The sequence below is a fragment of the Natator depressus genome, chromosome 1 (genome assembly GCF_965152275.1).
Source record: "Natator depressus isolate rNatDep1 chromosome 1, rNatDep2.hap1, whole genome shotgun sequence".
Classification (NCBI taxonomy): domain Eukaryota; kingdom Metazoa; phylum Chordata; order Testudines; family Cheloniidae; genus Natator; species Natator depressus.
Window position 1 is genome coordinate 327,220,930 of NC_134234.1, and position 1,042,048 is coordinate 328,262,977.

Here is a 1,042,048-nt window from a genome sequence, read left to right on the forward strand (position 1 = left end):
GAGAGATGAGGTGTACTGTGATTTGAGTAGACAATGGGAAGCTAGGAACTCCTGAATTCGAATCCTGTCTCTGAGATTTACTGCCTATGAATTAGTCAGTCAAAACTAGCTGAATTTTATCAAAGCATTCTAATTCACAGGGTAAAGCTGTAACTCCAAATAGGGCAGTCAGAGCTGTAGTTTAAGTGACAGCTTTGTGAATATCTCTTAAACACTGCACCTCTAGACCATAACAGGGTTCAAAAAGGAACTAGATAAATTCATGGAGGTTACGTCCATCAATGGCTATTAGCGAGGATGGGCAGGGATGGTGTCCCTAGCCTCTGTTTGCCAGAAGCTGGGAATGAGCGACAAGGGATGGCTCACTTCATGATTCTCTGTTCTGTTCATTCCCTCTGGGGCACCTGGCACTGGCCACTGTCAGAAAACAGGATACTGGGCTAGATTGTCCTTTGGTCTGACCCTATAGGGCCATGCTTATGTTCTTATGTTCTATTTTTCCCTCTGTAAACAAAGGATAATACCTGCTATCCTACATCCCAATAGTGTTGTGAGGACGAATTAGTTAATATCTGTCAAGCACTTTGAAGGTATAAAGTGCTTTATAATTGGTATGTAGTATATGTACAACATATTGTTATGGATTTATGAATTGGGCATTCTGTTGATTTTTAAAGGAATAATCAATAATTCATTATTGCATGGAATGAGATGCCTCAAAACAAAAAAGTAAAGTAACTCTTCCATGTGACTCTTATTCTTGTCTTCAGCACTTGTTTTGGATCTTAAAAGCTATTCCATACTAATCGCCAACTAACTGCCCTAACTGTAGAGTTGCGGTTCGTACAATGGATTAGAATAATTTCTTTGACAAAACTCAGCTGGCTTGATCAAATAAACAGATGGCTTAGATTCTTGCAATGCAACTTTCCCTCTGGACAGTTGCGAGATTTTTATAAAACAATTTTTACCTTTGTTCTCTGATCCATTGTTAGATACATAGAAGAAAATGTTAAGAGCCAACATTTGGGATTGACTATATTTTTTAATAAAATAATAAAAGGATTCTGTCCCACAGATTACTTGACCACGGGATGCTGTTCCAGGAAGGACTGCTAAGCAGAGATGGGGTCCACCTATCGAGGAAAGGGAAGAGCATATTTAGATACAGACTGGCTAACCTAGTGAGGAGGGCTTTAAACTAGGTTCAAAGGGGGCAAGTGACCAAAGCCCACAGGTAAGTCAAGAACATGGAGACCTGGGAGAAGGTTTGGAATTTCGGGGGGAGCATGGGCTGATATAGCAGGGATAAAGGAAAGACAAGACAGAATGAGGGGGGGCGGAAATCAAATCAGTATCTTAGATGTCTGTATACTAATGCAAGAAGTATGGGGAATAAGCAGGAAGAACTCGAAATGCTAGTAAATAAACATAAGTATGGCATAGTTGGCATCACAGAGATGGGATAATACGCATGACTGGAATATTGGTATAGAAGGGTACAGCTTGCTCATGCAGGACCAGCAGGGGAAAAAGGGAGGAGGTATTGCCTTGTATATTAAAAAAGTATACACATGGACTGAGATTGAGATGGAAATAGGAGACAGATGTGCTGAAAGTCTCTGGATAAGGATAAAAGGGGTAAAAAACAAGGGTGATGTCATGGTAGGGGTCCACTACAGACCATGGTAGGGGTCCACGTAACCAGGAAGAAGGGGTGAATAAGGCTTTTTTTTTAAATAGCTAACAAAATCATCCAAAGCACAGGACTTGGTGGTGATGGGGGACTTCCACTACTCAGACATCTGTTGGGGAAAATAACAGAGTAGGGCACAGATTATCCAATAAATCCTTGGAACGTATTGGAGACAATTTTTTATTTCAGAAGTTGGAGACAGCTTCCAGGGGAGAAGCTGTTCTAGATTTGATTTTGACAAATGGGGAGGAACTGGTTGAGAATTTGAAAGTGGAAAGCAGCTTGGGTAAAAGTGATCATGAAATAATAGCGTTCATGATTCTAAGGAATGGTAGGAGGGAGAATACCAAAATAAAGACAATGGATTTCAAGAAGACAGACTTTAGCAAACTCAGGGAGCTGGTAGGTAAGATCCCATGGCAAGCAAGTCTAAGGGGAAAAGCATTAGAAGACAACTGGCAGTTTTTCAAAGAGACGTTATTAAGGGCACAAGAGGAAATTATCCCACTGCGTAGGAAAAATAGGAAGTATGCCAAGAGACCACGCTGGCTTAACCAGGAGATCGTCAATGAGCTAAAAATCAAAAAAGTGTCCTACAAAAAGTGAAAACTAGGTCAAATTACAAACACTGATTATAAACAAATAACACAAGTATGTTGGGACAAAATTAGAAGGGCCAAGGCACAAACTAGCTAGAGACATAAAGGGTAACAAGAAAACATTCTACCAATGTATTAGAAGCAAGAGGAAGACCAAGGACAGGGTAGGCCCATTACTCAATGAAGGGGGGGAAATAATAACAGAAAATGTGGAAATGGCAGAGGTGCTTAATGACTTCTTTGTTTCGGTTTTCACCAAGAAGGTTGGTGGTGATTGGATGTCTAACGTAGTGAATGACAGTGGAAATGAGGTAGGATCAGAAGAGGTTAAAATAGGGAAAGAAGAAGTTAAAAGTTACTAAGGGTATGTCTACACTAGCCACCGGATTGGCGGGCAGCGATCGATCCAGCGGGGGTCGATTTATCATGTCTAGTCTAGATGCCATAAATGGACCCCCGAGCCCTCTCCCGTAGACTCCTGTACTCCACTGCCGTGAGAGGGGCAGGCGGAGTCAACGAGGGAGCGGCAGCAGTCAGCTCACCGCGGTGAAGACACCACGGTAAGTTGATCTAATTACGTCGACTTCAGCTACGTTATTCATGTAGCTGAAGTTGCGTAACTTAGATCGATCCCCCCCCCCCCCGCCCACTGTAGACCAGGGCTAAAACAAATTAGATGTCTTCAAGTCACCAGGGCCTGATTAAATGCATCCTAGAATACTCAAGGAGCTGACTGAGGAGATATCTGAGCCATTAGTGATTATCTTTGAGAAGTCATGGAAGACTAGAGAGATTCCAGAAGACTGGAAAAGGGCAAATGTAGTGCCCCTCTATAAAAAGGAAAATAAGGATAACCCAGGGAATTAAAGACCAGTCAGCTTAACTTCCGTATCTGGAAATAGAACAAATAATTAAGCAATCAGTTTGCAAACATCTAGAAGGTAATAAGGTGATAAGTAACAGTCAACATGGATTTGTCAAAAATAAATTATGTCAAAACAACCTGATAGTTTTCTTTGACAGGATAACAAGCCTTGTGGATGGGGGGAAGCGGTAGACGTGGTATATCTTGACATTAGTAAAGCTTTTGATACTGTCTCACATGACCTGCTCATAAACAAACTAGGGAAATGCAACTTAGATGGAGCTACTATAGGGTGCATGCAAAACTGGTTGGAAAACCATTCCCAGAAAGGAAAGGAACCATTCAGTGGTTCACAGTCATGCTGGAAGGGCATCACGAATAGGGTCATGCAGGGATTCCGGTTCTTTTCAATATCTTCATCAATGATTTAGATAATGGCATACAGAGTACACTTATAAAGTTTGCAGACTATACCAAGCTGGGAGGGGTTGCAAATGCTTTGGAGGACAGGATTAAAATTAAAAATGATCTGGACAAACTGGAGAAATGGTCTGAAATAACTCGGATGAAATTCAATAAGGACAAATACAAAGTAGTCCACTCAGGAAGGAACAATCTGCCTAGGAAGGACTAGCTACAGAGCTTGCTTATACATGCACCAGGTGTGCTCATCATAAGATCCTTTAATGCTCTACCAGGCTACGGCTGAGGGTCCTTTAAATAAGATATTTTATTCACAATAAAAAGAAAAAAGAAAAGGAGTACTTGTGGCACCTTAGAGACTAACCAGTTTATTTGAGCATGAGCTTTCGTGAGCTACAGCTCACTTCATCGGATGCATAGCATAAAACCCCTTTAAAATCCCTCCTGGCCAGAGGAAATCTCCTCTCACCTGTAAAGGGTTAAGAAGCTAAAGGTAACCTCGCTGGCACCTGACCAAAATGACCAATGAGGAGACAAGATACTTTCAAAAGCTGGTAGGAGGGAGAGAAACAAAGGGTTTGTGTGTCTGTCTACATTTTGTCTTTGCCGGGGATAGACCAGGAATGAAGCCTTAGAACTTTTAGTAAGTACTCTAGCTAGGTATGTGTTAGATTATGATTTCTTTAAATGGCTGAGAAAAGAATTGTGCTGAATAGAATAACTATTTCTGTCTGTGTATCTTTTTTGTAACTTAAGGTTTTTGCCTAGAGGGGTTCTCTATGTTTTGAATCTAATTACCCTGTAAGGTATTTACCATCCTGATTTTACAGGGGGGATTTCTTATTTCTAATTCTATTTTTATTAAAAGTCTTCTTGTAAGAAAACTGAATGCTTTTTCATTGTTCTCAGATCCAGGGGTTTGGGTCTGTGGTCACCTATGCAAATTGGTGAGGCTTTTTATCCAACATTTCCCAGGAAAGGGAGGGTGCAAGTGTTGGGAGGATTGTTCATTGTTCTTAAGATCCAAGGGTCTGGGTCTGTAGTCACCTAGGCAAATTGGTGAGGCTTTTTACCAAACCTTGTCCAGGAAGTAGGGTGCAAGGTTTTTGGGAAGTATTTTGGGGGGAAAGACGTGTCCAAACAGCTCTTCCCCAGTAACCAGTATTTGTTTGGTGGTGGTAGCGGGCAATCCAAGGACAAAAGGGTGGAATATTTTGTACCTTGAGGAAGTTTTGACCTAAGCTGGTAAAGATAAGCTTAGGAGGTTTTTCATGCAGGTCCCCACATCTGTACCCTAGAGTTCAGAGTGGGGGAGGAACCTTGACATGCATCCGATGAAGTGAGCTGTAGCTCACGAAAGCTCATGCTCAAATAAACTGGTTAGTCTCTAAGGTGCCACAAGTACTCCTTTTCTTTTTTCTTTTTACGAATACAGACTAACAGGGCTGTTACTCTGAAATTTATTCACAATGCCACCTTGTGGCTGAATGGCATAATACAGTTTAACATTCCATTACCCCCTGTAAGGACAGGTTCGGCACTTAAAAGAGTGATTCATAGAAGAGCCAGTACGCTAAGCAGATTGCTGCCTGAACTAGCCACTGGGAGATGCTGAGGAGAATGGGTGCAGCCTAAGCCCCACCCCTCAACGGGACTTAGGTGCCTAAGTCTGGGCCAGAGGGAAGTGCATCTCGCTGCTTGGGATTCACAGCTATGAATCCTCGCCTCACCTAATTCACGTCAGCCCTTTTTTAAAGAAAAACTGAGGCGTAGCTGCTCCCCCCCCCATAACTGTCAGCACACTGGTTAAAGTCCTCACCTGGGCTATGGGGCACACGGGTCATTCTCTCTATTTCTCTCTCTAGCCCAATGAATATTTAAATATTCGTACATAGCGGAACAGCTTCCACAGGAGAGAGACCGAGAGCAACCCACCCATAGCCCAGGGGTTAGAGTTGGGAGATGGGAAACCCGAGTGCAAATCCCTGCTCCACATTAGGTAGCGGGTAGAACTGAAGCCACAGCTCGAGCATCATGGGTGAGCAGTCTAACCACCAGTGTGGGGGTGGGGCTAAAAAGTTATAAAGGGGCACCACCATTTTGTGTTGTGTGGGTTCAGGCATGCTCAGAACATGTCTACCAGACCAGGCCCACAGGCGAGGAACTCCTAGTTTGTGAATCCCACTGCGACTGTTTAAAAGACTCTAATAAGTATCTGCCAAGAAGTAAGCATTAAAGTAAGACGCCTTGGGTTTGATTAATCTGTATGCTTTGGCTGTTCTCTGGCCGTGCAAAGCAGCCATAAACCCAGCTAACAGCTAAACCAGCTGTAGGGCTGCTTAGTGTCACTAGAGCCACACAAAGCAGCCAGATTGTACCAAGTGAATCTGACATTTGGATTTTAAAGATATTTTTCTCACTCCCCAATTCCATTTATTTTCATTGGCATGGTGTGACAGTCCATTGTTTTTCTACCAACAAGACAGCGTTCACATATTTCCTGAGCACAGGTACTATGAAATATCGTGACGACTGACCTTCTGCTCCCTGCTTCACCAGGTGTTAACTGAAGTCACGTCTCCATTTCTCGTAGTGTCATTTAATCTCAATGAACGAGGAAAAAAACAAGTGTTTGGGAAACTCTGGCATAAGAGCTTAACTCTTCTTCTGTTGCTTGCTGAGTGGGCTGTCCGGGGATGGGGGAATATATCTTCTCTTTCTCACTCTTTGTGACAGAATATGCAATTCCTTCTTCTGCATCATTTACATCACAGGTTTCAGAGTAGCAGCCGTGTTAGTCTGTATTCGCAAAAAGAAAAGGAGTACTTGTGGCACCTTAGAGACTAACAAATTTATTTGAGCATAAGCTTTCGTGCTTATGCTCGAAATATGCATCCGATGAAGTGAGCTGTAACACTGAGCATCTCCATTGCTTTGAAGAGGCTGCAGGCAATGGGAGAATTTGAAACTTGATATGACGTGTTGTATGTTTAAAAATATTTTGGGGTTAGCTCTCCTGCTACTAGATCTCCACTGAGTTAAATGGTGACTTTCCATCACAGCCAATATTTTTGCTTGCTTTGAGCATAAGTTTAACTTAATAACCATAATTAGGACAAGACTTTTGGAGGAGCCCAATATGTAATTTACCAAATACCCAAGCCTGTACTGTTGGAAAAAAGGGGTGGTTTAGTTTGCCTCCTCCCCCCATCCCCCCAGCAGTCAAACAAATGACTAAATAGATTGCCCCTGGAGTTCTGTTTCTGCACGTTGGCGGTGCATTGTAAAGGAATCCAGTCAGCTTTGATTTCCTGTCAGGTTTGTTAATGCTAGTGGCTGACTACACAGACACAGACCCGTGCTGTTGTCTGGCTTTTGTTTTTGTGGCTCTTGCTGTGCGTGAATATGGGGTGTCAAAGGGCTAAATCCTCATACGGATTTAGGGGTGGCAATGCTCTGCATTTCTCCTAGGCACCCTGCCACCTGCTGGAAACCTCAGCCTCTCATTAGGTGCATATAAAAGGGATCATCAGAAGCCAGCAAACTGAGTTGGGAGCCATTTGTCTAGCTAGGAGTGAAATGCAAAGGAAGTGGGAGAAGCTTGGGGATGCTGCCTATAATCCTTTGATCTGTACCATGGGGGGGTGCCTAGCTCTCACTGATCTGGGCCTTATTTGCACTTATTTGCACTCAAGATTTGGGCGCCTAATCCTTTCTGGTGATAAACCAGAGAGGAGAGAGAACTCCCCCCTTATTTCCCCATTATAACCATTAGCCCAGTGAATAGGATACTCACCTAGAATACAAAAGACCTGTTTTCAAATTCCTAATTTGGACTAGAGTCCAGGTCTCCCAAATCGCAGGTAAATGCCATAGCCACTGTGCTATTGGGTATTCTGGAGCATATGCTCACTCTCCCCCCAACCCCTGCTCACCCCTCTACTGTCTTTTGCACTGGGTAGGCATGCTCCAATCAGGTTAGGAGGCCACCTTATTTGAGAATCCTGCTGGGGCTTAAGCACGAGCGAAGGCTCCGAGCAGCTCTTTAGCTGCAGGGTGGCATTGGAATTGACAGATTTGCAAATGCTGACCCTCAGAAATGTAGGCACCTAGGGGACTTACAGGGCAGCTTAGTGGACTTGGGTAGCTAAAGAGGCAGCTTGGTTTCTTACACACCTTTGTGGATTGAGCCCTTAGTGTATATTGCACATTTGGACTGAACTCCTGTACCATTTACATTACATTTGTTTGACTCTGCATCTTGTACATTTCCATTTTAAATGACTGTAAACCATGGGAAGACAATAGGGAAAGGGTGGAGTACTAGTGGTCTAGGCCAGAAGTGGGAGCCAGGCATTCTTGAATTCTCCTCTCCATTTTGTGCTGGCTCTCTCCACCTAAAACTTATTCACCTACCTCAGCGCGAGGACACACAAATTAATTAGTTCAGACCAAGTTCTAACTTCATTCAATGAATGCAGTTCCCATTGACTTCAATGGGCAGATTTTTGACCTTTACTAGCCTCTTGGGAGCTTTCAGGGAAGATCCTGGAGGAAGCTGGAAATGCCATGGGCTAAATACTGATCTTAGGGATGACTATGGCAAAGATCAGATTGACTACATTGTAGCCAGGGTTTCCCCCATGAGCTGAATCTCCCCTCCTGGGGCAGGGCTTTGGAGAGGGCATAGAAAGTTATGGAGCCTGGGCCCTGCAGAGGTGGTCTCTGGAGGAGCATGTAGCAGAGCTGCTGCTCTGCTCTGTGCACATTTGGGAGCATTTATGTCAGATTTTGCTCAGCTCGCCCAGGAGTGGCAAGTGTCCATTGCTGGCTCTGTCTGTAGCAGAATTTAAGTGTCCTGCAGTGTAAATGCTCAGCGTTATTTTTATATTCAAGCTGGAAAAATTGAAGGGAAAATGGGAAGAGAGTTCCACAGTCAGGCCAGCAAAGCAGAAAGGGGAGCGCCTGAGGTCGTTCAATATTTCCACCCTGAAGATAATGTGGAAAGCACTTTCCCATAGGAGAAAGCAAAGCGAAGTGTCTTCACACAGCCAAGTGGACTTCCATGAAAGGAGTGAAGGGATAAGCTTATCAAGAAGCTGTCCTTAGTGGACCATAAATCTTACCCTGAGAACAGTGTGAAAAGTTAAATTGCATAAATGTTGCTGTTTCCCTGTTGGTTTCCCTTGTCAGCATTCAATGGAATAAGGTGTGCCAGGATAAAACATGGAAGGAAAGAGCATGAGGATTACTTGTAAAAAGAAAAGGAGGACTTGTGGCACCTTAGAGACTAACCAATTTATTTGAGCATAAGCTTTCGTGAGCTACAGCTCACTTGTGCTACAGTACCGCCTCGAGGCCTAGACTGAGACTGGGGCCACATGTGCAAGGTGCGATACAAATATATTGTGAGAAACAGTGTGTGCCCCAAAGAGCTTACAATCAAAATAGCCAACAAGAAAGACAAAGGAAAGGAGGGGAAAAAGAGAGACACAGAGAAGCAATGTCATTTGCCCAAAGTGAGATAGTAGGTCAGGGCAGAACCAGGATGAGACAGCAGCTTGCTTGGTTTAGTGGCTTATGACATATTCACTAGACAAGTTGATGGCTTGGACCCAGAGCCTCAAAGGTACTTGAATGCCTCTTCAGGCACCCAAGTCCCCATGACAATGACACTGCCAGTCTAAAAACTGCTCAGCTGCTGTCAAACCCTATAGACACCTAAGTTCCCACAGAGCCACCAACTGCCTGATGTCACTGCACAGCTAACAAGCAGCTTGGAGCCCGAGCTCAAGCAAAAGCCCCAGGGGTCCCCTCCCCGCCTCACCAAGTGCAATTCTCAAACTAGGCAGGTGCATATTATCGTGCCAGTGAAGACTTGTTCCTGGGGGCATGCGCTGAGCCTGTCTAACCTCTGATCTCTGTCAGACTGCACAATAGGAGGCCCGGATGCAAGTCACCAATAAGTAGGGGAGTACAGCACCAACACAAAAGGCAGCTGGGGAGGGGGCACAGTGAAATGGGATGAGTGTGAGAAAGCACCCTGGGAGCAGGGTGCCAAGGAGTCAGAGAGCCAGCTGGACAGCAGTTGTGAGCAGCTCACTGTCAGGGAAAGTGAGCAGGGCTGTGAGCCTGGGGAACCCAGGGGCCATGGCAGGCTGATGGGCAGCACATTGAAGCAGGTGGCTGGGCTGGCAGGAAACTAGCCAAGTTTCTGTCAGATACTTGATAGGAAAAAACAAAATAAAAAAAAAACTTCTGTCCAAAAAGTTCCAGCCAGCTTTAATGGGAAGCATGTTAGAGGAAAGGTTGGAATGACCCTGCCTCCCACCCTAACAAGTGTACAAAACTGCCAGGAAGTTATGAGTAAAGGAAAAGGCTCAGCCGAAAGTAAAAGAAACTAATACACATGGATTAGTGCTGGCATGTTAACAACTGCAGAGTCATTAGCTTTAAATGGGAACAGACGGGATTAAAGCATTAGATGTTTACAACTAAAGCAGGCCTTCGCTGTTAGGATAAAAGAGAAGGGAAGTCTGGAAAACCCAGCCCGTGTTTGAGAAGGAACGTTCATAATGAAAGCAGGTGAGATGGGAGCCCAGAAAGAACTTTAATGGGGCGCTGATTTCCTGTAGTGGAAAAGCTGTGGCTTCCCCATGGGCGGCTGGGTACCTGTGGATGTAACAGATGACTCCCGCGCAGAGTCAGCAACCTAGATTCCTGTACATGTGTGCGTGGATGCACTCTCACAGCCAGTCTCAGCAGAGACGGGCGCAAGCAACTGGTAAACGTTGCGGTGAAATGATGTGGCACAAAAGTGAAAAACAAGCATCCAGTCTTATAAGTGGCAGCATCCTCAACCGTTTAAGTCAATTGTTATGGTCCTGTGTGGCGCCGCAGACACAGCCTATAGGAGAAACAGTCTTGGCATCCCCATTCTCCATAAGCTCATTGGCTCAGATGCCACCCAGTTCACTCAAAAAGCACACATTTGCTCCTAAGCTACTTTGTTACATAGAGGCAATCCAAATAAGGCCCCCCAAAATTAAGGTTTTAAAAAAGGGGTTTATAATTAAAAGCCTCTTTTTTTATTTATTGAGGTAGACTTCACTCAGCGGATTGCTTACACTGAGCTGAGCTGCAGCCTTTCCAAGTTTTCCTTTAGCTGAAAAATAGAGTAGAAGTGAAAGCATTTTAGCTACTCCATGGAGTAACGCCATTGTGAAACTCATGACTGTGCAGCAGATGGCACATTTACGCACCAGGCCTGATGAGCCCATGCTGACACAATCTACATTACCAAAGCTTTACATTAAACCCCGTCCACCCCCGTGGTTGTATTACATGACCTCAATCCTCCAGGAAACAAAAACAGATGGGGAAATATCCAACTAATATAATCTAAACCATATTAGCTATTTAAAGTAAACTCTTATCACCAGTGACAAAAACTTCATCCCCAAATCACTGAAAATCTCTGTAGCCTTATTTTTTCTTTTTACTAGCCCCCATACAGTCCCTAACACTTCAAAGTTCATGTTTCCTAGCTTAACCACCTGCATATACAGCTTTATAAAACTTTCCTCCAGAAATGCACTGTCCTAAGCCACCCAACCAAATGCACTATAGGCTAGAAGAAATGCCCCATGCTGAGAAAGACTAGCACCTCTTGACAGGTGTCCTCAATTTAGGCTGAAATGAAGGACTGCTCAACACCTAATAATTGTTCTTTTAATAAATGCAATTACTGCGGGGAGGGGAGATGTAATTCCATCTAGAACAACTAGTTTATTTGCGTGTAAGAAATGGAATTCAAACTACATATAACATGCATATATACGGAAAAAGTGGTTCAACACACAACAAATGAACAAATCCTGTTCATTTTACGCATTAGGGCCAATTCAGCAAAGCACTTCAACAGGGCTGAAGCATGTGCTTTGATGAATCAGGACCTAGAGTAATTCTACTGTAGGCAGTGGAAATAAATGCTCAGATGAACAAGGGGAGCAGACTTTGGGGGTCTAACCGCTAGACTCAAATGGAGTTTGCCATTGATTTCAATGGGAGGAAGAGCAAGCCCTTGCCCTCTAAACTGCAGTGTGCATTACAGTCTCTGTGTGCATCTGGAGAAGTCATTGCACTTCAAGTGTTTTGAAACAGTATGGATCATTTTTAAGCAAACCGAGGCTATTAGATTATGCTAGGGGAGCTTTTCACACCATATATCCCACGTTATAAAAAGTGAGACCACATAAAAGATTTTATTTATTCATTTTAGAGCTTATTTGGTATTAATCTTTTTATGGTTTGCCATATTTGTTTCCAGATGTTTCCTTTCTTATTGCAAAAGGCTTTTATTATAATGTAGCTGTCCAGAGATTGGCGCTTTTGAAGGCAGGGGTGATATACATCAGGGCATTGCTTAATGGCCTGCTGTGTTTACATGAGGATTGCAGAAAACAAACACTAAGCATTTATCTGGGCTTTCCTCCCGCATGTTCAGAGTGCACTACTCTTGGAACTCCCATAGATAACAAAGCACTAACCAGTGAATTTAATATGATGGCAATAACGCTTAGCAGGGCTTTACCTCCCCAAACTGCTATGCAAACATTAGCTAATTCTCACACTTCTGTGAGGTTACCTAAGCATTATCACCACTTTCACTGAGACAATATGGTAACAGTTCATTTTTGTATCATATCACTTGTATTCCTAATTTTTTAAAAGAGGCAAACCTGGATTCCTGAAGTTAGTGACAAAATTCTCATTGACTTCAGTAGTCATGGATAAGAAACACTAATTCAAAATGTCACTTAGAAAACTTTTTTTTTAAACAGTGGATTCAAGATGCAAAATTCAAATCCAGATTTCAAACACCCCAAAATGTGTGCATTTTTGAACCAATTTTTGTGTTTTACCATTAATGAAGATGGGGCCTTTGACCAAATTCAGATCTGGATTTGGATGTCAAAAAAACTCAACTAAGGTTTTGGTTTGCACCCACTTTGATTTTTAAAAACCAAGGACTAGACTTTTAACCCCAAACTGAAAATCAGTAGCAGCAGTACATACTTCTGTACAAGACTGAAGTGACATAGAGGACAATTGTTCTATATCCTAAACTACAATGAAGTAAACAAGATGAATTCTGAGGAATCCGGGTCGCTGCTATTCATTATGTAAGGTGCTATGCATCTCCTCGTAAGTGTGGAATGCCCTCATGTGGAATGCTCAGTGTTAATTGCATGTTTCCTGTTAGTTCCTTTTTTTTTTTTTAAATACTTCCATCTTTTGGGACCCATGCCCTCATTCTGAGTGCAAAATTCTGATTGGGACGTCTGAGGTGGGTTGGTGGGATCCAATCCTGAATTGGGGGTCAATTCCTTCTTTTATATGCAAACAGTGTTACTGGTAGCATTGAATATGCATCAAGGGAAGAATGTCTATGTGACCCCAATCCTACCTCCTTTGCACATCCAAAACTCGGCCCCTGAAGTCAGAATTGGGCTTCTTGTTTTTTTCAAGGGCATTAGTGCCTCTGCCCAACAATACAATTTCCAAACCCCAAATAAGAAATCTGATTCTGATTTGGGTGGTTTTTTTTATAAAATATTTTATTAAGAATAATAAGGATAAAGGTTACAAAAATACCAACTTTGTTAACTAACAATAATGCCATTAATTACAGAATTTTTGTAATAGAAGTTATAACCACAGTGTTCCCTTTTTGATAGGCATTCAGCTAGTCTTATTCAATAGGCAACATTAATATGTTCCTATTTAAATACAAGAAAAAGAATCAAACCATCCAGAGCTTTTCACTGACTGCTCCCTGAAGTCAGATTCCCAATTAGGAAACTTCACAGTCATATGTCCATGAGCCTATTTATAAGGAGACACTGTAAAGGTAGGGTGAAAAGCAATGTTAGTTCTTGTCAGCAGCCCCAACACTTGCAATACAGTATTATACCAGTGCATGTGAAAGAAGAAAATAATTGCTAAGAAAACATTTAATGACCAGTCCAACAGACTATACGCTGCCAAAACTCCCATTGACTTCCAATGGGATCAGTTAGTTCATATTTAGACTTCTAAGGCGATATGATTTTTCATGCCTTTTGATATTTGGGGATTATGTAAATGGATGTGTGGTCATCTTAGACAAGCAACCTTAAGCTCGGTGCTGCAGTCTTTTGGCAAAAAAATATCCACTGATTTCAATGGGCATTTTTGCCTGAGTGGATTGTGTCCCTCACAGAAAACTTCAGGTATTATTCTAAAAACCCTCAATTGCATGAGTAGCCCCATGAAATTCCATGGCACTACGTGCAGGAGTAAGGGTTTTCAGGATTTCCCTTGAAAGCTCTCATCTTAAACCCGGGGAAAGGATTTCAGCAGCATCAAGACCACTCAGACTTCTAATTCCCCGGGGAGTCATGCATTTGTTTTCGGATTAGGGTCAAGGGAAAAAAGTCTGGAGAGGAGGTTTGCAGTAACAAATGCAGATCCAGTGCTCAAAGAAAATCAATAATAAAGCTCCATTGACTTTAATGGGGCAGAACCAGCCCCTAAGTTTTTCGAAGTCCCATGTCAATTATTTATTACACTTTTGTCTGTTATCCCAGCCCTGGGACTAGTTATCCTTCTTGCCAGGATCAAAAATTTGAAAAACAAAGGCTGAATTTGGGTTAAGACAATGTCAGTGACTGAGGTTTTTTCCTAATTACTTGTTTCATACCCTTTATACCACTACCACCCAATTTTTCTCTTAAATATGGCCCTGGCCAGAACTGCATCCACAAAGCCCAGGCAAATGCCCATTTAAGTCAGTAAGAGGCTTTCCTGTTACTTCAGTGAGCACTGGATCAGGCCCCTAGTTGTTTTAAAAAATATTGTTAAAACAATGAAAAAAGTCCCTTAACAGTGTCCTTTTGAAGGAGAATGCTGTAGCTATAACATTTGCCTGGTACAGTACCATTGGTACCAACAAGAAATATTCACAGGAATAAATGAAGTACAAATTAATTATCACGTCATTATTTTTCTCTTTCCTTGCTTTTCAGAGTGTCAAATTCCCTCCATACTGAGAGAGAGCGCATGTACCTGATAAGCAAGTGCTTACAAATACATTAAGTTCTAGAGCATTGACTCTGCACAACTCATTTTACTGAGATGCTGCCCAGAACAAACAGGTAAAAATCCTTACACATTGTCTAACAAAAAAACAGTATATTTATCATATATATATATATATAATCATATTGTCCTCTGCACAGCAGAAGATTATAACTAAAATACTTTAGGATCCAATTTATTTTATTTTGTTGGTAGACATAACAAAATGCCTGCAAATATAATACAGTGAGCACATAACAAGTCTTACAATAGGAAAAGTAAATATGTCATTGTATACTTTATCCACGCTCTTCTCAATGGCACAAAATAAAAACTCACTTGGAGTTCCTCATCTCTCCTTAAAAGTTAATCCTTTTTGTTAAGATATAGTCAGCACATATTTAATGAGAATATACACTTTACATAAATGGCAACAATTTCTTGTAAGTGCTACAGGCTAAATCCTGCCCTCGACTGCACTGGAAAACAAGAGGAGCCAGAGGGAGAGTGTATGAAGCCTAATCCCCTTCACTAGCAGACCAAGTGGGAGGTACACCCAGCTAACATCCAGGCATACAAGTGATGAGCCAGAACCTAGAAGCCCTTGTGAGTAGTCCTACTCATGTGAGTAGTCCCATTTTGGTCAGTGGGATTACTCACACAAGGAAGGATTTTCAGGAACATGCCTATTTATCTGCTTGCTGCAAGACCTCTTGCTTCGTGCCAGTAGACTGTTTTGGGTACTATTCAGCAAAGTATTTAACTATATAGCTAAGTCCCATTAAAGTCGAAATGCTTTGCTGATGAGGGACAGTTTGGGGAATCAGCACCTTCACAGCCTCCCAAGGCAGCTCCCTGCATAGTTATTTTTACCAAGGCAGGATTCAGCCCTATGTCACTTACATGTAATTAAGGTGAAATGTTCTTTACTTTTACACAGTGATGTCAGTTTAGGGGCTATGTAGTTAGATATGGTACATACTTTACAGTCTGCTATCTGAAACATATGCATTTACATAGTTCATGAATAAAGTAACAATGAAGTTCCTTACGCAATTTAATGTACAGTAGTAAGTACAATGGGATTATATAGTGTATCATTTTTTCCAGCAGGTACATGGTAATTAGTGCCATCTAACATAAAATATTGCCATTTGCTAATTGTTTAGTACTTTCAGCTACACAATACATGTTCTAAAGGAGCACAAGGAAACCTCATAGATGTTGACTATTTGTTCTCTTGCTCCATCTTTAGTATGGAAAATTATGGCCCTAGGTGTGCAAGCAAACATGTAACACAAGCAATTACACTATTAGTGACATGTTGCATACTTTACAACAGGCCAGATTCATCTCTGCAATAATTCAATTGGCTTCAAAGGAGTTATACGAGAGACGTATTGTTTAATCACATGTTTAGGTTTTTCTTAAAGATAATAAAACACCTATAAATAAAACATATTTAATGTTACTGAAATCAAAAGATGTGTTCCATTTGATTTGAAATATTGGTTGTTTCAGTGGTTCTGTTTGTTACATACGAAGGGCTGAAATTATGCCTTCAGACTGAGTATGCAATTTCCAATGCCCCCAGGCATACCTGAGGGCACAATTTGGTTTTAAATGCATTAATGACAACAGTATTCTTTTTTTTCCCTGTTGATTCTATCAGCTCATGGTCAGATTCTACTCTTACTTACCCTTCTGTAAATCCAGAATTATTCCCTTGAGTTACTGAGAAATCTGGCACTAAAGTCTCTATTTCAATGCAATTAATTTTAATAGTAAAAATGGTCTGTCATTAGCTAATCAGGATACATTCCTGGGATCCTATGAAATACACGTTTAGGCGTGTTTTTTAAATATGAGGGTTCATCTACACTGCAGCTGGAGGTGCAGTTTCCAGATTTGATTGAGCTAGCACACTAAAAATAGCAGGGTAGCCACGGCAGCATGGGCAGCTGCATGGGCTAGCCGCCTGATTGCAATCCCACCAGTGACTCTAGATAAGTACTCAGGAAGTTAGCCCATGCCATTGCCAGCACCACCACAGCTACACTACTATTTTTAACATGCTAGCTCAATCAAATCTAGCATGTATAGATTTGTGTACATCTACCTGAGCAGTGAATTGCACCTCCAGCTGCAGAGTAGATGTACCCTGGGACAATTAAAAAAAGATTGATAAGTTGCTCATCAACCCGTTTCTCTGTCTTGTCCCTTATCCATAGGGTATAGTGTAATATCCCTTAGGACAGAAGTACAGAGCCAGATCCTGTAAATCCTATGTAAAAGGAGCTCCCATTGACTTCAGTGAGAGCTCTGCTCATAGAGAGCTTGCAGAACTGGGCCCACAATGAAATGAGCAAATAAAGAGATTATTTTTTAACATATTTAAATTCTGCATATAGGGGAAGAGAATTAGGTCCATATACGCTGTTCTTGATCAATGCACACAGCTCTCCATAGAATTTTTGCCACAAACAGAGAGTGTATATGGTACATAGCAAGAGTAAGGGGTGTTAAAGAAAACAAGCTTTCTTTGTATCTCATGGACAAGCTGATCTGAAGAAGCAGCCTAAAGAGGCCACATGAGCTATTTCCACAAAACACTTCTGCATTCAGCAATAGTATCTTTGTAATTTTGTTTATCCATTCAAGTATCTTCAGGAGATATGTCACCATACTTGCAGATACTGTAGCTCACTTCAACATCTATAAAACAACACTGATAGACAAAATCTTCAGAAAACACCCATAAATGATCAGGAAACTTGACTATCAAGTAGTTTTTTAAAAAAAATCATGGATCTTTATATTACACATTAATTTCATGCTCTCTGAAATCTTCATGTGAATGGAATTGGTGATTTTGTGTGAAATATTCAGCTATAACTCAGATTTGTACGTCAACAAGATTTTGCGTATCCACTTGGAGTAATATGCCACTCTGACAAAAATCCCAGGACGATTTGGAATGGCACATCCACGGCCAGGAACGATAACACCCACTATTATTTTCATCCTGTTTTGTTCACAGACCAAGGGGCCACCATAATCCCTCTAGGAAAAGAGAAATAAAGAACATTAATTTGTGAACAGCTAAAAGACACAGTTCCCACTTGTTTTCTGTGAGCTATTGGGTAGCACCCTACTCTAGGAACCTTCAGTAAGACTATCTAAGGAGTAGTATGATATCTTCATTTATGCAGAGCATCACAAACAGGACCTATATCAACAAACAGCAGGGTTGGCCCTAGGTTTTGTCAGGCCTCTATGCAAAGAGCCAGGCAAGAGAGACCCCATCCAGATACTGATTGTAATTCTTCCAAACTTCTACATACCAACTTCTTTTTCTCAGCTACCTGGCAAGTGCAAAATATGTACAGTGTACATAAAAGCCATCCAGCAAACAGGACAGGTGGTTGGAAAATCTCTGGTGCAATGCCAGGCTATTGATAGAAGGGTTCTGAGAGAGCCAGCAGTGCTATCCCTCTGTCACATGTTGGGCAGCAAGGCCCCTGGGTGCATAGAGCTGCATGCGTTTGCACAGATGGCAAAGGCCACCGCCAAGAACGATTCAGAAATGAATTAGCCACAGCTATAAAAAGGAGAGGACTTCTTCTCTCCTCAATGAACCCCATAACTCATTATTTTTAATGGGTGGTACACACATGCATCAATCCAAGCTCTACATGTATGATGGGAATTTTACATATGTGGACTAGCATGTCACGCACTAACTGGCCTGGGTGGAACCTGCTGGCACATAAAAATTCCCTAGTGCATGCTAATGTAGAGCCATTGTAAACACCATCACGTTAGCATGTACTAGAGAACTTTTAGTGTGCCTCTGCAGGTTCCATACAGTCCAGTGCGCAACACACTAGCGTAACTAGAATTTATATCCCTCTGTTGCTCACTGATGCACCGTGTAGACAAGCCCTTAGCTAGCGATGACATTCTTTAAGTTTTGATTAGCTAATGAACGATAAAATCGTGCAGTCTTCATTCACTGACGCCAGCGAGTAAGGACTGCAGGACTGGGCACTAAGAAGTGTTTGCATCAGATCTTGAAATACTGCCTTAAAACATAAAAGATAACAATCCTTGTATCCTCTCCAGATCACTTCAGAATTAACAGTGATTGACCTCTTCCAAATACAGCTGGTTTTCTTAGTTCTTGCTGATTGCAGGCTAATTCACAGACTATGCCTGTACTATTATAGCATCACCAAACCTGCTAGTGAAATATTTATTGTCTGCTGGGCTTTCACCTGCCATTCTGACTTAATTTCCCTTAATCTGATAGCTCTGTTTTTCTGTTTGTTCCATACTGATAGATGTTGCTCCAAGGGGAACACAGGAAGAGTGAAACCATCCACTAGTTATAATCATAATTAATATTGATGTGCTTCATTTCTTCTTACATGAAAAAATGAAGAGCTGGATTTCCTGAGGACTTCTATGCAGGTGTGTCATTTATATCTTAGCCCCCTGAGAACTAACTGATAATGAACCAAATGTTTAATTTTGAGGAAAATACTTTGTTATTACAAAATGATCCCACTGAGGAGTCATATTAACATGCCGCTACCTAAACAGGACCTGCCTCCCGCAAGTTTTGGTGCTGTCCTTGGGTAGGGAAAAGTCCATTGTTTTATTTATATTGAACTACTTAAAACTTCCTTGTATCCATCTAAACCAAATGTGTACTCATACTAGTGACTGTTGCCTTCTCCACCCATCATCTCGGCTGGCAAAAATGATACATCACTACAGTAAGAGGATTTTGTACCTTTTCCTCTACAACCTAACCAATTCCCACTCAAAGGGACTAATTCAAACCCAAATGAAGTCAGTGAAAAGACTCTCCCTGACTCGACTGAGCTTTGGCTCAGGATGCAATTGAAAGATACCAACTTCTCTCACAAAGCTCCACTTTGCAGTAGCAACGCTACTGGCAATTCAGATAAACTGCTGCTGCTGCTCACAGGGGGCCTGATGTTGCCACCTTTTTCGGACTGCATATACTTACTCCACAAACAGATCCCAGTCCACCAAAGCATGTGATTTAATCATGCTGAGTAAACTTAGCATGTGCTCAAGAGCTTTGTTGGATTGGGGACATAGTCCCATTGATTTCAGAGGAACTAAGAATAAGGAACTATCCAATGTGAGTCAGGGTGGCAGAAAAGAGTCTCCCAGAGAGAGATCTTTGTTTGCAATGTGCATTGAAAGGAAATAGTATCCATGGTTTCTTTCCACTTACCAATTAAATGCAGAGAGAATAATTAGGCAAACACCAGGAACATATTACTGGTAAAGTAAAAAACAACCCCGGAGCAGATGTTTGTAGATTCTTGCACTCTGTCTATAGCCATACTATTTTACCTCACACGGTCCAGTGCCAATGCCCTCAGCCCCAGCGCAGATTTCTGACTCGTTCACAGTAATCTTCCCTTTGAGATATTGGTTGCACTTCTCATTTCCCATAATAAATAGGTTTGCTACTCGGAGCAGGCCATCAAAGTGAATCACTAGCATTGAAAACAAGAGCAACAGTCAATTGTGCACAAATTATATTACATTTTAATGAAAATGAACACTAAGTACTAATACCGTTTATGCTGATATATGCCACTTTATCAGCTGCACATTCTCCCAAACTCTCCAGTAATACACATGCATGTTTTAGATTTCTTACATTGTTACAGCTAAAAGACAGGTAAGAAAGTGTGTCTGGAGTGTGTGTAATATTTTTAGATTATAATACCTGGAGATGCGTGTTGTACTTGTAAGAGCAAAAGACTGGAGTATGGATTTCTCGGTTCTATTCCCTAATCAACCAATGATTTGCTGTATGACTTTGGAAAAAAATCACTGAGGGTAAGATTGAGACTGTGGGTGCAAGTCTGACTCCACAAAAATCAATGGGAGTTGTGCCACCCTCAGATCAGCATAGGGAAGGAACTATGACTTAGGGTATGTCTACACTGGCCCATGCCAGCTGACTTGGGCTTGTGGGGCTTGGCCTAATGGGCTGTTTAATTGCAATGTAGATGCTCAGGCTTTGGCTGGAGCCCAGGCTCTGGCACCCTATAAGGTGGGAGGGTCCCAGAGCTTAAGCTGAAGCCTGAAATTGAATATCTATACCACTATTAAACAGCCCCGCAGCTCAAGCTCCATGAGCCCAAGTCAGCTGGTATGGGCCAGCCATGGGTGTCTAACTGCAGTATAGACATGCCCTTACAAGCACAAATTCCTCCTCTCCCTTCACTGTTCAGCTACTCTGGATAGCACAGTATGGGTTGAAGTGCAGAACCCAAGCTCTGCTCACACTCCACTCATCTGTTTGAGGAAGAGGAAGTAGCAGCCCACAAAGCTTGCTCTCCCTCCTTGTCTAGCAAGTCCTAGTGCCCCCCATCTCTAGTCCCTGTCCTAGATTTCCCCCACTTACAGTACAAGTCTCCTTGCCTAGCCATTCTTGGTTCCCAGCCCAACCCTCTAGGCTCTTGGCCCCCAGTTTCCTTGCCCAGCCCATTCCAGTTCCCTCCTGGCTCCTCATCTGATCTGCCTCTGTCACATGCAACCCAAGACTCCAGCCACCTTCCTGATGTTCCCCATCCCCACTGGCTTCCCATCCAGGTCTCTTTGCCCAGCCTTGAAGTCTTTAAACCACGATTTGAGGACTTCAATAGCTCAGACATAGGTGAGAGGTTTTTCGCAGGAGTGGGTGGGTGAGATTCTGTGGCCTGCATTGTGCAGGAGGTTGGACTGGATGATCATAATGGTCCCTTCTGACCTTAGTATCTATGAATCTATAAACCCAGTTCTCCCCCAGCTCCCCCCCCCACACACACACACTCCAGACATTTGTCAGACCTGTCTCCCCTCCTCACCACCACATGTTCCCTACCTATTGGTTCCTATCTCCTAGTATCCTTGCCCAGCCAATCCCAGTCTTGCCCCCACAAACCATGAGTCCCATTTTCCCTCCTCACATTCCAACAGCCTCTAGTCCCAGTCTGCCCACCTCTAGGTTCCTTGTCCAAATCTCCTCCCACCAACCCTGTTGCATTCCAGTCAGGCAGCTTTCTCCTCCAGCAGGGCAGCATTGAGAGCACAGAAGAGAAAGGTTACTTGCTCTCAGTTCCAGTGCCCAGCCCTGGCCCTCGGCGGCCCAGGCCTGCAACTGCAGGGAAAGTCTTGCTCATCCCTAGGCTGGAGCATGCGCACTGCAGACAGACTTCAGCAACTTACCAGTTTAACTCTAAGCAATGTCCACTGAGCAATTTTTCAAAAGTTTATAACTTGGCCAAAATTGAGCAGATTTTCACAGGGATGACAAAAGGAGCATCTCTGACACAAAGGCTACCTCCCTGCCAAATTTAAAATCCCTGACCAAAGTACGGGGCTGCTACAGCTTCTCAAAGAAAATGTCAACAGCATTTTTGAACATACACAAAACAATGCATTTTTCCCTAGCCTCATTCTCAGACACAGCTGAATCATTTTCGCTTAATTTTCCAATAATATTCAGCTTCACGAAAACATGGAGCAGGGAAAATTTCATCTGAAAAAGTTAAAGTTTGGCAATGTTATAAGCAATGGAAAACAAGATCTTATAATGGGACATTTTAGGGAACTTCAATATTAGCTAGCGCTACTAGTCTTGCCTATAATATGTTGGCAATGGGAACTAAGCAGACTGTCAACATATATTGTTTCATTCAGTTTTAAAAACTAATATCTTACATCCTGTGTGTCCCCATCCGTAAACACTGCAGGTGGTCCTCTCTGGAATGGTACATCCAGAAATGGGCAATCTGATTAGATCCACAAAATTATTGAATACTGCAGCTCTGCAAAGAGAAAACAAAGAGTAGATATGATGGATCTTATATAGCATTTTAAACTGCTTTTTAAAAAAACAATATGATCTATGATATATCACAGTAATAATTAAAAATTGTGCCAAATATTCTGCTTTATTTTTCTTCTCATGAAAATCTGGGAGTTCCTTTTAACTATTTTTTGAATTGCAGATGTTACTTCTCAAGCAGCTTTCCTGTAGTGCTGTTACAGTTTTATTCTGTTTAATTTGGGTTTTCAGTACAAAGATAAACAATGAAGGCATAAAGGGAATACCCTTAATTTGAATAAACATTTATGATAATATGACGGTACATATGAAGGGTCATATGTACAAAAGGAGCTCACTTACAATCTAGTGTTTATTTTATTCTATAAATTAAAACCACACGCCATTCTATTTAACTAGGCCTGATTATCAGGAAGAAAGATACATGTAGGGCATGATTTTTCAGAAGTGGCCTTTGTTTTTGTTGGTGCAGAAGTTGAATGTGCATTTTTAACACATGTCCAAGAATTTGGGCTCCATTCTGATGGAATGCTCGTTAACTTGAGAATCAAACTACGTGTGCAACCCAGACTCTCTGGTTGCTGCTGTTCCACACCAGTTATTGGGGCCACTGGATAGCATAAAAATAGATCTGTGAGCCCACTCTTGGTTAGGGAAACTAGATGTCCCGATTTTATAGGGACAGTTCCGATATTCAGGGCTTTGTCTTATATAGCCTTCTATTACCCCCACTCCCCTGTCCCGATTTTTTACACTTGCTATCTGGTCACCCTACTCTTAGTCATCCCAACTGTGGCCTTTTATGCCAGACTTCATGGGACCAGTGTAGAAGCTGCTTCTTTAGTACATAGTGAGTGCACAGGTACCACTTTTCAGCTGTTCTGCTAGCAGACACCAGCATAACCCCTAAATAGAGACTTTGTACCAGACACAAGAATGACAGGCCAATTCCACCAGCAATGAATTGTTGGTACAAATATAATCTAACTACTATCCTTTGCACCAGCAAAAGCTCAGGATGGCTGAAAAATCAGGCATATACTGTGAAGAATATTAAGCCAATCCCCAAAACAAGAAAACAATGATTAGCAACTAATCACAAAGTTATAAATTATATCACTGTGAGTAGAGTTGGTCAACATTTTTGTCAATGTTTTTCAATGAAAAATGGATTTTCAACCACCAAAAAGAAAAAAATCCACAGTTTTGTTTTCATCAACATTTTTCCTTTTTTGAAGGGGGAAATTTTTTCTTTCTTTTTTTTTTTTTCATTTTATTTGGATGGGGAAAATCCTACTCTTTTTCTTTCTTTTTTTTTTCATTTTATTTGGATGGGGAAAATCCTACTCTTTTGCTCTATTACTTTAACACACCCTATTCCAGTGGGGTGGGAGAACTTAAATATTGTAAAGGTTTTGTTATTTCTCCTCCCAAAAGGATTATTTTTGTTTAAAATAAATGAAAACTGTCAAACAAACTGAAAACGTTGTTTCTTTTGAATTTTTTCATGATCTAGGCTTACTTTACCTTTTTATGACCAGCTGTAAGTGTGAGTTTAATCTATATGGACATAATCCGTATTGCTACTATCTAGGTCTGAGCCTACAGTACTTTCTTTGGCAAAACACTCATCAACTGGAGATCCTGGAGTTAGCAATATTAAGAACTAACCTGGCAAGTTTCAATAATACCAGATCAGATCCTTCAGGTCCATACACCAACTGGGAGATATTCAGAACTTGTTTATGTTTCTCTTCTCTTCCTTTGATATTATGAACTCCAAGCCAAGCTTCATAGTCTTTCAAATCTTTGTACCTGAATAAGGCAAATTTAGTATGACACATTGGCATTTTACTTGGTCTAGTCTCAACACAAACATTCTTTTTTGGTATGGTAACATTCACATATATATTGAAAGATATTAACTGCCACTCTTTGGTAGAGATGGACACACACTGCCATTTCCAAGTCAAATCAGAACTTTTCCAAAAATTTCATTGCATTCAGATATAGGGTTTTGGTTTGGAAATAAAGGCAAGCCATAAAGTTCACATCCAGTTCCAAAGTTTTTCAAAATCCAAAGGCATTTTGGTTAGCGTCCATCTCCACTATTCCCGTATTCTCTCTTTTTTTTTTTTGGTTTTGTACATTTTATATCAATTCCACCAACTGTAAGATTGTATTGTTTCACTTTGCAAGTACTGCAGCTTGAATGAGCTTTAATGGTTTTAAAATTGTGACATCTAAGACAAGAACTACTGAAGTTTTATTTTTAAAAGTGGAAGTGATCTTGTAGCAGGTTACCCATCTTTTCTCCACTTCTATATTAGGATAAAAATATGCAGTTCATTTCCACATATATTCATGGCAGGCCTCTTAGTCTATACTCTGGAAGATGCTAGGTCAATAAATTAGAACATGTTAGTAATTCAGCAGTGTAGAGAGGGGAAAACAATATGGATAAAATAAGAACCAATAGAAACTTGCATCCAAAACTCAAACTGATCCTTTTGGAAGACCCAACAGGTCACACTTTTAAAAATTATTTAGTTTTCATTTGCAAAATGAGACTGGACTTCCTGATTTCAGCCAGGACCTAAAGAGGATGAACTGAAAGTTTGTTCTGTTTGTATTTCCAAGGCAGAATAAGAAAGCTCCAGAAATTTCATGACCTCTCAGAATTCTTGTGAATATTCAGATCTTATGGAGCAATGATGGCTAAGTAGTAAGGCCTGGATGCACAAAAGAAGTTAGGTGTGTAATGCTGAGCATCACAGCACCTAACTTTTAGATGTCTAGAAAATCACTGCAATTCACTAAGCCTGAGTTAGGCACTTTGGCTCCTATACAGTGAATGGGGAGAGATAGGCTCCTTAGACTGATTCACAGAAACCAGTATGCTAGGCAGGGAGCTGCTTAACTAGCCAATGGGAGATGCTGACCAAAGGTGAGTGTCAAGCCCTACCACCTCATAGACATAGGCATTTAAGTCCAGACTGCAGGGAAGCACCTATGTCTGCTAGCAATTCTCATCTGTGAATCCTCTCTTAGAGTTAGGCACCTTATGCCATTTTAGTAAGCTGCTGAAAGAGAGGGAGGGAAAAGAGGAGAAACTCACTCATAACTTTAGCCAACTCATAAGGATACTCACCTGGGAGGCTCTGAGGGGGAGAAAAGATTTGAACTGAGATCTATCACTTCTCCAGTTCTAACCACGGGGCTATGTGACATTTGGATACCGAGCTCCTCCAGTCTCTCCTGGTGAAACTGTTGCACTTTGTATCAATAATTAGTCACAGGGGGAAACTTGATTCTGGGACACTCATATCCTAGGTAATGCTCTAACCATCAGCCTATAAATTATTCTCATGCATGTTCTCTCTCTCCCCCCAATGACTCAATGGGTTCAAACTCTGCCACACAAGTCTTGCCTCTTAACTTCTTGTTTCCATTCTTTTAAGGGTTTGGACGGATGAAATGTGCCACTAACTGTAGTTTTTGTTTCCTAATAATATCCAAACTTTCAGATTCTCAGTGAACTGAACCTTTGAACTTTCCGAGATTTGCCCAGGTTTGTATTATACTCTAGCCAATTCCCAGCAGTAGCATGAAATTAAATTTTATAAAGAGGCAATTGTCTAATTATCACACTTGAAAGAGACAGTCGTACTTCATACTTTCTGTAAAGTGTCCAGTGCTCTTTTGGAGCAATGATAATGATAATAAATGAATAGCAAGTTTCCATAAAGACATTCATTATCAAGAGAGAACGACTGAAGATAGAGCAAGAGAGAAGACTGCAGGGTTTAAAGGGAAGATGCATTGTGCCACAGGCTTAAAAGAAAGAAAATACATTTCAACAATGCAAATCTACAAACTACTGTACCGAGAAGGGAAACATTGTCTTGCTGTTAGAACCCAGTTTTCCTTTACCAAAGTACCTCCACAGATATGTTTATTCCTGGGGGGGAAAAAAAACACAGGGAAAAAAATTGTACTATTTGGTTTTTATCAAGCCAAAACTTCTAACAGCACTTCTAAGGCCACCATTCAGTTACACAATCATATTATTTAAATAAATTTAGTGCCATTAAAAGGTATATTGACAGCCCCAGAAAATGAAGATCTCCCTCTACAGTGCAGGTGAATCATGGATAATACTGGAGCAATGTAGGCTTCCCTCAGACTGCCCCACTCTCTAGAGATGAGGGGGAAGTTCATTTCTCTGTTCATTCATTTTTTGGCCTCAATGCTGAGACTAAAATAAGGGAGCCAAATGTAAAACTGTGATGTGGCTATCTGTCTAGTAGGAACTGGACTGAAATTACCAGCTCATTTCAGACAGGCCCCTAAACTGCCACCAGATGGTAACAACATTTGGTCATTACTCAGCTAGCTCGTATTCCAAGTATTGACCTAAAGGTGGAAAGTTCCTATTTGATTACCAATCCCTTGGGTTATCCAGTCCCAACATACTTCAGTTGGAAACAATCTGCAATATGTGATGACCTGTGTGAGATTATAGAAACTGCGGCATACTATATCATGTAAAATTAAAAGGATTAAATATGACAGATATTCCAGGAATAAAGAAGAGAATTTGGAATGCAGATTAATTAGTTTGCTTCTTTCTACTTCCAAAATCATTATATTTATTTACTGCCGCTCTTTGGAAGGAGATACATCAGTGCTCTGGGCAAAGTTTAACTTCTCACATTTTATAAATTCAAATCATACAGATGTTCAAAGCTTTAGCAAGAACTACTGGAATGAGCCCAAATTCACTTATGCTTATTCTATGTTGCAGTTCAAAGATAGCAGACTAACACAGATGTTTGCCTTCTACTTCTTTTTGGACTGTATTTCGGCTGGGGAACAAGTTGGGTTCTTTTTAAAAGAAAGATTCTGCCCAGATTCCTTGTCACTGCATCACAAGTAAGAGTACATATAAACTTTTTGTCAGTGTCACTTGGCCAGATTGGCATCATCTCATTTAGAAGTTGTGACTGGTACATACACAGTGGCACACACAGAGGTCAAAATTCTGCTTTAACAGTGGCACAAATTCAGAGTAACTTCTCTGCAGATGAAGTTACTCCAGATTTGCTTAAGTGTAATCAGTAACAGAATCTGGCCAAGATCTCAGGATGCTCAGGGTAATTAATTTTCTTTACATTTTAGAGATGGGCCTTAGCTGCAAAGTATGGTCCCAGATCTGGGTTTCAAGCACCCCAAAGTTTAAAGAGCTTCAACTCTGAGTTTGGTTTTGCCCATTTTAACACTTTCTAATGTTTTCAAAACTAGGATTAGGAGACTGATTTGATTTTAAAATTTCCTCCCTCCACCCCCCGCCCAAATGTTCCAGAGTGATCTGAGGTTTTGGTTCAGACCTCTATTATAATTAGTGGGTTTGTTTCTAACAATACAACAGTTGAATAATAAAACCGTATTCTTATTCACCAACAAAGTATTTTTCAATCATAATTTTGTTCCTTGTGAATTTTACTCACCCTCCCTACAACCAAACAAAAGAAAAGCTTTTCGGAATTCATCTTTCAGTAAAAGACCCCATAATCTTTTAAATGTCTCTGGTCATTCCCCCAGCCACTGGTCATTCTGTCTCTCTTGAGGATATATTGTGGTATGGCCTGAGACACAGTGTCCAAAGACACATTCCAATTGGCCAGTGGCTGGGCTTTTTCACTTATGTCACCTGTGCAGCAACACCTGACAATGCACAGATGAAGCGTCATCATCAAAAAACTTCACAAAACAAAGCTGCTATGTCCATTATGGGTATGGGAGAGAGAAAAGTTAACAGAGGAAGGGGAACAAAGACAGTTAGGGCCGGAAGAGAGGTACTAGTGGCAGGTGGACAGAGGGAAGCACTGAGGGCAAATATATCAGAGATTTAGACAGCCTACTCTTCCAAAATGCCTTTTCTGCAGCAGTTTGTGGCCTGCAAGCTACTTTTAACCCACTTGCCAGAGTAAAAGCTAAACTGGGAGTTGCTTTTGGTGACCAAATATTAAAGGGGAGAATCAAGACACCTGCCATGGTAAGCAGGTAGAAGATAGTTTTGGAAAGGGTCAGAAATGTGCGTATATAATAGGGTTTGGGCAGCTGTGGGGTGAGAGAAAAGCCATGCCCACTCCTTCCTTTTCCTTTCCTCAGTCATATAACAAACCTCCTTTTCCTTCTTTGCTTGCATGTGCTGAACACACTTGTCTGGTTCAACATAGCACAGGTGCACCTGCCCTGCTTTGTCAGTAGTCCAGCTGAAGTCAATGCTTCACATGTTAAGCATGCACTGAAGTGTTTTGCTGGATCACACCAGCCTTGTAGGATCAATCCCTCAGCCAGCTGATCAGCAGCTTATTCAAGAGGACAAAAACATTGTTTTTTGTCAAACCAACTGGGACCTTGAGACAGACCCTGGAAATATTATAAATGATAATTATTTGTATTTTGGCAGTGCCGAGGAACCCCAGTCATGGCCCGGGACCTGATTGTGCTAAGTGCTGTACAAACGCAGAACAAAAAGTTGATGCAACATTCCTGTTATTCAGGGAACATGGTCACCATAGAACAGTTTGATCATCCAAAATTAGCTTTTCTAATAGAAAGTGAGTTGGAGATGGATGGGGGATGGGAGTACAAAGGGCTCAAATAGTCCATAGAGCTTTAAAGAAAGGCTAATACAGCTATCAAAATAGTACAGAAATATACATCAATTGGAAAAGGCAAACAAATGGGTTAGGAACTGCATTTGTGGAGGAGCAGAATAATGAGTTTAAGGAACATACATTTTTTTATGTTGGGAGTTCTTCATATGGTACCAAACGGAGAACAATATGAGATAAACTATTACCATAACTTTATCGAATAAGATCTTTCATAATGTAATATACATTTCCATCTGTGGACATTAGGATCTTGTTTTACAGGGAGAAAAGGGATTTCCTTATTGCCCATATTTATTTCTCATACATATTGCATTTCAATTGCATGTAACGAGATGAACAGATAACCTTAAAATTTGACACTGGTTTAAATCCTGCATGTCATCTTAAATCTTAATGTACTGCTGTTAAACTGCAGAAGGCAACATGCAACTCAATTTTCTAACAAGAGTCACTGAAACAAACATTTTAAGGCTAGATGTGATGCCAATGATATAAATGGATCTACAGTAGCTAATCTGGAAAGCAGAAGATTATGCATGTTTTATAAAGAACAGTTCTTATACATAGGACAGAAATAATGAGCTTATAACCAGTTCATGGACAAGAAGAATACAGACTTGGATTCAACAGTTGTTCCAGCATATTTATACTTTGCTTATGCAGTGTTTAACCACAATGTACGTGTGTCTTTACTGAGGTGTATGTTTTAGTGTAACCTCAAACCTATTTTTTTTTAAAGTAGGGTCATCTTGATAAATGATAGTTACCTGTATGCCAAACTAACCATCCATCCTTCGTTAGTTTGTGTTGGGATTCCATTTACAACTCTCAAATGTTTTGTTGAGGCACAAGAAATGACAGTATCTGAAAGCAGGTCCAGAGATCACATTTTACTAAAAACAGCGGGAGGAAACCTGTACAGTTGCACATAAGGACCACAGAAAGGTCAATTTTTAAGAAACAGATTTTTTTTTCTCTCAGAGCTACTAAAAGCATTCAAAATTACATCAGTTGGAGTGGCAGTAGGCCATCTATTATTTAAACAGGCTGCTGGCATGAAAACATTTAAATAGTTTTATTGTTGAAATTCATATAATTATATAGCTAATACTGAAAGCTAGCACCATATCTCACCAGTTGGAAGAGTGAGTTTAAAAATGTATATCACAGAACACCATAAAGGTATCAGCTTGCCAAGGAATTTTAAGTGTTTCTTTTGTAAATCTCATTTTCTTAAGCCTAGAAGTAATTTGGTTTCTTTAGCTGATATTTTGGCATGCCAGTCAGAAAGGATTGGCTAGTTTTAAGGAACTTATTCCTTTACCTCATACATATACACAGAAACACTCAAAGAAAGTGGAACTATCATAATGGGACATACAGTATATAGGTAACAATTACTTACGATCTAAATTTGTTGTGGTAGGAGTTGTATCACCTTCACCTAGCAGACACACAAGACGTCCATAACAGTGAAAAATAAAAGAAAGTCTAAAATTAAGAGGAGTCATAACAGAAAAATAAATGCTATGTTACTGATTTTAATAGTTCACAAAGATTAAGGCTTAAATGAGCTTTGGAAAAGGCCACAAAGGCATAGAGGCAAGGAAGGGGGTAGAAGTTAATTTCAGAAAAAATTTAGCAACATTTAGAAATGTTTATTTCACATTTTTCCTCTTGGCTTAATTTTGGATACATCTGAACTACACGGACATTTACCAATGCATGCATCTGGTTTCACATAAGCATCGGCCAATACTAATAAATAAGGCTGGTGTTATGAAAACGAGTTACTTGTCCAAATCCAACTGACTTTCCAAGGAAGTTGGGTTCCTAACCCTAAGCCTCTGGAAAATCTAAATCTTATTTATATATTGATATTAGGGAAAATTTATCTGAAGCCAAATTTGTTATCTGAAGATCAACTCAAATCCAGTTATATTTTTTTAAACTGCTTAAGCTTTGTTCAAGTTAGGAGAACTTTCACCTCTAACTCTGGGGTTTGAATCCAGAAATAGCACTGCCAGTGGTGACCAAAAATAATTACCATTGCCAGATAGCCCACTAGTGCTTGCTGTAAACCAGGAGAGGCCAACCTGAGCCTGAGAAGGAGCCAGAATTTATCAATGTACATTGCCAAAGAGCCACAGTAATATGTCAGCAGCCCCCCAACAGCTCCTCCACCCCACTCCTAGCGCCTCCCGCCCACTAGCGCCTCCCTCTCCCTCCCCGTACCTCCTGATCAACTGTTTCGTGGCGTGCAGGAGGCTCTGGGGAGAGGGGGAGGAGTGAGAGCATGGTAGGCTCAGGGGAGGGGGTGGGAAGGGGTGGAGTGGGAGCAGGGCCTGTGGCAGAGCCAGGGGTTGAGCAGTGAGCACCCCCTGGCCCACTGGAAAGTTGTCGCCTGTAGCTCCAGCCCCAGAGTCGGTGCCTATACAAGGAGCCGCATATTAACTTCTGAAGAGCCGCATGTGGCTCCGGAGCCACAGGTTGGCCACTCCTGCTGTAAACAATCCAAAAGTACTAATAATAAAATCAAAAGCTGAATAGATTTGACATTTGTTCGACTATTTCTTCTCCTCTACACCGACAAAACAAAAACAAAACACCTTTTACACAGTTTCTTTACTTTCAACAGATATAACAACACCTGAATCAGAGGATCTCCTTCTAAGGGCTGGTCTACACCTAAAACTTAGGTTGACCAAGCTGTATCACTTGGGGTGTGAAACATTCACACCCTTGAGAGACCCAGTTGAGTCAACCTAAGCCCCAGTAGACACCACTAGCTCAATGGACGAATTCTTCCATCAACCTAGCTACTGCCTCTCAAGGGGATGGATCTACTACAGCAAAGGGGAAACCCCTTCCTTTGCTGTAGCAAATATCTACACTGCAGCTGTGTGGCTGCAGCAATGCAGCCACACTGCTGTAGCGCTTGTATTGCAGACAGAGCCTGAACATGGCTGCAGTGTTAGGGTCTGAAAAAATGCTGCCAATTGCTCTTAGGAATTAGTGTGATTTTATTCCTAACTCCTAGAACGCATAGGGACACATTTCTGCCTTAACCAAGAGCCTATTTTACTCTTGAAATGTTCTCCCAGGTTATGAAGCATTTCCAATTTTAAGATACAAAATGAAGATAAACATCTTTCAAATTTAAATGCGAATTCCATAATTCACATCATGAACTTTTCCCCCCACTAAATCTCAATTAATTTTTCCAATCCCTTTTCTTTTTGTTTATTTACACCATTTAATTTTAACATATGATCTTACTGAAAATGACTTCCACAATATTTGCCAAGAGGGGGAACATTACATCATTCTCTAAAAGTTTAAAGGGAGTACCCCATACACATATCTGTGGTTTTATTCCATATATAATGTATACTGTGTTTTGAGATGTAAAAATTCACACAGAGAAAAACACACATGCACACACACAAATAAAAGGCAATGAGTTTGTACTTTCTTGCTTCATATTTAAGACTATCAACTATAGCAAATGAGTATAATGGTGAATAAACTCTTTGTACACTGAAGCAAAGATTTCTTTAAGATTTGTCTCCTTTGATCACTTGAGTTATTTAAGTAGTACTGTAGAAATTTGGGCAAATTATGCTATCCAGGTACTTATATGAACCCCACTTTCCCCCAGAATCTGAGCACCTCATGCTCATTTATGTATTTATCCTCCCAACACCCCTATGAGGTAGGCAAGTGTTGTTATCCTTTTACAGATGGGGAACTGAAGCACCAAGAGGCTAAGTGATTTGCCCAAGGTCACATGGGAAGTCTGTGGCAGACGGAAAAGGGAATTGAACCTGGGTCTCAGGAGTTCCAGGGTAACACCCTAGCCCCTGAATCATCATTCTTCCTCTCCTTGCTTGACTATCACTCGTAATCTTGCAGTGGGCAGGATTCTTTCATCTGCTACAGCCCTTTTGTCCTGCTGTGGCAGCATAAATGAGCCTCGGAGCCAGTCAAGGGAGAATCTCCCTGGCACAGGCTTTGCACAAGGCATTTTCTCCCCATTGCCCCCAACTAATGCACAAATTATTCATGATAAGAGTTTAAGTTTTGTGTAACATGTAACAGCCAGAACAAAGACAAATGTACATTAAAAACAAGATAGCCGACATTATACAGCTGACAGTAATTCCCAAGTTGCAAGGCATCGTCAGTGCTTACATCGAGAAACTGGGCAGTAGTCCCAGGGAATGAGAGGATTGCTTGTGTAGCACCAGGGACCATGAGCATCATCATCTGGATTGCGGCAGTAGTTTTTCTTCAGTTTGCTAATATCTGGTTCCCTGAATACTGGTATGTGCCTACAGAAGAAAACATTCTACCAATAAGTATGTTGGTATGAACATTCATTCCTAATTTTAAATGAATTCACATGGACTATATTCAAGCATAAGAACTGCAGGGAGGGTTGCAGAGTTGCTTTCTAGTTGCTTCAAGGAGTGGCAGGAAAATTAATTTCCTCAGCTTGATATGAAGAAACCTAGCACAAAGCTCCGTATTCAGGCAGTGTGCTCAATGGGAGGCTTTGGGCCACATTAAAGAGCAAATCCTATTTCCTTTCAATTAGGTGGGAGTGGCTGGTGAATCAGGATTCCACGTTCCACACCAGAGATCAGAAAGAGGCCTAAAAATCCACCCACATGCCTTAAAGATTCCGCTCGTAGTGTTTTCAGAGTATGCATGCACACACGCATACATGTGCATAACAACAGGACTTCTCTTCCATCTAAAACTGTAGAGATTTTCTACTTATGCTGATGAGAATGGGATGAGCCAATCAAAGCAAACAGCTTACAGGTCCCAATTAGAATAGACATATTTGTACATTCAGATCATGACAAATCCCTTCAATATAATCGGTTAATAACAGCAGTCAACACAAGTGTAGAGCAATTCACGTATTGTACAGTGAGAAATAACCAGACAGTGACTACACAAACTAAACACACAGCACAAATCAGAGAGCAGCGAATTGCATTACTGAGGTAGAATAGTTTAATTAGGGGCCAGTAGCTGCGTGGCATCCCTGCACGCTGAATCGCTGAAACAGTTCAATTTGTGATTAATCTTGTGAGGAGGGTGTTGTACCTTTAAGGCATCTGCACTTTTTGCTGTGGGAGTTATTTAGAGCCCCTTTCTGAGCAAGCTGAATTGGTGCTTAGAATACAATTGACAGCCCAGAGAGCTCTTATTCTTGCTGTGAACCTTTCTTGGGTTGTTTATCCATTTTCATCTTAAAACCAACTTGAAACTATGCCTGTTAAACTGAGTTGCCTTTTTCACCACCAATCATCTTGGCTTCCCATTGAAGTCAATGGGATCTGAGGATGCTCAGCAGGGAGCAGACAGCAACTAGCAGTACTCATCCTTAGGGAGCAACTTTATGCTACATTCCCTACCCTCCTCTCCCAGAACTTTAAAGGGCAGAGACGGGAAAATCCCAGGCATTGCATGTACTGGCTATGAGATCCCAAAGTCTGTAATTAGTGGCAAGCCTGAACAAAGACACATTGTACAATATACTTAAATGCTGACAGAAATTATGCTGGGAACTCCAGGGGATATTTTGAAGTGTTTGCATAAGACAGTGAGGTGCAAATTGGAGGTGATGTTTGTACAGGACTCATTTATGTCTTGTAGCTACACACCTCCTTAAGTCATCAATATTCTTGTCCCACATAGAGCATGTTAATCCAGATCTTGTTTTAGATAAATTCCCCATGTAATTCTTGCCATTCCCACGATAGCAATCTGGAAAAAGAATATTGAGAAAAAGTAATGTTGAAGGAACTTGTGCAATAATGAAAAGAAAGTTGTTCTTTTACAGCAAGCATCCACATAATTAAAGATAATCAAGTGCTATATTTAGCATACACTATACAAGATAAAGCAAATATAACCAAAACCAGAAAACAAATTAATGAGAGAAAGTCAACCTTTTTGAAATTAGATGATATATCCCCTTCTTAAGGCCTAGGGTCTTAACTATAGTATGCAATAACTTACTTTTACTGTGTCTTTCTTAGATAAATTGGAAGCTTTTCAGTTTAAATATAATTTGCTTACAGTTAACTTAACAGGGTCACTGCAAATTATTCTACTTCTAAAAGCTGCCAGGATATGTTGTGCTCTTTTTAAAAAGTCCAGATGTCCTCAACAGAACTGAGAACAAAACTTCTGAACTCATTAAGGAGAGGTTCTGGATTTTGGCAGCAATAGATAAATTGGAGTTTTTCTGTTCTCTGGCATGGCCAAAGAGTAGTGCACCTTCAACTTAAATACAATTTCAAAACATGCCTTGATAATGAAGCATAAATTATGTTTATTGTATGATGTGCTGTCACCAAACATGTATGTGTAAAAATAATTTGAAATGGTCAATAACATAAGACTTTATATATAAAATGATTGATTTAAATGGTCAATATTTTAATTCCAAACAGACTGCCCCCAACACACTTTTGTTTTTTGTTTTTTTACAAACACAATAAAAAGGAGGCAAAATTTAATCCTTGTTAATTCAGAAAAATCCAAGCCCCTTATCCCACCAAAAATCTTAATGGAATGCTAGGATAAATGGAATAAAGCTGAAATCTTTTCTTATGAATTATTCTAAAATAGGGTCAAAGCCTGAGCATGCTCTACAAGATGCTGAATGCGGTCAACTCCCATTGATAACAATGCATCTTGCAGGATCAAGTTGACATATAGCAGAGATCTAATGGGAAAATATCTGTAGAAAATGTATGTAATGTTAAAGCTTCAGATTAGAATGCTTCCTGATTTTGTTTAAAATTCACAGCTATCTGGGGTAGGTTGCATGTTATTGTCTACATTCATTTCCCGGTGGTCAGGAGTCCACATTAAAACAACCAACCAACCATACATCAGATCTGGTAGCCTTGTTGGCAATTTCAGCAGAGAGATCAAGACATAGCTAGGCCTGGAGAATGATCTAGAGATGGTCCCTCCATCTCAAGCAGAAAACACAATGGTCCAGATCTTCAATTGGTGTAAAATGGCACAGTTCCTTGCTTTCAATGGAGCTGTACTGATTTATATCAGCAGAAGATTTAATGCAATAGGGCGTCAGATGGGGGAACACTTTCACTGTTGCTTCCTTTGCCTGACTAGAGGGACTAGGCCAGATTCAGAACTCATTGATATGACTGTAAAACCAATGAAATTCAAATGAAGCCAGTGGAGTCGCTCTGAATTGCAGAGGTGTAACTGAGATCAGAATCAAGGAAGTCAGTCTGGCATCTTGAACTTAAAATATTTTATCTCCTTTGTATCGGTTACCTTGTTCATTTGACACATCACACTTAGGTATTTGGGAGCAATAACCGATCCGAATGTTTGGGTCAGTAGTAAAACACCAAGGTGACTCCGATCCATCTGGATTTCGGCAGTAGTTCTCTCTTAAATCCCTATAAAAATAAATATGCTATTTTATATTAGGCATAACCTAAAACTGCTGTGTTCTATTGCTTTTTCTATTACAAGTTAACAATAATAGAGGCTCCTTGAGGTCTGTATGTTATTGATCAGTATTTAGTGCAGAGAGATTTAGGTGAGACAATAAGAAAGCAGGGACTAATAAAGTAAAGCAATTGTAACTGGAGTATGGTTAAAGGGGAATCATCTCCAGTAGATCTATGTTTTGACTAGCTATAGGATTTCACTTTAAGTACAATAATATTTTAAATGTAGTATATTGCCATATGGGAACTTCCACCATTTTTTTCAAAGCTTTCTCTGATTACAAAATTCTTGCATGGCATCAGATACACCTGAAACCTATTAAAAGTATTTAAAAAAATACAAACCATGCCATAGGATTTAAAAATTCTCAGTACTTTGAATGGCTCTGTAGAATGTTCAGAAATGGTGTCCTGTAGTTTCTCGTTGATTTAATTAGGAAACTGAATCTTAGTATATGAAAAAATTGTGTTGAAATCTTATACAGGTGTTACCTTTTGAATAGGAATCTAATCACAAGGGAGTCACTCTTTAAAAATCTCTCACAGCTTGAATTAAATAATCAAACTTCTCAAATGTAAGTTTTATTCTCTTTTCTCCTGAAAGCTGTTCTCACGTTCTTTGCAATTTCACATTCCACAGTATTTTCCCATCTGCAACAGTCATTGATAACTGACGTTATAATAAATAGGCCTGATCCTGTAACCCTTATTCACATGGGTTTTCCTCAGTCACACAAGCAGTTCCATTGACTTCATGAGGGCTACTAGCATGATTAATAACTACTCATATGAGTAAGGCCTGCATATCAGCCCCATTATTGTTTTCAAGGTGAACTGTTACAGGGCTACTTTTTTACAGGAGGTTGTGAGAACAGTACATTAAGCCTAATCTTACAATAGTAGTGACTCAGGCAAAATGTCAAAGACTCCATTGTATTTTGGCTGAGAAAACACTTCAGGAACAGCCTCACCGATTGTCTTTCAGGTGGGCGCAGGAAGGTCTTGCTCAAACATCTATGAGATTTATACAGGAGATTCAGGACCAATTCCAATTCTATTCCCGCACTGAAGTCAACAGGAACGCAAAAGGTTAACATGTGAGTGATTTAAACCCAATATTCTTGCCCAAGGAGAGAATGCTTTTAGCTTTGCGCCTATATCCAAGTGACTCCAATTATTGTTCATTTTACTGATAACTCTCTAAAGGATATAACACACATTAAACAACCCTGACAATGCCCCAGGTCAATGAAGGGATTGACGCAGCAAATATAAGTGTTTTGCCCAAAACTACAGAGCAAGTGCTTCTCAGAGCCAAGGTTAGAACTCGGGCTGGAATCTCTTCCACTCAAGTCTTGTGCTCAGGCCAAGGGATCGGTGTCATTAAATCTAGACAAGGTAATGAAAATACACGCTAGAAATGTAATCATTAATGAGGGGGAAATAGAACTGACAAGACAACAAAATAAAAAAAGTTAACTCCATAAAATATTATAAATGTCAAGTATCTACAGTGAGATTGTTTAGCTTAAAAAAAAGGGGGGGACACCAAGACTAAGTTACTTCTGAATATTAAAACTACAGATAAACAATTGTCTCCTTCTAAGAAACAGTGATGGTTTATTAATGGGATTTAGGCCACAGTATTGTAAACACACATGTACTTAACTTTGAAATCAGGCTACTCATGTGGTCAAAATTAAGCTCATGGGTGTTTTCAGGATAAGGGTCTTCAGTGCGTAAAAACAAAGACAGCCTTGAACCAATTCATCTGTGACCCATAATAACCCATAATTTTTGTTTTCAAAGAGTAAGAATTATTTATAGCACACTCTTGCAATATTCGTGTAGTTTCCAATGTCAGAGGCAACAATGAACATGTCAGCATGCAGAGTAATGATGATGATGATGACAATATTAAAAAAGTAGTAACCTTTCTTTGAATACCCGTTGGCGACACGAATGTCTAAATTGCAGGAACTGATCTCTGCCCTGTAATCTATGACACCTGCACACGCTACTCACTTGCACTTGAAGTTTTCTGGAGTGATGTTGTGCTGGTGAGGAAACTGGGAGACCCAGTGCTGACACTGGACTCCACTCCATATGGTGTTCATGGTACCTCGGTAGCCCTCACCTTGCCCCTTGATGCACTCTGTCATTTCTACGGCAGCATCAGTGATGTTCACAATGGTCTGAGCTGTAAATGGAGAGAAAAAGAGCGGTTTCCTTTTCCTAAGAGCGAGTCTGGTGTTAGTGTACTGCAGTTCAGACTCTATAGCTATTCAAATCCAGGGTCTCTGATGACATTGTCAGTGATGGTCAAGTCTGGCAACTCTAAAACAATTAATTTCCTCTTTAAACTTTTACAAGACCAATGAGATTCTCTGTGGCCTCAGGGACTCATGTTAGCACATTTGCTTTCAGGATTAGGGCATAAAATGTCTGAAATATATAAGGGTTCCTATGTAAATCTTGCTGCACAGAGAGATACTAGGTTGTTTCTACAGCAGTCAGTGTCAGAGTCATATTCTTTGTTATTATAATCCCAATCCTGAAAGTATTTACACACATTCTTAATTTTACCCAATTGAGTAGCCCCAATGGGACCTCCCACGTGTTAAAGTGAAGCCTATGCATAAATGTTTGCAGGATTCAGACCCTAATGTAGGGAGTTTTTTTCCAACACGCCCAAAATATCAGTGATGGATTAGTGAACAGTACCTACCTAAAAAGCAATAAATCTTATTATTAGCTAATGTCCTAAAGCTCCTTTAAGCTACTCATTTTATGCTTCATAAAGTTAAGAAAAAGAAGTGCCCTAACTTCTGGAAACTTGAGATCAGAATTCTCTAGAGAGAGATAAATATTTTCAAGACCAACAAATGCATCAGACTCAAGATCTTTCACAGATGTCAATATGATCTGCATTAATCCTAGTCTGGGCTGTTTTGAACTAAATTCAGACAAACAGTGGCTTCTCAAATGAGTCATTTCAAATGCTTGAAAGCCTCTTTATATTTCCTGTAATTGAAAAGTTGATGGAAAAGATGTTGTAGCACAAAAATTATTAATTAATCTAAAACTAAACACACTACGGTAATGTCAGTGTCTTCCAAATGCCCCCCAAAAAACATATTTGAATAATTATTCAAGAGTCATTTTGTAATTGTTGCTAATTGGTATTTGTTCATAGTCTGATGAGTAATTTTACAAGTTAATTTACCAGCTATAGTTTTCAACTGTAAATATGTTAATAAACAGTCTCTAAATTAGTTTTAATATAATATATTAAATATATATTAATATAGATGTGTTCTATTGATAATGTCATTCATTCTTAGTGCATCACTAATTCCAGCCAGATCTCCTAATTTGCAAAGGGAATGGATCTCAGGAAAACGAAATGTTATAACATAGGTTTCTGTATGACTTATTTTCAAATCCCTCATTTTAAAGATCATATTAACATCAGTCAATAACATCAAGATGCACAGTGGTACTATATATATCTCTGTGCTAGAACTCTAAATTTCTCTTTTATTCATCTGTAGGATGCTTTTACCTCTGCTTCATAGTCAGATTAATTGCCTGTCTCCCCTTCCCAAGGCAGTCCATCTGCAAAAGTTGCCCCTCTGCACTGAGGTTATGATTTCCAAGCTCGTTCCAAAGCCAAAAGGCCATTGTGATGTCCCTTCTATGCCTAAGTTTCTGCAAGCTGGTAAATGCACCCTCTAGGGTAGATTCACTAAAGGGATTTGAAGCAGTAGCTGTTCTTTAGTTTTCAATTTTTAAAAACATTTTTATTGATTTTATAAATAAAACCAGGGCAAAGGGAGAAGAACTGGCTCTTAGAGAAGCAGCTAAGATAGAGCAGTAATGGGCAGGGTCAGCAGAGGCTTGGAGAGCTCTAGGCTGATGACTGCCAGACTGGGACCCTGACACAAAGGGGCAGAGAAGGTGCTGGGGCTACAGGGAAGGGGCCCAGGGAAGTAGGCAGTGGAGGAGAATTGGAGGAGGGCAGTAAGTGGCTGCCACTAGAAGGTCCCTGGGTCGGGGCCCAAAGTAGCGGGTGGGCCTGGGCCTCCACTTCCCCTCACCCCCTGCAATTGCCAGTGATGAGTGGCTAAGCCAGACTGCAGTTTGCCCTTGGAGGAAGTGGCTAGACTGAGGATTGCAGTGACCCACTGAGGCAAGTAATAGAAACAAAAGCTGCCAGTCTAATAGCCCCATCTCTGCCACTCATAAAATGTGTGGCTTTGGAGAAGTCACTTAACCTCTCTGCATCTCAGTTTCACCCTTTACAATGTTATATAATAATATCACATGACAGGGCTGTTGTGAGGATTAATTAGCAGAGCTGAGTGAATTATTCACAATGAACAATTTATCCTCTGAATGTATCCTTTCCCCCTCTTTTAGAATAATTGCAAATAGATTGCAATTTCCTCAGACTTATTCATTCTTTGAACTAATTTAATGATATTATTCCTCAACATTTATTCTGTGTATTGATCATAAACTGAGCTGAGTGTATTTGGAACTGATCTTCATAAATTGAGCCGTGTCCTTTAGTTCCAATTAGTCAGGTAAGTCACAAAGTATTATTTCTGTTCCCTGATTGAAGGAGAAGCACTTCTGGCACCAATACTTAAGCCTCCAAATTTAAAATTTGGCTTCTGGAAATTCTCAAGAATGCAACTTTAAAATGCATTTTCCACGAACATTTGCAAAAGGCAAAACACAAAAGGCATATGAATATGGCTAAAAAATCTAAATGATTATTTCTTTTCTTACACTATCCCATCCACCCAACTCTATCAGGTCCCAATCCTGCAAAAAGTCCTGCATGGATTGCTTTTCAGGATCAGGTCTTAGTCCCTGATCCAGCAAGCCATTTATGCACATTTAAATGTAAATGCATGACTAGTCTCATTGAGTTCCATAGGAACAGTCATGTGCTTAAAGTTACACATGCCTAAGTGTTTGGCAGGATCAGGGCCTTAATTAGTAAAAAGGTAGAACTGACTTCAAAGGGAGTGTGATTCTGTGTTATGTTTTTACATTTTTATAAAAAGTGCTATGGGTTATATATTAACGCTGTCCTGTGAAGTTTTGTAATCGTTAGCAGAAATAATTTTATCACTTATCTATTTTTTGGAACTTGAATGAAACTATTTCTTACAATTTGAGGACCAAAAGGAACCCCACTAATTTTATCACTTTGACTGATTCAGAAAGCTGTGACAGATTCTCCCACATCCCTTCTACGCCTCTACACTTTCACCATCACACTCCTAACGCAAAAACAAAAAAGTTTCAAAAATGCAAAAGTACCAATTTTTCATAAAATTGTCTCTCTTTTGATATCTTTAAATGAACTACTTATTAAAGGAAGCCCTTGTGCAGAAAAAACAAAAACCATATGGAATTTTGGGAGAAAGGACAAGCGCACAGCCTGGAGCTTTGCATGGCAAACTGAGGATGATCTTCTCGATCCTATTCCTCACAACAATGGTAAGGTAGGAAAAGAGCAGTCAACACTACCATTTGTTCCTTCCCTAGAGAATTCCACAGTAAAGAAATGAGTATAGAAGAGACTACCATTCTTAGAAACCAAGGAGAAATCCTGGCCACGTGGAAGTCAATGGCAAAACTCCCATTGACTTCCATGGCGGCAGGATTTCACCCCATGCTGGCATTTGTGGAAATTTGATATTAATGAAGGTGGAATTTTCTTTTAATGGTAACAGTAGCTAGGTTTACTAGAGAAAAATTAGGTGGATAATTCGCAATGAACCCACTGAGCCAAATTCTGTTCTCAGTGATACCAGGGCAACTTGTTCGAGTCAATGGGTTTACCAGGGTGTAAATGGGGGAAGAATTTGTCCCTGTTTTTAAAGACAAGCAGGTTTGTACCTAATACAGTAGAGGAACTGTTCTAAAACAATTCAGTCATAATAAAATGTGACCTGTGTAATGCTGCAGAGATCAGTGAGAAGCTGGGGTGATCTGTTGAGCAGGTACTGCTCATGCACAGTAAAGTTGCCCCAAAGGAGCCTTAATTCATGTCCTGTATTATTATTGAATTTGAAATTCTAGGCTATACCACAGCTTGGGTAACTTTCCTACCCTATATTTTGAACATTGGCTCTTCAACCCCTTCTATGTGCTTGGTAGCTTTATTATGATATACAGCACAGCAGAGGAAAAAATACCTGCTTTATAGCATTGGTGTGGAAGAACCATGTAGTGCCAATTTTAATCTACATTGCCTGAGGGATAACTAAAGAATATATTAGAGCTGAATCCAAAACAAAACACAGAGGGTTATATCTTGGCACATGCTGCAGCCTGAATGTGAACACCGACAATTAGCTTGTTCTGGAATCCAGATACACATTTCAGAGTTGTTCTTACCTCTATAATGGGCTGAAAAGCTTTGAATCCAAAACCCCTTTATATTTAATGTGTTCAAAATCCAGATCTGGATCCAAATTTTGACCATGACTCTTACCTCTAGATTAAACAGAACTCCTACATCTCATATTGAAAAGTATGCTAGAAGTAGAGAGATGGAGTCTTTATAAAGAGAGAGAAAATAATACATAGTTACACAGAATGAACACTGTATCAACCCTCTATTAGGCCCCATTGTAAAATTAAGTGGGAGGTAACTATCAAATTTTAAACACCAGTCTCTTCCCACTGACTCACTTCTATAAACATCTTTATGCTAAGTAAATATGAAGCTTGAGTTGCACTTTCTTTATTTGTGTAGTTTGTTTCAGCAAGACACTCTAAGGGCTTGCCTACATGTGCTCACTCAGGAAAGTCAAGACAAATTAAGTGAAGGTGCAGAAATTCAAGTGAACTAAACACCTGTGTGGATGCTCTCATTCAGAAGTAAAGTGTCCTTGGTGCATTGTTGCTTAGGAGGATTAAACTACAACAAACTTTACTTCTGAATGAGAGTACCCACACAGAGGTTTTAATTTATGCACATTAACTTCACAGCTTTAGTTAATTCATTTAAACTCCCTGAATAGACAAGCCCTAAGGCACAGCTCAACATTCAAATCAGCAAAGGAATCTCTGCTTCTAAAAAATGTAGTTGGCAAAAATAGAGGCGGTCCATTTCTTTATCCTCCCAATCAGTGTTGACAATAGCACCCTCGTCCCTCTGACCCACGCTAGCAACCTTGTTATTTCTGACTCCTCTTTCTCCTTCCCCTATCATGTCCAGGTGCTCACTGAGTCCTGTTACCTCTTCAATATCTCCAAACATCATCCTTCCTCTCTCTCCCTTCTACTCTGATGTAGGCTTTCAATACTTCTCACACTGACTGACATCTGGAGTCTCCTCCTCTCTGTGCTCCCAACAAATGTCTCCTCTCCCCTTCCCCTGTAGGCCAACTAACTGTATCCTCTTTCTCTGTCACTCTAACCATGTTATTGTGTCCACCCCCCACCTCTGATTATTATAACAGGCATCCACTCTCCTTTCCCATTAATCCCAAATTCCTTGTCCTTATCTCCTCTTCACAATCCCTATCCCTGCTTCCATCTCTGCTCTCATTTCCTCCTACACCCATTCTGCCTATTTGAATGCTCCTTTGTATCTTCTCTCCTAACTAGAAATTGGCCCAAGCCAAAACCACATCCACATATGTGAACAACTTCAAACCAACTCGTGTGCTCAAAACCTCAATCCAGATCCAGCTTCTACAGTTTGAATCCATCTCTAATCCTAATTGTTGCCATCATCTCCTTCTCACACTCTTGGCTTTATGTCTTCATTTTCATACTGTCTTCTGTGCTTGGAAGAGACTTCAGTTTCTGGTACACCAAGTCCCCTGACGTCTGTCCATTCAAATCCTTCCATAAACATACATTTATTTTATGAAGCCATCCCTACATTGATTTCATCACTAAAAATGTTGCGTTCTTGCATGTGAACTGTCTCATATACCATATTTCTGAATTAAACTGCAAACTACTTGGGGCAGAGACAGGATTTATTTGTGTTTTGCAAAGTGTCATATATACTAATGCATGCTATGTACCAAATCCTGGGCTGCTGCTGAGAGCAGTACTCTGCGAAGCTTGGGTGGAGTGCGAGGGAGGGAGCACAAGGGCGACTGTAAGCCAAGAATTCACCTGTGCTGAGGAATCACATGGTAGCTGGTAAACCAGGTTTAAGGCTGTTTGTTCAAAGCTTCTCTAACACACAGTAAGTTCTGGGCCAACAATTAATAGTAATGATAGCAGCAAAAGGCAATTTCAGATTAATTTAGAGAAGATAATAATTGATTATCAATTTAGGGGTTTTTTTATTATGAGGTTTCATCGTCTACCTTTAATACTTATATGGTCCCTGTAGTAGGAAGAGAGCCAGAGGCATAAGCCCTTGTATCAGAGGCCTGGTATGAAGCAGAACCAGCTCACAGAATCTGGCAAGAATAGGGCTAATATTGCAAAAATACACATTCCTCAGAAGTGCTAAGCACAGAGTACTTAAGCAAACACATCCCAATATCAAGTGGTACCAGAACATCCCGATATCAAGGATGGTGCAAAAACATTCCCCAAGGATAACAGGAACACACTGACCCCTCCTAAAAGATAAAGTCAGGATGACAGTACGTAATAAAGATGTTTTGATCAAACCAACGTGTACAAGATAATAACTAGCCAAGTCAGGGGGCACTAAATAACTATGTCGGAGGCAGTACTAACTTGTTTGTATCAGGGTATAAAAAGGGATCTCAAAGGGAGTATTTTTGTCCAGCCGAGGGAGGAATGGAAAGTCCCGCCTTTCACTGAGCTGTGTCCGTTGTCACGGGTATACATCTCTTAGGCCTGGTCTACACTAGGGTGAGGGGGATTGATCTAAGTTACGCAACTTCAGCTATGTGAATAACGTAGCTGAAGTCAAAGTACCTAGATCTACTCACCGCATTGTCTTCACTGCAGTGAGTCGACTGCTGACGCTCCCCCGTCGACTCTGCCTGCACCTCTTGCTCCGGTGGAGTACAGCAGTCGACGGGAGAGTGCTTGGGGGGTCAATTTATCATGTCTAGACTAGATGCAATAAATCGACCCCTGCTGGATTGATAGCTGCCCGCCGACCCGGCGGGTAGTATAGACATACCCTCAGTATCCTCATAGAGTGCCAGGTGCTATTACCGTGCTTTGTCAACAATAAACCTGGTCTGGCGCCTTCGTACCTTAATAGATTTTGTGGTCATTGAGTGGTTTGCTCAAGGTCTGCTGTGCCGGCTGTCTGCACAGAGCTGGGACAGCACACAGGGAGAACACACACACGCAGCCAAACATCTAACCACAGCCCCCATTATGCTAGTATCTGAGCACCTTGCAATTTTTAATTTATTTATCCTCACAACATCCTTGTGAGGTAGGGAAGTGCTGTTATCCCCATTTTACTGAGAGGGAACTGAGGTACTGAGAGACTAAGTGACTTGCCCAAGGTCACACAAGGAAGTCTGTGGTTGAGCAAGGAATTGAACCCAGGACTTCCAAATCCTCGGCTAGTGTCCTAACCGCTAAAAGAGTGGTTTGCAAACTATTTAGGCTGTGTACCCCTTTCCAAATAACATAGCTTACCACATACCCCTATCTGAGATAGGCAGAGGCAATGTGTGGGGGTGGGGGACACATGCGTGGTCACGTGCCCCTTTAGTCTTCTGCCTTCTATTTAGAAACAACTCAAACTGTCTATTTAGAAACAACTCACCCCGACCCCCGACCCCTCCCGGACGGTGATTTAAGAACCAAAAAGCCTGACCTGTCCGGGAAACTACGGATGTATGTTAACCCTGCCTAAAGTTCTTTTTTAAAAAGATGGGCCTGAACTAAAAATGAGCTCTGTTTCACATGTGTGGGTCCCCGCCACTCCCTGGGGGTGTGCTAGGGTGACCAGATGTCCCGATTTTATAGGGACAGTCCCGATTTTGGGGTCTTTTTCTTATATAGGCTCCTATTCCCACCCACCCCCATCCTGATTTTTCACACTTGCTGTCTGGTCACCCTAGGGTGTGCACATGTGTGGGTCCCAGCTGCTCCCTGCCCCCCTCATTGAAGCAGGTGTGCAGGGTTACTGCCCTGGGAACTGCAGGGCACCAGTGGACGTGGGGCTAGCGGCAGACAGGGGTGTGGGGCAGGGTTAGCTGGAGGCAGGGGGTGCAGGGCTGGCTGCGGGGCAGGGGCTGACTGGAGGTAGGGGCTGGCTGCAGGCAGGGCAGGGGGGTGCAGGGCTGGCTGGAGACAGGGGCTGGCTGCGGGCAGGGCAAGGGGTGCGGCAGGGGGTGGTGCGGCAGAGGCTGGCTGCGGGCAGGGGTGCAGGGGTAGCTGGAGACGGGGCTGGTGCGGGCAGGGTGGGGCTGCGTGTGGCAGGGGCTGGCTGCAGGCAGGGGGTGCGGGGCTGGCTGGAGACAGGGGCTGGCTGCAGGCAGGGCAGGGGGTGCAGGGCTGGCTGGAGACAGGGGCTGGCTGCAGGCAGGGCAGGGGTGGCTGGAGACAGGGGCTGGTGCGGGCAGGGCAGCGGGTGCATGCAGCAGGGGCTGGCTGCAGCCCACATGGCTCCCACAGCGCAGCACCCCCGGTGGCCAGAGGAGGAATTACATCACTTCCCGGCCGGAGCCCATCAAAGCCTCAGCGCCCCCTGCAGGGAAGCGGGTTAACAACCGGTTCTAAAACTGCTTCAAAATTTAACAACCAATTCACGCGAACTGGTGTGAACCGGCTCCAGCTCACCACTGGGCACGCCCCACAGTTTGAAACCCTCTGATTCTGAGGTACACCAACGCTGCTGCAGTTTTAATTGAAAGGAGATTCAACTTGATTAGATTGCCAAGTCTTACTAAATACATGTGTTGTCGGCCATGATAGGATTTTTCTCATATCCCCTCTGATGAGAGCTCACGTACCCCTAGGGGTACGTGTATCCCAGTTTGAAAACCACTGCACTAAAACATCCATCATCATTTAATGGAAAAAACCTCATTTACCTGAGTTTTATTCAGGTTTTGAAGATTTTTAAAAAGTGGAGGTTTTTTTCTGCTGTAAAATTAGAACACTACTTGATAGTATCATCATCATCACTATTGTCTGATTACTAATGTGAAACAGAATCAGGCAATTTATTGAAGGAACTTTTGTATGGTGGATATATCTTTTACATATTCACCCTTACACAGAACACTATCATTTACTATAATGAAAATTTAGTTTTGAGCGTGGAATTTCCCCTGATGTCAAATGAAGATCAAAAAGAAGACTGTGTACCCAATGAAGAGAGCCCAACTTCATCACAATATCGAGAGCAAAGTGCTCAGGATCATCAATGTAGGCCACTTATTTTTAGAAGGGCTGTACTGGGATTGCATTTCTTCAAGACTCTAACATAATCTTGACTGCTGGGGGAGTAGGAGCCATTACGAGAGTTTGGAAAAGATCCCCTAGCATATGTCTTTTGAAAAATTGGATCAGACTGTGAATGTTAAGAGTCACATTGGTTGTTAAGCTTATGTAACCACCAACGCCAGATGTGAATCTTCAGAGCACTGACACATCAACTTGGGAAATGCCAAAGGATAAACATTTATAAAAGTTGCATTTGTAAAAACTGTCAGAAATTATAACTTAAACAAATTTTTTAGTAATAAAATCTCCACTACCGGAAAAAAGTATATGAATATGTTACAACAGAGACTGATCATGTATATTTTATTGAATATTGAAAGTAGTTGTGGACAGAGCTGGATTAGCGGTTTGTGGGGCCCTGAGCCAGAGCACATGGGGGCCCCTCCTCACCCCTTCTGCCTGCAGTCCCCTTCAAGCCCCCCCAGCACTCCTGCCAGAGAGCAGGGTTGGGGAGCAAGAGCTTGCCCTGCTCCATCTGCCCAGTGCTTCTGCCACGGTGTGGGGTCGGGGCACAGGGGCTTGCCCTTCCCCGCCCGCCTGGTGCTCCCCCAATCTCTGGCAGAAGCACCGGGTGGGCGGAACAGGTTGGGGGCACCCATTTTTCCAGGGGCACCCGTGGCTAATCAGCAATGGTTGTGGGAAGAATTACCCAATAAAAAAAAAAGATTAAAGAAACGAATAAGTAAATTGCTCTTCACAATCTTTAAACTAGGTGTATAGACTCAACTGTTTTATATTTGAGACAAAAACTAGGTCCAAACTGGATGATGTCTTTGGCTTAATAACTTCCCAGTTGTTCTTAGAGGCCAAAGTCGGACGCTCGAGTAAAAAGTCCAGATACCAATATATAGAAGAAGCTGCTTGTAGTTCACAGGGGAAGTTCACAGGAAATCTTTTGGCACAAGGTCACACATGAACTGATGTGTAGATTTTTGAAGCCACTATTTTTGATCACATAAGGCAGCAGGGTCACTTCTAAGTAAGTTGCCACTGCTCTGTACACTCCTTTTATAGACATCATACAGCATGGCAAATTGTCCTCTCCTTTACACCACTTTTACAATGATGTAACTCCTCTGACTTTAATGGAATTATTCTAGACTGGTGCTGATACATGTGAAAGCAGAATTAGGCTCAAAGTGAGGTTCTACATCAAGGAGTAAATCAGGAGTAACATCACAGAAGTCAACAGACTTACACCAGCATAAATACAGGGTAATGAGAAGTGAGTCATGCGCAAAAAGGTTACAGTAACATAAAACCAGTACAAGTGACTATGGACTGTTCAGAAGTATTGATGGGCAAAATTTGAAAACATTGAGAAGTTTAAATTGGATAAGAACCCAAAAGGTAAGGAGATAAATTCTGCTTTTACACTGTGTGCAGCCTCTTCGACGCTATACAAGGGTGCAAAGCAGAATGTGGCCCCAGATGTTTTATCCACACTTTGACCAATGAGGGGCTAGAAAACTGGAAGAATATATTTTTCATACAATTTCCAGTTATCTCTCATTTTGGGCTAGTTGAAAATACCACAAGAGCGCCCCCCCCACCCCACCCCCCTTCTGTTTCTGGTCTCAGTCAAAACCAAAATTGCAGAGGACTACAACAATTAAAATAAACAATCATAAAGGCTCACTCAACTATTTTTCTTTTCTTTTCTTTTTTTAAATCCACAAATAAATAAATTCAGCTTCCGCATGGATAAAAGTTCTAATGGTGTGGGGTTTTAACAGCATCAGTTAACCTTTAAAACTAACTGTGCCAAATTCTGATATAATTTATAACCATGAAACCTTACCAAAGCCACAATCTCTCTGAAGAATAGTACTGCACATAAAGAGCTCTCAAGCCATAAGTTGATATATCCTTACACAGAAAAAAAACTATGTTAAAAACAACGGTAAGGTAGCAAAGTCCAGCACTCAAAAGTCAGGAAATGCCAAAATTGAAGTTCCCTGTGTGACCTTAATTTGGTCGCTTGTGCATGTGCATTATGGCACAGCCCTTAACTATGTGATTCCACTCTATTTTTTCCAAAGGACTCCTGTCTCATTCAGTGCACAGGATGGACCTGCTGTGGGGATGCCTCAGGGTTGTGTAGTGAAAGAGTGCTGTCTGCAGGATCCCTGCTTCATTTGCTGCTGAAGTTGAAAGGTGTATAATGAAGGAGGCAAGGTTGCAAGAAGAGAAAGGATTGTCTCATGGTTTAAGCAGTTGAATGCTGCCCTGGACAGCGGGATTCCATCTCTGCATCTGCCACAGATTTCCTGTGTGATGCTAGGCAAGTCACTTATACCACACTTTTCACAAGTGGCCACTAATTATGTGTTCCTTATTCTCTGGGTGCCCAACTTGAGACACCTGATTTGCAGAAGTGCTGAGTACTCACGACTGCAACACAAGTCAGTGGGAGCTGTATTTTGAAAATATAAAGTGCTATATAATACTAAGGACACTAAAAATCAGCTCAAACTGGCACTCAGAATTAGTAGACACTTCATTTAAATCTCTCTGTGCCTCAGATCCCCATCAGTAAAATGGAGAATAATAGCACCCCTTATTTCACAAGTACATTGTGAAAATAAATTTATTCATGTTTATGAAGCACTCAGATACTATAGTGATGAATACTATAGAAATCCCATAAGGAAATGAATAATTCTGTCTTCAGAGGAGGGTTTGAATAGTGTCCAGTAAGCAAGCCAGGAGATTACATATTGAACAAGGATAAAAATATTGAATAGCTGCCCATTCAGTGAGCACTATCCATCCTGAACACTGAATGTGGCAGGAGACCTGTTTAGAAATGTGTATGATTATCTAATTGAAGTCTGTATCATAATACATACACCCAAAGGGGTGGAATTAAGATTGCATAGACAACCTTAATTTTGGCATTTCCTAATTACTCTGTGCTCGATTTTGAAACCTTAGTGTTCTTTTAATTTTGGTTTCCTTGTGAGCACAACCCAACAGACTGCCCTTGGTGTGACAACCTGTGGGCAGAGACAGAATTATGGGGACAACCCTTACCCACCAAACTTGATTCTTGTGGGTGGAGAATGGATGGACCTTATAACAAGATCCAAGATAAACACCCTTAGGGCAAGGAGGGGCAGAGGCCTAGTAGTACCTCTAGAAAAGGAGGGAAAGTGAGGAAGAAGATGTATCTTTCCGCTGGAAAAAGGGAGGAGACATGTGACAGAGTCATGAGGTCTAGCACTTGAGCCAGCACTCTAGGCACCATTATTAGTATTAATTAGGTTCGCCTGGAGAATGCCTAATTGGACAAGGTGTACCTGACTACCAGGCCAGATTGGGGCTAGTGAGTGAATGAGTCAACTAGCCCATTAGCAGGGAAGCTATATAAACGGACATACGAATGCATGCTCAAGGGGAAAAAAGGAGAGGAACAGAAAGCTAGGCGAGCTTGACCAAGGGGTCCCTCTGATTAGAGTCACCTTATTCCCCCTCCTCTATTTGGGAGAAGGGGTTAGAAAGTTAAGATACAGTGTCAAGAGGTATGGAGACACTGCTATGGATTGGTGGAAGGATTAAAACACTGTAAATAAACTGCACAGTGGTGTTTACAAGGAAGATATCTTAGTGCAGTCTGTGTTTGTGGAAGAGACGGGAGTGTGGCATGCTGACGTGTATAATACAATAACTATAAAAAGTGCTAAATAATGCATTGCTGATTATGTCTTATGAAAAGAGATTAAAGAGATTGTAAGGGCTGTTCTTTGCTTACTCTGTTTTAAAATTGAGCAAAGCACAATGAATGAACAAAAACAGTTATATTCCCCACCCACTTAGAACAGATTATTTGAGTCCAGATTTGGGAAAGGAAAAGGAAGCAATAAATTTTTGCTTTAACTCACCACACGTTTTAATTGCACAGAACTCCCACGGGGTATCAGGGTCAAGAGTGTAGCACCACGGTCTCGGCTTGCCATCGGGATTGCGGCAATAATTATCATCAAAGCCCTTGTCAGGATATCTGCAAACCACACCAACAAATGTGTTCAGCACATCTGGCTGGCAACACTATACAGGCATGCACAAGACGTGTAAAGAACCAATTCCAGCTGAGACAAGTTTGATACAGTGCCTGCTGGCTTGGAACCTGATCATGGGGGTTGGGGAATTCCCTCTACTCCCATAGAGGAAAATGAGGGTGAAACCTCCTAGGAAGCACTAAGCAGAATCAGGCCCTTGGACAGGGAGACTCAGCTGTGGTAACATGCAGGACACCAGATGGGGTAACTCAGCTAATTGCTTCACTCCACTGTAGAGCATGGCCATCCCTTGACAGACACGCAAGCCTCATTTTTTTTTTCCAAACAGCCAAATTAAGTGTGGATTATATAAACACTGCCTGGCATGCCAGACTCATTAAGAAAACAGGTTCTCTAGTGCAACAACCCTGGGTTCAAACTGGAAGCTATTTTCAATTGCTTTGTTACTAATGATAGCTCCATTTTGGTAACACAGCTTTGTTCTAGGTCATGCCCTCATTTCCGGCACTGCAAAAAATATTTAAAACTTCCCTCTCCCTTTATCTTGCTAAGGTTTGAAACTGTCGTGTTATTTTAATTGTTTCCATGTTTGTCTCGCCTCTGTTAAACAGACAAGAGGGGGGAGCATAATAAGGAGACTTACTTTATCTAAATGGTCATAAGTAGCAGCCACAAACTTCAGAACGTGGGGATAAAAGTAAAATGTACTTATTGCCAATAAATGCAAAATGCTTTGGTTTTGCAGGTTTTTTGCAGCATGTTTGAAAGAGAACAAAAAGTAGGCTTGCCCAAGGGACTACTGTGAAAACTTCATAGAATCATAGAATATCAGGGTTGGAAGGGACCTCAGGAGGTCATCTAGTCCAACCCCCTGCTCAAAGCAGGACCGATCCCCAATTAAATCATCCCAGCCAGGGCTTTGTCAAGCCTGACCTTAAAAACTTCTAAGGAATGAGATTCTACCACCTCCCTAGGAATGAGATTCTACCACCTCCCTAGATAACGCATTCCAGTCTTTCACCACCCCCCTAGTGAAAAAGTTTTTCCTAATATCCAACCTAAATCTCTCCCACTGCAACTTGAGACCATTACTCCTTGTCCTGTCATCCGCTACCACTGAATAGTCTAGATCCTTCCTCTTTGGAACCACCTTTCAGGTAGTTGAAAGCAGCTATCAAATCTCCCCTCATTCTTCTCTTCTGTAGACTAAACAATCCCAGTTCCCTCAGCCTCTCCTCGTAAGTCATATGTTCCAGTCCCCTAATCATTTTTGTTGTCCTCCGCTGGACTCTCTCCAATTTTTCCACATCCTTCTTGTAGTGGGGGGCCCAAAACTGGACACAGTACTCCAGATGAGGCCTCACCAATTAAACTTGAACTTATTTAAGGGGACAAAAATGTTAACTACCTATGAACCTGAGACCTTCCCACAACTGCAAGCAGATGTGCTTCTCATGAGCACATGATTTACATGTGATTTACAAAGGTGTGCCGATGGGGTTCTCTACCCACCATACACTCATCCCAAAGTCTGTTTGTACAATCCTGCCTTCCTTGGGACAAATCACACTCCCTCTGCTACAGCAGGGTTTGAAAGATGGGGTTGGGAGAGAATATGAAAGAGGGTTCAATCATTACTTTCATTGAATCCTGCAGAATGGGGCGAGGAGACAGGGCTATGGCAACATGAGAGCCCTTTATCCGCAGTAGCAACTGTGCTCGACAATACTCATTACTGCTTCAAGACAATTACTAAGTTCTAAACTGGGAGAGGGGATGAAGTTTAAAAGTACCCTGATATCTCCCAGGACCTTCCTCTGACCCCTACAACTGATCAGTCCCTGGGGTGGTGACAGGATAAGGGGGTCAGATCATCAGAACCATATTTCCCCTAAAGGCCATCATGTAACTGTACACTAAAGGCTCAATCCTGCAAGATGCTGAGCACTCTGGTCCCAATCCAGCAAGACACTTAGGCACAGACTTAACTTCAGTTGAATCATTTGAGCTTAACAGTCATCACCAGAGTGCTCAGCATCTTGCAGGATCATGCCATATAGACAGATAAACAGGGAAATTTCCAGCACTATCCACTGACTATTCTCAACGTCTATTATAGAGAAATAGATATATAGATTCTTAGGGATCTGCTCCCTGCAAGGACTACAGATGACCTTGGTTGCAGGAGGGTATTAGGGTACAAAGCTAGTCTGAGTATCGTGAGTGGGGTGGGGCAGCAGGGAAAGAAGCCCTTTTTGACTTCCTCTAACCTTGGGGAACAGAAGAGCTCTAGTTTACCTCCCTCATTTGCTCATATGCAGAGAGAGTGGGTAGGGAAAAAATTGTCCTGCCCAGTTACTGATTTTGCCTACAGTGTTCTCAGATCTGCTTGCTTCTTTCCACATCCCTGGGAGTCAGCTAGTAGCTATTTTAGTCCCTACAGCAGAAGACCATTTAGTGTCCCTTCCCCCACAGGTAGCCAAAACTAGCAGGGATAAACTGGATGATGAGGTTGCAATCTGGCCCACCCAATCTCAGATTTATGTCACTGAGAATTATGTAATGGCCCTGTAAGAGTTAGTCCAGTCTCCAGGTCTCTTTCCCCCAAACATACCCAGAGCCATAGTCTGCTGCTTGGATCAGAGGAGGATCCTAAGGGTTCTTGAGATCTTTCAGATCCCCGTTACACCTCCTTAGTGATTTTTGTTAGGTTTATTATTTGTTTTTCCCCATCCTACCCCTGAAGCAGCAGTAGGAACCTTGACTTCAATGGCTAAGAAAGCAACAAGACACTTCTCCAATGTCAGAGACACGTCCACTTCTAGGGTTGAAGAGAGTTAGCCACTGAAGTTCTGAACATTACATATTTTTTTTCAAATAGACCAAGATTGCTCTTTAACACCAATGGACGATCATTATTTATTTATTCATGTTGAAATTTACATCCCAAATGCATCCCTGGCATGAGTATACTGTTGTAAATTAAATTACACGAGTGATTAATTTGGCCTTCTGATTTGTCACACTTAAAAAAAAAATTGAATGGTGTTTTGTGGGGGGTAAAGCTTTTACTGTTCATAAATATGTTCAACACCAAGCCACATCAACCTCAATGGGATTCCATGAAGGTGCAACAGTGTGTCTGTGCAGAGCACAACGCAGGATTCAAGCACCAGAATGAAATCCTATGAAATCAATAGGATTTCCACTAAAATCAATGACAAAATTTCCATGGACATCAGTGATGCCAAGATGTCACCCTTAGGGCAAGTCTACACTACAAAATTAAGTTGACCTAAGTTACATTGACATACAGCCACTACATTAAATAAATTGGTTTTGCATGTCCATGCTATGATCCTTGTGTCAGCGGTGCTTATCCTCAACAGGAGCACTTGCACTGATTTAATTGCCAGCATGGGACACTGTGGGATGGCTTCTGAAAGGCAGCAACACTCAGTGTAAGCAATAGTGTCCACGCTGACACTGCGTCAGTCTAATTACATAGACCTAAGTGGTACGCCTCTTGTGGAGGTGGAGTTATGAAGTCAGTAAAGTGGGTGAGTTACATCGGTGGGAGCTACATTTAGTGCCTTTCATCAAACTAACTGTAATGCAGAGCAGGTCTCAGACTTTTTCCCCCCCGGGTAGCTTTCGTTTATTCACACCCCTGAGCAACATAAATCATGCTGACATAAGCTGTAGTGCAGACATAGCCTAAAGCTACCCATACCTTATTTTAAAGCATAATAACTATATTTCATTATTAATACTTTGTAGTTTATATGGACACATTCAGAAGAAGATCTCAGATACGTATTTTCAGATATGAATTAATCCCAACAACATTTTTGTGAGGTAGGTTAGAATTATTTTACCTATTTTATAAATGAGCCTAATTAAAATATTTTTTTTCAGAAAGGCTTGTTTCAGTATGAGCCCATGCAAGGTTCCCCCTCCCTAATGCAGTAAGTTCAAAGGCCTTTATGTGTGGCCTAAACCCACCCACACAGCCTCTCCAGAAGGGAGTGTAAATGTTGCAGATGGTTGTCTGCACTTTGGTGAATTTTACCCACTAGAATAAAACCTTTCTTGTCTGCAGTTTTTTAATGCTATTTCTGACTCATTTTTCTGGCATTATATCTATAGTTCATCAAGGTATTGTCCAAAACATAAATCTATTATCATAAAATGCTGAATTTAGCCACTCACAGTTGCTTTTCCAGGGTGAAAATCAGTGTTGATTTTTTTAACACCTTATGCAACATAAACTGGATAATTTAACACCTTATGCAACGTAAGACTGATAATTGCATAGGGTCTAGCTATTCATTATTGAAGTAAATGGATCTATTGTAAATTATTAATGTTGAAAGCTAAATTCATCAGTATTTTTAAAGGGCTTTGAGATCTTTGGTAGATGTAAAGTATTACTGCTACTAGTAATTATTATTATTATTTATTTTGTTGTTATGATATTAGGGTTTTTTCTAGTGACGTCACTTGCTCTGTGTATACAGACATACATATCTCCTCAGACCATGTAAATTCACATAGCATATCTCCATAAAGTTCAATGCAGCTGATTTAAACCAGCTGAGGTTAGGTCTAACGAGTACCAGAATATGTGTAATTTTTAAAAGAAAACAGTGAAGTAGTATTTTACCTCTCTGGTCTGAATTTGTGCCTGTGTGGTCTCTGAAGGTCCCAGCGCTGGCATTCCTTGCCTGATTCAGTGTGATCCATTGGCCCTCTGTAACTTTCTCCATTGCAGGTCATGCATTCAACTGAAAACAAAAAATAGTGTATTAGTAGCTCATAACACTAGTAGAAAGAAATTGCTGTCATAAACTCAAGCTGTCCTGCACAGAGAATTATAACATTATAAAAATAATACTTCCTAGATCATCAATTTCACACAGGTGTAAGAAATGCCCTTCAGAATAAGTCTTACTGTGGGTTCCTTTTAAGATCTTGTCAGATGTTTAGATTTGGTGCCAGATTAGTTCACCATCAAGTTACTTTGGATGCATCTGGATGGAAGTATTTAAGGCATTTACGTACCCAGCTTCTTTCTTGGGCCTTTATAGCAATTAGTCTGAGTGTTAAACAAAGATCTAGATCTAAAGCACACACCAAGCAGGAAATGTTACTATTGATTAAATAAGTGATACTTGCTTGTGTGCCAATTATATAAATATATATATATATAAATATATGTACACATGCACATTAGTTGTGATGCAACCTGGTTATGGATAGAGTTAAAACCTCATTGAGATTAACAGGTGTGAATGCACCCATTGATTAGCATAACAATAAGGATACATTAATCACAATCACCCACTTAAGGCAAAAGGGTTATGTGAACTCAGTCAGGAGTTTTGGATTGTGTGGAAGGGTTTGTACTGAGTATGTTTTGGTAAGTCTGTGGGTGAGCAGGTAGAGGCAGAACACAGAACCAGGGAGAAACAGAGACAGCCTGAAGAAAACAAAGCTGAAATCTGTAAACACACGGTGACCCTAAGAGAAATGTGGGAATGATCTGGGTCAGGCGTGCCTGCTTAAAAGATGCCTGGGCCAGTAAGCTAAGAAACCACTCCTCATAGATTCATAGACTTTAAGGCTAGAAGGGACCATCATGACCATCTAGTCTAACCTCCTGCACACTGCAGCCCACAGAACCTCACCCACCCATTCCTGTAATAAACCCCTAACCTCTGGCTGAGTTACTGAAGTCTTCAAATCATGATTTTAAGACTTGATGTTACAGAGAATCCACTATTTACACTAGTTTAAACCTGGCGAGTGGCCTATGCCCCATGCTGCCAAGGAAGGCATAAGAAACTCCCGGGTCTCTGACAATCTGACCCAGGGGAAAATTCCTTCCTGACCCCCAGTATGGCGATCAGTTAGACTCTGAGCACGTGGTCCTACTGCAGTTGGTTCCTCCTGCATTCAGAGAAGCAGGATGATGTACATTCCTTATAAATAAACAAGACTTCATCAAAGAATGTATCAGACTCCATCATCAATTTCTGCTCCCAACTGAAATATCCCCAGCGCCCTGAACTTTGGGTCACAAAGGGGTAACTAATTTATATATGCACATTACATTTATATATAAATATACGTTTACATTTAAATGTAAAAATCACTTAGGGCGTGTCTACCCCTAAAAACATTACAGTGGCATAGCTGCGCTGCTGCAGGTGAGCTGCTGTACTGCTTCCGTGTAGACACTGCCTACGCTGACAGGAGGGATTCTCCCATTGGCAAAGGTAATCCACCTCTCCAAGACGCAGTAGCTAGGTTGATGGAAGAATTCTTCTGTCAGCCTAGCACTGTATACTCGGGGACTTGGGTCAGCTTAACTATGCCACTCACCCTGGAAAATCCACATCCCTGATCACTGTAGCTAAATTAACCTAATTTTCTAGTGTAGACCAAGCCTTAGAAAATGATAATTTAGGCAGTTAGAGAATGAATTCTTCAGTCAAATCATAGAATATCAGGGTTGAAAGGGACCTCAGGAGGTCATCTAGTCCAACCAGGACCAATCCCCAATTTTTGCCCCAGATCTCCCTCAAGGATTGAACTGACAACCCTTGGTTTAACAGGCCAATGCTCAAACCACTGAGCTATCCCTCCCTCCATCATCAACCAAGAAGCCCTTGATCCTGCATTCAGCTGCAGGTCTAATCCCGGCTGGAGCGTACTTTAGATTCAGGCTGTAAATTTTGGTTCTTGGTCCAACAGAGCCTGGATTTGTTTGCCTTCCTAGCATACCGCAAAGCTAGTATGCTAGGAAGGCAAACAAAAGCGGTAAAAGAAGGGAATGGGCTGATTAGCAGGGTAGAGGGGCTTGGATTTGAGGTAAATAAGGCAGTCATATTAATATATTCCTGAACTGTGGAACTGCTGAGCCCAACACTTAGAACCGATATATTGAATATCATTGACCACATTTTGTGAAGTGCCAAAGGGAAGGCATGAGATTTAATGCTATAAAAATCAAAACAAATAAATCACTATAAGAGGAAAGGAACAGCTTCCATATGAGGAGAGAATAAAAAGATTGGGACTGTTCATCTTAGAAAAGAGACGACTAATGGGGGATATGATAAAGGACTATAAAATAATGAATAGTGTGGGGAAAATGAATAGGGAAGCGTTATTTACCCGTTCACATAACACAAGAACTAGGAGTGACAGAATGAAGTTAATAGGCACAGGTTTATTGGAAGTATTTCTTCACACAACACACAGTCAACCTGTTTCAAGGGGATGTTGTGAAGGCCAAAAGTGTAACTGGGTTCATAAGAGAATTAGATAAGCTAATAGAGGACAGGTCCATCAATGGCTACTAGCCAAAATGGTCAGAAATGCAACACCACACTCAGGGTGTCCCTTCACCTCCAACTGACGGAAGCTGGGACTGGACAACAGGGGATGGACCACTCAAAATTTCCTTGTTCTGTTCATTCAGTGGCACAGGCCACTGTCAGAAGACAGGATGAATCATCAGTCTTACCGAGCATAGCTATTCTTATGTTCTTATTTATAAATATCAGTTTAAATTGGAAGACACCCAATCAGAATGCTCTACAGCAATTACATTGACCAATGTTCCTTACAGATTGTCACATGAGCATCATTTGAAAGGTGAAACAAAAATTTATTTTCAGAATTCATCCTCAAATCCATTATCTAGCTACATATAAAGTGCTAAAGTCAACTCGACATTAACTATGGACCTGCAACAGGTACTTTCATAATGTACTGAACACAACAGAAATTGTTAGCTGATCTGTAGTGGACTAGAGAGCTATTCAAATTACCTAATTTGTGTGATAAGCATATCACTACTCAAACATCTCTTGCTAAATCATTCTTACTAAGAATTGAGCCATTCTTTGTTCAAAGCCAATATATAAATACTCTCTAATAACAGTTACACACTTGCTTCCAGGGCAGAAGAGACTTTTCTATGGTATCAACTGTGTCATGTTACCTTCTGAACAGAGAGGAATGTCACAGACTTCATGGCGTATCTCTGGATTGCTTGTAAAACACCAAGGCCCTCCTTCTTCCCCTCGGGGATTCCGACAGTAGTTTTCCTGCAGGTCTTTACCCCGATAGCTCGAAGGCAAAAAGCTAGTTTTAAAATGACAATCATTACAGTATAAGAGCATGCAAACTTCATTGTGAATCTTATTGTATTCATGAACAGTTACAACTTATCAAACTCTTGCTTGCTTTCCCCCACACTCTACACGTGCCTGCACACACATCCATATACCTCTACCTTAAACCATATACGTTTTCTCATTTTAACAAATGACAAGACCAAAGCTAGATTCAGCCATCTTTATTCCTGTGGAGTAATACCTTACTCAGCAACTAACTCCACTGATTTCACCCCAGGGTCTCCTACATTTAAATGTGCTTGTCAAATAGTTGCAGAGTTGAAGTAATGTAATTCAGTTTATCACGTAAGTGAGGGCATTTAACGGTAATCTAATCCACTAAATTTCCATTGTGTTCAGTACATATAGACACAGATAGATCTATTTCTATGGGGTAACTTGTGTGATAAAGTGCTAAACAACCTGAATGAAGGTAGCAGAAACTGTCCCTTAGATTGTATGTTCTCAGTCCAGGTGGATCACCTTTCTTTATGGATAGATGGGAGAGCTGTACTGAAACTTTCTTCTGTTGTAATATGGGTTTACAGTATGCAAACCAGTGTATGACAACTACTGACCCAGACTCTTTACATATTATAAAAAAAAACTCCATTATATTTTACACTTGGGGTAACCATACCCAGGCATTGCATTCTGGAATGTGTTTCCATCCTGTTCCTATATAAACTTTGACATTCTGATGCTGCGTAAGGAGACCAAGTAGGAAATTAGCATCATGCTCCTGCACAGTTTTGGAACAACACCTCCAACCACCAAACTAAGTGAAGTATTTAAGACATTACTTTACCCACTTTGTCCCTCTCATATCCTGTAACCAACACGGCTACAACAACACCGCAAACAACAATGGAAGATATATTTTGCCATCTGACATGGAAACTCCACAACTCGAAGAAGATGGAAGACAAACTTAACAGCAACATCTACTTCCTGAGCAAATGCAAGAAACAAAACAACATCCCCAGAGAACTTCCATCTATAACCCTCTGACAACCACATACAACTCTGAACAGCTCTGCAAAAGGATTTCAGAAAAACTGAGGCACAACCTCCTGCACCTCACATGTTCTGGAAGGGACCACCTCAAACGAGAAATCATCACATGCTCCCATACAGTGGAAGGGAAAAGTCATGAAACCTACCTGGAGATCATACAAGAAACCCAAAACAACTATCAAAAAAATCCTGGTGACGGCCATGCAACACCAAAACAAAAGTGGAACCATCTATAACAACAACAACGCCACAACCCACAGAACTTCACCTCCAGGATAAACCAGGGCACCAGGACCTACCACACGGACGCTACACAACACGCCAAAATCATCAACCTATCACAACTACCCTAACTGGAACTGAATTACCTGTATTCTCCAACAGATTGAACTTCTCTCCCACCACTGAAACTGATATCATACTGACATGTAGAGAACTGGAAGAATTCTTTCACTGACTCTGTCTCGAAGAATTACTTCACAACACAGTTGACATCAACCAGAACTACCATGTCCCCACCGACAGTCATAAGAAAAAAGAATTATCTGACTGGACACCCATCAGTGGAGGAAATGACACACTTGATCTTTACATCACAAAAGACTGTGGAATCCTGAAACATCATATCCACCACAATCTCTCCACGGCCAAGAGGTCCGCTATACAGTCCCTGAAATCCAGCCAACATACAGCGAGCAGAGCAGCAAACAAAGTGAATGCCCTCATAGTCCTCAGCCATGATGAGTACATCAATGAGGCCAACTGACAAATCTCCAACACCACCGTCCTATAAGGAATTCAAAAAAGACCCCCATACCACAAAGGAATTTAAGGATATCATCAAATCTTTCCCCAGACAACTCCAAGAGAAACTCTACAACCTCCTCCCCCATGAACCTACCTCAGGGAACTTCTAAATGTTTCTCCAAGATACACAAATTAGAGAAACCAGGCAGACCCATCATATCTGGCCACAGCATGCTTATGAATACGAGAACTCACAGAAATCATCCTCAAAACACTCACCACAAAAAGGGCAAGTTTTCTCCAGGACACAAGCAACTTCATCCAGAAACTTCACACATTAACAAACTCCCTCAGAACATCATACTTGCCACCATGGATGTCACCTCCCTATCTACCAACATCCCTCACCATGACAGTCTCTCTGCCTGCGTCAGATATCTTCACAACAATGAACGACACTCAGATATCCACCCAAAACACATCAAAATCATCCATTTCATCCTCACCCTTAAGAACTTTACATTCAACAAGCACTTTTTTCCAAACCACGGGAACAGCCATGAATAGTAGGATGGTTCCCCAATATGCCAGCCTCTTCTAGGTCACGTCAAGGAAGAATTTCTGAAAATATGCACCACAAACCAATGAAATACCTGGTATACATCAATGATATTTTCATCATCTGGACAGATGACCTAAACTCCCTCAGAGATTTCACCACAACTTCACCAACCACCACCCAGCCTTCATTCTCTCTAGAACACTCCCATATAAGCATCAACTTCCAGAACACCATGATCAGCGTCTGCAATGGAAAGCTACAGAAAACTATACACAAGAAGCCCATAGATTACCAGACTTACCTCCAAAGATCCAGTAACCACCCCAGACACACCAAGAATCTGTTATCTACAGCCATGCAACCAGATACCACAGAATATGCTCCAAGAAGAAAGCCTGGGATACACACCTTAACACACTTAAAACAAGCTTCACCAAACAAGGACACTCCGCCAGAGAAGTAGATTGCCTCATGGAATAGGTTACATAAACACCTCAAGAGAACCTGCTTCAATACAGAAAAAAAACCCAAAACATTGACTGTATACCCTTAGCTGTCACTTACCACCCCACACTGGAACTCTCATGAGGTATCATCAAATAATTACAACTCATACTTGATGGGGACCATGTCCTGAAATAGATCTTTCCCAAACCCCCTCTTCTGGCCTTCAAACAACCACCAAAGCTCACCAAGCTCATAATCAGAAGGATGCTACCTATAGACCAGGACTTACCAACTCAGAGCAGCACCAGACCCTGCCAAAATAACAGATGCAAAACATGCATAGGTCCACTGCTGCAATGATCAACACGGCCCACAACACACCTTTCAAGATCCATGCATCCTAAAATGTATACCACAACATGTGGTGTACCTCATCCAGTGCATCAAATATCCCATCCTTTAACTTGTCCCTGCTCAGATTTAAATCAAAACCTGTTCCAGTTCAAGGATTTAAGGTAAAATGAAGCTCCAGAACCAATCTGTGAGCTTTGGGGCACTGGACAAATCCAACTAAGTTTGTAACACTGGGCCTGACGTAGCAGAGACAGTCATGTCCTGAGATAGATATCGGCAAAAACAGAGGGTTCGGTCAGAAATCAGGAAGAAGGTGACATCCACCATGTCTGCAATGATTAAATTTAAGAAACTTAAGAAAAGGTTGGAGTTTGGGTTCTGGTTCTTTTTATGAACTGGAGTGATATTTGAATCATTTCTTAAGTTTCCAGAATCTGTTTGCCCATGTCTAATTCATGTTTTAGTCCCATTCTTGTTTTAGTTCCATTTGCAGTGAAAAAAGATGAGGCTTTGTGAAAAGTGAAAGAATAATTTTTGGAATCGAATCAGTGGAAAGTTTCTATCAATGTACCCTTACCCTGGGATTACCTGAATATAGTGAGGATATTTTGTAATATTATATATTTATAAATTTTAAAGGAAGACTATATGGCTCATAAGACTAGCAATGAGAATCAGAGCCTTTCACCTCTTGGTCACTGATTTACAGCCGTCTCAGCCAAGCTGTTAATGAGCAATGCCAGGATATGTCTTTGGTAGTATACGGAATAGTTGGTGTTCTTAGTACAGTAGTTAATGGATGTGTCTCTATACTGCAAAAACAAAAACACCCTTTGGTTAGTACTAATTGTCACCCTTGTTGGCAGTCTTATCAGAGAGACCAGACTGAGCGGGCATGGAGTCTAAATGTTAGTCTACCCTCCAGCTGAGAACGCAGTTGAGGCACAATGAGTCGGCACATGAAGAAGCTTGATGTGTTCCTGCCAGATATCTACTCTATGAATAACCAAAAGACCATATCCATGGTTCTCAGTCTTGCACTTTTCACAGCATTATATTGACACATTTCTTTAAAAAGCTAATACAACTGCTTTTCTACACACTCTTGGAGTAAAAAGATTTATACAGAGAGAGAAACAAAGGCATAAGATGTGATTCCACAGGTCATTGCAGTCAGTAGAAAGATTCCCATTGATTTCAATGGATTTTGGATCATTCCCATAGGGAGGTAGGACTGCAGTAAAGTAAAAAATATATTTCCTGTGTTTAGTGATGAACCCTTTGGAGCGAGTACTTCAGTCTGTATCTTAGGACTTGTCTAAACTAGGGATTTGCTCTAATTACAGCCACTGATGTAGCAGGACTGGTGAAACTCCCAGTGTAGACAGGAAAAGACACTATTTGCACTAGTAGGGCTTACCCCTGCTTGAAACTGGGGTAAATTCTCCAGAGCTAATTAGCTACTCTGCTTGTCTCTGAAGGGGGTTACAGTAGTGCTATGACTGTCATCAGTGCAAATCCCCAATTTAGAAGAGACTACACTTGCATCTTACGCTTTAAACTGAATTAACCAGTTGTTGCACTCATACAGCAGAACTGATTCAACTCATACAAGAAGTACAAGAACAGCTTACAGTTGCTGCCTCAATTGGATAACTGCATGGTATGAATGAATAACAAAAGGGGGAAGAAAGGAAAATCCCTGCCCACTCCCACACCACCAAAAATGTATTTTGTGTCTTTTTTTAATCTTTGATTAATTAAGTCTTGGAACAGATTGAGGTGGAAAATACCCCTGTTGCTCACATCCTGGTTGCAATCAGCACAATGTTGTAACATAATTTAATGAGAGTTTTTCCTTTTCTTGGTCCTTGGAGAGAATCATTTTCCTCATTTTACCGTATTTAATTTATTATTTTACCATCAGAGAGTCTCTCAGCTCAAAAATAACCATTACAAAAGCCTGGCAACAGTCAATCCAAATTACCCTAGGATCAGGATCAAAACCATTTCTGAAATCATTCATACTGTACAGCATTACGTAGAGACCCAAGCTAGCAGAAGAAGATGCACAAGCAGCATCAGCAGGTACTACAGCACCATGGTGGGAAGAGAGAAGGATGAGAACCAGCCAGGGCTAGCCCTCTTCAGACACAGAACTGTTCACTAGGACCCATGTAGCACAACCTCTCCCCAAGTCATGCGAGCTCAGGAAAGAAAGAATCTTCAGGAACACAAGCCAGAAACACAAGCCAGCAGGAGTAGCTAAAGAAGCAATTTCAGCCACTGATGAAGTCATTCTGGAATGAATAAGAAGCCTGCAAACCATCACTCCATTCATTTTGCTCCTATATCTCTTTGAACCTGCCTGTGTCTGTCTTGTCTATTTAATTTGTAATCTCTTCAGAGCAAGAAATGTCATTGTTCTATATTTGTACAGTGCCTAGAACAATGGGGCCTAGGGTTGCCAACCCTCCAGGTTTTGCCGGGAGTCTCCCGGAATCAGGCCCTATCTGCCAGAGGCTACTGAAGCCAATACGGGAGATTTTAGGGCGCTAAAAGTTCGGCTGCACAGTGGGATTAAGGTAGGCTCTCTACCTGCCCTGGCCCTGTGCCACTCCCAGAAGTGGCTGGCACATTCCTGCAGCCCCTGGGGACGGGGCAGACAGGGGGTCTCTGCACGCTGCCCCAAGCACCGACTCCGCAGCTCCCATTGGCCAGGAACTGCAACCAATGGGATCTGCGGGGGCAGCACCTGCAAGCAGGGGCAGAGCGTGGAGCCCCCTGCCCACCCCAGGGGCCACAGGAGTGTGCAAGCCACTTCCGGGAGTGGTATGAGGCCAGAGCAAGCAGGGAGCCTGCCTTAGCCCCACTGTGCTGCTGACTGGGAGCCACCCAGGTAAGTGGTGCCCAGCCTGAGCCCGCACCTCCTCCTGCACCCCAATCCTCTGACCCAGCCCTGAGCCCCTTCCTGCACCCAAACTACCTCTCAGAGCCCACACCCCCTCCTGCACCCTAACTCCCTGCCCCAGCCCGGAGCCCCCTCCTGCACTCAAACTCCCTCCCAGAGCTTGCATCCCACACCCACTCCTGTACCCCAACCCCCTGCCCCAGGCTTAGCCCAGACCCCCTCCCACACTCCAAACCCCTTGGCCCCAGCCCAGAGCCTGCACTCCGTCCTGCTACCCAACCTCCTGTCTCAGCCAGGTGAAAGTGAGTGAGGGTGGGGGAGAGTGAGTGATGGAGGGAGGGGGGATGGAGTGAGCAGGCTGGGGCCTCAGAGAAGGGGTGAGGCAGGGGTGTTCGGGTTTCTGTGATTAGACAGTTGGCAACCCTAATGGGGCCCCAGGTTTGGTTGGGGCCTCTAGGCACAACTGGCATATAGAGTAATAACAGTAACAATAGCATAATCATTTTAACATCAAAGCACAACCTTCCAGAGTCTGGAGTAAGTACAAGTTTTGAGGAAAAACGTATGCAAAATTAGTAAACCTATTTTTTTTCCATCACAAATGCCATCTTGTGATAACCAGATGTTGTGACCTAATAACTCCCACCGTACATGTTAGTAAATTCCAAACACTCCACTCTTTGCTTCTGTCCCATCTCACTCAAGCCTCCAATGATGACATTTTTTGATGTTGAGAAACAAAATTAGCATGCGACCACCTTGTTTATCGTGACCTTTTCAAACAAAATCTATTGCATAAGGCGGGAGGAAGTCAGCTTCACAGCATGCTTCTCAGATGAGTGGCCATCCAAATTCATTACTACAATGCAAAAGTAAAACTGCTAAAGATATTAACCAAATACATTTACAGTAAACCGAGTGCCTGTATCCTGCTACCACTAACGTCAATGGGAGTTTTTCCACTGACGCCGAGGAAAGTAGTATCTGAGAATAATTCTGACGGGTGCTGAGTGCTGAAGTCTCAGGTGCTGCGTGAGCTAAGGACTCTGAGTTCCTTTCAGGATCAGGCCCTAAGCTCAAGAATTAAGTCCCATAGCTACTGTACCATTCTCCAATTATTGTTGTGTTATTATTTAATTTTATATATTATATATGTAATCCTACATCTGAAAGGAAATATAAACCAAAACAATTCTGTGTGCATTTATTATGACTAGTTCTAAAAACGATAGCCAGTACCCTCAAATCCTCTACAAATTGCATGTAACTCTGCTTTAAGGCCAACTTCCTCTGAGAACCTCTCTCATGAGTGAGGTTAGTTTCTAAACCGTACTTAAAAGGTCAGAGTGGTAATGCTCCTCTGGAAATGAATGGGAAGTTATTCATTGATTTGTTTATTGATTTCAAATATGTATTCTAGGCTCAAGGTGCTTTAACAACGCTTACAATCCACAAGATTTGCAACATGAACCAAACTATAAAAACAATTGTAAGCACCTAAAACTGATAAACTAACATCCCCAAACCTGCCACTCTATATTTGTAAAACTATCCCTTTCCCAAAGGCCTGGGGAGGAAGTCAAAAGATTGGCTTTGCAACATTTTACAGTGCCCTGCAAATTTAAGGGACAAATTCTGTTCTCAATTACTGTTCACTAATGTAAATCTGGAGTAACTTCACTTCTCAGTGTAAATGAGGACAGAACTTAGCTCTTGCATCTTTAACATCAAATTATAGATCTCTAACGTCTAGAAGGGATATCTAATGGGTTATCTCATCCATAACATGTACAGATAGCTGTAAACATATGATACACTGACTTTAAAATATATAGAGACTTTGATGGTTCCCAGGGTTGGTATTATGACTCCAGTGTGGTTAACTCCCATTTAAAAAAGAAATAGCCTAATTGGTTAGATGGATTGGTTGGATTTGAATGCTAGGGCCATCAGCAGAAAGAAAGGAAAAGACTGCTCTATAATCCTCCTGAGCAGCCCTAATACAGCTCCTTGCTCCCACCCTCTGTTCACCTCTCATCATTTGTCCTCTCTTCACTGCCCTCAGCTGTAAGACTCAGCTGGCTGGACACACCTTTAATCAGCACCTTCCTTCAGAGCTAAGTGTGGTGCAGGTTAGAAATCCTACACTCATCACCCACCACGCTTCCACTCAGTGCATTCCAGAAGCAGCATCCTCCACTGAGTAATCTTCGTGCAGCAGCACTTACCTCCACCCAACCCCCAGTAGCAATTTCCTTCCAGAAATACACCCCAACTCCCTCCACCCAGCCCAGCATCTACCCAGCAGCAGCCAGAAGCACAAAAAAGCACTCTGTACCCCCCCCAGCCCCTCGCCCCCTGCATTTCTGAAATATACACCATCATGCGATCTTGGGGCATTTATGATTGTTAAAAGTAATCTCAATATTTAAAATTTGTATCTATAAAAGATAATTAACTTGGGGCCCTGGCAAAAGAGAATATGACTGTTTTGGATCACGGGCAGAGAAAGTTTGTAGATCCTCAGACTTCTTGAATTGTTTGATCTGGGATATGAATTAGGCCATAACTAGGTTACAGAATTCAATGGAGCAATTCAGCTACTCAATGGCATAACTGAATTCAGAATCTGGTCTACCATCTATCCCAAAAATCCTTCATTTTAAATATAGGTTGGTAACTGGAAAGGTCATTTCAGAGACTGAGGGGGTGAAATGCCTGAAGTTCTGGAAGAGGAGTAGGGTCAAAGACCCAATACTCATTTGTAAAATTAAAAATGAATCAGGAGCTACACCCCACCATACATGTTTGTATTCCATGTTCTTTAACTTTAATGTACAGAATACCAGCAGAGTTCCAAGAGAGTCTGCCCTTCTTATGTTCAGACTAGGCTTACCTGTGCTCGTGGGGTATCATAGAATTCCATGCCTGACACTGGATGCCACTTTTCGTAACAGATATTGTTCCCTTGTAGTTTGCGCCTTTACCAATGATACAGTTTCTAATGTAGTCTGTTGGAAGAAAACAGAGGAAAAAATAAGAACCTAGTGGAAAGTCTTGTTTACTTGTTGAACATTAGAGCTGGTAAACATTTTTCAAACTAAAAAGATTTTTGTTGAAAAAGTAGCCTTTTTTTTCCAGAAAAGTTTTATGTTTTGTTTTTTTCTAGAAAGGCATGCAGCTTTTTGTGCAAAAGCTAAAAATCAATTATAATGTCATGTCATAATTTTTAGTGTTTCCACAAAGAAGTGCCTTTTTTTTCAAAATACTTAATCCTAAACACTATCAAAAATGCTACTGAAAAGGTAATTACGATTTTTCATTAACCAAAAGCACATTCTGAGCACTTTCAACGCACACTGACATCAGTGACCCAAACAGGAACAGCACCCAATCCTATGGCAATAACCCACTGGATTAGGCCCTTAAGTAGTAAAGTAAGCGGCAGTGCAATCCAGCACATAATATGATACATAAATACCAAAGGTCACACAACTCAGGCTCTTAAATATACAGTCCATCACTGTGCTGTGCATCTCAGCAAAGATAAAGGGCATCTTGTAAACAGAGAGTTTTAAGGCACAACACATCAACTCCTCGAATGCACAAACCATCCTTTCCTCAGGCAAGACACACAGTCATAAAGGTCACTTGCTGACTCCCTTCTCTGTGCTTGGGGAATAAATCAGTTACCTTTCTTTTCATATAGATCAAATGCATGGTCTTGCTTTTTCCTCACTCCATTTGTCATGCTATTGAAAGAGAACCAATGGCATCGTTTTGTAGCTCTGTCAAAAGCAAAGGCCCTGAAACGAAAATCTCGATAAGGAAAGGAATCCTACATGGTTTACAGCAATGATAGATGGCATATCAATGAATATACTATGACAATACATCTATTTTTACTGGGAAATGCACAGAAGCAGCCCAAATTGGTATTTATTCAGAAACAAAGAAATAAAGTGGTTGTGGTTGTAGCACTAAATACCAGTTTTGCTGCTTGCACTAATCTCAGATTGCACTTGTCATTAAAAATCTCTATTTTAAAAGTAAGACTAATGTGGCTGAGGCAGTACATGAAGCCCCAGTTGTGCTCTTTTCTAAAAAAGACATTCCCTTCTGCTACAAGAGGTGGGGAAAGAAAGAGGGGGATATACTGCATTGAACCCCACAGGCCAAATTCATTCCTCATGTCATTAGATGCAACTTAGTTGACTTCAATTCTGTGGACTTACACTAGACATGAATGTGGCTGATTAACTTGAAAATAATGACGATACTGTGTCCCTATACAAAATCTTCCACCCCAGGATCTCAAAACATTAATTGAAACTTGCACGCCTCACAGGGATGTAGTAAGTATTTCACCCATGTTGCTTAAAGATAAATGGAAGCTCAACGCGGAGACAGGAATATTATTGTTAATAATTTCAATTATGATAATCCTCTTTCCTCCCATCCCTGTCCTTTGCTGTTGTTTCGTTCCACTCCACTGCTGACTTCTTTGCCCCTTCTCTCGCACCACAAAGTATATCCCTCTAACCTCAGCCCTTTTCTTCTCCAATATCTGCTTTCTTCACTCTGCTCTGGTGCTACTCAGCCCTATTGTAGAATATCTCATGACCAACCAGACTTCCTTCGCTACAGGTTTGTCCACTCCTCCTTCAGTTCTGCTTTATTCCTTCCCAGAATAGCACCATTTCTCCAGCTCTACTGACTCCCACTATTTCTGCAGCCTTATTAATAGACTTTTTAAATCTTTGACTCCTTCCTAAAATACCCCATTTCGTAGTGCCCCAAACCACTGTCTCTTTGCAAGATTTCATTGCCTTTTTCAAAGAAAAAATATTACAAGATAAGATGCAATCTCCTTCCCCTTCATCTTCTCCCCCGTCACCACCACCAACGTTTCTCATCCCTTCTCTAACCACTCTACCTGTTCTTTGGACTCCAACCCCTCCAAACTGCTAACCTTCATCCCTCTGCCCCTTCCTCAGCCTCTCTTCTGCCCAGTTCTCCTAAATATGTCATATCTGATCTCCTCTTTTCTCACAAAATTTCAACTATTGATCCCCATCTGCCTCTCCAAATATATTCTCATTTCCCTTCTTCTCTTCACTTCTAAACTCACTGAATGCATCATTTACAGCCATTTCCTTGAGTTCCTCCTCCAGCTCCATCTTGGATATCTTCTAGTCTAGCTTTTGCCCTCTCCACACAAAGGATTCTAACAATCTTTTCCTGATCACATTCTCAGGGCTGTTACACTCCCCAAAATTATTATTATTGTTATTATTATTATTATTACTATTATTATTGGAACTGACAGTGAACCAAAAAGTAAATTAGTCTCACAGCTTGACCAGACAGTTTTATCTTATGTACATAGTCATTTAGATTTTCTGATTGTCACACTCTAGCACAATGCTGAGGATTGGGCTCCCAACTCTAAAGGGGAAAATTATAATTATATTTATTTCTAAATATTTATTTTTCACTGGCATTAAAGAAATCATGTCGCCCTCTGTGCACTTTATATCAATGCTTAGGGCCAAATGCTATATCAATTGACTTACGGCCAAAACCAAGACATACCAATTGAGGGCCCTGGATACATAAAATCAGTCCAGTTAATGCTGGATGAGAGGGCTGGTTTCTGGGAGCCTAGGCAAGAACCGTGCATTTTCCGACAGTGCATAGAGCTGTGCATAATGGAAATCTCTGACTGACACTGTGGAGGGGGAGTTTGGTGGCAGCTAGGGAAGCAGTAGATGCAGGGCCTGTGGATCCATGATTAGGCATATCTGCGATTCATTCTAGCTCATGAAGCAAGCAAACATCAGAAGCGGGACAGTGCTGCCACTCTGCCAGCTGGACGCAGGATTCCTCCCATCCTCCACTCCTCCCAAGCCCTTGTATATCTCCCCAGTATGCAGCCTTTTTACTCATGCTGTGCACAGAGCAAAGGATTTGCCTCTGAATGAATGCAACAGCCACAGTCGTGATGGAAAATCCTTCACAAATGAGAAAGTAATGAAAAAATATGAGCAGTTCTAGATTATTTTTCATAATGGATTAAAATAACACACATGTATTAACCTACTTTCAGGACACAACAGCCAGAGCAGCCACAACTCATGAATGCTTGAAGCAATTTTCCTGAGCAGATGTAGGAATTTAGCATTATTCAAAGTCTGGCAGAGTTCAGAAATAATTTTTATATTATGAAACCTAAGTAATTTTATTGTGGGCCCCATTTCTGCACTCCTTCAGCTCAGCTCAATGGGCAGGATCCCATGCTGTCTTGAATCTTATGTATGATCTGATCCAGTTCCCACTGAAGACAATGGGAGTTATGACTCTTACTTCAGTGGGAACAGAATTAAGCCCAAAGTCACTTACACCATGTGAAAAGTGAGTGTCAGTTGGGTGCAACATGCTACCTACCATTCTCATCAGGAAGCATTTTACACCCCCTGGCACTCATTTTTCACAGGTGTACACAAGGAGCAAGGCAGTGGGGCGGGGGAAAGGATCAGACCTAATGAACTTAGGGGCCAGAACTTGCACCACTGTTGATGACTTTCGTGGGAGAAGGACCAGGCTCTATGTGAGCATCTGAAGAAGTGCATTTTTTTACCCATGAAAGTTTATGCCCAAATAAATCTGTTAGTCTTTAAGGCGCCACCAGACTCTTTGTTGTTTCTGCAAGGGAGTTCTCTAAATAAAGCATCTGATCCTGGTCCCATTTGTAGTCAATAGTAAAACTTCCACTGCCGTCAGTGTTGGTGGATCCCATTTTCCAGAACAGGAGTTATCTGCATCTCTCCTCTGCAATCATTTTCTTTCATTTGTAGTCACAGCCATAGATTAACACAGGCCAGAGGGAAAATTCAGGTCCAGTGCATAGTGGGCAAAATAGTGTGTTTTATTCCAAAAGAGAGTATAGATCAAGCATTACAATAGGCAGGGAAGCAATCAGCAGCATGATGTGTTGAAAAAAAGACAGCAGGCACCTCAGGATATTTATCACTTTGAGTTTTCCATTTGTAATTATTATGGAGCCCAAAATGTTTGATCCGATTGTACCAGAGATTCTATGTATATGCCAATGAACTTCAGCCATGCACTTAACTGTGTTCCATGTGTGGAATTCCCACTGAAGTCAACATAAGTAACATGTAAAGAATGAAGGCAGGATATGGCTTAAACTAGTGCTGCACCATTGCAGCTGTAATAACCATTTTATAAGCAATGGAGAAATTGAGAAAACTCAGACACTCATCTTTAACAAAAACAAATCTAAAACAAGCCATCCACATCTTAATTTGAGCACATTTCTTCAGATCTAGTGTGCAAAAAAAAAAATTACAGATTGCACTGGTAAAGAAATCAGAACAACTCCTCCAATTTCACGTTAAGGGTTTGAGAAGACCAGAGAATCTCTGATCATGAAGAGCAAGATCACAGCTGTCAAAGCACAAACTTCAGGATATACACTCTATCCAAGATGGCAGTCCCACTGATGTCAATGTAAGTGGTGTGCATGGCTAGAGGTCACTTTAATAATGAAACAAAAATATCAAAGATGTAATAACTTACTTGCAAGGGAACGGAAAACCTTTATTTCTGCTGCATCTCTTGGCACATTGTTCTGTCGTGTTTAACAGCTTGGTTTTTCCCACTAGTGATAGGTCTGATTTAATTAGCATAGTCTCGCCTGTCTTTTTGAAGTCATGGAGAGCATTTCTCCTTTTCCCTTTGCCCTCTGTGGAAGAACCCAATAAAATAAAAGAAAAGACAGACCTTTAAGGAGATCAGCCAAGATAATGATTTTACTTGACAATATATAAAGTTTATTAAGAAACCAAACCCACATCAGCCCCCGTAGCATGGAGGGGGAAATATCACTTGCAGTCATTGATCTGCATTCGTTCAAACATAGAGATCTTTTAAAAATACAGCAGATAATTTCAGATAAACAATTGTATAAGATATTAGTCTACAAAACCAGAAAAGAGTCGGTGCCAGGAGTACATCACCTTATATTTCATGCTTTACTTTCCTATTTCTCCTTTTGTACTTTTTTTCTCTCCTCTCTACAAGTTGCAGCAATGCATGTTACAAAAGATGCTCAGCAGCAATTAGATTAGAAAAGAGGTTCTCCAGAGCCTGTTAATTTTTGCAAATATAGGCCTGATTCATCATTACCTTGCACCATGTGTAGGTTATTTGTGCCAGTGCAAGGTGAGTTTAAAATACTACTGGGTCAGGATGGTAGCGTTTTACATTCATTGTGCAATGGTGTAAATGATTACACAAGAGGCAGGACAGCAGAGAATCAGGCCCCATGTCTCAGAACAGACTTCCACCAACTACAGGAGGGTTCCCAGGAGCCCCTGATTAAAAGTCCACCATCCCGTTATATGGAAGGCTATGATGAGTTCACTCCTTCACTGGATGCTGCTCAGTCAACCATCCAAGAGACGAATTACCCCTTGGGCTCCTCAAAATAGTTTGAAGAGGGTTGGGTTGGTTTGTTTTTGCATTTAGATCAGATTTCACCAAGCTTCAGGTATTAAAAACAGAATTCTCAGAGAGAGGGCAACCCTCCTGCAACAAATCCCTCCAGAACCTTCACACTGCCATCTCCCTCTCATTTCAAACTGCACAAGTTGAACAATGGACTATAGCTACATATATAATATATTCATTTATTTTTCAGGGAGAAATTACAATCATTGCCAGGAATGGGCAGGTTAATATAGACTTCTTTTACCGATGGTGCTGATTACACTCCTGGGTTGTTGTTATTATGTGAAAAAGCTTTTGTTTAAAATGAAAATATTAATAGATTCCCTAGTTCCGCACTTCTTTTTCTGTAGCCCCTGTATTCAAAGGGCACAGAATTAATCACATGCTAAGGGGGAAAATTTATGGAGAGCCCCTTGTTAAAATATCCACAGTGCATCACTGGTACCTATTTTCCCTTTATTGTGTAAAATCAGGCAGCTGAAATGAAGTTGCCTTTTCCACAATACTGATTCTAAAGTCAGTGCACTGCAACACACATTGAAGTCTCATGTGCCAGAACTACCACAGGAAAGTGATCCTTTTAAACAAAAGGTGGTAAAATGTTGAAAACGCATATCTTATAAGATTTCTTTATTATTGCTGAATTAGTTAAATAGCGCCTGAGCCAAGATCTCTATGACAAATGAAGGTGAGAATCCATTCAGTAATATCAAAGTATTTCTTTCCGGTTTCTGCTGATAACATTTCCCATCCACCGATAAGTGTCATAATCATAAATCCATATGATAATAGGTTCTTAAACTGTCACTAGCTAGCATGAGAGAGCTAGATAAAAAAGTGAAGTAGCTTAGCTCAGCCTCAAAGTAATGGAACATTGTTTTGTTTTGTTTTCTAAATGAACAGTTGTCCAAAGAGGATTAAGAGTTTGATCCAGCAATTTCAAACAACCTGATTTACTTTAGATCTGAAACAACTACACTCTGTGGCCCTGATTGCAATCCAAGAGGAAAGGATCAAATAAATCCTTTGTGTAACTCCATTACAGCTAACAGAGCTATACCAGAGATGAATTTTAACCATGAATGCTTATAATTCTAGTAATAAAAAAAAACAGAAATAGTTAAATGAGAGCATGAACTTTTACTTTAAAAATAATAAAACAGAGTCATTGCATAATCTTAAACAATTCTCAAGAAATGTTCTCTATGAGATTAGGGCCTCTCAAACGTTGGGCTGTAATCAGTAAATGATGTACGGCATGTAGGATGGCCACTGTTGCATCTCCAGAAAACAGGACATCCCCTCAGTTGCCCCACCTGCCAGCATGATTTCGCACACACTGTGTGTGCAAGCCACACCAGAGAGGACAGAGTGTCATGCTCTGTAAAATGGTGTCTTCTGTGAGTGATAGCCGATAAAACCACTTCCAGTTTTATGTCAGTACTCGATGTGGACAAACCATACAAAAACAGGACTGTCCATCTTAAAACTGAATGAATGGCTTGCCTAGCCACATGTAATTACAATTCATCCTTACTCTCTAAACTCTGAGTAACCAAAACTCCTGGTTAACTGAGAACGGCTTATTTCCCTGTATTGCCTATACTGAAGAATGTTTTTTATTGAGCAAGTCAAAAATTTATAACATGAGTAGCACTGAAGATCCACAACTCTGAAGGTGAATTTTGTAGGAGCAGTGCTACGTAGCTCAGCAGAAATGTAACCATGCAGAGCTTAGATACCTCATAAGTAAGGCCCTACTTGAATTGAGGGATGATTGTTAAAAAAATTGCAGCTGAGTTGCGGACAAGTCATGCAAAATTATGCAAAAGTAATAATTTATTATTTGCAGTAATAAAGTCCATTATTACTTTCCCGTGATTTTCTCGTCGGCCACCCAGAGCTGAGAGCGGAGGCTTCTGCTGTCGGCCAGCAGGGGCTGAGAGCGGGGAGTTTCTGCTCTCAGCCCTGGGGTGGCCAGGGCTCCCACTGTCAGTCCCATACATGGCGAGGCTCCTGTTGTCAAAACTGCAGTAGAAGCGTAATATTGCGGAATGCTCAAATTCCGCAATATCGTAAGTTAAGTAGGCAGCTTCAGTCTTCTACAGTTTACCTTCACTAGCAAACAAGATGTTGGGTTTTGGTCTGGTTTTGATTTTTTGTTTGTTTATTTAAACAAGATAACTATCTCCTGTCAGTCCTCTTCTTGTATAATCCAGGTGTAAACAAGGCAACCTCAACAAAATGGTAGTTTTACTTCAATGTAGCTTATGGAGGTAAACCCAGGGGGCAGAGAAGGACCTATGGATTACCTTGACCATCTACAGGAACATAAAGCTACCTTGTCTACATTAGGATTTTACAATAAAATAGCTCTCTCTTTGTAAAAACATTTTAAAAACACTTTTTTTTTCTACTGTAGACACAGCCATACAGTACACAGCCACAGAGTAACTTCAGACTGTAGAGCAGAACTGAAGCTCTCCAGCAACCTCCATTTAGTCAAATCTCCAGTTTTTGCTGAGTTTTCATATATCCTCCCAGGTTTCCATAAAATGAGGGTTCATGATTCTACTAGGGAATGTTGCCAATGCTTACGACTTTATTTCTTCCAAGTTGTAATGAAGAGATACTGCAGAGGGTAAAATCCTCCACACTGCTACATGCGGCAAGGCAATAGATACTGGAGATCTAGAACACATTTCCACCAATAGCAAACTAGACCAAGTCATTCAAAAATGTCAAGAATATTTTGATCCATACAAGAATGTCACTTGGGAAAGGCACATTCTCACTACAAGACACCAGCTGCCAGGTGAGATCATTGATCATTATGTGAATGATAACGATCACAGACACAAGTAATCAAACTAAGTTACCTGACTTTGAACAGTTAACAGATGGACTAATTAGAGAGTAAATTATTTGTGGTATTACTGATAATCAGTGCGAAGTAGGATTAAGAAAAGAACTTACCTTTGCAAAGAACAGTAATTAAATGGCTAATGTAAACTATGCTTCCCAAATGAATTGAGAAGCAACCAATGAAAGGACAGAACTGCATCTAATTAAAAATGTTCACTGAGGCACAGAGGCAGAATAAACAAATGGAAAAGATTATACTTGTTTGGAATAAATGTGAAAACAACCAGAGTATATAATGCAAAGTGTCCAACAAAAGAGCAAGCATTCTGCAAGAGAATGCCACGAATTGCAAAAGAAATACAAAGGCAAAATACGTTAACAAATATACAGCTGAAGGAGAAAGCCATATGGTGATGATGTAGAAACAGAGTTTCCTGATTAGGTCTCAATAACATTTACAGTGCAAGTGTAATCCACACACCTCCTGATGTGGTGTTCTGTCCCATCTAGTGGCACCAAGACCACTTAGAGAGAGAGATTAATGAGTTTGCTCAAGCCTCAGCTAACAGGCAGCTGGCTTTTAGCTCTTGTGGTAGAGGCTCATGAACTAAGCTCCAGAGGTTCCCAGTTTGATCCCGCCGACGCAAGATTTTGTATAATCTTGTTGGTGTTACGCAAGATTATGCAAAAGACCAGTTTCTGACAAAAGAAATAGATGACCAAACATAGATTTCAAAATAGACACTGGAGCTGAGTGCAGTATATACAGTGACAGCACTCTGTTAAAATAAAAAGCATGTTTGATAATGCACACAAAATGAGCCAATGTGGCAAAGCCGCACTGGCCTGTTTATATAAGAAGAGATAGCAGTCACTAAAGTTTGAAACTATGCAACACAAATACCATATTTGCGTTGAAGAACAGTCTGCAAATACAGATGATCAAATGAGTAGTCTACTAGTCTACAAAACAAGACGCAAAATATATTCTTAAAGAATTCAATGAGGTTTTTAAATGGACTAGAATCTACTAGGATATACATCCTGAGTATATCATATATTGATACAGGTTCCAGCCTGCCACCACAAATACATATAGAACGTAAAAGCTAAATTTGACCAGACAGCAAAATTAGACATTATTGAAAGAATTCTGACAACAACCGATTGGGTTAACAACATAGTCATGATAAAATCAAACATGTTAAAGATTTGTGCAGAGTCAAAAATTTTTAACAGTGTCATCAAACATGGTTTGAGAAGGTCATTCCTGGACTACTAAATTCAGGACTGTTCAGTTTTGGATGTAAGCCACAGTTTCTGGCAGACCCAGATCAATGGAGAAAGTATAATAATTAGCCTTTTCTACATCCCTTTTGGTAGATATGTTTAAGTGACTTCCCTTTAGAATTGCTTCAGCACTAGAGCCATCCCAGAGCTTTGAGTATATGGATGAAATGAATAATTGCCCATGAATGCTGGTTTGGGTCAAAAATGATCAGCACAAAGAGAAGTTGCATAATGTTCTGCAATATGCCAAAGAAAAAAAAACTTTAAATCAAATATGAAAAAATGCCAGATTGGGTTCAGTGAGATTAGTTATGTAAGACACCAGCTTGGTGAAAAAAGCATTTGCCTAGACCCAAGAAAATGGAGACAATTGTACAAGGAGGCCATACAGAGATTCATCCCTAGCTTGTCTTAATGTCTACACTAAGAAATTAGGTCGATTTTATAGAAGTCGATTTTTAGAATTCGATTTTATACAGTCGATTGCGTATGTCCACACTAAGCGCATTAAGTCGGCAGAGTGCATCCTCACTACCATGGCTAGCATCAACTTATGGAGTGGTGCACTGTAGGTAGCTATCCCACAGTTCCCAGAGTCTCCACCACCCATTGGAATTCTGGGTTAAGCTCCCAATGCCTGATGGGGCAAAAACATTGTCGCGGGTGGTTTTGGGTACATGTCGTCAGTCGCCCCTCCCTCTGTGAAAGCAACAGCAGACAATCGTTTCACGCCTTTTTTCCTGGGTTACCGGTGCAGACACCATACCATGGCAAGCATGGAGCCGCTCAGCTCACTGTCACCGCTTCTGTTGTGGCCAAGTCTACTGTGGGGGCTGCTGTGATCCAAGAAGCCAATGCAATCATCAACGTTCTGTTATCAAGGGTAGTGGCTCTGGGAAATGTGCGGGCCTTTTTAGATTTTAGGTATATCATATTCCTGTCCTTTGTCACTCATGAGGAAGTCTTGCAGCCGTACATTCCAGTCCGGTCAGTGCTGTAACACCCCATAGCACTTCTGTGGTTGACACATGTAACAGCTCCAGGGCTCTTGCTCTTTTCCCTTGGCTGAGGTACCTTGCCCTACCAGGACCTCCAAGCATTCGACACAGAAGCATCTGCAGCAGCTGGCATTGCTACACAGCAGCAGCTCCTGGGTGCCTTCACACCAGACGGTGCAGTAGGACTGCTAGCCGTCCTCATCCATGGTGTATGGCTCCACCGCTTCCACTGCAACTCTGCTCTCCTGCGAGCTGGAAGCTTCTGCCTCAGGCTGCTCTCCCAGCCGGTAGCACCGCGCGGTTGCATCTACCCCAGCCTACCCCTTGCTCCCATGGCTCATGAAGCCTGGACAGTAGTAAGGAGCAGTTCAACCACAGGCTGAGCAAGAGTGCAGAATGGTGATAGCATGTGCCTTTGGACGTTTAACAGCTCACTGGTGCTGTTGGTCAGACCTCAGCTCAACCAACATTCCCATTGTTATTGCTGCTTGCTGTGTGCTCCATAGTATCTGTGAGAGTAAGGGGGAGATGTTTATGACGGGATGGGCAAATTGCCTGGCGTCCAGTTTTGAGCAGCCAGACACCAGGGCGATTAGAAAATCACAGCAAGGTGCTCTGCACATCAGAGAGGCTTTGAAAACTAGTTTCATGACTGGCCAGGCTTCGGTGTGACAGTTGTGTGTGTTTGTCCTTGATGCAAACCCGCCCCCTTTGTTGATTTTAATTCCCTGTAAGCCAAACACCCTCCCCACTTCGAAATAAAGTAACTGTTGTTTTGAAACCATGCATTCTTTCTTTATTCATTACAAAAAAATGAGATAACGGACAAGGTAGCCCGGGTGGGGTGGAGGAGGAGGGAAGGACAAGGCCACATTGCTTATTGTAGCCACACTAAAAATCAAACTGTTTGAATGACAGCCTTCTGTTGCTTGGGCCGTCCTCTGGAGTGGAGTGTCTGAGTACCGGAGCCTCCCCCACCCCACGTTCTTGGGCATCTGGGTGAGGAAGCTATAGAACATGGGGAGGAGGATAGGCGGTTATACAGTGGATGCAGCGGAGGTCTGTGCTCTTGTTGGCTTTCCTGCAGCTCCAACAGATGCTTCATTATGTCCGTTTGCTCCCCCAACAGATGCTTCATCGTGTCCGTTTGCTCCCACGTTAGCCTCAGCATCGCGTCCTGCCTCCGCTCTTTGAGCTCACTTAATTCTTTCCTGGCCTCTGCCACTGAATGCCTCCACGCATTAAGCTGTGCCCTATCAGTGCGGGAGGACTCCATGAGCTCGGAAAACATGTAATCGCAAGTGTGTTTTTTTCACCTTCTAATCTGCAATAAGCTCAGGGACAGAGATGATAGGGGGAGTGTAGAAACATTCTACGCTCTACAATTCTGGGGGGACTGCATGGTCACCTGTGCTGCTGAGTTCACCATGCTGATCAAACAGGAAATGAAATTCAAAAGTTCCTGGGGCTTTTCCTGTGTACCTGGCTAGTTCATTGGAGTTCAAAGTGCTGTCCAGAGTGGTCACAATGGAGCACTCTGGGATAGCTCCCAGAGGCCAATACCATTGATTTCGTCCACACTACGCCAAATTCGACCCAGCAAGGTTGATTTTAGTGCTACTCCCCTCGTCGGGGACGAGTACAGAAGTCGATTTTAAGAGCCCTTTAGATCGACAGAACGGGGTCGGTTGTGTGGACAAACTCATTTTTAAATCGACCTAATGCAGCTAAATTCGACCTAACCCCATAGTGTAGACCAGGCCATAGTTAAGTGCTTCCCATAGAATGCTGCTTGAAGACAATACAGAATGGCACTGGAATAATTTTAATTTCCAAAGCTTTCTCTTGGCAAAAAAAGGTGCTGACAAAGCATAGGTGCTTCTGTAACAACAATCTGGAAAAAACAAACATATATGTTTTGTCCTTATTTTTGTGCTTTACAGTTGCTTTTGAGACAGTGGGAGAAAGGAGGGAGATTGTTTTTTGTTTATTGTTCATTACTATTTTTTTATTTTACCAGTGACTCCTTCCTACAACAGGTACCCCAGTAGCAGGCACCAGGATTAACCTTTTATTAGAAACCTGACTTTCAAATTCAGTAAGCCCTGTCTTCACAACTCATCTGTACACAGTACCAAAGTCCATTAGACTGAAAATAATGGTAACAGCCAATAATGTGTTCTAAAGTCAGATGGTATATACATAGAAGGGCTGTCCTTAGCCTCGCACTGTAAAATGAGTCTTTTCTTTTGAGATCTGTAGCCCTTCAAAGCACTGTATTTACCACAGAAATAAATCCCCACCATGTCACACTACCGTCCACAGTGAAAGCCACCATCTTTACAAGCATTTGGTGTCTCTTTCACCTCCAGCAGTGTGTTGTGTACATCCTTCCGGAAGAGGAGCTTGGTGGTTGCTGGGTATGCAAGGCAATGGCAAACGGTGCAAGGAAGCCCACCTCCCCCATTCTAGAATCCCTGCATACTGGGCAGCCACGGAGTGGTTGGGGAGCAGAGCCACTGCTCCATGCTAGCACTGGCCTTCCCGAGATGAGGTGGGGGTGAAAACAGGGAACTTGACCCACCCCTTTTCATGCTTTCTAGAAGACTTGCTCAGTGAGTGCAGACAGTGTGTGCTGCTTCCATTTAGAAGATGGCAAAGCTGTCGCTGTAATGCGTTCTTCCTGAGTGATCCAGGAGGAATTCCAGCTATGTCGGTCCTCTGGATGTTGCTACTGCAGAGTAGCCCCCATCGTGAATGCTGGGGGAGAAGTACAAGTCTCTAAACCCACCCTTACAAACAAAATTGTAAAACTCCTCTGCAGGGTCCAGGGAGAATGCCATTAAATTGACTGCTCTCCAACTATGGTACGACAGGCCCTTGCCTCTTGATTTCCAATCCTGTATCGTCCCTGCAAAGCCATCCTTCCTCTCCTTCACAAGGTTTAGAAGGACATAAATTGCATGTAATACTCAGAAAAAAAAAAGACTCGGAGGAAAGATGTCATCCTCTGGAGAGAGAATGCACATTTCCCTCCCAACTCTGGCCGCAGTTAAAGTATTATCTTAATGAGAGATAAGCTTCTCCACTAAGAGGCTTTTCTTTCTTTGACTTCAGAGCACATTTTTCCAGTTTGTATGCAACATCCTAATCTCAAGTCTTTTTATTCTATTTTTCTCTGGTTATGTTGCTCACAAAAATGGCATTAATGGAAACAAAAAATCTGTTAAGTAGGGTAAATGCATGAGAGCAAAACAAGAAGCCATTGGCACACTGTGCCAAATGGATTCCATTAACCAGAAGGAATACAGTCTTCAAACTGGCAGAGTTTTGCATTGCTGATGGCATATTATATAATGATTATTCACAAGTAGGGAGTGAAAAGAATAAATTACATTAGATTTGTAAAATACATGCAGTTATGCAAGCCACACGGACACACAACACTCCTGTGGCTACCAATATTTTTATAAAGCATTTTTAGTTAAAAAAACAAAATGTTCTCCCACATCTTGCATTACACCTGCACCTCATATTCTTTTAATCTCATGTGACCTACAGAAAATGCTGAGAAACTTGGTTTTAAGAAAAATGCTAGATTAAAGACCTCTTCATGGGAAAATTTGATGCATTTTTATAAATCTTTCATTCCCAATTTTACATGTACTAATTTGTGTTCCATAAAAATGGGGGTCATTTTAGTTCAACAGCTTTTATTGAGCTAAGCAGTCTGTTTTTTAACAGAGTAAAAGACGTACTGACTGGGAATACTGGGATGTTATTAAGAATGTCTAAATAGGCTGAATATCAGGGAGGAAAAAAGTTCCTCAGGAAAGTTATTAGCTTATAGACTAGTCTCTCAGTGTAAATGATAGATACCTACAGAATACTGCCAACGGAGAACAGCTGGCTAGTAAGAACTTTACATATTTATCTCATTCATCTGTTCTTATCTTATTATTTATATATTTAAAAAGAATCAGACCTCTCATAATGGACATAGCTGGCTCACATCAACACATTCTCAGTATTGTATTCTTCACTCTCTCTCTCTTTCCCACTGACATATCCTGACTTCTGAGTGCTGCAAGTCAGAGACTCTTGTGTTCATACAGAACCTAGTATGTTGGACCGCCAAAGTTTAATTTGGGCTTATAGGTACCACCATAATACAAATAATACATAATACAAATAAACCTTATAGCTTGACACATTTAACATCAACAGAATAGGGACATTCATATATTAGCAGGGAGGTTGATCTGAAGATATAAGAAGTCTCCTCTATCTCTAAGCTCTAATACACAAGTCAAAAAGAAACTCTTCAGAAATGAAGCTAACGCATCTAATATTTTTTTCAGAGTGTACAGGGCCTCTTAAAAATCCCCAGTAAAATAAAAACCTCAATGGAGAAATTATTCAAGGAGAAGTCTTAGTATATGAAAAAAACAATATATTTTTAAAAAATTAATGGCACAATTTTCCCTCATGTATCTTGTTCTCACAGGAATTTAAAGTTTGGCCTTTTTGATGAAACTGATGCTCTTCTTGAAAATAGGAATTAAAAAAGCAAAACAAACAGAGTCAAGGCTCCGAGCTGTCCAATAGTGGTGAGTGGCATGACTCATCTTCTTTGTCCAATAGGATGGATACAACATTAAAGTGAGGGCAGAGGGGGTTGGAAGGGGGGTGAAAACGGAGAGATGTTGCTGAGACATGGAAAGGTCACCATTTTTCAAAGAGGGTGCAACTCAATGGCATGGAAACTATGAGGCACATGCAGGAGGGAAATAGTACAAAGAAGTGTACTAACATGGGCCTATAACTAGAATACCTGCTGAGCAAGCCCTACAACACTGAAATCAATGGAAGTAAAAGGCACACAGCACTTCTCGTGAAATGTTCAGCACCTTGCAGAATTAGGCTCTTATCTTAGAAGAATATGACAGGATCAATTGAAGGTGATACCAACAGCGTATTTGTGACTTGCACATTCAAAACACAAAATAATCAGTTATTTGTGCAATTCATTATCACTTTTTCGTTTTTAAGAAGGCATTGGATCCCTCCTGGAGATATATCCGAGGATCACAGAATCGAGCCCCAGGTCTGGGCAGCCAGCGAGTTCTTGAGATTATCTATATTTAGACAGGGGGTTCCCTGTGTAAACTCTGCTTACCAACTACAAACTTTTGGGAAACTGCAGCTGCTTCCTCCAAGACACCACAGTGCAACTGCAGTCTACAAAGTAGCTATTTGTTCATTATGCCTTCAGAACCCGTCCCACAACTCCATGCTCTCTATGTGTGTCTTTGCTGGACCTCTTCATTGTTTATCTGCCCTTCTGCTCTCTGCAGATATATTGCCCACTTTGCTGGCAGATCTTCTCCCTGAGTTGCATGTTAGCTTTTCTTTCTGTCTGTCTAGCAGAGTAGCAGTCTGTCTTTTACTGCTTTGGGGAAGGAAGGAAGGAAGGAAGGAAGGAAGGAAGGAAAGGTTTGTGGAAATCTTTGTAAAACATTTTTCCTCAAGTGCCTCACCGAAGAGCCAATAGGAATGCAAAGCCAGTCCCTGCGCTATCAAAAGGAGCACTTCAGGAAATAAATTCAACTAGACAGCTTCCAAGAATTGATTGCTTATTATTGTTCACTCCTAGCACCTTCCACACCCCCAGTTTAATCAGGAACTGAATTGAGATACTAATGAAATTAGAATTAATTCACGCGTAGAAATAGCATATTCCTGCTGCTGAATGTGCAGGAAGACATGCCTGCTATTTGGACAGTGACTCCAAACCACATACTATCATATGTTTTGGATGTTCGTTATCTCACAGTTATTTAATCTATTACTGTGCAATAAAGTACAGATGTTTCTTCTTGCCCTGATAACAGCTGAGAGTTCCAAGAAGCAATCATGAAATATTCTCTACCATTTTTAGTTCATCCAGCTCCCTGTCTGTCCTGAGACACCCCTAAATGTGGGGATGAGTGAGAAGGTGATGGTAGCTCAGAAGCCCAGAGCTAAACCGCACATACAGGCTGTTCGTGCAAAGAATATACACAGAAATACACAAACACAATGAAAAATCATTGGCACAGATAGTATAATATTTCATACACTACTGCCTTTCACACAAAAGATCCCTAGTGCTCAGAAACTATTCTCCAGGAGAAAGGATAAGATCCATTCTCCCTCCTTCAGTGCAATGTGCCTGCAGCTTTAAACTTGCCAGAGCAGAAGGCTTGTTTCACTAGAAGTGACACTTGGTTTACAACTCACCATTTCTGTTCTGCAGCCATCCGGGAAGGAGTAGGTAGGTGTGTTTGTTTTACTGAGGTAAGGATGGTGGGGGTGAAGATTTTTCGACTTTCTCTGTATCATTTCCCAAAGGTTTGTAAATAGTGCACATTTCCACCCACCATAATAAATGGGAAAAGGAAAGAAAAGGACGCAGAAAAGAGAGATCGCTGGCAAAAAGTGAGACAAAAAACTAACCTGCCAAAGGGATGGTGATGGGAAGCAGCAGCAGCAGATGGAGCAGCAGGACCGGCAGGAGTTTGTTGGCCCACATGCTGCCGCTGGGCTGCCCCAGCAGCTCGCAGGGAGGAGGAGAGGAGATGGCTCGTGGAAGGACCCCTGTGCACAGTCGGTCACTAGAGGAGGCTGAGTGAGCCGCGCTGCTTTTTATTGCGATGATCTAAGTTTGTTGTGTGATTAACTGGAAAGATCTGAGTCCCAACTCCCTCTTACGGTAAGAGATTGTTTAACAACATCCCCTCTGCCTCCTCTCCCCCTCCCCTGCACCCAGCAGCAGCTGCCTCCTTCCCTCCCCCCAGCCAGCCAGCAGGCAGCTCCTGCGGCAGAGGGGTGCAGGGCGCCCAGGGGAGCTGCATCGCCCGCTGCAGGGGGGCTGGCAGGGCGCTCACCAAGGGCGGGGAGCCCGGGGACAGCGCCGCGCTCCAGGGTCCTGACCCGGCTCGACTCACTGGGAGCTTTGCCTGTCTTCAGCGGCCCGGGTCCCAGGACCGGCCTGGAGCGCGCGGCAAAGGCCGGACTGGGGCCCGCGGAGTGTTACATGGGAACCTAGGTCTGCCCCAAAGCGGTGTGTGGGCAGCAGCCGGGCTCCCCTGCCGAACCAGCAGCCGCCACGCTTCACCCGGACCCTCCCCACATCCCCTGCCTCACCTGCGACCAGACCCCTCCCCCCTCCCTTCTCGCACCAACAGCCGGACCCCCCCCCGCTTCCCATCTCACCTGCAGCCAGACCCCCCCCGTATCCCCTGCCTCACCTGCGACCAGACCCTCCCCCTCCCTTCTCGCGCCAACAGCCGGACCCTCCCCCCGCCCCATCTCACCTGCAGCCAGACCCCCCCCACCCATATCCCCTGCCTCACCTGCGACAGACCCCTCCCCCTCCCTTCTCGCGCCAACAGCCGGACCCGCCCCCATCCCATCTCACCTGCAGCCAGACCCCCACACACACATCCCCTGCCTCACCTGCGACCAGACCCCTCCCCCCTCCCTTCTCGCACCAACAGCCGGACCCTCCCCCCGTCCCATCTCACCTGCAGCCAGACCACCCCCCCGTATCCCCTGCCTCACCTGCGACCAGACCCCTCCCCCTCCCCTGTCGCACCAACAGCCGGACCCCCCCCGGCTTCCCATCTCACCTGCAGCCAGACCCACACACACACATCCCCTGCCTCACCTGCGACCAGACCCCTCCCCCCTCCCTTGTCGCACGAACAGTCGGACCCCCCTCCCGCTTCCCATCTCAGCTGCAGCCAGACCCCCCCCACATACATCCCCTGCCTCACCTGCGACCAGACCCCTCCCCCCTCCCCTGTCGCACCAACAGCCGGACCCTCCCCCCGTCCCATCTCACCTGCAGCCAGACCCCCCCCCCATATCCCCTGTCTCACCTGTGACCAGACCCCTTCCCCTGTCCCATCGCACCAACAGCTGGACCCCCCCCCGCACTTCCCATCTCACCTAAAGCCAGACCCCTGCCACACCTGCGGTCAGAACCCCCTGTCCCAGTCTCACCAACAGCTGGACCCAGACCCCTCCCTCCTGCCTCACCTGGGGCCAGACGCCTTCCCTCTCTCACCAACAGCTGGAACCCCCCCCCAGCCTCACCTGTGGCTAGACCCCTATCCCCTGTCTCACCAGCAGCCGGACCCTCCCCCGTCCCATCTCACCTGCAGCCAGACCACCACCACCACCCATCCCCTGCCTCACCTGCGGCCAGACTCCCGTCCCCTGTATCACCAACAGCCAGACCCTCTTCCCCCCATCTGTCCTCTGCCTCACCTGCAGCCAGACGCACCCAGTCCCGTGCCTAAGCTCCAGCCAGATGCTCTTATCCAGACCTCCCCCACCTCACCTATGGCCAGACCCCCCATCCCCTACCTCACCTGGGGCCAGACCTCCTCAGCCAGAAGCCCTCCTCCTGCCTCACCTACAGTCAGACCCCCTCACCTGTAGTTAGACCCTCCTGCCTCTCCTACAGCCAGCCCCCTCCCCCGTTCTGCAGCCAGATCACCCCTGCTCTTTCCATCATCTTCAGCCAGACCTCTGACCTGAACTGTCCCCCTTCACCTGCAGATTGACCTTCCCCCACTTCAGGCTGCAGCCAGACACCCCTGGGCTCCCTCCCTCATCTGCAGCCAGATCACCCCTCCTCCATTCTCTTTCCCTCACCTTCAGCTAAACTCCCAGTTCCCCTCCATGACAAGCAGTTATATCACTTATTTCAATCAAATTCTCCCACTGTCCCCAGCTCCTGTGACAGCAGCAAGGCAGATATAAACCCTTCCTCAACTCCCCCCGACCCAACAGTTACCCCAGTTTCTTCTTCCACACCATACCCCCACTTTTCCTATGCCATGCAGCCTGACCTCACCATCACCACCCTCACTCCACCAGCCAAGTTCCAGTTCCCTAAAATTGTAGGAACTCAAAAGGGCAAATCAAAAAAGGCAAACACAAGCTGGTCGGGTGCAATTCGAAGAAACAAACAGCAGAATCCAAAGGTGCATTTATCTTCACATCTTTCATAGGCAAATGTCAACTATGTTTTTTCTATCAAACTTTAGTGTTACGTATGCTTATGTTACTTATGCTTATGCTCAAATACATTTGTTAGTCTCTAAGGTGCCACAAGTACTCCTTTTCTTTTTACACTGAAGCAGTGTCATTAATGCTCAATTTAGGTTGTAGATCAATTTATCAAATAAAATTCTAGAGTTCAGAATAAAGGGAATTCTCTGTTCAGACTCCTGGCTGACCTTAACTCTGCGGTCTTATCCCAGGAATCCACCCTCTGTCTCACAGGGCCATTTTGGCTAATATGTGTGGGGCACAAACAACACAAGCTGGCAGGAAACCATAATTCCCTTCATTTTCCACAAACCAGCCAGAAACCTCCACATGTTGCCATGCCAACCTTAACAGCAGCCATATTCAGTCTCCTTGTATTATTCAGAGATACCGTCTCCCTCTCCTTTGCCCACTCCTACTATCTGCATTAATACTGCTCATCAGTTTTTACCCTTATGTTTGCCACACTTACCAAATGCAAGCAAAAAGGGTGAGTTGAGGTCATATTAGCATGTAACAAAAAAAACAGTCTAATGCATATTTTGGGGGTTTAGTGTGCAGGTGCTGGGTGGTGTTGGTGGCCTTTGATATACAGGAGGTGAGACTTGATGTGTCTTCTGGCCTTAAACCCTATGACTCTGTGACTCTGTTCAAAAAATGGCCTTTTTTCTTAAACAGAATATTTTTGGAGAAAAATAAATTTCCATTTTTGAATCCCCAAACATTCAGTGTTTTCTTCCTCCTTTCATTTTATTTTTTGCAATGGAAAAAGGAGTCGGCAGAGAGGAGATAAGTGAAGTGAAAGAAGAAAGGGGGCAAAGAGGTCTGTGCAGCTAAAAAAAATGTAAAATGAATATTTTTGCAAACAATTTAAAATAAAAAAAATGTCCTTTTCAAAACTTTCAAAATGAAAGTCATTTCTAAACTTTTCACAAAAACAACAGTTTTTCAACCAGGTTTAATCCCTACTCAAGCGTGGAAGCATCAGTAACCATCACCACACATTCTCCCCCTATGGGCCTGACACCCCTCTGACCACCACCAAACTTCCTACCATATCTTGATTTGGGTTAAAACCTCTGTAATCTCATCCACCCTCCCAACATGAGCTAGACACTCCACCTTTCCCACACGTACCATCTCAGTAAGAGCTACAAACCCCAATCTTTGTCCCACCTACCAAACGCAGGCAAGAAGGGTGAGTTAAGGTCATATTACCATGTAACAAAAAAACATTCTAATGCATAATACATGTTGTCTTGGAATAGCTATACTATAATAAGTAATAATTGATTTCTGGTCCCCCTCTCCAATAAATAGGCAACAGTGGAAAAAACAAAACCTCAAACCACTCATCTGCTAAGAGTCACCACTTTGTTGCATTCTGTTCCCCATCCTTGATTGTCCATTTAGGGCCTGATTTTTAATACCCGCTTTCTCTGTTTTGTGCTTTGCAGATGCAAATCATGGCATGTAAACATCTACTTACTGGATTAACCAATTAGGCAAGCTTCTTAGGGCATGAATCGTGTCTTAACATTCATTTGGAAAGAGCTTGGCATACTTCTGATGCTATATAAACAATTACTAATATATTTTTCTTCGTCCTGCAAACTGACAAAAACATCAATATAATCTTGATGGATAGTTAACATAGTGTGGTGGGCAGGCAGAGGTATGGGACAGAGTTGAGGATGGTGTTGGAACCTTGACTGAGAATTTACTCAGTCTTCTTTAAATTCTGTTGTTTTGTTTTATTCAGACTGGGATTTTCCAAAGGCCCTAAGGGAGCCAGCCACCAAACTCACCTTGACTTTCCGTGGGATTTGGATACTTAAACTCTCTTAGCATCTTTTGAAAATTCCTGCCTTCAGTATTTTTTCAGTCTACAACAAAAGTCTTGGTTTCGCTAAATAGTTTTCAAATATTGTTTAAAGAAAAAAAAATCAAGAAGCAAGACCAGATATTTATTTAACTTGGGTAAAATTTTGAAAAGTGCTTAGTGGACATAGGAACCGAAGTCCCATTTTCAAGAATGACTTAGGCACCTAAGTACTGTTGAGGATCTGTGCCTAGGAGCCTCATTCCCACTGATTTTAATGAGACTTAAGCTCTAAAGCTAAAATCCTCAAATATATTTAAGTGCCTATCTGACTCTTTGAGTACTTAGGTCCACCGTTTAGGCACCACTGAGATTTTCAAACTGACATTTTCACTCAGGTGCCACCTAATCATCCTGCGGGTGACTAAGTCCCATAGGTGTCTACATTTCCTGCAGTCAGCATTTTCATTTGCAAAGCACCTAAACCCTGAAATCACGCCACAGCTAATGAGCAGCTGAGAGCCCTGCATTAAACTGAAGTCCCAGAGGCCCCAGAGCAGGATTCTTAAACTAGGTGGGGGAAATGTGTGGCCCAATCTTGTAGGCTTTGAGTACATGCAAGACCTGATACCTGTCAGACCCCACAATAGGCAGGCCACAGGAAAGTCACTAATAACTAGAGGGGGTGTATTATTATTAATAATTATTTGTATTGTGGTAGTGCTTGTGAGCCCAAGTCATGGACTAGGACCCCATTGTGCTACGTGCTGTACATACACAGAACAAAAGATGGTCCTTGCCCCAAAGAGTTTACAATTTAAGCATATTTTCCTTCAAATTAATCAAATTTCATCTTAAAGTGCAGTTATTTCCTGAAAGGGAGTCTGTAAAAATGCTTATAATGCTTATATTGTCTCAGTGATTTCCAGAATAAATTTGATCATACAGCTAGAAAGAGGAATAAAGATTTAAATATGCTGTAGCTTAACTAGAAGTTATGGGTTTGATGCAGGAATAGCTAGGTGAAAATCTATGGACTCTGCTATGCAAGAGATTAAACTAGATGACCATAATGCTCACTTTTGGCCTTCAAATCTAAAACTCTCTCTCTCTCTCTTCCCGCACCCCACAACTGCCAGTCTTTCAAATTCACCCTGATAACCCTGTTCCCATGACATTGCCAGGGTTAAAGATGGTGTATTTGGAAATTAGCATAACAATCTTGTACAGGATGTCCAAGGAGACGAGAATCTTGTTCATTTAATCCTAGATGTATTGACTCTGAGCTGTTAACAGGAGTAAATAGTTTCAAAAGTTTATTTTGCTTGGTAAAGTAAGCAGACATGAGCAAAGATCTAGATGAGCAAATGTATAGAAGTTGCTATATTTACACAATCCCTTTTCTGACCATAACCACACTTTAATCTGTTTTTCAGATATAGCATCCTGTGCAGAAATCTCAAATATTCACAATTTTGGCCTTGACAAAAGATACTGAGTCCAAATTAAGTTTAAAGGGAAGCATTTTTAGTCACATGAATCACCTAATGAGTTCAAAGTAAATCTTTAAAAAAAAAATTCTTGGCTTACATATCGTATTAAGTGTATGAATGGTTTGTGTATCACCGTGAGCCATGCATTGTATGCACTCCATGGGGAGAAGGTTGCAACAGCTCCTCCAGGAAGTGAAAACAGTAGACGATGACTAAGGCAAATCACTCAGGTTATAACACTTCTAGAGAAGTCACATATTATGGTTCAAAATGATAAACTGGAGAAGATGGGGATTAATATGAGAATTGGAAAACAGATAAGGAACTGGTTAAAGGGGAGACTACAACAGGTCATACTGAAAAGTGACCTGTCAGGCTGGATCGAGGTTAGTAGAGGAGTTCCTCAGGGATCTGTCTTGGAACTAATCTTATTCAAAATTTTTATTAATTTCTTTGGCACAAAAAGTAAATAAAATAAAATTTGCAGATGACACAAAGTTGGGAGGTATTGCCAATAGAGAGGAGGACCAGAATATCATACAAGAAGATCTACATGACCTTGAAAACTGGAATAATAGAAATGGGATGAAATTTTATAGTGCAAAGTGCAAGGTCATGCACTTAGGGATTAACAACAAGAATTTTTGCTATAAACTGGGTTCTTATTGGTTGGAAGCAATGGAAGAGGAGAAAGACCTGGGTATGTTGGTTGATCACAGGATGACTATGAGCTGCCAATGAGATGCAGCTGTGAAAAAGGCTAATGCAATCCTAGGATACATCAGTCAAGGTATTTCCAGTAGAAATAGGGAATCGTTAGTACCATCATACAAGGCACTAGTACAACCTCATCTGGAATACTATGTGCAGTTCTGGTCTCCCACGTTTAAGAAAGTTGAATTCAAACTAGAACAGGTGCAGAGAAGAGCTTTTAGGATGATCAGAGGAACAGAGAACCTACTGTATGAGAGGAGACTCATAGAGATTGGCTTGCTTAGCCTAATCAAAAGAAGGCTGAGGGGAAATATGATTGCTGTCTATATTTACATCAGAGGGATAAATAGCAGGGAGGAAGAGGAGTTATTTCAGTTAAGCATCAATGTTGACACAAGAACAAATGGATATAAACTGGCCATCAGCAAACTGATTGACAGAAGCAGGGAGTGGATGACAGGAGATGGACCATTCAATGATTACCTGTTCTGTTTATTCCCTCTGGGGCACCTGGCATTGGCCACTGTCAGAAGACAGGATACTAGGCTAGATGGACCATTGGTCTGACACAGTGTGGACATTCTTATGTTCTAAGTTTAGGTTTGAAATTAGGTGACGGTTTCTGGAACAGCCTTCCAAGGGGAACAGTGGGGGTAAAAAAACTAACTAGCTTCAAAACTGAGCTTGGTAAGTTTATGGAGGGGATGAGACTGCCTATAATGGCATGTAGCCAATCTGCAACTGCCAGTAACGAATATCCCCAATGGCTGAGGACACAAGATGGGTAGGGCTCTGAGTTACTACAAAGAATTCTTTCCCAGGTATCTGGCTGTTGGGTTTTGCCAAAATGCTCAGGGTCTATCTGATCACTATATTTGGGGTTGGGAAGGAATTTCCTGCCAGGTCAGATTGGCAGAGACCCTGGAGGGTTTTCGCCTTCATCTGCAGCATGGGACACAGGTCACTTTCAGGTTTAAACTAGAGTAAATGGTGTATTCTCTGTAACTTGAAGCCTTTAAATCATGGTTTAAGGACTTCAGTAACTCAGCCAGATGTTATGGGTCTATTACAGGAGCAGGTTGGTGAGGTTCTGTGGCCTACAATGTACAGGAGGTCAGACAAGATGATTATGATGGTCCTTCTCACCTTAAAATCCATGAGTCTATTTTTACTGTCTTTTTAAAAACAGGACAACATATGACAGGGGAAAGAAAAGTACAGTGCATAGATTGGGATAACTACATGCCACAAAATCTCATTTAGATATACTGAAGTCTACCAAGATCAAAGACAACTCTAATTATTTACAAACTTTCTTACTTCTTCATCCCTATATTTTTGCAAGAAATTCCATATATTCTTTTTCAAGAAGACACTGGAGCATAGGCTCTGTTTTAATGGCTCAACTCTTTGGTAGATATAGGACCTGACACTGTTCCCACTGAAGTCAATTGTAAGGGGGGGGAGGGGTTAAGTGGGCTATGTATGCATACTTACGTATGTATCTATGTATGAATTTATTTAGATTATTTAAGTATCTGTCCTATATTCTATTTTGTAACAATTTAATTAAAAAACTTAAAACAGTCAATTAAGTTTGTCTTGTCATTGTGTTAACAAAATAAAAACCTACCCCCTCCCATATTTAATTACAACACCCTCCACCCATATCACTGATTCCCCATCCCATTGACCCACTTCCACACCACATCCTGTAAAGAGAAAATGGGATGTATTTTCTTGTGATTGTTAATTGGTCTTTTCATTATTAATTTATAGTATTAATTATTTTTATTATTATTAATTATTATTAAGGCATAATGCAAATATGGTTACTTCCATAGAGGATTTCCAATAAAGTTAATGGGGCTCCATGCAGGAGTACTATATTTACAGGTATAAATGTTTACAGGATCAGGTCCTTAAAGTTCAGGCCAGCTCTGAAAAAAATGGTTATGTAAAAATTGCATCACTGATCTAATTCAGCAGATCTACTCCTTGCGCATATTCAGAATCTATATCTACTGACTTAGGAGTTAAAAATAGTACTTTTGTTTTGTTTTGTTTCTATTTCATTCACTCCTTTTAGCCCTGCAGTGCCAACACAGCCAAGAGAGGGTAAACATCATCAGCAGAATTGTGAACTAAATACTAATCAATGACATCTGTGTTACTTATCTCTAACTTGATCTACAGAACCTTTCTACTGATTCTGATGTGTAAGAATGAAAAGGCCCCACTTGACTCTTAGATCCAAGGATCAATTTGTGAGGCTGGCAGTTAGAAAAACAAACATAATTTTACTTCCAAAGTGAGTACCTATGATATTGATTAATCTGATATGAGGGAATAAACATGGAACCCCATGACTCCATAGTTACTAAGGTCTTGTCTATAATTATAGTGCTCCAGCAGTATGGCTGCACCAATGCAGCTGCGCCGCTGTAGCGTGTAGTGAAGAGGCTACCTACGCCGATGAGAGAGCTTCTCCCGTCAGCATAGGTACTCCACTTCCCTGAGAGGCGGTAGCTATGTCGATGGACGAAGCCCTCCCATCAACACAACACTGTCTACACCAGGAGTTCAGTCAGTATACCTGCACCACTAAGTGACACAGTTACACCAACATAAGTCTGTCATGTAGACCAAGCCGAAGTTAGTTTTTAGAGGATTAGTCACATTGCACATTTTTAAACATTCATATATTCAACCATTTATCAGTTAACCTTCATTTATTATTATGTATGTGTGTATGGTTAGGTGTTAGCAAAAATTATTTAACCAAAATCAATGTATTATTAAGGGCTCTACACTTATGCTACCTGAGTCACACGTCCAGCATACTTTGTGCTGGAAATATGTTTAAAAGTGTGTGTAAGCTTTTATTCTTGGCCTATGGAGAAATCATCAAGGACAAGACAGTGTTTTGCAGAGCTTTGCTAAAGTAATAAACTCTTATAATTGTTGCAAGATTGTTAAAACTAACATTGTACAGCTATCCAAAAGCCTTGGGTAGTAGGTACAAAATGTACGGGAAAGGAAAATTAGGGTACATCATGTCATAAAGAAATTTGTGGCGTTTCCTGTGTCTGGTAACAGACTAAGGTACACATATGGTTAATAGCGAGTTAATATTTTTTGGAGCAGACTACACTGTGACTGCAACCCCTGAGTAGGTCACTTTAACCTTTGCCTGACTGTATGTATTGTTATATGTTTAATTAAGCAAAGTTATCTGATGACTTATAATAAATGAACCATAACATAGTCAACCTTAATATACCAGTCACTACGCTCCTTCTTTAATACATGGGTTCTAGCACATAGCCCAGAGTTTTGTCACACTTACTGAATGTGTATTGTTTTTCTTTGAAATGTAGTCTAAAAGCAATAGTCTACCTGGCCTCTTCTCTCTGTGTTTATTGCCCACTGCCTCTGGAAACTTATCTTTTTCCAGAGTGATTGAATTTTTTTAGTTAAAATAATTCAAGTGTAGTAATGTTTATGCATGAATTCTGAAGATTATTTATTACCAGAGAATCCCATCTTCCATTTTAAATAAAAAATTTTAGCCTCTATAGTTGTGGAGGAAAGCTTGGAAATGTGAATCTTAAATGATCCAACACCAATAGTCAAATAAAAAGAATCTAAAATGGGGTCCTGACTCATGATTTTTGAACTCCTGAGGTTGACAATACTGCTACCCTTACTCTGAGGCTACATTAGGTGCAAATAGTATTGTCATTGGCATAAAGAAGAAAGGCATTAAAAGCCAGAGAAAAATACTTAAAAATAACACACAGTCTTGGCCCAGCAGCTATCAGAGAGCCAAGGGACCTCTTCTTCCCATCTGACTCCTTCATAAGAGAAACATCAGTCTGAAAATAATGAGAAAACCTCACCAAAAAAATGATGCTGGAAGAAAAGTTGCAGATGTTACACCATAGAGACATTCATAACAAAGGTTCACGCAATGGATACTAAACTAGAGGAATACATTGGCTGTGCTCAGAGAATGTCTCTTCCCTTTTACAAAGATTCTGCCAGTTTGAGACAGACTTCCTATACAAAAAGACCAGGATTAAAAAGTCCATATATTTTTTTAGTTGACTTCATTGGCCTTGGATCAGGTTCAAGACGCAAAATTCTGCCTTTACTGTTGATATCTCTCAGATAGAAACTTTTGAAGTGCGCTCACTTTTTGATAAGAGAATGAATGAAATGCACAGAGAAGAGTGAGGTTTAAAAGTTGATGGATTATGGGATGAGTGGAGTTACTTGAAAATCCAGAGACACATAAAAACATTAGACCTGGAAATTCCAGAGGATGAAGACTTCCAGGGTCAGCTTGTCAAGAGTAAAATATCTAGGCTTTGATATCAAAGAAGATCCTTTGTATCTAGAGTGCTGTCACTCTGTTCAACAAAAAAACAAGATGGGGATGTAGCAGTTGTCATCCAATCCCTCAGACCTGAAGGAATATTAATAGCAGCACTGAAAAAAACAAAAACAAAAGAGGAACTCACAACTGAGGGCCAGAAAGTGCTGATATTTCCTGATTTATACCTGGCAATCCAAGGGCTACAAGCTCACAAAGACATCAGAAAAAGATGTTATCAGTGAAGGAATCTCAGACTGAATTCTTTTCAAGAACAGGTCATCCGGTACTTCAGTTGAATCAAAGACTCCTGGTTTGCCACATGATCTTTGCAATGCAGCTACTGAAAATTAGTCGGGGAGGAAAAGAGACATTTGGCTGTGGAATCAGGACAGGAACTCTCAGAAGAAGACTAAAGAAAACTTAAATTTCCTAGCTATTTGTGCTCTCTATACTGAATAAGAAATATTTCCATACATTGTTTATCAGTTAAAATGCTTAACCACAATTACTGAACAATAATGAACATGGTGTAACCTTGGGTACACTTGTTATGCAACTATTGCTTTGCAACTATTGCAAGGTCTGTTGCTTTTCTGTTCCATTCAGTTTCTTATACTGCACCCATCACCAGGGTATCCAAGTGCCTACTGACACAATGCCCATCCACACAGCTCACAGGGGCAGGCCCATGGCCTCCAAGACTGGGCCTTTGGCACCAGCATCCCCTGTCTCTCGCCATGGCTTTCTACAGCAAATCCAGTCAACCCAGACTCCTGTAGGAGGCTTGTACTGTAGCCTTTCAGGGCGCAATGTTCTCAGTGAGTATTTACAGTGACACAGGAAGCCTTTTCAAAACAGGATAACCATTTATTAGTCACCTGGCACACAGAATCAGGAAGTCCTTAGGTTAGCACAGAGAAAAGAAGGTTAAAGCATATTCCAAGTCCATTCTGGTTAGCCAGAGCCCCAGCCAAGCTGTAATTAACCTCATTATTCAGGCTCTGTGTCTTTCTCTGACTGATCTCCTTCATCAGATCCCTGGACAGGCCTGACTCCTTCCAGAAGCCAACTTTTATCATAGAATCATAGAATATCAGGATTGGAAGGGACCTCAGGAGGTCATCTAGTCCAACCCCCTGCTCAAAGCAGGACCAATCCACAATTAAATCATCCCAGCCAGGGCTTTGTCAAGCCTGATCTTAAAAACTTCAAAGGAAGGAGATTCCACCACCTCCCTAGGTAACGCATTCCCGTGCTTCACCACCCTCCTACTGAAAAACTTTTTCCTAATATCCGACCTAAACCTCCCCCACTGCAACTTGAGACCATTACTCCTCGTTCTGTCATCTGCTATCACTGAGAACAGTCTAGTCCATCCTCTTTGGAACCCCCTTTCAGGTAGTTGAAAGCAGTTATCAAATCCTCCCTCATTCTTCTCTTCTGCAGACTAAACAATCCCAGTTCCCTCAGCCTCTCCTCATAAGTCATGTGTTCCAGTCCCCTAATCATTTTTATTGCCCTCCGCTGGATGCTTTCCAATTTTTCCACATCCTTCTTGTAGTGTGGGGCCCAAAACTGGACACAGTACTCCAGATGAGGCCTCACCAATGTCGAATAGAGGGGAACGATCACGTCCCTCGATCTGCTGGCAATGCCCCTATTTATACATCCCAAAATGCCATTGGCCTTCTTGGCAACAAGGGCACACTGTTGACTCATATCCAGCTTCTCATCCACTGTAACACCTAGGTCCTTTTCTGCAGAACTGCTGCCTAGCCATTCGGTCCCTAGTCTGTAGCGGTGCATGGGATTCTTCCTTCCAAAGTGCAGGACTCTGCACTTGTCCTTGTTGAACTTCATCAGATTTCTTTTGGCCCAATCCTCTAATCTGTCTAGGTCCCTCTGTATCCTATCCCTACCCTCCAGCATATCTACCTCTCCTCCCAGTTTAGTGTCATCTGCAAACTTGTGAGGGTGCAATCCACGCCATCCTCCAGATCATTTATGAAGATATTGAACAAAACCAGCCCCAGGACCAACTTCTGGGGCACTCCGCTTGATACCGGCTGCCAACTAAACATGGAGCCATTGATCACTACCCGTTGAGCCTGACAATCTAGCCAACTTTCTATCCACCTTATAGTGCATTCATCCAGCCCATACTTCTTTAACTTGCTGACAAGAATACTGTGGGAGACCATGTCAAAAGCTTTGCTAAAGTCAAGGAACAACACGTCCACTGCTTTCCCCTCATCCACAGAGCCAGTTATCTCATCATAGAAGGCAATTAGATTAGTCAGTCATGACTTGCCCTTGGTGAATCCATGCTGACTGTTCCTGATCACCTTCCTCTCCTCTAAATGCTTCAGAATTGATTCCTTGAGGACCTGCTCCATGATTTTTCCAGGGACTGAGATGAGGCTGACTGGCCTGTAGTTTCCCGGATCCTCCTTCTTCCCTTTTTTAAAGATGGGCACTACATTAGCCTTTTTCCAGTCGTCCGGGACCTCCCCCGATTGCCATGAGTTTTCAAAGATAATGGCCAATGGCTCTGCAATCACATCAGCCAACTCCTTTAGCACTCTCGGATGCAGGGCATCTGGCCCCATGGACTTGTGCTCGTCCAGCTTTTCTAAATAGTCCTGAACCACTTCTTTCTCCACAGAGGGCTGGTCACCTCCTCCCCGTGCTGTGCTGCCCAGTGCAGTAGTCTGGGAGCTGACCTTGTTCGTGAAGACAGAGACAAAAAAAGCATTGAGTACATTAGCTTTTTCCACATCCTCTGTCATTAGGTTGCCTCCCTCATTCAGTAAGGGGCCCACACTTTCCTTGACTGTCTTCTTGTTGCCAACATACCTGAAGAAACCCTTCTTGTTACTCTTAACATCTCTTGCTACTCCAACTCCAAGTGTGATTTGGCCTTCCTGATTTCACTCCTGCATGCCTGAGCAATATTTTTATACTCCTCCCTGGTCATTTGTCCAATCTTCCACTTCTTGTAAGCTTCTTTTTTGTGTTTAAGATCAGCAAGGATTTCACTGTTAAGCCAATCTGGTCACCTGCCATATTTACTATTCTTTCTACACATCGGGATGGTTTGTCTCTGTAACTTCAATAAGGATTCTTTAAAATACAGCCAGCTCTCCTGGACTCCTTTCCCCCGCCCCCTCCCCCCGCCCATGTTATTCTCCCAGAGGATCCTGCCCATCAGTTCCCTGAGGGAGTGAAAGAAAAAAGAATATGGGATTTAAGTTGAATTTATCCCCCCACCACACACCTTTCCAGCCCTTTTGTTCTTGAGCTGGGGGATGTTGCTCGGCTTCCCCATTGAGAGATTGGGAAATCCATCTCCCTCTGGGCCATTGGTTACTAGGAGTCAATGTCCTAGTGACTGGATTTGCTATTGTCTTTTTGGATTCTCCACTGAGGTGGGGCAGAGTATCTGATATTTTTGTTTAGTTTTCAAAGTTACTTGGAAGACTTTCTAGGAAATAGCATCTTCTGAACCAATATCCATCCTATATTTATCTTCCCCAAATAAACTATAAATTCTGTTACACAGGAGAATGGCATTTTTTGTAGTTTCTGTTGGTCTCAAATTAATCTATTTTGATGTCCACAAGATTGTTCATCGCTTCAACTCTCTCTTTTGCCATCTAAAGTGATTTCCACTCTAAACACAATTTAACAAAATTAATAATGGGCTAAATATTTGAAATAGAAGTGGGCAGTCCAATTCCAAATACTACAAGGCTTCTGTGGGTTGTTTTGGAGGGCAATACGTTTCATTTGTGCAAAATATGTTCTGGGTACAGTGAACTGACAAACTATTCGTTTTCACCAGTTTTGAGACAGCAAATGTGCAGTGGTTGAATTTAACTACATTTCATTAGTTAAGAAAACAATTTAAAACCCTGTTCTTTAGTTTATTCTTACCAATCAGGTTATACAACTTCATTTATGAATAAAATAATCACCTTCCCACAAACACTTGAATTTCCATGCACTGGTGTGATTAGCTACATCTTAATATAACATTCCAATGTACTTCTTCACTGCAGATCAAGCACAGAAATCCTTCTTCATTTGTTAAGGATCAATAAAGTCTTCTCATGGTCCTGTAAGATTATTTTATGCACAGAGCCTTCAGTTATGGAACCATTACAAATAACCCAGTGATAAATGTGAATTAAAGCCCCTGTTAGAATTGGAAGACAAATAAGCTGGGTCCCCCAGCTTGTGAAAAACTACATCTAGACCTTTTTTTTCAATAGTGCCCTTTGGAGGATACATCTGGTATTTATTCTCCAGGACTAAAATAGCTAGTAGGCTACCTGCAATTAAGCTGTTCCATGTCCCAAGGATGTCTGATATGTGGTCCCATTGGAAGAATTGGTATGGAAAGCTGACTCTAAATCTGGAAATAAATTACAATGATTAACAGAAACATGCAATTAACTGATACAATGAATGTTGTATGTCACAATTTAAAAAAATTCTAAGCACTGATTACATAGGTAAACCACTTCTATGCAGGGTTTCTATGAGCTAAATGGTAAAGAATATGGGATTTAAGTTGAATTTTTTTAAATGAATTATATAGGAAAAATCAATATTACATGACAGTAACGTCTTCCAGTCTTTTAGTGATTTTTAAAAAACCTTTCTTTTGGATCATAATAGAGATTTTTTTTTAATTAGTTGTGACACTGGGAGCAAATCCTAGTCTGTACAAGCAAAACTAATAGGCACTTTAGGTGGAGTAAGGAGTTTTATCAGGTTATTAAGAGGGATATCACTATGCCAAAGCCTGCATTAGCCCTGTGAGCATTCCCCGTGTAAGATAGCTAATTCAAAGAACTATGTAACTCCAGAATAATTTACAAAATCATCAAGTGAGGTACAGATTACTGTGGGAATAGACATTTGGAGAACCAACTGAGTTAATTAATTGCAAATCTGGATTCTGGACAAACCAGTCCATAATGAGTAGCTAGTCTTTGTGACGTTATCTTAAAAAGTGAAGGCAGGACACAAAAAATAACATTCCAAATGGAAATGAAAGGTCATCTGACAGGCAAAAATTCCTGTGCACTAGATGTGGTTGAAAACATACAGCAAGAAACTGCCCAACATTTGCTCAAATATGCCGTAAATGCAGTAGCGCGGAAAAAACACTATTCAAAAAGTATGTCATACAGTTAATGCCAAGAGTGACCACATGCTTAAAAAACAACAAAGCAATGACATAGCTTTCTGAGTACAGAGCAAACTGCTTCAGAATGGCAAATGCAGTGTTAGTGGCAGTGTTGTATTGTTTTAAACTGAATACAAGAGCACAAATGAACTGTTATTCTAAAGAAAATACATATTACTGTAGCTAAGGAAATGGTACAGTAATCTAAAGCCATATTCTGGATTTAAAAGTGTGAAAGGACCAGTAAGAGTTACAACTTGTTGTGAAAACCAGTATCACTTAACATGGCAAGGGTAAGTGCAGATGTACCTCCTGTGTTAGAAATGGAAATCTGTATAGCTGTGAAGTTAGTGAAAAGAGGATTTGTTGTAAATGCCACAGAATCACAAATACAAACAGGGAACACAGGAGAACTCTTAGATGTCTTCCAGGATGTCTGGATGAATACTACAATAAGAACTACAAATCACTAACTACAGTGATCCAAGCACCCAGAAAAATTCCACTTGCCCGGATAGATGTATGAGAAGACTTGAACTCTATAATGTAGAAAATCTGTGAATTATTGGAAAACCTAATAAAGTAAGTTTACGCGTCAATTCACACAATTAAAAACAAAGTAATGAAATGTGAACGTTGTCTGATGAAAAGAAGTGGCAGAAAAGCTCCCAGAAGTAAAAACAGTTTTAGTTCTAGGTCCAAGACAAATGTTCTGGGAAATAAAGTTAGATAAGTCCAGTTCTAAGCTAGTGACTTTCCATATAGACATTATGGATGGGATCTTCAGCTGGTGTGAACTTTCATGGCTCCATTGAAGCCAATGGAGTGATGATAATTTACACCCTCTGAGGAGCTGCCCCTGTAACTTTAAGCAAATAACATGTGGTATTAGTTCTGTTCCCAAGGCATCTCACAGTAATTGCACAGAACTTTGAGCAATTACAAGGTGTTGAAGTTATAACAGATGATGTTCAAATTTGGATTTGGGACCTTAAAAATACAATGCAAGATTTAGGCAAGTTTTACAGAGAGCAAGAGAAAGCCATGTAACAATGAATTTGCAAAAGTTAAAAGTGGGGGTGGGTGCTAGAGGAAGTTCTCTATCTTGGACATAAGTTGAGCAAAGATGACTTAATTGCTGATTCAGATAAAATAAAGGCAATGATTGAAATATACACTCCACAATGTAAAGCAGATCAACAGATATTTATGGAGATGATAAACTCTTTGATAGAATCCATTCTGATCTGTGGTCAATAAACCATTTGGGGAACTGCAGAAATTGGGAAAACAGGCATAAATAGGCACCTGGGCAATTAAAAACACTGATTACCAGTCTGACAGTTTTAAAATCTAGTGATTTAACTATGCCAATTGCATTAATAAATGCATCTTCCAAAGGACTTAACACAAGCCTTATATAGAAAGGGCAGTCAGAGGTATTTGAACTGAGATCTCTAAACAAGGGAGAAAGAATTTTATCTTACACTGAGAAGAAGATGCTGGCCATTGTGTTTGATGTCTTAAATTCCCACCACTATGTAAACGGGAGAGATAAGATACACAAAGAAACTGGTTGAGGTGTTTTGTAAAGTGAACTTAAGTAACCTTTAGCACCACTTAGAATTCACCGTGTGATGTCAAGTCTACCAATATAGGATCCCCATGTAGAATTGTGACGCGATGTACCTGACCTTCACGGCCCCTTTCTGGAGGCCCCACTGCTCTGCTACACCACAGCTCAGGAAAGAACTTTCTGAGAGGAAAAGAGCAGTAAGTAGAGAAGCATACGGGAAACAGTTGTTTTTGGGAACCATTGAGATCCAACAACTAGAAGAGCTGGGGATCAACAACAGCCAATCAAGGCCACAATTGGTAACAGGTATTCAGGAGGAACCTTGCTGTTATAAATCTGGAGAGGGAATTAAGTCCCAGAAGGGTAGGAACAAGGAACTACTTCTATTTGAGTTTGTTGTACGCCAGGAGAGGGTTGCACTGTGTGACCTGACTGGAGGGCTGAGTCACAGAAGACCCACAGAGGCAGTCTGGCAACCTGCAGAGAGTACTGGGAGCTGAAGAGACGTTAGCCCTGATTTTCTGAGAAGCTGAGTACCTGCATCTTCTATTGATTTTAACTAGAAATGTGTGTGCTCAACACTTCTGAAAATCAGAGCTAGCGTGGCTACCCTTACTAAAGTAGTAAAAGTGAAAGTGATATTGATAAATATGACATTTGTATAGTAAGCAGTATCCACCTGCCCATTGAATTCCACAAGTTCTTATCAGAACTGATCAGAAACTTTCTAACAAATTTTTTTTTCACTGGAAAAATGTCAGTTAATGAACAATGAAATGATTTGTGGGAAAGGATTAGTTCCGACATCTCTCCGGATTCAAAACATTTTTGAGAAAAAAAGTTTTGAAATTGTTCAAAACATCCTGTTATGATGTTTTCAAAACAAAAAGTTGTGTTTTCTGTTTCAAGACTGTAGTTCATTTGTAGTTAAAAAGAAGTTTAAAATATTAAAAACATTAAATGAAATAGAAATTATCGAAATGTTTTGATTGAACCAATCTGATTTTTTTTTTCAGATTATCAGATCACAAACATATTCAAGATTTTGACATTTCACCCCAATTTGGGATGGGAAAAATTTCAAAATCTCAAAACTCTCACGGAATGGGAAAATCATTTCCCACCCAGCTCTAGTTATGATTAAACAATCCCAGTTCTTAGGAGTTCACTAAGAACAGTTCCCTATCCAAGAAGATAATACACCTACCCAGGGGAGCTGTATTACAGTTGCAGAGGAAACCATAATTTAGCCTTCCCTAACTTTTATGTATTTGAAATCTCATTGATCTAGTGTAGCTTGCATTACACACACGTGTATGCATATGTGAGCATGTGTACATGGGTCTAATGCATGGCTAGGGTAGGGCCCTATGAATGCAGACATCCTGATTATATTCTTAAAACAGCCATGACCAAGTTACTTAATCTCACTGTGTCTTTACCTTTATCTTAACGTTTGCAAAAGAGTTATAATTATTTTTATCCACATCATTCATACAGTCTTACGAGGCTTCATTCATACATTAAATGTCTGAAAACTGTTTTGAGATCTTTGATGAAGGCTAGTGGAGGTGTATAATTATTAATTACATATATTTTAAATTATAAACCCTTCAGGGCATGGGATTGTCTCTTTATGTTTGTGCAGTGTGGGACCTTTGGGCACTACCAAAATATCAATTTTTAATAATAATTAGAAGTGGAACTCTTACTTTAATTGACATGGCATCCAACACATGTAAAACACGTGGCGAATACAGTGGGTGAAATCCTGGCTCTACTGTAGTCTTTGACATATTCTGTGCAAGTTGAACGATTTCTTCACTTTTTTTTGTGGTCTATAGTTTTCTTCCAGGAATTTTTACAAGATTCTTTCTTGAGTCTTCCACAGATGAAGTAGATACTTCTTGAAGAAAATTCAAAAGAATACTGGATATGAAAATAGATATTTCCCAGGGAATAGTCCTCAGTAAACCAGCAAACTCCTTTCTTAAACAGTCAGATATATGACTGGAGTATTGGTCTCCACAGATTGTACATGAAAATCAGATGGGCATGGGGAAAATGATCCAATTTTGCCAGTTGTAAGTTTGACACATGTGGTACACAGCTGTTCTTTACATGAACAAATTCTTGAGAAGCTAATTTGCTGGAAGCAAAGTATGTTTGTTGAAACCTATGGTAACTATATCACAGTGCTTTAGCAGTTTTTATTTGCCCCTGTTACCATTGATAATGTACAACATTTCATGACATAAGATATTGGTTTGTCTCTTTTAAGATGGTATTGGAAAGCTCAGAGAAGTGATAATATGTAACGTGTTTTGGGGGATTGCCTTTGCTGAACAGTGCAGCAAATGGGAATGTAAGTACTAACAACCACAGAAAACTAGCACAGAATGCCTAAGAGATGTGTGATAATACCTAATATATGGCCAAGAGACTGTTCTGGAGGAGTTTCTTCTTGTTTTAGGTTGGTATTTTCAAGAGCGCTGAGCACTGGCCTAATTCTGCTTCCATTGAAGTTCCTGGTTATAAACTCTATTGGTTATAAACTTAAGCAATGTTAGGTGATTGCTGAGTGCTTTTGAAAATCCCAGCCTTAATAATTTTCTATACAAATATGAGATAGGAGCATTACCGTTTGAGTGACTCTGCCCATACTTTGTTTCTACCTGTCCAATCCCTAAATTACTCTTAGAGTCCACGACCCACAATTCAGTAAAGCACTTAAGCATGTGAATTAGAGCCCACGTGGGCCAGGTCCCCAGGCTGTATAGATTGGTATCACTCCATTGAAGTCTACAGAGAACGCTGATTTACACCAGCTGAGGATTTGACTCCTTCTTAATCTTATTCTCCATCCTTTCTCTCCGCCTTTGATGATATTAGTGTGTGGTCCAGCCTCTCTCCAAAACCCAAGAACAGTTTCCGCCTTCAGCTCCATCAGGATACTGAGTTGACATGGGGTTTCATGTCAGATGTGTATAATGCACTCTTGGAACATCTATAATGGGAAAGCCCCAGACGGTGTGAAAAAGGAACAAGCCAATCTCACTAGGGAAACGAACAATCTGCTAGCTTCCACAATGAGACCACCAAACTATGGGGAGACAAGAAGGAAAAAGAGGAAGGGTGAGGCAAAAGCATTGCTGCAAGGCCACAGAGGGGGATTGCTTGTCTATCTTAGCGTGGGCTTGATAAAGGTTTGAAGAAATGGCAGCAGTCCTTTTCTTCTCCAACCATTTCAGTCATCACCAGTGGGCATGTTTTGAAGTTTATTTTCTTAGCTGGTGTATTTTTGCTATGAAGGCCAAGGTGCTAAATGTATTACTTATTTTAGTGTCCATGTTTGCCAAGGGCACGTCGGGCTCAGGATAGGCACCTTTTTAATAGTTTGTACTAATCTAAATTGATGAATGAATTAGGCACCCAAATATCTTGCTCTGTTTTCATTCTTCAGCCCCTTTGCAGCTCTTGATGAAAGATGCTGGGAGATTAATTTCAAACCTTACTTCAAATTGCAATTTTTTTAGAGTCTTAAATTCAGAATGTTTTCTGACATTCTACTAGTGCATGTAAATTTTGTCCATCGTGAAAGGGTTTTCTTCCTCTTTTTTCCGCTTCTGTTTTCTTAATCATATTTTTTTATTTCCCTGTGATATTTTACATTCTCAATCCCTTTCCTTTGCATTTGTAACTACTCAGTGACATTCATAAATGATTAATGACTTGATGGCATGTGCTGCTTTATAGCATGAAAGCCATTGATATACCTTTCCCTTGGGGTCAATTATCCTATGGCACAATATCCTTTACCTGCTGCATCAAGGTTCTGAAGCTTGGCTGTAAAAGCTGGAGTTGCAGTACTTGAAGAAATCCAGAATACCTGACTTTGAACTACGGGATTCTTTCTGCCTTAGTTTCTGTTTCCTAGAAATAACTTCATTTCAATTGCCATTCTGCTTCAAAAGGTAAAAGGAAACAGTACCAATTATTGTTATATAAAGATTTGTTTGTTGTAGCATAGTTTACTGAAAACAATTGGGTGGGAGACGTGCCTCCATGATGTTTTATGTGTAATTTGGTTCAGTTATAGTCTATTTAATGCATATTATAAAAGCCCCATATGTTTTTTAAAACTGTGTAATTTAGTGCTCAGAAGGAAAATGTAGAATTAAGCAGCATGTATATTATGAATTTCTTGTTAGACTATGACCATAAGATTGTAAAAGAGTGCAAGGGACTATAGGAGCTGTAAATAATAATTAGACAGCAAATAAAATGTTAAACCCACAAGTCTTGAGTACTTTGGCTATATTTTGAGGATATTGTATACTTATATAGGATCTCAATCTGCTTTACAAACATTAGTTTAGCTTAAAACCCCCTGTGAGTTAGGTATTTTGGCTCCCATTTTATAGATAAGGAAACTGAGCACAGATGGCTTAAGAGACTGACAACTGAGGGCATTCATCTCAGCACCTCACAATACCTCAGTACCATGAGTTAGTCCAACTGACTTCAGTGGAATTACTCATATTTGTAAGGTCTCCTCTCATGAGGATGTGGCCCAGGAGATTTGGCCAAGATCACACAATTCATTTGTTCCAGAGATGGGAACAGAATCCAGGTCAGCCTTCTGGGAGATTAATCACGTTCCTCTTAACCTTGAACTCTGCAAATGTGTGAAACAAGTTATCAAAAATTTACCACAATGTGGAACACTTGGGTTTTGTTGCATGACGTTCCATAAACAAGAGATTATAGTATTTTTTTTAATAGAAAGTTCTCGGAGAAGTTCTCTTACTTTGTTGATCAATTAAATCAGTAATCTTTTGAAGATGGTAAAGGGTCACTACCCAGGCTCCTGGAGGACTGGGGAGAGGATGTGGGGTGGAGAGGATCCCTGTACTAGCTTTTTGGAGAGGAGGCATTTGGGAGGAAGGGTTGACTCCAAGTTGACCCCAGTTCAAACATGCATTCCCAAATGGTCCTCCAACATTAGCAGAAGGCACCCTTCCCCCAATTCATGCAACACTCCCTCTATGCCCCCCCGTGTAATTAGTGCAGGCTGTCCCTACTTGCAGGCTGCTATGTCTGCCTGGCCCAAGAAGGCCCACACCTGCCCCTTCTCTTCTGGCAGTTCTGAGCCCTTCATCTCCATGGTTCAAGGCTTGTGAATGAAGAATCAATCAGGAGCTGAATAGGTAGTGTTTGGATCAGAGACAACCTATGTCTGCTGATACTGGAGGGGCACAATGTAAAGGCTGAACCACGTGACTGCCCCATGTGTCTCCTCAGGGAGGAACCTTCTAGCCCCACCTCCCTGTGGGGGCTGGGGCCACAGGAATGGGGAGCATGTGCCTCTGGGCCAGCCAGCCAGCCCCGGCCTGGCCCCGGCCCCAACCCCAGCCCAGGGAGACTCACAGCACAAGTGTCTCCCTCGAGCTCTGGCACCCTCACGGACACCTCAGCGTGGGGAGGGGTCGAGGGCAATGCCCCATCTGCAGCTGAGCAGGGGGACTCTGTTCCCAGAACCTTCCCCAGTGCCACCCCCCCAACCCTTCGCCTGGCCCAGGGCCACCATGCTGTCCCCACCAGACTTACTTGAGGGGGGCTCTGTCCTTCTCCTTCTGCACCTCCCTCCGGCACATTTCCAGCTCACTCAGTCGCACTACCTGGCATCTGGGCCTGGGCAGGGAGCGGAGGGGATGGAACAGAGCCACTTCTCAAACCACCTGAGGGTGGCCACTCTTCTGGGCAGCACGATGGCTGCCTGAGAGAGATCCTAGCTGGGGAGGCAGCAACAGCCCCACCGCTTCCATTCCCTGCTCCGGCCAAACTGCCAGGGACAGAGGCCAAGCAAGCTAGAAATATGCAGAGGATGGGGAGGCTCCGGCTTGCTCGGCCCCTGCTGCCCTCCCGCCACGAGCCTGCTGCCCTGTCGCTGGAACCCTGCCATCCACCCGTATGCTGGAACACTGCCACCTCCTCCCCAGCCCTGCATCCCCTCCTGCATATTTCTCTGCACCCCACTTTTTTTGACAAACGTGGGCATTTGAGTTGGCAAGAGCAATGGGACAAATGCACACACACACACAAAAAGCCAGGATGGCCACAACAGGGTTTAAAAAAGGGACCGTCCTGACCAAAACAGGACATATGGTTACCCCAGATAGAACCCAGCTGCTCAGACCCAGTCCTGCTTCCTTTCTTTCCCACTTTCCTCTTGTAAAAATGATGTCAGCCCAACCTGATTGCAGAAACCTCTGATAAGACACCATTGCTCTGTCCCAAGAAGCAGTTGTCTTGGCCTCTGTTTCACACACATCCAGCCACTTACACACAGTCTCTGTTCCTTCACCTCCCTCAGCTCCTCCCTTTAAACCTGGGAAACCCTAGCCCAAGGCTCTCCTCTGACCATATGGCCTGGAAAAGTGATCTGGCCATTAGCCCTTCTATTCTGCAGCTGTTCTGCAACACAAAGGAAGCATAGATTTAATGGCCCAAACAAGGAAGAGTTCTTTAACCCACACAATACCCCTATAATTACTCTCTAGGGGCATTTACTGCAGGGGATCTTTTAACTTGTTCTATGGAGACCGGGTGCTTATACATCAGTGGCCCCTAATATGCTTGTCATGAGCACTTTCTTCAAGAACAAAATTTTTATCTTCCATTCTCTCTGGTTTAGCATTTAGCATAATTATTTATTTCTAATGAGGTACATTTGGGAATTCTTTTAGCATACTTACCTTGAGCTTGTGATGAATTTATCCTTGTAGAAATGGTGCACTGCTTTATGGATCAAAGTAAAATTACGCTTACAAAATATAAGGAAAAGGCCAAATTTCTGCCGCAATAAATCAGTGCATCTTCATTAGCTTCAACAGAACTACCAGTTTACACCAGCAGAGGTTTTGGCCCAAAATTCTATTATTTGTGTGTGTCTCACTCTCCCTTTGAGAGTTGGCATGATCAATACGTTTTGAGTTCTGCTTTCTGTAAAGTGTGTCGGTAATCCAAAAAATTACTCTGGAAAAGGAAAGTGTGCACGTCCATAGTCATTCTTTTAGGTGCAATTACTGCCTAGTCCTCTGCAGTCTGAGGATTTCTGACTATAAAATTAGTATGGTTCAGTTGTGCAATGGGAGAAAAGGTCAGCATATGGGATGGCGTGTTGCAAGGGAACACAAATTGCTCCTTCCCAACTCAAGTGCAACCAGGGAGCTCCCCTGGAGCAGTGCACCTCCACTCCCACCTCTTCCAGTGTGCTCAACATACCCCTTAATGATAGCATGTTGAGAGACTCCTGCCTCAACAAGGGCCTAGCTGACCTCTCGAGCCAACCCTATATTTCTATAATTCTGTATTTAGTACCAGACTTGAAATCAGGTGCTTTCTGTAGAGTAAAAGGGCCTGTTCCAGTTGCAATGTCAGTAAAGATGTACTAAGCTGAGAAGAATCTTCTGGGATTCAACAGTTGCCAGAACCACAGGACACTTTAGCAGAGTGGTGAGAAGAGGAGCAGCAGTGGGCAGTGTGCGAAGCATCATACTGAAAATGCCAGTGTGTTTAAATAAAATATTAAAAAATTAGAACACTATTTACCTGTTCACTGGGGTGGGGGGCACACTGCATTCTGTCTGTATCCCCTCCCCACTTATGTCATCTGCATTCACCCTTGCCTTGCTCCTCCATGCCAGCTTCCTATATCGTGAGCAGTAGCATGGAGAAGAGCAGCTTCTGTGGTGCCACTGTAGTCCCTCTCCCCGACACTTGACAGTAGGAAGAGACACCAAATAAGCAGTGGCTATGTCCCTGCCCTTCAATATTCCAGACTGCACAGCTGTGCCACTGTGCCATGGGCTATATTCTGTGACAGCTATAGGGTTGGTGCAGGATACGTCTCCAGACCAGGAGGACACCAGGAAACAGATTATGAGTCTCTAGGATACAGTTTGGTTCCAATCTGTTCATGGCCCCAGACATGGGGCCTGTGGGGGAAAGCCACTGTCCAGCCCTGAGATAACATTAATTTATTTAGACCTTCATGCCACTCTAAATAATTATCTGCCTTTATAGGGTTTTTACACACTTCAGACACTTGCAGATGCTTTTGTCCCCACTTCACTGATTGCTTAGTCAGGCTGCCGATATTTAGTTCTTTTCCTTTCCTAATAATTTAATACTTTTTTTTATCATTTCTGAATTCCCTTCATCTTGTTAGCGTTCTTCTGCTACTGAGAGTGCCCAGACTGAATTCCCTATTATTCAGTTTCCAGTAATGTTTCATGTTAACATGGAACACAGATTAACAGAGCCATGAACTTGTCTTTTCCTAGGATTTATGGTGCTGAAATAAATGTTAAATTACCTTTCGATAGGCACTTCTACGGTTAGGGGGTGGGGAGTTACCTCTCTCTGCTCCTTCTAAAAAATCCACTGTTCACTTTGGAATAGTTTACCTAAATGCAGAGGGTTTTTTATATAAGGAATCCAACTAATGAATGATAATGAAAAGGATTCCTTTCTTCTCTCTGGAGAAGGAGAGGCCTGGATTAAGAGGCAGTGGAAGGATTTCCTTTATGTAATTAATCTGAAATGCCCAAGGGTTCACAAAATCTGAGAGAGCAAAAAAGAGACAGCTCTGGTAGGACTTAATGAACATCAGCCTCAGAGAGAGTTTGTGTTGTTGCAGCTCAGGCAAACTCTGGTCATCTTTCAGCCAATTTATAGGAGAATGAGCCCAGAAAGGTAATGTTCACCACGGTTTGCAAACTGATTTATACCAGTCAAGTCAAAATGTGAGCGTTTCTGTTGACATTGTGTTTAATTGGGCATGGTAATGACTAAAGGCTTTCAAAGGTCACTCTGTCCAGATGTTCAGCTATTAGTCACCATCACCCAACCAACTTTCTACAGTAAATACAGATAAAATAAGGAAACATTGCAACCTTCAACAAGATTAGTCCTCGGGGCTGGAGGGATCATGCATTTCTGCTTTTTTGCCCTTCTAAATGTAACTCCTCCACAGCAGAGAATCTTATTGGAAGTTAATCTTATTTTACAAAGAAATAGGACCAATTCTTGCTTTTCTCAAGCAACTAGTTCTCACTTCCATGAGTAGTCCCATTGTAGAATTTGGCTCACAGGTAGCATATCTATTTTATTCTTTCTAAAGCCTTTATTGGAGTGCTGGCTCAGCTAAAATTCTCCCAAAGCTGTGGCATGTCCAGATCATTTGGTCCCATCCCTCCTATAGACCTTTAGCATTAGTACATTGTACTAATTTTACACCAGTATGTAGTATTCATCTTTACTGTTGTGCCAATATGCTTTTAGTAACATTTTGAAGTAGGGCTGTCGATTAATTGCAGTTAACTCATGCTATTAACTCAAAAATTGATTGTGATTTAAAAAATTAATCATGATTAATCACACTGTTAAACAATAGAATACCAACTGACATTTATTAAATATTTTGGATGTTTGTCTACATTTTCAAATATACCAATTTCTATTGCAACACAGAATACAAAGTGTACAGTGCTAACTTTATATTATTTTTATTACAAATATTTGCACTGTATAAATGACAAACACAATAAATAGTATTTTTAAATTCACCTCATACAAGTACTGTAGTGCAATCTCTTTATCATGAAAGTGCAACTTACAAATGTAGTTTTTTTGGTTACATAACTGCACTCAAAAACAAAACAATGTAAAACTTTAGAGCCTACAAGTCCAAACGGTCCTACTTCTTGTTCAGCCAATTACTAACAGAAACAAGTTTGTTTACATTTACGGGAGATAATGCTGCCCACTTTTTAATTACAATGTCACCTGAAAGTGAGAACAGGCATTCGCATAGCACTGTTGTAGCTGGCATCACAAGAAATTTACATGCCAGATGCACTTAAGATTCATACGCCTCTTCATGTTTCGGCCATCGTTCCAGAGGACACACTTCCATGCTGATGATGCTCATTAAAAAAATCTGTTAATTAAATTTGTTACTGAATTCCTGGGGGGAGAATTGCATGCTTCCTGCTCTGTTTTACCTGCATTCTGCCATATATTTCATGTTATAGCAGTCTCGGATGATGACCCAGCACATGTTTATTTTAAGAACACTTTCACCGCAAATTTGACAAAATGCAAAGAAGATACCAGTGTGAAATTTCTAGAGATAGCTACAACACTTGACCCAAGATTTAAGAATCTGAAGTGCCTTCCAAAATCTAAGAGGAATGAGATGTGGAGCATGCTTTCAGAAGTCTTAAAAGAGCAACACTCTGACGCGGAAACTATAGAACCCAAACCACCAGAAAAGAAAATCAACCTTGTGCTGGTGGCATCTGACTCAGAGGATGAAAATAAACATGCGTCGGTTCGCTCTGCTTTGGATTGTTATTGAGCAGAACTCATCATCAGCATGGATGTATGTCCTCTTGAATGGTGTTGAAGCATGAAGGGACATACAAATCTTTAGCGCATCTGGCACGTAAATATCTTGTGACGCTGGCTACAACCGTGCCATGCGAATGCCTGTTCTCACTTTCAGGTGACATTGTAAACTAGAATTGGGCAGCATTATCTCCTGCAAATTGTAACCAAACTCGTTTGTCTGAGTGATTGGCTGAAGTAGGACTGGGTGGACTTGTAGGCTCTAAAGTTTTACATGGTTTTATTTTTGAATACAGTTATTATTTTGTACATAATTCTATATTTTTACGTTCAACTTTCATGATAAAGAGATTGCACTACAGTACTTGTTATGGGGGAATTGAAAAATACTATTTCTTTTGTTTTTTTACAGGGCAAATTATAATAAAAAGTAAATATAAAGTGAGCACTGAACACTTTGTATTCTATTTTGTAATTGAAATCAAGATATTTGAAAATGTAGAAAACATCAAAAATATTTAAATAAATGGTATTCTATTATTGTTTAACAGTGTGATTAATCGTGTGATTAATCCGAGTTAATTTTTTTAATCACTTGACAGCCCTATTTTGAACATTTATATTACACACGCCACATCGTATAGTAAAAACTCAGTAATTTGCACTTTGGTAAACTACACAATTATAATTAGTGTACACACAAATATCCATCTCTACCCTTGTCTCAAAGATTTAATAGTCAAGTCCTGCACTGAGCTATCATATTACTGACATTTCTTAGTCATTACAAAGCACGCTACAGTGCCTTTATAGCACACGATAGAATATTATCGCAAATAATTCAAACTAAACTAGTTATCAAAAATAAATGCAACAAGTACATTTTAATGTAGTATTTTGGGGGTTTTCTTGCATATGTTCACATATGGCCCAATCCTGAGGGATCTAATTTAATTTAATGTAAACTGAGAGAGTTCAGCACCTCCTAGAAGGTGCTTAGCAGCTTGTAGGATTTAATCAAATATGTTATTTATGAAGTAGGTGAAATGGAGTGTACTGGAGGAGCAATCGAAATTTTAGTGATTGTGAGCCAGGTTTTGGGGTTTTTTTTTTAAAGCTCCAGCTATTTCATAGAACATACAGCTCTTATAGAAGTTTTCCATCATGTCAAACTTTTTTACATTATTTTTTCCCTCTCTCACTTTCAGGCAAAACATGGATCTCAAAAAGCTCTGAAATTACATTAATTATGACATTGAGGATTCTTCTGCTTTATAGACTTGTTCATAATTCATCATAACTAAAAGCACATAGTCTATTGAGAACCGTTGTGATAGCCAGAGTGAATACATCTGATGGCATTATACCAGGCATCATAGAGTCAAGTTCCCAGATCTGGCTCAATTTTGCAACTTCATAAACCTGTGAGGTAGCCCCACAGGTGATGTCAGGTAGGGTCAAGGTGTGCACCTCTTCCTGCATCGATGGAGTGTTTGAGAGCACAGTGTGCTGGGATGTTTGTGTCCATCCTGGTGAACTGGCCAAAGACTATGCAATGCTGCTTTTGAACAAAGTAAGTGATTGGAGGAAGGCCAGATCTCTGGGAGATTATAGCATTCCACACAAAGTCCAATCACTTTATGGTCAGGGTTTTGTGCTAACACAACATATGGAATGCCTCTAGCTCCTCCAAGTCTGTCTGTAAGAGATCCAGGTTTCTGATCTATATAACAGTACACAGGTTTGATATATGCTGAGCTTTGTCTCAGGGCAGAGATGTTATTGCATTTGTAGGCAAGAAATGGACTTCATGCAGGAGGTGGCAAGACAGAATCATTGCAATACACCCAGTTTAGAACTGGCATTCATAATCTTGCAGTTAAACAATTCAAGAGCCAACCTTGCTGCCACTAAAAGTCAATGGCAAAACTCCCATTGACTTTAATGGAATCAAAACTGAGACCTTTAATTGCAACTTCTCATGCTATTCTCTGATTTAGTCTTTGAAAAACTACAAAGAAATTCTTACCACTTAACTGGCGGCTGCAGGCATTGGACCCAAATATCTTAGAAAACCAAAGACATTACTCTTAGGCTGTTTATAATTTATTTTTAGAGGGGGTCTGAATTAAATGAATCAACTATACCACTACAATTTGTACCTCAAACCCTCTTCTTTTAGACATAAATTAGTTACATTTAGTTGCTCAAAGTGAATACTTTCCAGCAGAATTGTAATTAGTAACTTAAGATACAGCAGTGCAGTTGTTTGTCATTAAAATCTGTACAATTGCTTCTTTGCAAGTAATTAACATTACCATAGTATAGGGAATACCGGTAACACCACAGTCATGTTAATTAAGCAAAGTAATTGCACAGATATTGCTAACTACTCTACACTCACAAAAGTGGTAAGAGAAATCTATTATTTTCAGGAGGCTATCTACAGTATAACACTTTCTGCTCGCCAAAGGAAAATGATTCTACTGAATCTTCTTGTCTACCCATCTTTGTGATGGTTCAGTCATGCCCCTCGTTATTCAGTGCTCAGGTTCCCAAATGAGATAAACAGCATTCTTTAAAAGATATATTGCCAATCTTTGCAGTAGAATTCATTTGCTGGAGTATAAATCTAGAAGCGAGTTCCGTGATGCCTGAATACAGTCCCATTTAGTCTGGGAACGTTGTCACAATTTATGTAATGTGCTGCTCTAAAGGTTAACAAGAAAACATCCAACCTCTTTTTTCAAATGTCAGCCAAATACTTTATAGATTTCTCCGCATCCCCTTCTGTAGCCCATTTAGTCAAATTAGTGCAGCTGTCTGAAAGATCAGATTTAAGGCCTTTGAATATTCCCTGGAGCTGAGAACAGATGCCTCAGGAGGCTTGCCAGACAAAAGGTAAGGTGGATTAGTGCAACGTGTTTTCCAAGCACATTGTTTAGACAGAAGTGACAGGTGGAAAGGTAAAGGTCCAGTCTGTCGATTGAGAGATCTCAAATGCCTGGAAACAAATTTACCAATTGCCAACAGGCTACAACACAAAGAGCAACACTGCCCTTTATTTATAGGCACTGCAGGTAGTCGACCAGGTCCGGCTACATGTTGGTTTCCAAAGTGATATAAATGGAGTGTGGCAGCTTGACTCAGAGTTACCAATGATACTGCACTGCAAGGAGCACACTTTGCAAAAGAGCACCGTGAGCCTCTAGCCAACTCATGCTGAAGATGACAACATGACTGCTAACCAGAGGGGCGATCGTTCCATGCCCTCTTGAGGTTTTAGTTTGCTAGCTAGTTCAGGGCAGCTTCCCTTGCACTCCCTTGAGATCCAAACTGGAATCCTGTCCTGTTCCTTGGGCACAGTGGTTGGAGGCTCCATTTCCCCTCCTCCACCACTAGCAGAGCCATTCAACATGGATGAGTCTTCCTCTAAACTGTCTATAAAGCAGTCAAGAAGCATTGCAGGAGAGATCATAGGATGTTTCTTCTGCCCCTTGCTTGCCCTCCACCATTGCTTATCTCATTAGTAGACCCTGTGAGAAGAATTCCTCCCTCAGTGAGCATATCACCTGAAAGGGAGCGGGGCGGGGGGGGGGTTCTCACAATAGCCCTCATAATGGGGTCAGTGCACCAGGGAGGAGTGATGTTCCTCTTCCCTCACTAACTAACTTAAGTACCGATATGGCTTCCATCATCATGAGCACCTCACAGTGTATTTTCCCTCAAAATGCCCCTGTGAGTTAGGGATGTGGTACTATCCACTTTTTACAGATGGGTAGCTCATGTACATAGACTAAGGGCCAGCTTTTTTTTCCTTTTTAAGATATTTAGATGCCTAAAGATGCAGACAGGCAACTAGGAGCTTTTGAAAATCAAACTAGATGTCTATCTGTAGGCACATAGGGCCAGATTTTTAAAGGTATTAAGTGGTCACAGTCAGACAGAAAGGAGCTGGGAATTGAACCCTGCTCTCTTGAGCCCTCAACTCATGCCTTAATCAAAGGGCTGAAGAGAGCCCTCTTAGATACACCAAGCAGCCCTAGAGGTACAATCCTGAGAGACAACATGTGTGGTGCAAGCCCCTATGTGCAAATCACACACACCAGCTCATTGTGAATTCCTAAGGTGCTTACTAACCACTGCAATTGAAGAAAATGGCAATGTGGTGAGGATGTTGAGAAAGATCTGAGTCCCACCAGTACACAAACCTTCGCGATGTATCTGTAGGGCCCTGTAGGGATACTACTAACTGAGATCCAGCTTTCTTACAAATGCTGGTCCATTCTCTCATTGATGCTCATGCATAAAACCCATTAACATTATGGGAGATAGTGATGTGTCGAAGATAGAATATGCCCCATTATGAGGCCAGTCCTGCAACCCTGGTGCTGGCTTGTCTCCACTAGCTATTATGGATGTATAAAAGCCTGAAGATAAAATTTTCAAAAGTGCTTAAATGACCTAGGAGCCAAAGTCCCACTGAAAGCCGATGAGATTTAGACTCCTAAGAAAAATAGGCACTTTTGAAAATTTTACCCTGAATGATTTATATAATTATTAGTGTTTAATGAGCAACTGTTTATTACAATATGAAGATCAAGATACAGTAGCCACCATCAAAAAGTGAACAATTATGTCTAGTTACTGCACTATATCAGAGATACCATAGTTTCTAACTATAGCTAGAACACTGCATGGTAGTCCCTACCACAAAGATTCATTATATATCATTAAAAAAATGGCAAGACAGATCAGGTATATCTATATGACGAATTGCATTGACCACTCCTCACCTTCACTCTGCCCACCAATCTCTCTACCAAGTCTAATTCTAACACTCCAAACACTGGAAGAAGTGTGGGTGCTTGGGGCAGCTGTGTGTGTGTGTGTATATATGAATGCACATACACACCTTTCAGAATTCAGGGAATAGAAAAACTGCAGAAGTGTTACAGCCATAGATCTGAAACATATTTTAAACCTATGGTAGGTTTAAGTGGATTTAAAGTTTACTTAGAACACCTATAATAACTTTCTCTAGTTAATTTTCTGCTAACTAGTTTGCTTTAGGGACCAATATATAAGACAGATATTTTATTAAATTAAAACAGATAGAGTCTGTCTTTGTGTATATATTGGCAAGTTGGTTCTTGGCCTAAATCCTTCCTTGAATTCCCTATTTACATTCAGTAAAAATAATCTAAATTATGTTTATAATGTGGTCAATTATAGGCATAAAGGTAGATTTCTGTACATGCCAAAAAGACATTTATGAATAGAAAATGGTTATTTTAAGCTACCACAAGAAGAATAGGATCATAATTTAGCACAGTTATATTTTGCAGACATAATCACCTTAAACTACTTTAAAAGTTATCTTTTTAAAATATAAAGTTTTTCTTCAAATTCCAGATTAGCAAAATAAATCACAGCTATGGCTTACTATAGGTTCTGCCCTACTATGGGCTCCCTTTTGCAAATTTCTAAATTCATCTAATCTAATTTACTAGAATTTTTCATCAGTTTCTCATTTGTGCTGTAAAATTATCAACTACAGTATTATTGGGAGAAGGGGGGAAGCAAATTCAGTGGTGTTTAAGATTTACTGAGCTTTACAAATGGGGCTTTCAAGCACTTGGGGTTTCATAAGCATTGTGAAATCCCCCACCACCCCATAATTAAACTAGTAATTGTTTTTATGGAATTTAAATTAAAAACATGTTTCTCCAACCTAAAGGAATGCCTGAGTCAAGCAAACAGAAATCTTAAAAGACAAGATTGTATGATGTTACTTCTCCTTTTAAAACTTTAGGCCACAATGGGAGTTTTGCACTTGACTTCAGTGGGGTGAGGCTTTCTCTACAAGAAATTAGGCCAAACTTTCTAAAAGTAGCATTGATTTTGAATGGCCTCTGTCTTGGGGCACCCCACATGAGATACGTTGGGTCTGATTCTTCAGAGATACTGAGCTTTCAAAACCCTAGAAATCAAATAGAGTTACAGGTGCTCAGCACCTCTCTAAAACATGCCCGAGCTGTCTCACGTTGGATACCCACATCTTTGCAATACCAAAAATCAACAGCTACTTTTGGAAATTTTAGCATCATTTCTTAAAATAGAGATTGAAAGAATTTGCTGTGTATATAGAAAGTGTCATTATTGTTATTAAAATTAGCTGCGTGGAATACATTGAGAGCAGAAGTGAAATTTGGCAAGCGAGGGGATCATGAAAAATAGCAGTTCTTTGCATTGTCTAAACCTGGCTTCTGTAACTCGTGATCCCTAATGTATGGGCATTTGGAAAAGGGAAGCCAGGCAAGTGGGATACTTAGTTTCCATCAAAGAAATATTAAGAGTCTAAAACTGTAGACAACAGAAGTGACACATTTATAACAATTGTGGAGGAGAGGTAGGAAGAATGAATGTGTTTAAAGGGCACGGTTAAATTTAGATTGACAGTTTCATTCTGTTTAAACAATTTCCTCATCACAAACTGTAATTTTTTTCTGAGCTCAAGTGCTTACCACATTGCCATCAATCATCAGCAAGAAAAGTCTATACGAAGATCTTCTGGAGATGTCAATAAAAAGCCAATCCTTACGCAATGAGTACTCGATCCAAGAAAGTGTTAATTGCAAGGTGCGGAATCAGTGCTACTTCTGCTGACTGCAGTGGATGCTAAGTAATTTGCAGGATTGACCCTTGAGTTGCCGTTTACATTCCTGGGGCCGGTTTGCCAACCTTCTGTGGAGAAACTTGTAAGAAATTGGGGAGGGGAGGGATAGCTCAGTGGTTTGAGTATTGGCCTGCTAAACCCAGGGTTGTGAGTTAATCCTTGAGGAGGCCGTTGAGGGATCTGGGGCAAAAATTGGGGACTAGTCCTGCTTTGAGCAGGGGGTTGGACTAGATGACCTCCTGAGGTCCCTTCCAACCCTGATATTCTATGATTCTAAGAAAGGGGCAAAGGAGAAGGAAAAGTCTGAGGTTGAATTCATGGAGTTCGCTATGAACTGTCCCCTCAGGGGAGTGGAATGAAGTCTTCAGATCTCACAGAAACAGAGGGAAGAGCACCCCAGTATTCACTGGGAGCTGTCCATGCTGCTGCACTGTGGCTCTCTCCCATTGGGAGCATGGAATATAAACCATGGCAAGTAGCTAATCCAGCTCCTGGCCATATTATCACCTTCCCAGAGTTCCACATGGAAATTTGAGTTGTCCAAACAGGTGCTGCAGCCTCCTGCCCTCTTTTGCTTCCAGCCTCATCTTCTCCCCACCAAATTCAGAGGAAGGCTGTATGCAGCAAGCAAGCAGGGGTGGCTGGACGGTGAAGCGGAAATATAACTCCTGCCTCTGGGGGAGATTTGTGCATTGAATGTTCCCTCCCCATATGGCTCTTCAAGGGGTGATCTGGACCAGACAGACACTGATCTAACACGTAGGATAAAGAGGCAAGAGTACATAGCAACTTTAGATAATACAAAGCCAGGCTAATGCAAAGGGATAGAATTATCAGTGCTTTGTCTCTTTTATTTTCCTGAATATATTTCTGCAGGAATTCTTTTATGAAAACCTTATTCCCAGCTGGTCATAACTTAGTGAAATTCTCGCTCAATTTTCCAAGCTTGGTCTCTGCTCAAAAGTAAGTTTTTTCTGGATTGTTTGAGTAAAACTTGAGCAGTTCTTGGGTGAGAATGTAAAAAAATAGTTTTGGGTTTTGGGGGGAGTTTTTTTGTTCATTATTCAAAGAAAAAAAATACCCTAAACTTGAGATTTTTTTAAAAATAAAAGCCCAAGAGAATAGCTGAGGTTTCAGTGTGGCATGGAAATAGCCTTCACTGTGGTGCAATGGACAGTTTTGTTCCAGACAAAACCAGTTATGCTCATTTGGAAAAATCACATGAGAAACCTTCATAGGAAAGGGGTGTTTTGTTTTTGGTTTTGCTTAACTTGTTAAAGGTCTGATTCAGCTTCTACTGTATTTTATGCAACCTTAAATACCCTTGTGGAGGATTTAGGAGAATGGTGTATTAGCTATTCTCTGTATATCAGCCCATGGAAAGTACCCATCAAGCCAAACGAACGCCTCATTTGCAACACGTAACAATGTCAAGTAATAATTTAGAATTAAATTACAACATTAACTCTTTAAATTACCATCTCGTTATGAGCAGTGCTTCAGTCACACATTTTACTGTAAATAAACTGTTTCTATTTAATACAGCTAGATATTTTGTACCTGAAAACACAAGGTTTTTATGCCATCTCACTGAAAAATTCAGTTTTAAACTTATTTATACTTGTCAGCTTTTGAGGTTTAGTGATAATTATGAAATCTAATGTGTGGAACTATAAATTTTGTCTCTGGAAAAAACATTTTTAAAACAGTTTTTGAAAAATATTTTAATATTCAATACTCAGAGAAAGTATAAGCTGAATTTTTGAAGTCGCTTGAGAGCAGATCACAGGAAAAATACAAATCAGTTCGACTTATCTCTTCTATAGATATACTGTACATCAAGAAATATTTTGAAAAAGGCACTATTAAGAGTGCATTTATTTTACTTTGAGTGAAATACTACTATAATAAAAGTGCATATATCTGCAAAGGGAAAGAATCCTGTTAAATGTACAGTACATTGATCCTAAGAATATTAGAATATCAGGGTTGGAAGGGACCTCAGGAGGTCATCTAGTCCAACCCCCTGCTCAAAGCAGGACCAAGCCCCAATTTTTTCCCCCGATCCCTAAATGGCCCCCTCAGGGATTGAACTCACAACCCTGAATTTAGCAGGCCAATGCTCAAACCACTGAGCTATCCCTCCCCCTAATAGGATACAGAGTAGAGAGATAGGAACTTATATGAAAAGAAAATCACTCAATATATATTAGACTGTGATGAAGATAAAATTAGTGTAAGCAGGCAACAATTAATACATATTACAAGGTGCTACACATGTTTATCTAAGATTTAGTGGGAAAGCATGATATTATATTGTATCTGAGAATTATGTGGTCATCTACTAGACTGTAATATTGTACAAATGGGCAGAGATAAGGTTGTAAGCACAACCCTAATTTTGGCAATTCCTATGTAATTATGCAAGATTTATGTTCTATTGTGTGTTACATATAATAACTATATATAAGCATTTGTGTGTGCATATGCCTTCAGGCTGGGTGTTTCAAAGATACCAAAGGAAGTTAGGTGGTGGCACACAACCCCCACTGAATTTCCCTTTGGCTCCTTCAAAAATCCGAGAGGAATTACAAGAAGTGGAAGGTTGGACATATGACCAGGGAAGAGTATAAAAATATTGCTCGGGCATGTAGGAAAGATATAAGGAGGGCCAAATCGCACCTGGAGCTGCAGCTAGCAAGAGATGTCAAGAGTAACAAGAAGGGTTTCTTCAGGTATGTTGGCAACAAGAAGAAAGCCAAGGAAAGTGTGGGCCCCTTACTGAATGAGGGAGGCAACCTAGTGACAGAGGATGTGGAAAAAGCTAATGTACTCAATGCTTTTTTTGCCTCTGTTTTCACTAACAAGGTCAGCTCCCAGACTGCTGCGCTGGGCATCACAGAATGGGGAAGAGATGGCCAGCCCTCTGTGGAGATAGAGGTGGTTAGGGACTATTTAGAAAAGCTGGACGTGCACAAGTCCATGGGGCCGGACGAGTTACATCCGAGAGTGCTGAAGGAATTGGCGGCTGTGATTGCAGAGCCCTTGGCCATTATCTTTGAAAACTCGTGGCGAACGGGGGAAGTCCCGGATGACTGGAAAAAGGCTAATGTAGTGCCAATCTTTAAAAAAGGGAAGAAGGAGGATCCTGGGAACTACAGGCCAGTCAGCCTCACCTCAGTCCCTGGAAAAATCATGGAGCAGGTCCTCAAAGAATCAATCCTGAAGCACTTACATGAGAGGAAAGTGATCAGGAACAGTCAGCATGGATTCACCAAGGGAAGGTCATGCCTGACTAATCTAATCGCCTTTTATGATGAGATTACTGGTTCTGTGGATGAAGGGAAAGCAGTGGATGTATTGTTTCTTGACTTTAGCAAAGCTTTTGACACGGTCTCCCATAGTATTCTTGTCAGCAAGTTAAAGAAGTATGGGCTGGATGAATGCACTATAAGGTGGGTAGAAAGCTGGCTAGATTGTCGGGCTCAACGGGTAGTGATAAATGGCTCCATGTCTAGTTGGCAGCCGGTGTCAAGTGGAGTGCCCCAGGGGTCGGTCCTGGGGCCGGTTTTGTTCAATATCTTCATAAATGATCTGGAGGATGGTGTGGATTGCACTCTCAGCAAATTTGCAGATGATACTAAACTGGGAGGAGTGGTAGATACGCTGGAGGGGAGGGATAGGATACAGAAGGACCTAGACAAATTGGAGGATTGGGCCAAAAGAAATCTGATGAGGTTCAATAAGGATAAGTGCAGGGTCCTGCACTTAGGATGGAAGAATCCAATGCACCGCTACAGACTAGGGACCGAATGGCTAGGCAGCAGTTCTGCGGAAAAGGACCTAGGGGTGACAGTGGACGAGAAGCTGGATATGAGTCAGCAGTGTGCCCTTGTTGCCAAGAAGGCCAATGGCATTTTGGGATGTATAAGTAGGGGCATAGCGAGCAGATCGAGGGATGTGATCGTTCCCCTCTATTCGACACTGGTGAGGCCTCATCTGGAGTACTGTGTCCAGTTTTGGGCCCCACACTACAAGAAGGATGTGGATAAATTGGAGAGAGTCCAGCGAAGGGCAACAAAAATGATTAGGGGTCTAGAGCACATGACTTATGAGGAGAGGCTGAGGGAGCTGGGATTGTTTAGTCTGCAGAAGAGAAGAATGAGGGGGGATTTGATAGCTGCTTTCAACTACCTGAAAGGGGGTTCCAAAGAGGATGGCTCTAGACTGTTCTCAATGGTAGCAGATGACAGAACGAGGAGTAATGGTCTCAAGTTGCAATGGGGGAGGTTTAGGTTGGATATTAGGAAAAACTTTTTCACTAAGAGGGTGGTGAAACACTGGAATGCGTTACCTAGGGAGGTGGTAGAATCTCCTTCCTTAGAGGTTTTTAACGTCAGGCTTGACAAAGCCCTGGCTGGGATGATTTAACTGGGAATTGGTCCTGCTTCGAGCAGGGGGTTGGACTAGATGACCTTCTGGGGTCCCTTCCAACCCTGATATTCTATGATTCTATGAAAACTGAAAAAGACTGTCCCTCTAATAAGTCTTCTTGAAGACAGATAGGCATGTTGTCCCATAAGGATATCGTAAGATGTCATACCTGTTACTATTGTCACACTATCAGAAATTGATCCTTTGACTCAGTTACTGCCCTGGCAATACAAACAATTAAAACATACCAGCAATTCTGAGATACAAAAGACACAATGTCGTAGTTGGAATTATTTCAAGCAAAATAACATGAAACCATACAGTGGACCAAAGGTTTGAGTAGTTGGACCTGATTCTGATCTCAGTTATACTGCTGTAAATCAAGAGTAACTCCAGTGAAGCTAATGGAATAACTTCACTCCACAAGAGAGTCTCCAACAGATACCAAAAAGAAGTACACACCTCTGTGACACAGCAGCCCATGGGTGGTTCAGCAGTTCCTATCAGGCCTGACAAACTCACTACACCATAGTCTTTATCTATAAAGAGTGTCTTGCAAGATATCAAATAAAAGCCAACAACACATTGGTCATTAATATCATTGTGACATGTTTGAATTAACACTACGAGGAATTATGGATACTTACTGTTTTCTTCCAGACAGGAGGGAAGGTAGTTATTAATGTAAATTAGGCATTGTGAAATAAATACAAAGGAAGCCACATTTGCATGTAAGTCACATTTGCGGAAAAGTTGAGTGGGGGATATTAAATCAGCATGGGAAGACACTGGAATCTGAATGCCTTCCTGACCCTGGAAATAAAGACCACAAACTATGAGAAATATAAGGAAAACCAAAAGGACATTTCATTGTCCATCTTTGAGAGAGCAAAAAGGACAGTGCTTTTTGTATCCATGAAAGCTGGCTTCTAGCCAAGGGATCTAGAGATGCTGGGAGGCTGCTTGAGGTGAGAAACTTAAATATTTTAGCTTGCTAAAGTTGTCTAACTTATGTCTAGTGTCGCCTAGAAGCATGTTATGCTTTTCTTTTATTTGAAACCATATCTGTTTCTACTGCCCTTATTCTGTGTAATTTGAATCTCTGTTGATAACATTCTCCTTTGTTTTATCATGTGTGAATTCTGAGTTGAATCACATAAACTGATGAGCACACTCTCTTTGGAAGCAGTGGACTTGGTAATTATTGTGAGCATCCAGTGACAGGGGCTGGATTCCACAGGAGAACACTCTTCAAAGGGGCTCAGAGTCCTGAGATGTTTGTCTGGGGTGGGCTTACAGACCGGGGTGACAGGGAGCTGTCACCCAGTTTAGCTCCAGCAAGTCTCTCTTTTGCTAAGGCAAAGGGATAAAAATGTCACCCATAGTTCCAGGAAAGTGTCACAACTTCAGCTTCATCTAACTCATGCTCAACCTTAATGGTGACGTTAAGACGGACTAACTTTCCAAATGAACAGACGATGTGGCGGTAAGAATGTGGATACAATGTGGATACAAGAGAGCGGGGTGGGGGGGGTCACTATTAAGGTTTTGGATATTCAGCGAGTTGGATGAAGCTGGGATGTGTGTTGCTCTTCAGTATCTCTTGGCCATGGAAGTGAATGTCTTATGGAATGTCAGAGTATATTAGTGACAGTGTTTTAGGTGATGCAAAGGTGGGCAAGAATGCTGGCGGCTTTTCTCTTAACATATTTCCTTGCTTTTAAGGGCTTGTTGAGGGTCGGTATGTCTCGTTGAAACCTTAACTGTCACAAAACAAGGCTTTTTTGTTAATAATAATAACATTTCATGCCAAGAATCATTGAATGAGGAGATTGCAATTTTACCTTGATTTGCGTCTTCACCATTACAAGTGAAAATCCGTCCCCAATGATCAATGGCAAAACCCCATTGACTTGAATGGGCCAGGATTTTAGCGTAAAAATATAGTTAAATTATTTGGAGTATTAAGACTGTAGATTTCTTTTTTTCTGATTTCAGAACTGTAATGGTGACATAGGATAACATTTGAGCCATATCTGGGATAGATGCCAATAACATAAGAGGACAAATCTTGCAAGCCTTTACTCATGTGAGCTGTCCTAATGAAATTATCTGTAAGACAAGCAGGACTTGACCCAAGATTAAGAGGTCATTAAAAAACAGAAGTAGTCTTAGCTCATAAACAAAATACTCTGTGCATGTTCAAGGACAATATTGGAACCATTTCCAAAATTAGACTTGTCTGGGGACAGGTACTCAGCATATGCTCTGTTTTGTACACAATCATATTGTGCTTCAATAAAGTAGGCCCCTTTTCACTCTGAGATCTGAATAGCAATAGCAGTAATTCTGTTTAACTGTAGCCAGAAGAGTGCCAGCACAGTTACCCTGAACTCCACAGAAATATATATTTTGCTTGGAGAACGAACCAATCTAAGTAAAAAGTACACACACTACTCCTCTTTCTATAGCAAGGATTATAATATGTCTCCCAGACTAAAAATCCCTTCTCACATTGGTCAGGGAAACACAGTTGGGCCATGCTAGCAACAAGTTTGTTTAAACACATTTGTTGTTTGCCCAGTTTTGTTTCCAATGACTAGGAGTGCAAACAACATACAAATCTGTATGCAGGATAGGCATTATCAGTTTTGCATTATTAATAATTGTAAAGTTGGCCCTTGCCACACTATAGCAGTGTGCTCCAGTGTTCTAGCAAGGGTATGGCTGTAATGTTCAGGTTGGAAACTGATGTTTTTAGTTTCTCTGTTCTTTTTTTCTTTTTTCTTTTTTCCCATTTAGGTGATTATGGCATTCCTCTACTGTTAAAAAAAAAAAAAGACATGCTGAGTAAAAACAAATAGAGAGCTAATGAAAGAGATGAGTTTGAGGCCACCCATTTAAAAAATAATCATCAGAGTAATAAAAGTAATAGAATTTAGGCTGGCACCTTCCCTTTTAATTTTCCCCATGACAGGGTACTTTATGAGTCATCTCCCAAAGGGTCAGTGCTGCTGGCAGGCCCGATTGATCAGCCACTTTACTTCTCCTGAGGGCCACAGAAAACAGGATCATGCTTTGTTTTTGTTTTTACTATTGGAGAGCAGAACATGTAGCAGATGCAAACAATAGGAGCAAAGGCGCACAGCACACCATGACTCCAACTATGCCTTTTTTTATGGGAAAAAACACCAGTCTAGGAAAGTAGAGGATCAGAATTCTAATTTCCGTTTTTTCTCCTCTCTCTCCTTTTAATATATATTGCAAGATCTATGATTCACGCAAGTGAATTTTATTAGCGAGGTTTCCTGCTTGGTGGGTTAGCACCACAAAAATGATTAAATAAGGTCTTGATCCAGCATGGTCCCATCATATATGTCTAACTTTAAGCGTGTGCGTAGTCCCAGCAAAGTCAGTGGGACTACTCCTGCTCAAACTTGGGCATGTGCTTAAGTACCTTACCGGAAAAGGCCATAAACTTTACATTGAAGCCTCCTAGATAGCCAAAATGAACCTATATTGCCTTATAATGTGTCACATTATTAGCATTGAGTATCACCTTCAGGCATCAACCAAAATTGGCATGCCATTTTGCTAGGCAGTGTACAAACACAGTGAAAGACAGTCCCTGTTCTGAAGAGCTACAGGAGCGGAAACAGAGTCATTGAGATTTGCTCAAGACTGCACAGCTGGCAGTGACAGAGCCTGAACTGTCACTACCTCTGAACCCCAGTGTAGTGTCTTATCCACTAGTCCACACCATCTCTCATACAAAGTAAAGTTACACTGTGTCTTGGCTGCACGTTTCTTTTTACATATTAAAGCAGCTGGACTCGAGGACTTTTCAATAACATGTGATAACTAATAATGTTTTAACACTTACCTCATGTTTGACGTCTTCAGAGTCCTATATAAACACTGATGCAATAATTAATAATCCTCACATTGTAATAGCAATTACTCCAAGTTCTTTATCACTAATCATCTGATTGTTCAGAACCATCAAGAAAAAGTACTGATGTCTATTGAAGATGAGAGTACAGCTACTAAGTTTGGATTGATCTATCGATTCTTGATTTTGTATTTATTTTAAAATTCCGTTTTTTGTTCCTGTTTCTTAGTTTTTATTAGTCAGGGGAGGTAGTAGTTTTCTTGGAATTCAGGCTGTACTTCAAGAAATGTTTTGTTTCTAAAAGAAAGGAATGCGTTCAGCAATCCAAGTCTATGCTAAATCTATACCTTTAGGGTATGTCTACACAGCAAAGAATAACCCATGGATGGCCCATGCCAGCTGACTCGGACTCATGGGGCTTGGGCTGCAGGGCTGTTTCACTGCTATGTAGACTTCCGGGCTCAGGAGGGAGTCCAGATTCTATGACCCTGCAAGGAGGGAGGGTCCCAGAGCCGAGGCTCCAGCCCAGCTCAACTTCCACAGTAATGAAACAGCCCAGCAGTACAAGCCCTTGCAGGCCCGAGTCGCCTGGCATGGGCCAGCTGCAGGTTTTTCTTTGCTGTGTAGACATACCCTTTGAGGCCTGATCCAAAGCCCAGTGAAGTTAATGTTAAGACTCACATTGACTTAATATAATTTGGATCAGGCCACTGGTATATTGTGGACCTGATTTTTTATCCCTATATTAATATCAGACTTTCCTTTTTGAGCCTACAAGTCTGAGAGTCCAAAGAATTATGCACACCATTTTAGACCTGCAATCATCAAAGTGGTGCAGGTTAATCGTCTAGATATCTAAGCAGCTGATTTGCAGGTACAAATATGGGCAGAGACACCCGCAGATAGAGGCCAATGTTTTGTTTTGTTTTTTAAATTGATCCCTCTATGAGTAATTTATCACCCTACAAAAACTTGGCTCAGATTCAACATACAGTTTTCAGTTGGGTTCTCTTTGTTTTTAATCTAGTTTTACAATAGGGTTTTCAGGGCTTGGCATTTTAAAATATTATCTGGGGCATTGTGGCGTTCCCATATCTTTCCCCCTCAAGTATCTCTTTCTTTTACTCAGTTACATGAAACATATAAGCAGCAATTTGACAATTCTCATCTACAACACCATTCTAGTCTCACTGCGCTCATTAATTGAGTGAGAGGGAGTCTAAAAAACAAATGTTAAGAAATATAGAAAGGCAGATGTTCAGTGGGAATTGGGTGCATATCACTAATGCCCCTGGCTCGATGGTTCCTGAATGACACAGCTCTGTGGTAGGAGCCCGCAGCAGGGGCTTCCATTGCAACAAGAGCCTCTTGGAAGAATTCTGGCTGACTCAGAACCCCTCCTGTGACTTTGGGTAGTCTGTGTTGCAATGAGACTCCTGCAACCATTGACAAGGTTATAGTATGTACTTCTCTGCTTTGCTCTGTGTGGAAGGGGAGTGACAAGATTATGGCCAGGTCCCTTTGGTGGGGCTAGCACTGAAAGCAGTTCTAGCTTTTGCTTAGGGCCATCTCTCTCCAGCTACACTGTGGCCTGGGGATCAGGGGCTGGAGTCCTGTGCCAGTGCCTCATCTTTTGCACATATATAAAGTCAGCCAAAATCTGACCCTAGGGATAAAATCCTGGCCCTGCTGAAGTAAATGGGAGTTTTGCCATTGACTTTCATGCGGGCCAAGATTTCACTCCGTGTGCACCAGGTCTGACTTTTTTCCTCCCTCACTTTTCCATCTTTTTGTCTTATTTTTTTTCCCTATTTTAGCCTCAGACCCTACCCCATTTACACTGATGTTTGCTATGTTAATTGTCCAGTCACTGCTAACTTTTTGGTGAAAACGGAAAGAAAAAATGCATTTAATGCTTCAGCCATGTATTTTCTGTTATTGTCTTTCCTTCCTCGTTGAGTATGGGCCTATACTGTTCTTGGTCTTTCCTTTGCTTCTCATGTATTTGTAAAAGTCTTTCTTGTTACCTTTATTATCCTGAGGTACTTTTATCTTATTGTGGCCTTTCTAATTTTGTCCCTACATACTTGTGGGGTTTATATATATATATATATATATTTTCATTCTTTGTAATTTGACCTAGTTTCTGCTTTTTTGTAGAACTCTTTTTTGAGTTTCAGGTCATTGAAGATCTCCTGTTCTTCTTACCCTACTCCCTGTCTTTCCTACTCCTTGGGATAGTTTGTTCTTGGGCCCTTACTAATGTCTCTTTAAAAAACTGCCAACTCTCCTGAACACTTTTTTCCCTAAGACTTGCTCCCATGGAATCTTATCTACCAGTTCTCTGAATCTGCTAAAGTCTGCCTTCTTGAAGTCCATTGTCTTTATTCAGCTGCTTTCTCTCCTACCATTCCTAGTCATCAACTCTGTCATTTCATGATCACTTTCACCCAACCTGCCTTCCACCTTCAAATTCTAAATTAGTTCCTCCCTGTTTGTCAGAATCAAATCCAGAATAGCCTCTCCCCTAGTCATGTTCTCCACCTCCTGTAATAAAAAGTGGTCTCCAATGCATTCCAAGAACTTCTTGGATAATCTGCTGCCTGTTGTATTATTTTCCCAACAGATGTCTGGGTAGTTGAAGTGCTCCATCACCACCAAATCCTGTATTCTGGGTGATTTCGTTAGCAGTTTTTAAAAACAACCTCATCCACCTTTTCTTCCTGATTAGGTGGTCTATAGCAGACATCTACCATGACATCATCCTTGTTTTTATCCCTTTTATCCTTACCCAGAGACTTTCAACAGGTGTGCCTTCTACTACTATCTGAACCTCAGTGCAGATGTATACATCTTTGATGTACAAGGCAAAACCTCCTCTTTTTCCCCACCTATCCTTCCTGAACAAGCTGTACGCTTCTATATTAATATTCCAGTGATGTGAATTATCCCACCAAGTTTGTCATAATTATGTCATAATTGTGATTATTCACTAGTATTTCTAGTTCTCCTGTTTATTCCCCATATTTCTTGGATTAGTACACAGACATCTAAGATGTTTATTAGATTTCCCCCACTATATTCCCTCTTGTTTCTCCTTTGCTGAAAACCACAGAGTAGGACAGTAGAACAATGCAGGGTTAGAACTTTGGAATCTCCTTCTTCTTCAGAAGTTTTCAGTTACCCGGCTTCCATATGGTCACGTTTGAAAAAAATGTGATATATTGGCTTGACATTTGGATGCAACCCATTGACTGTCATTCCTCATCCAGCTCGCTCCAAGAAAAATGGAAAACCATAAAGCAAGATATGAGAAATGGTTATAGTTTATGCTCTCTCTGTATCCACTGGCTTGCTGTTGGCATCACTCAGTTTAAAAGATCAAGGTTCAAGAGTCTATTTTTAAATTGCAGTTAGTTATTCTTTATTTCATTCAGGAGCATTGGGCTTATCATTGCTTTTGAGATTTACAACTGTTCCTTTCATTGTCAGCTTGCTAATAGGCAGTCGTGAAACTCGTGGGACCCGGTGTAGGAAATTTGAGCAGTAAGTAATTGTTACAGCTGGATTCATGTTCCACTTCAGAAGCTTCCTAACAGCATTTTCAGATGTGGGACTAATCCATTAACAACCCAAGGGAATTGCTCACTGGCCACAAATGTTACCTTCATGAGATGATGCTACCCAGCCCCCTGCCCATGCATATTGTGACAAGAAACCATGGACTAGAGAGTGGCTGTAGACCAAAGCAATGGTGCACAGGAAAGAAAAAGAAAATGATTAAGCAGATATTAAAGAACTATGATCACAAATTTGTTACAATCTGATGAGTGTTTGCTGCTCTGTATGAAGTATGTTTGGTGGGTTCTGTCCTATCTTCCTTCCCCACTCCCCAGGTCACTGACTGGACTGTTTACAACTGCTGGATTAACTTGCTCACCGCAGCCTTGCTGCTGGATCAGCTGTGCCCCAGCTTCCAGACTTATCCCTAGAGGTTCCATCTTGTTTCTCTTGCTGCCTCTGATACCTCTTTTTTGGATGGTTCAACATCACTCCAAGCTTAACACAGCCAAGACTAAACCAATCATCATTCCTCCTTCAAACTCCCTCCACTATCTCCATTATCAATTATGACTAACAATCCCACCATCCTCCTTGTCAGCCAGGCCTGTAGCCTAGGAGATCATCTTTAACTCCTCTCCTTGTCCTTCCACACCTAGGCTGTAGCCAAATCCTGCTGTTTTTTTCCTCCACAACATTTCTAAACTCTGTCCCCTTCCTTTTTGTCCCAAAGGACAAATCTCTCATGTCAGCTATCACAGTGGTCTTCTCAATATTAACCGAGCTCCTTTCCAGTTAAATGCCTCCAAAATACTGCTGCAAAAATCATACCTCATGCCTGGTGCTTTAGTCATGTCTCGCTAGCATCAAATTCCAACTTCTTGTTATTACAGTTTGTTGGGGGGCAGGTACACCTTGTCATCCTTTGGGGGCGAGGGAGAGGGGCATCACATCCCTGTGGCCTCGTAACCCCAGAGTCAACAGTTTGTCTCTTACTTTCAGGGCAATGTGGCCTAGCGGCCAGAGTAAATAGTGCAGCCCCTGCGATCAGGGCAGTGTGGCCTAGCGCCCAGGGTCAATAGCGCAGCCCCTGCGATCAGGGCAGTGTGCAGGGTCAATAGCTCAGCCCTTGCTAGCAGGGCAGTGCGGCCTAGCACCCAGGGTCAATAGCGCAGCCCCTGCGATCAGGGCAGTGCGGCCTAGCACCCAGGGTCAATAGTTCAGCCCTTGCTATTAGGGCAGTGAGGCCTAGTGGCCAGAGTCAGTAGTACTGGTGAGTTGGGCCACCACCCTGGAGAGGGTGGTGGCTGGGGTTGGGGGACCCAGGCCGTCCGTCTTCATTGGGTCCCAACCCAGGGCCCTGTCAATGGCGGGGTAGCCCACCACCAGCTCAGCGGAGCTCCTACCGAAACACACCAAACTGGTCTCTGGCTCCACAACCGATTCTCAGCAAAGTTTCCCTGGGTCACTTCCTACCCAATTCTCTGCAGTTTGACATCTCTGGGTCCCCACAGTGTCTCCACTCTCTGTGGTGTCTTGAGCCTAGGGTTCGGGGTTCACCTCTGGCTGGCTGGCCTCTGCATCCTGGAGTACAGGAAGTCTTCCCACAGGAACCAGCAGCACACCTCCTTCCTCGCCAGTGGTCAGCCCAGAGTGAGTAGCTCTGCTGCCTTTTATACCGTCTCCAACTGGAGCATGCCCAGCAGAACCGAGGAGGTGTGGCTCTTCAGCCCAAAGAGAAGGATTAACCCCCGCTACACCAGTGCAGGGCTGTTACACCCTGTCACATAGTCCTTATATGACACATCCCCTGCCAACATCTCTGACCTCGCCTCCTTTCCTGTTCCTTCCCTGTCATTCATATCAGCCTCCATTTTCTTTTAATCTCCTACTTCCACCATTGTCTCTGCGCTTTTTTGTACCAGTATGTTGCCACCTCACCACATTCAAATATCTCCTAGAAACTTACTGTTACCATCTCACCTACAAAAAGTGAGTGAAGACTGAGGAGAGGTAACTTTAAAAAAATGAAAGAGAAAAGGCAGGGGAGAAGTTATAGAATCATTCCAATATGCTGAGTAACTGTGTGATCTCATTGTCATGAGGTTTGTTGGCAATCTTTGCAGAGAGCATAGGGACTGAATAGGCCATGGAGAGTGAAGTACCCTCTCCTCCTTACAAGTGCATTGTGCCACACTGTCAGAACAGCGTGAGTGAACCTACCTCCCCCACTGCTGGTGCAATAGATAAATGGAGGTATCCAATCTCCAGGGCTCTGCCCAACACCTTTCACCAATTCTTCAGTCAACTTTCAGTCACACTGAACAAAAATCAACTCATCATAAAAAAAATCACAGACACGGACAAGTAATTTCATGCCACTTGATCTTAACTGGTTGTTTATCTGAATGTCTGGAGTTCCTTAGATTGCACTTTCACTTCCTGCTCACTCCAGCAAGGACAGAATAGACTCTGCTGTTGATGAGTCAACACCACCTCCAGAAATGAAAACTATTTTTCTCTGAGACTTTCAGTTCCTGTTCTCTCTCTCTCTCTTACACTTACACACACACACACACACACTTTACCCCTTTCTGATTCCCAGATTTACATGTAATATTGCATTCCAAACAATAGCTAAAAAATAAAACAAGAAATCTCTGCAATCTGAAATGGAACCAAATACCGCTGTCTAACCAAAATGACTGATTTTTGGGGGGTGCACTTACTTTGCCATCTACTGATGAAAAACACTATATATGTGTGAGGTATTATTATTATTATTATTAGATACATTTTGATTGCTGTTTATCTTGTAATCAGCAATTGCATGCAAACATTTCAGAGAGCGCTTCATTCCTTTCAATTGGTTTTGATGTGATAAATCATTATTTTATTATTATTTGCTTTGTCCCAAAAGTGTGTGAGGTGCTTCATGAATAAATAAGAATACAAGGCTTTTGCCCTAAAAAACTTACAATTATTATTATGTATTATTGCTGTTGTGGGTCCCACTGTGCTAGGTGTTTCATAGACATATGTACAGAAGATGGTCCCTGCAACAAAGATGTTATAATCTAGGTAGACAAGATACAAGCAATGGAAGTGGCAACATTGCCCAAAAAGCGAATGACTGAGCGATGAAGTGATTAATGCCAAAATCTGACCTAGGATCTCTTTCCTGAATTCTGCCCCAAATTCATAAAGTGTCATAAATATAAAGGGAAGGGTAACTACCTTTCTGTATACGGAACTATAAAATCCCTCCTGGCCAGAGGCAAAACGCTTTCACTGTAAAGGGTTAAGAAGCTAAGATAACCTTGCTGGCACCTAACAAAAATGACCAATGAGGAGACAAGATACTTTCAAAGCTGGACGGGGGAGGGGACGGACGGACAAAGGGTTTGTCTGTCTGTGTGATGCTTTTGCCGGGAACAGGTCGGGGATGCTCTTCAGAACTTCTGTTAAGTTAGTAAGTAATCTAGCTAGAAATCCATTAGATTTCCTTTTGTTTAAATGGCTGGTAAATAAGCTGTGCTGAATGGAATGTATATTCCTGTTTTTGTGTCTTTTTGTAACTTAAGGTTTTGCCTAGAGGGATTCTCTATGTTTTGAATCTGATTACCCTGTACGGTATTTACCATCCTGATATTACAGAGATGATTCTTTTACTTTTTCTTTAATTAAAAGTCTTCTTTTAAGATCCTGATTGCTTTTTCATTGTTCTTAAGATCCAGTGGTTTGCGTCTGTGTTCACCTATGCAAATTGGTGAGGATTTTTATCAAGCCTTCCCCAGGAAAGGGGGTGTAGGTGTTTGGGGGATATTTTCGGGGGAAGATGTCTCCAAGTGGGCTCTTTCCCTGTTCTTTGTTTAACATGCTTGGTGGTGGCAGCATAGGGTTCAAGGACAAGGCAAAGCTTGTACCTTGAGGCAGTTTTTAACCTAAGCTGGTAAGAATAAGCTTAGGGGGTCTTTCATGCAGGTCCCCACATCTGTACCCTAGAGTTCAGAGTGGGGAAGGAACCTTGACAAAGTGAATAATCAAAACTCCTGACAATTCTGTCAGAAGATGTAACAGTGGTGACCTAAAGCCAATGCGATGTATTCAGCCCCAAACCACATATACACATATGACTTAACAGCCAGATCACCATCCTTCAATCCTCTATCCATAGTCCCAATCAGATCCTGCATAGTGGGGTGGGGCAGAGACTGGATTCCTTTACTGCCCTGCCCTGATAGAAAGCTGCACTTTTCACCATCTGGTTTCTCAGCATAGGTAGGGGGTCACACAGACCCCTGGAACATCACTGGGACCTGAGAAGCACCGTGAGGTGTAAGGAAAGAGGAACACTTGTGTATGTTCAAAGCCAGGCTGGATCTAGCTAGGTATTTATTTCACACTCAGCACTGTGGTATCTGTCCATGTGAGGATGGAACCAAAGCTGGAGTGCCATGATTATGTTGCCATGTAGGAACATAGCTACAAGTAGGGAAGGAATTACATGGGCTCCAAGTTTTACACTGCATGCAGCTCCACAGAAGTTAGAGCTAACTCTGAGACGCGAAACAAATAGCTTACACCAGGTGAAGACACTTGGTTTCTTTGCAGAACCTGTAACACACTTTCTTGTGGTTGCTCTTATTAGAAAACTGTCATTGATGTTAGCTTGCCAAGATCTGGCTCTGGGCTACAGCAAACTGTCTTCATGTGATACTTTAAGACTTGTAGATGAAGAGGGTCGCTCCCAAAGAAGCTTTATAACTAATCCTCACACTGCTTCTTGAAATGGCTTTGACAACAGATTTTTTTTAAAATTACTTCTACTCTTAAACCCCTGAAAGATCTAGCATATTATGTTTTAGCCTCCCATGTACATGCTATGCCTTTCTGACACCCAGAAGTATTAGTAATTTTATGCAGACTTACTATGAGTTAAAGATGCAGTACATCACGCTGCTTTTCCTGGTACAGTATGTCTCTCTCTCTCTCTCTCTCTCTCTCTCACACACACACACACACACACACGGAATGTTAAATACATTTGAAAGGCCCTTTTTTTGGCCACATTTTGTTTCATTCGACCTAGTCAAAGCACTGGAACTAGTGATGGCTTCCTGCACTGGGGAACAGATTGGGGCAGACTGCCCATACCGTGTGAACTGGCCAAAAGAGTGATGTTGGCTTCAGTTGCAAAAGGAAGCCTCTAAACTGCCCCTCCTGGCTGGAGGAAGACATTGAGCACTAGCCATGTGCGGGAAGAAGCGAGGTGAAGGGGGAGAGTGAATTTCTGATAAATAACACCACAAGGCAGTCCACCCTGTCTGATGTTTGTGCAAAAAAGTGTCTGGAGTTAATTGAGAAACAGCTTCCTGCTGAAGAGATCTTTTGTGCAGCTCCTCTTGATTGATTTCCTATTTTATTTCCTGAAAACATGAATTATAGGAAGCTGTATCTTTGACGTGCTCATTTTTGATACCAAAGCTTCATTTCCATAAGTACTTGCTTACACAAACCCCTACCCCTGCCACACACAAATTAAACTAATTTAAACAAGCATGTCAATGAAGAACAGATAGGCCATTTTCTTTGGCTGATGGTGAATCAGTTTAAAAAATGACTCGCTTGACACATGGCTAATAGGTATTGGATGTTATGCAGACAACCCCACTCAGTTCTATCCAGGCAATGGAAAAGGGACAAATAGTTCCTCTCTCTTATCTCAGACTGTCTTGTTGTGAATGCCTAACACAATACAGATGTTTTATATTAATAAACATTCATCATTCTGCTTGCAATGCAAAACATTCAGTTATTTTAAGAGACTCAAAGATGCAGGTACTTCTGAAAACCCTCTGAAAACAGATAGTTGGCTATTTGTCACCAGGGCAGACATTTATTAAAAGCTCATACCTAAAATTACAGCCTTAAATGAGTGGTCCACTGCTGAAAATCTAGCCACTTCAGTGCCTAATTGTGATTCAAGATGTCTAACTCTAGCCATCTGGTTTTGGAAATATTGGTCCAGAATTTTTTTCTTGGTTGGTTGGTACCTAAATCAACTCATTGCCCTCTTTGAGCATATTGTACAGTTTCTGAAGTGTAACGCTTAGGTTTTCAAAACCGCCTAGGTAATTGGACAACTAATTCCCACTGAAATGAATGGGAGTTGGGTATCCAAATCTTTTAGGTAGGTTTGAAATTTCAGTCCAGATGCATGTGGCCAGGTCCTGCCCCAAGTCACATGGAGGGAGCCTCCTGACTATAGCTGGTCAGGATATTTTAAATTTTGAAATTTTGCCATGGAAAAAGGGAGACGTTGTAAAAGTTGTCATGAAAATGTTTCCTGTGTTTGGATTAGATGTATGACCAGCAGCAGCATCACCTTCAACTCCAGTAGGGCATGGCTGACTGGCTAAAGGTCAGGATCTCACTCAACTAGCATGTAAGCTGCTACTGAATGCAGTCCTGATGCTTCATGTTACATCTCCTATATTTGTAAGTGAAGAGAACACTGAATCAGTAGACAGGAATATCACCACAGTTTCTAGTTCTATGTTCCTGGAGAAAATCTGAGACCTATTTTTTGAATAATTCATGCATTATGAGGGAAGGCTGCATTTAAAATTATAAGGGGATTTTTAATGAGCTATTCTGTGTTCAATTACTAAGCACTATGTCAAAGCCACTTTACATAATTCTTGTGTACTGACTAAGAGAGAGTTTTGTAGTACTTATGCAATTCAACGGTAATTGTGGTTATTTCCTAAGAAGTGCAAACCTTCGGAATGTTTCAGACATGGGTTAAGCTAGAATGAAAGCCCTTCAACCTTCGTGTGTGCAAGATGCTTTCATAACTTCAAAAATTAAAGGTTTGCTATTCAGAATCTTTTTATCCATGTGCAGTTTACAGCACACATGCTTTCTGTGCAGTATCACCACTACAGATGTGTGAGATTTTTCAGACAGAGAGTTGTTCACCAGAGAATGCAGTTTTGGTCAACCTGAAAGCTTTTGCAAATTTGATACAAATTCTAATTTGTTCAACACAAAATGGACACTTTCAATTCACCCAAGTTTTTCAAAGTTTTTGGATTTGGTTCAGCCCAAATCAATTTTTCAGAACTGCCCGCAAAATGAAAAATCAATTATTTTTCCAGCTCTAATCACCATGATGCATGGATGGTGGAGTTCAATGCTACCAAGGGTAATGGGTTCTGAATTTGCAAATTCCAAAATCTGCAACTGCAGGTGCCGGAATCTTCTGCATGTTAGTGCATAGGAAGGTTGTGTGCAAGAGTGAAAGCTGGATGGCAGAATCATTGCAGATCAGGCCCTTGATGTTTCACTGTGGTGATTATGTATAAAAGACATTTTTGTTTTTAACCACATTTCTGCCACACAGTCTTTTTATACACCCTAGTGACAGAAGATGGGCATCTTATCCAGTCCCTAAATCACAGCAAGAAATGCGAGTGTGGGCATTCAGTATTCTGCAACTCACCACATTAGAATGAGGGAAAACTGTATGATGAACAGATGAAATCAGAAGTACATTAGAGAAATCACAACAGAAACATGGTTAGTGCTGACCAACAGAATCATAACTAAGCATTTTAGCGCCTGGGGTGAGCAATCTTATTTGTGCACCCTGGAGGTGATGTGGGTGCAGGGGTAGGCACGCAGGGTCTCGTTCTCCCCCTCCCCCTGCACACTTCTGCCTCCCATTTAGCACAGAGGATTTCAAACTGTGAGGCATGCCTCCCTAGGGGGATGGACCTGGCTGCCATGAGATGCTCCCCAAGGTGCTCCCTGCAGTACTCATCCCCTTGGGCACCTGCTTTTCAGCAGCCTGTTCACACTCCGCTCGCTGCCCAGGTACCTGACATTGCAGCCGGGTCACTTTTCCCCCCACGCCTTGTGCACACAGTGGAACCACCCCTTGCTCTTCTGAGCTGCCCTACGCCAGCCCCATAGCTTCCAGGCTCACGGTCACACAGCCCAAGCTCTGAGGTCGGCCCAGTGAACCCGGTACTCGGGGCAGATAGCTGCTGGCAGGGTGGATTTTCTCCCACCAGCTCCAGAAACCAAGGCTGAGAGAACGGAGCGACCCCTATGGTTACTATATTTCAAGTTCCCAAATAGAGGACACTACCAGGGACAGGGGGAGGAGGAACTGGATAAGTATTTGGGAGGTTCTGAAGGGGGTATATGGAGGGCACTGGAAGAGGTACCTGCGACAGGGCTACCCACTAGAGGTGGGCTGCCAGTGCTGAGGCGGGATGGGCCAGCTTAACGGGGGAGCCCCAGCTGCTGCTGCTGCTGAGGGGATGCGGCATGAGGGGCTCCTGCTTCCCCCTCCATTTCCCATCCCCTTCTCATCCCTCCTCCCCCCACTCCCACATCCCCCTCCCCTTGTCCGAGACCATCCTCCTTCCTGCCCCACTGCTTCTTCCCCCAACTTCTTCCCCATTTCCCCCCCATGGGCACTCACCCTTGTACAGAAAACAGGATGCATTCAGGCCATGCAGAGCGCCCAGCACAGATAGAAGGGGAAGCCAACCAGCACTAGGTGGCATGCAGCTGCAGAGGCGCCATGGGCAGGAGAAGTAGCTCCATACTCCCTCTGCTCCGGGCCCAGGCCTCTGTTGGGAGGGGGGCAATGCCCCCCCCCGCCCACCTAAGTATAGTCTGGCTGGTTCTACATTGCACTAGTACCAATACCTCCAAACACAGGTATGAATAGCCAACCATGAGTAGATCCGGGGCTTTACTTCTGCCTCTGCCCTGTTGGATACTGCCACCTTGTTGCTGGTTTATTACTTCCACAATTACCTCCCCCACCCCAAATGTTTTCGTCAGGTCTGGTGCTGGTTAGCTGACATACTGAGGTCATTCCTGGAAATTTGGTACCTCGTCTTTCAAGTACAGATTCTGCCACCTTTATTGATATTGAAATCAATGAGACTACTTTTTGATTCAGATAATCAAGTGGCAGACACGGACTGTACTTTCAGATGTGATATCAAGGGAGTGTAGACAATTATTCTGTAGCATTCTGTAATCAAAACAGCAGTTGCTTCTTTAGTGCTAGTCATCTTTATGATTCTTTGCAAAACAAACAAACAATCTCCTTCATTTCAGATTCCATTTGACTAGGCGAGGGATTTTGAGATTGGATACAAGAATTGTACTGGGTATTTCAGTCACAGGCCATCTCTGACACCTATAAATAACTTTAGGCATTAACACCAAACTAAGTGACATAATTTAACCCACCTTAATAAATATTTCACTGTGGTTCTGGACAGCTTTCAGGATCTTGAAGGGATAAGAAGGAGTGAAAAATGCCAGTAAAGATGTATTTAAAAAATATGCAGTAGTCTTGCTAGAGAGGATGTGAAATAATATAACCACTACCTACCAGTACTTAAAAAGTCATAACGCTTACAGTTTCTATAAGGGAAGTTCAAGGAATTTAATACATTGGTAACTGGGTGAAATTCTATGGCTTGTGTTATAAAAAAGATCAGACAAGATGACTTAATGGTCTGTTCTGGCCTCAAAGTCTATGACTGTAGGATGATGATACATACTACTTTAGTGAGCTGTGCTAAGCAGTGATATCACTAACTAGGCAGAAGAAAGCAGCTGTCTCAAAGGTTTAAGTCAGTAAAATGGCTTCTCTAACTCAGCACTCCTTGCTCTGGAGACCACAGATGTGCCAATAAGAGCTTGTAGCCAATGGTGTCAACAGCAGCTGAGAAATGTAAGGGTTGATCATTTGATCTTCATCCATGATCATGTTCAAGTATATTCAAATAGGACCAGAGTTTTCCAGACTGTTGGACCTGTCTGTACTCTCTGCTTGACCATATACTGAGATCAGTGGTTCCCAAATTGTAATCCATGGAACACTTGATGATGAGCTACAAAGACCTGCCTGGTTACATTGTGCAGGCTTTATTTTGTATTTCCAGCCGCTAAGTCACATTTAAAGAAGCTAAAAACACATTACATGTTTTCTTAATCTTAATTCTCCATGTTGCCCATTGCTGTAGCTTCTCTGGGCATGTTATGCAGTTACGAATTGAAGGGAGGCGGTCTGTATGTTAATCAAACAGAAGAATTAGCTGTTACAAGATGTTCACTTTCAAGATGTGCCTCACCCTATGAAAGAGACTGAGAACTCCTGAATTAGGTCAATGACAAACTCTTTTAGAAGGCGGGGTGAAAGTAAGGCGGTATGGGCCAGTACGGTGTACCGCTAAAAAGTAGCCACCAATACCGGCCCATACCGCTGCCTTTAAAGCACTTTTAACGTCGCTTCCCCTTTTGTCCCCCCGCCCCGGAGGTCCCCACCAGCAGAACCGCCGATGTGGGGGGAGCAAAAGGGGCAGCAACGTTAAAACGCTGCCGCGGCAAAGGACCCTGCAGCGCTTTAATGTCGTTGCCCCTTTTCCCCCACCCCGGGCCACCAATGGGGCGGGGAAGGGGGCAAAAGAAGTAGCTGCCCCGGGCCCTTTAATCACCACTGGAGCCCCAGGTGGCGTGGGCCAGGCAGCGCAGATGGGCTGGCTGGGGGACGCTGACCCCAGCCCCGCCCTTTCCGCCCAAGGCTCCGCCTCTTCCAGGGGGGCCAGAGCCAGCCCGGTACCGGTAAGAGCTCAATTTTACTTTCACCCCTGTTGGAACGGAATTCTGTGGTCGGGGAAGTCAAATACCTACAGTTTGTCCTTCCAAAAATATAGACATCTTTTTTCTTCTTCTAAATATTAGTTGCCATTTTCTCCTAATTTCCAGTGATACCCTCACACATTTAGGGCCCAATTTTCAAGAGAGTTCAGGGCCAGATTTCTAGCACTCAACATTCACAACCAGGGCCAGGTTGAGACTCCAGTTCCTAGTTAGACATTTAGGATTGTCAAAAGTGCTCAGTACTCAACACCCAGCCCAGCATTGCACTCATATCTGGATTTGCCAAAGAGATCACTCTCCAACATGCTGAATGTGCTTGAAAATCTGGCCACTTATTTGGGAGCTAAGCACTTTTGAAAATCTGTCCATTAGTGCCATTACCTAGAATGCAGAAAAAGCATAAAAAGCACAATATGCTGGGGTCAGTTATCACATAGATAAAAACTGTGAGGAAATGTACAGGAAACATTTTTTTTGTTTGTGGTTACATTGTTGACGTCAATTCAGTCATCCTGTAAGTATCCCGAGAACAGATGTCACTTTTCAAATGTTTTGTATTATAAATAAATTGGCTTCTGACCTGTGTAACAAGATAGCTGCATTATAACTCTAAACATAATCATTTGCGCCTAAATAGCAGCCGGGTTAAGACTTGTTTATAAATCTGAAAACTGTTAATTTACAAAAAGGCATTGATCACGCTGCATAAGATAAACATGGAGGGGAATACTCTTTTTTGGGCACAATGACTTTTATGCCATTTATCTTTAATGTGAAGTGGGTCTTGGGCAGTGTTTAAGAATATTAACTGGGATTGAATAAAGTCTTAGTCATTTTATATTTCATTAGTGAGCTCCTCTATGGATTTAGCACTAGGCTATACAACACAGAGATGATGAAATGCAATGGTCTAATCCAGAGAGACTGGGCTTTAAGCAAGGGGGAACACCACTCTGTCTTCTCTGCTAAAACCAGAGGGAGGGCTCCCCTCCTCTCATTGACTTGGGTGCGTTTCCCTTTCCTCCATGGACCTGAAAAGAAGCTTTCACCGGGGAGAGGAAACTGCAGCTGGAGCAGGAGGAGGAGCTGTTGGTGCCTGGCTGAAGAGTTTCCAAGACTCGCAGCATCTTTCACCAGTCGATGGAGCCCTTGAGATCACTGGAGATGAGGACTGATGTCCAAGGGAAATTAGGAGCCTAAATACCTGTGTGGATCTGGGCCTGAATGCTTGAATTTGACCTGGTATTCATTGGGGAGCCATGCAGAGGCAGAGACAAGAGTAGTGGAATGATGTACTCTCAATGCCTCTGCTGCTGAACCAACAGGCTACTTAAATACTACCCTCTCCTCTCAATATGTTAACTATAATTATTATCCAGCCACACTATTCTGAACCAGTTGTAGCTTTTGGAAAGTTGTTGTTTACAGACCTACAAACAGTACAGACAATTACTGAGATGGAAAAGGGCATTTGTCACAGCAGTATCTACTTGGTATCCAGAGACAATGAGGAGTCCAGGCAGACACTGAGGCTTCAGACTGACTCAGGGATCTGAGGCCTCCAGTGAAAGTTTATATTAGAGATGATGAGTCCTTAGGAGTCAAGGCAACATAATAATTACTAAGGGCCAGTCGGAGAGCACCTCACCAGATTGTATAGGACTTTGCCCTCAAGACTTATTTACTAGGGATGAACATTTTACATTTTTTCAACAATGCACTGCACAATAGAAATTACTTGGTAGTAGTTACTGGAGCTACTCAAAGACCTCGCGTGGGGAAAAAATCCTACTGAAAATGATTATTTATATAGACGTTTCCATTGGCAATGTCCATTTTAATTAAATTTTCCAGGTTTCCCTCAAAAAAACCCCAAACAGAATCTTCAGAAAAGAGCCACTGAAAATTGGAACATTTCAGCATATACTTCAATTTTCTCTTAAACCAAATCTTTTTTCCCAAGTGGGCAATTTTTGCTCAGACATTTTTGATTTTGCCCCAAATTTTTTTTTAGAAAAGTGTTGACGAAACTGTTCATTTTTATCAGTCCTTTTCATTTAGAAAAAAATTACTTCCCCATACCAGCAGTAGTAGTTACTTCAAGATAGTGTTCCATTATGTATTTCACAGACCTGACTTACAGTGGCTGCTACTAAGAAAAGTAGAAGGATGGCCCAGCAGTGAGGATGCTCATTTACAAGTTGGGAGACACAGCTTCAATTCCCTCCTCTGACCCAGGCCACTTGTGTGCTCTTGGGCAAGTCAATTAGTCTCCCTCTGCCTAAGTTCCCCATCTGTAAATCAGGAGTCTTAGTACTTCCCTACATCACAGGAGAGTTTTTAGGCTAAATCGGGATTGGCAACCTTCGACACGTGGGCTGCCGGAACATGGGCTGCCGCTTCCCACAGCTTCCATTGGCCATGAACGGCGAACCGCGGCCACTGGGAGCTGCGGGGGGCCGTGCCTGTGGACAATCAATGTAAACAAAATGTCTCACGGCCCACCAATGGATTACCCTCATGGGCCGTGTGCTGAAGGTTGCCGACCCCTAGGCTAAATACATAAAAAGAATGTGAGCTGCTACAGTAATGGGGGACATAAGTACGTAAAATCAATAGAAAAGCCTTTGCCAATGTCTACTAATTATTAGGTAACTGAGATACCACATATTTTCCCTTCACTTATGGTAACAGTTGTGGTAACTATGTGGTATTTACAGGGAGATGCATTAATGGTAATGGATATAACTGGATTGCATGAAAATGACACTCAGAAATTAGATTTATTTATTTTTTAGCTTGGTTGTTGCCAGGAAAGATGTAATCCCATCTCCACCGCCTCTGCCAAAAAGAATCAAGAACCTTAAAGAAAAATGTGTATTGGATAGTTATACATTTAGAATGCAAACAGGGCTAAATTTCTGTGGAAGTTATATCCATGTTAAATATAGAAAGACACACTTATAACAGTACAAAATGTATATTATCCCCTTTTCAAATCACTGCCTGCCCTATGTAGAACAGCCAGAATTCACTTCAATGTTTTATTAAAGGGGAGATCCCAAATATGTTCTGATCCTGTTCTAAGTTACCCAGGCACTGGCAAAAACTTACTTCAAACACACCAGAAATCATTAACAAACCAATCAACCTTGTCCCAAACTCAGTATGGTGTATTTGGAAATAGAAGAAGAAAAAAATAAATGTCTATCAGCAAAACTTTGTGGACAGTGATTTATTGCTGGCTAAGAAAAGAATTGCTGATCTCTAGAAAACAGAAAGCCTCCCTATTTCATCCTTATGTATTCAAACTCTCTAAGAAATTACCCCTCCCAGAAAAACATGTTACAACTCCAGAGGGCAGCACTCTTACTTTGATCTAATCTGGTCTTCCTGTGTGGATTATCTTCAAGGAATTTAATAACTCATATTGCACACGTGTTTCTTCAGTTCCAGTGCTGAAAGATAGGGATCCTTAAGAGATCTGCCCCGAGATAGGGCTAAAACTATTTACCATATAATGACCAAGTCAGTGGAAAGTTGGGCTTTTTTATCATACGAGCCTCTACACTGGCCTAAGATGGACTGGCATATGTTTATATCAAACTACAAACTCCGTTTTGTTTTATGAATGCCATTTTGAGCGTAAACTTCACGGTACTTTCACTGCTGTCTATTAAACTTCATCATGGTTCGGGATTAAGAACATAAGAATGGCCATACCGGGTCAGAACAAAGGCCCATCTAGCCCAGTATTCTGTCTTCTGACAGTGCCAATGCCAGGTGACCCAGAGGGAATGAACAGAAACGGTAATCAGCAAGTGATCCATTCCTTGTCACCCATTCCCAGCTTCGGGCAAACAGAGGTTAGGGACACCATTCCTGTCCATCCTGGCTAATCCTTTGTGAATTTATCTAGTTCTTTTTTGAACCCTATTATAGTCTTAGCCTTCACAACATCCTCCGGCAAGGAGTTCCACAGGTTGACTGTGCGTTGTGTGAAAAATTACTTCCTTTTGTTTGTTTTAAACCTGCTGCCAATTAATTTCATTTGGTGACTCCTAGGTCTTGTGTTCTGAGAAGGAGTAAATAACACTTCCTTATTTACTTTCTCCACACCAGTCATTATTTTATAGACTTCAATCATATCCCCCTTAGTCATCTCTTTTCCAAGCTGAAAAGTCCCAGTCTTATTAATCAATCCTCAAATGGCAGCCGTTCCATACCTGTAATCATTTTTGTTGCCCTTTTCCAAACCTTTTCCGATTCCAATATATCTTTTTTGAGACGCGGTGACCATATCTGCACATAGTATTCAAGATGTGGGTGTACCATGGATTTATATAGAGGCAATATGATATTTTCTGTCTTATTATCTCTCCCTTTCTTAATGATTCCCAACATTCTGTTCGCTTTTTTTGACTGCCGCTGCACAGTGAGTGGACGTTTTCAGAGAACTATCCACAATGACTCCAAGATCTCTTTCTTGAGTGGTAACAGCTAATTGAGACCCCATCATGTTATATGTATATTTGGGATTGTTTTCCAACGTGCATTACTTTGCATTTATCACCATTGAATTTCATCTGCCATTTTGTTGCCCAGTCACCCAGTTTTGAGAGATCCTTTTGTAGCTCTTCGCAGTCTGCCTGGGACCTATCTTGAGTAGTTTTGTATCATCTGCAAATTTGGCAACCTGACTGTTTACCCCTTTTTCCAGATCATTTATGAATATGTTAAATAGGACTGGGCCCAAGACAGACCCCTGGGGGACACCACTATTTACCTCTCTCCATTCTGAAAATTGACGATTTATTCCTACCCTTTGTTTCCTATCTTTTAGCCGGTTACCAATCCATGAGAGGACCTTTTCTCTTATTCCATGACAGCTTACTTTGCTTAAGAGTCTTTGGTGAGGGACCTTGTCAAAGGCTTTCTGAAAATCTAAATACACTATATCCACTCGATTCCCCTTGTCCACATGCTTGTTGACCCCCTCAAAGAATTCTAGTAGATTGGTGTGGCATGAGTTCCCTTCACAAAAACCATGTTGACTCTTCCCCCAACAAATTATGTTCATCTGTGTGTCTGACAATTTTGTTCTTTACTATAGTTTCAACCACTTTGCCCGGTACTGAAGTCAGGCTTACCAGCCTATAATTGCCAGGGTCACCTCTGGAGCCCTTTTAAAAATTGGCATCACATTAGCTATCCTCCAGTCATTTGATACTGAAGCTGATTTAAATGATAGGTTACAGACTACAGTTAGTAGTCCTGCAATTTCACATATGAGTTCCTTCAGAACTCTTGGGTGAATACCATCTGGTCCTGGTGACTTATTACTGTTTAGTTTATCAATTTGTCCTGATTGCTGGAGGTGTTAGTAGAATGCTAACAATGGAAAGCAGTCAGCGATCATTAACCTGAATGATCTTCCATTCAAATGGAAGCACCTTAGATCAATGAGCTGGCTACTGCACAGAGGAATCAGTTCTCAAAGTGGGCTTGTAACCAAGCAATAGATCACCTGATGAGGGACTTGAGGCCACTCAGTAGAGTCACCTGACAGAGGGGACTGAATCTTTACAAAAAAGACTCTCTCCAACAAGGAGGAGAAGACCAGAACTAGAAGGCATCAAGAACCCTGGGTTCCGTGGAACACTAACTAAAACCGAAAGGGTTCTCTGAATGATCAGGGATTTGTGTGCAAGTTTTGTTATTTTTTCATACATATGCATATTTCTTGTGCTCTGTCTAAGAGTAAAGGGTGATTGCTTTAGAAAGTCTGTGTGTTACTAGATTTAAGGGTCACGGAGTCTCAGAAGAGGAAAAACCATAATCCAGAGGGTCTACAGCTTTGGTGAAACTCTTGTCAGTGTGTTATGGCTACTGGTGAGGCTTGGGAGACCTGGCATTGGTTACAGGGACTAGGTAGTTGGACTGCCCATCTCTTCAGACGGGGAGCTAGACACAGGATCTGTGCCCCGAGTCCATGCCTGCAGGCCCAGAGACACTGCTGAGACTGTGTCCAGACACAGAAGCTTAAGAGCATGTGGTTGGATCCAATGGTTAGAGCCAAAACCAGCAATCAGGCTATAGTCTGCCAGGGGGAGCTCACTCAGGGTTGTGACAGCCTTATCTACAGCAGAGAGATTTACTGTGCTAATAAATGGATGGATGTTACACTATCCATACACCAAAATGCTTGCAGTGGTGTATCTACAAGTGTGGCACTGGGCTTAGATTTGCGTCCAGCAAGGCTAACGACCATGTACACTGAAGACAGAGATCACTAACGTAATTTCAATAGCACAAATATGCCACCCACAGCTATCGCACTGTGCACTGGTTGCTGTCTGATGCACTCCACTGCCCATCCATCATGCTGACCAGAAGTCGCTTGCTTGTGCTGTTACTGCAGTGGTATAGAACAGTGAGAATCTGGACATGGAAACTGCCCCAATCTTTAACCTGTATCAGCAAGCTACTAGCAGCATATACATGCCCCTTTGGAGTTTAACCCCATGCAGTCCCAGTGGTTCAACTGGGAAAAGTTAATTTCTTTAGTGCAGACCCAGCCTCTGGTTCACTTGCCCTTTCTTGCGTAAACAGGTCAGGTTAGCCTTGAAAAGTGGGCATTACATTTGGTAGTGGCATCACTATCTACATGTTCAGAATATTTTGTAGGCCATCAGAAATTGCTTGCATTAATGCTGTCCAGGGACATACCATTTCTGCTTTTTAATGCCCGTTCCTTTTAAGGATCAAGAAGACACTGCATGTATACCTCCTCCCACCCCCCAGCTATCAGACATAATTCTTTGCTCTCACAAAACTGCTATTGATTTGTTTTTGCCATCCACCATCTCTTTTTCTCTCATGTTCTGTCTTCATATGGGGAGCTTAAAATAGAGTAGACATCTTTGGACCCCGGGCTGGCGGAGTCAGGGTTTGTAACCTAGTCATGGCACTCACTTTCTGCTGGAGGGATACTGGCAGTGACATTCTGGAGCCTCCCTTAATAGCTGATTTCACAGAGCAGGAGTGTTATTACCTACAACAGCTTCACGTTTATATTCCCAATATGAGGGAATTGGTTATGATGATGGTTGGCAGCAAGAGAAAAGGAACAAAAACAAATCACATTAAAAAAAAAAACCCTACCACATCATCAGTTCTCATTGCTATGTGGAAAGTATTCTGACATAGGTGCTGTCATTTTCGTGGAGAGAAGACCCAGCAGGTCAAACTCAGTGTCCTGTGTATGTAAATAATGAGGGCCAAATCCTGCCATCTGTACATTAAGTAGCATTCCCATTTCACAGACTGTCCACTCATGGCAAATTATTAATTGAGCATGAGGAAAGGTGGACCTGAGAGAGCACTTTGTCTGCTTGGAGATGTCCTACTCTACCTTGGTCCTGAGGGTATGCCTCTTCTGAAGCATTTTGACAGTAGCTTCAGGAGACTGCAATATCATACTCAACCAGTTTTGCTTTTTCAGGTGGAGGCTCCTCAATGAGTCTAGGAATTGGTGCACATGTTTACGAGTGGATACCCTATTGGTTCTCTTCTAAGGAGGGAAGAAACATGTAGCCATCATGCCAGGCCCACACTCTTTCTTTTGTTGCCAGAGTCTTCCACAACTTTTTTCCTTAAACAATCCTCTGTCCTTCGGCAATCCTGATTCTAGTTTGACAAATTCATTGAACTTATGCAGGACTCATGGATCTACATGGTGCATTTGTCTGCACTAGAGGGGAGTAAATTCTAGTGTGCATTAGAGTGTAGTGCATTAACTGGCCCGTGTGGACCCTGCTGACATGCACTACAAGTTTCCTAGTGTGCATTAATGAAGTCCCCTTTCAAGCAACACTATATTAACACACCGTAGGGGACTTCCAGCGTGCACCAGCAGGGGCCACATGGGCCAGCTAGTTGGCAACATGCTAGAGCACACTAGAATTTACAGCACTCTGGTGCAGATTAATGCACCAGGTTGACAAACCACAAGTGTCAAGGTTCTCAGTGTTCTTGCTTTCCCTGTGCTTTACATTAAAGCAGCAAACCCTGCAGTCCTCACTTAGGCAAAATTGATGTGAATAATGACTGCAGAGAATTGGCCTTCAAGCTGTGATCTGCAAACATATGTGCATGTGAGTAGTCCTACTGAAGTAAATAGGATTAATCATGGGCACAGAGTTAATCATGGCAGAACTGGGGGGGTCCTTAGGTGGTCCTTGAATTAGGTAGTGAATGCGTTTATGTGAAAGAGAATAAGAATTAATATAAAAGCTCTCCACAACATTTATAAGATTTTTTTTGCGGGGAGGGTTTAAAGTGAATTTTTAGCAGGAACTTGAACTGCAAATTTGCTGTCATGAAAGACAAACCAACCTTAAACCTCACTCAATGCAAAGCAAACCAAACCCACAGTTTGACTCTCAGAAATGTTTGGCTAACTTTTTCCTTTGTTTTTCTGCACATCTGCATTTCCTGGTTTGGGCCAGAGACAAAAATGCCAAAATACCTTGACAGAGATTATCCTTGTGAAATATCCAGGTCAGCAGAAAGCAAAAACCCTGGCCTTCTGCCACACACAGTTATGGCTAAACATCAGTCTAGATGCCATACTCAGATTCATACCATGCAGCATAGAAGTGTTTTACATTAGAAGCAACTATAAAAAGCAGGCTGTGTGTATCTGAAAAGATCATTTAAGCACTGGATTATTGAATTTCAGTTTTAAGAGCCTATAGTGGGAAGCCTGTTAGATATTTATTTTTGTTCAAATTATGCAGTAGGGAAATTAATTTCTCCATGTAATTTTTTCCTTCATTCCAGTCATGGGCTAATACAGAAAGCCACACACAGGAAAATCAAAGACAAAGAACTAAAACAAAGAACATTTTTTGAAAAGGGACTGAGCGTTACTAATGGTTTTACATGCAAGTGGTTTATTTATAAATGATGCAGCATAAAGAATATTCAGATATTTCTTCCACATCAAATATACACCTGCAAGCTCATTAACTAATATAAAACCACTTACATATAGGTCCATCCACTTCAATGGAGCTATGCTGATGATTTGGCCCTTCAGAATATATACTGTAAAACTTTTTTTCCCTCAGAGAAGGACAGTGCCAAACAGGAGCATTTAAAACATAATCAAAGCCTCTTCTTTCCGTGCCCTCACATTTCTGTGTCTATGGCATGGCTACGTACTCCCATTTTTCCTTGCCTTCAGGGAAAGATTTTTTTACAAGGGGTTCTATTGTCAGCAACTGAATCAGCAGCTCTTTGTACCGACACCAGCCAGTTAGTGTCGCCAGTTCCTGCAATTTTATCCTAAATCTCTTGATATTTAGGTTTTTTGTAAAGCCCCAACTCCTGCAGCTTAGAATTCCAGCTTTTTTTTTAATTTTTAAGTAAGTTTTCTATGCATACTGGTGCGGAGAAAATAGAAACAAGTACACCCTAAAGGCCAGAAACCAAAAAGTCAAATCAAAGAACCCGGCCCCCGCCACACACACTTTCATTTTGTTTAAAAAAAATCTCATGATCTAAAACAATCTTCTGACACGGGGAGGGACGAGGATGGGACCCTGACTTTGAAGCCTTGGGTTGGTGATGTTGTTTTTTAAAATCATGCGCCTATAGCTCAAAGCACTGAAAATGAAGTTGATCCTGAGGTACAATTGTGCATGGATAAATGTACCTGGACATTTGCAATTGTGTATAGACAAATAAGGACCTGACTGTGGGAACACTTGCTGCTGGGCATAGTGCTTGCTTCCTATAGTAATACCTCTGATGTCAATGCACTTCTGTGCCCCGTGCTGTGTGCGCATCCCTTTGGGTCTCTAAGGCTTGAAACCATGAAATGTATTTCTTTGTTTATTATGTGTGTGTAGATCTTGTGTGCAGACATGGTTACAGTCAGAGAGAGCTGAAAGCAGTGCCTCAATAGATGGCAGGATCAGGCCCAGAATATAAATACAAAACTCCATGGTTAACTAACATGAACTGTGCTGTAAATCCTAAAGATGTGAAGTGGGGTCAAGAATCATCTGTGGCAGACAGGGGAGGTTCCTGGAGCAACATGTTCTGTAGCTGTCCTTACTACTCCTCCTAAAAGGAACAGTGTATGCCTCCTACTGTCTCCTGCTCATACACACAAGGAGGCTGAGAGGTGGGGATCTGGTCATTCCTGCAAAGTCAGTCAGCTGTGTCCCACTTTGGGTCCTGGTCAGACCTCTCAACTGTCCTGGATTTCATGGTCCATTATGCATTTTGGAGCATTTGGGTTCCTTGTGTAGGAGCCACAGAAAACACTGCCCCACAGAATCTTCTTTGCTTTAGGGCTGGTGGTCAGAAAGCCACAGTTCACTTCTTCCACCATGACTGCTCCCATACTTCACCTCTTCCACCATGACTGCTGTTTAAATTTCTGTGCACCTCACAACCTTTACTCTCAAGCACTGTTGCGTGAGATGAAATTTCTGTTTTGCCAGGGTTTTTTTTTAAATTAACTGGTTTATTTAATTCACACAGTGAGAAAATATCCTTAAAAAACACACTTTCTAGTTAAACCATTAAAATCTGCCAATGAGGTTGCAATGTGCAACACAACCCAGGTGATTCCATGTTTCACTCATTTGTCACCCAGTTCAGTTGTTCGTGTCACACATCAGCAGGTTTGAAGGTGAAGGAGCATGGCCTTCACGGATGCATTACCCAAGCCCTGCTCTTAGTGCTAAAGAGAGTATTAAGAGTGGATCCTGCTTTGCTGCTGCTAGGATGCTCACAAGGGAAAGAAACTGGAACATCTTCTCCCCCATTTTGTGCAACCACACAAATTGGGATAGTGTTTTTTCCCCGGGATTATAGCCACAGCATTCATCACATCCAAATGTGTTTAAAAATAACTCAGTTGTTATTTTTCTATTCCACTGCTAACATTCCCGCTTACTCTTGAAAAATATTGTAAACTGTGCAGGTTGTAGCCGACTCTTTCTTACATCTAGATGGTAATGTACATGAATGACTCCCAAGTGAGAGAGACTGAATTGACAAGTGACTGGATGTGTACAATACCAGCGTTCTGCAATGTCTCTTTAATTTCAGAAATCATTCTTCAGCCTTCATCCAGGGACCAAGGCCAACATCTGTGCTTCCTACAAACTGAAATATATTACTCCTTAGTGGACATTCTAGATTGATGATTTGTTTTGGACGGTGTGGGAATTAACTAGAGGGTTTTCTTTGTGTTAATATGAATAGGGGTGTGGAACAGGTATAAAGGATCCCTTTGTAAAATGTTTGTAGGATTTTACCACACTTTAGTACCTACTTCATTTGCATTTCTCTGTAAAGGTCTGATTTAACTAAAATGTATCAAGTGTCGCATCAGTTTTGGGATATCTTAACATTTTAAATAGCAGTTTACTCATGGATTTGCCACATGTTGAAACAACAAACCATAAATTGTCAGAAAGAAATTTTTTTCCCATGGAAGAAAGCTGCTGTTTTCATTTCACTGCTTGAAATATTGACTCAAAATAATGGTGTATTTTTTTTTGTTTTAAAAACCCATGAGTGCATCTAATGTAAGTGCTAAATAAGCCAAATTAATTATGAATTTTAGAAGAATAGAGTAGTTTGAATAAAGCAATGAGAGCTCTAAGTAATATAACCCACAATACAGAAATAGGATATTAACTAATAAAGCCCCTGACTCAATTGAGCACTTAAGCAAATGCTTAAGTTCATCCCTATAAATACAGCAAAACCCTTAAGCAAATGCATAACCATGTGCTCAGCTTCTATAGTCTTTAGACTGTCAACCAAATGACTTCCTGCTAGATAAATACACTTGAACATGCCACATATTATAAACCTCAGAATGCTTTCCCATAAATAATGTTACAATTTTAAGGGCCAATTTCTCTGGACCATCTGAACTAGAACAAGCGGTGTCTTGAAAGATGGGACTCACCCCTTTGCCTTTGTATAAAGCTCCTGTTTCTAGCCCTAAAAAGGTAATGCTATAAACTATAGACTATAAACCTGTCACTGGTTGAAGACCTATTGCCCATTCTGCACCTCATCTCAATACAATTTTGGGGATAAGAAACAAAGAAGGGCAGGATGTTTTTCTTAATGGCAGCTGTTCAGAGTTGCTCTTGGGTTTGGAATATCATAAGTCATTCTGCAGTGATAGGTTTGTGGGCAGGGTGCAAATGATGAGGCTAAAGGTCCACGATAAATGCAATTAACACACACAAATCTTCTCAGAGATATGTGTAAATGTATAGATGTACAAATGAAATGGTATTGTGAGTAATAGAGTTCCTCTGAACTCATCCCATGGAAACCTAGATATTGCACCACACCATCACATATTATCTGTGCGTGCGGTTTCCGTTTAACATTCTAGTGCGAAGTGCAGCCACCAAAATAGCTCATTAAATGTTTTAAAAAAAATCCCACCAACCTTAGGCAACATATATTAACTTCTGCCCAGATCCTCAAAGGTATTTAGGTACCTAACTCCCTTTCAACAGGAGTTAGGCACCAAAATACCTTTGAGGATCTGGCCCTTAGCAAATGTGTCCGGAAGTACATAAATACAAGCAACAAAGTGTAATGCTCGTTTGAAAGGGACATTAGGCCAAATTCTGTGCATGTCCTGTGACCCCTGTTTTCTCTGCAGCACTACTGAGGGTGCCAGGTATAGCTTCAAGATATTTGCACAAAAGCCAAATAGTAAATAATAAGCACTGTTTGTGGGAAATTTAGCTTGTGTATCTGTTTTCATATTTACCCTTCGTTGCTAAATGAAATCTAGTGTCCAGAAGTAGAAACAGTTCAGTGATTCAAGACTTTGGTAAAAAATGTGCACAAATAAGACACATTAGCCAGCAATGTGTGCTCTATTCCAGTCACTCACAATGTTTGAGACGATAGGGGAATCAATTATTATGTAACTGAATCAATAACAGGTTGACATAGCACAGCACAGCCCATGCAATGAAAAAAAGAACACTTCTCAACTTTGCTCTGCTGGGGATAGACCATCGGAAAAAAGAATGAGGAAATATCTCGCTTTTCCTCTCCAATATCTCGAGTTTTAATTTTTTATTAATTAAATATATAAATTCGTGTTGCAGCCAATTTTCCTGGCTTTTAAGGAGCTATCGTGTTTTCTTTAGTCGGGGTCACCAATAGGGGAACCAAAGATGAATCACCTTCAAAACATTAATCAGGCATCTTAAAACCAGGAGACATAACATCAGTGAAATCACTTTAAAGCTATTCAGAGCACTACAGCCTTTTCCCAGCAGCTGCATTTCCCTCAATTCCATAGCAACGTAAGTTAGACGGCTATAACCTCTCTGCCTCTAAGGGTTCTTTTCAAAGGTGGTCACAAAGTTTAACATTTTTAAATAATCTATTGAAGCAGCAAAATTAACCAAAAAAAAAAAAAAAAAAGGTCAGGCCGTCCTGTGTTTCCAAAAGGCCATCTGCCTACCTTGCCAAAGATTATATTACTCTCAGAATAACTATAACCAGACACCCTAGACGTATACGATCATGTATTTCATTTGGGGGTCTTTGCTTTGGCCGATAGTGAGGAATACTGTCAGATACAGGGGATGAGGCTGATTCTGGCCCTTGCTTGCATGTACAAGGGGATAGGTAAATGCAACCCTAATCTCGATCATCAAGCTCCAAGCAGATCCCACGACCCAGTGTTACTAACTGTCTCTTTCAATTGACTCAGCCACAGGTTTCTAATTTGGCTCCCTGATGTCAGGCACCCAAATCCATATTTATAAATAAAACTGGCCTCTTTTCCAGAAGTGTTGAACATCCCACATTCCCATTCCAGCCTTGGAACCTGCTGGGAGCTACAGGGATGGACACATCTGACCATCAAGGCTGGATCCATGCATATACGAGCTTTGCTGGATTGGGTCCAGAATATTCAGCATCTCAAAGGATCAAGTCTCAGGTGCTTATAGATAGCTGTAGGGGCCTAACTTTAGGGACCACATTTAGAAAACTTTGGCAGAGTCAACTGATAATCGCTTAGTAACTCTGTTTACTGGTGCCCACTCCAAGCTTAACAACAGAGAATAGTACTTCAGTTAACCACTAGGCCATATTATGCTGCTAGTTGTACTGTAAACACCACAAGCAATCACATTCAAACAACATTAATGGTCACAAAAGAAGAAAGCACTAAGCTTCAGGCGGAGACTTCATCTTTCACTAAGCTAGCTACTTAGCTACAGTGCGGCTAGACACTGACTCAAGAACCTAGCTACACATGGGTGAAACACAAGGCCACCAAAATGTCACTGGCATGGTCCAATTTTGCTTTCGACTTTTGGGTTTATTCAAATTTGAAACTGAAAGTGTAATTCAGGAGCTATCAATCCCACTTTACCTGGAACCAAAATATAATTGCCAAATCACCTGCAAACTAAAACTGCAAATTCTTCACAGATCTAATAATAATAGGAAGCATAAGAGAATAGGCCATGTATCTGTATTCACCATAGTATTCATTCCATATTATGAACTTGTGGAAAAATATAGTTAGCCAAGTATGTGACCTTTTTTTTTTTTAAATAGGGATTCATGGCACACATAAGCTTTGAGAACATTATGACAGGGATGTACATTAAAAATAGTATGGCCTTGCATCCACAGTAATTTTGAAGCACTTGGAGGAGAGGAACGTGATCAGGAACAGTCAACATGGATTCACCAAGGGCAAGTCATGGCTGACCAACCTGATTGCCTTCTGTGATGAGATAACTCACTCTGTGGCTATGGGGAAAGTGGTGGATGTGATATATTTTGAGCTTTTGATACGGTCTCCCACAGTATTCTTGCCGGCAAGTTAAAAAAGTATGGATTGGATTAATGGACTATAAGGTGGATAGAAAGCTGGCTAGAATGTTGGGCTCAACAGGTAGTGATCAATGGCTCCATGTCTAGTTGGCAGCCGGTACCAAGTGGAGTGCCCCATGGGTTGATCCCGGGGCCAGTTTTGTTCAACATTTTTATCAATGATCTGGATGATGGGATTAACTGCACCCTCAGCAAGTTCACAGATAACACTAAGGGTGGGGGGAGAGATAGATATGCTGGAGGGTAGGGATACAGTCCAGCGTGTCCTAGACAAATTGGAGGATTGGGCCAAAAGAAACCTGATGAGGTTCAACAAGGACAAGTGCAGTCCTGCACTTAGGAAGGAAGAATCTCATGCACCGCTACAGGCTGGGGACCGACTGGCTAAGCGGCAGGTCTGCAGAAAAGGACCTGGGGTTTGCAATGGACAAGAAGCTGGATATGAGTCAGCAGTGTGCCCTCATTGCCAAGAAGGCCAACGGCATATTGGGCTGTATTAGTAGGAGCATTACCAGCAGATCGAGGGAAGTGATTATTCCCCTCTATTCGGCACTGGTGAGGCCACACCTGGAGTATTGTGTCCAGTTCTGGTCCCCCCACTACAGAAGGGATGTGGACATATTGGAGAGAGTCCAGTGGAGGGCAACAAAAATGATTAGGGAGCTGGGGCACATGACTTACGAGGAGAGGCTGAGGGAACTGGGGTTATTTAGTTTGCAGAAGAGAAGAATGAGGGGGGATTTGATAGCAGCCTTCAACTACCTGCAGGGGGGTTCCAAAGAGGATCAAGCTAGGCTGTTCTCAGTGGTGTCAGACGACAGTGTTAGGATATAGATATTCAGGCCTGTCTGCAAAGGCCTGTACTTTAAGAATTTAGGTGTATTCTTATCACTTGGCTAGTTCTAGAGGTATAAAAGAAAGAATCAAAATCACTGTCTGCTGGTGTAAGGGCCTTCTCTTACTGTGACAGTCTGAGGCCCTGTTCTTAGGCTAAGGCCTTTGGCTAAGCAGCAGAGGCAGCCATAAGCTAGGAAGCGAACAGTCACATCCTCACATTCCAAACTAGTCACATTGAAATAAGATGCTATTGGGCTGTTAGGCACTATCAGGACAGGATTGTATTCCTATCACCTCCAGAGAAAGGGAAGTGCCTAGAAAATGTAAAAGGAAATTTAGTTTGATAGCATCCTGTCTGGCAAGAACTCACTTATCAATAGCTGGGATGTGAAATCCTCACTTCTGTATTGTCTTGTCATTATAGTTCCCACTTTGCTACTGTCTGTATAATCTCTGTCTGGTTCTGTGATTGTTCCTGTCTGCTGTATAATTAATTTTGCTGGGTGTAAACTAATTAAGGTGGTGGGATATAATTGGTTACATAATCATGTTACAATATGTTAGGATTGGTTAGTTAAATTTCAGGAAAATGATTGATTAAGGTATAGCTAAGCAGAACTCAAGTTTTACTATATAATCTGTAGTCAATGAGGAAGTGAGTGGGTGTGGGTGGGAGGGGGTGGGTGTGGGTGGGGGAGATGGGAACAGGGAATGTGGGTGAGGAAATTGGAATCATGTTTTGCTAAGGGCAGGAATGGGAACAAGGATACAGGTGTAAGGCTCTGTGGTGTCAGAGCTGGGAAGGAGGACACTAAGGAAGGAAACTAGAATCATGCTTGCTGGAAGTTCACCCCAATAAACATCAAATTGTTTGCACCTTTGGACTTCGGGTATTGTTGCTCTCTGTTCATGCGAGAAGGACCAGGGAAGGAAGCGGGTGAAGGAATAAGCCCCCTAACAGACAGAACAAGGAGCAATGGTCTCAAGTTGCAGTGGGGGAGGTCTAGGTTGGATATGAGGAAACACTATTTCACTAGGAGGGTGGTGAAGCACTGGAATGGGTTACCTAGGGAGGTGGTGGAATCTCCCATCCTTAGAGGTTTTTAAGGCCCAGCTTGACAAAGCCCTGGCTGAGATGATTTAGTTGGTGTTGGTCCTGCTTTGAGCAGGGCATTGGACTAGATGACCTCCTGAGGTCTCTTCCAACCCTAATATTCTATGATTCTAAAGCAAACTTCGTAATGAAAAGTTACTCTGTGTGTATTAGTTGCTTTTAAAAACTTAATTTCTCAATCTTAGTTTATGAAATAAAAGAAATCCTCAAACATTACTTTGCAAATGCAGTTTGAAGCCTGATTCTGATTTCCCTTTCACTGTGTAAATCAGCTATATTTTAAGTTGCAGGAACACTGAAAACCTCAAATGTGGTGAAAAGAGTCAGTGCTCTCATTTACAGAAATGTGAATCCAGATTAACTATAAAACTTGGTTTTCTGTGCAACTCTGTAATGTCAACTTCTCCTGGAAATAATGAAAGTATCTATGTAACTCCCAAACTAGATTTTCATTCAGATCTGAGCCAATTACCATGTAAAACAGCTAGTTCAAATATAGATTTAAAAAAATCACATTGTGTGGAATCAGTACAATGGAGTTCTTACATGCAGTTATTCTTCTAATGCTGCATGCCACACAGAACAGCACAGTAGGAGTCCAAACCTGTGAGACCAAACGCTGCAATGATAACTTGATAGGGGCCCATGATCTGCATCTAATTAAGATAGAAATATATACACATTCTCAAATAAAAAATGAACACCTACTTGAATCTTCCCTGATAGTCAAGGTGGAGGTTAAACCTCCAATTTTAGATCCAGATCTACATTTCAGTAGACACACATAAACAAAAGTCTGGTCAAGCATTTTGGTTTGCCCCATTACAGAAATAAAACCCAGATACAAAATTCAGATTTCAAAAATGACTTAGGCACCTGAAAGTCACCGGGCTTTAGATCTCAACTTGAGTTCTAGGTAGATGTCAAGACACATATTTTATGACAATGCAGGATGCATCTGGCCTTTGGGATGCACCTTGTACATACCCTGGCATTATGTACGGATACTGTAATCCTTCATCCTAACTGTAGGTGGGCAGGATGGAGTGAGGGTGGGCTCAATTTACAAATCTGTAAAAAATATACCTTCTGAGACTGAGTCTATCTGTGCAAAGCTTTAGCTGCCTGCATTTTCTTTTCATAGCTATGCTAAAAAACACATGATGAAATTATAAGAAATCATATTGGAAATTCTGACTATGGTGAGTGTAAGTTGTTTGAACTATTGCTAAAACTACTAAACAATTCAAATAACGTATGTTAACCACACATACCATACCGTAGTGCTAACTATTAGTCAGCACCCTACAACACAATGTTGCTTCCTTCCCCAGACAAAATACAGATATAAAATTATACTCAAGGGCATTTGATTTTCAACAGTTAAACCACAAAATGTGGGCTGAGACCACAAGAACAGTCGGACTTAAATCCATACAAATTAAGACTGGAACTCTGCCATTCTACTCCTCGCACTGTATATTGTGTATGAACTAACCAATCCAGTGTACGGAAACTGCTTGATTGTCATTAGGGAGAGGAGAAAACCAACTCTCAAGCCCTCTACTTCACATTTCCTCTGCAAAACAGCTGCCAGAGGCAGCCATGACCAGCACCAAGAAAATGTAAAAGAATAGGTCATGAAAGCAACGGCAAAAGCAGCAAATGCAGCAAATTCATGAGATGAAAGACCTCTCTGATTTACTGGACAGTATGCTGAAGCAGCAATCGCAGCATCACCCATCAAAATCCACTGCAGTTTGAAGTATCTGTGATTCTTCTCTCTCAAGAATAAAAGTGTTGGTCTACATTAAGACTTCTCAAGTTGCAGTCAAGGAAATGAAATCACTATCCGTCCACACACAGGCTTGACAAAGCCCTGGCTGGGATGATTTAGTTGGGATTGGTCCTGCTCTGGGCAGGGCGTTGGACTAGATGGCCTCCAGAGGTCCCTTCCAACTCTGTTATTCTATGCATCACTATCCAGCATCAAAGAGCCAGAGCACACAATAAATACAACCAACCAGAAGACACAGTTATGACCTGCCTGCAGTTTTTTGTGTAGAGGGGACCTAAACAATGTTCCTTAACACGTTTAAGGTTTCAGTCGTCTTACAGAATACAGCTAAGGACCTTCCAACCTTGCAAGTCGCTATCCTCTGACAATTAGGACTCAATAGTTGTGCTAGTTGCGTAGATGGAAGGAGTAAGGAGGCTATTGATGCACATTAAATTGACTGGTCTTATTTATCTGCTTATTTACTAAATGTTGATCAATAAAGGAAGCTTTTTAGAATGAATTTAGAATTCATTATTCATGCTGAAATAATTTCAAATTCTCTCCTAATGAAGGATAAGAGAAGTCTTCTCCCAAAGTCACCAGCAGGACACAAAATGACCAGATTCCCTCTGAACGATAGGAAAGGGGCAGTATGAATGATTCAGTCAGAAGTGAATTAGAACTTAAACACACTAGTGCTTGTGCTTCTGTAGCTTCCCCCAAAGCCCAGTGGGGCCTAATGGAAAGACTCCAATTTACTTCAGTGGGTTTTGGGTCAGGCCCCTCATTGGTTAAACTGATCAGGCAGAGCAAGTGGATTACCAATTACAGGAGTGCTTCTTGCTCAGTCAAGCATAGCAAGGGACACTGAACAAATATGGCACTGTGGGATTTTTACAGCTACCACGTAATTCTGATTTTCTCAGATTTTAGTAGCAAAGTTATGAACACAATGGAGTAAAGTCATCTCTCAAAATTATATGGAAGAACAGATGTAGTGCACTATCCCAGACTTGATGTGCACTGGTGACCAGTATAAAATGTCTCACTGTGGCACAGCCATTGTCATCACACTAGACTCCAGGAGACAGATTTGTGTGCAGAACCTGGACACGGAATATTCTGTAGTCAATGTTCGATAGATGTACAATACTTCAGAAAGACTGCAGGAGGTAACGCTACAATTTAAACTAAAAACCTGTGTCAGGAGCTTGTGAAATTTGGGAACAGAATTTTGTTTTTTATTTGTACCTCATCCTCATGGCATTCAGCACAGCATGCCCAAGTTATTCTAGCAATACGATGACAATAGTACAGTTACACTGAAACGTTTGGTACGGTTGATGCTTGTGACTACAGATGCTAATGTGCAGTATCATGTGCTGCCCAGCAATCTTACATGCAGGCCTGATACTCTGTAGTGTTATATGGACTAGAGGACCTGTGTTTGAGTTCTTCCCAGTTTCGCTCACTCATAGTTCAAATATACAACGGCACTCTGCGACTGCAATTTCTCTGAGATCTCATCAATGTCAGCCTGGGCAGAGTTAGCAGACAATCACAATTCTCAGCATGAGTGTTTCAGGCTCTTTGTAGACTCAGGCACAGAGCCTATAATGTTACATTTGGTTTAACTTTCTAAAGGTTTTGCAGACAGAGACTTTTATTTTCACGAAAGCATAAAGTTAAGAGGGTGATTTCTGAAGGCACAACTGACATTAACTGAACATCTCCTATTGACTCTTCATAGGAGTTGGGCTCCTAACCCTCAAAACCCTGTGGTTTTGAAAATCTCCTCCTAAGTTTCTGCAGAACAATTATGCAGCAAATTCAAAAAGACAGATAATTATTCAGAAATTTCTGGGGGCTCTACTTACATGTCATTGTTCAAGATGACAACAAATCCAGACTTGTTCTTGATTTTAAATGATAAACTTTTATTCTGAATATACTGTTTTTGCACAAGAATTAACACAACATTTTCTAGGATTATAAACTTTTTTTATAACATTATTGTACAAATTTTTACAAAATTTTATTTTATTTTTTCCAGCTTGTCAAGTTCCACAAAAGTGTCAAGAGAACACAATAAAAGGGAGAAAAGGCCTGTTTACCCAATCAGAGCAGTCAGGGGCCTTTTTCTGCAGGAACACACAGTAAGCATCTCAATAAAAATATTCCAGAAAGCATGATCCAGACATTCCATATAACACAAAAAGAAAAGACAGCTCTGTCAGATCACAATCGCAAATTCATGGCATCTGAACAAGACAGTATCCCTTTAGCCTCAGTGAATTATTTCTTCAGGATAATCCTTTTTTAAAAACAACCAACAGAAATGCTGGCAAGAGGGCAAAGCCAACTTTTTGAAACTCCGGAATTATTTTCAGACACTTTGTTGTAGTTTTTTTTTTACAGTAGTGTACATTGAATATTAACAATATTAACACTGTGGTATGGAAAAAGAAACAAAAAAGAAATATGGCCTTTGCCAAAGGTGTGGCTGTCAGATGAAGGTTTAGAGTAAAGTTTGTACTCCAAAAGGGTTTACTGACATTGAGTCTTCGGTAGACATTCTAAAAAACTTCACAGAGCTTTTTGCAGTGGCTTGCCAGCATTACTGGAATTCTGAATTACCAGCAGGGTTAGCATCTGAATTTGCAGGACTGGTGGGATTAATGCAGTGTTTTGAAATTAAGACATAATAATAATTAAGCTTTCTGAGCTTCAGTGTAAAAGAGAACAAAGAGTCTCAATGTCCTTTAAAATATATCGAAAACTGTAAAACACAGCAAGTAACACTTGGGTTGTGAAGGTCACTTAAAAGGGATACTGCCTATTTGAACCCAGTAAGGCCAGTATTTAAAGTTAGTAAAAGGAATATTATAGGAAAACTTACAAATGGCAGCAACACTGTTTTTGTCAAGTTAAGCGATAAAGCCTCAAGCATTAGAAACATGAAAAAGATTATACTAAAGTCTTAAAGGTACAGGACCTAAAAATCTCTTCACTCAAACTTGCTAACTATGTCATGTAAAAACCTGTTAGAAATATGGACCACAGTCAGTGTTTTGGCAGTAATGCTGGTTGTTCAAATGAAAAATAAGAAAGAAACCATTCATGTTACCTTTTTGTTTGTTAGTACAGTGCTATAATGACTTGAACTGTGGTTAACTGTCAGATATACAATAGGCTGTGTAACTACGGTGTGAACTAAAACAGTTCAAGCAGCTTGTCTAGATCCCGTAGTGCTGTTTAAAGGCTTTAAAACAAATATCAACACAACTTATTATTTGGTAACTAAAAAAATGCAAACCATTTTTACAAGGTATTATAACTTTAACATCTCTCAATTGTAAAGGCTAGGATTGAGGGGTTTTTTTTTTCTAACAAACAAGTCTATTATGTGAGAGTTAGAATTTATGATGTAGATAATGTTGACAATGTCATGTTTGCTCTTCTGACAAAAAATCTATCTATATGGTGAATTTTTGAACCTTAAATAATTGGATGTCATTTGTATACAATCAGAAAATACCTAGTTCTCTGCAAACAGCAGCAAAAAATTCAATTTTTTAATCTTAAAAACATTAAGCCTTATGAAAAACAATAGTTGGGCCAAATCTTGTTTTCAACCTGTTACCACACAGGCAGAACTTCTGTGGAAGAAACACTACTTGTACAGAATTGGATTTTCTAAAGCATCTATATGACTTAGGAGCACAAGTCCTATTGACTTTCCGTGGGACTTGTGCTGTTAAATCATTAGGTATTTTTGATAATCCCACCCATAGCCAATTGGAGTTCTCTTTGGAAAGGCCTCTATGCAGACCTGTATTTGGAAGGTGGAACAAGTAGCCTGGCCGTGTGAGGGCCAGGAAGAACTCTAGTCCCTTTGAGGTGCCAGTGCTACTCCCTGCCTACTTCCCAGGGTTGTATGGCAGCCCAAAGGTGACAGGAAGGAGCAGGGGCTGGTGGTATGCCTTCTGGGAGCAATGTGGTTCTGCATCATCTGTTTCCATGGGTTATGCTGACCAGGCACAATCAAGGCCTCAGTAAGTAACATGGGATTTGACCCGTCTCTGTTAGTAAACCTAGTATAGACACATACCCTCCACATTATTCTGGAAGTGTAAGCATCATACTTTTCCATGAAGGCTTTTCTTCTGGGAAACTCAGTGGAAATATTTAAACAAATATTCTGATAACCTTTCAAGTAATTAAAAAAAGAAAAATACAAACTAATAGGTAGTCTTAGTAAGCTTAGTTTTAGAGTCATAAATATTGCTCCCATCCAACAAACCCCTTCCTTTCAAGAGCATTCTCATTGGCAGCATGTAGCGGATTGTAGAATGGGGCTCCTGTGATCAACAAACTACAGCTGACATCTTTCATTTGGGAAGCATGGCATGGAGAGAGTGAAAGGAACTCCAGCAACTAAGGCTGTCGATTAATCACAGTAAACTCATGCGATTAACTCCAAAGAATTAATCACAATTAAAAATATTAATCGCGATTAATCACAGTTTTAATCACCCTGTTAAACAATAGAATAGCATTTGAAATTTATTAAATATTTTGGATGTGTTTCTACATTTTCATATATATATTGTATTGTGTTGTAATTTAAATCAAAGTGTATATTATTTTTGATTATAAATATTTGCACTGTAAAATTATAAACAAAAGAAATAGTATTTTTCAATTCACCTCATACAAGCACTGTAGTGCAATCTTTTTGTTGTGAAAGTGCAACTTACAAATGTAGAAATTTGTTTGTTACATAACTGCACTCAAAATCAAAACAATGTAAAACTTCAGAGCCTACAAGTCCACTCAGTCCTAACTCTTGTTCAGTCAATCACTAAGACAAACAAGTTTGTTTACATTTACAGGAGATAATGCTGCCCTCTTCTTATTTACGTCACCTGAAAGTGAGAACAGGCATTTGCATGGCACTTTTGTAGCTGGCATTGTAAGGTATTTACGTGCTAGATATGCTAAACATTCGTATGCCCCTTCATGTTTCGGCCACCATTCCAGAGGACACGATTCCATGCTGATGACGCTTGTTAAAAAAAAGTGTTAATTAATTTTGTGATTGATCTCCTTGGGGGAGAATTGTATGTCCCTGCTCTGTTTTACCCACATTCTGCCATCTATTTCATGTTATGGCAGTCTCAGATGATGATCCAGCACATGTTGTTAATTTTAAGAACACTTTCACAGCAGATCTGACAAAATTCAAAGAAGGTACCAATGTGAGATTTCTAAAAATAGCTACAGCACTCGAACCAAGGTTTAAGAATCTGAAGTGCCTTCCAAAATCTGAGAGGCATGAGGTGTGGAGCATGCTCCCAGAAGTCTTAAAAGAGCGACACTCTGGTGCGGAAATGACAGAACCCAAACAACCAAAAAAGAAAGCTGCCTTGGATTGTTATTGAGCAGAACCCATCATCAGCATGGACGTGTGTCCACTGGAATGGTGGTTGAAGAATGAAGGGACATACGTATCTTTAGCGCATTTGGCACATAAATATCTTGCGATGCTGGCTACAACCGTGCCATGCGAATGCCTATTCTCACTTTCAGGTGACACTGTACACAAGAAGCGTGCAGCATTATTTCCTCCAAATGTAAACAAACTTTGTTTGTCTGAGCGATTGGCTGAATAAGAAGCAGGATTGAGTGGATTTGTAGGCTCTAAAATTTTACATTGTTTTGTTTCCGAATGCAGTTATTTTTTGTACATAATTTTACATTTGTAATTTCAATTTTCATGATAAAGAGATTGTATTACATTACTTGTATTAGGTGAACTGAAAAATGCTATTTCTTTTATTTTTTACCATGCAAATATTGGTAATCAAAAATAAAGTGAGCACTGTATACTTTGTATTCTGTGTTGTAATTGAAAATGTAGAAAACATCCAAAATATTTAAATAAATCATATTCTATTATTGTTTAATGGTGAGATTAATCGTGATTAATTTTTTTAATTGCGTGATTAATCATGATTAATTTTTTTAATCGTTTGACAGCCCTACCAGCAACACTACTGGCGGAGAAAATTCCCCACTTATCCTCACCCCATGCTGCTGAAATCAGCTCCTCTTCACTAAGGAAGAACTGGAGCCACCAAACTCAGTCAATTGTACTTTTAATCAGATGACTTTCCTAGAGATATTAAACAGTTAATTGTGATAATTAAACAATAGTGTTTTTTACAGTTTTCCCCAGCACTGTAATCCTAAACATGGGAACATACACAGCTGGAACCAAGGGTAATGTGAAAAAACAAACAACTAATCATAGGCACAGCTACACGTAGTCATTTCATCTTGTAAGCCATGCCATAGGTTTGAGTGGCTTCTTCAATTTTCATGGCATATTAATGCATGCCTAATAATTTCTGTAAGCTTTTGACACGTTCAAGATTACAGTAGTCATTTGCCAGCATATACATACTAACGCTTTGCATTTTCATTTTTTTAAAGAACAAATGTTTTGTACCATGTTAATATTTGCATATTGCAGCTGTTAGCAGAACTGCACAATGTCAGCAGAGTTGCACATTCATTGGTTTAGCTGTCTTGCAATACTGTTTAGTTCTGAAAACTAGAAAAAAGCGCAAATCATATTTTGCATGTACACTATTCTACAGTGTAATATTATAATTTACTGCACCAATTTGTATCACCAACAAGTTTGTATAAAACAATTGTTTTTATTGTTATTCACAATCAAGTATCAATGTGCATACATATAGATTCAAGGCTCCCCATTTGTTCTGATTTCGTTCTAATTTCAGCAGCCAGGAAATCTTGCTCTATTAAGCTTGCTATATTCAATATAAAATAGCAATAGTAGGAGTTTAAACATTAAGGAGTGCTACCGTGCCATAAAAACAAAAGGGGAACCTGGCATGAATCTCAGAACAACATATACTCTTCAAAAATAAATGTGTCAAATCTGATTTGTATATACTTAAAATATCTGTACATAGGTTTTCATGTGAGAGCACTAATCTGTATAAAATCCACCTCATCTCTTTTGTCCAGCCAACTAAATTTACGCTACTTTCTTTGCTTTTTCATTGCACAGTATATTCAGAGCTTTGTTTAACAATATAATTTAAGATTATTTAATTGCATCACATTGCAATGTTCAGTTTCTCACACAACAAAAGAATCACTCAGTTACCTTTTCAATGGACTATACTCTACCATTCAAGAAAACAAACTTAAAAACAATAAAGTAGCAGCATCATCATGCAAAATACCCTTGGAAACCAACGTTCAATAATCACAAAGAAGACATTTTGTATTCACAAGCTTTTTCGTTTGAGCATTTTGAAGGATTTGGCTAGCGTTACGTAACTGCACTGTGAAGAGAGCACTGATCATTACATGGAAATTAACAGCTTTCAGAAAGGGACATGACACTGAGTTCAGGAGGAAAATCACTTGGTTAGATAAAATATCAAACTCTCAAACACCTTTATATTTCAAAATTCAGTAGCTTCTTTCTTGCTTTTTTTTGTTTTATTTTATTTTTAAAACCAACAGTTTATGAACCTACCAAAACTTAGCTAGCCACATGTTTTGATTAATTTTGGCAGAATAAACCACTCATTGTAAGGCATTTCAGTCATGGTGAAGTTCTGGAGAAGACTAGCCAATATTTTCAATTTACTAAGCTGTTTTGTACAAACTGAAGTCTGCCAACTATTTTATATTCTGGACACAACTGATGTTCAAAGCAGCTGTAATGGTATTGATACAATAAAAGAGGAAGGTTAATGTAAAAGCATATAGGGTCTGCAACAAATTCAATGCTAAGATAAAAATAAATGGAAATCATATCATACATAAGCTATTTTAAGGGGAGCCCTTTTACATGAAGTCAGCAACGATACAACAATGAACACAAAAATCTTAGATTCCTCAATAAAGCACATATAGAATTCTGTTCTGATGGCATAGATGATGCAGCATTCACACATGTTTAAGGATCTGACACTCCAACATGCAGCCACTGTGGGTGCCTTTATGAATCTTTCACATAGACTGATACCAAGTTATGGGCATTGCTGTTCTTCTGCTGTCTGAATTGCTGACCCTTTGACAATGAAACTGAGGGCTAACGTTTTGGCAGGGTCTTGATTAGTTTTGCAGATTTTGGTTTCACAGGGTCATAACTGGCAATGTCTGCAGCCAGATAACAGCCAAAGCAGGACAAACTGGATTCCTATCATAGACCAGAGTGATGGGCTCAGTCCAGAGACCCCACCACAGTCTGACGAATCTTCCTGTTGGCAAGAAAACGAGATAGTTCAGCATTAATTGACATTAAATCTCCAATGAAATAATCTACATTTTAGCCTGTCACTTGAAATACACTACAGGATGGATTTTGGTCTCAAATACATCGTTTTCCCTAAAGTGCCATTCAAAATATTCTTGGAGGCAACAGTCTGAATTTTTAAAGAAAGTGCGATAGAAGGTATACCTAGAATACCCTTGTAAAAACAAAGACAAATACTCACAGACTCACTGTGGTCACTCACCATAAATAATGCAGGATGCATGCGCATTCAGATGAGAAATAACTTGTGAAACTACTAATGAGCCCTAAATCACTCTGTTTATCTGGCCTAAAATTAACGGGTTTAATTCTTTGCATTGACAACACTGTTTTTTTTAATTTCAAACACCACTTTACTGCAAAGAGAGATGGAAGAGCAGTGAAATCTTTGTGGTAAGAGAAAGGAGCCTATTTCAAAAAATAGCCATGCCCAGTACTCTCTGTGGGCACGCCTTCAGAAGGAGTGTACTCTGCCAGACCAAATGTCGCTATATTCAAGTGCTGGAACCAAATCTTGTATTGACTTACTGAATACCCTGTGAAAACGCCAAAGGCTTGCTATTCAGGTCCGGCCAAGCTAGACACCACCATTACGTTCTCCACTCCTCCCCCACCCCCCCCAAACAAAAAAAAATCAGGACTACCTGAAGATTTCCTCTTCTGCCTGAGAGATTCTCAGGGAGCTGGGTAAGTCAGCTTTACAGCCCTCTGCACCACCTCAGCAGGCAAAGTTTTTATATTTTGCAGTGGTTTTATTCTGTATCTGGGCGAGAAGGAGCCATGCTCTCTTTATACCTGGTCTCTGTCTACCTTCTGAAATATCTCATCACAGATGGAATAAATTATATCTGGCTCCTGCAAAATGAAGTGCTCAAAGTATACTGATTGGAAAGCTTATTATTCAGTGTTGGAAATGCACTGAAAGCCTGATCTGTGCTGTAGAAGACAAAGAAAGACACAGCCCCTGCCTCTAGATCTTAGAACTACATTTGCTGGGCCAAACTCACAGCTGATGTAATCTGATTTAGCTCCATTGAAGCAACTTTGATTTATACCACATGAGGATCTGGCCTATTATATTATGTCCAGACTTATGGGGTTTGGCAACTCCAATAACACATAGCTAAAATAAACTTCAACTGAAGCTTCTGTCCTAAACTTGGCTCCTCCTAAGGTTCCCTACAAAGATTTCTGCATCCTTGACCCCAATTTTCTCTGCCCAAAGAGCCAATCGCTTACATCAAGGTGGAGTTAATGAGTCACACCTGCCACAGTCAGTCAGCAGCTCTCAGCAACCATTTCCCTGCAGGGTTCTAAATCCTCTAGCAAGCGTAGGTAAACATGAAACTAGCCACCTGTATTACAAGAACCATCAAAAGCCCCGGCTTTGAAAAATCCTTAATCTGTATATGGAGTGTTTTAGCCATTATCTACCTAAAAAGTTGATTTGCAACAACACTTGTCAGACAGATTTTACAACCTCTCTCTGGAAAATCAAAGAGTTATTTTGGAGGGGAATATGGGAGGTCCTGTGTTTTTTTCACTGCTCTGAGAGGTTAAACTTCCAAGACAAGACAGGCTAGTGGACGACCAGAGATATTTTTTTATAAGTGTTCAAATGCTTCTAAAATCTTTAGATCATTCTCTTGCAAAGAAAATGCCTCGTGTTTGCTTCTGTTCTTTACCAGTAGCAGCAGGCTACTCCTTTCATTTGTCAGCTTCAGTTCTAGTAGATTGAGGTTTTGTTTGTTAATTGTACCCTAGAAGTTCAAAATTCCAAAGGTTGCTGGTCAACAAATAAGTCACAAGTGTACTCTGTTGCACAAGTTTCTTCCTTATAGTGAGCATCATTAGAAAGGCCATTACCAGTGATGGTTTCTTCTGACCGGGGTTCATCAACAAACAATAGCCTATATCACATTTCTGATACCTAGTCTCATCACTGAAACGCTGCAAAGGAAGTATCTCCAAGAAATGGTTTAAGCTATTGGTAAGTTTGAAAGTTTGAGATCTTCAAGTAAGGAATGGGTGTCTGCAGCTGAATATCGAAAGGAAGGGGCACAGCTCACTTCTTAAATAAAGCACACAGGAAAGCCAGGGGCTTAAAGTGAAACTGGGTATAATATGAAGAGGAAAGTGTCAGATTAGCGAAAATAGCATCTGGTTAGGACACTGGTGAACTAGGTGGATGTCCACCTACAGGAGTTACTCAGTATTCAGTTTTTTCTTCACCTTCGTGTTAGAACAGATGACTGGGAAGATCACACTGACCACTGAACCCTTTCATAGTTAGATATCCTTGAAGTGTTGTAGCTTTCCATTGTCTATATGAGAATCATGAATAATATGCACTATTCTGGTACATTACATTAACGGTGCTGCACCTGCCAGATTGAAAAATACGGTACCGTATTTTGACTGCATGTCACTTCTGCTTCAGAGAGTCTCACTATCTGAGAGGAGTGGAAGATGGCTCAGAAACTGTGGGGTAGAAGTGGCTTAACAAAATCTCAGACAGGAGAGAGTATAAGACATCCTCACAATGGGTGGTTGAGTTCAGCAGTACAAGTCTAAAAACATATAAGAAGTATCTATTTTTTTAAAGATTAGTGAGATTTTACTCTTTTGGGTTTTGCAGGTTGTTTCTGACTTAAATCATTTGGAGTTTCTGAGGCCTGTGAACCAACTCATAGTGAAGCACGTATCTTCACAGTTTTGCTCATGACAATTCCTGAAGACCTCTTCTGTGGGACTCAGTTTTTTCTGTCCTAATCAAAGGTAGATTATCCATGATAAGGAAGAAATCAGTGATACTGATTTAAATTATTTGTTTTTTTCCCCAAAAAATGTGTATTGTAATTGGCAAGGTTCCTATGTGCTATAACTGTGTAGATATGGGAAACAATCAAGGCTGAAGAAAGAGAGGTGGGAGAAGGAATGAGCGAGAGACTGATTCTATTCTGATTTACATGTAAGGGGTGTCACCACTGAAACTAATGGAATCACACCAGTAAAAAAATGGCGTGAGGGCAGAATCAGACTCAGTGAAACTGTTTTCCTTCACTCACCAACTCTGCTAAAGGAACTCAGTTGTTCTGGAATTTTCTGTGGACCTTCATCCCAAGATTCCTTGTATAAGTGCATCCATAAGAGTAAAATGTAGTGATGAAGAATCTCTGAGTCATGGACACCTCTGTTGATAGAAAGATGCTTCCATACTCCTTTTCCTGCTCCAGAACATGGCTGGATATCCTTTTCAAATAATTTAACTTCATGGAAGGCTGCCCAGAACTTCTCTTTCTTTCACAATCATTCTGTTATTTACATAAGTTTCACTCACTTCTTCCCCTTCTGCCAGCACTGTCAGACACTGGACCTGTTCTTTTCCAATTCATAACACTACTCAGTCCTGAATCAGGATATTTTAACTGGGGCAATTTTTCTCTGTTACCTTATTATTAATCATTTGTAGCATGGATTTTCCCTCAACACCAAGAAGCCTTTTTTGCCACTTTCTTTTCCTGCTAGCAGTGTGAGCTTTCCTATAGTCAAAAATCACTTGCCAGTTCTCCTCGACATCAAGGTTTGAGAGGAAGGAGTGGGAAGAGAGACAAATCCAAACACTATTTCCCCCGGTTAGGCAGTCCTACCAAAATGATACACGATAAGCTTATTTTCCGACTACACAGTACCAGCTTAATTTAGTATCTTCATGTTAGCAGTCAACATTTTTACATAGCCACACATTTACATCAAAGTAAATGTACCAAAATCTCCGGGGGGACAGCATGAGCTGTCAAAGAAACGTGTAAATAGTTGCTTCCCCTTCAGACGCACATTATAACTAAAGTTAAACGTGTGTTATAAAATATTAGTATTATTAATTAGTTGTATTGCAGTAGCACCGAGGAGCCCCAGTGATGGACCAGGACCCCATTGTGTTAGGTACTATATAAACACACACACACACAAAAGTTCCCTGCTCCAATGAGCTTACAATCTTGGCCTTTTAACATATATAGAAGACATTTTGAAAGCTGCACGTTGTAAGGAAAGCTCCTTGATTCAGCAAAAGACAATTGAGTTTGAGGTCCATTTTTGGTCATACATAAACGTTGGGCTATTTTCTGCCACTAGATGGAGCCATAATCCCTATGTGTACTGTTTTCAGATTGTCTTGATCAATAATTCCTGTATTAAAATGGGTAGACTATATGCCTTTTTTTGGAAAACAGTTGTGTTACCTCACTCACCCTAGCTATCAAAAGATTTTTTTGGTGCAATATTAATGATCTTTCTTGTGATGCCTAATGTGTTGATCATTTCACTGGTAGTGCATTTCACAACTGAAACATTCAATTTAGTCCAATCCAACAACATGTTAAGCAGTCTCACAGCACCCACTGACTTCAGTGGGAGTCAAGGGGGCTCAGTATCTTATAGAAGGTCCTCCTGTAAGAAACAACTTGCATGTTGTTTTCCTTGTTTATTATTATTTTTATTTTTTAAAGCAACGAGGTACAAGTACATAACGGATACAGGCACTTTTGCTGTGCCCTCCCGAAAAGAAGACAAAAAGAAAGCTATAATTCATTAACCAGATTGTCAGCTGGTGTAACTCAGTTTTGGTTTCAGTGACTTCAACAGAACTATATAGATTTATACCGGATGAGAGCCTGACTCAAAGTCACAGAATTATTAAGGGCTGAACTGAGGAACAAAAAGTTAACTTTGAATCTTGCCTAGTTTCCATCTACTGCTGCTGAGAATCCATCTGTTGAAGTTGTGTTGTGAGGTTTTGCTTCCATGGGTGTTTTGGAATGACTTGCCGGACACAGAATTGGGTCCTTAGCAATTTTATTTATGGGCAATTTTATTTATTCTGCTAAATAATAACCTTATGAATGATTGTATGATTATGTATGATTAACCTTATGTATGCTAATTTTATTTATTCTGCTAACCTTATGTATGATTAGTACCTTACTTGATTTTAATACAGCTACTTATAGAGCAAAGCACTACTCAACATGAGTAAAGATGTCAGAATCTGGTCTTCACATTTTACATGGGGCTGATGTTGGAGAGGAATTTTAATTCTTCCTCCCAATCTTGAACTGCACCTATTCAACTTCCTATGTTTGCTAGTCATGAGACTGTTTAATACGTTATGTGAAGCTCAGAAAACAACAGCTATCAAACTGAGCGTGACTTTTTTTTATTGACATCCAAGTGATTTAGCTTTTTCCAACACTAAAGGCAGTAAAGACGATGAACTCTTACAACTGATTTGTTTTAATTTTTTTACCTAGTTATAAATATCACCTATAACCATATCTATATGGACTTAACCTTTCAAAAATATCTAAAACATTGCTGAAAATATTTTAGAACATTTAGAAACAAATATAATTTATCTAGTGTATTTTAACATTGAAACTTAATTCCCATCATAATATAATGATTCTATTTGTTCTTTTCATTGTTAGCTTTACAATAATAGTCATGGTAGCATCTCCCTCTAGTGGTCTGCTGAGAAGTTATATCAATACTGCTATCTATATACTGACACTCTTCCACCGTACAAGGAACATGCTTTATGATGTTACTCAGATCATCGATTCTTCGGTATATTAGCAATGATGGTAGCACAGAGTTTCCAAACTAATAAACATAACATGGAGACAAAGACTGAACTTTCTTTATGAACCCTGATGTCTCCATACACTAGTGTTCTAGATTCATAGTGCTGAATCTTGTGTTCTGAAACACATATCAATATTTTTATTAGAAGCAAAAGTTCTCTTGTATTAGCCAATGACACTGTGTTTTGCTGGATATTAGGTTAAAAAAAGTCAACATGATTTTTTTGAATTCCTACTAACAAGCAATGAGTGTTATTATTTTGATCATCAACCTCTGTATGGACTTAGCGACACTGTGAACTTCTAATGTTCTCCACAGCAATGATTTTGGCAAACCCTAAAGACAGCATTCAGTTATGCTGTGACTTGTATAGTTTTAGATTTGCAGGAACTGTAGTCTCTTCCAACTACTTTGGACCTCTCTTTATTTCTGTGTAGAAAGTTTGTCCTGGATGTCTTCTTTTTCTTCTTCCTCATTCTCATCTTTACCAGGAGCATGGGAAGCAATAAACATTTGGAAGGTCTAGCATAGAAGGTAATGACAGCGATATGAACAGAAGCTCAAATATTGCAGCCCTACAAAGCTGGCAGGTTCCTAACTCTATGGGGGAGATCCCCACAGTTCTATTAATTTTGATTTACAAGTCTCTGGGCAGGGCTTTTTTAATTTTTAATTTTCCCTTAAATTGCTACAGGAATTTGTTCCAGATTGCTGTTTTTGGGACCCATTTCATTCCGTTTTCTTTCGTGGGCTCAGTTAGTAAAAAAGATTGTTACTCTTTTATGCAAAGAACAAAAACAAAACAAAACAAAAATTAGAGAAAGTAACTGACCATCCACACCATATGAAAAGTTGCAGAAAAATGAAGATAGGAGCGGACATCATGGCAGAGGCACGACTCGTTGTGCATATAGGCTGATCCTATTAATAACGGGCAAAGTAGCAAGTAGAGGAAAGGAAAGAAAACACAGAAAAAAAAGACATACAAGATGAGATTTCATGCAGTTTGCTGGCAGTTAGCAGAGTTAATGTGAAAGCATCCACTTAAGAGCAAGAGAATCGTAGTGAGTATTGCAAATAAACTTAACCAAAATATTCCACTGTTACAGAGAATACATGACTTACACACCAATTAGCACATCAAGCTAGTGAGCAAGAGTTGTACTTTCACACATAATAACACCTGGATTGACATCTGTTGGAAAAGTTCATACATTTAGGACTGTTTTTCAGTCCCCGTGGAAGCCAATTGTTTTGCATTTGCTGATCAAAAAGATTTTTTTTTAACATAATACTTTGTTTGCGAACACAAGTGGGTTTGAAAGAAAATGTATTCACTCCCAAGGCTTAGGCTTGTGTAAGCATCATTAACATCTGAGACATTACGTCTCCTTGGATTTAGCTATATCAAGACTCAGCACACTGTAACAGCAGGATCAAACAGTGGTACTGGCAATTGCTTTTACAAAACCATTTGTCTGGTCCTCTTGGTTGAAAGTAAGCCCTCTGGATATCTGGCTACTAAATAAGGGAAGGACAGGTTTAGGAATGGAGAAAGGTATTCAACATCAAACAATGAATACTTCCAAAAAAAGTAAAAATTTATCACTAAATTGCCTTCTGCAAATTCTGCAAACCCTTCATAGCTATTAACTCATTTGGTGTAAAAGCAGCTTCTAAAAAAATTAAATCTACAGTTTTGGGGTCAAATGCTTCAAAATGCCAAGTACCCTCAATACCCACTGTCTTCACTGAAGGCTGGAGAGCTCTCTTCACCTTGCATGATTGGGCCTTGAGAGAAGACAGCATTATGGATAAGAAGGAGTGACCACTGAGATTTTAATTTTTAGATAATACACAGTTCAACAACCTATCAGTTAAGATTTGACATAACATTTTTGATTGCTTTTCTCTATTTCATACAGTATTTAAAAATGAAAGAGAAAAGGCTAACAAATTATCCCTCTATTTTTAATTCCCTGCAGAATGGATTTGTATTCCTAAGAGGCATGACATCCTGAAATAGAATGCTTTAAGGTCCAGATTTTTAAAGGCATTTAGGTGCCTAGCTGCCTTTAAAAATCTGCCCCCAAATATCTTTTCAGTATTCAGAAATACCAATGAACAAAGCTTATAGACTAGAGAAATAACCAGGATAACCATCTGAGTGCTTCCCAGAGCCATGAGGGAATTATCTTTGGCACCATCATGCGCAGAGCACTAGGTTTCTTGACTTATTACTATTGCCAGGAATCATATGTGAAAGTGCAGTGTTTACAAGAAAGGCAGATAAGAAAGCAGCTGTTAATTTTATGTTAATCATGGAACATTTGAAATAAAGAGACTATGGTTCAGAGCAAACAGTATGTTTAATGAGAGATAGGTTACGTCATAAGATGTCAGGTACACTAAAACACAGGTTTTATTGTTGTTCTGAAACATCTCCTATAACTGCTTTTACCTGGAAAGACACTATCTGAGTCTTAACACCTGAAGAGTTCAACCTTACCCGGTCATCTTTATCAAAGCAGACATCAGGCCCCTTTCTGTATCTGGGTTGCTTCACCATTTCACAAGGATTTGGCCCTTCATCTGATCTTCGGCTAAGGAATGTAACATTCTTTTCCCATGTACAAGACATTAGCAGCAGCACCAGCGTTTTGGTTTTATTTTTACGATGACAAGCAGTGTAAGTGATGTCAAATACTTATGGCCTCCTCCGGGACACATACTTCGCCAGCTACGGCTTTGTGAGGATGTTGCTTGCATCACATTAACCGCCCATTGTTACTCTTCTCTATTAAAGAAAACGGCATTAATAGAAACCAAATGTGCTTTGTTTTGACTTTAGCAAGGCTTTTGATACTGCCTCCCATGATCTTCTCATAAACAAACTAGGGACATGCAACCTAGATGGAGCTACTATAAGGTGGGTGCATAATTGGCTAGAAAACTGTTCCCTGAGAGTCGTTTTCAGTGACTCACTGTCAAGCTAGAAGGGTATAGTGAGTGGGGTCCCACAGGGATCAGTTCTGCGTCCAGTTCTGTTCAATAGGCTTCATCAATCATTTAGATAATGGCATAGAGAGTACACTTCTAAAGTTTGTGGATGATACCAAGTTGGGAGAGGTTGCAAGGAGGATTAGATTAAAATTCAAAATGAGAAATGATCTGAAGTAACTAGGATGAAATTCAATAAGGAAAAATGCAAAGTACTCCACTTAGGAAGGAACAATCAGTTGCATTCAAAATGGGAAATGACTGCCTAGGAAGGAGTACTGTGGAATGGGATCTGGGGGTCATAGTGGATCATAAGGTGAATATGAGTGAACAGTGTAACACTGTTGCAAAAGAAAGAAACATCATTTGGGGATGTATTAGCAGGAGTATTGTAAGCAAGACACAAGAAGGAATTATTACACTCTACTCCATGCTGATTAGGCTTCAACTGGAGTATTGTGTCCAGCTCTGGCCACTACATTTCAGAAAAGATGTGGACAAACTGGAGAAAGTCCAGAGAAGAGCAACAAAAATGATTAAAGGTCTAGAAAACATGATCTGTGAGGGAAGATTGAAAAAATTGGGTTTGTTTAGTCTGGAAAAGAGAAGACTTCAGAGGACATGATAACAGTTTTCCAGTATATAAAAGGTTGTTTTAAGGAGGAGGGAGAAAAATTATTCTCCTGAACCTCTGAAGATAGGACAAGAAGCAATGGGCTTAAATTGCAGCAAAAGAGGTTTCGGTTGGACATTAGGAAAAACTTCCTAACTGTTGGAGTGGTTAAGCACTGGAATAAATTGCCTCGGGAGGTTGTGGAATCTCCATCATTGGAGATTTTTAAGAGCAGGTTAGACAAACACCTTTCAGGGATGGTCTAGATAATACTTAGTCCTGACATGAGTGCACTGGACTGGATTAGATGACCTCTTGAGGTCTTTTCCAGTACTACGATTCTATGACTTATAGGATAACCTTCCAGTGCTCCTAACCAAGACAATAAAGATACACACGGCAAGACTGTATGGGAAAAACAGCCAATCTAAAACCAGAATGCTTTACTACAGCTATAGGAGGGCTTCTCTCATCACTATAGTTAATCCATCTCTCCAAAAGGTGGTAGCTAGATCAACAGAAGAATTCTTGTCTCCGCAGTGGCTTAGGTTGGCTTAACTATGTCTCTCAAAGGTGTGGATTTTCAGATCCCTGAGAGACATAGCTATGGCAATGTAAATTTGCAGTGTAGACCAGCCCACAGTAAGGGACAAGGATTTTCTTAGGGTTTCAGCTTTAGAGTGCAAGGGCAAACAGATGAAATGGCATACTCAGGGTCACTCGTCAGATCAATGGCAGAAACAGGAATAGGACTCAGGTCTCCTGAAACCTGGGTATGCCCCATCCACTGAGTCATTCTGCCTCCATTCTGGGACAATTCTATACCCTGATGCAAGCCCCCTGGACACACCATGGATGAACTGGATCTTGAGGTTAATATTTCACTTTTGCAACTGTAACACTTGTGCATTAAGTTTCTCATAACTTTCTACAGTCTCTATCTGAAATTTTCCATCTAATCTAGAGGTTTTTTTAAAACAACTAATGCCTTACAACCTTTTAGGGCTTTTACAGATTTTATCTGAGCTAACTTGCACTCAGGGTATTCCATTTACACAATTAAAGCAAATGTTACTGTCACCACATTCAAGTCAATTGCGCTGTCCCAATGCAAGGCACAATCCAGTTTACTGTATTCAAGAGGCAAAATGGCATGGGATTTGGTCCTAAGCCTAAAATGTTAAAAAATAAATAAATGAAAAGACAACATACAGTCAATTTCTTCCCTAATTTACATCTTAGCAGTATCCACCCATCCACTGATGCCATGGTGGTTTATATGTGATGAGATTTATGCCATGCGAGAAAGGAGAGTTAGAAACAGGGATGATAACTTAAAAGGCCATCAACATTAGCATTTCCCTACCAGACAGCAGGAAGCGGAACCTAATAAACACCTACAGATGAACAGCACTCAAAGGTCGTCCTTCCCATCTGTGTGTTCTCATGCTACATCTGCACTTCACAATGGGCCCTGGTTATGAAAAAGAAAGCTTGACTTACTGCAGCTCAGGTGAAGAATACATATAGCAATTCATTTAGTGAAAAATTAGCCTAGTCAGCTGGTCAAGCTTTCATCTACTGCCCCGAGCCCTGTGAAGTAAAATGCCCCATGGGAAAGTTACACCGTTTCTTATTAAACTTGCTTTATTTTGTGCAGCAGGCCCTGTACATAACCTGTAGACAGTACCCGTAGTTAATCAAACTGACATGGAGCCAAGCCGGTCAGAGTAGCAGCCTACATTTACAGTGCCAGAGATGCTGCTTCCACTGATGTAACCTCCCTTTCACCTGAAGTGCAGACAGAATTCCTGTGTCGTAATTAATGTGATACTTAATGTATCGCTTTTGCAGAGGGATTTCCATCATCTCCACCATAAGCAGCTTTATCATCAGGTACAGGAGCAGCAGTGCTTTTCTAGGGATTTGCAAATCTCTCCTCATAGGTCTCCTTGCATGTCAGGAATATGTATTTCTGGCCACGCTATTTTTCTACTGTCGGGGTTAATCGGTCAGATTCTGGCCCCCTGCCTCAACACCTTAACGCCACTTCATAAGGGCATAAGGGCCAAAAAGAGTGTAAGGAGAATTACCCTGGCACGGTATATGCTGCCCTGAGGTGCTCCTGTCGCTATGGCATATGGGATATGTTTACCAGGGTTGGAGATGAGAAGGAGTGGCTAGAGTCCTGAGCAGCCCACAGACAGCAGGGGGAGAGCTGCCCTCATTTAGAACAGTGTGCTGGAGGGAACTTGTGCAAAGCGCTCTATATTAGAGCCCTGCGTGGGACAATTTTTTAAATCTCATTCCCATCCCATCCCGCAATACCCAGTCCCAGCTGCTACTGCATTGCTTCTTTCATTTTTATCCTGCTCCCACCTGGAAAAAGCCTTAGATCCTGAAAATCCCACAAGATAGAAAGATTCCCCCTTGCTACTAAAAGCCAAACCAAACCAACAAAAAGACGATTGGTTAATATAATATATATGTATAAACGGAATTCAGACACAACTTTTACCATTAAAAGAGTAAAACAAATCTTACTTAAATGATATAAAAATACTTTAACTCCTGTTATAAGAGACATCAAATCTCTTTTCTATCCTTTGCTCAAACTTAAGTATTAAAACCTTTACTTAAAAAAAAAAAAAGAAAAGAAAAACTTGCTTTACATTGCTGAAATTCTATTCATGACACACCAATGAGCGATTTGGTGTTTTTCACAAATTACCGCAGTCTAGTATTTTTGCCCACCCTATCCTGCCACGAAGTACATTTTACCTGCTATTATGGAAGCTGGTCCTGCGGGAGTTGTGGGATCCCAGTCCCGTTGCAGGGCTCTGCTCTGTACTCTGCTTGTATTCCCTGCTCTGTGGCCTCCTGCAGTCTATGAAGAAGTCCCCTGGGTGGCAAACAGAGGTACTGCAGCCTCCATGGCCAGAACAGCTCCAGCCCCAGCAGAAAGACCCACTGGCAGCAGGTGCTCCTGCGCCCTGCAGTATGTCAGCCACACTAGACAGATGTTACATTTATTGGTGGGGCCTGGTCCTATTACCCCTGTCTTGGGCTGTGCCTTCTGGCTTGTGCGTCTCAGCAGAGGCATTTCTCTTTACCCTGTCAGCTCTACTCAGAATGGCTGCAGACCCCAGAGCACCCAATACACGTGAACAGGGGCTTTTCACTTTTTACTCTCTCGCCGTGGTGAGGGGAGGGAAACTAGCATGTGATTCATACTTAATAGTCTTCAGCACCATGAGGGATAGCTCAGTGGTTTGAGCATTGGCCTGCTAAACCCAGGGTTGTGAGTTCAATCCTTGAGGGGGACCATTTAGGGCTCTGGGGCAAAAATTGGGGATTGGTCCTGCTTTGAGCAGGGGGTTGGGCTAGATGACTTCCTGAGGTCCCTTCCAACCCTGATATTCTATGACCTCAGACAGCATGTAATTGTTAAGCTCTGGCCTCTCCCCTTCTATTTCTTCAGGTCAGTCACCAAGTTGTGTGACAAACTGAGGGGCTTGGGATGCACCTTCTAGTCCTCTGCAGAAGGGCCTGGTTCCTGCAAGTTCACCAATAGCAGGATACTATGACAACAGGTCATTATATACTTCAGTGATAGCTGCCCTGACCTACTGATAAGTCATTCCAGTGCACGGGCTTCAGGAGATTTTGCCTGGTAACACAGTCTGGGAACAGGTATTAAGAGCAGCATATCAAATACATCTACATAAAAATTGATAACACTTTGAAATGATTCCTATTTAGTCCATGCTATGTTTTGTTGTATACAAAATGTATTTGATAACCATCTGCTGACTCAGATACTACAGTGATGTGTGTCACAGAAATGTATATAAATAGGCCATATTTCTCCAAATCTTGTTCTAATATTTGGCCAACAAACATCAGTTTATACCACTAGAAGTTCTGACTTTAAAGGATACCCGGCTTTTCTGCTTGCATCAATGGCTTTGGGTCACAGGAGTGGCACATCTTTTGGCTGTCACTAATTATAAATACTAGATTGGTGTGTGAAACTTTTTCTGCATGATAAAGTCTGAAAAAGAAACACAACTCTAGTTAAACAAAGCGAACAGTATATCTTCTGGGGCTTTTCACGTTCACTAATGAGATCACAGGTAACACAACTTTATAGATTGAACTAGACTGGTATACAAGGGACAGCTGGTCTTTTTTAAGAATAGCAAGGACCATTCAAGCGGAAATTTTGTAATCTTTATTGAAAGGACTGTTGTTCTGCATTAGAGCAGATGCTGTGATTAAAAAATGGAAAAAGGGCACAGGGTGATGTTACACCACTAAGCACTTATAAATCCACAAAGAGCCTTTTCAGTTAGAATATAATGTATTTGAATATATCACATCTCTAGTCGATACAGTGTACCTTAGATACTATAGTTAAGAGTATTTATGCACTTTCATGGCTTATTTTCAGGTGTTTATACTGTATATTTAGACAGCTAGATGGATGGATAGATAGATGTAAATAACCATCCCAGTGAGCTGAGAAATAATGTAAAACTCATAAACAAAGAGAATATTTTCTAATTGCTGAAGAAAAGCTTTTGTGTTGTTCTTAAAGTAGACAGCTATTTATTTGTAATTGGCTTCCTGACCCATTTTTGCGCACATCTAACAAAACCAGGCAAAATGTATCCTTTGGTATAAGTGGACAAAACTTCATTGCCTTCAGTGGAGTTTATGCCAATGGCTAAATCTGACCCAATAGCTCCTTCAGGTCATCTGTAACTTTACAAATGACTCATTCACACTAGTTGGCCATTTTAGGGGCCCAAACATCTCTTCTGATTAAATCAGTGAAAGATAATCTCTGAGGATGGCTCTGTTTCTGCCCATAGCAGCACCATTCTACCCTTTATGGAATTCCGTATTTGACCCTGTGCTGTGATTGTGTCCAATTCCTTGTGTGTACTTTGCTGGACTGAAATCCCCTATGAAACATTTTCTAGGTGTTCTTCAAGGCTTGGCTGTTTATAACGGTTCTGTTGTCTCCAACACTTTCAGGAATGTGCTATATAACACATCCTAAATGTCCTCTCTTTTACCCATTTGTAGCTTAATGTTTGTTTAAGGATTTTAAACTGAATTATCACAAATCTGTCTACACAGAGATCTTCAAATGGCTCCTAGTTTTTTAGAACATGTTAATTCTATGGTCATTTTTAAAGTCTTTCACTTTAGAAAATCTATCAATCTAATAACTTAGTATGGAAGAAACTTTCAAGTCTCACAAAACTATATTGAGATTGTAACATCTTTAATGAAAGCAGCAGCAGCACTATTGGACAACTCAAGGCAAAATATGAAGAAGCTGATCAACCCTTTAACATTATCTGCATTTAAAGTGATAATGGGATGCACAAAAAACCCCTCAATTCTGAATATCTGTGATAGAACTCAAGAATTTCAATTAATAAATTAGAAAAAAATACAGTGAAAAATATAGGAATAAAATATATTAAACACCAATTATCCTATTAAAATATACATGGAGACAGTCCCATAAAACAGAACAACACAACTTGGAGTAAAATAATTCTGTGCACTGTTATTACTGTTTCAGTATACACTAATACACACATATACATTCTGTCATGTATGTACCACACTACACACATGTATATCTTTATCCTTCTTACATACAGGTGATAAGGTTATGACACAGTATAGTTTATCCTTCATACAGTAATGTAATTACCTACTTCTAAGATAAATATGGACAAAAAAGGCTTCTCTTTACATTTTCTATTCAAAGTTGAAAATTTACCTGGAACAGTTTATACAGTCTACGATCCCACTGAAGGATTTATCGTCATTTTCAAAGAAATACTGAGTTTGCTCAGTAATGCAGCTCTGTTTGGATAGGGCAGCAGTGTAGTCGTCATCATCTGCTTCCGCTGAGAAGAAAGAAAAAACAGAAACATTTTCAACTCATATAGTGGAGTGAGCAGAATTCGGCTGGTACCTGCATTCTTATCTTCTAGTTCATTCAAAGTTCACCCTTTAACAAACCTGAGTAGTGACTTACCTGCCTCAAGGAAACGTGGAAAAGTCAGGCCCAAAAACAGCTGTTGCAAGATAGACCTGAGCACAGAAAAAATAATTTTGTTAATGAAATAGTTATTTCCCTCTCCTTTAAACATAGCTTTGCTAATATGGGAGCCCTGATTATTTACAGGAGACCCTAAATACTACTGGGATAAAAATAATTGTTAATAAAAACAGCAACAACATAACTTAATTGCTCTTATACCAACTAATATGAATGTGTTTCTTTAATATCTTACATTTTGTCAGTCACCCTCTTCTTCCCCTTCAGCTACTGTCCCACATTATCTTTTTACTTGACAATCAATATTCAGTGCCCCTCTTACCCATAATTCAGCTAGCAGAGATGCTGAAGACCAGTTTAACTGTTATCCTTTAAGACTCCACAGAATGAGAAACAGGAATCCTGAGATTACTCTCGTATTTAAACCAACTAGAATGCCTTAAATGACAATAGCCACACATAGCTCTAAGGGGCTTCCGGCACTTTCCACTGATTAAGCCTCACAACCCTCCTGTGAGGCAGATAAACGCTGGAGTATTCTAATCATTTCATACAAAAGTCATCTCTGTGCCAGCAACTTGTATTTCTATCTCCACTTCTGCACTTCAGCCTATGCCTGTCATTTCTTCCTCGATGCTGTGAAAAAATTAAGCTTAACACAGATAACGTTAAGCTCTTATTTTTCTGTGTTCATGCCCACATCACTCCTATTTCAATTATTGCAACCTCCTCCTCTCTGGTTCATCTATCATCCACAATGCCCAACCCCTCCTACTGGAACCACGACAATTAGATTCCTTCTCTCATCATTCCCTCTCTTTGAATCCCTCCCCCAGCTCCTTCTTCATTAACTTTAAACTTCTTGTCCTCACCTTGCAAGCCCTACTTCTGCCATCAGATCTGTCCTGGTCTATTATTGTGGCACCGTACTTCCCCATACGTTCTACTACTCATAAATGCCAGTCTTGATGAACCTTTAATCTACTTCCTCCACAGCCTCATATATTTTTTAGAAAATATATCTGCCATTTATTTTCGTGGCTAGGGCTCTGCAATACTGCATCAAACACTGGGTTTGTTTACATAACATCAGGACTGGGATTGTTGCATGGGCTGTGTGCTCATCTGCAGGGATGAAGAGAAACCTCATTTTATTCATCAGTGACTCCACTGGCTGACCAGGAAGGGAAGTCCCCATCAAGCCCTTTTTTTAGCTTGAAAGAAAGTGATAATGGAATTCACTGAGGATGAGAAAGAGAGAAAGCCTGAAAAAATGGGAAAGAGCCTCAACGTTCCCAGAGTGCAGAGGACAGAAGATATTTATTTAACTGATTCCTCATGCTCCCCACATAAGCTTTGAAAATTGTCACTCATTATCCTATTCCAAATTTTTGCCCGAAACGTAACAGTTATCCCTAACCCAGCTTCTTCTATTTCTCTGCATTTGCTTTTACTAGTTGCCTTGCTGAAATGCACTCTGATCGGTCCTTTCTATTCCACTTCCCTAATGGCCCCTCAGCCTGCTTGTGGCCTAGATTCCATTTCAAAAATTTCCAATGAAAGCACTTTCTTGTGGTGCTTTCAATTGAAACTCTGTGGAAAACAAGACCCATGTCTAAATTGAGTCCAGACCTCTGAGATTGATTTAAACACTGATAGCCCAAATTTCTCTGTTTGAGCAGAGCTTAGGTTTCGTCCCTGGATCATTTCCCATCTCTGGTTTTTGAGCTTCATTTTTGTTCCAGAAAACAAAGATCTTAACTGTTCCTGTTAACTAAATGTAACCAATAATAAAAACAAATATCCAAAGCCTTCATAATGCCATCTGTGAGAGAACTACTCTCTATATATTTGTTCAGCTGTGATATATTGCAATGCTTACCTCCAAATAGTGTAAATTACCTACTATTGTGCTACAGAATATGCACCACAAAACTTTATCATGAAGGACAGATATTTTCAGAGGGTAAAATTCACAGCAGTGCAGAAGGCCTGCCTGACGCCCACCATACCACTTAAGTCCCAATTAAATCTTTGCCGCATGGTTTTGGTATCACAGGGGTGCTTAATCTGTACAGGGCTGAATTTCATTATATATGCATTATGAAACTACCAAAACAATTTTTGTGGCTATTGCTAATTACTGCATGGATTTAAATCCAAAATGAGACAACTCTGTGGTGTGGAGTTTTAGAACAGTTTTGAGATTTATTTGGTATTGTGTTTAGCTAAAGATAGTAACCATTAAAACGGTTAAAAGGTGAAATCCTGACTCCACTGAAGTCAATCCCAAAATTCTCACTGAGTTCAACAGAACCAGGATTTCACCCAATAGTTCTAAAAGTTAAAATTGACTGCCATTCCCTCTTCCTGTTCTATGACAGTCTCTAAGGTATATGTTGCTGGAACATTACCCAAAGTTCTTTTTGTTCTTGCAGATGAAGTATAGTTTTGTTGTTTAAACTGAGCAAAGGAAAAAAAATGGAAACAAGCTGTTATACTATATTGTTTTATGTGGCTTCTTCCTTGAAACAGTATCACTAGTTTATAGTATCTTTGATAAAAAGACAATGAACAAAACCAATTGACTTTTTCAATGAGCAACTTTCAGTGAGTTACACTACCAAACAATCCATTTTAATGGCACCTGGTGTTCTGAAATAGGACTTGCTTATGTTTTCAAATAGACGCCCTTATGTGCCTAACAAAATGGTTCACTGATACCTCAAAAACTAACTCTTTCTCAACCTTCTTGCTTAATCATGCACTTGAAAAAGAACAATATAGTGCACTGAATTATGAATCGAACAAGTCCATCTGAAAGCTGCACGCCAGCAACCTAGATTAAAGGTGATTCAACACAAACCAATGCCTGCATCTACGCATGCTCAATGTAGACCGAGAACAGAGAATTACAGAGTCTGAGAAGTCTCATTTTCATTGAAGATCAATAAAATGAACTTTCCAAAGAGTCTGGGAAGATTACTAAAAATGTTCACTGTATGAGGCTGGAGAAGTAATACCAGCCCTTAAGATTCCAGAACAGCTCCTAGGAATTCAAGAGTCTTTATTATCATACATAGACACTACAGAAAGAAGAGACTAACTGTTACCAAATACATTTTCTTTTTACTGAATTGTTAATTATGATGTTGGTATAAACATTACCAGCATATCGGAACTTACCAGGCAGCTGCAGAGGCCCACCATCCGACATGCAAAATATCCGCGACTGTAGGCTACAAAATGAAGTATAAAGATTGTACCATTAGTACAAGCGTCAGCACGTAGGTAAGGGGGATGCTGGTAACTTGGCAAGAGGATACTGACCACGTATGCAGAACGAAGACCAGCTCCTTGCTTTGGTTCTTCTTCAGGATCACAAACAGACTGATAGTCGTAAGACTTGTTAAAGGCATATAAGGACATGTTAATGAGGTTTCGCATCAGGTCAGGGTCAATCTCACCAAAGAATCGTCCAATCTGGTGCAGAAAATTGTAAAAAAGATGAGTTTAAACACTTCTAAGCTGATGTCACATGATAAATAATATACATGTAATTTACATATACTGAACAATGCTGTTGAATTCAAAGAAGGTATAAATCCTATCATTCTTACTGTGGGATATATGGTGATAAATTATAAAAGTCTTTCTTTTTATATTCATTTTGCATTTACTTTACATTCTCTAAAATAATAAATTGTTTTCAGACCTACTCAGGCAAAACTCTAAACGACTTCAGGGGAAGTTTGGCCTGATTTACAGCTGCATGATTTGGTTCATTGTTATTATAAAACCCATAAGAGACTCATTTTTCAAAGGGGCATCAACTATTTCCATATCTACTATTTCCATATCTACTTTGAGTGTTTAGGTTTTTTCCCTATGAACCAATGACTGCACGTGCAATATTTTAGGTGCAAATTCCAAGGCCATTTTTGAATGTTCGACTCTTGATGTGATTAGATGGTAACTTGCGTTTCCCCCTAATGTTTGTACTCATTCCACCAACAGTTACCCAAATCTGTTCACATGCTATCTCAGTATCTCCTATATGGTGCTTACCTCTTTTTTCTAGGTGGAAAAGGTAGAACCAACCAAAAGATGCTTCTGTGGCATATTTACGACTTTACCATGTAATTCCTGAATTCTGTCTCTGAGGAGAAGTAGGCTGCTGCACCCCACTGCACAGGAGCCACCATCTTCTCCAGAGATCAAAATTTCCCATGTTCAGGTTTTCCAGCTGACCTGGGATCTTACCTTTCATTACATAACTGACTATAGTTGTCTCTCATCAAACAACAGCTATTGCACTGCAATGTTGCACTGTGATGTCTTAACACCAAGACACAAAGATGGTGATGATAATATGTTGAATTCTCATGATATAGATTCTTTATGCAATAATTCTTCAGTGTAACAATTAGATTTGATAGAAAATTTTTCATAGGAACTTTTTTTTTATTAAAAATGGCTTTTTGATTAAATTGACATTTTTAACAACTGAAAACCAAAATATTTTTGTTGTTTTTACCGAAGCTCTAAAAGATACTGGAAAAAATTGAATTTTTTCATAGAAAAATATAACATCTTTATGTTCTCATACATTAACACAGAATAATTCTGTGCTCCAGGCACTTACACTACATTATCCTTATGCTTCAAGCAGTCTGTCTCAGGGAAACAGTGCAAACTCTTCATCCCATTTCTTATGCACTCCCTTAAATCACTATAACCAGAGCCACATTAGTGCAGGCCTAGACATGTCAAGTCACTAGTAAGACAGTGATAAAAGCTAGCAAATTATATGAAATTTGAGATTTGCAAATTTTCTTTGTGGTTCGGACATGAGTCTGTGATTCACCACCTCAAACTCCGATAACTGTGATTTAAATAAATGAAATGAGGTCAATGAACAGCCGCACTCTGTGTTTATGTAGTGAACTTAGGTTTTAATGATAAAAGTCTCTCTATCTTAATGGAGAAGTGAGTCAATCTCATCTTTAAATGCATGAATTTAAAAACACATATACCTGTTTGGTATATTCCTCCTGATTTGACATCAAAAGAAATCCACCATCATCAAGAACAACACAATCCAGGTGCTACCACAAGGAAAAAAAAGTATATTTTTCAGGAAAGATACAGAAAATGGTTCTCTTTCCAAGCAGCCAGACACAATCCCTGAGAAAAGGCTGACGTTCAGCATTTCAGATACATCTTAGAATTAATACGACCAGGACTGGAGTGTCCCTTTTCAAAAGAAATCAGCTTGGCAACAAAGAATCTGCATGTTTAACATAGTTTCCAACTCTCAAGACCTAGAGGTTTCATGTAAAACATTAGTTTTTGGAGAACTTCACACACTCATTGTTCCTTTGCTCTAGTAACTTGACCCTATTGTTTCACCCATTAACACCTGAGGAAGGTGTTTTCTGACTTCATACCTGGTATTTAGAAAGTATAAGTAGGGGAGATTATTTTCAGGACTCTAGGACATGAGGCCAATGGCCCTGAATCCATAAGTGTTGTAAAATTTGGAGCAAGGAACCCTCTTGTGGCTTAATTTTATGTAACTTGTTCTTGTAAATTATTTGATCAGGATACTTAACTAGCCCTAAGAGTGCTACGTCCTTACAAAACCACTTCATACATGGATCAGAGCTCAGATAAAGGGATTGAAACTTTTGATTTGGTCTTAGCTCACGCTTAGAGATGATTTGATTTGTAGCTTTTAGTGGTAGGAGTCTTCTAAAACAGCAAACCTGGGCTTGCTGCCTATAATTATTTTCACATTATTTACTTTATTTTGCTCTGTTTTTTTTCACCCCCTTCAGGTGATGAGCCCCTTCTTCTCCATCTAAGGCACCTGTTCCACATAGAGCTAAGAGCCCACTTTCTCTGGTGCTGTCCCAGTGCCATGGGTGGATTCCTGCAGGTGCCAGGTGCTGGGGGCAGAAAGGCCATTGATTAACTATAGAGCAGCGTTTCTCAAACTGGGGTTTGCAGACCCCTAGGGGTCCCCAAGGGTACTGCGGGGGTCTGCAGGCCCTGCTGATCAACTCCTCCCCCTCTCCCTCAACTTCTCCTCCTTCCTCCAAGTGCCTCCTGCATGCTGGGGAACAGCTGTTCAGCGGTGTGCAGGAGACACTGGGAGGAAGGGGGAGGAGCCAGAAAGAGGTGGGGAAGAGGAGGGGCAAGGGTGGAGTGGCAGTGGGCAGAGGTGAGGTGGGGTGGGGCCTTGGGGGAAGGGGGGTGGAGTGGGGGCGAGACCTGGGGCTGAGCGGGGCTTTTGGGGGTCCTCGGGTTGCTAAAGTTTGAGAACCACTGCTATATAGAGCATACACTGATCTTCCTGTGGCCTGAGGATGTGGTGCTGCTGCCTTGGCCTGACAATTAGCCATAGGTCCCACACCCAACAGTCATTCTCCCAACCCCACAAAAGAACTCACAGAGGCCCTGATTGAGGAAGGTGCTTAAGCACAAAAGAGAATTAGGAGTTCCTGACAACATTAGGGCTCCTGAAGCTGTAAAATCATCACCCATCAGTGCTTCTAGGGCCATGTGCCCCCAAATCCTGGCTCAGCAAGGGATGGAGGGAAGAAAGGCAGGGGAAAGCTTACTATCCCCACATGCTGGAGGGTGCTGTGTGCATTATGGTGGATTTAAGGTTATCATCTGTCTCTTTCCCTCAAATTATTTGATAATACAGAATCCAAACTAGGCAGCAATATTAATATAACATGAATGTGTAACAGCAGCAGATCCCGGTCACCAGGATTGAACCTGAGACCTCTGAAGTTTAGTGCATGAGCCTCTACTGCAGTGGTGGGCCCGCGAGGCTTCTCGCAGCTCCCATTGGCTGGGAACGGTGAACCGCGGCCACTGGGAGCTGCGGGCGGCTGTTCCTGTGGACAGGCAATGTAAACAAACTGTTTTGCGGCCCACTAGTGGATTAACCATAACGGGCTGCTTGTGGCTCACAGGCTGAAGGTTGCCCACCACTGCTCTACTGCATGAGCTAAAAGCCACATGGCTCTTAGCTAAGGCTGTAGCAGACTCATTAATCTCTAAGTGGTCTTGGTGCCACTAGAGGGGACAGAGCACCACACCTCAGGTGGTGTGTTGGTTACACATGCGCAACATAGGCTTCCCTGCCTTCCCACCCACTAAAACATACAGGAGGTCTGTGAAAGAAATACAATAAGATAGAGGAGAAACTAATTATGATCTAATATTCACTAGGTGAAACATTGTGCATCTGTTCTTGCTTTCCACCTTTTCACAGTCTCTCTCCTCAATTTCTCTTATCCCCCCCCTCTTTTTTGCTCCTTCTCCTTTCTCTTCACCTCTTTCTTTAAAAAGCTTCACCATCTTTTCTCTCACCTTCTTTTTCACGACTGCCCCATTTTCTACTGCTCGCTCCCATATTATGTTCTTTCTTCTTATTTGTTCCCCTTTAGTTCTTATAGTCTCATTTCAATGATTCCCTTGCCTATCACTTCATTTCATTCTCTCACACTAGCATCTCCCTCAGAATCCTCACCTCTCTCTTCCTAGACACAAAAGATTGTCAACTCTCTGCTAACACTGCTTCTGTTTTTAACCTTCAGAAAGTTATTGGATAGAACAGCGGTCTCAAGTTTTGATGGACCCAAAGAACAAAGGGGACCCTTCCCTCTCTGCCAGGTCTTTATTATTAGGTTTATTCTTACCATACTGCCTCTTTCACAGCCACAAAGTTCACTGTTGCACTGGAAAACAGAAGGATAATGATCTTTAGGGAATGGTTTCTTAGAAAGTCTGTACTATTACGTGATATTCATTAACTCATAAGTATAAACAATTGGATTCAAGACAAACCCAGGTGTTTTTTATGTCCATCTTTGTCTGTGTGCCTGGCTGTCTACTGAAGGGTTTTATACTGCTACCCATTACCACGGTATCTGAGTGCATTGCACTTGTTTCTGGGGGGTCAAAACTCTGCTCAGGGTAGATTTATTTATTTATAGATTTTATTAATTCCCTCTTTGTTTCTTTTGGTTGGTAATGGTTCTATATATATAAGGGCTGCTGATTAATCACAGTTAACTCACGTGATTAACTCAAAAAAAGTAGTCATGATTAATCGCACTGTAAAAACAATAGAATACCAATTGAAATTTATTAAATATTTTTGGATGTTTTTCTACATTTTCAAACATATTGATTTCTATTACAACACGGAATACAAAGTGTAAAGTGCTCACTTTATATTATTATTTATATTACAAATTTGTACTGTAAAAATGCTAAAAGAAACAGTATTTTTCAATTCACCTCATAAAAGTACTGTAGTGCAATCTCTTTATCGTGAAAGTGTACATACAAATGTAGATTTTTTTGTTACGTAACTGTACTGAAAAACAAAACAATGTAAAACTTTAGAGCTACAAGTCCACTCAGTCCTTCCTCTTGTTCAGCCAGTTGCTAAGACAAACAAGTTTGTTTACATTTAAAGGAGACACTGCTGACTGCTTCTTATTTACAATGTCACCTGAAAGTGAGAACAGGCATTGCAAGGTATTTATGTGCCAGATATGCTAAACATTCCTATGCCCCTTCATGCTTCAGACACCATTCCAGAGGACATGCTTCCATGCTGATGATGCTTGTTAAAAAAAGAATGCATTAATTAAATTTATGACTGAACTCCTTGGGTGAGAATTGTTTGTCTCCTGTTCTGTTTTACCTGCATTTGACCATATATTTCATGTTATAGCAGTCTCAGATGATGACCCAACACATGTTTGTTTTAAGAACACTTTCACAGCAGATTTGACAAAATGCAAAGAAGGTACCAATGTGAGATTTCTAAAAATAGCTACAGCACTCAACCCAAGGTTTAAGAATCTGAAGTGCCTTCAAAATCTGAGAGGGATGAGGTATGGAGCATGCTTTCCGAAGTCTTAAAAGAACAATACTCAGATGCGGAAACTACAGAACCCGAACTACAGAAAAAGAATATCAACCTTCTGCTGGTGACATCTGACTCAGATGCTGAAAATGAACATGCATCGGTCCACTTTGCTTTGGATTCAGAGTAGCAGCTGTGTTAGTCTGTATCCGCAAAAAGAAAAGGAGGACTTGTGGCACCTTAGAGACTAACAAATTTATTTGAGCATAAGCTTTCGTGAGCTACAGCTCACTTCAGCTGTAGCTCACGAAAGCTTATGCTCAAATAAATTTGTTAGTCTCTAAGGTGCCACAAGTCCTCCTTTTCTTTTTGCTTTGGATTGTTATCGAGCAGAACCCGTCGTCAGCATAGAAGCATGTCCCATGGAATGGTGGTTGAAGCATGGAGGAACATATGAATCTTTAGCGCATCTGGCATGTAAATATCTTGCGATGCCGGCTACAACAATGCCATGCGACCGCCTGCTCTCACTGTCAGGTGACATTGTAGACAAGAAGCGGCAGCATTATCTCTTGCAAATGTAAATGAACTTGTTTGTCTGAGCGATTGGCTAAAAGTAGGACTGAGTGGACTTGTAGGCTCTAAAGTTTTACATTGTTTTATTTTAGAATGCAGTTATTTTTTGTAAATAATTCTACATTTGTAAATTCAACTTTCATGATAAAGAGATTGCACTACAGTACTTGTATTAGGTGAACTGAAAAATACTATTTCTTTTGTTTTTTACGGTGCAAATATTTATAATAAAAATAAATATAAAGTGAGCACTGTACACTTTGTATTCTGTGCTGTAATTGAAATCAATATATTTGAACATTTAGAAAACATCAAAAATATTAAAATTTGGTATTCTATTATTGTTTGGTTATTGTATTCTATTATTGTTTGGTATTCTACTATTGTTATTTATAATATGGTATTCTATTATTGTTTAACAGCGCGATTAATCATGATTAATTTTTTTAATCACTTGACAGCCCTTGTGTGTGTATATGCACACACACACACAAAATACACAATACATAATAGAAGGAAAAAAGTGTGTGTGTGTCTGAGACAGAAAGAGAGGGAGAGAGAGAGAGAGAGATGGTGGGAACAGAAGCTACCAAAACTGAAGAGTGGTGAACCTCCTTCATCTCTGAACAGAGTTAAAGTGAAAAACTGGTATGTTCCTATGTATTTTTTCCCAGATATATACAAAATACATAGGAACATGCCAGTTTTGTTCTGAGCCCACCGTCTCTCTCTCTCACACACACACACACCCTTTCTTCCTTCTATTGTGTGTTGGGCTACTCTGCTCCCAGACGGCAGTGCAGCCTCTTTTGCATTCACTGACACCCACAAGTCCACTTTCTCTCTTTTTCAGGCAAGCAGCTTCCTTCAGCTCATGGTGATGGACATGCAGCTGTTTCTTCAGACTCATCTTACCAGCAGAGCTGCAGTTCTGACAGGAGTAGCATGCCAGACATGAGTCTGGGTTTCCACCAGCTTTGGCTCATTGAGCCTGTTTCCTCCTCTACTACTTCTTGTCCCTCCCCTTCCCTGGTGTGCCAGATCCTTTCTTTACTTTTCCTTCTAGCTGCCACTAATTTTCTCCCCTTCTCATTCAACTCCTTTAAAAATTCCCATTCAACTCCTGCCAGGTGGAAGGGTTCCAGAGCTTGGCCTGAACGTCTATGCCACAATTAAACAGCCCTGGAGCCAGAGCTCTGCGATCCTGAGTCAGCTGGCAAGGGCCAGCCATGGGCATCCCTGCTTTTCTGAGAGTTTTGACTCATTGTAAAAACACAATACTGTCTCTAGTGGCTGACATATGACATTGTTATGCATTTTCTTTTCTCCATTGTTACTACTGAATCTTGAGACATTCTAACCTCCAATACAAGACATGTACAAGTGCATAACTGAAAAAATACAGCTGCTTTTTAATAGATGCATATTGTGTTTTGAAATGCTTTAAACACCACCACCAGTCAGCAACTGTGGACCTTTGTGAAGTTGTAATACAGAGCTGCCTGCACGGAATGGGGAAGCACCGGTTTGTGCTCATAGCTTAGAGAAAAAGCAAATGAAGTTCAACAGAAGTCACTCAGTTCCTTACCAGGCTCTTGATTGTGGTTTTGGTGAAATTTTCCATCCATTGGCTTGCATCAATTTTTATTCCAACAACTGAAACAAACCAACAAACAAACAAAAAACCCTGGAAATTCTATTTAGCAAAATGAAAGGAAACAACAGCAACAATGAAAGGCAAGATCCTAAAACAGATTAAAAATTCACCATACAAGTCTAACTTTTGAAGCTGATAAACTAAAAGAAATCATATTTCTGATCAGTCATCTGTCCTCCAAGGCCCTTCATCATTCTAATCAACCAAATATCTTTACTAACACACTGTCAGATCTTTGGCTAGACTTTCACCAGCAAAATTTTAAAAAGCCTTGTGAAGAAGAATTTTAGAAGACTGAGACTGCTTTGTGATTTCAGTTATATTTCTTATGGGCGTTCGTGACGAGCAACAACAAAAGAACTTGTGTATTTAGAGCGCCAGCACCATTCCATCTTACCTGCGGGTTTAAGAAGTTTTCCACCAATGGTTATTTCCACAGCCCTGCTCACCATAATGCCCGTTTCATAGCTACTGGCGTCACTTTCTGAGAGTAAGGGAAAAAACAAAAGGTTAAAAAGAGTGATGTAATCTTTTCCTATTCTTGGCCCTAAATAAAGAAGTCCTACCCCTCAATGCAAGTTCAATCAAGAAATTAACCATTATTTAACTGGTAACCATCATCCCCAAACCCAAATCTCTATATGAAAATGTTATACTTACTAACTGTACTTAATAGTTACCCCAGCTATGCCTAGGATCACGAACAATCAGAACAGTTAGAGGAAAATATATTTTGCTTTTCTTTATTTACTTTGTACAGTTGAGAGCTCTGTGTGTACAGTCAGTTTCACTGTTCTGTGTAGTTAGTGTGACCCTGATTCTGCAAACACAGCCGTAATTAATTTTACACATGTGAGCAGCCCCATGAAATGCAGGATTAGGGCCATAGATTGTATGGTCATTAGAATAGAGCCCATGCAGTCTTCTAGTCACTGGACAGTGTGCAGCCAACTAACAACACTCAGTAAATAATGACTGGTACTGTGACAGGCTAACCTGCTGGCAGCACTGTTCAATATGGAAAATGAAGTAAAAAAAAATTCCCGAGAGTTTTCAAAGGAACAGGATTCCTATAAAGGTTTTGAAGCAGGCCATTTTACTACCTGGCTAGTATTTTTTTGAAAATTGCAATAATAAATACGTATATAAAATAATTGCAATAAAATACCACCTCTAAGAGGGAAGAGTATCTAATTCACAGCAGCATCTGCTTTCAGAGGAGCATTACAAGGTAAATGTGCATCAGTGATGCATCTCTTCTCATCAACCAGTTTATTATTGTGGATATTTAGGTTTTAAGTGTTACAAAAGGTCACAGAAACCATTTCAGTGGAATAATATTGATCTGTAAAATAATCCAAACTCAATGGTCTGAAGTGTTAAATAAATCAGTGACATTGTCTGGGCTCCATGCAGAAGAAAAGCTCTCAGGACCACACAGTTCTGTGACTGCACTTATCCGAGCTCATTTTGGAAAAAATAAATAGCGTGGTGCTAAAGCAGTCATGAAACTTCAAGCCTTCCTTGCCACCTTGCACCTCCCTTTGGGCCTGGTTACCCCATGGATGGCTAGCTCTGACACTGATGCGATCTAGGGAACTCAGCTATATAAGGTTGCTCTTGGATCCCCTCTCCCATGTCAATATATGGAACTGAGACTCTTGCAGACAGTATGATACACTGTCACTGTAGTTTCCTTCACACAAGAAATTCTGCCTTTGAGAAATCTACAGAAACCTTTCAAGCCCAATTAATTAACAAAATATATAACCAACATGCATTTTAGCCTGCTAGTCACTGGGAGGAACAATGCAGAGAAACATAGCTTTACTGGGATGGATGACTGATTGTGATGACAGTTTCCAAACCAGAGTGACATTTTTTTAGAGCTGCTTCCCCCAATGAACTGGCAGACTCTGTTGGAATGTCTGTTCTGAACTATGCATCCGATGAAGTGAGCTGTAGCTCACGAAAGCTTATGCTCAAATAAATTTGTTAGTCTCTAAGGTGCCAGAAGTACTTCTTTGCTTTTTGCAGATACAGACTAACACGGTCGCTACTCTGAAACCTGTTCTGAACTATGAACTATGCCACTTTAAATAGCTAACTCAACTGGTAAGAAGGAAAACATCCATGAATGTTTATGTTGTGCCAGTCACCTCTGAAATGTCAAAGAAGTGATGACTTACTGTTGTAGTATGGAGCTGTGAAGATATAGTTGTCATTATCCAAGCTCCGTTTATAGAAACTGACTTCGTAAGTTTCAGGATTTTCTGTCCAATTCTCTCCTTCCCTATACATGGGGGTGGGGAAAAGGTCATAAAAAATAAAGTCTGTCAGATTTTCATTTTAAGCTGCAAGGCAGAGGTATTTTTTCCCCCTTAATATAAATATCTTGTTTGGGAAACTCATGAGCTCCTTTTATTACAATGTATTTGTGCCTATCCTTCACAAAAGTCTGAGCTTTCAGCAACTTAAATTGCAAACTGCTATGAGAAAAACAAAACCAAACAGACCAGAGAATGAAGAAAGGGTTCCTGAGAACAACATGGACCAGGTTCAGAATTTTTATATGGACATTTTTCTGATTATAAATCTATCACTGGGTTTGTTTAAAACAGAAAACCATAGAGTCATTTTGGATGACATCCTTTATTCAAAAATCACAGAAGCAGCTTAACAGACTTAATTAATAAGAGAGGGAGAGAGAAACTGAGAACTACAGATATGGGAGGCAAATCTATTGGGGAACATACTCCATGAAATTTTTAATGGGTAATATATACAAGATAATCCCAGGAAAAAAGATAAATTTGCTATGTAAATTCATATTAATATAATCCCCCCCACACACCCAAATCACTGAAGATAAGAATTGCATGATATGGTATGAAATTTGATCACTTTTATGTTGTCCTCTATACTATCTGTTAATGTTGCATCATTCCCCTTTACATCCTGGGAGTACTTGTGATTAGTACTTTAGAGTATTCATGATTTTCAAGCTTGTCAGCCAAATGAATGTTGAGCAATTAGGGGTTAAGTGGCCAGATGGTTTTCAGAAGGACATCACTTTACTGCTATACTGTGCCAAGAAGAAGCTTGGATTACTATGACCTGCTCCTGCTTAACGCTCAATAGGAATTCAATACAGACATGTTTCAAATGCAACATAGCTAAAATCTGCAGCTCAAAGAAAATCAAGGCATGCATATGAGATTTCACGTGTAACAGTGCATATTATTTCAGCAAGAAAAATTGCTCTCAGATCAGCTGTCCGTCAGTCAGTGCATTGACATACTGACTAAAAGAAAAAAGAAAAGGAGTACTTGTGGCACCTTAGAGACTAACCAGTTTATTTGAGCATGAGCTTTCGTGAGCTACAGCTCACTTCACCTGACTAAAAGAAAGATCAGCTAACTTTCTTTTTCTTTTATTCACCCAAATTTTGGGCCTCCATCGTGGGCCTAAGTATGTGTGCGAAAGCATTGTGCCCACGTTATTCTCCAGTTCCCACCTGTCTTCCATGGGAGCATATCTCCTTCAGGAACTTTGCTCCTAAACCCATTTGATTCTCGGGAAGCTGCAAACTCAAAACAGGATTCAATTCAATACGGACAGGGTCAGCAGTATCTTACTGCAAGACTGTGGGGGAGGGAAATGCTTCATAAAACAGCACTTCCCTAGCTGTGTCCCTTCCCCACACGCATGAAACCCCTCCTCCTACACACACACAAATCAGTGGGGACCCAAACACAGTGGGTGTGCCTTGATGGGCAAAATGATGTTTCAATTGTGCTAGCTCAGTTGAGTTAGCTTAACATGATTGAAAAGGCCCATTAAGATGCAGGTTAACACATACAGAGCACTGTTAGCAGGCCATGTTTTAGCCTAGCTGGGAGCCTAGGCTGTAACACAGCCAGATAGCATGGTCAGAGAGAGATAAGGGCTTCCACAGAGTTGCAAGTGTGGGCTGGAGGGAGAGGGAAGGTACGTTATGTCTGCCGACAAAATATGAGCTATTTCAGTGGGTCTTCAGTTGTTTTCATCCCTGTCATAAATATAAAGGGAAGGGTAAACCCCTTTAAAATCCCTCCTGGCCAGAGGAAAAACTCCTCTCACCTGTAAAGGGTTAAGAAGCTAAAGGTAACCTCGCTGGCACCTGACCAAAATGACCAATGAGGAGACAAGATACTCTCAAAAGCTGGGAGGAGGGAGAGAAACAAAGGGTCTCAGTCTGTCTTTATGCTGTCTTTGCCGGGGATAGACCAGGAATGGAGTCTTAGAACTTTTAGTAAGTAATCTAGCTAGGTACGTGTTAGATTATGATTTCTTTAAATGGCTGAGAAAAGAATTGTGCTGAATAGAATAACTATTTCTGTCTGTGTATCTTTTTTGTAACTTAAGGTTTTGCCTAGAGTGATTCTCTATGTTTTGAATCTAATTACCCTGTAAGAGACTTGGTGGGATAACTCACATGACTGGAGTACAGTCATGGATGGTTATAAACTGTTCAGGAAGGACAGGCAGGGCAGAAAAGGTGGGGGAGTAGCACTGTATGTAAGGGAGCAGTATGACTGCTCAGAGCTCCGGTACGAAACTGTGGTAAAACCTGAGTGTCTCTGGATTAAGTTTAGAAGTGTGTGCAACAAGAGTGATGTAGTGGTGGGAGTCTGCTATAGACCACCGGACCAGGGGGATGAGGTGGATGAGGCTTTCTTTCGGCAACTCACGGAAGCTACTAGATCGCATGCCCTGATTCTCATGGGTGACTTTAATTTTCCTGATATCTGCTGGGAGAGCAATACAGCGGTGCATAGACAATCCAGGAAGTTTTTGGAAAGCGTAGGGGACAATTTCCTGGCGCAAGTGCTAGGGGAGCCAACTAGGGGGGGCGCTTTTCTTGACCTGCTGCTCACAAACCGGGTAGAATTAGTGGGGGAAGCAAAAGTGGATGGGAATCTGGGAGGCAGTGACCATGAGTTGGTTGAGTTCAGGATCCTGACGCAGGGAAGAAAGGTAAGCAGCAGGATACGGACCCTGGACTTCAGGAAAGCAGACTTCGACTCCCTCAGGGAACAGATGGCCAGGATCCCCTGGGGGACTAACATGAAGGGGAAGGGAGTCCAGGAGAGCTGGCTGTATTTCAAGGAATCCCTGTTGAGGTTACAGGAACAAACCATCCCGATGAGTCGAAAGAATAGTAAACATGGCAAGCGACCAGCTTGGCTTAATGGTGAAATCCTAGCGGATCTTAAACATAAAAAAGAAGCTTACAAGAAGTGGAAGGTTGGACATATGACCAGGGAAGAGTATAAAAATATTGCTCGGGCATGTAGGAAAGATATAAGGAGGGCCAAATCGCACCTGGAGCTGCAGCTAGCAAGAGATGTCAAGAGTAACAAGAAGGGTTTCTTCAGGTATGTTGGCAACAAGAAGAAAGCCAAGGAAAGTGTGGGCCCCTTACTGAATGAGGGAGGCAACCTAGTGACAGAGGATGTGGAAAAAGCTAATGTACTCAATGCTTTTTTTGCCTCTGTTTTCACTAACAAGGTCAGCTCCCAGACTGCTGCGCTGGGCATCACAGAATGGGGAAGAGATGGCCAGCCCTCTGTGGAGATAGAGGTGGTTAGGGACTATTTAGAAAAGCTGGACGTGCACAAGTCCATGGGGCCGGACGAGTTACATCCGAGAGTGCTGAAGGAATTGGCAGCTGTGATTGCAGAGCCCTTGGCCATTATCTTTGAAAACTCGTGGCGAACGGGGGAAGTCCCGGATGACTGGAAAAAGGCTAATGTAGTGCCAATCTTTAAAAAAGGGAAGAAGGAGGATCCTGGGAACTACAGGCCAGTCAGCCTCACCTCAGTCCCTGGAAAAATCATGGAGCAGGTCCTCAAAGAATCAATCCTGAAGCACTTACATGAGAGGAAAGTGATCAGGAACAGTCAGCATGGATTCACCAAGGGAAGGTCATGCCTGACTAATCTAATCGCCTTTTATGATGAGATTACTGGTTCTGTGGATGAAGGGAAAGCAGTGGATGTATTGTTTCTTGACTTTAGCAAAGCTTTTGACACGGTCTCCCACAGTATTCTTGTCAGCAAGTTAAGGAAGTATGGGCTAGATGAATGCACTATAAGGTGGGTAGAAAGCTGGCTAGATTGTCGGGCTCAACGGGTAGTGATAAATGGCTCCATGTCTAGTTGGCAGCCAGTGTCAAGTGGAGTGCCCCAGGGGTCGGTCCTGGGGCCGGTTTTGTTCAATATCTTCATAAATGATCTGGAGGATGGTGTGGATTGCACTCTCAGCAAATTTGCAGATGATACTAAACTGGGAGGAGTGGTAGATACGCTGGAGGGGAGGGATAGGATACAGAAGGACCTAGACAAATTGGAGGATTGGGCCAAAAGAAATCTGATGAGGTTCAATAAGGATAAGTGCAGGGTCCTGCACTTAGGATGGAAGAATCCAATGCACCGCTACAGACTAGGGACCGAATGGCTAGGCAGCAGTTCTGCGGAAAAGGACCTAGGGGTGACAGTGGACGAGAAGCTGGATATGAGTCAACAGTGTGCCCTTGTTGCCAAGAAGGCCAATGGCATTTTGGGATGTATAAGTAGGGGTATAGCGAGCAGATCGAGGGATGTGATCGTTCCCCTCTATTCGACACTGGTGAGGCCTCATCTGGAGTACTGTGTCCAGTTTTGGGCCCCACACTACAAGAAGGATGTGGATAAATTGGAGAGAGTCCAGCGAAGGGCAACAAAAATGATTAGGGGTCTAGAGCACATGACTTATGAAGAGAGGCTGAGGGAGCTGGGATTGTTTAGTCTGCAGAAGAGAAGAATGAGGGGGGATTTGATAGCTGCTTTCAACTACCTGAAAGGGGGTTCCAAAGAGGATGGCTCTAGACTGTTCTCAATGGTAGCAGATGACAGAACGAGGAGTAATGGTCTCAAGTTGCAATGGGGGAGGTTTAGATTGGATATTAGGAAAAACTTTTTCACTAAGAGGGTGGTGAAACACTGGAATGCGTTACCTAGGGAGGTGGTAGAATCTCCTTCCTTAGAGGTTTTTAAGGTCAGGCTTGACAAAGCCCTGGCTGGGATGATTTAACTGGGAATTGGTCCTGCTTCGAGCAGGGGGTTGGACTAGATGACCTTCTGGGGTCCCTTCCAACCCTGATATTCTATGATTCTATGATCTACCATCCTGATTTTACAGAGGGGATTTCTTTACTTCTATTTACTCCTATTTCTATTAAAAGTCTTCTTGTAAGAAAACTGAATGCTTTTTCATTGTTCTCAGATCCAAGGGTTTGGGTCTGTGGTCACCTATGCAAATTGGTGAGGCTTTTATCCAACATTTCCCAGGAAAGGGGGGGGTGCAAGTGTTGGGAGGATTGTTCATTGTTCTTAAGATCCAAGGGTCTGGGTCTGTAGTCACCTAGGCAAATTGGTGAGGCTTTTTACCAAACCTTGTCCAGGAAGTGGGGTGCAAGGTTTTGGGAAGTATTTGGGGGGAAAGATGTTTCCAAACAGCTATTCCCCAGTAACCAGTATTTGTTTGGTGGTGGTAGCGGCCAATCCAAGGACAAAGGGTGGAATATTTTGTACCTTGGGGAACTTTTTGACCTAAGCTGGTAAAGATAAGTTTAGGAGGTTTTCATGCAGGTCCCCACATCTGTACCCTAGCGTTCAGAGTGGGGGAGGAACCTTGACAATCCCCTTAGTGAGAAAAGTGGAGGGGATGACCTAACCCTATAACTTCATGGCAGAAGACTGAAGATGAATGATAAATGTGAAGATCTCAATGCAGGCAACAACATTTACATGGATAGCAAGAAGAATGCAGATTCATATTAACAAACTCTAGTAAATTACTTTTTCTTTGTTCTCTTTGTTATTCCATGATCTACTATGAAAATTATTGCTGGAATTCCATCACCTAATGGATACAGCAAGATTATTTCAACTAGGTGTTAACTGTGCTTATATATGAATACAGGCCCATCTTATGAGAAGAAGTTCTCAGTATTTACTTCTAACAACAGTGCCCGGAGAGTAATTTTTAAGCACGAACATTGCAAACAGTGAATCGTGTCATAATCAGTTTGTTGAAAAGAAACAGAGAGGGTTTTTTTTTTTTAAACTTGTCCTACCCTTTCATCTAATGAGGATAAATACAGTACATACCACCCTCATCATCTTAACTGACTTATGAACACTTGGGACTTCACAGTTATTAGATTGTGCTCACCACAGAGTGAACAGTGCTGGGACTTGATCTTACAAGCTCCCTGTGTTCAGGTGGGCTATTGCAATCATATGGGGCCCTAATGAATTGGGACTACATATAGGCAAAGAGATCCCTTTGGACGGTCAGATTGTCTGTGAGGAGGTTGGAGGGGGAATCAGAGATTTAGTGAGAAGGTAACTCCATAAGGATAACTTAAAGCAGTGTCTATTTGCTACGATTACCTCACCTAAAATATACAGGAAGGTGCAACTGAAAGACAACCTACATAGTAGCATTTCTTATTATGTATCCAAAGGGTACAAAATGTATCAGGAGGACAGAACAGGTTGTGCTTGTGGGGGAGTGAAAGAAAGTGTAGAATCAATTAAGTAAAAATCTTAAATTAACCAAACTGTACCATAGAATCTCTATGGATAATAATTCCATGCTCTAATAATAAGAATATAGTGATAGAGATATACTACTGACCACCTGACCAGGATGGTGATAGTGACTGTGAAATGCTCAGGGAGATTAGAGAGGATATTAAAATACAAAACTCAATTATAATGGGGGATTTCAACTATCCCCAAACTGACTGGGTACATGTCACCTCAGGACAGGATGCAAAGATAGAGCTTCTTGACACCTTAAATGACTGCTTCTTGGAGCAGCTAGTCCTGGAACCCACAAGAGGAGAGGCAATTTTTGATTTAGCCCTAAATGGAGCACAGGATCTGGTCCAAGAGGTGAATATAGCTGTACCTCTTGGTAATAGTGACCATAATATAATTAAATTTAATATCCGTGTGGTGGGGAAAATACCACAGCAGCCCAACAATGTAGCATTTAATTTCGGAAAGGGGAACTACACAAAAATGAGGAGAAAAATAACTTAAAAGGTACCGCACCAAAAGTGAAATCCCTGCAAGCTGCCTGGAAACTTTTTAAAGACACCATAATAGAGGCTCAACTTAAATGTATATCCCAAATTTAAAAACATAGTAAGAGAACCAAAAAGTGCCACTGTGGCTAAACAACAAAGTAAAAGAAGCAGTGAGAGGCAAAAAGACATTCTTTAAAAAGTGGAAGTTAAATCCTAGTGAGGAACATAAAAAGGAGCATAAACTCTAGCAAATGAAGTGTAAAAATATAATTAGGAAAGCCAAAAAAGAATTTGAAGAACAGCTAGCCAAAGTCTCAAAAAGTAACAGCAAAAAAAAAAGTGTTAAGTACATCAGAAGCAGGAAGCCTGCTAAAAAAACAGTGGGTCCACTGGACAAATGAGATGCTAAAGGAGCACTCAAGGACAATAAGGCCATTTTTGAGACAATAACTGAATTCTTTGTATCGGTCTTCATGGCTGAGGATGTGAGGGAGATTCCCAAACCTGAACCATTCTTTTTAGGTGACAAATCTGAGGAACTGTCCCAGATTGACGTGTCATTAGAGGAAGTTTTGGAACAAACTGATAAACTAAAGAGTAATAAGTCACCAGGACCAGATGGTATTCACTCCAGAGTTCTGAAGGAACTCAAATGTGAAACTGCAGAACTACTAACTGTAGTCTGTAACCTATCATTTAAATCAGCTTCTGTACCAAATGACTGGAGGATAGTTAATGTGACATCAATTTTTAAAAAGGGCTCCACAAGTGATCCCGGCAATTACAGGTCGGTAAGCCGGACTTCAGTACCGGGCAAACTGGTTGAAACTATAGTAAAGAACAAAATTGTCAGACACATAGATGACCATAATTTGTTGGGGAAGAGTCAACATGGTTTTTGTAGCAGGAAATCATGCCTCACCAATCCACTAGAATTCTTTGAGGGGGATCCAGTGGATATAGCGTATTTAGATTTTCAGAAAGCCTTTGACAAGGTCCCTCACCAAAGGCTCTTAAGCAAAGTAAGCTGCCATGGGATAAAAGGGAAGGTCCTCTCATGGATTCACAACTGTTTAAAAGATAGGAAACAAAGGGTAGCAATAAATGGTCAGTTTTCAGAATGGAGAGAGATAAATAGTGGTGTCTCCCAGAGGTCTGTACTGGGCCCAGTCCTATTCAACATATTCATAAATGATCTGGAAAAAGAGGCAAGCAGTGAGGTGGCCAAATTTGCAGAAAATACAAAACTACTCAAGATAATTAAGTCCCTTCTGAAAAACTACAAAAGGATCTCTCAAAACTGAATGACTGGGCAACAAAATGGCAGATGAAATTCAGTGTTGATAAATGCAAAGTAATGCACACTGGAAAACATAATCCCAACTATACATATAAAATTATGGGGTCTAAATTAGCTGTTACCACTCAAAAAAGAGATCTTGGAGTCATTGTGGATAGTTCTCTGAAAACATCCACTCAATGTGCAGCGGCAGTCCAAAAGTTGAACAGAATGTTGGGAATCATTAAGAAAGGGATTGATAATAAGACAGAAAATATCATATTGCCTCTCTATAAATCCATGGTACACCCACATCTTGAATACTGTGTGCAGATGCGGTCTCAAAAAAGATATACTGGAATTGGAAAAGGTTCAGAAAAGGGCAACAAAAATGATTAGGGATATAGAACTGCTTTCGTATGAGGAAAGATTAATAAGACTGGGACTTTTCAGCTTGGAAAAGAGGTGACTAAGGGGGGATATGATTGAGGTCTGTAAAATCATGACTGATGTGGAGAAAGTAAATAAGGAAGGTCTTATAACACAAGAACAAGGGGTCACCAAATGAAATTTATAGGCAGCAGGTTTAAAGCAAACAAAAGGAAGTATTTCTTCACACAATGCAGTTAACCAGTGGAACTCTTTGCCAGAGGATGTTGTGAAGGCCAAGACTACAGCAGGGTTCAAAAAAGAACTAGAGAAATTCATGGAGGATTATCCATCAATGGTTATTTGTCAGGATGGGCAAGGATGGAGTCCCTAGCCTCTGTCTGCCAGAAGCTGGGAATGAGTGACAGGGAATGGATCACTTGATGATTATCTGTTCTGCTCATAGCCTCTGGGGCTCCTGGCATTGGCCTCTGTCGGAAGACAGGATACTGGGCTAGATGGACCTTTGGCCTGACCCATTATGACCATTCATGTGTTCTTATATATCCTTGGGGTTACCAAAGGAATTTCAGCTGTATGCATAACATCCATTACTTGGATATTCCATTGATACGGCTTACAGGAATTATTTTCACATTCTGGTATTATTTGAAAATAAAATGACGACCCTTACCTTTTAGGGTAAACCCTAGTGATTCCACCATCCGTGACCACAAATTGTGCAACAACTCCATTGCTATGACAAAAAGAAGAAATTTAAATGAAAGCTAATCAGAACTATTACCAACTCCACCCTCACAATAGCCACCATTTAGGCACAGAATTATGAAAAAAATACACATATTTTCTAATCAACATTAAATACTGAAATATACATGTCACACATCTAGTTTTATTTTTGACTTTGATATCTAACCACAAATTTGAATTTACCAGGCCTTGGGTCCTGACATTCATAAACAATTTACAAATACCCCAATGACTACATAGTTAATAAAAAGATATGAAAATGATATGAAAAGATATGAAAAAAGAACACTCACAGAGATTGCTTACTCCAATAATTCTGGACTAGTTCATTTGTAAATCCTGCATCCAGCAAAACTCTAATGACCATATCAGCATTACCTAGCAAGAGACAACATGAGTCACCTGAAAACACATGACTTTGAGATCTGTAAATCTGTTAAAGATGAAAGTCTGAATTGCTTGATTCCTGCTACTTATTAATAAAAAACTGTGATTTTTCAAAATGTTGATTGATGCTGAGAAGAAAATATGCTAATTTAATCAAAACTTTTAAGCTAAAATTTTCAAACTCAAGCGGCTAAAGTTAGGGTTGGTCTCCATTATGGGGAGATCCACACTGCTGCAATTGATGCAGCAGGGATCGATTTAGTGGGTCTAATGAAGACCTGATAAATCAATGGCAGAGTGCTCTCCGGTCAATCCTGGTACTCCAACTCTCCGAGAAGAGTAAGGGAAGTTGATTGGAGAGTATCTCCCATCAACTTAGTGCAGTGAAGACACCGGGGTAAGTCAACTTAACGTACGCCGACTCCAGCTACATTATTCACATAACTGGAGTAGCATAACTTCCATAGTGAAGATAAGCCCTTACACTACCAAATCAGAATACAGAAGACAACTTTTTCAAACTTGTCTTTTTAAAATTGGGCACCTACATCTATTTTTAGGCAGCTTACTTGACATGGCCCAAATTTCAGAGGTATGAATGCTCACAGCTTCCATTGAACACCCAGAACTCCCACTGTGGGCAACACCACTGAAAATCAGGTGCCTAAATATTGTGGTGTTAAGTTTGAATGGTTAGAGCCACTATTCAGGGTGACCACTGGGGGAACTTAGTAAGGAGGTAAGACTCGATGTAAACAAGAAATAAAGACAATCCCTGCATTCACTGTGACCAGTGTCCTGGATCTCTGTAATCTCCACATCTACAGCTTTAGGTGGCTTGGGCTAACTTTAGCTTTGCCTACATTACATTCTATAAAGCCACCCAGTTATTTAATGGGGAAAGATTCCAATTTTGTATCAAAGATGGAAGTTAACATACTGTGAAGAGCACATGTTCATTCAAATAGTTGACACCTCATCCTTCCCAGGATATACAATTAAGCCATTTTTGTGTTGTTTTATATCTTCTGCGTAGGAAACTTCTGCAGTACCTTTCCCAGACCCAAAGAAGACCTCTGTGTAGCTTGAAAGCTTGACTCTCTTACCTCCAAAACTTGGTTCAATAAAAGACCTACCTTGTCTTGCATTACAAAGAAGAAATACAATTCAACTACAGTATGAATCTGACAATTAAGACCTTCCTTTATTTTTATTTTTAAAATGCAACAAGCATTTCTTCGTCCCTTCCTGTAAAAACTACAGTGATAATCATGTTTTAAACAATTAGATTAGATGGGCCATGTCTAAGACTATACTTTTGAAAAGCTATTCAGAGGTCAGTGCTTCTCAAGCTTTTCTATTTTGGAGACCACTTTGTAACAGGAAGTTCTTTACAATACCCTAGTGATTTAGGTAAATATTATAGTACCCAACTTTACAGCTTTGTGAAATAAAACAATGGCTGACCCAAAGCCCAATGAAGTAAACAGAAAGACTCTCAGGCCACTCAGTGAGGCAGCAGTTGAATTGGGATTAGAACTAGGCAGTTCTGACTCCCAATTTGAATTGCGGCGAACTCTGTGGTTTCACTGCAGAGGATATCGCAAACTTTTTCTATGATATTGTTTCTTATGCCTTAAGTTTCATTCTTACCTTTGGAGTCAAATGAACTCAAAATGACCTGTCATCAAAACCACCCAAGTTTTTCTGCATTTCACATTGAATCTATTAATTCTCTACTACTCTTATGCAAAATCAAAAATCAGTTTGTGAACCTTTGCAAAAAAGCTTTCAGTAAATCCACTTTAAAATTTGAATTTGTAATGATCCTTACTACAAACATGTCACACAATCAACTCCTAGGCCAGGCTCTAACCAGTAGATAGCACTGCTTCAATCCAATTTTAACAAATTACTTTAATTCTAATTAGACCATATTTACATTATCCTGCTAAAGCCAGCCTGTTTAGTTGCAATCCTGCACAACCTTATTCACGTAAGGGCTCCAATTACTTGGGACTCACAGAATTAAATTTACAGAGGTGATTGTTTGCAGAATCAGGGATGGTAAGATTCAAGTCCTTTGGACAGAGCCATACTAAGGTACATAACCAGGACAGGGTACTTGTTTAAAAGTAACCTGTCCAGCTAAAAATAATGAGAACAGATCAGGGACTGTGCTGAATATGACCAGGGCTAGTTCCTGCAGCCCATACTTGGTCCAAATTTCTACTGAAGTCAAATGGGAGTTCTGAATATGACTCGATCTGTCCCTAAACGTTTAGCTATAAAAAGTAATGAGAATTAAAGCTATATCCTACATATGAATTAGATAACCTTATAGATGGTATTAGTTATTCCCTTTTAAAGATAATTTTTTGTTAAGGATAATCTCCAAGAAGGATTATTACACATTACTTTAGTCAACACTATTATCTTAATCATTCAGGAGAGTACTTGTTTAAGTTACAGTTATGAAAAAAATAAAACAATTAGGAAAATAAATTCAGATATCATTGTGATTTCAAATCTGAGAGGTGGCAGTAATTTGACAATGTGCTGTATGGTTTAATTACTCTCTAAGCCCTCGTGTGTACCATGCTGATACTAATGTGTCCTCAATACTTGATTATAAACTAATGTAGGCTATTAGCTTAGAGTTTTCATTTATTAAAATTTCTCTCTGGGTTAAGTCATTTGAGATGAATAATCTCATTTCTAAGACTGACTCAGGGGACACACTCAAAGTTACAGTCATACATTATACAGCCATAATACAGCATCTGATAAGACAAATGTGTGGACAATTAAGAAAATAAATTAGCCTTAAAGACAGTTACATTGTGAGAGGATTTCATATCTTGTTGCAGATTATTCCAGCTAGGTGGTCTAACAAAGTAAAGACATTTTTACTGCAGTTCCCTTTGGATGAAAACGACCCCATGGTAATGCTTAGAATCTGACATCTCCTCGGCTTTCATGATAATTGATCCCATATCGTGACAGATCACAAGAGGTATATTTTTCTCTCCATGTCTCTTTAAAACCTCTAGCAGTGCTAACAGGAGGTAGGTACTCAAATAAATGAATCTAGCCATTAAAATCTTCTGTGAAATTTTCTTGAAAAGTAATGTTTCACTGATGTCTTTAATAACATAAATATACAGTGGACACATTTAATAAGTTAATTCCATTTTCAGAACTATTATCATTTCCAAGAATATTTCTATATTTACAATGGGGAATACCACTGGTAACACATCCCAAACCGGAACGAACTACTTAAAGTGCACCTATTGTAAGACTAAGCTTCTTATACTAAAGTATTGTTCATTCCACTCTGAAAAATCAGAATGTAAAAATGACATGCTTTTACTATTCAGAGATCTGTTTCCTTTTTATATTCAGAGTAACATCTGTGAAAAAGCAACTTTTGTGCATTTACTGACAAACATATGTTTTTCCTGCTTTCCCAGTTGAACAAACAAAGCTAAGGCTGAGTTCTGAATTCTATTCCATCTTGTGCATCTAGAGATTATTATTTTTTGTATTAAATTCCAGTCAGTCAGCAAACCCACTGAAGGCAATGTTTTTGCATGGGTGAAACTTAGTGCATGCCTTGAAAACAAAAGGATTTCCCAGGTATAACCCTAATTTGGCATACAGGATCTTTATTATTGGTGGTTATGCATGAGCTGGAAAGAATCAAGTTTGACTCCAAAAGTCCAGCTGAATTTGCAGAGGTGACAAAAAGAAAAATGTCTTTTTTACTTGTGAACTGACATAGTTGATATTGACAGACAATAAACATGGGACCAGGCAATGCCACTTGTACTTTCCAAAGAAGAACTGCACTTAGGCCTAATCCAGAAATTCACATAAGCATGACAGTAGTCCACCTTGACTATCAGAACTACACATCATTTAAGTTAAGCACATGCTTGTGGGGTTTGCTGGATCAGGGCCTTAAAGAAGAAAACAGAGTAAAAAATACTCATTCTATGATCGAACTTTCCTCTGTGTTTTCCAGCATGTTTGGTCTATTAAGCATGTAAGCTTCTCTGTCCTTGTATAGTATCAAGCACACAGCTGGTGCTTAACAAATAGTAAATAATAAATTATAATGGTAGATTAGATTAACCCAAGGAAAAGGCTTAACAGACATTGACTAAAGGAACCCCATTTTGTAGGCAGCTAAGTTTAAACAGAAGCATAATCCTGCACCACTGAAATCCATGGAACATTTGTTGCCGACTCCATTGACAACAGGATCAGGTCTGCAGTGACTTGCCCAGTGGAAGTGACAGCAAGCCAATGGAAGGGTCAATCACAGAACCTAGGAGCCCATGCCCTCTCCTCTAATCAGTAGCCAATTTAATGTCAACTATTTTGCCTCCATGTAGAAAGTAACTGAGCAACCTCAATCCTATACAGTTAGGACTAGACTTTGATTCGCTCTTTATGGGAGAACTAGAGTGGAGAAGAGAAATAGAAAGCCCCTTCCTCCGCCCCCGTGAATTTACAAAGGAGGCATCCAAAACTGGCGTTCATAGTGTTGGGGTCACATCAGAGTCAAGGCCAGCCAGTGCTGCCAGAAGTGATCAAAGCCCTGGAGGTGGATTATTCGTGTACGAGTGTGGCTAAGACTCCATCATCTTCCTCCCAGCATACTGGCAGTCACGAGCACGGCTGCACCATGGGGAGTGTAGGCTGTATTTTTTTTTTAAACAGATGCAGTATATGCCTCTACTCAGTGTGTTCTCTCCAGGGATCGGGATCATACGGCTTAAATGTATGTTATGCCTCCACCCACAGCGCTCAAGTGCTGGAGGTGCTGTTCTCCACTTCCTGTGCTTGTGCTTCCCTGGTTCACAAAAATCAAAGATTTAACGTCTTTGTAGCCAAATGACAATATGCTGCACTGACACAAGGAGAGATATCTGAGAGAATTTTGACCAATGACAAAGGACACTGCACTCAAATTTTGGTTCGTTTGTTTTGTTTTTCTCTAAGGGTGGCTATGTGTGATGATGCAACAGGCATTAGGGACAGTGGGTGAGGCTGGTATTGTAAAAACCCAGTACGAAGAGATTGCAAGGTAGAAGGATTAATGTTGAATGAGGGGATGTAGGTGGCAGAATATAACCAAGCAGAGCCCCTTATGAGAGGCCTCAGTGCAGATGAGCAATTGCTCAATGCTGCCTTCTGGGTTCTCTCTGAATGACCTCCACCACACATTGTCTGGCTTGCTGGAAAACCTGTGTTCCCCTTTAAGAGCCAGAGAGCCAGGAAGTGATTTCCGCTGCAGCTCCAGACCAGATCAGCATGGGAAACACTGACCTATTCCCCGTCAGGTGACAGGAAGAGAGTGGGGACTATATAGGTCCATGTCGGTGCAGGAAAAGCCTTTTGTTACCTGGACCTGGCAGAGCAGCACCCACCTCCTGCCCAGGGAAGTGGTAAAATTCTGGGTTTTATCAGGATCCACTGTAGGCATTGCGCTATTTGCTCCTTTCACGTGGGACTGGGAAGGAATTTTCCCCTCACTGCCAGACTAGCCAAGGCACAGCTGGTTTTCTCCACCTTCCCCAAAATGAGTTCGAGGCGGGAGGGGAGAGGGGGGAGTTAGCCGGGACAAACATGAAATGGGAGTTCGGCCATGATGTCGCTACTCATGTAAACATGGGGCAGGCGTCCAGTGCAGGTAATCCGTAAGGAAAGCATGCAGGGATCAGGTAAAATGGATTGATAAAGGATTTAAAGGAAGTATTCTTTAAAGGAGAGGAAACTGGGGGGAGTAGTTTGGGGCTCCTATGACTGGTACAGCCAGGAGCCAGCCCCCATCCTTTATAGCCCCCTCTTAACCCTTGTTCAAGAGGGGATGGATGGTGAGGTCCCAGCAGAGGGTTGGCTGGGGATGGGCTGAGAGAAGCCCCCAGGCATATAGCGAAAGGATCTTGGAATTACCTGCACTGTATACTTATGTGCTGGGTACTCCCAAACATTTAAGAATAAAATTCCTAATTAGACCACACCCATTATCTCCTGTCCTTCTTGCAGCATAGCTGGACAAAGAAAGGATTGGAGCAACTCAAGAGAGACGCCATATGCTCTTGGATCCATCAGAAGGTTTATCAATGGCACCAAAAACAGCGGATGGGTCTTAATGAATATCACAGACACCTGATATACGTTCATCCGCAGGCAGACAGCATTAAACAACATAATCAGCGTATTCTCGCCATTCACTGATGAGGCAAGAAAAAAACATAGTGGCAGTGTCAAGTAAACCCGAGGACTCCAGCTGCTGCCAGACCCATTCTGCCCCATCTTTCTGAGCAACTTTCCCTAGCAGAAGAAGATTTGCATTAGGGTGAGAATTGGAGAGATCATCAATGTCATGGGATGGTTTCTTGAGCTAGAATTAACAACTTGCCATCCTATGTCTTATCTATTTTACATAAATACTGCATGTTCCATTTGTAAGCACGCTTTTTATGAATTAGTGTTGGAAATTAATTTAGTAATCACAAAAAATGGCCCTCTTAAATGTACAGTGAAAAGTCCTTTGCAGAGAAGCAGATGCACTGGTTCCAGTACCCAGACTTTAAAATTCAATGGAATCCATGCACATGAAGGGTAATTATAAAGCAACACTATAGAAGGAATATGTCTTTGCAGTGAATAGGAATTGTTAGTATCTCTTTAAATAGTCGGTGAGCCCTTTAGTGGACCTCCCTGTCTTCTGCTGTAGAAGCCACCAGACCCTAACAATAATTGTGTCTTTACTCTCTATACAACATTCAGGATAGGAAGAATACACACAGACAAAGCTGGGTTCCAAGTAATCGTGTTTACTAATGATAGCAAGCATAGAATGCTTAGCGCGCACTAGCACACCTGCTCTGTTAGTTTCTGGTGTCTTCTGCAATAGAAGGCCCACTAGAGGGCTCACAAACTATTTGAAGGGATATGCTACAATCTTCAGAACAGATCTATCTGAAAGGTCTTTATACCCTTAGACCAGTGTTGAAACTGACTGTGGAAGTCAGTAAATATTAGATAGATCCATGAGGGAAGTTTGTAAGTTATTGAATACATTTTGCTTTATATTATTTAGGGAGATTTCTCGATGATCACAGCAATCTGCAAAACAATCTTACAAGTGCTCTCTTGGACATAAATAAAACGTCTGATAAGTTCAAAGCTCTGGCCTGTATGTAATTCCATTAAGCAAATAAACACAGAAAAAATCTTAAAACACTGGCATAGTGAAAGCTATCGTCTTGCAGCAGTTTTCATATTTTTATATCTCCCTGTGAAAATAATTTTAGTGACTGGAATAGAATACTTACATGAAGGGCTGTTTGGGGTATTTCGATCAATAAACTCATTGAAATTTAAAAGAAATTCAGTGTTGTTGTCTGATACTTTTACATCATTACAGTATTCTCTGAAAAACAACAAAACATCAGCCTTGTTAGATTTGTTTCAGATGCGACTGGGGCCGATAAGAAATGGCTCGCATTTCCTGGAAGCCAGGCAGAGCTTTGCAGGCCCTCAGATCAGTGCTAGTTATTATAACAGACAATGGAACAGGATTCTGCAAAATTCCGTTGACCCTCTTTGCAGAATTCAATAGGAAAAGGCGAGTTTCCTAGCCATCTTCTAAAGTGCTTTAAGTGACCCAGCCAAGGGAGCAACCTAAATTATTGGTTAAGTAGAGGCAATCTTTAGCCAAAATATATTGGAAATCTTATTGTTTATATGACCTCTTAAGATTGGGGTCCTTGACTGGAGATTGTACACTGTTAAAACTGAATTAGATACTATCTACTCCCTCCCCCCAACAAAATCCACATGGGTAAAGTGGGTTTATTTATACAAATTTGGTATGACCACATACCTTGTGATATTCTCTGAAGCAAAGCCATAAGTAATATGCTAAAAATCACTGTGCACTTCAAGGGGAAATATTAGCTAGCAACTGGGATTAAATGCATTAATTTCACATTAAAATATGCACTAAATTTTCTATAGTAGAATAAATGATAAAGAGAAGATAGGTGTTGAACAATTACCAGTGGTATAGGGAAGTAGCTCATTTTCAAAATATATTTTTATGCTATGCAAAGGGAAAAGTTGGGTCAAACATTTCTTTAGAAAGAACCCACCTTCCTGCCATTCACTTATTACACCATGGACTAAGAATAACTCAGGCAGAATTTAGACCCCAGTCCTACAGTCAGCAATTCAACGGGGCTCTGTGCCTGGTTCTGTGCCCACATAGATCAGTTGCAGGATCAAGTATCCTTTATCAATGCTACAATCCATTATCAATGCCTCCAACCCTCCAAGAAAATTAAATGCTTCTGATCAGTTTTAGATTGCTTTGAGTTTGGGGGTGGGGGAGGGGCACCAACAAAAAATCCACAACTATTTGCTTTACATGTGATTTCTTTCAGAATACATATATAGTGGGCTAAAAAATCTTGAGCTTTTTGAGCTAGAATGAGTTTGAATCATTCTAGACTGATTGTGTTTAGATGATTTCTCCATTGTTTATCACCACTGTCATTTTAAGATACTCTTGCTTTAGTCAGTCTTTATATGTAGCATTTATACTAATATGTTTCAGTTGCACAAATGCAATGGACTAGGAAAGCACAATTCCTTGGGAAAACCCAGGAAACTAATGCCCTTACTGGATCAGATTCATCCCTGTTGTAACTCCACTGAAGTCAATGGAGTTACACACAATAATTGTTATTGTAGCTCTTATGGAAATACTCTTCATCCTTAAACCTCAAAAGAGATAAGTATTATTATACCGATTTTACAGGTGGGGAACCTGAGGCATGGATAGGTTAAACCAGCTTGTCAAATATCATCTGGACCCAGGAATAGAATTAAGAACTCCTGAGTCCCAACACTGTATTCACTAGACCACATTACCTTTCAATAAATATATAAATGAGGGTTTGTCTGAGGTAGCTATTTTTTTAATTTTATCCTTCCAAATATTATAACACTGCAGAGTATGGAGTGCTATATGATAAACTGTGAGATGAAGTAGCCTGAGAAGGTGTTATCCATATTCTTCCAATAAAAATGTTATCTAAACTTGGAAATCTGAGTTTAACCATTGCTCTTATACTTAACAATTTCCCCCAGCACATTTCTTGTGCAAAATTAAGTTTTATTGGGCAAGTCAATGCTTCATAAATGTAACTAACCTGATCAAGACTTCTTATTTACTGCTGTGTTTAATGCTTAGAACTGGGAAATTGACCAACCTTGGTGCTATAAAGGTATAGCCAGCTTCATCAAAGTGATCAATCTTTAGCGTTTCTGAATCTACAAAGATGAAGGTTGAATATCAGATAAATAAACAGGATTTTGTAAAACTACTTGGATAATTTCTGCATGCATCTGTGGATTTTAAAAAATGCGATCTACAAAGAACATTTTTCTAATTAATGTACTATACCATCATCGGTAGTCCACATTGTAGGAAGAAATGATCCGATTATTATACAGCAATACACCAAGCAATAACAGAACAACTGAAGCAAGTTAAATCTGAGTCATTGTTTCATTATCATGACAATATGATAATCCAAAGTATATGTGACATTTCCATTAGCATTGCAATGTGATAATTCAAAATATCCAGGATGTTTAGGATTGAGAACATCAAGAAAAACATTTATCTCTAATATTTTCATCAATAAAGTTATAAAGCATCACTTTTAGAATAAGCCCCTTTCAATGTTATTGAAAAGAGTGGTCTTAAAAAAAGTAATGATATATCTGAGCATCAGCATGAACCAACAGGTGACAGGATCAGACAAACAGGGATTAGAGATTAGCAACAAATTGAAATGTGCATGAAAACACAAAAGCATTTTATAGATTCCCTCCGCCCCGGCTTTTGCTATGGTACCCAGTGGTCATGGGAGAAGTCCAGAAATGAAGAATACAAAGGAGAACATCCAGTAGGAATAGAAATATAAGTGGAAAATATCAACTGCAGTAAACAGAAGGAAATTGAGCAACAAGAATATACTTGCCCTCTTTGACTGTGAAAATCCATCAGAAAGAGAAAGCAGGGAAACAGAAAAAAACAGGGTAAAGCAAAAGGGGTCACAAACCAATATTTTATTCAACCACCCCTTGAATAAAAATATTGTGAATAGATCATAGGTTCAATTTATGTACAGCTGTAGTCTGGGAAGAAGACAAACATCTTTGAAGACTGGAGTGTATGTCCTTGTCTATTATTTCTGAGGTAACCTCTATATACTGTGGCTATTTCAAGGGTCTATTTTGCAGGGTATATTGATGCCACTCCGACATCAGTAGATCTAGTCCATAAACAGAAACATTTTTTACACTCATTAAAACTTTAATCACTAGTCCCTATTTGATAAAGTTAAGAAATAAATCATACAAAATGACTGGTTGGTAAAAGCTTATCATGTTGTTGTCTCCTACCCAGCATATGGTGATAGATGACATGGTTGTCAATGAAACAACTTCTAACCACGTCTTCTCTGAGCTAACAGGAGCTATGACTGACAAGGAGACTTGTAACAAGAGTGGAAAATGTTTTGTCCTTGTAAGTAAGTTTTTGCATACATATATTTCTAAATGCAAAAATGGAATTCATTCAGGTTTGGATTAACACTTGGATAAAGTTAAAAGGATATGATGGCTCATGCTTCATTTACTGGCTCAACTATGGTCAAACAAAGTAAACAAAACTTTAATGCTGGAAATATATCATACATATTATTTCCAGTCAGTTTTCTAGAATCTGGAAGTGGCTTAAAATGAGTGTCATCCAAATAAGATTCTATAGACATCCACTGAAACTATTTACAAAGTGCAACATAAAAGCTTAACTATAAGCCAAAACTAAATAGCCCCTAATCTTACTTTATTTATAAGAGCAGCATGAGAGATTGCTATATACAGCACTGTAATTACTGCAAACTATGAAAAAACGCTTTAGCCTATATATTATTTTTTAACAGGTGGAATATTTAAATGTCAGCTAGCAGACCCTTAAAACAACACCAACAGAGGATACACAAAGCAATGATTCTATAGGTACATAGCAAAAGGGAAGGAGCTGTAAGTGAAGTTGGGGTACCTGCACATATTCTAGCTATGTAGAATATTTCTTGTACCTTGAATGCTTACAATGGGTTAGAATCATTGCTGTAGATTTTGGGTACATTATGGTAACATTAGGGAACTCCACAAACTTTATGAATTTCAAAATTAAATTTTTAAAACGTCTGTGTGTCAGAAGTAGGTCAGAACCCAGAGAACCTTCCAAGTACTTACATCTGGCCTGAGTTATTGGTTCTTCTATTTTGGCTTTAATGTAGTAAAAGCTGTAGGATGGTAATACCAAGGCCAAACTGCAACAGAAATAACAAAGGCATAAACAAAGAAATAAAGACACATTTAGCTCACTGGAGAAAACTTAGAAGTTTTAAAGCAGTTTTCTCAAGTCAGCTTTGATGTGTCTTTGAAAACAATTAACAAGTTGGGGATGAAAATTATTGTGAGATGAGATGATTTGATTATTATATGCAGTCCCACACTGCCATAGTGCTAACTTTAGGCACCTCAATGGGGTTGAAATTAACTACATGTTAAAAGGGCATTAAGTAAAGTGGGAGGTATTCCAGGATCTGCACCCATCATAAAATTCATAGGCCAGTCACAATTTTTATGGATATAGCCACTGAAAGTTCTGCTTAAAGAACAGCTGAAAAAAATCACAAATAATTCTGAACTGCTATTAAAAGAGTATGATGATGACCGAGTTCCCTTTTAGAATAAAACAGCTACTGATATTTAATGCAAAAACCTGTAGTACTTGAATTTACATTATCTCTAAGAGACAGAATATCTTCTTAAAGTAATGCAGTCACTTTTGGACAAAATAATTCTTTGAACTGTACTTTATAAGAGTGCCCTAAGATGTACAATATATTTCATAATGCACCTCCTTTGATTTCAATATTCACTGTTGTTTAGAAATGATTCTGTCTTTTGGTTTTGCCACTAAAAATCAATACATGCACCTGAGAGCAGAATTTTTAAAAAAGGATGTTAAAGGCAACGGGTATAAATCCCCATCAGAGACATATCTACTTCATCACACATCCTTAATGTTTGCACTCAATTTTCATTAACATAAAAGTGCATTTTACCACTGGTTTCTAATGGATGGCTGCAGAAATTAACATTAAAACAAGTTGTACAACTGGGCTATAAGCAAGATGACCTTTAATAATGCATTTGCCATTTAAACATCACAGAAGTGAGACTGCTGATTATTTAGTGATAGCCTTCTACCAATTCCCCTTGAGGGAAATCAGGAGAGGTTTACCTGCCATTAACAGTTATTGCTAACAGAAACTACTAATTAAAATCTATAATTTTATGTTTAATGGGACTGCTGCAATGTGAACCCAGGAGATTAACTGCTTTCTCTCAGCCTATGAAAAACAACTATGAGAGGAATTTGGTAAGAACTGAGAACTCATATAAATCAAATACACGTGTACTGCATACTAGATAGCATGATAGGATGAAAAATACCTTGCTTTCCTTCAGAAAATAAAAATGGGGGTAACAACAGAAAAACAAGGTTCTGAATTGCATAGATCAAGCCAGCTCTTTGTTTTAATTCACAACAACTAGGTTTAGGGGGTTGGTATTTTTTTTCTGTTTTGTAAAATATTTTGGTCACAGACTGTCATTCACTATATATTTGTACAGTGCCTACTACCCCAACTTGGTTGATGTCTCTAGACATCATAGTAATGCAAATATTCTTATTTTGGGTACAACTCCCAATATTACATATTTTTGTTAAAATAAAATAATCCTTTCAATGTTGTTTCAAGTTTCACACTATGCACTGACAGTGATTCTGCTTTGTGACAATTTGTTCAGTCCTGAAAGGTCCGGAGTGCCCTAACTTGGATATTCAGAACTTCATAGAATTTGGGCCCAATGTTGGTAATCTTAAGAAATATTCAGCTTTGAAACTAAAGTATGATAACTGCAGCCCAAATACTTTAAGAAGTGGATGTCAAGATGTCGCATCCCTTCCAGTGTCACAGCGATGTGTAGCTATAATGTCTCAAATCATGCATTTCAGGACAATTGTGAGAGTGAGATACACCTTTTTCAAAAAGTGTTATTTTTCTCTGCTGTTATCTATGGCCATATGATTTTATATAAAAAATAATATAATTGTTATTTAACATTTGTATATGGCATCTTAAATGCAACTGCACACTAGAGTGATAATACCATAGTACTTGCCTGCCAAAATCTGACACGGTAGTTTAGGTATGACACGACAAAACAAATAATGAATATAAGATTGAGAAGGAGGTTTACACAAAATAAGGTTGCGATATTGCTTGTTTTGTAAAGGCATGAAACATTAGCTCTTCCTTTTTTATTTTATTTTTTAAATTTTACTTGCAAAGGCCAGTGTGGGAATGGAAATTATTGTTGGAGAGACTGCAAGAAAAGGTGGGATTAGAGGAGGATCTGAGGGAGAGGACCACAACCAAAGACACAATTACAAATCAGACACTACAATGATTTTAAGAGTCCTGCAGAATTTATGAGATCCCTGAAAAGATAAGGTCCACTTAAAATTGATACCATGAACCACACAATCTTCTTAGTGAGTATGGTGAAACTTTGCTAGTAGGTAAGTTGTTTAGAAAGCTCCACAAAAGATTGAAGGCTTGACTCTGTACACTTCCTTTGACAAAACACTCATGGGCAATGGGAGTTTTTTTTTTTTAAAGGCCTGCAGGACTGGGCCTTATCCCATTAGGTGGTGAGCAGAGGGAAATCCTCAAGGAAGATGAACTGCACCAATGTTTGTCTCTCCATTCTTTTGGGCAGAGAGAGTCAGTTCCTAGTCTTTTTAGTGTTATATCTAATAAGAATAAAATTATTCATCAAAACAAACAAATAAACCAACACTTGCCATTAAAAAACAGATTAATTACCTGTAATCTGTGCCATTCACAGCAGTCCATGTATACGTTCTGTTTCCTTTGTCAATATATCTCTGGAAAGCAATTTTGATAAACAAGTATATCACTGCACCTGGAGGCTCAGTAAATACTAGGTTTGGCTTTATTATTTAGGTGAAAGGAATGTAAAACTCAATAACAAACAAGCTGTTGGAATTCTTTTGCTCCTTTCCTTAAAATGTGACCTGCTTTGCAATTGCATTTCTTCAACAATTTCCAGATTTAGAACAGATGTTACAGAGTCATCTGCATTCTTTAAATTTAATAAAGAATTTTAGAAGTGCTGTGTCAAGTACAGTGAGCCATAAATTTGGCCTGTCCATTTACCCTTTGTGTCTGTTTGTCAGATTACTTCTTTTTCTTGTTTATTGTTTATTTTAAATACAGGAAAGAGTCTCCCCCCATAGGAATGGCCCAGTGATCTTATATCTAAACAAAAAACTAGTGACAGCAGCAAAGCACTTATAAGCAACCCTATAATAACAAGCCACTATGCCTGTACATACTTACATATACTAATGTCTGTGTCCCTGGGACATTATTTATCCCTGTATATACACTCTATGGCTCTGGTCTTACACCCACTTATGTATTTGCCCATTAAAGTGAATAGGACAGCTCATCTGTGTAAAGTTAAGCATGAGCATGAGCGCTTTCCTGAAGTATGAGATTAAAGTTAGCTTTTCAATTCACTTGCTTCTGGAATGAAAGATGGCACGACAGACAAGTTTAAAAGGTCCCCTGACTTCCCATAGAAGATTTAATCATCATTAATGCACCCCGCTGGAGCAGTTTTACTCATTTTTCCACATTAAAAATTATAAGTATATGCCAGCTGTAGCATATTGCTGCTTTATAGTCAGAGACAAAGATTTATGAGGATGTCTGCAATAAAATCTGTGCAGCTGCTACATCACAACATTACTAATACTGTTCAAATGTGCTACAGTAGATGTTATTTCTGTCCCTGTGCAAAAATAAAAACACAAAAATTAACATGATTATGAAAAAAGGTGGTTTTGGTTCTATTCTGACGTTTATAACTTGAATAACTCTCTTCTCTTGTTATTTTTCAGCACAGCAGGGCAGGTGTAAACAATCTAAGAGCCATTTTGCCACAAAGAAGATGCTTGGAATAATGTGCAATGCTTTGAGATATATGAGTCTTGACTTAAGACTTATAGATGGGTGAACTTATTCAGCACAGATCTTACCCATGTTTATTGACCTAGTACTATTGATTGTCACACTGCCCACCCACTAAAAAAAAAAAGCAGTAAACGCACCTTATCTTTCTATTGCATTTGTGACTTCATGAAAGATTAAGGACACAAGGAATTTTCCTATGCCAAGATGACTATGAGTATGTAAGATTCTCACCATGTCCCTTGGAGAATGGGTAATGGAAATCATTCATTACTGGGTCTCTAGCTGTTACCTGGCCAAGGTCAGTAGCACTTCCAAGCCACTGTCATATAAGGGCTGTTCAATGAACTGTGTAAAATGAATTGGTCGTTTCAGTCTATTTTCTAGTGGAAAGTTGTCCAGATCATAAAAGTCACTATTATATACATTTGGCATCATGTGGGCTCCTTTGTTCAGGATATCAGCAGATAGCCAAGGATTAATTGGGCATGGAAACTGAACAACTTTCAACTACTTGAAGGGGGGTTCCAAAGAGGATGAAGCTAGGCTATTCTCAGTGGTGGCAGATGACAGAACAAGGAGCCATGGTCTCAAGTTGCAGTGGGGGAGGTCTAGGTTGGATATTAGGAAAAACTATTTCACTAGGAGGGTGGTGAAGCACTGGAATGGGTTACCTAGGGAGGTGGTAGAATTTCCATCCCCAGAGGTTTTTAAGGCCTGGCTTGACAAAGCCCGGGCTGGAATGATTTAGTTGGGGTTGGTCCTGCTATGAGCAGGGGGTTGGACCAGATGACCTCTTGAAGTCTCTTCCAACTCTAATGTTCTATGATTCTCCCTAGAGGTGAGCCATACAGGCTAGTATTCTGGCATATTGACAGAACAGTGTAGGAGAGCTTGCATTGCAGCTATGCACACTGCATATGTTCTGAAAATAAATAGAGGACTTCCATTTCCAGGGATATAAATCCAGTATATTATGAAATGTAGGGTGGGAAAGAACCTCGTGAGGTTCTGCCGACTTGAATACATTTATCTTAAAATTCTTTAACTTGTTCTTTCCCTATTTTGGCTTGCATTCTTCCCCCTTGTTGCTAATATTATTTGTCTTAAGTATCTGTTCACAATTTATCTTTTTAGTAAAGATTGAAACTAAACAGACATTAAACACCTCAGCCTTCTTGATGTCATCCACTATTAGCTCTCCTTCTCCACTAAGTAGAAGTCATGCACTTTCCTTCACCTTTCTCTTGCTCCTTGTTTTTAAAGGATGTATATATATATATATATATTTAAAGAATGTCTTTGTATTGTCTTTTATGTCCCTTGCTAGCTGTAATTAATTTTGTGCCTTAGCCTTTCTGGGTACCTCTACACTGGAATAAAAGACCCATGACACAGCCGCAGCTGGGCCAGATCAGTGGGCTCGAGCTGTGCGGCTAAAAATTGCTGTAGAGACATTCAGGCTCAGACTGAAGCCTGGGTTGTGGGACCTTCCACACTAACGGGGTCCCAGAGTTCAGGATCCAGTCTGAATACAAACATCTACACAGTAATTTTACAGCCCCACAACACAAGTCAGCTGACCCAGACCACAGCGGGTGTTTAATTGTTGTGTAGATGTACCTTCCGATTTTGTCCCTACATGCTTGTGCTATTCTTTCATCCAGGTTTCCATTTTTTGTAGGGTTCCTTTTTGATTTTAAGTTCATTACAGAGCTCCTGATGGATCAGATCAGATTAGAACAGAGTTCTGCACTCTGCCAGGACTCTCACATGTTGTGGGATAGACAATGGGTAACTCAGACGTTAATGGAGGGGGGGATTTTATTATTATAGTTGCCATGGATATGTGTGCAGGTAAAAGAGAACTTGGAAATATAAGACACATATGCTTAATGTTAAAGAAAAGTCTGGATTGTGCATAACATTCGAGATATTGTTGAAGATTAATTCGTCATGTGTAAACGTGACCCTCTTATCATGCCAAAGTAATAGAAGGAGTAAGTGCTGGTCCTACAAGGGAGACTGATTTAAATGCAGGTCCTCAGGTTTTCCAGGTTTTCAAGAATTTACGGAAGGAAAACAAACACAACATGCCCATTTGCATCATTTTCTGTCTTTCCCTCATTTTATAAAACGGTCATCCTCATGAAGAAGTCTTGCAGCTGCTCATATTGCATTGTTATTGCAGATTCCCCTTCCTTAGAAGTTTTTAAGGTCAGGCTGGGATGATTTAGTTGGGATTGGTCCTGCTCTGGGCAGGGGGTTGGACTAGATGGCCTCCAGAGGTCCCTTCCAACCCTGATATTCTATGATTCTATGATTCTTTTATTAAAAATAAAATAATCTAAATGCGATGAGGGTGAGAATGCTATGATTAACAACATAATTTTATAGTGACATACATACTTCACAGGCAAATGAAATAAATGGGACCTGACTCTGACCTCACACCAGTTTAATTAGCGTTGTGAGGTGTCCGGTTTTCGACCAGAATACCCAGTCGAAAAGGGACACTGGCCGCTCCGGTCAGCACTGCTTATCGGGCTGTTAAAAGTCTGGTCGGCATCGCAGTGGGGCTAAGCCTGGCAGGCTCCCTGCGTACCCTGGTTCCGTGTGGCTCCCGGAAGCGGCGGCATGTCCCTGTGGTTCCTAAGTGCACGGGCAGCCAGGAAGGCTCCACACACTGCCCCTAGCCCGAGCCTTGGCTCCGCAGCTCCCATTGGCCAGGAACCGTGGCCAACGGGAGCTGCAGGAGTGGGGCCTGTGGGCTTGGGCAGCACATAGATCCGCCTGGCTGCGCCTCCACCTAGGGGCTGCAGGGACATGCCAGCTGCTTCCGGGAGTCACCTAAGGTAAGTGCTGCCTGGAACCCACACCCAAACACCCTTCTATGCCCCAACCCTCTGCCCCAGCCCTGAGCCCCCTCCCGCACACTAACTCTCTCCCAGAGCCCACACCCCGTCCTGCACTCCGAACCCCTCGGTCCCACCCTCCAGCCGTGAACATCCCTCTGCACCCCAAAACCCTCATCCCCGGCCCCATCCCAGAGCTTACACCCCCAGCTGGCGCCGTCACCCTTCCTGCACCCAAACCCCCTGCCCCATCCCAGAACCTGCTCCCACACTCTGAACCCCCCATTTCTGTCCCCCCAGAGCCTGCACCCCGAGCCAGTGCCCTCACCCCCTTCCACAACCCAACCCCTTGCCCCAGCCTGGTGAAAATGAGGGAGTGAGTGAGGGTGGGGGGAGAACAAGGTGGGATGCAGTGAGCAGGGGTGGGGCTTTAGAGAAGGGGCGGGGCAGAGGCAGGGAAAGGGTGATTAGTTTTCTGCAATCAGAAAGCTGGGAAGCTTAAGTTTAACTCAATTGACTTCAGTGGGGTTACTCTGGCATTACACCAATGTAAGAGTAGGCTCAGGCCCAAATTCTCTTACCCATTTCAGTACAGACACAACGCAAGAGCTGGAGACAGTCAAAATGTAGGCTGTTGGTGGGGGAAGGGCAACAAGCGTTACAGCACAAGGGGTGCTGCAATCCGTGATGCATACATATGAACAATTCCATTCGCTACTTTATGGTTTGTTTATATTTATAAGTATAAATTATGATTTATGTCCTTTTTTGTTTTTTTTTAAAGATATATTTTTCCTATGCAATTTTTACATCTCCCCTCACCTCTGAGGCCACAATAGGTCGATTCAAGCCTCTTCAAGCTGCTCCTACTATTTACAATACAACCCCAAAGAGCTGTTGTGGCAGGTCGGAATCAACAAAGTGCCGCCCAATCTGGTTGTTACTCCTCCCCTTGATATACACCCTGCCCCGGTGCCTTAAGGGATGTGGCACAGACATATGGCAGACCTACACCATCTATGGATTCCCCTATTACTGAGGGTTGCCAGCTCATTCAGCTTTAAAGCAGCTTTGTGTTACTGCAAAAGCTTGTTAGGGTTGAGGACCAAGCTTTCTAGGTCTAACTTCTTCGGAAAATAAAATTTAACAACCAAGACAGGATGTTTAGAAACCCACTTTATCCCATAAGCACACTAAGATCCAAAGTAAAATTTAATCTATACTATCACTGTAACTGTTTGGAAGATTCCTTTGCTTATTGTAATGAATCCTAATCTAGGAACTGTAAATTGTATAATCATTTCCCCCCCCGCCACGTTCTTCATATCCAACCAGAATATAATGCCTTACAAAGCAACACATTCCTATACCATTTAAGACTTTTGCTAAGGGATTCATGTAAAGAATTATGACAATGCTCTGCTAAATCCTTGACAACAGAATTCAGGGTCTTATTAACACTTGTATGATTATGAAGCACCAAAGAGAAACAAAACACCCTTGTTCTTAAGAAATGTCTGCTTTCCCTTAGTACAAGCCAGGAAGGTTGGCAACTCTGGGGAGGGTGCGGGGGGGAAGGAAAATATTTGTACAGGAATAATCCAGGAGGCTATTATAGAACACTGGAAAAGTAGAATTAGCTTTTAAATATAAAAGACAGGACAAAATAGAGTTTCTTGTCATCATTTTGCAGTGTTCTGTTCTGAAAGTAGGACAGCCTGTGTTCCAGTCTTACCTCATCTTGAGACTTGACCAATGTTTTAAATGTTCTTTCCCCACTTTCTCCATCTATCATTTTTTTCCGAATCTATATACAAGAAGGTGAAGAAAAAACAAAACCAGAAAAAAACAAACAAAAAAATAAAAAAGGAAGAAGGAGGTAGGGGGAAGAGACAAAAGGAAAATCAAAATCTGGGAGTGACATACAACATGATTAATGTTTTCCAAGATCTTTTGCATCTTATGAGCAATCCTATCATATTGACACATTTGAAAACAACAGCCCGTACACGTCTACTTATCGTACCCCTACGAAAGAGAGCCCAACCCTGTAATTGATACTCTTGTGGAGCAATCTTATTGACACTAGTAAGACTCCTTATGATGGTAAGGACTCTACTTGTATGAGTAACGGTTGCATGACTAAACTCAGTGAGCCATGAGTATTAATTCCTGCACTCTTTGCAAACCCAGAACTCCCAGTGAAGTCAATGGGGATTTTCGGTGCAGAACTAATGCAGATTGCCTAATAACTGTACTTATTCTCATGATAGCTATTTGAAAGTCAGCTGTAGTGTGTCTTAAATTGGATGTGTACAAACTTTTTGTTTCAGTCTGTGTGGATTAACCCTCCCCAAGTTTTACTTTGAGTTTTGGGTTCAATGCAGTACTTAATTGGAACCACCAACTTTCAGCTGGCATTATACTGAAACCTGAATTGCACTGTTTTGAATGATTCTACCATTCATGATGGCACTTCCCATTATATAGAGAGAATAATGGGGAATCTTAATCTTAAAACTATAATCTTTCAAATGACAGGGGTTTTTTAAATGTGCCAGGTGTATAAGAGAAGAAAATACATAGATTCAAAATAAATTTCAGAAACTGTTCACTAAACCTGCATTTCTCTTCAGACAAAAATCATACTTTGTCAGAGCAATGAAAACCTGAAGTCCTCTGTCATTTAGAAGAACAAGAGATTAAGGAAATTGGAGGAATCTGCACCAGTTATTATATTTCAGCTATTACCCAGAACAGTGAAAAATATATACATCATAGCAGGCACTACATTACTGGTGCATCTTACCTCAACTTTAATATCATTTTCTAGCTCAGCATCCAGAAAATCCAGTGTAACAGGCTCCTGAGATTTAGGATTCTGAAGAAGAAGATATTAAACAAATCAAATAATAAAGATCTCTCACTTGATGTTATGAATAGGTTACTGAAATCATTCAAACCCTCCCTGAGACCAAAAAAGACTGTTTAAATAGGATTACTTACCATTCTATCTTTTAATCAGATATAGCATAGTGGATTGCTAGCAGTGCTAGTTCACTTAAAATGGATTTTAAAAAGAGAGAGGTAATCAGGTGAGAGATAATTGGATTAACCCTAAAAACTAGTGCTTGCCTATGGTCCGGCCACACACAGTGTTAATGGCTGAACGCTGCTTCCTCTGCCATTGGTTAGTCACAAATTGTAAGCATGATAAAAGGGTGACCTGTCAGGCAAGGAGTCATTCCTTAACTTTCCTACCACCAAAAAGAAAGGGGAGACAGGCAGTGAGAAAATTTTCTGGGCGACTAGTAATATCAACACCTGCACTCTTCTACAGAAGACTAGTGGCAATGGCATGAGTCAGTTGTGGGTGGAGATGAAAGGGACAGTGAGTACAAGACAAAGGAATGTCAAAGGGATAAGGTCCAATGAAAAGAATCTCTTATGGAAACGTGTTCATGGAACATATAGTTGCCTCAAACAAAAAGTCTGATATCATTTGTAATAAATGAAGCTTTGATAAAGCAAGGTAGTTAGCACATGTAAAACTTTAATCACACGATCAGTCCTACTGACTTCAATGTACTTCAGTACCTTGCTGAATCAGGATCTAAACAAGCAAAGAACTAAAATGGAAATGGTTGTGACCTGCAGAAACATGTCTTCCATATCTCACGTTCTGTATACCAGTGTTTTTCAAAGTTTGGGTCGTGACCCAGTACTGGGTCGCAGCATGTAAAGCACTGGGTCACCTTGCTCAGCGACCCAGCGGCTCTGGTCAGCACCGGCGACTGGGACGTTAAAAGTCCCACTGGAGGTGCTGCCTGGCCAATGGGACCTGGGTGTGTGTGTGTGTGTGTGTGTGTGTGTGAGAGTGTGCGCGCCTGCGGGCGAGAGCTACGCCGAACTGCTTGTGCGCTTCCGCCTAGGAGCTGGACCTGCTGCTGGCCGCTGCCAGGGCACAGCGTGGTCCGCGGTGCCAGGACAGACGGGAAGCCTGCCTCTGCACCCTGGCTGCGCCGCTGACTGGGAGCTGCCAGAGGTAAGTCCGTGCCCCAACTCTGCACCCCAATCCCCTGCCCCAGCCCTGAGCCCCCCAAAACACAGAGCCCCCTCCTGCACTCCAAACCCCTCATCCCTGGCCCCACCCCAGAGCCTGCACCCCCAGCCCAGAGCCGTGACCCCCTCCCGCACCCCAACCCCCAGACCCAACACTGAGCCTCCTCAAACCCAGAGCCCCTCATTCCCAGCCCTGCAGCCCTCACCCCCGCACACTAACCCTCTGCCCCAGCCCTGAGCCCCTTCCACACCCCAAGCCCCTCATCCCCAGCTCTGTTGGGTTGCGGGCATCAAGAATTTTCTTCAACTGGGTACCCAGAAAAAAGTTTCAAAACCACTGCTGTATTCTACTTCAATAGTGGTGCATAATTGTCCTTTAAAACAGAAGGTCACTGTGTTGCACTGAAACCCTTTGCTTCAGCAGCACTTAGCGAATTTTCCACTGGATTTTTTTTTTTATACATAGAATTGACACAATAAAGGGAATTGCTAAAGGGAGTTGTGAGTGCAGAGTGGATTCTGACAGAAAATCAGTCACGCTGCAGCCAATGTGCTTCACATATGTGATTCACAGATCACAAAGGCGACTTCATTCTAAGTGAGGTTCAAGATCTTCTTTTTACACCTCATAATCTTGAATGCATTTATCCTCAAGACACCCCTCTGAGGTAGGGAAGTACTATTATCCCCATTCCACAGATGGAAACTGAGGCATAGAGAGGTCAAGTAACTTTCCAAAGAGGAAGTCATTGGAAAAACAGAGAATTAAAACCAGGTCTCTCAAGTCCCAGACTACTATCCTAGCCACTAGACCATCCTTGATGCACACGTGTGAAGTTAAGTGTGACTATATATGTTTGCTGGATTAAGGCTCTATGTAGGATTGTTACTGTACCAAGTGGTTCAGGGGGCACGGGGGGCATTGGCTGAACAAATCACAAGCCCTTAACAGCTATAACTTTACAACCATCTGTTCCTAACTATCCCTAGTCCTGGAGTAAAAGCTCCCAGCAAAATCCTGGTTACTCAGAAGTTATGCAAGGCACACATGTAGTTTAGGCTTTTAAGTAAAAGGATTATGGGGTATATTTTTTAAACCCTGCGAACATGATACTATGGATTGATTTAGTACAGAAGAGGAACCAGGTCACCAATGTATTTTGTTTTTATTCGCTGGAAGAAAATGTGCTTTGTGTAAATGGGACATTACATATAAAATGGGACTTCAAGGCCCAGCTTAGCTCAGTGGTTTGAGCATTGGCCTGCTAAACCCAGGGTTGTGAGTTTAATTCTTGAGGGGGCCATTTAGGGATCTGGGGCAAAAATTGGGGATTGGTCCTGCTTTGAGCAGAGGGTTGGACTATATGACCTCTTGAGGTCCCTTCCAACCCTGAGATTCCATGACATCATTCCTTGTGATGTAATTAGCTAAGCAAAATTTATTATTGCTTGGTATATGCTAAGCTCTAATTTATTAGGGAGTTAAATCAAAGGGACAGAGGCATCTTCTTCCAGGTGCCACAGGATCAACCGTGCTAATTTATTTTTATAATAAGTCTAAAATGTCTTCTTTCAAAGCTGCAAAGAGTCCTGTGGCACCTTACAGACTAACAGACGTATTGGAGCATAAGCTTTTGTGGGTGAATACCCACTTCGTCGGATGCATGGAGTGGAAATTTCCAGAGGCAGGTATAAATATGCAAGCAAGAATCAGGCTAGGGATAACAAGGTTAGTTCAATCAGGGAGGATGAGGCCCTCTTCTAGCAGCTAAGGTGTGAACACCAAGGGAGGAGAAACTGCTTTTGAGAATGCCTGGTGAAGATCCTGTAGGTGTTGGACTCTCTCTGAGGGGTTGGAGCAAACGTGGTTGTACCTCAGCGCTTGGCTGTATACAATAGATTGTGTGGTGTGTCCAGGATGGAAGCTGGAGGCGTGAAGGTAGGCATAGTGGTCGATGGGTTTTCGGTATAGGGTGGTGTTAACATGACCGTCACTTATTTGCACTGTGGTGACTAGGAAGTGGACCTGCCGTGTAGATTGGTCCAGGCTGAGGTTGATAGTGGGGTGGAAGCTATTGAAATCATGGTGGAATTCTTCCAGGGTTTCCTTCCTGTGGGTCCAGATGATGAAGACATTATCAATGTAGCGTAGGTAGAGAAGGAGTGTGATTGGCGAGAGCTGAGGAAGCGTTGTTCCAGGTCAGCCATAAAAATGTTGGCATATTGTGGGGCCATGAGGGTGCCCATAGTGATGCCACTGGTCTGGAGGTCTATATTGTCACCAAATTTGAAATAATTGTGCGTGAGGATAAAGTCACAGAGCTCAGCAACCAGCTGTGTTGTGGCATCATCAGGGATACTGTTCCTGACAGCTTGTATTCCATCTGTGTGCGGGATGTTTGTGTAGAGAGCCACTACATCCATGGTGGCTAGGATGGTGTTTTCTGGAAGATCACCAATGCATTGTAGTTTTCTCAGGAAATCAGTGGTGTCACGGAGATAGCTGGGAGTGCTGATGGCATAAGGTCTGAGTAGAGAGTCCACATATCTGGACAGTCCTTCAGTGAGAGTGCCAATGCCCGAGGTGATGGGGTGTCCAGGATTTCCAGGTTTGTGGATCTTGGACAGTAGATAGAATAACCCCGGTCAGGGCTCTAAGGGTATGTTGATTTGTTCCTGTGTTAGTGTAGGGAGTGTCCTGAGTAGATGGTGCAGTTTCTTAGTGTATTCCTCAGTGGGATCTGAGGAAAGTGGTCTGTAGAATACTTTCAAGATAACACTGAACAGCACACTGACACACAGATACCCTCGCACCAACAGCACAAGAAGAAGAACTCTACATGGACTCCCCCTGAGGGTCGAAATGACAGTCTGGACCTATACATGGGATGCTTCCACCAACGTGCACAAGCAGAAATTGTGGAAAAACAACATCGCTTGTCTCATAACCTAAGTTGTGCAGAACGCAATGCCATCCACAGCCTCAGAAACAACCCTGACATTATAATCAAAGAGGGTGATAAAGCAGGTGCTGTTGTCATCATGAACAGGTCTGACTACCAAAAGGAGGCTGCCAGACAATTCTCCAATACCAAATTCTACAGGCCACTTTCCTCAGATCCCACTGAGGAATACACTAAGACCGCTATGCCTACCTTCACACCTCCAGCTTCCATCCCGGACACACCACACAATTGTCTACAGCCAAGCACTGAGTTACAACCGTATTTGCTCCAACCCCTCAGAGAGAGTCCAACACCTACAAGATTTTCACAAAGCATTCTCAAAACTACGATACCCACACGAGGAAATAAGAAAACAGATCAACAGAGCCAGACGTGTACCCAGAATCCTCCTGCTGCAAGACAAACCCAAGAAAGAAACCAACAGAACTCCACTGGCCATCACATACAGTCCTCAGCTAAAACCTCTCCAACGCATCATCAGTGATCTACAACCCATCCTGGACAAGGGTCCCTCACTTTCACAGGCCTTGGGAGGCAGGCCAGTCCTCGCCCACAGACAACCCGCCAACCTGAAGCATATTCTCACCAGCAACTACACACCGCACCATAGTAACTCTAACTCAGGAACCAATCCATGCAACAAACCTCGATGCCAACTCTGCCCATATATCTACACCAGAGTCACCATCACAGGACCTAACCAGATCAGCCACACCACCACCGGTTCATTCACCTGCACGTCCACCAATGTAATATACGCCGTCATGTGCCAGCAATGCCCCTCTGCTGTGTATATTGGCCAAACTGGACAGTCCCTATGTAAAAGGATAAATGGACACAAATCAGATATCAGGAATGGCAATATACAAAATCCTGTAGGAGAACACTTCAACTGCCCTGGACACACAATAGCAGATTTAAAGGTAGCCATCCTGCAGCAAAAAAACTTCAGGACCAGACTTCAAAGAGAAACTGCTGAGCTCCAGTTCATTTGCAAATTTGACACCATCAGCTCAGGATTAAACAAAGACTGTGAATGGCTAGCCAACTGCAAAAGCAGTTTCTCCTCCCTTGGTGTTCACACCTCAACTGCTAGAAGAGGGCCTCATCCTCCCTGATTGAACTAACCTTGTTATCACTAGCCTGATTCTTGCTTGCATAGTTATAACTGCCTCTGGAAATTTCCACTCCATGCATCCGACGAAGTGGGTATTCACCCACGAAAGCTTATGCTCCAATATGTCCGTTAGTCTCTAAGGTGCCACAGGACTCTTTGCCGCTTTTTCAGATCCAGACTAACACGGCTACCCCTCTGATACTTTCTTTCAAAGTGATGGTCATATCCTTTTTTTTATCCTAACAAACAAAAGTTCTCAAGATGTAGCCCTCACATTTTGGCAGCAGCTAATTTATAGTAGCGGGACAAAAATTAGACTTTCTGCAACATTTACATGGCCATTATACAGCATATGAATATTTTACTAAATAGTGCAGGTATGAATCTCCTCCTCCTGATGCCAGTTTCTCTCAATTGATTTCAATGTAGCTAGTCCCAATTTACATTGGTATGAGTGGAGAATCATGTCCTATATGTCTTGTTAGGAAATGTATTAATCTAAATGATTTTGGAGTACTGGGGGCCAGTAGCCCATCTCTCTGTCATACGAGTGCTATAGTTCAATGTAATTCAATGTAAGATCAGTCCCTAACATTCTTGAGAAACAAAGGTGCAAGTTATTGGATGGATGGTGTTTTCATTCTTTCAGTAAGTAAAAGTTACTCTCTTGTAAGAGAAGAAGAAGAAATTTTATATTTCAAATGAAAGTATACGTTGGACAGGTTTGAACAAAGGACTCTAGGCTAAATACAGGCAATTAACCACTAAATGTGTATTTATAATTGCACAGGAATTGCCAGCTCTTATTCATCTAGAACATATACAATTAATCAACTTTAATGCAGCATCAATAAAATACATATCACAATTCATTACAAATATATCTTTTGCTATTCATCAACTTTTTTCCAACAAAATCACACCCAACAACAAATAGCAAAAGGCTAAAATGTAAAAGCAAATAAAAAATATTTCCTTACATGCAATGGATAATGAATAGCACGATCAAACCCAAACAGCATGCATGGAGGCATTGCCATGGCAGAAGTGGCATTGTGAAGTTTGTATCCCATTCCAATACACAAAAGGACAGAAAAGAAAAGAAAATGGTAAAAAATAAAAAAAGCCATCACATCAAATTAACATCAACTTTTTCTTTCAAATGATAACCTGAGCTAGTCTTAGTTAAGGAGGCCCAGAGGTTAGATGACTGATTTAAAACACAAACAAATAGTGAAATTCATGCAACAAAAATATGCATTAAATGCATCTTGCTGTTTGGTTTAGGGTCTCAAAGTATTTGACTAATTTGTACCTTATCTATCCCAGCATCCTTATGAAGTACATACTATTGTCCACATCGTACAGATGAGGAAACTGAAGTGAGTGAACATAGATCCTGAGACTTGCCAAAGGTCACAAAGGAAATCTGTAGCAGAGACTGAAATAGCAATATTAACTCCTAGTCCAATAGCTTAACTGTGGGTTTTTTTTTCCTGAAGAATGTGTTTTATTTCTCAGGTATTTGGGCTCCATAACTTTTCCCTTCCTCTAGGTTGTCATTTGCTTGGTTATTTTTTTGCGTGCGTGCGTGTGTGTGTGCGTGCGTGAAGAAGAAACAAACTTTCTATAAAGTTTGTTCTTCTATTTACCCATTCGGACATGCACACAAACAGACTAAATAAGCTCAACTACACTAATAAGACCATACAAGAGCACGACTTAACAAAACGAAACAGAAGTACATCACCAGAAGTGAAGCATGCAAACAAGGTTAGTGCAAATCTACTTTCAGCCTGGGCAAAGAAGAGCAAGGATATGTTATTTTTGTGGAAGAAAGAAAGAGAGAGAAAGAAAGAAAGAACTGGTGCAGCAACATAAAAGTAAGTTCATTAAACTGTCATCATTGTGTGCTTTGAAAGGATTTTGAGAGCAGACCTATATCATTACATATTCTTAGAATATGGCATCTCTCTTCCTTACTTTGAATTACAAGAGTCTAGATTTTACCCTGTCCCTGAAAAGGTAAAACCTGAAGATGTGGACTGTCAGATTCTTTTATATACATTAAGCTAATCCATGATCAGGCTAAATTTGGAATCGTGGGTAAAATCATGGCCCTAATGAAGTAAATGGGAGTTATGTCACTGACTTGAATGGAGTCAGGATTTCACACTGTTTCAGTGCTAGTTAATTAATCTTTGTCTTCTTTACATAAGATGCTAACTTCATATACTAAATTATGTAACACCCTAAGATGGACTCCCATATGCGTAGGATATTAACATTATATACTGTATTTAATTTTTTGGATTGCTATTTATATCATTAAACCATTCTTTTTTTATATTTCACTGTTTTCAGTATGTGTTTTGTACACAAGGACTTTTATCATAATTCAAATTGCATGACCTGTCACTTATTTTCTTTCTGTGCTTAGTGAGATGGCTTCTAGCCATAGATGTAGTTATGCTGGTTGAGTGACAGATAACATATGCACCACTTTTTGACTTCCACATAGAAAGCTACACAAATCACCAAGATGCCATGAGTGTGTTATGATACAGCACACACTGTACAATAAGACATGGCAATAATTTCACAAAGAATGATGCAGAATCTTCCCCTGGCTTTCAGGTTTATGAAAACAAATCTAGCATAAGCAGTCTCCTTTTTCAAACTGCAAATTCATTTCCAAGTCTGAAGAATAATGTTTACAGCACAGCTCTAATTAGCAGCTATTAGTAATGCATCATAATTTAAAGGAACATATTCAGGTACCATCGTCAATAATCATTTAACAAAGAAGGATGCAAACCTCATGCTTTGGAAGCTGTTTGTCAAAGTAAACAGTTCCCTAGTTAGGTCCCTCCTAATAAGCAGAGCAGAAGCTTTCTAAATCTAATCTCCAGCTCTATGCATTTTAATGCACTAATGATCACCTCCGTCCACAGTTACCTGGGCATTGGGTCTCCTTTTTCTCACATTAACTTTTGGTATGCCCACACCAATATGCTGAAGTAACAGAAAAGCAGTAATTTATACCTTCATGCCATTAACACACAGTTAATTATTTATGGTCTATACTCTACCCCCAAGATCTACTCTTCTCCAGTGTGCATTTTCCTGGAATCACAAGACTAAGCTCATTTTGACAAAGTAGTTTCAGAGTTCTGAGTTCTCTGTTAGCATCACATGTCTCAAGCTGCGCAAACAAACAACAAACAATGGTAAAGCAGGTGAATTAAATTAATTGAGAGCTTTACATCTACATAACCAGCACATTCTACCAGAGTTTTAATAGACCACAGAAAAGCACATTCCTTCTCACTCATCACAACATTTGCTCCTAAAAAAACCCACCTGCCCTTTTGTTTTTCTTTTAAAAAGAAAACCAACATATATATAGTATGAAGTGCATAAAGTACATAGGACCTTATTCAAAGTCTACTGAAGTCAATGGGAGACTTATTCATAGAAAGGCTAGGATCAGGACCTTAATGAACAGTGGGGTAAAGTACGTTGATATCAACAGTAGAGCCAGGGGTTCATCCATTTTCTATTTCAGAATTTGTATCCTATTAAGACTGAACATGTTGAGAGAACTCCACTGACTTCCCTGATTAGATCTATCCATTGGGATAACTGATTCTGGCTCATGACAATTAATATATATATATATAAAATTGACATCGAAGTGTAAATTAATATTTATAAATTGATCATCCCTCATTTAAAAGTTCATGTAAATGAGATTAGAATTGAACTCGTATTTTGTTAAAAATATGATTTTGTCGATTGTGTAACATAAATGATGGTGTTTTCTCAAGAACATCAGAATAAAAACCTTACAAGTTCCTAGTAAATGGTGGGGTTGTTGATTTGTGAGTTGTTACTGTAAGGCAATATTCCAAAATGTTAATTATGTTGAACCAGTTTTGATTTCAGGTTACAGATTGTAGGAAGGAAAGCAAAAGGCATTCAGAAGAAGGAACTAATGACACTCCAGCACACCCTCACCTCTTCAAAAGTAAATGAGTAGGTATGTTTTGGTATACATCTATTGAACAATTTCTGGCAAAGAGGGTTAAGACGTTGTTCGTTAGTATATTAAGTGCAATCAGAAAATTCAACTGAAAATTAATATAGTGTGTTAAGAGAAGATCAGGAGTTTTATAGCTGTCTTTGTAGTGTACCTTAGTGTGAGACGGCAGTTCTTGTATCAGTCTGAATTGCATGCACCACCCCAAACAAACTGGCAGTAATAAAGTCTAGTCTGTATAACTGTTAATAATAATAATAATAATACGTAAATGAAAGCATGCTTAATACTCAGTTTTTACATTCTGCAGAGGACATAAAAACACAATATATCATTTATAAAATAACACATTTTTAAGAACATTCTGAAACAGCCATTGGAGAAGTACTTGGGGGACATCTCTACTCGTCTTCGCTGGGCTTCAGAACCCCCTTTAATTAAAAAAAAATCCATACTACTACTACTACTATGTGGCACTGAAGTACATTTTGGAAATAAATCCACATGTGAAAATAAATGAGGGTTTCCAAGAAAACCAATCTTAAAGTCATGAGATTAAGTGAGTTTTGGTGAATATGATATTACTTAAAAAGGCAGTACAAGAAATTACTCTTAAAGTGCTGGAATGGTAATAAAAATCTTGGTTATATAATACATCATGGTTCTTTGCTTTTTATACTTTTTAATTCCCTTCTTAAGAACAGTTTCTGTCACCCTGTCATTTCATCAGGATGCATTCATACATTTATGAGCCTAAACTCATAGGGAAAACATGGAAGCCTGCACCCTAGCAAACACATGGTCTAATCCCGCTGGGTGCTGGCAGACATCAATGGAATATGAAATGAGTGCTCAGTACCGAGCAAGACTGGCCCCCAAATCACAGTAATGCATTGCATCATTTTGTTTGACTCTATAAAAAGGGGCTCATATCAGTTGCATAAAAGGCGAGGAACAACAACAGACACTTGCCCCAACCATTTTGTTCTTAGGAGACCTCTAATAACCTTTAATGAAAACAAAATCACCTAGTAATGGAGCAATTAATATAAGTCATCAGTGTAATTACTATTTCTCTGAAAACTATTCAACATGTTAATTCATCAAGTGAAAGCTGACTAAGGGAGTCCTTTACACTTCATCAAAAGCTTAATGCACTTATCCATTAAACTGAAGTGCATGCAATTTATTAAACCAATAATCCAACTTTTCCTTTTCTTTCCTCTTTAAAGAAGAACTTTTACACTAATTCCAGTCTGAAAATGAAGAAAACAGACAAAAAAGCAATAGTTTTATAAATCTATTTTATTTTATCAGACAATATTTCTATATCTTCCCCTTGCTATCGTTAGAGATTATTATGTTTAAATTATGATCTTTCCTTCCAAGATCAATTTCCCTTTCTGCTAGTCTTCATAAGTACTTCAAAATTTTGTGTTTATTACATCACATGGAAATTTCTCAGATGATAAATTTAGAGTGATGACTATACTGCAGGATAAAATGAACCACTAAAAACCACAGATAAAGTCACCACCCATCCTTGGTCCTTCTTTCCCCGCCCCCGGGCTAAGTAAAATATCTGGAAAAGTTTAAAGGGGCTCTAAAAGCCATGGCTCTATCTGCAGTAGGATTCCACTGGTGCAGGAACTGAGGAAGACAGCTATAAGGAGGACTTCCAAGGATGAGCTTGCAAGCCCTGCCATAGATGATGTCACAGGGGAGAAGTATATGGAGGGAAAGACTGCAGAGATTACAGGCAGTCCTATAGCCTGTGGGCAGCTGGGGATGGTTCCCCAGGGCTAAGTTACGCAGGGAGCTGAGGAGCAGTACAGGATGAGAAGGCTGTAAAGGTGGCATAGAATCACTTTAGCCCCCACTTCCCGCTGCACGGAGAGTTCTGCATTAGCAGAATCATAAGCAGTGCTAATAATGTTAATAGCAACTTTTAATATTAATAGCTGAAAAATCTAAAATCTAATATGCTTTTCACTATTTATCTTGGTTGATTTTACCCCCTTTCCTTTCACACATTTCTCTGGACTGGTCATTTTTACATTTATTTCTTTAGTTTCTATTTAATTTGACTTGCAATTTCTTGCGCACTAGTACAATGCTGCAGTGTTTGTGTTGCAGACACTCTGGGAGGAATGTTTATTGAAAAATGTTTCTAGTGAAAATAATACAAAACTCATTGAAATATTTCTATTGGATTAGGCCACCTGACCGTGTCTCTTAAAACAGATGAGAAGATGGACTAAGATGGGGCCAAACCATGTTGAAACACAAATTAAAGCTCTGATCCAACAAATAATTATACACTATATAATTTTACTAATGTGAAAAGTCTGATTAAGTCTATGAGGCTACTTACATGAGTAAACCTTTACGTAAATATTTGCAAGATTGGGGTCATAATTAGCAGAGATTAGCACAAACCAAAACCTTTGATTTGAACATCTCCAAACTTTGAGAAAGTTTCATCGGGATTAGAGTTAGATCTAAATCTAAACTCCACATAGCTGACTATCTCTCTATAGTGGGCCAAACCAAACCCTAGCAGTCAATAACCTTTGGACAAATTCTCAATCAGATCTCAACTCTAGTAATTAGGAAATGTGCAAGGAAAATATGAAAAAGCAAGCATAATGGTATTGCTATTTGTCTTTGATTTGCATGTTTGAAAGTTTTCCTCAGTACGGAAGTTCTTCTTTAAACTAAATCTATGGCAGCTAGGAAGAATAAATAAAACAAAATAAACATTTTCAAAAATAAACTCTTAAGGGTTCTTCTATTCCTGAGGTCACCTTGTAACAATCATTCCCCGCCCCCCAAAAGAAGATACACTTCAGAATCAGTTTTAGTTGCTGTTATCACAAGCAATTCATTATTATTAAAATTATTATATTATTAAAGTAACAAATGATATGCTTGACAATAATGATGTAAGAGTGGAATGTTTGATTTTCATTTTTCATCAAGATCCAAATCCCAGTAAGATCAGTGGGAGTCTATTGACTAAAGTGGGTTTTGGATCAAACCCCAAATCGGGATATTTACCATTGCTGTATAGCACCTTAATCAGCACTTACAGTGTGCTTCTCTTATGTCTGATAAGAATCCCAGAGCTACAGTGATATAAAATAGAAGATTTTTCATACCTTTGGTTGAAGATCTGGATGAAGTAACACATAACCATTAGGGTCAATTGCAAAATAGTAACCATTTGGGCACAGCTGAAAGAAAAAAGAAACGATATGCACTGTTATTAGACTTAGTCTAATGAAAAAGATTTCATTATGGCCTTCTAATAATATTCAGAATGTGGAAAATATATAGCTTAAGGCAAAGCTAAGTATCTGGGGCGGGGGGGAGGGGGTGTGCTAACCAGATATCAGCCTCACCTACCATATAAGAAAGTTTTTAAAAAATCTTGTATTTATGTGGGTTTTGTTTTCAACTATGACAAAAATGTTATAGAAATTAACTCTAAAATATCTCGCCCTACACACGGGATATAAATTATACCTGCAACATACAAACTGAAGAAAAGGTCACTAACTTCATAATGAAGGTACACTGTGTACAGTGTAATGAAAAGACTACATAGATCAAACATCTGGATGACAGCACTCTCTGTGGTCTCCCCAGGAGATCTAAGGTCTGCTACTTTCAATGCTGGTAGAAGACAGGCGTAGTGTGCTAGTAAGCTGCATCCTGATGACCATTTTGTGGAGCAGCACTGATACTAGCTACAGAGGAAGCAATCACCCTCTAAAGCGGTCAGAGGAAAAGAAAGCATAGGTTATAGGAGATGTGGTGATCTGACTCCCATCTAGGACATGGTTAGATGGTCTGTGAAAGTGTGTAAAAAGAATTCATACATAAAGGGAAATAGCTAATACCAACAGAAGAGGGCAACTTACTGTAAACCGTGGTGTCAGTTTTTTTATGTCCTCCAAAGAGACATCAACTCCCATAACTCCAAGAATCAGCTGGTTCTGGGGTAAGATTATAAAAAGTTAGTGGCAGTTTTAACATGTTGACAATACACATGCAAACATGTAGCAGCTGAATCTTAATTTTGCTTTCATCTTTTTTTTTTTTTGGTGACAGGTACTAGTTAAAACTTCTTTTGGGTGATACATGCCTACAGAGAGAGAGAGTCAGCTGGTCTTTTAATGCAGAGCAGCATAGTTATGTGAAGGTGCAGATCAACTACTGCACTCATATGAGCTTGATTAACTGACAGGAAGAAGAGAGCAGCTGCATGTATTTTAAGGACCTTATGCTACACCAGCCAATAAATGGAATAATATTAACACCAGCCTCAGAGTAAAATATTTCAGAAGGCTAATAAAAAGGGGATGTGGAGCTTGAAGTGAAAACAATATAAAAAATGTACTTTCATGGATAAATGGGTAACAATTTCAAGAAGCAATAGGACTATAAAAGGTATGATATATCTCCATTAAAGTCATTAACATAAATATGGCCCACAAAATTATGATGACTTAAATGACATAGTAACAACATATAAAGTCTTTATGAACTTTCCCTCATGTTTTGAAAATTTACAATTTATACTATTTATTAAATCTTATTTCAAGTTTCCCTTCTTTTTTAAGGAGGGTACAAGTAGAACATGCTCTTTGGTGTGGGTATCATGTCTTCCTATGTGTCTATACAGGATACAGCATAATGACGTCCCAGTCCTGATGAGGGCTTCTAGGTGTTTCAGCCAAGATTTTGAAATCCTGCTTGTGATTTTGGGTACCCTGAAATCCCCTAAAGAGATCTGATTTTCAAAAAAACTCCAGGCACAAACTACTAGGAGTCTCAGGCGACACTCAAAAATTGAATCATGCAAAATCAGTACATACTTTTGACTGTAAGGTAACGATCAGTCAAACAACACAAAAGCCACTGTATTTAGCATAATGACAGGTTTCAGAGTAGCAGCCGTGTTAGTCTGTATCCGTAGAAAGAAAAGGAGTACTTGTGGCACCTTAGAGACTAACAAATTTATTAGAGAATAAGCTTTCGTGAGCTACATCCGATGAAGTGAGCTGTAGCTCACAAAAGCTTATGCTCTAATAAATTTGTTAGTCTCTAAGGTGCCACAAGTACTCCTTTTGTATTTAGCATAGTAACATCAAAGCTTGAATATACTGTGTACCATAGAGTCAGCGAACACAAGAACTTCCCGTGCAGTTCTCCTCTCTGGAAAAAGGAGTCATGCATCTCCATAATATCATTTCCTCCCATTCCAATTCCCATGGAGGGCACTCCAGAGGTTTGGAGTACATGTTGAGGGAGGCGGCAGAGACTGGGTGCCTTTATCTTTAGAATACACATTGTCCTCAAAAACCCTAAGGAGATTATCTAGGAAATGTAATAGAGTTTTACTTTCCCCAAAGAGCCCCACTGAGTTCAGGAACCTTTACTGAGTGAGTAGCACCTTACTTTACAAGCAGACCCAGTGAATTAAATGGGATCAGTGTGAGGTACGGCACTATTCCATGACTAAGAGTATAAGAACTTGATCCCGAATAGGAAAGGTTAAAGAGTTTATGATAAACTAGTTTGAGAAACATTATGGATCTAATACTTAATTTTTTTTCTGGGCCTATGTGGTCTCTGATAAATTTAAATCAAAAAGACTATTTTGGCTAAAATAAGCTTTTGCATACTTCAATCCACGAATGTATAAATGTAAATTGGAAACATGTCTGTTTTCTCATTTCTAACTCTGAATAAAATGTACATGATGACAGTTTAAGTGGCCCAGATTAACACTGAGGCTATGTCAAATATATATAATTTTTACATTCAACTTCAAAATACACTCTAGGTCTGATTCAGAAAAAAACAAAGCAGTGTCATGATACAGCAAAAAACATACATGGTTTCAACACTATACAGGGCCAAAGAATAGAATTATACCTATCTAATAATTAGATTTCATTCACTCTATCTATAAAATGCGCGTAAATTAAAATCTAATCTCTCTTTCTATATGTTAATGTTTAAATTAGTCTCCTACAGTTCTGCTACACACTTCACAAAAATACACATAAAACAGGTCTATGCCCTGAGGAGTTTATAGTCTACATAACAGCAGGTGAAGATATTCAAAGGTGAAAGAGGAATATATATATCTGTATACAGACAAGTTTGGATGCTTCATTTTGCAGTTTAAATAGGGTTGTTTTGTTTTGTATATAATTTATTACACACAACCTGATGTGTCATCTCTGAGAAAAGCAGGAAGCACTCTGTAAAGATAGAATCGTTTTTATTATCTAATGGAAGGGAAAAAACAGATAGTCCTCTTCCATTCTAGAAAACCCACCCAATTTTGCTGGCAATGCCCTAGAAAACTGGCTGTTCATCTGAAGTCCAAGCATCATTATAAGTATTGCCTATTATCGTGAAATTTCATAGCTTCGATGGGTTTTATAAATGTCTCTAGGCTTCTCTCTTGGAAAGACCTATGAATTATCATCACCTATTTCCCATGTAACTATTCATCCCCAAATGCATTCTCATTACCACCAGGTCACGCAGATAGATCAAGTAATATCGTATGTTGAAATTCAGAACAAGCAATGTGATTTGCATTTCCTTGTTCCCAGGTGGTTATCAGATAACTCGATATGACCATTTGTTTCTGGCTGTACAAAACAGTTATACTGTAGATAGTTCTTTATAGAAATATCTATTTCCATAAGGATTGCTACATCAAGTTTTATTAACGTAACTGAAACGTACTTTTCAGCTTTAAGTAATAGCTTACCTTGTTCCCTTGTTGGTCTTCTGTTAGATTAAAGACAGGCAGAGTCCCGGTAATGACAAGGCCCAGTTCCTAGAAAACAATCATAAGGGAAGAAAAAAAAATCCGTAATTAATAACAAATAGTAAACAAAAATAAATTAAGACAAAATCAGTGAGTTCCTTTTTTAAACCGATGTTATAAATCTGGGCTTTCGTTTTGCTAAAAAAATCCTGGAAAGCTATTAACTGAATAATTAATTCCAACAGTATTAAAGATCAATTGTATTTAATACATTGTGCAATACTTTTTTGAATAAACGATTTGATGAATACTTTTCCAGCTTCTTTTGCAGGGTAAAAAAATGTGTAAATATATTTACTGGTGTGTGTGTATGAAGGCTCCCCCCCAGGTGATAACTCAATGTCTAAGAAGAGTGGTGTTCTACAGTTAGAATATAATATCTCAACTCAAGAGAACTGTAGGTTGATGAGACTTAATTGACACCTATACATTAGTTCTCTCTCACACATTCTCTAATTAGCAGTAGTTATGGAAAAGAAAATCCAATTTCTTAAATCAAGGGGGTAGGAAAAAGGAAAGTAACAATTAAGCCAAATCAATACAGAAACATCAAATAGCAGGTTAAGCTACTTATGGTATCTCCTTTGTTTCCTAATGTCATTCCCAAAAGCAATACTTTTAAAAAGTGAGTATGTCTGGAATGATGTACACTAATCGCACTGTGAAAAAACTGTCACATATAACCTTCTGGAAGGTGATAGTGCCAAGAATTTAGCCAGAGCACTTGTTACGTGAACATATTTTGGTTGTATCATCCAGGCATGAGCAGACTGTGGGTATATCTGGATGGCCTGAATCTAATCACTGTAATGCAGGCAGATGACTGATACTAGAGAACTATCTTGGAGAAAAGTCTTATGATTTACATAAAGTGCAGAGAACCATTAACAGTCAAAATGCATGGTAATGAGACACACTAACTTCTATGAAGAGTTTATTATGTAAAAGCCAGTTTTCTAGGGCATAGAGAAGACAAACTATGACAAGATAAGACACAGAATAAGGGTTCAGAAGGGTATGGAGAGATTATTGGGGGGACAGGAAGGTAAGAGTGATCCCTGAAAGAAAGGTGTTTTAAAGAGGCATTTCAAGGAGGTGGGAGTGGATATTTAGTGAAGCAGAAGATGGAGCAAAGCAGAGTAGTAAAAAATTAAGGAAGCAGAAGGGGAAAGCAAAGTGATAGGCACTGAGCAAAAGGAGGAAATGAGAGCTGAGATCAAGGTGGGTACCAGAATATGTAGTGTAACAAGGCTCAGGATAAGGAGCCTGAATAGGATGAGTGATGTGATAATGCTGCGTAGAGATTCAAGAACGAGAGATGATTTGGTCTGAGAGAAGTAACAGAAAATTATACCTTAAACTGTTCCCCAGCTGTGTTCAGCCAAAACTGCTCCTCCTCAGATGTGCTCACTCAAAACCCTTTATCAGTTGTCCTTCCCCCAGGTGCTCACCCTGATCCATTCTTTACCTGAGATTACTTTTGGACAGACTGGTGGGGATGGATAATGAGGTGAGGGGATCAGAAAACATAATAATAGTCAAAGGGATAAATTACAAGTATTGTAGTAGTCTGGATACCTTGGCACTGGGAGACAGAGCTAAGCCATATTAAAGAAGGAGAAGTGACAGTCTTAGCAGGAGGCTAGATATGGGGAAAGCAGGAACTGAAATCACACTGCAGGAGTGAACCCAGGTGAAGGGAAAGACAGTGGAACTGTCATGGAATATAGAGAAGGAAGGTGGTGGAGAAGGATCTGGTGGAAAGATAAGGGGTTCTATTTGGAGAGGCTCCATTTACACGTACACAAAACCAAGCAGAAGGAGAAAAGTCAGGGATTAGAGAGGTTGATTTGTGAATTACCTATATAAAGAAGGTGCAGTCCACCTTCAGAGTGGATGAATTCATAAACAGACAGCGAGTATAAACTCTAGAGGGAGGAGAGGATGGAACCCAAAACAGCCCTTTGATGGATGCCAAATGATGGATGTTAAATGATAGGGGTAAGAGGACACAGAGGGCCACTGCCAGAAGCCATATTATGATAAACATATATAACAAGTGCCCTTATTATTAGAGATGGGCCTGAACTAGACCCCTAAATGTGAACATCCCTAAGCACTGGTAGTGGGGTTTCAAAATCCGATCCTGAACCCAGAACTAGCTTTCATGAATGGAGACCCTCTGCAATGGGCTGAACAAAGACCCTCCATTTGAACAGGCTCAAACTATCAGAAGGTTTGAAATCTGGATCCCTGTCCTCAACCGAGCACATCCATACTTTATTAAACTTTGTGGGGATTTTCAGGGAGGTGTTAAGGGCATTCCCTAACACATAGTTTTCTGCCATGTTAGATCATGATTCCTACAGAGGGCAGCTCGTTTACTTACCAGATCAGCGGGTCAGGGGTTACCAGTGTGGTTAGATGTTCGGCACTTTATTTTCTAAGCACTGAGCCGCAGACACTAGCCTTGATCTGAATTTTGCAACTTGGGTCCATCTTTACTTAAGTATATTTATACAGAGAATGTTTGGCTTGTTTACATATATGAACAAAGACATTAAGTAAAGGTTCAGAATGAAAGCTTTTTGTAACCCACTGATCACATAAACCAATGTAATGGTTATTTGCAGCTATCCCTGTTCTTTTTGTTTAATTAACCAGATCTCCTCCGACACCCATGTTACAAATTTAGCTTTGACTTTAGAACAGGATATGTACAGATCATATGAACTTTCCTCATAACATCCTTTATATTTCCAGTAAGTACCTCGACAGCAACCAAGAGAATGTGGTCAATGAACTTCTGGCTATTAAAACTGCAATGACACAAAATTGTTTCCTCTATGTCACACACTGTTCCATGATGGACTGATAAAAAAATAGATATTTTAAGGAAATGTGGGCAGGAAGAAGTGGATTTTGACATGACTCTAGATGACCATGTGAACTTGAATAAATATGTGATTTCAGCTGATCATTTTACAGTAATTTCTGCATGATTAGAAGTATGTACAGCAAGTTTATCTACTTCAGCTGTCCTGACTGCTGCTAATAATACTTAGTTTTTCATAGTTTCCTGCATATGTTTGTTTTAAAAGACCCAAATGATAAACTAGCGGCGTGGAAAGTGCTGGATTATGCCCTTTTGGTTGTTTCCTCCATCACATACAATAGTCAACTAAACAAGCAGTTGGCTGAGACAGTGGGCAATTGCAATAACCATGTACCTCTGGAGTCCAAATCCCGTTCACAAATCATGTGAAAATGAGGTGGCTGGTTTTCAGCTTATTTTCCCACAGAACAAGGTCTCCAGACAATTTAGCACAAGTGATGGTCTCTGCTGAGCAGAGGCCCACAATTGGAAAACAATTTTTTTTTCAGTTATTTGTTTTATGACAGCAGTGAGCTGCATTTAGAGATCAGCGTGTGGGAGGTATTTCTGGAATGAATCACATTTCTATCCATGTCATTATACTAGAAGAAAATGATAAAGATAGCAAGAACAGAAAATGTCCAGTAGTATAATAGCAGTTCAGAAAGCTGCTTTATGACAACTCAGAAATGTTACATTTTGGGTTGTAGGAGTTTGAGTCTTCTGTAGGTGGTGGGCAGAAATGGGAGAACTCTTCATTTTATAAATGTTTTTCCATATATACAAAATACTCTGCTTTTTCCACAATACAGTTCATAAAGTGTTGACTTAAGTTATGCATTTCATCTGAGTACTGTAAGGTTCTTTCCTTAAGATTTAAAAGCAATGGATATATTAAACTCATAAGCATGTATACTTCAAAATGCTCTATACTAAACAGATATTTTTCTTTTTACTACATAAATATAGCTCATACCAGTGCATCCAAATACACATTGGTCCACTGGACTTGTTTTGCTTTATCTCCAGCTAAAACCATCGGTCTCCCCAAAACGTCCAAATATTCCTGTCAAAAAGAGCAAGAAGCCCACCAGAGGCAAGACATTATCAAATCAACATTCAAAATAGTGCCAGGAAGAAAACAAAACACATGACAAAAAATAAAGTGAAGTCAGTACAAGGGCATGATTTCAACACCAGTAATATAATAGAAAAATACTTATATTCATTGCTCTCTGAAGTTATACATCAAAGCAGATCACACTTGGGTTTGTTCTACATACCACATTAGATTCAACAAGGGGTATTCTGATTCAGCAGCTCCACCTGAACACAAATCTATAAAAATGAATTTTAGGTTTAATAGTAATATGATGACAACATTGAAGAACCCTCAAGTGCATGAGGGAACAATGGGGTATGTAATTTGTTATGCTGTATATAATCAGAGAGCAATTACCAATAAGCACCTTCTCCAAAGTTACTTGTCAGAATAGATCACCACTACTGAAAAGATCCAGTGATGTCTCTAAAATAATCAAAAACAGTAACGACATTAGATTTCAAATGAGAAGAAAGTCAAACAATGTGAACAACAACAATACAGATGAAGATGACACTCCAGCAGTTTGTGAGGGAACAGGCAAAAGAATCTACTTTTGCCTTTTCTCCTGAGCCCTGGAAATTTGCTAACACAGGAAATGGAAGAACGATATACATGAGATAGTGAAGGAAAGATATATGTGAGCTTCTCTCACTAATGGATGTAGTAGACAATTCAGTGCTTCCTACTGTATTGTGCAGAAAACCAGTTGTTTGTTGTTCAGAGATGCTTCAAACAGAACTCTTTGAGAGAAATCCAATCCACTCTGTCTACTCAGAAACCACAGGAGATGGTGTATTGAAACTACTTATGATAAATAAATTAGACAGATATACTATACGTAGATCCAGGCCTGCTTCCCATGGGTTCACTATGGAACACTACCAATAATTTTCCTTCCCAGCCTAATAAGTGACCACTGGGAACATCTTGTAGGGCACTATCTACAGATCAAACCTACAGGGCTTCCTGACACAGGAGGCTTGGTCCTAGACTTTCTTTGTTAGTTGATGTAAAATGTGGCAGCCTGATTGTTAATTTGAAACAGGACTATCTTTTGAGAGACCAGATCTCTGAAGGTCCTCAGTGTTTTCAGGGGTGTCTTTATATCCATATAACTTATGTGCAAATGATATTCTTTGACATGTAGGTGGTGTTCTCAACCCTGAACTGCCTGAGACTGAAGTCTCTTAAGCCTCGGGGGGACTTAGGGGAAGAGGGCAAGACAGTATTGAGGCATTTTATTCAGGATCTGACTGCTCACAGTAGCATCTGTAAGTAAGTCTCCACGATGTTCTGTTAAGGCCCTAGCAGTCATGTGCCTAAGCACGCACAGACAGGTTAACGGCATTTGTGTCACTTTTTTGGAGTCACTGAGCTGACTTCTCTCCATAGCTACAACACAAAAAAAGCATGGGGGAAGTGGAACAAGAAAAATCCAGCACATTTTTCCAGCACAAAGTTTGAGAATCAAAAGATCTAAAGCTCTTTAACACTAAAGAAACTGTGGATGTGAGTCAATTGATCAAGATGGTGCTAACAACAGACAGAGCCAGTTCATAAGGATTTATGGCTGAAACTGTAAATACTGGGGTTGTAAACACTGGGGTTGAAACACCAGGTTAGCAATGATGTATGTCTTTCTACCATTGCAGGGTCTTGCTCAGGACACCACCTATTGGAAACAATAGCTTTAGAACTTAGAGGTGGCCTTTGCCTACCTTGAGCTGAGATGGGGATCTGATGAGGGGTAAATGTTCTGTAATGGTTTATGAGTGGACACCTTCAAATTTGTTTCACTCTGAAACTACATTCTTCTGGACAACATAGGAATATTCTCTCTCTATGGTTACTTTCAGGGATAGTTTAACATAGTCAGGTAAAACAAGAGCCCTGCAATCAAAACTTACCTTAAACCTAAGTTTATATATTTTGTGCCTACTAAATCACGGCTGACCAAGGAAGCTGAAGTGCCAAAATGGCTGCTATTTTGTTATTTCTTGCCAAACCAGATGCAGGAATTACCAAAAATGCCACAAGAAAGACTGGTCAAGTGAGCTTTTCATCTGAATATCATGGGTTTTCATCCAGATATCAAAAAATGAAAAGGATTTCAGTCTAGGACCTTTGTAGATTAATTTCTCCAATGTGAAAGAATGTCTTAACATTGTGAGAAATCACATGTATTTATCTGATATCAAACTTTCCTCTGTTTATCTTAAAAAGATGTATTTCATTTTACTTATAAAGCAAACCAAAAGTAATTGTTTTAAATATTTTACTATCACTACATTTCTTTGACTTATGACTGTACTTGCAGTTTTCAAGCACTATCGACTTACCTGTGTGTTTATTCTTATCGCTCCAATGGAAGGAATTTCATAGTAGTAACCTAAAATACATAATGGAAACAATAACATGCTGCTACATTATAATGCCATGCTCTTCATCTGAAATCACTTGAAAGAAAAAATCTATTTCCATATCTCATTAACTTACAATAATTGTGGAAAGTATCTTAAAAGCATTTGCACAAAAGAGCCTCTAAGCCATTCTTATTTAGTAAGACTTCATAGCAATGAATGGACATGTTAAGTTGTGCCATCACCATATGTGCTCCATGCTAGCTATTCCTGAGCAATGATGAGCTACTTTGTAACCTTTGTTTTTTCCCAGAGGAAGAAATGGAATTTTCATACATTTCCCCCCTCCATTTGCAGCTATTTTGAAGAACAATCATATTAAATAGGTATATTAATAGGCAGTGACAACAATACAATTATATGCTGGATAAATGTTTAAATCCAATTAAAATCTAGTTTGCCTTCACAATGAAGAGAACTCATCCACAGCATAAAAACACTGCTTATTGTGTGATAAGAATGAAAACATCCGTTTGACTTATCCTCTCACAAAATGTAAGTGGCATCCATTCATTTATCATTTGCATTGTTATCTATTTGCATTATAACATTGTCAAAGGCCCCAATCATGATTGGGGGCCCACTGTACAGCTATAAGAAGTCACGATCCCTGCAGACTACAGACTATCAATCACAAGTAATAGGAAGTGCGGGGGATGGTGAAGAAAGGTAACAGTAATAAAGTTAAACAGTTACATGGTATAACACTGTTCACCACTTGATTATTCCCAATGATCTGATTTAAAAATAAATGTATAAAATCTCTGCCTGCTTCTTTGCATGTGCAATTTGATAAACCACATTATAAACTGAATAGAGCTATAACATGGTCACTCAGCACCTTAAGCTGGTTGGTCAATACTAGATGAATAGCAAAAGGAATTAGACTGTCATAATGTAGAGATATACACACTATAATATGTAGAGAGGTTTACAAATACACTTACCCCAAAAAGTAAACATACACCTAGATCTCCTATAAATATAATATATAATTATGTTATATTGATCTACTGATCATTCATTGTCATAAACAGGTAATTGAGTGGGAAACAACTTGGAAAATAAGCGGGAAAATTGATATTCTTTTGCTATTAACACTAAGTGCAGCCAATCGCTCTGAAAATCAACAGTGGAAAAAACACCCTCCTAATCATCTTTTCCTTTTACCCTCTGCCATTGGCAATGCCCACTGCTCTTGAGAAGTTTTACCTGCACATGATAGGTCAAATTCTGAGGGGTGCAGAGTGAGCACACTATTCACTAAAGTCAAATATAATGGATTTCTCTGCACCATATCTCTCGGTAATCTCCGAAAACACAAGTTCAACTATCAGCTCTATTCGGCTGACTCCCAGATCTACCTATCTCTCTCTCTCTCCTCCAGAGTGATCTATTTCTATCCAAACTAAAATCTCCACCTGTCTGACAGCTCCTAAGAGAGCTCCTAATCTTCCTGCACAAACCCTCCCAATTGCGTCCTTTCTCAATCACTATGGACCACAGAATCAGCCTGCATGTCACTCAAGCCTGTATCACGGGCATCATTTCCAATTCTGACCCCTCTTTAGGTCCTAACACACAAGCTCTCTGTAAATCTTGCAGTTTCTTTCTGCAAGATCTCTCTCAAATACGGCATCTCCTATCCATCCAGCCAACTAAATCTCTCATCTCATGTCTCGATTACTGCAATATCCTTTTTTCAGGCCTTAATACATGTAAACTTGCCGTGCTCATATTCACTCAGAATGCTGAGGTAAAGGTCCTTCTGCTACCCCATCAACTTTGCCCGTGTCACCGCTCGTTTTGAATGTCTCCACTTTCTCTACCACATCAAATATTAGCTGCCTTGTTTTCACTTTCAAGGCCTAAGATGCAAGGCTCTATCACCCACTGTTTAAATTTTTAAACAAGCATTTTCATGTCTGCCCCCACTCTGTCCCGCCTGCTTGGGACAAATTCCCCTTAAACATCTGCAAAACTGATTCAGCCTCCTCCAAATCCCTCCTTGGCCATGATACCTACAAAAACTTGAAAATGGTTAGGCTACCAGTGTGCCGAGACCACAGCCTGTCATGCTGACCAATATTATTTTACTGTTTCATTGTACTGTCCCACCAGTTTCTCTATATCCATCTGTTATCTCATCTTGTACTTAGATTGTAAGCTCCTTGGGCAGAAACTTTTTGTTCTGTGTTTATAAAGCGCTTAGCACAATGTGGTCTTGGAGCATAATTAGCGCACTTGGACCTATGATATTAAAGATAATAACTGTGCTCATTACCTCTCAGTATTTGGACCTAAACTGGTAACAAGAGAAAAGTTGGGTGAGACTTTTACTTAAGTGGGAGAGTAGGAGACAGTCGGATGATAAACAAATTGCCAGCAACATAAAAATAACAAAGTATTTGTGGGAGGCAAAGGATAAGGGAGTCTAAAAGTTCAAGCATGTAAAGATGTTCAAGCATGTAAAGATCCATGTCTAGTTGGCAGCCGGTGTCAAGTGGAGTGCCCCAGGGGTCGGTCCTGGGGCCGGTTTTGTTCAATATCCTCATAAATGATCTGGAGGATGGTGTGGATTGCACTCTCAGCAAATTTGCGGATGATACTAAACTGGGAGGAGTGGTAGATATGCTGGAGGGCAGGGATAGGATACAGAGGGACCTAGACAAATTGGAGGATTGGGCCAAAAGAAATCTGATGAGGTTCAATAAGGATAAGTGCAGGGTCCTGCACTTAGTGACAGAAGAACCCAATGCACAGCTACAGACTAGGGACCGAATGGCTAGGCAGCAGTTCTGCAGAAAAGGACCTAGGGGTGACAGTGGACGAGAAGCTGGATACGAGTCAGCAGTGTGCCCTTGTTGCCAAGAAGGCCAATGGCATTTTGGGATGTATAAGTAGGGGCATAGCGAGCAGATCGAGGGACGTGATCGTTCCCCTCTATTCGACATTGGTGAGACCTCATCTGGAGTACTGTGTCCAGTTTTGGGCCCCACACTACAAGAAGGATGTGGATAAATTGGAGAGAGTCCAGCGAAGGGCAACAAAAACGATTAGGGGTCTGGAACACATGACTTCTGAGGAGAGGCTGAGGGAACTGGGATTGTTTAGTCTGCAGAAGAGAAGAATGAGGGGGGATTTGATAGCTGCTTTCAACTACCTAACAGGTGGTTCCAGAGAGGATGGTTCTAGACTATTCTCAGTGGTAGAAGAGGACAGGACAAGGAGTAATGGTCTCAAGTTGCAGTGGGGGAGGTTTAGGTTGGATATTAGGAAAAACTTTTTCACTAGGAGGGTGGTGAAACACTGGAATACATTACCTAGGGAGGTGGTAGAATCTCCTTCCTTAGAAGTTTTTAAGGTCAGGCTTGACAAAGCCCTGGCTGGGATGATTTAATTGGGGATTGGTCCTGCTTTGAGCAGGGGGTTGGACTAGATGACCTCCTGAGGTCCCTTCCAACCCTGATATTCTATGATGCTATGATTAATAGCTCTCTCACTAGGCAGAAGGTAACCTTATTTTGGATTCCGAGATCAGTTTATCCCAGTAGTTGTTGACTGTGGAATGTACCACCTGTAGTCTACTGTAAGTTTGGAACTAGAAATTCTATTATATTATTATCAAAGTACTATTATATTATTTCCTTGTTATCTCATTATGTGATTTATAATGCATCAGCTTGGTATCTACAATATCTTTCTTTCAATTAGCACTCAGGATTGTCTATGGTGGTAAGATAATTAAAAAGAAATGTTTTTCGACAAAATGATGGGTTTTGACGACAACATTTTCAGAAAAAAATGGATTGTCATACAAAAATCATTGGCTGATAAAATTTCGATCAAATCTTTAAAAAAATGGATTTTTTTTTGTTCAAAATGGTGGATGGAAATCTTATTCTTCTCTCTCTCTCTCTCTCTCTCTCTCTCAAAAAAAGCAACAAAACTTTTCCCCCACCATTTTTGTAGGCAAAAGGGTGAAAGAAAATACCCCCCCAACTTTAAAAAAAAATTCTCACTCCTTTTTTCTGAGAGAAAGGGGAACCCACCCTCCCATCAACACATTTTTAGAAATGATTTTTTTGTTTTGTTTTATTTCTTAAATCATTTTGATTTATTTGTGTGGAAATAAAAGGAAACACTGTGAAATATTTCAGACTGAAACTTTTGTTCATTTCATTCGACAACAAATGTTGACAAGCTCTACTCTTAGAAACATCTTTGCTTAATTTTCTAATCTGTCCTCAATATCAGCTTCTCATCTTCCACCAAAACAAGAACTTTCCAAAACATATACGATTTATGCTACACTATTAATAGAGAAAAGTAAAAATTGTTGATCATAACATTTTCCTGACAAAATATGGTTTTCTATAAAATTTTCTGATTTTTACAAAAATGTTTGAAATGAAACAATTTGTTTCAAATCAGCATTTGATATAATGAACAGAAATAATTAGAAATTTTGAAAATGTCAGTATATCAAAGCAAAACATTTCATTTCAAATAATAATTTTGAAACAAAATATTTTGTTCCATCAAAACTGTCAAATTGTTCTTGATGTTTTCAAATTAAAAAAATATTTAATATTTTGACTTTTCTTCCTTCTTGGGGATAAAAACAAATGTCACAATTTTTAGCATGCTCTCAACCAATACTTTAACAGATTTCAAGAAAAGTTTAACATTATTGTGCTTTAAATTTGGTTTAATTTTTCTAAATATCTTAGTATTTCACACTCCAATGGACTAGGAAATCTCTTTTATGGAAATACAGCTGGCTGCTCTGTACTGGTGTCACTTCTTTAAATGGTTTTACAGAGTGGATCGATCAGATAAAATTTCTGACAATTACATCAATATAAATGTAGTTTCTGTCTCAATGAGATCTTTTAGGGCAAGTTTTAACCTTTAATACCACAGGCAGGAATTTATGATTATCTGGAATTGAAACATCTCTACCAGATTTGATGACTCTGCTAACGACTAGCTAGACATTCTGCCACATTTTCCCTGTGTCTTTGTTTGTTTAGAGGCTCAACTTGAGAAAATATCCCAAGGCAATCAGAAGATTGAGATAACTGTGCAAGGATTTTACCTCCAACTCAGTTTACCACAGTAGGAGTCTGTATAAATTCATGCTACCAATTGCTATGATCGGTACCAAAAATCTATTCTCATTTTGTTGTCTATTATTCAGCTCAATTCTTTAAATCTGTTGAAGGAAGCTTGGACCTGCACACATTCGGTAACACTTTAATACCTATTGGTAATTAACACTCCTCAGACCTGGATAAATGAGGTGAGACTTCTCCCAAGAAACCATTACCACAGAAATCTCAAATCATGGCGGACAGAGGTCTGTTTTATTCAGTACTCTCAATTTATTAATAATAAACACCAAGGTTATTAATAATAATCCTATAATATCCATACTAATATTAGAACTGAATGGTCTACTAAAAAAGAAAAAAACCACAATATTTGGAGCCCTGATTCAAAACATCAAAATGAATTTGTAAATCCGGCTAAAGTTTTTAAATCTGTAGTCCTGTGTAACACCTACAGAATGGTTTAGATATTTTTTGGGTTAATCAAAACTTTATATAGGTATAAGCTCAGAGATATACACACGGTACCTTTATTTTGGCAGGCCATCCATTGTATGGGTCCTTTGTCATAATTATGTTGACCAACAGAAAATGTGAATACACGTACCTAAGCAAATTGAAAAGAAGATACACATCATTTTTCTCCATGTCATCAATCAGATGCCAATTTCAGTGCTACTTGGATGTCTAATTCATTTAAACAGTGTGATAACATTCTAAAATTCTAGCATTGCATCCCAAACCTTACAATAGCTGCATTGAGGTATGTTATATCTACACCTTGATATATATGATATTTAAATAGTATAAAGACTAGTGGGAAGAACACTCATCCATACTCTCAGTACTCTGAGTCCAATAGACAAGGTTACTATTTACAAGACATCTAAATACACTTGTTTTGGGGTGTGAATTATCATTTTTGAGCATTTTATTAAATTACCTCATGTAATCATTTTGAGTACTGTGTTGTCCACAGGGAGATGTAGCGTGCATATTTTAGGCAGCAGAAATCAGTGCAATGCAAAATAAGATTTTCCAAGATATTACAGAATTTTGATGAGGACCTTTACTCTGAAAGTGAAACTTGCAAATAATACACAGAGTAAAGTTTAATTAGACCCAGACCTGCAAAACTCCCACTCACTTCAATGGGAGTTCCATGTGTAAGGACCTGTTCAATTAAGCTCTTAAAAACTCCTCACTAAAACATACTCTTTTGAGGATACAATTTTGTCTTGTTTCATAGGTACCGCCCCACTGACTTCCATATCTGTGTACTTGAGAGCAAAATTCGCTACAGAGATGGTCAAAAATTTTCTATCCATTTCTTTCTAAACAGAAAAACCCTATCCTGTTCATAAGACTGAAATCCTGGAGTAGCAGATAAATCTGTTGTGCAATTATCTGCAGACTTTGTGACTGGTAATTCAGGCCAAGGCAGTAGCGCGGTGTGATCTCTGTAGCAGTTCTATAAGAAATTTGGAATGAAACCCCTTGACAATGAACAGAAGAGAAATTTATCTGATCTACTGCTCCTCAGGGCTTGTCTTCACTACTGAAGTCAGTCGACCTAAATTATGCTACTCCAGCTACTTGAGTAAGGTAGCTGGAGTCGACGTAGCTTAGGTCGACTTACCGCAGTCTTCACTGTGCTGCGTCGACGGGAGATGCTCTCCAGTCAACTTACCTTACTCTTCTCGGAGAGATGGAGTTCTGGGGTTGACCAGAGAGTGCTCTGCCATCGATTTAGCGGGTCTTCACTAGACTCACTAAATCAACACCCGCTGCATTGATTGCAGCAGTGTCAATCTCCCTGGTAGTGAAGACAAGCCCTCAGATACTTCCTGGGGATCAATAGTAGTAAAGAACAACAATTAAAGCAATTGGGCATTTGTTAATTACAGTTTGACTTGGCAAACTGCTGGGGCATTAGAAAAATCATTCTCAGAATTTTCCTTTATCTATTGATTCATCCAGAACCAAGGAAAATGGTCACCTGAAAAGACAAGTTAGCAAGTCTTGCAAGTCCTGCCACCCTTGCTCATGCTGACTTACAATGGGACTACTCACAGCTTAAGGTACTACTAAAAACCAAGACTGGCCCTTAAAGTAGAAAACTAGAGACACATACTATGTTCAGCTCTAAGAGACCAGTCGGGAGTACCCTCCAAATTTTATTAAATGGAACAATCCTATTTTCAGGCAACTGAGTATACAGGTGTGTTGTACAGAGTTGCATACCTTGTTTTATCATATTTGAATCAGCTGTTAGTAATAATCAGCTAATTCTCAGTTTCGCAAACTCTGATGACATTAATTAATTAATTATTTTATTTAGCTGTGCATAGCACTTTACTTTCTAGCATGTGGGAAGACAGGTCCTTGCCTCAAAAAGTTTATAATTAGCATTAGATGGAGGACACAAGATTAAAAAAAAAACAAAAAAAACCCTCCTAGTCATAGTGGGGATATCAAGGACAGAAGAAAGACAATGGAGAGAAAGAAGGACAATTGTTGTTATAGGGAGAATGTGGTTTTCCAAGAATCAAAGTAATTTGTTTTGTTTTGCATTTCCCTCCAATTGGACAGGTGCATGCAGGTCAAGGTAAAATGAAGGGTTCTGGCTGCTACAGATATTAGAGATTTCAGGCGCTCTAGAAGCTGTTATAAAGGCAGAGGTTAAGAGCCATTATTAAATGCAATAAAAGCAATGCTTTGGTTACAGATGTTAGTTTTTATCTATGTTTTTTTTCTCCAGTGTGCTACTGGAGTAAAGTAAAGCAAGAAATAATTATGTGCTTCCTCTAGTACATCATGTACTGTAAGTATAATACAAAAGAAATGGGTTGATGTGGGTTATTCGAAAAAGTAGTTATATAACAACTGGAACAAATTCAAATGCACTTTTAGTATAATAAACAAACAGGGCAAATTCTTTATTCACAGTTGATTTCAATGTGGTTGTATGGTTTGATGAGATCAAACTTTTGCTCAGTAGGTTTGCTTGCCTTAGTGTAGGTAGAAAACATTTACTCATACCGGACACAGACCAAAGACCATGGAAGTCAGTAGGAGTCATTCCACAGACTTCAACAGACTTTGTATCAGGCCTGTGTCACTGAGGACAAAGAACCGAAGATGTAAGCCTATATAGTGTTATAGACCAAAAGATGGCAAATTAAAGGGGAAATCAAGATCAGTGGGGTAAAGCATGTCCCAGGAAATTATTTTTCACTATTTAATGCGAACAAACAGACAGTGAGCTGTAGCTCACGAAAGCTTATGCTCAAATAAATTGGTTAGTCTCTAAGGTGCCACAAGTACTCCTTTTCTTTTTGCGAATACAGACTAACACGGCTGCTACTCTGAAACGACTAATTAAACCCACTTTTCTAAATATAAATCTTAAGGCTGCTTTTTTTTCCATGCCACGATGCACAAGCCAGAAATGCTATACCCTTTTTAGGCTGCCCCAGTTAAAATTCTAAACACATCTTTCCTTATTATTGCTTTATTCTGTGGGTATGCTTCGTAACACATAAAACAGTGGATTATTGTGAAAAGGAATATGAAGGATGTTTTGATTTTGTTATGAACCAGATTTTGTTATGTCTTTCATTAAATCTCTATTTAGGTCAGTTAGGCTGCCATAGGGTGTTTATTGATAATTTACCTCCCGAGTACTGTCTTAATTCATCATTGGGGCCCGATTCAGCAAGGTACTTAAGTATACGCCTAAGTTTAAGTGTGCAGGTAGCCCCATTGAAGTCAATGGAAGTACACATGTGCTTAATGTAAGGCATATGTTTAAGTGCACTGGGGATTTAAAGCTGCTCTTCTTCCAATTTCTTCAAAATGAGCTGTTCCTACCTGTCCTTCTCAGCCTTCCATATATTTTTGCAATCAATACCTATCTCTAACTCCTCACACTCACCCCAATTTAACTTCAAACTGCAACACTGGCTGACAAATTAATTTACAATCTCATGTAGAACAGAACAACGGTTTAGTTGGAGATATCTTTAAAACTCCGTTCTCAACAAAGGACCAGATCTAAATTGCTGTCACTCCAAAGCATACATTTTATGTGTTGCGAGGCTCCAACGGATCATTGCTGATTTACACCTGCTCAGGATTTAGCCCTAAATTATTCTGTTACCTGTTCAGACAATTTCATTCCAAAGCACTGGAAACACTGATCTAAGAACAACTTATTTTCTACCTACATAATATTTCAGTTCCTACTGAAAACTCAGAACAAAATTAGAGCCATTAAAGACACTAACATCTGGATATTGAGGCAGACGATCTCTGTTGTGTAACTGGGGCCTGATACAATGCCAGTCTTTCCAGTGACTTCAATAGGCTTTGGATCAGACCCTTGAGAATACTTCATTTGTGCCTAGACTTTTGTTTTAAATAAGACAAAACTGGGTAAACTGACTGTTTTTTCCCCAAGATAACAGTGGGGAAATAAAATAAAATAAAAATTACTCCTGAACTTCCCTGCAAGTGAGGTAATTTTATATCAGTTTTACAGATGGGAAACCTGAAACACAGAGAGAATATCTGGCTTGCTTAGTATTGCACAGATAGTAAATGAAATCCGCATTAGTGTGGAGATAGCATCTGAAAACTGAGAAGAAAGATACCATGGAGATTTTTACACATACACACACAAACATGATTCACTTTGATGAGTATACTGAATCAGAATTAGTTATATATATTAAAATATAGTATTAAAATGCTAGTCTTGAATAAATCTTATGTACAGAAAGTGGCTGGAAGGCTAACATACTAACTTCACTGAAGTGCACAATAAAGTGTAGACTTTATGGACAGGTAAATTAACATCAGATTCTGATACTCTTAATTTCAATGAGACTATGGCGGAGTAAGGAACTACTCAACATGTGTAAAGGTATCAAAATCAGGCTCTTGATGTCTCACAGAGTGTGGTCTTAGTCGCACCAGTTAGCACTTCCTACTGTCAAATCCACAGAGCAGTATGGGCAGAATGACACTGTGTTTGATGATGATTATTAATTGTAATTTATATTACAGTAGCACTAAGAGGTTCTGATTGACATCAGGGCCTCATGGTCCTTGATACTCCAAATACACATGGCAAGAGACAGTCCCTGGCCTGAAAAGCTTTTAGCCTAAACAGGCAAAGGACATGAGAGAGAAATAATCATCCCCATTTCACAGGTGGGGAGCTGAGCAGAACTTGTTCAAGAGCACACAGTGAGTTTGTAACACAGCCAAGAATTGAACCCAAGTCTTCCGAGTCCCAGCTCGGGTGACCAGATGTCCCAATTTTATAGGGACAGTCCTGATATTTGGGGCTTTCTCTTATATAGGCACCTATTCCAGCCCCCCCCCCCCCCGCCACACACACACACTCTGTCCCGATTTTTCACACTTGCTGTCTGGTAACCCTAGTCCCAGCCCAGTGCTTTGACCACAAGATTATTATAAAAGGAGGCTGCTTGGGGCTCAGCTCAGAAAAATTCAAGACAGCTTTCCAATTATAAGTCCTGATCATTAATTTCCTCTGGCTTGTTTCAGAATCTCAAAGCTTCTGAACAGTCAAATTATATTAATTAAGGTTTTTATTAGTAAAGAACAAAAATATTTTAATACATCCCTATTCAGTGAAGAGAAAATTGGCACAGGACCACCCAAATGTTTCTGGTCAAGAGGCAATAAGAAAGAATGTTACTACAATATTCATTGAAATGTGAAGGGGTTAATATTTGAAGTCTTCCACTTTATGCTAATTCACACATATCCCTAAGCTATGTCTTCACTGACAAAATCCTTCAAGTGACTTCCACTTCTAACCTCTTAGTGAAAAAAATGTTTTTGTCTGTCTTTATCCTTCTGGACATTTTTTAAAAAAATCTGCATTCAATAGGAGATATTTTATAGTGCAAAGGCAGAAAATACCATTAAATTGTGACCTGAGGAGCAATCTCTATATTAATAATCCTTTACAAGTTTCAATAATACAGTTCCATATCTTATTGCTGCCACCTTGTGGAACAACTGGGGAACTAACATGAGCATACAGCTACCCATTTTTGAACCTGTCAATGGAAAGTGCATGACGTCTCTCTCTGTTTTGAAGTTGGTAGTCCTTTCGTGCCACTAATCTTTTTATTAATTAATTATTATTATTATTATTATTTCAGAAGGGTATATAAGAAGGACAGCTTTTCTTATCAACTGAATCTTTACTGTTATTAGCATGCCACTGGATTTCTAAACATAAAAAAGCCGTCCCACCAAAGCCTTAGATGCTCTGTTTTCAGTCCTTCCACTTGTTGGAATGTTTCGCAATATTATTTATAAGCTCAGCCATGTCCAGATCAAATGAAACTGGAAAGACTGAACATAGAAAAATTTGATGATGGTACTAAAAAGTGATATTCTCATACTCTATTATTAATCAAAGTAGTTTGTAATAAAGGTGGCAGTGAGCAGTCTCAGTGGTTGGTCAGGGCATCAACCTACACATCTGATCTATTTGAAGACATCCACTAAAATACTAAAATCACATTAATAAAATGGTTTATGATTTTACCTTGCCGTGTTTCCACAAATTCCCCTTGCCATTTTTATGTGTGCCTTAATAAAGCTGGGCAAAATTTTTCAACCCAAACTTTTTTCAGTGAAACAGAGAGATTTGGCAACACAAAGTTTTTGCACATTCGTGTTAATTTCGCTGAATTTGTTCTGGTAAAAAAGATATTGATTCTTTGATTCAGAATGATTTCTCATTTGATACTTCCTTTAATTTTATTTTAAAAACATTTAAAAATGCTCAAAATCAAAATGAAATGTTTCATGTAACCCAAAATGAAGTTTGTTTAAATAACAAATGTTTTGATTCACTGAAAAAATTCAAAATGACTTTTTTCTGAACTGAAAAATCCATTATTAGCCTTGTCTATATGTGTGACAATTATTATTAAAGGACAAAATTCCCAGTTGATATAAATCAATATACCTCCACTGACTTCAATGGCGTTACACTGATATCAACAAGCTGAGGCTCTAGCCCTTGATATCCTCACTCAGTTTGGACTCCACCCCAGATAAGGCCGAACTGCTGCTGAAGATAAATTAACAAACCTAGATTTGGCTCATTGATAATAACAATGTAATAAAATAGTATTGATAATAAGCACACCATATCCTCTGTACGCCAGTCTCTCCTTGTATTTGATCCTTCAATCAGCTGGATTTGTCACCTCAAACATTTCCAACTGCAGGTCTAAAAAGAGGCTTATTTGATCAGGATTCACTGGAGAATCAAACTGAACAACAACATGGGATAGCAGGGGTAGTCAATTATTTTTTGTCAAGGTCCAAATGTCTTGGTCATGGTATAGTCAAAGTTCAATCTCCAGAGAAAATACCTTAAAACCCCCAACAATAATGATAATAATAAGTTCATAAAAAGATTTTGGGGTCCATTCAAAAGCATCAGTGGTATGGATTTGTCCTGCGGTCTTGACTACCCTGGGATAGGGGCAGGCTAAAAATTCTGTGTGCAATAGTAGGAATGGGAATTCCCAATGATGTACTGGAGGGGATTCTTGAGGGCTCTTGAGACACTCACGTTATAATTCTTCCACCAAAACTATAGGTTGGGATGATTTCCCTTCCTCTGAGGGAATATGGTCTCAGCAGCACCATATTTAACCCATCCTACCGGCCAACCACACAGTGGCAGTGATGGAATGACACAGCATTAAACAAGCTCTCTCAAGCTGCCCATATGTTTCCTAAAGTGGAGTCTGAGCACTCCTCAGGACAGGATGGTCTTGTGGATAAGGAGCTGAACTCAGAAGACCAATTCAATCCCTGGTTTTGCCATTACTCTCTAAATACAGCTAAACTGTCTCACTCAGAGATAACTTACACCTGGATCTCTCAATATTTCGGAAGCGTAAAGTATTGGCCTGTAGATGGGATCAGATTTCAGAAGCTGCTCGTATCTTCCCTACAAACCCACCCATATGTTCCCATCCCCACTTCAAATTACAGAAGCAGAACACTGTTCTGTATTATCACTATGTTTATCCAGGAACAATGCATAGACATTTTAAAAGTTAACTAATCTAATTTTGTTTACCCAAGGCCTCTTTCCTTGGTTATAATTATGATAAAACATTTATTTGTTTAAAGTGGAAAACAAATTAATAGAGTCCCCATGTCCTTCTCCTCTATATGAGCGCATGCTCTTTGATACTCGGGTTTGATCACAAATTAAAGGGTTTTTTTTTTTGGGAGCTCCTTGTTATAAAGTGGGTGGGAATTCATAAAATTATTGAAAAAGTAGATGAATTTGCACATCCTCTGTTTTACGTTCTTCTCAGTGCAGCTGCTTATAACCACACTCAAGTAAAGCTTTCTCTACATCTAGATGGAGATCTCCCCATAGACTAAGAAAAGGGGCCACCATCCATGGCAATTCTGGAATAAATTCTGGAATTCTGGGACAATCTTATGAAATGTTTTGATAGACTAGAATTTGATGACAATGACATTGGAAGTTCGCCAGCTTAGTTAAGGTGATTTTTGCTGTTCATACTACAACAGTAAGACTTTCCCCATTTTTTGACCTCATCAACCCTAGGGAAGAAACATTACCTATAAGACTGTCATTTTACACGGCTGAGGACAGTAGGATAATTTTAATATCCCATTGAATATTATTATTTTCTTGCTTGCTTCCATCGTGGTCCTTCTCCAGCTACTGCGGATAGATTCATTTATGAATGCAAATAGACTGCTCTCTGGAAATACCATACTGTTCTCTTTTGTATCGTTATTCTTTCAGCTTTCCACTCCCATTACTCTGGTTCTCGCAGCATGAAATGTTTGGTTGCAATTAAATGTTTAAAATGCCAAAGGGTTGCATTAGAATCAGAGGGGGAAAAGGCCATAGGAAATTCTCATTTCCCAGCAGAGCCTATTTACAGGAAATCTTTGCCTCTGCAATTATCAGTTACACAAAGTTCAAGTCTAATTTCACAATGGTCAACTCTCCAAAGATTAATGAAAATGTGACTCTGAGGAAAGGAAAAGCAGTGAGGGAAATTTAAAAGTAAATGCTTTGGTGATGTGGGCAAATGATTAAGATCCCACTAAATAGGCAAAAATCACATTTAAAGCTTCTTTTCTTGCTGGTACCATATTGCCCAGGGATTGCAAAGGTTTCAGAACAGCATCCCATAGGTGAGGGTTCAGAATGAAATTGCAGCCTGAAGTTTGAATGTCCTTCCTTTGTTAGTTTAAATGAAACCCTCTCCATTTTCTTTATAGTATGTGGGATTAATGACAAAGCTCAATTGTTCCATTCACACACACACACAACAGTATTTCTTGCAACACCCCTACTCTTTTTTCCTCTCATTATCTAACACCCAACTAAGCTGATATTACACCCAACCCACCAACCCCCTGTTCCCAATCTAGTTCCCAGCATACTTCATTCTTGTCTCCTTTTATTGACCCCAATGTGCTTTTACCTTCATTCCCTTAAGATGTAGCCCCAGGTGGTTGGCACTCTCTTTAATGGGTTTTCTTTTACAGAGCCCTGATATGAATCCAAGTGCTCAATTAACATGGAAAATCCAGATTACCAGCACATCTGCAGTTTCTGGTAGAATTTTGAAAATGGACACTTTGGGAGGGGGATTGGGCAGAGGGGTTTGTATTACATTACCTGAAGTGCTTTGCTTTTCCTTCCTATGTTCTATATGAAAAACTTATGAACTTTAATAGTATTTCAATGTCATCATTTTCTAGTTAGGATTTTTCATTAGTATAAAAAGAGAAAATGAAAGTAAGTACTGTATATCACAGAAGTCTCAAACATGTTTTTTGAGATTGTGCTGAGCACAAATTGACTCTGTCTTCACTTACAGTTAAAACATTTCCAGTCTTGATACAACTACATCCACTGCTCCTACCCACTGTCCGCAGTTGGTATATTTCCTAGTGTATCTGAAGGATCGAGTTATAAATTCACACATGTAGTATGGAATGCTCTTTGCAATTTAAAATAAAGATAATACTATGCAGGCTAGCTAAACTTGCTTGTAAAACTGAATTTAGCCATATGAAGTGGAAATCCATCAACTTCATGAAAAAACTCGTGAAGGTAATTCACATCTTTTCATATATTTATACCTGCTCCTGTATTTTCCACTCCATGCATCTGACGAAGTGGGTTCTAGCCCACGAAAGCTTATGCCCAAATAAATTTGTTAGTCTCTAAGGTGCCACAAGGACTCCTCATTGTTTTTGCTGATACAGACAAACATGGCTACCACTCTGAAACCTGTATTTTATTTATCTGGATTAGGTCAAAGGACAGGAAAACTGCATCCAGAATCTCAAGATTCCTTCTATACATCCACTACAAGAACAGTTAAAGTTGTGGTATCACCATTACAGATTCAGAAATTTAGACCTCATCTGTAGTAGGAATGGTTTAGGATAATAAAATGAATCTTGCCACGGAACTCATGGGCACCATGTAATTCTCACTGTGAGGTCCTTTCCATCCTAAATGATGCATATTTTCAATTACTTTAAGAAAAAAATCGATATATATATCTATATATCTATCTTTTCATTTTCTGATAAAGAAGAAATTATACCTGATCCTGCAATCAAAACTCCAATTTACTTAATTTTAAGTGTTGCCTGAGGCCCAAATCCTGCAAATACTTTTGGACATGCTCAACTTTACAAGCATGAAAGCTAAGGATCAGTGCCTGATTAACGACAACAGGTAGGGCTGTATATTTAAATCACATCTTAGCTGACAAAACATAAATTTTGTTTCAACATGATGTGATGTGAAGTAGCGGAGATTTTTTCCATCCCCCCAGTGATTCAGGGTTTTCTAATGAAAAAGCTGAAAATCCTGTTCAATCTTAACTACCAATAGATTATAGCTGATAACATCTCATTTAGCTCAGCTTTGAACTTTAATGGAAGAATTGTGTCTGCTCCTTTTTCAAGCAGTAATTAATGAGGACATTTACGATGGTTCCATCTATTTTATTTAAAAAATTACAATAAATATTTTGCAGAGTCTTAGATTGCAACACAAATAACTGGTTTTTTTTTTAATTTTTGCAAATATGCTTTTCACAAAACAGGGGACATACTCTGGGAAAATTGTGTTTGTTAACAAAATGCAGCACTGATATGAAGCCAGAAGCATCACCAGCAAAGATGCAATTGCCACAAACACAGCAGTTAGCAAGCACAATATTTTGTTGTTTGCTGACGCTTAAAGGAACCTTTAAAAATAAAAAATGTAATTTTTGATAAAAGGTGTTTTCAGCACATATTCCAGATTAATTCTTTGTTCTATGTGGGTAAAATTCATGTCTGCACAGGGAACCAGTGCAAGGACCATGAGCCATACACATCTCACTTAAGCCCTTGAAATAGGTTTAAAAACATGGATATATAATATTATGTAAATTTAGATACAAGGCTAATGTGAATATGAATTCAAGTAAAATAATTAATTTCAAAATGCTGAACAGAGAATTAGACATAATGGAGATACAGTGGGCCAGATCCAGAAGTAGCCCTATTGGTTTCACAGAGCTCTCTGATGATATATACCAGCTGAGGATATGGACCAGAAACTCCACATACATGTCCGTCCTTTCCAATTAATGCCAGCATTCTGTAGCTGATGCTAACCTTCATGAACAACAGATTTTCAGTTCACTCTAGTGGATTATTATTTGTTATATGCAGTATTGTTGAAGCCATGTCGGTCCCTATATATTAGAGACACAAGATGGGTGAGGTAATGTATTTTATTGGACACTTGTCTCCCTCACTAACAGAAGTTGGTCCAATAAACAGATATTACCTCACCCACCTTGTCTCTCTATTATTTGTTAAACATTGAATGAAATCCTGGCTCCACTGAATTCAATGGGAATTTTGCCACTGATTTCAATGGGGTCAAGGTTTCACTCATACAGCACACATGGAGTTTATAACACTAAATTTGATATGCAACTTGACCTTTCCTGCCATGTCTCCATTTCTTCTACAGACGTCTTTGAAAAGAAGATTTCAGCAGGGCATAGCACCTACTGATGACTCACTAATGTTAGTCTGCAGTGCAAGCAGCATTTCATCTTGTGTATATTGAATATTATAAAATGTCCTCATGCATTCTACTCTTATGGATTGTGCTTTACTAACTGCTGGTGAAAGGCTGTCATGGCTCAAACCTTAAATTATTTTCCAGATCAGTGGTTTGTAGCATTATTGCCAATATATTCCCTATTACTGATTGGTTTTCTAATTTACTTTTAATTAGGACTTTGCCTAAAAACCTTGCAAGTGTGTCATCTGAATTGCATGTCTCTTATCTTTCCTTGTTCTATTACCCAAAACTATTCACATAATTTAGGATGATAACCTGGCTCTACCAAAGTCAATGGCAAATACCATTTCAATGGAACCAGGATTTCATCCTTAGAATTTTTATCACTTTCTAAAGTATTACTTTGTTTTTTTTAAATCAGGTAGCCATCTATCTACATTACCCATTCTACATGCAAATTGGGTAGTCATCCATACACATGCTACCATCTGTGCTTGTAATTAATTATGGATGCAAAAATGAACACTGAGTTGAGACCTTTTTAATCCTGTGTCTTTCTATGGCAATTATTTCCATTCTTTTTTTTTTTTAATGTTGAGGTAAACAAGTTTTTGCTTTTCAATACATAATCATCAAAATGTTTTAGGAGCCTCTTTTATTTTAGCATTTTACTCTCTTGTATAAGTTTCTCATTCTTCCCTTTGCTTTTCTTAATGTTTTGCATCATTTTAATATCATTCTACGGCTTTTCTTTATGATCTCCATTCAATCACATTAATGAGTGAAGAATTTATTTGTCTTGTTTTCTGATTTTTTTTATCATCCTTACTTTCTTTGACCTCATCTACTTACAATACCGCAGTTTAGTTCAGGTATAAGTTTGCATTCTTCACATGTTTTGATTTAGGTTAGGTTCCCTCCATCGTGTTGCTTCATGTGATCAAGCATTTTGCAGTAAAAGCCTCCGGAATTATTTTTTATTAATGATAATGATCCTTATTCTCAACTATATTTCTTACAGGAGATAATGTTCTTGAATCAACCACATGCTCTCCTTCTCCTCAAAAACAACTGTTCCTAAACCCTTCCAAACAATCTAGGTCAGTGGTTTACAAGCTTTTTTCATTTGTGAACCCCTAAAAATTTTCAAATGGAGGTGCAGACCCCTTTGGAAAACTTGGACATAGTCTGCGGACCCCCAAAGATCTGCTAACCAGAGTCTGAAAACTATTAATCTAGGTTACTCAACTATTTAAGCCTTATTTTTTGCCTCCACCAGACTAAATTTAAGCCCCTGATGCACTGACTCTTATTGAACCTCTTATTTCCTTCCTCATGCTTCCTGAATATATAAATACGAACTTCATATTATCTGAATGGAATTTAACTCTGTTTCCTGATATTTTCCATTTTTACTTTATATTTAAACCTTTTATTATGTCACCTGTTTATCATACGACATATACCCCTCTTGTTTTACTGCCTGTTTGTTCTAGCTGTTCTTTCCTTCTCATGCTTATCACAGAGCCTCCCATATTCTCTTATCCCCTTTGGCTCTACTATGAAGTCCCCCACATGTTTCTATCTGGTCTCTCACCAGAACATTGGCAGCCCTTCAATTCAAATATATCCCATCCCACCTGCATTGATTCCATTTGTTCCAAAAAGAGACTTCATGCCCAACACCTGCATATCAGTTATTCTGACATGCATTTTTGTGCTTAAACTCCCTTCCCAAAGTCTTATTATTTCTGAACAATTGCACTTGCAGTCATGTACTTCAGCTTGCTTTTTCATACCAGATCCTGTTTTACCTGGTTTTATCCAGTGTCCTCCTCAGTGGACTGAAATGAAAAACTCTATAGCTATTACCAGAAGCATTTCTACCAATGGTATAAATTCTCTTTTTTTTGACATCCAAGAGCTGGTCAGTAATAAAAAACTTAGGACCATGATTACATATATTATGAATATTTTAAAGAAAAACATCTTCTTATCAGCATTATTACCACTTAAGTATTTTTTTTTCTTAAGCCCAGTTCTGCTTCCCTTTACATAGAGAATTGCTGCTTCACTTCTTTAAGTCCTTCCATTCTGCTTGCTTTCTCACCCTAGGCTTTTAAGTGAAATGGAGGACTCAGCGGGTATTCAAAAATTTCTCTGTATTTTTAGCCTTTTCTCTTTTGGACAACCTCTCTTGGCCATAATGTCTGAGGACTTTTTAACCTTCCCTGTCCCCAAACTACACTGACTGGATCTGACCATGATGGCTTCTTCGTTACACACGCATGAAATGTCTTTCTCTTGAATGTAAGTGGACAGTCTTTTAGATGTCGTTATTCAAGCAATATGACATTTTGCATCGCTAGCAAATCGTAGGTTCATATTATTTTAATGTAAATGAAGACCGTAGAAACACAAAAGAAATATAATGGGACTTAATGTGACGATAGGATAGACAATCAATATTCCAACACTGTCCCCATACGATGCCTTCACAAAACTTAGAGCTAGATGTAGGCTATAATTTTCAAAAGCACCCAAATCCTATTTTCAAAAAAATGATGTAGGCCTTTAGGAAACTACATTTCACTGAAAGTCAGTTGGACTCAGGCTCCTAAAAGCCTAAGACACTTTTGAAAATGGGACTTAGACTACTAAAAATGTAAATGCTTTTGAAAATTTTACCCTAAATAACTCACTCAATTAAAATAAACCGTACATAGGTATTCATTAGATTGATTTGAAAATGAAAGCCTAGTTGTCAGTATAGTTCCTAAAGTTTCATACACCAATGGCTGCAAAGGACACTTGGAACAAAAATAAAATGGAACCACAGATTAGGAAAGAACATAATCAAACACAGAGCTGACTCTAAACACAAATGTACAAGAACTTGCAGTTGTGAAAAAAATGACACAGAACCTACCTTAACACCACTAACCATGGTGGTTCTGTTCTAAGGAGCAGTATGTTTGTTTAAATAAATAAAATATAATCTGACTTTCTTAATTTCGTTCCAACACAGACACAATGTGCATTAAATTGTTTCCTATCCTCACAGCCTTGATTAATAAATTTACACCATCTACAGCATCAGCCTGATTGCAATACCGTGACTTACTCAGTATTAATATTGTAATCTGGACTGCAACATTCACAAAATAAAAGCATCAAATAGCCCTGTCTGTGCCAAATAGAAGAAAAAAATATGCCATTTGGGTTTTATGTAACAGATACACATGATCCAAAAATGACTGAAAATATTACGTTTCAACAAAATTATATTAAAACCTTTATTAGCCATCTGTGGTTCACAACATCACTATGCTGATTTTATCTAGCACAGCAGATAACACTGCACATGAGAAAAATGTCACATGATATTCTAGATAAATTTATATTGATAATGAAATAGCTGCCTAAAAAAAAAAGACACTGGCAAATATTGTGCCCTGTAGCTTCATGCATGGATGGGACCCACTGTGAGCAGATCTTCCTTATTCTACACAGTCTGGGCGCTCATCTGGGCATTATCTGCCTCCCACCTGGATTCTGCATTGGTCTGTCCCAGCAATCTGGGATCCACACGGCAGATGGTGGGGTAGACTGTGCAGGCCAAAGGGAGGCATGGACAAGGAAGAGCTGGGGGACATATCCTCCTTCTTCTAACCTCACAGAAATTAGGCAGAAGCGTTGATAGAGTATGGCGTTCTTCTTTCACTAGAGCCCTATGTGATCCGTGGGGCAGTCACACTTTGGGAGTGGCCCTGTCAGAATGGTTCCAATGGCAATGTGTTGCGAAGGAGCCAGGCAGGTGGGGTGCAAATGTAGAGCCCCCAGGCCTCTGCAGAGAGGATCCCGGCTTCCCAGGGTTCTGCAGGAACCAGTTTTGAGGACAGACCCCATGGCCTTTTCCATGAGAGGACTCTGCTACCTAATGGAATCTCTGTAATGGGAATCTCTGTAAAAAGATCCTCATTGAGATCCCCTACTTTTGATATGTTTGTGCCATGGGAGAGGATGATCTGGGCCAGTGCTAGGTAATTAGGGCCCAAAATTTAGCTGTGTAAGAAAAACGTGTACAGAATTATTAACATAAATATTTTATTTTTTGTTTGGATTTACACACTCTGGGCCCTGAACATTTTAGCTTTGTGCTAGTGGATCATGGGCAGGCTATTTTTGATTAATGGAGCACGGCAGGGTGGAGGCCTATTTGTGTGGAATGTTTAATTCAATAACTGGCTGCATTTAATCTATGTCATGTACCCAGATGCTATGACACTGGGTACACAACAAATCATTAATTAAATAAATGGTGCTCGAGAATCAGGTAGAGAATAGATATTTTCTCTTACCACTACTGTATTACTGCAGTAACAAGCTGAGCCTCAAACTAGAGGAGTTTTTACCGATGTTCCACTTAAAAAGGTACAAACAATTAAATTGCAGAATTTCTGAGTGGCATCCCAACTTTTCTCCAAGTCCTTGCTAGGTCTCCCAGCTGTGAATGTCCCAGCACTGATAATAATTAAAAATAAAATCTGGGAGACAACAGAAACCTTGCTGAAGTAGAAGTCATTAGAGAAAGAAAAAAGTCTCAGTCTTAAATAAACTGAATCAATTTTATAGATAACATGCAAACGATAAGAAATTAACAGTGAGGGACAATTTTTGAACAGGCTTGTCCTAAGCATTAAGCAGGGCTGATGTTCATTTTCATCCATTTCAATAACATTTACATGGGCCTTATTCTCTCTCCCTGTCTCTTCAAAATAAAGGAAAAGCTGTAGTCATCTCAAAAATCTTGTTACCTTTTAAGCAGAGCTTCATGACCTTTGATACTTGGTCCTACATTTCTGAGCATTTCTCAGCTTCAATGGTTTGAGAAGGGCACAAGGCTGAGAGGACAGCCTCTGGGTTTTGATGGAACTCAGTAGGGCAGTTTTGATTAAAAGAATTCACAGTACCTAAAACAACCTTGAAAAAACTAAGACGGGAGGCAAGTCTTAGTAGAAAATGTTGAAGAGTTAAAAACATTAGAAAGGTAACCTCTCTAAAACAAGTAATACTAGATTTGGTTTGTAAGCGGCGCTGACCTTGTAAACGGCATGCTTAACTCAAGAGGACTCTGAAAGAAACATCCGAAAAGGGGATATTATACTATGGTAAATCCCCAAGCAGAGGCAGCATGGGGGTGGGGTGGGGTGTCCATGGCTGGAGGGGCACTGGGGAAGCTCACCCAATGCTAGAGGTGGCCATGCCCAAGTGGGATTCCGCTGAGCTGGGCTGGGGGGGACAGGGAGTCTGTCTGTGCTGGTGCCCCTGCGGCTGCTGCTGTAATGAACAAGGGTTCAGGCTCTTCAGTACTCATCTTAAAGAGACAGCGCACTGACACACTCAGGGACACAGTCTCACACACACACTCCCACCAACACTCACTCACTCACTCTCTTGCTACTTCCTGTCGAAATACACAATGCACATATATTCTCTATAATTTTATTCTTTCAAAGTTCAGTAAGGATTACAGTACTTTTATATTGTTTTTTGACTAGTCTGTGCATTTCATACTTCTATTTCCCTCTTATGCTTAAATTTAATTCTTTGAGTATTGAGTTCTAAAATGCCTAAGCTGTCCTGGCTGGACTAAGTATCATTATTACTTTTATTACCATATTGTGCTTTGTCATTAATTATTTAAAATGGTACAATCAAATAATAGTAATCTTCTAGAATGTAAATTTAGCTTGTACTCACTTTAGCAGTGCAAGATTAAAAAAAAAAAAGCTAAACACATAACTTTAGATACTGTGCAGATGAAGCTCGCTTAGTTTCAAATTGTATTGTTAATTATGTCTGTAAAATGACTTCAAATTTGTACAAAAATAAATGTGGTTCCAAGTCTGATACTAATAGTAATGATGGAGTCAAATGTTAGTGAGTCACATACATGACTGTGATCAATAGACATAAATGCCAAAATAATTAGAAAAATAAATTCCCATTATTAATAAAAGAGAAAAAACATCTTAACCACATATGTTAAAATGAAGTAAATATGTTTTTAGTGGCATGAAAAACAATTGACTAAGATAGAGTAGATCATGACAGTAACCCAGAATGTGTATGTTACAGAAAGTAAGCAGATTTTATTTATTTTTAACTCTACTAAAGATAGGGTAGAAAGTATCAAAGTTGTGTTTCTGAGATCTGCGCGAAAGCTCCAAAACTGATCTCTCACAATTTGGGATTGGGAATATCTTGCTGTATTATCTCCTGATTGTTCTACATTTACATATACATTTAAAATATGGTTTTACCTGGTGTGTCTGTGTGTGTGTGTATATATATATATATATATATATATATATATATACACATATACACACACACGTGTTTTCTTTCTTTACATAGGAAATAAATACAGTGCTTCCCTCAGCTAATTTCTAAGTAATTAGCTGCAAAAAAAGTTGCCTCTTACTTAAAACCATCTGAAATCGCATCCTGGCTTCCTCCCTGCCGAGGCCCCAGCCCCGGCGGGCAGCTCCCTGCCCTGTGCCTGCTGCGCAGACTTCAGTGTTCAAACTGGCTGGGGCTCAGGAGCCCCACAGCCCCAGCGGGCCTCCCCCTTTCCACCCACTGCCTCCTCCAGCTGCTGCTAAGGATGGAGGACAGAGCAGAAGGTGTCCAGGTAACACCGCCTACCGCATTTGTGTTCAGTTAACCTGCTCCAGCACTGAGGCCCCCTGCTCCAAAACGACGGTGGTTTGAGTTGTTGTACTCTGGCTCCGAGTCTCCAGCTCTTCCAAATAGCCTACTTTGCTGCTTGCAAATGGCTAATTTTAATACATAACCTCCGATTTAAAGTAATTAGCTACTAGTATTATTTAACGAGTAATTTTCCCCCAGAAGTTTGAATATTATTATTAGTAGTAGTATTAGTTTATTTACTTATTTATTGACTTAGGTTTTTTTTCCTATTCATTTTCTGTGAATAAATGCTGGACCAGTGAGCTGCCACACATGAAGTTTAAAACTGATTTGTCCATATACATTTTTATTCTCCTTTTGAGGACAACAAGATAAAATACATGTTTAAGTGCATATTGTGCGTGCCCACAAGATGTATAGCGCAGCCCCTGCAATTTTCTATCTAGCCCATCTCTGCCCCACCATCAGGACGAGGCTGGAGCCGCCCCTGTCCCCAAGCGATCCCTTCAAATTGCTCCCTTGGTAGTAGCCTGTTTAAGGGATGAATCCTCTAAGCCAGTGCTTCTCAAGCTATCTGATGTAGGGGACAGGCAATTTTTTTCCCCAATGTGCGCGCAGACCGGCAGCCAATGGCTTGTGGACCAGCACCGGTCCGCAGACCACTACTTTGAGTAGCACTGCTCTAAGCTGTTCCATGATGGTAGGCTCCTGGGTGGAGCCCCACTAAAGCCAATGGGGACACCCCCATGCACAGTGTCTTGGACAATCAGAGCTTTGGAAAGTATATTATATTTGTTGATCATAATCAATACGAATCAGAAGTTCGAAATTCTAGAAAATTGATAAGGGAAGCGAAGGGACACAAGAAGAAATCTATGGCAAGCAGTATTAAGGACAATAAGGAGTTGTAAAATATATTAGGAACAATGGTATTGATCCATTACTAGATGGAAATGGTAGAATTATCAATAATAATGCAGAAAAGGCAGAAGCATTCAGTAAATATTTTTGTTCTCTATTGGGGGAAAAAACAAATGATATAATCTCATCATACGGTAATGATAACTCTCTTTCCATTCTACAAGTATCTCAGGAGGATGCAAAACAGAAGATAAGAATGTTAGACATTTTTAAATCAGCATGCCTAGATAACTTGCATCCAAGAGATTTAAAAAAGCTGGCAGAGGAGCTCATTGGACATTAATGTTGATTTGCAATAAATCTTGAAGCACTGGAAAGTTCTAGAAGACTGGAAGAAAGCTAATGTTGTGCCAGTTTTTTAAAAGGGTAACTGGGATGACCCAGGTAATTATAGGCCTGTCAGCATGACATCAATCCCAGGCAAGATAATGGAGTGGCTGATACAGGACTCGATTCATAACAAATTGAAGCAGGGAGCTGGGGCAGCTGCCACCACTGGCTAGCAAAAGGTTAATAGCAGCCCTTGAAGTGGCTGTGCAGAATCCAGCCAATCAGAGGAAGCTTAGAAGCAGCCAATCAAGGCCAGGCTGGGCCTTATGAGAAGGGCAGCAGGGCAGAGAGTAGCTCAGTCTCTCCCGGGATCTTGAGGGAGAAGGTCTGGCTGCCTGTAGAGAGAAGAACCTAGGACACAGCAGTGCTGGACAGGGTCAGGGGAACAAGTGGAGCGCCAACCTAGCTGGCTCCCAGACTGTGGCCTTGATACAGGGGCTGAGTAGGTCCTGGGCTATGGGGAAATGGCCCAGGGAAAGAAGATAGTGGAAGGGGGGAGGCAGTGAGCAGCTGCCAGCTATAGGGTCTCTGGACTGGGGCCCAGAGTAGCGGGCGGGCCTGGGCCTCCCCTGCTCTGCCCCACTGGCAACCAAAGGAAGTGGCCAGCCAAAGGACTGGTGGAGAAGCAGTAATGGAGAGTGAGACACCACAAGAGGAGGGTGCCCTGCTGATGGACAGAGCTAATTCCTGGAGCAACCAGCAGGAGGCGTGGCCACGGTAGTGAGCACAACCCATTACACACTGTAATGTAATTAATGCAAATCAACATGTGTTTATGGAAAATAGATCTTAACTTGATATCTATTTTTGATGAGTTTACATGTCTGACTGATAAAGAAATAGTGTTGATATAATATACTTAGACTTCTCTAAGGCATTTGACTTGGCACCATGTGACATTTTGAGTAAAAAACTAGAACAATATAAAATTAACATGGCACACATTACATGGGTTAAAAATTGGTTAAATGGCTAACTGATAGGTATTTGTAAACAGGGAATTATCATAGAGAGGTGGTGTTTCCAGTGTGGACCTATGGGGATCAGTTGTTGGCCCCACTCTATTTAACGTTTTTGTCAATGGACTGGAAGAAAACATAAAAATCAACTCTGAAACAGTTTGCAGATGACAAAAAAAATGGGGTAAGGGTAAATATTGAAGAGGACAAGTCACTGATTCAGAGCAATTTGGATTGCTTGGTAAACTGGGCACAAACAATGTGTGTTTTCATATGGCCAACTATATACATGTATAGACCTAGGAACAAAGAATGCTGGCCATACTTACAGAATGGGGGACTTTATCCTGGGACCCAGTGATTGAGAAGAAGATATGGGGGAGGGGTGGTGAAGAATCAGCTAAACTTGAGTTCCCAGTGTGATGTTGTGGCCAAAAGAGCTAATGTGATCCTCAGATGCATAAAGAGGTGAATCTCCAATAGGAGTAGAGGGACTCTTTCACCTCTGTATTTGGCACTGGTGCAACTGCTACTGGAATACGGTGTCCAGTTCTGGTGCCCACAATTTAAGAAGGATGTTGATAAACTGGAGATGATTCAGAGAAAAGCCACAAGAATTGTTAAAGGTTTGGAAAACACGCCTTAGAACGATAATCTTAAGGAGCTTAATCTATTTAACTTGACAAAGAGAAGGTTAAGGGGTGACTTTATTACAGTCTATAAGTATCTACATGGGGAACAGATATGTAATAATGGGCTCTTCCATCTAGCAGTGAATGGTATAACATGATCCAATGACTGGAAATTGAAGCTGTACAAATTCAGATTGGAAGTAAAGTGTCAGTATTTAATAGTGAGTGTAATTAACTATTGGAACATCTGCCAAAGGTTGCAGTGTTTTCTCCATCACTGACAATTTTTAAATCAATATTGGACGGTTTCTAAAAAACATGCTCTAGGAATTATTTTGGGGACATTCTAGGGCAGTGTTTCCCAAACTTGGGACGCCGCTTGTTCAGGGAAAGCCCCTGGCGGGCTGGGCCAGTTTGTTTACCTGACGCTTCTGCAGGTTCAGCCGATCGCGGCTCCCACTGGCCGCGTTTCACTGTGCCCAGCCAATGGGGGCTGTGGGAAGCAGCGTGGGCTGAGGGGACGTACTGGCCGCTGCTTCCCTCAGCCACCATTGGCCAGGCACAGCGAACCGCCGCCAGTGGGAGCCGCGATCGGCCGAATCTGCAGATGCGGCACGTAAACAAACCAGCCCGGCCCGCCAGGGGCTTTCCCTGAACAAGCGGTGTCCCAAGTTTGGGAAACACCATTCTATGGTATGTATTACACAGGAGATCAGGCTAGATCACAGTGGTCCCTTCTGGCCATGGCTATGAAGGATGAGAACAATACTTTCACCACACTCTGGCTGGAAAACACTTTACTGAGCTGATAATCAGTTGACATAAAGCAGCTTTCCTTACACCAACAGTATTTTTTTTCCTTCTTAGTAGAAGGCTAAGAGGAATAAGGGGCAAGCCACGTCTTTGATGGTAAGACTGTTGTAGTGTCACAAGGAGTTAAAGGTCTTTGGCCAACGACAGCTGAAGATGAAGCTAGGAAGAGACTGAAGGTTATTGTCATCTCAAAGGCCAATGCTTGAAGCTTTGGCATGAGAGAGAGAGACCTGATAAAACCTGGTTGTTTTGCATCACCAAAAGAGAAGCATTTCCCTTATCTGCTTTCATTTTAAAACTCTGTATTTTCTGAGAGACAGACCTAACTAAACTGAGAGGAAAAGACCACCTCAGGAAGATCTGGATAAAAAAGAGTGAGAGAATTGTATGAGGACAAGTAGAACTAGGGCAACTAATAGGAGCCAAAAGACAACTTGGGTTACCACTCAAAAAATTTGAAATTTCATTAATCAGTTCTGTGTGCTCAAGTGTGACATAAGCAATATTGCATCTAGCTGAAAACTGACAAATGGCATAAATGGTGAATAGTAAATTATGTATTCCTACATAATCAAGGTGCAGCCTATTAATAATATTAACAAAGGGAAGGAAATTGAAAGGAAGGTTCAGTTTTTAAGTTGCATGTTCCATTAAACACAGAAATAAAATATCAAGGGAGGAAGAAATGTTTTTAGAGTGAATGGAATTAGGAGATCTGGGTTCTATTCCCAGTATTGGCAAAGATTTGCTTTGTGACCTGAGGCAAGTCATTTAATCTCTCTCTGTGCTTAGTCCTAAACTCTACAATGGGCTCTGCCCAGGTGCAAGATTTGTCCAACATAGTGCTCATTCCAGGACTGTAACCTTAGTTTGTTCATATTTTTTTAAAGGGGGATAGTATAGTTATGTAAACAACAGGGCTGTTGTGAATCTGTACTGTGCAATTCATCCATGTTCTGAAATACTTTGAGATGCAGGGCACAACAGAATCTCAGAATATCTATGCTCTATAATTAAAACATACAAAAATGTTTCTTCTGATGCAGTGTTTTTATTTATCTATCAATTTCTCCAAAAAACTGATTCATTTAAATTTTTTAAAGTGTCTGTTTGAATGTCATCACTAATATTATTAACAGATAACACTGGAGCATGGCCTCATATCACAAGGGACTAATGGCATATATTTCAAATAAGTAGCTGTGGCCAGTACAGTGCCCTGAGAAGATGCCATTACTTGTATAGTTACTGTGTCACTAGAGGAAAGTGAAGTAGCTGCATGTGATTAGCTGGTTCGTGGAGATTAGAAATGAAAGTGACCTACTAGATCTTCTTCCCTGGCCATTATAGGATTGCTCCCTCTAGTACTTTTGTTTCTAAATGTCTCCAAAGAGAGGTCTTCTACCAATTCTCTCGGGAAACCATTCTACAGTTCAACTGATCTCATAGTTAGAAAGGTATTCTAGAAATTGGCCTAGCTAGGTTGCTGTAAAGATGCGGGAACTAGAATCAGACTCTGTAGAACCTAGGATGGCTGACGTTCCCACAGTGCCACTGAGACGCCATGAAGAGCCCCAGCCAGGGAGCACTGTGGAGAAGGTGCCACAGGAAGTACCCAAGGGACCCAGATTGACAGTACCCTGAGGCTCTCTGATTGACCCTGGAGAGTGCCCCAGGGAGTTGTCTGATCAACAACAAAGACTTTGGCCTGCTACGACTCCAGATCTCATCTCCTGGTCTCTGATCCCAGTTTGACCCTGCCCCTGGTTCCTGCCTGGTACCACCGCTGGTCTCTGACTCCAGCCTAACTCTGAGCTGGATTCCTGCCTCTCGAGTCTAGCCTGGTACTATCTCTGGTCTATGACTCCAACATGAATTTGACCCTGACTCTAGTGATTCCTGACTCGTGTTCATCGACTACTGTCCCCGACATGTGGACCATAGCCCAGCTGTGATCCCTAGGCCAGCACGCCTATGCTCTGGTCCCTTACAGTTGCACTGTGCTAGTACCCAGTACAAAGTGGCAGTAAAGCCAGGCTAGCTGGCCAGTGGAGGATTCCTCCTGCCCAGTACCTTCTACACCACCACCCCTATTATAGTTCCCAGAGTAGAGGGCATGGCCTAGGCCAAGACAAAGTGTCATGGTAATCCCTATTTTCTGGGTCACCTTAGGAGTAGGTAAAAATTGATGTATAGTAGAGTAGTCCAGACACTAGCTTAGCATGCAGGAAGAGTAAAGTTAGCTTAAAACCTTTGTCCCTCCTTAGACTATGCCAAGCTTAGTTCAGACATAGCCCAGGGTCTGACCCATTCATTCTAAATCTTCCTTATTTTCATCCAGTTAACATTATATTACGCCCCTTTAGTCCCATCACATGCATGCAAAACACACACACACACACACAGAAGAATCTCCACCTACTACTGAAATGCAGCCATCTCTGGGGCAGAATTTGACAGCTGTTAAATTACACTAAGAAATCAAGTCTTAAAGTGGAAAAATGCCAAATCTAATTCCAACTACAGGGCTAATTACAGAAAACAGAACACGTACAGACTGGAATTTGGCCAACACACTGGGGCTAGCACCCTATCATGAAAGTGTTAATAGCTGCAAGTAGTCAGGGCTGTGGTTTTCAGAATTCTCTTTAAAAGACGTATGCTGCTGTCTAAGCTTATGGAAAATAACTCTTCCTTTAGTTATGATGGCTTGTAATTTGTGTGATAATTACTGCTAACTGGTTCTGAACAGTAGTCCCCAAGGGTTCCCTCCTGCAGTAATGGTATCAGAGAAATGCAATCCAGTTAAGGGCTTTGCTTCGCTTGGCCATTGTATCTAAATATACTGCTGTCTCCAGGGAACTTATCTGTAGTCTGGCTGCACACTCAAAATGAACATTTACCACTTTCATTCCTGTAATTTACCACTGCGCATGTGGTATTTCCCGTGTTTAATGCGAGCACTGTGAATGCCACAGTAAAGGTAAACATGTCAACTGTTAAATAGCACCCTGTGAAGTTGTATTCTGCTACACTACATATAGCTTTATAGAAGTGTCAGGGCATGATAAAGCAAGATTCAATGAATAATTTAAATTTCAAAGGCATTACTATTATTTTTAGTGCAGTAACACCTTTGGCATAGCCCAGGACCCATCGTGCAAACATAGAACAAAAAAGTTAGAATGTGTCCCCTCAAAATATTAATGGTTAAGTTGGTTTTATAACAATCTCTGCATTCACACACTAAGAGATTTAAAGAGACAGTGACTTGAAATATAGCTATATGCCAGCATAAACAGATGAAAATCACAGTTGCCAACTTTCACACAAGTAAATAAGCACCCCAACTTTCACAATAAGCCAAAAATCAAGCGAATCCCATTTCAAAACAAGGCCAAAACAAGCCAATCCCTAAGAACCCCAACTATTTATGTGACTAGATCCCCCTGGCGTGCAGTCTGAGACTGTGGTTGGCCGCCCCCTGTGGACCCCTGACTCTCTCCCCCCCTTGCCTCTGCTTGCCCCTTGCCCCTGCTTGCTGGGAGTCTATCAAAAAAAAATAATAATAATGAAGCAACAAGCTACAAGCCAAAAACTAGCCAACAAGCAACTCACAAGCCAATTAAGCCAAAAACAAGCCCAATTTCTGCGTGTTTTTCGTGAGTTTGGCATGTCTGATGAAAATCAGTAATTTAATGGGACATTTTTCCTACCTCTGTTTTCAAGGGTTGCTATTTTTGTTTTATAAAACTGTTTATTGTTTTCTTTGACTTGTCAGCTTGAAGGCTGAGCTAAAGTCAAGCTCCAGTAACAACTAAACAATGCAAAGAAGTGTAAATAGGCCATGTTGTGTGATTGGCAAAAAGGTGCTTAGCTCCCTTACATGCCAAAGAATGACAAAGCGATTGACACCAAGAAGGAAATACTCTGAGAACTAAAGTGAGTTCAGCTTGGAGAGGAAGCAACAATATGGAGTAACGAGATCTGATTTGAGTAAAGGGGAAGGTGGCATTTTTTGTACAATACACAGGAAATAAGTCTTCCACCATAAGGTATATATTACATTATAACTAATTCTATTCTCTTCATATAGGCATTCTTATACTGCAGTCATTAATGTAGTATCTGAGCATCTTCCAGTAGTGCATTAAGCAACGTGATTAAAATCTATCGTCTGTTGTTTGTTCTCTCTCCTCTCCCCAGGGAGAGAATTGTGCGTAGTGGAGTGTCTTGGGTTTTTTTTTTTTTTTAAATGTATATTTATGTTAGAGAAGACAAGGTTGAAGAAACGTGCCTTGCATTTGGAGTAGAAAGAGGAGAGGTTTGTGATGGCCCCTACTTCCTCAGGGAGTTCATTCCACAATCTCAGACTGGCAGCCAAAAAAGTTACATCTCCAAGGTAACAGTGATTCACTGTACTATGCTACAATAGTGAACAACATAAAGATTTTTCTTTTACAACCTTTTGCTAAGCATAGGGAGAAATGCTCAAACATGAATGCACATAATTCAAGAAAAGATACCACTACTTGGTTCTGTCTTGTGTGCATGACATGGCTCAGCTGCATTTTCTTATTCTGTAATGCTATTACTGAAAAATACATAGAAGCAGATTCTGATAACCTAACATCTTGAATAATGTTGGAGTCTGTTTCTGAAGTTTTTTTGTTGAAGAATTGCCACTTTTAGGTCAGTTATTGAGTGACCAGAGAGACTGAAGTGTTCTCCGACTGGATTTTGAATGTTATCAACATAAAACCTTCAAAAACAGACTCCAATGTGAAGCTGCAGAACTGGAATTAATTTGCAAACTGGATACCATCAGCTTAGGCCTGAATAGAGACTGGGAGTGGTTGGGTCATTACAAAACCTAAACTTAATTTCCCCAACACTCATTTCTCCCAACTGTTACTCACACCTTCTTGTCAACTGTCTGTAATGGGCCACTCTCTTACCACTTCAAAAGTTATTTTTCCTCCCTTGGTATCCTGCTGTTAATTGATTTATTTCGTTAGACTGACCTCGCTCTTGGTAAAGCAACCCACATCCTTTCATGTATTTCTACCAGCTCCTGTATTTTCACGCCATGCATCTGATGAAGTGGGTTCTAACCCACGAAAGCTTATGCCCAAATAAATTTGTTAGTCTCTAAGGTGCCACAAGGATGCCTCGTTATTTTTGCTGATGCAGACTAACACGGCTGAAATCTGTCATCTTGAATAGAATCTCTGTCTGTAACTTAGTCCCTATTAAGTTCAATGACTACTTGTGGCATAAGTAGATTGGAGTAAAAGTACTAGAATCTGGACCATAATCATAACCAGTGAGGAGTTTTATCATTTCTTGCATGAACACAGCTTACTATATAGTCTTTAAAAGACTACATTATTCTCCGTGGCGATTTCTTTGCAAGATAAAATATTAATTTTCTAATCTTGGAATGCATGTGCCAGTGGCTTTACTTTTATCTTCTGCCAGTCTAAACTTTAATTATAGATGTTGAGAAAGAGAGACACAGATACATATACACATTTAGCATTCCAGAAATAATGTTTATCCTTGTCACCAGATAGACCATGAGCCCTTGAATTAGTACTAATAACTTTTGCATTAAGATATTACTTTGAGAAACACCAGAACCTTGCTACAATAACATGGTTATTTGTATTATGAATTCACATAGATGAATTTGCCAGTACAAATCACTGATTACCGTCATTCTATCTTTTGCTGTAATATATTTTTAAATGTCTTTAATTATATTTTGCAACCACTAATTCACCTTCAAGAACGTGAAGATGTTTACTTGATTGAAGAAGCATTTTCTTTTTCCTTGAATGAACCTTGTGCTTTTTACAAGACACATGTCAAAAACTGTGCTCCTTGTACTTTCAAAATTACTTTGCAGTAAAGCAAGAATACAGACATTTTTGCTAGTACATTATTAGATAAGGAAAAGGAATGTTGGCATTTACTGAAACTTAAATCAGCAGATTTATAAAATTAATCAGATATGAGTCGCTTGCATTACAATTAATATCAGAAAATGTGTTTAATTGTGGCATATGTTTCAACAAAGTGGCCATTATCATCCACAAATCTTATTTCGTATGCAGTAACAAATTGTGTGACGGACAATACCCACACATTTCATTTCCCATGCATGGCTGAGGAATTTGTTGTCTTTCTTAAAGTTGAGTAGTTGGACACAATGCAGGATAGTGTATGATTCATTTCTTAGCATTATAAAACTGTACCTGTCTTAGGACTGGACATTTTACCCTATTTCCAATCCTAAAACACAACTGCAAATGGAAAACACTAAGAAATGAATCACGCTCATTCATGCTTTTCACACAATGTCATCTAGTAACTTTTCCTTTGGTTTTGTTGTGTTATAATAAATGCTATCAGGCACAGAAAAGAGGAAGGATAGCATGAAATTTCCATGAGAAGGCTGCATAGTCAGTATGCCTTAGAATTGAGTGACTACAACTCCAGCTGTAAGTGCAACGTAGCTTATTGTTAATTACCAGTTTTTAAAAATACTTGGTACTTATGGACTGTCTTTCATTCAAAAGTCTTAAAGTACTACACAAAGATTAACTAAAGCTCGTAACACCACTGTAAGGGAGGCTTTATATCCATACTGCAGATCGGGAGCTAGGCCGAAAACAAGTGAAGGATCTTTTTCAGGGTCACACAGTGAGTCTTTATCAGAGACCGAAACAGAGCCCTGGGTTCCTGGGCCCCAATTCAGCAAGGTACATGCCCAACTTTGAGCACATGAATAGCCAAAGGGACTGTTCATGTGCTAAAGATAGCAAGCACCTCGCTGAGCTGGGGCCCTGATTCCCAGCTACTTGCACTACACTGACTACAGACCCATCAGGGGACATTGGGAGAGTTAAAACTATCTTAATTATGAAGAAACTTACATTGAAATATATTGGGTGAGGAGTCAGCATGACCTGAATAACATGACTCATAGAATCTGAGACAGTGATTTCTGCATTGTGTCCATAAGTCCTGGTTGAACTATAGCACATCTTTTAGAAAGACGTGTAATCTTGATTTAAAGAGTTCAGGTGACAGAGAATCTACCACATCCCTAGGTAAGCTGTTCCAGTTTTTTACTGTTAAAAATATTCACCTTATTTCTAGTCTGAACGTATGTAACTTCAGTTTCTAGCTATGCTATCTACTTAGGTCTATGTCTGCTAGATTAAAAAATATTAATTGCTATTACAAAGAAAATATCAGCTGTGGAGGCGTACATATCAACAGAGATAAACAAAACAGAGAAGAGTGGTGAAATGGCATATATTAGGAACTATTAGCCAGAGCTACAGCCCTGCAAACCTGTGATCCAGAAAGCTTTAGGTAAATAAATGTTCATGTACAAAACTCCCTTAACTTTTTGTCTGTTTTGTATGGGTATTACATACAGTCAGGAAAACAAATGGCTCACTGCTTAACATAGGAATACCAGTGGGGAAAAAGGGGAAAGAGTGTGCAAGTGTGTGTCTCTCCCCACATGCACAGAGGTGACTTGTGCAGTCTTCAGCAAGTCACTAAATTTTCCTGTATCTCACGTTCTTCATTTGTAGTACAGGGATAATAGCTATCTACAGCACTGTGGTTACAAGAAAGCTTAATGCATTATGGTTTACAAAAAGTACTCCAGGGAGAATTCTGTGCCACTGCGCATGCGCAGAATTCATGTATCCTGCAGATCTTCTTTCTCTGCAGAAAATACATTTTGCTGGAGAGGCTCTGCAGTTGTGCCTTTTGCCCACCACGGCCTGCTGTGGCACCAGAGCAGAGGCAGCAGGCTCACCACTCACTGGCCATAGCAGTCAGCAGTCGATAGGGAGAGAACAGAGGCTGCGCATCTCACAGTGCCCTGCCTCCGGGGCCAGGTAAGGAGGCACAGGATATGGAAGTGGGGGGGAAACAGACAGAGTGGGCACATGGGGCTGCTTGGGGGGGTCACATAGACTGGAATTCAGAAGGGCTAGTGGGAGCACAGTCTGGCACAGGCTCTGAATGGGAGTGGAGGTGGAGGGACACTGGGAGGTGGGGATGGCTGAGTGGGGGTGCAGGGATACATGGGGACAGGGGCAGGTGTGTCTGACTGATTGGGAGAGACTAGGGATCAGCCATGGTCTGCATGGGGGAGGCTTCCCAACAGTCGCCTCCCCCGCCCCAAAAAAACCCTGTTCCAATCTTCTCCCACCCACACCCAACATCCTCCAGGTTCACTCCCAGGTTCCTTCCCAGCAATTACTTCCCTCTCCCACAGCTCCTCTGTTACCCTGGGTTCCCCTAAGCCTGTGCACTGCTTCTGAGGGGTATGGGAAATAAGTTTTTTATTGTAGTTTAAATTAATTATTACTCAAAGTTCTGTATGAATATGCCTAGTAAGGGAACTATTTGTCAAAAAAACATTTCCTGAATCTTTTTTGTCTGTATTGTCACAAACTTGTTGGTGTTTTGAAATAAATGACAAAAATAATTGAAACTGGTGTGCTTATAATGTGTTATTTTGACAAATAAAACATGCAGAATTTTGCAGAATTTTAAAATACTTTGTGGGAGTGGACGTGGAGGGTTTTTAATCTTTTTGCTGCAGAATTTTTAATGTGTTGGGGCAGAATTTCCCCCAGGAGTAAAAGCTTTGAGATCCATGGGTGGTAGGCAGTGTAGAAATGCAAAATATTATTTAATAATTCCATCATATTTTCACTGGTAAAATTTCTGATGGTGTATTATTCAATACTTGCATCCCAAAGATATCAGTTATTTTGAACACTTATAAAACACAAGCTTTTTCTTCCAGAAACCACCTAACTGTCCCCATTAGGCATCGTCATACCTTCATACAAAAGCCACTTACGTTTTTGTCTTTGTTGTATTTGTGGAAAATCTCTTGTGCTCTTTCTTCACCACCATCAGTAAACAACATAATGATCTTATTGCAGTTAGCTCTAGAGACACTGTGCTGTAAGAGATTCAAAGAGAAGTATCCTTTTAGTTCTGGCTCTCAGAAAAAAATGCAGAAGTGTAATATAGTTCCCAGAAACATAGTTCAGCTCTGAAGGGCAAGGAATGCCTCTTTTTTTATGCTTTGTGCAGAGGAAAGCACATTACTTAAGTACTAATGCGTTAAAACCTGACCTCACTGGGTATGTTTACACTGCAATAAAATGGCCTCCCTGGCTGGCCCTGGTCAGCTGACTGGGGCTCGTGGGTCTTGGGCTGAGGGGCTATAAAACAGGAGTGTAGACCTTCGGGCTTGGGCGGAGGCTGGGCTCTAGGACCCAGTAATGGAGAATGGCAAAGCTCCTGCTGACCTCAATGGAGCAAGGATTTCACTCAATAAGTCTGCCTCCAAATGTAGTATTTCTAAGTCTATATCCTGCTTTTTGTCACCAAGATATTAGTATTATTAGTGCATCACTACTGACAGAGACTTCCTTCACTCTTTAAGAGCCAAATTACGGTACACCTCAGATCTGACCAAAAGGAACATTGTGGTAATCAGGTATGTTCCACCCAAAGAAGCATAAGAGAGCTGCATGAATGGGGTTGTTTGGGGTGGAAGTAAATTGCATATTTGTTAAAACAAAACATGCAGATCAAACCATGGTCCCAAATTCTCTTCGCTGGATGCCTGAATGTGACTCAGACAGTGGATATCTTGCATATGCAGTTCAAAAAAGAGGGCATTTTCACTCTACCCTTCAGGTTTACTTGACGTGACTCCCTCCTTCCTTCCACGCTCTGGAAATTTGAAGTGGCCATTGATGCTTCAACTCATGGGAGTCCAATGAGTGTCTCAAGTTGGGATCCCAAGTGCTGAGCCAGTCAAACTCTCTGGCCACTAAATTAGTCCTTAACAAACCGAAGATCTAAGGTAAATAAATTACCACTCAGCTCCCAGTGAACTTACCCTTACATTTAAGTCTTACAAACTCAGGACCATGTTTTGTTTTGTTTTATTTTTTGTTACATTTCTTCAGAATCAGCTCAGTTTTCCTCTTTTATATTTACTGACTTTTTTTTTTTACACCAGAGCACACGTTTTGCCAGCTTACACAAAGTGGGGTAGGTTTTCACCAAGGTTACCTGGCTACTTGGGGGAACAAGAAAACCCCTGCTCCTCTGAGTCTCCTGTTCAATTGCAACACCAGTGGAGGGGAGGTGCTGCGCACCCCAGATTCCTCTCTGTAAGCAAGCAGGCTGGGAGGCGATGGGATTGGGAGGAGCCCTGGCTCAGATCCCTAATTCACTAGTCAATGGAGCTGGCAGAGCAACAGGGAGAAGCAAGCTGCTCATGAAAAAAGGTGACATAACTTTCTCTACAATGAAAACAAGGGAGAAGTGAGGAGAAATTCTGACCCTCTGCATCACAAGTCATCCAGCGGTATGCTCCTGGGGTGCTGAAGCTGTGCAATGTCCCTAACAGAGGACCTCAACATCAACCTCAGCCTGGTCCAGTCCACACAAGAGATCCACTTCTTGGACACTACAGTGCTAATAAACAACGGTCACATAAACACCAACCTATACCGGAAACCTACTGACCGCTATTCCTACCTACATGCCTCCAGCTTTCACCCTGACCACACCACATGATCCATCGTCTACAGCCAAGCTCTGCGATACCACCACATTTGCTCCAACCCCTCAGACAGAGACAAACACCTACAAGATCTCTATCAAGCATTCTTACAACTACAATACCCACCTGCGGAAGTGAAGAAACAGATTGATAGAGCCAGAAGAGTTCCCAGAAGTCACCTACTACAGGACAGGCCTAACAAAGAAAATAACAGAACGCCACTAGCCGTCACCTTCAGCCCCCAACTAAAACCCCTCCAACGTATTATTAAGGATCTACAGCCTATCCTGAAGGATGACCCAACACTCTCACAAATCTTGGGAGAAAGGCCAGTCCTTGCCTACAGACAGCCCCCCAACCTGAAGCAAATACTCACCAACAACCACATACCACACAACAGAACCATTAACCCAGGAACCTATCCTTGCAACAAAGCCCGTTGCCAACTGTGCCCACATATCTATTCAGGGGACACCATCACAGGGCCTAATAACATCAGCCACACTATCAGAGGCTCGTTCACCTGCACATCCACCAATGTGATATATGCCATCATGTGCCAGCAATGCCCCTCTGCCATGTACATTGGTCAAACTGGACAGTCTCTACGTAAAAGAATAAATGGACACAAATCAGATGTCAAGAATTATAACATTCATAAACCAGTCGGAGAACACTTCAATCTCTCTGGTCACGCAATTACAGACATGAAGGTCGCTATCTTACAACAAAAAAACTTCAAATCCAGACTCCAGCGAGAAACTGCTGAATTGGAATTCATTTGTAAATTGGATACTATTAAATTAGGCTTAAATAAAGACTGGGAGTGGCTAAGTCATTATGCAAGGTAGCCTATTTCCCCTTGTTTTTTCCTACCCCCCCCCAGACGTTCTGGTTAAACTTGGATTTATGCTGGAAATGGCCCACCTTGATTACCATACACATTGTAAGGAGAGTGGTCAGTTTGGATGAGCTATTACCAGCAGGAGAGTGAGATGGTGTGTGTGTGGGGGGGGTGAGAAAACCTGGATTTGTGCTGGAAATGGCCCACCTTGGTTGTAGGGTGAGTGGTCACTTTGGATGAGCTATTACCAGCAGGAGAGTGAGTTTGTGTGTGTATGGGGGTGGGGGGGGTGAGAAAACCTGGATTTGTGCTGGAAATGGCCCACCTTGATTATCATACGCATTGTAAGGAGAGTGGTCAGTTTGGATGAGCTATTACCAGCAGGAGAGTGAGTTTGTGTGGGGGGGGGGTGAGAAAACCTGGATTTGTGCTGGAAATGGCCCACCTTGATTATCATGCACATTGTAGAGAGAGTGGTCACTTTGGATAAGCTATTACCAGCAGGAGAGTGAGTTTGTGTGTGTGGTTTTTGGAAAAAGGGGGGGGGGAGGGTGAGAAAACCTGGATTTGTGCTGGAAATGGCCCAACTTGATTATCATACACATTGTAAAGAGAGTGGTCACTTTGGATGGGCTGTTACCAGCAGGAGAGTGAGTTTATGTGTGTGGGGGGGGGCGGAGGGTGAGAAAACCTGGATTTGTGCTGGAAATGGCCCAACTTGATTATCATACACATTGCAAGGAGAGTGATCACTTTAGATAAGCTACTGCCAGCAGGAGAGTGGGATGGGAGGAGGTATTGTTTCATGGTCTCTGTGTATATAATGTCTTCTGCAGTTTCCACAGTATGCATCCGATGAAGTGAGCTGTAGCTCACGAAAGCTTATGCTCAAATAAATTGGTTAGTCTCTAAGGTGCCACAAGTACTCCTTTTCTTTTTGCGAATACAGACTAACACGGCTGTTACTCTGAAACCTAACAGAGGAGAGACCATAATGTAATGATCTGGTCCTCACTGGTTAATTGATGAGCACTAGTGCAGCAACTTAATTATATAATTCTATAGTACTCTCAGCATATTCTGGCATTAACAAATCAACATTCTTTACTTGCTATTACTGCATTTTTACTAAAACTAATTCTGTACGGACCTTTTGACATCAGAAGCTCAGTTTTCAAGAGGCACCTCTTCTAATAAGGACAGAACTGAGCCTTATGAATTTTCTTACCAGTAATGATGAATAAAGAAATTTGAAATCATTGCATTAATATCACTCCTGTCACCACTGTAAGTTTCACTTGGAAATAAAAAATGGAGGATCACTTTTGCTTGTAAAATACAATATACAATACATTGCTTTGGGCTGCTGCTTTTTTATATTAAAAAAGTAATAAAACTAGAACAGGTACTTTATAAATATTGAAAAACACCTACCTGCTTAATGATTTAATACATTCCAAAATAAATTCATAAGGGCACCACACAAATAATTGACTGGAGGCCCAAATCCTGGTCACCTTACTTTCACAAGGTGTTCCATTGATTTAAAAGGACAACCTACACGAGTAAGGTAAAACAGATTTGGTCCTTGTTCTACTGGGCTGAACTCTGTACTGACTTACTTGGTGGTTTAAGTTAGACATCTAGTGTGCATCTATATAACATCATAAGAGTGCAAAGTACTTTACTGTTCCTGCCCCAAAAGAGCTTACTGTGGGACTATTAGCATATGTATTATGGTGCTTAGATAGAATTGATAGATGTAATGGAAACTTACATTTTTATTAGCCAATCAGGACTGGAGACCCAACAATATACAATGTAGATTAAAAAATGGTCCCCTGCCATTGTCACATGCAATCTCATTAACAGAAATCTTGCCCAGATCAGGCTGGAATGAGTGGTTGAAACTAAGGGGAGAAGGAGCGGGAAGGGAGGATGGTGATTATATTGGAATTGGGTGGTTGCTGTAGTTTGTCACATATGCATTTTGATGTACAGCTTTGGTTCTTTCACTAGGGCAAAGGAGGTCTAACTTCACTCTCTTGCTGAAAGGGTGATGGAAAAGGGGGTTCTGCCAGTAAAAATAAGTGTGTCCCGCACAGTGACTGCAGGACAGCCTACTGTCTCCTAAAGTAAAGAAGTGATATGAAACTGGTGCCTGTGTGTATTATTTAAATACAATATATATATTGAAAATGTATGCTTCATACCATAGCCATACTAAATCATGATATTTTACATCAGATTTGTGTTTATATAATTGATATATAATAATGGGTTCATGTGTCGTGGGACAGGATCTCTCTTCACACTGCGATAAATGGCGTTTACTCTGCATTAACACCATTGCTACTTAGAGAAGAATTTTCTCCAGAATATATAATTAACTGCACACTTTATCATATCTATTGCTATAAATACAAGAATCATATTATCCATACATCCTGTTTAGTTTAAATATAACTAAATGTTCTATTTTATATTTAATTATACATTTTGCAATATTGGTGATATATTTTTCATATCTATATCTAGATAGCCAATATTGCAAAATATAATATATATTTGCTACGTATTAACAGTAGTCTCCTGCATTGTGATGTAGCGTTATTCTGTACTACCATCCTTTCCCTGTTTCCCTAGAGTCCCTTTGTGTGGTAGTCTAAGCAACTACAAGAGGAGCTTTTCCTCTTTCTTTCCTGTTCCTTCTGGGTTTATCTTCGTGAACACTGTGTTAGTGAGCAGGTTTATGCAACATTCCTTACCTGTCAGTTACATCAATCTATATTACAGCACAGCTAGGGTCGCCAACTTTCTAATCACACAAAACCGAACACCCCTGCTTCTTCTCTGAGGCCCCACTCATGCCCTCCCCTTCTCTGAGGCCCCACCCCTGCTCTCTCCATCCCCACTCCCTTCGTCGCTCACTCTACCCTACCCTCACTCACTTTCACCGGGCTGGGGCAGGGGTTTGGGGTGTGGGAGGGGGTATGGGCTCTGGGCTAGGGCTGGGGATGAAGGGTTTGGGGTACAGGAGGGGGGACTGGGCTGGGGGTGTGTGAGGGGCTGGGGATGAGGGGTTTGGGTTGCAGGAGGGGTCTCTGGGCTGGGCCAGGGGGCTGGGGTGCGGGGTCCTGGCAGCACTCACTGCGGCTCCAAGGAAGCGGCTGCCAGGTCCCCGTGGCCTCTAGGTGTATGGGCGGCCAGGCAGTTCTGCGCGCTGCCTTCGTGCCCAGAGGTGCCACCCCCTACAGCTCCCATTGGTCATGGTTCCCAGCCAATGGGAGCTGCAGAGCCGGTACTCTGTGTGGAGGCAGTTTGCGGAGCCTCCCAGTCCCTGGCTGCCCCAGCGCCTAGGGGCCACAGAGACTGGCATCCATTTCCAGGAACATCACGGAGCCAGGGCAGATAGGGAGCCTGCCTTAGCTCTGGGCCCCCACTGCACCGCTGACCGCACTTAAAGAGCCGCCAGAGTTCCTTTTCGACTGGGCATTCTGGTTGAAAACCAGATGCCTGGCAACCCTAAGCACAGCCCACTGAACCTCCCAGCAGCATAGGGAAAAAGAAGACTCTCCTCTGCCCGTGTGCAGACGCGTGCACCTTGTGTCTGACTGAATACGTGTAAGGGGTGCTATTTAATTTCTGCTGTCCCTCCCCCGAATCTCTGAGTGGGAGGCTCCACTCTCACAAATGTATGGGTCTGCACAAGGGGTGGGGGAATCTTTTATGGGTTCCCTTCAAAACAGGCATATTTCCATTCCCTCTCCTACCCCAAGGAGCCAGCAGGGAAGGCACAGATTCCCTTACACGGCTGGGCTGGTTGTAAAATTCACAGTTCAGCCCATTGTGATGGTTTGGCCACCCACCATGTCAGAGATTTATAACTAAGTTAAAACATCATTAACTTACACGTGAGTTTAATTTACACCTTTTCTGCATTTTCACTGTAGGATTTGATTCATCTTGTCAGAGATTCGTCTATTAAAGAATTCATACTACCCTCTGACAAGACGTAATATCATGTCTCAGATGAAGATGAAAATGTGCTAAAATACATCAGAAACCCGAATGATTTTCTTGATGCTACATAATGACAGGAAGTCTCTCTATTTTAAAAAACCTTTCTGACCCCCCTCTTAGGATGCTAACTCTGTCTTCCATTCTTTATTTTATTTTATATTTTTAAACTTCAACTAAGCAAGCAAATAGGTAGCCATCTTTTTTTTTTCTTTAATGAAGGTGCTACTATGTTCATTTTGTGGATAAAATTGCTTTACTTTGAAATAATTATCACACCCTTTAGAGTCAATAATGTTTCACCAGGAATGAATTCAGCCCATTCTGTTTAGTAGGCCAGATAATAAGCTGGTGTTAACTGGCATAGCTCCATTTACATCATCTGAAGAGCTGACCCATAGTTGTTTTCTGAATATTCAGAACTATACAAGTATTTTGATTAAGTACATTAAATATTTTTAAAAGAAACAATAGTAAATAAACTGATTATGGCAAGTTGGGAATATTATTTCACTACACTACTAATTAGACAGACACTGTGTGGGTGCAATATGGGAATAGGTAACAGAACCAAAAGATGGAGCCAATGCATTTCCCCACGGGTGAGACTGATTCCTTTCTCCCTTCCATGTTTTAAATAGTTTGGAACAGTCTCTTTCCACTACCTAATATCCCTTTGCTAGCTAATAATTCTTTGCAACCAGACAAGCACGCACTAGGTATAAAATAAATTAAATCAGGAAAGGTAGATGCATTAAACATGACTGAGGGACACTCTAAACCAGGGTTTAATTGAAATATTAATCTGAGATGTAATAACATACTTTCTTCTTTGAAAACTGGCAGCAATGCAGCCAGTACTGAAGCCATGTGGCAAGTGGGAGAAAAGCCCATTGAAAAAAGAAGCCCAAAGTGAAACAAAACAGTACATCACAGTGACAAACAAGTTTCCCCTTCACAAATCTTAACAAATCAAGCTGAGTGGAGCTCTACTAAGGGAAAGCATGCTGATGGGATACATTTGCTTGCTAAGTAATTGCATCACAAAATATATCACACTGTTTACTACTTGTGGAGCATTCAGAGTGACCATCTGGACATTAAAGTTCTATTATCAAAGATCAATAGTATAACAGCACAGAGGGAAAACTTTGTAATACTTACATTTAGCAACTGTTCAAAAGCATAGCTAAAGCCTTTCTTGTAGTCAGTGATTCCTTTAGCTGAGATTTTGTAGACTGCCTCTTTCAGCTTCTTCTTGTTCCTCACATTAGCTTGGACAAGATGATTAAAGCAACTGACGTTCTGAGCGTTATTGTTAAACTGCAAAAGAAGTAATAAAGAACATTAAAGCCAAGAATGTTGGCTTAATTTCCTTTTTTGCTCCATATTTCTAAGTGCTGAGGGCCAGATGCTGCCTTCAGTCCATACATGCGACTCCTAGAAATGGGTGACCCTGAAAAGATTCAGATGATGCAATAACGCACACAAACATTTGGATACTTATCACAACTTTATCCAGAACATCAAAGTCTCTTGAAACTTCAAATTTGGGCAGCAAATGTTATGACTCTCTCCAATTTGTCCACTAAAGTGTAGTGCCCAGCTGAGGCCTGTACTGTTCTACTTGGCACTGGTGAGGACTCAGCTGGAGTTACTGAGTCCAATTCTGGGCACTATGCTTAAGGAAAGATGTGGACAAACTGGAGAGAGTCCAGAGGAGAGAAACAAAAATGATAAAAAGTTTAGAAAACCAGACCTATGAGGAAAAGTTAAAAAAACTGAGGAAGTTTAGTCATCAGAAAAGATTACTGCGGATGGAGGGGACCTGATAACAGTCTTCAAATATGTTAAGGCTGTTCTAAAGAGGATATTGATCAATTTTTCTTCAAGTCTGAAGAGGACTAAAGGTAGGACAAGAAGTAATGGGCTTAATCTGCAGCAAGAGAGATTTAGGTTAGATATTAAGAAAAATGTTCTAACTATAATGATAATTGAACTCTGGAATAGGCTACCAAGGGATGTTGTGGAATCCCATCACTGGAGGTGTTTAATAAGAGGCTGGACAAACACCTGCCAGGGATGGTCTAAGTTCAGTTGACATTGCCACAATGCAGGGGGCTGGACTTGATGACTTCCTGAAGTCCTTTCCAGACCTACATTTCTGTGATTTTATGAAAATGGATATTCAGTCCTTTACTTCTAAGACCAGATCCAAAGCTGAAATAAGCAGAAAAACTCTGACTGGAGTTTCAATGGCCTTTGGTACAGACCTTACCAGTCGAACAAAAGTAGGAAGTTCAGAGGCATAGAAAAATGCAATAAAATTAAAAAAAAAAATTTGGGAAAAAAGGTTGAAAGTTCCTTGAAACTTTTACTCCTTGGAAAAGGTGTGAGTCAAGTTTTAGGTTGCTTCTTATTTTATCCAAACCCAGCTGGCCCACCCCGAAACCTATCACCACACAACGGGAGCTGCAAATCAAGATCAATTGCTATATATGGCCCACAAAAAACAAAACACTCTTGGCAAAAATAAACACATCACAGAATAGATATACATAACAAGGCAATTTTTAAACCAGGTTTCCATTTGTGTATTATGCACATGCTTTTATTTTTTAGTGCTATCACCCATGACTCTTGGACACCACTGTGCTAGGTGTGGTACAAACGCTATCCTATATTGCCTGAACATCTCTTTTACATTCAAAAACAAGTACAGTTGACATATATTATCAAAAAAATGTTTTCCTGCCCAAAGAAATTTTAATTGGTTTGACTGAACATAAATACTAGGCACAACAGATACTTGCCATTTTATATGCTTCAAAATTCTCACTAAAGCTGTTTCCTACCACTCTATAAGTGTATGGGGCCTTAAAGAGAATGCCAATCATGTAAAGTCACCTTTGCATAACTCAGCATCAAGCCCCAGGAGTTTAATTCTGTCCTTACATCCTGAACACCTCTATTCAACCCACTTGTGTTGCACTCAGGGTAAGTAAATAAGAGGAGATTTTGACCATTGATTTTACATATTTTGCTGGGATGCTGAAACCATTTCTATTTTTTTACGGTATGGTAAATTCAAAATTAAAAACACCAAAAATTGATTTTTCTGACACAACAGGTTTGATTTAAACCAAAGAAGTAAAGAAATTCAGAGTGCCAGTTTATAAACACACCTCATTTTATCCAGGTGCTAACAGAGCACATATATAATGGGTAAATACTAAAGATGTGCAAAAATTTAACACACACACACACACACACACACACACACACACCCAACTCCCAAACAGGACAAAACACCTGATTCTAGTACAAACCCAGAGTTTGAGTGGAATTCTGAGCAAACCTGCCAAGTTGTTATATTTGGTGTAAACATTATAAAACTCATTGGCTATAAAGTGTTTCAACCCCAGATCAGGAATTTCTAGTTTTAATGGTTCACTTGTACCTGAAATCAAAGCAAAATTCAGGGGTGCAAAATCCAAGCAGACCCAAACCAAAAAGAGATTCCTACAACCCCACAGGAATTTGGTGACACCCCACAAAAAAAGGTTTTTCTCTGCTGCTCCTCTATCCATGTATAATATACTAACCTAGAGTATAGAATTTTATGAGAGTCTCCTTCTAGTAGTTAGATGCAGTGACTACACCAGCTTCCTCTTTTTTCACAACTAAGAGTGCGCCTGTTGCTCACAGAAGCCTCTGGTTTTAGTGGTGGTGATCTGAAGATTGAGTCCCCATTGACAGGTATGGTGTTTGCACATTACAATTAAGGATATAGCATTAACTTTAATTACTCATCTTAACTTTGATTTTTGTTTGTGTTGCCAGCTCCTTTCAGTATAGCAATCTTTTTATGACTGAAAGTCAGATTCTAAAGTTTATCCTTGAACCATCAAGTCCTTTTCTTATATCAGACAGTGGAGACTGATAAATAAAAGCATAAAACTAAAGAGAAAGAACCTCTGGAAGAAAAATACAAACATCACTCAGGACTGTACATGGATGGATAGCATATATCACTTTGTGTGTATCAGTGACTGCAAACATTCACCTGTATTTGAAACAAGATAAACAGATACAGAGATAACCTAACAGCACAAACAGTTTGAATGCCACTCAGATGTTATTTCTGATGTGTTGGAGGAATATATCATAGCCAGTCAGCTATTTGTATAATTGTTCAAATACATACAACACAGTATATTCATTTGACATTTGTGTCCTACTATTTTAGAATATATATGTATACACAATGCTAGCAGGAGATGCACATTATTAATTATAGTTCTAAGCATAGAAGAAATATTGGCACATAATCATATTAGGATGCCAAGCTCTGTTATCATTCTCAAAAGTGACAACATTTTGTGTTTTATATATTTTTGTATGTGGTATAAAAAACATCCTTTGTGCTCTGATCAGAGCAAATTTTTTTATCGTACATTTCAGGATTGAAGAATCCCAACACCACACACTGAGGAGATAGCACTCTCTCTAATTATTTTATAGGTCTAATTACTTTAGCTGTCTGTAGTTACCATTTTCCTACCAACAATGAATTTAGGCAAATTTGAATTTATAATCAGGACAAAGCTACTGTAGACATCTGTTCAGGGAGTGAGTCAGGTTATTAATATTTGCAAATATCGAATTCTTGAAAAATCTGTTCACTCATTTGCATTACATGGAAGACAAAATATGTGCTTACATTTTGTGATCATACTGTACTATTCATTCAACTACATTAAATATTGTAGAAACATGTTGATTCACAGTGTATATAGGTAGCGTGAGTGTGTGTGCAATGAAGAGGATGACATTTGCCTCCAACACAGTCTATACTTTACAACTATGGAATCATTTTCTAATATTCTTGTTTTCATTTATTTAATTTTATTATGCCTTTAATAGTTTAGCTCTGGATTTCATTTGCTGTGAAGCAATTGTTTATACTATGGGTGTATTTGTTAGCTACCATAGGCAGGGCTGGCGGCAGTGCCATCTGGTATTATTATCCGACTCTTCGCATTATAAAGCCCTGTTTTCAGTTACTTAGAACTTTGCCAGATTTTAACTGTTCAGGCTGAAATTTTATATGCTGGGTGTCAGCCTTAGGCTGCTTTTAAAATAAAGTTTCAGGCAAGACATTTCAGTCATTTTGAAAAACAAGACTAGTGAAAAATATATCCCTCACCAGGTCCCTCATGCAAGGCTCTTAAGCAAATTAAGCAATCCTGGGATTTGGGGGAACATCCTCTCATAGATCAATAACTGGTTAAAAAATAGAACACAAAAGGTAGGAATAAATGGTCAGTTTTCACAATGTAGAGATGTAAGTAGCGGGGTCCCTCAAGGATCTGTAATGGGACCATTGCTGTTCAACACATTCATAAATGATCTGGAAAAAGGGTTGAATAGTGAGGTGGCAAAATTTGCAGATGATACAAAATTACACAAGGCAGTTAAGTCCAAAGCTGACTGAGAAGAGTTACAAAGGGATCTCAGTGAACTGTGTGACTGGATGACAAAATGGCAGATAAAATTCAGTGTTGATCATTATAAAATAACCCCAACAATACATACCAAATGGATGGGTCTAAATTAGCTATTAGATTCTTGGAGTCATTGTGGAGAGTTCCTTGAAGACAACCACTCAATGTACGGCAGCAGTCAAAAAAGGCTAAGAGAATGTTAGGAACCACTAGGAAAGGGATAATGTCACTATATATAAATCCATGGCATGCCCAGACCCTGAATACTGTGTGCAGTTCTTGTCGACTCATGTCAAAAAAGATATATTAGAATTGGAAAAGGTGCAGAGAAAGGCAACAAAAATGATGAGGGATATGGAACAACTTCCATACAAGAAGAAATCAAATGACTGGGACTGTTCAGCTTAGAAAAGAAACAACTAAAGGGGAAATATGATAGAGGTGTATAAAATCATGAATGGGATGGAGAAAGTGAATAAGGAAGTGTTATTTATTCCTTCGCATAATACAAGAACTAGGGGTCATCCGATTAAATTAATAGGCAGCAGGTTTAAAACAAACAGAAGGAAGTACTTCTTCACACAATACACAGTAAATCCGTGGAACTTGTTGCCAAGGACATTGTGAAGGCCACAAGTATAATTGGGTTTACAAAAGAATTAGTTAAGTTCATGGTCCATCAATGGCTATTAGCCAAGATGATCAGGGACACAACCCCGTGCTCTGGGTGTCCCTAAACTTCCAACTCCCAGAAGCTGGGAGTGGATGAATCACTCTATAATTTCCCTGTTCTCCTTCTCCCTGAAACATCTGGCACTGGGCAATGTCAGAGACAGGATACTGGGCTAAATGGACCCAGTCTGACCTAGTATAACAATTCTTATGTTGTTGCGCCATATTAATTCTGGTGATCTTTTCTTTGAGGAGCTCTAGTGTCCCCAGACTTTGGAACAGGGACTTGACATTTGGCAGGAATGGCCTTTGTGTCAGGGATGTGTCTTTTACTGTCCCTGTGAAACTCTGCTCAAATTTGACCAAGTTATAAGCCTTTGAAAAATCAGTTCACAGTTGCTAAGTGGAGACTTCTTAGAGTTTAGCAGGTAAAAATCTCTAAACAGTCTGTCCTCAATGAGCATGCTCCAGCACCTCACAGTTCCTGCAGGTAACCAGACTACACATGCGCCCTCACCACAGAATGACTGTTCCAGGCCAGCGTTACGGGGAGAAGCTGAAACTGAGAGCCACTCTGGGTGCCACTCTCTCCTGAGCTGTCAATAACCCCTCTCTTGGTGCACAGGCAATGTGGAGGAGGAAGCTGCCGGACACAAAGAGCTGGACTGAGATAGAAAGGAGTAGATTGGGACAAGGAGCCTGGTGAGACTGGGACTGGAGGTGGCAGAGAGTCTGTGAGTTCGTGGTGGGTGTCCAGGAAAGGCTGGGCACAGAGAACGGAACTGAGGGCCAGAGGCATAGGGGAGGCCGGGACTGGTTGTGCAGGGAGACTGAGTGCTGGGGAGGGAAATGCAGGAGGTGGGCTGAGATCAGACGAGAAGGCAAGATGCAGGGGGAGAACTGGGATTGGCTGGGCAAAGAGACTGGGACCAAGAGCCAGAGAGAGGGGATATTAGGACAAGGTACCAGGGAATGGTTGGGGTAGGGGACAGATTGGTTGAGGAAGCCAGGGAGGTAGACTAGGACTGGGAGCTAGAGGTGATGGTGAAACAGGAGTTTGTGTGGTGGGGGGCAACTGAAGGCAAGCAAGGTAAGATGAGGAGGGGGAACTGAAACTGGCTGGGCAAGGAGACAATCAATGGGCTGAAGAAAACTGGGACTCAGACAGCAAGAGAGAGAGAGAGAGAGAGAGAGAGTCTGGAGGAGAGACAAGGAATGGCTGGGCAAAAACAAATGGAACTAGGATAAGAAGCTAGGGGAAGTGAAGAAATAGAACTGGGACAGTGATAGGATGGATAGGTCAGAGCAGAACGGGTCCCCCTCAGGGGGAATGTGCAGAAGAGTCTGTGACTACTACAGCACACTCCTTCCAGAGCCTTGAATGGATCACAAGTTTCCTGTGGCTCACCATTCTTCCTTTGTCAGCAAACATCTGTGAAACCCATGGGCATCCCCCTCTCTGTACATGTAGCTACATGCCAAAGTGAAAAGGCAGGCTGCGTCCACACTGTGGTGTGTAGTTACACGCAACACTGAAAAGCTCTGGTGGGGAGAGGCAGAGGGGACTCCAGCAGCAAGGAGTTGGCAGAGTCTTTCCCTGGTGCCAGAGCCTAGCTACACACAGCTTGCTCCTCACTGCAGGTGAAGACTCTGGTGGGAAGGAGACAGCAGGGAAAGACACCAGCAGCCAGTTGCCATAGCCTTTCCCTTCTGCCTCCCCTGTGTCAGAGCCTTCACTACCACGTGTACGTATACACAGGATAGACACAGCCCACTCCCCGCTGCAGGGAAAGACTCCACCGGGGGAGGCAGCAGGCAAAGGCTCCAGCAGTGAGGAGTAGCCAGAGCCTTTCCCCACCCCGCCTCTCCCCGCCTGAGCTTTTCCCTATTGCCAGAGCTTTCCCTTGTGGCAGGGAAAGGCCCGAGGAGCAGATATGACAAACCCACAAAAACACGCAGAAATTGGGCTTGTTTTTGGCTTAATTGGCTTGTAAGTTGCTTGTTGGCTAGTTTTTGGCTGGTAGCTTGTTGCAGCTTTTTTTTTGTTTGATTGGCTCCTGGAAAGCAGGGGCAAGGAGAGGCAAAGAAAGGAAAGGGGCAAGCAGGGGCAAAGTGGGGAGAGAGTCAGGGGTGGACAGCAGGCTCCCCACAGTCCCAGACTGCTTGCTGGAGGGATCTAGTCATATAGAGTGTTGGGTTCTTAGGGATTGGTTTGTTTTGGCCTTGTTTTGAAATGGGATTAGCTTGATTTTTGGCTTATTGTGAATGTCGGGGTGCTTATTTACCGTGTGAAAGTTGGCAACTGTGCCCAGCAGCTGGACACTCCCTTGCTTAAAAATTGCAGTGTAGATGTTGGAAACATTCCTCGGGTATGTAGAGCGCCACATAGCATCTATAACCTACTCTTCGGGTGTGTCTTTACTCGCCTAGGCAGTGCCTCACCACCTACACTGGTATGTATACCTGTGCAAGGGGGGCATGCACCGCACACACTGCCATAAGTATAGACGTAGCGATAGAGAAAGACAACACATTACTTCTGTCAGTTACTCTGTTAGCTCTAATGGCAGAGGTCTGTGTGGTGGAGCTAAAGGTTCCCACCTAAGATCCCTCTAAACTGCGTGGCCGCGCAGCAGGCTATAAAGGGCCGTGCAGCCACAGGGGCCTGGAGAGGAGAGAGGCAGGGCGTGGGTGGGGACTGGGAAGGAAGCAAGTTGGGGTGTGCAGGGCTGCTGCGGGCCCCTTCCCCGGAGCTCTGCGCTGCTGGCAGGGAGAAAGGGGAGGGGCCCCTCCCCCGGAGCTTGCTGCTGCTGCAGCCAAGGAGAGGGGTTGGGGGAGTCTTCTGGCCCCTATCCGGGGGGAGTCTTCTGGCCCTGGGGCAGCCTGCACCCCAAACTCCTCATCCCCGGCCCCACCCCACAGCCCGCACCCCAGCCCTCGGCCCCAGCCCAGAGCCCCCTCCATCACCCTGAAGCCCTCATCCATGGCCCCACCCCAGAGCCCGCACCCCTACCCCCAGCCCAGAGCCCACTCCTGCACCCCAAACCCCTCATCCCCAGCCCAACTGCAGAGCCTTCACCCCCAGCCAGAGCCCTCACCCCCCACACCCAAACCCTCTGCCCCAAGCCTGAGCCTCCTCCCGCACCACAAACCCCTCATGCCCGGTCCCACCCCATGACCCCAGAGCCAACACCCCCAGCCAGAGCCTGCACCCCAACCCTCTGCCCCAGCCCTGAGCCCCCTCCCACACTCTGAAGCCCTCAGCCCCATCCCCGCCATACATAACCTCCATATTGGTGCACATAACAAAATTCATTCCGCCCACGCACCTAAAAAATTAGAGGGAACACTGGATCCTGGCAGATGACCCATGTAGGTTTTAAAAGATGCCACATGATACAATTTCTAATGTCTAATTTGCTTTTTAAAAAAACCTAGGAAACTACACTCACAAAAACTATGTTGAAAGAATATTAGGATTGCCAAGTCAAGCACTCAATAGTTAGGAAATGTCTGAATTAAGGTTTCCTATACTATCTTACTTTGATTCCCTTGTGCATATGCATTATGATACTGTTTTTAAATACATGCTTATATACTAATTCTTACACAGCCCCCTGGCTCATTAAGTATACAGGATAGATCTGCACAGGGGACAAATCAGAACTGGCTGTTGTTTGTAGGACCTTCACCTTCTTAGTTGCAGAATTCGGAAGGTGTGTGGAAAATGAGGTAAGGATTTGCAGGAAGAGAAAGGATGGTCTCATGGTTAAGGCAGTGAAATGCTGCCTGGAGAACTAGATTCTATCCCTGACTCTGCCATTGGCTTCCTATATGATACCTGGAATGTCACTTAAACCAAACTAATCGTGGTTGGTCACTAATTGTGTGAGTTCCTCATTATCTGGTGCCGGACCTGAGACCTTCAGGTCTGATTTACAGAAGTTCTGAACACTCACAGCTGCAACTGAAATCAATGGGAGCTGTACTTTGAATACATGAAGGAGTATATAATGCTAAGTGTTCTAAATAATTAGATCCTAAACATCTCAAATTAGGTACTCAAAATTAATGGATGCTTTTGTCCTTCATCTCGCTGTGCCTCAGCTCCCCAACTATAAAATGGGGATAATAATTTCTTCATCTCACGTGAAGATAAATTAATCAATTTATTGTGAAGTACTGAAATACTATTATTATGAGCACCACAGAAAACCCCATGAGGAAATTAATAATTCTGTTTTCTGAACAATGAGAATAAACAGCTGCTCATAAAGTATGCTCCATCCATTCTGTGCATAGACTGAGGCAGTGGTGCCCTGGAAAAAATAGCTTGTGATCATGTAATTAAATACGGTATCACAACACATACACACCTGGTTGATGAATTGTACAGGCAACCTTAAGTGTGGCATTTCCTAACTTTTTTTTTTTTTTAATTCTTGGCTTTACAACCTTAATGTTCTTCTAATATAGTTTTTTTTGGGTCCAACATGCACGCACACACACAATCTTCCAGTAAATTAATTATTACCTCTGAATCTTAGATGTAGTTAAAATATATATGTTAATTATAGGGTTTGTCAAATTTACAATATACGTCAAAGCAATATGACAACAGATAATTACAGACGAGGACCAATTTCTTCACTAGTGTTTAAGAAAAATGTGTAGCAACCCCCTGTGTTTAAAGCAAGCATCTCAGGCCTGTGATACCATAAGCAGTTATGGAATGATACCAAAGGAAACAATGCATAAGGTGGTTTCCAGGAGGCAGAGCGTAAGTGGATAAGGTGATCTCTATTTAAAGAATTCCTGACCATACACATATGTTCTATATTGTTACTCAATACATGCTCTTAGGTTACTTAGGAAGTACTTTAGTTTTCAATGCCCTGAAATCACGTATGTGTGGATGTGTACTGCAGAACTGGCAACTACCATATCAACACCAATTGTAGAAGACATATGAATTACTAGCAGGTATTAGCAATGCTCTGATCATGCACCATTTTAAATCAATGGGAGTTTTTCCATGGACTCAGTAGGAACAGGTCCAAGGCCATAAAGAAAGACATGATTTTGGATAATGAAAATAGATAAGTTGAAAGGAAAAACTCTTGAGGTATTACCACCACTTGCAACTGGTACTTCAGTTTTATTTTAGGTTTGGAAATTAAAAAATACTGCTGATTGTATTTCTGTTGTTCTCATACATAGTCATGGCTCTGGGAACTTGAATGACCATCAGGCCTTAAAATTGATGAAAAGATCCCTCTCCCGCCCTCCTGCTTTTTAGTACAGAATTGTTCCTCCAGACAAGGCCTGGAGCTGATATTTTAACAAAAGACTAAGTAAAGCCAGAGAAGGTTTTAGCTTGGTAGGGATTCTGAATGACATCACAGGCACTGACCATGATGATTCTGGTTATTAAATAATCTATAGTTTGGAATATTTTACAATGGAGATGAGAGAAAACATCTTAAAGTAAACAGTTGCTCATCAGACCCCAAAATATAGCATCAAGTACTAAGTCATGCTATACCAGACTAGACTGCCAAGCACAAATTGAAGGGAAAGGTTTTTTGGGGTGGTGGTGGTTAGTATTGCTTCTTTTTTAATATTTGTTAAAGATACATTAAATATGCATTTCAATTGGCAAAAATGGCAATTTCTGAGAATGGGAGTCTTCCTCTTTTATCTGAGTTTGGAGTTCATTTTTAGTCACACTTTGGGGCTTTTAGACGTTAATTATATCAGTGTTATAATAATGCTATTCTGTAGTATCCTGTTCATTTCATGGTAACTTTATGTTAGAGAACAGTTATTTTTCATCCACAACTCAATGATATCCAGTACACTTATCAATAAACCAAACAATAAAATGAGTTGTCTAATATATACATATTGATTTTTAGTGTTAATCAAAAGTGTTTGTTCAATAATTATTAATTGGTTAAAATTCAGTGGTTGATCTTTAGCAACAATGTGAGAATCAAGGAGACAGGGGGAGAAAGTACAAGTGAGAACAGGGAGAAAGGCAAAAACAAGGAGAACTGTATGTGACTGATAACAGGGATCAACAGTCCCACAAACAAGTAGCTGTCCTCTACATTTAATCTGCTCAACAGTGATATAGCCATAGGCGGCTTGGTTCTTCACAGCCATACACCTAGTGCCAAGTAATTGTAAAACACTACCCAATCAGAATGGTAGCATATTAATACTTACTTTGCATGGGTGTAAATGATGCAAAGTGGCAGTAGAAAATCAGGCCCATAGTGGGAAGAATAGCACAGCTGGTAGACATCATTTACAGGATTTTCCCTGCCTGAGTTGTAGCTGGGGGAAAAGTATTTGCTTCATTGTCTGGGAACAGATTTTAATTATAGGAATAAAGAAGGCCTTGCTTTATTGTGAAGGGCATCTTATGTACGTCAGCAGATAGCCACTGAGTGCAGTGCGGCTGAAAACCCTCACTAATAATGCTGAAGTTTCTGGGGCAGTACCTCTGTGCTTGGGGAATATTTACTGAGCCTTGTAACATGTTTTAACTCTGACCAGAAATCTAGGTGCAGGGTTAGGACCTAAGTAGAAAGAGACCTACGGTGAAGTACTGGCTCTGTTGAAATAAATAGGAGTTTTGTCATTGACTTCAATAGGGCCAGGATTTCACCCCAACACACCCACCTTCTCTCCTTCTATCGCTCACTCAACACCTAAATATCATGGTGATTGGGTGCATTCAAAAGATAAACAGATAAATCCTTTAAGTGTAAAGTTTTATTAATTTATTTTGTAGGGAAGGTGCTATCATTTACTGGCACTCCAAGGCCTACAAAAGCCCATGTAAACTAAGCCAGAATGAGAAAAAAAATCAAATCTGTTTCAAACCTGTCTTGCAAATGTGCATGCAACTCCATCTTGATCCTTGCTATATGTGAATAAATTCAGTTGACGTTATGATGGTAGTGTTTGCTATACTATATATTCTTAGGCCTCCAAGTACAATTGCACATGTAATTTTTTGTTGTTATAAAACACAAGTTTCAAAGTGCCACATTAACTAGAGAGTATAAGAAATATATTTGTTTTTTTCCAATATCACTGTTGTTTCATAAGCCATCCTTGAATTAATGTAAAAACTAGGGCTGTCGAGCGATGAAAAAAACATTACATCGTGAAATGAAAAAAACATTACATCACACCATGAAAAAAATTACATCACGCGATGAAAAAAATGGAAGTGAGAACATACGAATGTTTAGCATATCTGGCACGTAAATACCTTGCAATGCCGACTACAAAAGTGCCATTCAAATGCCTGTTTTCACTTTCAGGTGACATTGTAAGTAAGAAGCTGGCAGCATTATCTCCTGTAAATGTTAACAAACTTGTTTGTCTTAGCGATTGGCTGAACAAGAAGTAGGACTGAGTGGACTTGTAGGCTCTAAAGTTTTACATTGTTTTGTTTTTGGGTGCAGTTATGTAACAAAAAAAACCCTAAATTTGTAGGTTGGACTTTCACGATAAAGAGATTGCATCACAGTACTTGTTTGAGGTGAACTGAAAAATACTTTTTTTTGTTTATCATGTTTACAGTGCAAATATTTGTAATCAAAATAATATACAGTTTGTATTATTTGCTGAAAGTGAAATCAATATATATGAAAATGTAGAAAAACATCCAAAATATTTAATACATTTCAGTTGGTATTCTATAATAGTGCAATCAAAACTGCAATTAATCACTATTAATGTTTTACATCACAATTAATTTTTGAGTTAATCGCATGAGTTAACTGCAATTAATCAATAGCCCTAGTAAAAACCAAACAAGTAAACAAAACTCCTCTATTTTTATTTTGAATATTGTATATTTTAGCACTAATCTAATACTTTCTCATCTTCACGTTGCATAAGCTTTTCCAGGCAGCTGATTTTGTTCATTCCTTGCCCCAGTTAGTGCTGCCCTTCAATGGTTTATTGATATGGTTTCCTAGTACATACTCTGTTTTCCCAAGGCATTTCTCCCCACCTACTTCCCTAAAATTGTTGATAACTGTTGGTATGAGGGTGTATGTGACGTGAGAAATAGCTAACAAAACCATCTATATGTTTTCTTCTGCATCAATAGGGGAACAGGAAACTATTATTCTGTCTTCTCATTTATATGGCCCTGATCTAAAGGCCATTAAAGCTTATGGGAATCTTTCCAGTGTTAAGGGAATTAGATCTGGTGTTATGTTTATCATCATTAGCCTCTGAGGAGCCTGGTCTGACTTTCCTGTTTTGTCAGTAGATAGCACCTTACGCTCCAGAAGCAACACACACTCTGCAACATATGAGAAGATTGATAGAACATAAGCAGTGCAGACCTTAAACATGAATGACCATGAGAGAATGCTCTATTTAATCAGATATTCTGCATTCTCTGGACCTGTTATGTCACCATTTGAGATGGGCAGAGTAGGCTGCATTTTGTTAAACTTGGTTGATTGGAGCTTTAGTTTTCAGAAAAGTACAAGTAGGCATGTTTTGGACCAAGGAGAGAATAAGGTGGTGAGAAATATAATGGTGCCCAATTCTCACCCATCTTTAGCCATAAAGCAAACTCTTTATGGTTATCACCCTGGCCTGAAAAAAAAAGACAACATAGGTGAATTCAGTTCAGAGTTTTGATGTTCACTATTCCTTTGAGTCATCTGCTATAGTATGCAGTGGAAGAATAATATCAACCTAGAAGTGTAGATCTAGACCTCGTATTCGAACTGAGGATTCCTACCTAGAAAACATTCACACAATTAATAATTGTAAAGTTCGCTCCTTTTCTAAAGATTTCTCCCCAGCCTCCGTGCAGATAATGTATAGTCTTTTTCCCCACAGAAATGCTTGTTTGTCGTGATTCTGATTTAGAAGCAGTACAATGTACTTTGCCCACACAGCAAAACCACAAGTGTATACAGCACTGTTAAAATAGGCTTTGAAGTTATAAACTGACACACTCAAATGCGGTTTCTTATAATAGTAAATGATGACTCACCACATAATTATTAGGTGCACATAGGATGTGAGAGCACAAAACATTTTTGTGCTAAAGAAGTCTTTCAATTTGCCTTGACCTAATTTTGAAACTGGGAAGGGTAGTATTACATGAGGCAAAGTAATTTTTTAAAGAAAATGTCCTAATGGAAAATCAAGTACTGAGAGGACATTACAGTACAAATGTTTGCACGTGGAAAGAAAAAAAAAAAGGAACACTATCTGATATTCAGCTCTGCCCTACAAAATCCATTTCTTTTTTGTAAGAGAAGAGTGGAAACATTAAATAGTCTCAGTCTGATTAATCAAGTTTCACAGAAATCTAAGAACCAAATTCTGTTGCAATACATTGAGCAACTATAGCCATACCATGGTGGAGATGAGGGAGCTGAGACCCAAAGAGAGCTATTCCTCCCATCTCAACACTCTGGACCCGGAATCATGCAGACCAGACCCGCTCTTTACTGACACCATGGCACATATGGCTTCAGCTCTACCCCCTTCCCCACCCCACCCTCTGCCATGTGACCTCAAAGAAGAAAATCTGCAGGGAGAAGCTGGCCCAGAAACTCAGCCAGCAGCAGAAAGATGCAGCTATAGCAGGGACCTTTGGGCATTGTTCATATCATCTGCGGCAGACTGCTTTATTTCTGGTTTTTAGTATTCTTTCCACTCTGCAGACTGGCTGTTTGCTGCAATTCCAGTTGTCACAGTTTCTTCACTTAAGCCTCATTCCACCAGCCCTCCATGCTCACTTTATTCCCCATCTCCCTTCAATGTACCTCTCTCCCTTCGTCTGAACTCTTAGCCACTGCCCTCCCAAAAATCTACCTCTCTACCCTCGCAAAAAAACCCAACCAAACAAAAAAACCCAAAACCACAGACACCATGGAACTAACCCAATGTTTACTTGGTTTGTATGTTTCATCCTCTTCCCACCAATCCAGAGGTGCCATGTTTTGTTCTGCTCCATCTATGTTATCTTATGTAAATTTAATGAACTAATTTCCATAAACTTGAGCTTATGGTCAATATACGCTCACCCTGCTTTGGGCAGTGGTGGGGTAGATAGATGAATGCTCAAGGGAGTATGTAAGTGGGTAGCTGCTAGGAAGTAGACTGGTTGCTGAGACATGGAAGGACGAGGGGAGAGTTCCCGGGGTGGAGGACGCTGAGGCTACTGGGGGGCAGAGGGCTCCATGAGGGTTCTAGGGAGTAGTAGATGCTGGGACTATTTGGATATCTAAGGAGAGACTGGCTGAGGAGCAGGGCAGGGAGTCTGGAGGTGGTATGAGTCCCCTGACTGTGCGGCTGCTGCCCCCGGTGCTTTCTCTAGCGACTGCTGCCACCGACTCCTGGCTGCGCATTCCAGGCCTTGATCTAACAGGCAAAACAGCGGCCTCTAATGGATAAAAGGTGACACTACATGCAAAACACCTGCAGTGCTGCTGCCTCTCAGTTGGATATGTGCGAATCCAGGTAAGATATGGGAACGTGTGACAGGGCTGAGAGATGCGTGATATCTTGCCTACTTAGACTGTAAGCTCTTCTGTCTCTTACTTGTACAATATCTCTCTCAATGGGGCCCTGAGTTTGGGGTCCACAGCTGCTATGCTAATATTAATATAAAATTCATAATACATAAATACCCAAGAGTCAGGATATACACTTGCTGCAAAAGCAACATTAATGTTATCTATATTCTGGCCAGCAATAGCCACCTGCAGGATAATCCAGTACAAGAGGGTGTGAGGGGAACCATTTCTAGGAAAGGTGTACATGCACAAAAACATGTGAGAACAGAGTGTCTTTGGATCTGCTACTACATGGGAGGGACAAGGATTAGGGCAGATGACATCTATCCCATGACTCCAAATTTGAAGGGTTTGTCTTTCATAAGAGGTCTGATCATTCAGAAAGCGAACTTTCACCCTTAATTTGGGTTAATTCTAAATTAGCTCCATAACATCACTTTTATTAAATGCAGAGTCCAAAGGGTTCACTTGTTAATAGTGCTTCACAAGATACCAAATATAATTTTTAAATGGATGCAATGCACCTAGCATCTGGGATAGTTACTTATACATTTAAAATGATAAATTACCTTAGAAATTTATGGCAGCTATGGATCTGACTCTGCATGTATCTTGCAGAAAAAAATTGCATTGAGCAACACTGGCACAAAATGTTAATTGAACAAAGAAAAAGACACAAGGTCAAAATGTCTACTTTTACTGAGGGAAGAAAGTTATAACGAACAGAGAAGTTGCACATTTGTAAGACAGAGTGTTAGACCAGGAAAACAAGAGTCTTCAAATGTAAACTATAATTAGAGGCCAGCAGGCTGAAGTAAGGAAACAAAGTAGACAAGACTAGTTTTCTATTAGATAAAACAATCAGTTTAGGTAAAATCCTCCACAGTGGACATCAACCTCTTCTTCAGGAGAGGAGACCAAGAGTCTGAAGGTCAAAGAATGATTGACAAAAACGGCTGTAGGGAGGGACAAAATTCAGGGTTATATTTAATTAATCTGAGCTACAATAAACTAAAGAACGGAACTAATTGAAGTACTTCATGTGTAAAAGCCTCCAGACTGCCCTTAGAACTGGTTAGTCCTTCCTTTTGCACAATACTAAAATAGTTCAATGCTCTAGCCAGCTGACAATGTGACAAATACCAGACTCATCCAGGACCATTTGGAACCTCAGACATGGTAAGAAATATACTATCTGGCCAGTTTTCTGTTATGTTCGTCTCAAATATGCCAGCACTAATTCAATCATTTATTTTTCAAACATGTAGCTATTATAAGCAAAAATATCTGCATACCGTATTTGACAACTGCCATCCATATCACTTATCTAAGAATAGAAATCAAACAATTTGGTTCTCCTGTAGCATTTGGTGATAGTATAAACAAGTAAAACAGTAATAGTGCAGGGAAGTACATTCCTTACACTACCTTTAGATGTTTGTGAGAATATATACTTCACACTTATACAGTGGCTTTTACATACCATGAAACTGAAAAACTGACCTGCTCAGCGTGACACTGGAAGTCTATGGCACAGCCTAGAATAGAGCCCAGTTCACTTGACTCTGAGTCCTATTACTAATCCTTACACCAAGCTTCCTTTCACTCTTCAACAGAGGAAAATCACCTGACCTTGTACCATGGTCTTTGTGACTAACTGGACAAAATAACTTTCACCTAATTTGTTTCAAAAAGTATGTGCCATTTTTTTAAAGTCCACATACATTAATCCTATGATAACAATTATGTCCTATTAATGATTTAAGATCTGAATGATTTAATCCATATTTTATTCAAGAATCATTTTCAACTCATCCATAATAAATGTATGTTGACTGGGCATTCGACACACTGATATTTCCCCCTCACTCATAGAATCATAGAATCATAGAATATCAGGGTTGGAAGGGACCCCAGAAGGTCATCTAGTCCAACCCCCTGCTCGAAGCAGGACCAATTCCCAGTTAAATCATCCCAGCCAGGGCTTTGTCAAGCCTGACCTTAAAAACCTCTAAGGAAGGAGATTCTACCACCTCCCTAGGTAACGCATTCCAGTGTTTCACCACCCTCTTAGTGAAAAAGTTTTTCCTAATATCCAATCTAAACCTCCCCCATTGCAACTTGATCACATTAAAGTAATCATACTGAAATCAAGATATTATTGTGATGAAAATAAATTAAGATGGATTTTGGTACTGTGCTGTGGGCTGAAGGAGCCATCTTTGAAAGAATACAGTAGCTGACATTTGCAAGTAACACTCAATTGTTACAACTAGAAGACATGTGTTTACTATGCAAGTCACTTTACAAACATGAATGAAGTTTCCCAGTTCCCAAGTGAAATAGTCATGTATTATTCTTGTTTAATTTGCATGTAAACTGTAGCAAAAGGTGTCTTGTCCAGGTCACATGTGAGTGAGCATCTAAGAGACTAGAAGCTAAGAAGCTTAACTCTCAGTTCCATACATACCACACAGACTATGCTGACAGCTTGTGCCACACGCTCTCAAAGAAACTGCGGAACCACCTGATCAACATCCTCCACAGCAAACAGAGAAAGATTAAGAATGAGCTCTCTGAACTGGATACTCTCATAAAAAACCAACCTTCCACACAAACTTCCTCGTGGCTGGACTTTACAAAAACTAGACAAGCCATTTACAACACACACTTTGCTTCTCTACAAAAGAAAAAGGACATTAAACTATCTAAACTACTACATGCCACAAGGGGCCACAACAGTGGTTCCCTCAACCCACCCAGCAATATTGTTAATCTATCCAACTATACTCTTAGCCCAGCAGAAGAATCTGTCCTATCTCAGGGCCTCTCCTTCTGTCCCTCCACCCCCACGAACATGATACATTTCTGTGGTGACCTAGAATCCTATTTTCGACACCTCCGACTCAAGGAATATTTCCAACACACCTCTGAACAACATACTAACCCACAGAGAGCTTTCTACCAACACTACAAAAAGAAGGATTCTGGGTGGACTCCTCCTGAAGGTCGAAACAACAGACTGGACTTCTACAAAGAATGCTTCCGCCGACGTGCATGGGCTGAAATTGTGGAAAAGCAGCATCACTTGCCCCACAACCTCAGCCATGCAGAACACAATGCCATCCACAGCCTCAGAAACAACTCTGACATCATAATCAAAAAGGCTGACAAAGGAGGTGCTGTTGTCATCATGAATAGGCCGGAATATGAACAAGAGGCTGCTCGGCAGCTCTCCAACACCACTTTCTACAAGCCATTACCCTCTGATCCCACTGAGGGTTACCAAAAGAAACTATAGCATTTGCTCAAGAAACTCCCTGAAAAAGCACAAGAACAAATCCACACAGACACACCCCTGGAACCCCGACCTGGGGTATTCTATCTGCTACCCAAGATCCATAAACCTGGAAATCCTGGACACCCTATCATCTCAGGCATTGGCACCCTGACAGCAGGATTGTCTGGCTATGTAGACTCCCTCCTCAGGCCCTACGCTACCAGCACTCCCAGCTATCTTCGAGACACCACTGACTTCCTGAGGAAACTACAATCCATCGGTGATCTTCCTGAAAACACCATCCTGGCCACTATGGATGTAGAAGCCCTTTACACCAACATTCCACACAAAGATAGACTACAAGCCGTCAGGAACAGTATCCCCGATAATGTCACGGCAAACCTGGTGCCTGAACTTTGTGACTTTGTCCTCACCCGTAACTATTTCACATTATTTCAAATCAGTGGCACTGCTATGGTACCCGCATGGCCCCACAGTATGTCAACATTTTTATGGCTGACTTAGAACAGTGCTTCCTCAGCTCTCATCCCCTAATGCCCCGACTCTACTTGCGCTATATTGATGACATCTTCATCATCTGGACCCATGGAAAAGAAGCCCTTGAGGAATTCCACCATGATTTCAACAATTTCCATCCCACCATCAACCTCAGCCTGGACCAGTCCACACAAGAGATCCACTTCCTGGACACAGCGGTGCTAATAAGCGATGGTCACATAAACACCACCCTATACCGGAAACCTACTGACTGCTATGCCTACCAATATGCCTCCAGGTTTCATCCAGACCACACCACACGATGCATTGTCTACAGCAAAGCTCTACGATACAACCGCATTTGCTCCAACCCCTCAGACAGAGACAAACACCTACAAGATCTCTATCAAGCATTCTTACAACTACAATACCCACCTGCTGAAGTGAAGAAACAAATCGACAGAGCCAGAAGAGTACCTAGAAGTCACCTACTACAGGACAGGCCCAACAAAGAAAATAACAGAACGCCACTAGCCATCACCTTCAGCCTCCAACTAAAACCTCTCCAACGCATCAGCAAGGATCTACAACCTATCCTGAAAGACGACCCATCACTATCACAGATCTTGGGAGACAGGCCAGTCCTTGCTTACAGACAGCCCCCCAACGTGAAGCAAATACTCACCAGTAACCACACACCACACAACAGAACCATTAACCCAGGAACCTAGCCTTGCAACAAAGCCCACTGCCAACTGTGTCCACATATCTATTCAGGGGACACCATCATAGGGCCTAATCACATCAGCCACACTATCAGAGGCTCGTTCACCTGCACATCTACCAATGTGATATATGCCATCATGTGCCAGCAATGCCCCTCTGCCATGTACATTGGTCAAACTGGACAGTCTCTACGTAAAAGAATAAATGGACACAAATCAGACGTCAAGAATTATACCATTCAAAAACCAGTTGGAGAACACTTCAATCTCTCTGGTCACTCGATTACAGACGTAAAAGTGGCAATACTTCAACAAAAAAACTTCAAAAACAGACTCCAACGAGAGACTGCTGAATTGGAATTAATTTGCAAACTGGATACAATTAACTTAGGCTTGAATAGAGACTGGGAGGGGATGGGTCAGTACACAAAGTGAAACTATTTCCCCATGTTTATTCCCCCCACCCCACCGTTCCTCAGACATTCTTGTCAACTGCTAGAAATGGGCCGCCTTGATTATCACTACAAAAGATCCTCTTCCCTCCCCCGCTCTCCTGCTGGTAATAGCTCACCTTAAGTGATCACTCTGGTTACAGTGTGTATGGTAACACCCATTGTTTCGTGTTCTCTATGTATATAACTCTCCCCACTGTATTTTCCACTGAATGCATCCGATGAAGTGGTAGCTCATGCAAGCTTATGCTCAAATAAATTTGTTAGTCTCTAAGGTGCCACAAGTACTCCTTTTCTTTTTGTGAATACAGACTAACACAGCTGCTACTCTGAAACCAGTTCCATAGTGTCTCTCTCTCTGCCACATGCACCCAATTCCCCAGTCCTCAAATTTGTCCTTGAACTTGATCCTTGATATCCTAGTCTATCCTATTTTAACCACAAGGGCAAATAGGACACAAATCCTTAAAGCATACATTCTTATGAGTCTCCTATAACCAAGATTTATTCAGAAAGTATACACTGCTAATGAAATTCATTCTGAATAATACAGCACTGCCAGAGAAAAATCTTTGGTTTCACAGATGATGTATAAATTGATGTACATTTGAAATTCTCTCTTTATATATACAGATCCAGAGGGGTAACGAGGATTTAAATCTGCAGTTCAATGTTACTTTCTTTTGGGGAGCATGGCAGGCAATTTAAATACAAATGAAATATTTGAATTGACTTTCCTCCTTTTATTACATGGAGATCCAAAGTGTCCCCTTCATCCCATTGCCTGGAGTGAATATTACTTGCATTGCGAGCAAAACACGCAGGCAGCATCCACTAGGGCATCAGAAATGGCAGCATTAAGACCAGAGCATGCAAAGAGCATCATCTTGGGACATGGAGGTAATTCTACCATTCATTTATCATTAGTACAAATGACTTATTATATTAATCTGCTGATCTTTACGGGAAAGCATTGTATGTACATTGTATCCAATATGTTCATATATATGTTTCTATATAGCCAAAATAGATGTTTCCCATTTACCACAAGGGACTCTCCCTTTTTATATATTTGTTCAGACCCAACCTCTCAATCAGTATGTATCTATGCTGTTTCTGGTGTAGGTGGGAGCAGAATATACTCATGTTGAGCCATACTGAAAATCAGCCAATAGGAGAGTGATTAGCACGTATGAACACAAGTCTTCATAAACAAAGCCTTGGCCCAGTGGTGCTATGCAACTCATTTGCACAAAAGATAAAATATTTGGGAAATCATCTCAATGGTGAAAACACAACATTACATATGAGTCAGATCTAACACAAAGTAATGACAGGTTTTAGAGTAGCAGCCGTGTTAGTCTGTATCCGCAAAAAGAAAAGGAGGCCTTGTGGCACCTTAGAGACTAACCAATTTAGCATCTGATGAAGTGAGCTGTAGCTCACGAAAGCTTACGCGCAAATAAATAAAGGAGGTGCCACAAGTCCTCCTTTTCTTTTTACAAATTAATGAGACATCTTACAACATACTTTGCAGGCTTCAACCACTAGGTGGCACTATAGTAAAAAGCTTTGCCTGACCTGGACTTACAGAGACCAGCATTTTACTTTTACACAGAAGGTTTTACACTTTGTCCTCCCCACCTCTCCCCAGTATAGCAATTAAAATCACAACTTTTTGTGAATGCTGTAAATTGCTTGATAAACAGACTCATTATTACTTTCTGTTGTGCACCAGATGGGCTGAAGGAACAGGCCCATTAAAATATAAATATTAGAGAAGCCTCCATGTCTTGAACACAGGAGGGTTCATTGCGATAGAGAGGACAGAAAACCTCGTCTATTCAGCTGCAAAGTGCACACACGTTATAAACACAAGTCGATTCATTTCAAATGAATACTTCGGAAGTGTTTGCAATACTTGCTGATTACAGCCATAGGCTGAAATTTTACACAGTTGACGTGCTGCCTAAATGTCTTCCTGACCTTCCCAGGACTGTATGATAGATGATATTCGCAGTGCTTGCCTATCTAAGTCATACTTAAATCTTAGCTCAGATTACACTCTCAGACCTCCTTCCTTGTCACTCCCTTAGTCACATCCCCTGTTGGTTTACTAACAGTTATTGTAGAATGCAGCCAGTCTAATCGGAATCCCTTTAAATGACAATTCACTGACTAAAAATGAATATTAAGAGAGAGTCAGACTTTTGATGTGTATGAAAAATTAAATGCGCTTGCACCAATAAGTAATTCTTATCTCTGGGCCTGCTACAGGGACAAATCCTATCTATTTAAAATACTGCAATGGGGATATCTGAATCAATCAAAATATTCCTCTGGGAATACTGAAAATTGAAAAAAATACAGTCAGCATGTTGCAGACCTAATATGATATTACTGCTGCTGATTTTTCAGTCTACTGAGGGTTGTTGCTATGCTACTCCTACCTCATGGCTAAAGCAGCTTGGTGACCCAGTTGTATCTATACATATTAAATGAGCAGGAGTGAAACAGATCTGATTCTATAAGGCTTTCCCCTTGTAACTAAATCCAGCTTTGCTGCTTTCTGTTTTGTGTGTGTTTACATGCTGTCGGCTCCGTAACTGGATTTTAGGTTAATCCAAAGAATACCTGAACCAGAATAAGGGCAATTTTCTGAACTACAACCTATATTTTAGAAGATATTACTAATATTTATCACAGGCCATTGAGAGAATAAGAAGACACCATAGAACACTTGCAAGTGTTAATCATCAGTGTAGATTTCAGAGAACTGGAAAATTTGAGCGAATTCAGCAAACAGTGGAGGTTTGCCTTGCAGTCCTGACATCATAGAGAATAACAGAGAATAGAATAATAATTTCATGTTAAAGTTTAGGGTTCATATCATGTTATGGAAAAATAATGTTTTTCTGTTATGTTTGCATGCAATTCAGAATAAAATCTTCAAGAGATGCTTCACATGCACAATACACATGCTTTATCGTGACCTATAAAAACCTCATTCTTTCAGGAGCATCATATTTAAAATAATTCTGCACATTCAGCTACCTGAAACAGGAATATATGTTGAATGTACTGTATGTAAACTTGTAATACTGTATCTCCTGATATTTGGCAATATAATGCTTAGTTCTTCCTTTTCATGCTAAACATGCTTTGAAACGTTTTTTATGCAGAGAAGGCACATACATTACAGAAACATTTAACACTGTTGGCATAAACATTTACTACAGAAGATACAATGAGAGATACCTATTGTACAATATATCAGTTACCATAATGAACTCTCTCTCTGTTGCATAGTTATTCAAGCAAAGACTACATGAAATATTTAGGATTAATTCTGGGCCAAACTCAGTATGAATTTACACTGGTCTACTGATAATTTCCAAAAGTACAAAATCTGGATTGCACAGAAATCAATGCAAAACTACCACCTGACAAAGGGACCAACAGTTGGAATAAAGGGTAAGATTCTGTGCAGTGCCTCTTGGAATTTCTGCACAGAACTTACATCTCAGGGGCACATGGGGATAATATGGCTTTAAGTCATTTTTGTGCCTTTTTGATCCTCCGCTGTTTGTGAAAGCTGGTGTAATTTAGACAGCCATGGGCACCTGTCTAAGTTATGGCAGACTCCCCAGCCTGCCTTCTACAACCTGCCCCTCCTTTCCTAGTCCCTCTAGATTTATACCAGCATACATGGCAGTACAACAATCTGGCCAACTGTTTCAAAAACATCAAGAAACTACCAAAGAAAGAACTTGTTCTTCTTTTAGAAAACTGTAACTAATAAGAGAACAATCAACTCCTTGCATCAAAGTAGTGGTCCTTTCTCTACTGGAAATAATTATTAACGTTAAGGCTAAATGAAGTAGCAGTAATAAAATCTGGGAATTAAAAGTACATGAACCTGACAATGAACTTGAGGACTCCATACCAAATACCCAGTCTCTTCTGACCTCCAAAACAAAGAATGTGTCAGTTGCGCCTGGAGCTTGCTTATCAGTGCACCTACAGCAAATGTGATGACAGTCACTTTCATACACAGAACAAAAATCAGACAAGCCTGTACACATAGACAAGTTAACTTTGAAATGTAGTTTAGTTCCAGTATCCTATTGAGGAAGAAGATGTCCAAAAAATGCATGAGATTGACACTAAGATAATATGGACAACAGCTAGGAGGCCTCTGACTGGCAAGACTTCTACATTTAAAGTAGTTATGGAACTGGAAACAACAACTGGATTCACTAGGCAGTGGAAGCAAAAGGTAGACATACAGTCCCATTTTATACACTATTAATTTACCAGAGAGATGGAGCTTAGTCTGGAAATCATTGTCATTTAAGCAATTTGCAAAGTTGTTGATAGTGATAGCTATAAGCAGGGACAATAGTAATCTGTGCTGAAGCCCAAACCAAGGAAGAGTGAATGTGGTCTAGCTAGTCTACCAGAATTGGAAATAGTTTCATTCCAGGTACACTGCTTAGCAGCAAATATGTATTTTTAATAACCTCTCTAGTCTCAAGATCCTGATTTCTAGTCTTCAGTTTCTAGTTTAATTGATTTGGCTCTTTGTCTACCCTGATGTATTCCAGCCTAGTCAAATCCAAAATTAGACAGATTTTGTTTTGAGGTCTTCTCAACTATGTTTTTGCTGCCCTTTTCCTTCAGTTTTTTTTAATAAAAAGAAAAAAAATTAAACAACATAAAACAACAGTAAACCTTAGCCAAGATATTCAAAACTAAGAGCCCAAAGTTAAATTTCTAAACCTACACTTAGGCATCTGCCTCATTTTCAGCGCTCTGAGTTTCCACTGCAGTCCACTACACAGGCATTGAGGTCAGTGGAAGCTGCTGAATACTCAGCATTCTTGAAAAATCAGGCAGGTGCCTAAATGTGCCTCAAAGTTAAACCCTTGGTTCTTTAACAACCTGGGCCCTATCACTGCTCGCAACTTGGAATTCCAGCTTTCAAGTGACATGGAAACTTCTGGCTAAATCTTCACAAAGGAGCCTTCTCTTTTCGGGGACCATTTTGATTTGTGCTCAGAATTTGCTTTGTGGGCACAAAGTTAGGAGCAAATTTTAAAGTCACCAGCCATTCCTGTGAAAAAAGGGGGAGCTAGTACTTATTCCAGACAAAAATGTAGCCCGTAATATCTAGCTCTAGGGAATAGAGAGGAAGCTGCTAGAGTGTACAAGGAATAACAAAATGGGAAGCAGAGTTACATGATTTTAAGGCACCCCTCACATGCTAAAGCTAAAACCAAATTGGTAGGCCTGTACTAATGCTTCAGGACCAGTAAATATTTCCAACCACTGGTCCTGGACCACTGATGACTAAGGAAAGAAACTGCAAACTCTGCACTCATTTTCTGTGTGACTCTTTTTCTGAGTTCTGAAAAAAAAAAAAATACTGTACTGGGGCAATCAGAATGTTTAAACTTAGCAGGCTTTATTAGTTTTTTTAAACACAACATGCAAGATGCAAAACCAGTAATAACTTAATTCCCAAATGCTTCATAATACAATTTCTAGTTATTCAGGGTTCAATTTAAATGGCATGCTAGGACCGAGCTGTTAAAACATACACTTATGTTCATTGAGGTTTTTTCTTGGCTTTATGCAGTAGCATCTTAGTGGTCCGAAATCAACGTCTACAATATTTTTTAAAGTACTTTCTTCTCTGTTCCGCACACAGCTCCCATTAACATAAATTGATATTATGTGCATATATCAACAGGGAAAGTGAGCCCAGGGCCACATTCTTTCTTCCCAGATTGTATGTTCCAGGCAAGACAGTAACAATAAGAGTATTAAATAAACTTTTCCAAGGTATTACTGTTTTGTGTACTGGGAGATTATTTTAAGTTAAGTGTTGATTCTGTCTGTCCATGAAATGCCCGTCACTCTGACAGCACAGTAATAGTCAAAGTTCAGCTCTGTTTGGTGTTTCATTCAGAACACCTCCATGTCGATGGACTACTTTGTTGGTTTATGCTACAATACATGAACACAGTACATTATAGGAGAGTATTGCTCAAAGGGCTAAGGAAAATAAGGAGTTTAAATAAATATATTCGGACCAAAAGAAATCCCACCAATGGTATAGATGGAAATGGTAAAATTGTTAAAAAATGCTGCAGCAAAGATAGAAGCGTTCAATAAATATTTCTGTTCTTTATTGGGAAAGAAGCAGGATGATGTACTCGTATCCTGTGAGGATGATGAGGTACTTTCCAGTCCATGAATAACTAAAAGAGAACACTAAACAACATCTACTAGAGATAAGCATTGTTATATTAGCAGGCCCAGATAACTTGCACCCAAAAGTCCTAAAAAAGCTGACTGAGGAGATCTGTGGCTTGCTGATGTTAATTTTAAATTTAGAATAAAAAAGAACTGTGAGAAGACTGGATGAGTGCTAATGTTGTGCCTATTTTCAAAAAGGGCAAGCAGGATGAGCAGGGTAACTATAGTCTGGGTTAGCCTGACATCAGTCTCATGTGAAATAATGGAAAAGCTGATACAGGATTAAATTAATAAAGAAGTAAAGTGTAGGAATATATTTAATGCCAGTCAACATAGTTTTATGGAAAACAGGTCTCCAATAAATCTGCTGTCATTCATTGATGAGATTACAAATTTGCTTCATAAAGGTAATTGTGCAGATGCAAAATGTGTAGACTTTTATAAGGCATTTGAACCAATACCGCACAATATTCTGATTACAAAATTAGCACAACACAATAACAATAAAGCACAAGTTAAATGGATTAAAATCTGGATAACTGACAGGTATCAAAAAGTAGTCATCCATGGGGTATCATCATTGAAGGGGATGTTATTTGTGGAATTCTGCAGGGATTGGCACTAGGCCTTGACACTATTCAACATTTTAATCAGTGATCAGGAAGTAAAGGTAAAATCACTGCTGATAAAATCTGTGCATTGCACAAAGATTGGTGAAGTGGTAAATTTTGATGAGAACAGGGCAATCATACAGAGCAATCTGGAACACTTGGTAAGCAGTGTCCTTTAAAACAAAACACATTTTACTGCAGCCCAATACAGAGTTATACATCTAAGGAGGAGGAATACAGGCCATACCTACAGAATGAGAGATTATCCTGGAAAGCAGTGACTCTGAAAAAGATTCAGAGCCCATAAAGGATAAGCAACTCAGCATGATTTCCCAGTATGGTGCTGTGGAAAAAAAGGGCCAGGGTGATCCTTGGATTTATAAAAAGGAGTAGGAATAGGGAGGAGATTGTATTTCTGTATACTGGATCTGCAAACCTATTGAAATTATACTTAAAAGTTTAGATGTTTGTTTAAAACATTTACAGCAATATTTTGAAAAAACAATTTTTTTCAAAGACAATCCCTCCCAATGCAAACAAAAATTGCTTATTTAATTAAGAGCGGTGTATATCTTGTCTTAAACATAAGGGCTCTGATCCAGCACCTATTAAAGTAAATGGAAGGGGTTTCACTGATTTCAGCAAATTGGAAAAGTCTTTTCCCACCGAGCAGTCTTAGGGTTAAATCCACACCTGGAATCAGAGGGCTACAGCTCGACTGATATCATTAGAGTTCCATCCAGGTACTTATGGTCTGAATTTGACCAACTGACTTTCAAACTTCTTGCATAGATGAAGGCTCTTAGAATTGTCTTTCCATGGCCCAATTTAAACCTCTGCTTCCAGGACCACCCTCATGCTCTGGCTTAAAAAAACAACAAAAAAACCCCACCAATTTTTCCTCACTCTCTGCTTCTCTCCAGGACGTAATTCCTCTCTTCCCTTTTTACTCTGAGGACCATCTCTTTGCTTTTCCAAATCAGTGACTTCTGACTGCTTCCTACTTTCTCACCTGTCAGACCTCTCCCATTCAGCTGCCCAGTCTTATCCCTCTGCTGCCAAGACTCCCTCTCTCAGTCCATTTCATTCTTATCACTCGACCACCTTCTGCTACTTCTTGACCTCAGTGATCCACCTCAATATCTTCAGCAACGCTCCACCTCCTCTCAAACAGCCTTGTTATTTAGAATGTTACAACATCATGAAAACTTGGGTGATTCTCTAGCAGCTCCATGGGACCACTATTGCCTAAGTAACTATGCTAAGATTTTCCAAGACTCCTCAGAGAATTAGGAGTCAAACGCTTATTAAAATTCAATGGGAGGTAGATGTCTATTTCCTTTGAAGATTTCAGCCTACAATTTGATTGACTGTATGAGAGGGCTGGGAGGTGTATTGTTTTAAAACAATTCTGCCCCCAACCTCCCTCTCACACATTTCCAAACCACAGCATAATAGCTAGAGATGAGCTTTCAAAGCATGATTCTATTATCCCTAGCATGCTCATAATATTTCATTTCCAGTACCTAAACAGTAAATATTTGGTTGTATTTTTATAAAGGGTAAGTGATTCTAAGAAGCCCTACAGCTTCTGACCTTTAACATGTCTGTTGTTACAAGTTAGTGTTTTCCTTGGTGCATATTTTTACCCTCTGCAGGCTTGAAGTTGAAATACATTTCTCCAGAAACCACAGCCTACCCACAGTCATAAACAAATTACACTCTCTGTGTCAACATTTGCAACCAAGTCTCTAAATCACAGTGTGCTGGGATTGAATTGCTACCCCTATCATCTACCACTTACTGCTATCAAAGCATATAACCGGATTAGTGGGAAAACAGCTGTATTACTCATACATTTAAGCTCTTTCTAACAGCAGGTTTCCTTTCTGCAACAAAGCACAGCTCTTCAGATAGCAGAAATGCAAATCCCAGAGGAAATTATGACATATTAACCCTTGACAGTCTTTACATGACTTAAATAGTTCAGGCAGCCCTTTCTCCCTGGAAATAAATGCAAGGACTACATTAAATATGTAGAACTAAAGTGTTTAGCACATGCAGTTTTAAGCTTGTTGTTCCCCAGGATTTCTACATAAACCTAGCACGACTGATTAAATCACACTGTGCCACTTCCTAGAGCTGATTGACATGACCCTAAATCCCAGTCTCTCAGGTGTGGGCATGAAGAGCTACATGAGGGTTTTGTGGGGCAACATCTTGGCATAGTTTAGCTGCAGAACAGAGATCTGGATAATTTAACATCTCATTGCTAAATACTGCTGTGATTATTAAATTTATCAAGCTGTAAAATATTGTTACTTTCTTGGCCAAAAGATATAGAAGGGAAAAAGTGTAACTGCCGATAAAGGGAAGTCATACTTCGTAACTGTAATTCTTCAAGATGTACAGTCCCTACCTGTATTTCACCGTGGTTATGCATGTAGTCCATGCACCTGAGACCAGAGATTGGTGGTGGTCCCCAAGGCACTGGGTACCTTTGATGCCAAATGCGGGGTGGTACCCCTTTGGATGGACAAGGCTGGAAGTAGAAGGTTCTCAAATCTCTGTCTAGACAGAACTCTCTAGGTGAGGAAAAGATGGTTCCACCAAAATGTCCCAACTCTCCAGAAGATTTGATCCAGTTCTATTGGTAGTGCCATTGGTACCAGTATCAGAAAACAACAGTTAGCAGATGGAATGGGAGATGAGCTTCTCCCTGGTGTTAGAATCTCCCTGGTGAGGGTTGGCCACTCGGGGGTGGAAGTGGGGAACGTTAGTCCAGGAGAAGCATCTATCCTCTGGTGTGGTGTCGTACATTGGAGCCTTAGAAAGGCTGAGTCTTGTTGCCCTGCACCACTGGAGACAGTGTGAAGAAACTCTCAGTAGTCAGTGGTTCCTCCTGAGGCGGTGGTGCTACTAGTGATGGAGACTCCAACTGCATGGTTAACATCAGTACTGATGGTTTGTGGGCCTGCAGCTCTCAATACTTTGCTTTAGTCAGTACCGAGGTTTGTGTTGATGATGATGGGAGGAGTGGTGCTGAAGTAGCCTTGCTCCTGTGCCCTTTTTGATCATGGTCTTGAGGCTTAAGAGGACCTAAGTCCTTGTGTCCTGGGCAGAAAGACTTTCCCAACTTGGATGGAGATGGATCCCTTCTCTTACAAGGTCCAGGAGCCGATCTATTCTTACGTTTATGAGAGTCACTCTTATTCTTGTGAGAAGGCCATGATGAAGGGTCCTTCACGCTAGTCGTTCCCACTCCTGAGTCAGACATCAAGCTATGATGAGCACACTTGATGTCTCAGGCCAACGTACAGGGTCTGGATCTGACTGAGGGCTTGTGGCATGTTCCATTAGATGCTTCTGAAGCCAGAGCTCTTGCGCCTGCCACATTTGGCTGGGAAAGAAGAGGCAAATACTGTCCTTAACAGAGATATGAGCTTCTCTGAGGCAGTAAAGGCAGCGCTGGTGGCCATCGCTGACTGAAAAGGGGTGGAAGACAATTTTTAAAGCCTGGGCACCTGGTCATAACCTAAATCCTGTGCCGGGGGATTGGAGGATTCCCTGGGGTGGGGATTGTGATAGGGTTTCCACCCCACACAAGGCCTGAAGGGGTTAAGGTGGCCATCTGGGCCAATTAACTGCCCAGGATGCATCTGGAGGAGGATCCAGGGAGTAGGGGTTAATTGGATGAGGCTTATCTGGATGGGAACAAGAGGGGCCTGTATAAAGCCCAGAAGCTGAGAGCAGCTCGGCTGCTGCAGGGAAGTAGTCTGGGAAGTAGTCACACTCTGGGAGAAGGGAGATGTTTTTGGTGCTATAGAGGCAAGTAGCCTACAGTTACTCCCTGGGAGGAGGGAGTTTGCGGCTGGTGAGCCCAGAGAAGGAGGGAGAGCCAGAAGGTAAGGAAAGGCTCAGGGGAAAGTCAGCAAGATTCAAGATGGTGCAGAATTTGGCTGCTCATTAGAAGGCCCTGATGGAACCCTGTGTAGAAGGCAGGTTCCTCTACCAGCCACTGGGTGAAGTGGCTCCATGGGGCATTGAACAGGAAGGTTGCCTAAGACTGCTGATGAGGAAAGACTGATACCCCAGAAGGGGGAAGCACGCATAATGACCTAGCCAAAGGTATGAGTCATAAAAAGGGAACACGCTGAGTGAGAGAGAGAGCGCGTGGCAGTAGGGCACACAGCAAGCAGCAAAAAGGGGCCTCAGGCCTGGAAAGCGCTGATTCACCAGAGTGGCCAGGTGGAGGTGCCAGCTGCCGTGAGTGGACCCTGTGATAGGGGAACTATGAAAACCGCTAACAATAACTACCAATATAAGCTTTCAAATATCAAGAGAAAAGAATGTCAAAGAAGATCAATTCCAGGAACTGGAGGATTTCAACTTATGCCATGAGGCAATAAGAAAGAAGTGAAGACCCTTTGGTTCCCATTGCTGCTTATACCCTCAGTATGGAGTATAAGGAGAGCAACTGTGCAGGCACAGACCACGGGACACTAGTTGCTAGAAATTGCCAGTCTCAGAAACATGGAGCATATGTGTATCTACAGTAAAATACAGATAGGGACCAGCACATGAAGAAGAACCTACAATTCTTGCTAAGGTTAATATAAGCCAGCTGACTAATACTCGTACCAGTTACCACCCAGATTTTTATTCATTAGCTATAAACGTTGTTAACCAATAATATCGGCTCACTGAATAAAGTTACAGTTCTTTCACGTGAATAAAGAGCTTTGTTTTGTTTCAGGGGGAATCAATTTGGAATCGTTAACATGATTATTCCTATTATTATGAACATGACCTTTCATGAACATAACACCATTCATCCAAATGATCCTCAGATGATTTTATGAAGTATAGATGGGAAGAATTAGATTACATTGGGCTTAGAAAAACAATCACTGACCCCACTACTCTTTAACTGCATAAACCATCAGATTTTTCTGTAAAAAGGAGAAGAAAAGCAAGCGAACAAAAATTGTTTAAAATGGAAGAATCCCATATTCAATTAAAAGTGAAGCTGAGGCAGCACATCCTACTAAGAGTCTGCTGTGTGCTGAAGTTATATATGTAATTTAAAACAATCTAGTTTTATTTATCTCCATTTTTGTAGTTTGTTTATTTTTTGTGTTTCACTCTGGTAAGCTATTAGATAGTGGTAACCAGTTTAAGTGAAACAAAAAGTAAACTATTAAAATCAATAATCACCACAGCAATTAATGTCAATTTTGTGTTGGGTGAATGCCACCTAAATTTAAGTTATATAAAAAAATCCTTATAGTGGACTATTTTATTCTCATTGTCATCATTTATATATATTTAGTGCCATGCTGTCAGTGTTTGACTTGGCTTTGAGATTTTGGCTGGGCTGTGGAAAAATTAAAGAAAGCAAAAATAATATAAAAAAATAAAAACATCATTAAAAACAAAATATGACTGAACCAAAGTTGTTCTATTTTTACTTCCATTGCCTGAAGAAAACCTTGTGGCAGTAAAATCATTTCAAACTTGCTTTCCTATTTGTGGCATACACATCCCATTTTCTTGTCACAGAAAGCAAAATGTCATAGTTGAAATTCAGTCTTGTTTTACAACTGCAATCCAAAATAGGGTTTTAGATACTTAAAAATATAGGTTATAAAAACTGAATTGTGATACTCAAAAGATATAGCCTATTTTTAAACGGTATACATACACAACACCACCACCACTTTCCAAACTGCAGTGTAGAAAAATATTTAAAAGATGTCATATTCTGTTATGCACAGATCTGTGGGCCTTGACTTCCCATGAGTATAAATGCCCTAAGACAAAACTATCCTTGACTTCCACAATGAAGTCTCTAAACACTAGCACACGCCACAAAAGCATCACAAATGTTCACTGGATTAGAAAATATATTGATATTCTGCAGGGGTTATAATTCAACTGCTGAGGTTACTGCGAAAGCATTCAAATGGTATTTAACACCTTTGATGTGATGAGTCCTTATTTTCATACAGTACCAGATCTTGCTTGCCTAGCTCACTTGAGTAAAGCGAGGAGGATTTCCCAAGTATTCAAAAGGATATATGAGCAACAGAAAAAAAAAAACAACAGTTGCTCCACATTAAAAAAAAGGTCAAGAAAAAAAAACAGAGCATAAGTTCCCCTATGTACGTGACTGTGCATGTATGTTCATGTACACATATTTCAGCAGGCACTTTGGTCATGCTGGATATAGTTAAAGTTTGGTCATGCCTAGGGCTGGGAACGGTAGTGAACAATGTTCTTCATTCCAAATTATTCAACTAATACTTCACGCTAACAACATTTCCATCTATGAACTCCTCATGAGTTTCCCATGTGTATTTGCTATTCATTATTAGTTGTGCATAGTTGGAGCGTAGGCTACAGAGATCCTGGATCAAGGCAGGACCTGAAGTAGGTTCTCCGTTGTGGTCAGGCAGGAAGCCTGCGAAACAGGCCAGAGGGGCTGAGGGGGAGTGTCTGGAGAGGCCTTAAGCAGAGATTGGGAGGAGCCTGATTGTGGGGGTCACCACCACAGCCGACCCACTAAATGGCAGGTTTACATCCCTTCTAGGTCCTTTCCCCTGGTAATGACATGATAGATTGTAAACGCATGAGATAATGCAACCATCTCAATTTGTCCATTCATTTCCACCTAAAACCACTCAGCCTAACACAAGCTGAATAATTAAGGAAACTCAAGCTTTGAAGTCTTCCAGACATAACCAACCGAGGATAACCTAAAGGTACCATAACTTAGTAATTCTGAACACTTAGGTTGGTAAGACTATAAAGTTCTTGTCTAAAGCAGCAGGAAATAATGAACTTGGGACCAGATCCTCAGCTGCCAAAAACTGGCATAGCTCCATTGAACGCAATAAACCATGCTAATTTACACCAGCTGAGGATCTGGCCCTTTTCTCTTAAACCGGAGAAGATCCAGAAGGACCAAACAATGAGATTTCAATTCATTTTGGCAGGCATCACCATTTACATTAGTGAAAAGGTTTTTCTGCTTTAATAAACAACTGAGCATGAGGTATTTTCCACTGCAGTTCAAACCAAAGAAAACCCTCTAATTCACTATTAAGAACTTTAAGGCAGAAAATGCCACTTCCATAAAACTTCCTTCCATACTACTAGAAGAGAGGGCTAACTAGACTGAGAGATAAAAAATGAAGCAGTAAATGGTGTTCAAAGAGATTTTGAAAGTGTTATTTCAGGACTTTCTCCCTGCAGCCTGGTTATAATTTATCAATAGAAGTTGAAAATCATCTCCAAAATCATTACATAGTTACTCACCACACATGCAGTCTCTTGGCTTTAAGGGTCTGTCAGTGCTTCCATTATAAATTCCTATATTCAGAGTTGTATAGTTCAGTCATAAAAAAATAAAAATAAAAAATGCTCCAGGCTAAGCCATGGTATTCTACGGTTCCCCACTTTTTAAAAACAAACTACACCAAAATAATCTATTTTCCCATCACACAGATTTGCTGTTCAGAACTTGGCATATTCAATCCCAGGCAAGAGCTTGAAAAGCAATGCTAGTCCAAGAGACTGTTTTAAATTACAATATTTCTTGAATCTACAGATTTAGGAAGAAAAGTTAAAGAAATCACAGTAACTGTAATTTTTTGAGTTTACTGCCTCTGCCCAGGCATACATTTTGGAGATATACCTCCTCTGCAAGCCTGAGCTTTATTATCCTTCCAGAAAACTAGGTTCATGCCAGGCCTCCAGTTACAGATACACATGGATGCAAGGAAACCTGAAGAAAACAGCAATTACTACCAATCACATGGCAAATGATCCTGGTGCTATACACAGGCTGAAGAGTGAGACTTTGTATGGGTAGCAACTGTTGCCTACATAGAAATAAAGGCCCTCTTGTGTGCCAGTTTGATTGCAATGTGAAAATACGCAACTTTCAAGCCAGAAGTCCAGAACAAGTATTAAGAGGCAAGAGCAGGAATGATGGAATACAGGGTCAGCATGTTGAACATTAACTTCCTGGTGTAATAGGTCAATTTCTGAAGATTCATAATGGAGCAAAAGCCATCTTTGGTTTTCAGCATGAAGAAATACCTTGAATAGAAGCCTCTCCCTTCTGTAGCACTGAGGCAATTTCATAGATTCTAAGGCCAGAAGGGTCCACGGTGATCATCTGGTCTGATCTCCTGTCCTACACAGACCATAGAACTTCTGTAGCCCCATTCTTAGGACAAAATCCACCTTTGCACTGAGATTCATCTGATGAGAGGGATACTTGCCAAGGAATTAGGAAGGAGAATTCAGATACAGCATGAGGTGGAATTTGATCAAGTAACTGAACTGAACAATCTATAGCAGTCAATAATTCACAGCAATTCCACTCCCTTCTGCAATGAAACAGAGCAGATGGTCTGCAAAAGGAGGAAGGGAGAGTCAGGAAAGCCACATGCAAGCTGGTTCTAGGCTTTCAAGTAATACTTTAACACTCAAGGCTAGCAAGTGAAACAGATGTATGGGCAGCTGACATTGCAGCTGCCTCTGTCTGGCATTGTTTCTCTTTACCTAGTCTTCTGTTGTCAAGAGTGGGGTTTCTGGACATAAGAACAGAAACCATCAAGTGAAAGGTGTTGTGTCTGATAACCAAATGAAAACGACGTAATGCTTCCTTTGCTCAGGCTGTATGAACCCTCCCTCCACTGACCTTGCAATGGACCTGGTTTGCTTTATGTCTGATTTGCTCAAGGGTCCTCTTCACTATACTAAAGAACCCCCCCCACACACACACACTCTCTAATGAGAAGATGTATAACTCAGCTCTTTGCCTCAATTAAGTGAGAGCATGGAGAACTTAATCCAAAAGTAAAGACGACAGATGATGTCTGTCGTAACTGCCCTAACAGAAGTGTCAGAGCATAGGATTCTTGCTTGACTCTACATCCCCCTAAGACAGCCTCTACTTATGCTCCACTGGCAAATGATCTAAGCAGTGGAAGCATCTGATACCAAAGCTGAAAGAGCTATCTTGGCCTGGTAGCTGTCCATATAGATCTGCAATTCCAGAAGAACAAACCTTCCTTCCTTAAAAAGTTATTCTTCTTTGGCACTTTACCAGACAGGAAGGAACAACCTGGTTAGAAGCCCTGCATCATCTTTCTGGCTGCTAAGACTACCAAGGTGTAAAAGTGGTTGAAGAAATTCTGGAGTCCTTGCCAAGATATGGGAGATAGGCAATCAGCTTTCCTTGGTGCTGCAGGAGCTAATCCTAGTGTCAGCCATATGTCAACGGCATGTCCAGTTATTTAATCAGAAGAATATTTTCCCTTAAGTATTCCTGGGGGAATTCTGCGCCACTGTGCACATGCAGAATTCATGTCCCCTTCAGATTTTTTTCTCTCCGGAAAATACATTCTGCCAGAGAAGAGCTGCAGTTACACCTTTCTCCCACCCAGTGGTGCCAGAACAGAGAGCAGCCAGTTAACTGGCAATAGCAGTCAGCAGCCAGCTGTGGTACTCACAGTGCCCTGCCCGTGGAGCCAGGTTAGGATGCATGGGATATGGGGAAGAGGGAACAGTCAAATCAGGGGACATGGAGCTAATGGGGGGTTACAGACTAGGATTCAGAAGGGCTAGTGGGAGGGGGAACAGACTGGGGTGGGGTGGAATGGGGGTGCAGGGCCACATGGGAATAGGGAACAAGGGATGCAGGGCTACATGGGGACAGTGGAGGGGTGACTGAATGGGGATGCAGAGTCGCATGGGGACAGAGGCACATGTGCCTGAATGAGAGACTAAGGGTCAGCCAGAATCTGCATGGGGGAGACTCCCCAACTCCTCAACAATCCCTCCCAGCTCCCAGAAAAACCTTGTTCTATACTTCTCCCACCAACCCCCAACAACCTTCCAGGTTCACTCCCAGGTTCATTCCCAGAAATTACTTCCCTCTCCCTCAGCTCCTCCATTACTCCTGACTCCCCCAGTTTGGGATTTCATGCGACCACCCTACCTAGGCCATTCATACGGAGATCGTTGCATATCGGCTTCCAGCTTTTCAGTCCTGTCAGCACTGTGTAGGAAACTCATTCCATGAGTCTTTTGGTGAAGGGTTGGTGAATGATGATGGTGAGATACTGGGGTGGTGAAAACTACTGATACCAGTAGACTGTCCACGCATAATAGTTTAATGTTTAACCTGTGGTGCATAGTAGCAGGATGCACACTCTGGAATGTCACAACCTTTATCCAACAGAGAGCCGAGGCTCGATGGCCATGTCTGTGTCTGCCCTGCAGAGCCTGCTAACTCGGCTATGTGGTTCTTGCCATTGTCCAAAGAGGGTCCTCCACCAGGCATTTGAGGCTTGACAGTCATTGATCCATATTATGATTCTTTCAGCCATTTAAGCTCTGACCGTTCACTCAGATCATTAATTTCTATATTAAACAATACACTCAACCATTTGTCATGATGTAACATGAACTGCACTAAATTACACCAGCTGAGAATTTAGTCTGTTATACACAGGTATAAATGAGTAAGCAAGTTGAAAGTCAGTGGAGAATCAACTCCTTACCCTCATCTTATTATTCTATCTCAAATAAGCAGCTCTCATATTTTCCACTACTGAGGCTGGGAAGCATATGATGATCTCAGTAGAAATTGCACATGCAGAACAAATGAATAATGTTCAATAGAGAGCAACAATGTGGATTAAAAAAGAGAATTTTGCTCTAATAAACCAAAATTTTCTTAAAATTAAGCTTTCTTGCATCATGGTAAAAAGCAAACTTTGCCTTGCAGAGTCGTGGATCAGCCAATCACTTCTAATTTCAAATCCACGTCTCAAAGTTTCAGTGCCTTTCATTATATTTAATAAAATGTTTGCATCACATATTTCAGCTTGGAAGCACTGTGTGTCCAGTTTAAGGCACAACCAACTCTGGCCCAGAAAAGAGCCTCTTTGTATCACTGCTGCCACTACCAGTTACTGAAAGAATTGATACTCACTGAAACTACATTCACAAAATCATCATCTGACAAGGTTTCTAGCATCTCAATGACGGAGGTTCGGATCAACTTCAGCGTCAGTCCACTAACGCTCCCACTCCTGCATAACAGAGAAAATTTGAAAAAATGGATTGAAGGAGTTCAGTTGAAAACATACAGTGGAACTAGATTTTATAAACTGGCTCCCATATTTTCATACTCAAGATTGCTTCAGAAGTGCTTACTCAGCCCCAAGTCTCACCTTTAAGAGTTGCTCTGCAATGGCAATACTTGTTACAGAAAATAAAAAGTTCCAGAATTAGTCTCCAAGCCATAACTTTGTGGCTCAGAGGAATAGTTTTGTCACCTGACCCATGACCCACAGTGACACATCATTTCCTCACTTTCAATTCATGATTGCCATGAGAATTTATCACATACAAATTGTGTGTGTGTTCCCTAAAAATTCTTCTACTCTCTTCTATTCAGTCAAGGCGTTATATTTTCAGGGATCTAAATTGCGGCATGTTTGTTTCAGGGCAAAGCTCAAACCTTGGGAGGGAGGAAGGGGTGGAATTGCAAATGCTGATAAAACACACCTCTGCAATACAGGAGTATTTGACTGCATTTAAAAGCATCAAATGCAATCTCTCCCAGTGAGGCAAAGAACCAATGAATAGATTTTTTTTTCAGTATAAAGCAATCTGGAGTCACTTCAAGCCTGATGATTCCCCCAGACTCTTGACATTGGCTTAACAAAGGAAATCTTGACAGGGGGAAGAAAGGAGAGCTGCAGAATATGGACGCTGGACTTCAGAAAAGCAGACTTTGACAACCTCAGGGAACTGATGGGCAGGATCCCCTGGGAGAATAACATGAGGGGGAAAGGAGTCCAGGAGAGCTGGCTGTATTTAAAGAATCCTTATTGAGGTTACAGGGACAAACCATCCTGATGTGTAGAAAGAATAGTAAATATGGCAGGCGACCAGCTTGGCTTAACAATGAAATCCTTGCTGATCTTAAACACAAAACAGAAGCTTACAAGAAATGGAAGATTGGACAAATGACCAGGGATGAGTACAAAAATATTGCTCGGGCATGCAGGAGTGAAGTCAGGAAGGCCAAATCACACCTGGAGTTGCAGCTAGCAAGAGATGTTAAGAGTAACAAGAAGGGTTTCTTCAGGTATGTTAGCAACAAGAAGAAAGTCAAGGAAAGTGTGGGCCCCTTACTGAATGAGGGAGGCAACCTAGCGACAGAGGATGTGGAAAAAGCTAATGTGCTCAATGCTTTTTTTGCCTCTGTCTTCACGAACAAGGTCAACTCCCAGACTGCTGCACTGGGCAGCACAGCATGGGGAGGAGGTGACCAGCCCTCTGTGGAGAAAGAAGTGGTTTGGGACTATTTAGAAAAGCTGGATGAGCACAAGTCCATGGGGCCGGATGCGCTACATCCGAGAGTGCTAAAGGAGTTGACTGATGTGATTGCAGAGCCATTGGCCATTATCTTTGAAAACTCATGGCAATCGGGGGAGGTCCCAGATGACTGGAAAAAGGCTAATGTAGTGCCCATCTTTAAAAAAGGGAAGAAGGAGGATCCTGGGAACTACAGGCCAGTCAGCCTCACCTCAGTCCCTGGAAAAATCATGGAGCAGGTCCTCAAGGAAATCAATTCTGAAGCACTTAGAGAAGAGGAAAGTGATCAGGAACAGTCAGCATGGATTCACCAAGGGCAAGTTATGCCTGACTAATCTAATTGCCTTCTATGACGAGATAACTGGCTCTATGGATGAGGGGAAAGCAGTGGACGTGTTGTTCCTTGATTTTAGCAAAGCTTTTGACACGGTTTCCAACAGTATTCTTGCCAGCAAGTTAAAGAAGTATGGGCTGGATGAATGGACTATAAGGTGGATAGAAAGCTGGCTAGATTGTCGGGCTCAATGGGTAGTGATCAATGGCTCCATGTCTAGTTGGCAGCCGGTATCAAGTGGAGTGCCCCAAGGGTCAGTCCTGGGGCCGATTTTGTTCAATATCTTCATAATGATCTGGAGGATGGTGTGGATTGCACCCTCAGCAAGTTTGCAGATGCTGGAGGGTAGGGATAGGATACAGAGGGACCTAGACAAATTAGAGGATTGGGCCAAAAGAAATCTGATGAGGTTCAACATGGACAAGTGCAGAGTCCTGCACTTTGGACGGAAGAATCCCATGCACCGCTACAGACTAGGGACCGAATGGCTAGGCAGCAGTTCTGCAGAAAAGGACCTAGGGGTTACAGTGGACAAGAAGCTGGATATGAGTCAACAGTGTGCCCTTGTTGCGAAGAAGGGCAATGGCATTTTGGGATGTATAAGTAGGGGCATTACCAGCAGATTGAGGGACATGATCGTTCCCCTCTATTCAACATTGGTGAGGCCTCATCTGGAGTACTGTGTCCAGTTTTGGGCCCCACACTACAAGAAAGATGTGGAAAAATTGGAAAGCGTCCAGCGGAGGGCAACAAAAATGATTAGGGAACTGGAACACATGACTTATGAGGAGAGGCTGAGGGAACTGGGCTCGTTTAGTCTGCAGAAGAGAAGAGTGAGGGGGGATTTGAGAGCAGCCTCCAACTACCTGAAAGGCGGTTCCAAAGAGGATGGAGCTAGACTGTTCTCAGTGGTAGCAGATGACAGAACGAGGAGTAATGGTCTCAAGTTGCAGTGGGGGAGGCTTAGGTTGGATATTAGGAAAAACTTTTTCACTAGGAGGGTGGTGAAACCCTGGAATGCATTACCTAGGGAGGTGGAATCTCCTTCCTTAGAAGTTTTTAAGGTCAGGCTTGACAAAGCCCTGGCTGGGATGATTTAGTTGGGGATTGGTCATGCTTTGAGTAGGGTGTTGGACTAGATGACCTCCTGAGGTCCCTTCCAACCCTGATATTCTATGATTCTTTAGGCTTTTGAACAGCTTAAGATAAACTGTGGAGAGCTAGAATACAATACATTAAGCATACATGAGTTGTCATCCTTTTGGTCACCAAACTATGCAAATTAATTCTCAGACAAATCCAGCTCTTTGCTTCTAGTACTTTCTTTTGTGTTTCACAACAAGCTCTGGCATTCACCTGAGATATTTTATATTGGTTATTTCAGTAATTGAGATGTTTATGTCCAACATCAGATGGACATAAAGCGGTGGTTCCCAAACTTATTCCCCAGCTTGTGTAGGGAAAGCCCCTGCCGGGCCAGGCCACTTTGTTTACCTGCCGCGTCCGCAGGTTCGGCTGATCGCAGCTCCCAGTGGCCACGGTACACTGCTCCAGGCCAATGGGAGCTGCTGGAAGCGGCGGTCAGTATGTCCCTTGGCCCGCGCCGCTTCCAGCAGCTCCCATTGGCCTAGAGCAGCGAACCGCGGCCACTGGGAGCCACGATAGGCTGAACCTGTGGTCGTGGCAGTTAAACAAACCGGCCTGGCCTGCCAGGAGCTTTCTCTGCACAAGCGGCGGAACAAGTTTGGGAACCACTGACATAAAGACATCCTAATATCAAGGCCGTTTTTTTCAACAATTCAAATGTCTTATTTTTAACCTCATCTCTTCTTCAACTTGCAATAGTTTGTTCAAAAGGTGCCAAATAGCTTTTCATCTCTCCAGTATTAATATCCAGTCTTTAAACACTTACGCATCAACTAAAATAAGCATGTCTTTTGGAGATGCAGCTCCTTGGATGTACCTGAAATAAACAAATGAAAAGATATGAAAGACAAAAACTTGAAAACACCACTCTACATTTGATCCAAAGACCCTCTGATCTCTAAAACCAAGTCTAGCTGAACCAAAGGAACTCCCCAGTTGCATTTCAGTAGGAAATTCATGCACTGTCACTTTTTCTCATTGCTTCTCCTTCTAGGTAAACCAAGGTTCAAGTAACAATAGTGAGACCTGGAGGTAGTACGTAGGAATTCACTATTCTTGTACGTTGACAACAGAGAGGGGTGAATAGGATTTGAGAGCTAAATATATCTTGATGACAAGTTAGCAGGTGAATTATTACAGCAGCCCAACTCAGGCAAAGATGTTTTTCTAATGAGAGTATGAGTAAAATGTGGCAAGAGCGACCACTCATTGGAATTAGTAAATGTGGTTGCTTGTAAGATGCCGTGTCTCTTCAAAGGAATGGCATTGCCACCTTTACTTCTGAACTGCTGCTGTCAGCGGCACTGCCCTCAGAGCTGGCAGGCCAAATAGCAGTTTCTTCCCAGTTAAATTATAGGGGGAAAATGTTCTGTGCCCTCTGCAAGTAGTTGCTTGTGACAGATGGTCTCTCTTCAGAGGTGATCACTCAGGCAGGTTTGACTGTATACTTAACCAATACAAATAAAAATGAGCAAAATACAAATGAGAAAATACAGCGAGCAAAAAATGGAATGGTATTCTGATGGAAAAAACGCTAAAGGTCAGTACTGAAAAAGAGCATTTTCAGAGAATGTCCACTGCTCTGCTGACTGTAGTACTAGCCTAACCTCTAGGACTGTGTTTGTAAATCATTCTGGAATTGGTTCATTTTGATCATCCTAATTTGGTTTGGTTTGTTGCCTTCAATCCAAGTGTTTAATGGTCTTATCGTCATGCCACCTGGGTATTTGTCTTTATCATGAAAATTCCTTCTGTATAGCAATATGGTATAGCATATATGTCACCTACCGAAAAAGCTGAACTGAGTTTACAAAGTGAAAATATTTTAAAATTTGAACTTTAAGTCCTCAAAAATTATCAGAAGAGGGTTTAGTGTAGTATTTAGCACATATTTACTATTTATTTTGTCTTTTATCAGAATATGTACTATGTTGACAATTTCATGTGCTTCAGTCCTCCAAAGAAAGCTTACCATGGTCTTCTGCGAACATCATATAGATCTATCTTGTTTGGAGTTCGGCTTTTATCTACCCATGGGGAGGCTAAAAATGAAAGAAGATATATTGTACTCATTTCAGTATATTGCACATTATTTGAAGAAAATAACATAATGCTAAAGACTTTTAGAGAACATTAAAAAACCCTTTAATATGTGGTATATCAATATTTCACACTATTAGCACTATATAAATAATAACATGTGGTAGGATGTTAGGATGTTCTTTATCTTCTTACACTTTACTAAAAATATTGTTTTTATTAAAACAGTTCAAAGGGAAGTATTGCCATTGACTTCAATGGTCCCAAGATTTCACCCAAAGTATTTCTGGGATGGGAGGTAACCTTTTAGGACAAACAGATACTTTATAAAACAAACTTTTAAAAATATTCTGGCCTATGGAAATGCAAGCCTGATCCAAAGCTCATTGAAGTTTACAGGAGTCTTTCCACTGACTTAAATGGGCTTTGGCTGAAATCCTTAATTAGGAAACAGATATGGCATAAAAGTATCCTGAAAATGACATGCAACTAAAGTATCTATGTCTGCAAAACTCCAGAAGAGGGAAATCTGAAGAAATCAGGAAGATTCTTAATCTTTGTAATACACATCAGCTCCATTGTCCTCTACACAAAAAGATCAACGCAAGCTATGTCCAGAGGATAGAGATATTAATAATTACTCTTTCTGCACTTTTGGAATCTAGAGAGCCTTCAAATGCTTAAGCAAAGCAATAAAGATACTTGGGACAAATGCTGATGTTGGGTACACCAGTGTAAATTCAGAATAACTAGTTACCAACAACCCATGACCAAATGTACCATCAACATTATCACTATTTATTATTGAATACCAATAATAGGACCAATCTCTGAGTCCAGTTGGGGATGATGATCTTCATGTGATGGACAAAGGAGTTCTGTCCCTCCTGATGACATTATATTTTATGCTTGTGACAATCTCCCTTTCCAACATTTCAAATCTCTATCCTCTTTCACATCTCTCTAGTCATATCGACTTCCACTAAGTCTTTCTAAAATGACCACTATCGTTTCTAACATAGGCCACATATTATTTTTGTCTGAACTGAAATGTAGCCTCCTTGGGGCACGGAACACATATTGTTGTTTGCGCAGCACAAATTGCATTGTTGGTGTTGAATAAATAATTATAAAGAACTTTAAAACTATGAACACACATACAAGATTAGGTGAATCTGATCCAAGAATTCAGTTCTAAACATTTTTTGAACTTTAGGTAAATTCATATCCAATTGAGTTTTGTAGGTTGGGCTCATCTCTACACAAAAGGTAAATATAAAGCAGTTATATACCAATGTATATAGAGAACCCGGATATGAGTTACTGTGCATTCAATTCATAAAGGAGTATAATGATTCTATATTGTTAATGACCATTGTCTGCATTGGCATTTGACTATCCAAATACAAACACTTGCACAAGGTGCAACCCACAAAACATAAAAACAAAAATATATACCACTTTGATTCATAGAGAAAACACACAGCACAGTCTTCTGCACCACAAAAGCTGCAAAGCACTTCATATTCTCTACGTGAAATTTCCAGGTCTGAGAGAATATCATTTTTAAGAATGACTGGATTTCAAATTTCTGAGCAAGTTTAGCAGCATTTACTGAGATATGCAAAGACTTAACACACAGGACAACAGCAATTCATTAATTTTGATGCCCTGGATGGAACAAGAATTTGTGTTTGCTTAGGGTTGATTATATCTAGTTTTATTTTTGTGATCCACACAGACTCATTCATTTATTAAAACTGATCTGAAGATTCTTGCTTGAAATACTCCCTCTGGGAGTTGAGAGATTTGTATTTAATTTATTCATTTAGGTTTATTTAAATTGGGTAGTCTAGGCACACATACAAAATGTAATTCAAAATACAAACAAATTCAAACTGTACTGATGCCCACAATTACAGACCTTGACCACGGAATACAAAATTATCCCTCACCAAGCCCTCCCACCCAATCAATGTCTCCTTGAGAAAGTCTGGGAGAGCAGACAGTTCAGTGAGGTCCATTAGTATCAACCCAAAGCATCTTTTAAAATAGTTTGGTTACATCATTAAAATTATAATAATCCTGAGCAATTTGTTGTGATAATTGAATTGTAAAAATGCTTGGATTTTCTTGAGTGGTCAGTTTTATTTCAGATAAAAAAATACGTCTGACTCCTTAATTGCTGTCTTCAATCTTATGATTAATGGTAATTCAGATAGAAGATGAAAGATTGTCCTACACGGGAGTGTTTCTAACCTCAGTCTTTTGTGCTATGAATGTAGAGATTTGGGCTTTTATTTAAGATGGAATCAATCTTTTGAAGGGGTATAGATTAATAGATCAGATCCTCGCTCATCGACTGATAGACTTTAAGGCCAGAAGGAACCATAATGGTAATCTAGTCTGATTTCCTGCACATTGCAGGCCACAGAACCTCACCCACCCCGTTCTGTAACAGACTCATAAGCTTTGGCTGAGTTACTGAAGTCCTCAAATCATGACTTCAAGTTACAAATAATCAATCATTTACTCTAGTTTAAACCTTCAAGTTACCCATGCCTCCAGGGTCTCTGCCAACCTGACCTGTGGAAAATTCCTTCCTGACCCCAAACATAGTGATCAGCAGAACCCTGAGCATGTTGGCAAGACCCAGCAGCCAGATACCTGGGAAAGATTTCTCTGTAGTAACACATAGCCCTCCCCATCTCATGTCCCATAGCAGCCATTAAGGATTTTTGCTACTAGCAATCACAGATGGACACCATGCCATTGTAGGCAGTCTCATTATACCATCCCCACCATAAACTTATCAAGCTCAGTTTTTAAGCTAGTTAGGTTTTTTGCCCCCACTGCTCCCCTTGGGAGGCTCTTACAGAACTTCACTCCTCTGATGGTTAGAAATCTTTGTCTAATTTCAAGCCTAAACTTGTTGATGGCCAGTTTATATCCATTTGTTCTTGTGTCAACATTGATGCTAAACTTAAATAACTCCTCTCCCTCCCTGGTATTTATCCCTCTGATGTATTTATTAAGAGCAATCATATCTCCCCTCAGCCTTTGTTTTGTTAGGTTAAAAAAGCCAAGCTCCTTGAGTCTCCTCTCATAAGGTACGTTTTCCTTTCCTCTGATCATCCCAGTAGCCCTTCTCTGAACCTGTTCCAGTTTGAATTAATCTTTCTTAAACATGGAAGACAATAATTGTACACAATATCTGAAAGAAGTCTTGCCTTGTATAATGGCAATAACATTTCCCTATCTTGACTGGAAATATCTTGCTTGATGCTTCCTAGATTGTGTTAGCCTTTTTCACAGCAGCTTCACATTGGTGACTCATAGTCATCCTGTGATCAACCGGTACACCCAGGTCTTTCTTCTTCTCTGTCGCTTCCAACTGATATGGCCCCAGTTTACAGCAAAAAAAATTGTTGTTAGTCTCTAAGTGCATGACCTTGCACTCTGCACTATTAAATGTCATCCCATTTTTATTACTCCAGTTTTCAAGGTCCTCCAGATCTTCTAGTATGATATTCCAGTCTTCCTCTGTACTGGTAAGGCCTCCCAACTTTGTGTCAACTGCAAATTTTATTAGCACACTCCCACTTTTTGTGCCAAGGTCATGAATAAAAATGTTAAATAAGATTGGTCCCAGGACAGATTCCTGCGGAACACCACTAGTAACCTTCCTCCACCCTGACAGTTTACCTTTCAGTATGACCCAGTGTAGTCTCCCCTTTAACCAGTTGCTTATCTACCTTCAATTCTCGTATTAACCCCCATCTTCTCCAATTTAACAAAAAAATTCCCATGTGGAACTGTATCAAATGCCTTACTGAAATCCAAGTGTATTAGATCTACTGCATTTCTTTTGTCTAAAAAATCAGCTATCTTCTCAAAGAAAGAGATCAGGTTGGTCTAGCACAATCTACCTTTTGTAAAACCATGTTGTATTTTTTTTCAGGTGCTGTTTATCTCTATGTCTTTAACTACTTTCTCTTTCAGAATTTGTTCCAAGACTTTGAATACAGTTGAAGACAAACCAATGGTCCTGTAATTTCCCGGATCACATTTTCCCCCTTTCTTAAAAATAGGTACTATATTAGCAATTCTCCAGTCATAGGGTATGATCCCTGCTTTTACAGATTCAGCTGGTGCAAACTGGCATAACTCTACTGAAGCCCATAACACTATGCTGATTTAAACTACCCGAGGATCTCGCCCAGATATAGCTAACTGTTTCATTTCATGAAAATGATAATATAATTTAAGTGACAAATATTTCCTTTTTAAACCAAATATTCTGGATGCTCCAGAGGAATAGACAGTGAAATTTGTTGATGGCATTTCACCTGCATTGATCTGAATTTGATTGAGCTCAATCTATATTTTATCAATATTTAAAGCTTGTAAATGCTGTCTATGACAAGATAAGTAATTATAGATTAATATTATATAGAAACTTCATTAGAAGGGGTGTTCTTCTCTAAGGGCTGCATGCTGACTTGGATCTGCATGCAGAACACCCACTATTGTTAATAAGAAGAACTGCATTTTGGCTAGCCAGGTCTACACTGCAATGAAAGACCTGTGGAATGGCCATGGCCTGCCTGGGTCAGCTGACCGAGGCTTGTGGGGCTCAGGCTGCAGGGCTAAAAAATTTAGTGTGTATACCTTTGGGTTCAAGCATGAGTCCGGATGTCTACACTGTAGTTTTTAGCCCCACAGCCCAAGTGTGGCAAGTCTGAGTCAACTGACCAGGGCTCAGAGACTCAGTGGTATGGGTTTTTTACTGCAGTGTAGATGTACCCTATATGGCTCCAAGTCTGTTGAATATAAAAGTACATTATCTGACAAGGTATTAGATAATTCTTCTAAAAGCCCTATTAACATTCAAGATTTCATTTAGTTTCATTTCTAAAATCTATTGCTTTAAATTCCCATTGTAATCAGATACGCTAGAACCTGACTTGTAGAGTGCATCAGAGACCCACACCTTTATGTTTCATTGTAGTATACTGTTACCCTTGAACTATGTCAGCACTGCAGGGTCCTTTGTTGCATACAGCATATTTTAGTTATGCTCTTGTTTGATGCTGTTCTTCTCTGGCATATGGTTAGACTCATATCATATTAATTTGATATCCCTTCTTTGTCTAATCTTTGCATTACGGAGATAAAGGTTTGGATAGATTTCAAGCAAGATTTGTTTATGTTGTTTTGTTGTTTACTAAGCTATACTGTATTTTAATGTATTTATTAGATCCTTGATGGCACCAAGTCTATTTTGCCACAAGCTTCTTAATAATCGTTGCCCAAATTATCTTTTATTCTTTAAATCGTCTTTTCCCCAAAATGGAAAATTTTAGGAGGGTTAATAATTAGTGAGAATGTTGGCATCAATCGATTTTTTATTGAATATGGATCAGACAGCTATTACTTTAACGGAAATTTTACATTCTCTTAAGGAAATGTTCACTTTGGGGCTAACATCATCGAGAAAAATATGCCTAGGCGACCCCACTGCCAGGCTAGATAAAACTGGCTTAGCAAGACGGGACATTTGAGGTAGAACTAGTAGCTGCCTATGCAGTGCCACTATTCCCATTTTAACAGGAATTCTTATATCAACTGAAGACACTCAAACGAATTCAAGGTTGGAATGTGAGACTGCCTACACTAATGGTGAACTGTATTCAACAGCTATCTCCTAAGCTAATTACATTAAAATGAGTACCAACCTGGAGACAGCTGGTGCAACAGTGACTCAGCAGTATTATCCAGCTAGATTTCAGTAATACATGCAAAATCAAGGGCCTTATCCATAATTAAAATCATAGATGACTGTCATTTTATTAGCCACTGCCCTTGCATTAATCATCATGAACCTGTATAGGTTCTCTGTACGCTGATGTAGATTCTGCACAAGACCCCACATAACACTAGTGCAACTGTTGTGACCTTAGTACCTAGTTATATCATGAAAAATAAGCTCTTCCTACCCAGTTTTTCCATGCCCATCGCAGCAGAGATCAGACAGCCCACACCCTCACAACTGATTGCCCCTTCTCCCCAACTCCCCAAATATCCATGTCATGCAAGCGGTGTTCAGTCCTTTGGGCTACTGAAAAGTGGTCAAAGGGAGATAATCTGTTGCTGCTGAGCGAATGACCTCCTGTCTCAGTAGGTTGTAACAACCAACTGTAGAGGCGGAAAACTCAAAATGAATGTTACAAGATGAGGTGAAATGGTCACCCAGCAGTGAGGAGTCCATCCCAGGCTGAACTGGGGGACAGAGTGGGAAAGGAGGTAATTTAAAGGACAGTCCTCTTGCTGACACAGATGGCACTGCTGCCAATTAGCAGGGTTACGGAGAAGAGACATGGGGATTGCCCTGACCAAGCAGATGGTGCCGCCAGTGGTGAAGAGTTGAATCTGTAGAGAAGAGATGGTGGAAGGGACTCCATCCAGTTCTCTGAGGGAAATATTTAAGATAACTATACAGTATTCACAACAAAATACCTTCTCACTCACACACAGTTGAAAAGTCTCTGTCTGTGAGTATCAGAGAGAACACTTCTCCACGGTTCTTTATTTTTAGCAAATGACATTGTCCAAACAATTGGACAAAGGAAAGAGATCACAGACTGCAGCAACACAAGCAATGTTTATGCTACAGTGGGCAATCCCACGGCTAAACTAGTTTACATGGGCAAAGGCTTTTTAATTTTTTTTTCCAAGTGAAAGTCTCCCTGGCAAAGACTGTCTCGTGCGAAGCCTTCCCTACCACTTAACCCTGAGCAGATGAAACAGAGTGTAAGCAGTGTGACGACACATTCCTTAGCACCTCATGCCTGTCTGGGTGTGGACTGATAGGCTCAACTTCAGCCTCAAACAGCCTGGCAATTTGGCTTGCATTTGGGAAGGCTTCCATTAGGCCAGGGGTGACTGAATCCATGATTCCACAGGCCCAGTCTTCCAAACACCCCAAGGAGGTAGGGGGAGGGTCTGTGGTTGTGGGCCCTGTGCTGCAGCCCTGTATCTTGCCTTGGGCTGGGAATGTATTTAGCCACCACCTCCCGCCAGATCATGGGCATGGAACCCAATACTTCTGTCTTTATATGGTCAAAGTGAATTTCATCCTTCACATGCATCTGTAGCTGAGGTTATTTGTATCTGTGAACTAAATACAACGCTGAATGGGGTAAGAATACACATAGGTTTGGAGATTGTAAAGTACTTCAACAATGAGCCTAACATTTCTGAATGTCACCAGTGAAGATGACATCTTTCTTGGCATTTGTTTTTTCTTAAATATTAACTGCAGAAATTTCTATTTAAATTACAAATGCACTGCGGCAGTGTTACCTTCCACATAATATATGGGGACTGGCCATGGTGTGAACATTTTGTTACCAGAACTAAAATTCTTTCACATGATTGACTTGGCTTACTTGCATAACTGTGGGCATTCAACATGATAGCTTTAGAAATATGAGACCCAATTAAGTGAATCGTTAAAGCGTCTGTATCATGAGCATTGTAAGAGCAACAAACATTGTAGTCCTTGGCCTTTCTTTCCAGACATTAAAAAAATAGAAAGTGAATAATGATCAGATGGAGACTCATTCTCTATGTGATGAAGCCATTCTGACTAGAACATTAATTGCACAGATAATTTACAAGCTGAAACACTTGGAACATTCATGTTCCTCTCTCTAAGTTCTCCTTTATATTTTCAGTTGTAAAAGGGGAAATGTCAGCTACACAAAGATGTATGAAAAAGTCCACAAAGTTCTCCCTTAAACTTTCTTTTTGCAAGGCTTCAGATTCATTTTGTATGGATTTTTCACACATTCTAGTCTCCTATTATCTGCTACAGTAATGACTTTCTTTGGAGAGTTCAATATCATGGCAAAACTATTACTCAGCATTAATGGTTAACATAAGAGCAGCTGTGCACAGCAAGTCCTTCATTTAGAGAGATACCATTTTATTTGATTAGAAATTGATTTTAAAGCTGTTCCATTATTAATTTGCCTTAGCAGGGAAAGCTTCAGCAGTTGAGAAAGACAGGCTTCCATTCACTTCCGGAGAGATTTTCAAAATAATTTTTTTCCTCAATGTTTTAAAAATTTAAGACTCACTCTTATCTAGTTATGTTTAAGCAGAGAGTTTCAGAGCACTTTACACACATTAAGGGGAAACTTATCCTTCCAGATACTCATCTTCAGCCCTCTATTTTCCTTACTTATATGGTTCTCCCGTTAAAATCTATGGACCATCTAGTTCCATAAGGAAAGCCCAGTATCCCAAAGGAGTTACCGTAAGGACTTGAGAGAGAATTTTAATCTATTTAATAAAATTTCTCATTATCATTGGGAGATTGGTAAATATTTATATCTGTTTTAACATAAGTAAACTGAGGTAATGATGCTAAAAATCTGTGTGGTCAGTGTGAACCAGTGGTAGAGATCAGAAGGGACCCAGAAATCCTGATTCCCATTCCCCTACCCTAAGGCTGCACAGATCCTGCGAAGTCTTTTGCACATACTTATTTTTAAATATGTAACATGAATGTGACCTACTGGATAGAGCACTGGACTGAGATTCAAGAGGCTTGGTTTCTATTCCTAGCTCAGTGACCTCAGGCAAGTCACTTTATTATGTGTAAAATATGCCTCAGTTTTACCATCTGTAAAATGGGGATAATTATACTTCCCACCCTTGTAAAGCTCTTGGACATCTACTGCTGAAAATGCCATATAAGAGCCTGGTATTATTACTGAATGGGGCTACACCAGAAAGTAAAATTAAGCAAAGATGTCAGCCTTGGCAAGATGGGGAGGGCAGGGGGACAGCTAAATTATAACTAGGCAGCTCGTCAGCAAGGACTGGTGACATTTTTGTCTTAAAAAAAACCAACTTCTTCTCAGCAACGCTATGCAGCCAACCTTTCTTAAACTGTATCTTGTAACATGAGCACAAACACCTGTATATCATATTTAACTACAGAGAAATGCTTCCCTCTGGTTTATTTGACTGAAGTCCAAAACATAACAAATTCCATTATTGAAGGTCTTATCCTTTGAGCGACAACATAAACAAAAGGAAAGGTGGGGGAATGACTAATAAGGCATTCAGCAAAGGCCATATAAAGACAAACTAATTCTTGAGTTTAATTACTAATTAGTAAAGCAAAAATAATGTGCTTCCCATGGCATCATTATACTGATCCACTGATTAACAATTATAATCCCATTTACATCTATAATTAAGAAGGATTCAAAGACATTACAAGGGAAAATAGATGGTCTGCATCTATAGTTCCATTAAATCTACCAAGAATTCTATAGTTAATTGTTCTTTTGGGCATTTGCTTTTTACAGCCCAGAAGTGAAATTAGATAGCAGGATAGATGTCACACAAAATGTGAACAACCTAGTATCTGTCATCTATTCTGTCAACGTGGACCTTTCTGTCTGCAAGAAATCCAACTAAGGTCAGTGAAGCTCTACGTGAGTTCAGCCCACATGGAACTAATTGCAGGATCAACTGAATAACTGAAACCTCCCAAAGCTCAGTGGCAGACAATCCCTCTTTCCTCCCACCCAACATCGAATCCCTAGTTAGTAAAATCAAAGGAAAATCAGGATAAAGGCTCTCAATGAACTCCAAGACATTTTCCCATTCTAGATGTGTTACTTTAGCAAAAAGAGGAAAAATAAGGGACATTGAACATTTTAAAGGCTTTCAGATGAAAGCATAAAGCTAATGAAAGGTAAATAGCGTGTTTTGCTTGTTGACCAGTGTCAATACTGAAAGATACTTATCATCCACACATATACCATTCCTATGAAGACTGCACTAGGCTCGAGCCTGAGAAACAAGCAGCCTTAAATCATATTAGGAAAGCCAACAGACTCTAGTGCTGGATAAATGGGAAAAGTGAATTTCAGCAGAAGGCCTTCCATTCAGAAAGCTCAGATGTTAAAATCTAGGGACTGGTAGAAAAATTATGTCAGCTGCCATGGTGGCACATGGGGAGAGAGTTGGCCTCTCAGCTTATCCAGGACTCTCATTATGTAGGCCTTTATATGTCAGAATAAAAATCATGAAATGGACCTGGAAGTAAATTGGAAACTTGTGCAGTCTTGGTGTAATATATTTCCTGTTGCTTAAAATGGTAAGGAAGTGGGTAACCTCCTTCTGGACTTTCTGTAGCTTTTGATTGGTGTTCAAGACATGTCTCAGAAAGAGTGTGTTGCAATAATCCAGTCTGGAGGCCACAAAGATATGGATAACTGTGAGAAAGCAGATAATGCAAAATGGGTAAAACCACTTATAAGCACTGAATTCTCCCCTACTTCTATCCCGAGCCGAAGAATTTAAAACCACACAAAAACCCACTCCTGAGGTCTCTGCTGTTTCAGCCCTGCAACAGCAGGGAAGGAAGGCAGTCAGGAGAGAGCCTCTTGTGGCCTTAGAGGAGGTAGCGGAGATGTCTCAAATGTATGAGTATCTGCCCTCTCTCAGCCCCCCATATAGCAAATGTGAAAAATCAGGTGGGGGGGTAATAGATGCCTATATAAGGCAAAGCCCCAAATATCAGGACTGTCCATATAAAAATTGGGACATATGGTTTCAGTGCTCATTTGATGCACCTCCTAGCCAAAGACTTCAGTGTTCCAGAAATAAAGGCTAATGTTGTTGAAATTGCAAAATACTTCCATAACAACCACTCTGCAGCAGCTGCTCTGAAAAAAGTGGAAGGAACCAAGATAACTCTCCCACAAGACGTGCAATTGAACTCAGTAGTGGACTGTTTTGAGCACTATATCGAGAACTGGCCTAATCTGATGACAGTTTGTGAACAAAATCGTGAAAAAATGGATGGCAGTGTCACAGCCAAAGTTCTCAACATTGGGTTTAAGAGAAATGTTGAACACATGGCTTAGTACCCTGAAGCCTATTTCTGTAGCCTTGAACAAAATGCAGGGAAATTGCTCTTTTATTGCTGACACTGTTGAAATTTGGAAGGAACTGAGTGAGATCTTAAAAAGACAAATATGCAATGACAGAGTTAAATTACAATAATGAAAAAAACCAACGGGACAAACACTGTCTCCAGCTCATTTTCTTGCAAATATTCTCTATATGTGGTATGAGGATCAAACCTTAACTGATGAAGAAGAGGAGTTGGTTGTGACATGGACATCCAGCAACCATCCCTCCATAATGCCAACTATAATAAACTTCACAGCGAAGGGTGAACCATTCAAGAAATATATGTTTGCTGATGATGTTTTAAAGAAAGTCACATCAGCAAACAGGTGGAAGTCACTTAAGCACTTGGATTCAGAGACTGTTGAAGTGATAATCTCACTTTTAACAGCAGTAGCTTCTTCTGCCAGTATAGAAAGAATATTTTCTTCCTTTGGACTAATTTGTTCAAAACTGAGAAATTGCTTGGGACCTGACAAAGCAGGAAAGCTTGTTTTCCAGATTATGAACAAACAGGAAAATGAAGGTGAAGACGACTGAGTTAGCTGCAGAAGCCAATATTTTAAGTTTCTCATGTTGACCTGGCTGACACAGTCGATTTAATTTTTTTTTTAATCATGTAACTATTTTAGTTAAAAACAATTTTAACAAAAACAAACCTGATTTTAAAAAACTTGAATGTTTAACTAAATTCAAAAATGCATATGCTTGTTTTGTTAAAATATTATATGTTTGCTGTTGAAGAAAAAAATTCAGAATACATAACGTTGTATTAGTTAAATAAAACAATTTAAATGTCTGTCTGGTGATGTTCTCCTCCTAATATAGCATGGCAAAAAAATCCTCAGAATATTAATGATTAACCTGTTGAATTGGAGATAGTTCACTTTCCAATGACTTCATAAATATCTGCTTCAATTACCTTTGGTAATTTTCTGATATAGCTGTAAAACTAATCTGAAAAGTTTTCAGAATAAATCACTTTGAAAATGTATAGTGTGTACCTTCTAAAAATGAAACCTACATCTATCTCTGAGTTGTGAAGAATATGTATTAAGGTTATAACAACCAACAAGAATGCACTTTTATGTAGAAATCCATGATTAAATCGAGTCTTCCTGACTAGTGATTTAAATCAATTTGATTTAAATCAAATCTACCCTGGAAGGAACCCACGATATGCCCCAAACAGGGTCAACAAAGAAACTGAGACATCTTGATGAACTCAGTGGCTCAAGTGGTCACCAACAAGTTCTGTCTGCAAGCATGTTTCCCTGGACCATGGGTGGTAAACTTTACACTAGTTCAGGAGGGTCCCATGACTTCATGGCCTATAACTGTAGGTTTGACAGTATTGTGCACAAAAGGGTCTAATAACGAAGAGAACTCTACGTATAATCACTGAATTCCTTCCATCTCTCTGTTTAACTTTTCCTTTCTCCCTTGCAGTCTCATCTACTGCTTGATAATGCACGGTTTGTCTGAGTCTCTCTCAGATTTAGATTACATTCTGTCGGACAGATGTTTGTAAATAAGCACTTTCTTGTCCACCTTTGTTACCAGATCCCAATACAGCCTGAGTTCAACTAGATCTGATTTCACACATGTTATTACAGAATCATATGATCATATAAACATTAAGCTGGAAGGAACCTCGAGAAGTCATCAAGTCCACCAAGTCTTAACAGATGCCAGTTAAGTCATAATTTAGCTTATGTACTAATACTTCCAGTGCTTTCATGTTTATTCCCCATACACCTTACGTTTGTGTAAGACATCTAAGGTTTTATCTATACTAGAACTTTTATCAGCAAAACTTTTGTCGGTTAGGGGTGTGAAAGAACAGCACCTGCCCAACTGACCAAAGCACTGGTGTGGACAGTGCTATGTCCGTGGGAGATGCTCTCCCCCAGACATAGATATCGCCGCTCATTGTAGGTGGTTTAATTATGCCAGCAGGAGAGCTCTCTCCTCCCGGCATACAGCGACTACACAGGAGACCTTACAGTGGCACAATTGTGTCACTGTAAGGTCCATAGTGTAGACACAGTCTAAGATACTGAGGAGACTCCCCCACTGATTTCCCTCTTGTTGTTCCTATGGTCCTATTATAATTTCTTAACATCTAACCCTCTGTTAAAGTTTCCTTTTTTATACTTACCTGTGAGCTTTTATTATCTACCCCATTTTAACGTAGTTTATGCTGTGCCTTCTTTCTATAGAAATTAAAGGTTGCTAACAAAGATTTTTTTTTGTTTGTTTGTTTGTTTGGGTTTTTAGCTCCTTGAAAGATGCTTCTATTTAATAGTACTCTGTTGTCAAGGGATGTTGTATATACGAGGTTTGTGACACTAGGTCTACAAGCAAGAATGGCTTTGATAAGGATACGTTTGTAACTAGAAGGCTGAGGAATTAAAATTGCCAGTGAAACTTAAAATGTTTTAGCTGTCTTACTTCACTAGCTGGAAACTTTTTCTAGTCAAACTTGTTAACTTCATGTCTCAGATGCTGTTACAATTATTCCCTCATTTCAGAAAATTTGGAAGAGACACTCTAGAAAAATATGAGCATTAGTACATTTCATTTTAAACTGGTAACTTTTTACATTTTCAGTACATTACAACTAGATAAATTTTGGATCACTAGTAAAATGGTCAGCCATGGCTTGCAGCATTCACTTCCAGTCATAAATAATCAGAAGAGGATTTAGAGGTCTCTGGATTCTTTACATCGAGTCCCACCATATTGCAAAGAGCAGCCACTGCTGATACAAGACTGTAGGGAGAGCAGGGACAGGGACTGGGTGGAGCCTCATTGTTTTCCCCATCCTATGTGTGAGCAAACACTGTTTAGTCACCATGGAGGGGGAAATTATATGCTACTGCTTTAGACCAGTAGTAAATGACTTCCCCGTTGGTGTTGAGTTAGAAAGTGAATTGTACTCCTACCCTGGTTTGCTCCGTGGTTAGTGGAGAAAGTAGAATCACAATCTAGCTGGTAAATATGAACTACTGAATGCATCTGGGCTTAAAGCCATCAGCTCTGAGGAAACTCCAACTTCTTCAACCTTGCCTTTGATAATATAAACCCAGCAGCATGTACATATTTAAAAACAACCCAACCCAACTATACCAAAACAAAAAACTTTATACCCCCCCCAAATAACAGAAGATGAGAGAAAGAATTGTCCCTTCATTACATCAGATACTATAATGATGAGGGTAGCATAAGAATAGAATAGAATAGAATGGCTGAAAGGGACCTCGAGAGGTCATCAAGTCCAGCCCCCTGGGATGAGAAAGGACCAAGTAAACCTAGACCATGCTGATGGCTGTTTGTTCAACCTGTTCTGAAAAACGTCCAGTGATGGAAATTCCACAACGTCCCTTGGAAACTATTCCAAAATTTAACTATCCTTAAAGGTTTTCCTAATTTCTAACCTAAATCTCCCCCCATTGCTTCTTGTCTTACCATCAGTGAGAACAATGGAGGACAATTGATCACTGTCGTCTTTATAGCAGGTCTCAACATATTTGTTATCTGGTCCCTCCTCAATCTTCTTTTCTCAAGACTAGATGTGCACTTTTTTAACCTTATATCATAGGTCAGGTTTTCAAAATTTTTCATCTTTTCTTTGCTCTCCTCTGTACTCTCTCCAATGTATCCACATCTTTCCTGAAGTACGGTACCCAGAACTGGACACGGTACTTCAGCTGAGACCTCAACAATGCAGAGTACACTGGGACACTGTTGACTCATATTCAATTTGTGGTCCACTACAAGCCCCAGATAGTTTTCAGCAATATTACCACCTAGCCAGTTATTCCACCGCTTTGTAGTTGTGCATTTGATTTTTCCTCTGAGTGGAGTACTTTGCACTTGTTTTTATTGAATTTCATCTCATTGAATTCAGACCAATTCTCCAATTTGTCAAGATTGTTTTGAATACTAATCCTGTCCTCCAAAGTGTTTGCAACTCCTTCCAGCTTAGTGTCATCTGCAAATTTTACAAGCATAGTCTGCACTTTATTATCCAAGTATTAATGAAAATATTCAATAGTATCAGACTTAGAACTCACCCCTGTGAGACCTTGACTGCAAACTGTTGATAACTATACTTAGAGTATGGTCTTTCAACCACTTGTGCAACCACCGTATAGTAATTTCATCTAGACCACGTTTCCCTGGTTTGTTTGTGTCAGTGTCATGTGGGCCTGTGTCAAAACCCTTACTAAAATCAAGATATATCATATCTATTACTTCTTCCCTATCGACTAGGCCAGTAACCTAGAATAGAACCGCATTCTCATCACTCACAGAAGGAGGACATCATCATCTGAAAGCATCAATTGAATACCTCATCATGCCCTGATATTCAAGATATCGCCTACTAGCCAGATCTTTTCAGGTCATCCCCTTCATTTTATCCTCTCCAGTTCAAATTGCTCAAAGATAGACTGGCTCTGTGGGAGATATTTACAGCTAGGGTTGGGTAGGCAAGTTGCAGCTAATAATTTGTTTGACAAGTTTCACATTTTTCTCTTTTTACAATTACAATTAGCTTGGTACTTTTTCAAAGATATTAATTATGGGTTAAATTCAAGCCTTTGCATAAGTCCTGCCTGTAGCAGTTTGGAAAAGGCTCAACACCCAAAGGATAACAACCACTGCAGCAGTTCATTTTACCTGAAGACCTTAAAGTGCTTTACATAAATTAATCTTCATAACATCCATGGAAGGCAGATAGATATTATTGTGCCCATTTTACAGACTGATAAACTGAGACACAGAATTTAGGGCACACGTAAAAAGATGAGAAATTGCACAAAAAACACCTGGGTTCAAATTTCCAAATCCCAAAGTGCTCATCAAGTTAAACTGTAGGGTAAAGAATGCACACACAATGTTTACGCTAGTGACAATCTACTAATGCCATGTGCAGGACTGGGAGTCAGGGAATTGTCCAGTTACAGAAATACCAATCAGTCATATTTCCAACTTGCATGCACAGGGCTAAGCACAAGAACACTCACCTATGGTTCATTAGAGTATAATAGCTAGATGTAACAGCTGGGAGGATGCTGACTGTCTAATACCAGTAGTGTTTCCAGTTGCTCTCTAGAAGAAATCCTAAGGCAGTAGTGACTTTGCTCACTACAACTATTGTGTGATTTGGCTGCGTCTGACTCTGCAGGTCCCATTTCAGCACCTCAATGAAATGATGGATTTTTGTTGTCAAACATATTTCTGGAACATTTGCTTCTCTGTCAGCTCCAGGAAGCTGAAGTGTTGCCTATAAACTTTATGGTCTGTGTACTTGGAACTCTTGTATATCTTCCCTCTCTCTCATTTTCCTGTATATTAAAAGACTGAGCGCTTTCCTCTTTGATTGAGGGTATTGTATTCTCATTTCCAAATTGGTCTGTGTGTCTTGTCTTAGGGATGTCCCTTTTCTGTCTAAGGCAATAAACAATTTTTGGAAACATATGGGGTGAAATCCTGGCTGCACTGAAGGCAATGGCAAAACTTCAGTTGACTTCAATGGGGCCAGGATTTCACTCACAGACATTATTTTTTTCAATATGATATGGGGTTCTGAATAGTATAATACTGACACTTTTGTATGATGTAAAACTACAATATATAGGTTTTAATGAAAGTGCAGGACTAACATCAATATAGTCATATGTTTTGTCAGTTATACTGATAATATATTGTCCCTATATACACCTGATGAAAGCAATAAATAAGATATTTTGAATTGACTTGATTTTACTAAATGCATACCCTATTATAGCTCTTCATGGCCTGAGTCCTGCTTCCATTGTAGTAATGGATGTTTTATCATCATTTAGTGGAAGCAAGCTCAAGCCTAGCAAAAATACATTAATATACAAATTATATGTTGATTGCATCTGCTTTACATAGGAATAACAGATTATTGCTATCTTTTACGATATATATGGCTATGCATCTACAAAACACATACATTCAGAATCTCCAATAAGTTATTCATATGAATATTCAAAGGACAGTAATTTTTATACCAGTTAAATTGTAAGGATGGTTTAATGGTGTGTGTGCTAACTTAAGACTGGGGAGAACCAGGTTCAATTCCCTGCTCTGTTGACAGATTCCCTCTGTGACCTTGGCCAACTCACTTAGTCTCGCTATGTCTCAGTTCCCACCTGTGTAACAGAATTAACAGCACTTCCCTACAACACAGGGTGTTGGGAGGATAAATACCTTATTAAAGATGTTACATCTGGCACTCAGATGTTATGGATGTAAGCACCTAAAATAGATAGCTAAACTAGATTTAATTGGTGGAAATGTATTTTCAATACACCTTTAAGGATATATTACAAATATGATTGTCATTTAAGAGTGCCAGCTGTTTCCAACAGTTATACAACAGTGGAATGTGAGAATTCACAGATATTTCCCTCTACTTGGAATACACCACTGCACATAAACTATTGATTTATTATGATCTTTTAATAGTGACCCCAAGGCACAGCACTAATGTACCACATAAGTATAGTGACAGAGAACCTTGTAACAAGGGAAACATGAAAGTAGCCTTTTCATTATTATTTACTCATTACCTCTCACTGTAGTAATTTCATCAACTAACAGCATGGTGACATCCACTGGACTGAGGTACTATATATCTTTTTTCGCAACTACCCCTAGGGAGTTTAACAGCCACTTATGCTAATCATACAACAGCAGTATTAATGTAAACCTCCGGACCCTCAGAAATGCCAGTAATCCACCCTGAACAGAAGAGGAAACACCCTAACATTTTTTCTTAACCAGTTACAGGTAAAGGAGATACACGATAATGTACATAAACTTCATGCTGTTGCTGGTTATAGTGTAATTTTAAAAAGAATGGACAACTTCAACAATAAAAGCACCAGTGCAGAGAACGTGCCTAATATAAAACAAATCTTTGTAATAGATGATCCTTATGGAACATATTCAATCAACAGAGTGTACTGATAGCTAAAAGCCATTAAAATATACATCTTCTTACATTAATTACTGTGATACAATAAAAAGAAAAGGAGTACTTGTGGCACCTTAGAGACTAACCAATTTATTTGAGCATAAGCTTTCATGAGCTACAGCTCACTGCATCCGATGAAGTGAGCTGTAGCTCACGAAAGCTTATGCTCAAATAAATTGGTTAGTCTCTAAGGTGCCACAAGTACTCCTTTTCTTTTTGCGAATACAGACTAACATGGCTGTTACTCTGAAACCTGTGATACAATAAGCTGACTATCTGACAGGTGGAATATAAGCAGGTTAAAAGAACTCCAGTTGTATTAATTAGTTTTAGGGTTAGTGGCATGGCCATAATTGTTGGAGGTCCTGAATCTGGCGAATAAATACATCATCATATAATTGTGCCTAATCTACAAGACTGTCTGCCAAGCTACTGAGTCAAGCATTCGTGGAGCATGTAAGGTGCAAACCTCACCAGCAAGTGTTCCAGCATTATTCTGTAGTTTCCTCTGCTGTCATATAGGGCATATTTACATTCTGAGCTGGGGGTGTGATTCTCAGCTGAAGGACACATACCTGAGCAAGTTCTGATCAAGGTAACATGCTAAAACTAGAGGGTAGCCATGGTGGTGTGAGTAGCGGGAGCCGGGGCTAGCTGCCCTGAATACTTGCTTATGATCTTGGATGGTTATGACTTATAGCAAGCGAGCCTGTCCCACCACTCACTCTGCCACCCCTACACTCTATTTTTGGTCCTCTAGCTGGATGAAAGCTAGCAGGAGTATGTCTCCTAGAGCTGGGAATCACACTCCCAGCTTGAACTGTAGACATACTTTTAGAGAACTACATACGGAAATAATGCAGATGCACAATATTCCAAGCAACATTATACTCCTGAAATCCATCCCTTAGTGCAGAGTTACAGCTGATGAAATGTTCTGAACCCATTTTCCCCTCTCACACCAGTTTTACACCAAGACAGTTTCACTGAGTTAATAGAGTTGCTTCTAATTTGCAGTGGGGTAACTAAGAAGAGGACCAGGCCATCTATAATTTTGTCCTGAGAAAATTAAGTTACCTTTAATTGTCATAGGATTGCTTGGATAAATAAAGGGAAATGCCTTACTGGGATTTCTGGGAGACATGCTATTTGTTTATAAGCTGACAATTACCTGGATAATACCTGGCGAGGCCAGTCGCACTACCAAAAACCTGCCACAACAAAGTTGGGTCTTCATCTCTGTTCTTTTTGAATACTTCATCCAATGCTCCAGTCCAGTTGAGTTCATTTAACACTATTGTAGCTGTAAAAGAGGAAACATATTTGGTATTACAAAGCTAAGTATTTACATAATTAGCAGCTAATATTCCTTACAGGAATTTTAAAAATGTGAAAGATTTAACATGACAAATATGGTGCAGGAACTGAGTAAACTATTCTAACAACTATTCTAGATTTAATTTAATTTAATTTAAGTAATCAACAGAGTAAATTTGAGGAAATACAGTCCTACTCCTTGAAAGGATTAATATTCTTTAATTTTCTTGTACTACTTTTTTTCCCAGTGATTCATCTGTATGCAAAGATTATTCTTATTTTTTTGGATACTGAATTTCTTCTGTGAAATATGTTGTTTCTGATGGGCCATTCTATTCTTGATTCCAGGCTAATGACAAGTAAATTAGAGGATGTAACCACATAACCTATTTGATCACAGGACATAGCCATGAGACAAAGCAAGGTGATACCAACAAAAGATGTATAAGTCATAGGAAAATGTAACAAAGGTCTCTCTTTCAAGCTAAATGCGATTATTTAAGATGGATTCCATGGAAAAGAGAAAACAATCAATTAAACAACATTAGAATTGCAAAACCGAGCTGGGACTAGCAACCAAGGCAGCGCTCATTATTGCAAGTTAACAGGATTTCATGTTTATGGATGTGAACACTTGCAGAAAGATCAGTTCTGTGGACATTAATATTCATGAGCAGGGTCAGTTCCACAGTGAACTTGAGATACAAAGAAATTCATATGCTTAAGCATGATCAGCACTAAACACTAAGTGGCCAGTGACATGGAAATTCATATTCACAAAGCTGCCCTGGACTGATGCTTGTGTTACTTTTGCAAATATTTATATTAGCATGTTCTATGCCTTAGTGGGAAAAAGATAGTAGGGGCTTTATGAACAATGCTCCACTACAGTACTAATCAACTGAACAAATAATGAAGTTGAATTATGGTACCGTGCTTTAATCAGTTGTAAATCCTATTAATTTCCAAAGATATCTCAATCACATTAGGCACCAGCTTGGCATTCAGATTCTTAGAACAGAGCAAGGTTCTAGTTGGTGGTTGGGTCACTAATGCTTTCCTTTGTCTTGTCTGATGGCATTATAAATAATGCTTCAAGACTAAAATACATAGGTTATAAAGATGACAGTGACACTCTCATTACCAACAGTGAACTCAAAAGGGGCGGGGAAAGGGGAGAAATATATCTGAAGTGACAAAATACGTGTAGAATATTGCTTTTCATCAGAATTCTCTATTGTATTTCTACAGAATTGTCTATAGGAAATTCAAGCTGGACTAAGTAAAGTGAGTCCATCTTTCAGACAGAAAAAAATGGATCATTCTGCAAAGCTTTATAGGCGAGGTGGAGGGAGGACAAAGAATAAAACTTGGTACAATATTTGAAGTTAATATCAGCTTCTAAATTGAGGTTTTTATAATTAGAGTAATAAAATGCTAACATTAAATTTCATAGATTTGGTTTTTAAGGCTAACGGGACGTTTGGTACACTTTATGTTCTGTGAAAGATCTATTTTTTCAGAGAAGTTTTAAAAGTGCTTTCTGTTCTCCTGAGATGCAGACTTTTTGAGAAATATAAAATTAAACCTCCTATTCTCCAGATCCCTTATAACCAATAAATCTATATAAACAGTCTCTTTGTCAAATATCTAATTAAATATATATTTACTTGAGAAAGAGGAGCAATTCCCACAGTACAGTAAGTACTTAACTATCATTATAAAAATGTTTATTGTACAATTATGTTCTTTAGAGCAGGTTTGCTCTATTGTATACTTATGTAATGAAGCACTGCAATCTTTGTACAGTCCTTGTAACACTCTTTTTAATTTGTGCAGTGATTCTCTCCTGGACCTTACTTACATGACTAAATACCTAAAGTGGAATCCTGGCCCCAGTGAAGTCAAAGCAAGTTTTGGCATGAGGTGCCTCTAAACTAAGAACATGGGGAAGATAAAAGGAGGGTTTTTGCATTAAGACACTGGACAGAGACTCAGGAGATAGAGGTGCTATCCTCATCTCTGCACAAACTTCCATTATAACTTTGGGCAAGTCACTTAGACCACTGATGTCAGTGGGATTTAGCATATGCTTAAGTGCTTTGCTAAACAGTGATGAACTTGAGCACAAGTGTAAAGCTAGATATGTGCTTAAGTGCCTTGCTGAATTAGGAAGGACTTATTTCTCCATGATTCAGTTTCCCATGCTTAAAATGGGGATAACGATATGCCCCTATAAATCTACTGAAGTATATGAGGTGCTCAAATACTACAATGATGAATATCCCAGAAAAGCCTATGCATAAATAATAATAATGGTTAACAAGGGGGAAAAAAGAGTGATCACACATATTATTGAAATACCTAGATACTACAGTGACAAGGACCTTACTGATATAATAGAGTAATTCACCTACTAATAAATCCTCTGATTTTTCTCCATGGTTTTTTATGGCAAAATCCCTTCCCTTCTTCTGATATTTGTGGAAAAAAGGTGCTAGACAGTTAACTTTAAACCTTGTCTTTATTTATACGTTAATTCCCTACCACCCCACATCCTACCCCCAGAATTTTAGAATACATACTGTATTTTGCCTTAAAGTAATATTTTTGCACACGTGAAAGAGACTTTTTTCCTTATTTATGCATTTTAAGAATGATTTGTTAAAAATGAGGAAAAAAAAATAAAGTCCAGGAAAAAAACTGTTTCCTGTCAAGTCTGAATGCCTAAAAACAGGAGTTTATGAGTGGAGTTTAACTGGACCAGAAAAAGCAGCTCACTTCAGCACCAGTTATAGTAGTAAAAAAAGCGGGGAGAAAGCTACTATTGATACGAGTAGCATTTCTACTGTCACATTTTCAAAAGCAAACCTTCCAGCACTCCAGAAATTAATACAGTGAATGCTCCAGTTTTAAATTACAGAAATAGCTCACACAATTGTATGCTTCAATTTGCATCAACTTCCTTTTAATTCACTCTCTCACTGTGGCCGCAGCAACATGTCATGTGCTTGGAAGCAAACATGTACAGTGCAATGGGGGAAGGCTGTTATTCAGATACCACAACATAAGGTCATTAAAAATTCCTGGAGGAGGTTTGGTATTTGTGTGTGTGCTATAAAACAACAAGCTTCTATCACAAACAGAATATCCATCCAAAGGGACAGGGTGTGAAGAAATAATTGTAAGGTATTATAGCTTTCACCATCACTTTCACGGCTAATACTGCTTTACAGTTGCTGATGGATGTACCCTCACTTTAAATAAGCAAGCATGCCAAAATTTGCTGATAATGAGATCTACCACTTCTATGGCTGCTAATAGGCAATTTCAAACTGGCACCTCTGATGAATAGTTGATTCTGGTTAAACTTCTAACAGCAATGCCTCTGAAGCTTTTTACCTTAAGAAATGCCATCTTTAATAAACAAACAAAACAAACAAAAAAGAGCTATTCCTCGAACCACTCCCTCCTAAAATATCAACTCATTTTGCACATAACTAAATCAGTCCAGAGATATTGAATTAAGCTGACCATGATCTAAACTGTAAGATTTGGATTTCTATTGGCTTCCCAAATGTAAGTGTTTCTTATAGTAGCTATAGTATATATATTTTCATTTATTTTTGTTGTTTTGAAAAACTGGACCTTCCTAAAATGGACTTTTGATGAGTTGTAGTGGCCAGGTCAACTGAGAAATGACATTTGCTAGGATCACTTACCTTATCTTTTGAAGCACACCATTGTAAGAGGATGGAGCTTTTGATGATAACTGGCTTACTCCTAAATCCTCTTAAAAAACAGGCCTTGGTCTTTGGAGATTGACTCTTCGGTGCACTTCTATTGCTACCTCCCACTTGACATGGGCAGGAAAGGAATACTGAATTCATCATCATATGATAGGCAACATCATTCTTTCCTGCTAATTCCACTGAAATACATCTGTCTTTTCTCTCCCACACCCCTCCTTTTTGTTTATGAGATGGGATTCAGGAGCCTTGACAAGCCCTGGATTCAATCTGCCTCTGCAAATGCAATCAATAAAACCCGACACTATTGCTCTCTTTTAAACAGAACTGGAAGAACGTAGTTTTGATGATTTATTTAATGTATAGGGCCTGGCCTGAATAGAAGGCAATGTATGACTTTATTTGAAAAGCCTGAGAGCTATTTACTATCTCTGAAAAGATGTCAGCTACTGTTCCCTAATGATGCAGCTATGCATACACTGGAGGGAACAGAAAGCACCTCCTCAGCAATTCATTTATAACATAAAAGTGATTGTCTTTTAGTGTGTTGGTGGGGGGCACTGGGTTTCCATCTTCTATTTTAATGAAGTTGACTCATTGATTTAAAAAAATACACACAACTTAGGCAGAATTATTGTGGTAAATGTTATATATTATTCCAGTCAAATACTGGGATATTGGAGGGAGGATATATTTACATGTGTGTATTTATTAAGTGTTCACACTTGCGCTCAGCGCCCCTCCCCCCCACAACCCCAGTCAACGATGTCCATACATTGCGGAAATTCCACTGAAAATGTATTCTATGTTTCTGCCTCATATGTTTTATTACAAAACCAGTACACTTCATCTACATTTTCAGAGCTTAGACACTTTCTGGTGCATGTTAAAGGAAATAGCGCGAAATACGGTCACCAATCACAGAAAGCTTTTACAGCTATCACATTTTATGCGGGGCTGAGAATGAAAGTGTAATTTCCAGTAAGTTTCTAAACAAACTAGGTACTGAGAGTATTGTTATTACGTGCTTGGGTGGCTCATACATATAAATCTTTGGCTGTATCCACAAATACTAAAGTCCTGAAAAGGCCATTTAAAAAAAAATAGAGCTTGGTGATTTTCAGAGCTTCAAATGAAGATACTGGGGTAATTCACCTCACAAGGTATGACCTGGTGAGGTACAATTTTTCCCATGATATAAAGCTCAACAGAAGCAAAACGTCTACCATACATTTAAGTAAGTTTTTCCCTATGTGTGCTCTTTCTATTAAGGCTGTGGTTATGTAGGTAGGAAGTTCTCTGAAGAACCTGTGGCCTCTATAGCGACTTTTTCCTCTGGTTTGAGACAATCTGTCTTCATATCATTAAGTCAGTCTGCAGCTATAAGGTCCTCTTGTTTTTAGATGCACAACTAGCCATGCTAGTAAAAAACAAGAACAAAACCAAAACCAAACAAAAAACCCCCACAACTTCCATCTGTGACTAGCCAGAAGAATTAACCCTGCCATACTGGTCACAGACCTGGCCACAGTGATGACCTCCAGATAGCTGAAACAAATTATGTCAAAAGAGAAACTAGACACCCTGAAAAAAGCTCCAACTGAAGCAAAAAACAATCTTTCAGCTTAACCATACAGTAAACACCTCAGCAAAGTGCAACACCTCACTCTCTGTGCTTGCTCATCCCTCAATACAAGTTCAAGGTCTGCATCCTATTATTCAAAGTGTTCTATGGGAATGGCCCTAGCTACCTAAGAGATCTCCTCTCCCTCTGCAAACATGACCTTACACAACAGCTGCGTTCCACCAGAATGATGATGCTGTCAATCAAAAGGGAAAGCTCATGGGTGCAAGAGACAGAAATTATAGAAGATAAGGGTTACCATGGAACTAACCTTTTTCAGAACTTAATATAGAATTTGTTTTTTAGACATGGCTTCTCCCCTACTAATGTGTTCTCTCTCACGTACTGACAAAAAAAACAAACACAAATATTTATAAAATAATTAAGATGTTCTTCTACAAGTCGAGAAGTGAGTGAGAGAGAGAGACAGAGACAGACAGAGAGAGAGAGAATGAGAACAAGCACTATTGCAATTTCTTTTTTAAATATATAGGAAGAATTACAATATTAGGGTGTTGGGGTCAAATAGGTACCTACACAGATACTGGAACCCTGAAATTAACCCTCAAATTCTGTTAAAATAAAAGGCAGATAAGCAATGATTATTAATGCCACATTAAATAATTCTAAAAATAGTAAGTATTTACTCTTCACTCCTTTGAGTTGTGTAGGTAAATGAATTCTAAGATATTGCAATATTCTTTCTTCCTTAATGTTTATATTGTATTGAGCCAAAACATATTTGTAGCTAATAGGAAGATTATTTATACATACACAAAGAAAGAGATAAGAAGAGTAATTGCGCAGTTGAACTACAATATGCTAAATTTTTCAAGATTACTGCAAACATTAGTAATTAACTGCATTTTCAGTTATTTAGATTCAAATCATGATCCTATTGATTTAATTCTAAATCACTAAAATAATATCTAGAGCAGCTACCTCACTGAATATATATTTTTAAAAAACCCACATATAAATGTATTGTGGACAAATTGGAGAGAGTCCAGCGGAGGGCATTGAAAATGATTAGGGGGCTGGGAAACATGACTTATGAGGAGAGGCTGAGGGAACCTGGCTTATTTAGTCTGCAGAAGAGACGAGTGAGGGAGGATTTGATAGCAGCCTTCAACTACCTGAAAGGAGGTTCCAAAGAGGATGGAGCTAGGCTGTTCTCAGTGGTGGCAGATGACAGAACCAGGAGCAATGGTCTCAAGTTGCAGTGGGGGAGGTCTAGGTTGGATATTCGGAAAAACTATTTCACTAGGAGGGTGGTGAAGCACTGGAATAGGTTACATAGGGAGATGGTGGAATCTCCATCCTTAGAGGTTAAGGCCCGGTTTGACAAAGCCCTGGCTGGGATGATTTAGTTGGGGTTGGTCCTGCTTTGAGCAGGGGGTTGGACTAGATGACTTCCTGAGGTCTCTTCCAACCCTAATCTTCTATGATTCCATTATTCAATTGTACTTAATTCATACTCTTATTTTTTAAATTGGTGAATGCAAAGAAATATAAACATCTGCAACAGAAATTATCATCATCAGTATGCTATATTCAAGTTATATACATTTTGTTTGTCTGCTTTAACAAAAATTAAACAGGAATCTCTGAAGAACACAAAGTAACACTATCCCATTTATCATTTTGTCCGAGTACCAAGTTGGCATTTAAAGGACAGAACTAACTAAAAAAAAGGTTCTAAAATTGTTCTCTCTAATAGTTTCAAAAATAGTTCAGTGAGCAGGGAAGAAATTTTCAATGGGATATTTTAGTGCATGGTCTTTTAACTACAAATAAAGTGCAAAACCTTGGTTTGGAATTATCCTTAATCAGTAGTTCATCCCATAGTAAGATTCAGTTTTGCAGGACAATCAGAATTTTACAGGCAATAAGCTTAAAAAACAGCATAGGAAATACAGAAAAAGTTACAAAAAGAATTGCAAGTTTCTGAAAAAGCAATCATATTGAATAATTTCAACATCAGAAATTGCTGAAGAATAATGTTATGATATACATGTGACACTCTTAATTAGACATCCAAATTGTAAAATACCCTGTACTTTTTTTTTAAAATGTATGAGTTCTCTATTCCCCATTACATAGCTGACATTATGGATTAGATACTTCTATTAATGAATCACCAGAGAAGACACTGAAATCTAACATTCAGTTGTTTCTTATGTCAAAACAAGAAAATTAATTGGCAATGCCATATGATGTAAGCTGACAGGTTTAGCGGCCACATGCTGATAGCAAGAATGGCACACTAAAAGCTCATAAAAAAGAGACATGCCCAGGAGAAGGAAATGAGAATAAAAATGTCAAGAACAGAGGATGAAATTAGGCTTCTGTTACATCTCAACAAGAGCAATTAATAAAATGTAAAGTAGGCATCAAAAGCTTCACCAGTACGAACTCACAGGGTTTAAATGAGTTATTCACCACTCTATATAAAACAAGAGAGAAACATTTTAAAATGTACCCTGGCCTATTGTCAGTTGCAGTGTACATTTCTCTCCTAACTAGGGATGGATGAATCTTATGATTGTAGAGGTTTTACTACCTTGTGAATTCTTTTTTTAATTCACAGTGGTCTCAGAACTAAGTCAGCTGCCAAATCTTTTTCCTTTATAATTTAAACACATTTATTTTTCAAAATGGCTTCAGCTTGAAAATAAAAGCATTTTTTGTTGTTGTTTTTTATTTTGTAATTTAATGCATATACCATCTATTAAGGATAAAAAATTCTAAAACAGGGATCGGCAACCTTTGGCATGTGGTCCATCAGGGAAATCTGCTGGCAGGCTGGGATGGTTTGTTTACCTGCAGCGTCCGCAGGTTCGGCCAATCACAGCTCCCACTGGCCCCAGTTCACCGTTCCAGGCCAATGGGGGCTGCGGGAAGCGGCGTGGGCCGAGGCACGTGCTGGCTGCTGCTTCTTGCAGCCCCCATTGGCCTGGAACGGTGAACTGGGGCCAGTGGGAGCTGCGATTGGCTGAACCTGCGGACGCTGCAGGTAAACAAACCGTCCCGACCTGCCAGAGGATTTCCCTGATGAACGCATGCCAAAGGTTGCCGATCCCTGTTCCAAAAGCTAGGATGGCACAAGTGATACCCCTAGACATGCTATTGTCAATCTGTTTTTGGAGGGATTGGACACTATTTTTGCTATTCCTTTTTTTGCAATCTTTTTATTCTGCCCACTTGTTGTTCTGATTTGCACCCTTTCCCCACTGCTGCTCCGGTCTCTTCCATATGAAACACAAACGCAATAATATTAGTTGGTTCTGAACTTTCAGTTTTGCAATTATAACAATCAGGGTTCACCCCAAGGAGATAACAGGGGGTGTGAACCCCAAAGAATGAGCAACTGAATCAACTGGTGATACACAGTGTTGTTGTATATAAATATATGTCAAGTAAGGTTTTCATGAAAGCTTGTAATACTTTTAACTTGGTGGCCATTAGGAGACATGTATATAGGTTATAGTTATGAATGTATACACGTGTATATACGTAGAAAATTGTAATTGTAACTGTGGTGCAACTACACCACCACCACCTCACAACAGGGGATGAAATAATCAGGCAGGGGGAGGCTAGTTGTTTACACAAGATCAACTTCAAATACCCTCCATTGTCCAGCCAGGAAGACACAATGGTGGACCATTAAAGTTAATGGAGAGACATTGAAATTGAAAAGAAAATCCCAGGCTTGGAGAACTAAGGCCTGGTCTACACCAGGAATTTTCTTCACTAAACAACAACTCTCAGGGGTGTGAAAAATCCAACCCCCTGAGAGCGATTGCTATGCCGACCTAACCACCAGTGTAGACTGTGCTAGGTTGATGGAAGAATTCTTCCATTGACCTAACTATTGCCTCTTGGGGAGGTGGAGTACTGACACTGATGGGAGAACCTTTCCCGTGGGCATAGGTAGTGTCTATGACAAAGACCTACAGTGGCGCAGCTGAGCCGCTGCAGTGTTTTAAGTGTAGACATACCCTGGGACACAAGAGAGTTTCCCCCACTCTGAATAACCATGAGTCGTCATGCCAGGAGAAACGGGGAAAAAAGAGAAGAAGAAAAAAATTAAAAAACAGGCTTGGATTTGAAGGGTTTTAGATGCTGTCCCTAAATTTCTGGCTAAGTGGGGTGCTGCCTGTGAAACAGTGTATCCCCTCTAGGATAGAGGGCACACCGGGAAACTGTTCCTCGACAATAGTAACCTGTCTTAGAAAAGGAAATGTAGCTAATACAGAAGTGTAAAACCTGAGATTGTGTCTTTATGTTTATTTTCTGTGTAACCTGCATGTGTTGACTTTTCCTTATTATTTCATCTGTGAATCTACAGTTTTTCTATTAAATAAACATTTGGTTTATTTTTGCCATCCTGCACTTAAGCAGGGAGGAGTTTGGCTGGCTGGCCAGGGGAAGAAGGTGGCAATGCTTTCTGGTTTGGGAGAGGAGGGAAGACGTAAAGCTGCTGGAAAGAGCAGTCAGCGTGGTAAATGACTCACCACATAGGCATGTGGTGTTTAAAAAAGATCAGTTGCTCCTGGCCCTTCCCTCCTTTACTCAGAACAGGCTGGGCAGCACCCACCCAGCCTCCCTAATTATGTCACAAATATGCTGGGTATTTAGCTGTATCTGCTGTGGGCATTATGCTAGCCGTCCCACTAAGGGGGGCTGGGAAGGAATTTTTCTCTTACCACCATATTGGCCAGGTGCACTGGGGGCTTTTTCGCCTTCCTCATAGCAGGTTCAGTAGGCTTGGTTCATACATAGCATGATGGGCGGTAGGCTGTGTGTCACAACTCTTTATTTAAGTGTAGAGCAGATGTTCAGTGCAGGTACTCCATAAATTAAGGTACAAAAGAATGAAAAAATGGCTTGGACAAGGAATAAAGGAGAGGTGCTTGGTAACTGAGCAAGCCAGGGGCAGTTGGGGATTCCTATGACTGGTATAGCAGGGAGCTAACCCCCACATCATTATAGTCCACCTTAACCCCCTCCTACGAGGGGGCGTGGTCGGTAAGGTTCTGGCAAGAGAATTGTGGAGGGACCTGGATAAATGGGGGGGGGGGGAGCTGTGGAAGCCCTCCCCCTGCCCCGGAATTGGCTGGAATTGGAAAGGTCCTGGCAGTGAATCTGCTGGAGGGACATAAATTTTGCACCTGCACTGCACACAATTTATCTGCTGGGTTAGTCCCAGACATCTGTCAATAATAAAACTGCGGCCTGATTAAACCCATATCTGATGTCTCCTGTCATTCTTTTGGCATAGCCAGACAATTACCCTAAGCAGGTCTCTGTTGCACAAACTGTATGGAGTGTATGTACCAAAGTGAACTGATAACTGGGAGCAGGTTTCATTCCTTTGTGGGTGACAAACCAGAGGGGGAAAATTCCAAGTTTCTAGTAGGTAAGAACTACGGGATTTGGGGAACTGAGGAGAGGAAGAGGCTGTTGAGGTCAACCTGCAAGGAATAACTAGGCTGGTGGAAGCCAGAGCTCTGAGTTATAACAGCACAGCACCCAGGCACCCAAAATTACAAGGCAGTGGAGATAGATTCCCTTACTGGTTTGGGTGATCCCCAAAATATCAGAACAATGCTCAGAATTATGCTAATGAAGTTTGGCCAACTCAAATCATAATTAAATACAAACACAACTGCTTTGTTTTACCACTGAAAGGGGATCCAGTGGCTCGACACAGAACAAAGAAAGGGCTAGATTTCATGAAAATAGCATTGAGAATTATTGCCTTTCTAACCTTCTTTCCCCACCCCCTAGTATTGCATTCATTCTGAAGTCTCATTTTATTAAGGGTGGGTTTTTTTCCCATTTGCCAATAGGTGGTGATTCTGTAAACTGTAAGTACTGCCTACTGGCATATAAGCACCAGTGAACTAACATGAACCAGCTACCAGCCTCACAGAGGTATTGTAGTGTCCGGCTATATAATTTATCAAACATTTTGCAAATGTATTATTAAGGGGACTGGCTGGTAAAGGCTGAAACAGAATTCAGGAGGCAGGGCTTCTAAACCTGTTATCACTTATTTAGGATCTTCTCCACCATTACAGTAATTTAGGCTTCAAAAGCTCTTTTAAAAACTAGCACTCTTAAAATCTGCTTTTGGCTTTGTCCACATAGGAAATCTGATTACACTTAGCCACTGATGTACCTACATCAGCACAAACCTCTAGTGTAGACAACTTCACTGTTGGCACCACTGAAGGTTACTCTACAAAAAATTAAGGTAAGATACACGAGTACAAGCCAGTGGTATAAGATTATAATGGCTCATTCTATTTGATCTATGGGTTTGCACTGGTGCAGTTACATTACTGGCTGGCCACCAATGGCTGAAATTGGGAAAAATTCAGGCCTTTGAATTAGCAAAATAAAATGAACAGAAAACCTGGCTGCATATGCACCAATATTTAAAACACAACTTCAAAACTAATACGTCAATTTATTTCAAACCTGGGTTGTTCTTTGGACCTCAAAGTATTCCAGGCTAGATGAGTCCTAAACTTTTAGTGAGGGGGGTGGAGGTGGGGAAAGGGGAATTACAAGAGAGAAAATCCTTTTTTTTTTTTAAAAAGTATTTTTGTGTGCCTTTATATAGCATAAGGAAGCCAAAACAGCACAAGCTTTTTTCCCCCTTTGCTATAAACTGTTATGCTCACTCCTACTACAATTTATATTATTTGTAGTCTGAGAATTCCTTGAAAGCAGAGATGTTATTACAAATTAATTTCATACCATTCACAGAGTACCAAATTGTCAAGACTTTCCTTATGACAAGTATACTGTCTAACAGCCTTCGTTCCTTTTATTCTTACGCCAGTGGCTGTAAAGCCAGATATATGTTTGATGTTTGTTACAAATAAATGAAAGAAAACTTTAACAGGCCAAGTTTGATAACCACAAACACTGCAGATTTTTTACAGTGGCTCTAATCAACAGAGAGGTAAAGCAGTCACTAATACACTTGTTCATTCAATTAAATATATGGAAATCTACTTTAAGGGGTGCGACATTTTCATAAATATTTAAAAGGTACACACCATTTCAGTGGATTTGGCTACTGGAAACTAATTTAATCCCCATGTAAATAGAAGATTAATGAGCAACGGGGAGATGGGCATACTGGTTTATTCTATCTAATCGTATCTCAGGCTATAGAAATCCAAGATATACTGAGTATGACAGGAATACAATGAACAAGCATACGTGAGAAAACTGATGATGAGATAAAGCCTGTTCCTTCAGTTTATGTAGTACAGATATGAAAGACTCTTGGTCTTTGTTGATACGCTAATATTCTCATGGATGACTTTTCCAGCCTAAATAATAGTAGAGTTTTCCTAACCTCTGTAATTTTTGCTTGGCCAAAAGGTTGCATCAAGGTTCTCTCTCTTTGGAGAAATCTGCTGATAAAAGAAAGGATTGGAGCGTGGCTGCTCTGGAGAAATCCATTAACAAAAGATCTCCTCCCTCAAAGGAAATCAGTTGGAGGGATACAGAAACAACAGCCCACCATGCAACTGCATATGCCTTCTAGACAGCCAAATAGTCAAATAATACAAATGAGGCAGGAAATCCTCTATCCAAAGCATGTTTGTGTCCTGGATGCTTATTTGAAGAGTTAATAAAGCTGTTCCCTCTTCAGAGGGCTATGGGATTTTGGAGGGGTTAGAGTTGACACTAGCAGCCTGTGCAGACAGTGATGCTGCTTATTTCCCCAAGGACTCTTGCCAAGATTTTTTTGCTATAAATACTCTTCCTGCATTTATACAAAAGGAACAGCTTGTACTATTCCAAGTGGAATAGGAGGCAGACACACTCCTGTGCCTTGTTCTCCATGGTACCAAATTATATTCTACTCTCAGGGCGAAATCCTGGCATGATTGAAGTGAATGGCAAAATACTCACTGACTTCCATAAGGCCAGGATTTTACTCCCCCGTCCCCTATGGTTTCATCAAAGAGCTTTTCCTGCATCTTTCATCTGCTGTGTTTATAGTCAATAGATTGGTAGAAAGGTCTAGAGAACTGAACACAGGACTGGGAGTCGGGAAGTCCCAAGTCTTATAATTTCTTTAGATCTAAAAACAAACAAAACTTTAGAAAGCATGTTTCTTAAAGTTCATGATGTCTTTGACATCAAAGATGCAAAGCACTTAAATAATACAAGTGCAGTATATTTTTTCAATCCCATAAAATGGTGGTGGGGGGGAACCCTTCTGCTAAGCCCTGCCACACAATACACCCCAAGCACCCACATTTCAGATTTATCATCTGTATGTCACCTATTCTTTGGTTGTTCTATAAACAACTATCCCAGCCCACCATCTTACCTGGCCCCCATCATCACAGTGCCTGAGGACCACACAATTTTTAATGGCTTTATCCTCACAATACACCCGCAAGATAGGGAAGTGCTATTATCTCCATTTTACAAATGGAGAACTGAGGCACAGAATGTCTAAGTGATTTCACCAAGGTCATCCAGGAAGTCATTAGCAGAGCAGGGACTTAAAGTTATCCCAAATTCTAGGCTACTGCCTTAACCACTGGACCATACTGCTCAGGTATTATAGGAAGTGGTAATTGTTAAGTGTTTGTTGGAGGTCTCCTATCCATGTATTGACTTACACTGACCCCATTTAGCTTGTGAGAGTCTACAGAATCCCAGCACAGGAGACACAGCTGCAGGAAAAGCTTTAAGCAACTGCAACATTAGTAAGGAAGAGACCAAATCATTTTTAAAACAAAGAACTATCTATTTGTTTTAATTTTTACAAAAATGTAGTTGCAAAAGCTTCAGATATTTTAATCTTAAAAGCCATAACCCCACCCCAATTAGTAACAATTATTTAAAGAGAACTTTGGAATCCTAGAGACTGCTGAGAATGGATTCTTTTGAAGCTTAGATTTAATTCATTGCATAAAACAGGAAGGGGCCAGTGGTTAATGGTCTTTAAGAAAATAAAAACCATGTGTAGCAATTGCTGAACAGTGAAGAGAAGCATCTGGAACCAAAATGGTCAGGACTGTTTTTTTCCCTAACTCCTGTCAAATAACAGAATAATTTAACTAGCTTTTCCAACACATGCCTGGCAACAAGAACTTATAGTATTGCAAATTCATAAGATAAAGACTATATTAAAATGGGAATCTGAGTTTAATGTAAGACACTTAACTTGGGGCCATGCTTCATAGTAAATATAACAAACAGCCCCCAATCCTGCAAATATTTATGCACATTAAATTGTTCATATGGTACATGAAACATATGAGGACCTGTAAGACTGGGGATCAGATCCTCAGCAGGTGCATATTGTTCATAGCATCTTTGACTTCAGCTGAGAATATGATCTTAGGGCACTGTTGTCCAAATATACAAGGCCCTCCTTGCAGGACTGGTTTTAAAAAGGAAAAGACAAGAACAGTTGTTCTTTAAATCAATTAAAAATGAGTTTATAACTAAGCAACACTGAGCTCATCATAGTGAGATACCACTGCCTCCATTTGTGATTTCATTCACTGCATACAGCGGTTAGACAGCTCAGATATAATTCTGGTCTGGTGAACTAAGAGTGAAGGGTCAAATAAATTAAAGCAGATTAATAAAACATAGCTGACTGGGCTTGCCAGTGATAGAAGATATGCTGTCAACAGGCAATACACTGGTCTGTACTTAAATAAATGTGTCAGTCCATCTGGAATAAAGTGTTGCTCAGTGATTTTCAGCAGCAGATTTGAAATGCTCCAGCTATGGCCATATTAATCTGTTATAATTGACAGCAGATGCCACACAGTTTCAGCTAGCAGAACAGAGCCATACAAAGATAAAAGTACAGGGCATGACAAAAGATATCATCTCACGTTCAAAACAGATCGTTGATATGTAGTATAAGAAATACTATTTGCATCTGGTTTCTTCAGGTTCTCCATCTCTTGTCTAGAAACCAATTACTACCTATTCACGCTATACTGAGAGGCACATTCTTGGTGCAGATTGTTCCATTGGCTTCAACAGAAGCTAAACCCGTGGAGCTATGGTAATTTGCACCAGGTGAGGATCTGCCCTAGAATCGATGCGCCTACCAAGAACATCTGTCCTTTTCCATTAAAATGAAAGACCCACTAAGCAAAGCTGAGCAACTATGCCACTTAAAGGACGTGACAACACTCTAAACCAGTGTATTCCCCTGTATGTCCTATATACATGACACTAGTCCAGTAGGAAAACCAGCACCAGATCCCCATTAATGTCCATTAATAGGGCCCTACCAAACTCAGGATTCACTTTGGTCAATTTCACGGCCACGGGATCTTGAAATTGGTTAATTTCACGATTTCAGAAGTGAAATTTCAGGGTGTTGTAGCCCTGGGGGTCCCTATCCAAAAGAGGACTGTGGTGGGAAGGGTCCCAAAGCTGTTGTAGGGAGGTTGCATTATTGCCATACTCACTTCTGTGCTGCCTTCAGAGCCCAGCTCTGAAGGCAGCGGCTGAGGGGTTTCCTGCAGCTGGAGGAGGCTCCCAGAGGTGGAGGTAGGTCCGATCTCCTCAGTGCTGCTGGGAGCACCCCTGCCAGGAGCACCCCAGCCAGGGGCTCCTAGCTGCTAGTCAGAGCTAGTGGTGGATTAATGCATGAGCCCATGGGACCCGTGCCCAGGGGCCCCAGCCAATTTGAAAAATAGACGCCCCAGCCCTGGCAGAGCCATGGGGTGGAAGCTGTGGGGGCTGAAGCCCTGAGCCTGGGCAGCCCAGAGCAGGTAGGAGCTGTGGGGGGCAGGAGCCCTGAGCCCTGGCACCCTGTACCTGGGCAGGAGCCATGGGAGTGGGGAACGGAAACCCTAAGTGCTCGCTGGAGCCGCGAGGAGTACCCCAAGCTTGGGGCAGCTGCAGTGCAGAAGTGACGATGTATCATCCTCACTTCTGCGCTGTCTGTGGGGGTGGATCTGATCTCTCCCATAACAACCATGCAAGGGAAGGACAAGTCCTGTCCCTCCCCAGCCTGGTTGATTTCGGGGAGACCATATTTCACAGGGATGGACTTATTTCACGGTCTGACACATGTTTTTCACGGCCATGAAACTGGTAGGGCCCAATCCATGTGGTCTGAAAGTTTGGATTTAACACAGACTCCCTGAGCAACCTGGCACATCACAATTATACTAAGCCTCACATTCCCCATCTGCAGAATGGGGACAATTGTATTTACCTACTTCTCAGTGCTGTTGTCAGGTCTAACTAAATATTAAATTCTAAGAGGATGATCATCTATTTTAATGTTTGTAAAGACACTTTAAATTGTTTCTTGATGTTGCACAGTGAGTCAAGCACCTTGGAGGAGGAGAAATTTTATATATTAGTTTTAATGTAATATACTTCTGGTGCTCTGAGGACTTTTTTTAAAACATGAGACTTCTCCACATGGCTAGATGTTAACTGAAGGAGAAGGAGCAAAGCATTCAGGAGATATCGTATCCTGTTGAGCTGAACATTAAGAATACAAATGACTAATATATCATACTATAAAATGGCTATTTGTATTCTTATTGTTGTTCAGCTCCAGGATCCAAAATTTGCTGAGTGCTTTGTTCCTGCTACTTCAATTAACAACATCTAACAGTACGGTAAAGTCTCATGTATGAAAAAAAATCACCCGTTGAGTTTTTTTCCTCAGAGCACAAAATGGACCCATGAAGCCCCCCTATGTTTTCAGGGCTTATTGATCAAAGATGTCTTTCTTTTTGTGCCATTGAAGAGATGTGGTTTACATAGCATTCAACAAAATAAACCAAATCTCTCATTTTAGCTGCAGGTAACTGATCTCTGACAATACTTTGAATATATTCTATTGTTCATAGTTATGGCATTAAAACAAGTTTCAAAATGATCATTTTTTTTGTGAATCTATTATGTTTTGGCAGATACTGATACAGAAAAGTCTATCGTATTCTTTTCTCGATCAGCAGTATGTAACCAAAAAGTCAAACTTACAAACATTATTGATGTTTACAATGTTGCTGAAGCCATGTTGGTCCAAGGATATTAGAGAGACAAGATGGGTGAGTTAATATCTTTTATCAGACCACCTCTGTTGGTGAAAGAGACAAGCTTTCAAGCTACACAGAGCTGTTCTTCAGGTCTTTTTTTATTATTATTACGGTTTATTATTGATGACAGGCTCCTCTCTGGGACCCAGAACGCTGCCTGAGGTAAAAAAGCATGGACATCATTTAAGGAGGCATTAGAGCCCCAGCCAGGGCTATAATCTGGTTTTCACAAAATTGGATTTCAGCTGCTAGCAGTCAAAAATTCTGGTCAGTCATCCACAGGTGCCCCATATATACTAGTAGACTTGTAAACAGAGGAAAACTGATTTTGCTCCTCCTTCAAGGCACCATATGCCACAGAAAAGTACAAGCCTAGATATCTTGAGCACAGGAAAATAATCAATATTCTTATGGCAACATAATATTGAAAAGAAAAGAAAGAGAATGCATCCAGTGCATATTGTCCAACAGCATATGATAAAAAGAGGAAGCAGATGAACGACTGTATATTCAGAAGCCACTAACTACTGAGGCACAGGGGTGAAAAGAGGAAGTGCTGTTATAAATCATTTGTCATTATTACTCAATCTTATTATTAATGTATTCTTTGTAACAAGGTCCCATTTTGCTAAGTGCTATAGAAACACATAAGAAAGTACTTTCCATGGCCTGAAGATCTTAAAATCAAGATCTTAAAAACAAGTGAGTGAAACAAATAATAGCAGGGAATTGGGAGAGGAACCATAATCATCACCTTGATAAGAACTGGTAGTTTCATATAGTATGTATGTGCACAAGTGACCCATTTAAAAGCCCCCACCACCTTGCTTTAAATGAATACCAGCAATTCTCCATCCCAAGAATCCCTAGCTGCCATCTACCTCACCATTATTTATAGACATACTTGCTATAGGCATTTTGGTAGAAGTGAGAAAGATTTGAAGGTGGACAGGGAAGTGGCTATGCAAATGAGATTAAAGGACATTCTATGCAAAGCAATACAAGGATATGCTTATGGGGGAAATGGACATTCAAGGCTCACATTGTTGGCAGAGCAGAGGGAAAGAGACAGAGGTACCAGAATGCAATAAAATGCAGTAGCAGAAAAGTAGGAACAGGCCAGACGGGATAAGATGGAAGGGGCAATTACTTTCAATAAAGGGGAGAATGCTGACAACCCTCTACCAAGAAAAGTAAGGCAAGATTAATTCTTGTGAGATGTACGGAGACAATGTGAGTGACAACAGCTCAACCAGACATACTAATTACTCATGGGGAGGAAAAAAAGGTAAAAGTAAAATGTGACCCTACCTACCCAACCAAAGCACAACCTGCAAAACAGCACAATGAAAGATTGTTGACAAAGTGTGTCTTTTGTGTAATTTAATTAAATATTAAGTATTTTGTAAGTAAGTATTATATGGAAAAAAACAAAAAGCAAAAAAAATCCTTCACGTGTGAGATTTGGTCTGTTAACAAATACGTTACTGATCTTTGGCTTTCTCTGGCTCAAAAAGAAGCAGCAGTATGTTAAAGCAAAAACACATGAAAATATTTAAATCCCACAGGATCCTGTATAGATACACTGTTTACAAAAAAACAAAACAACAACAACAAAAAACACTTCAGCAGTTGTCCATTAAGAGACTTCTATTCAAGCTTGCAGCTTACTGTCAAAGTAATGTCTCAGTTGGATCGGTAGTTAACGCTTCTTGCTCACGTCAGAACGTAAAGGGACTTGTCAAGTAGCTTATAAGTCTAGACAGACATATAATGTTATTGCAGCTGTGTTGGTCTCAGAATATTAGAGACAAGGTGGGGGAAGTAATATCTTTTATTAGACCAACTTTTGTTGGTGAGAGAGAGACAAGCTTTCTAGATTACACAGAGCTTTGACCCAAAGCTGTCTTTCTCATCAACAGAAGTTGGTCCAATAAAAGATATTGCCTCACCTATCTTCTCTCTCTCTCTACACACATACACACACACACTCAAATACTTTTTAAACACCAGCAAGAATTTAAATCAAAACAAATAATATACACTAATTTTAATATGCAAACTGTGCAGCAATACTCTATGCCTTGTGCTCTTTCTTCCATATCCTCAGGAATAGCTAATTCTATTCCCCGGCAACTCAGTGCTGCTGTGACAAAATTATTAACAATCCATCTACTTTCCTGTTATTTCTGCCTAAATCAAGTGATGTGAGGGATAAGAACCCAAATGGTGACATGTAATGTAGCCATATGTTTCATGTCTTGTGGTGTAAAAGATGGAGGATGAAACAATATTCCTACGATGGGAATAGGCTCAAAGTCAATGATAGATGCAACAGCCAAACTTATGACAACAAATAATTTCCCACCACCACCAATGTGTCAAATAAAGGTGATTTAATATTTATCCAAGATCTAACTCATCCAGGTGTTCCTGGTCACCAATGAACCTTGAAAGAAGTAACAATAACCACTAGGCTCAAATTTGATGATTCAAAGATCAGATTTATAGCCTAGCTATAGAATATGAACCTGGAGATAGAATGGGGAAGATAAGGACTTAGAAAGGAACAGGATGCAAACTGAAAAACAACATTTTGTTTTCAAAAATTCATGCAGTCTATTTCTTATTATAGAATATGCAGAAGCGAAGATGAATGGTTATTCTGTTTTCCCAACAGGATGCACAGTATAGTAGCTCTACACTATGCTTCTACGAGCCATTCCAGTGATTTGTAGTTTGCTGATGATCTTGCTCCATCCCTATGCCTGAAGCTGTCCACACGTATCCAGAAACATGCTATTACATATATGTAAGAGCTCATTTCTCTGTAAAACTGGCCACTCAGGGTACTTCTACACTGCAACAAAAGGCCTGCAGGACAGCCATAGATGACCCAGGTCAGGTGACTCAGGCTTACGGGGCTCAGGCTGCGGGGCTATAAAGTTGCAGGGTAGATGTTTGGGCTTAGTGGGGAGCCTGGGCTTTGGGACTCCATAGGGTCTCAGAACCCAGGCTCCAGCACAAGCCTGAACATCTACTCTGCAGTTTTATAGCCCCACAGCCAGAGCCCTACAAACCTAAGTCAGCTGATCCAAGCTAGCCACAATCTTTTATTGCAGTCTAGACATGCCCTCAGTAGCAGAGGTTAATTGGTTGTGAAGCCATAGCTATTTTATTTCAAAATAATCCCCAAATAAAAATCCACTGCAGATAACCCAGTGGCTATACCCCCTGGAATTGTCTGCTTTAAACCTGAGTCTGCATGGAACAGGTATCACACTTATTAAACAGAAAGTAAAACATGATTAGTGATCAGGACAGGGAGAGCAGGGAAACATAACCCTGTACTAGTGAGAGCCCTGCCTTGCTGTCACCAAGTTAGTGCTCCTAAGACCAAAAGTGGAAATGCACAGCTAAGCTCCTCCTTAGCATGATACACATCACCCTCTTAGACCCATTCTTTACCCACACTACCATGTTTTATTTTACTTTTCATAGCTGAAAATGAGAAACTAAGCATGTAGACTCACTTCTCAAGGCAGAAGATGATGTCTAATGCTAAACCTTGCATGCATGAATAACCTCCACTTGCAAAGTAGTAAATTACTGTCATACTACATACAAGAACTGCTTTCTATATATTACAGGTGCATGTGCAAACATATCTCAAGCCTCTTTTGTGCCCACTTCCTCATACATGGACACATATCCATATATCACAACAAACACTGGTGGCGCAAATCCTGAAATACACACTTAAGGGGAAATCATGGCCCACTGAAGTCAATGGCAAAACTCAACTGACTTCAGTAAGGCAAGGATTTCACTCATTTCTCATTCATAGGTTCTTAATAGATGTAAAGATACTATAAGCCAAAGGGACCACTGTGATCATCTAGTCCAGCCGTTCTCAACCTATTTACCGTTGTTTGTTGCATTCAATACTGCTTGTATGGCCCTGAGGATGTCACATGGGTCACAGCTCTGTGCTAACTGGGCCTCAGATTGAGAAGCACTGATCTAGTATGACCTTCTGCATACCACAGGCCATACAGTTTTCCTCAGTTAATTCCAATTTGAATTAGTGTATATCTTTTGGAAAAAATCATCCCATTTTGACTTAAAAATTGCCAGTTATGGAGAATCCATCACAGTCCTTTGTGAATCGTCACAGTGGTTACAGAGTGGTTAATTACCCTCACTTAAAAGTTCATTTCCAGGTTGAATTTGTTGAGCTTCAACTTGCAGCCATTGGATTCAAACAATACTCCATTGACTTAAAAAGAAAGTTTTGCTGGGATATAGCTTCAGGGTCCGTTACACCACTCCAATTTTAAATCAGCGTAACTTCACTGACTTCGAAAGAGTTACATCAGCTTAAAGGTGCAGTAATACAGTGTTAAATCAAGCCTTAAGTAAATGATACAAAATCCATATATATATATAAATATAAACTTTCCTGATATGGGTAGTCCCCCTGATTCCTATGTTTACATACATGGAGGATTGCACCCTGAGTAAGAACTTCTTCTCAAATATGAATATGACAGGAGTCTATTTTGTACCAAGGCTGCCAGTTTTTCTGAATTTTTGAGCTGTGCAGTGCAAATGTGTGTGAAGAATGGAACCTATATCGAATGTTACTCAACTAATATGCTCTTCCACAAAATATTAAATCATGCTTTACTGTTCAATTTGGCAACATACATGCATACAAAATAAGCCAGTTAACAGATATAATGAAATGGTCTACCTTGGGTGCAGTGACTGGGCTGTGGGCAGCCTTGCCTAATGATCAGGGGAGGAGGCTGGCTTAAGGGTTGGAACAGAGGTAGCCAGGCCTAGTGGCCAAGTAAGGAGCTGAGTTATCAAGTCTGGGGAGCAAGCTGGAGCCGAGAGCCAGAAACCAAGCGTCAGAGTCATGGTCTGAATACGAATACGTAGGCCAGAGCCAGGAATCAGGAGTTGGAGCCAGAGTATCAGCTGGAGCAGGGGCAGAATTCAGGAGTAGGAAACCAGGAGCAGAACCAGGGACAAGGAATAGGAATGGGGATCCGGAGTGAGGGCGAGGAGCAAGAAGGGAGCTGAGAGCAGGAAAAGGAAACAGGACCAGAAACACAACTGTAGGTATGAAACGCTATTAAGCAGCCAGGGACCCTGGGCTGCTGCAGGGTTTATGACTGCTTGATGGAGTCTTCAGCCAATCAGGAAGCCAGGTTCATTAGTTGAGTCAGCTCAGGACAATAAGCACAGTCCGGGTTCAGCTGTGGTCCCTGACATTGGGAAAATAACTTCTTGGTGCATGGATAAGGCTAATGGTTCATTAATGAAACACCATACACCAAATACCTTATTTGGGCAACAAGTAAAAAAAAAATCGCACTGCTATTACTAGTCTAGCCTTAAGAGATAAAAGATAAATTTAACAGAGTGAGGGCATGTCTACACTACAGAATTAAGTCAATTTAAGTTAGGTCAACCAAAAGCCACCCCACTAATTAAATTGGCTCTTCATATCCATGCTATGCTCCTTCTGTCAATGGTGCACCAGGAGTGCTTGCACCAACTTAAGTGGGGCATTGTGGGAAACTGTCAGCCCGAGCCCCGTCACCCCACGCAGGGCTCACAGCTGGAGCCCCACTGCCCTGGGGCTGACAGCCAGAGCCCTGTCGCGGGGCTCTGGCTGTTAGCCCTGGGGCGGTAGGGCTCCAGCTGTCAAAGGCAGCAACAAGTGATGTAAATAATGCAGTGTCTACACGGACATTGCGTTGACTGAACTACACTGACCTACATGCTATGCCTTTCGTGGAGGTGGAGTTATTAGTTTGGCATAGTGAGAGAGTTAAATTGGTGGGAGGAATTTTGTAGTGTAGATGCTTATGCAGTTAGGTTGATGTAAGCTGCTTTACATCAACCAGACTCTGTAGTGTAGACCAAGCCTGACATTTGGTCCCTCACTGAAATTTCAACAGTGCCTACTACAGCATCATAAGATGCCGTAAACCAGAGGTCGGCAACCTTCGGCAAGCGGCCCATCAGGGTAATCTGCTGGCGGGCTGCGAGACATTTTGTTTTCGTTGACCGTCTGCAGGCATGGCCCCCCGCAGCTCCCAGTGGCCGCGGTTCGCCGTTCCCAGCCATTGGGAGCTGCAGGGGGGCCATGCCTGTGGCCGGTCAACGTAAACAAAATGTCTTGCAGCCCGCCAGCAGATTACCAGTGGCTTACCCTGATGGGCCATGTGCCGAAGGCTGCTGGCCCCTGCCATAAACATATAGAACCTGCTCTTTTCCATTTCTCTAATTTACAGATAGTGACATTTTTGGAACTACTTTCCCAGTAGTCAGCACAAGTATTAGGAAGTCAGTCTAATCTTGAGTGAAGTGAGTTTGAAACATCAGTGGTAAATAAATTACAAATCGGTGCAACAGACAAAACTGATACATGCATCAAAAAAGCGGTATCTTTCTTTAACTTCTTTTTTATAGGTTTCAGAGTAACAGCCGTGTTAGTCTGTATTCGCAAAAAGAAAAGGAGTACTTGTGGCACCTTAGAGACTAACCAATTTATTTGAGCATGAGCTTTCGTGAGCTACAGCTCACTTCATCGGATGCATACTGTGGAAACTGCAGAAGACATTATATACACAGAGACCATGAAACAATACCTCCTCCCACCCCACTCTCCTGCTGGTAATAGCTTATCTAAAGTGATCATCAAGTTGGGCCATTTCCAGCACAAATCCAGGTTTTCTCACCCTCCGCCCCCCCCCCCCACAAACTCACTCTCCTGCTGGTAATAGCTCATCCAAAGTGACCACTCTCCCTACAATGTGCATGATAATCAAGGTGGGCCATTTTCCGGTATAGGGTGGCCCACCTTGATTATCATACACATTGTAAAGAGAGTGGTCACTTTGGATGGGCTATTACCAGCAGGAGAGTGAGTTTGTGGGGGGGGGCGGAGGGTGAGAAAACCTGGATTTGTGCTGGAAATGGCCCAACTTGATGATCACTTTAGATAAGCTATTACCAGCAGGAGAGTGGGGTGGGAGGAGGTATTGTTTCATGGTCTCTGTGTATATAATGTCTTCTGCAGTTTCCACAGTATGCATCCGATGAAGTGAGCTGTAGCTCACGAAAGCTCATGCTCAAATAAATTGGTTAGTCTCTAAGGTGCCACAAGTACTCCTTTTCTTCTTTTTTATAAACTCTTAAAAACACGCAGACTTATTTAAAAAACAATATCAGATATTGATTGAAACAACATTGAGTGTTTTCATCTTATTTAACTCCACTGAAAGCAAGATGCTTAGCAGACTGTAGATGCTATTTCTTGTTCGGCTTTGAAGAGTACCAAAAGATTCTCTTGTAACAGAAGAGATTGAATTATTTATAGCTAAGATCTCTTGAAGAGTATGGAGAAGACTGTAAGAGATTTTAGCCTTAAAGTAAAAGTGAAGGTTCTTTGTGTGTAGTTATCATTGCACTAGACAGTGTTTTGCATTGCCAGAACATGACACAAATATCTACCCTCAAGCACTGTATATATTTGCTTAAACCTCACCAAGATTCAAAATATTCTTTTTAAAAAATAAATAGGCATGAGGGAAAGGATGGTCTGGTATTAATGTGTTTGCCGGGGACTCCAGTAGGCTTGGCAAACTGGTCTATTGACCAGTTAAATTATATCAATTGACTCCCTATTATTTGACCACTATCAAATATTCCAGTAAGAATGCGCTGATGTAGGTAGCATCCTGCCTTTTTGATTGCATCATGGTGCCATCTGTTAGCAAGCCTACTTAAATGTCTTGATCACTCATTTTACCATATGCTAATACCACCGGCTGTGGGGAAAGTGAACTACAGTTATTGGGGCCATATAAATGCATAAGAGAAAGAGCAATACATCTTCCTGTCATCAGTTCGTCATTTGTAAAAATAAATAGTGTACTCGTGTAATTAACATATTGTTGAAAATGGATTAGAAGTAAATCTGAGCCAATAACAGATTTTTTTTGTTTGGAGCTGTGATAAAGTGCAAATTTTTTGTAATATTTTTATGAGTCCTATGTGTGCCTCCATTTCCCCCTATACTTTGGACTGCTACCCAACGGGAGAAAAAATATAATTTAGTTTGCTCTCAAGGCAGACTAAGAGGTGCATGTCAGCCTGCGGTCTAGAATGAACAGAGTCATTAAGAAAATGGTTGAAATCGACCTGAATCAACAAGGGGTCCAGAGAGACAATGCAAGCTCCAGTGACTCATGAATTGACATTCAACAGTGGGAAGCTCTGATGAGGCGGGTTGTGAACTCAGCATGGCCCGGCCTGGAGAACACAGGACGACAGACATGTCCAGCAGGGAATAAAATGTGGGCTTCTGGGTCTGCAGGGGCTAGGCTCTCTTCTGGGACTGACAAAGGAAGCCAGAGAGAGGGACAGCTGAAAATGGAGTTCACTACAGCTTAGCTGTGAATTTTGGTTTGATCAAAGGGGACGAGGCCTTAAACTTTATTTCTCTATGCTACCCTAAGGACTTCCAGTGCTGTGTTCCACTTGACTAATAAATCCTTCTATGCTTTGAAAATGCACTTTGGGGTGCCACTGCAAATACTTGCCGATGTGCATTAGTCCCTGAAGAGTCCACGTCTCTCCCAGGAGTTTACCTCAGTTGGACTCGCTGAGCTGAGCTCATGGTGTGAAGCGGGAGTGCTGGAAGCCCAGTAGCCCAGCCTAGGAGGTGGTGAGGCTGAGTAACAGAAGAGTGGCACCCTTGGGGACCTGGCACACTACAGGGGCTCCTCCCAGAGACTGTTTAAAAGCTGGGGCATAGGACAGATCCTGTGGATCCGTGGCAGTGGGCAAACTGAAATGTAAAAAGTTTTGTTTCAGGTCAACCCAAATGTTTCAATCAATCCAGCATGAAATGATTAGCTTTGATTTTGAGAGCTTTTAATAAACATTTCATTTTGTTTTTAAATGAAATTTAGGGAAATGCCAAAATGAAAGGTCTTTCCAAAATGAAAAATCCTGCACCAACAATCACTTTTCTTAGCATTAAATAAAAAAATATGGAGGAGGAAAAACAGACTGATGGCTTTCCTCTTTCAAGTCAGCCTGAATGGGGCCAGGTAGTTCTCCTTTCAAAGCAGATGAGCTGGAAGACAATGAGGGGAAAAAATAATAATTTCCCTTTTTTCTTGCTTTGATATCTTCTGCGTGAGTCTTTTCTGAGTCTGTGTTGTGGAGTGCCTACTTCTGGAATGATTTAATTTGAAAAATGATTTTGTGAAGTCGTCGACCTGGGCTCTTGGGGAATTAGAAATTGGGGGTTAACCATTTAAGAGTAGACAAGAAGTGCAACAATTTCCTGAGGCGTGTCCATCTGTGGTAGAGGAGACCTAAGGCAGATGAGGTGCTAGAACATGCACACACACCAAATGAACACAATAGCCACTTCATTACCTCCTGAGGAAATCCTGGTGGTGAAGGTGAAGTGCGGAGAGGAGCACCAGGTCAGACTGATGGGGCTTTACTTCACTCACCCCTGTGTCCAGTGGGGGATCCCAGGGTTGCAAATGGGTTCCCAGGACTCAATCACGCACCTCTGCATGAACGCCAACCCTCCCTCCTAGCGGGGTCAGAGCTAACACCTGGAACAAGCACCACACCTAACAGCACGACACTTATCTAACCCAGTCAAAGCTAGGAGCAGACCTAGCTCAGGACTTCTAGCAGGGGTCACACACAGACTCTCTCACCATGCCACAGCAAAACAGCTCTACACCTCTCTCCCAGCTAGACATACACACAGACTCTCTCTCCCATATCACTGCAATCCCTTCCCTCCCCTTGGGTCAGCCCAACCTGTCCATGCACTCTGGTCTGGTGCTGGCATGTTATGTGAGCTCAGGATGGTGTGTTGGTTATGTAGGCACAGCTCCTGTTAGCTCCAGGCTATGGGTTTATAAGAATGCCCTTTTACCAGCAGCTGGATCTCCTCCAAGCAGCTCTCTCTCTCTCTCTCTGCTTAAGGCTCTAGCCTCCTGCACCTGCTGCTTCCTATGTCTCCTCTTCCAATCTTCCCAGGCTTATTCCCCCCATCTGCTCATTGGCTCAAACCCTCCCCGGGCTCAGAGTGAACTGTGTGTGTTTGAGTCGTACCTCCCCACACCCAGCCAATCAGATTTGTGCAGAGAATCAGAGAAGGTGGGGTGGGGGCGAGAAAGGAGAAAGAAAGCAAGCTCCACACTTGCTTATCAAAGGTGGCCTCGTGCTAGACTGGATGCTGCAATGGGCAGACAACACTGAACCCACTTTGCATTGAAGTTCAGTCGGGTGAGATGGTACCTTTTGCTGTTGCTGCTCCTGCTGAGTTGCCAGATTCCCACTGGTGGATTGGAAGGCATCACTACAACCATATCACCACAAGACCTGCATGATGGTTGGGGCAGATCATTCTTCTCCCTGGTTACTGTGGACCTTGTTTCACCCATACCTCAGGACAATCGTCTGCCGTTTCTTTGTACCCCAGTATGTCAGACACTTCACTTTTATTGGCCTATTTGCAAGAGGGAAAAGCAGTACAGGTATTTTTCCCCTTTTGCTTCCTTTTTTGTGGTCTCTGTCTGCCATTATTCTGAGGTGAAAGACGGAAGAGAATGCAATGTCCCAAAAGTCAACCCTGGAAGTGTGGGAGGGCAAAGGGAAAAGGATGTACTCCAGCCAAATTGGAAACTGGAAGATTTAACTTTAGGAAGTCAAGTCCTGAAGAAAAAAATGAGGGGAAAAATGAATAAAAATGTTACAGGAATGCTCTGCTTCAAATGGAGAATGGAGACAGAGAACTCTGGAAGTTCAGTTTGGGAGAAGATCTTAAACTGCCTCAGAGATCCACCCCCATGAGCTATAGAGAAGAGAATGCCCCAGCCACTTTAAAGACTGACAGATATAGAGGGTGAAGAGAATATGTATTCTTAAAATTGCTGTATCAGATAAATATAACAAAATATAAATATTCAATTGAACTTTTCCCCTCATGTGCAACAATTCTCAAAAGCTTAATTAAAAAATAATAATCAGGGAAACACTATTGCCACAGGTGCAATTATTTCCAGAGTGACTAATTGAAAAGAAGCACATTAGTAAGAGTAGTATGCTATCAGAGTAAAACAATATCCATCTTCCCAATCTTTTCAGTATTGTATATATTTTCATATTAATCTTATTCTTGTAACAACCCTCCACTTACTTGTCAGTTTGCATTGCATCTGTTTTTATATCGATTTCATGCAAGCAACGATCTTTCACTTCACTTGTCAGTTTATATTGCTTCCCATTTTTCATTCATCTTATTCAAGCAAAGAGCTTTCACTTCCCTTGTCAGCTTCTATTGAATCTCCTTTTATATTGATCTTATTCAAGTTTTCTACTTTCTTATCATTTTCATATATAGCACATTCACTTTTATATTGCCATGTTTATATCATCATTACATTGCTTCATTGCCTTCCCCCAATTTCATCTTTTCTACAATTACAAGTAATTTTCATTATCTGACATTGTTTATTAATTATTAATATTATTATTATTTATTGTTCAGATGGACAATAATAATTAAGGTTGATTTTGTTCTAAAGTTCTAGATTTATATCACTATAGGCCATATTCTGTTACCCTTACTTACACTGAATAGTGTCTTACTCCTCAGGCTGTCCTCTTGATTTCAGTGGGACTGCTTGGGGAGTAAGGTGGTACCATTTGGCATAAGAAAGAATGTCAGACTATGGCTCTAAACAAATTAAAATTCCACAGCTCAAGAATAAGTGCTTCTTTTCTTGAGTACATCAGAAGGATATAATTGACTGTTAAACTTGAAACACTACTCAAACTCTGCTACCAATAGTCTATCATTTCAGCCTACATTTATGGTCTGTTACTATGGTCCTTACCAGGCAAGACTCCCATTGAGGTCGGGGTAGTTTTGTCTCATGTAAGAACTGAAAAATTAATCCTTTTAGGCCCTGAATCCTGCAAACATATATAAATGTGAGCAACTTTATACATGACCATTGCGCTCAACAGAACTTTCCCACCTCTTATCCCTCTGGAGGCTCACTGCTTCCCATCAGTTTCAGAGAACTGACCATCAAAACAGGCTCTTTGCCCAATTGGTGTTGGTGGGCCCTGATGTAAGACCAAAATGTGGATTTACCAGAAGTGAGTGCAGCTTCTTCCAAACCACCTATCTGTGACCCAGACTTGTGCTGGGCAGAACTGACTAAGAAAAACCTGCCAAGCTAGCCATGCTGCAGGTATCATGGCAGGAGGGGGTAGTAAACTGCTATTAAACCTGGCTGAATCCCAGAATTTTGGTGGAACTCTCATTAGTACAACCCTTATGTACATATTAGTAAAAGAAAATATCAAGTAAAGAACAATAATTATGGAACAAAACCTATTCTAGTCCCAGGCTCAACACATTTTGTTGCCTTTAAAAACTTGAGAGTACGGAAAATAATACATGGCTTCTATAGACAAATGCTGTGTGGACGACTGAGCGGTCTGCACTCCATTTGTCACTTTTTAGACATTCCAGATCTTTCTGTTGTAGCTTCTGATTATACAAGCATGCATTTTAAAATAAGTCAAAGCCAGAACTTTTGAATTTGCTGTAAGGAAAGAGGTCAGCCTTTTACAAAAATTACCAAACAATTTCAGAGTAAGAGATTCTCTCATAAATTCACTTTTATCTTGCACATTGTAGCTACATGTATCAGTCATCAATAATGCTACCAGGCATTGGTAGCGTTGAGTTAATTGGGTTACTTTTATTTGTCTTTGTATAAATGTACTGATCTTGTAGGTAACGCCTGTCTGAGCTCAGCTTAAGACATCACTTGATGATAATATTTGGAGGACTGAACTATGGGATGGAAAGACTTTGAGAATATTTGGAATATAAAAGGGACAGACAGACAATGCTTTTACTTTTGTTGAATCCTAGAAACACAATACAAATATTAGGGCATGCTTCTGCTTTTCTTCATTACAAGAGGACAGTGAGGAGTAAAATTATATGAAACTCATTTACAGACCAGTTCTAACCTACCCTGCAAACCAAACAGTGTCTTGCTGATGGCCAAGTAAGCCGTTGGGTAACCAGAAGGTCTCTCTACAAATTAAACAAAAAATAAAAACTTGCTAGTTGAACGTACCAAACTTTCCCCTAGTCAAAATTTACTTAAAAAGAAACCAGAATTTACTGTACAATGGCGTTGGGAGGATAAATTCAAACTGAAGACTAAGTTTTCACAAAGGTTTTCAAGAAAGTAACCCAAGAACCTCTTGCTTTCTGTAACTATGCTATGAAGTGACGCTCATTGCCTAAGTGGCCAATTAATAGCACAAAGATAGAATCCATGTGTCCAGTGAGTCCCAGGAGTCATTAATATCAAGCCAGCTATCACTGTTGGTGATACATACCTAAGTATTTTTATCTTGATTCCTTATCTACTGATTATATTATAAAATGCATTCAGACAATCACACTGCTTTCAAAAGAGTGAAAAAATGGGTCTATATCCTCTTATTGAGTGACATTTTATCACCAGCTTCTCATGGAAAAAGACAGCAAAACCCAAACATCCGAAACCAACATGGAATTATGCTCAAATAATCAGATATAGGCTCAAGAGCTACTCTTATCACTGCCAGCCCCCAGCAGACAAAAGAGGAGAGAAGGGATAACGTCAGTTGTGTCAATGATATTGCCAATATTGCTAAAAACAAATTTATACGGACTCCTGACAGTATATCATACATCAATGCAACTTCAGCACACAAATATGAGGATACATTATAATGATCTTATGATCAAAGCACAAGACCTGGACTCAGAAGAGCTGGGTTCTGTTCTTGGATATGTAACTGACTTCTTCTGGAAGTATGCAGTGTTGTTGTCGCTGTGTCAGGATATTGGAGGGAAAAGGTGGGTGAGATAATATCTTTTATTGGACCAACTTCTGTTGGTGAGAGAGACAAGCTTTCAAGCTTACACAGAGCTCTTCCTCAGGCCTGGGAAATGTATTTGGAATGTCACAGCTAAATACAAGGTGGAAAAGATTGTTTAGCATAATTAGTTAGCACATATTCTAAAAAGAAAAGGAGTACTTGTGGCACCTTAGAGACCAACAAATTTATTTGAGCATAAGTCCTCCTTTTCTTTTTGCGGATACAGACTAACACAGCTGCTACTTTGAAACCACATATTCTAAGTTTCAGAGTAGCAGCCGTGTTAGTCTGTATCCGCAAAAAGAAAAGGAACACTTGTGGCACCTTAGAGACTAACAAATTTATTTGAGCATAAGCTTTCATGAGCTACAGTTCACTTCATCAGATGCATACAGTGGAAAATACAGTGGGGAGATTTTATATACACAGAGAACATGAAACAATGGGTGTTACCATACAGACTGTAACAAGAGTGATCAGGTAAGGTGAGCTATTACCAGCAGGAGAGCTGGGGGAGCGGGGAAATCTTTTGTAGTGATAATCAAGGTTGGCCATTTCCAGCAGTTGACAAGAGTGTGTGAGGAACAGTGGCCGGGGGGGCGGGGAAATAAACCTGGGGAAATAGTTTTACTTTGTGTAATGACGCATCCACTCCCAGTCTTTATTCAAGCCTAAAGTTAATTGTATCCAGTTTGCAAATTAATTCCAATTCAGCTGTCTTCAAGTTTTTGAAGTTTTTTTGTTGAAGAATTGACACTTTTAGGTCTGTAATCGAGTGACCAAAGAGATTGATGTGTTCTCCGACTGGTTTTTGAATGTTATAATTCTTGACGTCTGATTTGTGTTCATTTATTCTTTTACGTAGAGACTGTCCAGTTTGGCCAATGTACATGGCAGAGGGGCATTGCTGGCACATAATGGCATATATCACATTGGCAGATGTGCAGGTGAACCCTATCAGAGGCTATTTCCCCATGTTTATTCCCCCACACTGAAGGGACCATTCAAGGTGAAGTGGCCTGTTAACACCCCTGCAGTCACGGGTGTTGTTATTACAACAATCTATAACAATAACTATTTGGTTTGCAGGGTAGGTTAGAACTGGTCTATAAATGAGAGTTTCAGATAATTTTACTCCTCACTGTCCTCTTGTAATGAAGAGAAGCAGAAGCATGTCCTAATATTTGTATTGTGTTTCTAGGATTCAACAAAAGTGAAAGCATTGTCTATCTGTTCCTTTTATATTCAAATATTCTCAAAAAGTCTTTCTATCCAATAGTTCAACCCTTGTATTTAGCGGTGAGACTCAGATGATGTTTCCCAGGCCTGAAGACGAGTTCTGTGTAGCTCAAAAGCTTCTCTCTCTCACCAACAGAAGTTGGTCCAAATACAGATATCACCTCACCCACCTTTCCTCTGGAAGCTCATTTACCTCTCTATGCCCTAGTTCCTTGTCTGCAAAGCAGGAGATAGTAATACTTCTCTACTGCACAGCGGCATTGGGAGGATAAATTAACTGATGTTTGCCAGGTCCTCAGACACTGTGGTGATGAGCACCATAGAAAAGCCCCAAAGTAAAAGTAATAAGTAAACTGGGACATGACTGTGTCTCTCTGAATTCCACTGGATGACCAAGTCTCACTGACACCTAACAGAACAACCTCTCCCATGAAAAAGTTACCCTATAAATAAAATTCAGCTTCTTTTGTTCAAACAGAGAACTCTATTAATCTTGTTTGCAGGTGTACTTCACAGATCTGACATATTAGTAAATGCTCTGTATGGTTCATCGGAGCCATCTGCAGTAGTAACTGAAAGTATTAATTTCTACACTGAAGCCAGCACCAGGAGGCTATTTGGCTGATTTTTCTGCTTAGTCCCGTAAAACAGAATGCACACCAATTGTGTTAGCTTTTATTACTATTTGGCTGCTATCACCATTACATATGCAGTAAAGAATAGAGAGCCACTGCTCTGCTTCTTTGACTAGCAGTGGTTCCAAATCACCATCTTCTCATGTTGTTTTATTAAATGGTATTTTACTTCCCTCTTCATAAACTATTAATGTACCTGGAGTGCAAATAACAGCATGGAACTAACACTTGAAACAGCTGCACACACTACACTGACTGGCTGGCTGCAAATAGTTACAGAAAAAGAACACTGTAGAATCCAGTAAAAGAATTAAAAAGACAATAAATCATATCTCTGGTCAAATTATTGCTGCATTTTTAAAATAAAAATATACTATATACCAACTTTAAGAACTTACCTTAAAAATCAAAGGAGGTAATTTGAAACCGAATACACACTAGGTCATACCAGTGTCACTATGGCTTCCTCTCTCATCTTACTATCACCTATACAAAGCTGTTTAATATCCCAAATTGTGCTTTGTTTTATTCATTGTCCATGACTATCGTGTCAGATGACCATCGTTTTAGTAATGAAAAAGTCAGTAAATCCCAAAGATTGCATCAATTTTACCACGAATGTTTATTCATCTGACAATTCAATGCAGAAGTGTGTTATCCAATTCACAAACACCCCATTTTTTGAAATGTCGGAATTTCCTGCCAAACAGAAGTTCTGATTCCCAACCAGCTTTAATATATGAATCCATGAAAATAAGACATACACACAGATGCACGATGTACAAACAAGAACACTTCCATTGCTATTAGACACCTGCAATTTCCTGACAAAACATGTTCGCCATATGGAGAAAAAAATAAAAACATATTTCCATTTTTGTTTCCACCTGTGAATACTGTGTTTTCCTCCTGTTTGTGCTCTACTGATATTAACAGCAGCCATAAAAGCCTTTTGAACTTCTTCAATAGCCATTAAAAATAAAAGTAAAAATAAAAAATACTGAAAAGTAAATTAGCATAGGGGGTCCCGTGTATTTACTATTTCAGGCCCTGCCCATCTTCACACACCACTGTGGCTGTACTGCATGTACATACCTGCTTCTATTTGTCTTCCTAGAGTGCCAACTGAAATCAAAACGCATAGGTCTTCATTAACAGCTTGGTTTTTTTGTTCAGAAAAGACTGAGGCACTTTAGCAGAATGACTTAAGTGATCAATAATTATTGATTCAATCACAATGGAAAAATTAGATTGATTGTGATGTAGACACAACTAATAGGAACAAATTTATCAATCCAAGTAGGTAGACATACAAGGCTGTTTAAACATTCATTTCAAATGAGGCTGTTCTGCAACGTAGTTATCTGCTTTATGAACCAAACCAATGACAATTACTATAAATGGAGAGTGAATTATGCTTCCCTCAGGGAATTTCAAGTATTTTTGCTTTTGTTTTAATTGTAGAAAAGCTGCATTTACCCAAGTGGAACATGAGAAATATTAATACATTTCAACATAGAAACCTTTATAGCATATACCTTCATTTTAGAATGCTATTTTCCCTCAGCAAAAAGCCATATCCCAAAGCAAAAACTAGATGTTTACACACCACCACCAGACGTGCATACTAATGTAATTCATGAAAGACACTTCCACTCCCTGAAGGGAGAGAGAAATGTACACTGTCTCCTGAAGAGACTCAACAAGTGCAATCACAAGAAGTTGTCCACCTTGGAGCAGTAAACCTTTCGATTCAAATGCTCCAGTAAGTGGCTCACAGCTTGATCCCAGGTATTATTGTCTTGTAAAAAGCTTCACACCAGACAGCTGATCCTGCAGCGACATCCAAATGCCCAATCACATTTATAGAAATTTAATTTAAAAATCTGCAAAACAAGAATATCAGTGGTGGCTAAGGTACTGTGATTATGCTGTGGGCTAAGGTACAGAGAGCAACAAGAACAAAGCCACCTGCAGAACTGCTGGTGTTGTGATTTTGAGGAATTTAAAGTAGTACTCCAGTTTTCATATACTGATATAATCCTAACGTGGTACTCTGCGCTTGGGCAAATGATTTTATGATTTAAGACAGTACTTAATTCACAAATACAAATCTAATTCTCTCATTTGCTGTTGCAGAGCATATGTCTTAATACAGTTACTCAGGGTGGGCACTGGAGAGATGACTTTGGTTTATGTGCATTACCTCAGAAGCCACAAATTAAACTTATAGTCGATATATTACATCTAAGGCTTTTCCTCCTTCCACTAATTTTCTAGGTCTATCACAAACTGTTCTTTGTATATCCTGGAGGCACCATCACAGTTTCATTGACTTAAATGGAGCTACGACAATTTATACCAGCTGAGGATCTGATCACTGATGTTTACTGTTCATGGTTTCTTTATTCCAGGCTCATTCACACTGTAACTAGAGGCATATTAGCTCCCTAAAGCTAGAAATTGCAACCATCTTTTTGATTACCATTATTACATTGCAAAGTCATAATTTTGGATCCACTACCACCCGTCAGTCTCTTTTTCATATAGCATTCTAGGTTAATAATTTACAAATCTCTGAAGGGTTGAAACACCAAGGAAGGATAGGAATTATGAATTATTACTAATGGAATAAAAGAGTATTGCTAAAACAGATTAAATTATGAAAGGGAAAACAAAACCTCCTGACAGTGAGATCGGTTAAGCTACAAAATAAAGATGGAGTGATAATCAAATAGTTATTCTCCATCTCCGATCCATATAATGACAGGAAATGAAGAATGCTGTATCCAACAGGATTTTCTCATGGAGACAGGTAATTTATACAGGAAGAACATTCAATCACAAGATACTGGTACTTGGGCAGCATGCCAAGTTTGAACCACTACTCATCTGAATAGTGCAATCTTTTAATAACCACACATGACCATGACTTCAGCCCCCTCATACAATACTGCAGAACTGGAACAAGACTAACTCAGAGGGTAACAATCACCTTAGATTCTAAGGCCAGAAGGCACAAGTGTGATCATCTAATCCAAACCCATAAATAACGGGTCATAGAAATAATTCCTGTTTGAACGAGTGCACATCTTTTAGAAAAGCATCCAATCTTCATTTACAAATTATCCATGATGGAGAATCTAGCACATCCCCTCGTAAATTGTTCCAAATGTTTAATTAGCCTCATTGTTTAAAAAAAAATACACCTTATTTCCAGTATGAATTTGTCTAGCTTCAACTTCCACCCACTGGATCTTGTTAAATTCGTGTCTGCTAAATGAAGAGCCTATTATTAAATATTTGTTCCCCAGAAGGGAATGTATGGACTGTGATCAAGTAACCCCTTAATCTTTTCTTTGTCAAGCTGAATAGACTGAGCTCCTCAAGTCCATCACTATGAGGCATGCTTTCCAATCTTTTAATCATCCTCATGGCTCTTCTCTAAACCCTCTCTAATTTAGCAACATCTTTCCTGAATTGTTGACACCAGAACTAGACACAGAATTCCAGCAGCAGCTACAGCAGTACCCAAGTACAGAGATAATATAACTTCCATACTCCTGCTTAAGATTCCCTTGTTTATGCATCTAAGGTATGCATTAGCCCTTTTGGCCAAAAAAATGCACCCGGAGCTCATGTTCAACTTATTAAACACATGACCTCCAAGTATTTTTGACAGTTACTGCCTTCCAGGATAGAGTCTGTAAAAATGGCATTTATTCTTTGTTCCTGGATGTATATATTTACATTTGACTGTACTAAAATGAATATGATTTGCTTGCACCCAGTTTACCAAGTGTTCCAGATCCCTCAGTGACCTGTCCTCTTCATTATTTAGCCCTCCTCCAATCTTTGTGTCATCTGCATACTGTGTAAGTGATTATTTTATGTTTTCATCCAGGTCACGGAAAAAAATGTTAAATTGCATAAGACTAAGAATGGAGAAAAGCACCTTCTCGATAATGATTCCTGTTTAGAATTACATTTTGAGACCTGCTAGTTAGCCAGTTTTAAAATCATTTCATGTGTGCCATGTTAATTGTACAGAGACAAGGTGAGCGAGGTAATATCTTTTATTGGACGCACTTCTTCTGGTGAAAGAGACAAGCTTTGGACTGACACAGAGTTCTTCTTCAGTTCCTTGTGTAGCTCGAAAGCTTGTCTCGTTCACCAACAGAAGTTGTTCCAATAAGAGATATTACCCATCTTCTCTTTGTAATATCCTATGACCAACAACACTGCAAATAATGCTAATTTTATACCGTTTGATTTTTTTAATCAAAATGTCGTGCAGTAACAAGTCAAATGGCTTACAGAATTCTAAGTGTACTGCATAAACACTTTTACCTTTATCAACCAAACTTGCAATCTCACCAAAACCAAAACAATTTAGTTTGAGAGGATCTGTTTTCCATAAAACTACGTTAATTGGCATTAGTAGGAGCATTGCCAGCAGATCGAGTGAAGTGATTATTCCCCTCTATTCAGCACTCATGAGGCCACATCTGCAGTATTACGTCCAGTTTTGGGCCCCCCACTACAGAAAGGATGTGGACAAATTGGAGACAGTCCAGCGGAGGGCAACAAAAATGATCAGGGGGCTGGAGCACATGACTTACGAGGAGAGGCTGAGGGAACTGGGCTTGTTTAGTCTGCAGAAGAGAAGAATGAGGGGGGATTTGAGAGCAGCCTCCAAACACCTGAAGGGGGGTTCCAAAGAGGATGAAGGTAGGCTGTTCTCCGTGGTGGTAGATGACAGAACTAGGAGCAATGGTCTCAAGATGCAGTGGGGGAGGTCTAGTTTGGATATTAGGAAACACTATTTCACTAGGAGGGTGGTGAAGCACTGGAATGGGTTACCTAGGGAGGTGGTGGAATCTCCATCCTTAGAGGTTTTTAAGGCAGGCCTGGCTTGACAAAGCCCTGGCTGGGATGATTTAGTTGGTGTTGGTCCTGCTTTGATGAGGGGGTTGGACTAGATGACCTCCTGAGGTCTCTTCCAACCCTAATCGTCTGTAATTCTAATTATTTTACCTTGCTTTAATTCTTTATTAATTGAGTCATTATCAGTCGCTCTATACATCCTACAAAACGCTGTATCTTATTAGGACTCCTTTCAAACACTGCTTCTGCTTAGCTTGCAATATCTGATGGTACAGCACGGCAACATGGCAAGTCACTGTTAGTCACTTGACTGTGTACCCATCATATGCAGCCTTCTAGGATCTGCATGTTCAGAAGTCTATCTATATTTTCTTCTGCATAAATCTTTTAAATACTAGTCTGATCAAACAATTAAAATGCAAAATAATGAATGCATATTCAAAATGAAGAATCCTAATGAAAGAGGCTATTGCATCAGAACATTTTGCTGTATATAACCCCAGAATCTGCTGCTAGTCTAAACTAACACAGTTCATTTTTGCACAATATTGACTATTGCTTCTGCCAGTCAATAAGCTTTCTGCTCTCTTGATTTCCACATAATTACTGAGAATAAATCAGGCTGCTTCTTGTACTGCCAACTGGGTCTTTTTGCTATCTTACATTAAGATCTTGGACACCTATTTCCCTTGAAATACTTGTACCCACAATTTAAATCATTTCATTCATGTTTACCTATTAATTATAGTTTAACTGGACAATGTATTAAGCTACCCTTCAACAGATGATGTTGGTTTCTGCAATTTACCAGCTATGTTGACACTGCAGCCCCACCAGCTCAATATGCAAACAGTTCCTCGTTTTTTTTCCCTCCAGTATCAATGGTAGGGGCCATTTCCTAATACAAAGGATAATATAATAAATCCTTGCTTATTGAAAGCAAAACCAACGAGGATACAGACTAACACGGCTACCATTCTGAAGCTTATTGAAAGTGCACCCATATATATATTTCTGAAGAAATTATTCCATGGTGGCCAGAAGACTCACAAGAGACCCTATGGAAGCACCCACATTTTAAATCTCTCTCTCTATACTTGACCAGAAAAAGGATAAACACATCCAGTTATCACAAGTGGACATAAATATATCTTTCTTGAAACTGCATATCAACAAAACAAAAAATCCTTAAATCAGGAAAGACAGGGCCAATATATACATAACATTTCATTGTGAGACTAAAACATAGAAAAGATTATGTAATCTAAGTGAAATGTGGCTCCAATGGGGAAAAAAAGAAAGAGAGAGAGAGAGAGAGAACGAACATAAACATCACCACCTTACTGGGTCAGCTCTGCTTTTCACAGCTACAGTATTAGCACTGCATAGCCAATACAGCTGAGACACTGTGAGATGGATTCTATTCTTTCTTGTGTATTACCAATACAATTGATTTTTAAGGCCATGATAAGGTAAAAACAACAATAACAAACAAACAAACAAACAAGATGTTGGGATACATAAGGAACAGAATGGAGAATAATGTGACAAAAAATATCATTCTATTATATCAGTCAATGGCGTGTCCTCATCTGAAATATTGTGCACACTATCAGTCACCCCATCTCCAAAAGAATATTGAAGAATTAGAAGGGGAAGAGCAATGAGAATGATTAGGGACATGGAAAAAAAAACATATGAAAGAGACTGAAAAGATTTGGGATTGTTTACATTTAAAGGGGAAAATCAAGAGGTCATGATAAAAGTACACACAATAAAGAAATGTATAAAAGAGGTAGATTGGGAGCGTTCATTCATGTTATGTTCTAACACAGAATTGGGAAGCAAATCCAGATCTCCTGAGTTCCAGTCCAGTCCCCTAACCACAAGGTAAGTCTTCTGTTTCAGTAGCCTTAATAAGATATAAGACGAATGACACTGCTGCCTAGTTTCCAGCACAATTAATTACTCTTGCTTGCTTGTGCTAATGGTATAAGCTGCTTTTGTGGGGAGGAGAGTTGTTTCAACAACAAATAGCAAATTACTGGATAAACTAGTACTGTAGGGCATTTACTAAATACACAACACAGTTTTGGTCTCCATGTTGTTAGAAACAGATTTTTTTTGTGGCTTGATCAATCCAAAAATCTTCTCAAACGGTCCAAGAATTAAGTCTTTAAGACCAATCTGGCTTTCACTGAAATTTACATTTTCATTCAGTATCTAGCTGAAGAATTGGAAACATGATAGAAAACAACAACTAATTTTGATAATTAAGCTTTTCTAATAAGCTGAAACTGCACCATTTAGAAAAAAGAAAAGGAGTACTTGTGGCACCTTAGAGACTAACCAGTTTATTTGAGCATGAGCTTTCGTGAGCTACAGCTCACTTCATCATCCGATGAAGTGAGCTGTAGCTCACGAAAGCTCATGCTCAAATAAACTGGTTAGTCTCTAAGGTGCCACAAGTACTCCTTTTCTTTTTTCTTTTTACGAATACAGACTAACACGGCTGTTACTCTGAAACCTGCACCATTTAGGTCTAACATCTTACGTCACTTTACGAAACCACAGACCCAGTAGCACTTAATGTAAAACTTGCTTTTTCACTAACAGAATACACTGGCCAGTAATTGACAAGAGAATGAAACTGAACAAATATATATTCTGTAATCACCACCCACAAGGGGAACAAGTGGTACACATGATTAAATTCACACAGCCACCCACCGGACACATATGCACACAAAAAGAGCAAATCCACAAATCTCTATTAGACTGGGGGATGGGAAGAGGAAGTATGTGCATAAATTGGTCTGGTGAGACCTAAAGCTGTTCATAATGAACTATTTTGCATGAAGCAGTACTGCATATTCATTATAACTGTATGGGGCATAGCTTAGTTCGTTTAATTGGAAGTCAGGTCAAAGCAGATTTACTGGAGTTTGGCCTCAGATGAAATGCTGCTTTCTATCACAGCATATTTTACATTTTATTTTAATATGTTTATTGCTTGGGGAAACTTACAGATCCTTCCCACAAGTTTGCTATCCTCTTAAAAAGATTGTTCAGGTATTATTTCAATGTTTAATGACTGCTTAAGGTATTTCAAAAGAATGCCTAGAAACAGCCCATTTTTAGAAGTACAATCCTTTTATGAATCACATGAAAGGGCTATGAATAGTTAAATTAACAGTTAATCAAGCTTTCAGAGAGAATTTGACTAATGCATTTACCATTAACATGGCAAACATGTTCCTATAAATCAAGAGAATTTCTCCTTTTGTCTTTTAAAATATGATTTTGGTGAATACTCAGTATTCATCAAAGCAAAAGGTTGATAGAATGGTCTAGAGTCCATCATAACATGGGGAGAAACTGTGCATGCTTCCTTCCATGTACTTGGAAGGCACAACAATCCTCGGCTTTTTCTGAGAAGAAACTCCCCATTTGCACCAATTTAATTAAGTCGATTTATGTTATTAACAAGTATATGCCAAGAATTACATGGAAATTTACCACTCAATTCAGTTACAACCTAAAAATGATTATTTTACAGGCGTACAGAAGTTATAGGCCAATGCATTATGCCTCACTAGCCCAATCACTGAAAGATACTTTTACGGACAAAATGAAGTAAGCATTGTCTTTGTCTTCCCTCTTACTTGTTTTGCAAATTACTGGATCTCAGCTCTTGCCATGCCTTTCATAGGGATCCTGGATCTCAGCTCTTGCCATGCCTTTCACAGGGATCTCTATGAAACACAAGCATCTCCTATACAGGTAAGTATCTGAGTTAAATCAAAGGAGTTTCGCCAGGGCTGGCTTCAAAAAATCATTAAGAATTAAATCCTTCAGAATCTGTCAGACACAGAAAATAAACAAGCTTCTAATACTTCAAATCACATTACTAAGTTACAAAGTGCAGACAAATCCATACTCTATGAAGTTCGTTTGAAGAATGCTTTCTGATGCATTTCATATTGACCGGGAGATCGATTTTGCAAGACACAATCACCACATTTGTTTTCATATACAGATATATAAATGTGCACACACAAACACACCCTTTCAACCTCTCTGATATCACAGTAGCCTTCAGCACTTCCTGTCTTCTTGAGAAGCACTTTGTTCAAAAGAAATGTGTGTGCTTTATGCTCTTAAAATAAGATCCCAACTTATGTCATAGACAGAGCACTCAATATTTCCATTTTACTCATGAAAATGCAGCTCACAAATAATTGAGAATCCCATGTAGATTAATTTAAATATATAACGTTGTAATGTAAAATATGCCAGAAATCTGCATAGTGTAAATAAATTAGCTATTTACCAAGGATACTACCTAGAATCACATACCACACCACCTATAATTTAAATAAGGATTGCATGATTATCATCATTTATAGAGCTCCTTGGAACTTCATGGAGCTTCAGAGAAGACAGGTTATTTGCCCGAACAAATTTATAATCCATGGTCCTGATCCTGCTACTGATTCTGCACTAGTAGATCCCTGTGTCTGCACGGAGTCCCAGTTAACTCAAGAGAGCTCTGTATGAGGATAGGGTCTGTTTGCATTGAGTCAATTGCAGAAATGGGGCCTAGAGTAAAGCCATAAGAGACAAGGAGAAATGAGTACAGGGTCGAGCAAAAGTGAGATAATAAGATGATGTAGCCACGTGAAAGGCTAGTATGTTTGCATTTGTGGTTACACCATTCATATTTTATTTCTTTCAAATATTAATTGAATTAACATTATTAGAGAGAGTGTATGGAAAAGTATAAAGATATGGGCTTTAATGAAAGACTTAAAGGATTTATGAGTCAATAGTGTGCCCTTGTTGCCAAGAAGGCCAATGGCATTTTGGGATGTATAAGTAGGGGCATAGCGAGCAGATCGAGGGACGTGATCGTTCCCCTCTATTCGACATTGGTGAGGCCTCATCTGGAGTACTGTGTCCAGTTTGGGGCCCCACACTACAAGAAGGATGTGGATAAATTGGAAAACATCCAGCGGAGGGCAACAAAAATGATTAGGGGACTGGAACACAGGACTTATGAGGAGAGGCTGAGGGAGCTGGGATTGTTTAGTCTGCAGAAGAGAAGAATGAGGGGGGATTTGATAGCTGCTTTCAACTACCTGAAAGGGGGTTCCAAAGAGGATGGATCTAGATTGTTCTCAGTGGTAGCAGATGACAGAACAAGGAGTAATGGTCTCAAGTTGCAGTGGGGGAGGTTTAGGTTGGATATTAGGAAAAACTTTTTCACTAGGAGGGTGGTGAAGCACTGAAATGAGTTACCTAGGGAGGTGGTGGAATCTCCTTCCTTAGACGTTTTTAAGGTCAGGCTTGACAAAGCCCTGGCCGGGATGATTTAGTTGGGGATTAGCCCTGCTTGAGTGGGGGGTTGGACTAGATGACCTCCTGAGGTCCCTTCCAACCCTAATATTCTATGATTCTATGATTCCATTAATTCAACTTCAGAACAAAGCACAGTGCCTCCCACATATTAACTGAGGCATAATTAAATGTTAAAAATAATATTTTTAAAGTGGAAGAAGTGTAGCTGATGAAAAAAGCAGAATATAAACCAATAATGGATGTGTATCATCAAATATCAAGAACACAGCAAGATTCAAAGATGGACTGGATGTCTATATATATCACAAGAACATCCAGAGTTATAGTATAGTTAATGCTAAAAAGAGTATTGGAAGGGATCTAAAACCTCATTCCTCAGGGGTTAAACACATCTCTAATTAGTATTCATTAAGACAAGACTTTCATGGGGGAAATTATCATCTCACAGCTGTTTTCTGCACGTTTTCTATGGAATCACGTGATGCCAGTCAGCGTCAAAGACAGAATATTGGATTAGATAGACCATGAATCAGATCCAGTACGGCAAATAACTTGTCATGGAACTGGTCAAACCATTCATTAAGAGTATTTTTTGTCACAAGTTTAGTCTATTTCTGACTGGTCAATCATTAGGAAACCAATCCTGACTCCTTGGAATGTACTGGGAATTTGTTGAATAGTTTTGATATAATTTTCAGTCTTTTGGTTGTTTGCAAAAGGTTTGCTTAAAATAGTCACTGTTATTATGTATTGCTATTGTTTCCACTTCCTGGTTGGGTGACAGGATATTAATCAATGACAAATAAAGAATAACTGATATTTGGCCGAATAATTATTTCTGCTAAAATTTGTGAAACTGTAGGGGTTTGTTGTCACCTGAATACTTGTGAATAATAAATATTGCACAACAAAGCATAGTGAACCAAACTCAGCATGTTTATTTGCAAAACTATATGTTAATTAGTTTACCACATGACAAAATTTGATATATAAAACAATTTTTTTGAAAAATCCACCGTATCATCCTCCCTCAACTATTTATGCTCAAATATGGAATATTAAAATAAAATGTTTAGAAAGAAACAGAACAGTCACATTTTAAACTTAGATCAAAACATCCTTTTTAAATCAATAGGAAGAGTTGCAGCAGGTTTTCAACATTAAGGAATGTGCTGCATGATAGGTGTACCCTGTGAAAGTTAACTGTGCCCACCTACCAAACAGTCTCCTAGCTCATTCACTGTTAACCCGGGTAAATGGAAATGCAGCCTTCTTGAACAGAGTCTAATATTATTCTAAAATAGCCAGGTAAATATCACTGCCTGTTCATTTTTTTTATGTGTCTTTGAGGGATGGGGAGGAGGATCTCTCCAATAGGGACAAAAACGACAAGTTAATGAAAATGTATAATTTCCTGTCAATAAACCATTTTCTTTGAAGAATACTATACATTTGTTTTATTACTCTTGCTATACAGAGTAACAGGTCTGCCTTCACTAAGAGTCAAACCTGATACTGGATGTCTATCAGCATATAGAAGTTAGAGTTAAGATGTTATGCCACACACAACAGCTGCAATTTATTTCACTTCAGCGTGCTGTTGCCATCTCAGTCCCATTAGTGCATCTTTTGGGCTCATATTTCCTGACAGAGCTGATAATTTCAAATTCTTTGCTGTTCTGGACAAATCGAAAAGCAGTAGGTATTCAATTAAGATACAAACAGTTTTACGACTCGATGCTGCTTCCACTGAAGTCAGTAGCAAAACTCCCATTGACTTCTGTAGTGCAGGATCAGAGCCTAAGTGAAAGAAGGCCGGGAGCCACCTTAAAAAATGGAGAAAGGTGTCCTTTCATGTAACCTAAAAATAAACAGCACAGGTTAGCTACAAAACAAAATCATTACTGATACCAGACAGACATTCATTGCAAGCCAGAGTCAAGGTGTATTGGAAAAGATATAAAGAATGCTAACACACTGGCCCTTCCATCACTTCCTGGGCACTGCATTGACCCAACATCTTAAAGAAAAACCAACCTGGTTCTTGTTCACATAAAACACTCAACAAGTCTCTTGTCTGAATAAAAAAGACCGCAGCTATATGGAAATGCTACAGTACGTAACTGTCTTTCTAAAATGAACCAAAATCCTTTGGGGGGAAGGAGAATAACAACAGCTAGCTCAATCATTTGCAGGAACAGAATACTGTTACCGATTCAGTGCCTCCAGTTTAGAAAGTAAACGTTTCCATTTCACCTTAGCATTTAAGCTAGTGGCAAGAGATTTTCTATAACAGTGACATTATCTCCAGCATCTATATACAGCAATACCTGCCTACAAGACTAAACGTTGCCTGACAATCTTACCCTTTGAAAACCAGAGTTAAAGGATTTTGTGCAAGAGATGAAGGAATCCTCCCCACTATCCCAAACCTAGCAGCCTCGTAATGTATAAGTAATGCTATACACAAAGCATTTTGAGGAAAGGAGTGATACTTTCTGCATAGTGCAAGTTTTAAAGGAAATAAAATGAATGTGTGAAATACCAAATCTGGTAATGAATGGTACTTAGTTCTTATCATGGCAAGGCAATTTCCTGCAATATACTTTAAAATCTTTATTGAATTAAGTTTCTTTGGAGTCCATTGTTTTAACTGCAAAGTTTGTGTATTATTGTGGGATTGTGTGTAACTTCCCTAGGGGGAGATGTGTTCAATGTAAACCTTGGGAAATGTTACAGTATTCAAAGGACTATTTTAAACCATGTGCCAGACAAGAAGGAACTTTGGGGACAAACAAATTAAAGTGGGTTTCCTAGGAAATGCCTGGTGGGAGGTGAACACAAATTCCTACCTCTAGACCTAACGTTCTGAAATTACACACTGAGGAAAGAACCATTGAAAGAATCATTGTCGGCTGATTACCTCTTCCTGGAATTTGAAGATCAAAGTCCCAAGATGTAAAAAGGTGAGTGACTTATTCATGGGAGTGCTTGTTCTGAGCTAAAGATGTTATGAACTTGTAACCACAGATAAATTCTTTGGTGGGGTTTGAAGGATTGACTCCTGTTACAGCCCCTGCTGGATCTGTACGTGTGGTGGTGTGGAGTGATCTCTGATAAACTTATTAGCATGTGCGTAGGTTCTTCTATTGTTTCAAATACATTTTCTCTATAATGCTTTCACCTTAAAAATAAATCTGCTTACTGAGAAAGGCTGTTGTGATAACATAACTCTGGGCAATTACACCATTTATAGCCTCTGGAGAGAAAGCAAAGTGTAGACACTGGCCATTTAGGTCAGGGAACTGTGTAGCCTGGAAAAAAACCTGTACAGGTGGGATAGAGACATGGTTCTCTGCTCAAGAAAGGGGATGGCTGAGAAGCCAGGAACCGAGAGTCGGTGCTTTTGAGGGACTCTGGAGGGGGAATACAGGTGCAGTTGCCATGAACTGTGACACTTATATAACACTTATATAACCTATAGATCTTAAAGCAGTTTACAAAGCAAGAGACATATCACTACCCTCAACAGAAAGAGATAAGGAAGTGAAGTAACTTGTTCAAGGTTGTACAGCAGGTTAGTGGTAGAGGTGAAAATGAAACTCAGATTTTCTGCCTCCAGGTCCAATATCCTACGCAGTGAACCAAGCTAGCCTCTGTGTGGATAGGAGAAATATGAAAGAAACAAAACAATTATATTTCTTGAGAACTATAAAAAACAATGGGAATAAAACTATTGAAATAAAGGATCCTACAGAAATAATGCCAATTGCATTTAAAAAAAGAAAACAAATCCCTCCACACATACTCATTACCCTTTTCCCCCATCATAAATCAGAAAGCAGACACACAGCTACAGCAGATCTATAAAGCAGCATAGATCAGACTCTAGCAGTGGGTCAGTCTCTTACGAGCTGTATATTACAACCCACAACTACTACAGATGTAAGAGTAAATTTGAGGGCAAATAAATATTTCAATTTTTCAGCTGTGTCATAAATGTGCTAGTTAATTTTCTGCAGGTTTGTTGTAAAAAGCCAAAATATCTTTTTTTTTCTTTTCTATGTAATGGATGTTAGCAGATTCCAGACTTCAAGGGTAAAATGCATTAAAATCTTTACATAAATTCAGACTATACCTCATTGCCCTCTCAAAATAAATGTCTACCACATTCTTTGCAGATGGAGGAAAACACATATTTGAAGCATTGTTGAGCAGATAACCACATTATTTGGTGTACACACCAGGAGAAATTTAGTCTTGAGAGATTTGGAATACATGAGACCTGGGAGATATATTCCCAGCTCTGCCACTGATTTACCTCTGGAATCTTGAGTAAACCACTTAAACTTCTCTGCCTCGGTTTATCATATACATAAATTGAAACTTACTTAGTCCATTTTATTCACTGATCTCAAAGCACTTTAAAAATATCCTCAATTTAATAGAAATGGGGAAGTGGAAATGCAGAGACATGAGGTGACTTCACAAAATCAGTAACACAACTGGGAATACAACCCAGGTCTTCTGACTCTCTTTCCTGTTCTCTTTCCACTGGATCACACAAAATCTCGGTTTGTTCAGATTTGGAATTCTCAAGCACAGGTTGCTTCTATTGTTTCATGAGATCACAACTTTGAGCAATGTCCTACCAACAGAATTTGACATCAGGGAAAATCAGCATGTAAAGTATCCATTTTAAGAGGGAACAGTAGCGGTTTGCCTGCCGAATGGCTGACATCCTTCATTTTACAGCAATAGTCTGACAAAGAGGAAAAGCGATGGTGACCAAAGGCTAAGGCCCTCAGGTTGACTACTAGATAACAATGCTTTAAGGAATATTTTTTTCTTTGGCATCCCGTTGCAATCTAAAGGACAGATGGACCGTGCCAGAAGAAAGAGAATAGCTATAAACCAGTTTCAGTTGTTTTAAAAACTTGTTACATTAAGCCTCAAAAACTAAATCTCTTTATTTAGTAAAATGTTAATGATTCTGTCAATCAATCCTTGGAGAAAAGAGCTATTGTGTAATGACAGAGGCATTATTTTTGAATGTAAAACATCAAATTTATTTGATAGGAATGCACTGTAATCTATATGAAACTGGTTTAAATAAACCGGATGATGATTCCAGAGATAACACATGATGATTCCACATTGACCGCACTGCACTTTTAAGCAGGGGGAGAAGGAGTATTTGGCTGGCTGGCCCAATGAAGGGAAGAGTGCTTTACAGCTAGGCAGGGGAAATGAAAAGTGCTGCAAAAGGGGCAGCGTGGTCACTGACTCGTCCCCTAGGAATGCAGGGTTTAAAAGGGGAAGCTCTGTGCCTGCAGCCTCCTTTTTACATGGAGCAGGCTGAGGCAGGACTCGCTCTCCCTCCTCTTTTGTCAAGACCTGCTGTGGGTATTATGCTAGCTGTCCCTTTTTTAGGGGGTCTGGGAAGGAATTTTTCCCTTACCACCATATTGGCTTGGGTGCAGTTGGGGGTTTTTCGCCTTCCCCATAGTGGGTTCAGAAAGGGCTTTGTTTATCCATGGGATGAAGGGCAGTAGGTTATATGTTGCAACTCATTATTTAAAGTGTAGCGCGGACGTCCAGGGCAGGTACTCCATAGGAAAGGTATACAGTGACCTGATAAATGGCTTGGAAAATGTCTTTAAAAAAAGAGGTGTTCGTTAAAGGAATGAATGGGGGGTGGTTGGGGACTCCTCTGATGGGTACGGCAGGGAGCCAACCCCCCATTCTTAATGCCCACCTTAACACTCCTATGAGGGGGGTGGATGGTAAGATCCTGGCAATGGATTTACTGGAGGGACCTCAATGGAAAAAGAGGGGGAGCTGGGGGAAGCCCCCCAGGTATAGTAAGGTCCCGGCAATGGATTTACTGGAGGGACTTGGATGGAGCTGGCAAAAGCCCCCTGGGTAATTACAGAATAAACATGGGGTTAACCTGTGCTCTACACTTTTATCTGCCGGGTAGTCCCAGACATCTAATAATAAAGTTATGGCCTGATTAAACCCATGTCAAATGTCACCTGTGCTTCTTTTGGTATAGCCAGACAATGACTCCTACACCTGTTATTACCTATCAGCATCTGATAAAAGGAAGAAATGGAAAGAAGAATTTCAAGGAAATTTGAGTAACCAAATTCTGTCTTTGTGCACAGTAGTTGCATTTCTACTGCCTCTTGCACCATGTTGAATTTGGCCAAGGTTATACCAGATGAATCAGAAGAGGTTTTGGATAAACTTGATTAGGATCATCTATTGAAGCAGCCTTGCAAAGTTCTATTTCCTTGAATGAGTATTTGGTTTTCAAGAAGTAGCGTTGCAAACTCTTGTGATTTCATCTCCAGTCTCTTGATATTTGATGTTTTACTAAAGCCCGAGCTGATGGATTCTTGTGATTAAATGGGAATCTCAGCTTTCATTTAACAACAACAACAAAATCCAGAGAAAAAGCGTGACAAGAGCACCAGAAAACCAATTAAATGAGCCCAATATGTATTAGTTTTTACATCTATCACGATCTTTAGGACAATCTCATGAATCTGTAATGTCTGACTCATGCTTTTTGAATTTTGGGGGTTGGCAAGAGAGACGAGTTTTCAAAATCATCATCACCATGGAAAAGTAGCTTTTTGTCTATCCTGTTAAATTTTCAGGGCTCTAAATAGGATAATATGACCAGACTGTGTACAACCTAAAAACAGCTTTGTGTCATAAGTAATGAGCACCTTTTTTGTGTCCCCTTTTTCTAATTGAATTTCCTATTTGGTTAAAGCAATAGAAAAATGAATTTTAGCTTGACATCATGTAGCATTGTGGAGTCCAGCTTCTTCGCAGTCTTTGGGCAAAACATACAGTTCCCCATGCACTTTTTAAGGGAAATTTTAGTTTGCAGATTTTGTGTGAATAGACATAGGGGTTTATAGAAGTCTTGATCAATAATCCAAACTAATATGTCTGACTGTACTAGGGGGGAAAAAAGACAAATACAAACCAATCACCCGCACAATTAAATTTTACAAAACGTCACTGCTGAGTTACAGATAGGAAAACTAAAAATCTATGTTTAAAACCAGTACATTTTTTTAAAAGGTCAGGATAGCAAAAATGATATAATGATTGGGGGTGGGGGAGAATCATTAGAACCATGGATGTCAAATGGATGTCAAATTTGTGGATGTCAAATGTAAACATGGAACAAGTTTTATGGTTAAATGATAAAAAGGTATAAGTGGCTTGAGGAAAAAAGACTGAAATGTGACGGACAGAAACATTAGTACATTTTGACAATAGCAGGGTAAACTGTACCTCTAAAGTATTTTGGCATTAAAAATTGCTGTGCCAGTCTGGAGAGGCTACATAGAACTATCAGAATTTATTAATTCTGTTCAGTCTATGATTGAGTATGTGCTGTCAGTCATCACTGTTAGTCCTTGCCAAAGGAATATTTAAAAGCAACTGTTTGATCTATTATGTACATATACAAAGAAATTTCAAATGCTTTCCCTCTGGTCCTTTTAGATATCTGCAGGAGATGGTGGGTCAGGGATTATAAAGCCTGCATGATGTCCCTATGACTGACACATTCTTACATTGGCAGGGAGATAGATTGATAAAAGTCACCACTCTATATCTCCACAGGGACTGAAGAAGGCAGGAGGCATAGCACAAGACATCATCTTGTTGTAAAACCTGAGAGTTAGGGGGTAGAAAAGCTTTACTTTTGTAAGGAACACTTTTCTCTATAATAGAGCCCATCTATGCTTGTTCATAATTACGCCAGCTGCAATCAGTACCAGCCATACAAAACACCTTTCAATGTTCATATTATAGCAATCTTGGGTTTATCTTTTCATAATGAAATAGAAAACCTTACTTTAAACTGATTTAACCTAAAGTCTCCTTACTTTGCAATGACTTCATATTACATTATGATCCAGAGAATATTTGCATTTTGTTCACAAATCCCACATTGTTTTCTCTATAACTAATCCATATATTTATATTAAACTTTCTCAGGCTAGAGAAATATTTCCACTCAATTTCTCTGTGAGCTAAGACAAATAGTTAGTTAACTCTGGCCCGTATCATCCTCTACAGATCCACACGCAGAACAGACCTTTAAAAGAGCCAAATCCTAGTTTCTGTAGGCAATTATTCCTAGTGATGACAAGTTTTATAGAGGATCCTCAGTGGAAGGTTACAGTCAAACAGTTTGTTGTGTGCTTAAAGTGGAGATCACCACAGGCACTTTATCCTCCAAACCTCTACACTCTGGTTTATTATAAACTGCCAACATCTAATCCACATGGGATCAGGACTCTTTCCTCAATTAGAAGACCCCCTGACAAAAATCCAGAAGTTATATAGCTCACTTCTTAGGCTCCGATACTCCAAATACTTGCCTGTGCTTAATTGACACACTGCAAGCAGTCTCATTAGAGTCAATGGAACTACTCAGTGCATAGTTAAGCATGTTCATAGAGTCACTGCAGGACAAGGCCTTGGTCTCCATATACAGGCCAGAGACAAAATTGTTGCCACAAACACTGTCCTCATTAGAGGCCAAAGACCACACTCTGGATCCTCCTGCTCTGTTGTAGAAGGCAAAGAAACTACACAGCATCCCAGAACTCTTCCCAACACTGAGGAAATACCTTCCAGATTTAAGTGTGCACTATCTATTCTACACACAGATGTCTCATAATAGTTATTGCGTATAACAGATGCTCATAATGATATTCACGAAAAGGAAGATTTGCTTTCCTTTTTTCTTCTCAAATTGGGACACATGAAATGACTAACTGGTATAATTTGTGTACTGAACTGGGCAGATTAATTTCATGTGGCAAATAGTAACAATATTGGGGAACACATGGAACGTGGATTGGGAAACAAATGAGTTAAGTTTGGTAGAGCCACCTTAGTATACAATTTTCTTATATCTGACTGTTAATACATCTTTAACTGTTACAAATTTTAAAGATATTCTGGGGCTGTCTTTTTGTTGTGTGTGTATTGTACCTATCACAATGAGACCTTGATCTATTGTTAGATGGACCACACAAATTATTAATTATTAAAAGTATTATGTATGCAATTAAATTATTAGCTATATTGTCTATTGACAAAGTATTTTGTCTGGATTCTTGGGAAATGATTTTTTTGTTGGTTAGCAATTATAGCATTATATTTGTTCTTTCAGAATAAAAAATCCACACCGGGGTAAATAAAACCATTTAAATAAACCAAACATACAATCTATAGTTGATGAGCCAGTGGAGCGAGTCTGCATGTCAAAACACAGTTTCTACTTTGCAAAGCAAGTGGGATTTTCATGGTTAGCAAATGTAAATTTCTCATGCTGGTGAAAGCTACAGGAAATGAAATTTAAAGATAATAAAGAAATAATTTAACAGCTACACTGTATACCTCTCCACAGATCAACTCTAAATATAAAGCAGGTATCCTGTAATGAAGTTTCTTATTTATTCACTGTCCAAGCTATTACACTCAAGTTGGAACTAATGGACTTTTCAGGACACAATTCCACCTCATTTGTAAGTTGTCAACAGGAAGTTATTTGGTTTCCCTATTACTTTGCTCGCATGCAAGAACCAATTGCAATATGGTGGTTTTAATATTACAGTAAGATTTTTCAATCCTTTCCAGTTATATTTCAGTATTTGAGCATCTCAGATACTACAGTCCTAAAGTGAGCTGTAGAAAATATGTTCATAAGAAAAGTAGGAAACATGTTTTAGGTTGAAAATGGCAATATCAATTTTTCTTGGAGTGAAATCCTGACCCCACTGAAGTCAATAGGAGTATTCAGTGCAGCCGAGATTTCACCTGGTACTTTATTTAAAGGGTGATGAATACCTCACATACTCCCATTGACTGCAGTGAGAGTTCTGATGTGTGTAACTGAGGACAGAATTTAAAATTTAACTCACTGAATAATTTCATGCCTACTCCTGGGCACCTAACTCCATTAGGCTCTTTTGCAAATCCAAGCTTAGATTTATAACTATCAAATTGGAGGACACAAGACTGTCTACATTCTATAAAAACTTAGACCACTATTCATTCTGCCTGCAATTATTACTGGGCACAATACTGTAAACATTAATTGGAGGCCCCTTGTCAAAAACCGGCCCATTTATTCCCAACCTGCACGTGAAGGACTGCTTCTGTAACCTGAAGCATCCAACACAATTCTGTGTCAGTTTCTGTAGTCAGTTGTTCCAATGTTAAAATTGAACTAGAGTGCTATATAATTAACCAAAAGAAATCTATTGAAATAATGCTGAAGAAAGTAACTTAAATTAAACAGGTTTCAGTGTATTTTCCACTGAATGCATCCGAAGCAGTGAGCTGTAGCTCACAAAAGCTTATACTTAAATAAATTTTAGTCTCTAAGGTGCCACAAGTACTCCTTTTTTTAAATTAAACAAAGGTTCAAGAATATTGTAGTGATGGAAGCAAAACTGTGCCATTACACTGATGGAGGCAATACCTAGATTGTGCCATATAGGCATTTGGAAAGGAAGGTGAGGGGACACGTGACCTGAACAGGAGCATTGGGAAGCATTCGACAGAAGCCCAATGCCTTCCAGAGCTCCCAATTAGCAGACAGGCTTGTCTCTCCCTTAAACTGAAAATACTTATATAATAATTACTGAGCAGGGTTAGCAGAACGTTGACTATTGCAGTGAACAAGGGCATAGACTCTGTTTCAGATAAAAATTTACCAATTTTTAAAACAATTAATCCATCCACATTTCCCCTACCCTGATTTCAGGTATATGTGAATTTTAAATCTGTATCTGAACTGTATGCTATTTGTGAACAGGCTAACAGAAGTCACATAGCTAGTGTTTTTTTCTTCAAATATGCAGATTCTTATCCAAAACCCAAATTCTTCAAAATCCAAACTTGTTACTCATAATTTGGATCAGCTGTAATTATGGTACTTAAAAATAAGTAATAATTAATTATTTTCTACTTATGAAGGCATAAAGTAATATATTTATATGCTTTGATATGACTTGATCCACACCTTAATCATCACATCACATTTGCAGGTCAGCTGATTCGGGGGTGCTATGTATTACTCCTGAAAGCCTAAAGAAGTAAAAAGATTCACAATGCCCTCTTATCCTCAGCTCCTGTCTACAACACTTTAGCAGCAAAGACAATGATAATTATTTCTATTTCACTGCATTTCTATTAAATAATGAAAAAACAGGAGTTAGAAATAAATCCCACAAAAATCTTTGAATACAGAGTTGATACCAGGATTTTATACTATGGGATTTGCATTTTTACAACTATTTGCTCTTTCTCTAAGAAACAATCCATGGTGCAATTTAGGAAAGTTTGCTGGAATCTCATAGAGCACATTTCAATTTTGTTTTAAAGTAGAAATAGTTCCAATTGAGTGAATCTCAATTTCATTATTGCGGCTGCTCTTTATAATGGACTGCACTGGAACTCCTAAATCCACCATCCTCAAACTTTAGGTGAGATTTTAAAAATCTAGACCCACACCTGGATCTGAATTGTTCACCTCAAGTCCAAGTTTAGTTCAAGTACTTCACATAGCTTCAGTTTTGGAACAACTGCAGGGGTGAAAGTAAGCCGGGATGGCGTACCGATAAGAAGCCGGTACTGGCCCATACGCAGTTGACGTTAAAGCGCTGCGCTTTAACGTCCCTGCACCTTTTGCCTCCCCCATTGGCGGCTCTGCCAGTAGGGACCCTACCGGCAGGGCTGCCGACGGGGGTGTGTAGCAAAAGGGGCAGCTACCCCGGTGCCGGCAATTTAAAAGGGCTCAGGGCTCCTGGCCACTGCCGCCACTACTAGCAGCAGCCAGAGCCCCGGGCTCTTTTAAATCGCCGCCGGAGCCCCAGGCAGCATGAGCCAGGCAACGCGGATGGGCTGGCGGGGGCAGGCTGAGCCCAGCCCCGCCCCTTCCACCCAAGGCCCCGCCCCTTCCGGGGTCCTGGAGCCAGCCCCTGTACCAGTGAGAGACTAATATTACTTTCACCCCTGAACAACTGCATTAATCTGCTCCAGTGGTTAGGTAGCATAAATGAATATTTCAGCATTAGACAGTTTTAGCTAAAACACAATCAGAGATTCATGCATAGAATTCGACCTCAAACCAATCTACAATGAAGACTGCAATCAAATGGTTTTATTTTATAAATCTGGAGGGGGAAAAAAAATCAGTCAATGGAATTATTCCAGAAAACTCCATCTACATCAGCAGAATTATTTTGGATAACATCCAAACAATGGAGATCTGAATCCTTCATCAAACACTACTGTATACTAGAAACAGTTTTCCATACTTTTTTTTGTTATTTACCAACTCACAACTTAATCATACATGAACTCCTTTCAGTACCTAATAACTCAATCACATATAATAATGTTGCTCGTCGGAGACAAAGCAAGACCTTCACAACCAGATTTGCTGGGATCACATTGTACAATCAACAATGGGTAGACACTTGAAATCATGAGCAAGAGTTACAAAAGCTTTAACAAGATGGACTGCTAAAGCCTATTTTCTCACGTAGTAGTGGAATTGCTATGTTGGATTTTGTTCCGTGGTTTACTGGTTATTCAGAGTTCTAATCTACCTTTACAGTAATGGTACTGAATCTGTTCACTCACTGAATCCTTACACCATGCCAAAACTCAGGTGTATATCTTGAGACTCTTCCATTCATATCAAAGTCATTAACCATCCACAGACAAAGACAGGATTTGGCCCACTTTTTTAAAAGCTTTTTGGGGTGCTTTAAATTGAAAGGCACTGTATACATGCAAAGTGCTAAACTCTATCAGCAGGACAACTGCTAGTTATTCTTCACTTAAAAAACAAAAGCCCATCAGTTTTCTAATCAAATACTAATTTATTGAAAAATCCTATATATTTTTTACCAAATCCAATCCAGTTAAAATTACATATTTTAGACCAAGAATTATGTGAGGGGGATAATGTTTTTTTGTTGTTGTTTTTTAAGATAGCAGAAGTAATCCATTCTTTCAAGGCACAGAAGCAGCTGGCTCTCTGTGTAGGAGTGTTAGATGTTCTTGGCCCTCAAAAATAAGCCCAATTTGACCCTCAATAAATAAGGTATTACTCAACATAAACAAGGGAGGCAGAATCTACCTTCATATAGTAGTCAGCTCTAAAGACCCTGAGGTTGAAATCTTGGCTCCCATTGACTTAAATAGAGCTAGGATTTCACCTTGACTGTTTGACAAAGTTTAGGGGTTAAATTATGTTAACTAAGAAACAAAACAACTGAGTTCTGTGAACCAAAAATGGATTATCACATGCACGTTTTTGTTAGCAACTCAGTCAGCTGCATTCCTAGAGTGATCTTTCTGAGTGCAATTCCTGCCCCCACCCCCACGCGCACACTTTGCATGTACAAACATGAGTGTTCAATATTCAAACCCATGTGTGATGGACTCAAATTAAAAAGATAAAAGTACATGAAAGCAAAACAACAAGCCCTTGAAGTGTGTATGTGGCTCCAAAGGAAAAGGAGAGAAACTGCCACCACATTTAAACTAGATGAGATCTGGATTTAATCTATCACATTTTACTTTTATTTTTCAATGAACACCTGAACAACTAAAAACGTTTCGACTTAGTTTTTAATTTTAACTAAATCAAAATTCAATAATTTAAAAATAATATATTCCCACTGCGACCACAAAAAATTTCTTAAAAGACTGTAAAAATGCCACATCCACCTAGTACAGAAGCATTTTGTGGGCTTGTAATGGTAAAGGTTGACCCCCCCGCCACCAAAAAAAAAAAGTGTCTAAGTTTAGAACTAGGTGAAGTTTTTCAGATAGTTAATTTGCCAAAAAATAACCTTGTTGTTTTTGTGGATACAGACTAACATGGCTACCCCCTGGTATTTGCCAAAAAATGCAGATTTGTGTTGTCCAAAAGTATTCATGAATTTGTGTCAAGTCCGCCAAATAGTTTTGACTGAATCAAAAGTCAAAATATCGTGGTAAAGTCAAAATAAAATATTTTGATTCTACATGAAACACTTGGCTTTGATTTCAGGCATTTTGACAAAAGCACGGGAAAGGATTCACAGAGCAGGAGGAGATGGTGCCTCCTCCTTTATAAACTTTAATCCAGGGGCTAGGGCTCTCGTCTCGGAAGTGGGAGGCCTAAATTCATGACTGTAAGAATGAAGGGATTGGAGCCTGGGCCATAGCAGTGCAACAAACAGGCGGCGCAAAGCTGCAGCCAGAGAGTACTGTGGAGAATAAGCACTACAGGAAGTACCACCCAAGGGAGCCAGAGTGACAGTACCCTGCAGCCCTCTGACTGGCTAACCACCCTAGTTAACCCTGGAGTATCTCAGGGAGTTGTCTGTGCAACAAAACAGACTTTGGGCCTCCTGCAACTCCAAACCTCTCCTCGCCTCCTGATCTCTGGCCTCTGATTCCGGATTGATTCTGACTGACTCCTGTCTCCCAATTACAGCCTGGTACTACCTCTGATCTCCTGTCTCTGAACCCAGCTTGACTTTGACCCCATCTCTTGCTTATTGAACCCAGCTCTAGTGATTCCTCCAACCCCTGCTCACTGACCACCATCCCTAACATGTGGACTCCAGCCCAGCTGTGACCGCAAGATACTCACTAGGTTAGAGCAGTGGTTCCCAAACTTGTTCCGCCGCTTGTGCGGCGAAAGCCCCCGACAGGACGGGCCGGTTTGTTTACCTGCCGCCTCAGCAGGTTCGGCCGATTGTGGCTCCCAGTGGCCGCGGTTCGCTGCTCCAGGCCAACAGGAGCTGCTGGAAGCAGCGCGGGACGTACTGGCCGCCGCTTCCAGCAGCCCCTATTGGCCTGGAGCAGCAAACCGCAGCCACTGGGAGCCGCAATCGGCCGAACCTGCAGACGCAGCAGGTAAACAAACCGGCCCGGCCCGGCAGGGGCTTTCCCTGCACAAGCAACAAGTTTGGGAACCACCGGGTTAGAGAAAGAGTGTGAGAATGACTCTACAGCCATGTAATTAAGGTACTCACCTAGGATATGAGAGACTTAAGTCTGTGCTCCAATGACTAATTTTTTGTAAAAGTGGAACAGCTTCAGGAGGAGAGACTGCCATAGCTCAGCAGTTAGGGCACTCTCCTGCAATATGAGAGGGGCCCACATTCATAGAATCATAGAATAAGAGTTGGAGGGGACCTCTGGAGGCCATCTAGTTCAACCCCCTGTAAAGAAGATTCAAATATCTTCTTTACACCAGGGAGAGGGGAGAGCTGAGCCCCAGGTCTCCCACATCCCAGGTGAGCTTGCAAACGGTAATAAGGGCGGCAGCAGCACCACTATCTCCTCCTCTTGCCATTCTGCAAATCCTTTGCTGTTGTCAGAATATCTAAAATCTAAACAGAATGTTTCATCATTACCAAAACATTTGTGATCTGCTGAAAAATTCCAAAAAAGTGTCATTTTCCATTTGACACAACACATTTTGTTTGGTTTTTCAGAATTGACAGCGAACCAAAAAATCCATTATTCACCCAGCTCTATCTATGGTACAGTTTGGATAAGATCCAAATATTTGATGCTTATCCAAACTGCTCTATCTTTGAATGCATAAACCTATATTGGAAACCTAACTGTAGCAGGTTCAGTTATCAGATTTCAGGTATTTCCCACTTCCAATAAAGCCAGAAGAATAAACAGCCAAAGAAAGAAAGAAAGAAAGAAAGTTAATCAAACTTCTTTTCATCCCCAGTCACCCCCCCCCCCGCCAAAAAAAAAAGTAATAAAAAAAAGGGTTAAAGCTCTGACAAAATATTTCTGGTCACGTCTTGTTTTACTCAAACCCATTCACCCATTTCTAAACAGTCACTGGAGTATTATCCTCACATAAAGAATCAAAGGAAGATAAATAATTCCAAAACATCTGTGCCAAATGCATAATTCAGTTAAAAAATCTGTTTTATATTGCAAAAGAGAAGCTACCAAATGATACTCTAGTCCCTTTGGACCTTTCACATAAACAACAGGAATGCTGGTAACTCTTCTTCAAAACTCGCTTCCAACTCTCTGACAACACATTTGTGCAAGAATTTATCATGAAATAAATTGCCAGGCTTTAAAAATTCACTTGTCTTCTTACATTCCCAATCCTTATTCCCTCCCTCACAGCCCCCGATTGCCAACCACTGTATAACTTTTTTTAATTTGCTTTGAGCAGTTCTGTCAGCCTGTTTTGGAGGCTATTCTAATTTAAGCTTTCATTATCTTTTTTCCTTGAGTCTCTGAATGGTCTGTCACTTGCTATAGCCATCACACTGAGCTACTCAAGCGCGCCTTTGATTTTCAACCACCAACTGAGAGGAACAAGGTCTCGGTTTTATAACTTCCTCCTCACATGCTCTCTTCCTGTGGTCAGCCACTATTTATTATTTTCCCATTAATAAAGGTGTACCAAAAAGTAAGGACCTGGCCCTATCTGGTGCTGAGTGCCCTCAAATCCTACTGAATTAAACAGGCATTCAGAACTTCACTTGTCTGGGTCTTAAAGCAGCACATTTGATTAACTTTATCAATAAATAAAAAAGTCCTTTCAAATTTAATAGGAATAGAGCCAAGAAAGTTGTACCAAAAGATAACGTTTTATAGACATTACTTTAAAATGCATAAAATAATACACTTTAAATGAATATTTTGAACCACTCTGTGTGTGTGTATGTATATCACAATTCTAAAAGCTGACTTTCAGTGACACATAGATTTCTAGTGCTTAAGTCACTTTTGAATATGAGAATTAAACTCCTTTGAAAATTTTATCCTAGAACTTTGGCATAAGGGTATTGTCACCACTCTTTTTTACACCAGTGTCCTATTATTGACACCAGAGTCACTCTTGTGCCAAACGGCAGCAGGATTCTGGGGCCCTGCAAGTCGACACAGAGTCTAGATATAATCTAAGTATAAATGGCTATATTTATACATATATTTCAGGCCTGGAACCGAGGTTGTCACAAATAGGAAGCAGACAATATGCTTTTTCAGAAATCTAAACTTATACACCAATGTCTGGTTCCCAGGAAGCTACTGTGTCCTGATAATTGGCTCTAATTAGAGAGATTAAGGCTGAGAGTGAAATCTGCTGCAGCTCACTCCAGCTTCTTTCAAAAGATCCTCCCACAACAAAAATCAATAAAGCCTTTTTTCAAAGACTAAAAAATTGCTTGCTCACTAAGAAAAAAAATCTGTAAGATTATGTGTAACAGTATCATCCAGTTACTCCTGCCATAATTATTATTTATTTGTATTGCAGTCATTCCTAGGAACCCCAGTCATGGACCATGACCTCATTGTGCTAGGTACTGTAAAATGTCGAACAAAAATATGGCTCCTGTCCGAGGAGCTTACTACAGAATTATAAAACAGGAGACAAGAGATGAATATAGACACATACATGGGGAAGCATAAGGAGACAATGAGACAATACTGGTTGGTAGAATAGGCAGCAGTTACAGATTACCACAGGTTTAACCATTGTCAAATTTTCTTTAAGCTTAACTACAAAAGAACACTTTAAGGACAGATGAAAGGACAATAAGGATGCAGATGCTTTACAGATGTTTACAGGAAGCTCCTCCCAAGCATGAGGGGCAGCAAGGGATGGAGCACAAAGGCACTTGTTTGGTAATTTAACAAGTGGGTGATGAAGGCTAGCATCTTTGGCTGATCAGCGGCAGAGTCAACATCTTTATAGTGTGGCAAATAGGATTAGGACAAGAAGATAACAGTATTATCTTTATATTACAGATAGGAAAACATGGGCAAAAAAATTAAGGGTGGAATTTTCAAAAGCATTCGATGCTGGTCTAACTCTGCTCTCATTAAGGTCAATGAGAGTTTTGCCATCAACTTCAGTAGGATCAAAATTAGATGAACAGAGTGATTTTGAAAATCCCATTCCAAGTGAGTTGCTAAGAGCCACAAAGCAAATCAGTGTCAGATCCAGTATTAGAACTCTAGTTCTGGCTTTGTAGAGACAATACCTATTTACACAGTTATATATTAATATAATGATTATACAACTGTTCAATATTATTCCCTGAACATTTTGGATGAAAAATATTAATAAAAGACAAGAACAGAAACAAAATATTTTCACACAAAAATTTCATTTTGATCTAAATTTTCCAGTTTTTCAACAAAAAAACTGAAAAATAATGGTTTCTATTCTCCACTCCCTCTTTCCTTCTCTTCTGAAATCGGAAAACGGGTGAGAAGGAGAGGAGCAAATCCCCCACATCCCAATTTTTTAAATTTAATTCAAAAAAAGTTTTGAAAATATATCACATATTTCAACTAGATAAGAGACGACTAAGTGGGGACATGGTAACAGTCTTTAAATATGTAAATGGTTGTTATACACAGGACAGTGATCAATTGTCCAATGAGGGCCAGCAGAGAATTTGCAGCAAAGGAGATTTAGGTTGGATATTAGAAAAAAAATAAACTTTCTAACTATAAAGAGAGTTAGGCTGTGGATAGGTCACCTTGGGAAACTGTGGAAATCCTGTCATTGGAGGGGTTTATGCGCAGGTTAGACAAATGTCTTTCAGGGATGATTTAGGTATACTTGGTCCTGCCTCACAGTGGGGGAAATGAATTAGATGACCATTTGTTGGCCCTTCCAGCCCTACATTTCTATGATTCTACCACTAGATATAGTAATTATTTTTTCATACATTTGCATAGATGTTGCAAGCTTGCATGGGAACAAGAGTCATATGAGGTGAGGGACTTAAAAGAAGAAGAATAAATTTTGGCTTTTTGGGGGGTTGTTGTTTTTAGGAAATATGCTGAATGTCCTTAGCCATGTAAATGGTGGCATACATCATACAGTGAGAAGGTTTTTGGTACTCACATTCAGTACTCCTTTAAAAAAAAAAAAAAAGATCCTCTAGAACAGTGGTTCTCAAAATTTAACAACCTGCGGACCCCCATTTTGCTTTAAAATTTTTAGCAGACCCCCAAACTCCCCGCTCAGCCTCAGGCCCCACCCCCACTCCACCCCTTCCCACAAGACCCCACCCCTGCTCCACCCCTGCCCCTCCTCTTCCCTGCTTCTTTCCGCCCCCTATTTCAAGCATGCCCTGTCCCTGCTACTCTCCCTCCCTTCCAGCGCCTCCTGCACGCCACTGAACAGCTGTTCCCCGGTGTGCAGGCGGCACTAGGAGGGAGGGAGAGAGAGAGAGAGAGAGAAGAGTTGTGGGAGGGAGGGGGAGGAGTTAGTCAGCAGGGCCCGCAGACCCCCTGGAGTACCCTCATGGGCCCCCAAGGGTCCGTGGATCCCAGTTTGAGAAATGCTGCTCTAGAATATTATAGAAAATGAAAACTTTCCCATTCCATCCTATAAAATGTGACAAAACTATATACCCATTAGATTATGTAAAATGGTTCAAAAATCTATAGAACGATATCAATCTGTATTATAGTATATAGGGTTTTTTAAGAGTAATTTCTTTAAGAATCCTACTGGTTTTATCCCTACAAATTACATTCTATAAGATTTGTCCAGGTGGGTTCATTTTGGAATTTTGTGTTCAGGTCAAAATCACTAATCATTTTGGGTTCCTCAATTTATTGGGTACCTAACTTGACACATTTTAAAGGAGATTAATTTTCAACAGGGAGGGTCTCAATGTTTTCTGTAAATGTTTTTGTCTCAGTAGACCCCCAAAATTGAGGCACCCATTAGTCACTTGTAGAAATTTAGTCCTTTATAATTGCAGTTCAACTCTTTGTTTTGGCAATATGCATTTGCAGACTGGCTGTTGTATATTGCATTGGGTACAATACGTAACAAATATACATACACACAAACACACACTATTCAAAATAGCCTAAATTTCATTAGGATGGGCACATAGTCCTCCATAAGTTGCTATTTGCCTGGCTTACTTGGATAAGTACCTGGAGAAACAAAAGTTCATCTGTTGACAACTATGTGAATGGTAATTAGTTCAATTATTCTCCTGCAGATAGTAAGTGTCACAAGTGCCCCCTCCCGCACTGCACTATACATTTATCTACATATATCACACTGGCTCAATGCCATCTAAAATATATATAAATAGATATATATAGACACACACACACAAAAGGCAGCAAATTAGATTGTAACTTGTGACACACCCAAATGGTTAATACTTTTGAGATGTATCTAGCTGCTTGGTGTTTGTCTACACTTACAGTGCTGTAACACTTAGTGAAGACGCTAGCTACACCAACAGAAGAGCTTCTCCCATCAATGTAGCGCTGTCTACCCTGGCAGTTAGGTCAGTATAACTGCGTCTCTCAGGGCTGTGGATTTTCCACACCCTGAGTGATGTAGTTATACCAACATAAGTTTGTAGTATAGACCAGGGCTTAGCATGGGAAAAATTCAGCTACCTTTGCTCATGCTGAATATTATCTTATACAGCAGCTTCTGTGGAACTACTCACAGAGTAAGTTATTACTCAGTGTAAGAATGGCAAAAGCAGGCTTACCATATAGCTGTTGAATTCAGGACTAATTGATGTATTGTATCTACAGGATGCAAAAGACTACAATACGTAACAAATATAGTTTATGTGCATGAATATTTTTAATACTGTGGTCAGTACAAAATAACGACTGAATAAAATGATTTTACAGCTTTTTGTTTAAAAAAATCAAACAATCAAAAAACTAAATTTCAAATTACTTTGTTCAGTGGGTCCCTATTTCACATAGTGTATTGAACAGCCAAAGACATTAGGCAGAAGGAATATGGGATTGATGGTTTGTCATGGCAGCACCCTGCTATTAAATTAGAAATAAGTGCCTTCTAATAGTCAGAAAATGACCACATGGGACATGCAGAGCCAGCTTAAACTAGAGCCAGCTGATCAGTTAAACTGGTAATAATAAAGAATAACATTGATAAAATAGTCTACATGGGGTTAAGAGCTCCAGGAACTGTGAATCTGAGGGATACAGATAGTATTCATACAGAAAGAAATGTCATTCAACAAAGCACAAATTTACACACAAACACATACTGTTCTTCTTGTTGATCTCTCCCCTCTTCCATCTACTTTCTTCCCCCTCTGCATGTTAAATCTTCAATATCATCACTTGCAAAGATGACTCAGCATTTAAAAACTGTTCTACAAAAATTGTGTGCTGGATTCTACGATAAGATAGATGCTATCATTCTAGTAGATACTATTTATTCTAGCCAATTTTATACAGCCTTGATGATCCAGGCAGCTTCTTAGTAAACATCCCAAAAGCACAGACCAGATGACTATCTCAACAGGGAAATTTTAAACAGTGCCCATAGGTATGATGTTTCCTTTTTAATATTTTATCCTACATATGTTTAGTCTTTTTCAGCATTAAGCGCTCTGAATCCTAACTTTTATCTTCTGCACATCTATAATTTAACAAAGTTTCATTCAGTTCACTCTGAAAGTCCAAATGAATGAAATGTCCTTAGAGGGCAGGATTATTAGGACATGTTGTAAATCTTTTAAATCCAATAACCCAAAGATATAATTTCTAGTTAAGTATTGCGGGGAGGAGAGGGGAGTCATAACTGACAGCCATGTTGGTATCATGCACTACAATTTCTTAGCTATGAGATCATAGCCTTGAAATAAGAGATTTTTGAAGCATGAGGACAAGTATTAATAATAGATTTTCCTGGTTTTAAGTACCTCCCCCCTTTGCCCCAGTATTTCAATAACTCGAAAGCAGCTTTCCTTTTCGAAAGAAAACCTTGCAGGCATTTTGTTCACAATTTATATACTTATTCCTTTTGATATTAAAAATAAAGAAATAAACTACCTAGTCACTTTTGAAAACCCATCACTGTGCAGAGAGTAAATTTATAAGCGGTATTTCATATTCCTAGGATGCAAAAGTAACTAATATGATATTATTGACCGTTTAAAGACAATGTCTGCTTTGCTTATAGTTTCTGTGGTTCAGGTGAGAGGCAGGAGCACATTCCTTCCCCTCCTCGCCTCCCTATATCTTAGCAATATATGGCAGTTATAAATAACTACTACATATTGCCATGCTGCAAAAATCGAGGAAATGTCTTTTCCTCACCTTCTTAAGGGCCCTTCACAATTCTATACCTTGGCCTGCTCTGCATCTAGGATCTCATTTCTGAGTGGGTCCACATTTGCCTGGGGAAGGCAAATACTCCATATCCTCTTTGGTTTTTCACTCAATCCCATCTGTAGGCTAGGTTGGACTATGAGGAGGAAGGGACCAGTACAGCCATGTTAGTTCTTCCATGACCATGGCTTTGGACAAGAGGAGGGGTGGGGTATGGGAAGGCAGTGTCTCTTTAGTTCCTCCTGACTGTTAGAAGTGAGTTAACAGCACAGAGAGGGATTGGCCAACAGAGCTAGCTGGTGGAAGACAGAGATTATACTGCACCCTGAAAAGAGCCATAGCAAAGTACTTCATGCCCGAGAGCAAAAAGGGAGTGGGGAAGGAATAGTATCTCTCTGGGAGAAGTTTAATGGTACCATCAAGAAGTGCATATGGTGAACCTAATTAACCAAATAATATTATCTCACGTCTGAAGTTACATAAGCTCCTTGCGACAAAACATGTCTTATTTCTTCTGTAAAGTGCTTTGTACAAATTTGTTCTTGTATAAAACAAACAATACATCATTTCCTCTCACTTGAACGATCATATTTGCTTTTGAAATAGAGAATAAAGTATGTGCAAACAGCTGGTCTAAGTTCCAACCTTGCAAAATGGACAAACATTCCCCCAGCCGACCCTAATATCCCTTCCCCAAACCTCTCTGGACATTGTTAAGACTGAGTGATTATAAAACCAGAGTTGCCCATTTATCCTATATACTGGATCCGATTTTGATCCCATTTACACTTGAGTAAATCTGGAGTAACTTCATTTAATTCAGTGGAGTTATGTTGGATTTTCACTGGTGCAACAGCAGATTTTGGACCACCACCATCACATACTATGCCTACAGAAGCCCAGCTGACTTGAAGCATCCAAATGATGCTGTTGACTTAAAGGTATAATTGGTGATATTGCCCCTGTGCAGAGGCCCAGCCCAAGACTTATGAATCACCTAAATCTTACTTAAACTGATCTTAAAGGTTTAAGTGGTGAATAGTTTGCCTGCTGGCTTCTGCACAGGACTTTCACACAATAAGAGCAGACAATATAAACTTCAGACATCATTAGCTGCCTGGAATCTTATTAGAAATCGGTCACTTTCTCTTCAGGATTTTTGTTTAAACTGGTATGTCATTTCTCACAGCTCCTCCTGATTAAAGATGCATTAATGGTCATTGATATATTTTGCTGGTTTAAAATATAAATAGCACTGTTAGATGATGTTATCAGAAGAGTCTGGCCTAACTGTCTTGCAAAACTAAATTTCATCCACTGACACATGAGGATTCAATACCCATTGATAGTTTAAAATCTATCAATATAAGAGAACCTGATAATATGGAAGTGTTAGGGAACAGCAAGGCCTTAAAACTAAAACAGAACCTCAAAATGCAAAAGACAAAATTACTGACAAGCAGCGGTGGATTAGCCACTGGGCCAATGGGACCTGTGCCCAGGGGCCAAGACCAATTGGGGAGCCCCAGAAAAATGGATGCTCCCGGGCCCCGACTCACTGTGCCTGCCCAGCGCTCCTGCCAGGGGGTGGGGGGATGACTGCAGGCAGAAGGGGTAGGGAGGGGCCCCCACTTGCTGTGGCCCAGGGCGCCACAAAACTGTAATCTGCCTCTGTCGACAAGGCTTTTTAATAATTTACAAGCATGATGCTAGAATTTTGAGCAAAAGTCTCCTGAAAACTCATGTTTGGAGAAGATAAGAAACATTGACATTTAGGGTCATGGTGTTTCCCATAATTCTCCTGCTCAAGCAAAGGTGAATGAATAATTTAAGATGGTATACATGATAGACATGTACTGAATTATGATACTGAAATGTAAAGATGATGAAGAATTGTTAAAGAGTAGTAATAAGGATTTTGTTAGTTTAATACAATAGTTTATAATTAAGGATAATGAATGACTCTGGACAGTGTAATATTTAGCAAGGCTTTGGCCTAACTCTTCCCTGGCATGAGCGTTGTCTTGCCAATCTCTTTCTTTTACATAGACTTGTTTAGATAATGTTTACAGCTTATAGGACAAAGGCGATTTTGATTTTTTCTTTTGTATTGGAGGATTGAGATAAGAGGATGAAAATTTGTATACTAAATACACAAAATGTCATGCTAAAAGTCCCTGTGTTGCAGACATGTCAACTCATTTGGTGTGAGACTCACTCATTAGCATGCTATCTCACTCTCACACACATTCCTTAGGTTATCTCACTTATTTTGAGTAAATACTGTATATAAAGATGTAAAATATTTTTGCTCAGGTGCTGAAAGAGACAACAATACGTCCGGGGCTTCAGGCATGAGGCTTAGAGTTGGAATGCCACTTTCTAAGCTTGTGTCCTGTAGTACCCATAGAGACTACAGGCCCATATTCTATATGCATGCAAGAGGAGAGAGGAAGATACATGGGGCGTTGGGGGTGAATACTTGACAGTCAAAAAATATGAGTTCGCCCCAAAAATGAGCAGGACTTGACCAAAAGTTTGCAGGTTCTTCAAAATACAGTTTTCAGGTTCTTCAAAATTTAAACTATATGGGACAAATTCATGGCCCTTCGTTGTCCTGGTAGCAGGCAAGCCTTCTTTTTTAAATGTACTTCTTTTTTTATATGTGGTCTTCTCAAGTTCCCATTACTGTCCAGAGTTGCCAGGCTTGACTGAGTTTTACCCCACTCAAATGCAGGAGAAGAGACAGTGTCCAGTCTTGTCTGAAAGACTAGACATCTTGGACTAGATGGGACACTGTCCTCTATTATCCAAGTGAAGCTAGCAAATCCTGAGCATGTTTCAAATTTGAGCCACCCAAAGAAGTTATGAAAAAAGCAAATGGGGCCACATGGCAATTTAACAAACCACATGAATAAAACATGAAACCAAATTAGATATTAAAAGGAATGCAAACTCTGAATCCTTTATCTACTGTTTATTAGCTTCAAATTAATTATATTAAATTTAATTACTTTATTTTACATTCATTTAATGTACTGTTTGGCTGTGTTTTATTTTAATTCTTTAATTTTACTTTATTTTGCATTTATTTTGGAATCTGATTACTTTATTTTAAATGTAAATGTAATATGAGCAATAAGATACAAACCAAATAATATTTTTACTGTAAAGTGTTTTTCAAATGGATGATCACTATGACAAGGTGACATGCAAAATAAACATATTGTTGTATTGATAACACAGTTTTCCTTTTTGTTAGGTTTATAGAAAACAGTTTGTTTTTGAGCATTTTTCTTGTTCTGTCCACTGCCTGCATGCCTAAATCAGAGATTAACAATTCTGGTCCTCAGGGATCTCCAACCATGCAGGATTTTGTTCCTGCATATAATTTTCTTTTTTAAATCCACTGGTTTATACTGCATATAGAATTCTCACATACCCTAGACTTTAGTATGAAGTAGCACATATAAGTGTTTCATATGCAATATTAAGCAATGCACATTTTAAAAATGGATTAAAAACCTGGACTATTGGATGTCGCCAAAGACCAGAGATGAGAGTCGCTGTTTTAAGCAATGACCTAATGCACCACATTGGAAAGTCTCACTTTTTGGACTTCAATCTCACCTTGCAAATCTCACTCTTATGGACAGCCAACCCTTGGCATCTCTGGTGTGGGGAAACACGAGTAAAGTGACTTGAAGACATAACACCACATGTATATTGTATAGGTTACATAAAACACAAGGCTTAACTTTGATTGCTGGAAAGCTAATGAATATGTAACATTAAAAGGTATAAGAAACAGAGTGGACAAGGGCCCAAGTCAGAAAAAGTACCAGACCGGAAACTCAAGGAATAAGACTGAAGAATTAGACCAGAGGCCAGAGAATGAAATGAGGTGACCATCATGAAGTGCAGGTGAGCTTCCCAGTACCCTGGAACAAAGCGACTTGGGCCCTTACCTGTTCTGTCGTAACTGTTTATTGCTTGTCTGTCATAAATGTATGATCAGAAACCAAAAGTGACAATAATTCCATCTGAAAATGGATAAAGATGAAGATTGATTAAGCCTACATTGGGTGGACTTGTGAATCAGTTTCCTAACCTGACAGAAGCAATGGGTAAGAGATGTCTGAGGAGGGACTGTGAAAATTTGGTCTCCAGATTGGCATTGTCTACAGATTAAACATTAATTACTCAATCAATTTGGATACAGTATAGTAGCAACCCTAGAATCTCCAGGCTTACTAAAATTTGTAAGAAAATTTGGGAGGCATGCCAGGCCCAATGTATCAATATGTACTCAATACAAAGAGGTCTCACTGGATCAAAATCTGCATTTAATTCACCAGAAGATGATTTTTCACTTACATTTTACTGCATGCTTGGTATCCCAACCAGACATTCAAGCTACAGAAAAGGAGGTGGAATGTGCAAATACCCCATTCCTGTTCTGCCTAATCTATTGAGCTACCCAAAATGAGGAGCTTTGCAAAGAATTACCTTACTATTACGGACTTCTCTTTCCTTGCGTAGAGAATTGTAATTTCTGTTCATTTATAGTGTGGTTCCCACCTGTCACTAGTATGTGTAAGGTTTCAGAGTAACAGCCGTGTTAGTCTGTATTCACAAAAAGAAAAGGAGTACTTGTGGCACCTTAGAGACTAACCAATTTATTTGAGCATGAGCTTTCGTGAGCTACAGCTCACTTCATGCTCAAATAAATTGGTTAGTCTCTAAGGTGCCACAAGTACTCCTTTTCTTTTTAGTATGTGTAAGTGATTTATTAAATAGCAGGCCATATCCTTGAATGATTAAGGGAAATATGTCATATCAATAATCCATACATACTAATTCCTGGTTTTAAGAACAGGAGTGACAAAACGCAGAAAGCTCAGCAGCTGATAGTTTCCATAGAGTTCATTGCTACAACTGCATGCCAGTCACTCATGGGAAATTCGACCCTAATTACTCATGGTACAGGCATGTTGTTGTATTGAAGAAAAAAACCCACTAAAGGTTTCAATCTACCTTTTTCACAGCAACCTAATGAAAATTAAATCAAGGAAGCAGTTGGATTTTATGGAAAGAAAGTTTCTCTCAATAAAATTCTAAAAAATCAGGCTGAACATATGTTAGACTTTATAATGACAAAATTATCAGAAATAAAGGTAGTTATTTATTAGAACTTTTATTTTAAATTTAAACCACAGATCAGTGAAAGCCCGAATCTGTGAATGAAATAAAAGACAAAAGATGATGGAAGCAATCTCACCATTAGATCAAACAAAACAGGATATTTGTTGTACCAAGTACAGGGGAGATAGTACAGGCATACCATAAAGCAATGTAAAATATGGAGCATAAAACATTATATATGAAAAAAAAACCTATTCAACTGAAGATCTCTAAGTACTTTAAAAGAAGAGATGGGGAAAACTGCAGAGTTGAGTTAAAATGTCTCTGTTTAACTCATGTCACTAAAGGTTTTCTGTTTTTTGGGTTTTTTTTAAACTTTACACTGCTTTATGATATAGCTAGACTACGGCTAGCTAGCTAGTAAAAATCAAAATACATGGGAAAAATTAAAATCTATAAGATTAAGAAATTCTCCCAGTTCCTCATTCTTCCTCCTTACAAAAATAAGGATGCCAGTACATGAAGTTTAACAAAAGCTGAAGAGAGAAACATTTTTGCGACGTCTTTGTAAAAATACTGGCAACATATTGCTGATTAAAAGAGATAGAGAGATATATTTAAAGTAATTAGAGATTTTCAGATGATTTCATACTTGATTTTTTCATATTCATATGCACACACACACAGAGTGTATACACCCCCATCCCACGTACACACTACATATGAAAAAAATCAAATATGTAACCTGAAAATCTCCAAATAATTTAACTATAGATATTTATCTCTTTAACCAGCAGTATGTTGCCAATATTTTCAGAAAGGCTTTGTTATACCTAATGTACTGGCATCCATCATCTTTGTGAGGAGGACGAATGAGGAACTGGGGGACTCTGTTAAACTCTAATAGATTTTAAATCCAATAGGGACTACTGTGATCATACAATCTGACCAATTGCTTGAAACAGGCCACAGAATTTAACTTAGTATTTTCTGCATTAAACCCAATAATTTATGGTAGACCTAACAGCATATCTTTTAGAGACTTCCCAACTTGATTTCAAGATTTCAGGTGACAGAGAATCCATATATCAAACAAGCATGCTGTCAATCATAACCAAGAGAGGAGACAAGAGCTCTGGGCACAACCACCATATAACAAATGGTTTTCAGAAAAAGCTGCAAGTTATATTGATAGTATAGCACAGTGTTCAGTGGGTGTAAATTGAAGTGGGTGAGCCTGACGGCAATCCAGGAGCTTCCTTAGGATTTTTCTTTTCTGCCATTTGATGCAGCCTATCCTTTCTATAAACTAAAATACATGTTCTTCCAAATAGTTTTGGTGAATCAGAGAGGTATCCATAGGCTGGGGTGAACTTCAGAGGCAAATAAAACATCAGTGCCTCCCCTTTGATTTGGTGAGTTTTGACAAGTGAATCCTGTGAGCTCTCTTCAGTACAATCATGCTTTGGACTCTTTCTTTATGTTTTAAATAATACAAAGCTTAACCACTTGGATTCAATACTTACTTTTTAAAAATTCTGCATAGTGCAGAGTTAAGGCTTTCAAATTAAAACATAAAAGTTCTATTGACTCTCAAAAATCTTGGTATCTCTTTTACTGCATAGCTTCCCCCACCCCCTTAACCTCCTTGCCTTATGATGGATATCTAGTACAAATACATACATACTATGGTTATAATACTAAGTAACCAGACTTTTGGGGAGGTTCTTCAAAGTAAAACATGCAGATTATTTCATCCCTTTATACACACAAATGTACAAACTCATTATGATGCTGCCTGGGCCATCCATTTCATTCCTGGTGCTTCACCCAGTGCTTAATTTGTGCTGGACTTGCTAGGGCTGAGCCTCGGCACCTCTAGGCTTGCTGCATCAATTATGAAAGTAAATCATTGCTTGAGCCCCTGCACTTCTTTATTACAAATTAAACACTGGCTTCACCCCAATACTATCAATAGCAGAAGATAGGGGTCAGGGAAGGAGAGAGGAGGAGAGAGAGAACCTGAGATACTCATTCCCAAAGTGCTTGTAGCCTGCCTTTCAAAAATTATTATTATTATTATTATTATTATTATTGCGCCGCATGAGTGGCAAACACCAGCTGGGAGAAAAGAAAAGGAGGACTTGTGGCACCTTAGAGACTAACCAATTTATTTGAGCATGAGCTTTCGTGAGCTACAGCTCACTTCATCGGATGCATACTGTGGAAACTGCAGAAGACATCCGATGAAGTGAGCTGTAGCTCACGAAAGCTCATGCTCAAATAAATTGGTTAGTCTCTAAGGTGCCACAAGTACTCTTTTTCTTTTTGCGAATACAGACTAACACGGCTGTTACTCTGAAACCAGCTGGGAGAGTAACCAAGAGATAGGGAATTTTTTTTGTCCTATGAAAAGAAAGACCAAGCTAGGATAAATTACTGGGCAATAACTGTGACCTCTTCCACTGATACAGCATAATTTCTTGATTCGTCAGAGGTGACGGATATAAGAACACTGACAACCTGTTTCAGTCTGAAATTCATATTTGGCTGTTTAAACCAACATTTAGAAGGAAGGAATGTCTGTGGACAATTGTTGTGCTAGTCTGTCTACTGCATTTCTGTAACCAGCTATTCCCATAATTTTGAAGGCTTCCCTCATTTTTAATGCCTGTCTGCTTTTGTGTATAACAGAAACTCAGTGACTATGGAACCATCCATTTAGTTTCTTGCAGATTTTCTATACTACTGTACCTCCACTGACTCATCTGCCTCCCCTACTTCGTCTGGTAGAATCATGATTCATTTCTTCTTCTAACTGTATGAAAAAAAAATCAATAAAAGGCTTTGAATCACTCACACAGTAATTATTTTTGAAATGCCCTTACTCACTGAATTCAAATGATCAGATTACCATGAGGAAAAATACAACCAGATTATCTACACTACTTAATTAACAACTACATTTCGGAAACCACGTCAGCAGTTTCTTAAAGGATACATTTGTGCTGCAGAAGTACTTGCGGCCTGAGCTAATCAATATGGCGTAATATATGACAAAGGAAAAATGTATGATTTACTGCCTCCAACTTCAGGCAAATAACAAAAACTATTGGAAATAAAAGCTATCTAAGATGTTTCATGCACAAGCTAGTATTAAAAATGTTATATGCCTCTTCTATCCTTCTCTGCGTTACTGAACACGACCATTTTGTTTAAAGTAATGCAATAAAAACAATGACTATTTGATGCTCCTTGAAAAATACTGGTGAGCTGTGTTAAGAAATCTCAAAGGATTTTGCCTCACCAAAAAACCCTGCTTTCCCCAAAAATAATTAAAATTAGCAATGGGTGATTTTCAAAAGGTTTAGTCTGGGTTCATTTCAAGAAAGTATAACTCCGTTTTCTATTTTTCGTATTTTCTGGAGTCCAGCCTAAAACCTTATTGCTGTATTTACAGCTGCTGTTTCTACTTGCTTTGAATTAATATGGAAAGATTCCCAGACAAGGAGGCAGTACAGAGACTTGAGGGATTGCAAACAAGTAGCTGCTATTTCAGCATACTAGAAGGACAAAGCCCTGGCTGGGATGATTTGATTGGGGATTGGTCCTGCTTTGAGCAGGGGGTTGGACTAGATGACCTCCTGAGGTCCCTTCCAACCCTGATATTCTATGATTCTATGATTCTACGGAGTGCAGAAAGTTGTTAATCAGGCTAAGAAGCAGTTTTGCAGCCGGTGCGGAAAGTTTCACTGAAGGTAGACATCCCTGAATGTGCACATACACACCTTACTTTGAAGCTCTGACCAGTCAGAAGTGAATTTTGTCAGGGGTACAAATTGGCAGCGATTTGATCAGCAGTGAGATCCAGTCCAGCCCCAAAGGGAGAAGATAGCACTGCCAGAGGTAACCCAGACTGAATCTGTGCGGTGGACCTCAATGCAGTTTCTTGTAATTCTATAGGTTAGTTGGACTTTATTGGTCTGCAGCAGTTATACGTTAAGGCATCTATACAGTCCTTAGTCCCAAGAAGGAAAATAAGTATTTGTTTATATAGCAATGGGTTGTAGTGAAGGTCACAGGGAAGTTTGCTACTGCTGCCTTAATCTTGTTATTCTAAGAAGCAAGCTTAGAATTAAATAAGTAGGGCAGATGTATTTGTGAGACTATATATATTGTTGAGACACAAGGCATGGCCCTGTGCCCTGACTAGTAGAGCACTAGTCAGATCCAGCCCAGCTCTGCAGGGAGAAGATAGCGCTGCCATGGATAACCCAGTCTATGGGGTGGATCTCAATGCAGTTTCCTGGAATTTTACAGCACTCAGTGGGAATGAGACTGGGAAAACACCATAAAGGAGGAATCACAGATTGGAGGCCAAATATCTTTGTGAGCCGTATAACATCACTGAACCAGAGACCCCATGTGAGCCTAACAACTACAGTAATTGTCAGTTTTACTTATTTGAAGTTGTGTTTATGCTCAATATTGTGGACGCTGAAACAACTGTTTTTGTGTTACAACTAAGTGTTTTATCAAGTTGTCAATATAATACCAAGGGTGACGCCCTTTGAAAACAGAAGATCTCAGATTTTCAGAAGTCCCATTCCCTATATTTATTTTGCGATATAATTAATTTTAGGCCCAGTGTTATATTTTTTATTTTAAAGGAAAATACCAGATTTCCAGTTAGTGATATCTTTGGAGTGTTATTCAGTAAAAAGAAATTTGAAACTGCTAATGTGTGAGTGAGAGAGAGAAAGAGAGAGGGAGAGTAAAAAACGGTCTTGTGGTAAAGACTGGTACTAGATTCGTAAGAAGATAAAAAGTGAATCCTATTATAATGTCCACTTGTCGTACTTAAAGGTTCCTACAGAAAGTCCAGCTTTGTTTGGCTATGCAAGAAGGACAGGAGACACTGGATGTGGTTTAATTACGCCGCAGACTGCAACAACTATTGATGGATATCTTTGCTCAGCGTGGTCAGCATGGTACTTGCAAGGGTCCTACTGAAAAGACTCAAAGTCCTCCAAGTGCTTGAGAGAGTCTACCCTAAGAGCCAGTGTGGGTTCAAAGCTATATGCGTCATGACTGACAGGTCCTTCACATTGCGCTTGCAAGAAAAAAGCCATGAACAACAGGAACCTCTCTATGGAGCATTCATTGACCTACAAAAGGCCTTTGACATGGTACGCAGGAATGGGATCTATAAGATCCTGTTGAAAATTGGCTGTCCAGAAAAGGTGCTCTCCCTATTCAAGGAGTTCCATGAGGGAATTATGGCAACCATCCACTATGAAAATTAATCATCATTCAAGTTTAGTATGGAAACTGGTATGAAGAACCCACCAGCTTTGGCATCTTCTTCTCGATTCTTCTTTCTGGAAACGATCAGTCTGGTATACTAACTGAACCAAGGATGGATGGCAGCTTGTTTAACATCAGACGATTCCAGAGCAGAATGCATGCCACCCAGCTTACTATTCGGTATCTGCTTTTCACAGATGACGCTGCATTCATCTCTAATTCATCTGACTCATTGCAGGTCATCATGAACAAGTTCTCTGGTACATGTACCAAGTTTATCATGGTAATCAGTATCAAGAAAACAGTTGTCATGTCACAAGGTACTACATTCCACCTAAAATCTATGTCAATAATGAAGCTCTGGATAATGTAGATCACTTCTGCTATCAGTTCAATTCTTACCAGCTCACTTAACCTTGACAGGGAACTTGATGATAGAATTGGCAAAGCTTCTGTTGCTTTTGGCAAACTTACATCACGTACTTGGAACAACAAGTTGGTAACCGGGAACAGAACAAAGTGTCCATCTCTCAGGCTTGTATCCTTAGTACCCTCTGTGATGGGCTCCCCCCAGGGTGCCACTTGGAATGATTTACCACTGAGCCCTCTGAATCACCAACCTGGGCTCCCTCTCATACTGTACTGCTGTGACAAACTCTGGACTGTTCCCAATCCTACACTCCCACCCGCATTTATACAGGCTAGAACACACCCCGCTGCAGTTACATGCAGGCTGGCCAGCCACTGCATGAATCAGTAGAGAGGCTACAACCAGAATAACTCTCAGCTTTCAACCTAGGACCCCCAGAGCTGTATCATCCTGTCCTGGTTGAAACCCAACCAGTATGAATTTACTACCCGGTTTGCTCCTCCCTCAATGTGGAGAGGGATATGCACAATTTGCTTGTGTTAACCAAGCTGAGATTTTTTCCCAGACACTTCACTTAAAGGCACACTGGTTTAGATTAAAACATAAAACAAGTTCATTAACTACAAAAAGCTAGATTTTAAGTGATAGCAAACAGATCAAAGCAGATTATCCAGCAAATAAACAAAAGTGTAAACGAAGCCTAAACTACTAGATTGCTAATTCATATCCAGCCTCTCTCTTATCCTAGCTGATGATACAAGCAGTTCACCAGGTTTCCATACACAGGTTAGAAATCCTTTTAGCATGGGACCAACACTTCCCCCAGTCCAGTCTTTGTTCCTCAGGTGTTTCCAGGAGTTCTCTTGTGTGGGGAGTGAGGCCCCTTGATGATGTCACACCCATCCTTATATAGCTTTAACATATGGTGGGAACCCTTTGTTCCAAAACCAGTTCCGAGTCCAGTTTGTGGAAAACTACAGGTACCCAAAATGGAGATCAGTGTCATGTGGTCTGGTCACATGCCCTGTTATGCGTCATAGCAGCATTACTTACAGGCCATCAGGAGTGTTCTCAGGAAGGCTCATCCACTGGGGGATAAACTTCTCCTAAGGCCTGATGTTTTTCCTAATGGCTCATTACCCTGAATCGGCCCTTCCCAATCTATTATTTAGACTGGAAGAATCTTGCCTAGTGGGTGTCGCCCAGGTGTAACTACATTTGAAATACAGATACATATTCATAACTTTAGATGCAACAATAATACATGCATACAAATAGAATAGTCATATTCAGCAAATCATGCTTTTCTAATGACACCTTACATGACCCATCTTGTATAAAATGCATCATAATCATGCCATAATCATATCATAATAATATTACTATGATATGATAGATGATATGGGGTGTAGTGTCATACCCTCCTTTACGGTTACACACTCTAAACAAGAGCAGAGATTCAACAGTTCCCACCTCCGCAGTCTTAGAAAAAAAATAGAAGCCTAAATCTCACATAAAATCTATGGGACATAGACTCCTAAGCACCTAAATCATACTAAAATGGGATTTGGGCTCTTAAGTCATGTAGGATACTTCTCCAAACTATCTTTAACCTCTTGGGCCTGGAAAACATGCATGGGAATAACGCAAAAGTAAGTCTCCTTGTAAGATTTCCAGCATTTTTTTTTTCAAAAGAAACTTCAATTCCATTTTTCAACATGCAACCAGTATTGTATGGACAGCCAATGGAAGGGAAAGCATATCCAATCCAAATCTTTGGATCCAGAACATACTATTTTAACATTCTCATTGCATCACTATTAGCACAGGTTAATAGTGATCACAAGCTGTTAGCATTTGATGGGTTTTTGGTATTTATACAACAAAAATTTGACAGTGTCAGTCCAATATTGCACTGAGAAGTGTCCACATCACACCAAAAAAAAGAAAAAACACACATGTGATAGACACTGTCTTGGCCAACATAGGAGGGATCTCCACGGTTTAAAGCATGAGATGCTACAGCTTGAGCTGAGCAGCCAACGCTTTCTAGCTGGTACTGTAACAAATTTAAATTCTCTGAGGATTGGCAACAAGGGGGACATGTGTACCAGAAGGTTACACGTACACATTCCCCCCCCCCCCCGCATACACACACACCCCCCACAGGCCTTGATAGGCCAGGATCAAGTAGGAACAGTGAATCAATCCGTACAGGCTTTTGTTCTCTCCAGGTAAGAGTCAACACACATTTTTATGGGCACACACGGGGAAGCTTGCATTGTCTGTATTTTAATATTTCTACAGATAGAGATAGTCTGTATTTGGTGCTGGTAATAGGAAGCTTTGCAGAAGTGCCACAAAATACTGGAAAACTTACAAAAAATCAGAATTATACTACTAACAGACTCAGAGAAAATCTACATCAGAACGGCTAAGCAGAGATAACTTTCAACTTTCAGTGATCTCCTTTAATGGCATTCATGTTTCATGATAAAAGGAAACATTGGGTAGGAAGAAAGATTCAGGGAAACCTGTTTGATATTGCCATGGCAATATCACAAAGTTGTCTTATCATGTCGGAGGTATGCATGTGTGTGTTTTACTTTAAAATAATCCATAACATGAACTTTGATTATAGATAAGAATGAAAGTGGTGGTATAATGTCTTTGCTATCCTATGCAATGATGAATCTATCTAGAACATGATGGGCAAATAATCTTCAACAATTAAAGTAATATAATAAATAATAAGAATGACAGAGTACTGGAATTACAATATAAGAACAGCCATACTGGGTCAGCCAAAGGTCATAGCCCATCTAGCCCAGTATCCTGCCTTCTGACAGTGGCCAATGCCAGGTGCACCAGAGAGAAGGAACAGAACAGGTAATCATCAAGTGATCCATGCTCTGTAGCCCATTCCCAGCTTCTGGCAAACAGAGGCTAGAGACACCAGCCCTTCCCGTCCTGGCTAATAGTCATTGAGGGACCTATCCTCCATTAATTTTTTAACTCTGTTATAGTCATATATTTTATTCATTACTTTGCTGTTTAATAGTCCTATGTCAGACTTATCCACTGTTCCTCAAAACAGTATAATACATACAGATAAATAAAGCTTGGTTACCAGGTCTTTCTTCACAGTATCTCATACTTCACATTTTCTTAAACCATGATAACTTAGGCAGAAGGTGAAGCAGAAGTGACATTAGGCAAATATGCTACACTAACCAATAAAATTAATGTGACCTATGGAGGAAACAAATAAAATTGTTTTGCTTTCTGAATTCTGACAGCAATAATATTTTTTCAGAAAAAAACATTTAGTTCCTAAAATAGTAGCTTTAAAATAGTAATAAGCATGGCGGCAGCTCACTCACTTGATTTATTTCTCCTGCTTTTTCTGACACTTAAAAGTCACCTGACTCTCACTCTGAGAATTTTAGTAAGCTACCCACACAAACATAATAATAAATCAAGATTTTCAGAACATTAAAAGCAATCATGACCCTGAACTTCTGTGCCGGGGTTCATGCTTCAATAACTTCCTTCTAGGTTTAATATTGGTTCCTGCCAGGCAGGCTGGGAGTGCATGAAGGCTTGGTGAAACTAACATTTGCTTTAACCTGACCTCAAGCCATAGGGTTTGGTATTTGGAATATGCTGACATAGTGAATTCATTTAAAGATCCACTTCACTGATTATATTTTTTTCCCAAATTGCTTGGTAATTAAATCATAGTAAACATGCAGAAAAATTAGAACAGTGTAATATGCTACATGGAGCTAAATAATGATACACTGCTTTTACAGCTAAGGCAATGAGTCAATTCTCAATTTCAAAGACTTGGACATGAAGAAACATTCAGAGGTTTAAAATGTTCTTGTTTGTCAATTTCAGCTGTAGTAGAACAAGTAGCCCCTGTGTTTACTTTTCAGAATATAGGACGAGACCTCACTATTAATAAATTATTGTAATTTTTAGGTCATTAAACTTATCTTTTACAGAAGCTTAGGGGATATTTATTTTTTGTTACATATGCATGCTTCTTGGGGGGAAAGAGTACCTCATTTGCATATATTTTTGTTTATTTAATAACAGGAGGCTTCTGCTCTTAGTCACCCTGGAAACAGGCAAATGTCAGGAAGACAAACATGGTTTTACGGCTAAGGAGGGGTTATCCCCTCTAAGAGTGTTTATGCCAATTCAGAAAAGCTACGTTGTGACATTTATCTTGCTTTACTCTCTATGCCAATTTCTTTTATATTATGTTTTGAAAATTGGATGTAAACTTGGTGATTGCGATTGGTGCTTTGGATAGAATGTTTGATAGGAGTTTTAATTGTAAAGACTGCACTGGCAAACACAATTTGGTGAAAAGGATTTCAAAGAGAAGTAACACTGAAGATTCTTATCAAATCATAAAACATAGGGGTAAATGAACCCTGCCCTCCCCCTCTTGTATAAAATACCAGTTTGGTTCAAATATAAAACTTATCCTAAGAAAACAAGGCATATAAAACATTCCTGTTTTAGGAAAAGACCTATGAAAATGAATGTAGGGTTGTGTTATCAGAGCAATTCATCAAGGTGTAATGTGGGTTTTTTTACCCTTCCAAGGAAAACTTCTAAGTAAACACACACAAAGAATTATACTTTAACAATATTCTTGTTAAAGTAACTTTTATAAATACTCTAAAAACTTTATTGAGAAAAGCCTTTAGGAAAAACATGTATAGTAGGAAATGTTTTAAATCTTTGATTGTTTCTTACATGTTGAAATGGAAAATTGTTTTGGATGGCTTATTTATAAGTATTTTAACAAAATGAGCATTTAATATAATTCCCTAATATCACTGCTATGTAAATGGTAAAATGCTTTATTCACCAAACTCAAATGTAATGACCTTGCTAAACTGATTACTAATACAAGAAGCCATTTGAGTATAGAATAATTAATGGCGAATTAATTAGTTACTGACTATGCTCGAGCAAATCCCTCACTCATCTCAGGAAGACAACAATATCCTCTTTCCAAAAAATTATCATGAAGAATTAATTTCTTTAATAACGATTAATGCTAAAATCTCTCTTTAAGAATTATTTAATTTTAAAAGACTGTTTTGAGAACTGAGAATTTATATAGAGAACTAAAGTGTTTGGATTTTTGAAGGCAGAATTTCATTCCCTCTTGAACTCCAATAAAATTGAAGGAATATCTCGGAAAATGGACTGAATAGAAAAGAAAGAGTTAAAACCCTAAACCTAAAGATGTTCTGATAATCTCTTGCAATAAAGGAAGAAGAAAATATAATTTGTCAAGAATTACAACCCTAATGCATATATGCATTAAGAAACTACACATTCATAAGATGAAGAGGCATGTATGGAAAATCCAGGAAGGTGCTGAGCCAATGAAAAGATAGCAACCAATTTTGCTCTAAACAAGCCTGAAATAGGTGTTTCCCTACAGTTTCATGCAAATGGGAAGCAGAATGGTATAAAACTCTGAACTGGGCAGACCATACTCTCAAACCCTTTGCTCCTCTGCATAAACACCAAGCACTCCACAACTCATCGTGCCCATCTCTACAGTAAAGCTAGTACAGACAGTTAAGGTGAACAGAGAAGACTCAAGAAACCCAACTCAAGGAAAAGTTCCTGAAGACTTCAACATGGATTAGTAAGAGAAAGTTAACAAGACACAACAAAGGGATTAGATTTAAAACTCTTGCGAGGCTTTTATTGGGATACTGGTGAGAGACACAAGCTGTCAAGCTACAGAGTCCTTCAGATCTGGAAAGGTACTCACAGTGTCAAAGCTAAATAGTAGATCCAACAGGTAGTTTAGCACAAGTAGTTAGAGCATATTTTAAGGGACCATTCAAGGTGAAGTGGCCAATTAACACCCCTGGAGTCATAGGACAAAAAGGGGGTTAGTGGGTTACAGATTGTTGCAATAAGCCATGAATCCAGTGCCTTTATTAAAGACCATGATTTTTATTGTCTAGCTAACTTATGAATTAAAGCTCCCAGGCTCATCTTTTGAAAGTGTTGTGCAGTTTCCTTTGAGGATGAAAACTGAAAGGTCAAATATAGAGTGATCATTTTGTGAAAAAATGTTCACCCACAAATGATATGGGGTTTTTATCATTTTTCTGTGTGAGTTCATTCAAGAGCATAGTGATTATCTGGTTTCACCCACATGGTTGTTATTGGGGCATTTATTGCACTGGATGATGTATACCACATAATGTGATGGGCATGTGCAGGACCCACGGATCTTGAAAGGCATGTTGTAGGGGGCATTGATTATTGTAGCAGTGGAGATAAGGCTGCAGGTTTTGCATCTCTTGTTCTGGCAGTGTCTGGTGCTGCTTTGAGTTGGTGTTTCCTGGTCCAGGGGGGAGCTTGCATCTGAGGATGAGCTTAGAGAGATACCAACTTAACTCTCTTACCAACATAAGTTGATCCAATAAAAGATATTACCTCAGACACCTTGTATCTCGAATATCCTGGGACCCACATGGCTACAACAATGGTGCATATTTTGATTTTGGCTTTCCCTGATTTGGCAGTAAAAGAAACAAGTAGTAAGAGCTGGCCTACCATTTCTTGTTTCTATGGACAGTAATTTTTAAAATAAAATTATTTGGTGTCCAACAATTTTAAATTACCCTTTTCTACCTCACAAAAGGTGAACACTGGAATACTAATATCCCTATTAAGTTATCACCACAATTTGAGTTTGATAGCACAAATCTTTATCACTTTCATAGACACAACAAAATAATTCTAGAAAGAAAATTGTCTTGCTTCGAAAAAAACCACCTTATATTGTATGCATTTTTTACCTCTTTAAAATATTTACAATGAGGCACAGGAAAATTTGAACACTCACTTGATCGTCTCTAAAATCCTTAAGATGTAGCATTCCAACCTATTGATAAAACCCTTCCTTAACAGACCCTTCCTGAAATAAATCTTTCTTACTACCTTACTACCTTGTCTTACTACGGATATTATGAGAATAAAAACCAAAGTAGTTTTTCCAGTCCTTTGGTATTCTTGTTGACAGGGGAATCTATCCTACATATGGACTATGTTACATATACATATAGGACCTTCCCTAATGGCCTTAAAGTTTCTTTCTAAGGAATAATTTTTCTAACAAACTTGTAACTTGGAATATTCCAGGCATCTATCCACGTATGGAGCATGTACAAATTCTATTTTTTTAAGGATATGGATATCATAATTGCTTAGGCCTCAAAATGATAGTTTTCAGATTGTTCTTAAACACTTACTCTTTTCAAGGCCAAAAATGCAGTAAATCTTACCAATATATTACTTTATAAAGTCACATCAGTAGTTGACGTTTCATGACAGCAACAAATACCATTGGAATTACTATCAGAAGATCTCCATCAGAAAATAATAAATATTTATTATTTATTAATTATTATTATAACAACATGCTTGAGCTCATTGGCATATTCCATTATAGGTAAGAATTGAAATGTAAAAAACCCAACAACCCCAGTTATATATATTTTCATTCTGCGGGGGAAATCTGTGGGTAAAGTTAATGGGAGTTTTTCCAATAACTTCAATGGGGCCAGGTCTTCACCTTCACTCTTTAAAAGAGAGACAGGAGAATTTAGATTGCCATACCAATAAAAAGAGTACACCTTAAAATACCAAATTCATTCAGGATAAAAAAAATACACAGAAAATATTTCACTGACAAATTCAATCATCTGAAAACGCATAACTATTTATCATTGCTCTCAAACATTTGGGAGGAGATTCTCTACTAGGTTATCAGAAGCTGCCTAGACTTATTTAAAGTGATGTCAGTATCCTAAAAAGCACTTTGTTGCTTTTGTATGTAAGCAGTGTTGATTTGTAACTTTCATCAACTCTTTGGAACTAATTAGATAATGAAGTGATGGCAGTCCTGATCGCTGAAAATTTGTAAATCTTTAACTTAGAGTGAACATTTATAACAAAAAGAAAAGGAGTACTTGTGGCACCTTAGAGACTAACCAATTTATTTGAGCATAAGCTTTCGTGAGCTACAGCTCACTGCATCCGATGAAGTGAGCTGTAGCTCACGAAAGCTTATGCTCAAATAAATTGGTTTGTCTCTAAGGTGCCACAAGTACTCCTTTTCTTTTTGCGAATACAGACTAACACGGCTGTTACTCTGAAACCTGTCATTTATAACAACTGAAGCAGGAAAGACTACAAAAAGTATCGCAAAAAGAACAGGAGGACTTGTGGCACCTTAGAGACTAACAAATTTATTTGAGCATAAGCTTTCGTGAACTACAGCTCACTTCATCAGATGCATTCAGTGGAAAATACAGTGGGGAAATTTATATACATAGAGAACATGAAACAATGGGTGTTACCATACACACTGTAAGGAGAGTGATCACTTAAGGTGAGATATTACCAGCAGGAGAGCGGGGGAGGGGAACCTTTTGTAGTGATAATCAAGGTGGGCCATTTCCAGCAGTTGACAAGAACGTCTGAGCAACAGTGGGGGTTGGGGGGTGGAATAAACATGGGGAAATAGTATTTTCCACTGAATGCATCCGATGAAGTGAGCTGTAGCTCACGAAAGCTTATGCTCAAATAAATTTGTTAGTCTCTAAGGTGCCACAAGTACTCCTTTTCTTTTTGCGAATACAGACTAACACGGCTGCTACTCTGAAACCTATAAAAAGTATCTGCATTGGTATCTCATCGAGCACCTTTTCCAAAGTCTGTAGTGACACCAGTACAGATGTTTAACTGGAGCTACCACTGATTCACACAATTTGCCATTTGCTGCAAACTGTGAGAGCAACTGACCTTACTTGCCTTATGCTGAAGTTTGTCTCTGTTTTGGCTTGCAGTTGCTTAGAGAGGAGAAGAGTAAAGTTCCAGTGCCTTGTATAAGGAATTAGACATTAAAAGTATGTAATTGTTAACAGGAGACGCATGTCAGTTTCCCAAAACCTGTAGCAGAAAGTTGATTCCAGGGCCCTTTTTGTTTTGAACAGAATTTTGATTTTATCTTGAGACCTAAGATTATAGGCCTGGCTTGTGTCAGTTTTAGCCAGGCTGACCCAAGAGCTCCCTTTTGGCAAGATTGCCAGTCCATACTCTGCCATGCAGGCAAGAAATGGAGATTAAGGCTCCCCTTATGTTCCTGCTTGACTCCATTCAGACTGTGATTCCCGGTACAGGTACAATAGCACAGACCACTTGCCTTTTATTCCCTTCTACAAGCATGTGTGCAGGGAAGGGATGTAGAATGGCAAGCAGTGACCAGGAGACCTGGATGTGCCCCACATCACATAGCAAGGAGTAAGCTTTTCCACAAAAAGAGATGGCATAAAACTTACTCCCTCTCCACACCAACAGGAGTGAATTGTAATTCTTGGCAGTCACAAATTTGTTCTCCAGTCTGCTCCTGGGGAGATGCAGTTATGTATCACCCCGATGCAGGGCTGATTGTAAAACGAGGAAGCCAATATAATATCAGTGGTGAGGAATCTGTGATTTTAAAGCCCACACTTTAGGCATCAAGAAAGGAACTCAAGATAGGTGAAGCTGTGGTCAAAAGACGTCAGTGAATATTCAGTCCCATAAGGAGAAATGTACCTGGCCCTCAATACCATTGTTTCTAGCTTGTGATGCCAAGTGCAGGGTATGTCAAGAGACGAGATCTGCACAGGCAAATCTCAATGGAGAGTAGAGCATTCAAGGGAGTTATCCTCAAGATTGTTCTGTGAGATCTAAAATTCCAATTCTATATCTCCCCCCCCACACACTCCCCGGATATATAAGAAAAAATAAAACATTAAAAAAACATAACCCTGTTTTCCAAGCTATAATTCATTTACAAAAAATATTTGATCTCAGACTCTAAAGCTTGTAAATTATGTCTCACCCACTGTTTTTCAGAGGTATTCATTGAAATAGCGCCTTTAGACAGCCCACAGCAGTCTAGTGTGGTCAAGGAGCTGCCAATCAAACTGTTCTCAAACTGTACGACTATTCGTTATGTACTGGGGACCAAAAGCTGAGTCAGTATGTTGAAAAGCACTGTTCAGCAAGATGATAAATTAATATCAGTTTGAAAATACGTTATCACTCTCCGTTGGGTTATGGACAAAAAAGAAAATGTTCTTGTTGTTGAAGAAATTTGCTTTTGATAAAGAATTACGTCCTAGTGTAAAAACAGTATTTGTTGATACATGACTATCCAAACTTGTTTGCTAGATTCCAGATGTTACAGTCTTTTGCCACAAAAAAATAAATCTGGTGCTGTTTTCCGTGCTTATTAATATGTAATCTGTAACTTGCAAGAGTTATAATTTTTTTACAAGTTGGGGCCCAAAGATAATTTGTAACTTTATAAGTCAAAGTTAAAAGTTATTACCATGTAGCGAGTTATTACCCTGTAGCGAGTGTGTGTGTGGGGGGGAGGGTGAGGGGGGGAGAGACGACAGAAAAATCTAACAGGTTTGAAGACTTTCTCTTCTCTGAATCTAAATCAAAAGTCATATCACCAGGCAGTTTATTCTGGCACTTAATGTGATGGTCAACATCAAAAAATAATGAATTTCTCATGAACCACATCTACCACAAGTTATGAAACAGTCCTGTCTTATAAAGTGTTTCCATTTTAATCTTTTAGATCCATTTAATTAAGTACGAAACTTGTACCTGTGCTTTGGAAGTGACAAGTTTTTCACTTTAGATTAAACAGACAATTTGCTCGTAAAATTACTTTAGAAATATTTCTATGGGATATATTTGCCTTTTACAAATCCTGCCTAGAACCTTAACACAAATCCAGACCCTTTAAATATTCCTATGGCCTTGAATCACATCTCAATTCATAGAGCATTAAAAAAATTAGCCTCCCAGTTATGGGAACCATATGATTTCTCATAAGATTTTAGCAGCTAAATGTAAGAAGCTCTAAAAATAAGGAAAGGAAATGGCTGTTGTTTTCACTTTAATCCTTCAATTAAAATGAACATCAGCATTTATTAAAGTCAGAATCCCAGAATAATCCTCTAAATCTGTGTCGTTCCGACAACCATATAAGGAATACCAGTCACTATGATTCCCCCCTCCCCAATCCTGTTGACATTTCCATTTTCACTCCTTTGTCATTTAGAGATGCAGACACACAATGATGTCTTTGAATTTTAAAGAAATACAGGTCAGATTAGAGTCTCATCCCTGTTGATGAGATTTTGGCAGACTAGAAAAGTCTGCAGAATAAAAATGAGTAGTGCTAACTAAAGAACTAAAAGAGAGATCCCTCCTTCCATAGTTTTTCAGGCATTTCTATGTGCGTGTAGCATCTCTTGTCTGTCTTCCTACTTCATATTATACCTTTTTATGAAGTTTCAGACAAGAAAATATTTCTATTTTGAGAGACAATTTAATACTGAATATTGGGTTGCTGTAATTACTTACTTGGAAACTTGAGCGCTATTGTTTCCTGTACTGGCTCAGTTTGAAGAGAACTCATTCAATGCTCTCTGCTAAAGGTCTGGTCTACCAAAAAGTGCTTCATATAAGCTACACGCAGTGTAAGTACTACCATCTTGAACAGCATGCAATTGCAGTGAACTGTATATGCTTTTGGAATACTTCAGATGTTTTCAGTGCTCATCTCTGCCTGAGGCTGAAACCATCTAAGGAAGAGCTGTCGAGAATAGTTTGGATTAAATGAGAAAACAGCACAAAGACTGAATGGATGAGAAAATTAGGACATTCACAAGAATTTACAGGTTTCAGAGTAGCAGCCGTGTTAGTCTGTATTCGCAAAAAGAAAAGGAGGACTTGTGGCACCTTAGAGACTAACCAATTTATTTGAGCATAAGTTTCGTGAGCTACAGCTGATGCTCAAATAAATTTGTTAGTCTCCTTTTCTTTTTACAAGAATTTACTTTCACAGTTCCTGCTCCCTGATCTGTTTCCCAAATTCAGATCTTCTCTCAGCAGATCTTTACCTCTCGCTGATAGTTGATAGTCTAACTAAATAAGGCTTTTTCTAGCTTGTAATATGAATATCATGCCTAATGTACCATATATGAAGCTCTTTAAAAGAAAAGCATTCAAAGAAATATAAACACAAATGAAAAATAGGCACACTTATCTATTTGCTTTTATGAATGGGGTGCACATAATACACTTATTATAATTATAAAACCATGTGTTCACATGCTACTTACAGCCTTCATAAATATCTGTTGGTATGTGGACTGCTGTATGCTGGTAAGATATTTGTCGCCCAAAAACAGAATCTTCTTCAAACACTGGTCTGATTCTCTGGCTTCCAGTTTCAGTCTCATTCTTTTCAGACTTTAAAGGAAAGACATTCAAAGGACAAAATATTAAAATGTACGTTAAGAACAATTTTATTCATATTTACCTCTTGGCACAGAATAGACTCAATCTTTCTCTAATAGCTAGATGTGTGTATATGTCTCTCTCTCTCACACACACACACACACACATACACACACACATTATCACACACGCATTATCCTCCCTTACACTGGTTTTAACCAAGAGATCCCCCATTAAACTCAGTAGAATTAAAACTGACATAAGGAAAAGGTGAAACCAGCACTATACTCCCAGATGCATATTTAATATATACAAGTAAAACACATACACAAAAACAATGCAATGCAAGAGCATTTAATTTTATTGCATGGCACTTATTCATATTCAGAGCTACAAGCTCATTCTAAAGCTGTAGGTGGAAAAGTGTAAATACGATTTATTTCCATATTCCTATTATGAAATTATCTTGCAGATTGCAAATCCTAAATTGCTACAACAATGTACATTTCTCTCATAAGTAGACTTTACATAAATGGCTTGTTTGGCCTATAACAAGAGACAAAACGGAAAGGAAAATGATATAAATATTCACAGGATTTTTGTTTAACTTACCATAACAGTTAACTACTTGGAACAGCAATAATAAATATAAAAATAAACTGTCACTATATTGTTATTTTGAGTATTATACACAAAGACACTGATTTTGTAATGTCTTTAAGAATAATAAAGATCTTAACCAGTCAAACATAACTGTCTAGATTATTAGTGATGCATTTCTGTCCACTCTATCACTAAACTGGGAGGAGAGGTAGATACGCTGAAGGGTAGGGATAGGATACGGAGGGACCTAAACAAATTGGAGGATGGGACCAAAAGAAATCTGATGAGGTTCAACAAGGACAAGTGCAGAGTCCTGCACTTAGGACGGAAGAATCCCATGCACCGCTACAGACTAGGGACCGAATGGCTAGGCAGCAGTTCTGTAGAAAAGGACCTAGGGGTTACAAGAGGACGAGAAGCTGGATATGAGTCAACAGTGTGCCCTTGTTGCCAAGAAGACTAATGGCATTTTGGGATGCATAAATAGGGGCATTGCCAGCAGATCGAGGGACGTGATCGTTCCCCTCTATTTGACATTGGTGAGGCCTCATCTGGAGTACTGTGTCCAGTTTGGGGCCCCACACTACAAGAAGGATGTGGAAAAATTGGTAAGCATCCAGCGGAGGGCAACAAAAATGGATTAGGGGACTGGAACACATGACTTATGAGGAGAGGCTGAGGGAACTGGGATTGTTTAGTCTGCAGAAGAGAAGACTGAGGGGGGATTTGACAGCTGCTTTCAGCTACCTGAAAGGGGATTCCAAAGAGGATGGATCTAGACTGTTCGCAGTGGTAGCAGATGACAGAACAAGGAATAATGGTCTCAAGTTGCAGTGGTGGAGGTTTTAGGTTGGATATTAGGAAAAACTTTTTCACTAGGAGGGTGTTGAAGCACTGGAATGCGTTACCTAGGGAGGTGGTGGAATCATACTCAACCAAATATCAAGGCAACCATAGTCTCAGTAAGAAGTTCTTGGTGTTATATCCTGATTTTAAATGGTCATACTAGATTAAAAAAACAGTGATTTTTTTATAGATATCTGTATTTGTGTATGATTCAAAATGATGGAACATTAACATTGCTCTAGACACAATGTAATTTGGCCCAATTAATGATTTACCATAATTCTTGCTTTTCAATTACAGGGCAGTGTAAGTGTTTCCATGTCTGAAATGCCACCTAATATTTAGCAAATTTTAGTGTGGTGCTCATAAGTTATTTTCTGGCCTCATGCTGTCCAACTAATGAGCTAGACTAATGCTGTAAATGAGATCCCAGCAACAGGTTGTGGATGTGAGAAAATTTCTCTCATGCCTGCAAACCATTCAATTAAACAAATCACCAAAAATACCTAGCACTGTCATTTATTTTGGAGATTAGCACTAACAGTCTCAAACTCTATGTTGACATGCTCAGAAAAGAATGCTGGGGGCCGTCAAGCCACATTACCACTACAAAATGCCAGAACCATGTAGTGTTTCCTCTCTATTTCTCAACAAAGATTATTTGTTTTGAGTTTGCGGGGTTTGTTTATTTCAAAGCTTCACTTTAGTCTGTTTTCCATAAAAGTAGTGCTCCCAAGAGCGAGCTTTCATATTTGACTGGAAGGATTATGAAAATGCCGAATTCCTCTGAACATGAATCTCTGCAATCTCTTTTCTGCAAGGATTCAATTCAGTTCTGGTAAGATATATTAGAATATTTGATTGCAAATACAGGCTCAGATGATTGCCTCTTGCCAAGAAGGGGAAGGCACATATCCCAGAGGGCTCTCTAGGCGAGGTAATCTCTCTTTGTTCCTCCTATTATTCTTTTGGGAAAGAGGGGGTGTTAGCTTGCCCACACCCCACCCGCCTGGCATGGAGAAGAGGTTGCAGGTCCATCCCCACGTTGAGCTATCACACAGAGGCCTTATGCTTTCACACAAACTCTAGCCCCAAAGACCCTCTGAAACTCTCCCAGCACTCCTCCCCCAGATGAGAATTCTTGCTGTAGAGATCATCAAGTCAGGGTGTCTGATTTTTTCTGTCTATGCTCCATGGACCCAATGGGAGAACTATGTAGATCTGAGAGTTCATCCACTCACTTAGATTCCCTCCCCACATGCATGGCTGTGATCATGTCTCTGTGGCCCCCTGATGCAAGGGACTGGGCCCAAAGGATTCATATAAAATGCACCAGCAGCCTGCCTTCAAGTGCCGACTTTTGACCTTTTCTGGGCTGGCATAGAGAGCCACTGTGATGACAATGGGTACAACCCAGACCCCATTCCCAACACATTTGCCTATATCCCCTCCACAATCTACAGGCACCAAGTGGTTTAAATGGTGCCTGGGTCCTTCCAAACTGGGTGAATTTCACTCCTAGCCACTAATTGACAAAATCCAGTTGTCATAACGGTTTCTCAGTAATTAATAGGAATTTACCAGTTCCCCCTGAAAAATATATCTGAATTAGAATAACCTAGACTCAGAGTAACCCTGTCCAAGACTGAAAAAAACCCAGTGTATTCCCATTAACATATTAATCACACAATAACAATGAGAAAACTAAGAATTATGTTTCTATCAATAGACTATAACGTATTGGGTACATTTTTAATATCCAGACCAACTTTGTTTTCACAAACATACCACAAAGCACATATATTGTGAAGGAAAGTAATCCAATGTAGCTTGTGAATACAATTAAAATCTAACTCCAACCAATTTCTCTCCTGAGGCAGGAGCTTGAAATGCAATCAATAATGGCACAGGAAAATCCCACAGGAGACAGAAGCTGAAGATTAATTTTCCATCTATTTGAACTCGGCCTACACTTATTGAATTACATTCTTACTACCACTGACAATCAGCAAAATCTCTCACTTATTTCTCTGAAATAAATCTCCAGACCAATTTCTCCCTGCCCTGTTTAGCAGATACCATCCGTTTCTCCTTTCAATTCATATTTGTACCAGTTTAGGACATTAACTTTAAGAAATACATTTTTCCCCATGCATGCACAGTTCAGAAGCAGAATAGAGGACAGTGGATGTTGTGACTAACGCATTTAGTTAGGATTCAGGAAATGTGGATTCTGCCATAATCCTTCTTTGTGACCTTGGCCAAGTTGCTTACTGCTTGATCTGAAGTAAACTGGGGACTTCATCCCTACCTCCCCATTCCCCCCCACCCAACAATCAGGCCCTTGAACTCTATGACCTGGAACCACAAAGACACTTATATATTGATTACAACACTGAGCATTGCAACACCTAACTTTTAGGCACTTTGAAAAATCACTGGAATCCACAAACCCTGGGTTAGGTGCCTAACTCCCCATACAATGCATGGGGAGAGATAGGTGCTTAAGAATGGTATCCACAAAAAACAGCATGTTAGGCAGGGAGATACCTAAGCTAAGCAATGGGAAATGCCAATGAGAGGGGAGAAGCCTAAGCTAACCAATGGAAGATACCAATGAGAATGGTGTATCCTAAATCCCACTCTTCCCAAGAAGTTAGGTGCCTAAGACTGTGCTGTAGGTAGGTGTCTGTCTCTGCTTACGATCCACAGCTGGGAATCCCTCTCAGTATGAAGCACACTTGGGTGTCTCAGCTGTTCTTGCAAGAAATGCTGGAGGAAGAAACAGTGGTGTTTCCCTTATAACTTTCAGCCCAGTGGTTAAAACACTCCTGGAAGGTAGGAGACCTGGATTCATTTCCCCTCCTCTGCCTGATGAGAAGAAAGATTCCTATTCAAATCCTATCACCTCTGAGGCGAGTGCCCTAACCAGTGGGCTATGGGATATTCTGATATGGCTCTCCCTCAGTCTCTCCTGTTGAAGCTATTACACTTTGGAAACATAACTAAATGGTCATAGGAGCAAGAGAACTGGCCCCTTGTCTCTCACCACCCAGGTGAATGCCCTGACCACCCGGCAACAGAGTCATTCGCACTCATCTTGAACCTAATGACTGTTTAATTATTTTTCCACAGTGGAACAGCTTCAACAGAAGAGAATGTGGGAACCCTCATCAGAATCTCTCATAGCCCAGCGGTTAGGGTGCTTACCAGAGAGGCAGGAGACTGTATTGAAATCCTTTTCTCCTTATCAGGTCAACGGGGACTAGAACCTGGTCTCCCACACCCTGAGTGAGTGCTCTAACCAGTGGTTAAAGATTATAAGAAAGACACCACAAACTCCTCCAGCTGAATTTTGAATGGACCACAATCTGCAGGTGAGATAGGTGGGAGAACACCTACCTTTCTCTGGTTTGAAAATTATGCTGGGTCTTAGGCTTCCAGATGCCTAGAGTGAGAGATTGCATGTATGCCCAGAGACAGAAATGTAAGCATATAAAGATTTTTACAGTGAAAATGTAGGGGCTTAGTGAGTTTAGGCAGGGTTAAGCAGCATTCAAATGGGGGTTTTGTGGATTGCAGTGGCACCTAAATCTGGCGTTTAGGCACCTAAGTCCCTGTGTGGATCTGGGCCTATGTGCCTCAGTAACCCATATGTAAACTAGAGATACTATCTTCCCAACTTCACCCAGGTTGTCGTGAATGCAAATTCATTCAGGCACAAAAGGTGCTCAGATATTATGGTAATGGGTGGCACTGAGAGACATATATAGAAAACAAACCTACAGAACTACAGATATAGACAAAGACCTTCAGAAAACTTTTTCCCACTCCTCTGTGGAGAGCGGGTTGAGGTTTTGATTACTTTTAAGTTTAATTTGTTTTAGATAGAGAAGTAAAATATAATTTGCTCTTTCATCATGATAGTAACAGGAAGGCGAGTAGATTTTTTTCCCCCTCTGCTATAAAATTTTCTTATAATGTTAAGATCTCTGTTCATGCTGTATTCCAGCAAAAATCCAGTAGACTGCATTAAGAGGGTGATAAGCCAAGAATTCCTTCCATAAATACATTAAAATATTTTTGATTCCTGCTTCTTGTAGCTGTTAGCAACAGATGGCCTGAAAAACAGAACTGTAGTTTCAAAAATACCATATAACTGAAACAAACAAAAAAATTACTCTTGAATTGTTTTCTTTTGGCAGATTATTTAGAGCTGCACACCCAGAAAGTTACTCTTGAAGTATCATGAAAGATTTAACACAGGTGCCAAATGGCACAGGATAGATGTATGCTATGAAAGCTAGAATTAGCTTTATTAGCTGCTAAACAGATGCAAATCCAAACCGAAGACAAATTATAGTTCCAGAAACCTGTTGTGCTTGTGTGGCATGGACAGGGATTGACATACCTAATATTGTCACATGTTTCTGCTGCCTAGAGAATATACTTTGTATGGCTGCAAAACTTCCTTATTTATGAGTAACATCACAGACTGGATGTAGGAGAAAGAATTCAATCAGAAGAATGGTGTTATGAATTTAGAGGAGTAAATGGTGCTATTCTGTGTCACTCTCTTCTTTGTCTCTTCCCATAGAAGTCTTCATGCCTTGCACAAATTTTCCATCTTCACTTTCAAGCTCCTGCCTCACTTAATTCTTACCAACATCTTTCTTTATTTCAGTGGCTTTCAACCTGTGGTCTACGGACACCCTAGGGGTCCGCAGACTGTCTATGGGGTCCACGAAAGGTTGTCATTACCACAGAACAGTGGTGTTCAACCTGTGAGCCGTGGACCTCTGGGGGTCTGCAGACTATGTCTAAGATTCCCAAAGGGGTCCGCACCTACATGCAAAATTGTTTAGGGGTCCATAAATGACAAAAGGTTGAAAACCACTGCTTTATTTTGTCCTCATCTCACTGCTATGCTCCTTCCACCACAGCCTCCTATATGCTCATTTTGCATTTCTGATCCACTCATCTTGATGGCTTCTACCATGCTAACAGATACAGCTTGGAATTCCTTGCTTCCCCTTCTTCATCAGGCCATTCATTCATAACCACGTTTTCAAGGAAGTTTTTCCGGTGATAATCCAGTAGATACAGATATGCTCATACAGATGTGTAATGACACTGACTGCTCAACATTGGCCTGAATTATATGGTCTGTCTGAAACTGGGCCAGTTCTGCAAATCTTTTTCATGCACGTTTTGCTTACTCAGGAGAAATGTGCCACTGACTTCCTAGGCCCTGATCTTGCAATTTACCTTGCCCTGTTTGATTTCAATGAGGCCTGTGCAGGTATGTCTGCGTCCCGATCAATTGCAGGATTAAGGCCTATGACTGGAAATTATTTCAGGTCCTTTCTTCATAGGTGTTAGTACAAAGCTTAGTACAGTGGGACCAAACCTGTCTTGGCCTTCTTGGCACAGTCACAATATGAAAAATATATTACAACAACAATAAATATCAGGAGCAAGAGTTTGCAAGATCCAGTCCTTACGCCCTAATTCAGCAAGACACTTCAGCATGTCCCTGACTTTAAGCATATGAGTAAACCACAGTGACTTCTATGTAGTCTGACAAAGGCTAGCTATGTAGATATTTAATACATTCTGAGTGCTCACATACCTCAGAGACAGGCAACCTTACACCAAGAGACAGGTAGAATCTGTATACTTTTACTACAAATCATGCAACATGCTGCATCAGAAAAGGAAATTCTAAAGGCTGCCTTGTAATCATTTAAAATACAGCTTAAACATATATATTTACAGTCTGTTCTGGAAATAAAATGATTTTCAGAGGCTATTGATAGGTACACCTCCAATTGTTTGGTAGTTTGAGTAATCCAAATCATGTGTGGAACAAAAAAGAAGTTTTCTGAACTTCTTTGGTCACAAGACAAAAACTGGAAATTTTGAAAGCAAAGAATTGAGAAATTTCCAGAGCCCTGGCTCCATATGGATGCCTCAAGAGTTGTTTTTATCCTCACATATCCATACGCTGCTAGAGCCAAGAAATACAAAGCTTATGAAATGAATAAACAAATAAACTTTTTTCAATACAATTTGAGTTCAGATTGAATGTAGAGTTTAGAATTCTCAGTGGTTCTCGTTTTAGCCAAAATGGCTTACCCCTCATTATTATAAGTCCACAAACATGGAGATAATAAATAGCACTACTTTAGAATTCCTAATGCACTTATTCATATAATATATTGATGTGTCTATTATTTAGTTTTTAAGTCTCAAATATGTTTTATTAATTAAATAAACAGAAACATAAGATCATATCCAAATCTTTTGCTTGGGAGTGGCATGTGTGGTAATTTTCACAGTATCCTTTAATTGACACATTTATGCATTAATGAAAAATATTATTAGAATAAGCCATTATGTAATATCACCACCATTAAAGTGTCTTCTCCTTTTAAATGAAATAAGTATCAAGGCAAATTTTATGTGCCCAGAATTTTCAGAGTTACCTGCTGTTAAATCGCAGGTTGTTGTTTTTTTGTTGTTGTTGTTGTTTTGTTTTGGCTTTTTAAAATAGATTTGCCACACAAATATTATTCTCAGATAGGGCTTCAAGTTTTATGATTATTACATGCAACCCTCTACCCCTCAAATCTGCCCCTGAAAACAATTAACACCCAATTATATGAGCTGGGTTTAGAGTGAGAAACATTTTCAAAATTTATGGAAATTCAAATAAGATTTAGGTTTGACCATGTGTGATGGGGTGTACTAGCCCCAGAGGCACCATGCTGAGGTGAGTCCTCCAGGTGGCCTACAGAGGAGCAGCAAATCAGGGACCAGCAGACTCATATAAAAGGGGCTGCAGGGCTAGAGAAGTTCAGTTACTGCCTGGAGCTGGAAGAGCAAGTATGGTGTTCCTGGCTGGCTGAAAGAGCTGCAGTACCAGGGACAGAGCAATGCCTGGCAGGGATCAGGGGAGCAAGAAGGAGCTCCTGGCTAGCTGCTGGGACTCAAAAAAAGATTGCCCTTAGGTAAGGGTGAAGGTGAAGGGTCCACATGGGAAGTGGCCCAGGGAAGAGTCGCAACAACAGCAGCAGACTTAAAGAAAAGCAGCAGATGGCTGCTATTTATAGGGTCCCTGGGTTGGGGCACGGAGTAGTGGGTGGGCCTGGGTCCCCCCACCAGCCACAGGCTCCCTGAGGAGGAAGTTGAACTAGTTTCAGAGAAGGGACTGAATACCCTGAAGAGGGTCAACAATACTGAACTTTGATATACCCCGGAGGGAGATCTAATGAACTAATATTGGGTGGTGGCTCAGCTGGAGGGCCGGGATCAAAGGAGATGGCTCCATAAGAGAGCGGATATATGGTTTTGAAAGGCAGTTCAGAAGGGGCTGAAATTAAAGGACTGACTAAGCACGGAGCCAAGAGATAGAGCTACATATAAGGACAGGACAGAGGCCATTGAGACAGGCCCTGTTACCCTGGACGGGGTCTAATATGTTTGGATACCCATGAACTGCGTGTGACTGGGCCAGAGGGCTGAGACACAGAAACCCACCTGAGAAACAGCCAACAGGGGTCACCATAAGCTGAGAGAATTGCAGACACACACACCCAGCCAGGGGGTGATCGCATGAGGTGAGTGCATCCAGTTACACCATGATTGTAATCTTTTTTGGTCTGAGTTCTCATGAACACTTCTACAAGCAAAGTTTTGTTCTCATGTACATTCTAAGAAAAGTGAATTTCAAACCTGGAGCCACGATCCAGTCAATCAAGAAACTAAATTCATTTCATGGTACAATTTTGCTAGATTCAGGTGGGTTCAAAAAATAAATAATGGATAGGCCAGTCAATCAAGGACCTGTAAGAATACCACTTGACTTTAGATGAATAATGAATATCAAATAATGTGTGAATACCAACAATCTGCAAACTATCCGTAGGGTGAAATTTGCTTGCATAGATCATTCACTGTACAACTCAGTATAATGAACAAATTTATACAAATCGGGATCTCTTCAAGAGCAATATACAAACAGAATCAAGAACTAAAAGACACATAAGTAGTTTATAATAAATTATTTGACCAGCCCTAATAATTATTCAAATAAACATTATCCTATTAAGACTTTTTAAATATTTGATAGCATGCTGCAGTTTTATATTAAATCGAGATATTAAAAATCAAGAAAAAAAACCCTCTGCAAAACAATTACCTAAATGTAAAAGCTTGATTCACTGTTTTTAATAATCTACTCTCTTTTTGGCATGCAATAGTTAATTTAAACAAGTATTTAAGATGAATAGAACAACATTAAAAGCACTGAAAATAATTCAATATATATTTTAAAATAATGAAGTGCTCATGGAATATGACAGATTGACCATTCTGCAGATGGAAAGACCATCTTCCCACCTCCTGAGGCAAGTGGTCTGCCAACCATATTCTTACGTTTAACTTTTTGTCACATTCTGGGCTGCAATAAAGACCATACAGGGGTGCTTAGGGTCAGACTTGTCTACATTGTCTAACAAATTGTTTTAATAAATATCAGTGATTAAATTCAGAGCAGAATGTGTTTTTTAGTTTATGCGATCATTCTTTTTGCCAGAGCTTTATCAAGAGGTTGCAGTAGACAGAAGCATGTGATTTTATTCAGAATTTTACTGTAGCTGAATAAAGGCATATAGTCCCACACTCATACTCACGTGAACACACACACACACACACAGAGTAAAACCATTTACACTTTTGTCACAACCTTCTACATGTATTTAGCAATTTTCTAGCAGCTGAAAAATTGCATTACATAAAATGTCAATGAAGAATTGTTAATATACAATACATATATTTAGCAGTCATAAAGCTATGCAAGTACTAGGGCTGTTTAAAAGTATATTGCAGCTGCTTACTTACAGCGGGTTAGATTATGGTTAGCCCTTAAACAGTCATAGGAGGGAGCAATGATCTATTTCTACTTTCACGGCTCAAATAAGGCCTAGGGTAACCTTTACAATAAGCACCTTAAGTCCCATTTCCAAAAAGGACTTAGGCACTCAGATTCTAAGCCTTAGATGCATTTAGGCACCTAAATCTGCTATTTAGGCACCAATGACAGTCTCAGAATTGCTGCTCAGCTGCTGCCAAAGCCTGTAAAAGTGCCTAAGTTTCTGCCAGTCATTATTCACAAGGCCACCTCAGCCCTGACACTGCCCCAAAGTTAACAAGCACCTCGGCACCCTCGCTCAAGCCAAAGTCCCAGAGGTCTTGAAACTAGGCCTAACTTGACAGTGGGACCCAATCTTGAAGCATGGCTAAAGCCTGATTGATACCCTTCAGACTTTGCAGCAGGATGGTGGGAGGCAGGATGTCCATTATGTGTAGGGGCAGCACAGAACCTGCACAAAGCAGCTGGGGGCATATATAAACAGAGTGAGCATGAGAGAGGTATTGCACATGAACGGGAGACAGAGTGAGATGCAGAGAGACACAATTTCAGCTGGTAGGATATGGGCTACCTAAGCGGCTGGCTTGACTTAGATAAGTTTGCAAGCAGACATCTCCCCACTGTGCTCCTCAGCATTTCACTCCTGGCTAGCTTAGGTGGCACGCCCTCAGCTAGCTGGCTTTGAGAATCACTTTCTTAGGCATCCTACTCTCTCCGTGAATATTATAGGGTGTCCGGGCACCTAATTTGGAGCTGAAGATTCCACTAGGCTGCAAGGCTGAGTGGAGCAAGGCCTACATACCTTTATGGATCTGGGGCTCAAAAGCCTAAGTCTCATGAGATGTGTCGTTCCCATAACTAATGGGTTACATGGGAATTGGGCTCTGGAGTCTCTGTGTCACTTTTGGAAATAAGATGTGGGCTCCTAAGTCATTTAAGTGGTTTTTGAACATTTTGCTCCTGATCACAGTTGCAGACTTAGTGCTAAAGTGACATTCTAGCTCTTTTTTTATGTGTCCAAGAGTATCACAATAACAGAAAAGAGAGAACTCAATGTTAAATAGGCCTGGGCAAGAAACAGTTTTCCCCACCCATGAGATTTTGACATTTTTTCTCATCCCATATTGGGACAAAGTTGAAATCTAAAAAAAAATTGGAAAACAACCACCAAAAAAACCCTGAACTATTTTATTTGGATAATTTCTGTTTTTATTTTGACCTCTTTCTTTTTTAAAAAGCCTTTTTTAGTATAAATTAATTTCTAAATTAAAGTCACTTCAAAATGAAAACCCACAATTTTTAGCTTAGAAAACGTTGACATGCAATGTTTCAACCATTTCGATTTTTTCCATTTTTTCCAGTTGAGAAACTCAAGATGACCCTTTCAATTTTTACAAAAAGGGCATTTTCTGTCTGAATGTTTCCTGATGTAAAATCCCCAAACAGGTCCAATGAAAGCTCCTTATGAGCTAGGCATCATTACCAGTTGGCCAATAGGTAAACCTAAGGCACAAAGGCATTTGGTGCAAGTATTTAAAACTTGATTGTCTAAAGTTTAATTTTAATTTTGAGAACGTTGCCTAAGTAGCTTGCTTAAGATCACATAGTGAGTCACTGGCAAAACTCTGACAGTCCTCTGAATAGAACCAAATATTCCAGTCTACACGTAAACCTAGGTGGCTCTTCATAACAACAGATGTATTACTTGTATCAAAAAATAGAATGTCATTCCCACGCCTAGTTTATTATTAGCCACAAATTATTTTATTTGGTAGTGATACTCAAGGAAATATTTTGAGGGCTAAGAAATCATTTACTAATACACTAGTGAAAAATTATGTATTTTTTTCTTTTTTGTTAAAAATAGAAATTGATAGGGATACAGCAATTAGCAATAAATCAGAATAGCAACTGTTTTTTTCCTGGAACAATTTCAAATATGTCAGCATTTTATAATCTGTAGCTGTCAAGGAAAGTTTGATGCTAAACTCACGGACAAGTGGTTTATTTATTTATAGACATTTCCATGGTATTCATAAGTGCAATATGTGGCCCTGAAAAACATTAATGAAGTAAAACTCACAACACTATTTTACAGATGGAAAAATAGAGGCAGAGAAGTTTAAGGAAACAAGTTTCAAAAGAATGGACAAAAATCAATGGTCACTTTAGAAAGTTTGTATGTAATTTGATGAAGATTATGTAGGAAATCTGTGGCAAAACACAGTTTAGTGAAGTCCCAGTTTAAAAGATGAAACTATCCCTAGATCGTTGACGTCCTGCCAGAAATGTCTGAAACCTGAGATTTTGTATGCACAGGGTCACTTTGCTCATGTGAATAGTCCCACTGAGTTCAGTGGGTCCACATGTCTGTTTAAAATTACTCGCATACATATTTGTAGGAATGGGCCTGAAGTAAGTCATACAATATGGTCATTGCTATCACTAATGCTTAGGAACAGACTGTATTCCAATAATGTATACAAAATAGGGCTGGCAAGCAATTAAAGAATTAATCATGATTAATCGCACTGTTAAACAATAGAATACCATTTATTTAAATATTTTTGGACGTTTTCTACATTTTCAAATATATTGATTTCAATTACAACACAGAATACAAAGTGTACAGTGCTCACTTTGTATTTATTTTTGATAAGTATTTGCACTGTAAAAAAACAAAAGAAATAATACTTTTCTGTTCACCTAACACAAGTACTGTAGTGCAAACTCTTTATCATGAAAGTTGAACTTAGAAATGTAGAATTATGTACACAAAAGTGCATTCAAAAATAAAAACAAAGTAAAATTTTAGAGAGTTCAAGTCCACTCAGTCCTACTTCTTGTTCAGCCAATCGCTCAGACAAAACAAGTTTGTTTACATTTGCAGGAATTAATACAATCTGCTTCTTGTTTACAATGTCACCTGAAAGCTTGTTTTGTCTGAGCGATTGGCTGAACATTATTTTGCTCTTGAGTGCAGTTATGTAAAAAAAAATCTACATTGGTAAATTGCACTTTCACAACAGAGATTGCACTACAGTACTTCTATGAGGTGAACTGAAAAATACTATTTCTTTTGTTTATCATTTTTGCAGTGCAAATATATGTAATAAAAATAATATACACTTTGATTTTAATTACAACACAGAATACAATATATATGAAAATGTAGAAAACATCCAAAATATTTAATAAATTTCACTTGGTATTCTATTGTTTACAAGTGCGATTAAAACTGCGATTATTCGTGATTAATGTTTTTAATCCACGATTAGTTTTTTTTTACTTAATTGTGTAAGTTAACTGCAGTTATTCAACAGCCCTAACATAAAAGCATTGAGAATTTAGGGCTTATCAGAAACAATCTTTTCAAGGTTTAAAATTGGATACTGAAGTCATCCAGGTAGAAATTCAGGATTTAATCTATTTATTTTTCAAGAGACCCATACAATGTCCTTATCTTTCCCAACAATCAAAGTGACACTTTAGCTAGCTGAATTTACTGTACATGTTGAAAACCTTGATTTTAAAAATAGAAACTAACTAAAACATGCCATCTTCCAAAGCAAAACCACATAAAGAGTACAATAAAAATGTTGATCTATTAGGTTGTATTTTTCCTCTCCCAACAGTATAGTAAATAATATGTTTGCAAGCAAGAACCTTTTTGTTAATTTTAAATGGTGCATCAAAAGCTAGGAGTGTGCTTACTTAATAACAAAAGATTAAGCACGGTTTTCCTAACAGCCAGTGGAAATGTAGTCTGAGATGCAGGAGACTAAATTCATAGGCGTGATTTCCACAGCTGAAAAACAGGACAACTGATGTTGAGCAATGACTTTGAGGAATGAGATCATTTTCAACCAAATTAAAACTATATAGCAGCAATCAAAGGAGAGCTGATATGAAAGTACTAAATCGCAGCAGCAATTATACCTGACTAGACAGCAGCTTATCAGCAATTCAGACTACACTGGGAAAAGGTGCTAGAGCTAGACATTTACACAATAACTGTAGGAGTTCTAAGACAGGCAAGTGCAGCCGGAGCACAAACTGCCTCCTTTGTAAAGATGAATGTAGATGTACATAGAGGAATTTCAAGAGCAGGTAAACAAGGATGCTATGTTCCTTTGATGTGTAAGATTATCCTAGTGTTTGGACAAAATGGACTTGAGAGAGACAGAAATGAGAACTTTTGAAAGGTGTTAATTATTGGTGAAACTACCCCAGGTGTGAAGAGCAAGATGCATGGCCCTTATTCTCAGAGATGGTGAAGCAGAGGTGCAGTAGTTGGCACATCTACATAACATTTACACCACTGAGAGGGGGTTTTATGCTGATCCCATATAGGTCAATATGGAGGGGCTACCAGTCCAAAACTTATATGGATCCCGTAGAAACAAGCCCATGCATAGTGGCGCACACCCACCACCTGCAGGCCGTTTTTCAGTTTGTAGCCTGGAACAGCAGCTACAAAGGTCTCCGGTGAAGCCCAGCAGCCACCTGGGATTGTTGGATCCCATTCTCCAAAACAAAAACAGCATTCCCTGCACAAAGCCTAATGATGTACAAAGTTGTGTGAGACAATTTCCCCTTTGAAGTCCATTCTTAAAAACTTTCTCGGGCAAAACTCAATAGCAAGTTTAGATCCTGATTCTATAGTGTCATTCAAAGGCTCAACACTTTACATTATGGAGAGACTACAGACCCACTCTAACCAGCCACACTCTGTCGTCCCTTTATTCTAGCTAACTGTAGAGCAGTTCACCTCAGGATCAATACACCGTAGCCATAGAAGAATCACCATCTCATCTCTGAGAGTCACAGTTTACTCCCGTACAGCTCAACTTAACCAACCATACGCCGCAAATCACAGCATGTCTTCCCAACCACACAGGACAGTATATCCACTAAAGTGCAAGATAATTCTCTGCAGATCTGAGTTGGGACAGTCATGACGTAACTGGGAAGACTGATGAAGATCTCTTCATGATACATTTTACATAATTAAAACCAATTCCTATGCACTGGAGATAAAAGCATTGCCTGCTTCACGGGCAGTATCTTCTGTGCTGGCCCTGCCTGTCCCGGCAGCCAGCTATCTTCCTCCTGGCTCTCCCTCACAGGTCTACTAATTCCCTTTCTCACCAAGTCCAGAGTGTTTTACATTTTCCAGGCCAGACTGTGTAAGCCAGTTAGGCACACTGACAACAGCATGGTGCACGATAAGGAGACTGAAAAGTAAAGGCTGTGGGTCACGATTCTGTACCTTACTATATTCAGCTCAAGATGCCCTGGCATCATTATTTATCATATACTTAATAGTAGCAAGCAAGTTCCAGTCAGGATTTGCTGAGCTAACTGGTTTGTTGGTGAGGCAGAATCAAGGCTCCAGCCATTCCCAGCCTCTGCACGCACACTCATGGAGTTTGCTCTCCTCACCACAATATAACCCAAAACATAGAGGGCCTGCTGAGGGAAGAAAGGGGTCACATGGGATGGGGATACATCATCTTGTCCTGTGTGGTTCTCACTCCAAGATTCTGGGCCAAAAATGACCATAAAGTAGCACCATCAGTCATTTTTTCTGCCTACCCCTGAAATATGACTTTTTGAATGTGACTTACCTGTTTCAGCACTACATACATCTTGTGTTCATCAAAATTTAACTGTTTTTAATTCTGTGAAATTTTTATGTGAAGAGTCCCATTGCTCAACTCTTTCAACAATTTGAAACGAGACTTCAATTGACTTTTCCAGAAAGTTTCTGTGTCTCTTTCTAACATTTGCATGAGCTTTGGAACATTTTGTGGTTGACCCTTCTGTCTTTCTTTTTCTGCCTCTCTGCTCATGCCTAATATTTTGCTAAAGTGTCTTTGGCTTTGGTAGTGGGGTGATTGAAAGGCTATAACAGGAGTGGATGACTTGGTCTGAATAAAATAAATTGTTACTTCATCTAAAACCAAATTTAAACCTTTTTGGAAGTTCAGAAAAGATCCATTAGATTATTTTTATTATACAACAAAACAAAAACACAATTCCCTATCTTCCTTGGAACTGGTTGTACTGAGGTATTCAACCAGATGTAATGCAATCTGAAAAAAGTATGCCCAGTTTTGCTGAACATCTACTGAGAATGTCTGATCTTGTGAGGTATCCAGCCCAAAGCATTTTGGATAAATTAGGATATGCAACAGATATATGTCAAACCAAAGCTCCAATCTAGAGCCCAATCCTGCTTCTACTGAAAAAAATGGCAGAACTCCCTTTTTTTTTCCTATGATTCATGGACCAGATCCCTAGCAAATACAACCTGCTAAATTCTCAAAAAGCGGCAAAGAGTCCCGTGGCACCTTATAGACTAACAGACGTATTGGAGCATAAGCTTTCATGGGTGAATACCCACTTCGTCGGATGCAACGACGAAGTGTGTATTCACTCACTGATGCATCCAACGAAGTGGGTATTCACCCACGAAAGCTTATGCTCCAATACGTCTGTTAGTCTATAAGGTGCCACAAAACTATTTGCCGCTTTTACAGATCCAGACTAACACGGCTACCCCTCTGATACTTAAATTCTCAAAGTACTTCACTGGTATTTAGCTATAAAAACAACATTAAAACCAATTGAATTTGGATAGTTATGAATCTGAGTTCTTTAACTGATCCTCATGTCTTCGTCGTGCACCATATACAGCCTTCACCTGAATTCTGATTCCATCTCATAATGCATTGCTGTCTTCAGCTGTCCCTAGTCCGATTCTAGTACTGTTTGCAGCATTCTCCTGGCAGTTGCCCTATCCCCTCCTCAATTTTACAGCCTTCAGTGTTGTTGATAGTAATATTTAGTACCCTAAATGTTTAACACTCTGTAGAAACTTTAACTCATCATTTCATGCTGATGTTAATTGTTGCTTTATACTCTGACTGTTTGCACTGAAATACACAGACAAACACAAAACCAGTAGATATACCAAACCAAATATAAATCCCACAAGTTACATATGGAACACAGAATCATAGGACCGGAAGGGACCTTGAGAGGTCATCTAGTCCAGTCCCCTAAACTCATGGCAGGAATAAGTATTATCTAGAGCAGGGGTCGGCAACTGATGGCATGCGAGCCGATTTTTAATGGCACGCTGCTGCCTGCCGGGTCCCAGCCGCAAGCCCCGCTCAGCCCGCTGCCGAACCCATGCTGGGACCCCGGCAGGCAGCAGCATGCCATTAAAAATCCTGCCCGTCCCAGCCCGCTCTTCTCCACCCCCCTCCCCTTCCCCTGGGTAGGGTGAAGAAGCTTGGTCCTGCCGGCAGCTGCTGCAGAGTAGGCAAGGGCCCCCCGCCTCTTCCCCCAGCGTGCTGGGTTCCTGCCCCTCCTCCTCTCCCTCCCTGCTGCTGATCAGCTGATAGCCCTTGCGAGGGAGGGGGAGAAGCGGAGCCGCAACACACTTGCTGCTCCGGGGAGGAGGCGGAGAAGAGGTGGGGACAGGGCGGAATCAGGGCATATCCCCTCCAGCCCCCTGCCTTGAGCTGCTCAGGGCAGGGGGCTGGGAGCACCCCCACGACCCCAGCCCACATCCCCAGCCCTCTGCCCTGACCCCTGCACCTCCCCACACACTCTCCCAGCCCTCTGCCCTGACCCCTGCACCCCCACACACCCCAGCCCTCTGCCCTGACCCCTGTACCCCACACACAACCCAGCCTCCTGCCCTGACCCCTGCACCCTCCACAACCCCAGCTCTGACTCCAGCACCCCCCACACACATACCCAGCTCCCCCACAGCTCTTGCCCTGACTCCTGCACCCCCTCACACCTCCCAACCCCCTGCCCTGACTACTGCACCCCCCCACACACCCAGTCCCCCCATACCTCATGTCCTGACTCTTGCACCCCCTACATTCCCACCCCCACCCCTCACACCAAATGGGAGCTGCCCAGGTAAGCACTCCATTCCCAGACCTCCTGCCCCAACCCTCATTCTAGCTCCTGGCCAGACCCTACACCCCAACCCCCAGCCCTGTGCTCAGTACACTCCCACCTTCAGCTCAGTGCAGAGAGAGAGGAAGAGAATGGGCTAGAATCAGGGAGAAGGTAGGTACCCACTCTATGTGGGCAGGGCCGGGATCCCAGACCGGCAGCGGGCTGAGCGGGGCCAGCAGCCGGGACCCTGTCTGGAAGGAGCCTGCGGACTGAATCCCAGACCGGCAGCGGGCTGAGCCACTCAGCCCGCTGCCAGTCTGGTGTTCTGGCTGCCGGCCCCTTGCCAGCCAGGGCCCCGCTCAGCTCGCTGCCAGTCTGGGGTTCTGGCTGCCGGCCCCTTGCCAGCCAGGGCCCCGCTCAGCTCGCTGACAGTCTGGGGTTCTGGCTGCCGGCCCCTTGCCAGCCAGGGCCCCGCTCAGCTCGCTGCCAGTCTGGGGTTCTGGCTACCGGCCCTTTGCCAGCCAGGGCCCCGCTCAGCCTGCTGCCGGCCGAGGTGAATGGAACCCCAGGCTGGCTGCAGGCTGAGCGGGCCGGCGGCGTTATATCAGCATTTTAATTTAATTTTAAATGAAGCTTCTTAAACATTTTGAAAACCTTGTTTATTTTACATACGACAATAGTTTAGTTAGATAATATATAGACTTATAGAGAGAGACCTTCTAAAAAATGTTAAAATGTATTACTGGCACACAAAACCTTAAATTAAAGTGTATAAATGAAGACCACTTCTGAAAGGCTGCCGACCCGTGATCTAGACCATTCCTGAGAGGTGTTTGTCTAACCTGCTCTTAAAAATCTCCAGTGATGGAGATTCCACAACCTCCCTAGGCGATTTATTCCAGTGCAAAACCACGCTAACAGTTAGGACGTTTTTCTTAATGTCCAACCTAAACCTCCCTTGCTGCAATTTAAGCCCATTGCATTTTGTCCTATCCTCACAGAAAAACAATTTTTCTCCCTCCTCCTTGTAACCACCTTTTATGTACTTGAAAACTGCTATCATGGCCCCTCAGTCTTCTCTTCTCCAGACTAAACAAACCCAATTTTTTCAATCTTCCCTCACAGCTCAGGTTTTCTAGACCTTTAATCATTTTTGTCGCTCTTCTCTGGACTCTCTCTAATTTGTCCACATCTTTCCTGAAATGTGGTGCCCAGAACTGGACACAATACTCCAGTTGAGGCCTAATCAGAGTAGAGTGGAAGAATTACTTCTCGCTTATGACACTCCTGCTAATACATCCCAGAATGATGTTCACTTTTCTTGCAACAGGCAAACTGCGGCCACTGGGAGCTGCAGGGGGCCATGCCTGCAGATGGTCAATGCCAGCACAATACCTCACAGCCTGCAATCAAATTACCCTGATGGGCTTCATGCGGCCCACAAATTGCCCACCACTGCTCTATGCCATTATCTAAATCAGAGGTGCGCAAACTACGGGCCACGGGCCACATCCAGCCCACGGGACCCTCCTGCCTGGCCCCTGAGCTCCTGGCCCAGGAGGCTAGTCCCTGGCCCCTCAGCTCACTGCGCCGCCAGCGCAATGCTCTGGGTGGTGGGGTTGTGAGCTCCTGGGGCCTGAACCGGTCTCTGTGCTGCATGCTGGCATGGCTGGCTTCAGCCGGGCGGTGCAGCTGTAACACCGCCAGCCACCGGTGCTCCAGGCAGTGCAGTAAGGGGGCCAGGAGCGGGGGGCAGGGTTAATAGCGAGCAGGGGAGTTCGGGGGTGGTAGTCAGGGGGTGGGAGTGTGGATGGGGTCGGGGTAGTCAGAGGGTGGGGAATGGGGGGGTTGAATGGGGGCAGGGTCCCGGGGGGGCAGTCAGGAAGGAGGGGGGGTTGGATGGGGTGGCAGGAGCCAGTCAGGGGCAGGGGTTCCGGGGGCAGTCAGGGGACGGGAGCGGGGGGGGGGGTGGAGGCAGAGGTCCGGGGGGGCCCATCAGGGAACGGAGGGGGGGTTGGATGGGGCAGGAGTCGCGGTGGAGGGCTGTCAGAGGGCGAGAAGCAGGTGGGGGGGAAGATAGGGGGCAGGGGCCGGGCCACACCTGGCTGTTTGGGGAGGCACAGCCTAACCGGCCCTCCATACAATTTCCAAAACCCGATGCGGCCCTCAGGCCAAAAAGTTTGCCCGCCCCGATCTAAATCAGTGATGAAGATATTGAACCGGACCCAGAACTGATCCCTACGGGACCCCACTCATTACGTCCTTCCGGCATGACTGTGAACCACTGATAATGACTCTCTCGGAATGGTTTTCCCAACAGTTTTGCACCCACCTTATAGTAGCTCCATCTAGGGTGCATTTCCCCAGTTTGTTTATGAGAAGGTCATGTGAGACAGTATGAAAAGCCCTACTTAAGTCAAGATCTACCATGTCTACTGCTTCCCCACTATCCACAAAGCTTGTTACCCTGTCAAAGAAAGCTATTGGGTTTGTTTGACATGATTTGTTCCTGACAAATCCATGCTGACTGTTACTTATCAGCTTATTATCTTCTAGATGTTTGCAAATTCATTGCTGAATTATTTGCTCCATTATCTTTCTGGGTACAGAAGTTGAGCTGACTGGTCTGTAATTCCCTGGGTTGTCCTTATTTCCCTTTTTATAGATGGGCACTATATTTGCCCTCTTCCAGTCTTCTGGAATCTCTCCCGTCTTCCATTACTTTTCAAAGCATGTATAGACTTATTTCTGCCCCCCCCCCACTCGCAAGTAAAAATTTCCATATGGTAGATCCTGAATAATCAGACAGTTCACTATATGAGCAACTGTAGAGTTAAAAAAAGTTTGGTATGAAGCAAGTCTAAGAAAGTAAAAGTTAGAAGAAAGAAGTTCACTAAAACACTTTAGCAAAATATTAGGCATGAGCAGAGAAGCACAAAAAAAGACAGAAGGGTCAACCTCAAAATGTTGCCAAAGCTCATGCAAATGTTTGAAAGAGACACAGGACATACTTAAGGAACTTTCTGGAAAAGTCATCTGAAGTCTAATTTGAAATTATTTAAGGAGTTGAGCAATGGGTCTCTTCACACAAAAATTTCACAGAATTAAAAACAGCTAAAAGTAATGAACAGAGTAAAAGACAGAGCTGTAGGATTAGCTAAGAGATAGATACCTTTTCTTGGACCATCGTTAAGGGAGCTGAAAGGGTAGGAACCTGCTGAGAGAACACAGGAATAGTTGAAGAAGCAGAAATGTAGTTGACCTTTCGCAGTCACACTGGGCAAGAATTATTTCTGCAGCTAAACCAGAGATTGCTTACTATTCAGCACATGTCTGGAAAGACATGACTTGGATGCAGGAGTACTGTCTGAAAGGCGTTACATAAAGGATTGTTTCAAGTCTGATGCCTTGTCTGTAGCTGACAGCTTTATTTATGGAAAGTATAGGAAACAGTAGATTATAGTATTAATGCTCGCAGAAATGGAGACGAGGACAGCACTGGAATGAATAAGATAGCAGACATAATCATCTGCAAATAGATACGGTCTGCATTGGATTCTGTCTTCTTAAGACTAGTTCCACTTACCTTCTGTTCTTAACTGGATTAGAGAGAATAGGATCCTCTGTCAAACTACTATGGGGGGGGCTACCTGGATGTTGCCGGGGGGGGGGGCTTCCAAGGGAGAAGAAGAGCCAATAGCCTTCTTACACACACACACAGGAAGTAGGGGAGGAACTGTTACTCTGCCAATCCTGGAGCAGTGCAATTTACACATCACTCCTGGCTCAAGACTGTACCGAAAGTCATAATGTAGACTTTAAAATATATCCAAGGTAAATTTAAGGTAGTGTGACATTCTGCCTTGAATAAAAGTAATACTTCAAAACTGCAGTGGAAAACAAAATTACTTATTAACCCAACACTTTGCTACAAGTTTTGGTACATTTTCCATGGCTAAGACATCACTTGGATTGTTGTCTCAGTTGTCTCATTTATAACTGGACTATTTTAACTGATTTTGTAGCATTGTCATACATTAGTTACCAGTGTTAGTTTCTTATCAAATCCACAGTGCACTATGTAAGATTATATTTGGCAATCTCTTTCATTAGATACAATAAGTAATATGAGTTTGAACACACGTTTAGGGGGTAAAGTGATTTGCACTTTCTTGTGCCAAACTCACCAATATGGACACAGTTTATTTAGCTACTAATCTATGTGAGGTCTTCATTTTTGAACCTATTAATAAAAGAATCTTTAAATGCCCTATGTGACAGGCTCCCCCTGAGGTGACACCTGGAACTGGGGTACCTCTGAGCCCTCTGACTCAGTTTGGGCTCCCTCTCAGCACTGTGCTGTTGTGACTATAGACAGGTCCCGGTCTGACACTCCCACCAGCATTCACACCGGCTGGGACAAACCCAGCTGCAATTGCATGCAGGTTTTAGCGAACCACTGCATGAACCAACAAGAGAGAGGCTGCAGCCAAATTAATCCCCAGCTCAAGACCCCAGAGCTGTACCGTCCTGCCCTGGTCAAAACCCCGACCAGTATGAATTTATTACTCAGTTCACCTCTCCCTCAATGTGAGAGGAATATCCACAATACAAGCTGAGATAGATTTTCCCCAGACACTACAGTCAAGGGCCACTGGTTTAGATTAAAACATAAAACAAGTTTAACAACTACAAATGATAGATTATAAATGATAGCAAACAGATCAAAGCAGATTACTTAATAAATAAATAGAACCACAAACTAAGCCTAAAATACTATAAAGTTTGAATATGAATTAATAATTTCTCACCCTGACTGATGATACAAACAGGCTTGCAGATTCCCAAGGCACAAGCTGCACTTGCTTTGCAGCTTGGGCTCCCCACCCCCATTTCAAGTCCTTTTCTTTCGGAGCTTCTTTCAGGTGTTCAGTTGTGGCGGGTGGGGGTGAAGAACAACCCTGCCTTATATAGCTTTTCCATAGGGCAGGAACCCTTTGTTTCAAACTTGGTTCCCAGACCAGTTTGTGGAAAAATACAGGTACCCAAAATGGAGATCAGTGTCATGTGGGTCTGGTCATATGCCCTTGCATACCTTGTTGAGTCATAGCAGCCATTACTTACAGGTTATCTAGACTGGAAGCATCTCGCCTACAGATGATGTCATGCAGGTGTAACTACATTTGAAACACAGATACATAGGCAATATTCATAACTTGAGTACAAAAATGATACATGCACACAAATAAGATAATCACATTCCGCAAATCATAAATTTTCCAATGACACCTTACATGACTCATCTTGTACAAATTGCATCATATTTCATAATCATACAACCATGAAAAATATGGGTTGTAGTGCCACACCCTATTCAACCTTTCTTGGAAAAAACTGCAATTTTCAAATCTGGTTTCACCCTCAGATCAACCACCTAACAATTTATGTCAGATTTAGTTAATCATTTAGTTTTATGCCATGTAACAAAACTCAGTGTGACTGATGCAATTCAAAGTGACATATCACAACATTCATACAAGTAACATTTTCATCTAGAATCGGGGAACACATAACTGTCTGAAAATACTGTTTCAATGAGAGTCCGACCACTAAGTTCAATCAGGATTGACTATTTACCCCCCCAAAACACAAAAAACAATTATTACATTTATTTTTGTTATTATCACTCATGTTTCTGATAAAACTAAGATCTCAAAGAAAGTAACATTCCATTAAAATGATGAATCACTAGCTTTAGGGTTGAATTTTGATCTTTCATGTGGCATAAACTTTTGCCTCCTTTGGGAGACTTCCAGTGTTGTTCTGATGCACGTCTGCCTTGAAGATAGGATTCTTTGCATTATGAACACCCTCATCATCTTATGATATTGACTATAGCAGCACTCTTGCCATTATTATTTCATAACACTGTTTCCCAGGTAGGAGATAGCTCTGGGCATAGTCATATCTCATTATAATGTATTTTTCATGCAGCCCCAAATGCATATTCATACATTGGGTGCAGGGGAGAGGGGAGGGAAGAAAAAATACTTGCACCATGTGGAGTAATGGGATATGAGCATGGTGTCTGATTTCTCCCGCAAATTCAAAGAGATTGTAAGAAGAACTTCAGGCATTAAGATAATTTATGATTCCAGTGACAGCATCAAAGGTAGCCCATTTCCCAAGCACTGTTTAGAATCGAACTGTCCTGTAATAAGCCTGACGTGGAAAGACTTGACATGTCTCCCAGCGACAACATTCGCTAGGTGTAGAAGGAGCTCATTTTCAGTGAGAAACTTGATAAAGCCTTGGTATCTAACTAGCCAACGTCAGTCATCTACTCACTGTCAGTTCAAATGTTCATCTTCCCAAGGAATGGCATTAATTTACACTGGCATTCAAAGCATACTGTTATTGATATTAGATTTCAGACATAAAGTGAAAGTGCACAGTAAAATCATGGAGTGTGCATTTTGCTAAAAGAGACGGAAGCAACTTCACCAGGGAACTACTGGAGACTGGAAGGATGGTAGGTGAGTGTGCTCATATACGTAAAATGGAGAAGGGCATACAGTGGGGCAAAAGAACCAAGGCAAATTTGATTCATTTGTTAATTTGTCTTCTACAAGACACTGGCCACATCTTGTGCTGTTTTAAGGCAAGGCACATTTTCCTTATTTGCACTCAGATGAGAATTATTATTTATTATTTGTATTATCTAGGACTCCTAGTTATGGATCAGGACCCCACTGTGCTGCAGAAGGGATGGCCTTTTAGTTGTAGAACTCAACATCATACCTCTCAATCTATCTGCCAATAATCAAATTACAGTGTGTGACAAAGACTCAAAGTGAGGGACAAAAGGAAACTTCAAACGGTGTTGGAATCATTCCTTTAGGGTACACAATGTTTCCTATAAGCTTGGTTTCATGAGTCTTTATTTATGAATCAAATAAGTTTCACTGTAAATGTGAGGAGATATCAAATAGATGTAGAACATAAGTAACTTTGGGATTAAACTGAGTGACACTCCTAAAAATTAGATACATTTGAGGTGTATGCTCACCACAGTTCTCTCTGCTTCCACTGAAGAACATGGGGCTATGTGCTCAACACGAGTTGGAAACATAAGTTAGGGCACAATGCAGTTGTCCCATTATTGAGTAGCGCATCATACAAGGAACATGTTGCATTGTGCTCCACAGCATGAACTGTCTTTCCAATTAGAAAGGATAGAAAAGAACTCAATATGTGATTGTGATCTATAAAACCATATGGGATTTGGAACCTGGCTGGCTGAGATACTGCTTTTATCACTGTGTGATCCCACCACAGTTGTGACTGGCAAGCTAACACCTCCTGGAGCACTCAACATAAACCAAGATTAAATGTAGCGTACCAGCATTATTTAAGCTTCTCTTCCCTATAACCCATTCTACTACAGAGTGTCAAAGTGAAGTTGGCATGATACCTGCAGCATTGTCTGAGTATCATTTTCATTTTGTTGCTCCTCACAAACATGAAGCAGAGTGTAGCAACTGGATGTAGAATAGCAGAGGAAATACAATAAAGAATACAAGATTTGGAAGGGAACCGAGAGTTAAAAATTATGGTAACCCAAAAACAGATTTTGGGAAAGAGGGAAGCAAGCAGGAGACAATCACGTGACATTCCATATCATTTTATTTCAAAAGCTTTTCTCCTCCTACCACCTTATAAAATTTTAAGTGTCAGAATCTAGCTATTTATTCAAGGTATTTCTAAAGTGCTTGCCACCTTGGTACCCAAAATAGAAGTTTATAAGCAAAATATCTTCTCAAGCAACATAGTAATGTTGCTAGCACATCAATGGAGTCCTGTTCTAGTGAAACCTGTCTTGGAAGGAAGTGGAGCGGAAGTCCCGGATCGCTTGAGTACTCATCATTCAACTTTCATGGCGAAGTTTCAATCTATTTATAGCAAAGTGTCACTGTGCCGTCGGCTGCACTGATCCCCTTGGAATCCCAGCATCACAGATAGATGGGAGATTTTCATTTGCCATTCTACTCTGTTTACCCTGAGGAGAATACTAAGCCGATCAGGTAGCAGAGGGGAGAGAAGTAGACAACATGTTTTTGGGATCCCCGGCTTCCTGTTCTGCTGCAGGCACCCCAAGCGGATGGTGAAGAGAAGCCTGGTCAATTTTAAAATAGCTGCTCCATACTGAAGCTCAGAAACAAATAATCACTTTCTAGAGGCTCCTCCCACAGCTATAGCAGCTCCCTTGGGGGGAACAGTGGGTAACAAAAATAATTTTCTGACTTTACTATTGAATGACAAGATTACACCCAAGATTATATGCAAGTCATATTGTATTGCTCGTCCTAACAAATAACCCTGCAAGTCCAAAATATTGGCCAAGCACTTAGGCCAAAAGGGACAACAGTGAATAGGATAGTGACTATTGTGAATTTATGAAGAATTAAAATGGAAACAAAAAATTAAAGAAATATGTAACTATTAAAGGTGGAAGGAAATATATGTTTATGAATTGAAAGGTAAGTGCAAGCTAACATATTGTCAGGATTCTGCAGTGGTATTTAGCCACTTTCCTGGTTTTTGTTTTTCTTTTCTGTTGATCTGCATTTTTCTGCTTTTATCCCAGAAGGAGCCAAGCGCTGTAGAAGTTCAGTAAAGAAAAAAAAAGTTCAAACTTTCATATCCCCTAAAAGGGATTAAAATGTGGGCTGGTTCTGATTTTGTCTCTATTGATTTAATCATCTCCACACTTGAAGTAAAAGTAACTGAAGAAAGAATAACTGAAAACTATACCGAGCAATCCACATTTAAAGCTGTGTGAAATTTCCATTACAAAAACACCAGAACAAATATAGCTAACATGGTTTCAGCACAAAACTGAAATGTATTCCAGGTCACAAATCTTAGGATCAGCCAGGTAATGGAGATCAATTTGGAGTGAACCTGGACTCAGTTTCCAGTAAACCTGGGCTAATTGATTCTCATGGCTTATTTTTAATGAGTTAACCTGAAATGTAAATCAAACAAAATTCAGATGTATTAAATCTCACGAATTAACACTGAAGAAAAAACTGACACTAACCCCTGCAAACCAAAACCAATGAGTTTCACACAGCGTTAACAATGTGTCTTTGAAAAACCGTGGTAACAGGTACCTAGGAAAAGAGGCATTAAAGTGTCTGCTTCCCAGATAATAATTCTGTTCTCAAAAGAGACAAATTCCCATGGCTTAGACTCATTCTGAAAAAAACACAAAGAAACTTCTGTCTTCTAACATAATGCACGTAAACAACAAACAAAGAAAAGTACAGTGAATAATAATTCACTATTTAAAAAGGAAGGGTTGGAGAATTTAAGAAACATGTGTTATGTGTCTTGTTTGGCAAATGCAATTACCCTGCTTCTCTGCTCTATATTTTAAGAGGAGAGGAGGGAGGCAGAGAGAGAAAGAAAGATGAATTGAGGACTTATTTTATATTATATATGCCAATATTTAAAACAATAAACAGGGATATGGGGTGCCCAACTTGGCACACCAAAGGTACACACTTGTCAGAGGGTGGGCTTCATCACTTCCTGAAAATCAGTCGATGAAGTGAGCTGTAGCTCACAAAAGCTTATGCTCAAATAAATTGGTTAGTCTCTAAGGTGCCACAAGTACTCCTTTTCTTTTTGCAAATACAGACTAATACGGCTGCTACTCTGAAACCAGTCCTTGTATGGCATCTCAAGTTCGGCACCCAAAAATTGTGGCATTCATAATCTACTAGTCAGTTTTGAAAGATCACATCCCTATATCCACACAAAAGCCCTCCCCTCCAACCCTGCCTCCTCCTTCTTGGTTTATCTAGTGATTTTAAGCTGAAAGTATGCTTCTCTGTTGCCTGCATTTGCAAAGAGGTATAGAGCTGCATTTATGCCACTGCTTTATATCTTTCACTGAGTCTGTATTTCAGGTATTATCCCCAGAGCAGTCACTAAATGCCATGTATCTCCTGCAGTAGAGCTCAAACAATTTAAAACAGATTATGTAAAACTTTATAAAAGTGGCAGTGTTTCATATTTAAAAAATAATTAGCTATAGGCATGACCTTGTTTGATACAAAACAGGGCTGCTTCCCTGTAGGTAAAACTCACATTTTAGCCTTAGTCAAAGCACTAGTTCCTAGTTTGTTCAGTCTCTTGTGGAGTTTCTATTCTTAGACCTCCCCCTTTGAGTTTAGTAAGAAAATGAATAAAAAGGGCTGCTGTCGCTTTAACTATTAGTAAATGATTAGCATCTGCACAAGCAGTACTGCTCCATCAGTCATGGCTGCTTTCCAATATGGGGCTGATGAAGGAAATCCTCTTCTCTCATAAATCACTTGTGTCAATTAGGGATGCATCCCTTGCCGGGAGATGCAATTGAATGTTCCCAATTAAGGCCTAATGAATAAGAGTAAGCTTCCAGCCAGGCATGGCTGTTCTGGTTTGAGGTTAAACTAAATGTTAAATAAAAAGAGCAACATAGGTAAAAAGAACAAGACTCAGTCCTTTGAGTTAATTAGCTAAGTCACTGCAATTCTGTACTCTCTTTTCCCTTAGGGTATTAAGTTCTTTTTGTGGAAAGGATTATAAAAAGCATGATTAGAATAAAAGGGGAAAAAGTAGATTTGCTCAAGACTCAAGCTATTACCTGCATTATAAATTAAACAACATGGCATTGATAGTGCAGGTTATCACTGCCCTAACTTATCATTTGACTAGCAGCACAGCAACCGATAACTAACTTATATTACCGCTATCTAAAACAAGGGAGGGAGCAGTAGTCTGTGAATAATGAAGACCTTAATGGCCAGTTCTGGAATGATTCCACACATCACTATGATTTTCCTAGTTTATTCTGAAATCTCCAATTACAAATTAATAAGCAGATTTACCCTGTGGTATATTTATACCATTATAGTTTACAGTGGCAATTTGGTAGGTAAACCTGCTACATGTTTAGTGTTAAAAATGGAACATGAACAAAATAATTTCAAGAGCCATCACACAGAAGACACCAGAAAACACTGAATTTTAAACTCTGAAAATTAATGTGTGGTTTAGGTTCTGCTACTGCAGGAGCTGGTATAGCTATTTAAAATACAAAGAAGGCTACTGCATATACATTTGCCATTACATAATGGAAACACAAACCATGCACTGTCTGTGCAGTATTAGAAGTGTCCTGGTTACTGCAGTTTGCCACAGGGAAGAAGTGACCAATATTTAAAAAAAAAAAAAAAACAAATAGGAAAAGAACCCGAAGAGTGAAAACAGGGAGATGGAGCAATTAAGGACTTCCTAGAGGGATGGATTATATGAGCAAATACAGAGAGAGAAATTAGATTTGGAAAAGATCTGTGAAGAAAAAGGTGATGATTTGAAATAAAGCCAGGCCAATGCAACACAAGAAGAGAGGACTGAAGGATGAGTCAGAAGAGACTATAAATAGAGAAGAGTGGAAAGAGCAAGGAGACAAAATGGAAAAAGCAGAGAAAGAGTAATTAAAATGTGTGGAAAAGGACAGACTAACAGTGCTGTTCAGCTGTCACATAAAATCATTGTATCTTTCATACACCTGTACTCTACACCTTCAAATAAAAATCAATTGCATAGACTACAACCTGCCAAACAAGAAGGCTAGGAAATATTTTCTGGTGAACGGAAACCTACTGGTTTAGTCGGTTATCTGCTGTGACCTTGGCAAGTCACTTAGAACATAAGAACACTTAATCTACCCTGTGCCTCATGTCCCTATGTGAAGATAAAATACATTAATGATTATGAGGTGCTCACATACCATTGCACCGAGGGGCATATAAGTAATTAGATAAACTAGCAGCATCTGTTTGATGTTGCAGAACACCAGAGACTCGTTACTGACTGGAAGACCAAGGGTTACAATTTGACTGCTTTATTTGTTGTATTAGAGAAATCAAAGGCCAAAGAATGACTAGTCTTCAAATGGTTTAAAAAAAATCCAAGTGAAGAAAACAGTTAGCCCCCCCAAAATATTCTAGATGGTGGAAAGAGTGAGAGAGGTGTCTCTTCAGAGCATTGTGTAAATAGGAAGGAGAAAGCAAACTGGACTGAAGAACAGAAAAAGACACCAGAAAAATAGAATGGAGTAAATTAACAGGAGGTATTTCAGATTAAGAAGGAAAAGAGAGAAATCTTGAACTAGATTCCTAAATGGTTAGTTTAGCAGTAAATATTTCTGAGGATGGAAGCTACACATCTTCCAGATATGGAAAAGGACATAAGCCCATATTCTTGACAAACTGAAGTCTCAGGAGTTGGGCCTTGGCACATATAAAGCACGAGTGTACCACAGAGGAAATGAAAGAAATTGAAGAAGAATGGCTGAGAGATTGTCGCAGGGGGCAATGTTTCAGAGATGAAGCTAGGCAAATTTATATAGATAGGAGATATGATCCCCAGGTCACTTACTCATTCATACACAGCCTCATCCTAAGCTTTTTAGTACTAGAGTTGCTGTGAAATTTGAGTTGAGGAGAAACCTGGAGAAGGTGGAGTTTTGTTTCAAGGTGCACTTATTACAAATTAGTAGAAGCAGAAAATGAGGAAAGACTGAAACAGTAGGGGGGTGGAATCAGAGTTGGGTATCAGCAGCATAAAATAGTTACACAAGAATAAAATCTGATAGGAAGTATGCCAAGGGGATGTGAGCAACAAAGAACTTTGTGACACGATGGCAGGGAGGTTCAGTGGTAAAGTGTTTTCCATTGCCAAGCACAGAGGAAGAGGAGTTGAATATGTAGAACCAAAACAACAGAAGCAAAGTGGCTGTAATTGAAAAGATCACTGTCCACACACAGAAGGGTAGTTTCAGTACTGTAGAAAGGATAGCTGATAGAACACATATTTGTGAAGGTTGTTTTAGAAGGTGATATTAGCTGGGTGTGACGTGTCCAACATCAGGACCCTGTTATACTGCCCATCGTACATACACGTTAAGAAAGTGTCCCCATCCTCAGGAGTTTACAACCTAAATAGGCAAGACAGGCAAAGGGTAAAAGAAAGCAATACATCGTATAAGCAGAACATTGGAATCAAAAGCACACACCTTATGCAACTTGCTCAAGCTCACACATGAAGTCTGTGGCAGAATCTGCAATTATTATTATTAGTTATTTGCATTACTGTATAGGCCTCAACCAAGATCAGGGCCCCATTATGCTAGGCATTGCAAACATATAATAAAAGACAGTCCTCTTCCCATAGCCCTTACAATGTAAACAGATGAGGGAGATGAAGGGTGGTGAGAAGGAAGTATTAGAATCCACATTTTATAGATGGAGTGAGGTATTGTGGTTAAATAATTTTCCTAGGTTAAAAAAAAGTCTGTAGCACACCAAGGACTTGATCTGTTTGAATCTCCTGTCAGTACCTTACCTACAAAGCCGTTCTTCCTTCCCGATCATATCTTTTCAATAAGGCATCAGAGAAGAATTTGCTACAGGAAACTTCTTAATATTTTTTAGGCTCGAGGAACATAGGCAGATAGATTGGCAGACGCATAACTATGTTATTTTCAGGAGCATGTAATGTAATGATCTATTAAGACTTACATATGGCTCTAATACAAATCCACTGAGCAAAAGGAGTACTGATTTTCAAAAAATTATATACAGCAGTATCTAAATGTAGTATTTTCCAGCAGTGTTTATGTATTGTCTCTACAACTATTGTGGTATAAACTAACACAAATGAAACAGCCAGGGAGCAGACACAACTGTCATTTATTGCATTTTTTCTTCTTTTCCTGGCTGGCCCTAAATAATGACTGCAATTTGCACTGAAAAGCAATTGCAACTAGACTTAACTTCAACTTCAGATTGTCTGTAAAGCATCTAGCATGCTGTCAATGCACACTATATATAATGCATTATATAAACAAACAATATAATATAAACAATTAATCATACTAAGTAAAGATGTTGGGATTTTTTGGATTCAGGTGTGTGTATGTACAGATGGAATCTAATATGAACTAAAACTAAATATACTCCTAGATAGCAACCGTGAAAAAACAGAACAGGGGTTGAGGGGGTAATAGGTACCTATATAAGAAAAAGTCCCCAAAAACGGGACTGTCCCTTTAAAAACGGGACATCTGGTAGTGGTCACCCTATCCTGGACTAGATTACTTTGCACTATTTAAAGGACTTTGCAACAGTGTATACATTTCAGACTTGGAGCTTGCAAAGGTTAGGATGAACCAATATTCAATCACCAGTAGCACAGAACAAGATGATCACAAGCAAACAAGTAAAGGATAGAAAAGGCAAACAGGCTGTGGGAGTAAAATAATCAGGAATATGTGCTGGAATACAGAGCTTTTCATGTCTAGGTCACTGGGTAAAGTCTGATCTAGGTTAGTAGCAAACAACTGATGGATATTAAGTGGCCTCTGTGAAATGAGTTGGTCTTATTCCAGTTCCTAGTATACATATGTTCACATCACAAACTCAATATGTCTATAATTGACATCCTTACTGACATCAGCATATAGGCCAAAAAACTACATTCACAGAGAAACTGAATAACCCTTTCAACCTTAGTGGTCCCAGTTCAGTGTTAAGACACATTGGTAGGACGTTCTAGGAAGGCTTTCACTGCTGTCAGCTGAGCTGTGGCTGAAAAATTGAGAATGACTGTTCAGTCTTGTTAATTCAGTAACTTTCACAGATGTGATATTGTTGGGGAGGGTTAGGCAGGTAAAGGCAAGAATCAAATTAGTTTAAAAGGGCTTACAAGAAAAGGTGATAGTATTAAGACTCATTTATCGGAGATTGAAAAGTCAGGATATATAAACTTGAGTATCTGTAGAACAGTGATAGTTTAGTTGAGAGCAAAGAAGAAAACAACATTGAATCTTGCAGCACATTATGTGGAACAAAAACTGTCCTGAATTAATATAATTTATGGAGACCAATATAAAATGATTTCTCTGGAAAAACCAACAGTCAACCAAATAAGTGAAGGGTCTGAGCAGGCTGACCAGAATAATCAAGACAGTTTGGTTGTACAAGATCAACAGAATGCTCTACTGGAGGGTAACTCAGTTGAATTGAAGACCAGAGTAAACAAGTTTCCCCTTGCTTCAAGATTAATAACCGGATCTAGGAATTAGGCAAATCAAGTGAACTAAAGACCACAGGAGTTACCAGAGTAAGCAAGGTTTCAGAGTAACAGCCATGTTAGTCTGTATTCGCAAAAAGAAAAGGAGTACTTGTGGCACCTTAGAGACTAACCAATTTATTTGAGCATAAGCTTTCGTGAGCTACAGCTCACTTCATCGTCTCTAAGGTGCTACAAGTACTCCTTTTCTTTTTCAGAGTAAGCAAGTTTCAGACAGGCTTCAAGCAGGGACAGTGCTATAGATCTAAGAATTTAGTTCATCAAGGCTGGTAATGATGCACTTCTTCACTGTGACGCCTTTCTGCTTGCTCTGAGAAAAAGTTTCTAAGCTTCACAAAGTCCCAGTGCTTGATGAGATTTTTTTCTTTCTTTCAACAGATACACACATTCCTTTACTCTAGGAGCAGTGTCTTGCACTCCATTTTAATTCCAAACTACTGGAAGGCTAACTGAGTGCACTGCAATAGCCCCATCTTAATGTCAGGTACCCACAAAATGTGAAAAGGTAGGAAAAATGGAGATGGGCAGGGGGTGATAGGGCAGGGTTACAATACATCCGTATTTTCCCGGACATGTCCGGCTTTTTGGTTCTTAAATTGCCATCTGGGAGGAATTTTTAAATATCTAAAAACATCTGGTATTTTGCCATTATTATTTTTCCCCAAAGAAGAGTTGATCATTCAAGAAAGAGAGTGAATGTTGATCATTTGAGAAAGAAAGTGAATGTTTCGCACAGCTGGAAAGGAGGGGAGAGAAGGGGGAACACAGCGCACTCAGGGGAGGAGGCGGGACCGGGGCAGGGATCTGGGGAAGGGGTCCAGTGGGGCAGGGAGGGGGCGGAGTTGGGGCAGGGACTTTGGGGAAGGGGTTAGAATGCGGGTGGGGAAGGGGTGGAGTTGGGGCAGGACCGGGGGGCAGAGCAAATACCCCATGGAGTGTCCTCTTTTTTGAATGTTCAAATATGGTAACCCTAGGGTAGGGGGATACTATTCTACAGTAAGAGGTCTGGAGGAGAGGAGTCAGCTGAAGTAGGACCTCAACACAGTGAGTCTGCACATTAGAATTTAACTAGAAATCAGTGAGACAGAAATTGAAGAAAGGTCTCGAGCTTCTTTTGAGTGTACATATTTCAGATGAAGATGACAGCAAATCTGTTCAACTAGATATCTTGATAACCAGATTTCTGGTCAATCTTATGTTCATCATTTGTTCTTTTAAGGTAGTTAGGTAGTTTTTTTGAGAATTTGTAATAGTATTTTATATATATAAACTTTTCACATTCAAAGTACTCTGCAAAAAATGATTCATCCATCCATATAACCCCGTGAGATAAATTTTATCCCCATTTTACAGATTAAAATGATTATGCAACTAGCTCAAGGCCACACAGTCAGAGCCAGTGCTGGGATTAACAACTCAGAAGATCCCTGGTCCCTAACCCCTGCATTCATTCAAGTAGATCACACAACCCTAGATAAAGGAGAAGATCTAAATGTACTGCATTTAAAAAATTATATATTTAGGCCAAGATTTTCAAAAGTGACTAGTAATTGTGTGTGCCCAACTTGAGACTCCTTAAAGGGGCCAGATATGCAGAGGGTGGGTGCTCAACACTTTCTGAAAAATCAGGCCCTTTTAAGGTATCTCAAGTCAGGCACACAAAATCATTAGCTACTCTCAAAAACAGTGGCCTTTTCTGTATTACGTTTGCTGCCTATGTTTTCTTTTCACGTATATGCTAATGAAAATAAGTCTTCTACTGTTTGTTTATAACCAGTGAGTGCACTGCTGCTTTAAAGGTGATAAAGGTTAGTGTTAACATGAAAGCTTCACCTTTGATGAATGCTGCAGAACGAAAGGCATTACAGGAATTTATCCAGGAAGAGCGTGTCCAGCACTTAGTAGATAGGCATCAGTGGCAATGAAATGTGAAGATGACCTAAATTGTCGGGGCCTAACCAGGACTCATGGGGGACGTCATTAGTGGCATCAATGTGGAGTCAGAACACTAGTTTCAGGCAGCCAAGCAGCTTCTGATCATGCCAGTTACAAAGACTGATCTGGCAGAGAAAAAGCACATGTTTCTCAAAGCAACGAGAGACTTTAAAATCCAACGGCTTCTTGAAGTCTAATTCTTTGTTCATTCACACTGTTTTCTTAAATTTGAAAAAAAAAAATCCTTAAAGAGAAAAAAAAATCCCAGAGATAAAATATCCCTGCTTTCTGTCACTTTGTATTTTCTTCTGGTGTCAAAGGCTGTAGAGCTCCAGAAAGGAAAGGAGTACAAAGCAATGCAAACAAGCTGGAAGGAGGAAGGATAAAATGATGTTTCTGGAAAAGCCTACAGGAGTTCCGAACGGAGAAAGACATAAATTGCTGAGTGGTGTTTGCGTTGCAGCTGTGCCTAACCTATTTTGACCATTGCTATAAAAAAAAGATGCCTCAAAGAACCTCTCAATACTATTTTTATTTAGCAGAATTAAAGCATGAGCTTCTATTTTATGCCAAAACCGCTCACACTTGGATGCACACATTTTAGTATCCTAAATGCATAATTAGGCACTTTAAGAGAAGTGGCCCGTTTTCAGAAATGCAGAACACCTGAAAACTGCATTCAATTCAACAGGCTAGGTATTCAGCATCTTTCAAACTCACATCACTTTTACTTAGGTGCTTAAGTATAGATTTATCTTCAGGCACTCACGTTTGAAGATTTCATTCTGTAGGTTTTGGTTCCTTGTGCACAAACTTTCTGTGCCTGCATCCCAGCTGAGTACCCATATCTGACGTAAGCAACTCAAGTAGTTTTGTTTGACATGATCTATGTATCTTATTTAATTACCTTACAGCAACAGCATCAAGTTCTATAGTGACGCCATCAATCTTTTAGCAATACTTGATTACAGAGTGAGAATTAACCATATTGATCCATCTGATTAATACATTCCAATACCTTTGCCATTCCTTTATACATTAAATCTATAATAAAAAAGGCAGCTATATTATCTCAAGTGAAGGAGACAATAATGTCCCTTCCTCCCAAGAGACAGCAAGATGTTTAATATTTAAAGTCATGGTGGGAAAACTCATATAATTTACTCTTCTTGGGCCAGATTCTCCATTGCCCTGCACCTTTCAGTCATTTGCATCAATGCAAAATAGGTGCAAATTGCTACTGTTTGTAAATTATATCCATTTTCATCCATTTTCCACTCACTTTCCACTGCTGTAAATGACTACACAGGGTGCAGCAATGGAGAATCTGACCACTTAAATCTGCAAAATTGGGCTAGAGATCTCGTAAGAACCAGCTTTTTCATGGTCTTTTCCTGCTGTGGTTTTGTTCCCAGCCAGAAAGAAATATTGGAAACAAAATAAGAAAACAGTTCTGGAGCTCTTGAATTTTGTGTTCTTGATTCTATAGTATTGTAATTCAGATTTTACAGTTTGATTCTCTACATAGGCAATGCTGTGGTGAGAGGGTTATTTTCCCAAGCACACTTCCTCATTAATAACTCAGAAGGCCTAACGAGGGAAAATGTAACCCTAACAAACAAACACAAAAGGCAGCCTAGCAGTCTACCAAACTTGGTGTGCATGTCCAGAAATCCAAAATATTTCCCACAAGTAGCTGAAAATGTCAGTTTAACACCTTTAGAATCTTTAATACCCTTTCAATTTTCTGAGAATTTAAGCAGCCTACAGTTTACAGGTAAAACAAGAAGATAATATATTACTTACATCGTTCTGATCATCTTTTGCATTGTAATAGATGATATCATTATTCTGTGGGAAAAAAAGAAAAGAAAAATCATTCCATTAATTGAAAAGTGATGATGAATACAGAGGTCCATGGGCTAAAGTAAACCTGAATATATACATTTAAGGGTTGATCCTGAATTTTGTGAACACCCCTGGTAATTTCTCAGCCCTTAGTTAGTTCTGTCTTCTTTGAGAACCAACAGATATGACAGAGAAATGTCATTTATTTAGCACTTCTTTCCTGAAAATGTATAAAAGGTATATCAACAACAACTGGAAGAGTATAAGCTATGGTGGGGGGAAACCTACTAATGGAAGACTTATGAGACCTATTTGTTTTAAAGATATATGAAGATAATACATGCAACAAAACAACCTATCAGGCAACAGACATGATAACTCACTAACTTTACAAATGTAAGTGGGTTATTAAGTCTTTCTTGCACATATTTCATTCTTCATGTTGGGTAGTAAAAATAAGCCCTGGGACTATGCATCAGAAGGACAATCTAATTGTTGTGGCATACAAGAGAATGTAATGCTCCAGTGGAGGAATGGTAACATTCTAAATCTAACAGAGCCGTGAACTAGCAGAACATTAGCTACTGCTGGAATATCAGCCTGCATCTTGATTTACTGATTTCTCAAGAGGGTTAAAAATTGGGAAATTTTCCCATGAAAAATCAGTCACTTTTGTTGTATATCTATCAATCCTGCGGAATTCTGTAATGTGGACATTGCTCACCAATACACTGAGTCTGCTTTCCAAGAAATATCACTTTTGTAACATATAACCCTTTGCACTTATTTACACCCTTCTGCTCAAGGATCTCAAGTGTGCTTGCTAAGGCCCTAAGCCTGTAAAACACTTAAGTATGTGCTTAAACTTAAGCACATGCTTAAGTATTTTGCTTGTATCAGAGCCTAAATCACAAGGCAATCATTATTGCCTGAGGTCAACCTCCAAAATCATTGTCATTTGTACTTTTAATCCTGTTTATATTAAATAACCAATTTTACAAGGATATATTTGAACTCTTACTCTTTCTCTAGGTTTCTATCATGCAATAATTGATAACTAAATGAAACATTAGCCCAAAATTGGGCTCACAAAACTGGGTGACTGGGCAACAAAATGGCAGATGAAATTCAATGTTGCTAAATACAAAATAATGCACATTGGAAAACATAATCCCAACTATACATATAAAATGATGGGGTCTAAATTAGCCTGTTACCACTTAAGAAAGGTCTGGGAGTCACTGTGGATAGTTCTCTGATAACAGCCACTCAGTGTGCAGCGGCAGTCAAAAAAGCTTACAATGTTGGGAATGTTGGGAAAGGGACAGATAATAAGACAGAAAATATCATATTGCCTCTATATAAATACATGGTATGCCCACATCTTGAATACTGCATGCCGATGTGGTTGCCACATCTCAAAAAAGATATACTGAAACTGGAAAAGGTTCAGAAAAGGGCAACAAAATGATTAGGGTTGTGGAACAGCTTTCATATGAGGAGAGATTAGTAAGAATGGGACTTTTCAGCTTAGAAAAGAGACAACTAACGGGGGATATGATTGAGGTCTATAAAATCATGGTTGATGTGGAGAAAGTAAATAAGGAAGTGTTATTTACTCCCTCTCATAACACAAGAACTAGGGGTCACCAAATGAATTTAATAAGCAGCAGGTTTAAAACAAACACAAGAAAGTATTTCTTCACACAATGCACAGTGAACCTGTGGAACTCCTTGCCAAAGGATGTTGTGAAAGCAAAAACTATAACAGTGTTCAAAAAAAAACTAGATAAGTTCACAGAGGATAGGTCCATAAATTGCTATTAGCCAAGATGGGCAGGGATGCAAAACCATGCTCTGAAGCGGCCCTCGCCTCTGATTGCCAGAATCTGGGAATGGGCGACATGGGATGGATCACTTGATGATTACCTCTTCTGTTCATTCCCTCTGAAGCACCTGGCATTAGCCACTGTTGGAGGACAGGTTACAGGGCTAGATGGACCAATTGGTCTGACCCACTATGGCCATTATGTTCTTATGTAAACCAAGTAAATTTCTGCGTCAATTTCTACATCTTTTACAGAAATGTATTCTATATATTAAAAGTTTATAAAAATAACCAAAAATGCAAACCCTTATTCACATGCATACATCTTACTCATATGAGTAACCCAGGCTACTCACATGAGTGAAAATTTATAGGACCTGGACTCTAAAAGGAAGAAAGACACACCCTTTCCCTCGTATACATATAAACATGTGAGACTCATCTGAAGAGTACTAACTATGAGTACAGCAATTCTGAAGTTCCAGGCTAAACACAATTAATTTTTGATAATAATAAAGCCACCATACTGCGTGGTATTGGATGACATCATTTCACTTTGCTTTCCTCATCTCTCCAATAGAGATAATGATACCAAACAAACTAGGGAAATGCAACATAGATGGAGCTATTATAAGGCGGGTACAAAACTCACAGCTCATCACATGCACAGACACATGAGGAAATTCCTTTTAGCACTAGAGATCAAAGCTAACTGTGAGTACATTAATCTTTTTCTGGCTATGCTACAATAAGGACAGGAGACACTGGATGTGGTTTAATTAGGCCGTAACGTTATTTCTAAATCTCTGGGAGTACCTGGCAGATGAAATTCTAGAGTGCAGGCTATTGCATAATCATTTATGTCATTGATACAAAGACCTTAATGGTTCATGAGCCAAATTAGTGATCAGCATTACCCCAAAGAGCCACAGTAGTGTGAATCCATTGTTTTATCTACTTCCTCCCCCCCCCTAAAATTATTCTCACAGCAAAATGACTGACCAAGTATTATTATTTTATCAACTACAATTGTTTAACAACATAGTAAAAGCATCCTGATTGGTTAATAACCTAGACTGGTTAATAATTAAGTCAGACATGTGCTGCAAAGAGCCACAAGAGACACATTAAAGAGCCACTTGCAGATCGCAAGCCTCAGTCTGAGTATCACTGGTTTTTATATATCCCAGTTATAGGGTATAGACTGTCAGCCCTCCCTCAGCCACCTTTCCCTTGGCCAACCCACTGCTGGGACCTCACCACTTCCTCCCACCCTCAAATGCAGGAGGGCTAAGGGGGCGCTATAAAGGAGCAGAGGGTTGCCTTCTTGCTGTACCAGTCATAGAAGCCCCAACCCCCCATTTCTGCTCCGTTAGAGAACACTTCCTTGAAATCCTTTACCAATCCATTTTATCTGATCACTGTATCCCTTCCCAATGGAGTACCTGTGCCGGACATCCACCCCACACTTACATAATGAGTTGGGACATCATAGCCTAACCCGCATTTCACCATTCATCCCAACTAAGTCCCCAACCTGCTGTGGGGAAAGAGAACAATCTGGCAGTGAGGGAAGTAATTTCTTCCCAGCCCACTGCAAAAGGATTGATGACGTGTAATGCTCACACTCGATCATGACAAACTTCCATGGGCAGGATGTGGGTGCTGCTCCGCCTGCTCCAGGTAAAAGAGTGCTTTTCCTGCACCAGTGTGGACTTCAACAGTGTTCCCTCTCTTCCAGTCACCTGGTGAGGGATGGATCAGCATCCCCACACTGACCTGGGCTGAAGCCACAACAAGTCGGGCTCTCGCCCTTAATGGGGAACAGGTTTCCAACAAGCTAGACAACAGCCTCCAAAGCTTAATGTGCTGTGAGGTCAGGCTCATAACCTGATGGTTCCAAAGGAGGTACTTTAGCATGTGGTTTGTGAAGAGAGTTGAAAGAAGCAAAAGTTTCAGTTTCCTTCCATCCTGTTATTTCATACACCGTTGTGTACAGACACACTTGGGAAAAATGAAACTGTCTGTTTAATTAACATTTGCTGAAGCGCTAAGCCTGCAAGATGCGGACTGCATCATATGTGAATTAGTCCATTGCTACTTCTGTTTGATCCAAATAACTAGGAGTATTAAAAACGACCTTTAAGCAAATGAAGCTCTCAGAAACATAAGGACAAGTTTAACCAAGATAAGCGCATAAGGAAGAAATGAAATCCTTGTTTTGTGATATATTACATTTTGTGCTCCTTGTAGATAGCACCTACACAAAACATAAACCAATAAGGACATTTTGTCTGTTTCACTACACTTTATACAGAAAGCATGACCTACACTGTATTATGATACATTGAAGCCAGCACAAGCTCACAGATTAGATTCATGGATCAGTCAAAACTTGAGGCCTATTTTTCATATTTAACCACCACTAGATGACAAGAACAAATTGTTTTGATTCTGATTTTCAACCAAATAGCTATTTATTAACTCCTGGGCACAGGGAATTTGGATCCACCCAATGATATATGCCAGTACACTATCCTGCCATTAGGGAAGTTACAGATGGTTTCCAGCAGGTCTAAAATGGAGGGTTTCCATCCTACCCCACACCACCACCACTACCACCTTCTTCCGGTAATAATTTGGAGACTAAAATTAAACAAAGGAGGAAGTCATCATTCCCATTTGTGAGCACAGGGTTCTCTTGCAAACACAGGTCTTGTTGTACAGTCCTGAATCATGTTTATGGGAGAAATGACCTCAGGTTATTCTACATTTAAATGAGAAATTTGTACATGACCACAATGGTTTTACATATTAGTGAGACTTTCCCAGGGGTGAAACTATGATAATTCACAGCCATGAATTCCTGTTGCATAGCAAGCAATTTAAGTATCTGACAATATCAAAAACAAATGATGATTAGATTTAGGACCAATTTAGTAATGTCACTTTTCTGGCTGTACAGGTTATCCTTATCCTGCCATGCTTTCATTGACCCTATTGTCTTCTCAAGTCACATTGATTTTGTGTTATCATTTCTGCCATTTCGTTGCTAGTTTTGGATATGAAGTAATTCCTATGGGCATTAAGGGTTGTATACATTACAAACTGAGTTATGTTAGTAACTCCCCAAGATACATCTATTCAACATACTGAAATCCAATGCCTCTGATTTCCAGGTCTGTACAGAGATTTGGGCAAACACACAGATAAATTAAACATGAATATAAGCATGAGAAAACATCCACTTTCAAAATATCTGCAAATGGAATCAGTACACACATCACAGTCACTAACTTAAAAGAGGCACACCATTTTGTCTCTTACAAAACAATTCGAGAGAGGCAATCCATTGACTCCGCTGGTTGTAATCTCAGTTCACAACTAAGTGAATGTAAACTGAAGGCAAGCTTCAGGAAGCTTCCTCTCAGGAAGCACTTAACACATTATAGGATCAAGATCTTTCAGTAAGGGGGTAAAGGGAGTAAATTTCAGAGAGAATCCTGTTTTACAGCACATTAATTATTACTTTGTGTTAAACAGTGCCAACTTACTTCTGTAAACCCACTAATACAGCATATTATGCATCCATCTTTAATAGACAGCCTGAAGAGAACAGCAGCCACAGAGTAAAACATCTTACTGTTACTGCCAATTAATGAAGTTACTCCTTTGGATTACATGGTAGAGGTGTATGATCTAAAGATCCTTGGTTCAAATCCCAGCAATGACCCATGAAGAGTATAGTCCTTATTAGTCCTGATCTAAACTGTTTATTGGTGGAAAAACAGTTTCTTGACAAAGAGCTTCCCCGCCACCACTGAAAAAAATATTGCTTTCCACAGAAAAATGTTGACATTTTGAAAAAAAATGTACACCCCAAACCCTAAAATTTTCAGCTTAAACAAATTTAAAATTTTGATTCAGAAATTACCCAGGATGCTCAAGGGATTTGTAATTATGTGCCTTGTACATTCCTCCCTGACATTCATTCCGGGGGGCTCCCAAGACAGACTATGTAGTCCAGCAAGAGGGGAGACTGCAGTTTTTCACATAGGAGAATGGAGACATGAGGAACCCAAACTACAACAGCACCATGGCAGCATTTCCAAATAAAAAAAATTCAGGTTTAGGCCAAAAAATACATATTTTCTTTTCAGAACTTCATATAATATAGGAAAACAAAGTGTTATCAGTATGGTTTAAAAAAAAAACAGTCACCAGGCACAACAGAAAGAGTACTAAAGTAGCAGTTCTCAAATCCAAACAGAGCTAAACTTGTGCTGGCTCTCCTCATCACTGTATTTGCCAAAGAGATGTTATGAGATTATGAATGGGAAAGGAGACATCCATAGCAAAAATCAGCATTAAGAAGTGTCCTATACTATGAAAATATTTGAGAATCCTTTCTTTATAGAAAAAACAACAAGGATCTCTTGTGGCAGCAGAGGGGAAAAAGTAACATTCAAAAACCAGTAGGAGAACACTTCAATCTCCCTGGACACTCAATAACAGACTTAAAAGTGGCAATCCTTCAACAAAAAAACTTCAAAAACAGACTCCAACGAGACACTGCAGAACTGCAATTAATTTGCAAACTGGACACCATCAAATTAGGCCTGAATAAAGACTGGGAGTGGATGGATCACTACAAAAAGTAATTTTCCCCTCTGCTGATACTCAGACCTTCTTGTCAACTGTTGGAAATGGATGATGTCCACCTGATTGCACTGACCTTGTTAGCACTACAAAAGTAATTTCCCTCCTTTGATATTCATCCTTTCTGGTCAACTGTTGAGAATAGGCCACTTCCACCTTAATTGAATTAGCCTCGTTAGCACTGACCTCCCACTTGGTAAGACAACTCCCATCTTTTCATGTGCTGTAATATTTATACTGCTTTCTGTATTTTTCACTCCATGCATCTGATGAAGTGGGTTTTAGCCCATGAAAGCTTATGCCCAAATAAATTTGTTAGTCTCTAAGGTGCCACAAGGACTCCTTGTTGTTTTTGCTGACACAGACTAACACAGCTACTACTCTGAAACCTTGCTTTATAGAGTCACCCTATACAGCACTGGAATCAATTACTGCACAAGTTATAATGTAGTAGGATACTGTATGAATAAATTAACATAGAAAATAAATTGAAGTGTTTTAAAATATTACATTAAATTCATGTTTATCTGTTTATATATTCGACATCGCTGCCTTCACATCATCTTTTTCTACATCTTCTGTTCTATTTTACATAAAATGCTGCCAAAGCAACCTAGAAGAGGTGAAGTATAACATCATTGTTGACTGCAGTAATCCTGACAGTAATGAAAAACACCAGGAAATATGTGGATATGTAGGAAACGGGGGAAACACACACACACACACACACCCCAAACAAATATCTGGTTTCCTTCCTCTTGCTATATATCACATCAACCTTGTTTTGAACACAAAAATGGGCACAGTTTTTCAGACAATTTTTTTTTCAGTGAAAAATGGAGATTCATTTAATTAATTCATGCACATTTTGCCAAATTGCTTTGGTTGAAAAAAGCTACTTTTAAAAATGTTTCATTTTGACATTTTCAGAATAAATTGTTTCTGGTTTTCAGTTCAAAGGGATTTTTTTCTTTCAAAGTTTCCTTTAGTTTTAGAAACATTTTAAAATAGTCAAAATCTAAATGTTTAGCTTTACCAAGGGTTCATAAATGCAGGTACAATTTGCATCTCTGATCCTACAATGTACAATGCAGGGTAACAGTCATTGTGCCTGCACTGGGCCCCATGGACTTCTCTCAACAGGAAGCAGGGAGAACACAACAGTTGCTTAATACCTTTAGTCAGGCTCCACGGTATTAGCTTTTCTCCTTCAAGCAAAGTGATGTACAGTCATCTTTTTTCTTGACTGCACAGTTTAATCATTTAACTGCTTTAAGACTATGTCCACCTACATATTTTGAGATCATTTTATGTCACAAATCAGTCCCAAATATTTAGCAAATAAACAGTACACGTATGCAAGTTTTGGGAAGCATATACTTTAGTACCAAGTAAAAATGTTACTGAATTATACTGTTTTGGCTCTCTTCACATGGACATATCAAAATGGTTGAGCAAGAAAAGCTGAAATGGTCTGTTAAATGTTTAGGAAATGCCAGTCAATACTTCCCTTATTAAGTGTTGGAAAAACACATCTGGCTTATTTGCTGCCACCCTGTGCAGATAAAGAACTATTCTTTCTGTTTCCTTTAGGATCATTATGAATCAACACCTAATGGGCCCTAAGAGAAATAAGCTATCTAGCCTCAATTCACTACCTGTCTTTGTCTGACATATACTTGTCAGGCACAGTTACACTTGGCACAAAAGAAAGCTAGATGTGACCTACAATAAAGACCAGATTCCTCCATCTGTATCTTGTGGTGTCTCTAAACAAAGTATTGCTGGGTAAAAAAGGTTCTCTATCTCATAAATAAAAAACAGAGCCAACCATTACAATTAATTAGTTTTCTAATAATGCTTTAAAAGTCTTGTTTAGGTTAAATTTCAGACAGGCAAAATAAATAAGAAAAAAAGAATATCAGCTAATAACATTTTCCCCTTAATCTTTGAGTTAAAACACTGATTTGCCTCCTGTCTCTACAGCCAACTTGCAAAAGCACAATAATTTAATAAAATAAAAATGGCTAAATATACAGGAAATAACATGTGAAAATTATTCAGTTTCTAAGAAACAGGAGAAAATCAGGTTGATCTTGTTTTAAAAAAACAGGAACCTTAAGAAGAAAAAAACAGCTATTTTTAATGTGATTACTGGGCAAATAATAAAATCATAGAACCGGAAGGGACCTGGAGAGATCATCTAGTCCAGTCAAGGCAGGACTAAGTATTATCTAGACCATCCCTGACAGGTGTTTCTCCAACCTGCTCTTAAAGTCCCCAATGATGGAGATCCCACAACCTCGCTAGACAATTTATTCCAGTGCCTAACCACTCTGACAGTTAGGAATTTTTTCCTAATGTCCAACCTAAACTGTCCTCACTGCAGTTTAAGCCCATTGCTTCTTGTCCGGTCCTCAGAGGTTAAGAACAACAATTTCTCTCCCTCCTCCTTGTAACAACCTTTTATGTACTTGAAAACTGGTATCATATCCCCTCTCAGTCTTCTCTTCTCCAGACTAAACAAACCCATTTTTTTCAATATTCCCTCATAGGTCATGTTTTCTAGACCTTTAAACATTTTGTTGCTCTTCTCTGGACTTTCTCCAGTTTGTGCACATCTTTCCTGAAATGTGGAGCCCAGAACTGGACACAATACTCCAGTTGAAGCCTAATCAGCGCAGAGTAGAGCAGAAGAATTACTTCTCGTGTCTTGCTTACAACACTCCTGCTAATACATCCCAAATGATGTTTGCTTTTTTTGCAATAGTGGTACACTGTTGACTCATATTTAGCTTGTGATCATATTTAGCTTGTATCAAAACAGTGCAATAAGTTCCCTGTCAAGAGATGATCTCCAGGGGTTGTGTGGGATGTAGTCACTATTGGGTTTACCTAAAGGATATGACATACTACAGAGGAAGGATCAGTATTTCTAATGTTACATTTCGTACAATAATTTACAAAGTATTCAGTTGTTCTAGTTCTGATCCACAGCTTTTGTGAGGACCATTCTGACTATTTCGTGCACCAGGATTGTCTCTAGATCTTATTGAGACCAATACAGGGAATGGACAATGCTCCTGTTATAATGCAGACACTGGAAAATATAATGATGGAGGATTAAAGATGCTGCACATTTCTCATTACATCCATCTTAATAACCACTGCTTTTAAAACAGGAGAATTGGCCCTGTTTTTCCTGTAGGATGTATCTTTAAATTGTTTCTCTGCTCAGATTAATAATGAGGTTACCAATTTGCAGCAAGTGCAGTGGTGTTTTTTTGTGATGTGAACACCTGCCTACTGTGAAATGAACTGAGATCATTGACTAATGGTACCAGACACAGGGTGACTGGTTCACTAGAAGGCTTTATGTCAGATTGTCATCATTCCCAAGACCCATAGGCCTGATCTTTCATACACATCAAACTGTTTATGAGGTGTTAGAGGTCATTGTGTCGCTCAGAAACCTTGGTAATGAGCACATATAAATACCTAGACAAGACAGATATGCGCCCCACAAAAATCTTATTTTGAAGACCTTGAACCCAATGCTTATTATAAAGTAAGGAACCTGGGAAATGCATCTGATGAAGTGAGCTGTAGCCCACGAAAGCTTATGCTCAAATAAATTTGTTAGTCTCTAAGGTGCTACAAGTACTCCTTTTCTTTTTAATTAATTAATTTAATTTAAGGTTTCGGTTTCCAAATCAGACAATACTGGGAAGGCAGCTTCCTGTCAGATGATGGTGCATCCTCCATTTCAGTATATGATGATCAATGACAGCCTCAAAATTGTGTCTTATATACAGAGCATAAATATGCACTACCTAGTAAATCAGACATCAGGAAATTAACACCACTGTATTGATAAGTTTGTTGCTGACACCTCCTCTACTGTATGCCATAAGAATGGTCATTGTTACAGGGTTCCTAGACTAAAATGTTTCCTACTTGAAAAGATCTTTCCAGAGCATACACATACACTTTAAAATGTGTACTTTATTTTAATTTGCATTGCGCTGCTGCCAAAGTAGAGGTAATTTAAAAAAAAAAAAAAAGGCTGATTTTGTAAGCTGTTGTATCACAAAAGTATCTTAGTTGCTAAAGTCAGAGGAAAACTGTTGATGATCTCAGATACCACAGTGTGGTAACTCTTGAAAAAATATGCTTTTTTTTATGCTGATCATAATAATATACCAAGCTATTTATGTCGCCAGAAAATCAGAAATAGAAAAGAGTGACTATTTTCATCAGCCACACTGATTTAGGAACCTTAATAGGTTCCTGTACATTCTGATTTTGCATTAAACTGAGCAACAATTACCTCATGTTAGTATCAGGTTTTGCTGTAATTTAAGTCACAAGCCAGGTAGATAAAAATACATTTTTTAAAGAAAAATTTAAAAATCCAGATTTTTTTAAAAAAATACATTAATACAGATTTAAAAAAATAAACAGATATAAAATTAAATTTATAATCTATGTTAAGGCCTAAATTTACTATAATCTATTAAAATTATTTAAATTAAACACAAGAAATAATATTAAGAATAACACATTTGCTGCCAAGTTAAAGAAAGTCAAAGCACTGAACTGCTGGATGTCACTCTAAGCATCTGGAACCAGACTTGGTTGAACGGCTAAACCAGCATTTGACAGCAGTAGCAGATGCAGAGAGAATATTCTCTTCATGTCCATTGATTCAAACCGTTCAGTTCAATGTCTCGTTCATTCAAAGTTCATAAAGCAATTGTGAGCTGAAAAAGTAAGAAAGCTTGTTTTTCTCTTCCAGTCTATGAATTAAAATTAGGTCAGAGGGTGCAATCTAGTAGTTCTAAAATCTTGCACGACACGGTGACCAGAAAAAAAAAATCTGTTAAATTAATTAATTACATACAATACTTACTTTGTTTAATAAATCAGTTAGTTTTAAATGCAAAACATATTTTGATACACATTTTTTCTTATATATCTGGCACTTTTAAGGTAATTTTATGAAATAACAAAACCTGAAGATGCTGTTTGTACATTTTAACTTAATTTGAATTTCTATCCAAACAGAGTTTGACACAAATCACACACACACACACACACACACAAATATAGTAAATATGAAATGTATCATTCTCCATTTTCTAATATAAAACGGGTAAAACTTAAGAATCTGAATAAATGTAAGTTAACCTAAGCTATTCTAGGTAAATCTTAAATGTGTATAGTGTATATAGTGTATCTTCCAGGTTAGCAACAACAAGCACCAAATTTTGTGTAAAAGCTACATTTAATTGCAACATATTTTCACCAACCAATGAGAATCAACCTTTCTTTAGAAAGGTAACTTAAAAAGTACAAATACAAAACACAATTAAAGTCAATTATTTAGATCAAGGTTTCCTGCTTGCTGACTTAAATCATAAATAAAATCAGTGATTTAAATCACTTTGATTTATATCAATCCACCCTGGTCACAAATACTGCCCTGTAAAGAACTGTAAAATACACTAACATGATTGTTATTCTGTTCAAACTTTCTCTCTGGAAATGACAATGGAAAGTAGAAATCCTACTGTATAAGCTTCCACTGAAAAAATGAAGCATCCACTTTAGATATTACTTACAATTAGGCAATAGGATAAAACACAAAAGCAGATTAATGTGGTAAAATGAAAGTACTAACTACGTCCCCAAGCCCAAAAGGAACAGCTGCCACAACTGAACAAATATCTTCATAATGTCAAAACGTACACTTCAATCAGATTCTTCAGTGAAGCTTCTCCACATAATTGTTGTCTATTCTGACATATTATAATACTTTTTAATAGCCTGGGCATCTTCACACCAAGATTTCTTATTGTCCAATGTTTATGATCAAAAGCTAATCTCTGTTGAACATAAAAATAATTGTCATTACAATGAGGAAAGCTTGTTAACGTTTTAGGATTTTTTTCCTTATTGCAACTGAAAAATTACACCCAGAACTCATTGCTACCAAGTGAAGTAATTTTTATGTAAAATCCCAAAGTCCAAATATAACAATCATGTAGGGATGAAGACTCCGCTACCTCAAAAACATTACTGCCAATAACCTCTGCCACATCTGATTACGGCATCAAGATCGTCACTGTAGCAGTTATCTGAGGCGAAAATGTGTCTTCAGGTGTAAGACTCTGATTTGTGACAAGCCACAAGTGCTACAGTTAGCGCTCTGGGTCTGTCACAGAAGTTGCGGAAGTCACGGATTCTGTGACTTTCCGCCACCTCCATGACTTCTGCAGGGGCCAGTGTGGTAAACCCTGGGACAGCCACACCAGCTGCTGCTCTGGTAGCCCTCAGCAGTGGTCCCAGGGCAGGCAGAGCCACCGTGGTCAATGGCCCCAAGCAGTGGTCCCTAGGCAGTTGCCCAGAGCCCCTGGCAACTGTCCCCAGGCAGCTGGCCGGAGCAGCTGCTGTCCGCTGGCCCCAGCAGCTGGTGCCTGTGGTCCCGAGCATCCCCCAACAATGCCCCCCACACACACCCGTCACAGCAACCCTCCACAAGATTTAATTTTAGTATAAAAAAGGTATTTTTAGTACAAGTCATGGACAGGTCACAGGCCGTGAATTTTTGTTTATTGCCCGTGACCTATCCATGACTTTTACTAAAAATACCAGTGAATAAATCGTAGCCTTAGCTATAGTGTATAGCTGTATCTATGCTTTAATTATATACTATGGTATGATTACAATACAATGCTCCTGCCAGGGTATATGAAGATAACTGCCAAAACCATAATTTTGCATCATAAACCTTTTAAAATTCTGCTGACACAACTAGAATACAATGTTTTGCTCTTGCTATATTCATAAATAAATTTAATATTGATACAACACCACCTGGTAAGTGGGGAACTCATGTGTTTCTGACTGCAAAATGAAAGGATATGCACTACCAAACTGACAATCATTATCTGTGCACACCTCTCGTCTACAAGTCTCGCAGCGTTCATCCAAATGGCAGCTTTTCTTTCTTCCTGAGGATGAGATTAAACTGAGTGCATTAAGAGTGATGTCTGTTTTCAATTGTAAGCAGTAGTCCTGTTCACATGAGAAAATATATTACTCTATTGGCAAAACAAGATGGTGCAACAAGCTCCCACAGGAACAAAGGGCCATCACAAACCACACTAATTTTGGCGAGGTACTGTTATTTTATCTTGCCTTCTCTAACAAATATAAGCAACACGTGTGGCTGGCTGGATGAACAGATGTTGCTATATGTTTATATATTTTAAAAAATCCAATCCAAAACACTACTGCACACACCTCTCCCCCTGGGGAGACCATGAAAGAACAAACACGTGACAGATGTTAGTTCACATTGCTTAATACACTTAAAGGTGCTCAGATACTACAGAGATGAGCATGTTGTAAGAATCGGCATATAGATTGTGGTATATAGAAGAGAATAATTGGTAAAATCCTATGTATTCAGCAACCATTTATATGTATATGGAATTAATACTTCAAGGACACTGCAATATTTAAACAGCAAAGATTCTGATCTCAGCTACACAGGTGTAAATGCAGAATTCTCCCCAAAATGTTACTTGAGACTTAGTGATGTAATTAGCACCAGAACATCAATAATTTTAAAGAAACAACATCATCTTGATTTTAAAAATGATTCATATCGAATACCTACATTTTCTAAAGCTTCACCCTTTCAATAAGATAAACCAAGATTTAAAAATTCTATATTAAAATATTTTACACCAATTTTTCTACCTCCTCCCTCCTCCGCTTTTTTAAAACAAGGTCTTTTCAGCACAGAACCGTGAGCAAACTTCAGCATTACTACAATTAATGTGCTCAGCCCCTGACTCCTCTCATCTGTCCACACACTGCCCTTCAGATCTCTTTTGTTTCAGTGGCTTCACCATATCATGTAACTTTTAATGGGTCTGATAGCAAGCTTGCTGAAGTTATTGGAATGGCTTCAAAGGGCTTTGGAACAGGCCCTGTGTGTACATACAATAAGTATTTGTTATGACCTGGAGGTCACAAGTTACAGTATAGTAATGTCCAATATTTTTAAGCTCCAACTTTCTACAGCCAGCCCCTCCTGGACTAGATAGGCAGCCAGGAAACCCTAGCACCTCTCTCTCCTGATGTTGCACCTTGAGGGTGGAAGGTATCACATCAGTGCATCCTTGCTGTCCCCACTACACCTCCCAGCCAGGCCTCAGTGTTCCTGGCTCCACTGTAAAGAAACAGAAAAGCTTTTCATCTTACAAACTCTTATCTTAGCAAAAAATATCTTTAGAAGAAGACTCACAAATGCAAAATGACAGGCATAAAGTAGATTTTCTATGAGAAGCAGTGGTTTTAATAAAATGTTTCCAAGTAAAGTGAGTTACAGCTCACTCACTCTCTGGAGTCACTACTACAATCCCATAAACTAAGCACATGGCAAAATGGGCTGAGGGGACGGACTCTCTTAATCTGTTTTATTCAGACACTGTAATTCCACAAACTAGCTCCCCACACTGCTAATCTTTTGATCACAGTGACAGAGCATAACCAACCTGGTGTGAGTTTTTTGTTTCTTGTTTTTTAACATGACAAAATGCAATTGATTGCAAAGAAGATTTCCAGGTGGGAAAAAATGAAACTAATGTATTAACAGCTAATTAACCTCTATCATACAATACTATCTGCTTAATTAAAGTACTAATGTATGTTTATCCTAATTTACAGTCTACTAAATCCATATTTAATGATAGATATCAATATACTAAACAGAAATAAAAGCAAATTGCATGCAGATTTCATCTGCATTTTAAGTACAGGTGCCCCATACAGATCACAATTTTATTTCCATAGCTTGGATGTGAAGTCTAAACCAGGTTTGCAAGTCAAAAGTAGCTCAGCACTGCCACCCAGAACTCAGCCTCAGGAGTATGTCAATACACAATGAACTAGACTATTTCAATAACACTGCCCTATCATAACTGTATGTAGAAAATGGTATTCTGATTCTAATTGCCAAGCTCACAGATAGCTGTGACAAGCTCACATGGAGAAAGCTTTTAAGAAATAATGGACGATGCTCTAAAACCATTTATCTTTATGAAAATTAATGCATGTGTCTGCTACTGCTCTGCTAACAAGCAGCAAGCGCTGGAGCAAGATGGTGAAATCCTGCTGTATTAGTCAATCGATGAACAGATTTGAATTAGAAAATAAACAGATGACTGTATCCTCTCTTCCCTTACCTTCAGTGGTGCTCCAGACTATACAATAAGGGTGTATTCTTAAGTGGACTTCAGATTGTTCAATATAAAATGCCCTCACTGAATTCAATGGTAGGGTCCTTTGTCTGACTTGATGAAGGTGAGTTTCCCCCCTCTCCTCTTTAATAGCAAGGGAGCCTTTGAGGAGGCTTGTAGAAAGGGGGCCATTTCCCCTTTAAGACACTCACCCCAGGGTTATCTGCTCCATATAAGAAGCAGGAAACAGCCAGGGTCAGCTGGACCAGGTTGTGGAGAAATACAGGTTTTGTCATAATCCAGTGTAGCTCCTTGATCAATCTGTCAGTGAGGGGAAAAGAAATTCCCTCCCAGCCCTTCAGGCAAGACAAGATGGGTTTTTTTGCTTTACCCACAGTGGGTTTGGGACCTAGGAAAGTAGGAAGGCAGGAGTGAGGATAGGCTACCACAGTGGTCACCAACCGGCAGATCGCGATCATGGAGCCTCTGACAGTCGATCTCAGTCTCAGTCACTGAGATCGTCAGAGACTCCATGATCAACCAGTCGATCAATGGTCCGGCGGCACAGGCTCCCTGCCTGCCTTGGCCCTGCACTGCTCCCAAGCGGCTAGAATGTCCGGCAGCGGCTCCTTGGCAGGGGTGTCTCCGTGCCCTTCCCTCAACTGCAGGCCCCACCCCTGCAGCTCCCATTGGCCGGGAACTGTGGCCAATGGGAGCTGTGGGGGTGGTGCTTCCGGATAGGGGCAGCACGCGGAGCCACCTGCCCCTCCCTACCCAGGAGCCGCTGCTGGACTTGCCAGCCGTGTCCGGGAGCAGCATGGGGCCAGGGCAGGCAGGGAGCCTGCCTAGCCCCACTGCACCGCCCCCTGGGAGCTGCCTGAGGTAAGCTGCACCCGGCCAGAGCCTGCACATCAAACCTCTCCTGTACCCCAACCCCATGCCCCAGCCCTGCATCCCCCTGCACCCAAACTCCTTCCCAGAGTCTGCACCCCACACTCCCTCCTGCTCTCCAACCTCCAGCCCGAGCCCTGAGCCCCCTCCTGCACCCCGCACTCCCTCCTGCACTCCAACCCTCTCCCAGAGCCAACACCCCCAGCCCTCCTGCACCACAAACCCCTGCCCCAGGCTCAGCCCAGAGCCCCTCACAGACTCCGAACCCCTATCCCAGTCCAGTGAAAGTGAGTGATGGTACGGGAGAGTGAGCGATGGAGGGAGGGGGGATGGAGTGAGCGGGGCAGGGCCTCAGGGAAGGGACGGGGCAAGACAAGGGTGTTTGGGTTTGTGTGATTACTGTTATTTCTACATTTTCTTTGAGGTAGACCCTGGGTTGCACCTAAGGTTTGGAGACCACTGGGCTGGCATGTCACAACTCATTATATAAGCTTGTGGTGGATCTCCAGTACAAATACCACATAGGGAATGGATACAGTAATCAGATAAAATGGATTAGCAAAGGATTTAAAGGAGGCATTTTTTTAAAGGAGCAGAGAAAAGGGGTTTGGGGCTCTTACAACTGATACACCAGGGAGTCAACCCCCCAGTCTTTTATAGCTCTCCTTATCCCTCATATTGGGTTGGCAGGCCCCAGCAGTGGGTTGGCTGGGACCAGGATGGATAAGGGGAAGGGCTGAGGGCAGCCCCCCAAGTATTTGGAAAGGATTATGGAATTACCTGCACTGTACAATTTTATATGCTGGGTATTCCCAGATACTTAAAAAATAAAATTGCAGCTTAATTAAAATCACATCTAGTGCCTCCTGTCTTTCTTCAACATTGCCTGAAAGTAGCATTTACAGCTGGTTATTGATCTTCGGGTTTATTCCTACCCTTCTGTTTCCCAAAATCAACAGCAACAGTGCACCAAATGTGCCAAATTTAGTGGCAACAATAAATGGTGATCTCAGTTGATTAGAAAGGGTTGCCAGGTATCTGGTTTTCGACCGGAACACCCGGCTGAAAAGGGACCCTGGTGGTTCCTGTCCATACCGCTGACTGGACCATTAAAATTCCAGTTGGCACAGAGTTGCCAGGCTCCCTACCTGGCTCTGCATGGATCCAGCAGCCAGAGTCCTGCCTCTGCCCCAGGCGCCGGCTCCACAGCTCCCACTGGCCAGAAACCACAGCAAATGGGAGCTGCGGTGGCGGCACCTACGGGCAGAGGCAGTATTCAAAGCCACCTGGCGTCTCTGCCTAGGAGACAAGGGACATGTCGCCGCTTGTAGAGAGCTGCTGAGCTGAGCGATGCCCGGAGCCGGCACCCCTCACTTCCTCCTGCACCCCAACCCCCTGCCCCAGCCCGGAGCACCTTCCCGCACCCAAACTTCCTCCCAGGGCTTGCACTCTGCACCCCTTTCTGAGCCCCCTCCCACATCCAAACTCCCTCCTGGAGCCCACACCCCAAACCTCTCATTTCTAGCCCCACCCTGGAGCCCGCACCCTCAGCCAGAGCTCTCACCCCCTCCTGCACCCCAACCCCCTGCCCCAGCCCAGTTAAAACGAGCAAGGGAGTGATAGTGGCAGAGAGCGACAGAGGGAGGGGTGACGGAGTGAGCAGGGACGGGGCCTCGGAGAAGGGGCAGAGATGGGGCATAGGGAAGAGGAGGGGCAAGGGTGTTCAGTTTTGTGAAGTTAGAAAGTTGGCAACCCTATTCAACTCCCATTGCAGTCAATGGAAGTCTCTTGGATCAGACCCAAAATGAGCGCAAGAAGGCCTTCTCCCAGGCAGATCTCTGGCCTTGAACTTATTCAGCTTTCTGTCACATTTCATCTAAACGTTTCACAGGACTGTGTCAATTTCAGCAATATTTTTGATGGTTAAAAGTTGAAAATAATAGTTTTGGCTGTCTCATTTCGATAATGTAAAACATTTTCTTTTGATAAGGTAAATGTTTCCATTCAACTTCAACATTCCGATTCCTTTTGTTTCAATTTTTATATTCTAATAATTTATTAATATATATTGGCTGTCAATTAATCACAGTTAACTCAAGTAATTAACTAAAAACAAATTAACTTGATTAAACATTAATCATGATTAATCACAGTTTTAATCATACAGTTAAATGAATAGCATACCAATTTAAATTTATTATAAATATTTTGGATGTTTTTCTCCATTTCCAAATATATTGATTTCAATTACAACACAGAATATAAAGGGTAAAGTGCTCACTCTATTATTTTTATTACAAATATTTGCACTGTAAAAAAGATAAAAGAAATAGTATTTACCAATTCACCTCATACAAGTACAACTTACAAATGTGCACTTGTAGGCTCTAAAGTTTTACATTGTTGTATTTCTGAGTGCAGTTATGTAAAAAAAATAATTCTGCATTTGTAAGTTGCACTTTCTTTTTACAATGCAAAAATTTTTAGTAAAAATAACATAAAGTGAGCACTGTACACTTTGTATTCTGTGTTGTAACTGAAATCAATATATTTGAAAATGTAGAAAAAACATCCAAAATATTTAAATAAATGGTATTCTATTATTAACAGTTTGATGAAAACAGTGATTATTCACATTTTTTGGTAATCTCGAGAGAGAAAGAGAGGGTATATTATACTCAACAGTTTAAATGAAACATCTTGAAGACAATACCCTAATAAAAAACAAAGGATGGGAGAGATGAAAATAGAGTAATTTTTTTCTCAGTTATTTACACCTCCACACTGTACAAAAGCCTATAGCAAGTAATCTGTTACATGATGACAATATAAGACCAAAAAAAATGCAAAAATTATACCATTCACTTTTACTAGTCTTCTTGTATTTCTTTCCATGTTAGTTCTCTTGCATGAACAAGTGGAGAATCTGTACGTGTGTGTGTGTGTGTCTGTGCGCACACATACACATGCACCCACTTTCACACAAAGAGAAAGAACACGCTGTATTTCTGCTGGTACATGAAACTCACAGGGCCCCACTCTCCTCCGAGTTATAATATTTCAACCGTGTGTAACAGAACAGAATTTGGCCTTCATATACCAATCATAGGCCTGAGGCAAAGGCCATTTAAATCAGTGTAAGGACTCCTTAGGACTTCCATTGAGCTCTGGATGAGGCCCAACGTGCCTAACATTCATTTAAAAATCATTCTCTTTTTTCTGGAAAGATTTAAAATTGTATTCTGGTTTATACCACCACTTAAAGTCTATCCATTGAGTTATTTACAGATGTAAAAATGTGATACTGCAGCTGGAGCTGATGTGTTGCTAGTGCTGTAGCTAGCTAAATTTGAAGGAAGATTAGAGAGAAGCTATCAAATCTCTCCATTGCCTCTGAAGTATTCCAAAAAGGTAATGAAATTCAGGCCATTTCAGACCACATATTCTTTTCCAACTGTTTGTCTCACCCACATACAAATGTAACTGGCATAATCACTTAATTATTGTAATGGGGCTCTCATGAGATAAATCTTACCCTCTTTGTAGGATTGATTTAAATGATTTTTTTAAATCTCTAAGATGTGTCACAATGACAACTAGTACAGGTGGGCAGATGCCAGGTTTAAGGAATATCCAAAACTCACCCAGTTAATAAGGAACAAAAACAATCATACTCTAATTATTCAGCTTTGACATCTATTATGTGTATACCCTGTCTACAATCACTGGAAAAAAACAACATTTAATGGATGGAATGTACGGTATTTCAGCACCACAAGGTAACTACTGAGTGTGTATAAGTACAACCGATTTTATTACTTATTTAATACAAAAATGAAGTTAAAGATGACTTTTTTGGTTAGTCTAATGAATTAAGCCAGGGAAACTGAGAGATGTTAAGTAACAAAGGTCTGTATCATTAAACATATATTAATGATAGTTATATTTTTTGTCCAGATTAACAATTTAATTGTACTGGTACAAAATGGGCACCAATCACTTATTACATTTGTAGGTCTGTTTTTAGGTTTCCAAAATAGTTATATTTTATATGTGAACTTAAATTTAAAATTTTTATTCTTATAACTTTCCTTTCTTTACACCTAATAGAAGTTCTTCCCTGCAACTCAGTTTTGAAAAAAAAAAAAAATGAGTGGAAAGATACTAAAACCCACAGATTCTCCAATACTAAGATATAATAAAACTAATGACAGCAGAGATTTTCTTTTAATTTTTCCAGTTCTGCAACAAAACAAAACCCCACAAACAAAACTACTGAACACTTTATCTTTGCGAAGTGGAAAAGAGTAAGGCCTGGTCTACACTACGAGTTTATGTCGGATTTAGTAGCGTTAAATCTGAATTAACCCTGCACCCGTCCTCACAACGAAGCCATTTTTTCAACATAAAGGGCTCTTAAAACCGATTTCTGTACTCCTCCCCAACGAGGGAATTAGCGCTGAAATCGACATTGCCATTTCGAATTAGGGTTACTGTGGACACAATTCAAAGGTATTGGCCTCTGGGAGCTATCCCACAGTGCACTGTGAACTTGGATGCACTGGCCAGATGTACAGGAAAAGCCCTGGGAACTGTTGAATCTCATTTCCTGTTTGGCCAGGCGAGCTCATCAGCACAGGTGACCATGCAGTCCCAGAATCGAAAAAGAGCTCCAGCATGGACCGAACGGGAGATACTGGATCTGATCACTGTATGGGGAGAGGAATCCGTGCTATCAGAACTACGTTCCAAAAGACGAAATACCAAAACATTTCAAAAAACCTCAGAGGCCATGAGGGACAGAGGCTACATCAGGGATGCAACACAATGCCACATGAAACTTAAGGAGCTCAGACAAGCGTACCAGAAAACCAAAGAATCAAACGGATGCTCTGGGACAGAGCCCCAGACATGCCACTTCTACGCTGGGGGGGCTCTAGGGGGGGCTGCCACCACTACCTCACCCCTGTCCGTGAACTCCGACGACGGGGTACTCTTCGCCATGGCTGAGGATTTTGCAGATGGGGAAGATGAGGAGGAGGAGGACAAGCTTGGGGAGAGCACACAGCACACCGTTCTCCTGGACAGCCAGGATCTTTTTATCACCCTGACTGAAATACCCTCCCAACCCAACGAAGCCGGAGAAGGGACCTCTGGTGAGTGAACCTTTTTAAATATAATACATGTTATAAAAGCAAGCATTTTTTAATGATTAAGTAGCCCTGAGGACTTGGGATGCATTCGTGGCCAGTACTACTACTGGAAAAGTTTGTTAACGTGTCTGGGGATGGAGCGGAAATCCTCCAGGGACATCTCCATGAAGCTCTCCTGGAGGTACTCTAAAAGCCTTTGCAGAAGGTTTCTGGAGAGAGCAGCCTTATTCCGTCCTCCATGGTAGGACACTTTACCATGCCATGCTAGTAGCAAGTAATCTGGTATCATTGCATGACAAAGCCTGGCAGCGTATGGTCCTGGTGTTTGCTGGCATTCAAGCAACATCTGTTCTTTATCTCTCTGTGTTATCCTCAGGAGAGTGATATCGTTCATGGTAACCTGGTTGAAATAGGGGAATTTGATTAGGGGACATTCAGAGATGCCCTGGGCTGTTTTCCTGTGGCTGAAAAGAAATCCTCCCCGCAGTTAGCCACGCTGTGGTAGGGAGGCCCATTGGTGCTGAGCCGTTCACGTCTGGCTAGCAGGGATCTTCCCTGATACCAGCCAGGCGGTGGGGGGAGGGGAAAAGCAATCATCCCAGAGAATTGGATGGGGGAGGGGGTTAGTTTGGTTTCTGCTGCTGCATGTTAACAGGAAAAATGCAGCACTAAATGGCCAACTCAACGGGCTTTGCTTGGTATGGGAAAGGAGGGGGCTGCTGTTATGAAGGTTGCAGGAGCCAAAAAACTATGGCTTACCATGGCCACCTGCAAGCTAAATTCTGTTGCCTGGCCCTGCGTGTGTGATCTCTAACACCAAAGCCACAGGCACTCAATATAAGATGCAAAATGCGACCTTGTACCAAAATCACATGTGCTATGTAATGTGAATAGCGTTGTTCACCGTGAAAGAGTATAGCCATTGTTCTGTAAAATGTATCTTTTTAAATACTTCACTCCCTTTTTTTCCTCCAGCAGCTGCAAATGTTTGAAGCCTCCCTCCTCCATCCCAGAGGCTATCTCAGATAAGGCGACGAAAAAAAACGCACACGCGATGACATGTTCTTTAGGCTCATGCAGTCATCCAGCACTGACAGAGCTGTGTGGAGGGACACAATAGCAGAGTACAGGACAGTGGCCAATGAACATGAGGAGAGGTGGCAGCAGGAAGATCAGAGGAGGCATGAGGAAACACTGGGGCTACTGCGGGATCAAACGGACATGCTCCGGCGTCTGATGGAGGTTCATGAACAGCAGCAGGATCACAGACTGCCGCTGCAGCCACTGCTTAACCGCCCTCCGTCCTTCCCAAGTTCCATAGCCTCCCCACCCAGACGCCCAAGAACGCAGGTGGGAGGCTCCAGGCACCCAACCACTCCACCCCAGTGGACAGCCCAAGCAACAGAAGGCTGGCATTCAGCAAGTTTTATAGTGGCCTTTTCCTTCCCTCCTACCCTCCTCCCACACCCCACCTGGGCTACCTTGTGAGTTATCTCCCTATTTTTATAATCAGTTAATAAAGAATACATGTTTTTTAAATGATAGTGACTTTATTTCCTTTGTAAGCAAGCTGTGATCGAAGGGGGGAGGGCGGGTGGCTTACAGGGAATTTAGAGGCAACCAAGGGAGTGGGTTTTCATCAAGGAGAAACAAACAGAAGTGTCACACAGTACCCTGGCCAGTCATGAAACTGGTTTTCAAAGCTTCTCTGATGCGCAGCGCTTCCTGCTGTGCTCTTCTAACCGCCCTGGTGTCTGGCTGCGCGTATTCAGTGGCCAGGCAATTTGCATCAACCTCCTACCCTGCCATAAACATCTCCCCCTTACTCTCACAGAGATTGTGGAGCACACAGCAAGCAGCAATAACAATGGGAATATTGGTTTCGCTCAGGTCTGAGCGAGTTAGTAAACTGCGCCAGCGACCCTTTGAACGTCCAAATGCACACTCTACCACCATTCTGCACTTGCTCAGCCTATAGTTGAACAGCTCCTGACTACTGTTCAGGGTGCCTGTGTATGGCTTCATGAGCCATGGCATTAAGGGGTAGGCTGGGTCCCCAAGGATAACTACAGGCATTTCAACATCCCCAACAGTTATTTTCTGGTCTGGGAAGTAAATCCCTTCCTGCAGCCGTTTAAACAGACCAGAGTTCCTGAAGACATGAGCGTCATGAACCTTTCCCGGCCATCCCATGTTGATGTTGGTGAAACTTCCCTTGTGATCCACCAGTGCTTGCAGCACCATTGAAAAGTACCCCTTGCGGTTTATGTACTGGCTGCCCTGGTGGTCCGGTCCCAAGATAGGGCTATGCGTTCCGTCTATAGCCCCACCACAGTTAGGGAATCCCATTGCAGCAAAGCCATCTAGTATGACCTGCACATTTCCCAGAGTCACTACCTTTGATAGCAGCAGCTCAATGATTGCATTGGCTACTTGCATCACAGCAACCCCCACACTAGTTTTGCCCACTCCAAATTGATTCCCGACTAACCGGTAGCTGTCTGGCGTTGCAAGCTTCCACAGGGCTATTGCCATTCACTTGTGAACTGTGAAGGCTGCTCTCATCTTGGTATTCTTGCGCTTCAGGGCAGGGGAAAGCAAGTCACAAAGTTCCATGAAAGTGCCCTTACACATGTGAAAGTTTCGGAGCCACTGGGAATCATCCCAGACCTGCAACACTATGCGGTAACCACTCTGTGCTTGTTTCCCAGGCCCAGAATCGGCGTTCCATGGCATGAGCTTGCCCCATTAACACCATGATCTCCAAATTGCAGGGGAATGCGGTTTTAGAGAAAAGTGTTCATGTCCTCATCACCGCGCTGCCGTTGCCTCCTCACCTGGTTTTTCAGGTGCTGGTTCCGCATACACTGCACAATAATGCACAAGGTGTTTACAATGGTCATAACTGCTGTGGTGAGCTGAACGGGCTCCATGCTTGCTGTGCTATGGTGTCTGCTCCTGCTCGGGCAATCCAGGGAAAAGGGTGCGAAACGATTGTTTGCCATTGCTCTGACGGAGGGAGGGGCGACTGACAACATGGCTTACAGGGTTGGCTTACAGGGAATTAAAATCAACAAAGGGGGTGGCTTTGCGAGAAACAGAATGGCCCCCTCAAGGACAGAACTCAAAACCTCAAGGATAGAACTCAAAACTGGGTTTAGCAGGCCATTGATTTCATGGAGAGAGGGAGGAGAAAATGAATACAAAACAAATCTGGTCTATTTCTTGTTTTGATCCACTTCATCTATCTTTATACATCTTGCTGGCAGCAGACTGTGCAGTACGACTGCTAGCCATCGTCATCTCCTGGGTGCTCGGCAGAAGACGGTGCAGTATGACTGCTGGCCATCATCTTCTCCTGGCTGCTGATTAAAAGACAGTGCACTGCCGGTAGGACTGAATCGCCATGAGATGAAACTTAAAAGGGAAATGACCTGGCTGAGTCACTCCCATGTTTCCCCAGGCATCCCTGACCTCATCGAGGTTGGTTAAAAGAGCACCCTGGACTACGTCAACGACAGCTACCAGTCATACTGCACTGTCTGCTGCCAAAAGGCAATAAACTGCTGCTGTGTAGCAATGCAGTACCACGTCTGCCAGCTCCCAGGAGACATACGGTGACGATTAGCTGAGCGGGCTCCATGCTTGCTGTGGTATGGTGTCTGCATGGGTAACTCAAGAAAAAAGGCGCAAAATGATTGTCTGCCCTTGCTTTCACGGAAGGAGGGAGGGAAGGGGGGGCCTGACGATATGTACCCAGAACCACCTGCGACAATGTTTTAGCCCCATCGGGCATTGGGATTTCTACCCAGAATTCAAATGGGCGGCGGAGACTGCAGGAACTGTGGCATAGCTCCCGACAGTGCAATGCTCCGGAAGTCGACGGTTGCCTTGGTACTGTGGACACACTCCGCTGACTACATGCACTTAGAGCATTTGTGTGGGGACACACACAGTCGACTGTATAAAAACGCTTTCTACAAAACTGACTTCTATAAATTCGACCTAATTTCGTAGTGTAGACAAGGCCTAAGAAAGAATCACACAGGGCAGTTGTGAGTAACATAATTCAATGCACTCCTGGAAGGTGCTCAGATACTGAAGTGATGAGGACCAAATAACAAAGCTGAACAGAATAGAATAGAACCACTCATTTCCAACTCACCAGACGAGAAGAACTATATGTCTCGTCTCTCAGCCCCTCAACAGCTAGAAGTGTCTACTTTCACCCAATTTGTAATTTCAGTCAGTGGAGATATGACATAGTATTTTTTAATAAAAAATTATGCAAAAAAGTGAACTTGAAAATAAATAACCCATGCATTTTTATGTAAGCTTATTGCAAAAGGACAGGGGGAAAATATTTAGTAGATTAATGTTTTGATTAATGGAATTCAGTGCGGCTTGCTGCAGAACTAAAACAGAACTCAAAACACAATGCCTTTAAATGGGTTTAAAAAAATCTTTCTAATTCCCAAATAAAACTTTTCATTTGAATAAACACAGTTTACTATTTAGACTTAGAACCATTAGCCTGTAAATATTTACTTTTAATAATTGGGCCTCACCATTTACAGCGCATACACTCAACTTCATCCTTTTCTCCTTTTTTTTTTAAACTTTTGAATACTTCTTGTCTTCTGAAACATATTCTGATACAGATTTTCGTTTTCTTCCCAATTTAGTGTCAGATCTTTAAAGCATTATCAGTTAACAGCTTGAAATGTGTACCTGGTGGGCGTAAATTTCATCAGTTCATTCAGGTGTGCATGCACTTCAGAGCTCGCCTTGAATTTAGCCGTATGAAGTGGAAATTCCTACTGTATTTTCCACTACATGCATCAGATGAAGTGGGTTTTAGCCCACAAAAGCTTATGCCCAAATAAATTTGTTAGTCTCTAAGATGCCATAAGTACTCCTCGTTTTGTTTTTTTTTGCTGATACAGACTAACACAGCTACCACTCTGAAATTTGTTTATTGTGTGTATCTTCTAGACTAATACATAGCCTTACTTCAACAGGCAGCTTTGCATATACACACAGACTAATGTTTCATCATAATACATATATCTCATGAAATGTATTGTATTTTTCTGATATAATGAGTTATTTTTTATATATTTGAATGATTCAAAAGTAGGGTGAAAAATCAGAAAAAAAACCTATGTAAGCACCCCGACTTTCACAATAAGCCAAAAATCAAGCTAATCCCATTTCAAAACCAGGCCAAAACAAGCCAATCCCTAAGAACCCCAACACTCTACGTGACTAGATCCCCCCGGGCTGCAGTCTGGGACTGTGGTGGGCCCGTTGTGCACCCCTGACTCCGTCCCCTGCTTGCCCCTTGCCCCTGCTTGCCCTCCCTTGCCCCACGATCAGAAAAAAGAAGCAAGAAGCTACAAGCCAAAAACTAGCCAACAAGCAACTCATGAGCCAATTAAGCCACAAACAAGCACTATTTCTGTGTTCTGGGTTTGGCATGTCTGCTAATAATACTATTTTTAAAACCCAGGATTTTTTTCGTAAAAATAGGTTTAAGCTGAAAACAAAGAGGCTTAGGTATATACCCTAAGATACTGGTGTAGCTGTACTCTGTTTGCTTCACCATCTACACTGCTATTTATACCCATGCTAGCTGAGCATGTAGTGTGTATAGTCTACACACCACACTAAGGGTCAATTTACCCTAACATTTGTTTGGGAAGCAGCTTGGTCTAACGGAAGACTGTGCATAGAAACAGAAGGCAGGAAGTCCTATTTCTCAGTCTTGGCTTTGCCAATTTCTATGTGGCTTTGGACAAATCCCTTAACTTCTGTGTCTTGGTTGCTCCTTCTGTAAAATTGGGGAGAATCAATCCTATGATCTGCCTTATACAGTATCCACCATCCAAAGTCAACATTTGCTAACAGCTATTACACAGCAATGCCACTACATTTCCCTACATTTCAAATAGGAATCAACTACAACGGGTCATACAACTCTTTTTGGCAATTACTGTAATTTTTAGGTTTTAAATGTCCCTCTTTTTGTTCAGGTGACTCTCATTTCAAGAAATATCACTCATTTTTGTCCCAAAGCTGTCAGTGTTCCACACAAACGTAGCTTCGGCGCACTTTTATCGCTGAAAATTATTTACATCAGAAATAAAGAACCATGACAACACGTTTATAGATAATTTTTCACGCACAATAAATTAATCTTACACTATTTTAAGTTTCCTGAAGGAACATCTGTGTGTACCTTGGGTCTGTCACACACTGCGTTGCATACTTAAGCTTTGTCACGTTGACCACTGCAGATGTGTTGTGAGCAAAAATTGGTGCATATTTATTTAGCAATATGTGCCAAATAATAATGGTAATGGTCATCAGAGGAAATCCTCATTCAGATTCATTACATTTCATTTGGAGTCCACCAACTACCACTGACATCAATGAATGTTGAATCAGACTATAATCCCTATCTGGAATATGTTGTTTTTCAAGAAGTATAAATTAAATAAAAAAAGTCATGTCTCATTATAGAATAAGCATGTCTGCATGGGAAGATATAATAGTATAACTATGCTAGGAAGTTTCCCTGTGTAGACAAGCAATTCGTTTTTTGTGTGTTTTTCCCTTGTCTTGTGGTTTCCTACTATTGTCAGTTTTCCTTCTGTCTCTTCTTTGACCACATAACATGCACATTTCTATTATTTTTAAGCAAGTAATGTTATCACATTCAAAATGTTGTTCTGTGCCCTCCTATCATTTTATCTGAAGGCCAACCTGCTCTAACACTATATTCCCTTGCATTGCCCTGCATGAATGTCAAGTACTATGGGCACTTCTCATATAGAAGAGAAGAAAGTCTTCCTAAAAGCAAAGCACTTGCCTTAAAATAGAACTTCCCCCCTTATAGAAACATTAGATTTCATAAGAGAAAAATGTGGCAACAAGCAGCTTGATACATCTTTTCTTTTCTCTTTATTTTTGTTCTTTATTACAGAACGGACTCCTTTATTTTGTTAGCTCAGGTCAGCTTTGATTGCTTTTAATCAGTACATTGTGTACATAGCAGCCTTGGGTCGACTCCAGCTGCACCCCCCTTTTTCATTCGTATGACATTTTGTAATATTAGTGCCAATGCCACTTTCAGATTGAAGTAATCACTTAAAAGGAAGGTCACCTTCATTGTACAATCCCAGTAATAAAGGCACATTTTTGCAAAATATCACCTATTCATTACTATTAGTATTTACAGTTATTTAAATATTGGTTTAGTATATGTCTAATGGCCAAGTGTTCCCCAACTGTGGGAAAAAGAAGAAAAGGAGGAAAAAAATTCCAATAAAATCTCAAACAAAGTTCTTCTTTTGAGTTTCCTCTGCATCCTCCCCTCTAAGAGGAGGAGTCTGTAGCCTTGTGCAGTGGAAGATACCTGAAAAACAGGAGGCAAACATACAGATTCAGGTCCTTCTGTGACAATTTTAGGAGTATCATGCCTCTGTGCACCTCCTAAAGACTGCAGAGGGATGAGCTCAATTTAGATTAATTATTTGGATTATTCGAGTTCTAAATGTGAGGAGGGTCCATTTTGGTTAACGTATGAAAGATTTTTTTAAAAAATAATTTCATATTTACCATTAAAAATTAAATATGATTTATGAACAAGTCATCAAATGGAAAATGCATAATAATTTGAATTGATAACACACACACATACACACACACACACACCCCCCACAGCTAGAGCCAGTTCCTCAATTAGATGGCACAGCTTTATACTTGTGGATTTATACCGAAATGGATGGCACAGATTTATACCTGTGTGTCTAAATGCAAGATTGTATTTAGCTATGACATTCTGAGTACCTTTCCCAGACCTGAAGAAGAGCTCTGTGTAGCTCAAAAGTCTCTCTCTCCCTCTTACCATCAGAAATTGGTCCAATAAAAGATATTACCTCAACCACCTTGTCTCACAGAAAAGTGTGTCATTCCTTCAGTGGCACAATATCACTTTCACAAAAGTCACAGAAAAGAGCCACAATCTTACCTCACTTGTTTAACTTCCATGAAAGTCAGAGGGACAGCATAAAAGGCATAGAAGGATACGAACCAAACCTCCAATGTAAAATGTTTTTGTTAACAGTGGGTATCCAGCAGATCTTCTGTTTATAGTTTTAAACGCATTTTAAAGTCATGCCTGAGTGGGAATACCATTTACTTTTGGATTGTGTATCTTACTTGAGATTACTGGAGAGATATGAAATACTTGCCATCTTTAGCGGTGATATGAGCCGGTAGCCTTGGAACATCAGCTCTTGACATTCCTTATGTGTACATACTGTGGTAAAAAAGGCATTTTTTCATTTCTTGGGTCATTAGATTTTCAGATTATTGCCATATTTTGCATTATAGTATCTCCATCAAGGGCTTCAAACTTTAGAATATTAAACCTCACAACTACCCTACTATACAGATTCCATCAATATTACAATCTTCTTTTCTCTCTCTACACAGAGGAAAGTGAGGCACAGACAGGTTAAATATTTGTTTTAGGCCACACAAAAAGTCTGTGACATGACGAAAAATGTGAGCCTCTAGAATGTAGGGCTGGAATGGACCTCAAGAAGTCATCCAGCTCCCTGTGCTGAGGCAGGACCAAGTATGGGAACTTTTAAGTTGCAGCCAACATTAGGCCTGCACTGCCCTGCACTCTAGAGAGAGAAGATGAAAACAAACATTTGATTGGGAAAAAAACCTCATCAATTCTACTGCCGTCAAAATCTCAAAGCAAATCTATTTCCAGTTTCAAATAAATTTGGTTATTTCCCTCTTCTATCCTCCCCCTCCGGCCCCAATTATTCTGCAGTTCTGGGCATATGCAGATTCCAGACTTCTTGAAATTGCCAAATTGAAAAAAATGTTTATGGGGGAGGAGATTGTTGGGTTTTTCTTTTTTGGGCGGTGGTTGCTTGGTTGCTTGTTTTTAAAATATTGCATGAGTTGGGAAGGAGAAAATATTGAAATTCTCACAAAAAAATCATATCCTTTAAAGATTTTTCAACTCAGTTTGCAGATCCAGGAGGTAATTCATAGTTTGGATACTTCTCAAATATCCAAGCTATTCAAACTGAACTGAATCTCCAAACCTTTTGAAGTGTGCTCCCATTCTGAAAAGTATCTATGTCAAAATGTCAACTTGTTACTTAACTGACTGGTTCCTTGTGTATATTTAGAGATATATGTGTTTATTCTAGTGAAGACAAAAGTACGTTGTTACTGCTTTTCTCCTGTTAGCAGTGCAAAAGCACTGCAGCTGAGTGAACTAATTTTCTCCCTTCTCACACAGCAACAGATTTGCTAACTAAATTCCAAATGAAGATAATGGGGTTGAACAGATGTAACTGGTGGTCTCATTTGACCTGCAGGACCTTCTTTAGTAATGATGATGCACAAGAAGAAAAAGAAATCCATCTTGATGCTGGATCACGCTGGCATGGCTTGCATTAATGGGAAAAATATTTATTTTTAAAGTAACATTTGATTTGGAAATTGAGAAACAATAAAAATGGAATCCCACAATGCCATTTTAGAGTCACTTTGGGTACTAAAACTGCACTTTAAGAATCACTTAGCACGAACTTAAAGTAGCTACTAAATCTGTCACTGGAATGTAGTATGGACAAAAAAAATAATTAGTCATATAATGGTGTTACCAAGTCATTGAAGACTCTTGGAAAAATAGGTACTAAGAAGGCAGCAACTGCCGGAAGCATCTCTTACCAGTACAGTAGGTTCTTTAAACTAAGCTAGAAAACCTGCAAGGTGTTAATAAATTGGGTACAACAGTACCTTTTGCTTTTAATTAGATGTTTGTTCAGAAACCACATTAAACAATCATATCCAAAGAAGGTGATAATGCACATGTGTTTTCTCCAGTGATGTCTAAAAGATGAGAAGATTTAAATTACACTGAGGCCAGCCATCTCCCACCCCATCAGAAACAGCACAAATTTTAATTAGCTGCATGATCAATATGTATAGATGGTATGTGATGTCGTGTCCACACTTTAATTTTTTCAGATAAAGTGAGGTGTTTGAAAGATAAAATGACTGACTATCTCCTCACCCTAAAAGCTTTCCTGGCACCATCCTTACCAGTGAATTTTCTCTTTTGGATTAATGTAATTTTTAAAGTGATTTATATTAAAATGTTAAACTTCCACAATGAAGTTAAGCACGTAAAGAGGCACCAAAATACAAAGACTCAAGAGGTATATTAGAAAATGGGATATGTCAGATTCACCACTTCTCAAAGGTATTTTTAGGGACCATAAACTCTTCTTTTCCCACCTGAAGCAATGCAGAGTTTGTTGAGGAGCTTACTACAGTACTAGCAACTCTCAAAGAGTATATCTGAAGAGCACTGAGTTCAAAGTTATAGGACTAAATCTTCATCTATCACAGTCCCACTGAGTCACTGAAATCAATGGAAATACCACAATTTGCACCAGCTGATAATCTTATACCAGGGCTCTCAAACACGTGGCCCATGGGCCGAGTTATTTCCTGCAGCCCACCACAGCTCCCCTCACCCCCACCCCCTCGCCTCCGCCCCCCTGAGCATGCCAAATCTCTGCTCCTCAAGCTACCTCCCAGCACTTCCTTTGGCAGCAGTTAGGACTTTCCAGGAGGGAGGAGGGAGGAGTGGGGACGTGGCATGCTCAGGGGAGGAGGCAGAGAAGAGGCGGGGTCGGGGTCGGGATTTGGGGAAGGGGTTGGAATAGGGGCAGGGAGGGGGCGGAGACTTTGGGGAAGGGGTTGGAATGGGGGCAGGAAGAGGTGGGACCTCATGGAAGGGGTGGAGTGGGGGCAGGAACGGGGGCAGGTGGGGCTTTTGTATCTTTGTATGAAAAGGTGTCAGTGATGCGGCCCTCGGGCCAATGTACTAGTCCTCATGTGGCCCTCGTGGTGATTTGAGTTTGAGATCCCTGTCTTATACTGTATTTTTTTACACTAAGAAAAATGCCATTTAACAAACATGCACAAGACATCAAGGAGACTTTGTTTTAGTCTGAATGGACAAATGGTAACGGATTAAGAGCTCTAACATTCAATGGGGGAGTTGCATTGATGCTAGGTTGTCTATTGTTTGGGTATAAGAGCTGAATTTCCAAGTTAGGGGGCTCATACATTATAGCACCTTGAAACCATAGTTTACCAGTGGTAATACTGATGAATGATCCAAAGCAGTCAATAGATTTTTGGTTAGCTTTAGGATTTTATTACGTGTATTTGTGGTCTCAGTGTTCTAGTAGCCACATCAAAAATCCACCACTCAGTCCCCATTGGGAGGTCCAGTACTTAAGTACATGTGCTTAGGTATCTTTATTCTGATCTTACACTAGTATTAATCAGGAGTACCCACTTTGAAGTGAACCACCTTGAATGGTAAAAGCAGTATAAATTAGACTAGATAGTGCAAGAACTTCTGAGAACACTGAACAAAGCACTGGAGGACAAACCATAAGGAATAGTTGCCATTCTCAGGAAGATAGAAATTAAAGAGAAAAAAGACTGTAAGTGATCTAGCGTAGAATTCTAGTATTTACTTTCCCAGGGATATAAGCAGGCTTTATTCTCTTCTTACTTACACCAGTCAAGGGCAATTCCACTGGAGTTCAGAGTTATTCTGGATTGACACCAGTCTAACAGTTCAAAATCTGGCCAAAGGGATTCACATATTTCTAAGTGAAAAAAATAGTGTAAGGAGAACCAAGCCCTTAATATTTATCTCTCATGCCACATTTCTCTAGGCCAAATTTCAGTCTTGTCACATTCTCATAAAACTTCTAAATTAAGAGCTCTATCTCCTTGCCAGTTGTTGCCATCCTACATAAAGGATGGTGAAACAGGTTCAAATACACTAGCAACTGAATTAAAACTGATTGTTTGTTTGTTTTTTTTTAATTTGGAAGACATTTCTGTTAACTTAAGGGGAAAGAACAACAACTTGAGCTCAGTCCAGGTACTGACAGAAAGAGTGTAATTGAGATATTTCCTACCCAATTTAAAGCAGGCAGTACTGGAAATCTTCTTCCTGCAACACTTTGAGCCCATTTGCACAGACCCGAAAGGTTAGAACGATTCGGATAAGCATCGGAGAAACATCAGAACAATCTAAATGACTGCCTCATTTCAGCATGTTATGCTCCATTTTTATTTCTTCTCACCTTCTCCATTATATGAGGCACAATTCCAGGAGTGGGAAGACCCCAAAGTGCACACACAGCTGACAGCAGAATTCCATTTTCCCATTATCGCAGTGAGGTGTATGGCATGTCTCATTTAAATTATGCACAAATCAAAGATGTTTCACATAAGTGAAGGTAGCACAGGGCCCTTCAGAAGAAAACAAATTCTTTCTCCCTAAGACCATGACCATCTGTCTGTCAATTTAGATTAATCACACTGAGTTATCATCTCAATCACATATATCTCAGAAGCACAGGGCCTGATCCAAAAACCACTGAAATCAACGGAAGTCTTCCCATTGATTTCAATAGGCTTTGGATCAGACCCTGGTGTGAAGACCTAGAAAAGACTGATACATAACAGCATGGGCCTGATTCTCCATTGCCTTGAACCATTTATGTTTTTAATCAGATTTCTCAACTCACCCCAGTGACAGAGTTTTCCACCTACTTTCCACCTGCAGTCACTGGGCTTAGTTCTCTATTCCCCTGCAGCTTGTGTAGCCATTTATACCAGTGAAAGTGTGCAGGAAATGGTACCAAATTGGAATCGTAGCATTTCCCACCTACTTTGCACTGCTGCAATCGACTATGCAAGATACTGAGCAACAGAGAAGCTGGACCACTTTGTATAAACACGAATGGCTACATGAGGTACAAATCAGCGAAGAACTGCACCCCATCTCTGTCTCTGATGTCTGATTTCTTTCCGCCATCTCAGAAGTTGAACGATCAGGTTTGGCAACCTGCCTCTTTTAAGGCAGGCAATTAACAATACAATTGGTAGGATTTTCAGATGGGGTATTTTTAAGATACAACTTTTTTGGACTGACTCAGTGTTCATGAAAGATAACAGACAGCCCTGGAGACTGAAGTCTTCAATCCCTAGGAGAGGTCAAGCAAGGCAAGCTCTCGCTACTGCTCCCCCCTAATATGCGTCTACCCTGACCTAAAAGGATCACCTCTCATGGTAGGAGAATAGATTAATCTCAATGATCATTTCTATCCTTTGCCTCTCTGCTGAGCAACTTTTCATTACAGTTTTATGCAGCCAACCTTCTCTCTTCAAGAAAACTAAAAAGGTATGAAAATATATGATCCACAATAACATTTTTGTGACCTTTTCTCTGTGCTTCAAACATAAGCTCAACTGATACTCAAACTCTGACCTATTTTTAAATCATACCAAATATTATATCTGAAATTTTAAGATACAGGGAATTAAGATGGTCCCTAAAGAGTCCAGAACAATACCATTGTTTAAAAGATAACACACACTGAAAGGAATTTTTAAGAGCCTCTTTTTACATGATAATTAATTCCTATAAGTCTTCATTGCAGTCTTGTTATATATAAGTGGATGCTAATAAGCAATGCAGAAAGACTCTGCTTGTTAAAATACAAAAGAGATATTCCTTATGTTTATACATGTGTAAGTACAATTAATATTATGGGCCCGACTGGAAACAAAATTGCTTCAGCTAACAAACCATTGCAATGCAATCAAATGTGATACCAAATGTAATTGTAAGAGATCCATTTGGGGAATCAAGCAATTATTTCAACACAGAACATGTCCACTCCACACACGCTTTTCCTTCTTTTTTAAAAAGCCTCTGAAATCCAGAAGAATAATTGGGCTATCATAAGTGACAAAAAATATCTTCTTTTCAGTCTTCAAAATCTCAAGAAATTCAAAGTAGCAGCTGATGAGGTTTGGTTTGATGGCTGCATTAATCTGAACTAATTTATAAGTACATTTTTTGTTTCTCCAACTCTATATTCAACTAGGGAATTGTGTGCTGCCCGGAGTAAAGGAAATGGAGAAGGGCAGTGAATTAAGTGGGCTTTTTTTCTTTTTTCTCGTTATGTTCCTGCTGTTCAATATTTTGGATTCTTCTTTATAGTGTTCACATAGGTCTCTAGAGACCTAACACTTTCATAAGAGGCACATTGTATTTTATGGCCTTAAAGGTAACTGCAAATCAGATATATTTTAATTGGCATTGTGTTTAATCAGAAAAATGATATTTTACAAACCAATATTTAATTAAAGCTGCCCTCCTTTACTCCAGAAAATATCCAGGATCTCTAATACATTGTGTAGTGCTGACATAGATTCATTACAGCTTCCAGGAGATTACTGAGCCTCAAACGCTTTGCACTCTGTATGTATGGTCTCATCCTTGCACATCATAACCCCACAATCAGTTCAGTTCAGTGGAAGTGGGTCTTGCCCACATGCTCGAAGTCTAACTGATCGCCATATTTGAGGTTGGGAAGGAATTTTCCCCGGGGTCAGATTGGCAAAGATCCTGGGGGGGAGGGGGGGGTTGCCTTCCTCTGGATCATGGGGCATGGGTCACTTGCAGGTTTAAACTAGTGTAAATGGTGGATTCTCTGTAACTTGAAGTCTTTAAATCATGATTTGAGGACTTCAATAACTCAGCCAGAGGCTAAGGGTCTATTACAGGAGTGGATGGGTGAGGTTCTGTGGCTAGAAATGTGCAGGAGACAGACTAGATGATCATGATGGTCCCTTCTGGCCTTGAAGTCTATGAAGACTAATCTAATCGCCTTTTATGATGAGATTACTGGTTCTGTGGATGAAGGGAAAGCAGTGGATGTATTGTTTCTTGACTTTAGCAAAGCTTTTGACACTGTCTCCCACAGTATTCTTGTCAGCAAGTTAAGGAAGTATGGGCTAGATGAATGCACTATAAGGTGGGTAGAAAGCTGGCTAGATTGTCGGGCTCAACGGGTAGTGATAAATGGCTCCATGTCTAGTTGGCAGCCGGTGTCAAGTGGAGTGCCCCAGGGGTCGGTCCTGGGGCCGGTTTTGTTCAATATCTTCATAAATGATCTGGAGGATGGTGTGGATTGCACTCTCAGCAAATTTGCAGATGATACTAAACTGGGAGGAGTGGTAGATACGCTGGAGGGGAGGGATAGGATACAGAAGGACCTAGACAAATTGGAGGATTGGGCCAAAAGAAATCTGATGAGGTTCAATAAGGATAAGTGCAGGGTCCTGCACTTAGGATGGAAGAATCCAATGCACCGCTACAGACTAGGGACCGAATGGCTAGGCAGCAGTTCTGCGGAAAAGGACCTAGGGGTGACAGTGGACGAGAAGCTGGATATGAGTCAACAGTGTGCCCTTGTTGCCAAGAAGGCCAATGGCATTTTGGGATGTATAAGTAGGGGCATAGCGAGCAGATCGAGGGACGTGATCGTTCCCCTCTATTCGACACTGGTGAGGCCTCATCTGGAGTACTGTGTCCAGTTTTGGGCCCCACACTACAAGAAGGATGTGGATAAATTGGAGAGAGTCCAGCGAAGGGCAACAAAAATGATTAGGGGTCTAGAGCACATGACTTATGAGGAGAGGCTGAGGGAGCTGGGATTGTTTAGTCTGCAGAAGAGAAGAATGAGGGGGGATTTGATAGCTGCTTTCAACTACCTGAAAGGGGGTTCCAAAGAGGATGGCTCTAGACTGTTCTCAATGGTAGCAGATGACAGAACGAGGAGTAATGGTCTCAAGTTGCAATGGGGGAGGTTTAGATTGGATATTAGGAAAAACTTTTTCACTAAGAGGGTGGTGAAACACTGGAATGCGTTACCTAGGGAGGTGGTAGAATCTCCTTCCTTAGAGGTTTTTAAGGTCAGGCTTGACAAAGCCCTGGCTGGGATGATTTAACTGGGAATTGGTCCTGCTTCGAGCAGGGGGTTGGACTAGATGACCTTCTGGGGTCCCTTCCAACCCTGATATTCTATGATTCTATGATTCTATGAATCTATGAGTTAGGTTAACACAGGATGCAGGTTTGGGCCTTTAGGGCCTGACTGAAAGACCACTGACATCAGTGAAAAGACCCGTCCTGAATTCAGTGGGCAATGGATTGGGTCTTTAGGTTGTGGAAGAATTGGGTTGTGGCAGAATTGGGTTCCCTCTAAAATACCAAACTTAACCCTCTGCTTCAAGTTGCTCTTTTCTAACTCCACCTTGCTAACTCAGGGTTGAAAACATAACCCTACCCCTTTGTTTACACAGTTCACTGAGAAAATGTTAGTTCTTTACCAGCTCTAGGCCACATCACCCTCTACTTACTCCATAGTCTCCATCTTCTTAAACAGTGCGACAAATCCAGTGTATACCACCATGCAATCCCAGCAAAGTCTGTCTCTTCTGTCAGAAGCTTCCCTTTCTGAAGTAGGTTAGCTCTTATACTTGCTGCAGCCCTAAATAGTCACTTTTGTGTAGTTTGTTTGGACACCAAACACTTGAATCATAACTTTCCAGATGCCAGCTAGGTTTGTTATTGATACATCCCCTGACTTTGGGGGTGAGGGATGGAAGGAGAGGACTATCTCTCAAAGCAGTTCAAGTAAAATAAATATTGATCTGATGCTCTACTAAAATGTCCCAAACTCTGAGCTTCTGAGCATTGAAAAAAGTGAAGATCATTTACTTTTTGCTTGCAGTTCTTGTGTAACAGTTCTCAGTTTCAGCTGGAAAATAAAGCTAGAAACTAGAAATATTACAAGAAAGTCTTCTCTCATGGAACTAGAGATCATTAAAAATGAGGACTTTTTCACAAAGAACAGTCTCTTTGTTTTCATCCAAATTTGAATTTCATCTACATTCTTCCTAACTATCCCCACCCCCCAAAAAGTCAGAGAATTTTTACTAGCTCTACATGAAACTATCAGCAGAATTAACCAGAAAGTTTTGGGTAAGTTTGGATAAACTTTGCATTTTTAGAGTCTTATCTGAACTGAACCTTTGGAAATGTACCCCACACCAATTATTTTAGCATCATCTAATTAGCCAAGGATACTAGATCTCTATCCCAGTTCAACTCTAGCTTACCGACAAAATCTTTGAACCTTAGTATATTTTGAACACTTCTATTATGTAATTGTGCACAAATATTTACATTCAGAACCAGCTGTTACAACAGATGCTCTGACACTTTTTCTACTGGCACACTTCTCATACGTATACACAGACCTCAGAACTTATGTCATGTCTTTTACCCTCGCTCCCCTCGGTTTCTTCCACTGAAATCAGCCAATATAATCACTCTGTAAGAGTGAGCCTCCCGTGTTACATTGTGGGGTTTTTTTTGCTTGTTTTGTTTTTCTTCCCCCTCCAAAACCCCACAGGCTATCATTGTGCTACAATATGGCTGTCAAGATCATTGTGGATCATAAGCTAATTAAAATCAGCAATAGACTGTTTCCAGAAAAGCTTGTTTCTCTTGTGATTCATACGCATGGTGCTGAAGGGGCTTTAATAACCCAAAAGAAATAACTCCATTCAACAAGACACTATGAAACCACAAATACAATAAGAAGCAGAGTCCATTGAAAACCTTCTGCAGTACAGCTTCTGCTTCCAAAACAGTCATTAGGAGAATGAATCTTGCAGTGAAACATAAGTTTATCAAAAAGATCTGTGTGCAAGCTAATTTGATCAGGCATTTTCTAAAAAGTAGGCCAGAAGAGAAGAAAGATTACTTCTGGCTAAAATGGAACAAATTAAATTATAAGATGCTTAATACATTTATTCTCAATTTAATTGCATAACCTAATGTCAAGGTTATTATATTCTGCACAGTGTTCTCATCTTAACTCAAAACAGTAAAGCACAAGCTTGGTTTGCAGCTAATTTATTACAAATCCAACTGCAGACTCTTTTGGCCTATAAGATATGCACAGATTGTGATTGCTTTAACTCTATAACTCCAGCCACTGCCTGAACTGTATATATTAATATAAAATTACACTTAAAAAATTACTTTGCGATCTCTCCTGGGTGATGAATTCTGACGAGATCTGAAGGGAGTATGACAATCTGCATCTTTCCCATTGAAGGTGAAGGGCAAAAGAAAAAAAGGAAAGCCTAGAGACAGTGCTAGCCAGGTGGCACAAGTGCATAGTGTAGCAGTAAAAGAGTGTATGATCAAACATAGTATCTAAAACTATCCACCCCCTTGTGCACTGAGACCACCAAAACTGCAGACTCTTGCCCATTAGCGATCCAGGCTCTTCTGAGCTAGTTACAGGATCTGAATTTGGCCAGAACCTAAGTCATATTTTTAACTGTGTGTGTATAAGTAGGGCCCTACCAAATTCATGGCCATGAAAAACACGTCACAGACCATGAAATCTGGTTTCCCCCTGTGAAATTTGGTCTTTTGTGTGCCTTTACACTATACTATACAGATTTCACGGGGGAGACCACTGTTCCTCAAACTGGGGGTCCTGACCCAAAAGCGGGTTGTGGGGAGATTGCAAGGTTATTTTAGGGGGGTTGCGGTATTGCCACCCTTACTTCTGAGCTGCCTTCAGAGCTGGGTGGCCGGAGAGCAGCAGCTGTTGGCCAGGTGCCCAGCTCTGAAGGCAGCGCCCCAGCAGCAGCAGCACAGAAGCAAGGGTGGCAACATCATACCGTGCCATCCTTACTTCTGCACTGCTGCCTTCAGAGGTGGGCATCCAGAGATGACTGAGGGCCCAGCTCTGAAGGCAGCAACACAGAACTAAGGGTGGCAATACCACACCATGCCCATGTGATGTAAGTCTGTGTTTGGGACAAAGGCTGTTCAAGTCACATGTTAAAGGCAACTGCATCATCTCCATTTGGTCTTCAGTCCTGCTTCTCACCCCTGAAGTAACTTCTCTACAAACAGAAGCTTAGAACAAAGGACTGATAGACCCATCCAAGCTTTGTATGTGTTCCAAAGGGACTTTAGAAGCTAGAAAACTCACCAGTGCTGCTAAGAACCTAATACATGGAACTTCAGAGTCCATATATGTATCTGATTGTTTTGACCATTTAACAACTCTCTTCTTGTTCTTTTCTTTTATAATAAACCTTTAGATTTAAATACCAAAGGATTGGCTGGCAGTGTGGCATTTTGGGTAAGATCCAAACTAATATTTATCTAGTAATGTGCCTGGTTCTTTGGGAATTAGAAGAACATTTAGTATAGTGAATAGAGTTTTAAGTAACTTCTCACTTTACTGGAACTATTTGCTGATTGGGAGCCAGAGACTGGAATGCAATAAAGGGGGGCTCTGTGATTTCTTTTTTCTAGCTTCTTTAGAACCAGTGTAGGGGATCAGGAGCACAGTTTTGTGGCTGGTCGGTGAGTCTAACTACAATGTTAACCATCAGTTTTGGGAGAATCTGCTTTCCTTTTTGCAGCCTGCCCTGCCCTTGGAATTTTCAATGTGGGCTACCCTAGGCACCTTCAGTCACACCACTGTCCTACAGAAACTGATTTAACTCAAATGTATTCATTGTTCACTGCAAAGCAAATTGGAAGATGTAAACCATAGATTTTTTTCCATCAGGCCACATCCATGTTTTCAGGGGAACAGATCCCTGCTGACACAGCTGTAGTGACAAGTTAAATTTGCAAGAATAGAGTGACAATTGTAAAGTGGGAAATTTCTGAAAAGGTAGATGAGGGGAAAAGTGAAAACTTACCCCAAACTCATCCCTCCACTGATGCGATTTTTGAAATGTCTCTGCTTTTGTTGCAAGGTTCTGAGGAAAAAGAAGAAGACATCAATTTGGTGTTTTCAATACTTGTCTTAATATAATGATGCTTGTAAACAATGGTCATTATAGGAATGCCTATTTTTCTAACCCACATAACAGCTAGCTGCATAACCATATTAATATGACACTGAGGTGTAACAGGTGGTAGGCCAGTTTCAGTTTATAGTTTCTTAAATTTCTTATTTATTTATTTTTTGTGGGGACACTAAACTTGACGAACAAATATGAGAGATCACTGTGAAGACTTTTAAAGATGCCCGTCTACAAGTGGGATGTATTCAATATATTGGACCCTCTGCTGCACATCCAGTTGAATCCACAGGGTGAAGATCAGGACACCTGTATAAAGCCCAAGAAATAATGCTTTACTCAGGTTGTTCACCCTGCAGTGGTGTGTGAGAAACAGATAATATGCAGTTTCTCCAGCCTGCGGGAATGACACTGGGCTTCGGAAAAGAGGCATTGCCATGCTGGATATTAATGATCTTCCACCTCATCTCTTCTAGGCTGCTAGCTCAGCTTGTAGACTTGAACAGCAACTGCTATTTCAGTGAAGTTTCCAAGTCATTTTCATCTGCCTAATACCAATTACTATTACAAGCATTTATTTGTAACCCATCACGGTGGTGACATAGATATCAGAAGATAGTCTGAGCTATTAGAGATCATGACATGATTAAGTTGCCTCCTTCATAGGCCCCACTTTGTGTTCCATCTCCTTTCCTGCCTAGTCACTGTAAAGCTTGTCTGTCTCACCAACAGAAGTTGGTCCAATAAAAGATATTACCTCTCCCACCCTGTGTCTCTAATATCCTGGGACCAACACAGCCATAACAACACTGCATATTCACTGTAAACTAATTTGCATGTGAATTGCCCCTCTCTAAATCAAAGAATTCTTTCACCCAAAATTTCAGAAATCCAACACTTGTGGTAAAGCTCTCATCAACCCCATCTCTCTTTGGTGCTCAACTCACATATATTTACCTAAAGGGTAAAGCTGAATTCCTAATCAAATCCATCAGGAAACACAACACGGGAGTTACAATACTAGAGCAAGCCTCTGACCCTATCTCGTTTGTTGTCCTCCCTGTGGCCGTAACCAGTTCCCGATGAATCAGCAGGCTAGGACAATAAACTATTTATACAAACATAATTACCTTAGCCAACGTAATCAATGTATGACCACTGGGGCAGATCATTCTCTGTAGCATGAAGATTGACATCCCGTGTTACTTTTTAACCGAGACACTGTAGTTGTAACTGTTTTTTCCTCATACATGTAAATATTTTTTTTATCTCATTAAGTTATTTACTTCTTTCTTCTCCTTATTAAGATATTTCTATAGGTGGAGTATACACTCTCTTTATATATATTTAATGTATTTATTTAAATGTGTGGCCTTTCGATTTCATTATGCAGTAAGGGTCATGGTGAAGGAAGAATGTCTGTCCCTTCTGACTCTTCTTGTGTCAAAACATTATAATCCTTTTTATTTATTTTTCATTTTAAAACCCTCCTCATACATAATTCCCAAGCCTTTTCTGGTTCCCCTCTCTAGACATTTCCCTTTTTTCGGCTATACTCTAAGATGAGTAACTACAAAATTAATACTCAATTGAGTAAAAACACGCCATATATTTTAAAAATGCCATTATATTTTCTGCTGTTACTTTTGCTCACCCACACATGGTAATCACTAGGTAGACTGTCCTGAGCACATGCTGACCATAACTACTCCAACTTTTTCTTGAGAGGTTCTAGCTAATTCATAATCAGTGTTTCTGAAAAAGTTTCTTTCCCTAACATGCATTCCCTTACACTTATCACCATTAATTTAATCTGCCATTATGTTACCCAATCACTAAGATTTATTAGATCCTGGAAATAATGTGTTGGTGAGCATATGTTTCTGCATAAATTTTACCACCTAAATACTTACCTCACATTATAGGTGGGGCTAATAGCACCACAAATTAATGTTGCCAGACACGTCCCACTATAAGGCCATGGTTTCAGTTGTTTATCATCTTGCCAGATTTTAACTGTTTGGGCTAAAAGTTTCCATGCCCGGGTTCCTGTCTCAGGCAGATATTTTCTTTTAAAGAATATGTCACCCAAAATGCTAAAGCCATTTCCAAGAATAAGCATAACTAGTTTTGCCCATATTAAAAAATTCTAGTGACCTTTGCTTTGAAAAGCTCTAATGTTCCCATGCTCAGAAATCTGACAGAAGAGTGGCCTTTTCTCACCCCTATGAAAATCTGTCAATATATGGCCAAGTTACAAGCCTCTGGGAGGGAAGGGGGGGCAATGTGGAGAAACAGTTCACGCATGCTCAATAAAGACTGGCTAGAGCTTTGCGGCTAATACATTCTGATGATTCCATCTGCACCAAGCATGCTCCAGGACAGGGCTAAGTAGGAAATTATCTGCAATTACAGCTCTGGGCTGCTACAAGCTGGGTGGGGACAGGCTGGCACCAGAACTAAAAGCAGGGAGATTTTCTTTCCGGTGCTCTCAATCTCCCCATGCTGGTGTCCAGGCAGCAGGGAGGAGTAAGCTTCCTGATTGGAATGCACAGGTACCTACTGACAAAACCTACGTTTTGAGGACTCGACTTTGCAGCCTTAATAGCGTTCTTTTAATGTAACTTTGGTTTGGGTTTTTTGTGTGTATTTGTTTGGGGTTGGGGTGAGGGTGAGACAGAGATATAGATATATATGTCTCATGAAATTCCTCGCACAATCTGTGGAGAACTCCCACTACGAACTGCTTTAGCACCCTCTCTTTAAATTCATCTTCAGACTTTGTAATGAAAGTCAGACGTCAGGGAAACAGCAAAGGAAGCACACAAGGATATCAACAAACACATTTCCATATGTTTATTGCACAGAACACACCTTTCTAACAGGCCTTTGTTACAAGGAAAAGGTAATTCAAAGACCAATCCTTCATTTTAATATCCAATTCAGGCAAAACAGTGTAAAGGAGGTATGTTATTAGAGATATGTTGTTAGAGGGAAGAAATGGGGCTAGATGGCTCAGGGGATTGATAACAGGATTCTAAAACTCTCTGATTTTAGTAATCTATTTGAATCTAGTTAAGATCAATAGTGAATAAAATTAATTACCCTCTGATGACATCTTGGTCAATATGGGACAGATCCAAAGTCAGTTAAAGTCAATGGAAAGATCCCCATTGATTACAATAGGCTTTGAATCAAATCTTATGTGAAATGAATTGGTGGTGTCCATTTTATTGCCAGTTGACCGATAACAACAATAGTTTTATAATGTGTAAATCGTCGCTTTTGTTTGCAGTCTCAGCCAAGAGGCCGAGACCTGAATGATCACCATCCTGCTGGTGGTGCCTTTAGAAACGAGTTTGGCCACAGTGGTTGGTGGGAGGCTAAGGGCTTGGCTGCACATGTGAGTTAGAGCGCATTAAAGGAGCCCTGGGCACACTAGCTCACTACCTGTCCACACTGGCAAGGCACGCAGAGCGCTCTGACTCTGGGGCTAGAGCGCTCCTGGTACTCTACCTCGGCAAGTGGAATAACATTTGGTGCGCCCCTGCTGGAGCACCGTGACGCCAGTGTGGACGCCCAGTCTGTTAGTACACTCTAATCGGCCTCCAAAAGTGTCCCATAACGCCTGTTCTAGCCACTCTGGTCATCATTTTGAACTCTACTGCCCTGCCCTCAGGTGACCAACCGTCAGACCAGCCCTTTAAATTCTCTGGGAATTTTGAAAATCCCCTTCCTGTTTGCTCAGCCAGGCATGGAGTGCTCTCAGTGAATCTTTCCAGGTGACCATGCCTCCATGTACCAGGCGTTCCCCAGTATGGAGCAATGGCGAGGTGCCGGACGTCATCAGTGTTTCGGGGAGGAAGGTGTCCGTCCCAGCTGTGCTCCAGCCGCAGGAATTACAATACCTTTGTGCAGAAATCAAGGGACATGATGGAAAGGGGCCATGACTGGGACACACTGCAGTACGGGATTAAAGTGAAGGAGCTGCAGAATGCCTACCACAAAGCCTGTGAGGCAAACTGCCGCTCCGGTGCTGCCTCTGAGACCTGCCATTTCTACAAAGAGCTTGACACAATACTTGGGGGCGACCCCACCTTCATTCCAAGGACCACCATGGACACTTCAGAGCCCAGTGTAACAAGGCAGGAGGCGGAGGAGCAAAGCGGGAGCGAGGGTGCTGAGGCGGAGGAAGACACCCCGGAATCCCTAGATGCATGCCAGGAGCTGTTCTCAAGATAGGAGTAAGGTAGCCAGTTGTGGCGGCCAGTGCTTGGGGAAGGACAAACACCAGAGGAGGTTCCTGGTAAGTGGCTTTTATTTTGGGAAGGAAGCTGTACGGTGCAGGCTCTTGGGGGCTAGGAAGGTTAGGGTTGCATGCATGCCTAGATGCAGAATAGGGCGTTGATGTGCTCTCTCACATCATGGTAATCGGCCTCAGTGATCTCTTCAAAGGTCTCATCCAGAACTTAGGCAATGCACTTGCACAGGTTTCTCGGGAGAGCACTGTGGTCCCTGTCCCAGTAAGGCTAACTTGTCTGCGCCACTGTGCCGTGAGGAGCGAGGGGACCATTGCTGCACACAGGCAAGCTGCATATGGGCTGGGGCGGAAGCCACATTGCAGTAGAAGACCCTCCCTTGTTTCCCAGGTCACCCTCAGCAGTGAGATATCTTCCAGGACAAACTTCTTTGGAAAATGTGGGGAAAGTGTTCAGTATAGGAGCCCCCTGCTGCTGTTGGCTCTACCCAAGGCACAGAAACTCAGAGGACAGTATAGCCGTGAAACAATCAGTCATGCTTGACCCTGTGCTTACTCACCATTTTGGGGCTCCCATGGGTTACGTGCGCTCGCTTTGGGTTGGGCAAATTACGCTCTTGTGTAGACTGTGCTTGCCTTTAAGAATGGGAGAATCATTGCTCTGTCTGGTGTGAACAATGCTGCCTCTGTTAAGTGTTTCATTTTGCCTTTACAGATGCAACCTTGAGATCTCAGCTGTCCGTGTTATCACCAGCTGAAAGACTCCAAAGAATCAGAAAGAGGCCATGTAGAAGCAGGGAAGACATGTTGCATGAAGTAATGCAGTATTCAAGTAATGAAAATCAAAAAGTGCAGGAGTGGCAGGACAGTGAAAGGAGGATCTGCCAGCAGAATGAGGAGCACCGGCACAAAAATGGAGCGCTCCGGCAGCAAAGCACGCATCAGCTGATAAACATAATGGAGCGTCAAGCGGACTCAATCCAGGAACTCGTAGCCATACAGGTGGAGCACTACTGTGCCCGACCACCCCTGCAGCCCTTGTCCCAAAACTCTTTCCCTTGTGCCCCCATGTCACCTCCAACCCACTTTCCCCAACATTCAGGTTCTTACTGCCACCAGCTGCCCCCAAAATCTGTAGTGTCACCACCCAGCCCTGAAAACTATGACCCTTACCCTCTGCACTCAACCCTCATCACCATGCAGTACAGCCATCCTGAAGTGCAGCACTCATTGCACAGCACTCCAGACAGGAAGGTTGAGCATGATAACAGGACATATGCAAATCTGTGATTATACTGTTCCCCACCCCACCTCCTTGCCCTTTCTGTTTCCCAAGCAGTTGTGTTTCTTTTCAATAAATGAATTTTCTTTTCAATAAATGGATTTTTTGGCTTTGAAAACATTCTGTATTATTGCATAAAGTAAAAGATACCTTAGCCCAGGAAAGCAACAGGCACTGCAAGTCAGCGTAGCAAACACAGAATCCTACTAACATTGGAATCACTGCACTTCACTCCCATGCAGGGCACCAGACATTACTGGTGGCTTTCAGCCTCAAATTGCTCCCTCAAGGCATCCCAAACCCTTGCAGCCCTGAGCTGGGCCCCTCTAATAGCCCTTCTCTCTGGCTGTTCAAATTTAGCCTCCAGGTGTTGAACCTCCGAGTTCCATGCCTGAGTGAATCGTTCACCCTTTGCTTCACACATGTTATGGAGGGTACAGCACGCAGATATAACTGTGGGGATGCTGTCATCAGCCAGGCCCAGCTTCCCATACAGAGAGCGCCAGCGGCCCTTTAAACAGCCAAAAGCACACTCCAGAGTCATTCTGCACCGGCTCAGCCTGTTGTTGATCCGCTCCTTGCTGCTGTCAAGGCTCCCTGTGTAGGGTTTCATGAGACACAGCATTAAAGGGTAAGCAGGGTCTCCAAGGATCACAATGGGCATTTTGACTTCCCCTAAGGTGATCTTCTGGTCTGGGAAAAAAGTCCCTGCTTGCAGCTTCCTGAACAGAAGTGTTCCAAAAGATGCATGTGTCTTGCACCTTTCCAGACCAGCCTGCGTTAATGTCAATGAAATGCCCACGGTGATCCACAAGCGCCTGGAGAACCGTAGAGAAATATCCCTTCCGATTAACATACTCCGAGGCTAGGTGGGCTGGTGCCAGAATTGGAATATGCGTCCCATCTATCGCCCCTCCGCAGTTAGGGAAACCCATTTGTGTAAAGCCATCCACAGATTCACGGTTCTTCTGAGCAGGATGTGATTAATGGCCCTGCAAACTTGCATCAACACAATTCCAACGGTCGATTTTCCCACTCCAAACCGGTTAGCGACCGATTGTTAGCTGTCTGGAGTTGCCAGCTTCCAGATTTCAAGAGCCACCCGCTTCTCCACCGTCAGGGCAGCTCTCAATCTCGTGTCCTTGTGCCGCAGGGTGGGGGTGAGCTCATCACACAGTCCCATGGAAGTGGCTTTTCTCATCCGAAAGTTCTGCAGCCACTGCTCATCATCCCAGACTTGCATGATGATGTGATCCCACCACTCACTGCTTGTTTCCCGAGCCCAAAAGCCGTGTTCCACGGTGGTGAGCATGCCCGTGAATGCCACAAGCAAACTCGTATCATATGCGTTACTCGAGTCAATATCATCGTCGGAGCCCTCACTGTCACTTTGGATCATAAGGAATAACTTGACTGCCAAACGTGACGTGCTGGTGAGACTCATCAGCGTACTCCTCAGCTGTTCGGGCTCCATTCCTGCAGACCGAGCGGGAAGACAGAGCGCGCAGTACAAAAAACGTTGAAAGATGGCGCCAAATGTGGACGGAAGCACAGGGATCGCTGGGATGCGAACTGATGCATCAAGGGGCGTTGGGACAGGACCCAGAATGCCCCGCGCCTCCCACCCCCTTCCCACAAGCCACAGCGCCAGAATGGGAAGAGGTGCTCTGTGGGATAGCTGCCCATAATGCACCACTCCCAATGCTGCTGCAAGTGCCGCAAATGTGGCCACGCCAGTGCACTTGCAGCTGTCACTGTGGACAGACTGGAGCGCTTTCCCTACTGCGCTCTCCGAAGGCGGGTTTAACTCAAAGCGCTCTACATCTGCAAGTGTAGCCATGTCCTAATAAGACGCTTCCATTGGTGCTGTCAGTGTTGGACCAGCACTGTGGAGAAAGGAAGTCAAACTCCAGGACTGGCAGGCTGGCACGTTTCACAAGCACTGCATTCATTTTATCTCATTATTATTATTTACTTGCAATCATCCTATAAACAATGTCAGAGCCTAGCCTGTTCCACTGCCAAAGAAGAGCTGTGCCCACTCTACTGTGTTAGGCAATTCAAACTATTCATAGCTAATAGGAAATTACTGATATCTTATCAGCATTGCCACGCACAATTACCTTCCAACTGGCCAACTTCCATGTTTGCAAAACAAAAACAATTCCATTATAACATGATGCATTGTGCTGGGACAAAGCATGGCTTGCCCCCATACAACTCATTAGATTAATTCATTAGCTCAAATACCTCAGTGTGATAATGCACTGGCATAATGCAATGGGATGGGGATTTATAAATCCCCATTTCTTTACTTGATACAGCCAGTTCTGCAACAAATTGTAGAGGGTGTGCTCTAATGAACAATAGCTGGTTAAGCCATGTTTCATAATAATATTGCAAAGCGGGACATAGTGTGACATCATTGCACAAAACTATACAACACAGATATTTATTTCTATTGGGCTCCTTACACATGCCTCAATATATCCTTGAAGGACAGCTCTGATCTGCTTCTGGTTTATAGAGAGACAAGAGGAACCCAAACTGGTAAATGGGTTACAGTGTAGGAACATCTGTTTGCATTGCCCCTGCTAAGGATTTCAGAGAAGGTAAGGAGCAACCAGACATGAACCTCTCTTTGAAATCTGTAGAGACTCTTATTTAACAAGTTGTTCATTTTTTGTGCTCAACTGTACTTCACAGTGGAACTGCCCAAAGCCAATAAGAAAGTTAATTCTCACATCCAGTATTTCTATTGAGTGGACGAATTAATAACGCAAAATCATAAAAGCTCCTGTTCTCTTGAAGTTCCCAGCCCAGCTTTGCAGTCATGAGTTTCAAGTAGTTTGGATAACCATCCATATTTGTGTGTGTATTCCAAATAAAAACAATCAACCCTAAATAATAAAGCTACTTAGCACTTCTGTAGCATTTTATAAATGTAGATCTCAAAACACCTTAAAAATGTCTACCCACCTTTACACCTACATTTTGGATTTTGAGAAACTGAGCCACAGAGAGGTAAAGCCCCACATTTACAAAAGTGGCATTTAATCCCAGCTGCCCAATATTAGACATCTCCAACTGCAGATGTTCAACACCTCTGGAAATCAGGCCCTAGTTGTGCAAAGCTGGGCATGCAAACTCACGGCCCCTTTAGAAAACTTAGGTTGAAGCTACTTGCCAAAAGTCACATGGGAGACCTGAATGCCAAGGTCAGTAAGGACAACACAAACAATTACAGAGCAATGGGAAGACATGGGTGTGGCACCATGATTGAAAATGGAGGGAGCCTTTTTGATCTCTGCAATATGAACGACCTAGTCATCGGCTGAACCCTATTTCAACATCATGAAATTCACAAGCTGACATAATGTTCTCCAAATGGCAGAGATAAGAACCAGATTGACCAAACAATGATCAATGGCAAATGGTGACGCTCGCTGACAGATGTGAAAGTGAAAAGAGGAGCAGATGTTGGCAGCGACCACCACTTTGTGACCGCCTCCATCAATCTAAAACTGAGAAGCGTGGGTCCACCAAACAAGGGACATAGATATCATAACATTGACAAAGTCCCCTGAAATACAGAAAGCTTTTGTTCTGCAGTTAAAGAACAGGTTTCCGACACTTGCAGACCTTGGTGAAAAGGAGGGGAATGCAGATGAGGAGATCAACAAGATGTGGGACAAAGTAACAGCAATCTATAAACTGAGCAGTGAAGCCTGTCTAGGCTACAGGCAGAAGAGAAGGAAGGAGTGGATTACATCCAGCACTTGGAACGCCAAAGAAACCAGATGAGCCCTGAAGAAAAAAGTTTTAGACACAAAATCCCATAAGCTAAAGGACAAATATCACAAGCACTAGAGCAAGGCACACCGGAAGGTCAAATGCCTTGTGAGAGCGACAAACAACATTATACTGATAATCTGGCAACACAAGCAAAGGACACAGCTGCTCGTGGTGAACAAGGAACTGTTTACAAAATGACGTGGCTTATCAGTGGTAAATGGCAGACAGCAACAAACACTCATCAGGGACAAACAAGGCCACGTACTGACAACAGAAAAAGAACATGAAATGCCCTGGACAGAGCATTTCAAAGAATTCCTGAACAGGGAGCCACCTAAAGAGGAAGCAAACATCTAGGAGTCAGAAGAAGATCTTGATATCAACACAGACACCCCAACTAAGGAAGAGATCATTCAAGCCATCAAATCCTTAAAAAATGGGGAAAATCCTGGCAAGGATAACTTGAATGCAGAATTGTTCAAAGTAAATCCTGAGTTAGCAACATTTATCCTGGCCCCTCTATTTGCATCAGTTTGGGAAAGGGAAAAATTGCCATATGAGTGGACCAATGGGGTAATAGTGAAGATACCAAAGAAAGGAATTCTCAGTGATTGTAATAACTGGTGTGATATCACACTTTTATCTGTGCCAAGCAAGGTATCAAGTAAGATCATAGTCCAGCGCATATCTGAGGCAGTTGGTAGCGCTCTCAGAAAAGAGCAAGCCGGTTTTCAGAAAGGGCATGGATCCACAGACCAGATCTTCACGCTATGAAACATAATAGAACAATGCTTAGAATGGCAATGGCAACTCTATATAAACTTCATAGACTTTGAGAAAGCTTTTGATAGCATTCACAAGACCAGCCTATGGTGCATTCTGTGGGCATATGGAATCCCTCTCTGTATAATCAACATCATCAAAAGCTTCTATTCTAACTTTACATGCAGTGTTGATCACAGTGAGCTCAGTTTTGAAGTCAAAACAGTAGTACATCAGGGGTGTGTCATATCTGCAACATTGCCACCAACTGGATAATGAGGCATTCAATAAAAGACATGTCAAGAGGCATTAAATGGACACCCTTCTCATCCCTTGAAGACCTGAACTTCACAGATGATCTCACTCTCCTATCATATACCCAACACCATATAAAAGAAAACCAACTCCACTCAACACATTTAGCCAACAAATAGGATAGAAAATCAATCTCAATAAGACAGCTATCATGACCTTTAATATTGCCTCACCATCACTAGTACAGATAGAGAATCATGTTCTCATCAATGTAGAAAAATTCATATACTTGGGCAGCACCATCAGCCATGGTGGTGGAACAAGCCAGCACATCCGGAACAGAATCCATAAAGCCAGGAACAACGTCAGGAGCTTAAATACAGTCTGGAAATCGTCAAAATACAACACCAAAACCAAACTCAAGATTTATCAGAGCTGCGTACATTCAACTCTACTTTATAGTGCAGAATGCTGGGGAATGAGAAAGTCTGACATGGCCATACTGTCTTCATTCCATACAACCTGCCTCAGAAAAGTCCGTCGTATCTTTTGGTCCAGAACAATCTCAAACCAAGACCTATTCACACAGTACTGCCAAAAAGACCTGAGCACCATCATTACCAGGAGACACTGGAGACGGATTGGCCATGTGCTTCAGGTGGAAACTGATTCCATCACCAGAATAGCACTAAGATGGACACCGGAAGGCGAGAAAAAATGAGGACACCCAAAAACAACATGTCGAAGAACTGTGGAAGCTAAGCTGAAAAACCTGGGGCACAGCTGGGGAACCACTGAAAATCTTGCCAGAAACAGACAGGAGTGGAGGTGCTTCACTTCTGCCCTAAACGCCAGAGGCATACTGGGAACATGATGATGATGGTTCTAGTCCCAACTATTGTCATACAAGGTGCCATTTTTAATGGTTAGTGTAGGGATAGTCAAGCAGAACTGCAAGGATCTAAGATTTTGCAACTAACTTACAGTGTGATCACGAACAAGTCACTTACCCTTCTTTGTAAAGTTGGATATCTTTGGACAAAAGGCAATGGAAAAACGTCTAGAACGGTATTTTTTAAAAACATAATTAATATTTGACTCCGTATTTTGTAAAGTTAAGATGTTCTCACGCACAGATGCTGTGCCTATTGTTCCGAGCAGGGAAGACACTCTACCACTATTGTTGTAGGAGCATGTAGTCTAGAGAGGGAATGCTCTGTGAAAAGTACAATTAGAAGCCAGGGTCATACACAGATGGACTGTGCAGCAAATTAGGAGTTGTTTGTGCCCTTTCTCGTTCCTTGGTGATGTACAAAGACAATCTCAACTTTTCTCACCCTCACCCCAAATAATTTCTGCTTTTTAATCACAGAAATGTCAGGTCTTGCCTTCTTTCTTTCCTGGGAAGATTCTCTGGAGACCGCGAGTTGGACAGTGATGCAACAATAGGCTGAAACTTGAAAAAAGACTCAACACTGCCACCCCTATCAGAGGAGGACTAAGTAAGCTAAAGTTTAGCTTTGAACTATGATGCTATTAACCTACTGCAGATCCCCACAGGATTCTCCAGCAAAAACTGGGACACCAAGAGCTGATATTTTAAAGTTTAAAAAGAAGAGAGAAAGGTCCCTAAACAAACTTTTTTTTTGCAAATTCATTTTTGATCGTTTACATCTCTATGTGCCTCAGTTTACCCATCTATAAAGGTATTGTGAAGAAGAAAGTTTATAAAGTGTTTGGAGAACCATGACTGAATGGAGCTACAGAAACACTAAGTAGTATTGTTATTATCCTTTTGAGTACATATACCGTGATATAAAAAACATTATTAAGGCCAGCATTTAGACATTATTTTAGGTCCCCATAGATGATGGGGAAAAATCTACCGTTACAAGGAGGAATATTTAAAAATATTGCATTGGGCTAATACTTGCCAGTGCTCTTACCTGAAATTATTTTTATTTGTTATTTTTTAAAGAATCAGATCTGCTGTCCATTGTTTTCTTGATATGTGCTGTTCAACTATGCATTACCTTCAATAACCTTCAATTCAATGAGGCGACGATTATTAATATGAAAACAACTAGCTTTTGAAACACTGTCTCTGCTCACAAGCAGGTATTCTCATCCACACACTGAAAAATAATGTTGCTTATTGTTACACTTCTTTTAATCTTTCCAACAGAGCTGCTACCCTTAAACTAAAATATCCATTGTGGAAGACTAAGAAAATGCAAACGGATCCAAGGTTTATGTTTATTTCAACTTTTCTGTAACTTTTAAAGGGGTTACAAAAAACCCACATAAATCGTACTAACTGTCAATATAAGAACTGCCTGTTTTAAAGGTCTAGTCCCCATGTCCCAAAAAAGCCTTTGATGTACCATAGTCTGCAGGAACAAGACCTGAAGAAGCTTTATTTGATCCGTTGAAAGAGCAACTCCCTAAAAGGCCCATTCATCTTCCAACGTTCCCTTTTCTTGTCTGTCATATCTTTATCTCCCCCTAGCCAGCACAGACCTCTGTCAGTTCATGGCTCTATTACAATTATATTCAGTAGAATGAAATCAATCTTCTTATTCTTCCCACCTCCTCCCCTCAAGTATTTCATCTTGAAATAATATTTGACTACCCCTTGGTACATTAAGCCATTAAAAAATGTGTAATCCGAGAGCTATTAAACCTCAATAGTCTGACAAAAGCTTTCTAAAATGCTGAATTCCAAGGAATATTTTTTTTAGGTCATTTAAAAAGAGATGTGCCCAGGGAGAATGTAGCAGCATCACAGCTGGCTTCGAACAATTTAGAAATATAGAATGAACTTCAAATGCTGCTTTGGAGATATAATTCAAATACTCCATCCTGTTATGTATGAATAATACAGAAGACATCACTGTACAGTATGTGCAGATTATATATATAAATAAAAGAACATATACTGTCACACAAATATTAGGTTTCAGAGTAACAGCTACAGCTCACTTCACAAAAGCTTATGCTCAAATAAATTGGTTAGTCTCTAAGGTGCCACAAGTACTCCTTTTCTTTTTACACAAATATTAGTTTCCTTTAATTATAAACACCACACCATACCACACAGGGAAAGAAATGGGTTGGGATGGGGGTGAGGTATGCAGTTCCTGGCAAAAAGAAGCAATAATGCAAGAATATTAAGAGAATGCTATTTTAAAAATGTTTTAATAAAATCTGATGACGCATTGCAAGCTAGAAGAATTATTTATTTGTTCGTAATGCTGCTATTTTCTCTTTATTAAGCTGAACTTAATTAAACCACTCACATAGAACTAGATTCTGCTACCCTTACTCATGTATGGTACCTTACTCTGTAGTAATCAATTGTAGTAAATAGGACTATTTATAGAGCACAGTTTATTTATAGAGCACTCATTGTAAGTAAATGTGGTTAAATGATCCTAAATCAGTGATACTCAGACTGAGGCTCTCGAGCGGCAAATGGCTCTTTAACATATCTCCTGTGGCTTTTTGCAGCACACAATATTAAAACACTGTGATTTAATTATTAAGCCAATCAGGATGTTTTACTATGTTATTAACTAATTGTAGTTGATAAAATAATACTTGGTCAGTCATTCTGCTGTGAGAATAATTATATATATATATACACATACATATATATAAATATAAAACTACATATTTCCCCCATCATACTGTTTAAATATGAATATATAGTACTATAGTAAATGAAACAATGAATTCACACTACTGTGGCTCTTTTGGGTAATTTTGATCATTAATTTGGCTCCTGAACCACTGAGGTCTGAGTATCACTGCCCTAAGTGATCATTCTTGCCATATTCCAAATTTGTCATGGTTTTTCTGTGGGTAACTGCTATGAAGATAATTCATAGATTCCAAGGCCAAGACCATTGTGATACAGGAGGTCAGACTAGATGATAACACAGATCACAGAATTTCCCCAAATACCTCCTACAGCAGATCTTTTAGAAAAACCTCCCATCTTGATTTAAAATTGTCAGTGATGGAGAATCCACAATGACCCTTAGTAAACTGTTCCCATGGTTAATTACTATCACAGTTAAAAATGTATGCCTTATTTCCAGTCTGAATTTTTCTAGCTTCAGCTTCCACCTTTGGATCGTGTTATACCTTTCTCTGTTAAATTTAGGAGCCAATTATTAAATATTTGTTCCCTGTGTAGTACTTATAGACTGTAATTAAGTCACTCCTTAACCTTCTCTTTGTTAACCTAAAAAAAATGAACTTCTTGGTTCTATCGCTATAAGGCATGTATTCTAATCCTTGAAACATTCACATGGCTCTTCTCTGAACCATCTCTAATATATCAACATCCTTCTTGAACTATGGATACCAGAACTGGATATAATATTCCAGCGGTGGTCGCACCAGCACCAAATAGAGAGGTAAATCAACCTCTCTACTCCTACTCGAGACTCCTCTATTTATGCATCCCAGGATCACATTAGCTCTTTTGGCCACAGCATCACGCTGGAAGCTCATGTTCAGCTTCATGTTCACCATGACCCTAAAATCTTTTTTCAGAGTCACTGCTTCCCAGGATACAGTTCCCCATCCCTGTAAGTATGGCCTACATTCTTTGTTCCTAGAGGTAAACATTTACATTTAGCCATATTAAAACACACATTGTTTGCTTGCGCCCAGTTTACCTGGCGATCCAGTTTACTCTGAACCAGGGACCTGTCCTCTTCATTATTTACCACTCCCTCAATTGGTGTGTCATCTGCAAACCTTTATGAGTGATGATTTTATGTGTTCTTCCAGGTCATTGATAAAAATGTTGAATAGTGTAGTAGGACAAAGAAGCAGGACCCCACTGGAAACACTGGAATATTTGTTATGTGGACTTCCTGTCTACTCAGAACTTTGGTCTGTGTAGCTATTCTGCACCACATCATAATTCAAAATTGATTTTAGCAAGTGGGGCCCCCATCTGAAAAGAGATCTTTGAGGGATGACCCTTACACCCACTTCGAATCGCACTGACTTCAGCTGGACTCCAGGAGGGCATAAGAGTCCTCTGTGCAGGATTCTGGACCTAGTTACTATATATTGTTTAGATTCCAACAAATTACATAATGTTTATGTACAGTGGTTGGCAACTAGGGTTGCCAGGCGTCCGGTTTTTGACTGGAACGCCCGGTTGAAAAAGGACCCTAGTGGCTCCGTCAGCACCACTGATCAGGCCACTAAAAGTCTGGTCAGTGGTGCAGTGGGGCTAAGGCAGGCTCCCTGATGCAAGGGTGGCCACGGGGGCTCCGCGCACCGCCCCCATCCCGAGTGCTGGCTACGGAGCTCCGTTGGCCAGGAACTATGGCCTATGGGAGCTGTGGGAGTGGTGCCTGTAGCTGTGGGCAGTGCGCACAGCCCCCTGGCCCTGCTGCCTAGGAGCCGGACATGCTAGCCGCTTCCGGGAGCCATGTGGAGCCAGGTAGGCAGGGAGCCTGCCTTAGCCCTGGTGTGCTGCAGACCGGGAGCCGCCTGAGGTAAGTGCCGTCCAGCTGGAGCCCACAACCCAACCCCCTGCCTAAGGTCAGAACCCCTTCTGCACCCAAACTGCCTCCCAGAGTGCACACCCCACATACCCAATCCAAGCCCTGAGCCCCCTCTTACACCTCAAACTGCTCAGCCCCAGCCCGGAGCCCCCTCCTGCGCCTCAAATCCCTCATCCCCAGCTCCACCCCAGAGCCTGCACCCCCAGCCGGAGCTCTCACCCCCTCCCGCACCCCAGCCCGGTGAAAGCAAGTGAGGGTAGGGAAGAGCAAGCGATGGAGGGCAGGGGGATGGAGTAAGCAGGGACGGGGCCTGGGAGAAGGGGCAGGGTAGAGGGCAAGACAAGGGTGTTCGATTTTGTGTGATTAGAAAGTTGGCAACCCTACTGAAAACTAAAAGCCAAACATTATCAATACTTATCACATACAGGTGTCTGAGGCATCACATGCTTATTTGTACTTGGAATAAGAAACAGTTATAATGATAACTCATATGCCATTGTGCTATGAGTAAATGCTACTTTTATTCATGGTGATCACTGTCGCTTTAACTATTTGAATTGTAACGCATGCACTAATCATTAAACCATAAACCTCAACTCCCAGTTTAGGCGTTTCCTTCTGGAATTATGGATATAAAGCAGGGATCAAAGGACGGATTGCAATCATGAAAAAAGTTCAGACATAGCTTAGATTAATGAAAGGGACTCATTTGATTATTTTCAAATGAATTCTTAACAGAAGTTACATTTTTCACCTATTCAGTTACATTTAACACCTAACAATTTTTGATTAATAGTGCCAGAGAAAGGCACTGTTAGGCCAAGAGCAGAAGCATGATGATGAACATACATTACAGTGTACTCCTGATATCCACAGAGGATATCAAGGCTGTAACAGCCCAGCTAGCCAGCCTACGTTCTTTAGTTCAAGTTCAACTATCTCCAGCTTTTAGCTCTGCAGGTCCTCAGTATCAACCAACATGGCAACTGTCACACTGAGGAACACAGTGGCACTGGTTAAGAAACAATAGGACACAAAGTGCAATGGGAAGGCAATTGTGGTGACTACTTGAAATTTAGTATTGAGACCAAAGGTGAAAATTTCTCATCTGATGGCCTTCTCCTGTATAACAGTCTATGTGCATAGCCTTCCCTCTGTGTATGGAAAATTTAGTTTGATCATGAATGATAACTGGCCATCTGATTATATTTTTCGTAGTATAGCCATAAAATTGCCACATGTTTTCTGCCTATGGTTCCTCGTCTAAACTATCATTAGGCATTTTATTTGTATTGCAATAAAGCCTAGGAGCCCCAGGCATGGGCCAGCGCCCCACTGTGCTCGGTCCTGTACAAACCAAGAATAAAAAGATGGTCCCTGTTCCCAAACAGCTTACAATCTAACAATAAGACAAAAAACAATGCACATAGACAGACAGATGGGTGAGCACAAGGAAACACCATTGATCAGCATGATAGAGCAGGAAGGTTGTGAAATAAATTCACCTGCACTCCATAGGTGCTCAGATGGCAAAAAATTCCATTGACTTCAATAGCATCAGGATTTCACCCACTACTAATGAGCACCGTAAATAATCCAAGCCTAAATAGCTGCCATCAAAATTCACAATTAAAGAAACTAATGAGTGTATATGCTGCCAAGTCCTCAACTGATGTATGCTGATTTAACACTATTGAAAAATCACTGGAGCTATGCTAATTTACACAAGCTGATGATGTTATGGCCCACAGAATGACTGCATTACTCAATTACAGTGTTTTACAAAACATCCCGTCACTTCTCTGATCAGCTCTGAATAATAATAGTAACGTTGCTTCCTGATACTTTCTAGTGTTTTCCATCTGCCCCAAACTCTGTACAAATATTAACCAGCTAGTATTAAAATAGCTTAAGTATAATTCATTGTCTTAAATACATAGCGCATACATTTGATTACGGGCGCTATGGCTATATGCTGATCACCTTTGTACATAGAAAGAAGACTTTAAGGCCAGAGATGTGTGTAGGAGTAAAAATGGTACGGGAGAAGAGAACTATTACTTCTATAATTACATAGTAGACTCACTGGTTTGGTACAGTATAGAGTACAGACATACTGAGGACAGTTCATCTGAAGGGCTGAATCCTGCCCTCTGACATCCCGGCAAGCAGCAATGGGTATTATGAGGAAAAAAGTCATGATGCACTTGCCATGCAGAGTGACTGATTTTTAAGGAGAAGCAGCTATGAAGGCATAATTAAAGGAGAGGACTGAACCCTTACGCACCAAGGCGTTTCATGCACAAAGTCTCTTGAAAGGACATTCAATTTGTTTTGATAGCATGGAAACCTTAAATTGAAGAAAATAACATACTACAACATAAATGATGGTTGAGACCATGTTTTCTAGACTCTCATTTCATGGTGCATGGGGTTATAATCATAAAATGCTTTCACTCTATACAGCACGTGACCCACCACATTAGGCCCGAAAGCCATTTGGCTAAAAAGATTTGCTAAAGTAATCTTGTTGCTAAAGTAATTGCTTGTTTGCCAAAGTAATCTTTTCTGATAGAGAAACTAGAATTGAACAGGACTCACGCTGTGTGTGTCACTAATCGTTTTTTACATTAATTTGTGGAAGACCAAAAATACATATTTGGACCATGACCAATTTGCTCTTTTTTCTTCTTCTTTTTAAATATCCTACCATAACATAATTTTTAGTTTGATACACTTCCATTTATGCAAGCAAAATGTACATAAATTACAGAGCTACAAATGTATATATGAATCTAATGTAATCTAATAATAAACTCTCAAAAAATAATACAAGTCTGACATTAATATACTGTGGGCATCCAGTTCCTCCTGGCTTAACCACCGTATAAGGATTCCCCAGCACAGTTTAGTCTATGAGTAGCACAGAACCAGTATAGCTCTAGGCCAGTGGTTCTCAAACTAGGGCCACCGCTTGTTCAGGGAAAGCCCCTGGCAGGCCGGGCCAATTTGTTTATCTGCCGTGTCTGCAGGTTCGGCCAATCACGGGTCCCACCGGCCCGATTCGCCACTCCAGGCCAATGGGGGCTGCAGGAAGGGCGGCCAGCAAATCCCTCGGGCTTTCCCTGAACAAGCGGCGGCCTTAGTTTGAGAACCACTGCTCTAGGCCACACCCTCCCAGGCACTTGGGTTTAGAGGGCATGCTTGGCAAGAGGGAGCGGTTGATGGTAAAGGGACCAAGTCTAGAGCCCCATGTGCTTTACAAACCCTTAGTTGTACAACAGCCCCTTTGGGGCTGGCAGAAGTTAGAGCAGATTTGAGGATGTTCTAACTTGCATCCCTATAATTGAGAAGAGAGGTATGAAGATAGCATAACACCGCCAGTGCTCATCCCCCCACATTGCCTTTCACTGATCACAGCTTGGCTGAGACAGATGATCAGGCCCGTTATATTCTCCCTTCCCCACCCTTCTTTTATTTGTTGTAAGTGAATAGATTTCCTGGGAAAGGTGTCAAACTATCACTGGAAACGCAACATTGCTTAATCATCTCATGGATGGGTGCCACACGGGTAGCAGCAATTCCAGATTCCCCACATTGCCCTGCCAACGTATCTCAATACTCATCTAGATGGACCACCCCGAGTATTACAGTATAATTGACATCCATCAGTCCTTATCTTTTTTCATGAGACTGTCGAAAGTGAGTAATTGCCAGTAGTAACAGTGGCTTCTGAAGTGGGGACACCTGTATACTAGGAATGGGACTTCTATTATAAACTAATTTGAACTTGTAACTCAAACTCTATCCCCATTTACCAACCCTCTAAATTATCCAGATCCCCCTCATACTACATGCTGAAAAATGTGTTCCTTGCCATAGCACAGGAGACTAGAAGAGTTCAAACTCAACCTTAGTGTACCAATTAACTAAATACTATTTTACACATTTTATATCTTTGCCTAATGCTTTCCAAGCTCATCTCCTTTTATCACATGAATAATAATTATATTTTCGGACTTTCTTAATCAGTTTTTCTAACAAGATGACCTCATTTCTAACATGAGACAATCACATTAGCTAATAAAATCTAATGGGGAAATCTGATTATCTTCCATAAATTTAGAAGACTAGATTGAAAGGATTTCTGTTCAATGTCAGTTACACAAATGGAATGGGGATCTTCCTCCTTTATGATTCAAACCAACCTTTATTAGTATGGATTAAAATGGACAAAGTGAGAGTTAGACTGATTTCGAGTCAGACTGATTTCCACTGAAAACTCTTCTCCCCACTCCCAAGAGGATTTGCCATTCCAAACAAGTAGACCTGGAAACTTTTACTCTGTGTATGTCCCATTGATTTGATAAGGCTACTCATGGAGTTACAGGACATCCATGGTGACTTAAGAACATCTGAATCTCACCTCTGGCCCTCAGTGCTTGAGTTAAGGATGTGTCTGAGCACGTTTAATGCTCTACTCCATGTCACCAGTCAGAAATTAATGGCCCTCCTTTAATTTCTCACACCCTAGTCCCAATGTGCTGCGCAGATTCAACTCCAAACATCTGACAAGCTAATGCACACACACTGCACAAGCGCACTACATTCAGAGAATTATGCACTGGCTTAGTAGCAAATCAGGGACGTTTTGATATGATGGAGGCTGTGGCCGACTTCATCGGTTTGATTTTCAAATCAGGTTCAGGTATTCATTCATTTTACTGGGTATTTACCCAAACTAAACTAAACTCCCACATATTTTAAGGTTCAGCCATCCCTAGCAAAAGCTTCCCTGTTGCTAAACTCTAAACTGTTCAGGTGAAGAATGTGTTTAAGATCTGAGCAATTTCTTTACATGGTCAAGAGAGAGAATTTCCTCTGAAACCCCTACACAAGCACACATTGATCAAATGCTACCCAGACACTGGGCTTAAAGCATGTGAAATGTTCTCCCTTTTAAATCTGTAGGATTACTCACTGGACCCTAAGGCCACAGGAAATAAAAATCATCATGCTAGGGTATAGGTGAAACTACTTTAAAGTAGGGCCCTTAAGCATGCAATAGGAAATAGAACTGGTTGATGTTGTTACCCTTTCTCTTGATACATACACATTAGCATTTAACTGTAAATATCTGAGTTATTTCCGAGAAGGTATAAGCAAAAAATGACAAAAAGTCTATCATTCCTCATTAAAAAAATGCTGAGTTAAAATTTTATATACTTCCTAGTAATATTTAATGTAATTCAGCACAACCCAGTTCTTTTTGACAGAATATCATAATAGCCTCACATTTGACTCCCTTCTCAGATGTATGGAATAGGCAATCTCTGAATACAAATAGTGCCTTTCATAATGCAAACTTTTATGATGAAGAGAAGTCTGCATCTCTAGTGCATAACAAGATGCTAAAATCACACTAAATATCACATTCTCCTCTTTACTGGATGCAAGGCAAATAAGAAAAGCGAAGTAACATGGCTTCAGCATGGTGGTGATTGTACGTTTGGGTCTGGATGAGCTGTGCAATGTAACTGAAGGAGAGGCCTGTTGAAATCAATCCCCGAACATGAAAATAACTTCATCTCTAACTCCCCAAACAGATATAAATTAGCTTACCATTAAAACAGGCAAATCTAGGGACACAGCAGCCTGAATTCAATAAGGATTTTTTGACCTGGTCAAAAGAAAACAACAAAACAAAAACAGACCCAGACTATAACAGTGTCTCTACTTCTAACTCTTCAATGCTGCTCTGTTCCAAATGATTAACAATCAGAAGCCTAGTCAGAGGAACTGCTGTCGGACAAGAGGAAGGCTATTATTGATGAATTTTGAAAATAAATTAAATTTAAAGCAGGGTTATTTTATTTACTCTTCTGGTCCAAGCTTCTTTCCAATGCAAGGTTATTGTTCTTCATGGCCTCTCCTGGAGCTCTTTTGACACAGAGTGCACAGAGCATATTGCAAACATTAATGAAGCCTCACATGTCCCTGTGAAGTAGGTACTATCATACCCATTTTACTGATGGGTAACCCGATAAGCACAGGCTTGCAGAAGGTCACAAAAGCAATAAGTGGCAAAGCTGGGGAAAAAACCCAAGAGTTTGGGGTCTTAGTCCCCTCTATTCCTGTGCGAGTTGGGCAATTTAAAAAAAGTCCATTAGGTGCCTATCTGCACATTTAGATGCCTAAATACCTTTAAAAATCTGACCCTCCATCCACACTTCGGGCAGGACTGTGCCCAGCCCTTCACACATACCCACAGAAGGTGGAAGAGGAGAAAGAAGGGCAAAAGCAGATGCTGCATCCCCATGCAAGACCTGTACATGGGATCCTTTGAGGAAAGTGTGTGGCTAGCAACACTGTCAGTGCTAGCCTCTTCAGAGTGGGTAGGTGGAGCCATGGCTCTGATAAGCGCAGAGGTGAGTAGATACCTTTAAAGACAGCAGAGCAGTTACATCTCTCCTGTGTCCTAGGAGCGCCTTCATGGGCCTGATTCGGCACAACTGGAGTGAATCACGTCCAATGAGTCCCAAAGCTCACGTTGGGATGGCATGGCCCCAGCCCCATCCCAGAGCTGTGCCTTAAATTCTCAAACCAAGCCCCTTAATAGGACAAATATTAAGGACACAAGACTAATTACCTGCTTCTCAATAATTTTCTTGTTCAAATAGTGTTCTCCCTGAGTTTTCTGCAAACACATTTCTACTTAAACAACTAGAGAAACCCTATTGATTTTTCCTTCCTCCCATTTAAAGCATCAACCATTTCCCCTTCCATTCTCACAAATCCAACCCAGAGGCAACTGAAGGAACTCTGGATATCATCTCCCTGTTAAAAAGGCATTTATTTGTCTCAAGCAGCAGTCATTAGTAAAATGGCATGAGGGTAGTGGCAGTTTGACTCTCTCTCTGTGGGCAACTCAAGCTTGTTCAGATTTTAAACATAATTCAGCTGAGTTTAATTGTAGTGTGGATGCAAGACAGTCATGTTTGAGATAGTTTTAGGAGTTAAATGGAATGTATGTATATAACTGAAAAGGTTTGCATCAAATATATCAAAGATGATTTAGCTAGATATCATGCTATTTATGCAGATCATTTTCAATCTGACATCATTTGTATTATATTATTTCATTTTCATTTACTTTTGAATTTTTGTTATTACAGTGAGTGGCATTCAATATATGTTAATAAAAATAATGAACAAAATGTGTGCTTGGCTGGCATTGGTCCATTTTAATTGGTCTATATTTGAAAATAATTAGAATGGGCCCTCTGTTTAGAGAATCATGATAAAGTAAGTCAAGTAAGTATTTTAAGTTAGGTCTCTTAATCACAAAGGAAATTGAGGGTAATTCAACAGCCAGGGAATTTTGTTATCCTCAGCAAGGATAGTTGTGGGAGCTCCGAGTAAAAGCTTTAGGTCTGCATCACCTAACACCATGTAGATGCATGGTGTTATGTGACTTTCACATAATGGGTATACTGAAATATGGACTTGATGAGTTAGTCTTCTGACACATCCTCATCATGAATTGAAACCATGACATGTCATTAAGACAACTCTCCACTTGTCTGGACTATATTCTGTCTGCATTCATAGAATCATAGAAGATTAGGGTTGGAAGAGACCTCAGGAGATCATCTAGTCCAACCCCCTGCTCAAAGAAGGACCAACCCCAACAAAATCATCCCAGCCAGGGCTTTGTCAAGCTGGGCCTTAAAAACCTCTAAGAATGGAGATCCCACCACCTCCTTAGGTAACCACTTCCAGTGCTTCACCACCCTCCTAATGAAATAGTTTCTCCTAATATCCAACCTAGACCTCCGCCACTGCAACTTGAGACCGTTGCTTCTGCCACTGCTGAGAACAGCCTAGCTCCATCCTCTTTGGAACCCCCCTTCAGGTAGTTGAAGGCTGCTATCAAATCCCCCCTCACTCTTTTCTTCTGCAGACTAAATAAGGCCTCTCCTCATAAGTCATGTGCCCCAGCCCCCTAATCATTTCTGTTGCCCTCCGCTGGACTCTCTCCTATTTGTTCACATCCTTTCTGTACTGGGGGGCCATAGAGGAAGTTCAGATCTCTGGCTTTCATTTTAGAAGCACCTATGGTCATGAGCATTGTACAGGGAAACTGGCAAAAAGTAAGATGTTTCTAATGTTTTTATTTTAAAGCAGAAGTATTGAAATGCACAGTATTGAAATGAAGGTTATTCAGACAATCTTAATACCACCCTGAGAATAGCCACAAATCCTCAGATAACTTTATCCATCCTATTAGTGACCAGAAAAGAAAACATTAAGAGTGGGTCATTTATTTAAACTTCAGGGAAAAAAATAGTAGCTTTTGTGCAAGCCATAAAATCGGCATTTAGGGATGCAGGCAAGGGAGCTAGTTCCTAATTTGAAACGTTGTAGGTTCCTAGTCAGTTTGGCATCTGGGTTTTACCTGTGTAAGAGCATCATATATGCAGATGGATGAATGAACTAAGAGAGTAATCTGAAGACCTGTAAGTGGATGAATGTCCTTTTGCCATCTGCAGGAATGGGAAAAGTTTGTAACAAGACTGCTGCTGTATGACCACTTCTTGCAAGACAAGAATCAAAATTAGGGGGCAGTGGGTATCACTGGAGATCCAGTAGAAGGAGGCAGCTAAATTAAAAAAAAAAAAAGTCACAAATGACACCTGTCTGATCATCAGGAAGAAGGACAAAACATACTCATCTGCATGGAAGATAGACCAGAAAAATGTCTTTTCCCAGTGACATCATGTATTAGTGCAATACACTATGGAGAAATATTAATAATAAACAAATATATAATAGCTCACAATATGATTCTGTGCATGTTTTTTCTGTAAAAAAAGTGTTAAATAGCAGCAACATGTTTATGACATTCACACACTGGCAGAGTAGTTAATTCTATAGTTTACACACCTACTAGGTTCTTCTTTTTGGGAGTGAGGCAGTGAAAATGGGGGGGGGCTTTGAAAACCTGCGCAACGCTCTAACAGCCTGATAGTGCCAGAATATGTCTCTGCCAAGGAGAGGATAAGATAGAGAGAGCGATAGATAATGGCATGAAGAAATATGAGCAGAAAGGGAAAATAAGAAATAGTCTGTCAAATCTGTCTTGACATCTAGCAGTGAAATCTTACTAGAATAGTTTATCCAATCAGTAAAAGGCCATTTCTTTTAACATACAATTTATCCTTCTCATTTCCAGTGTTTTCAAACCCTTAGAGTGTTTCTTATTAGATCTGAACTGTCATAATTCATATGCTTTAAAAGCAGGCCATATTATTGTTATATTTTTTACAAAAACATGCTTAAGGTGAGGGACAAATGCTGGAATCATTAGCCTGAACTTGCCAAATGATCTGACAAATCACAAATTGCAGAACACCAGCAGCTACTATTCACTGCCTACTTCAGTAACATCCCCTGCCCCTCACCTCCAAAAAAAACCCCAAAGCTCAGCAACTGAGCTAGTAACTTTGCAGCCATAACCAACAAGATGCACAGCAAAGTGACATATACGCTAATTAAGCGTGCCTTGTTACCTTTCTTTTTCATTTACAGCATCTGTGCAGTGTTAAACGCCATAAGAAAAAAAACAGGAGAACACAAAATTCTTCTAAAAATCCAACTAGTACCACTCCTTTACACAGGCTTTCTAAGATTCCAAGGGCCCGATTCATCTCTCTCTACACAGGTGTATCTTAATTGAGCTCATTCAAATTACTCATTATTATTAAGGCTCCGATCCAGCAAAGCACTTAATCACATGTTTAGCTGTAAGTATCCACTGGAGTTCATGGATCTGGATCCAAACACCCATTGAAGTCAATAGGAATCTTTCACTGCTCTCAGTGGGCATTGATCAGGCCAAATGGGACTACTCGCACTTACTTAACTTCAGGACCTTACCCCAAGCCCCAAACCCTTGCCCCAGCCCTGAACCCCCCCCAAACCTTAAGCCCCCTCCTCCATCTCAAACCCCCCATCCTCAGCCCCATCCCAGAGCCTGCACCCCCAGCCCAGAGCCCTCACCCCCCCCACACACACCCCAACGCCCTGCTCCAGCCCAGAGCCCCCTCCCACACACTGACACTTCATCCCCAGCCCCACTCCAGAGCCAGCACCCCCAGCCCAGAGCCCTCATCCTCTCCCCCAGCCCAGAGAAAGTGAGTGAGGGTGCGGGAGAGCGAGCCACTGAGGGAGGAAGGGGATGTAGTAAGCGGGGGTAGGGACTCAGGAAAGGGGGCGGGGCTAGGGTGTTCGTTTTTTTGCAATTCGAAAGTTGGCAACCCTAGTTCAGATTCAGCCCCTAATTGGCCTTAGCTGTTATCAAAATGCTATGCCATTACACAAACTGTGTGCTGACATCATATTTAAAGGATATCTCCCCCTCTCAGGTAACAGGTTTCAGTGACAGCCATGTTAGTCTGTATCAGCAAAAAAAAACGAGGAGTCCTTGTGGCACCTTAGAGACTAACAAATTTATTTGGACATGAGTTTTCGTGGGCAAGAACCCACTTCACCAGATGTATGAAGTAAAAGATAGAGGAGCCGGTATAAATACATGAAAGGATGTGGGTTGTTTTACAAGTGTTAGGTCAGTCTAACGAGATAAATCAATTAACAGCAGGATACCAAGGGAGGAGAAATAACTTTTGAAGTGGTAAGAGAGTGGCCCATTACAGACAGTTGACAAGAAGGTGTGAGTAACAGTAGGAAGAAATTAGTACTGGGGAAATTAAGTTTAGGTTTTGTAACAACCCAACCACTCCCAGTCTTTATTCAGGCCTAAGCTGATGGTATCTAGTTTGCAAATTAATTCCAGTTCTGCAGCTTCACGTTGGAGTCTGTTTTTGAAGTCTTTTTGTTGAAGAATTGCAACTTTTATGTCTGTAATCGAGTGACCAAAGAGATTGAAGTGTTCTCCAACTGGTTTTTGAATGGTATAATTCTTAACGTCTGATTTGCATCCATTTATTCTTTTACGTAGAGACTGTCCGGTTTGGCCAATGTACATGGCAGAGGGGCATTGCTGGCACATGATGGCATATATCACATTGGTAGATGTGCAGGTGAACGAGCCTCTGATAGTGTGGCTGATGTGATTAGGCCCTATGATGGTGTCCCCTGAATAGATATGTGGACAGAGATGGCACCAGAGTTTGTAGCAGGGTTTGGTCCCTGGGTTGGTGTTTTTGTTGTGTGGTGTGTAGTTGCTGGTGAGTATCTGCTTCAGGTTGGAGGGCTGTCTGTAAGCAAGGACTGGCCTGTCTCCCAAGGTCTGTGAGAGTGAGGGGCCATCCTTCAGGATAGGTTGTAGATCTTTGATGATGCGCTGGAGAGGTTTTAGCTGGGGGCTGTAGGTGACGGCTAGTGGCGTTCTGTTACTTTCTTTGTTGGGCCTGTCTTGTAGTAGGTGACTTCTCGGCACCCATGGGGTATTCTGGAGCACATCTTTCTGTCTCTTCTGTTAGAGCTGTTCCACTGTGTATAAATATGCAATGGAGAACCTTGGTCTCGCATAGCCTAGGTGAGTGGCCTAACCACTTCACTATAGAGTCTGTTGCTTATTCTCTATCAGAATGACTATTTAAGTTATGAAACAGTTTAAACAGGAGAGATTGAGAGTGCCCTACCCTAGAATATACCACAGCCCAGTGGTAAGGGCCCTCTCTTGAGACACAGGGGACCAAAGGTCAAATCTTTTCTCTCCATCAGGCAGAGGTGGGGAATTGAAACTGAGTCTCCTACATCCTGGGTGACTGCCCTAACCGCTTGGCTAAAAGTTACAAATGGGGGCGCTACCTCCTCCAGCTTTTCATGCAAAAAATGATTTAGACGTTTAACACCCTTTCACAGGCCACACCTCTCTCTTCATCATTTCCTTCTGGCTAGTTTAGGCAGTTCCCCACTCAGTGTGCTTGCTGGCTTTTGTGAATCCCACTCTTAGTTGCTTAATTCTGCCCATGCATTGCATAGGGAGTCTGGTCCCCCAACTTGGGGCTCTGGATTCCACAGGGTGGAAAGGTGCCTAAGAAAGTTATGCACTAAGTTCTTTTGTGGATCTCGTCTTTTATCTGTAAACCGTTAGACATAACTGCGTTGTGTAGCAGCAGCAGATTGATGCTCTGGTACATAGCTGCACACAGACTATGCAGCTGTCTCGTATACCTACAGCTTCTTCCTTCCATCATCCAAAACTAGCTTTAACTTATTTTACAATTATAAACATTTAAAAAAATAAAAACTAAATTCTGAAATTCCCCAAATGACAAAAATCAATAAAATGCAGGTGCAGTGCTCCAGCTAAAGGATACCAGTACGACCAATTGGTTTCACTAGCACAATAGGGTCCAAAATAATTAAATGTTTATAATCAAACTGAGATGACATCATGGTATGCATTAAAGTGGCCTACAGAACATATGCCTTTTTCTTAATAAAATCCAAAGGTCAAAGGAAGGCACAGTAATATGAGCTTCAAAAAACATTAAACCATTCTGTTTCAGATCCTCAGCTGGTGCAAATTGCATAGCTCTGTTCACTTCAATGGATTAATGCTGAGTCACACTAGCAGAGGCTCCTATGTTTAAAAGTGAATTAACTCCTCCATAGGAAAAAAAAATTAAAAATATAGCAGTAATCTCAGCCGCCTTCAAACAATGTGGCTATTGACTTTAACCAGACAGAAAATTGACAACATCAGAGATAACTGAGCCCATGCCCTCCATATAGCGTATTAACAGCTTTGCATGTCAAGGAAGAAAGAGAGCAGGTGGTAGGAGGTAGCTGCTGAATAATCAATTTCACCTCTTCAATAGTGAGAAAGAGTCAAAGAAACATGTTTCCAATGGCAACAGCAAAAACAAAAAGTACACTGAAATTGAATGCTACCGTCAGACAGCACTGCTGTGATGGAAGAAGCTTTTAGTCACCAGAAAGACAAAGAAGTTTAAACTCATCATCATATAGAAATATGTCGGCGGGGTTGGGGCATGAAGGGAGTGCATGTTCATCTTAAGAAGTAAATACATAATTTGTGAAGGGACAATATGCCATAATTATCAAACTGGAAAAAAAAAACACAAACAGCCTGAATCTCCTCTCACGCTGGTTTTGCATTGATTTCAATGCAGTTACTCCTGGTTTACATTAGGGTACATGAGAGCAGAATCTGTGACTAAGGGAAGTTAGGCAGCCAAATCTAACAGTGCACTGACCATTCTGGTGTTGTCCAGCCATCCTTATCCCACAAAGGATAGGACCTGACTCAGAAAAGCATCCATATCCAGGAAAGCATTTAAACTCCTACGTCATGGAGTACATGCTTCTATAGGACTTACTGATGTGCATAAAGTTAAAGCACATCCTTGAGTACTTTCCCGAATCAGCGCTATGTTTTGTTAATGACCAAACTGACCTTCCTCGTTTTAAGGAATGGGCCACTCCAAACAAATCAAAACTCCACCCCCTTCTTTGCTCCCTCCCCCATTTCTTGTCAATGACACACAACAGGCTGATCTTTACATTTTGACAGGATGCTGACTGGCAGGACCTGTCAGAGAAAGGTTTCTTTAACTCCAGCAAGGGCCTTTATTAACTTAAACAACTGTAACTATGTCAATCTGCTTTACTTTTAATATGATCTGACAATATTTGAACAATTCCAAAGCTCTTTTGCTTCACAGATGTGCCGACAGCTTTATTAGGAACTATATTGATCAGACATCACTTCAAGCACATTATGGGCACAGACAACTTGCCTCCTACCTAAGCGGAGGTACTCAAGCACTGTAAGTACCTGTCATTATGGTATATGGATGGTACAATTATCATGCTTTTTTTTTTTAATGGAGTGGCTACTTAACACACACACAAATACATGGATGCATATTATCCATCCATCTGGTGCTGTCAATCATTTTGTATCAGCCAACTATTGCACAAACTCCTATGCTCAAAAAGATTCCACTCCTTATGGGAAGAGGAGCTGCAAGATCTATTTTTGTCCACCAGATTTCACTCATCTTCCTAAACATTAAATCCCATTTGAGGTTTAGTGTAATCAGAATATTTCACCTATTTAGTCTCAAAGACGATAAGGTCAGAGGGACTATCATGATTATCTAGTCTGTCCTTCTTCACATTGCAGGCCACAGAACCTCACCCACCCACTCCTGTAACTTGTTGCTGAGATATGGAAGTCCTCAGATGATTCAAAGACTTCCAAGTTACGGAGAATTCACCATTTACATTAGTTTAAACCTGCAAGTAATTCATGCCCCAGGCTGCAGAGGAAGGCAAAAAAACACCCCACGGTTTCTGCCAATCTGACCCAAGGGAAAATTTCTTCCCAACCCCAAATATGGCAATCAGTTAGACCCTGGGCAATCAGTTAGACTGTGGTCCCACAGTCCAGGTTGCACACCGGGGTGCACCCCATCACATCCTCCCCATCTAGTATCCCATCACCAGCCATTGGTGATATCTCCTGCTAGCAGTTGCAGATTGGCTATATGCATGGTAGGCAGTCTCATCATACCATAAACTTATCAAGCTCAGTCTTGAAGCCAGTTCGGCTTTTTGCCCCCACTGCTGCCCTTGGGAGGCCGTTCCAGAACTTCACTCCACTGATGGTTAGAAACCTTCGTCTAATTTCAAGCCGAAACATATGGATACAAACTGGCCATCAACAGGTTTAGTTATGAGAGTGGTATTTATTTTTTCTGACGACTTTGGTGTCTGGATGATACACGGGTGCTGCAGGATGCACAGCTACACTAAAATTCTAAACCAGGAAAGAAATTATGCTAAATCCAGGCAGACTAGGCTTAATTGAGTTCTATCGCAGCACAGATTCATGGATTCATATGGCTGGATTTTACAGGTATTTAGGTGCCTACTGGGATTTGTAAAAGCATCTAGGCACACAGATGCTTTTAAAAATTCCATCAGATGCCTAAATATCTTTAACAATTTGACCCACAGGTTCTAAAGCCAGAAGTGCCCACTGTGATCATCTAGTCTGACCTCCAGCATAACATGGGCCATAAAAGACTTCCCTGAATTGACTCCTGTTTGAACTAGAGCAGTTCTCTTAGAAAAAACATGTAGCCTTGATTTTAAAATGGCCAGTGATGGAAAATCGGCCACAACTTTTGGTAATTACTGTTAAAAATTTGCACCTTATTTCCAGTCTGAATTTGTCAAGCTTCCCATTGTTAAAGATGCTGAACTAATTACAGATGTAGTGCTCCGAAGTGTCATGAACAATATTTGAACACAAAGGAAGTTGAAAGTTCCACAGCTGGCCAATTATAGTCCACTTTTCATATCCCGCTTACTTGATCAAAAGTAAACAATACCTTATGCCTCATCTCTGAAACAAGATTTTAATGCTATCACTACATACAAATAAAACATCCGTTTACCAATTAGTTCTCCTGAATGGGGACCAATGTTTCATTGCACACCCTATGAATACATTGTTTCAGTACAAAGCAGCTAGTCTGTGGCACAAAGGAGATTAATTACTAAAAGATAATAGTAATTATTTGGCAATCAATCACATATGCAGTAAAGTGAGGCATTCTAATGAGAATAAAACTTCATTAAGAGCTTTCCCTAAATCTCATTTGAAATATTGCATAAAACAGCAGTGAGTAGTTTTAAAACTCTTCAGCACCCCCAAAGATAAATGGAATGAATTTAGAATAAATTTAGAGTATTTTTTACGGTTTTCCCCTGCCCATTTTTCCAAGTTCTTGTTATGCTGCAGCTACAGATATTGGAAACATTCAGCTAAAAGCCACCAGTTCAAAAGAAGAAAATTCTGGTGATGGGCTGTTTTCCATGAGGAATGTAGAATGTTCCACAAAGGGGCAGAGATTTGCTGACTTTTAGAGTGTATTGCACACCTCTAGCTTTTGTTACCAGTGTAGGTGGAGGGATTTGAGATGGTGACACATGGGAAGTTATTATTTACTGTGCAAGTCCTATTTTATTTGCCTGTGTTGGCTTGCATGGACAGTTCATTGCCTATTTAAGGATTTTTATTCTTTTTTTTTTTTTGTACATTTAAGGTTCCGTAAGAACTGCCTATGGCTATTTTGGCTAGATATTTAAGAGAACTAAATAAATCACTTTGTACTCAAGTTAATTTTGGGCTGGATTTGCAAAAACCTCCACTTAAAATGCTGGAGACAGATTCATTAGATTCATGGTAACCACAAACAAGCCACATTTCCTGCATGCACAGTTGATCTCATCCTCTCTTGCTTCTAACTTCCCTCAACCTCTCATTCTCACTAGGCTCCTTTGCCTCTCACTACAAAAATGTTTTGGTCTCCCCTATCCTAAAAAAAACACCTTCAGCCCTACATTCCTCTTAAATCATCATCCAATCTCCGAACACACTGAACATGTCATCTGTAACCATGGTCTGGAGTTTCTTTCCTCCATTTCAGTTCTTTACTCTCTCTAATCTGGTTTCCGCCCTCTTCCTCAAGTGAAACTACTCTCATTAAATTCTCTAATAACCTCTTCTTGACCAGGTTTCAAGCCCTGAACTTCAATCTTATTCTCTTTGACCTCTAAGCATCTTTTGACACTGATGACCATTCTCTATTATGATGTTTGCCCTCCGCTAGTTTTTGTGGTTCTGTCTTCCCATTATTCTCTCTGAACTACCTCTTTAATCATGCATCCGATGAAGTGAGCTGTAGCTCACGAAAGCTTATGCTCAAATAAATTGATTAGTCTCTGGAATGCATCTGATGAAGTGAGCTGTAGCTCACGAAAGCTTATGCTCAAATAAATTGGTTAGTCTCTGGAATGCATCCGATGAAGTGAGCTGTAGCTCACGAAAGCTTATGCTCAAATAAATTGGTTAGTCTCTAAGGTGCCACAAGTACTCCTTTTCTTTTTACCTCTCTAAACTCTCTTTCAACATCTCATTCGGTGGGTTATCCTCCTTCCCTCTCCCTCGTCTGTGAGTATCTGTCAAAGCTGATCTTTGCGTCCATCTTTGACTCAGTCCTCTCTTTGGACCTACATATTCAGAAAGACAAGGTGGGGTGAAATAATATCTTTTACTGGACCAGCTTATGTTGGCGAAAGAAACAAACTTTTGAGCTACACAGAGCTCTTCTTCAGAAACACTCCAAATCATGGTTGTAAATGACGTGTTCAATGCTCTTCTCTCTCACCAACAGAAGTTGGTCCAATAAAAGATATTACCTCACCACCTTGTCTCTCAACATGTCTACAACACTACTGCAAACTACATAGTCAGGTCATTTTTAAAGTTTGCTACTTTTCTTACAAAACAGCTCTAAAATCTGGCCTCTCCTCCACCCACACAGCCAAAATACTTGTTCAGTCCCTCATCATATCACCTTGACTACTGCAAACTCCTCTTTTCTAGGCTTGAATATTGCTACCTTACTTCCCTCAAGTCTATTCAGAATGCTGCTGCTAAAATCACTTTCTTGGCTTACTGACCTAAGCACATCAACCCTCCACTAGCTTCCTGTTCACCTCCACATCAAACACAAGCTTCCTCTTTATCTTCACGACCCTTCAAAACAGAGTCCCAGTCTACTTAGTTCATCTAGTAACCTATTAACATGTTGACCCCCCCCCCCACCTTTGTTCTGCCAGATACCTGCCAATCTGTTAATCTCTTAAACATCCCTGTGCTTTCTCCCATGCTGCCTCTTAGCTATAGGGAACACTCCCTGATAAATTCCTAACTATCACTACCTTATCCTTCTCTGCCATGATGATGCTTACAGAACCCAACCTACTGGTCTTGGCTAAACAGATGACAAATATGTGACTAGTCCAGCTACCCCTTATTTCCTTTACCTACTTCCTACCACTACGTTAAATTAAAAACAAAACAAAAAAAACCTACAATCCATGTAACTAACAAATCTGGGCCAAGCCTTCACCATTCTTATTTCCTTCTATGTTGTGTCTCCATTCCCTGCATTCCTTTGTCATTTTGTGTCTAGATTGTAAACGCTTTAGGGCAGGGATCATCTGTTTTCTACATTTGTACAATGAGGCCCAAGTCTGATTGAGACCTTTGAGTGTTACCAAGTTCACTAACAACAATTAATCACAACTAAAGGTGTTTTCCTTTAGCTGATGTAGGAGGAGGGTGCTGTCCTGGGGTAAAATCCAGACCCTTTTGAAATCAATGGAAAATTTCTCACTGAATTCATCAAAGCAAGGATTTCACCCCTACAATCTAAGGTGTTGTGTCTGATCCATACTTACAATGTGGGCACCTGTATGTATGCATATATAGTTTTTTATGCATCATTTTCTTCTGGTCAGATGTTTTCTAAAAAAGAGACAGTGCATGGACTGTGTAGCATATTTTAAAATGACCTAGAAAAACTCACTGGTTCCAGTATTTGTGTGTATTTATCTAAATATATACTTCAGCATCGGAAGTCCTCCCCTCCCCCCAAGTTAAGTATCCTTGCTTTGCTTACGACCCAACACCCCAGTTCTCAGCAGCATCTCTTTGGGATCTACACATCCTTTCAGACCACATTCTACCTTTTTGCTGTGGGTTTTTATTCTGCTTTCTTTTGGGCAATGTTTAGACACCACAGTGATGGGTATGTTATAAGAAACTTAGCCTAGATCATTGTCATTTTTTTCCAGTCAGAAATCTAGCTGAGAGATACCATCCATGCCTGTATACGTTAAGGAAGAGTCACAGTCTACCATTCTGTAGTACAAAACATACAAGTTGGCTTTATGTTAAAAAAAAAAGAAAAGAAAAAAAAGCTTAAAAGCGTAGGGCCCAATGTAGTAATAATACTGAAACCCTTGTATAAGAGTGCACATTTTCATAGACTATGCAAACATTAAACAATCCTTACAAGAACCTTGTGAGATAAATTTTATTAATCTTATTTTACAAATGGGAAAAATGAGTCAGAGAGGTTAAATGATTTGCCCAAAGTCACATAACAAATACATGGCAGAGCTGGGATTAGAACTCAGTTTCATCTGGCATCCAGCCTCAAGCTTAGTTCACTGCACACACTATTGTTCAAGTGAACATGTGCTTGGCTGTACCTTAATATTCCTTCCAGGAACCATACAATTTTAGAAAATCAAAATCTACTACACACTAGCTCTAGTTTTGCTTAACACATAAATTATCTTTGTGAAAAATGGCACAAATTGTAACATACACACTTGATTCAACGCTCAAATTACAATTTCCCTCCAATATGGAAAAAAGTCTTCTGAAAAGCTATTTCTGAAAGGCTTGTGTAGCATTAGCCTCCTGGGTAAAAGAGCTACCACAAGCAATCTGGATTTATCAATGATGATTTCCAGCAAAAGGTGTTTAATTAGGATGTCTCACACATCTCTACATATGAAAATCTAATCACCACCTTCTACCTCAAAGAACACAATCAAGTAGCATTATCCCATCTCAAAAACGCCTTTGCTCCCCCCTCATATTGCTTTCACATCTCGTATTACTTTGTTTTGTTAGTCTTTCATGCCTCTTATCTATAAAGGGAAAAAAATGCATAATACACACAAGCATAGCATGATCTATGAACTTTCATTTATTTTTATTCCAAATGAAGCTACTTTATATGAGTTATCTGCAGAATCTGGTTGTGAACAGAAAAAAGCAACACAAAAAACAAAAAAGAAAGGAAAGTGAGATTATGCTAAAAGAAAGAGCATACAGAAGACACATGAGTGAGTGATGAATGCCCTAGTACAAATATATTTTGCAGTTAACACACCAATCACATTTCCACACCAGTTCAGTTCACTGGTCCATCTAGTCCAGCATCCTGTCCAGTGGCCAATGCAGGCTCTTCAGGGAAGGGTGCAAGAAACCTCTCCTGGAAGGACTTAGATCATAACCTGCTGTGACAGTTCTCATGACTGAGAGTCACCTTGTTACCTTCTTGCTGGAGACAGGAGATGTCTTCCTTGTGTTAGCTACCTGTCACTGCAGTCCTTCGGCTATTCAAGCACTCTCCTCTGGGCTCATGCCAGCCCTTCCTCAACCTTGCAGGTTAACAACAGGTGCACCCCAGTCCCCAAATGCCTTTGAAACATTCCTCTGTGATATCCAGCCTGACACTGCATACTCTCAGAAATTCCAGATCCCCTGCACCCAGTTTTACCTTAAACCACTGCTTTGTAACTATACAGTACTTGTGAGCACTTATAATAAAACAAAATTAGGTTTACTTATGAATGAGTAGAGATAACTAGAAATGAAGAGTGCTGAAAACAAGTAGCTACAATACAAAACAGAATTATAAAACACAAACCTGGGTCTACACTTCTCAATTGTTACAAGTAGATTTCCCGACAACATGCTATCAAAACTCGAGTGGGAGGGGCTCAGGGCTCCAACTGCTGGTGTGGAGTGCTGGGTGGGGGGCAGGGAGCCTTGGGCATAGGCATAGTTTTATGTCTATATTCGGGGGTGGGGGGACGGCAGGGCCCAGTGGGGCTCGGGCCAGCTCTGCATAGCGGGGCCTCGGGAGGGAGCAGCACCTCTGCCTCCCCACTCACCTCAGCAGGCCTCCCAGCCTGTCTGGGTTGGGTGGGGGTACACAACCAAAAATTATAACTCAAAGGGCAGGGGCTCAGCTCAAAAAGTTTGAAAACTGTTCAGGGTGTAGGCAGGGCGTTGCTAAGGGCTGTGTGCGCTGATGGGTGTAGCTCAGGGTGTGAGGAGGAGGTAGCTCGGGGCTGTGCGCAGTGAGGGGTGCAGCTCAGGGTGCAGGGAGGGGGTAACTAAGGGTTGCAGGGAGCGCAATAGCTGGGGGCTGTGTGCCAGGAGCGGGAGAGCACACCACCCTGGGCACTGCTCCCCGAGGGCTCTACCGGCCTGGAGCTGGGTCCACCTGTGCGGGCGGCTCTTACTGGCTGCACAAGCAGTCAAAGGGGGCAGGGAGCGGAGGAGCATGATTTCTTCCTGTGTTAATTTATTTGTTTTTTAATACACAGAGTTTATCATTTGAGTATTAGCAGTGGTGCTGGAAAAATTTTATAGTGGGGGTGCTGAAGGCAGAAACCATGTGTTTGGGTTATTATTACTACTTCAAGCCAGTGGGTGTGGCAGCACCCCCAGCACCCGTAATTCCAGCACCTATGGTTATTAGACTGGGTGGATGTGACTGTGTGCAGACAGAAGTCATTGACAGTTGCAGAGTTAAGCTCTGGGCTATGAGAAATGCTAAACAGAAAGAAAAAGCTCATTGCCTGCATTGCGGGCAGATACTGGATCATGAAGAGGATGCTCTCTCCCGTTTTACCTTAACATAACATGACTTTATTTGGAGATCTGGGTTGGGTCTGATAAGGTCATCCCAGGATGACGAAACTATGGACAAAATTTATGCCATGCAGGCATAGTTAATTATTTGAACCAAAAATAGAAAAATAAAAGTTATTTAAAGTTTTAAAAAGTCATTTTTTAAAAAACTGGCTTTCCAAGAGCTTCCCTTTTCCACTAGCTTGACTATCAGGGTTGTAAACTCTTGCAGTTTTGTCATGAGTCTCATGAAATACCGGTTGGGGTTTTTTTGAGACCCCCAGCTTAGGTGGCCAAGTTGTTGTAAGTCATGTGAGAATTTCAGCTTTCCTTTTTAAAAAAAAATATACATATATTTTTAGCACTGAGAGTTGCAGAGAAAACCTAAGAAATGTGACCTGAGTGCATCATAATGCCTCAGAAACCAGGAAGCAAAGAAAAAATTTAACATTTCTTCCTTAAAATCTCAAAATTTTTAAGACCATCTCCTAAGTTTTAGGATCCGACTCATGATTTTTTGGGGGTTGGCAATATTGCCAACTACAGACAAGTTGGAGAAGATCCCATGCCAAATAATCACTTAAGCCTGATCTACTCTACAGAGTGAGGTCAACGTAAGCTGCCTTACATCGATCTAATTAGGTAAGCATCTACACTACAATGTTGCTCCCACCAATGTAAGTTGCCCACTACCCCGATCTAATAATTCCACCTTCACGAGAAGCATAGTGCTTAGGTCAATATAGTTAGGGCAACACACTGTCCATGTAGACACTGTGTTACTTACATGGCCTGATAGCTGTTAGCTCGGCCTGAGTCTCACAGCTGGAGCCCCCCTGGCCCAGGGCTCACAACCTCCACACTGCCCCACTTAAGTCAACACAAGCGCTCCTGGTGAGGATGTGCACCATCGGCAGAAGAAGGGTAGCGTGGACATGAAGAACTGCATTAATTAACGCGATGGCTGTATGTCAACCTAACTTAGGTTGACTTAATTTTGTGGTGTAGAAAAGGGCTAATACACTGTGGTGCCAAAGCACCATTTCAGCCAAGAATCTAAAATTGCTTCAGATCTCCCCTCTTGGTTAGGTGTTATAACCACGTTACAGATGGCATAGAGGAACAGAGAGTATGAGCTAGACTTTGAATGCTAAATTACAGCCCCAACTAGAGGAGGGGCAGAAGGGCTTGGCAGTAGTTGGCTTCTGCAGGAGGAACTGTGACCACCTCAGAATTCTTTGGGATCACACACTGCTGAAATAGCCAATCTGCCATTCTTTAAGCGACAGCTTGTATTCCTTTATGGTGAGCTAGTTCAGCACCAGTCCTATGCAGGCCATCCCCAGTTCTCTGCTCCTGTCCAGGTAACCCCCAGCACATGTAGACAGTCCCCAGTTCTCTGCCCTGGTCTTTGGAGGTTGTACCCAGCTCCCATACAGGAGGGCAATAAGATTCCTTTTAGCCACTCTCCCAACAGTTTTCCTTCAGTGCAATCAAGTGAACGAGCCAGTTAAATGCACCGCTAATTTGAGCCCCAATCCTTTAAGCATTTGTTCAACTTTATTCATGTGTGCAGTCCCATGGAAGTCAATGAGGCTAGTTGCATGAATACACTTAAATAAGTACTGAAGTGTTTGCAAGATCACACCCTTGGCTAGCCTAAACATGGCCAGAGAATGTCACTTTTGCCCTGTGAAATATCTTAATACGCAGCCTGTTGTATAAGTGAGCGAAACCGACCATTCTTGACACAGTAAAATTCTCAAGGACTCGGTGTATGCTAGACCAAGTGTACTGCAGTCTGTAAGGTTGTAGAAAACAAAATGTGCAATATCATGTTGTATATTTAAATAGTTGTATAATCAGTAAGACTATCACAGCACATGTGCCCAATTTATTTATGACTTTTCAATTGTTATTTAAAGCATGCATCTGTTGCTCTGGTGCTTTCACAACAGTTAGGATATACAGAATCAGTAATAAAATCAGCATTTATTATATTATATTATATTATTATTATTATATATAAAATAAACTGATGGGTCTTGCCTTTTGAGTGTAATCATTTAATCCCAGTGTTCTATGCAGGTAGCTATTTTGTATACAATGGCCAAAAGGATTTATAATTTTATAATTGCATAAAACCGAACACCCTTGCCTCTACCCTGAGGACCCACCCCCCCACTCATTCCACCCCCCTCCCCCTCCCCAACCCTCACTCACTTTCACCGGGCTGGGGCAGGGGGTTGGGGTGCACGAGGGGGTGAGGCTCTGCTTGGGGATGCAGGCTCCGGGTTTGGGCCAGAAATGAGGAGTTCAGGACATGGAAGGGCACTCCGGCAGGGGTAGGGGCGCAGGACGGTGTGAGGGCTCCGGCTGGGGGTGCGAGCTCTGGGATGGGGCCGGGGATGAGGGATTTGGGGTGCAAATAAGGAGGCTCCAGGCTTGGGCCGAGGGGTTCGGAACGCAGGAGGGGGCTCAGGGCTAGGGCAGGGGATTGGGAGGGGATGCGGTCTCTGGGCTGGGACTGGGGATGAAGGGTTCGGAGTATGGGAGGGGGCTCCGGGCTGGGGCAGGGGCTTGGGGTGAAGGTTCTGGGAGGGAGTTTGGGCGCAGGAGAGGGCTCAGGGCTGGGGCAGGGTATTGGGTTGCAGTTCTCAATCTGGGAGGGTTAGCAACGCTACTCTCCACTATGTTCCTGTCATAAATATAAAGGGAAGGGTAAACACCTTTAAAATCCCTCCTGGCCAGAGGAAAACCCCTTTCACCTGTAAAGGGTTAAGAAGCTAGGATAACCTTGCTGGCATCTGACCAAAATGACCAATGAGGAGACAAGATACTTTCAAAAGCTGGGGGGAGGGAGAAACAAAGCCTCTCTCTCTGTCTGTGTGATGCTTTTGCCGGGGACAGAACAGGAATGGAGTCTTAGAACTTAGTAAGTAATCTAGCTAGATATGCGTTAGATTATGATTCCTTTAAATGGCTGAGAAAATAAGCTGTGCTGAATGGAATGTATATTCCTGTTTTTGTGTCTTTTTGTAACTTAAGGTTTTGCCTAGAGGGATTCTCTATGTTTTGAATCTAATTACCCTGTAAGGTATTTACCATCCTGATTTTACAGAGGTGATTCTTTTTACTTTTTCTTCTATTAAAATTCTTCTTTTAAGAATCTGATTGCTTTTTCATTGTTCTTAAGATCTAAGGGTTTGCGTCTGTGTTCACCTATGCAAATTGGTGAGGATTTTTATCAAGCCTTCCCCAGGATAGGGGGTGTAAGGGTTGGGAGGATTTTGGGGGGAAATACGTTTCCAAACGGACTCTTTCCCAGTAATATACCGGTTAGATGTTTGGTGGTGGCAGCGATAAAGTCCAAGGGCAAAAGGTAAAATAGTTTGTACCTTGGGGAAGTTTTAACCTAAGGTGGTAAAAGTAAGCTTAGGAGGTTTTCATGCAGCTCCCTACATCTGTACCCTAGAGATCAGAGTGGAGAAGGAACCTTGTCAACTATTTTCAGCCTTATGTAATAATATTTGTCTATTGCATAGGTATGAAATTGCCTATGAAAGAAACTATAAGGGAAGAATGACTAATGATTCAGGAGATTAAAAGATACTGCTTTCTTAAGGGCAAAGCAGGGTCTTCTACAAATATGAAGGTCTCTGAAGACAGCAGGATCAGTTTGAGCAGCCTACAAAGTTCTTCACTTGGGAAAAAAGTTTTCGATTTAATTAGCACAATAGCTGCTATAATCAATCCCCTGAAATAGTGAGTATTTCCAGATATCCGTTTTGCTTCTAAAGTATTTAAATAGAACAAAAGCTCTGTTACACTGAATGAAGCCCCAGGTTGGTAGAACAATCACTTAGCAGTTAAGATTATTTCAGTGGAGGCATCTCTAAGTGAGCCATTTCTGCCTCTCATTTATTACATATGCAAAGAGAGCAGAATCAATGACTTTATTGACATGTGTATGTTTTTAATATAAGAGCCCATTTCTGCTTTCCTTAAGCATTAAAATAAAACTCACTGTTTTAATGGAGGAATTGGGCCATGAATGTGTATGTTCAATATTAAAATCCCTCATGTCTCAGACTTACCTAGTCAAACAGCTCAGTCATAAAATGTCTTAAAACAGACTACCAAGTGTGGCAAGGCACCTCCTTCCTCTCACCAGACCAAACATTTCCCCCCTCTGGCAATGGCACAGATGGGGTAAATCAGCCCAAGCCCATACTGGTCAGCATTTGTCCTCCCCCCTTCTGTGCTGCTTTGGTCGTATTTCCTGGGTAGGCCTACTGGGTGATCCTCCACTAGACAAAAGAGGAACAGTCCCATAAACACAAAAACCAAGGGTGATACCTTCCCCTGCCTCCTCCTTGGGGCTGGGTGTCACCCTGCAGTCTGCCTCGGGGTGTCCTTTCCCTAGCAGGCACTTAGGCTTGCCTGCTTCCCCTATGGAGAGGGGCAAAGCCTCCACTCCTGGAGAAGCTTACTTCCCTGCTGCCACTAGCCTGGTAGCCACTTGTTTCTCTCTCCCTCCTGGTTTTAAAAGGTCTCAGGCAGCCCTTAACTGGATCTAGGTGTTCCTAATTGACCTGAGGTAACCCCTTCTCAGCTTACAGGGAAGAGGGCCTTTAACATTCTAGGGCTAACATATCTGCCTTTCTAGCAGAGCCCCAGTAGCTCACTGTGATCATATAGTGGTCAGTACTCTGCGTTGTGGCTGCAGCAACCTCGGCTCACATCCGAGTCACGGCATTGCTTTGACAACAATATCACACCCTCTTGCAGCCATCCAGCCTGACTTTGCTGCACAAGCTACCTCTGGAACACTTTTTACTTTGACTAACCACATTAGAAATACACACTAGATAGAAGGAGAATTGGTCTCTCCAGACGTAGTACACTTGCTGGTGTCATTGTCACTATTAATAGCTGTCACTCTGAATGCAAGTTTCCATCCATAACCACTGGATCAAATTCTGCTGCCTCTTAGGCTGGCATAGATCCAGTGTATCTCTACTGACTTCACTAATCTACATCTGATCTACCCCAATAAAACAGTAGATTATGGCCCATTTTATTGCTTCCAAACATACCCCCTTCATAGATTTTGGTTTCACTGGAAACTGAGATAACTACCAAAATGTGGATGCTCCAAGCCACAGAGAGAAGCACCAGTAATTCTACTAAGCCAGGAGGACTTTTATATGTAAGCTTATTCCTCAGCTGAAACCCAATAATTAAGACCCATTACACAAACAAATGCTAGTTATTAAAACAGAAACCTGACAACCAGATTTTGAGGGCTAAATTATGGCTCTGAGCACTGGTGAAGCCATGGGAGAAGGTATGGTAACAGGGAGAAAGCTGCTGACTACCCAGTTGCTGCTGGAGGGAGGCATTATGCCTACACAAGATATAACTTCTGCAAGAGTATGGGAAGGAGGAATGAGCTCAGCAGCAGCACCTTACCTTATACACAAGCACTGTCGTTTGCCTACCTAGGTACAGCTGGCATGCAGAGGGCAAGGCCTTGGTTCACTGACTGCAAGGCAGTTGCTCTGGATTTAAACCAACTTAATTGACATCAGAATCTGGCACCAATATTGCTTCAAAATGTTACATATCTATGGAACTCTTCAGTGAAATAGCAGTGTAATGCAACATCTCTCTTAGGTACTTATATGGCCCCACTACTGCAGTATTGGAGCACCTCAAAGTCTTAAATGTATTTATCCTCCTATTACTTGTGTGAGGAAGGGAGGTGCTATTCTGATTGTAAGTCTGTCAGTACAGGAACTTGTCACTTTGTTCTATGCAGTGGAGCCCTTGACCATCATTAAGGGTCCCAGCGGTCTGGTAATACAAATATCCAAATTTTACAGATGGGCAAGTGAGGCAGAGAGAGTTAAAAAGTACTTCTCAGGGTCACACAGGAGGTCTGTGGCAGGGCAGGGAACTGAACCTACATTTGTAGAGTCCCAGAGCAGCACGTTAACCCCTAGACAACCCTTCCTCTTATTTACCTAACATCAAAATTATATTACGTGTTTATATTACTGTCCCTGAAATGATATTGGAACTCTAAGCATAGTGGAAATTTTGGCTGAGGCAAAACAAGGAAAATTTCAGCTATATAGATAGGTCAGCTACTTAGCTGGTATACATGTCTATAATACACTAATTTCAATGGAAATATGCTGATTTTCACCACTTGAGGATGTGGCCTGATACACAGAAGCTTAACATGTAAAGACAAGAGGATAAGGAAGTCTCAGTGCAAACTCACCCATTGTATTTGCTTTGTCCTGGTTACCCCCTTTGTCAGCCTTATTCCAAATGCTACATTTACAGGCTTACCATCAGTAGTTATTTATGGACTTTCACAAAGGTAAGTAAATAAACCCTATGTCTGTGCCTATATAACAACATGTCTTTAACCAAGATGTGTCTGCTAAAGCATCAATTTATGACACTTAAGCCATATAGTATAATTTAAGATTTGGAATCTCACTCCTACCCAAATTGAAATATAATTTCCCTTTTCTTTGTCTAGTTTTATGGTTACACTGCAGGGATCTTTCCTTACCAATAAATAATTCATGCCATAAACATTCTCTGCTACTGTTACTATGCTTCTTGATACCGGCGTGGAATCCATTATTTGCTACTTCAGTAGATCTGCTTGCTCTCCACTCATATGAAACACAGGACCTGATCCTGTATATATTACATACACAGAACTTTTAAGAGTTTTGTATGCACAGGGACTGCAGGACTGGGCTTTAAGACTACAAAACAAAATCTGTCTATACAAATGATGCCTCAAGTAAGCTAGAACGTAACTGCTGAAATCCCTATAGAATCAAAATGCTCAAATTCAAAGATGTAGCATGTCTTGAATTGTAGTTTACATAATAGCACAAACTGAGCTGAATTGATTTTCTACAGCTATTTAAATCTAATTATATATGCCCTATTTAATTCTCTCTCCATTTAGATTGATATGAAACATTAAAAGTTCCTGTAAATAATTTAGTGTGAAAAAACACAAGCTAATTAAAAGCTACAGGTCCAAACCCAAACACATTTTAAATGTACTTCTAAGAAACCAACTTTTCTATTAAGGTTTGAAGTGCTGTTCTGTGTTAGGAAAGATGCTGTATCTTAATGGTATCTTTTAAAATAAATATGTGCTAGTGAAAGTGTTTAAGATTCAGTTCCTCTGATTTTGTTCTACCATGAGGGTGCATTTGTTTAATTACAGCTTGAATTACTATTAAGTGGCTAAGACCTAAATCTTGTATTCTTAACTGCACAATGCAATTTTTCACAATCAGGAATTAAAAGAAATGTTATCAGGGTTATTAATAACCCTAACTAATTCTAAAACTTAGCTCTTACATAGCACCTTACATCTTCAAAGCACTGTACCAATTAATGTCCTGATCCTGAAATCAGATTCTGTGCCCACTGATGAAGCTCTATGCAGGTCAAGAGTCCCCTCGTGTGAATCTAAGTATCGGAATGGGGCCCATGAGCTTGCTCAATACTGCTGTGCAGTATTAATGATGAGTTCCATCTCCCCCAGTTGTCTCAAAATTGTGACAGTGCTACTGTGCCCTTTAGTTTCACACTTAACGAATCTCAAAATAGATACTTGTCTGCAGCAAGCCACACACAATCATCAGCATTAACTACTGCTAGGGCTGGCTGAAGTAAAATCAAACTTTCTGTTAAATAAACATTTTCATGGAAAGTGTGTGTGCTTTCCTTGACTTTTTTTTTTTTTAATTTCTCATTGGAAAACCAAAAGCCTTCAGACAAAATTGTGTGTTTTCAGTCAAAATTTGTCTGGTATTTAGTAGCTTTCAGCAAGAAATTTCTCAGTTGTTGGTAGTTTTCAATTTTTCAACCTCATTTTTAACCAGCTCTACTGTTAGGTCTAGAAGGTACCAAACTAGAACGAAGGAAATGATTGTATATTTCTCATCTCATCCACCAAAGCATAACCTTTTCTTCTCCCCTCAAGTTAAATTTATATCACTATTTCTACGTGTCTTGAATACAGTTTTTCTACACCATCCTGATCATGAGTACACATTAAGACAAATGTCTCCTCTTGCACACAAATTCTCTGAAATGCTCAGGAAATGATTTTTTTTTCCTGTTCTTTAATGTTATACAGGTTTGCCCTCCCTCCGTCCCTTCCCATGTGTTAAAGAACAAAAGCAAGTCACAGTTTCTGGAGGAGAAAATAAAACTAAGATTATTACTGCAAAGTGTACCTAGGACCTGGTCTACACTGTAAAGTTAAGTTGACATTGGTCACCTTGCGTCGACTTAGTTGTGCACATGGTAGGGTTGCCAACTTTCTACTCGCACAAAACCAAACGCCGTTTGACCCCTGCCCTGCCCCTCATCTGAGGCCCCGCCCATGCCCCGCTCCTTCTCTGAGGTCCCGCCCCTGCTCTCTTCATCTTCCCCTCCGTCGCTTTCTCTCCCTACCCTCACTCACTTGCTCATTTTCATTGGCCTTGCTCAGGGGGCTGGGGTGCAGGAGGAGATGAGGGCTCCAGTTGTGGGTGCAGGCTCCAGGGTGGGGCCACAAATGAGGAGTTCAGAGTGTGGGAGGGGGATCAGGGCTGGGGTAGGGGGTTGTGGTGTGGGGGCCAGTGAGGGCTCTGGCTGAGGGTGCGGGCTCTAGGGTGGGGCTGAGAGATTTGGGGTACAGGAGGGTGCTCCTGGCTGGGATTGAGGGGTTCGGAGAGTGGGAGGGGGACTGGGGCTGGGGCAAGGGGTTGGGGTGCAGGAGGGGGTCAGGAGGTGCAGGCTCCATGTGGCGCTTACCTCAAGCAGCTCCCGGAAGCTGCGGCATGTCCCCCCTCTGGCTCCATCTGCAGGTGCCGTTCCCGGCCAATGGGAGCTGTGGGGGTGGCACGTAGGGCAGGGGCAGTGTGCGGAGCCCCGTGGCTGCTCCTGTGTGTAGGAACCAGAGGGGGGACATGCCATCTGCTCTCCGGGAGCCTGCTAGCCACACTGCACGGCGCCACCAACTGGACAGTCAATGGCCCACTCAACGGTGCTGACCGGAGCTGCCAGGATCCCTTTTCAACCGTTGAAAACGGGATGCCTGGTCATCCTAGCACATGGCTAAGCTTAAAGTTGTCTCCCAACAATGTAAGTCCCCCTTTACAGCCACACAGAAATACCATCTCCCTGAGCAGCGTTGAGCCATGATCAATGTACTGAGGTTGATGCAGAGCGAATGTAGACAATGCATTACTTATGTTCACCCTGATACTGCTACTGCAGCTCTCCCACTATGCCTGACACTGAATGCTCTGGTCATGACTGTGAACTCCACTGCCTAGGGGTCACAGAAGGTGGAAGACCCCGCTCCCCTTTAAAGCCCCATGAATTTCTGAAATGCCTTTCCCTGATTGTCCAGCTTGGCGAGCACATCTAGTAGCTCTCCACTGTCGTGTGCAACTGCCCAGCTGACCATACCAGCTAAACACTCCAGATGCGCTCCGGCCTGGAGTAGACAGGACATATTGGATCTCCTGGGCCTGTGGGGAGAAGAGACTGTCCAAACAGAGCCATAGACTAGCCACAGAACGTGGACATCTACACGCAGATTGCACAGGAGATGCAGGAGAAGGGGTATGACAGGAAGCAGTAGCAGTGCCACATGGAAGCGAAGGAATTGTGTCAGTCATGTGACGAGGCCAACAGTCAATCCGGTGCCAAGCCACGGACCTCCTACTTTCACAAAGAGCCGCATGGCATATTTGGCAGAGACCCCACCACCACGCCCCACAGCACTGTGAATACTTCCAAGGAGACTGAGTCACAGGCCCCTGGCATGAACAGCAAGGAAGAGGAGGAAGATGGGGGACATGTGAACAGGGGGTCCAGCAATTCTTCAACAAAAAAACTTCAAAAACAGACTCCAACGAGAGACTGCTGAATTGGAATTCATTTGCAAACTGGATACAATTAACTTGGGCTTGAATAAAGACTGGGAGTGGATGTGTCATTACACAAAGTAAAACTATTTCCCCATGTTTATTCCTCCCTCCCCCTCCGTTCCTCACACGTTCTTGTCAATTGCTGGAAATGGCCCACCTTGATTATCACTACAAAATGCCCCCCCCGCCCTCCTGCTGGTAATAGCTCACCTTAAGTGATCACTCTCCTTACAGTGTGTATGGTAACACCCATTGTTTCATGTTCTCTGTGTGTATAAATCTCCCCACTGTATTTTTCACTGAATGCATCCGATGAAGTGAGCTGTAGCTCACGAAAGCTTATGCTCAAATAAATTTGTTAGTCTCTAAGGTGCCACAAGTCCTCCTTTTCTTTTTGCAGATCCAGGGATGTGGTTTTGTGCATCTGAAAGTTCTGCAGCCATTGATTGATGTGATCTCACCCAGTCAGTGCTTGTCTCTTGGGCCCAGAAGCAGCATTCCATCCTCTACATCTGCTCTGTGAAACCAACAACAACCTTGAATTGGTTCTCCCTATGTCCCACAGCACTCAGTCCCTGCTGATTCAGTTCTTTTTATGGCTCTGCAAATACTGGAGGATCATGCATCCTGTGCTTGCAATGCTCATGGCAATAGTGCAGAGCCATGGAGGCTCTATGCTTCCATGTCCAGGCTCTAGAGATGGTGGAGAGTGAGGAGGGTCACGCAGGTTAGTGGGATTTTTTAAAAAGGTCTGAAGATTATGGGCTGTACATGCCATTATGAGATGGGGACAGTTGCACACAGGGAAGTTAACCCCTTGCTACTAGTCACCCCTGCTCAACTCATTTCTGCCCCACCATGCATTGCCAAAACTTCCCAAAGGACAGTGTACCAGACGATGGCAGTTTGCACACTGGGATACTACCCATAGTGCACTGCACTGTGCATCAACACAGACACTCATGGTGAGTACACGCAGCACTGGTGCAAGGAGCAAGTATGTACTTGCACAAGCGATACACTAATCGCAGTGGCTTTATGCCGACATAACTTGTGTTGACTAAAGTTTGTCATGTAGACATGGCCTAAGCATGATGCAGCTATTTAAACAGCAGTGCGACCAATGTAGCTATCCTTACTTAGCTTCCGAACAAGCAAGAGCACAACGGTGGAGACAAAGCTCTTTTTCCCCCCATTACCAATGCCAATTTATTATCCAGCCCACCTCCCCACACATGTGAATATACCAACCTCAGAACACAACATCTCCTACAGCTGTCTAAGCTATAATGGCAAACAGTGTAGTGCTGGATGACATCTTGACTTTACATTGTCAACTTGAGCCTCAGATCTGAAATGTGAGAAGAGACACCTAGCACTTTTCATTTGGAGAAAAATTGCTTTGTAGCTTAATTAAGGTGGTGGCTGACAGTTCAGAAGAAAAGAACTTGCTTCTTCTGCAAGGTTTGACAGTATCCATGGTTTAAATGAGATAATGCAGCTTATGCAAGAAATACTGAAATGTGACATTAAACCCTAGGCCTTAACTTAACAGAATTCAGACTTGAACAGCCTGACAATTCTTTTTAAATCAGCCAATTTATTTAAAAGAAATATGTGCAAGTCTCGTTAATAAATGTATTTATCTAGGATCTGTTAATTGAAACTGTAATATCTCTTTCAAATGATGCCGGTAATAAAGCTTTGAAACTGGTACTACACACCAAGAGACTGGCAATGATACCATAATGTGTAGCACTTCAGACCTATTTTAGGGCTGCTGTGAATATTTGGCATCAAACCTGACCTTTGGTAAATGCCATCTCACTAGTGGAGAATTAAAATGAATGTTTTGTTGCTGACTAGCTACCTGAGCTACTACCAAAAATAAATAAATAAAGCACAGAATATTGTGAGGCAAACTGATCAAATGACATGACTGATGCCTTACATAGGGCTAGTCGATTTTTTTTTGTCAACACCATTTTAAATGGAAAATTAGGGGATTTTTAATACATTAATTCGTCCCTAAGAAGCATCTGCTTTCCATGGAAAATTTCACTATAGCATCAATAATCCAAACCTCAAAATATTTAATCCAAAACCTAAAAAAAATTAGATTCAAATTGAGACCTCAGTTCCTCATGGGAGTCTTGTGTTCCCATTCCCCTCTCTAGCTGAATTACTTCTCTTATGATGCACCACAGCCAGATACTCTTGTGATGCACTCCCTCACCTCACCAAGAGGGAAGAAAATAGCGTATCATGGGAGATATAGTTTAGCCAGAGAGCCCAGCCCTCACTGGAAGATGGGAGAACCAGGCACTCAAACTACAACTCCCATGAGGCATTGCAGTGATAGTTTCAATCTAGTTTTTTTGGCTGAAATTTTTCACTAAAAAAAAAAAAAATCTAGATTTTTCCATGGGGAAAATATCCCTTATTTTTCAACCAGCTCTAGCCTTAAGCCATTGACAAATTTCACACACTGAGGAAGTGTTGCCTTGGAGTAGTTGGCAATGTGCTTGGACATTTCTGAGACTTCAGCCTTTTTCAGATAGATGGCTTGGTCCCACCTACACTGTTAGCCAGAATTATGCAATGAACATAATGGGTAGCTGGAATGTAACGGGTCCCTCAATATAGACGAATTAGTAGAATTGCAGGACCTAAAAGTTCCCTGGTACCTACAATAGAAGGGGAAAGGAAAGGCATGCTGGGAAATGTACTCCTAAACTGAAATCTACAGGAAAGAGGAAGGGGGAATTCAGACAGAAGGACTCAGTGGGAATACTAGGAAATAGACCATCTCTAAATGTGGCAGGTTCTTACCAATCCGATTATCCTTTTCTGCCTGCTAAATGAAGCAGCTGTCTCCATGGTCAGAAGTGGTCTTATATGAATGTTGTATTTTCTTCTGTTAATTCTGATGTAATGTATTTTTGTAATAAAAATTGACTTAATTTACCCACCTTAATTTACAGTCTTTCCCTATGAAGAATGAACCTGCAAAAAAATTCCTTAGGCCAGCGCAAATATAGCTAAGGGATCCTAATGCTCTGGGGTAGATTAGCATGTATCTACAACCTATCAAAAGTGGTGATGTGAAGCCACGCTACCCCTGAGGAAGCACAATTTGTGATCTCCTTAAATGGCTGCAGCAAACCCTTCTCACATGCTCCACTGCCTCTCTGGGCTGCAGTTGTGGGGTGAATAGGGGTTGAGCCATGTCTGAGACCAATCCATTTCCCTCCCCACTACCTTCAGGAAGTATCTTGGTGACAGATCCTGTGCTTCAATTCTGGCCAGCCTTTGACAGGCAACACAAGATTCCTCACTCCCTCCTGCCCTAGCCAGGCCTTGCTACATGAGGGCCACAGTCTAGCCTTATTGAAAGGGTTAAACACCTTGCTCACTCTCTCTCCCTCTCTCTCACACACAAACACACACACACACGATTTTATACTTTTACCTTATCTTTGACTAGTGACTGCCAGCTGTACTAAATACACACACAGCTTTCAATGGAATATGAATTAAAATGCGACTGAGTTTTCTTGCTATAAAGTTCTTTCTTCTCTGAAGACGGAGGAAGAATCTGGTGTGAGTCTAAACTACAAACGACAATTCTCTGTAACTGTTCTCCGAAACTTACATACTTTGTTTATAAAGCAAGAAACTGGGGATAAAATTATGACTTCCCCATCCCTGCTATAGATGACATCTCAGTGGAAGAGCATCCAGCGACAGTAAAATGGGAGATGGAAGCCGTCAAGGATGCTTAGGGCACTCCCTCTTGCTTCTTTTCTATCAGGTAACAGCTGTCAAAAATCCACATCCTCTACTTAGATTTAGCATAGGATCTTGTTGATTATTTATTCCAGAGGGTTCTGTCCGACTGGGATTAAGATGTCCTAAAATTCCCAAGAGGGCAATTCATCATAACACAACATAGCGTCTGAATAATGGACATCCACAATAGGCTCAGCTGACACAGTGGAAGTGAATGATAGGTGAATTGAGGTCATAGTCTTGATGTGAAGACATTGGACAATGTAGACCAGAGCTGTCAATCAAGCCATTACACGGAGAAACTACATGAATATGAAACAGGGAACAATCAGATTGGTTTTTGTTTCCCTGTTTCTAACGGCTAAAAGAAAGTAGCTTCTAGAGCTAATGAACACTGCGCTTGCTGTGTGTGCCAATGTAATTCTAACTGTAGTTGTTACTGCTTAGAGCCAAAGAAAAAATATCCAGTAAGAGCTTCAGTTATGCACGAATGAAGCCTGGTGCATTTTCTACTATTGCTGAAGTGGCCTATTTCTCCTTTTTTCCCCCTCCCCACACGCTTACTGGAAAACAATTTAAGATTTCAGTAACAATGAAAGACTTTAACAATATTGATTGTATTGCTTTTGGTCTTATTATCTAAAAATAACTTCAACTATATTTAGAAGGCATAAACACACCTTTAAACAGGATTAAAAAATAAAATTAGAGGTAGTCAAAAATGTCAGAGAATGCAGTTCGATCGAAGCCTAAGTCCTTTGTGAAATTGTGTAAATTTCACCTCTGAAAAAATGGGGGTGGGAAAAGATCTGAATGTCTGATTTTTTGTTTTGAAATGACTTTTGGCATTTAATAGAACAAAAAAATCAAGAAGGGTGACAATAAATTTCAATCAATCCAAAACTTTTTTTTAAGAATTTTCTTTCATAGAGAAATTAATAAATTTTGGGGTTTTCATTCCTAATCAGAACTACTCTTGCAGAACGCCTGTTGAAATCTCAAAATCCATTGCAAAATGGAATTTGTCCTCCACACAGCTCTAATTAAAACCATACCCATATATAAAAACAAAACCAGTGCATTTAATACAATATTTACCAAAGGAATTTACAAATGGTTGCAAAGTTAGCACAGGATCAATCCTGAAAGGAGCTAAGCACTCTACCTTTTATATAGTTTAAACATGCACCTAACTTTAAGCACGTGAGTAGTCTCATCAAAAACAATGGACTATGTATGTACTTAAAGTTAAGCATGCATTTAAGTGCTTTAGTGCATTGGGGCCAGAGCTCCATCAGCTTGCAGGATTGAGCCCCCAGGGAATAATTTCCTCAGCTACAATCACCTTTCAGAGTAACAGCCGTGTTAGTCTGTATTCGCAAAAAGAAAAGGAGTACTTGTGGCACCTTAGAGACTAACCAATTTATTTGAGCATAAGCTTTCGAGAGCTACAGCTCAAATAAATTGGTTAGTCTCTAAGGTGCCACAAGTACTCCTTTTCTTTTTGCAATCACCTTTCACTATTTCCTGAGCCAAAGGAAAGAGAGTCCCCCCTCCCCCCAGCATTCCCATTCAAATACATTTCCCCATCTCAGCACCCTCAAATCATCATGTCAGTGTCATCGTATCCACATTTAGATACTAACGTTACCAGTCACTAGTATCTAAAATAGATTACTGTTAGAAGGGAGGAAGCTGAATGCTATGTATTCTCATGGGTGGGATCTAAGTCCAAACAAAGTCAATGAAAAGACATTGAGTTCAATGACCCCTTATTCAGTAACATCCCCACTCTCTAGATTAAATAACTGGGAAAACTTTTATATGAAATTTTAACAATTCAAAATTTATTTTAAAATAAAAATGTCGCTAAACAGGGAGCCAGAATTTCAAAGGTATTTAGGCACCAAAATATGTAAATAGGAGCTTACGAATATTCCATTAGGGACCTAAGAAGGTCAGGCTCCAAACTTGATTTAAATGGAAACTAGGCATCTAAGCTGCTTTGCAAATCCCGTCTGCATCTTTAGGTGCTAAACACCTGTGAAAATCTGGGCCATGATCTGGTATTAACACAGAGAGCAGATCTGCAGCTGTAAACTTTACCCTTGAGTTAGAGATGCTGTAAATATTTAGAACCAATCCAAACTTTAATGAGTGCAGCAATTGCACTAAGTGGAGAATTAACATTCATGTGCCAGGTCCCTAGCTGCTATAAATAAGTGTCGCCCCACTGGAGTCTATTTACACTAGCTGAGGGTCTGGCCCTATGGCTGCCTGCCTTGTGATTACAGAAATCTCAAATCACTGCACACAGGCTGCAGTCTTCTTGTGGTTCAAACAGCTCAGTTTACATCCTGGTTTGATGCCTGAGCTCCAATGACAAATGAGATTTCACAAGAATCATTTTAGGATCCTTAACACTCTGGATCCAGTTTTATTCTTACATGGTTGTCTTCATTAAATGTGTTCATCTATTCTTGTAGGAGCCTCGTCTAGGATCTTCTTTAGCTTGTTGCTTCTTTTCCATAAGACACAAACAGGAGTTCAAAATCATAGTGAGTTCAGTACGTGGACGGTCTGCAGCACCAATCCACTGCTAGGCCCCAATCAATGTTTATCATCCTCTTTTTCTTTATAATGTTTTATAAGTATATTATGTATCTACTATCAAATCAAAATAACCTTGGATTACACTGCACTGCAATCGGGTCGCCTCCATCAGGCCTGGACTCTAACCCTGCCTCAGTTTCCCCACTCTCGTGTAAGCCAGTGGGACAACTCACCAGCCAGCTGCATCAATGAAGCCTCCTCCATTGTCAGCCTTGTCTCCCCTTTTCTCAGGGCTGTATTTATTGTTCAGACACAAACATGGCTTGACGTCAATCAAAGAAGGTAAACCAGGTCCTGCTGTCTGACCCCTTCCTCCTGAGACCTGTGCCTTAGGGGGCTTATGCTGCTGCCCACAGAGCAACCCAGCCACGTAGCTGGTGGGGCAAGCTCCTGTCCTGTCCTGTCTCTTGACCCAGAGACTCTGGAAGGAATCTCCCTATAGTTGCAGCTGAGTCCCCAATCACCCTACCAGCTCACCCTGAACTAGGCATACATACGCACACTTCACTAAAGGACCACTGGATCAAACAGAAATAAAGGAAATCTTAAGGAAAAATGTCAAGTGTCTTAATAGTCCCGAGTAGTGGGGTGACAACTACAGTGCTTAAAAGTTTATAGTTACGCATACTACACCCTTAACATCCTTCTCTCTCATGACTTCATTTCAGTTTTACATCGGGGGAAAGATTTTGTTTTCAGTATTTCAGAGATCACAGAAATTTAAACAGAGGCTTTACATTATAAAAATGTCCACTGTGTCATTTTATGCTGAATTCCTGCTTCAATGGAGTTTTAAAATTAACAACCGTAGTGAACAGTGTGCTTCTGAATCACTTTCAGAGTTTAATCTCACCAGCAGCTCACAATGGGATTCTTGCTTGGAGTTATATCATTATTATTATTACATTAAAAACAAAATGCCGTACGTTACAAGAACATTGTTTAGATTGCAAAGTCAAGCATCCAAAAGTTAGGAAATGTCAGAATCAAGGCTGCCTATGAAACTTTAATTCTGTCCCCTTGTATGTCCATCCAAGACACTGGATGAGATTCTTTGCTGCTGTGACTGCTGGTTTCATGGCAGCATTAGCTCGGCCCTAGAATGTTTATATTCGTTGTTATCGTCCTAGCTTTGCAGGAATAAAGACTAGATACAATGGATGCAGTTTAATTAGGCCACAACTGTACTCACTTAACATATGTGGGAATACCCAGCAATAAATCATACATCTAGGTCATTATCTCCATAATTATTCCTTCCTATATGAGAAGGCTGCTGTCAGTGCTCCCTCTTCCCAACCTGGTACCAGCCCCTTCCTGCACCCCCCATATGAAGATCAAGGGGGGCTGGAAAAAAGGGGAATTGTCTCCCTGTAGCACCAGATGTTAGGAGTCCCAACTCTCTTTTTCCAGTTTCCATAGGGGTTGCCTCCCCCAAAATCCACTTTCAAATCCTGTTTATCAGGGAACCATATTTCTTCTGTAACGAGGACCCACACTGGACACTAAGTTGAGACATCTTGACCTAATCTCCCTCCCCGTCTTATTGGCTCCCTGACCTGCTGTAGGGAAGGCAAAAATACAAAATAAAAATCCACTCCACCTCAGCCAATCTGGCAGTGAGGAGGAAATTCCTTCCCAGCCCTAAAAGAAAAAAAGGTGGTTAGTGCAATGCCCACAGCAGATCATGAAAAATCCTGGTCCTGCTTTGAGTCCACTAAACAGAATTGCATGGGATACCCAAGAAACACAGAATTCTAACAGCAGAATCGGAGCATATAAATTTTGCGTCCATAATGAATATGGGGAATGAATGTCTTCATAGTGCTACTGGGCTAATCAGAAATTTATAAAAATTCCTTGATGTGTACTATGATGACCATGAAGGTGGCCATAAAGTGGCACAACCACTCTCAGCCCAATTCAACCCTTATGCTGAGTAGTACCTTACTCCACAAGGAATTATGCAGATTTTGATGGGACTACTTTCAGAGTAGGGCACTACTTTTAGAACTACTGAAAATGTAAATCAATAACAACTGAAAACAATTCTTAAAAAACAAACATTGATATCTGTCAAAATTATAAAAATTAATCTAATTCTGCCAAACCTAGTGGTAGTATTGTACTGTAAACCAAGAATAATTTTAAAGGATGCTGATCTCTCCGTCCAATATTTATAATTGTTTTTATTATGTTACATTATTTGTCACTTAATGCATACAGACACTTTTAACCAGTTTTTTTTTAATAAAGATAACTTTTATTTCATCCATTCATGTAAGTAAGGTAAGTATTATTCACATTTCATAAGCTGGTACTGTATTCCAAAGGGTTCAAGTAACTCAATCAAGGTTGCACATTCAGCTCCTGATTCAGTGTGTGCCTAACTTAAAGCATAGGAGAAGTCCCATTGGCTTCAGTGGAACTACTTACTTAAGCACATGCCTACCTATAAATACCTTGCGGAACAGTATCTAAGGCAGCAAGAGTCAGGAATAGAACTCATGACTGGAGCTGAACAAATAAGTTATTTTTTGGTTTGGTGGCTGACACAAAAAAAAAAAACAAATTGGAGAACATTTGGTTAGTTTTGGACAGAAATTGTATGTTTTTCATTTTTTCCTTGCCAAAACAAACAAAACAAAACAAAAACCCCAACAATTTTGTCCCGGTCAAACAAAAGGTTTGAAAATGTCTATTCGAACAACATTTCATTTTTTAAAAGTTGATTTTGAAACACAATGTCAAAACTGTTATTTTTGGCAATCTTGAAATGAAACATATCAACATTCCAAAACTATTTTTCCCCAGACAAAACTATTTACCAAATGCAGCCTGAATTTATGAACAGTTTCAGTGCCTCAAAAAAAAAACGCATTTTTCAGCCAATTTATTATCTGCCAAACAAATTTCATCCAGCTCTTTTTTGACTCAGGTCTCTTTGGTTAATGCTCCTTTGTACTATGGACTGACTTTTCAAGAAGTGGTGACTCATTGTTCTCACTTTTATGCATGTAACACAGAAAAGTGTAAGCACTCACAAATCATGTAATTATCCATGCTAATTTTCATATGCATCTGAATTCCCTAGATTTCTGCACATAGATGGAAGTAGTGAAATCAACCAGATTATTCAGACACTATTGCAGACCCAGTGAAAACCCCGAAGCACTGGAATATGTATACAAAATCTGTTTGCACCAGATTCTCAGTCTCTTTTCCACCTCCCCAAGATCTTTGAATACATTTGGAAAAGCTTCAGAAAACTGCCCAAATCAACCAATCTGCTAAATATTTTGAGAGAGAAAGAATGTTCTTGTTGTTAAGGCATGTCAGGGAACCAGAAAACATGAGTTCCATGCTTGTCTTTCTCAGGCTTTATAAGAGAGGTATAAATGTTCAGGGAATAGAAAGAAATTTCCCCTATGGACATAACTGTCCACTATAGAGTTATCTTCCCCTGAATCACTTCATTAATTAACAATTTTAAAAATTCATATGACACACTCTAAAGATATGAACTCACAAAATATATATTTTATACACATAACAATAAAAGCACAGTTTCCATATTCATGACACACTGCTGAAAATATTCATAATATTAATCTTCAGAAAAATGTAAATTCTTCCTATAACATCGCATAACATTTTCTAAAGTAGGAAATGTAAAGGCTTTCCCCTAAGTGACACTTTGCTCATCTACCCTGTCTCATCTAGGCAATCAGAGCCTCTTTTTTTCCATTTGCTGTTTCAGGCTCTTTCACCACTTAAGTTTTGTTCTCACTCTTATGTATATAACTGTTGACTGGTAGTAGTAGCTTTTCAGGCAGATCCTCAGTAAAGTTATTTGAAACAGTTAATGACAGTAAACTGCTCAGAAGTGAATGTTACCTAATAACTAACCTCATGTGTATGTTAAGCACTTTCTTCTTTGCCTTGGGACTCCAAACTGCCCAGCACATTCAATTATCTCATCAAAACGATGCTTAACTATTAATATGTTAAAGTTTCTGGCACTTTAAGAGGAAAGTGCTTAAACAAATTACTCCCTTTAATGTGCTAATTTTCACACTCACACAGGGCACCCACCAGCACATTCACTCTGAGTTTATTCTCAGAGCTAGAAACCGATCTATAGAATTCAGCATAGCTTGAAGAGACCTGGATTCTACTCCTAACTCTGCCCTGACTTGCTGTGACCTTGTGCAGACCGTAACATCAATTGTGTTTCAGTTACCCCATCTGTAAAACAGAAATCATGTGGCCTTTTCTTTCCTAAAGGTGCTCAGTTTCAATAGGAACTGGATTTGATAATGGAAACTGCAGGTGCAACCTAATTGAAAATCAGGCCAATGATGCTTACACACCTACATAAGGTGCCTTGGTGATCTACGGATTTAAAGTGCTGCTTATTATGAGACATCTGCCTTGCTATAAAGTAGCTTCCCATGTTTATATGAAAGACGATACTTTGGGACAAATTCCATTTTCAGATGCACATGTCCAAATCCCACTGGCTTCAGCGACAGTTGTGGCAGGTACTTCGTGGCAGAATTTAGCCTTTGGCCGATCACAGTATAAGTTGGTACTGGCCACTGACACGGTTTCTGACAGTGGCCAGCTGGTACTGGCCACTGTCAGAAACATGGTATTGGCAACTTCTATATTCCGCTCCAAACTTGTTTTCTTCCTGGCACATTTACAGTGCCCCACTTCCAGCTTTGAGGTCAGAGAAAATGGCCCAATTTTATTTAACAGATACAAGCTAATTTCTAGATGAGGTACTAAATTCTATGTATGGCAGAAATAACATCCTTCTTCCCTGAGCCGCTACATATATTATCTATTTTCTTATTACCATCAGCCTGTTTTTTAGTTGTTGTTGTTTGTTAAGTTCCTCTTTCATAGGCCAGCACGGCTGCTGCAGCTGCAAGTTAGAGGCTTAATTAATTGTGTCTGTCTCTCTCTCTTGAGAGACAGCAATAACATGCAAAATGGAAATGTCAGTGCATCACCCAGAGCTCTTTAAACCCAATCACAAGCTTGTCAGACCTAGATGCAAGCTGCTCCTAATCACAGATCCCGAGTCCAGAAGGGACCATTGCAATCATCTAGTCTGACCTCCTGTGTAACACAGGCCAGAGAACTGCCCCAAAATAATTCCTAGAGAATATCTTTTAGAAAAACATCCAATCTTTATTTAGAAGTTGCCAGTGATTGAGAATCCACCACAACTCTTGGAAATTGTTCCAATGGTTAATTACTCTCACGGTTTAAAAATGTACACCTTATTTCCAGCCTGAATTTGTCTGGCTTCAGTTTCCACCATTGGATCATGTTATACCTTTCTCTGCTAGACTAAAGAGCCCATTATTAAATATTTGTTCCCCACATAGGTACTGACAGATTGTAATCAAGTCACCCCTTAAACTTCTTTGTTAAGCTAATTAGATTGAGCTCTTTGAGTCTATCATTATAAGGCATGTTTTCCTGTCCCTTAATTATTCTCATTTTTCTCTGAATCCTCTCCCATTTATCAGCATCCTTCTTAAAATTTGGACACCAGAACTGGACAAATTCCAGCAGTGGTTGCATCAGTGCCAACTACAGTGGTAATATAACCTTTCCTCCTACTCGATACCTCTTTATGTATCCAAGGATTACATTCACCCTTTTGGCCACAGCGTAGCACTGGGAGCTCATGTTCAGCTGATTATCTAACATAACCCCCAAATCTTTTTCAGAGTCTCTGCTTCTCAGTTTCAACCTTTCCAATTCCAATGAGCCTCATCAGCACAATCAGATGTTACCCACACAAATTACAGCCTTTAAATACAAAAAGGTCTTGGTTCCAAGGAAGACCAAGAGATTGTGAACTCTTCTGCATGTTGTTGCATTCGTTAACCTTTTCAAGCCTGGCATTCATGAACGATAAAAATCAACCAGTGCTGAGATGTATCTAGAAGCTGCGGTTCCTCCTTTCTAAATCATAGCAAATATTTTAAAAAGAGGAATTCCAGCCCAGGAATATCTGTGCCACCAATTTTGCCCATATTCCTAGGATATCCCAATATGTGGCTCCTTCCACCCAGAATGAATGGTACCAAGTGAGTCCATTAACACAAGTGAAATACCCATCTCATTACAATTCCTTCCCATTGGAAATCAAAAGAGAAGATGTGGGATAAAGATGAACAATGTCATTGAAAAACAAACCCTTGTTTCTACTCTACAGTACGTTGGGATCAGAAATTTCTCAAATGGTTGTTTCTAGCCACCTTGCACCTGATTTTGGGGAGGAGAAATTGCTTGTCTTTTTAAACAGAATCTATACCTAAGGCTAAAATTGTGTCAAAGAGGTCACGGAATCCATGACTTCCAGAGACCACCATGATATTTTCTGCTTCAGCCCCAGGCAGTGGGGGACCCTGCAGTTCCAAGCCATCATGGGCGAGGGAGGAACCCTGGAGCCACAGCAGGGGTAGGTGCTGTCCCCGCCCTACCCATTTTGTCATGGTTATTTTTAGTAAAAGTTGGGGATGGGTCACGGGCTTGTGTGAATTTTTGTTTATTGCCCATGACCTATCCGTGACTTTTACTAAAAATAATCATGACGAAATCTTTGCCTTGACTATAACTGAAAACGAGATGAGAAGGATATTGACATAGGTGGCAGGTCATGTACCAAAGCTTGGAACAAATGTTAAACAAGAGAGGGATAGTTTTCCCTTCATTTACAAAACAAAAGTGATTCATTTTCAGAACTATATATGCTCCAAATTTATCATTCCAAAGTCCAATACACAACATTCCTAGCATCATCCTTGATTATTCGCTTTCACACCACTTAAGAGTACCATTTTCAGACTTCATCTGGTATACCAAGGTTTGGGGTATATTAAACAATATTCAGAGAGAATTATGAAACAACATTGTCTTTGTATTTTCTTGCTAATCTTTTGTTTTAAGTCAAGTAGTCCAGCTCTCCATCTGGATCTATTATTGTCAAATCAGACTATTGTAGTTAAAGGTCTATTTTGGGTGCCAATAAAATGTCAGACATTGCTTGAAAAATTAAGACAAAGTTAGCTAATTAAAAATATAAAAGTAAGTGGCAACAACATGAATATGTATTTCCACGTGAATGGTGCATAGTTATTTTATAGGATGAGTAAGTGAGCTTTGCAAAGTGTCCTTAAACAATATTGTGAGGGAATAAGAAATTATGGATGCTATACAGCTATCTAAGATGCTCATATGACCTCCCTTATCACAATCTTTAATGTATTTATCCTCAGATGAGGTAGAGAAGCACTATATCCCTATTTTACAGATAGGAAACTAAGGCATAGACAGGTTAAATGACTTGCCCTTGGTCACGTGAGAAGTCTGTGACAGACCAGGGAACTGAACGTGGGTCTTCCAGATCCCAGGCTTGGGCCTCTAACCATTGGACCATCCTTCCTCATACTGGCCTATTTTTCCTATGTGTTTACTGTATTACCTCCTCTAGGTTTCCCATCACATCTCACCTTCTATGTGTTTGTCTTCCAGATTTCAATATCTCTTGTGCAGGAATTGTTATTTATTATTTGTGTTACAGTGGCACCTTCAGAGGCCAAAATCATGATCAGGGCCTCTTTGTGCTAGACGCTGTACAAAGATATATGAAATAGTCCATGCCCTGAAAAACATACAGCTTAAATTAACCAAGGTCAACACAATGTGTTAGGAACAGGAATATAGCATACAAACCAAGTCATCTGGGTGATGGCTGACAAGTATCATGTTACTTCCATGATTTTTAATGTTGTCTTGAATGGCATCAAACATTGTGTTTAAAATAAACGATATTTCCTGATCAAGAGAATCACAGTATGGAATGGTCAATGTAATACTTGGTAAACATTCCCCCCAACACACACAACAACATTAGTTCTTGATTCCGGGCCTGAACTTGCAACCCTGACTTATGCCAAATGCTCACCTGAGCCAACTAGAATCTTGCCTTGATGGCAGGACATAGCAATGCTCACAATCCTCATAATACTGTACAGTGTAACATGCACAGAGATCACATCACTCCCACCAGTAGAACACAATCTCTAGAACTTTATGACCGTTCTGCACCAGCAACATGAAACACTTGAATTTTGAACCTGGACCAGCCTTGCTTAAATGATGAGATTACAGACTGCAGTGTTTTCCAAAACATAGGGTATTGCACTTGGGGTCAGGAGAAATCCAAAAAAAAGATTTTGTTCAATTTAAACCAAAACCATTTTTTTCTTCAAATTTTGTTGTTGAATTAAAAAAAAACAAACCTCAACAATAACCACTTAGAATCAGCCCAAACATTTTAATTAGTTTGAATTCACCCCACTTCCAAGTTTTTCATTTCCATTTGCCTGTTTTGGCATGTGTTTCATCCTTTGTGTGGGGGGGGGGGGGTGAGAGGGGGTTAACTTAGCCAAATTTGAATTTGCACCGCTGTTTTGAAACAGGAAACATCTCAAAGTATTCACAATGCAACATCGTGAAAGTTCTTCGTTTTGACCTTCAGTTTTCCTTGGCTTGTTTTTTCTCAGCTGAAATTATTCATTGGATTTGACCTAAATTTGTGGATAGTTTTGTAGCAGGGGATAAATGCATTTTTTGGGGAGGTCAGTGGGGGAAATCTATTCATTAAAAAAAAAGTCAGGAGATCATGAATCAGGAGACCAAAGGTTGTATTCCTGGGTCTGCTCCTGACCTGCTGTGTGATCTTGAGGAAGTCCCTTCACCTCTCTGTCTACCTTTCCCATCCCAACTTTTGTCTGTACTGTCTATTTCTATCATCACCTCTTCAGGCTATGCACTGTATTACTACACTGCCTTGCACAATAGAGCCTCAGTCTCAGTTGGATCTTCAACTGTAATACAAACAATAATCATCTATTAAATAAACCATTTGAGCTGTACTAAGTTTCCAATATTTAAAAGTATCCTTTTTTACCTGAGTAGACTTCTAAATAGAGTTCTAACCTGTTTATTCTTTCAGAGCATATTGAATCTACAACTTTTGGCAATAACCTGGAAAATAGCCATTAAAATTTTTTGGCACTTTGGCTAGGCTAGATAATGAATCAGAGTCTTGACAAGGGCTTCGTACGTATATCACGGCAAAAAGCAGCTGCAGATTACTGAGAGAGACTGCCAACATGTCCAGCAGTTATTTTAGATCAGGCTGCTATGATAACTCATTGGATTGAAGTGGGCTTAATCTCTGCCAAGCCAATCTCAGGCTATTTCTCTTTGTGTTGAGAAAGCTTTGCTCAGCAGTGAGGAATGTCATTGAATTTAGTCACTCGTTGCTCTCTCTCGCTCTCTCTGAAAATAAAAGAGAACAAAACTGCACACCCCAACTGGTGAAATGTGTCTAAAAAGGAAGAAAACCAACCTAACTGTCTTTCCTTAGCCTTAGGGCTGGTTTACACTACAGACCTGTATTGATAATAACAACGTCGCTCAAGGGTATGAAAAATCCACACCCTGAGTGACGCAGTTATACCGACCTAACCCACAGTGAAGACAGTGCTACAGTGGCAGGAGAGCTTCTCCAGTTGACATAGCCACCGCCTCTTGGGAGGTGGATTAACTATGCCAACAGGAAAACTTTGGCATAGAGGGTCTTCATTAAAGCGCTACAGGGGTAATAGCTTTGCCAATGCAGCATTTTAAGTGTACACCTGCCCTTAGAATCCAACTAAATTCCAGTATAAAGCAAGATGACTGAGCACCCTCGGATCCCAATGGGCTTTCTGTGGGAATGTGGTATAGTTAGCACCTCACAAGATTGTTCTCTCGTTTTATATTTCAATCTAGGAAATCCTTTACTAAAAGCTTTTAAGCCTGTGTTTAAATCCATACTTATTCAGCAAAATATTTAAGCGTGTGCTGAGATATCATGCAATCAATGGGATTTAAGCACACAATAACAACCATGTGCTTAAGTGCATTGGTGAATGGGGCCCTTTGCTGAAGTTAGAGCATATGTCAGTAGGGGATAATAGTTTATCAATGAAAGGGCTGTTTTTTTGTTCTGTGTTTGTACTGCAACAAGCACAATGGGGTCCTGGTATATGACTAGGATTTCTACGTGCTATGTTAATAATAATAATCCTCCTACATGTGTGTATTGAGCCTGGGATAGGTCTTTGTCCCATTGTATTGAATATAAATAACTCGTACAGATCCCCTTATGCCTGCCAGCGATCTAATCTATTATATCATTCACTTCTTATTTGGTCCTATTGGCATTATTGCTACTTTCTGTCCCTTTGGGGTAAGGAAATGGTTTTGTGGTTTAGCTGCAAATTCATGTCAGAGTAATGTATCACTTGCATTACACTTGCTGAATAATATAATCCTGGTAAGAGATTGCTGCATCTCACGGATCTCAGAACAAAAAAAAAAAAAAAAGAGGTTAAAAACTACCACTGAAATAGGAAATTGTGATGTGATTTTCCCTATTACAAAATGGCAGGAAAATTAGCAAAGCTTCTTTTGTGAGTAAAGTATGGCCCGTCAATCCTTAGTAATCTTTTATTCACAGCAGGTACTGAGTATAAAGCAACCAATTTGAAGCATCTGTCTATACCTCAGGCTGCAAGAAAGCTGTTTCTATTTACTGGCTAGGCCTGGTTCTAAGAGTTCCCTAGGGAAACTCAAATATTACAGGCTGGTGTTTAAAAAAGAAACTGCTACTGGAACAAATAAATTTTTGCTTGGCTGCGATATTAAAAAGTGATGCCTGACCAATAATTAAATAAGCTGCCAGATAATATAAAATGTGTTGGTTTAGCTAATGTATGAAGATGTCACTACAGAGAGTGATCTAGGAAACAAAATAGGAAACAAAGCACCAGCTCAACAAATTAACCTTTATGGGTGAAGCAGACTGTGAGCTATGAACACTAATTAGATTTTTAAAATTCAGTCACAGGAAGTTCTTACTTCTTGCAATGTACAAATGGGCTGAACTTGGGCCTGGCAATGAGTTTTCTCACAGTTCCCTTGCCGCACAGATAACGAGGGCCACCTTGTAGCCAGGTTGGCTGCCTCCCGTGTGCCCCCTTGTGGCCTAGGGTCATGCTACAGGCAGCCTGCCTCAAGTTTCAAATAAAACTTCACTTCAAGCCTTTTCTTGGTCAAAAAATACTCCTTCTAGGGGACTGGCTTTATCAATATAAAATAAACTGTAAATAAAACTCATTCCCCACCCCCCCAATAAAGTCCATTCAGAAGTCCACACAACCCTGTTTTCTCTCTCTCCTATGCCTTCCTGCCTGGGGCCTTTGCAGTCCCTCCTCTGCTTGGTCAGGGTCTCCACCAGGCCTCCCTGCCTGGAGAACTTTCTTCACTCCCTGAATACTCCGCCACAGCTTCCTGAGCTTTCCCCGCTTCATTGCAACTTCCTGCTCCTTTTATAATCGGAATCACCTGATTCCTCTCAGGTGGGGCTCATCTTGTAATCAGGGCTGGCTCACCCTAGGCTCTCCAGCCTACTGTCAGTGTAAATTCCAGCTCCAGAAGATATGCCCACACTAGCTCTGCTCAAGCTAGAGTGCTAAACTAGAAAAGTGTAGCTATGGTATTACAAACAGTGGAAGGGGCAAGCCATCCTGAGTACGATCGCATTGAAATCATAAAACTCGGGGTAGCTAGCCCCTCCCAGCACTCTCGCGGCCACACTTCTATCAATCAGAACTAGCATGGGTATGTCTCCTCAAGCTGGAATTTACACCCTCCAGTACTAATGTAGACATACTCCAATTTGACATCATTTTAACATAACTGGACATCCTTTTTTAAAACAGCATTTCCCAAATGTTTGAAAGCCGAGCTGTCTTTCAGGAAGATAAAACCAAATGTGTCTGCCTTTAACAACACATAGATGGCATTAATGGCTTACCCAAAATGAGCAGTCACTCACAGTACACAGGGTAGAGCTTCATAATATGAGAATTAATCTTCTTGTTTACCCTGCATTGATGGGCAATGAAAGAGTTAATGTCATGGTTTTTTTTAAGTGTCATCACTGGCAAATGAGTTAGCACCCATAAAATGAACAGGGTAGTCCACACCTCAGAGCTATTGCTGAAGGCTCTGCAAATTCAGGCAGCCATTGCATTGCTTTCGGTCAGGTCATGTTTTCAAGGTTTTCTTTGCAAACGTAACAGCTAGAAACTTACTTCTATTTTTGTTTTTTGTTTTTAATGAAAGCTGAGACAGTACAGACCAATAAAGGAGTCTACCCAAGTTCCCCTGGCTAATGGTTCATGCCTCAAACTTTGGGAAACACTACTCTAAAGATAAATGATGAAGGCTTTTAAGAAAGTTGGGGGTGAGTGAGAGAATAGCCGACACCCACCACGTGTGTCATCTATAGAGTGTCTTTGTAACAGATTTACAGTGCTCACTCTGGAGCCATGCCAATTTTGCCTCAGATATAGTTACTTTGCTATTTCCTACACTTCCATATACTTACTATTAGAGTAAAAGTACTTCGCTTTCTGAGGTAGGAACGGCACCTACCTGTACGTTTGTACAGTGCTTAGCACAACAGAGCCCTGATCTTGATTAGATTACCACCACCATACACAGGGGGATTGCCTTATCCACATAGATTAAAGGTCCACGTAGACAATTAGTTTATCTCCAACAGTAGCTGGATGCTTTACAGCCGGGGTTCTCAAACTGGGGTCGGGACCCCTCAGGGTGTCACGAGGTTATTACATGTGGGGGTCGCGAACTGTCTCCACCCCAAACCCCGCTTTGCCTCCGGCATTTATAATTGTATTAAATATATTTAAAAGTGTTTTTAATTTATAAGGGGGGGGGTCGCACTCCGAGGCTTGCTATGTGAAAGGGGTCACCAGTACAAAAGTTTGAAAACCACTGCTTTACAGGAAACTGCAGTATCTGCACCCATAGTGGACCTAGTAATTTTGCCGTAGGACACCATGGAATATTTTATCCAGACACCAGTTGATGATCTTACATGCTAACACATGTGGACTGATAGCCCTTATAATTTTATAGTAAAAGCTTAACCCTTTTGTCTGTGCAAATGTTCTAATTTTTTAGCATGTACATCTCACTAAGCTGTTTGCGTTAATACGATTCTGAAGCAGTGAATTCACGAGGTTAATTATGCATTGCGTGCATAACAATAGTTCATAAAAATAAGATACATAAAACAGACTTAGGCACTTAAAAAAATTAGACAGGACTTTTGAACCAATATATCATTACAATTTGTCTTGTCAACCATTCTTAGTTCATGCATTATCTACCTGAAAAACTGTAGTGACAGCAATGGAGAAATAATGGTCTGTTCTGTACCACCAGCTGCCATCCATGCAAACTAAGTTGCATGCTAACAGATCATGAAACAACCATGATTTTTTCAGTTGAAGAAATCCACTTCACATGTGCAATACCTAATTTTTAAGCCTCAATATTTTGGTTATTTCCGGCAACCCCCTTCCACTCAAACCACCAGAGACTCAATGATAGAGCAGATGGTTTTCTCTGCTGTTTTGTCTTGACTGGGGTCTTATACTTCGTTGTGGATTTTCAGCATGAACCTAGGTGTGGTGGATGGCTGCTGATTTGCCCAAGAAGATGAAATTACTGCTGGTGTGTCCTGACTGACGAAGGGAAATGCTCTGTGAATGAAAAATCCAGGAAGAAATATAGACTTCCCAGCTTACATGGGGAATAACACAATTTTAGTCCTGCCTTATCAGTCACCTCTTAAATGACACCAAGCCATCAGACTCCACCATCAAATAGCCTTATTATCCATCATTCCAATTTTCCCTCAACCACTTTCAGACTTTCTTCCATGCCACACGGTTCCTTGTGGAATTTATCACACCACACAACTTCAGCAGAATGGCACAACTTTGACATAGATCAGTAAGGTGAGATGTGTCACTATTCTAAATCTGCCAAACATGTTAAGGCATCAAAGGGATTGTTATTGCATATAGTCCACTCAGTCTGAGATCTAAAATTTGCCCCCAACTTAAAAAAAAAAGCTTTATTGTTGGTTTTGTTTTTTCTAAACGAAAAACACCTGCTCATTGTGCAGTGGCAGTCAGAAAAGCTAACAGAATGTTAGGATCCATTATGGAAGGGATAGGTAATAAGACAGCAAATATCATAATGCCACTATATAAATACATGTTACACCCACACTTTGTACACTGTGTGCAGTTCTGGTTACCCCATCTCAAAAAAAAATCAGAAATGGAAAAGGTACAGAGAAGGGGAACAAAAATTAATAAGGATATGGAACAGCTTTCATATGAGAAGATATTCAAAAGACTGGGACTGTTCTGTTTGGAAAAAATATGACTAAGGGAGGGATATGATAAAGGTTTATAAAATCATGACCATGAGGTGGAGAAAGTGAATAAGGAAGTGTTATTTACCCTTTTGCAAAATGCAAGAACCGCTCACCCAATGAGATTAATATGCAGAAAGTTTAAAACAAACAAAAGGAAGTACTTTTTCTGCACAGTCTACCTGTGGAACTCATTGCCAGGAGATGTTGTGAAGGCCAAAACTATAACTAGGTTCAAAAAAGAACTAGGTAAGTTCATGGAGGATAGATCCATCTATGGCTATTAACCCAGATGGTCAGGGACGCAACTCCATGATCTTGGAGACCCCTGAGCCTCTGACTCTCAGAAGCTAGGACTGAATGACAGGGTATAGATCACTTGATAATTGCCCTGTTCTGTTCATTCCCATTGAAGCATCTGGAATTAGCCACTATTAGAAGACAGGATACTGGACTAGATGGACCACTGGTCTGACCCAGTATGGCCACTTTTATGTTCAAATGAATGCAAAAATGTACATGCCATCTTTTACCTTGGTAGCCCTAATATCGTTCTTACCTTAATAATCTTGACCATGATATATATAATTGTCTAAAGTAACTGCCTGTTTTCCCCCCTTGTACTGAAGTTGAACACAGATTAAATTTATACTTTATTATTTCTCATATGTTGGTCTCCTCATCAATAATACTGTGCACCTAAAATGTTGCTCCATGCCTGTATTGAGTCAGATTGCAAGAGTTTTGAGCAAATAGCATGCCTTAGTCTGGGTTTTGTAAAGTACTTCAGACATTTATGGTGCTGCAAGAATAAAAACAATTATTAGTCAATGTTTAACCCTGTATGAAGAATGACCACAGATACCGGTTTTGTATAACTTACTGTAACAAAATCATACCTATTAAATGAACATAATTTCTAGGAGAGCTAGTCCAGTGCTCATACTATATTCAGCATTAAGAAAGGTCTCCTCATAACAGTGCCACAAACAGAAGAGGACCTTATTATTCCTATCTACCTGAATGTTAAAAGTGTCATACAGATCCTCTGAAAACCTGAGGCGGATTAAGCTCTCCTGGGGCCTGGGGCCTTGGGCCAGAGCTAGTAGGGGGGCCTCAGCACTGGAACCATGACCCAACCCCACCCCTTCTGCCTGCAACCAGACATGCCAAACCCATGGAAAAAATGCAGAAATTGGGCTTGTTTTTGGCTTAATTGGCTTGTGAGTTGCTTGTTGGCTAGTTTTTGGCTTGTATCTTGTTGCTTGTTGTACCTTGTAGCTTCTTTTTTCTGATCAGCTCCCTGCAAGCAGGAACAAGGGGGGAAAGTAGGGGCGAGGGGCTAGCAGGGGCAATGTGGGGAGAAAGTCAGGGGTGCACAGCAGGCCCACCACAGTGCCAGACTGCACACCGGGGAGATCTAGTCACATAGAGTGTTGGGGTACTTCAGGATTGGCTTGTTTTGGCCTTGTTTTGAAATGGGATTAGCTTGATTTTTGGCTTATTGTAAAAGTCGGGGTGCTTATTTACTGCAGGAAAGTTGGCAACTGTGCGGCTGTGACCACTCCACGGCCCCAGCCTGTTCCGCCTCTTCCCCCACAGCCCGGCTCCCGTTCCACCCACAGCCCCACCCCAATCCACCCCTACCCCTTCCTCTGCAACCCCACCTCCCCATTCCTCTTCTCCCTTCCCTCTCATGGCCCTGAGACTGGAGAAGCTCTGTGCCCCAGGGCCGCAGTGGGGGGAGATTTTTCCAGACGCCCCAAATTGGCCAGCGTCCCAGAGCACGGACTCCGTTGTCCCATGCGGTAATCCACCGTCGCTGAAAACATTCTGATTTCATTTTGTAAGGTCTGAGGCTTTTTTCTGCAGTAAGCAGCAGCATTGAGACAGCAGCAGCCGTGAGCTAAGAAGCAGAGAGGCACATCCTCACATTCCATCTAAATTGCATCAAAACAATGTAATATCGAGCATTCCTGTCCTAATAGTACACACCATCATTAGATAAAGAAACAGACCTTAAGATGTTGAAAGAAAACTTCGTTTGAGAACATTCTGTCTGGCAAAGAACCACTTATCAATAGTTGTGATTGAGAAATCTATACATCTATTGTTTTGCCTTTATGGTCCCTAATTCTCTATTGGTTATCTGTATGGCTTCTGTCTGGTTCTTTAATTGTTTCTGTCTGGTGCACAACTCATTTTGCAAGATTTAAATCATTTAAGGTGGTGGGGTCTGATTGGTTAAATAATGGTTTTGTAATAGGCTAGGATTGGTGAATGGGCTAGAATACTGTTTTGTAGGACTTTAGTTTAAAATGATTGGTTCAGGTACAGCTAAACAGGACTATATAATCTGGGGTCCAAAAGGAAGTTCTTTGGAACTTAACTCCAGGACACAGCCCAAGATCAGAGTGCCAGACCTCAACACCCTGCCAATCATACTGTGCAGAAGCTAGAGCCCTGAATGGTCTAATTTTGACTGGCCACCAAGAAAAGTTCTTCTGCCTTATTGGGAGTGGGGAGCATTTCATGCTTAACAAGTCTATTCTGTTTTGGTAACTGTTAATAAATAGAGGTTAAGGATATTACTGTGTAAGGCTCTTCCACTGGTAAAAGGCCCCACAAACCCACAGAAGATTATAACCTGAGCCCTATGAACTGGGTAAGGATGGGTACTTAAATTAACCAGGTTATGTCCAAAGCCCCAGGAACTGGGTAAGGGTAGGTGTCATTCATCCCACGCACCAAGAACTGCAAAACAGTGGGGAGGGGGTGCCTAAATTAACTGGGTTGCGCCTTGAACCCATGGAAGGGTAATGTCGGGGTGCCCTAGAGTGTGTGGGTAACAATTTGGCCCTAAACATCTCATTTAACCGTCAGACAGAATTTCCAAAGTTGCTTTCTCAGAAGTGCTATTATAATATACTCTTAAACGAGCTGTCATTGTCTAATAAGGCCGAACACATTATAAATGCAAGTGAATGCTCTCCTAGGGGAACGCCTTAGAAACTGAATTACCCTGAAATTCTCCAAGCCAAAGTCTTTGTTGGAAGGAATTCATTGATCAAGGTACAAGTGCAGATGCTCTAGATTGTACAACCCTTAGTCACATTGATTAGCATCCCTTATTCTGAGAGAAGTCTCATTGGATTAGATGAAAGCTTATGGTATGGCTCTCTGCAAGGAGCAGCCTACAGTCATGTCACCACAAGAGGAACCCAGGGTAGGAATGGTGAATCATAGGCAGGATACCTTCCCTATTCCAGAATAAAGTAACTTACTGAAACCCGTTACCAGGAGCATGTTCAGTTCTACAGGCTGTCATACAGGGAATGGGATGCTCCATCCACCTGATGGGTGGAATAACTGAACATGCAGCTCCTGCTGTCCCCATCATGTTCCAACCCTGAGAAGGGGAACATTAATGGGGCTGTGCAGAGGGATGGAAAGGAAGTTTATTTTCCATTACTCCACTATGTGGCCACATTAGAGTCAGTATCTATGTAGTCCATTTAAATTAGCGGGTCTACTGAGGGAATAAGATTCTACTCAATAACAGTAAATGTATCAGTCAGGCAGAAAGGTTTTCTGAAATCCCCAATTTCCATTTTACAGAACTAATGAAATTCCACATACACACACCCCTTGGATAATGAAATTTAGGTCACTTGTGTAAAGTGGTGCATGATAGTGGCATTTTGTACAGAAAAAAAGAATTTGTTTTAGACACTGGGGATGATATAACTATTTGTGTACCAGCTGTTTGTTAAGCACCCAGCATCAGAGTATCTAGAGACCTATTATAACTAGGCTTAGCAGAATTCAAGGTTTGTAATCATTTCAATAGATATTAATGTTTATTTTCAAGCATTTTTTCATTTTTGTTTATTTAAATTTTTTCACAGTTATGGGAAATTGGGGGAAGAGATTAGACAAATATTTAATGGTGTAGATGTTGAAATTCTAAAAGTTAAAGCTTTATAACTGTTGCTGCTTGAGAAGTTACTATTTTGCATATCTATGGATTGTGATTATTACCAATGGAAATATTTTTCCATCGGTGTGTAACTGATGTTTACCTACACCTACTGATAAAAATCTAATATTTCCAAGCCTAATTATAACAATGTGTTGTGCATGTAGCCCTGTACATGTGTGTGACACTTTACAGAGCAAGTAAGGACAAGATCCCTGCCCTGAACAGCTCACCTGGTAAGTGGATCATAAGAAAACGGGACTCTGGATAAAATAGCAAGCTAGGGAAATGGGAAGGAGGCAGAAAACCATAGAATAAGGGTTGGGTGATACCGCACACTAAGCATTGGGGGGTGGGGTTGGTTGTTCTCTACATATCATGTAAAGAGACTAAGAGAATTGGTTTGGGGGAGGGTTGAGGGACCACAAGAAAAGTTGAGTTGAGGAGGGATATGAAGGATGAGAGAGAAGTTTAGTGTCATACAGAATCATTCCATGCACAGGAAGCATCTAGTGGGAGGGAGGTGGAGTGGGTGATCTAGTAAAAAGAGTGGTGTAAGAACAGTAATGAGATGTAGCGAGGGCAGAGTTGTGCAGGGCCTTGAATGTGAGGATGAGGAACTTGAAAGTAATGTGAACCAGAGATGAGACTCTGATGTTAAAAAGGGTGATGAGGTCAGAGCTATGGATAAAGATGTCTGTCTTGTCATTTGCAGTATTGTTATAGCCACAATGGTCCCAAGATATGAGAGAGACAAAATGAGTGAGGTAATATTTTTTATTGGACCAACTTCTGTTGCCAGAAGAGACAAGCTTTAGCGCTTCACAGAGCTCTTCTTCAGGTCCGGGAAAGGTAACCAGAGTGTCACAGCTAAATACAAGGTGGAACAGATTGGTAAACATAGAGGGTTAACACCTGTTGCAAGAAACCACTTGAAATGGGCAATTAACACCTCTGCAATCAGGACAAAAGAGGGTTAAGTAGGTTAAAAATTGTTGTAATGAGCCATAAATTGGTCCGGCTTTGAGCAGGGGGTTGGACTAGATGACCTCCTGAGGGCCCTTCCAACCCTGATATTCTATGATTCTATTCTATGATTCATAAAACCAGTGTCTTTGAGGCCATGATTTTTAGCATCGAGCAGTTATAAATTTAAGCCCCCAGGCTCGTCTTTTCAAGGTGTAGTGCAGATTTCCTTTGAGGAAGAGGATATTTAGGACCTTGCCTGTGGTGATGAGCTTGGGGCATTGTCTGAAGGCCAGAAGAGGGGGTTCAGGAGAGATTTCTTTCAGGTTGTGGTCCCTTGTAAGTATGGGATTGTAATTGTTGGAGGATACCCTGTATGAGTACCAGTGTGGTGTGGCAGATATTAGCATTTTGGGCAGACGGCAGGGCATCCGAGTGGATGTTGGGAATAAAGTTCCATCAGTCCAAGCCAATGTTTTGAGAGAAGCCATGGAAAGGAAGAGACGGATTTTGAATAGGTTGCAAAGGAAGCAGCAGGGTTTAACAACAGCCTGAATATGAGGGGAAAAGGGAAGGAGGAAAAATGCTATCCATATTGTTGGCCTAGGAAACAGGAATCATTGAGGAATTGGCAGATATGAAGGAAAAGAGAGGGACTAAGGAGAGATGAGGGTTTCAGTTTCTTCTATACTGAAGGGACTCAGCACCTGGACTCTGCCAGAGTGGAAATAATAAAGAGGTACAGCTGTGAGTAAAGGGTAGTTCAAATAGGACACCTTTCTGAGATTGTCCCTGTTGGTACAAGTGATGGAGCATAGAAGGGGAGGGGACAGATGAAGATAAAAGTTGACAATGAAAGAAACATGAACAGAGCTCCAAATTTATCAGATTTTTAAAAAATTCACATCTTTAAAGAGACAGAGAGAGAGAGAGAGAGAGAGAGAGAGAAGGAACCGAGATGAACAAAGTTACTATACTCTCACAGAGAACTGAAATTAATGGCAGATGATGGAAATATTTTTTCATTGGTGTGTAATTAACATTTACCTACATCTACCAATAAAATAGAATCATCCCAAGCCTTTGTTTTATGCCAGTGTTATATTCCTTTATTTTAATATGTTTACACTTGAATTATCAAAATAAGAAAATGTATCATCCAAATTGTGGTGTTAATCAGTTCTTTATTGACTGGCTGAAACAAAATTAACTCCCAATTGTTTCATGTAATTGCTGTTGAAAATTATAGATTTTTATTAGTACAAAGCTGTAAAGAGGCTTATGTTTTCGGTGGATTCATTCATCAGCACATTGTAGCAGAGGACCTGATCTTTATCTTCCAAAACTTATTCTCTGAATGTAGCTTTTTCACACACTGATTTTTTTTATTTCAGACTGGGCCTTCTGTTGGAAATTATTTTCACAGATTTCAGAGTAGCAGCCGTGTTAGTCTGTATCTGCAAAAAGAATAGGAGGACTTGTGGCACCTTAGAAACTAACAAATTTATTTGAGCATAAGCTTTCGTAGCTCACTTCATTGGATGCATTCAGTGGAAAATACAGCGGGGAGATTTATATACACAGAGAACATGAAACAATGGGTGTTATCATACACACTGTAAGGAGAGTGATCAGGTAAGGTGAGCTATTACCAGCAGGAGAGCGGGGGGGGGGATGGACCTTTTGTAGTGATAATCAAGGTGGGCCATTTCCAGCAGTTGACAAGAACGTCTGAGGATCTTGTCAACTGCTGGAAATGGACCACTTTGATTATCACTACGAAAGGTTCTCCCCCCCCCCCCCCCGGCTCTCCTGCTGGTAATAGCTCACCTTACCTGATCACTCTCCTTACGGTGTGTATGGTAACACCCATTGTTTCATGTTCTCTGTGTATATAAATCTCCCCACTGTATTTTCCACTGCATGCATCCGATGAAGTGAGCTGTAGCTCACAAAAGCTTATGCTCAAATAAATTTGTTAGTCTCTAAGGTGCCACAAGTACTCCTTTTCTATTTTCACAGAGTATCAAGTTTTTTTCATCTCAAGAAAAGGAAAAGGTATCATCAGAACTTTTATCTGAAGCACAATGTATTGGAGAGATGATTAAAGCACAGACAAAATGACAGCATGATAAACAGGGATCAATAGAACTGCAGCGTCACACAGAAAAAAAGGCCTGATAAGTGCTATAAGTCCCCTTTCTCTTTCTTTCTTTAGTCATCCCAATAAGAAATTCTCTCATCTTCCCTTTAAAGCCAGTTTATATTATAACACCTTTCCTTTGAAACGATGTTTGATGTAATGACTGATATTACTGAAAGCTCAACTGGTTATAATATATTTGACTTCTATTCTTCCTTTCCATCAAGAATCTCCAACCATGTTACACATAATGAGGACCCAGTTCTCATTTACATTAAGGTCCCATTACAAAATTCAGGTAGTATAAAGGAGCCTTAAGTGGGTATGAAGGTTTATATCCACATTAATACCCCTTTACATTGTCAGAGTGGTGTAAGTGTGGCTTAGTGTGAGAATAGAGGCTGATTCACATTGAACCCATGGGAATTAGATATTTTTATATCAATTTCACATGAAATAAAAGGAGGCACTGAAAGGTGATGTGCACAAGATCACAAAATAGGTCTGTGGCAGAGTGGGGAATAGAACCCACAACTCCCAAGCTCCTTACGTCATCCAGAACTCTGAAAGTCTTAGCCCTTAGTTAAAAAGGTCAGTTATTACTGGCAAGAGTGCTTTTGCCACGCTCTGGTGAGAAGGGTACTGTACTGTTAACAGGCCCGGATTTACGGGCAGGCAATCCAGGTGACCACCTGGGGTGCCGGGCTCAGGGTACTGATTTTGTTGTTAATATAAAAGGGAAAATAGAATGTTTGAAGTAACATGTTTCAGGTATTGCATATATGGATTCATTTTTCACTAACCTCCTAGAATGTTCTGGACCATTGTAGAATCTCTCGGAACCTTCCAGACTGAGAACTACATTTTCCTCAAACCTCCTAGACTGCTGTCAGCCATGCCCTTGTGGATATATAAAGGACAGAGCACCACCAGCCATTCAGTGAGAAATAAAAACGAACTAAAGTGAAGTGAGAGCTCTTGTTTTATTGTGTAATTGTGAAAGTGTACTTTTGTTTTATGACTTGAAGAGCTTAAGTAGTGACTAATAAAGGACATATTTCATGAGACACCGAAGATATCTATTGAATCCCTATCTACTCAACAATATAAAGGAATACTGTTATGCCGTTTGCCATGCTTAATGCATAATATTTGAAAGTTGTGAGTGGTGAGCGCAGATTTTCAAAGCTCAGCCTCATTAAAAGATATCTTCGATTGACGGTATCTGAAGAGAGACTGACATCGCTTGCTATTTTATCTCTTGAAAATGCCATTGGCCAGTCTTTGGATCTCTCTGATACGGAGCTTCAGTTCGCAATGGAAAAGGTGAGAAAAGCGACTTTTTGAACGAAAGGACTAGGGTTAACATTCTAAGGCTGTCACCTACTGTAGCACTATTCAATATTGGTCCACCCAGTGTTGGTGCACACTTCAATTTCTTGATGTTAGTATATTTCAGTTAGTCTTAAAATAAAAGTTTCTATAAGTTTAAAGGAAACAATTTTTTATTTGCTTATATATGGCATGAATACACACAGATTTACATATCCAAATGTGCAAGTTTACCTTCTTATATGACAGGGATAAATCATGCATAAGAATGATGCATCAAAGTCGTGAAATGAACTACAAATGCAATAAAATATAAGGTATTCAAAAGTTTTACAAATGGAGGCGGAAGGGAGGAGAGAGAAGAAGCTCCTTGCCTTGGGAGCCATGTGGTCTAGGGCTGGCCCTGACTATTAAACTTCAGTGTCTCCAGTAACTTTAGTACCTGAGAAGAGATCCAAGCATTTGTTGTGTGATTGATTCTCCAAGAAAAATTGAAAGTGAATAAATGAGAGAACTTCATTATTTTAGTTCTGATTCAAATCAATAGGAGGGTTGTAGGTATAAAGAGAAATTGACCGTCTGTAGCTCCTGTATTCAAATACCAATTAGCAGTGCATGTAAAAAAAATGAGCTGCCCATGCACTCCAGATCTTTTTTTGTGTTTTCTTTTAATTAATAAGCATCCTTGAACAAGACAAACAAGGCAGAGGTCTGACAGCAAACTCATAGAGCAGATTTACTAGTTCAGTGTTAAAGGACTGGAACACAATAAGCACATGTAAATTCATTGGGTCTGATCTTCAACTGGTGTAAATCAGCATGGCTCCATTGACTTCACTTGGGAGACAGGAGCCTTGCATTTATTGAACTCAAGGGAGCTGTACCAATTTGCATCAGCTGAGGATCTTATCCAATGTGTGTAATTACAAGGCCTGATTCTGTTCTAACTCAGTGTTTACCCTACTATAACTTCAGTGACTTACACTGCTGTAGCTAAGAGCAGAATCAGACCCACATTGTTTCGAATACACGATGCATAAGCAAAAAATTTAGAGCTGAAGACAAGTATCAATGCCTGCTGCTCTTAATCCTCTTGCAGCTTCCCAAAGGCTACCCCTCCTCAAACTGATAATAAATATATCCCCTCAACTGCCCACCCCAAACCTCTTCTCCCACCTGCCTCTCTCCTCTGAAATCCTTAGGGTGTCTCCAAACAATCTATTTCCCTGTTCTTGCTCATTCCCACCCATTCCTTCCAATAGAAGTGCCTTTATCAAAAAATTCAGCCTGAGGCAGACACCTGGCATGGAAAGTTTCAACCCAGTTGGTTACAGTTTGGCAAAGTTTCATCAAATGAAAACAGGTTCTTATAATAGGAAGTGTCAAGCAATGTTAATAATAGACATCACTACCAGCCCTGCCTATAATATACAGATACAGTTTTTTAATGCAACTGTCACAAACGGTCACACTGACAGAACTGCGACTGTATTCTGGAAGGCAGTGACCGAAAAGGAAATTGTAAGTACCCAACTCAACATGCGCTTCCAGTGCAATTATTATTATTCATTATTTGTATTATAGCACCTAGGAGTCCCAAAGAATTATAAAATAAGTAATGCTGGGGCAAAACAGGCTAACACAATACTTGACTATATGAACAGAGAAATATGGAACAGGAGTATAAAGCACTGGTGAGATCACTGGTGGAATACTGCATGCATCGTTTAAAAAGGATGCTGAAAAACTGGAGAAGGTCCAGAGAAAAGCTATAGGATGTGTCTCATCTACAGGAGCACAACCTTCTGGCTTATAGAAGAAAATATTGTCACATTTTAACCAGACACCTACACATGCCATTTGAGCCCCGTAAAAAAAGGATTGCCAATTAATCAAACATGTATTGTGATCATGCGGTGTTCCTTTGCATAGTACGTTTGCAGAAAGCAGTTTCATTCATTCTAACATGTGGGAGCAGTGGAGCGATGAAACAGAGCCTGCAGCTATACCAGGTCCACACTTAGTAGTTCACGCAGGTCTGAATTTGTCCTCTCTATCCCAAGAGCAACCTGTGTGAACTGGTTATCCATCATGTTGTTGCTGTCTACTTATCTCAAGGCCATCTGCCTTGCTCCCCTACACCTTGTCCTCAGTGTGACAGAACAAGCTAAGATGCACAATGACAGATGAGACCCAATTTTGAAGCTGGTGGGGAGATTCAAATGAAAATGTAGATTTCCCAAAGGACACAGCAGGGATGAAGAGCTTTCTGATTATATCAATGTGGCATCCAATCACAAAGGTTAGCAAAATGCAGATGGATAGCAAGGGATTAGCTATGAGACACTTTTACTGCAAAGCAACCATCAGAGACTGTGCCCACCACGGGCTCAATTCTGCAAGCTACTGAGCACTCTGGCCCTGATCCAGCAAAGCATGGAAGCACATGTTAAAGCACAGAATTAATCCCATTGAAGTGAATGGGGCTGCTCATCTGCTTAAAGTTAAGAATGGGCTTAAGAACGTTGCTTGATTAGGGCCAGGGTTCTCAGCACATTGCAAAATTGAGTACTAAGCAAGCTTCTCAAATAATACAAAAAGTCACCCACAATTATGTGCAGATTAAAGTGGCAAATGTGGTTTGTGGTTACTTGTGGGGTCACATTTGTAGTTTTGGGAAGACCCATGGGTACCTGAAAAATTTAGGAATTTCCAAAATGCAGCAAAATCATTTTTATTACCCTAGGGTGACCAGATGTTCCGATTTTATAGGGACAGTCCCGATTTTTGAGTCTTTTTCTTATATTAGGCTCCTATTAGCCCCACCCCGTCCCGATTTTTCATACTTGCTGTCTGGTCACCCTATATTACCCTGAAAGTACATTTTCATTTGCTATTCTTTATCCTCCTCCTTATCCTCCATTTACAATCCAATCAGTTAGGGACCACAGACAATATCATGTGACCTAGGTGACCAATCACAACCACAATTAACGAACAGACGTAATCATTTTGTGAATAACCCAATCTGAAATTTGTTTGTCTGAAGTGTTTGGTGAGTACTTATAGTGAACACATTCACAGATATCGGAATTAGTCTGTGATAGATTTGTGAACAGAAATAAATGGTAAATGTAGAACAAACATCCTCAATGAAAAGTTCAACCAACCATATTCAATAACTAAAGCTTTTCTTCTATTAGCATTCTGTGAATCATTGCTACAAGCCACAGAGAGGACAAAGAATTACAAAGGATATGAAATTTTATTAATCATTTCTCTTAGGCAATTCTAAGAAGTCTGTGAGATAAGGGGGACAGCTGGAGATTTTAATATGGAAACCTGATTAGTCTGATACTGTAAATGGTGGGGAAATGATGTGTTCACTAAATACTGTAGGATTTTTCACTTAACCATTACTATTGCACACAGTAGCAGGTCAATTACTGAGCAACACAAGTCCATACCTTGCAGAGGGCCACTCAAACATGCAACCAAGTTTTGTGTGTGTGTGTGCGTGTGTGTGAGTGTGAGTGTGAGTGTGAGTGTGTGAGAGAGAGAGAGAGAGAGAGAGAGAGAGAGAATGTGACACGTGGCATACAGAAAACTGCATTAATAGATATTGAGATTGTAAAGTTGAGCACTCAAAAGTTAGGAAATTCCATTATTAAGGATTCCTGAACAATCTTAATTCAGCCCTCCCTTGTGCATATGCATTAATGATCGTCTTTAATTACATGCTCCCATTTTTTTTCCATAGGACTCCCACTTTATTGAGTGCACAGGATGGACAGCTCTAACGGAGTGATCAGCTATTCAGAATTTCATTTTATCCTTCAGCGTTCAATGTGTGACCCCATGCCTTGTCTACTGCACAGCATGCAAATGCCGTACTGCATACAGAATCTGTCTATGCTAGTTATGTAACTCAGTACAAGTCTTTTAATCATTTCTCTGTTGGACATAGCACGGAAACCCTGACTAGCAGTTTGCAGACTCTATCTTTAGCTTAAAGTGTCAGGTCTTTACGGCTGACACATACAGGACCAATAAATACAATAATATGCCCAATTTTCCTGCATTCTCAAGAGCCCAGCCAAAAAAAACCAATCACTTGACACGCATGTATTTATATATGTAAGCAATTCTTATCCTGCTGTATTCTCTTTCTATTCTCTGTAATCTCTTTCTCGTCCTGAAACAGTTGTTGAAAATTGCTACTATTATGCAAAATTGATCTGCCACAGAAGACAAATTTACTGTAGCTAGCCAGGTACAGAAAGGAGATTAGTGTAATCTGTTCATTGATTTCTACACCCATCAACCTCCAGGGAATTGCGCAAATCCACAGAACATCTTTAATGGCATTTTTTGGTTGTTGTTTTTTTAACATCTGGGGCTTTTATAAAGCTGAATGATGTGTAAAAAAATCAATTAGCCCAAAAGCTCACTAATGGCAGCACAACAGAAGAGACTTAAGAATAGACTCCAAGGAAGTTGTAAAATAAAAACTGGGTCTAATAAAATGATCCCTCCAGATTCACTTGTTTCAGAGAGTACCATGCACAGATTGTGCATATTCTGCTAAAACTTCCTATTTTGAAGTCATGCTACTTTCCTTCATAGCAATCTACTATCTGAAATCTGGCAGCAATTTCTCTCCTGTACTCAGCTATATACATACCCTGAATTCTTCCTCTACTTCATAAATATCTAACTGGATAAGGCACAAGGGGGTAAGCATCCTGAGATGCTCTTGACAAAGTTCAGAAGGGGGCTCAGGTGTGTTGCTCATTTGATAGGTAGGTGAAGGGTGACCGAGGTGGCAATATGATCATGTCCAAGCATGTCTGTTTCACTCAAGCACTATCCAATACGTGAACCCTGTGAATTAAGCATGGTGAGCAGCAAGTACCCATATAAATTTTAACCTCATTTTAAGCTGCTGCATTTATTATTTCAGTAGCTCTTATATTAATTTATAGACTGGCCCAAGTTTCAAGGAATGTAAAGAAAAGGAACTCTCACACGGGTGCACTACTAGAGTCTTCCATTTTAGCAAACCTACAGTTCTGAACAATGTCAACTGCAGGTCTTAAAGTTCCAATGCTTTCAGCCTGACTTCTTAATCATTGCCTAACATGCAATGATGAAATGTTGGTGATCTAAAGAAAACAAAACTATTGCTAAGGATGTAAACAGACCATTTATATGCAAAGATGTACTGAATGATCAGTAATACAAACAACTTTAAATATGCATACGTGTGGGTTGAAAAGGATTAACTAATAAATTATAGAAGATAATAAAACAACCTCTTTCTTATTATATTAGCTTCCAAATATGTAGCTTCACAATGTTGCCCTTGGACTTAATTTTCTAATGCATTATTTAAGCAACAAGAGCTCTCTGGTAACTATAAAACTATTAATATATTTGCTGCAAATGATTTGCATTAATCATTGCTTATTACAAAATAAAATTATCCACCATATTCCTCATTATAACACAATCAGGAAAGCAACTCATAACAACAAAACAGTGGGAAAATATTTTGAGATCACAGTTATTGTGGTCTTACTAAATTGCTACTAATTTTAAAACTATCTGTATAGTAATTTTCCAACAAAATGTACCACAGGGAATATTAAGTCAAAATGTTCATTCTCTTTTTAGAGGTTTATCCAAGATTTAAGAAAACCTGAAACTTATAAGGACAGAGTTGAGAGAAGCAATCATGAAAAGTACTTTGGCTGATTGTTGTAATTGCATTTTTATCAGAATAATCCATGTTGATATGTTAATTCGATAATTATGGTGATAAAAGTCTTCAAAAATAAGTAGGGATAGAAAGACAGATAGCTTGAGCTCTCCCTTTCAAACTACTTCCCCTTTTTAAAATCTCTCCTCAAAACCTTCACTTTCACCTTAGGCCTGGTCTACAGTACGTGGTTATTTCAGAATTGGCCGAGTTACCTCAAAATAAAACTGATTCCGTCCACACGACCAAACCAGTTTTTTTTATTTAAAGGGCTCTTTACTCCGATTTCTGTACTCCACCTCAGCAAGTGGAGTAGCGTTAAAATCGAGATCGCAGTTCTGGGTTACAGGTACTGAGGACACAATTCGACGACATGGGCCTCCGGGAGCTATCCCAGAATGCCCCCTTGTGACCGCTCTGGACAACACTCTGAACTCCTATGCACTAGCCAGGTAGGCAGTAAAAGCCCCGGGAACTTTTGAATTTCCTGTTTGGTCACCATCAGCACAGGTGTCCACCATCACAGGCAACCATGCAGAGTCCACCATCTCAAGAGACCACGCAGTCCCGGATTCGCAGACGAGCTCCATGGTCCAAACGGGAGGTACTGGATCTCATTGCACATTGGGGAGATGAATCTGTTATGGCAGAACTATGTTCCAAAAAAAGAAACGCACATACGTACGCTAAAGTCTCCAGGGCCATGACCGAAAGAGGCTACTCCAGGGACACAGAACAGTGTCGTACAAAAATCAAGGAGCTCAGGCAAGCATACCAAAAAGCCAGGGAGTCAAACGGGAGCTCTGGGTCACAGCCCCATACATGCCGCTTCTACCGTGAGCTGCATGAAATTATGGGGGGGTGACGACACCACTATCCCACCACTGTCCGTGGACACCTGCAAGGGGGAAATAGCACGGAGCAAGGAGGATGAGTTTTTGGAGGAGGAGGAGAAGGAGGAGGACAGTGCACAGGTGGCAAGTGGGGAAACTGTTTTCTCCCCTAGCCAGGAACTATTCTTAACGCTGGAGCCAATAGCCTCCCCCCACTCCCAAAGCATGCTCCCGGACCATGACCCTGGAGAAGGCACTTCTGGTGAGTGAGAGCTTGATCGGAGCCACATGGTGTGGGGGTGGGGGGAAACCCAGCCACGCTGGGCTGTTCACATTTAGTTTAAAGGGCTCATCCCTGCTCAGAGACTCATCGGAGCCCCGCAGTGTGTGTGTGTGGGGGGGTGGTGGTGTGTGAAGCGATCATCCCAGAAAGCCCGCAGGCTGCCTGAAAGCTGAATTCTGTTGCCTGACTGCTACCTGCAAGCTGAATTCTATTGCCTGACCGCATGTGATGGCTTACTCACACCAAAGCGGCAGGCATTTCAGTATAAGAGGCAAAATGAGACCTTGTTCAGAAAGAATATGTGCTGTGTACTATGAATTTCCTGTTTCACTGAGAAACAGTGTCCCCTTTGTTCTCTAAAATGTATATTTTAAAATACTACCCTCCCTTTTTCTCCTCCTGCAGCAGGTGCAAATGTTTCAACGCGGCCCCTGTCTACTCTGTCCCAGAGGCTAGTCCAGATTAGAAGGCGGAAAAAAACGAACTCAGGACGACACATTTGCTGAGCTCATGCAGTCCTCCCACACTGATAGGGGAATGCGGAGTCACGTAAAGCGGTACATGAATACGAAGAGAGGAGGGACGTGCGCGATGAGAGCAGGCAGGATGCTATGGTCAAGCTCATGGGGGAGCAAACTGACATACTCAGCTGTATGGTGGATCTAATGCAGGAAAGGCAGCAAGGCCACAGACTGCCGCTGCAGCCCCTGAATAACCGCCCTCCCTCCTCCCCAAGTTCCACAGCTGCCTCACCCAGACGCCCAAGAACACGGGTGGAGGGGAGGCTACGGGGACCTACGCAGGCAACCCCAGAGGATTGCACAAGCAGCAGAAAGCTGGCATATCCTAAATTTTGATTTGGTTTCTGGACTTGTCCTTCCCTCCTCCTCCACCTTCCTAACCCAATACCCCCCTCCCCGTCTAGCTTCTGATTTCTCTCAATGTTTTGTACAACAAATAATAAAGAACGTTTTTTAAACAATTGTGATTTTATTTCCTTTCATATATATATAGGGCAGGTAACTTTGAAAAAAACAAACACACCTCTCACACTGTACCCTGGCCAGTCATGAAACTGGCTTTCAACGCTTCTCTGATGTGCAGTGCACCCTGCTGCGCTCTTCTAATCGCCCTGTTGTCTGGCTGTGTGAAACTGGCTGCCAGGCGATTTGCCTCAACCTCCCACCCCGCCATAAATGTCTCCCCCTTACTCTCACAGATATTGTGGAGCACACAACAAGCAGCAATTACAATTGGAATATTGGTTGTACTGAGATCTAACTGAGTCAGTAAACTGTGCCAGCGCACTTTCAAACGTCCAAACGCACATTCTACCACCATTCTGCCTTGCTCAGCCTGTAGTTGAACTGCTTCTTACTACTGTCCAGGGTGCCTGTGTACGGCTTCATGAGCCACGGCATTAAGGGGTAGGCTGGGTCCCCAAGGATAACTATAGGCATTTCAACATACCCAACAGTAATTTTCTGGTCTGGGAAGTAAGTTCCTTCCTGCAGCTGTTCAAAAAGATCAGAGTTCCTGAAGATGCGAACGTCATACACCTTTCCCAGCCATCCCATGCTGATGTCGGTGAAACGTCCCTTGTGATCCACCAGTGCTTGCAGCACCATGGAAAAGTACCCCTTGCGGTTTATGTACTGGCCACCCCGCTGTTCTGGGGCCAAGATAGGGATATGCATTCCGTCTATCACCCCGCCGCAGCTAGGGAACCCCAGCACATTAAAGCCATCCACAATGGTCTGCACATTTCCCAAAGTCACTACCCTTGATAGCAGCTGGTCAATGATTGCGTTGGCTACTTGCAGCACAGCAGGCCCTACAGTAGATTTCCCCACTCCAAACGATTCCTGACTGACTGGTAGCTGTCGGGCGTTGCAAGCGTCCACAGGACTATGGCCACTCACTTCTCAACTGTGAGGGCTGCTCTCATGTTGGTGTCTTTGCACTTCAGGGCAGGGGACAGCAAGTCACAAAGTTCCATGAAAGTGACCCTATGCATACGAAAGTTTCTCAGCCACTGGGAATCATGCCATACCTGCAACACTATGCAGTCCCACCAGTCTGTGCTTGTTTCCCGGGCCCAGAATCGGCATTCCATTGCATGAGCCTGCCCCATTAACACCATGATCTCCCAATCGCCACATGCGTGCTTCTCGGAACATCTGTGTCCATGTCCTCATCAGTATAGTAATCGCGCTGTCGTCGCTTCCTCGCCCGGTTTTGCAGGTACTGCACATTCTGCTGGATAATGCGCGAGGTATTTACAATGGTCAAAACTGCAGCGGAGATCTGATCAGACTCCATGGTTATGGCGCCTGCACGGGTAATCCTGGAAAAACGGCGCAAAACTTAGGAGAGCAGAGTGGCAGCAGAAGCTGTGCTGTTCAGTTCACGGTAGCCGAACAACAGCGGAAAATGATTGTCTTCTGTGGCTTTCCCGGAGGTGAGAGCCCAGGACAGACAACATGGAGAAGCTCGGAAGCGTGGCAATAGCGGGAGAGCAGAGTTAGCGGTGGAAGCTGTGCTGCTCGGTTCACGATGGCCGAGCAGAGTTGGCAGCGGAAGCGTTTGATGAGGAAGAGAAAGAGTAGATAGTACAGATTACATAGGAAGATGAGAGGACACGAGAAGTGGATTCTTAGTAGCAGGAGAGCAGTGGTGCACCATCTGCTGAAAGCAGTATGGCATCTGCACGCCAAAAAGGCGCAAAATGATTGTCTGCCATAGTTTTCTGATGACACACACCCAGAAATACCCGCGAGAATGTTTTTGCCCCATCATGCACTGGGAGCTTAACCCAGAATTCCAATGGGCGGCGGGGACTGCGTGAACTGTGGGATAGCTGCCCACAGTGCATCACTCCCACATTCGATGCTAGCCTTGGTACTGTGGACGCAATCCGCCAAATTCACACGCTTTAGTGGGGACACAGAAGACCGAATGTATAAAATAGCTTCCGAAAATTCAAATAGAATAATTTCAAAATAATTTCGTACTGTAGACGTACCCTAAGTTTACAAGTAACTCTCAGTGCGAAGCATTCTGGCATATTTTGCATAACCTGCTGTAAGAATGAGGAAAGAAATTAGCCATGACACACACAAAACTGTTATGAACCCCATTGCCCCATTGCCAACTTTTACTCTGGGTCAAAAGGAACTATGCACAGAATATATATATTATAGTGGAAATATCACCAAAAAAAGTGAAGTGACTTTCAACTCTAAAGGTCTTTCATCTTTTGAATCCCTGTACTTCTTTTCCAACTTGGAACTCAAAGTCCTGCTACTCACGCTCACTTATGAGAGCTTACATAACCCCACTACTCCCACTTTCTGCTCTAAGCACTTCAAAAACACCAATGGGTTTATTATTCTTTGAAATCCTCTTTTTTGAGGCAGGAATGTTGAGCATTATCATCCCCAATTTACAGATGGGGAATGTGAATTACAAAAACCATACACTGAGTTAGTGTCATATCTGGAATTAACAGGGCTCTCACTTCGCAGTCCTGTGTTCTAATCCTCCGACCAGACTCCCCTCCTCTAAATTAAGGCTAGAAGTACTTTGTTCTGCCATTTGAAACCTACCTTCAGTTCATCCATGTCTGGCAGCTGGTGTTGGAAGGCAGTTAACTGACATGAGCGACGACGTGGGACAAAATAATGCCAAATGCAAGTAGTGCTGCCAAGCTTCGCATTATGAGGACTGCCCAATGGCATAAGTGCCCACATATTTTCAGTTAACTATCCAAATTCATAAATTAAAAAGTGAACCACAGAAGAAAGTAAACACCCCTCCCCTCTGTCAAAGGATGAGTACAAAATTAGGAAGAGTAGCTGCTGAGGAGTATGTGTAGACAAATGTCATCAGGAAAACATCAAAAGAAAAAAAAAGGCACAGACACTGCAGATGTGGTGGTGATAGATAGCCATGTGATAAATTGTATCATACACTTTTGGCTGCCTCACTTGCATTATTAGAGAGACAAGGTGGTTGGCCCGAGAGGGCTACAACATCGTTTGCATTATGTCCACTAAACTACTTCTAACATTCAAAGTCTTTGAGTAACTTCAAACACATGCCACTGGAAAATAAACATCTGCCAGACAATTTTCTCCTTTGCCTCATCAAATATTGAATTTCTACCCCTTGTGACAAAGTCAGACCGGACAGCTACCACAGAGTGGTGGAAAGCAAATATATCAGCTCTAGAATGGTAAAGGCTCTTTTCCCTATGAGCTGAAAGAGGTTATGTCAGGTCAACTAGGGACACCTGAGTCACACATTAAGGGCTCCCTGTGACCTTTAGAAACCCCTCTTCTGGTGACAGTGGGCAGAGAGAGGTATTCCCTTTCTGTGTTATGAACTTGTTACTTTTTGTGTGGCTGGAGAGTACTGCTTGGGCCTACCCTGAGGCCCACCTTATAAATATTCAAAAATAAAACCTGAGTGAGGAATAAAAACTCTCCTGAATGGGACTTATTTACTCCAGGCCTCCACTGCCAGAGGGGGAAATGTGGAGCCTGGCAAGGCGAAAGAGATCCCTTGCCACATGGTGTGAGAATATTTAAATATTCATGGTAAATAGGCCCAATGGTCTGTGATGGGATATTAGATGGGGTGGGATCTGAGTTACCCAGGAAAGAATTTTCTGTAGTATCTGGCTGGTGAATCTTGCCCATATGCTCAGGGTTTAGCTGATCGCCATATTTGAGGTCGGGAAGGAATTTTCCTCCAGGGCAGATTGGAAGAGGCCCTGGAGGTTTTTCGTCTTCCTCTGTAGCATGGGGCACGGGTCACTTGCTGGAGGAGTCTCTGCTCCTTGAAGTCTTTAAACCACGATTTGAGGACTTCAATAGCTCAGACATAGGTGAGAGGTTTTTCGCAGGAGTGTGTGGGTGAAATTCTGTGGCCTGCGTTGTGCAGGAGGTCAGACTAGATGATCATAATGGTCCCTTCTGACCTTAGTATCTATGAATCTATGAGACCTGTAATGGGCAATATTCCATCCTGCAAGTTTAAGGTTTGATTATCTTCTATATGCCAAGGCTAGAAACTGATGATTTATAACAGAGAGCTTGCAATCCTTCCACCTCCCACATTTCTAGTGGCTAGGGGCTTTTATTTCTACTCTGGTACATCATGAAGTATCAAACTTTAAAACTGCAACATTATTATGGATGGAAAACCTACTCCAGGTGATTTCTAGGTTTCTAATATTCTGTCCTTGCAAGGCATGATACCAAGGTGGAGTAGCTTTACAAACAGAGGGAGAATAAAATGGTGAAAGAAAACTAGAACAATAAAACACATTTCTAAAGCGTATGTTTTAACCATAAGAATACATGATAGTTTGCAAAAAAGCATACTGGGAACGTAAATATATCTATAATATGGTCACCCTAAACTCATGTCATTCAAAACTTTATACAACATAACACCTTTGATTTTAGCAACAGCTAATTCTATTTACCTGTGGGGATAAAAAAAGTTAATACAACCTTAAAATCCTACCTGTCCTCCACAATAAATTCCATGCAGTGCCATTTATTTCTGGTAAAGAAGTCATGACTTTTCTGCAGGGTTCTAGATCAAATTCCACCCAAAGAAGCAGTATCCTCTCTTCCAGCCTGCCGCTAGTGAGTAATGCCAATCTGTCTATTAAACTGGGCTCTAACAACAAGTTCTATACTCAGTGCTGTGCATGAGCTCTTGCCAAGAACATAATGGCTGCTGTGTTTGCCTACATACACCCTATATTACCAGAATCTAACCTATTTCTAGATGTAGGGTGCTTTATGAAACCAAATTCTTTGCTTTTTCTTCTGTGTTCAGCACTCTTATTAGCATCTACAATTATTTTGCATTTCTCATATGGGAAGGAAATATGGGGATAGAAAACATACAGTGCGTTCATTATGAATGAATATGACTCTGACATACAAAATATTTTAATTAGTCAGCTAGTCAAATCCAGGTCTTGCCAATACAAGGGAGGATAATTATGGAAGTGAAATTAAATCAGGCAATATGCAAGTACCAATTGAACGTATGGTGTAGTTTATGATGTACAAAAAAAAACCCAAATTGAGATACTAGGGGAGGACATAAGCCAAGATAATTGTTCCAAATCCCATGGAGCGTGGAGACAAAAATGGCTTTCAGCATAAACCATTTTTTATCCATTTTAAGGCTTTCGAATGCATTTCTTTCTGCTTTATATATGGCTAGGTTTGGTGAAAACTCGCCCAATTTTAAAATAGTAAAATGGTTGGTTTAACAAAAAGTTTAGCAATAACATTAATCTTTTGGAAATTGTTTCCCAATGACTGTGGATGGGAGAGCAAATGGGGATATCATGTGAAATGAGCAGCAGGGAGAATTCTGTGGATGCCTTAGTCAGTTTTACAAGTGTCTAGATGGGACAAAATGTGAGGACTGTGTGAGAGAAGAAATAGTAGTATTGAGGCTGATATGTCAAACTTCCCCGCTTTACGTTCTTCCCTTCTTTTTAAGCTATAGTGTTCGTGCTGGATTCCTTGGAGACAGAAGTCTCCCATACATCTACAGAACAAATACAGCGTTGTCAGAAGCAGTGCAGTTTTCCAGCCTCAAGTTCTTCCCTAGAGAAGACTATTCAGGACCCTTAAAGTAAACAGAATGAAGTAAATAGGATAAAATTCAATAAGGACAAATGCAAAGTACTCCACTTAGGAAGGAACAATCAGTTGCACACATAAAATGGAAAATGACTGCCAACAAAGGAGGACAGTGGAAAGGGATCAGAGGTGATAGTGGATCACAAGCTAAATATGAGTCAACAGTGTAACACCGTTGCAAAAAAAGCAAATATCATTCTATTAGTCGGAGTGTTATAAGCAAGACACAAGAAGTAATTCTTCCACTCTACTCTGTACTGATTAGGCCTCAACTGGAGTACTGTGTCCAGTTGTGGGTGCCACATTTCAGGAAAGATGTGGACAAACTAGAGAAAGTTCAGAGAAAAGCAGCAAAAAATGATTAAAGGTCTAGAAAACATGACCTACGAGGCAAGATTGAAAAAAACTGGGGCTGTTTAGTCTGGAGAAGAGAAGACTAAGGGGGGGCCATAGCAGTTTTCAAGTGAATAAAAGGTTGTTACAAGGAGGAGGGAGGAAAAAAAATGTTTTCTTTAACCTCTAAGGATAGGACAAGAAGCAATGGGCTTAAATTGCAGCAAGGGCAGTTAAAGTTGGACATTACGAAAAAAATCCTAATTCTCAGGATGGTTAAGCACTTGGAATAAATTGCCTAGAGAGGTTGTGGAATCTCTGTCATTGAAGATTTTTAAGAGCAGGTTAGACAAACACATGTCAGGGATGCACTAGATCAGGGATCAATAACTTTAGGCACGCTTCAGGGTAATCTGCTGGCAGGCCGCAAGACATTTTGTTTACATTGACCGTCCGCAGGCACGGCCCCCCGCAGCTCCCAGTGGCCGTGGTTCATTATTCCCAGCCAATGGGAGCTGCAGGAAGAGGAGGCCATCATGTCCTCTCGAGGTCCCTTCCAGTTCTGCAATTCAATTATTTGTCTCTTTCTCTCTGCTGAGACTGCCATCACAATTATGCCAATTAATAGCAACTGTGATAGTTTCTTTCGCTGTACTGGGTTTTTGTTTTGTGTGCAGTGTGGATTCCTACCTACCCACAAGAAACTGGACTCAGAGCACCAACTTATTTCATGTGAAATAAGTAGTCATTAGGTTGATCATTAACATCCTGGGCTAAATTCAAACTGGGATTTATTGCCCTCACATTATCACCCCTCCCCAATCATCTAATCTCCTTTGTCTCCCCACACCCTAACAATTATCACCTAAGTCACTTTCCGAAGAGAGTTGAAATAAGTGAATCACTGAGAGAACTGTTTTGTGAGTGTTGGACAATGCAAGGAGGGAAAACTCTTTTCTTCTGTCCTACTAAGGAAGGATCTCTTCTACTAAACCCATCTTGGTCCCTTGGGATATGAGGGAGTAGGGGAAGAGGTCAAAGACTTCAAGTTTCATTTTTTTCCTTTGGGAGGAAGGACAGCCCTGAGGTCAGCACAATAGACTGGTTCTCAGGAGATCTGATTTCAATTCCCAACTCTGATAAACACTTCCCATATGACCCTAGGCAAGTCATTTATCCTTCCAGGACTATAAAATGAGAACAGCAGTACTTCCCCCACCTCACAGGGTGTTTTAATGACTACAAGGCACTCAGTTACTATGGTAATCAGGCTCATAAAAGTCCCTAGATATTTTTAATAATACTGGGGACTACAAGAAAAGGAGTACTTGTGGCACCTTAGAGACTAACAAATTTATTTGAGCACAAGCTTTCTGGGGCTACAGCTTACTTCATCGGATGCATGCATGGGGCTACCAAAACATTCTACTAGTGCAACTCCTGACAACAAAAATAAACCACACAAACATGTATTAAATAGGGGGACAAAAACATCACATTCTGCTCTTGACTCTCTAACACTGGGCAAGTCAATTAAGCTCTCTGTGCCTCCATTTTCCCATCAGTAAAATAGTATAAAGCTAGGGCACTTTTTGATACATACAGATTAGTAAGAATAATAGTGGCAATCATCCATCTCGAAAGACAATGGTGTACGCACCAAAGCAGTTCAGTTACTGTATGTTGTACAGCAGCATAACCACACGCAGCTAAGTCCAATTCTCGAACAACCATCCTTCCTACAGATAATGCAGGTGGAACACGCAAGGTCACAGGATGAAGCTGGCACACTACTAATGCTTGAGGCCTGCTGCACTTTCCTCTTTGCTTCCCTCTCTTTCAACCACCCCTCTTCAACCTCCTCATGCAGCACAGCTGTCCAGTGTGGCCTGTTGCTAGATGCATCTTCCTAGCTTGCAGTGTCAAAGTTTATATGTCCCTCTTGCAAATGTCTTTGAATCTGAGCTTAGGTTGGTCGGCCCAGTGGCCTTGGCACATCTGCAAGTTCTCCATACAGGAAATCCTTTGGAATGTGCCCATTGTCCATCTGGTGATGATGACCAAGCCAATGGAGACAGAGAGAGTGTGATGCTGTATGATTAGAGATTTATACCACTGTTACACAGTTTCCATAAGTCTTGTGCAATGTAGGTCATGTAAGGTATCAATGGAAAAGTTATGATTTCGTAAGTACGATTATCCTGATTAAATCTATGTATCGTATTTGTATCTAAATTTATGAATATTGTCTATATACTTGTATGTAAAACATGTATTGTATTCCTGGGTGACACCCACTCAGAATTTCAGAAGGGCTACACAGCTATGTGTTGATGGTCTATCAAGGATATTCCACTCTCACAATGGGCCATTGAAGAAACTCATCCCGTCCAGACAGCTCTTCCTGAGGATGCTTCAGACAGCAAGAAGCCAATGGCCACCTACTGTGATTCAGCAAACCATGTAAGGACATGTGATATGCTCATAAGAGCCTGGACTCCATCTTGGGGCAGTAACTTTCTATTCACCGGGGACAGTAAATTTCCATGCACATGGCAGAAGATATATAAAGACACCTGAAACATCTCCATGTTGCCTCTTTCCTGCTCTAATTCTCTGGACTGTTGATTTACACCTAAAAGGAGTATCTTGAACTATGGACTGAGGAGATTCCAATCTTTTAGAAGTTACCAGAGAGAGACTTTACAAGCCCACAGTCTATTCCATCACGCTACAAACCTGATAAAGGACTTTGCAATCACTTATATGTATATGATCTATTAAATATTTATAACTGTCTTTTCTTTTATTATTAAATCTTTAGTTAGCTACTAAGGATTGGGTGACAGCGTGATATCTGGTAAGATCTTGAGCTTTCGTGAGCTACAGCTCACTTCATCGGATGAAGTGAGCTGTAGCTCACGAAAGCTCATGCTCAAATAAACTGGTTAGTCTCTAAGGTGCCACAAGTACTCCTTTTCTTTTTTCTATTTACGAATACAGACTAACACGGCTGTTACTCTGAAACTTGGTAAGATCTGATATTCATATTGACTTGGGGATGTGTGTCTGATCCTTTGGGATTAGAAAGAACCTTACATATGGTGAAATGGGTGTTCAATAACCTCTCACTATATTAGATTTGGTTGCCTGAATGGGAGCCAAGGGCTGGAATACCTAAAGGGGATTGTGTTTGGCTTCTGGTTAACCAGTGTTGTACTACAGAAGCTCTTTTGTTACTGTTTTGGTGATTCTAATTATAGAGTAAACTACCAGCTCTAGGGATTGTCTGCCCTATTTCTTGCAGTCTGCCCTGAATGTGGCATTGTCAGTGTGGTCTATCCCAGGCACTCAGTCACAGACACCCGGTCAACAGGGATGAGTATTTCAGGGGAAGGGCATTCCAAAGTCATGTTCTCTCAAGAGAACAAGCCCTGCTTATTGTCCTCCCAAAGTTATATTATAGGAGTACCAGAACTTCCAGTACTACCAATATCATTGCCACAAAGAGAGATAAGCTAATTATTTTCTGTGGAGTGGAGTTAATTTTTGTTAGCAGGAAATGGGCTAGTAACATATGACAGTTTGTCATAACATGAGCAAAGATCCTTTATGACAGCATACATACTTTATTTGGTGAGGGGCTCATATCAACCTCTGAATCTTTATCTTGAGTTTATTTTTATGCCATGCTCAGGTGCCTCTGGGATAGTCTGCTTAAAAATTATTTTACTCACTCAACCTCACGTAGAGCAAGGAACCTCATGGTGAATGAGGACCATTGTGACAATACCCTCAATTCAGGGGCAGAAGTAATACTGCAGATGTGTTAGGCAACCAAATGAAAGCCTCGTTCAACTTTATATACCCAGACACAAAACAATGTGGTGCTGTGACCTAAGAACTAATTATATCACCGCAGGACTCATTTAGTCATCATGAAAACAGATATACAGTTTGCCCTTGGGAACTCCATATACAAAAAGGAAGATGTGTTGCTCCCTTTTTGAAAAAGTAACCTTCCCTGGTCCACACTTTGTCTTCAGGCTATTATATTCCCTTTATTATCCTTTAAAAAAAATCCCATGTCCTTCCTAGTCTGCTAAGCACCTTCCTCAGGCCCCGGATGCTCTTCCATACACAGTCATCATATGATATATTGGTTATCAGCTTCCCTTCATAAATACAAAGGGAATCCTATTTTCCGTTGTTATACCTCCTTGATGAAGCTGCTGTATGGATATAGGAAATACATATACTGTAAGATATCACGCTTTCCTACAAGTTGAAAGAAAACCTGGCTTCATATTCCAGAAAAGACATTTTTATTTAAAAGGGCATTAAGCTTGACTCTCTCCCCTTTGATCTTGTACAACTGCTCCTGTAGCAAGTCAGGAAGGCAGGTCAGTGTTCTGGAGCTGCAAGTCCTTCATTCACATTTAGTTCCTCTCAATGACCTCAGTCTTTTTTGGCACTGGTCAAATGCTAGTTCACTTGACCAATGCTCTTCAGAAACTCAACAACGCCAGCATCTAAATTAAGAATACTCATAGCAGAAAGCATTCACCCACTAAGTCTGAAAGTAAATGAGACATCTCTTGTGACTAATTTAATACTTATATTTTGACACTGAAACACAGCCTGAAAGGCAAGAAAATGCCAAATCATGGGACACTTCTTAAATGAACCTGAATACCCACTCAAGACATTTCTCCAAATAGTGACAGACTCCACATCTTCACACCTAACTTCCTTCCACTTCCAACAGATAAGAAAACACACTATATAGGACACATTTTAACCTCTCACCATATAATGTAGAACCTAAATTACAGCCTCATCAACAGCAACATTAGGGAGGCAGCCTGGTCTCACAGATGGGGGTTGGGATTTCTCAGTTCTATTCCCGATTCTGACATCGTCCATGGCACTTCTCTGCTTCTATTTCTCCCTCTGCCCTGTGTCTGCCTTGTCTAGTTAGGTTTTAAACTGTTGGAGGCTAGCTCTTGCTGGCTGTTTGTATAGTGCTTAGTAAAATGAGGGTCCAGTCTCAGCTTGGGCTTCTCGATGGACCTTATAACTAAGACTGCGCATTTGTCACGAAGGTCATGGATTATGTGACTTTCCATGACCTCCATGACTTCTTCAGCAGCCGGTGCACCTGGCTCTGTGCGCTGCCTTCGCCTGCAAGCACCCCCTGAAGCTCCCATTGGCCACAGTTCCCAGCCAATGGAAGCTGCGAAGCCAGCACTCTGGGCGGAGGCAGTCCGCAGAGCTGCCTGGCCATGCCTCCGCCTAGCAGCTGAGTGAGGGGGATGTCTTATCTGCTGGCCCAGAGGATTTTGAATTTATCCATTATTTGCTGTGTTACTCAGACAAATGCAAGAACATCAAACTACAGCAAATGAAGAAGAAGAATCTTCAAATCCACTGCTAGTTAGCTGGTTATTAATATTATCCCTGTTTTACACATGAAGAAAATAAAGACATAAAATAGCAAAGGGACTTCCCAAGATCCCAAAGTAAGTCCATGGTAGAACCAGAAATAGTTCACTATAAGCTACTGACTTCAGTGGGCTCATGTAACCTGTATCTATGAACTTGCTGAACAAAAGGGCTTAATGAATCTATACCATCACTTCAGATAAAATTTATCTGTAAAATAATGCTACAAAATTATCTTTCCACAAAATAAATAAATCATGGATGCCCCACAATACTTCCAGAAGCATTACTTGGACAACTGGAAAAGCCAGTCCTGACTTTTAGCAGGCAAACCACCACTGGGGTTTAAAGCTTTCTGACGACCAGGGGAGGCAGTTTTGGCTACAATCAGCATGTAGTTCTGTTGACATACCACAGATAAAAATATAAACAATTCCTTCCCAGCAGGAATCAACGTATCTCTGTGGGCAATCAACCTGGACTAGTGCTATGAAAACAAGAAATAATTATATCAACTTCCAAATAAAATGTTTTTGTTTCCTTGCCACTATTTTAAAGAAATAATGAATGTATAACTTTGCCATTCATAAATGATTGCTACATGCACAGTGACTTGTCTGAAGAAAAAAAAAAAGCTGAGTACATATATTCACAAAAACAAAAATCCTCCAGCTTAAATTATTTAATGGTTGTAATGCAGATCAACAAAAGAAGAGAAATTCAAGGCTGATGAAAAGGAACAATGGAATGTTCTTGGGACTGGAGGATTCAGTCTGAATGCTGCAGTTTATCGTTTGTCTCAGTTCATGTCCCAGCTTTCACTTTTTTGCCATCCTCAAACATAGTTTTTTGCACTTCATTTCCTTGTTATTTTGTGGATTTTTAACAGCTGTTCCGAAAACAAAATAAATGATAAATAAAGCCAGACTCTATTGTACAACTGTATAAGTGCTGACATGATATACAGAGACGGTTATTTTGGGACCATCACAAGCCTCCATTTATATATCGCCTTTCTTCCAAATCCATCCCTAAGCATTTTACAGGCATAACTGCTCATTCTGACTGGAAGCACTTTGACCTCTACTAAAGTGCAGCCACCTCTGGGGTAAAACACAGCAATTGTTTATCCTAAATGACAGTTTAGGACAATGAAGTGAATTTAGGTGAATAAGAGAACAGAAGACTTGCTACCTTCTGCTTTGGGAGCAAATGATACCAAAGCTCAGGTCTCCAAACTGATGTTGCAGGGAGAGTAGTAGCTCTAGTGAATGCTTGTCTCTGGCCTCCCATATCCCACAGAACCCTTTCTACAGTGTCTGGGCTCTCATGGGTCTCAGTGAAGGTGGTCAGTGTCTTAAATCAGAATGCTGGTGTTAACATCTCCACTCTTCTGAGAAATGCCATACAATTTTTAATGATTATAGTAGTCAAAGTTGACCATCCATATTGGAGCCATTATTGTAATTCAATAAATGGGTATTTCAATATTGTAATAACACCCCAGTGTCTTAGTGGCCACGGCATTTGGAAATTCATAAAGGGAAATAATCTGCATGACATAGCCCTGCACTCCACATGCTCAATGTTCTGCATTGTATCCTAGGTGGTCTAGGAAACCTGAGGGCTGAAAAAAAAATGCATTTGTTAAATTCTTTGCTTGGATTCTTGTATTTTGCTGTGGTTTATGGCTCCCTGCCAAGGGTTGGTGTGACCATACATTATTCCCCTCTAACAAAAAGGGCTGCTGTGATCTGTCAAATTCAGATGCTATACACTATCACTGACGTTTTAACAGTCTTCCTAAATAAAGATTTGCCTCAAATGTCAACAACTCTCTGGTAATTAAGAGGAATTTCATAAACTTCCATGGAAGGTTTCATAAGTTGTTGTTTTTATAAAGAGTGGGTTTATTTAAGGATGATGGATGTTCATTATGTCTTTCAATTTCCTGTCATTTCCCAATGTACAGCCCTAAGTCATTTAATTAACCTGCTTCTTTGTGTGGTCTGGTCATTGATGCAGCACAGATTACTAGAGGTCTGATTCTCTACTGCCTTGTACTATATACCATCATTTACACTGGGGTTAAGTGAATGTGAAATGCTACCATATCAGAATGCCTTATATCCACAATGTCCAGGTGTAACTGGCATACACAAGGAGCTGGTAAACATTGAATCAGGCTCATAGTATTTTCCATACACTTGGCAGAGATGTCAATAACTAAGCAAGGTACAAGGCTGTCATAAATATAAAAGGAAGGGTAACCACCTTTCTGTATACAGAACTATAAAATCCCTCCTGGCCAGAGGCAAAACCCTTTCACCTGTAAAGGGTTAAGAAGCTAGGATAACCTTGCTGGCACCTGACCAAAATGACCAATGAGGAGACAAGATACTTTCAAAGGTGGAAGGGGTGGGGGAACAAAGGGTCTGTCTGTCTGTGTGATGCTTTTGCCTGGAACAGAACAGGAATGGAGTATTAGAACTTGTTCGTAAGCAATCTAGCTAGAAATGCGTTAGATTTCCTTTTGTTTAAATGGCTGGTAAATAAGCTGTGCTGAATGGAATGTATATTCCTGTTTTTGTGTCTTTTTGTAACTTAAGGTTTTGCCGAGAGGGATTCTTTATGTTTTGAATCTGATTACCCTGTAAGGTATTTACCATCCTGATTTTACAGAGGTGATTCTTTTACCTTTTCTTTAATTAAAATTCTTCTTTTAAGATCCCGATTGCTTTTTTATTGTTCTTAAGATCCAAAGGTTTGGGCCTGTGTTCACCTATGAAAATTGGTGAGGATTTTTATCAAGCCTTCCCCAGGAAAGGGGGTGTAGGGCTTGGGGGGATATTTTGGGGCGAAGACGTCTCCAAGTGGGCTCTTTCCCTGTTCTTTGTTTAACACGCTTGGTGGTGGCAGCATAGGGTTCAAGGACAAGGAAAAGTTTGTACCTTGAGAAAGTTTTTAACCTAAGCTGGTAAGAATAAGCTTAGGGGGTCTTTCATGCAGGTCCCCACATATACCATCATTTACACTGGGGTTAAGTGGATGTGAAACGCTACCATATCAGAATGCCTTACATCCACAATGTCCAGGTGTAACTGGCTACACAAGGAGCTGGTAAACATTGAATCAGGCTCATAGTATTTTCCATACACTTGGCAGAGATGTCAATAACTAAGCAAGGTACAAGGCAATAGAGGTTTTGGCCCTATGGCTCTCTTTACAAATTAATACAGGCATATCCAGTTCTCCCATCTCAACATTAGCAATATTAGGGGAGGAGCCGGTGGTCGTGGTAAATGTAGGTACCACTGACATAGGAAGGATAGGAGAGAGGTCCTGAAGGCCAAATTTAGGCTGCTAGGTAAGGATTGAAGTCCAGGACCTCCATGGTAGCCTTCTCTGAATTGCTTCTAGTTTAACACGCAGGACCAGTTAGACAGGCAGAACTGCAGGGTCTCAATGCATGGATGAGACGATGGTGTAGGGAGTAGGGGTTTAGATTTATTAGGAACTGGGGAAACTTTTGGGAAAGGGGGAGCCTGTATAGGAAGGATGGGCTCCACCTAAACCAAAATGGAACCAGATTATTGGAACTTAAAATTAAAAAGGGCGTAGAGCAGTTTTTAAATTAAGGGCTGGGGGAAAGCTGACAGGTATGGAGGAGCACGAAGTTCAGACAGAGACATCCCTTACAGGAGGGTCTACTAATGGAGATCCTCTGTGTCCTGGTAAGGAGGAGAGTATGGAAGATGATAAAATACAGGTAGGATCTGATGAGAAACAGTCAAATGAAAAAAGTCTCATTCAATTACATCATGTAATGAGAGACAGCTAAAAAGTGACAAGTTTTTAAAGTGCTTATATACCAATGCTAGAAGCCTAAATAATAAGATAGGTGAACTAGAGTGCCTTGTATTAAATGAGGATTTTGATATAATAGGCATCACAGACGCTTGGTGGAATGAGGATCATCAATGGGACACAGTAATACCAGGGTACAAAATGTATCAGAAGGACAGAACAGTTGTGCTGGTGGGGGAGTGCCACTATATGTGAAAGGAAGCACAAAATCAAATAAAGTAAAAATCTTAAATGAACCAAACTGTACCACAGAATCTCTATGGGTAGTAATTCCATGTTTGAATAATAAGAATATAGCAGTAGGGATATATTACCAACCACCTGACCAGGATGGTGATAGTGACTGTGAAATGCTCAGGGAGATTAGAGAGGCTATTAAAATAAAAAACTCAATAATAATGGAGGATTTCATCTATCCCCATTACATATCACATGGGTACATATCACTTTAGGACGGGATGCAGAAATAAGGTTTCTTGACTGCTTCTTGGAGCAGCTAGTCCTGGAACCCACAAGAGGAGAGGCAATTCTTGATTTTGTCTTAAGTGGGGCATAGGATCAGGTCCAAGAGGTAATATAGCTGGACTGCTTCGTAACAGTGACCATAATATAATTAAATTTAATGTCCCTGTGGTGGAAAACACCACAGCTGCCCAACACTGTAGCATTTAATTTCAGAAAGGGGAATGACACAGAAATGAGGAGGTTAGTTAAACAGAAATGAAAAGGTATAGCACCAAAAGTAAAATCCCTGCAAGCTGCATGGAAACTTTTTTAAGACACCATAATAGAGGCTCAACTTAAATATATATCTCAAATTAAAAAACCTAGTCAGAGAACCAAACAAGAGCCACCGTGGCTAAACAACAAAGTAAAAGAAGCAGTGAGAGGCAAGAAGGCATCCTTTAAAAAGTGGAAGTTAAATCCTAGTGAGGAAAATAGAAAGGAGCATAAACTCTGGCAAATTATGTGTAAAAATATAATTAGGAAGGCCAAAAAAGAATTTGAAGAACAGCTAGCCAAAGACTCAAAAATTAATAGCAATTTTTTAAGTGCATCAGAAGCAGGAAGGCTGCTAAACAACCAGTGGGGCCACTGGATGATCGAGATGCTAAAGGAGCACTCAAGGACGATAAGAACATAAGAATGGCCATACTGGGTCAGACCAAGGATCCATCCAGCCCAGTATCCTGTCTACCAACAGTGGCCAATGCCAGGTTCACTCCCTCTCGGGCACCTAACAGGTAACGGTCAAGTGCTCTCTCTCCTGCCATCCATCTCCACCCTCTGACAAACAGAGCCTAGGGATACCATTTCTCACCCATCCTGGCTAATAGCCATTAATGGACTTAACCTCCATGAATTTATCCAGTTCTCTTTTAAACTCTGTTATAGTCCTAGCCTTCACAACCTTCTCAGGCAAGGAGTTCCACAGGTTGACTGTGCGCTGAGTGAAGAAGAACTTCCTTTTATTTGTTTTAAACCTGCTACCCATTAATTTCATTTGGTGACCCCTAGTTCTAATATAATGGGAACAAGTAAATAACTTTTCTTTATTCACTTTCTCCATACCACTCATGATTTTATATACCTCTATCATATCCCCCCTCAGTCTCCTCTTTTTCAAGATGAAAAGTCCTAGCCTCTTTAATCTCTCCTCATATGGGACCCGTTCCAAACCCCTAATCATTTAAGTTGCCCTCTTCTGAACCCTTTCTAATGCCAGTATATCTTTTTTGAGATAAGGGGACCACATCTGTATGCAGTATTCAAGATGTAGGCCTACCATGGATTTATATAAGGGCAATAAGATATTCTCCATCTTATTCTCTATCCCATTTTTAATGATTCCTAACATCCAGTTTGCTTTTTTGACTGCCGCTGCACACTGCGTGGACGTCTTCAGAGAACTATCCATGATGACTCCAAGATCTTTCTCCTGATTAGTTGTAGCTAAATTAGACCCCATCATATTGTATGTACAGTTGGGGTTATTTTTTCCAATGTGCATTACTTTGCATGTGTCAACACTGAATTTAATCTGCCACTTTGTTGCCCATTCACCCAGTTTTGAGAGATCCTTTTGTAGCTCTTTGCAGTCTGCCTGGGACTTAACTAAGAGCTACAAAAGGATCTCTCAAAACTGGGTGACTGGGCAACAAAATGGCAGATGAAATTCAATGGTGATAAATGCAAAATAATGCACATTGGAAAACATAATCCTAACTATACATATAAAATGGTGGGATCTAAATTAGCTGTTGCCACTCAGGAAAGAGATTTTGGAGTCATTGTGGATAATTCTCTGAAAACATCCACTCAATGTGTAGCTGCAGTCAAAAAAGCAAACAGAATGTTTGGAATCATCAAGAAAGGGATAGATAATAAGACAGAAAATATCATGTTGTCTCTATATAAATCCTTGGTACGCCCACATCTTGAACACTGTGGACAGATGTGGTTGCCCCATCTCAAAAAGAGATATTCTGAAACTGGAAAAAGATTCAGAAAAGGGCAAGAAAAATGATTAGGGGTATGGAACGGCTGCCGTATGAGGAGAGATTAGTAAGACCAGGACTTTTCAGGTTGGAAAAGAGACACTGGGGCTGTCAGCCCAAGGTAGCTGGAGCCAGCAGAGCAGGAGCAGTGAAAGTGCGCCACTTTCAGGCCTTCCCCGGCCGGGAGGGGTCGTGCTGTTTTCACCCCAGTTCCTCCCTCCAGCCGGGAGGGGGACGCGCTCTTTTCTCTCTCTCTCTCTCTCTCTCTCACACACACACACACACACACACACAGAGAGAGAGAGAGAGAGAGAGAGAGAGAGCTGGGAGGGGGACAAGCTTACACACTTAGTCCAACGGAGGAAAAGATGCTGCCTGCAAGGAAGCTGCCGGTGCTGAGTAGGGAATTCAGCTGCTGCTGAAGCCTGGCCTGGAGTGTCAGCTGCTGGATCTACAGCCTGAACTCTGCCGTGTTCAGAGTTATGAACATTTCAAAGTTATGGACAACCTCCATTCCCAACGTGTCCGTAACTCTGAGGTTCTACTGTAGTTAGTTTGGAATGTGCCCAGCACATGGTCAGTGCCCCTGCGATAAGGCAGGCCTTCTTGCCAGACTGGGAAATTAGCAGTTATTCCTTAGCCCTTGGGTCTAGGCTCTATTCATTGTCCAAATGACCGCAAACTCACAAAAGAAAAGGAAAACAAAACTTCCAGCTGGAACTTTCTACCCAGACAACTCCCAGGGCTTCCCAACTGGAGTCGTCCTTCCTCAGGGTCCACTGCAGGAGCCTCTCCCTTCCTGCAGCTTCATTTACAGTTCCTCCCACTTAACTGAGACACTTGCTGGCTGTTATAACCACTTACTCTCATTCCAGCTGAGTGCTGAGGACCAGGATTTTGGAGGTCTGGCCTAGTGGTCAGAGCAGGTCTAGTGGGCGGAGCAGGTGTCCAAGTCAGGGAATGAAGTCGAGGTTCAGAACCAATCAAATGCCGATTACCAGAGCCAGGAATTGAGTCAGAGTCAAAGCCAGGAATCAAAGCTGAGGGTTGGAGCTGTGGTGAGACACCAAATGCCAGGGCCAGAGCCCAGAGCCAGGACTGGTTGGAAGTGAGGCATAAGGGCAGGAACCAGAGAGAGGTAAGGATCAGTCATGGAGCAGGAACGTGGAACCAGGCAGGAGTGAGAAAGGAGTCAGGAGCGAGAATCAGGAACAAGGTTGAGTTCAGGGTGTAGAACGCAGGAAGCAAGCACAAGCAGGGTCCAATGCACCAGCAACAGAGAATCACCTAATTGCTCAGACAACTTTGTGTGCCTCCTTCTGGCTAAAACAGCATGGCTGGACCAATCAGTGGAGACAGCTGATCATCCAATCAGGGCTCCCATGGGTGGTGCCTTGGCTTAGGCTGTAATCCTACTAGCTCATTGGCCCACCAGGTTTCAGACAACAGTGGGTGAAGGCCAGGTTGCAATGGCTGCCTGGGAACTCTAAGGCCTGGGTCTGAGATTGGGGTCTTCGCATCAGGTGTGATCATTGGCCAGACCTGGCATTAAAGTGGCAGGCCACCCTATTACAGCACCTTTTTAACAGACACCAGGATGCAAATGCACGGTACTGGCACTACCTATACGAAGCTTCAAACAAATATAACAGCTTAATTAGCCTAGCTTATGTGTACGCAGTACAGTTACTGTATTGTATAGTTGAGTAGCATAATTAGGGATAGGATATTTGTGACTGATAACTGTTAAAATAAAATCAATTCAATATTAACAGTCAGGCCAGTGGTATTTCTGGCTTAATTTCTACATTGGTCTGAGCAGAAGGGAACAAGCTGTAGCATCCTGTTTGTCAAAAGGTTCCCTTGAACACATGTTCCAACTAGACTCCTATTGTAGTCACAGAGGCCTCCTTCTCTCCCTTCCTCCCACCAATCCAACCACCACAAAAACAAAATATCCTACAATCTTGTTCGGAGTGTCAGTTTGCTGGTATTATGTGAGTCACATACTCAGAGAACTACCTTTATGAATAATGAGGGCCCTGCGCTACTTTGTGCATTTTCATTACATCTATTTACTGCTTGTTTCAAGGCATATACAGGGATCTTGAATTCTTAAGCAGCTGAATGAATTCTGAACCTTAAACCCTAAAATTCTGAACCTTAAAATATTTCAAACACAAACACTGTATAATTTCAAAATTCATAGCTTCCCCTAACTCCTACCCCCTTCCATCAAATTAGTCTCTCCAGAACTACTTTGTGTGATGGGTCCAACCTGCAAGATGTATAGCTATACCTAGACTGAGGGAGGGACTGGGTCCCGTGGCAAAGATAGATAAGGCATAGCTGGACTGACAGCCTTTGTAAGGCTTGTCTCTCAGAAACAGGGAGGCATGGCCTCATGACAGGACTCGCTCCTAACCTGCCTGACTCCCAGCTCCACAAAGTCCTGGCAATAGACCAGTCACCAGGATCAGCCCCCTAGAAAACAGCCAGTTTCCTGCATCCCCTCTAACTCAGTTTCAGCATTTATAATGGTGTTTCCTTTCAGCATCTTCCAGGGGCATTGGCTTTGAGAGGATCCATTAGTAAGTGGCTATTAGTTGTGGTTGGAAGATAAAAAGCACTACAAACTGTAGGTGCTAAGTATGGTTGCTCCCTAAACATGGGTTGAATAGACCTTCCCCAAACCAGCTTCTGCCCCTTGCACTTTTCTGAGAACTGCTCTCACCAAGGTTTCTAATGACATGTTCCAGGCCAAAGCTCAGAACCAGTTCTCCATCCTCACCTTCTTTGACCAAGATGTCATCTCCCACCTCCGAGCAGCCAATGGTGTCAGAATGCATCATTCATTATCCTCTTTAAAAAACCTCTTTTTTAAAGTTCTCCTTTGCCGTGATGCTTACAAAAAACATGACAGTTGCGCTTTAGGTGCACTGACACCACTGCTTTTCATGCTGGCCAATATTGTCTCACTGTTTCCTTGTACAACCCCATCCATCTGTGTCCACCTGTTAGATCATTGCAAGTTTTGGGGGGCAGGGACCATCTTTCTGTTGTGCTTGTACAGTGTCTAGTACAATGGAGTCCTGATACATAACTAGGGCTCCTAGGTGCTACAGCAATAAATAAATAAATAAATAAATAAAATAATGGGGAGGCTCTCAAAACATTGGGGGGTTGGGACTAGTTCACACAGTTTCCATGCACACCCGCACATACAACACACAATTGTTTGTGAATGAGTTTTCAGAGCTAAGGCACAACTTAACAGAGCTTCACCCTTCTAAAAAAATACTTAACTGTTATTTCTAAGCTTACATTCTGATGGCTGGTAGCAGCTATTTACATTAGGGATGGACAGTCGAGTCCACTTCAGAAACAATAAGAGATGGCCAGAAGCTGAGCATAAATTTGGAAATTTTTTAGAGATTTAAAAAAAAATGCTGTTTTGAGTGCATTTAAGACAAGTTTTTGTAAAAAATAGATAGGAGACTTACCCTGTGCTGTAGATAACACTCTTTAGCACAACCTACTGTTCATGCACAAGAGCTCAAGATTTCCTGGGGTACTTGTGTTACTCAGTACTTCAGTGGACCATGAGCAGGTTTGGCATACGTAGCCACATGACAAATGAAATTCCAAAGCCTTTAGTTTGCTGACTTTGCAAAGTTTCACTGAGACAGAAAGGCCAAGTAAGAGTCAAAAATAGGAACTAATTTTAAAGAGTAAGACCATTCTGAACTGAATGTTTCTGAACGTTCAACCACCACATCACCTAAACAATGGTCATTTGATGCACATAACGAAAATCCCACAATTCCTTTGTACAAAGTAGAGAAGCAATGAAGATTGTGGATTCTACTACTGCCTTTTGCTTCCATACTTTACAGAACCCGTTGCTCTCCCAAAGAACCTGAAAACAATTTTATGTTCAGAAAGGCTTAAAGGGAGTTCAGCACTACCTACAAAACCCATCCTCAAAGACTATCATTTCAATGCTGTGTAAAAGTTGGGCTGAAATTGTTCATGTTTAACCACTAGAGGGCCAAAAGTATCTTTTTTTAGATATGGAGTAGAAAAAGCAGATGTGCAATTTACAACAAACAGACTAGAAAAAACAAAAAGATAAGAACAAGAAAAGCATTAATTCAATTTGCTTAAGTTAAACAATCATCTCCAAGAAGAAAGAGCTTGATAGCAATATCAATGAAGTATACTGAGTCACATTGTGACCATTCATATCTGGACTGCTAGATAAAAAATGAAAAAGAAAATTACACATATGGCCATGCTATAATTTAAAAAGATGTTTATTAAAAACAGTTTAATTAGATTATATCAGTTAGAATCATTCCACCAGATATAATGATGTGGATGTGTAATGCGTAACATCTTCAAAAGAAAAATGTTACAATATTTAATTAATAAATTGAGGATATAATTATAATTAACAATGGTAGAAAAGGTATCTTTATTCCATTAAACTTAAAATATAAAATCCTAAAATATGGAAACAGTGATGAGTGGGTAGAGAGGGAGACTAATACCTTATCTTTGTGTGTCTCCCCGCCCCCCGTGACCATTTTTACTATTTGGGAATTTTTATGTTCTTCAGGAGGCTACATTAGTACCGGAGTCTCATTACAGATTGTATTTGAAGCTAAAGTACTCAAACATTTATACCGGATTTCTCTATAGTTGGTAGGGGAGGGGAGGAATCTCTGCTCTCTGGAGTATGAATAAGCAGCACTATAAGTGTTCTGTGTTTATCTTCTTTAGTCACAATCATAGATTGGTGATAGCTGAAACAGACTACAACTTAACTAGTCATCCCTTTCATTACCCTACAGTAATTGCGGCATTCATTTATAGCACTCACTTAAAACTCAACATCCACTACACCCTCCAAAAATCAAGAAGTCCCAATGGGAGTTAACAGCCTACTAAGAACATTGAGCATCATTAATGCATTATCATTCAAACAGCAAGTCAGTGTCAGTGCCTACATATACAGTGTTTTTAATCACTGCACCTAGTACAGAATAAAGTGCTAGTTTTAAGCAGCAGCACAAGGAACTTCAAAAGCTTAACATTATACTGCTAGGTTCAAGGATTTATAGATTCTAAGGCCAGAAGCAGGGCCGGCTCTAGGTTTTTTGCCGCCCCAAACAAAAATTTACTGCCCCAAGCTCCGACAGGGCAACTGCCCAAGCAAAAAAAAAAAAAAAAGGGGGGGGGGGGTGGCAGAATGCCACCCTGGAATTGTGCCGCCCCAAGCACGTGCTTGCTTTGCTGGTGCCCAGAGCCGGTCCTGGCCAGAAGGGACCATTGTGATCATCTAGTCTGACCTCCTGTATAACACAGGCCACAGAACTTCCCCCTAAATAATTCTTAGGGCACATCTTTCAGAAAAACATCTAATCTTCATTTAAAAATTTATTCCTTATTTCCAGTCAGAATTTGTCTAGCTTCAACTTCCAGACATCGGATTGGGTTATAAATTTCTTATCTAAACTGGAGAGCCATTTATTAAATATTAGGGTTGCCAGGCATCCAGTTTTTTACTGGAATGCCCGGCTGAAAAGGGACCCTGGCACCTCTGATCAGCAGTGCTGACCAGGCCACTAAAAGTCCAGTCGGAGGCGCAGCAGGGCTAACCAGCCTCCCTGCCTGCCCTGGCTGCACACAGTTCCCAGAAGTGGTGACGTGTCTGGCTCCTAGGTGGAGGGACTGGGGGCGGGGAGGTCTGCGCGCTGCACCTGCGCCAAGCACTGGCTCCACAGCTCCCACTGGCCAGGAACCGTGGCCAATAGAAGCTGTGGGGGCGGTGCCTGCAGGCACAGGCAGCACGCAGAGCCCCCCCCGGCCCCTCCGCCAGATATGTCGCTGCTTCCAGGAACTGTGCGGAGCCCGGGCAGGCAGCCTACCTTAGCCCCGCTGCACAGCTGACCAGGAGTCGCCTGAGGTAAGTCCAGCCTGGCCAGAGTCCACACCCCGAACCCCCTCCCGTACCCCAACCCTCTGCCTCAGGTCGGAACCCCCTCCCGCACCCTAACTCCCCAAAGAGCCCATAACCCTCACCTGCTCCTGCTCAGCCCCCTGCCCCAGCCCTGAACCCCTCCCACACACAAACTCCCTCCCTGAGCCCACACCCCTCACCCCCACCCGGAGCCCGCACCACCCCCCCCCCCGCACCTCAACCCCCTTCCCCAGCCCTGAGCCCCCTCCTGCCCCCAAAACCCCTCATCCCCGGTCCCACCCCAGAGCCCACACCCCTAGCCAGACCCCACACCCCCTCCCACACCCCAACCCCCTGCCCCAACTCTGAGCCCACTCCCACACTCTGAACCCCTCAGCCCCAGCCCAGAGCCCCCTCCCACACCCTTAACCCCTCATTTCTGGCCCCACCCCGGAGCCCACACCCCCAGCCAGAGTCCTCACCCCCTCCCGCATCCCAACCCCCTGTCCCAGTCCGGTGAAAGGAGTGAGGGTGGGGGAGAGTGAGCGATGGAGGGGGGGTGTGGAGTGAGTGGGGGCGGGGCCTTTGAGAAGGGGTGGGGGTGTTCGGTTTTGTGCAATTAGAAAGTTGGCAACCCTATTAAATATTTTCCCCATGTAGATACTTATAGACTGTAATCAAATCACCCCTTAACCTTCTCTTTGTTCAGCTAAATAGCTGGAGTTCCTCGAGTCTATCATTATAAGGTATCTTTTCTAATCCTTTCATCATTCTTGTGACTCTTCTCTGAACCCTCTCCAATTTATCAACATAGTACTCCAGCAGCAGTCACACCAGTACCAACTACAGTGGTAAAATAACCTTTCTACTTCTACTGAAGACTCCTCTGTTTATGCATCACAGAATCACATTACCTCTTTTGGCCACTGAGTCATATGTTTAGCTCACTATCCACTACAATACACAAATCTTTTTCACAACCACTGTCTCTCAGGACACAGTCCCCCTTCCTTGTTCCTAGATGTATACATTATTTACATTTAGCTGTATTACAACACATACTGTTAGCTTATGCAATCACTTTGAATCAGTGACCTGTCTTCTTCATTATTTATCACTCCCCCAATTTGCATGTCAAATGCAAACTATATGAGTGATGATTCTGTGTATTCTTCCAGATCATTGACAAAAATGTTAAATACCGCAGGGCCAAAAACTGATCAGCACCCTAATGGAAACACACATACTCAATGCTTCTCCATTTACACCATTTTTCTTTGGTATTTGGATCACAGAGTCACATGGAATAATAACGAAAATATTGCATTTATACAGGGCTTTCCATCCGAGTGTCTCAACATGCTTCTTAAACAAATTAATTTGGACCCGGAAGCCCTCTGCAAGGTAGGTATTATTATCAACATTATACATATGAGGAAATTGAGTTACAAATAGATTAAGTGACTTGCCCAAGATCACACCGGAATTCTGGCAAAAACAGAATTACATCTCCTGAGTCCGTTGTTTCAACCAAGAGGCAACATATCCTAAATGTCAGGAAGGTTCAGATGCTATTATTAATTATAACTATGTTTGTGCAAGCCCCCTGAGGGTCCAATCACGTACCCCCTTCTATTTGGCATTGTACGAAGTAACAGTTCAACCCAAAATATTTATCATAGAAAGAGCAAGAGGCGTGCTTAATTGAGACAGTGATTTATTAAATTTCCCATTTCCTCTCTGTCCCTCTCCATGGTGAGTTCCCAAGTTCGTCCTATCACATCTTGTACCACCTTTCCAGATTAATAAAGATGCAATATGATGCAACATTTAAAAAAATACAGAAGTTGTTATGGATTTCAGCAGGAGGAAAACCCTTTGTCTTTTAAATCAATGTTCGTCTTGAAAGATAATTTTTGCAATAAATCTCAAATTGTTAGATGTTAAGCAATCTCTGTCATACACAAAGGGGCAAATTCAGCTTGCAGTCATATCAGAATAAATCTGAAAGCCTATGGAATTGCAACAGATTTACAAGGATAAAGAACAGAATTTGGCCTAAAATATTCAGATGCCCAGCATTCTGCACCCCATCACATTTGAAACCACCTTTGTTATTGCTTTCATGGTGTGAAAAACCTGGCATATTGCTATTGTTCTTATTTTATAATGAACTCCAGAAATGAATGTGGATATTGTACTTTAACTCAGAGCCTAAACTGCTGCCCATTTTTCCTCCCCTTCAGTTGCTTAGCTTTGGGTTCAGTCCCAAGCAAAAACTGTACCATATCTTTCATGCACAATATTTTATAGCACCTTTCATCCAAGAGGGATTCCTGAAGTGCATTACAAACTGTACAAATACAGGAACCCCTTTCACCTATCACTGAACATGACAGCTGTTTAACAGCTCATAGCAACACCACTCACCATTTTAGCACCTTGACTCATCTGGAGGAAGGATAATTGTGTCCTTGGCACCTGGTGCATTGACACAGGAGAGTAGGATCAGGAAGACTTTCCCCCTGCCCCTCTGAGCTCTGCTCTTTCACTCTGTGAATCACCCTTTTTATAGGCTATAAACCACGGGTGATAGTAACTCCGAAGACTTACCGTACAGGAGCTGGCTCCGGCCTCCGAAGGGGCAGGGCCCTAGGCAGAAGAGGTGGGGTTGGGGAGGTCAGCATCCCCTAGCCAGCCCTTCCACGCTGCCTGGCCCATGCCACCTGGGGATCCAGCGGCGATTTAAAGGTCCCGGGGCTCCTACCGCTGCCGTACTGGCTCACCTTTACCCAAGCTATAAACTGCCCTTTCCTTCTTTAACTCCCGCACTCTCAAGACCCAATTCTCCTGTGAATTCCTACAAAAAATTGGCCAGCTAACAATGGATAGGTTGCGAGGCACCCAAGTAAATTTATATATATAAAGACTATGTACATTGAAATGTATGCAGTAAATGCAACACATTTTGATTGTGTCCCTTTCCCCCACCTTCTGCTAGTTGTCTTCTTAGACTATAGCTACATTTACAACAGCATGTAGAGTACAGGCACTACACATGTAGCTACACAAGGCAGTGAAAGACTCCAGTACCTGGGAAGCTGCAGGACAGTACACAGCTAAAGATAGCAGTGTAGACATAAGAACATAAGAATTAAGAACAGCCATAGTGGGTCAGACCAATGGTCCATCTAGCCTAGTATCCCATCTTCTGACAGTGGCCAATGCCAGGTGCCCCAGAGGGAATGAACAGAATAGACTGAGTGTTCCATCCCCTGTCTTTCACTCCCAGCTTCTGGCAATCAGAGACTAAGAACATTCAGAGCCTAGGGTTGCATCGCTGACCATCTTGGCTAATATCCATTGATGGACCTACCCTCCATAAACTTATCTGGTTCTTTTTTGAACCCTGTTATACTTTTGGCCTTCACTACATCCTTTGATAATGAGTTCCACAGATTGACTGTGCATTGTGGGAAGAAATACTTCCTTTTCTTTGTTTTAAATCTGCTGCCTATTAATTTCACTGGGTGACCCCTTGTTCTTGTGTTATGTGAAGAAGTAAATAACACTTCCTTATGCACCTTCTCCACACCATTCATGATTTTATAGACCTCTATCATATCCCCTCTTAGACGTTTCTTTTCCAAACTGAAAAGTCCCCGTATTTTTAATCTTTCCTTATAGAGAAGCTGTTCCATAACTTAATCATTTTTGTTGCCCTTCTGCATACCTTTTCCAATTCTAATATATCTTTTTAAAGAGGGGGCTACCAGAACTATGCATAGTATTCAAAGTGTGGGGGGTATCATGGATTTAGATAGAGATGATATGATATTTTCTATCTTATTATCTATCCCTTTCCTAATGGTTCCCAACATTCTGTTAGCTTTTTTGACTGTCGCTGAACATTAAGCAAATGTTTTCAGAGAACTATCAACAATGATTCCAAGATCTCTTGCTTGACTGGTATCAGCTAATTTAGTCCCCATCATTTCGTATGTATAGTTGGTATGTATTACTTTGCATTTATCAAGATGGAATTTCATCTACCATTTTGTTGCCCAGTCACCCAGTTTTGTGAGATCCCTTTGTAACTCTTTGCAGTCTGCTTTGGACTTAACTATCTTGCACATTTTGCCACTTCACGGTTTATCCCTTTTTCTAGATCATTTATGAACATGTAGTACAGCACTGGTCCCAGTCCAGATCCCTGAGGGACATCACTATTTATTTCTATCCTCTCTGCAGTCTGAAAATTGATCATTTAATCCTACCCTTTGTTTTCTGTCTTTTAACCAGTTACTGATCCATCAGAGGACCTTCCCTTTTAACTTTGCACAAAAGCCTTTGGTGAGGGAATTTGTCAAAGGTTTTCTGAAAGTCCAAGTATGCTATATCCACTGGATCACCCTTGTCCCATGTTTGTTGACCCCCTCAAAGAATTCTAATAGATTGGTGAGGTATGATTGCCCTTTACAAAAGCCATGTTGACTCTTCCCCAACAAATCGTTTTCATCTGTGTCTGATAATTCTGTTCTTTACTATAGTTTCAACCAATCTGCCTGGTACTGAAGTTAGGCTTACTGGCCTGTAATTGCCGGGATCACCTCTGGAGCCTTTAAAACAAATTGGCGTCACATTAGCTATCCTCCAATCATCTGGTACAGAAGCTGATTTAAATGTTTTACATATCACAGTGGATCTGCAATTTCATATTGGAGTTCCTTCAGAACTCTTGGGTGAATTCCACTTGGTTCTGGTGACTTATTATTGTTTAATTTATCAATTTGTTCCAAAACCTCATCTATTGACACCTCAATCTGGGACAGTTCCGCAGATCTGTCACCTAAAGGAATGGCTCAGGTGTGGGAACCTCCCTCACATCCTCTAGAGTGAAGACTGACAAAAAAAATTTGTTAGCTTATCCGCAATGGCCTTATCTTCCTTGAGTGCTCCTTTAGCACCTTGATCGTCCAGTGGCCCCACTGACTGTTTGGCAAGCTTCTTGCTTCTGATGTACTTAATTTGTTTTTGCTGTTAGTTTTTGAGTCTTTGGCTAGTTGCTCTTCAGATTCTTTTTTGGCCTGCCTAATTATACGTTTACACTTTACTTGACAGAGTTTAGGCTCCTTTTTATTTTTATCAATTCCATTAACTTCTAATTTTTAAATGATGCCTCTAACCCCTTCTTTGCTTTGTAGGTTAGCTATGGTGGCACTTTTTTGGTCATCTTACAAAATGGGGTATATATTTAATTTGAGCCTCTATTATGGCGTTTTTAGAAAGTTTCCATGCAGCTTGCAGGCATTTCACTTTTGTGACTGTTCCTTTTCATTTCCATTAAACTAGCTTCCTCATTTTTGTGTAGTTCCCCTTTGTGAAGTTAAATGCTACTGTGGTAGGCGTCTTTGGTTTTTCCCTCCCAGAAGGATATTAAATTTAATTATATTATGGTTGCTATTACCCAGTGATTCAGCTATATTCACCTTTTGGACCAGATCCTGTGTTCCATTTAAAACAAATCAAGAATTGCCTCTCCTCTTGTAGGTTTCAGAACGTAGCTGCTCCAAGAAGCAGTTGTTTAGTGTGTTAAGAAACTTTATCTCTGCATCCTGTCCTGAGGTGATATGTACCTAGTCAACATAAGGATAGTTGAAATCCCCCATTATTAATTATTATTATTATTACTGAGTTTTCTATTTTTACAGCCTATCTCTTGGAGCATTTCACAGTCACCACCACTCTCCAGTAATATAACCCTACTGCTATATTCTTATTATTCAAGTATGAAATTTCTATCCATAGACAGTCTATGGTTCAGACAGGGGAGACAATGCTTGGGTGTGCAGAGAGCCTGTGTTGAGTATCTATTCTGTGAGTTCCAGTGTGCAGGGCACTCTATTCGCCTAAGCCATATCTCACCATCTACACTGCTATTTATACCTGTGTTAGCTAGGCCATAAGTAAGTGTAGACCTATCTTAGACTGCCAGCCCTTGGGGGCAGGGACTATGACCTCCTGTATTCCAATACCCAGACAATGTGGTGCGAGCAGTACATAAGTGAGGTAGGAGGGTTGGAAGGATGGAAAGGAACACAGAGGGCAGGGAGAGTGAAGCCATTCGTGGAAGGGCAGTGAGTCAGAGGGCCCGAGGGAGGAGGGCAAACAAACAACCAGCAGGCTGAAAATAATGTCTGCAGTTCAGAGTGGCAACAGTAGACCTGTGTCCAACAGCTGTGAAGTGGGGGAGGCAGCCCCAGCTTGGCTACTCCCAGACCTGTTCCTAGATGTTGCTGTGAAGGTCGGTGTAGTTTTGGCTGCTCCTGGGGGCTGGCTACGCAAAGTGGGAGCTCCTGCTCTGCCTCCCTCGCTCCATGTGGTTGGAAGAGGGGAGGCCAGGTCAGATTAGGGCCACTGGAGCCAGGGACCCCTAATGGAGAGGGTTCTCCTTGCCCCAGTTTCTAGCTGTTGCTGGGGAAGTCTCAGCTGTTCCCAGAAGCTCTCTCCAATCACAGGACTGGGGGGTGGACAGAAATGGCACTGAGGCCTGGAGCCTGTAGAGGAATGTGCCCACATCGGAAAGGTGCTCCTAATTCTATCAAAGTGCAGCCAAGTGGTGTCAGGTGGGCATCTCAGTGGCCTGCTGCCAGTGAAGTAACAAATAATATCAACCCTAGCCCCATCTTAGCTATAATAGTTCATATCAAGAGCAGATTGCTAACTACTAACACATTGAGAGCCTGGGGTTAAAATACCTAAATATACTGGCACCGTGGGATTAAAAATATAATACTATGTGTGAGATGGATTACTATATTGATAAATGCCCTTAATTCAGCAGTATGAGGTTTAAATTATAGATTCCTGCTGTGCTTGTATGGCTATAATGTTCCTTTCTTATAGCTATACAAGTGATTGTTAGTGACAAAGATTAATCTGATGACTGGCTTCTTGAGTGTTAGGGTGGAGAAGCTATGGGAGATCTATGGAGTGTTTAATGATGCGTGTGTACGCTAGAGAAAATGTGTAATTTGCTGGGAGAGATGATAAAGGAAAGAAAGCCCTAATGATGCCTTTCTGTTCTTTTTTCAGGGACAGAAGGGGGAGTAAGATGCTCTTGATTCATTCCCCCTGCCCTTGTTCCTTTCCCTCCTTCCTACGAGCCATTTTCAAAATGCTTTCTTAAGTAGGAATGCTATTGTAGCTATATTTGCATTTACTGGAACTTGTGTTTCAATCATGGGAGCCAAACACTTAAAAATCTGGCTCTGAGCCTTTTTTTAATATCTGGGCTCACCAGTCTAAGACTGAGGCATGGTTTACTGTGATCAGTGCTAATGTATGGAACACTATTGGTAATAATGTTTGCAAGCAATGCATGAGAGTTCAACTGTACCTATTTCAGTATCATCATGATGCAATTAATACTATACATGCAAATATGTTTTACTTTCATTGGGGTGCAGTTAGAGATGGGCTTGGCACACTCCAAATTATTCATGTACTTCTAAACACTGTGGATGAAATTCACAAGAGGCACTTTGGCACCCTGCCACCCAGTGGAATCCACAATGCTGTTAAGCACCCAAGCTCCCTATACAATGCCTGGGGACAGTGAGGCGCCTAAAAAAGCAATTCACAAAAGCCTGCAAGCTGAGTGGGGAGTTTTCTAAGCTAGCCAGTAGGAAGAGGAGTGTGACCTAAGCCCCACTTTTCAAAGGGAATTAAATGTAGGCTAGAAGGAGATGCCGATCTTCACTCAGGATTCACAGCTTTGAACCTTCCCCTGGAATTAGACATCTGAGCCAGGTCAGTCCTTTTTCAAGAAAAACTGAGGAGAAAAACTAACTTTTAGCTCAGTAGTCGGGGCACTCACCCAGGGCGCAAGAGACCTGGGTTCAATTTCCCTCCCCCATCCAAGAGAATGAGCCACGTCCCTGGATAATGCTCTAACCACTCAGCTATGGGGTAATTCCAGGCCAAGTCTCTCTCAATCTTTTCCTGATGAAGCTGTTCAACTTTGTAAAAATAATTAAATATTCACTTGAGCAGAGGGACCAGAATCTGGGTCTCCCACATGAGTACCCTAACAACCACAGGAATATAGAGTCATTCTCACTTTCTCTTTGGCCCATTGACTATTTAATTATTTACATACAGTTCCTTGGGGGCTTCAGGCACATTTTGTATCTCCCCCATGCCCAAGATATTATATTTTTGAGAAATGTCAGGTGAATATACATTTAAGACAGGTTTCAGAGTAGCAGCCGTGTTAGTCTGTATTCACAAAAAGAAAAGGAGTACTTGTGGCACCTTAGAGACTAACCAATTTATTTGAGCGTAAGCTTTCGTGAGCATCCGATGAAGTGAGCTGTAGCTCACGAAAGCTTATGCTCAAATAAATTGGTTAGTCTCTAAGGTGCCACAAGTACTCCTTTTCTTTTTGAGAATACATTTAAGAGAGACTAAAGAGAAATATTTAAAAGGACTCACTTTAAAATGAAGACTGCTTCTGCCATTCCAGCAGTAGTAGGCGAAAAAGCTAATAAATTAATGATGTGGCATAGTTAATTATGTTATGGATGTTCAATAGCTCTCTTTGTTTATATTTTATTTCTCTCTTGATTCATAATTGATGCACAGACCTCCTTTTCTGATAGCCTTAATAAAGTTTTTGAATATTTTTCCTTCCATGTCCGTTCTCAACATTGCTATTGGTTCACCTCAGACATATGGAGTGACTGATGGACTAACTATTTTAAAGAGTTCACTGTTGTGCGATAGCAAACTTCACTATGAACCCAAAGCTTGGATTGTGCTAAAAGGCTTGTTATTACAGCTACCATAATAATAAAATGACTACTCATATGTATGAACAGTGAAACTTTTTGAACAAAGTAATAGTGCTAATAATAATCCATTCACTTCAATGGCATCTTTCATAGATTCATAGAGTTTAAGGCCAGAAGAAGCCATTTCATCATCTAGTGTGACCTCTTATGTAACACAGGCCATTAAACTTCACCCAGTTACCTCTCTAAAAATGAACTTGTATTTGATTAAAGCCTATTTTCCAGAATGGCATCCAGTCCTGATTTTAAGATATCATCATCAGAGAGAAAATCCACCACTTCGCTTGGTAGTTTGTTCAAATGGTTAATGACTCTCACTGTTAAAAATGTGTGTTTTAATATCCAGTTTGAATCCGTCTGGCTTCAGCCTTTCTTTGCTATATATAAAAAAAAGCCTTTTAGTACCCGTATTTTTCTCCATGAAGGTAATTCACTGTAATTAAGTCACTTCTCAGTGGTGATTTTCTGATAAGCCCCCACCTTCAAATCTATTCTGTGACTCTTTTCTAGCCCCTCTCCAATTTTTCCAACATCTTTTTTAAAATGTGGACACCAAAACTATATACAGTCATCCAATATCAGTCTCACAAATGCTATATACCAAAGTAAAATCCCCTACATACTTCCTTTCATCTACTACATTCTGTCTGAGGATCTCAAAGGACTTGGCATATATTAATGAAATAAGCCTCATAACATCCCTGCACAGTAGGTAAGTAGTACTACCACACTGGAACACTGAGGTACAAAGGGGTTTAGTGAGTCACCCAAGGAGACACCCAAGATTGAAGCAATGTTGGGAAAATTACTCAGAATTTTGAGTGCCCAGGTCCCTGCACTGAAATGAACTTTTTGTGAATTTCCACTATGTTCCAGTTAAATTTTTTGGTATACCTCAGCACTTCCATATTTGGCGAGGCCCAAAATTGTTACTAACTATTTATACGGTGCCATACATTCATAGAGTCATAAGATCAGAAGGCATCATGAAGATCATCTGGTCTATCTCCTGCAAAACACAAACTATTAAATTCCGCCCTGTGATTCCTCCATCTAGAAAACAACAACTTGGGGTTGAATGAGTATGTAGGTTTTAGATAGAGATGGAATCTTGATTTAAAGATTCCAAGTTATGGAAAATTTGCCACATTCTTTGCTAATCTATTCCAGTGGTTAATAACCCTTATTGTTTAAAAAAAAAGTTGTTTTATGTACAGCAAGGTTTCCAATAAAAGGTTCAGGGCAAACAGACAAACCCTAATACTTTCCCCAATTATTTGCATTACAGCGTTGGCTAGAGTCCTCAACAGGATAGGGTCTATGACCCCAAGAGCATCCCTATGCCAGACGACAGGGGCTTCCTGGTATCTAGGAGTGAGTTTCAGTTGGCCTGACCAGCTCAATATAACCCAACTCACTGTTGTCATAATCTATACCTAAAAGGAGTCACGCAAGGTAACAAATGTGAACTGGTAACATACTGGTCATTACTATTACTGTGTGGTCTATACATGGGGGATGCATGAAAAATTACAAATGTGCGCTGAAAATTATGTCCTTAAAACATGCAGCAGGCAAAGTTACCCTGCCCTAGACAAAGCAATGTGGTTCAGCCACTTGAGCATGTCTCCCATGTAAATCAAGCCAGTTGTGGCCAAAAAGACAACGGGCATCGGAGATTGCTTGAAGATCATTTGCCCTGCAAAAATCACCATGGGGGGGGGGGGTTGCAGCAGAATCTACACTAGATAGCGTAGCACCTATACCCAGCATGGGAAAGGAACTTTATCTTGGGATAAACTTCAGAAGAATCCATTTCAGAGGTATACTAGACTATAAAGAGAGGGGGAAAGTTATCCTTCACCTGAGAAGTCAAAGAAACCAAGCGCTTTGAGCTGTGTGTGTCCAGTCCTGGCTGAGAATTACTGTGGTGAGAAAAACGTCTTTGAAGAAAAGATTCTAGTTTGTTGAGTTTTAGTCTCAGAAGAATATTTTTACTTTTGTTTCTCTCTAACCATTTCTATCCTTATTCCTTATACTTGGGGACACTTAAGGCTATGTCCTTTTGTTAATAAACTTGTTTTGCTTTTACCATAAACCACCTCAGTGCTTTGATTGAAGTGGAGGGTTTGTCAACCCAAGTTAATAAGATACTAGGTTCTGTCTCTTTAAAGGAGCAGCGGATTTAGTAAGGTTTTGTGGGAGTCTCAGTAGGAGGGACTGAGCACTGCAGAGAAAGATGTCTCTGAGGAACTCAGGCATTAGGGTTCACTGATTGTTACCTGCAAGGCAAGGTGTGGGCTGGCGAGGCAGGCAAGCTGGTGTGTCCTGGAGCTTAGCAGTGGCAAAATTCTCACTTGCAGAGGCTAAGAGGCGTGACACAGCGGGTCACAGTTCTGGAAAGCCCCAGCAAATTGTCACAGGATCCCACTGTGCTAACCACGTACAGTCACATAGTAAGGCAACAGAGCCTCCCCTGACAAGCTTTTGATCTCAATACGGGTGGGAGAAAGGAATTCTTAATCTCTCCATGCTTTGGTAAAATTGGGTTAAGTGAATTCCTCAAAGTCACACAGGAAGTCTGACAGAGCCAGCAACTGAACCCTAACTTCCTGAGATCTTCACCAGAAGACCATCCTTCTTTCATGAATCCTTATCCTTATCATCCATCCTTACCTATGAAGCAGGTCCATGTCATATTAACTACATAACTAGCATCTCACCCTGGTTGGCAGAGGGGCTAAGTATTGAGACAAGCACTGTGAATCAATCATATTGTATAAACTGAGATGATCCCGTCTATGGGTGTGACACATTATTGAGTCTCACAGTCACTGACCTGTTCCACAGACAAAGCTCTCGGCAGTTGTCATTCCCATACCTCTCACACACGCTAATTACAATGATTTTAAGTGCAATTGGGAAAGGCTCAAACAATTTTCCAGTCTTCTCAAGATTCTTATAATGAAAAAGAATAAATGTATTAAGTAACCTGGAGGATAATGAATAATAGCTGCTGCTTTGATCATTGTCAAGTTATTATCCAAGCTAACCGAAGGAGGAATTTTATCTTAGGCTGTCATTGCTCCTTCCCAGATACATTTGCAACTGAAAACTTAAAAGAAAAATTAATTAAACTGAAATCAGCAGACGAATTAGAAAGACTCAGTGAATGCACTGGATCAGTTGAAAAGGCTAGTTCTCAATTAAGCATCAAACACAAGATGATGAAGAAATCTATTTCTTCCACAGATCTTCACTTTAAGACTCCTGTGACACAGAAAAGAAACACGAATTGGTGTTTTCCTAAGCATTTATGCCTAATTTCAACAGGATATATAAAAAAAAATGGGTGCATCTTGCCAGAGAGTTCTATGAAGGAGCAGTTTCTCAAAACACAGAGCAAACCTGGATATGGCAAGGGCTTACCCCAGGCAAAGTAGTCCTTCAACATAGTCTGTGTTTTGTAAACAGTTAATTCATTGAAAGAAAGCCAATAGTAAAGTCAACAAGACACCTACACAAGCACTGTATTAATGTTCAGAGGATGAAACAAAACTTGTAGCTTCTGTGCTGAAGTAACAAGTATGAGCAACCTTGACTTCTGCTCCCTCCCACCCCTTTTGCCCCCACACAACACACCTACTACCATCCCAAACACTGCTCCCTCCTTGTCTCCAGCTCAAGAAGTTTCCTCCTAGCTCTTCAACCCCTGCCCTGTATCCGTAAAACCCACACTATGAGAGAGACACACCAGTGGGCCAATTTCCTCCTGTTCCCTGCTTGCTTTCCATGGCTGCTGCCTGTTTACCTATTACTCTGCTATGTTCCTAGCTCCATTTGGGTTCCCACTCCAGTCTGCCTGTTTCCTGGCTGAAGAGAACCACTGCTGGGAAGATGGGTTGGGCCAGAAGCACAGATCAACAGCAAGGAGGGAATTTCTGGCAACAGGGAAGGGGCTTATGGGGTTAGAATCCGAAGCAGATCTGAGCAGCCAGAAAACTTTGTAGAAAAATCAAATAGAATAAGGACCTAACCCAAGCAGGATACATTTTGATCTAAATTGAAATATGAAAATGAAGAGAGAAAGAGTGGTTATGGTACTCGGCTGTGATTTGGGATACTCAGGTTTAATTCTCTGCTCTGCCACAAACTGTGTGTGTGACCTTGGTCAAGTCACTTAGCTTCTCTGTTCCCCATCAGTAAAATAGGGATTTCCCTATCTTACAGGAGTGTTGGGAGGATAAATACATTAAAATTGTGAGGTACATCCTAATTTCATTCCTTTACAACTAATCCCCCCCCACACACACACACACACAACACCCTGCACAATTTTACAACCTCCTTGCTGTTTACACCTTCAAAATCTGTATACTGCTATTGTTTCCTCCATCTTTACCCTTCCTTTAATTTATCATTTAATTCAGCTAATGTGTACATATTAACTCTTAGTCTTTCCTATTAAATCAGTTCTTTCAATCCCTAATTCACTTTAATTGGTATTTCCTTGAATTCCTTCCAGTCTCTCAATGTTTGGGCAAGCAAGTGCCCAGAAGTGTACACAAGATGTATGTGTATAAGAGGGTATTAACTGGCCAACCATAACCGGCAGGCAACAAGGCAAGAGGGCTTAGCCCCTCTGAAACCTCTCTATGCACAGGGGTGTTGTGTTGTTGAAGTGGTCTAGAGAATTGCTCCAGCACTTGAAATGCAGGACAGAGCTCTGCTCCAGCTCTTCAGAAATAGTCACAGCGTTCTCCCCGCCTGCCAGCCCCACTCTGCTCCCAGCCTTCCCATGCACACACACTCACCCACGGACACAGCTTAAGACATGTAGCCTCCGCCCAGCTGGCTCCAAGTGCTGTGCACTGCAGCTCCCACAAGGCTAGGAGGAAGGCCAGGGCTACACACAGAGGAAGCAGCGGAGTGTGCAAGCTGGGTTGGCTTTGTCAGTGTCAGCAGCACCTACCAGGGCAGATTCTAGGGGTTAGAGCACTCGCCTGAACCTGGATTCAGTTTTCTGTGCTACCATAGGCCCTTTTTTTTTTTTTTTGGTGAACCTTGGGCAAGCCACTTAGTCTCTATGTTACCCATCTGTAAAATGGTAGTAATAGTACTTCCCTAACTCATGACTGCAGGGTGAATACATGAAAGATCATGAGGCACTCAAATACTTTGGCAAGGGGGCCACACACTTCTATCTACTTCTCTTACTTATCACAGGTAACTCAGTTCAAGTCAACAGGGTTGCTCCTGCTTGACATAGATTTGACTGAGATCAGGATCTAGCTCTATAGATTTTGGGTGGCCATAGTAGGGATGCTGTGTGGGGTAGGGGAAACATAACCACAAACAATTAACAACCTGGATTTCTACAGAAAACAATCTTGCCAAACAAACTTGATTGCTTTTTTGGGGGTAGATTTACATAATGAGTAGGCAAAAGGGATGCAGTGGCTGTAATATATTTGCATCTTAATAAAGCATCTGATACTGTAGTTGAAAAATTAATTAAAATTGGCTTGGCTTGGAACACTGTCATGTCATTGTAAACTGGCTGAATGGCCACAAACAAAGGCTAAGGGCCAACTTGACTGCAGGTTTAGATGGGTACAACTCTGGCAAAGTCAATGGAATAAGTGCCCACCTACATCAGTGGTCCAGTGTGTTAAACTGTGGGGAAATGTCTAATGAGGTACCACACGGTAGGTGTTAGGTTCTGTCCTGCTTAATATTTATTTATGATCTGGAAGAAGTGGGTAAGCAGCATGTTCATGAAATTTGTGTGTGATGGAATGTGGGATCCATACACTAGTGAGGACAGAAAAATACAAAGGGACAGAGAGATTAGCAACATGAACAGACCAAAGTAGCTTCAACCTGGCAAAATGCAAACTGATGAATCTGGGAACCAATATTCTGAAGTACACAAATTTAGTGGGAGAGAGGGACCTGGAAAATAGTAATGTTGAAAGAGACATAGGGGGATCAGTGGAGAGCAGATTGGGCACACATTTGCAACACATCATTGGAGTAAATAGGTCCTCCCCATACGGGGTCTAGAATAATCCATAGGTGGCTGATGAAAATATTATTTATTTTAATAAATAAAAAGAATTCGGGGTCAGTTCAAAAGCATCTGGTGCAGTCCACCTCTTGACGTCCCTTGGTCTGGTCCATCACTAAGTATCTTAAGACTTATGATGTGCTTAGTATAAAGGAAAGGATGTTCTTCCAAAAAAAGTGGATTTCTCATCTTACATCACAAAGGTCTATAGGTTTCCTGAATATATCACTAGAATTGCAGCTCCGTTTAAATAATCTCCTTGCCATCTCTCTAAAGCAGATGTGGGCAAACTATGGCCCGCGGGCCACATACGGCCCGTGGGACCCTCCTGCCCGGCCCCTGAGCTCCTGGCCCGGAAGGCTAAACCCTGCTCTTCTCCCTCCCCCACAGCTTCAGCTCACTGCACCACCAGGGCAATGCTCTGGGCGGTGGTGCTGCGAGCTCTTGCTGGGCAGTGCAGCTGCAGAGCTGTGGCCTGACCCGGTGGTCTGTGCTGCGCGCTGGCGTGGCTGGCTCCAGCCAGGCGGCGCGGCTGTAGCGCCGCCAGCCACCAGTGCTCCAGGCAGCGCGGTAAGGGGGCAGGGAGCAGTAGTGGGTGGAGAGAGGGCAGGGGAGTTCGGGTGATAGTGGTGGTCAGGGGCCAGGGGTTTGGATAGGGGTCAGGGCCGCCAGAGGGCAGGGAACAGGGGGGTTTAATGGGGGCAGGGGTCCCGGTGGAGCAGTCAGGAAGGAGTGGGGGTTGGATGGGGTGGCAGAGAGCAGCCAGGGGCAGGGGTTCCAGGGGCGGTTAGGGAGAAGGGGTGGTTGGATGGGGCAGGGATTCCGGGGGAGGGGCAGTCAGGAATGAGAGGAGGGCTTGGGTGGGGTGGCAGGGGGCAGCTGGGGTGGGGGGTCCAGGGGTGGTCAGGGAGCGGTGGATGGGGTAGGGGTTCTGGGGGGGGGGCAATCAGGAAACGTGGGGTCAGATGGGGCAGGAGTCCTGTGGGTGCTGTCAGGGTAGAGAAGCGGGGGAGTCAGATAGGGGACAGAGGCACAGCCTCCTCAAACCGGCCCACCATACAATTTCAGAAACCCGATGTGGCCCTCAGACCAAAAAGTTTGCCTGCCCCTGCTCTAGAATCATAGAATAGAATCATAGAATATCAGGGTTGGAAGGGACCTCAGGAGGTCATCTAGTCCAACCCCTTGCTCAAAGCAGGACCAATCTCCAACTAAATCATTCCAGCCAGGGCTTTATCAAGCCTGACCTTAAACACCTCAACGGAAGGATATTCCACCACCTCCCTAGGTAACCCATTCCAGTGCTTCACCACCCTCCTAGTGAAATAGTGTTTCCTAATATCCAACCTAGACCTCTCCCACTGCAACTTGAGACCACTGCTTGTTCTGTCATCTGCCACCACTGAGAAAAGCCAAGCTCCATCCTCTTAGGAACCCCCCTGCAGGTAGCTGAACGCTGCTATCAAATCCCCCCTCACTCTTCTCTTCTGCAGACTAAATAAGCCCAGTTTCCTCAGCCTCTCCTCGTAAGTCATGTGCCCCAGCTCCCTAATCATTTTTGTTGCCCTCCACTGGACTCTCTCCAATATGTCCACATCCCTTCTGTAGTGGGGGGGACCAAAACTGGACATAGTACTCCAGATGAGGCCTCACCAATGTCGAACAGAGGGGAACGATCACGTCCCTCAATCTGCTGGCAATGCCCCCTACATATACAGCCCAAAATGCCATTGGCCTTCTTGGCAACAAGGGCACACTGTTGACTCATATCCAGCTTCTCGTCCACTGTAACCCCTAGGTCCTTTTCTACAGAACTGATGCCTAGCCATTCGGTCCCTAGTCTGTAGCGGTGCATGGGATTCTTCTGTCCTAAGTGCGGGACTCTGCACTTGTCCTTGTTGAACCTCATCAGATTTCTTTTGGCCCAATCCTGTAATTTGTCTAGGTCCCTCTGTATCCTATCCCTACCCTCCAGCGTTTCTACCTCTCCTCCCAGTTTAGAGTCATCTGCAAACTTTCTGAGGGTGCACTCCACACCATCCTCCAGATCATTAATGAAGATACTGAACAAAACCGGCCCCAGGACCGACCCTTGGGGCACTCCGCTTGATACTGGCTGCCCACTAGACATGGAGCCATTGATCACTACCCATTGAGCTCGACAATCTAGCCAGCTTTCTATCCACCTTAGTCCATTCATCCAGCCCATACTTCTTTAACTTGCTGGCAAGAATATGTGGGAGACCATGTCAAAAGCTTTGCTAAAGTCAAGGAACAACACATCCACTGCGCCAGTTATCTCGTCACAGAAGGCAATTAGATTCGTCAGGCTTGACTTGCCCTTGGTGAATCCATGCTGACTGTTCCTGATCACTTTCCTCTCCTCTAAGTGCTTCAGAATTGATTCCTTGAGGACCTGCTCCATGATTTTTCCAGGGACTGAGGTGAGACTGACTGGCCTGTAGTTCCCAGGATCCGCCTCCTTCTTCCCTTTTTTAAAGATGGGCACTACATTAGCCTTTTTCCCGTCATCTGGGACCTCCCCCGATCACCATGAGTTTTCAAAGATAATGGCCAATGGCTCTGCAATCACATCCGCCAACTCCTTTAGCACCCTCGGATGCAGCACATCTGGCCCCATGGACTTGTGCCCGTCCAGCTTTTCTAAATAGTCCCGAACCACTTCTTTCTCCACAGAGGGCTGGTCACCTCCTCCCCATGCTGTGCTGCCCAGTGCAGCAGTCTGGGAGTTGACCTTGTTCGTGAAGACAGAGGCAAAAAAAGCATTGACTACATTAGCTTTTTCCACATCCTCTGTCACTAGGTTGCCTCCATCATTCAGAAAGGGGCCCACACTTTCCTTGACTTTCTTCTTGTTGCTCATACACCTGAAGAAACCCTTCTTGTTGCTATTAACATCTCTTGCTAGCTGCAACTCCAAGTGTGATTTGGCCTTCCTGATTTCACTCCTGCATGCCTAAGATCAGCAAGGATTTCACTGTTAAGCCAAGCTGGTCGCCTGCCATATTTACTATTCTTTCTACACTTCGGGATGGTTTGTTCCTGTAACCTCAATAAGGGTTCTTTAAAATACAGCCAGCTCTCCTGGACTGCTTTCCCCCTCATGTTATTCTCTCAGGGGATCCTGCCCATCAGTTCCTTGAGGGAGTTAAAGTCTGCTTTTCAGAAGTCCAGGGTCCGTGTTCTGCTGCTCTCCTTTCTTCCTTGTTTCAGGATCCTGAACTCGACCATCTCATGGTCACTGCCTCCCAGGTTCCCATCCACTTTTGCTTCCCCTACTAATTCTTCCCAATTTGTGAGCAGCAGGTCAAGAAGAGCTCTGCCCCTAGTTGGTTCCTCCAGCACTCGCACCAGGAAACTGTCCTCTACACTTTCCAATCACATCATAATTCCTTGACTGTGCCAAGACTTCCAGTTCTCCCTGCTTGTTTCCCAGGCTTCCCTCTTGCGTTCGCCTGCTTGTGCTTCCTCCTGGTATCCCACTTCCCCACTTACCTCAGGGCTTTGGTCTCCTTCCCCCAGTGAACCTACTTTAAAGCCCTCCTCACTAGGTTAGCCAGAAGGGTACCTCGTTTCATTAATTTATTTTTTTGCAACCATTTCATGAAACAGTTTCACTCATAGTGTAACCCATACACCTCCTGGGTGTGTTCTGTCCCCTCTAGTGTGTGGGTTACAACAGTTTCACTGTTCCAAGCCTCTGATTTTGTGAAAAAGTTATTAGCTTGGCCTGTGTGCAGTACAAGATTCCCTATAATACCCTGACAGTGCCTCAACCCAGACTTAGAGCCACTATATATAAAGAGGTAGAATACAAACAGCAGGAGGAGGCCTCCTGTGGCTATACAGAGAGAATTTGTATTTAATGAATGCAGGTTTTGTCTCTAAATCCTTAGCCTGTGTTTTGAGGCATTCGGCTAAAGTACCAATTAGCGATAACTGGAACCAGTGTTGTTTTTGTGAGACCTATCCACTACTAGAAACAAACTAGAATGCATGCATTTATTCTCACAGGCCACTCATAGCTAACAGGTTTTTTTAAAACTCCAAACATGTCCATATAAAGATTATTTGAAATCTAAATAGTTGGGGGGAAATTAAGGGTCAAAGATATATCTAAATCTATATCTATTCTAATTCGCTGTTTACCACTTAGACCCCAAACCTGCAGCTAAATCTGAAGAAACAAATCCTTGCACTCATTGATTTCCACATGTACACATGGGTCCAGTGATCTGGTTAAATCTAATTGCCAAATTGAGGGCTTATTTTTGTGCATCTACTTGGGCTTGGAGAAAAACTACACCAGCTTGTCTGTAGACAGTTTCACTTTCTGGTTCTCCTGCATGCTGCTGCAGCATTGGAGCTACAAACACTTCAGGGAAATATCAAAATCAAAAGAAGAGGGAGAAAAAGAGCCTTTAATTAATATTTTCATAAGGTCCTTTACAAAGTTACTATTTGACATTAAAAAAGCTGAACACAAAACCTAAGTTTTAGGCCTTTTAGCATTTACTACACTTGCAAGTCATACAAGGAGTGGGGCAAGTAATGAGGCAGGCCTCCAAGACCTCATATAGGTTTAAATAAAGTATAGCCAGTCATCTTTTATCAAGGAATTTTAAAAGCTGCTTTAAAAAGAGGCACCTCTAGTTCAGTGGAGCTGGGGCTGTCAGTATGTTTTCAGATGTTTCTCTCCCAAGTTAAAGTGACACTTTCTATTTAAATTCTAAATCAGGAGACCTTTAATATCCTGCTATAGTTTTTTTTTCTTTCAGAAAAACATAGAAGTTTTAATAGGATGCCTGAGTTGAACCAGATTTTCAAACTTTACCACTGTTCTGATTCAAAGACAACATTTTTCTGCCTTTAACCGGAAGAACTATTAGCACAGGACATTAAATAACTGTGTAAAAATAAACACCCACAAAAGATATGACGGAGTTTGGGCTGGTTTTCTCATCTCAAATCTTTTGCAATACGACAAGCATATTCTGCTCCCAAAAACATATAACATACCATATGCACCATCACTTTCAGAAAATGTTCTTCATCCTCTTTTTAACTTTTTAAGCTACCACACAAACATATAAAGGTATTCGATAAATGTCAAGATATTATCATTATGAGATATAATTATAATTTATTTGGAGGTGCACGTTTTACCATTTTTTTCCAAGTGGCTAATGGATATTTTTTTTCTGGCAGCTTGAAAGTTTGGACACTCAAGGTAGCATTTTCAAAACTGCAGGATGGTTGGGCAAAAAAAAAAAAAAACATGTACAGATATTTCCACATGCAAGTCCCACTCTTGCAGGTCAAAAGCAGTTCAGGGAGGCTCTGATTCAGCATGATACTCATGCTCATGCCTAACTGTAAACTTGTGGGTAGTCCTATTCAAGTCAATGGAGTCTACTTCCCTCCACAGGCAAATGGGCATGAGTGAGAAATGGGTGGAGCCTGGACTGCATCCCAAAATGCAGCAGCTTGCACAGTAGAGCTGGTGCTTGGTGCAAAGGGGGAAGTAAACTAGTGTTGGTATAGACCAGTTGCAGATTACTCATTCCCTGGAGCAATGGGAGAGGTAGGAAGAGAGTTCTGGTACTAAAAGTCACAATTTTCTTCCTGCTCTGCTTCTGGGCAGCACAGTTATGTGCTGCCCCCTATTGAAGGCAGATTACAAAACGCCACTTTAACCTGATTTGTATAGCTGGGCTAGGCAATTTACTGAAAGGTAATGAAGACAAGGCCCCTACCCTACAGAATTTATAAATTAAACAGATAAACACACACACAATGCCATAAAAACAATGTGTTTGCATGGCAAACCCATGATTTATGTTTGGATTTTATTTTAACTATCTAGTTTGTTCATCCTTCCCAGTGGAGTGAACTAAGGGATCAAGTTAAAATAAGGACTGACAGATTCTCATTAATGAAAGCTGTTTGAAATGTCCTTTCCCGGATGCAAAAAAGGCCTGATTCTCCTCACACCCTTAAAACTACTGAAGTCAATGAAGTTAAACCAGCGTAAAAGGTGAAGAGAATTGTATTCAGCATGTTTCATCTTTTGGTTTACATAGTTCTTGGTTTTCAGTCTTGTATTTCTTTTACCTTGTTAATCTTCAATTTAAAATATATAAATTTTAGGTTATATGTTCAGGTTAAACTGTTTTTCTCTTTCCCTCCTCTTACCCTACGCCTACTGTTCATGATTCTATGAAAAAGAAATTAAGTAGACTTATGTCCAGCTCACAAAATACACTACTTAACAGCCATGAGGCTTCAATCAGATAACCCTGAATGTTATAATCACAATAGTAAGTTTAGTTTGGTGAGAAGCAGAATCCATTTTCTTAATTTATGCCTCATGCATAAGGGTCTGAAAGAGACAGAAATGGCAGCACAATTTTTGCACAATGAACTATTTCTCATAGCAGAAAAATACATACGGAAAATTATTTTTTAGAAAAAGATAGTTTAAAAATTCTTATTTAAATGGAGAGAGACCTGATTCTTATAACAATAAAAAAATATCTGGGGTGTGCATTTTTGTCCATTAACAGATGCTGTACCTTTAATTGCTGAAGGCATTTATCCATGCACAAAGCACCCAGATTGTACATCAATGGACCAATAACATATTTTCCAGAGAGTTCCAATGCTATGTTTTCCAATGCAAATTCTTTAAATCTTCCCCTCTTCATTCATTCTGCAAGTCTCTCTTTAACGTGGCTATTTTATTTTAAACACTGTTTAACTAATACTGGGATAAATCCTCACCACGTCTAAAAATATCAAAACAACCCCATTGTTTAGGAGAGGTGGACAATTAGAATTATAGTCATCTTCCCTTTTTTTTCATTCTTGCAGGTTATTTGCCATCTATCTTCAAATCCTATTTAAATATATATATTATACATGGTGAAGTGGGGAAGGAATCTTTGATCATAACTTCCTTTCACAGGCAGGAAAAGGCATAATAAAATATGAAACAGCAACAATTCAGAAGTGTTTTTTCACTGGATTATAAAGCAGTCACCAGCATTCGCATTGGAAGGGCAGTAGGATTAGGCACTGCTAGAACCAAATGCTATGAAGTAACATCACTAATCACGGGAGACTTCATATCACGTTCGTATCAGATGGTGACCATCTGCTACTTGAAAACTGACATTGCTTTGCTTATTTATTACCTTTCTTTACTGTATTATTGTCATCCGTTCTCACATATGCAATATTCCCCTGCAGGTAAGGCAACATTTTTGCATTCCCCTTGGGCTTCCAGCTTGTTCAGTTCTGCACAGAAGCATAATTTCATTTCACCATGAAACAAAGTCCTTGATAATTCACCAGTCTTAAGAAGACCCTGCTGTACAACTGAAATTCACCAATAATATCTTCCAGCAATAATAGTCCTCTACATTCTATTCCTCCAGGGATGCACAGAGAACTCTAGTACCTGAATAATAGAATGCAGCTCCCAGTAACAAAAAGTAAGTTAGAATGGACACTTTAATAAAGCACATAAAATATGTTTGCTCTGTCCATGAGGACAAATATTTTCTCCAAAGCTGCTAATATGTAGTATGAATTTGGGTTCACAAATGGCTCATCTTAATAGTTTTGGTTTGTTGCCCATATATAAGCCTTGGTTTCATTCAAATAGTTTATGACAGGAGCTGGGAATGGAAGACAGGGGATGGATCACTTGAAATTGTCCTGCTCAGTTCATTCTCTCTGAAGCATTTGGCACTGGCCACTGTCAGAGACAGGATCCTGGGCTAGATGGACCATTGGTCTGACCTAGTATGGCCACTCTTATGTTCCTATATATGCTGCAGGGAATCTTGGAAAACCAGAATTGTTCATCTTCTAGGCAACAACTCTATAAAGATGAAATGCTCAGTGAAAGGGAATAACATCTTACTTTTATATAGCACATCTTATCCTGAAGGATCATAAATGCTATATAAAATATTGAATGGGGGGAACAGATAATGCAACATTAAGGTTGCATAGTTAAGCACTTAAAAGTCATGAAATGTCAAAAGTTGTGTTAATGTGTTACTTTACTGCTGCTCCCACTACAGCACATCTGATATTGTAAAATAAATTATTTTGCACACAACAAACACTGAGCCTGTGTATTACTGAGGCTAAGAGCTCCACAGGATTCATGAAAGGAATTGGACATTTCTATTTATCTAGGTATTTATAAGCTTCCGCCACATCAGCATAAGTGCCTCACAGTCTTTAGCAGATGTCATTCTCAAAACAACCCTCTTATATAGGGAAATAATAGCCCCATTTTATGCATAGAAAGTTGAGGCACAGAGAGATGAAGTGACTTGCCCAAAGTTACACAGGACATTTCAGGCAGAGCTGTGAATTAAAGCCAGATCTCCTGAGTTCCAGTCATGTGCCTTAAACACAAATTTATCCTTCTTCCATATGTTTATATGGATAATTAAAAAAAAATCCAGAGTAAAAAAAATACAAAACATAATAGTAAATACTAAAGCAAACAAACAAACGAAACGAGTTTTGGAAGGACTATAAACTCGCATTCTGCAGGGTTTGAGCCAAACGCTAACTAATGGGAGAAACTTCCCCTAATTGCCTACTGCCGGGTTTCTTGCACCAATATTTGAAGCAACTGGTATTGGCCAGACTGCCAGTGAAATGACAGTGGATTACTTAGAGCACTGGTCTGATCCAGTCTGGCAATTCCTATTAAACGGGCCCCAGGCATACCAGTGTATTATGTAGGTGCTGTCCATGTGAAACATATGAATGGTCCCTTGAGCCCCCAAGCAGCCACACTTACTTTACAGGGACTCTAGCTTGTGGCCTTAAATCCTGAACCCACAATGGGTGGACTCTTGTATCTGCAGAGAAATTCACTATGAAATCAAGGAGGGGTTCTGCCACACCAAGCTCATTAGGGCCTTAATTTGCACTCTGGCAAATTATACAGATTTTCATGACTATTACAATATCTAATCAGAAATGCTTGCTACATCAACCTTACCATGCCATGGTCTTTATGTTACCTCTGAGCTACTGTTTAAAACAGATCGTTAAGCAGTGTATATTACTTTTTACTTTTATACGTCTAAGAAGAAAATTTTTGATTTACAAGATGAGAAGATATTTATCATGTCAATGCTCATTAAACTTTTATTGTTATTCTCCAAATACAGATTTTAGTTGAGAGACGGGTAAAAAAAGATGATGGGTTGCATTTTACTTATTGATTTATTCAATAATTTATGTCACACTGGTCTTTACAATAACTGGGCATGTTTAAAAGTCTACTGTCAACAACTGTCCACAGAGCAGACCAATCCTTGTCGAGACCTAACTGCTGGGGGGGACGGGGGACGACACTCTCATAGTTACTGATAAAGCAAAATCAATGAGCCAGAGCAAACAGATGTAATTCACATTACACCCTGATTGACATCAAACTTTGGCAGCAGTAAGTAAGATACTTGTACTGACTACTGGCACTTCTCTGGTGCAGGTAACAGTTTGGGAAGAGTTTAAGATGCCACTTTAAACAGATTAGATGTAACTGAAGATATTACAAAATGGAAATGAACGGCCCAGAATGATGCAAAGTTCAGGGTGCTCACAAGTAAATGTGAATGCACCTGCAAGTCTTAGGACCTTGTTTGATAAAAGAAATAGGCAGTGGAAGACTTTATGGGGCACTCTGGAGGACAGTAAATGGGCTTCACTAAAATAAAATGCTTTGGTTCATATTTGTGACTGTGGTTTCATCAGGCATGCATTTAAAATCATGTACTTTTGTCTACTAAGGCCATTATTTACACAGTGACATATAAATTGCATAGCATTTCCTGGTAATAAATGATTGAGGAGGAGGAGAGGTGTTGACTCCAGCTGGTCATTAATACCCAGGAAATATCCTCTATGCTGTTGTCATTATTTTAAGGCGAAAATGGATTATGTGAGTGTATTCCATTTTAGAATACATAACAACCACAGTATAGAGGCTACATCCCGGGTATGACTATAGATGAATGGATTTTTTTTATCTGTGATCCGGTTTCTGTTGTTATACATAGCACATTTACAGAGACTGAATGTCCCTGTCAGTTTGCTTGCCTTATCTTTCAAAATTCTGTTAATTTTATCATTTGCCATATTCCTGCTCAAATGTGGAGTTACTTCCTAGTTCAGATCTACTAAATACTGCCAACTTGCTACCATTTAGCAACAGCCTAGTAGAACAGAACAGTAGTATTACATACACTTGATAACCCAATACTGTTCTCTATTTCCTCCCTCAGAGACTGTCCCCTTCCTATACCTCTCACAACAGTTGTTCTCCCATGGAATGTCTTGGTCTGTCTGTCTCCAAGGTTCATCTTCTGGAAGTGGACTATAAGGACACTCATTCTCAGAAGTTCCCTGCAGCTGAACTCATTCCTTCTTGCCAGACAGGAGTCAGGTAGACAGAAAAGAGCTGTTGCTGTCTACTCAGACTGCACCCAGAATGGCAGTCGTTTTCTGGTAAATGATCACTAGTGAAATGGTAGATTACAGAGCTGGTTGAAACCTGAAAACCTATTTTTCACAGAAATTTTGAAGTGGGTTGTGTGTCAAAGTTGAACTATTTTTCATTTTTAGAAAATGTCCCTTTTTCTACACTCTTCTGCAGGGTCAGAGCAGGGGCAAACCTGAGGCTAGGAGTAGCAGAGGAGTACCTAGGTTCCAGGCCACTGTGGATACCAAGGGTCAAAATCAGCGTCAAGCGATAAGGAGCAGGAACGATCATGGCAGCTACAGAAGATCCACACATTGCCAGAACACTTCCTGAACATCCCCTTTAGGTTTATATAGGGCAAGGAACCAATTAGGAGCCATGAGAATTACTGCCTGTCAGACCCCTTGAGAGGAGACAGCCCATGGTCTGTGCCCACAACAGCATATGGAGCATAAATTGGTGGCAGCATAGACCTGTCAGCTACCTAGCAACTCCAGTGAACTAAGTTCTAGACCCGTGGGGTCTTAGATGAGAGCTCTTGAAGTAGATGTCTGTATTACACATTGCCCTTACCAAATAATGGCTACACCATAAGAGCTGCTTGGCAACTGAAACATCCATTAATTTTAATTCCCATTAACTTTCATGTGAGTTGCAGGAACAAAGTTTCTCTAAAGAATTTGCCAGACCATTTCAATTAGAAATGGAATCTTTATATTTTCCTTTTCATACATATACATAAAGGAACCACAGGAGGTATACTCCAATCTGAATCCAAAGATCATTATGAAAATGGATTACTGTGTGTAAAGAAATGGGTGACCCTAGGTTTCTTTCTATGTGTGCTGGCTCATAATGCCAAGCTATAACAAGAAGAGTTGTTGAGAAATATCTAATAAAGACAGCAAACAACACCCATTCCAACCCACAATTTTTATTTTTATGTACTTTCTTGTTGCAGTCTATTATAATCTTCAGGTTCTGCAAAGCAAAAGTAGTGCTGTTGCAGAGATAGGAGCAGATAAGGAGCTTCAAAATCCAGATTTGCTATATCGTAAAAACTTTATAAACTAAACTCCATAATCCAATACATAATATTGGATTTTTATGATTGGATTAATATTGGACTGCATATTATTCCAGTGAGCAGCTGCTCCTCGGCCCCCCATGCAAACACACAATGAGGGATTACAGAATCTGCGCTGTTGCTCACTGCTTATTTCTCTTCCCTTTCTGGTGGATTACATTGGATCATGGGGGGCGGGAGCGTTCCTTGGCTTCTAACTTTTCATCCCAGAGTCAAATCCTTGACTAAGTAAATCAGTCAAAAAAACCTATTGTTTTTAGATGAATGACAATTCTCACTCTAACATTTTTTTATTATTATTATTATTTTTTTGCTTTTGTGACCATAACCTTCTGCCATTCCTTACCACTGTATATCAGCCTGCCATCTTACAGTATGGCTATCATATGTGAAAATGTAACAAAGCCCTTAGATATATGTAACCATACAAGTACTTTGGCATTCTTATAGTCTGTGTTCCATTAAATTTATCATAGATACCCAGAGTGAGAAATTGAGTTCCTCATGTCACAGAACAAGGAAAAATAGACCTGGATAAGACCTGTTAGGCCAGAAAGTCCATTTCCTCTTAAAGTACTGTTAACAATATAGTCTCCATTGCTTTGTTAACTCCTGTTTTCAAAGACTAAAATGATGGGACTTCTGAAATTCCCCTTGGAAGACTATTTCATAATGGAATAACTATTTTGCTAATAGTCAGCCTAATATTTTCCCTTCATCTCATCTCATTACTGCTATCTATAGCTCTTTGGAAAACTCATGCTCAAACCCAGTAGTACTTTAATACATTCGCTGCTGTACTAATTGCAATGGAAAACGCCATGGAGCATAAGTGAGAGTATCATAATCCCCTTTACCTAGCTATCCCTTCCTTTCCCCTTTGTTGTTGCTGCTGCTTTTTAACTTTTTATTGTTGAAGCACTTGTAAAGTAACTTTTCTTTTGTACTGAATGTATCTCTAGTCTTTTGTACAGTAGTGGCCTAAGCATTTTGGTGGGTGAAGAACTATACTTGAATATTGTTAGTACCAAATGGCAAAAGGTACTATGGGAGAAACAAGGTGGGTGAGCTCATATCTTGTATTGGACCAACTTCTCTTGGTGAGAGAAAAAACAGAAGTTGGTCCAATACAAGATATTACCTCACCCACCTTGTCTCTCTAATATCCTGGGACAGACATGGCTACGACAACACTGCGTACAAATGGCACTATTGAAAACACAAGCTGTTATTACGTATTGTGCTATTCAGGAGACCAAACATAAGGTTTTCTCTCTGCATCGTCTGTTTCACAGTCTATACGTACTCTTCCAATAGATCAGAAAGAGCTAGATCATAACTTTACAATCTGTCCTAAACCAGGGGTGGCACTGCCCCAGGACCAGTCCAGAGAATGAACTGTTACTCAGAGTCACAGTTCATCCTCTGCTTCCGCTTTCCTTGGGGAAGTAGTGAAGTACTTCACCACTTTTCGTGGAGCAACTTACTCCCCCTGTGTGTTGGGCCATCCACTCTCTGAAGCAAGCAGGGGAATGGAGCTAGGGTTGCTTCTCCTCTCCTCCTCTTCCCTGCATACTTGAGAAAGCAGTGTTAGACCCCATAGCCAGAGCCATGATCTGAGCAGGGACTAAGGGTATGTCCACCCAGGGATAAAAAAACCTGCCGCTGGCCTGAGCCAACTGCTTCAGGCTCCAATCGAAGAATTGCTGTGTAGATGTTCGGGCCTGGGTTGGAGCCCGAACATCTACACAGCAATTTTTAGCCACACAGCCTGAGCCCTGCGAGCCCAAGACAGCCGTAGCTCTGCCACAGGGCTTTTATCCGGTGTAAAGATACCGTAAGAGAGACCTTACTCCCATAGCATGGCCAATTCAGGACTGTGGCCATCTAGTCCAAAGGGAAGATGAAAATGCAATAGCATCTCACCTGGCCTAGGTCGAGATAGATTTTCATGTCAAACTGAAATACAGCTAATGTGGTACAAAGGATATTTTGTGTCACCCCATTTGGTGTCTTATTGCTGTAGTTTCAACTGTGGAAATTTGCAGCTGAACTAAAGAACATATTAGGTTCCCAGCAAGGTTTGGCACTGCGCATAAGACAGCATGCTGGCACGGAGCCGGCAGCAGACTATGTTTTACAACTAATGATATATATTACCATAGCCTTGACACTAAAAACACAGACCCAGTGCCAGTCATTCTGTTGCAGTCTAAATGCATATATATCTCAAGACAGTTTCCATTTATGCTGGCAGCCAAAATGTAGTGAATAAGGATGCTCCACTCTGAAGATAAATAAAAGCAAAATGTGGGATATACCTAAAAGGATTTGACAGACTGTGGCATATATTTTAAAATATAAGAGTACAACATAGAAATGTTGGCATTATTCAAAATGAGGACAAGATATTTACCAATTATATGCTATTTGCTAGGCCAGACAAGCAGGAGATGGGGGGGCACCAAAAACCTTCAATTCCCCTTAGTTTGCAAAAAATAAAGAATGTATAATCTCATACTTTGAATTTATTCTGTGCTTTTTCCTCTGAAGATCTAAAGCACTCTTTACAAATGGGGTATGACTTTATAGATGAACCACAGAGAGGTGAAGTGACTTGTCCTGAGTCATACAAACCAATAACAGAACTAGGAACAGACACCTGGGGCCACATCCTCAGCCGGTCTCCTGACTCCCAGTCTGGTGACCCGTCCACTGGAAGACACCACCTTCCCTGACATCCATCCATTTAATTAGATATTCCTCACCATGGTATCAGAGAACCTAGATGAACATGAAAAGGGGAAGGAAAACTACAAAACTCATTTCAGAGTAACAGCCGTGTTAGTCTGTATTCGCAAAAAGAAAAGGAGTACTTGTGGCACTTTAGAGACTAACCAATTTATTTGAGCATGAGCTTTCGTGAGCTACAGCTCACTTCATCGGATGCATACTGTGGAAATTGCAGAATACATTATTATATACACAAAGGTATTGTTTCATGGTGTCTGTGTATATAATATTGTATTCTGCAATTTCCACAGTATGCATCCGATGAAGTGAGCTGTAGCTCACGAAAGCTCATGCTCAAATAAATTGGTTAGTCTCTAAGGTGCCACAAGTACTCCTTTTCTTTTTACAAAACTCATTGTTTATTTATATATTTTTGTTTCTTTGTTGGGAACAATAGGGAAAGAAACAAACCCAAAAAAGATTGGTTTGCCCAAGGTATACCATTCCCACAGCTCAAAAACAGGTGTCAGCCCTCAGAACTACACCTGTAGATAGAAAACTACAGAGGATGATATATCAGCAATGGAGAAAATATTAACCTTGAAGTTAAAAGGGAAAACCATAGAAACGTCCCTCTGATATAGCATCTGCATTTTTATGACATCATGAGAAAGTGCACAGGCAATCAGGCTGAACAATAATTGTCTTGTTGTTTGCTTGTGCTCCTGTTTGTATCTGTCTGTTGACTCTTGTCTTATACTTAGATTATAAACTCTTTGTTTTAGGGGCCTTCTTTTTGTTTTTGAAAAAAGGCTAGCAAATGGGGTCCTCATCCATGAAGGTGCTAGGTGCTACTCCAATACAAATAAATAAATAAATAAATAAATAAATAGAAACCAAACTTGATAGCTACAATCTCAAAGTGTTGCATGAAGTTTATTACACAATAACTACAAAGCAAGAGACGCCTCTTTAAACGCTCATTTAAACAAAAAAGCGGCAAGGAAAATATATCAAGAAAGTAAAACAAAATGTTTCTCAGAACAAAGGATATAAAAATAGAAGGCAAAGCTCTAAAGAATCACTGAAAAATAACAAGCAATGGTTACTGCACTTTGAGCCAAACACCTTCTTCAGCTTTTACACAAAACTCCCACTAACATGAAAGAAAGTCCTAGGCACAGACTGAGTACAATTCAGCTTTTTTTCTTTCATTAGAGTTTATTTATTTTCATTGGGTTCAGCTACGTTTTTCTTGAGAAAGTATCTTATAAGTCACTATAGAACCAAAGGCTTAGGGAAAAAATATATCTACAAAGATCAAAGACAAACACACTCCCTGCTTCCAGTGTGACAGAATAGGCATGGTAAAAGAAAGAGTATAATTGCTTTCACACTTAGCAATAATGGGATGTTGTTTAGGAGGATTATACTGTTGATAATGGCAGATAATTCCTAGCTAATATTCTAGAAAAGGAGGATCATTTTATGTTACTTAAATGTTATCTATCCACAGCAAGTGTCTGGGCGGCAGACACAGTACTGTCAGAACAAAACTAAGAATGTCCTAACCCAAAGGGGAATCTTTACCATCCTGATAAGAGAATGCTAAGTGATGGTCTCATACTTGGAAACTGTTGTGATGGTTTGTGCTTTAAGAAGGACGTATTAAGGGACTGATCTCTGAAGATAATTGAAGGAGATTAAAAGCTTTACTTGGCCTTTCTCCACAACTGTATAAATCAGGGAGTAGGCTGAGGACCTAAGTACAGTGTCTAAAATCTTCAAGAGTGATTGGTCATTTTGAGTGCCTCAATTTTTGGGTGTCCAACTTGAGACACCTTAAAGAGCCCTGATTTTCAGGGAGCGGGTGCTCAGCACTTTCTGAAAATTAAGCCCATTTAAGGTGTTTCACACTGGGCAGCTTGAAATTGATGGTATCACCGTTGAAAATCCTGGTCAGTATGTGCGTATACAGTATCACACAACAGCAATGCAACTCTACATAATACACCTATGTAGAAATTGATGGATGAAGCAAAGGGTGGCAGATTGTAACTAGCAAACTTAGGCTGGGGAACGCATACAGAACCTGCCATGATCCTGACTTCAGCTGGGTTTGCTGATCACCTGTTTTCATAAGCCACATAAACTCCAAATTCAGTAATGAGTTAATCATTTAAAAAAAAAGGAGGGGGCTTTAAGAATTCACTATGGCAATTACTCATTAATGTTGAACAGAACTATAATTACCATGGGAACATCCAGCATAACTTGTGGATGTGTAAGTGAAGGCAGCTTCGAGCAGTTTCAGTTCTGCATACTAAGCTTTAGTTCCAGCCAATTCATATTAATTAATATGTCTGTATTCTTACTTTGCAAAATAATGCCAACTCTCATCAGACATTAGTTTTAAAGGTGCTATGTTTTTGCCTGGATGAATGAATGCTCATTCAGTTTAGCCACTCAGAGCAACAAAAGGTCTGTGTTAGAATCTCATTTGAATCAGGTAACAGAATAATATTCCATCTGTCATGAACAAAGGAGGAACAAACAAAAAAGAAATTTAATGATGGGGGGGGAATTATGATGGGACTCTGCACCTTCCCCCAGCCTGCATGAGCGCACACATACACACGAAGAAAAAGAAGAAATATTCTGTCTTATTGCGTTATTCACACTAAAAGCAACATCTACATTGTATGAACAATGCGTGCTGAAGAGATGATGTGCATGTTTCATTTTCAAACTGGCTCTTTGCATACGGCTTGTAGGCATGTTTACACTATAATTCTAATGTTATTCAAAAGGGACATGCTACACAGGATTACCAAACTGGATAATACTTCATGAAAGCTCCATCTCACAATTAAAGCAGTCTTTATGATGAGACCACCTCACACATACAGAAACACACCACAGTATTTATCATTAAATAGACCTTCGACAAGCCGCATGTGCATAATTTAATAAGCCACTATCAAATACACAAAAAGGTACTTTTTTCTGGGGGTGGGGGGGGGAGGCAGAGGAATAGTCCCACACACACACACACAACCAGAACCCTTACCACTGCACTCCCAATGCCACTAACAAGTTTACCGTTAAATCTAGGGACTGCTTGCTTCAGCGGTTCAGATGACCTGAAATGCCATGATAGGTTATGGTGAGAAAAGTGATCTTTCAGATGGTTAGGGTCTAGCCATGGAGGGACCAAAGTCAGGACCTTGAATTGCACTTGAAAGTGAATGGGAAGCCAGCAGACCAGGCTGACTTTCACAGTACAATTATTGCCTATTTCTCATGTTGCCTTCCTATAAGGAAGTTTTGTCAAGGCAAAAGCAGGACTGCAGCTTAAAGGCTTCACTTGTCTTGGAGCTCATTTATTAGAGTCCCACTTATAAATGTGCCCTTATTACCAGAGAAATAGCATATAAATAAAGGCCTTCCTCTGTTATTTTTAGATAGGCTCCCTACCGTATTGGTAGAATACTATATGCCTTAATGGTATTCAGTGAGCTCCCGCTGTTTTCAGAAACTTCATTAAGCTCATAAACTCCTCAAGTGGATGGAGAAACTAGTGCCTTATGTCTCCTAATTTCCAAAGCTGTGCAATGAGTCATGCTCCATGCCCTTCCCTTTGTCCTCTCAATACCCCGCTTTGCCAGCAGATCTCCATCTGTAGTTCTGTCTCCCCTATAGATCTCATCACACAACATTCGTCTTCTTTTTTTTTTTTAATCCAAACCTCAAAACACATTAGCTTGGTTTCCAGGCAGTCAGTTGAGACATCATTTACCATGAGTGAGAGAGGCAGAGGAGAATGTAGCTTCATGTCACACTTCTGCTGTCTTTGACTAATCTGCAAGCCGCCCACTTTAATGTCTCTTCATAAATAATTCAATTTTTAATTATGCTACAAGTCCCCTGACCTGAACTGAAAGAGAGAGACAGGAGGGGGCCATAGAGGAAAAAGTGCATTAGTTGGCTCTAACAGTGCCTGCAGCAGATGAGTTGTTCTCACTAAGTGCCTTTCCCTATGCAAGATGCACCTGCTTCCTCAACTTGGAAGTGTTTTTCTAATAAATTTGACAGGATTACCTGTGGGCTTAGAGATAGGGACATTAATTCTACAGTCAATTTCCTTTCCATCTCTCCCTCTCCATACTAGAGGCCATGTGTGTCTATGAGACATGTTATTGTTGGGGGTATCACATTTATCCACCCCATCCCTACCTAAAGTGGTCACCCAATGTTCACTCTCTGCCTGACCACAATTAAAGCATAACCTAGTCATGGGAGATCCTGTGGGTATCACTTTCCTTCCCTCTTGGACTGCTGCTCTTCCACCTGGCACTTATCAAGAGAAGTTCAAAGTCTCCTTGAAGGTCATTGCCTGAAAGGGTGAGATATCCACAAGAAGGCAAGGAGTGGCAGTGGCTAACATTCATGCTGCTTCAGCAGCAAGCCATTAGCCCCATCCTGAAACACCTGAGCTCTACCAGAGAAAAAGTTCTGAGCTTCCCTTTGAGCCCGGGTCTCATTTTCTGCTGCATGCAGTGCTGTTGCCAAGTCAGCCGCCAGCTATGGAGACCTTTTTTTTTTTTTTTTTTAATCTAACTGCATCTGTCACACAAAAAGCTGGTCAAGGTAGATCTGACAGCGCATACACAGTTGAGTGATCTCCTCCCACCTACAACTATTTTTTAATTGCAATGAGGTCTCTCAATACACAGCAGAGCAGCTGCTCATTAGCACTAAAGCACAATCTCTGTAACTGCCGCTTCCCCTGCCATCTCCCATTCCAATCTCTTTACAATTACTCCTAAAGCGCTGAAAATTAGAAATCCTGCCCGACCTCTGGGGTTAGATTTGTATTGTGAATACAGCCTTTAAAAAAAAAAAAGGCAAACAAACCAGATTGATTATGGCTCTGATTCAGGAAACCGCAGAGACGCATTTTGAATGGCAGCTATTGGGTCTGTCTTGATTCCTTGCTGAAATGATATTACTACATATTGATTTTAGGCACAAAGCTCATGTTTTCAATTTGCTTAGCTTAGAATTGTCTTATGTAGCCTATATTGTTATATAGGCCAAAGCTCATACCATTGTCTGAGATCATCTACAGATTATGCCAAAAATGGGACAAAGACATTTTATATACTATAATTAAAAAAATAAAATAATTCCAGCATATAATTAGTCATCAGAAAGGTGTAGGAGGATTTCTTTCTCTTCTTAAAGTTTCTCTTCTTAGTTTTAAGCCAAACAATTGGATTTTGTTGAGTTGTTTTATTTCATTGTGCATTTTATCTAGATATTCCTCTGCAGTGTTGTGAACCAAAACAACACTATTTTAGTAAATAAGAACCAGAATCATAATTGACACATGTAATTCAATCTGTTGTATTAGGTGTTTATACACTCCCCAACACCACAGTATCTGAGCACCTTGCAATCTCGAATGTATTTATCCTTACACTCATGAAAGGTAGGAACTGTTTTTATACCCATTTTATAGATGGGAAACTGAGGCAGAGAGCAGCTAAGGCCAGGTCTACGCTAGGAGCGCTTTCCCAGGTTAGCTATACACCACCATATTACACTGCCAAAATGCTTCTAGTGTGGATGTAGCTTTTGCTGGTATATTTTATTCCAGCCTCATTGCGTAAAATAAGATACGCCAGCAAAAGTGCAGTTTTGCTGCTATAACTGCATCTACATTAGGAGCTGTTGGCAGCACAGCTATGTCAATCAGGGATCACACCTCTGACCAACACAACTATGCCAGCAGAAATTTGTATGGCAGATCTGCTGTAAGTGACATGTCCAAGGTCATACAAAAAGTATGAGGCAGAACAGAGACTTGAACCCAGATCACCCAGATCCTAGATCAGGATCCTAACTACTGACCATCTTTCCCTCTTTGAGTGGCCAATATCCCAGTCCTGTAAATCACTTTGCACACGTGAGTAGCCTCATTGACTTCGCTGGAACTATTCACATACACAAAGGTAGACCCACACTGGCGCAGCTGCATCTGGTGAAGACACTTTATGCCAACGGGAGCACGCTCTCCCCTCGGCATACTTACTCCAACTCCACGACAAGCAGCAGCTATGTCAGCGGGAGACCATCTGCCACCGACATAGCGCTGGTGTGGACAGCACCGAGGTTGCTATAACTTGCATCACTCAGCGGGTGTCTTTTTCACATCCCTGAGCAACGCAAGTTAGATGGACTTAAGCAGTAGTGTAGACCTGCTCTCAGTAACCCTAGCATTACCAGCACTGTACAAATCAGAGGAAGAAATTGGGCCCTGTTATCCAATGAAGAATGCAAGTAAACTGCCTCTCAAGTTAAAGGGAATTATTGTGTCTTTGCTAGGGAAAGAACCAGGGCAACTGTTTCTGCACAACAAGGAGTTTGAAATTTAGTACTCTATCTGCCGTTACTTTAATACAGAGTATGTACATTATACCTGTGATGGCGCACCCCATAAGGCTTTATGGAAGTGTGCTTATGAATATATACATGACATAACTGGAATATGTTTATGCCAAATATGCCATGTAACATATCTCTGTAAAGGTTATGACCTACTGAATCTATTCATCCTATTTGTATGCACGTGTCATTGTTGTATTCGAAGTTATGAATATTGGCTGCATACTTGTTTGATTTTAAATAGCCTTGGTAAGGTATTTGGTTAGCTTCTTAGAAAGGAATTTGCAAGTGCTCCCAATCAAGAAGCACTTAACTCACAATGGATCTTGGAAGGCTCCAATCCACATAAGAAATCTACATGAGGACGTTCAAGGTAGCATGTGGACAATGGCTGCTGACTGTAAAAACTGAGTCATGCATGGACATGTGACTTGCCCATGTGACTCCAAAACTCCGTCTTGGAACTGGACTTTGCATAGGAGAGAGGAGAGGTTCTCCACCCATAAGAGAAAGTCTATTTAACTCCCTGGGAGACCCCTCCATATTGTCTTCAGCTGGCTAAAGAGATAGCCTCTCCACCCCCAAGGATACCTGAAAGAAACTGGAACAAAGGACAGTAACTACAGGGGATGTGAGTGATTGCTGGACCCAGACAAGAAGGAGACTAGTCTGTAAAAGGAAGCTTACTGGAATTCCTCTGAGGGTGAGGATTTTATCTGCATTCAGTTTTCTTACTGTATTAGACATAAACTTGCATGTTCTATTTTATTTTGCTTGGTAATTCACTTTGTTCTGTCTGCTATTACTTGGAACCACTTAAATCCTACTTTCTGTATTTAATAAAATCACTTTTTACTTATTAACCCAGAGCATATATTAATACCTGGGTGGGTGGCAAACAGCTGTGCATATCTCTCTATCAGTGTTATAGAGGGTGAACAATGTATGAGTTTACCCTGTATAAACTTTATACAGGGTAAAATGGATTTAGTTGGGGTTTGGACCCCATTGGGAGATGGGCATCTAAGTGTTAAAGAAAGGAACACTTCTTAAGCTGCTTTCAGTTTAAGCCTACAGCTGTTAGGGGATGCGGTTCAGACCTGGGTCTGGGTTTAAAGCAGGCTAGCAGGTCTGGCTCAAACCAGGCAGGACACTGAAGTCCCAAGCTGGGAGGGCAGGGAAAGAAGGGGCAGTAGTAGTCTTGGCACATCAGTTGGCAGCCCCAAGGGGGTTTCTGTGATCCAACCCGTCACAATACCAACATACAAAAAGTAACTATGGTCAAATCCTGAAGCGTCTTCCCAGGCCAATTTCCCCAGTGGAGTCAATGTGAGATTTGATAGATTAAGGACTTCTACACTGGGTGCAACAAGTAGGAAGGTGGTGTGAACGTACTCTTTGCTCCTCCCACACATAATATTACACATTTGAAACTTGGCCATAGAATTCCAGTCTGAGTTAAAATCTGTGATAGGAGAGGAGTCTGGAATTTTACTCAGTGCCTTGTATTTTTACAGTGCTGCTCCAGTTAAGATTAAAACCAGCTTTCTGTTTAAAGCTCGACTCTACTAAATGCTCTAAAAGCTATATTGTTGCTTGGATTGCTTTGAAATTTGAACTGGGGCGTGAGGATCTGATAGTAATCCAGATTAGGTGTCATTTCAGCAGCTAGGAATATAGTAGCTAGGAAAAAACAAAAACAAAGCACAGCTTTTCTTAAAGTTGCCAGATTTTGGCAACCTATTTTTTGTGCACAGAGATAAAACCAGGGCTCATATCATCACATCCCTGTCATGATCTGGGCCCGCCCTCAGCCCATCTACAGGGGTGGATGCCCCCTTTCCCTACCCCAAGCCCATGTGAGCCAGGATCTGGGGAAGATTTACCCCTCTGGGTAGAGAGCTTAAAATTGGAATGCTCAGTACATGCACCAAGAACACACTGCTGAGACTGGGGTGAGGTGCTGAGAACAGGTATGTCTCACACCTGGAAACTCTCCACCTGTCATGCAGCGATTCAGAATCTCAGAACTATTGTTCAGGCTCCATTGGGTATTCTCTTTCATGAAAACAGCTCATTGAGATGAAAGAGCCACTTCACACCTCTGAACCTACAGCTTTGAAGTTTGAAACCCATCCTGTGCAGAAATCTGAATATGAACGGAGAATAAAACATTTGCGAAAAATCTGTCTCTGTCCAGGGTTAAGTTTTCATTTTGTTTTGTTTCGTTAATTTACTTTGGGGAAATGTAATCTGAGTACAGCAGAATATTGCGGAGGCACTGAAACTGTTTTTGAAAAGAAGAATAAATTACACACGTGAATGCTCACGGGGAGGGGAGGACTGATTAGGGGATTAGGTAATAGGGGAAGAGGAGTTTGGGTCCGAAGTAAGGGGTGGGGGTATTATGGGAGGGGGATAAATGGGAATGGGTGATAGGGGAAGGAAGAGGAGTTGGGTGCTCAGGCAAGGGGAGGGAGCTGGAGAATATGAGGGGAAGCAGAGGAAGTTGGAGGTTCAGGGGTGGGGTGGATTTATCAGCCCTACTTACTCCTATTCCATGTGTGGATCTAAGGGAGCTCTACCCTTCTCTCTCTACCCACTGTGGGTTCTGGGGGACTCTGCTCCTCTTGGGCTGTCTGAGTCCCTCTCCCTACCCCTCTATGTGAGCTGACATCTGTAGCTGGGAAATTGAAGGTAACACAAATCTAAATATCTGAAATCCCGAAAATAAATAGTTAAGATACACATCACCCCTATGGTGGGAGGAGTGGGACAGCCACTGTGTTGGGGGGGGGGAGGAAGGAGTCCAAGTTTGGAGGACAGTCAGACTGGATGGACCTGGGGCATGGTTGGGGAAGCCTGGCTGAAGCAGGGGTAGGAGTCCAAGCTGGAGGTTGGTGGTGAGAGTGAGGGGCCCAGCTCAGCATGTAGCTCGGGCTACACAACAAAGGTAGTGTGAGGCCCTCCAGTAAGCTGCTGCCTGTGATATGCATATGCAGCAGCATAGGTTAGGACACAGCAAGAAGTAAATTACATATTAATAACTTTTACAGAGCTAACTAATAGTTTAACGGGGTAGGATGGGGGGGCTGGAAATGTTGGTGGATGGAGCTACATGTTGCAGGGAACGGTGAAGCAGGGGCTGGAGAAGGAGAGAGACAAACCAGTCTTCCCTCACACACTTTAAGTTACTGTAACAACCATATAATAAAACTATCAAGGTTTGGGGACACCCACAGATCACAAATGAGATTTTTCTTACCGGCCCTCTGAGCAACTACACATTAGAAAGCATGACCATTATCCACTATATCAAAATATACAGGAGGGGGAGGAGGATTGACGAAATAACAGCAACCATGTGGAAAAGCCACTGGACAAGGACTATTTCTAGCTCCACCACTGGTCTGCTGGGTGACCTTGGGCAAGGTCTTCACTACTCTCTGCCTCAGTTTTTCATCTGTAAAATGGGGTTAATGATGTAAAGTTATATGAGATCCACTGATGAAAAGCATTATATAAAAGCTAGGTCCTTTGCTTATTACATAGCCATAGCAGGCAGTTGTAGTTCTCATCTGCTGAGTGACCATTAACTCCTACCAAAAAAAGTTCTCTCTTTAAAAAATTAAGAAATTAAATAGCAAAAAGCTTCATCAACACAGAGTTAAGGTTGCCTGGTGATAGCTCATCGCCTACCAGAATGTCAAGTTCAGCAAAATTCAAACTTCTGAAAACCAGGAAATTCAGAGTTAAGGTAAACACCCACACAACCCTATCTCTGACCACTTTGAGTAATGCCCCAATATGCCCATAACACACACCATTCTTGCCTTTTCACTGCAATGGACAGACACAAACTGCACTTGCCCTACTCTCAAACGCTGAACGTACTCCCCGTCAGATCACCATACTTGTAAAATTTAACCACTTCATACCCATTTACAACCCCTTCACACAGCACACCACTGAAACCTATATTTCCTCTACATTAGTAAATCCAGACTGTTCTCATATCTTACCTTACTACTGACAATACCCATGGCAAGAAGACCTCAGTGCCCTGCCACTGTCATAACCTACACAATTCTGTATTGAAATCATACAGACTGGAACCTCAAGGTACATATGCACTCTGGGTGGGTAAGGATTCAGACCCAGATCGCCTCATATCCCAATCACAGCTCTTCCAATATGCTCTAACTTATTCCTCCACCATTCAATACAGCTCTACCTCATAGCGAATGGACATGGAGCACGTGCAGACAATTCCCAGGGGCTATTGCTATCTCAGGGGGTGTGGAGGGGGCAGAATTAAGGTGTTGTGGAAGTTTACCTCAACTCAATATTTCCTGATTTTCAGAAGAGAGTTTTGCTGAACTCAATGTTCTGGAAGAACACAATATAATATAAAATAAGGGCCAGGTTATGGCCCAACATGGTTACCCATACAGGCGAGTAATAGGGCATGTAGTACCCTAGATTCCCCTGTATCAGCTGGCTATACCTTTAGTAATAGCACAGAAGGAAACAGCCTGCAAGGGCTCACTATGTCTCCACCCGTTGCACCTGTGGCCAGAGAGTTGGCTGAGCCTTGGCTCTGCACCTCCCCATGCACCAGGCAGTACAGCTGTCTGCTAAGTGTGCTAAGGGTAGTATGCTGCACCAGGTATACGGCTGGCAGAATATGTTCCACCCCCTGCCCAGGGTGAGAGAAACCAGGAGGCAAATTGTAACTTTATTACAATCTGGTTCCTGGTCTGTTCCTGGGGTAACACAGCTATGTGCTGCCTCAAGCAAAGGGTTTAAGGCAAAGCCACAATTGACCCCTGAGTCATTTGCCTGAAGTTTATTTAGCCATCCTCAAAGGGACATTGAAATGGGAGCCCAATATTCAGGTTCTGTGCTTTTAGAATAAAATAACTAACTAAGAAATCCAACTGTGATTGTGTTATTGGTTACAAATTTAAACACTGTCCTGCAGCGTTTGCAATCCAAACATTGCACCATGGTGCTTGCTAATAAATGCACGAGAAGCCAGTGAAATTGACCAGAACCAAAAGACAAATGTAAAATTGTATTTTTAATAAGCATATTTCCCTTATCTAAAATAAAGGAAGTGCCAAGTGTAAATAAACCAAACAAATGCAGAAAAGCCATGGATTTTGTTTGCTTGCTTTTAAATCAGCTTGAAAAATATAGGCACAATAGGGTGGGAGGCTGATTTCTTACCTGAATGATTTTTAACTTGAAAAGTGGCCTTTGAAGTTAATTTTTAAATGAAAAATTTTCTAATGAAATAGGTTTCTTTGCACTTATATAATTAAGTAAAGGCTTTGATTGAATAAGTGAAGTTTGGCAAGAATTTAGCCCATTGGCCAAAAACGCAACATAGTGGCACCAAAACGGAGACTGAAACTAAAAGATACAGTTCAAGTTAAATTTTTCATCATAAGTTCATATTTTGTCTGTACTTGTAGAAGAGTGTTTGTGTGGCAGATGGACTGACACAGTAGCACCTGTGAAAGCCAACTGGATTAATAACCAACTGAATTAAAATCAACTTCTGTAACAGACCTTAATGGATCTGAGTATTAGCACTCTTTTGCCCGAGTAAAGATGGTAGGATCTGGCCCCCAACTTTTTAAAAAGTTTATCAGCTAGATTGATAGAAAAGCCATGTTGACTCAGAAGGATCTGATAAAGCATATAGGTAAATAACATATTTTAAAGTTAATATGCATACCAAAAAGTGTGTTTACCAAATGATGTGTACTCACTGAGAAGCTATTATAGTTCATTGGGAAAATATTAATTCACAAATGCATTCAGTGTGCCTAAGCCAGAAAATTCATTAGAGAGAGTAAACACCACACTTTCTCTAAAACAAACAAATGAAATAATACAACTGAAATACATGACTGCATGCCTGGCCTGGGTAAAACTCTACGCCCATATACAACCTGCCTGTTGCAGGACTGCTGGAAGTCAAACTGTTGAAGAAAAATAGATTTCTAAAGGCGCCCCTTGGCATGCCAATGCCCAGAATTCTTCTTCACCAGACAGTCACTCACAACTATGCCAGGGTCCAAGCAGCTGTGGGAACACAGCATATGGTTAGGTCAGGCTTGTAGGAACATTAAGTACATTACTGTATGAGCTAGGATAGTGAAAGGCCTTCCCCACTTTTTGGCCTACATACGTTTAAGCACCAATCTTGTAAATAGACCCCTGTGCTCACGTGAAGATCCATTTTGACTTCAATTGCAGGGGCCTCGGTGTGTTTTGGAAAAGTGTGTATTTTTTTTTCATTTTAAACTTTTATATGTCAATTCTTGAAGGTGAAAATATAAATCTGTGTTGAATAAGGATGTGACAATGTGGAAAGGCAGGTTAATGGTGATTATCTTTAAAATAGTTAGAAATAAACTCAGACTTAAACATGACAGGGATCTAGCTTCCTCATTTAATCTAAACTTACCCTCAAAAAAGTTTCAGCTTGATTCTTATCCTGTTTGAGCTGTGTGTTTAATCCTGCAAAATAGACAGCAATTGAGAAGAGGAACACGGTGCTGGTTACCTTTCTAAAAGATTCTTTCTAGCTCAACCAGAAGTCATGGGCTTGATTTGAAAATAACTGGGTGAAATTTCATATCCTCTGTTATACAGGGGTCAGACTAGATGGCCACAACAGTCCCTTCTGGTCCTAAAAAACCCCCGAAACTAAAAAAAGCCCCCAAACCTATGAACTTACGAGATTTGTCCATCAGTGAAACTGAATGCAAGATCTATTAACCTCTGCTCTTAATTGCAGCCTACAAGAGAACACAAATTCACTTCTGTAGCAGGAGAAAAAAAAGGAAGACTGGGCTGAGTTCACATATAAAGGTCTAGTAATTAAATACTGAATTATTTTCAGCAATATATAATGTGGCTTTCAAAACAGACTCGATAGGTCTTATGCTGCAACGACAGAAAGGCTCTCCAGTCAAGTGTGAGAGAACTGCTTGCTTGTTAACTGGATATCTAACACAGCCATCCATTAACAATCTTAGCAAAGTACACCGTATCTTTCATTTTAGGCTACAGGCAGGCATTTTCACAATGACAGCCTTGGAATAGTATATGGGAGTGTCCTACCTCTGTAACTCAAAACTGCTTTTGCATTCTCACGTTGAACAAAATGCTTTATCAATCATTCAAATAACAGAGCCTGCTGAGCATTAATTTACAACCTGAACACTGAACAAGGACTGGAGTTTGGCACAATGGATTTACACTACATTAGCAACAGGATCACGTTTTAGTGAATTACAGTCACTTTATTTTAATCATAAGATATCTTCATAGTCTCTGATCAGGTGAACTTAAGGACCTAGGTAGGCAGCTATTCTAAAATGTAGAGCTGAACTGATATGAGAAGGGCTGTGACAGCTGAGCAATATAGGGTGGTCCTGTAACAAGCAGAATGGTGACAATTTTCCCATCCATCCTTCCTTAGAGCAAAATAAAGTACAAAGAATTGTCATAAGTTGCTCTCCAGCATGAGCAGTCTTGCACAGCAGCAATTTTCCTGAATGCTTGAGAAACCTGGCACATTGAATGGCTTTAGTTTATTAACATAGCTAAAATGCATGACATATTCAACACGTCTCACAAATCAGAATCAAAAAAAGTGAAAGTTTTGGTGATAGCATAAGGACATAGAGGAAAAAATGAAGAGAAATGAGTCCATCGGTGGTAAGCAAAGAAAGAGAAATTCTGAAAGCTAAAGATCGGAACTGAGATAAAAAGTGAAAAATAATTCTGGTATGGGCATAAGAAGGTTGACACTATTCTAGCCACCTTTGGCCAAGTATACTCTAAGCCAGTGGCTCTCAACCAGGGGCTCGGGGCCCCCTGGGGTACCGCGAGCAGGTTTCGGGGGGGCGCCAAGCAGGACTAGTGTTAGACTTGCTGGGGCCCAGGGCAGAACGCTGAAGCTTCATCGCCTGGGATTGAATCCCAGGGCTCTGAGTCCCACCACCCAGGACTGAAGCCGAAGCCTGAACAATGTAGCTGGGGCCTCTGTGGCGTGGGGTCCCGGGCAATTGCCCTGCTTGCAACCCCATAATGCCGGCCCTGGCTTTTATATGCAGAAAAGCAATTATTGTGGCACAGGTGGGCCATGGAGCTTTTAATAGCATGTTGCTGGGGGCCTCAGAAAGAAAGGTTGAGAACCCCTGCTCTAAGTTGGACTCAATGTTCCCATCAGGGGTTGCAAATTGAGGAAGCCAGTTAAAAGAAACTATAAAGATGGGGTTGTAAATATAGCGGTCTTAAAGATAAAAAAGGAACAACTTTCTTCATGAGCTGTCAGAACATCTCCATTCAGATTTGGGCTATTTTGAGCCCTGGAATATTTTTTAATATTTTTCTGGCAAAAGATAGACAAAAGTGCAACAAAGCATCATTTTACTACTAATTGTGTGCGGTACAGAATTTCAAGCAGAAGTGAAAGTGAACTGGAGGCCATCTTTGAATTTTTTCTTTAATAAAAAATAGTAAACCTTGATGCATACAGGGCACCTATAAAGAGTATACGCACTGTCTCTTCTCAAGACTAGTTTAAGAACTCTGATTCATCCCCAGAGCAGGTCCCTCATGCACCAAATGAGATGGCGGTCCTGTGGAAAAAATAGTATGTGATTGTATAAAGACAGTATCATACATACATGGGGGCTGAATTAAGATTGTACAGACAACCTTAATTCTAGCATTTCCTAACTTTTGAGTGGTTGAATTTGCAACATTACTGTTCTTTTAAATGTAGTTTTATTTCTGTTACACACAGTCACACACACTTTTATTATATAAGTTTGGGATTCTTTTATCCTCCCTGCTTTATTTTATGAGCACAGACAAAAACTTTGTTTGATTGGGCACTTGATGTTACATCAGTACACTCTCCATTCATATAAAATTCTGAAAGCAAAAAAAGAGAGTTACCTTTTCCGTAACTGGTGTTCATCGAGATGTGTTGCTCTTGTCCACGCGGGCGCCACTCCGGGAGGGCGCCAGAGCCAGTCACCTATGGATACTGCTAAGGGAAAAACTTCCAGCACCGGTGCATGTGGCGAGCACACACACCTAATACGGAATGGACATGAGCAAGCACTCAAAGAAGAATATGAAGTTACTGGTAATATCTCCAGCATTCCTTGCCACCTTCCCATTGCCTTCTCTGACGTCCCTAACACACTCCACCACACCCATAAAGGATTCACTTCCATCTCCAAAAGATACTGAAAAGTAATATGCATTCCACCTTCATGGAACAACATTCTAATGCAAAACCTTAATAGCAATCCCATGTTCTCTTTTTTACCAGACACATCTGACTGTCTCACTGTCCATTTGTTTGCATCTGACTGTCTCACTGTCCATGATTGAACTAATCAGATTGCCTGTGATTCTGCTGCCATCTGACGTATTCTCACAGAGGGGACTTCTTATCTGTTTCTATGAAAGTGGAAGTCCTTTTTTCCAGCACTAACGCAAGTACTGTTATTCTGCCTTAACAGTACTGTGGTTGCCATTAAGGATTTATGACTGAAAAAGCCCCATAAATGCACATGGAGAATTTCCACTCTAAAATGCAGATATTAAAAAAGAACTGCTTTGCTTAAATATCAGTTTTATACATCTCCAAACCCTAATGTAGAATTAAACGCTACTGTGGATTGCTAAATTACCTCTTTCTAAATTAATTGGTCAGACTCTTTGAGTAAATTTATCAGAAATATAGTTGATTTCTGCTATTAAAAGTGTTCTTTCAGGGAAGGCTGGAGGTCCAGATAGTTTTCCTATTGAGTGCTCTGCCAACATGATTGCCCCACTATTGATTCAAATCTCTAATAAAATTTCAGTGATAAGAATAGACACTCCAATCAATTGATTAGGCTGACATTGTTTCTTGTTCAAAAGAAGACTGACTTCTAGACTAGTTTAGCAATTATACAGAAGTATCTTTAGTAAATGTAGATTTTAAAAGGTATGTCTACACTGGAGCTGGAGGTATAATTTCTAACTCGGGTAGGCATACACATCCTAGCTCTAAACAAGCAGCGTGCTAAAAATAGCAGTGTAGACACCGCAGAAGGAGGAGGGATGGATAGCTGCTCCCAATTACATACCTGGGGTTTCAGATGGGATTGTACTTGGGGCAGACAGGCCATCCCTTCACCCATGCAGTCATGGCTAAACTACTATTTTTGAGCCAGTGCGGCTACTTCTACCCAGGCTGAAATTACGCCTTTAGCGTAGGCATACCCAGAATGTTGGATCTGAGATTAAGAGTAAAATATTCAAAAGTGCCGTAGTGATTTAGCATTGCAGTGTAAGTCCCATTTTTCAAAAGTGATTTAAGAGCCTATGTCTCATAGAAAGTCAACGAGACTTAGGCTCTGAAGTCACTCGAAAAATAGGACTTAAGCACTACTGAAAATTCTACTCTAGGGAAAAAATGTGTGTCTGCTCTTTTGAGTTGTGTGGCGGTGATGTACCAGATTCTCAGGAGAGGTGCCAGCACTGGACATCGTCATACCGGATTTCTGCTTGGTTCCTCTCCCTTCCACCCTCCCTTTGTTTCTCCCCCCCCCCCGACCTTTTGTTAACCTCATCCACTGATCGGGCTACAATCTATAATGCAAGTTGGCATTTCCTCTTCTGTCATTCACCTTTGTGGTTTTATCCACACACCACACTGTTTTTGGGAGAGCATCATACTACCCTCTGTGACCACAAGCTCTGGTAAGGTGGTGGGGAAATACCACAGTTTGCCCAAAAGGAAGATGTCATAAACCCCTTCAAGTTTTGGATCCAACTCAAAGCTTGAGCTACAGGGACAGGTTCTGAGATCCAGAAATTCAAATACGAATTCCATCAATATTCTAAGGTTTTTAGATTCTAGGTTCTGGTTTAGTCGATATTTAGTATGGATTAAACTGGCATCTACTCACGTTTTGAATATGAAATTCCACTGCAGAAATAGTGCAGTTAGTATTGTCTGGCTCTAAGCACTGCCACTCTCCAGTTCTCCCTGGTTAAACACACACACACACACACACAAACACACACACACCCTGAAGTAGTGTTAACAACCTGTCTGTGACAAACAAAAAGTCAACTCGCAAACATTCCAAGAGAGGTTGTAGACCCTTGCTAAGCAATATTGCAAAGGCTTATGTTGGTTTTTGTTTCTTGGTATTTTTGTTTTGGTTTAGTTTTTTGTGCACTTCTGCGTGGAAATATTTTAAGAGTATTTTCTCCAAAATCAAAACAAAATCCATGCATTTAATCAAAAAAATAACCTTTAAAATAAAATTTAAAAAGCTATGTGCCTTCTTGTAAGATACAGTATGTAGCACAAAGGCCTTTGCACCTGATGTTATTTTTAGATCCTATTTTCTTGGGCCCTCCAAAGTCTTGTACAGAAGAACCAGAGGTGCTGGCAGCAGCAGCATATTATTATCTCATTTTGTGTTTGTTCCAGGGCAGGTTGGCATGTGACAGGGTACTTTTATTACCTCACTTAGGGACTATAAAGGGAACATTTGTCTTCCATGCACAAAAACCATCAATGTTCTCTGCCTGAACCAGAGAGCCTGTGAAAATTGACAACTTGTCGAACTAATCGGATTGCCTGTGATTCTGCTGCCATCTGATGTATTCTCACAGAGGGGACTTCTTATCTGTTTCTATGGAAGTGAAAGTCTTTTTGCCAGCACTAACACAAGTACCGTGCAACCCTCTCTTTGGAAGAATGGCTGTTCGATTCAGTTTCTTAGCATAGTCTCTCTCTCCCCCCCTTTAAATTTCAAGTAAATATATTGTTAAAAAAAGGTTTCTGGATTGACAGACCTGAAGTCCTCTGTTTGTGCACACATATATTCTGATTATTAAGGTGGGTTTCCCAAATCGTAATTATGACCAAAGGAAAACTTTGCTCTGTTCATTTATGTTTTCTAAAAACAAGCGGTACCAGTAAGCGGTTAATGTATCTGTACAACTGTCTTTGTCTGACACACAGCAGCCTTGATTTCAGTGGAATGTGAAGCAAGAAACCTGGGCACCTCCAAAATGAGGTAGCTTCTCGAATGCCCCAGATTGCTAGTTTCTTCAACAATAGCCTCTTAACACTACTACATGTCCCCCCGTGATTTACTTTACTAAATCCCCACAAATATATAACTAGCATATAAAACACAGCAGCCTGCTCATCTCAAAAAGGGAACATGTACACAGGTCTTTGACTCAATAACCTAATTCCTAACCCCATGGAAGGAGGCAGCACTGAACACAAAACCACATTTATGCTGCCAGCTGTTTTACAGACATAAGTCAGCCACGTATGACCTTTTATGCATACATTTTATAGGCCACATCATCAGCTGGTATAAATCAGCCTAGTTGCATTGATTTAATTGGAGCTACACTGATTTATGTCAGTTGAAGATCGGTCACAGTTATATACCCGTAGAGCCTGATTGCATGCAGACAACAATTCAAGCTTTACTTAAGACATATGGCTCAGAAACACAAGCTGTACTTGCTGCTTCAGCTACCAAGCAGCCATCTCTCATTGGTGCTGCCAATGAGACTGCCGCGTAAACCTTGTTACTTTAATTAAATACCAGAACTGACAGGACTTCCAGCAAGAAGCTGCTCTCACGGAGACAAGTTTTTGAAAAAGTACTGGAGAACACAATATCTTTGGAGACTTCCCAGAAGATCTGTATGTCAATAATTCCCCTTTTTACCAGAGTTATTTTGAATGCAAAGACTCTGCACTGAAGGAGGATTCAGCACAGTTTGTCTGTTGTTTTAACATTTCCTTCTTAACTTCGCTGCTTCTCTTGAATGGATATCACACAAGGTAAAGCGGCACTTCCCCCGTTGGGTTGCTACCCAATTCCCTCATTCCCGCAAGGAACTGTATCATTATCTCAGGAAGGGGCCCTTCTGCAGAGAACCCATGCCTTGCCTAGGCTGTTTGTACTCTCCCCAGTGTGACAAGTGCCATCCAGCAGACTAACTCTGCCATTTTCATTGAGAACCTGTAATTACTTTCTACAAGCAACACTTGAACCTGTTTAACTGATTAAAGGCTAAATACTCTAGATTGCACAAATCACAGAGAGAGCTCGGGAAATATCTTGTCAGGGTCAACGCACACTGGGAGAGACACTAGGTTAAAGGCATTTGCATTGTCAGCACAGCATAATGTGTTTCTGCAATTCAAACTGGATGACTCTGAACAGTGATTTCAATCATTTAATCAGTGCTATTCTATTCTATCCTATAACGCACAGATTAATGTTCTCAGCTGATTTAGATGGTTTTTTTTAAACTTCAGGTCCACAAACTGCCTTGGAACCATTATACAATTCTTACTAATATCAGCGAGGTGTGTGAGAGAAGTGAAGACAGTATAGGAACCGTGGAATTTAAAAAGGCTGGCTTCATTATCCTGTACAATATCTGGCTATAACCGAGGCACTGCAGTACTAATCAATAACTATTGTATGTAGTTCCTTGTCTTATAATGGGGTGGGGATGAATCCAATATGTTTATGTGCCCTTTTCCTATGAAACCAAGCATACAAGGAATCAATTGACCAGCTACTGATATGCAGCTATTTCTGCAGTTGAACAAAGCAAAATTTCTGAACAGTGCATCACAATGCTGCAGAACTATTTAGGACAGGAAGATAAGAAAAAAATATGGTTATTCATTCAAAACTGCAAGAAGCATTAACAGTAGGTAAGCAGAATCCAATTTCCTAAATTGGAATTTGACCATCTGAGTTGATTAATTCAGGTTACTAGAGTTAAAAAAAACTCGGGCTTGCAACCCTGGGATCTTTAATCAGAAGGAAAGACGGCACCTCCAATACACCGCTCTCCTCCCTCTCTACAATGGTGCCACAGAATTGGTTCAATAGTGATGCAGAAGGACAAACATCATGCCCGTACACTGGGATTTCCTTGGATGACCCCCATTCAAATACAAGACCAAAAAACAGGCCCAGCCACATAAGCTTGTGGGATCTGACACGCTCACCTCCTATAGCGATGCACTTGCAGGCAACCAACCAGCACTAAATGTTTATCAGTGTTGTGCTGCCACAAAACATTCAAGAGCCTTTCCTCCAGTTCTGCAGATATCAGAGAACTAAGGAGTTACGATTGCCCCATAAACTGGGCTGACTCCAGAAATTACAGGAACAGCCAGCAATGGTTGATATCCCAAGCAAATCTTTTTAACCAGCAGTCAAGACAACTTTTCATAAGCCAAAGCAACCTCGAAGGCTGCATTTCAACCCAGTCCTCAAAGCCCAGGTAAAGTACGTGATCACTTTACACTCTCTCTGACTCACCACAAGCCATTCTGATAGCCTTCCCAGGGCAGAGAGAAGGGAAGCCAGAGTTAACTCCTTGCCTACTCGGGACATAGTATTGTGCTTCTATTCCATCACACCTCTCTAAAGTGGAATGTTTTCCTTCGCCACCTTTCCCTTCTCCTTGACTTACAGAGTTAGTTCACAAGTCTAGTTATGCAAAGGTTCAGTAGTATGGTGGTTCTCAAGCTTTGTACCATCAGTCCTCCACTTTATCAAGGCTAATGAGCTCAAGCTTCACATATGCTCGCGACACAAAGGTATCCACCAGGAATCAAGTATGAGATTCCTAATACGTACACTACTGTAACAGCCTTTACCTTAATATACTTCAGTGAGATGGATGGGAGCTTATTTCTGTTCCTAGAGCTTATCTAGTTGTGAAAATTATGGTCCCATTCTGAAAGTGGTGAACTCCTCAAAGAAAAAGAGGTTCAAGGAGGACCAGAGTCCAAATTGTTCCCTCAGTGCTGTTCCCCCTTGAGCTCCTGTGCCCTTCATCTACTCCCTCAACTCCCTTCAGGCAAGACCCTGAGGCACTCAGCTGCTATCTTCTCCTCCCTCAGGGTTCCACACTGACTGGGCACCAGCAGCACTGAATGCAACAAATGAGAGACACAGTGTCTTACCATTGGTACTAGCACCACTGTGGCTTCCAGCAGTCAGAAGGAATCACTGCTAGTGAAACGCTGCTGAGTCCCTGCAGCCATGCTGGGCTGCATTGGAAAGACTTTAGCAAAAGCTGGAACAAGCACACAGGGAAACTAAGGCAAATGCCCAAAGCATCATTTTGTGTTTTCAAGGTTGTAAATAAGCAGGTAAGGCAAGAGTTTAAGGCCTCACGAAGATACTGCCCAAGTCCTGCAGTTTGGGAAACCAGTAGCCAGGTCAGGCACTGGACTGATGCACAAGGTAGTAGGGCTGGAGCTGCCTCCACAACACAGTATACGTCCCATGACCACTTGTGGGAGGAAGCAGTAGATAGATCCTCATTCTCAGTCATTCTTTGGCTTACTCCCACGCAACCCTTCATGCTGCCATGCGGAATCCCCAGAGGAGTCGTGTTCAAAACCTGTGAGCCATGTTGAAAACCTGTGTTCCAAGTTCTAACACAATTTTGCCCCATCAGCATTTGCTGAAGAGGCCAGTACAGTAAGGACCATGGTCTGTTCTCCAGTCTCTGGTAGGCCTCTTATAAATAACTAAATGATGGATAGATGCTAATGGAAAATTCCAAAGATCATTAATAGCTTCTCCTTGTCTCTATGCATGTGATGAAGATGAGCTCCAGCTGTACAGAAGAGAAAAATGAAATGTGTGCTGCAGGCCCTCAACCCCAGTTAGAGAATGGGTCACCCAGCTAGCCAGCTGTAAAGAACTCACAATCTATGTCTCCAGTCCTGATGATGGAGTTGGTACTAGGTCAGACTCCAGTGAAAAAAGCTTTATTTAACCTTTAGAAAGAGTCTGAATGTTGTGAAAGCTGTCCTGTAAAACAAACATCTTCAATAAGCAAGCTAGTGTGGCATTTGAAGTGATTATTTCTTTCCTTGAACTTCAGAAAACCTGAAAGTAATTCATTATTTAAGCACTGAAAGTAAACCAGGCATCAGCTTCAAGTGGAGTTGTGATTCCCATATTAGTGAGATTTGTGTCTCCAGAACATTTCAAATATCTTTAAATTTTCACAAGTATCTTAACTTAAGCTCTGAACTGAGCAAGACTTTTTGTTTCCTGCATTCAGTAAAAAACACATTACAGGAAGCAAGCCCCTGTAATTATGTTTTGTCCACATTACAGTTTCCCTTGAGGATACCAATATACCCGGCATTATGAAACATCAAGCCATAATAATATTTCACTGGAGGAACTGAAGGCTTACAATATCGATCTTTATTTGTCTGCACCCCAGTACTCAATATATTATTGCCTTTTCTGATTACTGATTTTCAAATGCTTCTTTCCCAACAGTTGTGCTCCAATGAAAAACAAGATGGAAGGGGTTTTGAGAAGGGACTTCAGAATTTCAACCTCAGGTGGTATTGTCAACACATTGTTGGGTCTGGGGGAGCAATTAGTTGAAGACAAACCTTGAAATGTACAGTTCTAACCGAAAACATGGAAGAACAGATCAGACCCAATGGGCCCCCAAAGAAGGCAACATACAAGATAGGGAGTTCTGCTGTAGTGCTTGACATTGCTTCGTGGACTCGTATGGGAACAATTTATAACAAAATACAACATATTTAAAAGTATTGCAGGGGGCCTGCTGCAGTGCAGGATGGGAAGGACATATAACATTAACCTTTAACATGAGGACAAGGTGTGTGTTTCTGTAGTTCCTGGTGTAAAGTGGGATTTTTTTCAAAAGCTCCTCGGTGACTTCGGAGCACAGGCCAAAATATTCAAAATTGATTTTGAGTGCCTCCATTTTTGGTTGTCCAACATGAGACGCTTTAGAGGGATCTGATTTTCAGAAACTGGGTGCTCAGCACTTTCTGAAAGCCATACATCTTTAGGTGTCAAGTTGGGTACCCAAAAATGGAGGCAGACGAAACCACTAATCTCTTTTTGAAAATCTTGGCCATAAATCCCATTACAATAAGTCATCCAAGCACTTTTGAAAATCCCACATTTAATGTTTAATTTAGTTTAAAAACTTTTTTTTAAATTAAAATATCTACATGAAAAAATTCTCTCCATTTATAACTAGGCACTCTGACCACTAATGTAAAGAAATTCACATTCTTGATCAATGATAAAGTCAGTTATGCCAAAATCTACTGTAACCTCTCTCAATATCACAACGGAGGTTACCAAAGAACTGGAAACCCTTTATTTCCCCATGATATATGAACACAGATATTTTCTTATCTCCTCATAAATAAAAGGACAAAGCAAATTTAGTGATTAGCTTTTTTAATTTGTATTTGACTAAGGGCATTATCCATCTCCTATAGGGAAGGCATAAATTCAGCTTTTCTCCCCACGCCCCAGGTGAACAGCACTAGGATAAGGGGCTTCTCTGCCAAAAACAAAGCAAAGAATTTCATGGCACATACATTCTCAGATTCGAGGATGTGCAAATGTAAAAAACAGTTACTAACCTTCCGTAACTGGTGTTCTTCGAGACGTGTGGCTCATGTCCATTAAATGTTAGGTGTGTGCGTACCACATGCACTGTTGCTGGAGATTTTTCCCTTAATGGTATCCGTTGGGCCAGCTCTATTGCTCTCTGGAGCTACGCATGTATGCACTCATATAAGGAGCACTGCCAGCCCCGCACCTTCTCAGTTCCTTCTTGCCAATAACTCTGACGGAGGGGTAGGAGGGTGGGTCATGGAAGGGACAAGAGCAACACACCTCAAAGAACAACAGTTGAGGAAGGTTAATAACCATTTTTTCTTCTTCAAATGTTTGCTCATGTCCATTCCATGCTCGGTGACTCACAAGCAGTACCCCTTGAGATGGGCTCAGAGTTCATGAATGTGCTAACCGCAACACTGCTCTCTCGAAACTAGCATCATCTTGGGTCTGCTAGCTGATGGTGTCGTGGTATGAACCAATAACCAGGTTGCAGCTCTGCAGATGTCTTGGATTGGTACCCCTGCAAGGAATGCTGCTGACAAAGCCTGGGCTCTCATAGAATGAGAGGTCATGATGGCTGGAGGTGGGATGCTCACCTGTTTGTAACAAGCTAGAATACAGGCAGTTATCCAGGACAAGATGCTTTGCGTCAGCACAGGTAGCCCTCTCATACGCTATTGCCACGAAGAGTTGCAAGGAATTGCAGAAAGGCTTAGTTTTCTCAATATAAAAAGTGAGGGCCCACCTAATGTCCAACATATGAAGCAGCAGTCCTCGGAGCTTCTGTGAGGTTTTGGGAAGATGATAGGTCGAAAAAATGTCCTGGTTGTTGTGGAATTGTGACATCACCTTTGGCCTCCGGACACTGGAGCAGGTAGGTGCCCCAGAGGAGTTGGAGGGACCAGAAAAGAGAGAAGGTCCCTAGCTGCCTGAAATACCTTTGAGGTCAATGGCACCATCTGTCCTCTGGTACCACGGTAGCACCCACACCGGACGCAACACCATTGTCAGAGTTGACAGTGCAGATGTGGGGCCAGCAGTAGAAGAGTGGCCTGGCCCAGGTCTCAATCCCTCTCCCCGCTTATCTCTCTTCTGCACTGGCCAGCACCCTCTCTTGGTGTGCTGCTTTTTGTACTTCTTCCTTGGCACTGGGGATGGAGAACAGTGCTGATGGAGCACTTTGCACCAATGCCAAAGTACTCAGCAACGAATCGGAGCAGCTCGACTCTGCGACAGGTGTCCCAGACCTTCTTAGTGCAGGGTCTGAAGTCCCGACAGATTTTGCACTTGTTCTTTAGGTAAGTTTCTCCCAAGCCCTTTAAACAACTCAAGTGCAGGTCACTCACAAGCACAGGGCTGCCACAAGAGGCACAAGGCTAGAAACATGGGACCAGGGCATGCCGGGCCCCTGAGGTGAAAAGTCCTTCGATGATAAGAACTATATACACTATCACAACTTGCAAAAACTTTACACACTAAACTATTAACACTATGAATGAAGCAAGCATCTGAAACCACCAGGAAGAAACCTTGCCAGAGCAAGAAAGGGTCATTCCACCAGCTGTCACAGGCGGTAAGAAGGAACTGAGGGAATGTGGGGCCAGGAGGGCCAGCAGCGCCCCTTATAACAATGCATACGTGCACAGCTCCAGAGAGCGCTAGAGCCGGCCCAACAAATACCACTAAGGGAAAAATCTCCAACAACAGTGCATGGGGCACGCACATACCTAGCATGGAATGGACAGGAGCAAGCACTTGAAGAAGAACCCACTGATGAAGGTGCATTGTGGTCCCCCTCTGAGCGCATTCTTCCAAGGATATGAGTCTGTTACAGTCCCAGTTAGAGTGCTGTCTCCTTAGTTCAAGCTGTAGAAGTTGACGTTTTTTAGCTATTGAGGTCTCCAGTTCAATTCCCAGGGTATCAGACAAGACTGCAGCTGTCACACAAGCCATTAGCCCCTGTGCCAGTGCAGGGATGAATTGTCCCTGAATGTCTCAGAGCCATCTTTACTCTTTTGGTTCAAAAATTCTCTAGTATTTATTTACTCAAGCCCTGATCCTGCTTTCACTGTAAAGCAAAAACTCCCAATTCAAGTCATGAAAGTTTTATACTTGTAATGAAATGTTAAGGAGTCAGTTTGCTGATCAAATATAAGACAGAATTGGACGGGGCAAGAGAGGACACATCATCATCACAGCTCTAGTAAGATACTAGCAAGATACCAGGTATTTTGAAAAATAATTAGATATCTTCATATATATCATTAATTAGCAGGCACTATCTTTAAGGCCTGGTCTAGAAATAGTGTCTTTCGCAGGAAACAGTTGTGAAGATAAACCTACCAATAAGTCATTTCATATCCTAAGCAGTGGAAGGAAGGGTGCACCAAAATAATTATTTTCCTCTCTTTTCCGTCAGCTTTTTAGTTAGTCGATTTCCAATCCACTCCTGCATTCCTTGCCCACCCAAAGCTCCCATTGCTAATCACTAGCAGCCATGGGTGTACAGCGACGACTGAATCAGTCCCTCCAGCTTTTCCCCTCTTTTTTCCCCCCATTATCTTAAAACTGCATTTTTTTGGCACTCTCTTTCGCCCCTTCCCCATTTTACTGTGTCAGGTCCTGATGCAAATACCTACCTATGTCAGAAAGTCACATTTACACATTGGTTAAATCTCCATTGATCTCAATGGTAACTATTCTTTTCACTACAATTACTCCTGCACACAAATTTTTACAGGATTTGGGGCTGTGTCATTTTGCCAGAACTTCCTTTGCTTATAGAGTTGATATCACTTCAAGATATCCCTGAAAACTGTATATTAAATCCTTTCTCTCTCATTCACATATAAGCTCTTTGCACCAAAAAGTCAGCTCTGGCATTACTCTGACTTCAATGGAGTCATTCCAAGGATGAAGTTCCCCTTTGCCTGTACACTGGAAGGACATAGTACAATGATTTTTTGTTCAGCTCCCTTAATCATTTATCTTACAGTAGTGTTAGCTGTCTGAACATATTTCATCATTTCTAATGACTATGCTGTTTACTGGATTCCAGTGGACTGAAGGCAAATGAAATTACATCAAGGTCCCTGGTATCATTACAGAGGCCTTCCCTTTCTCAGCGCTGGCGATATTTCTGCACTTTCCTCCCACATGCAGCTTCAATAATGCAACAGTCAAAGTTCTACCTTCCATTCGAGACTGTTAAAAGTAAACAGGTTTTGTTGTAATAACTGGGGTTTAGGTTTTTAATCAGCTAGCAGCTTCCAGCCTTAGGAGCTTTCAGAAACCACAAAGAGCATCTGATGCCATTTTCATAGGCACTCAAGCGGCCTCTTCCCATGCACACTGTGGCATTTGATAGAGCATACCAGGCACACACGGAAAATACTACACGTCCGCATTTAGGGAAACGTGGCATTTCTCCCCACTGTACCCAACAATCAAGAAAATCATCCACATGATGATATTAACTTCCATCTCCTATGGACCCATTTGGTACTGAGAGCACCCAGTTTTGAATATTCAGAAAAATGCAAATAGTGGAGGATAGCAACACACTCCCCAGACTGGAAAACATGTTGCATGTGGATGGTAGAGGAAGAAAACATGACAGAAATAAAAGGAATAGGAAAAAATAGACTAGAAATATTTGCTTTTCATGTGCTTTATTTTGTCCCTTTTTTTGAGCTTGATTCACACCCATCCCCACCACAAAGTACCAAGATGAAATATCCGCCAGACAAGCCTGACCTACCTAGAGGGGACAGAGCACAGCAGGACCGGGTCACAAGAAAGGACAGACAGGTGATGCATCCTCCCATAGCTAGGAGCAGACCGATGAAAAGATCATACTCACAGTTCATTTACTATACATTAGGTCTGGCTTTTGAACACTCCTTTTTATTATCACCTTCAAGCCAGGGCAGTGACAATTCGCATGGCGATTTTTTGTTTGTTTGTTTCCAGAATATTGCCTCAAGAGCAATTCCTGCCACACAAATCCATTAGTGTACTGTGGTCCAGACCCTTCCTTTCTGCTGTAACTATATAACCCTTAGCATATTGAGAGAGCTTGATTTCCTGTTAGCTAAATTCCTTCCATGCAGGCAGATTGAGAAACAACTTGCATTTCTTTGCCTAGATGTAGCTGCTGCTATGGTTCCGTTTAGGCTCAGGCCCCATGTGTTGTAATCTTTTTCTATTCCAATGACTCAACCCGGCAGATTCCTGTGCATGTGTCTGTGTGTGCATTTTGTTGTCTGTTTCCTTTCTAAGTCCACAACATCTGTCTAATATGCTTCACTGCACTGACTTTACAGTGAAGGAAACAAATCTCAAAGATTGACTGAAAAAAAATCAAATTCAGATCCATCCTCAGGACCTGACCCAAACGCTAAAATAAAAACCAAAAAGTGTAGTATCTAGCACCAGCAGCTGAAAATGCATCCTGATGGCTCAGTAACCACTCAACTACATGCATTTTGCAAAGTGCCACAATATCATTAATACTTCTGATCTGGGATTGAATTTTGCCTGCTTTGGGGACAGTACTCCTCAGCAGCTAAGACCACATTTACAGAGGTATTTAGGTGTCTTATCATAATTCTGGTCCCTAGCCTCATTGACTTCAGTGGGGCTGATTGTGAAAGGACTAGTCATGGAAGTAAACATTTGCAGTGGAAATGGAACCAAAATAAATATTGACTTCATAAAACAATACCCCCATTCCTGAACTTTGGTGCTTTGGAATCTCCATCCTTAGAGGTTTTTAAGGCCCAGCTTGACAAAGCTCTGGCTGGGATGATTTATTTGGTGTTGGTCCTGCTCTGAGCAGGGTATTGGACTAGATGACCTCCTGAGGTCTCTTCCAACCCTAATCTCCTATGATTCTAAGGGTCCAATAAAAGAGGAACAAGTCACAGCCACCTTCTATTTGCTTTTGCAAAAACAAAAAGCTAGTATCCTAACTCTACCTATAATTCTTAATGGTACACAGAACATTTTTAAAAAAGCATAAGAAAGACAAGCAGGGGATGTGGGGACTGAAAAGCTGATCAATCAAAAGTCACTGGGCCAGATCCTTAGGTGATGTAAAATGGCATAGCTCCATTGATTTCAAAGGAGCTGCATCAACTTCCCTTCTGAAAGCCTGGTCCACAGAGATTGCTGCATTACATTTTCAGTCCATGGGGCAGAGGGAAGGAAGGGAATGCAACGCTTTGTATTGCTTTCTAGTGACCATCTCTGGAGGATGAATGGAGAGAATATGGAAAAAGATTAGTCTAGCTTTCCTTTTTCAGAAAAGGGTTGTTAAGATATGGGCCCTTAGAAGAAAAAGGAGGACAAAGAAGAGGGAACTGGGGATGGTTAGGGGTCCAGGGAATAGAAATCTAAAACAACATTTAACCTTGGGTGAAATCTTGTCTGCACTGAATCAATGGCAAGACTCCCACTGACCTCCCATGGGACCAAGATTTCAACTAGTGTCCTCGACTGATGTGGAAAAGTATAATTCTATAAAACATATTGAGCTTCATGGGGTTGCATGGGTATAAATGAAGACAGAATGTGGCCTATTGGATGTAAAGAGATCAATGAAATCTACTACAGTACTTTATGGCATGGTCAGACTGAAGTCTATTCTCTCCTGCTCCAGGTTAGAGTGGCTGTCAGTCTTCGAAAATATTTAAGCATGTAAGTAAACTAATGTTTTTACTCTTCTGAACTGGATGGAATTTTGAAACAAAACTGAGGATTCTTGGTTAAAAAAAAAAGCACAAGGGAAAAAAAAAGTTCTGATCCACATGCCAAACCTCGTACCACACTCTGGGGCTGAAAAAGTACAAGATAGCTTCTGGGAGAATCAGCCAAACAGGTGATGGAGGCAGTCATCACTGCCAGGAAGGAAGTGGGGGGCGAGAAATGATGCAAGAAGATACATTTGCTTTTACATAAAGAAGGACTACGTTGCAAAGGGCTTTAAAAAGGAAAGGATCAGAAGCTTCTGTTTGTTGTGGTGTACAAGACAGTGGAGGGACCAAACAGGTGTGATACATGACATAACAAAGAAGCTGATCTTAGCAGCAGTGTTTTGAGTAGACCTCTGAGAAACTAGGAAGGTGTCAGAAGGCTAAAGATGAGGAGATTGTAGTAGACAAAATGAGAAAGGAGGTGGTCCTGGAAGAGAGCTTGAGCACTGTCAGAGACAAAGGGCCAGATTTTAAGATGTTATCGAAGAAGCAGCAGCAAGAATAACTTTAAGAATGAATATTCAGCTCTGTTTAGATTGTAACCTCCTTAGGGTAGAGACCACTTCTGTTTCTCAGTGTCATGCATATTGTCAACATTCAACAAACAACAACATGAAGTGTTTTACAGTACAGTTTGGATAAAGACATGTCACTTGGTTCAAGGAATGGAACTTTCTTGCCTGAAGCTGCAAAAGGCATTGTAGAGTCAATACGTGGGTCACACAGTCTGTTTGGGCTCCAGAACAAATAACCAAGTTTTGGCATGAGTCCTGAGCAAGAATGTTGTGATCCAGCCAGCACGTTGTTCAGTTTTTAGATTTCTGAAAACTTGAAAATGATCCTTAAATCACTTTCCCCTGCCTCACTCTCCTACCCTAATATGCTGTGGATTGCTGTGAAAATAATTTTCCTCAAAATTACTAGAGAGACTGAAAGAAATTGTTGCAGACACTTTTTAAGTAGTAACCAAGCCACTACTTGTGTAGCTTATTTGCTGTTTACAAAGTTTCCCCTTGGATTTTTGGTATAAAGTATTGCTGTTTTATAACAACCATTAAAATTGCTTGTAAAGAACTGTTTGCTTACAAAAATATCAGAACCTAGATACTTATTTCATGTTAATGTTTTAGAAGTTGGATTCTGCAGAAATGTACCTTGTACTAGAAAAAGTCTAATTGAAATAGTTTTTTTTATTTTAACCTTTATGTTTCTCTGTGTGTTATAACTTAGAGAGCACCATTATTTATTTTCTGTATTATGGGACTTTGGAGGTGGGATGGATTACTGATAAACTCTAGGTTCATAATTTGGGAGGGTCCCTTGCATTTTCAGAAGCAATACTAGTGCACACAGATGGAAACATCACTCGGATTTCTCTGGCAGAGTGTTCCCATTTACAGGATCTAATGCAAAAATTGGCTCCACCAATACTCCCAGCCTTTCCCACCAATTGTCTTCTTCCTTAAACACCTCTGGGCTTTCTCCCGAACTGTCCCATGTGCCTGGCAAAACTTCTCTCATTCAATTCATACAGATACTACCTTTTCATTTTTTCAAATCCCTCCTTAGGATTCTACCACAATGGCCAATAAAGCCAGCCTACTGATTGTGGTTCGGTAACCAACAAGCTGTGATGAAGTCCCTTTTCCGAAGCCCTTCTTCCACCCCCAACACCACGACCAATTAAAAAAGTTATGCTAATTCTTCATCATACTCATTTCCGTGTATGTTCCGTGTATGTAGCCTCATCCCCTACTCTTTTTACTATGTGTGTCTTTAGACTAGGACCACTGTGTGCTGCTGGGCCAATGCAGATCGCAAAGCCCAAGTTAAAATACATCAGGGTTGGGGACAAAGCAGTCTCAGTTGAGAGGATTGGGCTATGGAACACATTTGCAGGATATTAGGTGAACCTGAGGTCTGATGGTCTTTAGGAAATGCGGCAAAAACTAACTCTTTGGAAAGGTCTTCTCATTGTAGGAATTCACAACACGGTCACCTCCTTCTACCCAATGAACCCCAGAGAACAACAAAAAACAAAACAAAAACAAAGACTCTGAATCAAATCAGCCTAAATAAAAAGTAAGTTCACAAAATCTAAAATCTCCTAACCAAGAACCCTGCCCCATGCAGAATGTTTACCCTGAAAATGGAGACCTGCCAAAGACTCAGTGAAGTCCACTGGGGACTTCGCTATTGCTATCAATTTTACATGGAAGGCTCTCAGATATTAGGGTGATTGGTGTAAATATAAAACACTAAAAGAAGACTGTAAACCCTTTGGGGTAAACTCTCTTTTCTGTTTGCACAATGAGACCCCAAACCTAATAGGTGTCTCTGAGCAATGCTACAATATAAATACTATTTTTAGTATTTTATTTGCTTATTTTGAGACCACACCCAGGGCATCATATCAAAATTCTGGACACCTCAGCACTATAAAGTTAGTGATGAACAGGACAGAGTGCAGAGGAAACCAACTGAAATGATTACAAGCGGTGGGAGGGATCTCGCGTATGAGGAAATATATAAAGATCTGTATAGATATAGGGTGGCCAAGTGACAACTGGGGTGGTGCACAGAGGAATTATTTTGGGTGACACAAGGGAGCGTAAGTAGGAAATTTAAAACTGGTAAAAAGGAAGCTGAACATGATAAGGAAAATGTCTTGACGGGGCATTTACTACATAGTGGAAAGTCTCCAAAGGTAAGTGTTGGAAGCCCAATCACTTAGAAAATTGAAAACAGAATGACAATAGACTAGAAGGCAGGCTAGGAAAAAAATCCTTCCTTAGCTGGGTGAAGAACTAGATCTCCCAGCAGTTGAAGATAACCCGTGTTGAAAAGCCCTTCTATAGTGCTACAACGCTCATCATCTCTTATTTGTATCTGTTTCCCTGAAACTGTGTTTTTAACCTGTTTTCTTGAAACCTAAAACAGAAATGAGTGTTTGTATCATTCCAAAAATCCTAATTGGCAAAAGAAATGGCTTTGTTTAGTGCAGACACAGGTAAGTCACACCCTGAATGGCATGACATGAGCATTTCAGAACATTGTGCTCCTTTCTCTTTGTTTTAAGTTATTAGATGCTGACTGTGTAAGGTACAGAAGACATCACACACCTTTAAAAAATGGACACAATCTGAAAAGATGGTAATTTACCCATTGGTGACACCATACCTATAGGAAAGCTGCTAATTAAGTATGCCTGTTACTGGTGGTAGTTTTAATTCAGTGCCAAACTCGGAAGCAGTCTAATTTCCCAGGTGACAAATGGTAGTCAGTGCAATAGCAGCCTCTGGTTGTATGCTTACATGAATGTGCTGAGAATTAAAGAGGAAATAAACCTAGTAATAACTAGTTTTCTGTTGGCACTGATGAAGTTATGAGAATAAATTCTGCAGAAGGTGTGCAGAAAATGCAAGCAATCACGAATGATGTCCAAGCCACTGAATAATGGTAACTTGACATACACAGATCTCAATGGAACTGCAGGAAGAAAAGCTCCCCTGCTAAACTGAACACAGCACACAGCTAAATAATAAATCAGAGCCATGTAGCCAAGCATCTTGAAAAAGCAAAACCACATTTCATTCACTCACCTCTCCCACCACATGTTCCTAACACACACACACACAGAGCGAATATCTAACCCAGCTACTGCTGCATTCTGAGACCGAAACTAAGAGAAGTCTCAGTAAAGCCATCTACCTGTTCATCTATATAGAATCTAGCAAAAATGATATTATTAATTCATGACAATATCCAGAGCACAATTTTCAGATTTGTACTGACCCACAAAAATGTCACTAGAAGGCAAAGAGATACACAAATATGGTGTCTTGTGGATATTGTTAAGGATAGGAGAAAAAGCAAAACATAACTGATGGGAAATGATACTAAACATAACATGCTTTAATAGACTGTATATGGAGTACGTTGTGTATGTGTTTTTGATTATGCAGTGCAATTCTGATCCATCAGAAGAGTCAGCCTGAAGCTGCTGGCGTTTTTTAATGGCTGGAGGCACTCTTCTTGAATAACATTCATATATTTATATGGGGATTTTCACACAAAAGTTTTCAAAAGACCTTCTGCCTTCCCACCTGCTCCCAAGACACAGATCACCGGGTCTGGAAAACTGGAATATCAAGATCATACTGGAGTTTCCCATATGTGCTATGAGGAGTCAGTGGAGTAGCTCAAATACAGTTTAATAATCATAGCTAAAAAACCGGGCTATTATATACACACACACACGCATGCACAAGAGCACAACAATTGTACAGCAGAACATGCATTACAATATTAAATGATTTCACCTACTGCACATCCCCCTTTACCAGATTATTTCCCCCCTAACACTAGTAGTTGGGGATGTTTGGTGCTGTAGTTGATTGTATTGGGAGAGGGTAGTTTAGTATGGGGATATTTGCAGCAGAGGGGTTCAAGGGGGTGATGGAAGGCTGGCATTTTGGGAAGGTGGTAGAGCTGCAGTTGTGGTGCAAGGTCTACACAGAAACTACATAGAAAACTCAAAGGGTATACAAACTAGTCCATTGTGAAATGTTACACCAAGTGGACACTTACTTTTAGAGGGGGGAGACAGCCCAATTAAACCCATTTTGGGACACAACCCTAATTATGGAGGTGCCAGGTGGTGACTCCATAATATCCACACATAACATTTTGGGAGTCTGAATATATGTAAGAAAACAGCAATACACGTGGATATGATCTCCTCTTTGTGTATACGGAGTTGAAGCTCATGCGACATGTCATTTGATTGGGTAATTTTCCCTAGTTTTGTGACATGATCACCTTTGACCTCCATCTCATGACAACACAAACAGTTTTACATTGCCCATTGTTCCTCAGTTGGCTACTTCCACGAGCACATTTGCCAGTAAAGTATGTTTAGGGTGGAATAGTGCATGATGGTGTGGGCTTCCCCCGCAGATGTATTAACCTAATAAAAATAATAGCTGGTAATAACAGTAATGCAACTGAAGGAGAGAGCTCTCTGGAGAAGCTGAATGACATTTTGTAAGGGGCACATGGTCTACAGAAGTCAGTACAGCACATATGTTTCTAATGACTGATCCTCTTTGAAAACTGCCTGCAAATAATTAGCCCCTGGGATTTCCACCTGAGCTGCCTTTATCACCTTCCAGACAGGTAAACATGCTACTCTAGCACTTTCAGTCCATTAACTTTAAAAAAAAACAAACACAAACCACAACAGAAAATAGATCCTGACAAATCTACAACTAATGCAAATCCTTTAAAGAGCTAAAAGAAAACAAATGTCAAAGGGTAAAGCTCACTGTATGCTCAGCAACCAGAGCCCTAGGGCCACCCATTCCCATGACATCATCCCCAATATATCCAGCAAGTGAAATCATTGCTCTACAGTGGTCTGACTCAGACAGTCTACTTGGGGAATAGCTACTGAATTTAGCAGCAGAGGCTGTCTGTTTAGTACTTTACACTGGACTGAGCATTAATGAGTCACTGCTGCTGTGACACAGAACAACTCTGTGACAGCATGAAGAGCTAGGGAAAAGGAGCCTGTCTGTAGCTGGTGTGCAAGCAAAAATTGAAACGGAAGGGTTATGTAAGGTTTCTTTGCAGAGAAGGATAGGTCCTAAAGTACCATTGCTGCTATTCTTTAGATCTGAGGTAGTGTGCCCCCTGCTTGCTTCCTGAAAAATTCCTTTGGGAATGAAACTGTTTTCTGAAGAGAGCTGTAATGGGTCACACAGGCTCATCATAGAAGGGAAACAGGCAAGCATAAGGTTACAAAATGTTGCAATTAGGGCAAGTCTGAAATGTTCAGGCCTGTGTAATTACAATTAAAAGGAGAATTGCATGTGTTTGACTAGAAGCACTGTTTTTCTCCATTTCCCAATTTAACAGCATTTGGAGCTACAGCAATCTCTCTGTGGCACTCTGAAGTTAATTTCTAGGATGTGGTTCAGTCATCAAGTTGGAGGGGAAAATAAAACTTAAAAAAAATGAGAAAGAATGGGGGGGGCAGTTTTCAAATTAATTACTTGTTCACTCACCTTTATACCCAACCTTATCACTGCATGAAAAATAGCAATACATGAACAATTAGGTTTGCCATAATTATGCCTGTCATATTTACATGGAACAAAATTTATTGCCTAGGGGCGGTTTTAATTACAATCAAGTGAGAAGTGACTGAAGTTTTAATAACATATCCTGAATTTAAAATACATTAAAACCAAAAAGCATAATGAAAAAAAACAAACCCTCACTAATGAGCAATGACTGCTCAGGGTATTCTGCACCTGAAGATCAGCAGCAACTTGTATTATTGTTATAAAATAGGAGAATTATGTCACCATGAACTAAAATATGGTAAAATATTGTTACCTGGCTCACATAGTGACTCACCAGCTTTAGAGAGATGTCTTAGATTCCAGGGATGAAGAAATCAACAGGAGTTTGAGGTTTCAACAAATTTTTAAAAACTTTTCTCAGAAAACTTCTTGTGTGCTGCTAGGAAAACTATTCATAATAAACCAAAGCCATATTTTCCTAGACTTCACACCACCACCACCTCTTCCTCCCCACTCAACCCTACAACCTCTAAAAAAAAATCTGCTACTGGTGGTTATTTCTTATATGTCACGTACCTTGTTCATTGCACTGGAGAGGAAACTGAGTCTTCTTATGTCAGAGAATGAGTATTAGCACAGAGTTTTATGAAGGAGGGGGGGCATATTGGTTGTATGATTTCAGAAACTTCACTGGAGCTATATTAGCTGATGATTTGGGCCATTATGGATAGACTGGAAGGACAGCCAACAGGACAAAGACAGGGATCACTGTATTCTATACCTGTGGTTCTCAACCCGGGGGTCCACGGGCCCTTTCAGGGGGGCCGTGGGGCCAAAACCTCGAGTCCTGGCGCTCCGCATGGGGCTGAAGCCAGGGGCAACACGGGGCTGAAACCTCGAGCGCCCTTTTCCCCCACCTCCCTGAAGCTGGGAGCAGCGCAGGGCTGAAGCCGGGGGTGGCACGGCATGGGGCTGAAACCCTGAGCTCCCCTCTCCCCCTCCCCCACTGAAGGTGGGAGCAGCATGGGGCTGAAACCCTGAGCTTCCCCCCCCCCCCGGCAAAAGTCAGAGCGCGGCAGTCCCGGGGGCAGCTCTACACCCCCACCTCCTCCTCTCCCTCAGCCCCCTTCAGGGCCCACCATCTGACTAGGTCCTAGGTGGGAAGCCAGCTCCTCTGGCTGGTGGCGTGGAGTGGACAACTGTGGAATTCCCCCATCTGCTGCTGGTGCCCGGGGTTTCAGCTGCTCCTCAGCTCCCAGCCCCCTTTGACTGCTCACGCAGCTGGTCAGAGCTACCCAGGCAGGGACTCGGCTCCAGGGCCGGCAGAGATCTCGGGCAACAGCCACCGGCACACAGCCCCAGACAGGTAGGTGGCCTGCTGAGGTGAGTCGGGGGTGGAGGTGGCACTCCCTCCCTGGACCCTGCTGTGCGTAGCTGGCCCGAGCCCTACTAGCCCTTGCCCCCCCAAAATAGATTTCAAACTACACCTATGCCCAAGGGTCCCACCCTCCCCCCACTGGGTCCTGGAGTTTTTATAGCATGGTAAGGGGGGCCTCAGAAAGAAAAAGGATGAGAACCCCTGGCCTATACAACTGATGTAGTTTACTCTGAATTTAACCAATACACTATTCTGTTCTATAACATTATTTTCTGCTGAAAAATATAACTTCACTTACTGGTTATTTTTATGTCTCTTCATGCTTTTGGTGTGATGCCCTCTAAAACACAGAACTTGCTTTTCCTTTGATATCTGTCTCAATCATCACTTGTCTACATGGTCCTGCAGTGCAATCTCTAGGGGTGTGACTTGCAGCATGCACTGAAGTGATGAGCTGTAACTCTCCCATGTAGACTCTGCTAGCCTGAACTAAAAGGAATCTAGTTCACATTAACTTAGTCCTACATGACCCATAGTCTGCACTGCGAAGCCATGTAGACAAGCCAATAGTCCACACTTCACCATTTAAAAATAATTTCATCCCGTCTTTTAAAATTTCTTTGTATGACAACGTTTCTCCTTTTTAATCCTTTCTACCTTCTGCCTTCCTAGTTTATTCCTACTCCAGCTATCAGGAGGCAGCACGGTCTAATGAACTGAGCAATGGACTGGGATTCAAGAGACATGGCTTCTATTCCCAGCTCTGCCAGTGGCCTGCTGAGTGATTTGGGCAACTCTCCACACTTCCCATGCCTCAGTTTCCCCTCTATAAATGGGGATAATGCTATTGACCTCTTTGACATCTACTGATGAAGAGTGCCACATAAAGCGCTAGCTATTATTGCCAGCTTGATTTGGTTGAATTTTTAGAATGATATTTTACTGTAGGGCTGGCATGTAGCTTTTAAATCAAACTTCTGAGTATGTGCCCTGCAGATCAATACCACCCAAGAGGAGCACAAGTCAGATTGTGTTTGACTTTGAAACTCATTGTCACAAAGGATCACTGAGGTCAATGCACAATTCAAAAACTAATTAGACATTTATATGGCTCCTAAGAAAATCCAGAGTTATACTCGTAAACATTAAAAAAACAAGACTTTTGGAAAGCATATAAACCTTCATGATTCAGGGTTCAAGCCAAGCTCTAACTAATGGAGATTAGGAAGGAAGCTTTCCCTGGAGGCATGTCCGCCTATAACTACTTATTGCAGGGTTTCTTGTACTTTCCTCTGTAGCAGCTGGTACTAGTCACTGTCAGTGACAGAAATTAGACCAGATGGACCACTGGTCAGATCCAGTGTGGCAATTCCTATCTCTGCGCTGTTGCTACATGTGTACATGGCATAGGATGGGAGAGGTTGAGCAATGTTCTCCATTCTTGGCACCACCTCCTCCCCTATTCCCTTTTCAGAGTCACTGGTGGGGAGCAGAAGTGAACAGTTCCTGTACTCCCTAGAACACAAACTGCTGCTGGTGCAGCCCATAAGCAGTTGTGCAAGGGGGGGAGGAGCTTCTCATGTACCACTTCTTGCCTTGACCTCTGATACATCTAGAATGTTATCATGACAGTCGTACATCATCACTGACCCCTTGTGTGCAGATTTATCTGAAGCTACACCATCCATGAGAGACTCCGCTTCATTTTAAGGGGTTAACATTAAAGCAGTTGAAAGTGGATCACTCACTTCTGACTAATGCAGGCTTTTACAGGTGAAGTTTCTATTTGTCTGTGGGCAAATTAACAGTTGGATCTGAGAGAGTCAGAATAAAATACAATCTGTACCTTCAGGAAATTGCACAAGGTAGTTTATTATGCTGCCTTCCTACCGACATATTCTGCCTTCTGAGCCTTTCTATAGACACTTCCGTATGGTGTGGAGAGAGGGCTGGGTTCCTAGGGAATTTTGCCTTCTGTACTAACAAGTACATCAAAGGTCACTGTTGCATAGAAAGCTGACAGAAGCTGCCCTTGAGGAATATTTTAACATGGAAATTCAACTAGAAAGCCCAAAAGTCACAATAAAAGGTAGGAAGTAGGCACCTTAATACTGACAGGGAAGGGAAACCTATCAAAGAAAGACGCCAGATGAATCTGCTATTCAAATCTGCTTTGTCCTTTCCTGGAGAGAGAGATCTGGTGTTACTTCTTAACTAGCTGTGCAGCAAACTGTTTCCTGAAGATTCAAACACTGATGATCCAATTTTCCTTCAAAGCTTACTCAGAAAAGCCCCAGATGTACCCACTTTTTTCCCCTAGGCTTACAATTAACAGCATGCCTGAAATACTGGCACAAATTGTGCCACCAAGATGCTGTAGAAAAATCTCAAACTGTTCCAAGAAATAATTTTCTACACCACTGAACCCCCATAGTATCATGCACTTCTAGAATACCTTTCATCTGTGGATACTAAGGCTCTCTATAAGGATTATAGCCATTTTACTGCTGGCTAAAGTAACATTCAGGACAACAGTTCCTGGACTAAATGACAAGAGAGGGACGGTTGAGTCAATGGAAAGACTATTCAGGAATATCCCATTTATTACTATAAATTATCCTCTTGATTGCAGTGAGACTCTGAATGTTCTAGGATTTCTTCAAAAATATAAGAAAAGTCAGTTCCTGCTCCAAAGAGCTTACAATCTTGAGGTCAAATTCAGATACATTTACTCCAATTTTATAGCATCTTTTTGCAAGAGCAGTTACACCGAAGTTAAGACCTGTACTCGTGCAGTAAGGTACTATTTCATATTGAGAAAGGATATCCTAATTTGGCGTTAAAATAATTAATTCATATGGGGGGGATGAGAAAAAGTGTACAACATACCAGTAAATGGCTTGATTCTGCCCCCCTCTGACAAAGAAATGTGAGTATCTTTCTCTATGAATAGTCCCCATTGAATAAAAGGGGGTGTAACGGGGGCCACTAATCTCTTGAGAATGTCTTGCTGTTGCATGTGGTTTGCAGGCCTTTTCCTGCTTCTGGTGCCCCCTGTAGGCTGTCGACCTTGCTTTGCAGGTCTTCAGAGGCTCAGCTCTCTGGCTGGGTCCAACAGTAAAAAATTAATCCCTTCCAGGGCAGCAGAGAGTCCAATAAAAACTGTCTGTCTGCCGTCATCAGGGTCTTCAGCCCTGGCTCTGGGCCCTTTAAACTCAGCCCTTCGCTCAGGCTTCAGGCCACTTTGCAAGTGGGGGAACCCCGAGTTCCAACCCAGGGACCCTATAAACAGCAGCCATGTTCTGCTTCCTTCAGTTCATTGCTGCTGCATGCCTGGGCCTCTTCCTACCTGGCCCCTTTATCTTCACCCCATACCTCAGGGTTAAAGTTCTCAGTTCCTCTCTCCCCCAGTTTAAGCAAATGCCACCAGTTGCACTCCCACAGCCAAGCAGAGCACCTTCCCTTGCCCCTCTGGTCCCACCCAGGCACTGACTTACTAAGCCTCTGCAGCTCCTTATAGCGGAGCCTGCTGGACTCTGATTGGCTGCTTCGATGGAGCTTCTCTCTAGGCAGGCCTGGAGGACCTCCTTTGCTGCTCCTTTCCTGGGGTTGGGTATGATAGGACCACAGGACCTCCAGCCGGGGGTCACAAAGGCCTAGTACGCCCTTTCACAGGGGGCTACTCAACCAGCAAGGTGCTAATTACTGTAAGGCAGGCAAGCAGATTAAAAATAAACAATCCCCAACTGTTCATAAATGTCACAAAACTCAAAGCCCACTAATGTAATTTAATGGCCTCGAGATCCTAATACAGGCATTGGAGAGAAGGGATCTAGGTTCTATTGCCACAGGCTTCTACTGAAACCTCAGAGAAGTCACTTAAAATCTTATTGTTACGGATAAGTCCCAAGAATGCCCATTTGAGGATCTGCAGCTACGCATACAATTATTGCCTTTGGGCATGGAGTGTAGAGACTTCTGAATGCACACTAATAGGTGCGGCATTTCATTGATATGAACATGGAAACAATGAGGCACAGACACCATAAAATGTCTAAAAGCAGAGGCCACAACTTACTTTGTAAGAATCACCTAACAGGGGTAATAAGCCCAAACTACCCAGCAGCCATGTTGGAGTGTAGATTTCAGCTGGCACCAATGGTCCCTGGTGTCCTATAAACATGAGAGTGAGTGTGAGGGCAATGTCCTCTCAACATCCTCAAGCCTCCCAAAGGACCCTCAGTGAAAGCCAGAGTCCAAACTTTCTCCCCTCCTCCACACTGGAGGTGGGAGAGATAACACGAAGGAAGCCACAAGCTGCATGTGAGCCAGAAGCATGCTCCTTCACCGTGCGTTGCCATGCCCAGGACCAAAGCCCAGGCAAACCACTGAGTTACAGAGACTTCAAATAGACACCTTCCTACCTGCAACTGCACCCAAACCCAACATAGTTGCAGCAGTTGCAATCTAACCTCAGACCTCCTACATGCTGCATCCCAGTTATCAGGGTGAATACTTGCATGCAAATACAGGAACTGCGCGCATCAACCGCAGGACCCAAAGACACAGAATTGTTCATACAGACATCAGGCCTCTACCTTTAACCTCTACTGGCTTTTGATTTCTCTGCAAGTCAGTTTATCTATCTGGACGCATGGTGCATGCATACAACCCTCAGTGGAATACAATAGGGACCATCACTCAAAGAAGACCTTTCCAAGGTTCTTGTGTAGAAAAGGCAGCCATTATTGTAACTAGTTTCCATACAGGGAACATTTTATTTGAAGATCTGCAATAAGTCTGCAAACTACAGTTCTTGTCATGTAGGCAGTCCATTCCATTTAAAAATGTGCTTAGTGTATTTACACTTTCTATCCATTATAATAAACATTTGACATTTTGGCCAGTGGCCTTGTCACAAAGTTGACCTTTAAGATTGTTGGTAGTATACAAAGAAAAATTCTCTAGGAGCTAGCAGTCTCTACCTAAGGAAATCTACAGAAAGACTGTGTGCCAGTGGGACTGCAGTATGAAAAATTCTTTGTAGTACCTCTTTACATTTTATTCTTACTCTAACTGTGGCCTACAATAACTCTAAAGTTACTACATTTGTACCTAAACAAAGGTAAACATTTACAGCTGTCCATGTCTAAATAATGTTTAATCTTTTACAAAAGGTGGCACATTAGCACAAGTTGACAATACCACCTGTTCGCCACTTACCTGACTTAACAAATAAGTGACGCTTTCCAGAACAGATGTAAATAAGACATCAATTAGGCACCTATTAGATAACCAGGCTGGGTTACATTTCCCGAAGTGATTAGTGATTTTTGTGTGCTTTAGCTTTTGGATGCTCAATCCAAGACCTCTAACTGACAAATTATATTAAACACCCAGCCCCTTAAAATCAACCAGAAACAAATTATGCTTTCATTGACACTAGTTTAAAATTCAGAGTATCTCCCATAAATCATTGTAAAACAAAATCAGAGTCTAGCCTGGAGCATCTATTTGTTTATTAGTTCAATGAGTACTAATATAGAGAGCTACTGATCTTATGGAAAGTAGTACCTATTTGTTACATTACAACTTTATAAAGAGAAAAAGAAGGCTAAGATCTTGCCTAGGAGTGCCAGAAACAGCAAATTATGTTTAGTGCTCCGAACAACCACTATCCCAAATTCACTCGGAAAGCTGAACTGAAAAGCTATGCTGCTGCCAAGCCAAAAATTCAAGGTTTTCGACATCACTTGGGAAGATGGACAGTCAAAGAAAATGTGAAGTGGTTCTTTAATCTATTGGAGATAGCCGTGACAAGAACCAACGACTGGAAGACGAATCCAGACAAATTCAAACAGAAATCAGGCACAGATTTTTAAAAAAAGGGTTGGTTAACCACTAACACAAGAGAAGGGAAGTGGCGGATTCTCCATCTCTTGAGGTCCTCAAATCAAGACTGGACGCCTTGCTGGAAGGCGTGCTTTAGCCAAACTTAAGTTACTGGACTTAATGCAGGAGTAAGTGGGTGAAAGTTAATGGCCTGTGATGTACAGGAGGTCAGACTAGATCAGTAGTTCTCAACCTTTTTTCATTTGTGGACCTCTAAAAATTACAAAACAGAGATGTGGACCCCTTTGGAAATCTTAGACATAGTCTACAGACCCCTAGGGAACCACAGATTGAAAACCACTGTTCTACGGAAACGACAACCTTTCGCCGACCCTTTAGACATAGTCTGCAGACCTGAGTACCACAGACTGAGAACCACTGGAATAGATGATGTAGTAGACCCCTCTGACTTTAAAAACTACACATCTATAAAACTTCCTGCCGCTACATCTACAGAGCATGCCACTTGCGCTGCCATGTAGGGTATATGTAGCTATGTGCTGCAGTGAAAAGCTGGCTGCATCCATACTGCAGTGTATAGCTACGCATGTCAATGAAAGGCTCTAGCAGCGGGAAACAGTAGGGAAAGGCTCAGTAGTGGGGAGCTGTTCGAACATTTCCCCACTGCCTCTCCAGTCAGAGCCTTTCCTCGCTGCTGGAGCCTTTCCTTGTCACAAGAAGTTGCCAGCTTCCCCTGTGGGGAAGGCTCTGGCAGCTACAGTAAACTACACTGCATCTTAAGCACATCCCTTCCAGGGTCACAGCTGTCCAAAGTGAAAGTCCCAAATCTCTCTTTCACACAAACAAAAATCCTTCCCCTGCCCCACCCCCAGACTCCTCTTACGTCTGTCTTCCTCTCATCCTCTAGCAGGGCCGGCTCTTATTTTTTTGCCACCCCAAGCAAAACATTTTTTGGACGCCCCCACTTTTTGGCCGGAATGCTGCCCTTGGAAATGTGCCCTTAGGCGCCGACTCCATGGGTGCTCCGGGGCTGGAGCGCCCCCCAGGGAAAAATTAGTGGGTGCTCTGCTCCCACCGGCAGCTCGCCCCCCCCGCTCCAGCTCACCTCCACTCCGCCTCCACGTCCTCCCCTGAGCACGCCGCCGCCGCTCCGCTTCTCCCCCATCCCTCCCTCCGTCCCAGGCTTGCCGCAAAACACCTGTTTCGCGCGGCAAGTCTGGGAGGGAGGGGGAGAAGCGGAGCGGCGGCACGCTCAGGGGAGAAGGCGGAAAGGAGGTGAGCTGGGGTGGGGAGTGCCCCCCGCCGAGGGTTACTTTCTGCAGCCCTCCCTGTGCCCCCCTGCCCCAGCTCACCTCTGTTCCGCCTCTAGCCCTGAGCATGCCGCCACTCCACTTCTCCCCCCTCCCTCTGGTGGCAAGCCTGGGAGGGAGGGGAGAGAAGTGGAGTGGCAGGGTGCTCAGGGGAGGAGGCGGGGCCGGGGATTTGGGGAAGGGGTTGGAATGGGGGCGGGGAAGGGGCAGGGTTAGGGCCGGGCGGGGAGGGCGCGAGCACCCACCGGCGCCTATGAATGTGCTGCCCCTGGAAATGTGCCGCCCCGAGCACGTGCTTGCTTTGCTGGTGCCTAGAGCCGGTCCTGTCCTCTAGCCCCTTGGTGGGCTCAATAACCTTTGTGGTGGGCTTCTATGCCCCCTTTCTTGGGACCCGTAGGGGAACGCAGGCCCACCCACCGCTCTGGGTTCTGGTCTAGGTCTGCACCATCTGCTCCTTTCCCTAAGCTGCAGTATTCTCTGGGCAACTTCTTATCCAGGCTCTTAAGTTTGCCTGGATCTCTCTATCTCTTCCCTGCTTAATCAGGGTCTCTCACAGGTCCCCCTGCCTGAAGAGCTTTTCCCGCCTCTTCTCTGATTTGGTCAGGGTCTTTCCCAGACTTCCCTGTCTGGAGAGCTTTCCTAGCTCTCCCTAATTTATTTCAGCCACCTTCTGTTCTTTACAGGGAATTGCCTGCTTCCTCTCAGGTACGGCTCATTCTGTAATTAAGTTGGCTTAATCCCAGACTCTCCAGCCTGCGTGGCACGCCACCCTGTTACAGGAGCCTAAGTTTCATTTTCAGACGTGCCTTGGGAGCTTAGCTCAGCTATGTGTTGCAATACTAAGCAGAGAAATCCAGGCATAAATTAATAAAGAAAAGCCCTGAGCAATGGGACCGGACCAGTGTGGATGTTTGGAGCAGTACTTCGCCTTCCCCAGCTGGTGGTTCAGCCCACTAATTTACAGCGAATATGCCAATAATGAGGATAGGGGAACATGCCCGTAGAAGAGAATCACAATCTTCCAACTGGGGGAAAAGAAGTAAAAAGTAATGCACAAACCTAGAATGTAGTGTTCTGAACCCAAGCCATGGAAATATCGGAAGGGAATTTGTTGCAAAGAAAACAAACATTCAAAGGGGGCATATCTGGATAGAAAATACTAACCTGGGGGCCTATGGCTCCTTTAGTCCCAGTGTTCCTGCTTTCTTTTCATACTAAATGCTGCCAGAATGGTGCGATGGAAACAAAGAAACATACTTGTTTCATAGTTGTAGCAGCAGTGGTCAGTTTTGTGAGTGGAATGAAAGGGAAAGCTAAATGGTGATGCTGATCATTTAAAAATATTTCCCTCAAGCCAGTCTTGGCCTATGTCATCTCAGTCACATGTGTAAGCAGTCCATATATAGTACTGTTGCTGCAATACTCTGTGCCAGGAGACCAGAGGTTCAGCAGAGGAACTAAATACCATCCCAGCACCTCTGTGGACTTAGGCTACATACCATCAAGACGATGAGTCATGATTGTCTGTGTAGATAAGAGGGAAATGGCCCCCTTTTCACCTGTCAGCGGGGATATAAAATCCACAGCAAACCATAGGAAAAACAACAGGGAAAGACTACAATCATGGATTTTCACTGTAAGCCCTTGTGGTTTACTTTCCTGAACCTCTAATGCTTTGCAAAGTGTGTGAATTTTTTGAGTCATCACTTTCAGGCATGCTGTGCTACTTTACACTATGCTGCACCCGTACAACCTGCATCCAACTTAATAAAATAAGGCTCAAGACAAGGCAAGTGAAAACAAATTCAAACAACTGATATGTGAACAAGTTGACAAATGCTTGACTACATAAGTGTCACATCTCACTAGCTGTCATTCCAAAACACATCTGCTTCAGCCACGGCTAGTGACTTTCAAGAATAGGCTACATTTGCATCTGAAGATTTAAGTGAAGTTCATACATGCTAACTGACACAGTATTACAGCTTAAAGAGCAAAACCGTGCTTGTCTCACCACCCAGGATCTTCTTCCTAGTTTTATAATCTGTCAGTGCAAGCCATTATTTTTAGAGAAGTGCAACATTGCTCTCTGACATATGGGCTATGCTTTATATAGTATCCGAGCCGGTTATTATTACTATTTATTATTTGTATTACCGTAGTTCCTAGCAGCCCTAGTCAGGGACCACAAGCCCATTGTGCTAGATGCTGCACAGTTGGCAAGTCTCTTGTCAAGAATGACAACATTAAGCACCCAATGATAAAGTCTGCAAATTTTGCACCCCCCAGTGAATTGCTCATGAAAGGATTTTAGTGCACTGCTGGAGAAAGGCAATTAATACACAGAAATTAGAACACTAAGAGTCCCAATACTATAGCACATGGTGGAAAAATTGGCTGAAGAATCAAGACACACATTGCTGCATAAAGATATACACTAGGCATGATCTTGCAATACTCACACAGATAAAATCACCCTTTAACTTTATGTTAGTAAAATACATTTTAAACATTTGTGTACTAAATTTGTCAAGGTCTAGGAATTTCCAGCTATCTTTTCATAACCCAAGATTTAAGAGCAACATTTAAAACTTATTTTTTTATAAAAGTTCAGTCAAGTATAAAAATAAAAAGGAGTTTCCTAGCCCTCCTATTTCAGAAAGAAGTTTGATATGTTAAAGAGGAGGATATATAACAGATAATATTTGTAGATGTGTGTGTGTGCGCATATATAATACATACATGTATTTACAAATGCAACAAAACATATTTGCTTTGGGTACCAATAATTTATTCCATGTATCTTCCACTTCTTCCTCCATTTACAGCATTTTCCCCTCTTAACTGTGTCTCTGAACTGAGAAGCATGAAATTGCAGTTGTCTTACAATCCAGCAGACAAAGTCCACTGCTAGCTACCCTTAGGATGGACAATCTACTTAAGTGACAATAAAACACTAGCAAAGTATGGGGAAGGTTCCCTTGTGAGCTGTTTTCTGAAAGGAAAATTACATCCTGCCTTGACTGCTGTCAGCCCTTCAAGCTGTCCTCCTTACCAACATTTCTCCAGTGTGAGCTCTTCCATTGATGCTGGGTGATGTGTCAATTAAAAAAAAAGAAAAAAGCGGGAAACAGATGAAATTCTTAGAGCTAAACTTAAAACAGAGACTTCATCCAGACAACCATGCTGCTGCTGCTTTACCTTCTGATACAGCTTCTGAAACTGACAGGGCTGAATGGTGCGTAGTATCAGCAAAGGACAAGACAAAGAAAGACTACAATTCACTGAAAAGAAACCTGATCTTGATGTATGCCATGGAATCACAGCAATTCTTAACAAGCCCTACTTTAACTGGCTTAAAGGCCAGGCATGGGATCAATGAAATAACTGCCAAGCTGATAAATACCTCTGCTCCCTTCCATAAAACTGACTTGCTTGCATTCAGCAAAGATTAACCAAACTGGTACAGGTAGGTGCACCAGCTGACACAAACAAAGCCTCAACAAAGATTCAGCACAAGGGAATGGAGAAGATAGTACTGTTGCCTGCCCTTCTTTGTGAGATACTACTGAGTTTTAGGGCTTGTCTACACAGAAAGTTATTGTGCGGTAAGCCAGGGCATAAATCTTACTTGCCATGCACTAGCTGGCCATGTGGACCCTGCTACTGTGCACTAAAAGTTCTGTAATGCACTGCTGATGTACAACAGCAGCATGTCAAAATACACGATGGAATTTCAGTGCACAGTAACAGGGTCCACATATTTGGTATACGGACTTGCAGCTTCTGTGACTACTGCTGTTTCCCACAATTCCAGCTCAAGGTGGGAGGGAAGGATTGTAATTACCTTCTGTTCCTCTTCTCTCAGAAACCCCTTCATCTGCTCCTCTCTTCAAAGGAGTGAAACCACCAAACTCTGCCTCTTCTGCATCCGTCTCATCACCAGTTTTATTATGGGAGTGAAAATTTTGGACAACTCTACCTGGGTTGAAGTTTCTCTCTCTAGATCAAGGCTGAGCTCAGGGTCTCCTGTATCACTACTAGCACCATTACACAATTGGGTTGGCATCTATTTAATGACATTTTAAAAATAAAATAAAGAATTCTTTTACTGGAATTGAAATAGGAAGTTTATCAATGAGATTACATAGTGCAGTATATTAGAACTGCTGAAATTAAGTTTTATGTTAGTTTGAAATAGGCTAAGCAAAGCTTACACACACACACACACACACACACACACACACACACACGCATACACACTCAAAGTGGAGGCTTACATGGCCCGTATTCTGTACCAGTACATAAGGACAGGCGCTGTGAAACTTCTCCAAGCACATGCTAGGGTTAAGCAACCTAGCAGTGCTAAAACTGGAAGCATTTCATTGGAGAGCTGAAATACCTGGGATGTTACAGCTCAGAACTAAGGCGCATTGGAATAGCTGCTTGGGGCACGTGCTCAGTACTTGCCTACACCACTGCAGTGCTTGGCAAGTACAAGAGACAGAAAGAGATTATCAGTGTAAGCCAGACAAAAAACTGTTTCCCAACACTACCTCTCCCTTTTTTCTTAACATTACAATGGACATTTGATCCCTTTGACTGTATGTTCAAAGGCTGAAATTTGTTCAGTTTTGGATCAATCCATTCACCTTTCATAAACCGTGCTCCTCCTGTGATTACATATCATTTATGCCAGGGGTCGGCAACCTGCGAGCTGATTTTTAGTGGCACTCTGCTGCCAGCTGGGGTCCCGGCCGCCGGCCCCGCTCAGCCCGCTGCCGGCCTGGATGGACGGAACCCCAGGCTGGCAGCGGGCTGAGCGGGGCCAGCGACCGGGACCCCAGCTGGCAGGAGCCGGCGGACGAAACCCCAGACCGACAGCGGGCTGAGCTGCTCAGTCCGCTGCCGGTCTGGGGTTCCATCTGCCACCCCGCTGCCAGTCTGGGGTTCCGTCCGCTGGCCCCTGCAAATGTAAAATGTATTACTGGAACGCAAACCCTTAAAATTACAGTAAATAAACGAAGACTTGGCACACCCACTTCCCAAAGGTTGCCGACCCCTGAATTATGCCATTCCCGTGCCTGAGTTTAGTTAATCACACATCACTACATTGCTGCTCACAAATATCATGTCATGAAACACCAGGTCCACAACGACTCTCTCCCCCAGAAAGCCTCTTGTTTTTTCCTTAGGAGGTAGTTGAGAAATTATATGGCAACTGAATGCACAGATCAGAAAGTCAGTTCCCTGAACGCTCTCAGTTCTCATTCAAAACATTGAATGAGCCCAGAATTTCTGGTGAAAGCAGTGGTTGGACCTAATGAGTTAATTAATCAGGGGGAGGGACCAGTTATGCCAACTGCAGTTATGCTGGTGATAAGGCTGCAAGAAGCCCCTGCTGCAGGTGTAAAATGCCACCTGGCTTTCCTATCTAACTGGGTCTTGCTGAGCTGACATCAGCTACCGTTACAAGAGCTACCATCAGCACGGGCACCTCGTGACAGTGCAGCATTTCAGCACTTTGCCAGTCACTGTGAGCATCACTGGCTGATCTGACAGACGTTCTGGCATCTGTGACACAGGCTGATAATCTTTTCTTGTCTTTGGGAGGCATCTGTTAGCACCACCCAGCCTGTTATTGCTCTACCCATTATTTTTGCACAGACTCCATTGAACGCTGGACTGGTAACAGCCTAGAGAGTAGCTGGTCATTTTTTTGTTTTTGTTTTACTTAATACGGTAGGTTATGGCACGTTAAGGTGATATTCTGCAGTCCTTTCTCATGCAGAATTCTGATAGACTTCAATGCCCAAATAGCAGCCAACATCCCTTCCTTTTATCTATACCAGGCAAGATGACTGAGCCTGTTTATTTTGCATACCAACTGCCCCACAGTCCTTCTTGCCTTTGCCATATCAGCACTAGACTACTGTAATATATGCTACCTGGTGCTAGATGATGAGACTATCTAGAAACTGAAGCTAGTGTAGAAACCACGTATTAAGCGGAGTGTTATACTAGGAATGCATTGCAATAGTGATTGGTTGATTGCAGGGTGGAGTTCAAGGTGCTGGCTTTAATCTATGAAGCAAAAACACACTGGGACTTGGGTTATCTGATAAATCACCACCTTCCCCATTCAATCATACAGCAGTTGCAATCAGCAGAGGCATTAGAAATGGGATGTGATGGCCAGCTGGCCATGTTCCTTGAAGAGACGCCGGAATTCGCTTGTATCCTTGGTTCACCAAAGCTTGCATTTGTTAATTTTCCAGACATATTGTAAAGCTCATGTTGTATTATTATTATGATTAGGCATGGAGGGTGAGAGAGTTTAGGATAGTAAGATGTCAGGACAAAAGATTAATCCAGTTGTCACATGTAAGCAACAGTCCGCAGTAGCACTCCGATAACTGCATTGGTTGTTGGGGCACCATCATTGATGAGCAATCAATCAACTGTCTCCACCCCAATGGCTGTGTGTCAGTGCTTGAGTCTCCGCGAAGTCCATTCCTGTCCACTCTTTTATGTTGTCCATCCATCTCTTCTTCTGTCTACCCCTTCTTCTCTTCCCCTGTACTGTCCCTTGGAGGATGATCTTGGATAGGCCAAATGATCTTGTTACATGGCGGTACCACTTCAGCTTGTGCTTCTTCACAGTTGTCAGGTCTTCATATGACCCAGCGTGTAGGGTGATGATGTTGCGGACCTCTTCATTAATAACATGGTCGAAGTAGGAGATGCCCAGGATTTTACAAAAGTATCTAATCTCTACTGTATTTTCCATTCAAGTTCTGCTGTAAAGGTCCATGTCTCATACGCATACAGAAAAATGGAGATGACCAGTACGCGCAGCAGTTTCAGTTTGGATTCCAGAGAGACGTTCTTGTTCCTCCGAATTGGCTTTAGCTTTGCCACTGTTGCTGTTGTTTGTGCAGTTCTTGCCAAAATTTCTGCCTTTGATCCTTCATCAGTGATGATTGCCACCAAATACTTGAACTGTTTCACTGTCTCCAGCTCGTGTGGGCACCCTAAAAAAGTTCATTCTGGTTTTAGAGATATACCAGGTTGCAGAAATATTCCGTCCTGCGCTGAGAATGGGGAATATCACTAGAAGAGGTAGCGGCTCCAAAATCTAAGTGATCTTTTCAAGTACTCCAAGTATATATTGTATGAAGTTGTGGATAGTCCAGAATACATAACTTTGTGGTTTATTTTATTTATGATTCTTTTGCAGCAAAAACACCCAGAGCAATATCTTTCAGTATAAACCCACTTTCACACAATAGAATAAGAGAGATGAAAGATGGCTGGACAATTAAGGCAGACGGCTAGAAATGGAGGTTATTTACCAGTAACTGGAAGTTCTTTGAGATGTGTGACCAGCAGTGTCCATTGGCCCACCCATGCTCAGTAATTCTCCTCATGCTCCAGACTGATGGCATAACAAGACAGTGAGGGTTGATGCCTCTCCAGTTCCTCTTCTTACTATAAATCCAGTAGTAAGCGGAAGCAGAGTAATGGAGGAGGGGTAGAGGCCTACAGATAGGGACCACATATCTCAAAGAACTTCCAGGTATAGATAAGTAATCTCCCTTTTGTCTTCAAATGCTGGTCCCTGTGTGTATTCCACATGTGGGTGATTGACAAGCAAGATTCAGACTGGAGGCGGGAGTGAGGATTCCAGCAGGAAAGATGCTTGAAGTACTTCAGTTCCCACTGCTCCATCCAGGGCAGAGGCCTGAACTAGTGCATAATGTTTTGTGAATGTGTCAATGGAATTCCAGGTAGCCACTCTGCATGTGTGCAGTATCGGTACTTCCTGCAGCGTGCCCTTACCCCATCAGGCGAAGGGATATGTCCAAACTGGTAACCTGTGATGATGCACCGAGAAATCCATTTAGAGATTCTTTGAGAGGATATAGCCAGTCTTTGGACCCTTCCACTATGGCAAGAAATGGCCTAGGTGATTGTTCTGGTAGGTTTGGTCCTCTGCAGGTAGAATGCTAAGGCACATCTTACACCGAGGGAATGAACTCTCCTCTCCTTAGCAGAGGCGTGGGGTTTTGGGAAGAAAAACATGTAAGTGGATCGTTTAGTTGACATGGGATTCAGAAATAACCTCGAGTGGAATTTTGGATGTAGGCAAAGGGAGACCTTTTCTTTGTAAAAAAAAATATTTGGGGAGTCTGCCATGATGGGTGGGTCTGCTCTCAACCAGAAGGGAAACACAACTCTTGAACCCTGAGACTCTGGGAATAGTCCCAGACAATATGGGGAAAAGAACTAGCTATACTATACTATAAAACTCTAAATATACTAATATAAAAACTGTAGAACTATTTACACAATTTATTTACAGACTATCAAGGAGAAATGCTGGAGAAATCTGTGGGCACAGGGATTCTGACTCAGGACATGTGGCAGCAACAAGGAACTGGAGAGGTGTCGGCCTGTACTGCCTCTTCTTCCCTCGGTCTAGAGCACAAAGAGAACCACTGCACATGTGCTGGCCAATAGACACTGCTTGTTAGAATTTCCAGATTCAGGCATATGGAATACACATAGGGACCAGCATTTGGAGGAGCAGTCAGGGTGTATGAGCTAGAAATGCCAGATACAGATTGGGGTACTATTCCTGGCTCTGTCACAAAGTCTATGATCATAAGCAAGTAACAACCTCACTCTGCCTCCATTTGTTATCTGTAAATGGAACTAATAACAATAATACTAACCTACTGCCCCCCCCCCCCGAAGCTATGTTAATTGCAAAGCACTTTGAGATCCTTAGCTTGAAGGAGATCTTGAAGGAGATCCCACAGCCATTACAGGCCACCTTCTCCATAATTCAGCTATTAACAACCTAGAGAAAGGCAAACAGCTACAACATATTTTGTTTTTTAAACATGTTTTTGCTAAAATTCGTTCTGTAAGTAACAGCAATAAAACACTACTATCTACAGTATAGGGCTCCAAGAATAAATTTAACAGTAGCTCCAGTCTCAGAGGATTAAGCTAGGTCAGGCATTGCTTTCATTTCAATTATCTTAACACTGAAAAACAGAAAATTGCCACAGCGGGGGCATGGCATGCTGTGGGGCTCGTAGAGTATGTGTAGAGTCTCCAGTCATGGGACAGCTGGATTACAGTTCCAGAGCTACCAATCTATATAGGAAGAGACTGTAGCTGTGGTCAGATGGGGTTTCCTCTGCATTGCCAGGAGATTGAAAATGTTTTGATAATATGAGGCCCAGACCTCAAGAAAGATACCACAGTATTTTACAGCAAACACCGCAGTTATAGCCACTGTAAGGGATAGTGTTTAGAGCTACTACTGTAGAGTGGTGCAGTGCCTTTTTTAACAAAGTATAAACTTGCATTATCAATAGTTAAAATTTTCAAAAGCTCTTAAGTGGCGTAGGACCTTTTTTCACTATTAATTATTTAATAAAGGCCTCATTGTGCTAGGTACTGAACAGCTATAGTCCCTGACCCGAAGAGCTCACAAACTAAGATCATAAGAAAGACAAAGAGTGAGAGAACTGGAGGATTATCATCCCTATTTTACAACAGGGAACTAAAACAGAGATACTAAGGGTCACACAGAAAATCTCTGGCAGGGCCAGGAATTGAACCCATATCATCTGGCTGTCCATCCAGTGCCTTAATCTTCCTGTAACACCGGAAGTATTGTGTCTGGAGGTAGCAATACCTCTTGCAGTGCTCATCAGCATGGCAACCATGTAGTGTGGGTTAGCAAACGGGAAAAGAGACCAGAAAAATACATGTTTAGGTACCAAAAATAATATTTAGGCCACTTGAACTGTTCTTTTAAAAAATGAACAGTCCTAGCTAACCTCATGAGACACGGAATTATTTTTGATTGAAGCAAACCTGTTGTAGGCTGTATAGAATACAGAGGAGAAAATGGAGAGAAAAATAAAAGATATTCAGATAGCTGTACTTATATTTTTTTCTCTTCTTGATATGCATATTTAACTCTCACAGATGACAATGGAATAGTTCTTAGCAACTAAATTCAGATTTTCAGCAGTACAGCGCTGGTTTATGCAAAGAGGAAATTAAAGGAGAAGCTGTGAAAGTACAAACATTCCCATTTTTGTCTTCACCCAAAACAGCAATAAATAAGTAAGCTGCCATACCAAATCTTCAGCCAAAGCAAATATTCCAGTAGCACTATACATTTGTGTAGTGTCTCTGACTCATGGATCTCAAAGTACTTTACCACAATTTCTTACTTAAACTTCACAACATACTAGTGAGGTATTGTTAGAACCCATTTTACAAATGGGCAAAGAGAGGTTATACAATCTGCCCAAAGTTCCATTGTGGTCTAGTAACTAAGAACCCAGGTATTTTGGCTTCCATTGCAAGAGTGAATATTCCCTGAAATCATTCTAAGCCACCTGTGGGCAGGGCTTAAAAAAATTATAGAAAAAAGAGAAAAAGTAAGCAAAAAATTGATAGTAACAAGTGAAAATGTAGCAGAAATATAAAGCCCTCTCAGTGTTTGATGTCTTGTACTTCTTATGGAATTTCTGTGTATTTTTATCTGTGAACATAAATGATCAAGATGTGCCCATGGAGAGTGGGCAGCAAATGGGACAGGAGGTTATTTATAAATGTACACCCTGCCACAGATGGTTTTTAAAGGGTCAGCTTCACTTTTTAGACTAGTACAGAAGGAAGTTTCATCACGTATGTAATCTGAGCTATTAAGCCAAAAGAAAGAAATACCCTAAGCATCCAGTCAAGTGGAGACACTTAACTTCCCTGCCAAGAGCAACCAGTTTGTGAAAGTGAGACTGTATTAAAAATACAGGTAAAGATAGAGATACTTGGTTATTACATGCCATTCTTTCAAAGAAGTATCAATCCAACCTCCATATAATTGTCTGAAATCTAGGGTTGCCAACCTTCTGACTGGAGAAAGACAAACACCCTTGCCACATCCCTGCCTGAGGCCCCATCCCCCGCTCACTCCATCCCCTCCTTCCCTGCCTCGCTCACTCTCCCCTTGCTCCTTTTCACTAGGCTGGGTCAGGCGGTTGGGGTGCAGGAGGGGAGTCTGGACTTGGGGATGGGGCTGAGGGTTTCAGAGTGTGGGAGGGGGCTCCCACGCTGGGGCTGGGGCAAGGGATTGGGGTGTGGGAGAGGGTGATGTCTCCAGCTGGGGGGGTGTGCTCCAGGGTGGGGCCAGAAATTAGGGGTCCGGAGTTTCGGAGAGGACTCCGGGCTGGGACACGGGGTTGGGATGTGGGAGGGGGTGAGGGCTCTGGCTGGGAGGCGGACTCTGGTGTGAAGCCGAGAATGGGGGTTCGGAGTGCGGGAGGGGGCTCAGGGCTGGGGCAGACGGTTGGGGTGCGGGAGGGGATGCGGGATGCAGGCTCCAGGAGGAGTTTGGGTGCAAAAGAGGGTGAGGAATGCGGGCTCCGGGCGGCATTTATCTCAGGCGGCTCCCAGAAGCGGACGGCATGTCCATCTCCTAGGTGTAGGCATGGCCAGACGGCTCTTCATGCTGCCCCCTTCCGCACACACCACCCTCGCAGCTCCCATTGGCCGCGGTTCCCATTGGCCACGGTTCCCATTGGCCACGGTTCCTGGCCAATGGAAGTTGCGGAGCCAGTGCTCAGGGAGGCTCTGTGCCTAGGAGCTGAACATGGCAGCCACTTCCAGGAGCTGCGCAGAGCCAGGTCAGACAGGGAGCCTTAGTTGTGCTGCCAGACTTTTAACAGCCTGGTCAGCAATGCTGACTGGAGCTGCCAGGGTCTCTTTTTGACCACGCATTCTGGTCAAAAACCAGATACCTGGCAACCCTAGTGCAATCATTGATGCGTGCAGTCTTTGTATACTATCATGTGAGGCCATACACCTGCAGAACTCATTTTCGTTGATTAAATTTTCAGATGTAACTTCTCTCATGTACGCACATTATGCCAGATCCAACTTCTGTTGAAGTCACTTGCATTGAGTGATGGGTTAGGCCAACAAGCAATATTACACAAAAATTATGTGCGCGGGAGCTCATATGCACAGAGGCTTTGTTTTGTTCAGCTGAACAATATAGATTGCATTTCAAAATCGTTGGGTAAAAGCCCATCACCTGCCTACATCACACTACTACCTACACTAAATATACCCTTGTCCTTTGCAGCACATTTCTGAAAAATTCATCAGTGTTGTTGCCAACATGTCTTTTCTTTTAACTGTTAGCGTTACTGGCAATTTTTAAATCAGGATTGGACTATTTAATAAAAGATACACTCAACTTCAAACAGAAATTATTTGGGGTATGTTTTATGGCCTGTGTTACATAGAAGGTCAGATGAGATGATCATAATGGTCTCTTTCTGGCCGTGCAATTATTGGCAAAAGATAATATTGCTGCACTCAGAACATAAAGGGAAGCCTTCAATCACACAAATATTAAGGAGACTGTAATGCCCTTTTTCACACATTTTATTCTGCTACAACAAGGCTTTTAATCGGCTGCATGGTTGAGCAGGTATCCATTCAGAGGTAGTATTAATAAAACCATGCTTAATCTCAGAGGCCCTATCTTCACCGGCAAAAATGTGCATTTTTCAATTGAGCTAAGCTACCTCAATTGAACCACATACAAACACACCCTTAACATCTGAGTAGACAGCTTAATACCAGAGCTGAGCAATGAACGGAATTTGTCCCATGGGAAATTCTGATACTTCAACATTCCCAAATCACAACAAAAAAGTTGAAATATCAAAAATATTTTGTTGATTTGGAAATGTCAAAGCATTTCATTTTGAGTCAGTTCAACATTAAACTACATCGGCCTACGATGTTCCTGTGCCTCATGGTTGTTGTTCAGGCAACTCATGCCTTCATTCTCCCCTATGGCTCAGCTCCCTGGCTGGAAGACATCTCCCATGATGCACCCACAGTCAGAGGGGAGACCACATTGCATCATAGGAGACGTCATCCAGCCAGGGAGCCCAGCCAATGGAAGAGAATGTGGGCATCAGGCACCCAAAATACTACTCCAAATCAGGTAACATAGAACTATAGTTTAATGTTGTGTTGCCTTGAAACAAAGTGGAAAATCAAAACATTTCTGCAAAATTGAAGTTTTCCTATCAAAAATTCCAATTTTGCAGAAACTGAATTTTTCATTCAAAATTGTTGTGACAGAAAATTCCAGACAAGCTCTATTTAATATCTTTAATATTAATTTGAGCCAGTCATGTTGTAGCTACCTATTTTAAATGTGTTAAACAGGACCTATATAGGCATTACAGGGAGTTTTGAACTGAGTTAGCTCACTCAAATTAGCTTAACTCATTTGAAGAACACAACGTTTTGCCTACACAGACTTGGCCAGATGGACTCATACATCTCAAATGTCTCTCATTTTGAGGAAAATCATTCATTTCAGTTCCCAGAATACTTAAATTCTATACAAGGATGGTACCTGGAACTTTTCTTGCAGAAAAATTATTTCCAAAGAAATAAAAAATCATGGTGCCATGGTTACAGACACAGTTATCTAATACTAGAAGAAAAAAACTCCTGGCATTTCCTGCACAACTCTATTATTTGTATGCCTCTCATTTGGAATTTTGTGACACTTTGTGTCCCATATTTGGGCCTTGGCAGATTATAGGGGGGTGGACAGGCTTACTTTCTGGAAATAGTAAATATATGAACCTAACTAAGATTAATTAAACGTAATTTCTCTCCTTGCTAGAAAAGCATCTGCTATCTTCGTCCATTTTTTCACAATAATCTCTCCATATAAATGTCATACTATTTTCTTAATATATGCAGACCAGAAATAGAATAATGAATCCCCTCTGAGTTATCTCCAATGCTTGATGGAGTGACACTTTCATATATCACGTACAAAACCATCAGATAATGTTGTCCAAAAATCTTCATCATAGAGGTTTAGCACAGGGGTGTATTACACCACTGCAGATTTTGTTACAGAAGGTTTAATTTTCATTTATAGTCATGCTGGCAACCTGAGGGAAACCAGTATATTATTGGGAAAGTCAACACCAATATTGCTTATTATAACCTTGCCCCAACTTTGTTTCTGCTACATGCCTAGGGAACATCATTTACCCAGTGGAGCCCCTTAGCAATGCCAGCGTATGAACAATGAGACGGCTGATGTCATTCACTGGTATCTCCCTTCGGGCATCGCTAACAGATGTATTGTCCTCTTGCATCATACTCGCTCTTAATTAACACTTTGATACACTTTAGTCCCATTGGTAAAAACCCACTGTGGTGATTAGTATCAGCTATGCCTGACTTCATTCCTGCTCTCAGTCAAAGTTGAAGCTGTAGGTATAAATGTACCTACATTTCAGATCAACTTTGTGCAGCACAGATGATCTGTTTACAAAGTCAGTAAAGCATATGGGGAAGCTACTGTATGACACAGAAGTGTGCATGGTAGATGAAGAAGAACTGCTAGTAGAAGGCAACAGGTTAAGATTCAGAAGATAACAAGGGAGTATCACAAGTGTGTAAAAATGACCTGGAGGATGGCATAAACTCATAAGTCACAGTGTGCACTGATGACAAAAAAGCTGTGAACAGAAAAACCAATGCAAAATATCTCAACCATTAATGTTTATGGCAAGATGAATGAAGTAGGTAATGTTTAACCTAAGGTAATGGAATGGAAGACTCTAAATCACAGAGACTAATCTCAGACTGATAATTAATAGAGAACACAAGCCAGAAACAAAACTGAAGTTGGTAACAGTATTACCAAACCTCAGGTTTCTATTGGGAGTCTTGCACTATTTTGGCATATTTCTGAAAGACTCAGCTCCTGGAGTCTTGTGAATACATGAGAATCTCAGCTTTCATTTTAAAAACATTTCTAGCCCAAGTGGCTGTGGAGAAAATGTGAATGTACCCTAATGGATCAGACCTAGAAAGTAAAAAAAAAAAAAAACCCCAATTTTTTTTTCAATCTCACAATTATTAAGCCAGTCGTATGATTTGGGAATACTTATAATTATTGAATACTTGAGGTTGGCAATAGTGTGGTAATATACGCTGAACTTGTCTGCACAACATTTGTTAGTAGTTATAAAAAGAAAATGAAGTCTTTTGCAGACAAATTCCACCCTAGACTATTCCCATGTAACCCTTCTGAAGTTTCACAGCTGCACCAGAGGGGAAATTATGACTTTTGAAGGGTATGTAGGTATTTAATATAATGGCAGACAATATTCTGAAAGGAACTGACTAGGATTTAAATATACAGTTTTCCAGCATGCACAAAAGTGTATATGTACATATATGTATATATACACACGCACACACACAGTTATGCCTATATACATATAAAGGCATAAAAAAGTGTGTGTATATACACACACGGCATTAAAAAGCTAAACAAAGAACGTTTCATAGGAATAGAGGTAAACACTTAAATACTGGGAGTCTGCAAAAGTCCAAAGCAATGCTTTGCCAACTGGAGCAGATGAATATGCAATTGTGGTAGGCTGGATGAGGGTTATATATATCCAAAGTATGCTCATCCAAGGAGGGGCTGATGCATCTGTTGTATTTGCTTAATTAATACTTAATACTTAATTAAAAATACTTAATTAATTGATACCTGGGTCACTTGCTGGAGGATTCTCTGCTCCTTGAAGTCTTTAAACCACAATTTGAGGACTTCAATAGCTCAGACATAGGTTAGGGGTTTGTTACAAGAGTGGGTGGGTGAGATTCTGTGGCCTGCGTTGTGCTGGAGGTCAGACTAGATTATCATAATGGTCCCTTCTGACCTTAAAGTCTATGATTCTATGATTCTATAATTCTGGCCCTCTACACAGGGTGAATTTCTTTTGATGGATAAAGTGGCAAGGTAAGTACAATGCCAGGAGTCTGAGTCTCCCATGTTTCAACAGGAGTTCTTCATATGCATCAGGAGACTACAGCCACACAGGTATAAATAACAAGCCCTGTAATAGGTGCCTATTGTTAGTGGCATTACCAACCCTAAGCATTGAAAAATCATCAATTAGGCCCCAAACGTTCATGAAAGTGGCTAAAAATGAAGAGGTTTTTTAAAGAATAATTTGGGGGTTCTTCTTATTTGCCTTCTTGGTTTTGAGCCTTTACTGTGTATTCACTTAATTTTTCAAGATTTTCTCAGCAACCATGGGGGCTAGAAACTTACTTTTTTTTCAGATGAAAACTGAGATTCTCACATATTCTCTTGATTTCAGCAGCTGAGATTTTAAGAAAAACAATAAAACTTGTGGGATTAACAATAAAATTGCAAAAACTGGCAACACTGCCTTATGTGTACAATGGTTTGAATTACTGGAGTGGGAAAGTAGTGGAGAAACAGACATGTTTTCAAATGCCTAAACAGAAGTTATCAGTATAACACCTTATACCATAATTCACCACAGTAATTCTTCCATGCAAAGTTCATATGCTATGTGAACACTAAGCCAGCCTCAGAACACCCAGTGACACATTGTAGGTGAACAGCATGACATCCATTTTATACTTGGGTAAGCTAAATCACAGAGAAATTAAAAGATCATGTATTAAAGACATAGCCCTGCATTAAGGATGGGGAAAGCTAAGAGATCTGGAAGAGTAATCAGGAATTCCTCTGGCGAAGCACGAAAAGCAATGGCAGATCCACAATCCTTTAAATGAGTACAGCATATGGTGACCCCTTGGGCCAGACTACTATACTGGCAGATGCAAGTGCATGTCTTTCCTCACCACCTGTAAGGAGGCTAGAACTGAAGGCTAATACAGAGCAGTGATTTCACTCCCCAGCCAGCCACTGGCACTCAAATCAGGTACAACTGGAGTGGGATGAAGGCTGCTTGTGCTCTCTCCCCTCACTCCTAGATGGCCAACCACAATCTGGCTTTAACTGACTTGTCCCAGGCTACACTAAGAGTCAGTGTGAAGATGAGAGAACCCAAGTGACCCATCACCCAGTCCACTGTTCCATCCTTTAGACCCCACTTCAAGGTATGCCTGTTTCTAGATTTAACACTAGGAAAGGCAAGGGAGTGAACACACTTGGGGCTTGTCTTCACTACTGGGGTATGTCGACCTAAGTTATGCTACTCCAGCCACATGAACAACATAGCTGGATTCAAGATAGCCTAGGTTGACTTACCCCGGTGTCTTCACTGCACTGCATTGATGGGAGATGCTCTCGGAGAGCTGGAATACCGGGGTCAACTGGAGAGCAGCAGCATAAATCTCCCCGGTAGTGAAGACAAGCCCTTGGAGTGCTCCATGCAAATCTGGTCAGCATCTCTTAGGAAGGGCATTGTTGAGATTGAAAACGGCAACAGAAGGCTACTCTGAAATGAATCAGGGTTTTGTGGGTATGAGTTACAAGAAGCAATTAGCCAGACTTGGCCTATTTAGAGCACAGAACAGAAAAGGAAAAGGAAAAGATCACTGCCAATGAGCAGTTTGAAATAGCAACTACTTGCAATTCAAAACATAAGGGATCACGGGATTAGAACTGAGGACTGACTTCTTATAAGAAGTTCAAGGTGAATTTCATTTACACTGAAGGTGGTTGAAATATGGAATAAAGTGGCCAGTCAGCAGTAGAATAAACACACTGTGAAGCCTCAGCAGACACATGAACACACTGTTGGCAGAGGAAAATCAGGGGCTACCATCACGGAGGACATGAGAGTTAAAAAGATGAGACGATAAAGGCTAAGTGATTTACTTAGAGATACATCTTATATGACCCAACTTTCATGGGGTGTCTGTCTCAAAACACATCTTCCCAATGGATGATGTACAAATATTATAAAAAATAAGTTACCTTAGAGGATCCAGTATTCAGTCAATGTTTCAAGATTACTAATGACTGCAGAGTACTATCATCTTCATGTCATGTGCACTTAGAGGAATATTTTCCAACCTATTTATCTTTTGATTTGCCATTTGGCCCAGGTCCCTAATGTGTCAATCAATACTATAAACGTCTTCCCTATGCCAACTAACTAATGAGTTGATTTTCTAACATGAAGTCACCAGCCCTCATTCAGCATATGTCAAATCCTGTACATATCAGGCTGACACTGCCCCTACATTTATAAGCAGCAAAAACAACAACAGTAAAAACATGCATCAGTAAAACATGAAGACTCAAAAAGAATGATAAATAAGTAGAAGAGAGAGATCCAATTAGTACTCACCACCAGGGCTTTCGATCTATTACTCAGTAGTTTTTCAATATCTGTGGCCGCCATTTCCACCAATTTACGTGCATTGTTGGCTTCCACTGTATACAGATTGTTGTGTTTCGTATAAATCTGCATGAGAAAAGGAAATCATTCAGAACTACCACATGGGCCTCTTTATTTACATTGTAATAACAGGACAGTGGCCTAGTGGATTGAATACAGGACTGTGAGCCAGTAACTCTTCAGTTATTATCCATTTCTCAAAAAAACTACGTTAAGCTGGGCAAGCCACTGCCTCCCTGCTTGAAAATTGTGTCCCCATTGATTTGGGGATTATGTGGGCATAATGTAGGGCTGAATTTATTATCATTACGGTTAATATTAACACTCAGCACTCATGGGGCTATTATGATAATTATTACTAATTATTTGCATTGCAATAAAGCCTAAAGGATCAAAGATCAGAGCCACACTGTGCTAGTCACTGTGCACACATATAATGAACAGACGGTTCCTACCCCAGGGAGCTTTGGATTTCTAAGTTTCAGTTTCCCCGTCTCTAGAAAGGATATTGTAGTTACCTCACTACTACCCATCTCACAAGGATGGCTGAAGGATTAGTGCCTCTGTTAGTCTTTGGCGATCTAAAGTACTATGGGATCAATTCTGCAAGGAGATGTGCAGATCAAAATCAGCGGGATTTAACAGTCCTCCACATCTGCAAGCAATGCTCTGCTCCTTTCAGGATTGAGCCTTAAAAATGATGGCTCCCATTTTCAAAAATGGTTAAATGATTCTGGGTGCCTCCAGTTTTTTGTTTTGTTTTGTTTGGGGATTGGGGGGGTAAGATACTTGACCTGAGACCTTAAAGGGCCCTGACTTTCACAAAGTATCCCCTATCTGAAAATCAAATGCCTATAAAAGTACCTGAAGTTGAGCCCAGAAATCACTGATGTATTGTATTCTTCCTAAAAGATTAAGAGACAGATACTCAAGGTGAATCAATGTAGCACTACCGAAGTAAACATATTTATGCTGATTTCCACCTCCTGATAATCTAGACACTTATTTACCTTTATTTTAGTAAGGTATATCGTTCACCTAGGGGTTTGTTTGTTGTTTTAATATTGTCCTTACTTCCATGATTTAAAATTCACCGTGGTGAGGGAGTACCTAGTTCTGTTATTCTGTGGTGTTTCTAAGGGGGATAACTACCAAAACACAGAGAGGAGTGGGGTTTGCTTCTGTTTTTTAAAGGACACCCCCTTCTTCCTACACAACATCTTTAAAGGGGGAGAAAAACCCTAACAATAATCTGGAAAAAGAAAGAGTATGTACCTTATGGCTAGATAGTGAATGGGGAAAACTAATTTATGCAACCAACAGATGGTCTGAGGTCACACAAGTGCTTTGCTTCTCTGAAACACTGCCTGATAGGGGCTATACTGTCTTGTGGGAAGTAATTCTAGGCGCACACACACAGGAACAGGTCCAACACTAATTCACTGGCCGAGCTCCAGCAGAAAGAGCTCAGAAACTATCCAACAGACAAATTCTACCAGCTGTGCCAGGGTTCTCAGGGTATAGTTGTATGGTGGCTTTAAAGGGACACACCAATATAGGGATCTGCCGCTTGCAGCTGGTGGATTTTGAACATTGCCAGGTCTGACGCCATTCTCATGAATGAAACCAGTCATGTCTGATAATTCATGTGAATGACAGAACTGACAAGACTTATCATTAGTTTCAATCAGTTTTGATTTCCAGAACACTGGATTATATACTTTTTTTTTTAATCATAAACTTTTTCTCCCTCAAAACTGATTTAAAAAGAAAAGTGTTTTAATTCTTGCTTTTGGGAAGATATCCCCCAAACACCTATAGAAAATCCACCACTGAAGCCTAGGATTACATAAGATCTCACAAGCAAATATAAGTCCACTGTGCTGCAAAAAGCGGTGATTCAGTCATGGATGCTTCTTGCTCAGTTGATAGGCAGCCAATGCTCCAGTGAGGGGCAAGAGGAGCACACTAAAGATCTCATGACTCATTTTGCAAATCTTAGTGTCTTGGTCGAATTCCAGCATGGCTAATTATCTCATGCCTTCCTAAAGTTCCCACTGCAAGTCCAAAACCAAATTAGACATCATGGACAAGATAGTCAGATGGCAAAGCACGTACAATTAGAGACAGATTTTATAAGGCGCTCAGGTCCTACTTAGTCATCTAAATAAAGGCTGGATTTTCAAAGCTACTCATCAACCAAAAGAGACATCATCCAGCCAATGTCTTCTGAAAATCTGGCCCTATTTTTGTAATGACAAATGTATATTTAGTTACATTAGACAGGACAACAAAACCATAGAAGGGATATATGCTTCAGGGCATAAACCAACTATTAATTGATCGGGGTTAGATAGAACATGTTAAAAAATATAGAATTTAGATAAGTTAGATGCATTCAAGTTGGCAAGGACTGATGAAATTCACACTAGGGTACTCAAGGAACTAGCTGAAGCAATCTCAGAACCATCAGCAATTGTCTTTGAGAACTCAAGGAGGGGAAGGGCAGGTCCCAGAGGACTGGAAAAGGGGCAAACACCGTACCTAGCCTTAAAAAGGGGAACAAAGAGGATCTGGGCAATTATAGACCAGTCAGCCTAACTTCAATAACTGGAGAGATACTGGAACGAATTATTAAACAATCAGTTTGTCAGCACTGAGAGGGTAAGAGGATTATATTATAAGCAATAGCCAACATGGATTTGTCAAGAAAAAATCATGCCAAACCAACCTAATTTCCTTCTTTGAAAGGAAAAGGAGTACTTGTCCTAATGTGGGTGGTTCCAGAGTAACAGCCGTGTTAGTCTGTATTCGCAAAAAGAAAAGGAGTACTTGTGGCACCTTAGAGACTAACAAATTTATTTGAGCATAAGCTTTCGTGAGCTACAGCTCACTTCATCGGATGCGTTCAGTGGAAAATACAGTGGGGAGATTTATACACATAGAGAACATGAAACAATGGGTGTTACCATACACACTGTAACCAGAGTGATCACTTAAGGTGAGCTATTACCAGCAGGAGAGCGGGGCGGAGGGGGAACCTTTTGTAGTGATAATCAAGGTGGGCCATTTGCAGCAGTTGACAAGAACCTCTGAGGAACAGTGGGGGGGGGGGGAATAAACATGGGGAAATAGTTTTACTTTGTGTAATGACCCATCCACTCTAGTCTCTATTCAAGCCTAAATTAATTGTATCCAGTTTGCAAATTAATTCCAATTCAGCAGTCTCTCGTGGGCTACTTGCCTAGTGGATAGGAGAAAGCAGATCTGATATGCCTCTATTTTTTTGGGAAGGCTTTTGACAGAGTCCTCCATAACATTTTCATAAGTATCAGAGGGGTAGCCGTGTTTGTCTGTATCCACAAAAACATCTGATGCATCTGAAGAAGTGGGTTTTTTACCCATGAAAGCTTATGCCCAAATAAATACGTTAGTCTTTAAGACACCAGCGGAATCCTCGTTATTTTCACAAGCAAACTCGGGAAATGTGGCCTCAATGAAATTACTGTAAGGTGCACAACTGGTTGAAAGACCATACTCAAAGAGTAGTTAACAATGCTTCACTGTCAAACTGTGTGTGGCGTGGGAGGGGGAAGGGAGATGTATCTAGCGGGGTCCTGCAGTGGTCTGTCCTGGGGTTTGGTTCTATTCAATATTTTCTTTAATGACTTGGATAATGGACTAGAGAGTATGTTTATAAAAATTGTGGATGATACCAAACTGGAAGGAGTTGCAAGCACTTTAGAGGACAGGATTAGAATTCAAAAGGACCATAATAAATTGGACAACTGGACAATCAACAAGACGGAACTCAGTAAAGACAAGTACAAAGTATTGCACGTAGGAAGGAAAAAATCAAATATAAAATGTGGAATAACTGGCTAGGCAGTCATACTGCAGAAAAACCTCTAAGGGTTATAGTGGATCACAAATTGAATGAGAGCCAATAACATGATGTAGTTGCAAAAAAAAAAAAAGCTAGTATCATTCTGGGGTGTATTAACAGGAGTGTCATATGTAAGACATGGAGGTAACTGTTCCACTCTATTCGGCACTAGTGAGACCTCAGCAAGCGTATAGTGTCCACTTTTAGGAACCACACTTTAAGAAAGATGTGAACAAACAGGAAAGAGTCCAGAGGAGAGCAACAAAAATGATATAAGGTTTAGAAAATGTGACCTATGGGAGAAGTTTAAAAAAAACCTCTAGGCATGTTTATTCTTGAGAAAAGAAGACGGTCTTCAAATATGTTAAAGGCTGTTATAAAGAGGAGGGTGATAAATTGTTCTCCATGTCCACTGAATGTAAGTTAATAAGTAACAAGCTTAATCTGCAACAAAGGAGATTTAGCAAAAAGAAAAGGAGTACTGTGGCACCTTAGAGACTAACCAATTTATTTGAGCATAAGCTTTCGTGAGCTACAGCTCACTTCATCAGATGCATACTGTGGAAAACACAGAAGATGTTTGTTTTTATACACACAAATCATGAAAAAATGGGTGTTTATCACTACAAAAGGTTTTCTCTCCCCCCACCCCACTCTCCTGCTGGTAATAGCTTATGTAAAGTGATCACTCTCCTTACAATGTGTATGATAATCAAGGTGGGCCATTTCCAGCACAAATCCAGGTTTTCTCCCCCCCCCACAACCCCCCCCCCCAAACAAACCCACTCTCCTGTTGGTAATAGCTTATCTAAAGTGATCACTCTCCTTACAATGTGTATGATAATCAAGGTGGGCCATTTTCAGCACAAATCCAGGATTTAATAAGAACGTCTGGGGTGGGGGGGCTTAGGAAAACAAGGGGAAATAGGTAACCCTGCATAATGACTTAGCCACTCCCAGTCTCTATTCAAGCCTAAGTTAATTATATCCAATTTGCAAATGAATTCCAATTCAGCAGTCTCTCGCTGGAGTCTGGATTTGAAGTTTTTCTGTTGTAATATTGCAACTTTCATGTCTGTAATCATGTGACCAGAGAGATTGAAGTGGTCTCCGACTGGTTTATGAATGTTATAATTCTTGACATCTGATTTGTGTCCATTTATTCTTTTATGTAGAGATTTAGGTTAGATATTAGGGAAAACTAGAAGGATAGTCAACCACTGGAATAGGTTACCAAGGAAGTTTGTGGTATCCCGATCATTGGAGGTTTTTAAATACAGGTTGGACAAACACCTGTCAAGGATGGTCTAGGTTTATTTAATCCAGCCTCTCCGCAAGGGGTGGGTGGAATAGATGAACTCTAGAGGTCCCTTCCAGCCCTATGTTTCTATGATTCCATGTGCGTTTTATCCCATAATTGACCACTACAGAGTTTCTTGTACCTTGCTCTGAGGCATCTAGTGCTGGCCATTGTCAGAGATAGGATACCAAATTAGATACTGGTCTGATCCAGTCTGGTAATACATATATCTACATTTCTAGCCCAGTAATCATCATGGCCAAGAGCCTGGTACACTGGGGAGAAGGGACATAAAAACTGTCCCACAGGACTGCCAAAAAGACCAAATCTGAGCTCAGCTTTGTAATCTCAAGAGGTCTGGATTTAAACAAACTGCAACAAACCTACCAGGATCTTCTATCAATAGTCAATACCCACCTTGACCACTTAAGAGACAACCACGGTAATCTTAGTGATCCTCATATACGCAAAGCCTCTGATTTTGAAGCCGAATGCAGTACCATAGACACTAATGAGGGGCAGAGCCATTATGGATTATGGATTTTTACGGTTTGATAACTGTGCAACAAATATGATTCAAATGTTAATGAGATTTTACAAAGAAATTAAATCAATTGGAAATAATTTTTACTCTTCCAGGGTGTCAAAAGAACCATTTTTCATTTATTTGAAATTTTTCATTAAAATTTTTGCTTTTGAAAATTTCCAGTTTTTCATTTTACCCATGCCTTTCCCCCACTTTTGTTCTTTTTCTTTCCAGAGGGAGGCAAGAAAAAATTCCCAAACAAACAGAAAAAAAACTTTTTTTTTCATTTTTGGGTTTCACTGGCGGGCAGGGAGGGGGGGAATGTTTTGCAAAAATTTCCATTTGAAAGAAAAATAAAAATAAAAAAGGCTATTTTTGACTACAGGAAATATTTAATTCCAAACAATTGAATCAGCTCTGCTGTATTAAAATAAACCACCACCACCCAAAAATACTGCAGACATATAAATATATGCAAACCCTCTTTCTGCACATATGGGGTTGAGGGTGGTGTATGCAGGTCGTGAGCTTTTGATGTAATAAGTGATAGGGGTGATAAGGGAAATTATTTTTTTTCCCCAACTCACCAGTTATAAGTGTCCTAGCACTGAGTGTTCAATTGCAGAGTCCTAAGAGAGGGACAATGTATGATGCTATCACATGTGCCTGCAAAATGCAGGATGTTGCCCACAGAACAAAGCACAGCACTAGAACCTCACCAGGTCTTTTAGCCTTTCAGTTCACTGCAATATTTAAATACCCTTTATTGGTGGGGATTTGTGGGAAGTTGCAGGTACCTGAATAGCAGTTTAGCCAAAATGCTGGGTACCACTTTCAGGAACAAGGAAACATTTTCATCTCCCTTCCCCTGCTCCTACTCCAAGAATAATCCACATAATTATAGTGAAAAAAGAAAAGGAGTACTTGTGGCACCTTAGAGACTAACAAATTTATTTGAGCATAAGCTTTCGTGAGCTACAGCTCACTGAATTGCACTGAAGTGAGCTGTAGCTCACGAAAGCTGATGCTCAAATAAATTTGTTAGTCTCTAAGGTGCCACAAGTACTCCTTTTCTTTTCGCGGATACAGACTAACACGGCTGCTACTCTGAAACCTATAATTATAGTGGAGATCCAACAATGCCAAACTGGAATCCTTTACCCTGTTCGGTGAAAAGTCTTCACTGCAGGCACTGTGGGTCCTGCAGATGACGTTCACATTATTTCCAGAGACGCTGCCTCTTTGTCAGGGATTTAAAGACGTTCTGTTGCCAGGTGACCTCACCTGGAAACTGGTAAGGCAGGGATAAACATTTGTAGGATGCTATAGTATTTCATAGAGCACACTGTGCTTCTTACCCGCCACTAACTCCAGCGAGAGATATACCCCACTATTTATTGAACACAAACCTGTTCCAGTTTTTCAGAGTACTCGTAAATGTTAACACACTTCCCGATCTTCCTCAAATGTGAGGCTTGTCTAATCTAGAAAGGCAGGAATAATGGAAGAAATAGTCACTAATTACTTAAGACAGGTTCCAGAGTAGCAGCCGTGTTAGTCTGTATCTGCAAAAAGAAAAGGAGGACTTGTGCCACCTCAGAGACTAAGAAATTTATTTGAGCATAAGCTTTCGTGAGCTACAGCTCACTTCATCGGATGCAATTGCAGTGGAAAATACATGCATCCGATGAAGTGAGCTGTAGCTCACGAAAGCTTATGCTCACATAAATTTGTTAGTCTCTAAGGTGCCACAAGTCCTCCTTTTCTAATTGCTGAAGAGTTGCTTACATAATTTATTTGTTTGCTCCTCTTCTCCTTGAATTCAGCTTTGATGCTGCAGAAAATTAGAGCAGCAAGGGGAGGTTTCATTATCAGCCACGCAGCAAAAACTTTTCATTCTCAAAGCCTTCCACGTAGCCGTCAAACACAATTAGCAAAAGCTCATCTCTAATAGTCATAAAGGTCCTTATCAGCTAAGGTGTGTTTATTCACCTTTCAAAATGCAATTTGGCTATCTATGGGGCTTGTTCTAAACAGCTGATTTGAATACATTTTATTATATTGCCTTCACCAAGTGAATGCAAGTTTTCATTAGATTTTACATCTAACTTCATTTTCAGTACTTTAATCACTAGTGTTTTACTAAAAGCTCTTCAAATTGACAGTAAAATATGCCATTTTTATGGAACAAAACCTCATTGCATGGATAAGTGAAATCCATAAGGTCACAGCAAGAAAAATACACTCATTTCTCTCTGAAGTCAACAGTCGTGTACTTTTCCCTTCAAGCGAGAATGTATTAAAATTGTTTTCTAAATACTGGATATTTATTCAAAGATAATGAACCATAGTTTTTAAAAAAAACAAAACAACACTGCAGCATGAAACCACACAAGAACAAGAACAATAGTCTAATGTGCTGAAGATTAGAAGAACTGCCAAATACCCCTACAGAACAGTACCCCTCTCCACTCTGGCTTCAAGGGCATATTTACAAATCCCTTACAAAAAAAAAAAAGACATTCTCTCTGCTTGCTGCAGGGAGGCTAAGGAAAGCCAAACATTTTTATATGACTCGAGAGTGAATTAAAGATGCACACTCATTGAGGGCCCTTATTATATTGTGTCTTGCATATGGGGCATGCTATAACTGAAATTCCATTGAAATGACTTTAATATATTATAATCACTCAGAAAATTTGGTTCCTCCCACAAGTTTCCAAGAGCACTGAATGTGCTCCCCTTCCAATGGCCAGCATTCTTTGCATTGTTTGCACAGATTGCACAGTAACACATTATAATAAAGGCGCACTGAATCATTCCAAACTACAGTTGAATTCCTCTGAATGTTTTCATAGGAAGGCTGAATTGTTTATTCTGTTTTGCAACTACTTCTGTTTGTCTCTGTGTACCTTGTGCAATGCAAATTTAAGAAATAAAGGGTCCTTTTCTTCGGAAGGATGGCAGTGTGGTTAAGGCACTGGACAGCGATTTGGGAGATGTGAGTTCTCTTTGTAGATTTGCCACTGGACTTCCTGCATGAATTTGGGCAAGGCCAGATTTTCAAAAGAGCTCAAGTGTGAAGCACCCACAACTGATCTCTGTCTACCTCAGATACCTTTCTGTAAAATAGGGAGTATAGTATTTGTCTACATCAACACGATGTTGTGAGGATAAATCTATTGATGTTTGTGAGACACTCAAATACTGCAGCAATGGAGGCCACACAAGTACCCAGATACTTGTCTCACTCCAGTCTTGCACTGGTGCGACAGTACTGGCAACAATTATTGGACTGTTACTGATTTTTATCTGTGATGCATTATATTGTTCAAAATTACCATCCACAGCATATCATGCTGACCAAGAACATCTTGTTGTTTAGTTATACTGCCCTCTCTGTTGGTATCCATTTATTCTTCCTGTCAGTGACTGTGAGTCTTGAACCCTAGTCTACAGGCTGCTTAAGAGCTAGGCAATCCCAACCTGCCACCCAGCAACACATGAAGAAGGCCTAGAACAGCAGCTGAACTCTACCAGAGGGCTCCAGTCCTGGAATCTGATTGGGGGGAACCTTGAAGGGGGCCCAGCCCCTATTTAATCCAAGCACAGGAACAGGAAATTGTCCTTGCAACAGGGTTCTCCGGGCTCAAGACTGCTTTCTCTGTAATACTCCTACAGCCTGCTGCTTATCTCCTAGTAAACTAATGCTACCTCTTTCCTGACACTGGACCCCCAAGTTTGCCTTCTGGCCTGTCTTGGGCTCTGATCTCCTGGTAACCTGCTCCAACCTGACTCCTGCTCTGACCACTAGGTCAGATTGCCCAGTCATGACAGATACTTAGAGTGTAAGCTCCTTGCGGCAGGGAGTGTTTGTACAGCACCCAGCACTATGTGGTCCAGGGCAATGACTAGGGCTCCTTGGTGCTATAGTAATACAAATAATAAAGAATAAGAATCATAAGAGTATAACACAATTCCTGCTACTGACATGAAGAACAAAGAAAAGGATAATTCCTATCTTTAATGGAATATTGTAAATATAAAAGTCACACAAATAAAATTCCTTACCTGGGTTCCTAGCACTACTTTAGAATGTTAAAATGAAAATTTATCTAATTGGCTAGTCACCACTTATGTGACCTCTTTAAATTATAAGTTTATTTCATCTTGTACCAAATTGTACACGATCTGTGTGATCTGTGTGGTTTAATGAAATGGTGCAGTGCTTATGTGAGGAAGGGGTATGGGAGACCTGAGTTGGAGTCCCTGCTCTACCACAAGCTTCCTGTATGACCTTGGGCAAATCATTTAGTCTCTCAGTGCCTCGATTCCCCATCTGTAAAATGGGGACAAACAATACTTTCCTAATTTGCCAGGAGGATTAATATATTAAGATTGTGAGTATCGCGGTCTGCAGCAGAGCCGGTCTGCAGCAGAGCCAGTCTTCAGGCAACCTAATGAGCAGAGCTGCCCTGTAGTAGACTGTCTGAGTGGCTACCGTACCTGGCTGATGGCAGGAGTCAGCAGACCAGCTTTTCAGTCAGCAGCAGTTCAGTAATTGCTCACAGCACTCACCCACTGCGGTGACAGCACCTGCCCCTCCCTTGAACCCAGCCAGGCCCTGGCCTGCCTCATGCCCAGTAATCTGGCTCTGATCTTCAGCTCCAATTTCTGACTTTGGCTTTAACCCTGGCTCTGGCCTCTGACCCTGGCTCCTATTCCTGGCTATTGACTCCTGCTCCAACTACTAGGCACAACTGCCCACATCCCGGTCTCTGACAGTGAGGTACTACGAAACGGGGGGGGGGGAGGGGTACAAGTTTCCAGCACTGCAGAATATTTTGTTTAATTCATAACATTGTTTCTGTACAGATTGGGTTTCTTACACCTCTCAAAATAAAGGGCTCCATCCTGCTGCCAATGAAGGTAATAAAGAATTTTGTCATTGATTTCAGTAAAAACAGGAAAACTCCAAGAATAGACACATTCACCCTAACCTATTCTAGAGTGTCCCCTTATTATTATTTCTGATTTGCCATTATACTGCACACTTTCCTTGAATCTAGTTTGTAGGTAGCTCCAAGCACTAAAGTAAATAATTCCTGTCCTCCTACTGCCCATAACAAATTCCTGAAGCAATATGAATACTTTCTCTATTTAAGTCCATGGCCTGAGGCTTTTACTTATGACTACCTAACTTGTTTGCAACTAACTGATTCATTATAGAGCATAAACCGCAAACTGTAGCCACAAATCTTCACCAAATTTTTAAAAATGTTCATGCCAAGAAAATCAGAGAGATCATGTTGAACATGGCTTCCTTTTTTTTTGTCAGATACAAAGTCTAAATAAAATTACAGTAGTTTCCTAGCAACCCACAGATGTCTTTGTTCTTGAAATTCTTATCACCACCACAAACGAAGAAAACGCCCCAATATTTTACATTATTTGTTGCTTTTTCACAATACTAGTCATAGAGTGCTGTGGTGATCTGAGCAGACATGACAGGGCAGACAATTTCTATATCCAGGATATCTCATTAGTCGTGATGGATGTACTAGGAAGTTCTAGAACTATGACAAGAGAGAGCCCACTCCTAACTGATACGTTCACCAATTCTCAGGCAGACAGCAGGGGCTTGATCCTGCAAAATGCTGAGCAATCTGTCCTGATCCAGCAAAGCTCTTAAGCATCTGCTTCTCTCTAAGCACATGGGTAGTCCCAAAGTCACAAGAATACTCATCCGCTTACAGTTAAGAAGGGGCTCAAGGGCCACTTTGCAGGATTGAGACCTTGCACAGCTTTATCCTTGTCTGCCCAGGTACTCAGCCTGGAAGTCTGTAAAGGCAAGAAATTATTTCCATGAGCTCGATTTCATATGTATCTAATATTTCAAAATAGACATTCAATTCTTCACCTACCACACAACAAAAATAAGGGGGAGGGAATGTTCCCTTCAATAAAAAAAAATATTCAACATGTACATAGCACTTTTCAACTTCTAGTCAACTTCATACTTTTATGAATACCTTGCAAGCAAGGATCTTACAAAATTAAGCCGTATAGTCTCCCTGGGAGGTACATATTGTCCCTGTTTCACAAATGTAAAAACTGAAGCCCAGAAAGATTCAGTGGCTTCTCCAGCATAAAACCGTAAATTTGGTGGCAGAGTCAAGAAGAGAACCCAGGAGTCCGTACTCCTCAACCCATGCTGATAATAGATGCTCACAACTAAATGTGGGAGAATATCAGGATCAGGACAATAGAAAACTTGAGCACCCATAGCAAAGTACTTCAATAATCCTTCACTACTGACATATTTTGGCCAAAGAACATTTACTGATTTCATTTAAACACAGTGATACACAGGGCAAAACCTATCACAGTGCAGGGGACCAGCACAAGCTGAAGCCCCTTGCCAACACTCTACATGGGGGGGAATTTCACTCACAAAAAACTAGATTCCCTTTCCAGCATCTGACTGACCAGTACAAGCTTTTGGAACAAGGAAATCCATCCCCTGCTGCTATGAGAGCAAGCAGAAAGTAAGTGTCATAGGAAGCTGGAATAGGATGGTTTGCCACTTATACTTGCAGGCATGATTACAAACAAAAACAAAAAACCCTCCATATGCCAGGAATAGTAACATGCTCAATAATTTCCCAGCTCATCATGTAGAAATAATTGAAAGTATGGTAATGCCAAGTCACCCCTTCCCCTTGAGTCTGAATGAACTTTGTTAATTCAGCCACCTATGCTTAGACTCTTATAACCGACTTCATAAGCTTGAAGAAGGAGCACTTCAAAATGCCAGTTTATTGCAAAGGGAGCTGAGGGAGAGTAGCATGTGCAAGTTATAAATGAGGCACCCAGTGTTTTGACAATCCCTTAATTTCCATTCGGATAATAAGGATAACATGCAGATGTGTCTTCAAATTTCCCAGCCTGCATTTCTAAAAGTGATTTAATTTCACTGACATCTTGACATCAGTTCGCAACATGTAAGCTCGACAGAACTTAATTTGGAGGATGATCTTAATAATTCTCACTCCGCTGGTATTTGGTTTCACATAAAACTATATAGCAGTGGCAGGGATGTCTCTTTGGAGCATAATATTGTTAAAACACTGCTTTCATGTTTTGGAGACCACTAGTTACCCTATCCTATCTTGTCTGTCTCAAACGCTACCATTGGGCTCTGTAATTCACCTCAGTGAATGCGTGAAATGCCTATTTTTGGTGCCTATGTTCATTGCCCTACCACAAAAATCCCTTAATAATAATGCTCATCAATAATAAGGCTTTATATGTTTAAAAGAGCCGTGTAAACCTCAACCACTTAACATCCACAGCAGCCTTAGGGTAGCTAAGTATTATCCCTTGTTTACAGATGAATTAAGAGAGACACAGACTGTGAGTGGCATAAGGCCACAAAACAAGTTGGTGATACATCCAGGATTAGGACTCAAGAGATCTTGAGTGCCAGCTCTATATTATATCAACTCAATCACACTGACTCTCCAGTAATGAGTCTGCTGTATTATTACTCCTGAGGGAATTCTATGCCACTGCCCATGCACAGAATTCATGTCTCCCACAGATTTCTTTGCTTCCCCACAGAAAAATGACTTCTGATGGGGAAGCAAAGGGAAGTGCGGGCACGTTGTTTTGGGTACCTGGAGCAGCCAGCATAGAGGTAAATCACTGCAGGCGGAGGGCAGGGAGGGCTGGGGACTCCCTGGCTGGTGGCGCCTACCTTGCGCCAGGTTCTGCTGCTAGTCCCAGCTGGGCTGGGGGGTGGGAGAGAACAGAACTTCCTCTTTCCCTGCAAGAAGCAGCTGGGTCTGGGTCAGAAACGTCCCCCGGCTGCAGAAAGCTCCGCGCTTCCTGCCCCCATCGCGCCTCAGCGACGGGGGGAGAGGTCACTGTACAGGGAGCTGCTCCTCCGTCCACCCAACCCCCATGCAGATAGATGCATCCCCATATATACATACCTACCCGCCAAGCCACACCACCTGTACCCAGAACCCCCCCGCCAAGCCCTCCCACTGCATCCAGACCCCCATCCCTGCAACCAGACAATCCCCGACACTTGAACCCCCAGCCTGACAAGCCCCACCCCTGAGCACCTGGACCACCTCGACTCCCTGTACCTGGCCCCCCACCCCACCGAGCCCCAACCAGCTGCACTCAGACCCCCACCCCAGCACCTCCACTCCCGCTGCTGAGTCCCCCTCACCCAGACCCCCTCACTGAGCCCCATTCCCTCCACACCCAGACCCCTGCCACTGAGCTGCAACCATCTTCACCTTGACCCCCCCTGCAAAGTCCCATTCCCCCTGCACCCGGAACTCCACAATGAGCCCATGTGCATCCAGATCCCCTCGCATATCCCACTAAGCCACCCACACCCAGACTGCCCAACACTGAACCATGTTACCCCACACCTGGATGCCTCAACACTCATCCCCTCCACACTTGAATCCTGCTGGGCTGAGCCTGACTGCCGCACACCTGTATCGGGGGCCAGGGCTGGGAATACATGTGAGATTCTGCCCTCTCTTGGTGCGCCTGGTGTGGAGGGGCAGGGGTGTGTTTCTGGGGCAGGCCTAGCCCTTATACTACGTCAGGGTCAGGTACAGTCTCACCATCGAATCTGTGTCCGGAGGGGAGGGGAGGCTGCAGGGTGATCTCCCACCTCCGTGAAGCCAGTGGCCTGTGCTCCCCGCTCCCATGCTGAAGCTTGACAAATAAAATATGCAAATAAAATATATCCTTCCCATAATTTCTCCAAATCAATCATTTCCATCCCTAATATTATTTTCCCCCTATGAGCAAATGATTTTTACTTTAAAAATATCTGAACCAAAAAATAAAATGCAAAGGCAGAAAACATCAACTGGTAATGTTCACTATAATACACATGGGTAGGGATACAGAACAGAACTGGTTGAAAATAAATGGAAATTTCAAATAATTTTTGAGGTTGAAATTTGGAAATTTGGTTGTTTTTTTTAAAGAAAATTTTAAAGAAAAATTTCCTCCCATTTTTGAACAGCTCTAATAAAGAACAAGTTTAACCTTCTCTGAGACTCCTGGGACTTTAATAACAGCATGCCTCATGAATATCATGCGTGACTCACTATTGCTACTATACATCAAAAGGGAAACTTTCCGAAACTAGCTCTCCTTGGAACAGTGTCTCTAAACTGCTGTTGTGTTCAATTAGCCTGTTGCTTGAAAAGGTTACACGGTGTAAAATGTTATGTGTTGCCATTGCATTTTACGGTACAGCTCCTGTGCATTTGTCACGTCAAAACTTCTAACACACAACCCCATTTTTACTTTGATATTTATGTAATATATGCTCCTTGTCAATCAGTTTGAAACGGACAAGCTAGTGCATTGCTACGGGTCAACTTGCCCACTCTGAGAACTCGATTTCTGAGTTTTGTAAGGGTCCCTCCTTTTCTTTCTATCCCCTTCTGCTAGAGGTATATTAGCAACTAATGTGGGGAATTAGAAGCACACTTGTCACCGTTTATTAAATTATAAAAAGTGTCAATTAGCTTAGTCATGGGTCTATGCTGTGAAAGGTCTATTTAAAATGGAAGCTATACACACATTTAAAAACAAATAATTATTTGTGTACTTAGCTCTACAATTCAAACCATTCTCCACTCACTCTTGGGCAATGTGGCCCTGGTTGTCCAGGACTAACACACATGGGTTTGCACCTTTTCTGAATAAACTTTTTTTGTTCCCATTGAAGAAAACGACTGAAGACAATGGGATCACCTGGGTGCTCAGCACTTCTGAGAAACAGGCCCCTTATTTTGGTACTTTATTATGGATTTAGGAGCCTATCTATAGGCACTCATTTTTTAAAAATATATATCTATATATTTCCCAGAAAGCTTAAAAATACTGCTTGCTCACTATGGCCTGCATATCATTTACACTAGAGTTGATTTACACTGACTTCTTAAAGTGAACAGCAATTACCCTTATAACATGTTAACACTACCTGTATGCTGCCAGAGCAGTTTAAAGAAGCCTTGGTGTAAATAAGAATCTGGCCCCTAATATTTTTCTTTTTTTAAGGCCAACAACTAGGGTTACCAACTTTGAGATGCAAAAAACAAAAAACAAAAAAAACCCGGCACCACTCCCCCAAGGCAAGACCGCCTTAACCCCAACCACAAGACAATTCCGCAACCCTGCCTTCTGTAGCCACTTTAACAAGAGAGGTAACACATACATATAATATTGATAACATCGCATCTCTCCTCGCTCTCGCGTGACTCAAACCCTCTCTCAGACATTTGTATGGCGCGCTTACATGTTGGTGGGAAGACAGCTGCTGTATTTTCAACAGTTTTGATCGATCACTTAAACTGCAGAATTGGGAACACTATAGCATCTTTAGCTGGACACAGAAGCTTCTAACATTAGATATCCCAGTGTATTTGTCATAATAATGCAAATCTTTAGACCCACATTTAAAAAAATTCAGCAGATTAAATTATTTTTCTGGCAACTGGCAAATCCATTAAAAATAAAAAGCCAGGGCAGTCAAATACCGGTCAAGGGTAACCCAACCTACAACAATTGCACTGTTTCATGTAACACAACAGCAGAGGACATGATGTTTCTAAAACTAGACTGGCCCTTTATTAAGAGAACTATTTACAGAGGCGCTGTAACTGAAGCAAGCATTCAAGCCATATGCACACAGACTGACTGCTGGTGCTCCTCCAAACTCTCCCCTCCTGAAACCTGTGGTTCTCCCCTCCAAGTGCCAGGGAGGTTGCTACATGTGCAAAATCTTGTAACTCTAGATCATCCTGCATGTTGTGCTTCACTGTGAGTTCTTTCCCATTGTTATTTTAGTAAGAAACATGTATTGAATCAGAAACTGGACAGTATCAGGATGTAAGATTGGTAATGAAACCCACAGTGCTCTTTTCAAATGGGAAACTGAACAGGCAAAAAGTGATCATGTTTGTGTCCTTTATTTCTCATGTATGATGTATAAAAGTGGCTCAATATTTTTTTCCAAATAAGGTTTGCAGACTTGGTTTTTAAATTAGAGATATCAGACCAGAACCTCAGCTGGTATAAATCCATGCTACTCCATTTACTTCAGTGCAGCTACTCTGATTTACAGCAGTTGAGAATTTGGCCTATCAACCCAAGACTTCCCCTCCTTGCCGAGGCAACCTTTGGAGGACTGGAACTGAGATGAGGACACCACAGTTGGTAGAAAATCTGTGTTGTCACTTTCCCAGTTCTCAAGCTAAGCCCCCTAATTAATGTCTGGGAAAACTGCACTGAAAAATGCAGATTAAAAACTATTTTTGGAAAACCACTTTGAAGCCATTCCCATACAGCATAAATAAGCAGCAAAGGGCACAAAGATGAACTACAAAAGGAAGCATACATATTAAGCACAGTCCCTCTTAAGGGTAATAATAACTGTAGTGAATTAATAGTCGTGCTATTGCTTATTCCTACAGCTAATCAATAATTCATAAACTGTTTAGATGAAGGATGCTTTGTTGTTAAAGCACTGGACTGGGATTCAGGAGATCCAGGATTTATTCTTGGCTCTGTCACAGACTTCCTGTGTGACCTTGGGCAAGTCAATCTCTTTGTGCTCAAGCTCCCCATCCATAAAATAAAGGATAACAGTGGTTCCTCTCCCTGCACACACACATATTTTGGCTGTCTTGTCGATTTAGATTGTACTTTCTTCTGAGCGCGGTTTCACTATCTGTATGCACTGCACATACCATAACGGGGACTCAACCTTGTTTGCCAGATATAGATGCTATACTAATTAGCTATAGGTGCTATACTAATTAATAATAATATTCAATACATTTCTGTTGGCCAATTGTCCATAAGCAGCAACAATTTTCTCAAATGTATTCACTATTCAAAGTTATTCACCAAATCATTTCTATGCATTATTCTTGGTCTTTTATAAGTCTTAGAGTGTTCATAAGCAGTTTATTGCAAGTATTTAATATTAAGCTGCAGCACAAAGAATCATGGGATATGCCCCCAGAAGTCCTAGTGACACAAACGGGTGAGTGTAGCACTGGGAAGGACGCAGTAACTCCCACTGAACTCAGCGGTTGTCCTTCCACTGACTTTAGTGGGAGGTGCATCAGGCCCTAAAATTATTAAAAATATATTATATGTGCTAGCTGTGATTTTCAAACCCTTATCGCATGGCCAAATCAGAATGGATTTTTCTCTAGAATACAGACACTTATTCTTCCTAAAGCCTATTTCCTGGCCAATTTACAGCTATCTACTCCCCTCTTCCCTCCGCCCCTCCCCACACACTCTGGCGCTACAGCTGCTCACAAAAAGTCATGACTATTATTTTATAATAGAAACAGGGTATTATTTTTAAAATCTCATCATTCTCGCCTCCAAAAAAAAAAAGAAAAGAAAAAAGAAAAGAAAAGACAACTATTTTCGTCTCAAAGTTTCCCAAAAGTGTGGAGACTAGAGGGCTGATTTAAAGCCCTTTGAAGTCAACAGAAGTATTTTCATTCACTTAAGTGGGGTTTGGGTCAGACTCTAGCCCTGGAAATTTAGCCTAAAAGCTGCATGTTTCAAAAAGCTATGAGCAATGAAAAGCAGGTTCTTTGAATAAAAGTGCTAGTGGACCCTAACTGCAGAATTCACAAGCGCTTTATCTTTAATATATGTTAATCTCTGATACAACAAGACTGGGGTTGTGATACATGAAGGGGGAAGGGGGAATAGCTCCCTTTGATGGACACCCAGCCAGACAGTTAGTTGTAAATCCCTCTTGGTGTTTGTTCTCTGCTTGGGAGAAGGGTTAACAAAGCCCACAGGTAAAAGAAAAGGAGTGGGCACCTGACCAAAAGAGCCAATAGGCAGGTAAAAAGAACAGAACAGGAGTACTTGTGGCACCTAGAGACTAACAAATTTATTAGAGCATGAGCTTTCATGAGCTACAGCCCACTTCATCAGATGCATAGAATGGAACATATAGTAAGAAGATTATATATGTGTGTGTGTGTGTGTGTGTGTATATATATATACATATATACATACAGAGAAGGTGGAAGTTGCCATAGAACTTTTTAAAATTGGGAAAGAAACTTTCCTTTTGTCTGTTGTTCTCTGGGCTGCAGCAATGCTATGTAAGGCTTGAACCAGATATGGAAATTCATTTTCCATACCTAGAAGAAATTATTTGGACAGGGAATGTTTAGTTAGACACAATCAGGTTTATTTTTTATTTTGGCTTTGTGCTAACCCCTGATGCTTTTGTTTGCTTGTAACCTTTAAGCTGACCCCTCCAAAAAAGCTAGTTGGGTGCTTAATTTTTGGAATTGTTTCTTTTAAGGTCAAGCAAAAAGCCTAACTTCCAGATGTAATTTTTTCCTTTTTGTTTTTAATACAATTTACCTTTTTTAAGAACAGGATTGGATTTTTGGTGTCCTAAGAGCTTTGTGCATGTTGTTTGATTAGCTGGTAGCCAAAGCTAATTTCCTTTGTTTTCTTTCTCAGCTCTTCCCTGGAGGGGGGTGAAAGGGCTTGAGGGTACCCCACGGGGAGGAATTCCCAAGTGCTCCTTCCTGGGCTCAAAGGAGTTTGGTGTTTTTGCATTTGGGTGGTGGCAGCACTTACCAAGCCAAGGTCAGAGAAAAGCTGTAATCTTGGGAGTGTAATAGAAGCATGGAGCGGCAAGTATTAATTTTAAAATCCTTGCAGGCCCCCACTTCTGCACTCGGAGTGACAGAGTGGGGATTCAGCTTTGACAGGAGTTCATTTCAGAAGAGATGTAATTAAGCACTAATGGAACCACAACAGTGAAATATGGAGTCTCATTTTAAAAATCAGAAAGTGGAAGTGTAAATAAGAGAAAAGAGAGTGATTCCATAGGTCACTCCTTACACGGTCTTACATTCCCACTTACAAAGAAAGGCAATTAAAGTCTGTGGATACAGAAAAAAAAACATACTGCAGTATAGATCTTTCCTGAATTATATTAATATGAAGTGGTATTTTATATGAAAACATACTGCATTAATGCTTCTTATTCTGGAATCATACACATGCACACAAGCCAGTCGGCATACCCACTGAAACAGCACTTTGATTTGTATTAAGTGTGCTACACATTCTGGCTTTCAAAAGGGATTAGATACTATGTTCAGAGATTAACATTTTCTTCAGTTTTCATGTAATTGTGGTATACTCTAGGCAGGGCTGATAGCACTGTATATTATTAAGGTTGCCCAACATTTCCCATTATAAGAACCTGTTTTCAATTGGTTCAAGTATGGCCAAGTTATATGCATTTGGGCTGAAATTTTCCATTCCTGGTGTCTGCCTCAGGCTGATTTTTTTTTCTTTTTTAAATTTCAGCCAAAAGGGTTCAGCAATTTCCAAGAAAGAAATATGCATAAATATGTGGTTTGCCCATGTTAAAATATTCTAGACACTTTTTCTTTTAAAATCTCTAGCACCTCCATGCTTTGGAGTAGGGTCTTGAAATTTCACAGAGGGCAACCTTTGTTTCACAGATGTGACTTTTGTTGTTCCTTGGAAACTCCATCCTAATTTGTCCAAATTCTAATCCTTGAAGAACTGCAGATCAAACATGCTCAGTAGAGGGTTCTTAGATTTTAGCAGTTTTTTCAAAGATTCTCTGTGCACTGGTCATGTTCCAAGCCACAGCTGAACAGGGTTTTGTCTGCAATTGCAGTTCAGGGCTGCTATGGGCTGTTCTTAGTCCAGCCATCTAAACAGAGAGACTTTCTCTCCTGTGCTCCCCATGACCCCCTATCTGCCACTAGGCCCAGGCTGCAAGGAGGAGGAATCCATCTAACTCTCATGCAGAGGGAATCGAAAGGAACACATTGGGACAAGAAGCTTGGGGGTAGGGAACTAGGACTGTGAATTAAGGTGAGAGGGGAGACTGTGGAGGGTTTGGAAAAGACACTGGGAGAAGGGTGGGAAATGTGGGAGACTGAAATCAGATGAGGAGTCAGGCAGTAGACTCACACTGGCTGGCTATGACGACTAGGACCAATATGTAGGGGGGAGGAGGTGATGAAGGAGAGGAGAGAGATCTGGCTGGAAGCCAGGATGAGGGGAGAGAACTGAGAGGGGACACTGAGATTGGACAAAAAGCCTGGAAGGAAGATTGGCACTGGGAACATGGGAGCTAAGAGGCGTGTGTCTGGAGGCCAGGATGAGGAAGAGAGAGACTGGAAGAGAAGCCAGGAGAGGACAACTTGGACTGGCTGGGTAAGGAGATGGGGGTTAGAAGGAGGGATGAACTAGGAATGGATACACAAGAAAACTGGGAGTTGGGGGCAGACTAATAAGGGGATCAGAAGTCCACAGGGGTGAAACTAGCACTACCTGAGCAAGGAAACCAGGATTTGGGATGAGCAGCCTGAGGAGTGGAGACTGGAACTGGGTAGTTGAGAAGTATGGAACTGGGACAAGGAGGCCGGGATGGGTAAGAGACAGGACTGGGACAAGTCTGAGGGGATGGGGCAGAATGTGTCACACTTGGGGCACGTGCACAGAAGAGTCTGTACCTGCTAGAGCACACTCTCTCTAACAGAAAGGAACCTATAATTTCCGAGTCTCACCATCCTCTGCTGTGAATATCTCTGAAACCACTAGCTAAGGGTCTCCTTCCCCCTTGGAGTTGGTCCACACAGAGGATAACAATCCACTGTTGCTATCAGTTATTTCATTAGCTCATGTGTCAGAGGTCTATGCAGTGGGTCTAAGGGTTCCTTTCCTGTTGATGTACCATGTGAGAGTGTCAATATGATTCCACGTGATGGTATTTCAGGGTGTGTGGTTTTTTCCATTTCCATTTTAAAAAACCTAGGAAATTACACACAAAAACAAGATTAAAAGAATATTATTAAGGCTGCAAAGTCAAGCACTAAAAAATTAGGAATTCCAAATTAAGGATGCCTGTGGAACCTTAATTCGGCTGCCGGGGGCATTACAATAAAGTCTCTAACTCTCACACACTATTTTTTCATAGGACCTTTGCCTCATTCAGTGCACAGAATGGACAGTGTTCACTTAATGAGGAGATTTTTTTTCACCTCATTGTTCAGTGTGTGCCCTCTTTACTGCAAAACAAAACAATCTAAACCCTCCTCTGAAAACAGAATTATTAGTTTCCTTCTGAGTTTCTATGGCGCTTGTCACTGTAGTGTCTGAGTGCTTCACAAATATTAATTAAATAATTTTCACAATACACTTGTGAGATGAGTTGGGGGCATTATCCCTCTTTTACAGATGGGGTAATGAGGCCCAGGAAGATTAAGATCAAAAGTGTTCACTAACTTTAGGTTCCAAATTTCAGTGGCCTAAGACCTCCTTTTTTAGGAGTTCTTACCATTATATCGTGTTAGGGGGCTTATTCCTTCACCCACTTACTTCCCTGGTCCTTCTCGCATGAACAGAGAACAACAATACCCGAAGTCCAAAGGTGCAAACAATTCGATGTTTATTGGGGTGAACTTCCAACAAGCGTGATTCCAGTTTCCTTCCTTAGTGTCTCCCTTCCCAGCTCTGACACCACAGAGCCTTACCTGTGGCCCTGCTCTCATTCCTGCCCCTAGCTAAACATGATTCCAATTTCCCCACCCCCATTCCCTGTTCCCATTTCCCCCCCCCACACACACACACTTCCTGATTGACTGCAGACTATATAGTAAAACTTGAGTTCTGCTTAGCTATACCTTAACCTATCATTTTACTGAAATTTAACTAACCAATCCTAACATATTGTAACATGATTATTTAACCAATTATATCCCACCACCTTAATTAGTTTACACCCAGCAAAATTAATTATACAGCAGACAGGAACAATCACAGAACCAGACAGAGATTATACAGACAAACAATAGCAAAGTGGGAACTATAATGACAAAACAATACAGAAGTGAGGATTTCACATCCCAGCTATCGATAAGTGAGTTCTTGCCAGACAGGATGCTATCAAAGTAAGTTTCCTTTTACATCTTCTAGGCACTTCCCTCTCTCTGGAGGCAATAGGCATTATCAGGACAGGACTATATTCCTAACAGCCCAATTGCACCTTATTTCAGTGTGACTAGTTTGGAATGTGAGGATGTGACCGTTCGCTTCCCAGCTTATGGCTGCCTCTGTTGCTTAGCCAAAGGCCTTAGCCTAAGAACAGGGCCTCAGACTGTCACAGTAAGAGAAGGCTCTTACACGGGCAGACAGTGATTTTGATTCTTTCTTTTATACCTCTATAACTACCTAAGTGATAGGAATACACCTAAATTCTTAGAGTATAGGCCTTTACAGACAGGCCTGAATATCTATATTCTAACATATGGCATTTTATATGACCAAAGCACATGTCCCACTGACTTCATTTATAGCTGAGAGTATTCAGCACTCCTGCAAATTAGATCCCAGAGTCTCAACTCAGGCACCCAGAAAATATAGAACACACTAAATTTGGTATAAGTGACTTGCTCAGCATCACATAAGAACTCAATGGCAAAGACAGGGACAGAATTTAATTCCCAAGGATAGTATTCAACTGCTTTAACCATGAGACCATCCTTTCTCTTCCTGCGTTCTCCTGCCTCATGCACTATACACGTTCCAAATTCTGCTACAAATGATGTAGGTACCTTCAAACAACTGTCCCCTTCCCTGCATTACCTTGATTCATATTCAGAGCATGTCTATTCTGTGAACCGACTGGGGCAGAGGTCCTATGGAAAAAATAGTGTGTGACCACAAAATTAAAGACTGTATCACAGTGCATACGCACCAGGGGGCTGAATTAAGGTTGCACAGGTAACCTTAATTCTGTCATTTCCTAACTTTTGAGTGCTTGACTTCTCAATCTTAATAATGTTCTTTTAACTTATTTTTGTATGTGCGATAATAGTATGTGTGGTAACATCGATACCTCTTCTCCATAATAAAAAGTAATAATAATTTGTTCCTTTTGTAAAATATACTCTGGATTAAAGTAGTATAGCTAAGAATATTAGATAGTCATCATTCTCCTCCACAGAAATCTAACCAACAGAGACTCCTTAAATTCAGAGAATTTATATGTCAGAAAACTGGTCTTCTCTTTCAAAACAGAGTGCTTTCCATGAACTTTCCTTGAATAGTTGCTTCCTGGATACCATACTGGAAAAATACACAATGTAAAAGGAGCTGTGCTATTGTGTATGGGAGTTGTAATAATCATAAACCTTATGCCTGGTACTGCAAAGCTGATTAAATATTAGCTTCAACATAAAGAGAGTGAATTAATGGATGTCTCCATTATTCATTTCCTTCTAAGTAAACAGTAGAGAAAAGGGATACTATCGGCTTTCATTCCAAAAGAAATCGTTGTGAGGATGGGATGATTACTTGTTTCCCCTACATCACGAGCACCATCCATTTTTGACTGTTCTAGTTGTCACAGACAGAGGGTCTACCCATTTAGACTCACCTTGGCAAGCTCGTCCACCCCACTTGCGCTTCTTGCCAACGTTACAAGATCCTCTTGCATTTTCTCCACCCATGACTTTATTCTACAGAAATAAAAAGAGAGAAAGAGACGTCCCATCAGATCAATGGCAAATAGTTATGACGATCACAAACACAAATGCAGGCCGACAGATTATCCTCCAGGAGGCAGATTGATGCCGAAGTCCCCTTGATATTGCCGTGAATCTGCTTTAGACATTCATTCCCTCTCTTTCTCTCATAGAAGCTGTCTGCCGTACAAAAGCCCAACACGGTGAGGAAGCTGTATACAATGACTGATCATCAAAAAAAGGGCAAAAAGTCAGGACACATGAAAATAGTAGTTTAGAGGGCACAAGAGCCTTTCCCCTTGATGGTTGAAAAAGTAACCTGCTTGCCTTTCTGGAATATTAACCTTAATCTTCTATGATTCAATGATTCAAAGGCTGAGTGTCACAGTGCCCCACTTTTAGGTGCCTAGAAAGTCACAGGAAAAACTCTGTGATCCACAAAGCTGAGTTATGTGCCCTGGCTCCCTATACAATGAACGGGGAAAGAGTCGCCTTAGAATGTGATCCAGGATGGAGTAGCAGGGACCACGAAACAGCCCTTCACCCTCCTGCCAGGTTGCCAGAATGGATTTCACCTCCCCAGTTGCTATGTAGAACCCAAACACAGGCACAAGGCAGCTAGTGAGGATTTGACCCAGAGAGATTCTCTCAGCCTTGGTCACAACAGCAGATGCAGAGTAACAACACTGTTGGATGGCTTTGATTCAGCTGAAGCTTCAGCTCTGATCACTAAACAGGAGCTAAGCCAGAAGAGATGTAAATCACTCTGCATAGCAGCTGCACACAGAGCACATGCTTTGGATTTCACTTCAATGCCATGTGAACAAGGTCAAGCTCCTAGGAATATAGATCTCAGTCCTTTATCGAACTGGCACAAGGTCATTTGCCCTCCATGTAAGCCAGGGCATTTGTCCCTGTAAGGAGATGTTTTTGTTTCAAATAGGTAGCACTGACAGGCCGGAGAATGCAGCAGTTAAAGTTCCAGAATCGTTGGGGATTATTGTCATTGTACTATTATGTACCGCAAATCAATTGAGGCACATGAATAGGCTGTCTCATTCAGATTTTATTTTATTATAAACCTTCTCTGTACATGAGTTGTCACCCCACTTGTAACACTACTATCACATCCTGGGGTGCAATATGGGATGAGGAGTTGTATCACCTCTTACCCTGTAAACCTTATGTGCATTAAAAGCTTTGTTACTGCAACTCCCTGCCTGGGATGTTCACAGTCAGCGACTAGCATGCCCTGAGTGGCTGTGTATAACTGCAGCCTTAGTCCAGCAACTCTGAACCCAGCAGCCTGCCAGTAATACACCAGTCACATTCCCTGTTTTCTACCAGCTTTGGTTACCACTTGGAGGGTGACTCAACACAACCTCAATCCTGAATTTTCCAAAAGCCACATGCTCTGCAAAGTCCAGCCATCTCCTGGACCATTCAGAGAGATATTACAGTTCATTTGCTTCTTTAAAGAGCCAAAAGCATATTACAGCTTATTAAGGGCTTGTCTACACTTACCAGAGGATCGATGCCGTGGCGATCGATGCATCAGGAGTCGATTTAATGGGTCTAGTGAAGACCCACTAAATTGACCGCTGATCACTCTCCCGTTGACTCCTGTACTCCACCTGATCAAGAAGAGTAAGGGGAGTCGACAGGAGAGCATCTCCCATCAACATCATGTAGTGTAGACCCTGTGGTAAGTAGACCTAAGCTTTGTTGATTTGAGTTACGGTATTCATGTAACTCAAATTGTGTAGTTTAGATCAACTTTTCCCTTTAATGTAGACAAGGCTAACTTAACTGGGGTAAATACACTCTTCCCTTGAAGCAGAACACTGAGTTGGTTTATAGTAAAAATAAAACAAGTTTATTAACAAAAGGACAGAGTTAAGTGACACCAAGTAGGAGGAATAAAGTTAGAAAGGGCTACAAGCACACAAACAAGCAAAAATGCGCTTTCTAATGGCTAAGACTAGATCAGAATTCCCCTGGCATGGCCCATACACCACCACCCCACCTGGCATCAGTACGGTGGGATGTGCAGAGGTGTCCAATGGGCACCAAGCATCCCCTCAGCCAGCAAATGTTCCCGTGGAGAACAATACCAGCTGGTGTAATTGCTGCAGGCCCCATGCAACTCTAATCTATGCTGTGGCCAGAGGCATGGCCAGCACAGATAATTAAGAAGTGGTAACAGCCTCCCTGATGGGTCTTCCTCTGCTGCATGAAGCAGAAACTCTGCGCAGCAAAGAATCTGGGCTGAAATCTTTAAATCAGGAACCCTCCCCACTGCAGTAGTGATGGGAAAGGCAATTTCCTTACGGTCAGATGAGATCACAGGCCATCTTTAATTTCTATCGGGTCGCCTAACAGATCTCCCTGACAGTGCAGGCTTGGCTCCTCCTAGTCCATTTTCTAGAGCTTTGGCTAGTCTACTTTTCAATGGATTTGCCAAAATTTTCCCTGGAAGACAATGCCACCATCTAATCCCACTGGAAATTCTCTTTCTGAATTTCATCCTGTTAATCCTATTTACCATTCTAAATAATTCCTCTCCCGCTTTTATTTCTAGTCTTCATCATTCATCTAGCTATATATGCATACCTATGTTTTCCCCTCCCATAGGAAAACCAACAGAAGGGGAAAAAAGTCATCTGAACACAAAAAGAACTTCAGTGTATAGCAAACTCATCCGATTCTTCCCTCTAGAGGATGAAGAGAGAGCATGGGCTGCTAACTCTGCAGATTTTAGAGATCCACAGGGAAATCTGGTCCTTACTCCACTGATCTCAGAGCACCCGCAAGAAATGCCTGTCCCTAAGAGCATTCATCCCTTGATGACCACATCTGCATATTCCTGCAATTAGGAGCCATGCTGCCTTTGGCTTGCCTTTTATGCCTTTGTGCTTTCATTCTGCTCTCTTTGGTACCTCTCAGGAGGGTAGAAATCCTGGAAGTTAATTGTGCTTTCAGCAGTTAAGGTCTGCTATTCTGGAAATATTAATATTGTAAAATCGTTCAATATTAAAAAGAAATTGGCCATTTCTCATATTTTTGATATGGTCTCTTCCAGATTTGCAGTTATTTTAGATTCAGTTGCAAAGCAGATGTGCTGTATCTAATCCAAGAAAGAAATGCCTTTGTTAAAGGGGGAAAAAAATAACCCAAGAATGAGTTGCATCTCATTACAGTGCATCCCATAGTGTTCCATCAATTTGGAACGTGACACTAATTATACAGCACAATGCGATGGGAATGTAACAAAGCTTACATTTACAATGCAACACAATCTAGTGCCTCCAAAATTTGAAGGGGACAGTGTCCACATTTGGATTGGATAGCTGCACTCACTTTCAAAAACAAAGGTTTGCTTTGAATTTTTGGCAGTAACTATAATACTCAGAGGTTCCCAGTGGGTGCCAAAAGAGGTTTCACTGATAATTCCAGTCTACAGATAATACCAGCTTGTTAGGTCCCTCAGTAGTAACAGGTCATATTGTGGGGAAAGCTACAGGAGTGTGTGCTAGGGGAGAAGGGGTAGGAATGTGCATGAAAATCTTAATGAAATTTCTGGAGATTCCCCGACAGCATCTGTCCAGGGAGATGGAGTTTGCCTCCCCTTAGAGCCTGCCACCTACCCAGGTCCCCGAGGGACTCCTAGGAGGCTAGGCAATCCATGGAGAGGCCATGTACCCCTACAGTAGCTCTGGTTCCTAGTACCCCGCCCCAATTCCATTTGACTCATCTGATAGAGTTCTACAGCAGAGCTATAATGCTCCATTATTTTCTGTAAGGTTATTCAAAAAAGAGCCAAGAGAAAGGCTCCCATTTTCTATGAGAATGCATAGAATGTTTTTGTAGCAGTTCAAAGCCTGCATTCACCCACTTAGACTCGGCAGCCCTCCCTACACTAGAATTTCTCTTTAACGTTTCTCACCGTCATGCTAACGCCAGTGGGAGTGCTAGCCGGGGCTTACGCAACCCAGTGGTTGAAAAGCCAGTGTACCAGTCTATCCCAGTACTCTAATGTTGCTAGCACTGGTGTAGCTGGACTGGCAGTAATGCAAGGGTGGGAAATTTTAAAACAAATGCTAGCACAGAGACAGCAGGTGAAATCTTGGCTCCACTAAAGTCAATGTTCTTGTTCTCTTTCCCCCACATCTCTCCCTTGTTTACACTGTTAATTCCTACTCCCCTCACTGGAACACTGCTTTTTCCACTTGCTGTCCCACTTGTGACAATTTGCTAACAGCCTCCCAGCCAACAAATAAGCAGCTCCCTTCAGGGGTAGTATTAATGCTCTGCCATAGATCAGATTATGAGGGAAGGTTTGCTCCCCAGAGGTACAGCATGTGCTTTGCTTTTCCTCTTCAGCATCATATCAACAACAGTTCACCCCCATCAGCTCCCTTCTTTGTTCATTCTCATTTTGAGACTCCCACATGGCAAAACAACATGCTGATGATGTGTCTCTGGGCTTATTGATTGATTACATTATCACTGACTACGGTAATTAAATTCAAACATTATTCTGAAGCTTTTCCATATTATTTACCATGTTTCATTTTCAGAAGCATTACATATATATTATATTAAAGGTCCTGGTTCAAATCTTCTCTGCATTTTACATCAAGTAAACATTTAATCTAGTATTTTCTATTCTAGAAAATTGCTTGTAAATGTGGATTCTTTATGGTGCATTTTGTGTGCCCTGCAGCTGTGATCTACTAAGCCTACCATCTGCTTTAGTGAAAGGGACACCAATTTGAAATCTAGTCACTTAAACAGAACAAGAGATAGAGAGAGAGAGAGAGAGAGAGTTAGTAGGTAGTAGTATCAGGAACTACAGCTGCCCCTGAGATAATCTGGTTTCAGAGTAACAGCCGTGTTAGTCTGTATTCGCAAAAAGAAAAAAGAAAAGGAGTACTTGTGGCACAAGTACTCCTTTTCTTTTTTCTTTTTGAGATAATCTGCCAATTTCTGTAGCATCACATTTTCCTATTTTTCTTTTTTTAAAAAGTCTCTCTTCCCCCTAGTTGTTGTGTGAAACACCCGCACAAACGAAACCCTGAAATAGTGACATCCATTATTCAAAAAGTGTTTTCCGGTGCACAAAATAAAGGAAACTGAAAAGAAAAAAAGCCCTGAGAATTTTTTTCTCTGATCTATTCTAGTTACAAAAAGATTTTAGGTCTTATTTGTAACAATAATTGATAAAATCAGACAGGATTGATTTTTAAATTGACAGTTTCCATTTACCACAGTTGTGCTCTCTGCAGTTAATTTTTTAATGGTAATTGTCAGCTACTCAATTAGATCTGAGATGGTACAAAAACCTAGTTTTGTTAAAATTACTTTAACATGCTTAAACTTTTTGAATTTTGAAGGAAATTACTCCTAAAAAATGAGCATCAATCTCTTTCACGATGGGAAACTGCTGTAATGCAAACTGAGGGCAAACTGATGCCCTCCTTAATGTGGAAAAATATGCTCAGCTTTTCTATTAATATTAAATTGTATATTAAATAAAAAGATCCCAGGCCTGCTTCTGATCTCACTTAGGCTCAATCTTGCAACTGGCTCCACACATTTAGATGGGATAACAACAATGAAACTAATAAGCTAAAAATAACAAATGACTATCTCCCTCCCCACTCTAGCTTTGTTTAAAATAATTTTGTACCTTCAAATATTGATTTATAGTTTATATCCATGACAGAATACTGTGAGGTTTCTGTGACATGGACTCTCTTGGTATTATTTGTTTCTATAGTGGCTAATACAATAGGGTACTGTATAATAAAGAATAATAATTCCGATCCTTCCCCCAATACTAATATTAAAAGTACCACATTGTAAATTACTGTTCTAAAATTCCTACAAAGATTAATGCAATTATCTCCCATTCCCACAAGCATCTAAGTAACGCCAGCAATATTTGCTTAAATTGTCTAATGTTTATAATTGTGAATGGTAATCCTCCACCTCACTACCAGTTATAAGTGGCTTGGTTGCATACAGTTTAGATATTCCAAACTTCTATTAGATGTTGTTTCTGAACTGGACACATTATCAGTACTAAACTTGCAGGGGAAATTCTGCACAACACTTGTAGACTGTAATCCCAGACCAAAATGGCAATTTCTATTAAACACATCCAAATGTATCATATCATCTCATTGTCTTTTTTTTTTGTAAAAAAGTAATGTGTCAAATTAAAAAGAAAAAGAAAAGAAAAGAAATGAGAGCTTCAGGGCACTGAAATGCTTGTCTGTTGCTTCTTTACACTGAAGCCTACGGTGTAATATCTGTCTGACAGTTGCTCATGGTCAGAGTTTATTTAACAATTGGAAAGCTGTCACAGCAAACATGAGATCTTGTGACTTAAAGAGGCAGCAATCTTTTTTCCTCATAAGGCCAGCAACAGACCCTTGATGCTGAAGAGAGGTTTCTTTCTGTTTAATAGAGCATTAAAGTTGCAATGAGGACTTTTAAACAGAAAATCAGAATATATTTAAGCTCAAAAGAGACAGTAATACAATTGCTCTGAACCCTTGTTTTTGTCATCTCAGGCACTGAGAATTATTGCAGAGTAAAAAAGTTACGGAGGTTAGATTTCCTTTGAGATGGATTGCAATATGCTATATATTCCACATAGCGAAGATTCCCTCACTTGCATATATGTTGTTCTCAAAGGTAAAGACAATAACCAAGAAAAAATGCAGTTTTGCCTAGTGGATTAGGACTCATGAGTCCTGGGTTCTCTTCTTTGCTCCATCACTGCTTTGCTGGCTGATCTTGGGCAAGTCATTTCCCCATGCCTCAGTTTCCTCACCTACAAAATGGGAATAATGAGACTTACCGCCTTTGTTAAAGGGCTTTGAGATCTATGGATGAAAAGCTCTACGTAAAAAGATTACATATATATGTTCCACACATGTGCAGCTCCTACTGACTTCAATGGGAACCTCATCTGAGTGTTCAAAAGCAGAATGTGGCCTGATATTTCAGACACAGGGCCACAGCATGCCATGTGTTTTTAAGCGGAACACCTCAGTAAGTAGAGTATCCCACACCTCAGTGGGATACTCTACTCAAGGGCTGACAGTCAGATGTGGTCCATAAAGATCAATTTGACAGTCAGTACAACAAACACTCTTTCACGATACCAATTTACAATCCCCAGAGTCACAGGGTTTAGCCCTGGCCGTTTAACATAAACCTGGTTGAAAATCAGCGTCAAAGATCTCTGCCTGTAAAGAAAGTAGAATGCTAGTGGATTTCAAAAATTAAAGAAACGAGGGCAGTTAATCCAGACAGTGTTACATCTGTTTTGTCAAACGCCAATGAGAGCAGAATCAGGCTTTGAGGCAATGTGTACTGAGGTAAGGCCCAACCCTGCTGTGTTTGGCCCTGATGTTATGGGCAGACTGCTACGCACACCCTCCTGGAGCCCCCGTGATTTCAATGTAATTCTAGAAGGATGTTTACACAGCCAATGGCAATGAGACTCTGAGCCCAGGCTGACAGACACAGGCTTTCGGGGCTCATGCCAGCACGTTAAAAACAGCTGTGTGGACAGCACTTTTAAGTTGCAGGTCAGGTTTCAGAGCCTGAGGTCCAATCCAAGCTTCAACAGCAACACAGCTATTTTTAGCTCAGTCGCACGATCCCCGCAAACCCAAGTCTGCCAACCGAAGCAGCAGGCTATGTAGACATACCCTAGCTGGTCACTGCAGTCAGTCAATGCAGATCACAATGAGGTGCAGGACCTTAGCTGTAAATTCCTCAGGACCAGGGCACATCTTGTCTGTGATTCTGAATGGTGTCCAGCACACCTTTGAATACCTAACAAACAACCATTAAAATAATGAAAATCGTGGATGGCAAGAAGGTGAATTGTTTACAAACTGGTTCAATATTTCTCAGCATATCAACCCCTACCCCCAAAAAATGCAGACCACATGCTCTTAATTCAATAGAAAAGCAATGTTTGAAAAATGAAGATAAAGGAGGTTTGACTCAGAAATAATGAAAGAGCAAGCACTGCTACATTTATCCAATCTACCCTTACTCTTTGTTTTCCCTCTCAGAATAACCTTCACTTTCAGAATCAGACGCTTCTGGAAGAAGATTTACTATCCATGAAAGGAGGGGGAAAGGGAGCACAAAGAAAAAATCCTGCTACAAAATTATCATAAATACAGCATTGTCAGCCACGATTTTTCTTTCAGACAAAACAGAAGGGCAAGTAGAAACTGCTTGTTATTACAATTTCTAGATGACATGTGAAAGGAGAACACACATTACAATGGAATTATTAACTTTCTATACAGAAATCACCAGTTTTGCTAGTGTTTATGACTCCTAGAGAGAATTTTAATAATACTATGTATTCTAATGACCTATCAAGCGGACAGTACTTGTATTTCACATGTGCAGGTGGATGGATGGATGGGCTTTGAAAAAAGCAACGAGAGGCAGATCCTGTGAGATACTGACCAAACTGCCTTGAAATGGGCTGATTGCCCTTAGCTCCCATTTATTCCAAGTCAAAAGGCAGAGGAGGGTGCTCAGCATTTCAGAAGACTGAACACACAAGACCTGAACCAATGACCATTGAAGTGAATGCAAAGAGTCCCACAGACTTCAATAATGGGCATTAGATCAATCCCTTAGCAAAGTGACATTACCTTGAATCACACCAATAGTATCTAAAGATGGATGAAACTGTCACCTCAGTTGTAAAGCCCACGTGTATCATGGAAGCCACATAAAAGATAAGCAGTTAGTATCCCAGGAAGTGAATGTCACATCTCTGATTGAAGAAAAGGAGTACTTGTGGCACCTTAGAGACTAACAAATTTATTAGAGCATAAGCTTTCGTGAGCTACAGCTCACTTCATCGGATGCATACAGTGGAAAATATAGTGGGGAGATTTTATATACACAGAGAACATGAAACAATGGGTGTTACCATACAGACTGTAACAAGAGTGATCAGGAAAGGTAAGCTATTACCAGCAGGAGAGTGGAGGGTGGGCACAAAGGGTGGGGAACCTTTTGTAGTGATAATCAATAATATCACCAAATAATCAATAATAGTGATAGTGCTAATCAATAATATCAGTTAATATCAATAATATACCATCATGTGCCAGCAATACCCCTCTGCCATATACACTGGTCAAACTGGACAATCTCTACGTAAAAGAATAAATGGACACAAATCAGACATCAAGAATTATAACATTCAAAAACCAGTTGGAGAACACTTCAACCTCCCTGGTCACTCGATTACAGACCTAAAAGTGGCAATTCTTCAACAAAAAAACTTCAAAAACAGACTCCAACGAGAGAGACTGCTGAATTGGAACTAATTTGCAAACTGGATACAATTAACTTAGGCTTGAATAAAGACTGGGAGTGGACGGGTCATTACACAAAGTAAAACTATTTCCCATTGTTTTTTCCCCCTCCTACTGTTCTTTTAAAGTGCTGGAAATGGCCCACCTTGATTATCACTACAAAAGGTTCCCCCCCACCCCCACTTTCCTTCTGGTAATAGCTCACCTTTCCTGATCACTCTTGTTACAGTCTGTATGGTAACACCCATTGTTTCATGTTCTCTGTGTATATAAAATCTCCCCACTATATTTTCCACTGTATGCATCCGATGAAGTGAGCTGTAGCTCATGAAAGCTTATGCTCAAATAAATTTGTTAATCTCTAAGGTGCAACAAGTCCTCCTTTTCTTTTTACGGCTACAGACTAACACGGCTGCTACTCTGAATCTCTGATTGACTTATACGTTAGTACAGGACACTTAACGATTCATTCAGATGCCTCACCATGAAGGATCTTTACAACCACAATAACAGACATGCTGAACTAATTGCATAACCTTTGGGCATGTCTGAACCTGGACCCATTGGTTTTTCGGATACTTTGGTATAATCTATTTGCTGCTGATGGATTGAAGGCATGTAAAATTCCATTAGTACTGAACAAGGATGTATACAAAGGATTATGTCCTTCAGCTCAAGTGATAGGGGCTTGTGCTGTGAGTGCTGAAGATCCCAGCACTATCCCCTGATGACAGTGGGGTCTGTGTGCATCTGCACTACCAGAGATCCATTGCAAAATTGTATATCACATCGGACTAATTCTTGGAGATGACTGGAACAAGGCTTTGTCTAAATAAGGGTTAGACTATGGCGTCTAGCTACTGCACTAGTGAGAAGTGGCTGGGAGCCATGCTGTCCATGAAGGAACTCTCTAGTGTGCGGATGGAGGGTACACATTGCAGCATCCATTATACTGCAAGAATGGGGATACTACTTTCTTTCTTCCCCACTCCCCTTTACCCATCTTGTCAATCTTTCTAAGGGTAACACACTGCTGCCTATACAGTACGTGAGTGCCTTTCACATAAAATAAGAGTACCAATAGTCAAGCCCCTAGGGTACTCCAGGGTGTCTCCAGGTCTTCTCTCTTTGCAGGGTATAAACACTTTGCTTGAAGTAGCGTTATTTATTTGGTTGGTTTATTTGTTTGTCAGTATGGTGGGAGGTGTGGGCCTCTGTACAATCACAGTCATTCTTGTTCCAGGGGAAAGGTTTTCTTTAGTGTCTATTCAGGCTGCAAACTCATCATGGTAGGGATTATTTACTCTATGTTTGTCTAGTGTCTAGCTCAGTGATTAGTTGCAGCCTCTCGGCACTGATGAAATACCAATAAATACCACCTTATTTCCCCCCGCCCCTTTAAATTGATAAACTTCTACATCAAACTTTCATGCAGTCCTTATGAAACTTGCTGCCTGCAATACATTTTAATATTAATAAAATAATATTAAATAATATCAGCACACACATAGTGCTTTTCATCCTCCCACCGTCACTGGTATAAGTCTGGAGTAACTGCATTCAAATGAATGGGTTCAATTTTGATCTCATTTACACAAGTGTAAATCCACTGAAGTCAGTGGAGTGACTCCTGATTTACATTGTTGTAACTGAGGTCAGAATTGGGCCCAATGGAATTATGCCCGATTGACACCCATGCAAATGAAATACTGTTAATTCTCTAATCTGTATATTTAGGTCCCCATTAACTTATCACCTCAACATCCTGAATCTGAAAGCACTGTACATGGGTTACAATCACAATCCCACTGTTACAGAAGTAGAAACCGAGGCACAGAGTTTATGTGATTGCCACCGAAAAGTTACCAGATCATAATGATTAGGAGCCACTCCCTATCTGCACCAGATTTGATCCAGTGAGCTAGATATATGAATCTCTATATTCTTGAATGCCATGTCACCTTAGAGATCCAGGTTTTCTGGTGAGGAGAGGAGGAGAGAGGTTAGCCCTCTCTCACATCTAACCCCCCTCTTCTCCTGGAGGAGGCTTTACATTTCCATGCTAAGCAGAAAGGCTTTAGAAGGCAAATACTCAGAATTTACTCATCATGAGTGAAATCCACATCTAGGCTTCTTAAGGTGGGTTAGGGAGGCAAAATCCACCTCCAAAACCAGGTCCAAAGCTGAAGTAGCAGCTGCATCCCCTCCACATCCTTGACTAGGGCATCCTGGTAACTGGATCTACAAAAATAGGTCTCTTTAGGTCCTTCCCCATTGCAGCATGTGCCACAGGCCTATGCAGGCTTGGTTCACAAACATCCATGACTGATCTACCAGCTGCTCCAGCAAACAGCCCCAAAGTGAGGCTTATGTGATGCAGAGAGCCTGTCATGGTCTCTCTGCACCTCAGCTAAACACCACAGTGTGAGCCCAACACAGTAATCTTTACACCAGCGAAAGTTAGCAGAAGGTTAGTGGTTAACACACTAGTCTAGGACTTCAGAGATCTGGGAGTAAGCCCCTGCTCTGGACTTATTGTGTGACCTTCAAGTCACATCGGTGCTATGTGCCTCAGTTCTCGATCTGGAAGATGGGGACATAGGTGCAGGAACTAGGGCTGCAGGGGATGCTGCAGCACCCCCAGGTTTTATGCGAGGCTCTGCTCCTGGCCCCGCACCTGGAGTCCCGGCTGCCAGTCCCGCAATCCTGGGTGCTGGCCCTAGCCCCGCAGTCCCAGCCCCCGCACCCAGGCTCCTGGCTGCTGCCCCCTTGCCCAGGTTCTCAGCTCCCAGCTGCCGGCCCCAAGGTCCCCCCACCCCCGGAGCCATGGCCCTGCTCACAGACCCAGCTCTAGCAGGGCATGGACAGGGGCAAGGGGGAGTGCAGCTCCCCCACTCTAAAAAGTGTTCCAGTGCCACTGGACGGGGACAACATTCCTCCCGACCTCACAGGAGTGTTGTAAACATAAATAGATTTAAGACCAAGAGGTGCTGAGAATCTACAGTAATGGTGGCCACATCTCCCTTGGATAGATTCCAGACTTCACCAGAAGTGCTGCTGCTGCCTGCATTAAGACAGCAGGATCAGTCCTCAATTGTGTTGCTACTTTTTATAAGCAAACTCTGTATAAATCAAGTGACAGACAGGTGTTTAGCAGAGCAAGCCCATAATTACAGCTGCTGCTCCACAAATATTTCTCTTCTTTTTTGCCAAAAGAGTCTCCTTTTACAATCTGCAGCTTTCCAGTAAACAGCATGAAAAATGTTCCCTAATGGAAATTACTATTACACAGAGAATCATTTATTATTTTAAACACAACACACTTCCTTTTTCTTAATGTTTAACCCAAGAGACTGACGCCTGACACAAACTGATTCAGACCCAAAATTAACATATATCCTAAACAGAAGCCCTTTAAAAAATTATTAAAGTTTAACCACCTCCAGTTAAATGAGAAGAATCTCATATAAAGAGATAAGACTTAATGAAGTTACAGCTCATTGATTGCCATTGTTTCCTTGATGTGTTTCATTACAGGCTCTTACAATTGGATATCTATCAAGTACGTTTATTGCTCATAAGAAGAAAATTAATCAAATACTCAAAATCTACTTAACACTGCTATAGCCCAAAAACTAGAATTGCATCATGCATGATAATGAGCTTGTTTTTAAATCTACAGCAGATGGAGCTTTATATATATATATATATATATATCTTTTTTAAATAATGAGGAAATCTAGTCCGGTTAATGTAGCACAGGAATAGAAGACCCAGGTTTCTTTCCTAGCTCTTTATTTGGAATATTTCTGCATTTATTTAATTGTGTTTTAATCCATGTTGACACACAACTGCAACTTCTAGTGTAATTTAGAGAGTGTTTCTTGCTGTGTCATGCAAAAATCCATTGTGCTGTCTCCACATGAGAAGTTATATTCACGATTGTTAACACACAATACATGAACCTAAAAAGCCAGCTGCAGTACAGGAAGACACTGGCAATTCACATAGACTCAGACTCTGTTTCCACTTCTCTAAAATTGGGTTAATGATACTAACCTATGTAAAGTGCTTTGAAATTCAGGGTGTTCAGAGAGTAGGATGATGGGGACCTAATAAACAGATTAGATAATTAACAGTAGTTTCATTTGAACTGGTGTCAATCGGGAATAATTCCACTGGGCCCAATCCTGACCTCAGTTACAACAGTGAGAATGAGGAACAACTCCACTGACTTCTGTGGATTTACACTTGTGTAAATGAGATGAGAACTGAACCCATTCATCAGAATGCAGTTCCTCCAGATTTACACCAATGGAACTGGGATTAGAATCTGATCTCCATGGATGAAAAGCACTATGTAAGTGCTTCTGAGTATTATTTTATTATATAGTAACTCTGTCCTTGGGCCTAGCACTGCTCACTAGAAGAAAAAAAATTGTCATCAAAACCCTGATTGAAAAATACATTTAATAGAATCATAGAATCTCAGAGTTGGAAGGGACCTCAGGAGGTCATCTAGCCCAAGCCCCTGCTCAAAGCAGGGCCAATCCCCAACTAAATCATCCCTGTAATGGGATTTTATAAAGTGCTTAAAATGCACAGTTTTGTTAAGGTGTTTTATGCATTGAACAGTTTTATCAATTGCAGTTAACATATCAGGTTCACATGTTAGCTGTCATTTATACTGAAATGATTTTTTTTCTCCAAAACTAATAAGCATTACATTTTAATCTTAGTCAAAAGCATAAAGAAATTAAAATATGGCAGATTGAATACTAGTAAAGAAGTGATTAAAGGTTAACAAGGAAAGAGGCTTATACAAATAAGGATCAACATACATAGTTCGACAAATATATACACTCCCTGGGCAATTCTGAGAATTCCATCTGGGCCACATACGTTGTGTCTTTCCACTGTAGCACAGGCTTGTCTTCATGCAGCTAGAATGCAACAGTTAGACACTGTACTTTTTGGCTGAATTAGCTACACAAGCCTTTGTACAATAATACATATAAAGTTGTCATAATTAGAGACAACAATTACCTCACACCAGTATCTGAGGCACTGCAGTTAATTTCCTATTATAGAGTACACAGAAAAGTGGTGGTATCTCACATGTGTCTGTGTGGTAAAAAAGTGTGTAAATGTTGCCTGCCCAATGTAGCGGCAAGAAATCAGTTGGCTGGTGCTAGAAAGTTGGTAAGATCACCCTGTCAGGTCGGGGCCCACTCCTGCACTCAAAGCCCTGCAGTAGAGGTTTTGCCTGGGAAAGGACTATAGGATCAGATCACAAACCAAAAAAGCACCCAAAGAGATCATTTTAAAAGTATATTGTCACATTCATCGTTGTATTTATTGTTCTGTAGCTATTTCTAAGACCATTCGTCACTGAAGCTGCATGTTTGCCAGCAGTGCATGTATACATCTGCTCAGAATATATCAATCACACCCAAATTCTCTCTTGATTTAGGCCCCTCAGTTCTGCTCCCATTGAAGTCAATATCAAAGCTTCCATTGACTTCAGTGGTGCAGCAGCAAGCCCTTCCAACTGTGCAGCCTGACCGATGTTAGTAGCATTGCATGAGATGTAAATCAGGGCACCATGTAGCCTATGGTAAGCACAGTCCTCATTCTATTTGTGCTCCATGTATACAGAGAAAAATAAATTAAGATACACCAGTCTTATATTGGCTAGCTCGTAGGGTGACCAGAGAGCCTAATTTTATAGGGACAGTCCTGATATTCGGGGCTGAGGAGGGGGGGACACGTGTTCCAGTTCTTGCATCAATTAATATTTAATCTCCAAATGAAAAACACCAAATATTATTAAAATAGACTTGTTTTTATACCATGCATTTCATAGTCTAGGTAACTTCCATAATGATTTAAATACTGCTAATATAGCAAATGTATAAGCAAACATGGTGGCTACTATGCAATCAAGAACAGTTCACCACCGAGACTTGATCCTTAGAGACTGCTTGGAAAGACAATGTTCTGTGCAGTTGATTCCTCCTGTTTAATCATCACAAGGAGTCATCAATAAAACATCTATTATCAGAAGGTAACATGTTGATATATGATAAAGCCACATAGTCAAAGAAACACAAATCTTTGACTCCAACTCACCTTACCTCATCATCCTACAGTTACCGCTGCTCTCATCTACACAAGTAGTTTATCAAAGTGTTATACACAGTGCCATCTCTTTGCTGTAGAATATCCTCCAGACTAATAATCTATTTCATTTGCAAATATCTTCAAGCCTTCAAAGGCTGACTTCCAATGTGTAAAAGCTGTCACCTCTGTAACATACCACAACTGTCAAAGCATAACGAGACTTTGCGCTGCAGAGATGTAAATAGACTCCATCTTCTAAAGGTAGGATTTATCTGCATTCAATGCTGACATTTAAAAAAAAAAAAAAAAAGGAAAGGAAAGGAAATTGGAAAATAAAAACAATTGTCAAGTCAAAAGGGTATTGAACTGATTGTTAAGCACCCACAACAGTAGCAATAGAGTGTATAAAATCCTGGTATCTTCAAATGCTCATGTCCTGTAAGGTCAATTCCACTGAAATTGCAATAAGTTCCTCTTTAAAAAAAAAAAGTGGGAGCCAGTGGAATGTTATAGTATAGCTCCTGGACTGCAAATGCATATTAATGGCGGTTATGATCCTTGTCGGGAAAACTTCTCTAAAGGAAATAATCAATATTCTGTACTCCTTAAGTAAAGGGTTAATCTAGTCCACAGTGCAGTTTGCTGTACTAAGAAACAATCTTAAACAGAGGGTTGAAAATTGTTTATGCAAAAGATCAGGCCCAGATCAGCAAACCCTAACTCATCTGAGTAGCCTCTTGACTTCAATGGGACTACTCACATGAGTGACTACCACTTGTTTGTGTAATGGCCATAGGATCATGGTCATGGCCATGCTGGCCAGTGTGGATAGGCCACATCTGTGTTAAAGCCATGTGTGACTAACCTTCTCCAGCGTTTTATATCACAAATCTTTAACACACTTACCGCCAGGCCTCACAGGCCAGCTCAGCCACGTGCAGCACTGCCAGCTCCTGCGATTTTATTACAAGTCTTTCAATACTGATATTTCTCATTTTTCTTAAAGCCTTGGCTCCTGGACTCATGTGATTACACAAGAATCTCAGCTTTATTTAAACAATAGGTAAGTTTCTAGCTCTCATGGTTGTAGGTGGAAAAAACAGCATGAAAATGTGACAATTAATACTCAGAAGCCAGCAGGCAAATAAAAACAACCCTTTAAAAAAAAACTCATGGTTTTAAACTAACGTTCATAATTTTAGGAAGGGTCTGACATGATTTTTGAATGCCTGGGGTTGGCAACAAAGCCTGTGCTCTGAAACAGGATTTAAAGCCAAGGCTTAGGAATGTTTTCTGAGCATGTAGACGGGGCCAAAGGTCAGCAAGGGTCACTTCACAGTAAAGCTGGATAAGGATGCCATTAAGTGTAATTCAGCTTTAGAACAACTCCTTCTCAAAGAGGCTTTGCCCTCCTTTCTCAGGCTAGGGTACATGCCCTATGGTCAGAAGGCTACAATGCCTGTCAGTGCATTCAATGCATCTTACAAAGACAGACTATTGAGGAAGTGTGTCTGACATTTACACAGGAGCCATCCCTCCCCCTTTCTTCTCCTCCCCTGCCCCTTCTAGACACATTCCCTAATTAAGCATCAATACAAAGCAATGTAATTGAACAGATGTAGTAGTCATTAACAGGAATTACCCATTCTCCTATCAAATCAGAGTGTACAGAGAGGGCTCTGTTTGTAATGGGTGAACTTAATTGCCCGATGGTCCCCAAGAGGGATGTACAAACAGATCAAGACATCACACACGCATAAATGATCTCAGCTCTGACACAAGCTTTTTGTCACTCACTCATCCTTCGTTGTTTACCAGGGTTAATAGTGGCTGGAATCGGAACTGGACAATTTAATAAATAAGAGTACTGGATGTGTTTCAAATGAAGCATACCAGAACGCAGGTCTTAGTGACATGCTGATTAAAGGTCCATACATAGCACAGGCTTTTTTAATGAGGCAGCTGCTTAAAACACAATCTATTTGAGTAAAAAGAGAGCAGAGTAGCTGGTCTCCTTTGGCAATTTACTGTGAAACATTTGTTGGCTTCACAAGGACCTGATTCACAATCACTGCACTTGCATGGTTTTTTGATTAAATCAGTTTCTCTAGCAATCATTGGAGTGAGCAAAGGGAGGGGGAAGCCAATTGCTAAAGCAATTCTTCTCTCTGAGTTATGCAAAACAGATACATCACAACAGTAACCTGATAAAGCATCCCTCTTCCCTTCTAGGCACCTTCCCCTCTATTTCCATTGTCTCAGCATAAGACATTTCTATATGCGAGTCTGAGTAACAGAAGCGTTTCATCAGAAATTATGCTAAGCCTCGGCCAGTGAGGGTGGTCGCTCTGAGCAGACTGCGCTACCCAAAAGGTAACCTAAGTTTGGCAATCAGACACAGCTTTTCACTCACTCATGTTGGGCCAGGAAAGGATTGATTCCCCTGAAAAGAGTGCAAACGCAAACCAAGGACTCTGAATGAAACCACAATGGTACCCTGAGTCCAAGCACGGACAGAATGCACATAGCACCAACCACAGAAGAAGCAGCCCTCTCCCTTGAAAGGAAAGGGGCTGCAACACTTCCTTGCTGTGGCAACTGGAGGTAGGATCCTTGGTTCTGAGCCTGACTATCTGCAAGAGGCAGCCTCAGTCCTGGGGGGACTAACAAAAAGATCAAGGATTCCACAGCAGGGCACTGACAGGGTATGGATCTGAAGTGTCTGGAAATCCATGGAGAGGGGACTGAGAAAAAAAAAGCCCATTGGCAAGTTTGGCGAGGGAAGAGACATTTTTCTGGCCTGAGAGGCAGAGGGCCTTATTTAGCCTCGATCCACCCCTGAGCGAGTGGCAGTGAGTAAGAAAATAGCACAGGGCTACAGATGGCTGAAACTGTGCAAGCGTGGGAGGCACCTACATTGCAACAGGGAGGGAGACAAACTGAGTAAATAATGAATGGAGTTTTCTACTTTGTACCAGAGCCAATGGCTGACAGCTGGTTTTCTTTTTTAAAAGTGTTTTTTAGACTGGCAGTCTCAGGCAGTCCTTGAGCAGCTCAGTAAAATGGCTACCATTCTCGCTAGAGAAATAAAGAGAGGTTCTGTAGACTGAATTTTACTTGATTGTCAAAGCCATAATGAAACAGCTGGGCACCTTGCCGTGACAGCACACAGCGTTCAAAGGATATGTTAATCACCGCGACATCTCTGAATGTCTAACGCTCTCCCCGTGGAAGGGAAGTCTACCTGTGAAACACCTTGGCACAGCTGGATTGTCTTTTTCACCGAAGGGACAGTACTGAAGCAGCAGGTCCATTCCCTTATCAGACATCCCACTCACTAAGGGCAACCATCTCTCCACTTATCTTCTGTGCAAGGAACATGATTTACTTCAGAGGTAGATATCTCTGAGCCCCGTCATGTTGCAACCTCTCAGAAAAGGCATAGTGCTAAGCCCATAAACGTGTCTGATATTTACACTTTGGATTCAGCCCCCCACTGTTAGAGCACACTTTGCTCCTAGCCTCCTCAATGATAGAAACATCCAGTACCCCCCCCCCCACGTCACTGTAGTAAATCCATACCTTTGAGAGGCGGCTGAAGAATTTTTCCATCAACCTTGCTGCCTCTACAGTGGGGGTTGGTCAACCTAACTACCTCATGCAGGGCATGACATTTTTCACAGCCCTGAGCAATGTGGTTAGGTTGACCTAAATTTTAGGCATGGACTAGGTCTGAGTGCGTGTAAAGATGACGTTCCAGGCTACACAGCACCAAAAGCCAATGCTGCTTTAGACTCAAATGGCAAAAGAAGTGAGTTAGTAACGCACTTCTATGTTAAGATTTCTCCCCTTCCCCTGGCAGGCATGCTGAGATAATTGTATACACACAGCACTGTGCAGAACATGCTGTTTGCTTGCTTCAAACCATCCTCTAATATTGGGGCATCTCTATTTAAGTACTATTGACTGAACCATCTTATGCAGCGTGTTAAAGTCACATAACATTAATTAATTTTGATCAGCACTGATCCATTATCCAAATTTTGTCGAATTGATTCTCGACGGATCATGCAGGACAAGTGCCAGATTCTACTCCTCATAAAAATTGATTCCCTACACGAGGGTCACGCAGCATGCTTTAAACCCCATGCCTGTCCCACTGCCAAGCTCTTGCATTCCCGTTATTGATTAAAGTTTCAGATGTGCTTTGGAAGGTACTAGATTTGCTTTTCTCTTTGGATTAGGGATGTTATATTACATCAGTACAGTGGATGGGATGCATATTGGGCCAGGCTCTCCATTGCAATATAAATGGCTGCACCTCTGCTGAAGTCAGCAGAGTCATTTCCATTTGCACCAGCTGAGAATAAGGCCCACTGGGGTCTATGTTGCGTGGAGCGAAAAAAAAGTTGTCTCCCCTGCCTTTGTCTCTCTACTAATTTCTCGTGGACAGGGGAGGTGCCCAACAACTCAATTAATGTCAATCCATTCAAAAAATCATAGGTCCCCCAAAGTCATGAGATTGGCTTAAATATCATGAGATTTTAAACAATTATTTGTGGGGCTTAACTTGCCATCTGCCTTTTGAGACATTAGGGTTCACATTTCCAAGCTTTCCTCGGCAAATCTGAGGGCTAAAAACTTACTTACAAAAATGAAATCTGATATTCTCATAGGATCACGTGACTCCAGGAGCTGGTGCTTTAAGACTGCCACCAAAAATGGTGAAATCTGACAGCGCTGCAGCACCCACTTATTCGAACCAAGGCTTCAGGTTGTATTAAAAGTAGCAGGCTCATTCACAGACTGTGTTTGCATATAAGTAAAACAGCGCTTGATTTAGGCAAGTGGCACTACACTGTGTGCATAGCCAGTCTATGTTTGTTGGAAAACATGTTTGTTGTCTTGTAAACTCACCCTTATCACTACCAGCTTGATTCATCCATCACTTGAATCTCGTTATAAACCTACACTGTAAACTCTTTAGGCAGGGACTGTCTCTTTAGTATGTCTTTGTATGGCACGTAGCTCAATAGGACCCTGATCCCTGTGTGGGGCCTCTAGTTGCCTCTCTAATAATAATAAGGCTGATATTTTTAAAGCTGCCAAAAGTATTTGCATGCCCAATTCCCATTATATTAATGGCAACAGGCTGTTAAAATCCCCTAGGTGGTTTTGTTTAAAAAAAAAATCTTTGCTTGAAAATTTAGGGCACCTCTATTCACAAAACTTCTGTTTATGGTCAACTCTGTTACACAGACACACACTCACACACACAAACAGGCATTTGAGTGCAAGCCAATCAGGTTTTTTTAAATCTACACGACTGGGTAGATTCATACAAGATTCTGTACAAGCAGACGGAGATGTTTAACCTCTCTTTACCCACCTGCAGAACAAATATGCTGCTTCCCTGTCTCTGACAGGTGCTATGATTCTTAGTTACCATTTGCAAAGCATTCTGAGATCCTCCGATTCAAAAAGGCCCTAACAGCTCAAAGTATTATTAAAACCTGACTTATCTATTTGTACCCTCTTTCTAAGGCTGTCCTTGAAACGTAATCCCTTTTTCATCCACCGTATAAGCATGCTCTGCTATGTGGGATCTGTGCATGCACTGCAACAGATTACACTGTGATAAGAATGAAGATGAGATGGCTTTATGTCTTGTACAGGTAACAGACGGGATTAATTAATGAAGATCTAGAGTCTATGTTTAATATTTAATCATCTTAATACTTTGACTTACACAGGCTACTATATACCTTCAGAGAGAGAAATGGAGAGCACTTTCAAGGAAAGGTATTGGTGAAAAAGTGTATGTTGACGTTTCTACTCAAGTTAAACTCCCAGTTGTACACAAATCTGATATACTTCTATTCTCCTGCGCAGACTACTTTCACTTTACAAAGACTAAAAGACAGATTCCCAAACTGTGGTCTGTGATGAATGCTCTGGCCACACAGTGCTGGTTTCTATTCATCTCCAGCTACTAACGTACATTAAAAGCCAACTAAAAATATCAAATGCTTTCCTACTGTTACTTTTCTGCACAAGCAATTGTTACAGATGCCAAAGGGATCATCAATGGGAGGGGAACTGTTCCAAGACAATCCCTGTATTAAGACATGACCTGCACGATAAAAAGTTTGAAAATCCCTGGACTAAATAACCGATTCCTCTCTCAGGGTGAATTCTACCCTGGATGCAGATTGGAGGAAAATGCATGATTTTTATGGTTATTCTGAAGCAGACTGACCACTCTGATTCCATCAATATATGAGCTGCTTTCCTCCAACACTGTGCAGAATTCACGTTACAAGGTGCTGCAAGATAGTCCACAAGGGCAAAGCTTGGAGAGCGAAGAAAGCATTTATACCAAATTCATTACTTAAAGAGATGCCATCTTAAATGTAAACTGGTGACCACTTTTTGCTGCCCAAGTTATAGCTGACATTGCAAGGAGTAAGCTCACGATTTCTCCAGTAATGTTGAGAGATGGTTGGTAGTCTATGAAAAGGAAGACAGGGCCACACATATCTTATACAAATAGCAAGAACAGGGATGTTTACTAGTTTCCTAAGGAGTTATGAATGGGTCTTCTGTCATGAGGTGTATAAGCATTACCTTGATCCTCACCTCTGTCTTTATGCAAAACCTTAGGTTCCTGGATATTTAAAGAGGGGCTTGCAGCATTCAGTGATATGTGGCATGCATGCTACTGAAACAAAAAGTGGCACAGGTTTGCTTATTGACTAGGGGGTGCCATTCCATAATATAGCACAATCTAGGCAGCATGTACAAACAAAAGGCAGATGTGGGACAAGGCTTTTACTAACATGCATGGGACAACACATAGAAATTCACATTTTCTAAACTTATATAATCTTTCTGTGAGGTAGATAAGTACATCTCTCATTACGGTAGGAGAAACTGAGGCAAAACAGTGATATGCTATGCCAGAGGTGAGAGAGGTAGTTAGTGACAGAGTTGGGATGAGATCACAGAAATTCCTAATCGACAATCCTCAAATCTACTTTGTTTTGGCTTTGTTTACAAATACAGCCTATTTCTGCCAATATTTGTGATGCAAGAGAATATGAATTGCTTTGTTTTCCTGGACAAACATGAATGACCTTCAGATTCAGATAGTCCCAATTAGACTATTCTGGACAACTATTGGTTTCAGAATAATTAAGAAGCTTGTTTCAAGTTTGGTGACTAGAGAATAGTAATGTGAACTTATCAAGCATTGAACAATGTGCCTCTAGTAACTTTCCCACAATCCTTGCCCAGTGGCAGATGTGAATGGATGTTTCAGAAGAGGTATAATGTAGGAGGAGCTCATATCAGACAAAAAGAACAGGAGTACTTGTGGCACCTTAGAGGCTAACAAATTTATTAGAGCATGAGCTTTCATGGGCTACAGCTCACTTCATCGGATGCATAGAATGGAGCATATAGTAAGAAGATGTAAGAAGATAGATTATCTTCTTACTATATGCTCCATTCTATGCATCCGATGAAGTGAGCTGTAGCCCACGAAAGCTTATGCTCTAATAAATTTGTTAGCCTCTAAGGTGCCACAAGTACTCCTGTTCTCTATATATGTATACATACATATATATACACATACAGAGAACATGAAAAAAGTAGAGTAAGAGGCTAATTAATCAAGATGAGCGATTATCAGCAGGAGAAAAACAAACTTTTGTAGTGATAATCAAGATGGCCCATTTAGACAGTTGACAAGAAGGTGTGAGGATACTTAACATGGGGAAACAGATTCAATATGTGTAATGACCCAGCCTCTCCCAGTCTCTATTCAAACCCAAGTTAATGGTATCTAGTTTGCATATTAATTCAAGCTCAGCAGTTTCTCATTGGAGTCTGTCTTTGAAGCTTTTCTGTTGCAAAATTGCCACCTTTAAATCTATTACTGAGTGGCCAGAGAGGCTGAAGTGTTCTTCTACCAGAGGACATATCACACAGTAATTTGACACTGAGGAATTTGCTCCTGTGCATCTTTCTTGCCGTAGAACTGATCCCGGGGGTAGTAGATTAAGCATATATGCTCCCTAATGGCTTTCTGGAGTTAAAACTCTTTCTCTTGGGGGGTGGCTGCTACTATATTTTTTCAACTTTTGGTTCTAACTCTAAAGAACCACAGAGTGGATGAGAATTCCTTCCTCTCCATGTGTGACCGGAAACTTCCAGATTGGCCCTGGCTCTCTCTAAAATGGTCTTTCCATCAGCAAATCTCCATCACATTTACTTCTGACCTTTACTATTTCTTTTTAAGTGCTACATCTATTATGGATCAGGTACCCCTGTTAAACAGAAGCCATGCTGACCCATTCACAGAATCCATTCATGCCGGTCTTGGGGAAGGGCAGCAGGCAAAACATCAGTGCTCCTTGGACAAAGAGGCAAGTGACCTACCTAATACAAATCTGACCTTTTTTTTGTGATCAGCCATCTAGACCAGTGTAAGGGACTACCTCCCTTTGCAATGCTCTTTGTGATACATCCTCCAAAATGGTAAATAACTTGCCAGAAGACACAGAGGAAGCTAATGTCAGAGCCAGGAAAGGAACCCTCACTTCTGCCATTTACCCACAAGAACCTTACGACAAGGAAGGGCAAGCAAAATTCAGGTCATCTACAGCTGCAATTGTCAACAGGATTCCTCAAATTCACAAAGAACAGATGACTTAAACAATTGTCATAATTTAAAGATGTTTACAACTCCCCACTTCCATCCAAACTCTCAGCAGACCACTTGCTGCAGTAAACGTAGGAACCTGAATCTCCATGACTTTACATCAACTATATGCTATTGTAACTTCATTAGTTTTCATGGAGTCACACCCATGATGGAAAAAAATCAAGCCCTAGAATGCTATATATTTTTGAGAAAAAGAGACATTTTCCAACACAATGTGTTAAAGACAGGTTGAGTTGCTCGGCATATACTGGTAATTAAACAAAAAAGGCTCTAGAAATTACACTGCAGGGAATAACTCCATCTGATAAAGGGGTGACTAGATGAGATAATATGGCTTGTCTGACTAATTTCTATGTGCCAAATCCTGCAGTCCTTACTCAAGCAAAACACTCATTGTAGACAAGTTAATTGTTTAAGGACCATTGTATGCAGTGATTTCAATGGAGCCCATTTAAACAGGCAGAAGTGAATCACTCGTGGATCTCTGAAAAACTATCTAATTTCACTTTGCAAATTTTCACTTGTGAAAAACAATTTTCAGAAGCAAATTAATGCACATGTGCCAGGCAAAAATTGACAATTCACACACATAAAAATCTCTCTTTTGAGGAAGTGGAAGGGGGAAAGAAATAAGAACAAATTTGGAAGGAAGAAAGAAGTCACAAATATTTTGCTGTTTGCAAATTCGAGGAAGGTGTGAAGTTTTGCACCCAGTGTGAAATTTTACCCCACAGAGCTCTGAAAATGAAGGGCCTGATCCTGAACTAAAAGTCAGATACGCTTCCCTAAAGAGATAAAACAAGTAAAATTCTATGCTGACAACAAGAGCACTTACGAATTTTAACAATACTATCTTGACTTCAAATTAATCTATTTGTTCCACTGCCTTCTGCTAAAAAGCTATTGAATGTATGTTTCAGGCTTGTGCTAGCATTTGTCTAGTCTTGAGTAGAAACAAGACACATTTTTGAAAGGGAGAATAATTAACCATTGGAACAATTTACTAAGGGTCATGGTGGATTCTCCATCAATGACAATTTTAAAATCAAGAATGGATTTTTTCCCCCTAAAAGATCTGCTCTAGAAATTATTTATGAGGAAGTCCTCTGGCTTGAGTTGCACAGGAGGTCAGACTAGACCAGCAGTTCTCAAACTGTGGGTTGGGACCTCAAAGTGGGTTGCAACTCCGTTTTAATAGGGTTGCCAGGGTTGGTGTTAGACTGCTAGGGCCTGGGGCCAAAGCCCAAGCCCAAGCCAGCCCTTGGCAGAGGGGCTCAGGTTACAGGCCCCCCACCCAGGGCTGAATTCCTTGGGCTTCTGCTTTGGCCCCCCCCACCTGGGGCAGTGGGGCTCGGGTGGGCTCAGGCTTCGGTTTCCCACCTCGCGGTCATGTAGTAATTTTTGTTGTTAGAAAGGAGTCGCGGGGCAATGAAGTTTGAGAACCACTGGACTAGATGATCACAATGGTCCCTTCTGGCCTTGGAATCTATGAATGATTATTAAGCCTCCAACTCAGCAAACCAGTTAAGCACATGTTGAATAGGGATGGATTGCTAATCAAGTCCCCATTCAACAGTGCTTGTACCCCGATTCACTAAAGCATTTAACCATGTGTTTAAAGTTTAAATGCATGCTCAAATCCAAGCATTTAAGCATGTGCTCAACTTTAAGCTACATTCTTAAGTCTCATTGAAGTCCATAGGACTTAATCATGTTTTTACTTTTAAGCCCATCCTTAAGTGCTTTGGTGAAATGGGGCCTAAAACTGGCTAAACAGTGAGTAGAAATCAACATGGTTAGCTAGCATTAGTGGATACAAAATAATTGTACTCACTTAGCTTTAGTGATCTTTCACAGTCTCCATAATCGAGATTATTTCTATGGCTTTCTGTGGTCAACTAATTCTTGATAAGAAAGCAACTTACATCATAATAAGAACCGATTAAAGTCATGCCACTTAAGAAAACAGGTGAGGAAAATCAATGAATACTTAAAAGGTTCAAAGTCTTCTTATGAATGGCAGCATTAAACAGTCACAGTTTCTAGAGACAGAATACAAACTATGCAACACAAGAGCAATGTCATATGAAAATAAGGAGCGTGGCCATTTGGAAGGACGTGAACAGCAATAATTACAATTTCTGCTTGGGATTCTTTGGGGCAAGAATTTGATAAGCTCTTATTTCACTCTGGTGATGAAAAATGGCTACTCAAAGAATGGACAGGGACAATAAAAATGCAATAGCAGAACAGATTAACATTAAGGAAACAAATGATGGGGAGTTGTTTTGCTTAATATTGCTTTATTTGGCTTACAATGGATTTGATCCCAATAAGCACTGTGCGTCTCCTAGGAAATGCTGAGTGCACTCACATCCCAGTGGCACTCTGCACCTTGCACAGTTGAATCAAGCTTATAAAACATAGTGGGTGAAATCCTGCCACCACTGACATCAATGACAAGACTTCTATTGTCTTAATTGTGGTTGGACAATCAACCAGCAGGCCATATCCAGCTCCTTAAGTTAATGGCTATCTTATCAATTACTTTATTGGGAACAAACTCCAGACTCACTTAACTTGTAAAATTATCACTATGTTCGCTTCCGCGCTCCACAAGAGAATAGATTTTTGTAATGGCTGAGGAAGGAGAGTTTCATACACTAAATCTTATTACGGAAGAGAGGTTTACTTTGTCATCTTTCATCCATTTTATTAGTTTAAATGCAATACTTTTAACAACTGCAATTACTGAGAGGTATGTAAAACGGTTCACAGCATAGAGAACCTATTCTTACAGGCATTTTATTCCTTTATCATTCATTCTTATAACTATGGCCTTCATCATAATTACTCCAGCAAATCTTAACACTAACAAAATAAATCAAAATGTGTTCCTTTATTGTAAAGAAAGCGAGCATACTACAAAAGCCCTTTATCAAAAGCACCGGCAATTTCCATACAGAGTTGTGCTGTAGTTGTGGTCAAGGACTCCCTGTTGTTACAAAGTTTTGTATCAGATGCTTCTAGCTTTGAAAATTAACCTCCAGCCTGAAATTTCTCATGCTTCTTATCAGGACAAGGGGAGGGAGAAAGAGAGAGAGAGTGTGTGTGTGTGTGTGTGTGTGCGCGTGCGCATAAATCTAGGTCTAATTACATTCAGACATTTTTATTAGGATAATCATAGAGGGGAGGCTATTTTAGAATCAGGCTGAGTTTTTTGGACTCTGGTAAGTGTTGCACATTAATTTGTAAACGTCAATCTTGTTACTATGGAATAACACCCTGGTACTGTAACATGGAGCATTCAGGTAGCCCACTGTGCCTCCATGAAGCCTGAGTCTTCACAGAAATCCAGCAGCAGTCCAGCTCTGTGCTACATATTACAGGATTAGGGCCGAAGTCCTCATTCTAGACATGTCCAAAGAAATTTCATTTGGAAATAAAGTTACAAATGTTTAAAAGTCATAGGTTGCACAATTCTTTGCAAGACCACCTAAAACAGAGAGATGCGTACAGCTCAGTACGATCAATCACTCAAAAATCAAGAGACCATCCCAAAAATTATGAGGCGATCTTAAAAATCAAAAGGAGTACTTGTGGCACCTTAGAGACTAACCAATTTATTTGAGCATAAGCTTTCGTGAGCTACAGCTCACTTCATCGGATGCACTTCACGAAAGCTTATGCTCAAATAAATTGGTTAGTCTCTAAGGTGCCACAAGTACTCCTTTTCTTTTTGCGAATACAGCCTAACACGGCTGTTACTCTGAAACCTTAAAAATCAAGAGTTTGTTTTTTTAAAAATGAATCAATTTGGGGTTCTTTTTATTTCTCTTTTGGTTTTCAAGCCTTTAGGATTCACATTTTCAAGCGCCACCTCACCCCCATAATCATGAGCTGGAAATTCACTTTTTTAAAAAAATGAAAGCTGCAATTCTCATGAAATCACTTGACTCCATTAGTTGGAAATTCAAGAACACTTCATGATAAAAATCACAAAAGTTAGCAATGGACAGTTGCAATCCGATGTATGCATAAACATGAATAAAGTCCTCCAGGTCTTCAGCGGGCATAAACTGGCATCATTCCATTTTATATCTGAGATGCACACTTTGGAGCACAGTGTAAACGGATTGGACTCTGTACTCATCTCAGACTGGCCAGCCATCCCCTCCTCTTAGTCCCCTATGTTATCAATGTCTGAACAACGAATCAGCCCTTTAATTCAGATTTCCATACTCTGAAATTATACAGCCACGGATGCAGTACTATAGCCTTGTGTCCGTACAAAGCACAAAAGTTGGAAATGGAGGCTGGGGATGGTCTGGGTAGGGTCAGTGGACGTGCAGTACCCTCTGATGCCCCCTTTATGAAGCCAGGGACCAATCATTCTAGATCACAAATTCCTTCCAACATGTACTTAACTGTGCATGCCACCACTTATTTTTGATTTGATACACTAAAATCACATCCATAGGGTGTTTTTCAGTACGTGATATTTTTTAAAAAAATTACATGCAGTAGGAAATTAAATGCAAAAAAAAAAAATACCCTACCTTCACAGAAAGTTTACATCCTCAATCATTAAAACAAAAAAATGAAGTTATGATTCCTACAGCAAGCATATCTAGGTCAACACCGCACGTAACTGTTTATATGAATAAAATTCATTATACATCCATATATTTATACAATATAAATTCCTTCAGTGAAGTTAGAGATCATCTTTAAAAAAAACAGAACAGGAGATTTACATTTGTTTTGATTTATGGTGCCCTTTTGTTTATGTATTTAAAATTATACATTTTTTATACACACACTCTCTCTCACAAACACACACTATTATATATACACTGCAAAATCTTCCCAAGCAAATTAAAGCCTGCATTATTTTTAAAACTGTGGACATGATTTTACTCTCACAAAATGCCCCAGCAGAATGTGCAAGTGGGGAATTTCTCACAGACATATCTTTGTGTAACGCTGACAGGGACCCCGGTTGGCAGGATCAAACCTGGGGCCTCTGGAGCTTACTGCATGAACCTCTACTGCATGAGTTAAAAGCCACATGGCTATCTGCTGAGGCTGTAGTGGCCTCAAGTGGTCTTGGTGCCTCTCCATGGGACAGAGCACCACACCCAGGAGTTGTGGGGGGTTCATTTGCACAAATACAACCTTAAAAGATTTTATCAGAATTTGCAGAGTTTATTAAACCCATTTTTTTTTACAGTGATCAAATCCCATTCTGATATGTTGCCTGTTGGAACCTGCAAGCTGTTCTGCAAGGACCCACACTGATGTAAATAAATTCATTTACACACACCCATGTAGAGCGGATTGCAACATTGCTGATTTACTCTGCAACTCTACAAACAACAAAGCAACAAAGGCAGCATTAGACTTTCTGCGCACACCACCGACCATGGCCAAAATTCTTCCCTCGCACCTGCAATGCGTATCTCCCACCCACAGTTCAGTTCACTAATGAATATTCTTCACTCATCTCACACACACAGCTTCCACTCATGTTAATGGGATTCTAGCACATAGAAGGAAACATAGCATAGATTAGGGATACACAATGCATATGGGATAAGATAGTTTTGCCCTTGTTTTAGGCTGCATTTTCTTACACTAATTAGAATAATCTGAATTCAGGATAGTGTCATCTTGGAACATAGGCTGAGCTGTGATATACAAGCTTAGCAGGAAAAAAAGGGAAGATTTTATAGTACACATTAATGGACTAGATGTATAAAGGTGTTGAAACACAGAGTGAATAGCTTGAGCTATAAAAAAGTGCTAATGCAGGCTTTCACACTGGCATCACATTTATACCTATGTAGGAAATTAGACTGGTGCCACCAAATGGGGTTCAGCTGATTTGTGCTTTAATTTATAACTAATAATCGTATGCCAAATTAATGATGGCTTTAGCCACTGATGGTGAAGATCCCAAGGAACATTAAATAAATGAATCCTCAAAGACAGATGCGTTCTTTAGCTCACTGTAGAAACTTATGTCCTATCTGCACCTACTCTCCTTACAGGAATGTTACGGGGGAGGGAAAGACTGGGCAGATTTTCCTTCATGCTGAGAGACCAGAATAGCGAAAAGCCTAGTAGTAAGGGCACTCAGCTGGGATGGAGGACCCACACTCACATACATGCTCCAAAGAACTTCATTTATATGAAGTGGAGCAGCTCCAAAACAGGAGCAATTGAGAACAACCCATCCGAGAACAGTTGATAGCCTGGTGGCTAGGACACCCACATGGATGTGGAAAGATGGCAGACCAAGGCCATGAACCAGAGTTGCCACATCCCAGCATGAATGCCCTAATCACCAGGCTACCCTTCTTCCTTTATCATTGATGGCAAAAGACTTCCTCATTTTCATCTCCCAAGATAATGGAATGAAAAAATGAGATTTTTTTTAATCTCAAAAACTTTCATCAGATGGGAAAAGTACTTCCTACCCAGTTCTATTGGACAGTGACCCACTTATAAATGGTAAATGGCGGTTCCTATGGGTTAGGAGCCTGTAGCCTGCCACAGGGCTAGGAGCTGGATTTTGAAGTTCACACATTATTATTAATTACATGTATTGCACTGGAACCTAGAAGTCCAGTCATGTACCAGGAGCCCATTATGCTAGGTACTGCATAAACACAGAACAAAAAAGACAGCCCTTGCCCCAAAGAGCCAGCAATCTAAGTAATACAGCTCTCTCCTGCTTGCATAAAAATCTCAGTCACCTTTGGAAACACAGGATTGCTATGTGCGCACATGCAACCCAATATTGATGGGTAGTCCTTTCAGAGGTGACATATATGCAGCTCTGTTGCTACATAATTGCCCGGCATAGCTTCTCCATGACAGCAGGAGAACAAAAATACGACTCTTGCCTTCTAAAATGAAAGGAAAAATATGTCCAAACGCTCACAATTCTTATCTCTTTTGAAAATAAGGCAGATGTGAATACTTAGAATAAAAATGAATACCGGGGACTAAACTCTGATTAAAGTCAAGAGGGTTGCATGGGGCAGAATCTGGCCTTCAGTTTTGAAGCTTTCAAGCACTATCAACATTAAGAAATGATGGTTGGATTTGCTGAGGTTATATTAGCCAATGGTGTGCTCTTAGGACTAGGCAAAGACTCAGATTTTTCATTAGCATTAAGCCATAGTGCAGTATAGAAAAAAGTCTATGCATCATGCCAGAAACCTGTATCTTCAAGCAAGATAACAGTGCCATTAACAAATGACTCCATTGGAATCTTACCATATGTTGTTTGCTCTGTACTTGTCAATACAGAGTTGACTTGCAGGATCCAAAACACTGCATAGAAGGTGCAAAGCTTTTTTACAAATATTATCTCAGACCCTGAACCTGCAAACAGATGAGCTAGCACATACTCCACATGCAGATGGGAGCCACTGACTTCTACTTGCATCACTGGGGCCTAAGATTGCAATAGGAACAGGATATGAATTATAGAACTTATCAAACATAAATGAACTCTTCCTTCACTACAGTATAGTTATTGGAAAACAAGCCCTGAGTCCTATGTTCAGTGTGTTACCTGCAACAGTAAGCACCAAAAACACCTCTCTACACTCCTGTAGTTCTGTCTGTATGAATTTAGCACTATGGAAGGTGGTGGATTGGTAGACCCAGAGAATGAAGGCCTCCATTAATTTATTGCTGAAGCCTCGCATGGAAAGCAATATTGCAAATCTCCCACACAATGAACCACTAATATGTCAGAAGAACCATTAGATAGCAGGACAATTTCTGCTGGCGAGAGGACATTTTAGTCATAAATGGGCATTATTTGTTGACCTGTACTGAGAGAGCTGACAACTGGCACCAATTTCACTGGTGGCTACTCTAGTGCAGACTCTCTGATCTGGACAGAGTCCATTAATTTCACACAGAATAATGAATAACCAGCAGATGGCAATGCTTTTCAGTAACCACTGAGCTGGGTTAGAGTACTCTGCTCTCTATTGTACACATTGGAATGATCTACCCCAGTAGAGTTGAGAGTAGTAGGGATATGAGAGTTGCACAATGAGCAAACCTTTAAGGGGCTGTGGAAAACAAATGAGAGAGTAAAGCACAATCATTTACTGAGAGATTTAGATTTCTCCATGCATGACAATTCAATCTACTTCCAGAAAAATGACACCAAAATAGACTGCTGCCTCAGAGGAACCACACATAGTCTGGAAATTGCCTTGAATTTTAAGAAAATGGATTTCCTGAGTCATTGCAGCAAGAAATTTCTGCCAATACTACTTAGGTTTGTACATCTTCAATGCCTTTTATAAACATATACTAATTAATCTTCAGTATACTACTGGGAGGTATACAAGTATGATCCTGTGTTAGAGATAGGAATTCTGAGGCTGGGAGATTAAATGGTTTGCTCCAGGCCACAGAGAGAAAATGCCAGAGCCCAGTCAGAACTCGGGAGCATCGGCTATTTAGACCTATGCTCAGACTTCTCTGTTTTATCAGCATTTCCTAATTTTCCAACATTACATGAACGTTGGTCCTTGTGGGAAAAGTTACTGGGTTTATGTAAAAAAAAAAAAAAAAAAATAAGAGAGAAAAAACTCCTTCCCTGAAACCCTGTATTTGTGAAGCTAACAAAAATTCTCAAAAACGATAGCTAAGTTCCATGTGACACAAAAGAAACCCATTTTATGTGCCATACCTTTGAGCATCTTGATATAATCTTTCTGTATGTATTTTTACAGAATGATTGCTTTTTATTTATAATTTGCACTGATATAGACTATCAGTGGTTCCCAAACTTGTTCTGCCGCTTGTGCAGGGAAAGCCGGGCCGGTTTGTTTACCTGCCGCGTCTGCGGCCAGTACGACCCTCGGCCCGGGCCGCTTCCAGCGGCTCGCATGGGCCTGGAGCAGCGAACCGCGGCCACTGGGAGCCGCGATCAGCCGAACCTGCGGACACAGCAGGCAAACAAACCAGCCCGGCCCGGCAGGGGCTTTCCCTGCACAAGCGGCAGAACAAGTTTGGGAACCGCCGCTCTATATTATAAAATACAAGAATAAAATATCATAGTTATTAGATATAGTCAAAATTGTTCATTTGGAAAGTATTTGATGAAAAATGGCGCTTTTTTTTTGTACACAGCATTGTTCAGTTTTGTTACATAATGTTTCTTGGACCGTGGTCCAGAGAGCACCCAGTCCTCTGTAGAACTCATTATCATAAGGAAAAAACAAGAAGTCTGTGGCCAGGGTGTTTCCAGGCTACAAGGCAGACACGGGAAGACATTCAGAAGCCCTGGTCAAACCAGAGGAGGACAACACCCCCCCCCATCTCTTCTTAATGTGGGCTTTATCGAAGGAATTGTAGGAGGAGAGGAGAGGGTGTGGATTTGGAAAATTGGGAAGGTATTTAACTACTAAAGAGCAGCATGGGCAATAGGAAAAGGAAATGAATGGGGTGATTAGGCCAGCCCCATGGACCCTTCCTGATAACCTGCAGAATGAAACTTTTTAAGAATCAAACAGTAGGTTTGGGCATGTAGATGGAATCATGAGGTCTCTGGTAAAGTGGTTCAAAGAATGAAGTTTCACCAATGCAATGCATATTGGAACTGACACACATGCTTAAGAAAAGCCAGGAGAGATATTGCAAGAACTGCAATTGGACTGCCTGGACGTCGCTGACTGCATTTTACAAATATTTAGTGACATTTTAATGCTTTAAAGAACCTCCCCTCACCCCTCCAGTAAAGTCTAACATGCAGTATAACACACAAAGCCAGAAGGTTTGTTTGCCATGGGGAAAAAACCTATTTATATACAGAGTGTCAGAGAGGACAGATTAGCACCATTGTGCGAATGGAGGACCAAATGATTTGAGGTGCAAGGCATCACCACACTGCTTGGGAAAGAGTCAAAGAGAGGATACTGTAATATAGCCTCAGGAGCAAACAATGGCTATTTGTGGCTGTACTGAAGGAGCAGGTGATATCTTTGGCAGGGGTCCATAACCTGCTCAGGAGATGGCATTTCTGCTATATGCACTTACAGAAGCAGAAAATTTTGCAAGGAGGCTTTGTGAGGTTCTAATAAACCCTGCAGAATATTTAAGATTACAGGAAATTCATAGCTAGTGTGTGATTTTTCTCTGCTCTTCATTAACTTTCACCACCACCCTCTACTCTTCTATTTTGCAAGACTAATGTCTAACCTATTTCTTGCACATGTGTAATGAGTGTCCTCTGGCCATTGGCAGTCTATTCCATTGGCTATTTGCTCTTGCAATTCAAAAGGGTTGGGGTTTTTTTTCAAATACCTAGCTTAAACTTTTTCTCTCTTAGCCTCAAGCCATTGCTATTTGTCTACCTACTTCCAATACCGGATAATTCCATTATTTCATTTATACCATTTCCTTGAAGGTATTTACAGACCATGACCATGTCCCCAGTCTTCTTTTCTGAGCCATTTAAGTTTAGCTACTTTAACCTCCTCAAATGACTTATCCTCCAATTTCTGTATCTTTTTTTAAACTCCCTGGTATTTTCTCTAGTTTTGCTCTCAATCGTTTGCTCTCAATCACTCATTGTTTTCCCTAAATTGTCCCCTAATTTATTTCTATACTATTTAATCTCATCTTTCTTGTGATTTTTTTAAACCCATCACAATGAATCTCAGCTCACAGTATTCAACTTTTCCAAAGTCTCCAGGTCACTTAGCAATTGGGCTAGATATTTGTGTTTGCCACTCCTCTGAATGTTTGTGCCATCGATGTATTTGATCAGAATTAAAGTTACACCTCCCTATAGGTCATAAATGAAAACAGGTCCTTGCTGGGAAATCAACTATTCGTCTTTGCTCCTGTTCATCAACCAATTTTTAATCCAGGCTATGATGTTTTTATCATTAGTTTTTATCCATTTTCTTTATCAATTTATGACACACCATTATATAACTCTCTATGACGTGCCTGTATTTCCTTTGTCTACTTGATCAGTAGTTATGATCATGAATATGTATTTTGTTAATGCTTTTTTGTCAGTTGGATGCTTCTATCCAAAATATTTTATGACGACTCCCAGCTATGTTTGAATACTTTGCCCAGAATAGAGACTAATTGGCTGATAGCTTCCTAAGTTATCTTTCTTCTTGCTAAATGCCTTTTCCTGTCCTCAAGTACCTCCCTTGACACACATGATTTATAGCAGATCATTTTCAGAAGTTCTGAGGCTCCTTTAGAGCTCTCAGAGGCATTTTGTTCAGTCCCGCCTGCACATTTACAAACAGTATCCTGGTTAACTGAAGCTTGGTTACGCCTCCCTGGGGGTGAGGGGTTTGATAGCTACATGGCCAGCACAGGGATCTTTAACATATCCTTGGCGTGCGTACAGGGCTCTTGGCCCATGAAAGCTGGCTATTCAGCTTTCCCATTCATCCTCCACCACACAGAGGAAACTTGAAACATTAAGATATATGATACTGTACTATGTATTTAATTTACTGAGAGTCTTTCACCATCTCTTTGTTCATCTCTTGTTTCGGGAGTCAGACCATTGCTGCTAATATTGTCCTTGCTTTTTGATTTGTTTGTTTTTATCCTTCTTACTGAAAGATAAACAAAGATGGTTAAAAGTTTTGCCATTGTACAATCATGACTTGCCAGTTCCCCTTTCTCCTTTATTAGCAGCCCTGTTTTACCCCTAAATTGAATTTTTCTGCATGAACTTAGATAATCCTTTTATATACTCCTTTTTTATGGTATCATTTTGCTGCCATATCTTCCTTAATTTAGATCAGGGAGTTGGGTGCAGGAGGGGGTCAGGGGTACAGGCTCTGGGCGGCGCTTACCTCAAGCAGCTCCCAAAAGCAGCAACATGTCCCCCCTATGGCTTCTACATGGAGGCATAGCCAGGTGGCTCTGCGTGCCACCCTGTCCGCAAGTGCCACCCCTGTAGCTCCCATGCGCTATGGTTCCCGGACAATGGGAGCTGCGGGGGCAGCGTGCAGAGCCCCTTGGCTGCCCCTACACGTAGGAGCCAGAGGGGGGACATGCCACTGCTTCTGGGAGCTGTGCAGAGCAGGGCAAGCCCCGGACCGCACTCCCCAGCGGGAGCTCGAGGGCCGGGTTAAAACGTCCGGAGGGCCAGATGTGGCCCCCAGGCCGTAGTTTTCCCACCCCTGATTTAGATCTACTTTCTTTCCAATCTCACTTCTTTTCCATTCTTTTGTACAATCTGTTCATCCACCCGCCTTTCAGTCTTTCACATGGCTCTTTAATCTACGTATTTCAAAATATGACTTGCATTTTATCCCTTGGGATGCTTGTACTGTGTTCAAGCTGTCCTATCCACAAAGAAGTAAATTAAAAAAGCAGATCACATCACGGCTTGTTCAGCCAGAGAACGATGTTTTGGAATGTATGGGGATAATACTTAGCACTATGCAGGGTTCCTTGTATTCTGGGTAGAGAAGTTTGCTGTAGAATTCACACTCTGTTGTAGAACTATGCTCCAGAATCTAAGCCACAGCCTCTGAAACAAGGAATCCTGCCTCCCACGTTTGAATCTTCAAGCACCCTATTGAGGTATTCAGAGGATTTTAACCTGACAGGGGACACTATTATATTTCACATACTAGATTCTGTTTCTGAAGAGGAGTTTGATGATCCATAAAATAAACTATTATAGCCAGGCACAGAGTACCAACATAATCTGTTCCACAGTGTTGCCAGCACTCATAATTTTAATCGCAAATCTCACAATATTTGGTAGATTTTGTTGAAGTCCAGCTCCTGGACTCTGATTTGGAGTTTGTTGACATGCATCTCCTATGAACCACCAGGAGTGGCCATGAATTCAGCAACTGCAGCGCAGTCTGGAAAGAACCGCTTAGACCACCGCTCTCCCAGAGGCAGATGCTGAGATCTGAGTGAATGAAATCTGAGGCAGATACCAGAACACTAGTTTTATAGACAACTGTCCTATGACCTCATTGGCCCAGAATGTTTTTCACTTTCTTATCTAGCTGGCTAAATCAGGTGCTTAATCTTTCAGATGATCTCTATGAGAGGCCTTAAACTCTGTGAGGTGCCAAGAAATATGAATGGGTTCCAGAGTGAATGTGGCACCTTAGATATGAATTCCTTCACATTTTGCACCTGCAGAATTAGCTTGTTATTGGAAAAGCAATTAGCTTCCCCCTCTGAGTCTCCAGGCACAGACTGCTGCAGTCACATTACAGTACTTAGTAATACCAGTCACAGTACAGTACTTAGTGGAAAATCCTTTGCTTTTTTTGTTTAGATTATAACAGTTTTATTTTTTTTTAAAATGTTGTTTTGATGTTACAGCCTAGGGTACTTACATATCCTAAGGCCACAGTTTCTGAGCACCTCACAATCTTTAATGTACTTGTCCTTCCTATGAGGGCTATGGAAGCTCTATTATTCCCCCATTTTACAGATGGTGAACTAAGGTGACCAGCATGAGTGACTTTTCCAAAAACTCACACAGGAAGCCTTTGGCAGAGCATGGTCTCACAAACCCCAGGTTTCTGCCCTTACCTCTGGACCATCCATCCTTACAGCCATGGAAGAGGATTTTGAATGGAAACTGCTAACACAATGGGATGGACTTGAACTTGCAATCCACTCTGAGTGAGGGATGGCTTGCTGTCAAACTGCCGCAGGAGCAGAGCAGGAACTGAACTGTGACGCAGAAACACAATTTGATCTCTGCTTTTCTGTTTTTCCTTGGGGAACAGCACCCAGCCCCTTTCCTGGCATGGCCTACTTCCTCTTACGCATTGGCTCAATTGTGCTGGATACTGCATTGGGAGTAGAGCTAAGACTCTTCCCACTCCCCACCGCTGCCCACCCACTCCCCATAGATCATTTGTGGCTGCTCCCTCCCCAAGCATACAATACTAGTAGCCTTTACAGGGTGAAATAATGCTCCTTTGCCTCCTTCCTCCTCTGTATGGGAACATAGGCAGGGTCACAGTCTGGTTCAGTGTGGTTAGATCACATCATAGGAAGTTACAGAAGAAGTGGTCACTCCCCTCCTCCAGTGAGTATTCTGGAATGTCCCTGGATAACATTCAAACACACCCACGTTCACATTAAACAAAAACTACAGCTCCAGGACCAAGGTCAAGTTGGGTTTCCTCTCAGACATCACTAAAAAAGTGTATTCAAGACCCTGATGGTGGAAGAATCAGCAGAGATACCAAGGATTAAATGGGGCTAGAGACACAATGTCTCATCCCTACAGGTCGCATGTTGGTGGGATGCACTGAGGAAGTTTGCACAATTGTTGCCTATGCTCTTGTTCTTTGGTGTAAATTCCAATCATTATGGTGGTGAGGCTGGAAGTCAGACAAGCACTACATTCATCCTGATGAAAAAACATTGGGTTATGGTTTGTAAAGTGCTAGATTTTGGCATTTAGCTCTGAACCACAGTGTGGATCTGCACTGCTCCAGGAGACATCTCCCTGGGGTTCCTTGTTAGTGCTGAGGGAAAAAAACCCCAATCTGTGATACCCCTTTAAGACATTGAACATACAGTGCCCTGGCCAGCATGCAGGAGGGTGATAGATTCATGACTCTCCCTACCCCCTGCTTTCAGCCATGTTGCTCTCAACAGGAAGAAGCCTCTTGCTAGCAGCCCCTGCACTGCTTGCAAATGCAGAGGCTGCAATTCTAGTTGGTCCCCATGCAGCCCACTAAAGCAGGGGGAAACACCTTCCTCTGTCCTGCTGCATCCTGTGGCCATGTAAGGGATGGCAACAATCTAGCCCAAATAAGATATGAAAGAATCAGCTGTATGCTCTAGGCCAGTGGTTCTCAAACTAGGGCCACCGCTTGTTCAGGGAAAGCCCCTGGTGGGCCGGGCCGGTTTGTTTACCTGCCGCGTCCGCAGGTTTGGCCGATCGCGGCTCCCACTGGCTGCGGTTTGCCACTCCAGGCCAATGGGGGCTGCAGGAAGGGTGGCCAGCACATCCCTCGGCCCGCACCACTTCTCACAGCCCCCCATTGGCCTGGAGCAGCGAACCGCGGCCAGTGGGAGCCGTGATCAGCTGAACCTGCGGACATGGCAGGTAAACAAACCAGCCCACCAGGGGCTTTCCCAGATCAAGTGGTGGCCCTAGTTTGAGAACCACTGTGTTAGGCAACTGTGTGATGTTATTATTAAAGGAAGAGCACAGCAAATATCATAGAAGATATATGCAAGTTATTTACATTTTTATCTTATTTAGAGTCCTGGCAAGTCTAAGAAATGTAGATTCTGTTCCTTAATTAAAGAGAAAGACCCATGATTAGTTTGAGCTAGACTGTTTGAAAAGAGCTTACAAAACTCTATTTGCAAGAACTAATTGCAAAATTAGAACCATCAAAATGTAAAACACTGCCAGGTGGCAACATTCCTCTTATCAGGAAATTTAATTCATCCTCACCCCAGTTCCTCAGGAAATTTAGTGCCCACTAAGAAGTATAAGACTGAGCCATATTTATTTGGACAAACTGCAAGAGGGTCCTACTGGCAATCTCTCAATAAGAGCCCCTCTAGGAATTTAGACTAGTGCCATAAATCTGACATATCGACTTTTCCCTTAAGAGGGGTGTGCTAGTTGAGGATTTACAATGCTTCTTATTCTGTAGCCACCAGAAGACTAATTGTTCAACCAGAATTTGATTGGGTGCAGTCAAGAAGGTTTACATGGCATTTACACAGAGGGGTGGTTTACATGGCATGGCATTTACACAAATGGGGTGGTCTGAGATGCACAGAAAGTCGACGACATCATTTACTATCTTGGGTCTCCTTTCCACTTGCAGAAACAGAGTCCACAAAATGGGTAGTGTACACACACACACACACACACACACACACACACACACACACACACACACACACACACCCAATCTGTGCTGTGCTTCTATCCATATATTGCTGTTAAGGTTAATTTACAACTGCTCTGGTTCATGTCCTGTCAGGTTTGTTATACCCCAGACAATGGAAATTGTAACACAAACTACATGCTAGATTCAACCAAGCAAAAACAGAGAAGCATCAATTACATCCTTAGGCTGGGATCTTTAACAAGCTTTTAACCCAGAGGATGGTAAGCAGAATGGCCTTTCCTGTAAGATTACCATTTGGGATTCCACAAGAGACATGGTAGTGGAAGCTGCTGACAGGATGCTGTGAATCAACACAATCCCCCAGCTATGTTGAGACGGTGCTGGCAATGCCAGCATAAATGCTTGGTTAGTTCTTGGCCCATGACCAGAAGTTCACATTGTCACACTGTCTGGAATGACTCTCAACTCTGAATGCTAACCTAAGGGCAGACTGATAAAAAGCAGGGCAGAAATGCCAAACTTATTGTATATTCTATAATTAGATTTCCCCAATCCACTAACAAGGATGAACTCCTAAAGCACTATACCAGTTTTACCATGAAGTCACAGACAGTCCCTTTGGGCATTCCAATCTGTCTTGCCAGCCAGGCAAGCTGGACTATGTGATAGCTGGTCACTTTACACCAAAAATCACCACAACATTCAGGTTACTCTCAGTCCCAAAGAACCAATCACTGCTGCAGCAAATTTGTCCTGAGATCTCAAACCAAACCAGTTAGTGATAAACTGACTAAAGATTTATTAACTAAGAAAATAAATGAGAGTTATTTACACAGTTTAAACAGGAAACATACACACATACACACGAGTAACAGTCTTAGATTTAAAAAGGTAATAGAAGCATATTTAATAAGCAGCTCTATATGTTCTTTGGGGCTGGCCTATGACAAGCAGCATGGGAATCTCGTACTGATGTTTAGCAAATTTTGCCCTGCAGAGTCCAGACAGCATAAAGATCCAGTTTCTCATTGTCAGAGATTTTTATCCCCTTCACCCCAGAATCCAAGCTGATGGGATGAGTTCATGGGTAGGTCTTCCCTTCCTGGAGAGAGTGAGGAATGCAATGAACAAGGTCTTTTTCCTTTGATGCTAAAAATGCCTCGTTTGCCTTCAGTTGGCCACCTTGTGTGCAGCATGAGCACTTTACCTTAATTAATGCTTCTTTTCATGTTTGGTGAGTTACACAATTAGAGAGCTTTACAATTCAAACACTCAGTATAACGTTATACTGTGGGATTCAGATATTAAAAGGTAGGATTAATGCATGCAGCATCCTACAAGTGTTCCATAAAGTCTAAACACTAAACACAATCTTATAACACTAATATCTATTTTAACTATTCTAACCCACAGGTAAGCCAGAGTGGTTTCAAGTTGTGCATTTGTCAGTGGTCAGTGAGGCCCTGGGCCTTGGCATGAGCTAGCACCTGATCTGACAGCGTCTCACATATGATGAAAGGTGCACCTGCAGACAGATATGTGAACACTTTGTGATCTGTGCTGGCTGTTAGTTTTGACCCATATAGCACTATATGACTTGCTTACCTGAGAAACCATCCTCTCTCTCTGTGCCATAGTCCCACAACTGTGCTTAGTAGTGGCACCCATGTTTCAGCCTGGAACAGGCCCTATTTTTATGTAGTAGTATTCTATTTTGAAATAACAGAAAGAAAGAGAACTGCATTTTTAACTATAGGACAGGAATTAATGTTTTAAATCTAGAAATGCAACTCAAATCTAGAATGCAACTCAAATCTAGAAAACTAACTTTTAATTAGTTAGTTATTTTTAACTTTCAAACATCTAGAAACATTTTCAAGCTTATACCTTAAAAAATGTTTCAATTCTGTTGAAGGAAAGAAGAACAGAAGCCGTTGGGCTGACCCGCAGGTTCTGGAGCTTTTAAACCCTGCATCAGGAGTGGCAGAAGAGATGTTACAGTGTAATTATCATAGCCTAAGGGTACATTCAGACAAGAAGATTGCAGTTTTTCCTTGCTTCTTAAAACTGACATCCAGCCCATCTGTTTTCTGAGCCTTTTACTTTGACAAAACGGAGTCTGGCGTCTTGCATGTGACTAACTGTGAGGAATCCTCTCATATAGGATATGGAACCAAAATGTCAATTCATTTTAAAACAGAGGGTGAGAACTCCTCACACATAAAAGGATTCTGTTTACTGCTACTTCTAAAAGCCTTAGACAAGAACCCAACAGCAAGGACACACATTTCACTCTCCTTCTGACTGGTAAAATGCTCTAGCCAAGTGTTCTTTCATGAGGTCTCAAATCCACCAACATACAAAACCTAGGAATGGAAGCACCTTACATGGAGAGTAAGTTTTTGCAACTTATACAGCTACTTCAAAATCAGATCATCTATTCGACCAAGTGACTGCCAGTGCATCCCAATTGAACTTCTTTGTAACACGTAACTACTAAAAGATGCTATCTGTTCTAGTGGTGGCAGGCCATGCCTTTGCTTTACACAGCATAGGCTACATTGTGGCATTTAGCCATAGGCCGGCACTGCCCTAGAGGAAAATGAGGAGGGACTGTGCCTTTAAAAGGTGAAATTCCTCTTCAAGATGCACAGTATGAAGGAGGATTGTGCAGGTTTAGGATGCTACCGCCTGCCTCTCTATTCATGCCCAGCAAGCTCCATGACCCTACTCCCTTTCTGCCCCAGAGCAGATGATACCATAGGGAGGGAGCAGCCCTTGTGCAGCACAAGATACCTTGTACCTTCCCTTTCACACATGCATGGAGGTTTATGAATAAGCTGGTCTTATAGTTGCCAGGATAAGAGATGGCAGAGTCCATGGTCTCAAGACCACTGATACCAGTGCCAGCAATTTTCACACTCAGACTGATGCAGAATCATATACGCAGCAAATCCCCAACATTTCTTTTAGGTCAACATCACCTAGATACATGCCAAACACATAATATCTCCAGGAGGTCTATTTTTATTAAGGCAATCTTTGGTCTTTATGCTCATGTACACAATTAGTGTGTATCCTCTTATTAACCTTCTTACATCCTTAATCTTACATCCTTATCCTTTAACCCTTTTATCTTTTTACATGGATGAATTGGGGAGGTTGTTTCCTGTTTAACACAATCTAATGCCAAAGTGTAGTCATTAATCCCACTACATTATTGCTCATATTCACTTTTTACTAGGATCTATTCTAGAATTCATTTTCCTACCTGAATGATATTTCTGCTTCATGCAGTTTTATCCTGGGGTAAAACAAACCAACAGAATTACTTCCAAACAACACAGACTAAGGGCCTGATCCAAAGCCCATTGAACTTTATGAAATGACTCCCATTCAGTAGACTTTGGGTCTGGCCCTGGATGTCTATTCTAGTTAGCAAAATATATCTTCTACCTAGACAAATGGTGAGGATGGGGGAAGGATGGATAGATTCTGACCAGGAAGAGTTATACAGATGATGGTGAAGCAGATGGGCTCTCTCCCCAGTGCACTCTGCAAAGGGGAGAGTGGGAAAAGAAAGAAATCCATCCAAAGCCCAGGCCAAGCAGAGAGGAGGGTGTTGGAAGACCAGGAACCGTCCACTGCAGGAGTGAGACTGGCAGAGATGATGGTGGGAGGAAGGAATGAACCCAACGTTGTTAATCGTTAGTACATGCATTTTTAAAAAAATGCTTTGATTTAAGTTCTTGGCTACGTAGAGACAGACGATAGCTTTAGGTGAAAGGTCAGTGTTCTCAGCTGTCATTACAGATTGAGCCCATCTGTTCACAAGCAGCTACAGCTGTGCAAAAAAGGCAGCAGTTTCAGGTCACACAAGTTCTATTTTGCTCCTTTGGAAATCAGGTTCAGCTCTCTTGAGTTTGTGCCCCTTGGAGTTTCAGATTTATTTGAGCCTAGACACTCAAAGGGACACTCAGCCAAAACTGCCATGTTTCAGCAGGCTTTGCCTCTGAACTGCGAAGAGCCAGTGAGTTTACACGGACGGTTTCACGGTCCACACCTGAGAACATGTTTCAGAGTAGCAGCCATGTTAGTCTGTATTCGCAAAAAGAAAAGGAGTACTTGTGGCACCTTAGAGACTAACCAATTTATTTGAGCATAAGCTTTCGTGAGCTACAGCTCACTTCATCGGATGCATTCAGTGGAAACATAAATCCCAGCCTGGTACCCTGTTCAGCTGGCTGCAGCAGGGGGAGGGAGAGTTATTTCAGCACCTCTCAATCACAAGGGAACAGGGACAGAAACCGCTCCTGCTCCTCGAAGCATCTTCTCAAGCGAGAGTTGTGCTGCTCTTGGCACATTGCCCTTTTACCTCACTCCACGGCTAAAATCAATGGAATGAACAATGCTAGCAGATAATCCCAGACCCGGCAAGCAGCCAGTAGCGGAAGGAGGAGGAGGAGTATTTCCTGTTTCCCTGAAGAGGTTTCCAGGTGAACTGGGATACTGGAGGACACAGCCCAGCTGGTTGCCCCATGAAGACATCAGAAATAACGGTGGTGGTGGACTACTAACCTGTTCCACCCTAAAGTGATGACAGAAGGAGTGGGGAGAACTAAGGATTCAGGATAAGGGAGCTTTGCCATTGAGAAAAGGCACTGAACCATGGCAAACAAGGAGGAAATTCTTGCAGCTAGACAGGCCACCTGTAACAGAGTTAATGAGGAAAATTATTACTGTGGTCTTGATCCATTTAAAGAAGCTATCCTCAAGGTGGTCTGTGGTGTTACAGATTTGACATATACATTCCATAGACATGCGCAGTCATAAGGGATGTAGAACATAAAGAATTACATCCTCCAGGCTAAAATTCAACACCACTCTCTATGTGCTGTGCGAAACTCCCTCTGAAATTAATGGTGTACAGATATGTGAGAGACAGCTGGGACCCCTTTAATTCCTGATGGCAATCTAAAAAGAAAAACTACCTGCTCCCTTAAATTTAAAATTGCAGGTCTTTGGCAAATACCTTTATTGGAAACTGTTTCCAATAACAAATTAAGATTGGTCAATTAATGTTAAACATTGGTAATGCACTGACCTCAGCTAAGTCATTAATGACTTCAATTTATGAAATAAAGTTATCACACTTTATTTTATTTTTCTTTAAAATGTTTTCATGAAAGTAACATAAAACATTCAGAGTCAAGAAAACTGCATTTTGCAACATGCACTGGAATTTCATTCTTGTCTCAGGATGCAACTGATTAACACCCCCACACACCCATTACACTGACTGTTACTCTATTTACCTTGGGAAATCCATGAAGAATATAAGTGCTAAAAATGTAGTCAACACCCAATACATGAAGAATATGCTTATTTATGTTTCCTGAATCTCTTCCTAATCAATGATCTAACATCTCATTAAGTGGCTAAGATACAGGAACTGTTTAAAATGCATTTTCTGGCCCTTCCTGTTATACCGTTCCATCACTGCAGCTTAAGCAAACCATTCCTGACAACCTTCTATTGTTTCACGGACACGCCTGCTTATGGCATAGCTCATACATACTACAACATATCCCAATTTTCTGATGGTCTTAAGAATACCTTGTAGTTTAATGTGTTTGTAGATTAAAAAAAAACAACCCTATCATTTGGAACTTAGAAGGTTAAGAGAAATGCTAAATCAGTGCCTGCTGATTGCTGGAGCCAACCGATGGGTGGATTCTATATTTAGGATCCTCCTTACACCTGTCAAGAGACAGAGAGAGACAGCCAAAGAGCGAAAGAGAGAGAGAGTGCACAACAGAGCAAGCAATCCACAGCCCTGGCTCTTGTAGCAGAGAGCTAAAAATAAAAGCAACAAGAGCAATGAAGAAAACAGAGCAAATATCTTTATTAGTTATATTACCCTGTTGTTGTGTGACACGCTGTCAGTGAGTGCACTCTAAGCACAGTGCGGACTTCATCAGATATCAGCAATCCCAAAGGAAGGACAGACACTCAAGGCTGAATTCAGTCCAACTGTACCATACCTGGTCTCTTCAGGTGGAGCCAGTTCCCTGCTGCTCCTTAGCAGAACACACTATGTCCCTGCTGCAGGGTTTAAAATTCCAAACTGAACTTCAGTTACTAGTCAACCTTGCACTTAAAAACCACACCGCAGACTGGCATATTCCAATTTGATTGTCATCTGTCTGAATCCAAGCTGCTCTCAAAATGCAAATCAGACAGCACTTCTTTTTATACTGAAGAATCTGAGATACATATGCAAATGCCACAAGACAAAAATCACACAACCATCCTCTACAACAACATACAGTCAATTAATAAAACAACCCTACTATGGATTCCTTACTTCCTTTATCATCTTTAAATAAAACAAAATAATAAAGTTAAAATGTAACAATATCCAGCTATAGCAGGAGCTTTTGCTCAAATGGACATTTCTTTCTTACCATCTATTCTGTACCACTTCTTTAAGATTTCTGATTTCCTTCCAAGAGGCAGCAGAATCACATTATTTATCCCTAATACTGTATAAATCAAAAAATACTGAGATTGAGTTGGGAAACAGCAACAATATTTAGACTTGCATGCACATCCTTTTCCTTTAGATAATCCCTGACAATTCCTAGATAAAGAACCCTGAAACTGACCACCCCTGTATCCCCTATTTCCACAACAACCAACAATAACCCAGCACACATTCATACATGTAAAAGATCTGCCACAAGAACTCTCCTACTCTCTTTCAGCGAGGAAACCCAGTTGCCTTTCAGTGATCTCTAGAGGTCAATAAACTAGCTATTACAGACCAAAAGGCGGGAGTGATTCCAATGATGAGAGGCCCTCACAAGAACATTCTGCCCTCTCTCTCATATATCTGGGGATCCCCAGCTTAGGTGGTAGCGATGACTACAACCATGACAGCATGTCATGAGGAGAGCAGTGGCCACTGATAAATTGGCCTTAGTCCATTTCTATAACTAGCCTACAACAAACAAAAGAGGAAATTTATTTTTCTATCCTAGGAGTAACGTATACCTACCTATGGTTTATTTGGTAAAGATACGTTCTCCCTGTCAGGATGCACGAGCGGGTCTGAGATAGACTTTTTAATACTCGTGAAAGACAACTGCCATCCCTAGAAATGGGAGTGCTCACCTTGTCCACAGAACAGGTACAGCAATAGCACAAGGGTCCCCATGCTGCCCACTCTACCCTGGACAAAAAAAAGAGACTTTTTTTTTTTTGCTAGTCAATGGCAGAGCTGGCAAAAAACAAAAGTGAATTAATGCTCTCTCAAGCAACATACACCTATCTAGATACAAACTTGTTACCAACTGCAACTGATAAAGATTTGAGAGGCAACTAGATATAAAGACAGACACTAAGAAGAATATACGCTGCTTGGCAAAAGAAGGCAGGGTAGGTGCAGGAAAATGTAGTCGTTCCATCTGCATCAGCATCACAGCAGCTATTTGAAAATACTTAGGGCAAAATCCTGACCCCATGCAAGTTTTGCCAAAGACTTGAGTGGGGCCAGGATTTCATCCACAGTCTCATACGGGAAGCAAGTGGTTCAATACTTGCTGAAAATAAGACAGGAAATAATCAGTCATTGAGCCTGGCCTGATGTAGAATGATGACATGCTCTTTGTTACCAATATTACAGACAGGGTAATTGAGGCAAAAAGTGACCAAATGATATATGCCCAAGGTAACCTAGTTAAAAGCCAAAAACTCAATGCAGTAATGGAGCATATTTAATTATATTTTAATATCTACATGGATAAATTCTGATTCCCTACTCATGTGATAGTATGCAAATTTTCCATCTCATTAATATCTCTGCATTTAAAGAATCCATTAACAATAGTCACCATCTGCAGTTTAGCAAAGCATTAGTGTATTATTGTTCTGTAACATGAATAAAGGAGATAGCAGATAAATGGAAGTAAGGCAAAGGCACACCATTCAACCTCTGATGCACACGTGCATACCGCACTGAAACCAATGGAGGCTGTATGTGCATGTGAAAAGGAAATATTTGACTACCATGAAGATCAGTGATTCATATGAAGTGAGGTGGTGGTCTTAGGTCACTTCATAGTGGATAGATGTCATGGCACAAGACAGCCAAACACCACCATTGGGCATTATTTGTTATATTTATCGGCAATCGTAGGAAAGACACCAACATTTGAATGGGCATGAGGTGAACTCCTCTCTCCCTTCTAGGTATCAGGTCTCCAAAATGGCAGGGACCATCTTTTTGTTCTGTGTTTGTTGAGTGCTTAAGACAAGAGGGTCCTGATCTATTACTGAAGCTCCCAGGTGCAATGGCAATATAAATAACTGCAACAACAGAGGCACTATGTAGGACGATGAGAGGACACGCCCACTGCTGCTGCCCTGCTCTGTGTGAGAGAGGAACTCATTCCCCAGGTCTGCCTATTTGGCACAATACACACTCACGATATTAAAACTGTAATGTCACTGACATCGAAGAATGCAACTGGCAGAGGAATGGCCTAAGTGACCCAATTGATCCCCTTCTATCTGCAATTTCTATGACTCTGTGAACTTGCTTGTCACCAGAATATTCAGGGGAGAAGGACTGCATAGCTGTAGTATTTAACAATATCTTGCCACAAAGCGTGAATACTTGAATAAGCTACATTTTATTTCATTACAAGATAACGTGGACTGAGACCAGACAGAATATCAACGACTGTCGTGGCATTCCTCCAGTGAATGTTGGCAATAAAGAGGTTAGATGCAGAGCCACACTGAATTGGGAAATCTCCTTAAAAGAATATCCCACAGATGTTTAATTCAGAGAAGCCTTAGAAAATCCACAGAGGAAAGCATGTTGAACCATGGATTTGTATAAACTCATTAATGCCAGGTTTCAGAGTCGCAGCCGTGTCAGTCTGTATCCGCAAAAAGGACAGGAGGACTTGTGGCACCTTAGAGACGAACACATTTATTTGAGCATAAGCTTTCGTGAGCTACAGCTCACTTCATCGGATGCATTTTCCGCTGAATGCATCCGATGAACTGAGTTGTAGCTCACGAAAGCTTACGCTCAAATAAATGTGTTCGTCTCTAAGGTGCCACAAGTCCTCCTTTTCTTTTTTCATTAATGCCAGTTCCTCTGGATGACTGGTAGTTGAAACAACACACAATTCAAAAATACATCTGATTGCATTACCAGACCCCGCATTGCATACCCCAAATCTTCCAGCTGGGTATGGAAAGTAAAATATATTTTGCTAGTGTACAAACAGGTTGCACAAGGTAAGTGAGCAATAGAAACTAGTGAAGGATTGGGCTTTACATTATATTTCCACAACCTCTGCAGTAATATTTTAGAAGTCTCATAGATTGGAAACATCCACAAAACACTTTAAGGGATGAGTCCACACTCCAAGGATTCTTTCTGGGTTGCCAACCCTCCAGGATTGTCCTGGAGTCTCCAGAAATTAAAGATAATGTCCTGTGATGAAACCTCCAGGAATTCATCCAATCAAAGTTGGAAACCCTAGTCTGTCAGGACGTTTTTTCCTTGATACTTAGCCTAAATCTTTCTGATCTTAATTTGAGGCCCATAAATGAATGCCATGGCTGAAAACAGGAATACTGGTATACAGTGTAGCTGTAACTGTATCGATCCCAGGATATTAGAGAGACAAGGCAAGTGAGGTAATATCTTGTCTCTCTCACCAACAGAAGTTGGTCTTATAAAAGGTATTACCTCACCCACTTGTCTCTGTAACAGGAATACTTGTTAATCGCTGAAAATCATTCTAATAGGTTTTTGTACATAGTCTTTTCTTACCTTCTCAAATGTAACAGGCTTTAGCATTTTACGTTTTAAATTATTATCACTAGACCTCTGTGAGAGGCAAGTATTCTTATCCCATTGTCACAGTGGAGAAAAATGAAGCAGAAACAATTAGCAACAATCTGACTCCAAGACTCCAAGCCCTGCTCTATAAGGCCTCCATATTAGAATGAGGCATCCTAGACACTAAGCACAATCCTCTTCCTGTGACTCACGTCAAGTGGACACATTCAGTCATATCTAGCTTTAGGCTGGAAGGTTTGAGGTGTTTTCTAAATCTACATTTTCCAGCAACAGATGGGCTGTTTAACTTGCCTGGTGGTGTATGAACGCGAGCAAAGCATACCCAAAACCCTGGGGTGCTCTCCAGTGCTACGCCACAGCATTTGCCTCTTAAATGTCTCTCCTGGAAGTACTGTTCTCTGAGCCATCCCCTACAATTCAGATTCTAACCCAATGGAAGGTGACAACAGCTTTCAATTGAAAGCAAAATCAGATGGTCAGAAAAATACCTGATGTACTACCAGGCTTCTGAATCCCTGTGTCCTAATGCACGGGCATCACTTCATCCCAGCCTATGTCACAGAGATTATATAAAATGTACATCCGTCCATGCATCCATCCCCCTCATTCCCCTGCACACACACACACACCAGAATAATATGCTTCTGTAAATAAAGCCTATTTGTCTGATGATTTTCTGTTTAGATACAAAGACTGCATAACACTCAGTTGTAATTGCTCCCCTCTGAAAATACACAGCATTTTCAGCCAAGAAAACCTTCATTAGTTTATTATCCAATTTTCCCAGGTGAAACAAATGTCACACGCAGGGGTATGTGTCCATGTTAACTATAGAGTGCTAACAGGCCAACTTGGCAATGAACCAAATTACTGTTGAACGAGAAGTCTCATATACAAAAACAAAACAAAAGTATATATACATACACACACACACAAATATATATACACATACACCTAGACTGTATACAGTCTATACTTGCATACATACATTGTGTAAACACACAGAATATATATATTTGATGGGCATGGACCAAAATCTACTTATGAGCCTGCATGGAAAAATAAACAGGCCTATTTCAGCTACTGTAGAGTTGTTTCACTCTAACAGTTATAGAACCCCAGTTATTAGTTTATCAAAGCAGCATACCGTGACTTTTTAGAGGTATCTGATGGTAACTCAACTTCATACTTTCTCCCTAATCAGTTTCTCTTTTGCTGTTTTAACCAGACTTGGGATTAATTATTTTTCGGTTGATCTCCAATTTGTGGCTCACCTGATCTTTAAATAAGTATATGCTGGACTGGATTCCTGTAAGTGACATATGTTTGGACTGAGACTCTTACAGACTGTAACACTTAGTTATCTCTGATAGGGAAAGCTATTGACAAATTCCTGGTTAGTCCCATAAGGGCAGGTGCTACTTAAAACAGTTTTTGAAGTTTAGGTACAAGGCTTCACCCAGAATGCACCTGCGCCTACTAACTCCCGATGAACAGTATAATTAGCTACTTCCAGAAAGAGGCATGGATTTTTGTGGAAATATCCATATGTGATCATTTAATTAAAGACTGTATCATAATGCATATGCACAAGGGGGCTGAATCAAGATTGCACAGGCAACCTGAAAGCTGACATTTCCTAACTTTGGAGTATTTGACTTCGCAATCTGAACAACGTTCTATAATTTAGCATTTTTGCATGTCATTTCCTTGTTTATTTTGTTCATAAAAAAGGAAAAAGCAAATTATTTTATACACAGCTGTGACAACCCTTCTCCCCATTGTTCATCATCACTGTATGCAGACTTTTACCACTTGGGCTACAGGACTAACTACATTACTTAGCGCACTATAGTGGGAATCAGGGGTCCAGGATTGTGTTATGTCAATCTTCTTCTGTGCAGCTTTGGGCAAGTCCCTGCACCTCTCTGTGCTTGTTTCCCCTCCCACTCTGTCTTGGTTATGTAGACTGTAAGCTTTTCAGAGCTCTTCTCTAACTACACACAGCACAATGGGGACCAGATGTCAACTGGGGCCTCTAGGCATTACAACTAATATATAATGATGATGATGATGATGATGATACCCAGCTGTGAAACACAATCCAGTAGAAACAACAAGGAGTCCTTGTGGCACCTTAGAGACTAACAAATTTATTTGGGCATAAGCTTTCATGGGCTAGAACCCACTTCATCAGATGCATGGAGTGGAAACTACAGTAGCAGGTGTATATATACATAGTACATGAAAAGATGGGAGTTGCCTTACCAAGTGGGGGGGCAGTCTAATGAGACAATTCAATAAACAGTAGAATACCAAGGGAGGAAAAACTCACTTTTGTAGTGGTAATGAGGGTGGCCCATTTCAAACAATTGACAAGAAGGTGTGAGTAACAGTAGGGGGAAGTTAGTAGGGTAAAATCCATTTTTGTAATGACCCATCCAATCCCAGTCTTTATTCAGGCCTAATTTGATGGCGTCCAGTTTACAAATTAATTCCAGTTCTGCAGTTTCACATTGGAGTCTGTTTTTGAAGGTTTTTTGTTGAAGAATTGCCACTTTTAAGTCTGTTATTAACTGTTATTAATCCAGTAGGTCAGTGCTAGAGCCAGGAACAGAATCCAGCTTCCTGACTCACATATTTTTTGTTTTGATTTTATAGAATGCACCTGCGCCTACTAACTCCCGATGAACAGTATGTTATGCCCTTCTTCTGCATGGTGCTATACAAGTAATGCCAACCAGGGAGTGGCTTTTCAATATAAATGATCTGGGTTAGGAGAGTTTTGTGATCCTTCAAAAAAAAAAATTGGATGTATTTACCTCTTCTGAACAGGGACTCAACTCCATGGAGCCACTGGCGCCATTGTAAACTCAGCACTGGCAGAAGAATATAACTCAGGTATTCCTACACCCCATTCTCACCCCTAGACCAGTCTCCCCGTTAAACCCCATTGTATATTTCAACTCCTGGTGGAGAAGAGAGAAGGTAAATATTTTCCAATATATCTTTTGTGACAAAGATCAAGATTTTACTTTGCAGAACTCTGATGCTTTAGATTTTGTGAAGATTTAAAATATAAATACCTGGAAAAAAATCAAGATTTTGCACCAGATGGTGGACTAGGTAATCAGCTCTGCATAATGAGGGGTTAAAATAAATGACTTTGATCATTCCTACCCAAGCTGAAATGAAATGCTGAGCTCTACAACTAATTACTTCTAAAAAAAAAGCAAAACGTGTGAAAGCCATTTACATTTTAGACTTCACAGTATTAGACAATATACAGTGTTTTAAACAGGGAAAATACTTCCTCTTTACAATCACATATGTATACAAAATAGCATTTGTTGCTAACCTGAAGGAACGATTTGCCATGGCTATAGCATGTTAAAAAGTCCTCTTTTCCATGGACACTTGCTCAGCAATGCATAGACAATGAAGTGATGTCAGAGCTGATAATTTAAGGGGAAGACAAATGACCACATCTGATATCATGCATGGTTTCCTTTGTGATATGTTACTATTTCCCTTTGCTAGCCTAATATGATATGTAATACATTTTATTTTATACAATCTGCACAATCAGGCCTTGACAGTGATGACTCATTCCCTGAGGATTAAAACCTGCCTATGCACAATAAGAAATTATTTTATGCAGATTATCCTGAACCTTGGTTTTATATGGTATGGGCCTGATTCTCTTCTTGCATTCACCAATATAACTTCTATTCACTTCAGTAGAATTACTTCTGACTTATGCTGATCTAAGGGAGATCAGACTCAGGTCCCAAATTATATCTATGGATGTTTATGCATGCACATTTACGCCAAATTCTTCTTTCCACTGAAGTCACACATGGATTAATTTAGCCAGATTCTGCCTTCAGATACAGAGCAGAATTTGGTCCCACATATTTGGTTTTATGTAATCTCCTTAACACTTCATGCAGATCACCCACTCACTTGCAAATCTAGCATTTCTGCAAAAGCCAAATGCAACAAGATGCCACAGAAGAAAGTGATTTTGAAAGTAACAAATTAACACTATAAGGATTATACAAATTTCCTTCTGTTGCGCATGTCAAAAATGATTACCATGGAGAGGCCTGTTACTCACATTTGAAAAAAACTTGCTACTTCAGTGGTTATCATTAGTTATGGCATTAATTGTCTGTAATTAATCCGCCCCCAACTACACTGCCCCCCATACAACATGTGTGTGTGTCCTTGGAAGTAATTTCATTAAGTAGTTCTATTTATCTTAAGTACTTACGTGGGCCCCATTCTCCCCTCTGTCTGTAATATATTTATTCACACAGCACCCCTGCAAGGTAGGATGGGTCCTAGGTTAGCATCCTAACCTCTGTATTAGCCTCCCTCTCTGTTTTCTTTAGAGAACACTTAAGATGTTTATGGCCCATTTTCAAATCAGCTGAGCACCCCCAGTTCCGACTGCCTTCAGTGGGAACTCCAGGAGCTCATTAATTCCAGAAATAATCCCCTCAGGTGTTCTCATTTGAGGAAATGATGGGGGTATAGCAAAATGAATGTAACTAACTGCTGGCACGAATCAGATATGCTGGTCTTTTTCACCGTGCTGTCTGTAAATTTTTGCTGACTCCTGCGTTAGTTTCTAAAAATGCTACTGAGCTTATGTTTTACAATCTGTGTACATCCCAGGAGTAAAGATTTGGGGGATTAACTCTCCTAACTCCCCAGGCCTTCAGCCACCAAAAAAAAGGGGGGGAGGGTTAGGTGTGACAGCAACTTTTCATTTGTTCTATAAAAAGCATCTGCCGGGGGAAGCAGATAAATCAGAATTACTATCCTGTCAGGAAAGATCATGTGTATGCAGCTTTCTGAGGCACAATGAGAGTATAAAAATAAAACCACTTTTCATTCATAAAGGGCTTTACAAACCTTAAGTAACAAATTAATCTAGACAGTCCTCTTTCTATCCCCACCCCCCATATCTGGCTAGGTACTAGGCCCCTCATCTGTAAAACTGGACATCTGCGAAGTAGGTAAGTATTACCCCCATTTAATAAATGAGGGAAACCGAGGCATAGAATTTAAATGACTAGAACAAGCCCACAGAGAGGCTCAGTATGAAAAGACTGGACCAGTTTAACTATAATGTAATACATTTTCCCATGGGGTCATAAACCAGAAAAACAATACCCCTTTAGTCTCCTTTCTCGTTATTCTTCTGCAGAAAAAATACCATTGACACTGCATCATCCACTCATGGGGATGGATTTAGCCCTGAGGAAGGGGGCACAGTTGGCAACACCAGCAAATTCACCAGTAAATGGATGTGGACCTGCGCATACCTCCTACCACTGTAGAAAGCCAACCCTCTTTATGCAGTACATCAATGTTCTATCCCACCCAATCGCAGATACTCTCCCCAGCAGCACAGCTCCCTTTAGAACTCTGGCCCCCACACCTCCACCTTTATCCCTCTTGAAGAGGGGTTATAGATACAGAATGATATTACTGCTCCCAGCTAGAGAAGTGCTACAAAATGTAATAAAGGTGAAACCAACAGGGTTCTGCAGTCATTTAACAAGGTTCTGTAGAAAGTCTTTTAAATACCTTGAGTTTAATAATTCATAGAGGCATAGATTCCAAGGCCAGAAGGACCCCGTGATCATCTAGTCTGACCTCCTATAACACAGGCTATAAAACTTCTCCAAAAATAATTCCTAGAGAATATAGTTTAGAAAAACATCCAATCTTGATTTAACAATTTCCAGAGATAAAGAGCTCACCACAACCCTTGGTAAATTGTTCCAACAGTTAATTACTCTCGCGGTTAAATATTTATTCCTCATTTCCAGTCTGAATTTGTCTAGCTTCTACATCCGGTCATTGGATCTTGTTCTACCTTTCTGTGCTAGACTGAAGAGCCCATTATTAAATATTTGTTTCTCACGTCAGTACTTACAGACAGTGATTAAGCCATCCCTAAACTTCTCCTTGTTAAGCTAAATAGATTGAGCTCCTCCAGTCTATCACTGTAAGGCATGTTTTCTAGTCCTTTAATCATTCTTGTGACTCTTCTGTGAACCCTCTCCAATTTATGAACATATTTCTTGAATTGCGGACATCAGAAATGGACACAGTATTGCAGCAACAGTTGCAGCAGTGCTGAATACAGAGGTAAAATTAGCCTCTCTACTCCTAATTGAGATTCCCCTGTTCATGCATCCAAGAGATGCATTTGCCCTTTTGGCCACAGCATAACACTTGTATCATATCTTCAGCTGATTATCCACCATGACCCCCAAACCTTCTTCTGAATCACAGCTTCCCAGGATAGAGTCCCCCATCCTGTAAGTATGATCTACATTCTTTGTTCCTATATGTATACATTTAACCGTATTAAATGCATAGTTTGCTTGTGCCCAACTTACACAGTGATTCAGATCACGCTGCATCAGTGATCTGTCCTCTTCATTATTTACCACTCCCCCGATTTTTCCGTCATCTGCAAACTTCATCAGTGCTGATTTTATGTTTCCTTCCAGGTCACTGAAAAGTATGTTAACTAGCACAGGGCCAAGAACTCATCCCTGAGGGACCCCATTAGAAATACACCCATTCAATGATGATTCCCCATTTACAATTACATTTTGAGACCTATCAGTTAACCAGCTTTTAATCCATGTAAAGTGTGCCATGTTTTACATCATTCTAGTTTTTAATAAAAATATCATCCAGTACCAAGTCAAAACACCATACAAAAGTTTAAGTATATTACAGCAACATTCTCTTTATCAACCATACTTGATATCTTTTTTTGATGAGATTACAAATTAGTTTGATGGAATCTATTTTCCATAAACCCATATTGATTGGCATTAATTATATTACCCTCCTTTAATTCTTTATTAATCAAGTCCTGTATCAGATGCTCCATTATCTTACCAGAGATCCACAAACTCACAGGCCTATAAACTATCTGTGGGTCATCCTATTTATGCTTTTTTTAAATATTGCCACAAAATTAGCTTTCTTCCGGTGTTCTGAAACTTCCCCAGTTTTCCAAGACTTATTGTAAACAACAACAAATATTAATGGTCCAGCAAGCTCATCAGCCAGGTCTTTTAAAACTCTTGAATGCAAGTTATCCAGACCTGCTGATTTTGAAATGTTTAACTGTAGTAGCTGCTGTTTAACATCCTCCTGAGATGCTAATATAATGGAAAATGAGTTATCATATAACATCATCATCTGTTTTTTCCCCAAATACAGAACAAAAATATTTATTGAACTATTCTGGCTTTTCTGCATTTTCGTTAATACTTCCACCATTTCCATCTATTAATGGACCAATACCATTGTTAGGATTCTTTTTGTTCCTAACATACTTGAGCTTATTATCCTATACTGCTGGCCATAAATTTCTCCTTGTGTTCCTTTACTTCCCAAAGGATTTTTTTTTATTTTATTTTTTTTTTTTTTACAATTCCTAGCTTCTGATTTATATTCCTTACTCTCATTCTTCCATTTGCTATATATTTTATAGCTGCCTTCACCTCTCTTATAAACCAGGTTGTTTTTTTAACCAAGACATCCTTCTTCCTTGGTTGTGGGATTGTGGCTTTTTGGCATCTAGTAAAATGTTCTTAAACAATTCCTAATTATCATTCACATTTTTCTCATTAAATTTTTCCTCTCCGCTGATCTAACTTGTAATTGTTTTCAGCTTTGTAAAACAGGCCCTTTTAAAGCATCAAGTATATTTATTACTTGTCTGGGCTTGAGTTTAAACTGAACTCTATAATATTTAGAAATTCCAAGGATGTTTTAGTACTAGCACATAATGCTTCCAGTGTATGTCACTCATATTGAAGTCCCCCATGATCACACAGCTTTTTTTTCCCTGCACATGCCGAATAGGTGAGTAAGGAGCTCATCATTCTGTTCCCTAGTGTGATCTGGTGGTCTGTAGCAGACACCAACTAATACATGGTCTATTAGGACACTGATTCATAAGATTATTTAATTCCAAGTTATCAGCGACTCAGGATAATGTCATTTTTGACAGGGTGACAGAGACCCTAGTACAGAATGTTATTCTTTCTATAGAATTTTTAATAATGATGATGATGATGATGATGATAAAACACATTATATTGTATAAGGTTGTTTCTACCCATATCGCTTCCTGCATTGATATCTTCTGGGAAACTGGCAATGTGCAGAGGGGAACATGACGCATGGAATAGCTGCACTTCCAGAATAAACTCACAGTGCCCAACCCCCAATGATGTCATATGGAGGAGCTATCCTAAAGTAAAAATTGTTACCTCAGAAAATATGGCTGCACTAAGGCATCCAAAACAAAATTCACTTTCGGTAGCATGCCAAGGAAAACGATGACTGTAATCTTTATTTTACTCGATCTAGTCACATCAGAGCTTTTGCTAAACATGAGCCAAATTTTGCTTCATGTATTCACACATGTAGCCCAGCTGAAGTTATGTGAATCAAGTGAGTAAGGGCGGAAGGACTGGGCTCTGAACACACTGATCCAATTTCAGGTTCAAGGCCCCAAACCATTATTTGCAAAATCTGTATCTATCACAGCTGATCTGCATTCTTTCTCCTACTGAACTCTTAAAAAGCCGGGAAGGGGAGAGAGGCAGAGAAGGTAATTAAAGAGGGCAAAAAAATCCCACAGAAGCAAGGTTTATTATAACCAGAAATATTATAACCCTACATTCAGATGCTATAAGTATTTCAGGCACTGCCTCAAATAAAGACAGTCTGATTTTGAATTACTGTAATTAACTGCAAAAGCTTGCTGATTTGTTGATGCAATAGAATGTCAATCTTTTTCATAAACTTGTTAGAATCTTTGTAAATAAATAGCAAAAATCATACGATGAACAAAAATCCAGCTTCCTGCCTCTCTCTTCCACCACTGGCACATAGTGAAGAGTACTTCAGGGAGAAATGGGTGGGGGGAATTTTGGGTCTGATCTTGCTCCCACTGAAGTAAATTAAAAACTCCTATTGAATTGAATGGGAGCAAGACTGGACCCATTATTTTTAGTTATTTAAAAACAAAAGAGAGCTATGGGCCTAATCTGCAAATCCTTACTCATATGATGAATTCTTGCCCATGCAAATAACCCCACTGACATGAATGGGGCTTCTCAAAGATTCATTGATTAGGGTCAGATTCTAACCCCAAATCAAGAATATAAAACATGGAGTTTGAGTTGGCAAAACTTGACTCAAGTAAGAAGTCACTGCTCATGGAAGATATCCCATTGATGTAAGTAGGGTTACTGTATGGTAACAAATGTTCACACCTTTTAAGGAGTACAGATCAGACACATTTAGTACTGATTTTTGTCACCATGGAAATGTGCTCAGGAGTGAAACTGTATGGAACATAAGGATATTATCTTTCAAATATCCAGCCCATCATTACAGAATTCATTAATTTACTATTAATTCCCATTAAAGACAGTAGGTTGTAAACAAATGAAGCAGTCATGTACAAAGCCATAGTTGACATATTTCCCTTTGTAAATCATGTGTGTTCTCTGTGCTCTGGCACAACACTATATATTTAATGATGTTTCAACAAAAGCCCAGAAAAATAAAACAGCGGGGGAAACATCAAGGCTTTTGCAAGTTTGTTATATCAGCATAGTTGCTTTTATTTTTTCAAACAACAATCAGGGCCAGGGCTGGCCTTCATGTGGAATGAGCGTTGGCACTTATGCAGATAGGATCTGTGCCCCCTGTAACTGATAACCCTGCTTCATAGGACAGCTGCTTTGGGGTCACACTTTGGACAATAATTCCACCCTCAACAAACGTCAACCCCACCAACAAAGTTCCATTCTGTATCACTTTTACGAGGGGGATCTTCGTGAGAGGGAGTGATGTGTATCATCCATGCTGCCTCAGTCCATTGTGGGATCACTCTCTTCCTGTGCCAGGCCTGCTGAGCCCAAGCCCCCTCACTGCATAAATCCAAGCTCTCAGGGCATGGGAAGATGGAGATGCTGCTGAGCACTCTGCTGATGGGGGCACAATCTGAACTAATCTCAGTTTCAAAAATGTGTAGTACTACACACCTGGGAAAGACCCAAGGCCACAACCAGCAGCCCCTTTGCAGGCAAAGCTGCCATGGGCTTTAGCTTGAGTAAGGTTTACGCAGTAAGTCCCCTAGATGTACTCCTCTGATACAGACTGGGATTTTTAAAGGGGCTGATGTGATTTAGGAGCACAAGTCCAATTGATTTTCAATAAGGTATGTACAGGCTCTTAAGTCACTCAGGCTCTTTTGAAAATCCCACCCATGATCTACTGCAATATTGCATAATTAGCAGGCTAGATTTGACTGAATGTACTGGAACATTAGACCTATTGGGCCTGACTTTGTCCTCAGTTAAACTCAAACCAGCACATTAATGTCATCAAGGTGTTACAAATTCAACTGAGGGCAGGACTTTTAATATTATATTATATATTTGCTATTAATATTATATATTTTCAGTTTGTATTTAAACCATTTCTATGATCAGTACAGTGTTATATGGAAATAATTATACTGTTGGAGCCAAAAAGCATATTCAAAACAACAGGTTTCAGAGTAACAGCCGTGTTAGTCTGTATTCACAAAAAGGAGTACTTGTGGCACCTTAGAGATTAACCAATAAATAAACTGGTTAGTCTCTAAGGTACCACAAGTACTCCTTTTCTTTATTCAAAATAAGATACCCATATAAATTAGAAGAGAATTTCCCAGTATCAATCAGGAGTGATGAGAAACAAGCGCATAACGTGTAATAGCAGTATTCAGTTCATTATTATTTGCAATACCCTTTGTGACTACAAAATGCAGCTTTGGGCCCAATCCTGCAAATCATAGGAGTAGTCCAAGGGGACAGTGGTATCACTGATGTGAGAGAACTATATGAATGAGAAAGGTGTTGTAGGATCGGGTCCTTTAGTAAGTACAAAAGGAAAAATTGGGGCCGCATTCTCGGTCATATAGAATTTAAATATTCAATGATACCCATCATTTAATGACAGTAGACAGAATTAAATGCTCATACTGGAGAGCTTTGACAGTAATCAGAGCACTGAGAATATGGATTGCCCAAGGGCGAATAATGAGGAATATGTTTTTAGGGTTCTTGGGGTTTTTTTTGTTAATTAGTAACCTTTGCATTTTTTCAAGCTGCTAGAGAGTCACTAATTGTTTAAATCCAGAAAATAAATTTGTATCATTTCTGTAAATAAGCCTGATTCAGTATTTATTAGAGACAAAAATAAAGCACAGCATTTGACTTTAGCAAATTACAGTTGGGGTCCAAGTAACAATTCGATTCCCAGCATTATAGATTGGTGAAGTTTCTTCTTCCTAAGCAGAGGAGAGGGTTTTATTCCAGGTCCACAATTCTGGCATTAGTCACGAAGATCTTTATAAACTCGCTAAACAAAATGCATATATAGGCATACAGGGATGCGAAACTCTAGTTCATCTGTGAAAATACAAGGGAGTTTGGGGCCCAATCCTGCTTCCATTAAAACCGGTAGGAGTAGGATTGGTCTATTTTCTTCTCTCTGTTATACTACCCAGTACTACAACCCTAAAATCTTTTCATAGTTCATTGGTTTAAATGAGATTACTTGCTTTGGTAAGAGCTGCTCACATGAGTAAGGGATGGAGGATCAAGGCATTAAAAGGTCTAACCTCAGTTATCAGTGGATTTGTGTAACCCAGTTTGCTGTTTATCGTTTGCAAAAGGTTAAACTAAAATTTTACCATTTCCCTCCCCCAAATTAAAATGTGCAGCTAAATTAATATTGTTTTTAAAAAAATCTACACCAAAGGCCTTCTATTTAAGTGAACACATATAAAACTAACATACTGCCAGGCTCCCTCCCTCTCTTTCTAGCAGCTGAATTCTTGGATAAAATCGTTTTGTAGGGTATGAGCAATGCAGTTCTGAAAATAGCATCATTGTAAGATTAAAGATGGCAAGAACCCTAAACCACTGATTTATGTCAATGAAAATCTCTCTCTCATCAGTGACTATGCTGCAAGTTTTCAGTTTAGATCTTCATACCTAATAAAATGTAACAGCTGTAGGTTTGAAAACCTCAGAAGAAATAACCACGGGGTGGGGGCCAGGGGAGAGATCAAAACACTAATAAGAGGGAAAGAAATAAAACCAAAATACCAAGAAACTCCCATTCACTGATAATAAATATAATAAAAAATGGAATTGTTGTGTGAATCCAGATAACTTTCATTTATCACCATCACACACATCGATATACATACACACACACTAAAAGAAAACAACACTGGTCACCAAGCTGTTTTGCACTCTGCTTTAAATTTATTTTCTACTAGACATACATTCATAAGATTGTGTTTTAAGCACCTGTGGTTTTATACATCTTGTGTAGTGTTTAGCACTCAGACACATGATGCTGAGAACACACCAAGAGGTGATACTTCACTTCCCTGTTTCTAAGCACATTACATCTTTTGGCTCCCTCTCTCTGTTCCATTTACATGAAGGCTCACATCAGTAGGGTATTTTTTATGGCAGAGTATTTCTGGATATATGAAAACAATGTTATTTTCAAAAGGGCTAGTACTTGATATATTACAACTAGCTTCAAAGCTAAATAGGATATTTTGCTATCAAAAAATTTTTTTAATAAAAAGGATCAAATAATCGTTATACTGGAAGTGTTAAAATGAAGTTTATCAGCACATTTAAAATACACACTGTGCATGACTTCTGTCTACCCTTTGTCAGTACTCATTTAATACAGAAAGTGATACAGAGTATCAAGTCTAGCCTGTAGAGTTATTAATGGTAGGATTACACTTGGTAGGATCATGTGCAAAAACCAAAAGATAAAGATCCCAGTCCTTTCATGTGTGTCATCCTTACTTCAATGAGTAATGAGAGTAAGACACAAAAGAGAGTAAGAGTGATTCATATGAGTAAGTGTTTGCAGGATTAGACCTTTATTTACTAAATGTTTGCTTGTCTATAAGTATATGCACGATTTCCTTGTTATTCTCACACATTTTACATATTCTGAATAATATTAATAAATCTTTCAGAGTGGTAGCTGTGTTAGTTTGTATCAGCAAAAACAACGAGAAGTCCTTGTGGCACCTTAGAGACTAACTAATTTATTTGGGCATAAGCTTTTGTGGGCTAAAACCCACTTCATCAGATGCACAGAGTGAAAAATACAGTAGGCAGTATATATATTGCAGCACATTAGGCCTGAATAAAGACTGGGAGTGGATGGGTCACTACAAAAAGCAATTTTCCCTCTGTTGATACTCACACCTTCTCGTCAACTGTTGGGAATGGGCCACTTCCACGTTGATTGAATTGGCCTCATTAGCACTGACCCCCCACTTGGTATGGCAACACCCACCTCTTCATGTGCTGTAATCTATATACTACTTACTGTATTTTTCACTCCATGCATCTGATGAAGTGGGTTTTAACCCACGAAAGCTTATGCCCAAATAATTTTGTTAGTGTCTAAGGTGCCACAAGGACTTCTCGTTTTTATTAATAAATCTTGTAATTCATCCGAAGTGACAAAGTCTGTCTCATTTATGTCATGAACTTATACTTCCTGTTTTAAAACCCAAACATTAGGAGAGAGTCATTTTAATAAAAAGAGAGAACTAAAGAAAGAAAATTTTAAAAAGGATTTGACAGAACCAAACTATGAGACCAGTCCTGCAAACACATACACAAAAGCAGTCCGATTGAATTTAATAGGATCCAACCCTAAGTTTGTCAAACACTTAACTGTTACGTTTTAAATTGTTTAACAAAATATCCAAGTTAGTCCTCTCAATGCATGGAGTACATATTTACATTTTATGTTAATCAGTGTTATTGTAAATATCAACACTACTGTAATCACTGCTTTTTAGTTGATATAAAAAGTATGACTGTTTAAAAAAAATCTGAAATTAAAATGGCTTATTTTGTTTCTATTACTGTTATTTTATTCATGTAGCACCAATGGTGTGCTATGCTGTCCTTATAAATAAAGTTAAAAAATACATTAAAATATTGTATTTAGATACATATAGTCATTAAATGTACATACATGACAAGAAAGAAAGAAATGCATTGTGTACTTTTACCAGCAGTTCAGTTAAAGTATAATAGGTCTGCCATACAAAAAAAATATTCTCATACAAGTGCAAAATGTATGCAATGTTGCACATATGACTGAATTACTGGAAATCGAAACATAAGAGACCACTGTATATTTTAGTGCACTGCATAATTCCTTAATATTCTGACACAGTGAAAATGATATATTTAACGAAATGTGCAATATATATTGATCAGTTGTCAAATCTTATATCAAAAGATCAAGTTATATCTATCAATATGCCTACATTTCCCAATACAGAAACTCCTCAATCTGTTTAAAATATTCTAACATTGGCTGTTTGCAGCACTATGTGACTATACCATATTTTCTGATTTTGAATGAACAGCTCCGGTTTCTATTTCATTCAGTATAGATGTTTCTAATAAGCTGACTCCCCCTATTTTGCTGGGTAAACATATCAAAGCCAAAGTAGTGAAATTGATCAAATGCCTGAGATTCTATCTCAGAGACACTAGTGACAGCTTTTTGGTTTTTCTTTACCAAAAAAGATAACATTTTTATATCACTGTATTGATTACATGAGTTCTTTGAGTTCTGCAGGAATGGCATTAACTGATGCAAAATTCACAGAGTAATGGGGTGGGAAACAATTGTTGATGAAATCTACAACTACGTAGCCTTGGATATGCTAATTTTTTTATTTACAATACACCCAACCAAGCAATATTCAAATGCCGCCTAACACCAACTTTTCAAATAAATGATAAAAGAGAGGGGTGCATATCAAAAATATTGGGAAAATACTTGTAGATGAATGTGACATATCAGGCATTAAACAGCCTTTGGTTTTAAACTATTAGTATCCCTTTTTTTCTTTCCACCCCCTCAGTTTTTTTTTCTATTTGGTACTACTAGTATTTACATCTAAAATGATTTACACTCAGGGACATTTTCACTTGTGTCATTTTCACTTTATTCTTCCCCATTTACACTATACACTGGTGAGCAAAACATCATTACACTAGCAGTTGTTAAAAGCAGTATCCTAGCATTGTTTTCGGCTTCACCTGTTACATCATTACTTTTGCAAAACAAGCCCTCCTACCAGCCTGCTGAACTGTCTCCTAAATGAAATGAGACTTATTTGCTCTTTGATTTCATTTAAGAGAGGAAATACATTATTATGAAGGATAGGCAGACACTGTGGATTCTTTCTACAATATTTTAATGGCTTGATTTAAAAAAAAAAAACAAAAAACAGTAAGTAGATATGGGAGAACATATAAATGCTGTTAACCAAGAGAAAAGATATTTCTTATTGTGCACTCCTTATCATTAAAGTTCTTTGATTAACTAATACCTTATTCTGCTGATGTTTGCTCTTATCATCATGAATAGTAAGAGTAACTGTGAAGTTAAGAAGCAAATATGAACTGAGTGGACTACTAAGATTTAAAAACAAAGTATCTCACAGTAAAAAGAGATCCATAATTCTACTTGGAAATTATAAAAAAGAAAAGGAGTACTTGTGGCACCTTAGAGACTACCCAATTTATTTGAGCATAAGCTTTCATGAGCTTTATAGTATCTGCTTTCCATCATGTTGGTTTCCATATTTCTTTACCTTTTATAAATTAGATAAATTTAAGAAGATCAATTGTGAATAATTGTGTATAACATGATCTATCAATTCACTAAGAGATAGTGTTTTGATCTAGGATGTTGAAGTCTAAGAGTAGTAAGGTTTTAAAAGATGGGTATCCTAGCATTATTTTTTAGTTAACTCTTCTTGTTTTACACAGCACATCTTTGTAAGTAACTCTTTCAGTGCAAGAAAATAAAAGTAAATGAAAATGAAAAGTCAAGGCATCGTTTATATAGTCTAAAAGATATTAAGTGGTTACGCAGTTATCTTTCTTAATCCCTTTCTTTCTTGTACCAGTATGTGCATCCTTTTAGCATTGCTCCAATACATAATGGAACCAACACAGAAAACTGAAACCAATCCTAACACACAAGCTGCACTAATTGGTGAAAAAGCACTACTTGTAATCACAGAAATCTCCTGTACAGAATGAGCTCGGACAGTAAATTCTGCTCAGCATCAAACACCACAGAAGACTACCCTTAGCTTTGTTTTTCTTATGTAAAATGCATTAAAGTGAGCCATCCACATAAAGTTATCTAATGATAGGTTTTAACCCAGGAACTAAAGTAAGTAATTCTAAAAAGAAAATGTGGTCATTAGTCCACATTGTTTCTTGTCCTGTGTCTGGCTGAAACTAAAAACATAACATATTGGGCTATTTTTCCCCCATTTCTTGTTTTGCATGCTTTTCTCAGGTGCTCCTTGCTTTGCTCAGAGAAACACTTTCATGTTAATAACTGTGCAACGCTTTACAATTTTCTATTACATCCATGCAAAACAGCAACATAAAACCGCTATTATTAAGAATATTTCTCTTAAAGGTGTAAAGGTGAATCCCCTTAAGTAATTATTGTGAAGGCTACCCTTTGAGAGTCTGCATGAAAACACGGCTACTTTACTTATGTTGCAAAAAAGTCTGCTTTTGCACATGCATGCACACACAAAACCATATGAACAAAACAAACCCTGGAACTGTCAAAATATTCATGTTGTGAACTGGAGGAGATCCAAGTAGAAAGAAGCACATACCTACATTTAAAATCTTCATCCAAAAAGTAAAATAACATTGTCTTGGAAACATGCATGGGAAAGGCAGGGACACAGATTTCATGCATCTTTTATTTAAAAGAAAAATTGCTACAGTATTTTTAAAAATAGAAAGTGTTAAAATTCCAGGCAAACAAATAACCTCTGAAGCTGGTGGGGGCGGGGAGAGGGGAATGTGTGCAACTAGAAACTTTCCTCTTAGCACAGCTAAACTGCTGGGGGTATATTTAGAGACTGGGATCTGCTCTTGAGTGTTGCTCTCATGCCAATCCCTTGACTCAAAAGTACAGTACTTGGCTTTCCCTGGTCTTCCTCTCTCTCTCTTCTCAGTGACCATCTATTGGAGAGCCTGGATCTTTAAAACAAAAGCAGCCAAAATCCTGCAGTGTACCCCAATTACCGCTTTATTATCAGGGCTCCCCCAATCCCCAGGAAGAACTCTCCTGCAAATTACAGTCGTCACCCTCTCCCAAACACACAAACACTTTCCCAGTGAAACGCTTTCCTTCCCCACCACCCAATTAAAATATATATATATATATATATCAGTCCAGACCGAAACTCAGGTGGGACTTACGTTGAGGCAGAAGGGAACGGTCCTTCCGAGGACAGGTTCATCACCAGGGACTGGAAAAGTGTCAGACTGAAGACTAGCAGCCAGCCAGCAGCCATCTTCCTGATCGAAGATCGATCCCCCAGTCACGGAGACGGAACAAATAATAAAATTAAATGAGTGGCGGGTTGTTTTGTTTTTTAAAGTGCCCCCCTCCCTTCTCCGAGGAGCCGCCCAGCGATGGGCACAGCAGCAGGGAGCGGAGCGGAGGGTGGGGAGGAGACCGACTGAGATCTGTGGGTGGAGCGGGGGATCCAGGGGGCTCTCCGCTACTCCAGCAGCAGCTCCGGCTCCATCCGATCCGCCGCCATCAGGGCTACTTTTGGAGCAGATCTCCGCTCGCTCTGGCGTGCCTGGGTCTCTCCTCCTCTGATTTATTCCCGATTGCGGAGGAGGGGAGGGGAGGGAGGAGGCGGAGGCGGCGGGCGTGGGGGCTGCTGGAGCGGGTGAGTTGTGGGAAGCAGCAGAGGCTGGGAGATTTCTCCTTTGCTTCCCTGCTACGAGCAAGAAGAAAAGGGAAGCTGGGGAAAGTCACAGCGGGGGAAGGTGTCAGATGGGTCTCGGCGAGCCCTATGGGGAGCCGCTTTCCATACAAGGAATAGGAGGAACTCCCAAAGTCAGCATCTGATCTCCCGAGCTCGGGGGGAGGGAGAGAGATGGTGCCTGGCCCCAGCCAGCCACATGCCAGAAAACCCTGCACAAGGCAGCCTCGCAGGCCAGGCTCCGAGCCGGCCCTGGTTTGCTCCGCAACGCACTTTCTGCTTTGTTTTATTGACTGGCCCTGGGCTGGAGCCCAGGCAGCCTGGGAACTGCAGCGCAGAATCAGGTGAGACTCCTGCTCGCCCCCTGTTCGAAAGCCTCGCCGGGCTTGTCGCTAGCAGCACCCTGGGCGTGTGCGGCTGGGTCTCGGCACCTCCCGGGAGGCTCCCTGGGTGTGCGGCTGGGTCTCGGCACCTCCCGGGCGGCTGCCTGGCTCTGATTCTCGCTGGCAGCCCTTGCGAGGGTGTTTCCCCCCTTCAGAGAACCCTGCAAGTTCGGCTACTACTAGGCAAACTGCCCCCCTTACTCAGTAGCTTCCATTTAGGCTCCCCATGGAAGTTGGCCTGATTTTTAAAAGTGCGGGGCTCAGCCTTCACCAGCTCCCCTGGGGGGCTCTTTTGAAAATCGGTTTCCAATTATGGGTGCTAAGCGCGGCACTTTTGATAACCTGGCCCCTTCCACCTATTTCCTTCCCAGGACAAGACCAGATTTGATCAGTGTATCTAGTGTGTTTGCCACATTTTAAGCATGCAGTGTTGTAAGCTTGTGGGTCCCAGGATATTAGAGACACAAAGTGGGTGAGGTAATATCTTTTCTTGGACCAGCTTCTGTTAGCGAGAGAGACAAGATTGCCAGCTACACAGAACCCAGACCTGAAGAAGAGCGCAGTGTAAGCTCAAAAGCTTGTCTCTCTTACCAACAGAAGTTGATCCAATAAAAGATAATACCCCATGCACCTTGCCTCACAACATTTGAACTCAGAAATCATCTTAGAGCCAAGGATATAGACAACTGGGAGCTAGGAAGGGGCTTTATCCCTGCTAAAAATTTCGGGATTTAGTTATTAAATGAAGAAAACTAAGTTTGGAATAGAAGCTTGTTTATTTTGCTGTATTAGAAGCGGACAAATTTAGTCATAATAAAATATTACTAATTAAAGTGAGATTCAACAGTTATTTTATATGTTAACTCTACCCAGCCTCAAAAAAGTTGTCTATGGTCCAGTAGGAGCCACCACCTCTTCCATGCACAATCCTGCAAAGCAGCCTCTCCCACTACACCATTCATCATCAGTAACATCCCCATGGAAGCTACAATTATTTTACAAGGTAAAGGAACAGTGGGGAAATGTGTCATGGATATTTAATAGAACAGGTAGAAGAACAATGACAATTATTTTTAATTTCATCAAACTTTAAAACAAACCAAAAAAAAAAACAATCCAACACATAGAACTGAGGAGGCAGTGCTAGCAACATCTATCTTCAGTATTTATATGGCTCCCTTTACCCTCGTATCTGAGCACCTCAGAATCTATTTATCCCACTATACTCCTGTGAAGTTCGGCAGTGCTGTTATCTCCATTTTACAGTTGGGAAACTGAGGCACAGAAAGACTAAGCAGCATGCCCAAGCTCACACCGGAAATCTGTGACAAATCACGGAATTAAACCCAGGTGTCCCAAATCACAGCCCTGTGCTCTAACCACCAGACCATCCTTCTACTCATGTGATCAGCCAGCTCTCTAAAACAACTCGCAGCAAATACTCCACAGACCACACTTTGAGAATTTCTGCCTTACTGTGCATTTGTAGTGCTATTTGCCTTGTCTATATGTATCATGCATCGGTTTGATACCTGAGAGTTTTGTCCAGTCTCATTTTAATTATTCTGAACTAATGCAGCTTAGTTCCACCTATTCCTTGCTTCTGTTGAACATAGTCACTGTTAACTCATTGGATTTGCTATATCAGAAATCCCCACCTCTAAGACTTCCCTCCTATCTAGCTAGGACTCTTTTCCATTTAGCACTATGGGAAGAGCAGGGTGGTCATAACCCCTTGGTCATAAAAAAGACTGTTTCAGACCCACCTTAGCACTGAAGTAAAACTTTCAGCCATCTTCAGTTTTGTTGAGTCTCATATTTTGTGTTTTTCTCAAGAACCCAACTCCTGGGGTCATGTGACTATGTAAGCATCTCAGCTTCCACTTTAAAAAAAAGTTAAGTTTTTAGTCCTGATAATTGCAGAGAAAAGCTTGAAAATGTGACCCCCAGCAGGCTCAAACATTAGAAGAATTAAAAAACCCATCAAAATTACATTTATAATATGGTGATTTTTAAGCCAATCTCCTGATTTTGGTGCCTCAACTTGTGATTTTTGAACACTTGGCGTTGCCAATGCTGACGTGAAAGAGACAAATGAGCAACTAAGGCAAAAGGAGGAATGATAGAGCAAACAAAGCTAGATGCACAAAGTGACATGGGATTAATTTCTTCCACATAAACATCATATTCTTAAGCTTTCTAACACAGCATTTGTCATCTGTGCAGCTCATTAGGGCAGCAACTGTAAAAATAAGTAATTATAGTAATGGTAATACAAATAACTTCCAGGATCAGACCCTGACCCCACTCTAATAATGTAATTTGTTCTAAAAGGAGGATTTGTGGCACCTTAGAGACTAACAAATTTATTAGAGCATAAGCTTTCGTGAGCTACAGCTCACTTCATCGGATGCATACGATGAAGTGAGCTGTCGCTCACGAAAGCTTATGCTCTAATAAATTTGTTAGTCTCTAAGGTGCCACAAAGTACTCCTTTTCTTTTTACGGATACAGACTAACACGGCTGCTACTCTGAAACCTGTAATTTGTTCTGTACTTGTACAGGGCCTAGCACACTGGTCCATGACCAGAGCTCCTAGGTGCTATTGCAATATAAATAAATAATAATCAAAGTAGTGAACAACTGGAAAGAATACAAGTAGAAGTATTATTGCTCCTTCTAATACAGTAATACCCCAAAGGCACCAATCAGCATCCAGATCCATTCTAAGCCCTGTACAAACACATAGCAAGACACTCACCCTGAAGAGATTACAAGCTAAGGCCCTCTTCTGCAATGAATTCCATACAGGCGGCAAGGTCTGCATAAAGCTCATTGCAGGCTGGAGGCCAAAGATAGACTAAGGCCCCTATCCGATAACTGACTGCACTCATGTACAGATCAGGACAGAAGGGTTAGGGTGATGACCGGAATATGTCCTATTAGCTCCCTGATTATACACATATATCAAATTGGGGTGGGGGAGGGTGTTTCTTTCCTTTTATTTATAGAAGATTCTTTTATTTTCTTTTTGGCTTGCCAAGGTATGGGAAGAGATGGGAATGGCAGGGATGGGATGAGTTAGCCAGGGTGAATTGAAAGGAGGGGAGGTGAAGGGAAGAGAAGCATGGTGTCCATTGACATCCGGTAGCAGAGGGAGTCTTTGGAAGCCCTGCACAATCAGGTGCTGAGCAGATGCCATTAGGCTGACGTGGAGGCACATAGGGATTTAGTATTTACCTCACTGTTTCAATGGAAGAGGGAAGAGAGGGGGATGCCACTTCTGGATCAGGAAGTGGGTGCTGCTCCCAGACTGTATGGGTCTCTCTAAGAGATGCAGGAGTCTATGTGGAGAAGCAGCGCATCTGTGTCAGCTCTGGGGGGGGTCTCTGCTCCCCCACTCCTGCTCCAGGCACTGTGGCTCTATTAACACTCTGAGGCTGGGTGTTTTGTCATGCTCCTCCATGTTGGAGAAAACGAGTAGGCAGCAGCAGCTGAGGGCAGCTCCGGAAGAGTAGAATTACTCAAGTGAACTCTTAGCTGTGTTAATCAGGGGAACCAAGACTGTGCTTATTTTCCAGTCTCCTGCTCCAGGGGAAGTAAACACGAATGTAGCACCATCTTATTTCTCTGCCCCCAGACTTAAAGCCTGGCTAGGCCATGCAAGGGTCCAGGCCTGGGGCTGGTGGTTTAAATCACAATCTAGATTCAAAGCTGGTTATGTCTGAGGCCTTCCAACTTTGGCTGTGTCACTATAAGGGCAGGTTTCTGTTATAACCTGATTATAAATATGTATTCCGTGGTGAAATTCATTGAAGGTTAGAACTAGACAGAACTGCATATGGTGCTCACAAAACAGGAACAGCTTGGTGGGCTTGAGGTTTCATTACAAACTTGAACCCCACAATTGCAACAAGCTCCATATAGGCAGACCGCTGTGCCTGTGCATAGCCCCATTTGAGGGGCATGGGGTACAGGGGTCCACCCACATGGACCTCACCATAAGGATTAGAGCCATGGTATTCCACCCAGATTCAGCCTGAAAACATTGCAACATTTACAACCATTCTTGGCACTGAGCCTAGTGTTGGAGAAACCTGAAGTTGAGTCATGGTTTTGCTTCAAAACCAAGTGAAGCTTGGTGGTATATTTTGAATTCTTGCATTTTTCTGAATCTGAAAATCAGGAGGCAAGATCCACCCTGACTCAGAGTGAATGATGCGTTTGCACAAACTCCAGGAGTGATTGATATTTAAAACCTTCCAACTATTTATTTCATTTGTTTTATTAAATAAATAACTGTTTGTGCTACAAATTATGGGGATGTAAAATGCTTACCAATTTGGGGCCTGATCTTGAAACACTTATGCACATGAGTAATTCTACTCAAGCGAGTTCCCACTGAGTTTGATGGGAAGGCTTGGCGGCCTTAAGTTGCTTGCACACATAAGTTTTTGCAGGATTGAAGTCTTAGATATTTCTTCATGCTCTTGCAATCTAAACAAAAGGTTTTGTTTTTAGCATGGACTTTTCAAGTCAGATGGTTTCTGTATGCATTCCTGTGTCAAGTAATGTTTTATTGTTTCAAAGATCCTAAAAAAATCTTACCTTACGTAAGTCTTCGCACCGCAAGCCAAGCAAGTTGGAGAAAGCATAAACAAGGATCATATTAAAAGCAATAATTGACCCATGTCAGTTGACCCATTTAAACCTTTTGTTTGGGTTTTGGGGGGTTGAGCTGGTAGCAGTAGCAGGGAATGGGGTAGGTGGGTCAACAAGGAGGGAGAAGGACTGAGGTGGAGAAATTATAGCGAGAAGATGGGATTCTGAACTGGGAGCTGTTGTACTGTAGAGTGGTCACTGAGCAGGAGGGGAATGAGGTGGAAGTATTTGTGTATTACAGAAAGTGGAACTCAAACTGAGGTGGAGATAGGTTGAGATGAGAGCAGCTTGTCACAGGGAAAGTCTTGATAAGTGAGCTTGATAAGTTTATGGTGGGGATGGTATGATGGGTCACATGCCATTGTAAGCAGTCCCATCAGTGACTTTCAGTAGCAAAAATCCCAAACGGCCTTAAACAGGACACTAGATGGGGAAGGCTCTGAGTTACTACAGAGAATTCTTTCCCAGGTATCTGCCTGGTGGGTCTTGCCCACATGCTCAGGGTCTAACTGATCACCATATTTGGGGTCAGGAAGGAATTTTCCCCCTGGTCAGATTGGCAGAGAGCTTGTGGGTATTTCGCCCTCCTCTGCTGCATGGGGTGCAGGTCACTTGCAGGTTTAAACTAGTGTAAGTGGTGGATTCTCTGTAACTGGGAGTCTTTAAACCATGATTTGAGGACTTCAGTAACTCAGCCAGAGGTTGGGGGTCTATTCCAGGAATATGTAGGTGAGGCTCTGTGGCCTGCAATATGCAGGAGGCCAGACTAGATGATCACGATGGTTCTTTCTGACCTAAAAGTCTATAAGTTCTAGAAAACAAGAGGATTGGGCCAGGGGAGTTATATGTGTGCCCGCAGGAGAAATCTAAAGAACTGAGAAAGATAGGGACCAAGGAGAAGGGTAATGAATGTTACGGCGCTCTGATCTATCAATATACTCACTATAATGCATATGGCAGGGACGGGAGATTAGCTACTCCTGATTTACACCAGTGGAAGCAAGAGGAGAATCAGGCCCTATATATATTTTAGGCAATGCGCCATATTCTGTCTATCTTATCTAGCCTTGATATTTACATGACCTCCATTACCATATTATTTGAGTGCCTCATAATCTTTAATGTATATATTCTTGCACTACCCATAGATTACCACCATTACAGATAGGGAACAGAGACACAGAAGAGGCCCAAGGTCATTCAGGAAATCTGTGGCAGAAAACGGATTTACAGAAATTCTACTCTTATTTACACTTGTGTAAGGGAGTTGGTGAGTTTACACCTGTGTAAATGGGAGCATAGTTTGGCCCAATGGGCTCTTAGTTCATTTAAGTCAATAGAAGTTTTATCATTGACTTTTGTGAGAGCAAGATCAGGTCTAATACATGCTGACTTCATAACCCCAATTAGAGATGGGAAGATGGACCACTGAATTTTACTACTACTATTATTACTGCCTTCATACACTTTCCAGATGCATACATCAGGAGTAACTCCCCTGAAGTGAAGGGAGTCACATGGGTGTCCAGCCTATGGGAGTGGAGAATCAGGGCCTTACAATGCTTTTTAAGCAGAGAAATCCCAGTTATAGGACTTAAGACAGAGAACACAACATCAAGAGAGAAGTCAGAGTACTGGACTGAAGCATAATTTTAAATATGTAGAGCTGCTTTGGTTTTAAAGTCAAGAGCAATCCCATGTAAGTACATAGAATATAGCGCAGCCCTTGATACATCTTATTAATGTCAGAGGTATGCTCAAAATGGCAGAGCCACCTTTACTCATGCTCTACGGCCATTGCTTTTTGAAAGGAAGTAATAAGAATCAGGGTAGTCTTGCTCCTCGTTCCCAGTGTAAGATACAGTCAAACATACTTTGACACCGAATGGCTGTTTTGTTTGCAAAATAATTATGAATAGAGATGGTTTCTTAGAGCCAGACTGTCTGCAAAAAGCTTGTACGCTCCACTCTGGAGAAGTGTGCCATCCCTGGCTCTTCCACACTGCTGCAACGGGCTCTCTTAAACTGCAGGTTTTGAGAGAGTATCCTAGGTCTATAGATATGGGGCCAGAGCCTCAGTTGGTGTAGACTGGAGAAGCTCCATAGCTTATTTTTGAAACAGTCTGGCAGCTGTTTGCTGGGATGTGCAGACAAATCATGTAGAGCAACAGCAAGTCATCAGGGATGAAGTACCAGCACATTTCTCGATTCTGCCTTGCCTTGTAGGAGTGCTCAGGTGGTAGGCTACAAAGATCTTCCTTCTGTTTCCATTAAGCCTCTGTGCAGGGACCAGGACTCTGCCTAGCCTTTGTGCTCCTACAGCCTCATACAAAGCCCACTGAAATTAATGGGGGATTCCCATCGTGTTCAGTGGGCTTTGGATCAGGCTCCTGGTGCATAAGGACTTCAGAAAACTGGCAGTGACAGCTGTACTAGATGCTCACTTCATTCACACTTGCACTCACAACCATATACAATGACACAAAAACAGGGGAAGCTGCGGAGCAAGGCCTGAGCCATGACCCTGCTGCCCTCCACCATAACACCTGGGCCACTGAGAGGAGAGTGCCACACTCGGTAAAAGCTACTGCATGCATTTTCCCAGTACTCCCAGAGGGTCTGTGCTTAGATCATGCACAATACCAGTCAGAAGCTGGCAATGCACAGGTGTTCTCAAACCCACCATCCCCACCCAACCCAAATTAAATCCACAGTCTTGCCCTTATGTTTTATGGGTGGGGCTTTGAAAAGGAGCACAAAGTCACTCAGATGCTTATGAAACTCCTAGACAAAGTTCATTTAATCAGAAAACTAACTATTATGATTAATTGGTTAAAAAAAAAAAAAAAGAAAACCTCTTCACTCAAAGAAGCTCCTAGCAGACACAGTGATCTGCAGAGCCAAAATACAGCAAATTTACCCCAGAAAAGGAGATACCTGGATGCAGCTCTTCCCACTGTACTGTGATTCACTGTGCAGCCCTTTAAAAAAGCAGCTTATGGATACCACTCTGCATTGGAGACTCTCTGAGAACAGTTTGATCCCACTGTTGTGGTTTAGGAGAAATGGTGGAGAATTTTGAAATTGTTTCTGAGGTTTTGCACAATTTCTATAGAACCCACATAAAATACAGAGAAATTGGGATCATTTGGAACATTCGGCAGGCCAAAGAAAAAGATGAGTTTAAAACAGCAAAATACAAAAAGGACAGTGCAATGGTTAAGGTGCTACCCCTAGGACCCTGGGTTCAGTTCCCTGCTCTATGGTAGACTTCCTGTACGAGCTTGGGCAAATCACTGTGTTTCTGAGCCTTACCTCTGCATCTGTACAATGCATGTAAGAGCATTTCCCTATCTCACAGGGGTTTTGTGAGGATAAGTACATTGATAGTACAGTAATAGGGGACATTTAAGTACCCGAGATAAAAGATAACATTCCTGAGAAAAAACAAAGCCCCATCTACAGGTCAAGTAGGGCTCTATTATTTAGAAACCTCTTTCGATGAGATAAATCAACATCATCGTTCCCAAAATCTAACATGGTGTAGTGCCTAGAAGTCTTTACCATGTCAGGGCTCCATTCCATTAGGCACATCAGAGGAAGACGGAAGATGAGTACACAGTGTAATGCCATTGTGAAGAAGGCCAATTCTATTTTAAAATGAGTATGCAGCATGCGATATAAAAGGGTCTCTTTAAGGGGTAGAATAAATTCCAGGTGAGATGGACTACCGGGACTACCAAGATGCATGGTAACATCATGTTACACATTTTATGTCCTAGACATCACCTCCACTTACAAACTGTGTATATGTGTTGTGATGCTGGGCAGCTCATGCCAAGGCCCTTAGGCCTCACTGGCCACTGACAAACACATAGCTGAAAACCAGTCTGGCTCACTTGTGGGTTAGTATTAATAAAGTAGGTATTAGATTTATTAAAATGTATTTAGTGTTTTGACTCTTGTGAGTTGTTGCATGCATAAATCTCACTTAAACTATCTATATCCCATGTTATAAGGTAATATTTAAGGGTTTACCCTATAACTATAAACATTAGGAGAAAACAGCTTCCCGCAGTCCCATTGGCTGGGAACAGCGAACCGCGGCCACTGGGACCTGCGGGGGGCCTTGCCTGCGGATGGTTAACGTAAACAAAATGTCTCATGGCCCGCCAGCGGATTACCCTGATAGGCTGCATGCCGAAAGTTGGCGCCCCCTGAGCTAGTCTGACCATCTGTATATCACAGCCCATAGAACTTCCCAAAAATAATTCCAAGAGCATATTTTTGAGAAAAACATCCGATCTTGATTTTAAAATTGTCAGTGCTGAAGAATCCACCATGCCATTTGTAAATTGTGCCAATGGCTAATTACCCTATTCAAAAATGTATATCTTATTTCCAGATCAGGCCTTTACTCTAGCCACCACTGGACTGCTGAACAAATGGAAAAATTGACGTGCTTAGCCTCTCAAGCCCCATGTTTTGGAACTGCATAAGGAAGATATTGCATGCCAGGAGTAATATGGTATTTTTGTGATCAGTGCATCATTTGATGAGAAACTTGGCTGTAGTTTTTAATATATAATATTGCACCAGACAGCCTCTTGCTGTAATTAATAGGAGTCTTTGGGACAGCTCTGCCAGGGTTGGTCATCTTGCCAGAGTGGGAGTTCAGGGTGCTCAGCACCTCTCAGAATCAGGGTCCTGTAAGAAAAATGGAGAACTCCTGCTGCTGTTGCTGTATCGCATCACACAAAGTAAGAGTGAAACTTGGTCCACGGATGAGCCTCATACAAGTTTTAAAACCATTTACATTAATTTTTAATAGCCTGATGCACCACTGCTTTTCCTGAAGTCAGTGAGAAGAAATGCTGGATCAGTTCAATAGTAGCTTTCTTTGGGCCTGATTCAAAGATCATTGAAATCAGTGAACAGCTCCTAGTGAGTTCAATAAGCATTGAGAATGTTAATCCCGTTCATTGTATGTAGATGTTGCAGTACTTCTACTTCTCAAGAATGGGAATGATATATGTGAGCTACAGTCACTGAAGCATGAGGTAAGCCCCAGCCCCAGACCTGCACCCTACTGCGGGCCAAGCCTCAGTTCCTTTGCCCTGTTCCCCACACCCCAGGGAGCCATGGCCCCGCTCCCAGCTCTGGCTCCAGGGGAGCGGGGAAGCATAGACAGGGGTAAGGAGGGGTGCGACCCTCAAAAATTTGGAGACCACCACTGATATAAATCCCATTATAAGAATGTTTTTAAAAAAAGGAACTATTATTAGAACCATAATAGGTCTTTGGCCATCATTACACAGATGATTTTACAAAGTTTACCATGGGTCTGTGGCCTACGGCCATAGAGTTCAAGGCTGAACACTGATAGTGCTCAGCTGCTTCTTTTTTACTCCTCCTTCACTCCACCTCACCCCTTGAACTTTGATCCTGCTTTCAGGACACTGAAGTATGTTAATGAGCATTCACCAAAGGGAAAAAGGTGATATGGAAGAGAGAGATGAAAAAGAGTGGATGAAGAGTGGGATGGACCAGAGGATGAACAGAAGTGAGACAAGAAGAAAAGTAAGAGTTAAAGGGGAAGCAAGAATGTAGGAAGAAAAAGAGAGAGTGAAGAGGAAATGGTGGAAGTAAATAGGAGCTCAGAGTAGATAGCAAAGGGGAGGGAGAGAAAGGTGGAGACAGGTGCGTGCCTGGTCTACACATGCTAGCACTGCTTTAACTAAAAAGTGTTTGTTAAACTGGTGTTAAGTTTGTGCATATGTGACCTACATGGTTTATACTATAGCATTTATTTATTTTTAGTCCAAAGAAAGGGGGAGAAGCAATGGGGAAGAGAGATGGATCATAGTTGAAATATTGTGTCTCTGCAAAGATGGAGAGACAGTAGGATGGGCAACTCAGTTAGAACAGTCCTGGAACATCCAGAACTAGGGTGCGGTGATTACTAACATGCTAAGTAGCATTTCCAAATGTGTATAAGAAGCCTTTATTGTGAGCAAGGGATGTTGTGAAGCCTTTATTGTGAGCAAGGAATACATTCACCATTTGAGAACTGAGCCAAACAAAACAGCGTGTGGGCAGGGGGAGAATGGTTATAAACATCGGAGCTAAAGACAACCCTGTGGCTGCAGCAGCTGATTGATCAGGACTAAGATGTGTCTGCTGTGTGGGTCCCATCTACCGCTTTGGATACAGGCTCCAGATTTCCATTTCATCAGCAAAATGAAGACTAGTCACCTATTATCCCAAGGATTGGAATACTTCACTGTGGAGATCCCCAAAGCTTTGTGTGCTGACAGGATTCTGAAGCGTTTGAAAGGACTGAGATGCTGCCATTCTTCTCAAACGCCGAAGAGTCCAGGTGACACATTCTGGTCACACTATAAAGACTGAGAAGCCATCTTTGGAATAAGGTCAGAGGGTAGTGTGTTTTCTTGTGTGTGCTACAATATAGAAGTCCAATGTTATGTTGGAACCTTATATTTAAATATATGCAACAGCAACAAAGGGGAAGTCTGTAAAAGGAACACATTTACCATCTAATAATTTTGGGGAAAGCTGTAGTATTCCAAACCCTATTTATAATACTTTATTCTGTTTACAATGTTGGTTTACTTGTAAACTGTAGGGTACTCTCACTTTGAAGTAGACTGGGAACTATTAACACCTACTGGTCAGGATTGTCCATACAATAATCCTGAGGTTTAACTCTGTAATACTTTCTGAAAAGACAGAAATCTGACCTGTGCTTCAGCAAAGAGGTAAACAGGAAGAAGTGGAGTGTGATAGATTTACACATAATATTGCCTCAACCCCATTACAAAGAGACACACTTATTTTGGGTTAAGAATGGCATATTTCCGTTTAGCTTAACCTGGTATATAAATGGATTAAGCTAAACCAAAACAATAATCTGAAATAAGAGTGCTCACACAGGATTTTGCACTAATTTGAATACTAATTTAAGTTAAAGGGGTATAACTTCTGTGCATAGACAAGGCCTGGTAGGGGGAGGAGCAGCAAAGGGACCAATAAGACAAACAAACAAAATACATTTAAGAAATAATAAACATTCCTTCTCTGAGGAAGCCCATGGCAAGCAGGCTCTCTCAGCCTTTTTGAGTTTTATTTAAAATCTTTATTTTAAAAGCTTCTTGGTCATCTTAAAAATTGCCAATTAAAGAATCAAAGATAAAAACAGCTGCAGATAAATGTGTGTCTCTGACCAGCCCTGATATCTATCATTAAAATGAAGGAAGGAATTTAAAAGTCACATTTCAAGCTGACAGTGCAGTAGGAAGACAATTTTTTATGCTTGCTGCGAGTGTACAGCACATCCTTAATGTGCACCCATAATACATATCAAGGCCAACCCCTGGCCTGATTCACACCCCACTCAACCCTCTAATAATGTCATTCATTCATTTACATTAATTAATCCCCCCCACAACTATTTCAAAAATCATGATATAGAATGCTAAGGCCCCCATCTTGGAATGAACTGTGCCCAGTCAGACCCTGGGACTCCAGCTACAAAAAGCCCACTGTGGCTTCGGGGCCTAATTATATACATTGACTTTACCCTGCACTTGCAGACATCACTAATTATTGCCACTCCCAACTCCAGTGTTGTTTCCATAGTAACTAACATACTTAAAAGAAATTGGGGAAGCAACTGAAATATGTGTAAAGGGGAATGAAGATATGCACACCAAAAAATGACAGACAAAAATAATTTAACATGCAAGATAATCAAAATGCAACATGTGATGATGTAGAGGGCTATGAAATTTTTTATTGGGATTTTCAGAAGTGCCCAAGGGAGTTATGCACCCAACTAATTCAGTGGGAGTTGGGCTTTAGATTCCTTTAATTTAGCAGTTATTTCAATTTGTTTCACACAACGTGCCTAACTCCTTCATGAGAAACAGCCACCTTGAACTCATGGCCATAAAAAGCTATCACTCTGTAGCCTCACGGGTTCTCTCAACATACACACTGAAGTGATTCTACAGACACACAGGACTTTGTGGTTCCAGCAAGGCTACAAACCCAAGAACTTAAGTTCCACAAACACAGGCTTGTATCAATTATGAAATAATCTGTTAATTGTAGAAGTAGTAGGAACCATGCTCTCTGTGAGCTGGCCATCAAAAGTTACCAAATGGTTGCGTGTCCCAAAATCCAAATACATCTTTTAAAATCAGCTACGCTGACTTTAAGCGAAAAAGATAAACAGCAAAATGAATCAAGCTAACACAGTAAATCCTTCTATAATCTGCAACCATTTCACTCCATCTCAAGGTCTGTTTTCCGACCAAACTCCAGATGCTGCTAACTGAGAAGTCTTCCAAACTCTGACAGGTAGAATATTTCAGACCAGAGCTGTCTGGTACTTCCATCCCACAAGAAATAGTCATGTTTTGAGATTTGTTTTCAACCTGAATCTGTACAAAAGGTGAAAATGCTGAGATTTTTTGCAGAACAAAAAGCTCCATAAAATACTAATTGGGCAACATGGAAATGAAAACTGTCAACATTTCCAACCAAAATATAACCTTCTGACATTTTGATATGAAATGTCAATTTGAAACAAGACATTTACTTTCAAATTGACATTTCTAAATTTGCTTCTGAAAAAGAAATTTTAAAAAAATTAATCAAAGTTGACATTTGCCTGTGGAACATTTTGATTTCAAGGAGAACAACTTGTTGTTGAAAAACTTGTGACCAGTACTATTTCAGACCTGGTAGGTACAGTAACTACACACAGCCAGCACAATTCTTGATTTATACACACTTGTTTTATATATATACACACACACGCACTTGAGTAGGCCTCTCATGCTGTCCAGAGAGCTGTGGTACACATACACCAAAAAGAAATTATGGCAATATGAGATGTACAGGTTCCCGCCACAGAAGTGACAGGAAATCTTCGTTAGACTTTTCATTCTCCTTCCACACAGTTCCATATGCCTCTTTCTCCAGGCTCCAAAGGGAGGTGTGACAAAGTTCCTCCTCTGCCTTGGTGGGTCCTGCGCTTGCTTATTGGTGGATTTTCTCACCTCAGAGGTTCACGGCAGCCTTCAGTTTGGCCACTTTCGTGGCTCAAATCTGCCATTGACTCAGTTAGCCTCACCACTGGCCAGCATGGGGAAAGGAAGAAGAACAATCCCCACAGTCTCTGCTGATCCACCTAGTAGATTGGGGAACAGGCCAGAGACCTTCCCCTCTGGTGGAACCCACAGTCCAGTTCAACTCCTCCAGTATCTAGTAGGGAGTTGGGGGGATGGAGGGATGGGGGGAACCTGGGCCCGCCCTCTACTCTGGGTTCCAGCTCAGGGCCCTGTGGATTGCAGCTGTCTACAGTGGCTCCTGTAACAGCTGCATGACAGCTACAACTCTCTGGGCTACTTCCCCATGGCCTCCACCCAACACCTTCTTTATTCTCACCACAGGACCTTCCTCCTGATGTCTGATAATGCTTGTACTTCTCAGGCTTCCAGTAGTACACCTTCTCACTCTCAGCTTCTTGCACCTCTTGCTCCCAGCTCCTCGCACTCACCGCGAACTGAAGTGAGCGCCTTTTTAAACCCAGGTGCCCTGATTAGCCTGCCTTAATTGATTCTAGCAGCTTGTTGATTGGCTGCAGGTGTTCTAATCCGGCTGTCTGCGTTAATTGTTTCCAGAAAGTTTCTGATTGTTCTGGAACCTTCCCTGTTACCTTACCCAGGGAAAAGGGACCTACTTAACCTGGAGCTAATATATCTGCCTTCTTTCACTCTCCTGTAGCCATCTGGCCCGACCCTGTCACACAGGATAGTTTCAGGTATTAAAGTTTCCTTATTCTACGTGATTTCCTCTGGAACAAGCTCCATTGGTCCTACTGCAGGAAACCTACAGCACGACCTGGACCATTCCCATGGACCATGCTCCATGAGTGAACTTCACCCTGGTTCAGAGATCCACACTTGGCCTATACATTGCTTAATGTAAGTGATGTATAGTCATTGTGCTGGTGTTCGGCAGAGGGGGGTGAATTTCACCTCAAATGCATATGCACACCCCCAGGCTGGTGTTTAAAAGTGTCATCAAAACATTAGGTTAAGACTCTTAGCCAAAAAATAATTAAAAGTTCAAAGCATAACAATTAAATGTACAAAAATAAAGAGATTCTTAATACCTCTTCTTTTTAAATGGAGTAAATTTGATCTGGCAGTTTTCCTCTAAACTTAAGAGTCATTTGTTTGCATTCTTTCTCAGGGAAGTGGTTTGCACTGATGTACCAATCAGCATCTGCTCAATGGGCTGGTATGCTTCACAGAACCTAAGGCCGAGATCTTCAGAGGTATTTAGGCACCTAGCTCTCATTGAGTTGAATGGGAGGTAAGTGCCTCAATATCTTTCAGGATCTGGGCTTAAGAGGCAGAGTTCCTGTTGTTGCAGGCAGTTCACAGAGGATACCTCTGCTAGGTGCTGCTCCCTCCTGGAGTCAGGGAGAATAGGGGGAGCTACTTCTCTGCTTTTAGCTGTGCTTTCCTTGCTTGAACCTGAATCTCACCCTGCATCTGCCTACAAAGCTCCCATGGTTCCATCTTTAAGGTTAGGAAGGGAAGAGGATCAAGGGAGAGTTTTTGGAAGGAAGGTGGAGGAAAGCCTGAGGAAAAGGGGAAGCTAGGAAGAGGGTAACCTTGAGAGAGTACATGGGGCAGGAGGGAGAGTACATGATGCCAGGAAAGAAAAACAAAGGGGAGGCTGTGAGGATTAACCAATTTATGTTCACAGAGTTTTGAAGTGCCAAGTATTTCTCTTTGTAATAAAGCTCCATTGGGAAAAAAAAAATCAATGGGAATTTGCATATCAGTATTGCAGTAGCATGGTGCTATAGTAGAGAGAGAGAGAGAGATTGGGCAAATAAAGGTTAGGGCCAAATATTGCTGGTTTTTAACCTCCATATCTATTTAAAATAAAAACTGAAAAATGTCACAGTGTATGTTTGTCCTTGATTTCCTTCCAACAGACTGTTAATTGATATGTTCACATGTTTTGATGTGTGATTTACAATCTCTAACTCAAGGGGCAATTGCGACCAGGCTGGTAATCGGAATGCTGAGCCTCACTACAATGGGATGTCAACTGTCCTGAATATTGTACTCTAAAAATTATGGCTTTCTAAATGTGTGGGTGAAAATATTAAGCAGCGATAATCAACAGTACAGCTGATGGGGGAGGGGGTGGCGGGGAAATGGCATTCTGAAAATAGCTAGTGCATCTGCTTGGTAACTATTTTTTCTTCCAACTGGAAATATTCTCCAGTGTTTCCAAGGAAAAATATAGAAAAAAAAAAACAAAAACAGAAGTGTACCAGTCTTCACAAAGAACTCACTGTCTAGAATTTTTAAAAATCTGTTTTTAGGTGGTACCTAGAAAAAAGAATTAATATCCGCAACCAGGTTTTTGGTTTTTTTAATCTATTTCTTCTCATCAGTACTTTAAAAATTGCTTTGCAAAACCATAAATGGCCTGAAAACTTGTAAATTATAGTTTCGTCCCAATACAACCTACAGTGGCTCACTTATGACCTCTGAAATCTGAGGTTATAATGAAAACCAGTAAAAGCCCCTAAACTATTGCAGCATTATCCTGTGCTACTGGACTATCACCTGCACACTTTGTTTGATCTAGTTTTCCACTGTGATTTCATTTTGTGCGAGAGATACTTAACCGGGAATATTTTTAGAAATAAAAATTGTTCTATTTTTCATGTGCACAGGCTTCCATGCTGTTAAATGAGTTGCTGTAAAGGGCTGTGTGCGAGAGAGAAAAATAATCATGAGCTTCTGCTATTACTTTCTATTTCTGTTTATAGAGGCTGATTTGATCAGTAGATTTTAGAGTCTGCTATCGATCATTTGTATTCACTCCAAGAGGGGTTCAGAAGAAATTAATGAGAAGCTGGAGTTACTGTTGGTGTGCAAACTTTTGAAAAAGGTGGGTAGAGCAGATAACCACAACTTTCTAATGAAGAAATCTGGTGGGTGCTGACACAGCAGCTGTATTGCTATTTTTTGTTAAGCTTTAATTAATTTTGATAACAAGATGCTGCAAAAATGCATACCTGAGTTATCTTTTTAATGTGGAACAAATACATACGTTTGTCTCATAAGCACGAATGTATAGGCTCTCGTCCTATATTATGTAGCATTCAGGCACTTCTCCACAGAGCCCCAATTATTTCAGTGAGACTCTGTGCAAGTTCAGCACTCCACTCACACATTACAGTTCAGGATTGGGGCCATACATCTTGCCCAAGGGGGAATTTTGGGCCAGATTTTCAGAGGTACTGAGTGCCTAAAGATTGAGATGCCTTAGGAGTCAGGCGCCTGACTCCTATTGGCTTCCATAGGAGTTTGGCACCTAACCTGCTTAGGCACTTTAGAAAATCCCCTTAGGTGCCTACCTGCATCTATAGGTGTTTAAATAGCTTTGGAAATCTGACCCCTCCCAATTAACATCTTTTGCTGATGATGACACTGCTGAAGTCAAGCCCCATTCTCAAACGGCCAACAAGAGAGTTTCTACCCCTGGGAGACAAAACAAATAATACCAGCTGCCCCCCATCCAATTTCCACAGATCTGCTTCCCATCTCCCCTTTTCTCATTTGCAGAAAAACACAGGTGCTTGGTTTTTAAAGGGACACAGGGCTAGATTCCCCAAGGAACTCTGACTTGGTGAGTGTTGCCACACCTAACTTCTAGGCGCCTAGAGGGAAAAAAACCACTGGGATTCACAAAGTTTGCTTAGGTGCCTAGGCCCCTTGTGCAACAAGTGGGGAGAGAGGGGTACCTCAGAATGGGATCCAGAAAAGCCAGCATTCTAGGCAGCTCCTCACCTAAGCTAGCCAAAGCAAGAGGTGTGTCCTAAGCCCCCGCGCCCCTCAGGGAGCTGGGTGCCTACATCAAAACTGCACAGAGGTGCCTCTCTCTTGCTTGGGGTTCTCAGCTGCAAACCCTCTCTTAGGGTTAGGCGCCTATCTGTGCTGTTTTTTGTATTGGAGCCAGGGCACTGGATGCTTCTCACCAGCTGGCTATAGAGTCATCCTCATGATTGCACTTGGTCTCTCTGGCCCAATGACTCTTTCGTTATTTATCCACAGTGGAACACTTTCAACAGGAGAGACTGGGGGACCCCACATGAGAATATTCTCTAACCTAGTGATAAGGGTACTCATCTGAGAGGTGGTGGCTGGACCTATGGCAGCCTGATCTAGTAGGTAAGTTCTGAGCATGCTTGCCAGATTGGGCCGTGCAGGAGAGTTAGGTGGAGGAACATCTATCTTCCCCCCTGTTTGTGAATTGCCTGGGTTTGTGTGTACAGACTCCTGGCATGGGGCTGCAGTGTGTATGTGCACAGGCAGAATCCTAGGCTTCTAGGGAATTTTTACTGCAAAAAAAGAGTTGCTGAGTGAGTTTAGGCACCTACAGCATTACTAAGCAGGGATTTTGTAAATCCCATTGGGGCCTAATTATGGGACGTAGGTGCCTAACTGCCACTTGAGGCATTTAAGCCCTTTTGTGAATCTAGCCCACAGTCCCTTAAAAAAAAAAAAAAAAGAAAACTTCTTTCTGAAAACATATTACCTACTGTTGTTGAAAGTGACATTAAGATTATTACCAAAGCAACAGAGGAAACATATTTCTTTTTTCCAGTTTACATTGTGCATTTGATAGCGCTTTATATATAATCAAGTTCTCCATTTCCCCTTATGGTCAGTCACTTTCCTTTATTGTTTGTTTAAATCTTTTATACAGCAACAAAGTGGGGGGGAAATAACATTTTCCTGTGTATTGTGAAACCAGAAAAATAGGCTGGGGCAGGGGCAGGTGTGACTTGAAACCCAGATCTGTGTTTAACTCCTCAACTGAGATTTCTAACTTCACAGTATTTCTTAAAGAGCTCAGTGAAGAATCTCTGGAGGAGAGGGTATAATGGCTTTATTAACACAGTATTGCCCATATTTGCCCTCAGCTATTTTTCTTTCCTTCATTTCTCGTTTTATGTGTTCCTTTACTCTTATATTTCTCCCTTGCTTCCTTCAATACCATTTTGTTAATTTTTACATTTCTTCAGCTCATCCCCTTCCCTTGGTACCGACCTCTCTTCTCTTTACAGAAGCAATAAAAACAGATGCACAGCAAATGGATACATGATACTGGAAAGACCCCAGGACCTTAACGAAGAAACACCATGCTGACTATTCAGCTCCCCCTTTGCAGTCCCCGTTATTGGTAATGGGCATAGGTAAAGGGTCTGTGAGGATCTGTACATGTGTACTGTTTCTTAAAATATTTGGTGGAAGCCCGGTAGGGTGGCCCTAGGGGAAGGATGTGGGCAGAAGCTCTCCACCATGGCAGAGTATTTTTAAGGATAACTGCTTTCTGTTATTCTAATAAAGTTCCTTCTTTGGTGCTAGAAGAACTCTTTTTCTGATTCTCTACCACTGTCACGTGACAGGCAGCCTTGAAATTTACAGACATAGGACATGAAAAATGAGAAATAAAAGATGTTACATCGTGTGTAAGTGTGAGAGTAAATTACTCAGGCTTCATTCTGCCCGGTACACAATTAGCATAAATGTTTAACCCCACCCCCACCCCCAAAAGAAGTTCAACATAGAGCCTTTCACTTACACACTCAAACAGCACCTTGTGAAAGGGTCAGCTTGCTCAGAGTAAGCCAATCAGAGGAGCTCCCTCCTTAGATCTGCTACAGGGACAACCAGCTCCTGTTTGTTTCAACAATCCTCTCCCAGCTGCTTACTCTCTCTGTTCTCTCCCTGCAGAGATAAATTCATCTTCAGCAGAATACAGATTGCAGAGCCGCAACACCAGTGATCACCTTGTTTCTCCTTTCCCCTGTTTAATGATAGGGCTTGTGCTACCACAGTAGACAGCTATTTTTTTCTGTCCTGCCCTCTTCCAATAAACCTTTTAACCATGCTGGTTTTAAATCCAGATCTAAATCAGGAAATAATTTTGGGCAATAGACAGACATTTGATTAAAAAAAAAAAACAAATGAACATTAACTTGGCTCCTGGGCTGTGGGAGGAAGGCAAATAAAAGCAATACTCCCAGCATGAAGTCAGACTATTGACTTCAGTGCCATCAGATGGGAGTAGTATTGACTAGTTTTAGGACCAGTGATATCTATAGTTATACAAGCAGACATAACAGTGATCAGATCGCCAAGCTTCGGGTGAGGGGGGCAAAGCTTGTCAGGGAAGAATTGACTGCATATTACATTGTATTCCACAACTGACTAGGTGCACCAGGAGTTTTCAGAGGTGTTATCAACTGGCCCCTGCCAGAGGCAGTCTACTGCTCTCAATTAGAGACACATGGAAGCAGAAATTCCTGTTCACTGAGAATTTTGAGATTTCATCGTTTATCTTTGTTCCAACCGAAAACAAAACCCATTTTTTCAGTGAAATGAAATTTCAGTGAGATCAATATGATTTTACAAAGTGTTTCAACTTCCATGGACCTGCATTCTCTGACAAAAAGTGGTTCTGTCAACATTTTTCCAGCCATTTCTACTCTCAATTTACTGTCATCTGATCCAATAAAGCAAATCCAATGATCTTCAGAGTGGCAGGCAGCCCTTCATCTCTTAATGCTCATCTGGCTAGAGAAATGGCATAAAAATGTCTATCATGTTTTTTTTTTTAATGTCTGGCTGTATCAGTAGGTAAGGGCTTTGCTTTTATAATTACTATTAATGATGACAGAGGAATATCAGACAGCCTCTAGGAACTGGATAGCTGAGAGCTAACTCCCAGACTTCAGTCCAAAACTTGTTAACTGTGGAACATTCATAGAGGGGGGAGGGAGGGACCTTTATCTTTTTGACGTAAAGACAGATGTTTGATTTCAATAACCCAAATCAATGCAGTCTGGCTGGAATTTGCAAAACATATTACGGGGCATATTCTGTGGTGCTGTAGGCAGGAGCAGGGAGCATAGTTGCAACCAGTGACTTTGTAAGGGACAGAATGTCACCCTGGCTGTGCTGTTTCACAGGAGAGCTAGGGCGGCACAAGGAATCCCATTACTCTCCTGTGTGGACTACCTGCATTGCAGGTGCAGAGGCAAAGTTGCCTCTATGCGGCTGCTCCTGCCACTGCTGGGCAGTGGGAAATTGGTGGAGCTTGTGCAGTGAGTGAGTAATCTAGGATAACCACCTTTTCAATAGGCAAAAGCGGATCAGATGCAGGAGCCCCACCTCTCTGTGGCCCTGCCCCTCCTCTTCCCCCAAGGCCCCAGCCCCTGGCCAGTCCAGAAGCTGGAGCAGGGCTGTGGTAAGAGCTTCCCAGGGAGCCTGGGAAGCCCTGGACCCTCCAGCTGCCCTGGGTGCCCAAGAGGAGCCCCCGGCCTATGTCCCTGCCCTCCTCAGCCCCTGAAGCGGGAAGCGGCTGGCACCACCGCACTTCTTGGGCAGGCGCAGAATGGTGCTGCTGGGAATCCAGGACAAATGCTGTCCCAGAGTCACTGAATCTGGGACGGGGACTTGAACTCTGCATTTCAGGCCTGTCAAGCCCAATTTGGGATGGGTGGTCACCCTAGTCCAGTATAGGGCTGGAGCAGCTTATCTCCTCATGTGGGACTGGAGGGAAGCAGGGTCTACAGTTTTCAGAGTAGCAGCCGTGTTAGTCTGTATTCGCAAAAAGAAAAGGAGTACTTGTGGCACCTTAGAGACTAACCAATTTATCTGAGCATAAGCTTTCGTGAGCTACAGCTCACTTCATCGGATGCATTGTGTGTCTGAGTCAACATCTGGTCACTGGTCTGCTCCTAGGAAAGGACAGCTACAGGCTGTTCCTTACTTGGGGCTTGCAGCAAAGCCACAGCTGGGCCCTGAGGAATAACTGAAAGTGACGCAGATAGCCTGTACTACTTTAGAGTGCAGTAAGACCTGCCGTATTAGCTCTTTAGGTGCTTTCCAGCACATCTTCCCATTGGTAATACTGGACAGCTAACAAACTTTAGTGGAGGGCAAGCTAGGCTTCCTGAACCTCACCAACTATTGGGAGGATTCTTCTGCCCCCGTCAGCCAGTTCTGTACTATGACTCCCTTCTTTGACTTCAGGCTTAGGCCTTCTCTTTGACCTTCAGTTAAGTGCCCTTCGTCCTCTTTGACTTTAGACCTTAACCCTTTTCCTCTGTCTTTGACTTTCTTTTCCTGACTTTTCCAAATTCTCTAGCTCAGTGCTAATTTACAAGGAAATGTTTCATGACTGTGCACTTACGTAGCACCTTACATTTGCAAGTATTAGCTATTTAAGCCTCAGGACAGTAGTGTGAGATAGGTTAAGACTGCTCTTATGTGATGGGTGACATGTGGCAAAGTTTTGCAAGAGGTCACGCTTCCAGTCTGCCTGAGCCTGAAAGATGAATCACGTTAATAGACATCTCTTGAGAGAGAGGGAAATTAGTTATCCCCCCCTGTGCCAAAAGAAACCAAAAACACACTTAAAAATTCTCCCTCTGGCCAAATGTATTTACGATATTATTTTGTATGGTTTGTCGAAAGGGGTATAAAGCAGATGAAGTTCACACAAGAAAGCCTTCTCCTAGCTGTTCAAGTGCTGAAAAACATCTTGTTTCCTCTATGTCCCTTGCAGCACATCCAGAACCTTATCCACAACCCACTGAAGTCAATGGAAAGACTCCTGTTAACTTCAGGTTTCAGAGTAGCAGCCATGTTAGTCTGTATCCACAAAAAGACCTCCTTCAGGTTTCAGAGTAGCAGCCATGTTAGTCTGTATCCGCTCTGTAGCTCACGAAAGCTTATGCTCAGATAAATTTGTTAGTCTCTAAGGTGCCACAAGTACTCCTTTTCTATTAACTTCAGTCCACTTTGCAACGGGCCACAATGGACAATCAGTACAATTGCTGAAGTTGCCCACAAGTGGGCCAAGCCTAGTCTCATTGAAGTTATTTGCAAAAATTGTGACTTCAGTGATGCAGTGTTTGGCCCTGGATACCTGAAGCAGATGTTGTGTCATTGGATTTTGGGTTTATACACATTTATGTATCTCTTATGGTTACTGGCATTTTAAAAAATGCTGTGTATGTTGATAGGCACAGTGGATACACATAACACACTAATACAATCAAAAACCAACAAGACAACATATAATTCACTTCCCAACAAGAACATTTCAGTTAAATGACTTTACAATTGACGGAGAAACCAGAAGAAATTAATCTTTACTTTGGGAAAGTTCTCTCTCACTATGTGTGTGTGTGTGTGTGTCTGTATGCATGTGTGCCTGTTGACTGCTAATGATTTAGAAAAATCACCCTGGATTTGAATTGCTTGTTATTATGCTCTTTAGATGACAAGTTCTCAGCTTCCCTTAATGTCCTTCTGGAATAAATTGTGCTGATCCAAAACTCACTGAAGTCAATTGAAAGATCCCACTGACTTCAGTGAGCTTTGGGAAAAGCCCTAAATACAACAGAATCAGTGAATGAAGGAGATTTTTCCACCCCAAAATAAATCTGCTCTTCATCAGTGAATCAAATTCCTGAAGGCTGCTGTGTTATCCTGAAGGCTGCTGTGTTATACCTTGCGTTTGCTTTTGTTTTGTTGCATAGTTTTGTTTTTTCCTTTTTGGTGATTCTTTGTGTTATGCAAATAAAATTCTTTTCTGCTTCAAAAAAAAAAATCTGTGAATCAAACAGGGCACAATCCTCAGCTAGTATAAATTGATGTAGCATCACTGAAGCAATGCCTATTTACACCAGCTAAGGATATGGCCCACAATAATCGTGTATATATATCATGATGGCCTTGCAGATTTTCTGCTGACTAGGTTGCCCAGGTATGGAACCAAACTCCATGAATGGTCCACCATAGCCTCTACACATTTATGCTATATAGAAGGTCATGGGGTTTTGTTGTTGTTGAATATGGCACTCTGAGGAATTAATTAAATGGGATTTTAAATTATGAATACAAAGCCAGACAGGTCATATTGGATATTTCACTTTTATTTTACAGTAATTGGTTACACAAATTATTATTGTATTATTTAGAACCTCCTGATTCTCAGTGGAAGTCCTTGTACATTTAATTAAGCATGAGTACAAAATGACTTTAACAAAGCAAAGCCATTAAACAACTCCTTACGCATTTTTATCGAATGGAAACAGCCAGTAACAACAACATTTTAGTTTCATTTATTGGGATTTTCTTTTCTTTTTTTAAGAAAAACCAATAGAGACTTGTGATAAATATCACAAGAGTTGGCAACACTGATATGGCAAACAAAGTTTTGTCCCTTATACCGAGAATAGTTCATAATTGTTACTGATCCATTTTTAATACATTAAAAAGTAACAGATTAATTCAGTAAAAAGTAAATTAACTTTGTCAGGAGTGAGGATATTGTAAAATGGGAGATGGAGGACATCAATTCTAAACCCACATGCTGTTTTAGCACTCATTACCCTCCCTGTTACTCCATAACTTTTTGTACTTTGAGTCTTCCTCTCATTATAATCTTTATCCATTCAACTATATATTCATTAGTTTGTGTTGATATGACAAGCTGTCAGTTTTGTCTTTCTCAGCCAGCTGAATCTTAGCTAATAAATGATCTTTTCTTATTTCACTTCCATGAGTCAGCATAAGTAATATATGACTTCTGCCAGCTTGCGTGTCGCAGTAATTTGCCCACTGGCAATGTGTGACAGTCTTCATTTTGATCACCTGACTTAACCAATCAGTCTTTTTTAAACATAATTTTTCTAAGACTTTGTAATGCAACAATGCAGCGAGGCTCCAGTAACATACAGGCTGTGTTTTAGAACTAGCAGTAACTTCCCTTGCAACAGGGTAAAATATATATATTATATACATAAAATACACACACACACCACCTGTACGTCTTCATATATTCAAATGTTTTGAAAACATTAAGTGAAAACTGTAGAATTTTCCCACCAAAGTGCTGGAATTATTCTTTCATCAGAACAAAAGAACTGACTTCTTAAACAAAAATTAACAGTATGGACCCTGATTTTAATAAATAGGCACACATAATTCAATTGTTGAGAATGTGGTACCACGTACACAGATAGCTAATTGTGTGTTTGTGTGTGTATAATTTCTGTGCTTATGTATACAACAGTAATTGTGTATGCAGAATGTGCACAAGTACTTTTGCACACAAATGTAAGGAAATTGGGGCCAAAATGGCAAATTCTGTTCATTCCATTAAGAACCCTTTTTTTGTTGTTGGCAGACCAAGGTTATGAAGGAAAATTTATTTCCCATTGTGGGAAAAGCACTCAAACTAGAATGCTGATTTTAAATATATTTCAACATAAATAACATTAAAACTAGAGCTGGTTTTCCTGCCTTGCAATAGTTTGAGATTTCAAAACTTTTTCCCATCCAAATGCAGGATACAAATTCTAAAACTCAAAAGTATCTGCAAACCAATAATCTGAAAATGTTTTATTTGGATCAGGTCAAACAAAATATTTTGTTTTGATTCATTGTTAATGTTTCAACTTTAACTTGTATCTTTTAAAAAAAAATTACTAAAACATACATTTTGAAATGAAAAATGAAAGTTTGTTTCAAAAATTTCAACTTTTTTTCCAAAAATTTGAATAGGGAGCTTCACAAAAACCGACTCTTTTCCTGCAAACAGTTTCAATTAATCAGCATTTTCTGAAGAAATTATGTTTTGTTGGAAAATTCGTACCCAGTTCCAATTAAAGCTACTGACCAATTTTCTGCAAACTTTGCTTGTTTTGTAGATTTCAGTTAAACCTAAAATCAAGCTGTTACCCTTCTCCCAGGTGTTGTCAGCAGCAATAAAGGCCCCATTCAAATATCTAAGGGTCCTCTTAAAACTAAGAAGCACCATTGGCTCAAGCCCCCACCCAGAATTCCTAGGGTCACTAAATACCTGCCCTGGGTGCCCTTAATATGCAATACTTTTCCACTTGAAGGCATTGAGTCCATATGAAACAAGGGAAACTTTATTGGGGGGAAAAGGGAACACAGGATCAACTTGGAAAACACAGCAACAGTATGTCTATATGAATGATAAGTAACACAGCACTCCCACTCCCACATGGTAACTTCGATACTAGTCTATTAACTTGGTCCCCCACTCACCAGTGTGTATGTCCAATAGACAAATGTCTCTTTATCACATCACTTCCTTCTTCCCCACTTGCTGTTTGGTGTCAGAGGGTAGTACAGTCCAGAGCCCTTAAGTGCACTTCGGGCTGTCTCAGGTTCCTTGAGAAGTTCCTCCTGTTTTTGTCCTAATGCTCCACTAGTTAACCCAGCTATAGTGATTTGGGCTTTATTTAGTGGCTGGATAAGAAGGGCCTCACTGGAGGTCACTTAGCTCTACTGCTCTCCTCTGTGGCTTCAGCAAAGAGCCTTCTCTGCATTGTACCCATCAAGGATCCAACACTCATCCTCACCATCCAAGTGCACTCCCCAACACTGAAGAATTGTCAGTGGAGGGAAAATCAGTAGAATATAGAATCCTTGAGGAGAATCCTTGCCACTGGGGATGCACTATAAGTCTGTGACCCAAAAAATATCAACAATCCAGATATATGAGGCCAGTTTTGAGGAAGCTGGCATGGTCTTATCTGGATGAAAGGTCATAAAATAACATTTGTCACCAGTTTAGGAAAAATTCAATATAAAAATCCTATAAAATGAGCTAATTGGAAAATCTCTTAGCAAAATCTAGTTATTCAACATTCATTCAAGAGCAGAATTAAAAATAAGTTCAAATTGTGATCAGTTTCATCCATTCCAATTTCTTCTTATTCTTGAAATCAAGCCATTTACAGTAATGGCTAATTACTAATGCTAGATTAACAAACCACATAGGTGGAAGTGGGAGTTTGAAAGCCAATTTAGACACTGTGAATTTTCCCCAATGTGTCAAACAATAGAAGTGGCTGTGCTCAGTAACTTTGTGCTGAGCCATTGTGGAAACTGAGTGATTAATAACCTTCAGTGCTTTTATTTGCTTTCTTATAGTATTGTGATCTGGTTGCTATATGCCAGGAAGCGTATATGCATAATACACACCCTGCATGCAAATCTCTTAAATAAGGGCTATGCTGGGTTCCAGCCATGTACACCTCCAGTCCTCTATGTAATATTGAATACTTTGTATAAACACTATACTTAGGTCATGGATTGGGACATAGGTGGTCAGGCCTAGTGGTCTGAGCCAGAGTCAGAATGAGGAAACTAGTCAAGCCAAGGGTTGGAAACGGAGTCGGAATCAGGAATCAAGCCAAGGGTCAGAGTGGAGTCAGTGGCCAGATGTGGGGTATGGGATCTGGAACGAGGCAGGAATCAGGATCCAGGTTAGAAAACAAGGTCCAAAGTAGCAATCAACCAAAAATTCACCTAATTGCTCAAACAACTTATTGTGCTGCCTCCTGATTTAAATAGCTAGTCTGAGCCAATCAGAGAGGCCATCTCCTTCAATCAGGAGCTTTGTGGGTGGTGCCTCTGGTGACTTAGGGCCCACCAGCCCATACTTCATGCTGGGAGTAGCAAGCTGCTGGATGGAGACTGAGGTCTGAGGACTACCTGTAGTTCCATGGATCCAGGTTCAAGAGCTGTGATACCTCGGAACTTATAAGGACAGCTTCTGGACTAGCATCTCTCCTTTTCCAAAGTTTCTGATTCTTGGCCACAGTCCTGATATGATTTCAATCAAAGGCTAGGATGCTCTGAGGTGTGGCCCTGGTGTAACTCTGCACTGCCACCCCACGGGGGGGGGGACGCCAGAGGCACCAGACCTGGCTCCTGCACACTTATCCTAAGAGAGATCCCCTCCCACAGGAGGATTCACTGCCAGACAGATTATCACCTGAGCAGGAGAGAATTTAGCCCATGTGATTTCCTTCTCCAAAACTAAAAGCAGTGGAAGTTTACTGTTGATCTTTATGGTGCTGAAAAGTACCATGACAACATCCTTTCTAAAGACAGAAAAATAGACTTTAAAGAACACCTAGAAAAACCCATTATCCAGATAGCATCCAAATGTTTGCTAGGTGCTTTTTATACATGGTTCATGTCCCCAGAGCTGGTCTTCTGACAGTAGGCATGCAAAGCATCCAGAAAATTTTGGGGTATTATATAAATAAACAATAAAGGCTTCTCTTCAATCCTTACATGGGGGAGAGGGGGAAGAGATCCAAAGCTAGCCTTCAACCCCAGCTGGGTGGAGCGCTGAGTTCTCACATGGCAAATATAATTACTAGCAAATCAAAGTTGTACATCAGACATGGGATTTTTTTTCTCTAAATCAAAAGGACAACAGCGAAGCAATCAGCTTTGTGTTAGCAGAGGGAAGGAGAGTCCCTAGGGAACAAGTGATCTAAGAACACATTTGAAAATAACTATGGCAATAAAACGGAGAAACATCTGTGTAGGTTGCAGCAGACTTCACCAGTACTGAACTGGGGGAAAGGTGAGAACATGGCAGCACAGGACATAGTTGACATTAGGGTCCACAGAAAGCTGCAGATGTTGTCAGTGTTGGGATTTTGCTGTCAGAACTAGGGGGAGGTGTCCTTTCATCTTGGCTATGTCTACACTACAAAGATAAGTCAACCTATGTTAGGTCAACTTACAGCCACCGCATTAATTATGTACCTAAAATGTCTTAATATTAAAAGGGGTCCAGGGTTGTACAGACCTTTGCAAGCAAAAGTCTTTGCAAGTCAATATGGGAAGGAAAAACAAAACTAGCTGGCTGGTGTAGATATCTATACCAATGTGTACATAACGGCTTACTAGCTGCCATTTTCTTTCTGAATTTTCCCTACAAATGACTAGCAGAATTTTTGCTCCACCAATGACCCAGGATTTTCATGCAACTTACTGAAAAAAATCAATGTGAAATAAATGAGCTGGCTCTGTGATTCAGAAAACAGGATGGAATAGAGGTGGTCAAAAAATTTCCATCATAACTGTTTTTCAGGGGGGAAATTGTGCTTTTGACTAAATGAATTTTTCCCCAAAATTGCCTGTTTTTTGTGGAAAATTTCATTTTTTCTATCAAATTCTTTTGGGTTTTGAGCTTTTGCCAAATACACAAACATCTCAAGGGAAAACGTATGGGTGAAAATTAATCTTTTTTTGGTTTTGTCAAAAATACCCACCGGCTAAAATACACATACTAGCTATAGTTAAGATGCCTCATTAGAGACCACTACCCAACTGTGCAGACTGGTTTTGGTTAGGGAGACCCCTCACCCCATGTACATTTCATTAGGTTCTCTTGTTATTATTCCTGTTGAGTAACAAATGCACATTTTATTACCACCAAACTTAAAACTTAACTGAATTTTGATCAAAATGTTACAGACTGTTATATAATAGAAATGCAAATGAGGTTTGGCCTATTTAGTCATTTCTCCTTTCTTACCAACAAAAGCAGGTGTAACGCTACACCGGCAGAGATCTCCCTCCCCTATGGACCTACTGTTCATCTGGAATTCTTAAGCAGTTCTGGTCCAGTACTCTCCCGGCTCACTAACAGGTGTCAATAGCAGGCTGTCTATGGTGTAGGGCAGTGGTTTTCAACCATCTAAGATTTCCAAAGAAGGCCACACCTCCATCTGAAATTTTTTAAGGGTTCGCAAATGAAAAAATGTTGAAAACCACTGCTCTAGGGCTTCAGACCAAAGAAAGCAGTGCTCTTCAGCACCACAAGGTGCCCATTTTGGAATGCCATTGCAGACTCGGAGCCTAATATTCCTGTCTTGCCAGTGTAAATCAGAAGTAACTCCACTAAAGTTAATGGAGTTATGCTGGTGGGAGAGGACAATTAGACTGTTAGCCTTCATTTATGGACATCTCTGTTTTGCATAGTGGGAGGGTAACAAAATGATAAAATCACTGGCCCAGAAAGAAGAGGCAGAGTTTATGCCCACCCACGCTTTCTACTCATTCAGGATCACAAAATGAGATTACTGTGATGTGGTAACTACAATATAAGGAAAATATGTTGTCTTTTTAGAGCCTAAGGCTAAGCTTATTTATTCATTGTCTGAGACTGAATCTAAAGAACCCTTCAGCATCAGAATAGACATTTTAAATATTTTTGCTGGAGGCTAATTTTTAAATAACTGACTGATTAATTAGTAGCATCAAAGAGCTGAACTGTGCATCACCTTATTTATATACTACAATGAGCAAATCTAATCATCTCAGGATTTGATGATATCCACAGGATTGGTTCGCAGTTGCTGACTTTTGGGGATGAAGGTGAATGCACAGGACATATCCTCAAAATGGCCGGATACCCCTGATGTTTTCAGTAGGAAGATAACAGGTGCACATCTCTCCACAAGGCTTACATCAGGTAACTCCCCCCTTCCTCTTCTGGAGCTGATAGGAGGCTGCTTCCCTCCCTTCCACAACCTATGGAGAACATGGAGGTTCTCCCACCTCCTCCTCCACCTGATTGGCATGTAACAGTTAGAATAGGAACTCCTATAATCTTTCCTCCAAGTTTCATTTTCTTTTTTTCTTCTGAAATGGCCCCATTTCTCTCACATTTCTCTGAGCTTTCATTGTTTCTGTCCCCATATTCTCTGGCCTTCTTTTCATCTCAACTTCATTTTTGTCCTCAGTTGTTTCTCTCACAGGAGCCGGGGTTCAAGCACCTGCTTTTCCACAGGCTTCTTGTGTGACATTAGGCAAGTCACTTAGCCTCTCTGTACCTCGGTTTCCCACCTGTAGAGTGGAATACTAGCACTGCCCTACCTTTGCAGGGGTCATATCAGGATAAATACATTAAAGATTGTGCGGTGCTCAGGTAATAGGGTAATTAAGGTCATATAAGTACCATTGAGTCTCTTACTGTTCTGTCTCCTGTAATTTATTGGACATCTCCATACTGGATCTGGAGGTTATTGAGAAGAGTGGGGTGGGAAGAGATAGATCAACCAATGCCTTCCCCTCTCCTTTCACTTAGGTATGAGGCATATGCCTCTGAGCCCTCTCGATTGCCCTCTACTATGCCTCTGAGCCCTCTCGATTGCACTCTGCCCTCGAACAGCACCAGGATACAGGGAAAAGACAGGTATTCTGTTGCCTGACTCTCTTCCACCTCCACAGCGCAGTGCCTCTTAGTTCATAGATTCCAAGGCCAGAATGGTTCATTGTGATCATCTAGTCTGACCTCCTATATAACACAGGCCATAAAACTTCCCTAAAGTAGTTCCTAGACCATGTCTTTTTGAAGAACATCCTATTTTGATTTTAAAATTGTTGGTGATGGAAAAATCCATCAAGACCCTTGGTAAGTTGTTCCAGTGGTTAATTCCTCTCACTGATAAAAATTTACACTTTATTTTCAGTCTGAATATGTCTAGCTTCAGCTTCCACCATTGGATGGTGTTATACCTTTCTCTGTTAGACTGAAGAACCCCTTGTTAAATATTTGTTCACCCAGTAGATACTTATACACTAATCAAGCCACCTCTTAACTTTCTCTTCATTAAGTTAAATAGATTGAGCTCCTTGAATCTATCACTGCAAGGCAGGTTTTCTAATCCTTTAATCATTCTTGTAGCTCTTCTCTGTATCCTCTCCAATTTAGTTGCAAGAGGCTGGCATTCTTTTAATAAAGTGTAAGCATCAGTGTCAGACAGCAGTGCTTGGGTCAGTGCCCAAGGCTGGATTATAAAACCAGGACTGTCTGGCAAAAATGGGACTCTTGGCAGTTGTCAGTAGCTGAGCCATTGGCAACATCACACACAGTCATTTGTTCATCAGAGATGTACAATAAAAGTGCATAACTAAATTTGTATTACATCATGGGCCAAAGGAGTTTGAGACTTGGCAGATTCTTAAGGAGACAATATTAAAAGGAACAACTGCAAACTATCACACTGTAAAGGAAAGACAGGAAGCATAGTAAGAGGGCATTATGTCTCCATCAGGAGCTCTTTAATGTTGTGAAAATCAAAAGGGAATCCTACAAATAGAGGAAACATAGATTAATTGCTAAGGATGAGTACAAAAGAATAGGCACAAGCATGTAGGGTCAAAATCAGAAAGGCTAAGGCACAAAATGAGTTTCACCTACCAAAGGACATAAGAGGAAATAAGAAGAGGTTCTTTTAAATAAGTTAGGAGGAAGAGGAAGATGAAGGAAAGAGTAGGTCTTCTACTTAGCAGCAAAGTAAAGCTAATAACTGATGTCAGCAAGAAGTCTGAGTTTTTTAATTTTGCTTATTTTGCTTCAACTTTCACTAAAATGTTAATGGTGACCAGATACTCAACATAAATAATACTAACAAAGGGAAAGGACCACGCCAGAATAGGAAAAGAACAGATAAGTTAGATGTATTCAAATCAGCAAGGCCTGATGAAAGTCATCCTAGGGTACTTAAGGAACTACCTGAAGCAATCTTGGAACAAGATTAGCAATTATCTTGGAGAACTCATGAAAGATGGATGAGGTCCCAGAAGGCTGGAGAAGGACAGACATAGTACCTGTCCTTAAAAAGCAAGGCAAAGAGGACCCATGGAAGTACGGAGCAGTCAGCCTAACTCAATACCTGGAAAGATACTGGAACAAATTATTAAACAATCAGTTTGTATGCACCTAGAGGATAATCGAGTCATAAGGAATAGACAGCATGGATTTGTCAAGAACAAATTATGCCAAATCAATCTAATTTTCTTTTATGACAGGATTCCTGACCTACTGGACAGGGGGGCTGTCATAAATATAAAGGGAAGGGTAAACACCTTTAAATCCCTCCTGGCCAGAGGAAAACCCCTTTCACCTGTAAAGGGTTAAGAAGCTAGGATAACCTCGCTGGCACCTGACCAAAATGACCAATGAGGAGACAAGATACTTTCAAAGCTGGAGGTGGGGAGAAACAAAGGTTCTCTCGGTCTGTGTGTTGCTTTTGCTGGGATCAGAGCAGGAATGCAGGTCAGAACTCCTGTAAAGGGCTAATAAGCAATCTAGTTAGATATGCGTTAGATTCTGTTTTGTTTAAATGGCTGATAAAATAAGCTGTGATGAATGGAATGTATATTCCTGTTTTTGTGTCTTTTTGTAACTTAAGGTTTAGCCTAGAGGGATTCTCTATGTTTTGAATCTGATTACCCTGTAAGGTATTTACCATCCTGATTTTACAGAGGTGATTCTTTTACTTCTATTAAAATTATTCTTTTAAGAACCTGATTGCTTTTTCATTGTTCTTAAGATCCAAGGGTTTGGGTCTGTGTTCACCTATGCAAATTGGTGAGGATTTTTATCAAGCCTTCCCCAGGAAAGGGGGTGTAAGGTTTGGGAGGATTTTGGGAGGGAAAGACGTTTCCAAGCGGGCTCTTTCCCTGTTTAGACGCTTGGTGGTGGCAGCAATAAAGTCCAGGAGCAAAAGGTAAAATAGTTTGTACCTTGTTTTAACCTAAGCTGGTAAAAATAAACGAGGGCGTTTTTCATGTAGGTCCCCACATCTGTACCCTAGAGTTCAGAGTGGGGAAGGAAACTTGACAGGGGCAGTAAAAGTGATATCTTGATTTTAGTAAGACTTTTGACACAATCCCACATGACATTTTCATAAGCAAGCTAGGGAACTGTGGTCTAGATGAAATTACTTTACGGTAGATGCACAACCTATTGAGAGACCATACTCAAAGAGTAGTTATCAGCGATTCCCTGTCAAACTGGGAGGGCAGATCTAGTATAGTCCCATGGGACAGATCCTGGGACCAGTACTATTCAATATTTTCATTAATGACTTGGATAATGGACTATAGAGTATGCTTATAAAATTTTCATATGACACCAAACTGGAAGGGGCTGCTAGCACTTTGGAGGACAGGATCTGTATTCAAAATAACCTTGACAAATGGGAGAATTGGTCTGAATTCAACAAGATAAAATTCCATACTTACAAGTGCAACATGGAGAATACAAAATAGAGCTACAAAATGCGGAATAACTGGCTAGGGGTTAGTGCTGCTGGAAAGGATCTGGGGTTATAGTGGATTACAAATTGAATATGAGGAAACAATGTGATGCAGTGTGAAAAAGATTAATATCATTCTGGGGTATATTAAAAGCAGTGTCATATATAAGATATGGGAGATAACTGTCCCACTCTACTCAGCGCTGGTGAAGCTCCAGCTGGAATACAGTGTCTAGTTCTAGGCACCCACACTTTAAGAAAGATGTGGATAAATTGGAGAGAGTCCTGGAGAAAGCAAAACAATGATAAAAGGTTTAGAAAACTTGACCTATGAGGAAAGGTTAAAAAAAAACTGGGCATATTTAGTCTTACGAAGACTGTGGGGGAAGGGAACTTGTTAACAGTCTTCAAATATGTTAAAGATTGTTATAAAGAGAATGGTAATCAATTGTTAACCTACCTTCATTGGCTTGGAGAAGAAGTAATGGGGTTAATATGCAGCAAGGGAGATTTAAGTTAGATATTAGGATAAACTTTCTAATGATGCAGGTAGTTAAGATCTAGAATAGGCTTCCAAGGGAGGCTGTGGAATCCCCTTCATTACAGGGTTTTGAAAACAGGTTGGAAGAACACCTGTCAAGGATGGTCTAGAGATTTCCTTGGTACTACCTCAGTGTAGGAAGCTACACTTGATGACCTCTCGAGGTCTCTTTCAGCCCTATAGTTCTATGAAAACAAACTGCATATGGAAAAGGGTAATGTATACATGCATCATGCACTTAATAGTGAACAACAGTGAGATAGAAGTACTGTGTCACTGTGATGGGGCATGTTCTTCAGGCTGGTTCTGAGAGGGCTGAATTAGCTCATTGGGTCCAATCAGCAACTGAGGAAGATATAAGCTGTTTAGATGGACCTAATTGTGAGGAAGCTCACCTGTGAAAGAAGAGGAGAGGCCTGTATAAAGCCCAGGAGCTTGGAGTAAAAAGGGGCTGTTGGGAAGTAGGATGCAGTCACTTCTGGAGGGGAGGGGATAGGATATATGTTTGGAGGTTACAGAGGCAGGTAGCCTACAGCTACTCCCTGGGAGGAGGGAGTTAGGAGGTGGAGCCAGCCAGCCAGGTAGGAAAGGCTCAGGGAAAGTGGCATCAAGGTTCAGGTGCGAATACACCTTGGCTGCTAATTAGAGAGTCCCTGAGCTGGAGCCTGGACTAGAGGGTGGGCTTGGGTTCACCTACCAGCCACAGGGAAAGGGTCACTGGCTGGACAGGAAATGGAAAGGCTGCCTGAGCCTGTTCCTAAGAAGGGACTTTGATATCCCAGAAGGGGAAACAGCATGGTGACCTGGCCAGAAGACCAAGTCATGAAGAGATAGAAGCAGCTCCTGGAGCAAGAGAGGTGCTATAGAGAGATCAGATGCAACTGCAGGAAGGGGCTTTGGCCTTGCAGAGCTAGTCCCCAGAGAGGCCAGGAGGAGGCATCATCTAGTGGTGAATATTGAACACTGTGACAGTAATATTTAGAATTAAACAGAAATAGCTGTTAGTATAACTATCCTAGGCAGTCGTATGACCCCATTGCCATAGTACCCAATCACCTCACTATCTTTAATGTAGTTATCCTTATAACCCCATGAAGAGAGAGGTCAGTTCCTTTATTGCCATTTCACAGAAATGGCACTAAGAGCCTGAGAGACTTATCCAAGCTCATGCAGGAATCTGGGGCCAAGCAGAGACTTGAACCCACATCTCCCAACTTGCACCCTAACTATTGGACCATGCTTTCTCTTTAAACTACAGCTGATGTAAGGGTCACATGATAAGAGCCAGAATCTTTGGCAGCAATCTCTTGTTCCAATAACTAGCAAGCAAAGTCTGAAATTATGATACAGCAGGTGTGTGTTATATAGCAAATGTCATATTTGAAAACACAAAACTAATATAAGACTTTAAACATACTGGCCTGATTCACTATTGCCTTGCGATTGTGTAGTCAGTTACATCACTGAAAGTGGGTACTGCTGGAATTCACACTCACTGTGAGTAAGTGTAAGTGACTATATAAGGGGCAGAAAAAAGGGAACTGGGCCCCCATGTGTGTTCCACTACTTTCCATACTTGAATGCTAATGAATTTCACATCATGTAAATTCACAATAAGCAAGCACAGGAAGTATGCTTATACACAGAACACTATGGAGTTTGCCCTACATAGTTTGTTGCATTTTAAATAAACTGGTCTGTAAGGTATGTCTACACTAAAGACAACCACCTGCAGCAGCAAGTCTCAGAGCCAGGGTCAGCTGACTCAGTCTCCTGCTATGGAGCTGAAAATAGCCAAGTACATGTTCCTGCTCAGGCTGGTGGCTTGGATCTGAAATCTGGCAAGGGGGAAGTCTCAGTGCCCATGAGCAGAAATGTCTACACAGCTATTTTTAGCCCTGTAGTGTGAGCCTGAGTCAGCTCATACAGGCTCTGAGACTTGCTGCCATGGGTTGTAGGTCTGTTTGTTTTTAATGTAGGTGTACTCTAGGAGGGCTTTTAAGCCAAACTTGGAGCACATTGTGCTATTGCTTTTTCCAGAAGAACTCCCTAGTAAAAATCAATGAGGAGTTCGGCTTAATGATCAATAGGACAATATGGCCTTTGGCTTGGATTAGGAGTGAGATCAGATCATCTGATAAAGACAGCAAATGGTGCACATCTCACTACAGATGCATGGGGTCACAACTTGTTAGTTATATTCCATTTACCTCCACACCAAAATGCTCAAAGATAAAGTAAAATAAGGAAAATCCTCATTATTTTCTTTACTACATTTATCATTGTCAAGGTTCCTCCCCCACTCTGAACTCTAGGGTACAGATGTGGGGACCTGCATGAAAACCTCCTAAGCTTACTTTTACCAGCTTAGGTTAAAACTTCCCCAAGGTACAAATTAATTTTATCCTTTGTCCTTGGAATATCCACTGCCACCACCAAACTCTAACTGGGTTTACTGGGAAACGTAGTTTAGACATGTCTTTCCCCCCAAAATCCTCCCAATCCTTGCACCCCACTTCCTGGGAAAGGTTTGGTAAAAATCCTCACCAATTTGCATAGGTGACCACAGACCCAAACCTTTGGATCTGAGAACAATGAAAAAGTATTCAGTTTTCTTACAAGAAGACTTTTAATAGAAATAGAAGTAAAGGAATCACCTCTGTAAAATCAGGATGGTAGATACCTTACAGGGTAATTAGATTCAAAACATAGAGAATCCCTCTAGGCAAAACCTTAAGTTACAAAAAAGACACACAGACAGAAATAGTCATTCTATTCAGCACAGTTCCTTTCTCAGCAATTTAAAGAAATCATAATCTAACACATACCTAGCTAGATTACTTACTAAAAGTTCTAAGACTCCATTCCTGTTCTATCCCCAGCAAAAGCAGCGTACCAACAGACACAGACCCTTTGTTTCTCTCCCTCCTCCCAGCTTTTGAAAGTATCTTGTCTCCTCATTGGTCATTTTGGTCAGGTGCCAGCGAGGTTACCTTTAGCTTCTTAACCCTTTATAGGTGAGAGGATTTTTACCCTTTATATTTATGGTATATTTACATAAAGGTTTACCCTTCCCTTTATATTTATGACAATCATTTTAACAGTTTATAGATGTACTAGCTGATTTAGAAATAGTTTTATTGGGAAGTGATGGGTAAAGATGTTTAGACAAGAATTTCCAAAGTGACTGGTGATTTGGGGTGCCTACTCTGAGACCCTTTTAGGATGCCTGATTTTTCAGAAAGTGCTGCAAATCCACCTTCTGAAATCAGGCCTCTTTAAAAGTGTCTATATTAGGGCTAGAGACAAATTCACTCACTCTACAGTCCACATCCTGAGGGAATGCTCTAACCACTGGGCTATTGGGGATACTTCCCCTTTTTTTGAGAGAGAGAGAGAGAGGGGACTCAACTAGCTTAGGCACCTAACTCCAGGACAGGGTTCATGGCTTCCCATAGGCACAACTCCTTTTAAGGGGCAGGGTTTAGGCTCTGCCTCTTTCATTGGTATTTGCTATTGGCTAACATAGGCAGCTCCCAGCTGAACATGTTAGTGTATATGAATCCCACTCTTAGCCACCTGTAGAGGGAGCCTGGGTGCCTAACTCATAGCCGCTAATTCCATTAGGCGGCAAGGTGCCTAAAGGTAGGCATTACAATACTATATCAGTCCCATTTCTGGATGCAGCTCTGAATGACCAAATCACTTTTGAAAATTGAACTTAGACTCCAAAGTCACTTATGCACTCTTGAAAATGTTACCCTTCATCCAATTTCAGAGGTTCCCCTCCTCACTGAAATGCCCCTTCTCCCTGTCCCATGAAAAAAAGTAGAGGGACCACTAACTTAAACCTAATATATTGAGGCTTGTTCTTTAAAGATACAAACACAGACCCCCACTCTTACATATATGCTTCAGGCTTTGCAACTTTATGAAGTAAAAGGAGCCCCACGCACTTACCCTAGCTGAAAATCTGGTCCACAGTTCTGTTTCAAAGGAAGAGGTGAAATCCTGGCCCTATTACATTCTGTGGCAATGCTCCCACTGACTTTGGTGGGGCCAAGATTCCACCCAAAGTATCTTGTGGAAATGGTTACAGCAGGAGCCAGGGTGTTTGGGTTTGGTTCCAAGTTCTTAACACTGCTTTCCTGGCTTGGGCAAGCCACTAAGGGCTACTTTTCCCAAAGGTATTGAGATGCCTAAAGATGCACGTAGGTGCCTTCTGGCCCTTTTTAGGACTTAGGTGCTTAAAGCCCATTGAAATAGACTTTCTTCTCAGGGTTATGTAGCTTAATTAATGTTTAAATTGCTCTTTGGTATACTAATATCATGGTTACAAGGAAACGGCTTTGGACCTATTCAGTCCCTCTCCAGTGCAGCTCTTACATGAGAGGCCTGACTTCTTACTCTTCCCTCTGACCGGAGCCACGCAGTTCAACCACTCAGGGATGGGTTTTAGAGAGCTGGCGGCACTGTTTCCCAAACATGTTAATGTGACAGGCCCGACTCAGTTTGACAACTGAGCCCATTCACTCAGGGGACCTGTGACCAGTGAGGGGATTAAAGCAACTCAAACAGCTTCTTTAAAACAAAGAATTATTTATTCATTCATCCAAAGGTACAAAGCATGTAGAGTGAAGGGTTAAAAACAAGAAGGGTGTCTGTTGCAAGCATCTGTAAGTCCCCTCAACCCAAATAACCACCATCTGGCTGGGAGAAGCACACTGCCCAGCTCACAGCACACACTCTCCTCTTTTTGTTTCCTTGCCAGCATGTCAGCTCTGTGACTCCCTAGGCACCCTCCCTTAGCTCATCCAACTCCCCTCCCATTTCAAAGGCTCAGGGTCCTGTAATGGCTGAATGTTGCTTTTGATCTCTCTTCTCAGCCTAGGCAAAACAGCTAGGTCACCAGGGTTGGAGCCAAGAGTTGCCTCTTCACCACTGTAAACCTGGCTATTGTGTTTGAGTGTTTGCTGGGATGCTCCTTACCTCGGCCATTTTGTTGTCTTTCCTGCTTGGTTCCCCAAACATCCTTTTTTGATCTAACTCCATAGGAAGTAACCAATCATAATCAGACACAGAAACATGCTTCTTATTTGAAAAAAAAATACAGAAATAATTCCCACTTCAAACACAACTGGCATAAAGGACTATATATCTATATATGCACAGTATTAATCAGAAATCTGAATATAAAGATTAGATTTAATTTACCTGTACTTATATTGCAGAGTAACTTAAGGATATGCATTATATAGCAGCTGCTGCTGAAGCAAAAAAAGCACCAGATTCTAAGCTAGTGTGAATCAGTTTAACCCCATTGACTTTGATGCAACTGTGCTCATTTATGCTACCTGAGGATATGGCTTTAGCTTTTACAGAGCAAGCAAAGTTTTTACCTTCAGTTGTATGCTTCATGCTGTACTCTAAGTACCTTCATAGTATCACTCACCCTGTTACATAAGCCTACATTCGCCTGTGCTTTCACAGATTTTAAGGGCAGAAGGCACTGTTATGAATCCAGTGGTCTGACTTCCTGCATAACACAAGCCATAGAAATTCACCAAGTGATTCTTGCATCTAGTCCAACAACTTATGGTTAAACTAGAGTATCTTTTAGATAAATACTCACTCTTAAAGATATCAGGTGATGAAGAATCTATCAAACCAATTGGTAAGCTGTTCTAAAGGCTAACTTCCAGCACTGTTAAAAGAAAAATGGTGCCTTAATTCCAGTTTGAATTTTTTTAGCTTCAATTTCCAGCCATTTCCTCATTGGATAAATAAGTATCGCCTGATCAAATATTAGCTGGGCACAGTGCATGTGTGTTCTACTCACCAGCTACATCACACAATGTAGAGATCTGCTAATGACAACCTTACCCCCTTAGGAGAAAGTGTCTCCATTTGCAGCACAGAAGACCAACTGAGAAGTTATAATCAGTATGTCTTTACTAACTTTTTTAGTTAGTGATTATGGTGGCTTCCTTGTATTTTCAAAGGCTAATATAGGAATCTAACAAAGTTTCAAAAAAGAGTATCCTCCTGTGACATAGATAATATGCTGAAAAATAATTGCTAGCTCTCTTCCAAATGCAAGTCTTATTTTCCACAGGATGCAGAACAGTTATATTCATTCCAAGAAGAGATGGCAATAGCACAGACTTCCACAGGATAATATTTCTCACACATTCTCATGTTGCTCCATATTTCTCTGTACCATTTCTGGGTGTCAGAGCTCATCAGGTATGTTACATACATTACATGCTTTGTTCAGATAAAAGGCTTAGTGTAGCAGTTTCATAGGTGTGAAGCCAATGTACCGCACATGAGGCATAAGAGGCATATTGTTAATACAGACTTACTACTAATCTGCAAGGAACATCGAAGCTAATTTTCTGCCAACACCAAGTTCCTGTCAGCTAGACAGAATGCCCTCGTTTGAATTAGTGCTGCTTTTGAGCAGTGAAAATGAACCCAAAATCCATACACAGAGCCTTGTTCTTTCTCCATGTCTGTAAATTTGGCAATGTAACTGTGTAGCTACTGTACATTTACAGTACATGTCCTTTTATAATTGGTCCCAGAAGAGAAACTGCATGATGTAGCTTGAACTTTTCCTGTGGGAATGGGGAAGACACACTCATAAGAAGATACTCTTTCAAAAACGTTATGTCATTCTCTCAGTAGGAATCAGTCTATGAAGGTGGGGGAGAGTTTTGGAAATAAATAAAAAAAATATACTGAACTGGCTCTCTGAAAAATGTTTGCTTATTTTCAATTAGTTTGGGGCAAGTTGGTTCTTTCATTTTCCCTCCATCCTATGCATTCAGCACTACTTCTTAAAAAACTTGTCTTCCAACTTGTCTTCTCTAGTAATAGCAGAATCCCTCTTTCCCATACTACTAAGCTACCATTACTCTGATAATCTCTTTCCAATCGTACACTGGTTCAAGTTACTCTGTTTAGTTACACAACTTTTTCCGGCACTCCTAGACAGACACAAAGGGCTCTAAATTCAGCCATCTTGGCCTGTGAGGATTCTTACTGCACGGGGGGAACCCTTGAGTTGTGTAGAGCCACCCATCCTAACCCATGGCACAAAGGGCATATCAAGGGAAGTGGGTAGAGTAGTCCTATGCCTCGAATACCTATCTATGCATTTATACTGGGTACATCACTGCATCTGGGAAGAGGTAGTGAGGAGCAGCATGCTAATTTCACATATACTACTACATTGATAGGAGCTGTGAACATTACTCGGGACAGAAATATGAAGATATAGAGAACTTAAAAACATGAGCATAAAATAGCAATATGAGATTCAACTTGTCAAACTACAAATTAATGCCCATCTGGGGGTAAGTGATCTGAAGGTCATGTATGCAATGGGAAGATACAGGCTTGGAAGTAGTAATACTGAGATACAATGTGTGATGATAGAGGACTAGACAGCATTGTAATAAGGCAGCAAAAAGGCTAATGTGATTGCTGGGGCCGGGAGGGTGGGGTGGAGAGGGGCTGTATGTGTAAAAGAATCATGTTACTCAGAAAGAGGCACTAAACACCGCTATTGCCATATCAGAATATTGCATTCCATTATGGATACCACATTACCAGACAACAAATTGGAGGGAGTTCACAGAAAAGTAACAGAGATCAGGAGCACGCAGAGAGTGACTTACAAGGAAAACATTTTAAGAAGCTAAACATGTGTAACATGTCTTAGAAAGAACTAAGAAGATCCATGATAAGCATCTACAAAGATTTCAAGAAGCTAAGCGCCAAGAATGGAGAGAATTTGTTAATCAATCTAGATACCTAAATAAGCTACCTGTCATTGGATAAGAGGAAGGTCCTCTCATGGATCAGTAACTAGTTAAAAGAGAGGAAACAAAGGGTAGGAATAAACGGTCTAGTCTCAAAATAGAGAGGTAAATAATGGTGTCCCCCAGGAGTTTGTACTAGGACCAGTAATGTTCAACATATTCATAAATGATCTGGAAAAAGGAGTAAACAGTGAGGTGGCATAATTTGCAGATGATAGAAAACTACTCAAGATAGTTAAGTCCAAAGCAGACTGCAAAGAGTTACAAAGGGATCTCACAACACTGCGTGGCTGGGCAACAAAATGGCAGATGAAATTCAATGTTGATGAATGCAAAGTAATGCACATTGGAAAACAATCCCAACTATACATATAACATGATAGGATCTAAATTAGCTTTTACCACTCAAGAAAGAGATCAACTATCATTGTGGATAGTTCTCTGAAAACATTTGCTTCATGTGCAGCGGCAGTTAAAAAAGTTAACAATGTAGGGAATCATTAGGAAAGGGATAGATAATAAGACAGAAAATATCATATTGCCTCTATATAAATCCATGGTACACCCGCATCTTGAATACTGCATGCAGATGTGGTCACCCCATCTCAAAAAAGATATATTGGAATTGAAAAGGTACAGAAAAGAGCAACAAAAATGATGAGGGGTATGGAACAACTTCCATAGGAGGAGAGATTAATACAACTGGGACTTTTCAGCTTGGAAAAGAGATGACTAAGGGTGGGAAATGATAAATATAAAATCGTGACTGGTGTGGAGAAAGTAAATAAGGAAGTGTTATTTACTCCTTCTCATAACACAAGAACTAGGGGTCACCAAATGAAATTTAATAGGCAGTAGGTTTAAAACAAACAAAAGGAAGTATTTCTTCATATAACATGCAGTCAACCTGTGGAACTCCTTGCCAGAGGATGTTGTGAAGGCCAAAACTAAAACAGGGCTCAAAAAAGAACTAGATAAGTTCATGGATGATAGGTCCATCAATGGCTATTAACCAGGATGGGCAGGGATACAAAACCATGCTCTGAAGTGTCCCTAGCCAGAAGCTGGGAATGGGCAACAGGGAATGAATCACTTGATGATTACCTGTTCTGTTCATTCCCTCTGAAGCACCTGGCTTTGGCCACTGTCGGAAGACAGGATACGGGCTATATGAACCATTGGCCTGACCCAGTATAGCCGTTCTTACTTTCTTAAAGTGGTACAGAACGCAGAGACCTGCCTAGTCAGCAGTGCTTCTTAGTGGCAACACATAACACTACTTCTCTATGCTTTGCCCTGGCTGTCTATTGGCTTTTGGTCTGAACTTAAGGTATTCGTTTTAATCTATAAAGCCCTAAATGGCTGAGACATTTGTACCTGAGAGATTGTGTAACAACACAGGGCTTCTCCCCAGTTCCCAAAGACATACAGCCACACCCACAGTCTCTCTTAGGCAGTTTTATTGTAACAGCTTCTCAACTGCTCCTGGACTACAATCCTCAGGGGATTTTTGCCCTTTACCCTTTGGCTTTCACTGCCTTGCCTTTGAGGGGACACTTGCAGTCCTGCTTCCTAGCTTTGCCTCCCTCGGCCTCCTTCTCACTAGGTCTCTTAAAGCTCACTTGGGTCAGCTGCTGCACACACATGCACCAGTCCTGTTGCCTCTTAAAGATGCAGAGTCACCCTGTGCCTCTTTCCTTATGCTATACAGCTGGGGTCAGAAGTGCTTGAGCTAGAGCCATCTGTCTTTAAAAGAGAAGGGGCTGGTTTCAGAGAGGTCTCCATGAGGAAGCTTCACCTTGAGAGCAAACTCCGCCTGCACCAAAACTCTACTTTATTGATTTTTATAGATGCTACAGAAGTTAAGATTTAATGGGCTTTTGGACAAGGCTTTGATCTTTAGCCAGGAGGGAAGATTTTGTGTTCTGTTGGCTGTTTAATTTTATTTCTTATTCTTGTGACTTCTGGCAATAGTGCCTAGAGCCTTTGGTAAGCATCCAGTAAGCAGGACTGTAACCAATCCAGTTTGGGGCTCTGTCTCTGCCTCAGTTCCCCTTTCCCGGGTTTCCAACTAACTGAACATAGGTGCTTATGCATCAAATAACATCCCTTCTTGGTGGCTACTTTATTAAAATATCAACTGAAATCAAGACCCATCTTTCTACAGATCTTCAGCCCCTCACTGGGCTCAATGGTTCCTTTCCAAAAAACACCTTGGCTCAGATATTTCCTAAATCCTCTCCCTTTTAAGGGTAAGGACTCTACTTATCCTATTCATCTGGCTGGTGTTTAGAGCCCTTTTGCAGGTCATCCTTTGACTTTTGTTCTCCTGCAAGGGCTTTCCTGCTCACTCCAGCTCTCTCCCATGCCTGAATACAGGCTGCCCTTATCTCCCAGCAAATCTGGCCCTTGTCACATTATCACCCTTGTCATGCAACCTCTGGTTTCATTCTCTTCCCCTGGAGAGGTGGGCTAAACCTGGTACAGGTGAGGCAGGCCCCAACTCCTTAACAGGGCAGCTCATCAGGTAATGCACATCATTATACTTTGTACACATCTAAATAAATGGATGGTGCATATTGGAATAAGTAGAAATGCATGACACCAAGGAAGCGGAAATGTGTTATATATGAATATCTACAACCAATGTACTGTGAGAAATTGTGGAAGGGAATTCATAAGAGCTCAGTTTCCTTCTATTGTTCAATACACATAGTAGGCCATTGGGGAATTAAACTGGAAAACATGGAATCACAGCAAAATGAAACTCATAGTAACCAATGGTGCACACAGGTTGCACAAACATAATTGAAAACACCCTCTAGTCTTTTTCTCTCAAATCCCTAAGCGTCCAACACTAGTGTTTCCTAACACATTTAGGAATCCAATCCTGCAGTCCTTACTGGCTTCTAAAGCTGGTGGGAAACTTTTCCCGTTGGAAAATGTGATTTAGTCAAAACTGAAATTTGTCCCAGGATAGGTTGATTTCAACTAAATGTTTCAATTTTCTGTCAAGAAATTGAAACACAAAAATTCAGTGAATTAACAATTTTAATGGAATAATCTTTTTCATTTCAAAATGTTGATTGCAAGCAAGTTTTTATTTCAAGTTGACATCTAAAATTAAAAATGTCCTTGTGAGTTGAAATGTTGATTTGAAATTTCATTTAAACAAATGAAATTAAACAAATTTCATTTCAAATTAATATTTTTTAATTCCATTTTAATATGACGAAACATTTTGTTTCCATTGAAAATATCAACATTTTTCACTTCAATGGTTGCACATCATTTTTCTCAGTGTGTTTCATCTGTAAACATTTTCAACATTTTGACTTTTTCATTCTAAATCAGGATGAAAATAAATGTAGACATGTCATAATGTTCCATTGGATGGAAACTCCAGTTTCCAAACAGCTCTACTGACTTTAGTGTGCTTTTTGTTTGAGTAATGAAGAACATTTTGTGCAGTAGTATCTGATAGTTTCACATTTGTCTAATCCTCCTCCTCGCATGCGTAGACTCTTCTTTATTTTTAAACTAAGAAGATACTTTCAAGTCTATTTTCTACTTTCAAAATATTGATAGTAGCTCACCTCACATGCAAGCTGTATTTGTGCCATGCACTCTTATGGACATTGGTCATGCTGGTCCCAAACTATCAGGTGTCTATTGTGCTGATTCACTTTTTTACCTTCTCCTCCACTCCCACCCTATACCCCCAGGCAAAAGATCAAGACTTCTTGTATTGCCTAGAAAATCTTTAGAACTTGACAGGTAACTGGTGCTTATTTAATTAGTTACCAATCCCTTCTACCCAATTACAACGGATTGCGAGTCTAGTAATGATTCATCCCGGTTGAGTGTTCCCAGGTTGTTAAATTAAATTAATCTGGGAGAAAGCCTCACTTAAAAGAAAGAGAACCGCTCATAGCACAGTTGGGAAATGATATGCAAGAGCCAGTATTGCCAACTTACAGTGTATAAATTAATATGGTGGCAGCAGCTATGCCCACTTACTGTGCATATTTTGAACCCTATCTAAAATTGCTTATCAGTGACTTCCTACATTCAAGCTGGAATTAAAGTATTTTACTGGAAGCTTCACTCTTACCTCAGACAGAGATTGATGAAAAGATGTCCCTATAGAGAGTGGCCTCCCTTCACCTATTCCTTCTCTTTAGATCACTTAAGAAATTATTTTTCCCCTAATGTTCTGCTTTCAATCTCTCTATTTTTTCTGCAGTTTTTCTCTCTTGTGCTACTGCAATAGAGCTGAATGCTAATGAAGTAATATCTGGCTTAGCCATACAAAGACATTTTGGAGGTCATTTCTCAGGGACATTAGAGACAACTTTTTTTCTTTCTTTTGAGTCCTAAACTGCTGTTGGACAATTTGAACAAGTACCTCAGCTAAGCTAAGCTAAAAAAGGAGGAAGGAAACGTTGAGCTCAAACTGTCAACTGGTGGTCTTTGACTTCATTGGATCACAGATTTATACCAGCTGAAGAGCTGATATGGTCCTATGTTTTAGACTACAGCAACAGGTCTAGTGTACTATTGGGCCCTAGTACTAGTGATTTTTGGAGCCACTGGTCCTCTAATGGAAAACAGAGGCAAATAGGAACATTTTAATGTAATCTACTGGAATTGCAATTAGGGTCCTGTGCGCTGGCAAAATGCTGCCAGAGTTGCTAATTTCCTAAATTCTGAGATCAAGTGCAAATCCAATTTCCTATATTTGCTGGAGTTTTCTTTTTCTCCATTCAAAAATCATAAAAGCACTATAGAGACAACGTGGGTGAGGTAATATTTATTTTTATTGACCCAAATTCTGTTTGTGACAGAGACAAGCTTTCGAATTTATACAGACCTGAAGAAGAGCTCTGGGTAAGCTTGAAAACTTATCTCTGTCACAAACAGAAGCTGGGTCAATAAAAGAGATTACCTCACCTACCTTGTCGGTCTAATATCCTGGATTCAACACAGCTACTACAACACTGCATAGAAGCACTACAGAAGTTTTCATTTTGCAGGTCATGACGGGTAGTAATATTGCTTTTTTATTTTATTTAGAGTTGATTCTGACACAGTTACTAACAAAGAGTAGCACTTTGCTTTGTAAGTAGCCCCAGGAAAATCAATGGGACCATTGTGCACTGTAAGGTACTACTTAATCTGCCTCCCACTGCACCCCTTGAAGTCAATGCCAAAGCGTTCATTCACTTGAGGAGAGTGGGATTAACCCCAATGGAAGTAAGGCTGGAAGAATCGGACTCTTTTTTTTATTGTTTTTGCCCTTCATTGTCTGCTCTAGGAGGGCAATGGGCACTAAGCATGGTGGGGGACAGACACAAACTAGAGCTGTGCTTGTCGCTGTTGCCACTAGTTCCCTTTAGAATGGTAGTTCCCAAATTTTTCGTGCTGTGACCCCCAGAAGCACACACTTTGGGCTCACCTCTTTTACCATGATGCCCAGGGATCTGACTGGTGACGGGCTAAAAATTAAAAATAAATAACAAATGGGTCCTACCTCCAGGGGGTGGAGGAGCGAGGTACAGAGCGAATCTGCTCTGCATGCACCCCAAAACCCTGGCTCCTTCAGCTCCTGTGCTGTGGCCTGGCTGGGCTCAACTCCCACTCTGGACATTGCAGCCTGACCCTGGCATATGGGGTCACATCATAATGATGCTCAGGTTTGGCTGGGCCAAAATTTGAGTGAGTGGCACTGCAATCCAGGGGCCAAGTCACAGCAGCCAGAGCTGCAAGCTGAGCCCAACCAGCCCAGTAGGACAGGAGCCACTTCAGCCAGGACTTATTCTGGCTTTCTTGCATTTTCTTTTCCCCCTCTTTTCAACGTCTCACAATCCCCCAAGTGCCCTTTTATGACCCCCAAGTGGAGTCATGACTCACCCTTTGGAAAATGCTGCATTAGAAGACTGGCAGCATTTCTTCAGGTGTTTTCTATACTGCAGCGGGGTGTGATGAAAGAATGGCTTCATGGCTGGAGGAGGTAGCCTCTAACAGGCAGGCAAACAGCTTGCGGCATTAACCACAAAAATCCCTTTTTTGCTGCAGTTATTTTTTGTTCCTATTTGTTCCCACTTTGTTAGCTATTTGTCCTATGTCGGTGAATATGAAAAAGGCTGAATGCCAGATTTTTCACCGTGGGTGGTAGGAATGTCTCAACCATGCCTAGTGCTATAGGTCCTTCTTTTTTCCTGTTCCCTAGATCTTCTTTTTTTCCAGTCTCAGGAATAAGACTTCTATTTCCAGGACTATTTATTCAGCATGAAAAACAAGTTGAAATAATTCTGGGGACTCCTGCCTGCGTATGGGTATATTTTATACATACACTAAAAGCAGTAAACAGATTAAATTCTAGTTATTTGCCCAGGCAAGCATCGCACTATTGTTGTTGCTGACCCAAAATAACCATAGGCTGACAAACTTCCTTGTCCTTATGATATCACTATAGCACAGCAGCACTGTAGCTATTAGAGTAGAAATATAACGTATTTCCAAATGTCATCTTTCCACTGAAGTGAGCTGTAGCTCACGAAAGCTCATGCTCAAATAAACTGGTTAGTCTCTAAGGTGCCACAAGTACTCCTTTTCTTTTTTCATCTTTCCACTGGGCAATCTCTGGATACAGAAGCCCTGCTGGTGGGTCTGACATCTGTATTGCTAGAGAGCATGGCAGTTGAAGGCTGTTGAGGCACATGGTCTCCAAGGCAACAACCCTGGTCTTCTTCTGATCCATAGGATTACAGGATTGGCCCTACAGCCTATCCCATGGATGGGGAGAGATCAACATTTTTTTGGAAGGTATTCTTTAGCACAACACAAGTTAAACACAGGTCATTGGACTCAATACAGCTGTAGCCAGGTGAAATTTAATGGCTTGCGATATGCAGGAGGTCAGACTACATCTAATGTTCCTTTCTGGCTTTAAAATCTATAACCAACCTACCCTGACAGAATAACAGATGACAGAAATGAACCCACAGGCCCCTCCTATAATTTCCCCATGAGACAGATGACCAAGTCATATTTCTATAGGTGCTTTATCTCTGCCAACACTAAGTTGTCATCATTTAAAATGGCAGCATTCACCAGTTGCTACCACACAATGGTATCAAAATTACCGCAGTGTTTCCTGGCATTAGAGTACAGAATAACTGCAATATTTCATATGCCACAGTGTGGTGAATTTTGACTTTTTAAAATAGTGATCACTGTATCTATATCCATGCATATATCTATCAAAACCCTTAAGAACATAAGAACAGCCATACTGGGTCAGACCAAAGGCCCATCTAGCCCAGTGTCCCCCCTTCTGACAGCGGCCAATGCCAGGTGCCCCAGGGGGAATGAACAGAACAGGTAATCATCATGTGATCCATCCCCTGCCACCCACTCCCAGCCTCTAACTCAGACTACTGAGAGTCGCCACCATCTCTTAGGAGCCCAGGGCCAGATCCTTATTCTCAGTCACGACAGTTTGAGAGCCTTCACGGGGAGGCATGGCATTTTGTTTCTCCCTTTACCACCTCTTTTGCTATTCTAAAAATGTTTTAGAATCATAGAATATCAGGGTTGGAAGGGACCTCAGGAGGTCATCTAGTCCAACCCCCTGCTCAAAGCAGGACCAATCCCCAACTAAATCATCCCAGCCAGGGCTTTGTCAAGCCTGACCTTAAAAACTTCTAAGGAAGGAAAGGAGTACTTGTGGCACCTTAGAGACTAACCAATTTATTTGAGCATGAGCTTTCGTGAGCTACAGCTCACTTCATCGGAGAAAGCTCATGCTCAAATAAATTGGTAAGTCTCTAAGGTGCCACAAGTACTCCTTTTCTTTTTGCGAATACAGACTAACACGGCTGTTACTCTGAAACCTGTCATTATTCTAAGGAAGGAGATTCCACCACCTCCCTAGGTAACGTATTCCAGTGTTTCAGCACCTTCCTAGTGAAAAAGTTTTTCCTAATCTCCAAACTAAACCTCCCCCACTGTAACTTGAGACCATTACTCCTTGTTCTGTCATCTGCTACCACTGAGAACAGTCTAGATCCATTCTCTTTGGAACCCCCTTTCAGGTAGTTGAAAGCAGCTATCAAATCCCCCCTCATTCTTCTCTTCCGCAGGCTAAACAATCCCAGCTCCCTCAGCCTCTCCTCATAAGTCATGTGTTCCAGTCCCCTAATCATTTTTGTTGCCCTCTGCTGGACGTTTTCCAATTTTTTCACATTCTTCTTGTAGTGTGGGGCCCAAAACTGGACACAGTACTCCAGTTGAGGCCTCACCAGGTCGAATAGAGGGGAATGATCACGTCCCTCAATCTGCTGGCAATGCCCCTACTTATACATCCCAAAATGTCATTGGCTTTCTTGGCAACAAGGGCACACTGTTGACTCATATCCAGCTTCTCATCCACTGTAACCCCTAGGTCCTTTTCTACAGAACTGATGCCTAGCCATTCAGTCCCTAGCCTATAGCAGTGCATGGGATTCTTCCGTCCTAAGTGCAGGACTCTGCATTTGTACTTGTTGAACCTCATCAGATTTATTTTGGCCCAATCCTCTAATTCATCTAGGTCCCTCTGTATGCTATCCCTACCCTCCAGCATATCTAGCACTCCTCCCAGTTTAGTGTCATCTGCAAACTTGCTGAGGGTGCAGTCCACGCCATCCTCCAGATCATTAATGAAGATTTTGAACAAAACCGGCCCCAGGACTGACCCTTGGGGCACTCCACTTGATACCGGCTGCCAACTAGACATGGAGCCATTGATCACTACCCGTTGAGCCCGACGATCCAGCCAGCTTTCTATCCACCTTATAGTCCATTCATCCAGCCCATACTTCTATAACTTGCTGGCAAGAATACTGTGGGAGACCATGTCAAAAGCTTTGCTAAAGTCAAGGAATAACACGTCCACTGCTTTTCCCTCATCCACAGAGCCAGTTATCTCGTCATAGAAGGCAATTAGATTAGTCAGGCATAACTTGCCCTTGGTGAATCCATGCTGACTGTTCCTGATCACTTTCCTCTCCTCTAAGTGCTTCAGAATTGATTCCTTGAGGACCTGCTTCATGATTTTTCCAGGGACTGAGGTGAGGCTGACTGGCCTGTAGTTCCCAGCATCCGCCGCCTTCTTTCCTTTTTTAAAGATGGGCACTACATTAGCCTTTTTCCCGTCATTCGGGACCTCCCCCGATCGCCATGAGTTTTCAAAGATAATGGCCAATGGCTCTGCAATCACATCTGCCAACTCCTTTAGCACTCTCGGTTGCAGCGCATCCGGCCCCATGGACTTGTGCTCATCCAGCTTTTCTAAATAGTCCTGAACCACTTCTTTCTCCACATAGGGCTGGTTACCTCCTCCCCATGCTGTGCTGCCCAGTGCAGTAGTCTGGGAGCTGACCTTGTTCGTGAAGACAGAGGCAAAAAAAGCATTGAGTACATTAGCTTTTTTCACATCCTCTGTCACTAGGTTGCCTCCCTCATTCAGTAAGGGGCCACACTTTCCTTGACTTTCTTCTTGTTGCCAACATACCTGAAGAAATCTTTCTTGTTACTCTTAACATCTCTTGCTAGCTGCAACTCCAGGTGTGATTTGGCCTTCCTGATTTCACTCCTGCATACCTGAGCAATATTTGTATACTCTTCTCTGGTCATTTGTCCAATCTTCCACTTCTTGTAAGCTTCTTTTTTGTGTTTAAGATCAGCAAGGATTTCACTGTTAAGCCAAGCTGGTCACCTGCCATATTTACTATTCTTTCTACACATCGGGATGGTTTACAATGACCCTGGCCCATAACTTTTTGGCAGTAGTCTGTTCATCCCCCAAACCCTGCAGACATGCACACTGGTCCTATGTTTGTTTCTCCCTCAACTGCTGTGCACCACAATTCTTACCTCTAACCCCATTCCCTCTCAATCCCTTCTGTGTTGTATTCAAACCTCTTTGTACGGAAAGATACCTTTATTACTCTAAGCCAGGATGAAGAGTGATCAATATGCTATGCATCCGATGAAGTGAGCTGTAGCTCACGAAAGCTCATGCTCAAATAAACTGGTTAGTCTCTAAGGTGCCACAAGTACTCCTTTTCTTTTTTCTTTTTACAAGACTTGTAAGTTAATCACATATTGATGTGCACACTAAATTGTGTTGATCCGTAAAGTTAGCCAATGAATCAAACGCTTTCCTTTTTTTTCTGAACCATTGTACTTTTTTTTTTTCCATCTTCAAATACTAGTTGTCAGGAAGCAGGGCCTGCAGCAGAACCAGTCTCCAGGCAACCTAATGAGTGCAGCTGACCTCTAACAAGCTGCCTGATTGGTGGGAAGAGGTGGCTGATTGCACTCCCAAGGGAGGCAAAGTGTGTACTCGGGAAAGGGGGATGATTATATGAAAAACTTAGAGGCCTTAAAGCGCCACAAATTGTCACACCTAGTAAGAGTATCAGGAAAATGTGGCCCTGTTAAAAAAAAAAGCAATATTGCATTTCTTTACAAATACATGGAAAGGTGAAAGGCTTTAATTCATGAATTATCTATGGTGTCCAGTCAGCAAGTGAGTCTACTTTACCACAAACCACATGAAGAAGTTTGCTAGCTGTTCAAAGCATTCGCCCAGGGCTGCAATAACTCCTGTGCCAGCTTGTTCCCAGCCTTATTCCTGGCTTGTCCCACCCCAGGTAACACAGCTCTGACCCTAGGTTCTGATTCCTGACCTCTGATGCTGACCCTTATCTCTGGCATCTGGCCTGTCTCCAACCACTAACTATGCTTGCCCTCATCCCAATTTCTGACCCTAGGAAAATGAAAATCTTTAGCAGATAGAAAAGGAGTACTTGTGGCACCTTAATGACTAACCAATTTATTTGCGCATAAGCTTGAGCATATGCTCAAATAAATTGGTTAGTCTCTAAGCTGCCACAAGTACTCCTTTTCTTTTTGCGAATACAGACTAACACGGCTGTTACTCTGAAACCTGTCATTTAGCAGATAGAAGATTCTGAATCCACTTCTTCTGAAGTTTCTACAGCAATAAATTAGGGCCACATTATCTTACAATGTGAAGATACAATTTCCCTGTAGACACAATCAAGAGGTGCCAACTGGCAGCTTCTACCTGAATTGGTTAGAAGTGTTTTGGCATTATCTCAAGTAATATCAGCTTTACAGAGGAGATAAAGCGCTTTTAGCTCCCCTCTCCCCTATATCTCCCGTCGCTAAGAATTAATACAAGGCTTTTTGAATAGTCTTTTCAGTATGATCTACAATGTATTTTACATTTTATAATTTAAAAAGGAATGGAAGTCTATGTGAACATGACAGACAGTAACAGCATGTGTATTAAATGTGGGTGTAAGCAAGCATGCATTTGAGTTGTCATCTTTACAAATTTTGATGTCAAAACAAACAATTATCCAAATCAGGTATGTGCTGCTATGTCCAATGATTTCTCAACATAAGAAAATCCTAAGTAATTTTATTTGAATAGCCACTTTAAGAAATGGTTCATTAGGACTTAAGGCACAGGGGTCTTGTAAAATCTGCAGTCTCTCTCACTCTTACCTTTATGTCAGGAGTTTGATACTTGCAGAAATGTAGTCAGGTAGGAGAACACAACTGCACTGCAGTTTCAAAATACCAAGACATTTCTTATGATTTCCTTTCGAGGACAGGAGGCGGGAATTCAAACTATGGTCATAGTAATAAGATAATACCTCCACTAATGACTTTCAGCTATGGGAATACAGCTGTATTGAGCTGAAAGAGGAAATTAGTCCTGGACAATGAAGGACCACCAAGAATCTTGCATTATTTTCTTTTGTACTTTGTTTCATATGCCTGAAGAATCATCAGTAGAAATGTGTCACTAAACACCATCACACAGGGCTAGGCAGGTACACCAGACCCAGGTGGAATGGTACCATATAATCTCTCCAGTCAAATCCCATCCTGAAGACCCACTTCTAATATGATGCTTCTAAGAAATTAACAGCCAGACTTGCAAGTTTGTGGGGTATTTGGAATAGACTTTTTTTTATATAATATTAAAGAACCTCTGGCTTTTTAAAACATTGCTTTATCAGGATGTGGCTAATCAGTGCCTGGCCACTTTACTTGTCCTCTGTACCCCTTCCCAGTTTTTTTTTTCCTGTCTGTCTATTTTGCTTTTGCAGACAGGGAGCTCTTCAGGTCAGATAGCATGGCCTCCTTTGGACCAGATTACAATACTCCTATGTCTGCTGAATAATACCTTATGCCAAGGACAGTCCCAATGAAGTCTATACGACTATCTGTGGAGAAAGGTGCTACCTACTCAGTGGGACTGAGGATATCAGAATCTGTCCCTTCATATTTGCATGGTGCCTAGCTCATTGTTGGCATTACTGAACCAGTCATAGGTATTTAAATTCCTATTATTTATCTGGACTTCCAGTTTATAGATAATTGGCCATAGTCATTCCTTATGACTTCATTAACTATTATTATAACAAATTTAGGGCACTTTGATCATGCTGCATGCCTCGTTACATTCCTCCACAGATATAAGAAGCCCCCTCATAGCCTTCCTCCACTCCCCCCAGGCTACCCATATCATGAGAGTCTGTACAGAGAGAAAGCAGATGTCACCAGGCTGCTACTTCCCCTCTCACACAGGTGGGCAAGGAGTGGACAGACAGCAGGAGTTAGTAATCTGTGGCAGCAAGAGGGCTACTATAGATTGTTTTCCCTGGAGCAAGGGTTGAGCAGAAACCAGATTGTGACTTTTATTGGGGTGCAGACATAGCCTCAAATACACAAAAGCTGTAGCTAATTCAGGCTATCAGGGGTCGGGCTGTGGGGCTATAAAATAGCAGTACAGATGCTTAGGCTCTGAGACCCTTCCGCATTGTGGGATTTCTTAGCCCAGGATCCAGCCCAAACCTGAACATGTACACTGCAATTTTATATCCCATAGCCTGAGCCCTAGGTAGCTGACCCAGGCTCTGATACTTGGTGCTGTGGTTTTTTTTAATTGCAGTGTAGAGATACCCTCAGAGTCACAGCCGGAGTCTTTGCTCTTATTTGGACTGAATTGTAACTTTACAATCCAGCCCTTAGGAAACTAATATTTGCTAACATGCTTTGTTTTAATAGATTGTATTACTTAATAGCAACAAGTAATTCTAAGACAGGTAACAATACTGCTTAGGATGGGTATGTAGTAAATCTTCGCTAGCGTGTAGCGGATCGAGCACTCACTGCGCTGGCGCCTCCTGCTGATTGCCTCGGGAATAAGCTCAATTCCAGCATTTGGACTGCCTCCTGCTGGCCAGTGTCCCTCCTGGACACCAGTGCCCCTTACCTTGGGGTGCTGCCCCATGGCAATGCCCCTACACTCTAGGCCTCCCCTCCCAGGAGAACTCCCTCCCCCATGCCACCTTTCCTCAGTGGCTACTGCCAGCCATCATCTAGCCCCCTCTCAGTGGGGCAAACTGAAGTCTGTAATGGGCACTCATCATTGGCAAGGGGGTAGGACCAGCTGCCTCTGCCTATCCCCAGGCTGCACCTCTGCTCCCCCAGTATCTCCTTAGGCCTTTAACAAGGCCTCAGCCTGGGGAGTTGCCAGGCTGGAGCTCCCCAGCTCTCCTTGCCCTTGCCCTTGCCCTTGCCCTTGCCCTTGCCCTTGCCCTTGCCCTTGCCCTTGCCCTTGCCCTTGCCCTTGCCCTTGCCCTTGCCCTTGCCCTTGCCCTTGCCCTTGCCCTTGCCCTTGCCCTTGCCCTTGCCCTTGCCCTTGCCTCCCAGGCAGCTAGGTCCTTCCCACTCCAAGGCTGGAGTGAGACAAAGCCACCTCCTCCCTTAGCCTTTATATCAGGGCCAGCTGTGGCCTGACTGGGTGTGGCCACAGCTGTGGCTGCCTCCCCCAAGCCTACCTCAGCTACCTTTAACCCTTTCCCCTAGGAGCGGGGCAGCTGCCCCGCTACATAGTGTAAATACCATCAATTCCTCCCTCGGTATGTCTTCCCCTGGAATCTAATTATTAATCAAATCTCATACTGGCAGCAGTGCTTAATTTGTGACGGTGCTTGCCAGCACTGAGCCCCAGCACCTCGAGGGTTGGCAGTTCATAGCCCTGGCATCTCTGGGCTTTCCACGTCCACTGTGAAAATAAAAAAAAACTGCTTGAGCCCTGGCATCTCTTTCATTACAAATTAAGCACTGACCATAGGCACACTTAAAAAAACCCCTTGCCTTAAGTGGATAACATTACATCACTATCCCCTGTAGTAAGTATAGAGAATGATGGGGCAGATACTGAGGTAACTTTGTCTAAAAGTGACGAGTTTTAAAATTACTGTGTATAATGTGGGAATTCATTTATTTAAGTGATGGAAGTGCATTCATGTTCGTGATTTAGAACAACTGCAATGGTGGCTGTACAAGTGAGTGATGTTGTCTGTCAAGGGGATTTGACAGCTGAGGAGACTGGAAATGAGACATTTTGTGCCCTTTTAGTGTGATATGAATTGTACTTGCTATATAAATCCTGGGGTGGGATCAATACTGCATTTTCTGTATGTTTCTGTATGACAGTTAGCCTGTGGTTACATTTGCAAGGTTAGTAAACATTTCTCTCAGGGTATGTTGAAGGAACAATGCCCGACACCTGATGGCCAGACATACCCAGTTGACTTTGTATTACATGACAATGAATACTTTTGTAAATAACCAAAGTCTGACATAATTCCAAAGTTGCAATCCTATGAAACAATAAATTCAGTGAACTATGAATCAAGAGCTTATTCAACAAGTAAATCATGCTTACTGAATGTGAAACTGTGCAATTGCTTCAAAGTCACATGTACCCCACAAATAGATGACCTATCCAGGAAACCCCATGAGAACCCAACACAGTACAAACATAAGAACAAGGAAATTGACACCTCCATGCAACCAGTAAATAGAAACCGGGCAGGGTGTATAAGACATCGGGGGTGGAGCAGAAAGAAATACACTTGGGAGCTTGAATTGGCCAACTCAGACATTTCTATTAAGAAGGCCTCAAGTGATGGTTGGGCACCACACCGCCACCCATTAGGTGTGGTCTGCCTGCTTGGCACTGCCCCAAAATTTAAAGTCCCCTGTATGATTTATAACGCTGTTTACCCTTGTGGGAATTCCAGAAGACACTACTACCAGCATTCACCTGTTCTCAATTGCTCTGTGTTGGTCACTGTTGGCTTGCACTGGTTTCTGTTATCTTCAGTTGGAGAAAGAGTAATCCCAGGAAAGACTAGATCAATAGATCTGTTTCTCTGTTCCACAACCTAGTTGGCCAAATTGAAACCAGTAGGAGACAGCTGAAAGTTTTCACTTGGAACCTAAGTAAAAAAAGGCACATTTCTGGTCTTTACAGGAAAGATAAATGATAGTTTGTGGAGAGCCTTATCACTGTTGCTTTGGTATATGCATTTATACAGAAAATGTGAAGTGCTTTGTTGTTGACAATCAAGAGTATTTATTTGGGGCTGGGATGGTGGTAACCTATGAATCCACCAGTCAATCAACACTAACATGAGTGTAAAACATCCCAGCAAGGAACAAAGGGGGTAAAAGAACCATTATCTGCTTGGCAAAGAAACAGAAAAAATGTTCTGTGCACGACTACTGGAAGAATTAATTTCAGTATGGGGTCCCACAAGTGTGAACTGGATAAGCTGTGACAGGAGATGTCTAGCTTCCTAAATCATATATTTGAACACCAGGGTATATTTGTATCTGCACTGTTGGCATTTCCTCTGAATGTTTATTAAAAGCTATAATACTTGCCTGCTGAATCTGTCCTGAAATGAATGTCACATTATCCTGTCTCAGTAAACTGGATTGTGGTTATGTAATTTAACCCATGCTAATACAGTGTGGTTCTTTGTCCCCCTCTAGTAACTGGACCACATGTAATCTTCACTTGTCTCTGAAATAATAGACTTGGTTCATTAGTTTCAGCAGTAGAGGCACATAGCCAGAATCTAAGCCTATGACTACACTGCAAAAAAACAACCTGGGCAGTGAATCTCAGCACCTGGGTCTACAGACTCAGGCTCATGCTATAGTGCGGAAAATAGCCATGAAGAGCCCAAGCAGGAATGTCTGAAAGCTAGGGGGTTGGGTTTCAGAGCCCAAGCAGGAACATCTATCCTATTTTTAGCACCATGGTGCGAACCTGAGTCTGTAGACTCACTCCCTGAGACATGCTGCCGTGGTGGGTTTTTGGGTATTTTGTTTTTGTTTTGGTTTGGGTTTTTTGTTTTGTTTTTTGTTGTTGTTGTTTTTTGCAGTGTAGACATCCCCTCAGAGGTCCTATGCAGGATTCAGTCCCTTCAGACACCCCAACTAGGGTTGTCATCACAATAATGAACCACATAAATATGGCACCATGGCTGTCAGTTAGGTCAACCTAGGAACCTCAGCCCCAAAACATAGTTACTATTGCTTCACTTGAAACAGTTCTTTTAACTGTGAATAAGTAAAGCTTTCATCACCTCTGTGGCTAGCCACTCAACAAACTACACCAATGTATTGCATTTAGCAACCAAAGTGATGGGATCCCACTCTGTGTAGGACCCTTAGTTCCCTTATCTAAGCTGGAAGCCAGTCTGGTTCTTTCTGTACACCCTGGATTCCTTTCTTCCAGTTGCCATGGGGGTTTGAGGAAGGCAGCCAGTACAAAAGATGGCATCTAGAATGAGCATCCAATTCTTCCTCATTACTATAGAATGTCTAAGCTAAACCCTGTTGTTCAGTGAGATGATATCCATAAATTGGATCAGTTGGATGCCTAACATGGTAACGAGTCCCAGCTTCAACTCAATTCCCTGAATCCCTCCTAGAAATGCAATGTACACATTAGCTAGCAAACTGACTAAGAGGGTTTTGGTCTTTTCTATGTTTTTTGAATTTATTTATTTTTTGGCACTTGTACATTTCAAGCTTAGAGGAGTTCCCAGCAACCGAGAGACCAGAGCTTACAGCTGCTGCTTTTGTTTTCATTTTTATTTATTTCTGGGGCTGTTTGAGACTCATGTATTCCCTTCAACAGCTAAGCTACTTTACATGATATAAAGAGTATAAATAATTAGAGCTGCTGGGAAAATAAAAAAAAATTCATCAAAAAAATCCAAATGCAGCTAGGTAAAGTACCTTATATGTTGGCAGCGTTTAGTATCTTCATCATAGATGAAGTGTTCAGAGTGATAAAAGACATAGTCAAAATTCATTGGTCCCTCCCTTTAATGCTGTACCATAATCGGAGAATGACAGATCCCTCAAAATAATTTAGCAGCAAGGAAAAAATCCAAAATACGTCACATAGAGCTAAATCCTGCGGTCTTTTGTCCTCAATCCAGCAAATTTCCATTAACTACAATCATGGAGAAGGGGTTTCCTGAGCAAGGAAAAACTCAATAAGGACCTCCAGCATTTGGTCTCTTTTATGTAGGCAGCCTGTTGAATACACTGAAGCAAGAGGTAAGTGAAGGCTGCAGTGACATTACATATTTCACCACCAGTAGGAAGATGTAGTTTAGACAAGCCTCCAGCATTCTTACCATTCAGTCAAGCCTAGATTTCAGCCCCATCTCTGCTGCTGATTGCACTCTTGATACCACCGAGGGAGTGTCATCTTTGGTGAATTGTGGCTGTAAAGTCCATTGGCTTAGATAAGGCCAAATAAAACTCAAGGAGCTCGGTCTATTTAGCTTAACAAGGAGAAGGTTAAGCGGTGATTTGATTAGCCTGTAAGTACCAACATGAGGAACCAATATTTGATGATGAGCTCTTCAGTCTAGCAGAGAGAGGTATAATATGATCCAATGGTTGGAAGGTGAAGCTGGACACATTCAGACTAGAAAGAAGGTGTAATTTTTCAACTATGCAAATAATTAACTATTGGCAAAATTTACCAAGGGTCATGGTGAAGTCTCCCTCACTGACAATTTTTAAATCCAGATTGGATGTTTTTTTCAAAGATCTGTTCTAGGAATTATTTGGGGAAGTTCTCTGGCCTGTGCTATGCAGGAGGTCAGACTAGATGATCACAGTGGTCTCTTCTGGCCTTGGAATCCATGAAACTATGAATAGAGGGGATTATTTGTATCAAGCATTCTTACAACTACAATACCCACCTGCTGAAGTGAAGAAACAGATTGACAGAGCCAGAAGAGTACCCAGAAGTCACCTACTACAGGACAGGCCCAACAAAGAAAATAACAGAACGCCACTAGCCATCACCTTCAGCCCCCAACTAAAACCTCTCCAATGCATCATCAAGGATCTACAACCTATCCTGAAGGACGACCCATCACTCTCACAGATTTTGGGAGACAGGCCAGTCCTTGCCTACAGACAGCCCCCCAACCTGAAGCAAATACTCACCAGCAACCACACATCACACCACAGAACCACTAACCCAGGAACCTATCCTTGCAACAAAGCCCGTTGCCAACTGTGTCCACATATCTATTCAGGGGACACCATCATAGGGCCTAATCACATCAGCCACACTATCAGAGGCTCGTTCACCTGCACATCTACCAATGTGATATATGCCATCATGTGCCAGCAATGCCCCTCTGCCATGTACATTGGCGAAACTGGACAGTCTCTACGTAAAAGAATAAATGGACACAAATCAGATGTAAAGAATTATAACATTCATAAACCAGTCGGAGAACACTTCAGTCTCTCTGGTCACTAGATCTCTGACCTAAAAGTCGCAATATTACAACAAAAAGACTTCAAAAACAGACTCCAACGAGAGACTGCTGAATTGGAATTAATTTGCAAACTGAATACAATTAACTCATGCTTGAATAGAGACTGGGAGTGGATGAGTCATTACACAAAGTAAAACTATTTCCCCATGTTTATTCCCCCCTCCCCCCACTGTTTCTCAGGTGTTCTTGTCAACTGCTGGAAATGACCCACCTTGATTATCACTACAAAAGTTCCCCGCCCCCCCGCTCCGCTCTCCTGCTGGTGTTAGCTCACCTTAAGTGATCACTCTCCTTACAGAGTGTAGGATAACACCCATTTTTTCATGTTCTGTGTGTATATAAATCTCCTCACTGTATTTTCCACTGAATGCATCTCATGAAGTGAGCTGTAGCTCATGAAAGCTTATGCTCAAATAAATTGGTTCGTCTCTAAGGTGCCACAAGTACTCCTTTTCTTTTAGAGGGGATTATGGTAAATTAGAGGAAAGCACTGCAGAATGTGGGACTAGATCCATGAATAGATAGCTATCTCGTTCTATCTACATTTTACATTCCTTTTTCTGTTTCTTTCTTTCAATCACTGCATTATTTTCTGCCTTTTAAAGAGCTTGTTTTGATATTACTTGTTGGGGCTCTTCTTCGGGGAGACCCAGTTCACCTTGGGTTTGAGCCAAAGCACACTGAAGTCAGTGGATGTTTCCATTGATTTCAATGGGCTTTGGATCAGGCCCTTTGAGAGCTGCCCTGTGGACAGCCAAAAGTAACCAGGTTAATAGCCCGTAGCTTTGCCTGAGGGTCATCAGCTCTCCTAGCCAGTCATTAATAGCTAGGAAATACTCTATATAAGAGTTATTTAATGTTCAATTAACTTTAAAAAGTAGACCATTGTGCTCTCATACCTTGTCACTGGCATGTTTCCCTTTTTTTGTAAAGAAACCTGAAGTTGCATTTAAAAATTGGGCTGTTTTTTTGAACACCAGACTTTTATTGAGCAGTAGAAGGAAGTGCTGCACTTGCTTTCAGGTTTGGATTCCAGAGCTTCATGAAATACTGTGTCCACTCTATCTAAAAGCAGAGCTCAAAGCAAAGGAGAGAGGTGGGGAATTACAGCTGGCTGGGTGAAGAGAGAGGCACACAATATTTTTAAACATGTATTGATCATGACTCAGAACAGGGGCTTGAGAATGAGAGTTTGCACCTGAAAGGAGGTAGCAGAGAGAGTGAAGTACTTGTTTTCTAAGTATATGCTTTGCTGACGCTCAGAACGATCACTCTGAGTGGGAATGTGCAGCTAGGATTGGAGGAGGGAAGGGAAATGGATATTTTTCTAGATATGCCACTTTGACATATGTGCACTCCTGCTTCTGACACAGTGGGAGAGTTTGAGAAGCAGGGTGGACACGAGAATAGGGTCCTGTTCTAAAATTGAAGCCATCATTAAGCCTTCCTTAGGTTTGCTAATTAGCAAAGATTTAAAACAACAACAAAAAGCTAATGGACTTGACAATGCTTTGACGTATCACATTATTAACAGCAATTTAATGATGCCTTAATTATGCACGTATTTAGATCAGAGATGAGCCTGAGAGTCTGCTTTGGTGTTGGATTTGCTGCACCTTATCATTCAGGCTTTAATTTGCAACTCCCAAACTTGGGATGGCTCAGATCTGGGTTCATTCAGCTTGAGCATCTGGAATTTGGCATAGTAGGAAGCGAGGCAAAAGATTCTAGTTTAATCGACTCTCATCTCTAATTTATATAGCACTCTAGAAAGCTTACTATGATTGTGCAAGGTATATTAAAGGGTTCAGTTTAGCCCTGCCCCATAGGATTACATGGAGCACATACGAATGCAGGGTTTGGCCTTAGGTGTACCTGTTGCATTTCGGAGCAATGAATCCCTTCTCTGAGGAGTTATACAGTACATTGGAGTCCAGATGAAACACAGGACAAGAATGGAGAAAGGCCGGAGTACTGAGACATCGTGGGGGAGGAGGAGCCTGACACTGGATGATTTAATGGCCAAGGTGAGTTTTAAGAAAGAATCTGGAGCAAAAAGAGGGGATCACTTAAAAAAGAAATAGGAGGGGCTTTCAGTCCTAGGAGGTGGTGTGAAAGAAATGAGGCTTAATTATTTGTGTCTGGTGCTTTTTCTATGGACTTTATTTATTTTTAGAAGAACTTTTTTGGGCATCACTATGGGTGAGTGGCTAAGGCACTCAACTGGGAGTGAGGAGACTTGCATTGTATTCCTGGCTCTGCTACTGGCTGGCTGGGTGACTGTAGGCAAGTCATTTCACCTCTCTGTGCCTGTCTGTTTCTGTTTCCCATTGCCTGTCTTGTTAATTAAGACTGTAAACTCACCATGAAAGGGATGGTCTTCCTCAGTGAGTTTGTACAGCACCTGGCACAAAGTGGTCCCAGTCTTTGCTGGGGCCTCTGGACATGACTGCAGTACAAACAAAAATGTGTCTGGCTCTCTGGCTGGGTTTTTTATCCCAAAGGTGTTATGTCACACCATTCAAAAGTGCGGTTATACAGAAGCCCTCTTACATAATTTTTTTCTTATCTCTGAATTAAACTGGTTATAAGGAGTTGATCTCATTTTAAAACACTAAGGAGATATTATTTGTGAAGCATTTCATGACCATGTGTTATCAATAAAGTAAATGGTGCAACTAAATGGATTTGCTTGCGATGTCTATAAAAAGAAACAGCCATGCTGGCTGTCCAGCTGAGGTATAAAATGAAACAACATCCATCATCAGCACAAGAGGAAGTAGAACCAACCCACCGCTGTATTCCCCTGAAAGCATGAGTCACAGACCTATTGAGAACAAAATATGAATGTCAGATGGTTAGCCCCTCAGGCCGTCGGGCAACCTGCTCACTAGTGAGAAAAAGGTAATAGCTATTTCATATAAGACTAAGAAGGATGATGGAAAGGCCTATATTGGCATGGGGAGCTCAATACCTGAAGAAACCAGTCAAGGCAGACAACATCTGTGCCTTAGGAAACAACTAAATCCAGCTAATGTAGCTGGAATAAATACAAGATGGAATTTGCTTATTGGAGTCAGGAATTACTGATTTCTCCATCCATTTTATGGGGCTTATTTTAAAATCTTCTAGTGCTGTTTTTATCATCTCTATATAGTATTTATTTTTATGCTGGTAATTTCAGTGGGACCTACAAGAGTTATGTGCCCAACTCCTATGGGCCCCTTTGAAAATTCCATCCTTATTTCTTAAGGCCAGCTTGTTTCATAGAATATCAGGGTTGAGAAGGAACCTCAGGAGGTCATCTAATCCAACCCCCTGCTCAAAGCAGGACGAATCCGCAGTTTTTGCCCCAGATCCCTAAATGGCCCCCTCAAGGATTGAACTCACAACCCTGGATTTAGCAGACTAATGCTCAAACCACTGAGCTATCCCTCCCCCCAGTTTCTAGGCTTTGTGCAGGGCGCAGGAAAGGGAGGGCCTAAGGAGTACACCTCTTCCAAGTATAACCACAGTGCCCACATTCAGAGCATAGATACAGTGCCCCTGGGAGCATAAGTCACTGAAGAGGGGGCAAGATGGGTGAGAGGAGACAATGCCCTGGCACCACTCTCCTTATTGGCCTATGGAAGTGGCCAGCTGGTGAGAGGGTACATGCTGCACCTTCTCAAGAGAGGGTGCAGTCTGTATAGTCCCCTGTGAATCGGGGAGCTCCAGGAGGTGCTTATACTATTGCTATTATCTATAGCCCTTGCACAGTTGGTGTTAAGTTGAGGGAGTTTTTTGTGCCCTGCCCTCCTCTTCTGCACCTCCACTAAAAGGCTACTCAAAATATGATCCTAATTATGGGGCAGTGATGTCAGATCAAATAAATGCCCTACTTGGCAGAGCCAATAGTCATTTCTCACTCACTGAGTTTGACCCAAGCTTTGGGAGTGTTCAGCTACAGTTGAAATTCCCACTTCCAGTGAGCACCTGAATCCAAAGTTCTGATGTAACAGGAGAGACTGGCCACTAAAATGGCTAGAAGCTTCTCACTTTATGAGAATCTTGTGCATCCCATCCTAATGTTCCCATCACAATGGCATCTCTATTCTGTTTCTGATGTGGGAGTCAGCCCAGTGTTGCTGACTCACAAGGATCAGTTAGAGATAAGGCCTAAACAACAAAGAATGAATCCAAATCCAAAGTTTGGGGGGCAGGAGGAGTCTTTCTATCCATGATTTTGCTTCCACTTATGCTAGAGATTGGGTCCAGCAGCAAATTCAGATCTGCAGAAAGGATGGTCTAACAATTAAAGCCGTGAGCTGGGATTCAGAGATCAGACTTCCTATGTGATCTTGGGCAAGTCACAATCTCCCTGTGTCTCAGTTTCCCACCTTTAAAATGGGCATTTCTCCCACTCTTGGTCTATCTTGTCTATTTAGTTTGTAAGTTATTTGTAGCAGGTACTGTTGCTTACCATGTGTGCGTGTATATCACTAGCACAACAGGCCCCTAGACACTACCATAATACAAATAACAGCATATGAACTTCCAAGAGAGTACGGCTGGAGTTCTGGTTGAGGATCAAATTTTGCCTCAAGTGCCACATAATCTTCCAATTGTTTGGGCTTTTATCAATACTAACCAAACTCTGAATCCTTGGTCTGGTGGGGCAGCTGCCCCACCCCCATGTGAGACAGGGCTAGGGCAGGACAGAGCGGCTGTGCGGACTGGCAGCCAATCAGGGAGGGCCTGTGGGAGAGCCAATCAGGGCTGAACAGGAGGCGGCCAATCAGGGCCACGCTCAGCCATATATAAAGGCTGCCCAGCAGAGCAGTCTCTCCCAGAGCTTCAAGGGAGAAGGTCTGTCTCCTGAGGGAAGGAGACCAGCGGGCAGGGCAGGCTTGGCTTGGCTTGGCTAGGCTTGGCTTGGCTTGGCTTGAGGGAGCTGAGGAGAGCTCCAGCCCAATACTTGCCAGGCTGCAGGCCCTGACTGGAAGGGCCTAGAGGGTGTGAGGGGCCAGAGGGGAATTGGCCCCGGGAGGATAGATGAATGAGAGATGAGAAGGAGGGCAGGGAGGCTGCCGCTAGAGGGTCCCTGAGCAGGGACCTAGAGTAGCGGGCAGGCCTGGGTCCCCCACCTCCCCCCACATTGCACCTGGCCAATGAAGAGCAGCCATGTCAGATTGCAATGTGCCCCAGACATGAGGGGCTAGATGTTGAGTTGCGGTTAACCAGAAGTGCCCCCCCACAGAAGGGGGTGAGGACAGACTAAGGGGCACTGCCAGAGGGCAGTGACCAGAAGCGGATGGCGCAAGCAGGGAGCAACGCAAGTCAGGATATCAACAGGAGAGCAGATGACGGATGGGACACCACCAGCAGAGGGTGCCCTGCAGAGGACAGAGCTAATTTCCAGATGCGCTAGTGGGAGGTGCTGTGGTGGTGAGTCCCAACCCCGTCTCACTTGGATGTTCAGTTCTCACCAAAAAAAATAACACTTTTTCACTACTGCAGTGAATTGGTTAAAATCAAGCACATTCACTGTAGTATATTACATTCAATGGACTGTCAAAGACTCATGGAAATAGGGGAGCATCAACTGTGTTTTAAATGCCAGAAAACATTTAAATGCTATGACTCTCTCTCCTATAAATGAACAGGATAATTTTAGGAAATAAAAATGACCTCCCTCCTCCATGCTCTATTGATTATGTGTCTAATGCATCATCACCCACTTCGTTAATCAGGCTCTTTGCAACTACGTGGAGGTGCCTTGCATCTGGCAATATTTGTTTCTTATAGGCAAAAGCCGTTATGGCTGCTCCAAATAACTGAAGGGCGAACTTATCTGTTCAGGGGACAAACAGATCTGTAGCAGTGTTTGTTATATTACTTCTGGGAAGAAGAAAAAAAAGATGGCTAAATTATCCAAGCACTATCATATTATTATTTTACAAAAGCTGCCAAAACCTACTGCAATGAGCTTAGACAAAGTCAATGAAGAAAAGAGAAAAACCTGTGATAGTGACAAAACAAAAGTGGGAGCACTGCAAGTATTAATTCATAGTGTGGGGGTTGTTTTAGGAACATTTCAGCGGCATCCATGTATTGAGGGAGTGGGGGGGACTCTCCTCTCCTCTCTGGTAGCTGGCTCCAAACTACCCTCCCTCCCTTCCTTTGGGATGAAGAACCCTCCTGTTGCCTTTAGGGAAGGAGGAATTCCCCCCAGAAATCATCCCAATACCTTTATCAGCAAACAAACAGCCCCTGCCCCTCAGTCACTGATCAGGAGGCCTCCTTCCCTTTGGGCTCTGGCTGCTTCTCATGTGCTGGGGGGGCTCATAGGGTATGTTTACACTGCAACTAAATACCCAGGGCTGGTCCATGTCAGCTAAGTTTGGCTTGGGCTTCAGGGCTGTTTACTTTCAGTGAAGTCATTCCGCCTCGGGCTGGACCCTGGGTTCTAGGACTATGTGAGGAGGGCAGGTCCCAGAGGCCAGGTTTCAACCTGAACCCAAACATCTACACTGCAATTAAATAGCCCCACAGCCTGAGTTCTGAGAGTCCGGGCCAGCTGCAGGTGTTTTAACTGCAGTGTAGGCATATCCAGGGTGGCCCCTCAAATGGACCTGTCTCTCAGACCTAAGCTCAGACTCTTGGGCTGGTGTGTTCCTGCAATAGTGCATACAGCCTGCACCATCCCTTCTCAAAGGGCATTCCCCTCTGTCATGACCCCACATTACCTACAACCCAGTTCTCACTTGGAACGTTTAAGCCAGACATCTGCTCCCTTCTAAAAAGGACCCTATCCCCATAAGAATGGCCATACTGGGTTAGACCAAAGGTCCATCCAGCCCAGTATCCTGTCTACTGACAGTAGCCAATGCCAGGTGCCCCAGAGGAAGTGAACCTAACAGGTAATGATCAAGTGATCTCTCTCCTGCCATACATCTCTACCCTCTGACAAACAGAGCCTAGGGACACCGTTCCTTGCCCATCCTGGCTAATAGCCATTAATGGACTTAACCTCCATGAATTTATCCAGTTCTCTTTTACACTCTGTTATAGTCCTAGCCTTCACAACCTCCTCAGGCAAGGAGTTCCACAGGTTGACTGTGCGCTGAGTGAAGAAGAACTTCCTTTTATTTGTTTTAAACCTGCTACCCATTAATTTCATTTGGTGGCCCCTAGTTCTTATATTATGGGAACAAGTAAATAACTTTTCTTTATTCACTTTCTCCACACCACTCATGATTTTATATACCTCTATCATATCCCCCCTCAGTCTCCTCTTTTTCAAGATGAAAAGTCCTAGCCTCTTTAATCTCTCCTCATATGGGACCTGTTCCAAACCCCTAATCCTTTTAGTTGCCCTTTTCTGAACCTTTTCTAATGCCAGTATATCTTTTTTGAGATGAGGGGACCACATCTGTACACAGTATTCAAAAGAGGGAGTCACCTGGTAGGTATGAGAGGGAGTCACCCAGTAGGCATGGTAGGTGTTCTTCAAATTCTGCTGCAGAAACCCACAGCGCCACTCCAGACTGAACTAATGAACTTCTAATTTATTATTAGAATAATCCTCTGAATGGATTTGGGTACTGATCAGCTGGAAGAGCCTACTGTCCTTTTCAACCCTTGGAAAGTCTTATTTCACATCCCAGTGCAGGCTTCCTTTTCATAAGCCATGGAGACTTAAGTTCTCCATGTCTGTTCTCAATACCACTCTGGCAGCCCAAGCCTCTACCCTCTCTTGTCTCTGGAGTCCAGCAAGACCTTTCTGGGCATCTTCAGCAAGCCTGGATCAAACCACCCCCAGCTCTCAAGTCTCCACACTCCCTCCTTCCATTGCATTGTTTTAAATAAATATTTTGGGGGGGCTGCTAGCAACCCTATGAACCCTCATGTAGTTCTTAGGTTTCAAACCACTATCTCACTTCCACCCACATATTTTACCTTCCACATATCTCATACCTAAATAATATAAACACAACACATACCCAAATGTTCTCCAGGCCCCCCTACAAGTGGAGAAGAAATAGCAGATGGAAGTAGGGGTGGGATTTCCTGCCAGCTTCCTATCCAACCAGGGCTCTGGGGGCAGAGCCCTGACCCCTTCACACTGTTGATATGTGGAGTGGAGACTCCATACATTACCTCCTCTTAGGGACATGTTTTTAGCTCAGGACATAAAGAGCTAGCTAAACGACTCCTGTTAATCATACTGGAAGTTGCTTTGCAATATTCCTGTGAGCCATACGCTGATTACATAAAAAACAGCCGAACAAAAGCCCTACTTAAAGTTAGAGGTAAACTTCAAATCTGGATCCAAACTTTCCCCAAGCCTGTGAGGATACTGCTCCCGAGTTTTGGATCAGCCCATTGCAGACTTAAGACCCGATTCTCTTCTCTAATATGGCCATAGCTGGCTAGCTAAGTGTCTGCCTGGTTGGGTGATCTCGCCACTAGCATAAAGTGAGCTTGTTTGCCAACCACCCCACACCACGCTGGCATTAGGGATGGGTTGGGAAAAAGCACAGCTCTGCCAGTTCTCAACTATAATCCCTGGGCTGCTCTAACTTTTACTGAGAGCAAGACTAGGACAGACCAACCCACAGGCTATTCCTCATGGCCCCCACCCAACCCCAATCTTGACACAAGAGAATCCAGCCTTTACTGTCCATCTATGGAGTCCAAGTGCATTGTACATCTGGATTTCTGCTTTGGGTCTTCTTCCACTTAACAAGCTTCCACTCTATCCCTTCTCATGTCTTTCTTCTCTGTTTTACATAAAAGTCACAATTTCCGGCTTACCTTCCTGCAAGAGTTAAAGATGATGAAATATGCATGCAGCAATATTAGCAGCTATTATCCTGCAAACATGTACACACCTGAATAACTCCATGGATGTGCATAGTTCTGTTCAACTCAAGAGTTTACCAGATCAGAGCCCTATTGTGTATTATAATTAAGGCTTTATTTAACTTGCAATATTGCAGAAATTGTGGATTCTGCACTATTAGGCTTCCACTGCAATTTTGACAGTGGGAGCCCCACCGTGCACAGGACTGACAATGGTAGCCCCGGCCATCCCACTGGGAGCCTTCATTGTCAGCCCTGAGCGGCCGCTGTCAGCCCCAGGTGGCCAACACTAGGAGCCCCTGCTCTCAGCCCCAGGCAGTGGACAGGGGGTGCTCCCATGGAAAACTGGGAAAGTAATAATGGACTTTATTACTGTAAATAATAAGGTCCAGTATTACTTTTCCGCAATCTTCCATGGCTAGTCCACAACTCAGCTGAATTTTTTTGACAATCATCCCGCAATTCAAGTAGGGCCTTAATTATAATGCTCTTGCTAATGCAATACAGGTGTGCAAACCACAAGGGGGCACAATGAGGATCTGAGGGCAGGAGTCTACTCAGAAGCAAAATGTCATAAGCAGTTGTTTCTATTTGGTAGCCAAGAAGAGGCTTTAAATCTTTTATTCCCCTATAATTTTCCAAACAGCGATCACATCTTTATAAATATTGGGGCCTCTTGCCTGCATGGAGTTTATACTCACAGCTGCTTTTTGCAACTAAAAGTGGGATTTCTTTGAGGCAGGGTCTGTCTTTTTGTTCTGGGTTCGTGCACAGGGGAGTCCTGTGCCTTTTAAGTGCTACAATAATAATAAAAATATAATAAAGAAGCACCCAGTTCACATCAGTTTAAATTAAAAAGGTCAGACAAAGTGTAATGGTGACTGTAGCCTTATTGAAATTCTACTTCTCCGAATTTATTTTTGAGGGCCCCACAATGTGCGAAGTATGGGACTTGTTTATCTCTGCACATAAGATGAGCTCAGTGTAGGGACTAGGGAGTGGAGTATAGACAAAAGGTAGCTTTCTGCTTCCCCTTTCCTAAGGCAGGCTGGCTCCAAATGCAGGTTAGAGCAGCCACCAGGGCTGCCCTAACTTGTGCTTGACTGGAATGCTCCCTGTGAGCTATTCTCGTAGAATATCCCAACCATGTCTCCCTCCCCAATAACATCATTGATGCATCCTTTTACTCTCATCAGGGGGTGGTGAAGGGCTGGCGGTGTGGACTCAGTGCCAGGCAACAATTCCCACCTGTGTTGAAGGAATTCACGGATGGCCTTCATGGTCCCTTTACACTAGCAGAGTGCATCCACTAATGAATTTGACCCATGTGCCTTTGCCCCTAAGTAATTAATCTAAATTCAACAACATGCAATTGCTGAGGGTCAGGCAGACAGAAGTGGGGGGAAGAGACAGAACAGAAGAGAGGTAAAATGGTCATGAGGTAACTCAATAAGGAGTGAACACATCCTCCTGTAGTTTAATTATGTCCTTGGAGGTCCTGACACTTAGTTTCTATTGGTTTTTCCCCCATCTTCAGGGCTTTGAGGTTTTCATCCTCTTTGTTAATATTACACATATACAGTGGAAACCACCTATACTGAGACATTATAAATGCAGACTTCCTATATCCAGATGCACCCACCTCCCACTTCCTTCTTTGCTAACTTGGGACAGTGACCCTCCCTATGGTCCCCCCAGCTTGTGGATCACCAGCAACCATGACATATTTTACTGGTGGTTGCATGACACCAACAACCACCAGTAAAATATGTATAGGCAGCGGTGGTTCCGGTTGGGTTATCTGTGCGGACTGAATTCAGGGTCTCTGGGTATAAAAATATGAGCATCTACTGCCTGACCTAAAGGACTAGCTCTACTGAGCTCAGAGGCAGCAGCACAGTCTTACACCTTTCTATGTGGCCTAGCCCCTAGAGGGAGACAAAGAGCCACCATAGTGTTGAGGTGAGTTACACAAACATATCAACTGGGGACCAGGAGTTTAGGATGCCTGGCTTCTGCAGTCACTTTGCGAGGAGCACCAGTAGGATAGTGAAGTAATAGGGGGATGAGGGTTGAAAAATATGCTTGAAAAGGCACCATACATAAACCTAAAGGGCCAACATGGGGGGTGGGGGGGCGACTGCCCCTTTTGGCCCCCTATTGCCTCCTCTGTTACTGGCTCCATTTACTTTGTTAGGTGGATTCCCACCAGGTCTTTGTGCATAAATACAGCAGCACCTGCTGTTCCTCTCCCTCTGATATGGTCAAATGAAAGAGGGCAGGGAGAAGATAATTCACTTGGCATGCAGCGCTTCTCACCTACCAGAGAGGTGAAAAAATCATGGGGATTATCCAAGAGGACCCTGCTTACACTGGAGTCTAGCTTCATGATAAGAGAAATGAACGTCCATTAAACTGCACCCTTCTTGACCACAGATGGAATTTCACTCTATCCAGGTTCCCTATAGACAGATTATTCTGTACTCCTAACATGCATTATTCAGACTGCTCAGTGTCTAGAACAAGGGACTAAGAATCAAGACAATGGGTTCTGTTCTATGGCTTAAAACATAAGAGAGCTACATAATCTGTGCTAGAAGCTACAAAAACCATAGGTGTTTTCACCCCAAGAACAGATCTATGTAAATCCCTTTCCTGACAACCAGTTCCCCACAAATTCCACATTAGAGAAAGCTGTACAAAGTAGACTAGATTGTGCCGCACTGATGTTGGGGGGATGGACTCAGTAGGGGATTGTATCTCATGGAACATTTCATTAATTCTCTCCAAGCTCCCTCTTGCACAAGAAGATGTGCAGTTTGCACCATTCTTTAAGAAAGCGTGGCCATCCCCTTACAATGCCTCAGCTGCTCTGCAACAGTGCAGGGAGAAAGGAGCCCTTCCTTTTCCTTAGTTTCATCTTCCTTCCTCCCATGGACCCCAGCAAGTGTCAAATACAATTTGCCCAGTGCATCCAAGGGGCAGGATTTATGTGCTCCTGAAACAGACGTCAGTGAAAAGACTTTTGTATGACAGAAGATGAATAAGGTTAAGAGAACCCGTTTGTGCTGAACCATGACTCTTTCTGGTGCGTCACTCTGCAAAATGCAGCAGACGTGTGGAAGTGGATGATGGAAAAACACCAGTGATAATCAGTTACACATTTTCAGGGCACAAAAGACCCTTCTGCCATTGCAGTAGGTAGCTGGCCCATCACACTTGAAGTGCTAATACTAGGGAACGCTCCACGGTTTCAAAGAAACTACCATCATACAGAAATTATGGCAGCATCTGCAATCATTGCAAGAGTGATGTTACTTTTCAGAGAAAAGCATCTTTTCAGAAATAAATATGTGCAGATCTGCCAGGCAATTCTTTTTCCTCCTGCTATGGACATCTGCAGTTCATTTATTTGAATTTCTTCTGAAAATGTATAACAACTGTCAGTTGGCAGGGAGAGCTTCAAAAGGAATCTCAGATTCTTTGGAGATTGAGAAGGGCATTTGACAGAAATTTCTCTCACCTCCTCCCCCCCACGACACACACAGACACTTTAGTTGTATACCTTAATACTGTTTTAATAACACTTTTATTGGAGGAGGCCATTTCCCCCCCTCCTTTTACGTAACAGTCTGTAGCTTTTATGTAAAGAAATACAAACAGAGACACAGGGAAATCCTGATTTTTCTGAACTCCAAATAGCTGAATCTCAAGAAGAATGAAAAGTGTAGGTACAAAAGACATGCTATATTCAAATCTAGAACGATTAAAGAAACATATGGTGGAGAAATAAGTCAACACAAAGTAGTATAAACAACAATGCCCAATCAGTAGATATATAGAAATAAAAAAGAGAGGAAGGTGATATTGCATGAAATCATTGATGACCGGATAACATTTGTGAAGAGCGTTTATGTTTAATGATATTTCCCCTTCTGCATTAAGCAACTTAGTGTAACACAGGATGCCAGTGATCTAGATATAATTTGGCTGCATTTTTCTAATTAAGTCACATAGCCTTGAAATGGGATAGATAGGCCACCCACTGGCGAGATGGGGATTAATGGGGCAGTAGGCTACACAATGGCAAGAAGAGTGTTAAGAAGAGCCTATGGGCCCACCTGACCTTGCCCTGCTACACCTGCAGCCAATGTCAGGCATGGAGAGGAGAGTTAAAAGGAGACCATTCCCAGTTTGGGGCTGACCGAGGAAGTAAAGCAGAGCTCTATTATGTCCTTGAGGAGGGAAGACTGGTTCCAGTCAAGAGCCTGAAGAAGTTCGCTGTGTGAATGAGCCATTTGGTGGCTGGGGTGACTGGGCACAAAAAGACTGATGTAAAGGGACTAGCTCTGTGATGACTAGCCTGGAGCAGAAAGATGGGATCCCACCAATTAATCTGGGGGTGACTCTGTTTTCAGTTTACCAGTTTCCTTTTGTTTTGGACTCTATCACCCCAGAAGGGGCAGGACTCAAGGTTGCCGTAGCTGGAGAGCTAAAGCACCACAGCACTGGATCTTTGAGGGATGACACCTGACCAGCAGATGCCAGAAGAGTGAGCTGTGCCCTGATGAGCCACAAGGGGGAGGTGGGTGCTGCTGAGATCACTTTAAAGGCTTGTAACAAGGTTATGTCAGATAAGCAGTAGAGTACTTTATTTCAACAGGTGTAACAATGCACTTCAGATTTAAGATAGCATTCTATGGCTATGTGAACAGAGTTTAGAAAGGTGTAAGGATTATCAGAGATGTGGAGAAGAATGTGAAGGTGTGGGTTGTTGTTGGTTTTTTTTAATCTACTGTCAAAAAATGGCCCACAGGACTGTGTAGGAAGAGTCATGTTTGTTTAAACCACTGCTGCACTCTCAGGACACGTAAGCCAATAAACTCACAACACCATGTTCTGAGCTGATATTATAATGGATAGGGAAGCTTTGACACAAGTGCATTGCTTCAGGATTTTGGATGCACTGATGAAGGACCTTGCAGGGGACTTTTGGAGATATTCTATACTTAAGCAATGTATTGCCTGACTTTACAGTTAAAGGATCCTAATGCATCAGTATGTATCTAACTCTTCAGAGATTAGTTCTCTATGAAATTTAGTTTGGCACATAGCCAAATGTGGCTGCAAGGTCTAGGAGTGGGAAGAGAAAAGGAGTGGCTTCAGGTAAAAGGGTGCAGTTCACAGTTGTCTCCATCTTACGCTATTTCTATCTCCTGCAATAGAGGCAGCTGTAGAGGGAATGAACGAGCCTAGGCAAATCCAGCAGCAACAGCCAATACGGTACTTTTCCTATGCCACAAAGTTAATGGTGACAGTCTACAAACAAAATTACTGGGAAATAGTCAAACAGGGTAGGGGACATCTTTCAAGTTCAACATGACAAAGTGAGCAATTAGGCTGACAAGAAGTAAGAGGACAAGCTCTTTCTTCATCTTGTCATCAACTGTGAGGACTGAGAGTAGCACAGGTCACCTTAAAGAGAGACTGCAACACAAGCCAGGTCTAGGTCAGGGACCTATTGAACTGCTTCCTTTAACACAGGTGATGGAGTTCATGCCAAATACAGCTATCCTGGGAAACTAAATTTATTCTGTACACACAAACTATATTAAAATAACATTATTAAGGTTGCAGAATCAAGCACTTGGAAGTTAAGAAATGCCAGACTTAAAGCTGTCTGTGTAACCTTAATTCAGCTCCTTGTGTGTATGCATTGGGAGTCTTTAATTACATGATCCCATATAAAGTAAAGGAGTATTTGTGGCACCTTAGAGACTAACCAATTTATCTGAGCATAAGCTTTCGTGAGCTACAGCTCACTTCATCGGATGCATTCATATAACTTTCTCTACAGAACCTGCTTAATTCGTGCACAGAATGGACAGTGCTTGCTTAATGAGCATCTCTTCAATATTGTCTTATTCTCCTTGTTCAAAATGTGGCTCCATGTCTTATCAATTGCATTCTGTTCAAATCTTGCTCTCAGGACAGAATTATAAATTTTATGAGTTCTTCACAGGTATTAATTTATCTTCATGACACTCCTAAGAGGTGAGGGAGAGGTATTAACCCTGTTTTGCAGATTGGGAACTGAGGCACAGAGAAACCATGTCCACTAATGTTGGGTGCCCAATCTAAGTTGCTTACAACCTGACTTTCTGGTGTATTTCATGTTACATAGCACTTTATGGTCAAACCGTGGCGCCCATTGATTTTTGTCAGCTATGAGTACTCAGCCCTTCTGCAAATCAGACCCCAGAGTCTCAAGTCAGGCACCAAAAATAGGAGGGACACACAATTAATGACCATCTCTGAAAAGTTTTGGTTTAAGTGACTTTCCTCCTATCACACAGGAATACTGGTCAAAGCTTCCCACCTGTGCAAAACAAGCACCACTCCCTGTGAGGAAAAGCCACCCATTCCTTGGGCTGATAGCCAAGAGGGGGGATGCTATAGATGAAACATGCCTGGTCTGCGTCCCCTGGGAACTGCCCCTCACAGCACTGGCACCAGAACCAGCTCCCTCCTCCGCCCCCCACACCCAACAAAAGAAACAAATGCAGAATTAATGTTGCCTGCAGATTTTTTTTCACCCCGCAGAATAATAGATTCTGGGGAGGTGCTGCTACTACACCTTTCATCCACCAGGGGCTGCTGTGGCACCAGAAGAGAGGGCAGCTGGCTCACTGCCAGAGCAGCCAGCCGAGAGAGGGAGGGGGCACTTTGGCCTTTCCCCCGTCCCACTTCTACAAAGGTTCTGATGTACTTGCTACACAGGCATGCTCTGGGATAGCTGGTTAAACTGGCTGTTTTCCTGCTTTGTGCCACCAGAGCAGGCTAGAGGCCAGAATCAGGGCCTCAGCCGTTGCTTAGGCAACTGTCTGAGTTGCCTTGCCCTTGACTTCAGTGGGAGTTTTGCCTCAGTAAAGACTTCAGGAATTAGGCCCTTACTTTTGTAAAAGTGAAATCAGATAACACTGTCAGCACTATGAACAAAATTCCCTATTTATAGAAAACTGTCCTTCTGTAAATAGACTTGTGCTGTTATCCCCATATGTGCTGGTTTTCTATAACATTTTTTTCTGTTTTTCAATACCTACTAACATCTGGTAGTCCCTGCTATTATTCTGTACGGTAGTAGTGCCTAGCAGCTCCAGTTAGGGACCAGGACCGCATTGTGCTAGGTGCTGTACAAACACAGAACAAAAACATTGCCTCTGCCGCAAAGAGCTTACAATAAGAACATAAGAATGCCCATACTTGGTCACACCAAAGGTCCATCTAGCCCAGTATCCTGTCTTCCAACAGTGGCCAGTACCAGGTGCCCCAGAGGGAATGAACAGAACAGGTAGTCATCAAGTGATCCATCCCCTGTCGCCCATTCCCAACTTCTGTAAAATGGAGTCTAGGGACACCATCGCTGCCCATCCTGGCTAATAGCCATTGATGGACCTATCCTCCATGAACTTATCTATTTCTAAGTAAAGTAGTGCCAGAACAACTTGTTTTTTTTATTCAAAGCATAAATAGCCCCAAAGATTAAAGTCAATAAAGACAAGGTCAAAGTACTACACTTAGGAAGGAAAAATCAAATGCACAAATACAGAAGGGGGAATAACTGGCCAGGCAGCAGTACTGCCAATATATCTGGGGGGTTATAGTGGATCACAAAATTAACAGAAATCAACAGTATCTTCAATCCATGTCCTAGTCAATGTCATTCTGGGATATATTAACAGGAAAGGTAACTGTAGGACGTGGGAGATAATTGTTCCTCTCTGCTCAGCACTACTGAGGCCTCAGCTGGAGTATAGTGTCCAGTTTTTGGCACTGCACGTTAAGGTGAGGGAGACAGTCCAGAGGAGAGCAATAAAAATGCTAAGCAGTTTAGAAAAGTTGAAAGAGTTGGCCATGTTTAGCCTAGAGAAGAGAAGGCTGAGGGGGGGATGTGATAAGTCTTCAAATGTGTTAAGGGTTGTTATAAAGAGGACAGTGATCAATTGTTCTCAGTTTCCACTGAAAGTAGGACAAGAAGTAATTGGCTTAGTTTGCAGAAAGGATGATTTAGGTTAGAATTAGGAAAAACTTTCTAGCAATAAGGATAGTTAAGTACTGAAATAGATTACCAAGGGAGTTTGGGGAATCCCCATCAAAACAGGTTAGACAAACACCTGCTGGGGATGGTGGATGTATGCATAATCCTGTTTCAGCATGGAAACATGGACTAGATGACCTCTGGAGGTCCTACATTTCTCTGACTCTCTTTCACATTTTAATTGTTAAACTAAATTATCTGAGCATCCTGGTGTAATTTAGCTTCTCACAAAATTTTAAATATAATTCCCTTTCCCAGCATAAAATAAACAGATACCAACAGATAAAATAACCCCCCACTCTAAACAAGGCTTTTTTATAATTTCAAAAAATGGGAATGCCGTGTGTGTGTATGTGTATATAAACAAAATATCAGTGTTTACCCTTTGACAAATGCAACCCAATATCATTCAGTCTCCTTTCCCACCAGCAGGAGGCAGTGTTATGAGTGCCAGGAAGGGCATGCTGTAGTCAGCTTACGAAAAGAACATTGCTCACATGAGTGAGAAATTGTGTTATTCCACTCTACATGAAGTAGAAGGCACAGGCAAACTAGTAGTAATCAGGCCACTTCTCAGTATAGACGTAAGGATTACATTTGCCCACCTTCCCCAGTGCTCTTTTTCTCCTCAGCCTAGCAGTTCAGTGTGGAAACCACACCTTTGTCTTTGTTTTTGGTGCAGCAACCTCCTCATACGAGCCTATAAGAGCCACTTTTCTCATTCATTTTCAGCCACGTTTTTTAATATCCTTTCACTCAGTCTAGTATCATTAAGGAAATGCAACAATGCTTTTTTTAATATACTATTGAATATCCCTGATATTCTCAGGAGTCCTTTTGATTCCAAGCTGACTCAATTTTTTATTTTAAAAAACCCCTCTTTCCATAGGATATTTCCCACAATTCCACATAAAATGATCAACTGTTTCTTTGGTTTTGTACATATTACAGCACTTGTCTTTGTCTTTTTAATAATCTTACCATATCATCATCAAGGCACATTGACCAGTTAACACTCTAAAAATGACTACTTCACTTTGTCTATCATGACTGTAAAGTATTATCTTTGATTTATTTAGCCTTTTTGTTTCCTTACTCCATGGTTTTTTGCCAATCCTTCGCAAGTTCCTTCATGATCACACTTCAAATTCTTCTCTAATTAAGGGTATCTTAATATCCATCTCCTCATTTTTAGAGCATGTTTTGCTGCTTTGTCAGCCATCTCACTTCCAGGTATTCCAATATGTGCTGGAATCCATGCTGTTGTTACAGAGATCTGCTTGCATTATTTCCATAGTTAGGAACATTATTTCACTTATTCTGTCACTTCTGCTTTCCAAACGCCCTGCTCTGATTGTCATTATGTCTGACAAGTAATCAGATAAAATTACAGCTGCAGCTGGTCACGCATCTCTGATCCAGGTTAGTGCCAACATTATCCCCATTAGTTCAGCTGTCAGAATGGTCACATAACTCAATAGCCTTTTAGAGTTCTGGATTCCAAGACTAGGAACACAGAAGGCTGTTTGCACTCTACCCATGTTGTCATTATTTGATCCATCTGTGCAGATTAGGCAAAGCTGGCCCCATTTTTTCATACATAAATTCAGAAATTGCTTGGTCATAATGTGTAGTTTGCTTCCCTTGTGGATTTGGAATAATTTTTTTTTTAAAGAAGTGGAGGAGAATTACTGTCCTTCTCTTTGCTTTCTATTATTACAAATTCTTTCTAAAAGTTCTTTCAGTTTTTCTCTGACATCATTTTTACCCATTTTCTGACCCTGATAGTATGAGGAAGTCTGTTACAATCATATAATTTTGTCTACTAAACTCCCAGCAATCCTCATAAATCTACACACTTCTATTTCATTATTTCCCTTTTACCTTTGCCCAAGAACTTAAATCTAACCGTTTCATTCTTATTCATAGGTGCTTCTCCAGTGGCTATTTGCAGCACACATATTGGTACTTTTATCATTGCGCCACATGCCCGTTGCAGAGCTTGGGCCTGGAGCAATTTCAGGTTTCTAAGAGTTGTTTTCGAGGGTTAACCAAAAGCTTGGCATCCACAGTCTAAAACTGGTTTCAGAGTAACAGCCGTGTTAGTCTGTATTCGCAAAAAGAAAAGGAGTACTTGTGGCACCTTAGAGACTAACCAATTTATTTGAGCATGAGCTTTCGTGAGCTATCGGATGAAGTGAGCTGTAGCTCACGAAAGCTTATGCTCAAATAAATTGGTTAGTCTCTAAGGTGCCACAAGTACTCCTTTTCTTTTTAGTCTAAAACTGGTCTTCTCAATGCTCTATACATAATCATCATCACTTTCTTGTCTGTACCCCCTTTGTTTCCAGCTATACTTTTAAGTAAGTTCATCCTACTTTTGTATGCTGTGACCTTTCCAAGCTAATTAAATATCAAACACTACTTCTACAAGCACAGACTTTTTTATCTGAATTTTTTCACCATAAAGAAATGTCCTGTTCTTAGCTAACTTTCTTCCTGGTGAAAAGCATTCCCTTTGTAAGTGTGAATTTAAATCCCCAATCACTTTCCTCCTTGGAAATTCTATCAAGTGCCTCATTTCTTTTCCATGGCTACATTGTCTTTCATATTTAGTCCATATAGTACAGTCATCTGCAAAAAAAAAAAAAAAAAAAAAAAGAAATACCTATTGTCATTTGCACACTATGTGGAAGGTCATTTATCATAATGGAAAACAAAGGAAGGCTGATAATGCTCCCTTGTGGAGTTCCACTGGTAGAGACAATCCCTCTTTTGCAGGCTTCTTCTTTTCCCCCTCAAAATAAACTGAACGGGTATGTCACAAGGTAGCCAATCCCTGTGAGTAGAACTGGGCCCAGCTCCCCAGTGTCCGAGCAGGTGCAGCCAATTAAAGGGGGCTGAGCTACACTGGGCCTATAGAGGGCTGCCATAGCCAGGAAATAAGTGGTGGAAAGGAGTGATTGGGAAAGGTAATACCTGAAGAAGGGAAGCCCTTGTGCTAATAACTCCTGCAGTGGGTCCTTGGAGCAAGGGACCAGGTGCTTAGGAATACAGCTCTGGGGCTACTGCTCTTGGAAGGGAGAAGAGCTGAATAGAACTAGGTAGCTTCCAGGAGCTTCTCTGAGAGCCCCAGACACTGCTGGGTGGGGTGACCCTGAAGCCTAAAAGAAAGGAGTGAGTTAAGACTGTTTTCTGTTGCTTTACTCGCCTGCATTAAGAGAATGAACCTTCTTAAAGGAGACAGGGCATGGCAGTGACTGCTTGGAAGCTGCAAAGAAGCCCTGCCCTGGGACAGAGGAATACATAAGTGATTAGCAGAAAGAAGCCAAAGAACTAAAATCACTTCTAGAAGTTCAGTGCCCCTCAACAGGAGGAGAGAGTAACACACCAGGAGAGACCTTCAATAGCCTTGCCCTCTGGGCCCTCTTGAGGGCATGCGTTGCATTCCCATCCGCATTCTTTTCAGCCTGTCTACACACTGGGCTTGCAGCAACTCCAGCACAAACACACCTACCCTGCCCTGAAGATCTCACAGCAGAAAGGAGATTACAGACAGAACAGCAATGAGAACTACGTAGTTCCTATACCTATTTAAGAGAGCCAGCATGAAGGAGGCTATCTGTGGATAAGACTTACCAAATCTTTTACTTCTGGCTACATCCTTTTTGAGAGTATAGAAAAGGTGCAATTGCCAATCTGAAGTTTTTAAAGGTTTGCAGAATTTGGATGAAAAGCTGGAGAACAATGTCTGGAATATGTCAGCTTTATTCATCTGTTACTTTGTTATTTGTATTGCAGTAATGCCTAAGGGCACTGCTGGGGCCCAGGGCCCCCATTGTGCTAGGCACTATACAGATACACAAAATGGCTTTTGCTAACTTTATACACAAGTGAAATTGATTCAGAATTTGCCCCCCCCTTTGTAGACTGCCCCTTCAATATGCTTTTAACAGACCAAATTCAAATATCAACATTTCAACATGATTTGACGCAATTTCATTAACACAAGACTACATCTTTTACTACACTCTGCCAATTAAGCAATCTGACTAGCTAAACATTCCTGCAACAATTCTCACTCTTGATTAGACCAAGCTCATTTGGGACTGGAATGATGGAAATAATGAAACCTGCACTGCACTATAATCTGTTTCTATGGACTGAACACCAGTACGTGATCTCACGATGAGATTTCAAATACAAGGCAGACATTCATAAGGAGGAAACATCAGATGAAGGAGGTCAAGTTTCAGTAACAGATGTGTGTTTTATTGTTTACATATTCAGCCTCCTATGATAATAAAAGAATCAGCACTCTGCATGCAAAACATATAATCCGCTCATGGGGCAAGTAGTTTGTTCCATTACATTAGACCCTATTTTCATGCTCAGTACAGGGCTGAGGCAATGAACAAAGCTGATTTCTAATTTCTGATTTCAAAAATGGAGTTGTCCAAAACTACTAAATCAAGAACCAATTAATCATCCTTCCGGTGTTTAATACAGAATTTGTTTCCCCTAAGTTCTTCCTTGTCTATGGGCAGCTTTTGATTGAGTGCTGTTGAGATTTTATACAAGTACTTACTTATATTTTAATAAAATGTGCTTATCTTACCCATATGCACATTACCAAATGATGAAGTATGACCCTAAGCACAAAAACATTTATAGGACTTAAAAAAGAGGAGACCTCACCGCCCTTTATCTTTTTCCCCATTGTATCTTCCTCTGCCTGCATCAACTACCTGCCCTTCACCTCCTTCATTAATCTCTCCCCAGGTAAGGCCTGGGAAAACAGGTGGTCTTACAATATGTCCTATAAAGTAACAAATACTTTAAAAATTCTGGAATGTGCCAATGTCTAAATTGTTTTTACAAAAGTGACTTGTGTGACCTCTTCTTTTGCTCATTAGTATTTGAATTGTAGAGTATCTTTAAATAAAATTAGAACAGAAAAGATCATTAGTCACTCTGATTTTGCCACACAACACTGTGAGTACTAGCTGGCCAACTCTCCTCAACCATAGATGATCTATGATTGAGTCTTCTTCATGGACAATCATACGTGCCAAGAGATAACTCATGTATGAACAAGTTGGAAGCACTCTCACTTGACAGGGTTCTTTCCATGGTCATTCTTCAACATACATTTGTCATATGGAGCTAGATCATGAGACTCCTGCTCATGTTGAGTAGTTTGTTACTCTTCAAATTGCTCCTTTGGTGCAAAGTATTATTTACACTTGATATCACAATCTACCCCACAGTGGATGTGTTCACTTTTGGGGATGGCTAGCTTCCTATATAAGAATTTTCCAGGAAGGATGTTTGAAGACATTTGTCACAGCTGACCATGTCACCAATCACTAGTAAATTTAGTCATTGGGCTGGGGGAGTAAGTGTGGAAATATGCAGGCTAAGCTTGTATATTATGGGGAAATGTGCACTATGCACTGTAAAATATGCTGCTTTTCAACAGTAAGTAAAATATACTTTGCAGTTCTATCCTTCCACACAGGGGTTTCCAATCACCACTGTGATGGGGTGTCTGCCCCACACTGGCCTGTTAGGCCTTAATGGAGCCCTAGGGAGGCTGCACAAAAAGCAGCCAATAGGAGAGGGGCTGTGAGGACTAGCCAATCTGGGCCTGACTGGCCCATATAAGAAGAGCTGCAGGGCAGAGTAGGGTCAGTACCTGCCTGGAGCTTAAGGAGGGAAAATCAGGCTGCTAGCAAGAGGAAGGAGAGCCAGCACTCTGGACAGAGCAGTGCTACTATTAGGGACTGGGGAAGCTAGGGAGAGCTCCTGGCTGGCTGCCAAGACTGCCATGATGAGGCCCTGAGGTAAGAGTGAAGAAAGTGCTGGGGTCACAGGAAAGTGGCCCAGGGAAACGTACTGAGAGGTTGGAGGGGATGCAGCACATGGCTGCCATCTACAGGGTTTCTGGGCTGAGGCTCTGAGTAGTGGGTGGGCCCAGGTACCTCCCGCTGAGGCAGTGGCTGGACAGTTGGACTATGGTATGGGCTCCTGGAAGGAGGGAGTGCAGAGTGTGGCACAGCCAGGGGGCTGTGTCATGAAGAGGATGCTGTGGTCCTTGGAGTGATGTGGGTTCAGGAGTGATAGTGGGTGAGACATCACCAGGATTAGGTGTACTGACTTGTGGAGCTGATCCCCCAAGACAACCATCACAAGGTGCTAGCTTGGTGAGTGGAGCCCTCTCACAATCACTTAACTAAGAGTTGCTCTGCTCTTGTGAGGTAGGTAAATCTTACTGTCCTCATTGTACAGATGGGGAAACTGAGGCACAGAGAGTGTAAAGTTCAGGGATGGCAGTAGCAAAGCCTGAATTAGAATCCTGATTAACTGCCTCCTAGTCTTCATTCTTGGACTACAAGACTTTTCTTCTTGTCTTTGATAATTTTTGTTGCAACAATCCACCAGGTTAAGTTTGCATTGCAATTCTCATCACAAAGTGTCTTTACTCATTTTAAAACACACACACACATTCCAGGAAAAAACTGATAGAATATCAGTGCTATTCAGAGAGCCTAAAAATACCAATTTGAATCAGGCTGCAGGCATGCTATGTAGGATAGAAGGTACTATTCAAAATCCTCAACAGGGGTTAGTTGATATACCTCAATCCAAAGCTACAACAGTCCTGCTGTTCCAGTCTTTGGCTGGTCATGAACAGAGACCGCCAGTGGTGGTGTTTTGCCAAAATTATGTGATAACTCTTATGATCCAACAAATGAAAAGTAGGGAACACAATAAGACCATCCAACTCCTTCTCACTTGTAAGGTAAGAGCAGCCTTTGAATGTACAGACTCCTTTGGGGAAAGCAGTGAAGAAAAGGGGAATGTGGGGAAAAAAAACCAAGAAAGCAGAGTGGAGAAGGTTGGGCTGCAATGGAGGCTCAGATTAATGTTATTTGGGGCTCATGCCCAGTTATGGCTATCACAAACCTTAGTGGGTTTCAGAGTCTATGGGTACAGGGATTGCAGGGAGCCACAAAGGGAGGCAGGGACAGGGATTGTTCACAATCTTATCCCTGCTGCCTTCTGCTCTCTGTTCAGCCTTCCCCCACCCCGGAGCCTCTCCTTTACCCTGCACTCATCATCCTTGTATTAGCATGCAACATACATTTTTAATTATAAACATGGATGGGAAGAAATACACAGGAGAGGGTCCCACTTAAGGGGTGCTGAATCTACTCTAATCAGCCTAGGTGGGCACAGCTATAAGTATCAGTGTTCAGAACCAGAAGCACATCGATTTATGGCAGAAGTAGCACAGTGCTGCAGTCCAGGACATCTGCCTGGGTGTATGGAAGTACATAATCAAATCTGACCCCACTGGCTGTTCTCCATGAAGGTCGCTTACTCCACTGCTTGTTACCTGCCTACTTCCATTTTTGATTTCTAGAGCACTATATGGTTTCAGTTGTGGCTACCTTTAAACTAGCTGGGGTATTTGAGTTAATGGCACCAGGTTTCAACACCGTGGGCTGGAGTTAGGGCTTCTTCAGCAAAAGAGCCCTTAAATTGGGAATCCTTCCCTTTGCTGGTCCAACAGAACCCAAAGCTTTTTGGAATGTATTAGCTTTCTGCAAAATTGGCTGTCACACAGAATGGACAAGGGACCTGATGTTACCAGCTGCTGAAGGACATCACTTTCATTCTAGTGATAGTGGACAGTTTGTTCAGAGCTGAATGGTCAGGGTTCTAGTCCAGGCTCAATGTTTATGTGGTTTTTTTTAAAATAGTAATTGTGTTTGCAGAGTATGAGTTCTCATTACATGTGGACCTTCAGGAATTCTGTAAGATTCATCTAGTCACAGAAGCCTTTACTGAGTTCTCTTTTCTCTGAGAGCATGAAGATAGGCACAAAGATTTAGCTGAGGTTTCTGTTTCCTGGTTCCTTTTTTGCTGCAAGAGGGGGTTTGGTTCTCTGTTATTTACTGACTATTTTTTTTTAAATCATACAAGCAAAAGTTTTCTGCTCAGCCTATTTTTTTATGTGAAAATGATATAACACATAGAAATGAGTATATTATTTACTGGAGCACAGAGCTCACCAAATGCAAATCATTGTTGCCTGAGCATCTATAGTTTACAGTAATATTTTTCATTAGGAAATCACAGTACTTTTAGAGAGTACCATACAATAACTCCTCCCACATTTCACAAGCCAGACAGATGTGGTCATCGTAACAAATCAGATTGTTGACACTACATAGCCAGTCTGCTTTTCACTAGAGCTTTGTTGGCATTTCAAGCAGAAACAAGTGATTTTTCTGCCTATCCCCCTGCAGCCATAGACACCAGGTATATGTTAAATGGTAACCAGAGGTGAATTAACCCACTGTGCCATAAATTCCCTGGTGCCTTCTTTTGAAGTTCTTTGTCATTAAATTAGCTTAAGTGTTTAATTGTTCTCTTTGGGCCAAATTCTGCTCATTCTAGGTACAAGACTGTTCCCGGTGTGACTAATTGTGAGTAGATTCTCATGTAATTATATGACTCCAGAAGCTGTGCATTAAATAAAGAAATAATGTTACTAATGATGCATTGTTTTAATTGATGCATTGACATGCATTTTTCACATTTGGATTTTGTTCTCTGTGGTTTCTTTTTAATAACATTCTTTTCACATCCTCCAGCTGTACCAATTTCTTGACCTTCCCTTTCCCAATTTTTTCAGAACTTTGTGTGGTTGACCTTCACTTTGCAAAAGTGTGAAGAAATTTGTTTCTAATCACAATTGCTAGCTGCATCCTTGCTGAGGTCTACAGATTGTTTGATGGGTTTATAAAAAGAGGCAGAAAAATGTGGTGGTGGTAAATTTAAAAGGGCAGTGAGAGAATCCATTTTCATCTGCGGACCACAAGATCATCCTATTAGTGTGTGGCCCCAATGCAGTATTCTTGGAGGATGAAGTTGAAGTATAGCTTGTAGCTTCCCATCTTTTTTTTTTTGTTTGTTTAAATGTGCAGCTGATTACAGGTTTCAGCGTTAGTATGGAGAGAACAGAATTTTTTCAGATTGTAACATGGGAAAGTGAACTAAGTTCAGAGACTTGGCCAAGATCACACTAGAAGTCAGTGGCAGAACTAGGGATAGAACCTATGTCTACTGCCCTATGCCATGGACCACACAGCTATAGATGGTGTGACATCATGAATGAAGACTATTTCTTTCACTAATTCTTCTCTGAAATTTCATTCCATTTCAGGACATGTAGCTTTAAAAATAACATATCCAGGTTATACTCCTTCCTGAATGGAAGTACAGTGTGACATGTCATGATCTCTTGTAACATATCATTAAATTTATTCACATGTTCATTCAAATTGCTGGGATGTGGGCACCATGATATAGGAGCATAACTAATGTTTGAATACAGTTCAAAGAAGGAGTTCATCAAGGATCATAAAAGCCAGACTGCTGCTAGTGCCAACTTTGCTGATTGTTCTGTATAGCTGAGAAACAAATAAGAATCTGCTATAGTCTTTTTGTTAGTCATATATCATTTGACATAGTAACACTGCATATCATGTGACTATGTCACAGTATATTGGGACTAATGAAAGAAACAGGCTGCTTTTGAGCAAAGGACTCTGGTTTTCTTACTTACCTATCAGTAAAGATGAAAATCACCAGGAGAGGAGAAAACTTGAGTCATGGAGCATTGAAATGAAGGCAAAGCTAACGTAGATAATAACTATGGGAAATATGGAGCTAATAATGAGGGTGAGAGCAGCACTGCGGAGGGAGTTCCAGGAGAACGAGTGTTCACAAGCAGCACTCAATCATAATGCAACAGGAGGGGCTCATATGGAAGAGCTGCCCTTGATAACTGTAGAATTAGTGAACTCCAACCTTGAACTAAGATTGGGACAGGGTAGCTTCCTCTTTCCTTTCCTAACCCAGACTAATAACTCTACACCTTTCCTTGTAATGTATTTCTGACAGGTTTCCACACTTCCTGCCATGATATTGTATCAGATAGAATCCTACATTAGGCTGTGTGCCCGTTTTGTCCTGTTCCTATGGAAGGGTCTGCTTGCTGCAGGTGTGCCCCTTATATCTGGGTGTGGTTTAGCGGGTCTCCTTCTTTGTTGTGCCCCTGTCAACAGTGGCTCTGGGCCTGCAGTGGTCTGCCTCTTCTTGTGACTTTACCTTCCAGCCGGGTCACTTTAAGACCTGTCCCTTCAGGGGCAACCTGAGTCCAATATCCTAATAACCTAGCAACATAATGCCAGAGGTTAGGCCAAACTTCAGGCTTTTGGGACCTGTCATCCCTTGGCTTCAGGGATTTTCATGCCCTGTCCTAAGTGGGCCAGAAGGGGAAGCTAGGCCTGACCTCTACTCTGCATTCCAGCCTAGGAGATCTGTTTGTTCAGTTTAATTCATTTTGTCACAGTCCCTTTGTCAGCTGACTCCCAAAACAAAGGAAAGCCAAACTAGTTATAGGGAACAAAAGAAACAAAAAGGTTCTGCACCAGGTCTACTTGCCCCAAGGACTCTTGGATGCTTAGGAGTCTCTAACCCCAGTTGGCCCTTCCTTCCCAGTGCTAGCTCAAGAGGTCTGGTCCCTCTCTATCAGTCACCACTGAGCTGGGCTTTTCCTCTCTTATCTTCTCCTTCCAAGCTTGATCTCTGCATAGGTGTAATGAGATGGGGCTGATTGGGCCCGCTGGCTGTAATTCACTCCATCCTGGTCAGCATGAGGTCTGTATACCCAGCGCACACCCTCCCCCTCAAGACAGTACCCAGGGTACTAGGATTGGAAGAGAGATCCTTCACCCTCCTGAGGGAAAAAAAAACAGTTTGATGTGCTTTCCTTTTCGATGTTGGGCTTTAAAACATTAGGGATGGAAGGATGGTGTTCGTGTGCTTCATGGCATTTAATCACCTGAGGGGGACATGTCCATGACCAGTATGAATTGGTTCCTGAGCAGGTAATATCAGAGTGCATCTATTGCTCACGTCTAGGCTCTCTTTCTCAATGACAGCATAGACCTTTCCCCCTGAAAATAGCTTCTGGCTAATATACAGAACTGAATGATCCTATCCATCTATTTCTTGGGACCACATGGCCCCAAACCCTATTTCCAAAGCATCTGTCTGTAACATGAATTACTTTGATAAATCTGGACCATAAATCTGGTGCCCTACATAGGCAATCCTTCAGTGTCTAGAAGGCCTTCTCACATTCCTCACACCAGTGGACTTTTCTCCGGCCATTATCTGTAAGCAGGTCAGTGAGTAGGCACAAATCTGCAATAATGACCCATGAGCCCTAGAAAGCTCTGAACTTGTCTCTTCATTATTGGGACAGGGCAGAATTTTAAGGCCTGGAATTTGTCAGCCAGGGACTGGACCTGGTCCTACCCCAGCATACATCTCTGGTAAGTAGTTTCCTCCCTTCCAATTTTACATTTTTGCTGGGTTTGCTGTCAGCCCAGCCTCCTGTAAAGATCAGATGACTACAGCCATTTGTTCTAGATGGGACTCCCAATCCTGGCTAAATAGGCATCATTTTATGAACTGTGTGGATGGAGTCCATCAGCCGCAAAGATAGTGGAAGTTCTGGGGGGGGCCAAAAGGCCTGGTTTGAACTGGTATACCCCAAAGGCTGTGGAAAAAGGTCTCAGAACTCTGGCATGAATGGGCTAGTACAGGTTTGTGAGGTCTAATGTGATGATATACTTGGCTCTGCCCAAGTGGTCTAGGGGTTCATGCAAAGGCATGGGATATACATCAAATGTGGAAATGGCACAGCTAAGAGCATAAGTACTGCACTAAAGGCTCTTAGCAGGAGCTTTGGCTTTCTATCAATAGTTTAGCAGCAGCTCCGCTTGGACTGAGTGCCTCAAACAATCTACAATCCCCCTGAAAAGAATCTCAGCTCCCCTCCAAGATGGAGCCCACCACATGGTCTCCCCACATCCCTTGGAAGCAGAAGTGTCTTTACAACTCCCTCGATGGGGAAGAGTCTCCAAAGTTGGATCGCAGCCCTAAGAATCTTCCCGATGTGATCACTCCCCATGAAGTTTGGAGGCCTCTCTAGTAGAGGGTGCCTACACATATATAACCATGAAATGGGGGTGGTAATTTCTTTGTGATATGGACACTTGTATACAAGAAACTGAATTGACACCAGCATCCCATTTCATATTAGCCACTTTAGAGGCAGGTTGGTTAGAGAAAAGGCATTATACTTTACTAACTGCATAACCCATAAGCTCTGACTGAGTCTCCTTGGGCTTTTGGAACCAATGTTTTACACTGGGCATGCTTGAAGAGAGAGAAAATCATTGATAGGGAGTAACTATGGTAATCTGACTGCACCTCATTTGCATGATCACTCTCCTACTAGTAATATGTGGTGAAATCCTTGCCCCATTTAAGTCAATGGGAGTTTTGATTTCAACGGGGCCAGTATTTCACCCTTGATGTCAACTAGGCTAGATTTATACCTGTGACTTATAGTTGAATAACTCATACCCTACTCCCTAATCATCTTTTTTCTATGATCTTCCCTTAAATGTGATTTAAAAGAGGCTACACTTTATACTGTGTATTTATGAGTACACATCTCTCATTTAACGCTTTGAATCTTAAAAGAAACCAATGTAGCAGATTCCCAGCAGTGGGCCCTCTCCTGCCTATGGCAGCCTGTGGTGGTGGTAGTACTCCCACTTATACCCAGTGCCCACTGGATGGAGCATTCATTAGGAAGGCTGATAACCAGTTTCAAATCCCAAGTCAGTCTAAGATAGAACAGGGACTTGAACCTGGATCTCCCATGTCCTAGGTGAAAGGCCTAACCATGGGCTACGGGGCGTTCAAGTTCCACTTTGTATAAAATACTTAAATATGCATTGCACCAGAGAAAGAGTGACTCTGGAGCCTCCTGGAGAAATGGTGCCAGATGGAGAAAGACCCAATGGGAAAAGACTGAGAGACAAAAACATCAAAATTAATTGTTTTAATTTTTTTATTTTTATTTTTTTCAAAAATGAACAGTTTGATAAAGCCAACACGAATTTGTGAAATGTTTTGTTGTTGCTGAATCTGGATTTTTGCCCCCCAAAGGCTTAGATTAAACATTTTTGCCCAGCTCTGTTGCTGAGTTGGGAAGGATGATCATGCAAACTATAGAACGGGAATGATCACAGATAAAAATATATTGTCATAATTGCAAATGTTTGTAACCCATGTTTTATGCATTATGGCACGTGTCCCCCTCTAGTGGTTGGAATGCATAGAAGTTTAAGAATCTGTTACAGCCTTTTAGCAAACTGAGCAGGGAGGGGGTTGGGGTTTTTTTGGCTCTACCAGTAGAGGCTCATGGCTGTAGATGGAGAGCTCTGGAGTTCAATCCCCAACACTACCCACAGGCATCATATTGCATGTTATTTATATAGACTGGTTTAAATAAGATAACATATTGCCTGCACTACTACTTTCTATTACTTTAACCCAGTAGTATGTGCCTATTAACTTATGCTGCACTAAAATCTGTACAGCCAAATCATTGGCCACTATCATATTCGCAAAAAGAAAAGGAGTACTTGTGGCACCTTAGAGACTAACCAATTTATTTGAGCATAAGCTTTTGTGAGCTACAGCTTTCGAAAGCTTATGCTCAAATAAATTGGTTAGTCTCTAAGGTGCCACAAGTACTCCTTTTCTTTTTGCGAATACAGACTAACACGGCTGCTACTCTGAAACCTGTCATATTCTTCTTCACTTTCTTTCTTATGACCAACCTTTACCATGATGCCTATGGTAAATTGCCGAATAAGAGTGCTTAAGCAGGTAGGTTGTTAGTGATTCATCTGTATCTCTTGTCCACTTATCGTACTAAAAAAAAAATCTTTGAGGCCTTCAAATGGATACTCTACCTACAGTATAGGTAAAGCTGTATTCCTATATGTAACATTCATTTTCCTCTTCTTTCCTCCACACTGTTTTACAGCTCCCCAGTTGTGCCTTGTTCCTTTTTAGATTGCAAACATTTTGCAGAAGGGACTGTTTCGTATTTATGTTTGTACAGCTTCCAGCACAATGAGGCCATGATCTGATTGCTATTCTAATATGAATATATTCATCCAAACACTTCAGAGAAGCTACTATGGAAATATTAGTTACTCCTATGTTTAGGTACCTAGCATACATCACCTTCCTGCTGGTACTGTATATCTACTCTGTAGTATATCCAGTAACAGACACAAGGCAACTATAACATTCATCATGGGTTTTTGAATTGCAGCTCATACTTTCACAGTGCATTGTCCATTGGCAGCTTTAGACCTTCCAGTAGTGACATTTTTGTCATATCACTTTAATTCTGAAAAGCTTACATCATTAAGAGCAGCCACCACAAAACACATTTATCTTTCTGTTTTATCCACAATTACAAGTACACATTCCTTCATCACCAAATTCAAAGCTAACCTGAATTATTCCCATGACATCAGGAAGGGGAATAGAAAGTTTCTTTATTCAGAGCACAGAAAGGATCTCTTATTAATGAGATAAATTTTAAAATGTTTCACTCTCTACACTTAAAATGAGAGAGTTTTCTACATTGTGAGGCTAATTCCAATCTCACTGTGGTTTTAAACTGAAATAAGGTGTGAGTGAGATCACAGGCCCTTTGGCTTCAAAAGCAGCTCCTAAAATATCCTAACGTAGTTTTCATTCCCATCTCACAGTTTCATCCTAGAACACTCAACCTTTACTCTGGCAGGTTGTACTATTCCAGTGGAAAAACATGTATGTATAGGTGTGCATAATGACATGCTTTACTACTGGTGATTTCATGCATTCAGTCCTGTTTAAGAGCCTCATTCACAATCAAAATAGCACTTGTAGAAATTAGGAAAATGCATGGTTACATGAAATTCCACTTAAGAAGCCATGCCTTACAGATATTAAAAATGAATCTGTCGTAGCATCATGAGTGGAGCTTTTTGCAAAGCATGTGTTTTGATGTATAGTTACTCCCAAGAGAGAAGAAAATCCAAGAATGAGCCCTCAGTGAACGAGCACTGCTGGCACATGCTAGAATAATGTCAAAGCTTTGCTGTCTCCAATTAGGAGTTTCAGTTTGCCAAGCTAGTGCCAATGCCTTCTGCTTGATACAATGGAGTCTTGGAGTAATTTGGAAATATATGAAAGGAATAAATCAGCACAATAGTAATAACAATGAACTGAAAACCATGTAGGATAAAGTATAAATGAGAGAGCATATGCCATCATCATTATTTTCTTATCAATAAACCAAAGCAAATTTTCTCTACATATTTTCAGTTGTTCTCTACCAATATTAAATGACACTTCAGTCCCTTTTTGGAGGAAATCGTGTTATTATGGGTATTTGTCATGTGGTTGCAGGATTGCTGTGCCATGGGTGCTTTCATAATGGGAAGAGACAGTCCTGACAGCTTGCTTTCAACTCCTGCAACGCTCAAGAGGATCAGTCCATATTTTGCTCTGAGACTCTTTCCATGATGTCAATCAACATTGCAGCGTGGGAGATGTTTCCAGTGCATTGAAATACTAAATGAAAACATACTGTGGGCAGATTGGTTAATGCAGTTGTAATCGATTGGGGCTGTTGATTTTCTAGCCAGCTCATTGTTCAGGGGCAGGAGTTTTAATTAAACAAACAGAGCTGGGGCTGCAGGCAGGTATGCCTGTGCAGGTGACCTGCTTGGGGATTTGGTTTTTCAGATGTTGCCTAGCAACACAACACAGACACCATCTCTGTACAACTGTGGCACGATGAATCTGCACACGCTTCAGAGAAGGGCATCAGGAATAATATACTGCATGCACAGGAAGCACATGGGGATGAATGGAGAAGGGAAAGTACAAATGTTACAGTGGGATTTAGCTATCATAATCTTGGGTATAGTGAAACTCCATTTGTGTGGATGTAGAATAGAAGTCCCACCTGGTTTCACTGCTTTAAAAAAATGTCCATTAATCCCTGCTATAAGGCTGATCCAGAGAGATTGAGAGCTGTCAACTCAACTGACATCTGTTACATGGTGTATACCTCAATGGGAATGGATGGCCCTCAGCAGCTTGCAGAACAGAACCCACTGTGAATGTCTGCTAGGTGTTCTGTGAAAGGACTTCACCATAAAACACCTCCTCTGGTGTAACAGGGCAAAGTTTAAATAAAGTCAATGGAACTATGTCAATTTACACTGACTGAGGATCTGGTTCTATATGTGTATGTATTTAAGGGCTTATTAGTGCAACCATGGCCTCAACATGTAGGTACCTGACTATACATCAATTAAAATCAAAGACTAAATTTGACTAGATATACTGTGGGTCTTTACACGATGACTGCTTCCTTCATCATACCCGCTGCAATGGTGATTCATTGGCCAATCACAGGTCCAGCTGAAAAAACAGGTGGACTGCACAAGGAAGCTCATCAAATTTGGACTCTGGCCAAGGTTACAGAAACATGGACCGGCGACAGAGCACCTAGAAAGGTCAAACATCAGAACTAAAAGCCAAGTTACACTTTGCGTTAGAGCCATGAGACAGGATGTGGGAAGAAAGGTAGAATTTAGATAGATCTCAGTGCTGTTCATACCCCTGTGACCACTGGCAATGCACTGTATACGTCAGCTTGGAAGTATTCTCTTTCTGCCATTAAAAAAAGGAGAAGAATTAAATTCAGTAAAATACCTGAATTGGAATTTGACTGACACCTTTCTTGAGTACTGTAAATTGTCCTGAAAGGGATTTCATGTGGAAGGAAATTTTCAAGAGTATTTCTCACATCTGCACTTCCTCCAGAGTTTTTTACATGAGTGATTACCCATTTTATGTGCCTTGGTGTCTATTTGCTCATGCAAACATGATTTTGCACACTACTTTTTTGCAGCCATTTTTAATATAGGGCCCTGGCACTGTTACGTTCAATATAACTGTTTCTGTGAAATTGCCCTATGAAGAGAATATGCATGTTTTCACACTGGAATTGCATATTTACTAAAGTGAATAGGCCACTGGAAAAAAAAAGAACTAAACCATAACATGAAACCAAAATAAGCTTTTCTGAACTGTGCAAAACAAAATTGCTCATTTCCACAATGACAAACTGTAGGTATCTCCTGTAGACTTCAAATGGATTAACTGTTGCTGAAGCATTACATGCTGTGGTGAAATGTTGTCTTTCCTTGATTAACTCTCTTGGAGCTTCATCTAAAGTCCACTGAAGTCAAGAGAATTTTCTGATGACTTCAGTGGGCCTTGGATCGGGCCTGATTATCCCGTTGTCATTTTTATTTGTTCTTTAACATTCTGAAAAGCAATAAGCATTATCTAACCAGATCACCCAGACTGAGCAGATGCTTAAATGTTATGCTCATGTTACCACTGTTGTTTCTGTTAATTAGACCACCATGAAACCCACTGTCCTTTTAATAGGAGCAGTATGCAGTGATGCATCTGCTCTCAAGGGAAATGTCCATTTTGTATGCATGAACGCACTAGCCAAAACATTGTCTAGAATGTGTCAAACACATTTGTCATGTCTATTAAAATTAAATTACAGGAGCTTGCATTATAAAAGTAAACAAAAAAAACGGTGTCGGTGGACTAACCTCTGTTTATAAAGGATCTGTTAAAAAGATGTATAATATAAGATGTATCAGGTGTATAATAAAATTAATGATTGATCTTTAAATATTCATGGTAAATAGGCCCAATGGCCTGTGATGGGATGTTAGATGGGGTGGGATCTGAGTTACTACAGAGAATTCTTTCCTGGGTATCTGGCTGGTGAATCTTGCCCACATGCTCAGGGTTCAGCTGATCACCATATTTGGGGTCGGGAAGGAATTTTCCTCCAGGGCAGATTGGAAGAGGCCCTGAGGGTTTTTCGCCTTCCTCTGTAGCATGGGGCACGGGTCACTTGCTGGAGGATTCTCTGCTCCTTGAAGTCTTTAAACCACGATCTGAAGACTTCAATAGCTCAGACATAGGTGAGAGGTTTATCGCAGGAGTGGGTGGGTGAGATTCTGTGGCCTGCATTGTGCAGGAGGTCAGACTAGATGATCATAATGGTCCCTTCTGACCTTAATATCTATGAATCTATAATTATACATGTGAAGAGAAGGAAAATAGGACTTTGCGTAAAATGGGAAGATGAATGATCAGTCTGAATTTTATTTAGATGAGATACCTGGTTAATAATAAAGTCTTTGGATTTCATGCTCTCCCTAGCATAAGTTAAAATATTAAGCAAATAGCTATTTCAATCTGCTTTCAACTTCAGTGCCCAATGCTGCAAAAATATATTCATGCAAGTAATGTAAAGTGAGTCATATGTGTAAGTGTTTGCTGGATGAGGCCCTTAGATTCCAGCATCTCATACTGTATTTTGGCTGAGAATGGCTTGAAAATATAGATATAGTCACCAGTTCTCCCTACTCTTTGAAAAAATCATTGTGCCTTTAGCTAGATTGGAGTTTTTCATTTTCTTCAGTTGCAAGTTCCATTACCATCTTGTTATCCTATGGCATTTTCACTATATAACACTGTCCTTGCTGATGAATAAACCCCGGCACTCGCAAACTTACCACATTTCACTGTCACTTTAGAGTCTTAAGAGCAGAGCCTATTTGCCTTAATACTTGAACAGCGTGCTGTTGTGCTGGATCGATTTGGATTAATGTCTGATGCTGTTTGGAAGAAAATAGATAAATGTTCCCAGTAAATTTAGATGGAGATTATAGTGCCATGGCATTAAATTCCTGTTCTCTTACATGGCTGAGATGTTAATGTATAAGAGTATGTGATTCTCAACTAATTTAATTCTGCCAAGGCTTGACAAAATATAGACACATGTAAGTTTGCAAAGTTGCAGGTACCACAGAGATTGTACTTTTATATTTAACCATTCCCCAAAGCCAAATTAAAGACATGACACATATTTGGATTTTCTACTGAAACCCTGATAGTTAGCCTGGGTATTTGCTAAATATGAACCTGGAATAGTGGGAGGCTAGCCTAGCTGGACTGCTCCAACGGAGGGGTGAAGGGAAGGAGTCTCTGGCTATGTGGAAATGGTTGCAGGAGGGATCAGGTAGAAGACGGTCTCTGGAGTGGGGAGAAAGGAAGTGGACAAGAAGAAAGAACTGGGGGAGGTAAGTCTTTCCACAGGGAGGGAAGCAGGTTAGTTGCAGTGACTAAGGACCAAAACTAATGATCACTGAAGTCCCTGAAAACATCCATTGACTTCAATGAGTGTCAGATCAGGTCTAGGGAATCTAGGCTTTGCGTTATGTAGTGGATAATAGGGGACAGCCAGGCCATTGGGAGGAGTGTGGTAAATACTGGACTTGCAGTGTTAGAATAGGTGCCTATGTGGCACCCTGGTGCCTACAATCTGCCCACCCTTTAGCAGGAAAATGCCTATTTTGGGTGTTTCCATGTATGAGGCCTTCGAAGCTTACCAGAGAATAAGTTGACTGGGAGTCAGAGAGTTTCCCACATCTTGACCCATGGAAGATTTGATAACATGGATTGTGTGAGAGTACCACTTCACAAGCATTTAGAAGAGCTTCTTTCAGCCTACAGAAAATGCCTGAGAATATAACTTTATATAGGCCTATGTAATAGTCACGTGAAAGGTTAAAGAAGACCCTGGTAGAGCTAGTTAAAAAATGGTGATGGGGGATCTCCTCAGAAAATGTTCAGGGATTTTGATAACTAAACTGAACCTTCAAATGTTTGCTGGAAATAAGCATGGACTTCAATCTCTTTATAGCTATGCTATTAATCCATTGTCATCATCTTCTTGTACTGACATGCAAGTCAAGGCCATGAATCTTATACATGCTGTAGAAGGCTGCAGCCCTCAGCCCCCAGCAATTATACAGAAGAAAAGTGGAGTGCACTTCAATTCATCAAAACCTGTTTATACAATGTTATACCCTTCCCGTTACATAACTGAGTAATGGCAGTATCTTTGTTTTCAGCCTTAAACTTTGGACACTTACCAGTTATATGACTGACAACATTGAATAGAAAGACTCAGATTACTAATGCATGTTCAATATTCACTTGTTTGGTAGATAGGCAAAGGTACAACACTTCACTGAAGTGGGTTTTTTGCTGTTGTAGTATAGAATCTAGCTCACATAAACGTAATGCAGGAAATAATAATATAATCGACAGCTACATAATCAGGCTAAAGTGCATTTGCTTGGATAGGTCAGATTCCTTTGGGATTCCAAATGAGATTCTTTTGGCTGCAACACTAAATGTTTTCCTACTTTGCACCACAGAGTCTTACATCAATTTTTTACATGAAGAGAAAAATGACACCGGCTGGGGTCACCGATGCCCATCTGTGAAGCATCATTTAGATTTATATTTTAACTTAAATGCAAACCCACTGTGTTTAATGCAGCACTGGAGTCCTGATCTTGCAAACACATATGTGCATGGTGTTGCTCACATGAACAGTCTCCATGATTTCAGTGGGACTTCACGCAGGGATAAAGTTAATCGTGTGTGTAATTATTATTTTTTTTTTTTGCTGGGTCAGGATGTAAATTTGCAGAGTCAAAATCACGAAGGTGCTTAGATGCTGATAGGAGCCATACAAATGCCTATAGGAACCTTAGCTCAGTCCACTTCTGTACCAGTGGGGCTTGGTGAGAACAGTCCAGACAGACCTATCCCCTACTTCCACTACCTGGGATCTAGACATCAGCAGAGAAGGATATCACATCCAGCAGGTCCCCTTCTCCAGCTATGTATGCTGAGGGAAAAGGAGCAGCCCCAGCTACTGCACTTGGGGTAGCGTTGAAAACAGCCCAGTATCTCAGCTCACAACATTGTTGAGCCAATGCTGTGATGTTACTCCTGCAAATTCTTCATGCCAGAGACAACATTAGTAGTAATGATGGGGGAAAAAAAAAACAGTGTTATCTGGAGTGTCCGATGGTAGATAACATATACTATGTGGGTAGTACTCAGAGGCACCCTGCTGGCCAGAAATCACCATTTACTCTCTTTAAAATTGTTGTTAATTCACTGGCAGTTAAGTTTCAGCAGAAATATATCAAAACACTTGAGCTAAAGGGTGTGAGATGCTTGGAGAATGAAAAATGAGCATTCACATCCCCAGACATATCTGGCATTCAGAAAAGCACTGCAAGATCTTTTTTCTTATGTGTTCAGCACAGTAATAACCACAAAATACTGAGAGATCCTGCCCCAAACAGCTTACATTCTAAAGCAGACAAATATAGACTAGACAGGATGGACTGGCAAACTCTGAGCAGCTAGTTCATAGGATGTTTTAAATGAAAAATAATTGTTTATCACACTTCTTGAGGAAAGGAATATATATTCTATGATAATGAGTACATTTAATGAGCCCCAAGAATTCATATGAATAAGGAGGAGGCTATGAATATATACTTCTTAATTAGTCACAATATCAGAATGTCGTTGCCTAGTTGTTACATTTCTAATCTGTGTGAGTCTTTCAAAGTATATAAAATAGCTTTACTCTATCAACCTTTGTCCCTTTCTTTAAGATTCCGCCGACATAACCTGGCGTAAAAGTCAAAGAAAATGCATCAGTTCCATAGTTTTACTATACATTAGAGCTATCATTGTGGAGGTCACGACCCACAGGGAGTCACAGATGGGTCCAGAGGGATCATGACCACCCTCTGTTTCTTTCTGTCTAGATGCCAGGGGATCCCCAAAACTATCAGGGTCCTGCAACTTTTTTCTGTTGTAACATGGAATCATGGTATGGAAAGCACTGAGAACCATGCCTTTAGTACTTCATTGCCAGATCCTCAGCTGGTGTTGACGGTTGGAGCATCACTGACTTTCATAGAACTTTGCCCATTAATACCAGCTGAGGATCTTGCCTCCAACAGGGTGACTGCCAGTGAGAGTTATGGGTGCTCATCACATCCAAAAATCTGGCCACTTCGGTTAGCTGCCTAAAGCTAGTCAATTTTGGGGGGCCTGGTAATTAAAGGTTATTAAAAAAGATTCTATAAGATCACATTTTATTTAGTGTTGTGACCACACTGGAGAAAATATACAACACTAACCACCATTAGAGAGAATGCACATTCCTCTATGAATTGTTCTGCTCTGTAGAATCCATTCAAAATAACTCACTGCTGTGTCAGAGAGAGGCTTTTGGTGAGGACAAACTTGTCACATAACATTAGCTCCAGAATCAAATGATAAGAGGGTAAAAACTTCGGACATAAATGAATGAAGTGTGTTTCCTCTCTTCCTTTCCTAGATAGTCTCTCCTTCGGCGAACAGCTAATATGCTGCACCATTCATCTGCCTGACAGGGCAGCTGATGTCACTGGATGCCAGCTGGCCAAATGGTACTCATGCACATCTATGCCATGTTCCTCTGAGAGGGAATCAATCAGGCAACTAGCACCCATGACATTGGTGTCTGCTTAAAGTTTTCTCAGTCGGTGGTATTTAAACTGCACAGAAGGGAATAGTCAAGGAATCTACTTTTCTTTGCTGTAACAAGCCAGTTGAAGATCTGCCTTCTACTGCTACAGAAAAAGAAAAGTCAGTGCTGGTATCAGAAGGCTGAGTGCATGTTGACTCCTTCACTCTGTTGATTACCTTGGAACGAGGAGGAAATAAATGAGGGATGAGCCAATCTGGTTTTGAAAAAGGGATCAGAGACCCTCAGCTACTTGGAAACTAGCTTATAGAAGACATTATTGTCCATTATCACATTATCCCCACAAAGTACTGTGTCCTCAGCAAAGATACATTAGAACTTAGCAAAATATGTTCCTGGTTGCATCAGTCTATTGATGCCCACTTATGTTTTTTCTTTTTTTAAATGTAACACTCGTGTTAACAGGAAGGTTGGCAAATAGACTCCACCCAAGGCTTATGGCTGAAGAGCTTGGCCACAGCTTTTATTATGCATTTAAACATCAGAAATCCTAATGCCTGTTATCTACCAGTCAAAAGTGTTCCCTGAAGTTAGCTCATCACAACACAATCACAACATCAAGGACCCTGTGGTGGTGTATGCACACACCAGCCAGAAGGAGGGCTGCAAGGGGGTATGCAGACACTGCCGTTAGCCTGCTTGTCCGTCTCAAACCATGGGGTGGCAAGGTCAAAGGACCAGCATAAAGTTAATAGCCCTGGTGCCCAGAGCAGCGTGGCCTAGTGGCCAGAGTCAATAACGCAGCCCTTTGGTGCAGGGCAGCCAGGCCCACCCGACTCCACCGGGCCCTGACCGAGGGCCTGGCAGTGACGGAGCGGTCCATCACTAGCTCAGTGGGGAATCCCACCAAAACATGCTGAGCTTACCTGGGTGGGAGGTACCACTCTGTCACCCTCCCCGGGTCACTTGCTACCATTGCCTCTGATGTGGCAGTCCATGAAGCTTTGAGGCCTCCAGGCGCTGCAACTCCCGTCACTTCCTGGGGCTCCATTGGTCTCAGGGGTCCAAGCTGACCCATGGGGCCTCCGGTTTCTGGAGGCAGGGGCTGTAGCTGGTCCTCAGCAGGAACTTCCAGCACAGGTCCTTCCTCTCCAGCATCCAGCCACGAATGATCTGGGCTTCCTCCCTTTATACTACTGCAGTATCTGGAATATGCCCAATCCGGCCTAGGGGGTGGGACTTTTGCTGTCCATAATGCGAGTTTAACCCCATCTTGGCTCGTGTGGGGTATGCACACCCCGTCACAGACCCCAGTAGTCCCTCTCAAAGGCTGTAGGTTGAAGCCAGAATCCACCACCCAGCCCTTTCCTCATTCAGTATGATGGGGTAAAGGGTTTTTCATGTGATATCCTCATACTGAATGGCTAGAACATTTAGCTTCATGCAGCTTGCTAGGTAAATGTTGCTCCAGACAAACTGTAATAAAGGTAGAACCTATGTCAGACAAATGAATTCCGTTGCTCCTCCCCGTGCCTTATCACAGCACTATGAAGCCCACCTAGGAATTTGGTCATTCCACCATTCACTCTCTTTTTTTCTCTGGTGGATTCCAGCCACTCTTGTGGTGATGCAGCACAGCCCTATCTCAGCATTAAACTAGACTGTTACTCATACCGAGCAGAGAAGATCCCACTAACTAGGAGACTCACTCCAGCATCTGAAATGAGCTCATTCTCTCTCAGATGCAGTGGTTGGCCCAGCGTGGACTCTATGAGTGGAAAGTTGGCAACAATTGGTCCCCTAGTATCACCTTAATGCCATGCCAGTGCAGGCTCAAGAGGCCACAAGGCCAGAGGTTTGCTCCCAAATAATTTGCAAAAGGGGGCAGTGGAACCTGGACTGATTTCCCTGTTTCTAAGTCTATTTCAAAAGTGGCAAGTTTTCAAGGGGAGGAGGAATCTCTTTCCTCACCCCTCCATCCCTGTTATTCAGGAACATACATAAGTGCATGATAAAGGTACTGGACTGGTGACATTGGAATACATCCTGTGTTTATTCCCAGGGTAGGTTACAGCATGCTCAATAGAATGCACATTTTGTCATGGTCCATGCTTTCTTACACTACCCTACCAATGTTCCTGAACCCTTCCTTGAGCTAAACCTCTAGCCTTACAAAGGAAGGATGATCTTGTGGTTGTGTGACTCAAAAAATCAGGATTCCTGACCTTAAAATAGACTGCCTCTGAGACCTTGGACAAGTCACTTGCTCTCTTGCCACCAAGAATCTTTGAGCATGGTTCTGAACAGTACCTATCTTCCGAGCACCAACAAGAATTACCTCTAGATTATCATATAGTGATGGCACAGTATGCGGTAATGCTATTATCTGCTCAGATGTATGTTGGGGTGCCCCTGATATCCTTCCACTTGGTTCCCCAAGAACTCTGTTAGACTCTGCTTTGGTCACTCAGCCTTTTTGGCATACAGCAAAGCTACGCTGGGTTGATCAGACTCAAGCGTAGGGGGTGGGTATAGGACATACAACAGATCCCAAAGTGATACAGCAAATCTTTTCTTTTATATATATTTACACATTGCATTGCATTTACTATACATTGCATCACACAGTTTGGGATTGGCTTGGTCACTTTGTAGGAACCAATCCCTGTACAGCATGCTCTGTCTATGTATTCTGCATGCACAACTTACTCTATATCTCATCTTATGTTCCAGGCTTATCTTATACATTGGTATTTTGTTCATGTAAATGGTTCCCTGGTAGTTCCCCCTTATCTTAGCTAGTACAGACATTCTGTTTCCAGCTTGCTGATCCATTTACCTCCCTAATCCTGTTTCCCAAGAAATGAGGCCTCACCCATGTTCAATTACTCATGTCAAGCCAGGCCTACATTCTGCTGCTTTTATTATTCTTTTTTATATTAGCATTTGTTTAATTTGCATTATATATTTGTTTTGTTGTGCTTTTTTTAAAGTTTACTACCCAGCAACACATTCCCAAGACCACAGTAGTTGTAATTATTTGAACCACCATTAATACTAAGTTTAGTATTACTAAAAACCAGGCAGTGCAAGCTCACCTCCTCTGGTATAGTCCACTAGGATATAATTCTACATTATATGCTTGCTTTGCCTTTAGGGTTGCCAACTTTTTTTGGATGAATTCCTGGAGATTCCATCCCATGACATAATCTTTACTTAAAGATTAGTCTTTATTCCTGGCGACTCCAGGACAATCTGGGAGGGCTGGCAAACATTTTTGCCTTTGAAACATTCTTCTGTAATTTTAACTTTGCTTTTATTACATTACAAAACACCTGGTAAAACACACATATTTTTCCATTTATTACCAAGGAAATTTGTGTGTGAAACAGAACATAGGCCAATTAAAATAACATTTTCTGGGTCCATACCAGAAGTTGTCCTCTTCAGCCACCACATAATACTTGTCATTATCAACATAGGCGGTTTTTACTTTACCAACGTTCCAGTGTCTCAACGCTACTGAGCAATTTGGAGACTATTCCTCCATAGTGAACGCACATGGTGGCAACTCTGTTTAAGACATTACACCTGCAAATGTCAGTGTCCCTTAGGTGCAAACAGCAGTACTTGTCTGAAAACAAGCTTTTCAGACCTTGAATTGTCTTGCAACAATATTTAAGGAGGAAAAACAAACTTCTTCCACACCGTATGAGTTACAGTGGTTTCACATTTAACTTCCTGGTATTGGACCCTTGTTAATTTTCTTACCCTGCACCAAATGGTGTCACCCTTCTTGTACCAAATATTAAACTTTACTGTGGTGATAAAAGAGGGAAAGTTTTCATGCTTCATATCACTTAAGGCTGCATTTAGTTTGTATAGCATGTATCCCCCACATACCACACATTATATTAGAACACATTGACTTAATGTTATGGTTTTAAAAAAGCAATTATAATGTGATGTACATCATATACAGTTAACAAAGCTTTAGTAATTAGTCTTTGGTTTTGCTCATTTAATGGATGCAGAACTTTTGCTGCTATCTTCTTTTGAAATGCTTGGTCTTGTTTCCACAGCATCTCTAGTTGGCTCTCCCTAACTATTTTAAACAGACTCTAGTCTTACCAGCCCTATTAAGTTTCTTTTGGTGTAGCTGCCCCCTACTATGGCAGTTTTATGCATTCTATAGTACACATTTTTATTCAGACAGTCCTTTCAACAGTTGTAAACTATATTTTACTTAATTTTGGTGGGCACAATTTTTTAGGTAACCTCAGATTGGTAAAAGGTAATAATTCTGAAACCTATATAGACTGAACATTTTTGTACAATATTTTTAATAGGTCTTAACTCTAAACTATATATGGTCCTGTGTTCAGGATATTATATTTGTTTTTATTTAAAAAAATTCACCATATAGTTTTGGTTTTCACTCCCTTAGTAACACTTATTTTACACTTCAGTTAAACAGAATTTTTGGGTGGGATTTTAATAGTTGGAGGTTTTGTCACTTTTTGAATGGCACAATTATTTATAATTAATAATCTGTTAAAAGAAAACAATTTGGATGGTATTTTTAATAGCATTCTGGTGACTGGCCTTTACTTACATTTACTGTTTGTTTTTTTCTTTTGCTGGGTGGTTTTTTGCTTTTAAAACATACATCATATGAAAAAGAAAACAACTTTTTGTGGCTCCTTTTTGGAACCCTTATTGGATTTTAATTAAGTAGCATGTTATGTTAACATTTTTTGCTTCTTTTACTGTATACACTGCATGTTTTGTAATTTAACTTACTTTTTTATTTGCTGTATTAATTACATTATATATTATAATATATTTTATTATAATATTTATTTTAGTTTTGCAGCTTTTTAGCTGTTTTAAACTTCTAAACTTGCTTGTCTTAACCTGTTAGTTAAGTCTTTGAACCTTCTTTTCTAAAATGGTTTTACACTCCCTTTGTAAATTGCAAGTGATGAGCAGATGACACACATTACTAAACTGCAATTTTTATTTTTATATTTAATAATACGTGAATACATTTTTTTACAGACAAGATAACTTTTTGGCCTGGGCTTTGATAATTTCTGAATTTTAGCAACATCTGTTTTGCTGCCTTTTTTTACTTCTTTATTTTTCTTCTGCATTTTAGCTATCTCAGACTTTAGTAAGCATAGTATTACATTAATCTTTTTTGATAGGCAGTGTCATAAATATAAAGGGAAGGGTAACCACCTTTCTGTATACAGAACTATAAAATCCCTCCTGACCAGAGACAAAACCCTTTCACCTGTAAAGGGTTAAGAAGCTAAGATAACCTTGCTGGCACCTGACCAAAATGACCAATGAGGAGACAAGTTACTTTCAAAGCTGGAAGGGGAGGGGAACAAAGGGTCGGTCTGTCTGTCTGTGTGATGCTTTCGCCGGGACCAGAGCAGGAATGCTCTTCAGAACTCCTGTAAAAAGTTAGTAAGCAATCTAGCTAGAAATGCATTAGATTTTCTTTTGTTTAATGGCTGGTAAAATAGCTGTGCTGAATGGAATGTATATTCCTGTTTTTGTGTCTTTTTGTAACTTAAGGTTTTGCCTAGAGGGATTCTCTATGTTTTGAATCTGATTACCCTGTAAGGTATTTACCATCCTGATTTTACAGAGGTGATTCTTTTACTTTTTCTTTAATTAAAATTCTTCATTTAAGAACCTGATTGTTTTTTCATTGTTCTTAAGATCCAAGGGTTTGGGTCTGTATTCAGCTATGCAAATTGGTGAGGATTTTTATCAAGCCTTCCCCAGGAAAGGGGGTGTAGGGGCTGAGGGGATATTTTCGGGGGAAGACGTCTCCAAGTGGGCTCTTTCCCTGTTCTTTGTTTAACATGCTTGGTGCTGGCAGCATAGAGTTCAAGGACAAGGCAAAGTTTGTACCTTGAGGAAGTTTTTAACCTAAGCTGGTAACAATAAGCGTAGGGGGTTTTTCATGCAGCTCCCCACATCTGTACCCTAGAGTTCAGAGTGGGGAAGGAACCTTGACAGGCAGTTTTAGCTGCTGTTTTGTTTATTTTTCTTCAATTTAACACTACAATTCATTACTTTTTCTTTTTGTGCCCAGGTTACCTCCTTACTAGAACATTTGGAAGCAGTTAAGCCTTATAGAAATTCCTGTCTCCTCTTGTGATTTCAAGTAAATCGGTTATAGTCAGACAATTTAAATCAGATTGTCTTTGTATTTGCTGCAGCCAGCACATTTGATTATTTACAGACACATTCATTGGGAAGAGCCCATTTTTTTCAGAATGGCTGTAAAGGCTCTTGGGGGCAAAAGCATAGCGGTGCTAGTTGTTACCACCTGACCTCCCCTGTGCATAATTTGTTTGATTACTAAGGATTTCACCAGGCATGACTGCACTGCATTATACTGCCATAACTGGGATTCATTCTTAAACCAAGAATTCTGTTTTTTTAAACACTTTAATGTCCTTTTTAAATACTTTATGACTGTCATTACCCCTGGCTATTTAGTCCCCTCTGAGCTCTGCAGTATTAATTGTGCAAAAACTCATTTTGCACATACTTTAGTTCTGTATTGTTTAATAAGACACTTTTTAAGGCCTTATTAGCTACTAAATTCTGGGACCATAACTGTTCTATCTTTTTTCCTAGAGTAACACATATTTTAGCTGACTTTTCCTTGGTGGTTCTAAGCTTACGTTTTAATGTTTTTTGCACTTATTTCTTAACTTAGTGCCCTTTGCATGCAAACCTGTACTCACTAAATACAGTCCTTGAAGAATGGTTGCTTTTTACTTTGGATTTATGCAAATAGGTGACAGACATCATTTTCTTCCTGACTTTTCAGGAATCTTTTTCATTTAGTTTTTCTTTCTGTACAACTTTGATTTGCTCCGTGTGCTTTTTGCATTCATCCCTTGATGTGGCACATTTCATTTGTTAAGTTTTAGCCACCACAACTAATCCTTGTGAAACTGTTGCCTTGGTTTGGGCTGTTCCCCCCCATTTGGATTGAAAAAAAATCACCCCACCCAGATATTATTTTTTCCATGCTTGCCAAAGGGTCTTATTTTTTTGAAACTTCTAGTGGCATTTAACAGACTTTTGATGTGCTCTGCCAATAATTTATTTTTTTATGGCACTTAGCAGACCTTTGCCATAAAGCTCTGGCAAGCATTCTCTCTCTCCCCCCCCCGCCCCAATTTAATACCACTCTCTGGAGTTTTTTTCCCACAGTCCCAATCTCCCCTTAAAACTTCTCTGGAGAGTCCATAGGGTCTTCCCTCAGATTTAACCCACTTCTCCAGCCTGGTGCTAACTTCCTCATATTTAAACTTTTAAACCCTTCCAATGCCATTTCTCTTACTGTTAGGTAGTGACCCTCACAATAAGAGGTGTATACTTGACGTACTCCAGATGAGTGAATTTTGGGTTAACTCCAGGCTCATCACTAAGGCTACTTTACCTGCTCCAGACAAGTGGCTCCAGGGTTTGGGCACCAACGATTTTGGGATTCCCTCCAAGACCTTTTCCACTCAGCTTATTTGGAATTCCTCATCCAAGTTGGGAGGACATTTTATTCAGTTCTTTGGAATCCAAGAAATCAGTTCAACTCCAGACTTGTCACTGAGGTTTCTTTATCGGCATACAATCAAACTACACTTGAGTTGATCAGACTCAAGCATGCGGGGGGGGGGAGAGGGAAAGGGAGAAGTATAGGGCATACCACACCTCCAAAGTTACACAGCAAACCTCTTCCTTTATATATATTTACACATTACATTGCATTTACTACACATTGCATCACACGTTTTAGAGTTGGCTTGGTCACTTTGTAGGAACCTGTACGGCATACTCAGTTCCCTGCACTATGCATGCATGATTGACTTTTTACCTCATCTTATGTTCAGGGCTTATCTTATCCATTGTCATCTTGTCCATTGTAAATGGTTCCCTGGTTGTTCTCCCTTATCTTAGCTAGAACTGACATTCTGTTTCCAGCCTGCTGACCCATTTACCTTCCTAATCCTGTCTCCCAAGAAATGAGGCTGCAGCCATGTCCAATTACTCATATCAAGTCAGGCTTACAACATTGACCTCTATATAACATGTAAAACCTATTGACCTTCTATGCAAAATGATCATACATCTTTCTGTGGTCTTTCAGAAAATTGTAGCACTCCAGCAAACAGGAAAAACAAAAACAAACTTTAGTCTCTGGCAATTAGAGTATGTTGCTAAGGTTTAGGATATTTATAGTTCTGGGCTAAACTTATCTAGGGAGGTGCATTTCTGAACAGACATAAGAGAAAATACAATCCAACAAACTCTTTATATTTGATTGGAATATATTCATCTGACTTTAAAACAGACTGGGCTTCCCAGACATAGCCTTCCCATTACTTATCATTCAATGAGAATATTTTGATCTGTTTCCCACTGATCACTCTGCTGGACAATTTAGGATCAATGTTTGCTTTGGCTTAGGCTGAAGATCTATAGTTTATTGACTACCGCATATGATCTCAAATGGGCTCAAATATATATTCTTGTCATCCTCTAGTTCTTGGGCTTACAAAAAGGCTGTAAGTTTAACCATTGCTAATATCAATGGTCCTTTAGTTCAGATACCATGGTAATGTGTGGGGCATAACAACCTATATAGAATACATTGAACCTGAAGCTCCTGAATTCAATTCTCTATACCCAAGACTTAAAAAAATATACCAGATACCTACTAGTCACAGGACTAAACCTATTAATCAGAGGTAAAAGTTAGGGGGCAGGGAACACTAATAAAGTCCATGGAAAATACTCTGATGAGAAATTCAACTCCTCATTTCTGGGAAGGGGAAAGGGTGGACCATGGACATTCCTCCATTTTCCATATAAACCTTTACCTAGCAGATGTCTTATATATTTGAATCTCCATCCTTTGAGTCCTGAGATTTCTGTCTTTCCTTCTCTACTCCAGAATCTCCTGACTGCTACCAATGGGAAGGTCTCCACTACTCTACCTCTTCTCTAGCCCTCTGGGTGCTGTAAAGAGGGGATTATTCTATAAAAGGTCTCTGAACTTTGATTTTTGGGCAGCCTTCCTTCCCGGGGTCATGAATCATTCTGTGTCTGCCTGTTTTTCCTCAAAGTTTTCCCAAGCAGCAGCAACAATGATTCTGGACTATTTCATTGTTACCATGATGGTCTGAACAGCAGTGAAATTGAACATAGTCTTGTTAATTTCATTCTGCTGGTCCTTGGCAAAGCCATGAGCAGCAGCGGAGGCACTGGAGCTGCCTGCAGCCTCAGAAAAATGTTGTATTAGTTTATATTCAGTTAAAGTTTGGAACCATATGTGTTAAAATCAGCCATAAGCAAATAAACAGCAAAAATTAAATTCTGCAAAGAGGGATCCTGTCAGATCCATCACTTGCCAAGGCAAGCTTCCCACTCACCAGTGGGAGTGGGTGATGGTATTTCAAACCTTGGCTTTTCTGTATGAGTGCAGTTTAACTGATGTCTATAATGTCTTTATGTAAACTGCCACAGATCTATTACAAAGAGAAAAATGGGTTGATCCTTTCCCTTATCGCAGTTTTGCCATGGACTTCAGGGAAAGCAGGATTGGGTCAGGAGTGCCTAGGGATAGTTCTTTGAAATACTAGCATACACTTTAAGGGGCAGCATTTATCTGCTTGGTACATTGAACCAATGTCTTAAGTTAGAAAATGCTTTTTTTATTGTAAATATCAAAAGATAATGAGACTGTGGGAGTTTATATTTTTTGCTACATCTTCAAATGACTATTTCTAGCTGCCTAATATGTGAAATACTGGCATATTTCACAAGGTCTCTGCATGATCCTTCATCTCTGATATCCCCTCCTCCCCCTCCCTGATCTTCAAATGATTATTTCTAGCTGCCTGTGCATAATCTACCAGCTTTACAAGACATCTGTGTTAACCATTCAGTGATGATTTTTGGCATTCTGAATAGAAGCAGGCCAGAACCAAAATCTCAAATCCAAACATCTTTAAACTTTGAGAAATTTCGGCTCCACATTAGCATCTGAAATGTTGTGACTAACTGCTATCTCTAATTGTGAAGTGGAGGAAGACTGTATGGTTCTACAGTTTTCAATCTGGTGAAAAGTCATTTCTTTTGATACCTGGAATATGTTAGTAATGAGTGAATTATCCTTTGGGTCCTTCTGGCATGGATTTGAATAGAGCAGACAGAGCACCAGGTTAGTGTCTGATCACTTTCTTTTGAGCCAACTTGTCTCATATTTGGGGATCAACCAATTTAACTAGATCTCCAGTTGCTACCATGGCATTGCAAACTTTTAACCTGGGTCAGTAACTTATTTTTTTTAAATGGGTGAGTAGGTATTGTGTCTAGACTGGTAGATTTGACCATTGAAAAATGCCAGATTTTGTGTTATCTAGCAATGAGCATGCTGATGTTTTGTGTGAGTTTGGTAGGGTGAGGTGTGAAGGCAGCAATATTTAACAGTTAACAATACTTTAACACAGAATCTCTTGTTATATGATATCAAAGTTCTTTTGCAGTATTAATTGATTATACTTCACAACTTAATATATAGAAGTTAAGTTTGTTCTATCTGTTTTACAGATGGGAAAAGGTGGCACAGTGAAATGAAGTGACTTGTTCAAGGTGATGCAGCAGAGATGGGATTAGAACCCAGGTTATAGATCTCTATAGTCTAACCACTAGACAATGCTGCCACTTAAACCATCGGTTTCCTAATCAAGAATCCAAAGTACTGGCACAGCTAATGACGTTTTTCTTGTCTGGTCATGCCCTATATCTGATATTTCAAGGGTGATGATAAACTGGAAAACATGCATACGCACCAAAAGAGAAAAAGAAAATTGAAAAAAGCAACACAAGCTTCTTTCCAACATCTTTGCTGTTAGTATGGTGCAATGAAAATGCTCAACCTGTACATCAGTGTCTCAGTGTGCCAAGATTAGATACCACATATTATTCGGGGACATTATTTTTTTATTCCAGACTTTGTCTTAAGGACTCCAGTGACTTCATGCAATTGCTGCAGCAAGCCATAAATTAAATGAGAAATTCCTAACCAGTGCATAGATAGGAAGAACAAGCAGTACTTTGCCATTACTGCTGTGCTTTCCTTTTCCTGTGATACAGAGCTTGAAAAAAGCTGCCTGGATTTTGTTACATCAGCTCTATTGGATCCTATTTGCACAAAGCATTAACTATCTGGATGGCCTTTAACATTTACTCCAGGCTCAGTCTTTGTGGTGAACTGGATGGCTATATTTAGCCCTGAACAGTGGCTGTCCAAGGTGAATAACGAGGCTCGCTGTCTTTGAGCGGGCAGGTTGCTGCAGCCTGACAGTGAACAGAGCATTAATCTAACCGCTACTGTATCCTGTGCAGCTGAGATGTAGTCAGAAAACTCCACCAAGTGAAGACAAAACACCTCTATAAAAATATGTAGTTTAAAACAAATATGGGGGAAGCTTCTCCTTTGCACCTGAGCTATGCTTAGTACAGAACCAGAGATAGGGGCCGGAGCCATCTTTATGTTCCCTCCAATCCTGGGCCCACCTGGGAACTGAGCTAGTCCCTAACATATATTAGAGCAGCCACTGGACCAGCTTTAATTTACTCCCACAGACCTCCGCAAAACATGCCACACCACTTTTGTCCATGCCACGCCCACTGTGCTGGAGGTTGGTGTAGGAAATTATATCAGTTCTACACCACCTGGTGATTGTCCCACACTGAGAAACTCCTCTAAGGGGTGGCTTTGTGATTTTACTGCTTATTCATTTTAATCTTAGTTGTCAAGTATACATTTGTCTGTAAAGTGCCTTGTTCAGTTTGCTATCTAAGAATCAAAGATTTTGCTTCTTTTAGAAGTGATCAGGACACTAGCCTGATTTCTGGACCGAGGACTAGGGAAACACTTTTAAGAGACTTTTTCATCTCCAGTGTAAAACATGCGAGGTGTCACAGGATGTGCTAGAACTTTAAGATACGCAGGTCCTAGCTCTGTACCTGGTTCTCCTGCTTGCTCCGATCACATGACTGAGAGAAGAGGACATGGGACAGGCCAACTGGGAAACATATGATCCTGTTCTCATTGGTGGGGGTTGCAGGGATATTCTCCAGGAACAGGGGTCTAGAAAAGGGCCAGTGGTAGCTCTGGAGAAGGAGCTTGTGAAGGAACCTGGGAAGGGCTGTGTGGAAGAAGTTGGGAAAGGAGCTGAGGAGAGGCCTTCAGCTGAACTACAGAAGGAACACTGTTCACCCAGAGAAGAGGGACTGACCAGAAGCAGGCACCCTAAGAAATGGAGCAGGGCAGCCTTGGGCTTAGAGCTGAGCACTGACCACAATTTAGCATCCCAAGGCTGGGACATGGAGTAGAGGGAAGACATGCTCTCCCCCCCCACCAGAAGTGGGTGGAAACCCCCTTTACCATACGGAAGAGGGCCTATTTAGCCCAGGGATGGGGGATGAAGGGCCGTTTTTTTGTTTTTCATTTGGACTTTCTGGTACCTTAGAAGTGGAGGACTTTTTGTGGCTTTCTGCTTTCAGGATCCCTTTAAATTTTACTTTGAGGCTTATATCTGATTATAGTTATTTTTCCAGCTTCCTTCACAAACACCAAGAATGGAAGGTCTTGTTTCTCAAGACGCCCTGAAACAAAAGCCTCAATCTCTAAACAGCCCTAACCTGTGGGAAAGTTCAGATTCCAACTGCTGAACTATCTGGTTCTGGCCCATCTCTACTTATTTCTTTGTCAAAAAAAGTTCTTGGCAATCTTTTAATACAGTGGTGCTATTAGGGTTAGTTGAAAGTTTTCTATCAACATTTTTTGTGGGAAATCACATTTGATGAAGAAGAAAATTTCGTGGAAAGTGGTTTCCTCAAAAACTTCAATTTTTGTCAGACAACCAAAAATCTGAATTTTGTACGGTTTTTCCATGTTTGGCTTAAAAGTTCAATGTTTCCACGGAAAATTTTAATGAAAAACGTTTTTTGTTTCATTGAAATTTTCCAGGTGAGGGACACATTTCCCAACCAGATCCAGTGGCCGTTCTAGAAGGAAATTTTACTTTGGTCTTTGAATCAGGCTTATAGACATCACTCGCTGTTAGTGCTCTCCATTGTTGAACAAACTTGCTGTTCTTTTCTGAGTCTAAACTATTTTTTGTATTGACATCCCTGAGCCTGTGAATCCCTTTTTAAATTACCATGGGAAGTACACTATCTCTATGACTTCAGCTTCTGCTTGTCTCCTACAGACATCTGGTATTAAATCTCTTTCTTAGCATTGTCTTAGTAACATCCAAATTTTGACATTTACCATTCCAGCGTTTATCTTTCTGAAAGTACAATCTTTGTTCACTTTTTCTTTCCAGATCAAATATTTATTGCAGCATTCTTGGTATACTTATGGCTAATCCCATCGATCTTCCCAACTACAGCAGCTAGATATTATTTTTAAAAAGCCTGTTCACCTAACACAAACAAGGATCCAGTGACACCAATACTTGCTGCCACTGGTGCTAGCCCATGGGAGTCCAGGTCACTTGGATTAACGCCTCTTTATAAGCAATAAACAAGAAGCAGCTGTCCCTGACCGCTCTAGACAATCTGGCAAATTAGACCACCTAGCTAGCACTTGATAAAGCTGCAGGGATGACAGCTTTAGTTCATGGTCTCCAGATTGGTGTGCCCAAATTTGCATTCCACTTCAAAGCCAAGCCTACTTTGCAACTATCTGATTAAAGAAAACAATTGCATCCTTACACAAGAGACACTCTTATGGGGCACTGGTGCCCTCAGAGATCCTGGAGGTTGGAGCCAATACATGTGCACCTTTAACAGTAAAGAAGCATCAATGTAAGCAAGTCTTGCTGAGGTATGGAGAATTTTTGTAGCTGGAGTATTTTGAAGGACAGGACACACCAAAGTTTCGACGAAATATTAATATTCTATCGCAGACACCACAGAAGATGTTAAAGCAAGTTAAATGGAGCCATGAATGAATCAAAGTGAGGCAATGATCAGTTAAGGGAGAAAGAAGCTTTATGCTCTACAGCACTTAGGGACAGACATGGGCATGAACTGTTTGGCTCTGTGCAGGCACACAATCCCACATCACTTCATACCTGGGAATATCAAATACCATATTAACGCACATGGGCACAATGACTGAACTGATAAACTGCAGCAATGGGACCCTGCATGGAACCAGAGATGCAGGAGTCCACACTACTGGTATCTTGATGCATAATAGGGGCTTTAATAGAGATGGGAACTCTGAACATGGTGGGCCAGCAGCCCCTCATCCCAGGCTGGTATTGTAGTCAGGTACTTAGGGCAGTACTGAAGTGTAAGATTATGTTATTATGGCAGCCAACTGCAACTGGCCAGTTTACAAGAAATTGCATCCTGGGCATAAAAGCGCAGAATCATAGAAATGTAGGGCTGGAAGGAAGCTCAAGAGGCCCTCATGTCCATTCAGATTCCTTAAAAGAGCAAGCTGGAAGATCATTAAAAAATATCTCCCCCAAATACTCTAATTTTAACAAGGAGTGATTCTGGATATTTGTGTTTTTAAAAACTGTGGCCAGATCCTCAGTGGTGTCAGTCAGGGATGCTCCATTGCAGTTAATCAAGAGACCCTGATTTATGTCAGCTGAGGATCTGGCCCACTAAATGTTGATCTTCATGAATATCTCAGTTTATTTTCTTTCCTGCTTAGAGATTGCAAGTCAGAAACTATCATAACAAACTTCCATGTTAACATTCAGGAGCGGAATGGAGGACTGCATGGCTCAGGGATACAGAGCCTCTTCTCTATATGTCACCAATTAGACACTGACAGAGTATGGGGGTAGTTCCAAAAATCATAATCATCTGTGTGATGGCTCTTCCATAACCTATGCATTCTCACTCATGTTCAAAGGGAAGGTTAAAAATATAATTACCACTATAACTGGTAGTAATTGGTATCCTTATTGGCAGCCTCAGAATGAATGCCAAGAGTTGAGTGAACTGTCCTTTTTCCCCTAGAGAGAATTCCTTTAAGTGAAAGGAGAGGTACCTTGGTGCTGTAGGATGAGGAAGATTGTACTGCAACTGGTTGCAGTCCCCATTTGGTAGAAGAACAGATAATTAAATTCTCTGAAGTTGCTTAAAAAATTCCAAACAAAATTATACCACCTTTCATGCATACCTACTGTATATATGTGTATGTGTATACACGCACATGCACAAACACACAATATTACTATTTATACATAATTACATTACACAAATAGTGATAGTGGACCTTTTCAACTCTGCATTAAAAAAGCTAAGATCTTGAAGATAAAGGAAGTCGGGCCTGATCTCAATCCCAGCACAATCAATGTAAAGACTTCAACGGACTTTGGTTCATGTCCTGATAAAGGAAGCCCTGACAAGTCTTTGCCCATGATCTTACAGTTGCATCCTCATGGGTGGATCCTTGGCAGGTGGGCCAAATTTGAATAAGAGGTGTTGAGACTTGATGCACAGAGTTACAGCACCACTCCAGTTTGGCACCAACCATCGAAAGTGTGGGGAGTGATTCACCCAGCTGGGTGGGCCCCACAGGGAGGGCAGTGACCTCACAGGCCTGAGCCCTCTCTGATCCTCCATCCCCTCCCCTCTTCTAAAATGTGTTCATTTCCATGGTAATTTTTTTGGAAGGGTGGGGAACCTCAGCTTTGGATTTTGCCCTGGGTACCCAAATACATCTGTGTGGCCCTGTGTTCAGTCATCATCTAGTTCCCAGATTTTTCAGTATTAATATATAACAAGAATAGAATAAGATCTCTTAGCCTAGTGCCAAAGGACTTTAAGCTTTGACCACTGTGATTCAGTAAGCGTTGTAGTGAATAGAAATGGAAGCTATAATCATTGTAACAGTCATTATCGATTTCAAGCCCCTCATATTTCAGGTAAGCTATAGTCTGTGACAACTATCATTCTTCTTCTTATAAAGGTGGAGAATGATCAAGCATGTGTATCAGTGTTGTCTTGTAGAGAATGTAGTGAAGGCAGGAATACATTAGATTGCAACATACAGTTAACCTAGGGCTTACCATAACAAGGGAAAATACAATGTAGTAAGGAACCCTTACTTCCCATTAACAAAAACCCAAGCTGATGGAGTCACTGCTTTAAATCAAATCTTAACCATTCTAGCCAATTATATCTCTGGCTATGATGTATAGTAAATGGATAGGACATATTAAATCTTTCCACTGTAGCAGCAAGATACAAATTTGCTTTACTGTGTTCTCTTATCTTACAACTGTGTCTCATGACACTTCATATCTCACTGTGCAGCAAGATTTTAAGTAGGCATATGCTAAATGGTTTAACACAAATTCAGGTGCTGACAAATGGCCCTCCTCTGTTGAAGACACTTCCAGGCTTTGCAATGCTGCTGATCATATACAAAGTGATAGCTTTTATTTCCTGTGTCTATAAAAGACAGAGGCAGTGACAAGATGAGAATACATTTTTTAAAATTCCTTGCCTATGTTGCTAAACCCATCTAAAATTGAAAATGGATGACCTCTTCATCATGTATGTGGATTGCTTACTTTCCCATTTAACTTAATTTGAAAACAAAGAGGTTTCACTTAGCAGTTTCCTGCTGCTCAGGTACTGGCCCAATGCTGTTGTGTGTTTGTCTTTCCTTCACCAGATGGGAACAATTATAACCAAACAAGGCTGAAAACATTTTAAATGTTAGTTCTTAAATGTGAACAGCACTCTCTACTAACTGCTCTGAAAGCTCAAATCAGAACTGTTGCCATTCCCAAACCACTGCCTAGTAATTTCAAGTGATCAGTGTCACAGTGTATCAGAGATGTGTTTCAAATATGCTACAATATTTTAAAATAATTTTAAACTTCTTCAAACCATTGCTATTAAGACACCATCAGCTTAGTGTAGACACAAAATGTAGATTTTCGTTAAGTGCAGGGGAGAATGGAAGAGTTAAACTTAATGGGCCAAATTCCCAGCTGTATAAACTGATGCAATACCATTGGCTTCATGACCACTGAACTGCTCACTCCACACCCACTCTAGTTAGTTTAAGTTGTTATTTTAACCAGCAGCAGTGAAAGATAGATTAACTTTAGATCAGCAAATAGAGTTAAAGTGGTTTGATGCTTCTTTAAAGTACATTATAATTAAGTAGAATTTCCTCAGGCAGTCAGAATACAGGGCTGCTGTAGGTTATGTACCGATAACTGTACATTTACTTCTCAGTTATGCAGTTCTCAGCATTCCAACTGGTTGTGAATGAGTCTGATTTGCACAATGGATGTATAGGTTATTTCCCAATAATATGTCAGGCAAATCTCTGTGTGCTTATTCACAGGGTCTGGCAATTCCACTGTACAGATTTCTCAATAGCGGGGGTGGGAAAACTTTTTGGCCCGAGGGCCACAGCTGGGTGGGGAAATTGTGTGCAGGGCCATGACTGTAAGGCTGGGGCAGGGGATTGGGGTGCAGGAGGGGTGTGGGGTGTAGTAGGGGGCTCAAAGCAGGGGGTTAGGGGGCTCAGGGCAGGGTGGGTCGGGGTGCAGGCTCTGGCCCAGTGCTGCTTACCTCGAGTGGCTCCAGGGTGGCAGCAGCATGCAGCGGGGCTAAGGCAGGCTTCCTGCCTGCCCTGGCCCCGCACCACTCCCAGAAGTGGCCAGCATGTCCAGCAGTGGCTCCTGGGGGTGGGGTGGGGTGGGGCAGGCAGCTCTGCTGCGCACTGCCCTTGTCTGTGGGTACCACCCCCAAAGCTCCCATTGGTTGTGATTCCCCATTCTTGGCCAATGGGAGCTGCGGTGGGTGGTGCTTGCAGGCGAGGGCAATGCACAGAGCCCTCTGTCCCCCGCTTTCCCCCAGGGACTGCAGGGACGTGGTGCTGGCCACTGCCACAGCCCATAGTTTGCCCTCCCCTGCTCAATAGCCATATAATAATTATGGTGAGTATGATGGTGAATGACTGCTGAAAATTCCACCATTCTGACTTTAGCATTTCCCATGGACATTCAGCCATCACTGTTTCCTCGACTTCAGCCCCATCACAGGCACACTTACTTATAGGTTGTTTAATGTTCATTTGGTAACAAACATATTCTGGCCTATGAACCTCCTTCGCCTTTGTTCTCAAAGCTTATTTTTTGGCCTCAGTTTCTTTGCTTAGGATTTGGCTATTGTCTTGTAAAGAGGCCACACCCTTGAGTGATTTAAGTATCATATTTGTCACTGTGATCAGCACTGTGGTAAACGAGAGTGAATTAATTAAATGTATGTTGCATAGGCCTCTGTTGACTGTAAGGGAGTTTTATAGGCCAGGATTTTACTGAATCTTGGGACTGGTGTCTTGGGGAGAGGAACTTTTGTCTGGAAACTTCAGAAGTTTTAAACTCTGAAAAGAACTCTCAACACAGTTTTAAACATAGCACCTTGGTGCCCCTTAGTGGATGATCATATTATTACATTGGTAAACCCGCTGAGAAGGTACCCACAGGATTTCATTACCTATGATTATTGGTATCTGTCTGATGTTTATACACTTAGCAAAAACATATCATTTTGAAATTATACTTTTGCTGTTTCAGTATCTATGTTGTCGCGTTATGTGCTACAAACCATCCAGCTAGTATTCCAGTGCAATGTAGCATTTTATTAAACTAAAATGCAGTTTAATGTTATGAGTCATTTCTCTACCTCTGAGGCAAAGCACAATAGAAATATTACAATGAGAAGATGTCATAACATGTGGAGACAGGCAGCTGGGTGACATAGGAAGAGCTGGTGGAAAGTGTAAGGAAAGAACTTAGGAATGTCTTCCAGATGCATTTCATCCATATAAAAAAAAGAAGCAGGGCACACGAGGAATGGTAAAGCCCTTGAATCACTTACTCTATTATCTCCCTCATATTGTGTATCAAAGCAACAAATAATATCATTGCAAATATATACATATGGCTAAACATGTCATAACCAATTATTATTTGCATTACAGTTAGTAGCTAGAGTCCTGTTGTATTAATTTAGATGGAGTATATAGGCCTAAAGAGTCAAAGATATTAACATGACCCTGAAACTGCCCAACATTAAAGACTTTTAAGATTGCTTAATACCATGGCAAACACGTTATTAAAAATCCTTTTAGACCCTTCCTTAATGATACAGAAAAGAAGAAAAAACAGTTAAGCATTTAAAGTATGAATTTAAAGAAATGTAAAGTATTAAGTAAGGTTTTAATTTTAACAGCATCCCTTGTTCCCTTTCCCTTTAGCTGTAGAAATTATTTAGAGGAAAATAACCCCTTGTTTGACAAGCTCTTAGATGACGGTTGTGACACTGCAGTCCATATTCTTCATAGTTGTATGATTATGATGTAATTATGATGTAATTATGATGAATTTTGTACAAGATGGGTCATAGCAGGTGTCATTGGAAAAGGTATTATTTGCTGAATATGATTATCCTAGTTGTATGCATGTACCATTTTTGTATCTAAAGTTATGAATATTGACTATGTGTCTGTATTTCAAATATAGTTACACCTGGGTAACGCCCACTTGGCAAGATCCTTCTAGTCTAGATAGCTGGTTGTGAAGGGCCTATTCAAGGTAATGGGCCATCAGGGGAAACAATAGACCTTAGGAGAAGCTTATCCCCCACCTGGTGAGTCTTCCTGAGAACATTCCAGACAGCCTGTAAGTAACGGCTGCTATGACTCAGCAAGGGCACATGACCAGATCACATGACACTGAACCCCATTTTGATATCTGTATTTTTCCACAAATTGTCTGGGAACTGTTTTTGGAATGAAGGGTTCCTGCCATATGTTAAAGCTATATAAGGTGGGGTGTGACATCATTTAGGGGCCTCAGTCCCCACACAAGGACACCCCTGGAAACACCTGAGAAACAAAGACCAAACTGGGGGAAGTGCTGGTTCCAGGCTAAAGGGATTTCTAAGCTGTGTATGGAAACCTGGTGGACTACTTGTATCATCAACCAGGGTGAAAAATTGCTAATTCATATTCAATCTTTCTAGTATTTTAGGCTTAGTTTGTGATTTTGTTTATTTACTAGGTAATCTGCTTTGATCTGTTTGCAATCACTTATAATCACTTAAATCTATCTTTTGTAGTTAATAAACTTGTTTTTTGCTTTATCTAAACCAGTGAGCCTTTAAGTGAAGTGTCTGAGAAAAATCTCAACTTGGTTAACACGAGTTTGTTTTATATTCCTTTCCACATTGAGGGAGGGGCGAACTATTTATGAGCTTACATTACACAGATCCCTGTGCAATGCAAGATGGTATCATTTTGGGTTTATACTCCAGTGGGGGTGTGTGCCTGGGGAGCTGGGGGTTATCTTGGCTGTAGCCCCTCTATTGTTGGTTCATGCAGTGGCTGCCCAAAGCCTGCATGTAACTGCAGCTGCGTGTATCCCTACCTGTGTTAATGTTGGTGGAAGTGTAGGACTGAAAGTGGTTCACAGCAGCACAGTGCTGAGAGGGAGCCCAGGCTGGTGAGTCAAAGGGCTCAGTGATACCCCAGTTCCTGGGGGAAACATGTCATAGTGGCAACTATCCTTTTTGAGGAAAAGAGAAAGTTAGTTGTGATGGGCTGGAACTGCTGCTGTTGTTAACATTTGATACTGTTTCCTAGACAAAGGGGAGGGAAAAGAGCAGCAAAGATAGAACATGAGACTTCTGTCTCTGGTGTTGACTCTTACCTGCAGCCTGACTGCTTGAAAAACGCTGGCACAACACTGGGTCTAATCAGCCATTCCGAGATCTTGGACTAGCATCGGTGTAGGCAAGTGTGACCGCCCCTCCTTGCTGTCATGCCCCTAAAATGGCGGTTGGTGAACAAAAATGCGGGAGTCGTCTCTGAAGTGCAGGCACCGCAGCAGCATTGAGCACCCCGCAGTCTAAGGCTCAGGCCCTCAGGCAGAGAGCCAAAGAATCAAGGAGACTGGCGGATGGCAGATCAATGCAGGCCTCCTGGCCTAAAGTGGAGGGAAGATGCCACCCCACAGGTGGGGTTGGCAGCAGGGGAGATAGGGGGACCTGAGCCCTCCCTACTGCACCAGGTCCCAGCCCAGGGCCCTTACAGTGGTGGAGTGTTCCGCCACTGGATCAGTGGGGATCCGGCTGCAGCACGCTGACTTGGATTCAGGCAGAAATTCAGCTGGACTATAATTGGCTGGCTGTCCCTGGGGTTCTTCCTAGATTCCCCTTGGGTTGTACCTGGATCCCGGAGTTGTCCTCCATCTTCCCAGGATATATGGCCAATGATAGTCCCAGCAGCTCCTTGGCGTCTGGAGTGGCTGGCGGCTCTAGAATCTCAGGTGAGTCCTCGGGGCAGCAGAAGTCCTCCTTGGTATCCCACTCCAGCAGCAGGGGAGAAGTGTCTATCTCCACTGGCAGTGAGCTTCATGGCCTGCCTCTTGTATTTCCTGTCCCGCCCCTCTGCTTCTGGTGTCATGGGAATGGCTTCTCCCACTAGGGTGAGTGTGATTGCCCCTCCCTGTCAATCTTGGAGAGTGGCCACGCCTCCTGTCTATAAAGGGGCTGTTTAGGGCATTGCTTTTAACTGCCTCTCTGGTCACAGGCTCACAGCAGTATTGCAAAATGTGATGTCTTGGCCAGCTAAGCCAGACACCTATTAAACCACAGGCAAAAGGAGAGGGATAGGAGACAGAAGAAATAAGGTAGAGAAGGGTAAAAGGACACATGGCAGGGGAGAGACAAGGGAGGGAGGACAAAATCTCACATCCCAGCTGGTGTTTGGGATTTAGTTAAAGCCTGTGAAAGTGGTGATGTCACCTGGGTCCCTCTCTCTGGCCCAGTCTCATCAGGACATCTCACTGGATCAGGACAAGCTAAGTAGAGTTGCAGTAGATCCCGGGGTCACAGGAGGCAGCCATGTTTGCTTCCCCTTCTTTCAGTCAGCAATTGTTGTGTTCAATTTCCCTCCTTATTGTGCCCCAAATGCTTTTTTCTTTTAAAAACTACAAAGGGAGTGATGGGCTCAGTAGCCCATCCCCTCATTATTTTGTTCACCAATTAGGTTTAATTTCTGACACACCAATTTTCTTGTTTACCAGGCATAATTTTAACACAGTTCTTGAATTATATTAGTAGGCCTTTTTTATTTCTGCTAAATCAACTAGCATGTCTCCCTTTTGCTCCTTTTCCCATCAATATTTATTGTTATAAGTTATTGTGACATTTTATGAACTCTTACTTTTTACAGTTGAATTTACACTTAAGATAAATTTGTAGGTCCAGTTAGACTTTACAATCTAAATAGGCAAAGGAAGTATTATCCCAGATTTAGAAAAGGGCCGAGGCACAATAAAATTAAGCAACCTGTCCAAACGCACACAACAAGCATGTGGTATAGCTTGGAATTGACCCCAGCTCTACTGAGTCCCAATCTGATGCCTTACCCACATGACCACTCAAGCTTTGTGAAGAGCTGGCCAATCTAGGTATGTACCCCTGCCTTGTTCTAAATGAACTGTAACAGTGAGTTAATCTCTAAAAATTAAAAAAAGATTTTCCTTTATCTCAAGTGGGGGGCTCTTGTGCTTTTGCAGAGGGAGAATATAAGTTCTATAATATAATTAAGTTCTATAATATAAGTGTGCCAATGGTAAAATATAGGGCTGGTTGAAAATATTTGAATGAAATATCTCATTGGAAAATGGGATTTTGTCTAAAAAATATTTTTCCACAGGAAATAAATTGATTTTTCTGGAATTTTATATTGGGAAAGCCAAGTAGATTTTTTTTTTTTTGGTTTGATGTCTGTCACCTGGACGCTAATCTCTGCATCCACCTGAGTCATTGTGATATCTCATGGTAGTTGTAGTTCATTATCCCCCATGGGCCCAGCTTCCTGACCATATTGTTTCCCATGATTCATGTGGTTTCTCCTGTAGCTGACCCATTGCTGTGCATCATGGGCATCCTCATAGGAGCCACAGTGGCTCAGTCACAGGATAAAACCTGGTGCATCTCCCCTCCCAGGCTCGCTGGCTGCTTGTCAGAGGTATGTGTCTATCTCTGTTATTCTTCCACTTCCCCAACCTTGTTTTTGAGTCCTCTTACCTACAGAATAGCTCCAGTGCCCACTTCCGCTCCTCCTGCTAGCTTTCTTAAGCAGCAGCAGCAGCAGTCGTTTTTGTCAGTTTGATTGCTACTCACTGCAGTAGAAAGAGAGAACACACACTCAGACAACAACTGACTGCAGGTCCCAAATAGTTTTCATCCTGCTGCAGCTTGGGCAAGCCTTGGGCAGCAGCAGAGACATTGACACTGTTGGCAGACTCAGGAAGCTAACACTGCACCACTTTATACTCAGTTCCAATTTGAAATGTTATTGTCACAACCATAAGCTTCTGTTTTGGTTTCATTTGGTTTTGCCAAATAAAAGCTTAGATTCTGAGGACAATAATGGTATTTTTGTGGGGGAAGCTTCCTACAGGACACAGTTGAGAGGATGAGGGTATTTTTCAAGTTCCTCGGGGGGTTAAGTGATGCATCGAGCATTGATTACACACTCTGAACACAGCTGAATTTAACTCAGAGAACAAGCCTTTCTCCTTAAAGTCAGTGAGTTCAAGGTCCATCACATGCCTGTTAGATGCAAAGCTGCAAAAGTATATGCACTTCTATGGAGGGAATATTGACAATGAAGTTAGATGAAAAAGTCTGGCATAAACCATGTTTCCACTCAGCAAGAGAACTGCCCCTAAGTAGGTGATGCAACACCTACTAGTGACAACATCATCCTTCTTAAAGGATATACTATGCTCTGATCACAACCATTACACAGTAACTCCTCACTTAATGTTGTAGTTATGTTCCTGAAAAATGCAACTTTAAGTGAAACGATGTTAAACGGATGCAATTTTCCCATAAGATTTAATGTAAATGTGGGGGATTAGGTTCCAAGGAAATTTTTGGGGGGCAGACAAAAGGCATTCTATACTATACAGTACTGTACTGTGGTTGGAAAGTGCCCCTGGCTTACCCCACACAGGCACAGCCCGCTGCAGTCAAGGATGCTAGGAAGCACCTTCACAGCAGCAGTGGCAGCTTACCCGGAGAAGAACAGGCACCGACTTTGCTGGGGGATGCTCCAGGCCCACCTCTTCCCATCCCCGCTCCACTCCAGGCCCACCTCTTCTCACCCCCACTCCACCTCCTCTCCGAAGCACATCACATCCCTGCTCCTTCCCCGCCCCCAGAAAGTCCTAAGCACTGCCAAACTGGACTTTCTGGGGGGGAGGGAGAGGAGCAGAGACACAGTGCTTCCCCGCTCTTCCCCCTCTCTCCCAGCACTTCGCACTTAGGACTTTCTGGGAGGGAGGGTGAGGAACAGAGACACAGTGCTTCCCCACTCTTCCCCCTCCCTCCCAGCACTTCACACTTAGGACTTTCTGGGAGGGAGGGTGAGGAACAGAGACAAGGTGCTTCCCCGCTCTTCCCCCCTCCCAGTGTTTCCCTGCTGCCAAACAGCTGTTTGGAGGTGCTTAGGACTTTCTGGGAGGGAGGGGGAGGAGTGGACACACAGTGCTTCCCTGCTCCTCCCCCTCCCTCCCAGGAAGTCATAGAATCATAGAATATCAGGGTTGGAAGGGACCTCAGGAGGTCATCTAGTCCAATCCCTGCTCAAAGCACAACCAATCCCCAACTAAATCATCCCAGCCAGCGCTTTGTCAAGCCTGACCTTAAAAACTTCTAAGGAAGGAGATTCCACCACCTCCCTAGGTAACGCATTCCAGTGTTTCACCACCCTCCTAGTGAAAAAAGTTCTTCCTAATATCCAACCTAAACCTCCCCCACTGCAACTTAAGACCATTACTCCTTGTTCTGTCATTTGCTACCATTGAGAACAGTCTAGATCCATCCTCTTTGGAACCCCCTTTCAGGTAGCTGAAAGCAGCTATCAAATTTCCCCTCATGCTTCTCTTCCGCAGACTACACAATCCCAGTTCCCTCAGCCTCTCCTCATAAGTCATGTGTTCCAATCCCCTAATAATTTTTGTTGCCCTCTGCTGGATGTTTTCCAATTTTTCAACATCCTTCTTGTAGTGTGGGGCCCAAAACTGGATACAGTACTCCAGATGAGGCCTCACCAATGTCAAATAGAGGGGAACGATCACGTCCCTCGATCTGCTGGCAATGCCCCTACTTATGCATCCCAAAATGCCATTAGTCTTCTTGGCAACAAGGGCACACTGTTGACTCATATCCAGCTTCTCGTCCTCTTGTAACCCCTAGGTCCTTTTCTACAGAACTGCTGCCTAGCCATTCGGTCCCTAGTCTGTAGCGGTGCATGGGATTCTTCCGTCCTAAGTGCAGGACTCTGCACTTGTCCTTGTTGAACCTCATCAGATTTCTTTTGGCCCAATCCTGTAATTTGTCCAGGTCTCTCTGTATCCTATCCCTACCCTCCAGTGTATCTACCTCTCCTCCCAGTTTAGTGTCCTCTGCAAACTTGCTGAGGGTGCAATCCACACCATCCTCCAGATCATTAATGAATACAAAGTCCCAAGCGTGAAGTGCTTGGAGGGAGGGGGAGGAGGTGGAGAAAAGGAACTTGTGCAATACTCCCTTTTAAAGTAGCTGCTCTTCCACAAAATCTTACATGCAGTGTACAGAGCAGGCAGCCAAACGACGTTATAAAGGAGCATTGCACAACTTTAAAAGAGCATGTTTCCTAATTGAGCAGCGACATAACAACATTAAGCAGGAGGATGTTAAGTGAGGAGTTACTGTAATGCCATATTCTACATAAAAAAACAACACAACCACCAGACCATGCTTCTTTCTAATTTTTAAATCACCAGATGAGGACTTGGAAGACCTGTGTTCAGTTCTTTCCCTGTGACATTAGGCAAGTTATATAATCTAATTTGTTCCTTAGTTCCACATCTTTAAAATAGGTATAACATTTCTGAACCTCACAGGAGTGTTTCGAGAGGAAATCCATTAATAATCAGCTGCACTGATACCATAGTAATGAGGGGCTGTGACGGAATGCAACCCAGTATTCACACCTTACTGTAAGAATCTTTGTACAACAAGTGCCTTGTAAGGTATCATTTGAAAACTAATCACTTGTTTGTCAGTAATATTATGGTGAAATGCATGTAGCAACATTATAAGCAAAGTTATGAACATAATCTGAAATGATGACTGAAATGTGTTTATCTAACAAGTTTGGGAAGTGGGTAAACCTGTTTCTCAAAAACAAAGAACCAGCAGATACCCCTAGCCAGGTATCCTCAAAGCTTATGGGCCATCATTTATCAAGTGGCCAATCTTTGGCATGGAATAGGGGGAAGGCAAGAGACACACAGCTCTGCATCTTACCAAACAGAGGTGGAAAGCAAATAGCATAACACCTCTTCCCCACCCTATTCCATGTTTCCTTGCTCTCAGCTGGAAAGAACTTTAACTAGGGGTCACACTCAGGAAAATGATTTTCAAAGGGTGACTGAACTATAAACGTGAGGCGCAAAATCACTCCAGGTTCTCTCTCCCTACCTATCTCTGTCTTTTCACCTAAGAATACAAAAGAAACAGCCATTGGACTTTTGGATGAGAATTTGGTCCGTAATGTACTGAAAACATGTGGGAAGGGACTTCACTTAAAACCATGTCTAGTTTGTTAAGTTTAGAAACTGTTTTATCTTTATTTTTCTTGTAACCATTTCTGACTTTAATGCCTTATTACTTGTACTCACTTAAAAACTATCTCTGTATACTTAAATAAACTTTTTTTTTTGGTTCTTTAATTAACCCAGTGTTGTGACTGTGTGGGTAACTCCATTTAAGATGGCAAGTTGTTGTATATTGTTCCATCACTGTGAAAATGGACCTAAAATATCTGAACTGTCCAGGAGAGGGCTAAACAGTACAGAACACACGTTTTGGGGGTAGAATCTGGGTCTGGGAATGAGTTGGGGTCACCCTGCAAGTAATAACCAAGGTCGGTAGGAGCCAGAGTGTGGCTGATGATTGCTGATAGGCTGCTGGGATCGGATTTACTGAACCAGGTCTATGGCCATACACAGACACACAGAGTGTGGCTTGCATGCTGGCAGGCTGTTTGTGAGCAGCCCATGTAGGAGCTACCGCAAAAAGGCATTGTGAGACACCCAAGGCTGCACAGCCCCTTACTGGTCTGGATTACACCTTGAAATGCAATGGGGCCACAGAGACAGAATGGCAAAGCAGGAAATGTGCAAGTTAAATTTACACTTGCAACCTTAACTCTTCCCCTTAATGCACCATAGTCTTTTATTATCTGATCACATACTATTTCCTAAACAAATGGTATAGAATATCATACAGTTTGTTTTCTACACCCTTTAGATGCTCATGTAAAAACATGAAACACAACCCAGAGTAGTTTGCTCACATATGGCTCTGTCACTGGATCCCTGTGTTCTTTGGGAAGGTCACTTCACCCCTTGTCTTCAATTTCCACATTAACTTCACTGGAGTTAAGCATTTAGCACACTATTTATAATCAAAGGCATTCATCCCCATAGTATCTGGTCACTAACATAATAACCAGATTCATTACTCCCCTTCTTAGTCTATACAACAAATATAACCATTAATAGTTCAGCCTGTGATGAAATATTATTTGTTAGAATCTGCTGTGGAACTACCCCATTGGCTGCAGTTGAATACACAGGGATTGCACTAGCCTAGCTGAGAGACGAATAAGGCTCTGCACATTTAAGTTACTGAGACCAATTCTAGTTGGGGAATCCGTAAAAAGTTTTTAACTGTGCCAACGCTTACAAATCCCCAAATGCTTAAAACTTAATCGTCATAAGTAGCCTAGCAGAAGATTGAAGGATGCTTGTAGCTGGGATGTTTATCTGCCTGGATTGGATTAATTTCCTCAGCCCTTATTTGACACAAAAACAGATGTACCTCTGTCATTTCTCTGACCTCTATGGCAAGATGAAGAGCTATACTGATAAATTTTATTGATCAGACAAAGAAACGCTCCATGGGAAATAAGCAATATATGCCTTGCTGTGAAATTGAGGATTTAACATCTGTCCCATACAGATGGTAATTAATCTGGAATCTGCAATGCCCTCACATGGTTAGTTGACAACATTACTTTCTTAATCTGGGAGCACAGATAAACAAATGTATTGCATTGCTCTGTGAGTAACATTTTACGATTGTGTTATAGTTACATATGCAGCCCATAAATCAGAGAAATATATCATCTATGTTGTTATATGTGTCTATTATTAAAAATGTTTCTCATTTTGCTATTAACTAAATGGTTGATTTCCTACCTCCACAACCCTGCCTTCAGTGTAGGAATTAAAACTGAACACTTAAAGAGATGCCATCAATATTTTAGGGTCTAAAGTTTGCTCCACAGTAAAAGTCCTCTGGATTCTAAGTATCTGATAGGCGAATGTGCATCCATATGTATGTAACATTTAAACTAAAAAAATTATTTTATAGGACCTACCAAAACTAAATGTTTTGTGCTTTCTGGCTTATAATGTTGCAGTTAAACTATTAATAACAATTTATGAAGCACCAGTAGTCCTGACATATCCCAAGGCTCTGTGCCTATCTGTTCTCTTTCTGCATTTTCATTGGGAATCCCTTAACCACAGAACCTGTATGAGGAGACTTGGCAAGCCAGTAAAGTGCCTGAAACCACTATTGCTAAAAGCAGCCAAGTCAGCAGGCTGTAAAGTGGTGATGCAGCAGGCTTAGCTTAACCAAGGCAGGAGGGGAGGGGGGTTTGGGTGCCACAGAAAGGGCAGCTCGACCCCGTGTTCTTCCTGATAAGAATTGTGTTGAAGTTGCTGATACAAGGCTGCAAACTCTGGGAAAAAAACACACCTGGTTAATCAGTAATCAGAAGGAAACCTCTTGCTTGACCATTGAAACTGCTTGCTTAACAAGGTTTCTTTAAGTGACATATCATTATATTACTAATGTATAAATAAGGGGAAAAAGTTTGAGGATGGGACTCTCTCCATCCGGATACATCTTGTGTTCCCCACAAGCTGCCACTGTGCCACTCAAGAGCCATGCTCAGCTTCGGTAATTATTGAGGGTTGGGGGTGTTTTACTAACCTTTTGTGGATGTGTGTAAGTTCTTGAGACTAAGTAAAGTTTAGCTTTAAGTGAAAGCACTCTTGCGTTGTCCTGTTTGTGCCAGCCATCTATTGATCGGACAGCTGTGTCTCCCCTGATTTGCTTCCTGACACCACCTCGCACAGAGTAAAAGTTACCAAGAGCTTTGGCTTGAAAGAACCCTGGGTAACAGACCCTCTTAACATATTTAGAGTAGCAGCTATGTTAGTCTGTATCCAGAAAAAGAACAGGAGTACTTGTGGCACCTTAGAGACTAACAAATTTATTAGAGCATAAGCTTTCATGGGCTACAGCCCGCTTCATTGGATGCATAGAATGGAGCATATAGTAAGAAGATATATAGATATAGATATATATACACACATACAGAGAAGGTGGAAGTTGCCATACAAACTGTAAGAGGCTAATTAATTAAGATGAGCTATTATCAGCAAGAGAAAAAAACTTTTGTAGTGATAATCAAGATGGCCCATTTAGACAGTTGACAAGGTGTGAGGATACTTAACATAGGGAAATAGATTCAATATGTGTAATGACCCTGCCACTCCCAGTCTCTATTCAAACCCAAGTTAATGGTGTCTAGTTTGCATATTAATTCAAGCTCATCAGTTTCTCCTTGGAGTCTGGTTTTGAAGCTTTTCTGTTGCAAAATTGCCACCCTTAGATCTTTTACTGAGTGGCCACAGAGGTTGAAGTGTTCTCCTACCGGTTTTTGAATGTTATGATTCCTGATGTCAGATTTGTGTCCATTTATTCTTTTGCGTAGAGACTGTCCGGTGTGGCCAACTTACATATGTTCTTCCTCTAAGGCTCTATGCATTGGAACCTATAGATCTATCGGCTTTTCTGGTTAGAGCAGTACAGAGTGCAGCTACTTACACAAAATGTAAAAGGTGTCAGGCTGAGACTTGTTGGGCTACATCAACAAGTATGGGATGTTTGCAGAAGGGATGTCAAGACAAGGGATGTTTGCAGAAAGTAAAGGCATGGCTAAAGGAGTTTTCAGGCTTAGAGTGGGATTCCATCTCTGGACATGCTTGGGTAGGCTTAATCTCAGAGGTTCAGAAAATATTTATTCAAAATCAGTCACTCCAGAGATTAAGCTTGTAATGATTCACTGTCCATTGGGAATCCAAATTGTCTATCTGCATCTTATCTAGAGCTGATAGAAAAAGTGATTTTGCAAAACATTTCAAAGTTTCAATATTGCTTCCGTTTTACAGGGTCTGAAATGGTCCCATTTTCTGTTGTTTTTTTTGCAACATTTTATGCAATAATTTTACTAAAATAATTTTTAGATTTTATTTTTTAAAACTCTGGGTTACAATAAGAAAAAAACTATGTTTGATAAATGAAAGATGCTGACTTAAAATATGGTGAAAAATACCAAGGCAAGGGTTGTTTTGCAAAAAATGTAAAGTTTTGATAAATGATTCTATCGAATCCTCCCGGACAAGCACATAATGTAGGTATTCTGGTGAGGTGATGCACAGTGGCTTGGTTAATGTTGTAACCCAATTCTTTAGTGATTATTGATTATTATTGATTTCCAATTAATTTTGATTTAAAGAGCTGGGGGATTGTAGGTTTCTAGTCCCAGAATCAGGCACAACAGAATCAACATTATTAAGTTCAATAACTGGTTGGGAAACCTGGTGTGCACAACAGAGACACTCACGCTGAGGGCAAAGGAAAGCTTTCACCACTTTTATTAGCACAACTAGTAAAGATAGGAAAGCTCCAAACCACATAAAAAGATAGCAAAAACATAATTAAGGTGATATCTTGTACAATTACTCACACTTATACTCGTATATTCACACCCTTCCTTGGGGATCTAATGGTAAGGTCCAGCCCTGTCCCTGGCATGCCAAATGAGTCCAATGGTCCAGATCTCTCTCTTACATGGTGGTCTGGCCTATTATAGGGCTTAGGTTCTGTCATGAATATTCATTCAAATGCCTAGCCTCTCTTGTCCATATCTAACTTCTTCACCCTACTAATGTTGGGGTATCTTTATCTTATAGGTTAGTATATTAATAATGTCAACTATTTATCATATACATCAATTTGTTGCCAAGGCAAGTTCATAGTTAAGCCTTTGCCAACATTTTATCCTAAAATATCCAAGCCCAGTATCAGCTCATTTTTTTGTGATTACCTGGTATTGTTAAACACAAAATCCTCCTTTGAGCATGCTATTCCCAGTTCCCCAAAGCTCAGGGTAACTGTTGGGCCATTTATCTATCCCAAAGGTCATAGGCCTCAAAGCCTTATGCTAACTTATGCCATCTGCAAACTGCTTAAGCTAATATTTTACACCATACAGGCATATAGATTCTCTGCATTACTCCTAAGTAAAATAAAATGCTGAAGCTAGCTCTATGGGCTGCAATGTAGAGCTGGTGGGGAAAAAATGAAATTTTGACAAATTTTTCATGAATTTTTTTTCCACAATTTTTCATCTAGCTGTAGGTAATGTCATATAACTGGTTAGAGATAAATTATAATATTATCACCCATTAAAGTATATGGGGGAAGTATACACTTCCTTGACGCTACGATTTCCATCTGTATTAGCAAGACAGAGAACATAAGAACATACAAACAACCATAATGGGTCACACCAGAAGTCCATCTAGCCCAGTATCCTGTCTTCTGACAGTGGCCAATGCCGGATGCTTCAGAGAGAATGAACAGAAGAGGCAATCATCAAGTGATCCATCTCCTGCCTCCCATTCCCAGCTTCTGGCAAACAGAGGCTATGACATCATCCCTGCTTATCTTGGCTAATAGCCGTTGATGGACCTATCCTCCATTAACTTATCTAGTTCTTTTTTGAACCCTGTTATAGTCTTGGCCTTCACATCCTCTGGCAAAGAGTTCCGCAGGTTGACTGTGCGTTACTTCCTTTTGTTTGTTTTAAACCTGCTGCCTATTAATTTCATTGGTGATTCCTACTTCTTGTGTTATGAGGAGTAAATAACACTTCCTTATTTATTTTAGCCACACCACTCATGATTTTATAGACCTCTGTCAGATCCCCCTTAGTCTTCTCTTTTTCAAGCTGAAAAGTCCCAGTCTTATTAATCTCTCCTCATATAGAACCTGTTCCATACCCCTAATCATTCTGTTACCTTTTTCAATTGCAATGTGTCTTTTTTGAGTTGGGTGCAGTATTCAAGATGTGGCTGTACCCTGGATTTATATAGAAGCATTATGATATCTTCTGTCTTATTATCTATCCCTTTCCTAATGTTTCCCAACATTCTGTTAGCTTTTTTGACTGCTGCTGCACATTGACTGGATGTATCCACAATGACTCCAAAATCTCTTTCTTAAGTAGTAACAGCTAATTTAGACCCCATCGTTTTATATTTATAGTTGGGATTATGTTTTCCAACGTGCATTTATCAACACTGAATTTCATCTGCCATTTTGTTGCCCAGTCACCAGTTTTGTGAAATCCCTTTGTAACTGTTCACAGTCAAAGGCACTTTTTTCTGCAGCATGAATACGACATTTGTTGTTCTTGAAATTTCAAATGGATTTAGTGCTAGTCGAACAATCTGGATTGAGTGTTGGGGAGACTGTAATCCCTTGTACATCTCCAGAGCAGACATAGCACTCCACTGGCAGTGCATACTTACCCACACTGCCCAGCCTATGTGCCTCAATAACATAGAGGAAGTGAATAAAGGTGAATAAGTAGTTTCCTCTTCATATCCATGGACGGCCAATAAAAGTGCCATTCAGTTCCAGATATTGTGATGAAGACAAATGGGGTGACATGCAGGTCCCATTGAAGTCAATGGCAAAATTCCCATAGACTTCAGTGGGGTCAGGATTTAACTCCTGGTCTCTCCACAGGTGCTAAAGCAAGAATAAATAGAGGAGTACAGCTCTCCGTGGCTCCCTCACTACATCTTTCTCCTGGGCTGGCACAGGGAGCTCTCTTCCCACCATTTCAATCTATTGTAACCACTGCCCCTAGGAACTACATGGCACCCAAGACATTAACCAGCAACACATTCCATGCCGGCCTTTGGACAGATGCCAGATATTTATGATTTCAAGCCTGATCCAAAACCCTTTGAAGTCAATGGAAAGACTCCCATTGACTTGAATGGGCTTTGGATCCAGCTCTCAGTCACTACCAACAAAGGATTGATTTAAACTAGCTACATGCTAATGACTTGGATAATAGAGTAGAGAGTATGCTTATAAAATTTGCAGATGATAGCAAGCTGGGAGGGGGTGCAAGAACTTTGGAGAACAGGTTTAGACTTCAAAATGACCATGACAAATTGGATAATTGTTCTGAATTCAACAAGGTAAACTTCAATAAAGACAAGTGCAAAGTATTTCACTTACGAAGGAAAAATCAAATGCATAACTACAAAATGGGGAATAACTGTCTAGGTGGTAGTACTGCTGAAAAGGATCTGGGGGGTTACAGTGGACCACAAATTGAATATGAGTCATTAATGTGAAGCAGCTACAAAAACTGATTCTGGGGTGTATTAACAAGAGTGTTGTAGGTAAGAAACACGAGGTAATTGTCCTGCTGTACTCGGCCCTAGTGAGGCCCCAGCTGGAGTACTGAGTCCATTCTGGGCACCACAGTTTATGAAAGATGTAGATAAATTGGACAGAGTCCAGAGGAAAGCAACAAAAATTATGAAAGGTTTAGAAAACCTGACCTATAGGGAAAGGTTAAAAAATCTGAGCACGTTTAGTCTTGAGAAAAGAAGACTGAGGGGGGACCTGATAACAGTCTTTCAATATGTTAAGGACTGTTATAAAGAGAATGATAATCAATTGTTTTCCATGTCCACTGAAATAGAAGAAGTAGTAAAAGGCTTAATCTGCAGGAAGGGAGATTTAGGTTGGATATTAGGGAAAACTTTCTAACTATAAGGGTAGTTAAAATCTGGAATAAGCTTCCAAGGGAGGTCTTGGAATCACCATCATTGGAAGTTTTTAAAAACAAGTTGGACAAACACCTGTCAGGGATGGTTAGGTTTACTTGGTCCTGCCACACCTCAGGGGCTTGACTTGATAAGTTCTCAAAGTCCTTTCCAGCCCTACATTTCTATGAGTATATGGAAGACCCTTTATATTGTTACCAATACTCTGAGCCAAACTATTCCCTCAAATGTTTGTTCTTTGGGTTTTTCTTTTAAATTAAGATGTAGATCCTAGAGAAAAGTGTTAAATCTGGAGGATGACACTAAATGTTATATCCTTGGGACAACAAGATTCTATTACCAAGACAACCAAATACACAAGACTAAACCCTCCGAATTCACATATCCTCTGTGCCCTCACTTTTGTATTATCTCTGCTTTAAAGGCTGAGTTATTGATAGACCTTAGGAGCTGTAGGATTTTATTCTGAGAGTTTGGAGCCATAAAGACTATGGCTATATCCATTTGAACTTTTCTGAATTGATTCATCAATCTTTTGAGTGAATCTTGCTGTGAAGTCTGTGCTGGATTCTAATAGTGTAGGGCTGTAGAAATCTATATACCTGGTATACCAGTCATCCATTAAAGCCCAGCTGTAAGTCTTTCTAAACGATGCAATTGTTTTTCTTTTCTGGGAGCAGACAAAGTATCAGGGTGAATTTGGAAACTATGTAGGCCTTGATGTACAGGGACCTTAAGTCTCATTTTGACCTATGACACAGGATTCTACAGTGTTCCTAGAGAGAGGTCATATTACTAGAGGAGAAATCCAAAACCACTGCAACTGGCAAGCCACTCTTAGTACAGTACACAAATATTATCAGGTTTGCATAAATATATTTGTTCTTCTGTCACTGGGACTAATCAATAGGGTCTCCAGTCCCATCACCTCCACAGTGTTACGTGGAATCTACATTAGACAGTGAATGGCTTTGCATGAATTTGGAAGATAAGAGACCAGCTATATCTGTGAAATGTGGGTTTTTTAGTCTGGATCTTGGGTTTATCAAGAACAACAACTCTGTGCCTTTCTTCAACTGCCTCTCCTCGTAGTTGAAACAACTTTCCTTGCCATGAGTGCCATACAGCCTTTCTGTCCTGTTCCAAATTCATAACTCACTTGTTTTTGCTAGCCTTCCATTGCTGATCTCTACTTTTGTTACACTCCTCACTCTGAACCCAAATGTTGATACATAAAGTTTTTGTTTAAAGAGACGCAATAGCGCTGCTGAGGGAAAGGAATGTTTTTTTCAAGCTATGTTGCCTTAGTCACTTGTGTTACATGGTTCTTTTGATTCTTTTTCACTAAGTGGATGAGTAGTTCTGGTGATTATACACATGAATTAAAACAATTCTTTCTGTGTTTATTGAGTATGCAAGCTTCAAACTCGTACCTGTTAATACACATCATAAAAATTGACTTTCTGTGAGTCGTTCTGCCAGTAAAGCTTGTTTGCACGAAAGCCTGCAGAAGGCAAGCATGGAAAGGGGTGTGATTATGTTGAAAGTGAATTTGGTTCAATATTTGAATGAATATTTGGAGGAAACATACTGTGATATTCACACAGCTCCGAGAAATGAAATGCCTGACTCTGCTCCCTTATACTCAACTTACAGCTCTGTAGATGCATGGGTTTCAGTGGAGGTATTTCAGAGAGGAGAACAGTAATGTCAATGTAGCATTTAGCATATCTCACTCACTGGGCTTTCACTGTTCCAACTTTCCTCTTGCCATCCTCCCATTCACTCTTTCTTTATTGACATCCCTTGCTTTTCATGGCTAATTTGGAAGCAAGCTCCACAGGGCAGAGACCTGCCTATTTTTGTTTGTCTGTAAAAATCATGGAAATCCTAAATCTGCCTCTGACAGTTGCCAAAACATGCTATGTCAGATGAACGTTTGTTAGAAAACTGTGTAAGGAATAGTTAGTAAAACATATATACTAAATAATTTCAGAGAAATGAATATTGCACATAGTATTTGAAGAAAATATAAAGGAATGTTTGCTTTTTGTCTGTGTCTCTGCTGATGCAGCATTTCTGAAACAGCTTCAGGATTGTGTAAACCATGAAACCTGGTTTGTGTGTTTTATTTGTAAAACACTTAATCTGTGTAAATAGCAGAATGAAGCAGAGTGTCAAGTTCCAGGTGCACTCCCTCGCCCGTCCCAACAAGACAAGCTAACAAGTAAAAACCCAACCCCACAAAAACAGACCAGTAAGGAGAATAACAACTATTGTAAGATAAAAACTCGACAGAGCCAGTGGGGTTGACAGCAGAGAATAAATGACAGAAGTAGACAGATGAAAGTAAGTTTTAGCAGGATAAGAAAAAACATATTTGTTTGGGTGAGTTATTGTGATTTATGTATTAGAATATTTTAATTTGGGGTTAGAATAGGAAAGTAGGTACACAGATGAGGTAATTTGGTAAACTGAGTCTGTACAAAGTTATGGAACAAGGGATAAAAACTAGGTAATTGACAAAAAGAAAGTGGATAAGACACAGAGGAAGAACATAGCAGAGACCAGAGACACAAAAAAGAGTTATGTTCCCAGAAGAGGTGACTAGATCAAGTATCTTTCTTGCCTTATTTGTTTTTGCGTGTATATATAATTCATAGGTGACAATAGCATTGTCTTAAAACATAAAATAAAGGCTACAAGAAACTGTTGAAGCCTAAATTTAAGTGCATTGCAGTTTTCACCCAACAAATTAAAGTCCTACGTGATGTACCTATTACTGAGATCCTAACCCTGTCATTTACTGCTCTAGAGTCTATCGCTCTACGACAGCACAATGAATTCATACAAAAAGGAACAGATAAATAATTGGACAAAGCTACACTTAGACTTTACCTTTCCACACCCTCATGCAAAGCTCCAAAGTGACAGCCCTGCAGACTTAAGTCCTATCTTTATCTGCAGAACAAATACAACACACAGGAATAGAATAGCCTTCCCAATACCTCCTAATGATGTGTCTGAATCTCAGATCTTGGGCTATATGGAGCATTCAGTCTCCTTGGCTTTGCTTGGAGTCTGTGAACAAGGTTGGTGCAGTGGTGACGGGTCCTGAATAGAGCTGAGGGAATAATTGATATTTCTGTTTGGTGGCCAAATGAAAAAATCTGGGGGGAAAATTGATTCATTTAAAACAAAAACTTTTTTGGCCCAGTATGTACAAAATCATTACAAACTTTTTTTTTCTATTGTAAATATTGTAAGAATATATGGGTACATGACATAGGCACTGACTTCTAGTTTGCCCCGGGGTTACTTAGAACCCCACTCCCCCCGAGGGCTGGCCCCCCCACTCTGCCCCCTTCCCACTAGGCCCTGCTCTCACTCTGCCTCTTCCCACCCCCCACTTCACTCCCTCCCCCAGGCCCCTGCCCGCCTGCTGCTCTGCCTTCCCCCAGCTGCTTGGCGGTGGTGCAGCTGAACAGCTGTGGCTGGTGGGTGCTCACCTGAGCAACCACTATTTTTTTTCCCTGTGGGGGCTTCAGCCCCGGAGCACCCACATAGTGGGCACCTGTGGTACATGATGAATAATGTATCTAAATACTACCTAAATAATAACATCAAATGCATGTGAACCCATAGGCTGGGGGTAAATCAGTGTGATTTATTCTGAAATAATTGACTGTTTCTCATTTCCTTTCAAGCTAGTTTGAGATCTGTGGTGGTAGTGTTGAGGCTTGCTCCATTATAAGGTTTACTCTGAGAGGGTGAGTCACTTGGAGATCCTGCTGGGTTTGACAATGCCACCAGAATGACTTTTTTTGACCAGTGTTAACCAGAGTGGCAGAGTGCTTAATACCTTGTGTGGAGCCTTAACATTTTCCAATTATTGTATTTTAGGAACAACCTCCCCCTCCCCCCCCCCCCAAAATCCCTAGCTATTATATAGCCCATTTCCTTGGTAGAGCTCAAGCTGCTTTGCAAAGAAGATCAGTGTCATTATCCCCATTTTACTGATGGGGAAACTGAGTCACAGAAGGTGAAGTAATTTGCCCAAGGTCACACAGTGGCAGACCCAGGAACAGAATCCAGGTCTCATGAGGCCCAGTCCAGTGTTCTATACACAACCATCTCCCATGATGTCCTTTATTATGTATGTTACTTCGACTCCAAAAGTGTAAGTGAGCTGACATGACCATATTATGTAAAAATAGGAGGTTGCTTGTAATTTACATTTATTTGCAAATTTCTTTTCTGCATATTCTGTTATATAACCCCGGAGAAATAAAATTCCTAGGGATTATAAAGATCTGGGCTTGTATTACTGTATTATTACTGGAACATACCATTGTTTCAGGTCAGTCAGCTAAAATAAACCATATATTTTATTTAACAAAATCAAGGCTTTGTTTGATGGTATTTCACCTGCAAATGGGTGTTTAGAAGCTGAAAAAATAAACCTTTTAAATCTCTTGTATATATCAGCAGTTTCTGCAGTTCTTCTTTGGGCTCTTCTTGACTATGTTCTAGCAAGAACCTTTCATACTGTCATTCTTCTTAAGCACTCATATATAAAAGGGTCACCAGATTACGGTGAGTAATGTAACAATGTCACTAAAGTCTTACAAACGTAATTTCCTTTACACAACAATATGTGCACTTCTACATGATGTCTCAAGCCACCCGGACTGTTTCATAATGAACCCCGCTGAAGAAAGATCTCTAGCCCCCACCGTTGAAGGATTCTTGCTGACCTTGATGTGCAGAACAGGGTCGCTCCTATTCCCGAAGTGAAAGGAAACATAACACTTCCCTGTCAACAGATATGAGGCAACTGGGATGAGATGGCTGCTCAGAAGGAAAGCTGATGTGCTGTAATGAGCACTATTCCAGGGCATCTTTCCATGCACTCACAATAATTTTAAATGCAGACTTTCAAATGAAGCACCAAAGGCAGCATGATCTGCAATAAATTAGCGTGTGACGTTTTGCCAATTGAAATTGTTTGTTATTGGAAGATCAGATGAGAATCAGCTCTGTATTACCAACTGCTTGGAATAGTAATATAAGACAATGTGATATAATAATAGAATACTAATAAGTCTTAAGCATATTTACAAGGGTTGGATAACTGTGCACACAATTGTGGCAATTCCAGCTTGGTCACTAAAAAGTTACCAAGATGAGATCTGAAAGTGGCCAGTGCACAGGCTATATTTCAAGAAACAAATGTGCAGGAAGCATGAAGCTCTTCGTGGCAGAGTACTGAACAGGGCTTGACCAGAAGCAATAGAAATGCTTGCTGGAACTGATTCTGTAGGGGAAGCAGTTCCATGACATGACAGCCTGACATTACCAATACATCAGAAGCTCTGCAGAAATACAGGGCCTTGCCTTGGCAGATATACTAGGTTGTCTAGTTGAGAAGTGCTTCTGTGTACCGGAGAGTGTAAATTAAACAACAAAGCTTGTTCCATTGCATGAATAAGCAGCTCACTGCCAATGTCGAAGAATTACATGTTGCTCTTGCAATGTGCATTTAAGCCGCTTCATAGGGTCTTTTTTATCACCTATCAAAAGAGTGTCTATAAACATCCGTCAAACTATAGCCACTTTAAATCTGCTATCTCCATATAGTAAGTCCACAAGGATGAAGAGATAGTTGGGGTTTTTGGTCCACATTTTTAAGACAACAGTATTATTTTGGTAAAAATTACTGGCCATGAAAGCTACTGGGTTTATAAGCAATGGGTACTGAATCTTGCTGCTTATCCACAGAAGTGCAGCTGCGGGACTAAATGGCTCCAGAAATGGAATGTAGAACGCTTCACAGCTGCTTTGACTTCATCCTACATCAGTGGTGATCAAAACTGATTATTTTATTGCTGTTCAGAGGCCTATGGAGAAAAATAATAGTGTGTATAAGTCCTGTTCTCAACCTCCGCATATGGGATCAGTGAGACTGGTATTGGAATTCTGCATCCAATTTGGGTGATGTCAGGGTTCCTTCCCCACTCTGAACTCTAGGGTACAGATGTGGGGACCTGCATGGAAGACCCCCTAAGCTTATTCTTACCAGCTTAGGTTAAAAACTTCCCCAAGCTACAAACTTTGCCTGGGCCTTGAACAGTATGCTGCCACCACCAAACATTTTAAACAAAGAACAGGGAAAGAGACCACTTGGAGACGTCTTTCTCCAAAATACCGCCCCAAGCCCGACACCCCCTTTCCTGGGGAAGGCTTGGTAATAGTCCTCACCAATTTGTACAGGTGAACACAGACCCAAACCCTTGGATCTTAAGAACAATGAAAAATCAATCGGGTTCTTCAAAGAAGAATTTTAATTAAAGAAAAGGTAAAAGAATCACCTCTGTAACATCAGGATGGAAAATACTTTACAGGGTATTCAGATTCAAAACACAGAGGATCTCCCTCTGGGCAAAACCTTAAAGTTACAGAAAACAGGAATAAACCTCCCTCTTAACACAGGGGAAATTCACATAAAACAAAAAATAAACTAATCCGCTTTGCCTGGCTTACTTATACTGGTTGCAATATTGGAGACTTGGATTAGGATGGGTTGGAGAACATGGATTTCTGTCTGGCCTCTCTCAGTCCAAGGAGAGAATAAAAACGTAAACAAAGAGCACAAACAAAAGCCTTTTCCTGTGCCCCCAAGATTTGAAAGTATCTTGTTCCCTTATTGGTCCTTTGGGTCAGGTGCCAGTAAGGTTAGCTGAGCTTCTTAACCCTTTACAGGTAACAGGATGTTGCCTCTGGCCAGGAGGGTTTTTATAGCACTGTATACAGAACGGTGGTTACCCTTCCCTTTATATTTATGACAGATGTCCACATTCTAAAAAGGATTATAAAAAATTGGAGTGGGTGCAGAAAAGAGCCACAAAATTATTTGAGGGATGAAGGAAAAAGCCTTACAATGAGAGACTTAAAAAGCTTAATCTGTTTAATTTATCAAAAAGTAAATTGAGAGGTGACTTGATTACAGAGTATAAATACCTTCATGGGGAGAAATTACTGGGTACCTAAATTACTGGGTACCTAAGAGCTCTTTAATCTAGTGAAAGATATGCTTTAGTCTAACTCAATTTATTGGGCTTAATACAGGGGTAATTGGGTGAAATTTAATAGCTGGTGATATACAGGATGTCAGACTAAATGATCCAGTGGTCCCTTTTGGCCTTAAACTCTATAAATCTGTGGACAGGTGATAAATAACAATTGTTACTCTATGCATAATTAAACGTTGGGGTGGATTGTGATTTGGACTTCATGGCTGCAGATGTAGTGAGTAAGGAGAAGAAGTAAGAATTCCCCTTGCACTCCTGGGTGGACTATTCCAGTCTAGAATCTGGGTGTGTAGTATTAAGTAGGCACATTAGAATCAAAGGACTGGAAGGGACCTCGAGAGGTCTTCTAGTCCAGACCCCTGTACTCATGGCAGAACTTAGTACTATATAGACCATCCCTGACAGGTGTTTGTCTAACCTGCTCTTAAAAATCTCCAGTGCTGGAGATTCCACAAGCGCCCTAGGCAATTTATTTCAGTGCTTAACCACCCTGACAGTTGAGAATGTCCAACTTAAACCTCCCTTGCTGTAATTTAAGCCCATTGCTTCTTGTCCTATCCTCAGAGGTTAAGAAGGATAATTTTTCTCCCTCCTCCTTCTAACAACCTTTTATGTACTTGAAAATGGTTATCATGTCCCCTCTCAGTCTTCTCTTTTCCAGACTAAACAAACCCAATTATTTCAAACAACCCCCATAGGTCATGTTTTCTAGACCTTTAATCGTTTTTGTTGCTCTTCTCTGGACTTTCTCCAATTTGTCCACATCTTTCCTGAAATGTGGCACCCAGAACTGGACACAATACTCCAGTCGCGGCCTAATCAGTGTGGAATAGAGCGGAAAAATTACTTCTCATGCCTTGCTTACAACACTCCTGCTAATACGTCCCAGGATGACGTTCACCTTTTTTGCAACAGTGTTACACTGTTGTATCATATTTAGCTTGTAGTCCACTATGACCCCCAGATCCCTTTCCTTAGTACTCCTTCCTAGGCAGTCATTTCCCATATTGTATGTGTGCAACTGATTGTTCCTTCCTAAGTGGAGTACTTTGCATTTGTCCTTATTGAATTTCATCCTATTTACTTCAGACCATTTCTCCAGTTTGTCCAGATCATTCTGAATTATAATCCTATCCTCCAAAACACTTCCAATCCCTCCCAGCTTGGTATCATTTGCAAACTCTGTAAGTGTACTCTTTGTCCCATTATCTAAATCATTGATGAATATATTGAACAGAACCGAACCCAGAACTGATCCCTGCGGGACCCCACTTGTTATGCCCTTCCAGCATGACTGTAAACCACTTATAACTACTCTCCAGGAACAGTTTTCCAACCAGTTTTGCACCCACCTTAGAGTAGCTCCATCTAGGTTGCATTTCCCTAGTTTGTTTATGAGACAGTCATGCAAGACAGTTTGAAAATCTTTACTAAGGTCAATATATATCACATCTACCGCTTCCCTCTATCTACAAGGCTTGTTACATAAGAACATAAGAATGGCCATACTGGGTTAGACCAAAGGTCCATCCAGCCCAGTATCCTCTCTACCGACAGTGGCCAATGCCAGGTGCCCCAGAGGGAGTGAACCTAACAGGTAATGATCAAGTGATCTTTCTCCTGCCATCCATCTTCACCCTCTGACAAACAGAGGCTAGGGACACCATTTTTTACCCTTACCATTGTTGCCCTGTCAAAGAAAGCTGTCAAGAACAAAACATGTCAAACCAACCTGATAAGTCCATGCTGACTGTTACTTATCACCTTATTATCTTGTAGATGTTTGCAAATTGATTGTTTAATTATTTGCTTCATTATCTTTCCGGGTACAGAAGTTAAGCTGACTCTCCTGTAATTCCCTGAGTTGTCCTTATTTCCTTTTTTATAGATGGCCACTATATTTGCCCTTTTCCAGTCTTCTGGAATCTCTCCCGTCTTCCATGACTTTTCAAAGATAATCGCTAATGGTTCAGATATCTCCTCAGTCAGCTCCTTGAGTATGCATTTCATCAGGCCCTGGTGACTTGAAGACATCTAATTTGTTTAAGTAATTTTTAACTTCTTCTTTTTCAATTTTAGCCTCTTCTGATCCTACCTCATTTCCACTGTCATTCATTACGTTAGACATCCATTCACCACCAACCGTCTTTGTGAAAACCGAAACAAAGAAGTTATTAAGCACCTCTGCCATTTCCACATTTTCTGTTATTGTTTTTCCCGCTTCATTGAGTAAACTCAAGGATCTGGCTGCAGGCAGGGCTGAGGCACATTTGGAGCGGGCAAGGGTGCCTGATGGGCTGATATCACATTTTCTGATGTGAAGGAGTTTGGAGATAGCCAGCTGGGGTATCTCAGATCCAATTAAATATAATCAGAGGATGCTCATAGATTCTTGGCCGGCTAGTGGATCATGACATCAGGTCCATGACACTGCAGAGCTGAGGACTGAGGCTGCCTCTGCAGCAGAAATATTGGCCATACAAGGGGTAATTAAATTTTACATCCCATACACTTTGTACATTTTCAATAACATTAATTTAAAGCAGATCTATCACGAGAGAAGGAACTTGCTTACAGTACTTTCAGAAGCTGATTTTTAAAGTATGACAAATGTCCCTTCCCTCCAGACTCTCCCTCACAGCTCGGACACTAAAAAGCTTAACTCAGCACTATTTGGTGTAATGTAAAAGTCTAGCAATTTAAACACTGAGAGCCTAATCCACAGCTCATTGAAGTCAATGGAAAGATTCCCAATTACTGCAGTAAGGCAGGGTCTGAATCTCATCTGCTATTTTTTGATGAATTGGGGGAAAAGATCTCAGGAGCAGACCGTATTTGCATAGACACATTTATTTTGTCTAGGTGATCAGCAGACAGAGCTGCTTTGCCAAAGAGATCAATTTTGGCTGTTTTGGGTTAAAATTCACTTTGTCTTGGACGCAGGGGTAATTAAATGTTATCCTTATTGTATGACATAAGTACAGTTCAGCTTCCCTTTATATGCCCTAATTGAGAGGGGTCACCCTAACATCAACCTCACCTGCTCAGCAGGGGGCAGTGATGCTAAATCCAAGTGAAAGTCAGAGTGGGTGGGGAAGATTTCTTTAAAGGGTCCTAAAATACCATTTGACCCCTTTCCTCCAGTGTCTAAAGACAGAACTGACTAGAGTCAGTTGATAGCCATGGTTTCTTCTCAGTGATCACTAGAGCTGAAAACATCAATACACTGTGACTGTGCCTTACACCTACTGGTGTGGACAGTGTTGTGGCAAAAGACAATGCAGAGAGGGCAGCAGGAGTGAGGTTCCTCACTACCCACCGATATCACTAGGAACTGAAATCCCTGAAGACTGGGTTAGGTGGAGGAGCCTCAGAACACGACATCATGGCTGAAGACCGAGGAACAGCAGCAGGAAGACAAGGAACTGAGCAACAGTAGAGGTGGCAGCGACAATGTCGAAAGGAGGTGGCGGCATCAGTGACACCCCCTGCCTTCTCTCCCCATGGGCACCCGAACGCACCACTGGTCTCTGGGCTTTGCTGACCTCAAACAACAAACCATGAGCAGGGGAGTAGTGCAGGGAAAAGGAGAGTGGTATGTTTAAGAGACCTTCATCTGTTGGACTTTCACACCACAAAGGTAGGCAACTGAGGCAAAGGACTACGGCCCAAGATGGGGTGGTGGTGGTAACAGGTGCTTTACTTCCGGTTTACATACTTTTGAGTCATTGCAGTGTTTTCCCAAATCAATGCTGTGTTTCCTTCTCCTCTTAATAAAAGTTTTCTTTTGTCATACACAGACTCAGTGCCGGTGAGTGAGGAAGCATTGTCTCTTAGAGGTGCCCTAGAGTGGTGGTCATTTTATTTCCAGATTTCGGGGGGGGGGCTTGAGCCAGTTCCGTTTTGTAATGCTTTGAGGTACCCTAGCTATTGAACCTGGTCTTTGTTGCTGTCAACATCACCTGTCTTACGCTACAATGGGCTTTGGGTCAGGCCCTAAAGCTTTTGAAGAGCCCATAGTCACAGGTTAGGGGTCTCCTCCTATGCCAGGAAGGCATACCAGGGAGCTGGCTACCCTGCCAACTACCTTCCTTATATCTTCTGTGATCACAAGAAGAGGAACCTCCTTAATTAGGAAAGGGTCCTTGTGGTTCCACGTCTACCATACCCTGCATGGGGCCACTCTGGGCCCATGCCAGTTGTTTCCTACCCTCAGGATGTCTTCCTGATCCATGTCATTTCCCTGAGTTTGGGAATCAGTAGAAGCAAGTGATGGTGAATGAGCATTGGGATAGCTCCTGTCAGGAGGCAGGCTAGGGCAGGGGCTCCTGCCAGGGGATCAAGTGGGGATTTACAGCAGGTCCAGCAACACTTTTCCTCCAAATATTCAAATCCTTTACATCTCTCCCATTGTGGCACCCCAGTGGCTCCCTTTGGGAAATTTGCCAAGTTTCTGACTGATAGCCACCGGGGATCAACTAGTTTCCAAATGATTAAGAAAATAGACTTTTACTTGAAGGGGGAGTGGGGGGGGGAGATTCAAATTGTGTGTTAATTCCACTTCAAAGAAGTGTCACCAAAGAACATGGCACAAAGTGGCTGGTAATCCAGTGGAGATAGCCAGCTGGGAACTACCCCTTGAAAAGGAGGATTCCGGGGTGGGACAGAGCTGATATTGTGGCTCTGCACCACACCTCTGGCCCTGCTCGAGCACATGGGAAGAATATCTGGGGAAAAGGAGGCATGGCTTGACGGATCTCTACATAGCAGTGATTACTAGCTGCCAGAACAGTTCCTTGGGAATATAAACAGCATACCTGAGGCTGGCCTAACTTACTTTGGTGGCTGGACTGGTCCCAAGCTGGACTCAGAACTTGGAAGCAGCAAAGGTGGAGGAAAGTCACTTTTGGATCCTGAGCACAACACAGTATGGCCAAATCTAGCAGAGGTGCCTTGCACTTGAATAGTCAAATTCCATTTTTTATTTTAAGTTTGAATCTAAAAGTTTTTCCAACTTTGTGTTTTTGCCAGGTACACACTGTACAGATTGTTACAATGCACTCCATACTGGATGGAGTACTTTTAGAATCAAGTAATTTCATTTTGTTTTTACTTCTGAAGGCAATTAAAATGAGTACTTCCTGGTCTCCTGCCAATGTATTATACCTAATGAATTAAAAGATTAGCATTTCCTGCGTATAAACCAAGAGTTTCATTCTCATCTTCATGTGTGCCTGATCAAGGGAAAATGAGACCAGGACATCTTAAAGGTACCCTACTGTGTGGTGTTTAGGCCAAAAAAAAAAAAAAAAAAAAAAAGATTAGCAAACAAATGTTCTCTCAAAACTAAATAGTTTCATTATTATTTTAAAAAATTAAGTTGAAAACATTCCATCTGATTCTAGCAAGTTAAAATATTTCCCAGCTGTGGCCTAGCAGCATGACTACAGGCGAAGTCCTGTAGTCATGTTGCTGGGCCATTGTATATACACTGAGCTCACCATACCATGTGGTATAATTCTGTGGTGACTGGCTACTTGACTTTAGCTTCCACTTTCTAAGTTAAAGGAAACTTGCAATGAGGAGGAGATAAGAGGGTAAAGTTTGCTCTCATGCTCCCAGGGTCATCTGCCTGCCTTTTGCCAGCAAGCAGTGATGGAGCTACGAGTACTTAGTCCTAGTTCTATATACTGGACCACATTTGAATGGGGAGAAAAAGCCCAGTGTGATGTTATTGACATAAACTGTGACCGGATAGATCATTGTTGCAACCAGGGTCCTATGGTTGCACCCGTTCGTATACAGAGGAGGCCAAGTGGAGTGTCTGTGGGAAGATTGTAGTTTGCTGGTTATAATTATGCTGTCCGTATGTGTGTATCATTTTTGTATTTGAAGTTATGAATATTGGCTATGTATGTGTTTGATTCTAAGTTAGCCTCAGTGAAGCATTTGGTCAGCTTCTTGAGAAAGGACTATTCTCAGTAAGTGCCCAATCAAGAAACACTTAACTGACAATGGACTTTGGGAGACGCCACATCTGAGCTTTCCTGGGAACGTTTCAAACTAGCATGTAAACAATGGTGTCGGCCTGCAAAAAGCTGAATCATTCATAGACATGTGAGTTGCCCAGGTGACTGCAAACTCCATCTTGTTGAGGGGATTTTACACAGGAGAACAAAGGGGTTTCTACTCTCAAGAGAAAGACTAAAAAAGGCCCTGGAAACCCCTCCATTTTGTCTTCAGCTGGCTCAAAAGATAGCCTCTCTACCCCAAAGAGATCCCTGAAAGAAACTGGAAAAAAGGACACTAACTATGGGGGTGTGAGTGATTGCTGGACCCAGACTAGGAAGGAGTTTAGTCTGTCAAAGAAGCGTATTGGAACATCTCTGAGGGTGAGATTTACATACATTTAGTTTCCTACTGTATTAGGCTTAGACTTGTGTGTTTTTGCTTTATTTTGCTTGGTAATTTATTTTGTTCTGTCTGTTATTACTTGGAACCACTTAAATCCTACTTTTTACATTTAATAAAATCACTTTTTCTTTATTAATTGACCCAGAGCAAGTAATTAATTCCTGGGGGAGCAAACAGCTGTGCATATCTCTCTATCAGTGTTATAGAGGGTGAACAACTTACGAGTTTACCCTGTATAAGCTTTATACGGAGTGAAATCAATTTATTTGGGGTTTGGATCCCATTGGGACATGGTTCAGACCTGGGTCTGTGTTTGCAGTAGGCTAGCATGTCTGGCTCCACAAGACAGGGTACTGAAGTCCCAAGCTGCCAGGGAAATCGGGCTCAGAGGTAGTCTCAGCACATCAGGTGACAGTCCCAAGGGGGTCTCTGTGTCCCAACCCATCACACCCAGGAGAGTGAAATAAAAAGAAAAGGAGATCAAAATAAATTCCTCTGCCTCCCTGTCTGTTTTTGGCCCACACCAGGGAGCCCAAGCATGCCATAGCAAGAGGTATGCCAAATGTAGGCTCTGGTGCTGCAAATACTTACACACATGCTTAATTTTATGCATGTGAATGGTCTCACTAAAATTGATAGGACTATTGATATGCATAAAATTAAGCATAGGCATCCAGTCCAAATTGTGACCTACCCTACGTATCCATATAACCAACTGGTCAGTGTGTATTATTTGTTCTTCTCTGTGCCCAATCCACAGGGGACAGAAGTCTGTTACAGGCCTCAGCTTAAGAGCCTGGCTCTTTAGTTTAAACTGTAGAGACTTATGCTTTTAGCCCTGGAGGTCTCCAGGTCCACCCATCTCGTCCAAGATGGCAGCCATCACACCCCCACAGAAGAATGAGGGGCATCACAAATGCCACAGCCATGAATATGTTGCTTATCAAATGGAGGAGGGATAAGGGATTGGTCCTCTCCAGGCAGGTTCTAAAGTAGACCACTCTGGATTTCCTGAGTTCCGCAGTTATTCCAATTCACCACTGTACAAAAGTCCAGCAGAAGGCAGATGCACCACTTTGGTTCTTAAAATAAAACTCAGGTGGTGCATAGGCCATATGCTGGCCCTCAGTAGGAGGGTGAATGTAATTGTTAAAGTAAAGTCTATATTATTGCAATGATTTAAAACACCTTGTCTTTCCATAGGTCTCAGAAACACTCTTACCAGAGTGCATTTCTCAATGCTTTCACTTGTGCATTTAGTATATGCTCTTTAGATTTTTATTGTGCCCAACACCATGGCACCCGAGAGCCTGCAATATTTGCTTGGAACCATCTCCCTTTTCCTGTGGGCCAATCAGACTCTCTGTGCTCCTTCAAATCTCTTCAAAAAACACTCTTTTGGGAAGCTGGGACATTATCTATACCTTGGTCTGAGCTCTTTCAACTGTGCTGTTTCCTGAAGAATGAAACACAGTTTCTAGAACTTAAATGATGCTACTTTCCTCTGCTCCATTTTAAAATTAACTTTCAAAAACTGCTGGCCAAGAATATATTGGCTGAACTTTGGAATATTTTAGCTCTTTTTGCATCAAGTAATATATTGGTTTTAATAAATTTTTTATTTACTGCTGGAGGTCTATGTAAAAAAATAAATTGCAGACTTGCCTGCATTCTACAGAATACATTAACGTCTGTCACTTTGTGTGTGTCCATTAAAATTTTATAGAATGGCTGGTGCAAAGAGTGCTGTTAAATCATTGCAAGCTGTAGCCTGGTTTATTGTATGTCAATATGTTAAATATAATTGTAGTGAAGGAACTGTGCAACTCATGCTTGAATATTTAAAACAAAGTAGGAGACATAAAACAACCTTCTTTGACTGGAACAGTAGCGACCAAACTATTGGAGTCTTTTCCAGTCCTAATGTTTAAATATGAATAATTATGCACTGATGTATTTACGTAGGAGCTGGCTGGACTGGGCTGTCTACAGTGACAGTAAACAGGAGATGGCATACAATGACCAAAAAAGACAGGAGGAAGGCACACAGGTGATTTTTGGTTAGCTTGCAGAGGCATATGTTATGTCACAGTCTGCTTGTTGGCTCTCCAACCAAGAGGACCTATTTCTCTGTCTGTTTCTTCTAAGGTGTCTCTCATGGGCCTGATCCAAAGCCCAGTGAAGTCAATGGAAAGCCTTCCCTGGGCTTTGCACCAGGTCTCTCTCATTCCCAGTGTACAAACTGTTTTGTTTGCACTTTTTGCCACTTGCTTTCTACTTTCTCCTCTCCAATCTGCTGGTTGGTCCTGGGAAGATGTCATTGGTGGGAAAAGGCCTGATCAAGGAAGTGGAAAAGCCTCTCAGCTCTTGACTTCCTCTCATCACAAAGCTTCCCTATGTCTTCACCCCCTGCCAGGCTGGATGTGTTGCGCCATGCTTTATTTCTGCTTCCTTACCGAGGGAACCTTTTCTTCTGTGGTGTTGTTTTGTCCTGGGGGCCTGTGCAGAGAGATCCCCCTCCTGATTTGGAAGGGGTGAGTCAGCTGCTTCCATGGCATCCTCTCCCCAACCTTTATTCAGATTCAGCCACAGGCCTTTGTTAATGGGATGGGTGTTCTAGGAACAGGAAAGAGTCAGAAGAGGCAGGCTTGGACCTGATCAATCCATCATGCCCCCCACATCACCCAGGAGTAATGCCTTTCCTGCAGAGCCACTCTCCTCCTCCCCTCTGGTAAACACTCTCATAGGGGTGTCTTGGTGTACACATTGGTGCAGGAGTCACTGGTGGCATAGCTCCAGTGGACTAGAGGTGGGCAGAGCTAAAGGGGACACACAGAAGATGTGGAAGAACATGTTTTCCTGATGTCAGGAAGGGTTTTTCAGGGGCTAGTGAGCCAGACCCCAACTTTCTTCTATATGGCAGCAAATGCTTCCCCCTCCCTTTTCCCCTCCCCCAGTGGAGAAATCCTGAAGAAATTCCATGAAGGGAAAGAAACTTGCAGTGTTTCCTGGCTCATACATGGGTGCTGATAGGAAAGGGCATGACTTTATTCAGTGTTATTTGAAAGTGGAAAGGTCAAGCAAAGTTCTCCTATCAAGCCCCAGAGGACATAAATCAGTAATTCCTAATCAACAAGTTAATCACGTGTAGCCCTTGGATAATGGCTGGGGAAAATCTCCTCATGAGAGTCCTTGACACATGCTTTTCACTTTTGATAGGAATGTGGATTGCAATTTTTCTAAACCCTTTTTAATGCAGAAGGCCATTCATTCTCACATTGCAATTTTTTTCCTTCGTTCAAGCCTTGCATGCTGCTTTAATCTGGGAACATAAACTCAAATATCTCATCTACAAGTTTAATATTTTGTTGCTCCCAAAAAGGGCTTGCTATTTATGTCCCTTTTTTCAGCACAGACAGAAAACTGCTTGAGACTAGAGAATTCTGCAAGCAGAAAGGTTCTCCCACTCCCCTTTCCTCCTTGTAATACTTTCTTTAGCAGCATTAGCTATGCTCCCTGGTTGGCATGGTGGAAAAATTCTCACTGGTTGGCATGGTGGACTTGGCCACAGAGTAATCGGTTTCCTACAAAGTGCTCATTTCCATGCCTTCACTAATTGGCATTTGAGGGCAGCTCAAACAACAATGCAGTTGTTTCTCTCTCTCATAGACTGAATGTGTCACCTCTGTACTGCACCTGAGGCCAGGAACTGAGAATCCTGTCATTGTGCCTGCACCCAGATCCTCTCTTGGCATCTTGTTGCTGCAACATCAGGGTAATGCTTCTCATGTAAACAGTCTCCAGGAAAATTAGAGAGTGTGGGTGAAATCCTGGTCCATGTAGATCAAGGGCAACCCCAGCACCTACCCTCCATCGCTTTCAGTGAAACAGAAGTATATCCCATGATTGCAAAAACAGTTCACCACCTTTATTCTAATCAGTCCCTTAAAGATTTCTCTTCTAAGAAACATAGTTATCTCTCACATGCCAGCTGCAGGGTTTCTTATACCATCCTCTAAAGCAGCTGGTGCTGGCTACTGTTAGTTAGGGCTAGATGGATCTGTCCAGGTCTGGTCCAGTATGGCAATTCCTGTGTTTTAGTTCCTGTAAAATGAGCACGTGGATATATTTCCTATTGTTCCCATTCAACCATATCTGATTAATTATACTGTAGAGATGAGACTGAACAGCACAGTTCAGCTCCAGATCCAAACTGCCCCACAGTTCTGTGGATGTTTGACTCCAGGTTTTTGCTTCAGCACAATAAAGCAAAAAAGTCAGTTACAACATTTAGAACAGGCTCTGAACTTCACCAAAGTTCTTTGTTGTTCAGATCCAAATGATTAGTTTGGAGCCATCTTTAATGTGAAGGAAAATCTGAGCTGCGCAGTCAAGGACAGGAATAGATCAGCAATACGAGTGAAGAACTTCTTCCTGTTTATTTGCATTATAATAGGAAACTGTATCTTTCCATCATGATAATGAATTCCATCAAAACACGAAAATGCTGAGAAATATGTATGCAGTGTAGTTCCTATGTGAATTCTCTGGAGAAAGAAAAATAACTGCCAAAAACCCTCTTGAGAACTGTAATTTCCTTTCCCAAACAAACAAAACCTCAGCATGGTTCATTTTCTTTGCATTTCCCAATGATATTTTGTTCTGTTGTTGGGTACATATTCCTCTCTTTTTGCACCCCACTCTTTGATTGCAGGATTTTTAGAAAATATCAGAACTTAGTTTAGCCCTAAAAAGAAAGAGTGGTGTTGCCTGGGGCCTATAACCAGGGTCTCAAAAGGGATATAATGACCAAGCCCTTGTCAGTGACATATCAAAGGAATGACACACATACTGAAAATACAATAGAATAACCAGTGGTCAAAAGGAACCAGTAAAGAAGGATTTCCCCTGCCTCTGATGGAGTCATTTCCTCTCTGGATAGTGCTAACTGTGTATGTTAGAGATGGACCTGAACTAAAGTTCCAGATCCAAGTATACTCAAATATTGGGGAACTTTAGATTTGAACTCCTCAACTGGCCTCTGCCCCCTTGGATGATGAGGAAGCTCAGAAGTGGGTCCTTATTAGGATCCAGACCCAATCTTTGATGCTCAGGCCCATCTTTATAGTATATGTTCATTATTCTGTAAGATACTTAAGCATGTGCCTAACTTTAAGCTTGTGTGTAATCCCATGGTTAAGGTATGTCAGCTAAGTCGTTGCATTGGAGCCTAATTACTGCATGGTCAGATCCTGATCTCACACCATTGTGAATCAGAAGCAATTTCCCATAAATCAGTGGAAATAGTGGTGTAAATTGATCCCACATGTCTAAAGGTTCAAAATGCCTCTTTGATTTGCCAGTGCTAAGGGGGTAATTCCCTGCCTCCTAAATAAAACTGCCACAGAAACATTCTCCCACATTTAAGGGTCACTAATTAGCTGAATGGAAATGAAAGACAGGAAAAAACACCAATCCACATTCACTGCGAAATCCAAACTAGTGTTACGGTTATCAGAAAGGACTAGCACAGAATCTAGAGATAGAAAATCTTTCTTCTGTCTCTTACTGTGATTAATAAGTATCTGTAAGGCCAGAGCTGGGAGATTTCAGAGTAACAGCCGTATTAGTCTGTATTCGCAAAAAGAAAAGGAGTACTTGTGGCACCTTAGAGACTAACCAATTTATTTGAGCATGAGCTTTCGTGAGCTACAGCTCACTTCATCGGATGCATACTGTGGAAACTGCAGAAGACATTATATACACAGAGACCATGAAACAATACCTCCTCCCACCCCACTCTCCTGCTGGTAATAGCTTATCTGAAGTGATCATCAAGTTGGGCCATTTCCAGCACAAATCCAGGTTTTCTTACCCCCCCGACCCCCATACACACACAAACTCACTCTCCTGCTGGCAATAGCTCATCCAAACTGACCACTCTCCCCACAATGTGCAGGACAATCAACCTTGATTGTCCTGCACATTGTGGGGAGAGTGGTCAGTTTGGATGAGCTATTGCCAGCAGGAGAGTGAGTCTGTGTGTATGTTGGGGGGGGGGTGAGAAAACCTGGATTTGTGCTGGAAATGGCCCACCTTGATTATCATGCACATTGTAGGGAGAGTGGTCACTTTGGATGAGCTATTACCAGCAGGAGAGTGAGTTTGTGTGTGTATGGGGGTGGGGGGGTGAGAAAACCTGGATTTATGCTGGAAATGGCCCAACTTGATGATCACTTTAGATAAGCTATTACCAGCAGGAGAGTGGGGTGGGAGGAGGTATTGTTTCATGGTCTCTGTGTATATAATGTCTTCTGCAGTTTCCACAGTATGCATCCGATGAAGTGAGCTGTAGCTCACGAAAGCTCATGCTCAAATAAATTGGTTAGTCTCTAAGGTGCCACAAGTACTCCTTTTCTTTTTGAGAGCTGGGAGAATACAGCCAAAAAACGTATTCTCTTGCCTCAGTAATGATTAAGCTAACATTGAGGAAGGAATTCAGGATTTGGCCCACTGTGAGACAAACAAATTTTCAAACATAGGTGCCTTCACAGAATGTCTCTCCAATCAGGGTTTAGGTCTGTGAAAAAAGACAGCAATATCTCTAAATGCCAATGTGAGTATCTGAATGCAGGGTTTTGAAGTCTCATTAAGGCAACACTTGTAAATTAGGATCTGAATCTTATGTACCTAAACACTGATGGAAGGGAGGGTTTCAAAGTGGTCTCTGGGAAGTAGGGAGTTTGTACAATCTAATAAACTATTCCAAGAATGATAGAGTGTAGTGTTAGGAATAATGAAAATCAAAACAATTCCATTCTGAATAAATTGTTCATTAGTTATACAGCACTTGGACAGGGACCAGTATTTGAAATGGGCCATCATTTAAGTACCATCATTTTAGCCAGCTGCTGTGTGAAAAGAAATGGTATCACGGCATTATCTGAGTAACAGTTTGAATCTGACCGACTAGTTTTTCATTCCATTCCCCATCAAAATATGTGATCCTGTTTGACCTAAAAACATCCTCTTCACCCTGCTGTCTGCTCTTGAGCTGTTGGGGCTTTTTGGGGTCGATATTGTGTAGAGTCACTTTTACCAGTTTGACAAACCCTTCAGTGTTACATGGGTTTTCACATGCAGGTCGCACCATTTCATAAAAGTGACTGTTCATCCCTGAAGTACTGAAACCCACCTGGGAAATACAGGAAAGAATAACCTCGCCTTCACAATGACAGCCTTGATGTGTCTTAAGGCTGTAGCTTAATAACTTCTCCTTTCATTTAAAACAGAAAAGAAAAGCGGAAAAAAGGGGAGGTATGAAAACATTTAATGCAGCTGCTGAGACCCTTCTCTTGATTAAAAGATGTAGCTAGAAAAGCAGATGTGATCTGTTATGATCAAAACAACAGTTCAGAGAAGTATCAGAGGGGTAGCCGCGTTAGTCTGGATCTGTAAAAGCAGCAGAGTCCTGTGGCACCTTGTAGACTAACAGATGTATTGGAGCATAAGCTTTTGTGGGTGAATATCCACTTCATCAGACGCATGTAGTGGCAATTTCCAGAGGCAGGTATAAATATGCAAGCAAGAATCAGGCTAGGGATAACAAGGTTAGTTCAATCAGGAAGGATGAGGCCCTCTTCTAGCAGTTGAGGTGTGAATGCCAAGGGAGGAGAAACTGCTTTTGCAGTTGGCTAGCCATTCACAGTCTTTGTTTAATCCTGAGCTGGTGGTGTCAAATTTGCAAATGAACTGAAGCTCAGCAGTTTCTCTTTGAAGTCTGGTCCTGAAGTTTTTTTGCTGAAGGATGGCTATCTTTAAACCTGCTATTGTGTGTCCAGGGAGGTTGAAAGGTTCTCCTACAGGTTTTTGTATATTGCCATTCTTAATACCTGATTTGTGTCCATTTATCCTTTTACATAGGGACTGTCCAGTTCGGCCGATGTACACAGCAGAAGGGAATTGCTGGCACATGATGGCATATATTACATTGGTGGACCTGCAGGTGAATGAACCGGCTGATCTGGTTAGGTCCTGTGATGGTGACTCTGGTGTAGATATGTGGGCAGAGTTGGCATTGAGGTTTGTTGCATGGATTGGTTCCTGAGTTAGAGTTACTATGGTGCGGTGTGTTGTTGCTGGTGAGAATATGCTTCAGGTTGGCAGGTTGTCTGTGGGCGAGGACTGGCCTGCCTCCCAAAACCTGTGTTAGTTAAGAGAAGGTTTTGCAGTAGGTAGGCAATCAACATATGTTTTGCAACGGACTAACAGCTACATAAAGTTAAAGACATTAGCAACCTTCTTGTAATCCTGGTAGGTGTACCAAATACAATGTGAGTTTTTCACGTAAGCATGGTAAATGAAAGAGTTCTTTGTAATTCTAGGGTGATATAATATAGTTGTTTCTCTTTCAATTGTAATTGTTAAATTAACTAATATTAGAAGTCTGTTCTACCTAGGTAGGTGGTCACTAGGGACTCCTATTATTTATCCCTTACAATGTAAAAAACAACAGAAACATCATCTAGCTATACACATAGCTTCCCTGCGTTGACACGTTTTCATTGCTGTTTTCACCACAGAGTTGCCAAGCATAAAGCATCTAGTGAATTTGGTACCTCTGTTGTGACTCCTTACTTCCCAGCGGATTCTCATGCTTCACGCTAGGCTGCAGGGATTGGCCATTGGTAGCTGGCTAGCAGGAAAGCAAAACTTGTAGGGCTGAGAACCGTTGAGTAAGAGGGTGACTGGCACTGGCTGCTACTGTATCTGTCATGGCAGGCAAGTTGCAGTTGGAGAATGGAGGAGCATAATTGAGAATACTTAGTTGGGGGGGAGGAATTGGCGCACAATAAGAGATATAGGTAGGTAGTGCAGCCACTAACTTGCTGGTGTCTGCCTGGGTGGCTGTTGGGGCAAACACAGTATAGAAGAAGGGAATTGGGGACAGCATAATTTTCCCCCCAGGGAAGCATTCCCTTCCCCTTTCCTAGCCTCTGAACTTCTTAAATGCCACAAATGTGACAAATGTCATTTGAGGAGCTCCTCAAAACTTGATATTTATGCCCAGTCCTCCCTTTGCTGCTTCTTCCTACTGTGTGCTATGCCCCCTACTGCATCTTGCCTGAGACCATACATTCTTTGGGACAGGGACTGTGCTGCCACCCTGTGTTTATATCGTGCCTAGCGCCTGAGCCTATTCGATTTTATTCAGGTACTGTCCTCGTCCCTGTAGTATCTGAACACCTTCTAGCATAATTCACATGTGGTTCTCTCTTTTATTTCCCATGGGTGAAATTATGTGAGTTTATCTATACAATATATATTTGGTGTCTGTTGTGCTACAGAACATCTAGGAGCTACTGCAATAAAATAATAAATAAATAATACTCATAACTGATCATCATCATAATTGATTTACCTGAGTTTGACATATCCACCAAAACAGCATTGGCCTGAGTTTGGGTTTCAGTGATGGTTTGGGATTCAGGGGCTCTTTTTTTAAAAAAAATCTCCTATATGCTTGGGTTTTTTAACAAAATCGTTACCCCTCTGCATTCCTCTTTAAGCTTCTATGGGTGGCAAATTTTTAATGTCAGTAATTCATGAGTTAATTAATTACCTTATTAATGGAATCACAGCAGCAGCTGCTGAGTAATTTCTGCAGCACTTTTCAGCAGCCGTTGAATGGAGGAGAAAGGAAAACCTCTTAGCTCCTGTCAACCTGCATATGCTGGGAGGAAAGATCCTGCTCAGTCTTGGGTCATGCAGCGGAGGGAGGTGAGCACCAGCAGAATGCTTTAAAAAGAGAAGTATTCCTTCTATTGAGCGTTTACACTACATATTTGAGATGTGCATTGATGTGTGATGTCAAACAGTAATCCCTCTCCTATTCCATTTTAGCTCTGGTTGAATGCAGTTTGTCTATTGTGTGGGTAGGGCCAAATGACGTTTGGCAGTCAGGACCTAACACAGAAAGTTTGGTTGATCTTGTTAGGACAAGGAGCTGATCATGCTTTTTTTCTGCTGGACACGGTTTGACTACAAGGCCAATTGAGTGATTGAACAGGCTGTGTTTGCTACCAGGTGTCAAACAGAGAATAGCTCCTTAGATGGCCTTGCTTAACCGTGATAGATAACATATATGTAGCCTGAAGAAGCTTGGTTTTCCAGTTTAACAACTCATTAGCTGGAGGGCATAAGTGGTGAGTTCCCGTTCACGCTTTGCTACTGTTACTGTGTTTACTATCAGAAGACAAATGTTTGAGCAAGTTGGGTGAACAGCACATCCATAATCTATTTCCATATGGAACAGTGCAACAGCATATCCAATTATTCACGCTTCCCCCAACTTTTTGAATATTGAGGTACTGAAGTAAAACACAACAACAGAGTTGATTTACCCAACTAATTCCAGTGCTGTCCCCCACTGCATTCCCAAATCCTGTGAGCCTGGGGGTTAAGTCCCATTTTCTTAAAGTAATTTAAGTGCTTAATTCCCACTGAAATCAATGACTTTGGGAAGGTCACCTCATCTTTCTCTACATAAATGGACCACACCACTGTAGCACCTGAGACTAATCTGTGCCTTCGTTTACCCATCTATGTAATGAGTATAATAATACCTATCTAGGCATATAATGGATGTAAATGGCTTTGAGCCTGTCTGATGAAAGGCACTATGTATATGTCAGGTATCCTAATAATTTTCTCATTGTCTGCACTTGCATTCATTGTTACATAAAAGTCTGAAGTTACATTCCAAGTGGAGAATAACTTTTCAGGGGAATAATATTTGCTCTCTTCTTCATCCAACACAATGTAAAAAACAGAAAAGTTTATTCCAATATTCATCCAGATCTAGGACCTCTACTGATCTATAAGCAGATTCTGTTATGATGTGATACTGGAAGATGTATCATTCCATACACCCTTCCCAGATCACTCTTTCAGCACCACATCAGCAGTCATGTGAACATATTGAGCCTGTTTCTCCTCTCAGTTACATGACGATATAAATTAAGAATAATAACCAGGGCTGTCAAATGATTAAAAATAATCACAATTAATCGCCAGATTAAAAAAGAAAGTCACAATTAATCACAGTTTTAATCTCACACTGTTAAACAATAATAGAATACCAGTTTAAACTTATAAATATTTTTGAATGGTTTTCTAAATTTTCAAATATATTGATTTTAATTACAACACAGAATACAAAGTGTACAGTGTTCACTTTATATTTTTATTACAAATACAGGGGGTATTTGCACTGTAATAAAGATAAACAAAAGAAATAGTATTTTCCAATTCACCTCATACAAGTGCTGTAGTGCAATCTCTATCATGACAGTGCAATTTACAAAAGTAGAATTATTACTATTTTTGTTACATAACTGCACTGAAAAACAAAACAATGCAAAACTTTAGAGCCTACAAGTCGAAGCATGAAGGGACATACGAATATTTAGCATATCTGGCAAGTAAAGACCTTGCAATGCCGGCTACAATAGTGCAAATGCCTGTTCTCACTTTCAGATGACATTGTAAATAAGAAGCGGGCAGCATTATCTCCCGTAAATATAAACAAACTTGTTTGTCTTAGTGATTGGCTTAACAAGAAGTAGGACTGAGTGGATGTCTGAGGTGAATTGAAAAAGGCTATTTCTTCTGTTTATCTTTTTACAGTGCAAATATTTGTAATAAAAAAATATAAAGTGAGTACTGTACACTCTATATTCTGTGTTGTAACTGAAATCAATATATTTGAAAATGTAATAAAACATCCACAAATATTTATAATAAATTTAAATTGATATTCTATTATTGTTTAACAGTGAAATTAAAACTGTGATTAATTATGACTATTTTTAAATTTAGTTAATTTGTTTTGTGTTAATTGCATGCATTAATTAGGATTAATTGACAGCTCTAATAATAACCCAGTTGTATTCAATGGAGTTAGTCACTGGTGAAGTTGGTGTGAGAGGGAAATACGATCCTAAAGCCAAATGTATCCCTGATGTAACTCCAGTAACATCAAGACAGTCACATCAAGGATGTTCTTTGATCAATGGAGTAAATTCTGCCCTGACTTACACCCTGAATAGCCCTTTTGTCTTCAAGAGTCTGACCCATTTTGTCAGAATGATCTGCTACTCCATCTTTTTGCCTACAATTTTATATTAGATACTTTATTCTGCATATAGAAGAAGCCTTCCTGAAACTCATTCTTCCTCCTTCTCCTCCTCTGATTTCTCATTTTCCTTTGCCTTCCTTGATGGTTCTTTGGTCTATGTCAAACTACTAATTCATGAGCAGACTCTGAGTTATCTCTGGTCTGTTGATTTATTATTGATCAATTCTGAAATAAGCCTCTCTATTTTGCATTTTCATCTTTGTGAATGACAACTAACCGTCTACTCTAATATAGAGTTTCTCATTTTACTGGAAGTCTACAGGCCACAATTATTCTTAGCAAAACTTTCACAAATGTATAAATGTATGCAAGTTATCACATATTGTTCTCAAAAATAATAAACCAAATCTCATTGTTACATTTTCTTAACAACAACAAACCAACTGAGAGATGAGAGTTAAATTTAGACCCAAACTACTTGTGATCATTAAAAGATCCCATGACACTTTTGCAAAAGTAATGGTTTTAGTACTAGTGTCCTAGCTAAAGTACAACTTGGTAATTTCATTCTGCCTATATAAAATTCTTTTAACAGATGTAATACAGATATAATATATTTCTGTCCTCCCACTCACCTTCATTCAGCAAAGCACTTAAGCATATACTTAACTTAAAGTGTGTGCTTAAATCTCATTTAAGTGAATGGGACTTAATTTAAGCACATGCTTAAAGTTAGTCATATGTGTCATGCTCTCTGGAGTGGCTCACAACTGTGTGTGCCTATCTCAGGGGAGACAGTCAGAAAACAAGGGCAGGTACCCCAAACTGGTGGTGTGTTCTATAATTAGATTTCACCAAGCCAGTAACAAATGTGAACTCCTGGATCACTATACCAGTCTGATCATGGAGTCACAGACAGTCCCTTAGACTCTCCAGTCTTTCTTGCCACCCAGTCAAGCTGAACTTTGTGATAGTGGTCACTTAAACCAAAAATCACACCACATCAGGTTTCTCCCCGTCCCCAGTCACTTACCCAGACCAATTGGTACTCCAGATCTTGTGCCAAAGACAATGCTGGCAGCGAATTCTATAGTAAACAATTCTATAGTAAACTAAGAAAAGGTTTATTAGCTAAGAAAAAAGAATGAGAGTTATTGAGAGGTTAAAGCAGATAAAATATATCTACAGGTGAATCAGTTTGTAAGTCCAAATAGTGGCAGTGATGTAATAAACAGCAAGTTCCCAAAAGTCTTTCAAGTTACCCAAATTATTGCTGGGGATCTCTGCTTTGCATCTGGTAAACTTCCCTGTAAGAGTCCAAACAGTCCAGAGACAGAGGATCTTTGAATCCACAGTTATAGTATCTTCACACAGAAAGCAAGCTGTACCCACATGGGCTTTTCCTTTGATGATGATGAGTGAGGAATGCATTTAGCCGTTTGACCTCTGACCATCTCATAAAGGCCACTTGCTTTGAAATTAGCATTTTCTGTTAAAGTCTTTAAGTCCTTCATTAGCATTTCAAAACATTTCTTTGATGGGTTATTTAGTTACATGGGTGTACACAATGTAAATGTTTGCTATTACATTATAACAGGAATAGATAAGTGAAAACAAGACAAGTCACATTCCAGGAGTTTTCAGGAAGTTTATGATGTGGCCCTCATCTGACCTGGTCTGCCAGCGTCAAAATATTTTTGAATGTTTTCTACATTTTCAAATATATTCATTTCAATTACAACACAGAATACAAAGTGTACAGTGCTCACTTTATATTTATTTTTATTACAAATATTTGTACTATAATAAACAAAAGAAATAGTATTTTTAAATTCACCTAATACAAGTACCATAGTGCAATCTCTTTATCATGAAAGTTGAACTTACAGATGTAGAATTATGTATAAAAGAACCCCTGCATTCACAAACAAAACAATGTAAAACTTCAGAGCCTACAAGTCCACTCAGTCCTCCTTCTTGTTCAGCCAATTGCTTGGACAAACACGTTTGTTTACATTTGCAGAAGATAATGCTGCCCGCTTCTTAATTACAATGTCACCTGAAAGTGAGAATAGGTGTTCGCATGGCACTCTTGTAGCTGGCGCGGCAAGATATTTATGTGCCAGATGCACTTAAGATTCATATGCCTTTTCAGGCTTCGGCCATCATTTCAGAGGACATGCTTCCATGCTGATGATGCTCGTCTAAAAAAAATACGTTAGTTCAATTTGTGACACAATTCTCCCCCAAGGAGTTCAATGTCTCCTGCTCTATTTTACTCGCATTCTGCCATATATTTCATTTTATAGCAGTCTTGGATGATGACCCAGCTCATGTTCGTTTTAAGAACACTTTCACTGTAAATTTGACAAAATGCAGAGAAGATACCAGTGTGAAATTTTGAAAGATGGCTACTGCACTCAACCCAAGATTTAAGAATCTGAAGTGCCTTCCAAAATCTGAGAGGGATGAGGTGTGGAGCATGGTTTCAGAAGTCTTAAAAGAGCAACACTCTGATGCGGAAACTACAGAACCTGAACCACCAAAAAATAAAATGATGAAAATGAACATGCATCAGTCCGCACTGCTTTGGATCATTATTGAACAGAACCCATCATCAGCATGGATGCATGTCCTCTGGAATGGTGGTTGAAGCATCAAGGGTCATATGAACATTTAGTGCATCTGGCATGTAAATATCTTATGATGCAGCTACAACAGTGCCATGCGAATCCTGTTCTGACTTTCAGGTGACATTGTAAACAAGAAGCGGGCATTATCTTCTGCAAATGTAAACAAACGTGTTTGTCCAAGCGATTGGCTGAACAAGAAGTAGGACTGAGTGGACTTGTAGGTGCTAAAGTTTTACATTGTTTTGTTTTTGAGTGCAGTTATGTAACCAAAAATCCCTACATTTGTAAATTACACTTTCATTATAAAGACATTGCAGTACAGTACTTGTATGAGGTGAATTGAAAAATACTTTCAAGAAGCTTTCTGAGCTTTGTGACTTTGTCCTCACCCACAACCGTTTCAGATTTGGGGACAACTTATACCTTCAAGTCAGTGGCACTGCTATAGGTACCTGCATGGCCCCACAGAATGCCAACATTTTTATGGCTGACTTAGAACAACGCTTCCTCAGCTCTCATCCCCTAGCGCCCCTCCTCTACTTGCACTACATTGATGACATTTTCATCATATGGACCCACGGGAAGGAGGCCCTTGAAGAATTCAACCTGGATTTCAACAATTTCCACCCCACCATCAACCTCAGCCAGGACCAGTCCACACAAGAGATCCACTTCCTGGACTCTACAGTGCAAATAAGTGATGGTCACATAAACACCACCCTATACCGGAAACCTACTGACCACTATACTTACCTACATGTATCCAGCTTCCATCCAGGACACATCACATGATCCATTGTCTACAGCCAAGCCCTAAGAAACAACCAAATTTGCTCCAATCCCTCAGACAGAGACAAACACCTACAAGATCTTTATCAAGCATTCTTAAAACTACAATACTCACCTGGGGAAGTGAGGAAACAGATTGACAGAGCAAGATGGGGTCCCAGAAATTACCTGCTACAGGACAGGCCCAAAAAGGAACACCACTGGCCATCACGTACAGCCCCCAGCTAAAACCTCTCTAGCACATTATCAACAATCTACAACCTATCCTGGAAAACGATCCCTCACTCTCACAGACCTTGGGAGGCAGGTCAGTCCTCGCTTACAGACAGCCCCCCAACCTGAAGCAAATACTCACCAGCAACTACACACCACACCACAGAAACACTAACCCAGGAACCAATCCATGTAGCAAACCTCGTTGCCTACTCTGTCCCCATATCTACTCTAGCGACACCATCAGAGGACCCAACCACATCAGCCACACCATCAGAGGCTCATTCACCTGCATGTCTACTAATGTTATATATGCCATCATGTGCCAGCAATGCCCCTCTGCCATGTACATTGGCCAAACCAGACAGTCCCTACATAAAAGAATAAATGGACACAAATCGGACATCAGGAATGGTAACATACAAAAGCCAGTAAGAGAGCACTTCAATCTCCCTGGACATTCTATAAAAGATTTAAAAGTAGCCATACTTGCACAAAAAAACTTCAGAAACAGACTTCAAAGAGAAACAGCAGAACTAAAATTAATTTGCAAATATAACACCATTAATTTGGGCTTGAATAGGGACTGGGAGTGGCTGGCTCATTACAAAAGCAGCTTTGCCTCTCCTGGAATTGACACGTCCTCGTCTATTATTGGGAGTGGACAACATCCACCCTGATCAAATTGGCCCTGTCAACACTGGTTCTCCACTTATGAGGTAACTCCCTTCTCTTCATGTGTCATTATATAATGCCTGCATCTGTAATTTTCACTGCATGCATCTGAAGAAGTGGTTTTTTACCCATGAAAGCTTATGCCCAAATAAATCTGTTAGTCTTTAAGGTGCCACCGGACTCCTCCTTGTTGTTTTTGTGGATACAGACTATCATGGCTACCCCCCTGATACTTAAAAAATACTATTTCTATAAATACTATACTTTTTACAGTGCAAATATTTGTAATCAAAAATATCAAGTGAGCATTGTACACTTTGTATTCTGTGTTGTAATTAAAATTGATATATTTGAAAATGTAGAAAAACATCCAAAATATTTAATAAATTTCAATTGGTATTCTATTGTTTAACAGTGCGATTAATCACGATTAATTAATAAGGATGTATATCGGTTTATTAGCACTTCCCTTCTTCAAAAGATTGATTCAATGTTTGTTTATATGATCTTCTTTCCTGTCATTCAGTGTCTCCCAAAGCTAAATGACATAGTTAACAGTATGACACACAAAATGTCATCATTAGCATCTGAGTTAGAAATGATTTGAAGTGACTGGGACAGTTCACACCTCCGAGCCATTGGTGCAGGTATGCTACAAACTCAGGCAAATGTCTCTGCATGAGTTACACTCAGGTTGCTGTGCAGGCATAAGAACTAGATATGGGACATTGCTGTCCCTCCTGCTTGTTTCCCTGCCCACCTTGCTCGTGCCACAGAACTGGATGGGGGAAGGGAAGGGAAGAGAAGGGAAGAAATTTCCAGCAAAGGAAAGGTTCTTTGTTTAGCTGGGTGTTTACTCTTCTCTAGCTGTCACCTAACACTTTGCCCCTCACCAGAAGAGACAATTCCCTTCCATGTTTCCTTTTTCCTTGCAGTTATTTGATACTTTTATTTCTTGCTGTTTTCCTCTAATTAACTCTTAAAATCTCTGACCCTTTGTCTCCTCAGTTTTTAGGGTTCTGTAGGTTGGTCTTCTCCGTGGCTTCTTTAACTCAGTGCTGGTTATGTTATTGCAGTATCTTTGAACTACAGAATTAACAGAGAATCTTTCTTCTTCATGTAGTTTCTTGCTAGAAATAAGACCAAATTCCGATTAGTTGACTAATGCCAAATACCATATCAGCTCTACTGTCCATATTTCTAATTTAATACATTAGGAATGATTTCTGTTTTTATGCCTAAGTTTTAACTGTAAATTACTAAAGAAATGGATCCATAAAGAAGTGTGGTACTCTATCAGCATATGTGTCATTCCCATTGGCTTTATGGATTTACATACATTCAGAGAAGAGACAATAATTTCCCAATCTCTTTTTCTGTTTTTTGCTGAAGTTACAGTTCCCCATTCTGGGAGTGATGCTAGTTATTGTGCTATAATGAGCGGCTTAGCCTACAATGGGCCTGATTCTGATATCGTGCTGGTTTTAAACTGGTGTAACTGTAACTTCAATTAATATTAGTATAAGATCAGAACTGAGCCCATTGCCAATATTGTTATGCAGATCTACAAACATGTGTAATATTTTACAAGACAGGAACATCTGATCCCTGCAACAAAGAGTTTACAAGTAAACACAGACAATGGAAAACACCAGAATAAGCAAAGAAAAACACAGGCCAACAATTTCTGTCTTTTCTTTGAATTAGGAGGTGCTAGATCCAGCATGAGTCACTATAACCCTTTGCTACAGTCATTTTTGGATGCATTAACAAGTGGGGAGGCCAGAGAGAGATGAATGTTAGAGCCATCAAGATGAAAGATGAGCAAGGTGTGGACAATGGTTTCAGCTGTATCCATGGAGGGAAAAGGATGAATTTTTTCATAGGTTATATGGGTGCGGGGAGCAGGATTTAGGGAGAGCCTGAAGGGATGGGTTGGGGAGTAGAAGCAGAGTGAAGAATGGATATGGCACAGAGCCTGACAGCCTCTGAATTGGTATAGATAATGAAGTTATCAACAGGGACAAAAGCAGAGAAGAAGGGGAGAAAGACTGGGAGGAACAAGAGAAGTTCAGTTTTCAAAAGACTAAGTTTGAGCTGGTGGTGAGATGCATAGAGAGGGGAGGCCAGGGGTCAGAGTACAGATGGGTTTGACTCACAGGTAGGTATAATCTGTACACTTCGACGTGGTGAAAATCCTTGTGGGATTCCACCTATTTATACCATACATAATAATCCTGTGGAGCTCATTGCCACAAGATTGAGTCCAAGGAGTTCGTAGGATTGAAAATGAAGTAGAGAGTTATATGGATAATGAAAACTTACACAGTGTCATTAGATAGGATTAAGTAGATATATATTAGAAATCATATACAATCTCATCATTCGGAGTATACATCAATCTCTAAGAATAGGAATTAAAAACTGGACTGAATGGAAATACTTGCAATGATTTCAGCAGGCTATGGATTGTGCCCTTAGGGCACTCATTATCTTGAAGAATCAAACCCAATCTCCAGTGAATCACAGAATCGTCTTCTGAATTACAATTGAACAAGAGCAGAACTTATGTGGATTTAGTCAGGAGGAACCTGTTATGATTCTGGGAAGTTATTGAAATGCTTTTCTACATTAAGCCTTCTCAGTCTGGATTCAATTGCTGTTTTGGTTCCCCTTTCCTTTTTGTGTCCTCTGCCCCCCAGTACCATCTCTACTGCTGCAGGGGGAAAAAAGAAAATAGAGATTAAAACACTGTTCCCTTCTGAAAGCCTTCAGTTTGTCAGCAGAACTCCTAACAGGAGTATAACTGCTGTTTAATCTGCTGGTGGATTTATACCCTGATTTGATGTAATTGTAAGAAGTTTATAAATACGATAAATAATAAGCAACAGTAAAAACAGCTGCTTATGTTTATTTCAAGCAGTACTTCTGATCGTACGGGTCAGTGGGACAGAACAAGACAGCTGGCTCAGATTGCATCTGCCAGTGTAGCTGTTTACAGATCATTAATATATTTTTGAAACTGCACTAGCAACTTTATCAACATAAATTTTCCTCTGCAAACTCATACTTTTTAAACTAATTAGGTTTTTATGAAAGAAATAGTCATTTTCCACAGGAAGTTGGTAATCGTAAATCAGTGGAGCAGCATATTAAGCATCAATTCTTCCCACTTGCTCAGCCACCATATGGCACTGCGCACTGTGCAGAAAGATAATCACTTTATTGTTGGCTGGGTTTTTAATCAGATACATCTCGTGGTGCTTTGTTAAACATTGCCCTGAAGGGGAAAAAAAACGCTTTGGAAATCTGGAAGGCATTTTCCTTTTGCAAAATAACTAAATAAAAGCTTTGCAAAACACAGGAGCTCTTAGTCAAAGCTGAATCCCCAGAATTAGTAAGGTGGTCAGTGTGAAAGAAGGTAAATGGTTGTTTAGGGGATTCAAAGACACAGCCCAAGTAAATAGGGTGGGGGCTGTGGATGTCACTGAGCCAGATACCTAGCTGCAGGCTGCAGTACACTTGACATCTGTTGTGTTCTGTGGCTTCCAGACTGTGTTCTGTAGTATCCCGAGCACCTAGTGTGGTGCTGTGGTTCCCCTACCCTGGAAGGGAGCATGGCCTCTGGGTCTGTATAATCAGGGATCCTGCAGCTCTCTCCTGCCTTGTCCCTAAAAACTCTTAAGGAAGGAAACCCCTATGGAGCTGTGCGCTGTGGCACTCAGGGGGTGCCTCAAGTGTGTGCCTCATCCTAGTCCCAGTCTCCCCTGCCCAGCTCCTCATCCCAGTCGCTTGCTCTCCCATCCCACTCTAGCTTTTCATCCCAGCCCCATCCCTTCTCGACAATTTGTCTTCCTCCTCACCCCTCCCTCCCACATTGTTCATACCTGAGACAGTCTCCTGGCATGGAAAATGTCAGCCCAAATGGTTAACACCTAGAAAAGTTATAAGCAACTGAAAACAGCCTCTTATAATTGGAAGTGTCAGGCAAGCTTAACTAGGTTGCTACCTGTGCCACTTATATTAAGGGTAGTCAGAACTTGTGGGAACTATACCAGGAGAGATGTGGCTCTGGGAAAGCTCAGGAAACTAGAGAAAGAATACAGTGGGAATGGAGAATGTTCACTTGAATGCCCTAGCTTCTTGTTCCTTTTCTCTATGCCCCAGTCTTGTATATAGGGCTGGATTCACTGAAAGTTTGGGAAAACCCCCATTGCCTTTGGATCTGGCCTATCCTGTCCAGTGGGGGTGGACATTGTAGATAGTTATGCTAGTGATGGGCAGCAAAAACGTCAGGGTTAGAAGGCATAAAGGAATGGTGGTCTCTGCTTCCTCCACTGAAGAAAAGGCAGTTTCGACCAGCTTCATGCACATTAATTATAATGTTGTTTATGTATAATTCCACCTACTCAGTGTTGTTTTGGTTGGAATTTGTTTTGTGGTGTAAATGTGATGATAGATTATCATCCTCACTCTACTCATGAAATAACGCAACAGTTGGGCAGGATATTATGGTTCATGGACTTTGGTTGGGTACTGAAGCTCAGGCTCAGCAAAGAGGAGGAGGAAAGGGCTCTCCCCTGGAGCTGAGTTCTGTCATAGAGATTTTGTCCAAGGGTCCTGTTTTGATCGGGCTTCCTCACTTGGAGAGTCTGTGCCCTGTGTGGAAGATTTTGCCAGACTGGAGCAGGTGGACTTATGAGAGTGGCAGCAGAGCTGAATCTACAGGAAGGATTGCATGGACCAGCAGTTCAGATCCACAGTGAGATCTGCCTGGACCAGCATCAGAGCAGAGTTGACTCCAAAGCTGGACTGGACCAGACTAATTTGGTGGCAGTAGCAGCAGTAGTGTTGTACTGATGTCACAGTGCCTTGGCCAGTAGAAACAGATCTGTAGTCCTAGGGCTGGACTGGGTAGCTGCACATTGGAGTGAGATAGGGCAGAGCAGTTCTCTCTGGACTGGAGCAGACCAGTGAAGAGAGTCACCCCTAGATGTTCCTTGGCTATCACCGGGACTAACTCAACCATGAGTGAGGTTTTAGATGGGTGGGGTTTGTGATGAAATGGCATCTAGATCCCATAAGTGGATATTTATCATTTGGGACTGGGGTGGGGGTGCCCAAACTCCTGGTTAGAACTGGGCAGTACCCAGAATTCCCAGTCGATGGGACATTCTGAAATTTCAAAATGTGTTTGTTTTGAATCAGAAGGAAAAATTGAAATTTTCTGCAGAAATTTCCTACAGGAAAAATCAAGATATTTCATTTTGACCTTATCAAAATGTTTTTTTTTCCAGTTAGAGTTTATGGAAATGAAACACAACATTTTGATAAATCTGATAATAGAAAAGCATTCAATTAGAAAAATGTTGACCATCTGTATTCTTGATATATTCTCTCTATAGTCTGTATATATACTGGGTTATCATGTTGCTATTGTCTGTTTTCTCCTTTCCCCCCCAAATAAAACAGACACATGGGGTTCTGTGTTCCCAAGGACTATGAGTGCTTATGAGTGGGGAAAACTGCTCCCAACGTTCACCAAAGTGTTTTTATTTTAATTTCCCAGAGCCAGAAGTAGGAAAGTAGTCATATGTCTCTGGGTGGGGATTTGAGCCATAGTTATATATATTTTGGAAAAGGACCCCTAGACAGACTGAACCCTTTGTTACTGCCATTGGCACCTGGCAGAGGGGTTATGAAGGTTTCACTGGTCTGTTCAAAAACTGCTAAAAATAATCCTGTCAGCGGTAGAGGCATATGGTTTTGGAACAGAAGGTCCTGAGTTCCATTCATTCCACATGCCGTGCATGTGCGTGTTTATGTGTGGGATACAGCTGATGAGTGTGATGTTTGTTTTTATGTAGCCAGTGATGCATTACAAGCTTTAATTAAAATGATCAGAGCAATGTGATTTCTTCATGCAAATTTGTTGCTTCTCAGGGAGTCCAGCAAACAAAGGAAGCATAAAAGAGTCTCTCTTTCTTTGAGGTAAACTATCAAAAGAAGCACGTGTCTCCACATGGTAATGCTGCCGTGCTTCCAGTAGACTCTTCCACCAAATATACCACCAAATATAAGATCCTTATCCTATCTCACTTTTACTGACCCTAAAAACAGCCTGACAATTCTGGAAGCTTTAATTAAACCAAACTCTATCCTCATTTGCACTCTTCAACCCTGCTACACCCAGGAGTGAAGTAATGGCAGAACTTTTCCCTAGATAGCCACACATACATGTAACTAGGAGGCTATTTTACTGTTGGCAGTTAACACTATCTTGATGTACTGATTTAAATTATGGGTCTCATTTTCATTGACAACCAAGGTCCTTTTACAGCAATGTAAAGGGCCATAAAGTTGATGGATACATTAACATCCATTCCAAGGCCCCTTTATGTGTAGTGTACTGGGCTACAGACTAAATGAGCATCATGTCTTTCCCTTTGTTTTTAACTATTGCAATTGCACCCAGAGTCTTATAGGTGAAGTAAATACCTAAAGGAAACAAATGTGTGCTCAGAAAAAGAATCTTAAATCCTTTGGAAAATAGACATATAAAAGTCTCAGAGTTGCAGGTGTTTGCGTAGGTTTTCAAAAGCGAATAGTGATTTTTCAGTGCCTCAGTTTTTGGTTGCTTAATTTCAGGCACCATTAGAGGGCCCCATTTTCACAGGAGTAGATTCACTTCCTCAAAATTGGCCTCTTTCAGATGTCACAAATTGGACATCCCCAAATTAAGCCACCTAAAACCACTAGTCGCTTTTGAAAATGTTGACCTGCTTAAGGTCTGATTTTTTTCTTAGAGAGCGTCAGTGGCATGAACCTTCCACAGGCTTTGAGGGAGACAGAACTGAATTGGCCAACTTTCAGGTCATGTTCCTGTAGCTGGGTGCAGGTGTCCTCTGGATTGGAGACTGGCATTTGGCCATTTGAAGTGTGGACCAAAAATAGCAATATGCCGTCGTTCCACCACGTGTGGGCCAGAGAGATAGCCTTACCTGTGTGGGGCAGTGCCTCACTGCCCATGCAGTGCCATTGGCTCCAGAGGGACTATTCATGGAGTAAAGTACTATTCAGCATGAGTAAAGCAATCTCACTCTGCCCCTGTGTGTTTTCTGACACTCTGAGTAGCTGATCATAACTCCCACAGCTGCCCTGCATATTCAGCCTGCACAGTTTTAAATATTGATTCGCTGGAGTCATCCCACCTGACCTGACATACTTGTGTAATTTTAAAGTGAAAATCTGAGCCTTCCATTAGGCATGTGATTTAAATGCTGCTGCAGACAAACAAGGCATCTTTCATCCCTCAGCATTTACTGTGCAACGGAAGTCAGTCCCAGTCACCACGTTCTGTGCACCAGCAGTTAATAAATACACGTTCATCAATAATGCCCCACCAGGAATTCGAAGGGGTTTAAACAACTGCCACTCAACAACAGTACAGGAACTTGTGCAACTTAGATCTACATATACAGCAACAAAATGAGCCATTGTTTATAATATCTGGGGATAATTAACAAAAAAAAATAATAGTTAGCTAAGGATCGTCTTTGCTATTGTAGGATTGTTTGGTTTGGAAGGGATTTCTACTGAGTTACCCATCCACGGAATCATTTATCAGTGTAGAATAACGTCAGCTCTAGCTGGAAATAGCCCCAGGAAAAGTCAATGGACAACTTCCCCTTATCAGTTTGTTCCATTGCCTTAACTATTCTTAGAATGTCAAGCACTACAACTGCAGTAGTTTCCCATACATAGTTTCCTCCAGATCCCCTTTCAGGGTTTACCTTCTGCAGAAGAAACAAGATTCAAAGAGGTGCAGGGACTTGTTCAAAGATACACAGCAACTCAGTAGCACAGCCAGGATAGAAACTAAGGGCTGGTTTCCCAATGCCTTCAGCCCTGCATAGTCATTTACATCCATGCACAATGAGTGCAAAGTGGATGTACAGTACAGTACTAGAGTTCAGATTTGGTTTGCACGGGTGGAAATAACTACACAAATGGCAAGACAGTAGAGAATTAATCTGTAGGTATCCTGATTCTCAGTCCAGAATCCTAGCCATTGGACCACACTGCCTCTCACTAAGGGAATGAATGCTTAAACATTGTTCCAGAGGCAAGGAGGAGCAAGGGGGGGAAGGTTGGGGTTAGAGGGGTAACAGTGTGGAGACACCGTGAGATGTGAGCAAATGGATGGGGAGTCCTGAGGGTAGTAGCTAGCCAGAGCGGGGCAGGGGGTGGGGTGGGGCCTGGAGTTTCTCAGTATTAACCATAGAAACTCTTTGACCTTCAGCCTTTGAGTTCATTTAGCACAGGATACAGTTATCAGCTTGCAAACAGGAAGAATGCTCCAGTTACTGTTTAAAGGAACCAAAAAATACACATGGATATTTATGAATATTTATAACCAATTAATATAGAGGCCTGGTGATGGTAATTAGTGCTCAAAGACATGAAAAGTCCTGCTTGAGATCCCTGTTGGACAGCAGTCAAAGAACTTGGGTTCCAAACTGACAAATATAATGTCCTTGAGATATCATGCTGTTTAATAATGTCATGCTGGATCCTTACATGCATGCAATACACCCTATTAGGCTTTGGAAGGTGCTTTCAAAATTCCTGATCTTTTTTCACAAATTGTACTAGGCCAGATTCTCAGCTGCTGTAATTGGTGTCACTGCATTGAAATCAATGGAGCTACACTAATTTACACTAACTGTGGGTCAATAGTGTGGTGCAGGATTTAAAAGGTTATTCTTTGTCCCCCGTAAGGACTGTGATTTCAAGAGATTTATATACATCCTATTTCATGCTATTGTGGAGTCAGTCTGTGGATACCAGTATTCAGCCTAGAGGAACATGTTTTTTAATAAATTGTGTTAACTCTGGGATCATTTTACAGAGCCCTGCAATGTTAGGTTTTTAGATAAAATGGGGCCAGTTCTGAACCATACAAACTTGGAAAACCATAACCCAGTCAAAGAAGCTTGACAAAACCATCCCTAGCAGGGCCGTCCCTAGCGGGGATGCAGGGCCTGGGGTTGAAGTGAAGGATTCATCTCTTCCGGGACTGACTGCACTGGCCAATCGCACCAGCCCGGGGGGCCCCCCCAAAGTGCAGGGCTCAGAGCGGTTGCCCCAATTTGCCCTACCCAAGGGTCGACTCTGACCCCTGGTTTGGTCCATTTTTAGAAATACTGTTTAAGAGACAGACCAGTTTGGATAATTCATTAAGCCTTTTTTAAAGACATAAGCCCAAATTCCGAAGTGAAGCATTACGTGGTGTAAATTACAGTCAGTCGGACTCCCATAGACCCAATTACACCTGCTCTGCAGAGGCATAAGTGAGTCAAATTGTGACCAATTTGCACAATGTAGAGCAAAGAGAAACTGTAAGATGGTGTAAGTTAAAGAAGCCTCCCTCCCCCCGACTTTAATTTGCACGTCCTCATACTTTTTTTCCTGGTTCTTTGCATGTCAGGTTAGATTTCCTCATATACCAGCAGAACGTGTGAGTAGATCTTAGGGTGCTAGTTGATAATACGCTTTTAAAAATTTTGTAAAGTACTTTCATTGGATAAAGTCTCCAATGTCTCTGATAAAGTCTTAAAGATTCAGCTCCCTATAAACATGGGGATCCAGACAAGCCATATGCCTTTGTATTTTATTCTGCATGTAGACAAATTCTCTTTTAAAATATGAACAGTTTTTAATAGGACATTCTAGATTTGGATGTTCAAATTGGTACATGGTATGTAAATATCTAATTTAAGTTACTATATTTTGATCCAGGCCTTCAAATATGAGACAAGAGACATCCTAGGACAGTGCCCATGTCTGAAACTTCTGATTCTAGAATGCTTGTTTGAACTGGTTCCTTCTAAAGTCCTTAAGCTCCTCAATAAGAGGCAGTGTGATCTAGTGGATAGGACAATGGAGTGGGCATTAGGAGACCTCTGTTCTGTTCCTGCTCTGCCATTAATATGCTGTGTCACCTTAGTCTAGTCCCTTCACTGCTCTGTCCCTCTGGTTCCCTTCCCATTTTTTGTCTGTATTGACTGTTCAGACTAGAAGCTTTGTGTCTCTTACCATGTGTATGTACAACACGTAGCACAACAGTGACCCAGTCTGAGCTGGGGCCTCTAGGCACTACCATAATATTAATAATAATAGATCGCTTTAATGCTTTTGAAACTGTGGATCTCTATTGACTTACTTACATCTGTTGTGTGTGTTATTTACTATGATTGGTTTTGCCACAATTCGTCTCAAATTCAGGATGAATTATTGTGGGGGGGGGTTGTTAAACTGACAGGAACGTGCCTTTCTTTAAATATGGCTTTTTACCTTCCATCCCCCAAACTATTGCCTCAAGATGCTGACAAGCATGCTCAGAAATATCACATCCCCACAAGCACCAGGCCCAGACGTATCATCTTAAAGAAGCACTTCCTTTGGGCAAAACATGAAAGCATGGCAGCTGCCGAAGCAATAGGCGGTCGTCGGATGCAGTGGTAAGCAACAAGCGCTTCCTTGTGCCCTGTCTGTGCTGTTGCATAAGGAAGGGAGAGGATGATCCCCATGGGCATCTGTCCTGGAGGTAGACACCAAGTCGTGTGTCCATGAACAATGGGCCTGATCCTATTAGCAATGAACTCAGTGGGTCTGTTGTCACTTAACCTCAAAGATACGAACACCAGAGTTATGGACTGATTGGTCAACAGGACACCATGTGAAACCAGAAGTAACCAATCAGGCAGCAGCAGAGACAAAAAAAGAAGCAAATACTGTACTGAGCCTGTATTGCATCTTAAAGGTAAGCACATCTGGGCAGCCTGTCCCCACTCCATCCGCATCCCCACCCCAATGCACAGGGCAGCCACTTACTCCAAGATGCTGGGCAGCCAGACCCAGCAGAGCAGAAGCAGTGATGGGGTCTGCACAGCTTTCACCCCCCCACCTGCCACCAGGAGGGGGACTTGCTGTTTTTCGCTCCTCTCCTGGTTGGGAGGGGGATACGCTGTTTTTTTACCCCCACTCCTGTGGGAGGGAGACAAGCTTGCAAACTCAGGCCAGAGCTGAGTAGGGAGCTCAGCTGCTGCTGAAACCTGGCCTGGAGTGTTAGCTGGTGGATCTGGAGCCTGAACTGCACTTTGTTCAGCGTTACAAACATTTCAGAGTTACAGACAACCTCCATTCCCGAGGTGTCGGTAACTCTGAGGGTCTACTGTACTTCAGCAGAAGCAGGATCAGATGCCATGCCACTTACATGGCTAGGTGAGGCTCCCCAAAAGGGGCAGGACCACGGCCTTAAGTAGGATGGTAGAGAGCCCTCTCTATCCTTTCACAGGGTGCAGCAATCATAGGTGCTGGAACTAAGGGTGCTGGGGGCACTGCTGCGCCCCCTGGCTTGAAGTAGTAAACCCTATATATGATGGAAACAGTTTTTCAGTGGCTCTCAGCACCCCTGCTGTACAAATTGTTCAGCACCCCTGGCAGCAATGGTTGTGCTCTTCCTGCAGCACCAGAGGCTACATACCTGTCTGAGACACAGTAACTCCAGGTGCTTCTGCTTCTGCACTGCCCCCATCCCAAGCTGCACCTCATAGGCACAATGCATTTTCAAGCATTATTTTTTCACATCTTTGCTCTTGCTCCTTAAATAGTGAGTGCTTGTAAAAAGCTGTGCAATTGTTTTGGTGATCCATCAAGATCTTTGATGGTGACGGCAAACTAGAGATAGAATATACTTTCAAGTCATTTATTTCACAACTCAGCCAATGCAGTGCTGACCCATAGGGAAGCCTGTGTTCCACGGGTCTGGTATGGATCCTTTCATTGTTTCCTACAGGAGACTATACCACAGTCTGTTAGCTCTCCCAGCTTCTCCATTCTGCACACACAGTGTTCTGTTACTTTTTCTTTGCTCATGAATGCTTAGCACTTGGTGGCATGGTTTTCGTTATGTGCTCAAGCACGCATTTGTTTTGGGGAAAGAACGTATTAATAATGATGTGACTTCACTTGTATAATAGATAGAAGAAAAAGGGCTAGGTCAGATTTAGGGTCTTGTTCCAAGCCTAATGAATCAATGGAAAGACTCCTGATGATTTCAGCAGCCTTGGGTGAGGCCCTGAGGCTTCTTAGGGTATGTCTAGGCAGCAAAAAAAGCGAGTGTTAGAGCTGGGTCAACTGAATCGGGCTTGCAGGACTCGTGCTGTGGGGCTAAAAATAGCTGTGTAGACCCTCCGCATTCTCCAGCTCTCAGGGCCCAGGCTCCAGCCTGAGCCTGAACATCGATGCTGCTAATTTTAGCCCTGCAGCACAAGTCTGAGTCAGTGGACCCAGGCTTTAAGACTTGCTGCTGTGGGTTTGTTTATTTTTTGACTACACTTAATCCTATTAACTTCAATGGGCTTAATGCACATGCTTAAATTTAAACAAACTCAGTGTCTATCAGCTGAGACAGTGTTCCTGGGACAATTAACACAAACTTACTTCTGGCCCTTCTGTCTATGAGATAAAACTTATCATTGAAGTGTTAAGCTCAGATTTTTCCCTTTCTGAAATATTACACTTGCCAATTGGATATTTATAACTGTCAAGGATATTGAGTGCTTTTCATGAACAAAGAACATTTTAATGAGTTCTGAACTGTTGTGTTATTTCTTTCCTCCTTTTTTAATATCATGAGAAAAACCTCAGTCACTAGCAAACTAGCATTACCCTCCCAGGGGGATGTTTTGCTTGTAGCTTTGGGTAACATATACAGCATTAAAAGCTTTTAAAAATCCATAATTTGCCATCATTTTTAATTAAAAAAAATCACATCTGCTATTTTAGATTTAATGACGAGAAAATTTCATTTGTGAATGGAAATTAAGAATTAACTTTTTTGGTACACACGTTATCAAGGGGGATTAAGTCAATGATTTATTCATTGTTTTTTCAAAGTGTTTCATTAGAATTCATATTCTTCCTAGAGAGACTGAAAGTTATTATGAGAAGGAGGCAAAGCTTTAAGTTTCAGGGCACAGATATAATGGAGGAACATGTGGCTTCATGGTGTAATGGCATAGTAATTATTACACTACATTTTTCAGTATATTACTTAGGGGCATTTCTATACCTTTTATTTCCTATATCAGACTCAGGCTACTTCTATTGTCAAGGGACTAGAGGGATTGATTTACGAGTAAAAGGAGCAAAATCTATGGCCCTCATCCTGCAAAAACTCCATCTATCAATCTATCTTTTATGACCTATCCCTCTGTTCTGTCCCTCTATCTATCATTATTGTGGTAGCTCAGGCCCTGACCTGGCTTCAAAGACTTAAGGATAAAGTTAGGCACAGGATCAGCACCTAAGTATGTATACCTTGGCCAAACACTTATTAAGGAGGATATGATATCCATGTACAAATATTTGAAGAGCGTAATCACAAAGGTACATGCTGGATGAAATTAAGCAAAGGAAAATATGGATTGAATACCTGAATAAAAATAAGTGATTTACCAAAGGCCACACAAGCACTCTATGGCAGAGTCAGTGATTTGGATCTAGGTTTTCTGAGTTCCATCCAGGGCTTTAACCACAAGACCTCCTTTGTGTCAAGACAGGTAGTGGGATTAGACTGACAGGCTGGACATTGGCTGTAAACTAGTTACTATGTTGTTGATGGGAAAGGTTTGTTGCTGTTTTGGGGGATGACATACTGAACAAAATTATAGTAATGCATGATGGTTCATCTCAAGGAATCTTCAACTGCATACCTGCACCTTACACTGTGTGCAGTAAGCCAAGCTTGTCAGTTGATTATTTTTTTCTTTCCTTTGTTGTTGGATTTTCTCATCTTGCTCTCAAAAACTTTTGTTTTTCTCCATGACAGAACTTAAACCCTCCATGGAGTAAAAGATCTAGCCAAACTTAAAAGCAGTTGTTTTCAATGTGCTTGTAAACATTGCTGGTTCCTTTGTGATTTCTCTGTTCGGTCTTTTGCATAATGTTTTTTGTTTTCTGTTTGCCAGTGTAGTGGGGAAGGAAATGCCTGAGTTAAATCTGAGATAGATTAGTTGGTCATAGCAACCGTTAAAAACAGATTTTTGGCTGCCGTCAATAGGACTTATTGGTGGGTAGCTGTTATCCCAGTAAGTCCCTCAAGAACACCAGCCTGAGAGCAGAAATCTGAGATGTATATGAATGTGGCAGAACATCTTGCAGCTCAGATGCTCATAATCACTGAAGCCTAAAATATTTCACATTCACTATGGAAAGAGAGAATTATTACCTAACCTTCTTATAAACTTGGCAGAAGTCTCTGTAACAACAGAAGATTAATATATATGATAATTTCATAATCTTTCATGGTATGGCTCTTTCCTTGTCTTTTTTCCAAGAAAAATAAATAAATAAGTCATGAACACCTTTCAGATTTGAACAAAAAATGTGCCCCCATAATAAGCCCTTGAGGAAAAAATCCAATAAAAGGATACACATGCATCAGAAATGCATTGAATATTCTTGATTTCCCTTGATTCCTTTAGCTTTTCCTTCAAGCTTTAAACACATATGGCCAAATTCATCCCCAGTATAAACTGACTTTCTGCTGCAATGAAATAAAACTGCAGGTGTGTTTGGCCCATAGTTTTTCAGAGGGAGCTGTGAACACTTGCAGAGGTATTCTGCATATAACCATCACACTGTAGTTTATCTTGAGCTGCTAAAAGAAGTCTGCCCCTTAGGTCCCTAAAGCACAGCATTGTATTTCAGGTTTAAAGGAAAATACAATAAAGTGGAAAATGATGAATACTCCTGAATGGATATTCAATGTCATGGGCAAATGGGATAGTTATTTATATTTTCTGTTCAGAGATAGCTGGGATTTTAATAAGCAACCAACCTTTGTATTGTGGGTCCCCAAAGTATCCAAGGATAATTAATTAATATTGCTGAGCAAAACGCAGTGGTTTCAGTTCTGGTGTTTGTGCAAAACTTTTCTTTGCCTTCACTTCTTGAGGGGGGAGGGGGGTTTAAACAATGCCTAAGTTTATAGTTCAAGTGCATCTCACATGTAAAAGCATGAGCTCAAAGACGGGATAATTTAGTCCCCTGAGGTTTTTTCACCTTGATCACCGTACTCTTTAATGTCCCCACCTCAGTCGTCTCTTCTCTAGACTCAACATGCCAAGTTCTTTCAACCTTTCCTCATAGGTCATGTTTTCTAAACCTCTTATCGCTTTTGTTGCTCTCCTCTGGACTCTCTCCACTTTGTCCACATCTTTCTTGAAGTGTGGTGCCCACAACTGAACAGAGTACTCCAGATAAGGTCTCACCAGTGCCAAATAGAGCAGAACAATTACCTCCTAGGTCTTACCTAATACATTTCTGTTAATATATCTCAGAATGATATTTGAATTTTTTGCAGCAGCATCACATTATTGGCTGATATTTAGTTTGTGATCCACTTTAACCTCCCAGTTCCTGTTCTGCAGTACTACTGCTTAGCCGGTTTATTCCCCATTTTGTAGTTGTGCATTTGATCTTGCCTTCCTAAGTGTACACCATTGCACTTGTCTTTATTGACTTTCATTTTAATGATTTCAGAACAATTCTCCAATTCCTCAAGATCATTTTTAATTCTAATACTGTCCCCAAAAGTGCTCGCAACCCCTCCTAGTTTGGTGTCATCTGCAGTTTTTTATAAATGTACTCTGTATTCCATCATCTAGGTTATTAATGAAAATATTGAACAGTACCAGATCCAGGGCAGATCCTTGCAAGACCCCACTAGATACGCCCTCCCAGTTTGACAATGAACCATTGATAACTACATTCTGAGTATCGTTTTTTCATCCAGTTGTGCACCCACTTTTACTAATTTCATCAAGACCACATTTCTTGTCTTGCCCATGGTCACACGGGAAGTCTGTGGCAGAGCAAGAAATGGAACCTAGTTCTGCCGAGTCCTAGTCCAGTGCACTCTCATCTAGATAAGGGTTTCTCAGCCTGTGGGCTGTGACCCAAAATGGAGTCACTAGAATGTGTTAAAGGGTCACAGAGCTGGCTGGGCTCAGCTCCCTGCTCTGGGCATTGTGACTTGGTGCACTGGGTCTCAGCGCCACTCAGGTTTGGCCCAGGCCCCTGGGTTGGCCAGGCCAAATCTGAGTGAGTTACACTGTGACCTCATGCACCAGGTAGGAATGCCACTCCCACAAATCTGGCCCAGTTTCCCCTATCTCAGAGAGGCCAGGGCAAACCTAAGCAGCACTGTGACACCAGGGGTCATAACGCTCGATGCAGGGAGCTGAGCCCAGCCAGCCCCATGGGCCAGGAGCCAGGAAGAAGTGGTTGATGTCACATTCTCTGGTAAGTACTGGCCCCCGATGTCCCTCCCAACCCTCAGCTGAGTGACATCCTTTCTTCATTTTCACCTATACTGCACCTCCCCTAGACTTTGATTTTTGAACATCTAGGGTTGGCAATACTGTAATAGTAATAATAAAAATAACGTGGAAAAAGGATTTATGCTGTACTGGCTGATAACTGAATTTTGTTAGCTAATGACACTGCATTTCTGAAAGTTTTTCAGAAAAGATACTGTTATAAAATTATACCACCCCATAGAAATTTGGTTAGCTGTGCTCTTTTGTCTCAAAATAACTTAAGCTTATTATATTTCTTATTGCAATTGTAGTACTGGTGTATTGCAGTAATCAAATTGTCATGCTAAGTATTTAATGAGCCATTTTGCTTTGTTGTTAACTGCCTGCTTGTTTGCATTGTACTTTATAACTTTGTCATGTCTTCATAAATATGATTTAATACAATAATAACCATTTAAGTCAACTGCAGCATCTCAGTGCTTTATTCCTTACCATGTTCTTGGAGTTTCAGTGGTTTGCCATTAGTGTTGGACTTAGGCTGAATGTAGAAATTGGTACAATTGGAGATTGGGGTTTTTTTGTTTTTGTTTTTTTATTCCTGTAAGAATTTAATCTGAAATATGGGGCATTTAATGGACTAGATGCTCAGGTACTGTGCTGATGGGCAGCAGTATAAAACCCTAATATACAAAAATCTAATTTAACTTTAAAATATAATTATAAACATGTAGGCCAAGTTTTTTTTTTTAAATAGATGTATACATTTAAGCAGATGTGTTCCTGATTTTCAAAAGTGCTTAGTGATAGCACTGGCCAGAAAACAACAAAAATTTCATTTTGTGAAAAAAAAAATGAATTTTTTGACATTTCTTTTTGTTCCAAAGAGGAATCGAAATAAGACCTTGGCAATTTTTCTTACAACAAAACAAAAAAATCCAGTGAGTCAGCAGAGAGCATATACCATAGCCAATAGGTTACGGCATTTATGTGAGGTATAGAAGACCCTTGTTGTGAATAAGGCAGTGCAGGGAGTTAAACCAGGTTCTTCCACATCCCATATGCGTTCCTTAATCACAAGGATATTGGCTACTCTAGAGCGCTGCTGCCTCCTTTCCTCTGTCTGTCAAAACAGATATTTTCCATGAAAAGATTTGGTTTTGCTGAAAAAATTCCCAACAAGCTATACTAAACATCCAGCAGTAAAGCTGACCAAATAACAGCTTTTCAGTTCATTGGCAAATTTCAAATATTGGGATTTGTGTTGGACCAAACCAAAAAATGTTGGAGAGTTTTGGTGAATTGAAAGACACACACACACACCCCCACACACCCACCAACATTTCAGGTCAACTGAACTGTTTTGTTTCTCCGAAACTGAAATGTGCCACTTCAATTTTGGCCATTTTCAAATGTTTTTGAATATTAAAAATCCAATTAAAATACATTTTGAAGCAAAGAGTCATTTCAAACTGAAAAATTGAAATATTCCATTTCAAAAAGATCAAAACAAAACAGTTTGATTCCTCCCCCCCACAGTTTTCTTGGTTTTTGTATTTGTCCAAATGAACAATTCAGCAAAATCAATGGGAAGTTGCAAATGTTTCAGTGTTGCAGAATGTGTACTTTTTGCTGAAAAATTTTCAGCCAAAAAATTGCACCCAGCTCTGCCCAACAGCTGTCATTTACTTTGGGTCCTCAGAACTCTTGAAAATCAGACAGGTGGCTAAGAGCTTGTCTACGCATAAAATTTTTACCAATTACACTGTTATAGTTAATAATGGTACCACTTTGTTAAGCCTCTCATGTGGACAAAGTAATACTTGGGTGTTTATACCAGTAAGGTGTTTATACCACTATAGCTTATTCCCATAAAGGAACAGGAGTGATAAGAATAAGGAACCTTGTGACATTCCTGTTGCATTTGGAATTTGTTTTTGTAATGTTCCTGAATAAAACTCTCTCTCTCTCTCTCTCTCTCACACACACACACACACACACACACACATTTATGCATATATGCACACCCACCTTACTTCTGTGTCAAGTCTGAAGGAGGAAAATTCCTTTAATGGTGCTAATAAAAATTAGCCCTCACTTTGTTCCAAACTACAGACTTCGATGGTTATGTTGCATTGGAAGTTCACATACATAAACCCCTTCATCTCTGTGACCACCATAAAGTATTCATTCAGCCTCCTTCTCCTCTTCCTTTGTTCCCTTACTATACACAATATTATTGCTAAAGGTGATTGGGAAATTAAAGGGAAGGGGAATCTGCAGAAAAATTTGACAAAAACAAAATTATTTTCTTTTGAAACTTTCATTGGAAAACTTAAATCTTCTGGTGACAAACCAAATGCTGAATAACTGAAAAATATTGGCTCAAAACTGCAGAAAACAAACAAAAATTGAGACATTTTCTGCACCATTTTTCATTTAATCAAAAACCTATTCTTCCACTGAAAATCTATAGAGGGAATATTTTCAACCATCTCTATCCATTGAAGAGCCCAGAAGGTTTGCAGGCTTCTACCTGGCCTGTGGGTCAGATTTTCACAGTCATCTTGTGGGATGGAGAGATTCTGTCTCGGATGCTATTTCATTTTACTTGTTCTAACAGTACCCCAGCTATTTTCTGATGATAAACTTTGCAGTTGCTCCACGTGAACATTTATAAAGACTTAAGTGAATGTGCTCACTCATCTAGTGTAATCGTTTGTATCTCATTTATTATGCTTATTGTGTCTGTCTGAATTCCAGTCAGATATTTGGTTTAGCAAAACATTCTTCTTCCCTTATAAATTAATCTTACTGTAGTTCCTCCCCTTTTTCATGCTTAGTGTCGATTCTTTCCCCAACTCCTGAATCTACTGAATCAATAACTTAAATGGTTTCATTTGTTATTTATAAATGTTTTTGATGTTAAGTAAGTATTAAGTAAAGCATAAAGATGATCCAATGACTGGAAGCTGAAGCAAGACAAATTCAGACTGGAAATAAGGTGTGACTTTTTAACAGGGAAGGTAACTAGCCAGTGGAATAAAACTACTTTGAGATGTGGTGGATTCTCTATAACTTGTAGTCTTTAAATCAAGACTGGATTATGTCTAAAATATGCTATAGCTCAAACAGAAGTGATAAGCTTGATGCAGGAATTATTGGGTGAGGTTTTATGGTCTGATTGATACTGGAAGGCACACTAGATAATCATATTGGTCATTCTAGCCTTAAAAGCTATGAATTTTCCTCCTGCCCGGTTAGTATCTGCAGGAACTGTAAGTATAATATATTCAATTGTGGTCATCATAGTGTTACAGATGTTAATTAATAACATGTCTTTAACTATTTTAGGCAAGAGATTAATAGTGTGCCTTTAAGAAAGGGCTGCCTAATGGAACTGACAATCAAAAGTATAACTTTGGATTGTCTAAAAGCCCCTAAAGATGATCTCTTGTACCTGGAGTGGATATTCTTGGACTCCACAGTAAGAAGCAAGTATTAAATAATGGTTTCTTTGTTGCAGTAGAAGTGGTGTGAAATCTTTATTACTTTTTATAATATGCTAAAGCCCAAATATGCAATCACTCAAATACATTTCCACAAACATGCCTTACAGTGATAAACTCAAGGAGCTCAATCTATTTAGCTTAATAAAAAGAAGGCTAAGTGGTGACTTGATTACAGTCTATAAGTACCTAGATGGGGAACAAATATTTAATAATGGACTCTTCCGTCTACAAGAGAAAGGTATAACTCAATCCAATGGCTGGAAGTTGAAGCTACACAAATTCAGACTGGAGCTAAGGTGTAAATTTTTAACACTGAAAGTAATTGACCATTGGAACAATTTACCAATGGTTGTGTTGCCTTCTCCATCACTAACTAATTTTAAATAAAGATTGGATGTTTTTTCTAAAAGCTATGCTCTAGGAATCATTTTGGGGAAGTTCTATGGCCTGTGATATACAGCAGGTCAGACTGAATGATCATATTGGTTCCCTCTGGTCTTAGAATCCATGACTTTAGGGATACTGTGTGTCTGTAGGTGGAGACTGGAGTGATGTTTTTATACAGTATGTAGTGCAAGAATTCTTGTGAGGTTATCAAAGATTTATGACAATGGACTGCAATAGCTCCATTTCATTTGGTGGAACAAAATCAGTGTGTTACCATTACTGTGCAATGTCATTAAATGTATACATATTGTTCCCACTGTGATATGTCACTGTTCTATATAGCTGATATACTGTTCCCATATTTATGTAGTTATATGTTAGCAAAGCAATAAAAAATTAAACTGCCAGCAGCCTAGCAAACAAACCGTAATAACAGAGAAAGGGAAATTGTCAACCCATAAATGGAGTGAACAAAATTGGTTTAAGTAATGAAATATTATGAGGCCAGAACTAATATTAATACCTCTTCCCAAACGTATTCCACACATGGACAGAAAACATTGCACTTAGACCTGTTAATTAACAATGAAATCACACAAGATTTGCTTGTAAAAAAACACATTGATTTACTCTCTTCCTGGACTAATTGTGTCATGGGATGGAAACTGCATCTATTGCTCCTCTTGCTGAGAGGCCTGTTAGCTTTCTCTGGTTAAGACACCAGAATATTATGTTGTTATGACTATCACAGGGACTTGCTGCTAGCAATTGCATCAGGTCATCATTGTAAATAGTACTTGGTTTGTATGAAAGTCTCTTCAGTGTCAACTTCATCCTGATGTCCTTGGTCTTATGACACCAGGTGATGCAACTTCTCTTTAGGCTTTGCAGAAGTGTGCCACTTGGTCCCCAGCCTGCACTTGTACCCTCCAGTAGGAAGGACACCAAACAGGAGTGGATATTCATTCTCCATCCCACCACGAAGTCTTCCACAAAAAGTTGTAATGCAGCGTGTAAGATTGGTTCATAATCAGTTCTAGAGGTGGTGAGGAGAAGTATTACCAAAGGGATGTTAGCACTAAGCAAAGATCCTCTTGGTAGAGTTCAGCCCAAGTAATAGGTCTGGCCCTAGGAATCTCCACTGGGATGGGGGAGGAAAAATGCTCTCTCTCACACCCCAGCAGTCATAGAACATCAATAGATATATTCCTCAGCCACTATACCAGCCTCAGGGCCAGAGTAGCATCTTCATGACTTCCAACCCTGCTTCAAAAGGGTCAATAGCTAAAGGAGCTGTGCAGTGGCAAATTTACCATCCCCACCTCCAGGGAGCCAGGTTCCATGGCATATACAAGGAGCACATATCCTGCCTAGTCTCACAAAACCCTGCATCCCACCCATATCATCCATATAATGGAATGGTAATCCATGCCCACTAAGTCTGGCATTCTACCCAGACATCTGTTGGAGAAGCAATACTGCAAAACACAAAATGTCCAGTAAGCTCTTGGAATGTGCCGGGGACAACTTTGTCTTTTAGAAATTGGAGGACGCAACAAAGGAGACAATCATTTTAGACTTGATTCTAACTAACGGGAGGGCGGGGGGAGGGGCGAATTGGCTTCAAATCTGAAGGTGGAAGGCAATTTGGGTAAAAGCGATCATGAAAAGATAGATTTCATGATTCTAAGGAAGGAAGGAGTGAGAGCAGCAGAATAAGGACACTGCACTTAAAAAAAGAAGATTTAACAAACTCAGAGAACTGGTAGGAAAGGTTGCATTGGAAGAGAATCTGAGGGGAAAAAGGCATTCAGGAGTGCTGACAGTTTCTCAAAGACACAGTATTCAAAGGAACAACTGTAAACTATCCTGCTGCAAAGGAAAGATAGGAAGAGGCCAATGTGGCTGTCAGAAGCTCCTTAATAAACTGAAAATCAAAATGGAATCCTACAAAAAGTGGAAACATGGATGACTGCTATGGATGACTACAAAAGAACAGAAGAAAGAACAGCGCAGGCATGTTGGGATAAAATCAGAAAGGCTAAAGCACAAAATGTGTTATATCTAGCAAGAGACATAAAAGGCAGTAAGAAGAGGTTCTATAAATACTTTAGGAGCAAGAGAAAGATGATGGAAAGTGTAGGTTCTCTATTTAGGGGGGGAAGGAGAACAAATAAAATGACATCAGGAAAGCTGAGGCGTTGAATGCATATTTTTCTTCATTCTTCATTAAAAAAGTAAATTGTGACCATATACTTAAAATTAATATTAACAACAAGGGGCAAAGAATGCAAGCCAAAATAGGGAAAGACCAAGTTAAAGAATATTTAGATAACTTAGAGGTATTCAAGATGGCAGAGCATGATGAAATTCACCCTAATGTACTTAAGAAACTAGCTGATGCAATCCCAGAATTTTTATTGATGATCTTTGAGAACACTTTGAAAATCGTCAGGTCCCAGAGGACCGAAGAAGGGCAAATATAGTACCTGTGTTTAAAAAGGGAAATGAAGAGGACACAGTGAATTATAGACCAGTCAACCTAACTTTGATAACTGGAAAGATACTGAAACAATCAATTTGTAAGCAGCTTGTGGATAACAAAGGTACAAGTAATAGCCAACATGGATTTATCAAGAACAGATCATGACAAACTAACCTAATGTCCTTCTTTAACAGGGTTACTGGTCTACTGGTTGGGGGGAAACTGTAGACATGATATATCTTAATTTCAATAAGGCTTTTGACACAGTTCCACATGATATTCTCATAAATAAATGAGGGACATGTGGTCTAGATGAAATTACTATAAGATGGGTGCACAACTGGTTGGAAGAGTGTATTCAAAGAGTTGTTATCAATCATTAGCTGTCAAACTGGGAACACATATCTAGTGAGGCCCCACAGGCATCAGTCCTGGGTTTGAAACCATTCAATATTTTCACTCATTACATGATAATTGAGGAGAGAATGTGCTTATAAAATTTGCAGCTGACACAAAAGTGGGAGGGTTACAAGCGCTTTGGAGGACAGAATTACACTTCAAAATGACCTTGACAAATTGGAGAATTGGTCTGAAATCAAGAAGATGAAATTGAATAAAGACAAGTGGAAAGTACGACATCTAGGAAAGAAAAATCAAACGCACACATACAAAAAAGGGCTAATATAATTTGGGGGTGTATTAACAACAGTGTCATATGTAAAATACATGCAGTAATTATCCCACTCTACCTGGCACTGGTGAAGCCTCAGCTGGAGTACTGTCTCCAGTTCTAGGTGCCAAACTTTAAGACTGTTGTGGACAAATTGGAGAGTCCAGAGGAGACCAACAAAAATAATAGGTTTAGAAAACCTGTCCTATGAGGAAAGATTTAAAAACCTGAGCTTGTTTAGTCTGGAGAAAAGAAGACTGAGAGGGGACCTGATAAGACTCTTCAAATATATTAAGGGCTGTTATAAAGAGGGCGGTAATCAATTGTCCTCCATGTAAACTAAATGTAGGATAAGACCAGGGGCGAAAGTAACTTAAAGGACTTACTGGTACGCCGGAGTCCGATGAAGTGAGCTGTAGCTCACGAAAGCTTATGCTCAGATAAATTTGTTAGTCTCTAAGGTGCCACAAGTCCTCCTTTTCTTTCTGAGCATTGGAGTGGCCTCAACCAGAAGAGGCATATCCTCAACCGGAAGAGGCGGAGCCTTTAAATCACCTCCGGAGCTCCCAGCTGCAGAGGTGGCTGGGAGCCCTGGGGCAATTTAAAGGGCCCGGGGCTCCAGCCACTGCTACTGCAGCGGAGCTTCGGGCCCTTTAAAGCACCGCCCGAGCCCCGCTGCCTGAGCCCCAGGGTAGTGGTGGCGGGGCTACGGCAGTGATTTAAAGGACCCGGGGCTCCCTGCAGCAGCCACCAGGGGCTCGGGAGGCAATTTAAAGGGCCCGGAGCTCCAGCCGCTACAGGGAGCCCTGGGCCCTTTAAATTGCCAGCCTGGGGAAGCCGGTCCTGTCCGGCACGGCATACTTTCACCTCTGGATAAGAGGTAATGAGCTTACTCTGCAGCAGGGCAGATTTTTAGTTAGGAAAAATTTCTAACTATAAGGATGGTAAAGCGCAGGAATAGGCTTCTCAAGGAGGTTGTGCAATCCCTGTCATTGGTGGTTGTTAAGTACAGATGAGACAAAAACCTGCCCCAGATTGTCTAGGTGTACATGGTCCACCTTAGTGTGGGGGGCTTGACTAGATGTCTTCATGAAGTCCCATTTCTCTATTTCAGTGATTCGCCAACTGTGGCTAAGAGACCAGGGCCTTTTTAACTAAGGCTTTTTAGCTCACGTTTTAAGAGTCAGTGGTCACAGGTTCAGTCCCTCCTGCCAGTCAGCATGGATTCACCAAGGGCAAGTCATGCCTGACTAATCTAATTGCCTTCTATGATGAGATAACTGGTTCTGTGGATGAAGGGAAAGCGGTGGATGTGTTGTTCCTTGACTTTAGCAAAGCTTTTGACACTGTCTCCCACAGTATTCTTGCCAGCAAGTTAAAGAAGTATGGGCTGGATGAATGGACTATAAGGTGGATAGAAAGCTGGCTAGATTGTTGGGCTCAACGGGTAGTGATCAATGGCTCCATGTCTAGTTGGCAGCCGGTATCAAGTGGAGTGGCCCAAGGGTCGGTCCTGGGGCCGGTTTTGTTCAATATCTTCATAAATGATCTGGAGGATGGTGTGGATTGCACCCTCAGCAAGTTTGCAGATGACACTAAACTGGGAGGAGAGGTAGAAACGCTGGAGGGTAGGGATAGGATACAGAGGGACCTAGACAAATTGGAGGATTGGGCCAAAAGAAATCTGATGAGGTTCAACAAGGACAAGTGCAGAGTCCTGCACTTAGGACAGAAGAATCCCATGCACCGCTACAGACTAGGGACCGAATGGCTTGGCAGAAAAGGACATAGGGGTTACAGTGGACCAGAAGCTGGATATGAGTCAACAGTGTGCCCTTGTTGCCAAGAAGGCCAATGGCATTTTGGGATGTATAAGTAGGGGCATTGCCAGCAGATCGAGGGACGTGATCGTTCCCCTCTATTCGACATTGGTGAGGCCTCATCTGGAGTACTGTGTCCAGTTTTGGGCCCCACACTACAAGAAGGTTGTTGAAAAATTGGAAGGAGTCCAGCGGAGGGCAACAAAAATGATTAGGGGATTGGAACACATGAGTTATGAGGAGAGGCTGAGGGAACTGGGGATGTTTAGTCTACAGAAGAGAAGAATGAGGGGCGATTTGATAGCTGCTTTCAACTACCTGAAAGGGGGTTCCAAAGAGGATGGCTCTGGACTGTTCTCAGTGGTAGCAGATGACAGAACAAGGAGTAATGGTCTTAAGTTGCAGTGGGGGAGATTTAGGTTGGATATTAGGGAAAAAATTTTCACTAGGAGGGTGGTGAAACACTGGAATGCGTTACATAGGGAGGTGGTGGAATCTCCTTCCTTAGAAGTTTTTAAGGTCAGGCTTGACAAAGCCCTGGCTGGGATGATTTAATTGTGGATTGGTCCTGCTTTGAGCAGGGGGTTGGACTAGATGACCTCCTGAGGTCCCTTCCAACCCTGATATTCTATGATTCTATGCCGCTGACCAGGGGCATGGCTAAAAGGGGAGAAGGCAGGAAATGCTCTTGAGTGCTGTGTATACAATCACCCAGTCATATTTAAAGTTTAATTTTAGTCAGCAGGAAGTATCTGGAACAACAAAGTCAAACAATTCAAAGCAGTTCTTACCTACCTATCTAATTTTCAGAATGCTCATTACTTTATTATTGTTGATACTTGGCTTGAGCAGTTAGTCAATATCCAGGGCCTTGCTAGGTTGTTTCCATTAGGAGGAGAAATTGATGAGATGAGTTGGTATTTGTTTATTGCAATCCTGCATATTTGCAAAGGATTCACACAAAGTCCTGTTTTCCTGGATACAGATGGAACAAGGCAATTTCTTTGTTCAGAGGTGCAAGTCTGCCTTCTCAGCGAGTTCTTTGCCTCAAAGAAATATCTCTCTTGGCTTCCTCCCATGGCTACACTCACACTACGTCTCTGCTGACTTTCTATGCTCACACACAGATGGATACACGCAGCTGCCAACCAAGCAATGCCCCAGCCCCTGCATGTGCAATCAGTCTCCAAGGAAACACATTGGGCCACATGACTCAGCATCTACTCAGGCTTTGCCAGGCTGGCTCATGCCTTGGGCAGTGGCTTCTATTGTTTGAGCTATCACTGAACAAAGATGAATTTAACTGCCCCTTCAGTTTAGCCTGAATGGGAGGTAGCTAGCATGCTCATCTGCTTTAAATAGAGCTGTGATTACACATAGATCAAAAGACAACTTGGTTGCAGCCAACAGTGCCCTTCAGCATAACCATATCCCTGGCCTCAGTCCTGCAAACACTTATCCACATGCTTACCTTTATACGCAAGTAGCCCCATTGATTGAAATCAATGATACTACTCACATGTATAAAGTTAAGCATACATAAATGCCGGCAGTATCTTGTGTTACTGTAGGACCCTTGTCTCTGCTAACAGTCCCCACTCCAAGGTTGCCCTCCTATAGGGAACTTTTATTTCCCCCAACCTGCTTTCCTGACCCTGTCCCCTTAAATTTGACAGAGCCAAGTAAGCACAACTGTAAAATGGCCATTTGGCAATGGTATATGTCCCTCTCTTCCAGCTGGTAGATATTCTTATTCCTGTGTTCCCCTTTCACTATTCCTGAGGAGAATGGTTTATAGAGCTTAGCTTAGCTCAATCCTGCTGTCTGTATGTCAAAAGGGGATCCTGACCGCATTGGATATTCACTCCCTGTCTGGATGTTTAGCTGTAGAAAAGCTATTGCTTGTTCATTGGATATGAACAAGGTCTTTTCTCCAATTCATTCTGTTCCAGGCACAATTTCAGAGTTATCTGTTTCCATAATGCTTTTAGCAAGTTCTACAGTTGAAGCCCTCAAGGTAATGAGAAGCCGGGATATGAAATTATTTCACGGACTACCGTCATTCTCTTTTGGTGAGGCAAGATAGGTTTAGTAAGCAGTAGTCATACAGTGCCATCTAATGGTGAACGGTGGCAGTGCATACACAAAGATGACAGCAACAAAAGTCTGTCTGAGGAAAGCCCTAACGATTACGATTCCTAGCAAATAAATCACAAGAAAAGGCTACTATGGTTCTGAAGTGGAAATAATGAAATTACATTGACTCACTAAGAAATTAAATAAGAACAGATTGCAGGCAAGAAGGGGATGTTTATGAACACAGTGGGTATGTCTACACAACCAAATCTGTGTGTGGGCTAGCCTATGAGCTACTGTGAATCCAGCTAGTGCAGGTAATTGAAGCAGAGACGACTGCAGGACAGGCTTCAGCACAAACTGGCAAGCCAGGAAAGTACCCCAAATCTGTGCCAGGCTTGGATTACCCCCGCTGAAGCCTGCACTGAGCCGTTAGTGCAGGTAACAATAGCAGCAATCTGGATTCAAGTTAGTTCGGGTAGGCTAGCCATGCACACAGCTTTTGCTGTGTAACCGTACCCCAGCATACTAGAAGGCTGCACACATCATTGCTTCTGTAGGCTGAGCTTTTTGCACATACCAGAGGCTCCTTGCATTCCTCCATTTTCCCCCACAAACTCCCTGTGGGGTCCCTCTCTTATTCCTCACTGTTTCAGGCACACATATAAATAGATACGCTTGTATCATTTATAATTTATTTATTTTCTTTCTGCCTGGGAGAGAAGTCATTCAGGGTGTCAGCATTTTAAAATCCATCTGGATGATGGGCAGAGCTCAATGGTGGTCACTGTTATGCTGGACTGATTCTTTGATCTACAGGCAATTACAGACCTGGTTGCAGCTGATGGATATGTTTTACCAGATGCCAGGGGCTCTGTGTGTCCCCCATTTCCTCCTTCTATTTTCCTGATTTTCACCAAAATCAAGCATGTAGGATCTATATTAAAAAAACAAAGAGCTAATTTCTTTGCAGTTACAATACACAATCGCTGATGTAGCTGTAATATCGATTGCCATTAGTTTATCCACATGAGAGCATAACAGCTTGTGCTTCCCATAGATTTTAAAACATTAATACATTTTACACTGGAACCTTGCTAATTTGCACACCCCAGTATTTGCATGCCATAAAGGGTGGTCTCACCCCACTTCTCAGCAAAGCTTTTGTAGCAGAAGGCTGTAGTGGGTCTCATACTGCTAAAGATTTGTTACTTTCAAAAATATACTATAGAGGATTCATTAATATACTATGAAGTATCATCAAAGAAGTGAAGTGCATTTTGTGATGCATTATCCTCCTTAAAGGGAAATAATAAATAACAAAAAAGACAGTTCACTGATGCAGTGTGATCTGGATCTTTTGGTAAGTTGGGTGTAAGCAAAGAAGATTCATACAGCCAAATGGAAGGTCATACATATAGGAACAAAGAATGTAGGCCAAACTTACAGGATGGGGGACTCTAACGTGGGAGCCAGTGACTGTTTAAAAGGACTAGAGGGTTATGGTGGGTAATCTGCTGAACATGAGCTTCCAATGAGATGCTACAGCCAAAAGGCTAATGATATCCTTGGATGTAAAAACAGGGGAACATTGAATAAGAATAAAAAGATTATATTACCTCTGTATTTGGCACTGGTGTGTCCACTGCTGGAATAATGTGTCCAGTTCTGGTGTCCACAATTCAAATTGGAAAGGGTTCAGAGAAGAGTCACAAGAATGATTAAATGATTCGAAAACAGGCCTTACAGAGGTAGACTCAAGGAGTTCAATCTATTTAGCTGAACAAAGAGAAAGTTAAGGGGTGATTTGATCACAGTCTATAAGTGCTCTTCAATTTAGCAGACAAAGGTATAACAAGAGGCAGCAGGTTTAAAACAAACAAAAGGAAGTATTTTTTCAACACAGCACACAGTTAACCTATGGAACTCCTTGCCAGAGGATGTTATGAAGGCTAAGACTACACAGAGTTCAAAAAAGAACTAGAAAAGTTCATGGAGGATAGGTCCATCAATGGCTAATAGCCAGGATGAGCAGAGACAGTGTCCTTAGCCTCTGTTTGCCAGAAGCTGGGAATGCGCGACAGGGGATGGATCACTTGATGATTACCTGTTCTTTTCATTTCCTCTGGAGCATCTGGAAATGGGCACTGTTAGAAGACAGGACACTGGGCTAGATGGTCCTTTGGTCTGACCTAGTATGGCCATTCTTATGAGCAAATGGCTGGAAATTGAAGCTAGCCAAATTCAGACTAAAAATAAGGTGCAAGCTTTTAACAGGGTGGGTAATTAACCATTGGAAAAATTTGCCAAGGGTTGAGGTGGATTCTTTATAAATCAAGATTGGATGTTTTTTCTAAGACTACACCTGCGCTACACACCATTAGTGATGGCATTTACTGTTTGTGTAGCTACACTCCATAGCAAAACGCAGGCTGTGTCCCCCCTGCGGTGTACAGCTACACATGTTAATGAAATGCTCTGGTGGAAGGGACGCAGCAGGGAAAGGCTTAGGAGAGCCAGAGTCTTTCCCTGTGGCGGGGATGTGCTCCAGCCGTGGGGAGCTGACTTAGCTTTTCCACACTGCTGGTGCCTTCTGAGCTGCTGGAGACTTTCACTGCAGCAGGGCAAAGCTCCAGCAACAGGACTCTACACAGCTAAAAATAGATAGGGATGCATGGCGTGTGGAAGTAGAAAGTTGTGTAGGGTGTGTACTCAGGTTCACACCCACATCCTTCAGGTGTGTCTTTACTCTCCTAAACCATGTCTCACTGTCTACACTGCTATTTGTACCCAGGCAAGGGGGCTACACATGTATGCATGGTGTACGCCGCCGAAAGAACCGGGCAGTGTATGCTCTAGTTCAAACAGGAAGTAATTCAGAGACGTCTCGTATGGCCTATATTATACAGGAGGTTAGAATCGATGATAACAATAGTCCATTCTAGCTTAATAATCAATACATCTTAATACGTGTGCCCATCTGTGAATTAGCACAGTTCAGTAGTTTGCAATGGGGTTGTTAGACAGTTATAAGTGTAATCTAGCAAGATTTTATTGTAAATGTCTTTTCTGAAAATTGCCTTTCTGGGCCAGGTACTATGTATAAATTCATTCTCCTTGGATCTGCTCTAGCGAAGCAGCTTAGCACATGGTTAAGTCTGCCTAACTCAGTCAAACACGTGGTTAACTTTAAAGTCGGACTTAAATATACACTTGAGTGCTTCGCTTAATGTATCCAATCCAACCTTACCCAATTTTCTTCCCTAAGATTTGCACCATGAAACAAGAGTAATTCACATTCTGCATTGTTTTCTGTGTAGGTTTATGTTGAATGTGTTGTTCATAAAACAGTCACTAGATTTCACGTTAACTGAACTGTTTACTCTGAATCAGGTGTTCCACAAAGAGAATCCTCAGTTTGATCTTGGAACTGGGCAGCTGTAACACCTGTTTAATTGGGAGGCACGCAGGGAAGACCCACAAAGGGGCTTAGGCATCACAAAACTCAGTGCTGCAGTGCCTAACTTTTAAGGGTATGTCTACAGAGCAATTAGACACCTGTGGCTGGCCCATGCCAGCTGACTAGGGCTCATGGGGCCCGGCTTGGGCTGAGGGGCTGTTTCATTGCTATGCAGACATCTGGGCACAGCTGGAGCTTGGGCTCTAGGATCCTGCCCGAGCCTGGAAGTCAATGCTGCAATGAAACAGCCCCACAGCCTGAGTCAGCTGGCATGGGCCAGCTGTGAGCTTTTCTTTGCCCTGCTGCCAAATGGCATACAATGCCATGAGTTAGGCTCCCTATGTAATGCATGGGGAGAATTGGGCACAAAAAGGATCCTCAAAAAGAATCCAGTAAGATGAACCAGCTAGCCAGTGGGAAATGCCAAAGAGTTTTGACCCCACCCCTTTCAGGGAGTTAGGCAACTAACTCTGGGCTGGAGGGAGGCCCCTCCCTCCTATCAGGATTCACAGTCATGGACCCTCTTCCTGGAGTTAGGTGCCTAAGCATGGTCAGCCCATTCTCACGGGGGGCGGGGGAATGCTTGTTTCAGAGCAGTGATTTGATCGCAGGCCTCTCACCATCAGTTGACTAGCCTAATCACCAGGCTAGAGAGAATGCTGGGTTTGGACTCTCTCAATCTCTGCTTCTGAAGCCATTCCACTCTGTATAAAATACATATTTATTGGGCCAGTGAGAGAGAATGACCCAGAGAATCCCCTGGTTAGAGCACTGACCTGGAACATGGGAGACCTGCTCCAAATCAGGAAGGGGGGCCTGGAACTTGGTTTTCCTGCATTGCAGGTGAGCACTTGAACCACTGTGCTGTTAAATATGCTCCTCCCTGCTGTTCTTTGTGAAGATAAGACATGCTCTGTGTGCAGGTCCCTAATAAGCTCAGCAGGAGAGAGGTCCAGGAATCACCTGGTCTGTGAATGAAATGGTGTCTTTATTGGGGGAAACCTAGGGCCTTCAGGCAGCTCCAGAGTTATGTGGTAGCTGAGTGGGGGTTGTGAGGATCTCAGTGGTGCCAAAATGTTGGGCCTGAAGTGGTAGTTAGGTGCTGGGGTCTCTTTGTGGATCTAGCCCTCAGATATGGTAGTGAGGAAGATTGTATAATTACTTAGATAGTCATTAGTTTGCTATGGCTAAATAATTTAATTAAACATTAGATATTCTCATAACAGAAAAGCTTATGGGTGATCTGAGACAGAGGGCGAGTAGTTTCCCATCAGGCTACCATGTCTAGACTATGGAAAAGATAAGACAAAAGCAGCAGAGGCCTAAAATATAGAGATTTTATTTGACTGTAAAACACTGTTCTGCTAATATATGGAACTGATAGCTATTAAACTTTGCATCTGTGTCAGCTTCTAATCCAAAAATATTTACAGGGCAGTAATGCTATTTAAATGGAATAATGATTTTCCCCCTTCAAGGTCTGAGCCCTGGTCTACACTAGGACTTTAGGTCGAATTTAGCAGCGTTAAATCGATGTAAACCTGCACCCGTCCACACGATGAAGCCCTTTATTTCGACTTAAAGGGCTCTTAAAATCAATTTCCGTACTCCACCCCTGACAAGTAGATTAGTGCTTAAATTGGCCTTGCTGGGTCGAATTTGGGGTACTGTGGACACAAGTTGACAGTATTGGCCTCCAGGAGCTATCCCAGAGTGCTCCACTGTGACCGCTCTGGACAGCACTCTCAACTCAGATGCACTGGCCAGGTAGACAGGAAAAGAACTGCGAACTTTTGAATCTCATTTCCTGTTTGGCCAGCGTGGCAAGCTGGAGGTGACCATGCAGAGCTCATCAGCAGAGGTGACCATGATGGAGTCCCAGAATCGCAAAAGAGCTCCAGCATGGACTGAACAGGAGGTACAGGATCTGATCGCTGTATGGGGAGAGGAATCCGTGCTATCAGAACTCCGTTCCAGTTTTCGAAATGCCAAAACCTTTGTCAAAATCTCCCAGGGCATGAAGGACAGAGGCCATAACAGGGATCCGATGCAGTGCCGCGTGAAACTTAAGGAGCTGAGGCAAGCCTACCAGAAAACCAGAGGGGCGAACGGCCACTCCGAGTCAGAGCCCCAAACATCCCGCTTCTATGATGAGCTGCATGCCATTTTAGCGGGTTCAGCCACCACTACCCCAGCCGTGTTGTTTGAATCGTTCAATGGAGATGGAGGCAACACGGAAGCAGGTTTTGGGGACGAAGAAGAAGATGATGATGATGATGATGATGATGATGATGAGGTTGTAGATAGCTCACAGCAAGCAAGCAGAGAAACCAGTTTTCCCGACAGCCAGGAACTGTTTCTCACCCTGGACCTGGAGCCAGTACCCCCCGAACCCACCCAAGGCTGCCTCCTGGACCCGGCAGGCAGAGAAGGGACCTCCGGTGAGTGTACCTTTTAAAATACTATACATGGTTTAAAAGCAAGCATGTGAAAGGATTAATTTGCCCTGGCATTTGCGGCTCTCCTGGATGTACTCCCAAAGCCTTTGCAAAAGGTTTCTGGGAAGGGCAGCCTTATGCGTCCTTCATGGTAGGACACTTTACCACTCCAGGCCAGTAACATGTACTCGGGAATCATTGTACAACAAAGCATTGCAGTGTATGTTTGCTGGCGTTCAAACAACATCCGTTCTTTATCTCTCTGTGTTATCCTCAGGAGAGTGAGATATCATTCATGGTCACCTGGTTGAAATAGGGTGCTTTTCTTCAGGGGACACTCAGAGGAGCCCATTCCTGCTGGGCTGTTTGCCTGCGGCTGAACAGAAATGTTCCCCGCTGTTAGCCACGGGGAGGGGGGAGGGTTGAGGGGGTAGCCACGCGGTGGGGGGAGGCAAAATGCGACCTTGTAACGAAAGCACATGTGCTATGTATGTAATGTTAACAGCAAGGTTTACCCTGAAAGACTGTAGCCACTGTTTTATAAAATGTGTCTTTTTAAATACCGCTGTCCCTTTTTTTTTCTCCACCAGCTGCATGTGTTTCAATGATCACAGGATCTTCTCCTTCCCAGAGGCTAGTGAAGATTAGAAAGAAAAAAAAATGCACTCGTGATGAAATGTTCTCTGAGCTCATGCTGTCCTCCCACACTGACAGAGCACAGACGAATGCGTGGAGGCAAATAATGTCAGAGTGCAGGAAAGCACAAAATGACCGGGAGGAGAGGTGGCAGGCTGAAGAGAGTAAGTGGTGGGCTGAAGACAGGGCTGAAGCTCAAATGTGGCGGCAGCGTGATGAGAGGAGGCAGGATTCAATGCTGAGGCTGCTGGAGGATCAAACCAGTATGCTCCAGTGTATGGTTGAGCTGCAGCAAAGGGAGCTGGAGCACAGACTGCCACTACAGCCCCTGTGTAACCAACCGCCCTCCTCCCGAAGTTCCATAGCCTCCACACCCAGACGCCCAAGAACGCGGTGGGGGGCCACCGGCCAACCAGCCACTCCACCATAGAGGATTGCCCAAAAAAAAGAAGGCTGGCATTCAATAAATTTTAAAGCTGTAAACTTTTAAAGTGCTGTGCTTAAAGTGCTGTGTGGCATTTTCCTTCCCTCCTCCACCACCCCTCCTGGGCTACCTTGGTAGTCATCCCCCTATTTGTGTGATGAATGAATAAAGAATGCATGAATGTGAAGCAACAATGACTTTATTGCCTCTGCAAGCGGTGATTGAAGGGAGGAGGGGAGGGTGGTTAGCTGACAGGGCAGTAGAGTGAACCAAGGGGCGGGGGGTTTCATCAAGGAGAAACAAACAGAACTTTCACACCGTAGCCTGGCCAGTCATGAAACTGGTTTTCAAAGCTTCTCTGATGCGTACCGCGCCCTCCTGTGCTCTTCTAACCGCCCTGGTGTCTGGCTGCGCGTAACCAGCAGCCAGGCGATTTGCCTCAACCTCCCACCCCGCCATAAACGTCTCCCCCTTACTTTCACAGATATTGTGGAGCACACAGCAAGCAGTAATAACAGTGGGAATATTGGTTTCGCTGAGGTCTAAGTGAGTCAGTAAACTGCGCCAGCGCACCTTTAAACATCCAAATGCACATTCTACCACCATTCTGCACTTGCTCAGCCTGTAGTTGTACAGCTCCTGACTACTGTCCAGGCTGCCTGTGTACGGCTTCATGAGCCATGGCATTAAGGGGTAGACTGGGTCCCCAAGGATAACTATAGGCATTTCAACATCCCCAGCAGTTATTTTCTGGTCTGGGAATAAAGTCCCTTCCTGCAGCTTTTGAAACAGACCAGAGTTCTTGAAGATGCGAGCGTCATGTACCTTTCCCGGCCATCCCACGTTGATGTTGGTGAAACATCCCTTATGAGCCACCAGAGCTTGCAGCACTATTGAAACGTACCCCTTGCGGTTTATGTACTCGCCGGCTTGGTGCTCCGGTGCCAAGATAGGGATATGGGTTCCGTCTATGGCCCCACCACAGTTAGGGAATCCCATTGCAGCAAAGCCATCCACTATGACCTGCACATTTCCAGGGTCACTACCCTTGATATCAGCAGATCTTTGATTGCGTGGGCTACTTGCATCACAGCAGCCCCCACAGTAGATTTGCCCACTCCAAATTGATTCCCAACTGACCGGTAGCTGTCTGGCGTTGCAAGCTTCCACAGGGCTATCGCCACTCGCTTCTCAACTGTGAGGGCTGCTCTCATCTTGGTATTCATGTGCTTCAGGGCAGGGGAAAGCAAGTCACAAAGTTCCATGAAAGTGCCCTTACGCATGCGAAAGTTTCGCAGCCACTGGGAATCGTCCCAGACCTGCAACACTATGCGGTCCCACCAGTCTGTGCTTGTTTCCCGAGCCCAGAATCGGCGTTCCACCTCATGAACCTGCCCCATTAGCACCATGATGCATGCATTGGCAGGGCCCATGCTTTCAGAGAAATCTGTGTCCATGACCTGATCACTCACGTGATCGCGCTGACGTCGCCTACTCGCCCGGTATCGCTCTGCCTGGTTCTGATGCTGCATATACTGCTGGATAATGCGTGTGGTGTTTAATGTGCTCCTAATTGCCAAAGTGAGCTGAGCGGCCTCCATGCTTGCCTTGGTATGGCGTCCGCTCAGAAAAAAGGCGCGGAACGATTGTCTGCCGTTGCTCTGACGGAGGGAGGGGCGACTGACGACATGGCTTACAGGGTTGGCTTACAGGGAATTAAAATCAACAAAGGGGGTGGCTTTACATCAAGGAGTATTTCAGGCAGGACTTCACGGCGGGTTCCAATAAGAAATGGTGCACCTAAGTAATTGTTCTTATTGGAACAAGGAGGTTAGTCTGGCCTCTGATTGATATGTGGCTAGATTTACCTCGCTGCACCTTCTCTGTGAGTGACTGCAGTGTGACCTAGAGGAATGAGTCCCCTAGACGGGGGAGGGGAGGAAGCAAATGAGTACAAAACAAATCTGGTCTATTTCTTGTTTTGATCCACTCCATCTATCTTTTACATCTTTGGCTGGCAGCAGAAGGTGCAGAAGGACTGCATGCCATCCACATCTCAGGGCTGCTCGGCAGAAGATGGTACAATACGACTGCTAGCCATCCATATCGCCTGCCTGCTCACCATAAGATGGTTCAATAGGACTGACTGCAGGACTAAAGAGAATGACTTGATCAAGTCACTCCAAATTTAGTCCCTGCGCCCATGTCTGTCCAGGCGCGCCCGGCCGACGCGACCAGGAGCACCTCGGACATGACGATGACGGCTACCAGTCCTATTGCACTGTCTGCTGCCACAAGGCAATGGGTTGCTGCTACTGTGTAGCAATGCAGTATCGCGTCTGCCAGCACCCAGGAGACATACGGTGACGGTTACCTGAGCGGGCTCCATGCTTGCCGGGGTATGGCATCTGCACAGGTAACTGAGGAAAAAAGGTGCAAAACGATTGTCTGCCCTTGCTTTCACGGAGGGAGGGAGGGAACGGGGGCCTGATGATATGTACCCAGAACCACCCGCGGCAAAGTTTTAGCCCCATCAGGCATTGGGATCTCAACCCAGAATTCCAATGGGCAGCGGAGACTGCGGGAACTGTGGGATAGCTACCCACAGTGCAAGGCTCCGGAAGTCGACTCTAGCCTCGGTACTGTGGAATCGCTCCACCACGTTAATTCACTTAATGCACTTAGAGCATTTTCTGTGGGGACACACACACTCGAATATATAAAACCGATTTCTAAAAAACCGACTGCTATAAATTCGACCTAATTTCGTAGTGTAGACATACCCTGAAAAATGTAATCAAGCTGTTTAAAAAGAACACTTTAAAAATTTCATATGTTAGCATAAAATTGACTTCATATTGAAACAGCCATAATTCCCACTCAGATAAAATGAGACATACCGGTGCCCGACACCTCTGGAAATCTGGTTATTTATTCTGGTGCATAAATATGTATTTAGGTACCTATATTTAGACACCCATGTTTAAATTTTTTTTGGCTTGTGTATTTTATGAACACAGTGATCTAAAGTAGTAGGGGCCATTGATTGTTTGGATTAACTTTCTGGACAGATAAGACCCTTAAAATTTAAAATCAATACATAAAAACGAAAGAACTCAAAGTCCATCATAGTATCCTCAGATCAAGATTCTACTTCAAACACCTGGATTAGATTATGAAATTGAACTGTGATCACTTTTGTGAAACACTTTATAGACTTCTAAAAAGAGAAAAAGTCCTTTGTTTCTGCTTTTCCATTTTTTTCAACAGCTAGTAACTAAAGTATAATCTCTTTTCCTGGTGCTCTTCCACCATCTGCTGGTAGTATGTAGCATTTGCTCATTAAAACTACAAATAAGGGCCTAATTTGCTAGCCTCATCAGATTCCCCAAGTGGTGAGTGATTAAAAATAGATGCACATCTAGGAAATGTCAAACACTGTACATATTCAGTAATTGTGAAGGAGCCAAAATTTATACAACAAAGACACGTGTAGTTTTCAAAAGTGATCTGTGTCTACAAGTACCTCAAAGAAGGTTATCTCAGTCGTTTGAGCATTAGCCTGCTAAACCCAGGGTTGTAAGTTCAATCCTTGAGGGGGCCATTTGGGATCTGGGGCAAAAATTGGGGACTGGTCCTGCTTTGAGCAGGGGGTTGGACCAGATGACCTCCTGAGGTCTCTTCCAACCTTGATATTCTGTGAACAAGGTTATAATAACTTGAACACTTACTGCAACACCTGGGGAATGGGTGGTCATGGCTAATGGTCAGACCAGGAGTCAGGCCTAATGGTCTGAGCAGAGGGTCAAAATCAAAGACATAGGTACCAAGCTGAAGATCAGCGCTGGAGATGGAGTCAGGTGCCAGGCCAGGGGTCAGAGCCAGGGACAGCATTGGGGTAAGGCTGAGGAGCAGGGGCCTGGAGGTAGACAGGGGTCTGGGATGTGAGGACAGGAACCAGCAGCAGCAGTCAGGAATGCAGGGCTCAGGTAAGCACACGGGATCCATAGCAGCAGACAACCAAGGCTTCCTCTAGTTGCTCCAATAACTTCCTGTTACTTCCTGGCTTATACATCACTGCTTAGTCAATTGTGGGGGAGGTGTTCCCCCAATTGGGATCTGTGGGGTGGGGGCGCCCCTTAGCAAGCTAGCCCTTCCCTAATTATTTGGCGGTGGCAGTGGTTATGGCCTGACCTGAGTGCTGCCTGGGGACTTGTATGTGTGGGTTTGAAACCTGTGCTCCCTCACACTTAGCTTCAAAAGGCTTTATAAATAATAGCTAGTTAGGACTGGTCTTGCAGACCCTTACGCCTGTGGGACTAATTACAGTTCAAAATTAATTCATAGCAGCAGGGGAGCAAGTAAATATTATTGACCTTTGATGAACAGGAAACTGAGACAGCAGTGTTAATCGGGTGATGTTTTTTAGTCAAAAAGCAGATGCCCATTCATAGACACGCAGTTGCAATTCTAATGTGTGTGCAAACTTCCATATATACTTGTAAAAATTGGGGATTTATGTGCACCTATGACTGTGTAGGTTTCCAGCTATGTGAATGCACAAATGCAGTGCAAGTGATAAGTAGGTGTGCAAAATTATGCTGTGGAAATTCATTGTGACCAATGCAAGTAGAGTACTGGCTTCTCCCCTCTTCCTCTTTCTTCCCCAGGCTTCCACAGGTTTCTTACCCTTCACCTTATTATATATGTAAAACCAGAGATATCAGACCCTGGAAATTAGAAGCACAGTGTTGTTGTGATGAAGTAGGGATTTTCCCTTGTTATGTTGTATGTGGGTTTTACTGTTGAGCCTGTCAAGGTTCCTCCCCCACTCTGAACGCTAGGGTACAGATGTGGGGACCTGCATGAAAACCTCCTAAGCTTATCTTTACCAGCTTAGGTCAAAAACTTCCCCAAGGTACAAAATATTCCACCCTTTGTCCTTGGATTGGCCGCTACCACCACCAAACAAATACTGGTTACTGGGGAAGAGCTGTTTGGAAACATCTTTCCCCCCAAAATACTTCCCAAAACCTTGCACCCCACTTCCTGGACAAGGTTTGGTAAAAAGCCTCACCAATTTGCATAGGTGACCACAGACCCAAACCCTTGGATCTGAGAACAATGAAAAAAGTATTCAGTTTTCTTACAAGAAGACTTTTAATAGAAATAGAAGTAAATAGAAATAAAGAAATCCCCCCTGTAAAATCAGGATGGTAGATACCTTACAGGGTAATTAGATTCAAAACATAGAGAATCCCTCTAGGCAAAACCTTAAGTTACAAAAAAGATACACAGACAGAAATAGTTATTCTATTCAGCACAATTCTTTTCTCAGCCATTTAAAGAAATCATAATCTAACACATACCTAGCTAGATTACTTACTAAAAGTTCTAAGACTCCATTCCTGGTCTATCCCCGGCAAAAGCAGCATATAGACAGACAGAGACCCTTTGTTTCTCTCCCTCCTCCCAGCTTTTGAAAGTATCTTGTCTCCTCATTGGTCATTTTGGTCAGGTGCCAGTGAGGTTACCTTAAGCTTCTTAACCCTTTACAGGTGAGAGGAGTTTTCCTCTGGCCAGGAGGGATTTTAAAGGGGTTTACCCTTCCCTTTATATTTATGACAGAGCCTTTGTGAATTTTACTGTTTTGCGTTAATACTGTGTGTGCCTCCGCTTCCCTGTGTGCTGCACCAATAACTCGGTGGTGGGAATAGGGGTGTGTGACTTTGACTGAGACCTCTGGGGCAGGTGAAGCTGCTCAAGCTGCCTGCACATATGCTATGACTGTTGCCCTTCATAACTTGAGACCCAGGATGGGGATACAACCAGGTGACTCTTTGCCCAAGATGTGAGACAAAGAGAAGGAGGAGGAGCAGCGAGGGTGTCTGAGGTCGGGTCGCTGGAAGCAGGCAGTCTGCCTGGGGGGACTGGAAGAGGGGGAGTCCAGGCTGCCTGGCCCAGGACTCCCCAAGATGGCTTAGCTGAAAGTCACTGATTTCTGTGCTAAAAAGTTCTCTCCTTACAATGTGTATGATAATCAAGTTGGGCCATTTCCAGCACAAATCCAGGTTTTAACAAGAATGTCTGGGGGGGGGGTAGGAAAAAACAAGGGGAAATAGGTTACCTTGCATAATGACTTAGCCACTCCCCGTCTCTATTCAAGCCTAAGTTAATTGTATCCAATTTGCAAATGAATTCCAATTCAACAGTTTCTCGCTGGAGTCTGGGTTGTAAGGAGAGTGATCACTTTAGATAAGCTATTACCAGCAGGAGAGTGGGGTGGGAGGAGGTATTTTTTCATGCTTTATGTGTATAAAAAGATCTTCTACACTTTCCACAGTATGCATCCGATGAAGTGAGCTGTAGCTCACGAAAGCTTATGCTCAAATAAATTGGTTAGTCTCTAAGGTGCCACAAGTACTCCTTTTCTTTTTGCGAATACAGACTAACACGGCTGTTACTCTGAAGCCTTCACTATGACTCCCTGACTAATGCCTGTGTATAAGTGTATGTTATAGGCGGTGGAGGTAGCAACACCTGTTGTTAAAGTTACCCAACACCTTCCATTATAAGACATTGTTTTCAGTTGTTTATAATGTTGTCAAACTATGGAAAATACTGTGTAATCATGTAATTAAACACTGTCTCAAAATGCACAAGGGGACCAAATGAAGGTTGCACAGGCAAGCATTTCCCAGGTTTTGAGTGCTTGGGAACAACTAGGTGACCTACTTGTATTAGGTCCATTGCATCTCTAATTTCTGGGAGTCTGTCATATATCCTAGTCGTACTAATAAATACGGCTGTGTGTGAATTCAAATGTGAGCCCAGGTAATGGGTGAACTCTATATTAAAACACAACTCCTGGAAGAGGTTGTTATTTATGGCTAGAGACAGGATTGGTATTGCATCTAAATACAAATACGGTATCATTAACTTGAGATGTGTGAGTCTGCTGATAAAGGAGAATAGTTAACTAGTCCTGTGTTTGCTGTCCTCCTACTTCATGGTATTGTTTGTTACATGATGTAATAGGAAAATTCTCTTCTTTTCAAAATGCTAAAAGCCTCTTCCATAATTAGGCCTTCATGAATATTTTAGTATATTAATACTGCCTCTGTCCAGAAGATTCTAGGATGTTACTGGTATATTTATAAGCAAGTAGATGATTTCGATCAGTCCCCAGATTGGGGCATCGAAAACAAAGGCATATGCAGCAGCATGGCTGTTGCAGAGTTTCTTGTCACTGTAGTGGGCGGCCTTAAGTATTAGGGGTAGATGGTCACCTCTTACACTTGCTGCCACTTCCCTCCAATTCCTGCGTGAGCATTTAAATCTTCTTCCATAGCAGGCATCATGGTTTGTGAGCTTTTTGAGGAAGACAGCATCTCTTCGTTCTGTATTTGTACAGTACTTAGCATCGTGCGGACCGGGCCATGACTGATGCTCCTGGGTGCTACCCGGATACGAATAATAAATACCACCAATGGTAAAGATTTTTAATAATAGAAGCTTTAATTTAGGTTTCAAAATCTATATATTTAGGCACCTGTGGTATTGGGAGGCAGATAGGGTGACCAGTTGTTCTGAGTTTTGGGGCTTTGTCATATATAGGCTCCTATTGTGGCCTGCGTTGTGCAGGAGGTCAGACTAGATGATCATAATGGTCCCTTCTGACCTAAATATCTATGAATCTATGAATCTATTATTTCTCCCCCCCCCCCACCCTGGTCCCAATTTTTCACACTTGGTATCTGGTCACCCAGGATGGGAAGGTTTGGGCAGGAAGAGAGAAATGGGGGTGCACACAGAGCCCCTGGCACTGGGGGAGAGAATATAGGACCTTGGTATGGATGGAAAGGGAAATGGGAGGCCTACACAGAGTCCCAGGAAAGAGGAAGGGGGTGCAGGGAGTTGCAAGGAGTCCCTAAAATAGAGGGGGCTGGCAGGGGGCTTGTGGAGTGGCATGCAGTAATTCAAGGAGCCCTGGTGTGAGCAATGAGCTCTGCCTACAGAAGCTCTGAAGTGTGTGACCCCTCCACCCACCAGTTAGCCATCTCATTGGTTTCCAAAAGTTCTCAGCACCCAAGAGCTGCACTGAGGTCAGTGCTGACAGAAGGCGTGATTGACATTCAAGCCGCTGTTTCAGTCAGCAATTGATGTGCCAAGAGAAGTAAAATTCACGAAGTACCTCTAAAGACTAAAATATTAGGCTCAAAAAATGTGTAGAAGAAGTGTGAGCGAGGGAAGTGGCTCGCCCCCTTCCTACTGGCTTTCAGCAGTCATTTCTCCTGCACTTGGTTTCTCAAGTCTTTTGTTTCTGAGCTGCATTCTCTTCAGCATCCAGTAGATGGGGCGGGTGTATTCCAATCATTTCATATTTACTCAGGAGGGGAGGTGAAATTGCAGCTCTGGTGAAAAATAAACCTTTGAGCTCTATTATCGGCATTCAGTGAAAGAATTTTTAACCAGTTCTCTCTTTGAATTTGCTACAGCCCAAGTGGTTGTGTGTAGGTAACATGATCTTTTACAGTGTCTTAGAAAGAACAGAAGTACTTGTGGCACCTTAGAGATTAACAAATTTATTAGAGCATAAGCTTTAAATACAGTCCATGTTTGCTTAAAAATATAGGGCCGGATCCTCAGCTGTGCTGTGATTACACTTGGTGCAGATGAGTGGGGAAGGGTGAGAAAGGGGGCTAAACCAGCTTTTTGCTCCCCTAATCCTGGGCCAGACAGGAGAGGACACATTTAGATGTATCTAATCTACACCTCCCTCTCCCCTGGCCAGACATCCCCTATAACTATATGAAGAGAGGTGGGACTACTGAGTATTCACCTCTGGCAGGAGTGTCCTTGACTAGCCCCAGTATGGCTGCATGAGCCAGGACTGAGAATTTCAAAAGTGCATTTAGCATGCCCTGCAGAAGGCAAAAGACCAAGAGAACATTAATAGGAAATTAATGTCCTTGTAATAGTAATTTTTCTTCTGAATTTTCCAGGCTCTCTTGCTTGCAAACATTGAATTCAGAAGGTTGCCAGTGGCAGCTCAGCAAGCTTCTTGGTTATTTTTAGTTTATTATTTTTGCCTGAGGCAGTCAGGGAGCTCTTGCACATTTCTCACATGCTTCCAGGGGCTGGAGCCCTGGCATGTGAATCTGTAGGGAACAGCTCGCTGCAGCACTATAGAACACCTTGAGACTATTGATTTGAATATTAAACACCAATACAGGACAAAAATGAGAGGGTAAGACATGACTTCATTTAGTGAATGCATTTTATTTATGCTAAATTATTGTCTCAAAATGCCTGATCTCAAGATTTGTCTGTTAATGATCAGTAGAAATAATTAAGACTCCATTTTTTTCTGAAAACTGATAATTATTGACAAACCAGTTTATAGCCATAAAAAATGAATCGATTGAAATATATCTTGAGATCTCTTGGGACAAGGATTTTTTTTTTCTGTATGTGTTATGTCTATACAGTAGTTCATGTAACATGTGCTGGGTAATAACATGAGAGGGCTCCATTCTTATTAAACTATATTGGCTCTTTCATAGATCGATAGGTTCACAACACTAAACTAAACTGGTTCTTTATTAAAGTAACTATTTACAGAGATGCTGCCACTGAAACTTAGCCTTGTAGCCATGTGCCTGCAGACTAACTGATTAGTTCCTTCTCCAAACTCTTCCTTTTGGCAACCCATGCTCCTCATGTAGGGTTGCCAACTCTAACTGAAGCGATTCCGTGAGATATTTTTTTCCCCCAACATGATGTAATATCATTTTCTTAAAATATCCTATTAAAATCTCCTGGATTGCTTTCAATGGCTGCCAGGAGATGCCAATTTCAGGAGACTCCAGGCCAATCCTGGAGGATTGGCAACCCTATCCTCCTGCCAAGTCCCTATTACCAGAGAAAATTCTCCAGTCTCTCCTTTGTATTTCTGATCTTTATCCTGAATAAGCAAAAACTACTCCACTCTGAGATGGCCCTGCGGACCCTGAGCATGCTTAGTAAGAACCTAGGACAATTAAACATTTTTTTAAAACAGTGCCCTGGCAGAAAGCCCAGAATTTCCAAGATGGTGCCTTGGCAAAAAGCGTGTGTTGGGGTCGGTAGAGTCCTAATTTGAAGTAAACAATAACAGTGAGCATGTGCAAGAAAGGGAGAGATGACAGAGAGGCCAGTCAGCTAAGCCTCTAACTGGCCAGAACCCACTCATACTGGTTACAACTTGTTTTAAAGGTCAAACCTGCCAATCAGAAGTCTGAAGTAATGGTCAAGACTGTGAGTGAGGTAACTAGCCAAGAATAGGAAGCTATATAATGACAGGGATACCATGTAGCATCAAAGGCCAGCTGCCAGCAGCATTTTGGAGAGTCTGAAGGCTGCATCTGAGAAGGCAAGACCCGTACAGGAGAAGCCAACGTGCCAGAAAGAAAAGCCAAAGACAACTGCAGAGGGAGAGGAAAAAAAAGCTGGAGCAAAACAGAATTGGCTGACCAGGAGCTGAACAGCAGCAGCAATGATTTGATTTTTAAAGAGAAAACAGAAAAGGATTTATAGAATAAGCTTAATAGTCTTTAACTATAGTTTTAGTGTTAGTTTAGGATAGTTTTTGTAGTACTTAAGATGTGTATGCTTGAGATGTGTGTGTGTGTGTGTGTGTGTTTTAACTGTATTTTATCTATGTGAACTTTAAAGCAATTTAAGATCTGCTGTCAGCAATTTGTTGCAAACTGGCCACTTGCAACAAATAACTTCGCTTAGTATCATTTGAACTATATGCTATTGCAGTTTAAGTGCTCTTTAACTTGCAAAAAGGGATTTGTGTCTCAGGGATTTTTTGTGCTTTATTTAGGATTTTTAGAATACACTGTATTAGGGACTATTAGTTATTTTACTAAAAGGATACTTTGTTTTGGAAAGATTACTGCCTGTGTCACTTACTTTATCAGAAGGCTAGATCCGTGTCCTTTGAGCGTTTCCTTAGCAACCCCAAGAACTTTTACCCGGGAAGAGCATATTAAGGGGGCAACAGAAAGGTTACTGTGGCAGCACCCCAAAACTCATTTTTCGGGGTAGCATCTCAGGAAGGTTGTTATTGTGACCAACCACAATGGGGTCATGATTACAGAGTGGGGCCGCTAAACACTACCTCTGTCTAAATAATAATAGTAGCTGTTCTACAAGAACAGTGGTTGTCATTATGAAGTCTCTTAGTGGTCTCTGAGATACCTGGTCTAAGTAGATGTAATACCATAATGGCTCAGGTATCACTCTGTAGTAATTATGAATAAATTACAACTTTTGGGTTGACTGTTTTGATGGCCTGTTTAAAGCAGCAGTTGCAAGTGACTTCAGCTAGGTTATACTGCCATTCTTGCTGTTTTCATTAGAACTGATTGGGAAAATATTGGTCAGTATTTCCTCAGAAAATTTCAAAAAAAAAAAAAAAAGGAAAAGTTTTTATATGTTTTAGGAAACTTTTCACAGAACTCTTCAATTTTTTTTAACCTGACACCAAAAATGAAAAGTTTTTGTGTTTAGTTTTCAGAAACTGAATTTTTCATTTGAAAAATTGCCCCCAAATTTTTCCCTTGGAAAAAAAATAAAAAAAAAAAATTGGGGGCAATTTTTTGCAATTGTTAAACTGAAAATTTTTGAAAAAAACATTTTCATTGAACAATTTTCTTTAGAGAAAAAAGCCATTTTTATCTCAATTTTTTTCAACGGAAAAATTTCAAGCAGCTGTAGCATTCATATTATATTTACATAAAATATTCTACTATTTTATTATTATTTTATTTAAAAACTAAATTCCTAGAGAGTAGAAATTAATGCTGTTGAGAATAATCCTATTTATGGTGGGAACAGATACCATAACTTTGTGAAACTTAATCTTTTGGGGGTGAGCAGCTGGGTTCCAAGAATCTTGATCAAGTATATCATAATTCCAGTTTATGGAAAATATTCATTTTAAGTGACAAACATAAACAATGCTCTGGGTTTTTTTCAGGTAATTACAGTATTATTTCAGCCTTAACTGTGCTTTCTAAATAAACAATAGGTAACAGTGGTGTTTGTGAAAAATGGCATTTCCATATAATGCACATTAATGCTTTCTTTTACTATGCTAATTTTGCAAAAGCGCCAAATTTATTTTTCTGCTGTCTCCCATCATAGTTGTAACCATATAATTTATTCTTATTGTCTTCATCTGCAACAGTTCTCTTCCAGATGCTCTAGATTTATACAGGCTCTGTATTTGTTTTTCCTCAGGGAGATTACACACTTTCTTTTTCATTCCTTGTTGTCATCTCTGTAGACCATTGCCTAGTCAGCTGCTCTTTAAATTCTTTTGAAGTTTGAATGAAGGAGGGCTTCCAAGTTTTATTGAACATGTACTGTGGATCCAACATGATCATTAAAATATAATATTAAAAATTCAGAACCCCAGGGCCTCTTTGTAATAATTCATGACCTCTCTACAAATAAAATTTCCCTTTTAAAGGTTATTAATGTTGGCTTTCTTCTTAGCACAGAGTGAAATCGGCAATTTCTGCATTTTCACCAAGTTGACGACAACTGAAAAACTCAACTTCTCATTTTTTGTTAACTCAATTTCAACATCAACAAAAACATAACTTAGAGAAGGATTTTCAAAAGCTTGTGCTTCTGAGTCATTTAGGCACTTTTGCAAATCCCATCCTTGGAATGAAAGTGATTTTTGTCCCCAATAAGGCTATCTGAATATGAGTATGGGATGTCTATGCAAATATAATAAAATAAGGACCACGTGGGAGTGAGTATGCTAATGCATGTGTTAAAACTTCTGAGCATGCATCCTGGGAACTAGAAGTTCCAGAAGCCTGAGCAGACTTGATTTGAGTTTAATGTTTGTGCCTTTAATAAAGTCTTTTATCTTCTCTCTTCACAAACCTGATTCCTAATGGAATATTTATTAAGCTTTATTGACCAAATTCCTGTGCTGGAATAACTCTGTTAAAGTCGATGGTGTTATGGCAGGAGTACATTTCTGGTCCTTTATGCCTCAAATGAATAATGGAAGATGCAGAACCATCCTACTAAGATGATTTTGTACGGTTTGCTACAATGTTATCAAATGGCATAGCAAATTTACTACATAGGGTGGTGTAAATAATTGATATAACTAATGTATCTAGCTCTGTATGGATGGCCCTGGGGGCAAGGAGCCTTTGTCCTAACCTGAGATCCTGCTCCAGGACCCTGTAGGAGTGTGGGATTCTAGGGTGAAAAGTGGCACTAGAGTTCTCAAAGCAGGTAGATATGAGAGGTAACTAGGCTGATGCGGGTATGGGGCCTGTATGTCACACTCCAGAAAAGTGTTAATAGGAACTATTCAGATCTGAATCTTATGTGAACATCTGGAGACCATCACCTAGATTCTCAGTTTCACCCAGTTCCTGTTGGGTGCAATTGAGGTGGGGGCCATAAAGCAGCCAGTTGCATTTCTCTGATATTAAGCCCAATTCTAAGCTGGTCTGACCTTGGCATGGAATAGAGCAGCCTCAAAGCTGCTCTAATCTATGCCCATTGGCTATGACCCACAACAAGCATCACACCAGCTGAAGACTGCAGGAAGGCAATAAGGCTCCAGGCATGCCACCTGTGGCGGACTACCCTGGCTCTGTGCCAGCTGGTGATTCCCACACACCAGGAGAATCCTTACCTAGGGAGATCTGATGGCTTTCCGGCCCCTTTCCAGAGTGGCACAAAGGGACTAGAAATAGCCTCATTGACATGCTCAACATGAGCAGTAGCTTCAACTCCCACCCTTGCCCTGAAAATTTAAAGAAGCAGAATGAAACAGTCTGTCCTCAGTTGTGCTATTGAAACACCATCCAAGAGGTAACTGAGGACACAATTTGTCCCTAGTTCTGTTATGCTGTCCACTAGCTCTGCTGCCCACTTGTTTGTATTGTTGCTGTTGGGGTACATTGAGCACACTTCAGTGTGGTCAGTAAGGTGATCCATGACGTAATATAAAACACTGCAGGGCACATACATCTGCATTAGTCATAAATGTATGTGGTATAGAACTCTGCTTTTTCTATTTTTTACTAGAATGAGTACAGCCTTGATAAACTGGGTAGTATTGAATATGTTGCTATACTCTCCTGTACATGGATAGCCCCCTCCCCTCTAGTTTTTAAATAATGTGGACTAGGCTGGGCATTTGATTTCCCCCCCTTGTTTCTCCTCCATTTGAAAATATACCAGCCCTTATAAATTGTGAAAAAAAAAAGTGCATCAGGTTATTTTTGTGCTATGTTAAGACTTATGTAAGAACCATTGCAAAGAAAAATAATTTTAAATATGCAACTTATTTTTACAGTAATTAAGCAGGTTTTATTTGGTAATACTACGTATAGTTCTATTTACTGCCAGAATTGTCTCTAGGATGCTATATTTATATTTATAGGCATACATCATGTAACAGCCAATAAAATAAGATTAGAATATTTTATAATCAAAAAGATGTCTAAAATCACTTGGGGATTTGTAATTACTGATTAGATTGAATTTTGATGCTCTCGTTGTCTTTTCTCTGCTGAAAATGAGGTCAAGAGCCACTGGGGAAAAATGATGCTGCTGAATGTTGCTGAAATGTGCAAAATCATGGCTGCAGGAGCATTTTTAAAAATTCCACACCAACAAGAAGTACTGGCACATTGTTTTCACTCTTAGCGCTAGCATCCTGGAGGTAATATTTAATGCTTCTAATTGAAAGTATCAATTAACCTTTTTCACCCCTTGATGTTTTTTCTTTTTTTTAATTCCCAAGTGCTGATTACATTTTTCCAGCAAGATGGAAAGATCCTCCTGAGTGCCTCTTCCTTCTCCACATTCAGGATGCATGAGAGCAGGTTTGCCCTTTAAAATTGTTCAAGGTAACTCAATACCAAGAACTCTCTTTTCAGGTGCATTTTATTTTCTCCAGTGCCAAACTTCAGACCATCATCAGAGTTCGCCCTCATTAAGACTTCTGATGGGAATTTTTTTACATTTCTCTCAGCTCCATTGTCAAGTCACCTACTGACAGCTGCTTTCCGAGTCAACTGAAGAGACTGTAGTGATTAAACCTTATCTGGGAGAGCTTTATTTTAATTTGCTTTAAGAGTTTCTGGATTTATTTTAATAAACAATACCTCCCTGGAGCACTTCTGTGCAGACAGACCCTTACCATATGAGATTATCCAAACTCTACTGAAGTTAATGGGAGCCTTTCCACTGACTTAATAGACTTTGGATAAGGTCCAGTTCTGTTCCAGCAGAGGTCAATGTTGAATGGGCATATGTTATTGTTATGGTCAGAGCCAGCAGATGGCAGTGTGGCATAGCTTTAAGTGCCTGTATTTTCCATTGGTGATCTTCCAGAAAACACCATCCTGGCCACTATGGATGCAGAAGCCCTCTACACCAACACTCCACACAAAGATGGACTACAAGCCATCAGGAAGAGTATCCCCGATAATGTCATGGCAAACCTGATGGCTGAACTTTGTGACTTTGTCCTCATCCATAACTATTTCACATTTGGGGACAATATGTACCTTCAAGTCAGCAGCACTGCTATGGCTGCCCGCATGGCCCCACAATATGCCAACACTTTTATGGCTGACTTAGAACAACACTTCCTCAGCTCTCCTCCCCTAATGCTCCTACTCTATTTACGCTACATTGATGACATCTTCATCATCTGGACCCATGGAAAAGAAGCCCTTGAGGAATTCCACCATGATTTCAACAATTTCCATCCCACCATCAACCTCAGCCTGGACCAGTCCAGACAAGAGATCCACTTCCTGGACACTACAGTGCTAATAAGCGATGGCCACATAAACACCACCCTATACCAGAAACCTACTGACTGCTATACTTACCTACATGCCTCCAGCTTTCATCCAGACCACATCACACAATCCATTGTCTACAGCCAAGCTCTAAGATACAACCGCTTTTGCTCCAATCCCTCAGACAGAGACAAACACCTACAAGATCTCTATCAAGCATTCTTAAAACTACAATACCCACCTGCTGAAATGAAGAAACAGATTGACAGAGCCAGAAGAATACCCAGAAGTCACCTACTGCAGGACAGGCCCAACAAAGAAAGTAACAGGACGCGACTAGAATCATAGAATCATAGAATATCAGGGTTGGAAGGGACCCCAGAAGGTCATCTAGTCCAACCCCCTGCTCGAAGCAGGACCAATTCCCAGTTAAATCATCCCAGCCAGGGCTTTGTCAAGCCTGACCTTAAAAACCTCTAAGGAAGGAGATTCTACCACCTCCCTAGGTAACGCATTCCAGTGTTTCACCACCCTCTTAGTGAAAAAGTTTTTCCTAATATCCAATCTAAACCTCCCCCATTGCAACTTGAGACCATTACTCCTCGTTCTGTCATCTGCTACCATTGAGAACAGTCTAGAGCCATCCTCTTTGGAACCCCCTTTCAGGTAGTTGAAAGCAGCTATCAAATCCCCCCTCATTCTTCTCTTCTGCAGACTAAACAATCCCAGCTCCCTCAGCCTCTCCTCATAAGTCATGTGCTCTAGACCCCTAATCATTTTTGTTGCCCTTCGCTGGACTCTCTCCAATTTATCCACATCCTTCTTGTAGTGTGGGGCCCAAAACTGGACACAGTACTCCAGATGAGGCCTCACCAGTGTCGAATAGAGGGGAACGATCACATCCCTCGATCTGCTGGCTATGCCCCTACTTATACATCCCAAAATGCCATTGGCCTTCTTGGCAACAAGGGCACACTGTTGACTCATATCCAGCTTCTCGTCCACTGTCACCCCTAGGTCCTTTTCCGCAGAACTGCTGCCTAGCCATTCGGTCCCTAGTCTGTAGCGGTGCATTGGATTCTTCCATCCTAAGTGCAGGACCCTGCACTTATCCTTATTGAACCTCATCAGATTTCTTTTGGCCCAATCCTCCAATTTGTCTAGGTCCTTCTGTATCCTATCCCTCCCCTCCAGCGTATCTACCACTCCTCCCAGTTTAGTATCATCTGCAAATTTGCTGAGAGTGCAATCCACACCATCCTCCAGATCATTTATGAAGATATTGAACAAAACCGGCCCCAGGACCGACCCCTGGGGCACTCCACTTGACACCGGCTGCCAACTAGACATGGAGCCATTTATCACTACCCGTTGAGCCCGACAATCTAGCCAGCTTTCTACCCACCTTATAGTGCATTCATCCAGCCCATACTTCTTTAACTTGCTGACAAGAATACTGTGGGAGACCGTGTCAAAAGCTTTGCTAAAGTCAAGAAACAATACATCCACTGCTTTCCCTTCATCCACAGAACCAGTAATCTCATCATAAAAGGCGATTAGATTAGTCAGGCATGACCTTCCCTTGGTGAATCCATGCTGACTGTTCCTGATCACTTTCCTCTCATGTAAGTGCTTCAGGATTGATTCTTTGAGGACCTGCTCCATGATTTTTCCAGGGACTGAGGTGAGGCTGACCGGCCTGTAGTTCCCAGGATCCTCCTTCTTCCCTTTTTTAAAGATTGGCACTACATTAGCCTTTTTCCAGTCATCCGGGACTTCCCCCGTTCGCCACGAGTTTTCAAAGATAATGGCCAAGGGCTCTGCAATCACAGCCGCCAATTCCTTCAGCACTCTCGGATGTAACTCGTCCGGCCCCATGGACTTGTGCACGTCCAGCTTTTCTAAATAGTCCCTAACCACCTCTATCTCCACAGAGGGCTGGCCATCTCTTCCCCATTCTGTGATGCCCAGCGCAGCAGTCTGGGAGCTGACCTTGTTAGTGAAAACAGAGGCAAAAAAAGCATTGAGTACATTAGCTTTTTCCACATCCTCTGTCACTAGGTTGCCTCCCTCATTCAGTAAGGGGCCCACACTTTCCTTGGCTTTCTTCTTGTTGCCAACATACCTGAAGAAACCCTTCTTGTTACTCTTGACATCTCTTGCTAGCTGCAGCTCCAGGTGCGATTTGGCCCTCCTTATATCTTTCCTACATGCCCGTCACCCCAACTTAAAACTCTCCAGCACATCATCAAGGATCTGCAACTTATCCTGAAGGACAATCCCTGATTCTCACAGATCTTGGGAGACAGGCCAGTCATTGCTTACAGACAGCCCCCCAACCTGAAGCAAATATTCACCAGCAACCACACAGCACACAACAAAAACACTAACCCAGGAACCTATCCTTGCAACAAAGCCCATTGCCAACTCTGTCCACATATCTATTCAAGGGACACCATCATAGGACCTAATCACATCAGCCACACCATAAGAGGCTCGTTCACCTGCACATCTACCAATGTGATATATGCCATCATGTGCCAACCATGCCCCTCTCCCATGTACATTGGCCAAACAGGACAATCTCTACGCAAAAGAATAAATGGACACAAATCAGACATCAAGAATTATAACATTCAAAAACTAGTCAGAGAACACTTCAACCTCCCTGGTCACTCCATTTCAGACCTGAAAGTCGCAGTTCTCCCACAAAAAAACTTCAAAAACAGACTCCAACGAGAAACTGCAGAATTGGAATTAATTTTCAAACTGGACACCATTAAATTAGGCTTGAATAAAGACTGGGAGTGGATGGGTCATTACGCAAAGTAAAAACTATTTTTCCATGCTATTTTTCCCCCTACTGTTACTCACACCTTCTTGTCAACTGTTTGAAATGGGCCATCCTGATTATCATTACAAAAGGGTTTTTTTCTCCTGCTGATAATAGCCCTTAATTAATTGGTCTCGTTACAGTTGGTATGGCAACACCCATTTTTTCATGTTCTCTGTGTACATATATCTTCCTACTGTATTTTCCACTCCATGCATCTGATGAAGTGGGTTTTAGGCTACGAAAGCTTATGCCCAAATAAATTTGTTAGTCTCTAAGGTGCCACGAGTCCTCATAATTTTTTTTTTTTTTTTTTTTTGCTGATACAGACTAACACGGCTGCTACTCTGGAACCTGTATTTTTCTTGGCATGTGAGCACTATTCAGTCTTTGAAGAAATATTGCATTGTTACTAGTTTTGGAATGAAGCTTCTTTTTGGGGGAGCTGTTGTAGTCAGCAGGAGAATTTGCTCCTTAATCTTTCTATCTAGAGTTTATTCCAGTATTGTCAACCCCAACTGTTTAAAAATCATGAGTCAAGCCCCACAAAATCAGGGGATTTAAAAAATAAAATATTTGGGGTTCTTTTTATTTTTCATCTAGCTTTGGAGCCTTTAGGGTACAGTCAGTTCAGGCTCTTCTCCATGTCAACAAGGCTAGAAGTTTACTTTAAAAAAGTGAAAGCTGAAATTCTTACATAATCACTGGCCTCTAGAAGCTTTAATTAAATCACCAAATATCATTAGACTCACCATAAAAATCACAGGAACTGACAACACTGCAATTCTTGAGGCGGTGTTGCTGTTTGGGAGATTCCTGAATTAGGGGAATACCCATGTGCTATTTGACCACCTCTGTTCAAAGACCAGCACATATAATGTAAATAAAACAAGCTGCAATAAGAATAAGACTCTGGGCTACATTCGCAAAGGGACTTAAATGCCTAACTGCCCTTTGGCCCTTACATTTCTACCTTTGGGCACACTACTGCTGCCTCCTTCTAGCCTTCTGAACATCTATCTCCCTTCTAAACTCCAGAGCAAGCCAAAAAGCAGGGTAAAACAGATGGAGAAGCACCTATCTTGCCTGTGAGGCCCAACCTGGTAAACGTGCTCAGAGAATGTCTAACACCCAATACACGTCCTCCTCCAATGTGGGAGGGCTAGATGCAGGCCACAGTTGGGTGGAGGGGCATTTGAGTAGCCACAAGAAAATGCAGCCAGTGCCACAGGTCAGCATAAGAAGAGCATGTGTATGTGTGTGAGAGAGAGAAAGAAAAAACCTGTTGAGAACCAGGATTTGGTGTGGAGAAAGTCAGAACTAGTGGCGGGAGCTGAGGAGCCAGGAAATGAAGCCAGGGGTCAGAGCCAGTGTCAGGATCAAGAGCCAAAAGAGTTAAGCTGAGGGTCAAACCGGGCTGAGAATCAGGAGTCAAGATGAGGGTTAGAGAGAGACAGAGTCAGGAATCAGGCCAAGGGTCAATATCAGATATCAGGGTCCATGTTGCGGTTCTGGGGGCTGATTGGCAGAAAGAATCCAAGTCAGAACCAAGATCAATACCAAGAGTTCAGATGCAGGACAGTCATGGCTGCTAGCCAGGAATCCACATTGTTGCCTGGACACTTCTAGGTACACCCCATGGGCTTATATAGGATCAAGGAGCCAATCAGGGATAACTAAGACCACTGTCAGCCAGATCACTCAAGGTGGAACTTTCTGTGGTGTTCAGTCTCTGCAGATTGGGTCACAGGGAGCAGCCAGGATATAGCTGCTGCTGGGTGGCAGCGTGGGGACGTTGGTTGCCTGGGAGCCCTCCAGGCCTGGGTTGAATTCCCATCAATCCTTACAGGTAACTGATCAGGAATGAGGTATGGGTTATCTGTGCAGGGGGTTAGGTAGTAGGTCAAATTCAGGGGTGAAGGTGAGGAATATCTGGGGTAGCCAGATGGGGTGGGGCAGGGAAGGGGAACCTCAGTGGGGAAGGTGAGTTCCCCATGTCTTACCTTACCAGTGTGGCTTCCTCTAAGGAAGGTCCACCATAGACAGGGTCTTCTCTGTAAGACAATTGCAGGAAAAGTGCAGAGAGAAGCGTATTCCACTGTACATGGCTTTTATAGATTTAACAAAAGCCTTTGATAGAGTTAGTCATCAGGACTTTATGTTGTTTTGAAGAAGCCTGGTTGTCCACCTATATTGCTAAACCTTGTGAAATCCTTACAAAATGGCATGAAGGCAACTGTAATATAGGAAAACCAAGGGTCTGACTCATTTAACATCAACAGTTGAGTAAAGCAGGGTTGGATACTAGCTCCTACATTGTTTAATATTTACTTCTCATTCCTGCTTCAACATGTGTTCCACGATGTTTGAGAGGATGTGTCTTAGCACTAGACATGATGGAGGCTTGTTTAAAGATATTGCAAGGTTCAGAGTTAAGGTGAAGGTGAAGGAGATCATCATACGGGACCTATTGTTTACCTGGGAGCCCTCCAGGCCTGGGTTGAATTCCCATCAATCCTTTCAGGTAGCTGATCAGGAATGAGGTACGGGTTATCTGTGCAGGGGTTAGGTAGTAGGTCAAATTCAGGGGTGAAGGTGAGGAATATCTGGGGTAGCCAGATGGGGTGGGGCAGGGAAGGGGAACCTCAGTTCTGGAGAGAGAGAGAGTCTGGAGAGAGAGGAGAGAGAGAGAGAGAGAGAGCTGGGACAGGTCTAGGGAGTGGGCTTGGATGCCTGGGGACAGAAGGGGGGGAAGGGATCATGTGCTGGGAAGGCTGGAGGGTTGGGTGTACTAATAATGATCAATAGCAGTGTAGTGCTGCAGCACCTCCTGTGGCAGCACAGGCCAGATCTCACCATCTGCAAGGAAATATCTGCATCCTCTGACTTCACTGCAGTTTTATAGGGGTCTCAGACTGGGCCTGCATATGGCACGACAACTTCAACCCAGACACTACGTACCACCTGTGTGACATCCTTCAGGAGGACCTAGCCACTGCTACCCACAGGAGTCATGCAGTCCCAGTCCCATAAAGGTAAGCACTGCTGTTGCCTTAGTGGGGACTGGGTCACTGCCCAGACCACCGGAATCAGTGACTCAAGCACTTCAAGGGTACCTGATCACTTTCTGGTCACTACAGTCAACCATGCAGGTTAATACCATACACTCAGTTCCCTGCAGAGCCACCCGCCTGGAGGAGAACCATGACAGAATTCTACCGAAACACATACTTCCCTTCAGTTCAGAGCGGTCAATGACACATATGTGAACCTCAGGAAGCCACAACAGGGTGCCCATGTGTGTATGAACAGACACAGGGATTATGCAATGAACATGATGGCAGCATGCAATGTCAGAATGGAATTTCTAGATGTCGTAGCCAAATACCTTGCATGCTGTTCATTTGGTCTCAGGCACCAAGGAGAGTTTCCCTATGGGTGTCTGTTAGGTCAATGACACTGTCGCTCTTTACAGAGCACGGTGTGTATGCCTTCGAGTTATCTGATGACTGCGGAGTCTGATGCATGTGTGACAGTTCCATCTACCCACACACTAGCAATGCTCTGAATCCCAGCCATAGATTCTTTCCTCCTCTGACGCTGGTCATCCCAAAGCTTGAGCCAGTTGGCCTCCCAACGCGTCGCTCCATCGACAAGCTGACCCTGCCAACCATCCACAGAGATTCCAAAGGATACTAAGTCATCCTTGCAGGAATTCCGAAATCTGTACTGTGGACTGCCTCTCTTTTTAGACCCTTTGTGAGCTTCAGAGTACCGCGCACTCTTCAGTATCTTGTAATCCAGCATCCGCTTGACATGTCCAAGCCAACTGAGACTTTTCTTACTAATCAATATTCCCATGAATGACATACCAGCACAATTTAAAACACTTCCATATTTGTCATTCTGTCTTGC

At 41.1% G+C, this 1,042,048-nt stretch overlaps 2 protein-coding genes, 1 long non-coding RNA gene and 1 pseudogene across 4 annotated transcripts; 2 read left to right on the forward strand and 2 right to left on the reverse strand.

Annotated features, from left to right (window-relative positions):
• Window positions 1–14,977: 14,977 nt before the first annotated feature.
• On the reverse strand, window positions 14,978–86,883 carry HGF (hepatocyte growth factor). The gene is made up of 18 exons (XM_074952664.1): window positions 86,673–86,883; window positions 74,089–74,254; window positions 70,180–70,292; window positions 69,383–69,497; window positions 60,274–60,416; window positions 56,926–57,046; window positions 52,122–52,240; window positions 38,818–38,992; window positions 36,611–36,738; window positions 34,957–35,059; window positions 33,470–33,609; window positions 30,681–30,719; window positions 30,043–30,139; window positions 26,476–26,550; window positions 24,261–24,404; window positions 22,463–22,569; window positions 20,099–20,244; window positions 14,978–17,767 (listed from the first exon to the last, which is right to left on the reverse strand). The coding sequence occupies exons 1-18, from the start codon at window positions 86,746–86,748 to the stop codon at window positions 17,594–17,596; spliced, it is 2,181 nt and encodes a 726-aa protein (XP_074808765.1). The 5' UTR covers window positions 86,749–86,883; the 3' UTR covers window positions 14,978–17,593.
• Window positions 86,884–168,543: 81,660 nt separating this feature from the next.
• On the reverse strand, window positions 168,544–820,297 carry CACNA2D1 (calcium voltage-gated channel auxiliary subunit alpha2delta 1). Of its 2 annotated transcripts, XM_074942556.1 has the most exons (38): window positions 819,858–820,297; window positions 752,331–752,412; window positions 728,036–728,152; window positions 527,937–527,996; window positions 486,373–486,417; window positions 448,994–449,123; window positions 359,978–360,109; window positions 340,723–340,792; window positions 339,517–339,567; window positions 335,877–335,976; window positions 297,441–297,599; window positions 289,685–289,789; window positions 258,764–258,842; window positions 253,041–253,090; window positions 250,573–250,662; window positions 246,662–246,730; window positions 243,789–243,863; window positions 243,024–243,098; window positions 230,485–230,556; window positions 229,411–229,482; window positions 223,648–223,709; window positions 220,940–221,016; window positions 218,881–218,941; window positions 216,940–217,037; window positions 209,491–209,575; window positions 209,121–209,183; window positions 199,844–199,947; window positions 198,052–198,138; window positions 197,586–197,653; window positions 194,241–194,279; window positions 191,559–191,630; window positions 189,853–190,005; window positions 189,709–189,761; window positions 186,499–186,554; window positions 186,238–186,367; window positions 184,373–184,485; window positions 179,328–179,410; window positions 168,544–171,116 (listed from the first exon to the last, which is right to left on the reverse strand). In XM_074942556.1, the coding sequence occupies exons 1-38, from the start codon at window positions 819,950–819,952 to the stop codon at window positions 171,000–171,002; spliced, it is 3,249 nt and encodes a 1,082-aa protein (XP_074798657.1). In that variant the 5' UTR covers window positions 819,953–820,297; the 3' UTR covers window positions 168,544–170,999. The 2 variants fall into 2 exon arrangements, with proteins under 2 accessions (XP_074798657.1, XP_074798658.1); XM_074942557.1 differs by lacking the exons at window positions 168,544–171,116; window positions 179,328–179,410; window positions 184,373–184,485; ... (11 more) ...; window positions 216,940–217,037; window positions 218,881–218,941 and adding an exon at window positions 219,596–219,666 and having other exon boundaries at window positions 819,858–820,295.
• LOC141996531 (uncharacterized) lies at window positions 507,692–514,357 on the forward strand (annotated as a pseudogene).
• An 11,500-nt stretch (window positions 820,298–831,797) lies between the features above and the next one.
• LOC141987384 (uncharacterized) lies at window positions 831,798–839,815 on the forward strand. The gene is made up of 4 exons (XR_012639513.1): window positions 831,798–831,852; window positions 837,312–837,433; window positions 838,600–838,716; window positions 839,616–839,815. It is a non-coding gene; the product is annotated as an uncharacterized LOC141987384 (long non-coding RNA).
• Window positions 839,816–1,042,048: the final 202,233 nt, after the last annotated feature.

Excerpts from the sequence above, each read along its gene's own strand:
- HGF (XM_074952664.1), bottom strand. The coding sequence starts at position 86,748 with ATGTGGGCCAACAAACTCCTGCCGGTCCTGCTGCTCCATCTGCTGCTG. Across the intron at positions 60,417-69,382 it reads ATGATACCCCACGAGCACAG|CTTTTTGCCTTCGAGCTATC; the intron begins GTAAGCCTAGTC and ends TTTTAAAACTAG. Across the intron at positions 20,245-22,462 it reads CGGATGGGGACACACAGGAT|TGATTCACTTTGATGGCCTG; the intron begins GTAAGATATTAG and ends TTTCAATGCTAG.
- CACNA2D1 (XM_074942556.1), bottom strand. The coding sequence starts at position 819,952 with ATGGCTGCTGGCTGGCTGCTAGTCTTCAGTCTGACACTTTTCCAGTCC. Across the intron at positions 339,568-340,722 it reads GATGTTCGCAGAAGACCATG|GTACATCCAAGGAGCTGCAT; the intron begins GTAAGCTTTCTT and ends TGTTTATTTCAG. Across the intron at positions 186,368-186,498 it reads TCCACGTTTCCTTGAGGCAG|CGGAAGCAGATGATGACGAC; the intron begins GTAAGTCACTAC and ends CTTTCTTCTCAG.